The sequence below is a fragment of the Ambystoma mexicanum genome, chromosome 11 (genome assembly GCF_040938575.1).
Source record: "Ambystoma mexicanum isolate Mex_15411 chromosome 11, UKY_AmexF1_1, whole genome shotgun sequence".
Lineage (NCBI taxonomy): Eukaryota > Metazoa > Chordata > Amphibia > Caudata > Ambystomatidae > Ambystoma > Ambystoma mexicanum.
Genome location: NC_090934.1, coordinates 1,009,036,953 through 1,010,166,844, shown reverse-complemented (window position 1 = coordinate 1,010,166,844; position 1,129,892 = coordinate 1,009,036,953). Strand labels below are relative to the sequence as shown.

At 46.5% G+C, this 1,129,892-nt stretch overlaps 1 protein-coding gene and 1 long non-coding RNA gene across 7 annotated transcripts; both read right to left on the bottom strand.

Moving 5' to 3' along the window:
• Positions 1–181,730: 181,730 nt before the first annotated feature.
• On the bottom strand, positions 181,731–350,386 carry LOC138504811 (uncharacterized). The gene is made up of 3 exons (XR_011279990.1): positions 350,321–350,386; positions 350,123–350,212; positions 181,731–182,067 (listed from the first exon to the last, which is right to left on the bottom strand). It is a non-coding gene; the product is annotated as an uncharacterized lncRNA (long non-coding RNA).
• A 228,669-nt stretch (positions 350,387–579,055) lies between these two features.
• UACA (uveal autoantigen with coiled-coil domains and ankyrin repeats) lies at positions 579,056–1,102,785 on the bottom strand. 6 transcript variants are annotated; one of them, XM_069624208.1, is made up of 18 exons: positions 1,102,415–1,102,785; positions 862,194–862,327; positions 833,196–833,284; positions 831,548–831,612; positions 817,939–817,996; positions 809,667–809,737; positions 808,805–808,911; positions 771,671–771,852; positions 770,689–770,726; positions 753,252–753,314; positions 731,007–731,117; positions 730,753–730,851; positions 659,776–659,809; positions 658,612–658,664; positions 631,788–634,529; positions 585,060–585,212; positions 583,791–583,856; positions 579,056–581,915 (listed from the first exon to the last, which is right to left on the bottom strand). In XM_069624208.1, exons 1-18 carry the CDS (start codon positions 1,102,460–1,102,462, stop codon positions 581,844–581,846), a joined length of 4,185 nt encoding a protein of 1,394 aa, XP_069480309.1. In that variant the 5' UTR covers positions 1,102,463–1,102,785; the 3' UTR covers positions 579,056–581,843. The 6 variants fall into 6 exon arrangements, with proteins under 6 accessions (XP_069480309.1, XP_069480311.1, XP_069480310.1 ...); XM_069624210.1 differs by having other exon boundaries at positions 585,087–585,212; XM_069624209.1 differs by lacking the exon at positions 1,102,415–1,102,785 and adding an exon at positions 893,469–894,260.
• Positions 1,102,786–1,129,892: the final 27,107 nt, after the last annotated feature.

Below are 1,129,892 nucleotides of genomic sequence, written 5' to 3'. Positions count from 1 at the left end.
GCATTGTTCCAGACCACAACAACAGCAATCCCCAAGCATTGGGTGTGAAAGGAGTAGAGAGGGACCAAACTGTAGAGCAATACACATGTTTCTTCAGTAGAAAACGGGGTGTGTAAAGAACTACATTCACAGAATCAGACTACACCTATTAGCCCCCCCAGACGAACATAAAGTCCTCCCAAGTCCAGCCAAAGTGAGACGAGTGCTCAAAGAGCATTTGCAAAAATGACAGGATGACAAAGCGATAGGACCCATAGAAGCGTCTGAGTGAAAAATACTTCTGGTCCTCATTAAAAAACCCAGTACCAACAAGATCCACCTGTGCGTGGACCTGGGAAGTCTAAACCACATGATAATAATGGACAGTTATCCCCTGCCCACCGTGTCAGAGCGAATTCTGACATTGAAGGGCACCTGTCTGTTCTCAAAATGAGATATGAGGGAACCCTACAATCAAATCACGTTACACAATAACTCCAACTAGCTGAACTCATTAATCACTCCCTTTGGAACATACAGATAGGTGTCCCGTCAAAGCTTCAAAAACATAGTTTCGAAATACAATAATTTCGAAACAAAAAGATCGGAACTTTTTTTTCTAATGCATTTTTCTTAATGTAAATGTTTTTTTTTTTTGGTTCGTATAGTAAAATTAGTGGGTTGTCCCCAAAAAAACGGGGTTAGGTGGGGAACCCCCCCAAAAAAAAAAGATATGCATTCAATTTTTTTTTTAACCCTTTTGTGTTGAAAACTTTGTATTTCGACACTATGACTGTCGAACAAATGACTATAAACCTACAGATACACTTGTCAGCTGCATCAGCCTTTCAGCGAATGATGGACTCTTTGCTCATGGGCATACAGAAGTGTAGCATACTTCAAGATGCTATCCTCATATGAGGGAAACATGTTCGGGACCACAGTTCTACTCTGGGAACCGTCCCGCAGAGATTGCAAACCGTGTGTATCCGATTGCGCTATTCAAAATGTATCTTTTGGGCAACACACTGTCAGACGAGGACATAAAGCCCAAATGAGACCTTTTAGAAGCCATAATCGAATCTCTCGCACGATCATCTAAGGAGGAACTGAAGTCACCTCGAGGCTGGCAAAGGACTATGGCCAACTTTTCAGTGAAAACTGAACTGCTTCGCTCCATGATAAAGAATGCTTCGGATTTTGCTTGGACTGAGCCCCAGCAGAGAGCATTTGAAGAAGTGACATTGCACGTCCTCAATCCGCCGAGTATGGAGCGTTTTGATCCAAAGCTAGAAACTTACATCGCAATCAATGCCAGGGCTTACGGTGCAGGAACCACTCTCACCCAGGGAAAACATAAAGATGAGCTCCCTGCAGCACAGGCCTCCAAATCACTATCTCCAGAAGAACACAATGACTCCCTAATTGAAATGGAGAGTTTGATCTGCGCATGGGCCACTGAATCCTTCTGCAAGTACACATGGAAAAACAAGTTTAAGCTTCTTATGGATCCCAAGCTGCTAGTCCACATGCCAAGTCCTGCTGGGACCCAGTCCAGCCCAAGATTGGTGAGACGAGCCACAAAAATGTATGAATACGCTTCTCCATACACCACTGAACAGGGTAAAAAAAAATAACCAAGTGGACGACATGTCCAGTCTGCCCAAGAGAGATAGCGGATCTGCAGCCTTTCTCCAGGATGAATGCGTGCGAATCAACAGCCTTTCTCCAGGATGAATGTGTGCGAATCAACAGCCTTTCCCCAGGATGAATGTGTGCGGATCGACAGCCTTTCTCCAGGATGAATGTGTGTGAATCAACAGACTTTCTCCAGGATGAATGTGTGCAGATCGACAGCCTTTCTCCAGGATGAATGTGTGCGGATCGCCAGCCTTTCTCCAGGATGAATGTGTGGAGATCGACAGCCTTTCTCCAGGATGAATGTGTGCGAATCAACAGCCTTTCTTCAGGATGAATGTGTGCGAATCAACAGCCTTTCTCCAGGATGAATGTGTGCGGATCGACAGCCTTTCTCCAGGATGAATGTGTGTGAATCAACAGACTTTCTCCAGGATGAATGTGTGCAGATCGACAGCCTTTCTCCAGGATGAATGTGTGCGAATCAACAGCCTTTCTCCAGGATGAATGTGTACGGATCGACAGCCTTTCTCCAGGATCAACGTGTGTGGATCGCCAGCCTTTCTCAAGGATGAATGTGTAGTAGCTTCATTAGTAGACGTGTCTGCAGAAAGCATTCATGCACTCAACAAAAACGATTGTGACGAGGCCATTAAAGTGTATGTCACTCTCAAAAGACTAAGATACTACGTAACATACGGATGTCCCAATGAAAGGATCCTACCACATTCGCTGCAGTCATAAATAGCTCTAGAACTTGCAGTAACTCATGGAGTTCTGTTTAGGGGAGGTAAAGCAATTCCACATTCCCAAATCAGAGTTATGATAATAGAAAATGTGCATCGAGGCTACTCTCACCACAGCAGCCATCAGAGAAGCATGCTGGTGGCCACAGATGGATACCAAAGCAGACAACTCAAAAGAGCACTACATGGGTGCAGCAAAATGGACGCGAGGCTCAAACCATGCCAAGCTCCACTAGAAAACATAGATGCACTTGAAAAACCACTGGAAAAGGTTGTCCTTGACTTTATAGGCCACTAGAAAGCATGACCTGTGTCAACAGATATGTAATAGTAATGGTTGGATCACTTATCAAGTGGATTGAATTGCACTTTGTGCTGAACATTACTACAGCCACCGTCATTAAAGCTGTTTTTTAGATTTTGAAGCTCTTCGCTAACAGGCATCTAGTTGGTATCTGGGGAACTTAGGAATTGTTTTGCAAAGAAAAAGAAATCACAGAGTGCAAAGCAGAGTTATATTACTCCCAAGCCAATGGCCGAGAGGAGAGGACAAGCCGATTTCTTAAAGAAAGTCTCCAGCTGGCCTTAGCCTCCGGCAAAGACCCATCCAACATGGCAGTGGAAGCCGTGACTGTCCACAGACTCACTCCCACAGAAATCACGGAAATTTCAGAGTTTGGAATGACTAGAGGGTGCAGGGACAACTCTTCTTTGATACCGTCTTGGCTTGCTGAGAGAAGAATAGATTGTGTTATCCATTGATGATATGCTGCGGAGGGTAGGAAAGATGCAAGATGGATGCCAAGAGATACATAACCTGTGCAAGGCGATACAGAAACCTGAAAGAAATCAGCGAGATTGGGTAAAGATCAACCTCAACAACAATAATGAGGTCACTGTCCAAGTTCTGTCCCCTCAGGTGTGTGCTCAAAGTAGGCCAAACCAATGATGACCACCGAGTGTAGAACTGAAAAAAGGTAGCAAGGGAGGCCAAGGGTCCAACGAGAATCACCACTCAATGGAAAATCCTACGGAAGCTCCTACAGCCAATGAAACCCACCACCGTGAAGAAAACTCAGAAAGGGCCAATGAGAAAATCCTGAGGCAGCTCAGATCTTGACTCCTTGTCAGAAGCCAATCAATCAATGCTGCCCAGGCAGAAGTGAATCAAGGTGTGCGCCACAACAGCTTATCACCACCAGCTGCTGAGGTAAAGATTCCCACACATGAAAGAGTCACAATGACGTGGGAACCAAGATTGCCTAGCGCAGTGATTTGGACATGAGCAGAATGCAAGCATGACAGGGACTACGTCAAGGAAACGAGGTATGTGGTACTGAGCTCGCCCACCAAGCCCCTTCCATGCCTATGTGGCGTGACGTCAGGGAGGGAGACGAGCTGCGCATGCGCAAAGAATTGGCGTGAAGGTGAGGGAGTGGCCGGCATGGACGGCATGGACGGGCAGCACTGTCCTCCAGGCCTGCTCCTGGACTAAGCTTCAATGTTCATAGATATGTGTTAATTCATTAAATAGAGTTACTCCAACACTTGGCTCGGTAGTTGTGATTTCTGCACGTTGTTGCTACAGGGGGAGCAAGACTCCACTCCACTGTTCCTCTGGATCCCTATTTCTGGACCCAAGTTTATCCAGAAACAACCTGCCTCAGTGGCTTAATGGCGAGAAAGAAATGGAGTTGCTTGAAGAAACACGGGTTCTTGAGCAATTCTGGAGGATGTCGAAACCCCTGGTCATTTGCCATGTTTAACTTACCCAATGGTGTGTTACATGCTGCCTCGTGAACAAATCTCAGGCACACATGAATACTTGAGAATAAAAGTGGGAATGGTTGACAGAGCGGAAATTCAGCTTTTTTTCCTCCTCCCTGGGTCTTCAGTGTTGTGCAGTGGGTAGGAGGGAGACAAAAGAGAGTTTGTGCAGAGTGGGAGGATCCTATGTACTTTTATTCCTCCCTCATCTGCATCATGTGCGGCTGAGTCCTGGGAACAGGACATGGGTTGGAAAAGGGACGCTGAGAGGGCAATACACACCATACAACTAGACGGGGCACCTACGACCTACAGGGTTCCTTTCATCTCAGGGTCCTGAGTAGCATCAGAGACAACTCCAGCTTTGCTCTCATTGTCAAACCAGATGCCCCTCGGAACACATCTGCGGCACACATTGCCGTTGTTAGTTACCCATCTGCAATTCTATGGCCCTCACTATAAGGTTGGCGGAATGGGTTTACCGGCACCGGTAAAGGTGCCGGTGCCGGTAAACCCGTTCCGCCCTATTACGAGGTCTCCTCGCGGGACCCGCAATGGGTGCCTGGAAAAACCAGGCGTCCTTACCGGGTCCCGTGAGGGGACCAGGGAGCTAACAACGGGCCCGTCATTAACGGCCCGTTGTTAGCTCCATCCCCATTCCCATTGAGCCCTATGGGGGCTCGAATGGGAATGGGGATGGACCGGGTCCGGGTTCCTCGGACGGGGAATTACCGGGTCCGCCAAGGTTGCGATGGCCCGGTAATTCCTCATTCGAGGAACCCGGGCACGGATTGCGGTATGGAAGCAATCATGCCGCTAAAAGCGGCATGGTTACCTCCAACCTTCTAATGAGGCCCTTTGTGTTTGCACTTGCAGGTGCATATGTAGCCATTTGAATCTACAAATCCAACTGCAATAAGTGTCATGGTGCATTCTCAGCTATGCAGTGCCTTTATTATCCAGGTTACTAAGGGCTGCGCCAAGTAATTGAAATGCACTCTGAAGTGCCTGCTTGGCTTGAGGGGCAATCTTAGTCCTGGAACCCACATTCCCACCACGACCCTAAGATTCTGCTTAAATCCTTCATCTACCAAAAATATTGTCTGGATGTTTGATGGTAACATTCATCTCTTAGGCCTGTTCATTATGACACAATCAGCAGCGAGGTTGGCGCGGTATGTGTCACCAAAGGCGCCAAAACGGTTGTCTCAGTCCTGGTGCTGAGAGACCTATCCGTGCCGGGATAACACTGCAAACAGTAATATTCCGGTGCAGGGACCGATCTGCGCCGGGATCAGAGGTGGATTTAGCACTCGGATGACAGACAAAAGGCGACCAGGCCCTGTTGTTTCCTGGTCAGACATCTTCCCATCTGAACACACCAGCCACAACACACACACCCTCCTACCTCCTTGCTGGCAGTCAGGCACATTGGAATAACAAATAACAGCTTTAGCGCTTGTTCACAGAGCCCGGCAAAACATTTGTCAGGGCTCCTGAGGGCACATTTCAATATGATTGCCCCCCCCCTCCATTTCCTACAGTTAGGAGGGTAGACACAGTCTGTGGCACCCTTGGGTTGCTTAAATAAGAATGGATACAAAGGAATGCCCTTTAATCTCACGGGACAGGAAGCCAGAGGCCAGCTGAAACACTCAACTGCCACTGAAAAGTTAGTAATGGCTTTGTCAGTAAAGTGCTAGCGCAGAGGAAACCAGAGTAAAAGGCAAAGAGGTGTAAACACTGCTGGATGCTATCAAAGGCAATCTGTCTAGCCTGCTGTCAAACACACATTTAAAGTCTTCAGTTAAGGCAGTGGTCTTCAAACTAGGGGGCCAGAAGGATGTCCGGGGACTGCGGGGGAGATGGGGACTCTTTAAAATAAGATTAAAATGAATGTTTTAATATAAAAAAGGATTCAGGTGACTGTTTTAATAGAAAATATAAGATGGAGAAAATCTGCTTATATTTTAAAGAGCCTACCCCCTAAACCCCCCAGACACCAGGCATCCTTTGGGCCCCCCAATGCTTAACTAGGGGACCTCACATTTTTTATGTTTTACTAGGTGGGGCGGAGGGGGGTGGTCGGTCTGAAAACGTTTGAATACCACTGAGTTAAGGTTGACAGCAGCCAGAAAAGGGCAGCCTGTAACTTGCACACAAGGCAAAGTGCACATTTAATGCCATGAAAGAAATATGTTGCTGTGTAGTAAGACTGCCAAAATAGGGGCAGCTGCATGGGCCCCCACTCCTTGAAGCTCTTGAATGCATACAGAGCACAACAAATTCACAACACTGTGGGACTGTTAGGCATTCAAGGCAAAGATATGTTCGAATTTGTCTTCTGGACCTGTGCAGCAAAAGATATGCAGAACCCTAAATTGCACAATATGGATTGAAATGATCAGAAGCGACATCATAGTACATAACATTCCAAGCAGTGGCATCAGTCTTCAATACTCTAGGATACCTTTGGTAAAGACATTAAAAGACGTTTTCACGTTTAAGTCAAGAGAATAATATGCTGTCCAATATATATAAATATTCACTATTACAAATATACAACTCAACAGTTTAGTAAACCATAATGGTTCTACTTCATAGCAAAAATTGCAAACTAAATCACTTCTAGCGACACCTAATGTCAGCAGATCAAGCAAATGGAGATTAAGTGATTTTTCGTTAAAAAGGTGAAATCAGTATTTGAGCCAGGTTGTGATTTTGGGCCTGATTCAGGGAAGTGTTTTATAATGGTGCGATCCCTTAGGAGAATGTTCCATGAATCAGGCCCTTAAGCACTTGGCTAAATATCTTCCCAGTGATATTTTTAAGGTTTGGGTTTCCAAAAATTCAATAATTTGTTTTTCTATCAATGACTCGAAAAGTACACAAATCGCATAAGAAACCAACCTGACATTACATTCATTGTTCTTAAAAAAGGTCAAGCAAAAATACCTGTATAGCTTTATTTTCATCACCTTGAATGCACAATTGTAGTTGCAGCCCCTGCAAAGGACTATGGACCAAAAACAATATCATTTGGTTTTAAAAAAGGAATTCACAGTGAAGGCGAATTCAATATAAGGTAATCTGCTTGAGCCATTGTTTTACACAGCATTCAGCGTTATACTCCCCGCCCATTTCTTATCACCCACCAATCACATCTTTTAAGGGACAGCAGTCCTTACCCAGGCAGCCCTGTGTCTGGATCATCAACTGCTAAGCGGTTTATTGAAATGAGGTTCACACAAAGCTGAAAATGGGGGTGCTGGTGGAGCATACATTATTTTCTAAGTGACTGCATTTTAATTGCATATCTGTTCATGTATCTATTGCAGCTGCGACTGCGTATAGGTGGGCAGCTAGGGCAAGCACCTGACCGCCACTCATCACAAGCATGCTCCGCTTTTACTCCTTTCCCTCCTGCTTCCATTTTCTCCCATATAGCAGTCTTTTTGCCCTCCTTTCTTCTCTTAACTAGCAATTTCCTCTCTACTATCCCACTCTTTCCTGCTCTTTTTGAACACTATGTCATCCTCTGTTCTTGCCTCATTCCCTTAATCCTCCCCCGCCTTCTCTTTCTCCATTTCTGCCAAAAGTTCTTTGTTATAAAGATACCTCTCTCTTCCTCACTTTGATGCTATTCGCATACTCACTTGCCTTCCTTCACTCATTTTTTCCCTCGCTTGTTTACCCATGTCACACCAGTTGCCTTTACATTGCTGCCCCTCCACTGCCCATTCCTCGTTCACCTCCCTTCTCTCCCTTTCTCCTGCCCTCCCTCACTGTTCAATTCTCCATCACTCTGTAGCCGTCCATTATTCCCCATTCTCCCTACACTCCTGAACACCCTGCTCTCTATTGTTCTGCCCTTTAATCCTCTTCATCCTGCATTTCCCTTCACTCGTGTGCCGTATTAACTATTGCCCCATTCTCCTGCCCTCGTTCATTCTCTGTACCCATTCGTCCTTTTACCCTCACCTGGATCCGTTCAATCACTTTACCTCCCGCCTTCCCTCACTCTCAATCTCTCCCTCACGCTTCTGCCTCCTTCATTCTCTACTCTCCTGTCCCATCAGTGTTCGTTACCTGCTGCTTCTCTACTTTTCTCCCACACGATCCTACCCTTATTCCCTCTCCATTTCCAATCACTGACCTGCAGCAGGGCACTGTGAGGCTGGGGGAGATATGGAGGTGGTGGGTTGGAGTTGAGGGGTCTTTCAAGTGTCACAGGCTGCACCCACAAGAAAAGGTAACCCCTGTTATGTTTTGAGATCAAAAGGTGAACTCCTTTAAGTTTATGTTCAATGACATTTCAAGTGTGTGGGGGTAAGAACCCCGGGACATGCACAGAATGGTTCTGCATGCTATAGGAATTATCCTGTGATATCACCTCCTGTAATGTCCCCTCCCATTGGCTTGAACCGTATAATTTCCAAAATGAGCTTCAGGCTTGATCTTTCAATATTACAACCATTGAACGCAAAACCTGGCAAGGGGGGGCGAGCTGTCTCTGGCTAGATTCAGACACCCCAACACAGAAAACTATTTTAAAAAACACACAGTAGCATGTGTCCCTAAAGTTCGCCATTGTGCAAACCCACCCACTCCAAGCTCTGCCTCCATGGCCCGCCCACCTAGGGCCCTCCGTCATTTTTGCCCACTAGGCCCTATGGCTTCAATCAGCCACGGCCGGGATGATACTGTATGGCGAAATATAATGTCACCCGAAGCACTAATCAGTGCAGTGCTTTGGATGACAGTATATGTAAGCTAAACACCACACCCTGCGTACATGGAGCTGTAACTGAACGCTGAGTTCAGGAACGGTTTCATGTACTTAGCACGCAGCGCCGAAACGGTCTGCGCCAAAACGGCTGCACCACAATGTTGGCTTCGAGGTTGGACAGGTGAAGCCCCTCCCGATAATTGACCCTTTATTGGTATTAGCCGTTTGTACAGTGTGCAACAAAAACACAAGTGCTTCTTGGCGCTTTAGTAATGTGTTGGTTTGAGAATCCAAGTCAATGGTAGTCATTTTATTGGCCTTGGAAGGATGAAAGTGTGGGGCAGACCCACCATATTCAAACCAGTGACCTGCTGGTTGCACGTATCTCTGAAGCGGGTACTGGAACCCGCTGAGCTATCTAACTGGTTCTGACAGCATTAGTGCGGCGCTGCGGTATGCGTTTAGACACGTGAGTTTCCAAGATCCACGCCACAGATAAATTGAACTCCTTAAGATGTGTCTCATTAAAACTCACTTATAGAGTAAGTGCCTTCTTGGCTGCCAGCCCAAAACAAGGAGCTGATCCGAGGCAGTCAGACAATAAACCATTAAGCGGCACTGCTTGAGTGCCAGGCAACTGTGGGGGCACAGAAGGGCGTCCATAAGTGTTTTGAACCCTGGCACCACAGCAACCATCGTGACATGCACGATCTCTGCAATCGGTGATACCCAATGTGACCAATACAACCAATGAGAAGGCAGTGGGCCCTGATATGACGCAGCAGGCCCTCAGATCACCCAGACACAGTTCTCTCTCACAGAGCTCGCAAGTTGCCCATGGTTATGAGGAAGCTACCCATTACTGTCTTTTCTTGGAGTTTTCCTGAATTTGAAATGGGAAAGGAAGTACTATAATTCCCATAATCCACAAGGGGAAGGGGGGGGGGGGGCGGAGCGCGGCTAGGTGGAATTCTCAGTCACACTTGGCCATGGGCGCACTGAGAGCTCTGCTCTTAGGTTAGGAGGATCTGACCTGGAAACGCGTGTAAGGAGGAATTCGCCATACTGGCTGCTAGACAACGCAGGGTAGACGTTTTCGGGAAGCCCCAGAAAATGACGGTGCAGCACTGTGTGGCCGGCAATCACTAGCCCATTACTATGGGGCCTAGCCAGTCAAGCACCAGCCAGGCAACAGGATGGCGCTGATGAAAGAGGTCAAGGGGGGTGAGGAAGTCACGACACCAGTGTGCGCTGAGCTCTCTCCAGTGGTTAAAATAGGCCGTCAGAGGGTGTCAGGGTTCCGCAGATGTGTGGCAAGTGATATTAGCGTGTGACGTGCCCCCCACCCAGAGTATGCGATGAGCGCCCCCTAGTGCCCGGAATATGTTAGTATGTAAAAAGGGTATCAATGATTCATGAGCGCCCTCTAGCTGCTAGAATTGAATATGAATTGAGTGCGTGAGAAATGTTATCTAGTTTGCACTATGAGGTCACTGTGCCATCACGTACCATTCCTGATGGGAGTGGAATCAATATTACGGGATAATCGGCCTCTAGTAGATGCAAGTTTGGGGGGATGGGGGGGTTGATGTGTCACAAGCTCCATCCAGTGGCTCTGTTGTGTCATCTGATGTTGGGCGACATTCACACAGCATTGACACTAACTACCCTTTGGTGTTACCTCCAGGATTTGTTCCAGTGGCTGTCGGCTCTCAGTGTGGGCTTTTCTGAAGAGTGAGGCTATGTGAAGGGATTGTGTCCTGAGGCCTTCATCAACACCCGCATGTGTGGGGAGCAGAGACATGTGTGTTGTACTTGGTACAGTGCCACCCTGTAAGAGCCTCGGGGTCTTCCGTAGCATCCATGTGTGTGTGCGTGGGTGTGTGTATAAGTAGTAAATCCACGTGCTGTTTATTGAGAGGGGTGTGTGCGGGTTGCCCGGCCTGCAGGGATATGTATTTCAAGAGACAGCATTGGGAATGCAGGAGGGTTCATTGGTCAGAGGCTCCGGGTGAAGGTCTTGATTGGGTTGAGTGGGTAATGGTGGCTGTGTGGGTTGGAACGGTCAAGGTCATATGGAATTATAATTATAATTGCTCTTTTATAACACGCTTAATACCAGAGATTGGTTTCGAAGCGCGGGATTGGGATTCGAACCTGTATTGTGCTGTGTTATCTTGCTTGCACCACAAACTTCTCCATCGGCACCGCTTTCTCATTGTAGGTGGGGTATTGTCAATCTAGAAAAGTAGGCACCCCTCGATCATAAGGTTATGTATTATGTTGGCCGAAGACCAACCGTCTCATGCATTCAGTATTAGAGATATATAACCATAAGCTTGACTAAAGTGCGGCCATTTTAAGGTGACTGAAATCGCCATTTTGTTTTCTCTAACGTTTGCTTTTTGCTTTCTGTTAAACTGCTTCGCTGAAATAATATTCTGCTTTACTAGTGCACAATGCAAGGCCAAGGGAGACATGTTGAAACATAACGTAGCAACCAGACAGAAATACCCGGTCTCCTCCCGCGCGCTATCCTTGAAAGAGAGCAGAGAGGCATTCTAATCAGCTCGCAAGTGCCAGCGAGTCTCGAAAACACAGTAGAAATGCTAGAAGCAAACATTAAATCACTTGAATTATGCTCTTCTTTGCGGCCCCCCTTTTCCGAGCCCTGTAGAGTGCTGGAGAGCGAGTTGACTCCCAGACCAATTACAGTACGTATGTCTTTACTCAGGTGACTCACGGTTCACCCCGGATCCTCCTCAGTCGGGCTCCAATCCCCTTTTCACAATTAACCTCCCTCAGCCAGCAGTGGACCAATTACAGTTTGTGTTAGCTATCGAAGACTTTAAAATGTGCACAGGGTTTGGCTTGACTCTTGGCAGGACCACTTTGATGTTACAGTTCACAATTTTACATGCTCTCAGTTGGATACCTAACAGAGACCTTCGAGTGAACACCTACATCATGCCGGACCACTCTGTATACGGAATCTTGGGTTACCTCCCAAAGTTCAATCATAAAGTTCAATTACTTCTTCAGTTCCAATTATACTTGCATCACTCATCGCCCCTCGATTCTCTTTATACAGTGTTGCCACTTGCAGCCTTGGTTCTAACACAGACCGGTCTGCTATCAGTTTCTCCGACTTTCCGGCTGTGCTGACTTTACTGGCCCTGATTTTTTGTGGGATCCAAGAACAGTAGCATGGCGGCAATCGCTCCTCCCCACCTCAGCTATCGATGCGGGAGAGCCCTGGGCACCTTCGACACACAGTGTACCTTTCTTCAGCTTTAATTCCCGTCTTATGTTTCTTATTCTTGAGGGCTGTTGAAAGTAGCGGTTTTCCTCTGAAAAAGCCATGGGCAACTTCCCCCTTGCAACTCTTTCTGGTCTTGCCATCTTTCTCCTCACATTAAACTGCCATCTTGGAACTGTTGCTTTCTCGTGTGTTTTGCCTTGCTCAGAGTGTGCTTTCGTGCTCCGCCTTTCATCCGTGTGAGCTACTTTGCTTGAGGGAGGTGCTGCCCTTCATCCCATGGATTCAAAGGAAGACAGCATCCTGCCTATTGCCTCACTTTCTGGAGCGGAGACTGCCAGGCTGCATGAATACACTTTGCCTTCACATAGCTGGTGTGGACTAACAGAGATGACACTTGTATGATAGCAAACTTGTGTGGCTTTAATATTTGTGAGTTCTTATCAGTCGCCATGCCATAACCACATGTGTCTTGTTCCCAGAGATTAACCTGCCACCAAACTGATAAGGTAACCATGTGTACACTTCCAGTCATAGGTGCATAATTTAAAATGTTACCTCTGACTGCAGTGACTTTGGGTCACAACCGCTATCAGGGATGCACATGTGAACATTTGAACCTGCCTGTGCACTTGACGAGCAGGTGCAGTTATGAGGAGACTGGCGCAGCAAGGGAACATGCAGCCACCATGATTTTGACATGGAGCTATATGACAGGGAGGTCTGATTGGCAGACCTGCTCCTTTAAGAAACAGAATTACCTGCATCATTTTATTATTTAGTAAACATTACACATGCTAGAAAGTTCACACACTTGCAGATGGTGCTCCCAAAATGTGTCATCATTGCCACATTGAAGCTCTTTCGCAGTGCTGGTGCCACAATGTATGTCATTGTTGCCACTTTAAAACACATTTATGACACCAGTGCTACTAATATTTGTCATCATTGGCACTTTAAATGATGTCCATGATGCTCATGCTACCAAAATATGTCCGCATTTCCACGTAAAAACACTTTCATGATGCTTGTGCGGCAATGTGTCATTGTCACTTAAAACATTTTTGTGACACTGGTGTCACCAATATATGTTAGTATTGCTGCTTCAGATGTATGGACGAGCCGTCTCTGGTGAGTGGCCTCCTCTTCTAGATTGGTGGATCTTTAGCACAGTCAGCTGCAAGGGCTGCAGCAATGCAGGAATGCAGGGTTCTAGAATGTTCCTAGATCTTCAGCTCTGAAATAAATGCAGGACATGATCCAAAGATAGCTTTATAAATTAGGCAGCAGGCTTTGAATAAGATCCTCTGAGTGACTGGCAAAAATGAAGGTTTGCCAGGACTCCTCACGCTGAGTGGTAGTGAGACTGATGAAGACCAATATTTGCTGCTGCCGACTGTACTATTTGGAGCTAATTCAGCGCATACTTTGGTAGTCCAGGGAAGCTCTGTTTACATAATCAAGACATGAAATCACAAGTGCCTGAAGGATAGTTGCTCATTGTGTGAAATCCAAATACTTGGGTGGGGAGTACATAGCAATCCCAAGAAGGGCCAATACTGGGAGAGCGTGCTCACACTTTCTGTCTCGTTAGGGCTTTGTCCAGTCTAATTTGATCAGGGAAGCCAGTCTAAAAGATGTCCCCACATGGGCCAACGCAGTTACATCCTCAACGATTGATTACATTTTTATTCATAACATAGATTTGGCCAGGGTGAAATATCTAAAGATAATAAAAAAATGACTTGAGTGACCACTCCCTCCTTTTGTTGACCCGATTGCAGATAGGAGCGAGGGAAGAGTTGGAGTCCATAGGTAATAGAAATATTACTATCACCAGACCCAAGGGTAGACTGGTTCAGCGTAGTCGTAACGCAGAGGCAATACATAAGAGGCTGGGTATTTGGTGTTATGGGTTTACTCTAGAGGACAGGACAGGGGTGACAGCACCTGCACTCTTCCCCCGACTTATTATCTAATTTGGGGAGAATTTGGGAAGATGCTCAGATGTGTGTAGCCCGATAGTTGGTAGTTGCCAAACGTATTCCATTTGATAGAGAGGTTGTGGACAGAAGGCGTCTTATGAGAGCAGAAATTCTGATAATAAGGAAGTGTAGTCTTAAAACCAGCAAAGAGAAGCACATATTAGCACTTATATTGCAGCATAAGTATAGACTTTGGACTAGGCATCACAAAGTACAGCAATACATGCATAACAATTAGGAGTTACCGGCACAACTAGTCCAAAAAGATACGAGGGCCATATGGTGGGCGGTCAACAATAAGAGCCTATTTCAAAATCCCGTTCAGGCTTCTGGTGTGTCGGAAGATGCGTGGGTGAACTATCTCCAGCATAAGTTCAGAGGGGGCCTGGAAGCGCCTGGCGCAGAAGAGAATCCTCCAGGGAAGGACCAAATCTGGGATTTCCAATTCAACAGGGAGGGCATAGAGTCGGTGATTAGCCATTTAAATAACTCCCGAGCCAGTGGCCCGGACGGGGTAACGAACAAAGTTCTGAAAAACAATCCTCAGCTGTGGGCCAAGACCCTGCATAATCTATTTGAGTAGCTAGGAGTTGGACGTGCCTTAAGTTACGGCGTAGCTCTATTGTGATTCTGATCCACAAAAGGGGCAATAGGGGTTCACCTCAGAGCTATCGCCCAATTTCGCTACTAGACACGACATCTAAGGTCTGCGACTTTCACCTCAGAGCTATCGCCCAATTTCTCTAACAGACATGACATCTAAGGTTTTTGCGACTTTTATGCTGAGGGAGCTGAGAAAATGGGCTGAAGCGACACATCGTCTCCACCCACCCCAAACAGGGTTCAGGACGGCGTTGACACCATTCAGAGTGGAATGACTCTCCACGCATATCTTTCAGAAATCGATGGAAGTGCACCTGAAAAATCTGTACGTAGCTATCAATGATTTATCAGCAGCCTTCGACACAGTAGATCTGTTGTGTCTCTGGAAAAAGCTGGCAAGCTGTGGTATAGACCGAGGACTCCTGGCAATGATCAGGATTTATGCACTGATCACTCTACCAAGGTCAAGCTAAACATCAAAGGGGAAATTTCCAGGGACATTTCCGTGACAAAGGGTGTCCGCCAAGGGCCCATAGTCGCTCCTACTCTCTTTAACTTGTATCTTTCAGACTTGTGGGAGGAGTCAAAGAAGTGGGAAGAGTTCGCCCCCTCTGGTCGGAGTTGAAAGTGGGATGTATCACCTACACAGACGATTTAGTCCTACTGGACTATACTCCGGCAGGGTCGTGGTGGTACCTGACAGGGATAATGATTTATCAGACACAGAATCATCTAATTGTCAACACTGCCTAATCCTACATCATGTCATGCCCCAAGAGGAATAAACGGCTTAGTTACTCGTGGTAGATGAATGATTTACCCATTGTGAAGGTGAACTACATACATTATCTGTGCTTCTTTGTCTCCCATAAACAGAAAACTAAAATCTAGGAAATAAAGATGGAAGAGAAAGTGGGTGCCTGTCTATCTCTGTTGAAGGCAGTCAAAAATAGGTTATATGCATTTTCCCTGCTCCCACTAATCAAGTTTTACAGGGCAAAAATATCTGCAAACACGCCCTAATGCTGCGAACTGTCCAATATCAGTTCCAGGAAGTTCTATGACAAAATGGAGGGCAGGATCTTGGAGCCAGCTCTGGGTCCTCCGCTATCAGCCCCGGTCAGCTTGATTAGATTAGAACTAGGCCTGATCATGTGGTGGGCACAGCGCATGAAGCGAAGTCTCCTCCTTCTCTTGAAAATGTCTAGAGCAGAGAAAATGCATATTGGGCCTCATTACGAGCTGGGCGGTAAGTGGTAAAATTGTCAGTGACTGAGTTACCACCAATTTTACCACTGCGCCAAATTATGAGTTTTGGCTTTGAGTGGAGGATTTACCTCCAGCAAAACCCTGGAGGTAAATCTTCCCACTCAACACCTAAAAATCAGCAAAATTGGCAGAATTACCACGGTGGTAATTCCGCCACGTTAATTCCGCAAAAAAAACATTGCGTCCAATGGACACAAAATAAATGGGAATTACACCGCTACCACCACTTGTAATCAGGCAGAAATTCCGACTGACCAAGTGGCAGTAACAGTACTATGTTTTCTGTGGATTTATCGCAGAATGACCGAATACATTGACATCTAAAACTGTACAATAGGCAAGATCTATCATATTTACCTCTGGAGGAGATTAGACTGTGGGCCTCATCACAAGTTGGGCGGTATTCTGGCTGCAATACCGGCCAACTATAATAGCATTAGCCCCCGCCGGTCCAGTGGTATTACCGCTGGATCACGAGTTGGGCGTTAACAGGAAATCCCCATTGGGTCCATTGGATCCAATGGGTCATTTTCGGTGCTAATACTGTGCGCTAATACGGACGGTGGTAATACCGTCGAAAACATGGTCCTAAATGAGGTTTTCACCTCCAGAAAAAAGCTGGAGCTAAAACAGCCCATTTAGCGCCCAACTTGTGATAGGGTTACCCCTTAATACAGTTACCACCCCATTTAAGGGCTACAGCCCAACTCGTGATGATACCCTGTATCTAACAAATGTCCATCAGCAAAACTAAGAGACTGATACTTTAGATATAGAATTGATTGTCTTGCAAATTAGAAGTAGTAGGGCCCAAGTTGGGCATTCCCTCAGAATTACGTTCTTGTAGAATACAAGGCGAAGAGTTTGAGTCACTGAAGCATCTGGTGCTGTCCTGCCCTAGCTTGTTGGATGGAACGATTGCAACTTTCGGTGCCTTTATCAATTCATCGGCCAAGGTCGCAGTCCCAGACCTATGACATAGGTTTATGACGACCTCCCATCTGTCCCTCATGTTAGCCCTGACGGAATGTCTGATATTAATTTTTGACAGAATAGAGGAGTTGATGTCTGGAGTACAAGTTGACCTAGATAAGATCATTGCAGACTAGGTCAAATGGGACAGAGCTCGACTCCACCCCACTCCCCCTCTGTCTGGCACATGTTGGTCAGTTATGAGGTAACAGCCATATACATTGTATTGTTTGAGTTAATGAATTTGAACTCCCGCTCAGAAGCCATGCAAGCAAAAGTGGCTGGGAAATTGGTTTGCATTATGCAGGATTGTATATTAATTTGTTCTGCATTGTTTAATTGTTGCGTTGTCATTTGATTGTAACTTTATTGCTACATATTTTTTATTTTTTACGTAAAAGTACCTTGCGTACTAAACACATTTTAATTAAAAAAAAGAAATCCAAATACTTGAATAAACTTATTGGTTTCTAAGGTAAAGCCAGCAACACAGTTCCAGTTTAATAACCTGAGCTGAAAATGCTGGCTTTCTATCGAACACCTAGGCTTAAAACCATCTCACTTATGACAGTAAAATAAGGTCTGAAGGCCAAAATTCAGCACAGCAGATGTATTTATTGGGTCAGATAATAATAACACCAGTCTTTGAGAGATTCATTTTAAGCTGGTTTGTATTCATCCATTCATCTATCAATACAGTGGGCCTCATTACAAGTTTGTCGGTCTGATAACTACGGTACTGGTAAGCTTGCTGGTACCGTAGTTACCGGACCGGCAAACTACGAGTTCTGCTCGTGGTGCCTTCCAGCCCATCCGCCATGTCGGACTAATTTTTCCCATTATCGCTGGAAATTAATGGTATGACATGGCCAGTGGCCATGTCTAGTCGGTCTAAAAGAAAGATATTGGTGCAACACGTATAGAGGCCACAGCCGAAGGCCATCGCTAATCAGACCTCAAGAAACTATGCAACATGTTTGGCCATAGCCACTGGCCATGCCTGAAGGCCACGGATAGTAGGCCCAAAATAAAACTATTGGTACAGCATGTACAGTTGCCATGCAAGAAGGCCATGGCTAGAGGACCCTCAGCAAGCTAAGGTATAGCAAAACCCTTGAAATATAGTGAAAAACATTTGTTAAGAGAGAGTTGAGAGAGAGTTTAACACAATAAAACTTGAAATTCAGCACTTGCAATTAAATCAAGTCCACCTTAGAGAAGAAAATGTGTCACACTAACCAAACAGTGCTAGGGGGTAATGGCCAGGAGAGGGCCAGGGAGGAAAACAGCAATTGAGTGGAGTAAGGGGACAATGGAAAGAGGAGGGGGCACTTGGTAAGGGCCTTTGAAGTCAGGGAAGAGTCTTAAATGTCCTAGCGTTATCGGGGAATACCGGGTAATCCCACGAGCCTGGGTAGGTTGATGCCACTGTAGGTGTAGTTCACTGCCATTATCGGGGGAATATCAGGGAATCCTGCAGGAATGGGGCGAGAGTGAAAACAGTTATTTTACACCTGCATTGATTAAATATCATATGCAGGGGGTAATGGGTGTCTATGCTGAAGGTCATGGCTAATGGGTCCCAAAGAAACCTGTTGGTGCAACATGGACAGAGGCCACGGCCGAAGGCCATGGCTAGTGGCCCCAAAGAAACCTATTGGTGCAATAACTACAGTGGCCACTGGCTGAAGGCCATGGCTAGTGGGCCCAAAGAAACCTATAGATGCAACATGCACAGTGGCCACAGCTGAAGGCCGTGGACAATGGCCATGGCTGAAGGCTATGGTTAGTGGGTCCCAAAGAAACGTACTGGTGCAACAAGTACAGTGGCCCCGGCAAAAGGCCATGGCAAGACGCCCTGAAGAAACTAAAGGAACTATAGTATAACAAAACCCTTGAACTTCATTAGTGAGGCGAGAGGTAAGGTGATCAAATGTAACGTGAAAAATATATAGGAACAAAACCTTTGAAATTCAGTGAAAATAAATGTGGTTAAGGGAGAATTAAGGTGATCAGATTTAATGCAACAAAACCCACGAAATTCAGCAAGCACATTTCAAGCAAGTGCCCCTTAAATATGTGCCCCCGGATGCACAGCGTATGGCCACAATGATTAAATCACAGATGACATCACTGATGACATCGCTGATGATGTCACTAATTACATCGCAGTAGTCATTGGTTTCATTGATTACATTTTGAAATATGACAACTCGTTTTTTTTAATATGACAATATGTACATATGTCATACTTACACAGTACAATGTATTCTGCCCTTGTTTCTTTAAATGTAACACGCAATACATTATTACAAAGAAGAATAGTATGTAAGTATTTTGTACTTTGGAAGTGTGGTGAGTCAGAAGAAGGAGGCGGACACTTGAGAGACATCTTTACTGGTGTTTATTAAAATAATAAGGTTAAGGCCTGTCTTTCCCTATTGCTAGAGCAGTATCCCTGCCTATGTAAACTGTAACTGAAGGTGCTCGTCAGTTGTCAGGAAGTCCCAAAGGAATATGTTCATGGTCCAAAGCTGGTTCTAAATGGAAGAAATTAGCAACCCTACCTGGTTCTTTGAAATACCATAAGAAACGGAGAAAGTATGTTGATGATGTCTTCCATTTGGGAAGGTGACAGATCCTGGGGAATCAATGTGTTTCCCATATCAGAGTCAGTAAGGAGAGCGAACATAGTAACTGTGGCAGCCACACTATGGTCTATTTTCCATTCCAAGAGCAGGTTAACATGGTAGACCTATGTTTTCTGACATCTTTCGGGTTGGGATATGAGGTAATTCAAGGGGCCTTTTTTTTCTAGGTCTTCATAGGGTCCATATGACTTGGAAATCATCTTATTCTCTGATGTGGTAGGAGAACTAAGACTGACTGTCCGACGGAAAAGCACTGGGGTACAATGTGTTTATTATAGACTGTTTATTGTTGTTCTTGGACCAGATTTGTTTGTCAATTTCTCTTACCACTGCCATATGTGTTTTCAATTTCTGTGCGGTTTGTTTGGGAAATGGGTCAAATGGACTTGTCTCTTTCTTCCCAGTTTTCTTTTAGCATGTCTAATTCATCCCAGGGTTCCCTCCCATGGAGTAGCTCGAACAGAGAACCCATGGATGCTTGTGGGGCCTTGCGGACTGCGAACAATGTCCAGGCTATCATGATATCCCGTTTTTCACGTCGGTTTATACCAACTTCTGCAAAATCCTCTTTAATGTCTCATTGAAACGTTCTACCAAACCATCAGTCTGAGGATGACAGACTGACATTCGTAGGGTTTTGTTATTAAGCACCTCTTTTACCTCTTGCATTAAGCAGGACATGAAGGTAGTGCCTTGGTAAGTAAGAATCTCCTTCAGGAATCCTACTCTGCACAAGAAGCACAATAGATGTTTTAATATCTGCTGGGTAACGTTACTGTGCAGGGGAAAGGCTTCGGGCTATCGAGTGGCATAATCCATAATCACTAAAATAAAGCAAATTTCCAATTTAGAGGTTTCTATTGGGCCTACTATGTCCATCGCTATTCTAGACAATAAGACCTCGATGGTGGGTAATGGTTGCAATGAGGCTATTTGGACTAGAGTTGCAGCACTCTTCTGACAGATCTTATGTGTCAAAACAACATTTTTAACATCACCATAAACTCCTGGCCAGCATAACTTGGGTATTATCTGACTCTGGATTTCCCCATCTCTTCATGAGTGGTCGTCAGTTGTGAATGGACCAACTCTGAAACAATTCTTCTATGGCTTTGGGGAACCATTAGTTGTCTTTGGCACAGGCCCTCTTTTGTTATATCCTCACAATATAACAAAACAACAATTAATAATTAATTGCGCAAAGACACGTTTTCGATGGTCGGAAACAAAGTTGGTGGCTTTTAATGACTTAATTGATGCCAATTTAAATCTAGCCTCACCAGATCAATATACAAATATCCTAGCTGCATACAAAGATACCATCTCAATAATAAGACCTCGAGCCTTCAAAGATAATCATGTATATGATCAGCAGGTTAGGATCAGACGAATAGAATGTCGTAGAGAAAGAAAACTCAAGCGTAATCTACCAAGTGCTGAGCAAACAAAGGCATTTAAAACAGCTAAATGCAAATATCAGAACTGGATTCATAGCCATAAAGCGTTTTTATTGCAGCAGGACAGCGAGACCATGCTTAAAGCAATGAGCAACAAAAACCCATCCGAAACATGGGCTCTGCTGAATAACCACACTTATAATATCCAAGCTGGAACGCATTCCAGTGGGGTGCAAGAGCACCAATGGGTTTTGTATTATACAAATCTATATGCTGATGAAAAATATAGTAAGTTAAACTATTCTCTGCAATTTACTGCTCCTTGGCCAATTGAGTGTACAGTTCCGCTGGTTGAGGAATTAATCAAAAAGGCTAGCTCTTCGCGAGCCGTGGGCTCTGATGGGCTTCACAATACTATGTTAAAGGCTAACCCTCATTTGTGGGCAACAATCTTGAATAACATATTTTAGCGAATATTAGTTAGGCAAGTAATTCCATTGCCTTGGACATCATCGTTGAACGTACCAATTTTCAAAAAGGGAGATCGGCTGTTACCTCAAAACTATCTTCCAATTGGATTGTTGGACGCTCCAGGCAAAACCTTTGCCAGATTGATTCTGCGAGAATGTAATGCCTGGACACTTTCCCAACAATACAGAGACCCAAATCAATCAGGATTTGTAGCTGGTATGGGCACTGCTATAAATGTAATTTGCTTAAATGTGTTAAAGATCCAATGTCAGACCACGCAACAGACTATTTTGCATTTGTGGACTTACATTGCACATTTGATTCCGTCTCTCGTGTCCTACTTATGTCAAAACTACGTAGAGATATTTTCCAGTCACACTAAGTAACATAATCTATGCCTTACATTCAAATACATCAATCCAAATTAGGTTAACAACAGAAGGGCTATTATCTGCTCCTATTCCAACATTTCAGGGACTCAAACAAGGTTGTCTGCTTGCCTCAGCTATTTTTAACTATTTCCTTCAAGATGTAAAATTAGCATTTAAAAAAGTAAGCTCTTACTCGCCAAAACTCAACAACCAGCCAACTAAGACACTATTGTATGCTGACAACCTTGTATTAATTTCTAAAACTCCAATTGGCCTTCAAAAGTTATTAATAGCCTTCGATGCTTATATCAAACAAAATGAATTAAAGGTCAATACTGATAAAACACAGATAGTTATGTATTCTCCAACTAATTCGCAGAGAGTGCAGATGACATGGACAATTGATAAAGTTAAATTAACAATTGTGCCAAGTTATAAGTACCTGGGGATGGTCTTTGAAGGTGTGATCTCAGCAAAAGACCAAATGGAGAGTGTTGGGTGTAAGTTAGACACAGCTATCTCGCAAACAAGGATCATCTTACACGGATGTAGCAAATTCTCGTTAATCCCTGCATTATCATTTTGGAATATGAAAGTTATACCATGTGTATTATATGGATTAGAAACAAGAGTACATTTGCTGAGTCAAATGTTAGATAAACTTGAAGCAAAATTTTTGAGGCAAATTTTATGTCTCCCGCAATCGACTCCTGGTCCCTGTTTGCGATATGAGCTGGGTCTCATCTCCCTTAACGCTCTCTATCAATGGTGAGTATGTAATCTTTTTTAGGAAATGTTTTCTATTTCTCTATTTCTTTTTCTATGCACTTGTAACGCACCGAAAGCCCCGGTATCAGGGCGCGGAGAAACCGGAAAGTTTAAAATTTGCATGATTGGAAAGAGGTTCTAGCTTCTAAAGTACCCAAAACTGAGTCTAGAGGATACCCTACAGCATGAGAATTTACTTACAAAGAAAAGTTTTCAGTGATTTCCTAAAAGTAAGGTATTTTCCTTCTTGTCTCAGGGTAGCTGGGAGCTTATTCCAAACTTTGGTTGCCCTGACCGGGAAAGCTCTGCCTCCTCCAGATGCCTGTTTTGCATCTGGAACCTTCAGGAGACTTGTGTCTGCTGATCTGGGGCATCTCTGGGGCATGTATAACAAAAATTGTTCTTTGAAGTAGGCCGGGTCCTCTCCAAAGAGGCATCTGTGGACAATCGTCATGGCTTTGAAATTGACTCTATCTTCTATTCTGAGCCAGTCTAGATCCTTTCTTCCTGTCAATATGTGCTCTCTGTGTTTTGTTTTCTTAACTATACGAACAGCATCATTCTGCAGGACCTGACATCTTTGTAGGTCCCTCTTAGTGGCACCCAGTAGCAAGGTGTTGCTGTAATCTAGGCATGACAGTAAAATAGCCCTTGCAATGGTTGCGGTATTCGCTTCATTAATGAAGGGTCTGATGGCTCTTAGGATGCGCAAATAGCACGCATTATTTTTAGATAGGTAATTGACTTGGGCTTCAGCACCAACTGACGCTTCCACCATCATCCCCAGAGTTTTGACTTGAGGTGATACTGGAATGGTAGCTTCTTTTATAGAGAAGGCCTTGTATTGTGCTCCCAGTTTAGATCTTGCCTGACGAGATCCAAAAATCATAAGCTCTGTCTTGGTGTTGTTTAGACACATCCAGTGTCTCTGCATCCAGATGTCTATGACCTTATAAACCTCCTCTATTTTGGCACTGTTTGTGGCGTAATCTCCTGTTAGTTCAAAGATAAGCTGTGTATCATCTGCGTAATTTGTGGAGAATACACTGATGTTTTCCAGTAGATCACAGAGACTTTGCATGTATAAATTGAATAACAATGGGGATAAACTAGCTCCTCGAGGGACTCCGAACAGGATAGGGGCCGCTTCTGAGAATTTATCGCCCAGTGTATTCTTGCCTTCCTGTTCCTCAGGAAAGAAGCTAGCCAAGCCAATGCCGCTGGGGAGCACCCTGCAGTTTTATCTTGTGCTGATTGGAGTAAATGGTGGTCTACCAGATCGAACGCCGCACTGAGATCTAGCAGCATGAGCAGCCCCGATTTACCCTTATCAATCAGCTCCAGCATGTTTGATTGTAAGTCAAGCATGGCTGACTCAGTACTATGTGCTGCTCTGAACCCCGATTGCTGTTTGTGGAGCATATCATAAGTCTCCACGTGTTTTTGCAGCTGGTTTGTGGCAATTTTATCTAATATCTTCAGCATAAAATCCGAGTTGGTGATGGGACGTAGGTTGCTTGGGTCCTTAGGGTCCAGACCCGCCTTCTTGACTAGGGGAGTTATGGTAACATCTTTGATGGTTTTTGGAACTGATCCTTCTGTAAAGGAGGTGTTGATTATCCCAGTTAGTGTGGGTGCAAAGAGTTCTTTGTTGTCCAGTATGATCTTAGTAGGGAGTGCATTTTCCGCGCATGATGTTGGTTTCATTTTGGCTAACAACAGACATAATTCCTCCTCAGTGATAGCTGAGAAACTGAATCTTTCTCTAGTTTCAGATAGAGGGTTTTCTATGAGGTGGATTTCTAAACTAGTGGTATCGCTTGCCTGTATGATATTGTTTCTAGCTTTTAGAATTTTGCCGGCAAAAGCTACTTGCACTCTATCGCAAACTTCCTTTGAAGGGTTGCGAGGTGGTGAGAGCACTTTGGGTTTTTCAATTGCCTTAAGTATTCCAAAGAGTTTGCTAGTTGAGTTAGGGGCTGCCTCAATTTCTTTGTTGTAGAAGTTTGATTTCGCTTCTTTTACTGCCTTTCTATACTCTTGCTCGGTACGTTTCCAATCTTCCCTGTTTTCTTGGGTTTGTTACCGTTGACATACTCTTTCCTTGGCACGTTTTGCTTGTTTAAGTTTGTTGATTTCCTCATTATACCATTTACATTGATTATTGTTTTTTCTGACTGACTTGTTTTTTTAACGGAGTGTGCTTATCAACCAGCTCCTGCAGGTGTTTGGTATATTTCGATAACATGTGCTCACAGCTATCATTGTCTGCAAATGATTCAAGGATTTGCTGTAAACATGGTTTTAGTTGCCTCGGCCCTATGTTCTTGAAGGTTCTGCTCCAAACTTTCACATGAGGGTTCTCCTGCTGTTTAAATGGGGGGTCTAGTATTATCTCGAAGGTGACCAGACTATGGTCAGACCAGCTGCAAGGCTCTGTTGTAACCTGTGCTGACTGCAAGTTATCCAGTCCAACTGATCTCAACAGAGTTAAATGTCATGTTAAAAGTATTGGCTACTTATTTGTTCTCATCTAAACATTTATTTGTGCAGAATTGGATAATGGGAGTGTATCGCATTCTTGCAAATGCAGACGTATCCATTGAAATGCAACTCTCAAATCCAGATAAAGCAAAGAAGAATATCTAACAACATGATTGGATTAAAAATAGAGAGTTATGCTTAAAATACAAATACTTGTCAAATCAGAGGTTTGAGGACAAATGACTGCATACTATAGCTTGTTATCTTCGCAAGTCACCATCGCCCCAACATCGGTCTGCCATATTACATTTTCGCTTTAACTTGTGGCCCTCAAGAGATGTTAGGGCAACACAAAGATTGATAATAGTGGAGCAGAACTTTTGTCATTTTTGTTTGAACTCCTTCTGTAAGGAACCTTTGGAACACTTGATCTCGATATGCCCTGCCCTCTCAGGATTAAGTATGATTTATTTTTCTAAGCATTGTAACCACCTTGGTTCCTTGTGTGAGCATGATCGGTGGTCGTTAATGTTATCAACACCTTCTGTTTCAATCCAAATTGCAATTGTCAACTTTTTAAATGCACTAAAATTAGGCGCTCAATTTAGTAAATAACATGGCTCCCCAACCTCTATTAGTTGGGTGACATCTCACTCTCGCACCATATATGGTAGGTCGGAAGAAGGAGGTGGACACTTGAGGGACTTCTTTACTGGTGTTTATTAAAATAATATGGTTAAGACCTATCTGTCCTATTGCTAGAGTGGTATCCCTGCCTATGTAAATTAAAGGCGCTCGTCATTCATCAGGAAGGCCCAAAGGAATATGTCCATGGTCCAAAACTAGGCCCAACGGACCCTACCACTATCTTAACTAACTTAAATGACATCACGAGAATTTCACCCCTCTCCTGGTTCTCTCTTATGGCAATGTCTCTTCTTTACTCCCAAGTTCTTTTTAGTATGATATCTTTAAATAGTCTCTTGCCACCTTCTGGATAGGTTTATGTAACTCTTTCACAATGTACTTGGGGTTTATCCCCTCTTTAGGGACAGTGTACAACACTTCTTTTTAGCACTCTTTCTTGATCTCGGGTTGTATGCCTTTCTGACTCTTGCAACCCAGGCCTTCTTAAGTTGGAAATACTTTCTTGTGACTTGACCTTCCCCCTATCCTAGGTTTGCTCAGTTGGATTATCTCTCGTTTCGTTCACTTGATTTCACTTCACATTCCTATTTATTGTATTCTCTCTCTCTGCTTTGCTCCACTCTTTACTTCTCAAACCATGGGTAGCTTGCCCTCTTCCCTGGGTATTTGTGCCCAATTCTTAATGTCTTCTATTTCAATCGTATTCATTATTCTCTTCATCGCATTAACACAGTTCCACTTAAATGGCTTTAGATTCAGAATCTCGTCAGCTTCACTGGGACGAGTTTCTTTAGCTCCATAACAATGCCCTGGCAGCCTCCTGGTTCTCTCGCTCTCCCTGTTACTTCTGTATCTGCACAGAAACACTACGAGGCTTGGTACTCTCTCAGGTTCTCCTCCTCCACTCTGGATTTAGTTCTTCTCAATGTTGTCGGTGTCCCACCCCCGGTTCTCTCTCTCGTTGTGACCGACTATCAGTGCGGGTAGCAGGGTTTCTCGTTGACTCCCCGGCTGAGTGGTTTCAGTGCTGTTAGACCAGTGCCTGGCCCACCACAAAGTCATCGTGGTCATGCCACCACTGGGATTGCATTCCTGTCTCCTCTGTTTCTCTCTGCTTGGAAACGCCAGGATTCCAGCGTTTCCCTCTGGTGTTCAGGACTTCTCTGAAAGTCGCAGCTCCACAGCTCTCCTCAGCTCCACCTCCTCCAGGCATCACGTTGTCAGGGAGCTAACCATGCTTGTTCTCTGCTCTCTCTCTGTGCTTTGCCTCTCCTCAGCACACTCTCCGTCTTCAGTCTACTCGTCTCAGTTATATGCACCTCTCTCGTCAAAGTGACAGATCCCTGTCCTTGTACCTAATAAGGTAGTTTAGCTTTGTCTTCAGCCACATCTCTGGATCTTATACTGTTCTTCATATTTGACATTACCATTTATGCTATCATAGTGGATGGACTAGAGAGTTCCCCCACAGGAACCGGAGTCCTTGTCCCCTAAGGGGGAGTTTCTCCCAGTGATGTCCTACTACCCTGACTCCAAAGGAGGGTCTTGCAGAGTGGACTCATCTCCCCAGCCTCAAAGGGGGAGGCTGCTCCCTGGAGAGAAGGCATGAATGCCCTTGATTCGTCACAGAAGGGAATCTGTTATACTGGAATACAAATTCATAATTTATTTTCAAAAGAAATGACCAATAATGTTAGTGATACCATTGCTATGTCTATAATTAAATATTTACTTTCTAATCTTCATTTCTTGTCTATAAATGTAATTATGTAGCATAAGTAACTGATTTTTTTGCATAGTAACCAAACTTCTAATTCTTAGATTATATATTATCACAATGTGCATGGACATGTACTTTCTTTTCTGTGTGATCATTTTACATAAAAAGTGTAATTCGGAAAAAATAATGTGTTTGTGTAACGTTATTACAGTAAGGGGAATGGTACATTTAAATGTGAACATTGACTATTTTCATAACACTTATTATTAAACATGTTCCTACTTCTATCTATGCTTATTTTTTTTTACTACTACATATACTAACTATATTATATTTGAAATACCTGAAATAGATTTACCAGAATCAGGTACTTTCCTTGCAATGAAGTATTGTAATTGTTTACTGATACATGAAATTCAAACCATTTGTATATGTTACATATTTTTATTTTAAAGTTTATACGTTGATATGTACTGCAAATGAATGCTGCAAACCTAATAATATCATACTTCGGTTTCAGTGTTATTATTGTTATGTGTAACAAAATAAAGTATGTATAAGAAAAAAGTCAACAAAAATATTCTAACTCATTTAATCAGTAATGCCACATTTGATGTAATCATTAATCTCATCTGTGATGTGATGTATGCTGTAATTAGTGATGTCAACATTGATGTTGTCAGTGATGTCATCTGTGATGCCATTATTGTGGTCATACGATGTGCAACAGGGTGGGGTTGGTTCAGGTGGACTTGCTCGAAATGCAATTGCTGAATTTCAGGGGTTATGTAGCATTAAATCTGATTGCTTTAACTCTCTCTCTTAACCAAGGTTTATTCACTGAATTTATATGCAGACATAATTAAATAGTTCAATTGCAGGAGAAAATATATTGTTGATTACTGTAAATGTATGTTTATGTTTTATGTTTATTCATTTATATGGCGCCTTAGCCCACGGGCTAACAGGCGCTTACAATTCGCAACACACACAAATACAAAACAAAAGACAATAAAAAGCAACAACATAAAAACACTGATAAAGGATCAGAAAATCTGAAAAAATCAGCAGACACAATCACAAAATCCAAGCAAAAGCTTCAGGTAAAAAAATAAGGTCTTCAATGCTTTATTAAAGGATTGTAATGAAGTCCCTAATCTCAACGAGACTAGCAGTTTATTCCAAAAGGTTGGTGCCAGAAAGTCAAAACATCTGCCTAATCTTTCCAGCTTGCCGTGAGGTATCTTGAGCAGATTAACATTACAAGATCTCAGAGCACGAATGTAGCGTTTCTCCTGAGATAAACAGGGGTCTTCCTAAAGAAGCCTTTATTTGTAATGGAAAGAATCTGAAAAGTCAGACTTTCTTACACAGGGAGCCAATGAAGAGACGTGCGGTCTGAGGTAATATGTGCCCAGCGGGTGATATTGGAACATTGCAGTTTTGCCAAGTATTTCTGTGCAGCTCCCACGGGAAGACTTCTGCAATAATCGGTTTTGGCCCCTAAGATAGCTCAAGCCAGGATTGCACAATTCTCGGTGAATAAGAAGGGTTTAATCCAGCATAGTCATTTTAAGGAAAATGATGGGGAATAAATAATGGAGTTAGCGGGATCTCACACAGAAAGGGTTGTGTCATGATTAAGTCTACAATGGTGAATGTGATATATGCATTAGGCAATATACTCCGTTTTTGCTGAGTTCCGACTAACACTAACTCAGTTTTCGTGTCAGTTTAATAGAATTTGATTTGCTCTAGTTTCGCGTTTGTTTCCATTACTACTTAGAAATTATATGAATACATTATATTCCAACATGGCCACCACACTAGCCTTATCTTTATTGCCTTCTGTATGTCATGTCAGCCAAGCATGGGGGTTAAGGGAATCTGCATTTGCTTTTGGTTAGGATTGGTCAGGTTGTCCCTAGTAGGCGTTACTATTGGCTTAGTCCACCAAAGCATCTGCGGTCACCCATAGCAGCAGCTGCTCATTATCAGGAATCAGGTTACCAAAGAAGCATACTTGCAGGCTTAAAAAGCCCTAAAACACCATAACATGTGACTTCTAAAAATTATAAACGACATTGGCCAAAACAAAGCCCAATGTTGCATATAGCCAGCAGACCTGGCAAACGTGGTACTTCTTCAGTGTGCCAAGGGCTTCTGTCTGTGGACACCTGACTCCAATCAGAACATGGTTGCTGAGTGCCCCACCAAGGGTTGGCCAAGTTCGACTGGGACCGGACCGGCCAGTGGCCAATAGGATGAGCCTGGCTGACCCCAAAATGGTAAATGCGTTAATGATTTATGCTTTTATTGGACTATGCTCTATCCTGCATGGAGGCATTACAAAACTAGTTCCAATGCGAAAGTCTGAACTATTAGACTCTTATTTCTAAGCTTAGCTAGGAGATGGTCCAAACACATTGTTCAATATTTCTTTTTATCGAGAGGACATAAAACACGGCTAAGGAAAATGATTCTGTGTCTGCCTACTGCATAATCCTGTTACAGTCATTAAGATATGTATTGATCTGACTTAGTTTAATCATAATAATTGATACAGGGGTATGCAATCAGGGCGCATAAAAAGGTGGCACAGGGTGAGGAAAGCCTCGGCTTCCCCTCACCTCCACAAGACTTTGCTGCCACCGGTCACCAACTCGAGATCCCGCTGCTGCCCCCTGGAGAAGAAAGCCTTTCAGTCATTGCCTCATCTATGGATTTCTATTGCCGCTGTGCGCCGCCGCCTCTGCTGCTTTGGGGTTCTTCCCCGGGTCTGGGGAACAATTTGTGTTTTGTCTCGGTCCCAACCTTGGGGGACGTTCATAGAGGTAAGTGGGGCTGTGGGGCGGTGCAATGCGGCAGAGCGTGGCGGGGCCATGGGTGGGTCCAGCAGGTAGAGTAGGGATTTTGCGAACTGCAGATTAAGGGTTGGAGGGGATTTCCTAATACATTGGAACAGCTTGTTTGTGTCTTGAATGGGGCTGCTTCACAGGTTTGTTTTGTTAGGTTGAGGGCACTTTGCATATTGCTGGGCAGCTTCCTTGCTGCTCAGTTGTTAACTCTAGGCCAGAAGCAGATTGGTTATTTAAGGTAGCGATCAGGTTCAGGCGAAGCCGTCTGTCCTGGACCGTGCATGCAGCCAGTTGAAGAGGTTGTGTGCTTCCGGTTTTTTCAGGTCCCTGGTGTCCTAGGTGAAAGGTGGGGCATATTTGTGGAAAGTCATCCTGAGTCTGTTGAGGAGATGGACCCAACGAAAATTGCAGCGTTGTTTGCATTGCTTCAAGACAGGGGTACAAATAGTGTAATGGACCAGCTGGAGGTTTCTGCGGGGGATGGCCGGAACAACGCTAGCACTAGCAGTCCCTGAGTAGGCAGCTGTAGGCAGCTTCTCGTTCCAGGAGGAAGAATACCCCTCCCAGGGAGGTATTCCCTTCAGTGAAAGGGAGGAAGACAGGGAGGAAAGGGGGGGTGGATTTAGACAACTCCAGCACAACAGGCTGGGGGAGCAGACATGAGCTCCGTGACAGCGATTGCAGACGGCAGCGCCCCGATTGGGAGGGCACACCTTCCTGGGCAGGGCAGTTCAGGTTCCCTTCCGGTAGGGGGGCATGGCAATGGGACCCAGGCGAGTGGGCCGGGGCTCCGGTGGGACAAGCCCTGGACATGCTGGGGTTCCTTCCCTTGGTCACCAGCAATGCTTGGTCCATGGTCCCTCTAGGAACGCCTTTTTTGCTAATCTTCAGGAGTGATGGGGGCTTATGCCCTGGTGCCAGGGTCCACTGGGGTACTGGGCAGTCAGGGGGGGGCATGCAGGCATGAGGTTAGTTACGCAAGTGCAACAAGTCGGAGGGACATCCCAGCTACCCACATCTCAGTTACCCATGAGTGGTTCAGTCGTTTCAGGGTCAAAGGGGGGTCGATCCATACGGGATGGGGGTACAGTTGGGGGTCCGGCGCTAGCAGGCTCCTTGATGGTCCCCGGCTAATCCACCCACCCCTCGCCTAGTGGGCTTGGGTCCCACTTGGGGGGTGGCCCGTGGGGCTTAGGGGCCTCGCACGCAGCACACAGGCTACACCTGCGCCTTCCCCTTGGGTGTCTCAGACATTTGGTCCGGCTCTTCAAGACGGAAGGGGAGGCCAGCAGTGCCCCCAGGAAGGAAGCTTGTCCATGGGTTTTGAAGGTCAGTTTCACACTGTTACTCTAGGGGGAACTGGGGCAACTCGGACGACTGGGGCGACTAGGGGGTGGCAGGCCCAAACTATAGCAGGCCCGGCCCATGCCAGGCAACAGGTTCTTCAGCAGTTTTTTTTGTTTTGTTGCTGGGGTCTATGGGTCTGTTCGGCAGTATTACTGCAGTAGGGCCTGTGACATCAGGGGGTGCAAGCCTCAAATGACCATGGGCTTGTGCCAGGCCGGAACTGGACCGGTGGGAACATTAGGGATGCCAGTGGCATGGAGTGCTGTGATCATATCACAAGTAGGCATGGCTATAGGGATGTGAGGGCTAACTGTGCCCCCACCACTAGTACATCAGGTATGCTCACATGGCATGTGATGCCGGAGGTTGAGAAAACAATATGGAAGGACGAGTTTGTTTATGTATTCTCCCTATTCATCATTTTAAAAAATGTATTTCAGTAAACCGAAGCATACCATAAAAACACAGCAAATTTAACAGTCAACAATATTACAAATAAAAATTCAACCATTTAAAATTACTTTGGAAAATCCTGAAAAATCACAAAATTCATAAACCCACCGGTCTTAATAAAAATTCTCTCAAAGACAGTGCACGCCTTAAAAATGTCAAAACAACCCATCACACCTGAAACGATTCCACTGTAACAGATAGTACAATGCGGGCTCGTAGCATCAAAAGTCACGACCCTACGGTATGGGTTTCAATGTATGCTCTCTAATCGCAGCAAAAGTAGGGCAAAACCAAAAAAAGTGTACCAGGTCTTCTTTAGGTGATCAACAGAGAGCGCATGACTGATCTGCAATCCCCTTAGACTAGCCCTTCAATTCTGCTTTCAAATATATACAATTAAAATCGAGCCCAGAGACCAGAAAACGCTGAGATGGATGGAGGGACCAATTCCGATATTTCTGAAGACCGAGAGATTATGTAATGAAATGTTTCCTATTTGCCGGCTTCATGATCTCCAAAGACTCTCCTTGCCAGGAAATACTGGAGTAGACTCGCTTTTGCAGATTTTTTAACATTGAGGGAGAGAAATATTGTTGTGAAGAAACAGTGACCCACACCCGCGTTAACCAGCAAGGCTTTCCCATATCTGAGTCAAAGGATTTTTAAACAGGCGTCGCTTTGGTGTTTCCCCAGATTCTGAACTTCGTGAACTGCAGAATTGGGGGTAGACCCAGGAAGCCTCAACATACTCTTAAAAATGCATTCTCTGCCACCTGAATAGGCTCCAGATTACCAAGTCCCCAAAACTCCATGCCATATCTCGCCACAGAAGTCACTTTCTCATGATAGACTTTGAGCACAGGCTCAATCAGCTTTATTTTAAACGATACCAGAGCTCTAACTACCCCTCCAATTGCCTGGTTAAATTTTAAGGACTGCATCTAAACATGTGCAGCCGCCCCAAAATTAACGAAGAATCTCACTCCATGATAATCAAAATGGTCCACTCTTGGGATTATCTCCCCTTACAAAAAATAGTTGAAAACCATGGGGAACACTTCCGCCAACAACAGACCATGATGGAAGATTTATGTGCATTTATCTTCAGCCCCAAGGTATCCATGAAACGAGAATAATTATCCACAAGATTTAAAGATCTTGGAGTGCGAGCTATAAGAACCATATCGTCTGCGTATGCAAGTAGAGGCAAACGCCTATAGCCCAGCCTTGGAAAATCAGAGGAAGATTTCAATAAGTAATCATATAAGCCATTCTCCCTGTTAAGTTATATCGTAGACGAAGAGGTTAAGGAATCCAAGCGTGAGTGGAAGGATAAGACGGTATAGGTGGAAAAGACCATAGTGGATTGGGCCATGGGCTTCACAATCTTTTCGTCTTTGATGGTCAAGAAATTTCTAGAGCTACATCAGAAGATGTTATCTTACATGCATTAGATTCTTTCAATGTATGGTGAATGTGTCGTTGGGGCATGGCTGAATTATGACGAAAGGTTGAGGAGGGCACCTAGGCCAGAGCAGTCCTTTTCTGGCCGGCTCCCAACCAAGCGACAAAAAAGCTACTTGCTGGGCGATTAACACAAAGGCATGCACCAGACCTGTTTGTATTTGCAAGCGCGTATGTTGGGTTGTGGAGCACCAAGAGTTTAAGTGTATCAAGGAAGCAAAGGATAGATAGCATAAATAGGGTGTTTGAAACCCTGAACAGGGACATAGATATGCCAGTTTGGAAGGATATTTTGCGGTTGTAGCCAAACGTTTATGCTAAATTAGATGATGCTCGGCTTTTAGTAGAGGGGTTTTCCTTTGGTTTTCATATACCGGTTCAAGGGTTGGACATTCCTCCAATTCCTTAGAATCAATTTTCTGACACAAGCCAGCTGCGGTTCTTGATGGAGCAGACAGAGAAGGAGAGGAAGTTAGGGAGGATTGAGGGGCCCTTTTAGCGGCCATCTTTCCCTTCCTTTGTGTGTTCACCATTGGGTATAGTACCTAAGAAGGAAGTGTGCAAATTCCGGTTGAATCATAATCTATCTTTCCCAAATGGTTTCTCAGTGAATGATGCAATAGTCATGAGGGTTTGCTGGGTTAGGTACTCCTCTTTTGATGAGGCGCTCAGGCAATTGCGTTTATTGGGAAGTCGGGCGCTGCTGGCGAAGTCTGATATTGAGTCAGCATTCAGGCTACTACCGCTACACACTGATGACTAGCGTCTGTTAAGTTTCCAGGTGGAGGGTTGTTTCTACTTTGATAAGTGCATGCCCATGGGCTGTTCGGTATCGTGCAGCTACTTTGAAACATTTAGCATCTTTTTGGAATGGGTCACCAAGCACCAGTGCTGGGGGGGTCCAAGATCCTAGATGATTTTTTGTGTATCGTCAAGCCCTGCACAAGCCAATGCACATACGATCTGCAGGCATTTCAGACAGTGACCGAAAGGCAAGGGGTGCCTCTGGCTATGAATAAGACAGAGGTATCGGTAACCTCTCTTTCATTGCTGGGAAGTCGAAATTGATACAGTGCAGGGCTTGGCCGTCTCCTATCAGGCAGGGTTCAGGAATTCAGGGATTCAATGTCTAGGTGTTTGTACAGAAAGAAGGCAGCTCTGGGTCAGTTGCAGAGACTGGTGGGTCAACGGACCTTTGAGCTGTGCATAATTCCGATGGGCAGGCCGTTCTCACGGGAAATTGCAGGGGCGATGTCAGGAATGGAGGAAGAACACCACCACACTAGGTTGCCTAAGTCAGTAAAGGATGATCTCATGACGTAGGATTCATATTTGGCTGATTTTAATGGAGTTCAGGTTTGGCCATACAACGACGCGGCAGACAGTGTGGGCTTTGGGGCAATTTTAGGGAACAAATGGGGTGGCCAAGGCTGGCCCCCTGACTGGTTTGACAGTGGTTTGATGCGGAAAGTGTGAATTTCCTTGAGTTGTTCCCAATAATTGTGGCACAGATGGTCTTGGGGGGAAGGATTGCAGGGAAAGAATGTGGCATTTTGGTCTGATAGCATGCCAGTGCTATTGGCGATCAACAACCAAAGTGCGAAATGTCTGATGGCCCTGCGGTTATTGAAGCATTCTGTGCTGCTGTGTTTACGAGGAAATATGCAATGTCAGGTTAGGCAAATTCCAGGTGTGTTGAATAATGCTGCTGACGCTCTGTCTGGTTTTAGATTCAGGAATTCCGGTGCTGGCTACCTCAGGCGGAGGACCAGATGACCCCATTTCCCGAGACACTCTGGAGGCTTGTTGCCCCGTCCCGGCACCTCTGATTGCGGGTTCTGTGGCCAGGGAGACTAAAGCGCCTCACAAAAAAATCCTTTGGCGATTTCAGGGCATTTTGTGGGGAAGCAGGGGCTTGAAGTCATATTCCACAGGGAGTCCCCGATAAGGTTTCTGGGTCACTTGCACAGTCAGGCGGTTGGCCGGGTGGACTGTGCGGGGAAAAGGTGGAGGCAGTCTGCTTCTTTGTGGGGTTAAATGGGGTGATCAGACCATCTGCAGATTTTGCTGTAAAGAAGGCATTGGCAGGATGGCGAAAGGTGGAAATAGCCCGGGAGGACACTAGACGGCCACTAGACCCGCAGAAGTTGGGGGGACTGGTCCTTGCATTGGGAAGATTATGTAGGGATAAATATAAGGCCACGCTGTTCAAGGCAGTGTTTGTCGCTGCCTTTTGGGGGGCATCCAGGATTGGGGCGTTAGTTGGATCATCCACAGAAGATATGCAGGGGGTCTCTCCTTTGATGATGTGTCTATAGTGGGGGGGTCGTCATACATTTATTGGTTAGGCGATCCAGGGCGGATCAAGAAGTGAAGAGGGACAGGGTGTCATTAGTGAGGCACATCAACCAATTGATATGTCCTGTAAGGGCCTTAGAGGGGTTAATTGCTCTTAGGGGGGGAAGAGCAGGCCCGTTTTTTCTGCATCAGGATGGGTCGGGGGCATCACAGTTCCAGTTTAGGACAGTATTTGAAAAGATGCTGGTGGTGGCTGGGTTGAGGGGGCTTAGGGTTTGCCCCTCATTCATTCAGGATTGGGGCAGCGACCATGGCAGCTGGGTGGGAACACATCATGAAGATTGGGAGGTGGAATTCCTGCACATCCAGGGGTTATACGCGGCCCCACCTGGCTTGTTCACAAGGTTCTACATTGCGTGGGGGTGTGAATCTGGGTTGGTTCTGTTGGGGCTGGATCTGGCATTGGACTAATGTGTTCTCTCTCTTATATTTTGCTATCTAGAAGATGCCGTCTGCGAGAGTGGTTTGGGTGTTCGGTCATTCATTCATCAGGCGGATGGAGTGAATGGCAAGAGGGCACCCTGCGTTGCTGAAGTGCATTGAGGTGGTCATCCACTGGATTGGCGTGAGGGGCATGCGTATCCGACAGGTCAGCGAACTTGTGTCCAGGTAAAGCGTTGAGCGCCGGTGGCCTTACCGGGACGTGGTGATTCGCCACGACGGGGAAATGATTGGGTGCCCTTGGGTAGGAGAGAAGTGAGGGCGTCACTGGTATCCCTCTTTACATGGATTGGCAGGTTCTGCCCGTGGGCACTTATTGCATGCTCTCAGATCATCCCAAGGACAAGGTGGGGCTCTCCGGGCCCAGCACATCCCCCGAACATTTCTGCATGAAAACTGAACAATGAACTGGCACGGTTGGCAACTTGCCGCTTTTGGAGCGTGGCCAACTGGCTGCTGAGGGCCTTGGAGAACTTTCCTCAGGACGGAGTGCACATGTGCAGGGTACTGAACTGTACAATTACCTTTTGGCATTCGTGCGCATGGAAAGGATGGGGTGGGTGCTCCGGACTGGGTGGTCTGTGTCCCTATGGCAGGTGGGGGAGGACCATATGGAAAATGAGTTACCCCTTCCGGGGACCCTGAGGACGGTAAGGTACAATGGCAAGGGCAGGGCTGCCTCTCACTAAGAGGGTTTCAGGCCGGTGGGGGTCCCATGGGGAAAGACCTGAGGGGGGCAGGATCAGGAGGCAGACCATACCGGTCCAAAGAAGGGTGCCTCCTGGTAGCGCCCCCAAAGAGAGCATGGCGGGGAGCCGGGCCAAGGCTAGGGGCCTCACCGCTTTGCACTGCCCAGGAAGCGGAGGTTATGGTCCACCTGGACCACCTGTCACAATGTAAAGCCAACAGTGTACCCAGTGAGCTGGTGGCGGTGGCTTGGGTGCTGGCGGCAGATGTAGGGGGCATAAAAAGGGGAACCCAGGGTGAGGAAAGCTTCAGCTTCTCCTCACCTCGGCAGGACTCTGCTGCCGCCGGTCACCACCTTGAGATCCTGTCACGTCCCCCTGGAGAAGACACCCTTTTCCATGCCACCCACCAGAAATCTTAGCACCTGGGGAGGCATGCGGCACATGGTGGTCGACCACATGGACACTATGTTTCTCCTTCGGGCGAGCCCGAGGCCAGCAAGGTACAATGGCGGTGGCAAGGCTGCCTCTCACACAGAGGGTTCTGGGCCAGTGAGGGTCCCATCTGAAGTGGGCTTTGTGGGTGTGGGATCAGGAGGCAGACAGTGCCGGTCTGAAGTGGGGTGCCTCCTGGTATCACCCCCAATGAGGGCATGGCATGGGGGCCGGCCAGGGCGAGGGGCTTCACCGCTGAGCACCGCCCAGGGAGCAGAAGTTATGTTCCACCTGGACCACCAGTCGCAATGTAAAGGATATGTTTTCAGGAATGTTTTCAAGCGTTTTTTCGTTGGTGTAAGTTGTGATGTTTACTTGTTTCGGGGTCACATTTATGGGAACTGATGTGTTGCTTGCTGTGAAAAATAAATGTGGCCAGTTTATCCGAGATACAGTGTATGTTATTTCTTTCGCCCATGGCACTGTTCCTCCTGCAGAGTCCACAGAAATTAGCAGAGTGGCAGACCTAGAAAGGATTACTCTGGAACTGAATTGTCACCCAGTAGCCCTTATATAAACCTACCGTGGAAGCGAAGCACGTGCCAGGAAGGAATTCGTTAGTCAAAAGGTCACCACATATATTCAGAAAGTAAAGTGGTCATCACACAAAAGCCGTTTTTTTAGGAGTCTTGTGGTCACCCGGACGTAGTTACTAGAAGCAAAGTGGTCATCCTGAAGTATTTTGGCTAAATGTTAATCAACATTAAATAAGAACATTGCTGATTGGTGCCCTCTTATGGTAAGAACATTGCTGCATCAATCACTTAAAAATGTGTCGTAGTACTTTCGAGATCCGGGTGGCAACTAACCTTGAGTTGTCACCGCACAATGGGAAAAGTAAGTGATGCGCCCGGGTGCCCGCAGGCTTTTGGCGCAATATAAATAAATAAATAAAAACCGCAGGTGAATTGGAGGCCAGCGGCATGGACGCAGACAGTCTGCTCTGGATCCATGTTAATTTAAGGCATGCCACTTTTGCTGCATTCACTGTTCCAATTGCACCTTTTTCCTCACTTCTCTTATAGTATTCACTCTCTCCTGATGTGGCAGACCCAAATGCCTCCAGCCCTCTGCCTAAACGGCCATCACTGCCGTGCAGGCGATAATACCCGCAATCTCCAGTTTCAACAACGCTTGCCCTCTCCCCGTACCTCAGAGGAGTTGGGGGAGACTCCCTCAAACCTGCTCCCCAACCCACCCACCCAGGATGCTAGGACTCCCTCAACCCATCCGTGGTATTCCTTCTGCCCCCACCCGCCCAGCCCACTCCGCACCACCACCTTCACCCCAGCCAACTGTTCCAGTCCTTCTAGAAAACTGCACAATTCTCATTCAAGCATCATGTCCTAGCGGCAATGCACATGCAGGAAAGCGGGTCACTTCCGCCCACCTCTCTGTCCACCTGGCCCTTCTAGAGGGGAAGTCCTTCCTCGCTCCAGCTATCCAGGTGTTCTCTCCTGCCAGCTAAAGGCTCTCCCTGTTGGTCCCTGTCCCTTCTTATGACCTTATGTTAACTTTTGTGCCAATATCTTTCCATACTTTAATTTACAGTGAATCCCAATAAACCGTCTCTTGCTTACCTACATTAATGTTAATCGGAAGTTTATCAGTGACTTCACAGTTACTGTTTTATTTAAAGAGGTTCAATATAGGGTTTTCGGCATATCAGAACATTGTTCTTTTGTAACCAGTCATGTCCTTAGTACTAAGTAATGACAGGCAGTCACTCAGTTTTAAAAGGCACTCCCTAACTATGTCGCTCCTTCATCCCTAGTTACACATATCACGTTGTCACCCCAGTTTTACAAACCCCACTCTTATGTACACCTATCACTCTCTGGATCCCTGGGCATGCCCGCCCCCAACGGAATCTCCACGCCCACCAGCGACCCTCAGTCTATGCCCTCAGTTTTAGCATTCACTCCTTTATCACAGTCCCTAGTTGCACTGATCAGCCCCTCAGTCCTTGCTTATAACTCTCTCATATGCAAGTCACTTTCTCCATTAAATCAGTCACTCTCACAGTCCAAGGTAAACGCTCACACAGCCTGCGGGCATCAAAGTTGTTTTTAGTTGTGTAGTTTTATTGTCTTAGTTGCGTATTTATAACGCACTTAAATACCCAGCCGTTTCTAAGCACGGACCCGGGGATCGAACCTGTGTTGCTTCGTGTCGTCTTGCTTCCAAGGCAAGCATGTTGCCGCTGAGCTATCCTCCCGGGATAAAGGTTAAATAAATGGCTCCCTCACTCCTTAATTAAGCCCGCCACTGCATCAGTCCCTAGTTTTGCAGGTCAACCCCGCCCCCTACCGCCACCCCACACACATGATATGAATCGTCCACTGAGTTCCCAGTTATAGCAGACTTCCCATCAGTTCTCAGTTAGATCAGTCATTTCCTCAGTTCTTCCAATTACTTCGTGGGGTCCCGGGTCCCGGTATTGCTTGCTCAACCCTCAGTTATAGCCAGGGTTCAAGTCGAGGGTACACGCGAGTGAACTGAGTCCACCCACTTTTTTCTGAGGGTGGTTATGCAAAGCCAATTGAATGAAATGTGGTTAATTCACCTTGATATGCACATTTCTAGCGACGTCACATCCCAATTAATTTCTTGATGAGTCGCCCCACTTTTATTTTTTAGGACTTGACCCTTAGTTTTAGCAGCCACTCTCCCTGTTATACCAATCATTCTATGGTTCCTCCGTTACACCAGTCACTCGCCCAGGCCAGTCCTCATTGTGCTCAGTCGCTTCCTTAGTCTTCATTGGCCACTCCATTATGGCTGTCAGCCCCTTTTTGCCACCTGTCACTATTTAGGTACAGCGTTTTACCAGTCAATTTGTCCCGGGAGCATAGCTCAGCTGCAACATGGACGACACGAAGCAACACAGGTTCGATCCCCGGGTCCGTGCTTTGAAAGTTCTGGGTATTTAAGCGCGTTATAAATACGCAGCTAAGAAAAAAAAAAAACAATTACGCAACTAAAAATCAAACAATTCCTTTAACAGTGCAGTGAGCGCTTTAAAAATGCAAAATAAATAAATAAAGTCACTCAATCCAGTTATGATATGAGGGTAAGTCTCTCAGCTCCCCAATTATACCCAATGCCACATCTAGTTCCATCAATTTCGTACCGAGTGCTCAGTTGTTATAGTCACTCCTTAGGTTCTACCTCTCACTGAGCTAGTCACTGTACCCCTCATTCCACACGTCCTTGGTTAGACTAATCGCGCGCGCTCAATACTCAGTCACACCATACCTTCAACCACATAACAACTCTCGCCTTTTAAACGTCTGACAATATTTGCTCGAAAGCGATGGCAACGAGTGCCCAATTATCGTCACTAATTAAGCCGCCAAAACAGCAGCCGTCTGGTGAGACCTCTAAGGAGGGCGACCTGCGCTCATTAACATCTGCCGTGAGCGGATTAATCACCTAACAGGCAATTAGCAACTGTTCCTGCTCGAGACGAGTGTGCGCAGGAATCCGTGCCTCACATCCAGGGGAATGAATTACTCTTCTGCAATTGGAAGTCAGCAGGAGTCGAGTGGTATGGGACCCCCGCGCTTTCCCCGTAAAGATGGCAGCATTGGGAATTAGCGCCAAGAACATAGCGTGCTAAGTGTTAACGAGAGGCAGACAGCAGAGTCGTGTTCACTCCATGAAGGCGGCGGCGCCCAATATTAGCATTTTCATGGCATCAGCAGCATTGAGTGTTAGCCACGGGCAGGCCTTTGAGTGGGCCGGGGCCAACCAGGGCCATGCCCCGGCAGTCTCCAGTAGTGCCGAAGCGCTGCACAGTTACATGGACTGCCTGCAGGTGTCAGCACTTCAGAAGTATTGTTTACATCTGCGGACAGCCAGTGTAACCGTGGCTTCGGCTACATGCCTGCCAGATGACTATGAACTCTAAAGCAGGAGGGCGGCTGGAGGGCACAGTCTCTCCTTTTGTTTCTGAGTAAAGAGTCATTATGCAGCAGGAAGTCTTTTAAATGAGATGTTATGATGTGTGATGACGCTTTACTTGGAAAACAAAAGGAGAGACTGGGCCCTCCAGCCCTCCTCTTTTTTCGGGAGTACAGAGTCATCATGTACAGGCAGCCCTTTCATTCAAGGAGACCATGATTTTTAACCATGTGCCACCTTCAATGAAAGGGCTGCCTGCTGGGTGTGAGAGCTGGGGCAGACTGACATCACACCATTGGTGCGCCCAGCCCGTGCGGGCTGGGCACTCCAAAGGTAATATTGCCAGTGAGCCCCAGCTCCCCTACTTTCACCAGCCCCCCTGTCTCTCGTTTGAGGCCTAAGTACACATATACACAGACCACTCCCCATAATGGGAGCGCCCCCCCCCCCTCAATTTAGCATCCCACTTAATCCATTATACAGGGGCGAAGGCAGCCTTTGGTGCCAGGGGAGCAGACAGCTCTTGAGTGGGGAGCAGGATCTAACTGACTTATGGTCAGTCATGGCTTGTTCATATTTTCAGTCGAGATGCATAAATATACCCCCAAATTAGCATGAGGACCCCAGTTAATGTAGGGAGGTTGTGGGGTGGGAGTTAGGGTCGGGGCGTTCTCGTCCCGAGAAAATGCTTAAAATTATGTGTTGCAATGGTACATTTTACAGCAAATTAAAAAAAAATTGGATCAAGAGGCATACAATTTACGAATGAATATCCAAAGATTTCCCTAGTTGCATGAATGCCCCACCCAGGAAAGACAGAGCCCGATTGATCAGGGAAAGGTGACCAGTCCTTGTAGGAGGAGGAGGATTTAAGCTCCAGACAGGTAGCAGGAAGTGTGGGTTTTTCAGTGAGGTCAGAGGTGGAGGTGGAGGTAACCAAGAGACTAGCAGGAGGAAGGAGGTAGTGACGGCTTGTGGAGAAGATTTGTGGTGCAGGTGGGATATTGGCTGAGTAGCGAATGTGGTTCTGCATTTGAGTGTGCGTGTTGGTTGTGTAGTGGTTTTGAGGGTGGAGTAGTAATTTGGCGATGGGAGTTGAAGTGTTTTAGGAGGATGGAGTGGCATTGTGGAAGAGGGAATAGTAGTGTGAAGGGGTAGTATTGATAGTGTGGAGAAGGGAATAGTAGTAGTGTGGAGTAGGGTGTTGTAGAGTGAGAGAGGGAGGACTGTAGGAGTGTAACAAAGAGTAATATCAAAGGGTGAAGGCAGCATTAAGGAGGAGTGAGGACATCATAGGACCAGCAAAACGATAGCAGGAGTCAGACAGGGTAGACCACAAGAAAGAGTAGTGAAGGGAGAGCGGGCATTTTACATGAAGACTGAATCTATCAGGGTACTTGTAAGGCACTAACCAAAACTGCATTCGTTTACCAATAACTGGGTAGAATTGGAACAGCTAGGAAGTCCCTGAGGGAGTCTAAGCAGCTGGTAGTGTAAGTCAGCTTTAGGCAGTAAGGGTCAACCTACAGTAGCACTAACCAAGGATTTACAGATGCCTGGGTTAGGGAGGAAGTTCGACACTAGACGAGAGAGGGAAGGAGGTCATAGGTCCCACAAAAAGTATAATGCAATTCCTTGAACCATCCCGGATACTCAGAGTAATTTGTGGGCCCTATGTGGCAGATGTTTGTTCTTTCTGGAGTCCAGTATTCATTTTTGCATTCACCTTGATTCCCCTGGAATGTGCATTCTGGTCAGAGTTCCTGCGGTTCAGTATTTGCTTCCCAATTCCCTGCCTGTCTATGCCAGGCTGGCTTCCCCCTATTTTGTCAAGGACTCAGGTAGCGGATCACAGGTGACCCATATATCGCTTTCCCACCACTAACTCTGTGCAGGCACGCCAGGGTGATTATCTCTGAATTTTCGACTGTTGCAAAAGGTTTTAAACATAAATGTGTGCGTATATAAAACACATTTTTTATTTAAACTTCTTACCTGAGTTGGGAAGTTTGGCCTATCTTCAATCCTGAAGGATTGGGAGGAGGATGGGAACACATTCTGGCAGCACTGGCACACTCCACAAGGATCTGAACATGTGGGGCGCGCCACGTTCTCAATGCATTCGTTGCCCCGCAACCTGGGGACACAAGCACGTACAGCGCAAACTCTGGTTCACGCATGACAGATGCTTTATTATGGGTTTTTTTGCGTAAAGAAAGAGGCAGCACCACACCTATGGGAACCAGAAGCGCACACCGTCTCCCTGACCATGCCACTGGTCTCAGATCCACGAAGGCTGAATCCCAGTTGCAGGTTAGGGCCAAACTGGCCTTCTAGGCTGGTCTAATTTCCACAGAGGCCGTAGCATCAAGGGTTCACAGCTCGAGAGCCGTAGAATTAAGTATTACTGCCATGAAGGCCACACCATCATCTGTTGGCACACACTGACTACAGCTTTGGGTCTTATTACCACGTAGGCCTCAGCATTAAGTGTTAGTGGGGCTGAAGCACCACGTATTAGTGCCACAAAGACTCCCACATCAAGGGTTGGGACTCAAAGAGAACAGTTCCCCCTAAGGCAACACCCTTGACTCTTAGTACCACAAAGGCATCATCATCAGGTTTTAGTCCCATAAAAGGCCATGTGATCACATGTTAGCCACATTGTCAAATATTTGCAGCAGGATATAAGCTAGTGAAAAGTGGTCTTGTGTAGTGTACCTCTGCGATATTGGCGGCCGTGCTGCACAGGGCTCTGCAAGAAAAGAAGAGGTGTTGGGGTGTAAGTGGGTTAAAGGAGAAGGCAAATTCCAAACCTGAGGTCTTAACATAAGACTCAGAGCAATGCCGACACATGTCTTGTGATTCACGTGAGATGCGTTTTCAAGGCTTTGAAGAAAACATTGGACCTCATTACGAACTTCGCAGAACGGGTTAACGGGCTCCGTTAATGGAGGTGGACCCGTTAAACCCGTTCTGCGAAATTACGAGTTCCCCTCTTGGGACCTGGTAAGGACGCCTGGTAAAACCAGGCATCCTTACCGGGTCCCGCAAGGGGAAGAGGGAGCTAACAACGGGCCGGTCGTAATCGGCCCGTTGTTAGCTCCCTCTCCCATTCACATTGAGCCCTATAGGGGCTCAGATGGGAATGGGAAAGGTCCGGGCCCGGGTTCCCAGAGGGAGGAATTACCGGGCCCTCCGAACTCAGAATGGCCCGGTAATTCCCCATTCTGGGAACCCGGTAAAAATGCCCGGTTTGGCGGCAGCCATGGAGCTAATAGCTCCATGGCTGCCGCCAAACTCGTAATGAGGCCCCTTTTCTTCCAATATTTACAGAATATGCTGTAGATACAGTATGCAAACGTTTATGTGCTGGAAAATTCCAAAGATTCCTGAATTTTAATGTCATGCTCCCTTTAACTAAAGAACAAGGTAAGTTCCTTTATAGGAATTCCTTTAGTTTGTAGAACATTTGAATTGGACATTGTAAGGAATGCATGATGGCAATAGTAAGACAGACACAAGTGATCACAGTTCAAGGGTGTTTATTGAACTTTTGCCTGGGTCTGATAAACGCCTATGTAAACCTAAATCTAAAGATCAGAGCAAGCTACAACGATCAAATAATAAAGAAGGCAGTCCTAGTGGAGTCTTGTCAACAAAGAGTCTATACTAAAAAATCTATTGCCAATCTTTACTACTAAATTACAAATAGTGTGGGGGTGAAGTTCATGAAAAAGAAATGTGTTCACAAAAAGATAAGTCAGGATAGTTGGGCCGTTGGCCTCCCTTTCCCCACGTTTTCAGCACAGGGCAAGGAGGTTCACTCGAGCAAAGTGCACACTCTGACTTCTGTGGCACGAGGATACAGTTCCATTTTCAAAGTTCACAAAACCCAAGACCTTCTGTGTCCAAGTCTTTTTACATCTCATAAGTCTCTTGACGCAGAGGGGCTGCTTTACCAAAGAACGACATGCAAACGTTACTTTTAGTATTCACAGTATTCAATTTGGGTGTCCCTCTGGATTCCCCGAAGCCGGGCTCAGATCCTTTTTGCAAACAAAAACTTCAACATTGGATCCCCCTTTTCCGGGCTCAGATCCCTTTCCCAAATAAGATTCAGTTAGTCTCCCTCAGCTGGGCATGGACCAATTGGATTTTCTTTAAACCATCTAAGACTTTCAAATGTGCACAGGGTTTAGCTTGACCCATTGCATGACCACTTCAATTTCAATATTCCTTTCACCCTCCGCATCAGTTGAATACCTAACAGAGACTTTTGCATGAGCACCCACGTGGTGCCGGACCACGCTGTGCATGGTATATTTTCTTGTTTCCCCAGAGTTCAATTAGAAAGTTTAAGTGATTCTTTTTGGCTTTCAATTGCAGCCCGGTTGCTCATTCCGAACCCTTCACACACTGTTCTCTTTATACAATGTTGCCGCTTGCAACCTTGGTTCAAAACACGAGCTGGTTTGGTATCAGTCTCTCTGACTCACCAGCTGTGTTCCCTTCTCAGACACTGCTTTGTTGTATGAGCCAAGGACAGTACCACAGCAGCAATCGCTCCTCCCCGCCTGAGTAATAGATGGTGCCTCCAACACACAGTGCAGGTTTGAACGGCCTTAGTTCCTGGTCTTTGGTTTCTTACTTTCCAAGGCTCTTGAAAGTAACAGTCCTATAGGTAAAGGGTGCTTCCCTTCTTGCAACCCTCTCCGGTCTCGCCGTCTTTCTCCTTGTATTAAACTGCTATCTTGGAACTGATGTTTCATCCTGTGTTTTGCCTCGCTCAGAGTATGCTTTTGTGCTCTGCCTTTTATCCGCGTGGGGAAGTGTGATGGAAGCCAGGTGTGTGTAATGATCCGTAATTGCCTGACCCTGCCTGACCGTGGTGTTGGTATATGTCAGGTATATGGCTCTGGTGCTAGTCCGCCGTCGCTCATGATGAACTGTCTGTGAGAAAGTGTTTGTTTCAGGAAAGGGGGCGTGGGGTTGAGTTCCTAGGTATCCTACCTGGTAGGATGGGGAAAAGGTGTTACAGGAAAGGGAACACCGCCCCTCACCATCCAGTGTCCCACTTCCACTCCCCAAAAACCCCTCATCTAGGTGATCATCCCGCACTGGTCCATCCCAAGGAACTGGATCCAAAAGTGATGGCTGTGTCCTGGCCACCTGTGGACTAGCAGGTGAGACACCTTCAGGTTTCTCACAAAATCCTTCAAACCTCCCTTAAAGTTGTAGGTATGGCTCTGTTACGTATTTGACTGAAAACCGTGGAGTTCCACGTTGCACTGTTCTCTTTGGAATCTGCTCTTTATTTTGGTACATTTAAAAAATATGCCAGGCATGGCCATAGTACTGGAGCCAGTGGGTGCATGTAGATGTTCAACAGCAGGATCAATAGGGAGGGCACTGTTGTTCTCTGCATGATACTTTGTGTGAGGATGATATTTCAGGTCCTGCCCCTAATTCTTGGCTTTATTTATTTATTTATGTATTCATTTTTATAGTGCCTTAAGCCCTCGGGTGAATGTGCGCTAGTAACAAGTACACAAACCGTCAGACAAACAAGTGAAGCAAGACAATCACACTATAAAATCCAGAAAGTTAAAACTAGAGAGGCAAAGCAGCATCAAAACACATAAAAGGAAGACAAAAAAAACAGAACCATGAAAAAGTCAGAAAACAGCAAAAGAGAACAAGGCAACAATAAAACTATGTAGAAAAAAAGGGTTTCAATTCTTTCTTAAAACCATCGTGGGTGGTCTCAAACCGTAAGTAATAAATTAGTGTTCCACAGTGTAGAGGCAAGAAAGTCAAAGGAGCAGCACCGTACCACTAAGTATGTTAGGTCTGAACAGGAGAGGAAATGTGAGAACTTTCAAAGAGTGAATTCTTGAAGAAATGTATTGAAATGAGTTAAAAGAACAAGCATTACAATGCATGGTTCAACAGAGAGAACATTTAGCCCACCTGCTTAACCTCGAGAAAAAAGGGATACAACCCATAAAGGACATCCGGAAAACCCTTTTCTACACAATAGACTTTGAAGGTAACCCACAAAACCCTATGTATACAGGGAAACAGAGATTGTGCACAATAGCAGGAAGAAACACCATAATATCCAAACCATCCAAAAGGATTTGGGGCCCATAACCCAGAAGAGCAAAGGCGAAATTACAAAAGAAAGGACTCCTTGTACTTGACAGATTCAAAACCTTCCTTCAGTCGTTATCACAGGGAGAGTAAATAAGTAAATAGGGAGGGATGGTCAAGAAGTGGCTTTGACACTGATGAAGGCAATTGAACTCAAGTAAGAAGACATATTGCACTCAGGTAAGAAGACAGAGAAAAAGAAAACAACAATCACATTTTGTGAAATGACCAATTAAACAGATTAATGCCATACAAAGCTTTATGATCCCTTTTCATAAAAATGCTAAATATTCTGTTTGGGCACATTAGAATTTTACAAATAGGTGACGGCATCATTTGAATTTAAAAGGAATCAAAACAATATTGTGTGAATAAAAAGGACTTTCCCTCCTGAGTAACTTTCTTTGTTGGACTGGGACACTAAAATCACTCTAAATGGTCCTCTTAAAAGGTTAGAAACGTAGTATTGACCATCACAGAGGAAGTAAATAAATCAGTTGATTTCATGGATTTATCACAGTACTCTTTTGAGGCCTCTGAATCGGACCTCTCACCATCGGAGGTAAGACATTTGGACCAACCGACACCTGAAGACATAGAGGAGGCAGCTCAATCTCCAAAAGGCCATGTACAGAGTGGCTCGCAGGAGTATTCTCCATTCGTCACTATGTCTGAAAAAAGAAAAAGAATATATAAAAGAAAATCAATGAGCCCACAAACAAAAGAACGTGGAGTATCTAGGGGAAGAGCGAGAGAACCATTTAGAGAAACCAGGAAATATAGTTTAAAATCCACGAGGTACAGCTCAAGAAGCCGAGACAACCATATTGGGCCCAGGCGTAGGTACCGGGGGGACCCTCCAAGCCTGGAAGAGAAACTTATACTCAATATACAGGTGGAGAAAGGGCTCACAGAACCCCCAGAATTACAAGTCACACAAGGAATACAAAGAAGCTTTCAAGTAACACTAAGCCAACAACCTTGCAATCCCAGGAACAAAGTCAGCGAGCCTTTAAATTGGAAAGAGTTCTGGGAAAAAAGGACAATCTAATCCTGAATAGAAAGTCTACTTTACAGCTTTTGCATTGCATCCCGACTTTACGGCTAATCATAACAGAGAACATCAAAATCGTGTAATTTGCAGAGAAACACAAGACAAATAGTGTCTATTTGCATATTTCGTCCCCTATAGTAATGCTCCTTGAGGCAACAGATAGTTTTCGTACAATGGGCTTTGACTTAACCCTGGTCAATCAACAAAGAACAACTACCCCCCTACGAGACAAAGTAAATACTCCAGTTAAGAAGCGTGAAGTAACTAATAAGGATTCACCTAATAAGCAAAAGGAAAAAAAAAATAATGGGCCTACAAGAAAAAAACCATCAGAGCTGTACAAAGACCCGGTGTAGGAAGGATTCCAATTGTCCCAGAGACCGCAATAATGGTCACTTTCAATCGAAACAGAGAGGACAACCAAAACACTGTCTGCGAAATCACCACAGAGGTAACAGGAGCGACAGAGTCAGCTGAAGATTGGAGGTGGGTCTCTAAAGCCCTGGCAAAGCCTCGGCAGACATTGACACCCACACCATTCAGGAAAAAAACAGCGTTGAGATTCTCTCCAACAAACTCTGGACCCAGGAATGATGTCTTAACCATTACCTCATCGAACACTAGGAGGTTTTCTCATCTAACCTCTCCCAGTGACATAAATCTTGGCTCTTGCGATCTAATTTGCCTCCAAGAAACATGGTTATTAAAGAAACCTTGCTTCGACAGTTATCACCTGTCTGTCCCAACGGCAACAAGGGGTAGCAAATGTTGTCCTACATTTGGCCTATTGATCGCCCTGGGAGTAAGATCAAGTATGTTGGCTTTATCAGTTCTTCAAGCTGGCGCAACATTCCTTGCCCTCGTGGTTAACTGGCCAACTGCTCCTTCAGCTACAGAGGATGATAAGAACAGAATCATGTTAATCCTTAATTGTTACTGGAATCTGCAGTTGATCACAAACGCCACATTTATCGACACGGCCACAAAAATTTTAGACAGCGCACTCATAAACACTGAAGTGAACCATATCATAATCTGTGGGGACCTGAACGCCACGCCCCAAGAAATAAGAGGAAAGCTATGGATGACTATGATGAACTTGAGAGACATGTGGATTCTGGAATGGATAAACTCAAAGACAAAGACAATAGTTCCCACCTGGGAAAGAGGGGAACAATCAGCAAACCTCGACTACAGTTTGACTCGAGGGACCTCCATCAGTTCATCACAAGGTTCGAGATTATTATGACGCTCAGCAGTGATCACAACCTCTTAAGGGCAGAATGGTATAATGGTCCTAAGGCAAACCATCAAGTGATGAGCGTCCAAGTCAAAGAAAATAACAGTGGCACCCAACCCCGAATCAAAAGCAGAGACATAAAAACTCTAACTAATGAGTACATAAGGATCACAGACCACAAGGGTTACATTATGGAAAATCTAGATCTAGACTCCAGGCCGATGCTGGATCACTTCGACATGAAAAAAAGGGGTGGGGCAAAAATACATCCCGAGGGTCGGCACACTTATGACAGCCTCCGAGTGAATAAAAGCAGAGAGAGCTGCGAAGAATCAAACGAGCAGCAGCAAAATCAAATTGTGCGACTCTAAAGGAAAAAGCCCTAATTGCCATCAAAGCTTACAAATTATGGGTGTATAATCGAAGAAGAATTGTATTACAAAACGACTCAGAGCAAATGCTCAGGGTCCTTTCCAATAGAAATTCCAAACCCTTCTGGTCCTTAATTAAACAACCAACTTCTGCAAAGTTGGAGCCGCAACAAAACTATGTTAGTGAGACAAGATGGGAGGAGCACTTTTTCAAATTATTTGAGGGCACGAATGAGATTGATCGCTTCAAATCATCCAAACCAAGAAAAGCTTGGAGTCAGGAACCTGAGATCGAAGATATCCTAAACAAAATACAAAATCTGAAAGCACTGAGTGCTCCAGGCCGCGATGGTCTGTCGAACCAGATGCTTAAAACTTATCCGGAAGAGTGGGCACTCTTCATCCAGACAGTATTCAGAAAAATGTCCCAACAACGTCAAATACCAAAATCATGGAAGTCAGCAACGATAGTCCCAATATTTAAGAAAGGGAAAAAGTAGCAGCCTTGGACTGCCCGGCTGGGATCTTCCAATATAGAAGTTGTTGACTCGTATAAATAATCTTTAACAATAGTGCCTTCGAGAAACCAGCACAAGAAGCTCTATCAGCAAAAGTGAAAATGTTGGTGACTCAGGCAACTCTAATGGACAGGAAGTTTGGAAAACTTTCCACAGGCTCTTATTAATTTTTATAGGGGCAAGGTTGTGCCAGCCCTGATTTATGGAGCTGAAGCGATGCAATATATCCCTTTAAAGTTATGGGCCAAATTTGGTGAAAAACTCTAAATTTACCAAATTCGACTGCAATAATGCAGCTCCGTAGAGAATTGAGTCGTTCTTCTTTGGCCACACTATGCAAATGGAATAGTCTGGCTCTGTTTCAGAAGATTCTGCTACCAACAATCCATCCAGGAGCTTCTTTTCTTCTATTGGGGCAAGGAAAAGTTGGATATGTCCCAGTAGGCTAAAAAGGACCTACAAGATGGAATTTAAGGATGCTAGTGATTCAGCAAATGGTGGCAGAATCTCTCTCTGGCCATGGTCAGTTCATGACCCAGAGGAGAAACTAGCAGGGGAAGATAACACAACATAATGTAATGTAACAAAAATAACGTAACAGACATTTGCGCAGACATTGTGTGATACTTGCACTTTCATTTACATTTTTTTTTTAAAGGCAGCCTTTTAAACATATTTTTCAACACATAAAACCCCCCAAAAAGCCTGTGAGACAAGCTTTAATTTAACAAGCTCTAATTTAATGTGTGCTGAAGATTAATCTCCCAGAGTGTTTTCTCAAGAGCTCAAGTGTGCAGTTGCCCACATTTCTTGGCATATCAATAATGAAAGCCAGGACAGAACCCCCAAAACAAAGAAAAGAACCCCAGATAGACGCCTGTGCCAGCACCCATTAAGGTAGCTGAGGTGAAGAATACTCCTCTGTTGGACATAGAGACAGGGGGGCCAAAGACATACTCCTCAGCTGTTAAAGATACTAACAGGCAGAGAGGACACTATGTTCAAAGCCATCTGATTAGTCATCCACCTTACATACAAAATACCAATCTGATGAGACCAGAGACTTACATTAGTTGTCGGCTCTTAGATCCTAGGCCTATCCTTGCTACAAATGCACTCCCCCCTCACAGAGAGATAATCAGAACCCAGGATTAGGTTTGCAGACACATCCAAACCTGAATTTCTCTTGGGAAAGGAACCAGTCGTCTGCTAGAATCAATTACCAAGACAATTTTCCTCCTCCTCCTGCTAGATTTCAGAATTATAAATCCCAGTATCAGGGTGAATAGAGGCCCAGCAAAAAATAAAACACAAGTTATCAGAATTAACTGACTTACTCCTCTCGAGACTGCAAATATGTTCCCAGGGAGAAGCAGAGATATGACTAATGGCTATTCCATAGTCAAGAGGGTGGTAAAAAGATTTCTCAATACAAGAGACAGGTAAAACAATTAACAGAGAGCATTGATCAAATGATGAGATCTGAGCAAAGACATTCTAATTCTATTGCTCCTAGAAACACTGTCCAAACTGAATCCACAAGTCAGAGTGGACAATGACCAGCGATACATATTCCAAATGAAACTGCCCAAGAAGGAGAAGAGGAAAGGGGGGCTATGGTAGGAAAGGAGCTTATTTTACACTCTGTGAAAATACTCCTGAGTTTGCTGCTGACCAATCGGTAGAGACTAATGGTAATACCTCCTTATTCCTTGAGACTGAATAAAATAAATACAAGAAAGTAACGTTCAGGTGAAGAGAAACATTAGACAATACCATGTGAGAAAGAGGAAAACTCACCACTCATCTGAAATGGAGCCAAGACATTTTGTTTTACAAACATGGATTGTCAGCTCTAAGAGAACAGTGAATCATACTTAAAAGAGGTGTGACAAACAATGTATAAATAAATAAAGAAATGGACCAAGAAACACCAAAGCCCTGATTCATGGATTATTTGCACCGAAAAAAACGGGATTTGTCTACCATTTGTTAAACAGGGATTTGCCGGCAGAATGGCGCACAAATCCCGTTTTTTTCTGCGCAAATAATCCATGAATCAGGGTCCTAGTGATGAGACACGCAAATATAAAAATAAAATAGATTTGATTCAAAGATCAAAAAAGAGGATATTTCTTGATCTCCAGTTCTTTCTGAAGACTGCACTACAAGCAGGCCCAGTGATGTGCAACGTGAGATAGGAGAGGGGAGTCCCTGTTCCATGTATGATTTCAAAATACTTTTTTAATCCTACAGAGTTCTTCACCAGCCCAGCTGAACTTCAAGTTCATGAAACACCAATTGTGAAAAAGATACATTTGGAACTGTCCACTAATTCAGACTTGTATCTTGTTTGGGGAATATGGAATATTGTTTGTGGCGATTGGGAATATCACAGTGAACAAACGAGACGCTCTTAAGGAACCGATTTTGAACTTTAATGAAAAGAGACATTTTGCTTCAGCCATGTACAAGCTGTCAATGAGCAGGAAAAAGTCAAATGAACATTTACTAAAGATATGGTGAGATGCAATTGCGCAGACATATCTGAGGGCAGGTGGGAAAATCTATACAGAAATGTTTCCCTGGCCTCATTGAACCTGGGTGAGAGGGTGGAGCAAATAAAGATTTTAAATAATGTTTATTGAACTCCAACCAGGTTGAGTGCAAGAGGTATGATTGACTCTGACGCCTGTTGGGGGTGTGGTCATAGGTCGGACTCATTTGAACACATGATGTGGGAATGTTGTAGAGTGCGTGTGTTCTGGAGTGAAGTCACAAATACAATGAACAAGGTTTTGAGAACAGACTTGGGGCCTCATTACACGGAAGGCGGTAATGGTTAACGGCCACCGTTAATGGTAACGGTGACCGTTAACCATTACCGCCTTACTACGAGGTCCCTTAGCGGGTTGGTGCTTTAACGCCTGCTTTTTGCAGGCGTTAAAAACCAACCCGCTAAGGGACCTCGGAGCTAATTACGGCACCGCAAAATTGCGGTGCCGTAATTAGCGCCTTCCCCATTCCCAAAGAGCCCTATGGGGCAGAAATGGGAATGGGGAAGGGCAATGGCGGAAGGGGGATTTACCGCCCCTCCAACCTTGGAATGGGGCGGTAAATCCCCTTTCCGCCAAGGCGGTGCCGGTATTTTACCGGCATGAGCCATGGCGCTAATAGCGCCATGGCTCACCGCCTTCCGTGTAATGAGGCCCTTGGTCTTTGATTTTGTGAGGATTGACATGGGGGAGGATGAACTTTTGGAAGATTTGAATTACCCACAAAAGTGCTGGTTGTTTAGGGCCTCTCTCTCTGCGAAGAAGATTGTGTAGAGAGATTGGAAGGGTGCAAAATGTCCCATGTCAGTGGCGTGGTTTGAGGACCTGCAGAAGATGTCGTTCTTTGAGAAAGTCATCTCATACAGGCAAAAAAGGGTGGTTTGTACCAGGGGATCTGTGGCAGGTTTGTGGACCTCATATAGCAACATGCTGTTGTTTATTATTCTTTCTTTGCCAGGCCTTTTTGTTTGTACAGAATTTTTCAATAAAAATGTCAATACAAAAAAGGCTTGGATCTTGGACCCATCTTGGACCAGCCAAATCTCCAGCGGAATGCCACAAGAGGTCCTCTGGGAACACCAATCAGGAAGAAATCACCTCATCCCAGCAATACCAGAGATAATATCAGAGACCCCAATCACTGATTTACTAGAGCATGTGTCATCCCTTCTGATTTTTGGCATCACTTTCTGTCTGGAACCTCACTTCCAAACTGTCATCTTGGATTGTTGACAGGACTTCCAGTGGCCATCTTGGATTGGTGATATCACTTCTGGTGGCCATCTTGGATCAGTGACATCACTTCCTATGGCCATCTTGGATCAGCCCAATCTCCAGCCGAAAGCCACAAGAGGCTCCTCTTGGAACACCAATCAGGAAGAAATCTCCTCAACTCAGACACACCAGGTACAAGCTCAGAGAGACCAAGCACTGATGTACTAGGCGATCCGGTGAAGAAAGTGTGTGTCATCCATTCTGAAGTCCCCAGGGGCATCCCACCAGGGGTGTCCTGATAACAGCAGAACTGTGAATGTTGAAGACCAGCGATTGACCAGCCTATTTGCCTCTTAGCCTATGAGCTTTTGCTTTGCTCTGTCCTGTTACTTGTCTGTAAGTACCATTTATTGCTTTTTCTCAGCTTCACCCTATCCATATACTTCTCATGCTATCTCTTTCTATCCCTCCTACTTCTCCCCTCAATCTCCTATGCTCACAACCATCTCAACTTTTTTCCCATCCCTATAATCTCTTCTCGACGCCACCTCTCTTATCGCTCCTCTACTCTTTCTATTCACAAAACCCACTTCAACCCTAGCTTACACTTTTTCTCAGACTCAAGGTTGCTATGCTTCTACATCTCACTCTCTTTCTATTGCTCTTTGGAATGCAGTGTCCGTCTGCAATAAAAATCCTTTACCTCTAACTTCTTCCTTTCTCATTCTCCTTCTCTTGACCGTTTTACCCTTACTGAAGCCTGCATCTTTTTTCTGACACTGCAACCCTTGCTGTCCTTCATGACCCTGCCTACACCTTCACTCACTCTCCTCACCCCACTTGCAGGGGTGGTTATGTAGGACTGTTTATATCCTCCCAACGTCCTTTCTCTCCTATTCCTCTATCTCCCTTTAATTCTCCCTCATTCAAATACACTATGGCCCTCATTACAAGTCAGGCGTTAAGGGTTTAACGGCGCTGTCGGCTCCGTTAACCCTTAACACCTGATTCACACTTTAATGCCTGCTTTTTGCAGGCGTTAAAGTCCAAGGCGCTAAGCGACCTTGGTGCTAATTACGGCACCGTAATTTACGGTGCCGTAATTAGCACCTTCCCCATCCCCATTATGCCCTATGGGGCAAAAATGGGAATGGGGAAGGGCAAATGGTGAATGGGGAATTACCGCCCCACTCACCTTGGAATGGGGCGGTAATTCAGCCATCCACCATGGCGGAATCCGGCATGGACCATGGTGCTAATGGCACCATGGTCCACCGCCTGACTTGTAAGGAGGGCCTATATCTGCAATCACTGTCCCCTCTGACATAGATATTATCTCTCTCTACTGACCACAATGCGAGCGTTTCTCCAAAGATGTGCAGCAACCATTACAGACACACATACAAGATTAAAAAGTTGACCAATCGCATGGCGATATTTGAACTTTGGAAGATGGTCTAGGAGTCAAGTAGCGAGGTGTCAATGGATGCAGAGCCAGCAGGACAGACCGGGTGCAGCGCTCTTCACCCTGCTCCCCCACCTCCTCCTGAGCACGAGAAGGAAGGGGCTGCAGCAGGAGCGCAGGGGTTATACCCTATACAGGAGCTAATGGCAGCCGAGGGGTACACAAATCCAATATTTCAACCTCTACCATACACCAAGGAGGAGGGGCAGAAAGGGGTCAGACAGACAGATGGTGGGAAAGGAGGACACAGCGAGACCCAGGCAGCCACCAAGAAGGGGCTAGAGGGCATAGCATCGAACAAGTGGGTAGGAGCCAGATTCTTCTGAAGTTGGATGGGATGACAACGGGAGAACCAGCAGGGGCAAGCAAAGAAATAGTGGGTCATAGGGGAGCAGCGAAGCGTGAGAATGGGCTGAGATGATGGAGGAAGTAGAAATGCAAGAGAGGGAAGAAAAGGAAGAGCGTGAGAGAGTGTGAAGAGACAAGCAAAGGGAAGAAGAGAAGGAGTGGGAGCAGCAGAGATGGGGAGAAGGAGGGAGCTCGAAGAGTTAGAGAGGCGAAGGGAGGACGACGAGAAGGAAAAGCAATTTTTAGTAAGAAAGGAAAGGAGAAAGTGGGAAATAGAGCAACTAGCAAGGGAGCGCAAATGCAAGGAGGAGGAGGGCACAGTGAGATACATAAGAATAAAGTGGGCAATGGGCACGATAGATGACAAGGTAGGAGGATACAGGCGAATGGAGCAAGACCGTTGCACCACACATGACAGGATTGCTACACCATCAGACAGGACAGACGTGGGGTCCTTCAGGAGGGGGGAGCAGCAGGAACTTAACCTCCTTTGAGGGGAAGCTAAGTAAAATCACGACCTCAAGGAGGCTAAGCTTCGTGGACGATATTGACAATGACATGGGGGGCAGCAAATCAGATGAGGATGCAGAGGGAAGTGAGGATGAGGGAACGTGCGACCCAGGCATCAATCGACAAGGAGAAGCACAGATTGAAGCATGACATGGGAAACAGAAAGGGACACAGGGAGATCTAGAGGTGACAAGTATGAGAGATTGTGACAGTCCAGGGACGTATCACACAGTATGGACGATCTAATCCCATACGTGCAGAGGCTTAGAGACCTTCCCGGATGAAGGAAGGAAGAACAGGAAAGGGCATTTACTTACACTAAAGATGCAGAGAGATTGGATAGGCAGATCAGGCTGACACGAGGAGTGAATGGGGAAATTGGATTTGCACAGCTGCCTTTACTGGAGAAGGGAGGGGGCAACCACAATACATACTATGGAAGCATATAGATAACGAAAACTTGAGGAGTAGGCTACCCTTGTTAACCGCGGGTGCTGGGAAATGGATATAAAAAATGAAAAAGATAATAGCGGGACAGAAATGAGCAGCGGGGGACATAAAGGGGCTTTTGGTAGCGATCCTGAAGGAAGCTGCTGGTGATGTATGAAAAAGGGTGGCTTACCCAGGAGTAAGAGGTGGCTTATGCTGAATGGGCAGCCATCCTCTGCTACCAACTTGTTACCTTAGGTATGCCAGAGCTCTGGGGTTACTACGAGCTCACCGTCTCAGCTCCCAGGGCAGGGCCCAACAACCCTCCCCCAGTATACAAACAGAGGACTCAGCTCAGTTTTATTACACAAAAAAATAGGGATCAGACAGGACATTAAAACATTCCCAGAATCACTGCTCACAAGCCCATGTCAGGCTGTTTTGTTTAATGTCGACATCAAAACATGGGCCCTTCCCCAAAAAACCTAACAGTCTGTCTGGTTGGGTGATTGGAGTGGTATCAGACATGAACTGCACCTATAGATATTGTGTCATTGGTCCTCACATGTCCGGTGGCTGGCCAGCCCCTTCCACAAGAAACTATTACATTGTTGCAGGGTCGCAGGATTACCATTGGTCCTTGCCCTCTGCCATCCACCCCTAGATTTCCATTCTTTTGTTGGCTGGAGCTGACCTCCCCAGGCCTGGGACCCAGCTCAGTTCTCAGCGCCATGTGCACCTTCTGAAGGTGATGAGAAAACTATGTGTGTCCATTGTAACTGTTAGTACAACCACTTTTTCCTGTGAGAGTGCCCTCAGGATTGCAACGTTGTTAACAATTCCATATTTCACTTCATGTCTGTGTTGCTGAGAACCGTTCGTCTTCCCACTGTGGGTGAATGGCCATTGTCTACCTCGGCTGCATCACGTGGTTGAGGATCACGAAATCGAGCTCTTCTGGTCTGCAATTTATGAGGATTTATTCTGTTTTTCTGCAGATGGCTCTGTGTCGCTTAGCTTTGGAATGTGCTGGTTGTCTCTGACCTTGGCTGCGAGACCTGGTCTGCTGTTCTGTGCAGCCTCATTCTGCTTTCCCTTATGTCTCATATCGCAGTTTGTGGCCTCATGCAATCCTTATTACAATTATACTATGATTTCTACATATCTATACCGTACTATATTTCCCATAGGCTAGTCGTAGTTGCAATAGGCATCTGCAAGCTTGCTCTGCATCTCTTTGTTTGCCTTGCATTCAGTTTTTCTGCAGTTGGCTAATGAGAACAATAATACAAGCTTTTGACAGTATGTAAATGTATCTGTCCTCTATTTACAGAACTGTGTAAGCATGTTGTTTGTGTGTGCATGTGTATGTTGGTGTAACTTCGCGCATGGCTGCGAGTTTACTTCGTGACTAACGTTGCTATGTCATGGTGTCACTAGTGACGTGAACACACTGGTCTCTCGGTATTAGTAAACGTCATCCATCAAGGCATTTGGGTCCATAACCAGTGTTGGGGCACATGTGTCTAAAAACACATTCACTAGATAAGGTTTGAATGGTTGTCTAAGAGGGTATCCGTCTGCATATGTGGATGTCACTGGCCCTCCTGGGGGCTGTCCGAATAGTGAGTTGCTTTTTGCGTTCTTAACTCTTTGGGCGGTCATGTTACTGGGGGTGAGGAGGGGCATTCCAGGGAACCTCCCTTCATATGGGTTGTGAATTATCTTTTTATATGACAAAAAATAAATGTGGATAAAGACAGATGGAAATGGCAGAAAAATAAATACCATAAAACCAGGAGCCCTAGTTATATTTTACCAGGTTATCCTTACATGGAACATTTGAGCGATATTGGGAAGCATATGACTGAAATCTATCTACTTCTCAATCCTCCCTATCGAGCCACTATATTTCTGCTATTTAATAGTTCAGCATCAAAGCTTACAAGTTTCCTAATATTTAAACTGTTTATCTCAGACTTCCACTGGTAGCATCTGAGCTGTCGCACTAGCACACGGTATAAGGGAGCTATAGAGTACTTGTCATTGACACGCGAGGCAACCTAATGCTCCATGATTTGCCTTTGGATAATTTATTTGTTTTTTATCCTCACCAATAGGCCTGAAGAGAAATGAACGGCAACTCCCCGTTTAGTCCCCGGTGTCTGGCTACATGGGAACAGCATTGCCCATGTGCAAGATTTTGGCTGAGTCGAGTGCACGGTTATGTCCGATGACACACCTGGTGTATTAACCCTTACGAAGGCTTTTACCGGGTTTGTAGTTAGGTATTCACTGTGTAGTGGTTAGGAGCAGGGCACTCACTTCTGAAAAGGGCACATCCATCGGAGCTGTGTTTGAATCCCACTGCCTCCAATGCCTTTTTGAATTGCTCTTTTTCAACTGTATTGTGTTACTTTTATTTACCGCTTAACAATATAGGATTAAAGCTCAAGTACGCTTGTGGCAGCATTTACCCTCATGGCTTGGTGGCCAGGGGATGTGGTGCAGCCTTTTCAGTGACACTGGGCAGATTCAGAAAGCACATCCAGCAAACAAAACCCCTTGTGAGCCAGCACCATTGTGTAGTATCTCTAAAGTCACAACTTTTAATTGATACAATCATTTAAAAAAAACATGCTGCTTTATTGAAATGTATGCAGTTGTCTTTAATGTCCCATAAGGCATCAATAAGACAAAACCAGGGATGGGAATATGTAACAAGCTGAATTGTAACTGGGCCATTCCAGGAGGATATAATGGCTACAATTTACCACGTGGTCTGTTCTGTTATTACCTCTCTGCAGCCACCTCCTGCCAGGTACCATACTGTGCTTGGTTGATCAGTGTGTGTGTTGTCTCGCAGAGTCAAGTCCTTCTCCCATTGTGTGTTAGCCTCCTGCAAAATTCCCGGTATTTGGGGTCTGGTTCCCTCTGGCCTTTTGTATCTAGAACGTGTGTGGATTCTCACTTTTCAATGGGCGATTTCTATCAACCCATTATTCAAGGCGAGGTTGACCCTTATTGTTACCCTTGCCTCAGCTAACTGATGGCTGTTTATGCGTAGCAGGTGGTTAGGAAGCACATGTCTAGTGTGGAGTAGCTCCCACATTCAGTGCAAGAACGGTGTTTCCCTTGGCTTATGTCCACTTTACAGACATGCCATTGTGCCGCTGGCAAGGGCAGGTGCACATTAAAAGAAGCCCTTGTGGGAAACCACTATACAGAACTACACACACTTATTCTGAGCTCCCCAATATTCTTCTGGTCCAACCCACTGCTGTGCAACTTACTTTCCCCACTTTTGTGATCAGGTACAGGCGGGGGTAAGTGCTATTAAAATCCTACCAATTATTACTCATGTGTCAGTAGATTGCATTTAGTTAAACATGTTGAAGTCATATATTCTGCATTTCTTCTGAACATAGAGGTCATGACCTCTCCATCTAGCCAGCAAACTCATACAGTGTGCGATTTCTTACTTTCAGTGCCTTTCTGGGCAGTATAGTCCACGCGCACACTGTACACAGCACGAGTGCAGGTTTTCCTCCTATGTGCCATAGATATGTTTTGCCCATCTGTCTATGTGGCAGAATTAGAATTCCTGACAGTGGCGTGTACCAATCTGTATTACTTTTGCCCCTGGGAGATACACTCGCCCTATTGAATTGTGAAGTACAGACACGTGATTACCCTCACCCAGAACTCATTCATATATTATGCAATTGATCTGCAGCTCTCATCAGACAGAGTGTGCTGTGGAAATAACAGGACTGGCTTTTCTGTTTACTCCGCAATGGAGATAAGGAGCATGGTTTACTCTTCCAAGTATGCATACACCCCGGATGTTTTATTCACTACAACTCCCAGCAGCCCTACCGAGGATGTTCAATGTGGCGGGCCAATAGGAGTGGTATATTGTGCATAGCCGGTTTCTCTTGCGTCTGTCTGCACATATCAGAATTCAATAGTAATGTAATGTGGTAAGTAACGTAATGTCACTTTTTGAGCTCTTATTTTCATTTTCCATCTGCCCCCGAGCTGCAAGCACTCAGATAAGCAACGCTCTTATTCTCTGTTTGCCAATTTTACGTTTTACTACAGTCTAACTGTCATCAGCCAGTTACATGTCTTTACATCAAAAACTTTCCAACAAAATTAAAATGCAAAGTTATCCAATGAAAAAATGTGGATCGAATGCATTTTTGTTAGTATTTTCTTTTTAGGGGGGTTCCCTCTAACCCCCTGTTTTTTACCCTTAACAATCCACCCCAAATAATGTTAACCCTTTACCCCACACAAATATGCATTCGATGAATATATTTTCATTGCATAGGTTTCAATGGGAAATGTTTTGGATGGAAAGACTGCATACCCGGTCAGCCCTATCCAGGATGTTCGGTGGTGTGGGCTGGTGGGAATGGCGGACCGAGTCACTGGTGAGTCACAGGTGTAATACTCTGCTTCGGTATGCACATGCTGGCAGCCTAGTACTGCCATGTGTTCAGTTATGCCACGAGGACACTGCCACTTTTATTTCCCATCTCGCCCTGAGCTGCATACATTTAGAGGAGCAATTCCCTCATTCTTGGCAACTGTTCGACAGATGTTTTTACAACTGTTCAACTCTGACCAGCCCTAGCCAGGATAGTCAATGGAGAGGGCTCAAGGGAGTGGTAGTCTGAAACATCTCATGGGCCGCAGGGTTTATACACTGCTTCGTTATACAAATGGCAGCATACAGTAGTAATGAAATGTGTTTAATTATAATGGTTAGTAATGTCCATGGATGTGACCTTTCTTCATTCCCCACAGTACAACGCCTTGGTTGAGACAAATGTCAAGAAATTAACAGTTATTGTGTCCTCTTTACTTGCAGATATTGATTCAACGGGGAATGGTAATGGTTCTGTTTATTTGTAAAGCGCCTATACACAAGGCAAGTGTTTCAAAGCGCTCAAGGAGGGAGGGAACAAGGGGGGAAAAAACAACAATCATTCAGAGCCCTTGAATTTCTGAACGATAACAGGTCAGCACAGGCAGAGTAAGTCAATTACAGTGAAGATAACAGCAAATAGGTCTGACGACGATTCCGCAGTTTTTCCAAGTGCATTGAGGCTCCACCATGCAAGGAGGGGAGGCAGGCGGGATAGAGAACGATCGTCAAGGCATGGTACGTTCAGATTGTGCAAGTGCACAGATGGTGCAGGAGAGGGGGGGCCAAGTGCAAGGGGAAGATGAATACACTAATACATACATAAATAAGTGCATACATGAGAGGAGATACTGGGCCTCATTACAACCTCAGCGGTAGCCATGCCGCCAACCGTCGAAATCGCGTCCGGGTCCACAGAATGAGGAATTACCGGGCCATTCCAAGTTCGGAAGGCCTGGTAATTCCTCCCTCCAAGGACCCGGACCCGGTCCTTCCCCATTCCCATTTCAGCCCGCCATAGGGCTGAATGGGAATGGGAGAGGGAGCAAACAACGGGCCAACTCGTAATGGCCCGTTGTTTGCTCCCTCTTCCCCTCGCGGGACCCGGTAAGCACGCCTGGTTTGACCAGGCGTTACGTTACTTCCTGGGTCTCGCGAGGGGACCTCGTAATGAGGCGGTACGGGGTAAACGGCGCCACACCTTTTACGGCGCCGTTAACCCCATACCGCCAGGGTCGTAATGAGGCCCACTGTCTGGTGAGGGGCGTGTGGTGTGTCTGGGAAAGTATTGCGTGTTGGCCCAGATGCAGGAGATACTTGCCTGACTAAAGGGGGAGCTACGGTGGGGAGCCGACAAGTGCGCACACAAAACTAGCCAAGCCTCCTGTCGCTGAAGCACCTGTCACCATTTGTTTATCTTTTCCTTAATATAATCGGTTTAATCCCCCATGAATTGTGCAGTATTGAGTAAGTGGCGGGATTGCCTTGGTGCCGAAGTTAACGTTTGTATATCATTCTTTATACTGTTTATTTATTTTGCATTTTTAAAGCCCTGCTGTTACAGGAATTGTTTTTTTGTTGCATAATTGATTTTTTTCTTAGTTGCGTATTTATAATGCGCTTAAATACCCAGAGTTTCTATGCGGGGATCCGGGGATCGAACCTGTGTTGCTTCGTGTCATCTTGCTTCCAAGGCGAACACGTTGCTGCTGAGCTATCCTCCCTGGACAAAGGAGTGCAGCTGTTTGAACGGTATGTGCAAGAACAATCTAGTTTATTCCATAATAAATTACAACTCTATAATAATAATGAACTAGATTTCATTCTCCACTGATCACACAGTAAAGAATGTATTAACTACATATATGCCAACCAACATCTTAGGATTGTCCAAAACATATAATGCATTAATACACACAGTGTACACATAACTACAAGACATAAACCTATTCCCCTAATAGAACAATGCAATTATATACAATTACCCCGCAGAGGACAAAACAAATCATTATTTGCAAAAGGGTTCCCCGATATGTTTCTGTGCCATGTTCTTGTTGAAGAACTTTCCACGGAAGTACACTTTATGGCAACCCTTAGTTATAGATGAGTGTTCATTTTCCACATGCTGCAGGTTACCAGTTGTCTTGAAAAAACAGCCTATGTTTTAGTCTCTTTAGTGCTCAAATTGAAAAACACAACTATAACTAGCTCTTTGTAAGACCTGTCTTCTAGCCTACGGCTCCACATTAAGGTATATCATTATCTCTTTGTTGTTAAAAGTCACATTTATTTATATTGTGAAATAAGAAGTGCTGTTGAATAGTATATCTTGCAGCATGCTTCTGTAAGAAATTAAGACAAAGGGCCTCATCACGACTTCGGCGGTATCCCTTAAATCCGACGGTAGCGCTATTACCGCCGTATTTAAGGGTCCGCCGAATCAGGGATTCGGCTGATTTCGCCCCAGCTCTGAGCTGGGGGGAAATCCGCCGAAAATTTGCGCTAATATCGCCAGCGGATTTTGAGCCCAATGGGGAATGGGGCATTCGCGAATGGGCTCAGTGGGGAATGGGGACTTACATTACCACCGTACTCATGATCCGGCGCTATTAGCGCTGGGGAGTTCGGCGGTAGAGCTAATACCGCCCGCGCTAATAGCGTTACCGTTACCGCCCAAGTCGTGATGAGGCCCAAAGAGTAGTAAATACTACTCGGTAGTGGAACCTTATACCCACATGGAATCTAAAATATAATCTTACTAGACTGCATACCAAGGCCTTCCCTTTAGGAGGCCATGTGCCTTTTCAAATATTCTTTCAGAAGAGAGTTTTAGATTTGTAGAATTCTAGAATACACAAATGAATTCTAATAACCAAAAGTTTAACACTAGATGAAGAGCAATCAATATCTCATCTTAGGACTCCTGAGCGGTAAGAGCTTGTAGTTCCCTGAGATGTGGCCCGCGCCATTACCCATGTGGTGCTCATGATTCATGGTGCCATTCATGGTCTGTATCTAAGATACGTGTCGCTAGAAAAGTCATTGCCCATCTATGTGTTACGTCATTACATGAAGCGACTGAGGTTGGAGCACTGCCTATTCTATACGCTGGGTCACCCTCTGGCAAAGCGTTTGTTGGTTCAGAAACACTATTGAAACAGCATGGCTCCTTACCCATCAGAAGAAGGGTTGTCTTGATAACGTTAACATGTCTCAGACAATAGCGTGATACAGATAGGTACATTCTAAGTAAGTACTGGACATCATCACGCAGATGTATTGCTGTTAACGATATGAATGCCAGACAGAGGGAGCCAAATTTCTCTGGATACATGGCATTCATGCCCGCACGCCTGCAGTCTGCCAGGATACACACTTGGGTTATGGCACCTCTCTCCACCATACCTGGGGCTGGTCTGCTGCTCTCCCTGGAGGTACAGAGGTCTTAGGTGTCTGGCCTGGCAGGTGGCCCTGGCTGAGTCACATCTGGAAAGGACCCGAGTCTTAGTGGCCTAAATACTCAAGGTGCTGGTACTGTAGCCTACAGGTATGGAGCATGTGAGGAGGTGTCCCAGTGTGGAGTTGTACAGAACTATAAACCTTCTTCTCCAGTTTTCCAGATGCATTATTGTGCAGAGTTTACAAAATACAAAGAACGTAAAACCCTTGTGCCAGATGTACCCAGAGGTGGAAATGCTCTGAGTCTGTAAATTACACAGCACTATTAAAAGTGCTTGAAGTGGGATGAAAAGTCAAGTGGGCACCTAAAGCATCACAAAATATGTGGGGCCATTTTCTAAAAAAGTACAAATTGCAAATTAAATGCTGTCTACAAATTACACTTTGCTAACAGCATTAGCTAATGGATTCCTACGGAATCCACTTGCTTTTAGCAGGTGGTAGATGGGGGCGGATTCCATAGGTATCTATTCATTTTGTATCTGCATGAAAATCGCATTCAGGGGTAAAACAAAATGCACTTACAAGGCAAGGAGGAAAGCACTACAGAGATGTGACCTTTGCTTTGCGCCCCTTCTCCTCCAGGCAAGCGTTTGAAAATGGACTGAAGTGGAAAATGAAAGCGTAATAGGATTAAAACTTGTTTTTACACCTTCATTTTCCATATTACCTATTGGGAAATGAACTACTCAGGGCTCATTTTATAAAAAATGCAAACCACCAAATAATTAATTTGCATGCTCTTAGGTCACCTGCATGCAATTTTCAACGTTTGCAATGTGCAAAGCAAGAGTGAAGAGTAAAACCAGGCAAAACCACCTTTACTCTTCATTTTTATTCTCTGTTTTGCAAAAAAAGTAAACGCTGCCTGCAAGTTATACTTTGGAGGGGGCGTTTACTAATGGATTACGTCAGGAAAGCGCCTGCTCATTGGCGGGTGTAATTCGAGGGAAATAACAAAGGTATTCATTTGTTTTAGGCCTGCCCACATGGCAGCTAGTTTGGCATGGCAGGGAGCGTGTACAATGGACCCCTATGTACATAATGAAGGTGGACCCCATAGGGAACGCCAGCTTGGATGAAAATCCATGCCGGCGCAGATGCTGCAGCATTTGTATGGCGGAGAGGAAAGGAAATGTGTGTTCCGCCCCTCCTCTACACCATACAAATAATTAAAAAGGAGCCGTGGCGTGATTGCAAGGCTTTAAAGCCTTATGGCTTTTATGCCTTGCATTCACCTTATGGCTCAATGGAAAATGAGCCCCATAGCGCTCTCCTCCCCAGTCTTGTGTGAGCACTTGTTTTAGGCCTGCCTGAGATTCTTATGCCATGGAAAAACATAGGAATTCCTATGGAATTTGCACCAAATTCCATTACCAACCTGATCCATGACCAGGACAGTGTTTAGAGCTGCAGCAGGCCTGTGAAAGCGGGTCCTGCTGCTCCGTTGAGGTTGAGGTAAGTGCCCCATTTTTGGCCCCTGCATTTTCGTTTTTCTGCCCTTTTCTCTCCGTTCTCTGGCTCCTCCACTTTCATTGTTCTGACATTTCCCTCTGTTCTTTGCCCCCTCTTGGCCCCTCCATCTTCATTTTATCTGCCCTTTCTCTCTATTCTTCGCCCTCTCTTGGCCCCTCTATTTTCATTTTCTTGGTCCTTCCTCTCTGTTCTTTCTTTCTTGCGCCTGTGGCGCTGCTTTACCTGTTTTTTACCCCTTCCCTTGCATCCTCCCCTCCCCTCAGACTGGCTGTTCCCCTTGGAAGTGCATCTTCCTGACCTGATCTGTAACCAGGACAGTATTTAGAGTTGCAGCAGGCAGGTGAAAGTGGGCCCTGCTGCTCCGACTGGGTCAAGGTAAATACTTCCTCTGTGAGGAATTCGACCATCCACACAGCGAGAGTGCACTCGCCTTGGCTTTTTTGATTTTTTAATAATGAAAAGGAATGACGGGAGACCAACCTCTGAGGACTGTGTGAGGCCATTTCACACACAATACCTCTGCTTCCCGCACAAAACGCACAGTCACATGTACTCCAGGAAGACACACCCTAAAGGCGCTGTCTTCTCCTGACATATTCAGCTGGAATGTGACAGCCCCGGGTGCATCAAAGCATCTCATGTAGGGGAAAGGCACACCTTCCTCTAGCATGGCAGCCTTATTTACATATCAGAGGCCCCATGGATCTGCTTTCCTTTATCCTCCGCCTGGTGGCAGTGCATACTAATGAGAAATAATTGAAGCAAGCCTGAAGGGGCTTGGTTGCCAAAATAGACAACAGGAAAGGTGGAGTTAACACCCCTTTGGTATGCAATGTGTCAACTTGAAGCTAGTTCTGTCAGGCTCCAATCTTCAAGCGCAGGAGTGGTACGAACCAACCACCCCCTCCGTGGTCTGGGTGCCTGCAAGTCACAGCTTACACAGACCTCCGAGACCCCGGCGGGGAAAGAGGGTTAGGGAATCGTTGGTTGGACAGGAACTGGTTTTCAGGATAACCGGAAAAAGGGTTAGGAGAGGGAAGGTGGACAGGACTGGGGGAGTCAGGGTAAATACGAACTAACAATTAAACAAGCATACCCAAACCAGCATATACATTACATGCCCACATTACAGTCTGTCATCAATGAGGCAATTAGAGCAAAAGGACTTATCTCTGTTTTTGAGTGCTGGCCTCCTGCCTGCGCACTCTCAGGTCCGGTCTCCGGAGCAGATAAATGCTGCAAAGAGAGTTATGAGTTACTACCTTGTGGGTGTTTCCTCACACACACAACAGATGCATCCAGTGGGCAAACGACATTCCTTCATGCACCCCCACTCATCTCCAAGTTGCCACATTCTAACTTGTATGCCCCCTTGAGTGGGTTTCACCCTGATATGCGGTTAGGCCGCACGTTGCCCCGCAGTTCACACTGATCCACGTGTTAATATGCACACGTAGATTAAATAATAAACGTGCCGCTAGCCGCACGTGGCGCAGTGCGACTTCAGTACAAGCTACGCCGTGTTCCCAGTTGCGGTTCCCTTAGATGGCGCACATGGCTAATTATGCATGCAAATAATATGCACTGCTTGTGGGATCGCTGTGCTTCGGTGCGGGTCTTGCGCGGGTCTTAGCTTTGGATTAATGGCTGCTGCGTGCTGCACTTATCTTTTGCCGAACAAGGGGACTTCATGAGTCTGGGCGGTGCCCCCTTGCGTGTTCCCCGCTTCGCGTGGGAGATTCCTGACTGTTCGCCCCTGAATGCGGCTTTGCTGCCCAAGTGCGGGTTTCCAGCATGTGCTGCAGCTGCTCCCCTGCGCTTGCGGTACTTATCTCAGGCGTAGGAGGGGCCCGGGTGATGGCTGGCTGGGGTGTGGCCCCTCGTGTGTGTCCCCTTCCTCGGAGCTGCAGTGAACACGTTCTCTTCGTTCGGGAGTTCAAGCACAAGCCCCGTGTTAACATGCGCGCGCGCATGCGCGGATGTGCTCCACCCAACGTGGGTGGGGTTTTGTAGTTTCCGGCCCAGGGCCTGCTGGGAAATGGAGTTTGTAGGCCTTTGTTCCTGAAAAGAGGGCACAGAAGCCTTCTATAAGGCAATATCCGTTTGCGCTGGGGTTTTTTGTGTTTCCCCATATGTGGACCACGTCCACAGCTCACTCCAGGCTCCCCTCTACACAACCCCAATGCCTGCACCCTGACAAGTTCCCACCACTCTGTATGAAAGGCAGTGAAACGCATGTCTGGGTCCACTATTTACCGTAGGCAAACCCCTGCAGAGCTGACCCCTTTCAGAGAGGACAACTATTTGGTTTGGGGGAGACAGGAAGTCTGCTCCTAGCACAAACTTCAAGGTAACCCTGCGCTCTAATCAAGAGTCACAGAGGGCTCAGTTAACCAGAGAGATACTTTGATCTACAACAGACAGGGAGATGGGTGGGCTTCGGTATATGTTGTCAATCCCTTGTCTGTCCTGTTGCAGAGCACTCTGGTCCTGGCCTCATGCATAACAGAAGCTTGTTGATGGGGACCCAGGATTGGTGCATTACGGTGGGCTGGGACCCAGGATTGGTGCATTACGGTGGGCTTAGCCTGCACCAATCACTGGAGTCTATTTGGCTTTAAAAGAGGGCTGACTCCCTCACTTAGTAGATCATCTGAAGACTTTGAAAGGAGTAAGAAGGACTCATTTGGACCCGAGCTGAAGGTAAAGTTTACCTTACACCTTCCGCCAGTGAAGGAAGGCCAGGAGTTTCAAGAGGGAAGCAAGATCCCTCCCCTAAACATCTCCCAGGGAACAGAGGAGGACTCAGAGGGCCAGCAGCTTCAGAACCGGTACGCAGCCAACACAAAGCGTGCCCTGCTAGGTCTGCCAGCCAGCTTCCTAGGTGGGAAGTGCCAGAGATTCTCTGGACAAAGGACAAGGCCGTTGCCTGCAAACACCCTCCTGAGCTTTGGGCTCTCTGCTTTGAAAGGACACGAGCCCTGTGAAGAAGCTAGGAGGGAGAAGTGCCACACAAGCATCATCCAGCATCCATCTTTTAAGAACATTTTCGTGACAGTCGAGTTCTCGAACCGCATCCGGCTGCACTGCTGACTGTTGTCACGCCACAGTCACCAGAGCCTTCCGAGACGCCTCGACCAGCATTCAGATCCGCCAACCAGCACAGAGACAACTATTCTTGGCCCTGTGCCACTGCACCAGACAGCCTGCAGATGTTCGACCAGCCTCACTTGCCAGACTGCCTGCCGCCTAGTACCCGCAGCTGTCACCCGCCACTAACTCTGTCTCAAGGGCTGCAGAGCGTCCTGGAACTGCCTTGATGCTGTTAAGCACCAAGAACCTCTTTAGCACCAGGTACACTGTGTTTCTGCCCCCAGGTCCTTCTCTGAAGGCCCCTAGAGACAGTTATGACCATTTGCCCCAAGCACCAGGTACACTGTGTTTCTGCCCCCCTGCTTCTTCTCCGAAGGCCCCTAGAGACAGTTATGACCATTTGCCCCCTTGGTGCTGAAACCAAATAATCTTGAACAGTAAGAATGAATACTTTACCAACTACCATCCTGTCAGTATCCAGAGTGCTTCCCTTTCCTTTGTGAAACTGTCTGTCCTGTTCCTTTACAGGGTGGGTTGTATTTTGTAGTGTGCTAGAACTGTCTGTTGTAGTAATAATAAAGTAGATATTTTTATACAACCTTGACTGGACAGTCCCCTTTATCATTGGGTAATAATTGTATTTTCGCTGTGTTGCAACTAACCAACAATCCACGACCTTGCGGAGATAAGCCTGCCGTATCGTCCACGTTACCAAAAATTGGACAAGGAGGTCTTATAATTCACTTGTATTCCAATCTGTTTGGATATTTTCTGGGGTACTAGAGGTGTGGGGTTGATTGATGGTTTAGAAACCGATATTCATCCCTGGACACCTGGTGCTCCGGAAGTTGATTCGTCACTCCCTCCCCTCTTGACCCCTGAATTTTCGTTTTTCTGTCCTTTTCTCTCTGTTCTCTGGCCAAACCCCTCTTTTGAGGGACCTTAACAGAAGGACCCAGGGCAGTCTGGCCCAGGGAGCTATCGGCTACGGGCCACATGCAAAGGGAAGCTCCTTCCTAAGAAGCTCTGCACTGTGTTTGCCCGTGGTCACCTGGTACGCCTGACACAAACAACCTACAGTGACTGATAAGGTAAGTGTGCTGTGGGCAGGGAGTACAGCCCTTACTGAATTCCAGTAATACCCCCCTGCATCTAGCCTTAATTGTGTAACCAGTTTTTCATTGCACTACCAAAAGGGTGTAGGAAATGTTTTTGCACTTCGATGGATTTTTGGGGGTAGGAAATGTGACAAACTTAGAGAGGTTACTGGGGGTAAGAAACGTGTTGCACTCAGATGGATTTTTGGGGGTATGAAATGTGACAAACCTTGTATACGCCATTATTGAATCTGCAACATAACCTCTGCAACCTTGTAACCATGTAACTTGTGTAACGTTGTAACCCTGCATACGCCATCATTGAATCTGTAACATCACCACCTGTTACTGCCAAGAACAGCGCCTAGATGCCTTTGGGCTTGGTGCTCTATATAAATTGCTAAATAAATCAGTGGATATTTTGAGGTTAGGAAATGAGTTGCACTAAGATGTATTTTGGGTGTAGGAAAGGTGATGTACTTTTGATGGATTGTTGGGAGTGGGAAGGGTGTTGCACCTATCTGGATTCTGAGGTGGGTAGGAATAGTGTTGCACTCTCTTGTTAGCCTGTTCATTTACACAGATGTTTATGTTGATGTCCTGTCCCCAGCACTCTGAAGATCATAGGGAGAACCAGCCGTTGCTCCTTGAAGTCCTTTGAGGACTGACTGTTTATTTGCAGATAGAAGCTGTATTAGGATTGGCTCTTCTGCATTAAGGTTTGTGAGGATAGTTTCCCTCTGCTTCCTGCCTTGGTACTAGTGGTGATTTGTGAAGGCTTGCCTATGTCGCTAACTATTTATCACAGCTGCAAGAATCGACAGAGGATGACACTACCTGAACAAACGGGTGCATCTACAACACATCTCCATCTGAGATTCCAGGTACGTATAAACGCACCACTCCAGCGGACACATCAGAATACAGCAACAAAGACAAATTCGGTCTCACTGGTCACTGTTCCCCCTACTTACACCAGACTAAGCCTCAACACCTCTGCAATTAGTATGCAATATGAAAGCTCTCTCAGCACCCATTCATGCCTGAACTCGTGCAATGCTTTTTATCGGAGGGCCAGCCCTGCTACCACTTACAATGGCCAAATGCACACACACATTCTAATTAACGTCCATCATAAAATGAGCCTCCAATCGGTCCGGATTGCCATTAGATGGCAGGTTTCCTGTTACGATGATGACATGAAAGGTATCTCTATCTAATGTAAGCACTGCTTCTCTGGGCGGTTACCCATCAGACTCCCACACCCGCATGCGCTGAAGATCTCTCGGTGGAACGCAGAAAAAATACACTTTCTGTTCAGGCTGTTTTCCTGGTCTGAGGTAGGCCAAGGCGATCAACGAAGGCCGTGTCTATTTTCCCCTCACTTGGCCGCTCACCGCGCCGCCCGCCACAAGTGTTTCCTGAAAATGTCTAAATATATCGGCCCACGGCACTCTAGCCGAGAAGGGGCCTCTCGAAGGCCCTTCAGATGCTCTCGAGGCGCCCACTCACACGGGGCCTGCTGAGAGCGTATCTCAAGTGGGAAACGCTTGTGGAGGCGATGGCGCAGCGTGCCAATCTGCGCAGCGCTGGCGTTCACCTGCTGGGCTATTTAGCCAGCGCATGATTAATAACGCAAATAATCTCGCCCCAGCCCCCATAGGCGGATTCATATATATTTTTTGTCGTTTGGGGGAGTCTGTCTCGTTCTGTCTTTCTCCCCCCCCCACCTCCAACCAGACCATAGTCCTACAAATCTCTCCGAAACGATAGCGTGACGGCAAATCTCCCTGGAAAAGGTAGTCATGCACAAAATAGCTTTGAAATTGACGCCGGCCAAATCTCCCTGAAGTGTACAAATTCGCACAATCCTCTGAAATAGTGCTGACAAAAGGAGTGCTGCCAGGGTTTTAAGTGGGGTAAGAACTCGAGGGAGGTCCCTCATTTGGGGCGTGGCTTGTGGGATGGGCGTGCCCTACAGAAATACACAAACCATAGTAAGGTAAGCACACAATTATATAACATTTATATATTTGTGTGCAAACCTTATGGTTTGCATACTTTTCAAGCCATCTTTTTTAAACATTTCAAGGTTTAAAAAAGATGGCTTTAAAAGTACACAATTCAATCCATCTTTTATAAAGCTTTGACGATGGACAAAGCCTGAGGTGTCTTTGTCCGCCGGCAAAGCTTTATAAAAGGTGGCTTGGATTGTGCAAGCCATCTTTTATAAACCTCGAAAAATGTCAAGGAATCCACAGGTTCGCCGAGGGTTAAAAACGCCTCGGCGACCTAGGAAAACAAAGGGCCAGTAACTTCCTTTGGTGAACCCTCATGTGAGGGGTCACCAGAGGAAGTTACAGTGATTGACTGAAGTGCCAGCCAGCCAGAGCGACGTTGTAGCTGGCTGGCATTTCTGTCAGCTTGCTGGATTTAATGGCGGGCTCATCGCCCGTCACGGCTTCAGCCGCGATGGGATAATGTTTCCCGCCAATGTTGTGCTTGGACCGGTAGCCCCGGCTCAGCCCCACTTTCTGGAGACTGCCGGCCCCGGCTGGGCTCGTCCCACTTAAAGCACTGAGTGCTGCCATCATTTAGGCAGGGAGTGCTCCCATCATTTAGGCAGGGGGCAATGCTACCCTTTTTTGCAAGAAGTTCTGCCAACCTGTGTGCAGGGAATGCTGAACAATTCCTTCAGGGAGCGCAGCCAACACTTATCGAGAAGGGCTGCACATATTTGTGAAGGAAGTGCTGTGAGCATTTGTGAAGGGAGCACTTGTGTAGCGAGCCCTGTACACAGTGGAAGGATTTAACATACCTACATGGAGCAGAGCCAATATTTGGAAAGTTTCAGTTTCAGTAAGTATTTTTGTTTAGTTTTTGTTCATTTGTAAGGCATCTGCTGCAAGACTTCTGCTTTGTGGTGCCCTACCTCCAACTTGATCATGTCAAGCGTTATTTTTGTATTATTTATTTTATTGTTTAAAGTGCAGACCTAGCTGGAGAACTGAAGAGCGCTGTACAGGGTGTGGATAGCCAGTGTAGAGAGGTGTAGAGTCTACTGGCAGGAGTCATCAGGCAGTAAACAGGAATCACTCCAGAGCCAGGTAGTTAAGAAAGGAAAGCGTGCTTTAATGTTTCAGTTACAGGAAGGAAAGTAAATAAGGAGCGCACACTAAATACATCTTTCCTCTTAGGCTCGCTCTCTCTCTGTGTCCCGCCAACCCTCATGCCTGGAACCTGTTTGACATCCACGTTCCTGACACCTCCTCACATTCCTAGCTCCACTACACCAAAAAACACAACTCATCCAGGTAAGTGCTAGGTCACTACACATCTCCTTCCTGAAAAAGAAGAAAAACAAAAAGGACATGCAGATTGTTCTTATGTGCACCAACTACCTCCACAGTGTACTAAAAAAAAGGATTACAACAAACCGAGGAACCATAACCCCTTTTGTCCCGGTCTGCCCACCCCCCAGGACCTCTGAACCACAATGTACCTTGTGCTTGTTCAGGAAACGTTGTCTCAGTGCTGGTTGGCGTGTCTGACGCACTGGCCAAGGCGTCTCGGATGGCGTGAGCGACTGCAGCTTGACAACAGTCAGCGGTGCAGTCGGTTACAGCACGAGGGGCTCGAATGCCTCCTAAATGTCCTTAAGGTGGACGCAGTTTGATGCTTGTTGATGCACTCCTCCTAGCTTCTTCACTGGGCTTGTGATGTCCTTTAAGGCGGACGGCCCAAAGCTGAGGAGAGTGTTGCAGGCAATGGCCATGTCCTTGATTTGGTTCAGAGACTGTTTGGCACTTCCTAGCTGGGAAGCCTGCTTGCAGAGCCCAAGCGAGCGCACAATCCCCGTGTGGATGGTCGAATCCTCACATGTCCCCCAGCCTCAACATGTGAATCACCACCCTACTGAGGGTCTGGTTCATCATCAAAGCGAAAGTACTGGCTGAGGCCATTTGCATTTCCATTCTGGGAGCCTGGCTTCTGCAGGATGTACATATCTAATTGCTATATGGATATGGCTTAGCACAGAAGCTTAGGGTTCTCCCCTTGCATGAACATTAACCATCGCAGAGGCCAGTGATCTATCTGGATCGTAAAGTGAGACCAAAACATGTAGGGTTTCACCTTCTTTGTGGCACACACGCCCGCGTATGCCTCTCTTTCTACGACAGCCCAGTTCCTTATCCTTTTTGTGAACCGCCTGCTAATGTAGGTGACTGGTTGCCCTACCCCTTCAGAGTTCAGCTGCGCTAACACTGCTCCAATCCCAAAATCACAGGTGTCCGTCTGGAGAATGAACTCCTTGCCATAGTCTGGCACTTTTAGAACTGGGGTCCTGCACACTCTATTCTTTAAATCCTGAAAGGAGGTTTGACAGGTGGGGGTCCAAGTTACCTTCTTCAGCATCGTCTTGGAAGTTACATCATTCAGGGGCGTGGCAATGGTCCCATACCCCCTGGAGAACGACCAGTAGTACCCGGTGAGACCTAGAAAGGCACTCACCTGTGTCTGTGTGGTGGGGATGTCCCAATCCTTCACAGCCAGTACCTTTGCGTTGAGAGGTTGTTTCTTACCTCCACCGATCAGGTGGCCTAAGTAAGTCACGGTGCCCTGCGCTATCTGGCACTTTGTGGCCTTGATAGTCAGACCTGCATTCTGCAGCGCCTGAAGCACTTGTCTCACGTGGGATAAGTTATTCTTCCAGGTGTGGCTGAAGGCAGCAATGTCGTCTAAATAGGCAACACTGAAGTTTGCCAGACTCGAAAAAACCTGGTTAACCATCCGCTCAAAAGTGTCAGGGGCATTCTTCAATCCAAAGGGCATCACACTGAACTGATAATGTCCTTCCGAGGTTGAGAATGCTGACCTCTCTCTCACTCCACCTGTCAAGTCGAACTGCTAATGCCCTGCCATGAGGTCAAAGGTACTCATGTACTTGGCTGCACCAGGATGACAATGAGCTCACCAGCCCGAGGAATGGGGTGAGCACCTGTCTCTGTAACAGAATTGAGCCCCCCTGTTGTCCACACAAAAGCAAAGTTCAGTCTTCCCACCACTGGTCATTTTAGGGACCAGTAGCACTAGGCTAGCCCAGAGGCTGTGGGATGGCACTATCACTCCAAGGGACAGCATCTTGGAAACTTCCTCCTTGATGATGTCCATGACCTTACCGGACATCCAGTGAATCCTATTCTTCACTGGCTTACTGTCTCCAGTGGCCACATCCTTGGTACACCAATGGGGGTGACCTGGAGTCAGCAAAATCAGACTGGTAAACTGTCCCAGTAAACCGTGACAGTCTGTCAGTTGCTGTGCTGACAAGTCTGTTGCAAGGTTTATTTATATATTTATTTATTTATTTGCATTTATAAAGCGCACAAGCGGCCTTGGGCATCGTGGCGCTGTTACAGATTGCTTAGCTTACATAGGTAGCATAACAGTAGTGAGGACATAGGATAAAATATATGTAAGAGCTAGATGCAGAACAAAGAGCATACATTGGGCTGTTGCTTGGGTTACAAGGAAACAGCATGTATACGCAGGTTTGTTAGTGATATTTAGGAGAACAGTAGGGTTTTTAGCGTTTTACGGAAGGTGGAGTAGGAACTTTCGCTTCTTATTTAGGTGGGCAGGGCATTCCAATTTTTTGGTGCGAGGTGCTGAAAACTGGACCCCCCTGCTTTCGATCTTTTGAACGTGTGTACACAGATCTGATAGGAGAGGTGGGTTCTAGTGGGTCTGTTGGAGGAGTTGAGTGTGATCCTTTCGGATAGGTTGGGTGGGGCATCTAATAAGAGGCATCTGTGTGTGATGGCCATGGATTTGAATAGTATGCGTTACTTAACCGGTAGCCAGTGGGCATCTTTCCTAGCCTGAGAGATGTGTTCACTTTTGGGAATGCTCAGGGTTGCCCCGAGGGCATTGTTTTGGGTGACTTGAAGTTTATTCAGGTTTTTTGAGGAGGTGCCTAGGAATAGGCATTGCAGTAGTCCAGTTTGGTACCTACTGTGGCTCTGGCGATGGATAGGCAGTTTTTGGTGGAGAGAAAGAGCTTAACTGCATTGATTACATTAGTGGTGAGTGCGGCCGAGGAAGATATGGTGTTAACCTGTCGAGACATGGATAGTGAGGAGTCTAGATAGACACCTAGGATTTTAACAGTCGAGGAGACTGGAATGGTGGAGTTATCAATGTTGAAGGTTTTGTATTGAGGTGCGAGCTTATTGAGAGTTTCGCTAGTACCTACTAGGAGGATCTCAGTTTTGTCTCAGTTTAGGCAAAGGCCATTGGTGGCCATCCAGGTCTGGATGGCTGAATAGATTTTGGTTAGGGCTGCCACATCTTCTTCATAGGTCCCAGTTAGTGGGAGTAGTACCTGTGTGTTGTCAGCGTAATTGGTGTACACTTTGTTGCGACAGTCAAGGTCATTGAAGAGCGGGAGGGTGAATATATTGTAGAGTGTGGGGGACCAAGAGGAGGAGAAGTGCCAGTTTGCCTTTGTTCATGATGTCACCAAGTGGAATTTTAAGATGAAGTAGGGCTGACTCAGTCCCATGTCGGAAGCCTGACTGTCTTTTGCCCAGGATGTGGTTTTCTTCAAGATATTGCTGGATTTGCGTATAGGCGACTTTGTCCAGGATCTTGAGCAGGAAAGGCACAGTAGTTATGGGCCTGTAATTGTTGGCAATTTTTGGGTCCAGAGTAGGTTTTTTCAGAAGAGGGTGCACCCATGCTTCTTTTAGACGGTCTGGAACAGAGTTGGCATTGAAGGAGGCGTTAATGAAGGACTTGAGAAATGGGCAAGTGTTTCTGCGCAGTCCTTAATTAGTTTGGCTGGGCAGGCATCTCCTTTGCAATTGGAGGGCTTAATTCTGTTCATTATCTCAATTACTTCGAGTTCCGTTATTTCGCTGAATTTAAACGGGGTAATGGGGTCTTTGGTGGTTAGAGGTGCTACGTTGGGGGTGAGCCTGTGCTCAATGCTAGTGGATAATTCAATGTGCTGTGACAGGTTCTTGTGATGCTCCTTGATTTTTTCTTGTAGGAGTTCGATTTTATTTAGTTACCGCAAGTTTGGTCTTTGATGATATCTTGAGATTTGGTGGCTGGAGTAGTGAGTTCTTTGAAAATGGCGAAGAGCTCTCTGGATTCAGAGCTAGCATTTGTGATTCTTTCATTATAGGATGCCGATTTGGCTATGATTATAGCTTTTTTTGTATTGGGAGAAGACTTTTTTATAGGAGGATAGCGCGGCTGCAGAGGGTGTTCTCTGCCAGATGTTCAGTGCTTTGCGTTTCTGGGTGCAGAGCTCTTTTAGTTCAGAGGAGAACCAGGTGTTGGAGTGTTTCACTATTTTTTATTTTTTATTTTGCAGTGGGGCAATACTGTGTATTGCAGAGCTGATGGTGTGTTTGTAGATGTCTGCTAGCACAGATGGGTCAGAGGACTCGAGATCTGTGGTGACGGTGTTGAGGTGTGGTATGATCTTTTCTTTATTAAGGTTTTTTGCACTTCTTGCAATGGCTGGTTTCCTTTGGTAAGCCCTGGCAAGCAGGATCCCCTTTTCTATGGCGCAGCTTCTTACACATGAAACAACCTTTGGGTGCTGAGAACACATGTGTTCCAGTGTTAGGGGTGCCTGTGCTCTTCCTTTCAACATGTACAGCTGAACTAAAGTTTGGGGATTTCCCTTCATTCTTTTGGGGACCTAACTTCGAAGAGAATTGGGTTGGACCTTTGTCTTTCCCATCCATGTTTACTTTTTGTAAATAATACTTTTTATACATTTCCTTAAATGTGTCAACTTTGTTACCACCCACCCACCCGCTTATATATTTCAATGACAAGTGTGTGAATGCTTAAAATGTCTGCCCACATTTCTTTCCGATCTCTCTGAAGTGCTCGAGATACTGTTCTGGGGTTTTACAGAACTCCCTGAGGAGGGCTGCATTCATGTTTTCAATAAATTGGCCTTTCCTCAGGAGTCAACTGAAGAATTGCATCAGTGCCTGGTGTCGGTAAGCGACTCATCAGGGCTGCACCCCACAGCAGCTCATCCCTCTCCTATAGCTGAAAAGCCAGCTCGAGTGCTTAAAACCAGTGAAAAATATCCTTCCTCACTTCGTAAGCCTGCACTAAGTCTTTGGGGATGTGCCGATGGGGCTTATCCCGGGCACTCTGCTTTGAGCCCCTACTACTGCTTTTGCTAGAGGTGGATCTGTTGGCCTCCTTCTTCTCTTGAAGTGCCAGCTTGCGCAACTCTATTGCAGCCCTGTCCACTCCATTGCGACCATGTCCTGCTGTTTCCTTTTCCTCTAGCACTAGTCTCCTCTCCTTGAGCAGGAGCTTTCAAAGCCACTACCTCATTAACAGCCAGAACAATTACTCGGCCACTTCGAGACTGTGCTGAGGCCTGAGACCTGTGGAATGCCGCACTAGCCCCTGACCTCACTGTCACTCTAAAGTGTTGAGAAACCATGCTTGCCCCCTGGAGGGATGGTTGGCGAGAAACACTGCTCATGAAACAACACATCCAATCAGTGGCCCTTTTAAATCCCTTTTCTCCGTCCCAGCATGGCCAGATGTCATTTTACAGTGCCTCATACGGATGCATTACAAAAACACCCACATAAACATATTTGTAAAGGAAGGGGACAAGCCATGTGCACAGGTGTAGGTTCACTAAACAGGTCTACACAGGGAATGTGTCAGAGGTTATTGTTAGTGTACATTTTGCAGTGTTTCCTTGCAGTGTGCGGATTGAGTTTCCAGTCATTTGCTCAGTTTATATATCATTGGTTGCTATTTGCAGCTTTAAGGAGACAGAATGAGCCCTTAGCCAGAGGCGTAGACAGGGTAGGACCTGAGCGGGCAAGGACCACCCAAAATCTGTAAATGCCCACTCAGCAGCGCTGCATGGGCATTGAGAGATGTTCACGTCACTGCGGCAGGCCCAACTACATTAACCTCAGGCTCCACTATGTAGACAAACCTGGCTACGCCTCTTGCCCTTACTAACACAAGTGACACTGCTTTGCTGTTCTTTGTTGTTTTCCATGATGTTTCCAGTTACTGGGTGGAGTGGAGTGCAACTTCCCCTCCCTTACACCTGCAGTAATAATACTCATGTTGAGTAATATGAGGATCATTGACCAACTCCATCAACCAGCCCCCTCTGACCTGCCAAATTCGACTGAACAAACTCCCATCAGTTCTTGAAGTTCCATCCTGGATTAGACTTTATTTAAATGCATCTCTTGCCACCTTTCCTCTCGGGGCATTGCAGGCATCATCGATCCCACGGCGTGTATAAGCAAAAGAATTCCCCAGGCCACCAGGACTGCTTCCTTTTATTGTTTCATAGTTCTCTCTCCCAGTGACAGGTTTCTTTCACTGAGCATTATCCGCCTGGACGTTGTAACATTTTATTTGCTGATGGGACATATGTTTCCCACTGTGTGAGATATAACAGGAAATAAATAACTCATTTACCGGCAACGCCAATCATGCATTGGAATGCACCGATCACTGCACAGGTTGTGTTTAGCTGCATACCAGGAATAAATAAGATTCAAAAGGAGTTGTTGCTGCTTTGGGACACGTGGAGACATGCTAGTATTTGAGAAGTGGCACCCGTCTGGGCAGACAAACTATGACATGAGTTTATTTATTTATTTATTTAGAAATGTGTAAGGCGCACCCAACCCAGAGGCATCTGGGCGCTGTTCTTCAAAAATAAAAAAGACAATAGTTACATGGTACACTGGGACCCCCAACCGGCCCATAGAGCTAGGGTCTGCCCAATAGTACTTTAAGATAAGATAGCAGCACCCATGAGATGGATGGGGGTGCAGATTAATACTCCAACACCAAATCAATAATGACAACTCAACGGTTTGGCAAAGGGAGTCCATTTAATGACAAGTAAAAAAAGCGGTGAGTCTCATGAATATCAGCGGATGCGCGATCTTCTCTCTCGCTTCACAACGCCAACGAACTTCATAAAAAACACATCATTTATACTAAAAACTCGTCATCACTGACGTGTAATGCTTAAAAGTTGGCATGCAATTCTATTGGTTCAGGAAAGGTAATTTTAATATAGGTACTCTATCTGTATATGGTAACGGAGTAAGGGGATTGGATAAACACTGTCAGGTGGGGCATCTAAGCCCTTCCTTCAAAATGGCTACTGTAGACGTCACTAAAAGTATGACGTCCCATTGTATCTACTAACTATAGGCCCAAGATTACTTGGTCTATTATGATTGGGTTAGCACCAACCCCACTCATACTTTTTCACTTTGCTTACCAGCACGCAGAATGGTCGGCCAGGTGCATGGCGCACCCCAGTTCCCCCCTCGGCCTTCATCCAATTATTGTTACAATCAATCATCACTTTAGTGGTCATGTGTCAATTATTTCACTGTGGTTGGCCTCAAGACTTCATCTTCTGCCTGGAAAAGTTCTGATATCTTCGTCTGTCCACTGCCATGCATAGGTGTGAAAGTCTCACTTCTTCTCGCTCGACTGGTCATGTGATTCAGACACCGTGAAATTGCCTCTTCTTCATGTAATTCGTGTATTTGATTTTCGTTTCACCCACCGCCTGCCTTCGGTTTCTTATCTCGATCTTCAGAGCAGGATATTCTGTTCTTTGCTTCAATTAATTGTACCTACTGTTTGTCCATTTTAACTGATATGACCTTGGTTTTCCTGGCACGATTTGCCTCTGCTGAGTTTCATTTCTGCCGCTTATTCTTGATTTTGCTAAATATGAAGCTATCCTTGTGTGGACTTTAGTAACATTTGGGTTGATTCTGCTTCTTGTGCCTAGTGGAAGTATACTTATACAACGTGCTTCTTTTGAGGCAGCTATGTATAGGTGGCGCTTGCCACAGTTTGTCTTCTACTAAGCATAGCAAGCCGCATGATTTTCTTAGCTTTCTTGTAGTTCCAAGCATATGTACATGCGTAAACTGGTTGAATATCTTCATCATGCTTACAGCGTTTTTGACATTGCCCTTTCACTTTAGGTCCACAATGTCCCTTGTTCATGGTGTTTCCGTCTCTTTACATAATTCTCTGGTCGTCATCTCTTCTATATGTGAGTCAGTCCGGGTTCTTGTGTCGTCACCATTCGTCTTCCATTAAGACCTTTTTGGTTTCTTCAAGGACTGTACTTAGACAATCTTTGTTTCGTTTCATTTGTTGATATGGTTTTCTCAATGGGTACCTTACTGTCCATGGTTTCTTAGGTATAGGTACTTCAATAGGTGATGTTCTTCTGATAGGTACTCGACAGAGCCCCACTGCGGCTCTCTGCTGGTTTATTTGTTCATCATACGTCACATATTTCGGGGTGAACGTTCCTGGTACTTCAAAATGGATGGATGGATGGAGTGCAGGCTGTACTTGGGACCTCCTCTACATTCCCCCTTCTGGGAGATTCGTCAACCACTTTCATCTTTTCCTTTGGATCCACCTTCTTTAGTTCCTCTGCATTCCCCTTTACTTCATTACGTGGGTCCATTCTTTCTTCATCTTCTGGGTCTATACATGATGGTCTGAAGAAATGTCTCTTTGGGGTCCATATTTTTATGACTCCTTTTAAACTTCCTGCTGTTCTCACGTGTTCATCGTTGTTCCATATCATTAGTTTACACTGTCCATTTGGGCTGCTATAAACCCATCTTCCCACATAATTTCTATGCTTCCTGGGATATAGAAACCTTGTTCCTTCTGGTGCATGAATTCTGGCCTTCACAAAGGCTCTTATTTCCTCGTCAGTCAGGTCTTTGGACTTCCATTCTGGCTCGACATCACTCATGATCTTCATCCCTATGGCTTTTTTTCAGTTTTCTGGCACTGAGAGATTATTATCTTGATAACACAGAATCCTAGCAATATTATCACTAGCAGGGCTCCTAGGAATTTGAATGCATCTGCCATCCATTGTGGAACCCATGAAAATAGTGATCCAAACCAACTGTCGTTGTCTACTTCGTCAGTTTCATCAATCACTTGATCCTGTAGTTTCGTCAGCATACCTAGGGCTTCTGTTAAGGTTCCATTTTCTTCGTCCTGAGATGGTATAAATGTGCAACATGATTCTCTGATGTTTGCACAAACACGTCCATCCATAGCTGTGATCATGTCAAGTACATATCTGTTCTGGAGAGTCATCAGTAGGATTGCCCTTAACTCTTCTTTAATTGCATTGAATCCTTTTATGGTTGTGTTGATGGTTTGCAGTAACTCCCATCTGGTTATCTGCAACCATTTAGTATTTGCTCCAACCTGAAATCTTGGCATGAAGATTGTCATGAACACTGATGAAGTGAGGCTGAACAGCCTGTATTTATGTGGGATTGCATGAAAAGTTTCTTCTGATTGGCAGAAAAGTAATTCTCTCTCTTCATTCAATTCAGCAGTTCCACAGATCTCTTCTTCCTCATGTGAGCATATGCTTTCGGGACACTGTCAATGTTCAGGTCTCTTTTCGGGATCACCAACGCTGGAACGTGGACATTCACTATTGTGCATAAACCTCCCCAGTTTCTCGGCAGCCTGATGTATGCTTTGGATCCACATGCCCAATAATGATCCATAATTACTGCAGTTCCATGTACCATTCCTGGAGCATCAAAATCTCGTCCACAGTTCTGATTCTCTCCCATCTTTCTAGTGCCATTATTCCTGAAGCAGAATTGTGGGCTTTCCAGTGGCACTATCTGCAAGGGTCCTCCTCCTGTCTTTTACCCATGTCAGCAGTTTTGCAAGCTTTGGCCACAATGGCTTGCATCCATTTCGCACTATGTTGATGGTAGGCTCGTATTGACCGAGGACCATCCATGCTCTGCAAATCACCACTCCTTTCTCCCATCCGTCTGTTGAAAGCACTGTTCCTCAAATCTGCTTTTGGCCTCTGTTTCTCCAACTTTGAGCCTCTTCTGGAGTTTTTCCTTGGATATTTATCTTCTGGTTTGCTTCTCTTCTGATTTCTGCTCCTTTAACTCCAGGCTTCTCATATCTGATCACAATGTGTTTTGTCTTTCCATTGTTTCTTGTTTTTATGTCCTGGACATAATCATCTTCATTTGGATCGGTTGCTTCAGTTGCCCATTTCAGTGAAGCATCGCTTCCCATGAACTGGCCTCTGGTCTTGCACATTGCTACGTGCGGCAGACAGTGTGCTGTCTGGACATCAATTTCTACAGCTACGAAGATCTTTGACTTCCCCATGCTGTAAGGTAGGCGTGCACAAACAAAGCATTCCCCCTCTGAACGTCGTCTTCCAACTTCTTTCATGTGCTGGTACCAGATGTTGTTTCCCAAATGTGCTGTGCATTCCAAGTAATCATTTTGTTCACTGTCATATCCTTGTATGCTTCTCTTTACTCTTAAGGTTTTCATGTAGTTCGCTATAACTACATTCTTGAATGTATCTGTATGGCTTCTTCTTGCTGGTGCATTCTCAGGTATACTGGTCGATGGTGTAGGTCTCTTCATCTGCACTAGCGGAGTAGGCAAAAGTCTGGCAATTCTTTCCTTCTCCCCTTGCATCTTTTTTCTTCTGATTAGAAATGTCCATATCCACTCTGCCATTGGTCCAGTATATGGCTGTATTATAGAACTCATACTTGTCCCCTTCATTGGATCACGTGTGCCTGTCAATGTAGTCTCTGTTGGTTTATTCTCCAACTCCTCTTGTCTCTTCAGGAGCTCAGCTTCCTTCATGTGACCCTTAACTTCGCTACTCGTGGAGCTTCTCATTGTTGGTACTCCAACCTTCCCCTCTTCTTTGACCAGTGGTTCTGCAGTTATTGACACTAGGCCTGGTGTGTGTGTATTCGGTGTTTGCATGCATGTGGTTGTCAGTAACTTTTTTACATTCATACTCTGCCGACACTGTCTATGGCTTTTCGATTTGCTTGTTACCACAAGTGTGTGTGTGTGTCATCGCTAATCAAATCCATCTCAAGTTCATTCATTCCGCCATCAGACCTCCTAGGGACTGGAATGACTATGTAAGGTCTGGATGCCTTCGTAGGATTCATGCTTGCATCATTAGGTGGGTGCACTGGAATTGGAACGTTTTGTGCACCAATAAAAAATACAGTTCTAATCATCAGTGACAGTAAAACAATGATGGATATAATGCATAAGTACATAATACCCCTGTAGGTTAATCTGCAGCATTTACTTCCAGAAAAATACAAAAGTCTCTCCTCCTGAGGGAGGACGAGGTTTCTGCTTTGAATCCCCATCTCGATCATCCATTGAAAGATGCTAACTTTTAATACACTCTTAAACAATATTATGTCTGGATTATGCTGGTTCTGTTTGTGTGTTGTAGGTACTTAAAACAATTGTCTCCCTTTGTCTGAACAATGGATTGTCTAATATTTCTGGACAAAGTTCTCTTGCTAGACTATAGGAAGTGTCAAAATCAGGCAATAATTCAGCAAGTCTCTTTACTGTGCATTTTCAAAATATAAGAGTTCCCAATCGGTGCCTCTGATTTGCTTCATTCCTGAAGACATGTCGTGTCCTTATCAATATAACAAAAGTAAAGTCTCTTGCACTACTTTCTCGAGCTGTCCCTCAGCGGAAAGTTAAAGTCTTCTCAGATAGTTCTGTTGATGGTTAGAAAGTTCCACTTGCATCACGATACCATGCAAGAGCATGCTCATCTGTGTAGAATTCGCTGGGTCTCTGATGAATGCGAGGATGTCAACCCCGACAGGTCTCCCCACAAGTTCTCGAAAATCCTTGATTAGGCGAAAAAAGACGTTTTTCGCCAATCTGCTATCTTCTGGCGACAGGGACGTTTGTTCTGTCTTTGGTGATGTTTGGACTGTCTGGCCCTCACTCACTGTGAACAGTTTCTGCAATTCCGGTGTGTGTGAAGAGCAACTTGGATAACTATTCCATTCAGGATTATGCTTAAACGTTCTGTGTTTGCTGGATCTCAAAGAAATGTCAAAACATCTGTAGCTCTTCCGACAAGATCTGAACAGTCTTCAATTAAACGAAAGAACAGTACATTGATAAGCCTATAAGCTTCTTCCTCCACTTGGGACATTTGGTTTTTCCTCGCTGTATTCCGGAAGTAGGAGGAACTGTTCGGCAATTACAGTGATCAGCCTCCTTATAGTCTTTTCGTTTTCAGGACCTTGAAGAAAGTCAGTGATACTGGTGAGCCTCCCCACCAGTGACGGGTATGATCTCAGTACTAGATCGAAACATGTTAACACGTACTTGGTGATGTCGCTACTATGGGACACCATAAGTGATTCCAAACAAAGTCTCTGTGTTGAAAGAATCAGGACACTATATTTTCTTCCAATTCAGTGTGCCTCAGTCCAAAGTTCAAAGTCAACAGACTATGTTGTGGCTTTACACGTACAGTTTTCTTCTTCACCCTGCAACTAGGATGTACAGAGTGTCCGTTTTTACATCCTTATCCCCTTTTCTGCTCAGAGGAATGTCCAAAATGCATAAAAGTTCCTTGTCTTTACTTTGCTACTGGTCATGAGTCCTTCTTCCTCATTATCAATCTCGTCTGCATGTGCTGTGATTCTTCCCCGTCGTCTGTAGTCTCCTCGCGGTGGGGTGCAGGTAGGGGGCCTTCTCTGATGTATGGCTTGATGACACCCAAAAAGATCCAGGCTCTTCTTCCTTGTAGTTTCACTGCAGATTGAGTGCAGTCTTCCACTGTAAAGGGACTGTTATACCTTGGCTCATCCCACTTTTTCCTCGTGTGGTTCTTCACCAGGACGGTGTCTCCAGGGAAGATTGATGGAATACGTAGTCTCTGAGCTGTGCCTGCAGTAGTATCTCCTTCTGTGTTCCGTGCTGCCCTGCATCCTTTTTGTTGTCTCTTCAGCTAGTCTGAAATTACAGTAAGACAATATGTCATGCAATTCAAGTAATTTTTCATTTCAGACCCTAAGATTTCTCTTGTCGGCTGAGCATCACATCTAGCTCTGTCTCGGGGTGTCAGGCGAGTGCGCCTCCTTCTCCCTGTTGCTATTTCGTGTGGCGCAAGATGATGGTCAGAACCAGGCTGGTTTCTGAGGGCATACAGTGCCAAAGGAAGGCAGTGTAACCATCCATTTCTTAGAGTAAGCTTCATCCTGGCTATTCTCTCCTTTAACAAGCCGTTGAGCTTCCCACAAATCCCATTACCTTGCGGGTGATACGCCAATGAGAACTTGTGCTTTATACCAAGCAACAAGCTAATCTGCTCAAAAACTTCATTGACAAAGTGAGTCCCATTATCTGATCTCATGACTTCATATACACCCCACCTGGGAAATACCTCTCTCACTAGAAATTTTGGCCGCACAGGTAGAGTCTGGGTGTGTACATGGACCTGCTTCTATCCATCTAGAGAATGGACACACCACAACAATTAGATACCTGTACCCGTTACATACTTGAATCATATCGACATAATCGACATGCAAGTTCTGAAAAGGTCCATTGGGCCTTGGGATGACTCCTCTAATTACTTTTAGTGTCTGCCCAGCCGTGAACTGTTGGCAAATTATACAGTTCACCATAAAAAATGCAATGTGCTCTGCTAAGTTCGGTATGAACCAGTCTTCAGCGAGTGTTGCCGCGAGATTCTCTTTTGTCATGTGTGCTGGATAGTATCACTGTTCCAATGCTAATTTTAACAGCGCTATAGGCATTACTGGTTTACTAGTGCTGTCTTGTGGCCACAAGCTTTCAGAGGGGTTTAAAGAACACCCTCGCCGGGTCCAAAGATTTTTCTCCTCCTGTGGTGCCTCCCCTTGGAGTTCCATTAACTGCGTTTGTCCCATGTTATTGTAGCTTTTGGGTTCACTCCGTGCGACAATCATTTTTTCATTTACATTAGTGACTTCCACATCCATGATCGTCTCGCTCTTGGATGCCATACGCTTGGCTTCTGTATCTGCTGCTTGATTTCCACGTGAGATCAAATCTGTCCCCTTCGTGTGGGTAGCGCATTTCACGACTGCTTTGCCCATTGGGAGCTGTAGTGCCTTAATCAGTCTGTCCAATAGGGCTGCGTGCTGTACTGGCATGCCATCCGCTCGGAGGTAGCCCCTCCTCTTCCAGTGTGCTAGGCCTGCATGTACTGTTGATGTCACATTGGCGGAGTCACTGTACACCGTTACTTCCTGATCTGCGTGATTCTCAATCGCGAGTATCAGCGCCAATAATTCTGCAGCCTGTGCGGAATAATGAGATGGTAATCGTGCACTAAGAAGCACTCAAAACTCTCCATTTGCCATGTGCTTTATCACAGCTGCCCCTGCATATCTTTGTCCATCGTTTTGGTCGATTCTCGAGGAACCGTCAACAAAGACAATTTTTCCTTCTGCCAAAGCATTTTCTTTTACTCTGGGAATGTCATCATAGAATTCTTCACAATTTGCGCACAGTCATGTAGTGGCACTCCTTGAGTGACTGGTTCTGCTGTGAACATAGCTGGGTTCACTATCTTGCATCAGACTATTTTAATCGATGTATTCGATATGATCACTTCATGGGCAGAAGCTCTCTGAGATGTCAATGTGCCCTTCGGTTTCTCTAGAATAGCAAATAGCGAGTGCGTCATGGAGCATCCCATCACAATGGTTGTAGCCTTCTCTATGGCGAACGCTGCGGCAGCTAAACTTTGTTCGCAAGGGAAATGATCTCTCGTCACTGGGTCCAAATTTCCACTCTAATATGCCAGGGGCTTGCACCCCAATGTGGTTCTCTGTGTGAGCACTGCCATCATAACGCTGCCATTCGTGTGTGAAAACAGGTAGAATTCCTCTGCATAATTGGGAATCCCTAAAACTGCTGCCATGCAAATGGCTCTCTTGAGTTCAGCAAACCCTTCTTCCATGGTCCCAGACCATTCAGTCTTTTCTTTCATCACCTGTGCCTTCTTCAGGGCCTGTAGCAAGGGCTTGGTATATGAGCTGTAGTCGAAGACCCATGCCCTGGCATAATTGCAAAGACCTAAAAAGCTGTGCATCTGCTTTATCGTGTGTGGCTTGGCTGTGTTCAGTATGGCTTCAGCCCTTTCTGGGATAACCCTTTTCCCCTCATGTGAGATCAGCTGACCTATGTATAGCACTTCTCGTTGACAATATTGTAACTTCTCTTTGTCAACTTTATATCCTTTCTCAGCCAATATGGTCAATAGCTGAATAGAATTGTGTCTGCATCTCTCCTCTGTCATGCTGCAAATTAAGATGTCATCCACATATTGTAAGACAACACTTTCTAATGCAATATTGCTTGGATCCATCTGCAGGACTCTGTTAAAAATAGAAGGAGACTCACAGTACCCCTGGGGTAGCCTCATGCTTTTCAGACACATTTGTCTGAACGTGAATGACGTCAGATCTTATGAGTCTCGGGGCAATGGGATTGAGAAAAAGGCATTTTTCAAGACCATCACCGTGAAATATTTAGCCTCAGTAGGTATATTAAATAGGATTGTAGTCAGGTTAGGGACTAAAGGGAAATCGGCCTCAACAATATCATTCATTGGGCATAAATCCTGAATTACAAGCCAAGACCCTCCTTTTCATTTTTTGATAGGGTAAACTTGCATGATGACTCTGACGTAACTAAGATGCCCTGCTTCATCATAGCCGAAATTGTCTTAAAAATTCCTTCATCTGCCTCCCAGGACATGGGATAGTGTCGTGCTTTTGGTAGTATGGCTCCTGGCTTCAGTTTAATTTTCACTTCTCTGACTCCTTTCAATAAGCCTACTTCATAGGGGCCTGTGGTTCACACTGAGATAGGCACCTGGGCCATGTCATCCTTAAAATATTCAGGACGGTTCTGTGCCAACATCATTCTCTGACGCACTTCTCTTTTGATCATCTTCACCCAAAAAGTGAGATTTACCTCCACTGTTGTTTCTCCCCTATCAGCTTGCTCGTCAAACAGATCATCATCAGTGACGTCAGTCAATCTGTACCCTTCTTCAATGGCGATTACTGTGCACCATTGTCGGCCTTCATCATCACAACCATCAATCAAAGCCATTTTCCCTCGTAGCGCGGCTGTGTGTATCATCAAGGGAAATACTTGTCCCTTTTCCTCGTGCATAGGTATTCTTGGCCTAAATAGAAATTCATCTGGGGTCCTCATGGTTTTCTCAGCAAGGCCTGGCAGCCCTGCCATTAGCACACATACTTCATAAGCAAATATTTCGGGCTCTAATGGTACAGCCCTCATAGCTGTGTGTTCTGCGTATGCTCTAATCATTTCTCATACGTTCGAATAGTGCATTCCTGGAGTTGAACATACTATGCCCTCTTGCGTGAACGAGATTCTCATGTTCAACTTCGGCTTTGGATCTCGATCCAAGATGTTAACTGAGGTTTGTTGTGAATATAATAGAGGTACATTCATATCACATTCTTCTATAGAGACTGCAAGTGCGTCTGTAAAAAGAAGATGACATGTAGCTCCTGTGAAACTCTGAGTATTTATAGCATTGCCGGACAAGGAAAACTTGCCCTCACGTATACACAAATGTGTTGCACCCGTGTCAACTAAGAAGGAATATTATTTATCCCCTATAACAACATCCACCCTTGGTTCCTGGTGAGGGTCTGGTGTCACTGACAGGATAGAACACATCAGAGTTCCCAGTGAGCTATCCTAGTCCATATATAATTTTGTCCTGCCTTGTGCGAATGGACTTCCCCCATCACCAGTGTTACTCCTAATTCCGGTGTTCACAGCTTGACCTGTACTTACTGTCTGTGACAGTTGCCAGTTGCATCGTCGACTGCTGAGACTGTCCTTGTGGAAAACTCATCGAATTCTGAGGTTGCAAGTTTTGCTGTGCTCCTGGTGTGTGTTGTTGTACCGTGTGATTCTGTGCAACTCCACTTCCTCCCTGCTGTAAAAACACAGGTGAATTTACCATGCTTGCTCTTGTTCCTTGCATCATGCCTTGACTTCTGCATGTGCGTGCTAGATTTCCTGTCATCCCACACAACCAACATACTGGCGGTGGTCTGATTATTTGCCCATTTGACATATCTTGATTGCCACTTTGCATGTTTTGAAAGCCTCCTTGATTATTCTGAAAATCTCCCTGATTACTCTGCCATCCTCTTTCTCTAAATCCTCTTTCCCTGGGATAAAACCCAGTATTGCCCTGATTATTCTGTTGTTGATTATTGACTTGCTGCATGCTCGACCCGTCTGTGCTAGTTATCATTGCCTCTTCAATGGCATATTTTCACAATTTCTTCTGCACTCATTTTGCCTCTTCACCCTTTCGTGCAGCCTCTTTTTTGCGTTTCTTTTCTTGCAGCAGCCTGCAATAGTGTGCTATGGTCAACTGTATTTCAGACCATGGTTTGGCGTCAATTCCTACCAATTTCTTGACCTGTTTCTGTCCCTGATCTGGCAGCCTTTGGCATAATATATGGTAAAACACAGGTATAGATTTCCCCCCAAGATTCCCGAGTCTTGAGTTCCCACGCGTCTTGGAAATCCTGGATGTAAAGCAAAGGGTATCCTGCCCATGTCCACTCATCGTCTGCTCTATCACCGAGTATGGCGATTAAGAGACCTTTGATATCCCCTATAGCTAACGTGTTCTCTCCTGTCATTTTTACTAACTCGTGTATCCATTTTCCAGCTACCGATGTCAACATTGGAAGCTTATTTTTCCGGTTTTCCTGATCCATGTGTGGCCATGGAATATACTGTGGTCTCGTTCCACCTTTCTCAAGCAATGGAAATTAGGACACATAGCCCTCTCTCTCTCTTCTCTCATTGTTCTTCTGTCTATTGCAGGAGTAATATTACCACATTGCCGCCTACCTGCCAATGTCCTTAGCCGGCTCACATAGGGTGGTGGAGACTCCCCAATCTGACCATGAGATACTTCTTGCTGTCGGTCTGACTGTGGGGCTGATTTTGATGCCCTTGATGCAGACCCACTAGAATCTAACCATCTCATCCCTTTCCCTCCTGAGAATCATTTTTCGCGTCTCCTCTCTTCCTCCTTTTCCTCATGTTCCTCTCTTTCAGTGTCTGACATTGTCTGTGCCCAACTCCTGCAACTTCTCGCATCCTCTTTGTTCCTACTGATTTCCAACCTATCTAGGGACAGCTCTCTACTTCTACTACTTCGGGAGACGTCCTCAGCATCGTACAGCTGAGTGCTCTCCAGGTTCTTGTCTTCCCCCTCCTCTTGGGCTACTTGTTCTAGCCCCATTTCATCATATATTCTATCGATTGTCTCTCCAATGCTTCTGGGATGAAAGTCATCTTCCATATTTGCCCTAGATGTGCCTGGTACTGAATCTGACTCAGGAAAGAATTCGTCTATGTCTTCCCAATCTACTACTGGCTCAGGTTTTTTAACCTCCCTTTCCAAATATTCAAGATTACGTGCTCTCTGTCTTCGCTTACATTCAACATCGTCATTGAATTCTCTACGCCTCCTCGCTTCTTCTCTGACCCTATCTTCTTCCTCTTTCTTTACGTCTCTACGTTCATTTGCCTTTCGGATTTCCTCATCCCTTCGTGTCTTTATTCTTTTCTCCCGTATCCTTTGCTCTTCTTCTATCCTTCGCTGCTCCTGTCTGTCCTGATCATTGGCTGGTCTTTTTTTACAATCGTCTAACCTTTCTTGCTCTTCACGATATAACTGCTCTCGTCTCTGTCTATCTTTTTTCCTTATTCTTTCGTCTCTTAATCCTTTTTCTTTTTCTTTCTCTTTTCTCTGTAAATCATCCAGCTTCTCTTTTTGTTTCACGTCATCTGTGCCTTTACCATCGAGTTTCAATCAAATCTGACCACCAATCCATTAGTTCTGTGTGACTGCTATCTCATCAGTTCTATCCTCGCTTCCTTTCCATCTTTTGCCTTCTCTCTCCGTGTCGAGAGATGTACTTGCTTGTGCCTGCTTTTTTCTCTCATTCTCGCGTCTATCCATGTCCCTCAGGACTTTGGAGGTGATATCTCTATCTTTATCCTTGTCTAGGTTTTCGTCACTACTTTGCGTAGGTGATTCATATGCCGGATTGCTATACCCTGTAGCTGCTTTAAGTTCTCTTAGCGGGTATAACCCTTCGTCCTTACTGTCTTCAATTTTTGTTTCAGATGGGGCACTTGGCGCTGAGGGCGTCTCACCCTCTGTGAATACGTTAAGTATCCAGTCTAATGGTGGCTACTCCTCCTTATCCTGTTGATACATCTTCCACAACTCGAGACTAGCTAAGCGTTTGTCTTACTTTTTTCCCATGTATGTGGCGTGCAAATATGTCATCATGTGCTGTACGACCGTTTTAGATAATGATCCACCCTGGGGCCATGGCCTAAACATCTTGTTTGCTGTTCCTTTAACCCATTCTACACCTTTTTCAGCTTAGGTGCATGTTTTGGCAACTGTTTGCACAGGTGTACTAATGGAGTCATGTCTTCCATACTTAAATCTATTAACTTTCTCTTTATGTAACACTTGTTAGTCTTTTGTTACTTCAACAATTTCAACAGTATGAGCAAGCACCAATCGTCTCAAGCTCCAATCCTGTTTTTTCCACAAAATTGTATATCTTCTATTTTAATCAACAAACATCAGGTTCTATTCTACAATATTTCAACTATCCAATCGTGTAACTTTTATGCTAGTTTTTTGAAGGAAAAATGTTGTCCTATGATGTCACAACAAATAACACATAAAACAGATGTTAACAGACTAGACAAACTCCAGCTGGTTACACAGACCTCTGCCTCTAATGTTACCCCGACATGGAGTGTTAACTCATCCCTTTACCCGCTATGGTGACCCATTTGTTCCTTTTTTATTCAGGGCTATGTATGCAAGTTTCTCTAGCCGCTATATTAAAGCGTAGGAATTAGGTGTATCCTCTCTCTTCTCGGGTGTCCTCCCCGGTATCCTCTCTCTTCTCGGGTGTCTTCCCCGGTATCCTCTTTTGCTACTTAGTCACCCTCTGAGTCACTATTTCCTTCCCCATGTATATATACATATATATATATACATTCTACTCTACTTCTGACTGTATTTTGTTTTCCCGCCTCCCACCGTTACCTTTCTCTTACTTGTTCTAAGGCATGCACTTTTTACCAAAGCATTTAGTCTTTTTCACTCACCATTCGCATGTTTCCTCTCTGGATTCTCGGGATCACCGCCTTCGTCACCGCCTCTCCTGCCGTTCGCCCGCTCAGCTGCCCATAGGAGTGGGAGGGGTTACGTGGGGAAACACAGGTCCCTTCAGAACTCTGCCTGCAGGTTCTGCTTTTTTACTCTAACCACTGCCTACGGGGAGCTTCACGGTCTACTCAAACGGATGGCAAAGGACTTGTAATATTGCTGAGGACCTAGAGTTACTTTATGTCGACGGTCAATGGGTGTCTTATCTAATCGATAACCATCTGATCTCTGCTACCAAGTGTACACTGGGACCCCCAACCGGCCCATAGAGCTAGGGTTTGCCCAATAGTACTTTAAGATAAGATAGCAGCACCTGTGAGATGGATGGGGTGCAGATTAATACTCCAACACCAAATGAATAATGACAACTCAATGGTTTGGCAAAGGGAGTCTGTTTAATGACAAGTAAAAAAAACAGGGAGTGTCATGAATATCAGCGGATGCGTGATCTTCTCTCTCGCTTCACAATTCCAATGAACTTCAAAAAAAACACATAATTTATACTAAAAACTTGTTCTCACTGATGTGTAACGTGTAAAAGTTGGCATGCAATTCTATTGGTTCAGGAAAGGTAACTTTAATATAGGTACTATATCTGTATATGGTAACGGAGTAAGGGGATTGGATAAACACTGCCAGGTGGGGCATCTAAGCCGTTCCTTCAAAATGGCTAATGTAGACGTCACTAAAAGTACAACGTCCCATTGGTTCTACTAACTATAGGACCCTAGATTATTTGGTCCATTATGATTGGGTTGGCACCACCCCCACTCATACTTTTTCACTTTGCTTGGCAGCACGCAGAATGGTCGGCCAGGTGCAGGGCGCCCCCTAGTTCCCCCCGGCATTCCTCCAATTATTGTTACAATCAATCATCAATTTAGTGGCCATGTGTCAATTATTTCACTGTGGTTGGCCTCGACACTGCATCTCCTGTCTGGAAAAGTTCTGATATCTTTGCCTGGCCCACTGCCATGCGCAGGTGTGAAAGTATTACTTATTCTCACTTGGCTGGTCACGTGATTCAGACACCCTGAATTTGCCTCTTCTTCATGTAATTTGTGTATTTGATTTTCGTTTCACCCACCACCTGCCCTCAGTTTCTTATCTCGACCTTTCAGAGCAGGATATTCTGTTCTTTGCTTCAATTAATTGTAGCTACTGTTTATCCATTTTAACTGATACAACCTTGGTTTTCCTGGCACGATTTGCCTCTGCTGAGTTTCATTTCTGCCGCTTATTCTTGATTTTGCTAAATATGAAGCTCTCCTCGTGTGGCCTTTAGTAACCATTGGGTTGATTCTGCTTCTTGTGCAAAGTGGAAGTATACTTATATAATGTGCTTCTTTTGAGGTAGATATGTATAGGTGGCACTTGCCGCAGTCTGTCTTCTACTAAGCATAGCAAGCTGCACGATTTTCTTAGCTTTCTTGCGGTTCCAAGCATATGTACATGCATAAACTGGTTGAATATCTTTTATGACATTGTCCTTTCACTTTAGGTCCACTATGTCCCTTGTTCATGGTGTTTCGATCTCTTTACGTCATTCTCTGGTCATCATCTCTTCTATATGTGAGTCAGTCCGGGTTCTTGTGTCGTCACCGTTCGTCTTCCATTAAGACCTTTTTGGTTTCTTCAGGGACTGTACTTAGACGATCTTCGTTTCGTTTCATTTGTTGATATGGTTTTCTCAATGGGTACCTTACTGTCCATGGTTTCTTAGGTATAGGTACTTCAATAGGTGCTGTTCTTCTGATAGGTACTGGACAGAGCCCCACTGCCGCTCTCTGCTGGTTTATTTGCTCATCATACGTCCCATATTTCAGCGTGAACGTTCCTGGTACTTCAAAATGGACGGTTGGAGTGCAGGCTGTACTACTTGGGACCTCCTCTACACATAGTTGCGCATATACAAGGCACAAATAATCACGAAGGTGCCTTACAACGTTGACTTAGGTTACAGTGATTATTAGTTGTTGATACCATGTTGATTACTGATCAAGATTTTACGAAGTTACCGTTCACATATCCCGTCAACAGACTGCTCTGTGGGTGGAGAATTACCTCCTTTTCAGGCCCCCTGGCACCCTAGGGATATGTGAAACAATTAAAGAAACTCTTTTCAGTTTGTACATTTTGAGTTCTATAATCTGCTACAGCACAGTGATAGAATGTTAGGTACAACTCTGCACTGAAAGGATGCTTTCAGAAGGAGCTCCAAACCTCATACAATGCGTGGAGTATAACCTACAGACACTATACTGGCATCATGACAAAGGCTGACACAAAGACCAACACGCTGCTTGCAACTCAAACGGTGAACCCATTTTAAGCTCAGGTGAAAATACTTAGACATACCCCACATCCTGAGCTAAATTGGGAACTTTGGAGGGCTAAACATGTATGTGTAGCATGTGTGCACAGTTGTTCCACTCCCGCCTCTGGTAGAGATGTCATTTGGGGGTCGCCAGAGGTTGTAATTGCGACCCCTGAGGCCTCCCTTGCTAATACCTAAAAAAATATTTTTTTTTCTTTCTTTTAATGGAAGCTCCTGGGCTGTGGCCAGCACCATGTGGTCCTTGGTTTTTGGAGTGACTGGCATTCTGATTCAGGCCTTAAAAACAGGGACTTCCACAAGTGTTAACACTTTGAGCAGTGACCCTTAATAAGAAAGAATAGGAATAACAAATAATTTGTATTTCTGGAATTCTATACAATTGCTAGACTCATTAAAGGTTTATTTCAGGCACACTTTAGGGAGTGAGTTACTGATTTGGTCTGTTCTTAAACACCTCAAATTCACAATGCGGAGAAAAAGCTCCTAACAAGCTTTCAGAATAGAATAAGCACCCATTTCGGACTATGGGCCTCATTACGAGGTGGGTGGAAAAGGATACTGGGCAACGTTAAGGACATCAGTGCCGGTAATCCCTTTCCGCCCTATTCCGAGGTCCCTTAGCGGGTCCCGCTATGGGCGCCTGGGTTTACCAGGCACCCTTAGCGGGAGCCACAAAGGGACCAGGGAGCAAATAACGGTACCACAATTTGCGCCCCCCCCCCCACTCCCATTGAGCCCTATGGGGGCTCAAATGGGAATGGGGATTGCCTTTTTCAATGGGGACTTACCGGTCCCTCCAAGGTCGGAATGGACCGGTAAGTCCCCATTGAACCAGGACGGACTCGGTACCTGTATGGGAGGGCGTCATGGCGAAAAACATCGCCATGATTACCTCCATACTGGGAATGAGGCCCTATGTGTTTTGTTTTTCGCAAGTTGCATTTATAGCATGTTTTTTTATGCTGTCTTTGTTTCGATCATCACAAGATATTCCATCTTGGGGTCCTCGGTCACTTGACAAAATCCTTGTGTCTAAAAGCGTGTGTACAGTGTAGAAATATTTAACCACAGCACATCAAGTGACCATTGATTTCATTGTGCCACAATTACTGCTTTGTTGTAATGTGTCTATCTTTCCCATCTACCTGGCAAGCTGTTCCAGATGTTTGTTTGCATATATGAGGTAACAAGTGCCCAGAGTATGGGATGTTGTGTGAGTGCGCTGCTTTCCCTATTTTCAAACCTCTAACGCCTGAAAAGCAGATCCAAGCAGGCTTGACATGTGGTCAACTTTTCACCAGACCTACAGATGAACTGGCCCGCTACTATAGCCGGTAAGATAGCTCAGTGAGTTGAGAGCTTGCTGCTGCGATGTGTGTGTGATCTGCAGGTCGCAGGTTCCCGGCAAGGACTACTCAGCTTTTCATCCGTCTGAGGTCGATAAATGAGTACCAATATAGGGTGGCTAATATTGTATGTATATTTGTTCTATATAAAGTGCTTAAGCGTAAGTGCTGTATGATGACACATCATTATCTTTTGGCCTTGGACGTCTGCTTGCATTCACAGTAATTTGGTAATATGGGCCTATACACACTGATATTAAATTCTTGTATGAAATGTATATCACAGTGATATGGTAACCATATTTTTCGTAGTGTACTTAGGAACAATGCTATGTGATGCCACTTCCCGTTTTGTCAAGGGGTGAAAAGTCGTGTTTCATCGCGTTCTACCCTCTAAACGCTGGTGAGTTGAGAGGTGTGGTGAGCCACAATAGCAGTGCACCAATTGTGCTGGATTTCCCGGATCTACAATTCTGTTCAAACTGTTTCTCTCCATCCTAAATGCAGGCAAACCAGAAGCCCTTGGCCGAGATGCCATACAACACTGCACCCGCAGTGATGAGCTGTTCCCCGTGGCCACAGACTGAATTCCGACCTCAGAAGAACTCTGCCTTGATTTGTCCTTTTTTTATTGCTCTGCCTTTAAACACTACTGGGGACTTTACCCCGTTAATACTATATGGACATCAGTCTTATGAACTGGTTACATCTAATTTCGGCCCGGATTTGAAAAAGGCTCAGCAGAGCCGAAACATGTTATCACATATGGGCTCAACGTTTTGATGGTTAACAAAGGAACAAGACATAAAATTACCTATATATCTTGATGGCGCAGAGTCCTGTATTCTTATTGATTCTCTACTGCATTTAAACATGTTATGGTATGATTAATGTTAGATGGATGCAGACACAGCAAGGAGTGGGTCATGAGGTGGCTATGGTCGTTGACATGTATTTTAAAGTTAAAGATGTAAGGTGATTAAAATTGGGACGGGTGCATGCAGCTGTGTGAAACAGTGGCTACATGCAGGTGATCGTATCGTGTGTTTTTTCACTGTGTTATGTACAGTGTTGATGGTACAGTTATAAAATCCAGAGATGATTTACTATAGGCTTCTATCACGTGTCATGATGGAAATTATAGGCCTGCGTTCAGAATGGGGAAATACAAATTCAATAATTATCTTTTTGCTCAGAATGTTACTAGCGTGATTGCTATATTTGAAGGTTGGTTTATTACGAGATTTGTGCACATCTCAAGTCGTCTGTATAACACAGGATGCACTTTCCCAGAGTGCAAAGTTTCCCTTTTCAGCGCCGCACAAGAGCAAACAGGCAGGACAGAGCCCAGATATGTAATGTGATTCTGACACGCTTTGCTGCAATAACACAGGTCCAGGTGAAGGTGAGGAGAGCAGAAACTTCTGTCAAGGAACACCAAGAAAGATAGGCTAGGAAACATATAAGCATGTAATCCTGTTGCACTTGTTCACCCTCTCCATCAAACCAGGGACCTGTTTGTCTAACCAGAAAGTGTTGGGCGCCGGGACAGACATCAAAAAAAGCTGAACAGTGCCAGACCAGCAAATACGCCACATTTAGTCACCTTACATAAGAAGGCGGAAACAGCACCACTGGGGGGAAAGAGTGGAGGACCAGCCAGGGTGCCCTGTCTCTAATCTGCTTGGGGTCGAATTGGGAAAACCAGGTGTACACTACTCACCTCCTATAGATATGTGCGCAAAGTTCTACTTTCTCCCTCTTGAAGCGCCGACCAGGGGCGTTGCTAGGGGGGGGGGGGGCTAAGGGGGCTATAGAATCTCAGGAGCTACAGCCAAAAGACTAGCTAGCCCCCAGTCCCAACAGTTCCGACATCAGCTTAGCCCTGGGTCTTTTCCAGACCTAGCAACTCCCCTGGCGCCGACCATTCCATTTCAACACTATGGAAGAACACTTTCCCTCTTTCCCCTGCAATGTATCCTCTTAGGAGGTCTGCTTTAGTGTCTGGTCCATTAGGAGTTGACGATTCTACAGGATTTTTCGAAAGTTGAATGAAGCTTGCTTCTGACTCATATAAACCCTTGAAAGCAGTGAAACGAGCAGGTTTGTCAGCTTTGCAAAAGTTGCTACACTCACTCGATGTTTCTTCCAGGTTGACCAGCAAGTATTTGCCCCCAATGGCTCTGCTACTGCCTCCCAGAAGGACTTTCTGGAACACCTACCGGAGCCTCTTGCAGTGAACGAGTTCAGCGTGTCTGAGAAGAGAAACGGAAGTCCGTCAGTGACGTGAACGTGCATTGCTCTCATCACCCAGCCGCTAAAGATGTCTGCGCCCTCTTGAGGTTGCCCAGATTTTAGCTTCAAGATGGAGCCATGGCAAGCTCTACTTTCTCTCTTGGAATTTTGAGTTTTGAAAGCACGACAGATATTTTTCCAGGGTGGTGATGAAGCTTCTCATCTTTTTTCCAGCTTTGAATAGAGGCGCGGTTTCACCCGGACAGATACAGGGGCTCATTTTCTAGATGCCCTGTAAATTCGGCGGCAGGGATCTGTACGCATGCACTTTTGCGTGCACGGGTCCTGCGGTCAAATATTCGTCATTTACATGGCAGAGTGCAAAAGGTGGCGTACACGTGTATACACCGCCTTTTGGACTCTGCTGTGCAAAGCGAGTAAACGCTGCAGCGCGTTTACTTCTATTTGTAATGGAAAGCAGGGTTCACAATTACAATTAAACCCTGCCCACATTTGCAATTGTACACGCTGCCTGCCATGATTAGCATGGCAGGCAGCGTGTACAATAGATCCCTATGGGGTCCGCCTGCCTTATGCTGGTGCACAAAGCAGGCGGACCCCGTAGGGATCTCCAGCATTTGCACCGACATGAAAATACATGCCAGCGGAATATGCCACAGAGGAAGAAGGCGGCAGAAACTCGAGTCGCGTTATGTCCCTCCTCTACGGCATACACATGAAGGAAAATAGGGGTAACGTTAATGGAAGGCATAAAAGCCTTACGCAAGGCTTTTACACCTTCCATTAACGTTACGCCCCCATACAACATGAGCCCCACATTGTCAAAAAGGTCAACATTTCTCGAATGGAGCTACTCTTTGATGTCGCTCGTCATGACCTAAATGCTATCATTGTGAGGGGTATGGCTCCCAGGAAGATCTAAGTTTTCCCTCTCAGCCTGGCCGCTCCCTGTGTATAGGGTATAGCTCTCAGCAAGTTGCCAGGTCCATCTCTCTCACTCTCTTTCTCTCTCTCTCTCTCTCTCTCTCTCTCTCTCCGTCTAGCCTCTCTCATTGTGTGGGATATAGCTCCCAGCAAGCTCTCAGGTCTCCCGCTCAGCCTGGTCTCTCCCACTGTGTGGGGTACTGCTCCCAGAAAGCTCTCAGGTCTCCCCCTCAGCCTGGTCTCTCCCACTGTGTGGGGTACTGCTCCCAGCAAGCACTCCGATCTGGTTCGCAGCCTGCTTTCTTCCAGTCTGTGGGGTATAGGACCCATAAAGCTCCCAGTTCTGCCTCTCAGCCTGGTCTCTTCCAGTGTTTAGGGTATACCTCCCAGTTCACCCCTCCCCCAGCTTAGTCTCTCCCAGTTCTAAGGTCTCCCTTTCAGGCTGGTCTCTCCAGATGTGTGGGGGGTAAAGCTTCCCGCAAGCTCTAAGGTCTCCCTCTTGACCTGTTAACTCCCAGTGTGTGGGGTACAGCTCTAAACAAGTTTCCAGGTCTACCTTTCAGTCTGGCCTCTCCCATTATGTGGGATATTAGCTCTGAGGAAGCTCAAATGTCTCCCCCTCAGCTTGGTCTCTCATAGTGTGTGATGTATGGCTCCCATCAAGCTCTCAGAGCTCTTACCTAAACTGGTCTCTCCCAGTGTCTGGGCCTAGGTATAGCTCCAAGCAAGCGCTTAAGCCCCCTTCTCAATCCAATCTCTTCCAGTGTCTGGGGTACAGATCCCAGTAAGCTCTCACTCTCTTCGTCTAACTCGTGAGCACAGTCTGTGACCCTTACAGCAAATGACTGAGAGCTTTTGAAGTACCCCTGATAGTCTTGTTGGCTCAATAATTGCCCTGATTAGTTTTTCCCCTGGCTTCCCTGTCATGATTGATTATCCAATCCTTTCCTTAATTGCTCCCATGTGTTCTTTGGCTTTTCCAGAGACTCTTCGGGTGTCACTCATCATTATTTGCTTGTCATCGATTAATTACAATTAGTGTTACTGCTGCTGTGCCCAAAAGCTTAAATGCCTGGTCCATCATTTTTGAAGTCTGGCAACAGTATAGTGTGTGCCATGTGGCTTTGCAGTGATAGCCTTCCGATGTCTCGTTGCTAGTCCCTGTTGGCTTGAGGAATCGGTAAGAGGGGCATATCTTTCTGTTTGGGCTTGCGGAGTAAGAAGCCCGATGGCCTCGACCTGCCCGGCCCGGTTTCTCATCCATCCATTCCTGTGTTTCTCAGACTCGTCTTGTAGAGCAGGTCCTTGCAAGAATTGTGAATCATGAACAACTGTTCCAGGGCTTTAACTGCCCCCTCTCCCAGAAGAAACCGTGTGGTCTGTGTTTTGGGACATTTCCTATATTACCCATATGGTGTGGTGAGGCAGTGGAGGAGAGGTGGGGCGAGGCAGAATAGGGCAGGTTGCAAGATATGCACCTAGATTACATGGTGCTACTGCCTACTTATCTAGAGGGTGTAGGTTTTGGGGGCACTGCTGTACATTTCGTTCTGATGCCATTACACAGGATAGATGGGTTGCTAAGAAGTGGGGGCCTCAGGAATCTCCTTCGGGTATCGCGTCACAGGGTTGGTGGGCATCTCTTGCCGCAGAAGCTCCTCTGTGCCCCTAAAGAAGATTATCGCAGTTGTTAACAGATTGGTGACCAAGGCTCATAAACCTCATCATTAAGAAGAGGTAAATCCAACATGTCCACTGATTTTCTCAGCATCAATGATTACAAGCAGATTGTGTGAAATGCTTTCACTTCTTAATGTATATCATGTCTAATATGAATATGATGCTGTGTGATCAAATTCTGCCTTCAATCAACCCTCCCGGGACTTTGTGAATTAAGGACTGGATGAAGGAGCACAATCGCAATACCCATATTTTTGCAAGGATGTTTGCGTTGAGGTTCATAAGAGAAATTGGTGTATAGTTGGAACAGTCCTGGTGGTCATCGTTAGGGTTGGGTATCAAAATAATTACCAAAAATTGTGCAATTCTTCCAGTGAACAGGGGAGGAGTTTAAAGTGAAGCCTATATTGAGCGGTACAATGTCCTTTCATCGCGGGATGTTTTTTCGTGGGGATTTCTACAACGAATTTCCTAATGAAAAAACCCATCACATTTTTTTGGGGGGGGGTTTAGAAAATTATATATATGGGATGTGGGTGTTTGGGAATAGATAAAAACAGAAAGGGAATGGGGTTGGGGGGAACCCCCCAAAAATAAATGAAAAAAAAATTCGATGGGTTTTTTCGTTAAAAAATTTGCGGTAAAAAACCCAGTGAAACAACATCCCGCGACGAAATTACATGGAACCTATTGAGCGAATCAGGAATCTCTCAGACGTGGAGTCGTATTCATTATACAGCAATGCACTTAGCACCATATTAGTCGCATACGTACAAAATGCTATAGGAAAACACTATGCACTTTATTGGTTGCTTGGTTTCGAAGTGGCATTAGCCAGTGACTCTGCTAGCATGCATTAAATATGCAATTATCCCATATGAACACAGTTGCAGTTTTCTGTGTTATATGTAGCATTAAGAACCTTATGCATATATAGTAATGCTTGAAATATAGAGGATATTAACTAACTAACTAAATCATTTTATATTTTATATTATTTTATTTATTTTATTTTATATTCAGGCAGATATTTCCATGTGAACGCACTATGCAGTTTATTAACAATGTTCCCTTCTTGTAAGGAAATGCGTACAATTCCATGGAAAAGCTTTTATGGTTTTTACTTATAAACAGTTGCTATGTGCACAAACGTGTGAGATTAATTGCCAAAATGTATGATTAATGAAATTGTTTAAAATTAATTTATAATATTATATCTTCAACCTGAGATTATATGCATGCCATACCATTACAAGAATGATGATAGATCTCATACACAGCGTTTGGCCTTAACAAACATGGCCGAATGATGTGCAATATGTCGGTTAGTCACCTCTTCAGTGTTTATCACTTGGGTGTTTAAAATTAACTTCATCTTAGGGAGGAGCTGCTGTGATCAAGCCACTGGGTAGTGGTGAAACCCGTTAGGCTGCCGTCTGGCACCCATGTTACTGGGAAATTGAGATTTTTAAACTGCAATTTGCTGATTAAAGGTTGTTACAATTATTCAACCCAAGCAGTTTTTGTTGGTTTTTTTGTCCGCTACGACATTTCAAAATTATTTTGGATTCAAGATTGAGAAGTGCTGCTCGCCGGAATGGCGTCTTACCCGCTATTTATATTTTTAAAAAATAATTATAAAATATATATATATATATTTTTTTTTTTGTTTTTTTAAAGAAAAAAACCCTTTGTACCAAGTACATGTAGCCAGATGGGCTGCACTCCCAGAGCAGCCAAAGGAAAGAAAATGTTCTTCAGCAAATTCAAAGGCGGCACAACGTATTCCACTTAGCACTGACATTTTATTTGCATTGTGCTGGAAGGGAAAAACCAAGGAACAGGACGATGCGTTTCGCGGTACTCTGACCGCTTGATCACGTGGTTCTACGTGAATACAGATGATGGACAATTAATACCCATGCAACTCTATGGTAAGTGCAGAATGTCTTGCATTCGGATCAAACATTGCTTTTTACATTAGACGCCATTGCACCATTGAAACTTAGAAAATCCAAACCAAAAAAGCACCTCAACCAATGGTTCTCCAGCCATCTTAAAACCCTTAGATTGGAAAAGAGTAAACTGGAACAAGTCTGGAGACAATCTCCGATTGACCACAACAAACTATTGCTTAACAAAATAACGGCCAACTATAAAAAAGAAATCATAGCGGCCAAACAAGAATCCTATAACCAGAGAATCTCCCAATCCAACTCCAGCTCCAGAGAATTATTTACTATCCTGAAAGAATTGGAAACCCCGGTAACAATCCCAGATACTTGCGTTAAAAACAAACAATGGTGCACCAGTGTCCAAAATGCACTAAACAACAAAGTCACTGGCCTTCAAACAAAAATTAAAAATAAGAAAGACTCCCTCACCAATCTTACCAACCCCATCAACGCCCACTCGAGCCCTCCACCCTCACACCACACACCTAACACTGCTCGCTTCAGCTTTTCCAAAGTCTCTTCCCTCGAAGTAGAAAAAATAATTCTTGGCCTTAAACCCTCCAACTGCAAAGGTGACCTCTGCCCCCCACAAATCATTAAATACGCGGCACGAGACCTCTCGTCATTCATCACCAGACTCATCAATGCCTCTTTTTCCTCAGGAACAGTCCCCAGTAACCTTAAAGAGTCCTGGGTCCTCCCTCTCCTCAAAAAACCCTCCCTTGACCCGTCCATCCCAACCAACTACAGACCGATTACCACCGTCCCATTCCTGCTCAAGATACTAGACAAGACAGCATACCAACAAATTCAAAAATATCTTGAAACAAACCACCTTCTAGGAATAAGACAATCCGGCTTCAGACCCCAACATGGAACTGAAACAGCCCTGATAGATCTGAAAGCCCAAATAGACGACCTTAGAGATAACGGGAAAACTGCATTACTACTCCTGCTAGACCTCTCTGCGGCGTTTGACCTAGTTGACCATAAAATCCTATGTAATCATTTAGACTCAGCTGCCCACTTTTCACAAGAAGCCATCAGTTGGATTGAGTCATTCCTCAACAACAGATCCATGCGAGTCTTCTCCTCCTCTGCCGCCGCCGAACCCATCCCCATTACATGTGGAGTCCCACAGGGCTCGTGCGTCTCCCCCACTCTGTACAACGTGTTCACAAAGCCCCTGTTTGATGATCTAGATGGCCTGGGTATCACCTACACTAACTACGCCGATGATACACAGATCCTCATCCCGTTGACGGGAGATTACAAACAGGATTTGGCCTTGGTGAACAGGGTGTATCTCATCATCCAGACATGGATGGCTTCGCACAGTCTATGCCTGAATGATGACAAAACTGAACTCATCATCCTTGGTTCTACGTCCAACCTAACCAAACTCGACCACAATTATGCCAACTTCATCATAGATGGGAACCTAATCAAGGTTTCGAAAGAAGTAAAAACCCTAGGAATATACCTCGACTCCTCCCTAACCTTCCACAAACAGGTTAGCTCGATGGCATCCTCTACGGCCTACACATGTAAGCTCATAAGAGCAGCCAAACCCTTCCTCTCCACCCAGAGCTGCACTACACTAGCCAGAGCATTGGTATTATCCAAACTGGACTATTGTAACGCCCTCTACATAGGAGCCACCAAACAAATCACCAACAAAATTCAAATGCTACAAAACAACGCCCTTAGGGCAGCACTCAATATTCCCAGGAGGGAACACATTTCCAATATCAGGAAATGCCATAACTGGCTCAGCACAACAGACAAAATCCTGCTTAAAGTAGCATCGCTCACCCACAAATGCCTGAATAATGCTGCCCCACGCTATCTGGCAGACGGAATATGCAAACACAGACCCACCAGAACCTCCAATGCTAATCTGCTCACCGTCCCCAGGTTTAAACGCACTAAAATGGGTGGCAACAGCTTCCAGGTGAAAACACCCCAACACTGGAACTCCCTACCACCATCGCTCAGAACTCCCCAACCGTACTCACTTTTTAGACGCAACTACATCCATTGGTTAAAGAACACGAACCACTAACACCTCTAACACCACACGGCTGCTCTCCGCGTTGCATGCTTTAAGAGAATCTGTAAATTTGTAATACTAAACTTGTATATATTTGTAATTCTTTAAATACATCTACTGCATTCTCTCCTGCCAAACTGTACACATGTTCCTTCATCGTCACACTGTAATTATGTAATGTAAAGTATAATTATGTAATGTAAAGTATAAGCAACCTGTAACCAAGCTTTGAATCACCTTGCTGCTCATGCGCCCTCATACCCTCGGGTCTGGTGCGCAATACAAATGAATAAACTAAACTAAACTAAACTAAACTAAACTAAACTAAACATCAGTGAGTCGGCCATATTGGAACATCCAGACATAATAGCTTAACATATAGACAATTGTATATACCTTATCAATATAGAATAAAGGTTTAAACATACAGAAAAATATAATAACAATCCGTATAGTGTATACGGCATTGGCTTGAATAGGGGGTTTCTTACGCAGATAATTGCAAAGGCAGATAAAATATATGTCGATATATTGCCTAATGTATTAACGTGTGTACTCTTGAGCCTCAAACAAAGCCAGCTCTTATATCAATGAAATAGCGATAGAATGTTACCCCTAACATAACGCAATAAAGCCTGCCAAATGTAGTCCTAATGCAAGCCATTAATGTCTGTGAGATAAGATCAGTTGACACAACCTGTGGAGCGTATGGCTGTAATAGAGATAAGTCCTAGAAGTTACCCAGGACACACAAAGTCTGTGCAAATATGCTTGTGCAAATAAGCAAATATGTAGACCTCATAAAGTGCATGGTGCCTTATATTTGATACTAATATAGTGCATCTAAGTATTTTCAATAAAGTGTATAGTGCCTAGTACATTGTAAATCTCTCACAGCCATATCTATGATTCTACAATGATTAGAAATAATGCTCATTGAGTTAAAATCTCAATGGTAAATAATTATATCAGTCAACAGGTCTGTCCAAAAGGCCAAAGTTCAATATTAAAACGTCCATACGATATGAGGGTCCATATAATCTTTGTGTCCATGAAACCAATTCCTGCGTTCCTGTGATATAAAGCTATATTGTTAAACATACACAATATAATTACATTAAAATAAAAGAAGATGTGTGGTTCACTTAAAGCATTGAAACAAAACAAAACAGCAAATGTATTAACATTCGGTAAAGGCAAGGGAATAATAACACATAATGATACACATTAATTGGAGACTCCAAAGATGATGTAACCAAGGCCTACCAACTTGCGTATAGATAATACCATCAGGTGTTATCAAGTGCCTAGGAAAGTGTACAGTTCTTCATCGAGGTTGTGGCCCCGTGGTTTTTTAGTCTCAAAGTCCAAGATAGTCTTGGTTTCTAATTGTCTGAATAAGAGCTCATGGTTGCTACCTCTCAGAAATTTAGGAATTGTTTGTATGCCAAAGAAGGAAAAGCCGTCTAATTTACCACCATGTTCCATTTGAAAGTGTAGTGCCATAGGATAGGTAGGGTCAGCATTTTTTATATATAGATATATATATCTCACTGTAACAGACAAAGGACGACAGTTAGAAGATGGGCAAGACCGATAGGTTCCTGATCTCCTCTCAGGAACCTATAGGTCCCAGAGTCCCAGCAGGCCAACGCTTTGCTTGACTACCCTTTGTCAGCTACCAGAACTGAATAACATACCCCAACCTCACATCAATGCCCGTAATGACTTGTCCTTGAAGATCTGGCCTTCTGGCAGCAACACCCTGGATTCACTCCTATCTTCTGCACCTCTATCTCTAATCAACAAACAAACCATTCCCTTGGGATGAACATCTGTTGCTCCAGTCACGGCCCATAAGAATAGTAAAAAAGTATGTCATGATTCACATCCTGAACATGGCTCTTAGTGAGGCCAATGGAGAGAGTACCACCTTCTTTGTTTGTGGATACCTTCAAGAGCCCTCGGTTCAGTAATGGATCTCCTGATTCAATCCTCACAAGTATTTGCCTCGAGCATAGAAGAACATTAAAAACCTTCCGGCAGTGGTCCAGAAATAACATAAACATCGCCCTATGTTCAGCTTCTGGTTTCACTCATATGTTGATACAATTAAAAGAAAGAGCAAGGGTCTAGAATATCATTGTTTCAAAAACCAAAACAAGAAATTCTGCCTCTGTTAACAGATAGCTCATAATGCTGTCATCCTAAGAAAAAAGCCTACTCCGCATTGCTCAGTCCACTAACCCTTCTACTCAGCTTTTCAAAATATACAACAAGTTCAAGATGCCTTCTGAATGTGCTTCCACTCTCATTGCCTCGCCAGCTCTGGTAGACTCTCTGTTATCTTTCTTCAGCAAGAAAGTTGATGCCATCGATCATGCCATCATGATCCTGACTAGACCTCTTACTCTCCTATCCCTGATTCACAGACGGATGCTTTCTTTCCTGCATAGCACTGAATTAAACCTTGTCTTGCTAGTAAGCAAGATGAGAGCCTCCTCTGAACAGGTTAACTTCCGCCCTTCCAAAAATACCAATCTCACCCTCAACTCCTCTTTAATATTGTTGGTCACCAGCTCCTTGGAATCAATCATCTTTCCCCATGCCCTGAAGAAAATCTGCATTATGCCATTACTCAAGAATACCGATGATGATCCTAACATAACAGCAAATTATAGGTGGAATGCCAATGCACCATTCATCGGTAAAATATTGAAAAGCTGGGGAGTCGACAACAGATGCAGCTTAGTGGGACACACACACAGCCTCTTATATGGCCACCAGTCTGGCTTTAGTCCAGCTAGATGTCAATTTTCATACCATTCTAATCCTTCTGGATCGCTTGGTGGCCTTTGATATTATTAACAACTCCAGACTCCTCAGCCACCTTGAGACTTCCTTTGGCATATCTGGATCTGCCGCCGACTTGATTTCCTCCTAACTGTGTGGTATGGGTATCCAGGTCAAGTCAAGTCTTTTCCTTTTAGTCACATTGACCTTGGAGAATGGAGTGCCTGAAGGCTCTATACTTTCACTGTAGCTATTGGTATCCAGTGATAATATTGCAGGAAATAATAAAGAGTGAATTTACAAAGATGAAAGAATATTGCAAGAAATAATAGAGCCGGTAAAACATACCTAACAGCAGAAACATATCTAAAGAAAGAAAATAAAATGTAATGATAGGGGTTGTTTTGGGTGAAAAGAAATAAATAAACAGATTTAGGTTGAAATTGGGATAGAGGGGAGGGAGACTAGGAGAGTTTCGGAATAGGAGAGGTAAGAGGAGTTTTGGGGGAACCCCCTGGAATTATGTATTTTTACAATATGCACTGTAAAAGGCTTTTCGATATTTTTTCATGCAATATGTTTTGCACTCTGTAATTGTACGTCTCTGTTATTTCTGCAATTAAATCACAGTGAACCTAGCTATTTGAGGCATACCTCAAACCCAGGAGGAACTCCTTATGCCGTACAATACATCCTTTTATGCAGAGGCAGATGATAATCAAATCACATTCTTTCCCAATGCTTCCACTGCTGACATTCACTTCAGCCAGGCCTGTTTGCCCCAAATCCAAGACTAAATGTTTGACAAACGCCTTTTAAAGCAGCAAAGATGGAAATCCTCTACCTTGTGAACTCCATCCTCCCTTGCACTTCCCTCTACCCCTGCCCTGCATTTGCTCAATCTCTAGTAAGATCGTTGTCTCTGTCGTCCCTCTGTTCCCCTCCCTTGCCTTGTCACGCCTTGAAACACTTGTGTATAGGCAAGTTATAAATGCTACATCATATCATGTAGGAAAATGAGGGGAGCTGGTTTATAATAGCCCATAAAGGTTGGGGAGGGTTAGGTTTGTCGTCCATATGAAAAGAGCGATACCATATCTCACCCAAGCTTTACCTGCTTCCAATCCACAAAGGTCCTCCACCCAGGTGATCCTCCCTCACTTCTCCACCCCCAGAGTCAGGATCCAAGAGCGATGGCCTTTCATGGCCACCTGCGCAAAGGATTCAAGGGGAGTAAGAGTGAGGATACCCTCAGGTGTCTCACAGTTCACACTTTATACCTTATTAAATCTCCCTGCCCGTCTTTCAAGAACACCGGATTAGCCCATAATTGGATCTAACACAGCTAGCTCATAAAACAGTCCTGGCAAGAGCACCATAGTCAATGTCTGTGGAATTGAGGGCTTCCATTTGTTTTCCTAAAATCTTGTATTATCTTTAAGGTAATAAAATAATGCTACTACTGTCTACCCTAGTGCCCATTTGTTAGTGAATTCTTAGAATATCTCGAAAGGTCAAAGCTGTCATATTTTGCAAATTGACAGACACCTGTGTTGCCTCCGTGTGTCACTGCCCAAGGGTCCTTTCCCAGGGATCGCCTCACCTGGATCTTCACTGTGGCTGAGTACCTTCTGCCTCCTTCTCCGGTCCTTTGGAGGTTTCTCTTCTTCCCCTTCCTTCTTTAGAGATCCTTTCCCCTTCTTACGTTCAAAGAGATAGGAGCAGTCTCCTCCCGAGGTCACTTTGACCGTTAATAAAACAAACAGTCAAGTGAACCCTGGGGAGCCCGCTCCTTCAAACAGGGAAAAAGCCTGAAAGGCAGAAAAAACCCTTTGTAGCTGCAGATGACGATGGCCGGGTAGATTAGAAGGTCCAGAGGGAGGTGAGGACTTTCTACAATGATCTTGGTTGTAACTCCAAAGGATAGCGGCACTGATGCGGGGCCTTTCTGGATGAAGGAGCCCGGGAAGGAGAGGTAAGGAAGAGTCGCTGAAGAGGACTTCCGCAATACACACGGAAGCTGACAAAGAAGGGTAAGCACGGGAATAGTACTACCAGAGAAACAGGTAAGATCAGAGAGAGCCAGAAGTCAGAACGAGAAAGAGCACAAGAGAGAATGAGTGAGTGAGAGCGAGAGAGCGCGAGTGAGTCTGAGTGAGAGAGAGTGAGAGAGAACGAGTGAGCTTGAGTACGAGAGAGTGAGAGAGCGAGAGAATGGAGATGTAGTGAAAGTAACCCCGAGCGGGCGGGAGTTGACAAGTCGGAACCCGGCCGCCGGGGAAGGCAGGTCTGCGGCAGCACGAAGCAGATAGCAGAAACAGAACTAGACAAAGCCGGTAAACGTAAACAGAGTGATATGCAAGGAAGGTAAAGAAAAAGAACCAAGATCCGGCGAGCAGGATAGGGCAGCAGAGGAAATATATAGCAGCAAAAGGGGAAATGCTGAGACGGGAGGAAATCTAGGAAGGAACAAAACAAAAGTCAGCGAAAGCGAGTTGCAACACGACTCGCAGGGGGCGTGGCTTCCATATATGCCCGTAGCAAAAAAAGGCTAGACCGCTAACAGACAAGCCGTAGAGTCCTAAAAGCGCCTCCATCTTGCCCATAGCTTCCATGGCCGCATCGGTGTGACAGTATGCCCTCTCCTTATCCCTTCTCCTCCAGGTTTCCCTGGGTGAAGGCGATGGAACAGTCTAAGTAGACGTGGGGCGTGAATGTTACGTCTGGGTTCCCAAGATCGTTCTGCAGCAGAGTACCCTTTCCAGTGGACCAAATACTGTACGGTGCCATGTCTGTAGCGGGAATCCATCAGCCTCTCTACCTCATACTCTTCAGGGTCAGGATCCTCGATACTTGAAGAGGAGAGTCCACGACGACTCATGGGATCGGGATGATAAGTCTTCAGAAGAGAGGTATGAAATACAGGGTGAATCTTCTTCAGACTAGGGGGTAGTCGTAAACGAAAAGCGACAGGGTTCACCTGAGACAAAATAGGAAACGGACCTATGAAACGGGCCGAGAATTTCCCTGGGTGAACCCAACGTGGAAGATATTTGGTTGATAACCACACCTTAGTTCCTACTGTCCACCTGGGATTAGGTGATCTCTTCTTATCGGCGTATTTCTTGTAGCGGATCCTACTAGCCTCCAACTTCTGCACTGCCTCCTTTTGGATGGAACGAAGCTCATGAAGGCGTTGATCAACCGAGGGCACTGTAGTAGGAGGTACCCCAAAAAGAGGTATGTGTCTCGGATGATACCCGTAGGTAAAGAAGAAGGGACTACATCCTGTAGCGGAATGTTGGGTATTGTTGTAGGTGAATTCGGCCAATGCTAGATAAGACTGCCACATGTCCTGTTCCTGATGGCAGAAACAGCGGAGATATTGTTCGAGGGTGGCATTTAAACGTTCTGTTTGGCCGTTGCTCTGGGGATGGTAACCAGAAGATAAAGCTCTCTTTATTCCCAACGAGCTACATAACGCTGACCAAAATCGAGAGGTGAATTGAGTCCCCCTATCAGACACTATGGTCCGGGGCAGGCCAGGTAATCTCACCACATCTCTCAGAAATACTTCGGCCGCAGCAGGAGCAGAAGGCAGACCAGGCAAGGGAGAAAAATGTGCCATCTTGCTCAGGGTGTCTACAGTCACCATGATAGCTGTGTACCCCTTAGAGGGGGGAAGAGCTACAATAAAATCAGTAGAAATATGTTCCCAGGGTTGAGACGGTAGAGGTTCCTGTTGGAGCAGGCCTAACGGTCGGTGAGTGGTTTGCTTGTTGGCGGCACATACTGGACAACCCGTCACATATGCCCTAATGTCCTTTGTCATTGTCGGCCACCAGAAATATCTAGAAGCCAAATGTAGAGTTGCCCCTTGGCCCTTATGCCCAGCCGAAGGAAGGTCGTGGCACCAATACAGGGCTTGAGTTTGAAGTTCCTTAGACGGTAGAAACAGTGCGCCCTGATGAAAGTACAACATACCCCTCTTAACGAGGAGTGGTTGGTACTCCGATGACACTTCGGAACGACTGGTAGCAACCTCTACATCATGCAAGAAGGAGCTAATCATTCCCAGGATTCTCTTGCCCACAAGTATTTCATCCTGGCCCTGATTCTCTTGGTACTCCAGGCTCTGAGAAAGAGCATCCGCTAAGGCTTTGTCCTTTCCGGGAAGGTAAGTTATTTCAAAATCAAATTGGGAAAATATATAGGCCCAACGAGCATGTCGGGAGTTCCGACACTCCATCTGCTGTAAAACCTTCAAATTTCGGTGGTCTGTACGGACCAGAAAAGGATGGGCAGCTCCCTGTAATAAATGTCTCCATTCAATGCAGGCCTGGCGGATCGCCAGTAGTTCTCGTTCCAAAACTGAGTAATTCCTTTCACTTGGTGTGAGCGGCCTAGAATAATATGCAACCGGATGTTCCATTCCATCCTTGCCAGCCTGCAGGAGGGTGGCTCCAATTGCTCCTCCTGAGGCGTCCGTCTCGACCACAAAGGGGAGAGATTGGTTAGGTTGCACTAGAATGGGAGCAGTCGTGAAGGTCTTCTTGAGTAACTGGAAGGCTTGGTCGGCTTCATAATCCCATTCAAACCTCTGACCCTTCTTAAGAAGACGAGTGATGGGCAATACTATGTCAGAGAAATTAGAGATGAATCGTCTATAAAAGTTGAACAGACCCAGAAACCTCTGTATCTCCTTGGGACTCTTAGGAGTAGGCCATCTAAGGACTGCCCGTAGCTTTTTGGGATCCATCTGTACCCCCTCCTTTGAGAGGATGAACCCTAAATATGACACTGAGGCAGCCTCGAAGACGCACTTCTCTGGCTTAACCAGGAGGTGATTATCCCATAACCTTTGGAGGACCTGAGTGACATGCCTTCAATGTTCTGAAAGGGAAGAAGAAAAGACCAGGATATCGTCCAGATAGACCACTACAGAGGCATATAACAAGTCCGAAAAATCTTTCAACAAAACGCTGGAATACAGCAGGGGCGTTCACCAGACCGAAGGGCATGACTCTATATTCAAAATGTCCCAGAGGAGTCCGAAAGGCGGTCTTCCACTCATCCCCCTTCCTGATTCTCAGCAAGTGGTAGGCTCCCCGGAGATCTAGCTTGGTGAATATTGAAGCTCCTTCAACAGCCTCAAGTACCTCCTTTATAAGGGGCATAGGGTATCTATCTCGAATAGTCAAGCTGTTCAATCCCCGGTAATCTATACACGGCCTGAGTTCTGTGGTGCCCTTCTTGGGAATGAAGAACATTGAGGCCCCTGCTGGAGAATGAGATTCTTGGATCAAGCCATTTTGTAGATTGGCATCTAGATATTCTTTCAGTGCCCTTTTTTCCGGGAGGGACATCGGATACATACGCCCGAAAGGAACCGATGCTTCAGGCTTCAGATCGATAGCACAGTCCTCTGCTCGATGTGGGGGTAGAGTACGGGGTAGTTTATCTTCAAAAATCTCGGCGTACTGCTGGTAATACGGAGGAATCGTCTGAACAACCGCCGAGGAGGTTGGAATTGCGACTCCCCTCCCCTCAACAGGTGATGCCAGGGGTAGACACGAAGCCGAGCAAAACGGCGACAAAAAGCTGATAGTGTTGGCAGACCAGTCAATCCTGGGATTATGTTTGCGTAACCAAGGTATGCCCAGGATGACAGGAAAGTGAGCAGCTCTAATTACATCAAAGGTAATCTGTTCTTGGTGCTGAAACAAAGACATGGTGGCTGGACCGGTCTCCTGGATGATGGGTCCGGATGAGAGAGGAGCTCGGTCTACACCCACAACTGGCAAAGGACAATCCTTATGATTTAGGGGAATAGCATGTTCTTGCGCCCACTGAATATCAATAAAGTTTCCTGCGGCACCGCAGTCCAACATAGCCAAGGTTTCCAATGAAGCGAGTGATTCAAAAATAAGATGAACTGTAAATACCATAAGTTTATGGTCCTCTCCCGACACGTCCTGTTGCCTAGAATTGCAGGGATTCTTCAGCTCCGCCCGGTTTCTTTCCCTGCTCAAGACCGGGGAGATGCGTTTCCCGAACGTCTCGGGGGTACCTCAGGGCAACTCCAAAGCAAATGCTTTGAGGATCTGCAGTACATGCACAGACCCTGATCTCTGCGTCTTTTTCGTTCCTCAGGGGTCAACGGACCTCTAGTTGTTCCAATTTGCATAGGCTCTTCTGTCTGTGGTCTGGTATGGGGTATTTGCCGTGGGGTTTCCTATAGACTGATGAAGTCTAAACCTCCTTCTTTCAGACCTTCGCTCGTGCAATCTGTATTCCAACTGCAGAGACATCGTGACCAAATCCTGGAAGGCAGCGGGACGTGCCAGCCGAGCAAGCTCGTCCTTGAGTTCATCATGTAAGCCTCGTCGGAAGAGGGTCTGCTGTACAGAATCCGGCCACCCTGCCTCTGTCGCCAATTTCATAAATGTGGAAGCATAAGTCTGGACATCTTGGTTTCCTTGACGGAGGTCTAGGAGGGCTTCGTAGGAAGAATATTGGACTTCCGGTCTTTCAAACCTGGCACGCATCAATTGAGTGAACAGAGTGTAGTCATTAACAGCAGGATTTGCCTGAGCTATCAGTGGAGTAGCCCAAGCCAAGGCATTACCCACAAGGTTGGAGACCAGAAACCCTACCCTGGCTCTGTCAAGTTCATAAGCTTTAGGTCGAAAGGTAAAGTATATCATACAGGCATCCAAAAATTCTTTCAAGAGTTGAGGACTGCCATCATATTTCCCAAAGGAGAATGTCAGTGGTGGTAAATCGCCTCAGAAATCTTCTCGAGCCGCTACCTGTTGACGTAGGTTGATATTCTCTGTTCTGAGGCTCTGAACCTCTGCCTGAAGGCCTTGGATCGCTGTCACCATCTCCTGGTATTGCTCCAAGGAGGCCATAGTAGCTGTTTGGCATTGCAAACTGTCACTGCCCAAGGCTCCTTTCCCAAGGATCGCCTCACCTGGATCTTCACTGTGGCTGAGTACCTTCTGCCTCCTTCTCCGGTCCTTTGGAGGTTTCTCTTCTTCCCCTTCCTTCTTTAGAGATCCTTTCCCCTTCTTACGTTCAAAGAGATAGGAGCGGTCTCCTCCCGAGGCCACTTTGACCGTTAATAAAACAGTCAAGTGAACCCTGGGGAGCCCGCTCCTTCAAACAGGGAAAAAGCCTGAAAGGCAGAAAAAACCCTGTGCAGCTGCAGATGACGATGGCCAGGTAGATTAGAAGGTCCAGAGGCAGGTGAGGACTCTCTACAATGATCTTGGTTGTAACTCCAAAGGATAGCGGCACTGATGCGGGGCCTTTCTGGATGAAGGAGCCCGGGAAGGAGAGGTAAGGAAGAGTCGCTGAAGAGGACTTACGCAATACACACGGAAGCTGACAAAGAAGGGTAAGCACGGGAATAGTACTACCGGAGAAACAGGTAAGATCAGAGAGAGCCAGAAGTCAGAACGAGAAAGAGCACAAGAGAGAATGAGTGTGTGAGAGCGAGAGAGCGCGAGTGAGTCTGAGTGAGAGAGAGTGAGAGAGAACGAGTGAGCTTGAGTACGAGAGAGTGAGAGAGCGAGAGAACGGAGATGTAGTGAAAGTAACCCCGAGCGGGCGGGAGTTGACAAGTCGGAACCCGGCCACCGGGGAAGGCAGGTCTGCGGCAGCACGAAGCAGATAGCAGAAACAGAACTAGACAAAGCCGGAAAACGTAAACAGAGTGATATGCAAGGAAGGTAAAGGAAAAGAACCAAGATCCGGCGAGCAGGATAGGGCAGCAGAGGAAATATATAGCAGCAAAAGGGGAAATGCTGAGACAGGAGGAAATCTAGGAAGGAACAAAACAAAAGTCAGCGAAAGCGAGTTGCAACGCGACTCGCAGGGGGCGTGGCTTCCATATATGCCTGTAGCAAAAAAAGGCTAGACCGCTAACAGACAAGCCTTAGAGTCCTAATAGCGCCTCCATCTTGCCCATAGCTTCCATGGCGGCATCGGTGTGACACCGTGAGAATGTTCCTTTTGCTACCTCTTCACTTGTATCCCCCTCAATTTATTATTTTTTGCTTTCATATTATTTTTTAACAACCTTAGATAGGACTAGAACTTTTTATTTAGTGAACGTTGATGCATCTGCGTTGTGGAGGGTGACCTTCCTTCCAGTTCTAATAATCTTTGCAATTTCTTTGTGCTTTCTGTTTCAATTTGGCATCAAGGCCCCAAACACCTGAATTTTTAGATTCTTTGTAATCTCATACTGGTTTTCTAGGTTTTCAGAAACGCTTCTTGACTTGATGGCATTTGCTCTAATCTTGCAATCGATCAAGCAGGGTTCCTTCCAAAGTTCTGGTCGAATCCAATATCAATCCTGTGTGTGCTTCATAAATGTCCTTCAGCATCTCTTGCCATTTGGTTGTTTGGGATGTAGAGTCCCCGTTTCATCTTCATGTGCGGCCATCCTTCTTCACACGTATGCATAAATGTCCTTATCTCACCAATTTCTTCTAGGATTGGTTGCTGAAGAGGGTGACCATCAGAGGTTTCAGTTAGAAATGTAACTGAATAAGGCGTAGTTTTATCCGTATTCCTCTCTTTCTTAGATAGAGCAGCTACCAGGTGTGTCTTGGGCCTTGCCCCAGCTTTATTGGATGATCACCTGGTGTTCTATAAGTCTGGTCAGGGGCCGCTGTCAGAGTCTCTAGGAAGAGCTGGATGTTCAGGTTGCTGTCTTCTGTGCTATCACTTCTAGGCAGGATTCTTCTTACACAAAGCAGGGTGGTTCTCAATGGCACAATGTCATAATACGGGAGTCTCAACGGATCATGCAGTCTCACGGTCAACAACTATTCAAGTTACGGCAATATTAATGACATCACCTGAATCGGATCAAGCACAGCATTCCTGCGAATGACTTCAGAACGTTCAACGAGGCACACATTTTACCAAGACTTGAGGGGGATAATTCCATTCTGCGGCGAATCCAAGATCTATTCTGGTCACTCAAGAAACGTTCTTGAATATTGTTGCCCAATTGGTAGTGGGAGTATGTATGATTGACCATACAAAACTCATCCCCTGTTTCTTACACTGGCTTCCGTTTAGAGTCCTGGACTATGTGCTCGATCAGTATCCGGGTCTACATAGCTAAAGTGACAGCGTTGCCTGACAGAAAAGCTCTCTTCAGGGGGCATTCGTTAGTCGCATCGCCAGGGTGACTTCCGGGTTGAAATGCCACAGTTTCCCTAGCAGCGCTCTCAATTAATTCCCAGAGCTTCTACACTGTTTCAAATTCTCTTCTTTGGTGTGTTCTGCCCATTTGTTTGTTTTTTCACAAAGGGAACCTCATTTAGTTTGCATTTGTTTGGGGTGATGATCCTTTATGTAGGTTCTGCTGATGACCTTTGCACTCCCCAGCACTGTTTGATGGGGTTTTCACTGGTGTTCAATTGTATATGTATTTGTACAGTGGCCAGTCACCTGGCCAGCACTTTGTACTTTTGTAAATGAATGCCTAAATACACGTTTTAACATTGCCGCTTCTTTCTCTTCTTACCTATCGGTTACGCTTCACCTTGCACCTTCTGATGATTGGTCCAGAGTTGGAGATTCCATGCGCTGAGAAAGGAACAACTGAGTCAGAATTTGACCGGCACTACGCGGCTAATCATTCTGAAGCAGTCGCTTGGAGCCAGCAATGCTGGCAGCAGGGCCTTTGCTGGCATGCAGCGTCATGCAATGACTCTACTTGATAAAACCTTGAAGATGTACCTTGCGTTCAGCTCTTCAACACAGTGAGACTCTACTAGACCCAAGTTACAGTGGCAGGTGCACATTTTCTCAGCTGGGGGTCTGGAGGCGGGTGGACCTTGTGTGGGCATCCGTATTTTAAATAATTCAAGGTCAGTGGCAGGCGGTATATATTTTAAGTATAGGGATATTCATATTTTCTTGGATAAACTTGAGAGACTGTGCATGAAGAGAGAGCCTTTTGACCCGTCGCAATTATAGTGAGTTGATCATTTTCATTTTACATTGGATTTTGGGAATAATGGGGTCAAAAGACGTGACAATTTACAATCTGGTCTGTACGATACCGCGTGAAAGAAATCCAATCGAGTCAGGTGGCAATAGTACATAGGGACATTTGACAACACTTTAATGATGCTGTGCCCATGCTATATACCAGCATTGACACTGTAAATCCTTTATCTTGTGTTGGAATATATTCCAGTGTTGCCACTGTAAACTCACTTATGATGGGACCCACACTATTTGCCAGAATACCACTGTAAATCTCGTGAGCACTTCACCCCTGCCAAACACACACATGCGCACACATGCATGTCACAATGGCACACACATTTCCCTACTCACTCACACACACACACACACACACACACACACACACTAGCACATAGATGTACTCCTGCGCACACATGCTCATTCAAGCTCTCTTTCACACACACTTTGCATAATAGTCGAAACACGCATGCAAATACATATGTAAACACATTTTCTTGTTTTGCAAACTCACCTTTCCTTGCTGCGGTGGCAGCAATCTTGTCTGTAGCCTCTTCTCAGCTCCATGGTCCATCGGCTTCAGAATCAGGAACAATTGGCAGGCTGGCAGAAGAGAGAAATATTTGTGGGGGTCCCCGCATGGGAATCAGGACTTCAGCAACACGGCTTAGCTCACCTCCTGCACGGCTCCCCCAGTCGGCAGCAATGCATGCACTGCAATGACTACTTTGCCACAATGTTCGGCCAAGTGGGCAGGAGCAGAGGTTCACTGAGAGAAAGAGGAGGAACTGAAGGGAGTGTGCGTGCCCATTTTCTGCTCCCCCCTAATGTGTTAAGCGATCTTCCTTAACATGTGTCACACTGAAATCCTATAGGATGCTAAAAGGCATCTCAAATCGTAGGACCCAAGTGACACAGCTGTTTTGCTCATCTAGTCACTTGCCTTAAGTTTGCCATCTTCTTAGAACATTGGGCTGGAGACCGCTTAGGTACAGCATTCCTTCTACCTATGTATTTGAGTCGTCCTGACGTTTTGCTTGATCTCTCTGATGTCCCCCCATTTTCCTCAGTGAGTTCCATACAAATACCTCTTAGCATGTGTCTTCTCATTGTATGTGCCCATTGAGAGATCCTTATGAACCCCAAAGGGGAGCGTTACCATGAGGGTACCCCTTCGGGTCACTGGGCAAGTAACTTTACCCACACAGCTTTCCTGGTTCACGTTGGGGACAGTGTACCTAAGCATGGTGGCTGCATGTTGTTTGGTCATTTGGCCCAAAGGAAGACGTTTTTCCATACTGGAGACCCGAAAATGGACTCTCAAGTTCTTCAGAAATCCAGTAACCAGGTAAGTTAATTTAGTTGCCCTTCAGTGATTGGGTAGAGACTGAGAATGGCCATGTAGGCTCATCTGAGATGTGAGATGTGAGTGCCTTTGTGTGGGGATGTCTGGGATTCTCTTGCAATCCATCTCTCTTGAGCTTTCCTGTGAAGATGCTCAAAACAGTTTGCGTGCGGCTACCAGCAGTGATTGACTGGCCACCAAAGCTTTGGCTGTTGCCTAGACATGAGATTACACTATAAGCCAGAACCTTTTCAACTGCTGGGACTTGCCTGATGACGACGACGACGACAACAGTAGCTCCGCATCAGCATCTCTTGAACTCTGAACAAACAACAGTGACGCGCTGCCTCTCCTGTGGCCAGAAGGAACCCTGTGTAGCGTTTCTTTCCCCTTGATCCAGGAGGAACAGCCGGATCCCTTCCCCGAAAGGCATATTTGTGTTGCTTGGACCTCCAGGACCCAGTAGTGCTCCTAAACTCCAAATCATGATCAACGCATCCTTACTTTGGGTCGGCCTAATCGTTTTGGGACCCTTTTCTCAATGCTTGGCCAATCACACAGGACCCTGGTAATGTCCACCTGATGTGATGGCTGCCAGTGGCTTGCCCTGTGGCACTTTGTCCAATTTGCTACCTGTGAAACCTGATAGGGCCACGATTGAGCATTGTTCATCTGAAAGCTGCTGCAATACCTGTTCTTCATCTCTTCTGCTTCGTTATGTTTCCACAACATCGCCCAAGGCAGTTCTTTGATTCCTTGTAGGCTGGAGTCTTCTGTTGAAGACCTCAGCCATCCAGGGGTCAACCACATCCTCTCTGGACACAGTGCTAGGACATGCGCAGGTATTCTCTTCAACTGTGATCAGATGCACTTTAAATGCATTTCTTCCTCTTTGGGGTCGCTGGCCTGAAGTCTTTGTTCCTCTTCAATGACTACAGGGTTCTTTACTGTTAACCTTGCACAGCTAGGAAAGTACCGCAGCCTCTCTGACTGCTGCAACAGGTGCTCCACACTGTAGTCATGCAGTCAGTGCTACTCGTGATGGCTTGCATTCACCAGATCTCTTATTTGGGGTCTTTGGACTCACCTTGTGGTCTTTATCTGTCCCTTGGGGGCCAGGCTCCTCAGTTGCTGACCTTGCCCATCCAGGTAGGGACCTGTGACCACTCCAGCTGCTGACATCAGAGCTCTTCTCTGCAATCTACAGGTCAATGTGGTGGAATGCCATCTTTGGGGTCAGGAGCTCTTTATCGTGGTGCTCTCATCCTTCTCAGGCTCTTCTTTGGGCTCCTTTGTGGGGCCTTGATTGCAGACCTTGTACTTACCACCTGCATTGGACGCACCTCTTCTACTGGGCTATAGACTAGCACTGCAGTTGAGGGCTATTGCCACTACCGTGGCCTGAATGCCTCACTTAAAGTGCAGGTGGACTTTGAAGAAGTATCGGAACAGGTCTATGATCCTGTGTGACCACATTCTCTACTGTTTTTCCATATGCTGAAAAAATGCCTTAACTTGCACTCATTACTAGTTTGCTGGTAATCTGGAAGTAAATCCTCCAAGTTACTGCCACACTCAGTTACTCTTACGGCCATTTGGTCCCACAGAGTTACAACAAGTTTTGCTAGTGATGGTAGGTGGTGTTATTCACCATTTATGAGGATTTTCGGCGGATTTACCGCTGGTGGAATTACCGCACAGTAAATCTGTTGATTTCTTAAGGTAAAGTGGAGCATTTACATCCAGCAAAAAGCTGCAGATAAATCTTCCGCTTTTCCTGCAAAAACCGGTGGAATTACAGTGCAGTAATTCTGCCGGCGGTAAATCCACCCAAAAATATAGTTTGGTAGTGCCGGGAAAATAGCAGTCATTCTGTTGCCGCCAAAAAATGCGGCGGTAACAGAATGACCACTACTTTTTACCTGAAATGCCAAACTTGTGATGAGGCCCTTAGTCCTTTCAGGTATTACTTTGTGCAACTTGATTATAAAGAATGTATTACATGATTGCATATTTTTAGTAAGTCAGTCAGTCAAAATACTTTATTTCTGCTGAACGCCATAAAAGTGAGCAACTTAATTAGTCCACAGATTAGGACATCTGGCATTATAGAAACATGCATTCCTAGTCAACACAAATGCAGACAGTACATTGAAATAACAGCAATGAATAACGACAACCTGGGCATGTAAAGTGCTAGCGAGTCCTCAATATGTAAGGACGTCCATTAAAAGTCAGCAAGTCATTTATAAACCAATAATTTCAATCATCGTGTGCAGGGACAGGCATGCTAGGACATCATTTTAAAGTTAGATAGTCAGCCCTTCCAGCACGTGCACCTTTCCTTTCCCTTAATGCAGACCTTTTCAGCCATGATCTATGTACATATTTTGCTACCGCAAATACATTTGCAGCATCATTACTCCTTTTACAAAAGGTCATGGCCTCGCTTATTGTGGACATTCTAAGTAGCAGAAACCTTGGTCTCAGATGTATCCTTCTAAAGTGCAGGTACAGGAGGATAGCTCAGGAGCAACACGTTTTTCTTGGAAGCAAGACAACGCATAGCAACACAGGTTTTAAACCAGTTTCGCACTTAGAAACCGTCTCAGGTATTAAGCGTGTTATAAAAGAACCATTATAATAATTATAATTACAGAGGGAAGGCTAAAAGAAAATGCTCTAATGACTCAGTCCTATTTGTACACGTATTAAACACAGAGCCATCCCATGTATTCATTGGATCTCATCTTGATGTGTGGAGAATGCAAAAGCCTTGGTGTCATAGCCTCTAGGTAAGGTTCGTAACGCAGGGCAATCTTATTCTCGCAGTAAATGGTCAATGTCGATGAGCTCGGAATCAACATAAGCAAATAACGTTGCTGTTTTTGCCAAAAGGCTGCTTTAGTGATCTCTTTTATTTTACCTGTTATATGGTCAGGGTGCGAGGAATTCAACCATCTGCACGGTGGGTGAGCGCTCACCTGGGTTTTTCTGAAATGTTATATGAAATTGAATAATGGTAGATCAAGTTCTGGAAAATGTGTGGGGCTAATCCACACAAATGTTCCTATGCTCACTGCACGACATACACATAGACCTGTGTACTCTGGGTGGACACAGCCTACAGGTGCAGTCCCCCTGTCATATTTAGTTGGAATCTGCTGGTGGAGTACACAATGGATCTGAGAAGGGGGGGGACCGAACCTTCCTCCTGCCAAGCCCAGCCTAATTAACTAACAAAGGCTCAATGGATCTATGTGTTCTTTTGTTTATCCCTGCAGATGGTGACAGCAATTGACATAATTAACATGCTAATAGAGTACACTTCAAACAGGCCTACATGGGGCCTGGCTGCAGAGGTTAACAAAGGAGACGTGAAACCCCAACAACCTTTTATATGCACTGTGTCAACATGAAGCCAGCTGCCACCCTTAGTATCAATGGACAGTGAAATGTCAAGTCTGGGAGTGAGTGTATTCCAGTCGTCATCCCTGCAGGGGGACCCCATTCAGAAGGTACGGAGGTACGGGTATGTGCATTGATGGCTCCAGAATGTCTGGTCCCGTCAGAGCTTCATAGGAGACCTGCCGCTTTAATCAGGAACCATAGATAGTTCCATTGACCAGAGAGACCCTTTAATCCACAACAGACAGGAAGAAGGACACTTTGTTTTCACCCCTTTACCTTTTCTGTTGGAAACATTCTGGTTATGACCTCATGCATAGAGCAGATTGTTGCTGGGCACCCATTATTGGTTCATTAAGGTAGGCTTAGCCTACACCAATCACTGTGGCCCATTGGCTTTGAAAGAGGGCTAAGCCCCTGTTTTGGAAGATCATCTGAAGACTTCACATGGAGTAGTAAGAAGAACTCATCTTTGGACCCTGGCTGAAGGTACAGTCTGCCTTACATCTTCTACCAGCAAATAATGCCAGAACCTCCAAGAGGGAAGCAAGACCCCTCCCCTAAATATCTCCCATGGAACAGAGGGAGATGCAGAATGCAGAGGACCCTATAGCAGCTCCTGGACCGGTACCCAGCCAGCACACAGCGTGCCCTGCTAGGCTCTGCAGGAAGCTTCCTAGGTGGGAAGTGCCAGAGAGTCTCTGAACCAAACCAAGGACAAGGCAGCTGCCTGCAACACTCTCCTTAGCTTGGTGCCATATGCTTTAAAGGACAACACAAGCCCAGTGAAGAATCTAGGAGGAGTGCATCGACAAGCATCTACTGACGTCCGCCTTAAGGGACATTTTCAAGCCAGTCGAGCCCATCGAGCTGAAACCGACTGCACTGCTGACTGTTGTTACGCAGCAGTCGCTAAAGCTGTCTGAGACGGTCCTAAGTGAAAACATAATTTTCACTCATCGAAAAAAAGATCGATTTAGAATGAATGCTCTATGACCACACAGAGCAGTCATTCTAAATCGAGCCATCAGGTGAGTGTGTGAGTGTTTTTGTGAGTGTTTGTGTGCGGATGTGGTGTGTATTGTGCTGTGAATGGTGGTTGGGTGGGGAGAGGGGAGGGTTGGGGGGGTGAAACCCCCCGTTTAACAGAAAAACCGTCAGGACAGGGTGTGGGTGGGGAAGGGTTCATCTTGCGGGGGTGGGTTGGGAAAGATGTCAGGACACACTCTTGATGCCCTCATCTACTCTGATCTTTCACTCTCCACCCCACTGATCACACCTCTCACCTTGTCCGACCACTCTATCCTCTCCTCCTACCTGGGCCCCCTCTGTCCGCTGATCGCACCTCCTCTAGCCTTGCCCACCTCGTACACGAATACCCATCCGATGAAACGTGTGTCAGTTGCTGCATTCACCTTCATCCCCCCCTATCCACCCACCCCAAACTCTACCTCTGACTCTGCTCTCAGCAACCTCCATCTGGCCATTACTAAAACTCTTGGCATTCTTACCCCAGTCATGAGCATCCACCTGAAACCTGCCTCTAAATGTAATACTTGGTACGACTCTGATCTTGCAGCCCTGAAACACAAGTGCAGAGTTGCGGAACAGAAGTTTCAAACCTCAGGCTCACCCTCTGGCAAACTGGCCTGCCACCTGCTCCAAAGACAATACAGACTCTCCATCCGTGCCAAGAAAAGGGCCCACATCCAGGCACGGGTATCTGGTGCATCTAACAACACAGGTGAACTCTTTAAAATCTGCAGGGAACTAGCCAACCCTTTCCGCAGTCACCTCCTCCCCTCTTCCATCCCAAGCCCTCTGCAATGCACTTGCCACACACTTCACCACTAAAACTCTGGACATCCTGATCACCCTTGCTAACCTTTCCCCCAACCTCTTCCCCACTCCCTTGCCTCCTATGGCCCCCCACCATCCTTCTTTCTCTTTTGCCCCTTTTACCCCTGTCACACCTGATGAGGTCACCAAGGTGTCCTCCAAACAGGTATTCCCCTGCACCTCCAAAACCATCAAGAACAACATTGGCTCTCTTGCCCCTGCACTTGCTGATTCTTGCAACCACTCTTTTGCTATCAGATCTTTCCCCTCCTCCCTCAAGCACTCCTTTGTGCGCCCCCTCCCGAAAAAACCCTCTGCAGACCCTACTTGTCCAGCCAATTACCACCCGATTTCTATCACCCCCTTCTTCGGGAAACTCGTGGAGAAGTTGGCCCTCCCCCAATTTACCTCTTGTTAAGACGGATTTCTGAACTCTGTCCTGGTGGCGCAGAAGTTCAGAAGGCCAACCTAATTACTTGGAACAGGGTAACCTCTGGACAAGCCAGACCAATCAAGGTAGCGATCGCGGCGGTCAAGACTAGGTCTCAAGAGGGGTGAGGGTGACTGAAAGCCCGCAATGAGCACACAAAGCAAGAGCGCTAACAAACTACTCCAAACAGTTGTTATATCAAAAATAGATACACATTTATTTTAAGGCCTTTAAAATAATGACCGTAGCGAGAAAATCACAATATCACAATATTAAACCAACACATACCATATCAACACAATATATATACAAATACACAGTCGCAAGCGTTTAAAGCACGAAATATGTAGTCCACCTGCCAGGGAAGGAAAACAGGCAGTGCGATAATGCTTTCGACTCAGTTCGCCTTCATAGGCACCTAACTAGATGGAAGTCCGAGCCCTGCGAAGAGTGGAGCCTTGTGCTCAAAGTACCTGCCACGCCGGTGCCGACGGGCACAAGGGGAAGCTCTTCGGAGGAAGTCAGGCGGTTCACGTTAGTGCACAGCAGAAGAAGAACAGGTTCCGCAACTCAAGCGCAGTCTCCACAGCGGGTAGAAGCAGAGCGCGAGCGCGGCAAAAGGGTGCTGTTTTTACACAGCAGGGAAAAGCAATGGGATACTGCAGGAGGGCGACCAGATCCTAGATATACTACTCACCGGTCCCCGAAGCAAGCAGACCCAGGCTTCTCCACGATAGTTTCAGCAGCTGGCAGGTTCAGAAGAGCAGGGAACGCTTTGTAGTCGTGTAGAGCAAAAAGACGTCCCAATCGACGAAACCGGCACAGTTTTGTTGCCGCACAGGACAACGGAGCGGCCGTGTGTATTCGAGCCAAATGAACCCTCCTCCCTTCAGACCTGGGGACGCCAAGCGTACGAAGCGTGGGAGAGGGACAAGGACTCGCAATACAACACAACCTGGCGGCGGTTGCAGAGCCAACCTCCTTTGTAAGCTGGTCAGTCAACTGGATGGCCCAGAGACGCTTCCGAAGGCTTACTTGGAAGGAGATGGTTGAAGATGCCGGGAATAGCTGTTCCTGCTATTCCAAAGGTCGAAGCACCAGTACAGGCCTTCTGGTTCGATCAAAGGAGGACAGGGGCTCTCCGGACGACAGCAGTGCAAAGGAGGATTCCTTCAGCGGGTCACCAGCGATTCCTCGGTCCAGCCTCGTAGTTGCAGGATACTTGGCTCCTGTATTCCTTCGTTCGTGAGAACTCAGGAGATCGACATGGTAGTGGTGTTTCCAGCCCCCTCTTATCCACGGTTCCCTTCGCGCCAAAACGGAGGGGAGCCAATGGGAGATCCGCTCATCAAAACACATACCATACGTGGACCAATCACGGACCACGGTGGTCCCAGGCATTCACACCACCCTAGACTCTCTGGCACCCAGGATGTGTATTGGGACCAGACATCCCAGCCCACACCCTGGAGGCACACAAACGACATGTAGAAGCCCGCGAAAGCAACCACGTTTCGCGGGAAAGTACATGCCCAAATAAGGAAGGCCCCCGGTCGCCGGACCTGGGGAAGGTGAAGGGAGCAAGACGGTCAGTGGACAAGACAAAGGAGCCTCGCGGCCTGGCCATTTTGGGAGCCAGGCCACCATTTTGGGTTCAGTGCAAAAAACGTGCTCAGAACGCCAAAAGGAGCTCAAAATAAACAATACGATCGCTGCCACCATTCGAGTCCCTGAATGACTTGCACCGATCAAATACCATCCTAAAAGAGTATCTAGGGCCTGTAGAAGGCTAGAGACCCAAGAGAGCTGTAACTTAGCTTACAGTGCCCTCTTGTGTCGTGTTGCACTAAAGCTGCGACACGATAAAAGAAACTACGGGAAACCACGTTCCCCGGTACTGACTGTTTTAAGGGCATGTCAGTTTCCCCGTAAGAAAGGAGCGAAAGCCCAGAGAAGTGCGGCAGAAGGCTGTACTTCTCTGGCAAAGTCAAGAATAAGGTTAAAAACAATAGCAAAAAGTTTAGGGGTTGCCACATGGAAGGAAAATTCCCTACAATTACGAAATCTTTCCTAACACTCGCCCCTCCCAGACTATGGACAGGGGGAACTAATCCACCCCTGGATGAGCCTCTTGTTCAGGTCGGTTAAACATTCTGGACAACCCATCAGCATTGCTATGTTGGACACCTGGCCTATGCTCAATAGTGAAGTCGAAGCCTTGAAGACTTATGGACCACCTAAGCAACTTTGGATTCTCCCCCTTCATGTTCATTAGCCACTTTAACGGCTTATGGTCAGTCTGCACAGTGAAGTGGGTCCCATAGAGGTAGGGCCTCAGCTTCCTTAGGGCCCACACAACAGAGAAACATTCTTTCTCTACCGTGGACCATCTGAGCTCTCTGTCCTTAAGCTGGCGACTAATAAAACCGATAGGGTGTTCCTTACCCTTCTCATCTACTTGTGATAGTACAGCTCCTATCCCAGTGTCAGAGGCATCCGTCTGCACGATAAAAGGTCTTTGATAATCAGGGGCCCTGAGCACAGGGGCCTGGCACAAGGAGTCTTTTAAGCCATTGAAGGCCTTCTCACACTCGTCGGTCCAAGTTACCTTCTTGGGTTTCTTCGGAGTTGTGAGGGCAGTCAGAGGAGCAGCTATGGTACCATAGTCTGCCACAAAATTGCGGTAATACCCCGTGAGTCCTAAAAAGGCTCTCACTTGGGTTTGCGTAGTGGGGGTAGGCCAGTCTTGTACTGCTTGTACCTGACTGAGTAGAGGCTGTCTCCTCCCTCCACCTACTTCATGTCCAAGGTAAACCACAGAGCCTTGTCCATTTTGGTGAGGGGCCACTCGGACACCCTCAAAAGAGCTATCTGAAGGACTGCTTGGGAACAGGTCGGGGAGAGGTTCAGACTCCTCTCCCGCAACGTCTGAAGCCAGTAGCAGTGCTGCGATTTCGACGCTTGGGCCGAAAGCCTTCAGCCTATTCACGTGAAACACTTGTGGAGCCTGTCCAGGCCTTCCAAGGTCCACTGAATAGTTAACCTCACCCAGGGGCTCCACCACTGGGCAAGGACCTGACCATTTATCCTGTAAAGCTCGAGGCCTTATGAGATTCATGATCAGGACTTGCTGACCAAGTGTAAAGTTGATGAGGGAAGCTTTCTGGTCGTACCAATGTTTCACCAGCGCTTGCCCTGCCTTCAATTTATCACTAGTCAAGCCCATCAGAAGTACCATCCGTTTTCTGAGCCCTAGCACATAATCAACTACATTGGTAGTAACAGGGGGAGTGGGCATCTCCCATCCTCCTTGACGATGGCTAAGGGTCCCCGTACGGGATGACCGAACAGAAGTTCGAAGGGGCTGAAGCCAACACCCTCCTGTGGTACCTCTCGGTAGGCAAACAGTAAGCATGAAACCAGAAGATCCCATTTTCTTCTCTGAGGCTCCTCCAGAGCCCCAATCATGCTCTTTAACGTCCTGTTAAAACGCCCCCCCAGACCATTGGTCTGGGGGTGGTATGCAGAAGAGAACCCGTAGGTGACCCCACATTCTTTCCACATAGCCTGCCTATACTTCAACATAAAGTTGCTGCCATGATCCGGCACAACTTCTTTAGGGAAGCCAACCCTAGTAAACATGCCGAGTAAAGCTTCTGCAACTGGCTTGGCAGTTACAGTTGTAAATGGGACGGCCTCAGGATACCGGGTTGCATGGTCGACCAGCACCAGGATAAACCTATTGCCTGAGGATGTTTGCGGGTCAAGGGGACCAACCATGTCGATCCCTACCCTTTCAAATGGTACCCCCACAACTGGGAGCGGTACCAACGGAGCTTGGATTGTCGCGCCAACCTTACCAGACAACTGGCAGGCGGCACAACTCCTGCAGTGACTTTCTACTTGCTCCCCCATCTTGGGCCAGTAGAATTGCATGGATAACCTTTGCTTGGTCCTCCTCATACCAAGGTGACCAGCAAGGGGAACGACATGCGCCAACTGCAGGAGGAAGGGCCTAACAGCAAGGGGAACCACCAACCTCCTATGGTCTCCTTCTGTAGACTCTGTGGGCTCACTATACAGGAGTCCACCTTCCTGGTAAATCCTATGCATCCCAGGAGGTTCACCCTCAAGCTGGGAGCAGGCCTGTCTCCTTAGGCCTTCCAGAGATGGGCACTCTCGTTGGCCTTTACTGAATTCGTCCCTATCAGGACCTCCTTCAACTAACAAGTCTTTTAGTTCAGGATGATCGTTGGGGTCGAATACTTCAGGCATCGCCACCTCCTCGTCAGGCCCGGGCGATTGACCAACTTCCTCCACCGCAGTGGTAGGCGAGCTCGGGGGAATATTCTCTTTCCCTCGTTTTGACTTGTAGACTCCTTTCGCCTTGGGTTTCCCCTTTGGCTGGGGCGGCGTATTGGACTTGGCCAATGCTGCCCGTGCTTGAGACCGTGTGTAGGGTCTTTCGGCAGTGTCTCCTACGAGCCCTAAAGCTCTGAGATCATTACCCAACAAGACCTTTCCCGGGACGTTTCTCTGAATGCTCACTGGAATCCTGACTGCTGTACCATTTAAAGTTAGATTAACAGGGATCACGGGAAACATACGGAGGGGGCCGTCAGCCAACTTAGTGGGCATCAGAGTAGCTCTGGCAACTTCCTCTGAGTCTACCAAGGTAGAATCCACTACAGTTCGACTGCACCCACTATCCCTAAGAGCTGGAGTATCCACTCCATTGATCAGCACACTGTCTTTAAAGTAGTGCTTGGTATTATCCGGAATCCTAGCATACGCCTCTGCGACTTTAGGCTCCCAGGGACACTAAAACTACCTCGGCCTCTATTCCGCTGGGAAATGAGTCCGAGGAGAAGGATGCTCCTGTAATCTCTTCTTCCTCGTAGGAGGAGAAGGCCAGATTAGCGGAGTGGACCCCCAAAGGTCTAACCTTACAACGGGGATCCCCCTTCACATGGTCAGTTGCTCCACAAGAAAAACAAGCCCCAGAGGGTCTGTTTACGTAGGGAGGCTTATTGTAACCAGAGTTCTGTTTCGGAGGCGCACCTCCACTACCCTGTGAGTTCTCTTGTGTCTTACCCTTGTTTTTCTTTTTGTGGCCCTTTTGGGAAGAAGATTTAGCAGATTCCCCACCCTCCATATCTTTGGACTTTTTCCCCTCCTCCTGCTTACCAGGATGAGTTTTGTCCTTATGGGACACTCGATGTGACACCCATAAGTCTGCTGCAATGGCCAGCTTCTTAGGATCTATCTCCTTCGAATCGGCCAAATGCTGCTTAAGCTCCGGGGAAGAAGAAGCAAAAATGTGTTCCAGCATGACAAGATTTATCATGCCGTCGAAGGTAGAAACCTTATAGCCTTCGACCCAGCCAGTTAAGTTTTTCAAAGATTCAGCGACATAAGATACCCAAGTACCACCTTCCTTTTTCTTATACTCTCGAAAACACTTTAAATATTGGGCCGGAGTCTTCCCAAACTTTAAAATGAGAGTCTGCTTTAACATTGCGAAATCAGCCCGCTCAGCCTTCGACATTTCCATAATGGCACTACAGCCAGAATGGGGCAGTCTACTGAGCAACCACGCAATCTTATCAGCATTGTCAACTTCCTGGACCTCGCATGCATACTCAAACGCATTCAGCCAGTCCATAATGTCATTCCTCTCTTCATACACACTGAGCAGATCTTTTGGAAACCGTGGATGAGAGGAGGCCCCAGACCCATGTCCAGGACCCTTGGATCCATTTGCAACCTGAAGCTTGGCCAGTTCCAACTGGTGATCCCTGTCTTTCTGTTTTTCTGCCTGTTCGATTTTTAGTTTGGCTATGCTGAATTCAAGCTCCTGCTGCCTAAACCGCAGCTCTTGCTTCTTGAATTCAAGCATAGCCTCCCCATCAACACTGGCAGAGGAAACATTAGACATTACATCCTCCCCGTCCTCGTGGTCGCGGTGGAACAGTGCGGCGGCAGAACCGTCGGTTCTACCAGTGAGAGCAGCCCCACCACCTTCCGCACTGTCCTCAGAAGTAATAGCGTCAAGCTGCGCTTCTTGCCACGCCACGATTCTTTGGATCATTTCCAATTTAGTGCCTTGAGAGGAAACACCTCTCTCCGCACACATCTTTTTCAGCGTTTCTGATTTGGAAGCATTTAAAGTTAACAACGTACTTGTTTCCATATTGTTTGATAGGACTATGGCCTTTTTAAAGTTATACTATAACAATTCACTACGTGTACTGTTTGGAATAACCTGAAATGCCTTAGTTCGAGCGCAACACTGGATACCTTCAGTCGTATCCCACCGCTGTACACCAATTTGTTAAGACGGATTTCTGAACTCTGTCCTGGTGGCGCAGAAGTTCAGAAGGCCAACCTAATTACTTGGAACAGGGTAACCTCTGGACAAGCCAGACCAATCAAGGTAGCGATCGCGGCGGTCAAGACTAGGTCTCAAGAGGGGTGAGGGTGACTGAAAGCCCGCAATGAGCACACAAAGCAAGAGCGCTAACAAACTACTCCAAACAGTTGTTATATCAAAAATAGATACACATTTATTTTAAGGCCTTTAAAATAATGACCGTAGCGAGAAAATCACAATATCACAATATTAAACCAACACATACCATATCAACACAATATATATACAAATACACAGTCGCAAGCGTTTAAAGCACGAAATATGTAGTCCACCTGCCAGGGAAGGAAAACAGGCAGTGCGATAATGCTTTCGACTCAGTTCGCCTTCATAGGCACCTAACTAGATGGAAGTCCGAGCCCTGCGAAGAGTGGAGCCTTGTGCTCAAAGTACCTGCCACGCCGGTGCCGACGGGCACAAGGGGAAGCTCTTCGGAGGAAGTCAGGCGGTTCACGTTAGTGCACAGCAGAAGAAGAACAGGTTCCGCAACTCAAGCGCAGCCTCCACAGCGGGTAGAAGCAGAGCGCGAGCGCGGCAAAAGGGTGCTGTTTTTACACAGCAGGGAAAAGCAATGGGATACTGCAGGAGGGCGACCAGATCCTAGATATACTACTCACCGGTCCCCGAAGCAAGCAGACCCAGGCTTCTCCACGATAGTTTCAGCAGCTGGCAGGTTCAGAAGAGCAGGGAACGCTTTGTAGTCGTGTAGAGCAAAAAGACGTCCCAATCGACGAAACCGGCACAGTTTTGTTGCCGCACAGGACAACGGAGCGGCCGTGTGTATTCGAGCCAAATGAACCCTCCTCCCTTCAGACCTGGGGACGCCAAGCGTACGAAGCGTGGGAGAGGGACAAGGACTCGCAATACAACACAACCTGGCGGCGGTTGCAGAGCCAACCTCCTTTGTAAGCTGGTCAGTCAACTGGATGGCCCAGAGACGCTTCCGAAGGCTTACTTGGCAGGAGATGGTTGAAGATGCCGGGAATAGCTGTTCCTGCTATTCCAAAGGTCGAAGCACCAGTACAGGCCTTCTGGTTCGATCAAAGGAGGACAGGGGCTCTCCGGACGACAGCAGTGCAAAGGAGGATTCCTTCAGCGGGTCACCAGCGATTCCTCTGTCCAGCCTCGTAGTTGCAGGATACTTGGCTCCTGTATTCCTTCGTTCGTGAGAACTCAGGAGATCGACATGGTAGTGGTGTTTCCAGCCCCCTCTTATCCACGGTTCCCTTCGCGCCAAAACGGAGGGGAGCCAATGGGAGATCCGCTCATCAAAACACATACCATACGTGGACCAATCACGGACCACGGTGGTCCCAGGCATTCACACCACCCTAGACTCTCTGGCACCCAGGATGTGTATTGGGACCAGACATCCCAGCCCACACCCTGGAGGCACACAAACGACATGTAGAAGCCCGCGAAAGCAACCACGTTTCGGGGGAAAGTACATGCCCAAATAAGGAAGGCCCCGGGTCGCCGGACCTGGGGAAGGTGAAGGGAGCAAGACGGTCAGTGGACAAGACAAAGGAGCCTCGCGGCCTGGCCATTTTGGGAGCCAGGCCACCATTTTGGGTTCAGTGCAAAAAACGTGCTCAGAACGCCAAAAGGAGCTCAAAATAAACAATACGATCGCTGCCACCATTCGAGTCCCTGAATGACTTGCACCGATCAAATACCATCCTAAAAGAGTATCTAGGGCCTGTAGAAGGCTAGAGACCCAAGAGAGCTGTAACTTAGCTTACAGTGCCCTCTTGTGTCGTGTTGCACTAAAGCTGCGACACGATAAAAGAAACTACGGGAAACCACGTTCCCCGGTACTGACTGTCTTAAGGGCATGTCAGTTTCCCCGTAAGAAAGGAGCGAAAGCCCAGAGAAGTGCGGCAGAAGGCTGTACTTCTCTGGCAAAGTCAAGAACAAGGTTAAAAACAATAGCAAAAAGTTTAGGGGTTGCCACATGGAAGGAAAATTCCCTACAATTACGAAATCTTTCCTAACACCTCTCACACTGAATTTGTTGGCGGTCTCCACAATCATCAATCTGGATTCCGAGCATCCAGAGGCACGGAAACTGTTCTTCGGAACACCCGTGAAGAAATGCTTTCATCAATGGACACTAAATCTGCATTTGTCCTCATTCTACTCTATCTCTCCTCTGCCTTTGGAACAGTCTTCCACTCCATCCTCATAAAACGGCTCCATGATACCATGGGTATCTCTGAGCGGGCACTGGACTGGCTCACCTCCTTCCTATGTGGTCATCCATCCCAGGTCTTCTCATCACCTACCTCTTTCTCCACCTGTGGTATCCCCCTTGGCTCCAACCTCTCCCCCTGGCTCTTTAACATTTACCTAGCTCAGCTGGCGCTCATCATTTCCTCCTTCTCACCCAACTTCCAGTGCTACGCAGGTGACACACAACTCTTCTTCAAACTTCCTGCTGACCCTCTTGCTTCTTCCATCATCCCAGACTGCCTATCTTCCAGCCAGTCCTGTTGCATCTCCAACAATCTCTGCCTCGATGCCAACAAGACTGAGAGCCTTCCTATTGGGACCCTTGTTTCTTTTTTCTCCCCCTCACTCTAGCCATCCCCTCGGAGCTCTCCCCCTTCTCCTTTATCTGAAGCCAGAAACCTTGGTGTCATCTTTCCTTCCTCCCTCATAGCCAAGAAGTCCAACTTTCATCTTTTTCTCGCTTTACCCCAGAAGCTCAATGTTACCAGAGCTCTGGTTCTCTAGACCACTGCAAAAGCCTTCTCTTGAATCTACCCTCTTACTCCTTACAATCCCTCCAGCTAATCCAGAATAGGGCAGCGAGACCTATCCTTGGCATCAAGCCCAGGACCTCTCCTGCCCTAAAAACTCTTCACTGGCCTCCGGGTGCTGCAAGGATTAAGTTCAAATCCAAATCCCTCATTTGGGACCTGGTGGCCGGGGACCACACTACCTGCAACTTGTTCTTACTAAATACTTTCCCTCTAGATCTCTATGTTCCGCGGTACCAACACTATGGGCCTCATTACAAAGGGCATGGCTGCCTCCAAACTCGGGTCTGGGTCCATGGTCCCTGAATGGGGAAATACCGGGTCATTCTGACTTTGGAAGGCCCGGTATTTCCCCATTCAGGGAACCTGGACCATCCCCATTCCATTTGAGCCCCCATAGGGCTCAATGGGAATGGGGAGCATGCTAACAACAAGCCTGTCAATCACAAGCCCATTGTTAGCATGCTGGTACCCTCGTGGGACCCACAAAGGACGTCTGGTCTGACCTGACGTCCTGAATGGGTCACGCAAGGGGACCTCGTAATGAGACGGTACGGGGTTAACAGCGCCGGCACCTTTACCGGCACCGTTAACCCTTTACCACCTCACTTGTAATGAGGCCTTATGAGTGTCAAGTGTTTCGCTAAATAGAGGGAAGTGGCCTATCTCTTTCTTCAGCTGGCTCCCTCCTATGGAACAGCCTCCCTCTTCCTCTTCGTCTTGAGCCAGACTACCTCAAATTCCAGAAGCTCCTCAAGACTTTCCTTTTCACCTCCTCCTTCCTGCCTTCCCTCCTCTGCTAATCTCGCAGTCGCTGTGATTGTATGTCCAGGGCCCTTATGTGTCCTTCGGGCCCTGCCCCCCCGTACCCAATCGCCTTCAGCCTCTGCACTCACACAGCACTTGCCTTGGCACTTACTGGCCTTCGCCATTGTGTAGGCCTGCACTTACCCATTTATTTTCATAGTTGAAAGTTCCCTAGCACTTCCCACACTGGGCATTTACACTTGCTGCTCTCGAACGAGCATGGGTACTCCAGCACTTACACCGCCTCCCTTTTCCCCTCTCCTCTCTCTGCACTTGCATGCTCTGAATGCTCACAAGGCCTAGTAGGTTCGTCTTTCTCCTCCATTGTATCAATTGTTTCTATCCCATGTTCCCTCCCTTTTGCTTTGTGGGTGCTTTGAAATGCAATTTATTTGTTGTATAAGCACCTAATAAATGCACAATAAATAAATAAATAAATAAATAAATAAATAATATTGCTGCATTTAAAAGCCAACACAAAAAAGGACGGAAATAATGGTCTTGTTTGTGTTCGAACTTTTAAATGCAGTAATATCACATAGGACGATCCTAGACGCCTCGACCAGTCCTACAGAACTGCTGACCAGTACTGAGACAATGATTCCTAACCCAGAGCCGCCTTGTAAGCCAGCCTGCCTATGTGAGGAATCCGACCATCCGCCTGGGCTGTTTTGATTTTTTGATAAATGAAAACGAATGATGGGAGATCAGCCTCTGGAAATGTGTGAGGCCATTCCACACGCATTTCCTCTGCTCACTGCACAAAACACATAGGGCCTCATTACGAGTTTGGAGGCAGCCATGCCCTTAATAAGGGCATGGCTGCCTCCAAACTCAGGTCCGGGTTCCATGAATGGGGAAAATACTGGGCCATTCTGTCCTTGGAGGGCCCGATATTTCCCCATTCAGGCAACCCGGACCATCCCCATTCCCATTTGAGCCCCCATAGGGCCCAATGGGAATGGGGAGCATGCTAACAATGGGCCTGTTAATGACGGGCCCGTTGTTAGCATGCTGGATGCTCGCGGGACCCGCTAAGGACGTCTGTTAAAACTAGGCGTCCAGAGCGGGTCCCGCGAGCAGACCTCGTAATAGGGCGGTAAGGGCTTAATGGCTCCGGCACCTTTACCAGTGCCGTTAGCCCCTTACTGCTCACCTCGTAATGAGGCCCATAGTCTTTTGTGCTGCGGAAGGACACAGCCTACAGGCGCCGTCCTCCCCTGTAATGTCCAGCAGGAATGTGACAGCCATGGGTACATCAAAGCAGCTCATGAGGGGGGAAGGCACACCTTCCTCCAACTATGGGCAGCCTAATTTAAATATCAAAGGCCCCATGGATCTGCTTTCCCTTTGTCTAATCCGGCTGGTGACAGTGCATACTAATGTATGCAATGTGTCAACTTGAAGCTAGTTCCCACCACTCTGTATGAAAGGCAGTGAAATGCATGTCTGGGTCCACTATTCACCACAGGCAAACCCCTGCTGAGCTGACCCCTTTCGGAGGGGGGAGGTATGTGATATGGGGGAGACAGGAAGTCTGCTCTCACCACATACTTCAAGGGAGACCTGTGCTTTAATCAAGAGTCACAGAGGGATCAGTTAACCAGAGAGACACTTTGATCTACAACAGACAGGAGGATGGGTGAAACTTGGGTATATGTTGTCACCTAATACCTTTTCCTGTTGCAGAGCACTCTGGTCCTGACCTCATGCATAACAGAAGATTGTTGGTGGGGACCCAGGACGCGTTCATTAAGGTATGCTTAGCCTGCACCAATTGCTAGGTCCCATTTGGCTTTAAAAGAGGGCTGAACCCCTCACTTAGCAGATCATCCAACGACTTCAAAAGGAGTAAGAAGAAGGACTCATTTGGACCCGGGCTGAAGTTACAGTCTACCTTACATCCTTCCCCAGTGAAGGAAGGCCAGGAGTTCCAAGAGGGAACCAAGATCCCTCCCCTAAACATCTCCCAGTGAACAGAGTGAAATACCAGTCTCACAGCATCCGTCCAGCAGCTCCAGAACCTGTACCCAGCCAGCACACAGCGTGCCCTGCTAGGTTCTGCCAGCAAGCTTCCTATGTGGGAAGATGCTGGAGATTCTCTGGACAAAGGACAAGGCTGTTGCCTGCAAACACTCGCCTAACTTTCGGGCCATCCGCCTTGAAAGGACGCCACGAGCCCTGCGAAGAAGCTAGGAGGAGTGCCACACAAGCATCAACCACTGTTGAAGGCCCCCTAGAGACAGTTACAACCATTTTCCCCTTGGTGCTGAAACCAATAACCAATAACCTTGAAACAATAGGAGTGATTACTTTACCAACAACCCTCCTGTCAGTATCCAGAGTGCATCCCTTTCCTTCGTGAAACTATGTGACCTCTGTGTTCCTTTACAGGGTGGGTTGTATTTTGTAGTGTGCTAGAACTGTCTGTTGGAGCAATAATAAGGTAGACATGTTTATACAAACTTGACTACTGGACAGTCCCTTTTATCATTGGGTAATAATTGTATTTTTGCTGTGTTGCAACTAACCAACTATCCACGACCTTGCTGAGATAAGCCTGCTGTTCCATCCACGTTACCAAAAATTGGACAGGAAGGTATATAATTGACTTGTGTTCCAATCTGTTTGGATCCCTTCTGGTGTACTAAAGTTGTGGGGCTGATTGATGGTTTAGAAAGCGATATTCATCCCTGGGCCGCTGGTTCCCCCGGAAGTTGATTCGTCACAGCCTGCCACCTGATACGCGGAGCTGTCTCCCATCTTGAACTCTGTCGCTGATGCTGCAAAGCACCTTGAAACCGACGCAATACTGTCGAGCACCAATAATTTCTACAAGCACATGGTACATTGTGGTTCTTTCCCCCTGTTTCTTCTCCAAATGCCCCTAGTGATATTTTATGATCCATTGCTGCCTTTGTGTTGAAACCAAGTATCCTTGAACTATTGTGATTCATTACTATAACGACTACCCTCCTGTCTATATCCAGAGTGCATCCCTTTTCCGTCCTTGAAACTGTCTTCTGCATTCCTTTAAAAGGTGGGTTGTATTTTGTAGTGTGCTAGAACTGTATGTTGTGATAATAATAAAGTAGATATTGTTATATAACCTTGACTGGACAGTGCCTTTTATCATTGGGTAATAATTGTATTTTTGTTGAGTTGCAACTAACCAACGATCCACGACCCTTTGGAGATAAGCCTGCTGTTCCGTCCATGTTACCAAAATTGGACAAGGAGGTTTATAATTGACTTGTGTTTCCAATCTGTTTGGATCCCTTCTGGTGTACTAGAGGTGTGTGGCTGATTGAAGGTTGTAGAAACCGATATATAGAAGTTGATTTGTCACACAAGTTGTGCCCATATGTCAACATGTCCTATGTCACACACATTTCTGTTAACATGTGTAAACCACAGCAAGGACAGCCCGCCCGACTGCCTAAGTCGTCCCAAGCTGCCGCGCTAAACTTATGGTGTTCAGATCCGTTCCATAACCCAATCCTGTAGAATAATGGTCTGAGTGGCGCAATATGCTTGACATGAGGTATACCTGTGTCCTCGTGCATTCGAAACGTCGATGTATCAATTTCAAGGTGTCTTTTTTTCTTTTACATCCATTCTCTATCACACCTAGATTACCCCAATTAGTGTGCCCCCAAATTTCAACTCTGTAAGAGTGGCCTGCCTAGCTTGGGTTTTGTAAGCCTCTAAGATGGGGAGCAATCACTCCCTTTCCATGTTCGTATGAGAATTAAGTGATTGCCCGACAATATTTAGAGAATGGGGCTCCTGCTCTAATCGGTTGCTGATCCCACTTGCAAGAGCTCGTGAAGCTCACTGCAAGATAACCGCATGAGCCCACTTGCAAGAGCTCGTGAAGCTCACTGCAAGATAACCGCATGAGCCCACTTGCAAGAGCTAGTGAAGCTCACTCCAAGATAACCGCATGAGCCCACTTGCAAGAGCTCGTGAAGCTCACTCCAAGATAACCGCATGAGTGAAGCTCACTGCAAGATAACCGCATGAGTCCACTTGCAAGAGCTCGTGAAGCTCACTGCAAGATAACCATGAGCCCACTTGCAAGAGCTCGTGAAGCTCACTGCAAGATAACCGCATGAGCCCACTTGCAAGAGCTCGTGAAGCTCACTGCAAGATAACCGCATGAGCCCACTTGCAAGAGCTCGTGAAGCTCACTCCAAGATAACCGCATGAGCCTACTTGCAAGAGCTCGTGAAGCTCACTGCAAGATAACCGCATGAGCCCACTTGCAAGAGCTCGTGAAGCTCACTGCAAGATAACCGCATGAGCCCACTTGCAAGAGCTCGTGAAGCTCACTGCAAGATAACCGCATGAGCCCACTTGCAAGAGCTCGTGAAGCTCACTCCAAGATAACCGCATGAGCCCACTTGCAAGAGCTCGTGAAGCTCACTCCAAGATAACCGCATGAGAGCTTGTGAAGCTCACTCCAAGATAACCGCATGAGCCCACTTGCTCTGTTGCTTCCTCCTCAAGAGTTCAATTACCAAAAAATGTTCCTTTTCTTAGCAAAGACCATAGATTTTGTTTTACTGGCGTCGATGGCTAAGATCCTTTCCTTGTAAAACTCTTGGAAGAGCTGGAATTGTTTTGTTTTTTTTTAGCCCAGAAGATGTTCGAGAGACAAGAATCGCGTCATCAACGAACAACACAACTCGGAATTTATCTCCAGCTAAAGATGGCGCATCCGTTGGTACTGCCAAGTTGGTATCAATTGGACCATGAATATGCAGCAAAAATACATTTGCGGCCCGCACACAACCATTACGCATGCCTTTGGCACTTTGATTGGTGCGCCAGTCCCCGCCCCCCACAAGGCCACTCTTAACTACGGTCTCATTTTCATCATAAAACAAGCGTATGGCCGAGCCGAGGGCACGTGGGACGCCCGAGACCCGCACATTCTCCCACAGTTTCAAGCGTGAACCCCATCGAAAGCTGCGCTCGAGTCCACAAAAAGAAGGCAAATATTGACTCTTCTTAGCGCAACATATTTCTCGATTATTAGTGATAACCTAAAGCGCTGGTCTGAGGGGCTTACACCCTCGCTAAATCCTGCCTGACACTGGTCAAGGGGGGCAAAGCTGTTATAAGTGTTCACTTTAAATGCAGCCCATCCTTCATCTTCTGAAGACTGCTTCACCACCTTGACTCATCAGCCATAGCACTGCTTGCTGAGTGCGGACTAGTCAGAGGAAAGCACCTGGAACCCAAGATAGGTTGCTATACTGTGGGCCCTAGAAATAAGACTTGCGAAAAATCTCCCTTACAAGACCTTTGTAGGGACTCTGGAGAAAGGCAAGGAGGGAGACAGAGGGCCACATTATGAGTATGTTGGTCAGGCAATAACGGTGCTGGTAAGCTACCAGCACTGTTGTTACCGGGCCGGCATACTCCGAGTTCTGCGAGCGGGTGCCTTTCCGCCCGCCAGGTCTGACCCCGCTTGCCGACCTTGACGGATCCACACAGTGCCTGTGCATCTGTCCTCCCCATTCCCATAGGGTCCTATGGGACTCGAATGGGAATGGGGAGTCAGTTTTCCCAGCGCCTGGCAATGGGGAATTACCGGGACCGCCGTGGCTGGAATGCCCCGGTAATTCCCCATTGCCTGGCGCCGCAAAAAAAATGACTCTGGCGGCAGTCGTGCCGTTTTTAACAGCACGGCTACTACCTGGGTCGTAATGAGGCCCAGAGAGATCAAGTAGAAGTTTGGCCGAATTGCAGAGACTGATACAATAGGTTATTTATAATGCGCTTAATACCCAGACGATTCTAAGCGCGGACCCGGAGAATCGAACCGGTGTTGCCCCGTGTCGTCTTGCTTCCAAGGCGAGCATGTTGCCCCTGGGCTATCCTCCCGAGACTGGGGAGAAGAGCTGGAGACCCAATGAAAGGGAAATAAATGAAGATATAATGAGCCAGGTAAGAGAGAGAAAGAAGAGCAAGACAGACATGAAGAAACGGTTAAGCAGTAAGAGAGCGAGAAAGGTGTGTTTTGAATTTTCTAGAGCACAACCGCAGCTATGTGGCAACAGAGCTCTGCACAGCAAGGGGATACTGTAATACAGTACAATGATACAATGATAATAATGTTAAATGTTAAATGTTAAAGGTATTTGTACCGTGCACCGTCACCAACGGAGTTGGTCCCCAGGCGCTCTGGCGGATCTGCAAACGAGAAGGTGGGATGGGTTAGTAGGTGAAGCGGGAGTAGGATAGTGAGAGGAGTGTTGTTCTGTTGGCAGCTTCAACTTGGTATACACCGGGTGCTGAGCTTTGGTGCAAGTATCGGATCAATGTCAGTCCTCGCGTGCTGTTGGTGCAGCTTATGTGTTGTTGCTGTGTTGTGAAGTGCGTGCGGGTTGTTATGCCAGAGATGGTTGTGTGAGGTTTTTTAGTGAGATAAGTCTGCAGAAATGCTGAGTTTTTTGTTAGTGGGTTATATGAAGTTTAACATGCTAACATTCAGAACTCTGTCCGAGTGTGGCGCTCGCCAATCCTCCCAATCTCATCTGGGTGGGCGAAGGGGTTACGCCTGGCAGGGTTTTAGGTTTGTGTGAGGCGCTCCCTGTGCTGTTCTAACACGCTCTCTAAGTGTCCTAATTGCTCCTCGCCGTTCTGTTCTAGCGAGCTCTGTAGGAGTTCTTATGCTGATGGATTGATTAGTGTGCTGATGTGTTATTTATGTTATGCTATTTATTGTGCACTTACACCTAAGTGCTTTACATAGAACATAGATAGATACAATATCACGCAACCGAAGTTGGTACTCATTTATCGACCTCAGAAGGATGAAAGGCTGAGTTGGCCTTTTGTGGTTTTACTTCATCGAGGCTTGTCCAGATAGTGGCGCACTGTGCTATGCCCAGGATGAACCAGCCGGTGGTTTGCGGTGGAAAGGAAATGGAAGGAAAGGTTTGAGAAGATAAGAGAAGCAGGTGTGTGGATTGAAATAAAAAAGACACACAAATGAAAAGGCACAATGGGATGAACGGAGGATGAATGCTTGTGGTAGTAGGGATTTTTTTAATTGGTAATTTATATTATGCGTGTGGCCTCATTACAAGTTTGGCGTTATTCCGGTAGTAAATCTGCCAGAATACCACAAAACGGAATTACCATTACTGCCACATGGTCCAAGGGAATTACTGCCGGATCACAAGCGGTGGCATGGTGCCATTAGTCCATATTTATGGTCTCCATGGGGATTTCATCAGTATTACCGCCAGCGATAATTCCACTGGTTTTTGGCAGTAAGGCGCCAGAATTACCTCTAGCATTTTGCTGGAGGTTTTTCCTCTGACTCACTGCCAATCCCATAGTATGGTGATGTGGTAATGCAGCAGTAATGAAGTTACCTCCATTTTATTGCTGTTTGTTTACATTACCACCGTACTTGTAATGAGGCCTTTAATGCTGGACTTCCAGCTGTTAAGTGCTGGATCACACTGGCGTAACGGGGGCCCCTGCAGCCCTCGTGGTGCGGGTAGCCCTGCCACCACATGTCCTGGAAGGGGGCCCCACTTGGAGTAAAAAATAATTCTAACAAAAATTCTAAAAATTAATAATCACTATTTTTTTCTTTTTTTCTTCCCTCTGCATTCATAATGAAATTATTTCTATAACAGAAATTATTTCTTTATGAAGGAAGAGTGACTACAAAAAGAAACGTTCTTTTTTGAAGCCCGAGGGCTTCCCCTACCGCATGGCATGGAAGACCCTACGCTGGAGTTCATGGAGTGGGAGGAGCCCTATGAATTCAAAAAGAAATAGTTATTTTTTAAGTTACTCTGCCTTCATAAAGAAATTATTTCCGTTATGGTTCCATCCTTAACAGAAATAATTTCTTTATGAAGTCATGGTTTCTTTTTGGTCATCCTGCCTTCATAAAGAAATTATTTCCGTTATGGTTCCATCCTTAACGGAAATAATTTCTTTATGAAGTCAGGGTGACCAAAAAGAAACCATTTATTCATGAAGTGATAGGACTCCCCTCAACCCCATGACGTGTACGTGTGTGAGAGTGTATAGTGAAAGGGTGCACACAGATATATGGGTGGCTGGGTGGGTGTGTGTGTGTGTGTGTGTGCAGTGAAAGGGTGCACAATTAAATGTATAGGTCACTGCCTGTGTAAGTGTGTGGTGAAAGGGTGCACACTTAAATGTATGGGTGGGTGCCTGGGTGTGTGTGCCTGTATGGTGAAAGGGTGCACACTTAAATGTATGGGTGGCTGCCTGGGTGTGCCTGTATGGTGAACGAGTGCACACTTAAATGTATGGATGGCTGGGTGTACGCGTGTGTGTGCATGGTGAATGGTGTGTGCTTGTGGTCAGGGCCGCAACAAAACCAATATTTTAGGGGGCTAACCCTCCTAATGTTGGGAGAGGGGCTAATACTTTCATGGGCAGAGGGCCAAACTTATTTGTGTATGGGCATCTAAATTCTTTACGCATTTTAATGAGACTATTCTAGTACAGCTTCAATGTTACAAGCACTTAACTCTCTCCTTTACATCTGAAAGCACCCACTGATGGACTGCTGTAAGAATGAAAACTCTCCTGTTCCCTCTCTACCCTTCCAGTCACTCCCCTGGCATCCAAGTACTAAACCCACATCACAATCTCAATTGCCTAAACAATTTGGAATTTGAATGCAGGCACTAACAGTGAAATGCTTCACATTAGTAATTGCTGGGCCCTTGTTAACAGTGAAACCAAGGTGCTGTTTAACATCTGTGTCATGTTCTGTCTGGCAACTGTTCTGTAGGTCAGCCAGGTCGAGTCAACATAGCCCACAATTTCAGCGGGGAGGGGAGTGCTGAAGCCCATTCAGCTCAATAGTATTGCACCACTACTTGTGTTTAATGCCTTGATTACTTATTGGTAATCTTCATTACTCCTAACCCTATTCTTCCTTGTCCCGTACTTGTGTATGAGGCAGTACTGTATGAGAGACTCTGCCTCATATACACGTAGTAGGATGTGGTAGAGGTACATGGAGGTAATGCCTGACTTAGCTACCTGTCATCTTCATTACTCCTAGTCCCCCTCTTCCTCATCCCAGTACTTGCCTATGAGGCAGGGGGCCATGTGGAGGTAATTCTAGGTCAATGAGCTGATTCTGGAGGTTGGGGTAGGGGGTGGGCATTTCTGATAAAGCAGTCCAGCTAAGAGTAATTACGTGACTAGACTAACATTTGGGTGCTGCCAGTCTAGCTGTTTCTTACTGCGGCATTATATATTTTTCTGGGCCTTTGTGATAAAATGATATATTATATGATAAGTCATTTATAACGTGCCTATACACAAGTGTTTCTAGGCACAACAAGACAAGGGAGGGAGGACAACACAAACAATCTTACTAGGCCTTGTGTCATTCAGATCGTGCAAGTGCGAGAACGAGAAGTGCAAGGGGAAGGGAGGGGGTGCAACGAAGAGGGTAGGGGAAAACAGGGCAGCAATTCTCTGAGTAAGAGCAGCCAGAGCAGCACAGTTCTGGGTACTGCAAGGAGAACAAGTGACTGTAGGGTTACAGTTAAAGCCCCTAAGTACGTAGTAGGCCCGGAGGCAGTGCAAGGGTGACTGATCAAGAAAGAGTCTAGACTCAGTGAGACTCTGAGGGTAGTCAAGCAACCTGTTGGTACAGCACACAGGTAGGTCTGGTAGGTCAGCAGGGGAGAGAGACCGAGAGCAAGCAGAGGAGAAGAGGAATGTTTTGAGCTGCTTCCGGAACTTCAGGTTGTCCGGCTCAAGTTTGAGAGTGGCAGGTAGGCCATTGCAGAGGGAGGCACCTGCAGAGGAGAGGAATCAACCCCCATTCTCTGCCTGGAGAAGCGTCTAACCCTTAGAGAGTTGGAGGTAGCTGAGCGAAGGGCTTGAGAAGGAAGGTATTTTAGAAGAGAGTGTTGGGTGTAGTGAGGTCCCGGCACCAAAAAGCCTTGCTGACAATGCAAAGGGTCTTGAACTTGATCCTTTCAGCCACCGGGAGCCAGTGGAGAAATTTCAAGGGGAGAGAGATACAGTCCTTGGGCATGAGGCCAAGGATATTTCTTGCAATCCTGTTCTGAATTAGTTGCAGAGGGTGGAGAGTAGAGGAAGCAGATTGAGGAAGAGGCTGTTGCAGTAGTCCAGCCTAGAGAGAACCAGAGCTCTGAAGACAGTGAGCTTCTGGGGGAGCTGAGAAAGGGAAGAGTCCCTTTGTGGAGGTGCAGCTGGTAGCAGGACTTCTTGGCAACATCCGAGATGTGAGGAGAGAAAGAGAAAGTGGAGTCGAAGATGACACCAAGGTTTTTTGTCTCGTAAGAAGGCGAAGAAAGAGGGCCTAAGGCGGGCGGCCTGACTGAGAGAGGGAAATAAGGGGCAGGGATCCCAATGAGAAGGATCTCTGTCTTACTGATATTAAGGCAGAGATCGTTGGAGGCACACCAATCCTGAATTTGAGGATAGACAGTCAGGAATGAGCAAGAGAGGAGAGGAAGCTGAGGGGAGCCTGGAGGGAAGCTGAGTGTCATCCGCGCAACACTGAAAGTTAGAGGAGTAGCTAAAGATCAGGTGGGCCAAAAGGGCTAAATAGAAGTTGAAAAACCAGGGTGAGAGGATAGAGCCCTGGGGAACACCACAGGTAGAGAGAGAGGTGGTGGGGAGAAAGGGAACAAGTGGACTGGGAGGGGCGGTCCAGGAGGAAGGAGGTCAGCCACTCTAGGGCCTGATCTGTGATGCCCAGGTTTTCACAGAGTCGATTGATCAAGATGGCATGGTTGACTGTGTCGTAAGCAGAGGAAAGATCAAGGAAGATGAGGAAAGAAGGAATGCTGGAATCAAGGTTAGAGAGCAGATCTTCAAAGGGTTCAGGAGAGCAGTTTCCGTGCCTCTGGCAGCTCTGAAGTCAGACTGATGGTCATGGAGACAACCAACAGATTCAGTGTGGAGAGTAAACTGAGAGATGGCCAGCTTTTCCAAGAGTTTGCCCAGGAAAGGGGTGATGGAGATTGGGCAAAAGTTTGCCGGGCTGGTAGGATCAGCAGACGGCTTCTTGAGGAGTGGGTGCATAAGGGAGTGCTTAAGGGTGAGGGGAAAGTTCCAGTGGTGAAAGAGTGATTAGAGAAATCGGCAAAGGCTGGAGCGAGGACCTGTTTGGACGACACTTTTATAGATCGGACTTGTCTAGAAACCTCATCAGGTGTTGTCAGAGAGAAAGAGGGGAAAGGAGCAGGAGAGGGAGAGATGGCCAAAGGGGTGCAGAGAGAGGAAGAGGGAGAGAAAGAGGAGGTAGAGGACAGGATGTCCTGAGTTCTAGCAGAGAAGTGAGAGGCCAGAGCTGTACAGAGGACCTGGGAGGGAACAGGAGCGGTAGAGACCACAACAGGATTCGCCAGATCCTTGCAGATTTTGAAGAGTTTGACCGTGTTGTTCGAGGCCGCAGAGACGCGGGCTTGAATATGTGCTCTCTCCTTGATGAGTGTTATTGCTTCGGCTGGCATTTTGGTGCAACCAGTCTAGGTATGTCTAAATGTGGCCTGGCGTGCATTACTGCAATGTTATGACGTGTCTACACTGGTCTACATTGTGCAGCCAGTTGGACATGTTTTCATTGTGACATGGAATTTTTAATAGTAGCGCATTAATGTTCCTGTGCACTGTTGTTGACTTGCATATATTGGATTGGTGATATCCTACAAAACAATTGCAAACACTCGGGCTTTTGTGACAATTTTTCTCAGAAAGTGTGCTGTATATTGCATTAAACCACATACGTATATCTTTCTCCCAGTGCAGTGTGTGGCATACCCCTTCAGCAGCACGTTTGTGGGTATTGCACAAGCGTGGTAAACTAGGCCGGCCCAGAGTGTGGCACGACCCATGATTTGATTTGATTTGATTGATTTATTTATATAGCGCTTTACACCAAGGCGCTGATTTGTTGCCGAGTTGGCGGGGAGCCCTCAGCATGGCTTGTAGGGGGACCCCCACATTTTGTGTTACGTCACTGCTAGATCAGGGATCAAACCTGTGTTGCACAGCATCGTCTTGTTCCCAGGGCAAGTGCGTTTCCCCTGAGCCATCCTCCCGGGATAATGTGTGCGCAATGATTGGAGTGGATCAAACAACTCTTGATCGGAGGTGGAGGGGAGGGGGGGTAGGGGGGTGCATTGCAATTTTCTGTGAGGACTGGGTCTGGTATAATGATTTCTTGGTACTGGAATGATTCCGCTCCTGCTAGTGTGATGGGCTCGAGCTCTGCTCAAGCGTGCTCTTGAAGTGTCCATACAAATCAGTGAGATCAAATATTAAGGGTACAGTTGGGAGGAAATGACACGGGGGGGTGGGTGGAGAGGGTTAAAGGAGGAGGATACCGGTAAGCAGGGGCGGGGGGGGGGGAGACCGAGTGGTGATTAGCTTGCTGGTGGATCGTTGAAGCTTCGGTTCTGGGCGTCTCACACGCTCGGGCCTCCCTGTCGGCACTGTTGGTGCCACGGGTCGGCCTCGGCGATTCCCTCCTTCCCCTGCTGCTGCTGCTGCTGTAGTGGGCAGATCGAGGGAGCAAGAGATTGACAGAAAAAAAAGGATTAAACGGAAGAGCGAAAGAGCAAGACATATGGGCAAAGGATGAAAGGGAGAGAGAGGAGCGTGGGCGCGCAAGCCTGACTGAGGTTGTTTTGTATTGGATTATTAATTAGATGCTGACTCGGCATTTTATTCCTCGCCGTTTTCATTTTCCATGCTTTATTATTAATAGTATTGCCCCGGCGTCCTGTTCCCTGGGGCGGAGGAATGGCGGCGCAGCGCAGAGGTCACATCGGTACCTCCCTGTGAACAGCCCTGGACCTCAAGGACGACGTTCCATTGACCCGTGCACTTCCATGCGTCACTTCCGTCTGCTTGCTTCTTCCCCGTCCTATAAGCTTCCGTCTTCCCTGTGATGCTGCTGAGTGAGCAGGGGTCTAATAGCCCTGCCCCAGAGCTACTGTGCAAAAATAATGAACGACTGAACCGCTGAGAGGACTCAGTGAATGCCCGCACCATCGCCCCCGGCAGAGGCCTGTGTGTACCAGGAAGATGGCAGGCCCAGCTACCAGCGGGCCACCTCAGCCCTCCTTCCTCCCAAAGATCCTAAAATGAGTGCAGCTTTGCAGGATACTAAAACCTGTCACTTGCAGCTACGCAAGGCCATAATCTGTCGCAGAAGTGGGGCTCACTATAGGTTTTGCAGTGCAGGAAAAAAAAGGCGGTTATTCCATTTCCGCCACTTTTCCTGCACTGCCAAACGACAAGTTTGCCTGTGGGGTGGCCTGATGGCAACAGCCGTAATAGCGGCAGAGGCGGCGTTGCAAGGGGTGGGCCAAGGGGGGGGGGTATAGCCCAGGGTTTTTTGGTTGTAGCCCTATATAGAAGCTCAGGGGCTACAACCAAAAGGCTGGCTAGCCCCGGGTCCCGCCAGTCCCGGCATTAGCCTAGCCCCAGATCTTTTCCAGACCTAGCAACACCCCTGGGTGTCGGTAATACTGATAATCCAAACATGGAGTCTTATGGACTGCATGGAATGGGGATTTACCTACCGTTGCCGGCACCTGTAATATGCCGGTAATTATGGCATATCAGGCACCGGTAACGGTAGGTCCATTTGGTGTTATCCCGCAGGATTTACCGGCAGGATACCACCTTACTTAGAGCAGGGCCGCCATCTTATTGCAAAAGTCAGGAGGATGTAAGGGCTGGGAGGGGCAAGGGAGACTTGCAGTAATAATAACAATAAATAATTTGGCATTTATATAGCGCTACGGACCCTCAGGTATCTGAGCGCTGCTTATTATTACCCACGGTGTGTGGTGCTCATTTATCGACCTCGGAAGGATGAAAGGCTGAGTTTGGCCCTGCTGGGATTCGAACCTGCGTCAGCAGGCTCTGTACAGATGTCAAAGCGAGCCCTCTACTCGCTGTGCCACTTCACCAGCTAATGAAGGGTGCTTATATGTAATAAGGCCTTGCTTGTTATATAAACCTGGACCGCTCGCAGATTAGCCCATTGTGCCCATCCCGGAAGCTGGAAGGAAGGAATGGGGGACCCTTGGCTTAAGTGTATCCCGCCTATCCCTTCGGGTAGTGAATCAGGAGCCGTAGGTTCTCAGTCAAAGGGAGCCCATCGCAGAGTGTTTTCAATGGTGTTGAATGGAAGGACAAGGCGAGATACACCTCAGACTCCATAAGGTCATCCTATACTGACATTTCCCAGAAGACAGAGACTCTGCAAGCAGCTCTACCGGAAGTTTCTTTCACCAGCCAATAGAATTTTCACCAACCGGGTTCAAAGATGCTTCCAGTCCCTTTCCGCTAGCTTTGTGACAGTGACAACTCATCATTTTCATGTGTTTGTCTGCACTGGTGTAGACTTAGCATGCATTTTTGTTTTCCTTATGACCGTTCCTCTAAGACCTCTGTGAAACATGTCCCAGTCAAACATGCACTCCATGCGCTTGTGCGTTCTCAATGTCACTGGGCCTAGTAAGAACGTTGTTTTGTTCTCCCCTGTTCCCCTCCCTTGCCTTGTCGCGCTCTGAAACACTTGTTTACGAGCGCGATACAAATAAAATATCAATATCAATGTCCTGCGGCAAGTGTCTATTACTGGGTAACTTTAAAGCCAAGTAGCCTCTTTTTAATCCTTTGAGTGAAGTAACCAGGTGTGACTGAGCCACAACAAAGCAGATATGATAGTTCCAAAATCACTCAGCCCTATATATGTCCCTATGCCATTGTGACTCAAGTCTGTCTGTCACTCATCTTAACCTATGATTTTCTAAGGTTTCTGCAGAGTAAGGTCTTGCCAGCAGACCTTCCGGGTATCAGGGTTTGGGGAGGGCTGGTTGTGAAAGGCAGCAATCACAGTGAAAGAAACTGAGAGGACGAAAGTGAGAAGGATAGTGAAGGAGAGAGTGAAAGAGATGGAAAAAGGTTTGAGAAACAGACGGGAATAGAGAAAGAAATGCACAAACCGAAGGTGCAAGCTCATGATGGCAGGAAAGTGTAAAACACACAAAGGGGAGGGGAAAAGGAGACAAATATTAGAGAGAGGGGGAGGCTAACATATGCAGAGAGACATGTGCTGAGTCAGAAGCCGCCTGTGACAGAATAGCACTGGATGCGGGCAGAAGAGCCCACGCCTTTTTGTTTTTTAATAATAAAATGATGGTTGCATGTCATTTTACTGAAGTAATTTTATTTGGGGGGATACCCCTCAGCCACCCTTTCCCTATACTAGTGCACCTACCCCCAAGCCCCTCCGCACCCCCCCCCCATATAATTCAATGAGTTTTTTCAAAGAAATTAGTTCAAAGTGAATTACTTTGCAGTAATTCCTGTTGGTAAAACAACAGGATACGTAAAATTATGTCGGAAGTGCCATTTCTGAAATGGGGGTCTGCTAATTAGACCCCCTTTATAAATGCCCATGCTAAAATTATAGTGCATACGTTTTTCTTTGATGTAACCAATCTCCTAACAACTAAAACACCAGCCTATGCACAGAACTGATGCAAAGCTGGGACACAAGGTTCCTACAGCTAGAATGTATATGCACCTCTGATCTAAATTATAACTGTGCAATCTAGTCAGTCTGGTGGCACGTAAATCTGTAAATACAAACCATGCAATGGTTGGCATGGTGGCTGCTAGAATTATACAATTATAAAGGCACGGCAAATTGGTATCATTCTAGTGTCAGCTTTGTCAGAATGGTTCAGCTATGACAGGACTGATGTGTTTTAGTGTCTGGTCTGCGCCACTACAGCCACGTGGAGCAATGGCCAGGATGTTATCTCTTTGATTCTCCTGCAAGAAGGGTATCACTTTCTATCAGGGCGCAGTTACCTTTCCAAGTCAGTGTCCTGGGAATCAGAGTCTCAAAGGCAGTATTAAAATAACAAAGCCACGCTCACAGGATGCTGACCACTGGAGTACCTTTCAAGTAAGCCGACTTGGGAAGGGTGCAGTTAGAATAGCCAGAATGGAGATGTGAGCTGAGAGAAGGGTCTCAACATATTGGTTTCTGATGGTGACCTCTTCCTCTTTCTGTTCCCTCTATTTCCTGCAGGCAAGGTACTCTGATGTGATGTCATGAAGCAAAGGGCACTTGTCACAACAGCCCGGGTTGGACCCCTTACAGCAGGCTTTCTTTGGATCGCACCCCTGTGACATTTTCTCTTTATAAGGAGATAGGCTCCCCCTCAATCTTTGTCTCTCCTTTGGACTCTTACAAAAACAAGAAAGATTCACTGGACCTCTATTGCCAATACAGTCTATTCCAAAGTCCTCTGCCATAGAGGTAAAGACAGATGCTTCCAAGGCAGACGAGAGACCCCTAACCATCTCTAGGAGACATTTGGGTGACACTGCTATTGGACCAGTGCCCCTCTCCTTGCTGTCTACTGGAACCGAAATCCTGCTCACTGGAGTCGAAGGGCAGAATGAAGCCCACACCATGTGCCTGGATTGAGACTTCCCGCAATCCAGGAGTCAAGGAGCAGCTCTGCGCTCTGATTCTTGCATTGAACCGCTTGTGAGCAACAGCGACCTCGACATCGTCAGCCTGTTCCAAGCTTCTGATGTCATGTGCCGTTGCTGCTTGGGCCGCACTGCTTGCTGGACTCATTCGACCAGCTCACCAACATGATTCTGAATCGCTACCTTAGGAAGGCCCTGGAAACCTGGCTCAACACTGCTGTGCCAACCAAGGCAAGAAACCAAATGCACTATGAAGAGGTCTTGTCCCACGGTCCACTTTTTGGGACCACAGTGACCTTTAAGCACCTCTCCTCTACCTTTTCTCTACAAAGACATATCTTTGAACTATTGTCCCAGTTTTGAAGTGTCTTGCTTGAACCCCTCTGCCGATCAACCCACAGGGCCCTTTCTCACTAGGTTCTGCATTCTCTGCTGTTCTTTTACAGTGGTGGGTTTGTAGTGTTTTCGTTGGTTTGTTGCACTGATTGTTTTATTTAAGTTCCTATATATTTATAGAAGTTCAACCGGACATTCTTTTACTTGGGACCACTTTTACTTAAGCTTCTTGGGTTGCTACGGTTATCAGCTCACACCCCTCCTGAAGAGTAGAGCCTGCCCCGATCTACAGTACCAAAAGAGGCAAAGGGTGTATACCTTTTGGGCTGTGCCTGTTTCACCTTTAGGTTTGGGATTATTGCTGGTTTAGTAGCAATGTGGGGCTGAGCGGGTGTATTAGTCACCAGTACTCCTCCCTGTACTACTGCAGTGCTGTAGTCGCCCTGACAGGTAGGAGGAGAGGCAGGAAAAGAGATAGACGTTGCAAGAGTGAGATGAGAAGAGAAAGGCTGAGATGGTGAAGGAAAATAGTGAAAGGAGGGAATGGAAAGAAAGAGACAAGGGGGCAAGACAGAAGGCAGGCAGTGCGAAAGGCGTTGAAGGAAGCAGGGTAAGAGTGCAAGAGCAATGAAAAGGGAGAGGGGGTGTAGGCGGAAGAGGGAGACGCAGCAAAGAAGCAAGAGGGCCAGCGTAACAGGAAGAACGCAAGTGAGGGAGACTAACATGAAGCTACAGAGAGAGGTGGAGAGTGGGAAAGACAGGAAACTATGGAGACGAAAAGGAATGGCACAGAAAGAACATGAAGTGGTGCAGTGGCGCAACCAGGAAACCGTGTGAAGAGGCCAGGCGCGCGAGGGTTGTGGATGGAGCACCGCCGACAAGCGCTTCTAGGCTGCGGGCATTTGTGGCGAGGCGCGGGGCACCAAACGGCAGGACGGCCCAACGTTCACCCGCAGGGCCATACAGTTTCACCTGACCAGGTGACGCAGCAGGTCGGCCCGGCCTGGCATGATGACATCCTTGACCTGCCGGTTCGGGTATTTGATCATCGAGGCTCCCCACCAAGTTATTTCGGGGGACGTTGCACAATGAGAACTGTTTTACTTTTTCTTGCCTATAAATCGAATATTTTTGTGTCTCAGTTTCTGTGTGGGCATATGCTAAGGGTGGACTTGCCCTGAGGGTGGGCGGCCACCTTGGCCCTGGGGCCAGACTTACTCCCTCAAAAATAAGACATGCACGAGCGAGGAGGACAACCAACGCAAGATGGAGGGATGATTAAGCCTAAGACAGGCAGGGGTGAAGGGCCATTCATAGTGCTAGTGTCTAGTTGACAGCCAGTGAGAGCTGCGGAAACGCTTGGCTGGAGGCAGGGAGGATGGTGGGGGAGGAGGCAGGTAATGAAGCGCAGTCAGGGGGGGCTAGGCTAGCCCCTTTCCCTGAGGTGCCTATTAAAATTCTACACGGGCCTCCACTTGCTTTTCTCAGCGTCCCTCGGGCCAGTCAGAATCATTTTTATGATTTCATAAAACCTTGTGGAAACGGTTGAGGCTGCTGACAGCAGCAAGGGAACAGGGCGAACGGCTTGCGCAGGAGTGTGCGCGCGGGCAGAACGGGTGGCGGCGTAGCAGTATATTGCATGAGGAGTTATGTATGTTTACACTGTTTAATTGTGTGTGAGAAAGGGTGTGCACACTAAATACACAATGAAAACAAAAGTTTAAAAAATGAGGAGTTGTTAGTGTCCCCTTTTGTGCTGCCCTTCCCAATGAAGAAACTACAATTTGTCTTGGGATTAAAAGGAAGCGACCAGCCCAGAACACCTGTTTTTCACCTGCCACCAAGATGGCGGCCCCACCTCAGGCCAGGGGCTTTTTCACTGTCGGCAATCAACATCGTGTGAAAAGTAGTGGAAAGTGCCAGGCCATTCCCGGTCGTGCGTATGCTCCAGTCTGTCGTACTTCGTTCACTATTGGGGTGTCGTTGCTTCCTTTGTTTTGTGAAAAGTCACATTTTGACTGGTACACAATAAAAAACAATAAACTTTAAAAAAAGGGGGGTTTACTCAACTCATCCTTCCATAGCAGGCAGCCAAAGTAGTCTTACCCAATGATGGGGAAATTGGTGTCACAAGGTGCTTTAACGGAGGTGGGTGGGAACACTGAGACTTACGCACCTGCCAACCCACTATGCAAACACGCGGGGTGGCCCTTACAGGGAATGGCAGACCAACATTACATCACCGCCCGCACCGGGTTAGGTGGCGTCCCTCTGTCATGCATGTCACTGTGACCTGACGCAATGACATCAGCCAGTTATGCACCGGGGTTAAGGGTCGATGCTCTCTCGTCGCGGCTGTCCGCCTTCCCCTCCACAAGTTCCTGGCTCACAGCATAAAGCCGAAGTCCATGCCGGATGGGCACTGGAGGAGGCTTGTTATGTGGGCTGGACGGGAAATCCAATGTTGACCCAACAGCCAATCCGGAGTGGCCTGCTAGCAGGTCGATGGCCCCCAAAGGGCATCGCACTCTGAAGTGACATAACCGCAGTGGGTCAGGATGGTGTGCAGTTAAAATGTCGGATCAATAATTTAAAATGCATTAATTTCGGAAACAAATGTCGAAAAAAAATGTTGAATATTAATGTTTTTATTTTATGTTTTTTGGGGGTTTGGCTAGTAAAAAAAAGGGTTATTAAATAAAAAACAGGGGGTTGCGGGAACCCCCCCATTTAAATAAATAAATAAATAAAATAAATCGACATTTTATTTTTGACATTATTGATTCGAAATTAATGCATTCAAAATTATTGAATTCGAAAATATCACTATACACCGGTCAGGATGACGTCCCTGTGTCAGTTCGCAGCGACATGCATTAGTCATTTATGCGCTGAGAAGGAGGGCTGGTACTCGCCCGTCCTGGCTTCTCCCCTTCCCTTCTTGAATCCCCATCCAGCATAGGGCGCTTTGCTACCATTGACGTAGGGGGGGCCAAATCTGGGGATGGGGGAAGTCATCTGTTTTTCACCTGCCACCATGATGGGGTTACCACCTGAGGGAGGGCTTGGGCCTTTTTCACGGGAGCACCAACGCCTGCATATGACAGTTGGAAAGGAGTACCTTGATGGCCAAATGAATAGCCCCTCCTGGGGTCATATATGTCCAATAAACTTAACTGAATCACCAGCTGGTTGTCTACTGGTTACTACACCCCCCTCTTAATGGCAGAGCACCAGGGTAAGTGATCCCCTCTAACCCCTTCTACTCAACGAAGATTCTCCAGTGCCCAGTGGAGTAACTTTGCTGAAAATGTTGGAGGAGACATGACATCTGAAGAAAAGGTGCCCCAGCTAAATGAATGGGGACAAAATTGTGCACCATGACAGTTGGGGGGGACAAACACCCCCGGCCCCCCTAAAATTATGCCCATCCCAGTTCCCGCTCCCCCCTCTTTCTTCCTTTCCCCTTCCTGCGCTTCCTGCCTCCCTCCCCTCCCGGCCCTCTCCTAAATGGATTGGCTGAGCAGCATGGTCTCATGACCACAATCAGGAAGCAAGACTTTTCCTCAGCTTCCCAACACCTTGCACGGCCATCTGCTCCAACAGCGTGCCCAGAACACTAGGGTAAGTGATCCCCTCTGACCCCTTCTACTCAGCGCCGTTTCTCCTGTGTCCGCTCACCCCCTCTTTCTTTCTTTCCCCTTCCTGTGCTTCCCGCCTCCCACCGCTCCCTCTGCTGGTCCACCCCTAACCAGATTGGCTGAGCAGCATGGTCACATGACCACAATCAGGAAGCAAGGCTTTTCCTCAGCTTCCCAACACCTTGCATTGCCATTCGCTCTTGCGGCGTGGCCTGAACATGAGGGTAAGTTATCCCCTCTCACCCTTCTACTCAGCGCCATTTTTGGCGGGGGCTGCTCCCCCTCTTTCGTCCAATCCCCTTCCTGTGCCTCCCCCTCACTGCACTTCATGACTCCCTCATTGGCGAAGAGCCACAAGGCAAAGGGCAGCTCCTTCTGGGCAGCTCATCTCCCTGTTGGCCCCTGTTCGACCATGGACGACCAGTGAAGCACCCTACAGCTACAACCAAGGTAAGATGGCATGGGCGCTGAACACAGCCATTTATGTGCTCAATTAAAACCCTGCCACTTCTACATTACTGCCACCATTGAAATACTGCTGTGTAGATGACCTGTCTCCCCCGTCCCCACCCCCGCAATGTAACATAATAGATTTATTGGGAGTTATCTGTGTGTCACCCTTATCTATATTTTGGGATTAGTAAATGCGTCGCACGTAGATGGATTGTTGGGGTTAGGACATGTATTGCACGTAGCTGGATTGTTGGGGTTAGGTGCCTAGAAGAGCCTACAAGGGTAGATGGTTTTCTCTTCACGGACAATCTAATGACACAGCAACATCAAAGATAAGCTCCATCTGTGAGGAATTCGACTTTCCGCAAAGTGGGTGTGCGCTCGCCTGGGCTTTTTTGAAATTTTAAATAAAATTGAATGATGGTAGATCAACCTGCAGAAAATGTGTGGGGCTCCCTCTGCTCCACACATGACATACACATAGACCCGTGTTCTCTGGGTGGACACAGCCTACAGGCGCCATCACCCCTATCACATTAAGTTGGGATCTGATAGGTGGAGTACACGATGCACCTCAGAAGGGGGAGTGCCAAACCCTTCCTCCTGCCATGGCCAACCTAATTAACTATCAAAGCTCCATGGATTCACCCTGTCCGTTTGTTTATCCTCTGCAGGTGGTGGCAGCAATTAATGTAATTAACATTCTAATAGAGCATACCTCAAAAAGGCCCACGTGGGGCCTGGCTGCAGAGGCTAAAACAAAGGAGAAAGGAAACCCCAACACCCCTTTCATATACACTGTGTCAACCTGAAGCCAGCTCCCGCCTCTCAGTATCAAGGGCAGTGACCTGTCATGTCTGGGACTGTGTATTTACAGTAGCCACCCGCGCAGGGGGACCCCATTCAGAAGGAATGAGTGTGTGGATTGATGGAGACAGAAAGTCTGTTCTTGCTGCAGCTTCAAGGGAGACCTGCCTCTTTAATCCGGAATCACAGAGAGCTGCATTAATTAGAGAGACCCTTTGATCTACAACAGACAGGAATATGGGTGGGACTTAGTATTACAAGTTTTCACCTCTTTACCTTTTCTGTTGCAAATCACTCCGGTTATGACCTCATGCATGCAGGAAATAGTTTGTGAGGACCCAGGATTGATTCATTAAGATAGGCTTAGCCTACACCAATCAATGTGGCCCATTTGGCTTAAAAGAGGGTTGAGCCCCTCTTTTGGGCAGATCATCTGAAGACTTGGCAAGGAGTAACACGAATAACTCATTTGGACCCAGGCTAAACGTACAGTCTGCCTTACAGCTTCCACCAGTGAAGGAAAGCCAGGATTTCCAAATAGGGAAGCAAGATCCCTCCCCTAAACATCTCCCAGGGAACAGAGGGAGACGCTGAATCCAGAGGACCCTCCAGCAGCTCCAGAACAGGTACCCGGCCAGCACACAGCGTGCCCTGATAGGCTCTGCAACAAGCTTCCTATGTGGGAAGTGCCATAGAGTCTCTGAACCAAACCATGGACAAGGCCGTTGCCTGCAACACTCTCCTCAGCTTTGCTCCTTCCACCTTAAAGGACGGCACAAGCCCAGTGAAGACGTGAATCGACAAGCATCAACCAGTGTCTGCCTTAAAGGAAATTTTCGAGCCAGTCAAGCTCCTCGAGCGGCAACCGATTGCACCGCTGACTGTTGTCACGCTACAGTCGCCAACATCAACAGAGTCACCTCGGCCAGAGCTTCAGAGCCGCCAACTAGCACTGAGACAATGATTCCTGAACCCGAGCCACCATGTAGGCCAGCAGGCAGACATCTGTCCAGCCTTGCTTTCCGAACTGCCTGCCGTCTGATACCCACAGCTGTCTCCCATCTTGAACTCTGTCACAGGAGCTGCAAATCATCCCGAAACTGATGCTACACTGTAGAGCACCAAGAACTTCCACAAGCACAAGGTACATTGTGGTTCTGTCCCCCGGGTCTTTCTCTGAAGGCCCCTAGTGACCTTTTACGACCATTTGCTCCCTTTGTGCTGAAACCAAGTATTCTTAAACTATTGCGATTAATTACTTTACCGACTAACCTCCTGTCAGTATCCACAGTGCATCCCCTTTCCTTCTTGAAACTGTCCTTTACAGGGTGGGTTGTATTTTGTAGTGTGCTAGAACTGTCTGTTGTGATAATAAAGTAGATATTTTTATACAACTTTGACTGGACAGTCCCTTATGTCTTTGGGTAATAATTGTATATTCACTGTGTTGCAACTAAGCAACGATCCACGGCCTTGTGAAGTTAAGCCTGCTGTTCCGTCCACGTTACCAAAATTGGACAAGAAGGTTTATAATTTGCTTGTGTTTACAATCTGTTTGGATCCCTTCTAGTGTACTAGAGGTGTGGGGTTGATTGATGGTTAAGAAACCGATATTCAACCCTGGATCACTGGTGCCCTGGAAGTTGATTCATCACACCATCTGGGCTCTATGTACGTATGAATGCACCACTTCGGTGAACATCTACCACATGCATGGTACCCACCCACACACATTAGAATGCAGCTACGACCTACCACAAATTCGGTTTAGCTGGACACTTAACATTTTTAAGCCTACTTACACCAGACTTGCCACAACATCTCTGCCACTGGGATACAGCGACAACCTACGACAACATTTGGTCTAGCTAGACACATAACGAGTCTCTTGCACTTGCACACACTTGTGACCTTCTTCAGAACCCACCCACATGCCTGGCCTATTGGGTTGCTTATAGGAACCCGGGCAGCCAGGCTAACTCCTTATCTTGGCCAAAATGCACATACGCATTCTAAACCTCTATGAGAATTTCCCATACTCTGAACTGCGATCCCCGTGGGCGTTACCACCACAAGCGCATTGAGACTATAGTAATGGTAAACGGCGCTATATAAATGGCAATTACAATATGACCATTGAAAAGGAGTACTGTGATAGCTAGATGTATAGCTGCTCCTGGTGTCATATATGTCCAATAAACGTACCTGAATCATCATCTGATTCTCTATTTGTTACCACACCTCATTTTACTGGTTGCGTATTGTACCACTATCTACCTCAGGACCCGCCTATGATGTATTCTTATTGACCTCTTAGTTGGTTGCGTATTGTACCACTATCTACCTCAGCACCCGCCTAGGATGTATTCTTATTGACCTCTTAGTTGGTTGCGTATTGTACCACTATCTACCTCAGCACCCGCCTATGATGTATTCTTATTGACCTCTTAGTTGGTTGCGTATTGTACCACTATCTACCTCAGCACCCGCCTATGATGTATTCTTATTGACCTCTTTGTTCGGGTTTGCTCATCTGGTCCATCTATCGCAGGCGTCCAAATTAGAGCGTACCCCACAACAGAGGAGTTGGTTCCAACAGGTTCCTCAAATAGTAATGCTGCATAGTCCACCTTAACCTATGGCTGAGCAGCACTCCAACCAACTACTCAGACAATCGGCAACTACACTCCTCTAGACAATAGATCGCTCCTCGAATGTTCCTTGCTGGGGTCGAAAGCCGGCATCCCAAAAAAGGTCCCATGTAGAGACCGCGGGCTTAGAGGGTTGCCCCCAGACTCCCTAACGGTCGACCAGCTGCACCAAGAAGCTTTGTGCTAATATGACCATTAGACGTGGAACTCCCTGCCATTCTAGGGTGGCGAGTGGGGCGCTAAACTCCTATAACAGCCCCTACTCAATTGCTAGATTGCCATAACTGAATGCCTTCCCACCAGGATCGAACTGGGCATAAAATTGTCTTGGGCACCAACGAAAAAGAGGCCCACCGTTGCAAATGGGAATTCATTCCTTTTGTGAAACTGTTTGAATAGTACCCAAGGGGGAGGATTTTGATAAAATGTGATGCAAATTGTATATTTTAAAGAATATTAATTCAGCAACACTGGTCGAAACTATTAGCCGCATAGTGAAGTAACTCATCAAACTGGCCCACATCGGCCAAACAAGTGCATCACTTTGACCCAAAAAACTGGCCCACACCAGCATTTTGCGTTTTTGGTTCGGCCATGAGCCTATTGCCCTATAAGCCAGTCCGAGCCTGCGTCCCACCCCTGAACAAAAACAACCTTTACACTACTGATTGCATCTTAACCATCATCCTAGTTATCTGGTGAACAGTAGCCCCATTGTTCACAAGCTTAAAAGCATAAACTCAGTCTTTGCGCTTTAAGTAGACATCCCACAATTCAACCTCCTAATTCGGCACAGAAGGGGGAGAAGGGCCTGCCGAGCCGCGCATTGAGGCCCCCTTCTGTTAATCCCTTTCATGTGATCCCCGTTGACCCTTTGGCCACTCATGCGTGGAGACCCCGCGGATAGCTTAGCCTCCATCTTCCGGGGTCGACGGGACCAGATGACATTTGGAATACGTAGACGTTTATATCGTGCGAGCAGCGCATGCGTGGATATCTTCCTACTGTGGTCACCGGCCCAGCTGCTTATTCAAACCTTAACCTGCACAGCTGGAAAACAGCTCTAAAACTATAATTTCAAAGTACTTCGCTGCGTCGCAACTTACACTTTAGAGCTTGCACTAGAATGTTATAATCCCCAGATGTGGTGCTAAATAAGGAAATGGGGAAAGCCAAAGGATCAGCCTTGAAAGAGCTGCTGTTAGCCAGCCCAGCAGGAACTGCCTGCAGCACCACTATCTGAACGTGTATTGCTTAAATCCGGCGACTGCATTCTTTGGCGCTCTAAAGGTTTTGGACTACAAATCCCATCTGCCCTAGCCACCATAGTCAATAAGAAGAAATCATAAGAGTTCTAGTTAGTACTTTAAGTGGGATACTAAATCGAGGAGGGGCTCTTGTTAGGGGTGTGCCCTTACGAGAGCCCCCCTCACCTAAGAGGAGGGGGGACTGGTCAAGCAGGGGAGTTGGGACGCACCAAAGGTGTGACACCAGTGCGCCCCAGCTCTAAGGCGCAGCAGACAGCCCTTTCATTCGAGGAGCCGCGGGGTTAAAATCCAGAGGCTCCTTGAGTGAAAGGTCTGTCTGCTGCGTGATGCTGGAGGTCTGACACCTGCAGGCAGCCCAAGTAACGGTGCAGCAGTTCAGCTACACAGGCTGCCTGAGTTGTCGGCGTGGCTGGGGCTAGCTGAAGGTGGCCGCCAGCAGGGCCCAGTCACAGAAGCCCTTTCTGGAGACTGCCGGGGCTTGGCCCCAGATAGCCCCAGCCCACTTAAAGCCCTTGTTGTAGTCCAAAATTTCTAGAGAGCCACATGTTGCAGACCACACTGGCTTAGATGTTCCCAACTACTGCTGGGCCAAGATTAAAACACTTTGAGGCCCCTTTCTAGTCTCATGCTTTAGATCATAGAGTACCAGTGCTTGTTAAACTCCTTAACATTTCTGAGTTTAGAGTGGCACACTTTTTTTTCTAGTACCCTTGACAGGGGTCTCAAATCCGGTCCTTGAGAGCGCCGAACCACTCCAGTTTTTTCGAATAACCTCAATTTAGGTCATTAACTCCCATTTAAAGTCACCATATTGTGACCCTTTTTTGTGGCTAGCCTGAAAACCGTGGATTTTGCTCCTGAGCACCGGCCTTTCAGACCACTACTGAGCCGCCCTGTTAGCCCTAGGCTAAGTGTGACCACGCAGAGATTGCGGATGCTTGAGGGTGCTTTAACAGTAAGTGTTGTTCATTGCCCACATGAATGGACCTCCATTTACTGACCAAACGTATCCTGAAGGGCTGAGAGTGCCCTGCAAAGGGCAGAACCCGTGTTTTATCCTGATCTCCATAGTAGAACTGTCTCGCTGAAGATCGACCAGCTTGGAAAACACCACATCTAAATCCCCCTCATCGTGACCGGCTCCTGGCGCGTGTTACCGGCAACACCTGCCAAAGCAGTCCCGCTGGGAAGTAAACCGTGCTGTCACTACATTCCCTTATTTGCATGGGCACCAATACAATTTAAAGTCTCCTGTAAACATGTATGTGAAAATCCTGCCCATCTGAGGGGCATTAAGGGTACATGGTGGCACTACACCTGGTGTGACTGTGTTTGCAGTAGGTATTAGTTAACAAGTGTAGCAAGGTGGCATAGCTACAATTGCTCACAATCCGAGCTTAGACCTAACATGAGCTATCTTGAGGTGGTAGGGCATAATGAGCTCCAGGCAGTGTGCCCAATGCCATCAGTTCACTGGCATCAGGCAATGCCGGCCTGCAAAACATAGGGTAAGCTTCATTACACTGAGTACTACTCTTCCTCGAGGAAAAGAGGCGAAGGGGTGATGCGCCTTAGCGCAGTTATTTGTATTCACTCTGCTTTCCCTCTGAAGCCATCAACTTCTTATTCCTGGGAAAGGTTCCCTGAAGCAATCTAAATTCCACAAGCAGACTAAGCTGAGGACCCCACTGCCATAACCCGTGCATCCGTCCATTTTGGACCCATTACTTAGCAATAACTCATTCCTCCTTTTCCCCCCAGAAAAGCGTAACATGAGCCTTGCTTGGTTTGTTGGCATAAAAGGCCGCAGATTTATTTTCCACGAAATCATAAAACACACTGCACACATTAGTGGAAATACTTTGGAAGATGCGGCGACTGCTCCGTGTCCAAAACCTGCTTCCCCCTTGCTTTCCAAAAGTCCATCATAGGCCCAACTCTCCCAACCCTTTGTGCCTGAGCCTCGCCTGCCCCTGCAGGTAACCGTGGGCGGGGAGAGTGCCGTTTCCTTGGGGGAAGCTGAGCCCTTGTTGTTCCCCCCAGACGCCCCTGCCGTTTTAGGCTCCCAAGGGGCGCTGGGTCTGGAAAGAGCGAAGACCCTTCCCGCTTTCTCCTGGCTCATCCGGAGTCTGTCTCTTGTGTTTGGTTGCCCAAACACCGCCACGCCACAAGTGGGTTACCGCCCACTGTGGCTCCCCCATGCCTCCTTGCTTACATTTCTAGTAGATGAGAGCACAGGTTCCAGAAAAATAGATCCAACCCCAGTGGGGACAAATGTACCCCGTCCTTCAGAAAATATTTGGGGGATTTTAAATTGATCAAGCCGTGCCTGATCTGGCCAAAGCCCCTGCCCCTGCAGAACTTTGCCATTGCGCCGTTTAACTCTCGTCTGGACCTCTCTACGGCTGCAAGATTATCTGCCCCCTTCCATTCCTGCCTCGGGATTATCTCGGACCAAATGATTTCAGTGTCACCCAATTGACCTGCTAGCTCCTCTAAGGAGGCCATCATCGCCCACACCAGAGCCCCTCTCCCTATGTTTGTCAGATCGTTCCCCCCCAGATGTATGATCAACATATCCGGCTTCTGCTGTTTCGCCACCAGCCTGCGTACATGCCCCTGAAGCTGAGCCCACTTCATACCTGGCACCCCGTGCCACTCACTCAAAATTTGCCGTCTGTCAGTTCCTCCTGTTCGGCCGACCAGCTTGCCCCTGCCCTTGCCACAAATGAGTGTCCTATCACCCAGACCATCCACTTTTCTCTCGGGGCCGCCGCTGGGAGGGAAAAAAGGTGACATGTCAAATGATATTTTCTCAGGCCTGATTTATCTCTTGAAACACCCCGACTTCCATCTGCCAATCTGCTTGATTGTTCCTTCCCCCATACCCATAACCGCAGCAGATGTGGCCGCACCAATCCTAAATTAGTGGGTTCCAAAGATGCCCTTAGTCTCCCCAATTCCCTCCAGAGTTATTTCCATCACCCGTCTGAATTGAAAGCGGCTCAACGCTGACCCATCGTGATGGATGAGCAGAGGCGCCTCTTCTCCTGAGGGAGGTCTCACCCTGAGGAACTCTGCCACAGCTATGACTGGGCATATAGGATTGCCCATGATGGATTGGAGGGTTACTGTGCACCCTTTGCCTCCTTGGTCTGTTTTAGAGCGCCTCACCCATACCGCCAGTTGAGTACCTAAGACCTGGACATCTTTCACCCTCAAAAACCCATTCCCTTTGACTGCTTGTTTTCGGGCACTTGTTCACTAATTCTGAAAGCCCCAAAAAACGCCAGTGTGAATGCTGCCTTAAACAGGGCCACCTCGAAATCCCCCTGGCACACTCCTTGCAAATGAGCCACAATTCTTTGTAGTTTGACCACGTCTATAGGCCTCCTCTCATCACTCTTGGTTGTTCCTTGTTTAGCCCACCCCTTCATGGTCGTCACTATGTAGTGCTCCTTGGTGGGGTCTACTTTACCTTCTAGTTTGTAATGATGTGCGATGGCCGCTAAGTGGTACGCCATCCATGCCCTGGTCTTACCCTCGTGCCAGCCCCAACCCACAAAGGCCCTTACCAGTAGCTCCTTCTCATTGCCAGCTAAAACCTCCTGCTTGAATTTCAAATAGCGCTCCCAGCATGCCTTGTATCTATTCGTGGTACCCAGGGCCAGCGCCGTCTGGATCAGCGCGCTCAGATTGCCCCAATCATGTCCCACCACTGAGCTTCGAAACTGGCCATCACCTCGTCTGCTCCCGGGCAATTTTTCCAGCTGCAAACGAGAGAGAGCATTAGCGGCTGTGTTCTGAACACCCAGTATGTGTCTAGCTCGCACCTCAATGTTGAGTTGCAACATGCATTTGTTGAGCACTCTTAACAACCGCAATACCCTGATGTTACTAGCGGAACCCTGATTAATGATCTGGACTACTGCTAAGTTGTCTGACCAAAACATGATTTTTCTGTCCTTCAGTTGCTCCCCCCATAATCTGAATGCAACTACAATGGGAAAGAGTTCCAACAGCGTGATGTCTTTGGTGACCCCTAGCCGGTGCCATTCCTCCGGTCAGGCCATGCCACACCATTTAGTGCCCAGGATTTCCCCGAACCCCAGAGCCCCGGATGAATCTGTGAACAGCCTGAACCTGCCATCACTGTCCCTTTCCCTTCACCACATTCGCACCCCGTTGAAATGGTCCAAAAAATCGTCCCACATGGCTAGGTCTTCTTGAACCTCCACCCCCAACCTTACGTGCTGATTTGCGTGTTGCAACCCCACTGTTTTCAGCTCAGCATTCCTTGCAAACACTCTGCCCACTGGGATGACCTTCCCTGCGAAAAAATTGAGATTGCCGGCCAGGACCTGGAGTTCCCTTAAAGTAGCCTTTTTCTTCCCCCTTAGGCCTTTGATGACCTCTTTCAATTTATTCACCTTCTCCTGTGAGAGCCTGCACTCCCCTTTTACAGTATCAATTTCGATCCCCAAGAATGTTACACAAGTCACCGGCCCCACTGTCTTATCCCCTGCTAATGGGACCCCCATCACCTTCATCAATCTCTGGAAAGTGCCCATGAGAGCCCCACATTCTTCGGACCCCTTCTTACCCACAAACAAGAAATCATCCAGATAATGTACCACTGCCCCCACCTTGCACTCGTGCTTGACTGTGAACTCCAAAAAGGTGCTAAACGCCTCATAATACGCACAAGAAATGGCACACCCGATAGGTAGCCATTTATCAAAGTAGTACATATCCTGAACTTTGAACCCAAAAAAAATGTTGGCTGTCCTTGTGGATCGGTAGTAACCGAAATACTGATTCAATATCCGCCTTCCCCATGACAGCTCCTTTCCCCGTCTTTCTTACCACTTCCACTGCATCCTCAAAGGATGAATAATGTACTTTGCACAGCTCCTCATTGATCCCATCGTTGACTGACTCTCCCTCGGGAAAAGAGAGATGGTGAATCAGCCGGTTGCCCCTCCTCCTTTTTTGGAACCAGCCCTAATGGAGATACTACCAGGTCCTCCAAGGGAGGTTAAAGGAATGGCCTGCCACCCTGCCCAACCTTACTTCTTTGGCGACCTTGGTCGCCACCACCTATGGCATTGCTAGTGCCGACCGTAGGTTTACCGCTTCTGATCCTTTCTTTTCTCCTGCACACGGTATCTTAAACCCCCATCTGAAACCTTCCCACAAAAGTCTAGCATCCTCGCCGTTATGATACATATTCAACCATGGAGTCATAGCCTGTAGTTTGACCGGGGATGGCAGTCCCACTTTAATGACATTCTTACACAATTGCAGTTTTGGCCTAGACATCCCGTTAACCTCCTCATTCCCTCTTGACTTTCTCCTTTGGTTTGAGGCTGTTTTTGCGCTTCCCCTCGCTGGCGGAGGCGTTGTGATCCCTGGCCCTCCCCCTCGGGGGTGCTTGAAGCGGCATGTTTTCCCAATTGACCCTCCAGCATTCAGCTCGCTCCCCCTGGTAGCCGGTTCTGCTGTTCCAGGAGGAGTGCCCGTGAAAGGACGGCCTCCCCCGTCTGGTGTATCCTCCCATACCCCTCCAAACTTGAAGTTTCTCGCTAGGGGATTTCTCTCCCCCTGCCCCAGGCTGGATCAGTTTATCTAAAAAACCGCCCACATCCATTTCATCCCATGACAAAGCTGGCCACACTTGCATTTTTAAACGAAACGCCCGATCATATTGCAACCAGCCACCCCCCCATGCTTTAAATACAGGTCATGGATGTACTGATCATATGCCATCATTGAGGAAGCATCTTGTGGATACTTTTCAATCATAATTGATGTGTAAACCTTGAACGCTTTCAACCAATTGTGTATGGTTGCCTCTGTTTTTGGTTGTTCCTTGTCCCTCTTCTCCTTCTCCTTCTCGGATAATTCCTTAAACCAGTTACCCAGAGGTTCCATCCCCACGAAATCCAAAATCTCAATAAATTCCTTTCTCCAAACCCTCTCTTTCATAGTCAAAGGGATATGCCACGATAAGGAGTTCACTGCCACCCTCACTGGGCCAAACCCTGGCATTGTCCTCCCATACCGTGTCATCATAGGTCCCCACATCCCCTCTTGGCCTCCATTGCCACTAGGACCTGGGATCAGACCTGCTCCAGCCACCCCTTGACCCCACCAGGTTGGTGCCTGACCGGCCCCTGCTATTGGCTCTCTCTCCTGGGCTGTTACCCCCTGAGGTATCCCTGTCCCAGCAACACCTTGCACCCACCATGCTGGCGCCTGGGCAACCCCTGCCATTGCCCCGCCCTCTTGGGTTGCTGCTGTACTGTGCCCCCCCAAGAGATTTGCACTGCTCCTGGCCTTGGTTTGGGGACCTTGAACCACATGACCCTGGCTACCCTGTCCTAGGGAATTCACATTGCGCATAGCAGTGGCCCCTTGCCTCTGCTGCGCTGTCCCTCCTGCAACTGATGAGTTCAACCAAGCCCCGGACCACTGGTTCGTCCCCACTGGCCACCCATTGAATTGGTTCACCCCCCCTGGCAACCCATTGATGCTTCGGTTCCCGGCCTGGAATCCCCCTGCCCCCAGACCCCCTGGTCCCTGTGCACCCCCTGGCTGTTGCCCAACTGCTGTGCCGTTGCCCACTTGATTAAATGCATTGCCATTTCCACTTAGTACTTGCCCCGTACCCCTGTTACCCCATGCTTGCATACATTGCATTAGCATACCTTTTACAGCCTCCAGGGATGCTAGCCCGTCTTCCCTTGCAGCCACCGGTACGGTCGCAGGCGTGCTGGGTGGACCTGGTTCCCTTGGTGGCACCACAGGTGCCGGTGCCGGTATGGCCACAACCTCCTGTGCCCTTTCCTTGTTCTTTGCCCCAATGGTCCTGGGCTTCTTTGCTGCCTGCTCCTTGCTCGCCTTGGCTCGCTGCATCTGAGTCCTCCTCCTCTTTCCGGCCGGCTCTTCTTCTTCCTCCACCTGTTCCTCTTGCTCCAGCTCTTGCAATTCCTCGTTGTCTGGGAAAAGCACTGGGGAGTTAGGCCCTTGGCTTGTGCCTGTTTGCTCCTCCCCTCCATGCTGCGCTGACAAGACTTCCATCGATTTGGGGCCATGCTTTGCGGCCTCCTGTTTGGCCATGGCCATAAATGCTACTAGGTCCATTCTCCCTGTTTTCCGGGACACACTGGTTGCTGTGCTTCCCCTTCCCCTTGGAAGCAGCTCGTGCCTTGTGCTGGCCGCTTTCCCCAGTTCGTTTTCCTGTGGAGGGCCGCGTGCCCTGAACCTCTGATCAATCCATGCTTAGCCCGTGCATGGGCCGTTTTCCCGCGGCGTGGATTGTTGTGGCGGGGTGAGACGGCCTGCTCAGCCCGTTGTATGCCCTCTCGTTGAACGATGTGGCCTGCTGATTGTCCTTGTCACGGGCGGGTCCCGCTCGTTCGCTGCAGACCTCCCCCCTGCTGTGGCTTTCGGCGGGTGATGATAAGACCGGCTCCGCCCAGTTGCAGGCCCGTTTCGTTGTAGCTGCCGTGGGCCTCCTTGTGGGCGACCGCAGCTTTTTTCCTGCTGCATGCCGCTTTACTTGGCCTCTGCCGATCACCTGTCTTCCGACGCACGCCTTTTCCTCCTGGATTCCTCCCCGGCTGCTGGGCTCTGCTTCCGCGTAGCTCCGGCCTTCTCCTTTCTGCCGCCAGCTACCCCTCCCTGGCTTTCTCCCCGCACCACGCGACGAAGTCAAACGACGTCCTCGGTGGCAGACGGGCGTCCCACTGCCAGGGCTGAATGCTTCCTGCAGTGGGAACCTGCCTGCTTTAAAGGGATAACTCCGCCCCTTTCCATTGTCCTCCCTTTCGCTGGCTTTCTCCCCCTTTGCCGCGCTCTTCTTTTCGCGGGCTTTCCCCACCTTTGCCGCGCTCTGCCTTCCTCCCCTCCTTTGAGGAGGGGGAGGGCGATTTCGGAGGAGGACACCGCCCGGGTTATCGGGGTGCCTCCTCCATTTTGGGTTTTTTCGTCGACACCTGGCACACTGCACAGATTTGCTCTAATGCAATTGCACCTTTTTCAGATTGCACGAAGTGTGAGCGGAACGATTTTCAAACAGTACCTTTAAAAACAATATGTTTGCTGCAGGCAGGTCACCATTAAAAAGTATTTGTTTAATGTATTCATGTTATTTATGTACAAGAGGAACAATGCGCTTTTGATCACAAAAGAGTATACAATAGATAAGAAAGCAGATTTGATGGGAAGCAGCGAGCTTCTTACAATGCGGGAATTTGGGTTTAACCGTGATGGATATGTTGGCGGCAGACATTACTGTAACCGTTTTGACCGAAAATGTGCATTTTAATACAGTCATTTCTGCCGCAAACATATATATTGCATGTGTGCCCCCTCGCCCCATCCACGTATCTTGGGAACACCCCCACAACCCAGTCGTCCCTACTTACACTGTTTAATGTGCAACACTCGCGTAAGCCGCCCTCGTCTCCTGTTGTTGGTTGAACAAGGGTATCCTTGTTCAACCCCAAATCGTCTCCTCTCCTGCAGCGCCTGTTCCTTTCACTGACGTGGACGGGAACCGGCGCCGCAGGCTCCGTTTATTATTATTTTTTTAATGTATTTCTCAGTAAGCAGAGGACACCCCCGCAAACCCGATACCATTGTAGCGAATAAGGGTGCAGGGGACACCCCCGCAACCCCTGCTGCCCTTGTTCATTACAATGGCACCGTATGGTAAATATGATAGTATTTTTGGGCTGTGCGTGATTTTCGTACAGCCGAAATTCAAACATATTCCCCACACAGGATTTTTTATACAGTCTTTTGGGTAATTCCCAATGCAGTGAGTTTGAGGGTCATTCTGACCAAGTTGTGGTGGGGAGTAAATGGAACAGTCAAAGTGGACAAAACATAAGTGGACATACATAGATTAAGAACAACCAACATTGGACATTGTTAAGTGCAGGTAGGGGGTACGGCCTGCACAATACTTTACATTGCCTTACGCGCTAGCTCTAGCACACACAGGGTTAATAATAAAGTCATGTTTCAATACAGCACTTCATATCAGATTCTTCCACGACAAGGGCCTGAAAAGGCTACTCTGCTGACGTGGGCTCACCCTGAGCTCCTCCCTGCAGACTCTTGAGTGGTTTAAACAGGGTTAGCCTGGAGTCCTGTTCCTGACAGCCTCAATACAAATCCTGTATGGGTGGACCCGTGTGTTTGGAGTTTCTAGGGACAGTCCTATTGGCTGGTCATCAAAACGTTTGTGTGCTGCCGTGTGGTGTGATTCGAGGGCTAGCTTAGACCAGCCCCAAGGTATATATGTTATCAATCGGAGACCTTGTGCATTCCTCAGATTCTTATGGGTATCGTTTAAAGAATGACACTGAAGATGGCTGCTGCTGCTGCACAGGACCTGGTTTGGCCATAGCTCGTTTGTCCTTGCTCCCAGGTTTCTTAACTGCTGGTTGCAATGCCTGTTCCAGCTTGTTCCATTTTGTAAGTTTTCAGGCCTCGGCATTGTTGCCTCTATCTAAAATCCTCCTGGACAAAGGTCCTTCAGCTAGAGAGACCTTCTTGCCTGGGCTTTGGGTCGCTTGCTGTAGCCTCACCTCAACTCCCTCTTAAGACTTCCTGGATCACCTCCTTCCATTTCCCGCATCATGGGACAATTCTCTTGCTGGGTGGCTGCCCCCTGAGCTGCCCTGGAACCTTGTTTGGGATGTTACGTCTTCCTGGTGCCATCCTTGTCACTGATGTTGCTTCTGCCAGGTGGCTCATCTTTTCAAGCATTGGCCGTGGTGCTCTTTTTAATTGTCTGAGTCCTCACTGGCCTTCAGGGTTCAAGTCCCTTAGTCTTGGAGAGCTCAAACACTATCAGCCAGACCATAAAAGGCCACCTTTAATTGTCTGATTCTCCCACTGATTATGGGCTGAATCCGATGTAATCTGCATTGTGAGCACTTGTGCCTGGGTACTGGGATATGATAGGTTATTTATAACACGCTTAATACCCAGAGGTTTCTAAGCGCGGACCCGGGGATCGAACCCATATGGCTCTGTGTCATCTTGCTTCCAAGGCGAGCACGTTGCTGCTGAGCTATCCTCCCAATCCTGTAATTTTCATCAGTTTGTTCTTCAGGGGTATCCTAGTTGCGGGTGCCGTGTGGTTTTAAGGCCCCCTCTTACTCCACTCTACCATAGTTTTCCATTGACTGGAAGGTGCCTCTTGTGTTCTCGGCACCCAGCTCTTCCTGTTGAAGTATACCAGAGGAATTGGGAGTTCGCAATAACAATTTCCAAAATCAGCAGAGTAATTTAGGCCCATCAAGACTCCCCAATGCAAAAACAGAAGACTCAGCCACAGGGAAAGGTTTACTGTCTTTATTTCTTTAATAGACAGGGATCATACAGGAAAACAAAATTCTCCAGCAATCGCAGCTCCCGGATCTGTATCACAAGGTTTTGTGTACTAATGTCGTCACAAAACCCAGGTCCACCGAAAAAACCCATGAGGAATCCCCACTGGTTAGTTTGTACTAATCACCTATAGAGGTCCCATATATTAATCTATCCCATTGGTTCGCCATTCCAGGTGGCCCCGCCTGAGACTACCCCAAAAGGTACCCACTACATTGTTGCAGGGTCGCAGAAAGACCATTGGCCCGTGCAACATTTTATATCACCTTACAAATGGAGCTTCTGGATTGGCTAGAGTGGGTCCTCCCAGGCCTGGGACCCTTTTCTGTTCAGAGCTCAGTGTGCCCTTTCAAGGTAATGGGAATGGCTATGGAGTGCTGTGCGTTCCATAATGTTGCTACTGTTCTGATCACCTAGCCTGAGAGAGTGCCTGCAGGTTGCAGTGTTGGTGGGGAACACATGTATCATTTCACTCTGCTTCGCTGGGAACAGCTTCTCTTCTCATCACGAGTCAATGGGCATTGTCTTGCTCTGCTGAGTCACGTGTGAAGAGACTGCAAAACCGAACTCTTCTCTCTGTAATTATGAGGATTATGGTGATTTTATTCTGAATTTTTGCAAGTGGCTTGCTGCCTCAGTAACAGGAATTTTCCACCCGCCCCTGTCCTTGGCTGTGAACACCAGCTTTGCACCTCGTGCTGCAGGACCCGTGTCTCCCCTTCCATGAATCTGAGGCCTGTGTTTCCAGCCGGTTACCAGACATTTGGTCGAAAAAAAATTGGTCGACCAGACAAATGGTTGAACCAATTTGGTCGAAAACCAAATGGTCGAATTTTTAATTTTTTTATTTTCACCCCTTTTTTTTTGGGGGGGGGGGGTCCCCCCAACCCCCTTTTTTTCTAAAAACCCATTTTTGTAAAAAACGAAAAACCCGAAAAATAAATATATAATTAAAAAATAAAATTCGACCATTTGGTTTTCGAGCAAATTGCGTCGACCAAATGTCATTCGACCAGTTTTAGGTCGACCAAATGTCTGGACACCTTTCCAGCCTCATTCATTTTAGTCACCCTACAGGTTCACTATATGTTTCTATCGCTTCCTAAGGCGATAAGTGTATCTGTCCTCTACCTACAGGAGTTATAAGCCTATAGGTTATCCCTTCCGTTCATTTCTCCCTTATCTTTCCTTTGCTTGCTCATCTCCTGCTACCCCTTCACTCACTTAACAAAAAAAGAGTGTTTGTTGCTCTCTAAAACAAGTCTTTCTTCACAGCAATAGCCTGGCCTGCAGAGCCCTAGCATATACATCTTAACATTTAATTTCGATCTAGAGCACATTTGCTAATCAGAGGGTCATAGATGGGCCACTTTGGGGTTGAGGGGGGATTCCTGCCGGTGTTCTGTTACCGTCCTAAGATCTAGGCCTGGCGTCTGCAAGCGGTGGCTCTCCAGATGTTTTGGACTACGACTCACATGCTCCATCAACATTCACTATGCTGGCTGGGGCTGGTAGGATTTGAAGTCTAAAACATCTGGAGAGCCAAAGGGTGCAGACCTCTGATCTGGGGAGAGTGCCTTAAGATCTAGTGACATTGGGGACATTGCTGTTGAAGTGATTGGGCGATCGGTCCAGTGGGTTGCATCTGCGGGGACAAGTGCAATGGAGACCAAAGCGCCCGGGTCTGTGCTACCACACAGTGGCTGGGCGTTCCAGTGGCACCTGTTAGTCTTGACAGGCATAGTGCCGTTGGGCAAGTGGAGTGGGAAAGGCAGGTGCAATCCCTCTTGGCCGAGTGCTCTGTCTCCCATAGGCACCCCAAAAGCCCCCCTCCACCCCCCGACAGGCAAGTTTTCTCGCTCTATTCCCTCGCTCCAAATCTGGTGTAGATGATATGGATCTATGCGATGTATTCGAGAAAAAAAATACTGAAGCTGAAAATACTGATTTTCATTTTCTTTTTGCACATTTCCACTTAATTATATGGGGGTAGACCCCTGCATCCCCCATACATTATGTAGTGCCCTAACGCACGCCCCCACATATAGACCCCTGCATCCCCCATACCCCCCATACATTATGTAGTGCCCTAAAGCACGCCCCCACATATAGACCCCTGCATCCCCCCATACCCCCATACATTAAATAGTGCCCTAACGCACGCCCCTACATATAGACCCCTGCATCCCCCATGCCCCCATACATTATGTAGTGCCCTAACGCACGCCCCCACATATAGACTCCTGCATCCCCCCATACCCCCCATACATTATGTAGTGCCCTAACGCACGCCCCCACATATAGACTCCTGCATCCCCCATACCCCCCATACATTATGTAGTGCCCTAACGCACGCCCCCACATATAGACTCCTGCATCCCCCATACCCCCCATACATTATGTATTGCCCTAACGCACGCCCCCACATATAGACTCCTGCCTCCCCCATACCCCATACATTATGTAGTGCCCTAACGCACGCCCCCACATATAGACTCCTGCCTCCCCCATACCCCCATACATTATGTAGTGCCCTAACGCACGCCCCCACATATAGACTCCTGCCTCCCCATACACCCCATGCATTATGGAGTGCCCTAACGCACGCCCCCACATATAGACCCCTGCCTCCCCCATACCCCCCATGCATTATGGAGTGCCCTAACGCACGCCCCCACATATAGACTCCTGCATCCCCCATACCCCCATACATTATGTAGTGCCCCAACGCACGCCCCCACATATAGACTCCTGCATCCCCCATACCCCCATACATTATGTAGTGCCCTAACGCACGCCCCCACATATAGACCCCTGCATCCCCCATACATTATGTAGTGCCCTAACGCACGCCCCCACATATAGACCCCTGCATCCCCCCATACCCCCATACATTATGTAGTGCCCTAACGCACGCCCCCACATATAGACCCCTGCATCCCCCCATACCCCCATACATTATGTAGTGCCCTAACGCACGCCCCCACATATAGACCCCTGCATCCCCCATACCCCCATACATTATGTAGTGCCCTAACGCACGCCCCCACATATAGACTCCTGCATCCCCCATACCCCCCATACATTATGTAGTGCCCTAACGCACGCCCCCACATATAGACTCCTGCATCCCCCATACCCCCCATACATTATGAAGTGCCCTAACGCACGCCCCCACATATAGACCCCTGCCTCCCCCATGCCCCCCATTCATTATGTAGTGCCCTAACGCACGCCCCCACATATAGACTCCTGCTTCCCCCATACACCCATACATTATGTAGTGCCCTAACGCATCCCCCCACATATAGACCCCTGCCTCCCCCATACCCCCCATACATTATGTAGTGCCCTAACGCACGCCCCCACATATAGACTCCTGCATCCCCCATACCCCCCATACATTATGTAGTGCCCTAACGCACGCCCCCACATATAGACCCCTGCATCCCCCCATACCCTCCATACATTATGTAGTGCCCTAACGCACGCCCCCACATATAGACCCCTGCATCCCCCATACCCCCCATACATTATGTAGTGCCCTAACGCACGCCCCCACATATAGACCCCACCCCCCATACATTATGTAGTGCCCTAACGCACGCCCCCACATATAGACTCCTGCATCCCCCATACCCCCCATACATTATGTAGTGCCCTAACGCACGCCCCCACATATAGACCCCTGCATCCCCCCATGCCCCCATACATTATATAGTGCCCTAACGCACGCCCCCACATATAGACCCCTGCATCCCCCCATGCCCCCATACATTATGTAGTGCCCTAACGCACGCCCCCACATATAGACTCCTGCATCCCCCCATACCCCCCATACATTATGTAGTGCCCTAACGCACGCCCCCACATATAGACTCCTGCATCCCCCATACATTATGTAGTGCCCTAACGCATGCCCCCACATATAGACTCCTGCATCCCCCATACCCCCCATACATTTTATAGTGGCCTAACGTACGCCCCCACATATAGACTCCTGCCTCCCCCATACCCCAATACATTATGTAGTGCCCTAACGCACGCCCCCACATATAGACTCCTGCCTCCCCCATACCCCCATACATTATGTAGTGCCCTAACGGACGCCCCCACATATAGACTCCTGCCTCCCCATACACCCCATGCATTATGGAGTGCCCTAACGCACGCCCCCACATATAGACCCCTGCCTCCCCCATACCCCCCATGCATTATGGAGTGCCCTAACGCACGCCCCCACATATAGACTCCTGCATCCCCCATACCCCCATACATTATGTAGTGCCCTAACGCACGCCCCCACATATAGACCCCTGCATCCCCCATACCCTCCATACATTATGTAGTGCCCTAACGCACGCCCCCACATACAGACCCCTGCATCCCCCATACCCCCATACATTATGTAGTGCCCTAACGCACGTCCCCACATATAGACCCCTGCATCCCCCCATACCCCCATACATTATGTAGTGCCCTAACGCACGCCCCCACATATAGACCCCTGCATCCCCCCATGCCCCCCATACATTATGTAGTGCCCTAACGCACGCCCCCACATATAGACCCCTGCATCCCCCGTACCCCCCATACATTATGTAGTGCCCTAACGCACGCCCCCACATATAGACCCCTGCATCCCCCATACCCCCCATACATTATGTAGTGCCCTAACGCACGCCCCCACATATAGACCCCTGCATCCCCCATACCCCCATACATTATGTAGTGCCCTAACGCACGCCCCCACATATAGACCTCTGCATCCCCCATACCCCCCATACATTATGTAGTGCCCTAACGCACGCCCCCACATATAGACCCCTGCATCCCCCTATACCCCCATACATTATGTAGTGCCCTAACGCACGCCCCCACATATAGACCCCTGCATCCCCCCATACTCCCCATACATTATGTAGTGCCCTAACGCACGCCCCCACATATAGACCCCTGCATCTCCCATACCCCCACACATTATGTAGTGCCCTAACGCACGCCCCCACATATAGACCCCTGCATCCCCCCATACATTATGTAGTGCCCTAACGCACGCCCCCACATATAGACTCCTGCATCCTCCATACCCCCATACATTATGTAGTGCCCTAACGCACGCCCCCACATATAGACTCCTGCATCCCCCCATACCCCATACATTATGTAGTGCCCTAACACACGCCCCCACATATAGACTCCTGCATCCCCCATACCCCCCATACATTATGTAGTGCCCTAACGCACGCCCCCACATATAGACTCCTGCATGCCCCATACCCCCCATACATTATGTAGTGCCCTAACGCACGCCCCCACATATAGACTACTGCATCCCCCGTACCCCCATACATTATGTAGTGCCCTAACGCACGCCCCCACATATAGACTCCTGCATCCCCCGTACCCCCATTCATTATGTAGTGCCCTAACGCACGCCCCCACATATAGACTCCTGCATCCCCCGTACCCCCCATACATTATGTAGTGCCCTAACGCACGCCCCCACATATAGACCCCTGCATCCCCCATACCCCCCATACATTATGTAGTGCCCTAACGCACGCCCCCACATATAGACCCCTGCATCCTCCATACCCCCATACATTATGTAGTGCCCTAACGCACGCCCCCACATATAGGCTCCTGCATCCCCCATACCCCCATACATTATGTAGTGCCCTAACGCACGCCCCCACATATAGACTCCTGCATCCCCCGTACCCCCATACATTATGTAGTGCCCCAACGCACGCCCCCACATATAGACTACTGCATCCCCCGTACCCCCCATACATTATGTAGTGCCCTAATGCACGCCCCCACATATAGACTCCTGCATCCCCCGTACCCCCATTCATTATGTAGTGCCCTAACGCACGCCCCCACATATAGACTCCTGCATCCCCCGTACCCCCCATACATTATGTAGTGCCCTAACGCACGTCCCCACATATAGACCCCTGCATCCCCCATACATTATGTAGTGCCCTAACGCACGCCCCCACATATAGACCCCTGCATCCCCCATACCCCCCATACATTATGTAGTGCCCTAACGCACGCCCCCACATATAGACCCCTGCATCCTCCATACCCCCATACATTATGTAGTGCCCTAACGCACGCCCCCACATATAGGCTCCTGCATCCCCCCATACCCCCATACATTATGTAGTGCCCTAACGCACGCCCCCACATATAGACTCCTGCATCCCCCGTACCCCCATACATTATGTAGTGCCCCAACGCACGCCCCCACATATAGACTACTGCATCCCCCGTACCCCCCATACATTATGTAGTGCCCTAACGCACGCCCCCACATATAGACTCCTGCATCCCCCATACCCCCCATACATTATGTAGTGCCCTAACGCACGCCCCCACATATAGACCCCTGCATCCCCCATACCCCCCATACATTATGTAGTGCCCTAACGCACGCCCCCACATATAGACTCCTGCATCCCCCGTACCCCCCATACATTATGTAGTGCCCTAACGCACGTCCCCACATATAGACCCCTGCATCCCCCATACCCCCCATACATTATGTAGTGCCCTAACGCACGCCCCCACATATAGACCCCTGCATCCCCCATACCCCCGTACATTATGTAGTGCCCTAACGCACGCCCCCACATATAGACCCCTGCATCCCCCATACCCCCGTACATTATGTAGTGCCCTAACGCACGCCCCCACATATAGACCCCTGCATCCCCCCATATCCCCATACATTATGTAGTGCCCTAACGCACGCCCCCACATATAGACTCCTGCATCCTCCATACCCCCATACATTATGTAGTGCCCTAACGCACGCCCCCACATATAGGCTCCTGCATCCCCCCATACCCCCATACATTATGTAGTGCCCTAACGCACGCCCCCACATATAGACTCCTGCATCCCCCGTACCCCCATACATTATGTAGTGCCCCAACGCACGCCCCCACATATAGACTACTGCATCCCCCGTACCCCCCATACATTATGTAGTGCCCTAATGCACGCCCCCACATATAGACTCCTGCATCCCCCGTACCCCCATTCATTATGTAGTGCCCTAACGCACGTCCTCACATATAGACCCCTGCATCCCCCGTACCCCCATACATTATGTAGTGCCCTAACGCACGCCCCCACATATAGACCCCTGCATCCCCCCATACCCCCATACATTATGTAGTGCCCTAACGCACGCCCCCACATATAGACCCCTGCATCCCCCATACCCCCATACATTATGTAGTGCCCTAACGCACGCCCCCACATATAGACTCCTGCATCCCCCATACCCCCATACATTATGTAGTGCCCTAACGCACGCCCCCACATATAGACTCCTGCATCCTCCATACCCCCATACATTATGTAGTGCCCTAACACACGCCCCCACATATAGGCTCCTGCATCCCCCCATACATTATGTAGTGCCCTAACGCACGCCCCCACATATAGACTCCTGCATCCCCCGTACCCCCATACATTATGTAGTGCCCCAACGCACGCCCCCACATATAGACTACTGCATCCCCCGTACCCCCCATACATTATGTAGTGCCCTAATGCACGCCCCCACATATAGACTCCTGCATCCCCCGTACCCCCATTCATTATGTAGTGCCCTAACGCACGTCCCCACATATAGACCCCTGCATCCCCCATACCCCCCATACATTATGTAGTGCCCTAGCGCACGCCCCCACATATAGCTGCATTGGAATGTGCAGTAAAAAATTCGGCATTTTCGGCCTCTACGTTTTTTGCCGCGAAATTATGGGGTGATACAGATAATGTGGCCCGTGAAGTTGACTTTAAATTGTGATCGCTCTGCACATTCCTAAAACCCCTTCTCGCAGCGGAGGGGGGCGGGGGGCGCCCTAAACCTGCAGTGCTCCCAGGCTCGTTTCCGAGCCCTCTTTCCAGGGGATCCTGTGGTCTTCTTCCTCCACCTGGGGCCCATGTTGCTGCATCCATCCATCCATCCATCCGCATCCTCTTCCCCCATTGGCTCACCCCTTTCCCCGCCTCCATCCGCATCCTCTTCCCCCATTGGCTGAACACTTTCCCCACGTCCAGCCGCATCTTCTTTCTTGAAACTCGAGCCTGATGCCCCAGTTGAGTGAAAGAGGCCCGAGGGCGCGTGGCTGGCCCTTGAAGTGCCTCTCACATTAACTTCACCTTCACTAAATGACGGGTCGAAATGGCGCATTTAACTACACCATTTTTAGGAGAAATGTGTATCCCACGGGTATGCACGCAGCAGAACATCACTGCACCACGTCAGCCATGCGTCCTTCATCGGGGGTGGAGAGGCCTATGGGGAGTTTATAGGGCATTTCCTGGCAGGCCTCTGCACCCTGGGCCTCTTTTGCGTGGTAACCTATTTTATTGTCTAATGTTGCCATAGGAAAAGGGCAGGGCTTGCTGACAATGAGTGACACGGGGCCACATTGAACGTTCTTTCCGGGGCCTCTTTTGGTTGCCAGTCACTCCACCCCTGTCCTGCATGCACAGTGGGGATACATCTGGGCCACACTGAAGCCATGCCGGATTCCCTGTGCAGTGTAAGCATGGCAAGAAAAGCGGGCAGCCGTGGCAAGGGCTGGCATGGTGGCGGCGAGATGCAGAGAAAGCAGGTCTGGGGGTTGGCAATGGAAACAACGGGGCTTTCTGTGGGGGCTGAACTCGTGTACCCGCAGCTTCTGAATCACAGAGCCCCTGTGCGTGGCTCCATTCCACTCTACCAGCCTGGGAAACATGCCAATCAGACATTGCATGCCAGAGGAAACTAGACAATTCAAATATCGTGGAAAAAGATCTCATTAAAAATGCACGCATACTGCGCCACTGCGCCAGGAGATGCAATGCGCATCAGCGTTCCTTTGCAAGTAAATACAATACTGACCAGAACTGGCGGAAAATAAAATACAGGGTTCCTATTCAGGGTGCTGCCAGCCCATGGGTGTCTGCTTCCCAAGTAAATCCCGGTCTTAGCGGTGTCAGCCCCCATTGACCACCACAGCCCTCTTGTTGTGAGGAAGAAACATACCTAAGGACCTACCTCCTAACTGACAAAAGACAGAGACTGGTTTTACATTTGGACTCAACAGGTCACAATGTATTGAAGCATCCAACACGGGGGCAGTCCCAGCCCACAAACATCATGGTTCACAAGCATACTTTCAAAGTGGCCCAAAAGCAGGGCAAAGTTCTACTGCTGAATGTTCTCGGTGTCCCCTTGCCGCCCCTGGCTTCCGCAAGGCACCGGACATACGCTCCAGCTTTGTACTGCACGGAGTACTTCCTCCTCGGGCCACTGAATCTTGAAGGTGAGGAATCTCCAGTGTCCCTAAGGGAGTCAGTGCCCTTCGTCTGATTTTGGCTCGCGTGCGGCCATCGGGAAACCTGCCCACGGTTCAAACCGCGGCATACTCTCATCCCTGGCTAGGACTGCCCCGAACTCCGCCTGTGACAGAAATGGAACAATTAATACATAAAACAGAAATCATGAGCAAACAACATTTGACCATTTACACCTCGAAATCCGCAGAAAATTAAAAATTCTACATCCTTTATATAACACTGTTAGAGAAAACATTGTACATTCTTTATATAAGAACGTCAGAGAAACTTAAACCACTGCTAAGAAAACATTATACAACTACTTACACCTTGAGACCACTGGAAACAGAAATCCCCTTCCTTTTCATTGCTATTGACCTCCCCTCTCCGAGCTCCATATTCTTACTTCAGTTTTTCAAAGAAAAATTGCCATGCATCCAAAGCATTCTACCCCCCAGCAGTAGGCGCTGCTAACTGCTCCAGAAGGGTGATGGAGGGTGGGAATTCAAGCTGGGGAGGCACTGGACAGAGACTGGGCTCCAGTCCCTCCCCAGCTTATAAGCAGTCCCCAGGGCGAGCCGGAAGCTCGTGCCCTGCAAACTGGCTCCCCCCCTTCCTGCGGGAGGGGTGGAGAGACCCTGTATAGGGGTGGGGTGGCCAGAGGGGCGTCCCGCTATGTGGGATGTCCCTCTAGCGCCCCCTACGGCGGCTTGGACAACCCCTTTTCCTTCAGTTATTCAGGATGCTCAGTACCTCCAGGGGGTTGCACAGACATTCCAGGGTGCTACTCTTAACGTGCCAACCTGCTGCAGGTGCTGCTTGAATACACAATAGTATTCTCGCATATGCCAGAGTTTAGCTGAATGAACCATTGTGATCGCTATTGCCAGTTTCACATTTCCCGTCATGCTAAGCACATTGCGATGTACTTTTTACATTGCTCCAGGAAAACAACCGGCAGCTTGTCTCAAAACAATTGCCCTGTCCGTGTACACAGTGCCCCCCCAGTCTTGCTGCAGTTAAGCATTTGGTCATACTGCATTCCACATTACACCCCAGGAAATGGCCTAGTTAGCTCCACGCTGCCCCGTATAATAATGCATCCCACATTGCAACCAGAAATGCCCTATTGCCCCCAGTAATGCCCCATCCCACTCACATTGCCATAGAATTGCTTGGCGCAATATCACACTGTCTGCAGGTTGGCCCTATACCACTCGCATGGCTTACAGAGTTGGCCTGTGTGATGTCACATTGCTATAACACTGCATATTGCACAAAGAATTACCCCCATGCGACTCACATTGATATCTGAATTGTCTCATGCCATGTCACATTGCCACTTAATTCGCCCAAGGGGGAGGAGGGGGGAGAGGCTCAGCACTTCATGGTGTGTGGCCAAGTCACGAGGCAGGAACACGTGGTGCGTTCTTTATTTCTTTCTGTCATTTACATCATCATTTTGACACTGAAAAGAACACATGCTTTGTATCTCCATGCCTGCAGGCACTTTTGACACACACAAAAAATAAGCATTGCCAACACCAACAGTTTGGGCTTTTGTGCGGTCATAGGAAAGGCACTTGCTAGGCACTGCTGTAGTGGTATTAACTGGCTGTTGATAGTTGCAGGTGCAAAATGGTGCGAGTACCTGGGCATCTAATAGCAGTGCCTGCAAATGACTAAAACGTATATGCAAGACAAAACTGTTGGCTTTGCCAATGCTTGTTTTGAACAGGCCTTCGGTGAAGGAAACGCAGAGTTCTTATAAATTGAGTGGCTAAAGGCAGATCTGGTTAAGACATTTTTAGTACACCAGTAGTGCGTTTATTACTCCAATTAAGTCATCAAATCTCAGAAGTCTGCTTTGAAAAAACACTGGCAGTTGCTTCAGATGGAAGGTTTGATGGTAAGGTTTGAATAAAGCGAGCTAAAAGAATTCCCATGAGGAGTGGTTTTGGTTAGGGAGGGGCAGGAACGGGTTTGGAATGAACATAGGGATTGGCATGACCCTGGGGAAACAATCGGTGGGCAAATACAACACCTGAAATCTTTGTGCCCCTCCTCCTAAGCCACTTATCCCTATCTGTACTCTAATGCAATAGTTTCATCGCCACCTATTAGCCCAGACTAAAAAACAGTAATGATGAAGGACATGGAGGGGCTTTTTTTGTCTGATGGCTACATCCCTCTTGGTGGTGAGCCAATCATCTGTTACTGTTCTCTCTGCCTTCCCTGACTGCTGGGTGTAGCTGTGGGTGTGAAAGTGAGCGAGCACAACTGCCCGAGCCTCAGAGCCAAGCAGCAAGAGGGCCCAAGCTTTGAGAGGCAGCAGGCCCTCTCTTCTATGCCTTGGATCGGATGCTTCCCCTCCTCCTGTGTGGGTGGCAACTGCAGCAGCTTGCCTGAGGCGGCTGCTCGACCTCTGCCCTCGCTCAGTGCAAGGTGTAGAAGGTCACCACCACTGTTACTGTTTATCCGCCCCCCACGATCAGCATGTTCACTTTGCTGCCTGCAGCCTGCCTGCCACAGAAGGACAGCCATCCAGAAGCCTGAGGAGCTCTTCGTTGAGTCACTCCTCTGCGAGGCTTGAGGCGAGCGAGGCAAATGGCTATCAAATTGGGGAAGGTACGTACATTCATCATCCATGCTGGGTCGTCACAAGGTGGGTGCCAGTCAGAGGGGCAAGTGCCCCGGACCTCGCAGGGGAGGGCGACCTCACGGGCTGGGTGATCCTCATGTGTTGTGTTGTAGGTTGTTATTTCTACAGTACTTCTGGCGGCTGAGGCCAAGTCCCATGACATCGGATTGGGATGTATGGCCTATTGTCCACATTAATGAGCTTAACATGCAGGCACTTTGATTTAAATCCTAGCTTCAGTACCTGATCCACACAGTGTTATTCTGGACCAATCTCTGCATCTCCCTGTGTCTAAAAGTGCAATTATATGGAATGTGATGTGAAACTGTATCCACCAGCTGCTGTGTTGCCGTCAGCTAATATCCTCCCATCACTTCTAGGATTCTCTAATTTGGCCCCCATAGCCCCAAGGTCAGATTGTTTTGTGTGCAGAAGTGCATGTTTGAGGGGGCTCTACCACCATCTATCTCAAATATCAGCTTTTATCAAGCAGGATATGGGAGACGGGCAGTAACAGTTCACCTTTTACGTTACATTGCATTTGTAATAACATACTCAGAGTACAAAACATATACACAAATTTAAAGGGAAAGGAAATGGCCCGCTGAGCTCTGTAACCTGCAGGACACCGTTTCTGAACGTCATCAGGGCCGCCTTTGCCTTTCATCCATTCAGAAGTGGTTAAAATGAGTACAGTTAGTTTAAAGTGCCCAAACAAGATGACTAATAGATTTAAAAAATGCTTGTCTGAGGAAGAAATGTGGTCATTACATTGGGGGAGGGAGACAGAGGAGAGCATAGGCAGGTCCTCACTTTAGTGGAAAGTATTTCTAGCGTGGCAGCCCACCTAAGCCCTTCATTCTGCAAGGCACTCAGCGATGGTCTCCTCCATCCACAGGGTCTGTAAATAGGTGTATTGTTTGTCAGAAAGCAGGGATGTATAGCCCAAGAGGGCAGCAATTCTGAAAGCAACTGTGTATAGTTTTCGAACAGCATGCTGCAAGAGCTAAATCATGTCCTTGTCTTCTAACAGTTTGTATAACACCTTGTACATATGGCAGGAAAATGCTATCTCGGTCACATACTGGGCCACTTCGAAGCAATGGGACATTTGATTCACAGTCGTTATTGGCTAGGGGTACCTCCCTGGAGCCTGTGTCTCCAAGAGAAAACAAAAGCAGGTGACAGATAAGCCTCATCCCCAGATCTAACAGGACCGTAATAGGAATGGAAAAGATGTTGACCCTGTGCACAATAAATATGTATTGGTGTGTGAAGGCTTTCACTGAGAATACTTTCTCTGGCAATTATGTCCGTGTCAAACTGTTGTAAGAGGAGCTGTACAAATTAGAATAAACTGAACATTGACATGCTTACTTCTCTGCAAGTGTACGCTTTACAGCATGCCTGTTACAGTTCATCTTTGGTGCAGGGCTGGTATCTAACCCTACCCCTTAGCACCTTGTAAATCTCAATCAGCGCCTAGCTAAGAGGATGGCTGTCAACAAAAGGAGAGCGATAACAGGCAGGACAAGTGGGATCTATTTGCATGCACTGAGATGTTGCACTGTGGGAGGAGCCTCCACCTGGCTACCCGGCAAAGAAGTTGTTACAATTTTATAAAAAAACTTAAACACATCATGATAATACATAGTCTGATGATGAGGTATTGCAACCAAGTACACCTCAGATCAACTGAACCTCTAAATGCTAAGTTTGTGCATTCACTACAACACAACCTTTTTGGCAATTCTATCTTTCTTTGGGGAATATATCCATTAACTGCAATAATTAAATTTGAAATGAATATTGATGGGTTTGAGTTCCACCATGGCGAAGAAGATAGCTCGGTGAGTTAAGCACTTGTTGCAGAGATCTGTGTTTGTGTTCTGGGTTTCATATTTATGTATATACATGCTGTTGAGAGGTGCGCTTACTGTGCTACTAAACAACATACCTGCAGCAAAAAAACAAGTTAGGCAAGCAAAATAGCATACTTATGTGCTGGTGTAGTTAGTGGTGGTGCGTGTCTTTCCACACGCCAATATTTCTTATAGCAAGTACAGCGTTGCAAGATAAATGATAGCTGCTACCTTTCACAGTGTCACCCATCTACTATTTTATGCAAAATGTGCAATGGGAAGTGATGTTAGCGTTTCTCAAAGACTTCTAAACTACAATGATCACAGGTAATCCAAGCCGGTGGCAGTGTAAACTCTAAATAAAGCTATGCCTGAATGTAGGCATGGTATAACTTATGTTCATGGCCACCACATCCCAAATGATATCGCACATGTGGCAGCTCCTGTGAGTCAGCTCTGCTGTGTAAGGTGATGTGTATTGTGACGAATCCCACAATGTACGTCACTGCTTACGAAGGGGTAGCCCCTTCCCATGATGCGTGGTGAGACCGCTACCCAATAGTCCCCCTGGGGGTGATACTTACCAGGTGAATCTCATGGGAGGGTAAAACCACTTTGGGGCCAGTGCCGACCACATTGGCAGAACGCAGTATTTTCACCAATCCCATGACCCTAGACCCTCTTCCCACAGTTAGTCCACTTTTCCTTCACCTCATTCCTCTACTCTCCTACCTATGTGCTTTTCTAAAGACGTTCATGTAGAGAGTACTGAAAAGAAGAATATTCCCAGTGAGTTACCACACTAGCACTCACTTAGTACTAAGACGAGGAGGAGGTGCAGAGCAATACTGAATAACCATTGGAATCACTGTTACTAGTCTAGTGGTTCAAGCTATTGATTGGAAGAAGCAAGATAAAAACCAAAGAGGGACTGGACAGATCATCAAGCCCTCCCTGGAGGAACAGCGAGTGCAAGGAGGAACCTGACGCGCAGACGTTGGTTGCTGACCGGAACGCCAAGAGGAAACAGAAAGAGTTCCCGGCTGGTCCAAGACACGGGGACCACACCCCCATAGGCAAACAAAGACTCCAGGGCCCGCATTACAAGTCAGGCGGTGGACCATGGTGCTATTAGCACCATGGTCCATGCCGGATTCCGCCATGGTGGATGGCGGAATTACCGCCCCATTCCAAGGTGAGTGGGGCGGTAATTCCCCATTCACCATTTGCCCTTCCCCATTCCCATTTTTGCCCCATAGGGCATAATGGGGATGGGGAAGGCGCTAATTACGGCACCGTAAATTACGGTGCTGTAATTAGCACCAAGGTCGCTTAGCGCCTTGGACTTTAACGCCTGCAAAAAGCAGGCGTTAAAGTGTGAATCAGGCGTTATGGGTTAACGGCGCCAACGGCGCCGTTAACCCTTAACGCCTGACTTGTAATGAGGGCCCAGGTGCCCCTGAAACCCTGGAAGCATGGAAGTCTGAGACCAGAAGGAAGCAAGACCGTAGAGCCACCGCAGAGCAAAGGAAGCTCCAGAAAGGCACCAGAGCCCCACAAACAAGCCCAGCTACCTCAAGTGAGCTGACAACCACGCCGACCACACCACAAGGTACGTGGGTAGTCAGGAAGGAGGTGAAGGCTCAAGGAAGTTTTGGTACAATCAGAAAGACTGGGAAAGGAGGGCCTGGGACCCTAATACAGTCTGAGAAAAGCAGAGAATTACAGAGTTGCACGAGGGCTTTTCAGGAGAGTGAACCAAGCCCAAGGAAGGGAAAACTGAGGTCGAAATTGCGAGTGTGGGACTCGCACCCAAATATAAAGAACTTACACTTGATGGACACTTAATACAGTGCTTGGCAGGTTAGTGAACCAAGCCTGTATAACCCACTAGAGCCTGAGGAGTGCATACAGGCTAATCATCTTTGTCACAGTACCCGGTTAGAGGAAACGAAGTGTGCACACCAAGGCAAGGTCCACCTTGAGCTTGGGAAGTGTGTGCAGGCTATTCTTCATCGCAGTGGTTGGTGAGAGGGACAAGGTCTGCACACCCTGGTCAAGGACCCCCTTCAGCTTGGAAAGTGTGTGTTCAGGCTATTCTTCTTCAACGCAGTACTTGGTGAAAGGGAACGAGATCTGCCCACCATGGTCACGGACCGACTACAGCTTGGAAGCCTCCAGGCGGTTCCTCCTCAGCACAGTGACCCTAATTAACTACTTTCGAGCCTGAGAAAGGCTGAGAAAGGCTAGGAAGAGTGAGACACTTACCCAACAGCCAAGAACTGGCTGAAACCACATTTTGAAAATCCTATTAAGACGAGAACTGCCTTTGTCCAGGGGAAGGGGAATCACCCCTCTGCACCAAGAGCACAATTCCTTGATTTAGTTAGCGTAGTGTGTAAGGGACAGATTCCGGATTTTGACACTGTACATGGGGAATTTTGTTTTGAATATTGTGACACTAGTCATTTCAGTTGAGGCAGTGAAACCCTCTTAGAGCTCTTACAGTTAGTTTTCCTTTTTATCCTTTAAGAAAAGTTAATAGCAAACACTGTGACCCCCTCCGTGTCAGAGTCTTACTTCTGTACCCTTACAGTGTTCTGGCCATCCGGGTGGAGACTGCCGAATGGCAGGACAGGAACCTGGAGGACGGGTCTCTTCTTTGATCTTTTTGTGAGGACAGGCAGCCCCCTCCACCAGTGGCAGCTGTACTAGGCCCGGGCACCAAAGGAGCACACCCATTCAAAAGGAGTAGCATCATACCAGGTTGCTGCATCTCTAAGGGCCTTTGTTCTTAGTGGGAAGGGAAGGGGGCAGGATTCCAGTAGTCAGGAGGCCCTGGTCAATGGAGCGAGACTTCCACCAACGTGTTTCTCTCCCTTTCTATTTCCTGTCCCCTTGTCAAGAAGTGGCGTGCTATATACAGAGGAACACTTCTCCCAGTAACGCGGAGACGATGGCAAGTGCCCTGGCATCTTTCCCAGAGACATTCCCCATTGAGGACTATGTCTCCCAGCAGCTCTTCATTCAGACCACGTCATCACGCTGTATGTGCGATACGGAAGCAGCAGTTTAAAGCTTCCTTGTGGTTGCCGGGTGACGCTCCGTAACGGTCGCGTTCGGCTGGCAAGGTTGCTGTGTTCATTTCTGCTTTGCATCTCGTTTTCTGAATTACCGGTTTCCAGGACTTCTGCTTCGTCTCTTTGGACTTGTTAATTGATTTCTAGCCCCTTTGTTCCGACGCCCGGCTTCCTTCCCCCCTCTGTTGTCCTCCCGGAACTGGACCATATGTTGTTGTCTATTGGACTGCCTTTTCGCCAACATTTTCATGTCAGGCGCATGGCCCCCTTCACTACCTTTCACGTAATCATTTGCACCCGTGGACTTCTACTCTACCTGGTGCTTCTTTTCAAGGACACATCACAGGCGCATTGTGAATTCAGCTGTTGGACACGGATCACAGCGTTAGGCATTTCCCAATTTACGCCCTCTCCCGGTTCTGTGTCCTCCTCACGCTTGCTGTTACTCACGTGCATCTGACTCAAGTTTCTTTTCTCTTCTGGTATCTGCCGCTGCACTCTAGCTCTCTTGCTCAACCTCATCCCTGCTATTAGCACACCAGTTTTCTTTTTCTTCCGACAGCGCACTGGATAAATCTGCATATTTCATGGACACTTCAAATACTGGACTGCATCGGGGTTCTTTTCTGTGGATTCTCTGGATCTTGTGACTTTTTCATCTTCCAACGGATTGCACTGGGAACTTTCTTATCTTCACTGGGATTCTTTGTGGATTGACATTGACTCTGGTTCCTTTAGTTACGCCCTTGTTCCGCCCGGGTCAGGTCATCACCATCTTTACACCATCCAAGGAAGAATCTGTACTTCATCAGTTGTGTCTCCCACACCACCGAAGGCTAGCGCAGCATACGTAGGTTTCTGACCTGCCATTTACGGACTACAGGTTAAGAGTTGGGGAGTGTGTTCTGGGAGGAGCGTTATTTTCTGTTGTACCATAACATGACCAGTGTACCTATGTGTTTTTTCCCACTTTAGCTCTGTTGCTGCCCGGCCTTTTCACCTGAGCTCCTAGTCTGACAGGCTGTTTTCTATCCTGCAGACTCTGCTCTCTGGGGGAAAGTTTCTCCCTGAAGGTGCCCCCTGACGTTTTAGGATGTCAGGGGATACGTTGTGGGATCTGGTTCCCGACACCCCTCCACTTCCTCTGGAGCAAAGCACTTTGGGAGTGACATCAGAAGGGCAAAGTCCACTCCTTCAAGATTATGGATTGGACCACTGAGTCAGGCTAGATTTAGTCCAATCAGCTGGGGACCTTTGCCTTTAAAAGAAGTGGGCTCCCACCCCTTCTTTAGATTCTCTGAGATCCTCTGAAAACACGAATATTCACCTGGGAAGAACTCACTGGACTTCCTTTGGGAAAGTTGTGCTTTCCAAAGTCCTCAGCCCGGGGTGAAGAAGAAGCCATCCAGAGCGGAAGGAAGTTCTGCCTCTTACCCACTCCCAGGGCACATTGGCAGTGACCTTTACTGTGGACCAGGACCTACTACTCTGCATCTGAATCTCCTGAAGCAGGGAGAGCAGACCCTGAACATGACCATCCTGTCCTTGAGCCCCACTGTGCGGGCCCTGCAGGAGCTTGAGGGCCAGACCAGCTGAAGCTCTCTGTTTTAACTAACCAGTCACTCCATGTTTATTGCACCATGAATGGGAGGGAAGGTGCCGGCTCTTGATTTTGCGCTCCTCCACCAAGTCAAACTATTACTTGCACTTAAAACCAATGTGATGCTGCCTTATGCCCTAGCTAGGCCCATCACCTGCTAGGCCCAAATCGACTGCTCGATGCCGGGACCTGATCTGAATCACTGGGGAGTCACACGCCGACTCTGACCAGGGGTTAAAATCACGGCTCAGCCCAACTAGCTCTTGAACAGCCGCCTCATGAACCTGCACATTGACGCCCCCAACGTCACCACTTCGATGACCTTTGCCCACTGATTCAAACCGCTGTAGCGTCACTCATGAACCCCTCCCAGCGGTTAAAGCCTGGCTCGGCCTGGGTGAACTGTGAAGCAATCCTGCGACCGCTCTGACCTGCGTCATAGATAGCACCCTTTCTACTACACAGAGCGACCACATTCGCCCCAAGAATTGACCACCAGGTATCATTGACTCTGAACTGCCCCCTCGGTCCACTTGGACCCTAGAGACTGGTTAGGTCACGATTGCACCTGTTTTCAACATCGACATATCCTTTTTGTAATGGTAATTCTCCTACCACCCCTGGAACCAGGTTGAGAGTGCTAGTTTCTTCTTACATCTTCTCTGTTTTTCCTTCGGGTGGGTTTTTGTACAGTATTTTCTATTAATTCTACTACAGATGGTGTGTTTACTTAAAGTACATATATTTTTATAGAACCTTGATTGGAAAGTCCCTTTATTATGAACTGGGATCCTGTGTTGTTTGGGTCACTGCTGGTTCACCCTCACACCCCTCTTAAGATCATAGCCTTCCCTCAGCCCACGATACCACAAAAGCCAAAGGAGGAACATCTCTTAACTGTCCCTCTTTTACCTTTATAATTGATGTCAGATTAAATGATTTGGCTCTGTTAAGCATCAAGTCTGGAATGGTTTAAGATATAGCATTTTCTTACATGATAATGATTTTGCAATATGCAAATCTAGATGGAAATATATATTTTAATCTTGCCAGTGTTTTAGGCACATCAGCCTTGGGCAGTAGAAAGCATACAGTCACTGGATGCTTCTCATTTAATTCTTTCTATGATTACTTGAATGTATCTGCTGTGTGGGCATGAACAGAAAGTGAATTTTGATGTTGGTTCCATTCCCTTTTTTCTCTGCTTCCTAATCATGTAACCTTTTTCCATGGCATGTACTTTGGAGACATTCATACAGAAAACAAATGTCAGTTTGAACTGTTAGGTTATCATTTTATTAAATAAAGACTTGCTTAAGCGTTATTCTCCTTTGTTTTCTTTCAAAATGAATATATCATTCGAACAACAAAGTGAAAATGTCTTCAATATAGCACCATCTTGGGGAAACAGGTCACAGAGATGTTTAATGTTTATATTTTATTAACTAGATAGTCCATTTAAAGCCTAGGCGAGTTTCTGTTGAATTTGACTCGAGGTATGTAATCCCTTCATTTTGCGGATTGGGAGAGGGCATGGGTTTCAGGGGGGTGACATGAGTTTCAGGGGGAGGGCCTAACGGTGTCTGTGCCCCAGCCCACAGAAACCGTTAAGATGGCCCTGACCCCATGCTGTGTCACATTGCTTCCAGAGTTTACCCATTCCACCACACATTGCCACAGAGCTGCTCCATGCACTTCACTGCCCCATGATTCCTTAAGACAGGATCACATTGCTCCTATATTTTGCCCATGTCAACACAATGCTTACGGATTTTCCCTATTGACTCACAGTGCTATTGACTCACAGTGCTCTGTATTCTCTTTACGCCAGGTCAGATTGCCCCCAGACTTGCCCTGTGTAACTCACACAGCCACAATGCTACCCATGCCATTTCACATTTCCTTACATCCTACACATTGGCCCTCATTACAAGGTTGCCAGAAGGCCACTGGTGCTACCGGCGGCTTACCGGCAACCTCGGCTTACTGTTTCTGCCGCCCGATATCCCGATAATAGCAGGATATTACTGGCAGCGGAGCAGTGGAGAAACGTTGCTGAAAATGTTGGGGGGACATGATAACTGAAAGAAAGGGACAGGGTGGAGGAAGGGCGGACAGTGGCTCTGAAGGATAACACTAAACTACTACACCACAAGAGTCCATTGCCAATGCTCTGTTATAATTTTCATAAGACTGGTGGTGAATCTTTAAAATTCAATTCTAAAGAAGTTTTTTAAAACTTATAAAACCACAGTTGGTCTTTAGAATTCACTGCATTGACAGTAAAAAAAGCCTGTGCCCCTCTACCTAAAGAGGGCCTGCAAGCAGGCTGAAGGGAGCTGGTGTTTGATCATTGCTAGCAGGGAACTGACTCAAACAAGCATATAGACATAATACAAAATGGATGCCTGCAAGATTTTAAAATGGTGCATTAGGTTGCTTATTCTGATTTCATAAATTACTTGTAACATTCAGACCCATTCAAATTAAGGTATGCTTTCCTGTGTTCAAATGACCCCATGCAGTAGCTTCCTGAGCGGGAGTTCAGACCGGGACATTGGTCAGTGGGACAGCACTCCCGTTCAGCAACCCAAAGAGGGTGTGCAACGGGAAAGGTGTCTCACTGACAGGACAATGTATGCCGAGCAATTCCTGCTCAGCACGCTTATTGTCCTGACAGCAGGACACCTTACCCTTTCCGAATGGTAGAGGTGTCCTGCTGCCAGAGCAATGTCCCAAGGAGCTCCGTGAAGCAGAGGGTCCTCACGTTGCTCTGTGTCAACCCAGCTTTACACTATGAGCCATTAGGCACTGATGGGAGGGAGGGAGTGAATATTAGCAGGGGCTTTTGTCCCTTTAGAAATGTGTATGGGAGGGAGTGATCAGAAGTGAGAAGGGTGCACAATGTTGCATGCTTTATGAAATAATGACTATGGCTTTAAACCCAAGGGGGATTTGTTAGGCTCACGTTAATCTGCATGATGCTATTGTGACTTTGCATGCAGAATGGGGAGAATGAAACTAAAGCCATACTCTCATTCCTCAACATATTTAGCCGAGGCATTGGTGGCTCAGTAGTAGAATTCTCACCTACCACGTGGGCAGCCTGGGTTCGATTCCCAGCCCATGCAACCTGTAATTTTTTCACGCCTAGAAACACTTGTATACAGGCGCATTATAAATGCCATATCATATCATATGGCAATGGGCGTCATTACGAGGAAGGAGGTAACCTCCATACCGGGTCCCGGGCTGGGTTCCCTGAATGGGGAAGTACCGGGCCATTCCAACCTGGGAGGGCCCAGTATTTTCCCATTCAGGGAACACGGACCTGGTACATCCCCATTCCCATTTCAGCCACCATAGGGCTCAATGGGAATGGGGATGATGCTAACAACAGGCCCGTTAATGACGGGCCCATTGTTAGCATCCTGGGCTGCTCGTGGGACTCGCTAAGGACGCAGCGGGTCCCGTGAGTAGACCTCGTAATGGGGTGGTAAGGGGTTAACCGCTCCGGCACCTTTACCAGCGCCGTTAACCCCTTGCCACCCTCCTCATAATAAGGCCCAATCTATATAGTGTACAGTTAGTTTACTATGAAAGGCTAGCTTATTATGTAATGTGGTTTGCTTCCAAGGCATTGCCAGAAATAATTATTTAAACACATGAAATGGAAAGAAAATCTCAATAAATATCCATATCAACTAAACCTGGGAAGATGTGCACAGTTGCTTAAATTGTCCACATCCCAGTTTCACGATTTAACCAAAGTGTGTGATCCCGGGCAATTCATTTAATCACATTATCTGAAGCTCTGCACGTGATTCCAATTCACTTCAAAGCTTATGTTAATATATCATGCTATTGTAATTTTTAAAAAAACTAATGACTATAGAGTTGCTCCATATGGCAAAAGTGCAATTTAGGTATTTTGCACCACAAAGTTATTTGCCACTGGGCTTACTTATGGCAACTTATTCTAAAGTCACTTCCATGGTGCCTTCAGGTATGAAAGACTGATGATGCTCCTTGCAATGTCATTTTCTGTAAAGTCACTTCTTTTGGTGCAATCCATATGCAAATTAGGAGGTTTCCGTGTACTTTGCCCCGCAGGGCGCAGACATAGCTCTAATAGATGAGTTTCCTGCATCTGCAATGATCCTACAGTTTTTTTTTTAACATGTAAGCATGCCATCTGCCACTAATGTTACCAAAAAAGTAGATTGGGGCGGCTGTGGGCGGGTTGTGAATGAGACTATTACACGCACTGCATTTCGTGGTGTACCTCCCCCCTGACCCTACAACTGTTGCAATGCTGGATACTCCCCTAACCCCAAATGTGATTGTCCAAATGTGATCCCTCTTTAGGGTCATCCCGAAGCCCAGCCCAGACCTACAACAAACAAACACAGCTGAGCTCAGCATAATGTAATGAAACAGCGCTAGCATTGCTGGACACCTCAGCCAGGCTCGCTCTGTCCAATTACATGATCAATGAATGCGGCGGCCACAATGCGGTCCCCCAGCCCTCCCACCAAAAGATGGGGGGGGCAAAAAGGCATGCCATGACAGTTGGGGGGGGGACTTGCCCACCCGACCACCCTATAATTACACCTGTGTGGCAGAGGAATGGTAACTTCCCATTCCTGTGTAGTCCTCTAGGACTCCACGGGAATGGGAACACAGAAGCACCGGCACCGTTGCTTACGGTGCCGGTGCTTCAGTGATTTTTCTGCCGGTAGGGGCCTGAACTACAGGCAGGTCAGGCGTGCCGGCAAGTCACTGCCCTTACTGACAGACTCATAGTATGCCGGTCAGGAAAAGCCACTCGTAACCGTTGTTAGCAGCACTTTTTTTCCATACCGGCAGAGCCGTAATGTGGCCCATTGTTCCAGAACTGTCCATCCCTCTTCACACTAATCCTGACTTGCACGGTGCCAAATTAGATTGCCTTTGATTTGCCCCCTGTCAATAACATTGCTCAGAGAACTGCTCCATACTTCTACATATTTCCATCAGAAAGGCCGGTTGTGACTCACGTTGACTCCTGACTTGCCTCCTGCAATGTCACATTGCTCCAGTGTCACACCATACCACTCACATTGACCCAAGACGTAGCCCATAGAATATTGGCCTAGCTATGCCCCCTTCAAATATTCCACAGATTGCAAGGTCCCACTCCACATACCACAAGAGCCACATTCATGCACACTCTATCACACAACCACAACATATGTCGCTTAGCTGCGTTTCTCCAGCTGCCAGTGTTTAGGTAGCGCATGCAGGAAGAAGAAAGGAGAGGGACGTGTCAGCAACACCTCTCCCTCTCTGCATGCAGGGGAAGTAAAGTGTCAGCACCGCCAACACATTTTTTGGCCTTGGTGGGGGCGCACGTGGACAGTACGCATTGACACACAGGAAAATGCGCATGCGCCGCTTGTGTCTTTTCATAGAGACAACTTGGTTTGGTTTGCTCTGGCCCGCATTTGCGCAGCCTTCTGATTCGTGCAGGAGGCTCGGGGACGGGGGAGCAGAGGGTAGGCCTGCTTGCTTTGCTGTGAGGGCTTGGTGGGACAGATATAACCAAGTCTGTGCCTCACATAGGTCTACCAAGGCCCGTGAAGAAAGTGAGCTCGAGGGCTCCCAAAGGCTCCTCGTTAATAGGCCTACACCGGCCTAGGCATTGTCCTTTACTGTAGGGCTGTACCAAATCAAGGTCATAGAACCGTGAAGGAGGGCTGAACAGGATTAGCCATCGATCTGCCCTGTATTGACATACCCCCGTAAAACCAGCTCGGAGCCCAGAGGGCTGTGTCCCACCGAGAGGCTGAAGCCAGATCATGGATGGATGTTCAGCCTGGCAGCAGCGTGAGCCGTGTGGGCCTTGCCTCTGTGCCCAGGGTGGCACCTGCCCAAGGACACCTGGCTACTCCTCATACTGGTGACACTCCTCAACGGTGAGCGTTATAATCGTGAACCCAAGGGCAGGGAGCGGAAACGTCTGGTCTCCTGGTCCCCATTGGTGCCGTCGTGAAGCTGATGCATAAACGTGGAGCTGTTATCGTGAGCTGAGGTCCTGCTCTAATGTTGAGTGTATGGTAGCGCCCGCCCGCTCCGCCCCAGGTGCCATATCTGCCTGTAGTTTCTATTAAAAGCAGTCACTGTACTCACGTTTTGAAGGGACTCACCCCCGCCCCAACCCCTGGACATCCTTTGTGCCCCCCTGGGGAGTCAGCCCCACAGTTTGAAGGCCACTGCCTTAGATTGTTTCAGAAATAGTGCCTTGTGCTAATGTAATGATATGATGTGATATGGCTTTTATAACGCGTCTATACACAAGTGTTTCAAGGCGCGAAGAGGCAAGGGAGGGGGTCCAGAGGGGGAGACAATGATCTTACAAGGCCAGGTGTCATTGAGATTGCGCAAGTGCAGGGAAAGGGGAAAAGTGCGGGGGGTAAGGCAGAGGGCAGAATGCAGTACATGGAAATGACAGTTAAAATAAATAGAATAAATAAAAGCAATAAGTAAAAATGCGGCCAGCTGGTGACAAGTGCAAGGGTAAGTGCGGACAGCAGGTGGCAGGTGCTGGTAGTGGACTGTAGGATACAGAAAACCGTCCCCCAGTGCAGGAGTAGTCAGGGAGGCAGTGCATGTGTGCACATAGCGGAGGAGGGGACCTGGGCCTAAGATCAGAGGGTGGCCAGGTAACCAGTGCAGAATCAGCCAGGAGTTCAGCAGGGGAGAGGAGGAGAGAAAGCAGAAGCAAAGAGGAAGGTCTTGAGGTGCTTCTGGAACCATAGATGGTTCTCCTCAAGTTTCAGGGAGGCAGGGAGGCTGTTCCAGAGGGAGACCCCAGCCGAAGAAAGAGATCTACCACCAGCTAGTTGCTTGGAGAAGCGACTGACTCTGAGGGAGATGGAGGTGGCTGAGCGAAGAGCTTGAGAAGGAAGATATTTAGGAAGAGAGAGTTGAAGGTATTGAGGCCCCAGGCCCCAGAGATGTGAGGAGAGAAGGAGAGTGTGGAGTCGATAATGACCCCAAGGTTTTTTTTAGCTTCTCAAGTGGGAGCAGGAAGAGGGCTAAGTGTATCTACCTGAGAAAAGGCCCTATAAGTTCTAAACATGGGGAGGGAAAGCCCTTTTTGGAAAAGAGATTGCGGTATTGATTATGAATTCTCTTTTATTAAACTGTCAACTTGCTATCTTTATGGCCGTTTTCCAGCAAAAAAGAACAATAGTATTCAGCAAAGAACCATTACCAGAAATCATCATCAACAATTAAGGGGGCAATGGGTGTAAACCCCATTCAATCAAAATCTCAATGGGCAAGAGGAGTTGAGGGGGAGAGGACGGTGTGGGGTGCAAAAGGGCGGTACATGGGGGTACCCTCATTATATGTAGAAGCAAGTCGGCCACACAGGGCAGCAGATAAGGGTCTTCAGGCAGAGAGCATGCAACTATGTACTGGAAAGGAACATGTAGGGACACAGAGTCCATAGGCATAAAAGGGAACTTGTCACGCGGGCGAATTCACAAAAGTGCAGTTGGGAAACTGCAGGGTGGGAACTCAACATTCGATCCTGATGCCCAGATCCACTCATGATCTGCCATTGCATGCAAAGCAGGACCACCGCCAACAGAAGAGAGCAGTGAAACTTCCTTGGAGCACCGTGTGTATCCACCGCCCTCTTTTCTGAGTGACCAATCTTCAGGGATATCTGCCTCTTTAGGTGTCCCTCGCTGGACCTCTACCGTCAGTCATTTAGCACACCTCCTTCAGTGATTTCAGCAGGATACTGGGGGAATCTGCTTTCCAGAAATCAAAGGCGTAGCCAGGATTGTCTAACAAGGGGGCCTGAAGCTAATGTAGCTGGGCCCAGTGCAGTGTCATTAACATCTGTAATATCTGTGCTCCTGAGTGAGCATTGTGAGGGGTCAGTAATGTGAGGCGGACAACTTATTGTAGATTTCTAAAAATATGTAATTTTATTAAATAAATTATAGAAAGAAAAGACCTTGCTTGCCCTGCTCTACAGAAGAATTTCCTACCTATTCTAAAGGCTAAGGGAAAATTCTCTAGTATGGGAAAACTGTCTCTCACACTAAACAACAAACATACATAGGAAATGATATAACAACACAATTTAATGAACAATATTAACACAATATCTGAATGACCTTCTCCTGCCCTGGGCATGGTCCCTTTCCAAGGCTTCAAAGTGAACTCCAAAATGTTCAACAAAAGCAAAGAAAGGTTTTAAACCAGCTTTTAAATGTTCAAAGACAAAGCAAAAGTTAATCAACCAGAAATCCACTGGTAACAACTCTTTGTCCCTGGATGACAAGATCATCTTCCAATTTCCAGAAAAGGAATAGCACCAATGGTAATCCTGGTTATGACGGTAAACTGTCTCTTCTTCAAGATAAAGGGCCACAGTACAAAAGAAGACATAATATTCCTCAATGTCACTAGAACACAGTTCTTTAAGACTTCTCCAGTTAACACCTTACATTTGATATATTTGTCAGGATGCTGTCTCTGTGCTGCTGCTTCTACCAACAACCACACTTCTACTGTTGGTACTATGAGAACAGTCGCCTTTGTCCCACAGTATATTGCTGATTCAAACCACTTTAATGTGACATCCACTGACAGCTTAATATATCACCACAGTTAAGTGTTCCTACTACTGCTCAGTACTTTTAAATTATTAGGTAGATTTCAACAAGACACTTCAACCTCTTCAGGTACGCAAGGCACTCTTCCTTTTAATTGCTTTGTTAAAAGGGCAGCCTCTTTGCCTCTTCCGTCTGTCTAAATACTACCAGAACAACCTGCTTCTGCCCACAAGACTCTCTCCTTTCTATCTTCAGCAATCTTTAGCATCACCATGTTGTATTTTACTTCTGAATATTCTTCATAAGCATTTGTTTCCCCTTCCCCAGCTTTACTTCCACCTTTCTGCCAGTTATCAGCCCAAGTAATTACCCAGACGCTTATGTGCCACTTTCTAAGCTTCAGATAACATGGGTGTACTTGTTTCTTAGGCCCCTTAACTGTTAACAACCTCATAGTATCATGTATCACTAGTAGGATTGGGTATTAACTCTAAGAAGTATGCTCTACGTCTATACGGCCTGACCAGTCCACACTTGCAGAACTAGTCAACCCTGTCTATTTACCTCATTGGCCCCTTGTTTATTCAACAGCGTGCTTACCGCTGCACGCTGCCGCACCATAACACACTGTGTAATTGCCCAATGTCTTTACTTCTGCACGCACCAACCTCACTGTTGTATTCACAAGCTTTACTGCTTGTACCTGATCTAACCTATTGTTGTTGTGGTCCTACTGATGCTTTCTCTGGCATAACTGCACCATGTTCCAGCCTTTGCTGTGCTCACTCGCCTTATTGTTTGAACTTGCATAGCAATGCGCTCATCGGCCTAGTGGCATCTTATTCTAGCCTATTGGTATACCTACGAGCCTTACTACTTGTACCTGAACAAGCCTACTGTTTTGCTCCTACTGCTGATCTCACCGGCCTAATTGTACTCTGTTATAGCCTATTGCTGTATCTAATTGTACTCTGTTATAGCCTATTGCTGTACCTACTAGCCTTACGACTTGAGCCTGAACTAACCTACTGTTAGTAGTTAGTTAGTAGTTACCGGCCCAAATGCACCAGGCTCTAGCCTATTGCGGTACTCACCATCCCTATTGCTTGAACCGAACCAGCCTATTCTTGCATCATCGGCCCAGCTGCATCCTGTTCTAACCTATTGCTGTACCTATTAGCCTTACTACCTGTACCTGAACTAGCCCACTGTTGCGTTCACCGGCCTAATTATATGCAGCTCTAGCCTACTGCTGTATTCACATAGTGTTGTACTCTAGCCTACTACTGTACTCACTATTGTGTACTATACTATTATGCTCACTGGTTTAATTGCACCACACATCACGTCTAAGAGCACTATGTACAACACCACCTGTCTACACCTACTCTTATTGCTCGCCCTACTGGCACTAGTACAATTGACCAGTGTGGTAGGTTACAAGGACACTACTTCATCTCTTTCAACCAGGAGAAGCACAAGTATACCCACAATTGGGTTCCATGGGCTTAAGCAAAACTTCTCCTCCATGCCATACGCATCAAAGAAATATCAGGCTCCGCTCAAGAATGACCAGACTCCATGAGCCCCCGGGTAGAACTACCATTAACGTACGCCCCCTGAGAGAACACCCATCTAATAAACAAAACACTAGGGTAACAAACAATAATACTACTACCCCACTATCGCCAAAGACCGATGCTCACTACTACAAAAAACAACCATTCAGTGAACCCCCTACCTTGCCACCTGCTAAAGCGGCAGGCCAGTGCAAACCTTGGAACCATATGTCTAGCAACAACATCCCAGACATCAAAGGTGCATTAATTAATGCTAGATCTCTTGTAGCTCATGCTATTGAGATAGCCGACTTAATAAGGGCCGAAGACTATGACTTCCTAGCCATAACAGAGTCTTGGCTTCATGCAGCCGCTGGCCCTGCCCTCATGCTGGCAGTCCCAGACAACTACACTATACTCAGAGCAGATAGGATTGACTCCAGAGGAGGAGGAATAGCTATTATAGTGAAATCTAGGCTAGCTATAAGACTAGCCCCTGGATTAGACATCAAATCATGTGAATTACTTACGGCTAAACTTCCCATCTCTGACTCCCAAACGCTTACTATCCATGTTATCTATAGACCTCCGGGCCTCATTGGTGCATTGGAAGAGGACATCTCTATAATAATATCGGAAAACATAAAAACTACTTCTCAAATACTATTACTGGGAGATCTTAACCTGGGCTTCAATGACCCTAGTGACCACCAAGCCACAGCAATCTCCAATGTGCTTACCGAACTTGACTTCACCCAAAAGGTAACTATGCCCACTCACAATAAAGGCAGAACGCTAGACTGGGTAGCAGAACTTGATTGCAATGCCTCAATCACCTCCATAACTCCCCAACCTTGGACAGACCATTACATCCTATCCTTCACTCTTGCAGTCAAAAATCGCACCCCCAAAAACAAATGAGCAGCTCCACCAACCCTTACCAGGAACAAAAAGAACATTACGGCAGATAAACGTATACCACTTATAATACCCATCCTTAAATCACTCCAGACACTTATGACCCTGCAACATTAGTAGATGAATACAACAACACAATGACCAAAGCTTTAGACATGATCGCACCATTAATAATTAAGAAAAGCAAACCTAGAGCTCACTTGGACTCCTGGTTTTCGCCGCACCTCAAAACCATGAGAGCTGAAAAAAGAAAATGCGAAGTCACCTGGCGACACTTACAAGGTAAACAAAACTAACCTCATTAACATCTCAGCCTTATACAAGAAAGCAATAATACATACCAAACAGGAAACGTATAACAACAGGATTCTCCAAGCAAACTCAAGTACTAAGGAACTTTTTGTAATTTTAAAAGAGATGGAAGCCCCTATTCTCCCTACAGACAACTGCTCGAAGGACAAACTCTGGTGTTCCAACATACAGAACGCCTTAACGAATAAAATCACCCTCCTTCAGAATAAGATTGCTGAAAAAAAAGCAAATATTCCCAACTCAGACACACCTGCCAATACCCCTATGCATACCACTAAACCGTCTCAACGCTTTAGTTTCTCAAGTGTCTCAATCCTCGAGGTTGAAAAATTCATCCTTTCACTAAAAATTTCAAACTGTCAGGGAGACAAATGCCTAGCCCAAATCATCAAGGATGCGGCTAGAGACCTCTCACCTTTCATAAGCAAACAAATGAACGCCTCCTTTCTATCAGGTGCTATCCCCAGCAACTTAAAAGAGTCCTGGGTCCTTCCACTCCTTAAAAAACAATCACTAGACCCATCCATACCCACCAACTATAGGCCCATCACAACAGTGCCATTCCTACTTAAAATATTAGACCGGGTGGCCTACCTGCAGATACAGGAATACTTAGAGTCCAATCAGCTCCTGGGAATCCGACAATCTGGTTTCAGGCCCCAACACAGCACTGAAACGGCACTGATAGATCTTAAAACCCAGATCGACGAACTTAAGGACAACGGGAAAACAGCCCTGCTACTCCTCCTTGACCTTTTGGCCGCCTTCGATCTGGTGGACCATACAGTACTAGGCAAGCATCTCGATTCAGTGGCTCACTTCGCTCAGGATGCCGTACTATGGATTCAATTATTCTTGAGCAACAGGACTAGGAGAGTCTTCTCCCCATCAGCGGCTGCAGATCCTATTCCTATTACATGTGGTGTGCCGCAGGGCTCTTGCGTCTCACCAACAATGTACAATATATTTGCTAAGCCTCTATTTGATGATCTTGACCGTCTGGGTGTCACCTACACTAATTATGCAGACGACACCCAAATCCTCTTACCACTTTCTGGGGATTATGACAAGGATGTTGTCTTAGTAAGTAAAATATACCTCATCATCCAAGCATGGCCGGCCGCCCACGGTCTATGCTTGAATGATGACAAAACTGAGCTCCTCATTTTAGAGACAGCTCTCAACCTCAACAAACTCGGCCCAAAATATGTTCCATTAACATCGATGGCAACCTTATCAAAGTTGCCAAAGAGGTAAAAACTCTTGGTTTTTACCTCAACTCCTCCATTACTTTTGCTAAACAGATCAATGCTAAGGCCTCAGCCTCGGCATACACCGGTAAGGTGATCAGAGCCAGTAAACCCTTTCGATCCAAAGAAGGCTGCACCATTCTTGCCAGAGCCCTTATTATATCCAAGTTGGACTGCTGTAACTCACTGTACTTGGGTGCCAGTAAACACACAATTAATAAGATCCAAATTCTACAAAACAATGCCCTGAGAACTGCTCAGGGCATTGCTAGAAGAGTACACATCTCCGAGGTAAAGAGGCAGAACAAATGGTTGTCTATCAATGACAAAATCTTGCTTAAAACTGCTTTGGTGACTCACAAATGCCTTAACAATGCTGCCCCTGCTATCTCGTGGAGAGAATTAACAGAAGAATTACCAGCCGACCCACTATGATTGCTAACTCAGACTGCCTAGTAGAACCCAGGTTTAAACTGACAAAAGCTGGGGGGATCAGCTTTCCAGTCAAAGCAGCACAGTTATGGAACTCCCTCCCCTCCAGCTTGAAGGCGGATCAAACCTTCCTCAACCTCAGATTTAACACCATTAAATGGATCAGAGAAAATAACCACTAACCTATCCCTCTGATGGCCCCTCATTAGCATGCATCTTAGCTTGATTCTATACCATGTACCTATATAGCTCTAACTGTATAAAACATCTTCAAATATTTAAATATGTTGTACATTAACAAATGTAAATTTTGTAAATAACAGACCGCCATGATCTTAATGTATGTATACATTTGTTTCCAGCTCCACAGTGGCATCTCACCAGGGAACTGTGGTATATTCAACGTTGTAAGTTTACTTTGTAACCCATGTAACCCTAAGCTGAAAGTATTCTTGTATCCTCTTGCATTCTGCGCCCTGATACCTCCGGGTCTGGCGTGCATTACAAATTAATAAACAAAAACAAACAAACAGTGTAGTTAGATAGTTCTTTAACTCTTGGCAAAGACTGGTTTCACTATGAAAAGGTGTTGCATATTGCCTTGGGTAATGCATGTTCTTCTCTCCACTCCTTTAGACCCTCTACTTCTTTGAAAGGGAAAGATTATCACTTCTGGATACAGTATAGAGTTCAGTTTTTCAGGTGAAAACACAATTAGGCACATGGAACCTTTCTTTAAAGTAGATTTCAAGGTTTGAAATTGAATAAAGAATTGTATTCCCATATAATGGTAAACGGTTAAGTTCTGACTTCCTCTGGAAACTACAATTAAGCAAATGCAGCCACCTTTTGATGGAGTTTTCACTCTTTGTAACTTGTAATGCGTGTTTACACAATGTCAGCTGTTCGGTAATGGTTTGGGGGTATTCCCTCTAGTTAATTGGTTAAGAACAGTCTTTCAATGCTTCAGCAATGGTTTTAGATCTCATACGAGTAGGGATCTTTAACGTTATATGCAAGTGCTACAATTCCATTGTTTCGAATACTTCAGATCGAACAAACATGTTTTTACTCGCTTTAAGCAATACGAAAGTTACTTAGGAGCTGGATACAGTTACCAGCAAGGCTTGCACAGTATATTTGAATGCTGTGCTTCACTCACTGGCTTCAGTAACAATGGGTTTGCGGGTGTTACTGCTTACCCGACTTCTTCAACTACTTTTACTTCTTCTGGCTCACTGGGGACCCACACCCCTCTCCAGCAGGAGCTGTCTTCTGTCTAGCCATTTAACTTTGGAGTCCCTTTTTATTCTGAGACCCTTGGTTTGCCTTCTGCTTCTGGCCTTAGTCTCCTGCACGTTCACGGCTCTGCAGTCTCAGCAATCAGGCTCACAGGTGGATAACTCAGCCTCCTGCATGTCTTCCATTGCACAGCCTCTGCACTTAAGGTTTTGGGAGAACAGGACTCTCTCAGAACTTCCAGGTGAAATCTGCTATCTCCATATCTCGACATCCCTTCTATTCTTCCACTCCCTTGTGATTTGCCAGCCTCGTGCTTCTCCTCTGCTACTACTGCTACAGCCAGCCTTCCAGCTCTCCTTCCAGCGCCTTCTGCTTCTCCTTTCCTGATGGGGCCTTTTATGCCTCACAGGTTCAATGATTGTCTTCAGGCTGGGGCTATTCGCTTTAATTGCCTGAGGACTACATCTGAATGCCTCTTCAGCACTCGTCCTCGTCTCAGTACCTCTAGGATTCTGGGACTTATAGTTTATTCCACTAACGTTAGGTTTTTCAACTTCAGTTTGGCAAAAAGACATCAACAGGATGTGATTATGCAGAAAGTTAAGTAGGGGGTTGTCCCAGTCCTCCTGGTCTGATGACTCCCAGGTGATCCTCCCGCAGTACACCACCCCCAGGGTTGAGATCAGGAAGCATCTGCCTTTCCCAGACCACATCTGGAGGGTCCCAGACCAGGTTTCTCGGGAGAGTCATCTCTGATTCTCAACAGCATTTACAAATTATGCGTGGGCCTTGCCCGCTCAGGACCTACCCTGTCTACGCTTCTGCCAGAAGATATGTTTTACTCAGAACTTTGTTGGAGGGGGATAACACTATCCCTCAGCCAGATTTCCAAAAGTGTCCTTTGAACAGGCTCCAGTGCCCTCCTTCTAATGTTGGTCACCTCAAATGCAGCAAATGAAAATCTGAAATAGATATTTGCCCATCTAACTCGTCATTATCTCAAACAGTTTAATTATCTCCACAGGACTCCCACTTGTACCATGATCATTGGAACACTCTTACATACCTTTCACTTAGCTCACCAGCCGCTTGGCACAAGTTGATAGGCCTCTGTTTTCTTTCAGCAGCAAAGGGGGGGGGGGGGAGCATCTTCATGTCCTTAACCATTTCTGCTGTTCTAAGGAGCATAAATGTGACATTGTTTTGGTATGATCCACGGCATACGTCATGCTCTCGATCTTGCAGACCGCTTGTTTAATTCATCAAAGAAAATGCTTGCACCAATTGCAAACACTCCAAAATGACGCTGTCTGCATTATCAAGGGCATCACAAGACGGGATCACATTTCATCAGTGAGGGCCTCGCTACATTGGCTCCCTATTTAAAAAAGCTATCATTATCCACAAATTTCTCTACGGAAAAGCCCCAGAATGCAAATGCGATTTATATGTTTTATACAGGTTTTTATTGTACGGTTTGCTCAATTCTAACTTAAATTGATTAATGATTTGTTTTTGTTATATGTGAAGTATGAAAATTTGATTTGGATATGATTATGAAAGGTTTATTTTAACCATATACAATAAAAGAATACCTGAAGACTTACATCTCTTTCTGTTCACCCAAGCGGGCCCTCCGTTCTGCTAATCAGGAAATAATTCACATTTTGAGATTCAAAAGGGATGGAGGCCTTGGGAGGGCCTTCCATACAAAGGCCGCACAGGTGTGGAACTACCGCCCAAGTTCCCTCAGCTTGGACAAAAATGTGAATACTTTCCGAGCATCATTGAATACCTTGCTCTTCAAGTGAAGGCTCAATCCTCCAATCGAAGTTAGATAGTGATGAGTCTTGCATGATATATGTATGTCCCATGCCTTGTTCATTCTCTGTGGTTGTGTTGGTGCCCTGATGCCTGTGGGTTCCCGGCGCAGTATAAACCAATAAGTAAATAAAACATAAGTTTGTTTCAATTTTGAAGGTGTTCTTCCCAATTCCCCACAACATCTCCATGATACCATGGCTGGATTGGAAGGATGAGTGGGATGAGCTAGCTTCAGGTTCAAATTGTGGATTGACAAGGTCTGACTTCTTAGTGTCACTGTGTGCACTCTTTTGCACCATTTGACAGGATTCCCACTATTTGTGATCTGAGCCTTATATTGTCTTCTTCCAAGCCTCACAATAGTCAAGAAATAGTAATAACCTCAAACAGCTAAATAACTACTTCAAAGCACCACACATCACAAAGCTAGCCTCCCTGCCTTGGATGCCAAGCTTGCTCAGATGAACCATGCCACCATGAGGTACCCCGAGCTGCCATGATGATCCCATATTGGAAGCGCAATGTGGTCATCACAACTCCAAACCCATTGCTGGGTGCGATGACCCTAGGTGTAACACGTCACACAACACACAATCATCAAAATCCTAGAAATCCGCATGATCAGGAAACTGCCAATAGAAATAGGGCACCAACTGAGAAGACTGAACAAAAGAAGGAGCCCTGCAATTTCTGTCACACACCAGATCATCTTTCCACTGAACCACATCCTCCAAACAGCTGTGACAAAGCCAGGCATGGCAAGCCTCAGCAAATGCAAACACTCATTAACATTCACATAAAAAGGGAAGCTCGACTGACAAAAGATAAGTAAGATCCTAGCCCTACCACCTTAATCTGAGAAATGTGAAATGGAGATGGATCTTTCAATTCCCCTGTTCTGAAGAAGAATAACCACATGATTTATCATGTGCTCAAAAGGTGCCAGTGTACATTGTCAACTCCATCCCTGAAGATACTGTCGGATACACAAATGTCAACTTCAGTCTCTGCAGCAAACTGGAGTAAGTCTGTCAGGAAAGTGCAAAAGCCAACATTACCACAGCCAACAAGGAATACTGTACTGTCGGGATCCTCCTGAGGTCCCCATGGTAAGGACCGTTCTCACTACCTTCCAGCCAGAATCGGACAATGTATGTGGCCAAGAAACACAAGAAAAGGTAGGGAGTAAAGGTGGCCAGTATTCCGAACCTTTGCTGTGGTAGAAAGTGGGAAAAGAACTAAGAACGTGAAAAGCAAAAACAGTAACATAAAGGCATTCCACAAGAACAAGCGATATCTGATGTAATGTCGGGAAGACGGGCGAAGTTGGTGAAGGTCTGGCGTGGAGTCAGGAATCATGGAAGCAGAAGGATTCTGTTAAATCCCTAAGAACCAGCGACTTGCACAAAGTTCATTGGAGTGGAAGAAGGAAGTCTGCAATATCCTGGTGACACAAGAACAGGAAGAAAAGAAGTACAAACAACCTAACAGCAGTAGGACGAGGAAGAGGTATGCAACAACCCAACAGCATGAGGAGACGATAAATCACACAAATCAAGGATCCAAGTAAGCAGGATGATACTGGCGGGAATTGGGAGCAATGGACAAGGAATACCCCAGATAGAGAGGATGGAAGAGAGGGTCTCAAAAGGAACAAGCAATAGTCCTACGGGGTGAGGAGTTTATCAAAAAGGGACATTGAACATAGGCAACAAATTGGCAGTGGAGCAGGAAATGGCCAGAAAGCACTTATTGTGGCTTGGGGAACATGGGGCATGGTCAAAGGCCATGCCCTGGGCAAAGTGACCATTGTAGTAGGGTCTGGCCAGTGGCCTCTAAGCCTGTAATTGTGGCAAAGTGGCCATTGAACCTGACTACAAGCCAGGACTAGTGGCACTTTGTTGTGGCATAGCAGATCCTAGTACGTGCTGAAGTCGATCCAATAGGCAAAAGGCCATTGGCCACGGCCAATAGAAACTTCTGGTGGCATGGAGAGCTCATAGGCCATGCTCCAGCTTAATCTTAAGTGGCCACTGGGCATGACAATTCCTCTTCTCCTCCTCCTTCCCTCTCCCACTTGCCTGCTAATTCCCCCTGCTGCTACGACTGGCTGCCTCGTCCCTTATGAGTCCTACAGGGCCTAAGCCCTCCATCTACCGGTCTTCCAAAGTACCTCATTACCAGCACTTGCCTTCGGGCACTGTTTCCTGCCAACTGAGTCTGGTCCATTGCTGCTCCTCGCACTTTTGCCTTTTGCACTTGCCCTCCAGGGGATCCCCTAGTACTTACCCTGTCCCAGCCCTGGGCCCTGCCTCCCTGCACTTTGTTTTACTGCACTTGCACGATCCAAATGTCAAAAGGCCTTGTAGGACCGTTTCTTGCTGTTTATACTCCCCTGGTCCCCCTCCCTTTTTGTCTTGTGGTGCTTGCAAACACTTTCTGCTGTATAGGTGCCATACAAAAGCCCAATAAATAAATAATAAATGTTATCTACAGCAGATGACTTGGGAGCATTGGGCATGGCTGAAAGCCACGCCTTGGGTAAAGAGGTGAATTGGCATGGCTGTAGGCAACCCTGGTCTCTTTGGAGGAATACACATTTTCTGTAGCAGGTAAACTGGGGGTTGCTTAGAACAGAGGCCTTGGCCAGGTGCTGCTATGGGTGCCTTGGGGCTCTTCCATGTATAGCCGAAGAGCATATAGCTTTAAAGTGCACACTGGGCATGGTCTGTGGTCATTCTCTATTGGGCACATCGGATGTCTCTGGACTGATTGGGACAGGACCAAATTACCCACTACGGCCATCAGGTAGTTCGAGGGTGCCATAGGCAAAGTGGAAGAGCCTGCACTGGGCAAAGTAGCCCGTGGTTATGCCCTGTGGGCACATCAGGTGGCTTGTGTGTGCGTGGGGAATGGCGGAAGGCCTTGCCCAGCCAAATTGACACAAAGGGCAATGCTGCAAGCTATGCCTAGTGGGCCCATCAGGTGGCTCACTGTGGCAAATTTGCCAGGGGGCATGCCAAGAGTGTATATTAATAAAACTATTTAAACTTTTGGATCTTCACTGAGCAAACCCAAGCTACAGGCCCTCGAAGCAGGAAAGAGTCATAGAAGCCCCCAGGAGGGGGTTGGGAGGGAGGAGAGGAGGGGGTAGCGGGGAGAGTGGTAGGGGGAATGTTTAACATGTTGTAAAAATCAATAAGGTTGATTTTTTTGAAAAACTAAGCGAAACAACAACAGTCATGCTACCCAAAGTACCAGTAACTCAACCACGGCCATTGTAAAACAACTTTACCCCGGCCACCGGCACATATGTCTGGATTAATGACATGCACGTACACACAGTTGATATGGGTCTTGACCAAAAATACGAACATGTGTGTATTTACGTGTAGATATACGCACACATTCACCAGCGGGGAAATCATCTGATGAAGGAGAGTCAAAGCTTATAAAAAAGAAAAAGAGAATGTTGTTGATGGTGCAGGGCAAGTGGGCAGGAACAGTATTGCTTCTAAAGAGCAGGTGGAGAAGGCGAGGAGACTTGTGGCAATAAGTAGAGCACAAAAAGAGGCTAACAGAGATGTGAAGTGTTTGTACTCAGTTTAAGGCATGTGTCATACTTGACACAGAGTAATTAAGCACAACACTTTGGACTACTGTAGACAGGATGAAGCCATGAGGGAAAATGGAAAGGTTCTTGAAAGAGAGGATTTAGTGTTGGTGGAGACAGCCAATTGTGCAGGGTTTCCCTTATTGCCAGAAAGCTACAAGTCTAAGAGAGATTTTAGATAAAGCTTGATAAAGAGGGATTAAAGGGAGGCGGTTTTGGCCCAGTGGTGGCTGATGAATATTTGTAATGGAGCTGTGTGTATATTTGTGCCAATTTGGCACAAGTGACCAAGCATAGTCAGAAAGCCCAAATCACCTAAGGGGATTGGAGGGAGGCAGAATGAGGCTCCCTCCTGCAAATATCTTCAAAATTATTAATTGAAATGGTGCACTTTACAGCACTGTTTTCTTTCTCCAAAAGATTTGATTAACATGTCAGCAAATTTACAATTGGTTCTGTAGAGAAACACATGAAAAAATCCAATAGATGTCCAGTCACCAACAGTACAACACATTGTTATGATGCATGTGCCCACAATATTGCCAGCATTGCAACTGTAAACACACTCTCATGATGCCTGTGATCACAATGTAAGTCAACATGCCCACTCCTTCATGATGCCTTTGCCCATAGTATACAAACCTACTGCCATTAATTGATTGATTGACTTTATTTCTGCAAAGGTTGACATAAAATATTTTCAAAATACAATAAATATGTTCACAATCAGCTAAGTTTATTAAAATAAATCCACAGAAGCTGGACAAGTTATACACAAAAATTGACCTACCTTATGCAGACGAAAGACTCAATTTACAGTAAAAGTCGATCATCAATATTTAACATATAACATTGACCACGACCAATTAAAGTGCAAAAGGTGCAGTTAACAGCCCCACCTCCATTACTGCCATTGCGAATGCCCACAATGTATGGTATGGTAATGTTTATTTATAAAGCGCCTATACACAATGCAAGTGTTTCAAAGCACTCAAGGAGAGAGCGAACAAGGGGAAAAACAGCATTCATTCAGATCCCTTGAGTTTCTGAACGATACGAGTGTGTAGAGGCAGAGTAAGTGCATATAATACAATTAACAGTGTAGATAACAGCAAATAGGTCTGACGACGATTATGCAGTTTTTCCTCCAAGTGCATTGAGGCGCAACCATGCAAGGAGGTGAGACAGGGAAGATAGATAACGATCTGCAAGGCATTGTACGTTCAGATCGTGCAAGTGCACAGACGGTACAGGAGAGGGGTAGAGAACAAGTGCAGGTGTGAGCCCAAGTGCACTCAGTCAGTCATAAACTGGGGTAAGTGCTGAGAGATGCCCGTCTCATGGGTCACTGACCAAGTGCAGTATCGATTAGGCAAGTGCAGGCCTGGAGGCAAGTGCGAGAGGACTTGCGAGGGTGCCAGGGACCTGTGAGTCTCTGAGGTATACCCGGGGGCCAGTCAGCAAGTTGTGTTGAAAAGGAGGGAGAGAGGGATAGAGGGGAGAGAGAGGTTAACAGGGTAGAAGGAGAGAGAAGGAAGAGGATAAAAGGAGATTCCGGAGTTTAAGGAGATTAGGCTCAAGACGGAGAATGGCAAGGAGGCTATTCCAGAGGGAGGCCCCTGCTGAGGATAAAGATCTCTCTCCAAATCTCTGCTTGGAGAACTGACTAGCATGTTACTGTAAATCACTTTCATGATGCGTGCACTTATTGTGACTGTAAAATGGATGTTTGTGGTACCGTGCCCACAACATATGACAAAATTTCCACTGCAAAACGCATGCGCATATCTGTGCTAAAGATATATGCCAGCATTGCCACAGAAAACACATCCATGATGCCTGTGTCCACAATATATGCCAGCATTGCCATGGTAAAATATAGTGTATGATATCTATGCCCACAATGTATCCTAGGATGCTGCTTTAAAAAACAGATTCATTATTCACATTCCCACTATATATTTAAGCATTGGCACTGTAAAACACTTCCATAACCTCTGTATGCATGCAATACACGACATCATTGTCACTGTGCAACACGCTTTATGATGCCTGCACCCACAATATATGCCAGTATTGGGACAATAAAGCACTATAACATGGTGTATGTGTCCACAGTTTATGTCAGGACTGCCACTGAAAAAGACATGATCACAATGGCTTTACCTACAATATATCTGTGTGCCTACGAATACACACCAGCACGGCCACTCTAAAGTGCATGTCCATGGTACCTGTCTCCATAATATATGCCAGCATTACCAATTAAGACATAAGACATTTTTGTGATGCCTGTGCCCACAACAATATACACTACGAAAGTGTTACCACAACATTAAGTCTACCTTGGCCCAGGCACACACATGCACATGTAAAACCACACGTAAACACAAAGACATGCACATACAATACATATACGCATGCCTGCTCAGATACCTGCACCAAGCACACACACATGAATACACCATTTGTTTCTGCCCTGACTGCTGCCTGATTTAACCCAGTCCTTCTGCCCTCTGCTCCACCTATTTGAGATTCAGCCGCATGTCCACTGCACACCAGTACCCACAAGTGGGTACAACATCAAGTTCAGAGCCTGGTGCGCATGCAGACATTGTGCATGTTGGGGGATGTAAAACTTTAACATCCCTGATGTGTCAATCAGCCGTAATATGAGGCGGTGTGAGAGAGGGCCCCCTCTCCCTGCAGTGACTCAGCCTCCATGTCCTGTGTGCCATGCCTGGGTGGGGGAAGGTTTATGCCTCTGCTATGCATGTGACATTGGGCATGAGTTGTAGCTCCGATTTTCTACAGGATGAGAGACTGCCCATGTGTGCTACTCTCCCCCTACTTTTGTTTTGGTGTTGGCTCCTCCATAATAGGCGATGGCTGGGAGGGTGCCACCACCCAAACTCCCATTATGGATGAGTTGCCCTGTCCTGTTAACCCATGTCCTAGCGTGGGCAGTCTGACCTGAGTCCAACTTGGGTCCAGTGGAAGAAAGATTGGGAGGTCTCAGAAAGTTAAGAATGCGGATAACCCAGCCTATAAGTTGGAGATCCTGAAAGGAATTGGGTACATCCTGGAGGAATGAGTTGGACAGGAAATCTGTGGAAGGCCCAAGATGCCAAATTGGTCATTTGTATGTCTGGGCATGTCGCTCAGCAGAGCAGTTTTTATCGAACATAGTGCAGCATCAGCAGTTCTCTGGCAGGCCCTCAGTTCCAATGAAACTCCAACCTCTTTCTAAACACACAGCACACCTGTTGGCGGGGGTAAGCCAGGGGCCCCCATCGGCATTCACACGTGCGCTCACACACTCGCACAATGAGCCACGCCGGAGACGTGTGACTTGCTCGGGTCCCTGGTGCCAACTGCCAGAGGACCGTCTTTATTCTCAACTGTGCATGCGCGAGCCAGGATCCCGCTCGCGCATGCGTACATTAGCGTATTCACTACGCAACATCCCTCCCTTTTCCGTTGAACAATAAACATTACCAAACATTAGAATCAACAGTGATCTATTCAAATTGCAACTGACAGTGTTTCACTGGTTACGAGGCAGGGTCCTTAATAAAGTCTTGGAACCTCTGCGGTGGCTTGAGCCCTGCCCGGCTCAGGTACCTGCGTGTCTCAGCATTGGGCGCCTCTGGTGTCCCCGGAGTCTCTGGCGGTCCATCGCTTCCCTGTGGCACTTCTGTGTCCTGATCTGGGCCTTGCATGACGACTTCTTCCAAGTTCGCAGCTCCTATGCGCTTGAAGAACGATACGTTCCTCGTGACTGTCCCTCGTGCATTGGCGGCGGTGACCATAGACCCCTTGACGTGTGTCACTCCCAGCGGTTGTGTTTCATATGGCATCGACAACTTTCCTTCCGATTTCCAATTCTGCACCAGCACGATGTCTCCCACTGCAATCTCTTTCTCTGGTAATCCTCGCCGGATTGTCTCTCTCTCGTTCTGAGCGGCCCTCTCCGCGTGGTTGTTGTCGATCTCTCCCGGACTTCGACCATCAACTTCAGGTAACAGTCCTCTTGGTACCCGTTTCAAAAGGGCCTCCGCAGGTGCGACCCCCGTGGATTGGTGCGGGGTTGTGCGGTATTCTCAGAGGAAGTCAAACAGGTTGCGCCGGAGGTCTTCCCCCCATTCAGCGATATGCGGAACACTTTGTTGAGCGTTCGCATGAAGCGTTCTACTTCTCCGTTCGCTCTTGGCCAGAGGGGAGTGACTTTACAATGTTTTATTCCCCTTTCCTCACAATAGCGAGCAAATTGCTGTCCTTTGAACGGTGCTCCGTTGTCCGAGCATATCTCCAGGGGAAAGCCATGTGTGGCGAACATCTTCTCCATGGCTAGGATGGTGTGGTCGCTGGCCATGGAGTCAACCAACTCTACCTCCGGATAGCGCGACCACTGGTCTGTCACTACCAAGAAGTGTGTTCCTCGGCCTGTGGACCCGAAGTCAGCATGCACCGTCCCCCATGGGCGGTCACTCCTCTCCATGGCCTGAATGGGTGGCCCCCTCTCCGCGGGACTCGCTGCCTGGCAGGGGATGCAAGCTCTCACAAATTCTTCGACCCTGCTTTCCAGATCAGGAAACCAGACCTTCAATCTAAGACGTGCTTTCGTCTTAGCCATCCCCTGGTGACCTTTGTGGGCGAGCTGCAGGACTTTGTCCACCAGTGTTCTTGGAATCACGATCTGGTGGCCTCTCAGCAGGAGACCGTCCTCCGCTACCGACAGCTCATGGCGGGCCTTCCAGAGTGCTTGCAGGTCTTTTTGCTCCCCCACGTTCCTACGGGAGATGTTCTGGAGGACTTCACGCCACTCCCCCGCTTCCTTTATTTTCAGGAATGCTTCATCTGTGTTGGATTCGTCCACAATCTCTTGGCGCGCTAGGGCAACAGGCAATGCCGATTCCACCACTAGGTGTATCGCCTCCATACAGTTTGCCACCTCCTGTGAGTCCCTGGGTCGTCCGGTACCCAGATGGCGGGATAAGTAGTCCGCTGGGTTGTGTGTCCCTGGTTGGTAGAGTAGCCTGACCCCATATTCCATGAGTCAGAGCATCCATCTTTCTATGCGAGGTGGTGGTTTGGACGAGGTACCTGACAAAATCGGGATGAGAGGCTTGTGATCTGTCACAACGACAACTGGCTTCCCTAGAATGTAGATCCGGAAGTGTTTGCACCCCCACAATATGGTCAAGGCCTCACGTTCGATCTGTGAGTATCTCCTCTCTGTCTCGGTGAGGGCTTTGCTAGCGTAGGCGATGGGTCGCATGGTCCCCTGATGGTCTGTCTGCATGAGGACTGCTCCCAGCCCCACCGGGCTGGCATCGACCACAATCTCTGACTCGCAGTCCTGGTTGAAATAGGCCATGGTCTCTTGTCCCGATAGGGCATTCTTGATGGCCGTGAACGCCCTCTGTTCTTTCCCTGTCCAGGTTTACGCTAGGTCGTTTCTGGTAAGTGCCCTCAGGGGTTCTGACAAGGAGGCTAGGTCATGAATAAATCGTCCACAATAGTTGACTATCCCCAGGAAGCTTCTGATTTCTGCTGGGGACGCTGGCAGTGCTGCTTCTTGAATATCTTTCACCTTCTCGGGATCTGGGGAGATGCCCCCAGCGTGGAATATGAAGCCAAAAAATTCCAGCCTGTCCTTCAAGAACTCACACTTTTCCTTGTGCAAGGTCAGACCGAGGCTGCAAAGTCTCTTGAGGGTATTTTCCAGGCGCTTTAGATGTTCAGCCTCCGATCGTGCAAGACCAGGATATCGTTCGACATATTGATTACCCCTTTGAGTCCTGACAGGGCCCCCCTGATGGCATTTTGGAAGACCTCTGCTGCAGACGAGACCCCGAAGCTGAGCCTTTTGTACTGGTAGAGCCCCTCGTGAGTCATAAAGATGGTAATATATCTCGACTCGGGGTGGAGCTCCAACTGGTGGTAGCCAGATCTCAAGTCCAGTTTTGAGAAGACTTTTGCTCCCTGAAGTTCACCAACAATATCATCTAGGGTGGGCGTGAGGTGGCGTTCTCTCTTGATTGTTACATTGGGCAGCCTCATATTCACACAGATGCGTACTGCGCCCGGCTGTTTGTGCTTTGGGCCCACTACAATTGGGGAGACCCAAGGGGTAGGTCCTTACACTCTTTCAATAATGTCTAAGTCGACCAGTGACTGTAGCTCTTTTTCCACCAGTGCCCGCAGATGGAACGGGATGCGGCGATGTTTGAGCGCTGTCGGTCTCACTGACCCGTCAATGTGCAACCGTATGGGGTCAGCCTTTAGTTTCCCTATGCCGTTGAAAATCATCTCAAAGCGTTGTAACAGATGTTCCAGATCAGCATGATACACCGCAAAAGTGAAGTGCACAATGTTCAGTGCTTCTGATGCAGCACAACTTAAAGGGAATGTGGGCTTACGCTGGTGACGAAGAATCTCGCTTTTGTTTTGTTCTGTCCATGAGATACTGGACCCGCGAACACTCCTTGGATGGGAAGGGGTGCGTCTCCTCCAAATGCGTATATCCGTGCTGTGGATTCTGTCAAGCCTGGCGGGCCTGGGAGTGCATTGTAGTGTTCGGTTGCTAGCACGCAGACAGACGCCCCAGTGTCTATGAGGACTGGAGTAGGGACTTCTCCGATGAGTACTGTACATGTTGGTTGTCGACTTCCGCCAGGGCCCTTGGCAATGCTTGAAATGAAGAAAATCTCTTCTTCATCCTCTTCCTCTTCTGTGATGTTGAGGTCTTGCATGCCCTGTTCGACAGCCGATACACCCCTTACTCTCCGAGCGTTGCTTCTGCCAACCCTCTCTGGCCCTCTCGAGGCTGCTACTGGTGTCGTTGCCCTGCACACCCTAGTATAGTGTCCTGGTGTGCCACACCGGCCACAGACTCTCGATTTGGCCAGGCACTCACCCACGTGCAGCAGATCATACCCGCAGTAGGAGCACAATGGAGCAGTGCTTGGTGCTGTGGGGCCGTCTCGACTCCTTGGTGTCCATCTCGCTCTCCCTGGACCAGAACGTCCGATCGCAAATGCCTCCTCCTCCTTTCTAGAGTGTGTGGCTGCATCCATCTTCGCCCCCCTGGTCTCAGCCAGTTCGTAGGCTCTCCCTGTGTCCAAAATCTGCTGTAGAGTCAGCCCAGGTTCTCTGAGGACTTGTCTCATCAGTTTCCCTGACCTGCACCCTTGCAGCAGCTGGTTACGAACCATTTCTTCTTTGTTCACCCACCTGCAGGAGCTTGCTAGGTGCCTTAGCCGCGCACAAACCTGGTCTAGCGATTCCTCTTCCAGTTGTTTTTCGGCGCCCATGACAAACCTGTCAAAGACTACGTTTGCCATGGGAAGAAAATGGTCTCGGAGTGCTTGTTTCACTGCGTCATATGTGACTACTGGGATGTTGAGGGAGTCATATATTCTGTGAACTTCCGTCCCTGCCGAGTATACCATGATGGCAATCTTCGCCTCATCCTCTGTCTCCCCCGAGGCTCTGAAAAACATTTCCAATTTTTTGACCCATAGGAGCCATTTCGGTCCTAATTTGGATGGAGGGCCCGTGGTATCAAATTCGGGCATAGGAGCCAGAATACTGTGCATCCTGCGTGGGACTGGGGCAACAGCACCCTCTTGTTCTCCCTCCTCACCCATGGTGGTGTATGGTACTCACAGGTGGCTGTTGTTTCTCGTGGGTGTCGAGGTGGTCTGGTCAGGTGGGCCCACTCATGACAAAATGTCCTCTTCCTGCTCTCCTTCACTACCACTTTTCCTTTTTCTTGATGCCACAGCCCTGCGGCAGCTTGGGCTGTGGAAGTTCCAAAAATTAGATGAAATGCAGCGGGCGCACGAGCACCCTCACGGGCCCCAACCACTGCAATCTGCGTGTGAAGCAAAATGGCCGCCGGCCATGCGTGTGGATCCGTGCCGACACGGAGCGACGTTCTTTCCCTCCGACGCCGTCGGAGCGGAGAGCTGCTCCGGAGTCGTCTTCGTCGCCAATGTTATGTTGGCGGGGGTAAACCAGGGGCCCCCGCCGGCATTCACACGTGCGCTCACACACTCGCACAATGAGCCACGCCGGAGATGTGTGACTTGCTCGGGTCCCCGGCGCCAACTGCCGGAGGACCGTCTTTATTCTCAACTGCGCATGCGCGAGCCTCGATCCCGCTCGCGCATGCGTACATTAGTGTATTCACTACGCAACAACACCCAGCCACAGTACTCTGCAGACCGTCCTATGACAAGCAACCCATCTTCAGCCACTCCTGGCATCCTGGGGCTTGTAGTTTTCCTTGCCCCACCCATCCTCCATTATATAAGCCTAAAGCCCCGGGACCCAAGCATGCAAAACACTGCTTAAAAAGCCAGGACTTGCTGAAAGTGTGGAATGTGGCAAGGGGCCACTAGTCGGCTAGGGTTTATATGCAGGCCCAGGGCTAAACATTTCCTTGCAGGCCCTTGATGAGATGCTGAGGCGTGGGCTCTAAGAGTCATTACTTATGTATGCTCCTTTTTACATTACTATTAATGTATGCCGAGACATGTCAGCCCTCATTATCAAGAAGACAGGCCCTGATTTCCCACCTGAAGGAATATCACCAAGAGTGCGTGGGCGTTTTAATTTGAGAAATCCATTAATTGGCAAAACTGCAGAAGCGCTGCTGTACCATCTCTTCCTGGAGACGTTCTGTGGGACGCCGCGCGCAGCGTGGGCGCCATGTTAGAGGAGACACGTCCCCGCGCCGGGATACCTCACCGCCTGCCTTGCTGCTGAAAATCACAAGAGCTATGTGTAAAAAAAAAAAAAAAAAAAGAGACCGGGCGGTATGCTCCTTTGCAAATCGTAGAATGCTAATCATCTATATTTTGTATGTAGATATAACGTGTGCCCCAGGCCCCATGCTCTGGCTGCTCCTCACATGAGTGATGTTGATCATTTTTACAGTGGCTATTGTAAACAGAATGTGCCTCTTCTCGGCACTTCATTGATAGGTGTTATCGTTACCCATCTCAATCGCACTAAATGTATTGGCTGTCGAAAAGCTTGAGTTATGATTAGTGATTAATAAGGCGCTTAATACCGAAGAGATTTCTAAGCGCGGATCCGGGATTCGAACCTGTGTTGCTCTTCTGGGACTTGTTTCCAAAACGATCCTGTGGCCACTGAGCTATACTATTGTTAACTTTAGCACCCCGTGATCGTGGGACGTTCTGTTTCTCTACATAATTCATCAGCAAGCTCACCACACACTGAGCTAGCTTTTTAACCCCAAAGTCTTTATTCAACATAAGATGTTACTGTTTTGATGTCTGAATCACATGCATGTCAATGGTTTAAAATACAGCCTGTGCTGGCCTTAAAACTAGCCATAATAACCAGTGCATTATTAGAAGATTGCACTAAGGTTAGTCATGGTTTATAAAAAATATATTTGAATATATTGCAAATATTCAAAATGAAAACGCCTCTCTTAAAAAAAAGTGGTTTAATTAGAACCAGGCATGGCAACACCTAATTTAAAAAACAATTGTGAAACTTGTCATGAATAGGAAGAGCTGAGCGGGTTAAGCATTGGCAGATTAGTGTGTGGGGTCGACTGCTGGAAGAGCAGGGGAGAAGTTTATTGGCAGGGCTATGTGCGGGCAACAATGCCCTAAAATAGGGAGCACTTCAGATCAGGAATGAGGTATGTTTGCAGAGCTGTTTATATCTATAGGGAGCAGTACTGGAATTACAGATGAAAGCTACTGAGATTGAACAATTATACAGCCACAAGCATTGATGCCGTTTATTGTCGGATTTGTCGTCAGTGACTCATTCATGACAGGGCCTGTGGTGTATTAAGCTGGCTGGCCTGGGTGCACCCACAACCATGTGGGTGCCCAACTAGAAAGCCCCCTCCCACCCTTTGATCCCCCTGAGAAGGGTTGTCCCAACCTCCAGGTAACAGGAACACTCCCTGGCAAGTCCTCTGTGAACCACTGCTACACAGACAGTGCTGTCACTTCAACGGCCACCTCACACCATGGTGCTAATTACTGGAGCCCTTTTGATGTAGGCATACAGAGGAAGGGGCAGATTTAGAGTAGCACTAGAGAGAGCTTAAATCCACAGAGAACTCTCACCATCTTGGATGCTGTTAGGGCAGCATATAGCATTTGATCCTTAACAACATGCTTCCAGTGGACCAATTCGGTCTGGCATTTTGTCTATATAACTCAGGCAGGGCTCCCCTTAGTCAATTCATCTTTGGAACACTCCTGAAATAGGATTTTAATAGAACTCTGTTGGGGGTACAGTCCGCTCAAAGTCCTCTGTATAGAGTTGAAAACAGAGAGCTCCAAGGAAGATGCAAACTCTTCTGCCTAACCATAACAAGGGCCTATTTGGGATGACCAGCTGGCCTATTGTAACTGAGACACTGGTATCCCAGACCCTGCCACTGGAGATGACAGAACCCTGCAAGTGCTCTCTGGTTGAGAAGGGCAGAAGTAAGGACTCACCTTGTCCCTGATGCACTGGACTGGGTCTCCGAGCAATTCCAATGCCCAGAAAGCAGCCCAAAGCCTGTCTACTGCCTCAGGACACTTTTTAAGCCAGTTTGACTCATCTCAAAACCTCGAGAGGACCTGTGATGCTCGCTTTGAACTCAAGGGCTGTGGCCTACTTACCTACGCTTCAAAAAGTTTCAATGTTGACTCGATACATTGAAATCCCTCATCTTGTCTTAACTCAACTGCCAGCTCGACTGACTTGCCACATCACCACCATTGATTCGATCCAACAGAAGCAGCTTCTTGACCCAACCACCGAAAGTCCACTGCTGGAAGCCATCGACTCACCGGTCCTGAACGCTGATTCAACCAGCAGAAGCATCATCTTGAATCGAATTGACCCCCAATTGGACCTTTTGTAAGCCATTGACTCGACCCTTCTTGAACAACGACATGATCCACTGGCAGCCCCATCTCGTACCAGTCTCAGTGCTCACTTGCCATTGGTATAGAACAACCCTATTCTCTTAACACTGGCTTGACTGCAGAGCAGCAGGTAGAAGCCTATAATGACAATGCTGAGCCCTGAAAGACAAGAACTGAAGATGTTTTAAGTGGCCCAGTCCCCCTGGTCTTCCATAAAGGATGCTAGTGACTTTCAAGCCCCCTTCTCCACCTTTTTCAAAGACATGTCAATACCCTTGACATTTTGTTGCTGAAAGAATTTGCCTGGTCTCCCCTGTCTACAAACGTAGAGTCCCCCATTATTTAAAATTCTGCTTTCTCTATGTTTTCCATTACAGGGGTGTGCCATTAGTGTTTTTATTTGTTGTGTTCATTATTGTTAGTTTAATTAAAGATCCTATTTTTATAGAGCCTTGGTTGAATTTTATTTTATTTTGGTACTATAGTACTATTGCTGTTTGGATTGCTTCTGTACCAGCTCACACACCTTCTGAAGAGTATAGCCTGCCCTCGGCCCATGCTACCCCAAACAGCAAAGGAGGTATACCAGTCGAGCTTGCCTATTTCACATTTACGATTGGGATCACTCCTGGTTTCATAGTAGTGTGGGGCTGAGTAGACACTTTTATTCAATACTCGTCCCTTTATTTCTGCATAGTAGTAGTAGTATTTTGACACACTGGTGTCAGTGGTTGGATACTAGTACCGCCTGTGACTTCAGCTTAATCAGCAAAACTATAAGACCGTTCAGGCAACGTTAGAAACAATGCAGGTATTTTGTTATTTTTGCACCATGGAACTGCACATGGACTCAGTGAAGGGCCCGACGACTTTCATCCTTCATGCGCTATGTCAGGAAAGGGAACTCCCCCATGGCTGTAAGGTTAGCAAATCCGAAATGCTAGAAAGCCTCCAAGCTTTTGATGAAGAAAGGGTAATGGAGGAGACCCGGGAGGCAAGGAGTGATCTTGAGCCTTCAAGCCAGATACCCATTCTAGTGGTGGGCATGGTAATGGATGCATACAGTGATAGTGATAGCCGTTCCACCGATTCCTTCCATAGGGTGGGTAGTGAGGCATCGCAGAGCTTCAGTTAGGTCCCAAGCCTTAGTCAGGTTCCAGGGTAGTCTCACTGAGGTGTAAGTGGCTGCCAGGAAGCTCATTCTAGAGGAAAGAAGGATGGCCTTTGTGCAGAAGAAGCAGAGGGATTTAGCATATCTTGCCAATCAGAAGCAGGGAGATCTGGTAATGCTAGAAATGTCCGAGCTATAGTTTGAGGAGAGAAGGGAGACCTGCAGGCAATCCTCTGAGGGGGGCGGGTATTTCAGTGGTGGCACCAAGGGAAGCCTAGGTGCCACTTCCTCAAGGACCTAGTTTGGCTGTATGAGGTAGGGAAAAGACTTATTTGACTAGTTGAAAAGGCTGAAGACATGTTTGTGAGTACTCGAGTCCAGGAAAAACCCTCCTGTCAGCACACACAAAACAAAAGAAATAGCCTCTGATAAAAGTAAACATACAGAGGGTAAGGATAAAGGTCCTCACGCTTCTGCCAAGATAGGCTTCCAAAACATGATGGACAATCCACATGACTCATCCTTGCCCTCAGAATATAAGGGTGACAGTACCTCTAGCACTGGAGGACCAACTCCCTCCACAACCAATAGATGATTTCTGTTTGGGAACATGACACATAGGATGGCAGATCCAGCCTGTAAGGGTAGATGCAAACAGGCAGTAGTCAGTGCTGGCCACATGGAGGAGGACATCATTAGTGTGGGCATACTAGTGGATAGAATTGCACTAGACCAGGGAGTAGCCGGATCCTCTTGTGGCTCTAAGTGGGAAAGGTACCCAATCCCCACAGGAAAGCCCAATTCCTGAAAACACTCTTTCTGGGGCATGACGTCATTAATGGGAACAAAGCTCTGGTGATGCTTGACACAGAAGCTAGTTGCACCGCTGCAACGTAAAGATGGCTGCAAGATGGGCATTGTGTCAAAGTCACAGATTGCAAGGTCAGAGAGTTTAATGGCGCCAGCCAATTCCCACTGGCAATGGTTGAATTTAGCTGGAGGGGAGAAACCTCCCACACCGTATAGCAGCAACAGATTGTCTCTTAGGGAATGAACTTCCTCATTAAATAATAGCACTGATCACTAGATTAAAGGCTAACAAAGATGCCAGAGAGGAAGCGTTTGAGGCCATGGGCAATGAGATTCTTCCAACTGGATAGCGTAAGAGTCGAGAGAACATGGAAGTGCCTAGTCCAGATGCCACGCCTACTGAAGAACCTGCTCTTGTGGAGAGAGAGGCCAGTGGCCACTGATTTGCATACTCCGGTAGCACAGGACTCAGTGATCCCAGGGTTGCATTGTGGCGTAGAAAAGGAAGTTACGGTGCAGGTCCTTGTGGCTTAAGACCTTGCGGTTTTCCAGAACTGAGTGAGTAGTCCTAGGCTGGAGATCCAGGTCAGGCTGACTGTTCCCTGCTACGAAGGACTGCTTCACTCTAGCAGGTCAACGGAAGCAGGCAGAGGAACAGGCTCAGGGTGAGGCCCCTGGGTTGTTCAAGGTGTACTGGGACAATAGTCTCCTGTCAGTGGGCCCACGAATTCTGAACCAGGGGTTTGATTGTCCCCAATGCCACAGGAGTTGCCTATTCGATTTGCCTCACAATATTCTTTTGGGAGATCACTTAGGAGTGACCAAGACATCTGAAAGGTTGTCTTCCCATTTTACTGCCCTTAGATTGGTGTAGAAATCAAGGAATGTGTGCCCTCCTGTCATCATTAGAAAACTTCTGGTGAGTCAGGAAGGGCAACCAAAACCCCCTTAATTCTACTAGCAGTCGTTGCGATTTATGTTTTTAGAGAATAGGGATGGATATTCTGGGTACCTTTGGACCCCCCACACCACCTCAATTTCGAAACCTGCATGTCCCTATGCCTATTCATATGGTCTCTCCCAACGTTTAACTCTTTGTGGCGAGATTAAACAGAAGGTCAGTTAGGCTTTCCATCCTTAAATGTTTGGGGGTGGCATGTGTAGGAAATCCGTGCTGCACTTTGAACACCTTTTATCGTAACATTTTGACTTTCCCCACACTGTGCTTTGACCTTCACTCTGGACTCGGACCTCTAATTTTACGACCTTTCCATGTGCTTCTGCTAAGATTAAAAGTTTCACTTTCCTGTGCAATGGTACATGGCAATGTTGGTTGTTTTAAAGAAAACGCTGGTGACTTGTGTTTTGTACATGTGGTCTTAACCGATGTGCAACTCTGTTATTACAAAAAAATAAAGGCAAATGGGAATAATTATTTTCCGCCACTTTGTGCTAGGCCCGCTGTGACCAATAACCCTTTAATAAAATAGTAAACCATGCAAATTAATGTGGGTAACTTTTTATTAAACATTCATATTCGTTTGCTGAATTCTTACAGTATATACTTTCGCAGAGGAGTAGTATTTAACATTCAGTGTGTTAAAGGCTACCATTTGTTCATTGTCCTGAACATGGCCACAAATGGGTGGGGGGACGACGTGGGCAATGGCCTGCTCATTTTCTTTCTTTCCTTTGGTGCCAGAAGAGATGTCGGTGGAGGTCTCGACAGCTCAGAGAGACCTTTGGCATGCTGGGATTGTAAGGATGTACAGAGGGTGATGTTAACTGCCATAAACGGACTCTCTGAGGATGTAGGTGGGTCATACAGTGGTAATACTGGACGACAGTAAGCTTGGGGAGCATTTAGGTATTGTAGTTTGTGAGGCATGTGATGCTTGATTTTCCACTGACACGGAACCAAAGAAGGCTTTGTTCTCATCTCGGCTTGAAAAGAGACCAGGCCACAGGAGCGGGACTGCCAGGTCCCCCTAACCCCTTTCAAGGACCAGGGAAAGGAAGTACTCGCTGGAGTACCTCCTTGCATGCTGTTTGCTCCATAGCGCCTCCGCCCAGGCCTGGAAGAGTCTGCTCCATAGCGCCTCCGCCCAGGCCTGGAAGAGTCTGCCAAGAGACTTGGGTCGATCCATGAAAGCTGACGGGCCTTGTGGATCAGTGAGGTTTGCTCTGCATAAGGTCTCCACCTGAAGTCTTTAGTGTGCATGGAAGAGCAGAGGACGGCTGTGCAATAAGCAACGTGGTTTGTGGCAAGTAGAAACACCCCCTTGCTAAAAGTGAATTGCCCTCAGCCACATGCTGCTACAGGTCTGTCCTGCTCCCCACGATACCAGTGCTCATCTAGCTCCCTCACACCGTCTCTGGCATTCCAGGCACTGGGCACTCAGACACAAATAATACACAAGGCCAGAAGTTGGGTGAAAAGCGCTGTAATGTTAACACACACCAGTGCTTAGGAGGGCTGCATTCGTCTCTGCTCCTCCCAGGCCTGGCTCATACTTATGTGCAATGCAGAAGCTGCATATTATTCTCCTCCCATTAACCGTACGTACGAAAACAATTCCCGAACAGGGTGAGAGAAAGCACATTTCGTAACAACATAGTGTCTTTGCATGGCAGCCTGAAGCAGCCTTGGGACTTGAGCCAGCAGCATCAGAACTATGTACTTGTCGAGAAGGGAGGGCTGTTCATGCCCATATATATACGAGGCCTACGGCATTCCACAGGTCAGCTGCTGTGTTCGGAGACATCACTTGGCACGAATGTTCAGATGTTAGGCCAGTTAGTCTTTAGGCCAGTCCATTCGCATCCGATGCATCTCACAGAAACCAAGAGAGAGTGCAGAATCAGAAATGTAACATGTAACACATGCTGTCTTGCACATGAGGATGAACTATAGACCGAGTGGGAGAGACAATGTGGGACAATGGGATACATTTCTTCATCCAGCAGCTTTCATTTGCAAGCGCTTTTGTGCTCAACCACAGCACACTCACGGGGGTGTCTTCATTCATCATTTGGGCAGAAAGCCAGTGGGGAAAAGAGTGTAGCAATTTAGCATGTCCTGATCTCTCGCAGCTCATCTGCACTATGACCCCCAAGTGACCCCGACACAATCATTTTTTAAAGATATTTTACTTTTCTTTGTGGCTATTTTTATTGAAATAAAATGTTTTTCAAAAACAGCTTTTCAGAGTGTTCTATCTCCATGTGGACTATGTTTGATTATGAACAATTGCTGGATCTTTTGAGATATTAATGTGCATTTTACTTACAATTTATTTGCCATTTCCGTCTAATTTTGAGTGGTAATTTGCTAGTACATTTGAGTTATGTCCTATTCATTTTGTTTGGAACAAAAATTCTTCATTCTTGTGACTGTAGTGCCTTTAAGTGGTTATTCTTTTCTTGCACAACCCAGCACCACCTTTAACCTTGAGCTGAGTCTAGAGTACAGAAAGGCAAACCAACTCTACGTTGAAGCAGGCTGAACAGATCACTCTGGATACTTTGCCTTTGCATGTATCAAGGGCCTTGGTCATTCAGACCCTCAGTCTGCCAGGTGGCTTCCTTGCATGCATCAAGGGCCTTGGTCATTCAGCCCCCTCAGTCTGCCAGGTGGCTTCCTATGATGTATCAAGGGCCTTGTCATTCAGCCCCCTCAGTCTGCCAGGTGGCTTCCTTGCATGTATGAAGGGCCTTGGTCATTCAGACCCTCAGTCTGCCAGGTGGCTTCCTTGCATGCATCAAGGGCCTTGGTCATTCAGCCCCCTCAGTCTGCCAGGTGGCTTCCTATGATGTATCAAGGGCCTTGTCATTCAGCCCCCTCAGTCTGCCAGGTGGCTTCCTTGCATGTATGAAGGGCCTTGTCATTCAGCCCCCTCAGTCTGCCAGGTGGCTCCCTTGCATGCATCAAGGGCCTTGTCATTCAGCCCCCTAAGTCTGCCAGGTGGCTTCCTATGATGTATCAAGGGCCTTGTCATTCAGCCCCCTCAGTCTGCCAGGTGGCTTCCTTGCATGTATGAAGGGCCTTGTCATTCAGCCCCCTCAGTCTGCCAGGTGGCTCCCTTGCATGCATCAAGGGCCTTGTCATTCAGCCCCCTAAGTCTGCCAGGTGGCTTCCTATGATGTATCAAGGGCCTTGTCATTCAGCCCCCTCGGTCTGCCAGGTGGCATCCTTGCATGTATGAAGGGCCTTGTCATTCAGCCCCCTCAGTCTGCCAGGTGGCTTCCTTGCATGTATGAAGGGCCTTGGTCATTCAGCCCCCTCAGTCTGCCAGGTGGCGTCCTTGCATGCATGGAGGGCCTTGGTCATTCAGACCCCTGAGTCTGCCAGGTGGTTTCCTTGCATGCATGAAGGACCTTGTCATTCAGCCCCCTCAGTCTGCCAGGTGGCACCCTTGCATGCATGGAGGGCCTTGGTCATTCAGACCCTTGAGTCTGCCAGGTGGTTTCCTTGCATGCATGAAGGGCCTTGGTCATTCAGCCCCCTCAGTCTGCCAGGTGGCTTCCTTGCATGCATCAAGGGCCTTGGTCATTCAGCCCCCTATGTCTGCCAGGTGGCATCCTTGCATGTATGAAGGGCCTTGGTCATTCAGCCCCGAGTCTGCCAGGTGGCTTCCTTGCATGCATGAAGGGCCTTGGTCATTCAGCCCCCTCAGTCTGCCAGGTGGCTTCCTTGCATGTATGAAGGGCCATGGTCATTCAGCCCTCTGAGTCTGCCATGTGGCTTCCTTGCATGCATGAAGGGCCTTGGTCATTCAGCCCCCTCAGTCTGCCAGGTGGCTTCCTTGCATGTATGAAGGGCCTTGGTCATTCAGCCCTGAGTCTGCCAGGTGGCTTCCTTACATGCATGACGGGCCTTGGTCATTCAGCCCCCTCAGTCTGCCGTGTGGCTTCCTTGCATGCATCAAAGGCCTTGGTCATTCAGCCCCCTATGTCTGCCAGGTGGCTTCCTGGCATGTATGAAGGGCCTTGGTCATTCAGCCCTCTGAGTCTGCCAGGTGGGACCCTTGCATGCATGAAGGGCCTTGGTCATTCAGCCCCCTCAGTCTGCCAGGTGGCTTCCTTGCATGTATGAAGGGCCTTGGTCATTCAGCCCCGAGTCTGCCAGGTGGCTTCCTTGCATGCATGAAGGGCCTTGGTCATTCAGCCCCCTCAGTCTGCCAGGTGGCTTCCTTGCATGTATGAAGGGCCTTGGTCATTCAGCCCTCTGAGTCTGCCAGGTGGCTTCCTTGCATGCATGAAGGGCCTTGGTCATTCAGCCCCCTCAGTCTGCCAGGTGGCTTCCTTGCATGTATGAAGGCCCTTGGTCATTCAGCCCCCTCAGTCTTCCAGGTGGCTTCCTTGCATGCTTCAAGGGCCTTGGTCATTCAGCCCCCTCAGTCCTCCAGGTGGCTTCCTTGCATGTATGAAGGGCCTTGGTCATTCAGCCCCGAGTCTGCCAGGTGGCTTCCTTGCATGCATGACGGGCCTTGGTCATTCAGCCCCCTCGGTCTGCCAGGTGGCTTCCTTGCATGCATCAAGGGCCTTGGTCATTCAGCCCCCTATGTCTGCCAGGTGGCTTCCTTGCATGTATGAAGGGCCTTGGTCATTCAGCCCTCTGAGTCTGCCAGGTGGCATCCTTGCATGTATGAAGGGGCTTGGTCATTCAGCCCCCTCAGTCTGCCAAGTGGCTCCCTGCCAATCAGGATCATAGTTTGAATTGTGTTACAGTCAATGCCCAAGAATGCAATGAGTAGAAGTTAAGATCTTGTGCAAGAAGTCAACTGTACCTGTGAGGGAATTGCAATCAGCATTGCGGGCTGTAACGAATGCTACACATGGCACAACACCATATGCACAGTTCCAGTTATTTGTTTTCTTTGACAGGATTGTGGGAGGGGTTTTACGTGTTCCTACCCAGCACCTTATGGGGTGGCTTCTCCTTGGTTTCAACAATTCATTATCGTGGTTCAGGGAAAGTCTCTGGATTCCAACACAAAAGTCTCTGGGCTTGAACACACAGGCCTCTGAGTTCCAGCAAACGTTTGCCTCTGGGTTCCAGCAAAAGTTTGCCAAAAAAGAAAGTCTCTGTGGTTATTCTGTAAATTCAGGTCCCCTGCTCCTCTCACTCATCTCCAAGGAGATCCCATGGACTGGATCTTGGGGCTGTACTTGTGCTTACACGTTCGGCCCCAGCCGTGGCAAGAGCCAGGGCTGAGTGAGGTGGAAGTGAGCACCACTGCGTCCAACGAAAGGATGTCCACCTGAGCCTCTTCTCATGTGTTAGAAGGGGGTCCATCTCACCTCCCTGTCTTGAGGTCCTGACTCTAGCCCCCAACACCCCAGCCTTTTCTCCTTCCTTGAGTCGCAACAGATGTGTGTCTAGGGGGACCTTTCCTGTACCTCCTATTCTCTCTTCGCTCTTTCGCCTTTCCTCACAACACTTGGTCACAAAATCGTACGCCTGCCCCACCTACACTCAGACCCCTCAGATTTGGGGTGTGCTTGCTCTTCATCTCTAGTGCCCCCTTGTCTCGACTCACTAGACTTGTGCTTCCTCTGCACCTCCTTGCCATTACGACACACTCCGTCCTCCACCCTTTCCAGGGATACCATTTTTAGGCTTAGGTTTTGGCTCTAGGGCTTGTACTAACTTGATTGTCTTAGGGCCTGACTTGCCCTCACCTTCAACCACCTCTTTAATAAGCTCCTTTTCTTCAGTGTGCCTTCCAGACACCTCCTTAGCAAATTCTTCTGTCTCTCCTGCAATCTTTTCCCCAACCACCTCCTGAACATGGTCCATCTCTCTCTGATTACGGCCTCCAACCACCTTCTGAACCCACTCTGCTACCACTCTTTTACAAGTATGTAGCCCCCGTTTCCCAGACCTGGTCCTGCAAGGGTGTACTTGTCCCTTCTCCGGAGCAGGGACAGTTCCCATGGATACCAGCCCACCCCTCCACCTCTTAGCCTGCTGGGTGGAGAGGGACGTTGCACCTGGTAAATAAAATTGCTGATAACAGGAGATGAGCTACACCCTGGTTTCTTAAATCACTAAGAGACACAGAACCCAGAGTGAAATTTATAGGGACCCCGAAGGGGACCCCTCTTTATTTATAAAACCACAATTATCCTTAACACCTTTTTCGCTAGGATTCCTCTGACATGGGCTCCAACTGATGGTAGCCTGCTACGTCAACTCACCTTTCCTTGGAGGGTCCCCGACACAACCAACCCCTTGCCTAACTCAGGTACCACCCACATGGAGTGTGAGTCCAGAGGATGGCCTCTGTGAGTGATCCCATCTCGCTAGGCGGCCTCAGGTGGGCCGCCACTCTATCCCACTACCTCATGCCAGGGTACCTTCCCCCTACTCACTTTCTCTAGGTAACATTTATATACCTTTTCAATAGCATAGCTTACCTTACTTAACACTTAACCCTACTTAGCATTCCCCCAAACGCTTACCCCAAACACAACGCAACACTACATAACAATTACCCTCCACAACCATAATTACATATATACACAAATGTAACTACACATACATATACAGTAACATACAACACATATACCACACAAAACACTATGTCACAATGGGCTGACTGCTGCTGTCACTCACCCCCTTTACAGTACCTTAACATCTATCTCTAATGGTGATGCAGTCTCTTCCTTTGGCTGATGAGCAGAGCTGGCTTCAGGCAGGCCTGATTTCAGGTAGTTTGAAGGGTTGGCTGGGTGCGAGTGGCAAGCTGGGGCCTGTCCCCTGATGACACATGATCGGGCCCTGAACCCCCTTCTTTCTTCAGGGTGGCCCCGTCCACCACATGGGGACACCCACACTCACCATGCAGCCAGCGCTCTTTGCACATCCTGGGCGATCACCCTGCATGAGTGGGGTCCTCCCATGCTCACCATCATGCCGCAGCCCTTCTTCATATTCAGTGTGGGTCCTGTTGGCTGAGGCACCCACCAGCATTCACCACCACACCAGCTGCTCTCTTTAATCTTCGGGCTGGGCCCTGTCGGCTGGGGGGGGTTCACCAGCTTTCACTGCCACGCCCATAGCATTCTTTACATTCTTCGGGGTGACAGCATTAGCACGGCGGCACCCCACGTCACTGCCGTGGCCCGTGCAGCTATTGAAATCATGCAGCATCTCCGGTGCCGTGGGGCCGCCGCCATGACTGCTGCTGCACCCACACCAATTTTATGGTAAATCGGCATCCGCATGGCAACTGGGGACAGTGCTTGTGATCACTGCTGCAGACCACAGGCATCTTCTGGCCTACCCCCTCAGCAATGCATCGTCAGACGCAGAGGGTGGGCTGCAGTCCTCAATCGGGCTGCTCCACTGGGCGGCACAGGGTTTCCTTCACCTGGGCCACTCAACAGAGCAACACAGGACTTCCTCTGCCTCCTTTTCACCCAGACATCATTTTTCACTGCTCCATCCTCCTGGGTGGAGCGGGCTTCACTGCTACCCAATCCTCACCTCAAGGGCTGCTCTTGGCATACACAGCCCAGGAGGACTTTTATTAAGGGCCCGCCTCGCTGGGCCATCAGGGGCACAGCCGGACAGCCTGCTCTGTGGTGCCCCCCACATGGGGCCCTGGCTGGGCTGCTCTTCATTCTCCCAGGCAGCACCTGGCATGCTGCCTGGGCACTTGATACTGCTGGGTCTGTCTGGTCTGGCCCCCGGGCAGGTTGACAGCTGCATTAGCAGTTGGGGCCTCTGGATCTCTCGCTGGTGAATTTAGGCCCTAGGGGTGGCTCAGGGCAGCGACCCCCCCCAGATGAGTCTATTTCTTCCTTTTCTTGCTTTCTATCTCTCCCCAAATGTCGTTTCCCAACTGTCTTGTTTTAAATCCTCCTGGATTCTTTTCTCTCGCCTGCCCGGCCCATTCTTGGGCAGGGGAGTTCTATTCTATTGTTCCTTTCTTTTTCTTTTAGCATTCCATCCAGTCCCACTGTGAGCTGAATTGTTTAGTCCAAGGCCAACACTGAGAACTGAGAACACACACACACACACATAAATAAATAAAACATGCACTACACTTCAAGCGACAATCATGTAGCCAATTTAGCTGGGCCACGCAGGTCCACGGGCTACAAGTAACTCCACCAACCTTTTCTTCGTTAACGTCCTCTTCTCTCCACCTGATGTTCCTCCTCTCCTCCTCACCACCTTCCTCATCTCCTTTACTGATCTCCCTACTCACCATCTCTTTATTGACCTTTACCTCCTTCACAATCCCCTAGATATCCCTCCTTATCTTCTTGATATTCTTCAGTACCTCCAACTTCCTCTTCTGCTCTCTGAACCCCCACACCACAGCCTCCTTCCTCTTGCTTCAACTCCTTCTGTTGTTGCGTCCTGTCTCCTCCAATGCTCCTACTCTGCCTCCAAACTCAAACTCTGCGGAACACCCTTGCTGTGCTGTGAGCTGGCTCTTGTATAGTGCTTGGGTTGAATGACTTTATCGATTGGTTTGAGGTGTCAGGTGACCATCTGAGCATGTTCTGTCCCTGGAATGCCATTTAGCCTACAGTTTTGAGAGGAAGTATCAAAATGGGTCAGACGCCATCTTGAATCCCTTTCCAGAACGTGTTTCTGCTGGCCAATCTGCGGGTCCTGTTCTCTCTCTGCGTGTTGCCCGAAGGCTCCACCTCTGGAGTTCGTTTTAGCAGAGTATTGTATACCAGAGGTCAGTGGGTGTGCTTAGCCTTCTTCTTGAGGGATAGGAAAGCTGACAAACTGTGTCTTCTGTCTTGGCATGAATGATTCTCCCCGCCGCTCCAATGAGTGGAGGGCTGCAGTGGTATGGGAGACATCATGTCTCCCCTTCACAGGCTTCTTCTCTAGGTGGTAATTAAGAATAAGAAGAGCTCACTCTAAATAACTTGCTGCTGCTTAAGTAAGGGCTATGCTTCCTTCTGCCCTTCTGACTATTTATTAGAAAGATTTGTGACAGTTCCCCCATGGATGACCTCTTTGGGTGAATGTAAAGGACTCCACACTTCCGAATAGTCCTCCTGCTCTTAAATAAGGAACTTCATTCTTCTCCTCTAGTCTCAGTTTTCTCTTGTTAGTAAAGAAGGGTTATGGTGATGCCGTCTCTGCTCTTCCAGAGATGTTGGGAGAGTTTGGGTTGCCAGGGTTTGTGTCGTGTTCTCTTGGGATTCTGGTACCTGATTACGTCTCCCCCATGGTCTTCCCCCTCCCGGATCCATATTTGACTCTGGCCCAAGTTTTCCATCTGACCAAGTGGGGAATTCTGGGAGTCATAGTGACTGATTGTTGGCCTTTATGCACTGGGCTGAATGACCTTTCCTGGGGTTTTGGCTGCTCTTGTGGGCCTGGGGAGGTCATCTCCGAACCACGAGGTCACTTTGTCGCATGGCGCAGGTGAATAAGTGGTCCAGGATGGGTGCACTGCAGTGTGCAAAGGAGAGGAGCAAAGCACCACATGTGTAGCATCTGCAGGCAGGTGAAGTGAGGATGCGGAGTGCCGAGCTACCTCCGACAAGATGGGATGCCGCACATTGAGCTGAACCAGTAGCGATGTAAGCGTGGAGTTAAGAGAATGAAGGTGTTTTGTTCGCATGGATGGGCTTATGCAATAGTATAGGTATACAAAGGAAAAGATTGCAGTACTATGTATGGAGAGCTTCAGGCAGCTGCTTTACCAAGAAGCGGTTCCGATGGTGTGCTTCTGGCCAAAGCCGCATTATGAGTGGAATATGCTTAGTTCTCGTGTCGGGGTTGTCATCAGGTTTCTGTGATCAAGGCGAAGACATTGACCCTCCAATGACCCAGTCTGAATTGTTTAACCTGCTGTAATAAAGATTCCGGCTATCTTGTGAGCACCCCCCAGTATTACGAGGGTTTGCTTGATGACTTGCTGAATTCTCACTATCAATGTTTTTCTATATGAACTATATTGCACTCCGTTGCTCCTGGGCTAGGCTACTTAGGCTGTGTTCTTCCAAGCACCATATCTAGGCGTCACGTTGATTTGAGGCAGTCTACACCATTTGAAACACAGGAAGTATAGTCCTTGAAACGACTCTGGTTTGGAACAGATCCACCCTTTGGTGCAGAGACTTCACAGATGCACGTGGTGTCTCCCAGAAGGACCCCTAAAGAAGCCGGAAGGTCTTCCTGCAGGCGTCATGGCTCCTTACCTGGGACTTGTATGTTGTGTCTTAGTAGAGGTCTGCTGGGTCACAACACGCTTGTTTCCCCCAGTTTGGAGTGTAGGTCTTTTTGCGGCAAGTGGGTTCTTTTGACTGCAGACAGTAGGGCGCAATCAGAGCGGATCCGTTTTTGCAGCGTATAATCATTTGCTGGGGTGCAAACCACCGTCCCTTTTCTGCTAAAAATCCTGGACAGAGTCGCCTGCATCCAGATTCAGGAGTACCGGGAATCTAACCAACTGGAACTGAAACCGCTCTGGTTGACCTCAAAAGCCAGATTGATGAAATCAAAGACAAAGGCAATGCAGCAATCCTATTGCTCTTAGACCTCTCAGCGGCCTTCGATTTAGTCGACCACGAAATCCTATGCAACCACCTATCTATCGCAGCCCACTTCTCCTCTGCCACCGCATGGATATAATCCTTCCTGGCGAATAGAACCATGCGAGTCTTCTCCACAACAGCTGCTGCTGACCCAATCCCCATCATCTGTGGAGTCCCACAAGGCTCCTGTGTCTCCCCCACCTTGTACAATATATTTACGAAGCCTCTATTCAACAAACTGGACCGTCTGGGTGTCACCTACATCAACTATGCAGATGACACCCAGATTCTCCTCACCATCTCAGGCAACTACAATGCGGACGTCACCCAGGCCAACAAAATCTTCTCCATCATTCAGGCATGGATGGCCACCCACGGCCTCTGCCTGAATGATGAGAAGACGGAGCTTCTGCTGGTCGGCTCTCCTAATAACCTGTCTAAACTCAGTCCCAGCTACAAGAACATTATCATAGACAGTAACACCATACCTATCGCTAAAAGTGTGAAAACCTTAGGCTTCCACCTTGATGCCAACACCAACCTCTCCAAACAAATCAACTCAACCGCCTCGGCCACTGCCTATACGGGTAAGCTAATCAGGGCTAGCAGACCCTTCCTATCCCCCGACAGCTGCCTCACTCTGGCCAGAGCTCTCATTCAATCCAAACTAGACTATTGTAACAGCCTGTACCTGGGAGCCAACCAATCCGTAACAAACAAACTCCAGGTTCTCCAGAACAATGCTCTACGCGCAGCACTCAACATCCCAAGGCGTGACACATCTCCACAACCAGGAAAGCGTGTAAATGGCTCTCCATACAGCAAAAAATATACCTCAAAACTATCTGCCTCACTTACAAGGCCTTAAACAACCTAGCCCCACCGTACCTCTCCAACAAATTCACTTTAAAATCCACATCCAGAACCACTAGATCATCCAACTCCTTATACCTGTTAGTGCCCAGATTCGCCTTAAAAAGAGCTGGAGGCGCTAGCTTCACTGTGCTAGCCTCCCAACTCTAGAACACCCTACCACTCAAAATTAAAACCACTGAGTCCTTCCCGATCTTTAGGAAACTTGTTATTGGCTGGTTACTGAACAAAGAGTAGCATTTACCCTCATCTCTAATATCTAACAGCCGCAACCATACCTGTATTATATGTAAATTGGTGTACTATGTACATTTTTTGTAATTTGATGTACTCTGTAAATGCAAATGCATATCTGATGCCTGTAACCGCTTCCTTAAGCGCCCTTCTATCCACGGGTCTGGAGCGCTCTACAAATAAATTAAACAAACAAACAAACAAACAGCTACATTTTCTTTGGCTTATTTCTTATTTTACTTTTGCCTGGATAATAATGGGAAGCACTGTCCTTTAGTTTTATTTGCACAGGGACATAAGGAGAGAACTTTGCAACAATGTCTGTTTCAGGGAGGAGATATCCTAACTGTTGGAGTTTAAAGTCTTCGCATAAGTATTATTTTGAGCGTTTTTTTTTATTGCAAAAAAGGTGCTCCATTTTCACCACCCGATCAAGATCTGGGAGAGAGATGACCAAGAGTGGCTGGGATTATTCTAGTAAATGTCTCAATTCATGTAGCTCTGCAGACAGCACCCAGAAATGGGTTAGTTCTGACATACTGGCACGTGCTCGGGGTGGTCATTGCTGCCCCGTTTCCATTACGCCCCCTGCCTGCATCACCTGGTGGAAGGAGCAGAGAGCCATGGCTCACAGGTGCAAGCTTGTCCTAGCATCGAGAGTGGGATGGGTGCTGCTGGTTGGGATTGGGGTGCACTGACTGGATCGCCAGACTCTCAGGGCAGGCTCATTTGGATGAGGTAATGCACCTTTTACCGAGTATCTGTGTCCAAGATGGGCAGCTTTTATTTGCGACCCCCCCCCCCAAGGCATCCCTTCTCTAGATGCCACTTCGAGGAGTGGCTGCCATATTTGATCCTGTTCCCCCACCTCTCAGTCGTCCTACTCAGGTGATGGGGCTGACACGGCTGGTGGCTGTCTTAAACAAAGCACACTTGCCAGCAGAGATGCACTGTGACCTGGCAGATCTCTGCCAGTGCAGGCTTGCAACCTGACTGGCTCTATAACTGGGGGGTTGTCCTACCGTCTATGATTCAAGAACATGCAAAGACATTTAAATGCAAACCGGTTTTAAACCCTTTTGGAAGCCCATCCTCATGGGGCAACCATCATTAGAAACAAACATGTGCTGCTAATGAACACATGTCACTTAGTTTTTGAAATTATCAGCTTTTTATTATTAATTCACTGATGCTTTTTCTTTTGCAAAATATTTAAGTGTTATTATCTGCATAACAATTCATAATAACCATAGTACTGAACAAACACATAATTACATCTAAAATACAGTGAAAAAAATGTTCATAGGTGCCCAAGGCGTAAAAAATATGCTAGTACATTTCCCAAAAAACTTCCTAGTAAGTGAAGGAAACCATGTAGTTAAGTCCATAAAACACAGAATGTGAGTATAGTTAGAGGAGACGTTGATTGTAGGTCTCCTATGCCCGGCTTTGGTCTGACCTCATATTTGGTCCTGACTGGAGAAGCCTGACCTCTGTGAACCCATTACGTTGCTAGTCTAGTTTATAAGTCCATATCAGCTTCTAATGAAATGGGGCTGTTTTCTAATTCTACTATCCGGTCATGTATATTTGTCTGTTGGTTTAGTATGTGATTTGTGTACATTTCAAGTCACATGATTTTCAAGAGAAAATACACGGCCAAGCGCCAAAATCGCAGTCTTCAAACCCGGGCTTCACTATTTAACTAAAGTTTATGATCCTGGGTAACTCAATCCATCACACTATGATTTTTCTGCCAAAATATGGCGTCCCTAAATTTTAATCGGGTTAATAGAGTACTTTTTTTTTTTTTAATCAATCACGGTTAAACAAACAGTAGTATGTCTGCGTATATAATAATAACAGTGACTATTCATATATCACACCTCACAGTGTGCGTCTTTTGGCTCCCCCCTGTCAACTTCTTGTAATGTAACTTCCCATGATGCACACACATTTGAAAGACATATCTTTTGTTGTGATGTCACTTCCATTGATGCCAATACATATGCACATTAAGGGGGGGGTACATGTTTGGCTGCAGAGGGTCTCAAAAATTCTAGGACGAGGCCTGGCTCTCTGCTTTCTTTTTTTAACACGCGCTGAGAGACCCATAGTCGTATTTTGTCATGGTTCACCCAGCCCACCTCCGCCACAGGGCCCCTCCCCGTTTCTGCCATAGCCTCGCCCCCACGGTGCACCCGGCATGCAACGCGGGCGAAGCACCCTACTCTTGACAGGAACAGACCACGGCCCACTCTCAGGCCTCAGCTACAGCTTGCACTCTCTGTCAAGGTCAGAGCACGCTAACCTCCCGGGCACCTCCCCTACCTGATAGCCCGGCTGGCACACAGTAGAGGCGCAGCACCCGCAAACACTCACCGTCAGAGCATCACCCCCTGACAAGGCCAGGGCTCGCCTGCCGCGGCTTGGGGCCACCGCACAGCCTCGCACACCTCATTATCCTGTTAACTGAACATCCATCTGACAAGATAAAAGAGGCGGCTGACCTAGAAATCATTAAAGATTAATGGAAAGCAGGGAAACTGCGGCTCCAACCAGCAGTGCTCTTTAGGGCCCTGATGGGGCTGCCAACTCCATTCATCAGCGACCACGGGAGAGGGCTGAGCCGTGTGCGCGCGGGTGTGTAGTCTGGCTGCGCATGCACGTGCCAGTGTGCACGTTTGTGTGTGTGTTTCCCAGGGCGCGACAAAACCTACATTTCGGGGGTGGGGACGGGATGTTGGGAGAGGCACTCACTTCAGAGACTGCGGGGGAGGGGCAAACTAACTTGTGTGGGGGCATCTCACTTCTTTACACATTCTATTGAGACTACTCTAGTGCACTTCAATGTTACACGCAGTTAACTCTCTCTGTCACATCTGAAACCACACACTTAAGAACAGCTAAGAGAATGAGCTGTCTCCTGCCCCCCCTCCCTATTCCAATTACTCCCCTGGCATGCAAGTACTAACCCCACATTGTGATTTCAATTGCTTTAAGATGTATGCATATTAATGCAGGTTCTAACAATTACATGCTTTATTAGTAATTGCAGTGCCTTTGTTAACAGGGAAGCCCAGGCGCCATTTAACATCTGTGTCCTGTTCTGTCTGGCCACTGCTCTGTAGGTCAGCCAGGTCCAGTCAACATAGCCCAACATTATAAGGGGGTTGGGGGCTAGAGCCCAATCTACTCAATGGCGTTGCAGCACGGGTGGTTCATATATCAATGTTTTGTGTGTGCATGCGTACTGTAAGAATGTCATTTCTCTGCCTCGCAATTGTTCAATGTAGGTAATGTGGTCTGCTCCTAAATTCCCCACCGTTGCTCAGAAATACTGTGCTCGCTGTCCAACATGTCTCATGTTCAACCCTGGAAAGCCTGTGAAAACCACTCCAGGGGAACATGAAGTCCCTTATGGCCCCTTTGTGAATCCCCAAATCAAATTCATTAGCATGTCCAGGTGTGCCTCCTTCGACTATGTCCTTGTAGTGATAGACACATTTTCTGGATGGAATGAGGCCTACCTCTGTAATTATGATGATTCCATAACAGTGGCCAAGAAACTATTGAAAGAATTCATCCCACGTTAGGCCTTCCAGTTTCCATAATCTCTGACGAGGAACCCATTTCACTGGACCGATTGTACAGAACCTTTGCAGTGCCTTAGGGATCCTTCAGAACTTCCTTTGTAGTTTTCACCCACAATCAGCAGAGGTGGTGGAACGCCGAAACTTCCACATGAAGCTCTGCCCTGTAAAGGTCTGCCAGGAAACAGGCCTAAAGTGGCCCCATGCCCTCCCTCTTGTACTCATGGACATGAGAAACACTGTAAATAGAATACATTGTCCCCCACCCCCACGAGATACTCATGGGGAGGCCCATGAGAAGGCCAGTTACTCCACCACCTTCTCCTGAACTCTGTGATTTACAACTGAATGATGGTCCTGTTATTTCATATTGTGAAAGACTAATGCTCATTGTCAGTTCTCACTTCCAGCAAATCCAAGCAGCTCTGCCTCGACCGCCTGAAACGCTGTGACACAGCCTCCTGCCAGGAGAGTGAATAGTCCTGAAAGTGCAACAGCGAAAATCATCCCTGCATCCTTGCTGGAAGGGTCCTTTCCAGATCCTGCAGAAAACCCACACTTCAGTATGCTGTAGAGGCCATGACTCCTGAGTCCACACAAGCCAGTGTGTGAAGACAGAACTTCCAATAGACAACGAATCACACTAAGAGGTCCAGAACAAATACAGCCTGCCGTGTGGCAACACCAAAGACACAGAAAAGATGCAATCTGCAGGGTTATAGGATAACAACACTCCTCTTCAGATGCCCACTGGGGTCCTAGCAGCTAAAACCCTGGTGACTCCGCATCCAGCACTCCTCGATGAAGAAGTTCAGCTACCGGTCCCGAGGTACAATTTGCTGAGTGCAGCAACCATCTCACCTACCGGAAGCACGCAACTGATACGCCTGTCTCCTACCGGTGGCCGGTCGCTCTCAAAACTTTGCTACACTTGTCTCCTATGGATGGCCCATCACTCTCAAAAGTTTTTGTCACCAAGCAGCTACAATAATGCTGCGCACCTGGAGTGTAGGTGCATAGGTCCTCCAGCTCAAAGGGGTTTGAGGGCAAGCTGAATGTGCCCAGTGCCTCAGCTGATTTCTTCCAGCTCTGCGCATCTGTCATCATTATTCTTGCGGGGATCCTGAACTTTTGCATCATCATCTCTCCTGTCTACCGGGTCCTGTAACGACTGGCGCTCTTTGGAACTTTTGGGCACAAGGCCCCAATCTCCATAGGGTTGGGCAGCTAAAGCAAGGAATAACGCTGCTATTTCATTATTGAATCTGAATTGTTTCGAACATGTTGCTGTTCCTTACCATGATATTGACTCTGCTGCTCCCTACATCTTTCATCCTACGTCCAGATACAAACACCTTCATCAACTTCTCTAGGGCCTACGCTGACCTAATGAATTCCTCTAAGTGTTATGTATGCTCCCACACTCCTATGTACGCCAATGGGGGGATTCCCTTCATCCCCATCCAGTTCAATCTTGCTGAATGGTGTTATGACCTCCTGATCAATGACTCGTTCTGTCCCAATTTGGCCCATCCATTCCCCCAGGAATTATTCAACCCCAGCTATGCCAATACTTTACCTCCTAGAATACCGACTGCATTTGTTCCACAAGCTCTGATCTCTTTCACCGCGATAGGCACCCTGCCTTCAATGGGTATCACAGCAGCCACATATGTACTTACCAGAAGTGCTACCACCACCACCACCTATAACCACACAGTGGTAAGTAGGATAGGACAATTTCATAGTAATGGCCCAACTAGCAATGCAATAGCTCTCTACACATACAGCGGGTTATATTTCCTTTGTGGGCCTAGTGCCTCCCAATGGCTACCAGCCAACTGGGCTGGTCATTGCACCATTGGGTTAATTCGTCCGGCGATCTGCCGGGTGTGCCTTTTTCCAAAAGCACACTATATATCCCAAAGTTCCAAATGCAATGCCTGGACATGGTTTAAAGGCCTCCCAGGCTTCCTGGATCCGAACATTGGCACTGCCATCAACTGGGTAGATCAGCATTCCCTACCACTCCTCCTAGAACAGGTAACCAACAAAACCACAAAAGGAATACAGATTCATAAAGGCGAACAAGTTGCATGCAGAACTGTGGTCCTCCAGAATAGAATGGCGCTCAATTATTTACTAGCTACCATAGGGACATGTTCCCGATAACTTCTCCCAGGTTGAGGATGTCATAAAACACCTCCAAGGGGTTGGTGCCACCTTAACCAATATAAACAAAGGTTATGCTGGCTCACCGTTAACTTTGATTCAAAACACTTTTGGTTCAATGGGCTCTTCCATTGTACATGGTATTTTAATCATTGTTGTCATAATTGCCGCCTTTGAAATGATAGTTTTTCTTATTCGCTGCCTTCTGTAATGCTGTGCTAAACAGGTGTCTCACTTGCCCGCTGAGACAGACATCTGTCTCTTGAAATAGAGACATCTCTAATTATGGAGGACGCCCCCAAAGACGCTTCCAAAGAACAGGAAATAGTGGATGTTTTAGGACAAATGTCTGACGCCGAATTGTATGAATGTTTGAAGTGGGACTTTAGAGGCAGGCAATCTATGTCTCTGAAGCAACATCCTTTCAGTGACAATCCATGTGCCTATCCACCCTATCCTATGTCACCTGTGTACCTGGTCATCTTTGATTGATGCTATGCCCAATCCTTCACTTTGAGGTCTACTCCCTGTCTCAGAGATGACCAGACTGGGGGTTCATGTGGCAGGATTGTTATGCTATGTTATGCTATGCTATGGTATGCTATACTAGGCTCTCATACATTTAGGCCTCCGATCCTCTATTTTGCCTTTCCCTTTGCCTCCATCTGTACTCAGCTACGGTGTCATGCCCAAACGCCTCCTGTTGTGGATTGGACCAAGACCATGTAACAAGGCAGAGGAATGGGTCAGACCTTCTCTTCCGCTTGCTCTCTACAAGTATAGCATTGGCACCATATATGGTAGATAACAGTAGGGTTTCTGCGAAATACCGCTAATCCATAGTACAACACAATGTACCCAGCCAAAGTCCCTGCAAGGCTTCATCACAAGTTCACAGGTGAGATGTTGACAGCTATTGCCAAATGTCTGCAATTTCATGCCAAGTACCTCCCACCATTGTGCAAATGCTATAATATGTTAGTGATTGCATAGGATATGATATAGGATATGCTATATAACCTGCCTGCCACTTGTCCTGTATTTTCCTGCTTACCAGCTGATCACTCTGTATGCTTGGTTTAACCATCAGTCTGTGTCTAATCTCCTTATTGACAAAGCGATACACAACTGACGTGGTTGGAGCAAGACGAGAGAATACGTTGCGAGCCGCAGGAGGGCCCCAAAGCCGGGCAGGATTGAACCTGTGTGGCCATTGAGAAAGTCATATGGACGGTATATAGTACCCCAGGATGACTTGACACCTCACAGTGTCAGACAGTTGGTGTTGAAAATACTGGTAAGGAAACAAGATTGGGCTACACCCCTGCAGAACAAAATTGCAATGTTGTGAAGATGGTTGTTTATGTAATTCAGCCTGATTATCCAGCCGAAACTTGAGTCGACGATTTCAAAACCTCAATGGACTCAAATGGATGATATAATATTTTTGAATTGGGGAGGCCAACTTTGTATTAAAAATTGAAGGGATTTTCAAATAGCACAGTATGAATGTAGAGTAGAGAGAATGAATGGAATGATGTGATAGTGTTGTGTTGGGTTTACAGGGTATGGTATCTAGACGTTAGCACTTTTTTGTGGCTTGTAAAATATTGCTGAAACGTGCTTTGTGAAAATGTGTTATTATTGTGTGAAGAAATACATGAATAAATGATCATGAAATAACTATGAAACTAGTTTTTACTTGTGGAAATTGGTGCTAATGTAAAATATGTATCAAATGCGTAGAGGGTTTTCCTTTATTTGTGTGAAATCTCCGTATTTGCTGCACGCCGACGCTGCGGCCAAAGTGACCCTTGGGGAGGGGCCGCTTTGGCTACCAAAGAATGTAATGAGGATGGTTTCAACAAGCATTTCTCCTGTGAAACACATTTTCATGTTGCTAATGCCCAAAACAAGGCCTGCCTCAACAATAGATCTATACTCCTAGTGCCTACATTAAATCCTGCAGTCTTTCTCAGTATATGCCATGCTGCCACCAGATTTCCACCCTGTTGCTTGCAGTGCACACAAGTTGAGCATTTGCTCTGGACACATACACATATAGCTGGGACAATAGCCAGGAGCTAAGAAGATATAAAAACAAGCATTGGCAATAACAACAGTTTGGGTTTTAGTGTAGGCATAGGAAAAGCACTGTGCAGGCACTGCCGTAGTGGTATTAACTGGCTATTGATGGCAGAAGGTGCAAAATGGTGCGAGTACCTGGGCATCTAATTGCAGTGTCTGCAAATGCCTAATACGTAAACACAAGACAAAACTGTTGGATTTGCAAATGCTTGTTTTTAACAGGCCTTCAATGAAGGACATGTATAGTGCTTATAAATGGAGTGGCTGAAGGCAGTTCTGGTAAAGAAATTGGTATTACACCAGTAGCGCGTTTATTACTCCAATTAAGTCATTACATCTCAGAAGACTGCTTTGAGAAAACACTGGCAGTTGCTTCGGATGCAGTTTGATGGTAAGGCATGATGAAAGTGAGCCAAAAGAGTTCTCATGAAGGGGTGCTTTGGGCGTGGAGGGGCAGGAACTGGATTGGAATGATGATAGGGATTAGCATGAAAATGGGCAGTCAAAGGTGGGCAAATAACCAAACAACACATACAATCTTTGTGTCCCTCCTCATATGCCATTTCTCCCTAAAGCACCACCTATTAGCCCAAACAAAAAAACAGTAATGATGATTGACATGGTGGTGCTTGTGTTGTCCGATGGCTACACCCCGCCTTGCAGTGAGCCAATCATTTTGAACTTTTCTCTCTGCCTTCCCTGACTGCTGGGTGTGGCCGTGGGTGCGAAAGCGAGTGAGCAAACTGTGCAGGCCTAAGAGCCAAGCAGCATGAGGGCCCACACTTTGTGTGGGTGCACACAGCAGCAGCTTTCCTGAGGCGGCTGCTCTGCCATCCCTCGGTGTGTGGTGTAGCAAGTCACCACCACTCATAGACGTGTCCAGGGAGTGGCCTGGGGTAGCATGTGCTACCTCTGGAATCTGATTGGCCACTGCAGGTGCCACACCAGTGTGTGTGTGTATGTGTGTGCGCTCCTACTTTATGCCATCCCTGCATAAACCTAAGTCAGTGCCCCATTGGGCACCCCCAGTCAAGAGTCTGGACATGCCACTACCACAACTGTTACTGTTTGCCCACCCCCTAATCCTAACTTCAGTACCTGATTGTTAAGACGGATTTCTGAACTCTGTCCTGGTGGCGCAGAAGTTCAGAAGGCCAACCTAATTACTTGGAACAGGGTAACCTCTGGACAAGCCAACCAATCAAGGTAGCGATCGCGGCGGTCAAGACTAGGTCTCAAGAGGGGTGAGGGTGACTGAAGGCCCGCAATGAGCACACAAAGCAAGAGCGCTAACAAACTACTCCAAACAGTTGTTATATCAAAAATAGATACACATTTATTTTAAGGCCTTTAAAACAATGACCGTAGCGAGAAAATCACAATATCACAATATTAAACCAACACATACCATATCAACACAATATATATACAAATACACAGTCGCAAGCGTTTAAAGCACGAAATATGTAGTCCACCTGCCAGGGAAGGAAAACAGGCAGTGCGATAATACTTTCGACTCAGTTCGCCTTCATAGGCACCTAACTAGATGGAAGTCCGAGCCCTGCGAAGAGTGGAGCCTTGTGCTCAAAGTACCTGCCACGCCGGTGCCGACGGGCACAAGGGGAAGCTCTTTGGAGGAAGTCAGGCGGTTCACGTTAGTGCACAGCAGAAGAAGAACAGGTTCCGCAACTCAAGCGCAGCCTCCACAGCGGGCAGAAGCAGAGCGCGAGCGCGGCAAAAGGGTGCTGTTTTTACACAGCAGGGAAAAGCAATGGGATACTGCAGGAGGGCGACCAGATCCTAGATATACTACTCACCGGTCCCCGAAGCAAGCAGACCCAGGCTTCTCCACGATAGTTTCAGCAGCTGGCAGGTTCAGAAGAGCAGGGAACGCTTTGTAGTCGTGTAGAGCAAAAAGACGTCCCAATCGACGAAACCGGCACAGTTTTGTTGCCGCACAGGACAACGGAGCGGCCGTGTGTATTCGAGCCAAATGAACACTCCTCCCTTTAGACCTGGGGACGCCAAGCGTACGAAGCGTGGGAGAGGGACAAGGACTCGCAATACAACACAACCTGGCGGCGGTTGCAGAGCCAAACTCCTTGGTAAGCTGGTCAGTCAACTGGATGGCCCAGAGACGCTTCCGAAGGCTTACTTGGCAGGAGATGGTTGAAGATGCCGGGAATAGCTGTTCCTGCTATTCCAAAGGTCGAAGCACCAGTACAGGCCTTCTGGTTCGATCAAAGGAGGACAGGGGCTCTCCGGACGACAGCAGTGCAAAGGAGGATTCCTTCAGCGGGTCACCAGCGATTCCTCGGTCCAGCCTCGTAGTTGCAGGATACTTGGCTCCTGTATTCCTTCGTTCATGAGAACTCAGGAGATCGACATGGTAGTGGTGTTTCCAGCCCCCTCTTATCCACGGTTCCCTTCGCGCCAAAACGGAGGGGAGCCAATGGGAGATCCGCACATCAACACACATACCATACGTGGACCAATCACGGACCACGGTGGTCCCAGGCATCCACACCACCCTAGACTCTCTGGCACCCAGGATGTGTATTGGGACCAGACATCCCAGCCCACACCCTGGAGGCACACAAACGACATGTAGAAGCCCACGAAAGCAACCACGTTTCGCGGGAAAGTACATGCCCAAATAAGGAAGGCCCCGGGTCGCCGGACCTGGGGAAGGTGAAGGGAGCAAGACGGACAGTGGACAGGACAAAGGAGCCTCGCGGCCTGGCCATTTTGGGAGCCAGGCCACCATTTTGGGTTCAGTGCAAAAACGTGCTCAGAACGCCAAAAGGAGCTCAAAATAAACAAAACGATCGCTGCCACCATTCCAGTCCCTGAATGACTTGCACCGATCAAATACCATCCTAAAAGAGTATCTAGGGCCTGTAGAAGGCTAGAGACCCAAGAGAGCTGTAACTTAGCTTACAGTGCCCTCTTGTGTCGTGTTGCACTAAAGCTGCGACACGATAAAAGAAACTACTGGAAACCACGTTCCCCGGTACTGACTGTCTTAAGGGCATGTCAGTTTCCCCGTAAGAAAGGAGCGAAAGCCCAGAGAAGTGCGGCAGAAGGCTGTACTTCTCTGGCAACGTCAAGAACAAGGTTAAAAACAATAGCAAAAAGTTTAGGGGTTGCCACATGGAAGGAAAATTCCCTACAATTACGAAATCTTTCCTAACACTCGCCCCTCCCAGACTATGGACAGGGGGAACTAATCCACCCCTGGATGAGTCTCTTGTTCAGGTCGGTTAAAAATTCTGGACAACCCATCAGCATTGCTATGTTGGACACCTGGCCTATGCTCAATAGTGAAGTCGAAGCCTTGTAGACTTATGGACCACCTAAGCAACTTTGGATTCTCCCCCTTCATGTTCATTAGCCACTTTAACGGCTTATGGTCAGTCTGCACAGTGAAGTGGGTCCCATAGAGGTAGGGCCTCAGCTTCCTTAGGGCCCACACAACAGAGAAACATTCTTTCTCTACCGTGGACCACCTGAGCTCTCTGTCCTTAAGCTGGCGACTAATAAAACCGATAGGGTGTTCCTTACCCTTCTCATCTACTTGTGATAGTACAGCTCCTATCCCAGTGTCAGAGGCATCCGTCTGCACGATAAAAGGTCTTTGATAATCAGGGGCCCTGAGCACAGGGGCCTGGCACAAGGAGTCTTTTAAGCCATTGAAGGCCTTCTCACACTCGTCGGTCCAAGTTACCTTCTTGGGTTTCTTCGGAGTTCTGAGGGCAGTCAGAGGAGCAGCTATGGTGCCATAGTCTGCCACAAAATTGCGATAATACCCCGTGAGTCCTAAGAAGGCTCTCACTTGGGTTTGCGTAGTGGGGGTAGGCCAGTCTTGTACTGCTTGTACTTTACTGGGTAGAGGCTGTATCCTCCCTCCACCTACTTCATGTCCAAGGTAAACCACTGAGCCTTGTCCAATCTGGCATTTACTAGCCTTTATGGTGAAGTGGGCTTTCTGAAGAGCCTGGAGCACAATCCTGAGGTGTTTCACATGGTCTTCCCAGGTGGCACTGAAAACTGCTATATCGTCCAGATATGCAAGACAGAATTCGTCCAACCCATTCAACACATGATTCACAAGCCTCTGGAAAGTGGCAGGTGCATTCTTCAACCCGAACGGCATTACCCGGAATTGGTAAAGGCCGTCTGGAGTAGAAAATGCTGTCTTCTCCTTGGCATGTTCTGCTAAAGCTATTTGCCAATAGCCAGCAGTGAGGTCAAACGTGCTGAGGTACTTGGAGGCACCCAAAGTATCCACCAGCTCATCTGTTCGAGGCAAGGGGTGTGCGTCTGTCTTGGTGACAGCATTCAGAGCCCTGTAATCCACGCAGAACCTCAATTCAGAAGTACCTGCCTTTGGAACCAACACCACAGGACTGGACCAAGGACTACTAGAGGGTTCAATCACCCCAAGGTCTAACATTTTGTTGACCTCGGTCTTAATATACGACCGTACTTTATCTGACATCCTGTATCCCCTACTTTTGGTAGGTACACTGTCTCCTGTGTCAATGTTATGTTTGCACCAAGGTGTCAAACCAGGGGACTGTGAAAACAGGGGGGAAAACTGCCTAAGCAAACTTTTCACCTCAGCCTGCTGATCAGAAGTCAGGTGAGGGGCCACTCGGACACCCTCAACGGAGCTATCTGAAGGACCGCTCTGGAACAGGTCGGGGAGAGGTTCAGACTCCTCTTCCTCAACGTCTGACGCCAGTAGCAGTGCTGCGATTTCGACTCTTGGGACGAAAGCCTTCAGCCTATTCACGTGAAACACTTTTGGAGCCTGTCCAGGCCTTCCAAGGTCCACTAAATAGTTCACCTCACCCAGGGGCTCCACCACTGTGTAAGGGCCTGACCATTTGTCCTGTAAAGCGCGAGGCCTTATTGGATTCATGATCAGGACTTGCTGACCAGGTGTAAAGTTGATGAGGGAAGCTTTCTGGTCGTACCAATGTTTCACCAGCGCTTGCCCTGCCTTCAATTTATCACTAGCCAAGCCCATCAGAAGTACCATCCGTTTTCTGAGCCCTAGCACATAATCAACTACATTGGTAGTAACAGGGGGAGTGGGCATCTCCCATCCCTCCTTGACAATGGCTAAGGGTCCCCGTACGGGATGACCGAACAGAAGTTCGAAGGGGCTGAAGCCAACACCCTCCTGTGGTACCTCTCGGTAGGCAAACAGCAAGCATGGTAAAAGAAGATCCCATTTTCTTCTCTGAGGCTCCTCCAGAGCCCCAATCATGCTCTTTAACGTTCTGTTGAAACGTTCCACCAGACCATTGGTCTGGGGGTGGTATGCAGAAGAGAACTTGTAGGTGACCCCACATTCTTTCCACATAGCCTGCATATACTTCGACATAAAGTTGCTGCCACGATCTGACACAACTTCTTTAGGGAAGCCAACCCTAGTAAATATGCCGAGTAAAGCTTTTGCAACTGACTTGGCAGTTACAGTTTTCAATGGGATGGCCTCAGGATACCTGGTTGCATGGTCGACCAGCACCAGGATAAACCTATTGCCCGAGGATGTTTGCGGGTCAAGGGGACCGACGATGTCGATCCCTACCCTTTCAAATGGTACCCCCACAACTGGGAGCGGTACCAACGGAGCTTGGATTGTCGCGCCAACCTTACCAGACAACTGGCAGGAGGCGCAACTCCTGCAGTGACTTTCTACTTGCACCCCCATCTTGGGCCAGTAGAAGTGCATGGATAACCTTTGCTTGGTCCTCTTCATACCAAGGTGACCAGCAAGGGGAACTTCATGCGCCAACTGCAGGAGGAAGGGTCTAACAGCAAGGGGAACCACCAACCTCCTATGGTCTCCTTCTCCTTCTGTAGACTCTGTGGGCTCACTATACAGGAGTCCACCTTCCCAATAAATCCTATGCTTCCCAGGAGGTTCACCCTCAAGCTGGGAGCAGGCCTGTCTCCTTAGGCCTTCCAGAGATGGGCACTCACGTTGGCCTTGACTGAATTCGTCCCTATCAGGACCTCCTTCAACTAACAAGTCTTTTAGTTCAGGATGATCGTTGGGGTCGAATACTTCAGGCATCGCCACCTCCTCGTCAGGCTCGGGCGATTGACCAACTTCCTCCACCGCAGTGGTAGGCGAGCTCGGGGGAATATTCTCTTTCCCCCGTCTTGACTTGTAGACTCCTTTCGCCTTGGGTTGCCCCTTCGGCTGGGGCGGCGTATTGGACTTGGCCAATGCTGCCCGTGCTTGAGACCGTGTGTAGGGTCGTTCGGCAGTGTCTCCTACGAGCCCTAAAGCTCTGAGATCATTACCTAATAAGACCTTTCCCGGGACGTTTCTCTGAATGCTCACTGGAATCCTGACTGCTGTACCATTTAAAGTTAGATTAACAGGGATCACGGGAAACATACGGAGGGGGCCGTCAGCCAACTTAGTGGGCATCAGAGTAGCTCTGGCAACTTCCTCTGAGTCTACCAAGGTAGAATCCACTACAGTTCGACTGCACCCACTATCCCTAAGAGCTGGAGTATCCACTCCATTGATCAGCACACTGTCTTTAAAGTAGTGCTTGGTATTATCCGGAATCCTAGCATACGCCTCTGCGACTTTAGGCTCCCAGGAACCCAGGGACACTAAAACTACCTCGGCCTCTATTCCGCTGGGAAATGAGTCCGAGGAGAAGGATGCTCCTGTAATCTCTTCTTCCTCGTAGGAGGAGAAGGCCAGATTAGCGGAGTGGACCCCCAAAGGTCTAACCTTACAACGGGGATCCCCCTTCACATGGTCAGTTGCTCCACAAGAAAAACAAGCCCCAGTGGGTCTGTTTACGTAGGGAGGCTTATTGTAACCAGAGTTCTGTTTCGGAGGCGCACCTCCACTACCCTGTGAGTTCTCTTGTGTCTTACCCTTGTTTTTCTTTTTGTGGCCCTTTTGGGAAGAAGATTTAGCAGATTCCCCACCCTCCATATCTTTGGACTTTTTCCCCTCCTCCTGCTTACCAGGATGAGTTTTGTCCTTATGGGACACTCGATGTGACACCCATAAGTCTGCTGCAATGGCCAGCTTCTTAGGATCTATCTCCTTCGAATCGGCCAAATGCTGCTTAAGCTCCGGGGAAGAAGAAGCAAAAATGTGTTCCAGCATGACAAGATTTATCATGCCGTCGAAGGTAGAAACCTTATAGCCTTCGACCCAGCCAGTTAAGTTTTTCAAAGATTCAGCGACATAAGATACCCAAGTACCACCTTCCTTTTTCTTATACTCTCGAAAACGCTTTAAATATTGGGGCGGAGTCTTCCCAAACTTTAAAATGAGAGTCTGCTTTAACATTGCGAAATCAGCCCGCTCAGCCTTCGACATTTCCATAATGGCACTACAGCCAGAATGGGGCAGTCTACTGAGCAACCACGCAATCTTATCAGCATTGTCAACTTCCTGGACCTCGCATGCATACTCAAACGCATTCATCCAGTCCATAATGTCATTCCTCTCTTCATACACACTGAGCAGATCTTTTGGAAACCGTGGATGAGAGGAGGCCCCAGACCCATGTCCAGGACCCTTGGATCCATTTGCAACCTGAAGCTTGGCCAGTTCCAACTGGTGATCCCTGTCTTTTTGTTTTTCTGCCTGTTCGATTTTTAGTTTGGCTATGCTGAATTCAAGCTCCTGCTGCCTAAACCGCAGCTCTTGCTTCTTGAATTCAAGCATAGCCTCCCCATCAGCACTGGCAGAGGAAACATTAGACATTACATCCTCCCTGTCCTCGTGGTCGCGATGGATCAGTGCAGCGGCAGAACCGTCGGTTCTGCCAGTGAGAGCAGCCCCACCACCTTCTGCACTGTCCTCGGAAGTTATAGCGTCAAGCTGCGCTTCCTGCCACGCCACGATTCTCTGGATCATTTCCAATTTAGTGCCTTGAGAGGAAACACCTCTCTCCGCACACATCTTCTTCAGCGTTTCTGATTTGGAAGCATTTAAAGTTAACAACGTATTTGTTTCCATACTGTTTGATAGGACTATGGCCTTTTTAAAGTTATATTACAACAATTCACTACGTGCACTGTTTGGAATAACCTGAAATGCCTTAGTTCGAGCGCAACACTGGATACCCTCAGTCGTATCCCACCGCTGTACACCAATTTGTTAAGACGGATTTCTGAACTCTGTCCTGGTGGCACAGAAGTTCAGAAGGCCAACCTAATTACTTGGAACAGGGTAACCTCTGGACAAGCCAGACCAATCAAGGTAGCGATCGCGGCGGTCAAGACTAGGTCTCAAGAGGGGTGAGGGTGACTGAAGGCCCACAATGAGCACACAAAGCAAGAGCGCTAACAAACTACTCCAAACAGTTGTTATATCAAAAATAGATACACATTTATTTTAAGGCCTTTAAAACAATGACCGTAGCGAGAAAATCACAATATCACAATATTAAACCAACACATACCATATCAACACAATATATATACAAATACACAGTCGCAAGCGTTTAAAGCACGAAATATGTAGTCCACCTGCCAGGGAAGGAAAACAGGCAGTGCGATAATACTTTCGACTCAGTTCGCCTTCATAGGCACCTAACTAGATGGAAGTCCGAGCCCTGCGAAGAGTGGAGCCTTGTGCTCAAAGTACCTGCCACGCCGGTGCCGACGGGCACAAGGGGAAGCTCTTTGGAGGAAGTCAGGCGGTTCACGTTAGTGCACAGCAGAAGAAGAACAGGTTCCGCAACTCAAGCGCAGCCTCCACAGCGGGCAGAAGCAGAGCGCGAGCGCGGCAAAAGGGTGCTGTTTTTACACAGCAGGGAAAAGCAATGGGATACTGTAGGAGGGCGACCAGATCCTAGATATACTACTCACCGGTCCCCGAAGCAAGCAGACCCAGGCTTCTCCACGATAGTTTCAGCAGCTGGCAGGTTCAGAAGAGCAGGGAACGCTTTGTAGTCGTGTAGAGCAAAAAGACGTCCCAATCGACGAAACCGGCACAGTTTTGTTGCCGCACAGGACAACGGAGCGGCCGTGTGTATTCGAGCCAAATGAACACTCCTCCCTTCAGACCTGGGGACGCCAAGCGTACGAAGCGTGGGAGAGGGACAAGGACTCGCAATACAACACAACCTGGCGGCGGTTGCAGAGCCAAACTCCTTGGTAAGCTGGTCAGTCAACTGGATGGCCCAGAGACGCTTCCGAAGGCTTACTTGGCAGGAGATGGTTGAAGATGCCGGGAATAGCTGTTCCTGCTATTCCAAAGGTCGAAGCACCAGTACAGGCCTTCTGGTTCGATCAAAGGAGGACAGGGGCTCTCCGGACGACAGCAGTGCAAAGGAGGATTCCTTCAGCGGGTCACCAGCGATTCCTCGGTCCAGCCTCGTAGTTGCAGGATACTTGGCTCCTGTATTCCTTCGTTCGTGAGAACTCAGGAGATCGACATGGTAGTGGTGTTTCCAGCCCCCTCTTATCCACGGTTCCCTTCGCGCCAAAACGGAGGGGAGCCAATGGGAGATCCGCACATCAACACACATACCATACGTGGACCAATCACGGACCACGGTGGTCCCAGGCATCCACACCACCCTAGACTCTCTGGCACCCAGGATGTGTATTGGGACCAGACATCCCAGCCCACACCCTGGAGGCACACAAACGACATGTAGAAGCCCGCGAAAGCAACCACGTTTCGCGGGAAAGTACATGCCCAAATAAGGAAGGCCCCGGGTCGCCGGACCTGGGGAAGGTGAAGGGAGCAAGACGGACAGTGGACAGGACAAAGGAGCCTCGCGGCCTGGCCATTTTGGGAGCCAGGCCACCATTTTGGGTTCAGTGCAAAAACGTGCTCAGAACGCCAAAAGGAGCTCAAAATAAACAAAACGATCGCTGCCACCATTCCAGTCCCTGAATGACTTGCACCGATCAAATACCATCCTAAAAGAGTATCTAGGGCCTGTAGAAGGCTAGAGACCCAAGAGAGCTGTAACTTAGCTTACAGTGCCCTCTTGTGTCGTGTTGCACTAAAGCTGCGACACGATAAAAGAAACTACGGGAAACCACGTTCCCCGGTACTGACTGTCTTAAGGGCATGTCAGTTTCCCCGTAAGAAAGGAGCGAAAGCCCAGAGAAGTGCGGCAGAAGGCTGTACTTCTCTGGCAACGTCAAGAACAAGGTTAAAAACAATAGCAAAAAGTTTAGGGGTTGCCACATGGAAGGAAAATTCCCTACAATTACGAAATCTTTCCTAACACTGATCAGCACAGTGTTATTCTGGACTAATCTCTGCATCTCCCTGTGTCTAAAAGTGCAATTATATGGAAGGTGATGTGAAACTGTACCTGTCAGCTGCTGTGTTGCTATGTGCTAATATGGTCCCATCACGTCTAGGATTCTCTAATTTAGCCTCAACAGCCCCCAAGCCAGATCTGTATGTGTGCAGTAGTGCATGTTTGAGGGGGCCCTGCTGCCGTCTATCTAAAATATCAACTTTTATCCAGCAGGATATGGAAGGCGGGCAGTAACAGTTCACCTTCTATATTGTGTTGCCTTTGTAATAACATGCTCAGAGAACAACAAATATACACAAAGTTAAAGGAAAAGGAAAGGGGGCGCTGAGCTCTGTAACATGCAGGAGAGCGTTTCTGAACCTCATCAGGGACAACTCAGCCTTTCATCTTTTCACAGGCAGTAAATTGAGTACCATTTAGTTGAGCATTGAAATCCCTGATTGCTTAAGCGCCAGATCAGTTTAAAGTGCCCAACATAGCATGACAAATAGATTTAAAAAAATGCTTGTCTGAGGACGAAATGCGGTCATTACATTGGGGAGGGAGCCTGAGGAGTGCATTGGCAGGTCCACACTTTAGTCTAAAGTGTTTCTGGCGTGAACACCCACCTGGGACTTTCATTCTGCAAGGTACACAGTGAGGGGGCTCCTCCATCCACAGGGTCGGTAAGTAAGTGTATGGTTTCAGAAAGCAAGAATGTATCGCCCAAGAGGGCAACAATTCTGAAAGCAACTGAGTATAGTTTTTACACAGCATGCTGTATGAGCTAAATCATGTTTTTGTCTTCTAATAGTTTGTATAGCGCCTTGTACCACACATAGACCGGGAACATGGTATCTCAGTCAGACACTGGGCCACTTCTAAGCCATGGCACATTTGATTTGCAGTCTTTATTGGTTGAGGTAACCTCCCTGGAGCACATGTCTCCAAGAGAAAACATAAGAAGTGTCCCCAGATGTAACAGGAAAGTAATAGTAATGGAGTTTATGTTGACCCAATGCACAATAAATATGTTTTGGTGTGTGAAGGCTTTCGTTGAGAACATTTTCTCTAGCAATTATGTGCATGACAAACTATTGTAAGAGGAGCTGTAGAAATTAGAATTAACAGACATACGTTGCAATCTTGCATTAGTCCCTGATGCTCAATGTTGGCAAGAATTTTGAAAAACAAAAAACACTGACATGCTTACTTCTCTGCGAGTGTGCGCTTTGCAGCATGCCTGTTACAGTTCATCTTTGGTGCAGGGCTGGCATCCACACCCTAGCCATTAGCACTGTGTAAATCTCAATCAGTGCCTAGCTAAAGTGATGGCTGACAACAAAAGGAGAGTGATAACAGGCAGGACAGGTGTGTTCTATTTGTCTGCAAACACTGAGATGTTGCACTGTGGGAGGGGCCTCCACCTGGCTCCCAGCAAATAAGTTTTTACACTTTTTTAAAAGACTTAAACACTTTGGGATAATGCATAGTGTGCTGGTGAGGTATTGCACTCAAATACAGATCAGATCAACTGAACCTCTCAATGCCTTTCTGGCAATTCCATTTTCTTTGGGGAATATATTAATAAAATGCGATAATCAAAGTTGAACTGAATATTTATAAGTTTGAGTTCCACCATGGTGAAGAAGATAGCTCAATGAGTTGCAGAGATCCGCGTTTGTGTGCTGGGGTTCATATTTATGTATATACATGCTGTTGATAGGTGCACTTACTGTGCTACTAAACAACATACCTGCAATAAAAAGAACAAGTTATGTAAACTAAAATAGTAGCATTCTGGTGCTGGTCTAGTTAGTGGTGGTGCGTGTCTTTCGACACACCAATATATGTTATAGCAAGAACATCATTGCAAAATAAATGATGCTGCCACATTTCTCAGTGTCACCCATCTACTGGTTTATGCAAAATGTGCAATGGGAGGTGATGTTAGCGTTTCTCACCCCCCCCCCCCTTTATACTTGCCCTCTTCATCTCTTCTTTACTTTACTTTAAATGCTGCTTTATTTGAGACTCATCCTCTTTGATCAATGTCCTGTTTGTTTAATCAATTACTGAGCATGACGTATGTCACATTCTAGAATGGTCACAAGGTGAGGAATTGTCATCTGGCAAGGGTGCAAAGCCCTGGCTTTTTTGATTTTTGTGAATGCATAAGACGATGTGGGTAATTCCATCTCCAAAAGGCTAATCTGCCAATCACATTCCTCTTTTTGTCAACTTCATGCCAAAAGCATAGTTTTGTTGTGCTCTGCTGCATCAGTAGCCGGATCCGCAGTGCCTGCTCTGCTGGTGGCAAGGAGCAGATTCAAAGGTCACAAAATGCCCACCCGACAGCCGCAGCGACAGCCAAGTTTCTGCCAAATAGGGGCATCATTTAAGATATCGCCCCCCCTCCCTGTACCAAAACTACAATGATCATGAGTAACCCATGATGGTAACAGGGTAATCTCTATATAAAGCTATGCCTGAGTTTCGGCATGGCGCTACTTACGATCGTGGCCACCACATCTCAATTGATATTGCACATGTGCCAGCTCCTGCAAGTCACCTCTGCTGTGTAAATTCATGTGTATTCCGGCCAGCCGGGTGGAGACTGCCAAATGGCAGCACAGGAGCCTGGAGGACCGGGTCTCTTCTTTGATTTCTTTGTGAGGGCAGGCAACACCCTCCACCAGAGGCAGCTGTTCAGGGCCCGGGCATCGAAGGAGCACACTCATTCAAAAGGAGCAGCCTAACACCAGGGTGCTGCATCTCTAAAGGCCTTTGTTCTTAGTGGGAAGGGGGCGGGATTAGAGTAGACAGGAGGTGTGTGTCAATGGAAGGAGACTTCCATCTCTCTTTCCCTTTCCTGTCCCCTCCACTTCCACTGGAGCAAAACACTTTGGGTGTGACAGTCCACTCCATTAAAGAACAGGAATTGGACCACTAAGTCAGGATAGCTTTAGTCCAATCACCCGGGGACTTTTGCCTTTAAAAGAAGGTGCCTCCCACACCTTCTATAGCTTCTTTCAGATCCTTTCGGATCCTCTGGAGACACGAAAATGTACCCGAGAAGAGCTCACTGGAATTCCTTTGGGAAAGTTGGGCTTTCCAAAGCCCTCCCCCTGCGGTGAAGAAGAAGCCGCCCAAGGTGGAAGGAAGGTCTGCCCACTACCAGGGCACATCGGAAGTGACCTTTACTGTGGACCAAGACCTACCATGCTGCACCAGAATCTCCTGAAGCTGGGAGAGCAGATCCTGAATGGAGCCGTCCTGTCCTCGAGTCCCCCTGAGTGGGCTTCAAAGCACCTGGAGGGCCAGACCAGCTGAAGCTCTCTTTTCTAACTAACTAGTTGTTCCGTGTTCAATGCACCATCAACGAGAGGGAAGGTTCCGCTGCTGGTTTTTGCGCTCCTCCACCAAGTTGAACTATTGCTTGCAGTTTGAACCAGCCTGATACTGCCACGTGCTCTAGCTAAGCCCATCAACTACCAGGCCCCGATCCGAATCACTGGTGACTCACACACTGAACTCTGACCAGGGGTTACAACCATTGGCTCAGCACAGCCAGCCCTTGAACAACCGTCTCATCAACCTGCACACCAGTTCCTCCAAAGTCACCACTTCAATGACCGTTGCCCGCTGACACGAACTGCTGGATCATCACTCATCGACCCCTGCCAGCGCCTATAGCACGACTCGGCCTGGCTCAAATAAATGCAAAGCAATCCTGGGACCACTCTGACCTGCGTCATTGAGAGCACCCTTTCTGCTGCACAAAGCGACTACATTCGCCCCTACTCGGAGCCCACCAAGAACTGAATCCAGATAAGGTTGACACTGAATTGCCCCATGGGTCCACTTGAGCCCTGGATACTGGTTGGGTCAGAATCGCACCTGTTTTCAACATCAACATATCCTTTTTGTGGCTAGGAATTCTCCTACAACCCCTGGACCAGGCTCAGAGTCATAGTTTCTTCTTACATCTTCTCTGTTCTTCCTTCGGGTGGGTTTTTGTACAGTATTTTCTATTTGTTCTATTACAGGTGGTGGTTTAATTAAAGTATATATATTTTTTATAGAGCCTGGATTGGACAGTCCCTTTATTATGAACTGGGATTCTGTGTTGTTTGGGTCACTACTGGTTCACCTTTACACCCCTCTTAAGATCATAGCCTTCCCTCGGCTCACGTTACCACAAAAGCCAAAGGAGGAACATCCCTTAGCTATCCCTGTTTTACCTTTCTGATTGAAGCCAGATTACATTACTTGGCTCTGTTGAGCATTGAGCCTGGAATGGTTCCAGTTAGAATTTTCTGACATAATTAATGATTTTGCAATATGCAAATCTAGATGGAAATATATAGTTTAATCTTGGCAGTGTTTCAGGCACATCAGCCTTGGGCAGTAGAAAGCATACACTCACTGGGTGTTTCTCATTTCATCCTTTCTATGATTACTTGAATGTAGCTGCTGTGTGGGCATGAACAGAAATGCTAAGTGAATTTTGATGTTGGTTCCATGCCCTTTTTTCTCTGCTTCCTAATCATGTAATCATTTTCCATGGCATGTACTTTGGACACATTTATACACAAAACAATTGTCAGTTTGAACTGTTAGGTTATCATTTTATTAAATAAAGACTTGCTTAAGCGTTATTTCCCTTTGTTTTCTTTCAAAATTAATATATTGTTCGAACAATGTGAAAATGTCTTCAATATAGCACCACCTTGGGGAAACAGGTCACAGAGATGTGTAATGTTTACATTTTATTAACAGCTAGATAATCCATTTAAAGCCTAGGCAAGTTTCTGTTGAATTTGACTCGAGGTATGTAATCCCTTCATTTTGTGGATTGTGAGAGGGCATGGGTTTCGGGGAGGAGGGGGTGATGTGGTTTTCGGGGGGTAGGAGGAGGGCCTGGGTTTCAGGGGGGAGGGGAAAGGCTGCCTGTGTCCCGGGCCCCAGATTCTGTTAAGATTGCACTGAGCACATGCAAGTATTCAGATGTTATTTTAATGTTCCTGTGAGATTCTGGTACTCCCTTGAGTATTCAGGGGAGATTGTGACGTTTTTGTGTGATTCAGGTATTTTCGAAAGGATTCGGGTGAGTCCAATGCACAAGGTAAGTTTAAATGCCACTAAAGGAACATTCAGGTTCCTGTTTCCCTAGTGGGGTGTGTTTGGCTGCAGGAAGAAGAGGCATGGCTGGTGCATACCACAGAGTAGAATGAATTTGAGATTTTGGAGAGATTAGGCACAAATGTGTTGTCTTGGCAGGGAGCAGGATTATATGCGGTGTCTGTTGCGTGAAATATTTGTTATTTTTGTGGTCAAAATTATTATTTTCTTAGTTTGGAAAGCCATATGTTTTGTAACGTTATTTTCTTTTATTTTGCTGAAGAAACGTTTTGTTCGGGAAACATTTCTCATTTAATTTGTTTTTCTTTCAAGAAAATCGGGGTGAGAGGATGAAGACGCAGTGCTCTCCATCAGTAAGTACAGTGATCTTAATGTGGGGGAGGGGGGTGCTGGTGGACCAGAAACTGTTATCCTCCTACATCAAATCCAAAGAGTGGGAGGCACAGTTATATAGTACATTTGGCATGGTTGAGCACCCAGACCATCTGCCCCCTACTGTCACAAATGTTCCTGCTGGTCGGGCTGATGGTCGGACGGCTGGTGGCACTGGTGTCATTGGTGGGGCTGAGAGCAATGGAGGAAAATGCAAGAGTGGTGGAGGAGGAAAGGAATGAAGAGTATCTTGCATGTGAGGTGGTGGAGGAGGAGAAGCATGCAGGAGTGGTGGAGGAGGAGGAAAGGGAGGATAGGCATGCACGAGTGGTGGAGGAGGAAAGGAATGAAGAGTATCTTGCATGTGAGGTGGTGGAGGAGGAGGAGCATGCAGGAGTGGTGGAGGTGGGGGAAAGGGAGGATAGGCATGCACGAGTGGTGGAGGAGGAAAGGAATGAAGAGTATCTTGCATGTGAGGTGGTGGAGGAGGAGGAGCATGCAGGAGTGGTGGAGGAGGAGGAAAGGGAGAATAGGCATGCACGAGTGGTGGAGGAGGAAAGGAATGAAGAGTATCTTGCATGTGAGGTGGTGGAGGAGGAGCATGCAGGAGTGGTGGAGGAGGAGGAAAGGGAGAATAGGCATGCACGAGTGGTGGAGGAGGAAAGGAATGAAGAGTATCTTGCATGTGAGGTGGTGGAGGAGGAGCATGCAGGAGTGGTGGAGGTGGGGGAAAGGGAGGATAGGCATGCACGAGTGGTGGAGGAGGAAAGGAATGAAGAGTATCTTGCATGTGAGGTGGTGGAGGAGGAGGAGCATGCAGGAGTGGTGGAGGTGGGGGAAAGGGAGGATAGGCATGCACGAGTGGTGGAGGAGGAAAGGAATGAAGAGTATCTTGCATGTGAGGTGGTGGAGGAGGAGGAGCATGCAGGAGTGGTGGAGGTGGGGGAAAGGGAGGATAGGCATGCACGAGTGGTGGAGGAGGAAAGGCAGGGGAGCATGCAGGTGAGAGTGTGGTGGAAAGAGAAGGTGGCGCATCCAGTAGCATAGGGGTTAGTAAGCCCAATAAGGATGCAAGGAAGGCAGGAAGCGTAACATGAAGGCAGAAAGTCTAGCCCCCTAGGGGCAAGCATTATTTAGAGGTGGTTGAGGGGCCTTTCCCAGCAGAGGCTGACATCATCGAGCATACACCGTGCCACATGTCTATCAAGTAAGATCTTGCCCGCCATTCACTGGGTATAATAGCCCTCCTGAACCCCCTGCGGCACTGACACAGGCAAGCCTATGACACTCTCTACCCCAACCTGAAACAAGTTAGGAGGAGGAGGCTAAATGCCCACAGGAGACTTGGAAGAAGCATCACCACCATATGTGAAAGGATGTCCCTAGAGTGAGTGCCTTATGTTCCTGCAGCGATGGTATGGTACACATGCACAAAAAGCAGAGGCGTCGCTGGGTGGGGGAGGGGGAGGCTGAGCGCGCTATAGCGCCGGGTCTTTTGGTTGTAGCCCCGGAAAGAAGCTCAGGTGTTACAACCAAAAAGGCTAGCTAGCCCCGAGTCCCGACAGTCTCGACATTAGCGCAGCCCCAGATCTTTTCCAGACCTAGCAACACCCCTGACAAAAAGCATAGCCCCATTTGAAGCTGCATCCCAGAATATGTGGGTTCCAGAGAGTGTGAGAATGTTCCCTTGATCGTGTCCTTTTCTGTCATCTCATTACTTAGCTCTTAATTATTACAATGTTTCACCCTGAACGTCACACTAATATTCCACTCAGGAGGGTCTTCAACCACGTTTTAGCTCACTGCACCATTCACAAAGGAGAAATATCCATCTACATATCATTCTGGTCCCTCCCACCCGAGTGCTCCAGCACGGATATGCTAAGCAATTCTCCTCTGAACAAGAGTACCATCAGCAACCCAGGCACATGTTTCGGCCTTGTTTTGTCTCATCAGTGAGGCAATGCCGTGCATCTCTAAGGCATAGTGTGCAAGGGGTCCACATCTGGATTACCCTTACTGACTTAGGGTGAAACCCCAAGTCTTTCAAAATATACCAAATTGTGGGAGCCTCTCTACTGAGAACCAGCATGGTTCAAATAACCTCATGTTTGGAATGTATTCCACTCAGGGGATCTACAGCTCACTACACTCTTCACAAACGAGAAATATACATTTGCATATCAGTTTGGTCCCACCCACCGGGCAGTCCAGCACCGAAATGCAAGGGACTTCACCTCTGAATAAGAGTACCATCAGCACCCCCAGACACATGTTTCGGCCTTGCTGGGCATCATCAGTGAGGCGAAGCTGAGCCTCCCCAAGGCACAGTGAGACAGGCATTTCTCATGGCTATACATATGGACTCCATTATGAAAAGGAATTCTGTCCCATTTTTCTGTTTCTGTTTAATGTGTTCGCTATTTCCCATGTAAGTAATGTCATGTTATGTGCCGGGAACTGAAGAATTACAGTAAGAGTACAAGTGCTTTGAACAGACATCTTCTCTGCTGGTCACATGATGTGGGAAACATGGACTGCGAACTTGGAGACTAGATCATGGAAGGACACCAGCACACAAAGTCGGCCAAGATGGTGATTTTGGCAGCTGTGCAGTTGGGAGCTTTCTAAAACAAACTTGTCAGGTGATGTGTGTGAGGGAAATTCTGCATCAACAATGGATTAATCTACCCGCCTTTAGGTACTGGGCAGTACTAGGGGGACTGCTCCCCTAATTCTCCAAAGTTCTGGGGTGGTTTCACACATGTCACGCAGGCATGACCTGGAAAGTTGGAGATGTGGTTTTGGGTTCAGGTTGTTACAGGTTTGTTCTGGTGATTGTATTGCAGGTAAATAAAGCTATCTGCTGCCATCCGAGAATGATTTATTGAGCCTCATTTCTCCGACAAGAGTCAAAGCCCCAAAGATCTGGGACACAGAAAACATTTTCTGGCTGCTTGGGACACGCTGCAAGTTTGTAGGCAGGTTCTTTACAAGGGAACATTTTAGGAAGAGGTGAGATTGGCTAGTGCCCTTCAGCATTTTATGAAGCATCAATCCAACAGCATCGGAAACTGTTGATGGAGATGTAGTGGTCGCTGGCACTGGCAGGAAGGCAAACTGCCAATACTTTTCATTTTGTTTGCGAGGAGGCTGTAATGTTATTGTTGTTTTCTGCCTCCCTTCCATCTTCAAAAAAGAAACCAACAAAAAAAAATTGAAAAGATCAAAACTTACAAAAAAAAGTAAAATAAAAACAACCCAAAAAGTCATTGTAAACTTGGTTTAATGTACTTTGGTTTGGTGCAAGGTTTTGGGTTTTGGAGAATAAATATTCAAATGATGCTAGAAATGTGAAGGGCAGGTGTCCTACTTAAGGAATCAGGAAGCCTTTTGTTCAGTTTACAAATTAATCACTTATTGGCCTTTTGTATATGTTCTGTGTTCTCCTTTAGATAGTTCACCATTCACAGATCTAGGGTGAAAGCCTACAAATAGAGTCAAGTATCTTTCCTAACTTAACAAACACCAATAGATAATATATCTGATTCCTGGTGTGAGAGTGGAATGAAGACACCTGCAGAGGTCAGTGACGAGGTGTACTATCTGCCACGATTTCACTGGGTGGCAATACCCTGTCCTCTAGTTCAGAACCATGACAAGTTCCTCATCACCAAGGCCTAGCCCTTATAGCCCACTGCAAGTGATGGAGAGGATGAGGAGGCTGTTGATGCAGGGACCTGGAAGCCTAATGAGAAACACCATCCCCATCATAAGCCGGGTTAAAACCAATTCGCTGGCTGAAGGGACTGTACGCCATCTTCACTCCTACTCCTCCTCATCTCATTCAATAGAAATGCACTCTTATCTGTAGCAACATGATGTGATATGATGTGGCATTTACAACGTGCCTGTACACAAGTGTTTCTAGGCGCGACAAGACATGGAGGGGGAAACAATGGAGAACAAAATAATGATCTTACTAGGTCTTGTGTCAATCAAATCGTGCAAGTGCAGGGTAGAGGGAAGGGGAGAAGTGCCAGGGGGAAGTGCAGTTAACTCACAAGTGCAGCCCGCCCGTGGCTCATAAGTGCAGAGAGAAAGGACCGTAAGGTTGCAGATACAGACCCTTAAGTGCTGGGGAGCCCAGGGTTGGTGCAAGGGCTACTGGACATGCAGGAGCCTGGGCCTACGTTAGGGAGATGACCAGGTGACCAGTGCGCAGAGCAGTCAGGTGCATCAGCAGGGGAGAGGAAGAAAGAAAGCGGAAGCGAAAAGGAAGGTCTTGAGTTGCTTCCGGAACCGGAGGTGGTTCTGCCCAGGTTTGAGAGCGGCAGGGAGGCTGTTCCAGAGGGAGGCCCCAGTCAAGGAGATAGATCGACCCCAAACTCTGCTTTGAGAAGCGTCTGACCCTCACTGAGTTGGAGGTGGATGAGTGTAGAGCTCGATAAAGAAAATGTTGTGGAAGAGAAAGTTGGAGGTAGAGGAGTACTAGGCCCCGGAAAGCCTTGTGGGTAATGCAGAGGGTCTTGAACTTGATCCTTGCAGCCATGGGGAGCCAGTGGAGAGATTTCGGAGTCTGAGAAATACGATCCCTGGGCTTGAGGCCAAGGACAAGTCTTGCAGTCCCATTCTGGATAAGTTGTAAAGGTCGAAGAGTAGAGGCAGGAAGATTTAGAAAGAGGCTGTTGCAATAGTCCAACCTATAGAGGATCAGAGCTCTGGAGACAATGAGCTTCTGGGGGAAAGTGAGAATAGGAAGAATACCTCTGAGGAGGTGCAGCTGATAGTTTGACTTCTTAGAGACATCTGAGATGTGAGGAGAGAAGGAGAGGGTGGAGTCGAAGATGACACCAAGGTTCTTCGTCTCACAGGAAGGAGCAGGAAGAGGGTCCAGAGTGGGAGGCCAGAGAGAGAGAGAGGAAAGGGGTGAGCGGGTGTCCCAATGAGGAGGATCTCAGTCTTACTGGCATTAAGGCAGAGATCATTAGCGGCACAAAATTCCTGAACTGCGGCTAGACAGTCTGGTATGTGAGAAGAAGCAAAGGTGGCTGAAGGGAGCCTGAAAGAGAGCTCAGTGTCATCCGCGTAACATTGAAAATTGGAGCAGAAAGTAGAGATGCGGTGGGCAAGAGGTGCCAAGTAGTGGTTGAAGAGCCAGGGAGAGAGGTTAGGGAGCAACGGATACATTCCTACGTGTGTCAGACGTTAGAGAAGGTGGGCTTTTGGCTGGCAGCGGTGAAAGAACTGACACAGCCAAGACAGTGATGATATTGGAAGCACTAGTAGTCACTGTAACTTGTGTTTCAATGCTGTGAACACTTGTAGCCATCTTTGATGTGCTACTTCTAGCTGGCACCTGTTGCTGCACTATGCTGCGACCAACAATCTGCATAGCCCAACAATTGCAGCAACAGCTGTTTCTGCTGTAAGCCGTGCAAGACTTCCATGCCTTCCTCTTCCCCCCCCACATTTGGCTGCTGGCCTTGAAGACAGCCTATTTGTTATTGATTATTGAAGCACACAGCGAAGACAATGACAGCCCTAGGTGCATTTTGCAAAACATGGTAGTGATGTGTAGTGTGATCTTGCACATGGCATCAACTGCAAGATCCTGCAAACAATGTATTCCCAGCAACGTATCCCCTTCATTTAAAGTGTGCTAATAAATTTGACAAGAAATTCAAGTGCTCATGTATGTTAGGTACTGCGCTCAACGAAGTGGCGAGTGTTCAATCAAGGTACATGCTCCACAGACTTTTCTCCATTGCTCAAAACGTGCTAATAATATGACAAGAGATTCAAGTGCTCGTATGTGTCTGCTACTGCACTTAACCAATTTATATGCAAGGGTGCATTCAATAAAGCGTTCCTAGTGCAAATTCCTCTGCAGTCCAGAAAGGTGATGGGTTGATCAATTACCCGATCATCCTGCCACTAATGCCAATGCCACTGCCTGAATGATCAGCTGGACCCTGCAAACTATTTTTGTCCCAACATGACCCAAGAAATTGTGCCCTTTCCTCAAAGGTTGTCAATTGATTTTCAAGGACAATCAAGTGCTTGCTTCAGCTAGTGTGATCAACCAAGTTGTGCATGAGAACACCTCCAAACAAGCCCACCCAGTACATAATGTACAAGTAAGTTACCCTAGCAAGTCTTGCCTAGCCAGCCCTTATCAATATAATACAGATTATCTTTGCAAAAATCAACAGTACAAATTACATTCTATCCAATAATGGCTCAAATCCCCAGTAACACAAATGCCTAAAAGCCCGGCTGCCTTAGCAAAATGCTCCAGCTCCCGAACAAACAGCAACAGAAAACCTCCTCCCTCTATGAAAGATTCCCAGTGTCTGCAGAATAGCTCCAGAAGCAAGTTCCTCACATATATAGGCAAATCCGGCTACTCAAACTCGATTGCCTCAATCTCTTAAAAGTTTGAAAAGTTTTGTGTATCCCAAATATAGTGAAAACTCTGGTGATTGGCGGTTTGGCCAAAATGATTTGCTCACGCTTACTACTCAGTCTGTCATTTCTTGGCAATGTAGAAACCATATATTTCTGTATGTTGGAAATTCTTCCTGTACTTTCCTTACTTGACTAGGCCCTCAATATGAGATTTTAGGTAACAGTAAAGATTTTCCAGCCCGCCAAACCCCTCTAACTGAATCTGCCACTCCGATCCAGCACTGGCCCGGCTCCCTGACCAATTCTATCTCATCGAATCGGCTGTACCTATTTAGAGGTTCCGCCACAAACCCTTGTTTTTCTGTACCACATCCCCCTCCCACCACCTGCTCAATTCTCTACTCTGTTTGTAAATTGGGGTTTTGCCCCCATAGCCCCTTAACCTTCCGACACCGCCCCTGCCCCACATTCCTGCAGCACCTCCCTCATACCATCCTCCCTCAGAAGACTGCTGACCTCTCTTGCAGTCCATCTCCGCTTTGATCCTCTTCTCCACCTCCTCCTACATCCCAACCAGAATGCCTCCTATGCCGGGACCCCGCAAAACAACCAACATGCTGCAGTGATGCTTAGACCTCGGAGGCACATCCACAGTCAAGGATTGGGTAAGTCAGTGTTCAGGAAAGAGGGTAAACTCACTGACACTTCCTGCATATTAGATAAGTGTACACCACATGTGGAAAATATTGCATGCACTGTCCACCTCAAAATTCTCTATGCGATAACCACAGAGTGCACACAACAAATCCTGTGCGATTATAAATTGAAATAACGCACACAAAATACTGCAAAATAATACCTTCAGAAAAAAGTGGGCGTGGTAAAGACTGCCGGTAAGGCCAATTCCGGCACAGGTGCGCAACATCAGGAGTGATGGGATAAAAAGGATCCCAAAAAACCGAAGCACACCGCATCACTCGATGACGGGGTTGGGAGATCTGAATGCTCATGTGCACAAGCTACTGAAACTTGTGGCTGTTAGGGATTTATACCATGCACCGCTGTCATTTGCAGGGTCTCTGGAGGGGTGTAGGTTAGTGAGGAATGAGGCGCAATCCAAGATAGGTGTGTTGTTCTTTTGATGCATGCAGGCCAGAAGTACCCTGAATTCCACATGCATGCCTAGAGCATAGCAGCGTTTCTGTCCAGAGGGGATCCTCGCGTGCTGGTGTTGCTAGGATGCATTGGACGGTACTGTGATTTGTAAGCTGATTTTAGAGGTGTAGCATTCTGATGTTTGATGTGCGTTGGGAATCATTCAATTACTGTGGGCAAGTGGCTTAGTTGTGATGCTTACTGTGTATGCTGGAGCATAGAATTAGAGCATGGTAGTGTGGGGGGCAGATGGAACCCTCAATGGACTGGATGGCGAGGCGGTGCAGGCAATCCTGATGCCACATATAGCAAATCATAACATGGCATAGCAAGGCACGGAAAAAGCCGTGAACGTCATAACAAGCACCGAAAGTCATGCCAACACATGGTCGAAAGCAGCAAATCCAACTTGGTTACCTCAGTGTGCTCCTACTACTGGCCTCTGAAGACTGCTCCCTATGTTTCCTGGATTGGAGACCCATGTCAAAACAAAATCAACCGACAGGAGCGATATGCATGTTTGCTTCAAATGTCACATGACCTCCAGCTAAATGACTTCTCCACCAAACAGTGTGGGGAGACTTGTGGCGGCTGTTGCCTTGCAAAAGGACACAGACCCGTCTGCTGGCACAATCAGTGTGTGTGTGTGCAGGAAAACGGGTACTCCTGGTAGTTCCGTAAAATACATCGGGCAAGCATGTCTGATTTCATTCATCTCACCCACTGGCAAATGGCAAAGTGGTTTGCTCCAGAATGAGTCTCGGATATGATGGTGTCGACTCTGTCACGTGATGGTGTCTCTAAATCAATGTTGCTGGCTAGTGGTTACACAGAAGAGGAAACAGGAGGCGACGAGAGGACAGGTGGTGCAGAGGAGGCACTCTGCCAGGCCATGCAGGCGTATGTCATCCAGTCCTTGGCGTCCCTTTGTATCCTGGGACGTGGATGTTCTCATTTTGGAAGCTGGACTATACGTCGCTGGATGCAAATTAAACCTAAGACTGGATTGCCCACTCTTGCAGTGTGAGAGTCTGGGGCTATTGCTTGCGGCCCCATACAGAGGAAATTAGGGCTTACTCTTGGTGCCGTTCCTGAACCATACATGTATAGCACCCAAACATTTTATGTGAGTGAGGTTACAGTGTTTTGGGGTCCTGATTCTTTGTAAACCTTAGACAGGTACACTGATTTCGACCCGTATTGTGTCAAGTGCAGAGTGAAATTGTGTACGATTGTGGTAGCATTTGCAAAGAAGTTGATGAGCTCTACTACAATACTCGCCTCCAGCTGCTGAGGGTCCAGCATCCACCCCCTGCCTTCCAGAACCCTCAAGTTCAAGAAAAGGTTAAAGACCTTCCTCTTCCACTCCCTTCTTGATTAAACTCCCCCGTATTAACACTCTGATTCCATGCGCTTGTTTCTTGTCTGTCTTGTCCGCTTTCTGTGTGCTCTGAGGCCTTTGGGCATGTAGCGCTATACGAAAATTAAAATAAATAAATAAATAAATAAGTCAACTAAGTCCTAGGACCAACGCCGCCTTCTCCTTCCATTGGTACATTGTGGGCAGGGAACATTCCACTTCCAGTGTCGCGCATCTCCTGTATGTGCTCTGCTATCATTTGCCTCAGTCTCAGTTTGAGGCCATTCCACCTCCAGTGGCGTGCGTCTACTGTATGTGCCCCGCTACCATTTGCTTCAGTCTCAGTTTGAGGCCATTCCACCTCCAGTGGCGTGCGTCTCCTGTATGTGCCCCGCTACTATTTGCCTCAGTCTCAGTTTGAGGCCATTCCACCTCCAGTGGCGCGCGTCTCCTGTGTGTGCTCCGCTACCATTTGCCTCAGTCTCTGCTTGAGGCCACTCCACCTCCAGTGGCGCGCCTCTCCTATGTGTGCCTCAGTCTCCGCTTAAGGCCATTCCACCTCCGGTGGCACGCCTCTCCCGTGTGTGCCTCAGTCTTCGCTTGAGGCCATTTCACTTCCAGTGGCGCGCATCTCCTGTGTGTGCTCCGCTACCATTTGCCTCAGTCTCCGCTTGAGGCCATTCCACATTCCACCTCCAGTGGTGCGCATCTCCTGCGTGTGCTCCGCTACCACTTGACTCAGTCTCCGCTTGAGGCCATTCCACCTCCGGTGGCGCGCGTCTCCTGTATGTGCCCCGCTACCATTTGCATCAGTCTCAGTTTGAGGCCATTCCAGCTCTTTTTTATGTCTTCCACTATCTACAGTTTCTCGAGTTCATTTCTGGCCATTAATTTGACAATACGTCAGTGGGCCTCTCGTGCCTCTCCTGCCAGTGGTGTGCAGTGGGCTCTTGAACACTCCGTTTGAATGTACAGGTGCTAGAAGGGCTGCTGCATGCATACCTCTTCCAGAAATTGTGCATGGAATATATTTCCTACTCATAAAACAGGGAGCTCTGCGTTTCCGATTTTCCTCACATGTGGCAACTGTATTTACTGCTTGCAGCATTTGTGCCACGTGCGGTGTTTGGCATGTTTCCCACATGTGCACTCCTCCACCCGAGCGTTTGTGGAGAACACTAACATGCATGATCCAGATCCTGCATGCGGTAACAGTTGGGGCATTCACAAACCAAACACTGCAAAAACATGTCATGGGGGTGAATGTCTTGTATATGTTTCCTGGTGTATCACCGGGATGCCCATTGTGACTCTGCCAGGCCTATCCTTTGCCTGTTTTACACAGCAAGGGTCTCCTGCACTTTGGATCAGCAGCCGGAAACAAGTGCCATTGGCTTCGTTTACATTGAGGGCTGTAATGAATGACAAGGGCTTTCAAGGTATACTGGGGTGGCATCGGCAGTGGTGGAGCAAGGGTGGTGGCATGCAGGGGCGGCCGCCCCTCCTGGCTCCCCCCGGTATACAGTGCGTGCCCAGTGCACCCCCCCAGCCTCCCGCGGGTGCCCTATTATCCGCCCCCACTGTCACCAAAAGCTGCCTCCACCATAGTACCAAATTTGCACCCAATAGATAGCGATCAGGCAACAGGGCTTTCTATGCTACGTGGAGAGCATCTGGGTGTGGCGGGTCCTGCAACACCATGCTTTAGTTGATAAACAGGGCGACATATTCTCTATTTAAGGTGTGACAAAATGGCATTCTCTCCCACACAATGTGAAGGGTGAGGCACCCCCAAAGTATGACCTTGCACTGAGGAAAGGTTGGCAGGCTGGCCTATGTGTGTGTGGCTCGCGCATGACAGCACTTCCAGGGGATGCCTCCACACACCACTTCTTGTCCAAAGATAGGCACGGACCTCTGAGGAACAGTAGGTTTTGTTGAGGACAACTCAGCATCCGTAGATGGGAAGGCCTGCTCCAGGATATCCTGCACGTTTGCAGTAGCAGTCCCTCCTCAAAGATAGATGGCCGTGAGTAGAGGGCCATGCCCGTCTCTCCCATCCCAACACTGCAAGAAGGACTCTGCCCGTTTCAAGTGAAGACATGTTGAGTACTTACTGCAACTCTGGTACTTTGACATTTTCCACTCCCCTTACAATGACTCTGTCAGAAAACATTGCATCATTCAAATGATTTTCTTAAATGAAGAATTCCTAGCACAGGAAAGCTCTTATTTCATCTGTGGTTTGCTTTACATCAGAGCATAACATTAGAACCCTTCTGCCATGGCTGGGGAGTTTTCATGAAGCCCTCCTGAACACAAATCCCAAGCAGCCCTTTGTCATTGCCAGGCAACAGATGAAAAGACAGGCCTAATTAGTTGCACAATCCTAGCACTTGTCTCACAGCGCCCTTTTGCCCCTTAGAAATTGTGGCTTTACCCTTTGGGTAGCATGTTCCTTTGGCTCATTCAGTTCAAATGCACTTCACGCACGAAAAAGTGTTATTTCCCGAGATGTTCAATTTAAAAAGTGCAAAGAGTTTATATACTGGTGATCCCTGTTTACAAATGGTATGATCTATTTATAACTTTTAATTTAAAAAATATACATTTTGTTTGAGGTTGCTGTTCCTGACCTGTGATGACTCAACTCCCGGGGCACCAGTGGTCCAGGGATGAATATCAGTTCTAAACCATCAATCAGCCCCACCCCTCTAGCAAACCAGAAGGGATCCGAACAGATTGGAAACACAAGCACATTCTAAACCTCCTTGTCCAATTTTGATAACGTGGACGGAAAGGCAGGCTTATCTCTGAAAGGTCGTGGATCATTGGTTAGTTGCAACACAGCAGAAATACAATTATTACCCAGTGGTAAAAGGGACTGTCCAGTCAAGTTTGTATAAAAATATCTACTTTATTATTATCACAACAGACAGTTCTAGCACACTACGAAATACAACCCACTCTGAAAAGGAATACAGAGGAGAGGCAGTTTCAAAGAAGGACAAGGGATGCACTCTGGATACTGACAGGAGGGTAGTTGGTAAAGTAAATAATTGCAACAGTTCAAGGATACTTGGTTTCAGCACAAAGAATGAAATGGGTCGTAAAATGTCACTAGGGGCCTTCGAAGAAGGACCAGGGGGAAAGAACCACAATGTACCTTGTGCTGGAGATGTTCTTGGTGCTCGACAGGGCCGAGTCGGTTTCAGGGTGCTCGACGGGGTCGAGTCGGTTTCAGGGTGCTTTGCAGCTTCTGTGACAGAGTTCAAGAAGGGAGACAGCTGCGGGTATCAGGCGACAGGCAGTTCAGCGAGCGGGGCTGGATGGGCGGCTGCAGGCTGGCCTGCACGGCGGCTTGGGGTCAGGAATCGTTGTCTCAGTGCTGGTCGGCAATTCTGAAGCACTGGTTGAGGCGTCTCAGAAGTCTAAGAAACTGTGGTATAACAATGATCAGCATTGCAGTGGGTTCCAGCTCGAAGGACTCGACTTGCTCGAAAAGTTCCTTTAAGGTGAACAGCAGCAGATGCTTGTCGAGGCACTTCTCCCAGCATCTTCACTGGGCTTGTGTCATACTTTTGGACAGACGGCCCAAAGCGGAGGAGTGTATTGCAGGCAACTGCCTTGTCCTTGGTTACGGGTCCAGAAACTCTCTGGCACCCCCCACCTAGGAAGCTTGCTGCAGAGCCTAGCAGTGCATGATGTGTGCTGGCTGGGTAACAGTTCTGGAGCGGTTGGAGGGTCCTTTGGATTCGTATCTCCCTCTGTTCCCTGGGAGATGTTTAGGGAAGGGATCTTGCTTCCCTCTTGGAGGTCCTGGTCTTCCTTCACTGGCGGAAGATGTAAGGCAGACTGTACCTTCAGCCGAGGTCCAATGATGAGTTCTTACTTCTGCTTCGGGTGAAGCCTTCAGATGATCGGCCATAAGAGGGGCTCAGCCCTCTTTTAAAGCCAAATGGACTGCAGGGATTGGATGTAGGCTAGGCCTACCTTAATGAACCAATCCTGGGTCCCCACCAACAATCTCCTGTATGTGGGAGGTCATAACCAGAGTGCTTTGCAACAGAAAAGGTAAAGGGGTGAAAACATGTAATAGTAAGTCCCACCCATCTTCCTTTTTGTTGTGGATCAAAGGGTCCCTCTGGTTAATGGAGCTGTCTGTAGTTCCTGATTAAAGCGACAGGTCTCCCTTGAAGCTGCAGTGAGACCAGAATTTCTGGCTCCGATAAACCACATACTTAGTACCTTCGCAATGGGGTCCCCATGCGGGAATGACTACTATAAACATGCAGTCCCAGACATGACATTTCACTGTCAATCGATACTGAGGGTAGGAGCTGACATCAGGTTGACACAGTGCATATGAAAGGGTGTTGGGGTTTCCGGTCTCTTTTGTTAGCCTCTGCAGCCAGGCCCCATATGGGACTGTTTGAATTACCCTGTGAATGGTATGCAAAGCTGCCATCAGCTGCAAGGCCTCACAAAAGGACATGGTGGGTCCATGGAGCCTTTGTTAGTAAATTAGGCTGTCCATGGCAGGGGGGAGGTTTGGCCCTCCCCCTTCTGGAGATGCATTGTGTACTCCACCTGTCAAATCCCAACTAAATATGACAGGGGGGACTGCGCCTGTAGCTGTGTCCACCCAGAGTACACATGTCTATGCGTATGTTGTGCAGTGAGGATAGGAAAATGTGTGTGGATTAGCCCCACACATTTTCTGGAGGTTGATCTACCATAATTTAATTTAATTTAAAATTTCTAAAAAAGCCAAGGGAGCGCACCCTGTGTGGATGGTCCAATTCCTCGCATGACACATTCAAAATGTGATTTAAACAAGGGACACACTGTGATGGATGTGTCAGAATTTCACAAAATCCACAAAAAATGGCAAGTCCAAGAAAACAAATCCGAGGTTTCATCTGGCCTCACCAAACTACAAAACAAAATGTGCTATTAAGGTTTATATCGGTCAAAGGCATCAATGGAGCTTCCATGAAACACTCCTTAGCAGGTTAAATAAGCTGCGAAAATGGACAGAAGAGCAAGCGTTCAATAATTGTGTCTTGCATTTGAAGGAGATAAGGGTGGCCCAGGGAAAATCACCTCAGTTCATGTGGCCCTGAGTTTCTATTAAAATCCCTGATATTCATGACCAAAATGTCCAGCTTTTTCGGATAGTATTTGAGCATAATCATTCATTGTGAGCTCAGAGTGTACTACGATAGGAAGGGGCGGTTACCACGACAAATAGCCCATTGAGGAAGCGGCAATGTCAGTATTTCACACAGGTGGAGTTGCTCTCATGGACAGTGAAAATAGGGCCGGCCAGACAGCAAGAAACCTAAAGTTCTGCTAACTGTCCTCCGGGATCTGAAGCTATGGGATAACCTCTGGCAGAGAGAGGCAAGAATGTCAAACCTGGGTATTGTCAAACCAGAGGGATTTCATATCCAACGTTCACCTCAACTTGGATTTCAGTTTACAGGCTTTACTGGTAAATTAGCCCGAATTTGGCTTCTAAAATTACAGCACCTGACCTGAAATAAAAAAAAAAGTGCCTTCCCATTTTAGACCTTGGTTTAGCAAAACTTCACAATGGTACTAATTGATCCTAGTTTTGGCCAGTCGCATGGGGACAACTCACATTCTGATATGACATGATATGATGTGGCATTTATAACGCGCCTGTACACAAGTGTTTCTAGGCGCGACGAGGCGGGGGGGGGGTGCAGGGGGGAGACAGACAACGATCCTACTAGGCCAGGTGTCATTCAGATCGCACAAGTGCGGGGAAGAGGGAAAGGGAGGAGTGGAAGGGAGAAGTCCAGTTAACTCACAAGTGCAGCCAGCGGGTGTCATAAATTGTAGTAAAAAACTGGCCAGTTTCCTGTGGTGGCCCTCATTAATATTAGTCAAGAGCCTATTATTTTCAATGGAAAGTTTAAGATGGAGCAGAGTTTAATGTTTATTCAACAATTTATTGTTTCAAAGCATTTATTCATGCGAACTTCGACAAGTTGAGGGTCTATGAGATCACAAGGTGTCTTAATATAGGATGACATCTACATACAGCTCATGTGGTCACGTGATGCACTGAGTTGGACCTAGAGGCAAAACCAGAGATGGACTAAGGGCACGGCAAACAGCAGCCCTTTCTCCTGAGGAAGCGCGGGTTTGGAACTCAAAAGCGAAGTATGAGTTGATTTTCTTCCTCAGCTTGTGCTCTCACCTCAGGGTCACGCACCCTCTTATACTTTACTCTTGCTAATTATGTGCTGCTACTAAAGGTGAAGGGGCGGATACCGGGGCTGGAGACGGATGTCCCTCAGCCACACCCGGGTAGCTCCTGCAACTGGAAAGGGGGTCTCATCCGGGATTATACAATCACTTCGACCCCCAAAATGTTGTCCTTTACACCCCCCTTTACACCGCATATATATGTGGGGGGATGGGTATTCTATCTAATACATGTAGGGCGACTGCCGGGAGTCTCCCCCACATATATATGGGCTGAAAAAGGCATTGACATTTTAAAAAGTCACCATTTTAGGGGGGGGCGTCGCAGTAATTTGGGCGCAGTAATCACGTAGATCCTGCTCATCCTACAGCGGCAGAGAGGAGCCGACTGGACATTTTTGAAGTAGATGGACACAACAGTCGAGATAGAAAGGCAGCTCCTACGTTATTGGGGGGGGCTGTGACTGGAGATAAGGATCCCCCTACTTGTTGTCACTAAGGCAACAGCCTGGGTGGTCAACTGACGTATTATGTTTCGCAGACTTGGGCGCCCATTTGGGCTAGGCCCGAGTGCTCCCATAGAGGCCTGGACCAGGCCTGACTGCTCCCTGGCACTAGACTTCGGTGCTCCTCTGGAGCAGGCCGCTGTGCTCCCCTCCCCCATGTCAGGCTTGGGAGCTCCCGAGTGTATACCCTACACGAGTCCTCTAACGCTGCAGCACACCGAGTAAAAAAAAAAAAGCACGAATCTTCTTTTAATGATGTACAATTCAAAGGGAAAAAAACTAATTACTTCTCACTAGAAAAATATCAAACTGCGTAAATGAGCCAGTTTCCATCATTAATGGGGGATTTGCATTTCCAAGCCGGAATGGAAGAATTCTGCAGATAAGTTTGCCATGCTCGCCTGAGCAAGCGCGAGGGGCGGCGGGCTTATGATTTATTCAGAAGAAGTTTTTGAAGAGCGAGATCCTCTTGTGCTGAAACGAGTGGACTGTAGAGGCCAATCCTTGACAATTATTGGGAACCTTTGCATTGCGTGCAATACGGACTGAATGTTCTCTTGGTGTTAAAATGGGTCCGTGTGAATTTGCTGTTTAAACAATGCCGCTTCCACTTTAGGACAGAGTCGGCACAACAGCTACTAGACCTGTTTAACTGGCGAATGCACCTGATCCATCAGCTCACTTTTTCATTTTCTTCTGATTTCAGGAGGGGCTGCTCAAACCTTTCCATTCATCACGGGTTGAAGCCCACCGAGCCACCCACTCCGCTCCTTTTTACTTCCTGTCCATTTCCTGATTTGCAGCTGTGCAACAAGATGTTTCCTGTTACTACTGACGTACCGTGGCATGCCATGCGGCACGTTTTCCCCAGCATGCCAAGCAGCATGTTTTCCGCTGATGGCAATAGGCTGGCCAGTTGGCAAAGAGTCCCTCATTCTTACCGTACCAGCTGAATAGGCCGAGGTGTTTATTATTACACAAATCACCGGACCTTATTTTATGGACCATGGAGTGACGTATGGTCAAGTCTGCTGGGAAAGAGTCTGGAACGTTCTGATCACCACTGAAAAACACGCAGGGTTGAGCAGTCAGCAACCTTTATGGGGATACCTCTGAAAGGCTATTCGGGCTTGTGCCCGGTCATATTTAATCAGGTCAAGCCCGTGCCTTTGAAAGGCCATAAGGGCTTGTGTCAGGCTGCACACATGTCAAGCCAGGGTCTGTAAATGGCAAATAGAGCCGTGACAGGGTCAATCCCATGTCACACGTTGCCATTGAAATAAAATAAATAAATACATTAAATTAAATAAAGGCCAGTAGGGGTGGGGCATAGTAAGTATGTCTAAATTGTAGTACTGCATGGTAGCACCAGGCACATATGCCTGGCTGTTTCTGCTGTAATGGCACCCCTTAATTGGATAGGGTTCCAGGTCCTTCTGGTCCTGGTAAACAAAGCTCACCATTTCAGGCCCCCCTGTAAGCAGGGCCGGCCATGGGTCAGGCATGGCTTGGGCGAAGAAAAAAATGTGCCCACTCCCCCCCTGTTCTAGCCCTGGGGTGGGGGGGCACCTAGCAGCGGGGGCTCTATTTAAGTGATTCACTCTCCGCTCCTGTGCTGGAGCAGGGAGTTAGTCCCTTCAATAGGGCAACGATGCTAAAGCAACATGTGGCAGCCTTTCAAAGGATGCCCCATGCTCGTTTAGTATCAGCACCATATTGTAATGTAAAGCGACCTGCTCCCGTGCTGGAGCAGGGAGTTAATCACTTCAATAGGATGCAGATGCCAAAGTAACATGTGGCAGCCTTCCAAATGATGCCCCATGCTGGTTTAGTATCAGCTACTTTGTGTAATCAAAAACGTGCCCGGCACGAGAGCGGGGCGCATTTCCTTTCAAAAGGGTACCTCCACCCACCACGCCAGCCCGGTAGAGCCCTTGAAAAACTCCACTGAGCTGGCATGGTCGTGGGCTCATGTGGCACCCCAGGCGACCGCCTAGATTGCCCGGGCCTAAAGGCAGCCCTGCTTGTAAGAAACATTGGAGCACATATTTGAACATGCTCGTGGGACCCAGCGTTAGGGTATCCTAGAATAATTTCCCCTACCATGTTACGCTGGCTTAGAATGCGGGGGATGGTAGAGCAGGTTGCACAGGGGCACCTCTGTTTGCACGGCTCAGGGTTCGTGGCTGGTGGGTTTCCTTTGTGTATTTAGTGTACACATCTGTCCAGGAACTAGCTGGAGCAGGTAAGGCGTTTCTGATCATGGTATATTGTGTGTATTTTATCTTTCAAGGGTTTGGTGGAAGAGTTGCGCAGAGATAGACACACCCAAAGCATGGGACAAAATGGAGGTTGCACGAAGACCTTCATAAAATCATCGGGCTAACTCTGTCCCTCTGGCCGTATCAGGTGTGTTCCGGATGAAGCTGAAGCTCCTCCTGGGGTTTCACTCCATCAAGCTCAGCTATGGTAAGAATGTACTAGGATTCTCAGCCGCTCCCAGGAAAGGGCATGCAATATGCAGGAATTTGCTGCTGAGTTACATGATAGCCCACCAGTCCTAGGAATCTTTCCAGAATTGGCAACGTAGAGAGAGAATGTCCAGCCAGGCCTAAAACAGAGGCTGACTCATTCCCCTAGAGGTTGAACATAGTTCCCGGTTGGGAGATTTGGGGACCATGGGAAGAAGCTGGGACATCTGTAAGGTATTGAAGGTGGCGTACAGGGTCGGAGCAGAGTCCTTGTCTTTGGTGTAACCAGGCAGGCTAGGTCAGTGGTATACGGTCCGTCACCTGGTTAAACCAACTTGTCCGACCCTAGGCAATGCGTTGTGCAGAATAGCATTTTTTGTCTGATTTCCTTGGCTTACCTGTCCCGAAGTCGGGCTTCTTTAAAGGTGGGATCTTTTTTTCTGAAATATATTGGTGGCATCTGCAAGTAGGAATTGGGGAGCGATGCTCTGAATGAGTTGAAGTGAATAAGAACGGAGCAAGGTGCCGTAGATACTAATTCTTGGTGTGATTGTCCATTCTTGATCCTGGATTGAGACTAGTTGGTTTGATGGCAAAAGGGGTCTGTTTTTCACTTGGACTCCTAGGGTCGGGAATACAGAGTCGAAGACTGGAAGGCACTTGCGACTTACCACGCGTGGCACTGTTTAGCTTGATAAACCTGTACATGTTATCATTGCTTTGATCCTTTCAATTCTGGTCTTGTAACGGTTGTTGAAAAGACAATTGATGGCATAAGGCCCCTTGGTACAGCCTTGGCTGGAAGGAGAAGGTCTACATGGGTTTCTCCTGGTTTGGGGGATTAATGGCCATCTGCCTGAGTCATTCAGGCATTCAGGAAATTTTCTGAAGCCTGTATATTTTGATTTCCCAATTTCCCTTTTTGGATGTCACTGATTTAGGATCCCTGAATTTGATATCCAAATTCAACAATTTTCCATGAAATACAGTCGCTTTTGACGAAGAAATTATGGTGGCATCCAATGGGATGGGGGCAAAGGGTGTCATTTCAGTTTCTAGAAATATTGAAGGGTCAGCAGTAAAGAAGCTTTAAGAACTTAAGATACAAGATTGATTTCTAGCAGGAGGGGGTGCACACAAGGGCACATTTCTTGGGGCACTACCATACCATTTGCTGTTATACATGTCTCCTTACTAGTGCAAGTATAAACCAGTGGTTAACCCTTCAACGAACAGTGAATTTACCGGAGGTGGCACAGTTTCTGGAATGTGAGTAAAGCCAATTACAAAGCCCGCTAGCCTCTGTTTGTTGAGGTTGATGACTTTACAAATGGGGTGGCAGAGGCGTTTCTAGGGTGGGAGTGGGGGGCTATAGCCCTGGTCTTTTGGTTGTAGGCCCAGATAGAAGCTCAGTGGCTACAACCAAAAGGCTATTTAGCCCTAAGTCCCAACAGTGCCGACATTAGCGTAGCCTCAGACCTTTTCCAGACCTAGCAACACCCCTGTGGGGTGGCCTCCAGAATATTGTTTTGCCGCAATGTTAAACGTGCTGCAGTACAATTAAGGTGGTGTCCCAATGGTGTTTTGTGTGAACGGATGGGGTTAGCTGAAGAACCAAAGAGAATGTCAGATATAGACTGGTGAAGGAAGTTAGCGAGCCATGCACTTGACAGACTGAAGTCGGGTGTCAAGGGGTCATGGTAGAGAAAAATCCTGCTCATTGGGGCCCATTGGGAGTTCTTACTGTATATAGGAAATGTTTAAATTCAGAGGTGAATTATGTTATTGGTGGTAGGACGTCTATAAGATGGTATTTTCGTAAATTATATAGAAAGATATTGCTGTATGAAATGTGTTGGTGTTGGCAAAAAGCATAAGCCAGGTAAAATCAAGCTGTATAGTTTGAAAACTTAGTTTGATACACATTTCCCTTACTTTGGGTATAGTATGCTTTACAGTATGGAACAGATGTGCCTAAAAAAGATCCAGGTCCACCAATGAAATGCTCAAAGTAGTCCAGGTTTGGCTTTTGCAGTTGTTCCAGTTGTCCTGAATAGAATTGAGATCTCCATTCAGAGAGATATTTGAGAGTATGAGAGAGCAGTAGGGAGTACTTAGTGGGTAATATGCAGGTTTTTATGGGGGTTGTGTGGGAGTGAAGGAGGGATAAACTTACCTAATCCTCTGTGCTTCCTCTACATCTACATGTGGGCATCTTCAGCCACGTGCCAGTAACCGGACAAACAGGTAGTACCAGTTGCCAGTGTTCCTTCAACAGCCTCTTTGGCCTAATGTCCTAGCTCTCAATTTTCACAAAGAAATTAAAGGCCGGTGAGATATTTGAGTATCAATTGAAAGCTTGATTCCTCCTAACTGCACGGATGATGGGACGTGGTTGGGCAGCCTGAAGTGGGCAAAAGAAGAGCGTGGAGGCATTGGCCCAATCTTCCTTCTTTCCAAGATGGAAAGCAAGATTGTAGTTCCCAGAGATATGCCTGATCAGGCACTGTCCAAACACAAGCTTGTTGCCTCCTGCCATCTGTGATGCCGGAAGATGGTTGGACTGCTTCAGGAAGACAAAAGAGGGGTGTTAAGGAGAAGCGGATTGTTCGTCTATCTTGACCTTTCTTCTTTTTGCACTACAGGTTGGAAGGGGATCTTCCTTGTAGGCTGTTCTCAGTGCTCCATCTGCATCTAGCTTCCTCCTGCTGCTGAGGTTGAATAGAAGACAGGTGGGCTGTTTCCGGTGGACAAAAGTGGGTTGTGGAGGAGATTGTGCCCTATCTTGACTCTTTTCCTAGTCTAAGCTCCGGAAAGTGCCTCAACTTGTTCTATATTATGTGGGTGAGTTCCTATTCATGTGTGGGTCGGAGATGGAAGGGAGATGTAAGGAGGTGCACAGTGCATTAGAATGTGTGGCAGGTTAGTAAGGGGTGCCACTGGTCCCCAAAATGATACAAAGGATTAGCATCAAGAATAACCCTTCCTGGCAGGGAATTGGACTCCCTAGTTATAGAGTCAAGATTGTCGCAAGGCAAGATGGTCACACTGAGAAGATGGATGCAGGATCAGGACGGGTCTAGGCGTTGGGGCTCAGGACGTTTCAGTGGCTGTTCGGCCACTTGAACATTGTGCACAAGGTGGTAAAACAGGGAAGGACGTTCTGTAGGCACATGGCGATGGCCATGTTTGGAGTGGAGAACCCTCACCACAGGGTACCCATGTCAGGGGGTAGGTAGAAATGACTTGAGGGTCCAACGAGGGTTCTCAAAGACATTCAACGGAATATCAATATGGGGGAGGGGACTCGCAACTTGAAGGTTCATCTTTAATAGCGAGCAGGTTATGCATTGGTAATGGGGGGGGCTCATTTTGTTCCAAGGAACGGCCCATGGCATGGAAAAAGAGATGGGAGGAGGAGCAACGTATTTCTGGATAGTGGTTCTTGCATTGTGGAGTTCCGCAACAACCAACGGACGGACAAATTATAACTCAGTGGCTGCTCTTGTTAACAAGCTGCCAGCGAGGGACAAGAGGGTGATGAGACTTCTGAGAGTGTGGTTGTTTCCATGTATACATTTCAACATCTTGTCTAAGGAAAATCACATCTCAGGGGTCAACAAAAACATAGTAGACGCAACGGAAAACGTTCTGTGGGTTGGCTCCAGGGCGGAGCAACACTGATCCCAGAGGAACTGTGTGTCAGGAAGGGTACCGAGAGCCCTGGCGCAAGTGGGGGGTTCTTTGTCAATTGCCACCAGCAAGATGTAGGAAAGGCTGTGATGTAAATAAATGTGTAGGAAGGAGGTCCAGAAGACGGGGAGGGGGCATCGGCTGTCTTACATGTCTATGGGGTGATGTTGTCAATTGTATGATCCTAAAGACCGACAAGGGTCTGTCGAGTGCACACGCCTGGTATGTGGTTTTTCAGTGATGTCTTCTGTGCATTTGAGCCTCATGCAAGTGAGAGTGGTCCCAGAATATTAGAGTGACGGACCATGGAGAGGGGCAACAAGCAGACACAGAAAAGGTCAGGAGAGGATAATGCTGTACCCACAGAAGGGAATGGTGGCCGTTCTAAGGGAGGTGCGTTATAGCGGTTGGGAGAGAGGGCTTTTAAAAATATATTTTCCGTTGTAGCTTGGGGCTTCAAAATATCAGAGTTGATGGGAAGATGTAGGACCCAGGGCCCGAGGCGATGTTAAGGTAAAGCATTGGCAGGTCATCATATGTTTAAGTAAGGGAAGGCAAGTCACAGGGGAGGGGCGTTGAGATTGGTTTGAGGCCTGCAGTGTGCCCCTTGACAAGTTTTGTAGTGCAGGGGTGTGTGCTCTGTTGGTAAAGCACAGGGGTGGGAAGGAAGGACCCCCAGAGAGCAGCAGGTGCTGGTTGTGTTGTAGATCTGCAGAGAGCGGGAACGGATGATGTGCAAGTCACCAGGTCTGGACTTTCATGCGATGCAGAGGCGACCACCCGAACCCCGAACATACCAATCACCTGGGGCTCGGGCCTGGCTTGCTTCATTCTTAATCCCCATTGGACTAGCCCTTCTCCAAAACTCCCCCGTACCCACCCGGAGCCACTCATTCACTCACCTCCAATGTCCCGCCCTCCCGGCAGGGTCGGACTGGGGCGGGAAATTGTCTCGGGCATCAATGAAAAAGTGGCCCACAGTTGCAATTGGCTATTCATTCCTTTTGTGACAGACTGTTTGAGTAGTACCCAGGGGGGAGGTTTTTGTTAAAATGTGATGCAAATTGTGAATTTTAAAGAATATCCATTGAGTAACACTGGTCAAAACTACTAGCCGTGCAGTGAGGTAACTTATCAAACTGGCCCACTGTGACCAGAAAACTGGCCCACACTAGCATGTTGCATTTTGGGATCGGGCATTGCCCTATTGCCCTATAGACCAATACGCGTCTTCCTTGCAGCAATGAATGGCCCTCTGCGTGTGTCCGCAAGCACAGCCTCCCGAGAAGACAGTGTGATGCTGTCCTGGAGAAACGGGGTGCAGTCCTTCCTGGGGCTGCTTAATTACAAATGGCGGCCCAACAGACGGGTCCTTGACTCCTCCCCATACACTGGACTGGTGTCAATTATTAATACATACACATCAAGAGACAGCACTGTTCTGTTAAAACAGCATTTGTTTGTTGCTTTAAGGGCAGCTGAAACCAAAAAAGTAAGTCTTAAGAGTAGAAAGTTGGCCCTGCACTTACTGTAAAGGTCCTGCATTTTGTCAGGTCAAATTAGCGCCAAAACAACCACTCTTCCCCTAACCCCCATCACAACGAACTGTGCTGACCTAACTTAACCGATGTTCACTTCTGCGCCCTAAAACACTTACAAAGTCAGCTTCACCGACCGGCCACACCCCCAAACCTCACTCCCCACATTGTTTGGGCATGGCTAATTCATTTTTTTCGTCTAGTCGTGGCGGGGCAATCTTTCTCCTGCAAGAGATGGGAATTATAACAATGTTTTGACAGGAAATAGTAATGTGTGGGAGGTGTTAACCCCCATAGTGGGGGGGGGTCTGCTTAAAGATCAATCACAGTCTTGGGTCCTTGTCTTGCCCTACTGTGACAAGACCACACAGACCAAGAAGAATACAAACCCACGACTACACACTCAACCCGAGAAGATGGAGTAATGAGGCTCAAGCCTTGGTATCCAAAAAATCACCGCTGATGAATACAAATCTATCAGCAAGAAGAAGAAGAAGCGCTCGGGGGGTCCTTGTCTTGGCAGCCTGATGTCTACCCTCCCATTCCCTGGGCCTGATATGTGGTTTGTCTCTGTTGCAACTTCATCCTGTCTAAGAAATGGACTTGCACTGACCCTCTTCTCCCCACCCCCAGACCAACGCAAGGAAATAAGGAGAGATACCAAGCCCGTGGGCTCCCTTAAAACAAATCACGGAGGAAGACATCCGTGATTTGCACTTTAAAAATGAAATCTGTATTTTCATGGCCATGGGGTGGAAGACATGTCTTATATTGTCATCTTGCTTTGTTAAGTTATTGCATACATTATTTGGCTGCCACAAACTCTATTTGTTTTACATGGAGATGTGTAATTCCCATAAATAACAGCAGTAGTAGGAAAAAGAATCACGCTCCAGCAGTTCTTTTATAAATGCAAGCCTCTGCCATGCAAAGTAGCCCAAAATTGCTCAACTCGCATACTCACGTGTTTTCTTTCCCTCCCACACAGCAGGTTTCTTTGAAGCCCACTTGAGCCAGAAATACCCAAATCTGCCAACCCTGGGCCTCTGAAAGGCAGAATCGTGATGCTGCGGTCTGGGAATCACCTGACAGAGCCTGCGGCTGTTTTTCTTGGCGGCCATTTCAAGCCCGTTACTTGGCTCCCGTGCTCCTCCGCGATATTCACTTCTGGAACCTCATTTGCCAGCTACATCTTCCTTTTTAGGCGCTTGTCACTCTTAATGAATAAGAACTCCTTGCTGTAGCTGCAGCAGGTGGGGGTGCGTGGAGGACATGAGTAGGTGGGCCAGAAAGAACCATGCCAGGCGGCATTTTCTGGGTGCAAGAAATGCCAGCAAGGATTTGAAGTAAGAGGTGTCCATCTGTTGTACGGTTAGTTGTGGTGGTTAGTGAAAAGGAGAGCATGGAGGGAAGTTAGAATTGGAGGGGACGGGCAGGCTTCCTGGGCCTCAGCGCGCCGGCCGACAGGAGTCAACTGGGAAAAAAAGTGGGGCAGTAGACATGGAAAGAAGGTAGAAAAATAGTGTTGGGCAGGCTAGGGCGAGGCGGTCTGGCAGTCCCATGAGGTTAGGCTGTTGGGTGAGAGAGGGAGTGAGGTGTTTGTTATATGTTAGTTAATGATTGGGCTGTATTTCCAGTGAAAACAATGTGTTGGTAAGGTCATGGTACCCCACCGCCCTCCAGTGCACTGCGTGTGGTTGTGTGTCTCCAGTCATTCTAGCTGCAAGATATTGTGATGTCCAGAAGGGCAGCCCAGGCCTGATTCCCCTAACCATCACAATGCCACACAGGAAAGGGACCCTGAGACACTCCCAAAATACAGAGGTCAAAGTCCAGTGAAGATGCCTATGTGGGTCTATCCTCAATGCAAGGAGTGAGCTGCCCTGAATCCCTGGCTAGTTTCAGAATTGCACAAATGCCCCCAAAACGAACGTGTGATATTAGGAGGCCACCCTTAACATGGGGAGTTCTCCGGACGGGGAAGTTTAGATACATGCTACTGGCCCATGACATGGGATCGCAGTTCCCTTCCTTGGAAGAGATCCCGAAATGTTCACCCTCAAGGCTAATCTCTTCCCCGAAGGTATTACTTCTAAGATAACCTCCGCCTTTTACCAAATGCTGACAGCGTTTGGAACTACAAAGTTGACCCGACTTCGGGATAGGTGGGAGAGGGATGTGGGATCCCTCGAGCTCAAAGAGTGGGTAGAGGTGCTCCTGTTCTATCGGGAGGTTATGATTTCAGCCAGGCTCCGCCTGATACAATATACAATACTTCACTGGGTGTACTACTCCGGAACGGCACTGTCTCAGTGGGGTGTGGCAGTGATGATGTCTGCTTGCGATGCCGGAGGGAGGCGGGACCTTTTATCATATGCTGTGGGACTGTTCACAACTTCAAGTGTTTTGGGGGAAATGTGTTTGCAAACTGTCTACAATTTTTGGCTCTCAGGTGCTTCTTGACCCGAAGCTGGCGCTGTTGGAGATTTGGGGAGAAGCAGGGTGCACCAAGTACGAAAAAGTATTTCTGGCTGTAACAATGGGACTGGCAAAGAGGACTATTGCAGTTACGTGGGGCTCAACGAAACGACTGTGACACAGTCAATGGACTGCTGAGGTGGACCAGTGTTTGTCGCTGGACGAAAGGGTTTATAATGCAAGAGGCTGCCCCAAAAATGCCAGACGGTATGGGGGAGGTGAGTGGGGGAGGAATGAGGAATATTATGCTTTGCTCCACTCTGGCTTCCCCTGGAACTGATTTGTACCCCACAGGAACCCCTTTCCCTATTATATTACAGAAATAATAAAAAGCTATGTAAAAGAAAACATGGGGAGCTTGTTTCCTCCCTCTAGTTAAAGCACTCCACAAGATATCATTGATTTTGCTTGACTAGCCCTATCTATGACTCATATAGAGCCATGTAGATCCCTCCCCCTGTGCCACCAAAGAGCCAAGAATCAGTCCAGGGTACAGAAAGAATATTTATTTATTAAATAATAGGTTCAATGGATATTTGCACCAAATGATTATAGTCGCCACCTTCTCTGTGGCACAAAACTAAGCTTCAATACAAAACCTCCCCTTTTCTCATGTACATGGAACACATACCAACTAAACCGTTCAAATCTCCTGTCCCACAAACCCCTTATGTCAACATTAAACAATACCTTAGAGCATGGGTGCACAACATACGGCCCGCGGGCCAGTTGCGGCCCGCCATGCTGTTTTGTCCAGCCCACGAGGCACAAAGACTTTCCTAATGGAGGGCGGCCCGCAAGCAGCATCGGCCGCCCTCCATTAGGAAAGTCTTTGTTGTCTTCCGGGCCGGACAAAACACTGGCCCTCATTGGCTCAGCACACACGCACCACGTCGCTCCTACGCGCCATGTAGGGCCAGCACTACAGCTTGATGCCGGAAGGCATTTCAGCCTAGGACCATGCCAGCCGTAGTACGATTCCAGTTACCTCGCCAGCGTTCCAGCGTTCCAGTTTACCTGCCTTCAAGCCTTCCAGCACATCTCCGGTAAGTGGTCTGTTTGTGTTTGTGTGTCGGGTCTGTTTTGCTGTATGTTTGTGTTGTGTATGTTGGGGAGAGGGGGTGTCGGGTGTGTATGAATGTTTGTTTTGTGTATGTTGAGGTGCGGGGGCGGTGGGGTGTCGGATGTGTATGAATGTTTGGTTTTGAATGTTTTTTTGTGTATGTTGAGATGCGAGGGTGGGGTGGTGTCGGCTGTGCATGAATGTTTGTTTTGGAGTGTAAGTGCAGTGTATGTTGAGATGCAGGGTCTGTATGTGTGCATGCTTGCTAGTTTGTATGCTCATTTGGGGGTTGGGGGGTTCTGGTCTGTATGGGTGCATGCTTGAGAGTTTGTGTGCTGAGTTGGGGGGTGGGGGGTTTGGGTCTGTATGGGTGCTTGTTTGAGAGTGTGCTGATTTGGGGAGTTGGGGGTTCGGAGTTGGCGGGTGGGGGGTTCGGGTCTGTATGGGTGCATGCTTGAGAGTGTGTGTGCTGAGTTGGGGGGTAGGGGGTTTGGGTCTGTATGGGTGCATGCTTGAGAGTTTGTGTGCTGATTTGAGGGGTGGGGGTTTGGGTCTGTATGGGTGCATGTTTGAGAGTATGCTGATTTGGGGGGTGGGGGGTTCGGGTCTGTATGGGTGCTTGTTTGAGTGTGCTGATTTGGGGGGTGGGGGTTCGGGTCTGTATGGGTGCATGTTTGAGAGTGTGCTGATTTGGGGGTGGGGGGTTCTGGCCTTTATGGGTGCATGCTTGAGAGTGTGCTGATTTGGGGGGGGGGGTGTTCTGGTCTGTATGGGTGGGAGCCATGGGGCATAGTGTTTGGTTGGGGGTGAGGGGGCCATGGGGCATAGTGTTTGGTTGGGGTTGAGGGGGCCATGGGGCATAGTGTTTGGTTGGGGGTGAGGGGGCCATGGGGCATAGTGTTTTGTTGGGGGTGAGGGGGGCCATGGGGCATAGTGTTTGGTTGGGGGTGAGGGGGCCATGGGGCATAGTGTTTGGTTGGGGGTGGGAGCCATGGGGCTTAATGTTTGGTTGGGGGTGAGGGGGGCCATGGGGCACAATGTTTGGTTGGGGTGAGGGGGGCCATGGGGCATAGTGTTTGGTTAGGGGTGAGGGGGGCCATGGGGCATAGTGTTTGGTTGGGGGTGAGGGGGCCATGGGGCATAGTGTTTGGTTGGGGGTTGAGGGAGCCATGGGGCATAGTGTTTGGTTGGGGGTGGGGGACATGGGGCATAGTGTTTGGTTGGGGGTGGGAGGCATGGGGCATAGTGTTGCACTCCAAGAGTGAACCCAATAATAAAGCAAAAACAGGCACATTTAGGAGATGTACATCCTTTGCTTTTTGAGGAAACCTGACTCAACGAAGGCCATACTCCTCTTGGGCAACCCAAACAGCAAACTATAGCAGTCCAAAATAACGGAATGTCCAATCAAGAGTCCATCAAATATATATAATTTAATTAAACAGATGATATACAATAACTAAATAGAAATAAATTATAACAATGGAAAATGTGTAGTACAAAATGTAAGTTTGAAATGCAAATAAAAATCGTTACCCCTCAAAAACATATTCTTTTTCCATGTGTTTAATACAAATTGGGGGTTGAAAAAGCCTCCTGCCACACCCACCCTACCGCCCCGCCCACATTTACTTTTCGGCCCACTATAGCCCGCATGTAAGGTACTTTCGGCCCTCTGTCAAAATCAGTTATGCACCCCTGCCTTAGAGCATTACAACAGCCCGAGAATTAGCATTCCTTGATAACGTTTCGAGTTAAACCAAATGCACAATTTTTCTGTTTTCAAAAGCAATTCCACACATGCAGCGATTTATATGTATAATTTCCATACACACTTGAAACTGCTCGCAATTTTAAAAGCACAACAGACTTTTGATAATAGTTTGCATTGATAGAACCCTTTTCCCTTCTTCACCCCAAAGCAAGACAAAATCGCTGTTCTATCAGGGTCACTTTTTCACTGTCAGGACAGAGTGTGCATTTTTCAATTAGGAAACACACTTGATTACATTTAACAAATTACTTCTCTACCTAGCACAAAAAACAACCCAGACTTCAGTTACATTCAGCACCCCTCTGCTTAAAGGCCAGGTTTGGGGAGTAGTGGCAGGAATTTCATTTTTGAACAAGGACACCCCTTCCCGTTAGGGAAGACTGGGGTTGACAAGAAAAATCTGTGTACCTAATTACATTAACAGACTATAGTTTGTAAAGTATTCTGGGAATTAAATGTGTTAATTCCGAATGTTAACAAAATCTCCCAGTGGTATTTGGTGTTGGGTGTCCTGACCCACGTTTAAGCTATCATGCCACAACATTTGGTGCTGTGGGCTTAGAAAATTCAAGATGGCGGAAAACCCACATGTGCGCCGAAATCCAGGAAAGCTGCGCAGTTTGTGCGCACACCAAAATGGTTGCCTCACTTGCCACCCACCAGTGCGAGAATGAAAGGCCGGGTTGCCATGAGGGAAATGGGTTGCCAAAGGAAAAACAGTAGCGCCGGTTAGCTTCAAAGCGCTTTAAAACCACCATTGGACTACCCGCACAGTAGTCTGAAACCATTGGGAATGGCAATGCTGATTGCCAAATGCAACCTAGAACTGTTGGGAATTCATTTTCTTGAATCCCAAAAATGGGTGCAGTACCAGTACTCACCACTATCCAAAAGCCGGCAGTTTAAAACCACCCTGTGTTTCTCTGAAGGCAAGCCAAAGTGCCTATTTCAAACATTGCAATATGTGCAAAATATTCACTGAACACCAGCAGACATTTGGTAGAATGGAGTTTTGTGTGCCTACAAAATCTGGGAAATGAAGAGCCCAGAACAATGCTTATAACAAAACTGGCTGAGCTATGGAGTCAGCAGTTTAAGTTGCACTGGATTTAAAGACACTAAAATCGAAAATGTTTAGATTAAATGAGTGACCTATGTTTGGTGTCACATGCCTTTGTAACTGTTGAAATGTCATAGTTTTGCACTTAGAATCAGCATTCTAGCTGCATATGTAAAAATGTTTAGTTTTATTTGAATGCAGGAACTGGGGAACAAAAGGGACATTTTATCTGAAACCTGGCTTAAGGAACTGAATTCTGCCTGGCAACTACCCCCATCAGGAGTGAAACTTGAGTCACAGCTGTGTTCCCAGGCCTAGCTGCCCTTTTGCTGCTCACACTAAGGATATGCCATCTATCTGATAATTGAATTACCTGTGCTCTGCAGGAAAGTGAACAAAGCCCTGTCCTGGCTCAGGCAAAGGTTTTATTGGCAGGAGTCGTAAATGGTCGTAAAAAGTGGCTTCCTCCTGAGGAAAGGGGAGGGGCACTGCCTGTGAGAGCAAGCTGGCTTGGCAGAACTGGAAAAACCAGAAATTCAACCTTGTGCTGAGGGTAAACCACACCCCTTTGGAGCCAGAACATAACTTTAAAAAGATGAATAACTCATAGAGCGGACATGTGAAAATTTTATAAATGATACCATAATTCTTGTGATTTTTCTGCCCACAGTTTAAGAGGTTTTTAGAACCGGTGGTATGTTCAGGGGGGTGTCAACGGAAAAGTGGGGATAACTCTAAATGTATGCATGTTAAAAATCTGAAACTTCATCAGTTAATGTCCATACTCCCTGCGCACATGTATGTAAAGTTGGGTCAATGTCAGAAATTGAAAAATCAATTAAAAAGTGAAATATGTGCCATTTCTGAATGCAAGCTCCCAGGAAGAGCAGAGTTTGAACAGGGGATACCTCCTGTAATGCATGATGGGTGCATATGATTTTAAAACAATATGTACCTCTGCAAATATGTATTTGTTTCAAATCTAGATTTGTGTGTAAGTTGACAGGAGGAGTGGACTTTCTGCAGGCTGTAAAATGACATCACTCTGACCCAACCTAGCTCCCCCAATCAAATGATAAATGGAAGTTTGACCAATTAGAAGCTGAGAGAGAGGTAGGGTCAGTGATGCTAGAACACACCCACATTCTAAACACATAAAAGCAGACAGACAGGACAGATAGGGACTTTTCCATTCCATCTGCAGCGGGACGCTCTGCCGGAAAAATCCATACTTTACCTCCATCAAACCTCCAGAGAGCCAAACTAGAGACTTCAATCTATCCAGAACTAGAGACCCAGACCAGAGAACCAGAGAGAGCTGACCCAGATCACTGTGAAGTGCAGAGACCAGAGGCGAATTTAAAACCCTGACCAGATCCGTGATGAGGCTCATTTCACTCAAGAATATAGTGTGAGTACCTAGAAAACTGTGCAGATCCAATCTCTTAGTTAAAATAATATAATTCAATCCATTTTTAACCTAAGTAGAACTGCAGCTTAGCAATTGTGTTATTCTGCCATCATTTTTAAAGCTGAAAAAGTGTGCGTTTAAAATTTGCAAAACCAAAAACGACCTTTACTAAATCGCTCATATCTCCGCGACCGTTTGTCTTAGAGACTTGCATAGAAACGATAGAGATAGTCCTTGTGGTTCCTCTGTAATAGTGCTCGGCGCATCCGCGAATTTTGCCGCGATTTGCAAATTTCTTCACGTGTAAAAAGACAGCAGTTTTGCCTTCCATTTGCCAGAAATTCGTTTAACCTGTTAACTATCCCTGCATCATTGCTAGTGTGAGCCTGGACTAATATTAACTAGATACCACTCACCCTGAACCTCTGAAGGGGAATTAAAAGCATTTTAGCATATTTTAATTCATTGCCAGCACATATCAAAGCAATTTGGGCCTGTGTTTTCAAACTTCTGTAGTCTAAGCTTGCTGGGGTGAACTGAATCACATTTGATTGCATTTCTGAGAACTGTGTGCTTCCTTCCATTTCCTTGCATTGTATCAAGGGGGGGAGGGGATTGCCAGACAAAAGTGATTACATTGTTTTGTTGAAATCATATTGAGTATTTTCTATACTGCATTTCATTCATTCAACCTTGCATTTCCTTGAACCCTATAAAGCATTCTCTACCACATTATACTTCTGTACCTATTTTACCAGTGTGCTACCTTATCCATTTCATGTCAACTCATTAGTGATTATAAGAAGTGTGCTAGTGCCAGATTCTCCGTTGTTGATCTTTATCATATCAGATTAAGTGTGCTATTCAATTATTAATTTATTATAAAGTGTGATATATATATTTTAAATTATCAAATAAACCTTTTAAACTTGCAAAACAGAACTACTTCTTGGCTCAGTGGGGTCAGGGGGATTCCAAGAGAGGGGTGTTATATAGGGGTAGTCATCCAGAACGCATGAACTGGACATAGAGATATATCAATAAGGGTTTTCATTCAGTATTCTAGACTAGGCGTTAACTTAGCTGTAGTGCTGAATTGAATCCTCTTACAAATTGGGGGCTCAGGCCGGACGTTTGGGTTAGAATACCACTTGTGCAGCTTAATACAGTGTGCTAACTGACGGGATACATACATCCAGTCGGATCACCACGCTGCCTTACGCTGTGAAGCATTCCTCAAAAGGGACACTCCAAGAAAAGTTCTGTTCTGCAAAAATAAAACACTAACTTCTGTAAGTCAGGACAGAGACCAATCTCTAGAATGACGACCTTGGTAGATATGAAAATAGCCAGAGAGCACTTCTTACATAAACTATTTGTGAGAGGTGAATGGGCTGAACAGGGCCAGGATGTGTGGTTGCAGGCCATCACACAACAGGTCACTGAAACAGGGTCAGATATATATAGAGATCAGGGTCCCTTACATGTGGCCCTGAGTGAACTATATATGGCTCCTAAAGCCAAAGAGGAACACAATAAGATTGCCAGGATAGCAGCATACCTGTACCTATATATGGGAGACATGCAGGATAGATGTGCTGAAAGCCAAAATCTGGCAAATAGGCAACAGATGGCATTACAGAAGGCCCAATCTGATCTGGACTCTTCTGAGCAGAGGCTGCAGAGGAGCCAGGAGTCAGAAGATGATAGTAGGCAGCACATCATTAAAATAAAGAAGGATATGGATGTGCTGCAACAGGAAAAGGTAGAACAGAATACCAGATTTCTGGCCTTGCAGAAGGAATACCAAGAAGGTTTGGACTCCCTACTGCAAAACCAGAAAAAGCTGGAGCAACAACTGGACTTCAACAGGGTATGTGCTGAGCAGGTAGTCACCCTGCAAGGCCACCTGGATAGAGTGAAGGCGGAGAGCAACAAACTAATTCTGAAAGACCTGGATACCCAGGCAGAGTTTGATCAGGAGCGCCAGAATGCTGGTGCCTTCCAAAGGCAAAGGGACGACCTGGCGGCACAAATGCAGGCTCTTAGTCAGGAAAGAGACGCCTTAGGCCAGGAAGTCTGCCATTTAAAAAGAAAAATGGAAGAAAATCACCTGGCCCACCAGGGACTGGGTGACCTCCAAAAAGAACACCAGAACTTGCTAGAGCACACCAGGAGGGTGGAGGATGCTCTAGCAAGAAAGGAGCAGGCCAATAGGGACACAGCTCAGGAGGTAACCCTCCTGCAGCAAAGACTGGCCCAGTTCTCCAGGACCAACCAGGAAGTACAGAGGGAAAATGAGGCCCTCTGCCAGCACAATGAGAGGCTCCAGCAACAGGTAGCGATGCAGGAGAAACTGATAGAGTCGAGTAAGGCCTTAACAGAGGATCTGAAAGCACAAATGCAGGCTCTTGCATTGCAACAGGGAGCAGGGGCGGATAGAGATGAGGTCCGCTGGGAAAGAGAGACTCCTGACCATAACCGCAGGAGCCCTAACACCAGGGGCCTTCATCTCCCCCAGTCCCTGGACTCTACCACCCCCATGTCCCCTGGCGCACATGAGCACAGGGCCGCAGGGATGGCAGATTACTATCCAGCTAAGAGTATGGGGCTCATAGGCCAGTACCACTCAGGAATGGAGGGGTGGGCATCCGGGTATGGGCACCCAAGTACAGTACAGTTCAATGGGGAACCCCAGGAGAGTAGGCCCATTAAGGGCATCCTGAAAACCTCTGCCCAGTTAGGTCAGTGGAGGGGGTACCCATCAAATCCTGGCAGCAAGGAGGAATCTGAAGACTCCTCTGAACTGCGCAGGACACAGGAGACCAGGTCCCCACATTCTGCCAGCCATTCCCAGGCTCGCAGAATCCGGGAAAACCTGGAAGAACAGACGGGAACCTCTGGGAGCAGTGCCTCTGAGTCCGAGGACGATTGGACCAGGGTTACCCGGACCAAAAGGGCCAATAAGACAAAAAGGGCCTTGCTTAAGGACCCTTTAAAGCAGATTAAGGCGATCAGGAGCGTCATCACGCCTTACCATAAGAACGCTAAGTATTCTGTTTGGGAGCACTTAGAGTTGTTTGAGCAAATGATGGAGACTTTCCATATGAAGGACAGCCAAAGCTGTATTCAATATGTAAAGTGGACCTTCTCCCCGGAATACTCCAGTTTCTTTGCGGGGCTGGAGGACCAAAATCATTTAAGATGGTCCACCTATAAGGCGGCCATCCTGAAACATTTTTCTGTTCACAGAAATCCTCAAGAGGCTCGCAAGGCAGCCTACAATTTGCAATGTGGGGAGGATCAGGCCCCACAAGAATTTGTGCAGGAGTTAAAGCGTGCTTTTGCACAGACCACAAGAAGGGTGCGCACGGATAGCAGGGAATTTATTAATACGTTTTTCCATGCCTTGCCCAAATATATCATGACCCAGCTCGTGAGGGATTTTCACGAGAAAAGATCTTTAGACTGGGTCATTGAACAGGCTACCCGGATCTATGAGGTGCAGAAACCGGTAGATAGCAAAAGTAATGCCCAGAAAAACCCCAAAGCCAACACCACCCCTGCTGCTGCTAAGGTGGCAGAGGTAAAGGTCACCCCCGTTTTAGATTTGGAGATGGGGGGGCCTAAAAACCTACCTGCACCTAATACTGCTAGGCCCAGAAGGTCCTCGGGCCAGTCACAGACAGGGAGCCAAGGAGGCAGCCCCACAAATGGGGTCCCTCGCTCTCCTGATTATGTAAGTCCCCGTTACAAGGGAAATCGACCCATCCTGGGTTATGTGTGGACTCCTCCAGCCCAAGGGGGGGGATCCAGCCAAGCACCTAACCCAGGGAACTTCCCTCCAAACTTCCCACAGGAGGGCAGAAATTTACCAAACCCTGGGCAGAACTTTTTCCCCAGATATCCACCCGACTTTCAGCCCCAAAACCATCCATCCTTCTTTCCCCAATTCCCTGAGCCCAGACCACTGAATCCGGGAGAGGGGAGGCCAAGGGTGGAGGGGTACCCAAATCTTCCCAACCCGGGGTATTACCAGAGGAGGGACAGCTACCCTTCCCGGGATCAGCCCAGGGGAGAAAACAGGGCCCCGTATCAGCCTGAGCGGGTTTCCCAGTTAGAGCGCCAGGTTCAAAACATGGCGCGGGATCTGGGTCACATACTGAGGGCTCAGCAGAACCCTCAGATGGGCGTGCCGGCGCAGAACGCACCCAACTCTGGACCTGGTGCTCCAGAACAATGACGGGGGCAGCACCCCGATAACTCACCGGTTCCCAGGGAGGAGGCACAAAGGGAAGGGGGGTGTAAAGCCTTGGAGGAAGTTTCCTTCCTCACTTGTAAACAGCCCCTGGAAACCCAGGAACCGGAAACAAAATCTCTTGCCCCTGAAAGTCTGCCTCCTAAGGAGCAGAGGGGGGGTAGGAGAAACACAAGACCCAAACAGACTCAGTTTGAGGAGGAGGTACAGATCTTCCAATTTGAGGGAGAGGGATCCTCAGAGGATCCTGGGAAAAGGATCTTCTCCTTCAGAGAGGGGGGACCTCCTCCCAAAGAAAAATGGGTCCCTAGGGATGCAAATCCAGACTGGGGAGATGTGGAGACTGAGCTACTGCCGCCCACCATCTCATCCCAGAACCAACAGCAAGAAAATCCCCTGGTTCAAACCCATCCTGGTGACTGCCTCCAAAAAGGGGGGGGCGGCCCAGAACTGGAACCAGGGGAATCCACAATGGCTCTGATCTCCAGTTGCCAAATTTTTCTTTCAGATTCCCAAGACTCTCCACAGAATTCTGCCCAAATCTCTTCGCTAGCAATGTCCAAAACCAGAAAGTTAGCCCACCAGTTGTCCAAAAATGTACATTATCTGTGCCCCCTTGAGGAGAAGGAGGGAAGATATTATGCCCCGGTACAAGTACAGGGGCAGGGTACAATCTCGGCACTGGTGGACACTGGATCTCAAGCTACCCTTCTGTCCAGAAGGGCCTTTGACGAACTGAATGCAGGAAGGGGAGAGAATTACCAAATTCCTCTCACCTCTCTTCCTGGACAACTGCAGAACTTTGACGGGAAGGAAATTCCCGTTGAGGGGACTGCAGACTTGGACATTAAGATCGGGCGACACAAGTTGAAACACCCGGTCATAGTTGTGACCCCAGAGGGCACCCCTTGTTTACTAGGGAATGACCTCCTGAGAAGGTTGTCACCCCTAATAGATTGCGTAAACAAGGTCCTCTGGACCCAGACTAGCCGACCAATAAAATTAAAACAGAGTGTCAACCATGTTAGTTTAAACGGCACATGCCACATGGTTGAACAAAAATCTGACCAAGTAGAATTTCACTTCCAGAACAACCAAATTCCAGACGTGACAGTAATAGCAGTAGGACAACAGACTGGTGATGGGGGGTCCTCTCTATTTCTGAAAATCAACCTTCCTTCCAGTCTAAAGTGGTACTCCACGCTGGAAGGAAACACTCTGAGATTCTATACTAATCCACAATCAGAAACTCCCACTCCTATAGTCCAGAAAGATGTGAAATCAGCTCAGAGCCTGGCTGATATTCAGCAAATTGGAGAGCAGTTGTTCATCCCTATTCAGTTAAATGATGGGAAGGACTCTGTTCTCGCTCGAGTGTGTGTGAACAACGGTAAGAGCTTCATCAGCGAAGCCATGTTTCGCCAACTCCCAAAGGATCCAGCCATTCCCACCTTCAAACTGATAGACAAATGGGAAATGGACCTGGAAGCACCCAATTCAAAACATCTCCTGCCAAGCAGGTGTATGCTCAAAATCTCCATTGGCAACAAGAGCATAGTCCACAATTGTTGGGTTGTGCGAGACGTCCCTGCCGCCTTTTACTTAGGCAGTGACATTCTCAATCGCTTTGCCATTAGTTTGGACCTAATAAACTTCAAAGCTTGGTCCCGATTAGCGGATAATCCCATGGGCTTTGATGATCCAGAAAAAGCATTTAGGTCAGCTCAATTGCTACCTTATGCAGTTGAAATTCAGGTTAAAGAGGAAGTCACCATCCCAGAAAGGACCCGACAATTCTCCCTGGAAGTGAAAGTTAAAAGGGGACAAGAGTTGAAAAACCCTGATGCTTACATACATCTAAATGCTTCTCTCCAACAGCAAGGGTTGGGGGTAAACCCAACTCCATTAGTCAACATAGAACATGACACCATTCTAATAGAGGTGGATAACAGCGACTTAAAGAGTATTACTCTAGCCGCAGGCACCATTATTGGAATGGCGGTTGATGACCGACATTTTTCCATCGACTTAGTAAATGAACTGTTAGGACCAATCCCCAAGGACTGTTTTGACAGTGACAGTGATGACAATACAACACCAGACAGGATTTTTACCCGGCATGGGGGGAACTTCCTGGTGTACACTTCCTGCCCTTATGGTAAGGAAGATGTGACGTGTGACTTCAGGAGGGATGAGGTGATTTTCCAGGTCCATGAGGGCTGCCTTTCCCACCTGAAGCCTCCGGTCCAAATCAGCACTCTGACCAGGGACTTCTCCACCCAGCTGGAGGAGGCCGCGGAGATAGCCAAACCAGAAGTCTTTCCAGGCTTCAGGCAGATGGTGGAAGAGAGAGTCAACCTAGCTGATGCCTGTGTGACTCTGGAACAAAAGCAAAAGTTGAAACAAGTTTTCTTGGATTTCCAAGATCTCTTTGCGGTAGACTCATATGACTGTGGTCGCACTGACATCCACACAACAACAATCCCCACGGACCCTGGCATGACTCCTGTGTTTGTGAAGCAATATCGCTTGCCTCTCGCATCAATGGAGTCCCTTACTGAAATAATTAAGAACCTTGAGTCCCGGGGAATAATCCGTCCAGTCCACAGCACCTTCAATAATCCGGTGCTGGGGATATTGAAGCCAAACGGCCAGTGGAGACTCTGCGCCGACCTCAGGGAGCTCAACAAACGGGTCCATACTTCCCGATGGCCTCTGCCCTACATTGACCAAGGGCTGGCCCAGATCCAGGGGTCACAGGTATTCACTGCAATAGACCTGACCAATGGATACTGGACCGTGCCTGTCAGCAGGGAGGACCAATACAAACTGGCTTTTACCTTTGGGGGCCAGCAGTACACATGGACCCGGACTCCCTTCGGATACCTCAACTCCGGCAATGAATTCAACATTTTCCTACATAAGGCCATGCCCGACCTGGGTGCGAGGGGTAACCTGGCTTATGTAGATGATGTCCTCATCAAAAGTTCATCTGTGGAGGAACACATAGCGGACATCCGTTATGTTCTGACACAGTTGAGGGCCGCCGGAGCAAAACTTTCCTTTCAGAAAGCACAGTGGTGTAAAACCCGTGTTAACTTCTTGGGGCATGAGATTACTCCTCAGGGTCTTTGTCCCCAGGAAAATAAAGTGGAAGCACTTCAGAAACTGAAAGACCCCACAACTCTGCGGGAACTAAGGAGCCTCCTTGGACTGACTAATTACAGCAGAAAGTTCATTGAGGGCTACGCAGAGATCACCAGACCCCTGATTCATCTCCTAAAGGGGGGGGTCAAGTGGGAATGGGGTCCAGAACAATCTGAGGCGGTAAAACAACTCAAAAGAAGCCTCTCACAAGCGCCTTGCCTAGCTTACCCTTTCAGAAACAAGGAGTTCTTCCTGGAGACGGGGTTCTCTAATACGTGCTTGACGGCAGTATTATACCAAAAGCATGACAAGGTCAATAAAGTAATCTCCTATGCGAGCAAAACTTTATCCTCTGTGGAGGAAAAATTCAACGATTGTGAGAAGGCACTCCTGGCAACGGTGTGGGCATTGAAGAATTACCGCCCGTTTATCCAGGGGGAACACATCATAGTGGAGACTCCACACCAGCCTCTGCAATATCTCCAAAGTGACAGAATCCGGGCCGGAAATGTGAGTAATTCCCGAATTACTTCCTGGATTCTGTCAATGCAAGGCTTTCCTGTGGAGGTCAGATATGGCCAAAACAAGAAGAGTCCACTCGCGCAAGGTCTGGCTGACTTGCATGATTGTGCCAGAGAAAACTGTCTCAAGGACGAAAGTCTAAAAATCAAGGACAACACGGAGGCATACCTTAATTCCCCCCACAAAGTCTTTGAAGAGGACAAGTGTGAGGGAATGCCCACAGTGTATGTGGATGGATGCTCTTACCATGTTGACAACGACGGGGAGAAAGAACTGGTGGCTGGCGTAGGGAATGCATGGGTGAATGAGTCCCCAGAACCCTCCGCTGGATACAAAATTGGTCCCCGAAGTAGTCAGGTGGCAGAATTGATGGCTGTGCATCAGGCCATCCTCACTGCTGTCCAGCATCAACTCCACGAACTGGTCATAATCACAGATTCGGATTATGTACGGAACGGGTTCGTGGAGCACCTGGTTAATTGGAAAACCAGAGGCATGTTATGTGCTAACAACAAACCCTTGAAACATGGGAAGTTGATCCAAAACATTGATGATCTGGTCACATCGAATGGGATGACCATCTATTGGAAGAAGATTAAGGGTCATTCCAAAGTAGAGGGACCAGACAAAACTGGAAATGACTTAGCTGATCAGCTGGCCAAAACCGGAGCCGTCCAAGGGGATCTAATTGAGATTGAGTCCCTGTTGGGGGAAATCCAGGTCACTGCCATCACTAGGTCCCAGACAAATGCTCACAACGACCTTTCAATTGCACAATGGAGTAAGGAGACCCCTGATGCTGATTTGATTACTGCTCAGAAGGGGGATCCAATAATTGGTAAATTTTACCAGCACCTTGAGGACCCTGAGAACTTTCCCCTGACGGATACCGATTACATTGGGAAAGAGGACCTAAGAGTGTTGATGAAATGTCCAAAAATGTTCCGAATCCAAGACGGTTTGTTGGTAAGGAAATCCAAAGCTGGCCACGATCAGTGGGTGGTTCCTACCTCATTCCGAAGCCTGATGTTAAGTCACGCCCATGATGCGGCCACTGCCGGTCATAGGGGGTTTCACACAACATTGGAAATCTTAAGAGAGGTTGCATACTGGCCACACATGGGGCAGGACCTCGACCAATACTTGAAGGGGTGTCTTGTGTGTGCACAATTTCAGCCATCATCCCTCACGCACCGGGCGCCTTTACAAAAGAGGGGAATGACACTGCCATGGTCAGATTTACAAATCGACTTTGTAGGCCCTGTGATTCGCTCGGCTAGGGGGAATAAGTACATGTTGACTGTGACATGCTTGTTTACCAAGTGGGTGGAATGTCTCCCAGCCCCAAACTGCAAGGCAGAAACGGCAGCTGCCTTGATGATTAACCACATCTTTTCCCGTTTTGGTCTACCTCAAAGGATTGAGTCAGACAGAGGTAGCCACTTCACCAGTGAAGTAATGACAAAGATGTGGGAGATACTGGGGGTCAAGAGAAAGCTGCATATTGCTTATAGACCAGCTTCTTCTGGGGCAGTAGAGAGATATAACCGGACAATTGTGAGCATATTAAAGAAGTTTGTGGCAGATTCTGGGCCAAGTTGGGATATCCGATTACCTCTGGTCCTAATGGCCATCAGATCTACCCCTTCATCTGCAACCAAAATGTCACCATTTGAGTTGATGACTGGGCGCAAGATGGTGCTTCCTCAGCATTTGCTCTACAGGACCCAAGAGCAGACACTGATAAATGCCTCCACAACTCATGAGTATGTGGAGAATTTAAGGAAACACCTCCAACATGCTTTTGCTTATGCTCAGCGGAATCTAGAAAGATCAGCTGATAGCATGAAGACCCATTATGACCTGAAAACTTCCAGGAAGGAATATCAGGTGGGAGACCGGGTCTATCTATACAACTTCCAAAGGAACCAGGCCAAGCAGCGCAAATTTTTGCCTACATGGAAGGGACCCTTTGAGATCATCGACAAGATCTCCCCTGTGGCCTACAAAATCCACATCCCCAAAGGTCCTTTGGCAGCGGGGGAAGACAAGTGGGTCCACATAAACCAGTTGAAATGTTGCCATCCCAGGCACACTCTGCAACAACTGGAGGAATCCTCTGGAATCCTAGCGGGTACTGTCTCAGACTAATTCTGTTCCAATCATAAAACATACCACATCTAGTCTCTAAAATATTGTGATTTGCATGAAACTATCTCTTAGTTATACTGTTTTTTTTTCAAAATAAGAATGTAATGTTTCGTTATGATGAAATGCATATGCTGCCCCACTATCTCAACAGTGGTGGAAAAACGTCTATGAGTAGGTATTGCCGCTCTTCCTTTGTCGTCCTAGGAGAAAGAAGACCTTGAGACTGGCCAAGGAGGACGATCCGGAGACCGGGAACGAAGATCCAATGGGCCCAGTGTACCGCCCAATATTCCCATCAGGACCGGCGAGGAGAACCGATCGATCAGTACCGGATGGAGAAGAAGATGCTGAACTGTGCCATCTACAGAGTAGGAAGAAGATTATGCGGACAGACCGGTGTGTGGGTCAAAACCCTTGGGCACGCGACTCCCCATTGACTCAAATTCAAAGTTCAGTCGCGTGGGGGGGGCTTGTTGGGTGTCCTGACCCGCGTTTAAGCTATCATGCCACAACATTTGGTGCTGTGGGCTTAGAAAATTCAAGATGGCGGAAAACCCACATGTGCGCCGAAATCCAGGAAAGCTGCGCAGTTTGTGCGCACACCAAAATGGTTGCCTCACTTGCCACCCACCAGTGCGAGAATGAAAGGCCGGGTTGCCATGAGGGAAATGGGTTGCCAAAGGAAAAACAGTAGCGCCGGTTAGCTTCAAAGCGCTTTAAAACCACCATTGGACTACCCGCACAGTAGTCTGAAACCATTGGGAATGGCAATGCTGATTGCCAAATGCAACCTAGAACTGTTGGGAATTCATTTTCTTAAATCCCAAAAATGGGTGCAGTACCAGTACTCACCACTATCCAAAAGCCGGCAGTTTAAAACCACCCTGTGTTTCTCTGAAGGCAAGCCAAAGTGCCTATTTCAAACATTGCAATATGTGCAAAATATTCACTGAACACCAGCAGACATTTGGTAGAATGGAGTTTTGTGTGCCTACAAAATCTGGGAAATGAAGAGCCCAGAACAATGCTTATAACAAAACTGGCTGAGCTATGGAGTCAGCAGTTTAAGTTGCACTGGATTTAAAGACACTAAAATCGAAAATGTTTAGATTAAATGAGTGACCTATGTTTGGTGTCACATGCCTTTGTAACTGTTGAAATGTCATAGTTTTGCACTTAGAATCAGCATTCTAGCTGCATTTGTAAAAATGTTTAGTTTTATTTGAATGCAGGAACTGGGGAACAAAAAGTGACATTTTATCTGAAACCTGGCTTAAGGAACTGAATTCTGCCTGGCAACTACCCCCATCAGGAGTGAAACTTGAGTCACAGCTGTGTTCCCAGGCCTAGCTGCCCTTTTGCTGCTCACACTAAGGATATGCCATCTATCTGATAATTGAATTACCTGTGCTCTGCAGGAAAGTGAACAAAGCCCTGTCCTGGCTCAGGCAAAGGTTTTATTGGCAGGAGTCGTAAATGGTCGTAAAAAGTGGCTTCCTCCTGAGGAAAGGGGAGGGGCACTGCCTGTGAGAGCAAGCTGGCTTGGCAGAACTGGAAAAACCAGAAATTCAACCTTGTGCTGAGGGTAAACCACACCCCTTTGGAGCCAGAACATAACTTTAAAAAGATGAATAACTCATAGAGCGGACATGTGAAAATTTTATAAATGATACCATAATTCTTGTGATTTTTCTGCCCACAGTTTAAGAGGTTTTTAGAACCGGTGGTATGTTCAGGGGGGTGTCAGCGGAAAAGTGGGGATAACTCTAAATGTATGCATGTTAAAAATCTGAAACTTCATCAGTTAATGTCCATACTCCCTGCGCACATGTATGTAAAGTTGGGTCAATGTCAGAAATTGAAAAATCAATTAAAAAGTGAAATATGTGCCATTTCTGAATGCAAGCTCCCAGGAAGAGCAGAGTTTGAACAGGGGATACCTCCTGTAATGCATGATGGGTGCATATGATTTTAAAACAATATGTACCTCTGCAAATATGTATTTGTTTCAAATCTAGATTTGTGTGTAAGTTGACAGGAGGAGTGGACTTTCTGCAGGCTGTAAAATGACATCACTCTGACCCAACCTAGCTCCCCCAATCAAATGATAAATGGAAGTTTGACCAATTAGAAGCTGAGAGAGAGGTAGGGTCAGTGATGCTAGAACACACCCACATTCTAAACACATAAAAGCAGACAGACAGGACAGATAGGGACTTTTCCATTCCATCTGCAGCGGGACGCTCTGCCGGAAAAATCCATACTTTACCTCCATCAAACCTCCAGAGAGCCAAACTAGAGACTTCAATCTATCCAGAACTAGAGACCCAGACCAGAGAACCAGAGAGAGCTGACCCAGATCACTGTGAAGTGCAGAGACCAGAGGCGAATTTAAAACCCTGACCAGATCCGTGATGAGGCTCATTTCACTCAAGAATATAGTGTGAGTACCTAGAAAACTGTGCAGATCCAATCTCTTAGTTAAAATAATATAATTCAATCCATTTTTAACCTAAGTAGAACTGCAGCTTAGCAATTGTGTTATTCTGCCATCATTTTTAAAGCTGAAAAAGTGTGCGTTTAAAATTTGCAAAACCAAAAACGACCTTTACTAAATCGCTCATATCTCCGCGACCGTTTGTCTTAGAGACTTGCAGTAACTTTCATTTGGAAGCTGAGATCCTAGGCTTTCCTAGGACCCCAAAACAATAGAGATAGTCCTTGTGGTTCCTCTGTAATAGTGCTCGGCGCATCCGCGAATTTTGCCGCGATTTGCAAATTTCTTCACGTGTAAAAAGACAGCAGTTTTGCCTTCCATTTGCCAGAAATTCGTTTAACCTGTTAACTATCCCTGCATCATTGCTAGTGTGAGCCTGGACTAATATTAACTAGATACCACTCACCCTGAACCTCTGAAGGGGAATTAAAAGCATTTTAGCATATTTTAATTCATTGCCAGCACATATCAAAGCAATTTGGGCCTGTGTTTTCAAACTTCTGTAGTCTAAGCTTGCTGGGGTGAACTGAATCACATTTGATTGCATTTCTGAGAACTGTGTGCTTCCTTCCATTTCCTTGCATTGTATCAAGGGGGGGAGGGGATTGCCAGACAAAAGTGATTACATTGTTTTGTTGAAATCATATTGAGTATTTTCTACACTGCATTTCATTCATTCAACCTTGCATTTCCTTGAACCCTATAAAGCATTCTCTACCACATTATACTTCTGTACCTATTTTACCAGTGTGCTACCTTATCCATTTCATGTCAACTCATTAGTGATTATAAGAAGTGTGCTAGTGCCAGATTCTCCGTTGTTGATCTTTATCATATCAGATTAAGTGTGCTATTCAATTATTAATTTATTATAAAGTGTGATATATATATTTTAAATTATCAAATAAACCTTTTAAACTTGCAAAACAGAACTACTTCTTGGCTCAGTGGGGTCAGGGGGATTCCAAGAGAGGGGTGTTATATAGGGGTAGTCATCCAGAACGCATGAACTGGACATAGAGATATATCAATAAGGGTTTTCATTCAGTATTCTAGACTAGGCGTTAACTTAGCTGTAGTGCTGAATTGAATCCTCTTACATTGGCTATAGGGGAACTAATTCAATTATTATTGATCAAATGTACTAAGAATCTACTTCCATGCTCCCACCCATTAACTAAAGGGGGAGCTATGAAATCAAACACATCCCCACACTTGGTTCTGTTGGACACGCTACTTACATTTAAAATAGTTTTTGGTGCTCAGGAGAGTCATCAAATCTGCCTGCTCAGGTGAACACAGGGGTCTGGTGAAACAGCGTCTCCAGGTTCAGTCATCACCCTCCCGCCTTCACCCCTCTCTTGAGCTCTGCTTGGTTGCAGGCCCTAGTCAGCTTTTAGTCTTTCCCAATTGCTGTCTTCCAGGCAAGGTTAATCCTGTAGCAATTTTCAGTCATTTCACCCGAATGGTATCAGGCAACTTCCTCCCAGCTGATTTTTAGGCAGCTCTCCCCTTCCCCATTGTGCAAGGCCTTTTACCCTCCAAGCCACACCTCTGAAATATTAAAACCAGGAGGTGTTAACTTATTAGTCCTGAATTTTCATTGGACCCCTACGGTTCACTCCTCCCCAAGACCCGGCCCCTCCCTGTGGATAGGCCCATCAGAGTTATAAAGTTGAATTGATGGGAAGGATAAACCCACCCACTGGAGTCTTCATTATACACTGTTAAAATATTCACCTAAAATTCACTACATGGCAACTTTCTTCATTTTACACTTCACTTGTTCTAACTCTAATCTGGGCCGGAGGTTGGAGGGGTAAACGGCTATTTTTCGCAGTTTATAGAACAATTTGAACCTTTATCAACCTGGAATTTTCGATGCCGATATCTAATTTAATAAGCCACCAGCTCCCTAACTTTTGGCTTCATAACATTTTCTGAGGAGCTAGGAACACATCTGCGGTTGTAACACGGTTTCCTAAAATTGAATTTTGAGACAAATTGAATCAACATAACGTGCTCACAATAAGCTTTAAAATGACATATAGCTCATTTCTGTAAGTATCATGGTTCAAAGGTTAACATGCACAACGTAATTCCTAATATAAATCTTCCCATCACACAAAGGTATTTCTGCACATGTTTGACCTAACCTGGCCTTCCAGTTCATTTGATGCTGGGATGAAAGTATCCCACAGGCACCAACACTATATGCCCCATTGCTTTGGATTTGTCATCATAGTGTGCCTGCTTTATTGCTCAAAGTAAATTCCCTCTTCTTTTCTCAGTGAGAAACCTTTAGAGTGTTGCTGCAGTCTCTTCCATTCATTCTCCTATCCGCAGTCTTGTACTTGCCTCTGTAGCCCCTTGCTCGACAGTCCGTCGCCCCTTACAGTCTACAGCCCGGTGCTGTGTCCTTTACTGCAATAGCTGTATTCTCTTGAGTTTTCTCAGTTTTTCCCAAGCAGGCTCTTTAGACCGCTAAAGACTCCAATGCAATGTGGGCCCAGGGCATTCTGCTTTCCATGCCTGGGCTGCAGTCTGCATATTTCTTCTGCAGTTAAGCCCTCCTGTTACAGTCCCCCTCATTCTGCCCTGCAGTCTATTTTTCTGGGGAACTCCCTATTTATTCTGTCTCTTTCCAGGGTACAGTCACAATTCCTCTTTCTACCACACTATTAATCTTTTCCTGCAGTCATTTATTCCCTGGACAGAACAATCCTCTCTGATATCTGCACGATAAATCCCCAAAACATCCACATAGGCTGGAGAAAGAGGCAAGGGGCTAAAACCTACCACACTAAAGATGCTACTCGTGTACACCCATTGTTTTAGAAATATGCAGGAACAGGGCTCTTAAGTTTTCTGCTGGCAGATTTTAGATGTTGAGGTATACAATAATCACATAAGGGGGTAGCCGCCAGACAATAGTTAAAGCATACTCATGATTCTGTATGCCATTATTTGGAAAGAGGTAGTTGTGGTGTTTGCAGAGATCACCACTGGTCCATACTTGTGACAGAGTCTAAAGGACCCCACAGGGTAGAGGCTACAGGCACATTCATTCGTACATGTAAGCACAGTACTGACAGGGAAAAAGCTTTATGCGGTGCAAATGTATTACATCAAGCTAGTGGTAACAGGCCAATTACAATCAAGGTAGGGCATCTTGATATCTGTAGGAACAAACAGATAGCATTTGGAGTATGCACCGTGAATGTATTCTACAACAGTGAATTTACAAAAATAAAAGTTGTACACATGTAATTGTACTTCATCAAAACACAAACGTTGTAGCATGCAGAATATGAAAGCAAAGGAAAAGAACAATAACACAGAAATAATATCTCTGAATGGTCGTGGATTGATGATTAGGATTCTTGGTTTAAACACAAAGAGAGCAATGGGTCGTAAAAGATTTAACTAGGGTCCTTTGTAGAAGGACCAGGGGGAGAGAACCACAATGTACCTGATGCTGTAGGAGTTCTTGGCGCTTGACAGAGTCGAGTCGGTTTCAGGGTACTTTGCAGCTTCTGCGACAGAGTTCAAGACAGGAGACAGCTGCAGGTATCAGGCGGCAGGCACTACGGCGAGCGAAGCTGGACAGATGGCTGCAGGCTGGCCTACATGGCGGTTCACGGTCAGGAATCATTTTCTCAGTGCTAGTCAGCGGTTCTGAAGCACAGATTGAGGCATCTCGGACGGCTTTAGTGATTGCGACATAACAACATTCAGCTGTGCAGTCAGTTGCAGCATGAGAGACTCAACTGGCTTGAAAATGTCCTTTAAGGTGGACGCCAGTAGATGCTTGTCAATGCACTCCTCCTAGCTTCTTCACTGGGCTTGTGTCGTCCTTTAAGGTGAACGGCCCAAAGCTGAAGAGAGTGTTGCAGGCAGCTACCTTGTCCTTGGTTTAGTTCCGAGACTCTCTGGTACTTCGCACCTAGGAAGCATGCTGCAGAGCCTAGCAGGGCACGCTGTGTGCTGGTACCGGCTCTGGAGCTGGTGGAGGGTCCTCTGAATTTGGCATCTCCTTCTGTTTCCTGGGAGATGTTTAGAGGAGGCATCTTGCTTCCCTCTTGGAAGTCCTGGCCTTCCTTCACTGGCGGAAGATGTAAGGCAGCCTTTACCTTCAGCCGGGGCCCAATGATGAGTTATTTCTTCTGCTTCTGGTGAAGCCTTCAGATGATCTGCCAAAAGAGGGGCTCAGATCGCTTTTAAAGCCAAATGGGCCACTGTGATTGGTGTAGGTTAAGCCTACTTTAGTGAACCAATCTTGGGTCCCCACCAACATCTCCTGTATGTGTGAGGTCATAACCAGAGTGCTTTGCAACAGAAAAGGTAAAGGAGTGGAAACATGTAATTCTAAGTCCCACCCATCTTCCTCTCTGTTGTGGATCAAAGGGTCTCTGGTTAATGGAGCTCTCTGTGGTTCCTGATTAAAGCGGCAGGCCTCTCTTGAAGCTGTGGCGAGACGAGAATTTCTGGATCCATCAATCCGCATACTAGTACCTTCTGAATGGGGTCTCCCTGCGGTGATGACTACTGTAAACATGCAGTCCCAGACATGACATTTAACTGTCAATCGATACTGAGGGTGGGAGCTGGCATCAGGTTGACACAGTGCATATGAAAGGGTGTTGGGGTTGCCTGTCTCCTTGGTTAGGCTCTGCAGCCAGGCCGCATTTAGGCCTGTTTGAATTAAACTCTGATAGTATGTGAATGCTGCCACCAGATGGATGGCTCAACAAAAGGACATGGCAGATACCTGAATCCTTTGTTAGTTAATTAGGCTGGCTATGGAAGGGGGAAGGTTTGGTCCTCCCCCTTCTGAGATGACATGGTGTACTCCTGGCTGTCATATCCCAACTAAATAGGACAGATGGGCGTGCGCATGTAAGCTGCGTCCACCCAGAGTACACAGGTATGTGAGCATAGGGAAATGTATTAGCCCCACACATTTTCCGGAGGTTGATCTACCATCATTCAATTTCATTTAAAATTTCAAAAAGCAAAGGAGAGCACACACCCACTGTGCGGATGGCAAATTCCTCACAGGGGGTTCCCTGTGGGGTGGCCGAAAGGCAGCCGGGGCTTGGGAAAGTGAAGCTGACCCCCCGCTGGGCATCCCTTTGCAGAGATCATCACCCATTCCCCCGTCGTGCAAGGCTGATGATCCCTGCTGTATCTCTTAACTAAAGAGATGCCTGGCGAGGGTCGGTGCAACCATCCCGGAAGCAAAAATGTGGCATTGACCCCCACCAGGCATCCCTTTAACTAAGAGATATATGGTATTGTTGTAGTAACTTGTAAAGCGCCTTTTCCCATTTGTATGGCCTCAAATCGCTTTGTGGTAGGAACGCCCTAAGGGTCCGAAGTATAGGTATGGGAAAGTTCTAAGAGGTGTCTTAAGATGCGTGTGTGCATTTGGCCAAGATTAGGACTTAGGAGGGCTGACTAGGTTCCAGTAAGCAACCCAAGAGGTCAGGCACATGGGTGGGTGCTGTAGGAGGTCACAGCAGAGTACTAGTGCTGGAGACTCGATAAGTACCCAGCTAGAACGAAATCTGTTGCAGCTTGTTGCTGTATTCTAATTGCAAAGGTGTTGAGGCAAGTCTGGTGTTTCAGTGCAAAGTGGTTATGTGACCTGCTAGACCGCATTTGTCATAGTCGTAGCTGCATTCTAGAGTGCCTGGATGGATAGCCGTGCCTGCGGCAGATGTACACTGAAGTGGTGTGTTTATACATACCTTAAGCTAAAATGGAGCTTATCTTTGATGCCGCTGTGTCATCCGATCTTCTGTGAGGAAGAAAAAGCCAGCTACTTTCTTAGGGCCTCATTACACAGATGGCGGAGAACTATGGCGCTATTAGCACCATGGTTCATGCAGATAAATTACCGGCACCGCCTTGGCGGAAAGGGGAATTACCGCCCCATTCCAAGGTTGACGGGGCGGTAATTCCCCCTTCCACCATTGCCCTTCCCCATTCCCATTTTTGCCCCATAGGGCTCAAAGGGAATGCGGAAGGCGCTAATTGCGGTACCGCAAATTGCGGTACCGTAATTAGCTCCCTGGGTCCCTTTGCGGATTGGTTTTTAACGCCTGCAAAAAGCAGGCGTTAAATCGCCCAACCCGCAAAGGGACCTCGTAGTAAGGCGGTAAGGATTTACTGGTACCGGTATTTTACCGGTACCGGTAAATCCTTACCGCCGTCAGTGTAATGAGGCCCTTAGACTTTTCTAGGTACTATGGACAGGCTACCCTTAAGACTACCAAGTGCAATATACTGGCTGTCGTAGAACATCTTCTACGCGGGACAGACAAGCTACCATAGAAACTAGGATAGATTCTCTAAGTGCAATAGACGGATCTATGTGATCACTGCGATCCTCACAATTGCAACGGCCGAAAATGCTGAGGTTTTTTTAACCCCTTTACACCACATATATATGCGGTGGGAGACCTCCGCAGCACCCCCCTTAATAATATTATATCCTATACCCCCCCACATATATATGTGGTGTAAGGGGGGGTCTAAAAAAACCTTTATAGGCCATTTTTCATAAAGCCTGAAACTCTTGCGCATGAGAGAGAGCTTCAGGTTTTACATTAAAAAAAAGGCCTTGGGCCTCATTACACAGTAGGCGGTAAGGGTTTACCGGTACCGGTAAGGGTAAACCCTTACCGCCTTACTACGAGTTCCCTTTGCAGGACCTGACCTTAACGGCTGGTTTTACCAGCCGTTAAAGTAGGGTGCCGCAAAGGGACCTTGGTGCTAATTACGGTACCGCAATTTGCGGTACCGTAATTATCGCCTTCCCCATTCCCATTATGCCCTATGGGGGCAAAAATGGGAATGGGGAAGTGCCTTGGTGAATGGGGAATTACCGCCCCCGCTCACCTTGGAGTAGGGCGGTAATTCCGCCATCCACCAAGGCGGACACAGTAAAATACCGGCGGCAACCATGGCGCTAATAGCGCCATGGTTACCGCCTACCGTGTAATGAGGCCCCTTGATTCTTATCAGCCTTGTTGGCTAGGTCTAGCAGGGGACTTTGGGGTGCCCTGGCTCTGTCTCGGCCCACTCAAAGCACTGGGGGCAAGTAACCTTCCCTCACACAATGACAGCAGTAGTGCAGACATCCCTTTCCCACACAATTGCCGCTCAAGCGTTGGTAGTGCAGACTGCCCCCACATAACCTGCAGTTTAGCAGGTTGCCGCCAAACATGACACGTACAGCACTGGCAGCTGCAGTGCACCCTGTTTGTCCACTTTCCACCGTCACAGCTGTGGGGAGGAGCACACCCTGGCAATTCCCCTCGTTTTGTTGGAAACCTTGGAAGTTCACAGTTTTCTTTCCCAGTGCTTATGTTCATGGTCTGCCAGGGGAGGCGTTCCCGCCGTCGTGCTGACAGGTTGAATGGAGCGCTGGGCGGGTTGCCAGCAGGCCTGGTGCTCCCGGGGCCTCGATGAAAGCTCGCAGGGCAGGAAATCCCGCCAAGTCCTCTAAATCAGCGATATTTAAGCCTGTGAACAATTCCGATTAGAGAGCGCTTTCCTGCGGCTTTTCGTCAGCACTCGCCCTTGGCGACGGCGTCCCTGCTCCCGGCAGCCTCCGCGTGCAGAGTTTGCTTGTTAATGCCCTTGTTAATTGCTGTTTTCCTGCAGGGCACTTAGACTCACAGAGAGTGATGACTGGGGGAAGCTGTGGGCCGTATGAATATGGCGGCCGCGGCCTATTTTCAGGAACAGTACTATAGAACCCCTTCCAGTGGAAGCCCACACTCAGCCCCGCTCAGAGCGGCCACGGACCATCTTTCCCCCCCCCTCCTACCACGCCCTTCAGTACCTCCAAGAATTGAGGGGCTCAGGTGCCGCTGCTCAGATTTTAAGGCGCTGGCAATTAAAGAGTATGAACAGCATAGCTCTCAACCATTTGTCTCACAAAGGCGTGTGAAATCACCCGATTTTGTTTTTGGCGGGTGAGACGCCCGTTGGAATGAATGGGCGTGCAGGAGGCTTGGCGGGTGAGTCAGCCCTTTGCAAGGCGGGTGACGGGCCGCCAAAAGCAGGTGAGTTGAGAGCTATGATGAACAGTGTTTGAGATGTGTTTTCCCAGGGGTATCCGGGCCCTGGAGCACCCAAACACACCCGGCTCTCCTGTTTCTGAGCAGCACACAAGTGTCATCGTTTCTAAGCTGTAAACCAGGAGAAAGGCCGAAGAGTGGGGCTTCAGAAATGTGGAGACGTCATACTCAAATGATGGGTATAAGGGAAGGAAGAGTGGGGGTAGTGGTGAACAAAGAGTGGACGAGAAAGCCAACCTCCCTGGCCCCATAGCCACGGGAGGGGGGAGGCACTAGGGTGGTATGCAGAAAGGAAGACGATGCAGCAGAGAGCACAGCAGGTGTGATCGTGGTGAGAGGTGAGATCCAGGTTTCGGTAATGCAAAGAAAATGTAAAGGAGGGCAATAATGTAACCATTGCATCTATGCAGAGCCGGCCTTAGGGGGGGGCGAGCCGGGCGACTGCCCGGGGCGCCATGCCCCCCAGGGTGCCTTTTGCCCCTGCTACGCCAGCTCGGGGGAGTCTTTCAAGGGCTCCCCCGAGCTGGCGTTGTGGGACAAGGCGCAGCAGGTGGCCTTTTACTGTAAAAGGTGCCCGCGGCGGTCGGTGCATTTAAAAGCGCCCCTCCGCCGTGGACACTTTTCTCAAGAAAAGGCGTTATTAGCCCCCCACCACGCCAGCTCTGGGAAGTTTTTCAAGCGCTCCCCCGAGCTGGCATGGTGGCAGAAGGTGTGGCAGGCGCCACATTGTCATTGAATGAACCCGCAATGGCGGGCTCATTCAATGACAATGGGGTGCTAACGGCACCTATTTAACCTCCTCGCCAGAGCGAGGAGGTTAAAACATTTTTAAAAAAAAAATAGTTGGCCATCCTGGCCCCGCCCCCTTCTGCCCCACCCCCTGTTAGCCAGGGGGGCGCGGTGGGCGAGGGGGGGCGCCAGTTCGCCCAGGGCGCTGCTGGCCTTAAGGCCGGCCCTGCATCTATGTCTTGGACCCTAGGGGAGAGGAGGGGCTAAAGTGGGGGATGCACCAGTCTTGGGAGCAAGACAATGCAGAGCAACACAGGTTCGAATCCCGGTTCCATGCTTAGAGACTGGCCTCCGTGTTAAGTGCATAATAAAAGATTTAAGCTAAATTAAGACGGAAGAAAGTGCATTCCACAAAGCAAGATTAAGCCGAGGGGACAGCTCAGAACAGGGAGGGTAGCTAAGATTGGAGAAATTTCGATGGAGTGGGGTGACAGAAGCAGAATGTAGGCTATAGGAGAAGACAGAGTGGGCAGGATGAGGTGGCAAGCTCACTGACATTCTCTCCTTCCAGGCCCCTCCCTTTCCCTGTTTCTTCTTCTGCAACCAGTGCCTGGATGCCTCAGGGATATGTGCGCTTCTTATAAATGTATACATAAATAAAAGAAGAACATAAAAAGAATTTAAATAGACAAGTGCAAAGACAAAGCCAGTACTTGAGAGGATTGATGGGATAGATTGGGACCGCCGGACAGAGTCTGCGCAGCGGCAGTGGAAAAAGACAAGCAGGAGCACAGTAGTGTTTACTGTGCCATGATAGTGGAGTGGTTGGAAACGGCAGATTTCTTAATAAACCAACCTGACAATACAGTTTACTAAAAAGAGTATGACTCGTGCTTTATTTCCCACATCCTAAATGGAGGCCCACAGTTACCAGCCTGCAGATTAATGTAAGCCTAAAAAAACCTCTGATTCATGTGATATGATATGGCATTTATAACACGCCTATGCACAGGTGTTTCACAAGTGAATCTGGAAAGAAACAGTGCAAGAAAAAGCAACTATTTCAGTCATAGTGTCACGTAGCATGCATCTCTATGCATCCCTCCTACCCAGGGGAGACCTGGCCTTTAGGGAACTCTGGAGATTTTCTGATAGGTCTCTGTACTCAGGGCCTCTTTTGTGTGGTAACTTATTTTATTTCCAAATGTTCTTATAGAAAAAGGCTTGCTGACAGAATGTGTGATGTGGGGCCAGTTTGAACATTATTTCCAGGGCCTCTTTTAGTTCCCAGTCCACCCTTTGTCAATCAGACACCAGTTGGACCTGTTAAGACAACAAAGCCACTCCTGGGGATTCAGGGATGTCATTTAGGGGTCGCCAGAGGTCTCCCTTGAAAAAAAAAGGCTTTTTTTTGTAATGTAAGCTCATGGGCTGTGGCCAGCACCATGTGGCTCTTTAGTTCTGGAGTGGCTGGCTTTCTTGTTAAAGCCCCTTAAAAAAAGAAGAAAAAGACCCTAAATAAGAAAGATTAGGATAACCAAATATTAGTACCCGGCGAGGGTGCAATCAGAATGAAAGAGCCATTCTGATTGGCCCTCGCCGAGTCGTTACCAGGCCGGGAATCCCTCTGTCGGGATTCCACGGCCTTTGTCCCCGGCGGGGGTGTGTGGCAGCCCCTCAGCCCGCACCGAGCCTCCCTGCGGCTGAGAGGCTGCCTTCGCCCCCCGCTGGGGACTCGGGTAAGTCATTTTTTTTTTTAATTCCCTTCCCTCCCTCCCACCCACCCCCCCAACTTACCTTCTTGTTCCCGAGTCCCCGGTGGGGGACGAGGGAAGCCTCCAGCCGTGTGGAGACTCGGAGCTGGGCCATCCCCGCTCTGCGGCCTCCACAAGGCTGGGGGCTTCCCTCGTCCCCCGTCGGGAACGGAGGTACGTTTTTTTTTTCCCCCTCTTCCCCCGTCCCACTCCCGCCCTCTCAACCCCACTTACCTTCTTTTTGATCCTTTTTCGGGAGCCGACGCGCCCTGAACACTTGTGTTTCCAGCGTGTCCGCTCCCGATGGCCGCCATGGAAAGGGAAAACTGACTTTTTGTGCTTTTAGTGCCCCGGTCAAGCACATAATGCGGGCCGGGGTACTAATAGCAATATGACCCTTGCGGCGGGGGCATTACCGACTCATGTAATGCCCCAGGGCCTATGGGCCCCGGGGCATTACCTAAATCGGTAATGCCCCCGCCGCTCGGGTTATATTGTCTAAATGTGTCTTTCTGGAATTCTATACAATAATTGCTAGACACTTTAAAGGTTTATTTCAGGCACACTGGGTGAGTCACTGATTTAGTCTTTTCTTAAACGCCTCAACTCAGCCTTTCATCCTTCTGAGGTCGATAAATGCCGTGCAGGCAAAATGGAATGAAATGGCCATTTTTCTTTTTCACATTTGAACACATGAAAAAAAAAAATGGGCATTTCTTTCCATTTTGCCTGTGCCATGCCGGCAAATGGAAGGACATGGCCATTTGTTTTTCTTCATATTTGACCATTTCTTACCATTTTGCCTGCACAGTGCAGGTAAAATGTAAAGAAATTGCAATACATTTTTTTCACATTTGACTATATGAAGAAAAAAAATGGCCATTTGTTTCCATTGTGCCTGAGGGGCGCAGACAAAATGAAAAGAAATGCCAATTTTTTTCTTCATATTTGGCCATTACTTTCCATTTGGTTGCTCCGCGCGGAGCAGGCAAAATGGAAGGAAATTACCATTTTTGTTTTCATATTTGACCATTTCTTTCCATTTTGCCTGCGCTGTGTGGGCAAAATGGAAAGAAATTGCTTTTTTTTTTCTTCACATCTGAACATATCAAAAAAAAGAATTGCCATTTGCCTGCGCGGCACAGGCAAAATAGAAAGAAATGGCCATTTTCTTTCATATTTTACAATTTCTTTCCATTTTGCCTGCGGAGAGAAATGGCATTTTTAAAAATTTTCACATTTGACCATATGAAAAAAAATAAATGGCCATTTCTTTCCATGGTGCCCGTGCAGCACGGGCACATTTGAAAGAAATGGCCATATATGAAAAAAAATAAACGTGCCCCTGATGGTGGCTTGCCAGGGCCGCGTTAATTTGTAACTTTTTTCTGGGGGATCCAGGTATATCATGGGCTCGGCCCGTTGTGGACTCCTAGAGTCAGGCCTTACCAGCTCTAGCGGTCAGCAGAGGAAAATGTGTGTGCATTAGCCCCACATATTGTCCAGAGGTTAATCTACCATCATTCAAATTCATTGAACATTTTAAAAAGCCCAGGCGAGCGCACACCCACCGTGCGGAATTTCGAATTCCCATTGTTTCCAGTTGTGTTTGAAGACATTTTGTTATGTAATAATAGGTTACAAAGCTTTTACGCTGCACCAAATCAGCACCAGGGGATTCATGGCTGCTGTGCCTGCAGCCGTCCAACCTTTGCTGCACTTTTATGTGCTTAAGTTAAACAAAAAAGACAAGCTAGAGCAGTGCCCTTTTGAGGTCGTAGCGTCTCTCTGTGCCTACTGAGAACAGCTGATCAGTGCAGGTGGAGGGCACGGGCTGTTTGTTTTTCCCCAGATTCAGGACCTGTACACACATTCCGGGACAATCAGGCCCATGGGTGGACTGGCCTATAGGGAACTCTGGAGATTTCCCGGTGGGCCTCTGCACTCTGGGCCTCTTTTGTGTGGTATTTCCAAATGTTCACATAGGAAAGCATTGGGCTTGCTGAAAATGTGTCATATGGGGCCACTTTGACAATTATTTCCAGGGCCTCTTTTGGTCCCCAGTAATTATTTCCAGGGCTTCTTTTAGTTCCCAGTCCACCCCTGATCAGGCCACTTCCCAACACAGCCTCTACCTCAAGGCTTACGCTCCTTTGCATGCCTAACTCTTGCCTGTCTCTGTTTCTTTGCCCGCTCCCCCTCCACCTCTAACCCTAGACAGAGGTCCAAACCAGCCAACCAGCACTGGGAGCATTCAATCATAAAGAATACATTTTGTAGCGAGAATAGACATTTGGAAATCTTCCATGGCCCACGAAGGGTCCTTGAAGTTGCCAAAGGTAAGTAGGACTTTGGGACGGCTTACGCTGCACCCAGTAAAGGAACAATCGGGCCCCCACTGGGGTGCCAGTACTTTGTTTGCTTTCCCATTACCTGTCTCTTGTCCTAATTATTTCATGTTTCCAATGCATATCTTTTTGTCAGTCCATTGTAGCCACTGTACCATTGTATACTTCTTCCTGCTGTTTTGATGTGTTGCTGGTTTGGTCCAGTTGTGCTGTGCATGTACATTTATGCCACTTATTTTCTTACCCATCAGTGCCCTGAAGATAGTAATACTGCAAGGGGCTCCTTCTAGGATCACTAGAAATAAATGAATGAATGAATACTCCCAAGAAGCTCTGGCTCTTACCTGGAGTGCAGTGGGTTTCATTCGCATAGCACCCATAATGGTAAAGGAGGCGTGAAAGACATGTGTACACAGTTTATGCATAGTTTAACCCCATCCCGCATAGTGCTAGGGGTGATGATCATGTATTTGGCAGGCAGAGAGGGGGCAATGATTGAAATGCAGGATCCCACCACCCCCATCCACTCTGTCATATAGAGGTGCAGCTCCTCCAACATCTGATTTTCATACTGGAGAAGATCGTCTGGATTCCTATGGAATCCGTGCGATTATTATCGCACCTGTTGATTCCATAGGAATCCCTGTGGATGCCCATCACCGTGCTTGGACACAGTGAGAGGCTTTTACGAATCGTTTGGGACAAGGGTGTAAATGTAACAGGAAAACCTGGGTCTTCATGGATTTCCCTGTTACATTCACAGCCTTATACAAACCTTTTCAGAATCGCACGGAGGCGATTGCATGCATGGTTGAGCTGCACGTGTACATTGCTCATGGTATATGCTCACACTGGCCAAGCCCCGAGCATGCAGCAGACTGGAGCAGCATTGGTGTGCGTAAGAGAGGGCCGTGGTGGAAGACATTTGGCCTGGAGCACCACACCCGGATCGGTGAAGAAGAGCAGGTACCCTGAGCTGATTGCGTCACCAGCAATTGTTGGGCTTGCAGTCACTAGTGCAAAGAAGCTAGCCAGGGACATAGGCACCATAGGACCTATAGAACACTGTGAAGAAATCCAGAGACTTATATGAAAACGAAAATAGCTTTCAGAAGAAGATGATAGAGTGAGAAACAAAGTTAGCAATCAAGGAGTCAGAAGGGTACCGGAGGGCTGAGTAGTGTTCAAATTAGAGAGACCACCCCACTGCCACGTATGCGTGGATTAAATGTGGGCACGCAGTGTGGAACCAACCTTTCCCTAGATCGAATAACTCTTAGACATTAAAAATAGTGTCAAGACAGAGGACCAAGTGAGCCCTCGTGACCCCCACCGACTCGCAACCCGAAGGCAGACAAATTATAGATGTACATCCCTCTTGGGCCCTTCATCACCATCGTCGATGTATCACCGTTATGAGAAGCGTTACTCGCTCAGACAGCCATTCAAACCATACCGGACTGACGAAACCAGATGCCATCATCACTGACATCATGGCATAGGTGCACATAGACATCCACGCACAAAGCTACACAAACTCTCATTAGTTAATTGTAGATAGACACACAAATATATATATATATATATATATATATTACACGGCCCGCTGTAGCGGCTGTGTAGTTATTAAGTTGCTAAACCCATAGGAAGAGCACTTTTTGGGCGGCTTATTACTTCGCTCCCCCTGGACGAATCCTCACCAGAGTTTGCCCAAAAAGTATATGGCCCGCCCTGAATCTGCAAAGTTTGGCGAGGCTTCATCCAGGGGGGGTAAAGTTATAGGGGAGTCCCAAACTTTTATTTCTCCAATGACTGAATGGAGAAAATCTTTGCTCACGCCTAAGGCCTACAGCCCAAACCGCTGGACGGATTTTCACCCAAATTGTGGCAGGAGCAGCGGCTTGGTCCTGAAAGTGTGCTTTTGTAAATTTGGTGGAAATCCGTCCAGTATTTTTTTTAAAACGACCAAAAAGAATGTCCAAAAAAAATTGTGATATCTGGGTCCGCTCCGCTGACTCATTTCCCTGTTCGGTCCGCGGACCGGACTCGGATTGGCTTAAAAGGCAACGTGCTGTCCGCGGATAACGGACGCACCCACTGATTGGATGGTGAAAAGCGTGAAATGCGTCAGATCATTGGAAACGCCCGCCATCTTGGATTCACGGACTTCGGCTGCCATCCGCGGACATTGTGGTAAACTTATATAAAAAAACACAACATTGCACTTGTCAAACTTATCAAATAATCTCTGGGGAGGTGAAGGGTGATGAGGATGGGATGGGATATGGCTGCAAGAAGCAAAAACATGTGTTTTTTGCCGTAAAAAGTCAGCGAACAGTCCGGATGTGCACAAATAGTCCTGTGAAGTTCACGGACACCTCTGAATTACAGAGTTGGTGAAAAGGAGTTCTTGGATGGCTTAGTTTCGTGGGATTCTGTCAAGGGGGCAAAACTAGAGGGGGGTACCAAAATAATGTAAAGACTTATAAATGACGTGCCATTTGGCGAATCTACACTTAATTTGGCAAATTGATAAAAGATCTAGATATACATGTTTTTGTGAAGTTTGGTGGGATTTTGTCAAGAGGGGGCAAAATTAGAGGGTCCCAAAATATTGTAAAGGCTTATAAATGTGGTACCATTTGACGAATCTACACAAAGGTTTGCAAAAAGATTATAGATCTATATATAAATGTTTTCGTAAAGTCTGAATGGATTTTGTCAAGTGGGGGCTAGATTATATGACTATTGTATGTGCATACATTTGACACTTTTGAAAAAATAAAACATGGATGGATTTCCAGCAAACTTGTGTAAGGAGCATTGGCAAGGACCTGAAAGCATGGTTTTGCAAATGTGCCTGTGTTTTATTCTTTGACAAGTGTCATAATGTAGGTACAAAAAATAGTGACATACCTTTGGTGACTGAGGTGTAGCCTGTGGCCATGGGCAGTGGCCAGATTGTCCGGGTCATGGAATAAGGTAATGATCCGGACAATCTGGCTACTGGCCATGCCCATGAGGGACAACACATGGAGTTAAAGTGGCCATGTCCACCCGGGACTGGCTTTGTGGTAAAGTTATTCGAAATTGGGATAGGTTTGAAAGGGAAGAAAAATGTGCTTGTGGTAATATGGTCATAGGGTTCTCTTTTCGCCTTCTGCAGGCTGCCATGGAAAGCGAAGAGGGGCCCTGTATGGAACCCCGCCTTCCCTTTCCATGGTGGGCATCTTGGAAAAGGATTTTCCTTCCTACACTGGGACCCCAAAGGCGTCCCACGTGTAGGAAGAAAAATCCCTTTTTTAGCACCCTGGGTTCCCGCTTTGGGAACCTAGGGTGCTAATGGCCTTCATCCCCCATTGAAGGGGCTGGATTTGGGGGATAATGGTCCGGATACCTCGTTATCCACCCTCACTTCGCTTGGGCTGATAATTTGGGCTGCCGGGCCGGTATCCACCGTTCCAGTCCTTGGAACAGAGGATGAACGCCACAATATTCCCATTAGCATAACACAAAATGCAAATGGAAATGTTGGAAAATCTTATTGAGTCTATGTACTTTACTGAGAAATATAAAGTAGATGGAGTCTATACGTGTTTTTTAATTTCTATTTTTTAACTGTGAAAGGTGGTTCCTAAAGGAACATTTCTTTTGTTGTTTTCTGATGTATTTTTTTTTTGGCAGGAGAATTAGAACGAAAGTTGGGGGGGAAATGAGGGAACAGGCAGCAAACACTAATATGGAGGGGCAGGTGGATAGGGGAAAATGTTGCGCGTGTGTTATTTCTAAGGTAGGGGCAGTGTTTCTCATGCTCCTTGATTACAGTAGTGGTGGTGGCTCTTGGGGAGGAGGGATGGCATTAGCTGATACCATTTTAAGATAAATAGCAGTTTTGCTAAAAGTAAGTACTGTGTACTAGATTGTTAATGGATAATGAGTAGGAATAGGTGTAGGAGCTGTGCAATGGAAATTTTGAAGTTGAAAGTTCCCAGATCAGTAGAAAATGCAGTTCCGAACTGTCAATGAAGCACGGTTCTTATCATGAAGTGCGGACGTGTTCTCAGACACGTCATCATGCCGCGTGCCAGCGTATGGCCATGTGGCACTGTCCGGAAGATCCACAATGAAGCCAGATGTTCGTAGACGTCTACGGATGCAAAACTAGTTGAAATAGTTGCAAAAAGTGTATAGAAGTGTTAAAAATGATTCTAGAAGTTGGGAAATGGCAGAGTTTTAAGGTGACACTTTGTAAATTGGACACAAATATTGGGTAATTATGCTATTAGTAAGTTGTAGAAAAATAGCATGCACTGGTAAAAACCCATGAAATTCACTTAAAAAACTTTGTTAAAGGGACGTTATGGTTACAAGTAAAACCTAAACCCCCAGAAATTCGCCAGTTATGGTAAGCTAAGCAACAATAACTCGCACCACCACCGTGCACTGCTAAGACTAAAACCCAGGACATCAAAGATGACATCACAAATGAAATTGATGACATCACATGTGAAATACATTTTGATGAAAAGTCCATACAAGGGGTTGTGTTTATATTGTTGGTAACATGATGTCAGTGGTGATTGGGAAACCAATCATTAACTACCTAATCTATTAAAGAATGTACTAATCTAAAATCATTGTATTGGAGTGTTGTTGTTAATACAGAAACCTAATCATATATAAACATAGGCAATTACTGCATCATGCACCATAGAAGTACAATAGTTATAGTCTTGTAATTTTGGATAGTACAATAATGAATGCTACCATATGAGAGTTTTGAGTAATGTTAAACATGTAATAACTAGCTAACAATTCAAGACTTACAACACTTGTCTTAGTACAAACAATACATATGAAGAACCACAATGCATACAAATCAGAGGCACACACAGGGAAACTAAAGTAAGGAAGAAAGAAACAGCATCATCAGAAAATGTTAATAACATTAAAGTTTATCTTCATGTATACAAATGAATTGTGTTTTTGAGGCCTGCTCATTTCCACAAGTATGTGCACCCTGAGCTGAGACCAAACTCTAACAAAAGCACTTTAAGAACATATGACAAGGTTAATGTCTAGATATATAGCACCTTTTCAATTTTAATATTCTGACTGCCAGTAAACAAAACCACCTGGCCTATATATGTCAGTGAACAAAAACAAGTGACCCAGGTATGTGATGTCATCAGTGATCTCATCAATGACATTTGTGATGTCATCTTTGATGTCCTGGGTGTTAGTCTTAGCAGTGCACAGTGGTGGCGCGAGTTATGGTTGCTTAGCTTAGCATAACTGGCAGATTTCTGGTGTTTTTCGGTTTTACTTGTAACCATAACGTCCCTTTAAAAAAGTTTTTTCATTGAATTTCATAGGTATTTATTAGTGCAACTTAACCATGACATCCTTTTAACAAACTTTTTTCATTGAATATATATATATCCTTCGCTAAGTGGAAACAGCAAGATGCCAATGAATACATATATCCAGCTTGCACACGCTTAACTCTGCCTAACATGTAAAGCCATAGGAACAAACTTGGAAGCCGTAGATGCACTGAAGTGAGCGGGGAAGATGAGACAGACTTTGAATACATGGAAAGGCTGACAGCCTGATTCAGCCAAAGGCAGGCAAACAGAGCTTCCAGAGCAGAGAAAGATACAGTGCACATCCTAGCCAATGAGGAGCAGAGACAGAATGTTTCCAGTTCACCACAGCGATAAGACACCTGCAAGGAATGCAGCTTAAAATCCTCATAATTACAAGCAGGAGAGCTCCATTTCGTGGTCCTTATACACCTGACCTGGAAAAGCAATGCCTATTCACTCGAGGTAGATGGAGGGAAGCTGTTCCCATCGAACCAGAGGTGGAAAGATACAATTACTACACAGGTGCAAAACTGGAGGTACTCTCTCACGGTTTAGGCGATCAGAGGTGGCAACATGATGGGAACACACAGCACCTTCGTGTTTGTTCCCATCGCATTGAAAAGGTCCACTCAGCCTGGTAGCCTTCAAAGGCCCCAAAGCTGGGAAGACACGTTCTGTCCAATCCTTAGCTACCTTTCACGTTAAGGCACATTATGTTGCAGGGGCCAATTATTTCCCTGTCAACTTGCGAGTTTGTATTTGTTAGATTTAGATGTGGTCCTAGGAGGAGCCACCGGATAAGGCGATCCAATAACCAAACTAACCCCTACATATCATGTATATGGTTTCCCTAAACTGACCAATCCCCTTCCCCGATAGGTTTTGGGGATGCAACTTGTTCTTGTGATGTCATGTGTGGTTGAACGGTGTAAGAAACGTTTGGAGGATGAGAGCTCAGTATACAACATGCTATTCTAGTCTGTCATATTGCTTGATAATAAAGACGGTCAATGTTGCCCTATGGTTGAATCTTCCGTTCTTGCAGAAGGAATTTTGTTGGGGCCCAGGTACCCTCTTGCTGGTAATCGTGACTGCTGCTAAAAGTGCCCCTGCTGCTTCTTTACAAGTGCAAGCGAATGTAACAAAGTTTTGGGGGTATAACAGTTCAACAAGCATGCCCCAGATAAAACAGCATTGTTTCACTGGAAAAACAGCAGGTCCAGTACACTACGAGTATGTTTGCATTAATCTGAGCTAAAACAGTAGTATCAACCAGCCCCAAGCTTGAGTATATTATTTGGCAATCAAATCATCAGGATCAGCCTTCTGTTAATAATGAATAATTATTACTGCAGCTAAAATCAGTGAGACCAACTGGCAACAAGCGATAGTAACGCTGTTTGGCTGAACTACATATGAATTATCACACATTTTGTATACAACCAGTAGGACCAGCTAGCCTTAGAGGGCGGAAGATCGCAGGATCAACGAGCCTCGATGTATATTTAATTTAATATTTTATATTGGGTTTTAAAGGAGGCTCACAAAAGCAAATGATTCCCATGAACCCCTGTATCAATTCATGAAATATCAACATGCTAAGAATTACTGAAAAAAAGATTAGTATTGTAAACGTACTTGATCCTAATTAGAACATATGAACTCTCAGTTTGTAACTTCCAACAGTGGGGACATTTAGAAATGGTTTCATTTGTACAATATCATGTAAATTGCATATCAATTTGGACTTTTCCACCAACAGGACAAAACCAGGTACTGCACTCTGAGGCTAAATAAATGGCACTATCAAGGCTATCTCATTGATGATGTTCTCACTAGCCCAAGGTCAGGCACACAGGACTCCTCCAGGTGAGGACATGGATATTCAGGGTCTAGGGGTATGGGGGTTCTTTAGAGCACCGGACGTCCTGGAGATTGGTGATGTCACGCAGGATGAGGATGTGTTTATCTCTACAGATGGCTATGTATTACCGCCATAACATTTGTATCCAATATAAAACATTTGTACAGCAATAACCTGATGGTACAGACAAGAAGACATGCGTTGAATGTATCTTTGACATATCTGACAATTGTGCCTGTACTTTGCATGTGAATGCATGCTAGTCTGTGTGCTTGTGTTCTGCGTGTAAAGTGTAGCAGGGCCCTCAACTGTAGACATTTGCCCTAGGGGTTAATAGACTGTTTACAATACACATTCCAGCCTCTTGTGCTACAACACATAGAATACAGCAGAGTCCCATGAAAAGTTTGGTCCAGCTGTCACATAGTCGCTGACATGGCAGGTATATCTGGGCCTGAACAGAATGGGCTGTATGATTTTTATAATGTTTTAAACTAGTCGTCTGAGTAATTAAATAGTCACCTAATTCTAATAATTGTCTGCATGCAATGTAATGCTCTTTTTATGTTTCATGTTTGCCCAGACTACGGTCTTCTGAAGAGCCTTCCACCCCACAGGTTTTGCAAGCCATAACAATGGCAGTAGCTGCTATACAAATATCAAATAACATAACTTTTAAACTTTATAGCGTTTTCAAATAGGAAAGACAGTGGGGGTGGCATTATCAGGGTCACAATAATGAGAGATCAATGTGGCAGCGATGTCAATGCAAGGCATTGTGTAAGTCATTCTAGCAGTCAATGCACTTATGAATACCGTTTGTGGAATGCTGGGTGCATCAGAATTTCTGGACACTATTAATGGGTAGTTACCCAAAATGTCTACTGCCAGAAGGAACAAACGTTACCTCCCATCTCTCTCCGATGCGACTCACCTTCCCGCTCCTATGCTGCATCTTCTACCTGCATCTTCTCTCCGGGCTGCATTACTCGCTCTCCTTCCCAAACCTGTGCCCCAGTCACATGCCACATCCCTGTGCATCTCCCACAGTGGCACTTCCTTGCACCTCTTGCTCCTTGCATGGCAGCCCGCCTCGGCTCACATATCCATAGGAGCACAGCGTGAAATGGGAAGCCGGGGGAAGAGCAAAAGTCTTTTGGTGGCTCAAGGGCCAATCCAAAGACAGACAGAGGATTATATTATCCCCAATATGCGCTGAAAGCCTGAGCACCCACAGAATGGTATGGTAATAATAGCCATTAGCACCCCGGCGAGGGGAGCCAGACAATCAGATGGCTAGCAACGCGGGCTGGAACCGCGGTACACACCCGCATTTCCAAGCGGCATGATGGCTGGCTCCCCGCCGTCATCTTCCCCCACATGCCCTTTCTCGTGTCCCATTTTTAAAACATTTTTTATCCCCCCTACTTACCTTATTTCGGCAGTGGCTAACTCCACGTGCCCTTCCTCGTGGAGCCCTTCTTCAGGTTCTGCATAGCTAACTCCACGTGCCCTTCCTCGTGGAGCCCTTCTTCAGATTCCGCATATCTAACGCCACGTGCCCTTCCTCATGGAGGCCTTCTGATGGTTCCGCATATCTAACACCACGTGCCCTTCCTCGTGGAGGCCTTCTGCAGGTTCTGCATATCTAACACCACGTGCCCTTCCTCGTGGAGGCCTTCTGCAGGTTCTGCATATCTAACGCCACATGCCCTTCCTCGTGGAGGCCTTCTGCAGGTTCTACATATCTAACACCACGTGCCCTTCCTCGTGGAGGCCTTCTGCAGGTTCCGCATATCTAACACCACGTGCCCTTCCTCGTGGAGGCCTTCTGCAGGTTCTGCATATCTAACACCACGTGCCCTTCCTCGTGGAGGCCTTCTGCAGGTTCCGCATATCTAACACCACGTGCCCTTCCTCGTGGAGGCCTTCTGCAGGTTCCGCATATCTAATGCCACAAGCCCTTCCTCGTGGAGGCCTTCTGCAGGTTCCGCATATCTAACACCACGTGCCCTTCCTCGTGGAGGCCTTCTGCAGGTTCCGCATATCTAACACCACGTGCCCTTCCTCGTGGAGGCCTTCTGCAGGTTCCGCATATCTAACGCCACAAGCTCTTCCTCGTGGATGCCTTCTGCAGGTTCTGCATATCTAACACCACAAGCCCTTCCTCGTGGAGGCCTTCTGCAGGTTCTGCATATCTAAAGCCATGTGCCCTTCTCTCTTCAGGGCACAAGAAGGGTAGATCCTAGTTTAAAGGGTCAAATCTTGTTTTGAAGTCAATAAAAGCCTGAAAAAGAGGAGGTTTTCATCAGGACATATTTGGCCATAACCATATAAACATGAAAAGTTGATCAAACGTGCCCGGCCCCAATCCTGCTTTGGCTGCTCCCACATCCAATCCTGTATCCTCTCCAATGGTAACTTCCCAACGATTTTCACAGTACTGTCGAGTAGTGAGGTGGGGCAGTAGTTTTTATGGCTACCGCACAGCCTAGTTTAGTAGCTCGGGATGATTTCTGATAGCCCCAGTGATGATGGAAAGTTACCAGTCTCCAAGCCTGCGTTCATGACTGTCAGAAACACAGGGTTCCTTGACCGCTCTTCTGCTTTGAAAAACATCAGCTAGAGGGTTGTCGGGCCTTGGTGCTTTATTCCCATTTTGCTAAGTGCTTGTTGCCCCTCATTCCGCAAATACAGGGCCACCTGTTCACCTGTCTTCCACTGCCTACTGCCACCATCCCGGATATCAGCCCCCACCATCCCTACACTCATCACACAGGAAATGCATCCTACTTGCATTGTAGCGAACCCTTGGAGACATTCCCCAGAGGTCCATGTCCAGCTCTTCTGGGATGAGCTGATGTCCGCAGGCCTATGAGTACATAGGAGCTGTGCTTATGCTTTCTTCTGTGCCAAATCCTCTTTTTGCTCAACAAGCTACTTTTGCCCTAATTCTGCAAGAGGGGCCTCTGAAGCATGAACAGCCTTCCATAGCGACCAGCCAATCCACATTCACTTCCAGAATATTCTTCATCAATCCAAGAAACCATTTATGGAGTTCTCGCCCATGGACCCACTTGCTGGCCACAAAAGGGTGTCGTTTCTTTATCGTTGACCTCCATGAGGGACCTGAAGCTTGGGCATGGATCAGCTTAATTGCTATCTAGAAGTACTTCCAGGGTCATTGCAGTGACCGTCACGCTGAAGGAAGCCCATCTAACCCTTCCCAAAGAGCATGAGAAGGGTTACTGGAGCTGGCGGGAGGTGCTAACGGGAACCATCAGAAGATTGTGGTCCCCATGGCATCGTATCCTGCTTCCATATCAAGCACATAAGCCCAGAACTCCGTCCCCATAACAGCAACACTGCAAGCCAGGCTGGCTCTCTTTGCTGACCTGTAGGCCAGGAGGATTGGGGTGTCAGAGGGTGTCCGCCCAGTCACTGCTCTCGGACAGTACAGAGACTCTGTCAGGTTAAAGCTTCTCAGCGGAAGTAGAAGAATTCATCATTGCACAAGGCGCAACCCCAATGGGGAAGAAGTGAGGCATTATCAGCATCGCACAGTAGGAAAATTGTCACCAGAAGAAGTGCGTTTGCGACTCCACGTAGCGCAACTAATTACGCAACGTGGTGAGATGCAGGGAAGTTTGCTGCTGCATCAATGTCATAGCGCTCTGATGCCTCTTAGAGTTAACTCATGGTCCCACTTACTTTTCTAGAGTTATACTGAATGTGCAAATACAGGGCGTACATTGGGATGGAGACTTGGGATGGAACATAACCATACTGTGAACATTGCTACATTTCATCACCATAGAGATAAAGATTACCTGGTTCCCCTGATAGAAGAAGCCCCCCCCCACCATATGTCCATCCCATATTAAAAAACTACAAGAGACTTCACAAATGAAAAGACATCCCTGCAAGATAGACTTCACTCTAGAAGCCAAGGGGGACAGAAGTAAGCGGAGGACATACCCATCCCAGGGAGGCACCGTAGGTGTGATTCTGAGGCACACGCGCAGGGTTCTCGGGTTCAATATTACTTATGCATTTGGTGTTGCATAGAGTGTGGCATGGCCAGTGTGGGAGTAGAAGAGGAGGTTGTGGTCACGTATATTCTACACAAAAGGGTTCCATGTGTTAAAATCGCTGCAAAAATTGAGTGGTTACAAAATATTGCGGTTTGCCGCCGCAATCCATGTAAAGGATGCGGGGGACACCCCCGCAACCCCCAGACCCATTGTACAATTTAAGGGGAGCGGGGGACACCCCTGCAACCCCCGCTCCCCTTAAATGGTATAACGGCGTTCACCTTTATCGGGTCAAACCACGCCATTTTTGTCGTGATTTTTTGTATAGACGACATTTCTGCTGCGATTTTATCACTGCATACCCACAAGAGGAGCAATGGCGAGGTTAAAGGGCATTAGTAACTGTATAGTACAGTGATACATTACAGCAGAGTGCAACACATCATTGTGACATCCCACAGCAGACTGGGTAAGAGTTGAACGGCAGTCTGGCCAGTTGGAGTCACGTGGATAGACCAGGCAGCAATGCACATTTCAAGGAAGGGAGAAGTTTGAGACTCCTGTTAGCTCGGTGTGGTGGTGAAACAAGGGCATGTGGTTTATGGTGTAGAAACATGTGCCAATGTCTTTGGGCGAGGTGGCAGGCTACTTCATCGACTGCTTCAGCACATTTCCCGGGGCTTGAGTAGGGCCGTTTCATTGCTGTGCCCTTACCAGAGTCCACACTTTATAGCGCGAATTATGCTGTGGTTGCCCAGGTGCTATTGGTATAAAGGGGCACCACTTTTCTCAGAGAGCTTCGATGTAATAGGAAGGCAGGTGAGAGCCAGCAGTAAGTGGAGTAACTTTTCTGAAAATTTTGGGGGCTGGGGGGACATGACATCTAAATTAAAGGGGCCTCTGCCAAATGAGCGGGACAAATGATGTGTCACAAGAGTTGAGGTTCGGGGGACAAACATCCTTGTCCCCCAAACATCTTTGTCCCCCATGCCAGCAGTTGTTGATACTCACATCTACTGGTTTCCTGAGCAGGGGAGTAGTGATGGCTTGGTTTCAGGAGAATAGGAGTATTTAATTTTTAAAGAAACTATTTACATGGGAAGATCCCAGGTACCTCCATTGTGTACAAAGAGCACTCTAGGACCCAGGAAAGGAGGACCTGCTCACTACCTTATAGAACACAAGAGCCGCCCAGGGCTCATTAGCACAACCCACAATGCCTGGGGCCAGGAGAAGCAAACTACTGCTACCATACTACAGACAACACAAGGCCTAAGACCCAAGGACCAAGGAAGTACAGCTTGGCTACATCCCACACTGATGCACTCATTAACAGAGCCTGTAGCAAATGGTACTGATAGATCCTATACACAATCATCGGCCCACGCCAAACAAAATAGAGAGCCCAAGGGTCCAGAAAATGAGAACTCGGGTACCAACCCTGCTGCGGCAAACACTGCCCTGGGACAATCAAGACAACCCTAATGCCCGACGCTGGAAGTCCCCAGACATCACTACCGTCCCACTGAAATCAGAAGGTCGAGACCAGAAATCCTACTCTGTCACTCGGCACAATGTCCCTCTGTATTCCACTTTTCACACTGTTGCGTTTTGCAGATGCGATTCCCTAATCGTAGGACCCCTCAGTGCCACACATGCAGATCTGTTACCTGAGACCCCCCAGGTTTCCTCAAGGTGCATGTATATTGTTTTTCCTGTGCACTTCTCCTTACACAGCTGGCTGTGAAGTATACATGTGTTGCTATCAACCTATGGGTGTGAATGGCCTGTTTTTATTCCCCTCAAGAGATTTGTACTGCTTGCACATCCAATCTCCCAAAGTGGGAAAAAAAAGTGAAAAAAAGATGGCCACCACCATAGGAAAAAGGAAGTAAGTCCCTTTGCATTTCTATGGCGGAGGCTGGCAGCGAACCAGAGTTCAAAGCTCTGGTCCCGCAGGCAAGTGTGGGGGGAGGGAGGTGGTGGGGGAGAGATTTTGTTTGGCTTGGCGGGTGGAGAGGCAATAGGGAGAGGCTGTTTCTTCCATACATTAAAAAGAAATGGCGCCACCCGGGGAAGGGTCTCGGGTGACTGGAACAACGGCCAGTGACTGTATATTCTCGCCCGCTGTTCCAGCCACCCGATTGGCCCATGGCCCTTCCCCGGGGCAATTACTCAATCTCTCTTAAGCCTTCAACTCAGTGGATCATTCAGTACTCATTGACATACTACACAACCGCTTGGGGATCCATGATACCATCTCCCCGTGGTTCACCTCACACCTAGAAGACTGCCATTAGTTGTTCCAGGTGGATACCTCCAGATCACCCCCCTTCTGTCACCAGTGAAGGCCCACAACAATCAATCCTCTCGCTCTTGATCCTTAACATTTACATAAAGCCCCTGGGACACCTCCTTTCCGGCCTCAACATACACATCCACCAATATGCAAGCTATACTCTACTTGAAAATCTCTTCCGTAAAAGACACCCACAATCTCAATACCTGCCTCATCCGAATACAGACCTGCATAACCAGCACATACCCTAACTGAGCCCCACCAAAAGGGAATTCTTCCTCCTCTCCAATGACACTGAACAAACCCACCTCCAGGCCTGGCTGTATGCCATCAACCTAGAGGGCTTCAGCTCACCGTCAACAACATTCAAAAGGCACAAAGCAAAGAAAGCCCATACAGCTTGTTATTGACTATCTCTTATCAACCAAGCTCTTCCTTCGAGATAGTAACTTCCGATCCATGGTACAGGCATTTGTCCTTTTTCACCTAGATGGCGGAAAAGACCTGCTGACTGCCCTAACCACTTTCACCCTGCCAGCAATGAGTAGCACCCTTCACGCTGCAGCCCTCCTCATCAAAGTCTGCTGCAAATATGGCCAACTAAAATCCACACTGGCTCATCTATTTAGATTGGTTGCCCCTACAAGCACACATCCCCTCCAAGACCAGCTGAATCATTTACAAAGCCATTGCCTTATATGATCACTCTTACCTAGCATACAAAGTCACCATCTCTGGAGTCCATCGCTCTACAGGATACAGGACCTGGCCAGATTAGAGGTGCAAAAATACAAAAAAGAAAAAACAGAAAACAGGCATTCTCGATCTTTGCCCCCACGCTGTGGAACCTCATACCCATCAACATTTGACTCACCCTAATGTTATTCAGAAAGGAGTTCAAGTCCCACCTCTTTAAGGAGAACCTTCTTCATGCACCATAGATGTCCCTGCTTCCCGGCCGAACCCACCTCACCCCTCATTTCTGCTCCTGTTGCTTAGCTGAAATATAACAAAACCCTATTGTAACTTGTACCTCACCAACTGTATTCCAATCAACCCACTGATGTACAGCACTTTGCTGCTTCTCAAAGCTGGGTCCATACTCAATATATACCCAAAAGAATCTAAATAAATGAGGCCAACAGTTACAAACATGGCCAGGAGTAAGAGCCAGTGAGCTTACAGGAAGGGCCCTCCACTTTCCCCCACAATAGGACCTTGTCTGACATCTGGCACCATTGCAGGCAGGGGTGCCTGCACTCTACATGAATGACCTCAAGCCCGAACACCTCTGGTACCATCACTTTGGTACCCTCACTCAGTCAATGGTGGCTGCATTGAGTTACCCTCCACTGAGACCGCCTGCATGTTGTATTGCAAAGGAGTACATCACACCCCAGGCGATTGCCATCTTATTGGGATTTTTGCACATCTACTGAACCATTATGGAGGAAATTCCAGTTGATTCCAGTTTCATTGTGGAAATGTTTTTGTTTTTTTTCTTTCTTGGGTGGTCACATATAGTTTGTTATCCCATAAACCCACGTGTCGGAACTGGATCCAGTCGAAACCATTTGTTATCGCCTGAAAATAAATGTCAGCTAAGCACTACCTTAACATCAAAATACAACACTATATCCTGTTGTGCTACCTGTGCTCCCCAACAAAACCCCATGATAGGTTCACCGTAACACCTCGTAGGCTCCTCCAACAAAGCCCTATGCTAAGTCCCTGAACGCAATGATGCCTGAAAAAAGGAGAGAACAGGAGGGTTAACCAAGGCCAGGTATATTAAACAAGTTCTGAATGTCTGTTGGGCTTTAGAGCCTTTTTAACACAACCACCCAGGGCAGTCCTGCCTGGGCAGCTGTCGGCTAAGGACCCCAAGGCAAAGGGCAGCTTCCAAAGAAGAAGCTCCAGTCTGTGTTTGCCCATGTTCACCTGGGAAGCTAGCTGTCAACCTGCAGCGACTGATAAGGTAAGTGTGGGCTGGTCAGGGATTACAGCAATTACTGTATTCCCGTAAAGTCCTATCAGTCATTTTACCTTATACAGCACAGCACACTCATGTTAGCTGACTAGCAAGTAGTTTTCCAATCACTGCTATGTCCATTTTTAGGTTGTTCTCCATTTATTGCTGTGCCTCAAATTTAGGCGTTTTCTATGTTTTGCTTAGTCTCAAATGTAGGTGTTTTCTATTTATGTCTGAGTCTCAAATGTAGGTGCTTTTCTACCACTGCTCAGGTATCTGAAACGTAGGTGTTTCTACCTGGGTGTAGGCCATCCATATTAGTGAGCCATATCTTTCACTTAGCCCAGCTGTGTTAGTGAGCAGTATCTCACATTTGGCCCATTTGTGTTGGTGGGCCAATCTTTCACTTAGCTTATTTGTGTAAGGGAGCAATATCTCGCACAGATGGAATGCGGGGCACAGGGAACACATCAGCCCTGGATGAACCTGTGGGGGTGGTAATTGCTGCACACCAGAATGTACGACAGGGGAAGGGATATGGGCCACATTAAGTCTGAACAGTGGGGGTAGAAAAGGGTACTGCCACTAACCAACTCTACTAAAAACTCACCCTTCTGCATACACCTCTCAAACTCTGAACTAAAGACAACCATGCCTCTACAGCACACCAAACTGCATGCACTTCACTACACCGCAACAATTAAACAAACCACACATAGTCTCGCCCAACAGCACCTGGTGGCAACCAACCAAAAAACACACCTACACGCAGTGATCGGTGTCAATGGAACTGAAGCTGCCAACGGCACACCACAGCTCTTTTGCTCTTTTCTTCTAGCTCACTCCTACTAACTTATACCTCCCCCTGGCCGCTTGCTTTACAGATCCGTCAGAACGCCAAGAAACCACTCAGGTGGCAACAGGGCACGGTATAAGAACCTTTAACATAATATTCACACCAACATCAACTGCCTACCTTCTGAAAAATAAAGTGAAACATTTCTGAATCCTCTGTTCACAGAACTGCAGTGACTAAGTATTCAAGTTATTTACTCATCCATTCATCAACTAATTTCCCACATTGGGAGCTATCCTTAGTGCCAACCTCGGGGAGCTTTTGCCAATGACGATGAAGAGCCAGGTGCGCTGTTACAGCGACGCCTGCTGACATGGGCTGAACGTGCCGCTGAAGTAAAATGGTCCCCGAGAGAAGAACTGTGCTTATAGCGACATCTGCTGGTCGGCTGAAGTGACACATAATTTGAAAAACGAGCGTTGGGTCCTTCATTACAACAAATAAATACAAGGCAGGAGCAGGTGCTGTTTTCAAAGACCTTAAAAAGAAGGTCACAAACTTTCCCGAACTAAAAGATTAACTGAAAATGCAAATTCTCTTGTGTGAAATCGGAGAGAGCATAGACAAAGCGACAGGCTAACCAGCAGAAACGCTGAGCGGACAGTGGGACTTTAGTCAACTATTAGGACAAAATACAAATTAGACACGTACCCACTCCACACGAATCATGTTCACCTAAAAATGTGATAGAAATACATATGTTCTGCTTTCCTTGTTTGGTTAAGTCATGTCAATTAAAGCATTACTGTTGGAATCGTTCTGGCTTTCACCAAAGGCACCTGTTAGGCTGGGCTCCAAGTGTGACGGGAGTAATGAGGGTGGAAGTAAGACAACTTAGGGGGCGGGAGAGGCAAGTAACGTTCTTACAGCGCCGCCGAATGGCCAGGGCTAGCAGTGTGCTACTGCTGCCCCCATAGCCCCTCCACCGCCCCACACCGAGCTGCACAGCCCGGGCCAGTGGGAGGGCAGTACCGTGCGCAGCTGCCCTGTGCTGCGGCCGCGGTAGCGTACTTCTGTAAACGTCCGCAGGCCCAGAAGCGAAGGACGTGCTTCCTTTTTTTGTGTGTGTTGTTTTTGTGGCCTGTTCTCTACAGAAGTGACTCACTCTACCGAGGCGCCGACCGCACGCAGCTGCCACATGGCAGCACCGTCACCCACCGCCCACAAACCACTTCCCCCCAATTTACTGTCAGGGGGTGAACTCCGGGCTGCCAGGCCAGGAGTGTTCTTGTGTGTTTTTTGGCAGCCTGCCTCCCCATGAGTGACTCCTCTGTGGTGGCTGCATGTGAGAGCTGTGCTCGGCGAGCGCCAGACACCGCTGCGGCGCTGCCAAGATGGTTTTGGAAAGAAATGCGGTTTCTATTCAGCGATACTATTACGGTGAATGATCAGCGGTGGCTATTTGTGTGTAGCCAACTTCACAGGCCTGGCAGCAGAGTGTACCTGGAGGCAGGCACAGGAAGGCCTCAAATATACACAGCCAAGGGAGCAAGGAGTGCAGGAGACCAGGGACACGCTGGGCCAGTTCTAGCAGTGAAGGTTGGGGAACACAGGGCTCCAGGTGGACGAGGCCAGACTGGTCAGGTGCTAGACCTCAAAGGCACGCTGGGCTCGTGATACAGCATTTCAACCTTTTCAAATGGAATGAGCCCTGCCCCTAGGGGGAGCACCTAGCCCTGATGGGAAACCTCAAACACCTTTCTTAATAGGTTATTTAGGATTTCCACTCACCTGCTACTCACCTTTCTTTGTTAAATCCCCCATGACAGAACCTGGAGCTCATTTTGCTCCAGTTCGTAGTTTGACGGCGGAGACCTGGTACGTTTGCATTCAAGCGTAGCCAGTTCCCCGCCACTGAATTTTGGTAATTTGCACAGCGGGGTGCAAATGTGCAGGGCAAAAGGCGGCATACGTACTGCGCTGTGCACAGTGAGTAAACACTGCCTAACATGCTTGCATGCTAGGGGGCAGCATTTCATTGTAATTATAAATGCTGCTTGCCAACGGATTCCTATGGAATCCGCCAACTTCATGCTGGTGCGAAAGGCTGGTGGACCGCATAGGGATCTCCAGCATTTGTTCCGGCATGAAAATCCATGCCAGCGTAAATTCTGCAGCTTTTGTATGGTGGAGCAGAAGGAAAGTGGTAGAAACACAAAGGATTGAAAATGGGGCGAGAAGTTAATGGAATGCGCTGAAGCCTTGGGTAAGTCTTTAACGCCTTCCATTTATGCCTTCCATTAACCTTATTTGTTTATTTTGCAATTTATATAGCGCACCCAACCCGAAGGCATCTCGGAGGTTATGCCCCCAACGATCACGAGCTCCCCTGAGTTCCCAAGGATTTTATCCTAGAATCATCGGTGCACCGGCCGAGGCTGCTCCCACCCACACATTTCCTCAGGAAATATTCCAAACCTTCATAGAATGTCATAATGTAAATGCGGTGGCATTGTGAAGGAAGGTGACAGCAGAAGACGGATATCTCAAACATGTGTTAAAAGATCACAGCCATATCATGCCCTGTGCTGCACTTTTGGAAAGGGCAAGGGCCATGCTTTGAGAGTAATACAGCTCATTGTGTGGCTAGTGTTATCTAAACCCATAAGGAAGGAAAGTAATAGCCTGGAGTACCATGTTGTACAGTTTCTTTTGAAAAGTACACTATTTCTGATAATCAGTGTTTCATACACCAACCCACCTCTACCCCAAATGTATGGCATGGAGAGACATGATGTGGTATGGCAGGTTTATTTGAAAGAGTGCGCTTTTATCCGTCAAAGAGGCATCTTTGCGCTAGATGGAACTCGACAGACAATAAATTGCAATATATAAAATAAACACCAGAAACTACAGAGAACAAGAAGTGTCTGTGGCGGCAGTAAAGAAATAAATCCAACATGGATGCAGCAGGTGGGTTAAGTCGAATGACCAGTAGTCCCCAGTCACAGTACGCTTGGGCGCCAGGGACCCTCTTCAGGGAAAAAGCCCCCAATGGAGCCAAGAGCAGAAATACCAAAGGGAAAAGAAAGGGTGGGGTGGTCACTGCACCCCATTCCCATTCATAAGGGTCCCCCGAGTCAATATAAGAGACAAGCTCAGCCAGTACAGCTAGCCCTAGAATCAGAGGTGGCGCTAGAGAATATGGGGTGCTGTATCCTAGGTCTTTTGGTTGTAGCCCTGGATAGAAGCTCAGGGGCTAGAATCAAAAGGCTAGCAAGCACCGAGTCCCGACAGTCCCGACATTAGCCTAGCCCCAGATCTTTTCCAGACCTAGCAACACCCCTGCCTGGCCTAGAATAGGTGCCACCCTTAGCCCTGCCATGGCGTCCTCAACCTCAGCTGCTAGAGTGTATGGGGGAAGGGGAGAGGCTCCCAGGGTATCAGATGCCTCAGCTCAGCAGCTGCCAAAGTGTTACTGCCCCCTTGTCAAGCCCCCCCCCCCAATGTAGCCACTAGGCCTGGCCTGCACCCAGGCCAGTGGCCACTCAACACCCATAGCGGATGGGCCACTGGCCACACTGTCCAGGGCATCGCTGACGGCATGCACCATGGTCTAGTCTCTAGTCCCAACAGGCACTGTATCCACGTCTGGGCAAACCCATGACACTTGGGGTGACTACGGTAAAACAAAAGAGCGGATGGCTGGAAGGTGTTTCCCCTTTCCGTAAGAGCATGGTAGATTGGAAAACGATGGTCCAGATGGTTACCCAGAGCAATTTCCAGAGGTTTAAGATGAATTCTAAATCCTGCAGCCATCACTGCTTTTGTTTTGCTGTAGTCACCCCAAGTGGACGCTATGCCCAGACGTGAGCCCTGAGCCTGCTGGGCCTAGGGATCCAAGCTACACCTCACTGGCGAGCAGGGGTGTTGCTAGCTCTTGAAAAGATCCAGGGCTATGCTAATGTCGGGACTGTCGGGACTTGGGGCTAGCTAGCCTTTTGGTTGAACCAGAAGACCAGGGGCTATAGCCCCCTAAGCTCACCCCCCCCCCCACAACCCCTCAGCTGGTGAGGCCCAATGAGGCCAAAACACGGTTGGGGTTTCTTGTGGTCTCGTGAAGAAGGGATGTGACTAAGCAGTTCGGGCTGCACTGGCCCTTTTGGGGTGGGACCAAGCCTGATTTGCATATGGTTTATCCCCATTCTGTAATGGCTTGGTAGGCTGGAAAATGATGGTCCGGTAGGTTGTCCAGAGCAATATCCAGTGGTGTAAGAGTCATTTATACGTCCCAGCCATCATCTATTTTGTTTTTACCAAGCTCACAAGCTGCCCACTGCACACCTGCAGCTCCGCCCCCTATGCACGGTGAGAAACAACATGTGGAAAAACACACACCAACAAAAGATGTCCACACATACAATTGCTGGCAGCATGTACACGCGCAACAACTGATGGCTGAGCAAGCACACAAATAATGAATGGCAAAACAAAACCGACAGATGGCAGCATACACAAGAGATGGCAGCACACAAACAACAAAACATGGCAATACACACACACACATACACCAACCACTGGATGGCAAAACACACACAGCAGTGGGTGGCAGCACACCCATCACCAATGGATTGCAGCACACACACACACACACACATCACTGGATGGAAGCACTCACACACAATGGATGGCACTACACACACACAGCAGACATACACACAGGACACGTGCAGAATTATTTTCTACGCTATGCAGACAATTAATGGGAGTGCCAATGTATCTTTCGATTGTAAACCCATCCTATTGGTTGATTGTGAGGAATTCGACCATTTGCATGGGGGGCGTGCACTAGCCTGAGCTTTTTTTGAAATGTTTAAATAAATGGAATGATGGTAGACTGACCTCAAGAAAATGTGTGGGGCTAATCCACACACATTTTCCTGTGTGCACACCACAACAAAAGCATAGACTTGTGAACTCTGGCATGGAAACAGCCTACAGGCACAGTCTGCCTTGTCATATTTAGTTGGAATGTGACAACAGAGGAGGGCATCGTGTCATCCCAAGGGAGGACTAGTCATCCCCCTGCCCTATGCAGCCTGATTAACTGATAAAGGCTCCATGGAACCGCCCTACTCTTTTGTTAGACCCTGCAGCTGGTGGCAGCGATTAGCATACCAACAGAAGGTATGTCAAACAGGCCCCACGGGGGCCTGGTTGCAGAGGGTAACAAAGGAGAAAGGAAACCCAACAACTTTTTATATGTAACTGTGTCAACCTGAAACCAGCTCCCGCCCTCAGTATCAATAAGTGCACTGACATGTTTGGGCCTTTTTTGCATTAGGCCACCCCTGCTAGGGGTGCCCCATTTATAAGATAACAGAATGTGGTATGCAGAAGCCAGAGAGTCTTATTTCTCAGCATCTTCAAGGGAGACCTGCCACTTTAATAGGGAATCACAGGGAGATCCACTAACAAGAGAGACTCTTTAATCACAGCAGAGAGGCAGATGGGTGGGTCTAAGTAGCACACAGGAGTGATCCCAGAGCTCTTTCTGTTGAGAGGTGGTTTCTGCCATCTTGGTTCTGGGACAGACCTTGTTCCTGTTTCACCCCTTTACTTTTTCCTGTTGCAAAGCACTCTGGTTATAACTTCACACATTAAAAGAATTGTTGGTAGGACCCCAGGATTGGTTCATTAAGGTGTGCATAGCCTACACCAATCACTGTGGCTCACTTGGCTTTAAAAGAGGGCTGGAGCCCCTCTTTAGGAAGATCATCTGAAGACTTCACAAGAAGTAACCAAGAAGAACTCAACCTTGGACCCTGGCTGAAGGTATAGTCTGCCTTATATCTTCTGCCAGTGAAGGAAGGTCAGGATATCCAAAGAGGGAAGCAGGATCCCGCCCCTAAACTTCTCCCAGGGAACAGAGGGAGAAAAGAATTCAGAGGACCCTCCAGGTGCTACAGAACCACCAGTACCCAGCCAGCACACAGCGTGGCCTTCTAGGCTCTGCAGCAAGCTTCCATGATGGATATCTGCAGGCTGTCCGGCGTGGCAGCTCAGGGCCAAGAATCGTTCTCTCTGTGCTGGTTGGCGGATCTGGAATGCTGGTCGAGGCGGCTCAGACAGCTCTTATGACTGCGGCGTGACAACAGTCAGCAGTGCAGCCCGATGCGGTTCGAGGACTCAACTGTCTCGAAAATGTCCTTAAAAGATGGACGCTAGATGATGCTTGTGTGGCACTCCTCCTAGCTTCTTCGCAGGGCTTGTATCGTCCTTTGAAGGCGGACAGCCCAAAGCTCAGAATAGTGTTCGCAGGCAACAGCCTTGTCCTTAGTTCAGATAATCTCCGGCACTTCCCACCTAGGAAAGCTTGCTGGCAGAACCTAGCATGGCACGCTGTGTGCTGGCTGGGTACCAGTTCTGGATCTGCTGGGCGCGTCCTCTGAGTTGGGTATCTCCCTCTGTTCCCTGGGAGCTGTTTAGGGGAGGGATCTTGCTTCCCTCTTGGAACTCCTGGCCTTCCTTCACTGGCAGAAGATGGAAAGTAGACTGTACCTTCAGCCCGGGTCCAATTTGTTCTTCTTACTCCTTTCAAAGTCGTCGGATGATCTGCTAAGTGAGGGGTTCAGCCGTCTTTTAAAGCCAAATGGGCCCCAGTGATTGGTGCAGGCTAAGACTACCTTAATGAACTAATCCTGGGTCCCCACCAACAATCTTCTGTTATGCATGAGGTCAGGACGAGAGTGCTCTCCATCAGGACAGACAAGAGGTGACAACATACACTTAAGTCCTACCCATCTTCCTGTCTGTTGTATATCAAAGTGTCTCTCTGTTTAACTGAGTCCTCTGTGACCCTCGACTAAAGCACAGGCTTCCCTTGAAGTATGTGGCGAGCGCAGACATCTTGTCTCCACCAAATCACATAATTCTCCCCTCTCAAAGGGGTCTGCTCTGCAGGGACACCTGCTGTAACTGCTGGACCCAAACAGGCCATTCACTGCCTTTCATACAGAGAGGTGTGAACTAGCTTCAAGTTGAAACATAGCATACCAAAGGGTCGTTAACCCCACCTTTCCTGTTGTCTGTCCGGCAACCAAGCTCCTTCAGGCTTGCTTCAATTATCTCGCTAATATGCACTGCCACGAGCCGGATTAGACAAAGGCAAAGCAGATCCATGGAGCCTTTCATATTTAAATTAGGCTTCTCATGGCTGGAGGAAGGTGTAACTTTCCCCTTCTTGGAATGCTTTGATGTACCCATGGCTGTCACATTCCCACTGAATATGGCAGGGGAAGAAAGCGCCTGTAGGGTGTGTCTTCCCGGAGTACACTTGACTATGTGTTTTGTACAGGAAGCAGATGAAATGGGTGCAGAATGGCCGCACACATTTCTCTGAGGCCGATCTCCCATCATTAATTTTCATTATTTAGAAATCAAAAAAGCACAGGCGAGCACACTCTCCATGTGTGTATGGTCAAATTCCTCACAAACCCGAAGGACGGAAAACGCTGGGTTGCAACGCAACGAAGCGGTGCTATGCTGGATGCTTAATACGGCAATCCGCCATCTTTATAATGACTAGAACGTTGATGGAAGTTGCGGTCCATATGTGTCGGCACTGTTGGGTGGAGCCATTTCCACCTTCTCCACAGAGATCCACGCTGAGCCATGACACTGAATCTCTATTCGAACTCTGTCACAGAAGCCTGCAAAGCACCCTGAAGCCAACTCAACCCTATCAAGCACACAGAACACCTACAGCAACTGGCACATTGTGGTTCCGTCCCCCTGGTGCTTGCTAGAAGCACCCTAGAGACATAGTGAGATCCATTGCTCCCTTTGTGCTGAAGCCAAGAAACCTTAAACTGTTGTGCTTATTAACCATACGGACTACCCTCCTGTGAGTATTCAGAGTGCATCCCTTTTCCTTCTTTGAAAAAGTGTGTCGTCTGCATTGCTTTATAGGGTGGGTTATATTTCATGGTTTTGTTAGACTGCCTGTTTTGATTAATGAAGTAGATATTTTTAATGCAAGCATGACTGGACACTGCTTTTATCATTGGGTAATAATTGTATTTTCACTGTGTTGCAATGAACCAACGATCCACAACCTTTAGGAAATAAGCCTGCCGTTCTGTCACATTACCAAAATATGAAAAGGAGGTTTATCATTTGCTTGTGTTTCCAATCTGTTTGGATCCCTTCTGTTGTGTTAGGGGTGTGAGGCTGATTGATGGTTTAGAAACGGATATTCACTCCTGGACCACGGGTATCCCAGGAGTTGATTCCATCACATTGATGTTTGTATGTTCCCCTCCTTATTCAGGGTTAGCCCTCTGAATACCTCTTTTTCCTTCTCCTGCCTTGTGCCTCCAATTCTGTGTGGTACCGCAGAGCCATCCCCTTTATAGATCTCAGTCTGGAAGGGCAGATCTAACCAGCCTGATATTACAGAATGTGTACAATCGTGTGGGCATGCTCTTGTCGGCACAAAAAAATCCATGCCTGATCCCTCCATCAAAGTAAAAAATTGCCATGTATTTTGTAACTCTCACAAACTGGCACACTGGCATACTACTCCTTCATCCCAGCGGCAAGCTAGCCACACGACTTGGCTTTTCAAAACCGAAGAAAGCCCTGAATTTGGCACTATAACTAAGGGTTTGCTGCTCCAGGTAGGCTTGTGGTTTCTGCATCATGAACGCAATTACCACCCTCTTTCTCTAGGGAGAGCCACAGTCTTTCCACAAATGCAAGTGATCCTTCAGACTTGACGACCACTTCCCACATGAAACATTTCTGCACTAAGATTTGAGTACAATGTAGACCACAACCATAGACTTTATCTTCACATTTTCAGGTATTACAACACTGAACAATTTTCTGGTTCCTTATCCTCTACTCTTCTTTTCTTGACACTACTTGTAAGGTATGGGGCTGTCTTGATCTTTTGTGTCCCAGGCAATTAACACTAAACGCAAGAAACGTAAGTGGGGAATGCAGTGGAACGCATACAGGTAAACCAGCTTTGGGAAGCTGGGCTGAGGCCAATATACCTTGTCCGCTTCAGCGCAAGTGCTTCGGGGACAAGCCATGTCTTAGCTGGTCCATACTGAAACCCAGTGACACGGTGCATGACTTTCGGTCCTGCTTTATGTCCACGGGTAAGATTGTTTTGCACCCCTGTATCACGGTCACAAATACCCGCTTTCATACACTTTCCTTGTAACATTTTCGTTCATCCACTTATATTTATTACCCGTTAGGTCTCCACTGCGTTAGGGCCAGTCCCCGGCCCTGTGCACTGTCATTATCTCTGCCTGCATTGTCAAGTATAAACGCTTTACTATATACAACTCCTTACAGCCTGCGATTTTCCTCGTTGCAACATGGGTCACCCTCATGAGATGAACATTTTTGCTATTGGCCGAGAAGGCCAACCGTATGGCGATTATTAATAAATATTTAAAGCTGGAAGTCAATGCTCCATCTGGATAGCCACCTGAGCAGGCCCTGCCTCTTACAGCAGAGCAATCTACTTTATGCCCAATATCTAAGGAGCGTAGTATGGACGCTCCTGCGTGTACTGATAACAGCGGTCAAGGCCCTGAACTGCCTCTCGGAATCTGCCCGCCTGTGGCTTCACGGAAGACTTGAGACAGGTCATACCCATGTGCAGTGGACCCTCTGGACTATGATGGCCAAACAGCCATGCCTATGAACCCTGGCCCTAACAAACTGGAAAATACTGACAGTACCAGGATTAATGATCCAGCCCCGCTTTCTGAGACTTCAACTCAACGGAACTACCGTGAAGCCTAGTAACCGAAATCACGGAAGACGCCCCCAGACAACAAAGAGCTTAACAAATGGAACCCGGTGGATCCCCCTGCTTACCCCCAAGCAGGAGTCCTTAAAGTAGCTCTGCTCAACACTAGATCCCTTAACAAGCAAGTCCTAGATATTAACGACAATATTACAAAAATGGACCTATACATGCTGTGTCTAACTGAAGCCTGGATTACTGACGCCAGTGGCCCAGTGATATCCTTGGCCACTCCCGAAGGATACCTGTCAAAACCGGGTTCAAGGACATGGGAGAGGTGTGGCAATCATTGCAAAAACTAATCTTAAACTCTTCCAGACCCCCATTCAATGTCAGGACTGTAACATCCTTAATTTAAAACTGACACCTACCCCTTGTTGTTTGTTTGTTTGTTTTATGTTCTTTTATAGCGCACTGAACCCTGAGGCAGCTAGGCACATAACTTGTGGAATTAGTTACATAAATGGTATAAATACAAGTTACAGGAGTGAAACTATATAATATACAGGTATTACAGAAATATTGCAAATTGGTTGCAGTTTGGAAGTAGAGGAAGTTACAAGACAATGCAATAGTGATACAAAAAAAGATATTCACAATAATATACAGATATTTACATGCAGATAGCAGTCAGAGCCAAAGGTAGATACATTAGATGCAAACAAAGGGGGGTCTGGGAATCTCTCTACCAGCACGAACACAGCCCAATGACCTGTTCTTGGGTGAATAACCCCTGGGAGAGACTCTACCAAGTCTTTAGCTCACTGTCCCTTTCACAGAGAAGAAATTTCCCCACATATCAGCCTTTGTCCTGCCCAGGAGCAGTCCAGCGCCAAAATGCTAGGCAATTCTCCTCTGAACAAGAGTACCATCAGTAACCCCATACACGTGTTTCAGCCTTGTTGGGCATCATCAGTGAGGTGAAACTGGTGCCTCTCTAAGAACAGTGAGCAAGGGGTCCACGTCTGGATCGCCCTGTTAACCTAGGGTGAAACCCAAAGTTAATTTATGCAAACAAAGGGGGGTCTGGGAATCTCTCTACCAGCACGAACACAGCCCAATGACCTGTTCTTGGGTGAATAACCCCTGGGAGAGACTCTACCAAGTCTTTAGCTCACTGTCCCTTTCACAGAGAAGACATTTCCCCACATATCAGCCTTTGTCCTGCCCAGGAGCAGTCCAGCGCCGAAATGCTAGGCAATTCTCCTCTGAACAAGAGTACCATCAGTAACCCCATACACGTGTTTCAGCCTTGTTGGGCATCATCAGTGAGGTGAAACTGGTGCCTCTCTAAGAACAGTGAGCAAGGGGCAGGACAAAGGCTGATATGCAGGGAAATTTCTTCTCTGTGAAAAGGACAGTGAGCTAAAGACTTGGTAGAGTCTCTCCCAGGGGTTATTCACCCAAGAACAGGTCATTGGGCTGTGTTCGTGCTGGTAGAGAGATTCCCAGACCCCCCTTTGTTTGCATACATTAACTTTGGGTTTCACCCTAAGTTAACAGGGCAATCCAGACGTGGACCCCTTGCTCACTGTTCCTAGAGAGGCAACAGTTTCACCTCACTGATGATGCCCAACAAGGCTGAAACACGTTTATGGGGTTACTGATGGTACTCTTGTTCAGAGGAGAATTGCCTAGCATTTCGGCGCTGGACTGCCCCTGGGCAGGACAAAGGCTGATATGCGGGGAAATTTCTTCTCTGTGAAAAGGACAGTGAGCTAAAGACTTGGTAGAGTCTCTCCCAGGGGTTATTCACCCAAGAACAGGTCATTGGGCTGTGTTCGTGCTGGTAGAGAGATTCCCAGACCCCCCTTTGTTTGCATACATTAACTTTGGGTTCACCCTAAGTTAACAGGGCAATCCAGACGTGGACCCCTTGCTCACTGTTCCTAGAGAGGCAACAGTTTCACCTCACTGATGATGCCCAACAAGGCTGAAACACGTGTATGGGGTTACTGATGGTACTCTTGTTCAGAGGAGAATTGCCTAGCATTTCGGCGCTGGACTGCCCCTGGGCAGGACAAAGGCTGATATGCGGGGAAATTTCTTCTCTGTGAAAAGGACAGTGAGCTAAAGACTTGGTAGAGTCTCTCCCAGGGGTTATTCACCCAAGAACAGGTCATTGGGCTGTGTTCGTGCTGGTAGAGAGATTCCCAGACCCCCCTTTGTTTGCATACATTAACTTTGGGTTTCACCCTAAGTTAACAGGGCAATCCAGACGTGGACCCCTTGCTCACTGTTCCTAGAGAGGCAACAGTTTCACCTCACTGATGATGCCCAACAAGGCTGAAACACGTGTATGGGGTTACTGATGGTACTCTTGTTCAGAGGAGAATTGCCTAGCATTTCGGCGCTGGACTGCCCCTGGGCAGGACAAAGGCTGATATGCGGGGAAATTTCTTCTCTGTGAAAAGGACAGTGAGCTAAAGACTTGGTAGAGTCTCTCCCAGGGGTTATTCACCCAAGAACAGGTCATTGGGCTGTGTTCGTGCTGGTAGAGAGATTCCCAGACCCCCCTTTGTTTGCATACATTAACTTTGGGTTTCACCCTAAGTTAACAGGGCAATCCAGACGTGGACCCCTTGCTCACTGGTCCTAGAGAGGCAACAGTTTCACCTCACTGATGATGCCCAACAAGGCTGAAACACGTGTATGGGGTTACTGATGGTACTCTTGTTCAGAGGAGAATTGCCTAGCATTTCGGCGCTGGACTGCCCCTGGGCAGGACAAAGGCTGATATGCGGGGAAATTTCTTCTCTGTGAAAAGGACAGTGAGCTAAAGACTTGGTAGAGTCTCTCCCAGGGGTTATTCACCCAAGAACAGGTCATTGGGCTGTGTTCGTGCTGGTAGAGAGATTCCCAGACCCCCCTTTGTTTGCATACATTAACTTTAGGTTTCACCCTAAGTTAACAGGGCAATCCAGACGTGGACCCCTTGCTCACTGTTCCTAGAGAGGCAACAGTTTCACCTCACTGATGATGCCCAACAAGGCTGAAACACGTGTATGGGGTTACTGATGGTACTCTTGTTCAGAGGAGAATTGCCTAGCATTTCGGCGCTGGACTGCCCCTGGGCAGGACAAAGGCTGGTATGCGGGGAAATTTCTTCTCTGTGAAAAGGACAGTGAGCTAAAGACTTGGTAGAGTCTCTCCCAGGGGTTATTCACCCAAGAACAGGTCATTGGGCTGTGTTCGTGCTGGTAGAGAGATTCCCAGACCCCCCTTTGTTTGCATAGATACATTAGATTACGAGGTTTGTAGTGAGGACGAGAATGTAGAGAAGAGCCAGGATTTGACTTTGCCCCGAAAGGCTAGAAAGGAGTGTTCATTTCTGAGCGCTGGTGGCAGGGAGTTCCAAGTTCCAAGATTTGGCAGCAAGAGCTGGGAAGCTAGTTTCTCCTGATTTTTGGAATCTGTATTTGGGAATGCTAAGACAGTGTGAGTTGGCTCTGGTGGGCCTGGATGTGGTTTTGGTGCTGAATTTATCGGCCAGGTATTTGGGGGCGGTGTTATTGAGACATTTGTGGATGATCATGAGAGTTCTGAAAGTGATTCTGGGCCTCATTACGACCCTGGCGGTAGGGGGTTAACGGCGCCGGTAGAGCTGCCGGTGCTGTTAACCCCCTACCGCCTCATTACGAGATCTGTTTCGCGGGACCCGCTAAGGACGCCTGGTAAAACATTTCCGATAAAGAGGCCATTGCACTTGAAGTGGCCCTAAATAACATTGATCATTATATGTTCAACAGCGATCCTACAACAGCTAAAGGGAATATACTTGACTCGGTAGTTTCAAGAAACTTAAACATACACATTAACAACACCATACCCTGCATATGGTAAGACCACTATGCAATAGACTCTCAAATCTAATTGCAAGATCCACCTACGAAAGTCAAGAACCCCCTTAAAAAGTTACTACTTACAACTTTAACAAAATACAGATTACTGGTTTTCAGGAATGTATGGATTAAGTCATGTCCACTATGTGCGATCTTGACTCTGCAGATATCCTAGTTAACGCCACCCTGGTTCACATGTTGGATAAACTGGCCCCACCTAGGAACACATCAGTCAGGGACAACGCAGGACAACAAAAATGGTTTTCTCAGGACCTTAGCTGCTTGACAAAAGAAAAGAATATACTAGATGGCTAAAATATCCAACAGATATAAATAAAACTAGTTGGAAAGCTTTGGCAAAATCCTACAAAGCTGTCATCACAGAAACCAAAAGGAATGTATTCAACAAACAGGTTGACGAGGCCAACAACAGCTCAAAAAGATGGTTTGAAATCCTTAAGAGCATAGACAAACCTCAATCAAAATCAGTCTCCTTCTTCCGAACCCGACTGCGCCAAAGTACACTGGCTTCTGAAGTTAAAGTAGCCAAAGCCCAGGCAAAGATCAAAAGTGATCTAACAAAAAACAAGCACGGCAAACCCCCAACATCTAAACCATCTATAACTAAAACCCAAACGAAATTCAAATATTCACCCATCACCATCTTAGATATGGTGAAAATCCTGGCCACAATGCATCCCCCTCCTCTTGTCCAGAAAACATAAGTCCTCCAAAACCTATTCTGGACAGCAAAGAAGTCTTTGCCCCATTCCTTTTGTTAACTCCTCCTTTCCTTTCAAAAATAGCCATGTCACCATATCTATCAAAATGGTCACGGTCACTCCCCTGGTAAAAAAGCCAGGGCTGGACCCGGAAGACACAAATATTTGAGGCCTGTTACCAATTGTAACTAACTGCTGAAAGCTTTAGATAAAGAAGCCACATCCCAACCATTTGTGGAAGCGACTGACATCCTACACTCCAGACAATCAGGGTTTAGGTCATTCCACAGCACAGAAACAGCTTTTATCGATCTCCAGACCCATATGTTGGAAACTGTGGACAAAGGAAAAACTGGACTATTGGTCCTGTTTGACCTGTCCGCAGCATTCGATCTCATCGACCATGAGCACTTCCTCCACAAACTGAGAGAAAAGGAGCTTTGTGCTCAGGAAACAATTGATTGGATTAAGTGCTCCCTGTCCCATCGTGTCTCCAGAATCTGCTGGGGAGACGCCTCCTCTGCTCCAGCTCCCATTAAATGTGGCGTGCCCCAGGGGGCCTGCATGTCACCCATACTCTTCGATCTATAGAACGGCCCCTCTGTAGTGTGTTGGTGGAGATGGTGGTCTTTTTCACCAACTATGCAGGTCCTGGAGATCACTGGGGATTATGACCTTGATGCAACCAACCTGGAACATACTTATACCATGACTGAAACCTGGATGACCCACAATTGGATGTGTCTACATGGAAGTAAAACAGCTCCTGATATTTGGGCCATTACAGGGCAGGGCCAAACTGAAGCCTTATTACAAGTCTTTTTCAACCCACTACTGTTGTTTCCCGATACTGTGTGGGGTCAAAACGCCAGGCATTTACAAGTGACGAAGCTCATGTTAGCCAAATCTCCAAGAACTGTACATACTATCTCCGGCTACTGAAAGACATCGCCCTTTTCTCTCCAAGACCAACTGCACGTCCATAACACGGGCCATTATACTATCAAGGCTCGACTACTGCTACACCCTCCTGGTTGGGGCAAACAAGAAATGCCTGCACAAACTTCAAGTCACTCAGAACGATGGTGTGTGCATCATCAAAGGGAAATCAAGGCGAAAACACATCTCCATCAGTCCCCCAAACTCTTCATTGGATCCCCGTTTATGCCCGCGTACAATTCAAGGCCGCTGTACTGGTTCACAGATGCCTTCCAGAAGTGCCCCAGCATATCTTAATACCTCGGTGTCCTCCTATGAGCCCTCAAGAACTCTCCGCTCATCAAATTTGGCTCAGGTTAGTTGTCCGAGCTACAAACGGGCCAACGGTCTAGGAAGATCTTTTCCTGCAATTTCAGCAAAGATTTGGAATACACTCCCGTTAGACATGAGACGAAAAAAACACAAGAAGGTTCAGCCGATCCTTAAAAACCTTACTTTTTAAGTAACAACATTTCTATACAGATTCTTCTAATGTAGCCCCCACTTTGTCCTCTCTCTCTTTGTTTGTTCATTTGTGCTGGTGTCTGCGGTCCGTGGGTTTCGGTGCAATACAAAAAAATACATTCATAATAAATAAATATCAGGAAGGATGCTGAAATGGTAGAGTGTTCACATCTAATTTAACTATATCCCTTCTTCCTCGTAAGGCGTGTCTCATTCTCATAATTCTGAGTTCATCTGAATAAAGGTTATTGTTCTACAATTCACAGAGATGCAATGAAATTGAGCCCATTTTAGAAAATGTCTGCAATTTCATCTATCACAAGGAGATATTATAATAAGATATAATATCAATTAGTCAATTAGAAAATAGTCTTGGGCTCTGCATATATTTGTGTGTTTTGGCCATGGGTAAGAAGAGAGACACAAGGAACTGGAGCGGGCACTGCTTTTTTTCTGCTTGTTTTAAGCGCAGGTATGTGAATACTGCTGTATTTTGGGGTGCAGCCCACTAAATCATGCTACCATGCGTCAGCAGGATACGAGTGAACTATGTGAAGGAAGACCTAGGCTAACTTGCCTGCGGTGTAGGCCGCACACCCTTAGATCCCAATTGGATTTCAAAAAAAGTTTAATATTTTGTTGGTTCACATTAACGACTCATTAATTCTTTGAACTTGGTAGTTTATTTAAAGTAATTGTAAGCAATCACTTTTCTGATGGGCAACATAACCCAAAATGGCCAATGCATTTCGGACTCAACAGTCCTTCATCGGGGCCTATCTAATCAAACAAATTGTGGCCAAACATTAGATATCGGTAACAATTAAACCAGTTATGTAAAAGACAACATAAACAAATGCAAAAAAACAAAAAACAAAAAAACATTCCATATTACATCACATAAAATGGAAAATCAACAGGGTCCCACATACACAGAAACATAAACACGACAAAAAATGATAAAAGAAAAAGAGTCAACAAGTTAATAGATACCAATATTACAATTTAACATCACATTTCTCAGCCTCTTATTAATATACTTTCTCTGTACCCAGCTTCCCGTTCTGTTGTTAATGTTTTACTGCACCTTATGTGTATACGGTCATACTGGCCAGTGATATCATTGCTGTGGTGCCTGATGTTAATAGTATTCCAATCAAGCGGGTAGGGTGTGAGTTTACAAATCAATTGCTAATAACTCGCTCAAACCCCGTGCTTTATCCCACGGTGACCACGTTAAACATGCATGCAGAATGCTGTTGAGTCAATGTCAAAAATGGCTGACCTTAGCCAGTAAATCGCTGGCGTGTTCAAACTTAAAGGTTTGTTTTTCAATGTGCGGCTCCACCGCTTTGCATTAAATTCACAAGTTGACCTGTGTTGAAGAATAACATTCATTAAAGCGTGCTGCTAGCCCGCTTTACTGCCGTGCACTTAACATCTATAATACCGTCTGCACGATAATCTGTCATCAAACCCCTACCTTCTGTGGAATGTTTCAGCACAGGATACGTGTCTCGCTGAGTCACGATTCAGTGCCAGACCGCTTTGCTAAGTAAACGATCAGTTCTGTTCAGAGTGAGGCTGCGGTTACCACGGCAATGCCTCCTACAAGATGGTGGCTTGTCCATGTGTATGCCGCCATCTTGCTTGGGGCTGATTTGAAATGTAAACATATATATCGAGGCTGATTGCTCGCAAACTCATGTAGCTTTGGATGACATAACATAAACTAAATGAAAGGCAAACATGAATGATGCATACTCTAATAATACCATTATCTTACCTTGTATAGTTCAAGTAATGTCCTTACCCGAAAATGTAACCACAAATAAAACCACAAATAAAATAAAATAAATTGCAAAAAAAGGGATATCACCATGACAATAAACAATTAAAAATTAAAAACAGAAAACATCTAAAGTAAAGAAAAATGCTTTACAACAATAACTTGGTCATGTAAACCCTTAACAATGCTATGCTATGTGGCTTAACATGCATAAACAATGTGAGGTTGGAATAAGAATAATGTTGGTTATAACGATCAAAAATGGAATTCCGTCCATGGGATATATTTTCAACACTGTTATAATAGGCAGCATGCGCTGGTCAGGTTAGATAAGTCTCTTGTGCTCTGATTTTTATATCGAACCAATAACCTCATAGAAAACATTACATAGAAAACAGTTCAAAACGACCAACTCATAGGAAATAGTTCATAGAAAACAGTTTAAATCGAACTCTTCCTTCATTGCCCTGGGTGATAAGCTGTCCAGCCGATCTATCCAGTACGCCTCTCTTTGTTGGCGTCTCTTTCGTGGATCTATACCTGGTTGTTGGTTACTTAGTACTTCTAATACTTGAAACCTCAACTGAGCTGCTGTATGCTGTTTTTGATTGAAGTGTCTTGCCACAGCTGAATTTGGATTTTTGTTACGTATGCACGACTTGTGTTCACTCATCCTAGTTTTAAGCTTCCGTCCTGTTTCTCCCACGCAACATAGTCCACACGGACAACGTATACAGTATATGCAGTTCTCAGAGTCACATGTTCCAAAATCTCTGAGAGGGATTTTTTGTCCTGTGTGAGGGTGTGATACTGTGTTCCCTTTAATAATACTGTTGCAATTATTGCAGTTCAGACATGGGTAGGTACCTTGTTTTTTCAGTTTTTTACTTGCAATGTCTCTTGTGTTGACCAGTAAATCTCGTAAATTGTTTGAGCGTTGATATGCAAATACTGGTTTGGTTTGGAATAAAGACATTGGCCCTCATTACGACCCCGGCGGAGATCCATGGCGCTAAACTGCCAACTCCGCCATGGGGGTTGGCGGACTTACCGCCCCATTCCGAGGTTGGCGGGGCGGTAAGTCCCCAATCCCCATTTACCCTTCCCCATTCCCATTTTTGCCCCATAGGGTATAATGGGAGTGGGGAAGGCGTTAATTACGCCACCGTAAATTACGGTGGCGTAATTAACAACGAGTCCCGTAGCGCCATGGATTTTTCCGCCTGCAAAAAGCAGGCGTAAAAATCACCATGGCGCTACGGGAACTCGTAGTCGGGCGGAAAGGTACGCCATGCTTTACGCCGGCGTAAACCCCTTTCCGCCAGGGTCGTAATGAGGGCCATTGTGCGTTCATCGCTGGTGAGTATTGCCCAGTGTTTAGTGATGCACTTCTTTATACGTGCACTCTGAGTCGAAAATTTAGACACATATACTATTGTTGGGGTTTCTCTTTTGGGTTTCACTTCCAATGTACTAGCTCTAGTTCTGGCTGCCACTTTAGAGGAGGCTTCATCCAACTCCTCTTGATGGTATCCTCGACTGGATAACTTATTTTCAAATTTTTGCAATTCTTGGTGAAGTTCTTCTGGATCACTGATGATCCTTTTCAGCCGTAGCATCTGCCCATAGGGTAAGTTCCGTAACGTGTTCTGGGGATGAAAGCTCATGCGATGTAGCAAGTTGTTCCTATCAGTGGGTTTAGTGTACAGCGAAGTCGTGATCTGTAGTTGATTTACTTTCACTTCAACGTCAAGGTAATGGATATTAGGATTTCCTATTTCTGCGGTGAACTGTATTCGCGGATCGATCTGATTTAGATATGTCAAAAATTCTTTTAATGTGTCAATGGATCCTTTCCATATCCCGAAAATATCATCTATGTACCTCACCCACACTTTTAGTTGATCATTCCATTTGCGTATGTCCAAAATGTGTTTGGTTTCAAATTGGCATACGCTGGTGCCATTGTGGCTCCCATGGCCGTTCCTGATGTCTGTAGATAGTATTCTTTCTTATAAGTGAAGTAAGAATTCATGGAAATAAAGGTCAGTAATGTCAAAATGATTTCTTTGTGAGCTCCTATGTATCCTCCTTTAGCAAAAGCCATTCCACTGCTGCCTGTCCTAAATCGTGGGGTATTCTTGTGTAAAGGCTGTTCGCGTCAATGGTGAACAAAGTATCTTGTTCTTCCAGGTGAATCTGTTCCAAAATGTTCAAAAAATGATTACTGTCTTTTACATATGTGGAGGTTTTTTGTATAATTGGTTGCAGGAAGTAATCGATGTAAGTTCCCAAGGGTTGTAAAATCCCTCCTGTTGCTGCGACAATTGGTCTTCAGGGCGGGTTGTTAAGATTTTTATGTATCTTAGGAAGTGAGTAGAAATGTGAGGTTTTAGGTCTTGAATTCTGCAGGAATTGTTTGGATTTTGTGCGTAATCATGCCCAACTCTTCCGCTCTTGTGAGCATTGCTTCGAGGTCCATTTTAATTTGGTTTGTCGGATCATGATCTATTTTAGCATAGGTGTTGTGATCACTTAATTGGCATAAACATTCTCTTTTATAATCAACTGTGTTTTGAATGACTAATGCCCCTCCTTTATCAGCCGGCCTGATAGTGATTTTTTCATCCATGTACAAGCCTTTGAGGATGGCCATTTCGCCTCTACTTAGATTCTTATATTTGGGTGTACCAAAATGTATTTTTTTCAGATCTGCGAGAACCATTTTTTCAAAAATGTCAACTGCAGGAACTGTGATAGGAGCCACAAAAGTACTTTTAGGTCTAAATTCCACGAAATCTGGCGTGTCTCTGTCAGATTGCTGTTCATTTTCCATTTCTGCAAAAAATACCTTCAATTTGAGTTTGCGTGTGAGCTTATGTAGTTCAATCTTGGTGTTGAATAAACTGGTTCCATAAGTTACTTGAAATATACAAGGCAAGATAATGGTATTATTAGAGAATGCATCATACATGTTTGCCTTTCATTTAGTTCATGTTATGTCATGTCATACAAAGCTACATGAGTTTGCGAGCAATCAACCTCGATATATATGTTTACATTTCAAATCAGCCCCAAGCAAGATGACGGCATACACATGGACAAGCCACCATCTTGTAGGAGGCATTGCCCTGGTAACCGCAGCCTCACTCTGAACAGAACCGATCGTTTACTTAGCAAAGCGGTCTGGCACAGAATCGTGACTCAGCGAGACACGTATCCTGTGCTGAAACATTCCATACAAGGTAGGGGTTTGATGACAGATTATCGTGCAGACGGTATTATAGATGTTAAGTGCACGGCGGTAAAGCGGGCTAGCAGCACGCTTTAATGAATGTTATTCTTCAACACAGATCAACTTGTGAATTTAATGCAAAGCGGTGAAGCCGCACATTGAAAGACAAACTTTTAAGTTTGAACACGCCAGCGATTTACTGGCTAAGGTCAGCCATTTTTGACATTGACACAACAGCATTCTGCATGCATGTTTAATGTGGTCACCGTGGGATAAAGCACGGTGTTTGAGCAAGTTATTAGCAATTGATTTGTAAACTCACACCCTACCCGCTTGATTGGAATACTATTAACATCAGGCACCACAGCATTGATATCACTGGCCAGTATGACCGTATACACATAAGGTGCAGTAAAACATTAACAACAGAACGGGAAGCTGGGTACAGAGAAAGTATATTAATAAGAGGCTGAAAAATGTGATGTTAAATTGTAATATTGGTATCTATTAACTTGTTGACTCTTTTTCTTTTATCATTTCTTGTCGTGTTTATGTTTCTGTGTATGTGGGACTCTGTTGATTTTCCATTTTATGTGATGTAATATGGTATGCTTTTTTTATTCATTTGTTTATGCTGTCTTTTACATAACTGGTTTAATTGTTACCGATATCTAATTTTTGGCCACAATTTGTTTGATTAGATAGGCCCCGATGAAGGACTGTTGAGTCCGAAATGCATTGGCCATTTTGGGTTATGTTGCCCATCAGAAAAGTGATTGCTTACAATTACTTTAAATAAACTACCAAGTTCAAAGAATTAATGAGTCGTTAATGTGAACCAACAAAATATCAAACTTTTTTTGAAATCCAATTGGGATCTAAGGGTGTGCGGCCTACACCGCAGGCAAGTTAGCCTAGGTCATCCTTCACATTTGCCATGGTTAAGCCAGTATAGCAGGGGTAGAGCTCAAGCAGAGGGGGCTATATAAAAAATCATCCCCTGACCTACCTGTGATGTTGTGGTTCCCTGGCCTGACCATTTTCACCACCCAACCATTGCCCTTCCTACACCTTATATGTACACTCTCCTCCAAACCCCCGCCCCCCAAGGAACTTCTTGGAATGAATGACATACATTACACACTAAACACTGTAGGCCATCATCATTAGCAAATCTTTGTAAGATTTAAAGGCACCTAATCAAGGGGGCTAGGGGATGTCGCCCAAGAAATTCTAGGGAAATTTAAAATGTAGAGACTTTAGACTAACTTTATAAGACTCGGTATTATAACCTGCTGCTCAAGGCTACTGTTCATTTGGGTTCCTGGCCAAGCATGACACTGACACTGTGGTAGGAACAGGAAACATCTTTACTAAGTTCCAGCTCCAGGTACAGGAATACATTTAGGCCACATCAGGTAAGTTACATGTACAGAACATCCACTGACATCCTCTCTCAGTCAATCCATCTTCTCATCTGACATTCACAGAACCATTCAGAACATAACATTCTCACACACAGCATTCCATGTCAGTCACTCACAGCATTCCATGCATACAGGGCAGGGTGCAGGAAGAGGCAAGACACAACATATCTTCCCCCTTAAACAACACAAGACAACACCCACAAAGCAGGAAACATGCAATCCCAACACATGTACGTCCCTCAACTTCCAAAACAAATCCTTCCAATGGCGCACCCACACACAAAACCTGTAACCGTCCTCACCTAGTGGGGCAGTCTGAACCATAATATGCCACTCCCTTTCCTCTACCACTTATGGATAGACCCCAACCACTGAACTAAAGGATACCACAACCAAACTTTCAAGCAACTTCAGGCTTCCAGCCCCAAACCACACCACTGAGGCAATACCATGTTGCACTAGCATGCAAAGTGTGCCCCGGAAGGCAGGGAGAACTGAACTCCCAAACACCTCTCCAATACAACATACCAGGGTACCCCAGAGGAGACAGAGAGCAGATCTCCCCACACACAGTATTACAACACGCTCATCACACCATAAATAAAGCTCACACCCCAAATACGTGAACCATTCCAATTGCAACTCACTGGCTGCCACCTTAGCACGTGCACCTTTTCCAACACAGCAGGGTACTCCAAATATCCTGGTTGACCGACACCCCACTGGAAGAGCACTCCAGGTACTCCGGGTATCTACAACCCACGAAACACCTGTGCTGAAAGACCACATTCCACAACTCAAGCACAAACACACCTCATCATGATACTCACACCAGACAATGCAGAACAAATGATTCAAGACAGTTTTCACAGTTCACTGAACACATGACGATAACACTACCTTACTGTTTTACTTAAGCACTGAAACTATCCATTTGAAATACAATTTCTATTAAATAATCTAGTAAAAATCCAGCCTGTGCACTACAGGGTTAAACAGAACATGCATTGTGACTTGCACATTACTCTACTTGAAAAAGTCCATGTCCTACTAACTAAAAAAATTCAAAGTCCAACCTGCAAAAGAAAATGATAAAGCATAGAAACATTCTGTGCACCCTAAAGCTCCAATAGCAAAATGCACATGAACTCTCTCTAAATGGAGGGCACGACTACCAGAACACAAACACACCAGCAAATGTCGAAATAAATTCAGCAGTCCTCACATGACAAAAATGACTTGCTAACTGAAATGAATGAAACTGGCAACACAGAACATAAGACAGCTTTGGCCCAAACAACTGGTTAAGCTCTTCAATGCTGAAATGGACACCTCCAACGTTATAAGGGATCTTCATGAAACTAAACTATGATCTGCTCCTCCTTCCACTTCCAGTATAGTACCTTTGGGGACATGGCCCCGTCGTCCTCCGACCAAGGAACGTGCACATTTCTTTCCGCAACTGCACAGCGCTGTGTTGCCGAGCTGCTGAGATTGCCGTATTGGCACCCCCCTATATGTTCCTCAGACTTCACTGCCATTAAACACCCAACCTTTATGCGACGCGAGGTAGCTTCTTCCTCTCCACAAGCTACGATGCTGCGATGCAGAACGTGTTCCCCTTCCGCGTTCCACGGCCTTAACGCAACAACATCACTACTCTCTAACTGCGTGGCAGGGTTCTTTTTTTTATGTTGTACAATCCACAAAACAGGAAGACCAACAGAACCTTCTGAACGTGTCACTCAAAGCGTTCTAGCCTTCCGCCATCCCATTGGCCACTGGACTGAGGTCATCATTTGCTGCACATTCACAGAGCTCGATGTAGCTCCCACCGACCAAGCACTCCAATGGACCTTTGCCCAGAATCCTTGCTGACATGCCTCCAGTGCTTTGCCATTGCTCCACACTCAGAGCAAGCCAATGGCAAACCAATCCACCAGCACCACAGCGCCACATGCCCACAAACGGCAAAATGGAAACTGGACGTTTCACCAAGGACAAATCCAATGCTCTCCGTTGTTGCGGCACCTGCAGGGAATCCCACTTGGCAGAAACGACCCCTCTGTTCCGCCGGTGCAAGGTAAGACCTTCTGCACCTGACTAAGCGCAATTAACAGTACGGACATGCTCGTCCCTCGGCAGTGTACAGCACTGCTCTGTCTGCCGCTTTGCTAAGAACCTTACAGCCACCCTGCAACACTTTATAGGCACTGTACATAGCTGTGCAGGGTGATGCCCACTCAGCTCCCTACTGCAGGCGCAACACCCTCTTCCAGCACCTCAATCTTTACAAATGTTCCCTCAGTTTGCTCCTGGCCACGCTGACAAACACCACAGTCACTCTGCTGCCCCTTGCAGCACTGCTCTGTGTGCACCTCGCAGACCTGACTGACCCGTGGCCAAATTCTCTGCTGCCTGATCTGTCTGCCCCTTGCAGACTCGATGGGCCCCTGGCCCCACAAAGCCTCTGTCTGCCCCTTGCAGATTCCATGTGCTCCTAACCCCGCAAAGTCTGTGTCTGCCCCTTGCAGACCCAACAGGCCCCAGGACCTGCAGCTGCCGCCTCGCATCAATGGCTGTCCCTTACTGGCCCTCACTGCAGCCCGCAGCACTGCTACGTCGAGAGAGGATTCTCTCTTGTTTTTGGGGGCGGTGGATGTCCCTCTCCTGGTGCTGTCCCCCAGCACAATCAGCATCCTCGTCACCATTGTTAAGTCGGGTTCCTGGCCAATCACCACACTGACACCAATGTAGGAACAGGAAACATCTTTACTAAGTTCCAGCTCCGGGTACAGGGTACAGGAATACATCTAGGCCACATCAGGTAAGTTACTTGGACAGAACATCCACCGGCATCCTCTCTCAGTCAACCCATCTTCTCAGCTGACATTCACAGAACCATTCAGAACATAACATTCTCACACACAGCATTCCATGTCAGTCACTCACAGCATGGGTGCAGTGAAAGACAACACACAGCAACTACCCCTCGCCCCGGGGCATTAATGTCGCGACATTAATGCCCCGGGGCGAGGGGTAGTTGCTGTGTGTTGTCTTTCACTGCACCCATGCTGTGAGTGACTGACATGGAATGCTGTGTGTGAGAATGTTATGTTCTGAATGGTTCTGTGAATGTCAGCTGAGAAGATGGGATGACTGAGAGAGGATGCCGGTGGATGTTCTGTCCAAGTAACTTAACGATGGGAAAGGTGGTAACTGTTAGAATAGCCAGAGGTGTACATCATGGCGATCTCCCCTTAATGGGCAGAGTGTTCCGCTTAAACAGAGAAAGAGAAAGGATAAATATTGGAATGTTGTGGAAAAGACTTAGAACAACTATTTACACCCAAGGAAGGGCACTCAGTGAATCAGGTGGCTGGAAATGTGGGCAGAAACTGCACATTCCCATAGCCACCCATGTCCCTTCCTCAGGTGCTGCCATTTTCTTGGGACTTCAGCCCACTGGCCCCTCCCTTGCCCACCTCTGAGTCACATAGCATCCTGAACCCCTCCCCTTGTCCAAGGCAATCACATGTTTGCTCGGGGCTTCCGTCTCCACCTGCAAATCTTCTTTGCCTTCACCAACGGCTTGCCATGGAAATAGAAAAGGGACCTTTTATATTTCCCACGGCAGTGTCCATGTTTGATTTTTTTGTCTTGGTGGGAGATTGTGCATGCTCAAGATGCACGCAGCTCGTCTGTGGTAAAAAAAATGGCCTTGAGTCCTCCCAGAGGCCCTTGCAATCGAAGCTCAGGCTTTGGGGCTGTTATCGGCCCTGTACTTCCCCGAAAGTGGGGTTGATTGCTACACTATAATCCCATGCCACTGCATTGCCTGCAAATGAACTGCCGTTATTCCAATGTTCTGATTTGACAATAGTGCTGTCAGTGGCCGACTGTTCCAGGTGGTAACAGCCCGCAACCCAAGTTAACAGGTACGAGAACAGCGAGGACCTTTAGCACCTGCTAATGGACTTTACCACTCGGTGCAGCCCACCACTCAAAGCATTATTGCACACAACCCGTTGATTCACATACAAAAACTCCTAAAATGGCCACCATGGCAACAAAAGTCTGAGCTCTGTGTGGATCCCCCATCATATTTCCATGGGAAGCGAGGGTGGGGCTGGGTGATGATCTCAGGTGGGCAAAAGGAGAACAGGTATCCTGGATGAAGCGAGGTAAGTCTTGGCCCCAAGAAGGGAATAGTTGGTGAAATGGGTTTAGGGTGAGCGCCAAGACAACAGTGTGTTGTGGCCAGTGGTCAAAGTGTACCAAAAAAAGTAGTGGAACTGTGTTCTTGGCAGGGGAGAGGGTAGGCGGAAGCATAGTGCAACATGTGACAAGGTGTTGCGGCCGGGGCATTGCAATAGTCTAAGTGTCCAGTAAATAAGGCTCCTATTCCAACTTTACACTTGCACAAGGACAGACAACTCCTCTGCATAGAATGGTGAATATGGTTGTAAAAAGTAAAGGAATGGTAAAGAGAAAAAAGCAAAAGTAGTGGAACACTGCTGCCGACCGCTCCCGCTCACTTCGATCACTGGTGGCGGCCAGCGAGGCACGCATTGCGCGTGCGTAACACACAGCTTGCTCAGAACCTGGGCTCAGATAGTTTGTCATCATGGGTTCAGAGCACCCTGGTTACCTGCTGCACCCATCCTGGGTCCCAAATACAGATATAACATCTCGAAATGATAATGTTTTATTTTCGGTGTAAACCGATATGCATCGATTTCTCTGCTGCCTCACAGCCCAGAACAAAAATACACGTTAGAAGCAGTATTTCCTAAGTCCAGGCTTGAGGTGCTGAGGGTGCACGGCCTGGGATAAAGCCCACTCACATGCCCAAGATCACAATCACAACACGTCGAATTCCAGTGACTATGAGAAAGGGATCTGCCAGTTACTTGTGCCTCGTTACATCTTGAAAGCAGTGGTCGAAGTGCACACCAATAAATAGTCGAATTAAGTTCTCTGCTGGCCTGCCCCCCTCCCCACAAACCCCATCGACATGCCCCTCCCGCGCACCGTACAACCCCTCAAACACATGCGCCTGCTGTTGAAGGGAATGTTCAGCGCAGTGCACTGAAGTGCAAGTTTCAACTTCTTTCTACACTTATATTTTAAAACGAAAACCATTCCGGAACGGTTTCTTTTTAAAATAAGTAAAAGAACAGGAAACTCCCAACCGCTCCCGCCCACTTCGACCACTGCTTGAAAGTAGAGTGTTAAAGTCCAGAGGACGTTCCATTGAGATCCCAAGTTGCCTGTGTACTGTGTGAGATGATCCAAGTATTGTTCATGAATGCACAATGGTAGAAGTAGAGAAAATACTGAACTTGCAGAGCGCCCCTTCCACCACTAACCAGTCCTGTTAGGAGAAGAAAGTGGGTGGTCGTTTTGGAAAATCAATAGATAAAATGCTCTACAAACTGTACTTACTCTGTAGTTATGATGTACGCAGATGACAGCTGTGGAGGAAATGATCATTTGCAAATTCATCCCATGGGATCCAACTCTTTATGTAGGTCCCAGCAGCCTGTCCTGATATGGCGACATCAGGTGCAAGCCACGCATACATTTTATTGCAGTCTGGTAGTGCGGACTTCTCAGCTTTTCATCTTTCTGAGGTTGATAAAAATGAGTGCCAATTTGCTTGAATCTGGTAGCAACTCTTATTTATAGTGACTTCTGACGATTCCTCACCTACACTGGCACCACTGTGCCTTTCATGGAGCCTGTGCACCAGCTAGTTATTGTCCCCTTTCCCTGGCCCATGCACCCTCTTCTGGGTTTATGCAGGCTTCACAAAGTACACTGTCATCAGGTTCCATCAGAAGTATGGCTCTGTGTTTCTGCACAGGGTGGCCGGATAGTTCCACCACCTTTCCAGATTTAGCATTTCTTTTCACAAACTACGCACCCGGGAGTTGTAGTCTTGGTTCACTTCAATTCAACAAATGGGCCTAAAGCACTGGCTAGCAGTGATTTGTAAAAGGAAAACACAAGACTGGAAACATGGTGCTTCTGTGGTACTGAGCCATCTGGTTTGTGCTGACCTTATTCCTGCAGAGCCTTCACCCATCTCATTCTCCACCCTCTCTCTCACCATCTCTTCTGCCAGCCTTTTTGTCTTTTTGGTTCTCTCTCTCCTGGGATTGTCTCTCTTTTTCTGTTCTTCCCGCCTTCTCTCTTTCCGTCTCCATATCCTGCTCTCCCTGCCGGCATCTCTCTTACGCCATCACTCTCTGCGGCATAGCCCGAGATTTCTGCAGCAAATAGAACTATATACACACACATCTAGTTATTTTAAGTGCGGGAGTGGGCAGAGTGTACAATGATTGCTTATGGGAATTCAGGATGACCATAGACGCCCTTAGCATTTAAGGAAAAGGCTGAAGGTAAGCCGCTGCACGCTCACACAAGAAAAAATACAATCCACTAGGGAAAACGGCCCAAGACACCGCTTGCAAGGATAACAAGTATTTATTTCTACAAAATAGAAATGCATCAGCAAAGAACTCTGCTGCTGTCGAACGCTCTGCCCAATTGGGGATGTGCAGCAACTTAAAAGGACACCTGGCGTCATCAGTTTTGTCATTACATACAGTGGAAAGTATAAGGCTGGTTGGGGCGAACCTATACATGGGTGGCCCACTCCATAGGGAATTCTAGGACATTGATCCCAGCATTCTCGTCCATCGTTGTCTACGTGGCTGCTGCTGGGCTCCTCATCCACAGAAAAACAGGGCCTCGCAAGCAATTAGTTACTTTGAAAGCAATGCTACTTTATCACTGTAATGGGACACCTGGCAGACAAAGAGATAGGCCCAGGGGGAGAGCCGAGGTCATACCAACTTGCGTACTTCACTCACTCCCAAATGCGTCAGCAGCCTCCCAAGGTCCTCCAGGCTCACTTTGCCCTATACTTTCATCCCTCCCTGGCACCTCGCAGCACAAATCACATGACCCAAACATGAAGGCAAGGGTACGACGTCATTTCATCTCCGGATGTTTTTTCGCTGGTTTTTTTGCCGTAGATTTTTTCGAAAAAAATCATTGAATTTTTTGGGGGGTTAAAAAATTATATAAATTGGGTGTGGGTGTATGGGGATATAAAAATAATTAAAGGGGATGGGGATTTGGGGGATAACCCCCCCAAAGAAAAATCAATGATTTTTTTGGAAAAAAAAACTGCGGTAAAAAACCCTGCGATGAAACAGCAGGCGATGAAATCACATGGAAACAAGACAAGATAGACTTGCTTTCTGATCTTTGTGATCGATCGAGGGTCTAACAGCTTTATGGTCAGTGGTCTGGGCCTGGCTGGCACCATGGTATGTGGGGGTCTTGGGATCAAAGCATACGAGGGCTGAAACTATATTGGGGATTGTAACTGCCTTCTCGTGGCCTTGCAGAGCACATTCTTCCCGGGGCGCGAAGGCCTACAGCCTCTGAGACAATGAAAGGCTTGTAACTTCCTGAAGCTCACTCGTGGGTACAGGTTATGTCTGTGCCAATGATGCAGGCCTAATAATGACATGATTGGTGCTTTCACCGCGCTTGGGCCTACGTTCCAAAATGGCTACCAATAACTAAGATAGCGTTTACATTTGCCTATGCTATATATCTCCTAATGCATGCACTACACAATCATGAACTCTCCTGTGTGCACTGTAAGGAACTCATGGTGGCAACAGTAAAGACAGACACAAGTGATCACAGTTCAAGGGTGTTTATTAAACTGTATGCAGGTTGGAACAATGCCTTATCTACACCTATAAATCTAAGATGAGAGCAAGCGTCAACCATCAAATGAAAATAAGGCAGTCCCTGTGGCGTTGTGTCAAATAAAAGGGGCCTATACTAAGAAACCTATTGCCAAACCATACCACTAATACAAAAAGCGGTGCGGGATAGTTTTAAAGAAAAGAAAGAAGTGTTCACAAATAATGTGTCATGATGAGGCAGCTTGGGTCTCCCTTCCCCGTGTTTTGAGCACGGGGCAAGATAGAATCCTGGAGCACAGTACACTCTCGAGCTTCTCAAGCATGAGATGACAGTTCCACTTGCAGCTATCAGGGCCGTCGATGGCCACGTCTTGTTTCTCTTCAAAGTCTCCTGCCTTCGAGGACCTGATGTAGCCAAATAACAAAAGATAACGTTCCTTCAACAAAATGAAAGTTTGTTTCCTGGTTTCACTTAGGGCGAGGATTCTTCACCCGTGGGTCCACCTCTTCCTGGCACTGACCCCTCTTTACTTTCAGCCTCACTCCACCGGGTTGACTATGGCTTTTCCTTCCTTCACAAATCTTAATGACTTTTTAAACAGTTCCAGTGAACATCCCTCGGCCGGGTTCCCTCTTGTCAACACACTGTTTCTTGGGACTTTAGACTTGCCCCCTTCTAACCAGCATCCCTCTTCCGAGTTCACTCTTGCCAACTTTACATTCAAATTCACTTTCAATGTTCACGGGATTCACTTGCCTGGCTTCCTCATATGGCAGGATTAACTTCCCTTGCTTTCTTTATAGTTCTTGGGTCAAAGGCTTTCGACTGTACATGGATTTTGCTTGACCTCCTGTATGACTACTTTGAGCTATCTTGGCGGCTCTCCTACGGCCTTCTGGTATCTGTGGTTTCACTCAGATGTGGATTGACCAGAGTTTCTCGGAGCAGCACCCATGTGGTGCCGGTCCCTTTCTGCAGCTGGTCTCCCCTTTACAATGTTGCAGTTCTTTTGAACTTCTTTCACTTTGCCACTATGCGATTCTCATTCAGCACAGTCCGGCTCTTATCGGCTCTCCCCTTCACCCACCGGCTGTGATGAACCGCTTTGCTTTCCTCTTTACTGGAGTCAAGGCCGGTACCACAGAAGCAGGAGTCTCCCTCGCTTTGTCTTATTGGCATCGATACACTCTGTGTACCATTGACATCAGCTGCAGCACACTTGGGCTATTGTCCTTGGTCTTTCGTTTCTTTCAGCTGAGGGTTCGTGGGTTATTGTCAAAAAGGGCAAGGTTGTGTCTCTCCTCGTCAGCCTCTCGATATTTGCCGCCTTTTTCCTCCTCTTGAACCGGCGGGTCTAAATAGCTGTCTCGTTGTGCGGTTTGCCTTCCTCGTACTGTCCTCTCTTGCTCCACCTTTTATCCCTTTGGGGGAAGGGAAAGGGCCGTCAGGTGTGTATGTGATTCTCGTCAATTGCCTGACTTTGCCTGACCTTTGTATTGGGACATGCCAGGTAAACATCTCTGGTGTAGTCCGTTGTGCAAAAGTGTTTGTGTTAGGAAACGGGGGGGACGTGGGGGCATAGTGTTTTCGAATGTACTACATGGTAGGATGGGGAAGAGGTATTGAAGGAAGGGGGATACCGCGTCTCACTCGGTGTCCCACTCACTAAGGACCTCCCATCCAGGTGATCCTCCATCAGTCCTCCACCCCCAGGAACTGGATCCAATAGTGATGGCCGTGTCCTGTCCACCTTGTTGACAGATCCCCGGGGACAAGCTAGGGATACACCTTCAGGTTTCTCACAGCACACCCATCCCCCTGCTCCCTCAATGCACGGTCTACAGTTTGTTTCTCATTCGGAATCGCCTAAGGGGGTGGGAAGACCTTCTCTCCTTCCCAACATTGGGAGGATAGCTCAGGTGCAACGTGCTCGCCTTGGTAGCAAGACGACACAGAGCAACACAGGTTCGATTCCCGGGTCCGCGCTTAGAAACCACTGGGTATTAAGCACGTTATAAATATCATATCATCATACATCTGCAATAAAAGTAACTTTTTTGTGAACAGCGCAAAAACACGGCTGGCAGCAATTTTGTACAAGGAAGCATGAGAATGCACTGATAAACAGTTTGTTTACACTGGAAAAACACCATTGGAATTCACACAAACACTGAAAACAAATGTAAACTGTCTTACATAATATAAGTGTGGGCAGACTCCTATTTCAACACTTTTAAATGTGACTCGTTTCATATTTACATTGATGTATTCTCATCCTACGTTTTCCCCATGCGGTTTCACCCAGTTCACACTTTGCTTATGTATTTACAATGTATCCTTATAAAATGTAATAATCCATCTTCCTGTGGAAAACTGCAGCTCCAATATTGCAATGTATTCTGTGTGCCTTGACACATAGATAACATTTCTCCTATGGGTAAAACATTCATTCTAGGTTTTGTAAAATATTGGTGCTGGGTTGTTGATAACATTGCTTCTAAATACCTCTCGGTACCCGATTCCCTATTGACCAATAACTTGAATTTTAGCCAGGATAGCTTTTTCATGTCTTTCAAGGGTTGCCTGAAATAATATTATAACCCGTAATTTTTGTCTCCCTTTTTTGGCCATCTCCTCTCTGGCGTTATGGTAATGGAGCATTTGGATGTGTAAAGTCAAACCATAATGCTGAAACTATTGTCCCAGGTAAGAGAGAGCAGGAAGGAGTATTGTGAATGCAGAATATCTGGTTGGCACAGCAACTGGCAATGCTTGAGGCATATCCTAGGGAAATCGCTAGTTGTACTTTCTTGGAGTTTACCCAGGAGCTAAACCAGTGGTGGCTAGAGGAAGCTCCTGGAAATGTCAGCATGGCCATGATCTACCCAAGGGTGCACAACTGATTTCGCTGAAGGGCCAAATATAGCATATAATGGTCCGGACTGTTTATGGGGATAAGCGAGTAGTAAGTGCGTCGGTCCACTAATTTGAATTAAAAAATATAACATGGGTTTTGAGGTTTATTTTTTATTTATTGCTCTATTTAACTGTAGCCTGTGTAATACATAGCCGCCTAATGGAATTACCACTTTGATTTCTTTGTATCATGGGACTGAAATCATGTTTTAAGTAGAAGTAAAACTGCAGGTATCGGAATGCAAAGACAAAAACTGACGTTAGGCTGGGCAATATTTCATCATTAAACTCAGGTGACTTGGAGGGCCATAGATAATGTCCTGAAGGACCGCATCGGCCTACGGCTGTATGCTGCGCACCGCTTCCCTACACATTCATCCTCTTCTGAAGACTGATCTAAGGTTTGCAGGCAGAGGCAGGCAAGGGTGGACTGGCCTATAGGGAACTCTGGAGATTTCCCGGTGGGTCTCTGCACCCTGGGCCTCTTTTCTGTGGTATTTACAAATTTTCTCATAGGAAAAGCATTGGGCTTGCTGAAAATTAGTCATATGGGGCCACTTTGAAGTTTATTTCCAGGGCCTCTTTTGGTCCCCAGTAATTGTTTCCAGCGCCTTTTTTAGCTCCCAGTCCAGCCCTGGAGGCAGGCAGTTGCAGGCTCTGCCTCCTCCAGGTCGCTCTTGTTTAGCTTTCACCGTCTGCCCCCAAATGACCCCTCAGCACTCCAGCTGGGACCCACGACGTACTTGTTGGCTTACGTGTCTGGACCAAAGGGAATGAGGAGGGCTACGGCCATTATTTCATGGGAAAGTAAAGATAAGTTAGCAAAAATGTTTTAAAAGGGTTTGGTATGCGGACGTGTTGTGAATTAATTGTGTGCGTCTTTGTGCGCGTGTGCATGAGAGTTTGAATGAGTGCGTGTGAGAGTGATTGAGGCGGTTTCAGTGCATGCATGTGTGTATGTGGGACACATGCATTGGGGACGCGGGCTGCACCAACACCAATAATGTGCTTTACAGTAGCATAGCACCATATTGTGGACACCATCATCAAAGAATTTTACATTGATAAAACTGGCATGTATTTGGATATTTGGGCACAAACAGGAAAAAGTGCTTTGCAGAGCGGTGCTGGTATATATTGTAGTCACAGGCCTCATGAACTTGTGTTTTACAGTTGCAGTTAAGACATATAGTGGGGGGCACAGACAGCAGTGCAAACGGATTTTACAGGTGCATGCTGGACAGAGGCATCATGAACATGTGTTTTACAGTGGCGATATTGGCATATATTGTGGTCACCATCATGAAAGCATTTTATAGTGCCAATGCTAGCTTATATTTGTGCAGAGGTGACATTAAAACCTATTTTATGGGGCGTTGCTTGCATATATTTTGGACCAAGACCTCACGAACATGTGCTTTACAGTGGCAGTGCTGGAATATAACATAGGAACAGGAATCATGAAAATGTATACAATGCACCCGTTTACTGTTCCTGACCTGGCATCCATTTATTGGATACCCCATGCTGTTGTGACTTGCACCTGTGATGTCATTCCTCATTACATCACCACGCACTGTTCTTTTTTCCTTATTTATGTTTTCTTCCTTCACGCTGTCTGTCCACGTCATCTGTGCCTTCTTTCATTGCTTACTGCAGGCATTCCTTTATGAGTTTCCTACTTCTTCCATTACTTCTGGAGTACATTAATTTCTGTGCTCATTCACACCGTCGTTTATCCTTATGTTCTTCCTTCTTGCACATAAGGGTGTGTTAGTTTATGCAATCATTCTGTGATCTTTGTGTATGCAATCATTCTTTGATCTTTGTGTATGCAATCATTCTGTGATCTTTTACCTCATGTATGTGTTTATGCTTATATTTGAGTATTTCATTTTTCCTATACTTATCCATGTGTTCAGCTTTTGATTCTCTCTATACAGGTGTATTAATTTATTCAGAAAAAAGATGTATTCTTGCCTTTATTTAGTTATTCTATTATTTACTACAATTATCTGTTCATTGTCCATTCAGTCATTTGCATCCTTATCTCATCCTGGGCTCCTTGTACATTTCTCCCCAACCTCTGGTATTCGTGACTTTCTTCCCATGTTCAATCATTCTTCTATTCATCCATTTATTTATGGTGTTTCATTAATAAAATGCAGTTGAGCTACTCCTTTCAATTATTTATACACTAATGCAAATATGTATTTAATATTTTATTAGTTCTACCCCTCCCTGCTTCCTTGGTTATTGCTTGTAGGTTCCTTACCGAAATGCTGTCAGAATGAAGCCAATTTATTGGGATTTTCAAGTCGTTTAGTGCATTTAGGGTAGGGGCCTAGGTACTGTGACAAATCCCTGGATGTTGTCACTTCTCCCCTGGGGAGGGGGGGGGGCTTTCGCATAAGGCCACTACTCGATATTTCCCCTGGGGGTGGTACTCAGCAGTTGGATTTCATGGGGAGGGAAGCTCCCTATGGGATTAGTGACGACCTGGGGAGAATGCAGTATCCCCATAGCCCACCTTAGCCTGACCCACCTTCCTCCCCTACCACATAAACACCATACCTAGTGTTTCTGTCTGTTTCCTGAAAACCAGTAAGATGGGAAGTACTGGGACGAGGAAGAGGATGGACGCCTCAAGGGATTGATATCCCTTATGTACTGAGATGAGAGAGGGATCAACAGACTCTCTGAGAGTCCCTAAAATCAGTACTGAGACAAGTAAGAAGCACAGACGTATAGAGAGCACCTCTATGAACCACAATGAACCATCTAGTTGTCACAAAATATCTATTGGCCAAGTCACAGGTGAAATAGAAGAGGGAAATTCAAACCAGCAGAGAGATGCTCCCAGGAGGAACTGGGAGCTGTGGAGCCTGCAACCAGAATTGGAAGGAAGCCAGCAAGAATGTGACACTTTCCCGTCGGCAGAACCGCTCTGCGGAGCTCCACCGTGTTCGAGCCATGTTTGGTAGGAGGAGAACAAAGTACTAGCTGGTCCAGAGAACCAGAGAGAGTGGTCCATCTGTAACATGGAGCCCGAAACCACAAAGCCGCTGAGGAGCTGCCGCAGAGCTGGGAAAGAGAACAAATATTACGAACAGGGGCATGACACCCAGAGACAGCCGCATGAGATCGATGAGCAATCAAAGAAGGGTTGGGAGCCAGGAGGCTTGCTGAGAACCCAGAGAGACCATATTGTTGTGGGATACGGGTTTGGGACCCAGATCCTGGGATAAGTAGCATTCAGAGTCATCTTCTTCGTGGCGGTCTCTGTCATTCAGGGTAATCAGGGCTGCCTAGATCATGAATGAGAGAAGAGCGCAAGAAGGGGCCTCGGACCCGAAAGAGAATTGCCAAAGGGGTCTGGAACCCAAGATAATGAATACCAATAATGAACTGAATCCAAAAGCATCATACTAGTTACAGTACCTGGCAGGATAGTGAACCAGGTGGGCTGTGAATACTGGAGCAGTGTGAACATTGTAAGAGACGCCAGGGGAAGGGAGATACCCCCTGGTGTTTGTAAATATTGTGGAAGACGCCAAAAGAAGGGAGTCATTCTCTTGGCCCGGCAAAGATGTTCCAAGAAAGACCAGAGGAAGGGAGGCATGCCACCTGGTGTTAATGAACATTGTAAAAGGAGCCAAGAGAAGGGCGTCGCCCTCTTGGTACCGCAAAGAACCTAAGAAAGACCAGGTCTAGGGAGACATACCCCGTGATATTGATGAACATTGTGAAAGGAACCAAGAGGGAATTACCATGAAGAGCCCAAGAAGGACCAGGAGAAGGGAGACATACCCTCTGGTGTTAATTAACATTGTGAAGAGAGCCAAAAGAAGGGAGTCATTCTCTTGACATTTTGAGGAGCCTGGAAAAAGCCAGGGGAAAGGAAACCTACCCCCTGGTGGTGATGAACATTGTGAAAGAAGCCAAGAGAAGGACGTAATTCTCTTGGCATTGTGAATTACACTATACAAGCCGAGAAGGAGAAGACACTTGCCCTCGCATTGTGAACAAACCTGGGAAACCTCAGAAAGACTAGGAGGTACAGAGTCAACCCTTTACTAGTAAGAAGATAGAAGACATTCTTTATAAGTGCCTTGCTGCAGTCCCAATCCAAAGAAACCATTTGATACTTTTTGGTTTGTACCCCTTTGAGAAGAACATTTCATTTGCATCATCCACAGGTGAACGTTTGCCTGTTGCCCAGAAGAAAGCAGTGATTCTTCTGGACCAAGAAGACCAACCCTCTTCCATAAGTACTAGGGTTGGAAAAAGGTGTGGACACAGGACAGTGGACTCTTTTACTTTGGACTGACATCCCGCCATATTCCTTAGTATTTAGTTGAGGCAGGGAACCCCCTCTCAGAACTAGGGCCAGATAGCATTGTTTTCCTTTAGGATTTCTCACTAATAAAAATCTATAGCCAAAGCCATGCCGCCTGTGTGTCGGTCTTCTACTTCCACACCCTTATAGTACCCAGTATTTACTCTGAACGTTCCAAAAATAAAATATTGACAGGTATTTGCAGACATACAAGACTAACAACAGACATGGCAAAAAGGCTTCCATTCACAGTCATGTACAGAGGTTTTTTTTACTGTGTGAAATTGCTAACTGTATGTGTCTCCTACCATCAAAATGTAAAGTACTCACTGTGTATGTAAGGCTGGCGTGTTTGCTGCATTCATGACAATAAATGTAAAATTCAATAAACGAGTACAAACGCCCAAAATATTGGCTTTGCCAGTGCTTGTTCGGTGACATGTCACATTGTAGTAATTTAGGAAATGTCCTGGGCTATTATCTTACGTGCATCTTGATTGATCAGTCTAATATAGTGTGCACGTTCCACTCCAATCAATTCCCTGATGCTACTGAGCATTATAGAGCCTGCAGTTACACTCATTGTTTAGTTGTATGTCTTCACTCTCAAGATTGTATTCAGTTCTAATATTATTGCTTAATTCGGGTTACCTCTTGGAACCCCCCCACAACAAAGGTAAGAAGCTCATAGTGGGGGGTACAACCCACACATTACACATTCACCTCTGACATGGGGCCAGCCTCTACATCACAATTTCAATTCTTGGCATTGTTGACTCAGTCCTAATGGGTAAATATAACATCTCTTGTTAAATCTCTTAGAAGTGTGTATGAAGCACTATACAATCCCCTGATATTGTTATTACCATCATTATAAGTCAGAGAAGCTCTAGTGGAATATGTGATGAATCTCCAGACGTCGTCACTTCTCCCTTGTGGGGAACCCTTTTCCATGAGGCCAGGGAGGTGAGGTCGCTACCCAAGTGTCCCCCTGAGGCAGTACTCAGCTGGTGGATCTCATGCGGAGGGAAGGCCCCTATGGGATTAGTGATGACCTGGAGAGAATGCAGTATACCTGCTGCTCATCTGACCCTAGCCCCTCTCCCTACAACCCTAAAAAAATCCCTAGCCTAACATGGTCATGTGCTATTGTCACCCTACCATCTTGGGAAGTACTGGGATGAGGATGAATAGGAGTTACCTAAGTGGAGCCCCCTTCCCAGTACTGTGAAGAAAAAGTACTCCCTTGACAACTGAGGAAAATAGCAAGATCAGTACTGGTACGAAGAAGAACTCCATTGACTCACAAAGGAACAGCAAGGTCAGTACTGTGACGAGGAGGCAGTGCAGAAACATAAAGATCACCTCTAGGAACCACATTAAATCATCTAGTGGTTACCAGCTTCCCATTGGCCCAACCTTTGTTAAAATAGAAAAGGGAATCCAGGAAGTGTTGTCAAACCCACCCTCAAGGAGCCAGGAACAGGAAAGTTGTGCTGCAAGTGAAGGGGTTGTGGACCTTTTCACCTACCAGGGAGGCGGGGAATGCTTGAGAGCCTTAGAGGTACAGAGAGATCCTCCCACGAGGAGGCAGGAAATTCGAATCACAGTAGAAGTGGAAGAACCGGGACGCAGAGAGCACCAGAAGCAGGATGCTTGCCCTTCGGCTGAGCCGCTCCCAATACCTCAGTGGCAGACGGCAACATGAGAGAAGCAGCAGCCTAGGTGTCCCGCCAGACGTGAAGGCTGGAGCACATGGAGAAGGCGAAATGTGCCGCCCAGAAGGAGGGAACCGCTGCAGAGCCACTGCAGTACCTGGAAGCAGCAGAAGGAAGCCGAGAAGGCTCATAGCACCCGCACACAACTGAAAACCACTGGTAAGCTTTCCAGAGAGAATGGGGAGACCGGGACAGTTGGTGGGACAGCTAACAGGAGGGAGGAATACGAAGGATGGGTTGGGGATCCACCCCAAGACGTAGGCCTCTGAAGAGATCTTCATAGTTGCAGTACCTGGCAGCCTAGACAACCAGGTAGACGTAATTGGAGGGGAACTGAATGTCAGTCTGGGACCTGCACCACAATACCAATCTAGTCCTCCAAGAAGATCTTCATAGTAACAGCACCTGGCAATCTAATATAGGAGGTGAACAGATTCCCAAGAGAAACAAGTGTGTGTCTGGGGCCCGCAGTCACAGAGATAATCAAGGCCTCCAAGGAGATCTTCATTGTCACAGTACGTGGCAGGATAGTGTACCAGGTTAACAGTGACGCAAGAAAGCCTAAAGAAGAGAAGCCACAGTAATGAATATTGAAAAGGACAAGTCAGTAAATCACAGTCACTTGAAGATTAAAAGCCAGAAAAATCTTCATAGTTACAGCAACTGGCAGGATAGTGTACCAGATTAGCTGTGAGAATAAGGGGAACGAAAGGGGAAGAAAACGCGTACCCTTTGAGGACATTGTGCTAACAATAATTATTCTAGTCGACACCTCAGAGAAGAGTAAATCAGGTTGGCTGGGGAACAGACTGGAAAGAAACTAGGGGAAGGGGAACATAACCCCTAGAACTTTGTGGACCTTGTAGGAAGAGGAAAGAATCACTCATTGGAAACAATCCCAAGGCAGAAGAGAAACCAAGGGAAAGGGAAGAAAACCCCTTAGTAATAATTGTGGACCTTGTAGAAAGCCAGGAGCAAGGAAACCACTCTTGGAAGTATGGGAATCTGACAACCTGCTGGCACAAGGTTGTCCGTCATTTTGGAAGTTGTTTTTGCACCATTTTGGAACTTTTTGAACTGGAGAAGAACTTTTGAACCCCATAAGCAGAAGAAGACTACCTTGCACGTTAGTTTGAGTTGTTAGCGTGAGGGATGGAAATAGAGGTTTTACACAATGGTGGACTTGTTTTACTTTGACATCCTGACAGACCCATTAGATCATTTCTTTGAGGCAGGGAAACCCTTCTTAGTTTAAGGGACAAGAAGGCATTTCCCCGTCCTTCATTTCGTTAATAAAAGTCTATAACCACCAACAGAGGGATGTCATTTGCGGGTCACCAAGGGTCGCAACTGTGACGCCAGCGGTTTCCCTTGCTACCCCTGTGGTCTTCCTTCCTACCCCTAAAAGGTCCTGGGCTCTGGCCAGCACCATGTGGCTCTTTGTTTCTGGAGTGGTTGGCATTCTTATTCAGGCCTCTTAAAAAACAGGGGGTTCCACAAGTGTAACACTTTGAGCAATGACCCTAAATAAGAAAGAATAGGAATAACAAATAATTTGTCTTTCTGGAATTCTATACAATAATTGCAAGACTCATTAAAGGTTTATTTCAGGCACATTTTAGCGGATGTGTCACTGATTTAGTCTGTGCTTAAACCTCAAATTCACAATGTAGACAAACACTTCCAAAAAGCATTTAGAGTACAATATGCATCCATTTCGGACTATGTATTTTGCTTTTCGCAAGTTGCAGTTATAGCATAGTTCTTCTGCTGTTGTCTCTGTTACGATCATCACAAGACATTCCATCCCGTTGTCCTCGGTCACTTGACAAAATCCTTGTGCCTTAAAGCTTGTGTACAATGTAGAAATATTTGGCCATAATACATCAAGTGGCCATTGATTTCATTGTGCCACAATTAATGCTTTGTTGTAATGTGTCTATCTTTCCCATCTCCCTGGCTTCCTGTTCAGGATGTTTATTTGCATGCATAAGGTAACGAGTGCCCAGAGGATGGGCTGTCGTGTGAGTGCGCTGCTTTCCCTACTTTGCCAACCTCTGAAGCCTGAAAAGTAGATCAGTGCAGGCTTGACATGCAGCCAACTTTGCACCACACCTGCAGATGAACTGACCTGCTTTTAAATCTCAATTACCAGTTTAATGGTATCCACTACAGAGTGTAATTTGCATTCTGACTTTGAGAACATTCAGACATGTAATTGCTCATTTTACTATAGCCGGTAAGATAGCTCAGTGGGCTGAGAGCTCAATGCTGTGTGTGTGTGTGTGTTTGATCTGCAGGTTGCAAGTTCGAATCCCAGCAAGGCCAACTGAGCTTTTCATCCTTCTGAGGTCGATAAATGAGTACCAATGCAGTTTGGATGATATTGTATGTATATTTGGTCTATATACAGCGCGTACGTGCTATATAATACCACATCATTCTCATTTAACCTTGGACATCTGCTTGCATTCACAGTAAATTGGTAATATGGGCCTATACACACTGATATTAACAATTCTGGTCCATTATTGTATGAAATGTATATCACATTAGTTATATCGTAACCGTATTACTCGTAGTGTACTTAGGAACAGTGTTATGTGATGTCACTTCCTGTTTTGTCAAGGGGTGAAAGGCAAGGTCTGATTGGCCCCTCGGCCTGCTGGCCCGTGGCTGGGCCGAAATCATCCCTGGGGAGTGGGGGTCACTTTCTGGCCACGCCTGGGCTGGTTTAGAAAAATAAAAAAATATTTTTCAAATGTTCCTTCTTAGGTCGATAAATGAGTACCAACACAGGTTGGGTGATATTGTATGCATATTTGTTCTATAAAAAGCGCTTAAGCGTAAGTGCTACACAATGGCGCTACACAATGGCATATTAACAGTATTTTGACAGTATGGATCTATACACAAAGATATTAATGATACATATGGTGATCCATTCTTGTATTAAATGTATATCACATTAGTGAAATCATAACCATATTTTTCATGGCTTACTTAGGAACAATGCCATTTGATGCCACTTCCTGTTTTGTCAAGGGGTGAAAGGTCGTGTTTCATCGCTTCCCAGGATGTCACTTTGGTGTGGGGTCAAAAGACATCACTTCTGGCGATGTCATCAGTGGCCAAGGGTCAGGAGGCGAGGGGTGGGGCACTTTTTTAAGGCTACGGGTGGACCACTTTTTTTGAGGTGAGGAGTGGGCCACTTTTTTTGGGTGACCGGGCCTATTTCTTGTCCCAGTCCGACCCTGGTGAAAGGTTGTGTTTCATCGCTTCCCCTGATGTCACTTCAGGGTCGGGTCAAATGACATCACTTCCTGTGATGTCATCAGAGGTCATGTGATGTCACTTCCGCTACCCCTGGCATTTTGGCAAAATGATGTTCTTGCACCAATATGTCACCACTGTGTCGATTTCTTACTTCCACAGCCTAGCAAATATGATTCCCCAAAATGTCACTTAAGCAGAGCAACTTTGCCTTCAGTAGCATATTCGTTTATATCATCAAATGGTCGCTCAAGTATGTTACACCTTCTACTCCTGTGATAGTCAAAACCAAACGTGTACCACTACCTTTGTAAGGCCTGCTTTCTATTCATTTAATGAAATCAAAATGAATATATATGCACAGCTATTTCTTAGATTCCAAACATCATTTATTCTACAGCTTCCATCAAAACCATACTTTTTGCCTTTCCAGTATTAAAATCTGTTTCAGTTAATAAAATGATAACATTTCTCCAAAGCCCTCAAGCTTAATGTTAATGTAAATGACACTATCCCCGTAGATAATTGATGGGATCTATTGTTTTCCTATTATAGTGGGAAAGCAACCTCTACATGCGGTGAGTGATGGGGTGCCCTTCCCATCCACATCTTATTGCAGAATTTGAATATAATATTGTGATTGTGTTTGTTTTGTAAAATATAACTTTTATGACAAATCCTTTGGACAGATTTTCTTTGATGATTTATTGACGGTCTTTTCGCACTGTTTTGATGATTTTCGTTGGGTATGCTATGTTGTTTAATCAGTAGTGATGACTACACACCATCCCCCCTCCTACTGTTTCCTTGCAAATGTTTCCTAATTTCCATTCCCTTCCATTTATAATCTCCGCTTCCCAGTTTGTAACATGGGCCATGTCCTCCTGCCACCATGTTCCTAATTATGCTTTTCGTTGTACTCCTACATACCCGGCGTTCCCCTTATCAATTAATTGTACCCCTCTACTTGAACCCTTCAACTGTGTGCTCCCGTCTTAATTCACTGATCTTTAATTTTACTGCCAACTCCTTGTCCTTTTACTAATAAATAACTTAATCCTACCATTCTGTACATCCATAATAATTATAATAATCGTTTCTTGTTCTCTTTTCTATAATCTGATTATTAGTCACTATGATCACTCAGTAAACCAATATTTTGGCACAACGGTTTGTTTGTTTGTTTATTTATAGGGCGCCTGAAAACCCTTGGGTAGCTGGGCGCACAGAATAACAAGAATGCTTAGAACTTGGTTACAGGTTGCATATTACAGGTTGTTGGTAACAAATTGTATACAGTAATTACATTATGTACATTCTTTACATGTAAGGGAGAAAGGTAACAAATTATATACAGTAAATACATTATGTACATTTTACATGTAAGAATGGAGGGGTATGTCATCAGGTCACAATGCTCAGGGTCACCGGTTTCAGAGGTCATTGCGTCGAAGCCAGGTGCCGGTACATCAAATTCGTCAAAATGGTCTGTTTCAGCATTTTATCAAGGAACGTGTCATATATATTTAGCACTGTTCACAACAAATGTAACTTCACCACTTTCTTCTGCAAAATGGTTCAATTGACAGGCAGTACAGCTTTCCCATATTGTTTAGCCAAACACGTTGGAACAGCAAACATGAGCGTTCCAGTTTAAACGTTTCATGACAAATGGTGAATTGTTTAAAGCAGGTCACAACAGGGGCATGCTGCATTATGCACACGTTGCAATTGTTTACAAACCCCCACTTTATACAGGTGGTGGCTTTCCGGAATAAAAGATTCCACTATTTGCCCGGTTGGCAAACTTCCCTTTTTTTCATAATTTTGAATTTTGAAACATTTGTAAACGCGCACACAAGGAACTAAGTCGAATCCTGGCGCAGATGGAGCAAAGACTAGTTGAAAGTTTTAGTCATGTTAACATTCGTGCCATTGGAATGTACAGGACAGAGAACAAAAAGCTTGTTATTTGAAGAGATACTTCTTTAGGCCAGCACGAAAGGTCAGGAGGGAGTTAGCCCTTCTTAAATTTGTTCCACAATCTTGGTCCAGCGACAGAGAAGCTACAGTCTCCCCTCGAGACACATTAAACCTTGGAATAGTCAACAAGTGTTTGCCTTCTGACCTTAGTGCACGAGCCGGAGGATATCATTTCATTTCATTCCTTAGATAGCTTGGTGCCAAGCCATTGATGCATTTGTACACCAGACACCCCATCTTGAATTTTATGCGATCCTCCACTGCTAACCAGTGGAGGGAACGGCAAAGGCCTGAAGTTGAAGTATATTTAGATACACCAAATACCAATCTTACTCGAGCATTTTGTGCTTTTTGTAAGCAGCAAATCTGTCTAGACGGAGCCTGGTTGGCATTCTTTAAAAGAGCCCATATGTCCAATAGAATCCGAGTTACCAAAATGGATCAAAGTCCTCAATCTGTCAGTGTGCACACTTTGCAATTTTATATAATGCTCCACTTAACACACGTTCGAAGACTTCAATATTGCCCAGACTTGACACTTCGCACGTTTTCAGAGTGACCTACATAGCACACATTGCAAGGTCTCTTCACTTTCCAGTGAAATCAGAAACATCCTTATTTTCCCCGATGCCCCTCTTTGCATGCTTCACAATTTTCCATAATGGACTAATGTGTTTCAATAATTCCACAGTATACACATCTTGCAGTTCTAACTCGATAAAAAAAACACTTTTCAAAATTCTATAATGCCCCACTCAGCACACTTTCAAAGATTCCATATTATCCTAGTTAGCGCTAGTTCACTTTGCAAAGTTACACAAATTAACCACATAGTAAACACACTTAAGAAATTTGCAATTAACCCAAGTCTGCACTGATTGCAATATTTCACAATGCCACGGTCGTCCACTTTCTCACTGGCAAAGCTTTCCTAAATGTATAGCGCTCACTAGATGCTGCAACTGCTTCCAGGTTCTACCCCAGGTCCCACTGGAAATTAAGCCACTCGACTACACTGGCAGGTGGGGGCGCTATGCCACAAGAGATTGGTGCTGCACCCATTCTAGCACATGCCAACCCACACGCGACCCAGAAGTATCTGCGTACTGGTCAGCCAGTCGGAGTCTGCTTTGCACATCTATCCTATGATTGGCACAGAGAGTCTCACCAGTTAGCACAGACAGCTGGGCCCCGGTTTACTTAATGGATTTGATATTTTTAATTGCCCAAAAATTTCAGCACACAGAATATTCTGCTTATGTGCTAATCGTTGTTGCTTTGGCATCAACTTGACCTCCACAACCCACCACCCCAGTAGCAACACTTATAAAGTGCAAGTGCACTTTAATGCGAGTCTATGTGTCTGTATGCCCATATAATTATGCATGTGCACAGTGCGTGTGTTCACACAGTGCATGCGCATACTCTAAAGTGCCCCACTCTTTCGATCAAAACCACAAGATGAATTCCTGAAACAGACAAGAGGAAGTTGCAAAACACCAGGAGCCATATGACCCAGAAACGCTTCCTGTGCTTAAGGCCCTCTCAAGCCCACATAACCCATACACTTCCTGTGCCCACATAGCCACAGCTCTTTCTGTAAGCCTGGTGACTACTTCAGAAAATCAAGATATGCAGTGGTGCGAGATGAGAATTCACCTTTCTCTGCTTATCGCTACATCACACAGACTGTCCCTAGCATGACCGTCTGGCTATCAGCATGCCACCCACTATCCGGCTCTCAGCAAAGTACTGCACTCGGCGTCGATATTTCATTGTCTAAGTGTTGGGCTTTATGTTATATTGGGCCTTTGTGGTGCCAGGTGACAAGAGGTAATACAGGTAATGCATAAGGCGCACAAGCAGGCTCGGCCTTAGGGGAGGGCGGGCCAGGTGACCGCCCGGGCCGCCACGCCCCCCAGGGGGCCATTAGCCCTTCCCACGCCAGCTTGGGGGAGTCTTGGGGTCCCCTGATCTGGCATATCGGGAGAAGGCGCGCTGTTGCCATCAAAAGCGCCCGCGGTGGCGGGCGCACTCAACGCCAACAGGGTGCTCACCACCCTAAGGTCACCAAATGCGCCCCTCTGCGGAGGGCGCTTTCAATAACAAAAGGCACCATTAGACCCCCACCACTCCAGCTCGGGGAGTCTTTCAAGGACTCCCCCCGAGCTGGCGTAGTGGCAGAAGGCGTGGCAGGCACCTCATTGTTATTAAATGCGCCCACGGCAGCGGAGTGCATTTAACAACAATAGGGTGCTAATGCACCCCATTCATACCATTACCTCCTTGCCAGAGCGAGGAGGTAAAAAAAATATATATATTTTAAAGTGACAAAACCTGGCCCTGCCCCCCTCCACCAGGGGTGCGCGGGGAATGCGGGGGGTGCCAATTCGCCCAGGGCGCTGCTGCCCCTAAGGCCGGCCCTGGCACAAGCACATACAGCCGAGTCAAGTGTGACCAAGACTCATGTCTCAGGCTAGGAGGGATGGAAGTCAGGAAACCCTGGGAGCTGGGGACCACCATCTGCTCCATGAATTACGTTCCGGAGCAGTTATATGATGGATTCCCCAGGCCCCCCTTCAATAGACTTCTTTGCTATGGCACCCCGATAGCCTCCGGGTACACGGCCAGTTAATAACCAGACTTTGGCTTTAGTCAGGAAAGAATCACGGTATCTAATGAGGAGCAACATCCCGAGGAGCAGAAAGGACTTGCTACTTTTTCTGAAGAGAATGTCCATTGTATCATGCAACAGGGACTTGCTGCTCAGACAGTGGGATAGGACTTGTGTGAAAGAACTTGCGGGAACATTGTGTCCCACCCGAGTACCGGCACGCTGCATTGGCGCGATAATCACGCACAGTCTAAGAGGATGTTAAAGGGTTTTTTATTGGAGATTTTGAGGGGCCTAAGCCGTCCCTCTCTCTTACCCGATAACCCAGGCATCCCTCACCCCAGGTGAGCAGCTACAGTAGATTGACCCCTATGTCTAGTTCCATCTTCTGCTAGTCGTGAGAACCTCAAGGCTGTACAGGCTCTAGGAGTCAACCAGGGCCTTTAACTTGGGTGGCCGGCGGTTACTGGCAGGGTCGGCCTGCCACCGCGAATCACCCCGCCTCCTTACGGAATCCTGAAATCCCACTTAGCACACCATTAAGAATGTACAGTAGTCCCACTTATCAAATTACATTATGCCCACTTCGCGAACCATTGTCAGTTTCCATTATGCCCACTTGGCACATCATGACAGATTTGTGTATACAAAGTTAGCATACCATTGTTAGTTTGCAGCATGCTCCATTTTAACACAATTTCCAATTTCCATTATACCCCAAATTAGGGCTTGTTATGATTACTTTTACTTAATCCATCATTGCGTAGCCTTAACCACTCTCTACTAGTAGGTTTAATCTTTTTTTGCCAGTGGGAGAAGGAGGGCGTCCAGAACACCTGACGGTGGTGCAGGGCCTCACCTGGACAGCAAGAATGCAACCAGCGGTGGGCACACTCCTATAGATTCTGCCCCTAGTAGCAAGCAGGTTCGCTGTGGTGGGGTGAACTACATCGCTCAGTTCATGTTTGGGTTGGTTGTTGAGCCAGGGACATGACTAAATATGCCTGGGTTTCCCACCAGTAAAATAGCAGAATTTCAACTGTTCAAATCATCAGCATAATTCCTGCCTCTGCACCAGAGCGAAGACAGCACACGTTGGATGATTGCACCTGCATTGATAACTGTAGCCCCTGCACAATTTGCGAATATATCTGGCCCTATATGGCCATTGAACCAGCCCTAAAATACATTCAAATCCTTTCATTGCTCCAGTGCTAAGACAATCGTCAATGTGGTGATTGCGTTCACTCTACAATCAGTGGTCCAGGCCTGCCATAAAGAAGTCCAAGACACATACTTCTAACAGCCAATCCTGGTTCGATGATGACATGTTACGTCACGATAGACCACACATAAGAAATCTTGGCATATGCCATGTCAGGAGGTTGTGTTACCCTAACACTAAACATGCTTACTTTCCTGTGTGACATTTCTAGGCCCAGATGCTAAGAGCTCTTGTCTGGTTCCACCTGAACTTTGGTTATGATTTTGAGTTTATGATTATATTATAACGCGCTTAAAAGGATAGTCCAGTAAAAGCCAAGGCAGGCAGAAACACAACACGGTTGTGTTTACATGCAGCGGTGTTTCTGCCTACAGCTGATTTCCCATTTGGGGCTCTCGGGCTCCCCACGGGGGGCCCGAGAGCCCCAAATGGGAAATGCTAAATGCTGCAGTGTTTCTGCCGAAATCTGCCTTCCCATTTGGGGCTCTCGGGAGCCCGAGAGCCCCAAATGGGAAAGCAGATTTAGGCAGAAACACAACCGCAGCGTTTTTAAACACAATGTTGTATTTATGTTTGCGGTCACTTCAAAAGGGACCGCAAACATAAATACAACGTTTTTAAAGCTGCGGTTTTATTTCTAAGTTTTCCGGGCTCCTCCAGCCCGGAAAACTTAGAAAAAAACTGCAGCTAGTGCTTATTTTTTTAAAAAATAAATAGCACTTACCGAGATTCAGCTGCAGCTTTCCTGCTCTGGTCTCCGGTCCCCGTCCTCTGCGTACAGCACCAGTGAAGGAAAAGCCACCCAGCGGAAGCTTTTGTTTACTACAGCTGGCTGGCTTTTCCTTCTTTAGTGCCGCAAAAGCCAGCACAGGCGGGCATCCATTTCACAAAATGGATGCGCCCATGTGCTTGCTTTTGCGAATTTTGAGCTTGAATAGCTCAAAATTTTACATAGGACGTTTTAAAAAAAAAAGTGCTAATATTTTTTTAATGTTGCCTATCTATTTTTAAAATAAATTTTTTTACTGGACTATCCCTTTAATACCCGGAGGTTTCTAAGCGCAGACTCGGGGATCGAACCTGTGTTGCTCTGCGTCGTCTTGCTTCCAAGGCGAGCGCATTGCCCCAGAGCTATCCTCCCGAGACATTGACACAATGTCTGTATGGGATGCCCATATAATACTCTCTAACCCATCCTCCGAGGGTGCACAACGCAGCTGCCCATCTGCTCCTTACATGGAGATTCTTAAAGCACATTTCCCGTGAGCTGATGCCCTCGCATTGCCCCCTGTTGAGTGTAGCATCAATTTTAAGGCTCTCTGTGTGACACAGAGCACGGTGTGGGCGGCTCTGGCCTCTCATTACCTCTCCCCTGTGGGGGGCTCCTGGAACTCCTTAACAATTCACGCGTGATCGGTCGAGGATCATCTGGTCTTCAATAAACTTCCCAAAGCTCATCTTCTTCCCTGTTGAACTGCTGGGTAAGCATCAGTGATGCTTGTGTTGGCTCACGTCAGCTCCATGAGACTAGCCTGGGGGTGTTTGTGATGGAATGCCATATGGTGAGGGTTGAATCACCGGAGTTTTTTTTATTTGTAATAATACAATGCTGCTGGTGATTCTGTTTCTGGAAGAAGGATCTGCTAATCAGACTCACTTTCCCAATACACGCATGTGCCTTACTCCGATTGTCCCCCGACATACCAAGAAGCAAGCAGCTGTTCTGCAGAGGAAGGAGGGTAGTATTCAAGCCTGTATGTGCATTCCTAGACACGACTGCTGGAAATCAAAGATGCAAAGTTCTAGCAGGCAAAGGTGGCATGTCATTTTAACCTTCAGCACCTCTGGTCCAAAACATCATAATTGTGTAACCCAGAACTGCTGGTGGCAGTTATTTAAATATAAGCCATGTCTGGTGAGCAGTGACTCTGGAATGACAGTGCTGGGTGTGTATTAGCTGTCTGGCATGGGTGTACACACAACAACCCAGCTCAGGAAATGTCTTCTTTGAACCCCCGGGAGAGAGTCAACATCTTCCTCCACTGAGGGTGCTGATTATGGCAGTCCTTTTCAAGTGAGAAAGGGGGTCAGAGATAGAGTAGCCCAGAGGAAAGGTTCATACCATGGGTTCCCTTTTCCTGCAGATGTGGCCTTCTGCGTATGTTATCAGCAGGCAAAGGGCACTTTTTACCGCAGCCCAGATTGAACCCTTGACAACGGGCTTTCTCTGGACCAATCCGCAGAAGCCATTTGACTACATACAGGGGGGGCCTTCTCCTCGATTGTTTCACATTTGCACTTCAAGACAAAAAGGATTCACCTGGGACTCTGTTGGGGATACAATCTATCCCATAGTCATTTGACATAGAGGTGAAGACTTCTAAGCAAGAGGCAAACTCTTGTCCCTAGCCATTTCCAGGCCCTATATGGGATGACCAACTGGGTGGACAAGGCATGCTGCAACTGAGGCAGTGGCCGGACCCTGCAAGTGTCTCTACAAACCTGCCTGGCTGGGAAGGGCAGAAGAAAGGACTCACCTTTCCCCTAGGAGACTGGACTGGGTCTCCCAGCAACTACATGACAGAGGAAAAGAAGACCGCTGACTCTCCCCGAATCTCCAAACCACTTCAACATAGTCCCATCCCTCAGTAATTCAACTCTGCGCCCCGCACCCCTTCCTCCCCATTCGAAAATTCTGATAGGAGATATTGTTCATTCCTTAGCAGCTTTCTACACAGAGATCAAGCATATGTCTTGCACTGTGAAGGAGAAACATTTTGGTATAACGGAGTTGGATCTAGGCAACGTTAGTTTGATAACATTTAAAATAAGTTGGACAAAGTCTGATGTCTGACTGGCAAAGACCTACCTCTAGAACCCTAGACATAGTGGAGCTGGGACCGGCTGATATATTTATTTGGAATCTGCCTGCACGTCTTTAAGTTGGGCAGATGCCACTTAGTCAGACCAGCACCCACAAAAGCATCATAGTTCCAGGGCAATTTCCAGGCATCTCTGCAAGTGCAGGCAAAGGTCATTACGAATGATGTGTGTGTTGTTGGTGTGTACTTCTGACCTGGCTTGTGATCTAACGTGTTCGTCTTGGTGGGATTGCTCTGGGAGGACTTGGGGGCCTCAACACCATTGTTAGTTCTCTGGTGGCCAGTATATTTACTCGGGTAAAAGGTCCTGCCCAGTCTGTGGGCGGTCACAGTGGGCATCAGCCTCTAGGTGTTTTGAATCCTAAGAGCCTAGTCCCTTCTAACAGAAAAATTTAGTGTTTCGGCTCTGGCTATAATAATTTAAGGACACGGAGAGGGCTGGCAGGCAAAGAAAAAGTCTGATCCATATGGTAGAGGGTGGCCTGTGCCAGTCAGAATCTTGTTTATTTATTCATATACAAGGGAACCAATCAAGAATAACATTGCTCTGTTATAACCGGTCATGGTAGATAAGCAGCAGCCAAGTTAAACATTTGAATGCTTCTGCCCTGAAAACCAGGGCTTCCCCCATTATATCATGACTGCTTGGGCATGCAAGTCATTCAAGCGAAGTATACTCGTGTCCTGCTCGCAACACCAAGTTAGTTACAGATGCACCCAAAAGCTCAGCTGGGTGTTGTTTGCCTTGATGATGTTCAATACAATATTTTATTGTTCGTTATCCATACTAAATTCAATTTAAAGATGAACAAAAGAGAAGGAGAATTTTAAAAACACTTTAAAACAGAGAGCAGGGTGTGGGTTGTATAGTGGCTTTCATGATCCCTTCCTGTAACATTTGTTTAGTAATGAATCCCTGCTTATGTTGCACCCTCCTTTTGAGCTCGTTTCCACTTTTTTGCAAAATGACTGAGAGAATGCCAATCTCTTAGAAGGGTGAAGCACTTGCCCAAATCAAAAACTGGGCAGAATGGGAGGAAAAGATGTAGCCTATCACAGGAGGGCTTACTTGGAGGGTAGGAGCGGTATAGCAGGGTCTTCACTTGATGTACATTTTTATGAAATAGGTCAACTTTTAAAAAGGGAAATTGTACCTACTGTTTATTGACATAATTCCCCCTTTTGAATCAATAGAGCACTCCAAGCAATCCCAACTATTGAACGCTCTTAGAGCGGTTGGATCCACAGTATTTAAGGCTCCTTCAAGCCTTGCATAAGAATACTGCCAAGACCTTCACAACAAGAATGAAGACTAAAATAAAGTATGAAGTGTAAGGCCTTTCTAGCAGAGCAAGAGAGGTGCCATTCATTGATTCTGTCAATTGATGGATTTTGTCTCTTGCTTGCTGTCACGATTAAAAGGATCCATTGAAAAGTTCAAAGAAATCTGTGTGCACCTAATTTTTGAGGTCGCATTTCATACTCGAATACAACAATGTAGATCACATATTTTCTTTCAGGCACTGTTTGACGATTCAAAAGGACAAGGCTGAGAAGCAAACAAGAAATAAGTTTCATCTATTAGAGTGCATTAATTTCCCAAGGAATACAGCAGTCCACAGAATGTACTGGCATTATCAGAATCCATGGTCTAAGGCCTGAGCAACATGGAGTTTGTTATCCATGTGAGAACTGGGGTGACTCACCAGAACCTCCAGTCCTGCAACTTTGCAGTATAAAAGGACTGGATTTCTTATCATGTCCTCATAATTGTGAAAGTGGCCTGCAAGGGAAAAGTGCATCTGCAGTTCAAATGTGACACGTATTCAATGACTAGAGTTGCTGATGTTTCTTTTTAACCAAAAAGATCTGAAATGTAGGGTAAAACTTAAACCTCATTTAAAGTTTCATTTCTGCTTTGCTGTGCCCATTGGCAGTGCAGCTAGACATGGTTAAGGTAGGGAAACTTTCCAAGGTTCATTCCTCCGACCTAACACATAAGAGACCTAACCCAGCCCAGGAATGCACATGAAGAAGCACATATGAAAGGCCAACGCCAATCTGTTTGGACTAGTTTTGATGATTATATCTATAATGGCCATGTCAGCTGTCAGTTAATGGATTTGGGGTCTTCAGCTTCAAACTTTTTGTCATCATTTGTGAAAAGACTAGGCATACCATAAAATAATTCCATAAACACAAGCTAAGGGAAAGGTCACTGAACTATGCATGGCACACAGACATCTGCTCAAAACACAATTAAAGGGAAGTTTAGGGGATATGTGTCTTCAAACAAAAAGGCCTGCTCTAAGTAATGTAAGGGCGCAGAAGTAAGACTCTGACACAGAGGGGTCATGGTGGTTGACAAACTTTTATTCAAAGTGGTAAATGAAAGTAAAACCCTATCTTGCCCTAACTTGAAGAGGGGTGTCCCTGCCTCAATCAAAAATGCTAATGTTTGTCGGTGTGCGGGGGGAGGAGGAGATCAGTAATGTGAGACAGACAACTGTTTGAAGATTTATCAAAATATGCGATTGTATTCTCAAAATAAATATAGAATAATGCTCACTATTCCTACTCTGCTGAGGATTTCCCTGCCTAACCAAAGCTAAGGGAAAACACAAACACAGGACATATGGCCCTCACACTAAGCAACAAATGCACACAAAAAATACATGACAATGCAACATATCAAACAACACTGACAGTTTCGTAATAACCTTCTAATGTCCTGGGTAAATTCCCTTCCCCAGGATTCAAGGTCAATTCTGCTTATGTTCAACCAAAGAAAGAACTGAGGAAATCCTTGTAGGTAAGACAGTCTCAAATCAGTTCTTGATGGTTCAAAGTCAAAGCAAAGGTTTGTTAACCAAAGTCCAATGATAGCAAATGTTTTCTCTGTGTTGAAATATAAACGTTTCACTTCCTCAAAACAGCTTTAATGGTAATACCAGCCACAATGCTTTTGTCACCACTTCAGAATGACTTTCCACAGTTGATATGCAATGCAATCACTACAACTGTCAGTTAGACACAGTTCTTGGTTAACAGTTAGTATTTCATTAGTTACAGTTTTTGAATTCACAATGGTATATTTGCTAGAATTACTTCACAGTGCTGTTGCTTCCACTTCAACAACTTCACTTCTACTTAATGCGCCATGAGACAGTCACCTTTGTCTCACATTACTCCACTTTGTTTAGGCTACTACACCATTGCATCTACTGACAACTAGATATACCACCACAACTTCAGCACTTTAGACTACTACCACAACCTCACTGATTTGTACTTCTAGGCAGGCTTCAACAAGATTCACTTTAAAGTACTTAAAAACCTTCAAGAAGGCAAGGCACTCTTCCTCTGAATATCTCTTTTCAAAAGGGACAGCCTCTTTGCCTTTCTTGTCTGTCTGCCACAATAACAACCTGAGTTTTCCTTTAAGACTCGCTTCTCTCTGTCTTCCACAGTCTCTGGCAATACAGGTTGTGTCAACTTCAAAATAGTCTTTAGAAGCAGCCAGTTTCCCTTCCCCAACTTTACCTTCACTTTTCGGCCAGCTATCAGCCCAAGTAATTACCCAGAAACTTTGGTGCCACTCTCTTAGCTTCAGGTGATGCTTGCACACTTGTATCTTAGACCAGTTGAACCGTTATTAGATTCACAGTAACAGTTAGATTGCGTTTTAGCTCTGCAAAAGGCTAGTTTCACTCTTAATATGGGGAGACTCTTGGCTTGGGCACTGCTTGCTCTCCTTTTCAATAGTGGATACACTGTTAGATTTAACTTCTTATGTATAACAGGTATGCCGCGTTGAAGTAAAGAATAGGGTTCAGACTTTCTTTGTGAAGCACAGTTAGGTACACACGGCCACTCATTGATGTAGTTTTTACAGTTGAAAGGTTTAAACAATTGTTTTTATCAAGGTTAGATATTCTGTAATGGCCTTCCCAATTTTCACTCTTCTTAATAAGTGACACGCGACCACTCCTTCAGGTAGCTACAGTCTTTTAAGGGTTTGACCATGGGTTTGAAGCAGCGTTTGCTTTTCACGCGAGGAAAAGGGCTTTTCTAATATACATTTATTGTTTAACTATCACAGCTTCAACAAACAACTTCAGCTCGCTTTAAACCATATGCGAGTGAATAGGGAAATGGATACTGTTTCCAGCAATGCTTGTGCAAGGTATTAGAATGTCAGGCTTCACTCACCGGTTTCTTTAACACTTGCTCTGCAGGTCGCACCGCTTCCACGACTTCTGCCACAACTTCTACTGCTTCCGGCCTCCCAGGGACCCACACCCTTCTACCCTGAAGGTGTCTCCGGTCTGGCCACATATTTAAGGAGCCCCTCTCGCTCCTAAGACTCACGGCTTCACAGCTGCTCCTCGCCTTGGTCCTTGACACGTTCTGTGCTCGGAAACCACAGCAATCAGGCTCACATGGGGAAAGACAGCCTCCCTGCACGCCTTCCGCTGTGCGGCCTCTGCTCTTCAGAGTTTGGGGAAACAAGGACCCTCTCAGTACAAGCAGGGGAAACCTGATGTATCAACGTTGCGGCGCCTCTCTTGTTCTCCCACTTCTGAATGGTTTGCCCGCTTCATGCCTTCTGCTTTCTGCTCTTTTACTGCTGCTGCTTGCACTCCAGTCACATTTCCCGCTCCTTCCAATTGCCTGCACCAGAAGGGGCCTTTTATGCCTCACAGGTTCCTTCAGGTGTGTGCTGTTAGGCTTAATTGACTGGCTACTGCTACAGTATGCATCTTTAGCACTCTTCCTCATCACAGTACTCATGGGATAGTGGGACTAGTATTCCCCTTCCACAAAGCTATTTATTTTAAGCATTGAATTGATTTAAAGGGTAGATTTGTTCCCCTCATAATCCTTTAAAGATGGACATTTAGAATGTGTGGTTACAGAGGAAGACATTTGATTTAAGGCACTTTTGCCAAATCCTTTTACATTATACATTTGGGCGTAAGGTGGGTGTTCATGCTGAAATGACTTCGAAGACCTTTCTGTTGACAGGGCTTTCTCAGATTTTACAGAACTTGTACCCAGAGTCATAGATCTTATACGTGGGTCAGGGATATTATAATGGCAATATGCCATTACCTGTTTTGGTAACCCAGAAAGGCACTTCCTTTCAGAGGACAGATACTGAATCTCATCCCACAGGATATCCTCACCGCCTGGGGCCTTCTGTCCTCCCAGGTGATCCTCCCACACTATACCACCCCCAAGGTCAGGATCAGGAAGTATCAGCCTTTCCCTGGCCACCTGGGACGAGACTTTAGGCAGGGTTTCAATGAGGGATCCGTTGGATTCTTCACATGTTACAGTCAGGATGGCAAAAAACAAAAGGTCTGCAGTCCTATGTCAGAATCCTAACTCTGTCCCTCACATTCTATGTTGAACTAAATCAAAAAGGAGATCTTCCTAGTCCAGAGGAATGGCTGACTTCCCCTGGCCAAAAGGGCAGTTCTTGGTTTGCAAATATCTAAAAGTTCAATCTCACGTGTTGGGGGAATGTCTCACTTCCCCATCCTTCCTCTGGCTTCTTGTGCAGTTCATCAACTGTTGGGGGATTGTCTCCTTTCCCCAGCTTTTCTCGGATTTATAACACAATTCAACAATTGGTGGGGGCAATAAACCCTTCTCTGGCTTCATCCCCGTCTTCTGGGGTTTCCAGATCATGATTGGCATACCTGGTTTCCTCCTACCAGGCATGGTGACGAAGGAGAGGGGCTTGGATACTCCTCGAAGCTGTGATAGGTCCCTGAACCTGGCTTACAGGCCTGGTTTCTATCAGGCACTGCAATGAAGAAGAGTTGCTTGGATCCTCCTCCAAGCTGCAGTGGGTCCCTGAGCCTAGTTGGCAGACCGGTTTCCTTCTATCAGGCACTGCAGTAAAGAATAGTGCCTTGAATACTCCTCCAAGCTCTGGTGGGTCCTTGACCCTGGCTGGCAAACCGGATTCCCTTTTCTTTCAGGCCCCACTTTGTCCAAAACACAAACCTGGTTTACTCACCTGCCTAGTACTGTCCCCATATGTATTACTCTCACAGTTCTCTTTACAGTCTCTTGATCTCACATGCAGACTTGATTTACTCTCCTGCCAAATACTGCATTTGTATGTTTTATTCTCATAGTTTTCTTCACCTTCTCCTCTCTTATTGGACTGATCTGCGTTGCCGTTCTTCCAAGTACTATCACAAAGAAGATTGGGTACTCTTATTACTTTATATGATCTATTCTTGTAAGGGTTCCAAACCCTATTCCCTTTGTTATAGTATTGTGATAATGCTTCTCTTAATGTCCTGTAGGGATTTTCCTCTTTCCCCCAATTTCCATACACTGATGGTTTTAGGGCTTCCTCTACCCTCTGGAGACCCCCAATAATAGGCTCAGCCACCCAAATATCTTTACGGTCTTGGCTGCAGCCCTCTGGTCTGTTGCAGGCTTCCCTGTATCTTTCTCTGCTTCGCTGGCGCTCTGGGGCTCTCCTGGGCTCTACAGCTTCTGACCCTGTTTGGCATCTTTCCTCGAGTCGGACTGCGTGGTCCTGCAGTGCTGCGCTGCGCTGCTGCTTTCCCCAGCCAGGCTCTCCGTTCACTCAGCATGTCCTATGGAGTTCACCACTTCAGTGTCTCCGTGCCTGGGTTTGCCCCTGCTGCTTGCTTCGCTGAGCACCGGTCGCTCTCGTGGTTCGTCTCTGGAGCATCTGACACTCGGATGAGTCCATCGTTAGTTTTTATGTCAGTATCCTTTAAGGTCTGTGACTGTCGACTAGACCGTTCAGATGGGTTCATCTGAGTGATTCCTGTGGATCCGTGCCTCATCCTCATCACAGTTTCTTGACTTGGATCTTCATGATAGTCATCCCTTTTTCTTTCTCATCTCAGTCCTTTCTACTTCTTGCATACAGTAGAAGTATATGGGATAGGAGGGTAGGGATGAAGGAGAGGTGTAGGTCTTAGGTGGATACTGTGTTCTCCCACAATTATCATTACTGGTCCCATAGGGGGCTAGGATTTTTTGGGCAAGCTAAAATGCTCCAAAAATGGGTGTGAGACAAAGCCTTCTGCCAGCGTGTGCAATCTTGAGTTCATTTTCATTTTTGTAATGCTAAATGATAGTGGTTTTCTCCTTCAGAAAGTGGGCTGTGCTAAACAGGCACCCATTTAAAAATGCGTCATAATGAAAAGTATAGTGGACATATGTATACTTGTGAGGAATCAACTTCTGGGGTAATAGTGGCCCCACACCTATAGTACACCAGAAGGAATCCGAACAGATTGGAAACACATGTCAATTGTAAACCTCCTTGTCCAACTTTGGTTATGTGGACGGAACAACCAGCTTATCGCCGCAAGGTTGGGATCGTTGTTTAGTTGCAACACAGCGAAAATACAATTATTTACCCAATGATAAAAGGGACTGTCCAGTCAAGGTTGCATACAAATATCTACTGTATTATTATTTAACAGACAGTTCTAGCACACTACAAAATAAAACCCACCCTGTAAAGGAAGGCAGAGGACAGACAGATTTCAAGAAGGAAAAGGTATGCACTCTGGATACTGACAGGTGGCTAGTTGTTTAAGTAATTAATCTCAATAGTTCAAGGATACTTGGTTTCAGCACAAAGGGAGCAATGGGTCGTAAAATATCACTAGGGGCATTCGGGGGAAGGACCAGGAGGACAGAACCACAATGTACCTTGTGCTTATAGAAGTTCTTGATGCTCAACAGCATCAGGTCAGTTGAAAGTTCCTTTGATGCTTCTACGGCAGAATTCAAGACGGGAGATAGCTGCAGGTATCAGACAGCAGGCAGTTCGGCGAGCGAGGCGGGGGGACGGCTGCAGGCTGGCCTACGCGGCAGCTCAGGGTCAGGAATCGTTGACTCAATGCTGGTTTGGTGGGTCTGAAGCACTGGTCGAGGCATCTCGGATGGTGTGAGCGACTGCGGCATGACAACAGTCAGCGGTGAAGTCGGTTGCAGCTCGAGGGGCTCGACTTCCTAGAAGGTTTCCTTAAAAGTGGGCGCTTGTCAGTGCTCTCCACCTAGCATCTTTGCTGCGCTCGTGTCATCCTTTAAGGCAGATAATCCAAAGCTGAGGAGATTGTTGCAGGCAACAGCCTTGCCCTTGGTTTGGTTAAGAGACTCTCTGGCACTTCCTACCTAGGAAGCTTGCTTGCAGAGCGTAGCAGGGCACGCTGTGTGCTGACTGGGTACCGGTTCTGGAGCTGCTAGAGGGTCCTCTGGATTCAGTATCTCCCTCTGTTCTCTGGGAGATGTTTAGGGGAGGATTCTTGCTTCCCTCTTGGATTTCCTGGACTTCATTCATTGGTGGCAGATTGTATCTTCATTGAGTATCAAGAAGAACCCAATTAGTTCTTCTTGATACTCCTTGCAAAGTCTTCAGATGATCTGCTAAGAGAGAGACTCCTTTAAAGCCAAATAGGCCCCAGTGATTGGTGCAGGCTAAGCCTACCTTAGTAAACCAATCCTGGGTCCCCACCAACCATCTTCTGTCATGCCTGCAACAGTAAAGATAAAGGGTTGAAGGCATGTACTTCTAAGTGCCACCCATCTTCCTGTCTGTTGTGGATCAAAGGGTCTTGATGGTTAATTGAGCACTCTGTGGTTCCTGATCAAAGCGCAGGTCTCCCTTGAAGTTTGTGGCGAGAACAGACTTTCTGTCTCCATCAAATCACATACTTCTACCCTCTGAAAGGGGGTCTCGCGCGCGGGTTGTCTACTGTAAAATGTTGTCCCAGACATGACATTTCACTGCCCTTGATACTAATGGGTGGGAGCCGACTTCGGGTTGACACAGATGCATATCAAAAAGGTGTTGAGATTCCTGTCCCTTTTGTCAGCTCTGGGGCTTATTGTGACAACAAGAGACTCACCATGAACATTTCCAAGAGCAAATAGATGATAATGGGGCCTTTTAAACCCCTTAAGCATAATGTCTTGATTGATGCTGTGCTTGTGGAGGTGGTCGCTCGGTTTGACAACCTGCACATTCGTTTTGCATTATAAAGCTCAGGGAGTACTCAAATGACCACACAGCCGGGGGAGAACCTCTATTGCAACAACATCTGGGGTCCTTTCATCACCAGTTGGAGAAAATAAAACCAAGGCTGTGACGGGTGTTGTTTCTGCAGCAGGCTAGGGGGCTATTCTTATGCCACCCCTCAATGGTTGAGGAAAAAAGACTTCTGAAGTCTCCAGTCAGTACTAGTGATCCCGTCTCCCACCTGCTAAGAGTGTTATTGGGGGGCTGGTCTTTTCCTCATGTGATACCTTTCTGAATTAAAATCTGGGCAAAACCTGGCCCTCAGTTCACAAGCTGCTTCTTGAGGAATTGAGACATCTGTGGGCGGCTATGTCTTTCGCTAGCTGTCTCACTTGAGGGTTGGACCAGGAAACTCCACATGCAAGTGCTGTGGGAGGATTCCAGCTCCATTTGAAAAGAAGAGATTAGATGAAATCTAGCTTCTGGGAATTTGTGGAAAGCAAGGTATTGATATTAAGACATTTCAGATCCTTGTAGGGTGGCTGGATTTAAAGGCACGGCACAGAGGAGAGCCCTCTACACCAAATATAGGCTGGGTTACCATCCTCCTAATGGTTGGGAAATGTTTCGGGCTGGAGGTTTATGAGTGGGTGAGGTAAGAGACGGAGGTACATTTTGCAGTCTTGTATATCCAGCCTATCTTGGCTTAAGCCTGAGATGACTTAGGCCACTGCTTAGAGCCTGGCTTAAGATATTGACACAAGGCGCTGCTGTGGACTCGCGAGTACCACATGCCCAGAGGTGACTTTTGTGGTTGCAACATTTACCCGGTGGGCTTGGAGATGAAGGCGTACTTTTGTAAAGGGGTAGTATGTATTTTTATTGTTACCTTTTGGAGGGACTGAAGCACTAGAATCATATTTAAATCAAATGAGAGCTTCTTTCCTCTTAGAACTAGTCTTTGTATGTGAAGGTGGTGTTACAATGTTGGCTTTCAGGTGTTTCATTGGGGATGCAATTGGGTTTCGTACGTACAAATATTTTGGGAAAGGGTGGTTCCTAGAAGTCGAAGGCTCCCGCGCTTCGCTCTGAGTTATGGTGGACTGATTATATGCTGCAAGGTCACAGGTAGTGTCTCAGTATGAATATCCGCACAATGTTATGGTGGATTCAGTGGTATTTATTCAAAAGAAGACATATATATAGACTTTGTTGTGGTCAGCCGACAAGAGTTTTGACCTCTAGGGTCTTTATCAAGGCTATGTTGTAGGCAAAAAGGGCTCGGATGTCCAGGGAGTTGGGTCCTGTATAGGTTTTGGTGACGTTCTGTGGGTCCAGTATTGGGTTGTTTGGTAGGCCTGTTAGGCTCTGCGATCCATGTCGGTCCATGTGTGGTGTCTTAGTTTGCCCTGGAACCACAGGACTTCACCAAAACCTATGCAGGTTTAAACATCCGAGCCCTTTTTACCGAGTCTTCTTTTGAATAAATACCACTGAATCCACCATAACACTGTGCGGATATTCATCCATTTCGACATAGCGAGTGCGAGGTATCCAGGAACCAGTTTCTTACAAATATTATGGTAATTACATAATGGACATGTTTTCATATATTGCATATTTATGGATTTTATTCACAATAAAGCTGTTGCTGTTGTTGAGCTCATGGTAAACGTATGGTCCCCTCACTGGAAACACTGTCCATTCTGCACAGAGTTCCGGTGTGAGCTAGAACCTCCTGATTTGTGCGCCTCCAGAACGCTGCACCTCTTTGCCTTTCTTTGCACCTCAAAGTAAAGGAAGGGGGCAGAGGGGTTTGTTCGTGAGACAGTGTCTTGCCTCAGCCACCTAAGAGTGCAAACAGGAAGCATTGCACAAGGTCTAAGGAAACCACAGACATAAGCAGTAAGAATCTATTGGTTTCACTTGTACCATACCGCCCTGATGACGGGTCTCCAAGGGGGAGGGATGCGAGAAAACAGAAGGTGTCTCACCCGCTAGTCCCCGGGGATCTGTCATCCAGGTGGCCAGGACACGGCCACCGTGGAGGGAGCTTAAACCCAACCCTCGAAGGGTCGGCAAATGTATGTCAAACTAGCCTTCTGCACAGTTGTAATGAGCTGTCCCAAGCCTGCGCCCTCCCCAGGCTGACACCAATGGCTGGTTATCCTCACACAGTCTCTCTATGTCACGCTTTGCTTTTGGGATAGAGGGCTACAGCAGATGAATGAAGCTTGGTAAATACCATATTCACTGAGAACTTAGTGTCTCCTAAAGGTTAGCACTGAGATGGCATATATGTGTTTGTACCCCCTGACTCCCCCTCACCCACTTTTGCTTTTCTATCTCTGCTCCCTTCTAATTAAATTGAGCCACAAAGCAAACCTCTTTTTGGAACTTTGGGAAAAGCAGAATAGTGGACACTATTTGCTCGTTCGGGGATCCAGGTGTCTGGCTCACGGTTGCCAAATATCTACAGTGTCTGGGCAGTTGAGTTTGGCACCAGCGCTGAAAGCAATGTGTGTGGTGCTGGCGCATGCCAAGCAGTGGGCACCCTAGGCATTGGGCAGGAAACACAGCCGCCTCAAGATGCCCTGGGCCACTGCTAAAAGCACGTGCACTGTTAGAAGGAGCCGGGGATGGCACTGGGTGTTGGTCCTGTAGTGGAGGGACTCTTGCACTGCTGGTGTCTGTGCTGATCCGCTTGTGTATTCAATGTTGCCACCGCTGCTACCTGTGCTTTACCAGGTTGTGGGTTGGAAGCTGGCAGTGCTGCTGCCACAGCTGAAGGTGAGCTGCGGGTTTGGGGGTTCCTGCACTGCTGATGTGCATGCTGGAAGTGGGTGTTTGTTGAAAGCCATCATTGCTGCCATATCTTCTGCAGCGGTTTTATGCAATTGAAGCCCCCCCCTGTGCTGTCTCTGCTTCACTGGCTTTTTCAGGGTCGGACTGGGGCATAACATTGTCTCGGCTCCCCAATTTAAAAGTGGCCCACGGTTGCAAATGGAAATTCATTCCTTTTGTGACAGACTGTTTCAGTAGTACCCAAGGGGGAGTTGTTTGATAAAATGTGATGCATATTGTGCATTTTAAAGAATATTGATTCAGTAACACTGGTCAGAACTACTCGCCGCATGGTGAAGTAACTCATCAAACTAGGCTACATTGGCCAAAAAAGTGGCCCACTTTGACCCAAATAAATTGGCCCCGATTGGCATTTGGCGTTTTGGGTTCGGGCATTGCCCTGTTGCCCTATAGGCCAGTCTGAGCCTGGCTCTGTGGTAGGGAAACTACTGCTGTCCATGGTGCACCTGTTGGTTGAGAGACGCGTTCGTTGCTGCACCCTGCGCTGTACATGCACTGTGGGGTAGAAGTGGGTGGCAGGTTAATCTCTCCGTGCTAATGCCTTGGTGTCATTTTCTGTGAGGGTAGCTTTCAAAGTATCACCTATGCTGTTTGCATAATGTGGGAGAGAAGGTCAAGTCTTCTTTGAGGCCTCTCTCGTTGCTGATGCCCAGGTAGACAGTGTAGTAAAAAAAATAAAGCCCAGTATCACGTAAGGCTTCTGAGATTAGCAAAACCATACGTATCGCAACAAAAATTGTAAAACTCTGGCTCGAGCTATTATTAAGCCTAGAATAGACTATCGTAACGCCCTTCTCGGTGGTGCTAGCAAAGATGCCTTGCACCAATTGCAAATAGTTCAAAATTATGCTCTACGTGTTGTCAAAAGTATTTCAAAAAGAGAACACATCTCGCAGCAGAGGAGAGATCTTCATTGGCTCCCTGTAGCTTCTCGGATCCCATTAAACTTAACATCATGGTACACAAGTCCCCATTTGGTCCAGCCCCTTCCTACCTTAAACAAAGCTTAATCTTACAAACGACTCACAGATTTACTCGGTCTTCCAAGACCCCGTATTTGACTAATCCTAAAAATAATAGTAAGAGGCTGTGTCTGCTCTTCTCCAGAGCAAGCCACCATGGCCTGGAACTCCTTGGCCGGGCGTCCTCTGCCTTGAGACAAACGTATCTATGATTTGCAAACGATTGAAGGCCTTGCTGGTGACTCTGTGCAAAATAGTGCCTTCTCTGCTCAAGATATTATTGTTCTACTGCTTGGGATTGTTCTGTTGACTTTGGTTGTCCTTGTCATTTTGTGCGCTTTGACGCCTGCGGGCTTAGGTGCGTTACAAATAGAAATAGAAGTCCCTAAACAAAAGTGGGGGGCTCATTAACATACGCAATGAGATGGGGTGTCACTAGAAATTAGCATATCAAAGTGAACTATGCAAATTTCATTCAATTGGCTTTGCATAGCCATACAAATAGAACAAGACACATTGGGCCTCATTACGACCGTGGCGGTCCGGAAATAACGGTGGCGGTAAACCCGCCGCCACCGTTGTTTCCGGACCGCCTGATCCCGACCCCTGCAGGCGGGAGGTGATGTTCCCGCTAGGTCTGACCTGGCGGGTTTAACACCGGCCGCCTGCAGGCGGACGAGGAAACACCGGCAGCATTACAAGATGCTGCCGGTGTTTCCATGATCCCGATTCCCATTGAGTCCCATAGGACTCAATGGGAATGGGGATTTACACCATTCCGCCTCCGTGATTCCCGGAAAACCAGGGTTGTGATGCCCCGGTAATTCCGGGAATCACGGAGGCGGAATGGTAATACGAGTCCGGCGTTAACCAGGCGGTTTTACCGCCTCGGTTAACGCCGGACTCGTAATGAGGCCCATTGTCATTTACCTTTCATGAAATTAACATACACAAAAAACTAAGAGAGGATATTTTCTTTTAATAAGGTTTGAACAAGTTAAAAAAAATGTGCACGTTTTAAACCCCAAGAATCAATGCCAATGTCTTCTCTGGAGAGAGCAGTCGCGAAATGTGACATTTCACATTTCGTTTTTCTTTATTTTTCACCAGCTTTTATGGTGTACTGCAAAGGGTCTGACCTGTGAACCTGGGGTTCGAGTCCCCAGGTCGTGCTTTAAATCATAATTTCGAAAAAGACAGTCAAAGTGTTTTGTTTTACACAGGGCATCTGCCCTCTGAAAAAAGTGGGAGGACGCTGTCCACCCGCAGGTACCCTCGACTTGAGCCCTGTCAGCAGCACTGCAGAACCTACGCTGGTCCTGTCCTCTGGAAATTAATTGTGTAATATGGCTCTTGCCGTTGCTTGCACTGGACCTCTTGTGTGTGAGAAGCTTGCACTGCTGCTTTATGGCCCTGTTCTGTAAGTTAGGGGATCACATACTGCTGTAAGAGGGTAACCTTATCAGAGTGAATTGCTACTCTTGTGCTGTACTTAACACCGCAATGTGGAAAATGTCTATGGTCAAGGTAGAGAGCAAGCAAGCCTCCTAGGCCTTGCACAGAAATGACTCAATATGCAAGCAATAGGATGGTGGCCCCTAGCAGTGCCCTGCAAGTAAATAACAGAGACAAGCTACCCCTAATTCTATAGGGGCCACTTCAAACGTGGTCTACATAGGGTTGCTTACAAAATTAAAGACACAAGAGCTCAAGCAAGTGCATATGGATGCTCACAACCGGGGAGGAGCACTAGAGCTGGTGGAGGAAGGAATATTGCGTACACCATACGTTTCGAGGGAAACTTGAAATTTCACCACCTTCATCAGGACTGAAAAATGAAACTATCATAGAACCAACACATTAAGTAACACAAAAAGAAAAATACAAAAAAATATAAATGGGTTGCAACACCACTAAGATCCAGAAGTGGAACGAGTAAAGAGTATTGAGGGGGCCTCAAACTCCCTGCCCCCCCAGCATACAGCCAAGATTGCAGATGCCACCCACTGAAGCAGCCCCACAGACCATAACTGTATGATATCACCAAAGTAAACATGAAGAGGCGACATGGCTGAACACACACGCCTAGGCATTAGCCAGGTGCAACATAACACACATGAACTGCTTGTAGAAACCTAAAAGCACTGATTTGCTTCCAAACGGAGGCAGGAATGGAATGATTCACAAACAGAAGCAGGAAAACACTAGTGAGAAACTGGAACTACTGGGGTGTTAAAAACTATGATTCAACAGTCATATATAAGGAGAGACATACCTCTCAGTTGTTTTACACGCTAAATCGGTAGTCCCGAAACTGATTTTGTTTGTCAATTAGCACATGACATTACACGTAGTGGTATATGGAGGCTAAAAAATAATTTGCCAAAAAGAGTAGATGCTGAGTATATTCAAAATGCAGCTACTCTGTCAAGGTCGAAGCTAAAGTCTACAAAATAACAGGCTATGGCATAAAAGATAGACTTTTAAAGGGGCCCTAGAGAGCAATGCCGTTGTCTAACAAACAGTTTTCAAGGTCATATGTAGGGTGCCTAATACCTGGGCAGTTTAACTCTAATGTAGCCATAGCTCCATGTTAGGGGAAAGCTTACGTCTTATCACTGTGGCGACCCGCTGTACATGGAGATAGGCATAGCGTATGCAGTAGTTAACTCTGCCAAAATGAAACTCTAAATAGCTAACATAAAGCAAGGTTGACCAGGTGTCCTCAAGGTTTATAATTGAAATCCTCTGAAAAATAAGAGTGACCAAAGCTGCCATCTTGGAACAATATAATACATAATACTGCAGTCTGAAGTGAAGTTGTACTTATTGGCACAAGAGCCTCATAATGAGTCAACTTCACAAGGACCTAAATTGAAGTAAACATGAAGCATCAAAAGGCAAAGCATAAACAAAGAAGCCTTGGAAAGGATCGCCATATACAATGACGTGAACAACGCCGTTGTGTACCTGGATATAGCCGGCCTGCGAGCTCATAAAAGTAAGGCGGCCTTATGCCTTCTATGTTGACAGTAGAAAGATCTCAGCGGGCTGTAGGCGAGCATGTCCACCATCTTAAAAAGACAATGGGATGCTAATACCAAAGAGAAGGAATACTTCATGGCAAAAAGACTGATTTCAAGGCCAAGTTATTTAAGGCCTGAATATAAGTTCTTAAAAGGCATGAAATAAGCATTGAACAAAGGGGCCTCGCCAGGGAACGCCAAATAATAAAAGCATCATAAAGGCGAACTTGGAGGGGTTTCCATATATATATATATATATATATATATATATATATATATATATATATATATATATATATATATATATATATATATATATATATATGCACGCAGATCTTTTTAGTAAAACATCAAATATTAAAACCAAAGGATTTGTAAATGAGATCACCAAGGCGGATGCTAGTAGAGAAAGTGGGCAAGCTCAGAAAACTCTCCTTCTGAAGAGAAGCAATTTCTTAAGTAAAGAGAAGGTAATTGTGTGGGTGGAAAAAGTGCATCATTTAGACCCCCTGAATGGGAGTTCAGCCTGTGAATCCAGCATGCCTCTTTAATTAATAACACCCGTTGAATGTTGGGTACATTCTTCACTGTGTCCAAAAGCCACCCCCTAAAATCAACTGCAGAGTGTTGATATTCCAAAAAATGCGGGACAAGAGGTACTGTGATATTTTTACATATAATTCTCAAGCGATGTTCACCGATGCAAATATGCACTGCTTGCTTCGTTTGGCCCACATATCTCAGACCACAAGGGCCTTCAATGCAATACATAGCTTTGGTGGTCTTGCAATTAGTGAGGCCCTGTATTTCCCACTGTCGCTCACCAATCATGAAGGACTTAGTTTTGTTGGTGAGATTACATGCAGAGCAGTCTCCACATGGGAAGTGGCCATTAATGGGGAAAAGATTCCAAATATGGGCGGTTAGCCGCGGTTCCTGAAACCATGAGCGGACCAGATAGTCCTTCAATTTTTTCAAACGCCTATATGCAAACAAAGGACTGGATTAATTTGGCATGTTGAGCTGTATAAATGACCAATACTTTTTTACCAGTCTTTTGAGATCAAAGGCATTAGTGTTGTGTGGTGAATACACAGACCACTTTATCTTGTCTCGATCCCTAGGGGTCAAAAGTGACTCTCAGGGAAAATAGGGGTCTTTTGAGAGATTGTGAGACCAGTTTCTTGGGATATCCCCGTACTTTCAGAAGATCGCTTAGATTCTGGGCATGCAAATATTAATCAGACACTGTAGTGAAGTTACGACGTGTCTGCAGAGGTTTTCCAAAAGGTACCCCCTCCTTTACACTCCTCGTATAGAAACTGTTAAAGTGTAACAAGGTGTGGCAGTCTGTGGTTTTTTGTAGAGTGGGAATTCCAAGGTATCAAGGTTTTTTCTTATCACTAAGTCTAAAAAATGTATCTGTTCCTGGCTGAATTCTATAGTAAACTATACATTTGAGTTACAACGGTTAATCCAGTCAAGAAACTCAGAGAGATCTGCTTCAGTTCCTGTCCAAGTGAATACCTAGTGGGTTAATGGGGTCCTTGTGGTTCTTCGGGATGACAAAGGTATATGAAGTTCAGAGAGATTTAAATGGTCATACTCATCTCCAGTGATCCATTGATGTTGGACTCTATATAGTGTGGCAACTGCAATTTCTTGTCTTATTTCTGGGTGGGATCCTTCCTCAAAGTTGTGTAACTTTTAGCGTCCCTAGGAAAATCCATTGCCATATCTTTATATTGTGAGGTGTTTAGAACCACTATACCCCCTCCCGTGTCTGCTGATTTTATGATAAGGTCGTGGGGGTTCAAGGTCAGAGACTTGACAGCAAATAGCCCTTCGTTACATAAATGAAGCCTTGTATTGTGGTTCATTTGTCGAAGATTGTTCAGGTGCTTTATAATACATTTTTCAAATGTATCAATGTCTTTGGTTATTCGATTGTCCAATGGTGTGACGATGATGCTAGATCAAGGCCCGAGCCTTCCTCTCTAGGTACTTCCTAATGCTCTTGAAAAAAAGATTTGAGTCGAACCTTGCCGAAAAATGTCTGCATTTCCATTTCAATGGAAAACCAATCTGAAGGATTGGTAGGGACAAAAGTGAGTCCCTTGGACAAAGCCCTATATTGTATTTTTCAGATGTTCCCCTGGACAAATTGAAAATGGGAAGAGATGTATGCACATTTATCTGAAGAAGGTTCTCTTGCAGAACAGCGGCCATCTCAGACCCCCTCGTGGTTGGAATTTGGGGAAGTACGGATCCCATGATTATCCCCTCAGCTGACCTCTGCCTAAAAAGGCCTGCAGCCTCGGGTAGGAGCATATGGATAGGGGTTGTGCTTAGAGTAATTCTCAGAGGGTGAATCACTGCTAGTATCCGAGTATGTGAGCCAGTGTCTGCGTCCTCACTGGCTGGGGAAGGAATGTTAGGATCTGTTAGTATTGAGTACCTCAAACAAAATTGGCAGCTAAATAAGGGTAGATTATTTTGATCTTGAACTCCCATATATCTTTGGTTTGCTTATTTGTTAAAGTGACTGATTTGAATTCCTCAAAGTGTTTGGTTATGTGTGATGGCAGAATTAGTCAAGAACGTTTGTTCTTCTAAGTCCAGCTCTCTTTGGATGGTAACACTGATGCATTGGGCAGTGGAGATGCTACACTTTGTTGCAATGTGGCTAAAGTTTGTTTTGTAAACTTTGTCCTCTAAAAAGTGGCCCGGTTCATTCCAGACAGCAAGACCTGCAGGGATAATGTTTGTCTTCAGATACTCACAGAGGTAATGCCCATGCAATTCAGTTCTGAAGCTCTTCTTCTTTAGTTTGAGAAGGTCATCACTAGAGGCTAACGTTGGTAATACCTGATTTATACCCGCCTGGCCAAAAAAGGAAGGCCCTCTCAGTATCGCACCAAGGAGTGACCAAGAAGAGGGTGCAAAGTAAAAAAAAAAAGCAGGAGATGATAGCACAAAGTTAAAGGAAATCTAAAGGCAAATGTGTTTGGCCCTAGAGCTGCCATGGCTGCTTTGAAAAGCGGAAGGGCGAACCCCAACTCCAGTGGGAACTCGGAAAATGAACAGCAAAAACACAGGAAATATTCCACTGGGAATTGTTGCATATTGTGGTCAAGGTAAAAACTGGCATATAACTGGGTGCGTATTAGGGCAATGCTATAACTGAGCATTTAAGGCAGACCAAGGCATATGGATCTTTTTGATGATAAGAACACAATTTTCCATCTGTATCTGTGTGTTGAAGGAGCCGATTATTGACATTAGTTGCACTTCACGCACTAGTGTTTTGGTGCATACCACAGTGTGCACAAAGTAGACATTTAATTTTCACCCAGCGATTAGAGACTTAGGATCTTGTGCTTCAAGACCAACTGCAAAATAGCTCTAGCAATTAATCACACTTGTTTTGATGTGTTGTTTTCCTTTGTTGTGCGATATGTATGAATGGTATGGGTGTCAAGTGTGTTTGGGGAGAGGAATGATTGAGATGATTTTCAATTAATTTTGTTTAGGTTTTGTTACAACTATCTTAGAAACAGACACTGTTCAATGAAGAATTTTGTATGCAATGATTCAATAAATACTTTCTAATTATTTTGAAACAGTTGTGGCATGATTTACGTCTAATTTAAACTGCTATAGGTTATGTCCATTACTTGCTTTCCGGTCACCCTCTTTTATACCCTAACACCTTGTAAGCTTTAGCTCCACCTCCTTGTTTTTTTATTGATATGGATCTATTTCTGCAATAAACGTCTCTACATAGGCATATTTGCCTGTGCAGTTGCCCTTGCAGCTGTGCATGTGAAGTTAATTCTGGGAAATTGAAAATGTTTCAGGTATCTGAGAGAATATGCAGGCATGCAACATTGAACCTGTGAAGCTGTACACCTACACACACGTATTAAAGTGTCTTATGGTTTAAATGAAAACGTACACACTTATATAGAAATATGATAGTGGTATGTGAGGAAACACAGGATCATTATAAGGGTTTTGGCAATGAACATCGGTGTGTGGGGATGAACCTGGGCCTGAGTAGGTGTCTCTGGCATACAGTATTGGTACATGGCATGCAAGTCTGAATTGTGGCTTATGAAGGTGTTCCTGGCATATGATGAATGCACATTCAAAGGTTAAGCTGGCCATGGGCATGGGAAGGTTTTGCAGGCACGTTTTGCCTGGGCATATTGAGGTGTACCTCTTATTTATAATGCAACATGGGACTGTGGAATATTAGTTTATTAGAGGTCCTAGACCCCTCCCCCCTCAAACTGAATACAGGTAACATGATAGTCTGATCAATGGATCCAATATTACAAAAATCAGGATTATAGTGTTTTTTGAAGAAAAGGAGTACATATGTTGCAACATATATTTTTGGGGTCTGAATGACTCAGGAAGTAAAGGGTGTCTCCGATATTACTCATGTATCATGAATATGTAAACATGTAGTCCAGAAACTGGATAGAAGTCCAGAAGCTGGATAGAAAATTAGTTATGCTCAAAAGTAAATTGGTTTGCCGTTTGGTAAACAAGGCTGAACATCTAGGCTGAACAGCTAAGATATTTTCTAAATATCAGAAAACAAAATGGCTTCAGAGTCAGGAGTTAAAAGAGCTGAATCATACTGATGATGGAATATTCTTTGGCAGCAGTTCACTGTGAGATAAAGTACGTCTGGATTGGCACATTTAGAATTTCTTTGTAGAGAAAGCAGACATGTTGATAGCAAATCAGATAAGAGCATGGGAAGGCTACCAATTAGACAGGACAGCTGCTTACTTAGCAACAAACAAGATGAGCTCATGGGGTTTTTTCACAGTATTAGCTGCCAAGTTGATTTGGCAAGCCTCGAGAATCAGATAAGGGCTGTTTCTTGGCAGGATTTGAAGGATAAATAATTATGTTTAGCTGAGACTGGAATGGGCTAATCAGTCTTTGGGCCTCATTCTGAGTTTGGCGTAAAGGGATACCGGGCACTGGTAAGGACACTGGTGCCGGTAATCCCTTTGCACCCTATTCCGAGGTCCCCAAACAGGACCCGTAACGTACGTTTGGTCAGACCAAACATACCTTACGGTTCCCGTTAGGGGACCAGGGCGCAAATAACAGCTTTGGCATGCGCTTGGTCGTTATTTGCGCCCTCCCCATTCCCATTGAGCCCTATGGGGGCTCAAATGGGAATGGGGATTGCCATTTTCAATTGGGACATACCGGTCCTGCAAAGATCAGAATAGACCAGTAAATCCCCATTGAACCAGAGCGGACTCGGTACCGTTATTGGAGGCAGTCATGGCGCTAATAGCACCAGGACTACCTCCAATCTCGGAATGAGGCCCTATGTGTCAGTCAGACGTGCCAAGATGAGCTAATGTGGGATTGGTGAGTGGCAGTTAAGCCAACCAATCAAAAACGAGAAGGGGTTTGTTTTTGGCTGAAGGGACCAATTTGATATGTATTCTGAACTTGTATGAAATGTTTCATCATCCTGAAAAGAGTATAAAAGGCAAGGTGATTATAGGAGCTGGCTGCTGCTTCCAGTGTCTTTTGAATCTGCATTAAAGATGACTTTAAACCTGTGCCCAGGCGTCTGTCTTCCTTTGTCCTTGTCAAGTCTCCAGTGCCAGAGTCTACAGATGTCAGAGGGCTTGAGGGGATGCAGAGGGTCCCCTTTACACTAGCAAATGGGAGTACTGAATTACAATTGTTTGCTATTGTTTGTGGATTCCTAAGGAGCATTCTGTGATCACCCGCAATGCCCTTTAAAGTGGCCTACTGTGCAACCTCACCCCCTATCTCTGACAAAGGAATGTGAAGCTGGCACAGTGGTAGAAGTGTGCAAAAATAAAGTGGAACTGTAACGCCAGTGGGGAACGAGGTAGGCTGAGGGGGCAACATGCAACACATGTGTCAAGGGGTTGTGGATGGGCCAGGTTGACAGCCAAGTGGCTGGAACAGGCAAATGAAAGAGGTCCCAGGTATTGTTTTTCATCAGCTTCCAATAGTTTAGGTGAAGCAAGATGGAGTTCATCCAAGCTGAGATGTCATTTCATCTTTGTAAATGTACAGTGAAACAGATTTTAGTTCAGCAGTAACTGCTGTAGAGCGGAAAAATGAAGAGGTATGTTCTAAAAGAAACATTCCGGAATGGTGAAAATGGTTGTAATAAGTAGTAGAAAGAAGTGTTAACAGTACAAAATAAAAGTAGGGGTACTCCACTCCCGATCGCTCATGCTCACTTCAACCACTGAGCTGTCACCGGCCCTGCCACAAAGGAGCTCCCATACACTTATCCCACACTGGAGTAGCTGGGCAGTCCGATCACACACTCGTGTTACATTCACTGTCTTGCCCATATCACACACATGAACTAGGCTGCACATGTCACAAACCAGGCGTGCCTACCCATATCAGCACACAGGTTCAGACTGGGCAGCTCACAAACAGACCCTTTACTTGCAATGCCAGCACACCACGGCTGGGCTGCCCATACCAACGAAGGAGCAAACTGGAAGCAATAGCAGTGAGGGAATAAGGAGCAAACAGATGTTTTTATGGGAGGGCAAAAGGGGCACTTGCCTCAAGTCGCCACCTTGGAGGGTGGCCCACAAGGCTACTTGTTCTAAAGAAGATTCCATTGTTCACCACACCTAACTAGCACACGTTAGGATATTTTATGGCATGCTGTGATGCTCTAATCCTATTGCCTGCCAGTTGTTGACAAGTACATTCTGCCTTGAGCATTTCATCAAGTAATGCTTTGTGTTCACTGTGGTATGCAGTGTGTGTGTTCATTACTGCACAACTCCTGTAGCATTCTTTTCTTCGTAGGGGAATTATGTTGATCATGTGCAATAGCCAAAGCTGAAATTCATATTGATAAATTGAGTGCCACAGTGGTTCAGAAGTTAGCTCAGTGTGTTAAGCACTCTTTGCAGAGATATGTGTTCATATGTAAGATTACAATAGCACATTCCAACAAGGCTGACTGAGCCTTTCTTATGACTGAAGTTTATAAACCTGCCTGTATATGTACTTGGTGTTGCAGCACAACAGGTGCGATTATCAACAATGCACCTGCAACAGATAGGGGTTGCTGTACAAACTAACATGTCATCCGTATGGTGAAGGTCTAAAAATGTCTTTGTTCAGATGGGGTGGTGTAAAACCTAGGAAATCACCTCCAGCGATGAGCACAAACTGTCAGTCCAAGGGGTGAATAAGTATCCAAATTCAAGACTATGGAACCGAAGCGTTCATGCTTGTATCATGGCTTTGCCAGCAGATGCGGGTGATCCTGGTCTAATCATCTAATATCTCTTACATTACTGCACTGTCTTCTGGGAGGTTTGCCTTCTCTCGTTCTAGTGGCATCGTTTAGCCCATCACTTGATCTTTTTTCTTATGTAGGCCATTTGAGTGGAAGGTGTGGTAGACAGAAGAGAGCGGACCAGATGTTGTAGGCCTCGGGCAAGCATATTTTAAAGTCTGCTTATTGGACACAAAATAGTTTTTGTTTTTTCATAAAAGTCAAAGGTTTTAAACGTTTGTAAATGACAATTTCACAAGCAAGTGTTTCGGAAGTATTTAAAGCTTTAAAATACAAAAGACAAACACCGATTAAATCTGTTAAATCACATCAATTGGAATGCTGGTACTTGTATACTTCCCTTGACGATGGAGAGAATGAAGCTAGAATCATTCCCATTTTGCGTAAAACACCCTTCTACAATATTTTGTTTTAAAACATTCATGTTTGCTAATGTGATTTGTGTACTTTCCAAGCCCGTTTTATGAAATGAGATTATTTTAGTACATGGTAAGAACTGGAAAAGGAAAGTGTTCAAATGCAGACATTGCAGAGTTGTCACACATCCCAGCTTCACCCCATATCAATGTGTGATCCTGGGCATCTCATTTAATCTTGTATTGCTGAACCTCTGAACATTGTCAGCCCCTAAACCTTTCAAAATGATGAGCCCTTCAGAGTGATTTCCTTCTCAGGCTATGATCTTCAAAAAAGCCTCACTCTTTCACTGCCTATAGAGTTGCTTCCACTATAACAGTGAGCATTGATATATTGCACACCACAGGCACGTGTTCTTTTCATCTCTAACGGCAACACTATTTGAAAACCATGCCCCACTTCTAATATCAGTCTGTCTGAATACAGACACTATCCAGACAGCCTCTAATCTACATCCACTATCCTTGCTACAGTATGGGTAGCTTTCTCTGTCCTTCCAATTGGTCTCCTCTATCCATGCTTGAGCACTTTTGCATTCTGTGAGGCAGCTAATGTGAGTTCCGTCTATTCTGGATTACTTGTACCTTTTACAGATGGTCCTGAATTAATACTACAAGCTGCATACCTTCCTGGATGCTATTGATAAAAAATATCTTGTATCTATGCTAGAACAGAAGTAACCTCTTCATAGACTGCTAAAGTTGGCGTTCAAATGCTACTTGTGTATCATACTGATTAGAGCAAGTATGGAGAGGGTAAGAGGACTTAAAGGGAGTAAACATGCTTATTTTCAATGCTGGAGGCAGCATATCAACCTATACGTTATAGGTTGTGATCGCAACGAGGGGGCGGCGGGATTGCGACCAGATATTCTTGATCGGTTAATTCCATTGGTTTGGTGGAGGGGGCCCCAAAGATGTCTGTGCCCAGGGCCCTAAAAAGTGCTTAAGATGCCCTGGGAGCAAGCAGTCGGCTGCCTTGTCTCACAGGGGACTAAGCTCACAGTGCAAAACATTGCTACAGAATAAATCATCTCCCCTGTAATTGTACTCTCAGGCGTGGGGGAGGGAGTTCAAAACACGTTTTGCCACATTTGGGACCTATTGCAAGTAAGCGTTAATGGTAAAATCAAGCGATAATACAGTTATCTGTTTTACCATCCCACCCGATTATGGAAATTCAGAATGGCAATATTGCCCCTGCTATTACGGCCAAACTCATGATGAGGGCAGCTGTTTTGTACAAAGCAAATATGTGTTCTGGCTTATGGTCACGCTTGTTCTCGTTTTCATCCTCAAAGAACAAGCAATTTTCCATCTCATCCCATTGAATGATTATTGCTAAACTACAGCCCAGTCAGAACCTGAACGTATAAATGGCAGGTGGCACAATAACCTCCTGCAACATTAAAGGGTGCACTCCAAGAGCAAGAAAGATGCGGTGAAGCTCTGTGCAGGATACCAACAGAGAAATCAAACAGGCATTAGCAATGCCAACAGTTTGGGCTTTTGTGTAGCCATGGGAAAGGCACTTGCCAGGCACAGCCACAGTGGTATTACCTGGCCATTGATGGTAGCAGGTGCAAAATGTTGCAAGTACCTGGGCATCTAATAGTAGATATGGGGTTGCTTGTGTTTCCGTGCAGAGGGGACCTGGCCTAGCAGTTCAGGCTGGGCTTCTACCATTGGTGGCAGTACCAGACTGATTTGCATATGGCACAGACGGGCTAAAAAATGGTGGTGTGGAAGGTTGCCCAGAGCAACGCCAGTGGTACAGATTCATTCAAAACCTTCCACCCATCACTTTTGTGGTCAAGGTTTGTCTCACTGTGTGAGAGAGGGTATGCCCAGACGTGGGTCCCCTGCTCGCTCCGCCATAGGGAACCAAGCTGCACCTCACTGAGGAGGCCCAACAAGGCCGAAACATGTCTGGGGTTGCTTGTGTTTCCGTGCAGAGGGGACCTGGCCTAGCAGTTTGGGCTGGGCTGCTACCATTGGTGGCAGTACCAGACTGATTTGCATATGGCTGGACCCTTTTTGCAATGGCGCTGACGGGCTAAAAAATGGTGGTGTGGAAGGTTGCCCAGAGCAACGCCAGTGGTACAGATTCATTCAAAACCTTCCCCCCATCACTTTTGTGGTCACATCTAATAGTAGTGCTGAAAGGGGCCCCTAGGGGTCCCTCGTGCTATGGAAACAAGGCAATGACCATACACGAAAAGATGAGCCAGACACGAGGTTTCAAATTCCCAATGCTAGGGTTTATTGCAAGCAAAAGATAGTATCAATTGGCCAATTCTGATCTCACGCCCCGCGACGCGAGTTTCCTAGACCTCGAGGGACGCAAGAGAGCGAATTATGTACATCAGTTACATATATGCAAAATGCATATCATACAATCAGCAAAGTCATGTTCAACACCCCTCTGTATTAAGTTCCTTTGAACATCGGGATGACGATGGACATATCCGACGAGTATGACGATTATAATGCTTTCGATGTCTATTCTACTAACAATGTGCAATTTAGAAAGTGCGGAGGCATCTTTTAGAACACAGTGGTTCTGTTCTTGGAAGCAATCTGTACACGGGGGAAGAGCCACATTCCAAGCTTTGCTATCTATGAGGTACTATTCGTGTCCTGGGAGCCGACACGTTCTAAAGGGTTTTGCGAATGGAAGCCGTAACAAAAGCATAATTCAAGCCTTTAACTGTATTATTCTAACATATTCTACCATCGTACGAGACTGGTTGGCAGCTGTGAAGTGATTAAATGCCCTGCAGCTTCTTCCCAAGGCTACAGAGAGGGAGCGTGGGCATTCCTCTCTGGGCTACTCATGAGGAGTTTCAGCAAACTCTTCAGTCCCGCGACCTTGTCCTTTCATGTTCAGACAACAATGTTAACAGTTGAGCAGAGTAAGCAGAATCCGCAAGAATTGCAAGCTGCAAAGCAGTTTTTAGACAGAAAGCAATGAGCAATGGTTAACAAGCAAAATGGCGATTCTTGCTACATTTAAAATGGCCGCTCGTCGGTCAAGCATAGCAGTTTATATTTCTATAATTCGGTGCATAAGACGGTTGGCCCACGGCCATCAAGTTACGTCTATCATTCAAATGAAGGGTATTAATTTTTCCAGATTGACAAACCCTCCTTTTGGCCGTGTGCCAAACGTCTTATTTTTTTATTGTATCCTCCTCTTCTGAGGAGGAGTGTGGGGTATCTATATCTAAATCATCTCCATCATTAATATCTATCGCCATGAATTGTTTTACTATTTTTGTTTCCTCTGTGTCTCTGTTATTCCGGCAATGTGTTTGTTTTCCTCTCAACACCATGTGCATACATCCCTTAGTACATCCATCAGTTATTTCAGTGCATATTATTGGTAAGCATTGTATGCAACAGCAGCATGTTATGAGTACCCCGGGTACCATCATTAGTATCGAAATTAACTTCCATCCCCAAGACTGCAATAATCCCCATAACCAGGATTCGATCCCCCAACCCCCTGGTTCAGTAGAGTGTGTGGAACTTATGACATGTAATTTCTGGATCGCTTTAAATATCGTAGGGGAGTAGTCATCTATAAACACACAGCATGCAGTTTTTACGAGCTAATATTATATCGAGAGCCATCCTGTTTTGGAGTGCCATCAGTCTTATTCCTTTTTCTTCTAACGTCATATTCAATAAAATATCTGTTGTGGAATCTATTGTTTTTTTTAATATTCCAGACAGTTTTCTTATATTGTAAGAATTTTCTATTTGGGACAAGAACGGTATAAATGATTTGGCTATATCCATTGCTATCATTCCATCCTCACTATTCCTTCGAGTTCTACCTTTTGTTCGTCTGGCTACTTCTACTGGTTCCAATAGGAACACTCCTGGAAACAGTAGACCTAGGTAGCAGGTACCTCCCCAGTTCCTAGGTAACCATGGATATGCTTTTTCTCCACATATAAAATAAACAGGGTCTCCCACGTACACGGGTTCTATTTCATGTTTTAAAACCGCTGTGTTCAGGCAGTTGCTAAACGTTCCACCTTTATAGGAACCCTTTTTCTGTAGACATAGGGGAGCAGTTTTGGGGCTGTGATCCACTGTATAGGCAGGGGGCACAGCATCTTTGTTCCATTCATCCCTCATCCGAAATGTCATTACTGATGTTTTTTCTGCTGGCGGGGTTGGTCTATTTTGCCTATGTAATCTATCTAGTCTTGTTATTTTTTGTGTATTCTTTCTCACAGGTTCTAGTGCAAACACGAAAGCTTTTTGGAATATGGAACAACCCACAGGTCTCATGATTACTTCCTCAAATTCATTCATATTGGTCTCATCTAGCTGACCCGTATTGCTCTTGTTCCATTTCCCAAAGAACATTGCACTTAACGTTACTTCACAGGAATAAATCAATGGCAATGGTTGTGCATACCAGCCTATCCCTTTCCCACCGTGCTGTGGTAAATGGGCGCAAACCCAGCAATCTTTTTTCTTTAACACCGCATGGGTCATGTTCATGATGAGCAGCAATGTATTGTTGCCGTATCCTTCTCTATGTCTCTCTTCCATTGGGGGCAAAGTACTAGTGATTACATGAACCAGGCTTTCAGTAGCTGCTTTTGGCAAAAGTGTTTCTAATGGGTGTACATACTCCAGGAACCATAGTGTAATAGCTGTTATTGCAGGTACTATCATACTTAAAAAACATAGGACCAATGTCCAAATCAGTACCTTCGTCCTTTTACCATGTTTTTTCCTTAAATTTACAGTCTCTAAATCTATTATCTTTTTAGCGGGGGTGCAGGAGGAGGCTGAAACCGGTCTTGACTTGTTCTTCATTGTCCTTCTTCTTGCTGGCGAAGTTCGTCGTGAATGTCTCTCGTTCTTGATGCCAGAAAAGTTCAACGAAAAATGTCACAGTTCAATTCTGCCAGCCTTTTCACAGCCTGGATCATTTATCCACTCCCGAGCAAGATTAATTGTTCTTCCTCCCACTGCTCAGACGATTTCTGAACAGTTCTTTATTGATAGAGTACCATGTGCATCCAGCTTGTCCCGCTCTGGCTTAGGACACATGTACTTTTTTTTTATAAGCGCACCGAGGAGCCGTGAGTCTTGAATTGTCTGACTTGCACAATTCTCACACTTCTCTCCTCTACGCCCCTGGTTCCTACTCCGTCCGTGAGTAGAACGAAAGGCCAAAAAGAAAAGCACCAAAGATCTGTGGATCACTTCTGCTATTGTATGATCCGTGAATAGTGCCGTTGCATTTCCAGTATCAGGGTCAGTGTCATCCTGTGGCACAATGATGGGCAGTGATGGGCGTCGTGGCAATGATGTAGTTTCTTTCTTTGGCTTTGGTGCGTTTGCAGAAACTGGTGGGCGCCAAAGGGGTACACGCATTGTTTCTGCTCGTGTTTGCAATGCAGGGTTTGTGTCGCTTGGCAGTGATGTTGTTTCTGCTGAGCAACGTTGGGGCACTTTTCGCCCTTTCCCCTTACTGGCAGCCTCCTCAGACTCTGTTTCGAGTTTTACTTCTCGCTTGGGCTTTGTTTCAACTTTCACTTCTCGCTCAGGCTGATGCTGTGGCACTGGACTGGCAACAGTTTCTTTCTTTTCCGAGACCGTTTCCTCTCTCTGGTCATCGGAAGTTGTCAGCAGTCCTGGGAATCTTTTGGCATGTGTCGCATGGATCCATGCCTTCCGTCCGTCCACTCGGATGGCCGTCTGTGTTGCCAAAAGTACTTGATAGGGGCTGCGCCACCTGGGTGCTAATGCTGTCTTCCGTTCAAAGTTTTTGATTAACACCCAGCTCCCAGGCTCCAGTGAGTGACCCGGTCCTGTATATCGCATCGGCAACGCCTCCTGCACCTGCTAATGAATCAAACGCAACTTTTGTATTAAAAGTCCACAGTAAGTGCTTAACATAGGATGCTCGACCTCACAATCTTTTGGGCTGCGGGGCGCAGCATACATTTGCTGGTCTCCCCATTATAATCTCATAGGGGGAGAGCCCAGTCTTTGCCTGCACAGACGTGCGCATACACAACAGCGCTAGGGGTAATGCATCCACCCAACTCAACTTGCTCCCAGCGCAAATTTTCGCTATCTTTGACTTCAGGATTCCGTTGCGTCTCTCCACAAGCCCGGCAGAACTGGGATGCCTGGAACTGTGGAATCGCTTCTCTATTTGCAGACCTGCACAGATCTGTAGAACTACTGCGCCCACAAAGTGGGGGCCGTTGTCTGACCACAGGACACGGGGCAACCCAAACCGGGAGAAATACTCCTTCAGCATTACTTTTGCTGTGGACATGGCAGTACAGTCTTTTAAAGGATATGCCTCCACCCACTTGCTGAATGCACAGATTACCACTAACACGTACTTGTAGTTCTGGCACATTTCCATTTCTATGAAATCAAAATGGACCACCTCAAACGGCATAGAGGGTGGGCCGAAACTACCTGCTGGAATCACGGTTCCCTTCCCTACATTGTGTTGCAGGCACGTGATACAATTCTGCACTAGCCTTTCTGCATTCTTTTTTATGTGCTCATTCTTCCATACTGTGGATAAATGCTGTACCATTTTCTTTGCGCAAATGTGGGTAGGGCTATGCGCCATTATGACCATTGCAGTTACGTAACAATTTGGCAAAATCCAGTTCTTCGTTTCCTTGTCCACCCAACATCCTTCCAAATCTAACTCAGCAGAACCCTCAGCCCACCCCTGAATCTCTTCGGTCGTGGCCTCAGCCTGCATTTCTTTGACTGTGGCAACTCCATTCTCTATCATACAAGGTACTTCCTCAGTCTGTACTGTCATCATTTTATTCCCTAAATCTGTGGCTGTTTGCTTCGCAATCCTGTTTGCAAACGCGTTTCCCTCTCCCACTCTGCATGTTAATTTCTTATGCACCTCGCACTTCACTATAGCTAGGCGCTTTAGAAACGTGAGCGCAGACAACAATCGCACAATCAAAGGGCCATGCTGAATCCTGGCTCCATGTGATGTCAAGAAACCCCTCTCAGCCCAAAGTCGGCCAAAATTGTGAACCACGCCAAAGGCGTACTGGCTGTCAGTATAAATATTTACGTTCAGATTCTCAGAGAGTTCACAGGCTCGGGTCAGTGCTATTATTTCTGCAGCTTGTGCCAAATTGTAGGGGATCCTTCTGCTTTCGAAAGTAGGTATCCCAAATAAGACACCTCCTTTGATTATACTGGAATTTCTTCAAACTTGCCTTATGACCATGGGTCGCTAAATGTGTCAAGAGTAATATAGTACTTTCTCTGCAGATCTCTTTCGTGTCAGCAGCTAATAACAAGTCATCTATGTACTGCAAGAGTACGCAACCTTCGGGTAGTTCTAGCATGTCTAGCTGCTCTTTTAGCGCTCTGCTGTAAATGCTCTGGCTTTCTGTATATCCTTGTGGAATGCGTGTGAATGTGAATGATCGACCTCCTAGAGTGAACGCAAATAGATATCTACTGCTTTTATCCACTGGGATGCTAAAGAATGCGTTCTTAAAATCGACTACACTAAAGTATTCTGCAGTGGCCGGTATCATTGTCAGTATTGTTGTGACATCTGGGACAAAAAGGGAATTGTGGGTCTACCACTTTGTTTAATGCGCGCAGATCAATTATGAAACAATATGGTACTTCATTGCCTCCTTTCTTGTAAACTGGAAGAATCGGGCTGTTGCACGTGCTACCTGCGATTTCCTCAACCACCCCCAATCTCACCAGGTCAGTAACAATGCTTTTCAATCCCTTCTCACCTTCAACATAAATCTTATACTGGGGAATTCGTGGTAGTGTTACACCTTCTTTCAGAGTTATTTTTGCTGGCTCTATTTTCAAGCATCCTACATCATTATCATGCATTGCCCACAGACAAGTTGGTACTCTATTGACATAAATTCCATCACTGGTGCATCGTGAGGCCACATCGTGAGGAACACCCCGTCTGCCGTACAATGTATGACTGCCCCCAATTTTCTCAACAAATTCAATCCTAGCAAGTTCTCTCCACAATTTTCTGTCAAAAGAAATGGACACTGTTCCGTAAATGGTCCTATTGTAATTGGGACAGCTTCGGACATGGGGTTAATTACTGGTGTACCTGCGAACCCTACAGAAACATTCTTCTGCCCCGACAGTGGTATCTCCGGAACCAAGTGGTGGTCTATCGAGCACTTCTGTGCCCCTGTATCTACAAGGAAACGGTGCTCCTTATTCCCGACTCATTTCTACGTAGGGTCCTCTCTGATTCACAGGAATAGACACTGGTTCCGACCCTTGTCATGGGCTGTCCTATCACGAAAATAACACATCATCCGATGTGTAGTCACCGCTACTGGTGTAATACGTGTTTGGTTGTGTATCAAAAATATTCCCATTTCCCCCTCGATGTCCTCCACTCTGATCATTTCTCTGTTGGCCCTGCCCACCCTGATTTTGGTTCGAAACACTTTGGTTCAATGTCTGGTTCTGTTGTGCTTGGTTTTGGCCATATGATTGGGTTTGAGTACCTCCATTGGTATATCCCTGCTGCATGTTACTTCTGCTTGGGCCGTTTGACCCCTGATGTCCTCTATGAGGCCTTCTCTGACCAAACCCACCTCTATTCTGTAGGTGCGGGCATTGCGCTCGCCAGTGTCCTGCTGCAAAACGCACATTTACAAGTCTTCAGTTAAGGTGGCAGCAGCCATCAAAGAGCAGCGGTACAATGCACAAAGGGCAACGTGCACATTTAATGCCATGAAACAAAGAAATATGTTGCTGTGCATCAAGACTGCCACAATAGAGGCAGTTGCTTAACCGCCTCCTCCCCGACGCTCTTGAACACATACACAGCACAACAAAATCACAACACTGTGGGACTGTTAGGCACCCAAGGCACTGGCATGCTCGATTAGTCTTACAGACGTATCCGGGCCTGTCCAGCAAAAGATATGCAGACCCCTAATTTGCACGATATGGATTGACATGGTCAGGAGCGACATCACAGTACATAATACAAACAGTGGCATCAGTCTTCAGTACTCTAGGACACCATTGGTAAAGACATTAAGAGAAGTGTTTACTTGTACGCCAACAGAATAACGTGGTTTTCAATATATCAATAGTCGCTATCATTAATATGCAACAACTCAATAGTTGAGTATACCATGAGGGTTTTTCTTCATAGCAAAAGTTGCAAACTGAATCACATATATAGATACCCCATGTGAGCTGATCAGGCCCAGTGAGAATAAACAATTTTTCGTTAAAGCATTGAACTCAGTATTTGACCCCCAGGCTGTGATGTAAGCACTTGACTACATATGTTCCCAGTGATAGGTCACGTAAATAATTTTTAAGGTTTAACTTTGTAAAAATTAAACAGTAAATTTTCTAGCAATTTCTTGAAAAGTACACAAATCACATAAGAAACCAACCTGACATTATATACATTGTTATAGAAATAGGTCACGCAAAAAGACACGTATAGCTTTATTTTCTGCACCCTGAACGCAAGATTGCAGCAGCAGCTTGCAAAGGTATGTGGATCTAAAAACAATTTCTTTTGGTTTTAAAAAATCTACTCATAGTGAAAGAGTGAAATATAAATTAATCTGCTTGAGCCACTATTTCACACAGGCCACAGCGTTATACTGCCCTCCCATTTATTATCACCCACCATTCGCACCTTTCAAGGGGCATCAGTACTTAACCAGGCTCTCCTGTGTCTGGGTCATCAACCTCTAATCTGTTTATTGAAAGGCTAGGTTGACACAAAGCTGAACCTGGGGGTTCTGGGGGAGCCGTGGAAAAGGGGCTTTGCTTCACATCACCTTTTACTGTCACGCGAAAAGTCTGAGGTGGGAAGACAGTTGATCTTTCTTCAGAGCAGTAAAGTTGGGGCTTATTCCTGTCCTTGGCTGGCAATGTGAGAGACAGTGAACCCGGCCCACGAAACTGGGACAGACCAGCAAAATGCAGGAGGGTTGGCCACCCTACAGACACACCCAGCCCCATTCCCTGACTTTAGCTTTGATCTGGGCTTGTGTAGCTGCAACTTGATATAAGGTGAACAAGGAGTAGAAATGGGATTTTCGTCTATCAGGTGAATCTTTTTGGCCCATTTCACTGCAACCTCCTTTGGGTGGCTGCATTTTAATTGTTTCCCTGTTCATTTATTTATTGCAGCTGTGTCTGTATATAGGTGGGCAGCTAGGGCAAGTGCCTGCCCGCCTCGCATCACAAATATGCTCTGCTTTCACTCCTTTCCCTCTTGCTTCCTTTTTCTCTTTTTGCCCCCCTCTTTTTTCCTTACTAGCAATTCCCTCTCTACTATCCCACTATTTCATTTTCTTATTCCTCCCTCCTCCTCTTTTTACCCACTTTGGTGTCCCCTGTGTTTGCCTCATTCCCATAATCCTCCCACATTTTTATTTCTCCTTTTCTGGCAAAGGTTGTTTTTTATGAATATCCCACTCTCTTCCTCATTTTGCTGCTATTCGCATACTCACCTGCCTTCCTTCACTCAATTTCTCCTTCCCTCATTTAGCCATGTCACACCAGTTGCCTTTACATTGCTGCCCTCCACTCCCCATTCCTCACTCATCTCCCTTTCTCTTGCCCTACCACACTCATTATTTCTCCCTGATGCTTTAAACCTCATTTATTCCCCATTCACCTTACACTCCCAAACCCCCTACTCTCTATTTCCCCTCTGTTTTATCCATCCTCCTTACCCCTGCATTTCCCCTCAATCTTGTGCATCATCAACTATTGCCTCATTCCCCTTCCCTCATTCACTCGCTGTACCCTTTTACCCTCACCTGGCTCCCGTCAATCACCTCATCTCCTGCCTTCCCTCATTCTCTACCTCACGCTTCTGCCCACATTCACTCTCTATGCTCCTCTCCCATCAGTGCCCATGTCACATGCCCCTTCTCTACTTTTCTCCCTCACTATCGTGCTCTTATTCTTGCCTTATTTGCATTCACTGCCCTGCAGCAGGGACCTGTGGAGCGGGGGAGATATGGAGGTGGTGGGTTGGTGTTAAGGGGTCTTTAAAGTGTCACAAGCAGCATCCACAAAAAAGTAAGCTCTGGTATGTTTTGAGATTAAATATGCACTGAAAGTGACACAATGAACATTGTTAAATGAAAAAAAACACATAAGCTGAATTTGGCTGACAAAGGCCTAAAAGTGCAGTAGAAAACATACTGTAAGCTAACAGACAAAAGGGAAACATTCCATTTAAAATGCCACATATAAAAATGCTGGTTCCAGAGAACTAAGAACCAAAGGCCTATCCCATTGATTACCTTTTGAAGAAACATGAAAAGAAGCATTCATTCGCATGAGCCACATAACAGAACACTGCGTTTAAATAAAATGAAATCTACGGACTAATGGGTCCATGAATGAGATTGTCAGAACTAAAAATTCAAGAGATACTTCTGCTTAAAAGTGACTGATGAGAAAGTGGCGCATTGTCAGACTGCTGGGAGATTGATACATATTACGATGGAAAAATTAACACTGGTTGCAAGAGGCAATTAGAAATAAATATTCAGAGGACTCGTGTATGTTCCAGGTGTTATTTAAAATGTGAGGTTTACATGCATGGAGCTGTGCCCAGCACTTTCAAGGGAGATTTGAAGACATTCTACCTTCCCCCATTGCAGGTCTGTTTGTCTCCCTATCTAGAAGTCAGATCTCTGTGAGGCTTCGGCACAAGAAAACCAGGTATTTATGGCTGGGATGATTGACAACAGAGCCAGCCTGGATGGGTGCAGTGCATAAAACTACAAACGATTAGATCTGAATTGTGGTGGGCTTCAGATTGCAAGGAAAAATGTAAAATGCCCGTACAGCCTCATGACATCAGAGACCATCTGGTGAGAGAGATACAATCTCTGCAGCATCAATTAACCTCAGCTTTTTGACTCCACAAGAGTGATTCATCATTTTATTGCAGGCAAAGTGAACATTCGAGCCCAGAGACTGTGACAGATGCCATGACCCCTGCAACCTAAAATAGAAGAAACAAAACTGGAAATTATATATATTAATTATATGGCCATTGACATACAGTACAAATGTCATTGTATTCAGTGCCTTTTGACCATGATACTCACAGGGATGTGACAGATATCATCTTAAAGCTGTATTCAAGGCGATGGTGTTTATTTGAGTGTGATCCAAACATGATTTGTGGAATTTTAGTTGTATAGTTGTAAAATAAAAGAGGTTTCTAGCTTGCCAAAAAGTGTCCTGAATCTGAAAGTTGGGGAGCTGATGGCTTATTAAATTAGATGTCTGGGTCAAAAGTCCACATTTCAAACTATGTTCATTTTTGCATAAAGCTTAGCACGTGCATTAACTTGCCAATACGAAAGTCAGTTCCACCTATCCATCATGATTAGGGGAACATTAATATCTATATATTGTGGCATTTATTGGTAAATTACTAAATGTTTCGATGTAGGGACTTTTTGAGTGCAAAAGCGATCATGTAAAAAACGGTAAATGACAGAGGTGTGTACCTCTTCACTTCACTTTAATCATAGAACCCAAGGGGCCTATCGCCAGGGAGGGGTTAAACCTTAGGGGGAGGAGAGAACTGCAGAGGTCCAATGAAAGTTTGAGGCTAATATGTTGTCACCTCCTGATCTTAATATTTTGTGGGAGGGACTTGGGCATTAAAAAGCCCTTGCTCTGTGGAGAAAGGGACAGACAGACAGAAATAAAACCTGCCTAAAAAACATATTGGAGGGAGAGCTGCTAAACATCTTGAAGGAAACATGCCTATGATCCATCTGGGTGAATCCTGAAACAGCTGCCTGGCCTTGTTTGGGTGGAAAGACCTAAAAATTGATGGCGACTTAACCGTGCATGGTAGACAGAAACTGGGAAAGCCAAAATATGACTGGGCCCCATTATTAAGGAGAGCCATATGAGGGATGGATGCTGGTGACTATCTTTGCCAGAAGCCTTTGACCAGACCTGTGCTGTCCCCAAAGAGGAGCCTTGCTGTCTTTCCCGTGTGCCCAAAAACAGGGGTTTCCAATGTAAGCAGATTTCTCCAAATGACAAGTGTGTGTGTGATTTTCCTACCTTAATATCTTCCCTTAATATTGGGTCGGGCAAATTGTGTAGACCCTTAGTATAGTTAACTAAATATTAATTTAATTAATTCCCAAATAGCTTCACGCAGGGGGGGAGCTCGGATGAGTTCTATACCTCAACCCTCTTTCCTAATGGGAAGTTAACTTATTGTCATTAAAGTAATTGGGTCCATTCATTTTTCCTGTCAACCCCACACTCCTCTAAAGAAAAGGGGTGTGCTTGTCCCAAAACAAAATTCATAACTGTAACCACTCCCAAGAGCTTTCTTTGAAACAAAGGGGCGATCTCTTGTCCCTAAACAAAATTCGCAACTGCCCCCATTCCCCAGACCGTGCCTTTCACAAAGTGATGTGCTTATCCCAAAACGAAATCCCTAATTGTCACCACTCCTTTAACACTAATAATAATAATATCTAGTTTCAAATAGCACTACAAGCCCACAGTCATCTGAGTGCTGCGATAACAGTTGATATTATCCCACAGCGTGGTACTCAATTTATCGACCTCAGAAGGATGAAAGGTTGAGTTGGCCCTCCCGGCATTCGAGCCTGCATCAGGAGGCTGCACACAGATGTCAGAAAAGGGCACTCAGCTCGTTGTGCTATCTGACCGGCTGTTAGTTATGAATTTTTGTTTTGGGCCAAGCAAAGGGGTGTTCTTTTGCCGAAATGAAATTCCTAATTGTCCCCACTTCCGAGGCCTTGCCTTTAAACAGAGGGGTGCATCATATAACTGAAGCCTAGGTTTTGGGTGTTGGGTAGAGAAGAGCTTTGCCAAGTGAAACCAAGTGTAATTCTCCTTTGAAAAATACACTCTTTTCTACTGCATGTGTAACTTGTTTTAAATTTAAAACCTATCAAGTGATATGTACCTGTTGATTATAAAAAGGGAAAACAGTGTTTTGCATGGAAGGTTTATTTTGCGTCACAGAGAATGTGGTGTGTGTATCCATTGAGTGCAAGATTTATTGTACTTATACTTTAAATAAATATATATTCTCTCTATAGCCCTGCCTGGTTCTTGGCTCATTGTTGGCACAGGGGGAGGGATCTATGTGGCTCTATACGAGTCATAGGTAGGGATAGCTGATCCCGAAATCAAGGGTGTATTGTGGACCATCTTTAAATGGGGGAAGAGGTACTCCCTATGTTGAGCGTTGTCTCCCAATATATTGTTACAAGATCTGCATGCTGTAGGAATTATCTCATGATATCACCTCCTGAAATGTCCAATCCCATTGCCGATGTTATTGCCCATTGCCTTGAAAACTATAATTTCCAAAATTAGCTTTAGATCATTCAATAATACCACCATTGACAGTACACTGATGAGAAGGCAAAGCTGTCTCCAGCTAGAGTCAGACCCCTAAACACATAAAACGTGAAAAAAAAGAAAATAAACTATAAAATGTTTTGTATTTGTCTCTAGAATTCATTATTGGGCGACTCTTCCCATTCTATGCTCTGCCTCCATGACCCACCCACCTGGGACCCTCTGTCATTTTGCCCACAGTGTCCTTTGCCTTAAATATACCACTGATTGGGTCTGCCCCCTTTGTCGGCTACTTCCCCCCAAGGCCTAGGGTCCTTCCCATAATGCCCTCAAACTGACAGGGCCTACCTTCAAACTGACTGGGTATATCATTCAACTGACGGGGTCTACCCCGCTAGGTGTCCCCACTGGCACCTCCCAATTATAATTTGTGCCGCTCACTATATCCTTTGTGCAATAAGTAAGTTCTCTGAGCTATTTGTTCCATTTGTTCAAGGATCCACAGGCCGTAGAACCCTTTTTTTGATGGGGCCTACCTTCAGAGGCCTCCCCACTGTGGCCAGTCAATCTTACCATTGATATTTGGGACATTTCTTGTCAGTCTGGTTTTGGGCTGGGCTTAATTGTGCAAGCCTCCCTAGAACACTGTAAGCAAGGTTTCCCCTTCACAGTCCCCTCTATAGGGCTGCCCTCACATGTATCTTCAGTGATGGCCTACTTTTGTGCAGTTCCCCATTTACAGAGTCTCCTATTCTAGCACCCTCTGGAGTCACCACCTCCATATATATATATATGGGATACATTACTCACCGTAATCGTATTTCTGATGCTTGTATCTGCTTAGATTCACATGCTGTGCATAGGCCGACATCTAGTGGAAGCTGCGGAGTATTACAGTTTGTTTTTCGAAAGTCGAAAATGGGCGTCGACACAGGCGTGCCAGTAATACTATCCCTAGTGTGACGTCCACTGTACCCAAGATCCCTCACGCGTGTAGGATCCTCAGATTGTATTTTTTCTGACATGAGGAAGCATGAGGAGTAGCGTGAGTACAGATAATCCAAGCAGATAGACAGAAAAGGTAAGACTACAAGCAATCATGCGCCTTCTCTCGGAGGGGAGGAAGGGTGGGTCGCATGTGAATCTAAGCAGATACAAGCATCAGAAATACGATTACGGTGAGTAATGTATCCCTTCTGAGGCTTGTGGAATCTGCTTAGATCACATGCTGTGCATAGATTAGCGAGCAGTACCAGAAGAAGGAGGTGGGATGTGAGAAGGGTCATGAGCAAACAGGTGTCTTAGAACCGCTTGTCCCACTTGTGTATCTGTCTTGGAATGAGTGTCAATGCAGTAATGCTGAGTAAAAGTGTGAATAGAGCTCCAAGTAGCCGCTTTGCAAATGGTGTCGAGGGGAACATTTGCAATGAAAGCCAGAGTGGCACCAATGCCTCTAGTAGAGTGGGCCCTTGGCGTAAAAGGCAGAGTCTTGTCAGAAAGAGAGTAACACAGCTGTATACAGTTGATAATCCACTTCGAGATAGCGCCCTTAGAGACGCGATCCCCCTCTCTGCCTGTAGCTACGGAGACAAACAGTTGATCTGTTTTCCTTAGCGGTCTGGTTTTATTTACATAGTATAGGACCGCCCTACGCACATCTAGGGTGTGTAGTTTCACCTCAGCCGAGCTTTGCGGGTTCTGGAAGAAAGCCGGAAGCTCGATGGACTGGTTTACATGGAACTTGGATATGAATTTAGGTGAGAACCTAGGGTGTGTGCGTAAAACCAGTTTGTCCTTGTGGATAGTAAAGAAAGGATCCTGCACTGACAGAGCCTGAATTTCACTGACCCTTCTTATGGAGGTAATGGCTACTAAGAAGGCCGTTTTATAAGTCAGGTGTTTGAGACTACTTTTATGCATGGGTTCGAATGGGGGTCCCATGAGCTTAGCTAGCACCACGTTGAGGTCCCATCCTGGCGGTGGGTTCGAAATAGGAGGGTGAAGTCTCTTTACTCCTTCCATGAAGGCTTTAACCACTGGTACTTTCCACCACGAGACCTTGTTATGGGATGTGGTGTAAGCCGAGAGGGCTGCCAGGTGTACTTTCAGCGAGTTAAAAACCAACCCTGCATCCAGCAGGTGGAGCATGTATGTCACAACGTTGGAAGGAGTGCAATCAACCGGGTTGATTTGTTTATTCTGGCACCAGATAACGAATCTTTTCCACTTATCAAAGTAACAGTGCCTTGTATTTGGTTTCCTGGACTCCTTTAGAATGTCCATACACCTCTGTGGTAATTTGAGATGTCCAAACTCTATGACTTCAGGAGCCATGCTGCTAGGTTCATAGAGTTGGGTTCCTGATGCACTGTTTGACCCTGTTGCTGGGACAGTAGGTTGTACCAGGCTGGGAGTCTGATGGGTTCGCACACCGCCATCCTGCGTAGGTGTGGAAACCATGGTTGTCTCGCCCACATGGGAGCAACTAGGATGAGCGTCATAGATTCCTTGTTCATCTTGTACACCACCTTCCTGATGAGAGGAGTTGGTGGAAAAGCGTACGCAAACATCCCTGACCAGTTCATCCACAGGGCATTCCCTTGGGAGTCCGGCTGGGGGAACCTGGATGCAAATCCTGGGCATTGTTTGTTTTCGCTTGTGGCGAATAGGTCTATAGTGGGGAAACCCCACTGAGAGAAGAGATCTTCTACTACGTCTCTGTGAAGGACCCATTCGTGTTCTTCTGGGAGGGAGTTTCTGCTTAGAGCATCCGCTAGGGAATTGAGCTCCCCTGGAACATGTTGCGATGACAGGAAGATGTTCCGTCTGAGTGCCCATATCCATATTTTCTGGGCAAGCTTGGACAGATTTGGCGAACGAGTCCCCCCTTGCTTGTTCAGATAGAACATGGCTGTCGTGCTGTCCGTCCTGATCTGCACCGACAAGTTCAGTAGATGGGGCTCGAACGCCCTTAGCGCTCGGAATACTGCCAGAAGCTCTAGCAGATTGATGTGGTTCTTGGCTACTGAGTGAGACCAGAGACCCTGAGCTGTGTGGTGGAGATGGTGAGCTCCCCACCCAGTCAGGCATGCATCTGTAGTCACCAAGGCTTGTACTTCGGGATCGTAAAAGGGTTTCCCCTTTGCGAGATTCTCTCTTGTCCACCAGTGTAGGCTCTGTACGAGTGTTGGCGAAACGACCACTAGATCGTCCCAATGACCACTTGCCTGAGACCACTGTTTCGCCAACCATTCCTGCATGGGACGCATGCGCAGACGCGCGTGGGGGACCAGGTAAATGCATGACGCCATCATGCCCAGTAACCGCATAGCTTTGCGTACTGTTATCTGTTGACCTGACTGATAATGCGGAATTTGCAGAAGTATATTCCGAATTCTCTCTTCCGAAGGGAAGGTCAATCCTTTCTGAGTATCTAGGATAGCTCCTAGAAACTGTTTTGAGGTGCCTGGCACCAGACTTGACTTTTTCTCGTTGATGGAGAAGCCTAATTCGTGGAGTTGGTCGATAGTCCTCTGAATGTTTGACCTGCAAATTCCTGGGGTTTCCCCCGTTATGAGCCAGTCGTCCAGATAAGGGTACACCGGGATTGCTTCCCTGCGTAGGTGTGCAGCCGCCACCGCCAGTACCTTGGTGAATACCCTTGGTGCTGAAGCTATCCCGAAGGGCAGTACCTTGAATTGGTAGTGGCGACTGTCCACCTTGAAGCGCAAGTACTTTTTGTGCGCTGGGAGCATGGAAATATGAAAATAAGCATCTTTCATATCCAAGGTTGCCATGTAATCCCCCTTTCTTAGGAGGGGGATTACCTCTTGTAGCGTGGTCATACGGAATTTTTGGGGCTTGACATATTTGTTGGCAGGCCGTAAGTCCAATACTGGGCGCATTGTCAAATCTTTCTTTGGCACAAGGAAGTAAGTTGAATAGATACCCTTGTTTACCTGGTGTCCTGGGACGAGTTCTATCGCGTCCTTTTCTAGCAGAATGGCGATCTCCTCGAGAAGGATCCTTTGATGCTCTAGGGAGTGCACTCTTTGTCGTGGAGGATGATTCCGGGGACGCTGCAGTAGTTCTATACAATATCCTGCGGATACTGTTGACAGCACCCATCTGTCTGAGGTGATCCCTTCCCAAGCCTGGGTGAAGGTGGAAATGCGTCCCCCTACTGGGGTTGCGTGGCAAGGGACCCTGAACTGAGCGTCACTGTTTTGGTGGAGGCGTGCCACCGCCCTTGTTGGGGCTGCCTCTGCCTCTTCCACGACCTCTCTTGTTACCCCTGCCGTAACTCTGGGTAGACTGCTGGTTGTTATTCCATTGTGTACCTTGTCCCTGGGCATAGTTGCCTCTTTGTGAATTTTGGCCGCGTGGGCGACGAAAATTATTGTTCCCCCTCTGGTTAGGGGGTTTGTTGGTAAGCTGGCCAAGGGATTTGAGAGTCTCATATTCATCTTTGGCATTTTTAAGTGCGTCTTCGACCGCTTTCCCAAACAATAGGTCGGGTTCCACTGGCTTGTCTATTAAAGAAGCCTGGGTTTCTGTCTTGAATCCCGACTGCCGTAACCACGCATGTCTCTTGATAACAGTACCTTCTGCTATCAATCTCCCTGCGTTGTCAGCGGCGTCGAAAGTTGCTTTTAAAATGCAACCAGACACGGCTCTCCCCTCTGCCGAGATCCGAGCCAGCTGGCCCTTTAACGGTTCTGGAGCAGAGGCAATGAGCGCCGCGACTTCTTCCCATTGATGGCAATTGTAACTAGCCAACAGGGTGGTGGAATTCGCGATCCTTGCTTGGTAGGCGGACGTTGAGGCTACCTTTCTGCCAAACCCGTAAAGTTTTTTGCTCTCCTTGTCGGGAGGAGCTTCTGATGAAGATAAGGGCGTGCCAGCCCTCTTTCTAGTGTTGGTCACCACTAGGGAATCTGGTTTAAGATGTCCCTTTATATACAGAGGGTCAGACTGGGCTGCCCGGAAAATCTTTTCAATTCTGGGGTTGACAGCTCTGGTGAGGTTAGGATTCACCAGGGAAGGATCTATTCTTCGTTGGATGGATTTGAGGATAGGGATGGTCTGAGCGACCGGTCTTCTCTCTCCTACAAACTCCTCCGCGAAGTCCCTTTCCTCCTGTACACCGTGGGTGTCGATGTGGAAGTGTTCCGCTGCTCGAGCGAGAACCTCGTTAAGGAGGGGCTGGTTATCAACTGGAGAGTCAGTAACTGGGGCTTCGCTTTGTACTGGGGAATCTACTCTGTAAATTTCCTGCTCATCTTCTCCCTCCTCCAGGTCCTCATCCTCTGCATAGTAATCTGTCCCGGTTTGTTCTTCCATAATTGCAAACTCCTGGTCCTCTTCAGGGAAAACTTGTCCCTGATAACTGGGGAGTGGAGTAGAATATGGAGTGGAGTAAGGCTGAACCTCGAAGGGTTCAGGTCTTTCGACCCGGGGCTTTTTACTTAGCGGGATAGGATCGGAGGAGCCTGAGGGTGTGGCCCCTTGAGGGTTATATGAAAGAAAGTGTTCTGGGTTCTTATCATAAAAATCAGCCAAGGAAGACATCCTAGACATAACCCTGTCTATGTCTTCACTGGACCATTCCCTGGAACAGGGTATTACTTTAGCAGGTGATTTATTTTCAAGGGTAGACTTGTGTTTGCTTGTCTGCTTAGGCTTTACAGGGGTGGAAGGCTGTGCTTTCCGCTGTTTCCCCCCTTCTCCGTGCGTGGAAAAATGTTTTCCCTGTCCCTTGGGGGCCCCAGAGACTTTCGACGCCTGGCGTCGAGGGTCTGGAAAGGTATCTGTGTGCTTCGGGCGTGGGGCCTCACTGGTGTTAACCGCGGTCTCGGTATCTTGGAGCGCGGCCTGGGGGTGGAAGTCGTCTTCGTCTCCCGACGATCGAACTTCCGTTAGTGTGTGTAGCGAGGCACTCTTGGCAAGAGTGGATGATTGCCTTGCGTCGTGAGGCGATCTCGATCGAGAGCGCCCAGAGGACACCGAGTCGGACCGTTCTTTTTGTGCCTCTTTCCGGGAAGTCGACGTCGTCGAGGTCCGGTTGGTCTTAGTGTGTTTAGTGTGTGTTAGGTGTGTAGCGCTTGCGTCGCCGGGGGTCTTCCCCATAGCCGCCTTGCCGGACGACCTTCCGAGGTCGGGGACCTGCGCTCGTCGGCTGTCTTTCGACGCCGTAATGCCCTCGCCGTCCGAAAGTACGGCGTCGCTGCCATCGCTGAAGGCGCCCTCCGCTGCCATGGCCTCCTGCCTGGCGTGGTGGGCCCAACGCTTTGTCGAACGGTCCTTAAGTGTCTTAGGTTTAAACCTACTACACGCTCTGCAGTTCGCTTCGGGGTGATCCCTCGGCAAGCAGAGATTGCACGTGGCGTGCCTGTCGACCCAAGGGTATTTGCGATTGCACTTGGGGCAGAATTGAAAAGGGGTACCCTCCATACGCACCTTAAGGCAGCGGGCTGCTAAGTGTAGGAATATATATAAATGTAACTATATATCAAGAGTGAAGAGTATGTACCACCCCCCACTCTCCCTACTTGTAAGGGCCGAGGCCAGCGGCCTACTAGGCCCGGGCCGAGGCCAGCGGCCTACCGAGGCCCAGATCCGTCGTGCAGCAGTCGACGGTCGATGACTTCTCCAGCCGTCGTCGAGGTTGAGGGTCGACGTTGGGGTGGGGAAGGGAATGAATAAGAATTAAAATTATAATAACAGCAAAAGTATGGCTAAGGCCAGGGAACTCCGCAAGATGCTTCCGACCAGTATGGCGGAAAAAAACAATCTGAGGATCCTACACGCGTGAGGGATCTTGGGTACAGTGGACGTCACACTAGGGATAGTATTACTGGCACGCCTGTGTCGACGCCCATTTTCGACTTTCGAAAAACAAACTGTAATACTCCGCAGCTTCCACTAGATGTCGGCCTATGCACAGCATGTGATCTAAGCAGATTCCACAAGCCTCAGAAATATATATATATATATATATATCTCCCTCTCTCTCCCTCTCCCTCGGGCCTATGTAAGAGTGTCTTGCCTGCTCTCCCTTGGTTGGTGCTTCCCTTTGTGAGAATCCCAAACTACTCCTGCCAACCCTCCCTCCCTGTATTCCTTTTGTGGGAGGAGTTCACCCTCCCAAATGAATGTGACTGTATGAGTGTCTCCCTCCTGGGATGATTCACCTGGTATGAGACTTGAGTGGATAAGACTGGGTACTTGTCCTCATGCCTTAGGCCTCCTCCTACCTAAGTTTTATTTTGTCTGTTTCCCTTATTCTGTAGCTCAAAATGTAAAGGAGAAAGATGTGTCCCATCCTCTCCTCCTGCAGCTGTTGTCTGTGCAGTGCTTGTGCATTAAACGCTGGATGCTGCGTGCACTAACGGCTGGATGACGTCACAGGGAATGTTACGCCTGGAACCTGGGTGAATGTTCCAGCAGTGACAGTTTAACCTGGAGCTGGTAAGAAGTGCGTGTGCCAGTGAATGTCTTCCTTCAGACTTACCTTAACATCATACCTGTAACTGAAGACTTTGGTATGTCCTGGACCCAGGGCACAGGGTCCAGTAACACCTTTACGGGGGGTCACCCAGCCGGCACATGTGGATGCGGGGATCACACAACGAGACGGTGGGTAAACGGTCGGATCATGGCCTGGGGGCACCCAGGCCGTCATGACATACAGCACAGAGATGCCCAGCAGAGGCACTGGCAAACGGTTGCAGAGTTGCCCAGCAGGGGCTCTGCTGACTTAGGGTCCTCAGTGACAGCACTGAACAGCAAGGACACTGTCCTGTTGAAAGGGCCCTCCAGGGCAGGCCCTCTACCTGCTACGCAGCACCAGCAGCACACTGCAAAGAACGACACAGCAGGCAGGAGTCATTTGGTCTCGACTGATGAGAGGGAAACCACTCATCCGTTTTATTGATGTGATCACATGGTCACTGACATGTGACATTAGCACAAGCCCTGGGAGGGACTTGCGTTCTCTAAAAGGAGTGGCACACCACACTCCTTTTCCATAACGAACCAACAAATGACAAGCATCACTGGACATCAAATGAATGAACAGTCAAAAAGAGAAATGCTTGGAATCACGGGTGCAAGCAATATCCATGTACATTGTAACACATTTCAGGACAATCACCACCTACAAGCATACTTTGGCAGTGTCAAACATAAAACATTTACTGAGCAGTGGTGCACATTTGAGGGTGACAGTCAGGGTTGGTGGACTGCTGGTGACATGTTGGAAATTCCACATTTAAAAAAAAGGACCCTTTATTAAACTGGGTGAGAGGAACTTAAACCACTGAATGACACCACTGTCAGCTCGTGGCCCCATATAAAGCAGGCCAACACTCTGCAGGAGCTCAGCTTTACATACTTTCTAACTGAGGCCACTTTTAGCATGTCCAGAGTCTGCAGGCTCAAAGCAGTTAGATCAGTGGTCTTCAAACTTTTTATGCCAAGGCCCCCATGAGCAAACAATACATTGTTCGGGACCCGCCTGCCCCACCCCTCTGTGTTGGTGTTCTCTTTTTTTTATAGAGATAGCTGCAAAATGTGTGATGTTCATACACGAGTACACTGGATTGTTTTGTATATGAGACTCTGACGAGCATGCCAATCAAAGAAGTTGCCTCACATTGTAAATCCACTAGGACAATGGTCTTCAAAATGTTTTGGCCTGGGCCCCCTGAGCAAAATTTGGACAGGCCATGGCCCCCAAAAAAAGGTCAAATGGACAGTATGTATTGCGCACCGTCACTGCACCCTACTCCCAGTATAGTCCCTGGGCTCCCCCACCTGCTCCCATCACAGTGGCTGGGCTCCCTCATCACACTCCTACCCAGTCCCTGGGCTCTCCCCACACCATCACACACCCTGGGCTCTCCCCATCCTGCTCCCACGACTACCCCATGGTTCCCGCCTATCCTGCTACCACCACAGTCCTTGGGCTCCCCGGTCCCGTTCCCAACACAGTCCGAGAGCCAGTGGCAGCTGGTGAATTTTTTAAGTGGAGGGGCATAACTATTTCCCCCAAAAATGCCATAGCGACAGAGCACAGTGAGGGAGTCCGAACCAATTAAGGGGGGATTAAGGCGGTTTCCCCCCATGAATTTATTTTATAAAATAATGGGTTAAAATGTTGCATTGAAGAGCATTCTTTAAAGAAAAATGGGTAAATATCCAAACAGTTTGCAATTGCTTCTGGGGGGGGAGGCAGGGGGCAGGCATGACATGTTTACTGGGCATCTATAATAGATGTCCAGCAAAAATATACCTTCCCTGTCCCCTGGGCCCCACTAGGCCTAACACAATCAACATGGTTATGTGTGTATGCAAGGCGCTGGGTGCCAAGGGGGAAAGCATGGTATTTTTGACTGGACATCTATAATAGAAATCCAGTAAAAAAATATCATCCCTGTCCCCTGGGCTCCACAGTACCTCAGAAGGAGAGGTGATTTTGGCAGGTGGGTAGGGGGGGATTGTGCAACAAAGGCATTTAAGCATTTTTTTTAAATGCCTTTGTTGTACAACCCTCCTTCCCCCCTCTATCCATCACTTGCCAAAATCAGCTCAACGGACCAAAACAAACCAACACACACATTCATACAGCAATCACTCTATCATTCACACAAGCAACCATCACCATACACTCACACATAACACAAGCATTCACGCATCCATACACATCTTTCAATAAAATAAATGAACATAAACATACCTTCTGCATTGGCCTGCATGTGGGTGCTGAAATGCCCTGTTCCAGGCTGCTCTGTCCATATTTGCGAGGAGGCACAGCAGCTCCCCATCGCACATACAGACATGCAGCCCCAGCCAGCATTTCCAATGAGCTATGCAATGCTGGCAAAGCAAAATGTCCCAGCCTTGCATGGCTCAGTGAGCATGTGCGGCTGGGGAATGAACTGTCAAAGGGAAATAGGATTTCCCTTTGACAGTTCAGCCAGTCCAGGAGCACTCCCTCCACTGGAAAAAGAAGCTGAGGGAGTGCTCATTGTTTTACTGGGCTGGCTCCTTAGCTCCTCCATAATGGGTGAGGGGGCCACTGGGTGGGTGCCCCCTCGTCATTATGGATTAGCCGCCAGGCTCGGACTGGCCTATAGGGTAATGCCTGTACCAAAAATACAAAATGCTAGTGTGAGCCAGTCAAAATTGGCCACATTTTTGGCCAATGTGGGTCAGTTTGATGAGTTACATCACTATGTAGTTAGTCATGTTAACCATTGTTGCTGAATAAATATTCTATAAATATCACAACGTACTTACATTTTAACACAAAGCACCCCCTTAGGTGCTATTCACACAGTCTGTGAATGAATATCCATGTACAACTGTGGGCCACTTTTTCATTGGTGCCTGAAACCGTTTCATGCTTCAGCCCAACCATGTGAGCCGCCCCTGCCCATTTCTTCCAATTAAAAAAAAATATATATATATATATTATTTTTTTTACATTTCATGCTGGCCTCTCACAGCCCCCCAGGGATGCGCCCACGGCCCACCCCTCCACCCCCATGGGGCCACGCCCCACAGTTTGAATACCGCTGAGTTAGATGAATGGTTACCAAGTCCACTTTAAACATTTGCAGAGCTGCAGGAGACCAGTTGAACTTGCATTAGTATCTGTTCAGGACAGTTTTATAACACAGTTCAGGGGCCGGTAAAGCTGCATGTGGGAGCACCACGGGCGACATAGGTTTAGCCCGTTAATGGTGGGGGCAGACATGAGGACTTGATTCTCTACCCCAGGCAGGATTTATTGGCAGGACACTGCCGATGGCAGAGGGCGCACAAGCACTCACTAGAGCTGCAACACTCTTCTCCTCTTTCCTTTACATTTTATTTCCTTTTTACTGTCACTGCACATGGGCCCGGGATTTTCAGAGGGATATCTACTTTTTCCATGTGTTGGCCCTTCTCCGACGTGGGGTGCTTCCTTTTTCACCACCAGAGGCGTGGACTATCTTCTGCAGGAGCAGCACTGGCAGCCTCCTATCATTTTCTTATGGCTCCGACCCAGAGCTTTTTAGATGTCACCGCCAGTGGCCAGGGTTTGCAGTCGGGGGCACACAAAATACAGGCATTCATGTCATCTCGTATCCCTTTTATCCCACTGTCAAAGCTCCGAAACTCGGCGCACTTTCATTTTCACCGCCGGCGGCCGGGTATGCAGTCATGCACTTCCCCCCCCGATATCTGCTCCGACATGGAGTGCTGTACAATTCACCACTGATGGGCCCGGAATCCGCATGGGGAGGGAATACGTTTTTATTTTTATTGTGCCGACGTGCAGTACCTCATTTCTGTCACTGCGGCCAGCCCGGAACACAAGGGTGTCAGGTCGCCCACATCGTTGTGTGGGCGGACCCCGTTTGGGACCTCAGGACACTGACGCTCTGGACGGGACGTCAGGGGAAGGGGGGACGGACAAGGGGTTTCCGGCAGTTCCGCCGGCTGTTGTGAATAAAGACGGTTGTGCACAGCAGAGGCTCCCGCGTATTATTCCGACGTGCGCCGGATCTGCTGCGTGGGCCCGCTTCCGTACGAAGCGGGGCCCCAACACTGGCGACGAGCGGGCGCGGACCCCGCAGGCACCGTGCCGAGGTCTGCAGCCGAGCAGTTTAGCGCGTCGGCGCGCCTCGGGCACGGGTGCCCACAAGGCAAGGCCCCGCCTCCCGCGTGACAGAGGCCTCACCGTAGCCTGTCACCCTCCGCTGCAACGAGCACACCGTGGGAGCGCGGCCCCGGCTCCCGTGTGACATTTAACGGGTAAGCTTCTACACAGGCACCCAAGCGCCTCCGAGCACACATCGCGGGCCCCGGCTCCCGTGTGACATTTAAAGAATAGGCCAAGTCACGGCCGCTCAAGCGCCACTGAGCACTCGCCACGGGTGGCCACGCCCCCGACAACTCCACGCCCACAATTACGAACGCAGCGTGAGCGCGGCCCCGGCCCCGTGTGACACGGCAAACACCCGTGCTGAGACACCAGCAGGACACGTGTGCTTGAACTCGGGGAGACACCCCACAGCACACAGCAGCGGCACAGGCCAAAGACCGCACTGAGTGGGAACACTGACGTCAGTGCCCAGCAGACCACAGTGCACATAAGTCAGCACCACCACACCCGTACGGCGGCATCATCATGTCGGATACCGCATCCACCCCGGCGTCCTCATCAGGGGGAGCAGGTCAAGCTTCTGGGAGCGCTGACACAGCACAGGACAACAACCCGCAGGTACATCAGGAAGGTGCCGCCCAAGTCATGCATATGCCCAACCCATTTGAGATCAGAGACACTTCCAACCTAGGGCCCAGATGGAACATATGGTTACGAGACTTCAAATTCTACACAGGGGCCATAGGTTTGACAGACGACACGAGGCTGAAAAATACGCTGTTCATGGCAGTGGGACCAGCAGTAAGAGACATTGCGGGGGAGTTGCTGGATGTGGACACCGTCACTTATAGCCAACTACACGCCAAACTGTCTGAATACTTTGCACCGCACACAAACGTGGATTATGAGCGCCACATGTTCCACACAACAAGACAGGAAAAAGGGGAGTCCATAGACAATTTCGTGATGCGCCTACGCATCAAACTAAAACATTGCGAATTCCACAGATACTCCAACGAAGAGGCGCTCAGGTCCCAAGTGATTGCCGGATGCCTCTCAAAGCCTTTCCGCAAGCAACTGCTACAAAAACAACGCTCATTAGAAGAAATCCTGGCGTTGGCCCGCATGGAAGCAGCGGTAGACTCGCAACTGGACAACCTCGGCAAGGTGTCCATCCATCAACCCAGCGACAACACGGAGACAATCAACAAAATGTACACCCATTCAAATCAAACCACCAAACACCTCGATGCCACGTGCTTCAAGTACGGCTACGAATATCCACACTCCGGCACGTGCCCGGCCATAGGGCAGAAGTGCGCCGCGTGCGGGTGTATGGACCATTACAGGGCCATGTGCAAGAACGCACCTACTCACTCAACGCCCAAACACCGATACCAGGAAAGGCGCAGGCCCACACTACAGAGCCCGCCCAGGCCGCCAGCGGACAGTGAACGGCGGCGCAACAGGAAAGACGACGGAGATCGCAGAAGTCGCTACACACGCGAAGACAAAAGGTCATCCGAGGACACAAGAAGATCACACAGGCGGCGTTTCGTAAGGTACGTGGAGACTCGATCCCCCACCAGCACGGACACCCTCTCGTCAGAAGAAGATCAGAGAAAAAAAGGATACGTGTGGGCCCTACAGGACAACACGACGGCCACCCAACACAGCCCCATCCTGACACTCCAAGTGAACCACACTCCACTAAAATTCCTCGTGGATACCGGAGCGACGGTTAACATCATCAGCGAAAGCGCATATCAGTCCTTAACCGCCCCTCCAAAGATCCGAAAAGCCACAGTAGACATATACCCCTACGGGTCGACGACACCCCTGCCATGCAAAGGCGTGATCACGGCCACATGCACACACAAAGGAGACACGGCGAAGATCCAGCTATACGTTCTAGACACCGAAGCCAACAGCGGCTGCATACTGAGTTTCCGGACAGCAGTTCACATGGGACTGGTACACATTCTATACCAGTTGATGGCCCATAAGTACTTCGCCAAGCCGGACTCAATTGAGCAATCATTCCCCAGACTCTTCACAGGTTTGGGCAAACTCCGCAACAGGAAAGTGCACCTCCACATCAACCCTCAGGTCAAACCAGTAGCCCAACACTACCGAGGCATCCCGTTCAACATTCAAAGACAAGTAGAAGAGGAACTGGACAAGCTCATTAAAATGAACGTGATAGAACCCGTTTCAGGACCGACACCATGGGTGTCACCCATCGTCCCCGTCCCAAAAAAATCTCCGGAAGGATCCATACGGCTATGCGTCGACATGCGCAGAGCCAACACAGCCATCGAAAGGGAGCGACATCAAGCACCGAGAATCACCGACATGATTCACCTACTCCACGGGGCGAGGATATTCTCCAAATTAGACCTCACTAAAGGCTACCACCAGATCGAAATAGCACCGGAATCCCGCTACATCACCACGTTTGTCACGCATCTCGGCCTATTTCAATACAAAAGGCTCAGCTTTGGCATATCCTCGGCCGCTGAGATCTTTCAGGAGGAGATCCACAAGGTGATCAGGCACGTTCCCAACTGCCTAAACTATTCGGACGACGTCCTGGTATACGGAAAATCACAGGAAGAACACGACCCGGCCCTGCACAGAGTATGCCAGGCACTAGACGACGCAGGGCTCACCCTAAACAAAGATAAGTGCGAATTCTCCAAAGGATCGCTGAGGTTCTTCGGGCACATCTTCTCAGATAAAGGCATGAGGCCTGACCCGGAGAAAGTGGAGGCCCTCAACTCTGCCACAACCCCCGTCAACACCACCGACCTCAGATCGTTCCTGGGATTGGCCAGCTATTGCTCCAGATACCTGAAGGACTATGCCACCGTCAGCAATCCCCTCCGACTTCTCACCAGGAAGGAAACGCCGTTTACATGGTCAAAGGAATGCCAAGCAGCATTCGAAGCGATACGGAGGGCCATCGCACAGGCGGAGGACATGGCCTATTTTGACGCCAACCGTGACACCGAGCTGATAGTGGACGCCAGCCCCGTGGGACTGGGCGCCATATTGACGCAAAAAGACCACAGGGAGCCACAGTCCACTCACGTGGTGGCATACGCCAGCAGGAGCCTGACGACCACAGAACAGGCATACTCTCAGGCGGAGAAAGAGAGCCTCGCGGTTGTCTGGGCCTGCGAATACTTCCACCTATTCCTTTTCGGCAAGGAGTTTACTATCATCACGGACCACCAGGCTCTACTCACCATCTATGGCAGCCCAAAGGCCAGGATGCCACCGAGAATTGCCAGATGGGTACTCCGACTGCAGGACTAAAAGTTCACCATTCAACACCGGCCAGGAAAAGAGGAAAACCCTGCGGACTATCTCTCCCGACATCCCATGCCCACAACGACGTCCCAACCGTCCATAGCAGACGCGTATATCAACTACATCATCCACCACCTACAACCACTGCCAGTAGGTTGGCTGGAGCTGGCCGTACAATCTGAAGCAGACCCGGCACTGCGAATCGCCCGGCACTGCCTTCAAGTGGACAAGACGGCCCTCATGAGACAGCAGGCCAGGGATGAAGCGGAAACCACGAAAGAAGACGTCAAGTGGCTGGATCAAGTCCGCGACGAATTGACCGTGGTGGAGGATAACGTCATACTAAAAGGCTGCAAGGTCATTGTCCCGAGAACTCTCCGGGAGAGGATAATACACCTAGCCCATGAAGGACACAGGGGCATAGTTGCCACAAAGCGCCTCCTGTGCCAGAAAGTCTGGTTCCCCCAACTCGATCGCCTGGGGGAAAACATAGTGGGAAACTGCCACGTCTGCGCACAAGTGGCACCCCGCCACACCCGAACCCCCTACAACCCTCACCGCTACCCAACAAAGTGTGGGAAGACCTGGCAATAGACCTGTTCGGACCACTGAACAATGGGACACACGTGGTTGTACTCATGGACGAGCACTCGAGATACCCGGATGCTCAGATAGTAGAGAGCAGCGCCACGACGTGCGTCATTCCGGCTATAGACAGGATGCTCTCTGCCTATGGCATCCCCAAGATCATAAAGTCCGACAACGGCCCCACATTCATCAGTCAAGACTTTCAACAATTCGCAAAATACATGGGGTTTCAAAATCGACGCATAACCCCCCGGTGGCCACAAGCCAACGGCGTGGTCGAGAGGTTTATGGCCAACATTAAGAGGACTCTACAAATAGCCCATATACAGAACAAGCCATTCGAACAGGCCCTCAATCAACTCCTACGAGAATACAGACACACTCCCCACAGCACAACGGGTGTATGCCCGGCAGACCTAATGTTCCGAAGACCGATCGCCACGCGACTACCAGAGGACCCGAGACCACAAAGCCCAACACCGCTGGAACAAGAAGCGCAAATAAATGACACCGCAAACAAAGCGAAAACCAAAGAGATCACGGACAGGAAAAGGAGGGCTCGGGAGAACACAATGCAACCAGGAGACGAAGTGTGGCTAAGACAACCCAAGAACAGGAAGGAGGAAGCCACCTTCGCACCCACACCGCTGGTCGTGACACACAAGAAAGGCTCCATGGTCACGGCACAAAGGAGTGATCACTCAACAATAACCCGGAACAGCTCGCACTTCAAACGAGTCAGACTGACGCCAGCAGGCCCCTGGGCATGGGACCGTGACAGCGAAGAGGACAGACCACGCGAAGAAGCGTATCAGGGAGACGGAGAAGAGTCCGAAGGCGAAGTGCCCCGCTCCCCACCCGCCAGGGAGGAACCGACCCCGCGCAAGACACTCCGACCGCAGAGGAGTCGCATGAAACCAATGCGACTCATCGAGGAGGTGGGGTAAGAGAGGGGCCCTCCAACTAACGTGTTAAAAAGGGGGGAGATGTCAGGTCGCCCACATCGTTGTGTGGGCGGACCCCGTTTGGGTCCTCAGGACACTGACGCTCCGGACGGGACGTCAGGGGAAGGGGGGGAGGGACAAGGGGTTTCCGGCAGTTCCGCCGGCTGTTGTGAATAAAGACGGTTGTGCACAGCAGAGGCTCCCGCGTATTATTCCGGCGTGCGCCGGATCTGCTGCGTGGGCCCGCTTCCGTACGAAGCGGGGCCCCAACAAAGGGAAGCATGGGCGTCCTCCACATTCTATTTATGTAGCATTTCAAGGTTCACCGTCGGGTCATCCCGGGATCTTTCCTAGGGCTCATTTACATTTTGTTAATTTGAATTGGGCCCAGAATCTCATATTGTCAGCAGGGCTTCTATTTTCCCCAGCCCCTACCCCTGGGCGCTGAGGCTGCAGGCCAACAGGAGCTCCCTCTTCCGCCCAACTTGGCGTGGTGGCATCGGCCCGGTGCTTCTGTTCTCTCTTCCTTGACAACACCGGCACAGCAAGCAGGCGGGTGGTCGCACCACACTGCAGGGTCTTCCTTCACTCTGGGTCTTGCGGCACAGCGCGACCTAGGCTGGGAGCCTGCCGCGCAATAGCTCATCTTTCCCCCAAGCTTTCCTCGAGCTTCGACACAGAGCATTACCATATCCCCACCCATCCGGTGCCAGCATTTTCCTTCCGACCTTCAAACACAAGCCGAGGAACCGACCCCGCGCAAGACACTCCGACCGCAGAGGAGTCGCATGAAACCAATGCGACTCATCGAGGAGATGGGGTAAGAGAGGGGCCCTCCAACTAACGTGTTAAAAAGGGGGGAGATGTCAGGTCGCCCACATCGTTGTGTGGGCGGACCCCGTTTGGGTCCTCAGGACACTGACGCTCCGGACGGGACGTCAGGGGAAGGGGGGAGGGACCAGCAGTGCATGCAGAAGATCCTTGTCGCCATTGTTGTTTCCTGGACCAAGGAGCACAGGGTCCAGGCACACCTTTGCTGGGGGGGGGGGTCACCCAGCCGACATACATGGATGCAGGGATCACCCTACTAGACCGTAGGCGCACAGTCGGACCATGGCCTGGTGGCACCCAGGCCGTCATGACATACAGCGCCGGAGTTGCCCAGCAGGGGCACGGGCAAATGGGTGCACAGTTGCCCGACAGGGGCTCTGCTGACTTGGTGGCCTCAGGGACAGCATTACCCAGCAGGGGCACGGTCCTGTCGAAAGGGCCCAGCAGGGCAGGCCCTCTGCCTGCTTTGCAGCACCAGCATCGTGCTGCAAAGAACGACACAGCAGGCAGGAGTCCGTTGGTCTCGACTGATGAGCGGGAAACCTGATGAGACTTGTAGTTCCCACAGAACACATTTTAGTGTGTTTACAAAGGTGCGGAGAGGACCTTAAAGCAGATGGGTTATTCTTTATGTCGTGGTTGAGGGAAAAGTGGGTGGCTCCTGTGGTGATGAATGTACTGTCACTATGGGTTGCGGTTGAAAGAAAGGGGACGGCCTTCCTTGGCACGGGTGTCCACGCAAGAGACAATGGGCCTCATTACACGATAACCATGGCGCTTTTAGCGCCATGGTTGCCGCCGGTATTTTACCGTGTCCGCCTTGGTGGATGGCGGAATTACCGCCCTACTCCAAGGTGAGCGGGGGCGGTAATTCCCCATTCACCAAGGCACTTCCCTATTCCCATTTTTGCCCCCATAGGGCTCAATGGGAATGGGGAAGGAGCTAATTACGGTACCGCAAATTGCGGTACCGTAATTAGCACCAAGGTCCCTTTGCGGGCCTGTTCCTTAAAGGCTGCTAAAACCAGCTGTTGAGGTCGGGTCCGGCAAAGGGACCTCGTAGTAAGGCGGTAAGGGTTTACTGGTACCGGTGCCCTTACCGGTACCGGTAAACCCATACCGCATTCCGTTTAATGAGGCCCAATGTGTCTGTGGCCTCTTTCGGGGTGCAGTCTCCACGCATCCCTCGTATCAACTCCTATCTGGGAGATCCTGAGATCCTGAGATGGAACTGAAAATTCTAGGTTCAAGCCCTAATCATAATGTAGAATTATATTTTTTGAACCTTGTATCACAGGTACCACAATAAATTCCCGACTACCAGGAGACATTCGGTGGCGTGGGGTGGGGGAAGGGCGAGCAGGCAGGCCCTGCTTAGCAGTCTTCCAGCTCCATTTAGCTCTGAGCTTTACCTGCAAATGTCTGTGTCCAATGGGCAGAGAGGATGAATAGCGAGGATCTGTCTGGGGGGGAGAGGGTGAGAAGGGGGCGGGGGGGGGGGGGGGGGGGGACTCCTTCCCAGAACTGTGATTTGGTTTCTTTTCACTGCCCCACCCCTCATGTCTATTTCTCTTCCACCTCCTGTTATCTTCCTTCTTCCCCACACTCTCCTCTCCCCCATTGCACTGCAAGTCATGGCAGCTCACCCTGCTTCTATGTGCTATAATAGGTATTAAGATTACCAAGCCCCATAGTTGTCAGTTGATCGACCTCAGAAGGATGAAGGGATGAGTCAGCCATAAAGAGATTTGAGCTCATGATTACACGTTGCACTGATAGGAAAAGGATGCTTCCCTCACAGGGCGTATTACACACTCTTGCACTATATGTGGCAAGAGGAATAACGATGCGCTTCGAGGAATTTGTGGAAAATGTGAGCCGGAAACATTAACAGCAGATAGCCTCACTACTGCTCAGCTCTGCCAGGTTCTGCAGTCAGCGAGTAGAGGTCACCAGGGCGGGTCTGCTGCTGCATCCATTTTCTGCTAGGATTTCCAGGTCAAAGGTGAGGCGTCTGAGGAGGCGGAAGTGGACATCTGGAAAAGTCCTCTCTGGAGTAACTGGAAAGCAAGCATTACCACTCGATTGATGACATTATAAATGACAAGACTGTGAAATATGACGAGTCCGTCCACCCCGCCCCCTGCGGCTCAACATCCCGGCAGCCAAGCATTTGATGCCACATCTTTTGTGTCAAAGGCAGGTGAATACTGGGAACCAAAAGAGGCCCTGGAAATCATTTTCAAAGTGGTCCATATTACACATTTTGAGCAAGCCCAAGTCCTTTTCCATTGAACATTTGGAAACAACGGTTCATGATGCAGAGGCCTAGCGGGACATCTCCAGAGTTCTCTGGGGCTCAGTCCACCCCTGATCAAAAGGATGCAGGTTTATTAGTTAAACACTACGGATTCTGGCACAGATGATCCAGCTGTGCTACTGAAACATGAAATTGAAATCGCTGTGCTAGTTTCAAAAGACTGGAAACACATTCCCCGCTTAAGTCAAAGAGCGTAAAGCAAATCCAGCAGAAGCCGGTAGTCAATTGCCTCACACAAAGTTACCATAAGTAGCTGAGCTCATTGAAAAGCCCATCCCTCCAGTTACAAAGCACGTGGAGGCGTCCAAGCATCCAGCCTCTTTCAATCTGGATTCTGTCCCGGATGCAGAACTAAAGCAGCTTTGCTGGGCTCAAGTTCCAGACTCTAGAGGCAGCACAGAGACCATTCCCTCCTGTTTTAGCTATTAAACTTTTCAGCAGCCTTCGATGTTGGTGGATCGCATGTTTTCATGACCACACTTTACCACCTTCTCTGGGCTTTCCTCTAAGTGGATACTACTTGGGATCAACAACTTTGTTTGCGAACAACTGCATCCGATTCCGTGGAGTAACCTCAAATCCCTCCATTCATTCATATTATTTCGCTGCAGCTCCTCAATGGCCTCTCCGTGCACAGTCAACCTTTCCATAATCTCCAAATTCCAGGTAAAGCAGCACTCCGCATGGCACTCAGCGGTGTGTCCATCTAGTAGTATAGAAGTACCAACTTCTGCATCATAACAATACAAAAGTGGGTGGCCAACACTCACTGGCCATTAAAACAAATCAAGGTGGAATTACTATTAATGGGAGGTTTGGAGGGAGGACTCACAGGGGGCCATTTGTTTCCTCTGCACTTTAACTGCTACCTCAATTCAAAGGAGCAGTTAAGGCAATGTTCTTTCAACTTCACATCTGTTGACCTAGTCTCCGGCGAACCCTATGACCTTTGATAAATGCACACAATGGTGTGGACGGGTTGGGTGCTGGACAAGTTGAGGAAGTCAGAACATTCCGGTGCTACTTGCAGACGCCCACATTGGCCACCCATCACCACAAGGAACCCATTTGAAGCCATGTGTTTACTGCACAAAGTTCTCGAATGTAACTTATCACCCAGTTTTTTTTAAACCATATTTTTATATTGGCTTATTCATCCAAATACAAGCACAATAACACACAACAGAAAACAACATTAAGACGATGCACCTTCCCCAAACCCAACAGTAAATAGTCTCCTTCTTTGTAGCTTGTAAAAGAGGTTATAGATTGGAAGTCTATCTTCCCCCGACCTCCGGCCTATTCATTCTTCAATTTACGTTGTTCCACTCGGCCACCCTCATCTCCATAACAGATCCCACGTGTGGTTCCCGTGACCCCCTCTCTCTTTCTCATTTCCAGTCAGATCTGTAAACCTGTTCTCCATTATTAGTTCCAGCTCTACACCCGCATTGGTTCCCATTTGTTTAGGGTTTGCTGGTACCACATTTGGTTATGAATGGTTTCCACTCTTCCTGGAAAGGGCCCATGTGATCATTAACCTAGGCCATTCGTTTTTCGATTATATATATAACCCAGACCCCGTTTAGCCAGTCTGCCTAATCTGGTGTCAGTGGGCTTGTCCACTTTTTAACCACCGTTAGCCTCCCAGCTCTAAACATCACTTCCTACATCCTCTGCAATCGTTATTCTTCTCTATCCCTTGGGGGGATGCCCAATAAGACCTGTATGGGGTCTAATGTGACCTGAACTCCCGTCACTTCCGTCGTCCAATTCAGATGTTCGGCCCAAAAATATGCATCTTGGAGCAGAACCACCAAACGTGAGAGAGCGACCGATCTTGCCCACCTTTCCCTCTGTACATCTTGGATAATCTTAAAGGATCTTGGTGCCAACCGTGTATATTTTTGAAAGTTAACGTTGTGCTTCATGGACGCTGTGAATTGGTTCCCATGGAACGCGTGACTGTAGACCTCCTCCAAGATTTCTTCCCCAGCTAACGTCCCCCAGTATGTTTTAAAATGTTGCCTTCCCGGTGTATCTGCAATAATGAGTATCTTGTATATCTTCTAGATGATCTCCTTTCTCGGCTATGCCTTCTCTATCACTTTTTCAAATTAAGTGCTCTCCCTCACTAGCTCGTCACTCCATCTTGGGTCTGTACATTTCCCTTTTAATCTCAAGTATTCAAAGATGCTAATGGCATCTTGGCCTAACATGTCCTTCACCATTTCATATCCTTGGAATTCTCTCTCAGTAAATCGTTGTCCTACTCTTTTAATGCCTCTATCAGACAATTTTTGTGTGTGTCAAGACCCTTGTCAACCTAAATCAATAGGTGCTCCCCAAAGAGAGCTCATTGGTGAGGCCAGGAGAATAATTTCCCATTTAACCCAGATTTTCCACAGAACTTCTAGGGATGGGCGAGTTAGAATTCTGACAGGTAGTGATTTTATTGGTGCCCATAGCAGGTCCTTGGCTTTTTTAGGGTACGTTACAGTATCCTCCAAATATGTCCAATATGTGCTGAGGCCCTCGTGTGTTCCAAGAGAGCTCTTAGATGGGCTGCTTTATAGTACTCTTGGGAAGTCCAGGAGGCCAAATCCCCGATATTCCTTCTGGAGGGTTAGTGTTGATTCCCTAATCCTTGGCCTTTTGCCCTGCCAGATGAATTGATCTATTATATAGTTCAGGTCCTTGAAGAATCTCTCTTGGAGCATTGTCCGGGTCACTGAGAACTGATACACAAATCGGGGAGGACATTAATATTAACTGAGGTCATCCTCCCATACCATGAGAGTATGAGTGTATTCCTCCTCTTTATGTCGTTTCTTAGTGTCTCAAGGAGGGGATCGAAGTTTAAATCCTGTAATCTTGCTAGGTCCTTGGGGACTTGAAGCCCTAGGTATGCAATCGCCTTTCTCTCCACCTTCATCCCTAGCAACTCACTATCGTGCTCAAGAATGGATCCCAGTCGCTCTATCGATATGACACTAGATTTAGCTACGTTGATCTTTAGACCTGAGAATTTCCCGAATTTCCCCCAGGTATCCTATGATGTCATCAGCAAAGAGTCATAGTTTAAACGCCACTTCACCCGATTCTATACCTCTAATCGCAGGGTTTCCCATGATGGCTATTGCCAATTGTTCTATGGCTAAAGCGTAACATAAGGGTGATAGGGGACAGCCCTGTCTTGTTCCTCTTAATAATTGGAATGGATCGGTCAATCTCACATTCACTTCGACCCTAGCTTTCAGGGCACTATAAAGTGCTGCTACCATTTATGAAACATCCATCCCAGACCAATTCTCTCTAACACCCTGCTCATGTATTACCACTCGACACTGTAAAATGCCGTTTCTGATTCTAATGAGATCAGGCAGGCATCCAGATCCTTCTCATGTGCAAGATGTATAACATCTATCTTCTGATGTTATCCGAGCCTTGCCATCTTTGAATGAACCCCACCTGGAATTAAGGTGGGAAGGACACCTTCCAGTCTATTCCCCAATATTTTAGCCAGGATTGTAACATCAGTGTTCAGAAGGAAGAGGGGTCTATATGAGGCACAGAACTTAGGATCTTTTCTTTCTTTAATACCACAATTATTGGTATCAGCATGGATTCTGGTAGTCCTCCACCTTCTAGGACAGAGTTAAACACTCTAGTCACGAACAGGGCCAAAGTGGAGTGATACATTTTGTAAAACCAGACAGAGAATCCATCATCCCCTTGGATGGTACCCCTTTTCATTTTCTTTATGATGGGAGTCACTGTTTCATCAGATATAGGGGCTTCTATAGTGTCAGAGGTCTCCAATGTAATTCTTGGATTTGTCAAACTGTCAAGGAACTGAGTTATTTGGATTCCATCACCATCATACTCTGCCTTACATAATGATTCATAGTATTGTCTAAACTCCTTCTCTATGTTTACAGAGTCATACACATCCTTGGCATTTGCTGGATGGATCGCTGCTACCATTTTTGATTTTCATTTTTCCCTCAGCTTCCAGACCAAGATCTTGTCTGCCTTTTCCCCTTTTTCATGGTATTTCTGTTTTAGGAAGAGTCGTTTCCGCTCTGTGTCCCGTAGTGCTTTCAGTTGGGATTTGTAAAGACTGAGCTTTTTAGAAGTTGCGGGAGAAATATGGTTTTCACTCTTTCCCTCTGGTTGGAGATCCTCTATATCCCCCCTCAAGGTCGTTTCTTCCCTCTGTCATTCTCATTTCTTTTGGGCCCCTAAGCTTTTGATATCCCCCCTTATCATTGCTTTGAATTCCCCCCCATAACGTGGGTATCCCTACTTCCCCACTGTCATTAAATTCAAAATATTCCTTGATGTTAGTCGACAGCCACTGTCCAACCTCTTTATCTTTGAGAAGGGAGTCATTGCACATCCACGTAACCCTGCATGTGTCCCCCGCCCAATTCCCTAACTTAACTATGACAAGATTGTGGTCTGACCATGGAACCAGCGCCAGCCTTCTGCTGCAACCCGCTGGGCTTTTGCTCATCTTGTTAAGGGGAAACTGACATGCCCTTCAGAGTGTCAGTACTGGGAGACTTTGTTCCCTTAGTCTTTCACTTTGTCGTCATTTCTTGGCAACATTTCATCAGTGCACAATGTACCTTCCAGTACAGTGTTGTTAGGAATCAGGAATGGAGGAGAAAAGGTATCAGGAGACGGTGTCTTTGCGCATAAACTACATTTCCCAGCACCCCTTGAGGCTTTTTGTAGTTGGTGCCGTGCGCGTGTGTGGCCAGCTGACTCATTAGTTTAGCTTATCAAGGGCCAACGGCGCACGGCAGGTGTGGCTTATTTTGTATCCTGGGGCGAAGCCATGCCAGAGGAATAGGAGACCGCTGCCTGATGCTGTTTGCTGTTTGCTGACAACTTTCGCCGGGCCGTCGGTCTGCTGGAGAATCCACATTTCCTTTTGCAGCAAGGAAAACGGACCCACGCTGCTGTTACGAGCCGTTGCAGATTACGTCCGGGAAGTCTTACAAGCTTCCCGGACAACAGATATGTGCTGCATTATTTATGCTAAGACACTGCTATTGTTGTTCATTTAACAGGGTTATGTGAACGTTGATTGACATTTTCACGCATTCTATGGTCTATGGGCTATGAGCAAGTTTAACTTCCTTGCATTTCTTGCAAATAAAATGTATGAAAGTTTATATCTGAATATTTCTTCTCATTGTTAAAACCTTTAACCTTTTGGTTCATTGAAGATCGTGGTTCTCCCTTTAAAGTAAAATTTTTTCACTTTTATGATGAAATAAACATTAGATGCAACAGAAATGCGCTTGTGCTGACTCTGCTCTCTTAGCTCTTTCAGAAGTAGTCAATGAGCGTAGAGAATGAGTTCCGTCATTTAAAAGTTTGTATTTAAAATAAAAAATAATCTTTAACTCTCTTACCTTGGCTTTTCCGAAAACGTTGTAAAAAATGTCTTTGTTGCCTCCAGATGAAAGTTCAAATTGGTCTTTCTTTCTTTTCAGCCACTACGAAGATTACGCGTACAACGCGGGAACTTCCAGAAACAAGGAAGATTACGAAGCGCGACGCTGACGTTGCTGTTCTCCGCTTCGGATTTCCGAAGAAGACTAATAAGGTAAGTGAATACAGTTTATTAACTTGGATTCGCGCACCCGCGCGCATGTACTTTTTAAACTCTGCAGCCACGTTAACTTGAACAGACACGTAATCATAACATTGGGAAACGTGCTGTTCACAATTCAGTTTATAAACTTGGATTCGCACGCGCGCGCGTACTTTTAAACAATGAAACAATCTTCACTTGAACGGACACGTTATCTTCAGAATTGGGAAAACGTGCAGTCCAATCCAAGAAGCAAGGATTAATTATTTGTAAAATCTACAATGGCACTTCACCAAAGCAGATTAAATAAACACAAACCTTTTTTCCTTATTAAACACAACAGATAACATGTAATTTCTTAAGGTTTCTTTTCTCAGCCAAAATTAAACTGAAATATTGTCCAAAACTAGTTACTCCAAATGGAAATTTCATGAAGTATACTTAGCTTAGGGTTCTGTCATAAACTTGACTCTTTCATCTTATCTTCTCAAGACTTAACTGAGTCAAGTCGCCTTCAACTCCTTCAGAATGTTTCTTCCTCCTTTTTCCTTCTGTTCTTTTCTCAGAAAAGTACTCACAAAGGACCCAAAAGATGAGAGAGAAATAAAACATGACCTGCTCAGAAGACTAAATTGATGAAAGGCAGTTTAGAATGTTGAGAATCAAACCTTGCCCAGTCCATTACCCAATCAGAACTCCTGTCTTTGCCCTCCATTCAGTTACCCAATCAGAACTCCTTTTTTAAACCTCCATCTTGGATTGGGGTCTCCTCATTACTCTGAAAACAACAGTTAAGGCCCAAACCAATTCTAAAGGAAAAAACCTCCAAAATGTTAACAACTCAAACAATCAACATACAGTAAAGTAAAAACTATCTAACTGACTAGCCTATTATTATTAAGGAACCTGACACTAGTACAGGAATAGGAACCACTAGTCAAAATCCTACAGTTGTTGTTCAAGCACCTAGTAGTGTTCCATTGGCAGCTCCGGAACGATTTTCGGGGGATCCCAGAAAACACATGACCTTTCTTACCCAGTGTAGGCTTCATTTTTTGTGCAAACCTTCGACCTTTGAGACCATTCAGGCCAGAACAGCCTTTTTGATTTCGTATTTAACAGGGGATGCCGCGGCATGGGGGATGCCGCGGCATGGGCGATGCCGTTAGTACAGAAGGATGACCCTTTGTTATATAACTGGGATGGTTTCCTAGGCGAATTCGGCAGATTATTTGATCGTCGAGAAGTATTATTAGCTCAAGATAAGGAGTTATTGGGGTTAAGACAAGGAGGTCGGGATTTGGTAACTTATGTCACTCAGTTCAATAGATTGGTAATTGAAACGGAGTGGCCAGAGTCCAAACAAACCGTGTTGTTCTATCAGGGATTACGGGAGGAACTGAAGGATGCCATTGCTCAAGTAGAGCCGCAACCAGGAACGTGCCCGGCCATGATTGACTTAGCATTACGGTTAGACCATCGTATTAACGAAAGGAAATTGTCAGGGTGTGAGCAGAATTACTCCATAACTGAAAGAGTTGCTGGCAATAAGGTCTGCATTCTTGGAGTGGCGACATTACTTATTGGGTACTAGGCATCAAGTGGTAGTTGTAACGGATCACAAGAATTTGCAATATTTTAAAACAGCCCACACTAAGTCCTAGGCAATTAAGATGGTCACAATACTTCAACGAATTTGACTTTGTGGTAACTTTTAGGCCGGGCAGTAAGAACGGTAAGGCAGATGCTCTCTCCAGACAACAGAATATGGATAACATAACAGGTGAGGTCAAGACAATTATCTCGCCAGATAAAATTCTGGGGGCCATTACTACCCAGGTCCTTGACTTAGTCAAGAAAGCGTTGACATCAAAGCAATTGTCAGAGTGGAAGAGTAGTCATCCGGCCCGATCAATACGGGATGGGTTGCCTTATCATCAAAAACAGTTATATCTCCCAACTAAAGAGTTACAGAACAAGGCCTTGTTTTGGTGCCATAAATCTCCTTTAGCAGGCCATGCAGGTAGAAGGAAGATGCATATTATGTTGAAGAAATATTTCTGGTGGCCTACTTTAAGAAAGGACATGGAGAAATATGTAGAATCATGTGAGAATTGCGCACGCAACAAGGCAGAGCATGTTCGGAAAAGAGGGTTGTTGCAACCATTACCAACCCCTGAAAAGGTTTGGACGCATATTTCTATGGACTCATTACGGATTTACCGCCAGATCGACAATGTGACACCATTTTGGTCGTGGTGGATTTTCTGTCCAAGCAAGCACATTTTATTCCCTGTGAGGGAATACCAGGGGCAGGAAAATTGGCTGAATTATTCTTACAACATGTGGTAAGGTTACATGGGTTGACAAGAAGCATTGTTTCAGATGGGGGCTCTCAATTTACCTCCAGATTTTGGCATGCCTTTTGTCAAATGCTCGGAATCAATTGTGCTCTGTCCACTAGTTATCATCCCCAGACGGACGGACAAACGGAAAGGGTGAACCAAACACTTGAGCAATATTTAAGAGGTTATTTAGGTGATGGCAGGGAGTCCTGGGTTCAAGCTTTGCGGTTGGCCGAATTTACCTATAACAATACTTATCATACGTCTTTGGGGACGGCCCCTAATGAATGTTTGTATGGTCAAGAACTGAATATGATACCAGAGCACCTTTGAGAGATGGAAAATATGCCAGTATTACAGGAGCGCAAACAATTGCTTCTCGGGATTAGGCAGAAGGCACAAGAAAACCTGGAGAGAGCCAAGAGACAGTACAAGAATCAAACAGACAAACATCGACAGGAAGGTCCTAAATATAAAGTGGGGGACAGAGTGTGGTTATCGACATAGAATTTGTCGTTGATTGGGGCACGAAAATTTAAACCTCGGTTCATTGGTCCCTATGAAATTAAGAAATGTATATCTAAAACTGCCATGAAATTGCATTTGCCTAAAGCCTTACCGATACATCCGGTGTTCCATGTGTCTTTACTTAAACCCACAGCTCAAGGAACAATTACCAGGCGGCCCCCAGTGATCACGAAGGAAGGTCAAGAAGAATACGAAGTGCAACGTATTCTGGATGTGAAGAAGAGGAAGAGGAAATTGTGGTATTTGATTAAATGGAAGGGTTATGGACCGGAGGACTGTTCTTGGGAGCCGGCAGAGGGAGTGCATGCTCCTAGGTTGATCAAACTGTTTCATAGACAACATCCTGGTAAACCAAGTGCTGGGAAGGGCCATGAGAGAGGGGGTAATGTTAGGAATCAGGAATGGAGGAGAAAAGGCATCAGGAGACGGTGTCTTCGCGCATAAACTACATTTCCCAGCACCCCTTGAGGCTTTTTGTAGTTGGTGCCGTGCGCGCGTGTGGCCAGCTGACTCATTAGTTCAGCTTATCAAGGGCCAACGGCGCACGGCAGGTGTGGCTTATTTTGTCTCCTGGGGCGAAGAGGAATAGGAGACCGCTGCCCGATGCCATTTGCTGTACGCTGACAACTTTTGCCGGGCCCTCGGTCTGCTGGAGAATCCACATTTCCTTTTGCAGCAAGGAAAACGGACCCAAGCTGCTGTTACGAACCATTGCAGATTACGTCCGGGAAGTCTTACAAGCTTCCCGGACGACAGATAAGTGCTGCATTATTATTTATGCTAAGACACTGCTATTGTTGTTCATTTAACAGGGTTATGTGAACGTTGATTGACATTTTCACGCATTCTATGGTCTATGGGCTATGAGCAAGTTTAATTTACGAGCAAGAAGCTCAAGAGTTTCCTTTTGTTTTTTCATGAATAGCAAACGCTCGCTTAGTACAGCGTTTTCCGTGCATTAGACTGAACTATTGGAGAAAATCATGACAGTCCTAGGGCTGTGTTGTTATACGTGCAAATTACTGTTTGTTTCTATGTCATGTAAACGTGCAAACGCTTGCCCTATGGGCCATGTGTGATGGTTTTTCATGTTGGGAACACGTCCCATTTTACATGTTTCATCCTGCTTGCTTACATGTAGTATGTGTGTACCTGTATCAAGGGGTACAATATAAATGTGTATTCAGTAACCAGATCATTAAGAACTGTATTAAGAGGTTCTAGGTGTTATTGGGAATTGAAGGTGATGCTATGCTATGTTATCAAGTACTAGATAGAGTAGGGTTTTTCCCTGTTGCTTCCCCTGTCCTATCCTCTCTAGGTGTTTCCTTACCCTCTTACTGGTGAACCTATACCCCCTCCCTGTCCACAACCTCTCCCTAACCCTCTTCCCCCCTTTGGCTGCCACATGGTACTTGCGGTTAAGATCAGGTACCTGTGCCTACCACGGGTGGAGGGTCGACTTCATTCGGCTTCTGTGGTTCGGGAGGGAGTGTCGACGTCACTCACCTCCCCTTAGTTTTGACAAGTGTGCTGGGGTATCTTTTTCATTTTTAAGGCCCTAGACACCCTCAAAGGATTTTTGGTGACTGTACAAGTGTGCCCAGAACAGAGCTGGTGGCAGCAGTTACTTTTAAAGTATTGTTGACTCTTTTCTATGGTCCAAACAGTGTTTACCGTGTTTGGCCCAGGACAGTGGCCAGTGCCTAAAATGGCCATGACAGGAGGTCCTTTGTTCTGTCCTTTGACCATTTTGTCCCTTTGTCTTCCACAGGTCAAGCAGACCCAGGAAATTCCTTATTTGGACATGCAGACCCCTGTGCAACCGAAGCTTTTGCTGGCTTCTGTATGCCTTGTGTGTGCACGCGCATCCAGGATGTGGGCTGGAGCTGTTCAGTTCCAAAACACATCCTGTGTGCTAGGATGTCTGGTGTGCTGGAATGACTGGGACCACTGTGGTCCGTGATTGGTCCATGCCTGGAATGGTTGAATGTTAGCAGATCTCCTATTGGTTTCTATTTGTTTTGACGAAAAGGAGATTCTGGATAAGAGAAGGCACTCTATTCCAGGTCGATCTTCTGAGTTCACACCAAACTTAGTAAAAGAGGCAAGTATCCTAAACCAAAGAAGCAGATTTGTGGTACCACTGGTGACCCACTGGAAGGTTTGGCACCCTGACCCCACTGTTGTCCCATCTGAGCCCCCGTTTCTCATCGATCACAGAAGGCCTGCAAGGGCGCTTCGACCCGTTGGAGTAGTGGGACTAACTACTCTTGGCACCTCCTGCTTAACCTGCAAACGAAACTTTTTGGAAGTGTTCCTGGATCACCCATTGAACTGATCAGCTTGTATGGGACCTTTGGCTTGGAACCACCGCCGTTTCGAATTTCGACCTGAGACTTCGGGAACCATAAACCCATTTTCACATCAAATCAGCACAACAAGATCAGAAATAAGACTTCAAAACAATCCAAGAATTCAAAAATTTGCATATGGCTCCAACACCTACGTAAGAACTCTGAAATTGCATCAAACACAAGACCACATGGACAGGAAAGCACCAACCGCTCCATACCAGCTACGGAAGTTATACAGACAGAAGCTCCTACCCTGGCAGAAAGCTTTTCATCCATTCACCACCCAGATTTCCTCTCCACGGTCAACTGCAGAAACCCAGCAGGCTCTCCAGAAGACCTCCACCCTCGAACACCTACAAAATGATAACTAAGCTATCCAGACAACCACCTGCCTTCCTAGCCCTGTTCAACACCTCCATCAAGCAAGGAGACGTCCCTCTCGCCTTCAAAACAACCTTTGTCTCTCCTTAAAAAACCTATGACCGATCCCAGTAACCTAGCAAACTACCAGTCAATCTCCAACACAACTTTCATTACTAAAATCCTTGAGAAATGTATCTTTCACTAACCACAGCAATACGTTGAAAACAGTTAATAGAGTAAAAACAGCTATAGCTTTTAACAACAGGTCAAATATGATACTGAATTGCCAACATTAGAAGCAGAGACTGAAATATCTGGGAAAAAAAGCTTGAACCTGGCTTTGAAAGGTAGTTGGATTATGTTGAACCCTCATACGTACAAGTTCTATTCTTTGATTTTCGTATGGGCACCTTGCGATTGGCCACATTCACGAAAGAGGAACAGATGTATGTCCTTTGTGTCGCTCCAGTGTGGTGACCATACATCACTTCCTGTTTTTCTTTGCACAAGCCTCATAGCTTTAAGGCGCCTCTACTTGATACCCATTCTGAGAGCGGCTGGTGCTTCAACTATCGCGATAGCCATAACATATTTAACCTGCACCCATGCACCATCCGGCCACAGTTACTTTGATAGCTAAATGTATCCATCGGGCCTGGTTAAAAAGGCCAAAGAAGTAATTATGGTCCAAGTGCTCACTTTGTTCTAGGCTCGTTGCAAGTATGATCTATTAAAGCTCTTACATGCAGGGCTGCGAGTCACTTCCCCCCCGACTTATGACGTAATTAGTAGTACGTTACCGGTTTAATGCATTGGAAGGGCGGCAAGTTATCTCTCCCCGCCTCACGATGTGCCTGGACTTTTGCATTACGCCTTATTGATCAAGTACATATGTATTTTGCGAAGCAGTTCTCATCACTATTGTAAACTTGTTTGATGAAATCTGAACTGTTTTTTAATCATGTTCTATTTTAATATTGTATATGTGTTCATGATTAATCTTTTATGGCCTTGTGGCGAATAAATAAATATGTATGTATGGTATGGAAAGCAACAGCTTCCTCCCTGATGCACAACACAGATTCAGGCCAAACACAGGAACAGAATGCACTCTGTGCTCTATGTGGGACATCCTAAGGAATAACGTGAACACCAACAAACTAGGCACGCTCATCCTACTGGACAAGTTGGCCACATTCAACACCATTAAAGATGAGATCCTACAAAAAAAAAAAAAAAAGAATATTGGAGTGGAGGGAATCCCCCTAAACTGGACCACATCATCCTGCCTGAGAAAACACTCATGGGCCCTTTCTGGTACATCCTTGCAAAGGACATGTAGAGTACACAAGGGATCCAGCTTCTCGCCTCTTCTACCTTTGCATGACCCACGCTACTATTTTTCATGAACAACTCCCATGCTTCAGATGCTCACAAATGACCCAACAATGAACAGCCACACCGCATGGCATGCCTTGTACACAGGGACCCTTGAATGACTTCAAGCACCAGACTGAAGCTCCTCCCAACCAAAAGAGAGCTAATAACATGCGGATCGACGCCCTCAAAATCCTGAAAAATTACCTAGCCAAAGGTTATGTGCTTCGGCCGACTGACACTTCATCTGTGATAAAAGTTGGAATCACAACGAGAGCGCTCTTTACACTAGAACCACAGGTTAAAGGCATTGCACAGGGCTGCATCTTCCAACTCCACACTACTAGACTCATCCTCCCCTACCAGGCCTTCCTGCATAGGACCATGGCATTTTTCACACTTGTACTCTCAAGACAAGGCCACACCAAAGCCGTTACCATGCACTCCCAGGGTATATACTCACCATATTACAAAGAGTCCAAAACATAGCAACCAGATTGCGCCTAAGGCTGGAAAGCTAGGAAGACATCACCCCAGAATGCCGGACAGTTCAGTGGTTCCCAATCAAAAGGAGGAGCGACTTCAGAACTCTTTGCATCGCCAACCGCGTCTTCCAAAACAGGCATCCTCAATGCATCACAAGGAAATCCACACACTACCTACCATCGAGAACCCTTTGACGCACCACTGATGCTCTAGTAACTCATCCAAGTTTCATCTGCAAGCTGCATGGGGATCTTCCTTCTCCTTCCTGGCAACCAGACCCTGAAACTCTGTGCTCAGACATCTGCACACAGAAGACCACCTGGCGTTCAGGAAATAGCTACTAACCTGGCTCTTCAATTAACAACAACCTGCGATGGGCACCAAACTCTTCTCAATTGACATAAGCATGAGACCAGCAGGGAACCCTCAAGCAACCACACTCCTGTCCACGTCAACATTTAAATGAATGTCACTCTTTAAAATGCTATAATCATATCAGGAACCATTGCCCCTCACACTGACTAAGACAATTGGAAAACATATTCAACCAGGTCACACGACATTAAACAGACAGGGACTCAAACAAACACTGCCATCAAACCACCGTAATCATCTCACCAGAAGTCACCAATCACTTAAATGTCAAATGCCACCCTTTGTTTGTCTACACCCACTCCTCCCCGACTGTCTCCCCTCTGAAAACTCCAATCACCTTACACTACATACACAAGTCACTGCTACCGCAGCCCTCTCAGTTACCACATCAATATTAATTGTGCTGTGACTAAGCTCTCCTCTTTATACTTAGACCACCCACATCAGCACTTAACTCCCGCTCACAGTGGATAAACCAGATGTTGAGATCTCCCTTTCAGAGGACATGCACTTCCCCATTTCAATTGTACTCCAACGTGTCAACGCCGAAACCATAGAAGCAGAAAGAGGCTCGGGACTCTGGAACTTCCAACCTGCGCCCACCAACACCACCGGTTTTGCATCTGACTCTTCCACTATTCTACTAGCAACCCCCATCCCTATTTTCTTACAGTCCGGTGCAGTGATGCCAATAAAATGGCAGTAGAGTGCTGCACATAAGACCACTTCACATTAAATACATCATTTCAGGGACAAGCGCATAGTCTAGACAGACCAAGTGCTACAAGCGCGTGGTGGTGCGGTGTTAGGACAATTTGTCTGAAGTCCAACTAAGGGCTTACTAAAACCATTCAGCTGAGGCAGTACAAGACTCCACTCTTAGTGTAAGGCTGTACAACCTGAGTGTATGGTAGCATAGACAGAGCAGCCAGGCTTATCTTAGGAGGGAGCGAGGGCTGTAGAATCAGTACAAGTGAAATTGTAATACAAATGATCCAAAGAAACACTGAAACACTATGTATGTAAAAATAAGGATTTATTTAAATACAAGTAGGCCCATATAAATCTAGAGGGTAAGTACTAACACATTATATGAAATCACAACATAAAAAAACAACACTATACTTGAAAGTACACAGACTCATGTATAGACCTTATTTAAAATACCTAACAGTAGTTCTAAGGAGTCAAAACCTTTTCATACACATTCAATATAGGTCACACCTATTCTTGGGGAGTAAAAACCAATGGTTACTTTTTACAATTACATTCAGTAATGCAAGGGCAGTAGAACCTTCCAGTTGTATAATGATTCTCAGCACAAATCACTTAATCAGTCAACTGGACACTATACTTTTGAGGAATAATGAAAGACTTATTGTAGGTGCAGTAAAAACATAACTACTTTTGTGGTAACACAGTTATACTAGGCGAGTAAACCCTAAAGATGTAATATTCAATTACAGGTGCTTTTGAAATCAGGGAACCCCAGATTGAGGTAAACAGTAACTCTTAACTTATTTTGGATGGCACACAGCTAACACAAGGTAAGTAAAACCCACATACTTTGTTTAACCTCACAATGGAGGGGGAAAGTAAAACCCAATGTAACACTTTACTGAATAGTTCTTCTAGGTAGGTAACAACCTAACGTCCACTGATTCTGGATAGGCTAGCAGCAAGTTAGGGGAAGCAAGACCCAGTTGGGGAACACTCATACAATTATCCTCAAGGCACTCATCTGGTGATACCAACACTTTGCCTTTGGGAAGAGGCACAACCTAATCACAGGAGAGTAAAATACCTTCACATCTACTCTCTATTAGACTGGCAAAACAGTGGCTAAGGAAGAAAAGATGTTAACCCTACTTTTAAGAATAGTGCATCACACATTCAAGATCAGTAAGAACTTTTGTAACTGTTCACTCTTAGAATTACAATTACCAACCAACTCTTTACAAGTAAGTAACTTTTAAAACACTTATTTTATTTTCTAGGCAGAAATCCCAATCCCTTGACAGTCTTCCCTTATTCGTTGAGCATGAGTGTTCTCAGCGGCAGAAGGGGGGGGGGGGTCACTAGGACTAGTGACCAACAGGCAGTGTCAGAATAGGTTCTTTAGAAGCAAAAGTCAGAGTTCCTTAGGAAAACTCGGCAAACAGGTCAGTATTTCACTTTAGATTTAGAAGAGGGTCCAGGGGCTTCGCAGGAGACACCCTTGCAGGATTCTAGCAGCGGGACTGGGTGTACTGGACGAGGGACCTCCGAATCACAGAAAACACCACATAGCTACACAGATATCTTAATAGGCTTAAGGTAAGTACATACCCAAGCCTACATAGTACCTCAGCATTGAAGAAGATTTTGCAGCAGGAGAACTTCAGGGTCTGCAGTTAAATACCCGGTCAGTGGATTCCTTGTCATGGAAACTGAAAAACAAGACCTCAGAAGGGACTTTGCAGCAGGGATCAATGAAGAAGGCTCTAGGCAAGGTTCCCCCTTGCGGCTGAATGCAGTTCTGCAGATTTGGCGCCTTTTCAAGGAGCACAGAAGACAGAAAATCGCGGTTGAATTCTCGTCGTTTTAAAGGTCCAACACTCTGGTGAGGGGACTTTTCGGACTTGAGTCATGTCTCTGGTGGTCCACCAGGATGCCCATGATGTTTCAGCGAGATTCGGATTTCAGAAGACCGTTCACCGCACGATGGCTTGAGGTCCCAGGGTATTGCAACAACGCAAGGTTGCAGAAATGCGTGGGATGGCTAAAAATGCAGGTCTCCTTGAGTCTTGTGGGTCTCACCAGGCTCTGGGTCAGGATCATAGTTTTCGGAGGCCCCAGATCGATTGGAAGGAAGTGCTACAGCAGGTACCGGTTACACAGCAGGCTCTCTGGTCGCTTGAAATAGTTTCCGCCGCTTTTCCTTCGTCATCCTCTTCGGTTTAAGTTAGTGGTCGACATAGCTTCAACTTCCAGGTTCACAGCATTTATCAGGAATTACAGCTCAACCTCTACATTCTTTCCCCGCATTTTACAAGAAGGGGTGGTCTGGTTGTCCAATCAGGACAGCCAGCCCCACTGAGATTTGTACCTATTCAAGCAAGGCGCAAGACAAAGGGAGTTTTGGACTCCTCCCTCACTTCCTGCTCTCACAGGAGGAGTCTGGGCGTGGGGTTCAGGGGACTCCCGCTGAAGATACAAAACACACAAAGGAATTTTCTGCCCTGGAGGTCAGGGGAAGGAAGAAGAAATGACAAGAAACCCTAAAATGACAAACAAAGAAGTTAAACACCATTTTGAAAAAGATGGCTCCCGCAGTTAGCGTTACCGGAGCTGCGAACAGCCACAGTAGATGCAAACCATGGTAGTTCATTATGAAACCACTGGCACAAGCCATTGAAAGTAAACTTGTCACTCTAACACAATTTGTTACAGTTCTAATGTGAAAGGGGATACAGTGTATCTCCCCAGCACTCCACTTAAGGTGGGGTGTGCTGGCTTCCCGAAATAAAATTTAAAAAGGGATCCAAATATCCTTTCTACCCTTGGGAACGGTAGTTCACTCAAGGTTAGCACAAGAAAGTTTAAAGGGGAGCCCCTAGGGCAACCCAGCAACAACGGGCACTTATTGCCAATAAGTTGTTAAAGATGATAACTTTAAAAAGACACTATGGAGAGTCTTAAAAATGACACCAATAAAAAGAGTTAAAGATTATGTGAGTGTGGAAAAAGGTTCCAACTCACTGAGGCATTCATGAAAAATATCCCACTAATAAAGCACAATGTTCTGGGGTTGAACCAGGAAAGGAAGCTTTACCAGCTCTGTGCAAATCTTACCCAACATGCGGGCACTGCACTTGCCCCTTTTTCAGTGAATACCTGAGTATGTGCAGATGCCGCGCAAATGACTGCTCCAGAAGTAAAACCTTCAGCCACAGAGCTACTCCTATCCCACGGAGGGCAAGCACTGTATAAGCGCGGAGACTGGGCCCCCATTTCTGGCTCGCCCTTTTACTTCTAGAGCTCAGAATCAGAGGAGAGGAAACCAGTATTGCGCGGCTGCCATGTCATTACAATAGAGGCGATGAGGGCGGTCCTAGGAAATAGCTCATGAGTTAAGCCCAGCCTGTACTTAGTGCGAATCCCATCAGGAATGACACAGGTCTTCATCATTTGGAGGTCAAAAAATGTTGCCCAGGGCCGGTTTTAGGCCCAGGCCACTCAGGCGACCGCCCAGGGCCATATTAGCCCGCCTGCCACGCCAGCTTAGGGGAGACTTTCAAGGGCTTCCACGAGCTGGCGTGGTGGGTGAATGCATGGCAGGCCCCCCTATTGTAATGAAAGGCGGCCTGCTCTCATGCAGGGCGAGGGGTAATTTTTAATACAATAGGGCACAAAGGCGGCCCCATGCTGTTTTGACAGCCGCGCTCTATTGAAGTGATTAACTCCTACTTATGCATGGGAGCAGGGAGCTAAGCACTCAATTAAATAGAGCGCCTTTGCTGGTTTTGCGAGGGTGCTCCATTTAGCAGAGAAACAAAACATTTGGTACCCCTCCCCCTCCGGCCCCCCCACAGGTACATGTGTGGGAAGGAGTATTGGGGGTGGGGGCACCACATTTTGTTTCCACGCACCGGTCGCTGGCAAAGCAAAGGACGGCCCCGATTGTGCCCCAATGAATTGTGTAATAACAGCTCTTTTTTTACAACGCCTAGATGTGGGAGGAATCTAGCACGAGGCGCTATATGCAAATCTTATAATATGAGAGTAAACTGTACACTCTTTTCTCGCCCCTACAGCTCAACCCTCTCCACCACAAAGCAATATAATGAACGATCAACAAAATTGGCCTGCACCCATTCAGAAGGCAAGAGTGGGGGTTTACCAGGGCAGCACTGAAGTGCACAATTAGTAACGTCGAGGATGCCCCTGATTGAAACACAATGTCCTACAGTTCCGTTCGAATTGAAGACATTACGGATCCTCCTGAGCCTATGATGATGCACGAGCGCCACCTGCTGCAAATATGGTTACAATTACAGCATCATGTCGCAGGCAACGAGAAAAGGAGACATTTCGTACACACCCACACATCCAAATCCATACAACAATTTGACCGGCATGCACCCATGGACACACTGTGCGAGTATGTACGTTCGGAAGAGGAAGGCCGACATCGACGTATTGATTTTAAGCAGTGCACCCAGAAAAAATGCATAGTCTCTTTAACTAACTTTGTAAGCCTGAGTCAAAAGCTGTACTTGAGACATTCCTGGCTTCCATTGGGAGACAGCGCTGAGGTCTCTGCACAAGTGCAACATTGGAATTCATTCATGACTACCCCCACTCACTAGAGGTCGAGGTGAGCGAGAACCATCAGGAACTGAGTTCGGATACTTTAACTTTGTTACTGTGAACACAGTTCCTCTACTTTTTACAACCATTTTCACTATTCATTTGGGCACCGTTCGTTTGCAAGCTTAAGCATAGCTTTGGATTTCTGCACCATATAGCAGATACTGCTGAACTGAAACCTGTTTGACCGAGCGTTCATGAACCCTTGCGAACATCTCACCCTGGACAGACTGCAGCTGGCTTCTTCTTACTCAGGGGCAGATGGAGGAGGTCCTCCTAGCATTTAGAAGGGATCTCTCCCCGTGCCCTCTGCCCCCTTGATTTCTGGAAAACGTGTAAGTTATCATCACAGGTTAAACGGAGAGGGATTTATCCCAACAATGCAGGACAGGCTGCACAACAAGACATAAGATTGATGAAAACAAAACATGCACGGATTTGATAAAGGCACTTAGCCGAAACACATGTGATCAGAGGGGCACTCACATGGGAACATTAAGGGGCTGATTCATGGAATTTGTGCGCCATTCTGCTCGCAAATCCCTGTTTAACAAATGGCCTTACAACTGAAAACTGGCGCATGTCTTTAATGACTGTATGTATAGTTGTTATCACAGGTTAAATGGTTAGACCTTATGGTTGATAAAGTTCCAGGTCATCTGCCAGGGATTGCTATTTTATCATCAGGTGGCTATTTAGGATGAGCCCATGCGTGCCACCGGATAAGTATGCAGTTGCAGGAAGCGTCTTATAGTCAGAATGTTTTAATGCACTCCCGGGGGCAATTCAATTGATATGATAGGTTATTTATAACGCTCTTAATGCCCACAGGTTTCAAAGCGCAGATCCGGGGATCGAACCTGTGGTGCTCTGTCGTCTTGCTTCCAAAGCGAGCGATTTGCCCCTGAGCTATCCTCCCGAGAATTCAACGTATTAGCAGACTTGGCATGTTTCAAAACGGATCGTTTTCTGGAAATAGGAAAAGTGATCATGTGGCGACTGCCAACGGCAACCTCCTGCGGCCGCCAGTACAGCAGAGAACTCAGCCTAAACATTTCAGCATCACCTGATGCTGCCCAGGACGGAACCCTTGGCCTATGGATGATCACAGACCATCCATTCCCAGGGCTCGGTCAGACCTGAGGAAATGAGACTTTCAGTCTAGTGACCCAGGCTTTGGAATACATAACAGCACACGTTTTTCTGGTTGCGGGTCCCTGTTGAAGCAGCATCTGTTCCGGTAGATGCTAGGTAAGTGTTGTGGCGGAGAAGAGGCCATTAATGTCACAAAGGCGGTATTATAAATGTTCAAATTGGTTGACCAAGACAGAGAAAAAATGAAAAATAACAACAAGTCTGGGGGTTCCCTTTGGCCTTCTCAATGCACTTGACTCTCAACCTGCCGTGCCGCAACACACTTAGCAGTGGCATCACTAGAAATCAATATTAGGGGGTGAAGTGGGGGGGGCACAAATACAACAAGGTGGGGTGGTGGCACATCAAATAAAGGACAACAGGCCAAACTGCTTTAAGTAAACCTATACTTTACCAAGCTGGTTAAAAAAAGCAACATTAAGAATGTTCAGAGTTGGTTTAATGCAATAAAGGTTTTGCATCCCGTTAATATACATCCTAACATGTTAACTCATGTTCAACAGTTGCAAACATGCCCTTGCTCTCAGCAAGAGACTGCATTATTTAAAAACACAAGCAAACATCACTACCAGCACAGCTTCAAATAATGTGCAGAGTCAATGTAACAGAAGAGATATCACTCGTACCTCAGTTTCAAATGATAGTGAAGGATAGTCTGTTTAACAGATGAAATATCACATAGAGGCGCTGAGTACAGGGGGAAAGGAGGCAAGTGCTTCCTTGGTTTTTTAGAAATGTTTGCAGGAATCTCACTTTGCCCCCACAGAATTGTTCACAGTTTTCAATTTCTGGCTGTACACCCCAGTGACGGCTGGTGAAGTTTTTAATTTGGAGGGGCATAGATATTTCCCCCAAATATGCCAGTGTGACGAGTATAGTGAGGGAGTCCGAACCAATCAAGAGGTTTTGGGGGGCTTACCCCTTCCTCGAAAACATTTTTTAAATGGTAGATTTTACAGCAAAGAATTGTTGAAAAATTGGGTAAAATGGCAAACAGTTTGCAATTGGTTTTGTAGGGTAACTCATGAAAAAATCCAATAGATGCAAGTCACCAACAGTGAAGAGGAGTATTTTTCCAACACGTATTCATGATGACTTTGCCCATAACATGTACCTGTATAGAAACATTTTCATGCTGGCTGCACCCATACATTTCCTTGCTGGCTACACCAATGTATGCCAGTATTCAACATAAGCACATGTTCGTGTTTGCTTTGTGCATAATTCCAGTAATGCTACTGTAAGAAAACATGTCCACGATTGCTCTGTCAAAATATGGCAGTATCCCCACGTAAGAACATACTTCAGTTTGCTTTACTTTTAAAAATGCCATGACACAGTATGAAAACATGACCAAGCTGGTTGCATCAAAATGCCAGTCTAGCCACGTAATAACACTTATCATGCTTGCTTTATCAAAGATGTCCAATACAAAATAGCATATCACAATAAGAAATGGCTAGACTGGCTTCACCAAAATGGCAGTCTAGCCACGTAATAACACTTATCATGCTTGCTTTATCAAAGATGTCCAATACAAAATAGCATATCACAATAAGAATGGCTGGACTGACTGCATCAAAATGCCAGTCTAGGCATGTAATAACACTTATGCTTATTTTATCAAAGATGCCCATACACAATATCATGCCACAGTAAATAATTGCTAGATTGGGTGCATTAAAATGCCAGTTTAGCTACATAATAACACTTATCATGCTTGCTTTATCATAGATAATCAGTATTAAAAAAAAAAGGCCAGGCCTGCCCTCTGGGCTCCCAGGGCCTTGCATACTCATACAATGTGATTATGTGTGTATGAGCGGTGCTGGGGGCTCAAGGGGCAGGCATGGCATTTTTACTAGCCATCCATCATAGAAGCTCAGTAAAAAAAAAAAAGAACATGCCTGTCCCCAACCCAGCGACTCACAGAGGTAGCAGTTTTGGCTGTTTGGGGGCAGGGGGGACACCAAAATCAGCTGCACGACCCAATACAAACAGAAGTGCACATTCACACAACCTTCACACGCAGCATGCACTTGCTCATTCACACGCACACCAATCCTCATACACTCACTCATTACACACAACACAAGCATACACACATATATAGACATATTTAAATTAATATATCTTCTGCCCTGGTCCTGATGTTTATTCCCAGCACTCCTGTTCCCACATAGCACGAACAGTAACCAGGAGGCAAAGAGCACTTCCTGGTTTGTGCACATGCATGGCCAATTGGATATACGAGGCTGAGGAACCGAACTGTCAAACAGAAACCACGTTTCCCTTTGACATTTCAAGCCAGCCAAGGAGTGTTCCCTCAGCTACAAAAAGCAGCCGAGCGAGTGCTCAGTGTTTACACTGTGCTGGCTCCTCAGCACCTCAATAATGGGCGAGGGTGCCCATGGGGCAGCACCCCCATGTCCATTATGGAGAAGCCGCCACTGGTACACTGTCAATTAATGTATGCATAGGGTCACTGTGGCTGGAGATGAAATACTGTTGACTTTAGAGTCATGTACACAAACTGCACTGTTGGTAATGCAGTGATTTTGAACATATTAAAGGATCCATAGACGTGCCATACCATGGTTGCTCAGCATGCTGAGGGCCTGTTGCCAAGAGGTTACATATTTAAAACGGGCTGTAAATCTTATGACTTTTTTCAATTCCTTTTAAAAACAAGTGCTATAAAATATGTTCGGCCAGCGGATGGGTTGGGCTATATTGCTTATATTCAGGGCGAGGATTGGGGAATTTCTGCCCCCATAATGAAATTCAAAAGTTGCCACTCATGAACCCACGGTTTTATTTCCTAATAACTGCTGTCAGCGCAATGGAAGCCTTTATTTGTGATTAAGCAGCTTGATCAGCATAAAACCGCTTTAGAAATATATTGTCTGATTAAACACAAAGGCAGTGGGCACCACAAATGACGGGTTATTTGTGTGTCAGTCCAACCAAAATAATTAATGCATTTGAAAGAAAAGTAGTGAATGTAAGTTTAAGAAGCATGTTTCAGTTTGGAAATGATTATTGTTTTTTTCTAGACAAGCGTAAGCTGCACATTTGGAAAACAATAGTGTGCCCTGCATGTAGGCATCCTCCTTTTACCAGTGCTGGCCTCCACCCCAGTGATATTCATGCCCCATTGATTCCTAGGCCAGAAGAAAAAACTCAGGCTAGGCAAATAGGACCTGCAAATGCGCGAAGGACGGCGGGAACGAAGGAGCACCTTTAAGGCTCATAGAAAGAGTCATTTGCCAGAGCGGGGGCAGGCCACCAATTGGGGGGGGGGGCAAAGCAGCCAGTAGTGTTGGGGGTGGGGCAATTGCCCCCATTCCCTCCGCTATGGACGCTTATGCCCCTAACACAGGTGTTGCCGGGCACTGGACTTCCGCGTCCTCCATTGTGATCACAGACCCACTACATTTTTGGTACACTTCTACCAATGCCGCTCACCAGCCAGACGAAAGCTGGGGTTGGGCTGCTCATCAATGTGTGAAGCCCTGTAGAAGTCCCTTTTCCCTCTCAATCAGCCGTGACTCTGCCTAGTTAGCTGGTTAGTTTTGCTTACCAGAAAGGCCCTGACACTGCTATTAAGGACTTATCTGGAGTGTTGTGCTCAGATAAGGAGGTGCATCTGGAATATTGTATCCAGGTCTGAAGCATTGTGCTCATTTCAAGAGTATTCATCTGAAGTAATATTTCACATTCTGGAGACTTGCCCTCATTAGGAGGTTGGCGGAGGAACAGTAAGTACCCAATACGGGGGATTGCCATAGGACTCCACGTAGGGTGACCAGACGTCTGGGTTTTCCCGGGACAGTCCGGGGAAATCACCCTCCGTCCCGGGGTCCCGATAGTTTTTTATTTTATAAACCCCGTCCGGGGTTTTGGTCACTGTGCCTTTTTTTGCCGGGACCCGATTTCGGAATCCCGAAATCGGGTCCCAGTACACCTCTTCCTGCGCGAATGGGGGCGTGAAATGCTTTTCACGCCCCCATTTCCTCCCCCTTCCCCTCCCCTGCGCTCTCCTCCATTGAGAGGAGTGTACAGGTTAGCACACTCCCTCCCCACCTCCCGGCACGGGCCAGCGACATAGAAGTAGCACTAAAGTTATATGTGCATTTACTTTCGTCCTACTTCTATTTCAATGGCCCATCCGGGTTTTTCTTTTCTAAAATCTGGTCACCCTTACTCCACGGGAATGGGAACACTGAAGTAATGGTGCTTCAGTGAAAAATCGGCCTGTAAGGGCTTGAACTGGAATCACCCAAAAATCCAGAGAAAAAAAGACTGAATAGGAGATTTGGCCGAATTTCGGCCGTTCGAAAATTCCGAATGGCCGCAAAGTTTGACCAAATCCCCCATTCAGCTATGGGGGCTGGAGGGTTGTCCCCTGCACCCTTGCTCACTATATTGTGAGTGGAGGTTGCAGGGGTGTCCCCCGCAGCCGGTCACAAAAAAAAAGGAAAGGACCCTGCGGCACCGGTTCCCGATCACAGAAGTCGAAGGGAACAGGCCTCGCAGGGACACAGCAAGTCGGCGCCACACAGCGAAGTGTGCCGCCGCAAGGTAAGTAAGGGGGCGGGGTGTTGGTGGGGGCCAAGTCGGAAATATTCAGGGAGAAAAGACCGAAGGTTATTTCGGAAAATTAATCTTCCGTTTTTTCTCCCTCCAACATTTCCATCACAGGCTTTCAACCCAGATCCATTGAACTACTGGCAGATCAGGCCTGCCAGTAGTACACTACCCCTACCCGCAGACTTGTAGTTTACAGTCCTGGAAAAGGTGCCGGTAACCATTGTTATCAGCACTTTTTTCCAGACCAGCAAACTTATGAGGGCCACTAGCTGGGTCACTGTACGGACAGAATCGACGTTTAGTGATCAGGTGGTGCACAGTGCACCAGTAGCCCGGCTCCTCAAGGAGCCTTCCATAAACTGGACCCACAGGATCCTACAAGCAAGTAGCCAGCTCAGACTGGGGGGCAAAGACCCACTGAACCATCCTGCGTGGATGAAGTAGCACAGACACGCCACTCCCACAGCCCAAACATTTTCAGAGAGTATTGTTATAGTTTCCACTCATTCAGCGCGTGTGGGATTTACCCCATTGTCTTTTGCTGCGTTTGAAAAATGTAGTTCCACAAGGTTTGTGATTTTCATTTTTTCCAATCTTTTATTGTCTCGAATTCATCAATTGATGATATAACAAGTGGTGCCGACACGTGTTTCGACCAACCAGGTCTTTTCTTAGGCTACCGTTCATAATTTATAATAACAATGGATTCGATACATATTTGGTGCCAATGTGGTCCCACGATTGGGCATTCACCATTCGTGATTGGGTGTATATCATGTGACATTTGTGTTTGGACATGTGTGGGTGATTTAATTCCCAGTGATCGTGATATATATATATACAGATTCATAGTGATTTGCAGATTGGTTCATACATTTTGCAGTCAAAAACAATTATCAATAGACAGTATTGAGTACATGTTAAGGGAGAGAAAAGAAGAGATTTCCGTAAGTTTGGTTGGCAATGGTCCTAATTGGTTTAGAGTGTTTGGTAATGATTGACTCATTTGCAAGGGGTCTCACCTGGTAGGTAAGATAGAGGGATTGTCCTGGTTCCTGCTTGTTGCATATAGGTCAGTTACTGGGTAGTGGTAACAGCAAGGGCTCAGTCGGCCCAGTGCCTGGTTTAGCAGAGGTCAATACCTACGAACAAAGAATTAAGGTAAACTAGTGTGAGTATTTAGTGCCGAAGGGCTGAGCTACTAGGAATAGTTGAGACATGATTCTGTGGTTCAGTTCATGTGTGGTATCAGTTGTTTCCATTGTGCGGTCCCGACAGTGGGGAAGTGCCCAGTTGGGTTTCAGTTTTCAAGGTGATTATCATAATTAGGGCACTGGTGCCCTGGGACCCTTCCCTCACTGGCCTGGAGCGGCTTCCGTGGGAAGGGTCTTGGTGCTTATTGTGCCGAGGATGCATATAGTATACTTAGTGCTGACCCATATTGTGATGGCCGGGATCTAGATCTGTGCAGTGTTGGGCTTTGTTTGAGTGTGCTCTGACCATGGGAGCGCTGGTGCGTGAATACATATGATATTACACATAATGCGTTTTTACACAGTGCCTGTTCTATTAATTGCCGGTTAGCCATGGTGTGCAGACAGCGTTTCAGTTGAGTATTAATTAGTAAAGGCATTGGTGCCCAGTGTCCTTAAAGGTATAGGAGGATGTGTATTGGTTATATGTATTCACTTTGTGTAATAAAAAATTGTAACAAATTTTTATCAATAAGTTGTGTGGGATTTGATTTTGCATTGCTTTATGTCTCTCTTGGACAGTCCGAGAGGTTTCAAGTTAGGATATCCATTTGTTGGATACGTTGGTAACTAATTTAGTAGCTTTTCTTTGAATTGACTTCTTACAGCTTGTGTACTAACTGACCTACCTGCAACAAGCAGGAACCAGGACAATCCCTCTATCTTACCTACCAGGTGAGACCCCTTGCAAATGAGTCAATCATTACCAAACACTCTAAACCAATTAGGACCATTGCCAACCAAACTTACGGAAATCTCTTCTTTTCTCTCCCTTAACATGTACTCAATACTGTCTATTGATAATTGTTTTTGACTGCAAAATGTATGAACCAATCTACAAATCACTATGAATCTGTATATATATATATATATATATATATATATATATATATATATATATATATATATATCACGATCACCCACACATAATATATCCAAACACAAATGTCACATGATATACACCCAATCACGAATGGTGAATGCCCGACCTTGGGACCACGTTGGCACCAAATATGTATTGAATCCATTGTTATTAAAAATTATGAACGGTAGCCTAGAAAAAGACCCGTTAGGTCGAAACACTTGTTGGCACCACCTGTTATATTATCAATTGATGAATTCGAGACAATAAAAGATTGGAAGAAATGAAAATCACAAACCTTGTGGAACTACATTTTTCAAACGCAGCAAAAGACAATGGGGTAAATCCCAGCATAAGAAATCCCACACGCGCCGAATGAGTGGAAACTATAACAATTCTCTCTGGATATGCACAATACGCACACGAGCACGGGCCTTTTTATAACTTTCCACCAACTGGCTGCTAGTGCACCGATAACAAAGATGGAGGGCACGGCAACCCATGGTCCCTGGAGCTCTTAACGCAACAGTCAAATATTTTCAGAGTTTCATAATATAACCACAATCACGAACTTCGACCCAAGGACAGACTGAGCACCAGTCGTGCAATCAAGAAGCCAACAGGCGGGACCCATTTGCATCATCAGCCTCACAGACATGGCCAACTACAGCTGTGCAGAGTGTTTAAGCCAAGAACACACCGGAACGTGCACTCGGACAGCTATGTAGCATGACAGGGCCTCGTCGCTCAGCCCATGATCAGAGCAGAACTCTTCAAAGAACAAGAACGCGCGAGAACAGACTTAAACATTAAGCAAATCAGAGAGTTGATGCAAGCATGTACACGGGCCCACCTAAACGCGTCACCTGGCGCAGAGCAAAGCAGCCAGACTTACTGATCTTTGGTCTGAACTAACATGTCCTCTTCTCTCCAGCGCCAAGTACACTGGCTGCCCACAGAGGAGCACGCCAAACTCTAAACTCTCTGCTCCACGAAGAAAATGCACTGAATGTACTGAGAAAAGGCCGCCATAGCAACCGCACCGACTGAAACATTACAGATATTCAGACCCGTGAAAAGTGGCAAGGCTTCAATAGGAAAACAGGTGGCTCATAGCACAGGGAGGCACTCTTCATTTTACACCCAAAGACAAGCACTAACTTCAGAAACGTCAACGTGTCTCTGAGAAAAAGACATGCTCACTGAAACCTGACGGGGCTTTCCCTACCGCTCACACACAGCGCCCACGGGATGCACAGCACGCTAGCACCCCCAGGCACCTAAGAAAGAAACCCTGTTGCACTTCATGGCCTGCCTGCACATGTGCACGTCTCATTGTCGTCGTGTTAGGCATGCAATGTCGTGGTTTTCCTTTCCTTTCCTTTCCTGCTGTAGTTCCTCTGCAAGCGCCCTGAAGCAGATCTCTGTGCACGTGGCACCCTCAGAGCCCCACACTACCTTGCGCTCATCCACTAACGGCCTCGCCTTTCAGTCTCCTGGCTTCGGTGCGCTCCATGCACGGACCCCCACGCCCATTCCAGCTGCATGCCTAACAGCGCCAGCACCACCACCTCCCGCAATAACCTTTGCGCAGCCCATTACTTTAAGTGGGATAAGAAACTGGGGGGCTCATGCGTTGTGATGCAATATTTGGGGGGGGGGCTAAAAAGGGCCTGACGCAGCCTCAAATCCCAAGTAGCTAATAAAGCTTTAAAAGAGCAGTGGCCTGTGTAATAAAGGAGTGACCCAACAGCGGCAATCAAGCTTACATATGTGCAATGAAAGGTCAAACATTCTGGTTTCAAAGATGTATTTAAATATGGTTAATGTGTGTAAACATTTGGACCAAAATAAATATATTCAAATATGAACCAGCACATCAAATCAAAAGGGGTCAGTACCCCATGCAGTCCCACAGTTCTTCTGAAAGAAATCCATTATTCATACATACCTATCAAAGGCATTCTAACGATAATACTTGAATACAATGTGTGGCAAGAATCAATTCCCTTCCCTGTTTGAAAAGTTCCTACTTCCACATTTCTTTAACTGATCTTGTGATTCTAAACATTACTAAAGTTCACATCTACTGTCAAAGAGCAATATTTCCACTCATATTTTTAAACAAATATGGCAAGGGAGGCCAGTTTGGAGAGCCCTGGCTCACAAGCAATATTTGGAGACTGCCAGAGCTGAGCCCTGGCGGAACCACTTAGAGCTCAATGCACAGTTTGCAGAGGTTAGGACCCATCGTATACCCTCGCATACCGTCTTCACCACCCTTCCCCAGAGGCATGTCCAGCGCAACCAGCCAATAGATCTTGGATGCATGTCTTATTTTGTTTGTTTGTTTGTTTATTTATTTGGTAATGCGCACCAAACCCTTGGGTAACCGGGTGCAGCAATGTACATGAAGACTTAAGCTTGTTACAATATTTGTCATGAATATGGCGAACACAAGGCAAAAAGAAATATATACAGTAATACAATATTTGGCATGAGTATACCGAACACAAGGTAAAAATAAATATATACAGTAAAATATGCAAACATGTGTGCACATACAAGACATAGCTTAAAGGAGTATGAAGCATTCTAGCAAGACTGTCTAGTAGCTGAATATATGATTAAGTTTATAGGTCAAACTATAAAGCTAGGTATCATATACTTGTCGGTGGGTGTTAGTCAGGTTATGTGTCATTGGCCCGCAGCCAGTTAATTATTTTGTATCTAAATTTAGGGTACGGTTGTTCAGTTCTAAGGTCGAGAGGTAACTTGTTCCAACAGTGAGCAGCTTTGACTGGGAAGCTAGTTCCTCCCGCGGTTGATCGCTTAAACCGGGGAGTTTCTAATTTAAAGGTATTGGCCGATCTCATGGGTCGCGTGGAGGTTTTCCTCGTAATTTTTTCCATAAGATACGGGGGGCTAGGTTGTTCAGACATTTAGAGGTGATGGAAGCTGTTTTGAGTAAGATTCTGTTCTTATCTAGAGGGTAAGGTTCTCCCCTTATCTAGAGGGGAGAACGCAAGTGTCAGAACCCCAGCCAGCAGCAAAACCACACATTTTGGACCCGTCTCTCTCTTTACCACCTCACCTGCCTTTTTCTTTTTGCAGAATTCTGCCAGAATGGCAGGAGTGGGTTATATAAGAGCCCTTTACAATGCATATGATAGTTCCAGTATGAGCGGTCGATGGAGATGATCATTATACTACATCGCCCAAATGTAGGGTTACCAAACATACGCAGCTGTGCTTATGGAGTCATCACCTCCATCTGCACATAAACCATGCAACTCCACTTAAATTTATTTGCCAATTTCACTCAAGGAATCCCATTAGCCTGGTCCTTCTCAATGGTAGCATGTTACCCCTACTGGAAGATGCCCTTGAAAACCAGCCTATCAGCTTGGGAGACTTGGGGGTAGCCGGAACATAGTGCCAGAAAAATCGGACAAAGCAACATCGAAGATAAACTCAGCCCGAGTTTAACATATGTATAAATGCACCACTTTTGTGGACATCTGCCGTAGACACGGCTATCCATCCACGCACTCTAGAACGTAACTACGGTTACGACAAATTCGGTCTAGCTGGTCACATAACTTATCGCACTGAAACCCCAGAATTGCCTCAACACCTCTGCCAAATTCGGTCTAGCTGAGCACACATCGAGTCTCCTGCACTTGCGCTCTGTCATGACCACCGACAGCACCCGCCCACATACCTGACCTCTTGGGTTGCTTACTGGAGCCTAGCGAGACCTCCTAAAGCCTAATCTCGGCAGATTGTACACACGCACCTTAAAGTCTACTCTTAGAATGTTTTTTCCCCATACCTGGACTTCGCTCCCCGAGGACGTTCCAACCACAAAACGCATTGAAGCCATACATATGAGAAAATGGGGATATATAAATGACTACAATACAATATAGTCAGTAGGATATGACGCGATGCTCGGCTCATTTGACAACCTACCCAGTGCAGCTGGCACCAAAAATTCCTGAGTGATTTCTAGTTCACAAGAGACAGGCCACCAGCAGGAGACAACGCACAAGACCAAGATGGAGGATGAGCTCACGGGCACAGAGTACAAAGGGGCTTAGCCACCTGACTCAGACTTGTGTAAAGAACGGAAGACAATTCCCAAAGACATGGCCTAACTGGCCATTTTAAGAAATTTGTGTGGGCTGATTTCAAGAGTTAGTTGAAGATGAATAAAAAAAAAGGGAGCCATACACCACTGTTTGCAGAAGAGGTCCTTAATCCTAAGGGGTTTCGTGCAGGAGCACTTTATCAAGAACAACCTTCCCATTAGCAGTCAGTGCACTGCGCTGCTGGTGGCTTTCGGCAATGTTGCTGACCAAATGTGCTTCAAAAAGCACTGTTTGTTACAAAAGTTCTAAAAGGTTTGTTCTAGGTACTACTCTGATTGTCACAAAACTCAATTATTTGCTGATTCTATATGTGTGACCTTTCTTGTACTTTATTGTGATATATTGGTGATGTGTGTGTTTATAGTCTATCGGAATAAAGCACTTAAGAATGATGATAATTGTGATTTGCAATTGCGGGAAAGTTTATTTTTGGTCTTCAAGTGTATCTTTTGTCCCAGTCCAAGCCCTTCAGTCGCCCATCATTGCTAAGTTCAAAGGAGTCATTAATTGGCGGATAGAGACAGAGCTGGCCCAGGGCATGGGCAGTCAGTGCAGTGGCTCAGGGCCCCGCTGCCAGAGAGGGCCTCACGGGCACCAGTGCCAACCTCAACTATACTAAGGATATTGTTTTAAGGGGGGCCATGCGGCGTCCATGTACTAAGCTCACGTGGGGCCACAGTGTCGCTTCCCAACCTCCTGTGGCTCTCTAGAGACCAACACCCACTCCCACCGGCCCATCAGCCCCTTAATGACTACTTATGACTTTCTTTCTTCAAGCAGAGCATTTAAAGTGGGGGTGAATTACAGGTGATGGCCCATTCAACAGACCATTGTTTTGGAGGAGATGTTTGTAATGTTTCTGTGTTAAGAAATGCAAATAGGCCTTTTCATTCTGAAAGCACACACAAAGCACCAGTTAGCTGCCTAAATCTACGCTCTCCTCCATGTTAATTACAATATATCACACAAAACAGTTTTAAATTAGCTACATTATTTTCAGATGTTCAAATTTAATGCACCAAAAAGCGTTTATTTTTGGTAGGATGTGGTATTTTCATCACATCATATATGAAACCTTCATTTGTCAAACACTGAAACACAAACAGGTAACCTTTTTGCACATTACATGTTATAAGTCTTGAAAATACAAAGCCCATTTCTTTTGCCTTTTGCTGAATTGCATTCTGTTATTTGTAGTCTTCCAGTCAAGATGGGGGAATAATGCCACAATTGTACACTTTTTGCTTAACATATTTCTGTGAGGATTTATATATTTCAGGGGGTACCTTACTATGGTATGTGTAATTTTCAAGTCATCTTCATAAAGCAGAGTATTGTCGAAAGCCGGGCATGGGGTTGAGGAGGAGAAATGATGAGAAGGCAGGTGAGTCCTGAATATTTGCAGTGAATGTGGCCAGAGTGGTTGCAATCCTGGAGACTAGTGCAGTTATTTTTCCCTGATTGTGGCCATGTGCTGATTTTCCAGACACAAGTAAAGGATACGTGTGTGGACAGCAACATTTTTGAGAGGGCGGACGCAGCTACCTTTTTGTGTTTTTGAGGTCAGCAAGCTTGCTCAAGCATTTGGCTACCAGGATTTGACCCATATTGTCACTTTCCCACAGCATACGGATACAAGCATCATCAAAGTGCATGCTTGTGTTGGGATTTTGTTTTACAGGGAATATTCCACTACATATTGCTAGGTTTAAAAGGTGGGCACCTTTTATACTTTGCCAGCATATTTATTGGAAAAAGTCCTCTCAGGGTATTTTTCTGCTGTTGATTACTTTTTTTGAAGTGCTCCATTGTCTAGTGCAGTTTCTTCTAAGGTGAAAAGGTCAATTACACTAAATGTGTATCTTTCACGTTAAGATATGTTCACTTACTGTATGTATATTCTTGGGTGCCAGCTTTTGATTTTCGCTATGGGGCAAAAGTTCCCACACTGAGTGAAGCGAGGGAGGCATACTCATCCCCATGTTAAAACACCACATTTTACAGCGCATGTTGCCACAGGAATAGGAAAGAAGGCATTCGGTTTACAATAAGGTCTAAATGTATAACGTCTCAGCAACAGTCTCTTAACCTACTCAGTTGCTTTTGCAACTTTCTTCTATAGGATCCCCTGCTATTCTACACTGACAAACCTTTTTGGCCTGCTTCCCCCACTCCAATCAAGGCTCAGGGGGTACACATTAATGAGGCTCTCTTCTCATTTTGTAGTGAGCAAAACTTGATAAACGTAGGTATTATTTGCTTTTGACTGTCAAAATAATCCTTATCTGTAGCTTCTGAAATAAAAGCATACTGCTAATTTGGACAATATAAATATTTTTATCTATTTATTTTTACATTTGTTAAGCGCAGTAAGACCGTAGGCATCTAGGCACTAGTATTGCCCAAATATACACACAAAAACAATTGTGAAACCTCTGCAAAAACAGCAGTTAGTTTTAATTAGCAAATGCAATCCACAGATCTTATTTTCAAACCAAAGTTTCAAAAAGACCTTTTGCAAACAGTTTTTCTGCCAATTAAAACTGGGAAGAGATGTGTTCAAGTTCCTGAATTGCAGACTGCTCTCAAATCCGCGCTTTGTTGCTTAACCAAAGTGAGTGCTCCCAGGCAAATCCTTTTATCACACTATCCCTTACCTGCCAACATTATAAGTCTGTACACGGTACTCGGCTGTCTGCTACTTTCCACAAAAAAGCCTCACTACTGATATTGCCAAATATGTAAATATTAATATTGACATATGTTTATAAAAGATGGCTTGCATACTACACAAACCATAGTAAGGTACGCACATGCATATATAAATGCTTACTTTTATATATTTGTTTGCGTGTCTTACTATGGTTTGTGTACTTCAAGATAGCTTGAAAAGTACCCAAACCATAGTAAAAGGTGAGCACACACATATATAACATTTATATTTATGTGTGCATACCTTACGGTTTGCGTATTTTTCAAGCCATCTTTTTAAAACAGGTCTACGTTTATAAAAGATAACTTGAAAAGTACACAATTCAATCCGTCTTTTATAAAGCTTTGATGACAGACACAGCCTGCAGCGTCTTTGTCCTTCAGCAAAGCTTTATAAATGAAGGCTTGAACTGTGTACTTTTCAAGACCTCTTTTATAAACCTCTAAATATGTCAAGGAAACCCCAGGTTCGTTGAGGGTTAAAGATGCCTCAGCGACCTGGGGTGGGGAAACAAAGGACAGTGACTTCCTCTGGTGACCACTAGCGCGAGGGGTCACCAGAGGAATTTAAAGCAGCTGGCACTTCTGTCAGCTTGCCTGATTTAATGGTGGGCACATCTCCCGTTGCGGCTGTACCGCCAATGTTGTGGTGGGACCGGGGGGGCCCCGGCTCAGCCCCACTTTTTGGCGACTGTAGGGGCCTGGCGCCGCTGGCCCCAGCCCACTCAAAGCACTGGTTGCACTGCAAAGCCTGAGGCAGTAATTAAACATTACCTCCACATCTTCTCTTCCTTGTCACAGTACTAACACTATGAAGGGCATCTGCCTTCCACTGAACCCGTTCCCAAATGTCTTTTTTTCTTGGACCCCTTCCCCATGAAGCCCAGCGTATTAAGCACCTGTTCAGACCCATAACTACCCTGTTTTCCATTCTGTCCTTCCAGAAAATGAACCCGGAGAGGCACGCTGGGCTGGTCTCTTCATTTCCTGCAGATTCCGACCCCGCTGCTGGGTTTTGTGGGTCTAAGAATGCTGTTTGTGATTTCCCCTCTGTCCCTGCTTGGACTTTGGGATGCGAAGGCAGCCCCCGTGCTGGGCTGAGCGTCAGGGGTGGCTGCAATGGACTATTCCTGGGCCCACAAAGGGGTAGGCACTGGGAACGATTGGTCCAAGCCAACAGAGCAAGGTGCACTGGGCGACAATGTGTTGTTTGCAGACCATCCTCCCATAATCCTTGATGTCACCTTACCAGATAACTAGGCTACGATCACAGGGTTATTCTCTATGTCTCATGTGCGTGGCCACTGTTCTGTGTATGGAACTCCACGCTCTGGATTGCCACTGCCAAGACTTCCTGCTGGACTTCCCAGGCTCTTGGAGGCACTGCCAACTGATGCGGCAGGAGCATCATTTGCGGAATGCTCCATCGGCATGGTAGGCAGACAGCCGGTGCTGCTGGGAAAGCTTGTGTCCGCTCCCGCCCAAATTGACAGAAGGAGCACTGCATGGGGATGTGTGGAATACACCTGCCCCACGAGGAGCCTTACGGTCACAGTGAGAAGGAGAGACGAGGACTGCGGTCAGGGTGTTATTCGTCATCTATCTCGTCTACTGGGCAGCTAGTATGTGGTTCCCCTCTCTCGGGTGTACAACAGACATGGACTCTTGCAGGTTCTGCTGGGCTTCACATTCTCTTGGTGCCGCTGCCCCGTTGTGGCAGTCGCAGCTTGAGTGTGGCGTAGGGGGCGAATGACATTTTGAGGCCACCGTCTTGCCGTTTGCTGTTTTGTCACCACTTTTCACGGGAAGCGGGGTCCCCTGGAATGGTTGTGAGGAGCAGCAAGGAAGATGGCAAAGCCTTGAGAACTCTCTGGAGTCCACCTCCTGCCTCTCTCCAGTTGCTGGCCACAGTTTGGGACAGAGGTTCTCCCCTTCCTCTCTGGTTTAGTGGAGCTGGTGTTAGTGATAGGAGTCTCGATTGGATAGGATATCCCACGGTTGTCTGTGAAGTACCACAGTAGGATGGGACTTTAAATGTCTAGCCTCAGCCCTACCAGCCGGGGGGATGGTCCTGCCTGGTTGTGGTACTGGGTAGGGTGCCTGTTTTAGTGCAGATTCTTGGCCCTGATCTTTTTCCTTCTGGGGTGTTTTAAGGTTTTTAATGACGGGGAGAATAATCTGAGTTCTCCCGAAACATATCCCCCTCTATGGTGAAGAATTGTGGTGGCTTCTGACCCTCATGGAGTACATATCTTCTACCTGCAGAAGGTTTGTGGCCTGCCCTTGGCAATGTAGTAGCGCGTCGTGTCTGGAACGTTGGATCAGAGTCGGTCCTTATGTTCAGTCCTTCAACTGTTCTGCTAGTTGTGGCCATGCGATCGATCCATGCTGGGGGAGGGGTGATTGCCCTGCCCTTTCTGGTGGTTTGACCAGCATTGCAGTGGCTTTGGTGACTGGGAAACATCATACAGGATGTTGTGGGTGCAGGCCCATATCTGGGCACCTGGTTCTTCCCGCTTTTGGTATCTGCTTCTTCAGGCCACCCGTGAAGTGGCTGTAGCGGCTGGAGGGCAGGATTGCTTGTTGATCATTTTGAGACACCAGACCACAGTTACAAGCTCTTTGTTGCTGCCCCCTTGGTTGGAGGACTACTCGCCCTGTGCTCAGGGTTCCCTTGGTGGGGGGCAGAGTGCTAGTAGCTCCAGCTTCATTGCCAGTCCCATGTGAAGGGTACCTGTCCTGGTGCTGAGACGAGGAAGAGAGGACGTGGGGTAATACTCTGATCACTTACTGATAATCTTCTACTAGTAATCTTCATTACGCCTAGTACTACCCTTCCTCGTCACAGTACTGATGATCCACCTCTCCCTCCCCAGTGGTGAGATGAACCCGGTTGTTTTGGTATAGTCAGGAGGATATTGGGACTGCTCAGGCACCCTGGGCTATGAGGAGGAGAAAAAAGAAGAATTTTGGGCGAAGGTTCTGTCGGAAGGTAGATGTCCTTCAAAGAATAGGATGAGTCGAAATGACGATTACCAGTAAGTAATCGGAGCATTCACGAAGCTGCAGGGCAACTGATATTACCTTCTATGACTGGCCAATGGAGACAGGCCAAGGGGGCGGAGCATTATCACTTACTGTTGGCCAGTGGAGACAGGTATTATCTCCTGATATTGGCCAAGGGGGCGGAGCATTATCACTTACTGTTGGCCAGTGGAGACAGGCATTATCTCCTGATATTGGCCAAGGGGGCGGAGCATTATCACTTACTGTTGGCCAGTGGAGACAGACATTACCTCCTGATATTGGCCGAGGGGGCGGAGCATTATCACTTACTGTTGGCCAGTGGAGACTGGCATTTATATGACTGTTCCTCTGCAACTATTTCGTGTTTATAGTGCCTCTGAACAAAACCTAATAAATATTAGCTACTTCGTTTTTTTAAAATACAAAATAAATTAACACAAACGTATTGATAAAAGATGGAAAAATACAGATTGGAATGTCTGAAAAATAAATACTATAGAACCAGGAGCTTTAATACCAAAATGGAAGTAAAAACAGCACCCGGGGCTCCACTTACACCGTACATGTGGTAACTGCATTGATGCACATGCCATTATTTGAATAGTTCCCTGTACCATGCGTCAGATTTGCAAACCCTGTTAAACCTGCGTCTCCGAAGGGGAACAGGAACTCAATACACGAGACTGCAAATGCCAGACTGAGACCAGGCACAGAGCTGGGCAATACCTGCAGGCTAGGATGGGAAACAGGAACTCAATACACGAGACTGTGCAAATGCCAGACTGTGAGACCAGGCACAGAGCTGGGCAATACCTGCAGGCCGGAACCTGCAAGGGGCAATACATACACAACTACAGAACTGGAGCAGAGCAGGTACAAGCCAAGAGGGAACATAAGCTATGAACCGGGGTAAGAGCAAGCTGGACAAAGACAGGTCCTGCCTGGCGTCACTAGGGAGGTTAGTGACGCCGGCCACACCGGCCACCAAATCACAAGACATTGTTAAAGACCAAATCTGGTGCAACTCCATACAATCTGCCTTGTTAAATAAAATTGAACTCCTACAAACAAAAATTAAGGAGCACCACAAAAACCTATCACTGCACCTCAAATCTCCCACCACCACGAGCCACATGCCCACCCCTAGTTCGGGAACCACATCCACCAAAGCCCCCACTACCCCGTTCAAATTCAGGGAAGTCACAGAACACGAAGTTATTGAGATAATGAACAAGATCAAACCATCCAATTGTAAAGGAGACCCCTGCCCCGCCAGCCTGATCAAAGACTGCACTGAAACACTCGCCCCTTTCCTTAAATCATTCATTAATGCCTCTTTCAAAACCAACACTGTCCCTGACAGTCTAAAAGAAGCCTGGGTGCGCCCGCTTCTAAAAAAAACCACCCTCGACCCTGAAGTAGCTACCAACTACAGGCCCATCACCACTGTGCCTTTCCTGCTCAAGATACTGGATAAAATGGCCTACACACAAATCCAGGATTATCTCGAAACCAACCATATCCTAGGAAAAAGACAGTCAGGCTTCCGACCAGGTCACGGAACTGAGTCAGCCCTACTTGATCTGAAAATACAGCTTGCTGACACTATGGATAAAGGCAAACCGGCACTCCTTCTCCTACTGGATCTATCTGCCGCCTTTGACCTTGTCAACCACGATATCCTAGGCATGCACCTAAAAAATGAAGCACACTTCTCCCCGGAAGCCATTGCATGGGTGGCCTCATTCCTAAATGGCAGACTCATGAAAGTCTTCTCAGACACTGCCTCGGCAACCCCTACCACCATCCACTGCGGCGTCCCACAAGGCTCCTGCACCGCCCCCACTCTCTACAATATATTCACCCTTCCTCTCTTCAATGACCTCGACTGTCGTAACATAGCGTATACCAACTACGCAGACGATACGCAGGTACTACTCCCTCTAACTGGGACCTACGAAGAAGATGCGACAGCATTAACCAAAATCTACACAGCCATCCAAACCTGGATGGCGGCCAACGGCCTCTGCCTAAACGGGGACAAAACCGAAATCCTCATAGTAGGGACCAATGAAATTCTCAACAAACTCCCCCCCCAATACAAATCCTTCAACATCGACAACTCCACCATCTCAGTCTCCAAGACTGTTAAAACCTTAGGCGTTCACCTAGATGCCTCACTATCTATGTCTCGCCAGGTCAACGCCATAGCCTCTTCCTCGGCACTTACCACCAAGATGATAAATGCTGTCAAGCCTTTTCTCTCCGCCAAAAATTGCCTGTCCATCGCCAGAGCCACTATAGGTACAAAACTAGACTACTGTAATGCCCTGTTCCTAGGCACCTCCGCCCACAACCTAAAAAAACTCCAAATCACGCAAAACAATGCGCTCCGGGCAGCACTGTCCATTCCAAAAAGAGAACACATCTCGCAAGCAAGGAAAGATGCCCACTGGCTACCCGTGAAGGAACGCATACTTTTCAAAGCCATGACCATCACACATAGATGCCTATCCCTGGATGCCCCACCCTATCTCGCAGAAAGAATCACACCGAAAGCCTCCATCAGACCCACCAGAGCTCACCGCACCAACATGATTGATGTCCCCACGTTTCAAAGATCCAGGGCGGGAGGAACCAGCTTCCAACACCTCGCACCTAAAAACTGGAACTCCTTACCTACCTCACTAAGGAACGAAAAATCATACCATACCTTCCGTAAAAACCTCAAAACCCTCCTATTCCGCTAAAGTCTTCCACATGCACTCTCATGCTTGCATTGTAACCACAGCATAGCATAACCTCTAAGCTCAATGTTTATTACCAATGTGAAATGTACTCGGTAACTCGGTTTACATCTGTAAACACATTCCTATGCTTGTGTTCATGACTAAGTCTGCTGTAACAGCGCCACGATGCCCCAGGGCAGTTCTGTGCGCTTTATAAATGCAAATAAATAAAATAAATAAATAGAGGTCACAGTGCATGTGGCCTTACAGAGTTACCCAGCCTCTCCATGGGAAAGGGGTCAAACGTGTTCCCTGTGTGCAAGATGCCATGCCGCACTTCAGGAACTGGCCGAGCTGGCAGCCTGGGAATGAACCCAAGCACACGTGAGAGGAGAAAGACCCCCAGAAGCAGAATAAGGCAGGAAAAAAGAATATGCAAAAGCACCCAAGGGGAAAAACAAACAGAACGGAACTGGACCCAAGACGCAGGTGTTGCGAATTGCAAATTCATAGCACAGGGCATCAGAGACCAAAACTGAGACAGCAGTTCTAGCTCTCGCAAGTGACAGCAGCTGTAAGTGGACAAACTAGGACTGGGACAGGTGCTAGAACCAACAGGCATATGATAACTATTATCAGTGACACCTGTAAAGCGGTTAGACATTGGAAATACAGAAAGGAAACGTGGTGCAAACTGGAAATGCAAGGAGACACGTGAAAATAGAAACTCACATGAAGCTATCGCAGGGGGTGAGCTGTGAAGCAACAGGAACACGCCTGGGTGCACATAGACGAACTGTGCATCCATGATTAGGCTGGACTGGACAGAGCATCTGTACACAGACAGCTAGAAAAGAAGGGGACACGGGAGCAGCACTGAAGCACAACCAAGCAGGAAACTTGCTGGGAAGTCTTGTTCAGATGACACAAGTCCCACGGGGAACCACGATGCAAGATCACAGCCTTTTATTTCGTGTGCCAGGCTTGAAATAGGCCGCTGGCAGGAGGTAGGCTGGTGGTTTTGATGAGGTGCAGTCTAAGCATGGTCTGTGGAAATGAACCGATGGCCTGCAGATCACACACACATATCAGCAGCGAGCGCTGAACCCATTGAGCTATTTATAGCCGATAAAATAGCTCAGTGGGTGGAGCACTCGCTGCTGCGATGTGTGTGTGTTATCTGCAGGTCGCAGATTCGAGTCGCAGAAGGCCAACTCAGCCTTTCATCCTTTCGAGGTTGATAAATGAGTACCAAGTTCGGTTGGGTGATATTGTATGTAAATATGTTCTCTGTAAAGCGCTTTGCCGAAAGCGCTTTATAAAGAACACATTATTATTAAATAAAAAACGGAATCGACTTCAGTATAAAATCTTGGACTGATTTGCTCCTTGCAGCAGGTTCTGAAAAGGATCAGAGGTGTGTGAAAGCATGCCAGGGTACAGGCAAAGTGGGGGGATTGCCAGTGCAGGAATACTAAACCTAACAGTGCCCACCACCTGATGGAAGAACAGCAGCTTTGGGACAGTAACACCCGTCACAGGGCTCCTCCCAGTAGCTAAACGCAGAGGAAAGTCCAGCACATCCTCCAGGCTGGATGATGCGCTAAGCAGGCAGGAATAACTATGACAGCAGGAACAGGCATAGATAGGGAAAGGGAAGCAGCAGGGCGCTTATCTTCTAAGCCTTTCTCCTGATGTTTCTAAGGAAGCTTTGTTGCAAGGATCCAAGCAAGAATGCAACCAAACAATTTCACTTTCAGAAGCCTGGATAACCGGGCGCACACTTCCGGGATTTCAGGAAGTCCAGGGATTCCTAGTAGTACCAGATACACGTTTTTAAATGACATCTTGGAAAGTCACTTGTGTTGGCAGGAAAGGGCTCCACGTGTAATCTGCAGCTGTTGAGTGTATTTTACAGTCAGTCTTTGCATGCACGCTTGAGCCCTCTGCAGGAGGAGCAGAGGTTCAATCTACATGCTTACTAACCCTCCTGTAAAGAGCAGCTCAAACAGTAGATCAAGCAAAGATAGGGAGAAATTATATTTATGGAAGTGCTTTGAATCCAAGTTTCCACTGAATGTTCAGAAATGGTGATCTTGTGAAGCACCTCAGTCTACATGCGTTTCACGCTGTGGTTCGCAGTGATCCCGGCTGCTTTAACTAGTGTAACCACAATGAAAAAAGTGGTGCCGTCTGGCTAGTAGGGACGAAGGCGATGATGGAGGCCTGTCATGTGTACCCGAAACAGTGAGTGCTGTGCCCCCATTTATAACTGCAGGCTAGCTCCGGTGAGCCAGCTCTTCGTTTGTGCTATTGCCTGAATTTGTCTCCAACCTTGAACACCAAACAACAATGAGCAGACGGGACGCCTTGAGTTTGCCCATTGCGTCAGTCTGAGTGTGGATACGTGTTCTGTGCATTAGGCTAACTCTGTGCTCCCTCGCGACTACATGGCAGAACATTAGACGAGATAGGCTAGGCCTGCAGTTTTCGCTGAATCAGCACCCAGAGCTCTGACTCTGACTTAGAAGAACAAGTTACTTTCTTACCTGGTAACGTTCTTTCGAAGGGATGGTCCGACGACGTATTCCATATCTATGACAGCAATCACCACAGCTGTGCTGCCTCAGAAAATCTTTCGGCGTCTGCATCCTGTGTCGATGACGTCGATACGCCATCCTCTAGGACCTCCTCCGACGGCCGACGTCACCAGATGTTATAAGTAGGACGCACGACGCCCGTAGCCTCAGCTGTAGTTTTTTCCCAGAACGTGTGGCACCAATCTTCTGCCAGTATGACCACAGAAAGCCTTGCGGAAACGTAAGCTGCAATCGCATAAGAAATTCTGTAGCGGGGTAGGCAGGGAGGGAGCGATATGGAATACATCGTCGGACCATCCTATCGAAAGAACGTTACCAGGTAAGAAAGTAACTTGTTCTTCGAGGGGATTGGGTCCTCCGACGTATTCCATATCTATGACAGACTCCCAAAGCAGTACCAACGTAAGGAGGTGGGAAAAGAATTTAGAATATATAAATTTAGAATGCCCAACAAAATTGCAGAGTAAAGTACCGCCTTGCCAAAGGCCAGATCCTGCCCCCGGATAGAATCAAGGGAGTAGTGACGTACAAACATATGGACTGAAGCCCAGGTGGCTGCATCACAGATGTTACGAATAGGAACACCCCTCTGCAGGGCATTAGAGGCAGCCATACCCCTGGTAGAATGGGCCCGTAAGCCTACCGGAGGGTCCTTACCCACCAAGCGGTAACATTCGGAAATTGCCAAGATGATCCATCAAGACAAAGTCTGCTTAGTAACAGCTTGTCACAAACGCCTTCCAGCGTAACCAATAAAGAGTTGATCGTCCACTCTGACCCGGGACATACGTGAAATGTAGAAGCTTAAAGCTCGCCTAGGATCCAGCCTATGGAGCCTCTCCTCTTCCTTACCAGGATGTGGAGGAGGATAAAATGCCGGAAGAATAACCTTCTGGCTTAAATGAAATTCCGACACCACCTTCGGAAGAAAGGAAGGACGAACTCGAAGGACAACCCTGTCCTTATGAAACACAGTGAAGGGTGGCTTAACTGAAAGTGCCTGTAACTCACTCACTCTGCGAGCGGAAGTGACCGCAACTAAAAACACAGTTTTAAGGGTTAACAGCCTCAAAGGACAAGAAAGCTAAGGCTCAAAGGGAGCACCCATTAGAAACTTGAGAACATGGTTCAGATCCCAACCGGGCACCTGGAAAGGTGACGGAGGGAACACATTAGTGAGCCCTTTCAGAAACTGAGAAATTAAAGGGATTTTAAAATAAAAACACTTCTCAGTTGAGTGCTTAAATATAGACAGCGCCGCTAGGTAACCTTTAATGGTACCCACTTGCAGGCCCTTGTGGGCCAAAAAAAGCAAAAAAGATAGAACGACAGAAATGTCAAATGAAAAAGGATCCACATTCTGAACTCTGCACCAGTCGCAGAACTTTCTCCAACGGCAACGGTACAGGGACTTTGTTGCCAGCCGTCCGACCAAAAGCAACACCTCCATCACGTCTTCAGGGAGGTCCCAATCCTTATACCTCAACCTTTCAGAAGCCAAGCGTGAAGGTTGAGGGATCTGACCTCTGGATAGAGAACCTGACCCCCCCCCGTGTGAGCAGATCGTCTCGGTAGGGAAGACGACGTGGAGGGCAGATGGATAAGTCCAGAAGGTCCGGGTACCACGGTCTCCGGGCCCATGCCGAAGCAATGAGGATCATCCGGGAACTGAACCTCTAACCTCCGCAGCACTTGCGGAATGACGGGGACTGGAGGAAACGCGTACAGCAGCGGGAAGGACCACTCCACCACAAACACGTCCCCTAAGGCTCCTCTTGGAGGAAATTCCCGCGAGCAGAACCTTTCGCACTTCTGGTTGACACTTGAGGCGAAGAGATCCACTTAAGGGGTCCCCCAAAGGGCAAAGATCTCCAGGAGAATCTCTTGAGCCAGCTCCCACTCGTGAGCGATCGTGCTCTGCCTGCTCAGAGCGTCCGCGTCTCGTTTCCGTCTCCGGCCAGATGAACTGCAGAGATTGAAATTTCCTGCTGCATGGCCCAGAACCAGAGCTGCATCGCCTCCCTGCACAGAGGAAGTGACCCTGCCCCCCCCTTTTTGTTGAGGTAGTGCATGGCCACTGTGTTGTCCGTCAGAATCAGGACATTCTTTCCTCGCACAGTCGGCAGAAAAGCCTTCAGGGCAAGCCTGACGGCCCTCAGCTCCAACAGATTGATATGGAGTCTGGACTCCGACAGAGACCAACGACCGCTGACTGTCAACTCGTTGGCATGAGCTCCCCATCCCGTGAGGGATGCGTCCGTCACGACCGTCACCTCCGGCCAAGGTAGCCAAAACGGAGCCCCATTCATCAGATTCCCTTCGACGGCCCACCACAGAAGGTCCTGGTTGACCGAGGGCGACACCTGAACGGGGTCCGACATCCTGCCGGAGGACTGTGACCACTGGAGCTTGAGTGCCCATTGCAAAGATCTCATCCGCAACCTGGCCTCTGGCACCAGAAGAATGCAGGATGCCATGAGGCCGAGCAACCTCAAGAACTCGAACGCTGGGAGACTCTGGGCATGTTGAAACTTGTGCACAATCTGCTGAATGTGGTGAGCCTTCATCTGGGGAGGAAAACACTGCCGCAGGGACGTGTCGAGCACTGCTCCGATGTACTGGAGCCGCTGAGTTGGCGTCAAGTGGGACTTCTTTAAGTTGAGGGAGAAGCCCAGCCTGTGAAGGGAGTGGCAGGTGACAGACAGATGATCCAGGACTTGCTCGGGAGAGCGTGCCCTGATCAACCAATCGTCCAGGTAGGGGTAGACGTGAATCCCCCCTTTCCTGAGATACGCTGCCACCACCACCATGAGCTTGGTGAAAACCCTCGGGCGGAGGTTAATCCGAACGGCAGGACCCGAAACTGAAAGTGCGAGTCGCCAACCGCGAACCTCAGGTACTTCTTGTGCTTGGGATGGATCGGCACATGAAAATAAGCGTCCTTGAGGTCGAGAGACACCAACCAGTCCTGAAGTTGAAGGGCCTGGAGGACTTGAGAGTAACCATCTTGAACTTGTCCTCCCTGAGGAGTTTGTTCAAACCGCGCAAGTCTAGGATGGGTCTCAATCCCCCGTCTTTCTTCGAAATCAAAAAATAAGGTGAATACCATCCCTTGTTCCTCTCGCTACAGGCACCAGCTCTATGGCGCCTTTCTCCAGCAGGGATTGAATTTCCTGCGCAAGGAGCGGATCCGGACTCTTCAAAGAGGTTCCCTGGTGGATTGTCGTGAGGCCTCTGCCGGAAAGGAAGACAGTAGCCGTGGACTATGATCTCCATAACCCACACATCTGAAGTAATGGCACGCCATACTACAAGATGCTGCGCCAGCCTTCCCCCAACCGGCGAAGCATGGGCCTCATGACTGAGCAGAAGCGGCTGCAGCATTGCCTGAGGGCAAAGAGGCAACAGCTCATGCGGCCTTGGCACCTCGAGTACCTTGTTTTCCACCTCTGGCACTCCTACGGTTGCCCCTTTGACTTGCAGCTCCTCTCGCTTTACTAAAGGATGAGTAATAACGAAAGGAACCTCCCCTTCATTGCTGTCCCCTAGGAGGAAAAGGCAGAGGTTGGTGGACTGCAGCGCCCAACGACTTTGCTGCAGCTTTGGAGGTCTGCAACCTCTCAAGGCTCTCGTCAGCCTTGCTGCCAAAAAGATGTTCACCATCAAAGGGCATGTTGAGGAGCCTGACTTGCACATCAGGAGCAAACCCTGGCTTCGTCAACCACGCAAACTTGCGTATTACGGTGCTCGCCGCCATGTCCAAACCCGACTGAACGGACTCACACATGGCATCCTTGCCATCCTGAATAATAGCAAGAAAACCATCCCGTTCGTCCCCTTCGGGAATATGTTCAGCCGCTAAGGAAATACATTTCCACAGAGTATGTGTGAAACGTGACAAGGCACATACGGAGTTGGCCGCCTGAAGAGCCATACCCCCTAAAGAAAACACTTTCTTCGCCCAGCCATCAAAACGCTTATCGTCCCCATCAGGAGGGATGGTAGGATACAACGCCTGCTTTGCTGGGCCCGTAGCCGCTTGCACCACCAAACTCTCCAGAGTGGGGTGCGTAGTCAAGTAGCAGGGGTCACTACTGGCTGGGCGGTATTTTCACGGCAAAGACTTGCCGACTGCCGGGAGACTCTCCGGAGCAGTCCAAGCCGCTGCCACCCTTCTTTGCAGAGCCATATGAAATGTCAGTACCGGGTCAGTGGGTGGACCTTGGTCGAGGATATCCGTCAGGTCATATTGCACAAAATCAACTGGGGGCGCCGACCACCCCAAGTAGTCCGTGACCCTCGACATAAGGCACCGGTACGATCATTCGGCATGGGTGCCAGGCTCAGGCCTACAGAACTCCACTTCAAGAGAGGTATCCAGACAACTGGCGCATGCAGTGACTGACGCAGGTCCTCAATCTGGATATGACCAGAAACAATCTCATCTGATACCGTATCCGGAACCAACCCATCTTCAGAACCCTCTTCCACCTCGGAAATATACTCCATAGGCTGGAAAGTGGGCACTGAATAAGGGAGAAAGACATGTTTTGCCTTGGCCAGAGCCTTTCTAGGGGGTTCCCCCGTGCCAAGGGGTACCTCCGACACCACTGCCTCGAAAGGCGTTGAGGGCGTCGAGTGAATCGGCGTCGATGTTGAGCGCGGCGCCAACAATATCGACGGCTTCGACACAGGCCTCGAGGGCGGAGCCCCGAGCGTGTCCTTCGACAGCCTGGGCGCCGATGGCGTCAACGACTTCCTCGGAGGTGGAGCCTCGAGAGAGTCCATCGACGACCTCGGCACAACCGGTGTCGACGTCTTCTTCAAAGACTTCACAGGTGCACACAGGCTCGAGCGCGTCGAGGACCGGGACCTGGAGACCACCCGAGCCCGAAGGCGTACTAGCTGTGTCTCTAGTATGGTCACGGCCGACCCCTCTCGGAGGCGCGGACGGACCGGAGCCCTGCAATTCAAGAATCGCCAACATTTTCTTCCCGAAGGAAGCCCATTCCTGCGGAGAGAAACGCTTGGTGGGATAAGAAACCCGCCGACGGCCGGAGTCCTCGGATGAGGACGGGGAAGGTGACAGATGACGGCGCTTCCGGGAGTGCCTCGAAGAGGCAGAGGAGTGGCGGGACCCACTCCGGGACCGAGACCCCCTAGACTTACGACTACGATGTGGAGTATCTCCCCTCAAATCGTCCGTCGAAAGCCCAGTGGACCTCGCCTTCCGGGGCTTGGACACCTTACCGACCGACAGCTTCTTCTTACGTTACCGCAAGGCCTTGGACGTAAGCGACTGGCAGTCGACACAATCATCTGTGTCGTGGGCCTCCCCGAGGCACCAGAGGCAGGCGTCGTGCGAGTCCGACATCTTCGACCCGCAGTCCCCACACTTCTTGAAGCCCGGACGCGGGGTGGAAGAAGAGGAAGACATCCCGATAATACTTCACAAACTAACAGGTTCGAAGAACCGAAAGAACAGAAACTCCAAAGAGTCGAGGCGCGCCGAGATCTCCGAAGCGAACACGTTAACGGAAAAAACGGAACTGAGGCTACGGGCGTCGTGCATCCTACTTATAACATCTGGTGACGTCGGCCGTCGGAGGAGGTCCTCGAGGACGGCGTATCGACGTCATCGATGCAGGACGCAGAAAGATTTTCCGAGGCAGCACAGCTGTGGTGATTACTGTCATAGATATGGAATACGTCGGAGGACCCAATCTCCTCAAAGCTCCGTTATTAAGCGTGTAAGGCGAGCGCGCTAGCACTAAGGCTCTTGTGCTTCGTGACTGTGCCTGATTTGCATTAGTATTGGGCAGCTCTCCTGGCAAGTCATTACAAATAGAAAAATGAAACATCACAGACCTCGCGAGTCAATGTTGCGCAGTGCAACTACCTGTACTTCACACGCCACCAAAAAGCAAGGTGCTTACTCAAAGACAAAGACTACAACTAGCAAGAAAGTAGTGGATAACCTGCCAAACGGCCATTACTGGCTTCTTTGAGGTAAAGACGGCTAATAACAAAGTCTCCTATAGATCTTCAACAGAAACATTGGAGCAGACGCTTTCCAACACAATTGATAATATTAATTCACTTTTAAAAATGGTTGTGGGCTTTCAGCAAGCATCCATTGGAGGCGAAGAAGAGTTACTGTACCAAAATTGTGAGGATGATATACTCGACATGGATTTATCTAACTCTCCAGATCTTGCTGTCTTTTGAAACAAGCTATGAAAGTGAAGAAGCAAACGTGTCAAAACAAGATGACTGGATAAATGCCAGCATGGCTCCCAACAGCATGAATACAATGCTATCCAAAGTATACGCCCTTTCAAACTTAATAGCCACCATAGCGAAAGAACAATTGGAAGCAAAAACAATCCTAACCAAGATGATCGATATAATGCTGGCTACTGCTAAAAAGTATTGTTCGATCCAACACCGCAAAAAGGAGAAAAAAAGTCCTCAAAAACAAATTCATCTAGTGCGTTGCTTGCACTATTAGATGGAGAATTCAGATCCTTTTCAGTGGCATTGTGTCCATTTATTCATTCAGCAGAAGTCCCAACTGATAACTGGGGCTATGAGGAGATATATATTTCACAGGCAAAATTAGAATAAAAAAAGTCAACAACAAAAATGTGGCTGTGGCAAAAACAACAAAAATTGTCAAATTTGGTTATAACCGAAAGAGTTTTCCACCGTCTAACCAAGCAGAAGGGAATGCACAAGCTCAAACCTTGATACCAATAGTGCATAATTCCCAGAAGAAAACTGTGGTATCAAATACACTACCTGATGGTTCGGTCTGCAACTTCCAACTACACGACCCATTTGTTGAAAAGTCTGTGATTATACCGGACGCATGCCTACAGAAACCCAGTCGAAAAAGACCAGAACATGGAAGTCATGTGCCGCTGTTCGAAATCACCTATCTGTGGGCGGCCAATAACCCCGACTGAAAATGGCACTGGAGTACCAGTTATTAATAACAACCCTGAGCATTTACTGCAAGTTGGAACAAGACTTATTACCACGACAATTGACAAACCTGCCATTATTACCGGCACCACGAAAGATCTCGGAAACTGGATTATCGCGGAGGAAATGAATCCTATGGACTACAGCCCCTTTCTAAACAGGACTCGACTATTGTGTTACACCTTTTCGCCGATGGCAGCTTAGGCGTCATTGGTCCCTGTGTGGAGCTATGATTCGAGGAAACTCCGATATAGCAAGAGAATCCTATGCCAGCAGTCTAGTTGTTTCACGTTGCCGTCAGTAACACGTGATCAGTCATATGATCCCTCTTAAGGAACCCGGAACTCTGCTTCAAAGCGTCGCTTCTGCTGAATGTGATGCTCCGTAAGTTCGCTAAGATTCAGAACCCCGAACCCTATTCTATCGACAGCTATTCAACTCTCTTTTTCTCACTAACATTCCTTTTTGTTATACAATTGTATCTCGTCTCGGCCTGCTCACTTCCTCTACTTCGTTCAGTCCAGGGAAATCCCTCGTCTCTTCAAGCAGGGCTCTCCATTTGATATTCCGCTCTAGTCAGAAGGTCCGCATATCGGAAGTAAGTCCAATTCCTACATTTGGTCTAACTTTTCTTTGCTTAGAACCACACTTACCATTCTTCCTTTGTCAGTTGTTACCCTCCTCTTTGGACTACCACTCCTTCAACTGCCTGGGAAGACCCATACGAAGGATCTAACTCCAGTCATATCCAAAGTTAGTTTCGCACTTTCCTCATCAATTTACCCTTCATTCTGCTCTTCTTATACTTACCTGTTATTCTCGTTCTGTAGGTCTCTTTCCACTTTGCCACATAGAGAAGGGCCATCCTGAGAGACAACCAGTCCTGACGTCCGGAGTCTTTCCTTACAAGAAGGCCGATTCAAGATCTCCAGGGTTTTCTTCCCCAGAGGGTTTCCCTGGGGTCCGTGTTTCCCCTCACTGATTCTTTTATGTTCGGTACTAGGGGGAACAGGGATTCCGGGGTGATTCTTCTCTTCTGCTGTTGCTGCTCTGAACACGTTGGCATCCGATCAGGTTAGTGTTTTTCTAAATATCCTTTTTGGGAATTGGTAACACAATACCGAGAGGTATTAACCTCAACTGAGTTATAACTGTTACATATTGCCTATATTCAAGCAGATACCCTATCTTGACCTGATAACTTCCTCAGACATTCTTCGAATTGAACTTCCGGAGTTTATAGTCTTACAAATTGGGCTGTCATGGAATTTACATCTCCTTTGATGGTGGCCTTACTTAAACCACACGTGGCATCATTCACACAATTAGGCCTATCTCTGATTAGATGTCACAAGGTGACAAAATGAACTCAATCAGAATCGTTCCCAAAAGCAGCAAATAGTGGTCTCTTTGTAAAAGGTGTACAAGAATCAGAAAGGGTGACCTTGCATACACTTGAGGTGAATTGTGATCTAGCAACAACGATGCACAAGTTACAGAATACTCAAACCCAACATGTTGCAAGAGAAAGTTTGAGTGACTGGTGGGTGAATGAAAGGTGATGTGATGTGTGTTTTTGAATGTTCTGGATGGATGGGTGTGTGCCTGTGTAGAGAATGCAATGAGTGGATGTAAAAGAATGTGTGTGTGAGTGACTGGTGGGTGAATGAGTATGAATATGATGGTGTGTTTTTGAATGTTTTGGGTGGGTGCCTGTGTAGAGAATGCAAGGAGTGCATGTAAGAGAATGTGTGTGTGTGAGTGACTGGTGGGTGAATGAGTATGAATGTGATGGTGTGTTTTTGAATGTTTTGGGTGGGTGCCTGTGTAGAGAATGCAATGAGTGCATGTAAGAGAAGGTGTGAGTGAGTGACTGGCCGTTGAATGAGCATACATGTGGTAGTGTGTGTTTGGATTCACCACCCAGGCACACACCGAACCTCACCCACAACATTCAGTGTGAGCGAGTGGAGATGTATGAGTGAGTGACAGGGGGCTGCATGTGTATGTAAGGCCCTGGGAAACTGGGGATCACTGGAGACATTTTTGCCACATCCTTTATTGACTTTGCATGTTTTACTGGTATTTTTGTGAAAAGGCAAGTTCACGTGTGCCATTCCCTGGCTAGACTGGCATTTTGGTGCAGTCGGTTTAGCCATTACTTACTGTGGCATGACATTTATTACTCTGCATCTTTAAAAAAGCAAGCATGATAAGTATTGTTACCTCGCTAGACTGGTGTTTTGGCATAACGGCCTGCTTATTCTTAACTGTAGCATGACATTTTATTACCTGCACATCTATGATGACTCAAGCAAGTTAAGTGTTCTTATGGGTCTAGACTGGCTTACACTGGAATCGGTTTGGGCAGGTTTTCCTATTGTGACATGTCACTTTTAATGGCCAAACCAAAGGGAATATGTACTTACAAAGGAGTACTGGCATATATTGGAAGAGACAGTTTTGTGCCCATTGCCATTAATGCTACTAATGATACTATAGAAGAACGTCTTAAAGCAAACATAAGTATTGTCTTATATAGGAATACTAGCATATGTTGGTGGAGCCAGCATGGAAATGTATGGGCACAACCAGCATACACATTTTTTTTTATACTGGCATATATTGCAGGGACCGGCATGATAATGCATTGGGAAATGCCCTGTGCACTTTTGGTGACTTGCGTCTTTTGTACTTTTTTTACTGGATTTACCCTACACCCTACAAAACCGATTGTTGGCTTTTTACCCACATTGTTGGCCTTTTACCCTAATTTTCCCAGAAAGTGTAATTTGTAATGCACCATTTTAAACCATTATTCAAAACATTTACTCTGGGGAGGGAGAAAAATCACCCCGGCACCCCCCCTCCCCCTCACACACACAATCCATTTTCATTAGTTCCAGCTCCCTCGCTATGCTCAGTCGCAAATCACATACTTGTGGCAAATATTTATTTGGCTGGTATATTTGTGGACCAGGCATCGCCCCCTTCTCTCTATGTTGCGTTAAAGATTAAAGCTTGGATTGAAAAGCAAATTTACTTCTTTTCACTTGCAGTAGCGCATGCCCTTGCAGCAGCATAATCATCATGGACATTCTGCACACGTGGTGGTTTCGGACCGGCCCGGAGTGTGCCCTGTGCTTTGTTAAGGAGCTTGTGGGGGCCCCCACAGCATGGCTCACAGGGGAGCTGGCAAATATTGTGCTAGGCCATTGGGCACCACTGGGTCTGACAAAGGGGTAGTGTGCAGTGCGCGCCTTGAAGTCTGCTAGTGAGTCCCCGGGTTGAGAAGCAATTCATGGGTGTTTTCAATTTAAAATAACTGCGTGGTACTATGAATTTATGTGTGCAGCAATAATATTACATAAAATGGTGTTTTAAAAAAAAAAAAGTTAAGTCCTCCGGCACCCAGTATTACGCTTAGATAATAAAAACTATGGGGGGCTCTTGAGTACCTTGAAAGAAACTTTCCCAGGTATTATACTGCAGCAAAGATAACATGGTCAGGTGCACTCCCCTCTGTGCATGCAGACCAGTCTAATAAGTTTCTTCTATCGTACTAGCTGAATCATATATACATTTAATTTATACCAATGGAATTTTGTTGATACTAAATCCTGGTCAATTATTTCATTTTCAGGCCTTGCTCCTGGATAAACAGCAGCGCAAGCCTCCCCAGGTCAGTGATTTATTTGGCTTGTTTAACACAGCAACGCCACAGATAACAGGCACTTCTGTGTCCATTGATCTATAGATGTTTCATACACTAGCTCTAGCCTGTGTTACAGATTTCGGTTACCCTGTAAGAAATACTGCATGTGGTACGTTTTATATATAGACCCCCATGTCGAATCAGTAAAATGGCATTTCCCAAATGTGTAATCGTGGACAAATCATGCCTCACTCTGTGCCTTCGTTCTTGTATCTGGCTGAAATGAGAGCACCTGGAAAACATGGGTGCTAGATGCATCTAAAAAATCTGAAGGTCGTTTTTCATCACTTCCTGTGATGTCACATGGGGCCAGGGTCAAATAACATCACTTCCTGTGATGTCATCAGGGGGACAATGGTTGTGTGATGTCACTTCCGCTACCTTTGGCATTTTGGTGAAATGACGTCCCTGCTCACATTCTGCCAGTATAAGCACACAACTATTCTTCATGTAGATCCATACTTAATAACTTCACTTAAAAACCGCCCTTCATGAAAATCCTTCAACTTTGTGCATTTGCTTTTATGAATACCTCCAGCATGAGCTGCGTCCTGTAGTTCATGAATATTTAGATTACTTTTGTAGAAAGACAGGTGCTTCTATTAAACCTGCCGCTATGCACATTGGGTACAATGACAGTGGGAGCAACTGGGAAGTTCAAGTTGTTTGAAACTATCTGGATCCTCTGATAGTTGAAAAGGTGTTGGTGAAAAAAAAATATCAAAAATCTGGATTCATTCTCTTTTACAGCAGTTCCACTGCCTCTAGGGGCAGAAAATCCGAGGCGTGTCCAGTGCCTGGAGTGGCACGTGCTATCGTTGTAATCTGATTGGTCAGCCCAAGTGCGTGCGTGAGTCTGCATACACCACTAAAAAAGAAAAGTGGGATTATACGTTTCTTGCTGTAGGGTAACATTGGCCTTTTGGGCGATTTTGCCAGCGTAGGAATGCCATTGGCAGAAAACACTGCCAGGTGGCAACCCCATTTATCTCCCCCCCCCCCCACCCTATACGGAGGGTGGAGGGGAGCAGGGGTTTGGATTGCAGGGAAAGGAGGGAGAAAGGGTGCCCCAACTCCCAAAAACTAAAAACTGCCAATGCAGCAATACAAATGTCACAAACACACAAAACTTAACTTGGTGGGTGCTACACACTACCAAAAGTGTCTAAGTGGCAAGTTCATTTCTAAGACAGCCATGTTGTAGAAACAAGAATGGTTGGTTGTGTTAGTACAGCACACTACATAGTGCGAGGGAACGTTTGAAAACTGCAATAAGTTCAGTGGATATAGGCGTGTATGGGACGTGCATAGCGCCAACATAGCCATCATCAAACAACAGAGCACTGCACAAAACAAGGGAGCTCAGGAAGAGCCGGAAATAATGGGAAAGGGAGTGGGGGGGGGGGGGGGGCAGGTATTTGTGACGTGACGCAGCCGCATCGATCAATGCATATCGTGCCTGCGTGATTTGTTTTCTGCTGCATACACAATTACCAACACCAGAGCCTGGTGCAGTGTGTTGGCACAACTCAGAGACAGGAAGCGTCTCCTACTAACAGGAGCCTTATGTAGTGTCCTCACCAGTAGTGGAAATGCAAATCATTTGGAGGGGGGTCGCACAAGGGCCGGTATGGGGGCGGAGATTGGCGGTGGGGCGGAGTTCCGAGGAGGCAGAGTTCAGAAGGGGCGGAGTTGCCAGTGGAAGTCTGATCAAAGGAAATGTTAAAAATATGTATAAAATGGTGCAATATCTTTAATTGCTTAAAAGGTACACAAACCATAGTAAGCATACCTTGCTATGGTTTCTGTACTTTTCAGGCCAGCACTGTACTGTCCATGTCAAAATGTATTTTAACATCCCAAACTATAAATACCAGAATTCATTTAACACTGAGCCCACGAAGCTGGGGGCTAAGTGATCATTGCGTTTTCCAAATGGATTTTGCTTTCTGCTCAGTCGCAGGGTATTTCACCCTCGGCGAACCTGGGTGCACGTCTCAGTGATGTAATCTGCTCCGGGCGAGCACACTGTGCACACAGGCTTGCACAGTGCGCTCGCGCGGAGCAGATTAGGTCACAGACATAGATAGGGGGTGGAGCCAGAAGAACGCTCATGGCGTCAATGTTCTGTGTGCAGCTCTGCCCCTCCACTCCCTACCGTAGCATGGAAAGCACTTAGCGTGGGCATCCCAGTGCCTTGTCCTCCCCCCCTCCTTATCCAGACCCCTCGCTCCCCCCTCCCTCTTCACCCCCCCTTCCTCCTGGCATAAGTCATACATTACATGTTGAACCAAAGAATGACACCGACACTTTGTTTGAGATTGGAAGATTAGAATGCCTCAGCAGCTTTATTTTGCATAAAGTCTTGGAGTTATCTTACAGGCGATCCGTAATTCACCGCCACTGATATACTACTCAATGTGCGGCTACCTAGGTATTCCTTGCACGCCCACCCCCCCCATCCCTTATGGTCCTCGTCCGGTGGACGCCTCAGATTGAGCCCGGCCCTTGCTAGTAACCTCTCTCTACCCCGGCCGTTTGTGATTTGATTTCTTCCACCCCGTGTTTTCCCTAGGCCCCCATGTTCTCTAGGTCTTAGTTGGGAATACCCGACCCCCCCGCTCCTCCCCTGACACTTCCCCTGTGTCCTGGTCTGGATCTAGCTAAAACCGGCAGCCACGCGGTGCCTCGCTAATGTTCAGGTTCCTATACCGGCACCACTACAAGTGCCCCAACATTACACATATTCCATATCCGTAGTTAGAGCCGACACCGCCCTCCGATGCCGGCCCCCCACTTTCTGCCTGCCTAGTTGGTCATCGCTTTGCGACGTCCATCTATCCTTTTCCTTTCTAACTCTACTCTGTCCCCCCTACGTCCCCCAGTTGCTGCTGGTACTGGAATCCCAGTCCTATCTATGCTATGCAACCCCCAGGTCTCCCTTCCGTCTTCCCGAGCCCCCAAGAACTTCCCTGTTCCCTCTCTCCCAAAGCCCCCCCGGTGAAGTCTTACCCAGTGCCCCCCCTGCCAGCGTCATGTCTCTTCCGGATACCCTATCCCTCCTTCTTCCTTTCTTTCCCAACTGGCTCCTCCATTCCCCCGGTCCACCCTTTGCTGCGCCCCGCCAAGCCCCCTTTTTCCTGTCCTTTCTGGCCCTCCCTGTCCTGGCTCCCTTTCCCCCCAGATATTCTTCCCTTTCTTGAATCCCCCCACAAAATCCCCCCCCCTCATACTGCCCCCCCTTCGTGAAGACTTACCCTTGCTGTTATTTTGTCCCCGTTACCTAACCCCCCCGTATTCTCCTCTTGTTCCCCCCCAACCGGCTTCTCTTGCTGCCCTTGTTTGAGTTTGTTGTTCTTCCCCCCCCGCCCCTGCAATTTTGGTCTTGGAATTGGCTCCCAAGTCCCCTACATCCCTCCCCTTTTTCCCAGGGCCTCCCCCAAGCCTATTGCTCTTGGGGCGCCGTACATCTAATCTATTGGCTGATCATTCCCCTATAGGTCTGTCAGTGCTTTGTTCAAGGGATTGACCTGTGACTCCTCCAAGACTCTCTGCTGGCTGCCGGCGGCGGAGAGTTCCCCCCCCCAGCTTGCTTGCACAGGGCACTCCCTTTCTTGGTTCCATGGCATTGTGGGTGGGAGCGTACGTTAGTACGGGTGTGGACCCTGCCCGAGGAGAGATAACCTCCCCCTTTCCCCCCCACCCTCCTGATCCGCGCCCCCTCACGCACATCCCGCGTTCTTTAGTGCTGTCCTCCATTCTAAGGACATCATGGCTGTGCCCACCTCGGACAGGTGTGTCCTGTCTTTCTCGAAATACCCAGGTACTTTTAAAGTGATGAGGGGATGCCGAATCCATACCATCCCCCTGCTTTTTAGGAAACTCCTCACACGATTGTTCGTTTTCCTCCTTGCTTCCTCTATGGCCCCGTGGCGTAACGCACCCCTCCATTCCTGTCTTGCAATTATCTCGGACCACATCACCTCGCACCCCCTGAAAGTCCTCCCTATTCTGGTTAGTAAATTTCTTAAAAGTTCTGACAAATCCTTCCTTCCTTTAGTCACCAAATCATTTCCCCCTATATGTAACAAGATAATGTCGGGCGAAGGGTATTGCTGCGCCGCCTGTTCCAATGTCGCCCATACGGACGTGCCTTTCAAACCACCTTTGGTGATCCAACTAATCTGCGTGTTCCGTAGGCCCAGGTTCCCGTCCCAAAACGCCATCCGTGCTCTGGCCGCTGCCCGGGCCACGAAGGAGTGGCCCACGACCCATACCCATTTGGCTTCTGTGGAGACATGATTGGTTGTATTAGCTTGTGTGGCCTAGTTAGTGCCCCCTTGTCCCATATGCTGCCCTAGCCCCCGCCCCCCTGGATGCCAGCACGTTGACACCGTTAACGCACATATAATTTGTATTTGTCAGATGTCCACCTCCCTATCCTTTTGACCCTGTCCTCCCCCAGACCTTCCCTGCTCGCTGTTGTCGCTGCGCCTATGCGGAATGAGTGGGTTGAATATTGCCCCGGATCCACACCCGAACTTGCCAAGGCCCCCCCTAAGACTCGCCTGAATTGAAACTGGGTGAGTGGGGTTCCGTCCTTGTGTCGGAACAAATACCCCGGCTCACCCCCCCTGATTGCAAAATATGCTGTCATGCTCTCAACTGGACAAAACGCCTCCTGCCCCAGTCTGCCCAACACCAGCTCGCTTCCCTTGGCCTTCTGGTCTGTTTTTTATTTCCTGATGTTGACCGATACCCCCCCCCCCAATCTGGCGTACATCTCCCCATAGTAAGGCTCTGAAGCTCTGGTCGTTCTTGGCTTTCGCCACTCACTAATCCGTAGGGCCCCAAAAAGGCCAATCCGAAGCATGCTTTGAACATAATGCTTTCATATTGTGAGTAACAAACCCCTGTAGTTGCCGTCATGACCTTCTGTAATAGTTCAAAATCAATGGGTTTCCTCACTAGAGTTGATGAGGTTGTTGCGGTAGCCATCCCGCCCCTGTTCCAGCCTTTTAGTGCAGCTCTCACCAGAAAACCTTTCGTTGGGTCTTGCTGGCCTGCCAGCTGGCTATGAAATGCCACTGCGCTAAGATGTCCCGCCAGCCATGATCTTGATTTTCCCACCCCCTTTGCCCAAAGCACAAAACAGTCCACCCTCTTGGCCATGTTGTCACCCCCCAAATGTTTGGTGTGCGACAAAAATGTATCATAATTGGCCTTGTATCGATTCCAGGTGCTCCCCGCCAATGCTCTGGAAGCGAGCTTCCTCATTCCTGGACCCAACTCACTAGCTGCCATAGTTCCTTGTCGAACGGAGTCATGATGGGCTGTGCTTGGCTGTGCGCTTTCCTGAATCGTATCATCTGTGAACGAGAAAGTGCATCAGCCGCTGTATTATCCACCCCAGGTACGTGCCGCGCTTTGACTGCTGCATTCATCCCCAGACATTTGCGAACCATGTGGCGTAGTAGGCACAACGTGGCCGGGCATTTTGCTGACTGCGTGTTTACCGCCTGTATCACCGCCAGATTGTCCGACCACACCACTAATTGTTTGTTACACAGTTCGCGCGACCAAATGTGCATTGCTGCCACCACTGGGAATAGTTCCAACATGGTGATGTTTTTGCACATCCCCTTCCTCACCCATGCCTTAGGCCTGTCGGCCCGGCACCATTCCTTTCCTAATATTGCCCCGAATCCCACCCTACCTGCCGCGTCGGTGAACAACTGTAACTGTGCGCATGCCATCCAAGGGGACTGCCATATGCATACCCCATTAAATTCCCTCAGAAAGGCGCGCCATACTTTGAGGTCTTCCCTCACACCCACCCCGAGGCGTACCTTATGCCACCCTTTTTCGTGCCTTCCTGTCGCCGCCGCCAGACGTCTTGCAAAAACTCTTCCGGCCGGTATCACCCTGGCGGCAAAATTGAACTTGCCCACCAAAGATTGTATGTTTTTTATGGTTGCCTTCTCCCCGTGTAATGCCCTATCTATGTCGCCAATGAATTCCTCTATCTTCTCTGCCGGTAATCTACATGTCCCTTCAACCGTGTCTATTTCTATCCCTAGGTAGGTTAACTTGGTGCAGGGTCCCTACGTTTTGTCCCCCGCCAGAGGTACTCCCAACTTCTCCGTTAATACCAAGAAATTATCGAGAAGTGCTGCGCAAATATTCCTGCCCCCTCTTCCTATGAATAGAAAATCATCCAAATAATGCGTTTTCCCCCCGCCCGCCCATTCGAGGAAGGAACTAAATGCTTCAAAATATGCGCATGAGATGCTGCACCCCATTGGCATGCACTTATCTACATACACCTGACCTTCAAACTGGAAGCCTAGGAGGAAGAAACTGTCCGGGTGAACCGGGAGCAACCTAAATGCTGCTTCTATGTCCACCTTCGCCAAGAGCGCCCCTTTTCCCGCTGCACGTGCCAAGCTTATGGCCTGGTCAAACGATGCGTAAGTTACTGAGCAAGCCTCTATGTCCAATCCATCATTCACTGAGCCTCCTTTGGGGTGCGACAAGTTATGTATTAGGCAAAACTTCCCAGGTTCCTTCTTCGGTACTATCCCCAAAGGGGAGATGATGAGGTTGCTCAATGGGGGACCCTGGTAGGGTCCTGCTATCCTTCCTAATTCAATTTCTTTGTTAATCTTTGCCCTGGCCACATCGGCCCACTCTAAAATAGACTGAGTTATTCGCTGTTGTGGCCCCAATGCGTCCTTGGTAAGGAATGCGGAACCCCTCCATGAACCCCTGGGCTAATGTGTCCCTCCCTAGGGAAGCCGGGTACTGTCCCAGCCATGTGAGCAAGCTATCGACCTTGATGGGGGGAAAACCCCTTGCTATTAAGGCCATTACCCGGCTCCCTCTGCCCCCCCCTTTTGTTCCCCCTGCCCCCCTCATTACCATTGCTGGCTCTTGTGCCTGCTCCCGGTGCCGTGAGTGCCCTTGCCCCTTCTTCTCTTGATGAACCAATTGTCGAGGCACCTTAAAAGAAAATTGTTTATTTTAGTATACAGTGTTTGTTTTGACACGCAACGACCGCATAAATGACATCAATCGACCATTGTCCCAGATGTTCCCTATTGAAGCCCCCCCCGGCGCTCATTTTGGTTGATCGCTTGCCGCTGGCCTTCCCCTGCACCACCGTGCTGGATGACCGTGGGTCCCACACGCGGAGCAAGCATGTCTGAATTTGCAAGTCGCGCCCCAGTTGCATACCCCCTCATTGTAAAATCTGCAGCAAGCCGGTGTCCTCCCGCTCACTGTGTTCGTTCGCCCTGCCCCAGTTGGCCTTGATATTGCTTCCGTGAGGACCGGCTGTACTGTGCTTGTATTACCCCGGACCGGTTGCAGCCCCATGTTATTGGCCCATGCTGCCGTTTCCATCCTCCCCTCCCTTGGTGCCACCGGTCTGGGGGCCGTAATTGCGCTGTTTAACCCTGCCCCGACTGCCGAGCGTCCACCCCCTGCCTCTGCCTAGGGATTGATGCGCCCTCCCGCCAAAATGATTGTCCCATCCGCTTGCTCTGTTGTCCCACTGGAAGACTCCAGCCAGTCCTCGACTGACTTATGATTCCATTTTAGTTTGTGATCATGTTCCATTCGTAGACGAAATCGCTGGTCTCTCAAGAACCATTCATTTCCACCCTGTTGATTATATTCATGTATAACACATGCCCTGTAAGCCATCAAGTGTGGACACAGGTCTGGGTCCTTTTGATTAAGGGTCTGGGACAATATCTTAAATGCTGCGAGCCAATTTTCCAGGGTTTCTGCCGGCCTCACTCTTTTTCTGGCCTTGGCTAATTCCCTCCCTCCTGTTCCCCGCAGTGTGTCATTGCCCTTTGTTTCGTGTTCCAAGAGAGATAATATGTCAATGAACTTGCCCTCCCAAATTTCTTGCTTCACCCACTCGGGCAGAAGCCATGCTGAGTAATTGCCCCCTGTTGCTGGCGGTAATTTGGTATTTGTGCCCTCTACCCAGGTGCCGGATGTGACGCTAGTTGCTGGGGTGCCGCTTATTGCCCGTCTCCCCCCCCCCTGCCAGACCTTGCTTGCTCCCGTAGTGGCTGCCCAGGTAGCCTTGTTTGCTATGGGGGCCGATATGGCCGTTGCCCCTTGCGCTGCCAACACTGCCCTTACGATTTTTTGGATAAATTCTGACTCACCCTCACTGCCCACAGGCACACTGCCTGGTACCGACCCGGCCCCCCGGTGTTATCACTTTCGGTTGGGCCTTAGGCGGCGGGGCGGGCGGCTGTGCAGGCGTTGGCACATTTGGCGCGGTTGCGGGTGGTGCCGGTGTCGCCCCCAACTTCGCTTTTAAAGCTGCCAGTTCTTCCTCCAAGTCCCTTTTTGTCTTTTTTACGTGTGGACCCCCACTTGATTCGCTGTACGCTTCCGAGGGGGCCCCCCTCCTGACCCCCCCACCCGCAGGTGAGTTCTCATGGCCCCCCCATGCCTTCGCCACTTGTCGAATCCTTGTTCTCCGGCACGGTTTTGGCCCCCTCTGGGTTGCTTCCCGGGATGGCCACTATGCTGGCGATTGTCAGGCCCCCCATCCTTGCCATGGCAGCCTGCCACCCCAAGACCTCGGTGAGGGCTAAAAATTCAGCCCAAGATTGTGCGTCCATTCCTCGCCCCGTGTTTGATGGTCCGGCCGCTTCCTCCACTGTCTGGCCGTCTTCGGATAGCACGAGCTCTACCACCTCCATCCCGGTGTTAACTGCACTTGCATGTACCGACATGTTGACCTATGTAAAAACAAATGTTTAGGTCACTGTGGAGTACATAAAACTTGTTTTCGCTGTGCCCCCCTGTGTCATGAATGTCCCTTGCCGCCACTTATGTACTAATTGCCCCCTTATGACCCTTTAGCACCCATCCCGCGATCTGTCCGTCTCTGCCACCCATTCATTCCCACTATGGGATGTGGTCCTGGCGTTCCTCCTGCTTCCTTATTGTACAACACCCACACCACTTTATACTGTGAAACCGTGCATCCGCTAACCAAGGAGGTAGGGGTACTGGTGCCTCCTTTAAGTACCACACCAACGCGACCTTTCCCAATGGTGCTTGACCCTGGTCGCCAACAGAAGTTGTACCCTGAACAAACCCCACAAAACGCTCTAGTGCAATGTAGACATTCGAATTTTTCAGATTTATCGAGGGACTCCCAGTTTAGAAGGAAGGTCATGTAATGCCTCCCGGAGGAAAACAAATGTAAGTTATATTCGGGAATCGTATAAGGAAAGGAGGGGTGGAAGACCCAAATACATTTTCCACAAACAGGAGATGGTTGCACACTTATTTCTTGAGGGAAGGTTTGGTAGGAGTTGTCAGTTTCGGTTGAAAGGATCAGGTAAGATGGGGCATAATAAGGGTCGTTCAGTTGTGTGAACTGAGGAAATCAACCTGCGGGCCCTCTGATAATTCTTGCAGTATCCGGAATGAACAGGTGGGGAAGCGCGGGACGGGCAGGCCCTCTGATAATTCTAGCACTATTCGGAATGATTGGGTGGGGGAACGCGGCACAGGGCAGACCAGCAGCTGTGCCGGCGTGCCAGCCCACTCACCCCACTCAACCCCGCAAACTTCGCCCAGCGCCATCGTGCCAACCCTTGACGCCGCGGACACCTTGCCCCCACCCTCCAATGGACCCCCGCTCGCGTCTCGCAGTCTTTAGGGCCCATACTTTTTTAACCCAGGGAAGTTTTACCGGATCCCCACCTAATAGTGCCCTTTTCTCAGCCAGCCAAGGAGCCAGGGTATCCCCCAACAGCTGGTTGCAAACCGTGCAAAGTGTTACACTGGCGTTATTTTGCAGAATGTGCTCCCGGAGCCAGGAGCAACACCTCGCCTGAAGGCCGGTGGCGGGTGTACGCGGGCCTTGGAGATCGGAGCCAGCTAATACAACAAGCGAGCCATAGGCAGGGCGGCGGCCCATCCCCGCTGCGTCATGACTCTCCGGCTACATAGATATCCTGGCCACAAAGGCGCACACACTGCTCACCTCGCCCTTGCTACGTGCGGCCCAGACCAGAGTCGAAAAGCAGCGCAAAGAAATTAGCACACAAAACGAGGGAAACTGCAAGTTTTCAGGGCCAAGAAAGCAACTGCAAGACTTAACCCAATAAACCCCAACCCAGCAAGGACTGCCATAGTCTCTAGTGGCTCACATAACACAGGCACAGCTCAGCCAGTAACTCCCTGTTCACTGCCGGCATTAAAGCTAATACGCCCCAGTAACTACCCACCTGGAACCCGCTGGCACATGTTCCACGAATCGCCCACAACAGCGCTCCAACTCGTGCTAAGGTAAGCTCCCAAAGCCGCGCGAAAACCACCATACAAGAGTATTCTAACCCACAATGAGCCTGGGTCTGTAGCTACAAAATATTCATAGAACTGATTCCATTCTTGCTAGGACTGTCTCTCTCTTCCCCCCCCCCACCACGGATCCTACACAAAGCCGCTGATATCCTACACGACCGCTCACCCTACACGATCGCTCACCACTCTCACCCCCGCAGATTTCGACCAGTGCCATCGCGCACTCCCCGTCCAATATGGCGGCCCCACAAAGGAAAACACCCACCTATGCCCCGCGGCGACCATCGGTTAATTCCTGGCCCCCCCGCATGCAACCTAGTAACGTGGTGTAATCCCCTTACCATCCCTACCCGCGCCATTTTATAATGACGCAGCGAAACCCACCAAACCCAAATACACACGCATTTCAGGGGCATGGCGTGTAGCAAAATGTCCCCATTAAGAAATTACAAGTTCCTTTACCCACACTGATGTTATCGACGCCCGGAGAAAAGGCTGATCGACGCTTCACATTGTTTACATTTCTCCCGTACCCTCCCCTTGTGCCCCCCCCACCTAATTTTTTAATATCACGCTAGCGAACGGAACTTGACGCGTGACTTGCTCTTCGCTGATCTATTCATTTCATTGCGTATCATTCGCCTGCCCCAGGGCCAGCCTTCCCCAGTCCAACGTCGCATCCCACATGCAACATACACACACTACAACGCACAATGCCGGACTCCCGTGCGAAGCAGCACCGACTCGCGCTCTGCAACACTGTACTCGCGCTCCGGAACCCCCAAAAGAAGCGCCCCACTCCTCCAGCAAACAATGTTAATTGGAGTAGACGCTCCCCTTTCTTCCTTTTCTTTTTTTTCTTTTCAATGGCGCAGCGCCCTCACCGCGCGGCAAACAGGCACGCCCAAGTACCGGAACACAGCAATTCAAACAGGCTCCATATCAACATGCATCTGCCCCCATACGCAAAAGGCAGCAACAAAATGAACGGCATTTAGGGTCGAGCCGCGTGTAGTAGCGGCAACAGGCGTGTCGGGGCTCGTGCGAGCCGCCGCGGCCCTGCGAGTGATCATGGGCCCCGGAAAACTCCCAACCGACATAACACATGCGCCTCCCTCCCGACCGCGACTCAACCGTTCGGACGGCCAACCAATCGTCTCGCACTGCCCATCTCCCCCCCCATAATACCCCCCCAACGCTGCGCTGTCTCACCACCCCCCACATACACATGTCTAGACCCTCCCGTGTACCCACCTCGACACGTCCCCTCGGGAACCGACCACTGCTGCCACAGGAACCTCCCGGAATCTCCTCAGCAACCTCCAGTAACGAAGCGGGCACCTTCCTCCTGCAAACGAAGCGGGTACGCCACAGGCACCTCCCGGAATCTCCTCAGCAACCTCCAGTAACGAAGAGGGCACCTTCCTCCTGTAAACGAACTCCCGCTCCCCGACGAAGACGATCCGGGCGAAACGAAACGATGCTCCAGTGAGGCGGGAAACCGAGGGAGAATGTGTGTTTGTTCTCACAAGCCCGTGCCTTTATGGGCTGGCTTCTCCTCGGTTTCCCGCCCCGCCCCTCTGGTTTCGCGCGCTTCAGGGGGGGCGGGCTCCGTGTGCCTCTCTTCCTCCCTCCCCCCTGACTAATCGTCCCTTGAGGGGGGTGGGGAGGCTGGACCGCCCCCACTAAGGGGCAGCGCCCGCCATGCCAGCTTCCCTGGCGCGTTTGCCTGCCATTGTTTTTTTTTCTTTTTCTTTCCAAAGCCCTTTAGTTTTTGATGGGCTATTTGGCGCTGAGTCTGACTGGATCCCGAGATCCAGCTACACATCTGATTTGATATATCTGATGCCAGATCTCACATCCAATGAGAGCCATGCCAGCCCAATGGCCAACGCTGGTGCTCACACTTCAGAGGAGGGGGGGAGGAGGGGGAGAGGACGGCTGTTGTAGGCCTTGGGTCGTTGCCAACCCATTCGATACGCTCATCCCTTCAGAGCGGTCTGCAAAATTCACGTCCCATCAATTAATTTCTTTGCTGTAAAACTCACCTTATTGTCACGTTTTTCAAAGTGTTCTTGATTGGGTCTTCGGGGGGGGGTTGGGATTCTCTTCATCCTGCCACACCCTCCACCACCCCACAACCATCCATCATAGCAATGAGGGCGCAGATGAGTCAATTCAAAGTGCAGCCTAGGATTAGGAATGGCCCATTATTTCACACTTTGATCCCACAGCAGAAAATTCCATAGTGTGCATCCCAATCCCAGTTTGCAGCGCCAGATTCTTTTCCACTTCAGGGGGGCCCATATGAAGCTGAGATTGCACCTCAATCGCAGCCTGCAACGCACTTCTAATCCAGGATTAGTGAACTCACAGCCAGCTGTGCTAGTGACCATTAGTCCTTCTGTCTTGGGCAATTTTTGGCCTTTTTCTCTCTTAAATTTTCTCATGGTCCTTGAGGCCATTGTCACTCCTCAACTGAGACTTTTTAGATGAAAATTCCATCCTTGATAACCATCAAGCAGGGTTTTGCCCCCTTGATGCGGACCGAATCGGCACTGGACGATATCACCTTGATCAGGCTCTCCTGATTATGCTCAATTTATCAGCAGCGTCTGAAACGATTGACCATCTTACCCTGTGTCGATGCATCAAGGATGTCGGCATTACAGGAACCGCCCTCCTGTGGTTCACTTCTTTTCTCTCGTATCGCTCACAGGCTCTTTCACTTGCCCCTATAAGTCCACACCTACCACTGTGACTTGAGCAGGCTAACCCCTCTTCATTAAGCCCCTGGCAGAACTGATCCACGGTCATGGGTGCTGTTTGTATTCTTATGCAGACGACACCAAATTTATTTTGAGATGGACCAGGACCCAGCTGACTCTGCCAGGTGTCTGAGATTGTGCCTTGCGTCAATTGGCAGTCAGGTGAGCGTAAACTGTCTCAAACTCAATGGAGAGAAGTCTGAGGTTATGATAATCGGCCCTCTGGCTCAAAGTCAGGCGTGGTCCTCGGATTTCTGGCCAGTGCCTGTAGACTCTCCAAAAAACCTTGAAGTGAAAATTGCTTCCACTTTCATTTGAGCTACAGATTAGCACCATCTGCAAATCTGGCTTTTTTCACTCTTAAATTGCATAGAAAGGTGATCCCCTTCCTACCTGTGTTATTGAGGGGTCTTGTGACTGCTACCACAATCTCAGGAGTCGATTACTGCAGCGCCGTTTTCCTTGCCCAGCCTAAAAAACACATTTGCAGGCTCCAGTTTTATTTATTTTATTTGTAATGCGCTGGAACAGAGCCCTTAGGCTTGGGAGCGCGGGACAGGACAAACAAACAGGAAATGCAGAAGGAAATGAAGTCAGATGAGAAGCAGGGTTCCTCATTAAATTAGGATAGTCTTCAGCTTACGCTTGAAAGCTGGCAGGGAGGAACAAGTGCTCCAATCAGGCGGAAGTGCATTCCAGATCTTGCAGAGCTCGGCTGCACATCTGGTTGTGGGTTTGCCTACATTTTCTTATGCTTTGCCTATCCAGGCTCAGCTCTACTGGTTGCCTGTCGAGTGCAGGATTACGCTTAAGGCTCTTTTTGCCTGACACATCGTGCGCTCCACAGGCAAGGTGCAGTTTTTCTTCAGGAGAAAATCTCTGCCTATTCTCCAGCTAAGTCTCTTTGCTATGCAAAACCTTGTCTTTTGATGGCTCTCAGATTTAGGAAGGTCACTGTGGGCAGCCAGGCTTTTTCTGTAGCTGCCCTCGTCTTCGGAATTCCCTCTTCCTTTCTCTCGAGGATTTTTTTAGGAAATTACTCAAAACCTTATTGCCTAAATGATTTTCATTAGTTTCAGGCTATCAGTCCCTCAGTTGAAGGTTTTCTCCTTTAAGCGCCAGGATAACCCTGGGTGATAGCGCGATATAGACATTTGTTTAAATTATTTTTTAAAATGTTATTTATTTATATAAAGTTACACATCCAATAGATCTAAATATCAACATTTTACAGACTTCAAAGAATAAATAATTAGAATACTAAAATATACATTGGCAATGCATTGAGTATTACAAACTATCATAGCAACATTAGTAAACACAGTCCTAGTATTTTAATTTTCCCTTACATCTTATACATATTGAGTAGTCAATCTATGGACAAGCACAGTACAAACAAAGACACATACAACACACACACAAAAAAAAGAAATTATTAATTTGTATAGATTGTTAAAAGGGCTCCATAATCGGAGATGTAAATCTTCACGGTCATTATTTAACAGTAGTACATTTTCATACTTCGATAATATCTGCATTTCTACTATCTAGTCGTCTGTAGTAGGCCTTTTCCTAGTTTTCCAAACTCAATTTCACTGCAACCACCAAAGCCTTATCAATCCATTTGCTATATTCCTTTGCAATTGAGCATCTCCCACTACGTATCAATAAAATCACATGCGCACTCGACCCAGGAAAATCAATGTTCAAAATCATATCCATTCCATCTAAAACCTCTTTCCAAAAGACACATGCTTGTGAACAATTCTAAAGTAGATGCAATACCATTCCTCTATCACTTCCACAGCCCCAACACACATCATTGTCCCTCAATTTTAATATATGCATTTTTGCCAGAGTCCAATAAAGCCAACTGACAATTTTTTGTTTTATGAATCACAAACATATATCCATCTTATCTCTTGGGCCAACTCTGAGTACATCTCCCCACTCCTCCTCGTGTATATCTTTTGACCATGCTTCTCTCAATGTTGTCCAGGAATCTACATGAACAGGTTCCATAGGCATACAATTCATATAAGTAGACACACTGTGTTCAACCCCAACAAATAGCAAATTCCTGGCCTTAATTCCAATGCTTTATACAACATATTAATTCTCTGGGTCAACAGAGACCGTAACTCATTTTAACTGTTTAACACTCTTCTTCCCAGGCTAAATCTCCTTTGCAGTTGCTCAAACTCCAATATATTGCCTTCATTTAGAATGTTGGCCACCCTTAAAATTCCCCTTGCTATCCAATTATACCGATGTAGACTTTGTTGAATTTGAAGCGCTGGATTATGCCAAATTGAAGCATCATAATAAGGATTGTTCATTCTGTGTAAATCAGGTTACCAAGGCTGTTTTAGTTGCAACTTTCGTCTGTAATTTGATTTTATTTTTTGACAGCTTTTCCATTGTATATAAATCGTCTAAAGTATAGGGTTTACTTGCTTCTCTTTCCAGCTTTAACCATAGCGGACTCACTGTATCACCATGGTTAAAGTAATGTGATGCTTTGTTAAGGAGCAACCAACCCTCTATAGTATTTTAAAACGTCTGGGTATCCGAATCCCCCTTCCTTGACACTACGCAGTAAAATGTATCTGGGGATCTTTGGATGTGTACCATTCCCCCACAAAATATTTCGGAAAACGTTATCAATTTTCTGCCAAACCTTTCTGGGAACAGGCAAAGGGAGCGATTGAATCACATGCAGCACTTTTGGCAACAGGACCATTTTTATTGCATTTACTTTTGCCCACACGTTTAAAATGAATCCCTCCCATTTACGTATATTATACAAAAGTTTCTCAATATTTTAACCAACATTAAATTAAACAATTTTCTTTACATCCGTAATATGTGTATTCCTAAGTATTTCACTCCAGTTGGTGACCATCTACAATTCCATCATGCAAATACACCCTTATCACATGTAGTCGAGAAAGCGAAAATGTGCATTTTACTCCAATTCATTTTATGTCCCGATAAAACTTCTCAACTTCTTCAAACTGGAAGAAGAACCAGTGTGCTGGTCCACACTCTGTTGGGTTTAATAGAAGAACCATCATATCATCTACAGATGCCAGTATCTTCAATTCAGTATCACATATCCGAATTCCGTGTATTCGTCCACTGTGTCTAATATAAGCTGCTAGCAGCTCTAGAGCCAAGTTAAATAAATGGTGACAATGGACACCCTTGCCTAGTTCCCCGTGTTAATTGAAAAGAATCCAATATCAGACCATTGGCTTGCACTCTTGCAGATATTTTCTAATGTAAACAATTTACCGGCTTAATGAAGACAGGGCCAAACCCCATTTTCTGTAGTGTGTATTCAAAAAACTTCCAGTTTACTCTGTTGAATGCTTCTGTGCATCAAAAAAGGCTAGCACCGAATCTGATTTCTCATTACCCTGCATACCCAACACATCTAAAATCGATCTAATGTTTTCATAACCAAACCTACCGGAGGTAAAACCTACTTGCAACTCATCAATCAAGTATCCTATATATCCATTCAGTCTATTAGACACATTTTAGAAAATATTTTAAAATCTACATCCAACAATGATATTGGTCTATAGTCTGGTTTTATGATCAGAATGATCAAGGATCCTATCATTGTCTCACACAGCAACCCAGTGGCTAAAAAATGTTGAACAGTTCACAAAGAAACGGTGCGAGCTGGATTGCAAAAAATTTATAAAATTCAGATGTTAATCCGTCTGGTCCTGGGAACTTCCCAGCGTTAAGCGGTTTAATTGCATTGAGGACCGCCCTGATCTCAATGTTTGCTTCAATACTGGTCTTTCCTTCCGAGCATAGAGTTGGGAGTTCAATTTTTTTTTAAAGTCCTCAAAATCCTTAACACTAGGAAAAGTTTCCTCTGTATATAGCTTCGAATAATATTCTTGAAAGCAGTAGCAAATCTCAGAATTCTTCAGCAAAACTCCCCCATCTTGATTATCTATGCACTTAATATATGTAATCCTCCACTATTCCCTTTAATGTTTTAGCCAATAATTTGCCCCTTTTGTCTCCAGACTCCTAAAAGTTTGGTTTTGTATACAAAATCCCTTTTTCTGCCATTAAGTCGATCTCACTCATCAAAGCATCCATCACTCTTCTCAACTCAACCCTATTATTTTCAGTATTTGATCTAGTAATTCTTTGTTGCAACCCTCTCAGTTTATCCTCTCATGGTTTCAGAATCTCTAAACCTTTCCTCCTAGCATGTGCAGATCTCCTAATGAATTCTCCCCTCACTACAGCTTTGAAACAATCCCCAACTATGCTTGCATCCGTCGTTCCCACATTTTAATTAACATTCTGCAATAAAGGTCTCCATTTCAGTGGTTACTGCCAAATCTAAGTATCTCTGCACGTAGTCTCCATTTTATCGTTTTAGCCCCTAAACCTGTCCTGATCAACTGTAATTCGACTGTTGCATGGTTAGAGATGGCTCTCACCCTTATCTCTGTGCATATAACTTTAGTAACCATCTTGTCACTAATTAAAAGATAATCAATTACAGTTCGAATTAGGTAAAGACGAGTAAAATGTATATTCCCTTCGTGTTGGATGCATCTCCCTCCAAATATTGACAAAGTTGTATTTCTGAAGGAAGTTACTGAATTCCCTGCTAATTCCTCTGCCTGTGAACCTGCATTGTGCAGTTCTGACCAGCTTACTTGCTAGCACACAATTGAAATCTCCACCCAATACAAAATTGTTACCATCCATTCTATTCAAGAGTTTACCTAGCTCATCAAAGAAGTGTATATTTGGTGAACACGGAGCATAGATCACTCCCACAGTCCATTTCGTTCCATCATATATATGACATCAGCTAACAAAATACGGCCCTCATCATCCTTCACTGCCTTCTCTACCCGAATGGTCAATCCTTTCTGAAACAAAAAACTCACTCCTCCCAATTTCGATACATAGCAACTGAATAGTGCACATGCATATCTAGAATGTGTTAAAAGTTTCTCTGATTGTTCAATTAAATGTGTTTCCTGGATAAGCACATCTGCTTTACTCCTCCAAATCCTTGATAATACCTTTCTCCTTTAGTGCACACAATTGAACCCCCTTAAATTCCATTAAAGGAAAGTCAATGGCTTAATACTCCAATTGCAATTGTCTTATCTATTTTTCTATAGTGTAATGCAATATGTTCAATACAGAACAATTTCTATTGGAGCTGTTTAGAGTCATACAGTGTAACCAAAACAAAAAGAATAAACAGCACAAGACGCAACACGAGACTAACATATAAGAACACATCTGAGTACGGACACTGTAGAACTGCCTGATCCCTTTCAGACACAATTTAAATACATTATTTGAACAGATGTTGCCTCATTCTGAACCATACTCGCCAGTAAGACCTGTGCCCAACATGGTGATACTGGTCTATAATATGTTCCTCCAATACTTCCTCCATTCTATAACTATCACCCCTTAAAACACTACCATATTATATATATATATATAGTCTTATACAGTCACTGTGTGTGCTATTGTGCTGATGCCATTTGATAAGTGTTCCTACCAATGCTGATAAACATCTCTAAACAGGTGAGTTTTTTCATTTTTTTTCATTTCCACATCCGCCAATTAGCTAGTTACCTATTTGATTCTTAAGTAGTTTGGTTTGATTAACTGTTATTTCCACCTTAGTATAGTCATTAACTACTATACAGACCCACATGGCTATGATATGACCAAATATTTTAAGCATAAACAGATTCAGTTAGCAGACTAATTCCTATCTAATAGTAACTCCTAGCAAAAAATGGCACACCCACAATGTGATTTCTTTACAGTGTGATTATCAGAGTGTGGTAGGGAAAAAAGTATTGTTTAGATATAAGTATTCATGTCTAACAATACTGGCATTCCTTATTACTATATACATTCACGTAATAGCATAATGTCAATAACAATTTTAAATGTTAAAGTGTACTATCAACCATCATTTTTCGTTTACATATGAATTAATATTTTCCGACAATAGCAAAAATATTTTACTATATATTAGTATGTCTGTACATAATTCACCCGAAATTGTATTAAAACTTGTAGATGTGGTGAAGTAGCGTAGACCTTTTAATTCGTGTGAACTGTATTGCATCTCTGCTGACAAAATAAATGCTCTTCAATTCAATGTTACGTTATCCTGCAGAGATGCTCGCAACGTCAATATCGACAGCCATATCCACTTTACCCCTTCAGTGCTTTAAGATAAGTACTGCTGGTTGAGATTTCACTAGCCACATAAACACATACTCTGAAATATTGCATATCATGGGGGAATGTACTATCAAAATGTTGTCGATAGCAGCAATTGTACCCACTGACTAATCTGGCTCGATTAATACCTCAAAAAACTTTAACAAGTGACTGGATAAGCACTTTTCTTCCTCTGTAATTATGTGATTGCATTTCCTCATCCGCCAAAATCGCTTAGATACAGTCACCTTATTCCATGCTCTGTTCACAATCCTTCTGTCCACACCCCAATCCTTCTGTCACTGACTCCTGTTGCATGCGAGTGTAGCTTTACACTTTCTCATGCAACTGCCAACCTCCCCCCTCTCACATTTTCTCTATATATGTTTCACAATATCTGGGACAGGAGAGAATCAAGTGCACTAATTGAGCTAATACCGTTCAAACATGGCAACGACTCAGCTCCCTGCAATACCCTGATCTGGTTGTGCCAATACCAATACTAGCCCATACTGCCCAGTCTCTGTGCACACTACTATCATACTGTAGACGTGCGCACAAAGACCGCAATTGGTCCATCCGTTTCTGCATTCACACCCTTGATATGTTTGCATGGGCTATGCTGCAGCATACGTTTTATTCGTATCATATTTCGGAGAAAAAAAAGATCTACCTCGCTTCCAAGACTTGGCACATTGTTCTTGGAAAGCGTGCAGCATTCATGTTAATCGTCATTGTCTTGACTGAATGCACTGGGCTACTTTGCCACAGATAAATGATGGTCCAATAGCGTTAAAGTATGCTCAGCCATGTGCAGGACTTTAAATATAACGGGCATAAAAAAATAAATTACAAACCAACCACAGAACTGACCCACCTAATGCTTAACGCAAGGGAATGGTGTAAATGCTATCAATTTTTTAAATTGTCACAGTTCTCTTGACTCCAAATACACACACAGATGCAGGAACCAGACATAGCTAACTTCTGACTGCACATTATATCTCGTGCTGATGACATGTAGCAATCAAAAGGTTACCCAGTTTAAGGTTTATGGCAAATAATCGCTGTGCCGACAGTACATAGTATGAGGTTTTTTCAATTAATGTGTTGAACGTTTATTGAGGTCATTATGCTTTGGGCTTCCATTCCCTTTCCTGTGTGTATTCCCGTGCGTTATGATCCAATGTCTTTGGATTGTTGTGGCCAGACCTTTTCTTGATCTGTGACGATCTGAACGGAGTGCGCCCGCCATCTCCCAATCATTGTGCTTCACCATAGCCAATAGCTTTACCATTCTTTAACATCAGTCCTGACATGAAAAAATCCCCACAGTTCAACCTACACAAATCTATCTCAGTTCGACCCCCTCCCCCCCTCCCTACACAGTGCTAGAAATGATTAACTGTGTGATCCCGCCAGCCGGGGAGGGCATAGGGATTGGTGGGGTTGTGCAGGAGGTTTCTCAGCACCCCCCTCCTGCCCATTTAATAAACAGTTCCATTGCAGGAGATTAATGAATACACGATTAACAACTGCAAAATAACCAAAGACAGGATTAGTGTATCTTTTCTGCAGAGTACAAGCTTATTCACATGAGCCCTGATCAGATGTTTCAGTGGTCAAGTCCCTGGACTTTGTCCCCGAGGACCTGGGTTTGAATCCTAGTAAATTGAAAGCATTGAAACCCTTTAAGGAGGAAGTGTCATGGGGACCCCTGTGTTGAACCCTGCGGAATCCTCACAAAATCCCTACCTAGAGTCTCCCCCCAGATGGCCAGCGGAAGGCAGATGTTTCCTGATCCTAACCCTGGCGGTATTATTAGCCAGGTGGATCACATGGGAGGAGAAGGTCCCCAAAGGAACAGGAGAATTCTGATAGCAGAGACGCTGCATTTATCTTCTTCACAGAGGGAGATTTCCTTGGTGCCAAAATATTTAATGGCTTGTTGTCAAGGTAAGATTTCCCTTCACAAAACTACCCATATTGAAATGAAATTAATGAAAATTGATTTACATAGCGCACAATGGACCCGTAGGCATGATGGCACATACAGACGAACAATACATAATTCAACATGAAAACATTAAACATAAAAGCAGAGGTAAAGAAATACAACCTAAAAATCAAAATAACCCATGTGAAATGCTAGTCGCCCCATTACTGAGGCATTCCGCTTAGCAACAGATGTTCTAAAAGAGAAGTTAGAGTATTCATTTACAATTAGAGTCCCCTCTAGGAAAATATTTACATATAATAAGATAGAGTGGCAGTGTACTAAACTCACAGCCCACTATAACACTGTCGCTATTTGATGAGGAGCACCAATCGCTCAAGTCAATTCTGTGTATAACCTTCAAGCTAGACAATCTAACGATCCCTGGTCCTGTACGTTGTCGCAGCAATGGTGAGCACCATATATCTCAGCGATTCTCTCGATTCTCTGGTCTCGCTTCCTGCTGCCTTACTAATATTAGAAATAACAAAGTTCTGCTGGTCCGTAATAAAGGCTTAGAGGCCGATGTCATTGATACTTGGCATTTGGGATTTCCTTATGCGCACATTTCGCGTTATTCTCTTCTTAGAGTGATGTCCGCAAAATCTTGAGCTGTGGGATTTTTATCAGAACTGTGATCCAGTGCCGGGGCTGGGAGGGATGTTTCCATGACTTGGCCCTTAAGGTTGGCATTAGGAGATTTAGCCTGTTCCTTGGTAGCAATTGTGGGCCTAAAAGGCACAGAGGGGCTATCCTTTATAAGTGTGGTTCGAGTTGCTTGATTCTTTCTCGCCCCTTGAAGATTGACTTGGCAGCCGTTAGCAGATTTCAGCAGCTGACTAGAGACGGCTGCAGGGGCTTGTGCATCAGTCTGTGTTGCAATATTTTCTCTGTGCAGACATGTGACAGACGAGCTTGTTCAGTGTGTCCATCAAGGAACAGCAATCCCTAAGGCTGTAGCATTGTAGAAGCTCTTTGGAGATGCTTGCCTTGAGGTGCAGAAACTGGGTGGAGGCAATGTCTGCAGTTTGAGAGGCGATCTGACTAAAACCTCTTATTGAGTCAGAGGGTAAGAGTGTTGAATAGTCAGAATCCCTTCTAGCATATTTCTTTATCCCTCCCAATAGGGAGGCCATGGCTGGGGAAAAGTTAGACACTAAAAGGGTCAGTGGTATCCCTTCCTAGTATACGTTCCGGCGTAGCTGAGCCTATGGTATCAACTGTTAGCGACAAGGTATCCAAATCCCTGTTTACATTTTTTCAGGAGTCATCATGCACTTTGACCTGGTCAGTGGTAGCATTGCCCCCTTGCAGTCTCCGTTTCCTGTGGAGAGGACCTCAGAAACATGGACCCTGTTGAAGAGGGGATGAGGCTGCAAGACCGACTCCGAACCACAAATGATCTGCCCTTGGCCTCGAGATGGGGTTTAATACCCTCTGGATGCCAAGTGGGGGGCTTGTCAAGCCATGGTTTATCATTTCCGCCATAGTATTGCCCAGAAGACTTATGAGAGCGGATAGTGTAGAGGACACACTGTACATTTAGGAGACTGGTTCAAACCGAGTGTGTAGGTGGTTAAAAAGAAACCAATCAATCACTGTAATCTAACTCAAGCTCATCAAGTAAAGAGAGCAGCGAGCAGAGTTATGCGTTAAACATGTCAGAGGCGCTGGAATAACGGCAGCGACGAGGGAATCAGGCGCTTACCCCGTCAGCTGTCTACTGCTGTGCCCTGAAGCGTGATCCACGAGTTGGCTCCACACATCGGTTATTCAGGGGCACCAAGCCCCACGTGTCCCTGGGCACCTAGGCACCGGCACCTAAGGACAATGTTTTGGCCCAAGGATAGCAGGTAAGGGTAGTGAAAGCTCTTGGGATCAGCAGGGAAATAGCATATGTGGAAATCAGAACATTAATTGACTGATATAATTCTTCATTAAATCTGAATCATCCATTAAACCCTCTAAAACCCTTCCTTGGGGATCTATTCAATAAGCAATGTAAAACCAATAAAGTTGAAGTTTATAGTCATGAAGAAAAAGGTAATCAGAACATTGGGGACTTCAAGTCCCACAATGCCCCGAATACTGGGACGAGGAAAAGGGATCTGCAGTTTAGTGGATCCAATGACCCTCACCTGAGCGGCACTTTTGAATATATAAGGCCCCATCAGGCGCAGGCCATTAGAACAGCAGGGTGGAGTTGCAGACCCCACCAATTGCAGATGCAGTGGAAGCAGAAGGGAGACACTGGAGCCTCAACTAATTGGAAAGCGGGTGTCAGTCCTGTAACAAAGTCAAAGTATCAAACAGTAAGACCTACACAAGTGATCACAGTTCAAGGGTGTTTATCAAACTTCAATTAGGTTTGAATAAGGCCTAGCTAATCCTAAATCTAAAGATGGGAGCAAACTACAACCATCACATAATAATAAAGTCGTCCTAGTTGAGTCTGTCAAACTAAAAGGGCCTGTACTAATAAACCTATTGCCAAACCTTACTTTGAGATACAAATAGTGCGGGAAACAATGTTCTGCAAAAGAAGTGTTCAAGAAACAATGTCAGGATATTCAAGACGTTGGCTTCCCCTCCCCATGTTTTCAGCACGTGACAAGGCGGCGCACTCAAGCTTAACACACACTCTGGCTTCTGTAGCACAAGGATGCAGTTCAAAACCTCAACATCAAGGCCTTCTGTACCAAAGGCGCATTGCCATTCAAAGTCTCTTACTTCAGGGGGCCTGATGCAACACAACACACATTAAAGTTCTGTTCTTCTTAGGATTTCACATGTACAACTTCTCGAATGATTTACTGTTCACCCAGGGTCCCCCTCTGCTGGGCTCAGGCTCACTAATCTACTTTTCCGAACTTTCCCTATTCATCAAAATCGAAGACTTGTCTATGCGCAGGATTTTGCTCGACCTATCACAGCACCACTTCAAATTACAATTACTTGTTCTCTTCCTGATATAACCGTTTTCTCACTTTCACTTGTGCCACTTCTCAGCTGGATACCTTACAGAGACTTTCAATTCAGCACCCGCGCGGTGCCGGACCACTCAGTCAAAGGTATTGTATTTTGCTTTGAAAGTTCAATCATTCATCAGCAGTTCAACTTTACTTGCGTCTTTTATCACATGCGTTTTAAGCATGTTTGTTCCAGCACTCGCCATACAATGTTACTGCTTGCAACCAACACAGACCAGTCTTGTATCAGTCTCCCCAACTCACCGACTGTGTTGATTTCACTGATGCTGCTTTGTTCTTGGAGCCAAGAATGTTACCACAGCGGATGCTGCTTCTCCCCGGCTTGATTATGGACAGGGAGAGCCCCGGGTATCTCAGACACACAATGTAGGATTCTTCAGCCTGGTTTCCTGGTCTTATGCTTTCTATTCTCGAGGTTTCTGGAAAGTACTAGTTCTTGTCGAAAAGGTCAAGGGAATTTCCCTTCTTGCGATCTGTTGTCTCTCGTTAAATTGCCATCTCGAAACTGCTATTTCCTCGTGTGCTTTGCCTCGCTCAGAGTGTGCTCTTGTGCTCCGCCTTTTATCTGTGTGGCGAAGCTTAATGGAGGTCAGGTGTGTGTGACCATTGTATTGGGACATGTCAGTTATACTGCTCGGATGTTAGTCCGTTTTCTCTCATAGCGGGCTGTCTGTGTGATAGTGTTTGTATTGTAAAAGGCAGGGGAGTACAGTTCCTAAATATCCGACAGGGTAGGATAGGGTAAAGGTGTTACAGGGACAGGGATACTGTGTCTCACCATCTGGTGTCCCACTCCCACTCCCTGAAAACCCCTCATCCAGGTTATCCTCCTGCACTGGTCCACCACCAGGAACTGGATCCAAAAGCAATGGCCATGTCCTGGCCACCTGGATGACAGATCCCTGGGGACTAGTGGGTGAGACACCTTCTGGTCTCTCACAGTCCTGAGAGGGTCTTCAAGGTGGAAAACCTGAATTGCATAGTTCACGCAGCAGAAAGCGGCATTGCAGCTGACTTCCCCCTGGAGAGAGAGAGAGGCGCTCTCCAGTGGGCTTGTTGTGTCACAGTGACAGGCGAGCATCGGTTGAGAAGGGATGAAGCCAAGAAGCAATTTACCATACAGACGGAGGCAGAAGATGCAGAACAAGGACGAACAGTGGATCGGTCGTACACATGTGTCTAAAATGGTGGGTTTACCATCAGAAGGTAACCCCGGTACGCTGCGTACATGACCGCTGAACAATACAAAGTATTTTGAATACCGAACTGATTGAAAGAAATCTTATTGGCGAGATAAGAAATGTACAAAAAGGCAAAAAGGAAAAGATTACCAGCAATGTTATAAAAGACAACCGCAGTGCCTAAATAAAGAAAGGGCACTATTAAAATCAATCAAGTTGACCAGAACCATAATTGCCAAAGTAAAGAGGGGGCAATACCTTACAGAACTTATCAATTATGTTGGTTGAATAACAAGATAACATTGTTGCAGAAGGGTTATAACTGTTGTTGCCAGATTAAGAGGCAGCAGTTAAGCGAGATAACAAGCATTGCCTAGGCCAAATAAATGCTAATGTGAGGAGGACACATTATAAGCAGTTTGTTGATGGGAAAGTGGGAAAACAGAAGTGGCAAGAGAAGGGCCCTCCTGATATAGAGTGTTCAGGAGGAGAGGAACCAAACCTTCATTACCTGTGCCAAAACTAAGAGTGGAACAAACAGCAACGTGTAACATGTTTTCCTAAAAGAAGCTGGGATTGTCTATGTGGCTGAAAGTTAAAGACTTTCTTAAAGATTTGAAGTTGACCTCCCCACAGATAACTTGTAGTAGTGGTAGGAGCTTTTTGTTCTGGCAGACGAGTATACCAGTATAGGCACCTTTTTAGTGGTAGCCCTGGCAGGTTAGTGGGCCAGGAAGAAATCCTTCAAGTACTATATTGTGGCACAAGTGTTGTCAAGAAGAGGAAGTGGCAAAGTCACTTAAGTGTTTTCTGAACTGGTGTGCAATCATCCTGACAAACTTTATTGTTGATACAGAAGATTTTTAGAAGTGTTTTAATTTCTCAAGAAGTTGTTATATTGAACATTTGTTTTCAAGAAGTAGTAGTTATGTTGGACTTTTGCTAAAAAAAGGAAATACCAAGACTTATCGTCTAGTTGAACTACTGGTTAAAGTCCAAGTGGAAGACCTTTTGGACTAAGAGGAACTTTGAAATTCGAACTTGGATACAAAAAGGAAACGGTCTATTTGAACTAGAGTGAAAATCCTGCTTTGAATCTGGGGAAGGGGAAAACAACCTAGGTTATAGGGATATACAGTTATTGGATCTAAGTTGCACTTAAACAGTTATTTCTGTAACATTTGAATTGCCGTATATTTCCTTTATGAGTTTGATGTATGTATAAGTGTGAGGGACAGATTCTTTTTGTTAAGAGTGTTTCCTTTATTTTCTTTTGATAGGCAGAGAAAACCCCTTTAGATTAGGGATAGTGAAGCATTTATGAAACCTTTTTAGGCTAAAATGTAATCTTGTGGAAACCCTTTACCAAGTAGTCCGCCTCACATTTCTGATCCCTCGCTCGCCTTAAAGGTCCCCAGGCAATCGGGAGCAAAGCACATTGAGTTTGGTTTCTGCAAGCCCTTTCTCATGGTGAGAGAAGACAGCATCAGGTAGGAAATACCTCAGATTAAGAGAGTGCACCCATGCAGCAGTGCACTGCATCCCCAGGGATGTGATGGAGACAGAGCAGGGCTACAGACTGGTTTTTCCCACCCATCCAAGAGAAGAAGGTATTGGGTTAAGATCACCCCCATATACATGAAGGCAGAGGTCTAGTACATGATGGTTCACTTTTGGCAATACTGGTTGCAACAGTGCTCTGGCAGCCCTTTGGCTTCAGATGCTTAGAACTTGTGCTCGACTACCTGGAATGGCTCCAGACCCTCACCTTCCATTACAAATTCAAGATGAGAGAGATGACAGCCCTCCCACACTAGGGACCTACAACTGTAAACCAGGTGAAGTCTGTCCAGTCATGGAGAGCCTGCTTTGCCAAAATCTGCACAGTACCAAGCACGCTCTGCAAGGGACAGACTAGTACCAGACAATTCCAAACAGTTTGGGCAGAGAAAGCACTCACCAGAAGTCTGTTGCAGGTCTCCCGTGAATGTGCATGCCCATATAATGTGATTTCTGACCTGAAAGTGAAGGAAGGCGGCCAGAAAATAAGATGGCACCAAGAACAGGGGGTGTATCATGAGAAGGAGCCATTTTGAGCAAATGCCACTAAAAATGTATTACAGTAAAACAAAAGGGTCCAGAGTAATACACCAAGTGTAAAAATCACTTCACTTCCACCAGCCTTTTCTTACACATCACAAAAGACAACAGTACATTATAGAAAAGAGGATACCGTGTCCCTGCACCACTGCACTGATGGTGCCATGCGCTACAGTGCAGAAAACAAAAGGTGAGCACTAAAGGGGGGCCATATCGCTGAACTGGAAGCCTGAAAGACTACCCAGTGTGCACACATAAAATTAGTTGAGCAGGTTAGTGAGGTTAAGAAGACCCCACTCACTCCAAACATAAGCCATATTTCTAATCGAATAACAACTGGTATGCTTCTCAGGCCCAATTGAAGTCATGGACGGAAAAATGGAAAAAAATAAACAAACCTTTCTTGACATTCTCTATGCTTTTCAGGGTAGGATTTCCCCACCTGCTGTAATGTGGCTGCATAGTGAGCTGTTAAAAGTACCAATAAACAAGGAGCCACCCACAGGCCATTAGCTCTATGAAGATTAAGACATCAAACACCAGACAACTTCACAACCCGTTTCTAAAACATTTTTTTAAAAAAAAGAGAAGACACCACCATTCTGCAGCCTTTGGTAGGCCTCTTCAACTAGATTCTGTTGAAGGGGACTATTTTGCAGAACATGCGAGAAGCCACTATCTGGGCCCTACCTAAAGGGGATGGCGGGGCGTGGGAGGGGATGTTGCTCCACTATCACTTGTAGATGCCTAAATGCCTAAAGCAGGTTTTTAATTAGGGTTTCTTGTTTTCAGGGTTTATGTTTTGTCAATTTCATTGGTGTCTTTCCACTGTTTTCACAAAATTTAATACTCTCTCTGTATGAGTGTTTTTGTATATTTTTTAAATAATGGAGTGCTATGGTGTTTTTCCAGTGCATATGAAAACATGCGTTTATTAGCATACATACTTTTAGAGCAGAAATATCATGGAATATACAATGTTCTCAACACTATTGAGGGAACAGTCTCTCCAAAGGAGTTGCCAACACACTTCTGCAGCGAAAGCCGGCCACAGATGCCATTGATAAGCTGCCCCTAGAAAGGATGTAGGCAAGTTTGTGTACAGAATGATGCCCTTTATGAATATTCAGGGAAAGGACTTTGATAATCGAGGGCCTTTTTGACAAAGGACATTCAGGGGGCCCTTGCATATATATTGGCAAATGTGAAATCACAGAAAAGTAGGTTAAAGGAAGTGATACGAGGCTTTGAACTTGATGGTACCATGAAAAATCACAACGAAAGTCTGGGGGACAAATAAGTACCCAGCTAAATTTATGTTACAGCCTTGTTTAGTTGAAATAGAAGTATGTGTCAATAGTCAGACTATTTTGAAAAATGTTGTCAAAATTTGAAATTTGTTTATTTTTCTTGGTGTCTGAATTCATGGGCACATATCAAAGGACCAGAATTGGCTAGAACTGCTCAAAGTAGCAACTGCCCACTGACAAATACTAGCATACATTTTTGGGTGTATGTGCATGTCTTATTCAAACCTTACATTCAAGGGAGAGGGTAAAATACAAAAGGGTGTGGGGGCACAAATACAGAGACTAAAAAATCCACGTTAAACCATTTTTTGTAAATACAAATATTTGCCAGTTGTCAAGAGCGATTTTGAGGAATTGTGGCCAATTTTGAGACATGAATCGGAAGCCACAAAAATGACTCAAGTTGGTCTACAGGTCCATAACCACTGCTAAATATTTTTCTTTTATTAACTTTTGCCATGAAAATAATTAAACAGAATGTGCAGTGTTTATGAAAACCATACTTATAATATACATGCAAACCTTTATGGAACAGTTCTATCCAATCGTCCGGAGCAACTAATGCCTTCACTGGTTTGTGCGAACAAATGCAGGTTTATAATGGGGAGGCATGCAGCAGAAAATGTCTGTGGGATTATTTATTTAATAGAGAGGGCACACAATCTTGGCTACAATGGTTTCCGTGGACGCTCAAAAATAGTTTGATTGGGTAGACTGCCAAGTTCTCCAAGGGTTTTGCATAGGCGATAACTTCCTTAAAATCATTATGGTGATATATGCAGCTTCTACTGCCCACTTCAGAATGTATGGGTACCTGTCCAAGACATTTATTCTATACGCCTATTCAGTGAAATCTGTCGGGGATGCCCACTCTCTCGGATCATTTGTGCCTTGGCAGTAGAGCCTTTTGCCCAAACAGAGAAACTTGACATCCGTGGGATGAACTACACTGTGGGTCAAACATGCAGAATCTGTTTGCAGACAACTTAATTTTTACTACAGCATTGCTGAAGGACTCTGTAATTGCCCTGTTCGAGAACCTGTGGCTGACTAAAGTAGCTTCAAAGTTCAAACTGGGGAGAACAGAACTGCTGTACATGGCTCTTATGACCCTCCAATTCACAGAAATTGGTGAGGTTTGTCCATTTCATAGGGGTCTCCCTCCACACTTAAATATTTTGGGGTTAATATTTTGAATAAGATGTGGTGTTATCAGACTCTTCTAGATTAAATGAAAGAAGACTTCTGATTGGGGAGGCTCTTGGATGGGCATAATCTCCAGCATTAAAATGAATGTTTTCCCTAAACTCAAACATTACTTTTAGGCACGCTCAATCGATATGGACGATAAGGTCATGAAAAACATACCAACCGAAATTATGGTCTTTATCTGCCATCATTCTAAACTGAGGATTTCCAGCAAGACCAACGGCCTCATTACAAGTTTGGCAGTGTGGGGGGAAAAAACAGTGGTTATTCTGTTACTGCCACTTTTTCAGCTGTAACAAAATTACCACCATATTTCCTGACTGCCAAATTTAATTTTGGGCGATTTACTGCCGGCAGAAGTACTGCACGCTGTAATTCCAGCAAAAATCTCCATGGAGTCCTATGGATTCCAGAAATTGGGAGTTACCACCACTTCTAATCCTGTGGTAGCCCCATGAGACCCAGTGGTGCTAACAGTCATTGAGTTTGGTGGTAATTCAGCAGAATTACAGCCGAATTATTGCCAAACCCGTAATGAGGCCCTATGCGTCTTCCCTTTCTGCAGGGGGAAATTACATGCCTAGAGGTCATGAAGTAACACTGGTCTGCCCAGGTCTCTGCAGTGGGGGAGTGAATGAAGCCCACTTCTTCCAAAGCTTTGGAACAAATAGAGGATGAACGAATAGGAAATGGGAAATGCACTGCAATATCTTATCTGGATGGCCATCAAGGAAAGACCACACTCCGTTGAGAAATTACCAGCATTCAGACCCACAATGCAAATATGGAACAGATGAGCCACTAGATTTGGCCTAGGAGTTTCCACAATTCCGTTACGCCATTGCCTACTCCCCTGCACATAAGCAAGAAGGCTAAGATTCCAGTGGTCCAGAGGTTGCGAGAATGAGGCACATGTGTGTGACGATTGACATTTGGCATGGGTATAGGAGCACTGACTTTTTGGATTTTTATTATATTAATAAAATAATGCCCGGTAATCCCATCTCTGAAGGGAAAATCTGCTGATCAGATTCCCTTTTCATAAGCTCCATGTGAAAAGCATAGTGAGTACCTGTGACCTGCTCCATCGGTACCCTGATTTGCGGCACCTGCCCTACCAGTGGCACAGCACAGGTTCAGAGGTCACAGATGCCCATTTGACAGCTGCAGTCACAGCCAAGTCACTGTAGCGAAGGGGCTCCTTTTAAGATATGCACCACTGTTCCAAAACCCTATGATTATGGGCCTTCCTGCTAGTGGCAGAATATAAGCCATACTCTAGTTAGAGTATGGTGAATTGCATTCTCATAAATATTACAGCCACATCCAATTTGATATTACAGATGTTTCTGCTTCTGCGAACCAAGCTCAGAAGTGGAAGTTGATGTGTATTTGGGCCAGACGGGTTGAGCCTGACAGGACTGGAGCCTGAATGCCCCCGACTCTTCTTTGATCTCTATGAGGGTAGGTAACACCATCCACCAAGGACAGCCATACAGCAAGCAGTTTTCCTCGGTCCAGGCTTCAAAGAAGCACAGCCATTCATAGGGAGTAGCCTCAAACCAGGGTGCTGTATTTCTATAGGCCTTTGATCCTAGGGAGGAGGCAAGGAGACGGCGGTTGGAGTAGTCAGGAGTGATCTGTTCAGTGGAAGGAGAATTTCACCATTTTGTTTCTTTCTGCCTATCTCCTTCCTGTCCCCTCCACTTCCTCCAGAGCAAGGCACTTTGGGTGTGATGTCAGAAGAGCAAAATCCACTTCTTTCAAGACCGGTGATTAGACCACTAAGGAAGGCTAGCTTTAGTTCAATCACCTGCAGGGTTCTGCCTTTAAAAGAAGGGGTCTCCCACCACTTCTTAGATCCTCTCAAGACACTTTAACTACACCAGAGAAGAACTCACTGGACCTCCCTTGGGAAAGTTGTACTTTCCAAAGTTCTCAGCCTGAGGTGAAGGAGCTGTCCAAAGCAGAAGAGAGATCACATTTGGGGTGAACTTTGCTGTGGACCAGGACCTGCCACTCTACAGCAGAATCACCTAAAGATGGGAGTGCAGACCCCGAACAGAACCATCCTGTCATAGTGTCCCCCTGATTGGGCCTCACAGCATCTGGAGGATCAGACCATCTGAAGCTCAACCCTGTTCTACCGCACCAAAACAGTTGCACCAGGGTCACTGCACCTTGAGGGAAGGCACTGGCGCTGGCTTTTGTGCTGTTCCACCAATCCAAACTATTGCTTGCACTTCAAACCAGCTCAACTGCATTATGCCATACCTGAGCTGGTCACTTGCTAGGCCCGAATCCACTGCTCAATGCTGGGACCTGATCCAAACTGCTGGAGAGTCACATGGCAACTCTGGGCAGGGGTTACAACCACGGCTTAACCCAGCTAGCCCCCAAATAGATGCCTCACCGACCCACAAATAGACACCCGCAAGAGCACCATTTCAACAACCGTCGGCCAACGACTCGAACCGTTGGAGCATCACACACCGACTCTTCCCAGCATCTATAGCCCGACTTGGCCTGGCCCAACTGTGAAGAGATCCTGGGACGGCCTTGAGCTGCATCGCTGAAAGTTGTCTTTCAAGCGCACAGAGTGGCTGCATTTGCCCCAGCTCAACATCAGCTTGCTGCTTGGGCCCACACGATCCAACGTGCTAGAACAGAGCTTGATCCGCTCGCATCAACGATCCACACCAGGTTTGACACAGTCAACCTACCAAAGAACCAAAACAAGGTACTGTTGACCAATAACTGCCCCCTTGGTCCACTTGGGCTGTATGGACTGGTTAGGTAACCTCAGCACCTTCTTTCATCCAAATACATAACCTTTTTTGTGGTTGGTAATTTGGCCATCACCCCTGCATCCACGCTCAAAGTGCTACTTTCTTCAGTCAGTTGCATTTTGTCTCTTTCCACAGCAGTGGGCTTTGTACAGTGTTTTCTATTTCGCTTTCCTGTAGATGGTGTGTTTTATTAAAGTATATCAATTTTTATAGAACCTTGATTGGACATTCTTTATTTTGGACTGTTACGCTTTGCGGTTTGGTTTACTAGTGAACCACATTCACACCCCTCTTAGAGCATAGCTTTCCCTCGGCCCATGTTACCACAAAGGTCAAAAGGAGGTATATCCAACTGTGCCTGTTTTACCTTTATGATTGTATTGGCTCTTAGTCTGTAGAAGTGTGAGGGCTGAGTGGGCATTTTTATCCCTACTCATCCTTGCATTCCTTGTAGCGGGTCAGAAGGACATAGACTCTTATTAGACATTTCTGAATAGGCGTTTACTAAAGAAAAAGGATAACACTGATCAGTCCCTACTTCTATCGGGGTTCCCTACCTAACAAACTAAGGTGCTAGTCAGTTGTCAGTGAAGATCTTAAAATAATCTGTCCTCTGTCTCAAACTAACCCTAACTGACCCTACAACTATATTAACAAATAAGGAGAGAATGGCTCTCTTCTCCCGGGTTCTTGTTCCCTGCAAAGTTATTTTTAATAACTGATCTTCAAATAATGTATTGTAACTTCTTTGATTAGTTCAGTTATTTCAGCACTTTACTCTCCTGATTCATCTCAACAAGTGGTTTCCTCTGCTCTGTACTGATATCTCTTCTCTTGTCAGAGTCTATTATTTCTTGGTTACTTTCGTCCTTAATTATATTTTCAAAAGTTATTCTTCCCTTTTCCCAGGGTAGGTTTATCCAAGCTGTCCGAGACTCACTTGAGTTTTCTTTCTCTTACAGGTTGCTTTCCTTGCTTTGACTGGGATGTGTATGATTACTCTTATAACGATTATCCCCCAAATCATTCTCTTTTTGGATTACACTCTCAATACCTTTACTGAGAGGAGTAGGACTGGTTTCATAACTATTTTACTTCTCTCCTCTTATTCTTAGTGTTCATCTTTCGTTAACTCAACTGTGATGCGTAGGAGTATTCTGATTCTTCAGGCTACTTCCTGCTTGTCTTGACTGTGATGACTGAATATTCTGATAAGCATTCTCATTCACTTCTCACCTTCCCACTGGTATATTCTCAGTATATTGACTGGGACGAGTATGAATGTTCATATAATTCCCTTCTCTTCTCAGTGGTATATTCTCATTATATTGACTGGGAAGAGAATGAATGTCCATATAATAGATTTACCTCTCCTACCTGGGTCTCCCGCTTTACCAGTTATCTGCTTCTTTCAGGGATAATGCCACCAGGTTTCCATTTCGTTCAGGTTCACTTTTCTCTTTCGCTCGTCTGCAGCCCTTTCCTCTTCCAACCTCTTGTCCTCAGTCTCTTCCTTATTGATAGCTTTTCGGTATCTGAGGTACCGTTTGTTATGCAGTCTCATCCGCGTAGCAGTAGCAGCGTACTTGCTAGGACCTCCAGTCCACCACTGGCTCTCTGTGGCCATGCCACCGCTTACTGCTTCACTTTCTCTCCAGTAGATAGGACGCAGAGCATCCGTCTCCTCCTTGAACCCGGCTCGGCAGCCTGTTTGTAAACTCAAGAGAGCATGCAAGTTTCAGTTGACATAGCTGTTGGGCTTACCTTCTCATAGCTCTCAACTCACACGCTTTTGGCGGGTCTCACCCGCCCTGTAAACAGCTGACTCACCCGCCAACCCTCCTGCACGCCCATTCATTTCAATGGGCCTCTCACCCGCCAAAAATAAAATCTGGTGTTTTCACCCGCCTTTGCGACACAAATGGTTGAGAGCTATGCCTTCTTCTCTCTTGCTCTCTCTCGTGACCTCTTAAAGCCCTTCGTCTACATTGGTCATCATATTTGACTTCGTAAAATAAAGTTCTTCCCTTAAAGGGATAGTTACATTTTCGGTTTCACAATAACACATATTGGTTCCTTCTTCGTATATGTTCTTGTGGGACATGGTTGAAGAGTTAAGTTTAGGATACCCTTTAGGGAGTTCCTCACAGGAACGGGAGTCCTGGTCCCTGTAGGGGGAGTCTCTCACGGTGAAGACCCGCTTCCCTTTACCCCTAGGGATGGTATTGCGGTGCAGGCTCACCTACCTCGCCTCACAAGGGGTGGGGGGTGTTGGGCTCCCCCTTGAGGAGAAGGGGCACATTCCTGTGATTCATCACATCCTGCCGAGCAGAATCCAAAATAGTCACAATATGTTCCACAACTCTGCGATGTGTCCCATCCATTGATATAAAGAAACTTTCCATCTAGAGGAAAAGGTGTGATTCAGGTTCTTCCAGCAATGCCATTGGCTTCACCATAGGGATAGGAGAACAAATTCACTTACTTAGAAAAGTGAATTCTTTCAGCCCAAATGGCAAAGGTTTTAGAACTAAACTCTACAATCTACTGAGTGTTTTGAATGAGAAGACACCTTTCCAAGCAAGGTCCTGTCATGATGCAGTCCTGGGGGAGGGAATAGACACCACTGCCTGGGGATTAACCTGGACCAGGGCTAATAATGTATACACATATATACAGCATTAGAAAATTGATTATCTCCCCGATAAACTCTTTTTAAAGAGGGAAGCAGGCCTTTGCAGGGGGCGGTGTGGTTGGATGGGTATGTCCCTTCATGTATAGTGACAATGTCCTAAGTGTGAGAGGTTTTGTGAGGAGGAAATCTGAGTGATCACCAGTCCCCAAAGTTCTAATGATCTGGTGTTTTGCCTCCAGGGGAAACCAATTAAAGAGCATATTGCCCTTGAAATGTAAATCTCGCAATCTCATCACCAAGTTGTTTCTGGCCACCAAGCAAATGGTGGCTAGCTACTGGAAATTCTCCTGCATCCCAGAGCGTAACGACTGGATATGGAAATGTGGTTTATAACTATCAGTGCAAACCTTTACTCCCTGCATGGAGATCTGAAACATTTCTTTAACCTATGGATCTTATTCCATGACCATATAACATCTCATTGTAACTTCACTTGTCCTACCTGGATAAGAGCATTGGGGCTTCTGAGTCCTTAGAGTTGGTCTCAGAACATTTCCTTGGTGCCCTGCACCATGTTTCTATTTTGTGTCCTCTCACCAGTCATGTGGTGGATGAAAAAGGGAAATAATTAGCATGGGCATTGCTCATTTATTTATAATAACATTTATAAAGCGTCACACAACCAAAGGCCTCAGAGGCTTTCGTGGATGCAAAGTATCAGGGTGTCAGCACAGAACTGTTCTGTGGAGGCAGGCATGGATGAAGGCCTCCAACTTCCACCTGAAAGTGCAGGCCCAAATTCTGGACAAGCCCTTCGATGGATTCAACCTCTTCAGCAAGGAAATAGATGACCATCTGAACGTTTTTTAAAAAAATGGTCCCATCACTGCAAGGGGCAAGTTGCCCATGGGACCAGGACAGACTGTCCTTTCGCTCTTTCAGAAGGGTTAACACCAGGTTCAGGTCATTGGCTTTTAGGGTCTTTAGCAGCAGTTGCTCAGTGTCTTCTCACACCACCTCATCCAGGTATCAGCAAAGCTCCACTAGGTTTACCAGCCACAGACGTTGGAGAGGATCAGGCCCCTCCTGACCCCAAATGTCAAAACAAGCTCAACTTGTCTCAGCCACCTCTGCTCCCCCAACGCCCCAATTGCACAGTACAGTTTGGGGGAGGTTCAATCAGGCAGCACAAGTCAATGGCATATCATTACTTCAGACAACTGGGTGTTAGACAGTATCCAGACGACACACTGGAACTCATCAAATGGCCCCATCAACCTCAACCTTTGTCCAACAATTATCACTTGACTTGGCTGCAACAAGAAGTTCTAAAGCTCCTGAAAAAAGGGGCAGTAGAAATAGTTCCCTAACGCCACAGGGAAAAGAAATTCTACTACCCCAGCTATTTTCTGGTAAAGAAAAAGAACCTGGAATGGCGGACCATATTAGCTCTGTACTGCCTCAACAAGTTCATCAAACATCTCAAGTGCAAAATCACCACTTTGCAGCAAATCATACATGGATAGAACAGTGGGCTTACTTGGCCTTGGTGGACGTAGAAGACACCTACTTCCACATCCCAATCCATCGTGTGCACAGGCACAATCTCAGGTTCACAGCAGATTACCACCTTTACCAGGATCTGCATCCTGATCTTAGGACTCCGATCCCCACCCAAGGTGTTTACCAACTGCCTAGTGCCAGTGGTGGCCGATTTGCAGTGCGTGGAAGTACAGGTATTCCGGTATCTCGATGACTGGTTGGAAGGAACCATTGCAAGCAGAAGCTCAAGTAAGCGTCCAGCAGGCAATCCAGTCCCACAGCACGCTGGGATTCTCCATCAACATTGAAAAACCGACCCTTGCTTCAGGTCAAGCAGTCAAGCTCCTAGCAGCGAACTTCAAAAGAAAGGATTGTGCCAGGGTTTTTCAGCTCTGGCAAACCAGTTCACAACAGAAAACCTCCACCGTGCAGGTGTTGAAATCACTCATGGGCATGATGCCACTGTATATATACACCTCGTACCCCAGTACAGGTTGCAGATGCACCCAATTCAGGAATGTGTGCACAGGGCCTGGGGCTCTTGGGCACGCAGCCGGGGAAATTTACTCATGGGAAAGCTGTTTATCACAAGGGCAGTCACCTCCCCGGGAGGGTGGCGTGCTCATCTGAATTACTGACGAGCAAGGAACAAGTTACTTACCTGTAACTGTTTTTCTCCAGCATGGGTCTGGCATGGATTCACATGCTCATGAATATTCCCCGTCGTCAGGCTGGGAATCCTCGGTAAAGAAAAAACCAGTATCAGTTTCGTTTCTGATCTGTCTTTCGTAGTAGTAACCAATCACTGGTCTCTGCGTCATACTGACCACAGCCAATGACTGCCCTCTACCTAAGCACCGCCTCTGGCAGCCATCTTCAGATTTGGAAGCACGTGAAGTGGCAGTATGACCAAGTGAAGAGCCGCAGAGGGGTAGGCGGGAGGGTTCGCATGTGAATCCATGCCAGACCCATGCTGGAGAACAACAGTTACAGGTAAGTAACTTGTTCCTTCTCCAGCATGGGGTCTGGCATGGATTCACATGCTCATGAATAAAGAATACATAGCAGTACACACATGCACAACCACGGGAGGTGGCAAAGGCTCAACATTAAGCATTACATCAAACTCAACATTAAGCATCTTACCTCCTCACCATGCTCACCTCAGGCGAACAGGTTGCGCAGCACTGCTTGGCCGACCCTGGACTCCTCCCTGGAATCCCGATCGACGCAGTAGAATTTCGTGAAGGTGTGCGCCGACCTCCACGTAGCAGCCCTACATATGTCCAACAGGGGCATACCAGAAAGGAACGCCGTGGTAGCTGCGATCGCTCTGGTGGAATGGGCTCTCGGACGGCCAGGCAGCGGTCGGTTTGCCAACCGATGACAGTACATGATACAGCCGGAGAGCCATCTGGAAATGGAAGCCTTCGAGAGAGCCTTTCCCTGATTGACAGGTCCAAAGTTCACAAAGAGTTGTGACGTCTTCCAAAAACACTTCGTGCGGTCCACGTAGAACTTCAGCGCTCTAGCCACATCCAGCGAGTGCAAAGTCCTCTCAGCCGGCGACGAAGGCGACGGGAAGAACACAGGCAACACCAAGGGTTCGTTGAGATGGAAGTCCAACGGTACCTTGGGCATGAAGGAGGGGTGCGTCCTGAGCACTACCCTCGTGTCGTGAAAAGTCAAGTACGGGGCCTTGCAGGAAAGGGCCTGGATCTCTCCCACCCGTCGTGCGGAGGTGATGGCCACAAGAAACGCTGTTTTCCACGACAGAAACTTCAACGGGGCCGAGTGCAGAGGCTCGAACGGAGGTCCCATGAGCTTGGTCAGCACCACGTTGAGCTCCCACGATCTGAACAGTCCCTTCATGAACTCTTTCACCAGACGGTGAGACAACAAGGACGTCCGCCCCGTGGTTCTGGTGTATCGGGAGATCGCAGCAAGATGAATCTTGATGGACGTGTGTGCCAGTCCAGCTTTGGCCAGCGTCAGCAGGTACGGCAGTACCTGGGGAGCCGTAATCCGTAGAGGGTTAATCTTCTGTGCGTGGCACCAGACAGAGAACCTCTTCCATTTGTGTCCGTAGCATTTAAGAGTCGAGGACGCCCTGGCCTTTGCAAGAATCTCTCTGCAGTCAGCCGGTATGTCGTATCCTCCAAACTCTAGCGCTGCAGGAGCCAGGCCTGCAAGTTCAGCGATTTCGGGTCGTGGTGGAGGATGGCGCCTCCTTCCCTGGAGAGTAGATCCGCGTCCACCGGCAGCTTGATTGGCGGGGACGTTGACAAGTCCAGAAGGTCCGGGAACCATATCTGCCTCGGCCACGCAGGTGCAACGACGATCATCCTGCACCGTGACCTCTTGAGCTGGTTGACGAGCCGGATTAACAGTGGCAAAGGAGGGAACGCGTAGAGGAACAGGCCCTCCCAGGGGAACGAGAAAGCATCGCCCATGCTCCTCGCCTGGGGAAACCTGCTGGCGAACCTCCGGCACTTGGAGTTCGTAGCCGTCGCGAACAGGTCGATCTGGGGTGTGCCCCACCGTCGGAAGAGGCGATCCACTAGATCCTGCCGTAGTTCCCACTCGTGGCACGAGCGCAGCTCCCTGCTGAGTGAGTCGGCGATGGTGTTCTTTATCCCTGCCAGATGAAACGGCACCAGAAACATCCTTTGGGCGACGGCCCAATGCCACAGGTCCTGCGCCTCCTTGGACAGTGCTGGGGACCTGGTTCCGCCCTGTTTCCTGATGTAAAACATGGTGGTGGTGTTGTCGGTGAAGATCCTCACCACCTTGCCCTTGAGGGACGGAAGGAAGGACCTGAGGGCCCAGAACACTGCACGGAGCTCCAGGACGTTGATATGGAGGGACTTCTCCGTCGGGAGCCAAAGGCCGCTCGCGTGCAGATTTTCGGTGTGCGCTCCCCACCCTTCCAGGGAGGCATCCGTGGTCACTGTCTCCTGGTGGTCTGGGGTCTGGAAGTCCATACCCGCCGTCAGATGCGCGCGGGTGCCCCACCACCGGACCGCTCGGCGGAAACTCTCGTCGAGTGTGATCCTCTCCTCGAAGCCGCCCGTCATTTGGATCCAGCGCGCGTCCAGGAACTCCTGCAACGGGCGCATCCGGAGCCTGCACATGGGAATGAGGTAGATGCAAGAAGACATCATTCCGAGGAGGGACTTGATGGACCTCACCTTGGCCGCGTCGGAAGCCAACATCCGCTGTACCTTGCCCAGGATGGACCTGGTCCTTTCCTCCGACGGGGAGGCCAGAAGGGACACTGTGTCGAGCTTCGCTCCCAGAAACAGTGCGTTTTGCGCGGGTACCAGGTGGGACTTGGCGTAGTTCACGGAGAATCCCAGGTCCGTGAGAAGTTGGACGGTCTTTGCCGTGTGCTCCACGGCGAGCTCCCTCGTCTTGGCTCGGATGAGCCAGTCGTCCAGGTAGGGGTAGACGTGGATCCCCTCGCGGCGCAGCTGCGCCGCCACCGGTGCAAGGCACTTGGTGAATACCCTGGGTGCCGACCGTAGTCCGAAGGGGAGGGCTTTGAACTGGTAGTGACGCCCTTGGACCACAAACCTGAGGAATTTTCGGTGCCCCTTTAGGATGGGAATATGGAAGTAGGCATCCTCCAAATCCAACGACGACAGGAAGTCTCCTTCCTCCAGCTGACCCAGGACGTGCTGGAGGGTGACCATCCGGAACTTCTGCGCCTTGATGAATTTGTTCAGACGTCACAGGTCTAGGATGGGGCGCCATCCTCCCGTCTTCTTCTTCACGAGGAAGTATCTCGAGTAAACTCCGGAGCCCCGAAGCCTCTTTGGGACGAGTTCGATGGCGCCCTTCCTGAGCATCGCCCTTACCTCCAGGAGAAGCTGAGGGACGTGAAGCTCTTTCCTGGCCACGGGGGGGACGCACGGGCACCTTCTTTGAAACTCGAGCGCGTGGCCCCGGGCTAAGGCGTCCAGCACCCAACGGTCGGTGGAGATGGACTCCCACACGCTGACGAAGCTCGCCAGCCGGCCTCCCACCGGGGTGCATCGGTGGGGGCCTGACCCCACGGCCGGTTCAATCCTGTTTCGACGAGGCTTTGCCGCCTTGACCTCCTTGGCGACGACGGCGGGGTCCGCCAGACTTGCCTCGTCCTCTGTAGGCCTCCTGAGACGACGAGCGGGCCGCTTGACGGTAGGTGGAGAAACCGCCGCCGGAACCTTTGGAGGCGCCCTTGCCTCCGCTGCTCCGAAAGGGCGTCCGTCGTTGCTGCAGAACCCCAAGGGCCCGGGCCGTCTCAGTGTCCGCTTTAATGGCCTGAAGGGAATCGTCCACTGTTTTCCCAAACAGGTTGTTCCCATCGAACGGCATGTCCAGGACTCTGGTCTGTACGTCTTGACGGAAGTCTGTAGCCTTGAGCCATCCACGCCGCCTAAGGCACACGCCGTTGCCCAACTGGCGAAACCCAGTGTCGGCGATGTCCGTCGCAATAGTGATGGCGTGGTCCGACGCCACCTCACCTTCCTGTAGGATCTCCAGGGCATCCGCCCTCTTGTCGTCCGGTAGGAAGTCCAGCAGGGGAGCCAGTTTGTACCATAGCTCCCTGTCGTAGCGGGCCACGATAGCCAAGGCGTTGGCCGCTTTAATCGTCGTCGCTGCAGACGAGATGACCCTGCGTCCCATAGCGTCCAATTTCTTTCCCTCGCCGTCCGGTGGGGAAGTCGATGTGGAGGCCGCACCCCCCCCCCCCCGCTTTCTTCCTGGCCGCCGCGGAGACGACAGAGTCCGGGGTAGGCTGCGCCCGGAGGCACAGGGGGGCCGCGTCCGGGACCCGGTATTTCTTCTCGTACCGGTCTCTTCTAGCTGGCGTAGTGGAAGGGTTCTTGAGGAGGGCGAGGCCCTCATCCCAAATGTCGTCCAGTAGAGGCACCGCGAGGACCGTCTTCCTCTTGGCCTCGCGCCGTTGATAAAGGAATCCTTCCTTTTTCTTCTCCTCAGGGCAGAGTTGGAAAAGCTCGGATGCCCTGGCGATCATGGAGTGGAACAATCCAATCTCGTCAGGCGGAGAAGCCCTGGTGGGAGGTGACGACGGTAGATCCTCGTCGTATACCTCGTCGTCCGTACCCGTCGCTGCCGTGTCAGTCCCCGTATCATCCCCTCAGGTGGACGGGGAGGAGGGCTGGACGGTGCGCGACGGCTGAAAAGGAGGTGGAGGGTGAATCCTTCTTTTCTTGGCCGGGGGAACACCAGAAGGTCCCGGTTCAGGATCCCCCGACGGGAGAGGTTCCTCCGTCGGCAACGGTAGTCTCGTCCTTATCTCTGAGCATAAGGACTGTATAGCCAACAAAATGGCCGCCGAGTTGTCTTGCGGCGCTGGCAGAGGGGAATCCGACGGGCGATCAGGGGCCCCGTCGGCACCCTCGACGATGTCGTCGTCACCTGCGTCGGGATCCATCCCGACGGGCCGGTCTTCTTCCACGCCAAGGCCGTGGCTTAAGACCTCGATCAGCTCTTCCTCCGAGGTTGAAGCCGAATCTACGACGACGCCCTGCCCCCCCCTTTTTCTTCCCCGCCGGGGATTTCACGGGGGTCCTATCGATGGGCACAAAAGAGGACTCCCTCCGAGGTGGCAGGGAGATTCTGAGCCCCGAGGTCGCCACCACTGGTGTAGCCTCCACAGGCTGAGCCAGGGTCGCCGCGACAGTATCGATAGAGGGCTTGGCCGGATGGATTAAGGCCTTCACCACCTTAGGTGCGCTCACCGCCTTATCCTTGAGGGGGGGGACACTGCCTCGCTCCCCCTCCGATGGGGCCTTCGAGCTCGACCGGGGCCTCTCCAGGAGCTTTGCCGGGTGCTCACCCTTCCTCTTACCCGACCCAGAGCGTTGGCTCGTGGCTGAAGGTGCCGGGGAGGGTGCGCCCTGCCTGGCGCCCGTAGAGCCCGACCGTTCGGCGCTCCCGGTGCCAGCGGACTCGCGGTGCTTGGCCTTGTGTTGGACCCCCGTCGCCGGGGCGTCCTCAAAGGTCTTAGAAGACCGCTCGGATTTCTTCCTCTTCTTCTCGCCTGACGGGCTCTTCCCTTCCAGCCAGTTGGCGAGACGTTGATGGCGGTCCTTCATGGTCCGCTCCGACATATTGCCGCAAAACGCACAGTCCTTCTCCACGTGCGTCTTGTCCTCATGTAAGCAGTAGAGACAAAAGGAGTGTTCGTCCTCCTTAAAGACGTTCTGCAGCTGGCATCCAGGGCAGACCCTGAACAGCTTTCCGGGCGTCGAGCTTCCCTTCTCCTGGGCCATGTCCGGGCCTGAGAAGCTTCTGGAGTCCTCCAAAAGCGTAGCTCGACGAAATCTTCACCCTTGAGGGGCGCAGATGAATCCGACACGGGTCCCCGTTGATCGGATGGAGAGTCGGTGGAGCTTGAGGCTCTTTTGACCGAAAAAAACGAAGTTTTTGAGAAAAAATGTGAAAAAATTGCACTAACGCTCGAGAGCAATAGCACGAGGATCCCAACACATGAACGTGCGGTAAAAATCTGAAGATGGCTGCCAGAGGCGGTGCTTAGGTAGAGGGCAGTCATTGGCTGTGGTCAGTATGACGCAGAGACCAGTGATTGGTTACTACTACGAAAGACAGATCAGAAACGAAACTGATACTGTTTTTTTCTTTACCGAGGATTCCCAGCCTGACGACGGGGAATATTCATGAGCATGTGAATCCATGCCAGACCCCATGCTGGAGAAAGGGTGTATTGTCAGAAACAGAGACCAATCTAACATCAATGTTATGCAACAGAAAGCAATCCGCGGGGCCTTGAGATCCTTTAAGGGTGCTCAATGGGTGCAGAGTGGCTGTGCTAACTGACAACTGTGCACTACACAAACAAGAAGGGCAGCACAAGATCATTGCTATCCAAGGAGGCTCAATGCATGTGGGACTGGGGCGTGAGGCAAGACACGGCCAGGATGGAGAACCTTACAGAAAAAGAAGCGAGATCATGCGAGACGAAAGGTGGAAGCACCTTTACATCTTTGCCATACTCTACTGTATCGATGAGTATTCCAAGAGTGAATCAGTAGTTGGGCAGACGGTGTTGCGTTCTCTTTCCTTGATGGTATGTGTGGCCTACCTTTCCCTTCGCTTCTCTTGCATGCATGTGACTTGATGTATGTTGGCTTAGGTTATTATCTATGTGGAGTAAGGCTAGGTCCTAATGCATGCTATCATGACTTGGTGATCTATTCAAGCATGTGAATGTATGAACGACCCAACGATGGAGAACAATTAATTACCTTAACTGTAGTTTGCCAGACTTGGTATCTTTCATAGATTACGTACAACCCACCCACTTCCTGGCAAAGCTGCCACATCTGGAATACCTGCTAAAATATCTAGGGTTAGGTTTTGAAGATGGCTGCCTGGGGATTGGTGGTAGGGCAGAAAGGGGGTAAAGCCTGTCCACCTCATTGGACAAGACCAAAATGAAGTGGATAGGCTAAATGTTGAAAGCCATTCTTTGCTGTGTATGTATGCAATGTATTGCTATAGCATGTACTGTATACTGTTGATTTAAAGTCGGAGGACCAGGAATTACCACCAGTGTTTAGAAAATAGTTTGCGGGATGGGGTGATGAGATGCAGAAAGGGGGACTTTGGATGACCATTCCACTTCCTTGCTCTAATTTGCTCATAATATTTTGGGCATATTTGAACTTTGACTTACCCAAACAGTAATTTCAAGGGAACTACTACAAGGATGCAAGTACCTGTATGCGCCCTCCCATCCCCCAGAGATTTTCTGTTTTACAGCCACTTTTGCATCAGGGCACACTTAAAATCAGGGTGCATTTAAGTTAATGGTGCATATCTGCATTGCTTAATATTCACAAAGGCCCTCGATAATAGCACTGGGAGGCTTGGCCTGAAGGGCATGGGGTCTGTTATTTATAATAATGTGTGCATGCTTTAAAATGTTTGGTTCAACCAACAGGTACATTGGTTGAAGAGGTGGTATTGGAGTGGGTGGGTGAGAAGTGATATGGAGGGAGGTTTGTGAAGTTATTCTACACTCAAATCAGCATCAGACAGAGATTAGTGCGACAGGTTGTTGGCATGCCAGGAAGGGGCAACATCAAGGAGAATGGAGCAGAGATACCAAGATAGAGGAACCCGTCCACAAAATTAGCATCAACCATGATCCAAGGTTTCATCCAGAACAGGACTGCGAGACTTGTCCTTGGCCTCAAACCCAGGAATTGTATCGCTCCAGGACTGAAATCTCTGCACTGGCTCCCAGTGGCGGCGAGGATTAAGTTTAAAATCCTCTGCATTGTCCACAAGGCCTTCTGGGGCCTAGGGCCTCAATACCGTTAACTCTTTCTTCCTAAATATCTTCCCTCTCGAGCTCTTCGCTCATCCGCCTCCAACTCCCTTAGGGTCAGTCGCTTCTCCAAGCAACGAGTTGGTGGTAGATCTTTCTTCGGCCGGGGCCTCCCTCTGGAACAGCCTCCCTGAAACTTGAAGAGAACCATCTCCGGTTTCGGAAGCACTTCAAAACCTTTCTCTTTGCTTCTGCCTTTTCTCCTCCTCTCCCCCTGCTGACATCCTGTCTGAAACTGAATCTGCCCTGTCTACCTGGCCACCCTCTGTTCTCGGGCCCAGGTCCCTCCCCTGCCAGTCATACACTCCAGCACTGCCTGCCTGGCAACCCCTGCACTTGGGGGATGTTTCTGTATCCCTACAGTCCCACTACCAGCACTTGACACCTGATGTCTGCTCTTACCTTTGCACTTGCCACCGTGGCTGTTACTGATCTAAATGTCACCAGGCCCAATAGGGTCGTTGTCTGTCCTCCCATTTGTTCCCCCTCCCTTGCCTCGTCGCGCCTTGAAACACTTGTGTATAGGCGCATTATAAATGCCATATATCATATCATAAGAAGGTATACGTAATGGGCAGAGTAGAGAACAGCCAAGCTAGAGTAGACCGAGAAAGGGTTAGTGCGGGAAGTGGTCAGGCGAGACCAAGTGGGAACAAAAGAGGAACACAACGCACTAGAGTACGATATGGTGAGCAAGCCACGCCTGGACGGCAATGAGACCGTGTACGGGGCAGAGAGGAAGAAGGGAACCTGAAACTGAGGGTAAAAAGAAAAAAAGGTACTGGGTGAGAAAGGCCTTTGTGTGGTACAAGAAAGGGAGTTGCAGAAGTACAAGTAGAAGGAGAGAGTAGGAGGAAGAAAACTGGAGCAGAGGGTGGAGAAAGATTGGTGGAAGAACTCCGAGAAGAATGAGGAGGCGGCAAAGGAAAGAGACCGCAGGCAGAAAGCAATAGAGAATGAGGATGTGAGGGTAGAGGATGAGGTTGTAGAAGGAAAAAAAAGAGCAAGTAGAAGGTCAAGGAAAAAGAAAAGCACAGGGAAGGAGAGGAGCTGCGTGACCAGGGAAAGGGACCAAGCAGCGGAAGTAAAGGAACAGGTAAGTTTCCAGTAGCGAGGGGAAAGGGGACCTGCTTGGCGAAGTTACTGTACTGGTCAGAGTGCTTCTGGCGAGTATATCCCAAGGGGCAGAAGCCATTTTGGTAGAACTGCGACAGCTGAAGAATAAGGCTGGGATGCAAGTACACTAAAATGACTTAAGTAAACGAGAAAGGTTAAAGTGACCCAGAGAAGGCCTTTTAGAGGGCTGGGAGCAGAACGAGGGAGGAGGAATAAGGCCGACCATGGTGGAGGCGCATTTAAGACATGGAAGATGCAGCCAGCCGCAAGGAAAGAGGGGGTGGCGGGAGCAAAAGAGGGCGACAGGTGGTGTTTCTATGACGAGCAGTTTAGGCGGCACAAATAAACTATTTTGTGAGGGTTGCTACAAAGCTCAATGTCGGGGCCTTTTCTTGGGGTTTGCAAATCATGTGGCTGCCAGGGACACAGTATCAAGCTGCACACAAAGTCTCCCCTTTGTATTTCAAGCGCCAAGGAAGAATCGGGGTAGCATAGGGTCAGTGAACATTTTTCTTTTAATCATGCCTCTTTCCTTATGCAGGATTTCTTTTATAACTGGAAGCGATTAGTAGCAGCTTTTCTGCAGATACAGAAGAGTGCTGGCAATTGGGAGTGAGGGCAGTTAGTGGAATGTTCCTTAAGAGGTGCAAGTTTTGGAGGATTAGAAATGAGAGTGATGCTGAAAGAGCTTTATGCTATGTCAAACATCGACTACAAGCAGGAGATCGTATACTTTATTTCGTTGAGCGACTACGGGCCTGAAACACAGAACGTTTTCCTATGGGATTGCACCATTATAAAACACTTATGTGAACCCAGGGGATATTTATTTGGGTCCCAGTAACACATTTGTACCAACTAGAGCTGGGAAGAGATGTGGGCAAGTGCCTAAATTGCACAGTGTACTCAAAAACCAGCTTCACCATTTAGTGTATGTGGGATCCTGGGCCAATCATTTAATGTCACTATGCATTATCTGGCAAAATTGGGAGTAATTAAGTTCGTAGTGTATACTAGTACAAAAAGCCTCACTTATGGTCTTCTAGAGCATAATGTAGCTTTGACGAAAGCAATCATTCTGGCTTATGGAGAATGAAATGGTTTCTTTGTTGCCATGTATTAACCATACAAAGGAATATTTGTTGTTTCCCAATGAGTGCATCGCCCAAGGTCCTTTTTTGTTGCGGGTGCTGTTGATGATTGTTGGGATCAGTAAAGTTGAACTAAAACATATTTACTGTCCTCAATGGCTCAAGAGACGCGACTTACACTAATTAAACTTGCAATTGAGACCTTAATGATTTATAAAATATTTTATGCAACAGCAATCAACACTTTTGCAATAGCAAAAATCTAGGAGCGTGTGCTTTAGTCAATGCACATATACATAAAATGAAGGAAGTACATTTTGTTGGAATACTGTTGCCCATTACTTTTAAATACTCCAATTATAAGTTCATATCACTCGTATATGTTGATAGGCATTCCTTTCATACAGTTCGTTGGGAACATGGAGCCGCATTTCTTTTTTTTTTTTTGCCCAGGCGCAGTAATGTCTACAAAAACAGGAGGAGTAGGAGCGAGGGAGAGAGACTATAAAGGAAGCTACCGTTTTTGAGGCTAGTGGAATAACCGAATGTGCCCATTTGTGCCAAGTTCTCTGACACCCATCTAGTTGTTCAGTACAATGGAAGCTCTGCCGTACTTGGGCCCCGGCCCCATTTCTGTCTGCACCCCTAGGATTGAGAGCAAGCATTTCACCTGAGCACATCAGTAAACTGCAAGCGCGTGCCACGAGGAAGCATGTTTTTGGACACCAGATTGTTGAACTTTCTCAGCACTAGGTTCTTTTGGACCTTGGGATTTCCTCTCTGCCGCCGTGCAGCATGCTCTTGCCAGGGCGCTCTGCTGCAGAGCTTGCACCTCTGGGTACCAAATTAAATCCAAGCAGTCCTACTCCATAGCCACGAGTCCGGTACAGGGGTATCACCAAATCCTAAGGCCACTGTGTCTTCATCTAGGTGTGGACAGGTCGCTGCTGGAACAACTCCTTCACCGGCACATCCATGAAATACTATAGGCTGAGGCTTCTGTATTCTTACCACACCCAGCCCTCCGAAGGGTGCAGTTTCCCTGCCTCTTGGCTTGTAGGATTAATCTGGTCTTTGGTCCTCCAAAGTGTTCCTGTGATTGGTTTACTGCAAGCCCCTCCCTAGCTAGGCTATGTGTAGTGTTATGGTTACAAAAAGCTTGAAAGGCCTATTGGTTCCCAATACATCAGTAGATTGTTTTCCCTGGCTTATATAATGATTGTCACCAGCACTGCATATCACTCCCTTATCATAACCAACATTAGAAGTAGTTGATCCCCATCACAGCCCCCAAACCAGACCAATTCAACCAGTATGTCCTTTGAACTACAGCCGAGCTGTTCCAAAAACTCTTACTGGCTTGCTTCCTAGTATATCCTTTGTATCTGACCACCACCATGCCCCAGCTTCTTAATCTCTCGCTCCCCTATCCATAATCTCCTCCCCTTGGATGCCGCTCCTATCCTGAAGGAGTATGTCCCAAAAGGTGCCCGGTCCTCCCCTAATTCTCTTAAAGCCTTACACAACACACGCAGAACCTGCCCACCGTCACCCTCCCCTCCCTCTGATGCCTAAAAATCAACCCCACTGCCTGCCCACAAAATTCCTTCCATTCACTTGCTATCCTTACCAGGCACCTCTCCTCCCCTTTCCTGTAGCCCTGGGGCAGCCTGTCGTTCCGAACAGCACTAATCACCCTGGCGAGTGGAGAGGGGTGCCAGGAGAGAGAGAGGAGGGACGTGCAGGTAACGCAAGGACCGCAGAAGTGAGTGGACAAGGAGAGGAAAGCAGAAAGAGGAGAGGGTGAAGACAGAGAAGGTGAGAAGAAAAGAGGTACAGCTAGAGAGCTAGGGAGACGAGAAAGATCACAGAGGGAGGAAAGTGGAGATAGCGGGAGAGATCGAGAGACTGAGAAGGAAACATACTGCAAGAGAAACCCTGGTGGAATCGGCAGTCCAACACACCAGAGGTATCCCATAGAAAGTCCCCAACAGATCAGAAGAAAAGAGCACAGTCTTTAGGTTTTTGCATCAAGCTTAGAAGGACTTTGATAGTAGGGATGTCCTTGCTTTAAAGTACATCAGGGAGAATCTGGGGACTAGGGACACCTGTGCTAGGGAGGATGGAGCCCACAGGGAGGTCGAGTGATGTTATATGATGCCTTTAAAAGCCTCTTATTCATGATACATCCAACACATTGAAGGGGGAGCCTCACATGCTGCAGTCATACCCCAAGTTCAGTCTGAAATGCCCAGGAATGTTATCCACAAGCATAATGCCTCCTTTTTAAGGTCACATGAAAGGAACTGCTCTCTTATCCAGTTGCTACCATCATTCACCAAGCGTAGCCTCAAATGCCACAATGTCTTCCAAGGTCAGTTAACGCCTCAAATTCAAGGTGCAGTCTCACGTGTACAGTTGCTGCTATCCTATGCCAAATGCAGCTTCAGATAAAGCATACCCTACACACCCGCCCCTACATACACGCCAAATGCAGCTTCAGATAAAGCATACCCTACACCGCCGCCCCTACATACACGCCAAATGCAGCTTCAGATATAGCATACCCTACACACCCGCCCCTACATACACGCCAAATGCAGCTTCAGATAAAGCATACCCTACACACCCGCCCCTACATACACGCCAAATGCAGCTTCAGATAAAGCATACCCTACACACCCGCCCCTACATGCACGCCAAATGCAGCTTCAGATAAAGCATACCCTACACACCCGCCCCTACATACACGCCAAATGCAGCTTCAGATAAAGCATACCCTACACACCCGCCCCTACATACACGCCTAGATACACACCAAATGCAGCTTTTACTGCACACCCCACAATGTCACACACCTTGCCCTTCCCCCCAGCTCCTGAGGATCTATCAGGAAGCTACCAGGGTGATGGGCATCTAGGCTGGGAGCTACTGATAGTAAACAAGTCCTCTTATCTTTCGGGTTGGCACTGTCCTTCAATTCCTGTGCCAGGGGACACTCCAGGTCAGTGCCAAGAGTATCAGGGGAGTTGCCCGGGCTATCAGTTGGTACCACTGGAACCTCCCCTCCCCCCAAATTAAGTCCCTATTCATTCAGTAGGCACCTGCCTCTATTGGTTTCATATATGTACAAGTTATTATCTGCCACTGTATACGCGTTGACATCCTTACATCTCTGCCTCTGAAATGACCAGAGTGTTCCGACAGCTGCCATGCTCTGCTCTACAGCACACAACCTTGCTGCAAACATAATGAGAATGTTCCGTTAATGTGATGCTTAAAGTGGAATCACCAGGAGGCCTACAAAACGCTGTGCTACACAATATCACATTGCTTTACATTATTAATCTCTAAGTACAAATAGAATTAGGTAGTGGGCAATGCATTTTCTATTTATAGTTAGCTAGTGAAGGCCCATAGCAAAGGCAGGCAAAGAGCTTCAAGGTCCGTTTACATCATGCTCTATCTCGATGGTCTGTTTCCTGGTATCGTGCATCATGCTCGGTCTACATGGTCCATTTCCTGGCATCATGCATCATGCTCGGTCTACATGGTCCATTTCCTGGCATCATGCATCATGCTCGGTCTACATGGTCCATTTCCTGGCATCATGCATCATGTTCTGTTTTCTAGCATCGTGCATCTAGTTCGGTTTACAGTGGCCCGTTTCCTAGCATCGTGCATCATGCTCCATCTACATGGTGCGTTTCCTAGCATCGTGCATCATGCTCCATCTACATGGTGCGTTTCCTAGCATCGTGCATCATGCTCCATCTACATGGTGCGTTTCCTAGCATCGTGCATCATGCTCCATCTACATGGTGCGTTTCCTAGCATCGTGCATCATGCTCCATCTACATGGTGCGTTTCCTAGCATCGTGCATCATGCTCCATCTACATGGTGCGTTTCCTAGCATCGTGCATCATGCTTGGTCTACGTGGTCCGTTTCCTGGCATCGTGCTCTGTCTACGTGGTCCGTTTCCTGGCATCGTGCATCATGTTCTGTCTACGTGGTCTGTTTTCTAGCATCGTGCATCTAGTTCGGTTTACAGTGGCCCGTTTCCTAGCATCGTGCATCATGCTCCATCTACATGGTGCGTTTCCTAGCATCGTGCATCATGCTCCATCTACATGGTGCGTTTCCTAGCATCGTGCTCCATCTACATGGTGCGTTTCCTAGCATCGTGCATCATGCTCCATCTACATGGTGCGTTTCCTAGCATCGTGCATCATGCTTGGTCTACGTGGTCCGTTTCCTGGCATCGTGCTCTGTCTACGTGGTCCGTTTCCTGGCATCGTGCAACATGCTCTGTCTGCATGGTCTGTTTCCTAGCATCGTGCATCATGCTCTGTCTACATGGTCTGTGCATCATTCTCTGTCTACATTCAACGCATCTGGATGCCGGTTCATACCATTGCTGTCACAGTCCCAGATAAACCCCATTGACATGAAAGCCTGGTTCTGCCTTGACCGTTATCTCTCTAAAAAAGGATGCTTATTTCGCTTTTTAAGTGATAAACATTCAATCTGATTACTTTTTGTGTGGCATTGTAAGCATATGGGTTTGCAGAGATACCTGCCAAGAGCTCCTTCCAAGTGTTATAATATGGAATTTGTAAACTGGCTATATATTTACCTGTGAATGACAATAGTGCCCAACGTGTTAGGTTATGTTAAATGTTCTTATAAAGCGCACGTACGCCTTAGGGCATCTTGGCACTGAGCAGAGGCGGATGGCCCAGAACAACAGATCAAGGAGAACCTCAGAAGAGAAGGGTCTTCAGGGCCCGCCGGAAGGCCAGATGGTTGGAGGTCGCACGCAGTGTCCAGGGCAGTTGGTTCCATGCAGTGACGGCAGCCACAGAGAAAGCACGGCTGCCGGTCCTGCTCCGTCTGATGCAGGGGACAGATAGTAATAAGGCAGCCTGGGACCTGAGGGGGCGAGCAGGAACATAGTGGAAAAATTTCTCTTGAAGGTATTCAGCGCCTAGCTTGTAAAAGGCACGATGCACCAGGCACATGGTTTTGAACAATATTCGTTTTTCAATTGGAAGCCGGTGTAGTAGTTTCAAGAGCGGTGACATATGCATACGTGCCGGGGGCAGAGAATTGTTCTGGCCCCGCATTCTGAAGAATTTGGATACGGTTAACCAAGTAGCGTGGTTGGCCAAGGTATAGTGAATTGCAGTAGTCCGCAGTGCTAAGAACCAATGCTGCTACCACCGGGGCATGAAAGTGACCGGGAATGAAGGGAAGGACCTTCCGTAGGGTGCGCAACTTAAAGTGACCGGATTTGCAGACTGCACCCACCTGCTCGGTCATGGTCAGGGAGGATGAAAACTTTACCCCCAGATTTCTCACTACATGGGACGGAGAGGGGAATGGGCCAAAGGAAATAGGCCAGAAGTCAGGGGTCCAGTAGGTAAATGGACTGGTTGTTCCTACCACAAGGACCTCAGTTTTGCTGCCATTAAGTTTAAGAGTTATTTGCCATCCAGGCCCCCAGATCCTCAAAGCAGCTCCTGAGCAGAGTTGCCGTCTCTGGGTGAGAGATCGAGGCGAACCAAGATCTTTGTGTCGTCCGCCTCGGAGTAAAAGCGGAAGCCATGAGACATGATAAGAAGAAGGCAGATGTAGATGTTAAAGAGAATAGGCGAAAGCGCAGATCCTTATGGGACTCCACAGAAAAGTTAAATGGATTCAGAGCAAAAAGGGGTTAGAAAGACTGACTGGGGCCGGTCAGCCAGGAAGGCTGCGAACCAGTTCAGAACCAGACCTCCAAGGCCCGCGCTCGACAGAACAAGGTGAACAAGACTTCAGAGGGGTGTCCGCAGGGCAGTTTGTAGACCACATAGTGCCTATGGAGAAACCCTAGAATCCATCTACCTCCCTACTGCAAACCGCGAAGCAACTCTGCACTAACGTTATGAAATCACTAGCTGTGCCCATGTGATCATACACCAATAACACACGCTCCCACTAGGTATCTATACGTGGGTGAGAGGTTCACATTCAGGTGTACATTTGCCAGAGCCACCACAGGCACTGCCGACAGCAGCTCCACCAGAGTGAAACACAGATTTCTTGAAGGATGCGTGTGTGGGTTATGCTGCGTTTAGCAGCTATTAAAAAACAATAAAGGAAATCTTTCTATTGTACCAACATTGTAAAGGGCTTCTTTTTACATTTTTACAATGCTAGTTTCTAGCGTATATTTAACTCAAAACAGTAATGTTGCACTTGTCTTACCAAGCAAAGCACATTACTAAAACCTATAACCACCATATACATTATTTTCTAATAGAAGTTTGTAATTCCAAGATCGACAGTCTGGTACACTCCTATTATACTCTTTCAAAATACTCCCTTGAGAAACGGGAAGGGGACAAAACACTGTTGAGGGTCCCACCCTGCTTTGAATAAAATTGAAAAGCATTTTGGGACCATAAGAATGACCACAGATCTTCACATTTGACAAATCTACTTGTGGTAAATGGGTTGTATGCATAAATGGCAAAGTACAAAATGCACACTGGGCTAGGTGCTCATTTCGTTTTTCATAATACTCAGCCTAACATTATAACATTTGTGATATTGAACCATATATGCTGAGCCAGACAACCTCAGGTTTGTAGAGGTCAGGAAAGGAGGCCAGTGGAAGCAATCATTTGCATTATAGTCCAAGGGCCATCTGGAAATAAGGCCTCAGGTTAAGGCCGGCTGTGCGCATACTCCCTTCCAAATGCAAAAATATCAAAAAGGTAGTTTTATAGAGGATTACGAAATAAACAAAATCTACTTCTATTAACTTGTAATTAAAGTGCTTAAAAATAATAGACAACTAAGTAGCCAACAATATGGGAATAAGAATTCACTTTCATTATCTCACACGTAGGATCATTGTCTCAAGAATGCTCTCGTAGATTTTGCTGTGCAGCAGAAAATATTTTCTTCCATTATTTTTATGTATAATAGCCTCTCTACGGCCATTTGACATACATTTGTTTGTATTATTTTTAATTTAGTGAAACTCCTCTCAACAATCAGCAATATAACCGGAGTCGGCACTGAGTCTTGAGTGTCTGCTGCGTTGCTGCTACTACGGAGAGTCCTTTGTTTAGCTCACTGCCAGGAGGCGGAGCTTTTTCTACAAAAACCCAGTGCACCCGCGGAGCGGCGCGGAGTCGGCACTGAGTCTTGAGTGTCTGCTGCGTTGCTGCTACTACGGAGAGTCCTTTGTTTAGCTCACTGCCAGGAGGCGGAGCTTTTTCTACAAAAACCCAGTGCACCCGCGGAGCGGCGCGGAGTCGGCACTGAGTCTTGAGTGTCTGCTGCGTTGCTGCTACTACGGAGAGTCCTTTGTTTAGCTCACTGCCAGGAGGCGGAGCTTTTTCTACAAAAACCCAGTGCACCCGCGGAGCGGCGCGGAGTCGGCACTGAGTCTTGAGTGTCTTTGGTGTCTTTGGTCCGCTGGTGTACTGGTAACTTTATTTCTTTGCTTTTCCCGCCTGCATTCTAAGCAAGTGCGGGGCTTTTTGTAACTATCCTGATGGAAAAAAATGAAATAAAGGACGTGCCTCAGAATCGGTCAGGCCTACGACGAGGAGGAGGTGGTTCTACTAAAACCGCGGTAAGAAGGAAAGCTTCGGCATACATTATAAGTGCCGACATAGTCAATACAACATCAGCTTTAAATATTGCCGATTTACTAAATGCTTCTAAAAAGCATTCATTGGCAAGCGGCAGTACTGAGACCTGTTTGCAACAGTGTATGCAGGAGTGTATGCAGAGGTGTATGCAGGAGAGTTGTGAAAGTGGTGAAAATGGTGATTTTGGCGAAATTGGTGAGGAGAATGAATGCTGCGTCTATTGTGAACCTGAGCAATTTGAGAATGGTGCTGAACTGGCTAATAACTCTATTAGCGAAGGTGACAATGACTGCTTCATTACTGAAACTAAAACCGAAACTGAAAAGCGAAATGAAATTGAAACTGAAATTCAAAGTAAAATCTTTAAGACAACTATAACAACTACAACAAATAAATCTCCATCTGCTATTTGCTCTGCGTCTGAACTTGGCATTACCACTAAAGATGGACCCCGAGAATGTAAATACTACTCATGCTCTGAGTTTCCAACTGATGGCAACACAGACGGTAATGCAGATGGAAAAAAAATGGTATCAGTAGAGATCTTTCCACAATTGCGCGATTTAGCCGCAAAAATTGTACAACGTATAAATGGAGTTAATAACTCGAATGCCTCGTTTCAGCCGCGAGAGCAAACGTGTGGTGAGGGGATTCAAGTTGAATTTAGCCCTAAAACAGGCCACACGCTTGAAAAAATCTCACCACAAACAAGTGACGATGAACAACTCCAATTTGGTAAATGCAATATACTGAATCAACAATCACTTATTAAAAATCAAAGTATAATGCATCATGAAAGAAGGGATTCAATCAGCGTAGCTGATAAACTTTTGAAAGATTTAATAAAAATGAACTTGGACATTAATAATCGGACCAATAATAAACAAAAATGCACTTTAACATCAAATAAAGGGGGAGATATGACGCGGTTGTTACCTCATGATGATGCATATACAGAAAATTTTGAAATAAGAAAGAATTTCTCGGTAGATCTGGACACATCTATGACATCTCGCAGTCCTGCCCATAAAAGAAAAAGAGGCAGAAATAGCCTTTCAGGCGACATAGCCTGCTCACAAACAAGATCTTTAAAACAGTCATACACGCTTCATTCACCAATAAGATTTACAGTGATTGAAAATAAAAATCAAATACAAAGGAAAGGACTAAGCGAAACTTCGACCATCGCAAACGAGAATAGAAATACTTCATCTTCATCATTGACTTCTTCTACTTCCGACACTGATGACTCGTCTATAATGGAAAGACCTTTTCCAAAAATAAGACGTGGATATGGAAAAAGGAAGACGCCTTATTCACAAAAAGAAAAGAACGTCTCTGGACTAAATATATCTGATATACAAACTACGGTTATGTCCTCTATGAATATTGTACTCTCTCCTTACCTCAAATTATATGAACAAATGGATGGAAACATTAAAGACTTAACCACACTAATAGCTTTGCTAAATACCAAAGTTGCAAACATAGAAGTTGAACAACAAAGAAGCCAAGACTATCGAAAACAAGAAAAGAGTCAAAATACCAACTTTCTAAAACTAATTTTAGATGCAAATCACAATTCACGTGAGGACAAAAAATTAATAGCTGAAGTTGCCCGAGAAGCACTGAAGCTTTTTAATAAACCTCACATTCCTACCTCAAATGATGATGCTAATAGCAATTCTAGTACAGATAATTGCTGTAAAACTCCCAGTATGGAGAAATATCATCTGTTAACAGCGCATCCTAATTTGGAGTATGGAAATATTGAACAAGTATGCAAAAAGAATAACCTTCCACTTTTGGAAAAAGATAAAGAAATTTCAATAATGGTTGCAGAAAAGGACAAAGGAAAAAACTGGCAAAGATGCCAACCGTTGTCTGAAGAATCATTTACCGCACCCAGGGCTGAGCGTGAGATCTTAGTGGAAGGTCTGCAAGGGAAAAAGCTGGATAGACCTGAGAAGACCTTGAATGTTCCATCAGAAGAGCGTTCTTGCACTCTACAAACTAAACAGAGTGAAAATAGAAACATTGAAAGCTTTGAAAATCCTCAGGCTAAAGATTTAATTGAAATAATAGAAATAAGTGATGCGCAAAATGTCAGCGAAGATCGGTCCAAAACATGTGCCAAAGTTAGCGCAAATGAAGATCTTGGCTCTAAAAAAACAGTAAATGACAAAACAAAAAAAAAGGATAAAGTCGTCTCAAGTGAGATTAAAGATCTACAAGAAAATAATGTAGGAGCACCTAAGGTTCTTTATGATATATTTGAAAAAAACAGCCTAAAACAAGCTCCCAAAGGAGTTGTGCAAAAAAAGAAATCTAAAAATCAAAAAAGAGTGAAAATAACAAATGGGGCTCGAGCCTTCCTAAGAAACTTAAAATCAGTTACTGTTAATGTATCAGCTAACAACTGCGAAACCTTGAAAAATATCCCGGAGCCATCCCAAGATCTCGAAATACAAAACGCAACACCTATACCTCCCAATATAGATTACAACAATGGAACGGAGGCTGAAGCAGCCGACATTGAGACTTTAATGAATCTCTCAACGTATGAAGATCCACATGAAGCCAAAAAAATGGGAAGTGCTAATGAAAACGAGGAGAGTGATCTGGCTCTGTCTAAGACAACGACAGACTCTACCGAACAAACAAAAAAAGGAGAGGAACTAGTGACTGAGCGACTTTGTGAATGGGTGACTGAACCAAAAAAACTTACCTCTGACACTTATAAAGTATCGGTCAGTCCTTTTAGAACCTTAGATGAAAAAAGGAAAAAACTTACATCTATGTTACTAAACCAAGATAACATCACTCTAAAAAAGAATACCGCTTTGAATTACAAACCAGCTGATGCAGAAAGAACATTAGTGGAAGACAAATTATTTTCTACAAACAAATGTATGACGATTAATACGTCTGCAGATCGTAATTTCCACAAAGGGAAAGAAGACCTTCCTAAAGCTCAAAGGAAAAATATAAACACTAATGGCGAGAAAAACAATATTAACAAAATAAAAGCAAAATATTGTCTAAGTCTTGAACGAATTTTGAATATTAAGGATGGACTCACAATGAATAGGAAAAATGTGTTAAGCCTGTTCCATCATGTTCCTGTATTACGTACCATCGAATCTAGTGACATTCAGGCTGTGGAATTTAAAGATGATACTACATTGGATAGAGTGTTCTTATATGTAAACTCTAGACTCGTCTGTGAAACTCTACTGCAAGGTGCTGCAGCTCTATTACCTTGTGGCTTTGATATTGTGGAAGTAGACAGCTCCATCACGATCAAAAAACAAAATGATGTGGCTCTATTGACAGAATGCCAGCAAAATGAAGTTCCAAATGAAAAGCAATTAAATTCACAAACAATTGAAGATGAAAGTTGGAAAGCGGATTATAAACAATTCAACCTGCTTCGAAATGAACAGCATAATAATCAAAAAGGGAAACAATCTGAGTTAATCCGAATCACAGTTAAAAATATTCATCACAGTCAACAAAAAAAAGGAAACGAAATGAACCAAGTACCGCACAATGAGTGGAACTGGTTAGCAGCAACCTTAGCGAACAACAACCGAAGCTAATGCTTACCGAAGCCGAAAAATGTTAGCCTAGCCATTGGCTCATGGAATACAAGAGGTTTTACTCATTTATATAATTTCAAAGAAAATTGGATCAATGAGATAGATATAATATGCCTGCAAGAAACTTGGTTGGATACCTACCCAATTGCAGAAGATTATGAAATAGCATTTAACCCTGCTATTAAAGGGACAAAAGGACGTCCAAGTTCAGGCATTCTCACCCTTGTAAAAAAAACCTCTGGCTGTAGGCTGATGGAATATAATAACATATCACCCTATATTCAAGTTGTTACCATCAAAAGAACCACTAATGACGACAATAAACATTTGACACTCTTTGTCATCAATTTATACTGGCATCATAGTAAAGCTGGAACATTATCCTTTGTTGAACAAATTATGGATATAATTGATGAATTAATGATCAAAGATACCGGTGCTGGCCTGATCATATGTGGAGATTTTAATTTGGATTTTATAGAAATAAGCAAGAATGAACTCTTAAGGAAACAGAATTTGAGACAAAAATGGTCCGAAGAACTAACCTTAAGGAGAATCTCCAGGCTGAATGGTAACGTCGAAGGAGACATACCTGCTAAACCAACCTGGCAAAGAAATGAACAGAACTCCATTTTGGATTACATCTTCGTATCTGAAAATTTATCATTGCGGATTTTGGATTTCGAAGTTTTCAACACACAAGTCAGTGATCATAAAATGATCATAGCACACCTCGAAATGCCACAACAATCAGCCTCAACAACATGGAATTGGAAAATAATTCCCAATAATAGTGGTAATAGACTAAAACTTAATTCACAACATGTGAATATATTGAAAAAAGACTATGAGAAACAAATTGACTTGTTGGGCGTAGACTACACTCCCTTGTTAGAACAGTATAAGTTTTCTAGAAATCCAAATGTTATTCAATCCCAAAAATACTCACATACTTATAACCCTGAAATTGTCATGAGAAAGAGAGAAATGCGCAAGGCCTTACGTCAATTAAAAAACGATAGTCATTTGGATGCTTCGAAGACGAGGAAAAAGATTAAACAAAACTATAAGAATTGGCTGATAGCACATCGCGCCTTAACCGAACAACATGATGCTGAACAAATAATGAAGTCTATGAAAGAGAAAAACTCTGCAGATTTCTGGTCAATTATTAATAGCCAATCTGGAATACAGACAGCTTCGAATAAGAATATGGTCACTGAACAAAAATGGATAGAACATTTTTCAACCCTGTTCTCAAAAAAAGGTAACACTCTTGACCCTCCATTACCTGTTCTCTCTTCTTGGGACATTCAGTTTGATCAAGTCGAAATTTTGTCAGATATCAAAAAACTTTCCAACTCTCGAGCTCCTGGTCCAGATGGCTTAACAAATGCCATGTTAAAATCTGACCCGGAGGCCTGGGCCGAGTTTTGTAAGGTTCTTTTTGATAAAATCGCTATGGAAGGCATTACCCCAGAGTCATGGAAAAAAGCCATTGTTGTCCCAATATTTAAAAAGGGCAATCGATCAAATCCAACTGACTATAGGCCTATTGCCTTGTTGGACGTATTAGGTAAGGTTTATGCAACACAACTCCAGCATAAACTGATGGATTGGCTAGTATCGACCAATCACATTGACGCCAGACAAAGCGGATTTGTCAAGGGTGTAGGTTGCTGCCTAAACTTAATACTTATCAACCTAATAAAAATGGACATGATCATGAAAAAATCGAAAGTGTACCTTGCATTCGTTGACCTGTCTCATGCCTTTGACAGCATAGACAGAGAAATCCTCTGGACAAAATTAAAAAGCTGGAAATGTCCAAATAGTTTGTTACATGCCATCAAGGATTTGCATACCGATACAAAAATCTATATTCGGTTGGACGCAAGTGGCATTCTATCGGAACCCATTCGTACCTTCTGTGGAGTCAAACAAGGATGTCCCTTAGCGGCAATAATATTTAATGCTTTCATCTCTGACATTGGTGATGCACTCGGAAAAACAAAAGGATTTGACCCAAAAATAATTGACACTCCTTTAAATGGGATCCTATATGCTGATGACCTTGTCCTAATGGACCTTACACCCATTGGACTACAACGGAAATTACATGCGCTGGAAGATTATGTCCAAGCTAACGGTTTACAGATAAATCCGAGCAAATCTGTCATTCTAACACAAAATCTGATAAAAGGCACATCCAAGAAATTTAATTGGTGCCTCGACGGCGAAACACTACAACAGGTAAAACAGGTAAAATACCTGGGTATGTGGCTAAATTCTAACATAAATGATCATACTTGGGTTGAGAAAACAAAATCAAAATGTCGTCAACTAAGTGCTCAGGCTATGGCCTTAGACACAAAATATGGCAAGTTCTCGCTGGTTCCGACTTTAAAGTTTTATAAACAAAAAGCGGTGCCTGCGATAATTTATGGAGCCGAGACTGCGTTTGGATCCCCTGCAACTTTGTGGGATAACCTTGAAAACATCTTTTGGGGCAGAATTCTGAAAGTTGGTAGAGGATTGCCAGCAGTTGTAGTAAGATACGAATTGGGGTTGATTTCAATAAATGCAAAAGTTACATGGAATACTCTGTCAATCTTTCGTAAAATAATCCTGCCAAATGGCGCTCCGCAAATGAAAATTTTACATGATCTGGCTGACAAGCAATCAAACACAATTTTTTCAGCCTGGATAGATCAATGTCATCAAATCCTAACGGATGTAAAAAGTGACACAATCACTTTGATAGAAAACCCAGATGCTGTAAAAAAAAAGTTATGGGAAATCGATTGGATCAGCACATGCACAGACAGAGCCAAATATTCGCTCATGAAAAATGTTCCCCCAGAAGGAAAAGCCTACAATTCAATATACAAATATCTCGAAAAATGTCCGGATAAACAAAAGAGAATCCTGCTTATGAAATTCAGGCTAAATCAATTTAAGACAAAAGAGGTTATCACACGATGGACCAAATATGAGAAACTGAACTTGAACTGCAGATTCTGTGACCATTCAGAAGAGAACATTAAACATCTGGTTTTAATTTGTGAAGCTTTCTCCACGAGAAGAATGACACTGTTTAATACAATTGTGGCAAATAAACCTCTTCATACTATGGAAGAATGGTGGGTGGAATGTTTCACAGAGATTAATAACAAACTAACATACACGCCTTGACATTTCTTCTTAAAGACATTGAAGATGCCCTAGCCAAATCATATGAGCAAATTGATGTAAATATTGGTTAGTGATCTGTGATATATTTTGCCTAACTCAGTGCTTACTTCGCTCTCGCTTTTAGTATTTTAATTGTCCATTTTGTTTATATTTTTATTCTGTGATATTCTCTGTCTTCCTTGTTTATTGGTCAATCATGATATTGCTTCTTAATTAAATGTGATGTTATTTTCTTTAAAGGTTTTTTATAAACCAATAAAAAGAAAAAAAAAAAAAAAAACCGGTAACCAGCTCAGGGAATGGGCCGGAACAAGACCGAGGAAAATGTCTTGATGCCGCGCCCCCCAGACCCAGGCGCTAGCACATGACTCTACAAAGTCCTGCCCCTCCCCGAGCAGACAGCTTTCAGAAGCGCTGCCTAGGCTTCTGAAAGCAGACTGCTCGCTCATTGACGCGCAGGTTGCTGGCATTGCAGCTGTCCAAACTGGTATATATGTCTTGCAATTTAAAGACATCTCTTTATTAGGGTGAATATTGTGACCAATTAATATAGAAGAGTCCATTATTCACGCAAACGGTTTCAAGACATGTTTAACATTTAAAATTGCAGACATTTGATAATGCGCTTTGCTTTTATACAAATCGCTTGGATTGGGTTCTACGACGAGATAATGTGTTCAACGGTTTATAGTTAATATGGCGAATTACATTTTCGAACGCAATGTCGTCGAAAAAAAAATGCTGAAAAAATGATTTAGTTTTTTAACATTTTTTTTAATGGGGTGGTCCCCCCTCAACCCCGTTTTTTTTTTAATTTACAATGTATTGTATTTTTATTAGCTAAACCCCAAAAAAACAAATAAAAGAAAAAACACATTCAAATTTATTTTTTTCGGCATTATTTTTTTCGACATTTTAACTGGATACTGGGCCTCATTATGACCCAGGCGGTAAGTTACCGCCTGGGTCGTACCTTTACCACCATGGCGTAAACGTTTACGCCATGGTGGTTGGCGGACTTACCGCCCCATTCCGAGGTGAGTGGGGCGGTAAGTCCCCATTGACCCATTTACCCTTCCCCATTCCCATTTTTGCCCCATAGGGCATAATGGGAGTGGGGAAGGCGTTAATTACGCCACCGTAAATTACGGTGGCGTAATTAACAACAAGGTCCCTTAGCGCCATGGATTTTAACAGGTGTTAAAACCTCCATGGCGCTAAGGGACCTCGGAATCAGGCGGTAAGGGTCGGCGCTGTTTACGCCGCCGTAAACCCCTTACCGCCTGGGTCCTAATGAGGCCCACTGTGTTCAACCTGGCATGGGGCCGCGCCCCCTCCTTCACACAGCCTTGCCCCTCCAAAGAGGTGACCATTCCCCCAGTAAATGTTTTCCAACTACAGCACTGCCTATAACAGATTATCAGGCTGAACCACGAGTTTAAAAATAATTTTTGTATTTTAAATATATTGCAACAAAGATGTCCTCTTCACCATCTACAATGCTAACCGGGTCAACATACATAGCCTAGTAACCATGAGTGAGGCATTTTTGCCTCGTAAGAGATAGTGAAACAATGCTTTTCCCAGAATCAAATATTTTGGTTGAGAGGTGAAGCCAGAATTTGAGCAGTCTGAAATGTAGGCTCTTGATCATAATAATAATAATTTGGCATTTATATAGCGCTACGAACCCTCAGGTATCTGAGCGCTTCTTATTATTACCCACAGTGTGTGGTGCTCATTTAGCGACCTCAGAAGGATGAAAGGCTGAGTTTGGCCCCGCCGGGATTCGAACCTGCGCTAGCAGGCTCTGCACAGATGTCAAAGCGAGCGCACTACTCACTATGCCACTTGACTGGCTGTATGGAACATCATATATGTTCCATACAGCGGTAAGTACAGCTACATAAATTAGCTCATATGAGTCTAAATTAATCTTTTCTGGGGTTTACAGCTGTATTATGGAGGCCATAAAAAAATAAAAACCTCACTCGGTGAAGGAAAATGTATAATTATGGTCACTATACACAACATACATGTTAGGCACCCCTTTCATTTGTAGTTGCCCAGCAGTTGATTTCGGTAATTCCAGCAACAATACTCCCAATTACAAACTTACAGATGTGTCTTCAGAAACCGGTCACTGATCGATCCCGGTTTAAAATGCTCTGCTAAGGACTTAGCCATCTTAAAACATATTTGACAGACTGTGCAATCCTGTTTCTTTGTACTTACAATGCAAAGTGAGAAAACAGACCAATAGCAACCAAGCTGGTAAATTAGTCTCTGGTTGCAGTCAGACAGAACATGACCCCAGGACCTAAAAGTAAGGCAGCCGCTATATTCTCCTTCCTCATGACATTGCCCAGAATGTCTGTCTGGTGGCACCCATGTACAGAAACACTCATTGGCCAACTGTACGTATATGTTCATCTTGGACTTTAGTTTAGACTTTAGAGGCTCTTCAGAAACAGAAAAACCAAGCATGCTTGTAACATTGTTGTCCTGAGATCGGGGTGGTTAGCAACTGTGCCTTAAAGCTGCAGCGCACCATGGCCTATCAGGCTCCCATATAAAGCTTTGCTACCTTCTGAAGCAGTGTGTGTAATGAACCTGTGCCACAATGGTGCTAGGTTGGTTGGTAGTTTCCCTTTGATCACAGGGTTCTATGATGTAGAAAAAGATTCAAAATCTCAAAGTTTGTGATGTTGTAGGAAACCATGATAAGTAAAAATGCTCAGTGTTGTAGTATACAAAAATCACCAATACATACTACAACATTCAATACCCACACGGTCTATACCAAGAAACGAGATGGAAAGGCACCATCTCACAAGAACCCAGTCATAGGCAGCTGAGTCACACTCACGAATGCACGGATCTAGCGCAGTGATCTTCAAATTCCTAGTGCCTCATCGTCCTCAGCTCTACCTTCTGAAGCACTTATGGCATGGCGCTAGCAGGCGTGTGCCTCCTGAAGCAGCGGCCAGTGAATGGGAGTGAAAGCCAAAGCAATGGCACAGAGGTAATACCATTCATTGCAGACCCAAGGGATCTTCGGAGGCAGAGTCACCATGCCAACAGCAACTTTACCCTACCAGCCGCACCCCCATATATGCATTACTACTACACTACGGTGTGGGTTTTGTTTGATCTTTCGATTACAACGCGTGTGAAGTTTGCAAACCTCTTACACATCTTATTACCTTAAGGGCACGTGTGAGCCCTTCATCCTTTACAGGGTAGGAATAGCAAAATGAGTGCCACTGTGGAGGATAATGGCACCGGGTAGGAATAAGCTGAAGAGAATTTAGATCAACTATACTTCACAAATTCTAGGTCATCAGACAACTCCAGTGCTTCTTTAAACAATAGCCCACCAGGCTTAGCAAAACATGGACTGTGCACTCTATGAAAATCAAGGGAAAGCTTTGTGCAGCGGCTCTGCATTTCATTGCACCTGCTGCAAAGACCTGTAATCTGCTGCTTACAGGTGCCAGTCCTAGTGGCCCCTGGACTGATTGCTCACTGGGCCCCACAGAAGTTTAATCCAGCCATGGTCCAACATAACGGTACATCTGTGTACACATGGCAAAATGTGTTACGCTCACCTGGCTCCCACAGGGGCGTCGATCGGACCCGGACAGCTGCGACCTCCTCCAATATGAAGCGTAGTGCAGAGATGACAGACGGCACTGGACCGCCTAATCTCGTCTGCTTGACCCGTAGAAATATTCTCCTGCAAGTGGAGAAAGGGATTCAGCCACCCGTGGATTTTAGTAATGGCACCCCACTGTTCTCCCCACTAATCACCACGGATATTCACTTTCTGTAAGCTCACCTTATGTTTGTTAATGATGAGCTCTCCATCCTGTGTGGAATGCAGGGGCGCGTAGATACCAGTAACTTCACTGGTTTGAGGGCGTTGGAAGAGTTCCGGATGAATATTGACTCTGAGGTTCCAAGTATAAAGTTCAAAGAGTTCAATATGTCCGATGTTCACTCTTGTACATTCCTTTCTTGTGTTGCAGCTGGGTCCAACGGAAGATTGTCTTGTGGCAGCTGATGGTGTTGAGGTAAGAGTCTGTATTACCCAAAACTGTCCGGCAAAAGATGCGTGTGTTTAAATTGCTGGTTTCTCTCTCCTTACAGGTGAGGCGTAAGAAGTTGCGGTTTGTTACAGAATAATGCCTCCGGTTGTTAATCAGGTAAGTCTATGGTGGAGAGGTTGTATTTGTTGGCTCTCTCGGCTCACCTTATGTTTCTCTTGTCCCCTAGGTGGTGGAATTCGGAGGAGAAAATGATGGAGGCTGCGCCGGATCGAAAAATGCTGTGAGGACTGGCGAGTATGGCGCGGCGCTGCAGCTGGCGATGCGACGCGTGTAGAATAATGTCCTTTTCAAGTTCGAAGACGTGATGGATCCGGAATTCAGGTAAGGATTGAAATAATATCTGTTTTCTAACCTTTCCTTCTTCTTTTTTCTATTGCTAGGAGCTCTGGATTCGAGACGGGCGTGGCTGAAGACTGGATGCTGACTGCAGGCACGGTGAGCGTTACGCTGCTGGATGCAGAATAACATGAAGCATGTGCTTCTGTTCGGGCGTGGTTTAAATAGCCTCCAAAGTAGTTCCAGGTAAAAAGTCCCTAGAACCACACCCGAGTAAAAAATAGTCCCTGTAGAAAAATAGTCCCATCCAGGCCTCACCTTGGCTTGGATTCATTTGCAGCATGGTCTGCATGAGGTAAGTAAAGTCTATGAGCCTAGCGCCTACGGCGCCAGGACTGATTTCTATTATGAGCCTGGCGCCTAAGGCGCCAGGACTGAACCCAGACAGCCCCCAGCCAGGGCTGCTGGGGTTTTATTAAATACCTGGATGCCTGCTCCTGGGGCTGATGGGCTTGATCCGGATGCCCGGGGGTAGGCATCATGACAAAATGGCAGACCTACGGAAACCACGAATGGATGGGAAATTGCTGACCAAGATTTGATGGAGCATTGAACTGAAAGACTACTACAAAAACACCTAGTCCCAACAGGGGCGTGAGGGACAGGTCATGTCTAGAACAGAGCACATGTGAGCACCCAGTATCTACACCAACTCAAATATAGGAAGAATGCATTATCGTATTCATAGGGTACATTTAACAACAAATTCTGGTTTTCTATTCTTACCTAAAAAAGACAATATATTAATAGAAAATTCAATTCATTATATTCATTTCTTGAAAGCTATTGAAGGCAATGAAAATCCCAATAAATTAAATTAAGGGCAAACCAGCAGTGTAGACAAAACACCATATGTCTTGCTACATTTAAGATCTTAGATAAATATATGAATTTAGATCACCACACAGTCATAACAATTCACGAGGTGTACATTTACATATATTACAAATAAGAATTTAATTGTATCCATATGAATACCATTCACATAATACAAAATTAGAATTACATTTTATTCAAAACCATCAACTCTGCCTATCCTTAAGCAATAGCAACCAATCCCTACATGCACGTTTCAGTCCTCTTAACACATCACTGCTGGACCTTCTTCAGGGGCATGCTGTGACTCAACATTTCTAATTCTTACTGGGCATTCAGCATCTGCCTATTGGTCAGGAGTAGAGAAGTGTGCAAGCCAGAAACACATTGTACTGAGTGACACTGTATCTGTACAGGAACAGTGTGAACTATTTGGACAAGGGGACTTTGTGGAAGGAACGTATGCAAGCTCCTTCCTGTGACAAATGCGAGGCACATAGGGTGTGTCAGAGGCAGCCAGAAGCAGATGTTTCCACTCTCCAAAACTGCGACTTGGCCTTTGAAGAGAACACCCAGTGACACAGGGTCCAACTGCAGGACCATCCTGGCAAGACCAGGACGTCTGGTCACTATGTATAAGTGGAAAGGAGAGGCTCACTGAAGAACACTCTCAGAGGACACTAGCAGGACTAAGTACATCAGTTTCACACTGGTGCACAGTTTAGTGCCAAAGCAAAGTAGCAGCCCCACTTTACTGACCTACTGCTTTGTCCCCTACTCCTCCCTGCAAAGGACAGCAAGGCGGAGAGAGTCACAAGTGGAGGCTCAGCAAAGCTGAGCCACCACTTTACTACATCCCACTGTTCTCAGAACATGGTGGTAGGAGAGAGATGGGACGAAAAGTGTTTCCTTTATTCGCGGGGAGGGGTGTCGAGACCCGAGGCATATCTTGTAGGACATTAAAAGCTCAAACTGCTGCCAAACGAAGCGCGGTTACATCAAATGCCATTTACTGACACTTTTTAAGGGCTTAGGATGGGGGTGGGGGAGAAGGGATCCTTGCCTAGAAAGGAGTGCTTTGGCCGAGGCTAAGGGAGGTGAGCTCTGTAAAGTAGGCCAGCACAATAATTACTCTGGCCTCCTTTCAAAATAAACTCCAGTGCGGACGGGATGAGGAGCCTACCTTGAGTCCTCTGTATCCAAATGCTACGAGGAAATAAGCATAGGACTTGGCCCAAAAGACACTTTAACAACAATGGGGGGGGGGGGAGACCAGGAGCCATGCAAACGCCAAATAGCCTCATTTCCAAAATCTATATAACACTACAGCACATTTAGTTTTTGCAATGCTTATCCACATGATATGACCGAGTCCAAAGATGGATGCAATTGTTTTCCATGTGATCCAACATATTCGCTGTTTTATACTGCGGAAATATAGAACATACACATATTCAATCAGTCATAAACACCCCAACATAGACTGAAGACAAATAAATGCTTACAAGATATTGAAGCATGTTCGGTAAAAAACAAACAAAAAAAATTGACCAGTTCTATCATCATGTATGTTTTTGTGCACTTCTCACATTTTATTGTACACTCATTTTTCTTCTCCGCCTGAATAAAGTGAACCCTTGATACTTGAATTAATCTAACCAGCTGCTAGATTATTTCCGTTGTATTACAGTGCGTACCCCACTTGCAGCCCTAGGCAGGGCACAGTGGTGTTGCATGCCATAGCTTCACACCAAGTAGTATGTGCTGTAGCACTCAGATGCTTGTTTATATTTGCTAAGTCGGTTTCCTTTTCAAATCTGCATAGCCTGGCCCCAAAGAGTGTTTGTTTGAACATTAGTTTAATCTGTGTTATTTAATGTCTACTTTAAATCTGAAAGGAAACAGAAAGGTGTTAAGGATTCTGCTTGGCAGAAGGAAATACTGAAGGGTATCATATGCTGGAGAAAGATACATTTTGTGAAAAATGTTTAAAACATTTTAATTGTAAGGGCCTTCCAGAATCCACTTGCCCCACGGGGATTATTGAAGTGTAAGAAGGTGGTGTAGATGCCTTCATGGGCTTCTCTGAAACGAGAAGAGTTTGAAAAGTTTATCGCCTTCTAGTCCCTTTCACTTAAGGCAAAGGTGGTGTGCAACTACCCATGAACCTCACCATTAATGTAGCGGGCTAGGGCTGATGGGAGCTGTAGTCTAGAACATATGGAGAGCCAAAGGTTGCAGGTCCCTGAAAAAAAGAGGGAGCTTATGAAATTCCCAACCATCCAGGGATATGTAGAGCTGGGAACTGTTGGGTATCTTACTGTCTGTATTTACACTCAACAACAGTTAACATGACAGCATAGATAGAGTGCATCCAATAAAGCAGGGCAGCAGAATAATGCAACCCAAACACATCCTCAGAACCTTGAGCACACACCCAAAGAACAAATTACTTACCTGGTTATGTTATGTTGTTTCTGAAGGATGTGCCTTCCAAGGACTCCTCATCTTAGATATATTCTTCCAGCTTAAAGGAATGGTTCGGTCAAAATCTTTTATTGCCCCTATGGGTCGGCCATGTGTTTTTAAGCCTAAGTCGCTCGATTTTAGAAAAATTTCCTATGGACCTTACCCGAGTTTTCGTCCATTAAACGCACGCGAAAACAGGCACCAGGGAGCTGCCATTTTGTGATAATCCTATCATTTCCCCCATCGCCCTGGCTGACCTGCTTTTGCGGCACTAAATCATATCCCCCGCCCCTGAGCCTGTCATCAGCAGACACGTACCACCCATTTCACAACGCCAAAGCACGTCTCGTGTCAACATTCGCTGCGTTTCAGCTAATGACGTGTCGCCATGGAAATGGCAGGACGCCTCTTTCCTCAATAAGTATAAACAGACCATTTCACAACACACAGCAGCAGATTTTCGATTCCATTCCTCTCTGTGTTATTTTGAGTATTCTGTGACTCGTTTCTGTGCTCTGGTCAACTACCTTCGTTGCTTGTAGCCCGTGTGGACAGATACCAGTACCACCGCTATCAATTATTTTAATTTGTGCAACACACAATGGATACAATAATGCCCTACATGTACGAGCCCGAGTATACCGAGGAGGAACTACTGGAAAGGGAAACATGCGAAAACGATGGGGCTTCGGACAGCAGTTGGCAGGACGAATCAACGGATGAAGACACTGGACCTAGTCGCAATGGACGGCGTTTCCACCTGGTGCACATGCAATCGGTGCAAGCTAATGCCGACCGAGGAGGAGAACTGCTGCTGCTGTGAAAACTCAGGATGCGTGGCCTACATTTCGGAAGGCGAGCCACGACCGCAATGCATCACCGAGCTGCCAGACTTCAGGGCAGCCTGTCTCCCACGGTCCGTGTTGAGGATAATGATGGTGCTTATGCACAAACTTCGCGCAACTGTTCGTCCTCGTAATCCGAGTAACGAGTAAGTATACTCTGCTTGTCATGCCACTCCTATTTCATGGTCTTCTACTATATCCAAAATCACATCTACATATCATTGTAACGCATGACAGTCGTTAGTGTGCAGTGTCTAGATAGCATTTGTTCGAGCACAATGGCATTAGTTACAAGAATTGTCATTGACAACAAACGTTTATTAAACTTATCTTGGTCATTTAAAAACAGTTTGTTTCATTCCTTTTCACAGGTGGTACAGTATGGTGGCCTATCATTCCTTTACATGGTGGCTTCACGGGAGGCTTGGACACTGCGTTCGAAGAGTGATACCCGCCTGTGCCGTTCGTGCCATAAGAGAAACGTTCCCGAGTGACAGCGGTCAGTACAGGGGATTTTCTCTCGCTGTGCTGCAACCTGAACTGTACAATGTGTAAAGTTTTGTATTGTTGTGCCATCAAAAAAAGAAAATAAAACATATATTTTAACAACGGATGTTTCGATTTTTTAAATCAATCAAGTGTGTCTCCATTCAAGGATGGACGTCAGACACCTGTGCTCGGAATGGGTGAAGTTCAGGTTGCTGTGAAGCGGGGTGGTCACTAAGTATATTATCAATAATGCATGCACTAAATAACACTTGTTCAAAGTCTTTCAGTCGGTTATGTCTCTATAAAAGTCACACATATATCAATACTATCAATTAACATTGGATTATACAGGCCTTAGGTCAAGGGTCTTGACCACTATAATACACAGTTTGAAGTGTGGGTCTGTGCTCACAAGAATCTCTGATATGTGGCATTTGTTATTGATAGGCAACAATATACTGCAGTAGGGGTCTAATGTTAGTTGGGGATCTGCTAGGTGGCCATCATGGCGTGGTCAGTGGTCTGGCACATGAAGAGAATACCTTGCAGGAACACAGGGTCAGATTGGCAGTAACTTTCCACTGGCGAGGGTGCGTGGGCAAGGACACGTTTGTGGAGATGAACGAGCCATGTGCTTGGTTCAGGCCGGTTCACATGCAGGACCGTGATCTCAGAGAGTGATGTGTTACATTTATGAGCTGTTACAAATACCTCTGGAGTTTTCCAGTCAGAGTGGGAACGAGGCTGTGGGCCATGTGCTCTGCGCGCTGTACTATCGCAGTGAGGCCTGGTCACCAAAACGGAGTGGAAAGGGGGTACAAAAATGGATGCCCCCTGTCCTGCTCAGTGTTCCCATCTACGCGAATGTCATGCAAAGTTAACATCACATAAGGGCAAGAGACGGACGCAAACGGCCAAGGTGCCAAACAGCATGTACACTTCAAAAGGTATCCCACCCCCAGGGGCCATCGCTCACATGGCCTCCTCAGACCCTGTGTCTCCAGGCAGGCCTCCCCTGAGGCAGGCCGCCCCCCTGCAATCCACATAAAGTGTGTCTCCATTCAGCAGTCTTCCTGTGCCTTATCTGCACGCCCCAGGCCCATCCATCCCACCCCCTCTATCAAAGGCGGTTCACACCCGGGGATGAGCGCTGGCATGGGGGGCTGTGACGGGCGCAAACGGCCATGGTGCCAAACAGCATGTACACTTCAAAAGGTATCCCACGCCCAGGAGCCATCGCTCACATGGCCTCCTCAGACCCCGTGTCTCCAGGCAGGCCTCCCCTGAGGCAGGCCGCCCCCCTGCAAACCACATAATACCACGACATACACACGTCATTCATTCACAAACACACCCCTGTTTCTAATACTTTATAAACCACTTGATATGTCTCATGAGAACATCTTTGTGCTTTGCAAGTCAACTCCTGAACCTTCTACCTGAGAAGCACTGAGATCTATGCTAATCTGCTCGTCGCCGTGCTATCTGTGACCGCTTCGAGCAAACTCGTCAGTGTGCTACCTGTGGCCATCTATCTGTTCTCCTGCAACATACTGCTCGGCCTGCTGAATCCAACTGTTTGTTGGTCAAGGTAAGGCCATGTATCCTAGTCATATTTCGGTCATTTTTATATTTCAATCTATTTGCTATTACAGTACCCAATAGAGCTATGGTCATTGGTCTCATTGCTATTGACTTGAGTTTCAATTGTTATGCTATCAATAGATCTATTTATTTTCATCTATGTCAACTGTCATCGAATTGCATCCTTCGGGGGTCCAGTCTATAATGTAAACATGGTTCCTTTTCGTGGAAGACAAAACAGACATTTCTGTAACTTTTGCAAATACTAAGCCGCACATGATGAACTGGTATAGTTCTGGCAACCAAAACAAACCTTTCATTGAGCATGGTATGGTTCATTTACTTTATGACATTTTTATTCATCAAGGTTTTATAATAATCTTGATATTTACTTTTCAGAATTAACAACAATGCCTGCCTGTTCGATTAGCGGTTGCCCTTCGAAGACCCATGCTAAATCTGAAGGCACTACAATGCATGTATTCCTGAAAACTGTTGATCGAATAAGAGAATGGGTCGGACATTGCGGATATCCCCTGGATGAGCTGGAAAGTAGAGTCTAACAAGTCTTTGAGGACAAGAGGGGTGATTGATACCGCATCTGCAGCCGGCACTTTCCCTCGAACATGTACACCACATCTTGGGTAACAAAGAACAACAAACGGCGATCGACACGAAAATTGCTCGCAAACGCTATTCCCACTCTATTCATCCACAATCCGCCACTGGTGAGTCAAGTGTCCATTTTTAGCTTTAGGCCTTGCGGTAGTGTGTAGGTAGCCGAATGGATTCATTGATATTTTAGGTGTTGTTTCCAAATTGTAATACTTTCGACATTGATATGAGTGTATAGCTTTTTGAATAATGACATTCATCAATATATTATTTTTAGATTTCATAACCCACAAACGAAATCTATATATGGGCACAGGGAACTGTGCTATATTGCGCATTACTCAAGTATTCTGTCTCCTTACATGGCAATTTTAAATATTGACATTTCATTATCAAACAATAATTTACCTTTACAACTTCTTGACTATCCCTTGAATCTGAAGCAAGAACATTCTACTTCCGTCACGTGCTCGCAGTCATCAACCACTTCTAGCGCGTATCAGGTAATCATACTTGGCTATTCCGCTACAGACTTGTTTTATGCATGTCAAGTAATAGTTTGTATGTATCGTGTGATTATTTTACCAATTGTTTGGTTAGTGCTTTCCAATTGATATACACCTTAGTTGTCGTCCTCTGGTGTTTGTTTTCAGTTATAATTAGTGTTATCCATACTAATGCAAGTGCTGTCTTTCAGGGAGATGCTGAAGCGTCCACCCCATTGACAACAGCCCTAGATGTTCTTCAGCTGCCCGAGGTATGGATACTGACAGCTCAACTGACCGTGATCATCAGGACTGGAACACTTGTCGTTTGATTGTTCTACACCATGTTTCATTTGTGGTTAGCCGTTGATATGTACCTGTGCGGTCGACCCCAAGCGTGTGTTGTGTTTTCAATATTGTAATCCTTACTAATGCAAATACTATGTTTCAGGCAGTTGTTGAATCGTCAACCCACGCACTTGATGCGGAGCCTGACATTCAAGTAATTCCGGTGGAAGCGGGACCATGCGGATACGAATCGGCGCAACAGCTTTCGGAAGTGCGCACCACATTGACAACAGCCCTAAATATTCTTCAGCAGCATGAGGTATGGATAATGACAGCTCCATCGAGCGTGATCATATAAAGTGATTCCATTTGCTATACTTTCTTCCCTATTAACGCACGTACTGTGTTTCAGGGAGATGATGGAGCTTCCACTACAATCACAAGATCCCATTTAGATGATGCAGATGTAAAGAAATCGGAGAAATAAGTCGATTAAATCTGATCATTTTTAAATATTCCTTGATTCTTTTAGACAATGCAACATTTGTGGCCATCTCTTTATATGTACCTGTGCCGTCGACCCCAAGTGTCCGTTATGTTTACGTTATTGAAAACCATACTAACGCAAGTACTGTGTTTCAGGGAGTTGCTGATGCCTCCTCTTCAATACAATCATTCGTGGCAGTCCATGTAGAGCCAGAGGTATGGATACTGACATCTCCATCGAACTAGGTCATCGGAGCTCGAATACTTGTCGTTTGATTGTTCCACACAAAGTTTAAATCGTGTTTGGCTATTGAGATGTACATGTGTGTTCGTCCTCACGTGCGTTTTACGCTAACAATATTTTGATACACACTAATGAAAATACTACGTTTCAGGGAGTTGATGGAGCCTCATTTCGTGCTGTCTATGCGGATACAGAAAATATAGTCATTGCAGCGCAAGAGGAAGGGGAGACATGCGGATACGTATCGGAGCAACAGCGTGCAGATGTTGAAGGTCGAGTCAAAAAAGTTGCAAAGAAAAACAAAAATACGGTTAGTTACAAACAGTTCATAACTTTAGACATTTTTTTGTGCTGGGGACTATTTTATGTTTTTTTCCAGTCAATTGTACTATACTTTATCTTGTGTTCAAACTGAACATCCCTTTTCCAATCTGTCCTCTAGTTACCCGTGGGTCTACGAACTATACATACACAGACAGTGAAGCGAATGAGAGATGTTGCTTGCCAGACCATTTACACTATGGAGGAACTATTAATTCAGACACGGCATGTTGAGACTCGGGATGCTCATGTCCACTGGCCAGAACATGAAATTAATGTGTATGGAGAATCCAGCAAAGTTGTATTGGACCATTCCTACAGAACGACCGCACCGCCGCAACAACATGATACTGGATGTATTGAAGATCGCTCTGAAGTAGTCGCAGATCAATTCACACAATCTACACCCGCCAAAAAATTGCCACCAAAAAAGCTGTCGACATTGTTGTGTTCTCCCATCAATGTTGAGGTAGCAGATGTTGAAATGACAGAATGAACCAGCAGCAGCATTCACCGACGCATCAGAACTTGATAGCTGCAATATTTATTTCAAATGTGGCGATAGGTCCTCAACGTCACAGGCCGAAACAACTTTGACGCAGGATGACAGTCTAATGAAAGAGGGCAAATACATAGTATTCAAAAGTTGTTTGATGGATATTATAAGTATGCTGAAATGTGGGCATTCCGTCAGAGGGAAAGTATGTGGGAAGCCATTGATTCATGCGACTCGTCAAAAACAAGGCAGTAACGTCACAATACATGCCGCCTGTAGATTACATCATACGTTCTCATGGTCTGCACAACCGATGCTGGGGAAACTGCCAGCAGGCAATCTACTGTGTGCAGCTGCATCACTTTTTAGTGGCTCCAGTTTTAGAAAGTTAGAGTCTTTCTTTCAGTTTGTGGGACTCCATTTCATTTCAAAAACGCAGTACTACAAATACCAACATGATTATCTGTTTCCGGCCATTAGTGATGCTTAGAAAATTGAACAATTGTCTCTAGCAAGTACATTCGAAGGCAAACGATTCAGGCTAGCTGGCGATGGACAGTGCGACAGCCCTGGATTTTCTGCCAAGTACTGCACCTACCACTTTCAGGACATGGATAGTAAGAGAATTGTGAGTTTGGTGGTCGTGCAGGTAACACAATGTACATCCTCAGTGGCCATGGAGAAACTAGGATTTATAAAATCAGTGAAATATCTACAATCAAGGGGAATGCACATTGACCTCATAGCCACGGACAGACACGTTTCAATTGCCAGGACAATGAGAGAGCAGTTCCCACATATTAAACATCAATTTGACGTACGGCATCTTGCTAAATCAATCAATAAGAAAATCTCGGCTGCAGGGAAAAAAAAAGGTTTGGAAAGTATTTCAGAGTGGTCCCAGTCTATCAGCAACCATCTTTGGTGGAGCTCCAAAACTTGTGAAGGGTCATTGGAAATACTACTTGAAAAATGGCGGTCACTGATGCACCACTGTACCAACGTGCACCGCTGGTCAGAAAACCTACATTTCCACCAATGTGAACATGGCCCTTTATCCCCAGTGGAGGCACGTAAGAAGAAGTGGTTGAATCCATCTTCACCGACACACAAAGCCATTGAGAAGATTGTTTTCGATAAAACTATCAAGAGATTTGAGGGGACTGACAGAATTCTGTCACACAGGAGGTTTGGAGGTGTTCCACAATATGTGCCTAAAGTACAGGCCAAAGCGCTTGCATTTCAGCATACAGGGCATGAGGCATAGGACTCTACTTTCCGTCTTGGCCCATAACGAGAATCTCGGCTGTGAACGATCTAGGGCTAAGGGTAATGTAAAGATGCCTCGCTACACTAAGGCCTTTTCAAAAAGAAGTAAGCAATGGATGATCAAACCAGTCTGAGGAAATGGAGTTCGACTTTGTCAAAAGCCTTATTGTTGCTGTATTAGAGAATCACAGATTTGGAATTTAGCACTGATCCATTGCCACCCAACATTGCCACTGTGCCATGTCCACCCAAAGGAGAGCTGGTTGTGAAGTACAAATCCCGGTTTAAATAATTGTAATACGATTGTCTTTTTGTAAATAAATTTTATTGTACAGTGTGCATACAAAGTACCCTAACCCCTACCTTCACCATCCTGGGTGCCGAACTACCTGGGTGTCATCTTTGAATTATCTCTCTATTCACCTCATATTGCTGACCTTGTCTATATGTGTATGTATATATTTTTGTTGATGTAACTAATTTTCGCAATCTCTTATAAATGCTGGGCACTGTTAACCGAGGGGAGGCTTGCGTATTGCAAATAATAAAACAAAAACAATAAATCTCACTTTCAACTCGACCCTCGGGTACTTTATACTTTCCCTGACCTTCCCCAAAAAATTTAAAGTCTCAATAGTTATGGTTCTTTGGGGCTTCAAAGCTCGCAGACAACGAGGACAAAATTGGGGCCTTAGAACGCGCCAAGCGAGCCGTTGCAGATGGGAGAGAAGCCAGTTCGCATTTGCACATTGAGGCGCACTACATAGATGGATTCGAAACTTCAAGTTCTCACAGATGGCTTTACTACAGGATGTTGCAAAGAAAGAATGTATGCTCATTTCTAGTGAAGGTCAGCGGCTTTGATTTTCAGCTCGCGCCCTGAAGAGGCCCACAACTCGCACTGGCAGTTTAAGGTTCTATTGTTTTTTGACCTTGAGACACAGGGACCATGCAGAAAGAACTTCATTTGAAGGGGGGGTTGGGGAGTGCAATAACGTAAGAGACGATGAGGCAGAAAATTCTTAAACTAGACCGAGTTTCATGTTAGTTCAGTATACGAAAAATCATTGTCAAGAGCACAGTGGGATTTACGGACTGCATTACGCAGAGACACAATGGAAATTGCAAATCTAATGTAAGTAACTCTTTAGACGCTTTTATACCAGAATGAAGAATTAATGAATGGATGCATGAATAAATTAATGAATGAAGAGCTTTGAAAAGGTTTGTGGGATCGTCCTTGTAGCGGGCACATGGGCATGCAGGGCCACATTCCACACGCATGTAGACAAAGTCGTTTCTCATTGTGTACTAACCTCGATTTATTTCGTTAGTTTTCGCATTGATTTTAGAGCCGAACATACTCCATTGCACTATCCTTGAAAGCAAATAGTTTCAGCTAGGCCGTAATAAATAAAATGAATAATATTAATAAAGATCGGCTGGCGAGACTAATTATAAATGTTATGTTTTCAAAATAGGTATTTCCTTCCCTTTTGCCCCTGCCACCAGTTACAGACACCGGCAGATGGTTTCTTCAGCCACCAGCTGCAGCTTAATGTAAACAACTGCACCGTTCTGATGATCTTATGGGACGATTGCCAAGGGCCCATATGCCCTTACTCGGTACTAGCGGCTAGAAGCAACATATCAACCTTTACACTGGCCTAGTGCCTACTTGATGGAACAGCCTTGCGGTTCAACGTGCGACAAAAGTGCTTCTTTGAACTAAAACCAACACCCTGTGCACAATAAAGGAACAGCGCATGACTCACAATAAAATTTTACGGATTTGCGGATAGAGATAAAAGAAAATAAATGACTTTCGGAGTTCATATGGCAATTGCAGAATATTCTATAAACATTTAATGTCAAATAAATGTACTTTACTTAAAAATCAAACGGCAACACGGTAAATTTGGTAGTTTCATATTCCGAATTGTGGCGCGCTGTGTTGTGAGCTGATCTGTGTTGGCTTCTGGGTTCTGTGTGAAGTCGCGTAGAAGACGACTGGGCGCGTTTGCCTACGCAGCACAGTAACGTCACGGAGAGAGGTGGGGAATATGAATGTTTTGATAATGTCAGACTCAGGGGCGGGGGATATGACTTAGTGCCGCAAAAGCAGGTCAGCCAAGGCGATGGGGGAAATGATAGGATTATCACAAAATGGCAGCTCCCTGGTGCCTGTTTTCACGTGCCTTTAATGGACGAAAACTCGGGTAAGGTCCACAGGAAATGTTTCTAAAATCGAGCGACTTAGGCTTAAAAACACATGGCCGACCCGTAGGGGCAATAACATTTTTTGACCAAACCATTCCTTTAAGATGATCAGGTGACCAATTTCTTCAGCAGGGGGGTGCCATGAGATGCCGATCTCAAGCTCCCACGAAGCGCTCCTTACCCTGTGCCAGACACAACCATGGCATGTATAGCTCACACAGTGCCCTGTGACCTCAGTGTCTATCATTTATTTCCCATGGTTGGGTGGGGAATCCATCAGTATGGTCAATTGAGAGTGAACTCTTTATCAGAAGGGTAGGTTGGAAGGGCGAAGAGGAATCCGAGGAACATCCATCAGAAAGAACATTACCAGAGGCAAGTTCTTCGGATGCATGTCCCAACACAGATTCCTGATCTTAGATGGACAGCCCTAGCTATGTATATAGGCAGGAGGAGGGAAGAGCAAACCCAGAGGCCAAGGTCAAATGAAGACATTTTGAAGGACCAGCCTAATAAAATCGGGTATCTTGGTCCGACAGAGAATCCTGGCAGTAGTGTTTGATGAAGATATGTAATGAATACAATGTTGCAATCTAGCAGATGTCGAATATCGGAACTCCTCTTGGAGAGGTCGAAAAAAGGCAGCAATCCAAATAATTGGGTATGCTCTAAAGCCTTCAAAGATTTATTCCCATGCAATGGAGTAATATTCAGAGACAGATGAGACTATTTATCTTGAGGTCTGCTTTGTCGCAGCTTTACCTAGCATAGGACAAGTGTAACCTATAAGAAGCAGGTTCTCCATTCTGAAATCCTTGCTTCTGGAGATGTAAAAACATAGCACCCTTCTTGTGTCTAATGTGTAATCTCTGTGGCCCTAGAAAATACAGTACATGGAGGCTTGCAGGACAGGTCTTGCAACTCACTAACTCTACATGCGAAAGTTACTGCCAGGAAAAATATTGGATTTCCTGGCAAGGAGTCCAACCAAGAAGAAAGGGTGAGACAACAAAGAGGGCAAATGGCCATGTCCAGAAGGTCTGGGTACCACGTCCTCCTGGTCCAGTCCAAGGGCAATCCGGATCATGGTTGTTCCGAATCTACTCAACCTCCTGAGAACATGATGGATGACTGTTAACAATGGGAACGTATATAAAAGTGGAAAAATTCAGTTCACTACAAATGCACCCCTACAGCTCCTCTCAAGGGAAATTCCCTTGACCAGAACAGCTTGCACTTCCGGTGGGAACTGGAGGCAAACAGATACTTGAGGGGCTGCACAAAATGCACTAATGGCTTTTAGGGTCCAAACTATAGGAATCCAACCCTTTTTTTGCCAGCATATAGGGTACGATATGATGTGGCATTTATAACGCGCCTGTACACAAGTGTTTCTAGCGCGACAAGACAAGGAGGGTGAAACAAAGGGAGGACAAAATAACGATCTTACTAGCCTTGTGTCATTCAGATCGTGCAGTGAGAAAGCAGTGCCAGGTAGTGGGTGAAAAGCCAGGGAGAGAGGTTAGACCCCTGGGGTACACCACAAGTACAGAGAGATAGAAGAGAGGAAAGAACCCGTTGGACCTGTGAGGGTTGGTTGGTGAGAAAGCAATTAAGCAGTATGGCATGGTGGACCGTGTCAAAAACAGGGGCTAGATCGAGGAGAATGAGGACACAGAAAGGAGATTGGAATCGTGATTGGAGAGCAAGTCCTCACAGGTGTTCAGGAGAGCAGTTTACATGCTTCTGGCAGCTCTGAAGCCAGACTGGTGATCATGGAAGCAACCAACAGATTCTGTATGTAGATTAAGCTGGGAGATGGCCAGCTTTTCCAACAGTTTGCCCAGGAAAGGAGTGATGGAGATCGGGCGATAATTAGCCAGAGAGGAAGGATCGGCCGAGGGCTTCTTTAGAAGGGGGTGCACAAGAGAGTGCTTAAGGGGGAGGGGGAAGTTCCAGTGGCAAAGGAGTGATTGCAGAAATCGGCCAAGGCTGGAGCAAGGGTGTCAATGTGGTCGTCCTTGATGGTGGGGGGGAACCTGGTTTAACGAGACTTTCTTAGATCGGACTTGTCTAGCAACATCATCAGGGGTGAACAGGAGAAAGGAGGAGAGACTGCCTCAGATGGGCCAGGATGGGCCCAGGAGGAGGAAGAGAAAGTTCAGGAAGAGAGAGTGGACAGGATGTCCCGTTTTTTAGTATTGAAATGAGAGGCCAAGGCCGTGCAGAACAGGGAGGGAACAGAAAAGGTAGAGACTGCAGTAGGATTGGCCAGCTCCTTGCAGATTTTGACAAGTTCGGCTGAGTTGTTTGATGCCGCAGAGATGCGAGCTTTGATGTAGGCTCTCTTCTTAGAGAGGACAGAGAGACTGTATAGCCTTTGGAGCAAGCGGCAGGCCAGTTTTCTCAGAGGGGGCGCCAGATGCCCTGCACTTCCTTTCCGCCACCGTACAGTTGCGTTTCAAGGTCGGATCCGTACCAAGAGTTGCGCTTGGATTTGGGCTTCAAGCGGATCCTCATGACAGGGGCAAGTACATCCAGAGTGTTAGAGATCGAGCGATGAAGGTTAGAGAGGGCTCTGTCAGGGTGTGAGGAGGAAAGAAAGCCTCAATTGACACTTTTCATGGGTCGGATGGCTGAGAAGGTAGGTGGCAGTGCTGTAGTTGGCTTGACCTGTGGGGAAGAAATGAGAAAGTGATCACTCCAAGATAGAAATGGTGAATCAGAATATCCAGGTTGTGCCCTGCAGAGTGAGTCAAGCCAGATTTTGGGGGGGGGGGGGTTGTAGGAAAAAAAAGAGAGAGAGAGAAGAGAGAGAGAGAAAGAGAGAGAGAAAAAGAGAGAGAGAGAGAGAATATCGCAGAGGTTGCGAAAGAGTCCCGAAGAAGGGCTGGTAGAATCCAGGTGGATGTTCAAGTCTCCGAGGAGGAGAAGCTGAGCGGTAGAGGCAAGCCCACTCAGAGAGGAAGAGGGCGACCTGGCCAGGTGGCCACAGTGAGAAAGAGGCCAGGAGAGAGAGCCTGCAGACCAGGTATGTCCTACATTTTGTCATGGGGAGTGTGGATTTTACTAGCAAAGTGCCAGCCTGCATCACCAAACCTTCAGGACTAGGATGCTTGGACAGAAAATATGGGTCTGTATGCGTGGGTCTATACTGCTTTACCATGTCTTTTTTTACAGCAGGTGCTGAACATGGCTTTTGCCAGATGTCGAGGAGCGGGTTTCTTAGTGCAGCATGGAATGATAAAAACCAGTTCTCTATGTGGGTCACTGTCCAGAATGTCAGTTAGGTCATATTCTGTGACAGGTTTTATCGGTGGACCCCACCCCAAAGCTTCAGAAACCTTTGTCATCAGACTGCTAGATGAGGTGTTTCGGTAGGCATAAGTGTTTACTTGTATGAACTCTACCTCCAGAGAAATGTTGAGCTCACCGCCATCCCTCAAATCATTAGTCAAGTTATCCATTCTCGAATCCTCCAATATGAACTCATTAGGAGAGTCAGACTGTATTCCTTAAAAAGGTTTGAATCAAAAGGGAACTTGTCCCCCTCGACATCGAAGATTGACTGAAACAACCTCATAAAATCAGACCTCTACTCCGATATATACCTCAACGCCAGGTCTAATCCATCCTGGCCGCCAGCAGATATGTCAAGGTGGATAGCAACATAGGCGCAAGGGATGACCAAGACCTGCTGGTGATCAACTGTGTCGCCACTGCTTGGAGGACCTTAGGGGAAGGCTTTGAACACAGGCTCTTGGGGGTGCAGGAACTAGGCTCATCAGTGTCCTTGGCAGCTTACTATTGGTGCCACCTTATTAAAAACATCTTCACTGTGAACTCTTCCCATTGTTTGGCCGAAGCGGACAGATGGGAAACGTACTTGCTGTCTGTTGGGGAGGAATCCATACATGAGGAGTGCCTATGATACCTCTTCTTGACATGATATATGATATGGCATTTATAAGGTGCCTATACACAAGTGCTTCAAGGTGCGACGAGGCAAGGGAAGGGGAACAGAGGAAGGACAGAGACAATTATCTTACTAGGCAAAGTGACATTGAGATTGCGCAAGTGAAGGGGAGAGGTGAGAAGTGCCAGGGGAGGGGGAGGAGGGCAGTGCTATACATGGGATCAATCAATAAGAAGTGTGGTCAGCAGGTGGCGGGTACTAGGGTAAGTGCAGACAGTGGGTGTCCAATAAGTGTAGGTCGGGGACTGTAGGGTTACAGATACAGAGCCAAGTGCAAGGGTTGCCAGGAGGCAGTGCGGGTGTGCAACTGGGCGAGCAGAGACCTGGACTCGAAATCCGAGGGTAGCCAGGTGACCAGTGTAGTATCAGACAGGAGATCAGCAGGGGAGAGGAAGAGAGAAGGCAGAAGTAAAGAGGAAGGTCTTGAAGGGCGTCCGGAACCGGAGATGGTTCTCCTCAAGTTTAAGAGAGGCAGGGAAGCTGTTCCAGAGGGAGGTCCCTGCCGAAGAACGAGATCTACCCCCAACTCGTTGCTTGGAGAAGCGTCTGACGCCAAGGGAGTTGGAGGTGGAGGAGCGAAGAGCTCGAGTAGGAAGGTATTTACGAAGAGAAAGTTGGAGGTATTGTGGACCCTGGCCCCAGAAGGCCTTGTGGACAATGCACAGGGTCTTCAACTTAATCCTTGCAGCCACAGGGAACCAATGAAGAGATTTCAGTGCTGGAGAGATTCGATCCCTGGGCTTGAGGCCAAGACAAGTCTTGCAGTCCTGTTCTGGATGAGTTGCGGAGGGCGGAGAGTAGAAGCAGGCAGATTTAGAAAGAGGCTGTTTGAAGAATATAAAGACGAATGGTAAGATTTGCTTCTAGAGTGATCTTTTTTCAATGTTTCTTTGATCTTGTTTGGTCTTTTCCGGAGATCTCTCAACCATCTCGGAACTCCTACCTTTAAACGATTTTCTCTTCGAATGACTGTGACTTGGCAATTTAAGTAAAAGTGTCAGAAGGCCAACTTGATAGCTTTCTTCTTTTAAGGCTTTCTTGGTCATTGATGGACACAATCTGTGATTTTATTTTTGGTGCGTAGGCATCAAAGACGGACTAGGTGAGAATCAGCAGGTGACATTTTCGCCTCAAAGTCTTTGCATCTCTTAAAATCAAAAGGTTTTTGAGTGTGAAATTTTGATAACAAATATTTGAAGATGTGTAATTGGTTCCATGAAGCGTGCCGAGCATGCAGAAGAAAAAGGAACTGATATCATCGGGCGTGGTGGTGCGAGTCTGTACACGGACGCCGAGGTCACGTCCGGCACAGAGGAAGGAGAGCATCGAGGGACCTAAACGCCAGCATTGCACAGTGCACCCTGCTGACGAAAAAGTTTGTGATCAGCTAAGGATGGAACAATATATCCATGAGGCATGGTTTGTGAGATATTCTGCATGTGAATTCTTAGCATGAAGTAAGAAGCTTGCATGGCCTCCAAAAAGCAGCTCCCATCAGGTGGATGTTTAACTGATTCATTTAGAAAACACACTATCAAACATGTGCATGATGCAGAACCATTTTAATGGGAAAAGAATTACAGCAAACACATTACAAAGATAAATATTATTTTATTATTTATGGATTTATCACGTGGAAAACAGTACAAAATGTAAAGTCAACTAATACTTTCCAAACAGTGTCAGTGTTAATACATTGCAAGGTCCTCTACATTATGCAGCATGTTCTATATACAGACTATATTAAAGCAAGCACCATAAGAAGCTCATCCAATTAGACGGTTCCATTTGTGGAAAGCAATCCCAACCAGCAGCACATTTGACCGTTTTAGATCATAGTCTAGGTCCAAGGTTTCAAAATAAAAAATATATATTTTAATATCTCTCCATGGGTTTCTCAACAGACTAGCCCAGCTGTCCAATTTGCAAAGCATGTCCCCAAACCTTGTAGCTTGTATCCCACACATGCACAGGTTCTAACGGTATACTACCAGTCGACTCGACGCGTCTGCACAGGTTTGCGCTAAATATATTTGCCGTCAGACACATCCCATGGACTTGAAAGAAAAGCCATAAACTATTAAAAAGAATATTCTGTCGTCTTCAAATAGTGTTGATGCACAATGTATGGGATCCTCTGCACACATGGGACAACCTAGCACCTAGGCAATGGCCACTTTACTGCATATTTTGCAAAAATGGGAATAGTATGGAATTATGTCGATAAATGAGAGTACAGAAAAGTCCAACCAGCAAGAGACATGGTCCATCAGATGCGTTAATTGGTGTGCTGTGGTGCAGACCGTCACAATTTGTTCTCACTATGCGAGGAAGGTCACTGTGACTTCTGACAGCTGAAGCAGAAGCCAATGCACAGAGAGCGCCCAGGATTTGCAACATACACAGAACGTGAGCACTGGAAATTCATTCGAAGGCACACACGCAGATCCAAGGCACCACAGGAGATATCAAAGAAACAGAAAACCAAGTTGCTTGAACTGAAATCTAAAGCACACTCCCAAATCCCAGGCATCAGAGGCGAGGTCCATGGTGCGCAGAACCAACGCGTCAGCTATCAATCTGGAAGGATACAGAACACAAGCATCCATTCTAAAATGCAAACCCCACACCCAGAGATTAATTTTAAAAAAATGAAGGCACACAGAACTCGGGTACTATTGTAAAACCTACAGCAATTCCCTATACAAGACACTAAAATGGAAGTTACACTGCAAAGGCAGGCATAGGGTGTGAAATCCATGGCACATAGAACCCCAGCATCAACTCTGAAAAGCACATACACAAGACAGAGTACAGCTTTGGCATGCACGCAACACACACTCTCAAAAATAAGGCTCTGCTTATTGGCTCCAAGGCACATGGACCGATCATTGGCTGCGTCATAAAAATGCACACATGGCAGCACCACCATTTTGTCTGCAAGGAACAGAGGGGATCAATTTATGCCTAGCCAAATAAGTGATCACGGCATGTCGCTGTTTGGTAGCCAATGCGTAAACGATTATTTGACCAGTCTGTACACAATGGAAACCCAGGCTGGACCCTTCACACTCCCACAGAACCCAAATAGCAATTCTCACTTCAGGCTCAGGGACCTATTCTATATACCCACTTAAGTCATATATGTGAAGTTGAATTCCTGCAAAAGAAACCCAATTAGTGGGATTGCCTGGGTCTCTATTGCGATCTGTTTTTACCCCAGGCATCAGGGGCGCCTCCTCCACGAGCATATCAGCTGCTCGTGGACAGGTATTTCTGAACTGATGATACCGCTGACCGCACCTTATGCCAGCCCTGAACTCCTATAGCAGCTGAGGGCGGCCCTGTGCCTCCGGGGCGATAGATCTGTATGAATGAAACCCTCAGGAGGGATCTCACTCGTGGTGGATATGTGCCAGGCTTCCAGAGAACACGCCATAGGGTGGTTGCATGAGCGCCAACAAACGATGCTCCCTCTGGAATTTTGTGGCATTGTGCTACTGGTACCGGGATATCATGTGTGCCTGGCACTAAAAGCACAGACAAGCTCTAAGACCTGCAGTTTGGAAAATTTGACTAAATACAAAGAAAATAAAGAACAGATTTTCAAAAGTGTCAGTATATACTCTAGATAGTTCACAGACCAGCTGTGTATTAAATCTACATATAAATCACATACAAAGTTTCATAAAAACAAAGCTGTAAAAAAGAAACAAAAGCACAATTAGTGGCGTTACAGGAAAAACAAACCCTTTCAGCAGCTCTACGTTAAGGAATCGCCTATGCCTTAAGTTACTTCAAATAGTGAGTTTGCCTGGCCAGCCAGGTCTCATGTTCTATAGTAGCGGCAGCACACATCATAGAATGCAGTCCCTCGTCCTATTTGCCACTTTTGTGTCCAAACCATCCATGTCACAATCACCAATGCTGCTTTCCCCCAGGGCACGCCCTCCAGCATGCAATGAAACACACGGCCAATCAGACACCATCTGTGTGGAACAGCCGTGTCGTCATTTCAGCAGTCCCGTTCAGCAAAATCTCAAAAGAGAGCCCAGCAAAGGTCAGCGGAAGGAAGCAGCAAGCTATGTTCCTCCAAACGTATCCAGGATTTCTTCTCTTAAACCACCTACTATTCCAGTTAATGCAGTCCTTTTTTTGTTTCTTCTCAAATAGGATTCCCTTGTTGATCCCGCTTGTCCAGTTTGTCCAGTTTGTCACCTAGTTACAGCACTTACACATCGTCCTTGTTAAGAATTTCAGTCACCTGCAAGTGAACCGCTCTCAAATGGCCAACTCTTTTGCGCTGCCACTGTCCAGAAATCTACAAAGCTCTGCTATGGGCTCGTGCAGCGGGCTTCCGGAATCCGAGCACTGGCTTCTCCGTTAGCAGACCAAGCCCTGCCTCATCCGGATGATCTGCAACAAGGCATCCTGCACGTCTTCATCCATTCGGCCCTGTAACGAAGAGAGGCTGCGGTGAGAGAGGGTGGTCATCTCCGGAGAACCCCAACCAAGCAGTCACATTAAATCTCTGCGGCACATCGACGGAATCTGGGTGGGGGTGGGGCGACACTCCCCATAGAGCGGTTTTTAGTCTATTCAATAGAGATTCTCTGGCAAAGGCACTTTATTTAATTCAGGCTCACTGGTGACAGAAAAGGTAAGGCCTTGTATCAACCAATCAGACATTTCCACCTTAAGAATAACAATCACCCAGTCACATGAGCATCTATACCTAATGTTCTTTTCTAATCACCACCTCTCACAGGCTCCATCCCACGTCCAGATTGTACTGATGTCCATCATCTCTCCTGTACTATTTCTCATCTCTAGGACTTTCCACTTCTCTGCATGAAGAGTTTCCCCCCCAATTCTCCTTCAATGTTTTCCTGCACTGACTACTTTCCTTTACATGGGGGCGTTGTGGGAAAAGGTAGACATGTTCTGGTATTTTTCTTTGCACCCACCCTTAAGACTTGTTCATCCTTTGCCCATTCTTTTTCTTGTACCAATTCCATTTTGCCCCCTCCATCCTTATAAGTCTATCCACCCAACCCCCACCAATGCTCAAGCCTCATTGTACCGCATCCTGCATGTCTTTTCGTTTCATAGAAATGTATAAAGATTGATTATCTGCCGAATAATGTTGTTGACACAATTTGATGGGTTGCGTTTTTATGCACCTCTTTGTTCGGAGGTCTCATTATTTTTGGTAATTGATGTTGTGCTATGGTGTCTTTGCACATGGGCTTTTGGAATGGCCGCCAATGCTGTTAAACGGAACCGGGTGGTGGCGGTTGCTCATTAGTTACTGTGATATCCACCGGGTGCATGCAGGAGTGGGACAGATCGATTCTGGACGACTGCTCCCAAGCATTAGAACATCCAGCTTCCTCTCCAAACTTCACAATTTGGGTTAAGCTAATCTAGGAAATATCTCATGTCGATGAAAAGGGAATAACGAGCTGCCTTCCAGCTCGTCTGGATTTCTGAAGGATTGATAATCTCCAGGCGTGAGGTGGTGCACTCGCAGCCAGCCCGGTTTCCATTCCAATTCATACGACATTATGATCTGGGGGACCTCTGAGGGAGAGGGGATGATGGAAGCGGCCTATCTGTTGCTGGACTCCTCCAATGTGTCAGGTATCCTAAAACACCTGGGGCAGATGGACAGGCTCAGGAACTTGGCGCGAGTGCCCTGCATACCACTTATTTGGCCAGCAGAGTGACCCAAGATGGCTGCATGAAGACTGTAGATGGTATCACACCGCCCCAACCTTCATATTCTATGTGAGCTACATCTAATAACCGATCGGCTACAGTGGTAAACATCCACCGCTTTACCACAAAACTACATGTAAAACAGGATTACAGATGGGAGTGGAGCATGTGCAGACCTCTCTTCAGTGGCTATATAGATGGATGCATTGGAATGAGTGAAATCCAAAGTGGTTTGTTCCTGGACTACCATTTCCCCTAAACTCCCTTTGCCCAACCTAACCAAGACCAACGACTACAACGGGAAGCACTAGGATCCCCGACTCTATAGACGAGAGCAGTCACGTAATCACTGCACCCGGTACTAGTTGAAAGAAACCGAACAAGAAGCTCTAATAGTTCAGGAAGGCCTCCTACAGCTACACATGTAACATCTTCAGGAACTTCGGAACAACGTATCTTGGGTTACCTCCGGCTACCACTGGTCAAGGAACATAACCTCCCACACTAAGTCTTCCGGAGAAGGCGAGCAGAAGACTCCAGGTTTACGCATTAAACAGTGGACAAACTGACAAGCAGCATTACCATTGGACACCGGTCTCCGGCACATACCTGTACAGCGCTTAGAAGGTGCGTTCGATATGTTGCTATCACTTCCTGATGTCGGCGTTCAGCTTCCTGTGTCAGACAGAGAAACAGAGAATTTAGAATAGGAGATAGTGACGTACTTCTCAACACTCCTTTAGTGTAGAAAACCCAGCATTCTACCGTCACAATACCAGAACAGGCGACTCCTCTATCCCTTCATACAAATGTGTTTACGATACCCGGTTTTGGGGCTACTATGCCTCATGCATACTTTATTCAGAAAGTTCGGCATTCACAAAAGTTATTACAAAATAAATCAAAATTCTATCCTGGTTTCACAAACGGTCCTCCAGATCAAAGAGGTAACTGGTGAAGTTTGCATACGTCGAGGGATCTGGGAATAAACCAATAGTATCATGAGCCAATCCGGCAGTACATGACCGGCCTTGGGTGAGAGCACGCTCTTCGCTCGCGGGGCAGGCTGCCAGAAACAGTCACTCGTGGACATGTTCGGTTTACAACAACTCGGTTGAGTCACTGGCCTTTGAAATATAGGAGTCATGCTGTAGGGAGATCTTTCTAGTCTGTGCCTCAAAGGTTTTAAACCCAATTAAATGTGCAAACTTTTAAAATCTATAGAAATGAAAGCACCGTGCGTGTCCACTGCCCCCCTACACCACCTACTGACCTCTGGAAGGTGTCCCCCTCCAACCGAGGAATCCTGTTACTCCTCCATTCTGGGACCCCCAGGAAACAGCCTACGCTGAAAGTGTAGTGCAACCATGCATCAGGACAAATACATCTGTGCACAGCTTTCATGCTAGCATGTGTCACCAAATCCAATGCATTCTGGGAGTCAAGGATAGGTACCGCTATGACATTCCTACATAGCGCAGGCTCTTCGTGGAACATTCAGGGAAACAACCCCAACATTTAGGCAAGGGAACCGTCAGCCATGAACACAGTGAAATGTATGCATAATTATGCGAGAGATTATGTTTGGATGGATAACGTGTGGTTCATTGGCACTCCGGAGCGGATGTTAGGAGAATGTGCGGGCTTCAATGGTCAAGTGTTCATCTCTATTGTAAACTGCAAGAGTGCACGAGTGTGGCCTTGCCAGACATTAATGCTAGCCAGACGACTTATGCCAGAGTGCACTGGAATATGACTGACGGTAGCACAAATGGTGCAAAGACTCGCCCCAAGAGGATAGGACAGGGCGAATTTCCATGGGAGGTGCCTGCCAGTTTCCAACTATGGTCCTAAACTTGCAGTCAAGGGTTTACTTACAGCCAACTGCTGTTGCAGGGTATTCACCTGGCTCTGCAGTGCATCAACCTGCTGGTTCTGTCTCTTTGTGGGGACCCCCGTGGTGTAGGTGAGCTGAGACAGGCCACTCAGCGCCTGCTTGAGGCGTTCTACATCATTAAGAAGTTCGGTAATCTTAAAGAGGAGAAATTGGCAGAATTCAGTTCAGGGCAGAAAACCTCTTGGAAAGTAGAACATGGCGATAGATGGCGGTGAGTGATGAATTACAATTAGCAGCATTCAAAAGCACGTGCATCTGGAAACCGAGTAAATCTGTCACGGGTGGTCAGTCAGGCTCTGGGTTTTACATTATATAAAGGCATTAAGAGCTGCCCAATTCCCGCTGAGCATCCACTGCCCACTATAGGCTGGCTCAGGTGAAATAATTTTCACACTGGAATCATCAAAAAAAGAAGCCACTTACCTGGAAATGTACAAAGTTAGATACTTCAGAATAGCACTAATGGAACAAATCAAATAATCAAACCTCTTGAAACATATACGCAAACTTTTAGAAACTTTGATAACTTTTTATAACTTTAGCTTAGGCTATCTTAGAAAGTGCAACCCTGTCTTAAGCGAGTCTCACAAAGTCAGAGGGGACACTGGGACTCCAGTGAATAAGGGTTAAGGAAGACAAGGTAAGAAAGCAGAATTCAGCGTTAAAAAGGAGCAGAGTCCAGCAGTAACTCTTCAACTTTGCAAGTTGGTAACAGTCGAGTTTACTTTAGCAAGGAAATATGAAGTTTCCCTAGCTGGATTGCCTCAAGGAAACGTGTCACAAGGCAAGGTAGAGCACAATGGGTTGTCCTCCCCAATGTAGTTCAAGGTAGGCCCTGGAGGTGCGCAAGGAGTAGCTGAACGCTGCCTCCAGGAACAATACAACAACGCAGCAAGTCCCAGGTAAGGACCTAGGAGTGGGACAGTACCTTTTCAATGGGGAACACAATGTCACAGGATGGTCCCCAAGATGAGGCAACAGCATACCCCGGTTTGGGTTTCTTAGCCTTGGCGGGTGAAAGAACTTTGGAGGGATCAGATGATGGCACTATAGCAGAGGGACTCCAAGCAGATCTTCACAGCACTGGCTTGTTGGAGCCCTTCACAGGCTTCGGGACAGTGGCGGTTTTCACCCGGCAGACTTCCCTCCGGTTCTCGGTCCTCGACTCGGCTGAGGGGACGTCTAGGAGCGGGAAAGTCACTGCAAGGCCCAGATGGATGCCCACAAGGTTTCAGCTGAAACCGCACTTCACAAGACGATGCACCGCAAAATGGCACCAGTCCCAAAGTATTGGGAGACTGCAGGCCAGGGAGGTCAGAGCTCTTCGAGGGACAGTGCAATATGCAGGCGGTCTGGAGACTGGTTCGAAATTTAGGGTTGGGTCGGCAGTGGTCACTCAACAGCTCTGGTGGGCACTGGAAAGTTGCTGGGGATGTCCTTCTACGAATTCCTCTTCGGATCTTCAGTGCAGTTTTTGACAGAGTTTCAGCTCCAGGACCGATGCCTTTTATGCAGGAAAACATGAGGAGCCCACCAATCACCAGACATGCATTCCTTCAAACTTGGGGGATGGCTGTCCAATGAGGACAGCCAGCGTTCCACCAGAGTTTCAGTCACCTCTCCCACTTCCTGTCCTATCAGTCACTCAGAGGGTCTTGGCAGACTTTCCAAGGGTCCGCCAAAGAAAAGACCCATTCGAGACCTCCCCCAGGCAGGTATAAGGTAAGAAAGGACAAGTTATCAAGAACAGAAGAACAGCCACAATTTTTGGCAAATGGTGACCCTTGCATCCCTTAGCACAGATGCGAAGGCAGCCTGTGACAAAAGTCCACAAAATGTCGTGCAAAAAGGTGGACTTCCAGCAGTCGGTCAAATGAACCTGGAACAGTAACTAAAGGTTAATGGAAAAGGGAAACAATGTTTCCGCTCAGCACTCCACTTAAGGTGGGGTGTGCTGATCTCGAAAAATAAAAAACAGACAGGACAAAAAGGGTCCCCCTTTCCTGCTAGCATGGGATTACACAGAAAAAATAAAAAGGAAGGTCAAGGAGCTCCCAGCGACACTGTAAAGGATGTACTGCAAGAATAAAATGTAGATGCCAGAAAAGATGGAGGTAAGCAGAACTCCGTAAAAAACTATCAAAAACATAAAAAGGGCTTCCATGGTTAGAGTAAAAGAATGAGTGGGTGTGGAAAAAGGTTGCCACTCACTCGAGAGAATCGGTCCACAAATCCAATAGTCCAGCAAAAATGCTGGGGGCTCACAAAGTGGGGAGAACTTCACCCTAAGGGGAAAATCTACCTAACAGAGTGGTAATGATGAGCTGCAATGAGGTCGGAGGATGCAGGGGTAATGAGGGACTGATGAGGATGAGGGATGCGGGGGTAATAATGGATTGCGATCATGGGCGCAATTTTAGGGGGGGGGCATGGGTGTTTGTCCCCCCAACTTTCATGGCACACTATTTTGTCCCCATTCATTTGGCTGGGGCACCTTTTCTTCAGATGTCATGTCCCCCCCAACATTTTCAGCAAAGTGAATCCACTGATTGCGATGAGGGCGCAATGAGGGGCAATAATGGAGGTGAGAACGAGGATAGGGGACGCTGTGGTAGCGGTAATCGCCCTTTTGGTAACCCTTGTATGTTTGTATCTAACATAAGTTTTTTACATATTGATATGCTTCTGCTTGTTCGTAATAATATACATTAAAAGTGTTCTGCTTGGACATATGCTCTGTTTGTAATAATAATATTAAACATTACAAGTGTTCTGCATATTAGTTTGGCCATCTGTTTTTATAACATTAAATATTAAGAAATATTGCTTTATTCGTATTACCATGCTGGCTTGTAATATTGCACATTACGAGTTCTGCTCATTTGTGTGCTTGTAAGCAATACTACACATTATACATGTTCTGCTCATTCATGGGCTTGTGGTAGTTGGTAATATCACACATTCATTATGAGTGCTTATGTTCTGCAAAAGGAAGCTGTGCATTACTTTGCACATAACGAAGGCCCTATTTATATACACTTTGTATGATCACATAGAATAGTTCTGCCCTAGGTAATGAGGGAACTTTGATGAGGTTGACAGAGTCCAGGGTACAGGTAACTAGGAGCAGACGCAGGTGAGGATTGCTAGGTTAATGAGAGGCTGCGATGAGGGTGAAGGACGTGTGGGGCAATGATGGACAGTGAGGAGGATGAGGGATGTCGGAGTAATGGGGGGACTGTGACAGTTTTGCAGGGGGTAATAAGGAACTGTGATGCGGGATGTCAAGGTAATGAGAGACTGCGAGGTTTGCAGGGGTAGTGAGGGAAGGAAGAGGCTAAGGATTGCACAGGGTAATGAGCAACTGATAAGAATGAGGGGATGCTAGGGGTAAGGAGGGACTGATGAGAATGAGTATTTCCGGGTTAGGTGTCCAGCTTAGTAGTAATATTAAACATCATACATGTTTGGCTTGCGTTTATGCTGGCTTGTAATATTACAGAGTGTGCTGCTCATTTGTGTACTTATTCATAATATTTCACAATACAAGTATTCTGCAATATGACACTATGGACATTTCTTTGCACGGGCAGAATGCCCTATTTGCAGGTATCCTTTGAATGTTTGTATATGACATAAAAATTACAAATATTCTTCCGGGGGTAATGAGTGGCTTTGACAAAGATGAGGGAAGCTAGGTAGATTGTAAAGAGGAAGTGTGATATTGAGGGACTGTGGCATGGGTGGGGGTTGCAGGGTAAGGGTAATGAGGAACTGAGAAGTATGAGAAATGCAGTGGTAATGTGGCACTGTGACGAGGGAAGCTAGGTAGAGTGTAAAGAGGAAGTGTGATATTGAGGGACTGTGGCATGGGTGGGGGTTGCAGGGTAAGGGTAATGAGGAACTGAGAAGTATGAGAAATGCAGTGGTAATGTGGCACTGTGACGAGGATGAGGGAAGCTAGGTAGAGTGTAAAGAGGAAGTGTGATATTGAGGGACTGTGGCATGGGTGGGGGTTGCAGGGTAAGGGTAATGAGGAACTGAGAAGTATGAGAAATGCAGTGGTAATGTGGCACTGTGACGAGGATGAGGGAAGCTAGGTAGAGTGTAAAGAGGAAGTGTGATCAGGATGCCACGATATTGAGGGACTGTGGCATGGGTGGGGGTTGCAGGGTAAGGGTATTGAGGAACTGAGAAGTATGAGAAATGCAGTGGTAATGTGGCACTGTGACGAGGATGAGGGAAGCTAGGTAGAGTGCAAAGAGGAAGTGTGATCAGGATGCCACGATATTGAGGGACTGTGGCATGGGTGGGGGTTGCAGGGTAAGGGTAATGAGGAACTGAGAAGTATGAGAAATGCAGTGGTAATGTGGCACTGTGACGAGGATGAGGCCATGCCAGAGTGATGAGGGACTGTGACGTGGATGGGCGATGACAGGGTAGGGTAATGAGGGGCTGACTGGGTGCGGTGGTAATGAGAGCGTGTTTAGAGTATTAGGGATGCACACTGCGTCAGATGGCACAGAAACCACTTCAAGTCATCGAGACAAATCAAGGTTTTTTTAAATTAGCTTTGCGGGGAGGGGGGCCACCCTCTCTCTCGTCTTGCAACAACCCTCCTCCACATCCGTGACTCCCAGTCAGTGCTACCAAATGTTGACCCCTAATGTCTAAACTGTCTTTTCCTAAAGATGGTTCCCTAAATGTGTGTTATCTAAACTCCCTCAGGGACTTCCTAACTCTCCCTACTCTAACCATAGGTTAGTGTTCTAATGGTAAATTAGACAGTGCCTTGTACTTACTCCGTAGGATTCAGGATAGTTTAATCACGTCTGTGTTCACTCCTCCTAGTGCCCACCTCCTCCCTTCGATGTTAGATCTCCCCTCACTCCACTCCTCCTCTTCCCTAATACTCCCCTCCTTCCACTAGTACTGAAACAGCCTTCTTTCGCCCTGCATCATTCCATTCAGATTCACTCCTTACACTAACCTCTACTCGCTCACCACACGCGCGCCCACGCACATTGCAGAACCACCGTCAGACCTAAGCCAATACCTCACCTGCGCCACAAGCCACTGCTCCCTCCTTCATCCTGTTGGTCTATAGCCCAGCCCCAGCCACCAGCTCTGGCCTCACCCAAAAAATCTCTGCATCCTGTCCACCTCCCTTTCCTTACATTGGGTAACTCGCCCAGGCAAATGTGTCCGTCTTCCCCTCCCGGGGTGTGTATATGAAGGGGGAAGTCATCAAAAGTGGGCTTAACCCCGCCCCCTTCTCCACACGGGCTTGACACATTGCAGAGATGGGGGCGTAGGAATTCCAATGTCCCAGTGCATATTTTGGGGTCTGTTCTCACCAGCCCCTCGGATTGAAAGGGCTGTGGAATGTCCCAAAAATTGACTTATATGACAGAGGATAGCAGCCAGCGCACGAGCACCCTCCTGGGCCGCAACCACTGCGATCCTTGATGAAGTTAAGATGGCCGCCGGCCACGTGTGTAGGTCCGTGCCAACACAGAAAAAAGCTGCTCTCTCCTGCTCTCTCTCGTGTCTCCGATGCCGTTCCTCGTCGCCAGTGTTGTATAGGCGGGGCCCCCCCTTGGCCCTCGCCGGCACTCACACACGCACACACATGCGTACAGCAAGGACACACACGGGACGCGTGCTGCCTGCTCAGGTCCCGGCGGCAACTGCCGGGCGGGAACATCTTTATTGAACACGCGCATGCGCGAGCCTCGTTACGGGCCGTGCATGTGCAATACAGCGTAGTCACTATGCAACAAAGAGGATGGTCCCTTTCACTCCCTCTTCATCCCTTGTGGTCTAGGGGATCTCTTGTCGATTGTGCAAGTCTGTCCGCAGAATCTGAGGTTGCGCACCAGTACAGTGCTACGAGATGCATCGCAGGACTGGCAGGACTCTCTCCCTCTCCCTCTTTCTCTGGTAGGTGAGTTGCTGCGATCAGGTCTACCCGAGGCTGTGGCTGTTCTTTGCACCTCTTCTTTCCCATTCAGAGTGTACGGTGCTGCTGTTGGCACTCGTGCGCTTCTGTTGTCTTTATGCCTCAATCGTTGGGTTCTCTGACAGTGAAAACAAAGACTGGAAGTACACAAAGTGGCATGCCTGGAGCGAAGGGTCTGCAAGCTTGCTGCCACACGAAGGGGGCCTGGGGAGACAGGAATGTGGGCCCCAGCTGCTATCATCAAAGTTAGAAGTGGCTCTGGACATCTCTTGATATCCCGCTACCGTTAGCTGAAAGATTCACCCCTTCTTGCCAGGGTTCTGGCCTTGTCACATGGGGTAATGAGGGACTATGACAAGAATACGGGATGCCAGGCTAATGGTATTGCGGGTGTGTGATGGGATGCATTGGTAAGGAGGGACTGTGACAAGGGTGGGAGATGCAGGAATAATGCAGGACTGACGAGGATGAGGGGCGTAATGAGGGACTGTGAAAAGGATGGGTGTTTGCTAGGGAATGAGGGATTGACAGGATGCAGTGGTAATTGGGGAGTGTGACGAGCATGGGGATGCAGGTAATGAGGGAATGTGACAAGGATGGAGGATGTGGGGTAATTAGGGGCTATGACGAGAAGGGGGGTTTCCAGGGGAAGCGTAATGAGGGACTGTGATAAGGATGGGTGATGTGGTTGTGAAGAGGAACGGTGACATGGACGAGGGATGCAGTGGTAAAGAGGGAGTGTGACGAGGATAGGGGATGTGAGGGTAAGGTTAACGAGGTACTGTGGCGAGAAGAGATGTCGTGGTAAAGGTAATGACCCTTTATGGTAACATTTGCATGTTTGTAAAGGATATTACAATTTTAAAGTGTGATAATTCAGTTGCTTTTGCTGGTTCATGGTAATTATCGGCAGTGGCCTGCTTAGTAATATGCTTGTTTATTATATTACAGATTACAAGTGTTCTGCATATTCGTTTACCCATTAATGTGCGTAATATTAAAATTTAAACATTTTCATAGGCTTATGCAAGCTTGTATAATAACACATTGAAAGCAAACTCCTTATTCATATGCTTGCGGTAGTTTCTAAAGTTACACATTCTCTTCGAGAGTTCTCCTGTTCTGCAAAAGGAAGCTATGTGCATTTAATTGCGGATTTATAATGTCCTATTTGTAGGTATTCTTTGGATGCCACTTTGGTCTCTGGCAATGCTGAGGTGGGGCCCCCTGCACGCCTAATTTCTGTGCATTTTTGTTGACCGTGTTGATCTCCCACTTCCGTATTCTTTTCCATGCTTCGTGTCCCGCCTCCTCCCCCGATTGGCTCATAGAATCCCATTAATAGTATAGCACTAGGGCAGCCCTTTGCATGTAGCAGCCGGGCGGCTCGATAGTGTCTGCTGGTGTCAGCAGGGCAAGCAGCCACCCTCTAACATAAACCAAACCTAAACTACCAACTAACTAACCCTCAATCGCTCAGTGACACATAACCAAACACACCCACTGTGCCCCATCACCTAGCTCATTCTCCACACTGAGCTCAAGGGAAATGACCAGCAGTGCTCCCACCTGAGACCCAGGTTGCAGTGTCAAGCTCCTACCATTCCCTCTAACAGCTAACACTTCCCTACTGCAACTGCATTCAATGAAGTGGTTGCAAAGGAATAATTCCACCCGTGAACAAGCAGTAGCAACCGGCTGCAGTACCCAGACGCACTAACGGGGAACAGACTGCCGTCACCCAGCACCAACGCATAAGGTAGGTGCAATTCTCACACAATCACACTGGTACCAATAACAACTTTAGCATTCACCCACCATACAACACAACCAGGGGAAAGAACACTACCAACCACTCACACCCATTACCGGCACTAGAAAATCCACTGTGAAGACAAACTATTTAAAAAACTGATTATATTGTGAAACCTAGGCCTCTCTCCCACTATACAGGATTCTCTATTCTAGGTGTTGTAGTACTGCCTGCCATTCTGTGAAACCTAGGCCTTTCCCCCATTATCCAGGTGTCTCAAATCTAGGTGTATTTGATTACTGCCTGCCATTCTGTGAAACCTAGGCCTTTCTCCCGTTATCTAGGTGTCTCTAATCTAGGTGTATTTGATTACTACCTGCCATTCTGTGAAACCTAGGCCTTTTCTCCCATTATCTAGTTGTCCCAAATCTAGGTGCCACGATTACATTTACTGTTATTGCAGTTACTGTTATTCTATTACCTTTCTCCCTTTATCCAGGTGTCCCAAATCCAGGTGCTGCTATCGCATCTACTTTTACTGCATTTATTGTTGTACCCCCGCATTAGGCCCTTTCTCCCTCTATCCAGGTGTCCCAAATCTAGGTGCTACTATCGCATCTACTGTTACTGCATTTACTGTTGTGCCCCGTGTTTGCCTTTTTCTCCCTCTATCCAGGTGTCCTAAATGTAGCCGCTGCTATTGTATTAATTCTCACTACATCTGCTGCCATCCTAGTCTTAGGTGCATCGACCCAGATACCTTCTGTCCTAACACTCTGTATCTGCAGTTACTCTCCGAGCCCCCCACATCCCTCACCTGCTGCATTACTTCATCCCACAACCATGACTGACTTGTCCAGCCTGACGGCGATACCACGACAACCAAGACCACCTCTCTGCCCCCACAACCCTGGCCCCTCTGCACCACCGCCACCCAAACAAAAATGCACCCCACCCGGCTCATGTCCTTCATACTAGCTCCTTCATTCGCGAACCTCCCCTGCATGCCACTTCATCCCGCCATCTCCGACCTCTGTACTCAAACACCCAAACACTCTGACCCCCTATCGCAACCCCCCCCCAAACACCATACCCCCTGTAACTCTATGATTAGAGGAGCGCTCTGGTGAACCAAATACCACCCACCCCCTACCCACTTCCCACACACCTCAGCCCATCCACCCCTCCCGCCCTCTCCGTCCCCTACAACTCCCTACACCCCGCGCAATTTCCAACTCACAGGCCAGAGGATCTCTTTGGCGCTCCAAACACGAGCCCCCGGCGCTACTCCCCCATATCACTACCCCAACATTGGTGTGGTCAGACATGAACAAGGCCCACCCCACCTGCCACTCCCAGTCTCCACCTCTTTCAACACAACCTCTCGCCCAATACACCTAAACCCAAAGCTCGCCCGAGACACAAACCACACTCAACTCGCCTGACCCCACAAACCGCATGTGCACCACTCACCATCCACCCTCCCTCCCCTAATCCACACCACCACATCTCACGAATACCTACCACTGCCCGCCTACTTTTCCCGCTCCCCATCGACCTGACCCACTCACCCGGCCCCCCTCAAAGAGCAGTTGTGTCCAAAGCCCCCACTACCACCCTTCGGTCAGCCTCAGCAACACAGACTGTTCCGATCACACCTTGCATCGCAACGACTGACACCTTACCCACCGCCTCTCAATCCACCCAAGCCCTCCCAGCCACGAGCGGCAGGAAAACAGCAACAACTCATGAGGTCACATGCGTCCTTTTCAATGCTTGCTCCGTGGCGAGAAACAGACACAGAATCTTTGACCTCCTGTCCTCTGACAATCCTAACCTAATTTTCATCACTGAAACTTGGTTTTCTGATGATTTTGCACCAGTCGCTTACAAGGTTTTCCCCACAGGCTACTCGCTTATCTCCCGCAACAGACCTTCCATAGGTGGCGGAGTAGCCATCCTCTATAAACCTCATTTCTCCATCTCACTCACCGAAAGCCAGCCATGCAATGCTAACTGTGAAACCCTTCTAGTGAAGCTCTTTATTGTCAATACTCACAACTTCCTACTCATATACAGAACCCCCCCTTGATATGACAGACATTTTGCCAACAATCTCTGTGACTCACTAGCTACCATTCAGGTAAACCACCCAACACTCACTACTGTGGGACTTCAATGTCTGGTTTGATGTGCCAAACAACTCCATGACCCAACCCCTGGTTGTAGAGACACTCAACCTCTACCGACAAACCACAGCAACCCACTCTGGAGCTCACACCCTTGATTCAATCTTCAGTTCCAATGACCTTGTCTCTGTATCTAGTCCCAAACCGCTCATCTGGACAGACCACTCTGCCATCCCTTTCTCTGTCCACACTCCCCATCCCCCCCCCCACCGACCATAGGCTCAGCCTGCCCACACACATGATCACAAATGATGGAACAAAGTCAAGGTACACCCTGACCTAGCTGAAGCCCTGTTACAGTCTCCCAGCACCGCCGACCTCAGATAGACCATTAACCATCGGATCCTTCGATTCCTGGCTTGAAGAATCACTGCTTCCCCTCTCACGTCCTCACGCCCCACAGCCTGTCGCAAAGGACCGTCCCCCAAATGGTTCACGCCCCACCTGAAGACCTACAAAAGCCAAAATAACTCTTGAGCGCAAATGGCGAACATCTAAAACCCCTCTCAACAGATCTGTGCTCTCCCGCTACCTCCGTAATTACAAATCCGGGACATGAAATGCCAAAAAGGCCTATTACAATAAGCAAATCTTGAACTCTCACAACAGCAGCAAAGAGCTCCACAGGATCATCTCTGAATTCGTGAAACCCTCCTGCACCACAGCCCTGACCACACCCTCGCAAACACTCTGCGACTCTCTCTCATTGCATTCCTACAACAGATCACTAGAAAGGATGGCAACCCTTAATAGCAAACTTTCTACCCTCACCCCCTGACCCACACCTGCCCCTCCTGACTCCACTGCTCCGACTCCCGCAATGCCATCTTTCGACTCTTGCAACCCCATCTCGAGAGACGAGTTCCTAGTTCCTTGATCTTCTATCTGGCAGCCGACACTCTGGATCCCCCCCTTCATCCCTGCCCAGCCTCTCTTCTCAAAGAAATATTCTCCTCCACATGTGCAGGAGAACAAGCCAAAGTCCATACTAAATGGCTCCATCAGCTCTGGCATCTTTCCAAAGGCCTTTAAAATAGTGCATGTCAAACCTCTTCTGAAAAAGGCATCCTTCGACCCGCTTGAGCCTAAGAATTACAGGCCGATTTCCAAAACCGGATTCCTGGCGAAAGTCATTGACCACGCTGCATACTCTTAGCTCAACCGTTTTGTAGAATCCAAAAATCTACTCAACCCTGCTCAATCAGGCTTCAGGCCGCACCATGGAACTGAAACCGTACGATCCTCGACTACACGACTCGGAGCACCATCACTGCCGAACCCGGCCACAGAACGGCTACCCAGCCCACTGGCACCCACACATGGGAGGACCAGCTCACTGCACCTTGAAGCTCACTCAATTGGCCTTGAAAAAGACTTAGGTTGAAACGCGCGTCGGCTGTGTAACATCATCATGTTATAAATGTCACCTTTTATCCAATGATGTCTTTCATTGGTGCTGACTAAGGAATAAAACAACCTCATGTTTCACAGCAAAACTTGACTCCTCCATTATCTGAGAAAGCTGCTACCAGCAATCACCGGACTAGCTAATCCTACCAGCGCCTCACAGGACCAGAGTTTTTCAAACCCCACAAATCTTCTAAAAAATCAGGAACCCCGAAGTTGGTCCCTTGACAAACTAGGACTCAAGCTGAGGGTCTAACACAATCAACCATTGAATAAGAGGTGCGTAGGAGTGAGGGAGTCCCGTCTTTCAAAAACTCCACCCATGCTAAAACTGGAACTGAAACCACACTGAACTCGATCTGGGATGATCTCAAGCTCACGGCAGAGTCGGAGGGTTGTGCAGCGCTGGATCTCCTTGACTTGTCAGCCACCTTTGACACCGTTAACCATTCTATCCTCCTTGACCGACTCCACTCTACGAATCCGAGGCTCGGCTCTCAAATGGATTGCCTGAATACTCAACAGGAAACAAATCACAATCTTCTCCCCTTTTCTGTGAACTGCTCGCATCGTGAACACTGGAGTACCACATGGCACCTGCCTCTCTGCTCTACTTTACAACCTCTATCGGACCACTCTACCAGGGATTATCCGCGCACACAACTTCACCTGCTACAACTACGCTGACGATACCGAAATTATCCTGAGAATTCCCAAAACAAGCTTCAACCCACGACCCGACCTTGAAGCTTGCCTCAGAGACATTGACCGGTGGATGACAAGAAACCATCTCCTTCTGAACCTAGATAAAAATGAGATCATGGTGTGCGACAACACTGCCCTTCTCCCGCAACCACTCCCATGGCCTCCCCTCCCTTGGCACCCCCCTCAAAATTCCGAAATAGTCAAAAACCTTGGCTGCACTATGACTCAAGCTTAACCCTCTCCCATTAGATCAATAATGTATCAACATCCTGTCACTACCACCTCAAGCTCCTAAAACGCATTTTCCCTTACGTCATCTACCCCAACGGACTCGTCAGTATTATGTCCACTGTTATGTCGAGATTGGACTATGGCAACTCCTTAAATATATGGTACACAACATACCAATTTAAACTCCAAAGAGCCCAAAACGTTGCCCCCCCAACTGCTTATTGCACTGGGACACAGGGATCACATCTCCTCGCTCTCTGCACCCTTCACTTGCTCCCTGGGCCACTTTCAAAATCCTATGCATTACCCACCGTGCAGTGCACAGAACTGGCCCAACACGCCTACAAGAGAAGATTACACCCTACCACCCATCACAAACCCTAAGGTCAAGCACTGCCCTCTTACTAGTGATTCTAGTCTTCAATTCAAGCAGGATTGGAGGGTTTACCTACTCAACCTTGGCTCCAACTCTGTGGAACTCACTCCCTCCTCACATTCGACACACCCAAGACTACATGGCCTTCCGTAAAGCTCTAAAAAACTGGATTTTTCCATAAACCATGATTAGAACCGTCTAAGGCTGCCGAAACTCACCAAAATTCTAGACTCACGAGTTAAATAACATTAAATTGGGAGGATTCTAGAATGGCAGGCTATGGAGTAGCAGCTTGGCTCAACAGCTCTTGGACCTCTCCCTGAAGATATTTACAAGACATTATTATGAATTCTAAAAAAAAGATTGCTGAGGCTGAAAACCCTGCCTCAAAGAAACCTAAGCAGGTTGGGGAAGTGGAAGATACCCCAAGCATCCAGGATATCTACAAAATCCTTCTCCAGGTGGCCCAGGATGTCTGTGAAGTCAAGGTCACTTTGGCTGATCTTAATTCGAAAACAGGACAGCTTGATGGCAGAGTGACTGCTTTAGAAAAATCATCTTCATCTATGAGCACTGAAATTGCGGGCAGCTTTCAGGCTTACAACTTGAAGACAGATTTGCAGAAGGAGAAAGAAATGCGCTTCGGGCTGGAAATGAGGCTGAGGGCTAAAAACATTCATGGTGTGGATGAATCGCTTGATAAGGAGGATTTAACATCACTGGTCATTCAAGTATTCAGAGTCAGCTTTAATTGTGATCCGATATCTCCTACGGACATTGATAATGCCTACAGAATTGGTAAAGACAAGGGACCTAAAGCAAGACACATCCTTGGGACTTTTCAAAATCAAAAATCAAAGGATTGTTTAATAACTGCTGCCAGACTGAAAGGGAAAACCAATTTTGAAGGTAAACCGGTTTTTATTTACCCAGACTTTCCCAGGAAAATCTTATTAATGAGGAAATAATTTCGGGGTGCTAAAGATTTGGCAAGACCGCTTCATTTGAAGGCCTTTTTGAATAAACAATGTTTTCATTGTTATACTGCCAGATGGGGAAAAGAGCACTCCTGATCCTGCACAAGCCATGCACTAGCTGGAGCAACTAAAGATGGATTAATCACTTGTTGCCCCCAATCAATCATCTTCTTCCCTCCCCCATTAGCCCTATTTGGAGTTATTTTTTGTTTTCAAAACGTTTGGTTTATTTTGATTATATTGCTACATTAAAATGGCGCCGATGAAAACATTCAGTTGGTATTCAAATGTGCATTGGAACTTCTTCCCTGCTCAACTAATGCATCACCGCTGGAAATACGAACGTTTGTTCATACCTTCTGTGGCATCTCTGTCGATAGCGTACTATAAGGTCCGCTTGAGTAAAGGACCCTCAGGAACTGTGTCAGCTGACCCAGACTGGATACGTGAGGTTACACTGAGACATGACGGACCCACTGCGGCAGAGTAATGGACGCTGCAACCAATGATGACGACACAACTACAGGGTCCATTCATTCCTGCACAAGCAGCTGATTTTAGTTACCAGCAATCGCGGGAGCCTTTACGCTAAGGATTGATAACTTGGAACTGTTTATACACAAATTGGATTTCGATGTACTGCTCTTTGCTTTACCAGGCTTTAAGCAATGACATTGATTTATACCCTGCATCGTACCTTGCACCTGTGACGTCAGATAAACGTGTTCTATGCCCGATACATTTGAGCTGTTACTGGCCCTACCACAATCTTCTGCTTGTCTAGAGAGCGACTATGGCCGCGCCTGGATCCCTCTTTTTTTGTACAGGGGGAAATAGCTATGACAGGGATGGTTTTGTGAGTTGGGCGGGCCGGACACGTGCCAGTTATGTGCTTATGCTGCCCCACACACGCTTACGTATCTCACTGTGTAACTTTCTACTGGGGTCATTTCATCAATTGTGGTGATTGCACAGAGGGGACCAGCAACTTGTGCACTTCAATCCCTTCTGTGCAATTTATGTTGTGTTGTTTGCACCACCAGGTTTTGTGATTACATGCACACCCTGGTTTCCATGTATTATTTACACGTTTATAATGTATTCCGTGGAAATCCGATAACTTTGAACAGGTGCTAAAGGTTGGCAGGATTCCATCGGATTCCTATGCGTTGAAGCAAACATGACAATTAGGCGATGGTCTTTATCTATAATGTGTCGTCAGACATAAAAGATGGGGGAGGTGGAGAGGTACTTTTGTTCCATGCCGCAGCTCAGACTGCCAAATGCTGCAAATCCTCTGGAGTTGTAAAGCAGGTTTAAAACACACAAATAAACCTTTAACAACTGCCATTTACACGTTTTGCTAGTCCGCAGGATTCGAAAACGACTGCCTAAGTATGCCTGAGCTGGTGCATATTGTGTAGCTGCGTGGACTTCCCCTGTGTGCACAAGTCCCTGTGATATTGTATGTGTTTACATGCATGAGCATAGGTCTGCCTGCATTTTCTTTTTCTCTGGGCCTTATGCCTTGCATGTTCTGTTCAATATAATATCTGAATGTATAAGCAACCAGTGCCCGTCTCACTGCACTCCTGAGCAGGTGTATTCTGCCAGTGTGAACGCCCTCATTTTGCCCCATGTGGCCACGCCCTCCTAAGAATGTGTATCTGCTATATTAACTAACAACATCTACGGTGTGCAGCAGCCCAGATGTTAGCGGTTTGTATCAGCCTATGAGCACCGGCTGGGCAGACCTCCTTTTTCATTTATCAATGTCTCGATGTCTTGCAGACACAGTTCCTGATCTCAGATCAAGGTTGGGACTTCTGTGGTATTGGCCATTTGCATTGTCAAGTTATTCTACTCGAAATAGAATGGGGCCAGGAAAGGTATAATAAATATAGTAAAGTGATAATGTGGTGGCAAGGAAGACACAATTGTGCCTTAAGGAGGAAATACGAGTACCGTTATCTACCTTGCATTTGCTGCTCTGCTCCTTAATGGCTGTAACAATGTTCCTATGGATAATTTAATTTGATGACCTGGATTGGGATGAACTTGTGGTTCAGTCTGATTATTGAACATTGGCATGATATCAGTGGCAATGGAATGGGATTGTAATGCACATTTGTTTTTCTATATTAGAAAATCTCTTTTTCTGATCTGTCATCTTTCCTTCTTTCTTTTCACTATATTCGCCCCTTTTATCTATATCTTTTGTTTTCTTAGAGTCATCTGTGTCTCGCTCTTTAGATGGATTACCACATGTCTCTTTGACTCTTGTTGAACAGTCTATTTATGGATTCTTTAGGGTAATTTGGGTAATTTGTTTACTTTGTGATGTGGACACGAATAATGCTGGTCTCCAGATATTCTGAGTGCTTAATTCAGGAGTACATGATTTCACATTTCCATTGAGTCCTTTAAGTTATTCTACAAATGTCTTTTACTTTAGAGAAAGTCTTTAACTTACTTGACTTGGTCTTACTCTTACTATTGAATGTTTTCACTGTGCAGGGGTGTTGGGGGATTTTTATTTTCATGTACAGTGGTGCATGTAAGACTGGGATTTAAATGTTACTTTTTACTGTTTCTGACTTGTTATTTATCTTAATTTTGGATTTACCAGTTCTTATGCTTAGAGGTTTTTATTGTTATGTTTTTTCAATTTCAAAGTTTACTTGGGATTTGGGAGAGGTCTTTCATTTTGATGTTTTTTCTTACATTCACTAGGCTGAATAGTCTTTTTGGTTTTGACTGTTCTAGCATTGGTTTTATAATTTTTCTTTTTTGTTAGTTTATTTTTCGTTTGTGTTTCTGTTTTTAACATTGATTTTGACATGATGGCCTTGAGACCAACTGGTAAGGCTAATGAGAACTTTTGTGTCGTTTCTTGGAATGTCAATGGGGTTAATAATGCCCTTAAGAGAAAGAAAGTGTTTGCAATTCTGAATGATTTGAAAACTGATATTTGCTTCATGCAAGAAACTCATTCTGTCTGATGAGCTTTCAAAGTTAAAAAGGATTGCGTTGATTTGGCCTTTGGCTCCTCATTCTCGTCAAGATCTAGGGGAGTAGCCATTCTAGTTCGCAAAAAGCTACCTATTAAAATCTTGAGAAATTGTACTGAGAAGGATGGAAGAATGATAGCTTTATTGGGGGATTCAGGGGGAGCAGATGACTCTTTGTAATATATACGCTCCCACAGTAGACAATGGCTCTATTTTTAGAATAGTAGCCCAGACTCTCTTGGATTTGAATTCTCCCAACATCATTCTTGTAGGGGATTTTAATACTATTATTAATCCATTGTTAGATAGGAGTCATGTCAGAAAATTGAACATCAGGCTCTTTTGTCATTGTTGGAAGAGCACAATTTGAAAGATAATTGGTGCCTTGTCCATCCAGATAGTCGTGAATACAGTTTCTTTTCTGGTGCTCATAATATGTATTCACGTTTAGACATGCTATTGACTGGCGGGGAAGTGACGGAAATTTTTGTTGCCTGTGATAAAAGGAACATTTTAGTGAGTGATCACGGCACTGTGTCGAGGCACTTGAAATTCAAACATTTTCACAGATCCTTCTCTTGGAAATTAAATACTTCCATTTTGATGGATGATGACATTTTGGAGAAGATTAAATCTGAGGCAAATTTTTTTATTGTAGAGAACCGATTTGATGAGGTTAGTGTACAAAATACATGGGAGGCTTTCAAGTGTTGTATGCGTGGGATTTGTTTGGGGTTATTGAGTGGTAAAAAAAGAAAGAGGAGAGTACTAGATTGGAACTTGAAGGGAAAATTAGTGCAAAATCTAGGGAATTGATGATTGACCCGTCCAATTCAGCTAAATTGACACTATTGAAGAAGCTTAAAAGAGAAATGAATGATATTTTATCATTGAGGGCAGAACAAAGCTTATTTTATTCTCATTGTACTTACTTTGAAAAAGGTGAGAAATGCAATAGGTGGCTCAAATACAGATTGAAACAGAAGATGTCGGAGGCCACTATTGCTTCCATAGTAGATACTGATGGTGTGATTACATCTGACCCACATAAAACAAATTTGGTTTTCCATGACTTCTATGTGGATTTATTTCACAATGAGGCAGGAGTTAATGGTATTGGGAGAGATTTTTTTGGTAATCTTGAGCTTCCAAAAATTTCAGACGTTGAATGTCAGCTTCTTTCAGCAGACCTTACGGTTGATGAAGTGAAAACTGCAATTTCTAGACTGTTGGTAAATCTCCTGGTCCTGATCGACTTCCTTGTGAATTTTAAAAGATTCTTCCAGAATCAGCTCTCGAACTTTTACGGGATATGTTCATTGCTAGTAAATCGTCAAGGATGCTGCCTGACAGCACCAGACATGCCTCTATATCTGTGTTTTTGAAGAAGGGGAAAGATGGCAACTTTCCGGAGAACTACCGCCCTATCAATCTCATCAATATTGATAATAAAAGTTTGGCTAAAGTTTTGGCTTTGTGATTGGAAACCTTTCTTCCAAAATTGATTGGTATAGAACAATCTGGTTTTATGAGCAATAGACGCACATGTAGTAATATTAGACAATTGTTTCACACTATTGAGAGGGCAAATGAGATTGATTGTGATGCTTCCGTCTTCTCCCTCGACGCAGAGAAAGCATTTGACCGGCTTAATTGGAATTATTTGTTTTCAGTTTTGAAGGAAATTAATCTTGGGATAGAGTTTATCTCATGGATTGAGCTTTTATACTCCAATCAGACAGCTGATGTCAATACAAATGGAATTAAGTCGGAAAGCTTTGTTTTGGAAAGGGGAACTCGCCAGGGATGGCTGTTTTTCTCCGCCTTTGTTTATTCTGGCGATTGAACCTTTGGCTGTCTCTCTGAAAAATGATCCTGGTTTGGATGGAGTGAGTTGCTGGGGTATTACACAGAAAACATGGTTTTATGCGGATGATCTTTTGTTGGTTCTTAGGAATTTGGATGATTCTCTCTCCTGTTTGATGCAAATTTTGCGGGAGTTTTACGCATCCTCAGGATACAAAGTGAACTGGTTAAAGTCCGAGTTTTTGCCCCTTTCATTTCGTTGTGATAAATCTTTGGTGACCGGATTGGGATTTAAATGGTGTGATTTACGACTGCAGTATTTAGGCATCTGGTTGACGCCCTCAGTTATGAATATTGTTGATGAGAATATGTGTGAGATTACCCAGGAATGTAGAATGGATCTTAGAAGGTGGACGCTTCTTAATTTGTCATTATGGGGTAAGGTGAACGGCCTTAAGATGAATTTGGCTCCTAATGTTAATTTTGTGACGAGTATGCTGCCTTTGAAAATCAGTAAGCGCTATTCGAAAGATTTAGACCGTCTCATACAAGATTTTTTGTGGGACAAGAAACCCCAGAGACTTAGCATTTGGAAACTGCAACTTCCAGTTCACGAAGGTGGACTGGGGGTTCCGAACTTTAAGGCATATCATTTGGCCTTTTCTTCACACTCATTAATTCATTAATTCCCTTTTTGAGTGTAAATCCAGATCGTTGGGCTTTGGCGGAATCTATTGCCTTTGGTCCACTTGGACTGGAGGCGTTATTAACTAATTCTAAGGATAAAGGATATAGATCATTTGTAACGGCATCTTTACTCACTGCTTGGAGCGAGTTGTTGGCACTTCTAGGTAAGGATGCTTTCAGGTGTTTACGAGCATCCATTTGGCTGAATCCTAGGATCAGGGACAACAACAAAACCATTTTTTGGCCTGATTGGTTTCTTGCTGGTATTAAACTAATTGGTGATCTTGGGAGGGATGGTAGATGGATGTCTGCAAATGAATTGAGGGAGAGGTGGGATTTTTGGAATCTGACGGACTCGGCTTATAGACGATTGAAGAGGTCAATAGCCGAAGTTGATTGGACTAATATTGTGGACTTGAATAGTTTTCTTGCAACACCTGAGAAGAATGGAGGTGGTTTAGCAAGTAGGATATATAAATTGATTGTGTCAAATTATCGTAATAATAATGCACTGCGGAATGTTTGGAGTATGAAGAACGGCTCCGAAATCGTACCTGATTGCTGGCAAAATATTTGTAAGAATGTTTCCTTATGTTCTTTGAACTTAGGCGAAAGGACACCAACTCAAAATTCTTAATCGTGTTTATTGGTGTCCAGAGAAGCTAAAAATTAGAGATATGATAGATAGTGATGAATGTTGGGGTTGTATGCATGCAGTTGGTTCATTGGAACATATGTTGTGGAGTTGTGTCAGGGTTTCTGGTCTGAAGTTTGTGACGTTTGTATTCAAATTTCCGGTTCGGGATCCCAATTTAGATTTCAAGACAATGAAATTAGGTGATGACTGAGATTTGTGATCTCAGCTCTTCCCACAAAAAGTGGCTTTTTAGGGGAGCCATTGTGGCCAAACGCTTGATACTTCAGGACTGGAAGAGCAGGATTTCTCCTTCATTTGATGATTGGACAGAGGAAATGCACAAACTCTCAAGGACTGAAAAGTTGATTTATAAACTGAATGCTAATGGTCTTTTTATGACAAGATATGGGGGAAATTTAATTATCTTTTTTGAAAGGTTTTTCTTTTTTTTTCCCTTTTTCCTTTGTTTTTCGATGAGTGAATTTTTATACATCTTGTTATGAATTTGTGTGGTATTTTGCTTATATTGTAAATATTCTGTAAATAAATTAAAAAAATAACATTAAATTGGAAAGTAATTACAGTCATCCAACAAGAATTAGGAACTGTGAGGCCACAGTTGGAAGTCTTAGTGTCCCTACAGGCTCTAGATTATGCATCTGCTGACTCTACGCTTCCCGATACTACTACACAGGCCTAGCAGCCATTAAGTTGATCATACCCACTCACTCCCAACCTTGCCCGACTACATACCAAAGATACGAACCCACCCAAGGTAATAAAACAACTGGGCTCTACAATGCCTCTGTTCAGCTTGTCCTTTAGCACCACTGCCTCGGTAGGACTAGGTTGCTGCGAGATGTCCTGACCTACAACCAGTATCCCACCAAGACCTACCCTGTAACCCACCATAAACCACAACCAGAGACCCAGAAAATGGGCTCCCTGACAGTGCTGAGCCCAAGAATAATGATCCTCTGACCGTGCAAATCATAACTTACTCCGGTGCAACCCGTGCATCTACCTCAGAGTCCCGCTACCATGGAACATGAGGACGATCACTGCCAGCTCATCCAGACCCAGAAAGTAACAAGGAACAGTGGGCTCCTAAGAATAAATCATCCACTCCAGACACTCACCTCTCCTACCACTATGCTCACTCTTCACTTTACACCAGCAAACAATAGCGCACAGTTATACCCCTCGGTCATTTTCGTACTAAATGTACACATCCGAACAATTCTCCATGAACACCTCAACAACCTGTTACAAAGCAGCTATACGCCCATGGAGAAAAAAAAATGGCCTAGCTGCACACAAACGTCCTACACAGGCCTCATGCTGCCAGAATGCAGTCTCAGAGACCAACCACCTGACTGCACACATTTGACTGATCTCTCAATACCACCGCACATAGTGTTAGGATGCAGCCACCACCACGCTGAGTGAACCCAAGCACCGTATCCTACCCTACTCTCTCGACAGACCTGAACTACGGTCCGCAAGAGCGTTCAACCCACAAGTGCTTTGAGATCATACCATTGATATATAGGGTGCTATATAAATGCCAAATAACAAATTACATTAAGGGTTACACATTTCAGCCTATTCATAAGCTTCAGATGGTTTGTAATATTACATGTTACCAGTTTTGTGCTTATTCATGTGCTTATATTAGCTTGTTTGTGTGCTTCCGAATGTTTGCAATATTAGACTTTATGAACATTGTCAACATCCAAAATATAAAAACAAAAAAATAAAAATAAAATAGAAATCCCTACATTTCCATTTTTCTACAAATTCATCTCTCTGGTTTGGCTATTTGAACTTGAAAACATATTTTGAGGGATAAACAACTTCTTGCCCAACTATGTGTACCACAAATTTCCAAAATCAAAAGAAAAAAAAAATCAGAAATCTGATTCTAATATTTCCATTCCTATAGGGCGACCTTTATGATAAAATGAAAAGATGCCTTTTCACATCTTCTCAGAACCTTTGATCACCTTTATGAAATCTTACCAAATGTAGCATGCCCAATTGGATCTGTCAGGTACAGTAGCTTGCCAAACGTGGTGAAAAAATTTGCTTTCACAAGTCTCAAAGACCTTCAACAGATGTTGACAGGCAGAAGTCAAGGAAGAAAACCTTTGCTTGTTAACATCTGATGAAGGTCTTTGAATGGGCCATCCACTTTACTCAGATCTTTTGGACAATAGAAGTGGAGTCACCCAGTGCCACACTAGAACAACAGGTTGATACTCTTCCAGGATTGACGGATGCTTGGAGAGATGAGTCCCCTCGCACATCCCTTAAGGCAGGGGTGGGGGGGGGATCTCCTCTGTCGAGCGAAATGGTAAACCTGACATTTTTTTTTTTTTTAACAGAAGAGAGAATCCGTAAGGCTGCAAGAGGAAAAGCCCCGGGCCCAAACATGATTCATGCAGACGTTTTTAAGCTTTTTTTGTGACTGGTGGGTTCATCTCCTTACAGTTGTCTTTCTATATTTTGTCAATAGTTGAGTATACCAAACTTCGTGAAATTCTACTAGCATGCCCCTTTACAAGAAAAGGTGCCTTAAATGAGGTGTCATCATACAGACCGTTCAGCCTCATCGATATAGACTGTATTCCTTTGCTGCAAAATCAACTTCGGAAGCTACGTCTTTGAAGCAATGCTATTGCTTTAAGAAAATCTATATTTGCTGAAGGGAAGCGCGGAGTACTGAGCCGAGTCCAGTCACTCATGAAAAGGCTCTGAGACTGACTGGTCTTGGTATTCCTCTGCTGCCAAATCAAGTTCGGAAGCTACATCTTTGAAGCAACGCTACCGCTTTAAGAAAATCTATATTTGCTGCCGGGAGGCGCATCCAGTCACTCGCCCGTCAACCGACTGAAACAGAGTGACTAGACTGCGGCATGGTAACAGAACGGTGGACAGTTGAGGAGCGATGTTAAAAAAAGCATCAAAGCAGGACACAGGAGACACTGCTGAGCGCTAAAAGCCTCCGCAGCGCAAGAATTCTTCTGGAGGGACGCAGTGCCAGAGAACCCAGCGGAGAGGCAGACATCAGTGTAGAGAAAAAAGGTCCACCAGAAAGCCCACCGGGCCAGATGCCAGGTAGGAGCATTGCACTGATGGCCCCTACATTGGGAGTGTCTCGCTATCCCCTTCCCCCTAATCTTTCCTACCTACCATACACGTTCCCAGCTTGGTCCTGCTGGCAAAAGCACTTGCTCCATTCAAACAAGGCGTTGCGCAAGGTTTTCCCCCCAAAAAATAGTGCTCTCGTTCTGGAAGGCCTCGACATGGTAAGAACAGAAGCTGCCAGTGCAGATGAGATGAAGAGGTGTCTGCATCGAAAAAACTAAAAGTACCAGTTGTGAGGAACAAGACCCACAATACAGATCTCCCGGCATGTTGCCCTCCTGAGGGGTTTCTGGAGCCGCCTCCTGGAGAGCCAGTATGTAACGAACACGTTCATAATACCCAGAGCATTCTAATAAATCAAAACAACAGACTTCTTCAGTAGTCACTGCATCCAATTCGGAGATGCCTGGGATGCTGCCTTTTACAGCACAAGCTTGTGCGTCAATAGACTAGATGAGGAGCCCCCTGGAGGCAATCGGGGGTGGCGCTGGGGGAGGTCCTTCCAAACAATAGAGATCAATCCAATGAAGAGAAAATTACGTGGTGGGATCAGAAACTGAAATGCTGAAAAACAATCCAAAACGATGGCACACATCAGAAATTAAATGATCCAGGTTTTCTGCTGTGCCAACCAATGGAATTGTCCTTTTTCAAGTGTCACAACTCAGCAAAATCTAAACCTATCCCACAAACCATTCAGGGACCTAATTTCAAAGTCACCTTGGTGAAACCCTCATTATTGAAATGGAGGGGGAACACCCCATCCTAATCCTGGAACAAAAAGATCAGATGCCTCTTCTGGATCAGAAGGTATAAACCTAAATCTAGGCCATAGTAGTAGCGTTCAGAATGCGACTACTATGACGAGGGAATCAGCACGGAAGCTGAAAGATTTCTAATTATCAGAAGGCTCACTAGGGGTGGATGCACAAACTACAAACATATCTGCACTCAGAATGCCTCGAAATAATTATACCACATGAGTCCAATGCGGTGGCACTGCGATGGACGGAACCTAGCACGGAACGTGTGGATACTCAGACAGTGAACATCCGAAGGAATGAAGAAGAAATGGGAGACTTGCGAACATTGGCGAGACTGGAGCAAAGCATATCTATTGCAACATCGGACAGCGGCCTGTATCTGGACCCAGCCAAGGGAACAAACATGGAAAACACATACCCACTGTTTGCAAAAAAGAGGAAGAGGAAAACTACAGCGCCTAATCTAAACACACCAAGTTCAAAACAGAAAACGAGAGGCAACTACTCCAGGAGTTTCATTAAGAAATTGTCCCCACCATTGAGGGAAAAAAACATTTATGGAAATCTAAAAATATTCAAAAATGGCAATAGAAACGATCCTCAAAACTACCACACAATCGCCTTACTGTATATGATGGGAAAACAGTATGCATGCTTGTTACTGAAAAGATTAAATAACTGGACAAAAAAGGAAAATCATAATGACCTCTTCCAGACAGGTTTGTAAAGGGCCTAGGAATGTCTCCTCCGGCCCTCTTCCTGGCTATTTTGAAAGCTAAAGCCCTGAAAACGAAGATCAAGATCCACCTGGCAGTCGTTGATTTTACAAAAGCATTTGTCAGTATCAGCAGGCAACGCCTCTGGGGCAAATTAAACCTTTGCAACTGCCCTACGGACCTCATAGACCAACTCAAGAGACCTACACACATGCACCTCTGTGTCTTTCTCAATGCAACCGGGGGACCGAGTAAAGAGATACCCACGGGCAGAGGTATCAAACAAGAATGCCCCCTAGCGCCTGCTCTTTTCAACTTCTATATTGCAGATCTAGGGAAATACATGTCACAAGTCAGATGCTTCCCACCAAAGATAAGTGGGGTGAAAATCAACCACCTACTGTATGCGGATGATTTTGTACTTCTTGACTACACAGCAAAAGGTCTCCAAAGGCAGCTGAATAAACTGGCAAACTATGCCAAAGAAAATAATATGTAAATCAACAGACAAAACAAAGATCACGCAAAAACAAGGAAAAATGCACTGGAGACTGGGAGCATGGGGATCGCTTTGGTTCACTGCTTCAAGTACTTGGCAATTCAGATCTCAAAAAGGACAGTGGATACAGACCTTTTTGATTCCTTGAGAGGGGAAGTCAAGGCCTGTGCCAACCAAGCCTTGATGTTAAAGTGCAAGTTCTGTTGGTACTCGATTCTATCCCTAATCGAGTTTTCTAAAGTCAAGGTGGTTCCAACTCTGACATATGGAGCCGACGCTCTACTTGTGATGCCCCAAAAGAACTGGGCAGGGATGGAAGACCTTTTTAAGAAAAAAAACCTTAGCCTTCCGAAGTCCGTCCTGATTCAGATCATTAGCAAGGAACTGGCCCCATCTTCCTTCAAAGCTTCAGTGGAGAGGAAATCACTGAACTTTTGGGAAAAATCGATGAACGAAAATTTGCCACCAGTGCTAGACCTTATAAAAAGTGAAGAGAGCCAAACAATGTTCTGGCAAAACGGGCTGCTGACTGCTGGTCATTACTTGAGGAAATTGGCTCAACCGTCGAAGAACTCTTGTCCTACCCCAATGAAGTCAAGCAAGAAAAAATTATGGATCTTTGATTGGATCACCACCAGCGATGAAGCCACAAATGCAAGCTATATCGTAGCTTGACACAGGAGTCAAGAAGACACAAAGAACCCTGAATACTTGAGAAAATGTCCAGATCCCAGTATTCAAATGCAATTCCTGAGGATAAGACTGAACATATGTAGCACAAAAGAGGTGCCATCAATTAGAGCAGGACAGAGATGGGAAAACGGGACTTTAAAAAAATAGACTAACATTTTCTCCCACATAATCCTCCAAGACCTGAACAGGTGGATAGGTGAAAATGCAATAATTAATTGGGCACGGTTTTATTTTAGACCCAGGCTCTCCATGGTAGACCAGGTCTTTGTTCTATGGCATTTGTCAGACAAATCTGCATTGGCCAAGAAAATGTCCCTTGTGAGTGCATCATGAAGTAAGACACAGACAACAGACTTAAAGTTCAGAGTAAAATAGTTTATTAAATCAAATGGCAGGCCTAACATGCCCTATGCTAAGGTGGGATTTCTCTACCTGAATAAAACTAAGGACAGTCTGAGTTAAATAGTTCAACTTAATAGTCCGTCTGTGTCCAACACCTATACTTGCCCTCACAACTAAAAGCTAAACAAGGTGCAGGGATATTAATAACAAGAGCAATAGTGTTCAAGTTAAGTTCAGAGCTTCTTTCAGATCCCAGCTAACTTTCAGCTGCCCTTCACCAAGTGCAAGAAAGTGCCACAAAAAAGACTCAAGATTACCTTTCTGCAGCTCAAGGCAAAAAAGTTCCAAACACTCCTCGGGGCTCCCTCCCCTTAAGTTCCAGGCAACAGTGCAAAAAACAAAATATCTTGAGGCTCCGTTATCAACTTAACACATGTTGTTTCCAAATCTCAGGGTTCCCTTCCCCAAGACTTTATCTTCACCACGTATACCTGCTTCCGTCTCTACAAAAGGTTTCACACAACTCGGGGTCCACCTGACCCTCCTCCTGGCTTGCCTCACCAGTTCACTTACAGTGCTCTCCTTGGCTTGTTTCACAATGTCTTTAGTTGTCAGCATTCAGGGCTCACTGGTCAAGACGCAGTGTTAGACCACACGGTTCACCCATCACAGGTCGCACAACCAGGTCCCTGGCCTCTTCAGCCCACATAGGTTCTTTGGCACTGGCTCCTGTGCTCCAAGTCACCTTTACTTAGTTCCTCTTTATTGGCCTCTTGGCTCTATGTGCTGATTTACACTCCTCTGGCTTCTCTTTGTCAGTCTTGTTGCTCTGCCATCGCGTGTCACACAGCTCTTGCCAGTTTTTGCCTTGCAGCACTGCATTAACTCCTAAAAGTTCTTCTTGAGGGGTCTTTGTTAATTCCCCACCTTTGTATGGTGCTCCGTCACACTTGCGCCCCTTTTCTGCATTTACTTTCACATGGGCACCTGGGCGGTTCTCAGTAATCTGCTTTGCCCATAAAGTTTTATTCCATTTAATATTCACTATGTTTAGTTGCAAGGTTTCACTTAATTCGTTATTCAATATATTCAAGATGCACTTGTTTTCTTAATTTAAGGTTCTCATTCAGTTCGGCATTCAATGTTTGTTTGTTTATTCATTTGTTAGGCACACCAGACTAGTGAGTAAAAGGGCGCAGCAATATGGAAATGCAAAGCTTACAAAGGTTACGAATATAGGATACATTATTTACATGGTTGCGAGATATACAGTTTTGACATGATTACAGGATATGCACAACGTACAAAATAGGGGCGAAGCCAGTGAATAGACAATGTAGTTACAAAAATAAACAATGGACACTGTACAAAGGATATATATGCCAGAAGTGGGGCCCTTCGTATAACACTTAGGCTCCCGAGTAGATTACATTACACAAGGTCTTCTGAGTTAACGCAGTAGTACACTATTAATGTAGGATGAACAAGTCTCTTAGGAAGTGGGCAGGTCCCCCATGGGTAGTGGGAGACTAGGGGTCAGTGGTGATGTGTTTTATTACATTTTTCCTGAAATGTAGGTAAGGTTGGTCTGCTCTCAGATCCTGAGGCAGTGAATTCCAGAATTTAGCTGCCTTTACAGTAAAGCCCCCAATATTAGTGAGCTTATATTTGGGTATGGTCAAACAGTTAACATTCCCAGTTCTGGTGGGTCTGAGAGAGGTTCTTCTCTGGGGTTTATCTATAAGGTAACTGGGGGCTGCGTTGTTAAGGGCTTTGTAGGTCAAAGAGAGCGTTTTTAATTGTATTTTGTTAGATGTGGATAACCATTTATGTTGGCGTCTCAAGGAGGAGATGTGAGTTTTTTTGTTCATGCGTAGGGCTGCCCTTAGGGCATTATTCTGTAGTGTTTGGAGCTTTTGGATGGTAGATTTATTGGCACCGCTGTATAGGGCATTACAGTAGTCAATTCTGGAGAGTATTAGAGCTCTAGCCAGGATCAGGCAGCTATTGTCAGAGAGGAACAGCTTACCAGCTCTGAGTAGCTTGCAGATGTAGGCCGTGGCAGAGGTGAGGGATTTGACCTGTTTATCGAAGGACAGTGTAGAGTCCAAGAAGAATCCAAGGGTTTTTACTTCCTTGGAAACTTTGATGGTATTCCCGTCAATATTAAATGAGGAGAATTCTTGACCTAGTTTTTTAATATTCGCTTAGTTTCACCAACCGTTACCTTCCTCAGTCCAACAGGAGCGGCCCGGTGTTCGAGGATCCGCCCCGACACTCACCGGCTTCAGACATTTCCTTTCGGCTGCCCCCGCCGCTTCCTCAGCACTTATGAAGTCAGGAAATCCACTGCTACGAGCCCTGCTAGTCTGTCGGGTGTTTACTTCTGCACGCCGGCCACCTGATTGCTTCTTCCCAGACGCTGGCAGCATCCTTTCTACTCCTGGTGTCCTCGCAGCTACTGCTGCTTGCTCAATATCACAGAGGCTCCTAGACTTGCGGCAATGACAAGGCTCACTCCTTCTGGGTCCCGCAGGTCCTCTGGGATATATGCCGGCATCCTGGCTCCTTCTGCATTCCTACCACGGCTGCCTCCTTGAATCAAGGGTCCCCCGCTGGTCTCTCCCCCAGAGGCCTCCCCGTTTCTCCCTTTGGTGTTCTCCGTCTCTCATTGTATACACCTGCAAGCAATTAACATGTTGCAGCTGAGCTCTCTCAATCGAGTCTGCCTGACTTTAAGGGGACCTGCCCAACCTTTACAACCCTCTGCAGGCATCTTCTACGTCCCAGTACTAAAGTAGTGAAATGGTATAGTGTTCACTACTCTTAGTCACCGCTTCCTCATCTCAGTACTGTCAGGTGTCACATGTGGGGAAATGAGGGGAACAGCTTTATAGTACCCACAAAGGTCAGGGGGAGGCCTAGCTTGGTCTTCAACCGGAAAAGGGGATACCCCATCTCACCTGTGTGTACCCCACTCCCAATCCCCGGAGGACCCTCCACCCAGGTTATCCTTCCTCACTTCTCCACCCCCATGTTCAGGATCCAAAAGCGATGGCCTTTTCCTGGCCACCTGAGCAGAGAATCCAATGGGAGTAGGAGTGAGAATAAACTCAGGTTTCTCAAACTCTATATGCAGGTTTTCTAGATTCATTCGCATTTTACCTAGTAGTCAGGGAGAGGCTGTAGGTGAAGCTAGCATGTATGGGATTAGACAAACGCCTGCTCGACATCATCCGGGTCCTATACTCGAGGACTTCAGTACAGGTCAGGTTTGCCCTGCACGGTCACCTCACTTGGAAAATTCAGACGGGGAAAGAGGTCAAGCAGGGTTACCTGCTTTCCCCGGTTTTCTTCTGCCTGTACATTTACGATATGCCCAAGTTTGTTGAAGATGCTGCAAAAGACATTCCTAGCACCAAAGTGCCTGCAGACACTCCGCCTCATCCTTGGCCAGCACAGCCTCTTGCTGCACCCGCGCAGCCTCCTCACACTTCTCCTTGTACTTCTCTTGCAGGTCCCTCATGGTATCCTCCAAGCTGGCCACCTGTGCTTCCAAGGCACACTTTGCGGCTTCATACTCTGAGAAGTTACTCACTGATTTCCTCTGCAACTCTTGCACATTGGTTTGCAAAGTCTGGATGTCAGCCTGGAGATTCGAGATCATGGTCTCCTTTACTTTCCTCACTTCTTCCTCTTGTCTTAAGTGGCCTTGCAATGCAGCCACCTGCCTCTGCAGCTCTTCCTTTACCTTGGTGTGGTCAGTAAGAGGGAAGGACACTCTACTTTGCTGTTCCAGCTCCACCTGCAGCTTTTGCACAGTCTCGAGTGCATGCTCGCACTCCTCTCTCTTGTGCCGAAGCTCATCTTCCGTGTCAATGTTGCTCTATGCAGATAACTTGATTCTCCTTGCTAGGAGACCCAACGCTTTGAAAGCCCAATTACAGGTTGTATCAGCTTACTGTACCCTAAACATCTAAGACTGAACAAATCCAACTCCAAAGTTAAGATTCTCAGCAACTCCCATAATAGGAAAACAAAACCTTAAATTGGAGGGTGAATCTATTGAGGTAGTGGAATGATTCTCGTACCTGGGCATAGCCATTAATACCCTAAATCTCTCCTGGAAAGCCCAAGCAGAGTCAGCAACCAGAAAAGCATCAATAGGAGGCAGAGCCATCATAAACTTTGTGTGCAAGCACAGGGATAACTTTACTGTAGAAATAGAGCTGGTCTATAGAGAAAAGGTGGGAGGTATTGTAGCCTATGGTGCAGAAGAAATATGTTAGCTACCTGCAACTCTTGTTCTCCAGTATGGATTCACATGCTATGAATAGTCCCAGTCGTCAGGCTAGGAATCCTCAGTCAAATAAGGCAGTTTAGCTTTAAGCTAAAAACGACTGTCACTTATATAGCCCATTGCTGTCACTTCGGGTCATACTGCCCCAACCAATGACTCGTCCTCCTTAGCTCCCCCTGGTGGCCATCTTCAGATTTGGTCATGCACGTAAAGTGGCAGTAGGACCCAAGCATAGCCATAGAGGGGAAGGAGGGAGAGTTTTTTTATGTGAATCCATGAAAGACCCATGCTGGAGAACAAGAGTTACAGGTAAGTAACTTGTTCCTTCTCCAGCATGGGGTCTTGCATGGATTCACATGCTATGTATAGGATTACACAGCAGTACATAAACACAAACACGGAAGGTGGCAAGGCTCAATAGGAGCAATAAGACTAACCCCTGGAACACACTCACCTCAAGAAAACAGGGTGAAGCACAGCTTGTCCGACACAAGACTCCTCCCTGGAATCCCTGTCGACACAGTGGAATCTCATGAATGTGCGAGTAAACGTCCACATAGCAGCCCTGCAGATATCCAGCAGGGGAACACTAGAGAAGAACGCCGTTGTAGATGCAATTGTTTTGGTGGAATTGGCCCTCAGTCTGCCGGACACCGGTCTATTGGCCAGCTAATGGCAATGTATGATGCAGCCGGAGAGCCATCTGGAGATTGATGCTTTAGATCGGGCCTTACTATGACCAACAGGTCCAAAGTTCGCAAAAAGCTGAAAAGCCTTGCAACAGTCTTTTGTGCGTGCAACATAGAATTTAAAGGCACGCACCACGTCCAGCGAAGACAAAGACCTTTCAGCAGGAATAGAAGGGTTTGCAAAGGAAACTGCCAGTACCAAAGGTTTTGTTTAAATGAAAGTATGACAGGACCTTGGGCATGAAGGAAGGATGAGTCCTTAAAACCACTTTCGCTGGGTGGAACAACAAATATAGAGACTTGCATGAGAGACCCTGTTTCTCACAAACCCTCCTGGCTGAGGTGATGGATAGGAGTAAAGTGGTTTACAAAAAAAGACATTTCAAGGGCGCCCAATGTATAGGTTCAAACAGCGGCCCCATAAGCTTGGAGAGTACCACATTAAGGGGAAAGTCCTGAAGAGGACTTTGAGGAACTCTGATGAGTCTATGCGACCACAGGGAGAGTTTACCCGGAGTACGGGTTTTACGGGAGATGGCGGCCAGGTGTACCTTGATGGATGTATGTGCAAGACCAGCCTTGGCAAGCTAGAACAAGTAAGGAAGCAGCTGTGGCACCGTCAGGCGCCATGGAGAGATCTTCTTTGACCGGCACCCTACTGTAAAGCACGTCCATTTGTTTTTTTTAACAGGCAAGTGTAGATAGAGTCCTGGCCTTAGCCAGAACGTTCTTGAATTCCAAGGACAGCGAGTAGTGTCCAAACTTTAGTACGTCAGGAGCCAGGACACTAGGCTCAGACGCTGGATCATGGTGCAGGATGGATCCTCCATCCCTGGAGAGCAGGTCTGGGAGAGGAGGTAGTCTGAAAGCTGGCACCACCGAAAAGTGAGGAGATCTGGGTACCAGATCTGCTGGGGACACGCTGGTGCAATGAGGATCATCTTTCAGTAGGATAGTTTGAGTGTGTTGATCACACGTAGCAGCAACAGTATTGGCGGGAATGCATACAGGAACCAGCCTTCACATGGGGCCGAGAAGGCATCCCCTTGACTCCTTGCTTTAGGGAACCTACTGGAAAACCGCTGGCAATTGGCGTTTGTCGTAATAGCAAACATGTGGATCTAAGGCTGGCCCCATATGATGAAATTCGAGACACCCAAGCTTGCTGGAGCTCCCACTCATGGTAGGACGTTAGCTCCCTGACGAGAGTGTCCGCAATGGTGTTTTGAACGCTTGCCAAGTGAAACAAGACTAGAAACATCTGCTGAGCAATGGCCCAGCACCACAGGCACTGGGTCTCCAGAGAGAAAACGGCAGATCTAGTTCCACCCAGCTTCTTAATGGAATACTTGGTGGTCCTGTTGTCTGTGAAGATCTTTCAACAGAAGCTTCTTGAGAGACTCAAGAGCCCAAAAAACTGGCCGCAGTTCCAGGACATTGATATGAAACATCTTCTCGTCTGGTCGCCCCAGCCCCCCAGAGAGGCATCAGTATTGACAGTTTCCTGATGCGCCAGGGTCCTGATGGGAGCACCTCACAAGATAAGAAGGCAAATGGACGACCACCTCGGGGCTTTCCTGAACGTTTGATTGAGAACTATCTTGTCGTTAGATGAGCCGGAGGTTTGCTTCCACATGGCATCCAGGAACTCTTGAAGAGGTCTCATGTACAACCTGCAATAAGGGACCAGATGGGTGCAGGAAGACATCATCCCTAACAGATTTGATGGACCAGACTCTCGCCACTCCGACTTCCAATGGGGCCACCAAGCACACTGTTGAGTCGGGCCCCCATGAACAGAGCGTTTTGAGACGGCACCATTAAGGATTTGGGATAGTTTATGGAGAATCCCAGAGAGGTTAGAGCCTGGGTGTGAGAATGAGAATGGACCAGCCAATCATCCATCTCTGGCGACAAAGGAACGCAGCCACTAAGGCCAGGCATTTGGTGAACACCCTCGGGCTGATTTGAGGCCAAAGGGTAATGCCTTGAATTGGTAATTTCTTCCTTGGTCAATGAACCTTAGCAACTTTTGATGTTTTGGGTGAATGGGGATGTGGAAATATGCATACTGCAGATCCAGCGTTGCCAGGAAATCTCCCTCTTCCAGTTGGCTGAGCACGTACTGCAACGTGACCCCCTGAACTTTTGGGACGTAAGGAATTTGTTTAGGCAATGCAAGTCCAGGATGGGCTTCCACCCGCTTGACTTCTTGTCAACCAGAAATTATCTGGAGTACACTCCGAAGCCCCAGAGGCACAGGCTCTTTTGCCCCTTTAATCAGCATGGCTTGAACTTTGACGAGTTGGGCTCCATGCTGTTCTTGTCTCGTCACAAGAGGAATGTGAGGGCACTTGCCTTGGAACTGCAGAGAGTGTCCCTGCTTGATGACGTTGAGAACCCATTTGTCCGTGGAGAGGTTGTGCCACATGTCGACAAACTGATATAGCCGGCATCCCACTGCAGTGCTGAAGTGGGGGTTCAGGGACTGGGCCTGGTCAGGTTTCGCTTTGGCATCTCCGACCTAGTGGCTTGTGGATGACAACACTGGGTACCTCCCCTATATGCCTGGGAACGGCCTCGATACGCCTCCTGGGTAGTGGGGGGAGAGGGCTCAGGCTAGGAAGGGCTGAGCACCTTGGAAGTTTAGGAAACCCTTCCTTAATGGTAGCGAAAGGTCTGCCCCTTTTGTTGCACCATGTCCAGAGAGGATGCAGCCTCAGTTTCTGTCTTGATGATGAGAAGTGACTTTTCCACTGCCTTGCCAAAAAGGTCCTGTTGAAAGGCATGTTGACAACCTTGGCTTTGACGTTCTGCCTGAAGTTTGTGGCCCTAACCCAATCATGACGGCGTAGGGCTACCCAGTTGCCCATCTGTCGGAAACCAGAGTCAGCAATGTCAAGGGTGACCATGACTGCATGGTCACATGCCACCTCCCCTCCTGAAAGATGGCCATGGCCTCAGCTTTCTTGTCATCTGAAATCAAGGATAGGTCCCAACTTGTGCCGGAGTTCTCTGTCGTAGCGTGCAAGGATGCGTTAGCAGGCTTAACTGTAGAGGCCGCAGTGGTGCTTATGCGCTTTCTAGATCCATCAAGCTTCTTTCCTTCCAAGTCAGGAGGAACTGAGCAAGAGGATAATGGATTAGACAACCTCTTCCTCACGGCAGCTGAGACTACAAAGTCTGGCATCCGATTGCCTCCGAGGCATTTAGTAGCCGTATCCGGGACCCTAGATTTCTTTTCCAGCCTCTCCTTTTTAATAGGCGCAGAAAAAGGTTTCTGCATCACCACCAGCCTTGTCCTCCCAGACATCATTCAGAAGCGGGACTGAGACCACTGTCTTTCTGGAGGATTCACAGCACTGGAAAAAGGAATCCCTCCTTTTCCGCCAGAACCAGGTTGAAAAGTTTGGCCTCCTAGGCAGATCCCACTTCATCTGGGGGAAGAGTCCCTAGATGGTAGATCTACATCTGGGGGCTCATGGTCTGCAGGGACGAAATCATCAAACTAATCTGTACCCTGGGTACCACCTGTTTCCTGGTTGGTGTCCTTATTAGAGTCTGTTCCTGTCAGGACCAACTCCTCTACAAAAAAGGGCAGTGAAACAGGAGGTGGCTGCAGGATCACAAGCACTGGAGGTGGAGGCACCGGGTGGGGTCGAGATGGTCTTGGCGTACTGGACACGTGAGCTGGGCCTGGAACCAAAGGAGGACCAGAAGCCACAGGCAGTAGTCGCTGCTAAATCTCTGATACCAGAGTGTGAAGAGTTGACAAAATGTCCAAAGAAACATCTCTTAGCAATGGATCCCTCTGGGCTTAATGCGTCAAGATTGGTACATGAGGCTAGGGGCTCATAGAGCGAGCAGGCTGAAGCAGTTGAGCAGGTCACAGAGCCGGCTGTGGAAGCAGGCCAACACCATCCTCCATAGTGCAGTGGGCCGACGCCTTGAAGGACGACTTCCTCCTCCGACAGGATGGAAGGAGTGGAGAGGGGGGGGTTAGGGGGGCTGGAGAAACAAGCCTGGGAGGCCTTACAGGGGACGTGGCAGGTTGCTGAGGGGCCCGTGTGGGCTTTGGCAGAAAAGAGATCTGGTGGTGCCTCTCTGCTGGAACCTCTCAGGAAGGTGCAGAGCACAGGCGTACTTAGAGAAGGCAGTGCAGACAGAACAGACTCAGCCGGGACTGACTGAGGTCATGGAGGCAATGCTACCCTTGTGATAGCTGTTGTGACTATAGAGAGGGTGCCTGCAGTCGTCGATGGGCCTGTAGACGTGGCAAAAACCAGTGTTGACAGTCTTCATCAACGAGGACTATGCTTTAGACAACTATCTTGGGGTTGTTGATGAGGACGTCTTCGGGTAGTCTACAATGCTGCAGACAAGGAACGCTGCTTCGTCGACAGGGTCAATGGTGACTGAGTGGACGATATCCGGCCTTCCAAAAATGGGGTACCGTTCGCCAATCCAGATGATAGATGCCACAGCAACGGTGCTCATCGATGAGGAAGTCGGAGAGTGCAACAACTTCACCTTTTTAGGTATCTTCCTCTTGGAAACACCCTCGGAGGATCGCTCTTTGGGCATGCTAGCCCTGGCAGAGGCATGAATGCGCACAGACACTTAGTCAGAGACTTCCCTTCCTCCAGCAATGACACCAGTCACCAATGGCGATGCTTCCTCGTCTTAGTGCAGAAAGACTGGCAGATGGGACATCCCTCCACATTGTGGTCCGGGTGCAGGCAATAAATACACTTTTGGTGGCGGTCTTCGATGAAGACATTCTTCTGACCACATCTGAACAGACCTTGAAGAGGCTCTTCTGCTCTGCCTCCGCTGACATGGCGCATGTACTGGGCCCAAAACTCGGTTTGCGGCCTCACACGACGTAGCGATCCGATGGAAGGTAGGAATGAGCCCGGCAAAGTATCCCCACTGCTAACAAGTAAAAATGGCTAAGGATTGAAGAACAAACTCGAAGAAAACTATAAAAATAAATAAAAGAAATACTTGAGAAAGTAGAGGAGCGAAACTCGAGGTCTCCCAACACGCAAAAAAGAAGTACAAATCTGAAGATGGCTACCAGGAGAGGAGCTAAGGAGGACGAGTGTCACTAGTTGGGGCAGTATGACCCAACGTGACAGCAAGAGGCTATACAAGCAACAAGGCTGTTTTTAGCTTAAAGCTAAGCTGCTTTATTTTACTGAGGATTTCCAGCCTGATGGCAGGGAATTTTCATAGCATGTCAATCCATTTAAGACCCCATGCTGGAGAAATAAAGGGACCTAGATAAGCAAGTTACCTGAGTTGGTATATGTGAACGTCATTTCTGGAAACAACTTCAATATTTACCAAAAAAGCTTGCCATCTGCTGTCCCCCATGCGGACGTTGGTTTCCACAAAGGGTGGCGGATTTCCCGGTCAGGTATCAATCAAAAGGGCAGTTTCACAGTCAATTGAGCTGTTAGACCTGGCGTGGCAAGAATATCTTTCCCAGTCTCATCTCCCCCATACAGAAAACAGCTCACAGAGGAGCTTACAGAGCTGGGCCTAGGCTACATCTTGGATCTTCTGCATCAACCCTCAGATTTTTGTGGGCATTTGCTGTCTTGTCTAAACTTAAAACAGACCAAAATGCAAGAACAAGGAGGGCTGACAAGGCAGAGTTGGCATGTTTAGCCCATGTGAGTTGAGCAGATGTGTTTGTGGCGGATGAAGCCCCCAAACCCATCTGTCAAGTCTTGCAAACCCCCAGATTAGATGCCTCTTTGCCCTCGCTCGAGCCAACGCCCTACCTCTAGCTCTTACGGTCAAAAAACAGAAGGACAAGTTACTCTCTTACCTGGTAACGTTCTTTCGATGGGATGGTCCGACGATGTATTCCATATCTATGACAGTAATCACCACAGCTGCGCTGCTTCGGAAAATCTTTCGGCGTCTGCGTCCTGCGTCGATGACGTCGATATGCCGCCCTCGAGGACCTCCTCCAACAGCCGACGTCACTGGATGTTATAAGTAGGACGCACGACGCCCGTAGCCTCAGTTGTAGTTTTTTCCCAGAACGTGTGGCACCAGTCTTCTGCCAGTCTGACCCCAGACAAAGCCTTGCGGAACCGTAAGCTGCAATCGCATAAGAAAATCTGTAGCGGGGAAGGCAGGGAGGGAGCGATATGGAATACGTCGTCGGACCATCCCATCGAAAGAAAGTTACCAGGTAAGAGAGTAACTTGTTCTTCGAAGGGATTGGATCCTCCGACGTATTCCATATCTATGACAGACTCCCAAAGCAGTACCAATGCAAGGAGGTGGGAAAAGAATTTAGAAAACAGAAATTTAGAATGCCCAATCAAATTGCGGAGTAAAGGACCGCCTTGCCAAAGGCCAGATCCTGACCCCGGATGGAATCGAGGGAGTAGTGCGGTACAAAAGTATGTACCGAAGACCTGGTGGCTACATCACAGATGTTACGAATAGGAACACCCCTCTGTAGGGCAGTAGAGGCAGCCATACCCCTGGTAGAATGGGCCCGTAAGCCGACCGGTGGGTCCATACCCGCCAAGCGGTAACACTCGGAGATAGCCAAACTAATCCAGCGAGACAGTGTTTCGTCATAGCTTGTCCCAAACGCTTCCCAGCATAACCAATGAAGAGTCGATCGTCCACTCTGACCCGGGAGATGCATGAAATATAAAAGCTTAACGCTCTCCTAGGATCAAGCCTATGGAGCCTCTCCTCTTCTTTAACAGGATGTGGAGGAGGATAAAACGCCGGAAGAACAACCTTCTGGCCTAAATGAAATTCCGACCCCCACCTTCGGAAGAAAGGAAGGACGAACTCTAAGGACAACCCTGTCCTTATGAAACACAGTGAAGGGTGGCTTAACTGAAAGTGCCTGTAACTCACTCACTCTGCGAGCGGAAGTGACTGCAACCAAAAATACAGTTTTAAGAGTTAACCGTCTCAAAGGGCATGAATGCAAAGGCTCAAACGGAGGACCCATCAGAAACTTGAGAACAAGGTTCAAATCCCAACCGGGCACCTGGAAAGGTGACGGAGCGAACACATTAGTGAGCCCTTTCAGAAACTGAGAAATTAAAGGAATTTTAAAATAGGAACACTCTTCAGACGAGCGCTTAAATATGGACAGCGCCGCCAGGTCACCTTTAACGGTACCCACTTGCAGGCCCCTGTGGGCCAAAGAAAGCAAAAAAGACAGAACTACAGGAATGTCACATGAAAAAGAATCCACATTCTTAACCCTGCACCAGTCGCAGAATTTACGGCAACGGTACAGGGACTTTGTTGCTGGCCGTCTGGCCGAGAGCAACACCTCCATCACGTCTTCAGGGAGGTCCCAATCCTTATACCTCAACCTTTCAGAAACCAAGCGTGAAGGTTGAGGGATGTGACCTCTGGATGGAGAACCTGACCCCATTCCCGCGAGAGCAGATTGTCTCGGTAGGGAAGACGACGTGGAGGAGAGATGGACAAGTCGAGAAGGTCCGGGTACCACGTCCTCCGGGCCCATGCCGGAGCAATGAGGATCATCCGTGAACCGAACTTCCGTAACCTCCGCAGCACTTGCGGAATGAAGGGGACTGGAGGAAACGCGTACAGCAGTGGGAATGACCACTCCACCACAAAACGCGTCTCCTAAGGCTCCTTTCGGAGGAAATTCCCGCGAGCAGAACCTCTCGCACTTCCGGTTGACACTGGAGGCAAAGTGATCCACTTGAGGGGTCTCCCAAAGGGCGAAGATCTCCAGGAGAATCTCCTGAGCCAACTCCCACTTGTGAGAGATCGCGCTCTGCCTGCTCAGAGCGTCCGCCGTCTCGTTTTCGTCTCCGGCCAGATGAACTGCCGAGATCGAAACTTTCCTGCTGGATTGCCCAGAACCAGTGGTGCATCGCCTCCCTGCACAGAGGAAGTGAGCCTGCTGCCCCTTTTTGTTGAGGTAGTGCATGGCCACCGTGTTGTCCGTCAGGATCAGGACATTCTTCCCTCGCACAGCCGGCAAAAAAGCCTTCAGCCTTTACAGCCCTCCAACAGATTGATATGGAGTCTGGACTCCGACGGATCCCAACGACCACTGACTGTCAACTCGTTGGCATGAGCTCCCAATCCCGTGACGGATGCGTCCGTCACGATCGTCACCTCCAGCAACGGTAGCCAAAATGGAGCCCCCTTCATCAGATTGTCTTTGACGGCACACCACAGAAGGTCCTGGGTGACCGAGGATGGCACCTGAACAGGATCCGACATCCTGCCGGAGGACTGAGACCACTGGAGCTTGAGTGCCCATTGCAAAGATCTCATCCGCAACCTGGCCTCCGGCACCAGAAGAATGCAGGATGCCATGAGGCCGAGCAATCTCAAGAACTCCAACGCTAGGAGACTCTGGGCAAGCTGAAACTTGTGCACCATCTGCTGAATGTGATGAGCCCTCACCTGGGGAGGAAAACACTGCCCCAGGGACGTGTCGAGCACTGCTCCGAAGTACTGGAGCCTCCGAGTTGGTGACAAATGGGACTTCTTTAAGTTGAGGGAGAAGCCCAGCTTGTGGAGGGAGTGGCAGGTGACTGACAAATGATCCAGGACTTGCTCGGGAGAGCGCGCCCTGATCAACCAATCGTCCAGGTAGGGGTAGACGTGAATCCCCCCCCCTTTCCTGAGGTGTGCAGCCACCACTACCATGAGCTTGGTGAAAACCCTTGGGGTGGAGGTCAATCCGAACGGCAGGACCCGAAACTGAAAGTGCGAGTTGCCAACCGCAAACCTCAGGTACTTCTTGTGCTTTGGATGTATGGGCACATGAAAATAAGCGTCCTTGAGGTCGAGAGAGACCAACCAGTCCTGAAGTTGAAGGGCCTGGAGGACATGAGAGTAACCATCTTGAACTTGTCCTTCCTGAGGAGTTTGTTCAAACCGCGCAAGTCCATGATGGGTCTCAATCCCCCGTCTTTCTTGGAAATCAAAAAATAAGGGGAATACCATCCCTTGTTCCTCTCCGTTACAGGCACCAGTTCTATGGCGCCTTTCTCCAGCAGGGATTGAATTTCCTGCGCAAGGAGCGGATCCGGACTCTTCAAAGAGATTCCCCGGTGGATTGTCGTGAGGCCTTTGCCGGAAAGGAAGACAGTAGGTCGTGAGTTATAATCTCCAGAACCCACACATCTGAAGTAATGGCGCGCCACTCTGCAAGATGCTGCACCAGCCTTCCCCCAACCGGTGAACCATGGGACATGGCCTCATGACTGAGCTGAAGCGGCTGCGGCGTTGCCTGGTGGCAAAGAGGCAACAGCCTGAGCGGCCTTGGCACCTCGAGTACCTTGTTTTCCACCTCTGGCACTCCTATGGTGGCCCCTTTGACTGGCAGCTCCTCTCGCTTTACCAAAGTATGAGTAATAACGAAAGGAACCTCCCCTCCATTGCTGTCCCTTAGGACGAAAAGGCGGAGGTTGTCGAACTGCAGCGCCCAACGACTTTGCTGCAGCTTTTGAGGTCTGCAACCTCTCAAGGCTCTCGTCAGCCTTGCTGCCAAAAAGATGTTCCCCGTCAAAGGGCATGTTGAGGAGCCGGGCCTGCACATCAGGAGCAAACCCCGACTTCCGCAACCACGCAAACCTGCGCATCACAGTGCTCGCCGCCATGGAGCGGCTGACGCAATCTGCCAGGTCCAAACCCGACTGAACGACCCCACACATGTCATCTTTGCCATCCTGAACCATGGCAAGGAAACCATCCCGTTCGTCCCCTTCGGGAATATGATCAGCCGCTAAGGAAACACAGTTCCACAGAGTGTGCGTGAAACGTGACAAGGCACATACGGAGTTGGCCGCCTGAAGCGCCATGCCCCCTGAAGAAAACACTTTCTTCACCCAGCCGTCAAAACGCTTGTCGTCCCCATCAGGAGGGATGGTAGGATATGACGCCTGCTTTGCCGGGGCCGTAGCCGCCTGCACCACCAAACTCTCCGGAGTGGGGTGCTTGGACAAGTAGCAGGGGTCGCTACTGGCTGGGCGGTATTTTCGCAGCAAAGACTTGCCCACTGCCGGGAGACTCTCCGGAGCAGTCCAAGCCGCCGCCACCCTCCTCTGTAGAGCCATATGAAACGGCAGTACCAGGTCAGTTGGTGGACCAAGGTCGAGGATATCCGTAAGGTCATCCTGAAGAAACTTGCCCCGGGGGAGCAGACCATCCCAGGTACTCGGTGACCCTCGACATAAGGCGCCGGTACGAGGAGTCGGCATGAGTGCCAGGCTCAGGCCTACAAAACTCCACCTCCGGAGAGGTGTCCAGCCCACTAGCATCGTGCAGGGACTGCCTCAGTTCCTCAAATTGGCTATGGCCCAAGAGAATCTCGTCTGGCACCATATTAGGAACCATGCCATCATCAGAGCCCTCATCCACCTCTGAAATAAACTCAAGATGGCGGTAAGAAGGCACAGAATGTGAACCAAAACCATGCTTGACCTTGGCCAGAGCCTTTCTAGTGGGGTCCAACGAGCTTCGGGTTACCCCCATTGACACAGCCTCTAAAGGTGTCGAGGGCATCGAGTGATTCGGCGTCGACACCGAACGCGGCGCCGAGAGCATCAATGGCGTCGACACAGGCTTCGAGGCCGGAGCCCCGAGCGTGTCCTTCGACAGCCTGGGCGCCGACGACTTCTTCGGAGGCAGGGCCTCGAAAGAGTCTGTCGACCTCGGCGCCACCGGCGTCGACGTCTTCCTCGAAGACATCACAGGTTCACACAGTCTCGAGCATGTCGAGGACCGGGACCTGGACAGGACATGATGAGAACGATTCCCCTTGTCCGAGCGGGACCTCTCCCACGAATCGTGCTGACCACCCGAGCCCGAAGGCGTGCGAGCCGTGTCTCTCGACCGATCATGACCGACCCCACTCGGAGGCGCGGACGGACCAGTGCCCTGCGATTTGAGAATCGCTAACATTTTCTTCCCGAAGGAAGCCCATTCCTCTGGCGGCGCCTGCTTGGTAGGGTAAGCGACCCGCCAACGGGCGGAGTCCTCGGAAGAGGACAGGGAAGGCGACCGATGACGGCGCTTCCGGGAGTGCCTCAAAGAGGCAGGAGTGGCGGGACCGACTCCGGGACCGAGACCCACTGGACTTCTGACGACGCGGAGAGTCGCCTCTCGAATCGTCCGTCGAAAGCCCTGCAGACCTTGACTTCCGTGGCTTAGACACCTTACCTACCGGTAACTTCTTTTTGTGCTCCCACAAGGCTTTAGACGTGAGCGACTGGCAGTCGACACAGTCATCCGTGTCATGGGCCTCCCCGAGGCACCAGAGGCAGGCGTTGTGCGAGTCTGTAACCGACATCTTGGACCCACAGTCCCCGCACTTCTTAAATCCCGGACGCGGGGTGGAAGACGAGGTAGACATCCTTCACGAAGAAGACACTTCACAAAACGAACAGGTTCGAAGAACCAAGAAACAACAGAAACGGAGGCGTGCCAATATTCCTGAAGCGAACACGTTCACAGAAAAAACGGAACCGAGGCTACGGGCGTAGTGCATCCTACTTATAACATCCAGTGACGTCAGCGGAGGTCCTCGAGGGCGGCGTATCGACGTCATAGACGCAGACAGATTTTCCGAAGCAGCACAGCTGTGGTGATTACCGTCATAGATATGGAATACGGACGAGGACCCAATCCCCTCGAATGGCATATTAACCCTGAAATGCTAAATGTTTGACGCAGAGGAGGAAGACCTGACACACTTTATGCTCATACGCCCAGCCTAGGAACCCCTAAGGTCGTACTGCATCACTGCTCTGTTAAGGAGAGAGGTTATCTCAGTAAACTCAAATGCTGCAATGTAATTTCTTTTGCTGAATTTAGATCAAGTCATCAAAAAATTAAATGCATGCTTTATTTATGGTTCCTGGTGACAGAGAACCAACAGGATCAGTAGTCTCTGAGCGTAGAGTGCCTGGGTTTTATGGTTTCTGGGGCTGCAAGTTAGGAGGCAAATTATTGATGTTCCTTCTTCCTCCCTGCTCTCCCCATAAGTCAATTAGTTACCTTCATAGAAGGATATGACCATGATCATTTGACATTTTTTTTTTTTACATAGTTTTAACAGTTTTTATTTTTTTTATATAATATGTATTTTATCTATGTCTATTTTGGTTGCTGTTAATTATAAAATCATATTTATAAATATAATGCATTTTATCTGTGGTTGGGTCTAAATTGTACCGGGTTTTACAATTATGTTTTTTATCTTGTATATTCTGCATCACGAAAGGCCTTTAAACAAACAAAAGTGTAAATAAAATACCTCATTCTTCAATCTTTGACACTTGCGAAAACGAATTATTCTGCTATCTAAGGATAATATTCTCAATTAGTCTAATAAAAGGAATCAGAACTCCAGATTGTCTATTTTTTTTTAAACGGGACTAACAAAGCGACAAATGTTTACAACATATAATGTGTAATGGAACTAGAGAGTCACGACTGCCATATATGTATATAAATATTAGATATGAAAACACTTCTTAAAGCAAGAATCAAACTCTCTCCATACCACTACAAGCCCAACCTTAACACTGTTCAGCTACGGTATTGATGTGTTCTACCTAATACTTGAAGAGAGTGTTAAGGTGGTTTTGTAAAGTTAAGGACAGTGTTTATATGAGTTTTAGAATTTACTTTGCAGTGGTGTAGAGTACATTTTTGTTTGTACCTTAACTATATTATCCCCACTCTTTATAGAGTAAATTATTGTTCTGTTAACCTTAACTCTTGATAGAAAACCTTTTTTTAAATATCTAATTTCAGAGAGGTCGATGGTTTGTTGAGGGTATAGCCTACGAGTGTTTGGCATATGAGAGTATGGCATATATGTTATATGGTTAACATTTCATACATTAACACAATTTACATCTTGTACACATCTTCTACACATATGAAAATGAACATCAAATTTAATCCATGTCAGTTTTTACATGTAGAATAGTGTACATGTACGTAAGGTACCTTTCATACATGTCGATTTCAGGTAGAACTTGTCAGTAATGTAGTGCAGGTATTCTAGCCCTTCTATAGGTAGGCGACCGGGTCGTTTAAGTTTGTGTCATAAGTGCATGTGTCCGAAAAAGTGCCTTAAGAGTTTATGATGTAAGGCATATGAATGTTTGGTGTGCAAGTGTCTGGTTTATAAAGGTTGTAAAATGTGTACATGTATAAAATGTACATCTTCAATATGTTTCCTATACATATGAAAAATGTGTGTAGTAATTGTGTATGTCATAAGACAATCATCGGATGCGTGGTGTAAGAACCTGCGCGTGTCTTGCAAGCACCTATTGTGTACATGTGTCATGCGAGCGTGTGCCTCATAAGTGCGCGTGCCTCAGAAGCTTATAGGTCATGCATGTGTGTTAAGAGTGAGTGTATCGTATGTGCGTGCGCAGGTTATGTGTGCACATGCCATATGTGTGTGCTTCATAAAAGTGCATCGTAAGAGCTTTTTTCATATGTGCGTGTGTCGTAAGACTATGTGACAAATTAATACACAAAGAATTATGGTTTCCAAAAGGATAACTATTGTTTTGCTCACCCCAAAAATATTTCCAATGATGGGAAAATAAATTCCTTTACTCTGGAAACAATCATGCTTTCAACTTTAAAACATAAGGAGTAGAATACCCGCACTTCAAAATCCTCCCTGGAGCCCTAAGCCCTGCCTTCACCATTTCTAACGTATCAAAAAATTCGAACCCCAACCAATCTGTTGCAGGTCCTGAAGCTTCTAGGGACCATGAAAATGGCAGACGTTGCAATATGTAAAACCTAATAGGTTGTGAGTAAAAGAGCTGTATACAAAACAACCCATGCCTTACAATAACCCTAGATATTGTCCCATTTAGATGTTTTTATTTATTTGGATTTATGATTTTATGCCCGGTGTGCAAGAAATTACTTTATGAATGTGAAATCGTTTAAACCAAACAGGAAGTGTAGCAGGTTTGCAGGCAAACCTATAAAAGATACAAAGCAGCAAAAAAAACTATAGTTGCCAGTAACCAAAGGTAGACTTTCATACTGAATCATTACAAATGTAAACATTCTAGTGCTATTAATCCTGAAAAAGCATAAGATGGAGTCAACTTGACGCCGGGCTACACTGATTCGAAATAATCATTTGTCCGACCAGTAAACCTGGCTTTACAGATACATCTCTACATAAGTAACTTATGAAAGTGTGCAATGAACTCCATGCAGCAGCCCAACACATCATGTAATGGATTATTGCCAATGAAGGCAAAACGTTGATATTTTTCTACTGGTTAAGTTCTTGCGAATTGGTCAGAAACAGACCATCAGGTTGTTTGTAGAATATTTGAATATAGTGTGCTTTTATTATGAATTTCACTCATGAAGATTACCCAATCTACAGAAACAGGTTGGGCGTTCTGAATTCCTTTAAAAAAAAAGAAATCTGCATGATTATTCTCTTGCAATGTATAAAAGAGGTTTCTGCTTAAGATTTAATCACTTATTAAAAGGGAATGGTGGGATAACCCAAGGAAGAAATCGAGGGTGGGCTCTTAAGACTTCCAGCTGCATGTAAATGCTGTTCTTATGACAAAACCTGGAATTCACCATCCTACTGTAACAAAGTGCAACTTTGTTACAGAAAATTAAAAAGAAATGCGATACCCATTCATCAATGCGTTTAATGCAGCCAAGCTTACTTTGGCAGATAGGCAAGGCAAGCCAGGTCCTTCTCAATGTTAACAAATGTCAGTGCGCCCTTTATTTTAGTTTCTAATAAACCTTTTAAGTGGCAAATCTCTTATCTAGTAGAATAGCACGTTTCTTAGCTTCCTTTGAAAATATGCATGTGCTATGGTGGAAGGTTTAATTACCCAAACTAAGACCTCAGAAGCCAAGCTGCCAAATTCAATGTAAAGGGTCAGTATACAATAGTGCCTCCTAATGCCTTGTGAGAAAGCTCTGTGGAAACGGCACAGTCCTGTAAACGAGAAGTCTCTGTACATGATTTTTTCTCTCCAGAGAATACAGTTGCTGCTCAGCAAAAGAAACTACAAATCACGTTACTCCCACTAAACTGAGCAGCAACGGAAAGAGGGGCAGAAAGGGAACATGGCTACTGCGGTGGACGAGAAGAGAATAAAGACTATGTGCAAGAAATGAGATCTAATACTGGTACAGTGGAGACTAAGCAGTATGGGGCGGATAGAGTAATTAAGGAAAGCAGCACAAGGGGGGGGGGGGGGGCATAGGGTAGGTTGGGAGAATCTGAGGGAAAAATATAAAGGAGTAAATATTCCAGAATAGATACTGGATAAATAAAAACATCTACATTTCAAAAAACAATTTCTTTCAGTGTTATACAGTTATGATGTGAATTATCTGAGATGACACAGAACACTCTTTGCCTGCCTGGCATGATGTCTACTGTGCCAGCTCGCATACTGGACTCCATCTCCAACATGCACAATAGCTCTCTGCCCATGCTCCCATTCCCAATGACTGAGAGCCTACCACACCACCCCTCGAAGTAAAGGAGACTGGAGATTGAGGTGTCATTGCCTTCTATGGCTTCCTGCCCAAGCCCCACTCCAGAGCGATTTATTTCCAACCTATGCTAGACTCTCCTGCCCCATTGCCAGTGAAGATCAGGGGAGGTGAAGGGTGTGGTGGAGCAATAGGGCAGGATTATAGACCACTTAAACGTCACCTCCATTAGCAGGTGGCCTGCCACTGCCTCTAGGGGCTTCCATTTTATCCCTTCCCACACATCTTTCATTTCTACTCACCTTATTATCTTTTGCCTCAATCTGCTTGGTGGATTCCTGGATGCTCCTCTGCAAGTCCTCGATGGTTGCCAGAGACGTGTCATACCTCTCCTTCAGCTCACGGATCTCCTGTTCAATGCGGAGGCTCTGTGCCTGCAGACACTCCGCCTCATCCTTGGCCAGCACAGCCTCTTGCTGTACCCGCCCAGCCTCCTCACACTTGTCCTTGTACTTCTCTTGCAGGTCCCTCATGGTCTCCTGAAAGCTGGCCACCTGTGCTTCCAGAGCACACTTTGTGGCTTCATACTCGGAGACGTTACTCGCCGCTTTCCTCTGCAACTCTTGCACATTGGTTTGCAAAGTCTGGATGTCAGCCTGGAGATTCGAGATCATGGTCTCCTTTACTTTCCTCACTTCTTCCTCTTGTCTTAAGTGGCCTTGCAATGCAGCCACCTGCCTCTGCAGCTCTTCCTTTACCTTGGTGTGTTCAGTAAGAGGGAAGGACATCCTACTTTGCTGTTCCAGCTCCACCTGCAGCTTTTGCACAGTCTCGAGTGCATGCTCACACTCCTCTCTCTTGTGCCGCAGCTCATCTTCTAGGGTTTCCATCTTGCCCCCAAGTGACTTTTTCAGGTTCTCCAGCTGCTCCAGGGGAGCATAGTGCGCCTGTAGTCGTGCCTGGACTGCCAATGCCTCAGACACATGTTTTGCATTCTCATCTTCCAGCCGTTCCTTTTCCTGCTCCATGTCTGCATACTTCTGTAGCACCTCCCGCAACTCGCGGTTCAACACATCCAGTTTCTTTGTGAACTCTTGCTCAATTTCCTGGTTGCTCTTCTGCAGCGCAGACTGGCTGAAAATGTCTTTCTGCAGGGATTGGATCTCTGCTTTTAAACGCTCGCTCTCCTGCTGCCACTTCCTTGCTTCCTCCTGGCTGTCGGTGCTCCTCTGAGCCTGCTCGGCCAGCTGGTTTCGCAGTCCATTCACAGTCGCCTGAAAGGACCGCTCCCTCTCTTCCAAACTGGCCACTGGGGCATATTTCATTTTGATGCACTCCTGTAGTGTGTCCAACTCCAATTTCTGCCCTTCAATTGCGGCATGCAACCTGGCCACTTCCTCCTGCCCCTTCACATACTTTGTCAATGTCTCTTTGTTCACTTCCTGAAGCTCCTTCTGGTGCTGATTTAGAGCATCCACCTTCTCTCTGTGGTGCACCACACTCACATACTGAGTCTTCACTTGGTCCTGTAAGCAACAAAGTTGCTTCTTCAGTGCTTCACACTCTTCCCTGGAATTTGTGCATTCCTGCTGGGTCACCTGCTCCTTTTGCTGAAGCTTAGCCAGCTCTCCCTTCACTTTTTCCAAGGCACTGGTCAGTGTGGAGGTGACATCCTGGTGCTTGCTTACCGGCAGGTAATGGTTATTTAAGCTGTTTTTCAGAGCCTCGTTTTCAGTAAGAAGTTTCCTGGCTTTCTCTTGTTCTTCATTACATTTGCGCACCAGTTCTTCTTGTTGCCGTTGGAGACCAGCCACACTGGACTTCAGGGCTGTGGTCTCCTTTTCATGTTTCTCAGGTGGGACATACACAGCCTGCAGGTGGTTCACATTCTCACTTAAACTGGTCTTTTCCATCATCAGGGTTTCCATTTCCACCCTGACTTGCTGTTGCTTCTGCATAGCTTCATCTAGTTGTTTGCAAAGGTCTTCTATTTTCACATCACATGATTTCTTTAGCTCAGCATGCAACTTTAAAGGCACATACTGACTCGCCAGCTCCTCTTTCAGCTTGCGCATCTGCTGCTGGAGAAGGCGATTCTCCTGGCGGATTTTCTCTGCATCCTTCTGGAAAGTCTGGTTCTTTAATGTTAATTCAGCAACTTCTTTCCCAAGGTCCTCCGACTTTCTCTCTAGTACACCCTGTAGTTGCTTATGTTCCTGGCTTCCTTCAGACATCCTAGCCTGGTACATCTCCAGCTCCTCCAGCAGACGTTTCAGCTCTGCCTGGCTTTTCCCAAGTGCCTGCTCCACCTCAACAACCTGCTTCGCCTTCTCGTTGACTTTGTTGGTTAACAAACTCTTCATATTCTCAAACTTCTCAGCCGGAACAGTGAGTGCCAACTTGGCTTCTTGCTCTCTGAGCTGACCATCCAAGTCCCTGGCCCTCTTAGCATCCTTCTCTTGCTCCCTTGCCAACATGCCACGTTCTTCCTGCAACTTCCGATTCTCCTTTATCAGCATTCCTTCATCTCTCTTCATCTCCTCCAACAACATTTCATTTTGTTTCATTTGGTTCCTTAACTTGCTAACCTCCATTGACGCACCCTCATACTTTGCCTTCATATCCTTAAGCTGCTCCTGCAGATCCTCCGACAACTTGGTACTGCCCAGAAGGGTTTCACTTGTCAGGTGTTCTTTCAAAGCCAGAAAGTGGCCCTGCATTTGCTTAACCTTGCCCTCTGAGTCGAACATGCGCTTCTGCACGTCCTTTAGGGCATCTTCCAGTTGTCGGATCTGCTCATCGGACTCTGCCTTGGTCCTCTCACACTGGGCCGCCAGGGCCCTGCAGTCAGCAGTCTTGCGGGACAATTCTACCTGTAGTTTACTGTTCTCCTCTCTTGCAGCCTCATTGTACTTTCTCAGTGTATCCAGCTCCTTTTTCAAGGCTTCACTCTCCGCAGACGTTGCTTGGCTTGGCCTTGCCAACTCCAGGGGCCTCACCATGGACCTGGACTGCATTTGGGAAGATGCTGAGTTTGCAGAGTGCTGAAACAGAAAAAAGAAAATGCTTCGATATATTTTACGTAACATTTGCAGCATGTTTAGAAATAATTCCATTTATTAAATCTGCGCTGCCAGTAAAGCATTCCAAGGCTTAATTTTCAATTCCAACACTAAATGCAAGACTGTAAATCCTAATGATTAGTTAGTACATTCTCATACACCGGTATACCATTTAAGTTTCAGAAGGCCTGGATCAGGTGCTAGGGTCCCCAAAGGCAGAGTTAAAAGCCTAAGCAGAGCTAGGGCATTTAACAAGGTTTACAGGACACTAACCACAGGTGGTACGAGCCCATGGGAGGTGCTAGGTGGATAGTTCCCTTTATCTGATGTGGTGGCTCCCTGTAATCTTTGCATGACTCTTTGGTTTAGGGCTCCTCTTTTCCTCCAAGCCATACCTAACCTAAAGCCTCTCTGGGAGTGTGGCTCTGTGTTTTAATGCTTTTGCCTTAAGAGTCCTTAAATCTCTCAAAGAAGGGGTACCCCGAAAGGTTCCCCATAATGTCCCAGGGTGGCTTTAGCCTCCCTGTTAGTCATGTAGTTAGGATGGGTTCAGCTGTGCTCTCTGCAAAATAACCTCCACCAGGTAGAATAATTTCGTCTAGAATCCTACTTGATCCACTCCCCAAGGTGCCTAAAGTAGAAGTTATCTTTGTTCAACTCCTAGTGCCGACAAGTCACACCTTGCCCCTGTGTGTGCAAGTTGGGGGTCGGGGGTAGGGAGTGATGCCTGCCTGTCTGAGTTGGGTGCTGCAGCAGGCTGAACCAATTTTGACAGGCATATGTGGCTTCCGGGATTGGGAAAATGTTCATTTGATCCTTTGTGTGAAACTCCTCCCCAAATACTTGGATGCCGAGTGGGTGGCCAGCTACTGACTGTCTGCAAAATGTATGAATGTAGCTTGGTGTGTAAATAAGAGACTGGGGTTAACTACAGCTTTCCATGCGGGGGATAAAAGAAGACACCTGAACTGAAGCTGTGGAGTAGCATTTTAAGCACTCCAAGGAATCCAACGACCAAGCCCTGCCTGTCCAGTGACAAAGAAAGAATCAACTATGGCACTCGTTCCCTCCGATCTGACTTGACAGCTGGTTCACATCATCTGCCCAAAGGCCTCCCTGAATCTACTGGACTCCTCTGTATTGCCTGTCCCAGAAGCAGGAGTCCCTTTTCTGCAGACAGCTCTGCACTCCTCCGTGACTGCTGAACCCAATTCTCTTCGTCTAGGAGCACCTGGCAAAGTACCCTGGTTCCATCTCCCCACTCTGCGAAGCTCCGGCCCGTCCAACCCCATTGCTGAACCTGCAACCCAAAGGTTCTATGTGAAAGTCGCCTGAGATAACCCTGCACCGAAAAAGCTGCAGTTCAAAATGCACTTTTAAACACATTTATATGTGGAGGCCTCCTGCAGCCCCCCCATACTTCCCTTTACCTTAAGGGATTACCCCAGCACACCCCCACATTTGTCAATCACAATGGTACCGTTATGGTCCAGAGCTCTCAGCCCAATCCCTTCCTTCTTGATAGGCAGCTCTCGCGGCTCATCAATTTCCTCCCTTCTTCTGCCACTTTTAACACAGCTCTTGCCCCTCTGCCACCTCATTCCTCCTCTACCACCTCTCTGGCACCAACCTCCTCCCTAGCTTTGGCCCTTATGCCACCGCAGTCTACTGCCTCTGCCCACTCTCGGGCCCTTCTACCGCCTCTGCTGGGTGTACCTCACTCCTGCACCCCAACCCATGAAGTCTTCCACATGTGGCAACCTGCTCCATGTAGCTACTCAACCCTCGCTCTGCTGTCAAACATTCCTGTGACATCTGCCACCTCCTCAAAGACCTTGACCTGGATGTCCTCTCTCACTGAGACATGGTTCTGACACTCTCCTCCCGAGGGCTCTCTGAGCCCAGAACGAACCGCCCGGGGATGGAGTGGCCTTGATCTTTACAGAGTGGGTCCCTGCTTCTGTCAACCTCCTTTGAATGCCTAATCTGCAGGCTCTCTATCTCTCCGGGCCTCTCTCTGACTGTGGCCACCATCTATATGCCACCTGGCCAGGTCAAACGCTTCCTCTCAGAATGGGCTGACCTCTCTTCTCACCTTGCCTCAACCTCTCAACTTCTCCTCTGAAAACTCATCAACCTGGATGCTTCTAATCCCTCCTCTGGGCTCTTCCGCAACTTATGCGATTCTCTCCCCCTTTCCATTCTACGCTTTGGTCCGACATACTCTGCTGGACACACCTTAGATGTTCTCATCTCCTCAGACATCCCCCCCTCTCTGACCCACTCCTCCCTCTTGGACTGACCACTTTCTGCTCTCCTCTCTCCTGAAACTTCTTGCCTCTCAAGCAAAGCCTAACCCAGCACTGCCACCTTCCTTCTCGGTCATTCGGCCCATGAAGTGAGTGTCAGTGGACGCCTTTACCTCTACTTTCTCTGCTCCTTGGCTCGCACTCTGATACAGCCCTTTCTAACCTGCATCTTTCCATTTTCAACACTGTGGACATCCTTACTCCGGTCATGAGAATCTGTCTGAAGCCTACCACCAAGTGCAATTCTTGGTATAACTCGACCTTGCCACCCTGAAACACAAGTGCAGGGTGGCTGAGAGGAAGTGGAGGGTGTCAGGCACATCCTCTTACAAACTGGTCTGCCACCTGCTCCAAAGGCAATACAGACTGTGTTTGCCAAGAAGAAGGTCCATATCCAACCACGCATCTCTGCAGCCTCCAACAACACAGCCAAACTCTTTAAAATCTGCAAGGAGCTGGCCAATCCTACTGCAGTCTCCAACTCTCCTGTTCTCTCCCAGGCCCTCTGGCCGCTCATTTCACCACAAACTCAGGACATCCTAGCCTCGCTTTTCTCTTCCTTTACCTCTCTCAAGCCCCTTTTGGCTGCCTCTTCCTTTTTCCTCCTTTGCTCTGACAACAACAGACGATGTCTGTAGACAAGTTCGATCTATGAAAGTGTCGTACAAACAGGTGCTCCCCTGCTCCTCCAGAACCATCAAGGACTACTGTTGCTTCAGCCTTGGCTGATTACTGCAATCACTCTTTCGCCGCTGGATCTTTCCCCTCTCTTCTCAAGTACTCCCTTGTGCACAGCCTCCTAAAAAAAAGCCTTCTGCTGATCCTACATGTCTGGCAAACTATTCAGTTTCTGGACAAACTCCTGGAAAAGGAGCCATCTCCCAGCTTACCCTCCACACTGAATCTGTTGGCTGCCTCTATGACCATCAGTCTGGCTTCAGAGCAGTCGGGAGGCACAGAAACTGCTCTCCTGAACATCCGTGAAGTTCTGCTTTCTAACCTCAACTCCAGTTCTCCCTCTATCCTCATCCTCCTTGACCTTTCCTCTGTCTTCAATACGGTCAATCCTGCACCCTTATCAACCGCTTGATCAACCGACTGAACTTGGGCATCACGGATCAGGCCCTGGCGTGGCTGACCACCTTCCTCCTGGACCGTCGCTCCCAGGTCCAACTTGGATCCTTTCTCTCCACCACCTCCCTCTCCACATGTGTCCCCCAGGGCTCCATCCTTTCACTCTGGCTCTTCAATGTCTATCTGCCCCTCTGGCCTACAGTATCTCCACCTTCTCTAACTTTGTGTTATGCAGATGACACTGGGCTCTCTTTCAGGCCTTCCTCAGCCTCCTTTCCTCCCTCGCTCATTCCTTACTCTCTATCCGCGATTCAAAATTGGTGCGCTGCCACCGATCATTGCCTGAATGTCCATAAGACAGAGATCCTTCTAATTGGGACCCCCCCTGCTCCAGCTTTCCCTCCCACTATGGCAGCCCTCCTTGGACACTCTACCTTTGCCTTCCTTTGAGGCAAAAAACCTTGGCATCACCTTTGACTCCACTCTCCTTAAATCAGATCATGGACCTTGCCAAAAAGGCCAACTTCCAGCAGCACCTCTTCAGAGGTATTCTACCTTTCCTCACTTTCCCCCAGAAGCTCACTGTCGCCAGAGCCCTGGTTCTCTCCAGACTGGACTACTGCAACAGCCTATTTCTCAATCTGCCTACCTCTACTCTTTGCCCCCTGCAACTAATCCAGATCAGGACTGCAAGACTTATCCTTGGCCTCAAGCCCAGGGACCGTATATCTCCAGCCCTGAAATCTCTCCACTGGCTCCCGGTGGCTTCAAGTGTCAAGTTCAAGACCGTATGCATCGTCCACAAGGCTTTCTGGGGCCAGGGCCTACACTACATCCAACTCAGTCTTCTAAAATACCTTCCTTCTAGAGCCCTTCGCTCAGCTATCTCCAACTCTGGCGGGCTGACGCTTCTCCAGGCAGAGTGGGGGTTGAGCTCTCTCCTCTGCAAGTTTCCCCCCTCTCAGACTTGAGCCCGGTCCACCTGAAGTTCCAGAAGCAGCTCAAGACCCTCCTCGTCTTCCCTGCCTTCTCTCTCTCGCTCCCTTGCTAACCTACCCGTCTGCTGCGCCGACTGGTTGCTTGGTTCCCTCACAGTCTCCCTCGGTACCAGGCTCCTCCACAACTAGTCTTCCCTGGAACTGCCTCTTGGCTGACCGCACACTTGGAGGCTGTAATTGTAACCCTTACAATGCTCCCTGCCTCCTGGCACTTAACCAGAGCCATACTGCCCTGATTGCACTTCCCCTTCCCTTAACTCTCCCTGCACTTCCCCCTCCTCCTCCCTTGCACTTCAATTGTCGCACAATCCAAATGACAAGTCCTAGTAGGATTGTTCGTCTTGTCCTCCCTGTCTTCGTGCCCTTGTCTTGTGGCACCAAGAAACACTTGTGTACAGTCACGTTATAAATGCCATATCATATATGCGTTTAGAAGGGTATTTTAACCGGTGGCTTTTTTTGCCACGGGATTATTGCGGCAGGTTTTTCACTGGATACGCAACCGAAAGACTCGAATGTTGCTGGCTGCACCCTGGTGTGGCCCAGTAGATGAATTGCTTACAATCCTCCCTTAGCTGAGGTCTCATAATTACATCATTGTTAAAGTCCTGCTCCTGAGCCAGTGAACAAAGGAACAGAGCATGTGTAGTGAGCAGCACCTGTAACACCAAAGACCGAACACGAACTTCCAGCAATTACCAGAGGCAAGGTTTGCAGAGAATTTTCATTAATACATCCTTCCAAGGACCATCCCAGCAGAGAATCTGTAATCCATCCTTCCAGTACACCATCATTAAAGCCCGCACTTGAACTCTGGTCTCTGGGATGCCACTTTTACCCCCTATGGCTCTGCTTCTTTATCTTGACCCTCATTAGGGGTTCCATCTCCAACTGATGGTACTTTTCTTTACAAATGTAAGACTTTTCTCATTAAAAAACAGACTTCTCGCAAACCTTTGTCCCTTTGACTTTATTTCAACTGCCCATTTTCATCCTTTTCTAAAAGACAGAAAAAAAAATGTACTACCTCTTAATACTTCTCTCCATCCTAGGAAACAGACCTTCCAAGAACATTTAAACTAGCTTTACTTAGGCAGCATAATCGTTACGTACCTCTGAATATAGGTATTTTGCTTTTCCCTTATCTATATAAATATTATATTTTCTTAAGATTATACTGCGTGGTCAATGTTAGGGAGATGTATCAGTTTTATGCTTAATTCCCTCCGCTAGTGAGACCACCAGCACTTTTTGATGGACTTGTGGACCTTTTTCTTGTTCTACTGAATGAGGGGAGCCCTCCCCCCCCTCACTGATTCTTTGCTTCTCTAAGCATGGGAGCCCTGTTCTGTCGGTTTTACTTTATTTTATGGAGTCTTGCTTTCCTCCATACTTTTTAAATACATCTGTGTTTCTATTTCGCAGCGGAGCACCCTGTGCAGTGTTGCTCTGGGCCCCTTTGGGCTCTCCTTTATAAGTTTATTTTCTTTAAGAACAACTGTTCTTAAGGATAGGGGTTTACCTTTTATCCTTCCTAGCTAGTCCTTTTGAGAGATCAGCACACCGCTCCTTATGTGGAGTGCTGAGGGGGTACTTAGTACCCCTTCTCTCTGCTCCTGTAACTTTCTAGTTACAGAAACAACCCTATAATTATGGCTGGTGGCAGTGGACGTGTTCTACCAGCATTTGTGCAATTTTCCACTGCAGGCTGTATTCACAGTTGCGGTTATGCACACGAGGGTCACCTATGTTCCAACATGGTGGTTCCTTTTTTATTGCAATTTCTTGAGCGGTTCTTTTTTGGCCCTTCTTCTGCCATCCTGGGAGGGGGAGGACTTGATGTGAGTTTGGTCTTCGGCATGAACCCTTTGTGTAGCCAGCTGAGGCTCCAGTGTGTGTGTCTGCAAGGACAGGAAGTGTGGAAGGATCCCAAAACTCTATCCTTTGTCTGCTGATGTGCCTGAAAGGAACTAGTTCCCATTGGTAGGTGGCTGTCCTGATTGGAGAGCCACCTGCCCCTTTCTGTAAACTGCAAGGAGAGTTTGCAGAGGATGAATGGGAAATCATGATTTAAGGCGAGGTCCCTGAGACAGAAGGCAAGTCGACCAATGGAACAGAAGATCCGAAGTATATGACGGCCAGAGACGTTGGCAGACCCTTTCAGTAAATGCAAAGCAACCACCGCCGCCCTGACCCGGTTTTCAAAATCGACAGAGGAGCTCCGAAGAGGACGACTCCTTCCCTTTAGCTGGTGGGACCAACTAGCCATCCAATGACCTGCAGAACGAGCCCTCCCCCGACATGTTGTGAACTTCCAGGGCTGCAAACCGCCAGTACCAGGGGACCTCGGACCCAATTGCAGTGCATGGTCTTCCTGTGGACGAATCCTCCCAGAACTTTGGTGAGCTCCAGTTGGACCTCCAGAGACAAGATCCCCGTCCTCAGGGTCCCCTCACCAGAGTACAGGACCGGATAATCGAGGCGGATTGACCAGGGTGTTAATCATTCATTGTTAGCGCTTGTAAAAAGTCGCCCAAACTGCAGACTGACTTGGGAGTATGAAGAAATCCTTGCTGAGGGTCATTACACTTGACTGCTGCTGCAACATCCCTGCCAGAGTCGCTCCTTTCACCACGACCAAGGTACAGGAGACCCGGTCCACCGCTGCTGCATAGGAAAGAATCCAGCTGCATCTTCTTCAAACCTCCTCAGGTACTGTGGGGCTCAGGGTAGTAGTTACCTCAAGCCAAATTGTCGCTTCTGTGTTACTGGAGTGTTGTATCCAGTGTTTGGGTGTTCAATGATACCAATTGCCCAGGTCTAACGCTTGTGCGCCTATAAGGAGCCCTTTCCAAGGTCCCTGATAATTGTTTTATTCCACCAAGGCATTCTATATGAAAGTAATTGATGCATCACTTTATCTTTTCTGCTGCATCACATGACTTTGCACCCCCCACACTCCTCTACTGACTATGAAGAACTCAACTAGGTAGGGGAGGACAGCTAAAGTATTGGAAAAGTATTATAAAGTAGTACATTACTATTGCTGCTGCTAAATAACCCTTTTTTTTTTACTGACAACAAAACATGGTCTGAGCGACTGATAAGTGAACTGATTTATCCTTGAACTGTGTTCATGACTGGTACATAGTATTGCAGTTGTTTTCCATTGTGTTGATTAGTTTTAATAGTACTTACATACCTGAATATAACTTAACCTTGTGCATATAAAATAAATGTCTATTTTACCATAACTACAAATGATTGTGAATGTTTCTTCAGGCCTATATATTTACTGAGTTCATTGTACTTGGCCACAGCTCACATCCTCCTCCTAAGAATATCCTGGCTGTTCGGCCATTCTACCAAAACTTTGGGTAGTACAGACTTATACGAAGAGTCGGCCTGTATACCAAGGGATAGTTTTATAGAGTAATCTGTTGGTAGACTTTAGGAAAACAGTCAATCTTATTTTGTGTTTATCACAGGTTTTGCTGTACCATTTGAACACCCTGCTCTCCTCCTGAGAACTAGGCCTGGGCTGCCCTGCCACCTGAACCCTTGGAGAGTCTAGTATACTTATGGCCAAGCCTGTGAACCAAGTGGGCTGAGGAAAGAATGCCAAAGAAAAATCCTACAGCAAGTGTCTACAACATAACCAGTGCTGCTCCTGATAGTACATAGAAGTTAATAGTGCATAGATATGCCTTGGTGGTCACGTGGGATCAGTAGTGGGTACGCCCGACACTGCCGTTAGCTTTCGAGCGTAGCATTCCGAATTATGTGTGGGCTACACAAACCAATTTGCAAACTACACTGAGTTGTATAGCCTGCAGAATGGCCAAAGAGAAAGCTCTTTGAAAATTCCAAGGGATGCACTGTAACTCATAGTAAAAGATTTAACCGGCAGCGCCCTAGCCAGTAATAATGGTTTTTGTTCAATGAATGTTGAATAAAAGGTTTGGAGCCGGCTAACAGAGCAAATAGGCCAGGAAGTTTGGTTGTCAACCCTTTTTGCTTTGCTATCCAGTCCGGTCAACCGACATTTGGTGATATTGCATTTTTGATTATCTGGTACCACCCAGTTCCCATATAATTTAGTTGTTAGTGTCATATGAATTATTCCATGACACACTATGTGACAGCGGTCACGGCTGGACACTGTCAGAGCTATGCAGAATCAGTATGCAGAAGTTTAGGGGACAGGGTAGGGGGCACCATCCCCAGTTCTCCGGTATTTGAGGAGCTGTGTATATGCAGCATCAGTCTTTACTACTCATGGAACCTTGGTAGAGCGGCAGAGCAGTCCGGTTTATCACACACTGAACCCAGTTATTACAGTAGTTCAAAGAAACAGTTACACTTGTACATTTATATAAAATATACATTATATTTACACGAGATGTTTTAAAATACTTAAATAATGAAACCTAAACACATAAGATTACGTGTAGATACTTTTCAAAGGCCACTGGTTAGTTTGTATTTTCTCGCGGTTACAATTATTATAGAGTTTGACACTAATGACAGTTCTACCGTATTATCACTAACACCCTGGATTCCTTGGTCTGGTGACGAAAGGCAGGATAATGGACAGGATCTCTCAGCAGCAGCCTTGAGGGAGGACCTCTGGCACAGATTTCTTCAGCTGGTCAGTCTGCAGTTTTGGAAGCTTTTCTGCAGCACTAACAAAGCAAACGATTTGCACTATCAATCTTCGATTCCAGTACTCTGGTGAGGTGACGTGGATGAGTCGGATTGTGTCTCTGATGAATCACCTGGAACTCAGCAAAGACTTGGACGGATTCAGCCTTTCAAAGATGATTCACTGCAATTGGGTCGGAGGTCTCCTGGTATTCGCGGTCTGCAGCTCTGGAGAGACACAGCACTTCTGGAGATGGCTAAGATTGTAGTTAGTCGCAGGACTTGTTCCCACCCGTCAAAGGGGAGTCCTCTTCGGAGTTCCTTTGTCGCATAAAAAAGGGGGCAGGACAGCAATGGTCGCTTCGCGGTGTTGCAAAGGTTCTCTTCTTCGGTTACTTCAGTTTCCAGTGGTCGACTTGCCTGTCACCTCAGGAACCTCACCTTTTATTCAGTTTCAGCACACACTACTCTGCAATCTCTATCAGCAGTTTACAGAAAGGGGCAGGTGGCAGTCCAAACAGAGCAGGGGAGTGAAAAACCCCTCCCCCCACTTCCTGCCTGCCCAGACAAAATGGAGCTTAGGCAGGGACACAAAAGGGTTCCCACCAAAGGCAAAACACACACACGACCTCCCACTCCTAGAATGGTAGAAGGGCTAACAAAGGACAATCACACAAGAAATGGCGAAAAAAGAAAGGCGCCACCAAGTTAGTACGCTATCCTACTGTTCACAACAGACATTGAATACAGTCTGCAGTAAAAAAAAAATAGCACAACAGTTGGGAGATCATGTCCAGTGCCACCAGCCATAGATGGAGGGCGGTCTATGTGACTAAAAAGTCACAGGAGCAGAGAGAAGGGGGATACTAGGTATGCCCTTGGCGCTCCACATAAGGTGGTGTGTGCCAATCTCTCATAGTATAACGTTTTAGGAGGGCTACAAAGTATTCCTCTATCCTTAAGAGCTGTAGTTACTCGAGGATAAAGAACCTCAAAGGAGAACCCATAGGGTTCCGAGCAACACTACTCATAAGGTGCTGAGTGCTGCAAAAGTAAAACACAGATGCCTTAAGAGATGAAGGAAAGTAGACTCCATAGAAAAGATAAAGCACAGAACAGAGAACCAAAAGACAGAACCCAACGAGTGGAAAAAGTCTAAAAAGGCTCCACACATTCGGGATAGAAAGAAAAAGGTCCAGAAGGCGAGCAAAAAGTGCTGAGAGTCTCACCACGAGAAGGGATGAAGCATAACAATGATAAATCTCCCCACCATATACATGGCGCCTCTTTCTTTGACTAGATGCCCATCAGACTCTGTCCTGACTAGGTCTATGTTTATGTTTATTTCAGGTACTTTCAGAGAGGTTTGGTGACCAGACAACCTGGCATCTCAGTGCGAAGGGCTAAAGCTACCAGCATGTACCAGACTTCAGACCCACGGAGTCAACCATGAATACGGGTACAGTACAGTTTAGAAGCAACCTCGGTCCAATTGACAAGACCCAGCCCAGAACAAGAGGAAATGACTGGTTACTCTAATGGAAATGGGGAGAGCCAACACCTACCCAACAAACCTGAGCCTGGACACAGTGGTGGTGGAGCAGAAACTCCCAAGGGAATAGGCGTGCACCTGGGAATCACCTGTTCCCGATTAACCCTCCAATTACTGAGTAGAAGAGACGCAGAACAAACACTGCAGACGACTACATGACAAGCTAGACAAAACTGGAGGCTGAAATGGGGAGGGGCTAAAAGGGAAGTAAGGGCCCAAAACGGGGAGGAGATGGGAGGAGTTAGGGACAGATTAGGAAGCAATTGGCCCAGGAAAGAAGCAGGCTCAAGTAACCAATGGGAGCGGAGACGAGTTTCCACAAAGGAAGGGGAGTGACACAAAGCCAGCAGAGTCAATTGTAGTGAACAATTTTTGGGTAAGGTTGGACCAAATGGAGTACCAAGAGACCAGAGAGGAAGATGCAGCAAATGGAAGAAAACCTGGATAATTTGGGGTGCATTTAGAGAGAGGGAAGGTGTTGGGACTGAGTGGGTGGTACCAATTTGGCTGTTTCTATGTGAAGGAGAAAGTGGTGGGGAGAGAGAATAGCTCAGCTATGGGTGAGTGGCAAAAAGGTAGGCTAGGAGGTGGGAGTAGAGAGACAGAGAGAGAGAGGGAGAAATGAGAGGCAAGAGGGTATTGACTAGTAGAGACGTGTGGAGAGGAGTGAGATCTAGAGAGGTGGATAAGATCAGGAGGTAGCTGGAGAGTAAGGACAGGAGAAGGGAGAGCGAGAGAGCAAAAAGACCAGGAAACAGAGTGGAGAGAACACAATAAAAAGTTAGAGGAGGGTGAACAGTGGAGGCAGGCGTGGGAAGAGTAGAGTGAAGGAAAAGGCTGGGAAGACTGTCACTCTGAGGAAAGGCATGCCAGGGCGATCATACTATCCCACTTAAGAAGACCCTGAGGGAGTGAGAGTGAAGGCTAGGATAAGGACAGGCTAGGTAGTAGGAATACCCTACCTATAGTCTTATCTGTGCTGCACTAAAACCTTTGAGTGGGGATACTAGGCTAGGGGTATGGGAGATGCCCTCAAGGTTGAGGCAAATGTGTACAGGGACTACCCCATGGACTGCTCCAATTGCCCGTTTTAGTGCAATATTGTTTGGATTAAAGCTCATTTGATTTGTCAAGTGAGTTATTGGGAACCTTGTCACAAATACTGTTAAAGTATGACTACAGGTAAGGTGACCGATAGATTCCCAGCCTGGAGTTTTTCACCTAACAGTGTGAAATAATATTGCATGCGTGAATACAAATAAATTGGATGGTAGAATCAAGTGGTATGGCAGAAAATGCGCATTGAGAACTTCAGATATTTTCTTGTGTGCTATTAAACTATGAAAATCAATAGCAGTTACTAACCACAGGAACTTTCCATCAGAAGTCCTTTGTGTCTCTCCCTCCAAACTCGTGAAACACAACCTGCAACATACTTTGCCTACAAGAAATTCAACCTATTTGAAGACGATTGGATGCAGGGTGCAAATATTTTGTGCACTCACTGGCTCCTGTACCACAGTCCTTTATTCCAGTCAATTCAAATACATAGAGAAAGGTAGAGGAAGAGAGTAGAGTGTTCGCCTGGAAGGAGGGGCGCTAAAGGTGTGATAGCGAGAGAAACTATGAATACCTTGTACTGTTCAGGTATGTTTGGCCCATTATCCAGCACCATGGGAATTTAAAAATAAATAAACAGAGTCCGGCAACAAAGGGCAGTCTATTTATTGAGACCATTTCTTACAGAGGTTTTTCAGCAAAACCTCAAAACTCTACCTATGTGGCTGCATTGCAAATTCCTGAAGAGCATGACTTTAAAAAAGAGATGGACGTCGCCTTGGACTTCACAGCATGTGTGTCAATCGCTTGCCTAGGAGACTATCCAAATAGGCAATAGTGGTATTTCCTGTATGTCTGCCAGAAGTATAAACATGATATGTAACAAACTGTCTAACAGAAATCATTTGTCCAGTCCAACTGTCATTTAGGAGCCTCCTGTACATCCAGCTAATCAACCCCTTTCAGCCTTTGTGAGGTAGAAAAAATTAGGATAAAAAGAATCTCCAGATTAACATGAAAACTAGAAACCGATTTAAACAAAAGAGTATCCATAGGACAACCCTTGTCTCAATGGAAAACATTTAGACTGCTGGGGAGACAGCGTGCGGCCGCCAGCTGATCCGCATAAATGACTAACCAAAAAACACTTTATAGGATTATTTTGTGATTACGGTATGGGTTTAAAAGGGTTTCAAGCCAATACAGACCAAATCAAATTTAGAACAGAGTCTAGGTTTCTTAATAGGGCTAAATATATGAATAAGCCATATCCAGTGTTCAGCGATAGAAAAATGATGACTTTAGAGTTTCTGCAAGCACCCACTCCACCTAGCTGATGGACTATGATGGACCCCCCAGTTGTAAGAGATTGTTTTCCAACTACCCGGTGAAGGGAGTCATTCTCCTGATAATTCGGACCAGGAGGAAAGTCCAACCGGCCTTGGGAAGGGAGTCATTCCCCCAGGCTATCCGAGACTGAACATCAGAAGAGGGACGGCATTCTCCTGGCCCACCAAGGAAGCATTGTGTGGAACTTAACCATAACCCAGTAGAAGGGAGACATTCTCATGGGACCAGAACAGTACTGTGTTATTCTTTAGTTTCTAGGTAGCCACTTTTACGTTAACAGACATCCTGACATTCATCAGCGATCTTTAGTTGAGGCAGGGAAAGTACTTTGCAATGGTGTGGTCTGTCTGGTTAAAAACCTCTTATACCTTAAAAGGAGCTTTATGTCCAGCAAGCCCTCCTTTATGCAAAAGCATCTACATGCTATGTCTTTTCCTGGTGAGACCAATGTTTGTGAGTCCTCGGGGAACCCAGAAGTGGCTGCATACCTATACTCTAAAGGAGTTCGTTGTGAATGCAATCTATGGATCTGGTTGAACAAAAGGGGAACCACAAGAACATTGAATTCAAGGAACCATCAGTACCACTACTCCAGGGCCTACATGATCTGGGATGAGAGAGTATCCTTTTCCAGGCTACGCTAGATGCAGTTGGTTGTTGGGCATCAAGAGTTCATGATCCCAAAAGCACTCTGAAACCAGCAGGGGATGAACCACCCCTGGAATCAAGGTAGGGCTCGGAGGATTCTAAAACACTTTGGAGAAGGAATGCCATTTGAATGTGGACCCCTGCATAGCCCTATATTAGATAGCCTCTAAAAAGGGATAAGGGAGCAATCTGGAGCATGGAATCACACTGAATCAAAGAGATAGCACAAGGATTCGATAAAGGGAGAGATTCTCCTTTGGGATGACGGGGGCCTGTCAAGCCATGGTGTTTACAGACAACTGGTTTAAGTCTCTAGTGCTACACAAAGGCGCTAAGGGAGTGTCTTGTAGGCATTTCCTGTTAGATTAAGAAATAGGGATGCAAACGTATCGCTCTTTCAAGTCAGCCATTGGTACACAGCTCATATCACTCTTGTAAAACTGAAAGGACATGCCCAAGAGCCACCTCATGAAAGTACTCATCTGCTAGTAATATGTTGAATTGGTTGAGTACCAGTCTGGTTCATAGGCTTCCACCCTTGTTGATTTTTCTTTTTTGCAGAACACAGAAATCGAATTTTGGCTCCACCCCCTCCATTTCTATGTCCCACTTGTACAGAAGGTCCAAGGAAACCAGATGGGGCTGGAGGGAATGAGGAATCTAATGTCTTTCAGAACACTGATCGTGCTCCTGGGTCATCAGTGATCTTCCCGTCTAGGAAATAGTATGAAACTGGTCTAAATTGGGGGTAGAATATGCTCCTTTACAACCATGGTATTGTCAGGCATGCTTCTGCTGCCTGGGACTGAGTTAGTTAGAAGTGAAAAGGTTTCATGAGCCATGTTACCTCTTCCCTCATTTGAGCTGCTGGAGGGCCTGCACCTTCCATTAGGCATGGGCAAGCTCAGGGTTCACAGGTGGGGGCACAGATAATGGGTAGGGATTTTCCTGTCTGAGCCCAAGATTCATGCAGCTAGGGGCTGCATGCACATACCGGAGGGCATCACTTATCAGACAAATGGCTACCCGTTTCCCCTTGTTAGTACTAACAAGGAATTTGCTTTTCTGGCAGAAGGAAGGTTGTCAGAACATTGGCAAAGCCTAACCACATATTTTGTTTCATCCTCAGAGAACTGCATCTCATATGGCCTTCTGGGAATGCAAACAGGTATTCCAGTGGTTCCCATTGGCTACTTTATATTGAAATCTAGTGGAATGAGAGTTGGGATAGCGGCTGAAGAGACTGGGGCAGGCTCTTTCAATCCCATACACACCACCAGGTCTCAAAGATTAAATGAACATAACTGGCTTCATCTTCATTATCCTACTTATGCAGCGTATGTAGCTAACGGGAAGTATCTGGATTGCAATAAAGTAAGCGGCATGTTAACAGGGGGCAGAGCTGTCAGGTGCAAAAGAGTGAACAATATCCTAAGCAGTGGAATGACCCGGCATGAAAACTGACAGATATAGGCACACAAGGAGACACCAGATAGGTACAAGGCTGTTGAGCTCACCTTGCCCAAAACTTTAATATCCAGTTTCATCAAGGATATTGGCCATTAACCCAACATTCCACCAGCACCTCATCTGGTTTCAATAACAGGGTAATGAAGGCCTCTGTCGTGGTCTCTGGCAATACACCCCAATTGGTGGTCTCTGCATACATAGCTAAAACACGAGGCACTACCGCACAGGAAAATGTCTTAAACCTAAGCAGAATACATTTGGGCCCAGAGCATTACCCCCAGACAGACCCTCCATGGTCTTAGTAATTTCCTTTGCCATTAGTGGTTCATTGAATGCCTTTTAGGTACTGCCCTTGATGGCGCCTAGGGAATCTCTGTCCAGATATTCGTCTGCTCCACTGTCAATGGAGAATTAGATGAATAGAGAGAAATACAACGTTTTCAATGCCCAGCTAGTGTCCTCACCACAAAGATACACTGACCATTTTGCAAGGCCATCCCTTGGAAGTTGGTGGTACCCCTTTCAACTTTAACCAACTATGCAGAGTTTCTGGTCTTCCACACTGCGATGTATCAAACCCTACCCCCCTGAGAAGCTGCATGTCTCTGCCCTGCTAGCTTTCTAATCCTTTCCAACATTCACTGGCTGACAGCCAATGCCAATCCATCCTTGGCTGTTCCCAGAACTGCCTCTAGGCGTCTTGGGCTTGCCCTCAAAATGATACAGCTGGTCTCCGGTAGATATGTGCATGCCCACTTGGTCTGAAAAGCAGGTCCCTCGAATACATTCTTTCCCTCCCAGGTAACCCTTAGCTCAACCAAGTGCACAGATCTAGCAAAGAGCACAGATCTCTCTTTTCAAAGTGTTATACAAGGCCAAGTTGGTGAGACTCCCAATATTCAAACTCCTTTGCCTAGATGCACGAGCAGCAAGGGAGAAGAGCCATTATCAGGAGTACAGGGGAATGGACCTAAAGGGTGCATGGAAGGACAGAACATTCAGTTGCACAGTGGTTTGCCCGTTCAGACACAGGGAGATAATCTATTCGGATTGCTGCCCATTGAACAGTAGAATGGTTTTATGTGATAATGTCGCTGTGATACTGTTGCCAGATAGGCGACTTTTTCCAGACCCCTAAACATTTTTCCTGACCCCTAAAATTCTTTCCCCAAATATTCTAGGAGGGGTATAAATTAGAGGTTACTCACCGTAGTGACTAACGTACTCTTAGACGTTAGTCCCCTTTCCTCCATACTGCATGGGCGTGCCTTACTAGGGACGGGAGACAACCTTTTTGACCAGAAAAAAACCTTCTTCCCCTTTAAATTTAGAGGCACGCAAGGGTGCGGCCCTGGGAGCATGCGCTGCCCTGACTCTGCGCGCCAGTGCCACACCTCAGTCATTTTTTCTGTGTCAACAGAAATGGACAGAATTCACAAGCGCTACTGGGTTTGGCCATGTAATTCCACGCGTGGATACTACTTCTCTTGTCTTTTTTTTAATCATTCAGGTACTCAGTCCTCCGGCATCACGCTCCTCCCTGGCGCATGTCGACTTCTACGGGGTTCAGCCGGTGTCCATCCTGCAACGGGCTCTTTCTAACTTCAGACTCCCCCATGCCGTCTGCCTTCGTTGCCTTGGCCCAGACCAAAGCTGGCAAGCATGTACCACGTGCAACGCGCTTTCCTCAAGGTAACTGAAGAACAGACTAGCCATGTGGAGGGAGCTCTTCCAGAGGTCGACTCCAGAAGACCTGAAGGACTTTGTCAATCATCGATCCAGGCACAAGGTAGGGCCACTCTTTTCCAGTGCACCCCGCAAGGGAGACTCCTTTTTAGGGACTCACCTGCGCGGGAGGAACCGCTCAGGTTCTTATACCAGCATGAGTACCGAGGCTAGGTCAGCTACCGGCCGGCAGGCCGACGGGTCAGGGGATCCTCCCGGTGACAGTGCTGAGGGACCGGAAGGTTCTTTTACCAGGCCTTCACCCGAGGGGCCACGCCCTATTACCGGCAACATGTCCGTGGGGGTGCCTATACGTAGCTCTACAGGCAGATCCGCTGAGGGCGAAACCCCTACCAGGTCTCGGCCTGAGGAGCAGTGTAGGCCTCATGATCCACACTCAAGAGTCCTGGACGAGGCTGGGCCTAGTGAGCCATGCAACACGACGCAGGCATGTTGAAGGCTGCTCGACGAGACTGCTGCCGTGCCAGACATTACAGACACTGCCCGATACTGCACCAAGGAAGGGAGCAGGTGGAGGAGCGAGTGTCAAGGTGGGACTGGAGTCCTCCAGGTATGTGGCCTACAGCCCATCCTTCGCTTGCGCTGGGCAGGTTCCCGCTGCGTCTGTATGGGCAGGGCATGCAATGGCTCCAGCAGCCGCCTGCTACCCCGTCAATATCACCTACCACCCCTCTGGCCTGTGAGGACAGATTCTTCAAAAGGTTGCTCGGGCTTATGAAATCCCCTCGGATGAGGGTCATCCTCAGGGATGCCATCAGGGATGTGCTCCCGCCAATGGCTCCGGTGCTGCAGGTCCTGGTACAGACACCCCTGTGCAGCCTCCGCCGCCCGCTCCAGCCCCCAACCGATAGTGCAGGCGGTTCGGTACCAGTCTCTGCTGCAGGCTCCGATCTCCACACCTCCGCTTTCGGCTCCCAGCACCCCTCCACGGTACTGGACTCTCCAGACCTGCAGGTGGACACTGATGAGGAAGAGGACCCCGACACACATCAGCCAAAGCCTTCCATGAACCTCTTACAGGTCTGGCAGAGTACTTGGGCCTTCCCCAAGAAATATAAATTGTATACAACACAAGGTTGTCCAATCCACTCACCTTGTACTTATCTTAAGAATGTATACACTACTAAGGTGAGAAGGTTCATAATGCAATTGAGACTGGAATTTTTACTTACGCTTTCCAGGACAGGTACATGGAGGAATAGTCCCTACCAGGAAAGATGTTGCTGCATATGCAAAGAGGTGGAAACCCAGAGACATCTCACAAATTGTGAAAAAATACAGGATGTTTATGTCAAAGTGTATTGTAATTTAAGATTTGGATTAGACAATTTTAAAATCAGATCAATCCTGGGGTCTTCTATATTTTGGTAGTAGTAGAATTTTAAACTTTACTATGCATCATATTTGGTGTACAATGGTGTATCGGCTGGGCCAGCTTCATGCTGCTCAATAATAGGATGAATGAAGTTCAAATTTGTATTTTAGGAGGTTGATAATGTATCCTGATATATTGGTTTTTATATGTAATAAGATTGTGTATATTCATGAATGTTATTGTTGAAATAGTATGTGAAATAATGTGGTGATGTGTAACGAATTCTTTTCTTATATATGTAGTGTTAAAAGGTTTATTTAACCATACAACACTAATAAAATAAAAAATGTTAAAATCAGGCAGGCCTAATGCTCATGGCCTCTGCAGTAACCCACCCACAGTCACAACCCATCTGCAGTGAATTGCCCCACCCCTTAGCAGGACCCCAGGTGGTCTTGCTGCATGAGCCACCATAAGCTTTGCTGGAAGAGTAGCAGATCTGCCTCTCCCGCAAACTTCTTTTAACATTGATAAATGATTTGCACGTGGTTAAGATGGATTTCCAAAATCAATCCTGGGGGGTAGACTTTAGGAGGACCACCTAATTGTGTGAATAGCAAGGATACTGAAGTCTAGCCAAACCCAATCATAGAGTAGGAGAGAGGGACGGCTTAGACTCAGGAGGGGTATGAGAGTGGTATATGTCTACAATGAGGCAAACTCAGAGCCCTTCAATAATTTCAATTAGACAGACAAGTTAAACAAAATATACGATTAGGTCTTTAAAATGCACACTAAGCAATGAAACCTTTGGGCAGTATAATTGCACACTTGTTATGAAATCCATATATATACATCCACAATTGTTCTTTTAAATAAATAGAACCCCTACTCTTACCTTAAAGAAAGTTCAGCAACAGTTTGCACAGTCATAAGCAAGACTTTAAGTAACCATGTGTGGTAAAGTAAGTAAAGAGGTAGAAAACCAGTTGATTAAAACAACTAGTAAACATGGGTAGGTAATCAAGTAAACTACTACAGAAAAACACTTCAGAGCAATTCTAGAATTTAATCCCAACTCTTAGTAAGTCCAGTCCTGAGATGGAATGAGGCCTAGCGCCCCACAGTCACCAGGTCTACGAGAAATACAGTTCAGGTAGGTTTAACTAATGGATTTAGCAATAGCAGTGGTTGTGATTAAGTGTTCCAAAGGTTTAGAAACGTTCAGGTAAGTATTTATTCCAGTCCAGAACACTAGAGACTGCCCAGAGGGGATCTTGACTAAACCACCACTGATCCGAGTCAGGCAAGGGAGAGTTAGTGACAGGTAAATTAACTTAACCCTCTTACCCGGATTTCTCCAGAGACCACTTGATGGGTTCTGAAATCTGTTAGGGACACTTGCATCTGGTCTAGAGAGGCGTAGCACTCACTCTCTTGGTAATTGTGTAAGCCAATTACACTCAGTCTCACCTTGCCCTTCTACTCTACCTCCTTCTCTAACCATCTCCCCTCCAATCTTCTGTCCCTCCATCTCCCTGCCTCCACGCTTCAATATGAACTCCTTTGCTTCTCCTACTCCCCCTTCTACCACTACATCACATATTCTACCACTACCCCTCTCGTTAACTACTACTATCCTCCCCCTAATACCACTGCTGTTTTCTCACTACAAATACCGTCCTCTAACCAGTTCTACTACTCCTCCACTCTCACTATTCTCCTACCACTTTTCCTCTCACCTCCTGCCACTATCTCCTACTACTCCAGCCACTCTACAACACTGCTCCTTTCACTTGCGCCAACAATTTCAAGCACTCCCTACAATCAACTAACCTCACTTGCTTCACATTGATGCTCACTTACACTGGAGACCCGCCACCACTCCCTCCAACAGTATCACGCTCATTCAATCAAACTCTGCCACACACAGTTTATTCCCTGGTATCCCACTCCACCTCAGTTCTCGCCGCCGCCCTCACTCACACACCACCCTGGTTTCCATTCTATTTTAAATGCGCCACCCCTCCATCCTTGGATAGGTCTCCCTCTCACTACCCAATCCTTGCCAGGCCTTAGGGTGGGTAGAAAAAGAAGGGTTGGCAAAAGGGCCTAAACCCCAGTCCCCATCTGCTTTAGGGCTCTCTCAATGGCTAGCCAAAACATTGGGGAAGGTTAGGTCCTGCAGAGCTCATCAGAGACAAGTCCAACCCCTCCCACCCCAGCCCCTCTGATCCTGCGCTGCACAGTGGTTTCTGGCGGGTGATGTGAGGCCCAAACCGCCAGTGGCCCGGGTCACAGCAGCCACCTCTGTATCTGCTGAGGCACCCTGCTATGCTGGCGAACCAGACTCCAGTCACACTGCGGGCTCCCATCGATGTAGGATGGGTCCTGTCCCTGCCTCCGCTGACATCCCTGTCCAACTCCAAGGGCCGCCACTGCACCTGGGACTCTCAGATGCCTGGCCATCTAGACTCGACCTTCCAGCCTGGCCACCTCAGAGGGCCTCCAACCTAGTTTTGCCGTTTGGACACTGGTGGATACTGTGCCATGGTGAGGAGCAGCTCCTGAAGATAACAGATTTGTGGGTCTACAGCCATACATCCCGGCTCAGGAAGTGGGTGGGTTTGGGGTTAGCAATTCCTGCATGTCTCCCAGACAAGGACAATGCACTGGCCTTGTCACACGTAAACAGTAATACATGTCTTTTCACCTTAGAAGAATGAGAAATAGTGTGCATTAATTGTACATTGAACTATATCGACACCCATGCCTTAGAATGGACTTCAATGTGTTTCAATGGATAATGACTCGGCAGAGATGGAACTTTCCTCAGTTCAGGGATCAGAACCCCCTTGTGTTACAAATCATTCTCCCTGCCATCTGTTCTCTTATACTCATCATTGAGCTGTTTTTTGGAATTCCTGGCACCTCGAAGCGGTGGAGGATGCCACCTCCTTTGACCAGATACTACTCTGGAGGCACACCCGGCATGTGTGAATGTTTTAATTAACTTAATTTGATTATAAAATACTGTTACCTGTGTTGGGATTTATATGTTAATTCCAGTCCCACTGTTTCTTCACTAGCTCTCGAGTCGACTACTTTATGTCGGAAATGTATAGTGTTTGGACCCTTACTCCGGGCTTTGAACTTGGTACATCCTTCCTGAACCCACTGCACCTGGAAAGCAGAGCTATGACTCGATTTGGCACGCCTATCTTGTTATGTCAATAGGAGCCCATTACTGTGTCACTATGTGCTTTCCAGACCCCCTTCCAAAGAGCTTGGCCCTGCACCCAGTTGTGCTCTTCTTCCCCAAGTGCTGTGCATCAGTACACAAGATGTAGGGGGATCAGTAAGAGGTTATTGGGGTGGGTTTATTAATTCCCTGCTCATTTTAGAAGTGTATGGAGTTGATCAGATCCCAGATCCCTAGCATAGGAAAACTATTCAGCAGCATTTCATTTGAACAGTTTGTTGCCTCTGTATAGAATACCCTCTGTATTTTGAGCGGTCTGCATTTATTTTGCCTGTGCAATATTCATCCTTAATGTTTTTCCACGTTGAACTGTGTAAATAGTACTTTCAGATCATGTTGCCCATGTCAGAGTAAGCTCCTATTTTCCTGCTTGGCTGTATATTATTTCAATTCACCTTGCATATTATTCTGCCTCTCTGCTGTAAATGCGCACACAAGAATGAATGCAGACCTAGGGCAGTGATTACTCCATCTCCCATTACCTCGCTTCATTGTCAATGTGTTTTATTTGCTAGTTGTTTTGCACGGCTTCTTCATGGTCCATTGTATTATCCCCGTTCTGCACTAAGGGCCCCAGTGCAATAATTCCCCACCTCCCATTGGCAAGGTCTGCACGGTTGATTCTAACTCGGGAACATATATCAGGTAACCCCTTTCTATTCAGCGCTAATTTCACAGAGGCACTAACTAGGTAAGAACTCTGGTTGATCTGGGCCCTATCCCAGTGTAGGCCATTTAATAAAACGGCACCCTTTAAAAACTCCTGTGATCTGCGTGTGGTCGTGTGATGTGCTTAAGATGCACGCAAACGATCCCTAGAAACATAGAAGCAGCTATGATATGGGAATATGTAGTATTTTTCCGCCAACACAAAACCCAAGTGTCCATAGTTGGCTGTGTCAGTAAGTGGGTGTTGGAGAAATGGGGAACTAAGGCATTGAAAAGGAGTGAGGAGTGGAGTAATGACCTGTGGTGGACAGCAGATACGTTAAGTGTTTTGGTATGCAAGTGTCAAGTCCCACTAGCCAATGAAAGTCTTAAATCAAGGAAATGATTGAGATCAGAGTATCAAAACATTAATAAATAGATTGAAAGTTGTGCCTCCATGCCTTCCCCAGCTTTTGAGAGAGCATCAGGTCTGGCAGATAAAGCAAACCAGGGGAATGTCTTACTTAATGTTGTGAGAGACAGAGGAGCGACCTGCTGAATGAACCGGCTGTGATCCATTAAGAGGGCCGTTTTCTTGGGGGTGGGTCCACTTTGTTGGCCTTTGGGTGGACATTCTTTTGAAAGTCTACTCCTTTTGATACCTGCCTCGTGTCCCAGCAAGTTATTCCATGGAGGAAAACTTCAGCTATTTGGGCGGCATTGTCATCTTACTGTTGGAATTCTTTACTTCCATTCAGTGCTAGGAGCAGTCCCCTGCTCGGATCTTGGCAACTACTGCAATCCAGACTGCGCCGGTAGCACGGGTCGCAAGATGCAACACTTTTCAAATGGTATGCAGTGCAACACTACTACCCTTTCCATCATATTAATGCTCATCTTTTGGCAGGAACTGCAAACAGTGAGAGAACTTGCCTTTATACTTCATATGCTGTTTCACACTGCAAGGTGCAGATTCACAGCTTTCAGACAAGCCATTCTTGTCTACTGGCAATGCAAAAGCATCTGCCAAGTTGGTGTGCTGTTTAAACCCTGTGCCCTCCTGACACAAGGCACAGCTGGATTGTTACAGGTGGCCTTGCTTCTGAAATGACCCTTTGCGTGAGGGAGGGGGCTAGATAAGTATCATATAGACTCTGCAACATGCAGGAATTGGGAGGGATTGGCAGAAACATTTAAATCGGCGACTCCTGACTTACAATAGTGAAGGGAGGCCTTACAGTACTTTATGTGCCAAAGTAAAGTGAGCTGGGTTACTACGTAGTACAAAATGGAGATGATAAAAAGTTAAGCGGTCTATACACAAAAATAGCTTCTGCGCATGGACTGCAATGATTGGTGAGAAATAAGGTTTTTGGCTGAATGTTAGTCCAATATAATAATGCTTTGTACACTTTAGAATTTCTTATTAATGAGGACTTTCCATGGACTCAAGCACTTCTCCTGGGCTACCAATGCCCCGCCTGAAGAGTTATCACGTTCAAAATACATACTATATAGTGTTTATAGTCTGAAAAACAGAATTTTGAGAATAGCACTTATTAACCTCTCACTCTCTTTCGTCAATGCCAAAGATCTAAGTTCTAATCCCCCCCACCCCCGCACACTACAAGGTTTATGTACCACCCCATATGTTCACTGGTCAACTATTTTAAGCACCCAGAAATAGCATTACTCGCAGGGTTTCTCTTTGAAGCACCAGGTTCTCCTCAAAAATATATACACATGCAAATTAAACACAAGGAGCTGAGCCACCACACTGACATGCAGGACTAATTAGCAAAATGCAACTGGGTATAAGTTTTGAGCTCCTTGGATGTCAGCTCTGTGAAACTCCAGAATCCTCAAGCAGTTCCTTCAAGTGTTGGTTGGTAGGATTTATAAGGGCACTCATTTCCTGCAGCTTTGCAATAATTGTAGGAGCGCAATCTGAGAAACACGGAGAGACAACACGATGAGAACATAATTTACCTGCGACTCAGCACTAAAGCTGAAACTCTGCTTCAGCAGCGCATCCTCTCTCCCTGAATGCAAGAGAAAATTGGTCAGAAATGTAAGATTGAAAGAACTGAGCACACAGTCTGCTGATGCAGTATAAAAGTGGGTTCTGTGAGAATGCTTGATACACCACACAGCCAATATTCCCGCACAGAGGCATGCCTGCACATTACACACCGTGGGCCACGTTACAGTAACATGGTAGCGGTGCAAGTGAACGTTGCACGGTATTGGCACCAGTGTCAAAAATTGCCCTAATGCACAAAAAGCATGTACCTTCAATGCATTTTTGCACCAGGGTAAAGTTTGCCCTAGCGCAAATACCATTTCGTATTAGCACTAGGTTAAACTTTGCCCTCAAGAAAAAATGCATTGAAAGAAGGGTTTTTTGTCCAAGGGCAAAAGGTCACGTGTTAAGGTGCAAATGTTTTCTAATATAGCCACATAATGTTTTTGGTACTAGGCCAACCGGTACAAGGTTTCTATGATCTGTGCCCATATCTCCTTTGAACCAAGGGTGCAAAACCCCCCCTTCAGCGGCCAGCTTCTCCGAGAATCAACTCCTAGGTGGTGGGGGAGACAGCCTTGCAGGCACAACTCCACTTTCACAGTTAACGTAGTCAGAGGAGGCCATTTGCTGGAGTATGGGTCAAAATGGCACGGCCGGATTGAAGACAATGAAAATAGAACCATTAACCAAAAGTGGCATCAGACATGTGTTGTGCACACCTGCTCTACAACACACAACTGCAAACATCAAGAACACTAATGTGCCCACCAGAATGGCAGAAAACAAATGAGTCCAACACCAGAGGAAGCTAAATGGGAGTACAAAGAGGGCATAGAGGGTCAAGCCAAGAAGTGGGACAGGATCAGCAAAGAGGCAGTGTCCAGCAAAGAGTTGGAGGGAGTAGAAACCAGCAAAAGGGCAAAGCCCATCACCAAATGAGAGATGTGAAAGTGGGGTAGGGCCCCAGCTAATTGTTGGTGAAAGAGTCTCGAGTTGTGGACAGGGCCGAGCCAATAGAAAGGGTCAGGTCTAACAAAAAAGTGCATGCTGTATTCATAATTAGGATACACCGATTACAGGTTAGAAGACGGTAGCAAAGGTCAGGAAACGGGCAGACTGGTACATACCATTACTCAAAGGGCTGTTAGCGGTCTGGTTGGCCTACAACAAAGAGCAAAGTGAAAGGATTTTACACAAAAATAAAGAATTCCTTTTTGATACTGCGCCAAGGACAACAAGCCTTTCCATCCTTCATCTGAGGCTACATCACATCTCTCTCATCTCAGTCTGGTCACCCTAAACAGATTTATCTTCTTTCAATATCACACCTATTTTTCCCAACTCAAGATGCAACAAATTTTTCATTCCACGATGGGGACACAAAGTACAATGTATTAAGCCTCTATAAGGACACCACACCTGTCCCACAATGGTCTTCACATCATGCATTCTCGTAATGGGCCCCCAAGTAAAGGCAAATAAAAAAACAAGTCAAACATGCCCAACTGCCCTGCTGGTGTACGGCCTAAGCACAATCAAAGAAAAAATGCAACTTCCATCATAGCTCATTATAAAATATTTTATTTATTTGTATTTGTAAAGCGCACTAGCAACCCAAGGGCATCGAGGCGCTGCAACATGAAATCGTCTTAGCTCATGGTTACAGTGAGCTTGCAGGAAGTCGTCTTAGTTACAATCATGTTACTTCGCTCAAGGTTACAGTGAGCGTGTGGTTAGAACAGTCATAGGTAGGTAGTACTTTAGGAACATATCCAGTTACTTTCAATTTATGATCATCATATAGTTTCTGTTAGTGGTAACAGTCACAGTGGTGAGGCGTACAGTCTAGCAGGGTGACGAGACCTGAGAAATAGTTGAACAAATAGCATCATTTTTAGTGCTTTCCTGAAGGCCCGGTGCGACTCAATACCCTCAGATGAGGAGGCAGAGAGTTCCAATGGGTAGCTGCAAGGCTGGAAAACTAGACCCGCCTGCAAAAAAATTCTCTGGGTTTTGGGAATGGGGATCCTGTTAGTGTAGGCAAGTCTGGTGGGTCTCTTTGGAATGGGCATGACAATTCTCTGAGCAAGGTACAACGGTGCCAGGTTATGGACACATTTATGAGTCAAGGTGAGGGCTTTAAAGACTATTCTTTCTTTAATGGGGAGCCAGTGAACCTGCTTCCAGATTTCAGAGATATGTTTTCTCTTTGAGATACCTGTGGCGGCTCTCAGGGCATTGTTCTGGACAGTTTGGAGTTTGGTGATTTTTTTTACTGACGTCCCTACGAAGAGGACATTGCAGTAATCCAGCTGAGATCCAAATATTGCTCTGGCAATCGTGAGACAGTTCTGATCAGAGAGAAAGGGTCTTGCTGCATTAAGCAGTTTGGAATGGTAGGCTGAAGTTGATGCAATGGCGTTGACCTGCCTATTCATGGAGAGGTCAGAGTTCAGGTAGACCCCTAATGTCTTGGCAGCTCGCGATACAAGAATTGAATATTGTCAATCATAAAAGAGCTCTATTGTTTGTCCAGTTTCCTGAGGGTGGCAGGTGAACCAATTTGTTCTATTATGAGAGAGTGCAGATTGCTAGCAATAGCTTTTTAAAATATCTATTGGGGGCATGCTCATGCACACGCTTGAACCCCATCACAAGATTGTGGTCGGATTCAAGAACCCCAAATGACCATGTTTGCCCCAGACAAAGTATGATCAGGTAGGATTCACTGTCTCTCACTAATGGCTCATCATATTATACAGCCTTTTACAATGAAGAAATCAACTTTGTTTCGTAGATCCAGCTGAAGAGTAAGTCTGACTAGGAGGAAATCGGATGGGGAATTGATCCTTTAAAAAAAAATGTCCTTACTTTTAAAATTGTGTTTCATGTGCAAATCTGGGAGATGAAGACTGCACCGCTCAAGAATTTGGCGGCTCACTAAGCCTCCCCACCTTGCTGGACAGAAATGGGTATTTATCTGTATTCCGCTAGCAGATGTTGTGCATTCCATGAACAATGATTGCATTAAGGGGGTGGGCCGGGGAAAAAATGTCTGGCTTTCGTAAAAGCATACGTACTGACCTAAACAATGGGAATACCTAGAATAACTCGATGATGTAGACCCAAAGCCCATAGTGCCCCAAATAGGCTATATCATACATTATTTAATCAGTAAATAGTGTAAATGTGGATGCATCAATGTGTTTACCATGTATGTTTCAACTTTAAACCTCCAGACGTGGTTGGATGTATCTAGTTGGAAGATGTCAGATATACTACAAAACTTAATATATACAGGAAACAGTTTTTCCTTTTGCAGCATCAATCAGTTCTATATGGTCACATGCAGAATATATATTAGTCATTGTTTTGTACATTGCATAGAGTGAGCTCTGAAGATGTGTTAGGGAAGAATTTCTTTTTGGGGTTCTGACTGCCTAACTTCCTGGATACTCCAGGATGTTTCCACTTTTATTTTGTGACCAGAGGGACTTCCACTAAAATCCCCTTGCTACTGCAAATGTGCTGCCCATAGTAACCCCTATGGCTACCAGGGCAGGTGTGTTTTTAAGCGCCTCCATTTTGTCGTAGGGTAATGATCATCCAGAAAGCATCCTGTTAAGTGGGCTGGTGGCAGCCGTGATTGAATTTGGCTACACCACGGTTGTAGACACTTAACAGCATTAGTAACCCAATGCACCTATGTATGGTTGTCCTTGAGGTACCAAAGCATGTAACCGCTGCTCCCAGACATTTTGTTTTGCGCCATCCCTTTGATTTGGAGACCACAAAGCAAAGTACAAAGTGCCCTCTTGCTGACATAGGCTCATCCTAAAAGCACAAAGGTATTCTTGGTCTTAGATTAAACTGGTGTAGACTGGTTTAAAGTACTCTAGACCTCCTGATATAGATATACAGCCAGTGTGGGACTAACTAATTGGCGGTTTTAATCCCAAGACTTACTGGTTGACCTCAAAAACCTTAGGCCAGCCCCAGTGAATGCATCATTAGTGGGGAATCCTGTGCATACCTTAAAAGATATTTACTGGACATCCTGGAAGACTGCTTCTAAAAATGAGGTGTTGCTGAGAGCCTTGGTGTGGCCATACTGGCTTTAACCTGGCTCCTTAATTCCGCAATCCCTCCTTGTGGAATCCTATCTTGGCTCTTTCTTCCCTTCTGGAGGTCAGCCTAACTGGCTGGCTGTTCCTTCATGGGACATTTTCCTGCACCAACTACCGGTATGAGGTGAATCCTCCTGCCCTGGAAGTCGAGCGGCTTACTACTGCTCCATGCCAGCTCCATTTTGGGTCATCCTGGATCTAGACCTGCCATTGCCCCGGTCTTGGGACAGTTTCTGGCTGGCTGGCCCTTCCCGCTCCCGTGAGGTAACCAGGAACCCTGGTTAATTTCTTCGGTGATTCTGTTGGTCTTCATGGATGCTGATTATTCTGCCTCATGGGCTGTCCTCGCAGGTGGACAACAGCACAACACAAAGGTGATGGCTGGAAGGCCTTGAATGAATCATCGCCTCTAGCATTGCTGTAGGCCATCCTGCTGAACATTCTTTTTCAGCTTGCTATGCCATTAGAGAAGGGGAAAAACCATATGAAAATCAGGCTTGGTCCTACACTGGAAGGGGCAGTGATTTCTGAAGTGCCAGGTCACATCCCTTTTGCTTGGAACCACAAGCTACCCCAGACATCTAGTCACTCTGTCTAGGGCCAAAAGTGCATGTTTAAAAAAACAAGCCTGTTTTAGGGGCCATCTCGCCTACAATAGGAATATATACCAAAAATAGGTTACAGGGGGCTTCTACTGAAGTCCTACTAACCACAAACAATAAGGTCGAAAACCTAGAATGCTAAGGGTAAAAAATGCAAAATCCTTATGTGGAGTGCTGGGGAGATACTGGGAATTCCCCCAAGGAAAAATGTACCTTTAATGGCTGGTGGAGGTGAACCTTTTAACTAATTTGGTGCACCTTTACCGTGGGCGGTTTCCACAGCCCCGGCGTAAAGGCACCCATGGGTGCTCATTTTACCAAAATGGCCCATTCTTTTTTCGCCATTTATAGTGTTCCTTGTCCTTTCTTGTTCCTTCCCCTGACATCCAGGGTGGGAAAATCCTTTGTTTTAACTTTCTCTTTGGCGGGAATCCTGTGGATTACCCACCCAGGCTCCATAGTGTCCCTGAAGGTAGAAAGCGAGTGAGGAGTCCAAAACTCTGCAGTCCTTTGTCTTCCAGCCTGACTGCGAGAATCCAATTCAAACTGGGCGGCTGGCTGTCCTGAAACCGCAGCCAAGACTATTGCCAGCGATCAGAGAGCCTGCTGTGTAACCGGAGCCTGCTGTAGCACTTCCTTCTGATCGACCTAGGAGTCTCTAACACGACTCCTACCCAAAGACTGGTGGCATCCACTAGTCCCAAGAACACCTGCATTTTGAGCCATCCCATGTCGTGCTGCAACCTTGTGGGTCTGCAATACCCAACACCGTGGGACCTCGAGTCATTGTGCGGTGTGCGGTCTTCCGAAATCCGGATCTTGCTGAAACTTTGTGAGCATCCTGCTGGACCTCCAGAAACAAGAACTCAGTCCATAAAGTCCCCTCATCAGAGTGCTGGACCTTGCAAACGATGAGCATCTGACCAGCGATATTCAGTCGTCTTCCTGGCTCCTGAAAGATGTCAAAACCACAGAGCAGCATCCAGCCACGAGGAAACGGTTGCCTGGAGCCTTCTCCTGTGGTCCCTGCTGCTAAAGTCCTTCCAAAGTTCTGTCTTCTGTCTTCTTGACAAAGGAATCCATCAATCAGGTTTTTGGCTGCAGATTCTGAAGTCTTCCTGCTGCAACTCTTCTGTGCGGAGGTACTGTGTTTTTTGTGATTGGGAGGCCACTCATCCAGTTCACCCAGCCCCACTGCGGAATCCACCTAGGGTGTCTTCCCTGAAGTCCCGGGTCCCTCAACTAACTTTACAGTGAAATACTTGTTTGAACAGTCTTCCTCTGGAACTCTGACTTTGCCTGCAACTGAACCCCATCACATCCTGCCTACAGCTGGCACCTAAACCACTATGGTCCCTTTACTGCCTCTGAGAGAACTCATGCAATAGAATAAGAGAAGGACTGGATAAGAAAAGGGTTCTGCCTTGAAAAGAATAATTGTTCAAAAGTTACTTACTTGTAAAAGAAGTTGGTTGGCAACGGTAACTCTGAGCGTGCACAGTTACAAAAGTTCTTACTTATCTTGAATGTGTGTTGCACTATTCTGAAAAGTATACATAAGGTTAATTTACTCACCTGTGAATTGGTTGTGCATCTTCGCCAAAAGTAGTAATGCTGTTGGTTCTACTTTACTATTCCTGTTAGGATAAATGTCAGAGTGTCCCCAATAGGGTCTTGCTTCCCCTGACTTGATGTTAGCCTGTCCAGAATAAGTCTGCCTCAGGTTATACTTAACTCTTAAGTTGCTGATTGCGCCTTTCAAAAGTATATAGGTTTTGCTTACCTTGTGTTAGCTGTGTGCCATCCTAAAACAAGTTAGAGTTATTGCTTACCTCAATCTGTGATGCATGATCTGAAAATCAACTAACAGTACATTACAACATTAGGTTTTACCTGCCTAGAACAGCTGTGTGCCATTCTTGAAAAGAGTTCCTTTAGGTGTAGCTGACCTTGTCTCACTGGTGCATCCAAAATTAGCGTAAAGAGTTCTTGCTTATCTTAGACTGTGTTCCACTGAGCAGACAAGCAACTGTAATTGTATATTACACTAAAAAGGTCTTAGTAGGTATAAGTATATACTGCCCCTTGAATCTGTGATCCACTATTCAGAAAAGTATCCTGGTAATAGGGTTGGTTTACTATGTGATTTCCTTGTTGAGGGTCACTGCATAACGGACAGGGTCTACTACCCTTGAATTACTGTAAAGTAAACTCAAAGTAACGTATGGTTTTACTCCCCAAGAATAGGTGTGACCTATACTGATGTGTATGAAAAGGTTTTTTTTTATAAACATATTTTATTGGTGATTTAAACACATTCATACAACATATCAACAGTTTCCCCCCCCTCCCCCTTCCTCCCCCTATCCCGGGTTGATTCCTTGGTCTGTTCATTCATGTTTGTCACTCCATGCATCACCTCCAGTAGTATATCGCCTGTAATGTTCCAAGTAGGACCCCAGTGCTCCCGCCGCTGCCCACCAATAGTTCTCAGGTTTCATGTTCTTCCCACTTTCTCCAGATTTTTGTAGCTTTTGCAGGGCACCCCCGTGCCGTGTATATTCTGTGTTCTTTCGTCGCGCAGATGTCCATTTCATTGACCCATTGGTCGACTGTTGGGCATTCCGGGGCCCCCCATTTCTGTGCTTTGTCCCGCTTTATCAGGCCCATTGCCGTGGAGAGAAAAATACCCTCCCATTTGTTTGAGGTGCTTTCATCTGGAGCGCCCAGTAGCATTATTGCGGGTTCTAGTGTTATTGTATGGCCCAGAGTTCTTGTAAGTAATTGTGAGCATTGTGTCCAGAAGTCCCTGATTTTAGGGCATTCCCAGAGGAGATGAAAAAAAGTGCCCTCCTCCACCCGGCATCTCAGGCAGTTGGGATCTGTTGTCCTTCCCCAACCGAAAAGGGCCACACGGGGGTAGTATACCCTGTGGAGTATCTTGAGCTGTACCAGTCTTATTCTGGAGTCTATTGCAATTTTGCGAGGGTGCATGAGGACCTGAATCCAGTCCTCAGGGTCAATATCCCCAACATCCCGCTCCCATCTAGTTTTGAGGCTGGTCAGCTCCGGAGTAGCGAATACATTGATGGCTTTATACAGTATAGTCGTTACCTTGGTGGGGATATGTTCTGTTAGCAGGTTACATTCCAAGGGTGTATAATCTGGTGCGTCGGCAAGTTCTTGCCTGTAACCGCTGAGAGCATGTGTTAGTTGTGTATAGTGATATTGTTCCGCTGCCGGGATTCCAAATTTCTGTTGGAGCGTTTCAAACGGGAGGATGGCGCCATCCGCGATAACATCTCCCACTGTTGTTATCCCGGCCCTCACCCACCGGGTCCATATGGTCAGCTTTTTAACCTCCGCCAGCATATGATTACCCCATAGTGGTTGTGCCGTGGTGATCCTGTTCCCCCAGCCTATGTGCCCATGGGCCTGCCTCCAGACAATCGTGATATGGGATGAGGTAGTTTGTGCGGGTGGTCTGGATAGGCTTTGGTACATTATTCGGATTGGTGGGGTGTCTTGGGTAATAGATAATTCCGCTCTGATGTGTGGGAGTTCTGGATCTCCATGGAGGAGGTCATTGACTATATTTAATTGACTGGCCCAGTAGTAGGATCTGAGATGTGGGACTCCCATGCCCCCCTCCCAAACAGCGCTGCTAGTGCTATTCGAGGCTGCCCCCCCTTCCACATCAGTTTCCTTAAGAGGCCCTCTACCCGGGGGAACTCAGAGTTCGGTATGGCCAACGGGGCGTTCTGCAGGACGTAGAGGAAACGTGGAAGTGCAATCATCTTAAAGAGGGCCACTCTCCCCATGAGTGTTAGAGGCAGGAGCATCCAGTGCTGTACATCACCAGCGAAGCGGTCGACCAGCGGATGTAGGTTATGCAGCACATAGTTTGATAGTGTCCCAGTGACCCATATGCCCAGGTAGCGAAAACCTTCCCTCTCCACTCAACATGGGGTGTCCCGGGGAATTGCTAGATCGTCACCTTTAACTGGGAAGAGGACTGATTTCCCCCAGTTTACCCTGAGGCCACTGAAATCCCCGTAGGTCATCAGCATTTGGGCTATGATGGGGCATGCATGGTCCGGGTTACTCAAGTAAAACAATAGGTCGTCTGCATAATGGGAGAGTTTATCCTCCCGTCCGTTTGGCCATTGGAATCCAGACCATGTAGTTACCTGTCGGAGCCATCGGGCTAGTGGATCGATTGCCAGGGCGAAGAGAAGGAGGGACAGCGGGCAGCACTGCAGAGTGCCCCGGCCCAATGGGAAGGTTCTAGAGGTCCAACCGTTGTTTACCCTGACTGCGGCCAAGGGGGCCTCGTATAGAAGTTGAAACCAGCTAAGAAAGGTTTCGCCTATGCCCATACGCCGCATTATTGTCCAGAGACTTGCCAATACCACCGAGTCGAACGCTTTCTCAAAATCAATTGCAAGTAGTGGAAGTGGTGTATTAAGGGTTGGGGCCCTTTCCAGTAGCAGGTGTAAACGACGTAGGTTCATTCTGGTCGATCTTTGCGGCATGAAGCCGCATTGATCTTGATGGACCAGTGCCGATATGACCGTTTGGAGCCTGTTGGCCAATAACTTGGCCAGGATTTTAGTTTCGCTGTTAATGAGCGATATAGGTCTATACGACTTACACTGGTCGGGAGGTTTTCCTTGTTTGGGAATGACCACGATATTGGCGGTTCGTAGGAAGGGCGCCCTGCGTCTTGGCGGCTAGGAACAGATCACGGAGGGGGGCCGCCATCTTGTTGGTGCCTAACTTCTTCCAGGTCTCGGCCGGGAAGCCATTTGGGCCTGGTGTTTTCCCCGATTGTAGCTGGGTCATGGCCTCCGCGATCTCAGCTTCGTCTATTTCCCTATCTACATGTGCTCTTTGGTGTTCCGACAACTGCGGGAGCATGATCTCTTCCAGAAGAGATGAGTCTGTGGGGGCCGTTGGGGCGGCGTAGAGAGAGGCATAAAAGTTGGCAAAAGCCTCCGCTATCTCTGGATCTGTTTGGGCAGGTCCATTTGGGCTGTCCGTGATTAATCTAACATGTCTGTGCCCTTCCTCCCGTCGCTACAGCCACGCCAATAATTTACCCGCTTTATCTCCCTGTTAATAAATTCTGGTTTTTGACTCCCTGTGTGCCTGTCTAGCGTTATCCAGCGCTGTGTTATGCAGGGTGGCTCTGGCCTTTAACAGGGAGCGGTGCGTTTCTGGGGTAGCGTCGGCTATGTAACTGTTTTCCCATTTTTCTGCCTAAGTCTCCGCCTCAGTTACTTTCCTATGATGTTCTCTTCTTTTGTTGCATATCCAGGCCGTCATTTCCCCTCTAAGTACCGCCTTGTGTGCGTCCCAAAGTGTCACTGGGTCCTCCACCGAGCCCGTGTTAATTTCGAAGAATTCGTCTGACTTTACAGTGATATGTTCCACGAATTCAGGGAGGCCAGGTAGTAGCCGTTTAGTCTCCATGTTTTGGGCGGTAGGGGACGCTCCGTATGGAGCGTTCCCTCCAAGAGAGAGTGATCGGATATGCCATGGTGGAGGAGCTCTGCCGCCTTTACCCTATATGCTTCGGCGGTTGGGAGGAAAAAGTAATCTAACCTGGATAGAGATGCGTGTGCTCCCGAGTGGAAGGATAATCCCTGGTCTGTGGGGTGTAGTTCTCTCCACACATCGCTCAGACCAAGCGCCGACACAAAGGTCGCTAGACCCGTGGGCCGGCGCGGGTTTCGGTTGCGGATATGGGTCCGGTCGAGAGTGTTACACATAACAATTAAAATCCCCTCCCAGGATCCACACCTCCGCCTGTTGCGCCATCAGGGCCGTCGCCACCCTCAGGAGAGCCTCCCCCAACCCCGGTGGGGAATATATCGCTAGAATAGCCATTGTCTCCCCCCCCCAGAGTGTACCTCGAATCATCACAAAACGGCCACTGGGGTACTGCACCAAAGTAGATAGTTCAAGAGGGAGTCGCTTATGTAGGAGGATCAGGACCCCCCGGGAGCCCATTGTATACCCTGCGTGGTACGCCGCTCGATAGTTGGATCTGCGGAAGAACTGGCAGTTTGAGCCCGCTAAGTGGGTCTCAGTTAGAAGAGCTAGATCCGGTGAGCGTCAATTAAGGAATTGCAGGATCAGTCGGCGTTTTATACTTGTGCCCATACCATTCACATTCCAAGTGAGGAGCTTAAGAGACCTATGGCGTTCACTAGGCATCGATGAGGCTTGTGTATTTTGGCTATCGGGGTAGCTATGGTGTTGTGTGGCCATTGCCGTCTAGGGGTTTATAGTGTTGTGCTATGTGGGTGCGTGTTATGTATGATCGTAGGAACATTATGTCCGCATTTGGTGGGAGCGTGGGTGGAGAGCACTGTGTGTTTGGTGAATTCGCTATGGACGTTTGCATGGTGCGATTTCCTGGAAAAAGATAAACATAATACAACTTCCCTTCCCCCTCCCCATACTCCTCCCCAACATGAAGTATCTGTCGCCCGAACTCTACTGGCGCTTAAAAACGATGTCGCCAGGTTAACTTAACATGAATTGTTCACACTACTCCTCCGACTTACTATACCCGTATGGGTCTGGTGTCTCAAGTCCCAAGTCGGGGGCGTGGCGGCCGCCGGTGGCATGGTGTGTTACTGGTGACTGCTTGCGGTTCGTGTGATCCGTTGCAGGGGGACGAGGGTAGCCTGCCGTCGATGACACTCCCGGAGGAGTGTTCCTTGCAGGTTGTTGCCGGGCATTGAGTACGCAGTGAATCGGCCCGTTCCCGTGTCCAGCCGCTGCACCCCTTTTCTCTAAAGTGCTCATTAGTTATTGGGGTCTCCGTCTGGTTCCATTAGGACCTCCGGTCTGGGTTGCTGTGCAGGTCTTTCTCCCCGTGGTCGGGGTCTTGATCTACTTCTTCGATTTTGATTCGGTCCCCCTCCAATGTGAGTTTCAGCCCATCTCCAGGCCTCCTGCGGGTCAGTAAAGTGGACAGTTTTGCCCTCATGCAGGATTTTCAGTTGGGCTGGGAACAGCAGTCCGTATTTCACGTTCATGGAGCGTAGTTTCCCTTTTAGGTGTTCAAAGGATTGCCTGGCCCGTTGAACCTCACGGGTGTAATCTGGAAAAAAGGCAATTCTGGCTCTGTTATATGTCATTGACCCTTTGGTACGGGCCATTTGTAGGATGGCGTCTCTGTCGCGGTAATTAAGCAGCTTTGCAATGATTGTTCTCGGGGGAGCCCCGGGGGTCGGGCGTCCCGTGGGCATGCAGTGTGCACGCTCCACCGAGAAAAATTTTGAGAAGGTCTTTGGTGCAAAGAGATCCGCAAGCAATTCCTCCAAGAAAAGTTCCACGCTGGGTCCCTCCGCAGGTTCCGGCAGTCCCAGGATGCGAATGTTGTTGCGGCGGGACCTTCCCTCTCTCTCATCGACTCGGGCCTCCAGGTTTTTCAGTCGGTTCAACGTTTGCGTGAGTTGTTGGTGCACCCCGCTCAGGTCATCCTCCACTCCGGAGATTCGTTGTTCTGTTTCCCTGTTCCGGGACGAGAGTTTCTGGAGGTCGTGACGGAGGAAGGAGACTTCGGTAGAGATGGTGTCCATCTTCTGCTCCACCGAGGCGCGCAAGTTTTCGATGGCAGTCATCACATCCTTTAATGAGAGTGGTTCCTCTGGTTCCTTTGGCGGGGAGGGGGTTACTCTCGAGTCCTTGGTGCTTAGTGCCGTAGTTGTGCTCGCGGCGTATTGTTCCATGGTGCATTGGGTCGATCCTTTCCTTGCCCATGGTGTTGCTTTGTGTGGGTCGTTTATTGCCTGTCTGTAGGAGCCGTTTTTTTTGCGCCTTATCTCGGGCCTCTATAGTGATCTTTTAGCTCGTCCAAGATGGTTCCGTTCCCGTATTGCACAAAGTTCTCAATTATTTCCTCCCCAGGCGAACGCACCGCAGCAGGAGTGTGGTAGGTTGCCTCACCGGGTTGCCAGGCGGCGTGGGATGTCGGGGCCGCTGGTGCTCTGGTGATATCGGGGGGTGTTCCCAGGCCCCTCACGTCTGGTTTGGTCCTCTTGACTGGGCCGGGCGGTGCTTTCCGCGGTGTCCCGGAGCAGATATCTCGTCTTTCCGCTCGGGCCCTGCTCGCCCTAGAGCCGAATGGTGCTACGAGGTGCCGCTGCCCAGGAGTGGCGTTGTTACGCGGATCGATTCCGCCGTCTCGTGTGCTGGGGGAGGAGGGGGCGGGGGATGAGTCGCACAGTCTGCCCGCCCTCAGCAACAGCAACAGGATATGGTCCAGGGTCTGGTTTGTACGTCGCCCGGCTGCTTCGAGGGTATTTAGCATTGCATCTGCTCCGGCGGTTGGGATTCGCAGCTGCCCATGCTTGTCTGTTTTTAGTTCATCGCGACTTGGAGGCGGCCATCTTGGTTGGGGCCGCACGATACAGTCTTACAGTTTCCAACACCGATATCTTGCGTTTCCCGGCGTGGATTCGGCCCTTTTCACGGCTAGGTGCTGCTATAATGTTCCGCTGCCCGAATTTATTGTTTTTTAGCGATTTCACCTTTTCGTAACGCAGGATATTGCAGGATATTACAGGATTTTTCAGGCGGCCGCGGGAGCGCCGACGAGTCACGTTTTCATCGCTCGCTCGCTGGCCACGCCCCCTGTATGAAAAGGTTTGACTTAGCTAGAAATACTAAATAATGTCTATGCTTTGGTCTGTGTACTTTAAAGCATAGTGTTGTGTTTTTATAACTGTTGTTACCTATAATGTGATAATTCCCCCAAGATTTATCTGGGCCTACTTGTATTTAAATAAGTAAAAAAAGAAAGAATTCCAGGACTCTGCACCAAATTAGAATGTGCACTGTTTTATTTCATGAAGGTGCCCTTTAAGTGATAACACGTGTTTCGGCTCGGCTGAGCCTTTTTCAAATCTGGGCTAATAATCTGAATAACGACCAATTTGGAGTTACCTTTTTTTCTTTCCTTTATATTGTGTTATTAATACCTGGGATTGATCCCATGATTCTTTCCTGGTGGCGTACTGGTCTGGTAACGCATCCGATGCAAGCGATCAGTACGCCACCAGGAAAGAATCATGGGTGTACTGGTCCCGTGGCTGAAGTCATGGGTGGATCCTGGGTAGCAGGCACAGCAGTGGCTGATGTTTAGGTCGGCCCTACAGGTCATCTGCACATTCAATGAAAGGTAGTGCTTGCGGTTCATAAAGACTGCCTCATGGGCCTGGGGTGCAACCAATGCAACATGGGTGCAGTCAATGGCTCCAATGACGTTGGGCACTTGTGCGATGGCATAGAACCGTGCCTTGAGGTCTTTCACCCGTGCCTGGGTGGTGGGCAGGCATCAGGCACATAGCCCAGGACTGCACTGAAAGGCGACTGGGCCATGCCATGTATCATGGCCACAGAGTGCTGGAACATACCTGTCCACAGGAACTACAGGACTGCCACCAGCTTCACCAGAGGGGGCACCGCTGTGCGCATGGCAATCTTGCTCTCAATGTCATTTTGTATCATGGCCAGCAGCTCAGTGATGGTCGCCCAATCCAGCCCGTACTCAGTTACAATTTGGATGTCACTGAGGGCCGAGGGAGATAGCCTGACCCTGGGGATGGGTGCACGCCTTGCTGGGGCTGGTCTCCTCCTACGCCTCCCACCCCTGTGCTTCCTGTGCCCTGGTCCAAAGAATGCAGTGACCTCTCTGCCTCTGCGGGTTCGGAAGAACACTGGCAGGTCGATCGCTTGGTTCAGATGAAATCGAGAGACCACCTTGGGCAAAATGTGTAGGTCAGTGCGAAAGACGACCTTGTCATTGTGAGAAGTGGTGAAGGGCTTGCATGAGGACAATGCCTGCAGCTCACTTTCCCTCCACGCAGAGGGGAGAGCCACCAGTAAAACTCAGTGTCACCACGCGGATGTCCACAGAAGCCATAGGCTCGAAAACCTTGCGTTGCAAAGCCACAAGGACCACATTGAGGTCCCAGACCGGGTGCAGCCTGTGCAACGGCGGTAAAAGGCTAGACAACCCCTTAAGGTGGGCCTTAACCACCGGGTTGGCCACAGAAAACACATTCTCTGGGGAATTCTTGTAAGCCCCAATGGCTGCCAAATAAGTGCGGCAAGTATCCACCTGAACTCCGGAACGAGCCAAGTGTGCCGAAAAAAAGTACATCATCCAGAGGACAGGCGACAGGATCATAGTCCATTTACTTGTATACTGGTACGGAGTCAAGGGCCTCCTGGCCTGCTGAATGTACCAGTTGTCATCTGAAAATTGAGCATGCTGAAGCCTCAGCTGGTCAGGAACCAGGCCGCCAGAGCCAGCTTGGCCAGGTCCGGATGTGCCAAAGCCCCATCCTGCTGCGTCAGGAATCTCCTGCTGGAGATCGGAAGATGGACGGGACTCTGGGAGCACAACTGCAGCCAATACGAAAACCAGGGTCTCAACGGCCAGTGGGGCGCAATCAGAATGAGGCTGCAACCCATTGAAGCCTGAAACTTGCAGAGGGTCCGCTGGAGCAGGTGAGTGGGTGGGAATGAATACCACCTGCATCTGTGCCAACAGATCTGGACGGCAACTCCCAGATACCTCGGACCCTTGTCCTGCCCATGAAGCAAACTGGGGCACTTTTATTTCCAAGGGGATGCGAACAAATCCAGGTCCGCAAACCCCAAAACCTGGAACAGTGGCAACAAGGAGTCGTTGTGCAACTCCCACTCGTAGGTGTTGAACCCCAAGCGGCTCAGCTGGTCCGCTTCTGCATTGCTGTCCCTCGGGAGGTGGACTGCTGAAATCTAAACCCCTTCCATCAGGGCCCATTCCCAGATCGATATTTTCCTTTTTTATTTGTATTTGGTTTATTCAAAACCTTTACAAAACCATCTTAAAACATCAATTCAATAAATACATTGAGTGAAAAAAAAGAGGAAAAACATTGCAAGTCCTAGAAGATAAGCAATAGAAAATCTTTGTTACATAAACCATTATCCAATTATACGGCTTTACATAAAATTACAATAAAATAATTTTAAGATACTTTCTTTTTTTAAATTTAAAACAGACTTACTGCAATTGTGTATCCATAACTGTTAAAAAAAGATTAAAGGCTATAATCAAAGCATTGTTTTCACCCCACGTGAGTCTTGACCAAAAATAAAGTTTCTGGAAAACTCGTTTCACCAATGTTGTCACGTGCAAATATTTTGAACCAGATAGATTCAAAGTGGGGACAGATGGTTACCAAATGTCTCAAAGTTTCCAGATGAGAAGAGCTGGAGCAAAATTGACAAGACGCAGTTTGTTCCATAACCAATGATGTAGCCCAATGTTTTGTGCATTCTCTAGTTGAGCAATGGTTACATTTGAATCGCATGTAAAGTGCCCGTGCATTATTACAGCGGAAGCACATCAAATAGGGGCACAAGTGTTCCCTTTTTGGCATAAAACATACTCTTTATGTAGCTTATAACTACCCAATGAATCGATGGTAATGGACCAATCATGATTATAAAACTTCTTTTTGACACTCCCTGAACGACTAATTAGTTCTTCAAAAGGCATGGATATCGAACGACAGTGAATGCATTCTTAACCCATATTTTAGTACGGATTTAGGAGCGCTTTCCTACATCATTCTATTCAAGTCCTCATAGAAGGAGTTAGGAGGTGGGTCTAAAAACTATAGTTAAGTGATAGTCTCCAAAGAAGTCATGGCGATAAGGAAACTAGCATGGGAACCCAAGCACTTCCTTCCATAGGCAACCCCGAAGACTATTCGGGAAGTCCCCAAATCAAGAAGGCACATATCTAACCCATACAGTAGAATTTGATCAACCTTAGAGACATAATATTTGAAGAATGGTAACAAAGAAAATGTACAAAGCTTAAGAGACACTCAGATCGAAACTGCCCCCATACAGGGGGGTAGGGGGGAGAGACAGGTGCCACCCTGCTTGTTTTGGTAAAACATTGTGGTAGAATTGTCCGTCCTGACCAGAAAAGACCTGTCCCTGATGAGGGGGGTGGGGAGGGACGCCTTAGGGCCAGGCCCACTGCCCTGAGCTCAAGCAGTTTGATATGCTGGAGGGCTTCTGACCTGGACCAAGCTCCATGAATCGCATAGTTCTCTCCAGAGTAGCCCTCCAGCCTGAAAGAGAGGAGTCTGTCATCACCACCAGCATAGGCTCCGGCCAGGCAAAGGGGGCTCCCATTGAAACATTACCATTCATCCACCATCAGCGGAGATCGGCCAGAAGGAGCAGTGGTATTGAGATCCTGTCCAACTGAGACACTGGCTCCTGATACCAATTGGCCGCAGGTGGAGCTGGAGACGTCTCATCTTGAGGCAAGCATGCTGTACAGTGAACACACAGAAGGCCATCAGGCCTAGAATATGCTGGAACCACCATGCTGAGGGGGTCAAGTTGGCCCAAAAATGCCCCACCGCCTTGCGCGGAGGGACAGGAGCCTCTTGGGTGAAGGCAGCACCTGCTGAGCGTAATGTACCAACACACTCCGAGGAAGACCAGAGTCTCAGCTGGGCGCAAATGTGACATTCTCAAGTTGAAGGAGAACCCAAGCTGGTGAAGGATATTCTCCAGACTCTGCCAGGAGTGCAGCACCCCCTCGGGTTGCCCCACCCTCACCAGCCAGTCGTCTAAATAAGGGTACAGATGAAGGCCCGCCACAGCCTTCATCAACTTTGTGAAGACACGAGGGGACGAATTCAGGCCAAAGGACAGCACTTTGTACTGGAAGTGGTATGGCATGAACCGCAGGAATTTCTGATGCGGTTGATAGATGGGTACGTGCAGGTCCAGGGAACACATCCAGTCATCTGCACACAGACTCGGCTACGTGTGCCGGAGTAATCATTTTGAACCGCTCCAGCAGTAACGACAGATTCAGAAATGACAGGTCCAGGACAAGCCTCAGGCCAGCCCGGTTTTTCTTGGGTACTGCAAAATCCTGGAATAGTACCCAGAGCCCCTGTCTGAAAACAAAGCCGGTTCTATCGCCTGCATCTCCTAGCGAGAGGACCTCCCATAGAAGAGCTGGGAATAACAGCACTTTCCAAAAGACTCTAGGACCTTGTCCTCCATGGAGAGACAACTGGAGGTGGCTCCCGTAAAGGAACATAACAAAGAAAATGGTTTAGAATATAATTTGGCCACAGTCACCACACAGAAGTATGTGGCTGCGTGTGGGAGGGCAGGAGGGTTGGCTCTCCGTATGTCAGCCTGAACCTGCTCTCCAGTTTCTTATTCATCTGGGCATTGGCCCTGGAATTCTCCAAGACCTTTTGTGTCACCTGAAGGACATCCTTCTGGAGAGGGATGACAGACCGGATCGTGGTGCACTTACCCAAGACCTCTGCTAGCAGTCCCGATTCCTGAAGGGCTTCCTCGGGTAGAGGAACCCCAAGAAATCTGCCAGGACCTGAAGGAGGTCATGAAAAGGCCTTAACAGATGCTGATGGCTCATCATCCTGACCGTCATCGTCAATATCACCCCCCCATTCCTTTCTTTTTGCTGAGACTCAGGGGAATCCGGGACTCCCCTCGATCCCAATCCCCCCCACCCATCCATCCATCCATCCATCCATTGTCCTCCCCCCCCCCCCCCCAGTCCAGGACCGGAGACTGGTCCAATGGCTGAGAGGGAGGCATTGATGGTACAGGAGGAAATGGAGGGGTTTGAACAACCGGTAGGGCCTTAACGGGAGGGACCAGCAGGGCTGGAGGAAGAAGATTACCCAGAGGGGGAGGCTGAGGAGGAGTCACCTGTAGGATGACCTCCTTCACTATATCCGTCAGGAGCCCTTTCATGTGAGGGGGAGCTACGAGGAAGAGGAAGCATTTGAAGAAGCGGTCCTCGCTAGCAGACGGGTCGCTAGGGGCTCGGCCCTCGTCGGTGCTCGGCCTCCACTCCTGATCAAAGCGATGAGGCGCCTGCAGTGCATAGCCGTAAGGATGTGATGGGGAGAGGTAGCCCTGAGGAGACCAGAAACCTGCACCGTACAATCCACTGCTGCGTCCAGAGGGAAGCGAACCAGGATCTGGTAGGCACTAAGCCCTCAGCTGGCCAGCCGGTAGACAAAACGCCCCAACTCAAAACCACGGAGCAAGCTCTGGTAGGCTGAACCCCTCTGTCCCTGAGCCTGTAGCCGTGCTGTATCGTGCAGAGGACAAACTCTCGGAGGTGGTAATCGACGACCCCTTACCCCTTGGGGTCGAAGAGGACGAACTTGATCGCCCATCCAAGAACAGCCTAGTAGGACCCCTGAGCTCCTCAGCTTGGGAGCCAGTAGCCATATCAACCTCAGGTGTGTCCCCGGAACACCCGGAAGAGCCCCGACCCCTCGGCTAGGGTGCTGGTAGCCTTAAAGGCCTCAGGCCTGCCAGAACCAGAACGCGAGGAATCCTCGTCCATAGTAACCCTGGGGAAGAAGTCGCTGCACTGTGGAGTCGTGCTGAACAGGGCCTACCTTGTCTTGACGAGAGGTCCTGGAGACAAAGTCCTTAAGGTGGGGCAAAGGAGAAATGTGGAAGGTCTCTCTCTCTCTCCACTGCGCCAAACGATTCTTCAATGCCCCGTGACCAAGAGCACTGCAAGCCGAACACACGTCCAATAGGTGGTCGGACCCCAAACAATTAAGGCAGAGTGCATGGGGGTCAGAGGCCATGAACTAGCGGTCGCATGAGGCAAATCTCATGAAGGCTCCTGCAGCCGACATGCGACGAGGCACACAAGAGGAAGTCAAATAAGATTAAAAACACAAACTGGGAGCAAGCAGAAAGTTAAAAAAGTCTCTGCGTTGGCTGCCAGGTCTGGCACTGCCTGTGCGGGGAAATGGGACTGTGGTGAGGCGGCAGAGGGCAGGGCCTCGGCGGGGCGTTCCCATAGCCGAGGCCGCACCCACGCACGCTATACTAAATTTTAAAGGGGAAGTTCCATTTTTTACTTCCAAAGGTTCCGGTACCATCCCCATTTTGGGGGACGGCCACAAGGATGGAAGAAAGGGGACAGGACGTATGAGAACTGTTGGTTCAGATTAGGACCATCTGGATTTTTATAATTAGCTGGAACAATTTCAGAGCTGAAGCAATAGCCATTTGCTCCAGATACTTTATGTGGAGATACTTTTCTGATTAACAAATTTTCAATGAATAGTAAGCTTGCCCAAGGTGGCTCCCCAACCCTTCATGGAAGAATCTATGGTAATCAAACTGCTTTGGGGGGGGCTTGTGAAAGGGAGCCCCCTTCATAACATAGTTTTCTTGTTTCCCCATATCAGGTCTTGTCCCAATGAGGAAGGGATAGAAATTCTGTCTGCTTGATTCTCTGATGCCAAGAACTTGATCTGGATCGCTCTCATCTGGAGGCTGGCCAGCGGTACTGTAAGAACGCAGGATGATCTGTTTCTATGGTTCACTTTTTTCTTTTCTTTTTCTTATTTCCTCTTCTCTTCTTTTTCTTGTGACAGGGGACCATTGTATTGTCTGGTGAACTGGCTCAAATAAGCCAGTCGTCCAAGAACAGATATAAGTGGTGCCCAGCCATCCTGAGCATTGCAGCAATGGCTCATTAGCTTTATGAAGACTTGTGGAACTGAGTTCAGGCAAAATGGAAGCACTGTATATTTTGTTTCTCTGCTCATCTGTTTTTCTGTTTTCTGTCATATGCTGTAACCGCAACCTTTTTGCATCTAAACTGTAAACTTCCTTGTCTTATGCGCCCTGCTACTCGAGGGTCCGGTGTGCACAACAAATAAATAAACAAACAAACAAACTTTGTATTGAAAGTGTTGACCCATCACCGTAAAGCGTAGCATTTGCCTGTCCGGTTGCCAAATTGGGACATACAGGTAGGCGTCCTTCAGGTCCAGGGAGCACATCTACTCTCCCATAAAGAGAACCTCAGCAGAGTGCGCTGGCGTCACCATCTTGAACTTTTCTATGGAAAGGGAAAGGTTGAGGTATGATGGATCCAGGACTACTCGCAGGCCCGCCTGGTTCTTCTTGTGAATCGCAAAGATTCTTGAGTAGAAGCTTAGATCCTCATCTGCTTCTGGGACTTTCTCCACTGCCCGACATTAAGCCAGCTTTATTATCTCTCTGAGAAAAGCTGGTGAACCTATTTGCAGAAGGAGAGAGGAGAGGACAGGGAGTTGAAGGGGAAGGTGGAAGTGGGAGCCGAAAGCCTGTGAAAGTGATGGATATGAACCATGAGTATTGAAAGAGGCGACACCAGACTGATGCATGTCAGGCTAATCCGCCCCAAACCGGGGTGTTATCGACTCAGAAGAACCACTTCATTGCTCTTTTGGATCTGAGGCAAGTGATGAAAAGGGTGACGAGACAAACTCTTTACTTTCTGTACGCTGCTGCTTTCTGCAATTCGTACTGGACAAAAGGTCAGGTTGCATAGCCCTCCGGTTCTAAAAGCCTCTAAACCCACCAAATTACCTTGCTCTTTGGTCAACTCGCGGTTGCACATTTTAGAACTGTTCTGGTGGAGGCTTAGACAAAATCGCCAGTGATTTAGCTGCCTGGATGCTCGTTTTTTTCTTGGTTAATTCCTCTACTGCAGAGGAATGAAATATCTTGAACATCCACTGTAAACCTAGTGGCGTGCATCCATGTTGAGCATCTCATGTCTGTGCCCACACACATTGCTCTGCTGACTGTATCAATGTGAGATACCAAAACCTATAGCATGTCTTGAGCAATTACTTAGGCTTCCGTTAAACCAGCTCGAAAAGCTGCTCGCCTTTGCATAGGAAGGTCTGAGAAAATCCCTGATCTCTCTGCAGTTTCTGATTAGCCACAGCCGGTAGGTAACATGCCTGCATTGAGGTACACCTTTTTGCCAAAAGATTCCAAAAGTTTGCCCTCTCTGGATAAACGGGAAGATCATGATGCTGCCGACAAAGCTGATCCTGCAGAGGACTTTGAACATAAGGCGGCCATAGCTGCCACCGAGCAACATGGCCGGGCATGAGACGCACACAGCACAGATTCACCCTCCAGTTGTCAACCTGGTGTCTAGGTGTTCATTTATGGAAGGTGTCAAGTGACGCTCAAGCCACAACTTTTTAGCAACCGCCAGCACATCTTTCTGCAGTGGTATGGTATTCTTTGAGATAAAATCTCTGACAATATGCCAGCTTCCGGCTGTTCCGGATGTGTGGTGCTGGTACTTCCAGGAATTCAGCCAGTCCTTTCATGCAGTCGTGAAACATCTTAGAAGATGGAGTATCCACCTGCTCCTCATCTTCAGTGTCTCCGTGTGAAGACTTCCCTCTCTGGGTACCTGGCGCCAGAGTCACATTCTGGAGTATGGGCTGCAGTGGCTGGGTAGGAGCTGTCTACACGGGTGGAACATGCACCTGCCCAGGAGGAGGAGGCAGAGGCATCAGGGCCATCAACTGTGGCTGGGGCCGAGGCCTCTGTGGTTGAACTTGAGGTACAACTTCCATAATTAGATTTTTTTAGAATGCCAATCATTTTTTGTGACTTCATAAACTGCTTAAAAGGGTCAAATACCTTTGCTCACATGCTGCTTGAGGTGACGATTGCGGAACAGGTCTCTGATGCAGCAGCTGCGGACTTGGGTGTATACGTCACAGGAGGCCTTCCTGAGGTGTATCTGGCATGGTAGCCACTAGGCTCAGTTACATTTCTAGAGGACAAGGGATACGAAGTGCACTACGGCGACTGCCCTGCACAGATGTTCTATAGTTTCCCATCGATTCCCAATCAGGATATGGCCCGCTGCAAATGCATTTAATCCTGTACCTTCTACTTCCCTCGAAGGAGTGATTGGTTGAAAATACTGCTCCACCCCTGAGTCTTAAACAGTCCGACATAAAGGGTAGGATGGGACTCAGTCAGAGGTGGGAGAGCCAAACGAGGCTTGGACTTACTCGGTCACGAGATTAAAGATGTTTTTTCCTGTGCCATCTAAAAGGGTGATTAGTCAGGAGGCAGGCAGTCTTTTCGGGTGTCCTTTTCAGACCCATTAAGAGATTCATGCTCCCAGAGGCCCCAGCCCTACCGCCGATCGCTCTACGTGTAACGCCGACAGCCAGACTAGGGCACACTTCTTTTGACCTGCAGTGCTCTCGTCTAGTGTGTGAAAAAGGACGTGGGCAAGGCCTCCCTAGTACCTTTATAACCTTATTGTGGCTACTCACTCGGCCATGCCCAGGCCTGGCCAGTGGGTGCAAGTGGAACCACAACCAAGGTCTCTGCGTTGTAGTGCAGATGCCCAGAGAGATGATCTAAGCCCTGCAGCAAACGGCGCTCTGATTCCCATGTGAGCGAGCTGGCTGACCTGGTCCCAGTAGTTGGTGAGCCCTGGCTGGGGAAGGGGCTGTCACCTGGGGTGGCACGAGACTAACCCATCTGCCCTTCTACTGTTTTACAAGGCGTGGCCAAATGAGACAGAATATGTTCATTTTAGAAGCCTCAATCTTCAATCCTGCTCTCCTGCCTGCTTAGCTAACTTTCAACTATTCTTAACATGGACTGGTGTGCTAGAAAACAACGCGAGAATAACGAGGAACATGTCACGGCAAGATAAAATACTGATCCCAATGAAATGGCTTGCCTCTCCATTAATGGGAACATGCTAAATACAAAATGTATATTTAACCACAACTATTAGTTGACTGAAGCTGCATTGCATCGAAGTCCATTTCATAATCATGCCTCGTAGGGGGAGGTGGGGGAAGGGTGCTGACTTTCCAGTAGGAAAACCCACAGGCAGAGCCGGAAAAGGGAATACAAAAACTTTAGGATTCCACCTAGGGGAATCAGGGTGCAGGGAGAGACGGGAGCAGCAATGGGGCTCATCAGTGGAATGCAAGTGACAGGCTTGGAAAGCGTATACAAAGACATAACTAACGCTGCATTTTACAGCAATGACTTAAAACGTGTACAAATCACATATTAAACCAACCCGACAAAATAGCTGAAAAAAATGAACAAGATCCTCGATTTCTTTTCACCATCCTGAATGAAATCATACAATTAAATAATCTCGCCCATCCTCCAGTGCAGCATTGAAACACCAGCGCTTCCCCATACTCTCCTCCACCATTCCAGCGCCATCCATGCCTCTTCGCACCCCCCTAATACCCCCATTCTAATGCACAAAGACCTGGAATGCCTTCTGATTCTCGCCCCCACTCCTGCCTCCCTCCTACAGTGCGTGAGTGATTAAGTGACATGCAAGAAGTTGCCATGAGTTAACCAAACGACAAATAACTTTGTAGTGGATAATAGAATTGTCACTATATGTGGTTGCGCTTTAGGATATGTTCACTTCCTATGATGTCCCTTGCCATTGTGTACGTCAGAGTCCCCACGCTTTTTTGTTGTTAGCACTTCATCCCTGTATGAGATTAAATGATCTGCACAGGATCACAAACTTTGGTTACCTGGTCAATCTGGGATGTTTCCCCAGTCTACAATTTAAGCTCCTTATTTCTAGCACTAGTTCTAGTCATGTGTTTGCCAAAATATTCCATTCCATTCTATGTTCCATGCAGCCAAGCTCCAGGCTTGGCTCTTGTTTGGCCCGTAGAGCCAGGTTAGACCCTCTGGCTTGGCCCTACTCAGGAATATCCTGGCTCTCCCAGTTATACTATGTTATGAACCTCCTTTGTTATTAATGGAATCAATTGTGCCATCTCTTTTCAAAGTCACTTTACACACTGAATCGGACTGATTGGATGCTTTTTATCCAGTTCCTCAACTTAGGCAAAGTCATCCACCAAAACTAATGGTGTGCAACTTCCAGCCTCCGATGGGTACAAAGTCCATGATTTTCCTTTCGTATTTTCAAAGTTGGAGGCTTGAACCTATGGCAGGTCATGCACTCCGTTTCATCATGATCCCATGCTAGACAAAGATAGCAAAGTTGCTGATTGTTTATCCATGGGAACTTCTGGTCACGCCAAGGCAGATCTTAAACAAAGCCCCATCCGTAAACCCATAACTTTAAAAAACACAAGCACTAAAAAATCATTAAAAACATTTACATTTGTATTTTATGAGCTGCCCAATGTACAATACAAAAGACATGGAAGTCAAGTGGTTTCTTTTTTGGATGTACTAGGAGTTTTCTCAGATTCTGTTGAAGTGTTGAGTGTTAGAGTCATTTCTAATGCTCCCACAACTTGCTCTTTCTTTGATCCAACAGATGGTGAAAAGATCAATCCAAAGAGGACATCAGCCTGGAGGAACATTGAGGAAGGTGCAAGCAGCCTTACAGATAAGGAGCGTCACTTTTATTCCCTAAAAATAGGAAAATACTACCAAAATAAAACAAAAAATAGGAAACTGACATGGCAGTCAGTGCTCTTGCTTTCCCCCACAAAGGTCCACGGGTATAGTATAACACACGGTGCCACAGGAAGAAATTAATATTTCTGTGTGACCGGAAGAGGGTAAACATTTGTTTCAATGTGCATGAATAACTAGGTGCACAGAAATATCTACTACGCCAAAGGTTTAAATTTGAAAGTTAAAAATATTTTTATGTGTTTATAAAACGCCCCCATTAAAAATAGGCCATACCTTTTTACTCCTTAAATCATTTTGCTCCCAAATTTTAAAAATGGAGAATAAAACACTCCCATGTGGAGCACTGGGTGCATGGTTGATTGCTAATAGTCATATGTCGACACCTACTTCAAAACTGGAGTAAAACCAACTAATATTCCAAAGTAAACTGCTAAATGGCGGCTCATGCATAAAAATAGATTTGTGCTGCAACATGGAGGAACCTAGGCTACGTTCAGAAAACCACCCAGACTTCGTCTTTATACATTTTAATGGATGACTCTGCAATAAGTTGCGCCTTAATGGGGAGTTTATGTAGATGTTGAAATGGTGGTGCAGGAGTCGAGCTACCACTACATTTAAGTTACTAGATGGAGCTTGTGCGCTTGCTGGAGGCGTTACACTTTTTAAATCTCTTTAAAAACATCACCAACTAGTATCTGCAATAAAGATGCGTTCCTCGGTCTTGCAATGCACTGCTAATGTACCAAAATAGAATTTACTAGGTGTATATTGGCGCAACGTGCTGTAAACCCTATATCACATAATATCATTTTGCGGAATGTCAGGCCCCTGCAGTTGGTTTCCTAGATTCTTAAAAAATATCCATACATTTCTCAGAAGGTTTTATGGGTGTAAACTCCAAGAATTCAGCAGCCAACTTGGGGATTAGGGGTCTTGCTGGCTGGTCTTGGAAGCAAGACCATGCAGAGCAACTGAGGTTCGAATCCCGGATCCGCACTTAAACAAAACTCCAGTATTAAGTGTGTTATTCAATTTTTAAAAAAAATACAAATTAAAATAAAATCTCTCCTCACCTCATGGGTGGATTTTACTCCAGTGGTAGTTTCATCCACTCCTACAATTTTTACCATGGCCACAGACCCCTTATCTTGACCATTAGACGTGGCACAGAGAAAGCATTACAAGCATCTTAAACTGAATGCTTCCTGGAACGTCCTTGTAAAAACCTTGCTGCAAAGTCTTAACATTAGCAAATGTCTTTAGGTACAAACAAATCTAGGTTTGGCTAGTCCAGAGTGGGGTGGTGAAACTACTGACAGGACACCCTAATAATGGTTGAAAAGGTCTTTGTGACATTGCTCTGTAAGCTTGTTGCCGGCGATGTATTGCAATAAAATGAATATTGTTCTTTACAGCCACAGTTCGTGAACTTCCTTTAACAGTTATGGAGCGAGTGCCCAAACGGTGTTAGTCGATATAAAAACCTGTCATGGTGTCATCAGTTTACCCTGCTGCCCACCTGTTGGCAAAAAGTGTTTAATGTCAGGCCTACAATGTTTAACCACAGTAAATTGATATTAAGTTGTCCATCAGATACCATAACCTTAAAACTCATGGTGTGTTGCACTCCCCCAACCAGTCATTGATGCCCCTGTGACAATACCCTCAGGAGAGCACATTTGTGAAGCTTCGCCCTGTGGTCCTGCCATTCTGAGGCCTTGTGCACTTTTGCTGTCACAACCATTGCATATTTCCGAAACCATAAGCCTTGGACTATTCAGTCGCTCCTGAAGTGGTCCCATGTGCAACCCGGCATTTGGAAGCAAGTGAGGGCATGCTGCCACCATGCCAAATATCCTGGCTACAGGCCAAACAGTAGAGACATCATCTCAAATAAGCTTTTTTTTTAATCCGACTCTGTTCTTGTGTTGTAAAAGCATGTGCTATTCTGGAACCAACACTTTCCCTAGACAGGTTATATATCCTGATTGAGAAGGATTTCATCACTGAAACCCAGTACAAACGCTACCAGCATTGTTCAGCTGGTTACATTTTGGCACCGAGAAAAGAAATTCCATTTATCAGTAAATTGCCCAGCTTCGGTAACACATTTATTCACTCTGCCAATTGTCTGGGGGAAGTAGTAGCTGCCCTACGCTACCAAGCCTGGTGCAGGCTTTTCACAGAAAGTAGCAAGCCCTTCAACTTGTAATTCACTCCACTTGCGGACCTTTCTGGTGCATGGTTCAATGGAAACCTGCATACTTGATCCATATGGTTGCCATTTAGTCTCCCTTCTGAGACAAAGCAATAATCATGTAGAGTGATCATTATGAACTTTTCAGTTTAGACTTGCGATTGTAACGTTCTACACTTTTTTTGCAAGTAGGTAGTAGAGCATATTCCTGTAGGGCTATTTTGTGAGGAGGAAACTGATCTACTGCTCCCTTTATTAGTAACATAACGTCTTATAGCAGTACAGGTATCACACAAGATGCAGGTTTTCATGCCTTATATTGTACTAACTGATCATAGTATGCAGAGATGGAACATGATGGGTAAAGAAAAACCCACTGGACAGTACATTTTATAAGCGAAAAATTGCATATTAAGCATCATTGGCTGAAGGAACGAACAGTATGCATGGAATGCCAAGCTGCATTTGCGGTCCAATTGAAAAAACCATTAAAATTCTTGGAAGCAATGATTTGAAACAGTCAAAATTTCACCGTGAGTTGCATTTTAAGGGTAGGGTTGTACAACCGATAAACTTAAGGTGGGGAAGTGAACTCCACCCAAAAAGGGGGGAAAACGCTCTTAACGAAGGCAGTGTGACAGATTGGTCAGGCTCAACTCCAGGGAGGGAAAAGTAGGCTGATCCACAGTTACAATTATTTCACACAAAGTTACAAAGAAAACACGCCACACTGGAATTTCAAAATATGATTAAACTTTGTATATGGGAAACATCACTCACCGTAATGGCATTTCTGATGCTTGTATCTGCTTAAATTCACATGCTATGCATAGGTCGACATCTAGTGGTAGTCGCAGAGTATTACATGATTTGTTTTTCGAAACTCGAAAAGGGTCGTCGACAGGGAGTGTCAGTAATACGATCCCTAGTGTCACATCCACTGTAGCCAGGGTCCTTCACGCGTCGAGGTCCCTCCAATAGTTTTGTTTCTGACATGAGGTAGCATGAAGTGTGGCATGAGGACAGATGTAATAAAGCAGCTAAGAAAAGCCAGAAAACCATGTATGCACCTTCTACTTGAAGAGGGCAGGAAGGGTGGGCAAGTGTGAATCTAAGCAGATACAAGCATCAGAAATACCATTACGGTGAGTAATGTATCCCTTCTGAGGCTTGTGGATCTGCCTGGATCACATGCTATGCATACACTAGCAAGCAATATATGGAGAAGGAGGTGGGTTGTGAGAAGGTACAGCAGCTAATAGATGTTTTAGCACCGCTTGTCCCACCTGTGAATCTGCTTTAGAATGTGTATGAATGCACTAATGCCGAGTAAAGGTATGTATGGAACTCCATGTAGCTGCTTTGCAAATGGCGTCTAGTGGAACGTTTGCAATAAATGCCAAAGTAGCTCGTGTATCTCTGGTAGAGTGAGCTGTTGGTGTGAAATGCAGAGTTTTCTTTGATAGGGAATAGCAGAGCTGTATGTATTTCATAATCCATCTGGAGATGGCGTTCTTTGAAACGGGAAAATCTTCTCTGCCAGGTGCTATGGAGACAAACAGTTGATCTGTTTTCCTTAGTGGTTTTGTTTTGCTTACATCATACACACAACTGCCCTCCTTACATCCAGTGCATGGAGGTTTTTCTCAACAGAGTTGGATGGATTTTTGAAAGAAAGCAGGTAGTTCAATGGATTGGTTAACATGGAACTTGGATATGAATTTAGGTGAAAACCTAGGGTGTGTTTTAAGTACCACTTTGTCCTTCCTTGTGGAGAAGAATGAAAGGGTCTTGCACTGACAACGCTTGTAGATCACTAACCCTTCTTATTGAGGTGATGGCTACCAGAAAAGCTGTTTTGTATGTTAGGTCTTTGAAGCTGGATCTGTGCATAGGCTCGAAGGGTGGACCCATGAGCCTTGAGAGTACAACATTAAGATCCCAACCTAGAGGTGGGTTGGAAATGGGAGGGAGGGTAAAGTGTCTTTACTCCTTCCATGAAAGCCTTAACAAGAACTTTCCACCAGGACACCTTATTTTGTGAAGTGGTGTACGCGGGCAGAGCCACTAGGTGAACCTTGATGGAGTTGAAGACTAGGTCAGAGTCTAGTAAGTGGATAATATAGTGAAGAATGTGTGAAGGAGTACATTCAATAGGGTTTAAATCCTTTGATCGGCACCATATTACAAATGTTTTCCATTTATTGAAGTAACAGTTCCTGGTGTTAGGTTTGCATGCCTCTGAGGATTTCCATACACCTTTGAAGTAATTTAAAATGTCCAAACTCTACGACTTCAGGAGCCAAGCTGCCAAGTTCATATACTGAGGATGTGGGTGGAATTGTGTCCCCCTCTGCTGGTATAGCATGGTATAGGGCCACAGGAGTTCGATTGGTTCGCACATCTCTTGTTAGAGAAGATGTGGAAACCAAGATTGTCTTGCCCACATAGGAGCAACCAGGATTAGAGTAGCTTGTTCCTGGTGCATCATGTGCACTATCCTGTTCATGAGCGGTGTTGGTGGAAAAGCGTAAGCAAATTTCCCTGACTAACTCATCCACGTGGCATTCCCCTTGGATCTGGGTTGGGGAAACTTGGATGCAAAGTCTGGGCATTGTGTGCTTAGATTTGTGGCGAACAAGTCTAAAGTAGGATAAACCCAGAGGGAAAAAACAATCTAGAATTCCTCTGTTGAGTTGCCACTTGTGTTCCGCAGGTAGAGGATCTCTTGGGTAGAAAATCTCTGCTTAGAGAGCCTGCGAGAGAAGCGAGTTCCCCTGGAACGTGATGAGACACTAGGAACATGTTCTGTTTGAGTGCCCACTTCCAAATCTTCTGGGATAGCCTTGACAGATTTGGAGAGTGTGTGTGCCTCCCTGCTGGTTTGTGTAAAACATGACAGTGATGCTGTCTGAGGACTTGTACCGTTTGTCCCGTTAGATACAGCTGGAAAACTTGAAGGACTTTAGTACCGGTAGTAATTGTAATAGTTTATTTGTAAAGCACTTATACACAGGTGAAGTGCAAAGCACTTTAGTAGTTCTAAAAGGTCGATGTGGTTTTGGGCTATGATCTGTGTCCACAGGCCATGCGCTGTGTGGTGAATGGAATGGGCTCCCCATCCGGAGAGTGAGGCGTCTGTTGTAATTATCGCTTGTATTGGAGGATTGTGAAAGGATTTCCCTTTTTGATTTTGCGAAGTGCTTTTACTAGGGTTGGCGAAACAACCACGACATCGTCCCATTGACAACTTGCTCGAGACCATTGTTTTGCTAACCACTCCTGCATTGGGCACATGCGCAACCGTGCTTGTATGACTGTTAGGGAGAATTCTCATTTATGGCTAATTTCCCTCACCTAGTGAGTCCCCCGGACTTCTGGAGTTTATTTTTTTCCACTTGGTAAGAGTATGAGCTTTTCCCCACGCTTACCTGTGTTTTGCCATGTGTATTTCTGTTTTTTTGTGATTGTGGATTCTGGAGTACACCACTTCAGTAGCCCCCTTCTTTTGTGTGTCACACAGCACCTTCAGTGCAGTGACACAGGGTTGTCTTTGAGACTTCCCCTCCACCCCCCGGACTCCATTTCTGAGGCTGACTACAGTCCCCCAAAAAAGGGTAAAGTTAGCATTAACTTTACCTAGTCAATCTACCACAGATCCAGTACACCCTATCTTCCATGGAGTACTGGAAAGGGTTCATTCGCATCCCTTTTCATCTGTACCTCCTAGAGCATTGTTTCGCTCTCTTTTAACATTTAGACTTGGCTGGTGGCAGTGGTATCTACCCTAACTTTTCTACCACGATTATATTAGATAAACGTGGTATTGTTCTTGGCTATTATATTAGCCTCGAACATAAACCAGCTTGACCAAATTGTCTTTCTCTTGGCTCCAGTTCGGTTTATTCGCCATTTCTTTTTGTTAAAGTCCTTCTTGTGTTTTACTTTGCACGGCAAACTAGGTTCGCCTTCTTTGTTCACTATCTTTTGGCGGGCTTCTGCTCAGAAGCCCTCCACCAGGCACCTGGGTGTCTAGGTGGGCTGAATGTGAGGGAGGTGTGTAGTCACCCCCTGCACAGGGTATCCTAGGAAACCCAAGTCGCACTTTGCCATGATTGGCTGAGGTGGTTGTCCAGGCTGGACAACCCCCCTGCTGGGTGATTGACAGCCAGGCTGTGTGAATGGGGGTTTTGCGCATAAAAGGCAGGTCTCTTGGGCTAGAAGTCAGAGTCGCCACTGGAATTACAAGGAACTGAAGAGAAGCGGAGAGAACGACGACTGCTGCAACTACCCCGTCCCGGTGAAGCCCTGCTGCAGTCCTGAGCTATCTACCCTTCAACGACTAGAGAAGATCCGGTCCGGAGTCTTCTTCCCTTGAGGCTGGTGGGGATAACCAGCTCATCTTCCACAGCCAGAGGATCCTCTTCCTTGGTCAAAATCGCTGCACACTGCTGTAGTGGTCCGGATAGCCATCTGAAGAGCCTCTCCTGTTTTTAAGGAGCGCACCTTTTATTCCTTGTCGCTGCTGCAGGCCTAATCCCTGTGTGGTGCAGACCCCCTTCAGACATCCTCCTTCACAACGAAGCTACAGGAATCGTGGGTCTGCGGGAAACCAACAGGAACAACTGCCAGGGCACCAGCTGCACCATTGGAATAAGGTACTGTGTTCTGCTTGAGGAAACTGGGTGAACCCCTTTTCTTCATCTCCAAGGTTTGCCCTTGTCTTCCCTCCTTCTTATAACTTTTGCTTCCGAACATTGACAATATCGAAGTACTCTTGGCTACGTTGAATCGTGAACTGTCCGACTGTGTGATCTTCAGCAACAGGACTGCGGTGTCACTTAACCCTGGCTCCGGCCCTTTGACTCATGAACTCCTGTCTGAGTGTTTCTCGATTCTGTCTGCCTAACCAAAATATTGCCTGTGATTATTGCCTCCAACTCCCTCTGGGTATCTCAAGTGCTAAGTGGGTTTTTGCCCCGGTAGCATTTCATGTCACGGATACGAGTTTATTTAGTAGACCGAACTGTCAAATGTGATTGCAATCGTATTCACGGTTACGTGTTTTGTTCGTAACACCGGTCCATTCAAACACAGGGTACTTACCTTGAGACTTACTGTACAAAGTGAATTGGTTAGTTGTAGTATATTTTATGTGTGGTTTGTGTTTAAGTTTAATAGAAGTGTTGTGTTTATAACAAAAGGTTTAAAAATAAATGTACTTGTATTTTTCTACCTGAAACCTTGAGTCAGTGTTTGCTTGAGTCACAGTAATTGTGGTCCCTTTGTGTGATCTCTGCTACTGCTCCTATACTCTTGAGATAAGCCTGGCTGCTCCGCCACTGCTACCACTCTGACATAGTAGTGCAGGCTTGTACCAAAGGTAAAACTTATATTGCCACCTGTAGTCTTAATTGTGTGTAGTGGTCCCTAAGGGCACTGCACAGGATTCTGCCTAACAAGGACTACATAAATACATGAAGCCATCCTCCTGGGTAGGTGCATTGCCTTGTGTACGGTTATTTGGCGACCGCCAATATAATGAGGTATTTGCAGCATATGTTTTGAACTTCCGTTTGAGGGGGAAAACTGGTCCCTCTTGTCTTTATTATAGCTTCTAGGAACTGCTCGCCTTGGCACAAAGCTTGATTTTATTTCTTTTTGATTGAAAACCCCAATTGGAACAGAACATTGATTGTTCTTTGGGTATTTTGCTTGCAAATTTGGGGGAATTCCCCTGTTATCAGCCAATCGCCCAGATAAGGGTACAATGAGATTGATGGTCTGCGTAAGTGCGCCGCCACTACCTTGGTGAATACCCTTGGAGCTGAAGCGTAGCACCTTATAGTGGTGTGTTGATTTACTATTTTGAAGGGCAGGAATTTGTGCGCTGGGAACATTGAAATATAAAAGTATGCATCTTTCATATACAATGTTGCCATGTAGTCCCCTTGTTTTTAGCAGTGGGATTATTCTTGTAGCCTTGTCATGCAAAACTTTTGTGGCTTGACATATGTTTTTACGGGACGCAGGTCTAGGACAGGGCGCATTGCAAGGTCTTCTTTGGCACAAGGAAGTACATTGAATAGATACCCTTGTTTACCTGGCTTACCGGGACGATCTCTACAGTGTCCTTTTCCAGCAGTGCTTTGACCTCTTCAAGCAGAATTCGCTGTTCCTTCTGCATGGTTTGTCTTGGCGGGTGTGTTTGGGTGGTCTCTATATGAGTTCTATGCAATAGCCTCCCGCGTCAGTGGAAAGTATCCACTTGTCTGATGTGATCCCCCTCCCATGTGTGGGTAAAATGACAAACAAATGCAACTTCCTACTGGAGAGGCATGGCAGGGGACCTGGAGCAGGTGATCATTGCTTTGGGGAATGAAGCCTCTGGTGAGGAGGCTCTGCCTCTACTCGTAGACCTTCTATGCCCCCTTTGAAAAATGTCCTGGGAGGACTGCCCCTGTGAGGAACCCCAAGATCAAGTTTGTCCAACCGGACTATAGTTAGAGGACCATTGGGTGATTTGTCCTCGAAATCGGTGTGTATTAAACACTCCTCTCTGCACAAAAGGTTTATTAGTAATCTGTCCCACGGACATGAGGGTGTCGTACTCTTCTTTAGCACTTTTCAGTGAGTCCTCGAATGCTTTTCCAAATAAGGCATTTGGTTAGATCGGCATATTAAGTAGGGTGGCTTGAGTTTCCAGCTTAAAGCCAGATTGTTTTAGCCATACATGGCTCTTAATGAGAGTACCCTCTGCTACTATACGGCCTTCATGGCTCTTAATGAGAGGACCCTCTGCTACTATATGGCCTCCATCATCTGCAGCTTGCAGATTTCTTTTTCTCAGGATGCAATTTTCCAGCTGCTTGGCCTCAGCGACTATTTTTAAATGCTGTGTTTTAAGAGGCTTTGGGACGAGTCGATGTGTTGTGAGATCTCGTCCCATTTATGGCAGTTGTAACTTGTCAAGAGAGTGGTGTTATTAGCTATCCTTACTTGGTATGCAGCTGAAGAAGCTACTTTCCTACCCAGTGTATATATTTTTTTGCTCTCCTTGTCAGGAGAGGCTTCAGCAGAAGCTAAGGGCGTGCCCGCTCTTTCTTGTGGTGGTTACGATGAGGGAAGTCAGGCTTTAATTGAACCCTGATTTACAATGAGTCAGAGGGTGCTGGTCTGAACATCTTTTCAATACGGGGGTTAATTGCCCTCGTAAGGTTGGGGGTAAGTAAAGAAGGCGTAATGCACCTCTGGGTGCACTGTAGGAGTGGCATAAACTGTGATGCAGACCTCTTATCCCCAAGGTTGTCCTCTACAAAGTCCTTGTCTATTTGTGCCTCTTGGGTATCAATCTTAAAACATTCGGCAGCCTTGAAAAGGAGTTCATTATACTGAAGCTGATTATCCACAGCACAGTCAGCCACGGGTTGGTCATCATAATACTGGTCTGTCATCAAGGTCCCCTTGGTCTGCTATCGAACCAGGATCTTGAGAACCTGAAGTGTCAATGTAGTAAAGGTCTTCGGGCATGTCCTATGAAGTACTTGGCTGGGAAGTGTCTAGTCGTGGTCTTTTGGCAGCAGGTTGGTTTTTAGCTGCCTCCCCTTGTGAGGGCCCTTGGAGGTTGGATAGTTGATATGGGTGGCGATCCAAAAAAAAAATCAACAAAGCATGACATTCTCTGCATTACTTTGTTGAATTGTTCAAAGGTCCATTGCGTGCAGCTTGGAAAAACCTGTGTGAATGTCACTAGAGAGAGGGGGTTATTTAGCCTTTGAAATAGGGGATTAGGGAGTAGGGGCGTTAAGGATTGTGTTTTTTGACTTTTTGGGATTAGAGGACAGTGCCTGGGACATGTTTTTTTAATACGCTCCCTCATTTTGGAGTTATTGAAAAGGGCAGTTGAAGCGTCTTTCAACGCACTTTCTCCGGTACCCGAGGGTTTGTCTGTTTTATTTGTGGTGTCGGAAACAGACTTTGGCATCTGTTTTGGGGGCCCGTCATGTGGCGAGCACGATGGCCCAGAGGACAGCCATTATTTGGACCTTCACTTCGACACTGCGTGTGGCTTATCGGTCGACGAAGCAGTCGACTGTCGGCCGATGGTGGTGTGCTTTGTGTGGCGTGCAGTGTGGGTGCCAGAGCATAGGTGCCCGAGCCCCGGTGTGTCCGTAGCAGAACTGCCGGCCTGCCTGATGAAGTCAGGGGCTCGCACGTGGGAAACTGTCGGGTCCCGATCGCTCCCAGCATCACTTAGGACACCAACATCGCTGGAGGCTTCCTTCACATCCATAGCAGCCTTGGCCTGCATGGCGTGATGGGCCCAGCGCTTAGTCTTACAGTCCTTCAGTGTCTTGGGCTGAAACAGTTGGCAGAACTTGCAATGCTTTTTGGGGTGTCACTGGGAAGGAGAGGTTACACACCCTGTGGGAGTCTTTCAAGGGAATCTTCCTGTTACAGGAAGGGCAACATTTAAATGGTGCATTTTCCATATCATGGAAAGATGGCAGCCTAGCGATGGAAAAGGAAGAATAGGGAAATAGGCATTCTTTAAAAGGAAAGAAGTTATGAACTCTCCTTACTGTGAAGAGCCGAGGCCTGTTGAGGCCCAAGTAGGCCGCAGCTGAAGTTCGTCGAGGTAGAATCTGTGCTTGCAAGCCATCGCTAAAGATCTTATGGTGGTACGGCTGTCGAAAGGATAGGAAGAAATATAACTTTTAAAACGTGTATAATCAACGGCGTTACCCAGAAAGTAGGAACTCTGCAATTTGAGTCCAACTAGAATGGCGGAAAAAACAATCAGAGGGACCTCGACGCGTGAAGGACCATGGGTACAGTGGACTTAACACTGGGGATAGTATTACTGACACGCCCTGTCAACGTCCCTTTGAGTTTCGAAAACAAATACTGTAATACTCTGCGAATAAGCTTGTATCCTATTAGATTCACATGCTATGCAAAGGCCAACATCTAGTGGTTGGTTCAGAGTATTACATGACTTGTTTTTGAAATCGAAAAGGGATTTCAAATGGGCATGTTTGGAATGCTATTCCTACTGTGACGTGGACTGTACACATGATCCTTCATATAGTTCTATTTCTGACCTGAGCTTGCCTGAAGTGTGTAATCAAGGATAAGAAACGTGAAGGTGTAAATTGTCTAAGTACCTTCAACTTCTAATGTAGGGTGGAAGGGCGGGTGCAAGTGAATCTAAGCAGATATAAGAATCAGAAAGATGATTACAGGTATGTAATATTTGCCTTCTGAGGCTTGTGGATCTGCATAGAATCACATGCAATGCATAGACTAGAGCAGCAGTACCTGGAGAAGGAGGTGGGTTGCTAGAAGGTACAAAGGCAAACTGATGTCTTAACACAGCCTGTCCCACTTGGGAGTAACTTCTTGCTTGAGTGTCCACGGAGTAATGTTGAGTGAATGTGAATGTGTGAACTGACTCCAAGCTCTACAGACTGCATCTAAGGGCACATTTGCAATGAAGGCTAATGGACATCAGTACCACACGTAGCGTGTGCTCCTGTTGCATGCATGTAACAATCCATTTAGAAATTGCAGCCTTGGAGACAATATCGCCTTCTCTCCCTGCAGCTAAGAAAACAAAGAACTGGTTTGTTTTCCTGATTGGTTCAGTTTTAGAGATAATGCATGACAATTCTCCCAACATCTTGTGTATGTAGGGCTCCCTCTACAGAGTTTTGTGGGTCTTGAAAAAACAATAGCAATTCAATAGATTGGTTGACATGGAATTTAGAAATTAACTTTGCATCAGACCATGGGTGTATTCTTAGGATCACCTTGTTTTTATGTTTTGTTACAAAGGGTTCTGAAACTGACAATGCTTTGAGTTCACTTACTCTTGTTTATTGAGGTGATGGCTTTAGGAAAAGTGGAGTTGTAAATGAGATCACTGAGGCTTGCCTTATGCATAGGTTCTAAGGGGGATCCATGGTATTACTTGAAATAATTTTTAAATCCCATCCTGGGGGTGGATTTGCAATCAGGGAATACAACCGTTCGCCCCTTCGATGAAGGCTTTCACAACTGGAATCCACCACCATGAAACCTTGCTTTGAGATGTTGTGTATGCAGAAAGAGCAGACAAGTGGACTTTAAAGGAAGTAAAAACTAGACCTAACAGGTAAAGTAACTAGTGCACTATGTTAGAAGGTGAACAGTCCAGGATTCACATTAGACTACACCATACTCCAAATCTCTTCCATTTGTTAAATTAGCTGAGTCTAGTGTTCGGTTTACATGCCTCTTGATATCTCCATGCATCTGGTAGGCACATTAAGATGGCCAACCTCTAGGACTTCCGGTGCAAAGCTGCTAAGTTGGTTGTCTGAGGATGGGGATGAAGGGTTGACCCTTTGTTCCGCGACAACAGGTTGTATGGGCAGATTAGCTTCATTTGCGGGCACACAAATCTTGAGTAGGTGAGAATATCATGTCTGACGTGCCCACTGCTAGGTAAGATTTTCATATCAATGATAAATCTTCCTGACCCGTCAACCTCAGAACTTTTTGCTGGACTGGTAGATTATTTTTCCCCTATACCTCAGTGAGTAGGAACCTTTTTCCACACTCCGAGTCGTTTACTCTTTTTATGGGTGTCATTTTTAAGACTCTCCATTGTGTATTTTAAAAGTTATCCTCTTTGACAACTTTTTGGCAAGAAGTGCCTATTGTTGCTGGGTTGCCTTAGGGGCTCCCCTTTCAACTTTCTCTGGCTAACCTTGTGAGAACTACAGTTCCCAAGGGTAGAAATGATCTTTGGATCCCTTTTACATTTTATTAGGTGAGACCAGCACCCACCACCTTATGTGGAGTGCTGGGGAGATACGAAGTATCCCTTTTCTCATTTTAAATATAACATTTATGTTACAAGTACACAGTTACCTTTAAGGCTGGTGGTAGTGAACCTTGTTATTAATTCGGTGCACCTTTACCGCTGGCTATTTGCAGAGCCCTGGTAAAAGCACAGATGGGTGCTCACTTTACCAAAATGGCCCGGTCTTTTTTCGCCAATTCAGCATTCCTTGTCTGTTCTTGTTCCTTCTTCTGACATATCAAACACATATGAAACACGGACTACCACGGTCTCCTGTTCTTTAACTTAGAATGAACCACCTTTGTTTCACAATATAATGTATTATTCACAATGAGCTATATGACCATATATTACCCAGACTTAGAGCTCTTCACATTACATCAATTACAAGTTTATTTTTCTTTCACAATAAAAAAAACTTTGGATATAATAAAATGTCCACAATATATAAACACTGATCACAGGTTATTTCTAACGTGGTTCTCCTAATCTGCGATCTAGTTTAAACAATTTTAGACCATCTTTCAAAGTTGGAACAAAACATTTACCACAGTTTTCACCAAATTATTATTTCTCTTTCACATCTGAACAGGATGATGTGTCAACGGGTTTCGGCCTATGTTTGTGGAGTGAACCCCATCCTTCAATAGGTTCCTCTCTGTTATAAGGCCTTCATCAGGACAAATAGTAGGTTGATTTGACGTGGCTAAATAGTCTAACCCTTTTTTTTTTCGTGTTTCTTATTTTTGGACTGTTTTTCTTCGATTTACATCAGAAGGTTTCATTAGAGGAAACTGAATCTCTCACATATTTCGGTATTCAAAGTGCACACATATCCGCAGCCATCGTTGTTGTACAGGGCTTCCCTTCAATGGAAATACCTATTTTGCATTTTACACAGAAATGTAATCGTGTCCCTTTACTCTGACGTGATATCTGTCACTGTTACCGGACGTTCTCTCGCCAACTGCCATCCAGGGGGAAAATTCCCTAGTGTGATTTTTTTTTTCGGCAGGAATCCTGTGATTCCCTGCCCAAGCTCCAGAGCGTCTTTGAAGGCAGGAAGCGAGGGAGTAGTCCAAATCTCTGCAGCCCTTTGTCTTCCAGCCTAACTACAAGAATCCAGTTCAAACTAGAAGGCTGGCTGTCCTGAAAGGACTGCACCCCCCCCACCCAAGTTTGAATGTTGCATGGCTGTTTGATTGGCATGGTTCAGCCATAAAAGTCTGATCATGGGGAGACCACCAGGGGGCGCGGAACATGCTGGACGTGTAAGTCCTGCGCTCCTGAATGCACCGCAGGGCCTAGTGGATGCGGCCAGTCCCCGGCCTGGATTACCGACCCCAGCCAGCGGAGAGCCCCTCTGCATGCAGCGGACCCCACCCCGAGACCCGCAGTGAAGACCTTCTGTGGTGAGACCGGAAGAGGAGCCCCAAGAAAGGCCCACAGAGCGCTCCCCAGCACCGGAGGCTAGTGTGCACCGGGGACGCCAGAGGCCCCAGACACCGAGGGCGGCCGACCCCGCAGCACCGCGACAAGGACTAGTGGAGCCGTGCGCCCCCACCCTGCGCTCACGACCTGTGCCGGACGGTCGGGTCTCGGAGGAGGCGCGGCGACATAAGAGGCACGGGGCTACGGTCCCTCATCGAGAGAGGGCCGCGGGCTCTGGAGAAGCGCTTCCCGGGCCCCCACTTTTCAACAACGTACGGGGGACGGTGAGGAACGGAAGAGCGCCCACCAGCACACCAAGGGGAGCCTCGTTCCTGGGAGGCCCAGGGCCCCTCCCCAGTTCCCGTAGAAACACAGAGGCCCACACGAGGACCAGCAGACGGCCGCCCCCGCGGGAGGAAACGGCCAACCCAGGATACCGGCCCAGAGCACCACCGAGGGAGGCACGGGGCGAGGGCCCTCCACATGTGATCCCTGCCGACACGGGGTACCGGACGGGTGTCGCGGACCCTGGGGGACGTGGCCCGGGCCCCCACTGGCTAAGGAGAGGAGCAGTTGAGCGCCAGTCAGCACGCCGGAGATAGCCCACACAGAGCCCAATCTACCGCAGCCCGAGCCAAACTGACGGCCCCGGACCCCCCACAGTGACGGTGAAGTGAGGAGGTGAGGAGAGCGTGGGCGGGAAGAGACAGACTGGATGCAGTGAAAGCGGGCTCTCCTCCCGCGAAACCTTTCCCGTGCGGCGCCCCAGCTCCCCACCAAGCTGGGGAGTAGGCCAGAGGGACCGAAGGTGCCGGGGATCGGATACCCTACCCCCCGAAGGTCCCACCCGACGACACGGCACAGCCCCCACATAGAGCGGCTACCCAACACGAGGCGCTCCACGCAAGACCTTAGCACACCAGGCACGGGGAGGGCTTTGGGCCGTGGTGTACTCGTGGTGTACACCACAGGGTCCCCCGCGAGAGGACCCCGGACAGAGGCACCACCCCTGGATGCGGCAAGACACTCAGACCCGGGAGAGCACGCCGATATTGGGGGCGATCTCGTCTCTCCAGCGCTTCCGACGGCCCCACTCAGCCACGAGGGAGGCCCCCAGAGACACCATGCCCTCAGGCGGCGAACCCCCCCCTGCACCACTCACGAATGAGGATCTCAAGGACATCCTCCACGAGATCAAGGCAATCAGGACAGATATACAAGCGTCCATAGTGGATCTCAAGGGGAGGGTGGACACCTTAGAGGAGAAAATGGAGGGGATGGAAAACAACCACCTCCAGACGGACCTCCTGGACATGAAATACGAGGCGAGGCTAACGGACCTAGAGATAAGAGATGAGGACATGACTTTGAAGATGGAGGATTTGGAGAACAGAGAACGCCGGAACAACCTGCGTATCATGGGTGTGTCGCAGGAGAGAGGGGAGACAGCGGCGGATGTGGGGAGGAAGGGCCAGGGCCTGATAAACCAGCTCTTCGCGTTAGAGGGGGGCAAAGAGGTCCAGCTGGAGAGAGCGCATCGAGGTGGAGGGGGTGCGGGTGGAGGCCCAAAGTCCATCGTGGTGAGGTTCCTCCGCTACAGGGAGAAAATGGAGGTCCTGGAGAAGGCAAAGAGGCTGGGGAGCTTTATTTTTGAAGGCGACAATTAAGATTTACCAGGACTTATCGTATCTTACGCTCACCTGCAGAAGAGAATGTCGTCCGCTCACCCAGTGGCTTACTGCTCAAGACATAAGATATAGATGGTCCTTCCCCTTCGCCCTATCCTTTGAACGCGCTGGGGTGGACTACAGAGTGACCAGTGGCAAGGAGGCCTCGCAAGTGCTGCAAGTGATCAAGAGGGTCGCCCTGGGTGAGGATGACGAGGTGGGCACCCAAGCATCGGGTGACACCAGGAGAGAACCGGCTGGCCCTTGGGCCACGAAGAAGAAGACAAAGGGCAGAAGGAAATTCAGGAAACCAAACACCCCGACATCGGAGGCAGAAGGGGACTAGGTGAAGTAAGACAAACCAATTGGAAGATCAAGATTAGTTTGTTAGCAACCCCGGCCGGGGACGCAAGTTTCACCAAGAGGACTGCGGTGCAGGAACACGCTCACACCCTGGTGGCTTGCCCGTTGGCAGGCGTCATGCAAGAGGGAGAGAAAAGGGAGGGGGGAGGCGAGGGGATGGGGGATAAAGACCTTGGGGCACAGGACATATCCAGCTTGGTAAAGAAGCGGGGCAGCTCTCACAGGACCGGGAAAACAACTAATCCTTCAGAGAGAAGCAATGGCAGACAATGAAGAAAGGGGCTGGGTCGAGTCGCTTAGGATGGGCTCCCTTAACGTCAAGGGGCTTAACTCCCCAACGAAGCGCTCCCTTCTAAGAAGGGAAATGAGAAACGGGAAAGTGGATATTAGGTTTGTACAAGAAACCAGGACGGTGAGGGGGGAGGAGAGGGCCATCCCTGGACCACATGTGGGTCAGACCTTCTGGGCATCCGGCCACATAAAGAAAGGAGGAGTCGGTATCCTGCTTCATAGGAACCAGAAATTAATGGAAGTGTCCACTTGGGAAAGGGAGGATGGGAGGGCCCTGGTAGTGTCTGGTAAGTTACATAATACCAGAGTCACCCTTGCAACAATATATTGCCCCAACACGGGTCAGAGGGAATTCGTTCAAGAGTCCCTGGGGGAGGTGATGGCAAAAGCAGATGGCCTTTTGCTCCTGGGGGGGGGGACTTTAATATGTGGGCGGACCGAGAGCTGGACCATAGTGGGAACGCAGGCCCTCCGAATAGCAGTGGGGGGACGGCTCACGGGGCGTTGCGGGAAATAATGTGGGAGCAGGGGCTGGTGGACATATGGCGGGAGCTGCACCCGAGGCGCAAGGGATACACCTTCTACTCTGCGGCCCACGGCACCAGAACTAGAATAGATTATCTTCATTGGAAACCAGCACATGAGCAGAATAGAGGCCTTGAGATTCGGCCCGTTAGCTGGTCAGACCACGATATGGTCTGGTCGGACGTCTGTATGGCAGGCCTGAAACCCAGGGAATCTCTATGGAAATGCAACGATTTCCTGTTGAGAGACGTGGTCTTTAAGGAAGAAATGGCAACAGCGATCAGAGAATTCTTTGAGGTAAATGACACGGGGGAAGTCAACAGGGAGATTGTGTGGGAGGCGGCAAAGGCAACCTGGAGGGGTAGGCTAATTAGTGAAGGGGCCTCCAAAAAAAGGGTTAGAACCCTCCTGACACACATTAAGATCGGAGATAATTTCGTTAGAAAGGTCGGAGGGGAAGATGGAGACAGAGAGAGAGAGGGACCTGGGCATCGCAAGGGAAAAGAGACAAGAATTGCGGGAAATGGAGATGGGCAAGATTGTAGCGGGACTCCAACATTTACGTCAAAAATACTATGAAAAAGGGGACAAGGCGGACGCCATGCTGGCAGCAAAACTTTGAGGCCAGAGGGCGGATAGATGGGTGGCGAGGTTAAGTGGTGGGGAGGAAGGGGACGTATCCGACCCGGTAGAGATCGCAGAGAAATTTGCGTCCTTTTATGAGCCTGTATGGGAGAGAGAGGGAGACGGAAAAGAAAGCCTTGGATGATTATCTCAAGGGGGTCACCCTCCCAGCTCTTGAACCCCTAGAAGCATCAATCCTCGACGCCCCGATAACGGAGGAGGAGGTACTAAGAGCTATAGCGGGCCTGAAGAGGGGTAGGGCCCCAGGGGAGGATGGGTTCACGGCAGGCTTTTACAAGGCCTTCTCGGGCCTCCTGGCAGGGTTCCTGGCAGGTCTCTTCTCGCACATAATGGAGACAGGCAGAGCGCCCACATCCTTTGGCAAAGCGCTAATTACAGTAATCCCGAAGGAGGGGAAGGACCCGGCGGATAGCCGCTCCTATAGACCTATTTCCCTCCTGAATGTGGATGCAAAGCTATTCACCAGGATCATTGCTACTAGGCTGGACGGTCATATGCCGAGGCTAATTCATCCCGATCAGGTGGGTTTTATACAGGATAGGCAGGGGGCCGACACAATGCGGAAGACCCTACATCTGATGAGGGAGGCAGCGCCGAGGGGTGGAAACCCGGTTTTGGTCTCGATCGATGCAGAGAAGGCGTTCGACCGGGTCGACTGGGGATTCCTCCAGGGGGTGCTCAAGAAACTGGGGCTTGGAACTCAGATTATACGAGCGATCAAAGCCTTATATGTGTCACCGACTGCCAGAGTCACAGTCAATGGGTGTCTGTCACGAGTCTTCCACCTCCAAAGAGGTACGAGGCAGGGCTGCCCTCTTTCCCCACTCCTCTTCGCCATGACAATGGAAGTATTAGCAGAATATATCAGGGGCTCGCCAGGGGTTCAGGGAATTGAGGTGGGGGAACGTACCTTTAAACTGGGTCTTCACGCAGATGATATCCTGATTCATCTCCGGGAACCGACAAGGTCAGTCCCAACAGCCCTGCAGGAAATTGAACGGTACGGTCGATTCTCAGGCTTTAAGGTGAATATTAGCAAGTCCATGATTTTTCCATTTGCCTCTGATACGGATAGAAATGTTACTGAACTTATCCCACTACGCCTGCAGATCTGTACAGAAGGGATAAAATACCTGGGGATCAACATAGTACGCCCCGGAGAGGATCTGAATCAGGCCAACTAGCCCCCACTATTTGATAAACTGTTCAGAGAAATGGAGAGCTGGGGGAAGGGGCAGATCTCCTGGATGGGAAGGATAAATGCCATAAAAATGAACCTGCTCCCCAGAGTGCTGTATGTCTTCCAGATGCTCCCCATGGAAGCCCCAGACACATACCTCAGAGAAGCCAAGAGGCGCATAATGAAGTTTATATGGCAGGGCCGGAGACACAGAATAGGGTATGAGACCCTCACCCTCCCTAAAGATAGAGGGGGGGGGGCGCTTTGCCGGACTTGACAGTCTACCACAGGGCAGCCCAACTCAGGGCCTTGGCCCCACATCTTAGAGAGGACCCCAATAAACAATGGGTATACATTGAAAACTACTACCTGCACCCAGTCACCGTAGGCGAATGGCTATGGGTCCCTTTAAATAAGCTCCCCAAAAGAATCTGGGATCACCCGATACTGGGTACAATGTGGAAAGCGCTAGCGGGGAAGGGAAATAAAGAGAAAGTCACGACATGGCCCTCGCCCCTGAGCCACATCTGGTCCACCCCAGTGCTAGAGGAAATCCCAGGCCACGAACACTACCAGTCATGGTTCGACACAGGCCTCTGCAGGGTCGGCCAACTGGTGAGGGAGGAGCTCGAGGAGGCTCTGGGAATTGGCAGGCTCTCCCCACTTCTATACCTTCGCCTTAAGGGAATTCTCATGAAACCAAAGCTAAAGCCCTGCATACAAAGAATGCTCACTCCGGTCGAGAAAATCCTAGACTCCCACACGGAAATGAAAGGCCTTATCTCTCTCCTGTACGGAGCTCTCTTAATCCCCCGCGAGGGATCGATTAAAAGTCTTAGAGGGAAATGGGAAAGGGACCTGGGCTGGGACATTGGGGATGGGCTCTGGTGGAAATTATGTAGCAGGGCATTCAAGACATCCATTTCCTGCCAGTACAAGACACATGCCATCAAACTTCTTCATAGGTGGCAATATGACCCGATCACCCTCTCCAGGATGTTCCCAGACGTTGCCCCGTTGTGTTGGCATGGTTGCGGAGAGAGGGCCAACTATTGGCACATGTGGTGGTCCTGCGAGAAGGTCCAAGTTTATTGGTCGGAGGTGCTCAGTTGGCTTAAGGACGCGGGAGAAGGGGTCTATCCATTGGAGCCACTCACACTATTATTTGGACTACAGCAAAAGGATGAACACTGGGAGAAGCTCCCGGACTTGACACACTCCTTACTCCTAGCAGCTAGGGCTGCACGGGCCAGGGCATGGAAGAGAGCAGCACTCCCCTCAAGGAGAGAATGGGTGACAGTGGCCAAGGATATTTATTTTATGGATAGACTAACAGCAGCACTTCATGGCTCCAGCTCGCAGCTCAAGGCCGACTGGTTACAATTCATGGAGGTGTTCGCCAGCACAAACTGTGAGCCAGAAAGGTGATATGGCCACTCCACCCGGCCCGAAACCAGTTTCAGGATTGAACTTATTGTACGCGTCTAAGGAAAGCTGATTCATTGTGTCTGTTTATATGCCCGGTCAGCGCTGCCCGAAGAAATCATCCACGGAAACATGGACCCTGTGCCCCAAGAAGGGGGATTTTGAGGGGGGGGGGGGGGGGGAGGGGAGGGTGAATACAGTGGAGAGTTACAGTCTTTGTTTGAAGTTGATATGGGCATGTGCCCTAATGTAATCGTTATTCAGAGCTCTTTGTTGTTCAGAAAATCAATAAAAATATATTTAAAAAAAAAAAAAAAAAAGTCTGATCATGGAAGCTGAAGAGGTAGTCGACCACTGGAACCAGAACTGAAGAGGTAGATAAAGAAACCACAGCAGAGACGATTTCCAGCAACCGCAGAGCCTGCTGTCTAACCACAGCCTGATGTAGCCCTTCCGTCCAATGGACCTGTGGACTCTGGAAACGACATCCCTGACCCAGAGCCTGGTGAGACCCACTAGACTCAAGAATATCTGCATTTTGAGCCATTCCACACCATGCTGCGACATTGCGGGGCTGCAATACCCCAATACCCTGGGACCTCGAGCCATTGTGCGGTGTACGATCTTCCAAATATCGCTGAAACTATGTGGGCATCCTGTTGGAATTCCAGAGGCACGATTCAGGCCTGAAAAGTCCCCCAAGGAGAGTGCTGGACATCGCAAATGACGAGAATCCGACCAGCGATATTCTGGAGGTCATTACGACCTTGGAGGTAGCCATGCCGCTGTTTGCGGCATGGCTACCCCCATTCCGGGTACCGGGTTCCGGGTTCCTGGAATGGGGAAATACCGGGCCATTCCGACCTTGGAGGGCCCGGTATTTCCCCATTCCTGGAATCCATCCCCAACCGAGCCCCCATAGGGCTCAATGGGAATGGGGAGCATGCTATCAACGGGCTCGTTAATAACAGGCCCGTTGTTAGCATGCTGGACGCTCGCAGGACCCGCTAAGGACGCCTGGTAAAACCAGGCGTCCTTAACAGGTCCCGCGAGCGGCACTTGTAATGAGGCGGTAGGGGGTTAACCGGGCCGGCACCTCTACCTGCCCCGTTAACCCCCAACCGCCAGGGTTGTAATGACCCCCTCTGTCTTCTTCTGTGCTCCTGAAAAGGCCCCAAATCCAGAGATGCATCCAGCCACCAGAAAACACTTGCTTGGAGCCTTCTTCCATGATTCCCTGCTGCAAAAGGCCTTCCAAAGTCCTGTCTTCCGTCTTCTTGACCAAGGAATCCATCGACTGGGTTTTTGGCAACATATCCTGAAGTCTTCCTGCTGCAACTTTTCTTCTGTGCTGAGATACTGTGTTGGCTGGGTATTTTACCTACCTTAAGCCTTTGTGATGTATGTATAGCTTTGGGGTGTTTTATGTAATTGGGAGGCCACTCATCCAGTGCACCCAGTTCCGCTGCAAAATCCTCCTAGGGTGTCTTCTCTGAAGTCCCTGGACCCTCAACTAACTTTAAAGTGAAATATTTGTTTGAACAGTCTTCCTCTGGAACTCTGACTTTGCCTGCAACTGAACCCTATCTCACCCTGCCTACAGCTGGCACCTAGACCACTACGGTCCCTCTTCTGCCTCCGAGTGTACTCATGCAATAGACTAGGGAAGGACTGGAGAAGAAAAGGATTCTGCCTTGAAAATTATAACAAGAATTTAAAGGTTACTTGTGAACAAGCTGGTTGGTAACTGCCACTCAGAGTGAACAGTCATGAAAGTTCTTACCTTGAATGTGTTCTGCCATTCGGAAAATTATATGCAAGGTTATTTTACTCGCCTATCAATTGGTTGTGCCCCTTTCCCAAAAGTAATGCTGTTGGCTTCACTATTTCTTTCAGAATAGGAGTGTTTAGGTTTACCAACAGGGTCTTGCGTCCCCTGACCTGCTGTATAGCCCGTTAAGGTCTGCCTTTGGTTTTACTTACCTTGAATAGCTGTGTGCAATTCTTAAGAGGTATTGTAGGTTTTACTTATCTTGGTCTGCCTCGAGCCACCCTAAAATAAGTTAGAGATGTATTGCTTACCTTAGTTTGTGTTCCTCTGAGATGAAAAGCAACTCATTGTACAGCAGACCAGTCACCTGGTATAACTGTTATCCTGAATGTAGTTCTAGGTGTATACCGTTTCTTGAAACTGTATTCTACTATTCAGAAAAGTATCCCGATAACAGGGCTGGTTTACTAAGTGATTCCTTAGCTTAGTGTCACTGCATGACTGACAGGGTCTACTTCCCTTGACTTACTGTAAAGTAATTTAAAAGTAGCTGATGGTTTTACTCCCTATTAATAGGTGTGTCCAATACTAAATGTGTTTGATAAGGTCTGACCTCCCTAGAAATACTGAGTTTTCTGAACAGGGTCTACGCTTTGGTATGTGTACTTTAAAGCATTGTGGTGCGTTTTAATAAGTGTGGTTATATATAACGTGATAGCACTTATTTTCCCAAGATTCCTCTTGGCTTACTTGTATTTAAATAAACCCTTTATTTTTACAATACATAGTGTTTGGTTTCTTTGGACCATATGTATGCTACCATTTCTTTGAACTGATTCTACAGCCATCTCCCCCTCCTAAGATAAGTCTGGTTGCTCTGTCTACGCTACCAAATACTCAGGTGGTACTGCCTTATACTAAGAGTGAAGTTTTGTACTGTCTCAGTTGTATGGTTTGACTTCAGAAAAACTGTGCTAACAGCACCTTTGTGAATATTGTATTTTTAATATATGCAGTCTTTTAATTGATGGGATTTTAATACATTGTTGTATACACTAGTTTCAAATTACTTGGCATCAATGTATTAGTTTCAAATTGTGCATTGGCTATCTTTTCATGTTTATATCACGTGATTCTAAGCAGATCCACTCAAATATACACACACACAAATATATATATACCTACTTTAAGACACAACACAATAAAAATACCTACTGCATGTATAAAAACAGTACCTTGTACCGAGACACGTCTCACCCCTATATTAAGTTCACTACCCTGTGATTGGCACATCGCATATACGGATAGGGAGAGGGAGAGGGGTAGCCAGAAAAGAGAAACGGACATTACAACATACAGTAGTAATGATCAAAACACCACACCAACAGGCATTGCAGTCAAAGTAATTCTACAACTATAGGACTTAGTATTTAGAAAAAACAAATGTGCTCCTCGCAGTCAATTTAGGGCCAAAAGGGAAAATAAAAATCAACCACACAATTGGAGGCCTCCAAATGATAAATATACACTTAATAATAACACCAAATTGTACACTTCAAGAGAAAAAGAGAGGGCGTCACCATAAATGTGTTATCAGCATTCACATTCGCAGAAGTGAAATGAAAGACTTTAAAAATACATTCAAATTACAGGTGCAAGCTACAATTTTAGTCTTTGGCCCAAAACCCATTGGAACCACAATGGATGCAGGGAAAATGTCCAGGGAAAGGCTAAATGTTCCACATAGAGAAACAGTACAAAGTCAGTAGGAAATCCGCGTAATTGGGGGAAAAAGGAGGTACGTCTCAGTTCTACCACAGGGGGAATTAGGCAGCAAACTATTCCAGGGGATGACATAGGCGACCCTTAGAAAGAGCTCCTGAAGTGGGATCGAGAATAAGCAGCCCTGGAGAAGATGCAACATAGCAGAAATCAGCCCCAATGGAGGTGAATGGGAAATACGGTAAAGGCCCACCAGCAATGAGCTTTGAAATCAAACCAGTGAGACATCCAGGGCAGGAGAGGGGTAAATATCTAGAATAAACACAGTGAAATCCAGTCTCCTTTTCAGGAGCATTTAACAGGATCCAAACAGCCCAGGACTTGAACCCCAGACCAATGATTACCCAGATAAGGGAAAAAAAAACAAATTGCCCTTTCTAGTTGTGGAACCTTCAAGCCAGAAGCAAAATAAATATCAAAGAAAGTTGGGATAGCATGACAAAAAAAGGGTTATGGCGGCTCGATAAACAATGAAGGGCAGCTCTGCCACATAAGACAGTCCTTCGAAGAAGGGTATCAATATCTTTCTAGGAGACGGCAGCTTCCAAACCAAAGGCAGGAGGACCGAGGTGAAAAAACTGGGTGGGCACCATTAAAATGGCCTGGAGACAAACCCAACAGGGAAGGCTCGGCCCAACCAAGGAGGGAGGGCGCACGAGGCGGTAGTCCAGGGAGGCCGTCCAGCAGCTGAAAATGGGAACTGAAGATAAGCCCAGGACGCAGGGTCCAGCAAGTCTGGATAGATGCGGTCATAAAACCCAGCAATGGCCCAAAAATGGCAGGATTCCCCCTTGCAGGTGAGTAAACTCCCTGCCTTCCAAGAATATCCAGTAAGAATTGAGTGTAGGCTCAGGATCTCTTACGGATCTACCCACACAGGGGTTGGCCTCAGCCAGCCCACTTACCACACTAGGGGGTCAAAATAGGTGTTAGGCAGGCAACCAATCTGTATGGCCCCTAAATCCACCAATCCCCACAGGATCTGACATGGCCACAAACTGGTCTACACCAATTCTAACCACTATATAGGGTGCATGGCTGGCCGAAGAAGGAGCCCATGTGTTCGCATAAGCCATTTTAGGCCTATCTTATGCTTTCCCAGAGCAAAGAAAGCCCTCTACAACAAACACTGAATGAACACTGGACGGCTGGCCATTGCCACAGGTGAGCGACTTTGCCTTTGCTACTCCATTAGTGAAAGGAGTGTGGGGGGGGGGGGGGGGCAGCGAGAATAGGTGGGGAGAAAAATCACAGCGAAGTTGTTCCAAAATTGGAAAGCGATTTCAGGCAATGCAAGGGTGCTTCAGACCATTCAGCCTTTTCACAAATAACTGCACAAGGTGCAGTCCCAGGCTTTACAGCCACACTGCGTTCATTTCCAGGCAGAAGAAACGTTATTACTGGATGGAGAGGCAGCTGGTCTGGCCTGAACAAGAGCTATAATACTAACTGCCCTTTGACCCGAGGGCTTCATGTCCAATCCTGTCCTGGTCCATTAGAAAGCAAAAGCAAGATACAGGTGCAAGATCTTGAGCCTGCACATCAATTGTGTGGTGCTGTTGACAAGCACCTTAGCAATAGGAGCTCTCAGCGGCCACAGGTAAGATGGACAATGCATCATCTGTATGATAAAGTCAGTTAGTTAGGGAACAAGATCACTGCTCATAGCAGAACTGCCAAGCAACTTTCAGCACTATTGCCTTCAAAATCCCTCCTTTCCTGTCGCTCGCTGGCCGGCCTCTCTTGGCCCCCTTCCTCCTCCCACCTGTGAGGCCAAAAACCGGAGGATCATCTTTGACTCCACACTCTCCTCACATCTCTGACAGCTCTAAGAAGTCACACTACCAGCTGCACCTCCTCATAGGTATTCTTCCTTTCCTCTCCTTCCCCCAGAAGGTCATCGTCTCCAGAGCTCGGGTTCTCTCTAGGCTGAACTATTGCAACAGCCTCTTTCTAAATCTGCCTGCTACTACTCTCCGCCCTCTGCAACTCATCCAGAACAGGACTGCGAGACTTGTCCTTGGCCTCAAGCCCAGGGATCGGATTTCTCCAGGACTGAAATCTCTGCACTGGCTCCCAGTGGATGCAAGGAGTATGTTCAAACCCCTCTGCATTGTCCACAAGGCCTTCTGGGGCCTGGGGCCTCAATATCTTCCACTCTCTCTCTTCCTAAATATCTTCGCTCAGCCGCCTCCAACTCCCTCAGAGTCAGTCGCTTCTCCAAGCAACGAGCTGGGGGTAGATCTCTTTCTTTGGCTAGGGCCTCCCTCTGGTACAGCCTCCCAGCCTCCCTGAAACTTGAGGAGAACCATCTCCGGTTCTGGAAGCACCTCAAAACCTTTCTCTTTGCTTCAGCTTTTTCTCCTGCTCTCCCCTGCTGACCTCCTGGTTGAAACTGAAACTGCTTGCACTGGTTACCTGGCCACCCTCTGATCTCGGGCCCAGGTCCATCCCCCGCCAGTCACACACAGCTGCACTGCCTTCTTGGCAACCCCCGCACTTGGTGACTGTTTTCTGTATCCCCACCGTCCCACTACCAGCACTTGACACCTGGTGTCTGCACTTACACTTGCACTGCCACCTGCTGGCCGTACTTTCACTTATTCTCAATGTATTCCATTATCCCATGTACTGCACTTTCCCCCTTCCCATGCACTTGCGCGATCTGATGGGCACTTGGCCTAGTAGGATCGTCGTCTGTCTTCCCTCTGTTCCCCCTCCCTTGCCTCGTCACGCCTTGAAACACTTGTGTATAGGCGCGTTATTAATGCCATATCATATCATCTGGCATTGATGGCCGGAATACCTCCTGAATCTTACAATGTGGTGACAGACTGAAACTCTCGATATTTTACATCTCCCAGCAACCAAGGCTGGGCTCAGATGTCTCTCCCTTCTACAAGCCTCACAAATTCTTCAAAATTGTGCTAGACCTGCAGGTCGAGGAACTTGGTTTACATACTCGCCTAAGAGAAATGCACTTGACCTATGGTGAACAATGACAAAAACATTAAAAGCACCTTCTGTAAAATGGAGCATGTCTCCATAAGCCTTCATGTTTGTTCTCCATAGGCCTTCATGTTTGGCGCTCTGCTGCCACCCAGAGGCCAGCCATGAACAGTGCATTAAATGTCAAATAAAGGTTTCAAACATCTCTGAATTTCATTGTACTCACCAGCAAGGTTGAGTACTATGTAAATTGTACTCGACCGTCATAATATCTAGCCTAAGCTTAAACAGCAACTCCTGCCCTTTAGTAAAGAGATAAAAGAACCATCCCAGACCCTGAATAGAGGTCAGGCTATCATTGAAAGAGTTCAGAATCTCGAGAAATACGAAATCCTGAAGAGAACTGAACGGGAGGAGGTGTAGGGGGTGTAGTTTTACGCTCCAGTAGTTTTTGAAACCTCAGACTCTGCACTGCAGGGGTACACCACCTACACTACTTTCAGGGACAGAAGAACGTATAATAGACCCGTTAGGAAGATTTATCACATTTATGCTTCATCCCCTCTCCTAGTGAGACCCCCCCCCCCCCCAACACTTTTTGCTGGACTTCTGTACCTTTTTCTGAAATTTTGAATGAGTGGAGCCTTTTTCCACTCATTCATGCTTATGGGCTCTGTCTTTGGGAACTCTGCTTTCTGCGTTTGAGCTGTCATACAGTGTCTACGTTCCTCCATACCTCTTTAAAGCAACTGTATTTTACTATTGCAGCACACAGCTCCTTATGCGTAGTGTTGCTGGGGAACCTTTAGGTCCTTGAGATTTATTTTCTTTTTCCTATACTAGCTACAGTTTTTAAGGATAGAGAGATACTTAGTAACTCTCCTAAAACCTTATATACTAAGAGATTGGCAAACCCCACCTTATGAGGAGTGCCAAGGGGATCCTTAGTATCCCCCTTCTATCTGCTACTGTGACTTTGTAGTCACAGACAACCTCCTAGTAATGGCTGGTGACAGTGGACGTGTTCTACCAACTATTTTGTGATTTTTCTACGGCAAGCTATGTCCATAACCCTGGTAGTGCACAAGAGGGGCACCCAAATACTAATGTGCTGCAGAAAAGGCACCAAACCGCAGAGTGACCAGATAAATTGATGAAAGCTGTTCCAGAGGTCCTCCCTTAAGACTGCTGCCGAGAGATCCCGTCCATTGTCCTCCATTTCGTCATCAAACCAAGGAATACAGAGGTCAGTTCCAGAGCTGCAACATTGAGGAGCATCCAGCCACAAACGTTTTCTTCCAACCAAAGGTACTGTGGGGGAAAAGGTATTTCTTACCTGATTCCAAGAAGTCGCTCCAGAGCATTGGAGTGCATGTAGAAGTGTCCTGGGCAACCCGTTCTCATCTCTGACTCAAGCTACTGCTTGTGTCCCTTTAGCGAGTCCTTTAACAGGGTCTGCATCGTTGGTTAAGTCTTCTTGCATCTTTTATCCAAGAAACAAGAAAGTATCCACAGAAACCATTCTGCTGCTCGTCAGTCTCTCTGAACTGCCTTTTAGCTAGTGTTGTCTTTCGGACTTTAAAATACTTGCTGTGCGAAGACTCTGCCTATAGAACCTTAAGCTTTGCTAGTATTACACTAACCAACTGTTTTCCTTCCTAAAAATCACTATCTTGTATGGTTTTGCTAACTTATTTCAATTACCATATTTCTTTGTGGGTGCACCTTGTTACCGATAATACGGTAGACCTGTCAAACAATTGTAACCTTTCAGCAACTACCTACAAAGCAATGGCCTTTCGAAAGTATCTAAAAGTATGCCTACGTGTTTTGGTTTATTGTGCTAAATATTTAAAAGTGAACCTTGTGTAAATATAATAAATCTATATTTTAATATGAATTTATGTGCGTTTCTTTGAGGTGCATTACTTAGTGGGTTCAGTGTACTTCTACCTACATCTCACATTGTCCTCTTATAATAAGCCCATCTCCTCTGCCACTCTTATCAAGGTTCCTGAGCAGTACAGACTGATACTGAGAATATTGGGCAGGGGGGTGATCTACAAACCACTGTGATAACTTACTAAAGTCTTACCTCCAAGTAGGACTTTAGGAAAACTCCCCAAACAAGACAATTACTCCAGTTATTCCTTTAACAAATAGATTTTCTCCACTAGAAGAGCCTATAACCCAAATCAAAAACGACTGAATCACCTACACGTCTGGGTCCTGTTCTTGTGACCCATACTATTACACCTTGACTCACCATATATGTAAAACACCCCCCCCCCCCGAGGAAGAAGCTCCCCGTCTGTAATATAGATGCCAAAATCCAGACATCACTAAGCTCTCCACAGAAACACTCTAACCCTGGCAACGATCACATCCCTCAACATTCTGTCCGATCTATTTAAAGAAAAAGCTAAACGGTCAGAGAAAATGTCAGAATGAAAAACAGTGGTGGAAAAAAAATTGAAATATCTTCTCATGATTGTAAAATCCCATGAACAGTTCAGATCACATTTTCCCCCTGTTAATGCTAATACCCAAACCACGGAACCAACACATTCTATATGTGATATTACCACCACATGATCAAATAAACCCAAGGTGCAACACTTGGGCCCTCCCAAAGAACATCCTCCCTTTATGCGCGAATCCAATCGAACAGTCGCTTATCACGATCATCAATGTCATTAAAAACCATGAGACTTCCAAATCTAGCATCCATCCTCGATGTGATCAAGATAGGTGAACTGGTTGTACTGAGTACACTAACCAACTACCATTAGACACCAACAGAGTAGGACCACCCCCTTGGTGACCCAGAGGGTCGCGCCTGTTAAGGACTAATAGGGACCATTCTGCGTCTTTTATGGACCACTAGGCGAGATGGCCTCAAAAGTTAAAATTGGGAAATCACTTCTTTATAACCAACTTAAACACAGCAGCAAGGAAGGCTGGGACTCCTTAGCCAAGAAGGTAATACCCTGGCTGAGGCACAAAAATTGCTGTTTTTCCATTATCAAGGATGCCCTCTTAGAAGTGGGTAGGTTCCCTGATCAGGATACCCCAGGGTTGAAACAAAATTATAACACTTAGGGACAGGCAGTTAATAGAAGGATTACTTAGCAAATAACAAAGGTCATTACCCCCACCAACCCTGCAATTCGTTTCATGGAGGAAATGCGTAACCAACTCTCTAACGATGCTCTAGTTACACACCAAGATACCTTAACCCTCTGAATTCAAATATTATTCACAGTAATTCTCCCCCACGCAAGGGAGAAGGGAGTCTTCTGCTGATTGTTGACTGACATAATGAAGTCCATACCCTCAGCCCTACTATGCAAGAGAACCCCAAACTAGCTGGAATTTCTGTCCTGATTTAACGATTCTATCTTGGAACATAGCTGGCTTGAAATCAAAACTCTCAGACCCAGGTTGGCATTCCTTCCTGAATCAATGCCGGATATGTTTTCAGGAAACATGGACAATAGAAAACCAAACAAAACCAGGTTATGCCAACTTTCTCAAACCACCAGTCTCTGCACATAGAGGTAGTCCTAGTGGCGGCATGATCGTATGGGTAGAAACTACTCTGCAAGCTCAAATGTGTTGCTAACCAACGTGTACTTATGCACTGGTAAGCATGGCAATGTCTCTCTATCCTTCAATGATCTAAAAGACCTGATGTCCCAATATGAATCTTCATGTCCTGAGAACAATCCTATGCGGAAAATGATTCTCGATGATCTTAATACACAAATTGAGCCAATACCCAGCTTGGCTGTTCTGTTTAACGAGGAAGATTTCTATTGGAATAGCCCTGCTTTAGATTGCCCAACTGCCAAACATATCTACTATCAGGCTAAAGTGATTGCTGCTACACTCTTTACCCAGTTTATGAGGGCTTGCAACAGACGCTTAATTGGAGACCGCCCAACTGCACTCACATTCAGAAGGTCTCCAGAGAGCTGTATGGATTACATTATCCTGGACGTGGGCAGCTGGAAGCTAGAGCAATCATTTGAAATCATTAGCAGATCAGAGAGAAACCATAACCCTGATTATGCAGGCAAAACATTTCAAGATCTCCCAGTCACTCCTCAAGACTGCAGTACTGTTACACTCTCTAAAAAGTGAAGGTGCATTAGATGGGCAGTTTTTGATCATGAAAGTAATGCTGCATTGATCCTTGAAAATGCCATACCACATTACGCCAAATATGGTAGAAATCCTTTATACTACCATAATCACTAAGCTTTCCCTGATAGTCACCAAATCTTGCTTTGTGATTAAGAATAGGGCATAATCGTGTAACCATTGGTACGATTCTGAATGCCATCTGATCAAAATAAATATACTCAAAGCATTAAGTAGTAATGGGGATACTGGGGAGATCTCTCTCGAGAACATTCCAAAGCCCCCTGGAACCGATAGGATTCCCATCAACCTTTATAAACTAAACCAAAATATGCGTGGACCCCATTTCTTACTGAATTCTTTAATTGTTTTCGTAAGATGGACTATGTCCCTTCTAGTTGGAACTCGGCAGAGACAGTACCCATTTATAAGGAAGGCGATAAACACCATGGCATTACGACCAATCAGTCGGATTGACAGCCTTTCTAAAGTTTATGGAACACTGATACTACAGCACCTAGAGTACTGGGTGTTTGAAAATAACATTATCTCAGACCACCAGGCAGGCTTTAGAAGTGGAGTACAACTGACCAGGCCTTTTACCTAGCCATCATCAGTAAACATGTGATTTTAAACAAGGGCACTCATTTCCTGTTTTTTGTTGATTGTAAAGTGATTTTATAGGACATCCTGACAGATCTTAAAAACCCCTAACATTTGTACACCCTATAAAAAAATCTTTACGGTAATACTTCTGCTGCAGTCGGGTCTGGGTAGGATGGAGAAAGAACCAGCCCGTTCCATGTCACAAGAGGCGTTCGCGAGGGCTTTGTGCGCCCCTCGCCCCCCGATTTTTAACTATACGTGAATAATTCAATTTTTTGAATTACAAATTCAAATTGTGATGCTCCACAAATTGTCAAACGCAAACAGGCATTTTAATGTACACCGATGATACGGTTTTAATATCAAAGACTAAAATGGGCATTTTGAGTTCTGTAAAAAAAAAAGGAAACGTTCAATAAATTGTGCCAAAACTACGGTGGCGGCATGTCATGCTGTATGTAAAATGTCTACAAACATTGTTACAGAAGGAGAGAAACTCCAACAGGAATGTTTTTATGACTAAATGGGCATGAGATTCTAAGATAACGGCAAGTGGCCAGGCCAACTAAATCAAAGCAAGCATATCCTCAAAAGATGATTGGGTGCTATTTATACAATTAATGTCAAAACAAGCTACTGACTACCATTAACAGTCCTAGGAACGGGAGGGTAGCTCAGGGAGAAAGAGTTTGTCCTGGAAGCAAGACAACACAGAGCAACACAGGTTTGAATACTGGTCCTGCACTTAGAGACTGGTCTCCTGTTTCAAGCGCGTCATAAAAGATACATTAATAAGAAAGATGTTTAGGCAACCCAGACACGGTCTGCTGCCTTGTATGGCTGCGACATCTGGGGATATGATGTCACCACCACCTTGTCAAAGATTGAAACTAAATTCATAAAGAAAACCCTTAACCTTCCAAACAGTACCCCTACTACAATCCTACTGCTGGAAACTAGCTTTACAGCGTTCAGGTTTGTGACCTTTTTTCAAGGTCCCTCAATTTTTGGATCCACCTAATCTCCTCTGTTAACTAGTGAAGCATTAAGAGATTTAGTCGAATTGGCTAATGGTAAATCATGGAAATTATACAGACATCTGTATTACGTACTACAAAGCGTAGGGATGCTACATCTTTAAACTGAAAAGGTCATTATTTCACAAGAATGCAATAATAATAAAAGTTAAGCACGAGACCTCGTTCCTGGAGACTTTGACCTTTGAATCAATCAACTTGGCAAGCTTTCTGGGTTACCTGATATACAAGTTCAACCCGGACGCGGAACCTTAAATTAAATCCAAAGAACATTAGTATCGCCCCACAATTGTGTGCTCAGAGCCTGTTCCCCCAACCCCAATCAAAACTTAAACATTCTTTTTTATCTCACCAAAAATTGTTTTAATTATGCAATTACTTTGTGAATATTAAATCATATTTGGTTGTTATACCCATACCATGGATTTAACTAATATAAGTCAGAGCCTATATTGTATATAATCTTTATGAGCCAACATTAACCTTTTGGCGCACGTGCCTTTTGTTTCGCAAATCCAATGGCTTCCTTTAGGCTAGTTACAGATTCCTGGTTTTTACCGGAATATTAGATACCCTATTGGTCATCTAGAATAATCCACATTATCTGTCTGTTGTGTTGAGATATTTACGCTTTTGTTAGTATATTACTGTTATGCAAGTTAACACATGTTTGTATACAGTGTCATGAATTCAAAGTACAGTACATCAAAGAATTTGAGCTATAAATGAGCGTGGAAAAAAGCAGAAATGAAATGTGAGAGATGAAGCATAGGCTCAATTGTAGGGTAAAGCAATGTACATTTAACTTCTATTGCTCACCTCTTTGCTAAAGGCATTCATATTTTTATGCAGTTCATGCCTTAGGGTGACTTGTGCAATAGAATACCCAGTGATAGTGCTATATATTTCGCTAGAGTATGTTCTAAACAGGTTGATACATTTGGGTGCATAATTGTTTATGTTTTGTTGCCACTGTGCAGCCTATTTAACTGTGATATACCCTTAGTGCTGATATCTAAGGTGAGCTAGGGAAGGTGGTGGTTATAGTGCCTGGTCAAGTGGCACAGCGAGTAGAGCGCTCGCTTTGACATCTGTGCAGAGCTTGCCAACGCAGGTTCGAATCCCGGCAGGGACAAACTCAGCCTTTCATCCTTCCGTGGTCGATTAATGAGCACCACACACCGTGGGTAATAAGCAGTGCTCAGATACCCGAGGGTTCGTAGCGCTATATAAATGCTAAATTATTATTATTATAGGTGCATCAGCTTGGTTACGTTAAGGATAAGGTGCTTAATTTAGCTTGGATACGTTAAAGATAAGGTGGCACAGGACCACATTGCTAACTGATGAGAAAGGGTTTTTGAGCACCGAGTATCCTAAGCTACTGACCACATACCTTTTACCGAAAGTGCACAAACAGTATGACAAACTACCAGAGGTTCGCCCCATAGTCAGCGAGAAAGGTTGGCTAACAGAAAACATGTCAATATTCATAGACAGTCTTGAGACGAGAGGTATACAAAATACGTATGTAACGGACACTATGCATGTCCTAGACATCCTTAGCAAACTTGTATGGAACAAAGAATTTCTACTGTGTACCATGGATATGAAAGCACTGTACACTTCCATTGAACACAAGCTAGCCCTCACCACACTAGACTAGTATTTCAAGGACAAATCAGCCTTGTTTGCTTACAAATGGACATGCTAAAAGAATTCCTAGCTTTCACCCTACAAACATTTGTTTTCTGTTTAACAGTGTAATGTATAGACAGACCAAAGGTGTGGCAATGGGAGCAAGTTACACAACCTCCCTGGCCAACTTCTTCATGGGTACCTATGAAGCCGAGCGTATATCCTTCCATCCGGACCTACCGACAAGATCCACACATGGGTCAGATACATAGATTACATGTTTCTCATCTGGAAGGCTACTGAAGACTAATTTCCAGACGTGATCTAGAGTGGGTATTGCAAATACAGCTTTTCAACGCTTTTCCATATGATCAAAAAGAAAACAGTCTTTCTTTTCCTCTGGTGGAGTCACACCAAATTCTTGGCACGCCTTTGAGACCATGGGGCAGAAAGCACCAATGTCGTCTGTTGGAGAAGGTTGTGCTGGACTACCTTGTGCTTCCTGGTCTGGGTCATCTGCCTGCCATGTATCTTGGGGAGGAGTGGTGGAAGAGCTTGTGACCCTTGGGCCTGGCCCTGGTCTGCATCCACTAATTCTCCTTCTTGTTCACCTATTAGGGGACTAACTTTTCATGGAGGTGGAGGCCTGGGTGGAGATTGCAACCTGTGTACCGAACGCAAGCGTTCGGCGTGGTCCGTGGATGAGTGCCCCTGATCTCTTCCTTGTACTGCTTGCTGACTTGGTGTTACCTGGTCTCTCCTGCATTGAGGGATCCCCGGAGGTTGAGGAGGTGGAAGCCTAGCATTGAGTTGTCCCAAGAGACTTGGTAGCGTTGGAAGTACTTGCAGGGACATTAGAGATTGTGGATTATTAAGAGGGTATGTTGGTGTCATACCTCCTGTTCCCGATGGTGTAGAGGGAAAACCAAGGGGTACACTTAGTAATCTTACTGGGTGTTCCTTCCCCTCTTGAGGGGAGCCAAATGGAAGATCTGGCCTGTGCATGGGGTTGGATCACTGTGCATTCTTCGGAATGCAAATCTGTGACTCCTGGGCACTCCTCCCTATGAGGTTCAAAGTCAGACAATATCTCATGTTGTAGGATTTCATCAGGCATAATTTCGGGGTGTTATTTGGGTGACACACCTAGAGGGAGTTGCCTGGGCTCTGTTGGTTCCTCCGTTGGAGTTCTCAGCATTCCTTTAGTGGCAGATAGTATATTTTTCTCTTGTGGTTGTATGATAGGTTGTTAGGGATGGTCCATGGCTTGAGCCGTGGTAGAATTCGTTGACTGGGTGTGTACTGTTGCTTCACTCCCTGGAGATTTCAATTTTTTCATCGTCAAGTGGATCGTCGACAAGTGATGTCCCGATTTCATCAAAGTATGTAGCATTGACGATTTTGTCAGAGGAGGATGTCTCATGGACGACACTTGTTCAGAAGAGGACCTATGCCCCTCTCTGGAAGTACAAGACTCTGACAAGTGGCGTTTCTTCGTTGCCGCTCGTGAGCCCTTATCCACATGCTGTGACGACAATGGTATAGTTTTGGTTGTTGTCTCTTTCGTCGATGGATTTTTCGACTATTTACACATGCACTGAGAGCCTTCGCTGCTAACCGGCTTCTTTTTAGTAGGAGACAGGGGTTGTGTGGCAGTCTTATCATGGCTCATCGACAATTTTGTCTCACCTGTTTTTTGTTTTTTCGTAGGTCGTTCCTCCAACCTGGACCTGTGGCTTGATTGCGAACACTTATCAGAGGGGGTGGTAGCTCTCCCACTCCTTCACGAATCCACCTCAGACGACTGGTATGCCCCTTCGTTTAGCCAACAAATCAGTCAACGCTTCCACTCCTTGAGGGTTTTCTGAGAAAATCCCTGACAGATTTCACATTCTTCAGGGGAATGGTTAGGGTATAGGCAGTACATGCAGTCTACATGCCTGTCACCTTCATAGACTTATTTTAGGCCACGTGTCCCACAGGCCCTGAACAAGGATTTTTTTTTAGCTCCAACGGTCTCCATGTTCGTAGCCGCAACTGTAGAAGAGTCATGGGTTGTTCCGGTTTTACTGTATTGTAGAAAGATATTTTTTGTATAGAAAGATAATTTCTCAGTGACTAGAAGAACTCGAGGAATCCCACCAGCTAGAAACATGGTTGAAATCTGAGGGGAAGCTGCTGGGGTGGTGCTATACACTTGACGTCCTATTGGTGAGGACTAAAAGCACCCACGATGTCGATGGGACACTCAAGGTGTCAAACGTGTTTTCATAGGAAAAGTACTAAATTAAAGTAACTCGGGATTCCCAGCACGTGAATCCTTAAAAGATCCATTGCTGGAGAAACTCATGTTCTTTATATTTGTTTATTTGACTGTTCAGGCGTTAAAACCATCTCCCCACCTGTTTCTGACAATGCTATCATGATCAACCCAATGCAATATAATTGACAATAGGGTTGGCGCAATGACACTTATTATAAATAACACAATTATAAATAACCAATTACATTTGGCAACACAGACACACTTCTAGAGCTATTACTTTAAATCTATCTTCCCGAGCCCACACACAGCCCTATACAGTACATATAGATTTAAAATCTTGCCAGTTGCAGCATTTAGACAAGGGGCTCTACTAATCTTTGCTCATTATGCCCTATGGAAATTGAATCAGATTAGCATTTTCTGTTGATTTGCCCGGCATATGCCAGGTTTAGGAGGACTTGGCTCTATCCCATATTTTTTAAATAGCAGACACTCTGCACTTTAGATTTATATGCTTCACGTAAAGTCACCACCTTTGAGGAGGTTGTTTTTGCTGTCTTCAGTTTCTTACACAGAGCCTGGAGTACTCGATCAAATGTAATCAATTCATTAATCAATGGATGTTTATTTCGGACCATGTCCATAAAACCTATAGAAAACAAACCAATATGGCCAAGACAAACACTATTTGACACACAGGGGTATAAGGCTTATCAACAGGACTGTCTGTAAATTCATTGCATTCCAACCTTGGCCAAAGGATTGGACAAAGGCAATGTAATTAAAGTAATCATGTATTCATTTATTTGATACAAAGACAATTGACATTAATAAAACAGTAGTGATGACAGACAACATTTCACCCTATAACAGTGCACACACTAAAACTGAACTGTTGCATGGTGTGGGTGAGAATCTGTCACCTAAAGCTACCCAGCAAACAGAGCATACCCCTCAAACTATCACATATAACAATCATATCACATTCACTCCAACCATACTCATATATATACAAACCGAAATACAAATCACAAACATCAAAAATTCAAGACAATATATAGATATTGTGGGTAGAACGCAAAACATAAAACAGTACAAGACAGTTACAGTGAAAAATATAGATACAATCACTTTCATTAAGAAATAACAGTGGTTCAATCTCACTCCTGAACGTGTGTTGTGTTAAAACATCAATCTCAAAATCATATGGTAAAAAAGAGTCTTCCCTATGTCAATCGAGTGAATTCCATGGAAGCTGAGCAAGGCAGTTGGAGCAATACAATAATATATTTAAATTTAAATAAAATCACAGTATTAAAAAGATTACAATAGTCCAAAGGTAATCCACGACTTAATGACTAGATGAGCGAGCTCTGTATCAACTGTAGTTATGTATTTGGATGTTATATTCGTACTTGTTTTGTATTGCGATCATATGTTTATTGTTCATGCTTCTTAATATTTCGCTTTTTTAGGAGGAATGCCACATTTTTTAAAATAGTTATGTACGCCCTGCATTTCTGTATATTGTATGCAAATTGTCTCACATTTGTGGTATTACAATATATTGTACTTTTAAGGGTTTGCCTGAAATAAAGTAAAGAATTGAAATAAATAAATATCTACTCGCCTATGCGAGTGGGCGAGTACATTTTGCGAGCCCTGTGCTAGCAAGGTGTTTACTGTTGCAGATAGACCCATACGTGTAAGCCTCCGCACACACCTGCCTAATCCTACAGCTGGTGGCAGGACCCCTTTGGTGTGGCCATAGGCACATTTCTTCAGCAGTGGGGACCAAAGACGCAGAATGTCCCACCCCTTGTAATTAAAGTGAGTGCACCAACAAAAGTGAGGAGGGCCGTGCCTCAGGATGGAGACAGCGTAGTGTATGTTGCAATCATGATTTCCAGATCTTTTGGAACATTTGGGGGATTTTCTGATCCTTACTCAGAAACCACCTATTCCAACAGACCCATTGAAGGCTTCTCGCACAATGCAGCTGAATGGCTCCCTGACATTGGCACTGTGGTAGGTTTCAGGGCTAGTTTTGCCATCAAAGGTCTTTCCAGGTCTTTCTTTGGTGGGTGCAACTCTTACATGGGACTCCTGATCCCATTGTTCCCCGAAAAGTTAACTGGTCGGTATGAAACAGAATCTAGATCCACATACTAATAATGGAGGAATTGCGTGCGGGGTCATTGCCTGTGTTTTGGTGGTGGCCACGAAGAAAAGGTGTCTCACTTGGTTAATGGGTCAACATCTCTGTATTTCAAATAATAAATGTATACAAATATACTTCTGAACTAAGGTGATCTGAGTTCATTCTCCCTCCCATTTTGTGTGTTTGATCATTAATTAGGTTTTTATTGTATGATTTCATTAGGTATAAAATATTGTACCCCTGAGGAAGACCTGCTGTACTGGGTCGAAACACGTGTTGGCAAACTAATCCAGTTTATGTTATATTGTCTGGTTTACTGAATTTAGTCAATACGACTGGATATATTCAAATTGAGAGTACAAGCATTGTGTGGCGCAAGTGGTCAAATTATTCACAGTAGTAGATCTTTGTGGCCTTGGGACTTGGTCATCTTATTTCTTACCTTTGCAAGCCGCCACACATGAACCTAAAATTGTTAGGCTCAGAAATAGGAGCATGGTTTCCAAGATTATGGTTGATAGGAGGGAGGCCCAACATTGGAATTATTGAGAATCTAGATCCTGTTTTAGCACCCATAGAATTGGTACAGAATTTGTCAGCATAGCTTTTGCGCGTGTTCGCCTGGGAAGCCTACCGCAGTCAACCGGCAGCGAATGATAAGGTAAGTGTGGTGTGGGTGGGGAGTACAGCCATTACAATGCGCTCCATTAAAACCCACCACTCTCATTAGCCATTATAAATATAGCCCATTTGTATAAGGTATCCATATTTAGCAGTTAGCCTAATTGTGTAGGGTACCTTCACCTTGCTTTTAGCCCATTTGGGTTAGTTAGCCATATCTTGCACTTAGCCTAATTGTGAAGGGTAGACTCGTCTTGCTTTTAGCCCATTTGTGTTAGTCAGCTATACCTCACATTAAGCCTAATTGCGCAAGGCAGCCTTACCTTACTTTAGCCAATTGTGTTAGCCATATTTTGCATGCAGCCTATTTGTGCAAGGTAGCCTTACTTTGCTTTAGCCATTTGTGTTAGTCAGCCATATATCGCATTTAGCCCATTTCAATTTGTTAGTTATATCCCGCATTTAGACCTATTGTGTCAGGCAGTCATACATTGCATTTAGCTTAATTGCGTCAGGTGGCAAATACTCTGTATTTAGCAATTACAAGGACCAGCCACGCATCTCACTTCAATAGAATTGGGCAGATTAGCCACGCGTCACACCTAGATAGCTTGTGAAATTAACCATACTTACGACAGATGGTTTTAGTCAGCTATATCTCGCATTCAGCCCATTTCTAATAGTTCGCTATATATCACATTTAGCCTAATTGTGACAGGTAGCCTTACCTTGCTTTAGCCATTTGCGTTAGTGAGCCATATTTCATTTTAGCCCATTTTTTGTTAACTGTATCTTGCATTTAGCCTAACTGTGCAAGGTAGCCTTACAAATCAATGTATGAAATCCCCACCGAAGCTGCAAAAGGTACGTATAACGCACCACTCCGATTGACACTAGTCGCAGGCCTGGCTACCCACACACATCAGAATGCAGCAAGGACTATGCCAATATTTTGGTTGCACTGGTCACATAATCTCTGCCTACTTAGACTAGACGGTGTCTCAACACTTTTGAGATCAGCATGCAGCGCAGACCTAGGTCAAATTCGGGTGTGCTGACACTAGCACTCACACCATCTCCCAACTCCCCTCCTTAGCACCCATCCATAGTCCTCACCTCATGGGTTGCTCTTTACCGGCACTGTAATCTTACTCCGTGTCCTCAAACATTCTGGACTTTGGTCCCCGAGGGCATTCCCACCTGAAGCGCATTGAGACTATAATAATGGGAAAAGTTGATATATAAATTGCAAGTACAATATCATGCAAAGGGAACGTGTTTTCCAAACTGTATGTTGATATGCATGCCATATAGGCAGGGCATGATTTTGTGTACAGGATCATGTTGGGAAGCAACCCCTGGCTTCCCGCCTTACCAAAGGTGTGCGATTCACATGCCCTTGGAGCTTCTATGCCCCCTCACCATTAAGGGTTTCCTATGTCAGTGCCCTCTATTTTGCCCAAAGGGTTCCCACAGCAAAAGGGGTCTCCTTTTTCATTGCAACATGTACATGGGGTATATTTTGCTCGGTCCTTTGCGGATCTCCCGAATGCTGCCTCAAGCAATACAGAGTGGCGACAGCCTCTGTAGGCTGGCCTGGTCTAAGCAGCTGCTCATAGGCGCAGAGTCGCCCCCCCCACACTGAAGCGATGCACCATGAGAGCAGCTGGGATTTCAGCTAAGTGGTGCTATGATCTGGAAAGCCTACCGTTTCTGAGGCAGTATACAGGGATGCTATGAGAACTGCCCATCTGGTCGGGACTACTTTCAAGGAGTTCTACTTTAAGCGTATTCAGGAGGTTACTTTGTTGTTGGGAAGTACGTTTTATACAAGCATACTATTCACCCCCTGTGTCCTGCCACAGAATATAAATGTCCATTACTTATTAGTGTAAGGGAGACTTCATTCGAGTCATGACACAGGCAATAGTATTTTCACTCCAAGGTCTAATGAAAATGTTATGAAATTGGCAAGATGATGTACAGTCCATATACGATAGGGGACCGTGTGTTACCACCTGTGGTAGGGCAGAAAAGAGACGGACACGAAGATATGGTTCAAAATGTTTTATCAAAGAAAAGAAAACCTCAACTAACCTTATTGCTATAGTGATACGTTTGACTAACTTCAAAAGCAAATACCAAAACGGTGCTCATAATGTCTCTCAAACATTATGTTTCCTGCCCAAACCTATTCTGTCCCTATGGCTCCATACCTGCAACTAATAACCTAAATATAAAACGTCTGTCCAAGTTGGTTCCCAATATACTGTGCCTTGGGTGGCTAGTTTCTCACCTCCACCCACCTGTGTCTCTCTCGCTCTTCTCCCCCCCCCTCCCCCCACCTCCTCTGGCCTGCTGACGCAGCTCAAAATCGGGGTCCTTTAACTCTTTCACTTTTGCAAGAGCACGTAGCTCAGGACTCCTGGGCAATGGTTTGCATCAATTCACAAAGTACATCTTTTATTTGGTTTTGCAAACTTTCTCCTGGATGTCTTTTAGCCCCCGTGCGCTGTCTGGCCCACCAGTCCGGCTGCGTACTGAATGGCGTCCAGCCCTCTTGGGGGGTACTGGGTCAGCTCATCATGGGTTTTCTGGCCTCCCAGGCAGTCAGTCGCAGCTGGTTTTCAGACCTCGTGGGGTATTCTCTAGGCCAGCACCGGTTGGCTTTTTCGCTTTCTCAACCTAGCGTGGGGTTTGGGAATGGTCTCCCCGGTTCGGCTAGTTCTCAATGTTTGCCCCCTCTTAGGCTTTTAACTTTCTCACCCCAGCATAGTGTATCCACTGCTCTGTCTGCCCGCCTCTTGGTTCCTGGTACAGCCAGCATACCTTCTTTGCTTGGGCTTCCCTTGGCCGTGGCGGACCATTTCCGACTCCTTTTGCAGACTCTCCATGGATCACAGCCTTCAGTGGTCTTCTTCTGGTGGTTTGTCGTCTGCTCCAGCCTATTCTGGTGGTTTGTGACTCCAGTAGTCGCTGTTCCTGTGCCAGCAGGGAGTAGCTCTTCCAACTCAAGGCCAGACTCCAGATAGCAGTGTTCTGCGGCTCTGCCAGCTGCAAGCGGTTTCACCAGATACACAGCATTGATGGCAGACTCCACCTTCCACCAGAGCAGCATCTCCTCTGTGTGTTGGCTCCACCGGGCACAGCTCTTCTTCCCGCTTTGTCTGGTGCAGGTCTCTGCCCCTTCTTTCTCTCTCCAGATGTCACAAGACTCTTATGTTTCGCGGTAGCACCGAAAGGGAGAACGGATTGGTTCTCGGTCTCACATGGTAACAGTTGAAGGTTAGAAACCACCCCAGCCGGTCTTAAAGATTCCTGAACATCAGTTTCAAAAGACTGGCACGAGTTAAAGATCTCAGTGACTGTACAATGGGAGAATACAGGAAATTGAGGAGAATCCTGCGGAATGAGGGTGCAGTTGATGGCAATGGATGGCAGATGTGGTTGTCTGCGTATAAGGCAGAGGGAAGTATGGCGGCTAAGGTATACAAGAATCTGGCCCAACGTCATGTACCAGCAGAGGAATTACTATCGAAATGGTCTGAGATACTTGGTTCAGATATGTCTGAGGACAGATGGAGGTGTATTTGTAAAAATGTGTCTCTACTTCCATTAATTTGGGAGAGCAAAGCCGACAAATCAAAATTCTTAACAGAGTGTTCTGGACTCCCCAAAGACTTCATGCAAGAGGAATGATTGATTCAGAGGCTTGCTGGAGGTGTAAACATGCAGTTGGCTCTTTTGAACATATGATCTGGGATTGTTATGAATTGAGGACATTTTGGAGGAGAGTCACTAAGAAGATTAATGAGGTTCTAAGGTTGCAGGAAGATTTTGACTACATTGCTGTCATTTTGGGTGAGGATGATAAGGTGTAAGAACCTACTTACCCACAGAGATGCTGGTTTTTCAGGGCAGCCAATTCAGCCAAGAAAATAGTTTTGAGGAAATGGAAATGTGATGAGAGACCAACCTTTTCAGAGTGGATAGAAGACTTAAGACAGGTTTCCAGAATGGAGAAGGTTATTCTCCGCAGAAACAAAAAATGAAATTATTTGATGACATGTGGAGTAGATTTTTGGATGAGTTGTAATGATATTTTAGATTGATTTTTGTTACGTAGGGTAGGGGATGGTGGTATGTGGAAAGATACCTTGTGATGAATTCTATATTTATCGCGTTGATGAATCTATGCTCTGTATGTATGTTTTTATGTAAATTTCAATAAACTTAATTAAAAAAAAAGATTCCTGCACATTATTACCATGGTCAGTCCCTAGGTATGCAAATAACAATGTTAAATCCAGGTATGAGGGAGGCATAGTTCTATCCCTGTCTGGGGTCTCCTTGTACACAAGGGGGCGAAGGGGTTACCCAGAGTGTGATATCATTTGCCATGTCCACTCCCTAGGGAGGGTATTGGGTAAGAGGCTCACCTCTCTAATCCCAAAGGGGGTGGCTCCTCCTTGGGGTGAAGGGATGAATTGATGACAAAGAGTCTTGCTGCTGAAATAAAAGTGAAGGACGTTGAAGCAGAATGCTGGCCTTCATGTCATTAATAAAAGTAAACCTCCCACCCATCAACAAGTGATGGGGATTTCCATCACTTCTCCCCCGCCATGTGCATTACATCATCCGCGCTCTGCCAATGCCCTTCAAGGAGATGTGTCAGTTGCTCCATTTCCTCCATTGTACAAAGTCATAGTGCAATACGTGACCCTTCGACTGTTTGATCTGGACGGGCAAAACATGTTCCTACATCTGCTAGCCATAAATTGCTACATTGGTGCCACTGGTGGGTGTAATCTTATTTGATTTTAGTCGGGCAGTCTGCTGTAGCTCCGGGAAGTAGCTCTCAGGGGCCCGTGTGTAAATCAGGGTTCGAAATTGCCAGGAGCTGGAGCTCTTTAGCTCCTGGTTATAGCCAAGGGGAGGCTGGTTAGCTTGAAACCAACTGCCAGGAGCTACCTGTGCCTCCTGTGGCAAGTGGTGCCATACACACCTAGCCATGTGATATTAACTGTATAAAGAACTCACCTAAGGCACATTTAGAGCATATTGGATAGTAAAAAAATGGACACAAAGTTTGCATCTTGCGGCAAGTTAGATTTTCTGTGCGCTGCATACTTGCTCCTGGATCCCCAATGGCTGCTCCTGCCCAAGTGATTCTGCCCGATACCCAGGAACTGCTTTTTGCTCCTGGTGAACAGTTCACAATTTCAACCCTGACTGAAATGTGAGTACCAGGTCCAACGGCAAGTAAAGTGGAATACAGATGTCTCTTAACACGGTCACAGTCACTGGCTGACGAGGAGAGGGTTCCAGTTGCCAAAACTAGAATGGACTGCTTCGTGTCTTTGGGTTGAAGCCCGAACTTGCATTTAAAGTAAAACCAGGACAGAATCCCACAAGTGTTGAAGCTGGGAGCCCTCAGAAACTGGGCTGCTGCACTAACTTTGAAAAAAAGGACACACGGCTTAAGAAGCTGCGTCTTGTGAGCTGCTGCATGCATCATTCATGCCAGCGACTCCACGTGCTGCCAGGAAGCGGAAAAGTCACGGGGATGTTGGTTCACAGTGCGTGGCTGGCAGCATACAATGACACAAGCCCCCATCCACTCTTCCAGAGGGAGTTATCCCAGTGTCACTGTGTCCCAATCAGACAGTGCCATCAAATAACTGAGCCATGGCCACCTGCTCCACCATTTTCCGTTCACACTTAGGATGGGTGCCTTCAAATTGATAGGAGCAGGGCGGCCGGGCGATCAACTTATTTATCACGTGCGCTGGGCTTCAGCTTAGTTTGACGAGATTGTGCTCGTTATGCCTGCTGCATGTGCCTTGTTAGGGGGGCACACCCGAAGTACCCTGAAAAAGCTAAACTGGGGAAAGAAAAACCAAGAGCAACTTTGCTCATGCAGTGTTATTTTTTTAAAACGACAGCCTTTTATTAGCCAGTTCATACTAGCATCCCGTCCGGATGGTCGCCCAGATGATCGCCCGACACAGCCATCTAACGAAGACACAGCTGCCCAGTACGTGCACGGCTTTGAACCTGCAAAATATCTGCTGCGCATTTTTGAACCTCTGAACTTGCATGGTCATGTGACAATCACTACAATTACCTGAGACATCGCATTATTCGCAAGTCCCTCATTAATTGGAGATTATCCTGGGTACATCGCCGTACCTCTCCTAAATGGCCCCGCAACCATAGGACCATCCCACCAGTGGGCTCCACAGGCCACCACTATTGCCTTGCCAAAGACCCTTCCCTAGCATCGAAACACGCGTTGGCTGTTCTGTTCATGAATGTTGCCGATTCCTCACAATAATTATTAACTGCGACCTGTTGGGCATACAGGCCCCACTTGCCTGAAGGCAAAATACAATTGAAAATGTTGAATGTCCCATAAAACACGGTCACAGCTTTTTTAATATTTTTTTTAAATACTGCATGTGCAAAGTTGCCTATGGTTTTTCTTTGCTCACCCTTCAAGTTGAATGCTGATGGCAAAAGAAATTAAAGCAAAAAAAGATTTAGCAAACTACTGAAAACCAAAATAACATTAGTAATAACAGGGACAATATCATCATGTGTTGCAGGAAAAAAAGTAAAACATGGATACAAGAAGATACCAGGAGGAAAAAAAGGCAGCCGAATGGATAAACAAAAAGGGCTAAAAAAAAAAAAAAAAAGTTTTAGGGTCCAAAAATAATAGATCTAAAACAATGCTGGATCCTGTAAAGATGGTGGCAAAAGATACAAAAAAAAACACAAAAAAACCCCCAAAAAATAATCTCACATATACACACACAACTATTGAGTTTCTCAAAGACATTTATTTCATTAGTGCTCAGATCTTTGAGACGCCCCAACATGGTTGAAGAACTCTAAAAATTATCTGAAATAATCTTCCAGGATTATATCCTCGACAGAGAACTATTTAAAGTAGAGCAATGCAAAAGATGACTGTGTGCCAGAGACTCAGTCTGGCATTTGTGGCGCAAACATACTTTATTGTGCTTCAGTCTCTGTTCTTCCAGAAATACAGACTCTGTGGTATTCCTGAGTTCTGAGATTCACGCCGTACAATCACGCAACTCACTGTTAAGATAGCTCAGTGAGTTAAGCACTTGTTTGAGCACTGAGCATTCTTGCGGTCACAGGCCCGCAATCTGACATGGTTAAATCAGTCCATCATTCTGGGGTCTAGGAATTACCTACCTTTAAGATTAAATTTGATAACATATGCTTTTAGTGCTACATAGAAACATGATCTAATTCTAGTATAATCTCAGCTGGGAACTCGGGGCATACTTAACTTCCAGGCACTGGACTTTGGTAGCAGGAGACAGCAATACCCCCTCGTAACTCACCCTTCACAGACACACCTCGGGCTTTCTCTTGTGACCCGTCTTTCAAAGCAGCCTGGACTGGTTGACGGGACAGACACTTCATAGTTCATCAGCCTAGCTCTGAGGAAGCACGTACCTCATAGTATCGCAGTCTGGCTCTCAGGGACTCAATGGTGCGCAAGCTTCCTTCGTGCTCCTTCTCCTTCGCTTCCAGCATCATTGCCAACTCTTCCTTCTGTAAGAGAGCATTTGATCTGTACATTACAACCTGCAGCTTTCAATGATTTGAGGTTTCCAGCCCCTTACAGAGCTAAACCATGAATAGTTTCTTCACAAAAGATCACCTCTAATTTCCTAACTCCCCCCCCCCCAAAGTGGTGCCATACAGACCTGGTTGAGCTGCTGCTGCTGCAACGCACCACTCTTGTCAAACATCTGTCGATGCTCGCGCTGAATCTCCCACAATCGCTCTTTCAGCTCTTCATTCTCCACCTCCAGGTCCTATAAAAGACAAAGCGACCAGTGTTAGGGGAGCTTTCCTAAAGTCCACTTGGAGGTAAGACTCTATAAAACTATCCCTTGGTTTACAGATCCCCAACGCTTAGTAGAAGTCTGCACTACCCAAAGAATCTGGTAGAATGGCAGAGCAGTCGGGCCTATCTTATGAGGAGGATGAGAGCTGTAGCCAAGTACACTGAACCCGGTCAATACAATAGTCCAAAGAAACTCTTACACACTGAAAGATACATTTATTTTATATATACAAGGCAAGTAAGTAAATACTCTTTTAGACTAACCAATAGACATAGGAAATATGAACAATACTTTTTTAAAGCGGACTAATTCAATAGTAGTTGCACACGCTTACAATTGTTACAGAATATGACACTGGCAGTTCTACCATATAACATGTAGTGCCACGCACCCGCATTTGTTGTAGAGAAATTACAGATTCATTTATTTATAAAGTCACACAGACAAAGTCTGTAGGTAGGAAAAGGAGGGTTACACTCAACAGTATTAGCAGTAAAAGATTTCATAGCAACACTTTTCAAGGCTTCTAATGCTTTGGCAGCCCAATCCCTACCTATCCAAGAGTGCATTAAAGTTAGTGTAGGAGTGCAACAAAAGTCTTATGCAGCAGCAGAAAAGGAAAGGATCTTCAGGATACTTTAGTCACTTATATAAAAATGCTTTAGTAGATAACACAAGTCATAGGGACCCCGCAAAGGACTCCCTAATAGGACACACGCTGCTAAGCCTGGACCAGAGGTGTGGGTTGACACCCAAACACCTTGTAACGCATCCCAGTCACACTGGAGCGACTATTCAGCTTGATGTACGTTCTACCTCGAGCCCCACAGTACCTTAGGTTAGATGAAGCTAATGCAGCTGAATTCTCTCCTGTGACGCAGCAGCGGGCCCGGTCTCCCGATTCCTCAGTCTGTTGATAAAAGGAAGGACGCTGAATGGGATGTCACAGCAGCAGTCGTGAGAAAGGACTCTCAGCAAGGATTTCGTCGGTCTGCGGTTTTGGCAATTTTTTATCAGCTCCAACAAAGGACGGTTATTGCCTGGTCGCTCTTCCTCGGTTCTTCAGTCCTGCACTCTAGTGAGGGGACTTGGATGAGTGGGATCATGCCTCTGGAGGTCCAACTGGAGCTCACTAATGTTCTGGGTGGATGCGTCCACGCAAAGATGTTGCACTGGAAATGGGTCGGAGGTCCCCTGGTATTCGCAGTTTGCATCCCTGGAAGGTCGCAGCAGCTCAGGGGATGGCTCGGTCTGCAGTTCGTCTTCTGACTCGTTGGTCCCACCAGCCAAGTGAAAGGAGTCGTCCTCTTTGGAGCTCTTCTGTCGATAAGAAAACGGGGTCCGGAAAGCAGCGCTCGCTTCATGGTTCCTGGTAGGGTCCGCAGGCGCCTCTGGTCGTCTTCAGCTTTGGATCTTCTCTTCCAGTGGTAGACTTGCCTTCTGCCTCAGGAACCTCACCTTTTATTTGGATTTCCAATTCACTACTCTGCAAACTCTCCCAGTAGTTTACAGAAAGCGGCGGCTGGCTGTCCGATCAGAACAGCCAGCCCCCCCAGTGGGAACTGGTTCCATTCAGGCACTCTAGCAGACAAAGGGCAGGGGAGTGTTAAATTCCTTCCGTTCTTTCTGCCTTCACTGACACACTGGAGCCTAGGCAGGGACTCAAAGAGTTTGTGTCAAAGATAAAACCCGTACACCGACCTCCTCCTCCCAGAATGGTAAAAGGGCTAACAAGGGACAACCACACAAGAAATGCCAACAAAAAAAGGAGCCACCATGTTGGAACATAGGTCACCCTTTTGTGCATAACCGAGGCTGTGAATATAGTCTTCGGTAGAAAACAGCAGAAAAGTTGGTAGAACATGTCCTATCACTCCCCATAAGGTGGTGTGTGCCAATATCATAAGTAAAAGTTTTAGGAATGACAAAGTATCCTTCTAGTCTTAAGAATAATAGTTTTTGAGGATAGTGAAAGAACATCAAAGGAGAACCCAAAGGGTTCCTAGCAAAACTACACATAGGGTGCTATGTGCTGCAAACATGTAACACAGATGCCTTTAAGAGGTATGGTGGAAAGCAAGACTGCATAGTACAAGATAAAAAAAACAGTTCCCAAAGGTCCTTCAAGAGAGAAAGAAAAAGGTCCAGAAGTCCAGCAAAAAGTGTGGGGCGTCTCACTAGGAGAGGGGATTAAGCATAAAACAGATAAATATCCCCCAACAACCAGTCAGACATAACCTACCCAAAATTAATTATGATGTATGTATAGTGCAGTTAGGGTTTTTTGGCATTCGATAAGTGGACTAAGCTTGAGGGGGCTGCTTTAGATGGAACATTTCTTCTAACAGGAGTATCTTTTATATGAGAGGGTTGTGCATGTGTGTTTTGCAAGTAAGACTAGCCACCATAAACAAGTATTTGATGTGGAGGCATGGGGACAGGGACCCTAATTGAACACAGCAGTGGACTGAACACTTGATTTTACATGCCTACAATACAGATTTCCAATATGCGGCAATGGAGGTTAAGTGAGCACAGCTGTTGATTAATTTCCAAAGCCAGAAATAGCACCCAGGATCACTGTTGGGACAGAAATCTGTTAAGGGGTTATTTTGCCTAACTTTGTGATGGCTTTGTCATTACTGACTTTTTTTAGTGCTGGCAGGGACTTCTAGTGAATTTCTCCTGTCAATGCAATTCATATTGGTGTGCTGCTCAACAGAAGCCAATTTGGCTACCAAGGCATGGGTGCTTAAATATTTTGTCCCCAGGGTAATGTTTAACCTTGAAAAGGTGTTGGATAAGGCTGATCGCAGCTGTATTTTTTGTTTTGGTTTCACCAGGTCTGTAGCCATGTTAACCACTTTAGTACCCGTCAGGGGGAATTCTCAGAAATGTGCTCATTCCTCTCTACCTTAGAGACACCCCATCAACGTTGCTGGATTTTAGGACTTTTCATTTTTAATCTGGAGAGAGTGAGACCCTTTTTCCCACTCTCATATGTTTAATGTGATTTGAACACTATTTATTTTGGTTGTGGAGCCTGACAACCTCCATAGGCATCATCTTTTACATTGTGTCACACAGCACCTTCAGTGCAGAGGCACAGGGAAGTCTTTCAGATTTCCCAAAGGTTTAAATACCTTCTCTTGGATACATGAGCAGTGAACTGAAATTGACTTTACTTACACTTTTAACTTTCTAGACCCAGCACACACTATCTTACAATAGGGTGCTGAGGGGTTACTTCGTATACCCTTGGACTAGTTTCTCATGTAACATTTTTATGTTACCCTTTCCTCGATGAATGGCTGGTGGCAGTGGTTTATTTTTAACTACTGTGGTGTGCTTTTACCACGGGCTGCGTTTGCAGCTGCAGTAAAGCACCCAAGGGTGTACTTTTTGTCAAAAATGCCCCCCCCCCCCAGTCTTCTTTTTTCGCCGTTTCTTTGTGGAAAGGTCCTTCTTGAGATTTACTCTGTGTGCCAAATCAGGTTTGGTCCCTTTGTTCGTTTGGTCTTTGGCGTGATTCACCAGTGACTCCTGCCTCTGGCTCCAGGGTGTCTGGCAGGGGCAGGAAGCGAGGGGGGTGCCCGAAACTCCCTGTGCTTAGTATACTGGGAGACAGCAATGCACTCTTAGGTGATTGGCCGGCTGGCTGTCCGTTAAGGACAGCCCCCCTGCTGGGTGACTGACAGCTAGGCTGGAATTAATGGGAGATACCTGCATAAAAGGCAAGGCTTTTTGGCTTGGAAGGCAGAGTCGACCAGTGGACGAAGGAATAGGAAGATGAACTTGGAAGAGATGCCTGCTGAAACTCCTGGACCGTTGTTTTGCTCAGTGAAGCTCTGCTGCTGTGCTGAAGCTCCAAATTCGTTTCGACTAGAGAAGCCCTGTAAGGACGACTTCTCCCCTTGAGTTGGTGGGACCAATCAACTCCAAAGTAAGCCACCTGGACATCCTCTGGAAGCTGGTTGCATTTCCACTGCAGTTGCTGCTGGAAACCGAAGAGACAGGGAGAGAAACACCAGTTCATGTGCGCTGCTTTTTAGTTGGCCAAGAGCTCCAGAAAGATCCTCCGGACTCCCAGGAAGCAGGACTGACCGAGCCTGAGCCACCTCAACACAGTGCTGGACCCCAGATGCAAGGAAAGCCCATCTTGACAGCCAAGAGTCTGCAGTGTTGCTATTTGCTTAGGCGCAAGAAGCTGAAACCACAAAGTGCCACTGAATAGAAGTTGGTCCTTTCTATCGCTGACCGTCCCGTTGCAGTGCAGGAATCTTCCAGACGTCCTCCCTCTTGTCCCCAAACTGGGGCCCAGGAACACCGGATCTGCAGAGCTGCACAGGAACAGAAGCCAGCCAAAGCCCTCTTCTTTTAACCAAAGGTACTGTAAAGTCTAAGAACTTACCTCTTGTTGTGTAACCTCACTTGTTCTCTGTGGAGACTTGTCTTGGTTGCTTCTGTAGAGTTGCTAACAGTTTCTTTACCTCACAAGCCTAATCAGCGTGTGGCCCTAATTTGCTTTCTTCTTTTCTACAAAGACTTCTAAAACATTGTGCAAGACTTTTACCTACCTGCAAGAATTGCTTCAGCTCACCTTGACTTTTGTCCAATTGACTTTGGCCTGGCTTGGCTCCCTGAATATCTCTTCTTCCCTCTGACACTGTGTTTATCCCTCCTTCCAGGAAAGGGTTAACTTATTTGCATTGGGGGTTACCAAAAGTACTTACCTGCTTCTGAATATTTGTGAGATCTCTCGTTTTATTCTAATAATCTGTTTCTTTGACATACTCCTTTGCCCTAAATGCAACAGTGATATATTAATGTCCACAGTGTCCTAGCAATTGAAATCACCTGAGGGTGTATGAAGTGTCTTTGTGCCATCCCAAATGGGTGTTTACTGATTTAGGGCAACTCTGAGTGCGTATTTGTGTGTTACTATTATATTGCACCTTCTGAGGAAGGCTTACTCAAACTGACTTAAATAAATTAATAATTGTTTAATCAAGAAACCTTGCGTGTAAGAGTTTCTTTGAATGCTTGTCACTGTGAATCTCTGTGCACCTCCTCTGCAACTCACATTGACCCCTCTTGAGATAAGCCTGGCTGCTCAACACGCTGCCAACCTGTGTAGTACACTCATATACCAAAGGTTGGGATCCTATTGCCAGGAGGTCAGGGTTGTTGTAGTGCACCCAAAGGGTACTGCATACAATCCTGCCTAACAGTAGCCCAATATACCTAGATGGTAGCCATCGGGGTACTAATGTATTTGTCAACTATGAGGCAGGGCCATAAATTGAGGTTTTACTGACATTCATCCTGAGCCCACAAAGGCATCCTCGGTTTTGTTTAAGCCAGCTTAAACTGGTTTAAACTCATCCAGAGATCCCAAATCCAAAACCTTCTGGGTGCGCCTGAGTGTTTGGAGGTTTGGCTGGCCTGTCCAGATTGGCTGGTTACTAAAACATGCATGTCTGTGGGTTAGTGAGCTGGATTAACCAGCCCCCGAGTGAATGAGGACACCTTGACCGCAGGTGCCCATCCTCCTGAAAACACATTCTGGTTCTGGAGTGCCTAAAGGACAGAGCTAACTGCTGTTCTGGGACCTAGGAGCCCCCTGCTACTGCAACTTATCTTGAAGTGCCTCTTAGGGAGATGTGTCATTTTTATGCTTCATCATCTCTCCTAGTGAGACCCCCAGCACTTTTTGCTGGACTTCTGGACCTTTTTCTTTCAATCATGAATGAGTGGAGCCTTTTTCCACTCGTTCATTCTTGTGGGCTGTCTTTTGGAACTCTATTATTTGTACTCTACCTGTACTATGGTGTTTGTCTGCTCCATAGCTCTTAAAGACAACTGTTTTTACAACTGCAGCACACAGCTCCCTATGGGCAGTGTTGCTGGGGACCCATAGGGTCCTCCTTTAAGGTTCTTTTTCTATATCCTCAAGTAACTACAGTTCTAGGAAAAAGAGATACTTAGTATATCTCCCAAAACTCTATTGTTTGAGAGATTGGCACACACCACCTTCAGTGGAGTGCCAGAGGAATACCTAGTATCCTCCTTCACTCTGCTCCTGTGACATTTTTAGTCACAATCACCCAGTTATGGCTGGTGGCAGTGGATGTGTTCTACCGGCAGCGTTGATTGCTGGATGACGCCGGCTAGGAGACGCAAGGCGCATCAGGAGCGATCCAGCAGACAGGAACCTTAAACATACGCTATCCTGATACGCGTGCATGTGATGCACCCAGCTTCCAAGTCAGTGTCATCCAGCAATCAACGCTTCCACTAAACTAAGAAGACCCACCGGCCAGGTGCCAAATGGCGCCCCAGCAAAAAACATAATCCAGCTGCAACCTTCCAGATTGGATCTGTACTGTGTCCAGCCAGTGAAGCAAGGACATCAGATTGAATCAAGCTGTCTGCTTCAACAACCTTCCGTGTTGTAGCTCTTAGCAGACACGTACACCCAGACCTCACAGTCTACCTGTCCTGACGAAGGCCCCCCAAGAAAGGTTAATATTCATACCCCTGAAGGGCCGAAACACTGTAGACCTCGACTCGCTGAGTCAGTGAAAAACGTACTATTTTTGCCTACAACTGTACTCGTGTGCATTTGTTTGTTCACATTTGCTCACTTGTTATGACCCCTGTCTTGATGACTCTAGACAGAAGGATATGTATGTTGTAAACTCTGTGTACTTAACTCCAAGTCATACATCTTGGAGATATAGCTATTGGAATGTTTTCTGCCTCTTCAAATAGAACACTGTTGTTCTTTGTGGTGTCTCCCAGTAGACATATTCATATCATTGTTTTCATAAGTACAATGAAAAATTTGGGAAATAATGAAGGGATCTGATCATTTATTTGACTAGGGAAATTTGTCTGTCCCATGTGCATAAAAGTGTTGGGTGGTCTAGTTTTCTTCTTTACCGACCCATTCAACTGTGTCTTACGACTCTTTGGAATCATTTCATAATTGTTGAACTCTTCCTCCTTTATAAACAGAGATGTAGTACATCTATCATGGAAATGTTTCCGTATATTGGGTAATGTAGTGTGTGGGGACCAAGGTTACCCATTACTATGTTTTCTTCATACTTAAGTTTATGAAAACATACAAAAATAGTTTATATGTTTTTTTAAACTTTAAAGCAATATTAAAATCATGGTGCCTATATTTTTACAACATACGTGTAGTGACAGGTGGGACTACCCTACTGTTCCACTTCCTGCACCCAAAACCAGAGAACTGTGAAACACTGTATACCTCGCATTTCATGGGAAAGTATGCCTATCCCCGAAGATAATAGGCGTTTGTTGTGAGGGCAGTAAACTTTAATAGCGATGGGGATGTGATAGGAGCCAGGTGTAAGGTAGTATATACGGTTAGTGCCAACACAGACATGTGTATACTGTGGCAGAACATTTCAGGGTGTGAGTGTGTGTGTGTGGCCCAGGCAATACAACTATTTACAACGCCAATCCAAATCTAAAACTTCAATATTCAGCATACACTTCTACAGAAACTCACAACCACCTCTCTGCACAGCAATCCGCACGTACATCACCACAGTGCAAAAATATACAAACCACACGCAATCCAGCACAACAGCACATGGGAATAGCACCAACCTGAAAATCACACCTAAGCTCAGCGAACGGTGCAAACCGAACGGAAGCGGTCAACAGGACATCACAACTCTCACTTTCTAATTCTCTCTATACCCTACTAACCCTCCCGACAGCCCCCCTGTTTTTTTTATTCACACCCTCCTTTTTCCGATCCGCCAGAGCAACCTAAGGACCACTTTGGTGGTGATGGTGCACGGTACAAGTACCCTTTAACATTAACAAAACAAGAAATCCAATCATTTTTGCAGGTTTTACTTCGTATCTGCCCCAAAAGTATATACATCATTGCTAAGTATGCAACTCTGTCTTAAGATGTTAGCATCCGGCAATAGGGCCGAATTAGAACAGTCATTTTACAACCCAGAAGTGATGGACAGAGGAGACCATGCTCTCATGGCTGCTTGTGTTTGCAGATCGCAAACTGCATCAATCAGCAAAGCAGCATTAAAGATGAAGAAAAACAGGTGCATTTATTTAAACTTCACACTTGTGTGCCTATTATAACTTGGAATGCATCGAGAGTATTCGCCTCTTTGAAGCTAGGGAAGCAAGCCCACTCCATAAGGGCCACCCCCCTCGGGGTCTGGGCAAGTGGGACCTCACTGGGAGTGACTCCCCTCTAGGGGACAAGAACTCATTCCCACAAGGAACTCCCTATGAAAACAATACTCTGTTTATATGGGATTGCCTTTAACCAAAAATAATGGGTGTCATGATGCCTACCCCAGGAGCATCAGGCCAGGCCCAGCACCCCCGGAAGCAGGCATCATGCCCTCGGGTAAAAGCCCAGCGGCCCCTTATAGGGACTCTTTGGACCCAGTCTTGGCGCCTTTGGCGCCTGGCTCATGTTGGACATCAGTCCTGGCGCCATAGGCACCAGGCTCATAAAGGGAGGTGTTTTGTGCACTTACCTGATGCAGACCATGCTGCACGCTTCAGGCCTCCCTGAGACCTGAAAGGGACTAATTTTTTCATAGGGACTTTATTTTCCACTCGGGCCTGGCCAGGGAAGGATACATACCTAGTTGGGGAAGGATACATACCTGGGACTTCTTTGGAGGCTATTTAAGCCACGCCCAGACAGCAGCTCATGCTTCGCGTTGTTCTGCTTCCTGCATCTTAACGCTCACCGTGTCTGCTCCTGCTCCTGGACTACAGCCACGCCCGTCTTGAACCTGGAAGACCTGCAAGGAAGGAAGAGAAGAGAAAGGTGAAAACCAAGGATTATTTCAAGCTTCTTACCTGCATCCGGAATCTTCTCGCCAGCATCCCAGAAGGAAGACCAATTTAAAAGCATCGCGTTGCTCGCTGCAGCGCCACGCTTCACTCACCTGTCCTGTCCTCGAGACATCTCCCGGATCCATCGCGGCTGTCAGCATCGGACGCCACATCGCTGCACCTAGGGGAGAGAGGAAGAAACAAAAGGTGAGCAGAAGGACACACAGAAGGAAAGCCTGATTAACAGCTATAATACTTACCGGCTTTTCTTCCACATTTCGGGTCGGCGCCGCCCCGTTGGCAGGTACCGTACCCCGGCCCCTATGGGGAAAGGACTAGAGACATTTCAGAGGAATGATAAGGACATCTAGAGGGATTGCCCTCATTACTACTCACCTCGGCAGGTTAACCCCTCGACGCATCGCCTTCATTCTGCACCTGAAATAAAGGACAGATCACAGGTGAGAAAGACAGCATAAAGGGGGCCTCACTTGAACTTTCATACTTACGGCGCATCGCTCAGGAAAGTCAAGTGGATTTTGCCAGCGCCATTCTGAAAACCAGTGAAGTAACTGGACGAACGCGCGCCCCTGTACCAGAAGCAGGATGGAGAGTTCAACCTTCCAAACCATAAGGTGAGCCTAAACCAGGTTTGGAGGAATAGAGAGGAACAGAGGGGGGAAGGCGGGAGCTAGCACACCATTCTGCAGACTGTTAATCCCCTTTCTCATCTGCAGAAGGATATTCCTACGGTCCAAGGAAGCACGATTTGGAGGTCCTGTCCAATCGGTTTTCCGGGTCCTGCGCATCACGCTAGAAGAGGCCGCAGTAATCCAGACTAGATCAGCGCCCCCGTGGGAACCAGGTGGGCGTTACAATGGGCCCCCCTTTTGGCTTCAGGTAATGCTGGATCAAATACAAAACCTGAAGGAAAACAAACACCCCTTTGAAAGTGAACGTGTAAGTAACTTGGATGAGCTGATCGAGAGAGGAGAGAGAGAGAGAGCCATATGCAGGGGAAGCCCACTGGCGTAGTGACATCTTGGACGGGCAAAGCAGTGTGGAATTGTGGAGCTCGCGGCAGCCCACGAAGCAGAGAATACCAGAGACAGACACCAGAGGACTGGTGCAACAGACAGTGGAGAAACCGCTGCCAAGACAGAAGACTAGAGACAGTCCCAAGTAGTGGTGTGACCACAAAGAAGCTGTGGTGTGCCAGGGGGCCGATGAACAACGCTGAAACCAGAGAAAGCGGAAAGAACGAAAACCTCCATCAGCAGCCATATGCGGACCACAGCGATACAGCGAGACGGAGACAGCCGCTCTGCACGGGAGAACAGAGGGAAGATACTAAGGAGGAGGAAATCGACCAGTGTCATGCCAAGCCCCGAGAATCCACACCAAAGCAGCAAAGGTACCGGGGTAGAACAGAGAAGGGGTGTAACCGGGACCCATATATTAAGTGAAAGGAACTACAAAGAGATCTGTAGAATATGGAGAAAACCCAAATAGGTATTCGGGAAAACCACAAGACAGTTGCCAAGCATAATTGTGGATAAACCATGGAACCCAGGTAAACCCAGGACTGGTGGTCCCATGCCCTTATCGCCAATGTGGACTATGAATCATTAAGAAAGCACAGATATGGGTATGGGGAAATAGCGAGTAAGTTCCCAAGTATGATTGTGGAGAAACCATGGAAGCTGTTAGTAAGACTTTGAATACTACTCGCAGTGAGAGAAAGGGGGAGTCCAATAGAGGGGCCCCCGTGATGGCTGGTGTCACACGATAGTGAAGGGTATAACAAACCCCAACAGAGAAAATCTCAAAGTTAGAGTCCAAAGGACTAATAAGAATGAGTATACAAGGTTATATCCAAAAGGATAACAAGAGGGACATTGATAAGTCTTGCACACTCTGGAAGAGCCAACCTAGAAACGTATCACAGAAACTGTATAAACCCATGAAAAAGACACTGGGAATCAGAATCCAAAGCTCCTACTAGCTTGTTGTCCGCACTTGACGAAGTCAGACTTGTTTGAAAACCCTGAAATAAAGCTTCAAGAGAAATGGCCAAGGGGAAGGTGCCAAATGATATATCTTTAGGCCAATTTTTAGTTATTAGTTCCAGTGGTAGGGTAAGTTAGAGCTAGGTTTTGGGCTGAGGACATTTTGCTTTTGACAACAGACGAGCTCCCTAATTATGATCAGGTAGGGAACATTCCGATTGCAATAGAGTGAGATAGGCATTTTTCTTATAATTTAAATAAAACCGTTAAGAATTTCCCACATGAGTCCAACTCCTCCTTCCGGCCCGCCGCAAACCCTAAAACGGCATTGCATACAATCACTGTTTCCTAGAATTGTTATACCTTCAGAAGTGGAAAGCACTGAGAATTTTTGAGGTATTTTATAGGCCTCCCTATCTTACTCTCTCATTAACATCGGTTTACAGAAATATGAATGTTGTAACCAAGTCTTCAAAAGGGTAGTCCCCCAAAACCAGTAATCACTGCAAGAGAGAGTTCAAGGGTTTTTACTAATTGCTCAATGGGCCATTTGGCTGTCCCTCCCTCTCGCCTTGAAAAGCGCCTCCTCCCTAACCCAGGCCTTGAGTTAGTAGATTGCAATTGTTAAACTTTACTATCTAATCTCTGCCTTATTCCGGATGTGAGGACCTAACGGCAATGCACCTTTTCCAACTAGACTCCCTCAGGGACTTCTTAAAGTTTCTCCCAACTTAATCCAGCGATTTGTTTTTTACAGGGATAGGGAATGTGCCTTGCAGATAACCTGCTCAATTCACTCTTGAACATGTCATTTCTCACGGTCTTGTGCAGACGGCTCAGGAAACTCCCAAATTACCTAGAGGACTCGGTCAATTCTCGTAACCTTTGCACTAGTTGCCATGTTCTCTCAAAGCCTTGAGGCCTTTCGTTTAATTAAACGCATGCTGCGGCTTCTATTGTAAAGAAGATAGCTGCCCAATGACTTTCTTGTTACTATGTTAGTGAGCTATATTTGCCCATTGTTTATGTTATATTCGCTGTATACATTAAGCATGTCAGTATTCGTCATGTCTTGTGGATGCTATGTTAATATTCTTCATGCATAAATGAACATATACATTAGGTAAAATGTGCATGTTAAGTGCACATTTGCTTCTTGTCTAATGCATGCACATGTATTGTGATCTTCAGCCTAAATTGTCGGTGTACTGCTGTACCTGCCAAGGAGAAGGGCGGCATGGTTGCCTAAGTGAATAACATCTCTCACCTGTGCGGTATTGGCCCGGGGGAGGGTCAATGATGCATTAATCTGCCTGTCAACAGTCTACTGTCCCCTTCCCTCTCTTCTCCTCTTACTATTCCTGCCTTTCCATGTCACCTACCTCTTTTCTTCTCTGTCTATGCTCCTGTCCCTCTGATGACCCTTGCTCCGTCTAGGCCTAGCCTCCACCCCTTGATGATATTCCACCTCCTTTGCACTTACTACTCCATCCTTCCCACTACTCGGTCATCCTCCCTTCACCCAGTTACATTCACTTCACCATCACTCGTTACACAATTTACTTTAACACCATTTGCCACACTAACAGGCACTCTTGCACTGCAGAACAGCTAGAACTCACTACCCAATACCTCACAACGTCCAGAATTCGCCCCCACAAACAGATGCTCCTTCCTTCTTCCTGCTGGTCTCTTGGTACTCCACCTCCTCTGACCTCGCCCGAGAAAACCCACAATACCTGCTTCCTGTGGTTTGTTTGTATATGCCTGCCTCCTGGTTGGCTTTCTATCCCTGGCCATTCAGGATCTGGATTCCCCACTAGGATAGAGGGGCTGCTGTCTTCTGTTAAAAGTAAAAACGGAGGAAAATATGAACCCAGGAAAAAGTAGGTTTATAAAAATGGGGTAAATCCCTGCCACTTTTACCATGCGGGTCCACCGCAGAACAATAGCGGCATGAACAGGTGAGTGCTCTAGTTTGTGTCTTTCCCCACCAATTGTAAGTGTTTACGGGGGTTTCCAGTCTTTGTTTTAGTCCCTGGTGGGCTACAGGATACAGTGCTGATGGCGCTTATCTTAGCCGCGTGCTCTGTGTCTGGGAGTGTTCGGCTGGCTCTACCAGTGCTTTCTCAGACCGCCTGTGTTCCACATGTCTGGAGGGTTGATCTTTATAATGCGGGTCTCAGTCCTCTGCAACATTGGCGGGTAATGCCAATGGTGTGGAGAATGGTCTTGCTCAATCCTGCTGTGGCTCTTCTACTATGGTGAACTTGCTGGGTTTGCAATAATTGTAGGAGGCATTGAGGGAAACAATTGTGGACTGCATAGAAACAGGCTGGCACAAGCTAGGTGGGGGTCGGTGGGGCAGATATGTGGGCCCTCTGCGGACTGCATCCCACTCCGGGGACACATTTTTTGTGACTTTCTCCCAGATGGGCTTTCCACCGCAGGCAAATCAATCTATGCACAATTTTGAAAGGATTAAAATTTTGCATTTTTGTTACAGAAAATTACTACAGGTTGTTGTATGCACCACAAAGACCATTTCTGCACAAACTCTGCATTAAGCAGGCAAACAGAATTCGCATGGGCTGAATATCTTCTGTCTTGTGCCTCGAACAGCGCTAACGCAGCATGTGTTACATCTCATATCGCATTGCCAAATACACTGACACAGACAGGATGAGTTCTAGCATTTCAAATTGGAATAGCACAGGGAGGATTACACCCTACGCTTCATATTTCTAAAAGAGCCGCCACATGCCAGATGCATCGCTTCGCTCATATTTTTAGCAACACTAGTCCATGACTCAACGACGATGAACTGGCTTTGAAGACAGAAATGTCTTGACTCCGTTCAAAGGATAGGCCAGGGTTCGTTAAGTCTGGCTTGCTCATGGTGACCAGGGTCAAAGGTTCAGGGCCTGAACCCAGAGATGCCAATTGCCTAGGCTGAGTAGATGTGAATCTGCAAATTGTGCAGATGGACTGATAATGAGATTTTGGAGACAAGGCTGGGGGGCTGCAGTCCAATTAAACACAAGTGAGATTTATCCTGGCAAAGTCAAACTCCTGAAGACAACGCAGACTTCTTCAGATGGCCTTGAAACAATGCAATAAGTGTGGGCATCTTATTGACTAAGCAAAGCAAGTCCGTTTTTCGAAACAAAGGCCACGTTCGGTGCAAAAGTTATAATAGATGACTTTTCGTGGTTAGGGTTGCCTCATGCCCTCTCAATGTACCTCAGTGGCATGGGGCCACAGGAGCTTCAGAACCTAAACAATGCATTCTCAAAAGCCCCTTTGGAACAGAGACTTGCATGGTGGCAAAATCTGTAGATGGCAACATCTGGAAAACCTGTCGATCAACAAAGCGCCATGCAAGCAAGTACTAAATCAAAGGATATTAAAAGAGTAATGTTTTAATTTTCCACTTGTAAACTGTAGTTTTTTTATTTTTTTTATTACTGAATATTAGTAAGGTGCACTATACAGCAAAAAGTGATTCCAGGCGCCATAAAACGAAAAGGGGGTGGGGGGAGCAGGGGATATAAACAATAACGGTCCTACTAGGCGTTGTGACATTCAGATCGTGCAAGTGAAGTAAAATAAGTGCAGGGGGTCATGGAGGGGGCGTAAGTGCAGGGTCGGAAATGACGGGGGGGGGGGGGAGGAAGGGCCCAGGGGCTAGGCAAGCGCCAAGGGGAGTCAGGTGCGGGGGGGGGCAGGAGCCAAGCGGTGGACCACATTTAAGTGTGGGACGGGGGGTTGGAGGGGCAGACCAGAATCAGGAGGGATGCCCGTCCCACTAGTCTGGTCAGGAAGGGAGACCGGAAAGGGCAGTGCTGGTTAGAGGTGTGCTGGTATAGACTGGTAGGGGAGGGCCTGGTGCTCTGTGTGATTCATAAGTGACCAGGCCACCAGTGGCAGCAGCACTTGGGCCTTTGGGAGGTGATTAGCAAGGGAGGGCGAGGGAAGGAGGTAGAGAAGAGCAGAGTCTTGAGAAGCTTCCAGAACTTAAGGTCTGGCTCCAATCTGAGAGGGCCAGGTAGACCATTTCAGAGGGAGGCACCTGCAGAAGAGAGATCTACGCCCTCCCAGCCCCCACCACAACCCTCCACCCCCACTCTCTGCTTGGAAAAACATCTGGTCTGCAGAGAGTTGGAGCTAGAGGACCAAAGGGCTCTAGCAGGGAGGTATTTGGGGAGATTGAATTTCATGTAGTGGGGTCCCAGGCCCCAGAAGGTCTTGTGGATCATGTAGAGGGTCTTGGATCTGGTCCTTGCGGCCACCGGGAGCCAATGCAGAGATTCTAGGGCTGGAGCGATACAGTCCGTGGGCTTGAGGCCAAGGATACGCCTTGCAGTACTATTCTGGATTAGTTGAATGGGGTGAAGAGAGGAAAGAGGCAGATTGAGGAAGAGGCTATTAGTAGTCAAGCCTAGAGAGGACCAAAGGTCTGCAGACTGAGTTTCTGGGAGAAGGTAAGGGGAGAATGCCTCATTTATCATGTCCAAATCTACTAGCAAAGAGTTCCAGAACTTAGCTGTCTGTAGCTGACAAGATGCTCAGAAAGCCCTGCCCACTAACGCAGAGAACCCAGGAGGCGTCCATTGTTACTTGAAAGGAGCTAAAGTAAAGGAGTCTACTAGTTGCGCTTGTCCCCCAAGATATCTTGATACTTGGCTGTACACCACCTTGTCTGTCAGTGTAAACATCTTAACTTATACTCGGACCCATTGATGTGAAGACTTTTCCTGAATGCCACAGTTTTGGGGCAGAGACCTTTTGCAATAGGAAGTAAGATCTAAAGAAGAAAGCCCACATTTTACCACATGTGCTAGCCCCAGGGACTTTTTGCTGACTTTTCTGTGTTTGTGAGTTGTTTTCATCCCAGCAAAGCTTAATCTCAAGCATGAGTTTGGCTCTGTATTTTTGTGCTCCACCTTAAAGAGTCCTTATGGCTGCTAAAACCAAGATAAACACCACAAAGGTATGTCTCAGTCTCCTAAAGATAGTACCCTCTCTGTGAATAATGTAGTTAATGTAGTTAGGCTGGTAGTAGCCTTTTAAACTGTGTAAAAAGCATCCACTGGGTGGACTCTATTTTACCTGGCAGGATCCTTTTTGACCACTTCACCATTCATCAAGATAGAAGTTGTAGTTCCCTCGAAAACCTGAAGAGTGAGTGTGAGTGTGTTCCTTGACTCACAGTATGAAACCAGTTCTTACTGGTACACGCAGATGCCTGTCTAGGACAGAGTAGATTAATGACTTTGAGCAAGAGTCCCTTCCAGAATGCCCAAGTATGCTTGAAGGGATGGTCTGCCATTGGCCGACTACCCTCTGTTTGAAATACGCTTTGTGTGCTATTGGGTGCAATATTCACTCACTGGGGTTCCCGAGGGTGCTAAAAGATACACAACTAACCTTGCCTACAGCTGGATCTCTGAATCGGCACTATGGCACGACTTCTGCTCAAGGAAGAAATAAAGCTCTGCGCCATATCCATTTGATGTCCTGAACAATGAGAGATGCTTTGTCTCTCCAAAGACCACCAGAAGGAACCCACTGGTGACTACTGGATCACGGCACTGCCTCAAAGGCCTCATCTCCCTGAAGCTTCTAACTGAACCGGCATCGCTGGACCAAGATGTGGGTGTGTATTTGCTGCCAGGATTCTGAAGACGTGAAGAGCCAAACTGACTTGAGAATCTTCTCTGCAGGACCTCAGGTAAGCATTCGGTTTCCATCTCCTCATACAGGAAGCTCCAGAGGTAGTTGCCGCCCCCAATACTAAAAACTCGAAACCGGGTCCATCTTCCATCGTTAACCCTTCTCTGGTAAGTGTATTTCAGTTCATGATCATCCGTTCATGCTTTGCGTCTCACCAACCCAGACCTCAGAAGCCAGATCATGCGCCTGAGGGCAGTGTGGCAACCCTTCACCAGCAACAGCTGACAAAGCTACAGCCACTTGCTTCCCTGGCTTCGACCCCTGATCTGGGAATCTGCAAATCTCAAATACTCATCCTCCAACGGTCTGGGGGTCCCAATTGCATCGGTGTGCAGACACTGGAGCCCTCAATGGTCACTGAACATCATGCACAGCAACCACCCATGGAAATCACCAAACTCATCCTGCTGAACTGCTTACCCGGTTCCAGGGTATTGACCACCCAACACACCTCAACCCACTGCGCTGGTGGTGGGAATTTATTCATTTCTTTCTTCATACCTGGGCTTCTTCTTCAGCTCCAACTCTTCCTGATCCTTGAGGCACTGAGGTAGCTTGCTCCCAAAGACTTAATCTATTCGGAAAATACTGGTCCCTCTGTCTCAGAGAACCAACCTACCTGAACTGGAAAGCCTTTCCCTGCACATGTTTTCTCGTTTCTCTCTCAGGAAGGATTTTTTTTGTTGACTCTGAAAGAAACTATTTAAAAGTGATGCTTATTTGCTCCACTGTGTTCTCTCTCTTTTACTAAGTTTTTCCTACCCGTAAGTATTGTTTTCCCTTTTCTTAAGATAAGGTTTAATTTACCTACCTGTAACTATTGTTCTCCAGCATGGGTCTGGCATGGATTCACATGCTCATGAATATTCCCTGTCAGGCTGAGAATTCTCGGTAAAAGAAAAAACGGTTTCACTTTCACTTAAAAACTGTATTTCTCCTTTAAACCAATCACTGTCCTCTGGATCATTCTGCCCCCATCCAATGACAGTCCTCTCCCTAAGCCCCTCTGGCAGCCATCTTCAGATTTGGTAAGCACAAAGTGGCAATATGACCAAGAAGAGCCGTAGAGGCGATGGAGGGAGGGTTCGCATGTGAATCCATGCCAGACCCATGCTGGAGAAATTAAAGGTAAGTAACTTAAACCTTCTCCAGCATGGGGTCAGGCATGGATTCACATGCACATGAATAACAACTACATTGCAGTACAACATTACACAACCACGGGAGGTGGCAAGGCTCAACAGAAGCAATCATTTCTTAACTCCGGAACAGGCTCATCTCACGCGAACAGGTTGTGTAGCACTGCCTGGCCGACTGCGGACTCCTCCGATGACAGAGCGTGATTCAGCCAGAGAGCCACCGCGAAATGGAAACCTTGGACTAGGCCTTCACATGGTTCAGTTGTGAGGTCTTCCAAAAACTTTTTGTGCGGGTCACATAGAATTTCAGGGCACGAGCAACGTCCAGCAAAGTGCAAGGCCCTCTCTGCCAACGATGAAGGTTTCAGGGAAAAGCCAGGCCACACCAAAGGCTTGTTGAGGTGGAATTCCGACAGAACCTTTGGCATGAAGGAGGGGTGCGAACGCAGCACCACCCTAGATTCATGGAAAGTCAAGTATGGTTGCTTGCAGGATAGGGCCTGGATCTCATCAACAATTCTGGCAGGTGATGGCCACAAGGAATTCCACAAGAGGAACTTGAGTGGGGCCTGATGCATAGGCTTCAAGAGGGCCTCTCCCCATCAGCCTCATCAGTACCACGTTGAGTTCCTATGCTGGGGCAGGAGCCTTCACTGGTGGGAAAGATCGAAACAGTCCTTTGAGAAATTCCTTGACTAGTCGGTGGGACCAAAGTGATGATCTTCCTGGAGACCTGGTGTAGCGGGCGATAGCCGCCAGATGTACCTTGATAGATGCGTGCACCAGTCTGGCCTTGGCCAAGGATAGCAGGTATGGAAGGACCTGTGGGACCCTGAAAGGGGTAATTTTCTGAGACCGGCACCACATAGCAAAACGCTTCCACTTGTGACCGTAGTACTTATTATAAATTATAATTGGTTACTTATAACGCACTTAATACCCAGAGGTTTCTAGGTTGCTCAGCGCGGACCCGGGGATCGAACCAGTGTTGCTCCATGTCGTTTTGCTTCCAAGGTGAGCGCAATGCCCCTGAGCTATCCTCCCAGTAAGGTCGCAGACGTCCTGGCCTTGGCGAGAGCCTCCCTGCAGTCCGCAGGCAACTCGTATCCTCCAAACACTAGGGCTGTAGGAGCCAAGCCCTCAGGTTCAGCGATCTTGAGTCATGATGCAGGATAGCGCCTCCTTCTCTGGTGAGAAGATCCAGAGCCACTGGTAGCTTGACCAGAGGCGACGCCGACGGGCAGAGAAGGTCCGAATACCAAATCTCTGGGGCGATGAGTATCATCTTGTATGGACACAGTGTGTTGGAGACTCGTAGCAGGAACGTAGGAAACGCATACAGAAACAGTCCTTCCCACAGGAAGGAGAAAACGTCCCTCCCAGGCTCCTCAGCTGGTGGAATTGGCTGCCAAATTTCTGGCACTTGGGGTTTGCCATAGTCACAAACAGATCTATTGAGGGCCTGCCCCATTTGCCGAACAGGCGGTCCACCTGATCCTGACAAAGCTCCCACTCGTGGCAGGAGTGCAGTTCCCTGCTGAGGAAGTCTGCGGTGGTGTCCTTGACCCCTGCCAAGTGGAGAGGAATGAGGAACATCCACCTATCCGACTGCCCAGCGCTACATGTCCTGCGCTTCTTTGGAGAGCACCGAGGATCGAGTGCCCCCCTGCTTCCTGATGTAGAACATGGTGGCGTTGTCAGTGAAGATCCTCACCCCTTGCCTTTCAGAGATGGCAGGAACGACTTGAGGGCCAAGAACATTGCCCGTAGCTCCAGGATGTCAATATGAAGATACTTCTCCGGCAGCCATAGATCTCTGGCGTGCAGATGTCCGGTGTGCCCTCCCCATCCTAACAGGGAGGCTTCTGTGGTGACTGGTCCTGGTACTGGGGGCTGGGGGGTATTAAAATCATGTGCCTTGGGAAATGTTGGAGCTGACGCCCCCACCATTTTATCGCCCGACAGAACTCGCCGGTGAGAGAGATCTTGTCCGTGAAGCTTCCGGACACCTGTATCCAGCGGGCGCCCGGGAACTCCTGAAGGGGTCACATTTGCAACCTGCTGAGCCGGATAAGGTAGATGCAGGACAGCATCATGCCCATTAACGACTTGAAGGCCCGCATCGTGGCCGCCTTAGTCTATGACAGTGGCTGCACCTTTCCTTGAATGGCTGCTACCCTCTCCTCCGAGGGCGACGCCAGGCAAGACACTGTATTGAGTCTGGCGCCTGTTAAGCAGGACTTTGGATAGTTGGAGAATCCCAGAACCCTCAGTAGTTGGACTGTGTGTCCGTCGGCCAGCTCCCGCGAGGCGGCGCAAATCAGCCAGTCTTGGTAGTCATTGTAACAACAAGAATCGTCTTCCTTGACCATGGTAATCAGGTAACGTTCAGCATTGCCTGGATCCAATAGAGACAAAGAAGGATCTTTGTTGAATATAGTCTTTACAGGAGATGGCAAAGTCTTTCCAACATCAATATAAGCAGACAAGGTGGTTTGGACTGGGAGTTTCATCATGGAATGGGAGTCCTTGTCCCCTACGGAGGGTCCTGCGTAGTTGGCTTGCATCCCTAGTCTCAAAGAAGGTGGCTCCCGTTTGGGGAGTAGGGACGAATTGTCCAGATTCGGCACAGCACCGTTGCAGATCATTCCCTGATATGATATAAATAAAATATCATATTGCGCTCATACACAAGTTTTTCAGAGCGCGACAAGGCAAGGGAGGGGGAACAGGGGAGAACAAAACAACGATCTTACTAGGCCCGGTGACATTGAGTACGTGCAAGTGCATGGGAGAGGGCGGAGGGAGGAAAAGTGCAAGGAAGGGGGAGAAAAAGGAGAGTGCGGAGCAAGGAGATACAGATAAATAATAATACATTGATAAATAATGAGACAACAAACAATGCTAGTGCAGCCAGCAAGTGGCAAGTTCTGACAACCTGCTTAGTGTTCGTGGGCCTGCGCAAACCTTGGCATCTGGAAATACACATCTTTAATCCACAAAACTGAGAACACAAAGAGCCTGAGGGCTTTTTGTATGCAAGAAGGCAAAATGCGCCTTCTATGAGCACTATAGTGAGGCGGGCTAACTGCTTGTGCATTGGATTAAGAGGAAATGAGAAGTGAGGCACATGGCAGTGATTAAAACTCCTCTGGACGACCTACTCTTCATACTTTCCAGAGATTCAGGTCAAGTATGACGCCTTCTTCTCCCTCCCCAAAATCTCAGCTGCACATGCATCGGATAGGACACTCCCAATCAAGGAAGAGCAAGTGGCCAATACCTCACATACAGGGCGAGGAAGGCCCTGATGGTTACATGGCAGAATTCTATAAACAATTTCAAGAAATATGGACGCCACATCTTTCAAAACTATACAATGCAACATACAATAATCAAAAATCAAAGAGGCTGAAATCATTGCTCTAAATTCCAGAGAGGGAAGATACCAATGTCGGAGGTAAGGGAGAAGTATAAAAAGATTGCAATTGAGGTCTAACACAAAACCAAATTAGCAATAGCTCAGGGTTCGAATTGCCAGGAGCTGGGAGCTATTAAGCTGGTTATAGCCAAAGGGAGCCTGGTTAGCTTGAAACCATGAGCCAACATGAGCTACTTGTGACTCCCCAGGCAAGTGGTGCCATACAAACATAACTGTGATATTAACTGTGCGTAGATTTTGGAATGTAGAAGACACAACTAAGACATTTAAAGCATATTGGATAATATATAATGGGCAAAAAGTTAGTTTGCATCTCAAACACTATGTACTAGCTCCTGGTTACCCAGACGCCTGCTTAAAGGGTAATGCTCGATATCCAGGAGCTGCTTTTTGCTCCTGGTCAACCAATCCTAATTTCGACCCCTGTAGCTACTCGTGAGTAATTGAATGGGGGTTTCAGAAGGTGGGGAGATATTGTGGGGGCCTTTGAGTAAATTTGAGGGTTCCAATTGTTTTCTCGTAACATGGGCTTAAGGCAAAACCAGTAGAGGGGTGGCAAAAAGAAACCCTAGTTATTTATTTAGAAATAGCTAACGACAACTTTATTTGGGTAGAGAGTCAAACAAAAATAATAAAATAGACTAAAAAAAATAAAAAGGCTCAAATATGCCAATTGTATGTGAATTTACGAGAAAGGATAATAAAAGAATAGAAACTAAGAAAGGTACAACTTGGCTTTTAAAACCACTCTTTGGTAGAGATCCCCCAATGAACCTCTATCCTTAATCCATGTGCGACCAGCACTAAAACTCTTAGAGTCCCAATATGATTCACTACAAAAATCAATGAAAAGTCGGCATAAGACAAATTCATTACACACTGCAAACTAGCAGAGGCATGGCCTACTCACCTGCTGCTGCTCCCGCAGAATCTGCTGCTGCTTTAATTTATCCTGATTGTTCACATGGTGCCACTGCAAGGACAGAAACAGCAACATAAAAACCAAGAAAATGAAACTGAGTATACATCCCAACCACAGAGCTAAGCATTGTGGCACAAACCACATAGCAAACAAGCCCAACTCGCACATCCAATCTGAGTGGCTATTCACTCATTCCCAGCAACGCACAACTACAACCATATAAGAAACACACCTAATAAGTTGTTCACACTGACAACCACACAGCAAACAAAGGTCCACCCACATCTAACGTACACACATAACCAAATGTCATAATCCTAACACCTACCACAGAGCAAGCATGGCCACCCACTTCAACCTACACATAAAGGCATCCTAACTCACACTTAATGTGCACAGACCGCTACCTAGAGAAAATACACATACAACCACAGAAGAACTAATTCGCTATTCCCCACCAAGGGTTATTCCCATGGGTTCCATTTCTTCTTGTAGAATTCTTTTGTACAAATTATCGGCACATGCATGACTCAAACACAACAGTCAGAGGCATTGGAGAGACTTCAAGCACCCAGTACAGCACTAGGAATCCAACGTCTCTTCATTCCAAAGGCAATGCCTGTGCATCCAGATGTCAGATACGACTAATTCCATTAGCCACAGAAGCAGGGACCAATCAACAGTGGAGTCTGAAGAGAAATATAAAGGTGGGAATGCAATAAATAGTATCCATGAGAACAAGAGTTCAGAAGGTAAAGGGCTTGTTCTTCTAACTGATAATTCTTGAAGCAGAGGCGTGCTCTTACAAAAGACTAACACAGAACGGCAAGTAACAGGAAGAAGGTCAATATGTTCCAAATAATAGCATTCTTCACATCAGAAAATATCCACAGCCGTTTGTTGAAATTGAGTGTAATATTTTTTTTAAGTGCAGAGGTGTGGTAGCATGGCAATAGTCTTGAATCTTAACACCCATTAGACTTACTGAAGCCCTCCTTGGGCTGCTGGTGGAGTGTGCTGTAGTGTGTGAGGGGTTATCCATACCAATTTATATCAGCTTGATGTATGCAATGATTGTTCGGAAGTGCTTTATAAGGGTTTTGTTTCCTTTATGAAAATAAATGTAAAGTGCAAAGTGCCGCAATGCAGTTTCTTGCAGATACAAAAAAAAAAGATGAAACATGGCTTCTTGGGAGGTCTCATCTGTGAAAATGTTTTGAAATGCCTCATTGTGCATAGATTCGGGGTTCTGAATCAACACTCCAAATATGCATTTTTTTGGTTCAGATTGTGGCCTTATCTACCCGTTCCACAGGGATCACTAAGGGGTAACAGCCGGGGGCCCGAGTTAACGTGGGCCCAGGGCAATTACCCTACCAACCCCAGGTGATGCCCGCGGAACAGGTACATTAGGCAATTAGCACCAGTCCCGTGGACTGGGACATGGCTAATTTACAGTATTTCCGTTCTGTGAGCGGGGCGCCTCACAGAACGAAAATACTGTTCCAAGATGGCCGCCTGTTAGGCAGATTTATAATTTTTATGCGTCATCCCCTCTCCTAGTGAGACCCCCAGCACTTTTTGCTGGACGTCTGGGCCTTTTTCTTTCAAACCCTGAATGAGTGGAGCCTTTTTCCTCTCATTCATTCTTGTGGGCTCTGTCTTTTGGAACTCTATTCTTTGCCTTCTACCTGTACTATGGAGTCAGTCTGCTCCATAGCTCTTAAAGACATCTGTTTTTACTACTGCAGCACACAGCTCCTTATGCACAGTGTTGCTGTGGACCCTTGGGGTCCTCCTTTAAGATTATTTTTCTATATCCTCGAGTAACTACAGTTACTAAGGATAGATACTTAGTATATCTCCCAAAAATGGTATGCAGTGTTTATATCGAATCGTTTATATTGAATGCCCATATGTTGAATATTTTATAGTGAAAACTTTTATAGTGAATGCATTAAGGAGTGCAGTAAAGGGGTAAATATATTTGGGAAACAGTCAGGGTGAGTTTTAGGGGTTGTAAACGGGACTTGGTTGGGGGACCCCCCCAACAAAACAAAAAAAGTGCATTCACTATAAAAGTTAATATAAAATAGTCGAGGTATGTGCATTCAATATAAAATATTTCGCTATAAAGACATGCAACCCCCAAAACTCTAGTCTGAGAGATTGGCAGACATCGCCTTCAGTGGAGTGCCAAAGGGATACCTAGTATCCCCCTTCTCTCTGCTCCTGTGACTTTTTAGCACAAAGGCAAGCTGGCAAGAGTCGGGAGGATAGCTCAGGGGCAACATGGTTGCTTTGGAAGCAAGACGACACGGAGCACCACAGATTCGATCCCGGGTCCGCGCTTAGAAACTTCTGGGTATTAAGCGCGTTATAAATAACCTATCATATCATATGCTCCTGCTGTTAGACTTATCGGCAGCATTTGATCTTGTTGATCACCAAATCCTCACTGATCCTTTGTCTGCAGCAGCTGCCTTCTCTAGCAACGCCTCCTCCTGGATTCAATCTTTCCTGTCCAACAGGACCACTAGGGTCTTCACAACCTCTGCCACTGCCGGCACAATTCTCATCTACTGCGGCGTGGCACCAGGCTCCTGTGTTTCGCCAACACTATACAACATCTTCACAAAGCTCCTTTTCGACCGTCTTGACAACCTGGGTGTCACATACACGAATTACGCTGATGACACTCCGGTTCTCATCACATTGTCAGGCTGCTATGAAGAGGACTCCAAATGAATCAATTACATAAACTTGGAGATCCAGGCATGGATGGCGTACCATAGCCTATGTCTTAACAACGAGAAAACCGAGCTCCGGATTGTAGGAATCCAAACTCGCTTAAACAAACTAGACCCACGGTACTCTGCCTTCAACATTGATGGGAACACGATTAAAGTTGCTAAGGAAATCAAAACACTGGGGGTCTACATAGATTCAACCCTCTCTCCCAAGAGACAAGTGACTACCACAGCTTCCACGACGGCCTACACTAGCAAGCTGATTAATGCGTGCAAATCTTTTCTGTCACCTAACAGCTGCATCACTTTAGCAAAGGCACTAGTATTGTCGAATGTTTACTACTGCAACACCCTCTTTCTAGGCACCTCCGAACGAAACCTTAACAGACTCCGGGTCCTTCAAAATAACGCCCGGAGATCAGCACCGAACATACCTAGATCCAACCATATCACTAGTTACAGACAGGATGCCCACTGGCTCCCAGTACGGGACAGAATATCCTTCTAGACTCTAGTCATTAACCACAAATGCTCAACTAATTCCGCCCCCAAATACCGCTCAGACAAATTCAACAAACGCCAATCAGCCAGACCCACTAGAGCCTTGTATTCACACTGCCTCACCATCCCGAAGTTTAATCTAAAAAGAGCCGGTGGAGCTAGCTTCCATGTTCTAGCCGCCAAACAGTGGAACGCCCTCCCCCTCTCCTTAAGAACGGAACCATCTTTTGATGTCCTTCAGAGCCAAAGTAAAGAGCTGGCTCTTAGACAAGAAACACTCATTATTGGCCAAAATTTGCCAACATGTATGAATTGCTATCTGTATAATTGCCAACCAGGGACTCTCGCCTCACTGCAACCCTTGGCGACGCTCCCTGTAGTTCTCCATTTTTTCTCTGTCCTGGACTACTTCAATATTTTGACCAGCCTGTAACCACCGGTCGACTCTCACTTATTGTCTGTTGTAATTTTCATTAATTGTTGTACTGTTGTAACAACTGTCTAAGTTCTGGCGTCCAGTTACCTGAGGGTTTGTTGCACGATTCAAATAAAGAAACTAAACAGACAATCACCTAGTTATGGCTGGTGGCAGTGGACGTGTTCTACCAACTAGTGTGTAGCTTTAATACCACACGCTATGTCCACAGCCTAGGTAGTGCACAACAGGGGCACCCAAGTACCAACTTCAGGCCTACCTTCTTTATAAGCTATTACTAGCGTGGTTGTTCTTTGTCAGCCCTTCTACAATTCTGGGAGGGGGAGGTCTGTGTGTGTGTGTGTGTTTTGCCTTTGGCGAGAACCCTTGGGTGTCCCCGCCTAGGCTCCAGAGAGTCTGGGCACCCCCCTGTCCTTTGTCTGCCGGAGAGCCTGAATAGGACCAGCTCCCACAGGGGGTCTGGCTGTCTCGATTGGACAGCCAAACGCCCCTTTCTGTAAAATGCTGAGAAAGATTGCACAGGAGTGTGCTCAAACTGTATAAAAGGTCAGGCTTCTGGGGTGAAAAGCAAGTCGGCCACTGGAAACTGAAGTAACCGAAGAAGACGGCGACCATAGACGCCTGCAGACCCTTTGCAACACTGAAGAGACCACTGCTGTCCTGACCCCGTTTTCTGTGCGACAGAGGACTCCTCCTTCCGTTGGTCTGGTGGGAACAACCAGTCCCAAGACGAACTTTGAATTGAGCCATCTCCCATGATCCTAGGAGTTTCCAGAGCTGCGGAACCCCAATACGAGGAGACCTGCTGCCTATTTCTAGAACATCATTGTGGAAATGCTGAATCAGTCCAAATCTTTGCTGAACCGTAAGGACACTCCAGAAATCCGATTCAACTTGCCCAGACCCCCTCATCAGAGTGTGGGACTGCAGGAAGCAAAGAAGATTGACGGCGGCGATTCATGTACTTTGTTGGTGCTGCAGAAAAGGCTCCAAAACCGCAGAGTGAACCAATAAGTTGCTGAAAGTCGTGCCCCAGGTCCTACCTCGAGACTGCTGCTGAGAGAGCCCATCCATTATCCTGCCTTCAGTCATCGGATCAAGGAGTCCAGAGGTCGGGTCCAGAGCTTCAACATCACAGAGCATTCAGCACGAACATTTTCCTCTAACCAAAGGTACTGTGGAGAAAAAGGTATTGCTTACTTGATTCCAAGAGTTGCTCCATAATGTTGTAGTGCACCTAGAGGACTGTTAAGAACAGCAGGCGCGATTAATAACCGATAATACAATAACTTTGTCTTTTCCCTTTCCAACATTGCCACAAATGTAACCGCGAACAAACACAAAAGTGAAAGAGTCCTTTGAAGTACATTCTCAAGTATTCCAAAGTGTTCTTGTGTAAATGTCTAAAGTAATTAAAGTGATTCTGGTGTGTGTATATGTAATAAATATATCATTTTAGATAAATTTGAGTTTTATTGGTGTGCATGTCTAACTAGGTTCAGTTTACTTACCTACAGCTCACATCTTCCTCTTAAAATGAGCCGGACTGCTCTGCCACTCTACCAAGGTACTGAGTTAATACAGACTGATACTAAGAGTTGGAGATCTACAAACCACTGCAATAGCTTACTAAAGTCTTACTACCAGTAGGACTTTAGGAAAACCCTCCTAACACCACCATGAAAAGTAAAGGCGGGGCTCCATACAGAGCTCCTCTTCCCTTTCCATAATGCCCGTAAGGGGGAGGTGGGGGGCATGGATAAATCAATAAGGGTGACGGAGGATGGGGAAGATGGCGGCAGGGGAGCCGCCGTGAGGCGGCATGGAATGTGGGCTTTCATTGCCGATTCAAGCCCGTGGTATTTGCCACCCTATTGCCCGGCTCCACCCCAGCCAGGGTGCTAATGACAATTGGTTCTAGTTTGAGAATTTTTCTTTCTGCAGATTTCCCACTGATTTCAATGGGACCCCCAGTGCAAGGCATAAAATAAGCAGTATTGCGTAGCAATTTGCTATGTAATTCTGTAGGTATGCTAATTAAATTGACAATTGTGTAGCGCAGTTGGCTATTTAAATTACCCTGTTCACTGAAAACACAGTTCACCCTGCATTCCTCTCTTACTCTCAGAGCTCTCACTACCCCCTCTTCTCTGTTCATTCCACGTCCAAAGGGGCAAAAGGAAAGAGTGCAGCAGTAATCATCTGCTCCACTGTTCAGAGTCAACGGCCTGTGTGAGAGTGCTAACCAAGAAAAGATCTTTCTTATTCAAATATCTGCAAACCAAACCCAAAGTATATATTGGGATGATATCTTTATTAAGCCAACAATTTTCTGTTTGGCAAAGACCAGTGTGTATTAACTTTATTATAATTTTTTTTTTTTTTTTTAAAGACAGTCTAGCAATTCCATACCTAAAAATGTACGTTGTAAAATAAAGCATAATTACAGTATTTTACTGTAAAACACTGCATTGTCTTCATGCTTTTCAAAACGTTTAGTGTACCTAAATCTCAGGGTCAGCTATATTTCATTTTGTAGGGGAAGGTGCATCATATTGACAAGTGACCACTTTTGAAAATGTACATGATCACACGACCGTATGCCTTTGAAGGAAAACCTAGTTCCGCAACCTGCTGGTTGCATACATCTGTGCATCCAGTGCCCAGCCCATGATCTGATCCAAAGCTCCTTGACATTCTATCTTATTACCATGTTGATGAAAGGGAAATGGCTGCAAACTAATCTAGCTAGTTTCCGCAGCTTTCTGCCTGCGCAAAGTGATGATCAATAGTTCCATCCAACCTATACATCTACAGACCTACAGCAATACCATGCGCTGTAGCTAGCCTCTAGAGCTCGCTTTGCTCTAGGAGTAGGATTGCATTATTTAGTAGCACCTGGGGACATTGCTGCCCAATAAGGAGGCTGAGAACGCAAGTGGAATCCACAAGTAGCTGTCTGCATTTCATGCCAGCCTGCTGCACCTCTGCCGAAACTTCACCTTGTCCTTGGAGGTAGTGCCCCCTTTTTCCCCTCGAGTGCCTCGTCTTGAACCTCCCTGCCAAACCTCTTGAGCCACCTTCAGGTCCTGGAAATAGGTATTTCCAATAAGTGACGCATGCTATTTCTTTTTAAGGGAAGCATTTATTGTGCAAATTCTGGATCCCTTAATAACGAACAAAAAAAGTGTCAGCACCACAGATGGCATCACTGAGTGCTAATTTCACTAACTACTTTTGTCAGTGTGCAGGTCTGGAATGCTGCGCTTGGGCCTTCCGGACTTGAGCTTGTGGGCAGTTACTAGCTCTGCCATCCCCTGAATGTAATGTGTAAGACTATATTGAAAACAGTTGATATCAATGACTGGAAAGGGCCATCTTGTCGACCTGAAGTTGACAATTACCCTGTATGCCGCAACACCATAGTATGTACTTAGACTGCAGCTAGGACATTTGGTTTCATGACAATTCTGAACTTCTCCACAGCAAGTGATGAGGCAAGCATTCAGTATACGAGACACTGCCCTCTGCAACACCGGCTGCACCTAGCTGCGCAGAGCCATACAAATCTGTTTCAGAGCCTTTTTAGCATATTTATTTATTTTAGTCTATTCGTGCAGCTAACCTTTACACTTTGCAGACACTTACCTCACTAATCTCTTAATTCAAAGATACACAAAAATGCTGCATTGTTGCTCATTTTATGTCTAGGGTACAAATCGCTTTGGTGACATTAAAAATATATGTACGAAGTTGCTAATCAAATAAGTTTGTCTGCTATTCAAGAACATTTTAATTATCTAACTCTGCAAATCAATTTTTGAAAAATAATGTATGCCTTGCAGTGTATCAGTGTAACTACCTCCCCTCTCGAGCTCTTCGCTCCTCTCAGGGTCAGTCGTTTTTCAGAGAAACTAGCTGGGGGTAGATCTCCGTCTTCGGCTGGGGCCACCCTCTGGAACAGCCTCCCTGCCAGCACCTCAAGACCTTCCTTTTTTTTTCTGCCTTCGCTCCCCCTCTCCCCTGCTGATCTGTTCTCTCTTGGCACTGTGCACCTGGCCACCATCTGTCCTCCGGACCCAGGCACCTGCTCACCCTGCCACCCTCACGCACTGCCTCCGGGCCACCCCTTGCACTGGGGTCTGTATCTGTACCCATACAGCCAACCCCTTTTTCTTCCTGCACTTATCAGACCATCCCTGTCTGCTGCCTTAAACCTAGCATTTGCAAATTGCTCGCTGCTCTACCACTGTGTGTTGCCTTTATTATTTATTTATTATTATTTATCTGCTTCTCCTCTGCTTCGCACTTTCCACCTCTCCCCCTTCCATGCACTTTTCCCCTCCCCCTCTCAAATGCACTTGTGCGTTCTCAATGTCATTGGCCCGGTAAGATCGCTGTTTTGTTCTCCCCTGTTCACCTCTCTTGCCTTGTGGCGCTCTGAAACACTTGTGTATGAGCGCGATAGAACTAGAATATCAATATCAATATGTGTTGGAATCCTGGATGACATGAGGTGAAGAAAGCCTTTTAGCTACATTCATTACTTTGAGATCAGGCAAGGTTTTCACACCCGAAGATTTTTTGATTGGCCCAGATTAAAAACCAGTCTGTACATGGCAATAGGGAGCCAGTTCTAAGAACACATCTGGGTAATACTCACAAACATTGTTTAGGAGGGATTTTCAGAACCAACAATCTGAGGGGGTTCTCATGGGCCAATCTAGGTGATCAAACAAAGGATTTTATATTTGGACTTACCATACTTCAAGGTAGTGTAGGCTGAGCAGTAAGGTAGGCTTAGAAATTCAGGGGATTGGTATGTAAATTCAGTAAAAAGCACAAAGTCAAGTAATAGAATTCCACACAGAAGTATACAAGTATACTATTAATTAGGCCCAGACACACTTGTAAGTCAAACTCAAGGATACTAAATAATACAGCACACACTTATATACACAGTACATGGGCGAAAAAGGGGTACCAATCAACAGTTTCAATCAATACGGTGAAAAGTTATTCATAATAGTAAAGACAGTAATGTGGGGGAGCAAGGTGGATAAATAAAATACACCCTGCCATATAAAGGATATGAGGCAACCTTAGCTTGAGCAGCCGTCCTGAAAAATAGCCCTCCCAAGGTAGTGAAGTGTCACTGGGGACATGTATGCCATTGGTTGCTTTGCAGGATGCCCAGTGGTCGCAGTTCAGTGGCTTAAGAAAGCATCTGGTTTAGGTCTGGCTAAGCAGCAATTCTGATCTCTAATGCAGATGCATTCCAGAACAGCTTCATCATGATGGCCTAGATGTACTTGACTCGACTATGGAGACTCCCATGTTGAGGTTTAAGACCCAAGAACACAACTGGCAAACTGAAGCAGCAAAAAAAGGAAAAAAAGGCTAGGCTCAATTTATGGCAGAAGCACAAAACAGGCACCAGGTAGGCCCCTCTTCAGGATGGAGAGCAGCTGATGCAGGCGAAGATGTTCCTGGGCTGCAAGCTGAAGAGCTGCCATGTACCAAGCTCCAATTCAGGACGGTGTCCAATCTCACAGAGAGGACTTGTTGGTCCCCCAGAATGGTCAGGGGACAATTTCGAGGTCCACTGATGGCAGGACCTTGATGATGATGCAGGACATGCGACTGTTTGGTAGCACTAGCCATAGTGAGGTAGGTACACACTAAGGTCTTCCCTGGTCATAGGAGATTAAACGGAGGAGGCCCAGTGATTGGCTTTAACAATGCTGGATGCTTATGCTGCGGTCACCCAGGTCTTCACATACCAGATTTCTCTCTTCTGATTTCTTGGTCCTGTGGGCGACCTTCAGAATGGCTCGAGACCCTCCAAAATCCAGACTGAATGGTTACTTTAGCCCACTAATAGGAAGGCGCTGCACCATGGATTCTGCACAGCAGTGTCTATCCAATCATGGACAACGAGCTACCCAGAGTTTCCCAGCAACATACATCTGTTGGGAGAAAACGCAACTGGGACCAGACAGAACGAATCCTAGTTTCAACCAGTACTAAACAGACAATGATGCACTGACCATGGTTCCTGAATTGAATAAACCCTATGCAAAAGTGCATTCCCTTAATTTGGACGTTTCTAGTTGTGGAGTCTGACAAACTCCATAGGCATCATCTTTTACATTGCGTCACACAGCACCTTCAGTGCAGTGACACTGGGAAGTCTTTCATATTCCGCAAAGGTTTAAATACCTTCTCTGGGATAAACTACTGTTTCCTAGAGCTGTAAAGTGAAATTGACTTTACTTACATTTGTAACTTTCTAGACCCAGCACACACTATCTTACAATAGGGTGCTGGAGGGGTTACTTAGTTTCCCCTTTGTCTAGCTTCTCATGTAACATTTTTATGTCACCCTTTACTCGATGAATGGCTGGTGGCAGTGGTTTACTTTTAACTACTGTGGTGTGCATTTACTGCGGGCTGCGTTTGCAGCTGCAGTAAAGCACCCAAGGGTGCCATGTTTGTCAAAATGGCCCCAGTCTTCTTTTTTCACCATTTCTTTGTGGAAAGGTCCTTCTTGAGATTTACCCTGCATGCCAAACCAGGTTTGGTCCCTTTGTTCGCTTTGCCTTTGGCAGAATTCACGAGTGAAGGCTGCCTCTGGCTCCAGGGTGTCTGGCGGGGGCCAGAAGTGAGGAAGGTGCCCAAAACTCTCTGTGATTAGTCTCCTAGGAGACCCCAATGCACTCTGTGGTGATTGGCTGGCTGACCATCCGGCAAGGACAGCCACACTGGAATGAATGGGAGAAACCTGAATAAAAGTCGAGGATTTTGGCTTGGAAGGCAGAGTCGATCACTGGACGAAGGAACCGATTAAGAACTTGAAGAGGGCGCCTGCTGCAATTCCTGGACTGTTGGTTTGCCCGTTGAAGCCTGCTGCTGTGCTGAAACTCAAAATTCGTATCGACAGAAAAGCCTGTGCAAGGACGACTTCTCCCTTTGAGATGGTGGGACCAATCAACTCCAAAGTAAACCACCTGGACATCTTCTGAGCTGGTTGAATTTCCACAGAGTTGCTGCTGGAAACCGAATAGTCGGGGAGAGGAACACCAGATTGTGATCGTTGCTTTTAAGTTGGCCAAAAGCCAGGAAGATCCTCCGCACTCCCAGGAAGCAGGACTGACCGAGCTCGAGCCCCCTCAACAGAATGCAGGATCCCAGAAGCAAGGAAAGTCCATCTCAACAGCTAGAAACTGCAGTGTTGCTATTTGCGGTAGTCGCGAGGAGCTGAAACCCCGAAGTGCCACTTGTTTGAAGATTGCCGGTTGCGAGCGGTGACCGTCCCATTGCAGGTGCAGGAGTCCCCACAATTCCTCCCTCTTGTCCCCACGACTGAGGCCCCGGAACAGTGAGATCTGCAGGGCTTCACAGGAACAGAAGTCATCTGCTGCACTTTTTCTTCAATAAAAAGGTACGGTAAAGTCTGAGAGAACTTACCTCTTATTGTAGAGTTGCTTGCATCTTCTACTACTCACAAGCTTAAACAGCTTGTGGCCCTACATTGATTCTTCCTTTCTTCAAAGACTTCTAAAACATTGTGCAAAGAATTTTCTTACTTACCTACCAGAAGTGCTTCAGCTCATATAGACTGTTGGCCATTCACTTTAGCTTAACCTGTTATACTGAATGACTCTGCTTAGGGGATCCAAAAGTATTTGCCTGCTTAAGAAAATGTGTGGTCTCTTGCTGTTCTAATAAGATTTTCCTTAGACCAATTTCTAAGAGTATTCTAAATGCAACAGTAAGATATTAATGTCCCCAGCACCCTAACTATTGAAGTCACCTGAGGGTGTAGGTTGTGACTGTGGGCCATCCCAAAAGGGTCTTTACTGATTTAGAAACGAAGATTGTGTAGCTTTGGAGTGTATTTGTGTGTTGCTTCTATATGTCTCCCTTCTGAAGAAGGCTTATTCTAACCGACTGATACATTAATAATTTATCCAAGAAACCTTGTGTGTAAGTGTTTATTTGAATACTTGTCACTGAATCTCTGTGTAACTCCCCTACAGCTCACATTGACCGCTCTTGAGATAAGCCTGGATGCTCAACACACTAACAACCTGTTTAGTACAAACTTATACCAAAGATTGGGTTCCTATTGCCAGGTCAGGGTTGTTGTAGTGCACCCAAAGGGTACTGCATACAATCTTGCCTAACAGATGGTCTGGAGGGTTGCCAAGAGCCATGCCAGAGGTTAGGATTAATTCTAAACCTTCCAGCCATCACCCCTTTGCTTTTGCTTTGTCACCGCAAGTGGGGCGGGTATGCCCAGACGTGGGTCCCGTGCCTTTTGGGCCTAGAGACCCAAGCTACTCCTCACTGATGAGGCTCAACAAGGCCAAAACATGTTTGGGGATGCTTGTGGTCTCGTGCGAAAGGGATGTGACCAAGCAGTTCGGGCTGGACTGCCCCTTTTGGGGTGGGACCAAGCCTGATTTGCATATGGTCTTTCCCCTTCTGTATTGGCTTGGCATGCAACAATGGTCTGGAGAGTTGCCCAGAGCAATGCCAGAGGTTAAGATTCATTCTAAACCTTCCAGCCATCACCTCTTTGTTTTGGCTTTGTCCCTACTCTAATAGCCTTAGGGACTGATCAATGCCCCCAAAGTAAAGGTGATCAAAGCTAAAAAGGCAGTACTGAACTCTAATGTCAGCCTCTAATGTCAGCCAGTATTCCAAAACAGACAGGTATTCTTTCAGCATATCTATTTGACAGTGTGCGCTTTTCTCTGTTCTTCAAGTAAAACCCCAGTTAATTTTATCATGTGAATTAAACAGGCTAATGACAGTGAGCCAATGTTTACCCTTTTCCTGAAACACAGCTGTGCACCTTCATTCTTTTACTGAAATAATGCCCTATCTAAACTGGCTCGAATTTTATTTTGGGGCTTTCTGGTCCTGCCCTCTCTGAACCTCTGAAGTGTCACTGGAACTCCCCAGTGCCTGGACCATCCTCCGAAGGGACACTGCTGCTGCCTGAAAGCTGTCCCACCTCGAGCCTTGGTGCTATGCAGATTCATTTCTTGTGGCACTCAGGCCTTGCTGCATGCTTCTGCTCCCCACTGTGAAGGGCCTGCCTGGAACTTGTATTCAACTGCCCTCTGGGCAAGGTCAACTAAGCAACTCACTCACCTTCAAGTGTCCAGGAGGTCTTCCAGCATCATGGAGGTTCGAGCAGTCTTCCTACACCAGGGGTCTGCATCAGCCCTACCCAAAAGAGTCAAAGGCGAGGGTTCATGGAAGTCATAGTCCAAAACATCTGGAGAGCCACAGGCTGCAGACCTCTTTCCTACAGAAGGTGGTTGCTGGAGCCGTTCGTCTTGCGAGTGAACAAATCCATTTCTAGACGGCCCCAAAATAGACACCATAAACTAACTCTGTGCCCACACAGCCGCTGAATTATTTGCAACCAGAACAAAGGCATGAAGAATCGTCCCCAAAAGCTCTTACATTCCTAGCAGTTTATCTTTGATTTGGAATTTGGGGTTAGACTGCACACCATTATTGAAATTCCCCTGTTTCCAGAGGAATTCCAAGCATGAAGTCCGATCCCTACATTTATCCTTAGCTGACTGTGGGTGGTGGATGTGTGGTCTAGGATTTCTACCTGGGTACCCCCCAGTACTTGGGAATTGAGGATTGTACCATCCCTTAGTGGGAACCCTTCATCTAAATCTGGTTTATATTTATCTATAGAAATGCACTGTTGGCTTTGGACAAAATCTTTTGGGAACTAAGCTGCCTTCACCCCCTTTTTCAAGTGCTTACATTTGAACATGTACTACCGAAATGTTGGATAGTGTACCAGAGTTCCGGTGGGACCTGGTTAAGTAGGGAAGGAATAGCTTTACATTTTAGCTTATAATTATTAAATGTATTGTATTTTAGCTGTCATTTATGTAGAGCCTTTTACAATTATTATAGTCTCAATGCGCTGGTGGTGTGAATGCCCTCAGGGACCGAAGTCCTGAGTGTTGGAGGTCACAGAATAGGGTTAGAATGTGTGTGTGCCTCAGGGTAAATAAGGCTTAGCAGGGCTGGCCAGGCTCCAGTAGAAAGCAACCCATGAGGTCAGGCATATGGATAGATGCTCAGAGGAGTCAGGAGATGGCATCAGTGCTAGAGTCTCGCTGTGTGTCCAGTGTGCCCAACGTTGTCGTAGGTCTTCGCTGCATACTGATGTTGGGGGTGTTGAAGAGCAGTCAGGTGTAAGTAGGCTTAAAAACATTATGTGTCCAGATAGCTAGAATGTTGTCAAAGGTCATAGCTGCATTCTACTGTGAGTGGATGGATAGCCATTCCTTTGCCAGATGTTCACTGATGTGATGCAGTTCTACATACCACAATGGTATTGACTGTTTAACCATTTTTATTGTGTTGTTCCTCCCACTTTAGATTAAACAATATTGCTTGTGATATGTATTGTGTGACTTATCTGGTGGGGGAATGAGGAGGAAATGACCCTCAACCACCCCAAACCCTGTACCAGAGTGCATCTTGGCTGATTTCCCGCCCTGTTTATCTGGAATTTCCATGTACTGCTGTCTGACAGGAAGCAAGGGGGGGGGTTGGGCAGCAGGGACCGCGCCGGCAGCCATCCGGCAAAGAGCAAGGAGGAGTGGAAACACTGTCAACCTGCCCAGGCCCCATGGAATCATGAGAAAAGGGATGCCTCGGGAAAGATGGAGGGTTCCCCCGCTCGGGAAGGCTGCTGAGGATGTGCAGCAGAAATAGGGGCTAAGGCCCTCATTTCATAACCCCAGCTGCACATACATATCCCGGTTCAGGATTCAAATATCCTTTGAGCTATTTCGCTCCTAGTTATAGCCAAGGAGAGTCTGCCTGGGTTGACACAAACAACTACCAGGAGCTACTTTTGACTCCTAGGTTATCTGGTGTCATGCACACATACATTTCCAAGATGAACTCTGTGTGTTTGGGAATGGGCATGATGGAACATTGGGATACATTTAAAAGACATTTATGGCATAATGGGCAAAAATATATATACTTTGCATAAGTAGGCTTTCCTGTTTTCAGTGAAACCCGATCAACACCGGAAAAACCATCCTCCAGAAGAAAAAGTGTCTCCTAGGTTTAAACTGAAAAACACTGTTTCCCCCTATCCCAGTGGTGCCTTAGTATGAGCAGGGATGGGAGGAAGTTTGGAGTTGAAGGGGTGGCTGGAGAGGGGGCTTGGCAGACAATAGAAAAACGGGCCCTATACACCCGCCCCCCTCATGTATGCTTGTTTGCTTACTCTCATTGCTTCCCCGCCTTTCCCCAGACCTTATTCAAAAACATGCTGTGGGGACAAAAGTTCCCACACAGAGTGAAGTGAGAGAGCCATGCTCATCCCCACACAAAACATTTTATAGCACATGTTGCAGCAGGAATAGGAATAAAAGCCATATGATTTACAGCAAGGTGTAAACATAACATAACATATCAGCAACAATCATCTAACCTGCTGAATTGCCTTTGCCACATTCTGCTATAGGATCCCCAGATATTCCCACACCCGGCAAATAGTTTTGGCTTACTCACCCCCTCCAATCAAGCCTCAATGGGTACATTAATGAGACTCCCTTCTCATTTTGCAGGGAGCAGCACTTGATAAACCGTTATCTGTTTGGAGTTGATTTCTTTTGACAGTCAAAATAATCCTTATCTCCACCAAAGTGAATGCTCTCGGGAAAATCCTTTTATCACACTATGCCTTATCTGCTAAAATTAGAAGTCTCTACAATGTGGAAATGTTTTCCCAAATCAAGGTCTTCATGGAAAGAAAAGGGCAAGGATGGGCAAATAGTCCCTGAAAAAGTATTGCACCATTTACAACAATAATTTTTACTTGGATTAGCACATTCATCTTTATTCTCCGGAAAGTGTTCATAAAATCTTGCTCTTACCCTACTTATGCATGCAATGAAACAATGAATATTCGTGTTTACACTGGAAAAAACAGTTGTCCATGATTTTTTTAAGTCAGCAAACGGAAAAACACTGAAACAGATAATGAACCTTTTGGAAAACACTGAAGGAATTGCCCTGGAAGTAAAAAAATAATAACCCCCTAAAACAGGAAACCCTATACATAAGGTATGGTTTGCACCATATGAGGAAGTTTGATTTGCTGCGCCCCATTTACCAGCTCTTTGTTCCCCAGAAGTAGCTCTGCAGCTCACTCTACAATGCCAGATCCCCAGGAGCTGCTCTTCAGAGCCTTACTTGGATCCATGCGGTTTAAGGAAAAGTGTAGATTGGATCAGGAGAAAGGATCGTTCCCCAAGAGAGAAGGACGATTAGGGAGAGTGCTGGAAGCAGGCAGGTGTGCGTTATTTAGGTGAGGTCAGCAGTACAGGAGAAAGTAGACCAAGAGAGCAGTAGGAAATGGCAAGGAGCATCACTGTGTGGAGCAGACTGGTGCAGGAAGCCTGGAACTGGCAAAGGAGGCCCCCAGGGTCTGCAGTGCGAGTCAGCATGGGTAGGATATGGGTGCGTAGAAAGGGACAGTGTAAGGAGTATCTATACGTTTTTGTGAGTCAAAGAGGGGAGAGTAGTAGTGGCGGGAGAGTAGTACTGGGTGGGGAGAAGTAGTGGAGGTAGAGAAGTAGGAGGAGTAGCAACATCAAAGGGTGGAGGTGTGTGCCAAGAGAGGAGTGAAACATTGTAGGGACAAGAGACTGGTGAGAAGAGTACAGAAAGGGTGAACCGTTAAGAGAAGAAGGGAAAGAGAAAAGGTGGGGGTGCAGGAGCATGAATCTAACTCCCAATGCAAAGCACCTCCCAATTAACTTGGAAACAATAACAAATGGCTTGCGTAGGGGGCAGTTAGATGTCCCTCAGGGTGTGTAGAGTAAACCTCTTGCGGAGATCACCAGCAGCCTATGAGAAGAAATACCCAGAAAGGGGTTACAACACAATAGGACTAACCAGAGGGTTATGGACGCCTGGATTAGGGAAGGATCCCAAGAGAGACAAGAGAGAGGGGACTAACCATAGGCCCTATGACCTACAAAAATATTAACACAAATCCTTGGACCGTCCTAGACAATTGCTTAATTTTACTGTATATAAAGTGGAAGTAGCCACAATGTGTGGGTTACCAAATCTGTATGTATATGCGCATATTATGATTTTGCCTAGCGACTTGTAGTGTTGATTATTAGTACACATTCTTTTAATAAAGAGTATATTTAAACATCTCTGTGGCCACTGAATTACTTGTCAAATGTATTTATGTTAACTGCACCTGCCACCAAGCCCCTGATAGCTTATGTCTTAGCCTTGCTGCTAAGTCCATGCTACCCAAAGAGTTTTCGTAAGACTAAAGTGAGAAAAGCACTCGCCGGTTGGCTTTCCACAAATCCATACCAGTGCTGGTTTTGAGAAACTCTTTACAGGTAGAAAAACAAACTGGAGAATTTCATATCAGATCAACAACTAACTGAAAAGCCTTTGGCCCGTTGAAGCGTTGGAGAAGTGCATAGCTCCCTATTTCAGGGAAGCAATGTCCATACGTTTGGCCTGAGTCGTACACCACAGGAAAGGGTCATAGCAAGACACTGGCATGTGATCAAAAGTGACGATGAGAAGAATAGCCAATGTGGGGGTTAAAGAGGACACGCTGTGCTACTTTCCCACAGGTAATGTTTCAATACCATATTCAAGAATAGCTGCTTGCTTAAAAAGGCTGGCTTACCATGGGAACCTGTGGACCCTTGCGCACAGACTCCCGTCCTGCAGGAAAGAAAAATAAAAAGCAGTGTTTGTATTTTTAGAATTAGGTCATTCTGCAATCAGGCAGACAAACATGCACAAATGCACTACTCCGGGTGTATCTGCAGTCCCCACCAGCCAACAGAAACCAAAATCTGAATCGCAAAATTGGGCGCCAGGGAAGAACCATCCCTCTATGAAATAGAAAGCCCCCCCCCCTCCAATCTCCTTCACTTCACCCGCTTTCCCTCCTTGAACAAGTCACAGGCTCCATCAGACTACACCCTGAGGTTTATAAAGTAGATTATTACGGCTGACCACATGGTTCCGTCATCAACACAGTGTAATCTTTGTTTTCCCATTACAGCCAAACGAAATCTGAGGAGTTGTAGTATAGGCCGGCAGAAGAACCACCTTAAAATGGTTTGTAAACAATGTCCAGACCAAGAGAACTGGGGTCCCTAGTGACATGTAGTTTGGTACCCTAAAGATATACTTTGCAAAAACAAAACTTTAAACAATAATGCAAATGGGAGGAAAAGATACAAGTGGAACTTCGAACCCCTTCGGAGACTAAGCTATAAGGAGTAATTCAGATCCTTCAGAAGAGAGTTATAAGACAGCCAACCCCACTTCTAGGAAATAAAAGTTGGGAATATCAGTGACCTGAGCTAAAAAGTTACAGAAATCCATTCAGAAACAGGAGTTTCAAGAAGTGTCTGAGACCCCCTTCAAATACAGAAGTTACGCAGTATGCCAGAGATGAGGATACAGAAGCTGAAACTGAATACGTTCTCTAGCAGCCGTCTAACAAGGGAACAGAGAACCAGCAGTCCCCCGCTCTACATTAAATTACCAAATGTAACATTGTTAAAACTAGGTGCATGAAAATGCAGAGTATATGAGCCAGCAGCTGACCTTTTTACACAGTTGAAAAAAGAATTGCAAGAACATAGCACATGTACCTTTGCCTGTGCTTTCCACGGCAGACCTGATCATGGCCAGAATCTCAAGATTATCTCCAATTCTAGCGTAGTAGGAGCTGTCATGACCCAAGGAATCCAAGAGGTTTGCATCAGCTCCGTTCTTCAGCAACACCTCCACTGCATCTTTACAGCCGTATTCACAGCCCAGCATCAAGGCTGTCCTAGGTACAAACACGGAAAAGTTGCAGATTAGTGGTTATTAAGCACTCCTCGGGATGTTATGTCAGAATGCAGGGCAACATGGGAGGAGGCGCGGCAGCAACATGTGGGCAACAAGGGGCAGACAGAGCAGAATTCGGGCCAATGGACTTCAAAGGCAAACTGCGGTGGAGGGGGTCTGCAGCCTTAGGAACGTTTTTCTTAAGTCCACCCAAAAGGACGTTTATAAAACTATACTTTGGGCAATACAGAAACTCCAACTTTTAGTATAAAGCTGTACCACCGGGTATGTTTTTAGCAATGATGGAGAAGTCAGGCTTATCTCAGGAAGGAGAAAGGGCTGTAGGAAGGTACAAAGAACTTGTAGAATACATATAGTCCAATGAAACACAAATACACTGATGTATTGTAAAATTAATGGTTTATGTATATACACACAGGCAAAGAGAATTCTTTAGAAAGGTATGTACTATTATAAGTCATAAACACAATATAAAAACCAACACAATATGTAGGTTAAGTAAACCACAGTATATGATCACATTTAGAATAGCAGTATGGAATTCAAGGTAAGTAAAACCCAGTGTTACACATTTAAAATGGCAGTATGCTACTCAAGGGAAGTAAATTCACATTACTAGACTTTTAGAATGACTATGTAATTCAAGGTAAGCAGACCCTATTGGTAGTAAACTGCTACACTTATTCTGTTTCAAGCAACAATACAGTTATACTAATAGTACTTTCTAGAATAGTGGAACACAATCCAAAAGGTAAGCAAATAACTTTGGAATACTTTTCATAAGGGCAGTAAGCACTTCACAAGTAAGTAATAACTTTGACTTGCAATGTATTCTATTTCAGGAATTTTACAGCACTAACACATAGCAAGTAAGTACTTTGCCAACGCTTGTTACAATTTGTTCACAGAGGCCTCTCACTTTAGAAGTCCTTCCCTAATCTAGGGCATGAGTGTTCTCAGCGGCAGAAGGGGGACACTGGTGGTCCAGTGGCCAAGAGTAGGGAGTTCAGGATAAGACACAAATGCCGAAAGGTCAGAGTTCCAGAGGATTTCTCGTCAGACAAGTAACATACTTTAGAGTTAGCGTAGTGTTCAGGGACTTCGTAGAAGGCTCCCTACATGTGTTACAGTGTTAAGCCTGGACAAATGGTATGGGTGAACACCTAACTACATGAATCACCACCCTAGTAACACAGGAGCGACACAGACTTTAGGTAAGTATTACCTCAAGCCATAAACCACACAGTACCTCAGCAGTGAAGAAGAGGTTGTGGCGGATGGCTTAACGAAAGAAAGGACACTGGATGGGGAATTACAACAGCAAAGAGGAAAGGCTCCCAGCAGAGGATTCTGCAGTAATTCTTTCGGCTCTGTGGATTTGGTGCACTTTTCAAGGTACCTGATGCAGAACGGTTGGCGTCTGATCGATTAGCCTTGGTATTACCCAAATTGTTTGCATATATGTTACAATTGACCTTCACAATTCGGTCAATTGTGAAAAGGTCAATTGTAATTCGAACAATGGTAAAACTAACAATTCGTATACAACCTTAACCCACTGTCTTGGTCCAGCACTCTGGTGAGGGGACTTCAAGGAGTGGAATCTTGCTTCTGAGGTCCAGCAGGAGTCTGACGTTTCAGCTAGATCCGTTCACAGGAAGACGTTGCACAAAACTCAGCCTCGAGGTCCCAGGGTATTGGCATTTGCAGCCAAGGAAGGTCGCAGCTTGTTGTGGGATGGCTCAAAATGCAGGTCTTTGTAAAACTGATTGGTTCCACCAGTCTAAGTGTCGGAGTCGTCATCTTCGGGACTCGTCTGTCGCATGGATGATGGGGTCAGTGTTAGGTAAGAATTGGTGCAGTCACACTGTGTGCTGTGTGAGACTACAGAAGACTCATCTGCTTTGTATTGGGTAACCCACCTTTAGGTATAGGTGTGTACTGCACACTTGGTAGTGTGACTGAGCAGCCAGGCCTAGCTCAAGAGGGGTAAATGTGAGCTATACAAATGAAATCCGTCAATACAAGTAACCAGGTAACCAGGTAACACTTGCACTCAAGGTTTCAGTTATAGTTATTCAACATTAGTTTTAGAAAAACTTTCTTTAAAAAGTAAATTGTTTGTAACAGTCAAGCAAACTTTGGAATTACTTTTCAAAATCAATAAAGCTGGTGAAAACTCTTTGGAGGTTCAAATACTTTTCTCCTACACCCTGAAGTGACTTCAATAACAAGGCTAGTAATGCATTAATATACAACACGAATATACTCTTTAGACAGCTTCAGAAGGAAGGGTTAAGGAAGAATAGAAAGGTTAGAACATTTACTTAAAATGTGAGGACAATTGGAATCCTCCAATGGAGTCTAGGTAAGCCTTTTCAAGCAGAAACAGTGTTCCACAAATTTCAACCTATGAGGGACAAGCAATGCCAAAGTCAATGGATTGAGAAAGGTGCCTTTAGGAAGCCAGGACAGCCAAAGTCACTTGGACAAAGTTAATAGTTCTGATGCACTTCTTGGATTAAAGTCTTTCACAAAAGTCAGATAGTTCAGAAAATCACTGTAGGCACACAAGCTGTTAAGCCTGTGCAAAGGGAGTTGAAATCAACTTGGAAAGTTAAGCAGTTGAAAATCTCAAGTGAGACAGCACGACTTAAGGCAAGAAGGTAAGTACCCCCAAGCTGAAACAGTAGCTCTGGTTAGAAGAAAAGTGGTCCTGCTGGATTCAGTCTTGCTACAGCCATGCAGACCCTGGTTCCTGAGCCTCAGTCGTGGGGACAAGAGGTAGGACGTCTGGAGGGCTACTGTGCCAGTACTCGGGATGGTCGTTGGCAGCTACGAAATCTGCAATTCAGCAACTGATGCAGAACAAATCTCTGGTTGGACTTTCCTTGCTCCCTCGGTCCTGGACTCTGATGAGGGGATTCTGCATCAGGGATTTACTGCTTCTGGAGTATCCTTCGGAGGCTCCTGGAGTTTTTGGCCGGATTCGTTGCGCGGCAGACATCGCACTCGGTTTTGGACATTCGACCCCTGGCTTTGGGCTTCTGCAGCAACAGAGAGGCACAGCCAGTCAGGGATTGCGCCAAAGTGGAGTTCGTCTCGGGGTTAGTTGGTCCCACTAACCCAAGTGAAGAAGTCGTTCCTTCCGGAGCTTCTCTGTCGATTAAAAAAAGGTCAGCACAGCAGCAGGGCTTCACCAGGCACTTTGAGGTCCAGGAGGTTGCAGCAGACTTCCCTTCACGATTTCTGCTTCAGATGTTTCTTCAAGTGGTCAACTCTGATTCTAGTCCCAAAACTCTCACCTTTTAAGCAAGTTTCCCATTCATTCACAGCATAGGCTATGAATCACACAGCCGGCCAATCAGGACTGTTTTCGTTCACGCACTCCTAGAGACAAAGGACAGGGGAGCTTCGGGAACCTCCCTCGCTTCCTGCCCTTCCAGACCCACTAGAGCCAGGGGCACGCTTCAGGGCTGAAACCCACCAAAGGCAAAACACACAAAGGGCTCAAATCTGTCTCAATGAACAGAGTGAAAGCCAAGAAAGACCCTACAAACAGAAAATGGGAAAAAAAGAAGACAGGGGCCATTTTGACAAAATGGACACCTATGGGTGCTGTACTGCAGCCGAGGGTTCATCCTGTGGTAGAAAAGCACGATGGTAGTAAACATTAAACCACTGCCACCAGCCATTTAAAGTGGTGAGGGTAACAAAAAATGTTACAAGAGAAAGCAGGATAAGGGGCTACTAGGTACCACCCCAGCGCTCCACATAAGTGGGTGTACGCTAGACCTACAAAGAGAAAAAGTAAGATCCATTTTTCACCCAAGAAAAGGTATTTAAACCCTAAGAGAAATCCAAAGGACTTGTCAGTGACACTGCACTGAAGGTGCTGGGTGGCACCATACAAAAAGCAGATGCCTATGGAGATTGTCAGACTCCAAAAACAGTGAAAACAAAATCCTAATTGGAGAAAAACACATGAGACTGTGAAAAAGGTCCCACTCACTCGGGAGTTAAAACGTCCTCTGTCCAGCAAAAGAGCTGGTGGTCTATAAGGTTGAAGGGAATGAGCACAGACAATTCTCCCTAACAGTCAGCACAAGCAGCAATTACACAGCAGGCATCTACAGTCACTGGAATCAGCTACAGCAGTCTTCTCTTCTGCTTCCTCATCGAATTCAGCTCCAGTGGTCGACTTATTTTCAGCTTTCAGATCCAGGCCATTTATCCCGGAACCCAGCCAATCAGCACACATGCTACATTCAAACTTTGGGGGGGTGGCTTTCCTTTTAGGACAGCCAGCCTCCCAGTTAGGACTGGTAGCAAGCAGGCACGCCAGAAGACAAGGGGCTGCAGAGTTTCCGACTCCTCCCTCATTTCCGGTCTTCACAGACACCCTGAAGCCTCGGCAGGCTACACAATTGGTTTCCGTGGAAGACAAATCAAACCAGGACCTCCCCCTCCCAGGACGGCAGAAGGGCCAAGAAAGGAAAAGTGCCTGAAAAATTTCCAAAAAAGAATACAGCCACCATTCTGACCCTTCTGTGCATTACCACGTCTGGGTTGACAGCCTGCAAGTAAAAATGACAAACGTTGGTAGAACACGTCCACTGCCACAAGCCATAGATCTGCTTGTCACTCTAACAGAAATGTTAAAGGAGCAGTGAGAAAGGGGTTACACTATGTAACCCCTCAGCACTCCACATAAGGGGGGGAGGTGTGCTGATCTCACAATGGGGATTGTAGAAAGGATAAAAAGTATCCTTCTACCCTTGGAAACAGTAGTTCACGCAAGGATTCCAAGAGAAAATAAAAAGGCATGTCCAAGTGGCTCCCCAACAACAATGCACAGAAAGTGCTGTGTGCTGCAATAATAGGAAAGTATGATTCCAAAAATAAAGTATGGAGAGTCACAAAAATGACATCCATGGAAAGAGTAAAAGAAAGGGTGAGTGGGGAAAAAGGTTCCCACTCACTCAGGGACATAGAAAAATAATCTACAAGTCCAGCAAAAAGGGCTGGGTGTCTCACAGGTGAGGGAGTTTTAGCATAAATATGAACATCTAACCTAACATGCAAAGCCACACCTCTCCAGGACCCAGTGGACCTCTGAGGGGGGAAAAAAGAAGAAAAAAAAAACAGGAAAATTAAGAAGGAACCTGTTGAGATGGATTTCTCGAATTTGGCCTGGTGGAGAGATTTGAGGAGGGCACCCTAGTTGTAGTGAACAGGGGAGCTCTGGGAGTTTAGCCAAACTCAATCACGCTAAGCGATAGAGTGGTCAAGGCTAAGTCTCAGGAGAGGTGAGTGGAGTCAGGGGTCCACAATGAGACAAGACAGTGAAATATACAATGATTCTGCTTTGACATGTAATTACAAAAATACTATATTTATTCTAGGTCCAATAACAGTAGAAAAATGAATCAAGTAGGTAATATCACACAACAGTCTAAATATAAAACATACAACAACTTGTGGATCTGTAGAGAAAGCGCCGTCTTTGAACAGGTTAGCTTGAAATGAATTAAGAACTATTGAACAACAAATATCACTGTTGGGAACTGTTTATTAGTTCATTGTCTAAGGCCCGTTCTGTGCCGACACATGTTTCGACCACTTTGGTCCTTATCAAGGCGGTGCCTAATTGAGAAAATGAATGTTTCAATCCAATCAAGGTTGATGGGTCAAGATCACTAGCAGTACTATCGCAATCTGGGCTCCCTAACCTTTGGCTCTGCCTTTGGGCTTTTGTGTATTCATCATACATGTTTTACGCACTTATTTTTCATGCACCTATTTATTTTGTTTGAAATGGCACTTACAACATTCATAAGACTGATGGGAGCTTGCGATGAGATTGTTCAGGTAATGTATTTTTTTCCATAACCATAGGACAGGTGTTCCTAACTAACGGTTTTCTTTTTCTTTTTTTGCCACTTTCGACTTAATATTTGTTTTTGTCATCCCGTTTTTGCTTTGTGTTTTCTTGGTTTCATATGTGTTGAATACCAATGCATTGAATGAATATTGCGTGCCTTTGTAATTATGTCGACCTAACATTGTGTTGATTTTGCTCGCATGTGTTAATTTGCTCTGCATTTTTTATAACAACGTTTGTTTGTCGTTCTAATCTTGACCCATCAACCTCGATTGGATTGAAACATTATTTTTTACAACCAGGCCCCGCCTTGATAAGGACCAAAGTAGTCGAAACAAGTGTCGGCACAGAACGGGCCTTAGACAATTAACTAATAAACAGTTCCCAAGAGTGATATTTGTTGTTAATATTTCAAGTTAACATGTTCAAGGACAGCACTTTCTCTACAGATCCACAAGTTGTTGTGTGTCATTAATTCCATAGGTCAGGGGTGACCTATGATCTGACAGATTGCAGCAGTCCATTTTCTAAATTAATGGTCTAGAAGTAAATAAATATTGTCAGTTCTGAGCGCTCTTGCACCCGGTCACCTACACGAAGTTTTCCTCTAAATATAAAACATATATGCATTCACCTTTGGTAACAATACACACAATTCACCTACGTACTTGTAAGGAAAGGTAATTAAGTAATTTGATACCCAGTCCACAGGATTAGGAGCCCTCACTATCTGTCCAACCATAAGTTGAATGGGGCCTTGTGTCCAAAAGTTCAATGTTTCTTTAGGAGAGGGATCACGTTAAGAAATGTTCCCGTGCGGATGGAGGAAAAAGCTTCCAGAAGGCTTCTCAGGAAGTTTACAGCTACGTAAATACTTAAAGTACTGTTACTCTTTTAGAACAGCTAAGGACTTGGCAGGAAGAATGGGAGTCGCTGGAGGTAGGTTTTCCAGCTGTTGGATCCAGTAGAAGATGCCTAGGAGCTGCAGGTGCTAAGAAGATTCCGGTCAGGTCCAGGAGCCGAGTACAACCCTTTCCAGTGAAGAAATACAGCAGGCACTGATGCAGGGCTCTTCAAGAGACTACCAGACCAGGGATGTCTGGCTCCTGCGACAGTCACCGCAAACGGGCAACAACATGCATCTCTCCAGTCACAAACAAAGAAAGCTCTCCAGAACAGGATACCTTGATACTGGGAGGCTAAAACCTGGTAGGAAGGCGACATGTAGGACTAGCTGGCGACCACTGAAGCTCCAGTCTAAAACTCATAATGGCAACGCTTCTGGCACAGTTGACAAAACTGAGCTCGTCAGTCCACCGGATGGTCCAGGGACACTTCCGTAGGCTCCACACTGCAGGATCGTGAGAAGGCATTGAGACTGGTTGGTCCCACAACTCCAAAGGGTCCAAGCACCAGCAAGGGCATACTCAGATCAGGTAGTCCAGCAGGGCTTCAATGAGATAGCAAAAAGAATGGTCATCAGGCCTTCTTCAGGATTTGTCCTCTTGTCTTCCGTCTTCTGCAAAGCTACACAGGATACTTGGCTTCTCTTCCGATCTCCTAAATCCAGGAGAGTGATCAAACCCAAACCCCCTCCCCCGCCCAATAGCAAGGATCTGCACCAACAATTGCTCAATCAGAGATCAATGTGGGCTGACATATGCATGCACACTAGACTCACTGGCACCAGTTTGTGGATTTGGACCAAACAGTCCCAGTCCACCGCCTGGGTCCATACACACATGGCATGCACTAGCCCGCAAAAACAGCAGCTTTGCTGGGAAAAGGATGACCATAAAAGGACATTCCTGGCCTGAGAAGGCAAGAAGAAGGCCAAAGAACAAGCAAAAGATCTTGTGGCAGGGCCATTTTAGGACACTAGCCACTGTTAGTAGCCAAGCACAGTTATGCAAATGGGCACACTAAAAATATAGCAAAAATGGTCAACATGCAACTGCTGCCACCAGCATGTCTTTAGGCACATTTAAAAGTAACCAAAAATCCCTTTGGTAAAAGTATAGGGTGATACAAAAGTAACCGTATTGCACTGAATTGAAAGATGCTGTGTGCAATTTGAAAAGCTTGCCCAAACAGGTAACCTGTCAAAAGGCTAAAGAGGAAAAAACAGTTTCCCAGTACTGCTAGTCCGAACGAGTAGTCAGTTCCCCATAACAAATGGGCAAAAAGGCCAGTGAAGCGGAGGGTTTCACTTTTCTGTAAAAAGTCAGGACTAGGTGTAAACAATAGCAAAGAGTTTGGGGCCCCTTGGAATATGGAGGGAAAGATGCCCAAAAGAGAAATCTTTCCTAACTGAGCCCCAAGACCCAGGAGCCAGTAATCAGTGTGCCAGATTCGCTGAACTGTGCCCAGGAATGGCAAAACAACCAGGTAAATACAAGGCTTCTCATATGGGATCCAGTACCCAAGAATAAACACCCCAGACCAGTGATGGCAGATGAGCAAAAAGAAGGAGAAAAGGGCAAAACTGGGTAGCCAGCAAGAAGAAAACAGTTCTCTGTTGGGACAATGGTGACTGAAAATCACCTAGACGTATAGAGCAGCGGTAGGGTAGTGAGGTCCCACAATACCAAGTCCATGAGGGTAACACAGGAAGACTGGAATTAAACGGCTCAGAAAAAGTTCCAGCACAGGTCATGCAATATAGCCAGTGAGGACGACCATGAGGAGGAAGAGGGATGGATTCCCGCAACAAATAAATCGGGGAATGAGACAAAGGACGCTGGACTCAGGCAGAATTGCAAAATCTGGTCCTAAATATTCAGCAGACTAGCTTCATGGCAAATCCTCCAGCAATTCGGGCAAGAAACCAGGAGACTTGAGGAACGCACAGGCTTTCCCTTAGATGTCTGCATTCAAACAGGCACTGGCCTAAACCAGCCCTCCAATCACACACCAAGCAGACACACAAAAGCTTAGATGGTTGCCCAATTAGAATGGCTCTAAAAGCCACCTAGCATTGTGGACCACCATACATTTTGCATATTAAGACCGTTTAGGACAGGGGAGCAGTCCAAACCATGACAGAGGGGGCACAACAGGCCCCAGACGGAGCCCATGTGTAACTCCCAAGAATCAGTGGGGGGACAAGGGGAACACAAACTGCCTCCTGCTCCTGCAGTGTGTGCTAATAAACATCCATTATTAGTCTCTAATGGATGTTTGTTTGCACACACTGCAGGAGCAGGAGGCAGTTTGTGTTCCCCATGTCCCCCCACAGTTGCATTAACCCTATTTTAACACAAACCCCTCGTGAAAAACAAATTTTGGGTTCACCTGTTGTATAAACTCCCAAGAATCGGTCCAGGATCACAAAACAGTCAGCAGATATGCTGGGTGGCCCATTAAAATAAATGTGGAAAGCTGCAAAAGGAAAACTCTTGTCTAATGATATTTTACCACTTCCTTACCAGAAGCGGAATCCCGATATCACACCATTTGAGTCGGTCTGCCCTTCTGAATTATAATGGTGAAAAATGGGATAACATCTTAGCAAAAAAAGAACTGGTCTCTCAAAAAGAGGGACAACCGAGAGACAACCGTGTTCACTGATGCAGCTTGCTAACTTTATGGTTGCCATAAAAGCAGTCTCCCAGATAACCAGCTCACCCACAATACATGCCATGAGTTTAAATGGTTTGAGGAGTAAGGCATTCAAAACCACGTTCAAGTCCCACACATCGATCGGTCCCCTGACCGGAGGGGAGACTGCCTCAAACCCCGGTTTTATAAGTGTCAAGTTTGAGCCTCTGTATCACAGGACCCAATCACAACAAAATAGGTTTTTCAGAATTCTGCTTGAAATGTCAAAAAATGAGTGAGCCAAATAAATCAAATGAACAGAACTACACTGGCCACGACCAGGGGAGGGAGTGGACTTTACACCCATACAATCCCTATGACGAGGGTGGGGCCAGAGAAGAAACCAATATGCAGGCTTGTGCCAAACCTGCTGAATCATTTTGTCCTGCCCCACGATGGCCGACTGTTGAGACAGATTTTCTAAAGTCCTACCAGACTTCTTAAAAACCATATCTGAGGCAGTACATAAGCTCCACTCTTAGTACAAGCTGTACCACCCGAGAATGTTTTGGTAGCATGGACAGAGCAGCCAGGCTCATCTTAGGCGGGAGAGAGGCCGGTAGCATGGTACAAATGACTACCATACATATGGTCCAGAGAAACACTGAAACACTAGGTTTTGTAAAACTAAAGGGTGTATTTAAATAAAAGTAGGCCAAGATAATTCTTGGGTAAGTAAGTACTATAACACTCATAAACGCAATCATAAAAACCAACTCAATACCAATAGTAGGCAAACAAAGGTATACCCTTATTTAGAGGAGCAAGAAGCAAGTCACGGTGAGTCAGGTCTAAGGTTATACATTCAGGATAGTAATATACTATTTTTGGGGAATACGACCAGGTTAGATATGCTTTTAGAATACAATCAGTATTTCAAGGGTACTTGACTGTCAGTCGTGCAGTGACACCGACTTATGAAATCACATAAAAAACCAACCCTATTACAAGCAAACTCCTTGCAACATTACTCCTAGTAAATCAACTCATACACTTTCTGGAGGGGCTTTAAACTACTCAATTAAAAGTATGAACACTCAATAACTATTTTAGAATGCACTAAGCAAATCAAGTAAAGCAAACCAATATTACACTTTAAGGCACAATGTATTTCAAGGTAAGTAATTGACCTTTTGGTACTAAAACGTCACTAAGGTAAAACAGCTGCCACCAGCCATTCAAATAAACTTGCAATTGTAACAAATAATGTTACAGATAAGTAAGCAAGAAGATCCATTGTATCCCCTCAGCACTTCACATAAGGTTGGCTGTGCTGGCTCACTATATAAAATGTAAAGGGGATGAAAATCCCTCTTTACCCATTGGGAACAGTAGTTCACCGAAGTACATTAAAGAGACATTAACGGGGAAGCCCAAAGGGGCAACCCAGTGTAAGACCAAAATTGATAGGAAACTACACTATAGAGAGACATAAAAAGGTCACCCATAAAGAGTAAAAGACTAGAAAGGGGGGGGGAAGATTCCCACTCACCTAGGGACAAGGCGAAATAAGCCCCAAGTGCAAGCAAAATGTTCTGGGGTTGACACAGGTCAGGAAGAATTATCAAAAATATGAAAATTTTATATATATTAGATGTCCAGTAACAAAATACCGTCCCTGTCCCATGGACTTGACAGCGCCTCAGAAGGAGAGCTGATTTTGGCAGGTGGGTAGGGAGATTGTGAAACAAAGGCATTTTTAAAATGCCTTTGTTGTACAACCCTCCTTCACCCCTCCACTCGCCAAAATCAGTTCAACGGACCCACACAAACACACACATTCACACAGCAACCACTATTATTCATACGAGCGCCCATCACCATACACTCACTCATAATACACGCATCCATACACATATTTAAAGAAAAAATAAATTAACATAAACACACCTTCTGCCCAGTCATCAAGCTTCCTCCCCAGCGTGCCAGCTCCTGAATCATGAACAGGAATCGGGAAGCAAGAGCTTCCTGGTTCCTGCACATGCGTGCAGGGGCCCGAGCATGAGAGCTGAAACGCCCTGCTACAGCTTGCTCTGTCTCTATGTGTGAGGAGGTGCAGGAGTCCCTCAATGAGCTGTGCAAGGCTGGCGAAGTAAAATGCTCCCAGCATTTCATGGCTCATTGAGCATGTGCGGCTGAGGAACTGAACTGTCAAAGGGAAACGCTGTTTCCCTTTGGCAGTTCAGCCAGCCCAGGAGCTCTCCCTCAGCTAGAAAAAGCAGATGAGGGGGTATTCAGTGGTTCCCTGGGGTGGCTCCTCCATAATGGGTCAGGGGGAACACTGGTTTCACGCCCCCTCAGCCATTATGGATGAGCACCCCTGCCCAGGGATCCCCCTCCTCAGCTTTACCTTTCCTGCATAAAAAAATAAAAATAAAAAATAATTTAACATGTATTTATTTTTCTTTTTTTTAACATTTCAGGCTGGGGTCTCATGCACCCACAGGAAGAAGGCTGCGCCCCCTGGGGGGGCATGCCCCACAGTTTGAATACCTCTGACCTAGAGGAACAGAATGAATGTTAGAGCTTTTTAATGAAATTGTATAGATCAGGCCCGATTCAACCCTATGTTAGGTAAGAATTGGTGCAGTCACACTGTGTGAGACCACACAACTCTTTGGAATTGGGTAACCCAACTTTTGGTATAGGCCTGTACTATACAAGCTGGTAGTGTGAGTGAGCAGCCAGGCCCATCTCAAGAGAGGTAAACGCGAGCTGCAAACTGTACAAATGTTATCCGTCAATGCAAGGAACCAACTCTTACACTCAAGGTTTCAGTTATAAATAGTTATTTAATTAACCTATATTTTTTAGTAAGTTTTCTTTAAAAAGGCAATTTGTTATAGAAATATACTTTAAAATTACTTTTCAGAATCAAAACAAGGTAGTGAATAATCTTTGGATATGCGTCATACACAATTCCTACACCCTGAGGTGACTTCAATCACAAGGACAGAAATGGCATTTATGTGTCACACTAATATATTTTGTAGATTCTGAGGTTGCAGAAAGGAAAGGTTGGAGAAAGAAAAGGGTTAGACAATTTCTCCTCAGTACATGCGAGGACAGCTGAATCCTCCAAATGAAGTCTAGATAAGCCTTTCCCATTAGTAACTGTATAAAACAAGCTACAACCTATCAGGGATAAACAGGTCAATGGACTAGAAGAGTGCCTTCAGGGAGCCAGGACAGCCAAAGTTATTTGAGGCACAATCTATGGATCTGATGCACCTCTTGGATCAAAGTCTTGCACAAAGTTAGAGAGTTTTAGAAAAATCACTCGTAGCGTCACAAGCGGTTAAGCCTGTGCGGAGAGAGTTGAAATCAACTCGTAAAAAGGGAAGCCAATGCAATTATCAAGTGAAAAGAGCATGGCTAAAGGCAATAAGGTAAGTACCCCAGGCCTCTGATTTGAAGGAGAGTTGTACAGCTGGATTCTGTCTTGCTACAGCGATGCAGATCCTGGTTCCTGAGCCTCAGTCGTGGGGACAAGAGGGAGGATGCCTGGAGGGCTCCTGCAGCAGTACTCAGGAGGTCGTCGACAGCTACGGGCTCTTTTCGGTTCAGCGGCACTTCACGGTTTCAGCACTTAGCAAACAGCACTGATGCCGATCTCGGACACCTGTTCAACTCTCTTCGCTCCCTCACTCCTGCACTCTGTGGAGGGGACTCTGGAGGTCCTGCTTCGGGATGGTCCTTGGGAGTCCCCTGGAGCTTCTTGCCAGATTCGTTCCGCGGCAGACGTTGCACTCTACTACGTACACTCAACCCTGGCCGTGGGCTTCCGAAGCAATGGAGAGGAACAGCAAGTTGGGGATAGTGGTCCAGTGGAGTTCGTCTCGGGGTTAGTTGGTCCCACTAAACAAAATGGGAGAAGTTGTTCCATCCGGAGCTTCTCTGTCGAGGTGAAAAAGGAGTTCAGCGCAGCAAGGCTTCACCAGGCAATTCAAAGGTCCAGGAGGTTGCAGCAAGCTTCGTTCACGGTTTCTTCGTTGGGTGCTTCTCCCAAAGCCCTCGCCTTTTAGGCAGGTTTCTCCCATTCATGCACAGCCTAGGCAGTCTATCACACAGCAGGGTGGCTGTCCTGCAAAAACAGCCAGTCAGCCAATCAGGACTAGTTGCATTCAGGAATTCCTAGAGACAAAGGACAAGGGAGTTTCGGGAACCTCCCCTCCCCCCTCACATCCTGCCCTCCCAGATAGACTGCAGCCAGAGGCCGGATTCAGGGCTTAAGTCCGCCAAAGGCAAGACAAACAAAGGGCGCAAATCTGTCTCAACGCACAGAGTAAAAAATAAGAAAGACCTCACAAACAGAAAATGGCAGGAAAAAAACAACAGGGGCCATTTTGACAAAACGGTCACCCATGGGTGCTGTACTGCAGCTGAGGGAACAGACTGCAGTAGAAAAGCACAATGGTAGGAACAAGTAAACCACTGCCACCAGCCATTTAAAGTAGCGAGGCTAACAAAAATGTTACATGGGAAAGTAGGATAAGGGGCTACTACCTATCCCCCCACCCCCGCTCCCCAACCAGCTCTCCACATAAGATGGTGTGTGCTGGACCTACTAAGAGAAAAAGTAAGTAAAGTCATTTTCACTTTACTAGTCTTGGGAACTGTAGCTCACCCAAGAAAAGATATTTAAACCTTAAGAGAAAGCAAGAGGATTTCTCTGCGACACTGCACTGAAAGTGCTGCGTGTCACCATACCAAAAGCAGATGCCTATGGAGTTTGTCAGACTGCAAAGCCAAAAGAAACAGAGTCCAAATCAGATTAAAAAAAATACATGAGGGAGTAAGAAAACGGTCTCACTCACTCCAGGATAAAAATGTAAAGTCCAGCAAAAGAGCTGGGGGTCTCTAAGGATGAAGGGAATTAGCACAGAAATAAAAAATCTCCTTAACACCCTACCTATCTAAAAGAACTATGGGTGCTTGTCAGACAGGAAATCCCAATATTAAAAAAGTCCTCCACCCAAACCTAACTCTACCTGACTCCTACCACTAAGATAAACAACTTGGACCCATCCAAGAGAAGATACTATTCTCTTGGGTTGGCGATTTCTTCAATACACTCTGGATGAAATGTCTCAGTTTCACCCGTTTCCTCTTTTTATAATCCTCTTCAATAAAGCCTGGATTCTGCTCCATGAGCTCTTAATTCTTGGACAACACTCAGGGTTGTGTGCTTTCTTTAAGAATATGTTGTAACCAATGAGTCTTTACATACTTTTGCACACTTGTTTTATAGTCTCTCAATTCAGTCTTGATTAGATTAATTGGTAACATGATCCCTTTGTATAATGTGTCTCTCCTGGGATCTTTCTTTAGTGTGTTATCTTCTATTCCCGTACTCTATTGGTACTATGACAATATTTCTTAAGCCACTGTTTTGGGTCGTGTTTTCTCCAGTTTTTCTCCCTAGGCTTAGGAGACTGCATCCCTTGTTTCCAGGGTATTTGTCTCAGTCTTGCTCTACTACCCTTTTGGGTTTATTTGGTATTCGCTCTACAAGCTCTCAACATTACCAGTTAAACAACTGAGCACGGTTTTATTCAGGATAATTCACCTCTACTGCAGGAGTGCCCTAGGGGTGGTCATTAGAAAATGTAGTTTTTATCCGTTTCCGCACTACATTCTACTACTCTTGCATACTCTCTTGTCAACTTCAAAGCACCCATCCACTTACCAGCTCGATATGGATAGCTAGTAGGGACGTGGCCACCCTTAACCAACTATGCTTTGGTCAAAATGCACACACATATTCCAAACTCATCTGATCAATTTTCCCAAACCTTGGATTACAGACCGCCCCCTGCCTCCCCCGAGGGCGTTCACCTACAGCACTTTGAGGCCATAACACTGATATAAAGGCAATATACAAATGAGAAATTACATTACATTTTTGGTTATAGCAATTCCCCTAGAACCAGTAAGCATTGATCCAGCCCCACTACCAAATCAGTATATCAATAAAGCATTGCTAAAACACTAAATGTGTCATTTGTGGCATTACTCCACCTCACCATCCTGCTACCCACCACCAGCACCCTTCCCTGGTCATCTCTTTCTGCTCAATATGGACCTGCAGCACTTGCCTACTCGTGAACTTAGTCTTATGTGATTTTTTGATTGCCGGTGTTAATAAGATAAAACATTTTAATTAAGAGTACGCACAAAGAGGCGGTTCGGGCTATTTTCCATCTACAGTTCTGAGTAATCTGCGTTTCATTCGTTTTGTAACATGGTTGGCTCTAAGAACTGGAAACAAATGTTCAGTTATAAAGTGAAATGTGGTGCTGTGCAGGGGTCCAAATTCATACTGTTCTGCAAGTTTTAGTTTCCTGCTCTCCTTGGCCCCATTTTCTTTTCACCCCACAGACCATGATCTGGCTGCTACCCTGGGCAGGTTCACAATTCACGGCTCCGAACTGCAAGACCACTACTGTGGTAATGTGCACAGTATAAAAGACAAACTACATGAATCCACAACACACCTAATTTTACTCATTTGTTGTGTTTAGGCATTTTGCTGTCCTTTTATAGCTTCTGATCTCAAATCTGCATTTAGCAACTAATCACAAAAAAGTACAATAAGAACTTGGCACTATGTGAGCATTTCAGCATGATGCAATGTCTATAAATGGGATTTTCTCTTTTTTTTTTCTTTTTTTTTTTAAATCGAGCGGTTTTACTTATTTTATTGAATAATTTTGTTCTGTAGGTACTGCTTTTTCTCACCCTTTTCCCCGCCACATCCCCCTTTATCTTCTTCACCACATGGGCACTTTTTATGTCTGCCTTCTGCAATGGTAAATTCGGTTAGTGAATTCAACCACAAAGACTGCATTTCCAGGCCAGTTATACCATTGAAGAGTCCAATATATGAGTACAGCGCACACCACATACTTGCCAGAACAGATTAAGGATTAGTTTGACATGAGATTAGAGGTTCCCACTGGAATCTGGCTTTAAGTGTGTTTAAAATGGAGACAGCCGCAAAGGGCACGTTTGTGGAAGCTATTTTAAAATACCAATTCAGGAGCCGACTTGGTCTTCAATAATAGACCTTTTCATAGGTTCACCTCTACCACATCCTGCTTTCACTTAGAAAAAAAACAATCAGGTTACGGTTGACATTTTGCCAGCCGAAGAGGCAGAAAATAACTGGCTGTCATATAGAGAACCAGGTTTTCCAAATACTAATGCAAAGATTTATTTCCAACAGCTATCATGCAGAAATGCAAAGACAGCCAGCCAGCCAATCACCTTTGGGTGCATTCATGTAACCAAGGAGACTAAGGACAGGGAGTTTTGGGCACCTTCCTCGCTTCCTGCCCTGCCAGACACGTTGCAGGCAGAGTCAGGTTTCAGCACTGAAGCATGACAAAGACAAAACGAACAAACGGACTAGACCTGGTTTGGCGTGCAGAATAAAACCCAAGAAAGACCTCGTAAGCAAAAAATGGCAAAAAAAGACGACTAGGGCCATTTTAACAAAAATGGGCACTCATGGGTGCGATATTGCAGCTGAGGAGTCAGCATGTGGTAAAAATGCACAATGGTAAGAAAATTAAACCACTACCAACAGCCATTAAATGTAGTGAGGGTTAACATAAAAGGTAGGAAAAGGGGTTCAAGTAACCCCCCCCCCCAGTACTCCCACATAAGATGGGCTGTACTGGACCTACATAGGAATAACAGGTAAGTAAAGTCAATTTCACTTTACTACTCTTGGGAACAGTAGTTTACCCAAGAGAAGATATTTAAACCTTATGAGAAATCCAAAGGACTTCTCTGACACTGCACTGAAGGTGCTATGCCCCCCCCCCAATACAAAAAGGTGATGCCTATGGAGTTTGTCAGACTCCAAAGCCAAAAGAAATACAGAGTCCAAATCAAATCAAAAATATATGAGGGAGTGAGAAAAAGGTCTCACTCACTCAAGGATAAAAATTAAAAGTCCAGCAAAAGAGCTCGGGTCTTTAAGGTTGGAGGGAATTAGCACAGTAATGAGAATTCTCCCTAACACCCCACAAGATAGCAGCACGAGGTGGGATGGCTCAAAATGCAGGTCTTCGAGTCTAGTGGGTGTCACCAGGCTGTGGGTTGGGGTAGTTTTCGGAGTCCCCAGGTCAATTGCAGGAAGGGCTACAGCAGGCTCAGGTTACACAGCAGGCTCTCCGGTCGCTGGAAATCACCTCAGCCGCTTTTCCCTCATCATCCTCATTGGTTTTGGTTCCAGTGGTCAACTGGTCTTCAGCATCCATGGACAAGAAACTCGAAAATGGCGAAAAAAGAAAACGGGGCCATTTTGGTAACCATGGGTGCCTTTACCAGGGCTGTGCAAACAGCCTACGGTAAAGGTGATCCGAATTAATCAAAGTTATCACTGCCACCAGCCATTGAAGGTAAGCTTGTCCCTGTAACAATTTGTACAGTTTTAGGGTGAAAGGGGATACATTGTATCACCCCAGCACTCCACATAAGGTGGGGTGTACTGGTTTCCCTTAATAAATTGGAAAAGGGATCCAAAGATCCTTTCTACCCTTGGAAACTGTAGTTTCCAGTAAGGTTAGCCAGAGAAAGTTAAAACGGGAGCCCCAAGGGCAAACCAACAACAATAGGCAGTATGTGCAAAACGTTGCCAAAGAGTATATCATCAAAAAGGCACTATGGAGAGTCTAAAAAATGACACCTACAATAAGAGTAAAAGATTCTGGAAGTGTGGGAAAAATAAACCACCAGTAAAATCAAAAAGTTCTGGGGTTGGCACAGTCAGGAAGATTTATCAATACTATGAACATCTTGCCTAGCAAGGGACCCTAGTGTTCTAGGAGCCGGCTGTAGGCAGAGTGAGATGGGGCTCAGTTGAAGGAGAAGTTTGGAGTTCCTGAGGAAGGCTGTTTAAACAGGTAAGTATTTTACTTTAGTTCGTTGAGGGTCCAGGTACTTCTGAGAAGACACCTTAGGAGGATTCCACAGTGGGCCTGGGTGCACTGGATGAGAGGACTCCCACTCGCAAGAACTCCCTAAAGCTTTACAGAAATCACACAGGCTTATGATAAGTAAATACCCCATGCCAACACAGTACCTTAGCACGGAAGACGAGTTGCAGCAAGAGGAATGTAGTCAAAAACCCAGTTGATTAATTCCTAGACCATGAAGACAGAGGACTGGACACTGGAAGGGCTTTTGCAGCAGGGATCACAGGGAAAGCTCTAAGCAAGAGGTTCTTAGCATGGTTTACTCAGCCCAGAAGACAAGGTTGCATTGGGGGAAGACTTCAGGATCTACAGCCAAAAACCTGGTCACTGAATTCCTTATCATGAAGACAGGACTATGGAAGGGATTTTGCAGCAGGGATCAACAGGGAAGGCTCAAGGCAAGAGTTTCTTCATGGCTAGATGTGGCTCTGTGGTTTTGGTGCCCTTTTCAGGAGTCAGGAGAAGACTGAATATCGCCAGTCAGATTCTTGTCTCTAATCTGGTCCAGCACTCTGTTGAGAGGACTTCAAGGACTTAAATAAGGTCCCTGGAGAGCCAGGATGAGGCCACCAAAGTTTTAGCTCGATTCTGAATTTCGGAAGACCATGCACGCACAATGGCTCGAGGTTCCAGGGTATTGGAGTATTGCAGCCCGCAAGATGGCAGCACGAAGGGGGAGGGCTCAAAATGCAAGCCTTCTGTAGTCTAGTAGATTTCAGAAGGCTCTGGGTCGGGGCTGTCGTTTTCAGAGTCGCCAGGTCGCTTTGAAGGAAGGTTAACAGCAGACTCTAGTGGCTGGAAATCGTCTCCACTGCAGACTATTCTAGTCCACTTGATTTTGATGTTTACTGTCCCTCAGAGATAATAATTTAGTTTTAAACTATTATTGCTGGAAAGGTTTCTGCCTAGACTTCATTGGAAGATTTAAATGCTGACATTTTCTGAGAACCTGTTTAACCTTTTTCCTTTCCTTAACTTTTCCTTTCTACAAACCTTGGAATCTACAAAGTGTACTTGTGATATATAAATGCCATTACTGTCCTAGTTAGTGAAGTCACCGCAGGGTGTAGGAAGTGTGTAAAAAGCATCTCTAAAGAGTATCTGATAGCTTTGGATTGATTCGGGAAACGTATATATTTGATTGTTACATATATTGCCCTTTTTAATGAATGCTCATTTAAAAACTGTTAAATAAATAACTATTTATAACTAAAATATTGAGTGTGTTACTTTTATTTGCGAATTTCATTGCTACAGCTCTACAGCTCACATTTACCCCTCTTGAGATAAGCCTGGCTGCTCAGTCACACTACCAACTTGTGTAGTACAGGCCTACAACAAAAAGGTGGGTTACCTAATACCAAGTGGACAAGTGTTGTGTAGTCTCCCACAGGGTTACATCAATTATTGACTAACACGCAGTAAAACTGCTTGGGCCACCATTTTGACCATTCATTAAAAACGGGGGCCCGAGCAATATTTGTCCCCTGCCTCCATTGTTAAGGATGCAGAGGACACCACCGCAACCTCCGAGGCACCAGATATCGAACATGGTGAGCAGGGGACACCCCTGCTCCTCATGTTCGGTATTTTCGAAGAAGGTCAATTTGTATAGCAAAAATAAGATCAAAAGGGCAGAAGAATTAAAAGAAAAGACCAAATGTGGTAATACTAGTAATAACACTTATTTGTGATCACCATTGCAATACTGAGTTATAGGGAGGGAAAGGTTATAGTTAGATCAGAACGTACTTTGAAAAACAGATTTTCCCAGAGGGATGTAGGCAGTCTTTTAGCCCAGCAATAATAGTGTTCAACAATTAAAAGCTGTAAGGGAAAGAGCACTGCCAAAGCCAATAGGTTCAGAAGGGGGCCTTTATGGAGCCAGGGCAGCCAAAGTCAATGGGCTAGTTCAAAGTTCTGATGCTCTCTTCTTGAAAAATGTTTCACAAGGTCAGTAGTTTAAATAGAAAATCACAGAAGCTCCAGAGGAGCCACCTTGACAAAGCACAAGCTGAAATTGGGCACAATTGGTAAAAGGTAGATGTTCCCCAAGCCCCACAGTGCCTGTGAACTGAGGAATTCGTTCCAGCTGGATGCATTCCTGTTGCAGTGTAGCAGACCCTTGTTCCTGGTCCTTGGTCATGGTGACGAAAGGGAGGACGCCTGGCAGGTTTCTGCGGCAGCACTCGCAAGAGGGGCTCTGCAGCAATGGATTCTCATCGATTCAGCAGCCTTTTGCGGTGTTGGTGCCTTTTATTCAGCACCAAAGAAGAACAAACTGCTCCGGTTAGAAGTTACTTGATCCCTCGGTCCTGGACTCTGTTCAGTGGACTCTGGGTGAAGATGTCCTGCTTCTGTAGGGTCCTCTCAATGCCCACAAAGTCTTGGACGGAATTGCACTCCCGAAGACAATGCACTCGATAATGGTCAGGGGTCCCCAGCATTGGGATTCTGCAGCCTTGGAAAGTCACAGCAAGTCGGGGGTTTCACCAAAATGAAGCTAGTTGGTCCCACCAGCCCAAGGGAGGAAGTTGTCCTGTACGGGTCTTACCAGTCGAAACGAAAATGGGGTCAGTACAGCAGCAGGGCTTCTCTGGTCACTTCTCGGCCCAAGACGGTGCTGCTGGCGTCACTTCACTTCTTTGTCGGATGTTGTCCTCCAGTGGTCGATGTTAAGAAAGATTTCCATTTATGTGCAATTTTCCCTCCAGTTGGGAACGCCCCAACTTTTTGCTTTGGTCTGACCATCCTAGCCCGACTTACCAGTGGAGCCCAACTTTATGCTTTACTCCACTGGGCTTTTGCTAATCTTGTTAAGGTGAAACTGAAATGCCCTTCAGACTGTCAGTACTCAGACTTTGTTTCCCTTAGTCTTTCACTTTGTTGCAATTTCTTGGTAACTTTTTATCAGTGCACAGTGTACCTTCCGGTACAGTGCGCTGGGGTCTCATTCCTAAGGCCCTAGAGACCCTCAAAGGATTTTTGGGGAATGTACAAGTGTGCCCAGGCCAGGGCTGGTGGCAGCTGTTACTTGTAAAGCATGTTTTACTCTTTTCAATGGTCCAAATTGTGTTTACCGCGTTTGGCCCAGGACAGTGGCCAGTGCCTAAAATGGCCATGCCACAAAGTCCTTTGTTCTGTCCTTTGGCCATTTTGTCCCTTTTGCCATCCCCCAGGTTTTTGAGGGCTTCTGAATGCCTTGTGTATGCGTGCCCAGGATGTCGGCTGGAGCTGTCTAGTTCCAATACACATCCTGGGTGCCAGGAGGTCTGGTGTGCTGAGATGTGTATCGGACCACTGTGGTCCATGATTGATCCACGTCTGGGATGGTTGAATGTAAGCAGATCTCCCATTGGATGTCCTTCGTTTTGTGTGAAGCAAACTTTGGATAAGAAGTCACTACACCGATTCCAGGTCGATCTTCTGAGTTCTCACTGAACTTAGTAAAGGAGCCAAGTATGCTGAACCAAAGGAACAGATCCGTGGAACGACTGCAGACACGCTGGAAGGTTTGGCACCCTTACCCTGCTATTCCGTCTGAGCCCTAGTTCCTCATCGATCACAGAAGGCCTGCAAGGGTTCTTTGATCCTTTGGCGTAGTGAGACCAACTACTCTCGGCACCTCCTGCTTAACGTGCAAACGAGCCCCTTCGGAAGTGTTGCAGGACCGCCCAGTGAACTGACCAGCTCGTACAGGACCTTTGCTTTGAAATTACTGCCGTCTCAAGTTTTGACTTGGTTTGGGAATCATATGCTCTCCCGCCGACTTTCGCACACCTAGCATTCCTAGGTCTGGAATTAGAGTCTGCCCGAACCAGAGCCTAGGTGGTACCCGCTGTGGCGACAAGCTTTGTGGGTGCCTTGCTGCTGTGCCCTCTTGTGCCCTAAAATGAGCTGCAGTGGAACTGGCCTGATCCCTTCCTCAGAAGCAGAGAAAACGCCACTGTGCCGCCACTGACTGAGATCCCGGAATGCAGCCTCTGAAAGCCAAAGAGGCGCGCAACTGCGGGACTCGAACCTGCGAGCGAACTGACTTGACTGGCGAAGTTTGGTCCGGACTGCGTTGAAGGTCGGCGAGTACTTGCAACACTTACCAGTGGCCCCTAACGCGTCCATAGACTTTTACACACAAGTGTCCCCCAAGGGCCAATCACTTTTATTAGGGTAGCCTGCGCTACCATCCTATACCAGATTCCTGGAAATCCCTCTGTCCTCTTGTGGAGACCCTCCTCGAATAGTGGAGCCCTATTCTTCATCGCCTCACCCCCCTTCCTGAACCACTTCAGCCCCTTGAAGAGACCCGTTTTGTACTTTAAAGCACAATCAAGCGCTTCCACGCTAAACGTACATTTGAGCACAAAAGTCCAATCACACTTCGTAGGGATTGGACTGCCTATTAGTTAGGGTTTGGGTTGCTGAAGCATTCCCCAAAGTATATGTGCACTGTCGGACCTTCTTCTGTTACAGGTTGCGGATCCATACTTGTTCTTAATATTCCTATAGGACAACAGTTACTGTAAATATGTTCCCTAGTATAAGGTTGTGTTAGAATCGTTAATTTTACGGTGGTTTCATCTTGCATTTGACTTACAAGGCCTTTAATAAATGTATATGTATTTTTGATATATACACCTGACTGAGTAATTTGTGGTGTTTGCTGTATGTGCTCATTCGATCACCCTCACCCCTCCCTAGACCTGGTTGTGACCGCCACCAATGCTACCTTGATTGGTCTGGCTTGTCCAGAAGGTTACCCTGTTCCAAGAAACCAAGCTTGCCTTCTGAACCTCTACCCACCAGGTCAGAGTTCAGAAATCCATCTTAACAGTTGACTCTGCCTATAGTAATGAAAACCTTGCCTTTTAAGCAAGTTCCCATTCATTCACAGCCCTACGCTGTCAATCACCCAGCGGCCAATCAGAACTGGTTTCACTCAGGCACACCTAGAGACAAAGGAAAGGGAAGTGAGGGACCCTCACTCACTTCCTACCTTTCCAGACACACTGGAGCCTGGGCGGGCTTCAGGGCTGAAGCTTGCCAAAGGCAAAATGCACAATGACTCAAACCAGATTTAAACAAAGGAGTACAACCCCAGAGGGAACTAACTGACAAGAAATGGCGAACAAAAGGCGACACAGGCAATTTCGACAAAATGGTCACCCTTGGGTGCTGTACTGCAGCCGAGGAATCAGCCAACAGATAAACGGCACAAGGTAGTAAAAAAGAAACCACTGCCACCAGTCATTCAAGTTAGTTATTGTAACAGAATGTTATATGAGAAGTGGGATAAAGGAGTTACTATGTAACCCTCCAGCACACCACATATGGTGGTGGGTGCTCAACCCACAAAAGAAAGGTAAGTATGACAGGAGTCCTCTTACTATTCTTGGGAACAGTAGTTCTCCCAAGAAAATGTAGTTAAACATCAAGAGAAGTCCAATGGACATCTCAGTGGCACTGCACAAAAGGTGTTGTGTGCCACAATGCAAAAAGCAGATGCCTATGGAGTGTACCAGACTCCATTAAACAGTAAGAAACACAAAAATCCTAGTCAGAAAAAACACATGAGTGAGGAAATGTCCCACTCGCTCAGGAGTTAAATTAAAATGCCCCAAGTCCAGCAAAAGAACTGGAGTTCTCTAAGGTTAAAGGGGATTGGCACAGAAATTCAAATTCTCCCTAAAAAAAAGGGAAAGCCACTGCCGCCAGCCATTCAATGAAACAAAATGTTACCAGGTAGGTAGGAAAGGGGATACATTGGTTTTAATTATTTAACACTCAATGCTGGGATACAATACTGCCTACATCCCTTTGGGAGAATGTAACTGCTTTTATAGAATACGAGTCTGTTCTGATCTAACCCTAACCTTTCCCTCCTTAACTCGAGAATGCAAAGATGATACAAAATAAGTGTTATGCTGACCTCAAATGACATCACCCTTGGTGCTGGAAAATGTGTAACATAGGAACAAACCCATCTACTTTATTGTTCACTTTTTGAATTGAATCCTAATTTAGGATTCATGTTACTGCTTTTTAAAGAATGCTTTAAATATTTGTGTGTATAAATAAATAATTATACATCTTTGAGTGTGCAAGTGTTTACTTGGATACCTGTATTTACTCATTTCATTTTACAGCTTTACAGCTCACATTACCGCTCTTAAGATAAGCCTGGCTGCTCAGTGTCTTGTGTAGTCCCACACCAGTTGGACTGCACTAATTCTTACCTAATAATTGTGTTTAATAAAGTTGGCAATATCAGAGCACAAACATCTATTAAATCATGATAAAGATCTGTTGATATTCTGTCTGGACCTGTTGAGCGATTACATGCCTGTGATTTGATTGCATGAATCCCTTCCTTTAATGCGAAACGGACAACTCAGTGGGGCATTGGTGGATAATGACGCAGGATGTGTAATTCTCTTTGGAAGAGCCCATTCATGTTCTTGATCAAAAGGACGGTTCCTTGTACAGATTTAAAAAGTGGTCCTGCCAAACCTGGTATAGTATCATTACCTCCAGACCAGTGAGACCAATGGGCCATTTGCTACAACCTGCCAGAATTTCTTGGAGTCACGTCAGTGACTACAGCTTCAAATGCTTACTCTGCCCCAATCCCTAGGTTTATCCTATGCCTTCCTTTCGCCAACATCACCAGCCCTCCAAACTCCATCGTCCTTTTTTAGCACTTACTCAAACCCTTACTCTATTAGCCACAACCATTATCCTGATATTTAATCTTTCCTAACCACTAACCCAAGGCCAACATCACCAGCCCTCAAACTACTCTGCCCCTAACCCCAATTCTAACCAAAATCTTTACCCTAACCCTTTCACCAAGATTGTTTCACTGACTACACTTTTGTTGGCAACATTTTCACTGGACACCCTATTATCCCACTGTGAGGAATTTGACCCTCCGCACAGTGGGTGTGCGCTCGCCTGGGCTTTAAATAAATTTGTAATGAAATATAATGATGGTAGACCAACCTCTGGAAAATGTGGAACTAATCCACACATTTTCCTTTGCTCACACCACGACAAGCAGCTCCAGAACCGGTAACTAGCCAGCACACAGTGTGCACTGCTAAGCTGTGCAGCAAGCTTCCTAGGTAGGAAGTGCCATAAGGTCTCTGAACCCGAAACCAAGGACAAAGCTACTGCCTGCAACACACTCCTCAGCTTTGGGCCGTCCAACTTAAAGGACGGCACAAGCCCAGTGAATAAGCTGGGAGAAGTCCCTCAAAGAGCATGTACTGACATCCGCCTTGAACAATTTCGAGTCAAGTTCCCCGAGCTACAACCGACGGCAATGCTGACTGTTATGCCACAGTCGCTTAAAGGCATCAGACGTCTCGACCGGTGCTTCAGAACCGCAGACCCGCACTGATTCCTCACCCTGAGCTGCCGTGCAGGCTAGCCTGCAGCCGTTCGTCTAGCTGCACTTGCCGAACTGTCTGGACGCCTGATACCCGCAGCCGATTCCGGTCACAGAAGCCTAGAAAGTGCACTGAAGCCCACTTGATCCTGTCAAACACCAAGAACGCCTACAGCACAAGGTACATTGTGGTTCTGTCCCCCTGGTCCATCCTGTAAGGCCCATAGAGACATTTAAAAGACCCATTGCTCCCTTTGTACTGAAGTCAAGTAACCCTGAGGATTATTTACCATACTGACTACCCCCCGGTCAGTATCCAGAGTTCATCCCTTTTCCTTCTTTGAAACCGTCTGTCCTCTGCATTCCTTTACAGCGTGGTTTGTATTTTGCAGTGCTGCTAGAACTGTCTGTTGTGATAATAATAAAGTAGATGTGCATACAACCTTGACTGGACAGTACCTTTTATCATTGGGCAATATTTGCATTTTTGCTGTGTTGCAACTAACCAACGATCCACAACCTTTCAGAGATAAGCCTGCCGTTCTGTCCACATTACCAAAATTGGACAAGGAGCTTTATAATTTGCTTCTTATTACAATCTGTTTGGATCCCTTCCGGTGTACAAGACGTGTGGAGCTGATTGATGGTTTAGAAACCGACATTCAGCCCTGGACCACTGGAGCCCTGAAAATGGATTCATCACAACCACCTCAATTTCCAGAAGACTACCTTACAGATCAATCTACGTTACCCACCACTGAGCTGGTTTCTGAAAATCCATCTTAACCTACTCCCAAAAAGTTTGTTGCCTTGACCAGAGGGAGACTGAATATGAGTATTGTTAGGGAGAATTCTCAAAACTGTGCTAATTCCCTCCACCTTAGAGACCCCCAGCAACTTTGGTGGATTTTGAGGACTTGATTTTTTGACCTTGGAGAGAGTAGGAGCCTTTTTCCCACTCTCTCGTGTATTTTTGTGTGCATTTTACCTCTGTGTGTCTTTTTGGTTATGGAGTCTAACAAACTCCATAGGCATCATCTTTTTCAATTGTGTCACACAGCACCTTCAGTGCAGTGACACAGGGAAGTCTTTTACATTTCCCAAGGTTTAAATACCTTCTCTGGGATCAACTATTGTTTCCCAGAGCGGTAGAGTGAAATTGCCTCTACTTAGCATTGTACTTGCTAGACCCAGCACGCCCTATCTTACAATAGAGTGCTGGAGGGGTTACTTAGTATCCCCTGTGTCTAAATGCTAATGTAACATTTATGTTACCCTTTCCACAATTGACTGGCTGGTGGCAGGGGTTTTGTTTTGAAATACCTAGGTTTGCATTTTCCGCAACCGTTCGCGGACCCGGTAACGATAACCGCGGGAGCCATCTTTTTCAAAATGGTGTCTAGCCATCGTTGTTAAAATGGTGCCTGGTCTTTTTTTCGCCAGGTCTTTGTGGAAAGGTCCTTCTAGAGTTTTTCTCTGCGCGCCAAACCAGGTTTGGTCTCTTTGTTCATTCACCTTTGGCGGGCTTCAAGAGTGAAACCCGCCTCTGGCTCCAGAGTGTCTGGGGTAGGTAGAAAGTGAGGGAGGTGCCCGAAACTCCCTGTGCCTAGTCTCCTAGGAGACCCAAATGCACTCTGACGATTGGCTGGCTGACTGTCCGGCAAGGACAGCCACCCTGCTGGGTGAGTGGCAGCTAGGCTGGAATGAATGGGAGAGAACTGAATAAAAGGCGAGTCTCTTGGCTTGGAAGGCAGAGTCGACCACTGGACAAAGGAACCGAAGAAGAGCTTGAAGAGGACGGCTGCTGCAACTCCTGGACCGTTGATTTGTCCGGTGAAGCCCTGCTGCATGCCTGAATTGCCAGATTTGCTCTTCTTCTAAGTGCTATCTGAAAGTATTTGCCCTGCTTATGAATATTTGTAAATTCTTGAGTTCTAAATAACCTTTGCCTTTTACTTACTTTTTAAAGAGTATTCTGAATGCCAACAGTAAGGTATTAATGTCCCCAGCACCCTTGTTACTGAAGTCACCTGTGGGTGTAGGTTGTGTCTGTGGGCCATCCCAAAAGCTTGTCTGATTCAGAAACTCAAAGTGTACAGTATTGAAGTATATTTGTGTGTTACTATTCTATTGCTCCCTTCTGAAGAAGGCTTTATAACCAACTCCTAAATAAATTATGAATTGTTTATGAAAGAAACCTTGAGTGTAAGAGTTTATTTGAATACTTGTAACTGAATATTTGAGTAACTCCACTACAGCTCACATTTCCCCTCTTGAGATAAGCCTGGCTGCTCAACACGCTACCAAAACTGTGTAGTACAAGCTTATACCAAAGGTTGGGTTGCCTATATCTGTAGTCAGAGTCGTTTGTAGTGTTCCCAGAGGGTACTACATACAAACTTTGCCTAACAAGTATCGAGAAATATCCACCCCAGGACACAGATACAAGTACTCATGGTGATGGTTTCCAGAAAACTACTCCAACAGCAGGAAACGACCCAGTAAGAACAGGGTTTCTCCTAGGCACAGATTAAAAGGCTCCAGTAGCCCAATGACCAAAAAGAAGAATAAACTGCTGCACCTCAATCCAGCAGTGAAATTACCAGTGAGGAAAACTAGGGAACCAGACACAGGATTTCAGCGTCTCGGTGGACAACGGAGAGTGGTCCAGCCAGAGAGGAAGTGAAGACTGTGGCGGTGACCCAGGACAGCCCTATGAGCAGATGAGGCAGGGTAATGGTATTGCATCATCCTTCCATGTGACAGCAGCTATCAGAGCCAAGGCAGGAGATCCTGATGGAAAACGTCAGGAAACAGCAGTAAAACAACCTGGGCAATGTCTCAGCACGCAAGGCCAGACTCCATGCAAGTAAAGTCAGCAAAAGGACACAGGAATCCCAGGATGCACTTCTAGCTGCAGAAAAGCCCAAGCAGATTGGCCTAAGCCACTACATTACATCCAGCCAATATGGCCCGATGAGGGCCTAAAGATACAGCAACTACTGGAAATCCTACAACAAGTAAGAAAACCTGCAACTTCCAAAAATCCAGCAACAAGAGACTGAGCAATGACAGTGTTTACCCTTATGTATCCCTACTGACAGGAGCTGCCTAAAGCCAGCCTACCAATCACAAGTCTAGGGGGGACAAGGGGTTACCAACCATTCTAGTTGGTCCTCAGGGAAGCCACTCGTCCTACGCCAACCACACAGCATGCCAGTAGAACTGCCCAGTGTCTTATACTTATCTAAACCAATAAAAACGAACATCACTGCCATGTGGGCTCAAAGTTATTAAGTTTGTAGAACAGCCATTTTAAGCCTACCTCATGGTTCCTAAAATAGGGGAAGCCCTAAAATACAAAATGGCAGAGAGCATAACTGGGCTATCAATTCAGTAAAATGACTTGCACTCCTGGTGAAGACAACAATTACATAAGCCAATGGCCTACTCCCTAAAACCAAAGCAGGGTGATATCATCAACACAGGGCACAAATAGGGTGCTTATAGAAAACACTTGGGAGAGCAAGCCTTATGGGTGACCCAGGACCATATACTCTAAAAGAATGAAAAATATAAGAGCTGACCCTAATGACAATTCCAATGTGCAGATTTTGCAAAAAATGATAGGAGGAATACTGGAAACATCAAGTCATTGTGTGGGCACTCTTCAATGTTGTCACTGATTTCCAAGTCCCTTTATTAATTCAGATGACTTTTTAACATCAGTTATTTTGTTATAGATTATCTGCACGTAATTCAACATCCATGACATGCTGTTGCTAAAGTCATGAATATGATTTTATCCAACTATGTATATGTTTATTAGCAGTGTAATAACCTTTTTCTTTTCTTCTTTGTTTTATTTCTTTTTAGTTTATATTTTGAGAGACACTTTTTGCATTGTATTATGTTGTGAAAGATTTATTTAAAGATAACAAATAAAAGGGTTGCAATGGGTAGGAGGACTTCTACCGCAGTCCCACTGACCATCAACCATTCCGAATGCTGCTCTGGTCTGTGGTCTATCACTGTGTCATGTGGCGTCTCCTGGTACATGTTGTATTGCCAGACATAACTCTGGAGTGGGGTGCCTCGTAGGCTTCCACCCCAATACCAAGATGCCGTTTACTCCTGTGGAGTTCAAACTCAATTCAGCAGATGAAGTTTCTTGGTCCATGGCTCTAGACTCTGGAATAAACTCCCAGTAACTCAGAACTGAGCCTTCCATTCAGAAGAACTCTTAAAGCCTTTCACTATCATCAATATATGCCAGACGGAGTGGTTACATTGCAGCATATGCTTTTTGCTCACCTAATGCTCTTACCTTCGGGTTTGAGCACTTGACAAATAATTGCTATAACACTGTCATTGCACATCTCTGGGGCGCTAGCGAGCCCGGAAGGTCACTCCTCTTCCACCCGCTTGGGAGGCACATTGGGCAGTGGCCCAACACAGAACTTAATTGCTCGCTTCCCCCATGCAACAATGGGAAGTTCAGCCAACTCACCACAGTAGGCGAACTAACAGAGCAGGCCAGATTTCCGCAAAGGTGTTTGGACAGTAAACTTTCTACCAAAATACCTTTGCTCACCAAATCTACAAGAGATTCTAAGGGAGATCCAGTTGTAAGTTTTGGTCCTCTTTTCTACTCTGTGAGGAGTAAAAAGGAGCTTAACCCTTTGCAAAGGATACTTGTTTTGCCTCCTTCGAATTACTCAATTTGGTTTTTTAAGCGGCACAGAGAGAAGAGTATTCCAAAAAGTGAACAAATGGTTAATCAAGGACCAGAGCAACAGGACAACATAATATATTTTCTCCCCGAGGAAGATTTATCAGAAGGACCACAGCCAGATAACAGAATAAAGGACCCGTACTTGATTTGCCAATGTGGGGTCACCAGCATCATGTGCCATCCAATGGACCCCCTGAACCTTTATCACTAATTTGGGAAGAAAGGGTAAAGGGGAAGGAAAGAAACAGTAACCAAACTTCTGCACTCTGCATCCAGGATGGATCAAATGCAACCTTTCAGTGGGGTTGGAGCGGTCCTATTTCTTTTGCAAAGAGTTTAAAGTGGAGACTCACAGAACTGTCTCTGGTGATCTCACGCAGATGGACAACAGGAGATCACTAAATAATTTCACTTTTACTCACGTGAAGGAGTCTTGCTAGTCAGGATACCCACTTCAGTGGGTTGCATCCCCACCAGGAGTACTGCCAAAAAAGGTTTATTGTTCAAAAAGTCACAGATGCATTTATTGCATGAATGCATGTATCCTGCATGCAGGAGTAGGATTTATCAGTGGTGTCTGTGTGTAAAAGAATCCTCTTTCCACTTAGAATGGGCAGACAACCCTTTAATGCTAGCAATCTAGTAGGTTCTGCTGAGGCATCTACATGCAATGTCTTTTCCTAAGGAGAAAGGATGGAAGTGCTTCAGGACCCCATAATGGAGGCACACCCATACTCTGGAGTTAGTGGTGAATTTAATATGACTCTAGGAGAACAAAAGGGGCTCCTCAAGGACATTGTGTTCAAGTGATCATTGTTACAGATACTCCAGGCCAGTATGAAATCATGTTCTGGGATGCCTGAGGATACTTTTCCTGGCTGAACGAGATACAATTTGTTCTTGGGAATCAAGAGAGCATGAGCCCAAGCACCCCTGCCCTGTCCCAGTGCACAAGTGGAAGCATGGTGAGGACATTTGCGAATATACAGGCAGTTGGCTACTTGAACAACTATCATGGCAGGCACTACCCCACCCTCTTCTGCTTTCCTGAGAGAAATCTAACAGGATGGGCTGTGTATTTCTCTCCCTTTTCTTTAGTGCCAATGACCCCCTACCCCAATTAAAGGCAGTGTACCATCCACACCTTGAATACTGGAACTTGTTGGGGGGTTGAACATCTGGAATACATGCATCGCTGAACATGCTACAAATCACGCAAACAGAAAGGTACAGATAAGGAAATACATTCCAGAAGGAGCTAGTTAAGCTGTAATTTTTTTTCAAATGCTTCATTTAATCTCTGCCTGAGAAAGTGGTCAAGACCACAAAAGCTTGCAAATAAATTACTTTGTTGGCCTAATTATGGTACGGACTTCATTTCCTTTTGGATAAACACTTATCAGATACTTATACATTTTTCCTCAAGGGTAAACCAAGGTAGGGTCTACCACAAAAAGACATTTAACTCTATGAAAGGCCTTTTCAGCATCTAAGGCCGCACCTGTCCAATTCTCCCTTTATTATCCACAAAATTCAACCAGTCGATCAATAGACTATTAACAGTTAGCAGAGGCGCGTCTTACCTGAACAGTCTCAACCTGGCCCTCATTAAGTATATTGGCAGAAATGTCAAAAATTCTTTACCCCTACCTACAGTGCATTATGCACTTATGTAGCGGCCTGGAAGGCTCAACATGAAAGCCTTTTTGTCTCATGTATATTTTGTAGTTGTTATCCTCCCTCCACCGCCCCAGTCTCCCTTTTTTAAACCAAAGAGAGAAAGTAAAAACAATGTTCTCCGACAATACACTTTCTTATCCAGAACACTATTATCTGGCACCTTGCTATTAATATACCAATTCAATATACTTTAGTCCATGAATACAAAGCTTTGAAGTCCCAATAACACCATCTGGATGGAAGAGGGCCAGTAAGTGGCACAGAAGACCAGAATACTCTTTGCATTAAACTTTGCAGGGCGTCTTTGAACTCTGCTATTCAGAAATCCTAACATCCTATTATCCCGAATATTAACTAGTGTTAGGGCAGAATTAAATTCTTGGCGTATTTTCTGCACGACCATGGCTCCCTCAAAATTCTTGCTGGCTCCCATGTTTTTTTTTACTTTCTTTTTCTGACGAGAGGGATAGTCCCCTTGTCACTGCAACCCTTTCTCTGGTGTGCTGCCATTAGTGGCCCATGTGGCTACCAGGGAACAGGTTTTTTTTATGCACCCCATTTTGGTTCAAGGGACACCCTTACTCCCATTATCCATTCCAAATCCTCTGCTACTTCTAGTGGTAACGCCCCGGGTTCATCCCCTATTTATAGACTTGACATAAGGAGGTGTCCTCAGCTAAGTTAGGTGTGGTGAATCGAGATTTTTCCTCGACTCACACAAACAACATATCGATGAATCCCTGTGGCGGCAAAGGGAGAGGAACGGGTGGTAAGGCCGGCAACATGCAACAAGATACGCCACCAGCACAGAGAGAGGGAAATCACTCATCAGCTGAAGGAAAAGGCTTTATCTAAGGGCAGTACAGATGAAATAGCACAGTGGTAGAATGGTTACCTCACATGTAGAAGACCAAGGTTCAATTCCCCATTAAGGACAGTGGGTAAACTGAATTTAAACTAAGTACAACACCACAAAGGCAAGGGAAATAAAAATAAAACCACCTTTCATAAAGCAAAAGGAACACAGAGAGCCATACCTACCATCTACCCCGGAGGAGCAAACCACATAAACTGGAGCAAAGCTCTTGTATAGGAGAGCTAATTGGAACTCCTAATTGGACTTTCTTGTTCTTTGAATTGACCAATAGGGATGGCTTACCCTGGGAGACTATCATATAAGCACTACTTCCCCCAATGGTGAAGCCAGACAGTTTAGCTAATCAGCAGTCAGCAAGCGGGAGAAAGGACCGAATAAAAGTAAAGTTGTCTCAGCTGGGGACTGGTTCCCAGTCTCACTGGTTTGGGGAAACACTGGAGAAGAAGCCTTAAGCAGGGGAATGAAGGCTGCCTTGTACCTTCTATGCTGAAGAGGGAAACCTGAGAGAGCCCAGCTGAACCCAGAAGGGGGAGAACAGGCCCACACTCCTCTGATCCGGGAGCTTAGAGGAGCTGGAAAGAAAGGCTGCCTTTGGTAGCCTGTTGAAGGGGCTTAGGCAGGGCTGTTGGAGGGGCTGTGTCTGAACTGGCTGGATCTGGGTCTTCAAAATCACATTTCAGCCAGGGGGGTGTTTGTTGCTGTGCAAATGTTCAGTGGTGTAAATCCATGATTGGACAGCCGCTGCCTATTTCAATGGTGCAGATGCTTAACACTGGAGGGTTGAAGTTGATCAGAGCCTGGATTTGGGATATAAGGAGGCGGTCTAGAGCCATTATGAATGGCGCACACTAGAACAAAGATTCCAGCAATTGAAGACACCTGCTAAAACACCAGAGGACTACAGCTATGGGTCAACATTGCCAAGGCCATCCACCGCGGAACAACTGGACCATCTTCTTGAGACAAGGGGAGACCCTCCAGTATAAGACACCATCCTCCCTTATACTGATGTAATCCTTAAACTCTCAAGGAGCTGGACCTTCCTCAGAAGGGACACTACTGCTGTTCCGACAGTTTTGCCTGGAGGCTGGACACACTGCAGATCCATGAGCCGTGAAACTAACTTGTTCACCTGCTGCTACTGCTCCATTGTGAAGTGGGACCTGCCTAAAGCCTTTCACCACCGTGCAATCTGGAGTCCTATGTGGGTGCACCAAAGAAACTCGCCACACCTGAAACATCCTGGGGTTACTCCACAGGGTTGGGAGTTGATGCAGTGATCCATCACAGTTACCAGTAATGGCCAGTTGTTGGGTCACAGGAACACTGTCGTGAGACTGGAATCGCTGCTAACCGGACCCAAACCCATCACTGAAAACAAACTAGTGCATCCGTGACACCTGTACCTCCTGCCAATGGATCAAAGGCATGAGTAGCTGTCCCAAACAACTCCTACTTACATGTGGGTTGTGTTTCTTTAATTTGGAGTTCAGCGGCAGAAGGTTGCATACCACATTTAAAGCCCCCGTTCCCATAATGCTTCAATGACCGTAAAGTCCAATTCCTTGAGCTACCCCTACCTGACGCTGCGCAGTGGAGTTATGGTCCAGGGTTACTTCCTGGGGACCCATCCAAACTTAGGAAATGGGAGTTGCACCACCCTTTTGTGGGAAACCTTTTAACTGAAGCTGGTGTGTCATTACATAAGGAACATACCCATTTCCTTTGACCAAATCTTCCTTCTGGGGGATTTGTGACTGCCATCGCTCAATTTCTAGGTGTTACCTTTGTACTGGTCCCTCTGAAAAGCTGGTTACTAAACTGGTTGGGTAGGAAAAGACTGAAAGCTACCCTAAAACTACAAGGTATTGACTGCCTAACCATTTTTATTGAGGTTTCACTCCCCCTTTAATTAGCTTTCCTTTTGCATTGCTTAATTGCACTCTGTCTATACTAAGGTGGGGAGTAGTCCATTGTGTGCGTTACCAAATGTGTAGGTCTGAGGTTTATGCTTTTTGCTCAGTGAGCAGCAGTGTTGACCTTTATGGCAAGTGTGTTCCTCAAACATAATATTTGTATACATCTGTGTGGACGTATAACCACTTATAAACTTCATTTACTGTTATCTGTACCTGCCATCAAACACCTGAACTCCGAACACAGAGCCTCACCACTCGGCCTATGCTACCCAGAGAGTTTGGTTAGATTAAAGTGTAACAAGCCTTTGCAGGTCCACTAAGGTTTTTCCCCAAAACCAGACACCAGCACGGGTTCTAAAAAGACCTCCTAACATTAGATGCGCAAAAAGGATAATAGAGTTGCTTTCTATGCTTTGAATGTACATCGTATCACTTGCTGAACGTGTACTTTGAAGGACCATGAAAACGTACTCAAACAAGATTTAGCAACTGAATGCAAAGCTACAGCAGGAGATAATACTTCGGAATCAACATTGCCCTTGTTGAAAAAAATCACTGAGCAACATCGTATCGCAGAGGGGAGGACGGTTGTGGACAGCATAGCATCATTAACAATAACCACAATTTGCTAGTTCATGCATTCTTGTTAGCAAACTAGTGTGGATACTGGTTTCAAATCAACCAGCGGCATTTGGAAGGATACACCTCAGTAAGTTATGAATAACTAACAATGTCCGACTATGTTGCGGTTATTCAGATCCAAAAGGGATCTGTAGCAAGATTTTTTCCTTGCATTAAATATAAATATATCTCTCCAACGGTACCGGTCAAAGACTGGGAGCACCACTTATGGACAAAGCATGATACTTTTGAGAGTCTGGAAGAAAATGTCAAAAGTTTCACTGGTTTCTGAAAGACCAAGCACATTTTGTGAACAGTAAAGATACGAATAAAACACGATGGCCCCCCCACCAACATGAGAATGCAGGGGGAGCAACAAAATCACTTTAAAACCTATATCAGAATGATCATCCGATTGCTTAATACCTCAAAATGGACCATTCACCTAGTCGATATGATGGACCTTGGGCATTTATAAGACTGAAGTCCTTAATAATCACTGTGGGGAAAATGAATTCCTGTGACATGGGAGGTCTAAACATTAATTAACTCTACCTATGTGTATTGTTGTCAAGCAAAGAAATGTGTGCCGTGCATTCAGATGGTGACCCGTGCCCTTCTTGCCAAACGCCCATGGCAAATTATGTTAATGTGCCTGGAGGCTGCTTTTTCCTGGCAAAGTGTAAAAACAGCGCTTGAAAAAGCCCACTGAAATAGGCCTACAGCAAGAAAAGCAGTTCATGTTTCATTTATAGAGGCATAAGGCTACACTATTATACGCCAAAGAATATAGGAGAAATGACAACAGTTTCTTCTAAAGGTGGCAAAACAACCTGCTCCAAAACCCCTCCAACCCCCAAATAAAGAGCCCTCATGTCGAGACATGTCTATCCACTCAACCAGGTGAAGATGGTCAGAATTTGCTGGCAGAGGCTGAAAAAAGGAGTTTGAGGGGCAAAGGAGGCTAGAAAGTGGACAGACGTACTTACTCGGACTTCTACCCTCTCTATAGCGATAAGGCACCTGCTTCAGTACCATTAAATGAGAGCAGTTCCATGTGAAGGGCTGAGAGGAAGAATAAAGACTAGGATACTAAAAAAGCATACAGCCAGCCATTTTATAAGTGCCAAACAAGCTATCCCTTTCCGTCCAGCTCTCAACCAACTGGTGAAATCCTCTCTCTTCTCACAACATAGCATTCATAAGCTGGGCTCATCCAGCTAGGGTTATTGTGCCACTTACTTGTTCTGCTTGTCTCTGCCATTTATATCAGCACCTTTATCGATCAGCAGCTGACAGATGGCAGGGCGACACATCTGTGTGGCCAGCACCAGAGGCGTCCTCCCGTCCTGTGAGAAAAAAATAAATATGGGGTTTGAGAGCAGGAGCATTGGAAATACCACATTGTTGCATGTACAGTGTAGGCCCTTCTTAACCCGCCCTACGAAAGGCACAGCTCATATCCCTAGCAGAACCTGCGCCCTCAGCATGGCACAGATCTGATCCATACAGTCCACCCCGTGGACTGAACAAAAAGCGTCTCTTTGATACACTACACTTGGGATAGCACAGATTGGACCTCTACACATACCCAATCAGAGAATGGCATAAGCCAAGACCCTGGGTGAGCCGATCAGGCGGTTGGCAAAGGCAGGTACTAACCGGACTAATGGGCTAGCCCTGGGGTTGGCACAGACTGTGGGCGCAGAGTAAGATTGTGCTCACCAGAGGCAGATTTAACACTCGGACAAGAGACAAATGCCCACGTGCCCCCTGCCTCTGCCTTTCTCACATCAAAGGCAAACCACTGGGGCTGCACAGGACCCCCCCCCCCCACGGAGAAAGTATCCTTTCAACAGGCTCGACAAGCAGACGAGTTTAAATGGGAGCGGATCAGTGCTGTTAACAGGTTAAAATACATTAAACCTTTGCTACTAAAGTTCATTAATGCCCACTTGTGATAGCCATTAACGCCTCCCACCCCACGCTCTGCCTACCCAGGGCCCTCTATCAATCTTGCCTACGGTGGCCTTTGCCTTAAATCTGCCAAAGGTGCTCACCCAGAGATCCCCAATTGGGACCTCTGGGGATTATGCAGACCTACCCCATCCTTGGCGTTCACCGAGGCTCCATGATCACACAAAAGCTGCACGCTGGAGCGACAATCTGACATGGCTGAGGAGTGGAGGGGAGAAAAACAAAAGTTCACTGCAACTTTAAAATATGAAGCGCTGGCAGTTTACTGTGGCAAAGCACACCACAGTCACAAAGCACATATTGACATACAGACTTCGAATTTAAAAGGATTCATTACTGGTTCCCTTCTCTTTCCATCCCTCGCCTTTATATGTAAAGTGAGTACCACCAGGGAGTGGACCTACAACACATAGTATTGTACAATACTATGTACCTACAATTTAGGGGTGTTTGTCATCATGACATTTACAGTTTTAGACCATGCTAAGTATTTTTATACTGTGTGTTTTGTTGTTAAAGTACACATTTAACTCAGAGATCCATTTACATGTAACACAATAAATGTGTACATTTTCCACTATTCCAGTTTTTGGTATTTGCTATGGTTAAGTGGTGGACTGGCCGTACCTTCGTGTCAGTCTACTTCCCATTCCTGGCGTTAAGCCTGTGGGTTCTGCCATGTTAACATTTTAAGGGGCGGTTGGCTTCTTTTTTGGGGATCAGTGAACTGCATCACCTTGAGGCTAGTGTTTGTGCAGTGTGACAAATCGCAGGAATTAGCCCCTTATCCCCAAGGTGGAGCCCCCACTGTGAGGCTAGGGTGGTGAGCCCGCTCTGCAATACCCTCCATACTGGTAGAGCAAAGTGGGACCTCACTGGGAGAGACTCCCCCTTTGGGGACAAGGACTACCGTTCCCGTGAGAAACTCGCTAGAGGACCTTCCAAAATAACATCTTCAAACCTTCCTGCTAAAAATATATGTGAAGAGACAACCAGTATGTCTTATTGCCAACAGGGAATAGAAGAGTTCCCTTTAAGTCCCCATACTACTGGGACGAAGAAGAGGACGCATTGGCTAAAAAGAGAATCCACAAGAGAAAGAGAAGGAACACAGACTTACGCAGGGGAAGCCTGATGGCTGCATAAGTCCAAAAAGGAGAGGAGCCTTAAGACGCAAAGAGCCCGCCAGTTTCAAAGGGGCTTGAGCACGAACTCCTAGGAGGAGAATCAGAGGCAAGATGCACCGCGTTCAGCAATCGTGGGAGAACGAGAACTACCAGCCGCGCTACAGTCGGTAGCGAGAGAGCTAGGAGAAGTGCAGCTGTATTCACTTCGTCCTAAGAGAGCGAGAAAGAGCTGAGAGTGGTGGCGTGACCACAGGAGATTTGTGGTGGATCGAGGGTCCTTGCAACAACGTCAAAACCATTCTGCCATGGCAGACACGAGACAAACCAATATACAATATACCGTACAGCCATCCAAGACAACCCAACAGAAGAGGAGCTGGCGGAAAAGCCACAAGACGCTAAGCTAGAGAGAGCGGGTGAACCTCCATGACCGTAAACCCCAGTGATGTTAGCCCCAAGAACGGAAGTTAATGGGAACAACGGGAGACCCAGGGGCATGGATGAGAATCATTATTGGAATGCTCATACTCGTCACAGTCAAAAGCAAAATTATAACAAGGTATCAGAAAGAGGAGTGAATGAGAATCATCATTGTCCTGTTCATACTCTTGTCAGTCAAGAGAAAAGTATCAACATAGAAGTGAAGAAGTATTTTGCGAGTGACCCAATTCGTACCAGTTTAAATCAAGAAGGTCTAATCAAAATAGTGGACCAAGTTGTAACAGAGAAACCAGAGAACAGGTTGGACAGAGTAGATGTATATAAAGTCAAAGAGCAGGAATAAATCAAATAGTATGAACTGTTCAGAAGAATAAGAAATAGCCCCGAAGGAAAAGATACTTGTTGGATAGATTTACAAGGGGAAGAGCAAAGGAAACCAAGAGAAGAAACAAAAGTTGAAGACAACAGTAAATGAACTGTATGAACTGATAAAAGTAGTCACTATCTAAAGATCATCCATTGAAAATCAGTTGGTAAGAAACCAACAAACCTCAGGAGAAGGGAGACATTCTCCTGACTGGAGTTAAGATAGTGGTAGTCAGATAGGCTTAGAGTTGGATGGTGGACAGTTTCATTTCTAGACGTTAACTGACAAATACCTGAGCTTGTTTCGTTAGGTAGGGAGGCCTTGTAAAATAAGGAAAGAAGGGGTTTATTAATTTTCTTTAATAAACTTCCCAGTGAAATGTCTAATCAGAATATGTGTCCTCCTCCTGACCTACCACAACAGTCAGAGGTCTCTGCAAAAACCACCTTAAAGATGTACCAAAATGAGCATTTCTTTCAGCAACAGATAAAGATTATGTCTTTTTGAAAGTGTGCAGTGTGTGAATTATTCAGAGCTTGGGCACATACATGAACAAGGACATTCAATATAAGAACCGCCTAGCAATGAGTGAAAGTTGATGACACAGGAGTGGCAGAAATTTGAAAAAGGCCCTGGGGACTTGGTTACAGCATTCAGCAGAATTGGGCTACACGGTTCAAGGTGAGCAGTAAATTGAGCTTCTTGTTTGAGCTTTCATGCACACATACTGACTGAAATATCAGATGCACCATCATGAAACAGAGAGCCCCCACTGTCATTGGGAGCACTGGAGGAACATAGCATCAAGGTCTGTTTTCACATTTTTTCTGTGTTTTGACGCATATCAGTTCTAAAACTGAACGCATTTGTACAGATGTGCAGTTTGTGTAAATTGTTACAAAGGTCAGTCAATCTTTTTGCGAAACGTGGATTACAAAGTCCATATAGCAACGTGTACAGCTATTCGGAATTCAAATACTGTTAATTCTGGAGCTATGATACATAAGTGGTTTGAAATCCATGGATATTGCTTAGGAAAGTTTCCCACTAAAATACAGCCATTCAAATGCACGTTTCCAGACATGAAAATAAGATCCAGCTAGGTAAGGACCTTCAGTGTAGCCAGAAAACGTGTCGTACTGGAAACAGCAGCTAGGTTGAACAGTAAAATGAAAAGGTGATCTACTTATTGCCAGCATTCAGACTCAAACCAAGCAAGTTATGAGAAGCTGACCCTAGCGGCCTGGATAGGTGAAAATAGCCAATGCTTCTGGATGGTGGAATATAAAATGAACTGCCAGATAACGTCCAAGATTTCAGTCAGACACCCAAGTTACAATTCTCTAAACTGGCTGGTTCTGCATCGGCCAAAATATTCATGCTACTAAGGCTGATCTGTCCACCATCAAGGCCGGAAGAGTAAGAGGAGGTGGTAGGGGAAGACCGCCATAAAGAGCTGTGCAATGTCTGCGTTACACTGGAAGTGAGGAGAATAGGAGGAATTCAGGTGGGCCAGAGGGTCCAGGTAGATGTTGAAGAGCCATGGCGAAAAGATAGAGCCCTGATGGACGTCACAGGTGGAGCGTGAGGTAGATGAGGGGGAAAAGGACCCATTTGAACTTGGGAGGGTCCGTTAGAGAGGAAATATTTGAGCCATGCCAGTGGCCAGTCCGTGATGCCTAGGGTATCACAGAGACAGTTTATGAGGATGGAGTGGTTGACGGTGTCAAAAGCAGGGGAGAGATCAAGGAGGATCAGAACAGAAAGAGCGAGAGTCCAGATTGGAGAGTAGGTCTTCACTGGTATTTAGGAGCGCAGTTTCAGTGCCTCTGGCTGCCCGGAAACTGGACTGGTGGTCATGTGGTCATGTAGGCAGTCCGCCAATTCGGTGTGGCAGGTCAGTTGGGGGATGACCAGCTTCTCCACGAGTTTGCCCAAGAAAGGGGCCATAGAGATAGGTCGATAGTTAGACGGGCAAGAGGATTCCGCAGACTGCTTTTTTAGAAGAGGGTGCAAAAAGGACTGAGGGAACGAGCCTGTGGCAAAAGAGTGTTTGCAAAGGTCCACCAAGGCAGGGGCTATAGGGTCGATGTTGTTCTTGATGGTTCTGGAAGAGCCGGGTAGCACCTGTTAGAGATCTCACCTCGTGAAATGAGGGAGTATGAGGGAGTATGAGGGAGTATGAGGGAGTATGAGGGAGTATGAGGGAGTATGAGGGAGTATGAGGGAGTATGAGGGAGTATGAGGGAGTATGAGGGAGTATGAGGGAGAAGAAGAAGGAGAAGGAGAAGAAGAAGGAGAAGAAGGAGGAGGAGGAGAGGAGGAGGAGGAGGGAGGACTGTGGTAGGATTAGTGAGTTCCTTGCAGATTTTAAAAGGAGTTCAGCTGTGTGGTTTGTGGCTCCACAAATGTGAGCTTGGACAGGAGCTCTTTTCTTGGAGCAGATGGAAAGACGGTATTGCCTTTGGAGTAGGTGGCAGGCCAGTTCTGCTCTGCCACTTTGCACTTTCGTTTCAAAGCAGCCAAGTCAGAGTCATACCAAGAGTTGCATTTGATGGAAGGCTTCATACGGATCCTCTTGACAAGGGCAAGGATGCCCAGGGTGTTGGTGATAGAGAGATGGAGGTCAGTAAGGACAGAGTGAGCGGGAGAGTCCAAAGAGGGGGATGGAGGAAGGCTGAAGGAGGAAGCAAAGGCAGCGACTGACACAAGCTTCATCGGTCGAATGACTGAGAAGGGGACTGGCAGTGCGGGGGAAGGAGACACGGGAGGTCAAGTAAGGAAGACATGAGAGTGGTTGGACCAGGAGAGAGGGTTATTGAGGAGGTTGGAAAGAGAGATGTCTGTCGAGATGAGGGCATCCAGGGTGTTCCCTGCAGGGTGGGTCGGGCCTGAGAGGAGGATAGTGAGGGTCAGAGTGTTTGAGGTCGTGGAACAGAGTGGTGGCCACATCAGGGGAGTAGTGATGAATGTTGAAGTACCCAAGGAAGATGGGTTTGGTGGAGGAGGCAAGAAGAGAGGTGGAGAGGTTGGCCCATTCAGAGAGGATAAAGGTGAAAGGACCGCGGGGTCTGGAACTGGTAGAGTGAGTCACAGAGAAAGAAGGGGAGACAGAGTCTGCAGACTAGGCTTCCAAAGGAAGAGTATGATTGAGTGGGGATAGAGGCAGCAACCCACCAAGGGAAGATCAGAGCAACTCCACCGCCAGATTGGGATGGTCTAGGGTAGAATATGATCTTGTAGCACTCAGGAAGAAGCGTGTTAAAAGCAGTGACGGAGCTGGCCTTGAACCATATCTCAGTAAGGGCGAGGGCGTGAACGTCAAGGTTTGGTTATTTACCCTGTCCTGTTAAAAACAAGCAATGACTAAGCCAACAGTTTTGGCTTGAGATATTCGAGAAGTATTTGCCAGGTACTGACATCATATGCACAGGTAATCACTCCATTTTCCAGCTGTTGCTATCTTATGGCTAGGTAGTACCATTATATCGACGCCTAGCAAAGGTCTACCCCATGCCTACCCTACCTTACCTACTGTTGGCTTTGCCAATACTTGTTCTACTTTACACCCGCCTTTACACAGATCACTTTGAACCGACCACATGGTGCTATTTAATTCTATTTATTTATTTAGGCATTTGTTAAGTGCACCGAACCCGGGGGCATCTGGGCGCTGAAAGATTTCTAATTAAATTAAATTGCAGGGTTGTAGCACTCTGACCAATAATGAAGGATAAGGGCTCATTGCTTTAAATAAGCTAGTATTTCGGATACTGCATGCTCGAGAGCACATTTAGCAGTGTAAAGGAGGGCACCAATAGTCACATTCTTGAAGAATGGAGCTGTAATACACTGCACACGGTACATCTCAGAGGCATAAACCACAAGGTCCCAGCATATGATGCTTTTTCAGATGGATACCGAGGCCTGAACCCTGGCCTTTTTCTGGCTTTGCCACCTGTTACTGAAGCATTTCCTTCTTTGTGCCTCCCCCACCCCCCTCCCTCACGTTCACCAAAGAACCAGATGTCAAGACCATGTTATTTAATGCAATTCTGCCCCATCAAGTAAATGCATGGAGGTCATTTAATAATCTGTGTGCTTCAAAGTATTTTTTTTAAAAGCCAAAAGCTTCTCGTTGACTTTCTTGGTTACCTTCAATTCCTTCAGTCACAAAGTTTATGTTAGACTGGTAGACATCTTTGGCAGGGTCATAAAAACACATCGGGTAACTTGCTCCAGGTACTGAAAACTGCGTCTTGCAGGCCAAATTGGGAGTGAAACACTACTACAGGGACTTCTAAATTAACATGGAAACAGTGAAACAGCAGACTTAGAAGTCAGGCGACTGAAAGTGTCTGATAGATCACCATTACTGATACTGAAGCAGAAGCGGGAATAGACACTGAAAACAGACTTAGAGTACAATCCAAGCAAAAGGATGAGGGCTGTGAGACCACCAGCCCTTGACAGGTGCATGCTCTTTGCCAGAAAAACGATGACGAATGTGCAATGTTGTGACAGAATCACAATAATGCAAACGCTGCACAACAACAGCAGCGGCGGCTACAAAACAGAGGGTGGGGAAACAGGGAAAAAGTGTTGGCCAAAGTAGGGTGTGGGTGCAGGGGTGGTTGTAGGTTACACAGAGGTGTGTGTGACAAAATAAACGGCAGCATTCTGTTCTGTATGGCAGGATTTTACAAAACTATCAATGGCTACAAATCGCAGCTGGCCATGAGATCACAGACACGGAGAGAAAGTGAAAGGAAGAGAAAATGTGATCCTTTGCACTGGTTATGTGCCTGGCGTACCTAACACCATGCAAGAATACACGGGATGCAGAGCCAGCAGCTTCTGTAAAGACTCAGGAGAGGGGGCAGTACTAGGGACTGAAGAAACAGGACAGCTTCAATCACAATGACACTTGTGTGTTTGACTGTGTGGGAAGAAGGCAGCCGGGGCATGGGTCTGTGTCCTGGATCATGCTCATGGTCGACCTCACACCTAGTCTCCACATTAAAAAAAAGAAAAGCAGGGAAACTGGCACAGAGCCTGGCCAACACCTTCCTGGCGGGCAATTGATTCCACTGCATACAAGGTCTCCCACAATAAAGGTTTGAACGTACTATTCTCGGCTAGACCCTATGCAGCAACCCTTGTGAGTGACACTATGAGGAGGAGGCATTCAGATGCACACACACAAGTCTGGTAGATTGTGCAGCATGTAATAACTAGACCTAACCTCCAGTTACTGGCGCTTGCACTGGCCTCCGACAGGTTAAGATGGTGTGAACATGGACTTCCTCTTGTAAGCAGCCCTTATCTGTAATCACCATCCATCCATCCATCCATCCATCCATCCATCCATCCATCCATCCATCCATCCCCTCCCAGTTAACCTTCCAGGAGAAGCCTCACCACGGATGTTCATACTGTTAAATTAGTGGGCATTGCCAGTTCATGACTTCTGCTTGATCTCAGCCAACCTCAGCCGCTTGCCTGCGGTGTACACAGTTTGGCCAGGTTCTCTAGTCAAGCTCTGTCCATATGCCCGCCTACAGAAGTGCTGAATCTCTTCATCCTTTTGGAGAAGGGGCCCAAGTGGAGAACAGATTTGGGAAGGGGGCTTCTACTTACAATCCTTTTGATTGGTCATCCAGGATAAAAACCCTCTAAAATGCAGCATCAACAGGTCATGGTGGCTCTCTGGGTCCTTGCACCAGTGGGAAATGAGTCTCCACAGATAGGGTCCCAGGGGATTTTCACGAGTACAAAAATGGTAAGCCTAATCTGCCAGGCTCTTACATTCGCAAACCCTGACCTCAAGCAGCAGAGGCCTTGCTAAGTGTATGGCATTCCTGAAGGGATGACTGGGTCATGCAGATGTTCTGTTATCCCTGGGGCACAGACGAGAGATGGGGTGCCACTCTACTCCACCCATGTGTCGACCTCCACACCTTCTGAAGCACAATGCTGCCGGCATCACTTTCATTAAGCATGTCTTGTTCACGGAGCAACCTTATTGCTATTCATTTGTAACATGCCTGCTCTACACTGCTTCCTAAATGTCAGGCGCAAACTGGAATGTTTGCATTTAAACTCAGGTTGTCATTGAGGCATGAGATGGCTCAATTCTTGAAAGAATCAAGGATGCATGATGTTTGCTTAGCATCAGTTCATTAGCGTCGCCTGCACAAGTGCAAATGAAACTTCTTGTTTAATAGACTGCAGCGTGTAGACTGCAAAACAAAAACAGTTTTCAGTACCCTACTTGCCCCTGCCCCTCTCAGGCCATCACCACTTTTTCCTTACCTCTTTACCCCTTGTTGCCATCTCCACTGAGGTTACTCCCACCCTGCCCAGCCCCAGCTCAAAGCATGCATTTCCTCTTCTTGGCCCCCTCATCCAGTCCTCCAAGTGTTCTGCTGCCCTTTCACCTTTATAACATCCCTGCAACTTACCTGCATCGTGCAGGGCAGTTCTCCCCTGCAGGTCCACATTCTCTGTTGGGCAGTTGAACTGCAAAACAAACAAGCAAATCAGTAAATAGAGTATCAAGTACAAAACGTATTTTGAAGCAAGTATTATCCTACCCCCTTTTAATGTAAGCAGGGGTACAGTAGAAGTGCAGCCACAGTAAATCGAGGATTATCACAGGGCCTCAGAAGGTAGAGCAGGCTAACTCCGGCTTCTGCCGCGTGGACCAGGGATGGAGAGCAGGCAGCTCAACAACGTGCCAACCGAGTTGAAGGTATCCTAAGGAATGTTCGTTGGAGCGCTTCCCATGGCCATGTCATTTGGACAATGCAAATGACCATTCTGAGCACCGCTGACCAACTGATGTACCATCTACCACTACCCATTCTCTTCCACACATCTCAGCATGGACAGAACATTTATTTTTTATGTAGGCTGCTTAAAATGCAAACTCTGTAGACAATGTAGTTGAGGCGTTACCAAATACATAATGTACCAATTTGAAATGTTGGCATCAAGCACCAATGTTTGCTTAAAAACACAGATTTCGTCAGTCTCACAAAGGTCAAGTTAAGTATTGATTTCAAAACATGAACCAGCCTTACATAACCAAAACGCGGTATTAACAAATATTACACATTTAAGGTATATACAATGGGCACGCATGGCACCAAAGCAGCTTCCCAGGAGAAGTAACCAAAAAGGGGGGAGAAATGCTGCTCCTCAGTATAGCATAGCCACCAGACTGAAGGAGGCACGGAGGCTGCTAGACGTCAGAGCAAGAGGAGCATGTGTAGCTTTCGAGTTCAAGTAGAAGAATTCAATACTGGGAAAGCAGGCAATGTTCAGTTGCAAACATGTATAAAATTGTCTGCAGTTGGGTGAGAAACAATCCGACTTCTGTCATGGAAGGAACATGGAAAGATCATTACCTGTTGATCAAAGTAATCTCCTAGATGAGGGGACACCTACTATGAAGATGTTTGATCTTTTGGCAGAATTTGACAGCCTGGACTACATCATCTAATTGACTAAATTGGATGACGTGCGAAGTATATAGGAGATTACCAAACTCTGCTTTCAATATTTGAGCACTATTTTGAGCAATACTGTTGTGGAGTTAATCAGGAGAAACAGCCCCCAGCAAAGGACCACAATGTCCACCTCTGTCCTTCCCCCTTCAACTCCTTCTCCTAGAATCTAGAACCCTTGCTGGGAAATGACAAGGAGGGCTCCTTTGTAACTAGGAAACAATGCAGGAAGAATGTCAGCAATAGATGAATAGCGAGGACTGAGTAGGCACAGAGCACCTTCTAACAACCCATCATTTTAAAATTTTTTGGCTATGCTCCATCATAAAGTGCTTTAGTAGTACGGCTGACCGTGTTTGGGTAGGTATTTTGTAAGGAAGTTCTGTGGTGTGTGTTGGAACTTGTCTGGATGTTTTCCCCACATACATTTTGTGACATGAACATTCCACAAAATAAATTAAATTGCCGCTTTTACATGTACTGTGGACATTCAGTGTCCAATCTTTTTCTACTAGTCTGAAACTGTGTAAAGTACAAGCCTGGCAGTTTCCACAAGGAAAATGCTCTGTGATGGGGGTAAACCCAAGAATGTTCAGAGGTTTTAAAATATACACATTTCTTTAGATGAGGCTTTTTATAGCATTGCTGAGTGGTCAAAAAGTAGTCACACAGACCAATGTTTGTGATTCTTTGTTGTTGCAAAAATGTGATGCACTGAATGATCTATTCTGGTTTAGAGCTTTTTTTTGCAGTCTTAAAAGTTGCCTAGGGTAACCTCTTCTTTGCAACCTTTCCAAAGTAACGTCTGACTCTTTATGAAAATCCTGCAATTACATCTAAGAATTGCCCAAATGGATGGAAACTCTCAAAAGGGAGGATGGTGTTCCCATCTGTAGTTTTTCCTGTACAAGATGGCTGCTAGTATGCTCTCCAACTCTTTAATCAAAACATTTAAAAACGGGATTTGGTGTCTGTTGCGGAGGTAAGTTTCAAGTTGGGATTCAATTCATAGATCCATTTGAAGAAATCTAGAATATTGCCTTCTCTGGTATCCCAAATGACAAATGTCATTGATGCATCTTTAAAAAGAATAACAAAAAAAAATCAAATGGGCGAGAAAAAAAGATTTAGCGGAGTTAGTATAAGCAACTCCTCAAATGTTGCCATGTACAGATGGCTAGATTTGGGGCAAAAGCTGCCCCAATCGCTGCGTCGTTGGCTTGTAAGTAGAACACATTTTTAAAACGAAAATAGTTCCTAGTAAGGGCTATGTCCAAAAGTTGTAAAATGAAAGAAGTAGGTATAGTGCGAGGTGCTATCCTTCCATCTAAGAAATCTTTTAGGACTCTCCAAGGCATCCCCTTGGGGGGGGATGTTAGAATAAACGGTATCTCACGTCTAGGGTGGCCAAAATATCAAAATGGAAATCGAATGGTAAACCTTCAATTTCATTGATAACATCTATGGAGTCAGATAAAAAAGTAGGTTTCATGGCAGCAAAAGGTAAAACAATCAATACATGTACACACAGGTTCTAAAATGGTACCACGTAAAGACACTATAGGACGTCCCCGGGGATTGAGAGGAGGTTTATGGATTTTGGGCAAGATATTTTAAGAAACAGGGCTTTTAGGACAGATGGGGGTAGAAAAAACATGTTCTCTTTGGTAAGAAATCCCACTTTCATACCTTGTTCAGTGATCATGAGAGTGATCAAGAAAATAATTAGAGTGTGTCGAATTAATGGGATTCCCATTATGAACACTACAAGTCGCTGTTGCATATAATCTTCACTAATTCTGTGTCATACTTGTCTGTATCTAAAACAGATATCCCCCACTTTTGTCTGCACTCTTGATAACAATTCTTTGGTCATTTCGGAAAGATGTAATGATATTTTTATGTTGACCAAAGTTGAAAGTGCATAGGTTTCTGGTTCTGTTTGTGTAATGTATGGAACCCCTTTAAAATGACTTTCTCGAAGGTTAATACTTTTTTTTTTAGAGGCCATGTTATTGGGTGAGGCAAAAGTAGACTTGGGGTGGAAAAGGCAGGTCCTCCTTGAGATTCTTGCATCGCTTTGCCTTCAGACAAACCATGCAGTCTAACTTTGCATAAAACCTGTCTAAATTCTATCTCCAGCCATTGGGGGGTGGGGGGGGGGGGAAGAGGGCCTTGGACATGGAAACAAATTAAAGATCCATTTCAAGGACAGACCGCTCTTGTTCACGCAGATTTCATAATATGTTAAATATAGGAGCTAGTTCTCTTGTCCCTGACATGCACTTTTTTTTACATGTTGACTTGCATTGGGTCTTCTGTTTGTGGGGGTGGCAGGTTGAAGGCGGGTATATCCCCTCTGCCTCTTTTTCTGAAACGACCCATTCCTAAAAAAAGGTGTTGTCCTCTTCTGGAGCTACTGCCCTATTCCCAATTTCGTTACATGTCTTGATCAGATCCTGAAGAAGTATCGGAAAAGGTGACCATCTTTTCCTTTGCCCTGTGGGAGCAGAGTTGTTCTGATAATTAGCCTGCCCCAAATATGTGGTTCCTGCGTAAACCGCATTGAGATATATTTCTTTGTCTGCATCTTTCTCAAATTTATCAAAGCAACAACTACCAAAAAAAATTGATAAAACTCATCCTGCTTTTTTTGAATCACCTCTAGTTTATCTTTTGCATTTTGATTAGTAGTATCATTTAGAAAGAAACTTCTGCAAATCTTCAGCAATTTTATTACAGGAATGTAATGATGTGTTAATAGTCAAAAGGATCCCATCTCTGCTACACTTCGTACCTATTTGGGAGAATGACCTTTTATATTCAATGTCATCCAAAAATAAACAAGCTTCATTATGGACCTGTAAACCCATGGGGATTGTGCCTTTTAATTTACAAGACTGCATGAAAGTGAGCGCTATTCTATGTTCGTGGTGGAAATGGGCACGTTTTATTTTGGGACATGGTAGATTTAATATACCATTTGCCCGACATGTGGCTCCCTATGGTAATTAAGAGCCATGAGACTAGTGTTGGAGACACAATTAGAATGTGCATATGGTTACGCTGATGTGTGGGGTGGGCACTTCTGGGATTTGTGATACGGATTAAGGACTCACAAGCAGATTTGGATGTGATGTTAGGCGGTGGTACATCACTGAGATATTTGATCAGGCCTATATATGGTCTAAACATTTAGCCCATGCACAGACGTTTCAATGCCAGCAAATTAAGGGGAAATGATTTTTTAATATTGTACTGCCAGAAATGAAATCTGGTGCCTTAGTGGGGAGTACAGGAGAGGGTATACACGAACGTCCAGTATGAGTGAGGGTAACTTAAATAGGCTATAAACTTGTTCCAATTGATCATTTATAAGGACATAGGAACTACAAAATAAGATATGGGATAGGGAGTTAATGATAAAGGGAATATAACGATTCAAATCAATGCGAGTAAGTGGGAAGTGTTCACTCTACGTAGAGTATGGAAGGGAGATATCTGTGGTTTGGGTTTTTCAAAAGCAGGGGTGTAATGGTTTTGCTTTTGTTTGTTTTTTGTGTTGGTGGGTTTACGTTTGTAGGCTTCTTCACAGGATGGGCTAAGAACAACGTTAAGATGGCAAATTCATCCAAGCATGGTCTGCAAGTGGTTTCCTGGAATGAAAATAGTGCGAATTGTGTTAATAAAAGAAACATTACTTTGAATAGATTAAATGAGTTGGCGGCTGACATTGCCCTACTTCAGGGAACACACTTAATTGAGGCAGAGGCAGGGAATTTGGAACGAGAATGGGTAGGGAATGTTTTTTTGTTCTGCCTTTACCTCGCGCTCTAGGGGAGTATGTACACTAATTATGAAAAATGTACCCATTTCTGAAATGTTGTGTAAAAGGGACAACGAAGGGCGAATTGAATGTGTCCATTTGAAAATACAAGATCTTATCTACTGTATATGCAATGTTTACGCTCCAAATAGTGGTGATAGATCATTTTGTAACACTCTTGCACACTTTATACAAAATGTGAATCACCCTAATCTGATAGTGGGGGAGATTTTAACGTCACTCTTGAACCAAAGTTGGATAAAAGTGTAGATATGAGTAATGAAGGTATGGTGAAACGAAAGGCCTTGAAAGACTTCATGGCAGAATGCAATCTACTAGATATGTGGAGTATTCAACATCCTTTAGAGAAACGATACACTTTTCACTCTGGTTGTCATAAAAGGTATTCTCGGATTGATCTACTTTTGGCATCAGGATTATGCACCCAGAACTATAAAGGAGGAGACATTCAAAGTAGCTCAATCTCAGATCATGCCTCAGTCTCACTTGAAATGACTGACGTATCCAATGCCAAAATCAAGTACGTGGAGAATGAATGTTACACTACTGGAAGAGACAAATATTAGATAAGATTGTAAAAGATGCTAGGTTCTTTGTGGAAACAAACTAGACTGGTGAGGTAGAGGTGGAATTTGTGTGGGAAGCCTTCAAAGCATATATGAGAGGCATGATGATTGGCCACTCAATCAAAAAGAAAAAAGAAAGGGAAACAGCGATAAAGAACCTGAGTGAAGAGATTGCTAAACTCGAAAAGCAAAATATGATAGATTACTCAGTGGACTCTTACAATGTTCTCAGAAGAAAATATCTAGAAGAAATACTTGCAGGGAAAGCAGAAAAACGATTTAAAACAAGATGTAACTATTCTGAAGGAGGTGCAAAATGTGATGGTCTACTGGCTCATCGTTTACATGTAACGTTGGACAGTGAAAAAACAATAAGTGCTATTGAAGGCAGAGCAGGCAATTTAGGGTATGTGCCAACGGAGATCAACGAAGAGTTCAAGGAATACTATGCCGATGTGTATTCTCCTGATGTGCATATGAGTCAAGATCAAATAAAAAAAGTTCATAAAAGGGTGTAACTCAAAGAGGCTAAACACTGAGGACAGAGTGAGTCTAGAGAAGGACTTTAACATAGAAGAGCTTAAACTAGCTGCGAGTCTTTTAAACTCAGGAAAATATCCAGAGCCAGATTCACTCCCAGCAGGGCTGTACAAAATCTTGCCAGATGAAGTCTTTACCCTAATGCTGGCCATGCTACGTTCTTCTCCAAGTAAAGGTTTACTTCCATCAACCACTATACATACTACTATTTACTACTATTTCTCTATTCTTGAAGCAAGAGAAACAGTCATTGAACTTGAGCAGCTATAGACCTATATGCTTGATTAACACTGATAATAAGATACTTGCAAAAGCCTTGGCATTGAGATTGGAATACCCAATGCCAAAAGTAATCGATCGGAATCAAGCAGGATTTGTTAAAGGGCGGCATGCTTCGGAGAACATGCAGAGGTCATTACTAACCTTACACGAAATCAAGAAACTGACAAAGGAAGTGGTGGTTTTATCCCTAGATGCAGAGAAGGCGTTCAATCGAATCGAATGGAACTACCTCTTGGCTGCACTACAAGGTTTTTGAATGGGAGAAAACATGATTAATTGGATACTGCTTCCATATTCTGGACCGACGGTTAGTGTGAATACAAATGGTCTGTCGTCACAAGGTTTTGAACTGAAAAGGGGAAGACAAGGATGCCCCATTTCCCCTTTACTATTCGTCTTTGCAATGGAACCACTAGCAGCAAAGATAAGAGAAGATATGCTAATTCAAGGAATACAATTTGGAGAAGCCAGTCAAAAAATCTGGCATTACGCTGACAATATTCTCCTGGTACTACAAAACATCTGTCCCGGCACTAATTGAACTAATTAACATCTTTCACGAGTACTCCAGTTATAAAATAAACTGGTCAAAATCGTAAGCTATGCCAGACTCAAAAACGTGTACAAATCAACAGCTGAGTACCTACAGTTTCAAATGGTGCCATGAAAAAACGTGCTACCTGGGTATCTGGCTAATGAAGGAAGTAGATCAAATGATAGATGTGAACCTGTCATGCGTTACGGAAAACCTGGAAAAAGACTTACAAAGATGGAACGATTTAAAACTAAGCCTTTGTGGGAGAGTGAATGCAGTAAGGATGACGTCAACTCCACACATTAATTATATACTAAGCCTGATCCCTCAGGTGGCTAAAAAGAAAGCTATAAAGAGGATACAAAACATGATACAAACATTTCTGTGGGATGGAAAGCAACCTCTCTTAAAACTCTGGAACTTTTTGTGATCAGAAAATGGTGGCCTAGGACTGCCGGATTTCAAAAACTATCATCTGGCGTCTGGTGCATGACATCTGTTACCTTTCTTAGAAAACTCTTTGGAAGGCTGGATACAAGCTGAGACTAGTAAGTGCGCTCCTTTAGCACCGAGGGCTGTACTGACATTGGAGGATGTAGCTGGATGCAGATCCTATGCACCAACGACATTTTTAAGGGAATGTTGGAAAGGGCTCATGAAAAAAACCATGGAAGTTGTCTCAAGTTCTAGTAGCTCATCGCTGTGGCTAAATCAGGACATTACAGTAGGAGGGAAACAATATTATGGCCTAATTGGTTCTTGGATGGAATCCAATGGTTGGGAAATCTTTGAAGATAAAAAATGGATCAGTTTAAAAAAAATTGTCATGGAAAAAGACCTTAAAGACGGCAGACTAGGAGAATACAGGAAACTGAAGAGCAGTGAGGGATAGAATTCCTGAGAAAGGCAAAGACTGGCCCGAGTGGTTGCGTGAGTATACATTGGATGGTCATATTGCCTCAAAGCTATACAAGCATTTAGCACAATACAAGGTAACTAATAAAGAGCTACTAGACAAATGGTCCGAAGTGATAGTATCTAAGATGAATGGAAGCAGGTGGATCAATCTATGCAAGAATGTGGCATTGCCATCATTGAATTGAGGCAAAAAAAGAGTTAGACAAATCAGAATCCTGAACAGAGTGTTTTGGACTCCGCAAAAACTATATGCAAGAGGTTTTGTGCAATCAGAGACCTGTTGGAGATAGAAGCATAGCATGGCTACATTTGAGCACAAGATTTGGGAATGCAACAGCTTAAGAAACCTTTGGAAAGAGGTCACGGAAACCATGAACAAGGTTCTGAGGTTGTATTTAGATTATGATTACAGGAGGATTATCCTTGGAGAAGAAGATCTGGTAGAGGATCTATCTTTTCCGCAACGTTGCTGGTTTTTCAGGGCCTCGGGTTCTGCAAAAAAGATTATTTTACGAAACTGGAAAGATGAGCAAATGCAAGCAGTGTCAGATTGGTTGTTAGACTTACAACAAATGTCAAGAATGGAGAGACTGATTCTATACAGAGATAAGAAAAGACGTTTGTATGAACAAATATGGGAAAGGTTTTTAGGGCTTTGATTCATTTACTCTAATTCTTCACTATTGGTGTATGGGAAATTTGAGAATTTGCCATGGTTATCTGCTTAGACTGAAGAAAGGAACATTCCTTAATATGTGCATATGTTCAAATTCAGTTATGTTATGTGTTTATGTTTAAAAATGCAATAAATATGTAAATACAAAAAAAAGCCATGAGACTCGGGATCCGAATGATGGCCAACCAATACATTAGTAAGTTGGTCAGTGAAATTAAATAATGCCCATGAGTAATATACCAGTTGCAATGTCACTGAAAGAATGTATATGCAGAAGGCTGTAAGTTCGTCAATCCGGACTAATGTATATACCCATTCATGAATCTCGCGCCTTGAAACACTTGTGTATAGGCACGTTACAAATGCCATACCATGAAGAAGCAGTGCGCGCTCCGCTTACCGTGTTGTCTAAAAGTAGCATTCAGGCGCTAACAGCACGATGTCCTACGCATGAGACGCCAGTGTCATCAATTGGCGACCTCCTGTTGGTTTGCGTTATCCTTTCCATACATTCCCAACGTTACCAAACAACGACAATCAAGTCTGTCTCCCTTCGGCGGTGGTGTTACAAGCCCGGTTTCTATAAAGACAACGGCGGGAGGTGATGATGTGTTAACCAGCATGCCCTACATGAAGGGCCTCCGTCTAGATTTAGAAGAGAAACATAACTAGAGCTTTGTGTGTTAATTACTCTGCAGGATTCGTATGTAGTTTCCATCAGGGTGCGATGACTTAATCATCAGCGTGCGCACTTAGCTCATGTCTAGAGCAGAAGAATTTCTGTACACCATTTCAGCGTTTGGAAGCAGTAGGAGTAAAGCTGTAGTTGGTGTTCAAATGAGCAGTTTAGATTCTTAAACTTGATAAAATCAGATTAATTACAGGTCTCTCAACACAAACTGGTGAAACAAGTCAACCACTGAATAATACCCATTTGAAGATAAGTCATTCTGCTGCTGTTCAGCCTCATTCTGAGATGCCCGGTATGTTTTCTGACTAGTTTGAGTAGCTTACTTGATTTGAAGCAAGTGAAGCTCTTCATCATCCTCAATTACCACTTCAACCAATTTCTTTTAAGTAGCAGTGATTGATCCCGCTCAGTGCTTGGTGGACCATGTCCCCCCCATTCTACTTTTAGGTCTTGCTGCTAGTCACTATGGCTACCAGTACAGGGGGACATTGCCTCCCCCACATTTTCCTTTAGCCTGGATACGTTTTCCACCCAGGCAGTGTGCTTAGAGACAGGCTGGTGGCAGTGTTGCTCTTTTCAGGTTGCACTATTGCTGTAAAGTAGCCAGCAAGGCTAGCTTGTTTTAAGCACAGTCTTTGTGGGCCACGGACTGTTGGCCACCTTCTTCCAATTTAGCAGTAGAAATTAATAGAAATTGTCATCCCATTTTGCAGGCCTTGGAGGGAGCCCACAAAGGGAACGTGGGATCCATGAGAAATGGTTTGAGCTGGCATAGGGCATACCACACACCCTAACCCACATACAACCAGAGATGTAATGAGTGTGGTTTGGCCAGCCATCGAAGATTGGATGGCCTCTAAAACTTTGTATGGTGCAAGCCTTCTGCTAGGTAGGCTGGGCTGAACCCCTCTCACCCATCAGCTCACAGTCTGTGGAGGTTTTGGGGCCTCGTCCGTGGGTGTTCATCACCTACTAGAAGGATGCCAAGATTGCTGCTACTGAAGCCTTCATTGTCAAAGCCAACTGCAGGAATAGAAAGGTCTGCCTCTCTCGCTCTTGACTAGAAGAAGCCTATACAGAGAATTCCCTCCTTTGAACATGTGGGGACAACTGCTTCACACTCCTTTATGTCAGTTGGCAACCCATCCCTCCTGAAGCTCATAGGACCCTGAGCAATGCTCTATTCTGGAACCTCTAAGCTTACCAAGAGGGCTCCTCCAGTTCCAAGATGACAAGCTGCCTACATTGCTGAACATCTTGCTGCATGACACCAACATCGTCTGTCGATCCTCATTGCTCTGCTGCTGCTCTTCGCCATTGGGCTGAGTTAGCCTGCAGAAGCAGAGTCTGTTGTCCCCCTATTGTTGCTTGCATATCCTTTCCGGGTCACTTTGAGACTGCTTGCCTCTTCATTGTGGGTTTCTAAACTGACATTGTACATCATTGGTAATCATGTGGCCCATGTCCGATCATCTTCTAGAACCATGATTCTGCAAGCAGGGACTGGTACAGACGCCAGCCGGATCCAATCTACACCTGAAACTGACTCCGCAGGTGCAATCCCTGGGCCTCTTCATTTGCCACCATCAAATGTGAGCAGTCTCCCCTAGGTCTTCGCACTTGGCATCAATTGCTGGGATTCCTCTTAGGAGCGTCTGCTGCACCTTTACACACTCTTCTCCCTCTCTCCCTACGACAGCAGCATTCAGCCAACCTCCTCTTAGTCTTTGGTGGAGGAACCTGAATTTCAGACTCTGCAGTGATGACCGTATGAGATTCCCTAGATAGGCGGCTCACTTTCTTCACCTATGGGATCTTGCAAGTAAATACTTACCTGGTGTGACACTAACTGCCGACTTTGTCCTGTTAACTCCTACAGAAACTATTTCATAATACACTTACTGTATGCTTGCTTTATATTTTCAAAAGCTGTGTAACATCCCTAGCAATTATGTCCTCCCACTTTTAATAGAAACCGTGCATCACTTTGGTGTTGACAAGCAATCGTGTGTTTGGCTTAAAGTGTGCTTGGTGTCCTCTGAACACAATTACTGCTCTGTAGCACTACTTTTATATTTACTAAGCATCCAGTTCAGCTTGACATTCATGCATGGTATTAGAGAGGAAGAGAGGAAGAGAGGAAGAGAGGAAGAGAGGAAGAGAGAAAGAAAGAGAAAGAGAGAAAGAAAGAGAAAGAAAGAGAGAGAAAGGGACCCACAGTTTGCCTTAAACTAAGGGACTAGCCCTGGGCAAGACTACAATTGGTGCTCCTAAACTCCCACGTGGTAACCCCCACCGACCCCCCAACAGTGTTCTATCCTGCACAGTGGAACGGAGATGGGGTGGATCGTTCGGATGATCCCAATCACAACATAACTACACAAACTCCGGCAAATAAAAGCACACCGAATGGCTTTGGTCGGGCTGAACAAGATTTGCGCTCACACTAGAATCAGTGCAGAGGAATGAAAGTAGTGCAATGTGGTACAGGAACACTGACTAACAGCCCGGTCAGTGGGAAGCAAACCCATAATCCCCATTACAGAAGACCAACAAGTTAGATGCATTCAAAGACTGGACGCATTGATGAAAAGGGATCAATGACAATGGTTTTGAAGTGATCTTGGAGTAACTGGATCCCGTGAGCGGGCTTCATGAACCACTTATGAGGAAAAATCACCTTTGTTACGGTCATTTCACAGAGGTTATGGGAGATGTTCCAAGACATTCATTTTCCCATAATTTAGTCAGCAATTGTGGAAAGCCATACAGTCCTCCTTGCCCACTGGAAAAATCTAGAATGTGTCACCGTCTTCTATGGAGAACCATATTAGGCACAGGACAGCATTGGCATTACGCTGGAGGCAGGTGTTTGTGCAACGAATCTTACAGAAGCACCATTTACAAATGAAACCACTGATTAAATTAACACTCAAAAGAAATTGACAAGCATCCAAGAAGCAAGATGTAAAGCTAACCAGAACCACTCCCCATGAGAGTTCCATTAATCACCTCAACATACCCAATCTTTAACAGGAATGAAAAGGACCGTGAGATTCTGCATCACTGCCAATGTCTCACGCCATTACACAGTACACAGATCTGTGATGTATGGTAGCTGTATCTGGATTGGCAGGTCTGCTCATTGCTTCAGAGACCCTAAAGGACAGGTTTGTGTAAAGCAATGAATCTTGTGCTCTTTCCATTTCCCAACAACGTGTACCTTATCCAAGAGATCTAAAGGCAAGAATTAGGGAGCTTGCCAGGATTCCAGGAGGCTCCCTAAAGATTACATCACTTGTTCAATTTGATTGGAATATTCGGATGAAGACCTCTAATGATGATGATACCCCAACTATAGGCACCCAAAATGGGCTCCTAATGTCCAAATCATGCACTCACCCTTCTAAAAATAAAGTTTGGGTTCACAAAATGCCCAACAGACATTGGCTTTTCAGTGTGGAGGGAGTTACTTACCAAACAATCATTCATTTGATTGGAAAAGGAGTGAATTTAACCATGTTCATTACTATTTTGAAATTGTCTGTGGGCGATTTTATGGGTTTGTGAAACTGAATGTTTCCACCCTATCACCCAAGCTACTTATCCAATCACTGCAAGCACCGCCAGTGAGCATTATCCACCACTGAAGATGGGACCGCCAGTGAGCATTATCCACCACTGAAGATGTGACCGCCAGTGAGCATTATCCACCACTGAAGATGTGACCGCCAGTGAGCATTATCCACCACTGAAGATGTGACCGCCAGTGAGCATTATCCACCGCTGAAGATGTGACGGCCAGTGAGCATTATCCACCGCTGAAGATGTGACGGCCAGTGAGCATTATCCACCACTGAAGATGTGACCGCCAGTGAGCATTATCCACCACTGAAGATGTGACCGCCAGTGAGCATTATCCACCACTGAAGATGTGACCGCCAGTGAGCATTATCCACCACTGAAGATGCGAAGATGGATTTTGCTTGAGGAACCTATGCAGAGGAAGAATGATTTGGGATGTCTTGGGCCCAACCTAAAAGCAGACTGCTAAGCAAGATCGCGTACAGGCCACTGAGAAATGGGAAGATGGTGGGGGGGGCAGGTTTCACACGTGGTTCCACATCTTCATTCTGCAATATTTGTCACCACCACCAACATAAATAAAAATGTCTGCATGCCACGGCTTGCTGATAGCTGCACAATCTATGGTGGTGCATGTATGCAAAGCTCCCCCTTTCCAAAGAGGACTGCCAATAACTGCCACATTTTCACATCTACGTTACATTCCCACTTAGTGTAACAATCATCATGCACAACCACCGTGCACAGAAAGACCCAATCTATGCCCCATACTGCAACTTGCAACTGAAGGACATACCCTCCTCTCTTGCTCACCTCCAACATGCTCAAAAGAAATGTGGACAGAGGCAATGACAGTTAGCTGTATTTACATGTGCCCCAGTTCCTCCCCTGTGGATACGGAAATACAGTCCCTCTTCCTTACCTGAAGGAGCTTCTGCAAACAGAGGGAGTGTCCATATTTGGCAGACAGATGCAAGGCATTCCTTCCTGTGAAGGAAAATAGCAGTTCATAGTGGGTCTTTCAGAGCAATGTACAGACTGGTACTGGAATCTATACTGCACCAAAAGGGGACCGAGAATTTGGTGCAAACGTTTGGAGAAATAAAAGCAATGCTACCTTGAAAAGGAGTAGATCTCCGAAGGACCATAGGACCATGTGTTGGTAAGGTACAGAATTTCAGTTTTAGCTATGGAAGGCTTTCCACAAACCAACCTCTTATACCCTGGCCCCCATACTGCTTTGGCTAGTGAAGGGAGTCAGTTAAATGCCTGTGGCTGATGTGCCAATGTGACTGGGCAAGGGCATGACTACATGGAATGCAGCAAATACACAAGGGATCAGCCTGGTGTGGCTAGCGACTACTTTTGCACATGCATATTAGCACATTTATGCTCTGCATTTTTTGCACATTACAACATGAGAAAGCTTTTTGTGTATGTATTAAAAAAGTGTTTTTAGAAATATGAATTGTTTATAAAAAATTCAGAAGGCTTTGTAATTAGTTTTTGAAATATTAAACGCATATCTTAAAATAAAAAACATAGGTTTTATATTGAATTAACAGCTCACACTGACCCATCGCATTTTAAGGCAACAGACTGCTATAGGCGGTCTAGGCTGTCTTCTGACCGACACAAATAAGCCACAATGTTGTTGTGTGGGGTTAGGGGTGTTCCACTTCCAACAGGCCACATGCTGCCGTAATTGCTACAGGGGAGGACTAGGTGGGTAGAAGAACAAGGCGCTAGGTCCTTTCAGATTTTCTAAAACGCTCAAGGCCGTTCAAATGTGCAGAGGTACAGGACAGTTTTCCGTTTAGTGATCGTACCATCCTGTGTGCCCAGGCGACCACGTAATACAGGAGCAAAACAAAAGAGGTGATGGCTTAGAATAAATCTTAACCTCTGCCATTGCTCTGGGAAACCCTCCAGACCATCGTTCTTCGCCTGCCAAGCCATTACAAAAGGGGGAAGACCATGTGCAAATCAGGCTTGGTCCAAACCCCAAAGGGGTAGTCCAGCCCGAACTGCTAGGTCACATCCCTTCTGCACGAGACCACAAGCATCCCCAGACATGTTTCAGCCTTGGTGGGCGTCATCAGTGAGGAGTATCTTGTGTCTCTAGGCCCAGCAGACACGGGACCCGCGTCTGGGCATACCCGTCCCACTGTGGTCTCGTGCAGAAGGGATGTGATTTAGCCGTTTGGGCTGGACTTCCCCTTTTGGGGTGGGACCAGGTCTGATTCGCATATGGACTTTCCCCTTCTGTAATGGCTTGGCAGGCGAAGAACGATGGTCTGAAGGGTTGCCCAGAGCAATGCCAGAGGTTAAGATTTATTCTAAACCTTCCAGCCATCACCTCTTGTTTTGACCACATAATACAGCCAACTCTTTAATAAAAACAGCCCATTCACAGCCCTCCAGGCCAAGAATAAATCATTTTAAAAAACAGCCGAAACATGAATGTTAAGACTGGAATTACGTAGATTTGAAACTCCATTTATTGCTCAGGGTGGGCTCAAATAATGACCAAGTAAAAATCAGTGAAGTTGTCTGCACTGGTACCATACCGACAGCATCGTGACTGGTGATGTCCACCCCATGCAGCAGGATAGTATTCAGGCAGTCCAGGTTACCTTTGGAGGCGACAACATGGAACCTGCAGAAGGAAGGAAAGGGGAGAACATGAGAGCATGAAGCTTGGGAGAGACGAGGCCACATTATGGGCATGGCAATATGGCTGCTGTGAGGGCGTATGTGAAGAAAAACTGGGAGGGTGTGCTTAGGTGCACAAACACTGGGCTATCTGACTTAGTACCCCCACCCCCTTTCCAACAGAAAATGCTAAATCAATTTACAATGGAAGTTTCAGCAACCACAACCCCACAAACTAGCACCACCATGTGGTGGCTTCACCAAACATGTTCACTGACAAAATCCAAGATGAATGACAGTTTAAAATCACCTGACTTTCCCGGTCATGTGACAGGAGCTACAGAGCCGAGCATGATATGAAAAGTGACACAGATACAAAGGCAGAGAAACAAATCATAGATGTTTGGCACTTCACCTTTATAATATCTTATCTAAAAAGTCAAAGTTAATGGAAAACCCGGTGAAGGTGTTTACGAAAGCTACGTTGGTAGAATGGCGCAACGAACATGAACAGAAGGTGTGGTAAAAATGATACGCTGAAATGTCAAAACATTACAGACAGTATAGTATAACCCCAGCATATGTGGTAAAATTCCCGAACCCAAAATATCGACAAATATATATATGCGCTTTAGGTTCAATTCACTAAGTACCCTTCATAGACGGGGCCCAGTTCGCGGTTGTGGGAGAGGGCAGATGCTGTTGATAAGGATCAGGATTATCCTGAAACTTCAAAGCACTGGCTAATATGTCCAGCAACACTTCATATAAGAATCATCAAATTCGGCAAATGTGTAATACATGGGGTTCTTTTCAAAAGTGAATGGTTCTGGTCAAGATTGAGGAGAGAAAAAGGGGAATGTTGGTGCACAACAAAGTACTGTTAGTAAAGAGTGTATACCATGTGGTAAACGGGAATGTACTTAACAATAAACAAAGTTCCGGTGCTCGCTCCAGGATAAGCTCTTGCTACTCAAAACAAAAGAGCTAAAAGATTAAGACACTACTGTTGCCTCAGAAACACGGAGGTGAAATCCTGGTCACTCTAATCGTGAGATAACTAATGACATCACTAGCACTTTTGAAGCGTGGACATTCAACAGCAATAATTGTTGCACTAGTTAAAATCCTAATAATGCGTGATTTTTGGGGGGGAAAACATTTATATGAACTAAGCACACATTTTAGGAGTTGTCGAGTAAGGAAATGTTTTGCAAGACAGATTTTTATATATCTTTTGGGGAAATGTATCTTTTACAATTGTACATTTTTGTGACTTATACAATGTTGTGTTAAAGCTTTTAATAAACTAGATTCACCAAAAAATACACTTCAAATTGGTAGCATTTATGCTGGTTGAGGGTTTGTACAAGATAAACACAGAAAAATGCAGCACTGCGACTTCCAGGCTTTCAGAGAGAGGAAAGATTTATACAGCATAATAAAGTTTAAAAAAAGGACAAAACGAACTAGCGATCCCGTGAACCTGTACAATTGTGAATGTCCACGGACCACCATTTGCTTGCATTACACTCCAAAAGCAGTAGATCGAGTCTCGGGCCCATCACATTTGAACTTAGAAATGGGCAAAAGACAAACCTGTTCACATCCATAAAAGGTTTTAGAGAAGAAACCATTTATTTAAAGAAAGAAAAAAGCATTCCTTGACGATGTACTCTGCTTTATGGGGAATGGTTTCAGGAAAGGCGAACCAAGAACCTGACATGTTCAGCATAAGAGCGATTCAATGCAGTGAATAATCCTGTGGAGAAAGAGGAGGCATCGTGCTGCCGTGCTAAGAGACTAGGGCTTCTGGATGGCATATGGGAATGCGGATGCCTACAGAACCTCGAGACCCCCATAAAGCTCCGAGAAGGAGGTAGGAAGTGCAGAGACCGCAATAGCGATACTGTGAAGCAGGAAGAAAACAATGATCCAGGAACCAGTAACCAATAATTGGAAGGATTTAAATGAATGTGTTCACATTCGTTCTTCGTCCTCAAATAATTTCTGACCTCTATGCAAAGTTGGGAAAGGGGCCCAAGAGCAGTGAAGGCGGGGAGAGGGGCCCAAGAGCACACAAAGAGGGCAGGGAGAGGGGCCCAAGAGCACACAAAGAGGGCAGGGGCAAAGGAGCGCCCAAGGAGAAGACAGGGAGAGGGGCACAGGAACGCAGGGAGAGGGGCACAAAAGTGCAAGTAGAGGGCAGGGAAAGGGGCACTTGGGACAGGGAGGGGAGCACAGATAAGACCACATGCGCAGAGAGGATCACATGGAGGGCAGGGGGAGAGGAGTCCATGGGCCCGGAGAGGGCATAGAAAAGACCCTGGGGACAGTGAGGGCATAGAGTGGGCATGGAAAGAGATCTGGGGCACAGAGGACATGGAAAGGGCCCAGGGGCAAAGGAGACAGGATGAGGGCTACAAAGAGGGCAGGAGCACAAAAAGGGCTGGGACAAGGGCACAAGGAGTGGGCTATATTTTGATTGAATAATAAAATGATGAAGGTAGTTCCATCTCAGAAAGCGTAATCTGCGGATCAGATTTCCCTTTCACCAGCTCCATGCCAAAAGCATAGTAAGTATCTGTGGCCTGCTGCATCAGTATCCTGAGTCGCAGTGCCTGCTCTACCATTGGCATGGAATAGGTCACAAGGACACAGATGCCCAAGTGACAGCAGCAGTGACAGAAAAGTCTCGGTCGTGCAGGGGCGGGATTTAAGATATGCATCCCTGTACCCAAACGACAATAACAACAAGTAACCTAGGATGGTGGCAGGATAATCTCCGACATAAAGCTATGCCTGATTTTCAGCACAGGGCATGGTACTAATGATCACAGCCGCCACATAGCAATTGATATTGCACGTGTCAGCTCCTGTGAGTCAGCTCTGAAGGTGAAGTGTATTTTGGTCAGTCGGGTGTAGTCTGCTAAATTGCAGGACATTAACCTGGAGGGTCGGGCCTCCTCTTTAATGTCTTTACAAGGGCAGCTAACACCCTCCACACGAGAAAGCAGGCAGCTGTCCTGGGCCTGGGCATAAAAGGGGCATACCCTTTCAAAAGGAGTAGCCTCAAACCAGGTTGGTGCATCTCTAAAGGCCTTTGTTCTCAGTAAGAAGGGAAGGGGGCAGGATTATGATAGGTGGGAGGGATCTGGACAATGCAAGAAGACTTCCACCATCTTGATTCTCACTGTCCCCATCACTTTCCTGTTCCCGCCACTTCCTCTGGAGCAAAGGACTTTGGGTGTGACATCAGAAGGGCAAAGTACACTCCATGAAAGAGCAGGAATTGCACCACTAAAGCAGGCTAGCTTCAGTCCAATCACGTTTGAGGTTTAAAAGAAGAAGTTTCCCCATCTGCTTCTGCAGATCGCTCAGACCCTCTTGAATCCTTTAAGGCAACATATTTGCTCTGAATATCACAGGACTTCCTTTGGGAAAGTTGTACTTTCCAAAGCACTTAGCTTGAGGTGAAGAAGGAATCATCCAAGATACAAGAAATATCTGTTCCATGCCCGCTCCCAGGGGACATCGGGAGTGACCTCTGCTGTGGATCAGGACCCATCACTCTGCACCAGAATCTCCTGAGCTGGGAGAGCAGACCCTGAACGGAACCATCCTATCCTTGGGTCCCCTTGAGTGGGCCTCACAGCAACCGGCGGACCAGACCAGATGAAGCTCCTGTAACAAGAGGGAAGTCCCCAGCGCTGTTTGCTGCGCTCCGCCACCACTTCGAACTTGTTTGCATTTGAACTTTAGATAGGACACAATACAGTGTTGAGCTGGTTCCATCACCTGCTAGGCCCGAAGCGACTGCTCAATGCCGGGAGCTGAACCGATTCACTGGATTGCCACAGGCTGATTAATTGGGGGTAAACTGCCACCTCACTCATTGCACATCGATACACCCAAGATCACCACTTAGATGACAGTTGTCCATCAACTCGAACCGCAAGAGCGTCACTTATCGATCCCTCCCAGCGGCTAAAGATCGACTCGGCCGGGCCAACTGTGAAGTGTTACTGGGACTGCCCTGATCAGCATCCTTGAGAGCCGCCCTTCAACCGCACAGAGCACCTGCCTTCACCCCTGCTCACCACCCACTTGCTAATTGGGCCCACACAATCCAACGTGCCTGACCGGAGTTTGATCCACTCCAATCATCGTTAGGCACAGAGTCGGACTGCCTCAGCCCACCAAGAAATGAATCAGGTACTGTTTACTATGAACTGCCCCCTCGGTCCACTTGGACCCTAGAGCCTAGTTAGGTTACTATCACTCCCATTTTCAGCCTAGATAACCTTTATGTGGCAAGTGAATTACCTACCATCCCGGGAACTATGCTGAGAGTGCTACTTTCTGCAGTCTGTTGCATCTTTTCTGTTCTTCCTTTGGGGTAGGTTGTTTTTGAGTATTTTCTATTTGTTTTACGTGCAGATGGTGTGTTTGATTAAAGCATATGACATACATTATGCACTGAAATCGTATTTCTGGTGCTTGTATCTGCTTAGTTTCACATGCGGTGCATATAGTCCAACATCTAGTGGTAATAGCAGGATATTGCACCTGTTTCTTGGACGATCGAAAAGGCACATCGATTTGGCTGTGTCTGCAACCCCATCCTTAACGTGACATGTAGTGTACCCGAGGTTCCCCCCCGGTTGTTTTTGTTCTGCCATGAGGGAGCCTGGAGATAACGCGTTGGTGAGTAGAGAAGCAGATAAGAAAATAAGGTGTAAGATGTTTATGTTCCTTCCGCTCCAAGAGTGTAGGAAGGGTGGGCGCATGTGAATCTAAGCAGATACAAGCACCAGAAATACAATTACAGTGAGTAATGTGCGTCTTCTGATGCTTGCAATCCTGCTTAGAATCACGTTAGGTTATCAATTTTTGTACCGAATACAGGGAAACTTTCGTGCTACAGAAATCTTTTCAATACCAAAACAGCCAGCCAGGCCATTTTCTCAAAATAACAGGGTTTTCAAAGAACAGCATAACTACATATGGTCTACAGTCAAACGCAAGGCTAAAGGATGAGCGTTCCAGAGCTTAGTGTTAGCCACTGAAAAGGATTGGCCACCAATCCGCGCGCACATGCTGTGCATCGGCTAGCAAGCACTATCAGGAGATAGTGGTGGATGTGTGAAGGAACGGCAGCAAAGAGATGTCTTAACACTGCCTGACCCACCAGAGAATTAGTCTTTCAGTGTGTATATAAGCAGTAATAATGAGCGAAGATATGAACAGAAGTGCAGGTAGCGGCTTTACAAATAGAATCAAGAGGAACATTTGCAATTAAAACTATAGTAGCTCCTGTGTTTCAAGTAGAATGTGCTATAGGCCTAAAGGGTAAATCTCCCGTAACCAGAGAAAAACATTTGGATGAATTTCTAGAGATTGCAGACTTAGAGACAGGGTCTCCTTATCTACCAGCGCCAACAGAGACAAAGAATTGGTCCGTCTTGAGTTAGTAGGATTCTGAAAGACAGTTGGAAGTTCAATGGATTGGTTCACATGGAACAGGAAAATGAATTTAGGCGCAAAGCGTGGGTGTGTGCAAAACCACTTTGTCCTTATGAATAGTTACATATGCGCCTTGAACCGAGAGATCCTGCACTTCACCAACTCTCCTAATAGACTTAATAGCCACCAGAAAATCAGTTTTATAGGCGATAGCCTTACGACTAACTTTGTGCATTGACTCAAAAGGAGGGTCCATAAGTTTAGTAAGAACAACATTCAAGTCCCATCCGGGAGTCAAATAGAAATAGCAGGGTGAAGTATTTTTACCCCTTCCCATGAAAGCCTTGATTACAGGGACTTTCCACCAGGAAACCGTTCTTTGAGATGTGGTGTAAGCGGAAAGGGCAGCAAGGTGGACCTTTAGTGAATTAAAACTAGTCCAGAGTCTAAGAGGTGAGCAATATAAAGGACTATGTGTGTGGGTGAACCGTCAATTGGGTTAAGGTTACGAGAACTGCACCAAATGGCTAAGCGCTTTTGTACCAGGCCCCATTGGACATCACTGAGGCTAGCAAGGAGAGTAGTATTGTTAGCGACGTGGGTACTATAGGCCGCAAAAACAGTGATTCTTTCGTCCAAGACGTAGAATTTCTTGCAGTCTTTATGAGGGTGAGATTCAGCTGAAGACCAGAGAACCCCCACAAGTTTTCTAGTTGTGGTAATGGACCCCGGATAAAATGGATCAAGAGCATGGGGTGAAATATCTTCTCAACTTGTGGATTCATCCCCGCGTATGAAGGGCTTAAGCAAGGAGGGAGCAATGCGCTTTTTAAATGAAGTTAAGAAGCGAGATAGCCTGACTGGCTGGAACTTTTTCCTTGAGAATGTTCTTTACAAAGTCAGAGTCAGCCACCGCCTCATGAGTGATGATCATAAAATGGTCTGCTGCTTTCCAAAGGATGGTATTGAAAAGTATTTGATCATAATCCTCCCTGGAATGGGATACAGGAGGGGAGTCAAAAAAACAAATATGATCAGGCTCTGGCTCATGAGCAGGGTTAGTGGGCCAATTCCCCTGGTCATTTGTAGGAATCCAAGCATCTGGGTCGTGAGAAATCGAGTCTTGGGAGCCACCCTCACGATCTGGAATACAGTAGACGTCATCGCCCTGATCATCTTGAAAATGTCTTCAGAGGGATCAGGCAATTTTTGTCTAGGAGAAGCAGAGTGAGCCTCAGGGGAGTGAAGCCTATGAGATTTAGAGGACCTAGGGCCTTCCTCGAAGGAACAGGACGGTTTAAGAATTTCAACAAATCGATCTGAGAAGCCAATATATTCAGACACTTTCTCGCATGCAGTGTTCAAACCTTTCTCTAGTCCATGAAGAGGAAGTTGAGGTTTCTGGAAGTGGAAAAGCTTGCTAAGAAGGAGATGGCTCTCTGGGCCCTTGTAGGGACTGGGACAATGGGGGAGGAGGCCCGGGTATACCCAGAGTGCAGTTTAGGGACCTTTTGGGGTCCAGAACCATGAGGAGGTTCCTTAGAATACTTCTCCCTCAGTTAAGGGTGAGTTTTGATTAAGAAAGTGCGTTTCAGCACATCATTTGATGCATCAGAAACATGCTTTGAAACTTTAGGGGCGGCATCCTGGGTAACGGAAGACTTGAGACCATGCGCCAGCCACAACAGCAGAGGTGCCGCGGGCCCTGAACCCTCAGGTTTACTAAGAACCATCGAAACTTTAGATGGGCCTACGGTGCTGAAGTATTTTTCGATGATTCCATTGAATGAGGCAGAGGGCTTGTGGCCTTGAGAAGAGTGTGTGCCCTTGTCGCCAGGGTGCGATTTCCCCATAGCAATGCGTTCAGCATGCCTCGTCGGGCTGAGGACAGGCACATAGGAGTCAGCCGACTCCACAATGTCATCGGTCTCCTAAACGGAGCCGTGGTTGCTAAAGAAAACCTCATCCAAAGCAACAGCGCCAACGGGATCATGACTCTTGGCCGGCATAGCGTAGGCTGCCCACAACTTTGTGTGCTTTTCTTTAAGCACCTCGGGCCTAAGTCATCAGGCTTTGCAGCGCAGCTCGTCGTGGGCACGAGGTGGATAATTATTAGACTCTCTCTGAGCGTCCTTCCACTGAAACTTCCTGTTACAGGAAGGACAACATTTAAATGGAGTCCTCTCCATTCTAGAGTGGAAGAGGAGCAGCCACATAAGTAAAGGAAGTGGAGGGAAAGGAAAGAAAAAGGCATTCTCTAAAAAGAAGTGTCAGGAAAAGGGGCCCCCACTCTCCCTACTGTAAGACAGAAGCCTGAAGGCAAAGGCCAACAACTGCCATTGAGTTGTAGCTCTCAAACGAAGATTCACAAGATGGCAAACGGGAACAGTCATCGAAGTCGTCGATGGATGCGTCCAAAACGCGTGTAACAGCAATAAACCTCGTCAACACGAGCTCTGCATGAAAGCGACCGACCAGAATGGTAGAAAAGAAACAATCTGGGGACTTCGACATGTGAGAGATGTTGGGTACACTACATGTCACGTTAGGGATAGCGTTACAGACACTGGCCAGGTCGACATCTCTTTTTGGTCTTTGAAAAAAAGATTCAATACTCCGATTACCACTAGATGTTGGACTACATGCAAAGCATGTGAATCTAAGCCGATTCACAAGCATCAGAAGAACAAGTTATTTACCCTGGTAACGTTCTTTCGACTGGCTGTTCAACCCATGTATTCCTCATCTTTAAATCTCCCTTCCAGCATCGGCTGCTTCAGAAAAAAGAATTCGGCAGAGGGAACAATGCGTCGTCCTCATTGACTCGAAGTCTCTTGAAGACCTCCGTCTCCCTTTGAGGTTGACATCATCGATAGTATAAATAGCAGGCACTGCACCTGTTACTTCAGTTTTTTCGCATTCTTCCCACAGGATAATCGGCATTAGTGTAGTCAAACAAGATCAGACGCTCAAGGAACTCAAGGTGTAAAACACAGAAATTCTACTGCGGGGTAGGCTGGGAGGGAAGATGAGGAATATGTGGGAGGAACATCCAGTCGAAAGAATGTTACCAGGGGTAAATAACTTGTTCTTCAAAATGGATTGTGTCTCTCACGTATTCCTCATCTTTGGATAGACTCCCAAAGCAGTATGAAAGTGGAGTACGAATTTTTGGAAAAGAACAATACATTTTGAATGTTTGTCATGAATGGAGTGTAGGACAGCCTTTCCAAATCCCCTCTCCTGGACTGAAGCAGAGTCTAGGCAACAGTACTTTGTGAAGGTATGAACAGACGACCAAGTGGCTGCCGCACAGACGGCTTGAATTGGCACCCCTCTGTGTAAGGCAGAAGTAGCCATGTCCTTTGTGGAGTGAGCTCGTAAACCTAAAGCCACCCGCCCCCATGATGTCCTTTTTTGCAACTGGTCACCCCCCGCCCCTCGTGATGACCTCGTCAGCCTCACCCTCTGGTTCCCCCTGTGATGCTCTTGTGCCCCCACCTTACCACTTACATCTGCACGAGTCTGTCTTGTTACATTCTGATGCATCCCTTCTGTGCCCTATGCCTGGATTTGATTTTTGGTCTTCATTGACTCATGGTATGTCACCTTTCTCCAGTCATGCTGCTTCTGTACTCATGGTTGCCCTGTATCTTGTTGTTCCCATCTTGAATCCTGGCTGGCATTGCTGCTCTCTCGTAACAACATGTATTACCACTCACCTCTACATTTGTTTATGCTCCCCTCTTGTTTCACCACTCCTTACACTGCTTACTCTTTGTTCTATCCCCCTCTCCCCTTTCCTCCCTCCTCCCTTACTTTCTTCTATGCACTTACTCTATAGGAATTGTCCCTGACCCAGTATGATAGAAACCTTGTCTGTCTCCTCTCCTACTTGTTTTCTTCCCTCCACCCCCAGCACTATCTGAAATGTTGTCAGGCCTGGTACGGTAGTCACCTGTCGGTTTCCGTTTCCTTCCCCACTCTCCAACCCCCCTTCCTTATCTATGTCTCAGCGTTTGTACTATCTGAAACATCGCCAGGCCGAGTACGATAGTTATTTCACATTCTTATTGTTCATGGCCTGTAAGATTGTCATTGTTTTTTTCCTTGTTCCCTCCTTTGCCTTGAAGCGCTTTGAAACACATCGAGTATAGGCACTATATAAATAAACTAACCATATACCATAGCGGGGCTTGATTCGCCACTTGCCTATAGCATTCTGTCATACACAGAATTATCCACCTAGATAACGTATGTTTAGTAACTGCCAGATCCAATTTGCGTCCGGAGTAAATTGACAAAAATGTGATCATGCTACCTTAGTTTAGCAAGACGTGTGCTGTAGAAGCTCCAAGCTCTTTTAGGGTCTAGTCTGTGCAGTCTTTCTTCCTCCTTACTAGGGTGGTGGTGGGAGAGTACAAAAATTGGCAAAACTTTTTTTTGTGATATATGAAAATTAGAAACTTTCAGTAGAAAGGTAGGTCTAACTCTCAAGACCACTTTCTCTTTGTTAAAAGTTGCGAATGGTTGCTTAGATAATGCTTGTAATTCGCTCACCCTACAGGCAGATGTTAAAAGCCGTTGACAGGATTGTTTTCAGTGTCAGTAGCCTTAACGAGCAAGAGTGAAGAGGCTCAAAAGGAGCACACATGAGGAACTATAATAACAGATTTAAGTCCAAAAATGGGACTACAAATGGGACTGGGGGAAAACACTTGTGAGTGGAATAATCAGCAGCATCTTAAAGTAAGGAGTTTCTTCAGAGGTGTGCTTAAAAATCAAAGTAATCCTTGACAATGCCAAACTGGCGCCCCAGATTAGCTAGATGCAGTAGAAATGGCAACACCATAGGTGTGTCACATTCTGGAACCAGAAAATGACGCTGGGCATTCTGGAATTTGGTGACCATCTTCAGAATATGCTGAGCCCTCACCTTGGGAGGCGAGGCTTTACCCGAGGACACATCCAAGACAGCTTGGATGAACTGGTGCTTTTGGAAAGGTATCATGTGGGACTTCTTGAAATTGAGGGAGAAGCCCAGTCTGTGTAGAGTGGCAGGTTATGCTGAGATGTTCCAGGACATGTTCGGGAGAATGGGCCCGGATCAGCCAATCGTCCAGCTAAGGGTAGATGTGTATCACCCCCCCCCTCCTGAGAATCGCTGCCACTACCGCCATCAACTTGGTGAAAACCCCCGGGGTAGAGGTCAGCCCGAATGGCAGAACCCAAAACTGAACAGGAGAACCACCAACAGCGAACCTCAGGTACTTTCTGTACTTTTAATGGATAGGCACATGAAAGTAAGCACCCTGAAGGTCCAATGACACCATCCAATCCTAAAGCTGGAGGGCCTGATGGTTCTAAGAAAGGGTAACCATTTTGAATGTGTCCTTCCTGAGGATCTTATTCAAGTACCTCAAGTCCAAAATGGGTCTCAATCCTACGTCCTTCTTGGGGATCAAAAGGTTAGGCGAGTACCACCCTTGTTCCTCTTCGTCACAGGCACTGGTTCTATAGTCCTTTCGCTAGCAGACTCAAAATATCCTGCAGAAGGAAAAGATCCAGAGTTTCGTAAGAGTGGCTCCCCAGTGGATGATCCAGAAGTCTTCTTAAAAAGGTGAGGCAGTATACCTGGGCCAATGTTTGCAATAACCAAGCATCTGAAGTAATGCCCTCCCATTCTTGCAGATGCTGAGTGAGTCTGCCTCCCACCAGGGTCTTGTGGATTAAGGCCTCAGAGTGGTTTTGAGGCAGCTGAAGCAGCGGTTGATGGTAAAGAAGCAGTTGCTTTGGCGGGCTTGGCACCTCTTCCACGTCCACCACGAAGGCATTTTCTTTGACAGGACAGTGCTCTCGCTTTCCAAAGGAGGAGTAGCAGCAAAAGGGCCTACCCCTCCAAGGCTGTGTTGTGGGATGCGAAGGTTGTGACAGATGGCGGCACCGAGTGACTTGGCTGCTGCTTTTTAGGTCTGTAATTTTTCTAGGCTCTCGTCAGCCTTACTGCCAAATAGAGGTCTGTCATAGGTCAAAGAACATGTTGAGAAGTCTAGACTGCACATCAGGCACAAACGCAGACTTCCTCAACCACATAAATCTGTGTACAACAGTGCTCGTCGCCATGGCTCTGATAATCCTGTCGGCAGAGTCCAAATCTGATTGGAGAGACTCGCACATGAAGTCTTTCCCATATTTCACATAAAGCCCTCTCTCGCCTCTCCTTCAGGGATATGTTCAGCCGCCATAGATATGCAATCCCACAAGATGTAGGTAAATTTAGCAAGTGCACAAGTGTCGTTGACGGACTTCAAGGTCATACACCTGGCTGAAAATAAATACTTTCTTTGCCATAGCATTGAAATGCTTGTCATCTCTGTCCAGTGGTATTGTGGGATATGCTGCCTGTCTTGAGGTGGAAGTTGCAGCTTGTACCCCCAAGCTTTCCGGTGTTTGGACAGATTTTGAAGGTCACTACTAGAAGGTCTATACTTCTTTTGTAAGGTTTTTGTTGACAGCCCGGCTATTCTCCGGTGCATCCCAATTAGCTTTTACACTTTTTTTAAGGTAACAGGGTCTTTTTGGGGACCCTTATCTAAGATGTCCATGAGGTCATCTTGTTTAAAAGGTAGAGCTCGTCTGCCCCATCACAGAAATTCTGTTAGCTTGCATATTAGCTGCCTGTAAGATGCCTCAACAAGTTCTGATGGATCAGGCTTTCCGAACTCCAACTCTGGTGAAGTGTAAAGGCCACTTGCGGTTTTTAAATTATCATAGAAATCCCTCATTCTTGATTCCTCTGATATGAGAGCCTCGGGGACATTGGGTGTGCCATATTCTAAGCCACAAGGTGGGGTGTCCTGATGAGAGGGCTCATGTTGTTCAAAAATTGAAGACGGACTGAAAAATTCTCTTTGGAAGGAGGCTTCAATGTTTTATCAATTTTCTCCAAGGGCGTTGGAGGCTTCACCGCTATTGACGTCGATGGAGTTGGCTTCAAAGTACTCGACCCCCTGACTTGGAGTCTTGGAAGGATGAGGGCTGAGCCTGTCCTCGAACCGAGGCACGAAGGCTGGGCCTGTCCTCTGCTCGAGGCCTCTCGATGGGTCAACGGCATCTCACCCGGGCTCGAGGGCTCCCAGGCTTTAGCATTACTTTTCTCCTCGTCGGCCTCAGAAGGCCCAATAGGGTCATGGCTTGTTACCTTTATTCTGAGGGGGTCGGAGGGTGGGGGTCCGGGGCTACCTTCTCAAAAACCTTAACATCTCCTGCCTAAATGCTTCCCATTCAGCTGCAGTCGCTGACTTACCTGGGCAAGCTACACTGCGTTCAGGCAAGGAGTCAGGACGGGGATCTGTGGAGTCTTTTCTTTGTTTTTTTCCAAAGAAGAGGAATGGTGAGAATCACTTTGTGACCAGGAGCGTTTCTTTGACTGTTTCCTCAGCGATGAATCACCTCCGAGCGATCTGTCCAGTGGTATTGTGCGATATGCTGCCTGTCTTGAGGTGGAAGTTGCAGCTTGTACCCCCAAGCTTTCCGGTGTCAGGTGTTTGGACAGATTTTCAAGGTCACTACTAGAAGGTATATACTTCTTTGTAAGATTTTTGTTGACAGCCCGGCTCTTCTCCGGTGCATCCCAATTAGCTTTTTCACTTTTTTGAAGGGCTACATGAAAAGGTAACAGGGTCTTTTTGGGGACCCTTATCCAGTAACTCTGATTCGTTCAAGGTTAGCAAATAGTAAATCCTACCTGAGCGAATCAAAGGCCTTTTCAGCATCCAATAATGCTTGGACCTCAGGATCAAGTTGCGCCATGACCGTGAAGAGTCTTTGCAGGTTCAAGGCTGTTGATCTCCCCGAGAGGAACCCACATTGGACTGGATGGATTAATGGGTGATCTTGGTCATCAGCCGATCAGCTAATATTTTAGCAAATATTTTAGTATCAATATTTAATAATGAGATGGGGCTATAGGAGGCACAAAAGGTGGGGTCCTTATTTGGTTTCGCAGTTACTTTAATACTCGTCTCTCTCATAGTGGCCGTTTGATAGCCTGGTGTGAGTGCTTCATTCCATATGTTTAACAAATCCTTTATAAAAAGAGGAATGGTAAGAATCACTTTGTGACCAGTAGCATTTCTTCGACTGTTTCCTCAGCGATGAATCACCTCTCGACTCATCCGAAGAACTCCTTTTTGACAGAGTTATGGACCAGGATTTTAGAGGGTGCCTACCCGCCACGAGTTTCCCCTTGCGTTCCTTCAACATCTTACTGTTACGCTCACCTGGTTCCCACGGGGGAGTCGACCGGAACTGGGCCGCTGTTTTCACCAGCGTGACGTGTAGCGCCGAGATGACTGACTGGACTGGCCCGCTCAGCCTAGTTTGTCTGGCTCGCAGGAATATTCTTCTGCAAAGGAGAAGAGGAATTAACCACCGCCAATTGAGTGTCAACCCACCTTCCAAACTCCTGTTGTCTTCCCACAGATCACTCTTGATGTCCCCTCCTTAGTCTCACCTGATGGTTTGGAAGGATGAGCTCTCCATCCTGCGTCGACCGCAGGGGCGCGTTGATGACCAGTTACTTCACTGGCGTAGAGGGATTGGTGAGTTCCAGTATTGACTCTAAAGTCCAATTGTTCATAAGAGTTAAAATGTCTGATCTTCACTCTGTCAGATTCCTTGCAGGTTGCCGATTAATCCACTCGAAGATTTCCAAATGGCAATTGGTAAGATTCAGGTAAGTCTATTGTGGTTTTCCCCTTAGGGACCGGGGTATGGCGATGAAGCAGAGTTGACTGCGCCGACCCGAGATGAGGTGAGTACCCCCTGTGGTAAATCAGGTAAGTCCTTGGGGGTAGCTTGTATAGCCTTAGAGAGTCCCCTTGCTCACCTTGCTGTCTTTGTCTCCTTAGGTGTCATAGGGCGGCCGCAAGATGGAGAGAGCGTGATGGAATGCTGAGGTACCGCCAAGCAGGTGAGTTCAGTGTGGCGCCATAGGAATGCGAAGCGATGCTTCAAAGACTTCTGTCTTTCAGCTCCGTGGCGAAATTGATCAGGATTCTGGTAAGGATTAAAGTTAAAACTCCTGTTCTAACCTTTATCCTTCTTTTCTTCTTGTTTCAGGAGTCCCAGGACTGAAGCGGGCGTGGCTGAAGACTGGAGCTGCTGAAAACACGGTGAGCGTTACGCTGCAGCAAGCAGAATAACATGAAGCACGTGTGGCTGTCCGGGCGTGGTTTAAATAGCCTTGGAAGAAGATCTAGGTAAGTATTCTTCCACAGCCCCACCCAAGTAACAAAATAGTCCCTTTGGTAAAATAGTCCCTCCTAAGCCTCATTTGGCTTGAGTCTTCATGCAGCATGGTCTGCCTCAGGTGAGTATGCAGCATGGTCTGCTTCAGGTAAGTTATCAATAATGAGCCTGGCGCCCATGGCGCCCGGACTGACTATCTTTATGAGCCTGGCGCCATAGGCGCCAGGACTGCACCCAAACAGCCCCTAACTGGGGCTTTTGGGCATGCTCCAAGTGGCATGATGCCTGCTTCCGGGGCTGCTGGGCCTGGTCTGGTCTTCCGGGGGCAGCCATCATGACACTTACCCATCATGGATTGGCAAGATCCACAGTCAGCCATTCTCTGGTAAACGCCAAGACACCATTAATAAACCCGATGTGGTTCAGTTATCGACATCTTAGCTCCACAGTCGACGCATTTCTTGAATCGGTCTTTGGGGTAGAAGAAGCAGCCATAGTGGAGTTATGACAAAGTTTCATGAGAAACCAGATGCGTTGTATGCAAAGTGAAAGTTATCGCGGAAAAACGGAACTGAAGTAACAGCCACTGTGCATGCTATTTATATGATCGATGATGTCAACCTCGAAGGGAGACAGAGGCCTTCGAGGGACATCGAGTCGACAATGACAATGCACGGCACCCTCTGCCGAAAAGAAATTCTGAAGCAACCGACGCTGGAAAGGAAATATGTGAAGATGAGGAATCCGTGGGAGGACACAATCCAATCGAAATATTTGTATACAACCTTGATTTAAATATTCCCTTTATTTTGAAATATCATACTGTATTGTTTGGGTCAATACTGGTTTCTTCTTCACACCCTTCTTAAGAGCATAGATGTTCCTCGGCCCATGTTACCACAAAAGGCGAAGGAGGTATATCGCTTAACTGTCCCTTACCTTTAAGATTGCGTTGGTTTGTACAAGTGTGAGGACTGAGTGGGCCATTTTGCCCCTACTCATCCTAGCACTACTGCAGAGCAGAGTCCAATGGTCAAGGAGAAGGCTTGGAGGGTGGGGGGGCACAGGCGAGTGAAGAAGGGCTGGGAGATGAGAACAGGTTCAATTCTAGAGAGGAAGGAACCACAAAACTTCAATGACACAAGACCAACACTTGAGAAGGAGTACACAGATGAAAAGGACAGGGCTGTAAAATGGGCTTATGTGCTGAAGGGAAAGGAAAAAACAGAAATAATTCTGGCACTTTGTGCAGATTATAGATTTTTAATTTCTGTATTACCCTGCCTTCCATCTTCTACTGTTTGTGTGTGGTCTAAAGATGTCTATGTAAAAAATGTGTTTGCGTATAACTCTGGACATGTACCTTAAGGGGGCCTGTAATGACACTTCACCAAGACACTGACTTGAAAAATACTATGTCCCATGCATCTGCACACTTTTCTGAATGTTTATATGCCAACTTTTCAGGATTATGTTTTAAGGAGTACTTTGTATATGTCCTCACCTTCATGGGGAGGTTGGAGGGCGGGAGGAGGGGGGCGGGGACTTGTAGTGAGTTTAACAAACCAAGATTCAAAATGGTGGGTTTTTTTTCAGAAAAAGTGGACAGCAAGAATGAATACATTTCTATCATTCTTTCATTCACTTTTTTAGGGAAGGATGACTAGGGGTTGGTGTACAGCCTAATTTTTCTTGTGAGGAATCACAAAATAAAGCGATCCTACGCAAACAAAGAGAGGACAGGGTATGGGCCAAAACAGTGCTGGACATTGGGACAGATTTTCCCAGATTTGAGATCGAGGAATAAAATGCCTCCTGGGTCTCGGTTTCCAAAAAAACTGAGTGGCCATTAACGTGATTGATCTGCTTTTGTTCCAGTAACCGGTGTTCGAACTTGGGTCATCAGGACCAAAATCGAGTGACTTACCCACTAGACTACGGGAACGTCTGCTTAGAACACATGTGAATATTCCTGTCAGGATTGTACTCTGCAGAACATATTCACGCACACCTTTCTACATTTAGAAGACCTGCACCTTTCCCGATTTACTTGCAGCATTATAGGAAGCGCTCTGCCTTTCTTTAATAAATGCATCTCCTAAAGTGTGCTTCTTTTTTATTGGGGGGCTGTGAAAAATCTCATGACTTACCCCTCTCTGCCCTAACTTACAGCCTTGCCCTCTTAACTCCACCCACATTCTTCCTTCCCCTCCCCTGGTAGCTGGTGGAATGCCACAATTAATAACTTCGACTTCCAGCACTGGGTCAAAAGAAAGAAATGCGTTGAGTAGAGTTTCTCCTTTTGCCTCATAGGCAAGCGTCGTGACTCCCACACCTCATACCTGTGGAGGATAGGATCGGGGAGTTCTGACGGACTCTTTAGTCTAAGGCCGGTGTCCCAGGATTCCCTTGGGACATCCTCCACGGGTCTGCCTTGCGGTGCGTTCATATGGGACTTTGGTCTTTTTTTACAGAAACCCATTGCACAGTCGAACCATTCCCTTGGCTCAGAGTGTCCAGGACCTGCCCAAAGGACCTCGGTTTGCATGTTGTTGGGGTCAGGCTAGTTCCCAGCTATGTGTGACAACGGAGTTCACAGATGGGCCAGTTTACCTTTGGGGATACCTGGACCCAGCTTCATTGGCCGGATGTGCATTCACCTTTCTTCTTCTTTTCTGTCCCAGCAATCGTTTCCTGTATGACTTTGTGGCTTCCTTTATTCCTTCTTTTTCATCCTGCTCGTGTGCTCAATGACCCAATCTTTCCACTGAGCCCAACACAGTACGCTCTTGGTGCATGAGCAGATGGGCCGGCGGGCTGTAGGGACCTCTCACTATCGGATGTTTCAGGGCACCTTTCGGGTCCAAGGGACTTTGTGAGCCCATAAGTTTATACACCTCATCCCATCTGCTTGCTCGCAATCCTGGGGCGATGGATTTCCCAGGGGTTCATCCATGGTTTCCGGAATACCCCACTTGCATGGACTATTTCCTCATCACAGTCTCCCGATTCCCCACTTGTATTCTCTCTCGGGTGTTATTTTTGCCTTTCTACTCCCCTGGGTTCTTTCGGGTGTCTGTGACTAAGTGCTCCTTCGACTCAAATCAGTTCCTACCACTTTGCTTCTCGCAACCTTGCCTACTTCTCTTCTTGTTACCCCTTTTATCCCTAGATGCATTCTCATTTTTAAGTTTAGTTTTAGTCCCGTCTTGTTATTTGTAGGTTCTTCTGATTCATCCTTTTCATTTGAGGGTTTCCCCTCCTTTCCTTCTTCTCTGAGGTTTCCAGAAAAGAAAGTCCCCTATCACCCTACGTTGTTCTGCTGCAGTATTTAATATCCTCTTTTCCCTCCTTATCCGACGAGCTATTGTCTAAAATGTCCAACTGTCTCTCGCCCATCAACTACTGCATGGCATCCCACTCATGTTCAACTCCACCAAGACTGAAGTTATCTACTTCCCGGCCAAACTGGTCAACTCTTCCTTTCCCCTGCAGCTTCTCTTCTCTCACAGCTACCTTCCTTACTCTGCTTCCACCCGTAACCTTGATATCCTCTTCAACCCACCACACAACTTCTCACTCTTCATTTCTAATTCTGCCACTGCTGCCAGACTCAACCTCAACCTCTTCTTCCCTTCAATACTACACAATGTATCTTGTCCCTAATTCTTTCTAGATCCGATTACTGTGACAGTCTGCTCCGGGACTTGCTATCTATGCATTTCCACCTCCAGACAAACATCAATTTCACCATCTGCTCACTTTTCAACCTTCCTCGCTTTACCACTCTGCTATTGCCAGTCACCAGATTGGCTGGCTTTCTATGGAACAAAAGGAGCAAGTATAAACTCTTCATCTTCATAACTATCCATGGACTTGCATCCTCTTCAAAACTATCCACGGACTTGCATCCTCTTCAAAACTATCCAAGGACTTGCATCCTCTTCAAAACTATCCAAGGACTTGCATCCTCTTCAAAACTATCCAAGGACTTGCATCCTCTTCAAAACTATCCATGGACTTGCATCCTCTTCAAAACTATCCATGGACTTGCATCCTCTTCAAAACTATCCATGGGGTTGCACCACCCTATCTGTTCATCCCATTTCCTATTCTCTCCCTAGATTGCTACGATCACCCTCGGCTCACCTCCTTGCCACTACCAGTGCTCCCTGCACTCTCTCTCGTTTTCCGCTCCCTCCCTCCCTCTCCTAGCTCCTCTTCTCTGCAATGCTCTTCCTCTCCGTACGTACCTCTCCAACTCTACTCCTATTTGAATCCAACCTCAAAGCCCACCGCCTCTTTGACGAATCTGTTTCTTAGCAAACTCTGATACTCCATCACCCATGCTTTCCTCTCTCTCCCTACCCGCACTAACATCACTACAACGCTTTTCATTATCCCCTTCATCCTGATACCAGCACTTATCCACCATCACGCTCCTTTGTTAGCTCGTCCTCATCACTGGTTTTAGGTGGCCACCTTCTCATCCATCATCTGGTCTCCAAGTTATATTATTTCCCTCCATTATAAAGGACCAATGTCCTCTGTTCGGTTATCAAATGTTAAATCATTGTAAGCATTGTGTCAAAAATGTATTGGTTTCTCTGATTCATTAATAAATTCAAATAAAAATGATTTATTCTTTACATTTCTCCTTTACTTCCCTTCCACCAGTAGATCTACTCATTGGCCCATGTAGTCTCCTCTACAGAGGAAAAGAAAAAGAGAAGAGGGCGAGGGAACGAGCGAGGGGGAGAGAGAGAAGGGCACAGAGAGAGAGGTAAGGTGATCATAAGAGCGAGAAAACGGATTGAATGCTACTGAAAGTCACTTCCAGTGGTTAAGAGGAGCAGGCTCAAACATTTATCACAATGGTGCGTGAATCAGAAATACAGACACAATATGAGAATCAGAAAACAAATGATTTTGCCAACTTTCAGTAACAAACAAGTTTTCTCGATCTTTGGAATATCAGGGAGTGGTACAGGTGGAGGGCCAGGAGCCCTAGGTAGCGTTAGCGATTTTCAATATCCTGACACTGGGGAGACGAAGAAGGTTTCATATGTGCTGCTCTGTAATGTTCCACTTTGTTCAATAGGAATGTGTTATTTGACGGATTGTCAATTTCTCTTGGCTTGGTTAATTCTAGAGCCTGCAAGCCCAAATTAAAACAGGCTTCAAGTGAGGACGCCTCTTTACGCTAGCTTTAAGCAGCTATGATACTCTGTCCTTGAATGTCACAAATTCAACCTCAGGACACAGGGGGACTGGTCCATAGCAGATTGAAAATCCCTTATTTGCAATACTTAACCTGTAGGCAGTAATTTGAATAGTTACCCTTCTTCCTCTGGTGGGTTTTGAAATCGTTCATGCAAATTATGGGTGATGGGTTAAACTTTTTCTGTCTGAAAAGCACCAGGTTTGTGGTTCTCCTTTATTAACTAGCATTTCCACTGTGTGAGAAACAGCCACTCCTAACCAAGCTTCAATCTCCACGCTAAACTGAGGACAGTAAACCCATAAACCCGACCACACGTTGCCACTTCATGGGAGACTACAGTAAGCCATGGGAATGGAAATCTGGTCTGGCGGCTTTCCTCGCAGTTCTCTACCAGTCAGTGTTACATAAACCAAAGCAACTTTTTGAAGTGGCTACTTGAAATTGACAAATAATGGTAACCTAAAAGCAAACACTGGAAAATGATTAAGTAGCAGAGGATGTGCCACAGCGGTAAACTTCAAACAAACTGCTAAGAACTAAAAAGAAAGTAATGTAAGCAGGAAGCATTAGGGAAGGTCCATGCGGCTCCCCAACAGAGTACTATGCTTCTATCAGGTCTTGAAAAGGGGATGGATGCCAGACAAGCTCTAAGGGAAATTCCACTGATTTGGGGCCGTCATAGAAGCGATAGATTTTGTAAAGGAAGTAGAAATAAAATGTGTGTCTGCTTAGCTCATTTTACCCCTAATACTTAGAACAGCATTACATCTCCTAGAGGAGGCCAAACTAGGAAATCAAGCCCCAATCCCTTGGTGTAAGCTATCAAAAGACAAACCAGAGTACGAGGGGTCTGCCCAGGAAGGCCTGCATTGGGGCTTTAGGTTGATCAAAAGAAGCAAGTCATCGGAACTAGTCTGAACATAAGTTGTCAGCCTCGAAGCAATGGTTGGTCAGGAAAGGTTTCCACCGAGAATGCAGGGTTCTTCCAGCAAAACGTTTTCCTTTGTGATGGTGGACAAAGTGTGCGTATTTGGGAGGCCACCCTTTGCGTCTCAACGGCTACAGAAATTTGGTGCCAGTAAAAGAAAGGAGAACAGGGCAAAAGACCCAGAGTTTCTACAAGTCAGTAGTTTTCTTACTCTGGCAGCTGGCTCCTCTCGATCCCCGACTTGGGACAACAGATCACCTACTAGAGATCCTTAAGGATGCTACTAGCGTTGTCTCCATCCACGCAAGAGGTGAGAATGGACAGGGCTGCTGCACTGCCATTGCTCATTAAAGGGAGTGAGAATTTAAAAAAGGTAAATGGAGAACTTACTAGTGGTACCAAATAAAAGTGAATTCCCCTTGCAAACAGACAGAAGTGCTGTAGCCAGAGAATTCTTGCTTAGGGCTGGGCTGAGTTAAGGCTAAGCTCCAGCCAACAAAATAATGGCTGCAAGATTATTGTAGCAATGATGTCCCCATCTTTAACTTGAACTTTGCCGACTGGGGTTGAGGCCGGCCGGGTAGTGGGTGCATAGCTCGCCGAATAGAATGGACTAAACCATGAATTCTCGATCAAGTGCCATGCCTACAAACTTCCACACAAAGAAGTGGCCTCCAATGCACTCTCCGCGACACCTTCCTGAACGGGGATCCCACGAGCCTTTTAAATCTGCAAACGTTAACTGAAGGTAGAAATGCAATCGTTTGCTGGGGCACTTGTGGGAAATGGGAGCAGCCCTAGAAAGTCCCAGTAAGATTGATCCCCGAGCCTCAGGGGCCACCAGACAGAATGGTGAGGAGCATTTTTCTGCATTTCCGATGGCCGCCATGCTACTCGAATGGGCATGCACAATCCGGTTTCGGGAATAGAAATGGCCTGCCATTTGTGTGGAACAGGTACTGCAAAATAAAAGGTGCGCACTTTTAATTTTGAATATTCCAGGTTTGGACCCGTGTCTTCTTGCCCAAAGTGCAGCTTGTTAACAGCAATATTAAATGAATCTTTGTGTCATGTGTGTCCACAGTGACCCTTTAAAGATTTTCTTAAAGTGTCATTTAATGAGAACTACAAAATACTTAATAGTCACCTTGATTAAATGTGTCGTCCCTGATAAAAGGATTTGTTCTCCCTCTGACAAACGACTCAAGAACTATAGCCAAGCTATGTTCATGCATGGAGCGACTAATATGGTAACGTTATATATACACGTCTGTATAAAGTGGACAGAGGTACATACCAACTACTCTCTGATTCAGGTTATTTGCAATAATAAAGTTTCAAGGTCTTTTTTTAAAGAATCTGCAGATATTACATCAGTTTTTCGGGTGTGTGATCAGTGTTTGCTCACCATCTCCTCTTCTCTGGTCCCATATATCACACATAGGTTAGCATTTATAGAGGGCTGTCAAATTTCATATCAACCTCGTCAGGCCTATGGCGGAATATTTCACATGTACATCAGTATAAGGCAGACTCAGGGAACTTGCAAGTAAAGATCTGAAAAACTCCTGAATGTGTAGTCTGCAGCAAAATACATATTTAAGTGTTATATTATCGGTTATTTATATCGTGCTTAATACCCAGAGATTTCTAAGCACGACCCCGGTATCAAACCTGTGCTCTGTGTTGTCTTGCTTCCAAGGCGAGCACGTTGGCCCTGAGCTATCCTCCAGAGACAACCATGTTCAAAAATAAATACTCCCAATACAATATCGTATCTGGTGTGCTACACATATTCAGCGAACATTCAAGGTGTCGGTTGCATAAGGAGCTGGAGGGAATGGTCTGTGTTTTTGAGGGCCAGGTGCTGTGATTTGTGTTTGATCTGCAGGTCGCAAGCTCAAATCCTGGCAAGGTAAACTCAGCCTTTCATCCTTCTGAAGTCGATAAAGGAATACCAGTTTCCATTGGGTAATAATAGCAATGTATGGAAGTATGTCCTATGTAAAGCACTTAAGATTAAAGCGCTATATAAAAAACTAATTATTATTTTTGTGGCTACTGTTCTGATGGGGGTGGGATGGAAGAAAGTTTAACTGCATGCGGCCTGTGAGGGTACACCTCAATTTCTGCCAGAACTGCAATCAGGATGTAAAGAGCAGTGGCCCCTCCCATCAGTCTCTCTAAGGCACCCTGGTTTTTGGACTAAGACGAGCACGCAGGGCTGCCAGGGCACAGCCTGTGTTTGAAGCAGGCACTTGCTCAAAACTGGGGACGGTCTCAAGCCAGTCGTTCGACCAGACAGCACCTGGGCCGCCTGGCTCACCTGGATCAACGAGCAGAGACTAAACATTAAATATACAGGCCCAGTGCACTGCCCTTCTCACTAGGGGGCCCTCTCTTGCGAGATGGGGCACGCATGTAAAGAGTCGCAATTGAGCTCTCACCCATGGGACAGAATGGAGGCACTGGCAATGGGCTGAATGACAGCTGATAGATGATTGTACCACCAGATAAGCAGTAGGGTCCAGTCTCTTGCCTGGACCATGGACCGTCCCCCGTCTCCCTGTGGTGTCGGGGGTCCACCCCCATGTTACAGGGGGGGGGCCCACAGCACGGACTTCAGAAAGAAACTAGTGCGAGCAGCGGTTGCAGTGCGAAATGGAGGCGCTCTGGCTCAATGGCACAGGTCAGGAACCAGAAAGTTCTCCCCGCTTACTAGTTCCTCTGAGCATAGAACATTGGAGCCAGATGCTTGCCTGGAGAGGAGCATCGAGTCACTCGGAGCACGTTGCATAACGTTCAGGAAAGAGTGGGCCCGTCTGTGCGCGCATGTGTGCAAGGGCGTATGCATGCAAGAGTGTCTGTGCAAGGGGCAAGGGCACATATGACTGAGAGTTCAGCGCGAATGGCGTGCGTATGCGTGGAGGGTCGTGCACCTGTGAATGAGAATGCTGTGTACATGCTGTGGGTGCACGTGGTAATGATTGAGAGAGAAAGGTTGTTTGCGTAAGCAACTGGTAGGTGAATGGGTATGCATGTAGGCATGCGAGGCTGGCGCCCAGGCAGTGGGCATTGGAGCACACGTACCTTTTCCTACAATTAAATAAGTGTTACTGGCATTCATGGGCAAAGCCAACTGGAGTGCTATTGCAGGTGGAGGGGCTGGAGGGTTTATATAACAATGGGGCAGCCAGCCTGGACATGGGCAAAAAAAATGTGTGTTCTTAGATGGGGTGGGGAGCATTTGTGCAGCCGGCAAGGACATTTTTCCGTATTGTGGCATTGCATGTTTTACCGCTTTACGGGCAAAGTCAACATGAAGAGTATTCTTACATGGTTGTGGGAGGAAAGCATTTGTGCAGCCAGCAATATCACGTTCTTCCTGTGGAAGGGCATTTTTACTGGCAAGAAGGGCAAAGGCGTTTGAACATGGGTATCCTGGGATATGTTTGCAGAGGAAGCATAAACAGGTTCTTATGATGGTAATACTGTGCATAATAATGGCCACGCACAGGGGTTTTGGGCACCTTGGGCCAGTCACAGCATACTTCCCATCTTTCACCTAGTGCACTGCGCTGTGTGCAGCAGCATCATTATCATGCACACTGACATGCGTGACAGTCCAGGCTAGCCCAGAGTGTGATCCGGCTCATGCTTGTTGGTTGAGCTTTGGGGGGTACAGAGACAGGACACCTCAACATGGTTCGCAGGGGCGACTCCCACATTTTCTGTTCCCCTGCTGCCACTGTGCGTGGTATCCCACTTGCATTTAAGAAAGACAATCCTCTGCTTCATTTAAACAGCCAAGGACTCAATGCACTGGTGGAGAACGGGGATGGAAGAGGGCGCCGCAACCCGCGCCAGCAGACTTCAGCAGCCACTGTGCAAGAGACCGAAGTGAGCACAGGAGCTTAAGATGCTTAAATGTCACACTCAAACCCATAGACGAAGCTCTGAAGAACAGTAGGCCCTTTACTGGAAACAGCTGCCAGCTGGCCAACTGCACGATAACTCAGATATTGCTGACTACCACAGAGCAATCAGACTTCAAAAGTTACATTAAAATACATTGGCTACAAAAACCGACTTTCCACTGCTCTGACATTGTAAAATGCAAAAAAAAGGTTTGAAATATAAAACATTTTTTTAAGTCTGCTTTTTTTGCACGTAGTTTGTCCAAGAGTAGATACATTGCAGATGCTAAACCGTTCTCAAGACGTCAAGTATTGAACAGATGTGGGAACCCGCTTTCCAGGCCGCAGTCCGGTGAAATCAAACCTTGCTCAAGACGAGCATCAGAGCAGTGGCACCGATGCTGGCTATTGGGTCGGATTTTCCCGGATCCGGCGAAAAGCGGCTCCCCGGGTATCGCATGCAGGAAAACATGCATTTCAATGAATTTGTGCTAAGCTACCAAATAGGGACTCAAACCGAGCTAGTATTATGGGCAAAATACTTCTCCACTAAACCACGTAAGCGGCTGATCAAGCAGCTCCGAAGTCGCGTGTTAAGAGTGTACTCTGCAGGAAATCAGGGAACATTTAAAAGCAGCTGTTTAGTATTAAAAGTGATGCTCCTTTTATACTTCGCATGTAACATTATGGAAAACGTCCGTCCCCAGAGTTATCTTCTGAGGGGCAAATATTTATGTGGGGTCGGGAGTGAGAACAAGCATCCATGCCCCGGCTTTTTTTTTTGCCCCGGTTTGCATTTGCCAGCCTCAGCCATAATGGTACTACCTTTACATTAATAGTAGCAGCTGCAAAATCGGGCAAGTACCTGGGTATATGTTGGCAGTGCCTGGCAAATGTCTAGTCAATACTAGTCACAAGCCAAAACTGTTGGGTTTGCTTGGCTAAGACATGTGCATCACTCCAGTAGGGCTTTTGCAGCTCCAATTAACCCATTAACATATTAACATTCACAGCATTGCTTATTTTGTTGTTGGCGAACATCCCTCGTACAAAGGAGGAGATCATTTAGCTGGTTCTGTACCACCTGGATTTTGCCAAAAGTGCATATCATGGAATCTCTCAGAGGAATGCAAAGGACACAGAATTTGTATATATGTTATTAGATATGTGCCAAGATTTCACCATGCGTCACTAATGGCAGACCCCGCAAAGTTTAAGGCAATATATGTATGGTAATGGTCAGGAATTATATTATAAATTAATGTCCTTTTGTATTTTTGAATTGTCATTGTTAAAGTGTTTGAAGGTTAAATAAACCTTTTTGATAAAATAAAAAGAATATGTATGTGCTTTGCGCCATTAGAAAAACTTTGCCATATTATTGCAGAAAAACATCCAAGGCAAATTGCCAAGGCAAATTGCCATGACGGAGTGTTGAATACAGCAAATATAAAATGGCGTTTGCAAGATTCCTCAGAGCAAGACAAGGCGCAATAGCTTGCTCGCTCAGTGCAACAGAACGCCGAAACCATCGGCCACTAATAACCATCACTCTACATGGCTCTCCAGAAAAAACCTGAAGACTTTTCTCCTTCAGACGATTTTGCAAACCATCACATCGGGGTATACTGTACTAATTTAAAGGCCCCACCTGAGCGCCAGGAGGCCGTCTGGGCGGTGCGTGTAGCATTTTAAAAAATGCATTAGCTTGCCTCTTTGTGTACTTGGTGCTTTTGAGGGCTGCCTGTACACTGCTGGGGATACCAGTAACTACCCTAAAGAATGCACAAGCAAACGAGAGGCAGACATTTTTCAGAATCCTAGACAAATCCGTTTTTTCTGTCAGACACCAGGTAGGGAGTCACAAAACTGGGCCCACAAGTTACACACAACTGAGAAGACAATCCAACAGTCAAGCGGTTGTAAGCAATGGCAGTCAAGGCGAAGGGGCGATCAAAGAATGGGATGCTCAGACCCGAGGAAGGGGACGCTGAAGGAGGAGAGGAGTATTTTGCCCTTTCCTTACTGAGATGCGAGAGAAGGAGGGTGTGGCAGGAAATTAGGCAGGCACTTTCACGCTTGGCATTTTAGACCTCAGTCTGGCTGTCAGCTAAATTGAGGATCCAGGATAAAGGGAAGCTGCTCATTCTGGCCCCAACTAGAAGCGGCAGAGTGTTCGTGTACAGTGCATCAGGAGCACAGTCCCACCTCGCGCCTTGAAACACTTGTGTATAGGCGCGTTATAAATGCCACATCATACCTGAAGTGCTGCTGCCTCGCGTGGTTGGGGGGGGGGGGGGGGGGGGGCTCGGGGGGGGGATAAGCAGGTGACCCCAGCCCATGCAAGGGGGGTGCTAGAGGGGCAGTTGGCATAGCGGCCCGCCATCTGGCCACCTAGCCTCAGGGGGCGGACTAGGCATGCCCCCAGGGGCCTAGTCGTAGCCTGGCCTGGGGGCACATAAAGAGCCAGGGATGAGAGAGTTAATCCTCTTTCCAGCACAGTCACCAGCAGCCACCCTCCCTCTGTCCCTCCCTCCCAGACTTGGATGGCATGAAGAGGATAAGAAAAAGGGTTGTGGCATGTATTGATAACAAGTTTACTTGGTTTCTAGGTGTTTCCTGGCAATGTATCTAATGATTGTTTTCTGTCACAGGCGGAGTTATAAGGGAGTCCTAGAGAAGGAGGCACACTGCGGTCTTCCCGTGAGCTATAACCACTGGCTGCATCAGCCAGGATGAGGTGAGACGGGCACTGATACCACTAGGGACAGTTGGTACTCAACAACTGATGCAGTGGCCTCGTTCGCTCCACTGAAACAATATGGGAGTGACAGAACTGGCCGTTGTATACCAGGGCGGCGGTTCCCGCAAAAGCGGAAACACTGAAGAGAGGACGCTCACCGATTTTAAAAGTGAATTTATGTAACACAGGATTGGCAGAGCCACCCAAAAAAAGGTTTTCTTAGGCCAGGCATAATTGTGTCCTGAGCAGGGCTAGGTCTGCCCGTTCGGATGACTCCAGAAAGTCACCATGTGTTTTCCAATAAAAAATGATCATGTGTTTTCCAATCAGAACGGTGTCGGTCTAGTTATGTGTGTAAACAATGTGGATTATGTATTCCTGTGTTTGGTGGGGAGGCTGAAGTAGGGGTTATCCCCGCTATGTGGCCATTGTTGTTGTAGCTGAATGCAAGAAAGGGATTATCGCTTCCCTCACTAAGCCACTCCTCTCAGCTGGGGTGCTCTTTGAAGTGTGTTGTTCACCTTTAGTTGTGTTCATCCTGCCCGACAGTGCATTTAACACCTAGATTGGGCTCCAGAGGGTTTGGTCTGTACAGCAGCGAAAGGATTGTTGCGGAACCACCCTAGATGGACAGGGACGTGAGGAGTGGGGGCTTTTGTGCAACCTTGCTGAAGATGGCCTTTAGGGCTGCCTTCCGCAATGTCGGTCTTGTTTGTGGTCTTCAGACCCCGAACCATCCGGGCACGCATATTCCCGGAGTAGGCGGGCATCTTTAAATAGGCCTGCACACCGGCAACAGAGTTCCAGGGGGTGAATGATGGCCTCTCCGGGGATGTGCTCAGGGTTTCATAGCTGGTCTCTGGTTTTCCTCGTCCCGAGAAGGTGGGGATTGCAGTGCAATGTGGATATTTTTGTAATAAGCTTTAATAAAGCATCCTCATAACTTTTCTTCACTAACTTTTGGCACACCTCTTCAGCTCCTTTCACATCTCCAAATTATAATCCCCAGAGATCTCCAACCAATCCCCTGGGTCTCTACTTCCTTAATTCTAAGTACACTTATGTATGTGGAGCCCCCAGTACCCACTGGGTAGGTTTCACTTTTTGACTCTTCGTTTAAACCCCTTCCTCTTTTCAATTCCCTAGGACTCCTCAGCATTGCATCGTCCCTCCACCATGACACTGTCCCGGCCCCCTCCTCTGTTCTCTATGCAATCTCTTGAATCCTTATCCCTATTTCTTCACATCTCTTGGCCTGAACATCCTAAATACACCAACCCTCACGCTCGAGTCTTGCATAATTTCCTCCTTCCGCTCATCCTGAAACCTGCCACCAGCACTGATAGTCTACTTGATGATTGGTCACTCCTTTCAGGTACTCACGCGGATCGCCCTTCCAGATCCAGCTTACTGGGGTTGACCCCCTTCTTGGCGAGGATTGAGGAGACTTTGTCAACATCACCCCGCTCTGCTGCCTTCATCAGCCGGTCGTCATACTTGTTCCAATCGGCGGTTTGCTGCAGAAAAACAACAGCAAAATATCAGACATCAGGATCTTCCGATAGTCGACATAGTGGAGGGGAAAACAAAAACAGGGCTTTGAATGACCATAGTGCAAAAGAAAGGTCTACATTTATGCATCGGGGAAATAGACAACATTGCATTCTGGAGTAACAGATCACAATGACTAGACTAGAGCCCTTATGTTTCCTTCAAGCAAAAAAAATAAAAATGATGATTTTGCTTCCCTTGCCACCCGTTACCTAGCCGACTGGGAAACAATCACCTCTAGGTCAGTTGACAATGAGCTTATGGAGCACATTTTATCAATAACACTGCTATGGAGGCATCCTGGCCCAGTCAGTAACACCAGACAGTGCCAGGTAGGCCAAGCCCAGCGAAGGCCTTGCAAGAGGGTTCAGTGCTCTTGCCAGCCCTAACCGCCCCGAGAGCGGGGTTTATCGCAATTGGCACCCCGTCGGCACTCCTCACCGCAGCAGACTAGCAGGTAAGTGACGTTCTATGGGAGGGGGCGATTGTAAAGGGCAGGGGAGGAGGCCTGGGCCACAAATAAAACTGGCAGACACACAGGGAGGCACTCATGTGGCAGAGTGATCCCAGCAGTTACCGTGGGATTTAACCAGTCTTCCTGGCTACCTGATTGGTAATCACCTTCCCCCCGGGGTGCTTATTAACAGTATGATGCCTCACTGCAATAAGTAGCTGGGAACTTGATAACTGAGTCCAAACTGTACAAAGTCACTATAGTTCAAGACAAACAGAGCAAGAAATATACTTTGCTTTAATGTGGGTTTGTAATGTCTAAAATATCAAGTCAGGTGGCAAACTATTTTGGTGTTTGGGGAAGATGGTAAATGACCTTATCCTGGAATCTTCAAGGACTAACTTGTTGAGTTGGGTTACTTTGAGTTAATGTAGCCAAATCTACCCAAGTGATTAAAACGCATTGGTCCTCAATTGGGAGCAAAGCATCCAGCAGGACCCTAGAGCAGGACAGGACCGATCATACATGTACTTAGCTACATGGACCACCACTTCACTCCTGCCAGTCTTAAGACCTCACCTTAGGTTGCCTGAGCATGGAGTACTAAGAAGCATTAGGACATAGGAGCCTGCAACTTTAAACACCACCTGCAACGTTATGCAATGCCTTTGATGTCATGCTTGGTTTGTGAATTCTACTAAGCATCACATTCTTTTCTGTTGACCAACAACTATTACTCGCCTACCCTAAGGGACATCAAAATTCTACTACAATAGTGAAATTGTGGGGGTTCAAGTGGGACAGTGCCCTTCTGTCACAAGTAACGTTTCAACCATTCTACAGAAAAGAACCCATCTCACATGCGCTGGGAAAGTATTAGTTTAAGACACTAGACGTCTTGGTTCATAGCAACAAGAACTCTGTTGATCTTACGCGAACAATATTTATTTAAGTGTGTTACACCAGTCATTAGACACGGTCCATAGAGTCCTCCATGTCATGAGAGCTCATTTATGCACTGTGCATTGGGCCAAAACGGACCCAATTTCTCATTTTAAAGTAATTATCCTCTCTCGTTCTTCGCTCCCCTTGTGTGGGCATTACACTGTTCTTATTCTAATGCTACGAATCACGGAATGATGTCCAAGCATTTTTGGGATGATACCTACAATTGCTACATCTACCCATGAAGGTTCAAAATGTCAATATTAACACTATGGACCGTGTCTAATGACTGCTGTACTCAACTTGGCTATTGGGTCTTCCTCGCCTGGGAAACGCACTAATCGGGCACATAATGCTCGTGCACACCTTCTCTCACGTATGTTCACTTTAGCCTTCATAAGGACCAAGGAGAGTCGAACCGTGTGCCGGATACAGAATAAACATTTTTGCTTAAGATCAACAGTTTGCTTGTCACTATGAACCCAGACATCAATGTCTTAAACTAATATTTACCGAGTGCATGTCAGAAGGGAGCTTTTCTGTAGAATTGTCGACCCAAGCTGAAGCCCAAACAGGCTCAAATATGACCCACAGATGCCTAAAGGCCCCCAAATAAGGCAGCCACGTTGGGACATCAACGTATAAAAGGCATCCTCAGTTTTCCTCCACACCTGTATGTCTACCTGCAGCAAAACACTGCATGCCTGATCCATCTCATTACCATTTACACACAGGAGAGCATTGTTGGGTAGAATGTTCACTTTCACCAGATTAGTAACCCCCCTTGATTTTATTCTGCCGTTTCTGGGGTCTTAGACTTTTTTTCTCCAAGGCCAGCTTAATCTAAAGCAGGGGTGCACAACTGATTTTGACAGAGGGCCGAAAGTACCTTACATGATGGCTATAGTGGGCCGAAAAGTAAATGCGGGCGGGGCGGTAGGCACAGCAGGCATGGCGGGAGGCTTTTTCAACCCCCAATTTTTATTTTACACATGGAAAAATAATAAATTATATATATTTTATTGACCCTTGATTGGACATTTCGTTATTTTGGTCTGCTATACTTTGCTGTTTGGGATGCCCAAGAGGAGTATGGCCTTTGTTGAGTCAGGTTTCCACAAAAAGTGTGCCCGTTTTAGCTTTATTATTGAGTTCACTCTTGGAGTGCGACACTATGCCCCATGGCCCCCACCCCTCAACCAAACACTATGCCCCATGGTGCCCACTCCCCAACCAAACGCTATGCCCCATGACCCCCACCCCAACCAAACCAAACGCTATGCCCCATGGTGCCCACCCCTCAACCGTACAATATGCCCCATGACCCCCACCTCAACCGTACAATATGCCCCATGACCCCCACCCCAACCAAACACTATGCCTCATGGCACCCACCCCTCAACCGTACAATATGCCCCATGACCCTCAACCGTACAATATGCCCCATGACCCCCACCCCTCAACCAAACACTATGCCCCATGGTGCCCACTCCCCAACCAAACGCTATGTCCCATGACCCCACCCCTCAACCGTACAACATTCCCCATGACCCCCACCCCTCAACCGTACAATATGCCTCATGGCATCCACCCCCTCACCAAACACTATGCCCCATGGCATCCACCCCTCACCAAACACTATGCCCCATGGCATCCACCCCTCACCAACCAAACGCTATGCCCCATGGTGCCCACTCCCCAACCAAACGCTATGCCCAATGGCCCCCACCCCTCAACCGTACAATATGCCCCATGACCCCCACCCCTCAACCAAACACTATGCCCCATGGCATCCACCCCTCACCAAACACTATGCCCCATGGTGCCCACTCCCCAACCAAACGCCATGTCCCATGACCCCACCCCTCAACCGTACAATATGCCCCATGACCCCCACCCCTCAACCGTACAATATGCCCCATGACCCCCACCCCACCCAAACGCTATGCCCCAAGGCCCCCACCCCTCAACCAAACACTATGCCTCATGTCTCCCACCCCTCAACCAAACACTATGCCCCATGGTCCCCACCCCTCAACCAAACACCATGGCACAAGCATACACCAATACACTAAGCACCCTTACAGACCCAAACCCCCAACTCACCATACAAACGCACAAGCATACACCATGCATCCATACAGACCTACACCCCCCCAACCACCCAACTCACCAAACAAACTCACAAGCATGCACCCATACAGACCCAGACACCCGACCCCCGCATCTCAACATACACTGAACGTGCACACAACAACAACAAACATTCAGGCAGACCCCACCCTCCCCATCCCCCCCCAGCATCTCAACACATACTGCACTTGCACACAAACTCATTCAGGCAGACCCGACACACACCCCACCCCCGCATCTCAACACACACTGCACTTGCACACAAAAAAAAAACATTCAGGCAGACACGACCCACACCCCACACCCGCATCTCAACATACAAGCAGCACAAAGATCAGACACACACACACAAAAAAACAAACATCCCCCGCCCCCCAAAAAAATCTGTACTTACCGGACGACGTGCTGGAAGGCAGGCTAGCTGGAACGCTGGCGAGGTCCGGTACTACGGCTGGCGTGGGCGGGGCAAGGCTGAAATGCCTTCCGGCATCAAGCCTTACTGGCCACGCCAGCCATAGTGCTGGCCCTCCATTGTGCAGCACACATGAACTACGTGGCTCGTAGGAGCTGCGTGGTTCGTGTGCACTGAACCAACGAGGGCAAATGTTTTGTCCGGCCAGTAAGACAACAAAGACTTTTCCTAATGGAGGGCAGCCGATGCTGCTTGCGGTCCGCCCTCCATTAGGAAAGTCTTTGGCGAGCCGTATGTTGTGCACCCATGATCTAAAGCCTGAATGAGAGTGTGGCTTGGTTTTTGTGCGATGTGCCTTACCAGTACTTATGCAAGGGGCACCCCAAAAGTGCCCCATAATGTATTGTTTAAGGTAATCCTTCTCTGGCAGTCACGTGGCTAGGATAGAGCCCACTTTTGCACCTTTGTAAAACTATTCCACAGTGTGGCATCCATTTGACCTGGCTGGTCCTGGGGCTTCCCAGACTGGGGAGCAACTGCACAACCGAACTTGCCTACGGGTCCATCCATGGCTGGCTCCTCTCCAGTGTGACTTCACAAGGTTTTCAACCATCTCCCTTGGAGTTTTCCCAAGCTGACCCCCATCCACAGAAGCCAGATCCTGTACCCCAGGACCATGTGGGAACCTTGCAACAAGACTATAGCCGACTGGAGCTGCTTTGAAGTTCAGCTCCTCCGGCTCGGACACTCGACCTAGAAATCACCAAATCATGAATAATCGTCCTTCATAAGGGCCTTTCGGTCCCTCCTGCACCACTGGGTCATCGCCGGAACGAAGGTCATCGCCAAACAAAATGTTTTCTCTCTTCTAGGAAAGACACTTTATTGAACTCTGAAAACTCTTACTGAAACCGCTTTGCCTAGGAGACACATTGTGACATTCTTTACTTACATAGAGATTATTTGTGGGCTAAAGTACCCCCAACCATACAGCATATGGATATTGCAAGTCTCGGAGGAGCTCCTTGACCTACTATAGAGGAACAAGGCCAAAGGCAGAGTTACTTTATAGGCTCACAGAACTCTGAGGTGACTTGCAATATGATTTTTGTGCACCTTAGGGGATATTGGATTCCTTATAATACATAGCCACATTGTCATCCCCTTTAATACCTGGCGTCTTGCTTATTGTAAATGTTATTCTAGTTGCTGATAAAAAAAATAATCAATGTCATCTGGACTTAAAGAAACTAATATGCAGCTTCTAACATGTTGCAGACAAAAAGTTTAGACAGTTTGATAAACATGCATTTAAAAAGTTTTTGTTTGTGTTTTTAAATAAGTAAACATGTAGATTCTTGCTTTCACGTGTTAAACCCGAAATGTGCACAAAATAAGCATACTACCATGAACAGATGCTGATCAGTTAATGGCTGTGAAGTGTTACAGAAAAGCTATATCACACGAAAGGCATTTGAAATGCATGCTTTACGTAAGTGCTGCGGGCATAGCTGAAATTCTGTGATGGCTCAAGCCACAGGCCTCCAGACGTCACAACTGAAACATAATAACGGATGACAGAGCAGTGGTGTGGCTATTCTTTACCCCTAAGTCCGGAAGAAACACCTAAAGACAATGTCCACAAGGCTTAAGGAAAATCTCCCTAACAAGCAAGTGTTAAACAGCTTGCTTCACATCGCCACTTTACCATAACAAGCAAACTGTTCCCCTCCAAATATCCCATTAACCATTCCATTCACTGCTTCTTGTACACAGTGGTCGGAGTGTAAAATAAAGAAAGATGGAATGGTTAACAGCAGGGCTCAGGTTCGAATCCCCAGCAGGGGAGAAGTGTAAAAAAACAAAAACAAAAAGGTGGCCTTCTCAGCGCCTAAGGGATGTACGTGTAGCGTGTTACCTCCTTACAGTTCCCATTTCAGTTGACTGCCACGTTAGTATTCCTTTCTATCCACGCAAAGGCGGCGATGAGCAAGAGCGTCGTTTCCTTGTGCGTGATCCAAGTCGGCTTCCACTTGGTGTGGGCGAGTGGTCTTTGCGCGGATGTCGTTGGTACTCTTGATACTGTGAGCTAATGGCAGTGGGTGAGCGATGTCATTGCCACTTCTGTAAAGCCATCAAAACATGTTCAACCTCTCACGACCCGAATCACCCACCAAACTGTATGTAACAACGTAAATATTTCTTATTGTTCAACAGCGCCCCGATGCCTGAAGGTTTGCATTGCACTATACAAATTAAATAAATATAGGTTGTACTGGGGGGGAGGGGGGAGAGGGGGTTGGGTGTTCGCTCTCGAAATTTGCGGGTCTCCTTTTTAATTGTTGTGGGGATCGATAAAACGTAGTTGTGGACATGGGCTGTCTTAATACTAACCGTAGTGTTTTGGAGTGCTATCGGTATGTTATTTCAGGCATTTTGATGAGTGTTACTTTGCACCAACTTCCTAGGTGTGTCTATGTAGCTCTGTGGGCCTTTGTTTTGCTATGTGTGACGAGGGTGCGTTTTTGTGTTCTTTGTAACATGATTGATATACATTTTGTATATGTCCGGTTTCTCTTTGCTGTGCCTAAGGCATGAGACTGTCAGGGCAGGGTGTGTGTGTGCGCTCAACATAGCGGGCGTATTTTGTGTTATTCGTAGCACAATTGTTAAGAATTTTGTATCAATCCACGGCCAAGTAGCAGAGTTCCTAAAAGAGAAAATAACTGTCTACCGTTCGACTAGAACACTCCGATAAAGCAACGACATTCGATTAGAAACAAAACCATATAAAAGAAAATTGAGGATCATCTTTCTCTCACCTGGCAGCAATAACCTGGAATGACCAACGAAAAAACATACACAACACAAGAGATAATTTGGAATTCAGGACACTACTCAAAACTTGGCTCTTTGCTCCAGAAGCAAACGACTAGGAAGCATGCATTCACCGATAAACAAGAACCTTAAAGAGTAACCCAGGTCCCTACGTTAATTTCCCCCAACGAGAGGGTGGGGGACACCCCAACCACCCATGCCCACATAGGAATCATAGGTAGGTTAAGACCCCCCCAAAGGTCAGGTAGGTAGTGACCAAAACCCTCTATCCCAATCATTGGTAACAAAGGGCAGGAAGACTCCCAACGTCAACCAGGTAGACATACCACTAGAGTACCACAGAGGAAAACAGCCACTCCTCAACACGCCCGCCAACTAAGCGGACAACCTAGAATACCAAACACACAGGATAATCATAGAAGTTGAGCACAGAAACGGAAAAGGCAAAGAGGTCAGAAAAACCTGCTAACCCAACTCTAAAACCTCAACTTTGCGTACACTTCCCATACAGAAACTCACACAACCACATCTCTGCACAGCAATACACACATACTTCACCACATTGCAACAAAAGACTAACTCCTAATCCGTCACAACAGCACATGGGAAGTCCCACCCCCCCTTTTTTCCCCACACCCTCCTTTTCAGATCCGCCATAGCACCTGGGGACCGCTCTGGTGGCAACTGTGCACAATACTAATACCTTTAACATTAACATATGTCTGGTGTTACTTCACAGCACCTAAGGCATGAGACTATTGGCCTCTTTACAAGTGTGGTGGTCCAAAAATAAGGGTGCCAGTCGCACCGTACCAGCACCCTTTCTGGACCGCCACACTCCGACTCTGAGCAGGGGCCGTTACGCCCCACAGGTCTGACTTGCTGGGCATAACAGCACCCGCCCGCAGAGTTTTCACAGAACACCGGCACTGTTAGCAATGGTGCCGGTGCTTCTGTGTCCCCATTTCCATGGAGTCCTATGGACTAACATTTTCCGGGGCCCGATATCCAGATTCGCCAAGATTTGTAAGGTCCGCGTGGCATCTGGATGTCAGGCGCCGGATAAGGTGTTACAAGGACCACAGCAACCTGCCGGTAGCACCGGCGCATTACTGCCGTCCGTGTAATGCGGCCCTATGTCAGAGCAGGGGGTTGTGCTCTGCATAGCGGGTGTAGGTTGTGTTCTAAGAAGCACAATTGTTATGGATTTTGTATATGCCTGGTGTCTCTTCGCAGCGCCTGATGCAATTTGGACAATTATTTATTTCTGTCGATGGGGGGCACCATTTACTATGTTGGTGCGCGTATTACCTTAGCTTGTGTGATGAGGATTCATACTGGATCAGAGTGGATGGTTTGGTTGGTCAACAGGATTAGGGAGAAATTCACTTGCCTTCCCTGCTCTTGCATTTTGGCTGTCATTCCGGAGGTGTATTCTGGAAGATTTGGGTCTATGATGTGGTTGGGTGACCTTTTAGAGTTCCTTTCTACTTTTTGAGTTGTTGTGTGTCCCTTCTATAGTTCATACCATTTGGCCCACGAGATCATTTATACCTTCCCTGGCCACGGATCGCATTTCCCTTGCCATATCCCTTGCGAGACATTACATTGTGTGTCTTCCCTAACTTTCTCTGTATTCTCTTGTTCTTCTCCTCGTTTTATTTTCACTTCATTATGGCATGGATGGAGAACACTTCAAGAGTTAAGGTGTGTTGTCATATGGGCCTATTATTGGCTTTCAATTTGGCATGAATAGTTTCCTTGTCTGTGGTGTTACTCCTTATGGGGGACGGAGTGTGGTATTTACCTAGGAGTGTTGTGTGGTTACCTGGCCATCAGTGTGCGCGTGGGTGTCTCCGTTCTCGTGGTAAACCCAGTGCGAGTGTGTGCGACATCCCTTGTGAATGCGATTGCATGGAGTGCTGCATTCGGAAAGTGCCCGCTGGGAGTTAAACAGTACCTGGAATTGCGATAGCCTGTGTGGCGGAGAGCCAGCTCTCGTACACATCCCTCTAGCGTCCTGCAAGACACACTAGGGAGTTGCTACAGATGAAGGCACTGTGTTTTACCAACTTGTCCCTGGTCGTCCGGACTCATCTCAGTGCCAATGTTAGACGTAACATAAGCCTTATCCAAGCTGCCCATCTATTTGAGATATGGGGCATGCATTAACCTCCCAAACCAGCTGGAAGACTAATTGACGCACAGGCCATGAACCAAGACAACACTGGAAAACTTTTAACCGGCCCTATGTGGACGATGTGAACATACATACAATGAGCCTCATTACAAGTTTAAATGGTATCTCAGCAGTAAATCCGCTGAGATACGGGTCTGGCGGAATTACCGCTGGATTACAAGTAGCGGTATGGTGGTGTTAGCCCCCATTTTATAGAGTCCATAGGACACCATGGGGATTTCGGTGGAATTACCACTGGCAGCAAATCTACTGGCAGTAATTCCACCGAAATTGAAATTTATTGGCGGTAAGGTGGGGAGGAATTACCTCCAGAATTTTGCTAGAGGTTTTTCCTCTACCTCACCACCAAACCCATAGTAAGGCGGTGCGGTAATGCAGTGGTAACTCCATTACCACTGAATTACCAGCGTTTTTGGCCACACCGCTGAACTCATGAGGCCCAATGTTCTGCCTCAGTATTACACGCAATGCTGTGTGTCATGCAATGTTTGCTAATTTCTGCACTAGCCATTAGATTACGTTGTGTTTTTTGCAGTGTCCAAGCTTTTTTCTTTAACTAAGTCTCAACCACATTCACCAACATGCCTCTGCAATAGCACCCTGCATCCATATCATAGGACTGAACCCTGAAATATAGCATGCTCCACTGCCGAGAAAAAGCAGCACCCTCATCTTCCCATTACGGCCACACAGGTACATCACCCTACAACACACACTGATGAAGGTCAGTCATCGCCCCTCTGGCCCGGACAAGCATACATACTATACAAGGGACAAAGGTCAAGCCCCCCCCCTATAAACCAAGCCCCCCCCCACCCCCAACCCCCCCTTTAAGAACACAGCTGACAAACTTGAGGCAGGCCAATTCTTAGGTCCCTTAGTCAACGGAAGAACAAATGTTTTGTACCTCAAAATTGTACAAGTAAATCTTTGAAACTGCTTTAATTCCAATGTGCTAGCCGCTCACAACGCCGACCCTTCTCTGGCCTGCTGCGCCTTCCACCTCAAACCGTCATCCACTCAAACCTCTGCGCCAATCCTGCACATTCTAAAGACGTCTACATTAGGAGTTCCGGAAAGCCTTTGCCTTGGGTAAACACTGCAGAAGGACTGTGCCTTTCATGAGCGACCAGCTGCTGGGAGTGCAGGTGAGAGTTGCTCACTTAACCATCCAGGCAGCTGCCTTCCTGCTCCGTGTTGCGTTCCTGGCAAGGCTTCAGTCAGACGAGCACAGAGGGTGCGAAGTCAGCATCCTGCAGAGCACCAACGCAGCTATGAACAGCCACAAGCACGTAACCTCTTCAGACACTGTACAAAGCACTGAACAGGCGGGTTCCGGGGACTGAAGGCGTTCTGCGGCCTTCTATGAGGATTGGGCGGACGTGGACACGTCCGCAGAGCCAAGAACACCTTGGCCTTTCAAAAGCTGCACGACGGTTCGTGCTGCGAGGAAAGAACAGAGCGTACACGTCCTGGGAAATGTACAGGAACACCCCCCCCCCCCCCACCACCACGCCACGCCCACCCCCCCCCCGCGCCAGTACACAGAAATGGCCCGAGCCTGTCCAGGAGGCTTATTCTGAGCGAGCAATGCGCAGCAGGTGGGGGTACGAGCCAGTGTGAAGGCGGCTAGGACAATGTGTGTTGCAACTTCAGAATACATACAATGAAACGTCTAATGATTGCTAAAGAAATGTATAAGCAGTAGGTTCTGTTCCGATGTCCCTGTTCATTTCTGAGTGGCAACTCATTTACTGTTTTTTTGATTATCTTTTGATGCACCTATTTTAAGTGTCAATGTCACCCCTATGCACCCTCCCCGCCCGCCCCCCCACCACCTTTTATAGACCACCGCTCATTTCCCCCCACTTGTTTATGCCTTTTCCCTTTTCTCGAAATTGGGGGATTCGAAATGGAATTTTCGAAGTGGTGACTTTACACGTTTCCTGTGCTAGCGGCAGAGTGGGAGCAGAGCAGAGGGTCTAGGAATGACTGCCAACATGACGAACCCCACAAAAGAGAGAAATTAAGACACATGCTGGGGAGATGCACATTGTTTTCATTACATTGAGGGGACTGATATTTTGACAGGAGAACCCATATACAACAAGAATCCCTTTTTGTGCAGAAAATAAGTAGTATGCCTCTTAGATAAGGAGGGTTTGTCTAGAGGATATAGAGTAAAACGGGGAATGAGCTGGGGGGGGGCTACAGGGAGAAGCATAGGGGCAGAATGCTCTTTCACTACTTAGCCAATTCCAAATTGCAGAGTTTGATTGCCCATCCTACAACTCTTTGTGTCCCTCGCCACCACCCCCGCTCCCCGTCCTTCAACTGCAACACCATCTTTAGGCAAAGGGACAATGTACCCAGTTTCCCAATTTCAGTAATCCATGCTCTCCACCTTTCATCTTTCCTGCTCGTCCTCTCCTGGCTGGACCTACCATGTGAAGAAGCACCTGAAGGATTTCAGGAACATTCTGAAACATAGTTATGGAGCTGCCCCAACACCAGGTGCAAAGGGGTCATGTTGCAGGTGTAAAATTCTTTTTAGGGGCCTGTGGGTGCAAGCATTAAGCGAGAGGGGTTGGAGTCACTCAGGTAGACTTCTGACCGAAACAGTGAAGGATACTAGCTCCTGCCCCTATTGACTGAAATGATGTATGACTAGAAAAAGTCCCAGCAGGCAAAACTGGATACAGCACCCGAGCAAGTAAACGTGAGGTTTGAGACTGCTCTCGGCCTGCAACCAAAAAACTATGCAAGGTGAAATGAGCACCTAGGGTTGTCATAATTCAGGCAGGCCTTTCTTTAAACCAAAACTTGCGTGCCTCCCATAATCCTTTTAGGGTAACACGTGGAGACTCCATTTTGCACCCTTCGCTCATCTGCCAATTCAAACATCCTTGATACATACAGGGATATGAAAGAGAAAGAGAAAGAGAGAAAGAGAGAAAGAGAATTGGACAGTGGCAAAGTGAGAAACTAAAACAGCCACTGTCTGCTCAGGCAGCGGTAAGTGCAGGGAGATGATGGTTGTGCCTCGTTAGGCTTTGCCAGGCCTTGCTAGGAATTAGAATTCTTGGTTTCCTTTCATGCCTTGTCATACCTCTTTAATGCTCTACTATATGTGGCACGATTGTAACCATCACTTGGTACTCCGCACTCTTTCAACCTTCATTACTATTCCCAACTGTCCCATTGGGATTCTGCTCCTAGGCATCCCACTGATTTTGCTCGCATGCGACTCACCCACAATTCTATAGCTATATGTCAGGCTGTAATTCTGCCCACTGGGAGTTGCACCCCAGCATTTCCGCTCCTATGACGATTTTCCTCTGGAGCAATTGGACTCCACTGTTGACTTGGTAATCACCGTTGCTTGCTCCGGTATGTAGCGCCCCTCCATCTTTCTCAAATGTGATTACCAGGAGCTGCATGCTGCCCACTCTCAGGCACCATGCATTGGGCTGGTGCTCCACAGGACTTCCCCTAACAATTACTCTACGAGGGCATCTGGAACAGCCACACCGTATCAATGCTCCAAAGGCCCATCGAACTCTACTGACATGCCCACACTCTATGTTCTAACACAATACACATAGTAAAGCCACCCACACATGGAAGCTGTAGACCCTTCGCAACAGACATGATATCTGAAGGCTACACCTCCCTAAAATCATAATCCCAACCAATGCAGCCTCACATTACAACTACACAAAGCTCCCCTCTCGAAATAGATACCGAAACAGCTCAACAAGAACTGCCTAGAAACAGATCCACACACAGTTCTGGGGTACTTTGGCACCTTACGCATCAATACAACAGCAAAGCTAGCTTGCATTTCCCCCCTAACTAAACCCACCTTTCCCTCCTCTATTTCACATCTACCAGAGCACCAGGAGACCCTGTAAATGGCAGCAGAGCATGGTATAACTGAACACATATAAACGAGGACAAGAGCCAGGAGGTGGGCAGAAGGCCGTGGGGGAAGAAGTGGAAGCCAGATAGCAGGGGGAAGAGGCCAAGCAGCTAGCAGTTGGAACTTCACACTTTGGAAGACCCCCAACACAAGAAACCCTATCCCGGAACCGAAAGTTAGGCTCCCAAATGTGCCATCCAAAGTAGAGTACTGAGAGAAAAGGAGAAATCTCGCATTGAATCCTGGAGTGAAGATTCCCAAGTATGCAAGAAACTTTGTGGGAAATCCTGTGCTGAATCCTGGAACCTGTTCCCATGCACACCTCAAACATATGGGGAGGAGAAAGCTTGCAGTGTACCCTGGAATTGTATTCAATAGTATTAATTTATAAAGCGCTTTCACCAAAGCGCTGCACAACACAAAATCGGCAAGCAGTACAAATTACGAGTATGGTATGTACCAAGCACATGCAGAAGTTAGGAAAAAAGGAACAAGTAGGTCCGGGCTGAGAGTTTAGAAGATTCACCAAGGAAGCACTGAGAAATGCAACTTCTGATGGAAAAGAAAAATCCCCACCTGTTGGAACTCGGAATACCTGAATTCACGACCACACATTGAAAATGTATTAAAAAAAAAAACAAAGCTTTTCTAAAGTCAATCAAATGCCTGGTGGCCTTTTCATGACTATAACACAACTCAAGATTTCCAAGGACTCCCATCTGTCCGGAAGGAAGTCTAGGAATATTCATAATAAATGCAATAAGAGCCCGATTACATTTTTGATTAAAAAACCTCCCCTGAAACTAATTTTCTAAGCCCACCACCACGACTTGCTGAAAAGAGCCCCCCGCAAAGCACCCATGCTATTTGTATAAAAAACCCTTTTTTTGTTATGTGAATAAACTTGGTTTTAAAAGTATGTTAAAGGTCTGGACATGATAAATGTGTTGGGACTAATTGAACAACCAACATTTTTGTGAAAGCTTGCCGGATATACAGCAGACTGAGATGGGGGTAGTCAAGCTTAGTGTGTTTTTGTTCTGCTTACACTCTCATTATCAACCTGACCCCCCCTATAACAAAAAATTGGGACACACCGATATGTTGACAAGCCTTTTGAAATTGGCGGGTGTTAATAGCGGGATATTTCCCCGACTATCTGAATCCCTACATTTCACGTCCACGAGCGGCTAATGTAGGGATTCAAATAGTCTGAGAAATATCCCGCTATTACAGAACACCCGCCAATATCAAAAGGCTGGTCAACAACGCCCGATGGAAGACAGAAAGGGATAAATATTTTAAAAACACCTTTTTCTCAACCCGCCGCAAACGATATTACAAGATCAAAAAGGAACCAATATGTTTTTCCTTATCTATGTAAGATTTGAAGATTTCTCTAACATGAAAGAAAATCTATTTTAAAGCTAGAACGCTTCCGCTGCACAAAAAAGAAAGTCTTCTGTGCTCAATTATGGAAAATCCAAATCAGACTAAAAGTATAAAGCAGTGGCTTTGTTTCCAAATAACCTATGGGGTCTTGAAAATATTTCGCCTATTGTAAGAAATATACTTGTCCTGAAGATGGCTAGAATAAAAAAGAAACAGACACTAGGGATAGTGTCTTATTGGTTTTTTTGCCGAAACATATGTCGACACATCCAAGGGATGAAATTAGAAATCCCAGTACTTAAGAGGGCATAAAAAGCTGTTCTCCAATTTAACAGATGCCTGGAAAAGAATAGTCATTTGACAAAAATATCAAACTACGAAAATTTGAAATTTTTCAAAAACTGTGTACATATATGTTTGTCACGTACTAACCCCATACTCACATATAACAAGATAGAACATTATACTGACAAAGTCGATGAATTTGATTTATGTATATGTGCCTTGTGGAAAGTGCACCATTTTTTCTTAAAAGAAAAATGTTATTTGTATAAAAAACTTTTTTGTATGTGAATAAAACTTTGTTTTAAAAGTATGTTAAATGTTTGGACATGATAAATGTGTTGGGACTAATTGAGCAACCAACATTTTTGTGAAAGCTTGCCCGATATACAAAAGATTGAGATAGGGGTAGTCAAGCTTAGTGTGTTTTTGTTCTGCAGTTGGAAACGGACAGTAGAAACCTAGGCTCAATCCCCAGGTTTCCCATTTCACCAAATGATATTATCCTGGTGAAATCATTTTGTGTACGGGGGAAGATTCCCCGGGCCCTGGGTCTCCAAGAAAACACAAACATAACTGAAAGATGTGTTGCATAAAAGAAAAGGAATGTCAATGAGTATGAGGGGGAGGGATTCAGTTTAGTGGTTCGGAAAGTCTGGGCGCTGCATTGTGGGCTTGGGCCACTGCACCATGGGCCAGAAAATTGTACTTGCCCTGCAGGGCAAAACTTGCCAGTCCTCACCTGCTGAGTACCCCTGGCAGTGTCACAATGCCCCATTCGCTGGGAAACCCACAGGGCAGTTAAACCACTTCAGTGGCGACTGGCGCAGCATAAAACTACTCTTTCCATAACATAGCATCATTAGGGCCATACATTTTACGTTATTCTTCTGACAGACAACGCGCTATGAAGGGGAGGTTTGCTAGGAAATTTTTTAACTTGCATTTGGTCAGAATGAATGAATCTTATGAGTTTTTACATTAAGGTTTGTTGTATAAGTACAAAATTGTGCATTAGGTGTATGTGTAATTACTATGTATTCATACTTTGAATTCTAAACAGTAGGGCAGTTTCTCCTTTTTATTCCATTGTAGCCAGGTAACAATGTATTGCATACTAGCAGGCTGTGTCGCAGTTTGCGAGCTTGTTTTCATTAATCTGAAGATGCATTAGAAGCTTATTGTTAAAATAACAAACGTAGAATGTATTTCCCAAAACACTGTCACAGAGAGGGAGCTTTACATTGCGCTTCGGATGAGCCCTAACGAGTGAAAAACCCGTCTGTGATTGTGGAGCATCGCTGGGAACTGTCTGTCCACCATGCTAATCGCTGAGGCAAATCGGTTTTGACCAATGATTTACTGATAAAAACGAAAGGCAGGGTGAGCCCCGGGGCAGCAATTTGAAACGGGCCGCTGCTCACCTAATCTACCGACTTGGGAAGTTGATGCTTTTACGGTCATAGTTCAAAATGAATAACAGAAAGGGAAGGGGCGAATGCATTCATTAGTCCAGACTGCTATAGCACAAACGGCAACATTTGTTTAGAACGATCTTTTCCGAATGCGCAAAAAAACATTAGTAGTAAAAAAAGAAAGTACATTCTTAAAAATACATCTCACAATACTTCTGTTTGTTGCCCGAAACCTGCTCGGTTCGCCAGCAGTTTGGGGATGTGGGGAGTGAGAAGCACGCAACGTCCACAGGATTTCTCTAGTCTCCCCCTCACTCACCAAGACCACCAAAGTCCTCCCCGCCCCCTTCCCGCCCCCACGCAGCCAGCCGTCGTACATTGCGCCTTCCCTCTGCTTTGTGGATGCAATTCCCCAGAAATGCAGCCCTCCCCCCACAGAAAGCCCCCCCCCCCCCCACGGGAGCGATTTCTCTCAGAGAACTGTACCCCTTTCATACCATACTTTGACAAGTGGTCATTTTCTACAAAAACACCCCCTCACGTTCCCACAGCCCAAACATGTCCCCCAGTGTGCTAATGGCGGCCTCCCAACACCAGTGATCGCCCCTCCCCCGAAGGGATTCCTGTGCTACCGCCAAAGGAAGTACAGCAGCAGCCAGAATGGTTCGCAATGGAAAATGCAAAATAAAAAGCGCACTAACAAAGCCTTGCATGGTCTGGATAGGGTTAACCAGAGCCGGACCGGAAAACACACTGTCGGAGACCAGAGAAGCGAGAGATTGACCCAGTTGGAGACCAGGAGCGTAATCCAAGGCCTTTCATCCAACGTTTGTTAGTGGCCTTTGTGATGGAAATGTCAGAGTGGGCACAAAAAGGGCACTTGTAAGAAGGGATGGATGACATCAGCCGACCTCCTCTCCCTACACACACCATCACGACCTCATCCCTTAAAAAAGTGGGGACGTGTAAGGGAAACAGAGCCACAGAAAGCACAAATCTACATGCCAACGTTGTGTACAAGCCGACACGGTCGGCCACCAGTCACATGAATGTGGTGCAAGGCCCATTACATATGCGGCCCAGTAGAGTCACTTATTTAGAGGTGGGGAGAAGGGTTATAGAGATGCCTTCTGAGCGTGGGCAGTCCACCTTACATGGACACATACGGAGATATGTATGCAGACAGAAACACGGGAGTTCATTTTAACACAGCTGGATCAAATCGTTTTGTTAGTATATTGTTTGGATATTTCTCTTAGGAATGAATCGAGTGGTATTTTTCAATGGCACATGGAGATTATTGACCTCCCCTCAGCCAATCAGAATGTTTAGCGTGCAGTCAATAACCACCGGTACAGACGGCATTCTGAGCATTCCGTCTTCAGAAGCAGACAGGAAAACAGCAATGCAATTTCCTGGCATGATTTTTTCACTCTTAGAAGTTACATGTTCATCGATACTACTACTATGTGCTACTAGCCTTATACCTTGGAGGTGTCATTATCGCTTGGGATAATGACGCGCCACCAAGTTATGGCTTGAGGTACCAGTTCCTTTCCCCCACTGCAAATATCACAACATACTACTACATTACTAAGCAGTGAAGTCTAAAAAAAGTAAGAATCAAAGTATATGTGTCAAACATAACACAATGGAAAACATACAAGGGGAGGGGGCAAATGTCCAATGAGTGACCAGTAATGTTGTTAAGGTAGGGTTGGCCAGCATATAGGGGGTTTTCGTCTCAGTCTCACCTCACCTGTTGTGAGCTTTGGAAAGCCCTTTTATTTTCTTACATTTCTTATATTATGTTTATTCCTCCCTACTAAATCTATGATGGTCATCAGAGGGCTTAGAAACATTCCAGTCGTAGTGCCTCCAAGCGCCCGGACTCGTATATGGAACCAGAATGCTACATAATTAGGATTTCCTAGCCTGGTGTCTGGCGGCTCGACCATCACTGATTGCATGCAGTTTGTTGAACCAACCAAATGAACATGGCGGGAGGAAATCTCATAAGAGCTTCCTATATGATATATGATAGTTTATTTATATAGCGCCTATACACAATGCGTTTCAAAGCGCTTCAAGACAAGGTAAAATACAATGACATTCTTACAGGACATGAACAGTAAGGATGTGAAATTAACTATTGTACTCGGCCTGACGACATTTCAGATGGTGCAAGAGCTAAGACATAGATAAGAAAGGAAGGGGGGGGGGGAGTGCGAAGGAAATGGAAACAGACAGGCGACTACCGTACTAGGCCTGGCGACATTTCTGGTAGAGCTGGAGAAAACAAAAGGTGAGGGAGAGGGATGCAGAAAGGGAGGGGAGGAACAAAACAAGCGATTATCATACCAGGCCTGACAACATTTCAGATAGTGCTGGACAGGGCGGTGGGGAGGAAAAAAACAGTAATGGGAAGTTGGAGGAAACAGACGAGGTTGATATCATATTAGGTCCAGAGACAATTCTGATGGAGTTTGTGCATAGAAGAAAGTAAGGGGAGGAGATAGGAAAAGGGTGGGCGGGCTTGCTAAGTGGTGAAAAAGAGCGGCAGGCAGGAAGGCACCAAGTGGACGGGGCTTAGGTCAGGTGACCTAGATCCACATGCACCTGCTCCCCATCTGCAGAGGAATAGAGGCTGGAGGGCTCCTTAAGTAGGAAAAAGAGCGGCAAGCAGGAAGGCACCAGGTGGCCGGGGATTGCTGAGTGGTGAAAAAGAGCAGCAGGCAGGAAGGCACCAGGTGGCCGGGGATTGCTAAGTGGTGAAAAAGAGCAGCAGGCAGGAAGGCACCAGGTGGCCGGGGATTGCTAAGTGGTGAAAAAGAGCAGCAGGCAGGAAGGCACCAGGTGGCCGGGGCTTAGGCCAGGTGACCTAGATCCACTTGCACCTGCTCCCCATCTGCCACATCTATACAGATCCTATGTACATGCCAACATGTTGAGTTCTATTCAGGAGCTACTTGTCCAGTCCTGGATTTAATTTTGCCTTCTGAGACTTGTAGTCCTGGGTTTCCCAATTATAAATCCAGGACTACAAGTCTCAGAAACCAAAGCTAAAACCAAGACTGGACTAGTAGCTCCTGAATAGAATGGGGCATGAATACTTTCATAGTACATGATTCCCTCACCTCCGTGTTTGGATGGCCGTGCTGAACACATGGTTATGTTAAGTTGTCTTATACCGCACACCATTACCACAGGCGTAGTCTCCAGGTGCTCACATGGCTCTGTAAAGAAAGAGGGCAGGTTGGGTTATTGAGGGAAGAGGGATAGGCTAGAAGTTGTGCTCTTCTGTTGATGCTGGAGGAACTGGCATCCTTTGCAAGTCGGTTTTCTGAGTGAGTTTGATTGGGTGCACTGGCTTGTTGTATCTAGAGGGGTGAGGCCCAGTGTCAGGGGTTGCTTGTTGTTTGTGAATGTTTGCTATGTTGGATGTGTGTTGTGTGCAATTCTGGCTGGCCCGTAGGGGGTGTGTGGTACTTGGGAGGTATGCAGGAGAGGAGCAGGTGCACGGTTGGTTAGTACATTGGCTATTCTCAATGTTTACAAAGTGCAATAACAAGGTTACCTTCACAATACTTGTAAGTTGTTATACATAGGCTAACCTTCATAGTTCTAAGTGCAATACATAGGCTCATATCACAGCCATTTTAAGTGCTACATATAGGCTAGCTTCACAATTCGTCTAGGAGCAACATGTTGCTACCCTCAAGATCTTCTAAATGCAATACATGGTCTATTTCACATTGCATGCAAGTGCAGTGTATTGGTAACCTAAAATCTATTGGGTGCGACACATTGGCTACCGTCCCCTTTCTCGTAAGTGCAACACATTGGCTACCCTCACTATCTACTAAGTGCAATGCATTGATTGGGTTAGTTTTCATCTAGGGGCGGTTTATTTGCTATGCGCAGGCTAGCTTTGGGAAGGACACAGGAGCAGTGTGACAAATACTTCCGGGGCACCAGTGGTCCAGTTCCACAGACTGCCGAGTTGCCTCCTCCTGCAGGAGAGGGGCCAGTAGCTACGGAGGATCCTACTTTGGTATTAGGGGACTCAGTGACTTCAGAGTTGTGTGGCACAGCGCAGGAACCTGAAGTGGAGGGCCAGGTGGGCACAGATCAATCGCCTGCCCAAGCTGGATGAGTTCACATCAGCTGGGGGCCGAGATCAGACTGACTTCTTAAAGCCCAGAAAGAGTCTCAGTGTTGGTTGGCGGGTCTGAAGCACTGGTCGAAGCGTTTTGGACAGCGTGAGCGACTGCGGCGTAACAGTCAGGGGTGCAGTTGGTTGCAGCTCGAGGGGCTGGACGGTCTCAAAAATGTCCTTAAAAGTGGACGCTGGTGGATGCTGGTCGGTGCACTCCTCCTAGCTTTTTCGCTGGGCTTGTGTCGTCCTTTAAGGCGGACGGCCCAAAAGCTGAGGAGAGTGTTGCAGGCAACAGCCTAGTCCTTCACTTGGTTTAGAGACTCGCTGCCACTTCCCACCTAGGGCACGCTGTGTGCTGGCTAGGTCCTGTTTCTGGAGCTGCTGGAGGGTCCCCTGTATTCAGTATCTCCATCTGTTCTCTAGGAGATGTGTAGGGGAGGGATCTTGCTTCCCTCTTGGAGTTCCTGGCCTTCCTTCACTGGTGGAAGATATAAGGCAGACTGTACCTTCAGCCAGGGTCCGAATGAGTTCTTCTTGCTACTCCTTGCAAAGTCTTCAGATCTGCCAAAAGAGGGTCTCAAACCTCTTTTAAAGCCAAATGGGCCAAGTAATTGGTGCAGGCTAAGCCTACCTAAATGAACCAATCCCGGGTCCCCATCAGCAATCTTCTGTTAGGAGTGAGGTCATAACCAGTGTTTTACAACAGGAAAGGTAAATGGTTGACAACATGTACTACCAAGTCCCACCCATTTTAATGTCTTTTGTGGATCAAAGTCTCTCTGGTTATTTGAGCTCTCTGTGGCTCCTGATCAAAGCGCAGGTCTCCCTTCAAGTTGTGGTAAGAACAGACTTTCTGCCTCCATCTAATCACATACTCGTACCTTCCTGAATGTGGTCCCCTTTGGGGGGTGACCACCGTAAAAAGTTGTCCCAGACATGACATTCACTGCCCTTCATACTAAGGGGCGGGAGCGGACTTCAAGTTGACACTGATGCATATCAAAAAGGATGTTGGGTTTCCGGTCTCCTTTGTCAGTCCTTCGAACAGGCCTCCTGCAGGCCTGCTTCTATTAACTCATCAGTGTACGCTGCCACCAGCAGACAAAGGATAGGGTGGATCCATGGAGCCTTTGATATTTACTTAGTCTGGCCATGGCAGGAGGAAGGTGTTGCCCTCCTCTTGCTGCTTTCATCTACTCCTGGCTGTCATATTCCAACTGGACATGACAGGAGGACTACACCTGTAGGCTGTGTCCACCCAGAGTAAACAGGACTGTGTTTGTTATTCGTTGAGAGAATAGGAAAATGTGTGCATATCAGCCCCACACGTTTTCCGAGGTTGATCTCCCACCATTCAATTTCTCAAAAAATATCAAAAAAAGCCCGGCCGGGTGCACACCTGCCGTGCGGATGGTCGAATTCCTCACAAGTAGGGCAAGAAAAAAAAAGCGGGACTGGGAACAAAATAAATACAGCATGGGACACTTAAATAAAAGCACAGAGCAGGGAGAAATAAATAAAAACCCAGAACAGTAAAAGATTTAAGAAAAATCGCTGTGCGTTGGGAAATGAAGAAAAGCAGGGTCAGGATGGGAGCTTGCAGGATGGACACTCACGACTTCCAAGGGTCGCCATGCATGCAATCAGTGATGTTCTCTTGCAGTGAAATCTTTGTTTCAATTGTCTTTGTTTGTACCTTGTTTGCAGTTTTTAATATGTAATGCTAAATAAGTGGTGTTTCGTGCACGCGAATTATGGACAGAACATTAAGCCCATTGATCAGTGTGTGGTTTGTCTACTTTTGGACGATCTTATAACTCCACTTGGGTTATGGACTGCTTTCCTTTGCTAGGAAGCCTGGACACAAGCCCCAGAGCTGAAGAGGTTCTGCACAAGTCACAGAAAAGTGTATCCCATGGACGCGGCGAGGGGTGCGTACAGGGGAAGCAGACACATGACAGTTGAAGCTTAAAAAAAAAAGGTGTTGGGATAGACAAGATCCAGACCTATATGTCAAATGCGTGAAATGCATCACTACAAGGAGGCACACAGCTGTTGGGCAAGCGAGATGTGATTGCGGCAAAGCAGACAATTGTGCACAAACACAGCAAAAGGATTCTGCTCTCTGGATTCCTCCTGGATGCTTCCTTCTGCCCAACATTAAGCTCTTGGCAAACTTACACAGGATGCCTGTTATTACAATAAACAACATTTATACCACATCTGGTGATCGGAACCCCACATTGGTGAGGAGTCTTTTTGAGCACCTGAGGTATGCGCGAGTGCAAGAACGATGCAAGGCAGAACACCCTCACTGCCCCTTTTGCTCCTTATTGGGGGGGAGGGGGTATCTAATCTGCAGTACCACGGATAAAGGCGCTGTCCAGCCCACGGACGGGGCACTTGAGGGACAGCCTGCATAGCCGCCCTTCTGGCCACCCAACCGGCGGAGGTACTTACACCTCGCCTCCTCCATGGGAGGAAGGGGTGTCCCCGGGCCCAGCCACATCCGGCTGGACTCCAGGGAGTAGTTCTAAAAGAGGGGTGCGGGGGGGGGGAATAATTGGCTGCTTAGCTCATTCTCTTTTTGCAGCCAGAATATTTTGATATATTCTCGTTATTGGCAGTGGCAACAGCAGGTCCTGACATTACCGTTAGCAATAAGGAGGACAAAAAAAAAAGAAGCAGAGGAGAAATAGGCCTGAGGAGAACATTTTTTACTGGAAGAAGGCCTTTTGTTTGTTGGCAGCGTTTCTGATGGAAACACATCCTAAAAAGGGGCCTGTGTTATGGAAATACAGGGATATTATTGTGAATAAGCAGAGTAAGTAAGGCTCCACGGTTTGGATAGATGATAGATTTTAGGTCCAAGATGGCAATGGTGCCTGACATGACATGGGATCAGAAGGACATGGAAGGTTGGGTCTCATTTATGGGGGGCCAAGGACAGGGCCAGTAAACCAAGTTTTGAAGGGTCTAAAAAGGTACAAGGAAGTCTTGATATGGTCTGAGCACAACCAGAAAACAGACTGGCGGCCCTTTCAGCAAAGCCCCTCAACACAGAGGGGAAATGAGCAAGCACGCAGGGGTTTTTCAGCGGGACGGGCCTGCAGATCATTTGACAAAGGGTCTTGTAGCTGTGGCTCCAGGTGCAGATTTCAACACCAATGCTCCAAATGTGGGGGGGAATCACCAAATTGCTTCAAGACAGAAGGGGGGGGGGGGCTTGGGCAGAGGTCAACACAGAGGTGCCCAATAGTGGGAAATGGGAGAAAGGGTCCTCCCTGGTGGATGGGAGAGTTTTGCAGGTATTTTTACAATACTAACCAAAAAAGGAGTGTGATTTAATGATGGAGGGCTTTAGCAAGGGCTTTCAGGTCCACCACAGACGGGTCAGGTGGTCAAGAACCACCCCACCGCAACTGGGCCACGTGGCGGGCCCTTTTTTCCACCCCCCGCTTCCGGATTGCATATTTTCCCATTTGGGCATTGTGCCAAAGAAGAAAAAGGGCAGGTTCAGACTGAACCACCACCTGTCATACCCGAAATGGGACTCAGTCAACGATTGGCTAGATCATGACCACTGCTCAGTGCATTATGCATCCTTTGACCAGGCAATGGTTATAATGGCTGACATAGGCAAATGGGCAATCTTGGGGCCAAGGTAGATCTAGAATCTGCATTCCGCCTGCTACCGGTACACCCAGATAGTTTTCATCTATTGGGATTTCAATGGGATGGAAGTTTCTACACCGACAAATGCATGCCAATGGACTGCTCTGTGTCTTGCGCACTATTTGAAACTTTCAGCACATTTTTATAATGCGCGGCACACGCAGGGTTGAGCAACGGGGAAGCATCATCCATTACCTGGATGATTTCCTGTTTAGGGGTACAGAGGGTCAATGCACTGGGCTTATGCACTATCTTCCTTTCAAAGCTTGATGGACAGGATGGGCATTCTGTTGGCACCAGAAAAAACTCAAGGACCTACAGAGGTATAAACCTTCTTAGGAATTTAAATAGATACAAAGGGTACTTGCAGGTTGCCACGGGAGAAAGTTCACAAATCGATTGCCGAGATAGAGAGCACCTTATCAAAGGGCAGGTCCACTTTGGAAAAGGTCCAACAATTGTTTGGGAAATTCATTTTTACTGCCAAGGTTATCCACGCAGGCAGGGTGTTTGCCCGCAGGTTGGCGAAAGCGGCAGCTCGAGTTTCATAGAGACATTACCATATTCAGCTGGGGTCAGGCTTGAAAGAAGATTTAAGAATGTGGCGGTCGTTCCTCTTAGCGTTTAATGGGGTGCAATTGTGCAGAACCCTGTGGCAAACAAGTGGGGAGTTAGAGATGTACTGCGATACCTCAGGTAGTGAGGTCTTTGGGGGCCAGGAGTGGTGTGCACAGAAATGGCCGACCCAGTGGTGCAAGAAGGGGAGGACTAAGAATATCATGGCTCTGGAGCTCTCCCCCCCATTGTCATAGTGCACACGTTAAGGCCCAAGGAATTGGAAACAAAAGGATGTATGTTTCTGGTCTGACAATAAAGCAGTGGTTCAAGCCAGACATTTACAGCCTGCATCATGCCCGGCTGTTTTAAGCCTTTTGATGAGATTGGTAGAGGTCTGCTTACACAGTAATATATAGTTCAGGGCTCAGCATGTGCAGGGATGTGCAGGGCGTTGATGTTGCTGCTGACGCTCAGTTTTCAGTGGTGCAGGTTCCGGGAAGAACATCCTACGGCCAAGAAGGAGGGGGCGCAGTTCAATAGCAAATGTTGGCAGCTGGTGTCGTGGACAATGAGCTCTAGAACTTGGGGGGAGCATTCACACACACCAGGCGTTAGATGCAGGTACCAGCAAAGCTACGGTAAATATTTGTGTGTCAAAAGCTTTACAGAAAACAGACTGTGCACTAGAAGTGCAGGTGCATGCGTTTGTAACATGGGCACACAGGGAAGGAAAGAGCAGGAGCTGGGTGGCGGGGCACCTGGCAGCTATAGCCTTTTACTGCAAATTAACGGGAAAAGGTGACCCTACCAAAGGTTTTATGGTACGCATGGCATTTATGGGATGGGGCTGGTTAAAGGGACCCAAGCAGGATGGTCGAAAACCCATTGACTTTGAATTATTGCAAAAGTTACTGCACGCCCTTCCCAGGGTATGCGCGGATGCATTTGAGGTGGCATTATTTAGGACGGCATTCACACTGGCATTTTTTGGGGATTTTTGGTTCAGTGAATTAGTGTCAGCGGGCAGGCGGGACCAATCGGAGGAAGTGCTGTTTGTGTCAGCGGGTGACGGTCAGGGGTTAAAGATCAGGTTGAGACAATGTAAAACTGACCAAGAGGCTAAAGGAGAAAGGGTTGTTCTATATGGGGCCAGTGACAGCTGTCCAGTCTTGCTCCTGAGGTCCTTCTTTGCAATCAGGCCCCAGCAGCCGGGCCCCCTTCTGATGCATGCCAGTGGTGCGCCGCTGACCAACTACCAAATTCTATCGACCACACTGGGAGCTGTGGGTATACATGGCAAGGGCTGGTCCTCCCATAGTTTTGAATAGGTGCCGCCACCACTGCCTTTTTGCAAGGGAAGCCCTCACCGGCGATTAAGAAATTAGGAAGATGGGCTTTCCAACCGCTACCAACTCTATGTGAGGACGCATGGCAAGCCACCCTCACTTTGGGTACTGAGCAGAGGGCGATGGCAGCATGGGAAGGGTTGACTGGCTGATTGCCGGCCTTTTTAACACCTTATGACACTATGCTTTTGTATCAAAAGATGACGCAATATGGATTATGGGGCACCAATTTATAGCTCAGGCTGAGAAAGCGGCCCGTCGATTGATTTTGAGTCCCGATTTAGGATTTCTTAAAAATAGGGCCCATACCTCGATGTGATTGGTTATCGGTCTGTTTGTAGCCAATCACACAGAGGTGTGGGCAGAGTTCTTGGAAGGGCTGGAAATCCCAGAGAGTCCATGCTCTTCCCCGGAGAAGAGCGTAAAAACCCAGGGACTAGGCAGGTATGTGCTGCTGGTGCACCAGAATAGGGCGAATTCTTTTGTGTAAAAAAAAGAACAAAAACAAATCATTGGCGCTACAGTACTTGGGGCACAGGGGGCGCCACGTCACCTGGTGCGCTTGGAGCAGCTGCAGCAGCACTCAAGGGAGAAAGGCACAAGACTTATTGACTGCAGGCCCTTGCCCGGCGCGGCTCCATTCACAAAAAAGAAAATATATGCACATGAAAGGAGAACGTCCCTTCCTCCCAATCCCACTGGGCTCAGGCCGATTGCCACTGTGACGCAATGCCACACGCAGCGTCCTGCAAGTCCCCCTTTCCTTCATCTGCGCAGGGGGGTGGGGGTGAAGTGGAGAGGGTGGGGGGGGGGGGGTGTCTCTTTCTGTACGAAAGACCCTGTGGAGGCTTGCTACCTTGCCAACAGGTAGGCAACAATTGTAAAGTTTTGTCATGATGGAAAAAAGGGTTGCTTTATATGGATAGGCAAATGCATAACCGCATGCGGGAAGTTTGTGACAAATGTAATCTAAGGGATGCTGCTACAGTGATGTAAAAAAAAGTATTCTTTTCAGCTTGTTGTATTTAGCACCCTGAGACTTAGTTTTCTATTCAAGATGTGGAAGAGGCAATATTATTTTGGCTCAAATTCGTTCTCCAAGGATTTGGATATTGTAAGGTTGCTTTAGTGAGATATGTGTATTTTGCACGTAAACTATCAGAGCTCTGAAATTTCCCGTGGGCATGCAGTCCTGTGTTTTTCCTCTGGATTTTGAGACTTGTCTTTTCATGCATTGGCACGGGAAACCTCTACTCAGTATTATTGTAGGCTGTGAAATACAAAATGTAAATATTTGTGCCAAGTAGAGCTTTGGATGTATATGTCCAAGAACTTGAACTATAGCATGGGTAAAAACGCCACGCTTCACTGTACAACCAAAGTGCGTTTTCCTGGGCCAGTAATGTAATCTCTTCTTGCAGAGAGGACAGACCCAAGCAGAGCCAACATAAATGTCCCCCCATATTCCGGCCAGTCACCAAAGTTGTGTCAGCCATCAAGAGTACTACCCCAGAGGAGAATGTATGAAACTCAATGCTATGCCCTGTTATGCTAGGTCTTGTATAGCACACAGCCTACCATGTGCACCGTTTCCTGGAATTTCAGGATCGGCAAGAGGTGCAGTATACGGGTAACGTGGGAGCAGTGTAAGGTTGCTATGTAGCAATGTTGATGTGTGCGTATATGAGCAGATGGGGCTCTCTGAGGTTTGAAAGTTTTATTTATTGTGCGAGTTCTCTGGAGCAGTAGCTAATGAGAGCTCCAGGTTGGTGACATCATTGGTTTGTCTGATCATGGTGTCTGCCAGAGCGGTGGTTGAGGAGTGTTTAGGATTGAGGTTATCTGTGGTGTGCTAATGTATTATTTAGGGAAATGTAGTGTGGGCACATACCTCCTGGTGGTATGCATTCCATGTGTAACATGTGTTTCTGTGGGGGTGTTGTGTTTAGAGATGTGTTGTTGGTTAGGGCGGGATAACGAACAACTTTCGGGTGCTTTTGCCACCATATCTTGCAAAACAGACCATATAACTGGGAACAACCTTTTTCACATTGGAACATCACAGTTGGTCACATTTATTTGCTTACATCAATGCCTTGTTTTGCAATGGGCAATTTTAGGCCAACTGTTGCTAAATCAGGTGACATGGCAAGAAAATGTAGGGCTCACTGTTTGTAGTCAGTTTCCCAGAACCTCCCATATGACTGCCCACTGACTCGGATAGTTCAATTGTAGCAAATCATACATGGCAACATGCTGCACTCCAGAAACTGGTCCAGTCCTTTAACTTTGTATTCTGGTGCTTGCAGTCCCAGATTTATAATCAGGAAACCTAGGACTGCAAGTCCCAGATTGCAAAATGAAAACCAGGACTGAAATAACACCCCTTTCCCCAAAATGGAATGAGGCATTTTGGCAAGTATGGAGGCGCTCAGTCTTACATGGGATAATGGTATAATGTAAATGGATTTGGGCCAACAGACAGTGTTTAATATCCCAGTTTCACTTTTAAACCAACGTGTGTGATCCTGGGCAAATATGGTCCTCTCTTTTACTACAGAGGCCTGGCTTCAGCAGAGCCAACATTAATTTCCTTCCCCTTTTGCTGCCAGTCACCAAAGTGACATGGGCTGTCCTGAGTACTGCACCACAGGAGAACGAGTGAGCTATGGAGTCTTGTATAGCACAGTATCATTTTCACGGTTTCTTGGAGTTCCAGGATCTACCAGAAGCAGGCTATGGGACTAACCTAGGAAAATGTTGCTTTGTTGCAGTTTTTGTGTAGATATCTCAAAAGATATGGTGCTCAGTAGTGGGGAATTATCTGGAGCAGTGGTTAATGTGTGCTACATGTTTGTAACGTAAATTGGTGTTTCAGGAGATTGGAGAATTGTGTTGGTTTACATGTGGGGGGCTACCCTGCCGTTTAGGAACATTTAGTACAGACCCGCGTCTTCGGGTGCAGTGCACTGCATTATGTAACGTATGTTGTTTCAGTGGGGGTGTTGTGTATAGAGATGATTACTATTACCATGGGTTTCTATCTAACGCCATTCTGTATTTGTATACGGTCATTGTAGTTGCATTTCCCTCCACTCTAAAGCCAGGTCTACCAGTACAGAATGAAAAGTGAGGCGAGCCAAAATGCCAGGACAGACTTAGTATCTCAAAACCGAGATGGGAAAGCCTAAGATCGCTCTTAATCATCCTGTGTGCAAAATTAATGTTCTCTTATTCGTCGTTTGGTGCAGGCATGCAGCTCGTCATTAGAAATGTTATGAATACATTCAAATATCCAAGGAAAAGCAATCAAGCAATGGCAAAGCCACTTGTTTTGGCATTTACTGTTCATTGCAATTTTTATTGACAGACTTCAGGTAGCAAAGCATGCAAAGGTGTAAGTTGTAAGAAGGGATACAGGGGAGCGAGAGGGTGGGAACAGAGAATGATGGCACAGGCAAAGAAAGATGCCAGTGAGAGAGGGTGCCATCAAAAATTAGCAAGATGAGTTTTGACAAAGAGTGAGAAAGTGGGAGGGTAAAAGCGAGTGTGAGGATGTGATGAAGCAAAGATGAAAGAAAAATTAAGGGGCACAATTGAAGTGAAAGCCAGAGGCAATGTGATTCAGGTGCACAAGGGGATGCTTGCAAAGGTGCCAGACATGGCAGGTAAGCAAGACACAGTGGAAACAAGGGGGAGAGTGGGTGCATTGAGAGAAAGAGTGTGCAGGTGAGGAAAGTAGGTGTTTGGGAATTCCAATAGATGTCAGGTCACTAACAGTACAGGGTATCATGTTGCATTACATTTTCAGGCTCTGTGTTTAATGAAAAATACATTTTAGGACTATCTGTGCCCAAATATATTCCAGTGGTGCCACTGTAAAAGATGTGTTTGGGTGCTTGTGCCCAATATCTTTAGCATGATGCTTTAACATTTTCATGTTGCCAGTACAGTATTGCTACTGTAAGAACACCTGATCATGCTGGCTGGTCTTGACATATGCCACTATTAGCAGTGTAAACACTGTCCTGCTTGCTGTACAAGGTAGGTTTGTTTATTAATTTATATAGAACACCTGATCCGTGGGTATCCGGGCACTTTTATGTCTGCATTGACACGAACACATTTTCATGCTTGCTCCCAATATATGCCAATAGTGGCCCTATGTAAACACACTTTCATGCTGGTTGCACAAAATAGGCCAGCACACCACAGTAACAACATTTTCATGCTGCCTGTATGCAATTTTTGGTAGTCCTGCACAATAGAAAATATTTATGCTGACTTTGCCCAGTGTACCCTAATATGCCACTATAAAATAAAACTATGCTGCGGGTGCATCCATGGCAAACATGCACACATGTGCACTTATCCTACGGACACGTAATCGGTCTCGCACAAACGCGCACTCACCAGCATTTACAATAAACACTGTTTTCTTTTATTGTTTAAACTTAACTTTCCATGCAGTGACAGTCCTCGCTCCCTCTGGTCTGAACTCTGGTGCTGCAGCCCTTTTAGGAGCACGAAGGCAGCATCAGCACGTGCACGGCCGTGAGGAGGAGGGGGGGGGGGGGGGTTATGTGTGTGAAAATGTGTGGGTTGGTGCAAAGCTTATGTTCCTTATCCAATTCCACACCCTTTCACCAATCTGCACAAAATGTGTGCAATCCCCTGTTAGGACCCTCCGGACATTACTAGCTACATGACATCTGGACACCCCACCCCCCCTTCCCGGATTTCAGCAAAAGTGAACATTTGGGTGTGGGGTTCTGGCTTGGTGTACGTTCCCTATACAATTCCACGCTGTTTCACCAAAATGCACCCCTTTTTTCACTGTCACCCGTTAGGACACTCCGTACATTACTGGCTGCATGACGTTTGGACACCCCACCCCTTTCGCTGGATTTCAGCAAAAGTCTCTGGGTTTGTGACTTCGCATATGTCCTATACAATGCCACACCATTTTACTAATCTGCACCAAATTTTGCACAGTCACCTGTACCTATGAGGGAATTAAAGCCTGGGCAACGCCGGCTATATCAGCTAATATACACATATATATTTATTTATGTGCGTGGTGGGGGCACCAAATTTAGTTTAACGCAGGGCACTGCCAGAGCTAAGGCCGGCCCTGCGTGTAGTACACAGAGATACACAAACAGAAAGACGGACACATTGACAAGCAGAATAGGAACGACAACGTGGGTATAAAAACAGGAAACCGATGTAAACAATCCAGGGAAGGCAAACACACAGGAAAAGAACGTGAAAACGCACACTTAACCCACAAAATCAAAATGTGAACATGCAAAAACAGACGAAGACACAGCCATAAAAACATAAATACACCAAACCTGAACCACAGACACTTACTAGATGTCTAATAACACAGGAAAACCAAGGGGGCATCCTGAGCCCCCACGTCCACTTCCAGGCGTCAGAAAAGTCCACCAATTCCTTCCAGAACAACGTTCAGGCAGATATTCCAATGCAGGAGCCCCCCTAAGCCAAGGAGATCCAGGTCTCCCCTTCACTTCCTCCATGGAATCTTCCGGTTACAGGCAGAGCCACACACAAGGCCATTGGCTCCTCAGCTTCTGAGTCCAACTTCATAGCTGCAAGGAATTAAAAACTGCACCAGCCGGAAGCAGGCAGTCTTGGTCTGGCTCAGCAGGCCAGCCTATGGCACAGCCAAGACTACTCCAGGCCCTTTAGAGGGAGCTAAAAGGCAGGCTCATAGTTGCAGCCCAAGTCTATCCCTCTCTGGAACGCTACCGATAACCACAAGAAGGATGAGGCAGCCTGGGCTGCTTAACTGGAAGCCCCTCAAAGGGTCTTCAGTCCAGCACTGGCGCAGACTGCTCGCTGAGACGTTTCTCTCGGGCGTGCTTTAGGGTGTCTGGGCAGGGGTTGCAAGGCCATAGCCGACATGGACTGACCAGCGTCGTCTCTCTCCGATGCATCGCTGGTAGCCACGAGGAGAAACGCCGGTCCACATCTGGCTGAAGCGGTCCCGGAACCTCACAAAGTGTCTCAGTGCGACTAGGCGGGCGGCTCCACTTGGGGATGCGGGCAGAACTAGAAGCTAAAGCTTCAGTAATTGGACAACCAAAGGGCCCCCATCCTCTCTGCAGCGCACACCGGCCCAACTAGTCCCGTCTCTGTACAGAGCCAGTGCACATACCCAAGGATCTTGCGCTATTTCCGACTTGCTGCTATTTGACAGCTGAGTGACAGTGGCAAGAAGCTAAGAATACCCTGGTGCCAGTGCCTCCCCAGGGGTGGTATGCAGGCCCATCTATTACTCATGTCTACCAGGCCTGGATATAGTCACCTCCACCAGATAAACAAGCTGCGCTAAAGTAGCCGTTGGCACACACCCTGGCAAAGAGATTTGTTACAGAGTAGCTGACCCTCCTCCCTCCCCCCCCTAAAGCCGACTTCCCAACAACACAATGCACGACTCTGCTCATACAGCAGACTCTAGGTGATGAAGGGATTCCAAGGGAAGGTGGACAAGCAGAGCATAGCCATCAGAATGAAGCTACCTTCACCCAGGGTAAGAACACAGTCCCCACGGATCATGGGCCCCGACAGGCATGCCGCAACACTTCCTGGACTTGGATAGACATGAACCCCAATGGCCCTTGGGCCCAAGGAACCAGGTGGCATAGAGGCTGTGGCCCAGCAATCAAGAGGCTGGCCTGCGATGGCTGTTCACCCGCCCAAAGGCGAAATAATGTAATAACCTCACAGATCTTGGGGTTCAAAAGCCCAAATTTGTGGACTGAGAAAGACAGGCCGTACTTCGGCTCTTGGAGCTAGGGGAGCACCAAATCAGAAGGATCAAATGAGCCTGGGCCCATCGGCTTTGGTGGGGTCTAGCAACATCTAGTTAGCAGCTCCTGGCCCAGGCAGTACAGGTCTTGGAAAGGTTAGGTCTGTGGCTTGCAATCTTGGTGGTGGAGGCAGTGTGCCAGGTACCGGCTTTTCTCTGCTTGGTGGGGGGAGGGCAGGATGCCAGGTAGGTTTGTGCTCTGGGTGGAGGGGGCAGGATGCCCGATGTGGGTATGAGACCTGGAAGGTGGTGGTGTAGGGTTGAGTTTGGACTTGTGGGACTCTAACTTCCATATGGTGGCTACCAAATCATAAAATGGAATTTGGGCATTTGAAGCTGGACATGGCATATTATTGTAGCCCCTGCAAGGTTATATGGTGATTGACCAGGCATTTATTGGTATTATTGGTGGATTCAAGGTTGCACTAGCATCAGAACATGTGAAACAGTGGCAGGCCTGGGCTAGACTACCATGGCACTGTTGGAATTGGCATTATGTAGACTGTGATTAACTAGAGTGGTTTCAAACGGGCAGGGCTATGATTAACTGTCAGGCACATTGCAGTGTTCAAGAGAACCATGAGCTATTTAAACATTAGCACAGGAAGGTTGGCACTTTTATTAGCAACGCCCTCTAATTTAGCAACACGAGCAACTCTGAATTTACACCAACCGCACCATTTGAGCAACAAAAAGGTATGCTTTGAAGTAACCTGGCATTTTGGTGGTGACACCTTGCAACTAATTATATTATATTCTGGCACTTCCGAACCCAATGCTGGGCACTGCATGACATCTTGGCACAATATTAAGTGGTGCCATTTATACTGACCTCGGACGCATTGTTGGCATTGTGCTTGTAGTTGATAGCCTGGCATTAGAGCTATTAGAATATTTACATTTTCCTGCAGAATTGTACATGTCTTTTTTAGCCAACTTTCCCTGAACATTGTGCTATAGAAATCTACCATTTAGGCTCCCCAAGGTCACTTTAGGCTACTTCGCCCACGTCAACTTTGGAAAAACATTCCCATCAACCTTTTATAGGTGGCCCCTCTACCTTTGCCTGTGGCCCCTTCTGTGAAGTGAACCCCCACAATTTGATTCCAGGAGACACCGTTGCTTTCTGGCCATTAGAAAGCCCTATGGGGGAGAAGAAAACAGAAGTGAGGATAGTGGAGAAGGAGGAAGGGGAGAGGTTACATGCAAATAGGCTGGCAATGAAAAGGAAGCATGACAGTGAGTTAGAACTGTAGACACTTCAAATATGCAGCGGGTTTTCAAAGCACACACACATTTCTCAACAAGTCAACATTCTAAAAACTCTTAAGAATGTATTCAGCGATTTTAGAATAAGAGGTCTTTTGCCAATGGAATCGCCAAGAAAGTGAAAGCCTTCAGAATCAAAGTAAAACAGTATTTTTGAAGTCAGGAATGGAGGACACCAGCAGCAGCTATAAACACAGATAGATGGTCAACACAACAGACACGGATTTATTAACATTTAAGACTGTTGACAAATTCATATAGTGAGTGCAGTTTGATGTAGCAGTCTCCTTTTGAGCACTAACATCCCCACGATTGCTACAGGTTTTCAAGTGCTTGCCACATACAGAAATTTGAAAAATAGGTCTGCAGATTGAGACTTTGTGCAGTGTTTGACTGCTTTTAGATAGAAATTCAGGAGCAGTGAGATGGACAATAGGACAGAGGCTCCAGGTCCTCAATTATTACCCAGGCGCCACCTCCCTCACCCCTCTTCCTTTCCAGTGTATACAGAAAAGGACAACCGGATCCCTCTCCTGAATAGATGCATCTGCCGAACGAGACCAGAGATTATGTTCCAGGAAAGCAGAGCATGCAGTCAGGTACATGGCTCATATCCCCCGATCAGTGGCCTGCAACCTGCAGCTCTCTAGATGTGTTCCACTAAGACTTGAATGATGGCTATGGCCGATGGGAGTTGTAGTCCAAAACCTATCGAAAGTCAAAGATTTCAAGCCACTTCCCTAAATCAACAGGTTTTCTGGTAGGCCAAAGATGTCAGGTGTTGAGGGAGATGACAGCACCCAGGGTGCTAAGGGGCATGCCACAATACGGCCAGGCAAAGCAGCCAGGCCAAGTCTAAATAGCCCATGCCCGTGACACGTACTTGCAGATACACCTTTGAAGCTTGCAGTGGAGGTCTGCCAGCCCGCTTTCATCCTTTGCATAAAGTGTGATATTGGGGACACCTCCAAATATGTTTATTTCTCTTCAAAAGGACCATGCATTCGAGAGAGATACTGCAACTAGTCATGAAATGTACGCCCGAGTAATATGGTTCCGTAGGGTTTAATTAATTTTACTGAACTGGGTCCTTTCTGACCCATCCTCAATATCCCCAAATGGAGGAGGTCTTGATTTGCCCGACATGATGAGGTCACATGCCCATCCCTGGCTCCTATGTGTAAACCAGGAAGTGGTCATCTTGGGCCAGTGAATGCCTGTATCCCAGAACCAGGGACTATAGTCACCCTGAAACCAGTTCAGACGGGTATATGCAGATGCCTTTATGGTACAACATGAATTCTCTTCCTGTGTGTGATCCCTTCCTGAGAGCACTGGTGTGTTTCGAGGGATGGTCTATTTGCTGACCGCCCCTCTGTTGTAATCGTGTGGTGTTTGATTGGTTGATGTGTTCACTCACTGCCTCACAAGAGGGGAAAACACAGACACCCTTATCCACCCACCTTGGCTGCTGCTGGGAGTCTGTACCTGCATTCCTGGATAGCCTGCTGCTTGAGCAAGGGCCAAAGCTCTGCAGAAGCATCCCTTTACACTCCACCATTACAGACTGCAAAGCTTTGCCAAAATACAAAAAAGGTCGCAGGCGCCCCCCTCTAGAAAGAACATGGCATGATAACCACAGAACAGGTTTTTTTCCCCCCACTTTGAGAGTCCACAGCCATCGCTTTTTGCTCACTGTACTTTTCACAAAGGAATACCCATTTGAATATCAGTCTTTGTCCCTTATAGCAAAGACACTTCACTGCACTCTGACACCACTCTTGCGAATGTTTTGCCTGTTGCATTGTGACAGCTTTTATTTTTCAAAGTTTACTTACCTCCAAGTGCAAGGATTTATCTCTTGCCTTTTCTTTTATAAAATTACATTTTTATAAAAAAAATAGTGTGTGGACATTCAGTCTTATATGTATAAAGTGCATGCTGTACCAGAGAACCACACCACTCAACTCCGCTGCCACTTACCACTCAGGGAGGTTGGTGAGCTTGGGGGGGAAATCACTGGTACCACTAATTCAGGAAGACCTACCAAAAGAACCTGATCACAGGGCTCAAGGAAAAACTCACCAACACGATCATTGGTAATTGCTGGTGGTATTTGTCTCTAGAGGATAGCTCAGGGGCAATGCGCTCGCCTTGGAAGCAAGACTTTGCGGAGCAACACAGGTTTGATTCCCCAGTCCGCGCTTAGAATCCTCTGGGCATTAAGCGTGTTATAAATAAACCATCATATTATATGCCAGTTTAGAGGAGGAGTTACCCAACGCAAAAAAAATAATAATGTGTTGTTTATCCACTAAGGCTGAATGAAAAGAAGCACACAATTGATAGGAAGGGGTTTTGTTACAGGTTGCAAGCAGGCTTCCTTCAAACCTTCTTCCAATCTAGAATAATACGAAGGCTGAAGAGTGGGAATACTTAGCTGCCGGATGTAGGAGGGGCTGATACTAGATTACACTTAATGCAATTTTTAAGAACCATGAAATAAGGTGGGGCTTTTTTTTTTAAACAAGATTGCCAAATAATTTAAAGTATCGGATTATTAATCCATCATCCGCCAGATAATTGCACAAAGACAAAAACGACAGAAAGTTGAATGAGGTGGAAGTAGTCTGCCAATTCAAAGAAGATGAAGAAACACGAAAGAGAAAAAGCAAAGTAAGAAGGAAGAAAAAGAAGGATTAAAGAAGTCTCAAAAGAAAGCAAGAGGAAGAGAGGAAGGAAGAAAGGCAGAGAGGAAGGAGGAGAGGAAGAGAGGAAGGAGTGCCCTGCAACGGGCTACAGAATGTGGCAACCACCGAATTAAAGACTTTGATTCCAGCCACTCAATATCATTTTGTAGCGCTGGAGCAACAAAGTTGCACTGCACTTTATGCAGGAACAGCGACAGGATTCGCAGTGGCGATTGGGCCAGTGAAATGACTACACCTGTCCGTGTTTTGCACTGGCGTAATGTAGAGCTTTTCTTTGGTGGCAACAACGGCACAGAAACCACGCATGCGCTTGTGATCGTACTGGCGGTACACATGGGGCGTGATTCCTGGAAGCGTTTTATAATGGCAGAATCCCATAGGAAAACGTCCGATGAATCAGGCTTTTTTTCCAGCTCCAACATTCTTTCATGCAAACCCGCAGGCAGCTCAAACCTAGTCACTGCACCTGCATTGCTAGTTACAGCCCCAGCGCAAAGACCAAACATGTCCGATGAAAACCCTGATGCAATGACAAAATCTGCGCTGGTGATAGCACTGTAACACACTAGTGCATGTGTAGCGATTGGTCAAGCTCTAATAACACGTGCAATTCTTTTTTTTGTTGCCCCACAGATTACACAAAGTAAACCTGGTCATTGTGCTGGATTGACGACCAGCAGTCAAGGCCTGCTGTAACAGTGGCGCAATGAAACTTCAGACAACCCAAACACAGTCCATTGCCAATTTAAACAGTTCCAGTATTACCCAAAATGGCAATCCAAAACGGGAGGGTACTGAAGGTGCGTTTGTGCGATTAAAGAAGTGTATGCTGCTATATACGCAGGTTTGCAGTTCTGATTTGTTCTCAGGCTATTGCATCAGAGTATATTAGCAGAATTCCTGTGGATATCCTGTCTACATTATAGGCCGACTGGGAATCATAATATAGGCCCAAATACACATTCCCCATTTTGTACAATTTTCAGGGTATCCGTTTCACCAAGCACATTCCCAGTATGACAGATCCAGAAGGCTCTCAGTTTGTCATCAGTGTGTCAATCCATATGATTGCAATAATCTCAAATTGAACACCTTCAGTATATTAGTCTTGTTTCAAATAAGCGAGCATTGCGTTTGCACTATCCAAGTATGCTATGAAGTTGGCAATCCCAATATAATTACATTTTGAATAACCCCATTATATTCCCAATTTGACAAGAACAGCAGGCCACCAAATGTGCACTTGTACTAGCCTTTGGGGAGTTATAATTTACCCCATGATATTGAAATAGTGTACTGTGTGCATGCGAGGACAGGCTTCTTGTTGAGGGTTTGGGGGGATGAAAGGGGGGTAAAGACTGACTAGTACCTTGCAATTTAAAAATTCAGAAAATGTGTAGTTTCCATACCCAGTTTTTTCTGGTTTTCAGAATTCTAGCATAATGCTACTTTTACAAACCACAGCATGTTCATTTTGTAACATATCCCAGGTTAAGCAAATCCTGTATACTTCCAGCATTCACAATATCAATCTATTCCCAGTTTGCACAATCCCAAAATATTACCAGTTTAACCATCTAAGTCTCCTTCCTTTTTTGGGGCATTTTGCTTGGGTTTGTACTAGAGCGCTCAGTGTGCATTTCAAAGTCCTCTGGTTTCCCGGGCCTGCCTATTCCTCCATGTCCAGCCTCCTCTCCGGATTGGTGGATCTGAGCCACCGTGTTAGCGAGGCCTTAGGCCTAAAAACCAGCGATCCGGCTTCAGTGCTGCTGGTGTCTGGGGCAAGGTAAGGTGTGCCTACTAAGGCCCCTTCCTTTTTTGGGGCATTTTGCTTGTGTTTGTAATAAAGCGCTCGGTGCGCATTTTAAGTCCTCTGGTTTCCCGGGCCTGCCTGTTCCTCCACGTCCCTCCTCCTCTCCCGATTGGTGGATCTGAGCCACCGTGTTAGTGAGGCCTTAGGCATAGCTCTCAACCTTTCATGGTCCTTGGGCGGGTGAAAGCAGGTGAGGTTTCCCCTTGTTCGAGCCTCCTGGGCCTAATATTGTAATTTGTACCACTTTGGGCGCACTCCTTGCAGAGCTGGCAGACCCTTTGTTCCCAGTTCCCCTACCCGGGTCCACCTCCTCCTCCCTCCTCCGAGCCCACCCCCTCTCCCCTCATTAGTCCAATCACTGCCCATTACCGATCCTCCCAGGGCAGCCCTCTGCCTGGCAGCCCCTGCGGCTAAGGGCCCCGAGGCAAAGGGCGGCTCCAACAGAGGCGACTCCAGAGTGTGTCTGCAGGTGTCCACAGAGGAAGCCAGCAACCAGCAGTAACCATCAAAGTAAGTGTGGCAAGGGTGGGGAGTAGAGCAATTACTCTACTCCGGAAAACCCTGCCACTCAACATGACCGTACCTCTAAATTGTGATTGTTAGCAATGCCACACCTAATTAGAATTGTAAACATTGGCCTGCATCACATCCAGACAGGATGGTAAATTTCGGCAAGTGCCACAATTGCTCCTGCTGCATTGGTTCATAAATCCACGCAAACACTCCCATCCCATAATGCTTCCTCTCTACTTTACACCATCACACAATTAGAATGCAGCTATACCCCTGATAAATTCGGCCTAGCTGCTCACATACAAACATTACCCCATGAAATACCTCATCACTAATAAAATGCAGCTATCCCATGACAATCCAGCCTAGCTGCTCACATCAGCGTCCTATAGGCCTAACGCAGCCAGAACCCAGCATGGGTGTCCACCCACCAGACTGCACACATTCAACTGATATCTTCACCACCACACCTAAACGCTAGGATAAAGCTACCATCTGACAATTACATCAGCTGCACAGTTAACTTGTGCACCCACGCACCCTACGACACCTCTCTACTGACCTGGACCGCGGTCCCCAAGGGCGTTCAACCTACCAGCACTTTGAGATCATACCAATATTATATAGAGCGCTATATAAATGCCAAATAACATAACATCTAATCTACATTCAGGTAAAGTAGGATTCGTTGCACGAGCAGCACCAAGTCTTGCAAACTGGACAGTACATTTCTAAGCACTCCTAATCTTGACGCAGCAAATCAAAACAGCACACACCTATGCTCAAACAAAACCCATCCTCCTTTCTCCTCTCCACTTCGCTACTGCTTTATGGATACCCAACACACCTGTCCCTATTACCACTTATTTATTTACATTTGTTAAGCGCACACCAGCCCTTAAGCATCGTGGTGCTAGTTACAGTGGTTACTCAAAGCTTAGTTACATACAACATACAGTAGGTGCAAAGGAGATGATGCGCTTTTTACCGTGGAGGGACATAGCCTAGTTGCATACAAAAACGTACAATAAAAATTAGCATACTGGCATGGCAGTCCAAGTTGTGGGACTTGGTGGTGCAGAAGGCAGGTGAGCAGGAGTGGATACTAGTTGAAAAGGGCAGTTTTTAGGTTCTCTCCTCCAAACAATATAATACTTTTGCTGGCACTGAATCTTCATTTTGGACGGTAGGCAAGCAGCTAGAGGGATCAAATAGAAGTTCTTTTTCTAATTTTAGGAAGAGATTTATACTATGTTTAAAAGTGTTTAGTATCACTTTGGAAAACTGGATATCTGACTATTATCAAAAAGAAAAATGTTTGAAATTGATTGGAGTAGTACTTGTCATGCGAAGAAGAAATGTCAATGGATTAGGACTTGTGCGTAGAAAACCAAAAAAAGAGGAACTGTGCTGAATTACATAAATCAATGTCCTGATCGGAGGGTTCTATATGCCATTTTAAGAATTTGTCTAAACCTTATCCACACTAGAGAAATGTTATATACTAGAGGTGCATCGCAAAATGTGGCATGTCATTTTTGTAATCAAAGTCTAGAAACGTTAAAGCATCCAATGATAAATTGTGCACCTCTTACAAATGAAAAGCGAAGAACATTTTAGTATATATGTGTATGATGTTGATTCTTTGAATTCTGACCCTTTTTGGCATTACGTCATTTTAAGAGGACAGCCGACTTAGTCATCCATTAGCGTGGTTGCCTTTTTAAAGTTGATGCAATTGAGTAATGTGTTTTAAATAATGTTTGATGTTGGAGTGATATTGATAGAGTGGATATATATTTAAAAGAATTTTGTTAAATTAAATTTGTTTTTCACTGGTCTTTAGCTGTTTTTCTATGGTTTTCGCCTTGTATAAGGTTTGTAATAAGCCTATATACTATAAAAAAAATACATAATTTTTTCAAAAAAGCACAATACCTAGCAGTATGTATAATGTAAGGTAAAGTGGTCTTACACAGCACCCATCTGCCAACAGCTCTCCAAGAAAGGAGGGGTATGTGCATTAGTGGGATAGCGGAAGATATATGTGCAAACCTGTAGTGTGGATGAATGCAGATCAGAGGTAACTGTTGACCCAACTCTTGGGTATGGTTGGCATGGACCAGGGCAGCCGTTTTAGCCACCTACGTGTTAAGTGCAGAATTGACAGAATGGTTGCCGATGGGAGATGGATAGGGTCTGAGTCTGAAGTACATTATGCCTGGTCCATCGCCTGACGAGGTGATAGAAATTTAAGGCTGCACGATTTTAGTGGCGAGGAGTTAGATGAGAGGGTGGGCAGAAAGGGAGAGAGGTTAGGGTGTTGTCACTTTCTGGAATTTGGTTGTAGATTTGAGATACAGGTGTGGACCAGTGTTGCACAGCATGTTCCAAAAACCAAATTGATTTCCCACAGATGGGAGTGCAAAGAGTTTCACTATTGCATGTCATAAAGTAGCCCAGTTTCTGGTGTACAGTTTAGTCTTTTGCTATTATATTCCATTTCTTTCAAAGTGGTTGGTTGAAGTCTTGAGCATTTTCCTGAGTGCGGCAGAGTGGTTTGGGTAGTTGTGTGGCCAGAATTGAAAAAGAGAATCCTCCTTGTCCTTTCGGGAGTAGTACTAGTGCAGCATTGCACAACCTACGCATTCTGGAGGGAGTGTAGTGTTCAAAGTTACTTCTGAAGGAGAAAGACCCCCTTCCAAGGTATACACGATGGGCAATTCTTTACGTTTTGAAATAAACCACTGTTTGATGGGCAGCCAGTGAAGAATACTTAATGCTGGTGTGATATGTTTCAATCGTTTAATTCTGGGAAGTAGTCTTGCCACTGCATTTTGACCTCTGAAGTTTCCTCATTAGGTAACCTAGGAGTCGGAGATCAAGGTGGTTTGCATAGTCTAGTTTGGATAGTAATAGAGAAATTATGGCTATGCCTGGGTGAATGTTATGTATGGTAAAATATGGCATAGCATGTGCAGCTGGAAGAACCAGCTTCGGACAATGGCTCCGATCTGCCGATTAAGAGGTTGTGCTGACTCTTGGAGCCACAAGGACAAGACCCATCTAGTCAGGCCAACGGATTGTGGTGCGGCTAGAACCTGTAGGATTGCAGTGCATCGCAAACAAATGCCCTAAAAAACTCTGGAGGACCAGGAACAAGGCGGCTATTTATTGAGGCTGTAAACAAATATATGGACAAAATACAATCAGACACTACCCTTGCGTACATGAATAAATGATATGCTTTCAGCCCAGGAAATGACCTAAACACAAAGACACAAAGGTTGACACAAAGACCCGTTGAGGAAATCCAGTTCACTCACAGCGTCAACACCATGTACAGTTTCACACGTACATGCTAAGGCGCTGATGTGCCTCCTAAAACATATCTTAACTGGGTTTTTTCACTCACTCCATCACTTCTATGCATGCCTAAAATTTTCGTTGAAAATGTTAATACGTTGCTTATGACACTTTGTATCTCGAGGTTCCTGGATCCGAATCATGAAGCTTTGTGTATTGCATTTTGACCTGTGTCCCTTCCTTTCTCATCAGCGCCTATACACGAAAATGCATCTGCCTGCTCGCATAGCGTAGATGTCAAGCAATCTCTGCGTGGTCTCCAACTGGCCATCCAAACGGAAGCAGACCCTGTAGCGCTGGACCATAACTCCAGGTGTGGCGGCTTTAATCAGACCCAAATATAACAATACTGGTGGCGAGGTTCCAGACCTGGACACTGTGCACTCCGCCAGTCTGCATGGAGGCTGTGGGTGCGGCACATGGTTGGACCTGTTCCACGTGCAGACCTTTGGAAGGCAGGGAGTGACGGGAGGCAGTTGGCTGGGTGGGGCGCGTTTGTTTGCTCGCTAAACCGACAGGTATTTTTAGTGTAAAACCATTAGGCGGTGACGCCACCTCAGCAGTAGGACGCATGCCTCTGTCCTGACAGCATGCGTCAGGCTCCCGTCAGGAATGGACATTCCTGGCCTGCACAGCAGTACGCCGGTACGTCTGGGCACTATTTGCAGGAGGGCCTCAGTTTAGAGCACTGTCTGCCGGCCTGTCTGCCCGACTACGTGGCCGGGGACCTTGAGGGCCTTCGCGGCCCTGAGCAGACAACGATTTATTAGAGCCTAGCTCGGGGCTCCGCTTTCACACATTTAAATTTAAGTTGCTGCCCGGATCGGACGCTTTTAGAGTCCCGAGACACACGAGCTAGGCCGAGCATTGTTTATGCGAGAAACCATAGATGGCGTTACGCTGTACAGAAAAGCACCCTCCCCGGAACGAAAACAGCAATGGGTAGAGATGGATTAAAGCAGCACATACTTCACACCAGGCGAGTCAAGGCGCCATGTGTCGTCCTATGCTAAACGGAGGACCAGGGCGCACCACAAACAAGCTACAAGTAACGGGATTGGGTTGTTGCTAGTTGTAGTGGAATGACTGCAGTTTGAAGCACTAACTACACAAACGCAGCACTAGCAGCGACAGAGAGGAAGGCATAGTAGTGGACGCAGAACATCATTGCGCCAAAAGATCCTTGTTGAGACCAAAATGCCCCTTTCTGTAGAAGGGATACCCTGGGGAGACACAGGGTACCTTAGAAAAAGAGGGAGTGGGGAGAGAGGTGGGGGGTGGGAGGGTCCAGTTTGTTCCCTTCTCAGAATAAAAAAAAAAAAACACACATGGCCCTGACAGCAAGGGAGTATCTTTGCCATAGTGGGGTTTCCACCCCATCTTAAACTGTTACTGGGCACCTCTGGAAATAAGTTACATATATAGCACCCTCTTCCAACATGCCTCCCTGTAGTGCAGTTGTGAGAAAAGGACTACTGCTCTGCAGGGGCACAGGGCAGAGTGGTGGTGAAACAACTACCTCAATCATAAAAGTGAAACAGGCACAGCCCAAAAGGTATACCTCCTTTACCTTGTGCGGTAGCACAGGCAGGGGGAGGGGAATCGTACAAAAATGTCACCCTCATTTGTGCGCCCCCGCAGTTACTGCGACTTTGGGGGTGCACAAAATGAGGGTGACATTTACTGCGCCCAAGCACAGCATTTTGGTAAGTGGGGGACACGAAAGAAAAGCACCCAGCGGCGTCAGCTCTAACCCATGTTAGTGGGAGGAGCTCACGCCGCAGGGATAGCAGGGTGCAGGCGGCACACACAGAAGTGTGCCGCCGTAAAAGGTAAATTGGGGGTAGGAAGGGAAAAGCAGGCCAGGGAAGCGGGCACAGTGGTCTATATGATCACAGCGCCGCACCGTAACTGGCGTCGGCATTTCGGCCGTCGCAGTTATGGGCGGCGCAGTGATCCCATAGATCCGGGGGAGGGGCTATATCCTTAGACGTGGTGTGAGATGATAACAGTAGCAACCCAAACAGTCATTGTAAAAAGACTCCATGCTCTATACCAAGGTTGTCCAACGTACGGCCGCGGGCCACAATGCGGCCCTCCGAGCCATTTCATGTGGCCCGCGAGGCCATAGCCTGGTTTATTCATTTGCTTGATGTTTGTCGGGTCCGTGGACCCGATTAATTAATGTATTTCTGCAATGCTGGGTCTGACCATCATTGTGGAAATAAATAAATTAATCGGGTCCACAGACCCGACAAACATTGAGGAAATAAATAAACCATGCCGTGGCAGAGCACTGTTACTGCCTGTGGTGCCCCCTGGAAGGGGTAACAGGCCATGGCCTGCTTTATTTATTTATTTTTTCAATGTTGTCGGGTCCGTGGACCCGAATTCTGGCCTGTGGCTGAGCACTACAGAGGCAGTCACAGGCCATGGCCTGGTTTATTTATTAATTTGTATGGGTGTGGATGTCCTGTGAGTGCGCTGCTTTCCCTATGTTGACAACCTCTGAACCCTAAAAAGTAGATGTATGCATGCTTGACATGAGGCCAACTTTGCACCAGACCTGCAGATGAACTTAACTGGTCTGTTAAATCTCAGTTACCAGTTTAATGGTATCCACTACCGAATAATTGCTCATTTTACTACATCCAATATGATAGCTCAGTGGGTTGAGCGCTCACTGCTGTGATGTGTGTGCTTTCTGCATTACATTTAACTTCTCTATGCTGTGGAATGCTTTGTGCTCCTTCAGGATATTTGGCACACACCGATGCCTCTTCAGGCATAGTATGTGGAAAGGTGCTTTCTCTGAAATCATCCTGAGATACACAGGGTGTATTGTTCAATACAAGATTCTTTTCAGCCGAAAGATGGATTTTGATTCTCCTCTTCTGACCCTGTTCTGCTATTCCTTCCTCTTCTTGAAGCACATCCTACGAGAATAAGGGCGAGCATACATCTCTTGCTATCTGAATTGGTTCTGTTTGCTTCAAATGTTTCCCATTAATTTAGTTTGGTGTTTGATGGAAAATTGAAATCTTGCATTGCTAGGCACATTTTTCCCCATCGCTGCGTCTTTCTACTTAATTTATATGACAAAATCATTGCTAACAAAGTGGCGTGGCGTGTTGTGTAGGGGAGGCATGGTATCACAAGTATAACACGTACACAATAGGTACAATATGAAAAACCTTTATTGAAGTTTTCTGGGGTTGGACAAAATCCTACTTTGTCCTATGACTAAGATGGGAGTAGTCTTCAATTGGGTTCACCTTTGGGTGATCAATGTTCCACATTTTATCTTTTGAATGGGATTATGCTTCTTTCATTACCACAGAAATAATGAATGTGTATTACAGAGATAAGCTACCATATGTATTGGGCACACTGCACAAGCAGCTTCAATTATTACCACAGAAGTAATGAATGTGTATTACAGAGATAAGCGACCATATGTATTGGACACACCACTGCACAGGCAGCATGAATCATTAAGACAGAAGTCATGAATGTGTATTACAGAGGTAAGCTGCCATATGTATTGGGCACACTGCACACGCTCAGGCTTTGTAATCATGCTTTGTACAGGACAATGCTGGCCTAAATTGGGAACAACAAGCATAGACATGTTGCTACAGAGGCATATTTTGGGCACAACCAGCATGCCAATGTGTTACATCAGTGACAGTGCTGTCTTACACTGTGGACACATTGATCATTAAAATGTGGTGTGCTCTACAATGTTCTTGTCTGCTGTTGGTGACATGGAATGTACATGTTCCCCTTTAGAACGGATTGTAAACTTATGGCTTTTTGGCCACTTTTCCTGCTGTAAAATGCACAATTTCAGCCCTATATTTGAAAAAATAAATCTTGGGGGGTGGGCGGTCCCCGCCAAACTCTCCCTAGATCGTTATAGCTCCCTCACTACGCTCAGTCGCCCCCACTATTTCAGAAAAATATCAACACATACACACTGGAAGAAATCACAAGAAACTAACCTTTGATCACTGTCCCCGACGCCAAAAGCTATCTTTGGGACTGCATGGCTATCAGTGCCTGTGATGCTATTGTGTCAAAGGTCACACACCATCGATTTTGAATATACTGCTTTTGGTGAGGGCGTTGACTTTTGGCTCGCCGGCCCACTGGGAGACAAAAAGTTAATGCTTCGGCCCCACATTCAAAAAGGTTGGGCAAGCCTGGTCTGTACAAATATAGACGGTTAAATCATACCATAAAAATGCAACCAAGTAAAAATACAAGCACAAACCCACCACTCTAAAGAAACCCAGACAACGCAGCTGTAGTGTATTAGACTCTGACAATTGAGTGTGGGAACACCCCTGCTCATCATTCCAAAGACCTTGTTCAAGAAAATGTTTTAAGAAAAAGGAGGCTTAAAAGTCCCCATTGCCCCAAAAAGTGGAATAGGGGACAAGGCATCTTTACAGTACCTCATCTTTCTTTGGGGCCCAACATTGTAGAGGCAGGCTTTTCAGGGTCAAAACAGCAGTCTGTACACTTTAGGCATCAGGACGAACTAGAGTCCTGGCTCACCGGCGGCTGGTTCCAACGATGTGGTGTTGTTCGGCAGCAGTGCAGGCTTGCGGGTCGAAGACTCTGGAAATGGCAGACTTTAGGGTTGGCGGGGCTCACAGACTTACTTTAGGGACAGAGAAGCAGAGACTTGTACTCGGCAGCAAGCAGACTAAGCGGACACCATGCCATTGAAGAACGGCAGTGGCGTCAGGCAGGAGCGCAAAGAAGCTGATGACCAGCGGCAGTGTGGAGTTGAAGACACTAGAAGACTCAGCAGGTTTCTAAAGCGGAGACAGTGGAACAACAGCATCAAAAAGCTGAGATATGCAGAGGCTGTTGGGCGTTGCGATCACGGACAAGTCCATCAGTTCACTTGCAACAGCTTGTATGGTTTTGAAGATGCCCAAACTAGTGTTGACAGTTCGGAGACGCAGAGAGAGGGATGGGTACCTTACTTTGTTCTGTGGTTGCTGGGAGTCCCACTCCAAAGGCTTCAGGACAAGGAGAGTCCATCTGTTACACTACCACTCCCGGGAGCATGGCTGGCACCTAAAGGGGTTCCTGCTGCCCCAGTAACAGGGTCCTGTTTCGCATGCAGCCACAGTGAGGCCCGTGCTCTAACAGGAGTCACCCATTCCCCCAAGTTTTCCCGATTAGGGGACAGAACTTCTGTATTCACCTCCCTGGCAGAGGACTTTGGAATGGACTGCACTCCCAACAAAGGTCTAAACATTTATTCTCGTTCTTCGAGCCCAGGAAGGAATCAAAGGATGAGGGATGTCCCGATATTTTGAAAGGCGAAATGTCACAGAGGAAAGCAAGCCTGCTGTAAGGGGTTCAATCCCAGCCATTTGCCCCACTACCTCACACCCAGAGAACCTTGCTTGCAGGAAATTGAGGGGACAGGAAAAGGAAGAAAAGCCTAGCAAAAAGCAAGATGTGGGACCTTCTCTAGGCCAATCTTCCCTCTCTGCCTACTCCAATTTCACCCCTTCCCTTGCCTGTTAAATTCAAAGGCATTCCAGTGATGAGCACCATGCCGTGAGGCTAGCTTTGTTTGTCAGTGTTGTCTCTGAAGTATCATTCCCACGAGACCCCCGGGAGAAGGTGCATCCCTTCCTGCTGCAGAATCTAAGGAGCTGCAACCTGTCTATTGTTCCCCATGGCTGTTGCGGATACGGTAAGCCTAGACACCAATGCACATCACATCTGAGCCCTGCTCAAAGAGTTGGCACTGGAGCGATACCAAATTGATGTGGCTTACTAATTGTTGTCCCTAGCAGCCACAACCAAGCTTGGCATATATTTAAAGATTCACCTGCCACTAGACTGTCTAAGCCGTACAATTATCAGAATTAAAATCAAAGGTGCAGATAGTTAGAATATCCCCTCTGCCTGCAGTGACCATGCCCCAGGAGCTGTTTGGGGTGCAAAGGGGTCATTTAAAAATGCAGTGTGCCCCTTACATAGCAGACCACTAAAGGCATCTCTAAAATGTCTTTGCAAAGGCATGTGTGCACTACAATATTTACGAGAGGAGGGGACGGTTTAGCAGACCTCCCTTTCCGTAACAGAAGTAGCCGTAAATGTGATATAAAGAAAAAGCATGGGTTTTAACACCCTTGCAGAGGGCAGTCCATCACAGAAGATGCATAGTTATGTTAACAGAGGGCCCAAGACGAACAAGGATAATAGAGAGAATAGCTCAGCTTATTGGCTGGCTGTTCTCTACACAGCACGCTGCTGGGACAAATATTCTTGCACTTCTAGTAGGAGTAAGCAATGGATCATTAGTAAAGTGCACCACCTATTGCAGGGATTTCAATTAAGAATGGCTAAGCAAGAGCTAAAAGCAGCTCCTGAGTATTGTGAGAAACCTGAAGGTGTCTCGTCCGCTAGTCCCCGGGGATCTGTCATCCAGCTGGCCAGGACACAGACATCGTTTTTGGATCCAGTTCCTGGGGGTGGACCAGTGCGGGAGGATGACCTGGATGAGGGGCCTTCAGGGAGTGGAAGTGGGACACCGAAGGGTGAGGCACGGTAGCCCCTTCCTTGTGACCCCTTTTCCCCCATTTTACCAGCTAGGATACCTGGGAACTCGCCCTGCCCCAACCCCTCCCCCTTTCCTGACACAAACACTTTCTCACGGACAGACAACCATGAGCGACAACGGACTAACACCAGAGTGGGTCGTAAGGAGGGAAGTACCCTTAAGCTCTAAAGAGCGTTACAATCGTGAACCTTGGGAACGTAAGAAACCGAAGACCAGGAACAAAGGCTGATCAAACCTGTGCAGTGTGTCGGAGGTACTCGGGGCTCTCCCGCGTCGATGACCCAGACAGGGAGGAGCTATTGCTGTTGTTTTACTGTCCTTGGCTCTTGCAACAAAGCGGCGTCAGAAAAGACAGCACAGCCGTTGAGTCGGAGAGACGGATACCGAGCCTGCTTGTGTTTTGAACCAAGGTTGCAAGCAGCAACTTTGTATAAAGAGAACAGTGTGTGAAGCGTTTGCGATTATAATTGGAAACTAACAAGAGTAATTGGACTTTGGGAGGTCAAGTCAAGATACCATATACAGAGTGGTCCGGTGCCACGTGGGTGCTTGACAGTCTGTTTGGTATCCAACTGATGCAGAGTGTAATAAAAGGAAGATTGGGATCGAAGTGGTCATGCAGCGGGTCAAGCTAAACCATGTGCACATTCGAAAGTCTTCGATCGTTTAGAGTATATCGCCATTGGTCCGAACCCGGCAGAGGATGACTAATTGAGCGCGATCTGAGTCTGGAAGAGGGGGATCCAACCCAGAACTTTTGAGTTAAACTTTTGCTTTGAAGGGATCTGAGCCCGACTGAGGGGGAAACTGGGTGAACACCATAATTGTGTACATTCGAAGTACTGAAGGGAAAAGAACATTTACTTATTGTTTTGTGCAGCAGGCACTCTGAGTCAAGAGACTTGCAAGAAGTAAAGAGGCTAGGACAGAGATGGTCTTGAACTGTAGAAATTGAACTGTATCCTCGTGCTGCAGAAGCCAGAGTGTGTGCTTTGCTCAAGTGACCCGTCTTGCCCCATGCTGAAAACCTGCAGAAGGAAGGCCAACGGGCCGGGCCGAGCATCCTGACATTTTTTTAACACTTCTTTTTTTTTATCATTATCCCACATTTGTAAATTAGTGGTAAGGATTGGCAATAGTTTTTTTAGTATATGCCCTTTTTATTTGACAAGACTCCACTAGGACTGCATTATTTCATGGTTGAGGCTTGCTCCAAACTGTAGATTTAGGTTTAGATAGGCGTTTATCACACCCTTGTGAAAGTTCAATAAACACCCTTGAACTGTGGTCATTTGTGTCTATCTTACTATTGCCACCATGCGTGCCTTACAGTATCCAGCATTAACCAGTGATCAGGAGCTACCATTGGGGAAAGAGGAGCTAGAACATGGAGTTCAACAAATCCAACTTCCACAAAGATGGAAAGATACCAGGTTATCCATTATTTATGACCCCTTATGCTTAAAATGCCATTCAGATGTGTTTGTGCATTTGGGACAATCTATAAATAAACAGAGTCAGATTCACATAGGTTTGTCACCAGTTAGCCTGGGGAGGCAAAAGTAGCTCCAAGGAGCGGTTCATGTCAAGCTAACCAGGCTCTTCAAGCCCTATCCAGGAGCTAAATAGCTCCCAGCTCCCCTGAATGTCGAACCCTGCATTGCAAGCCTGTGTGTGGTCAAGGGATGGCGGGAATGGAGAGAAGTACCATATACTTTGCTAACCTGTGGCAGAGGATACGCCCTACTGGGAAAGATTTTTGTGTATGCTAGAGTGCCTGGAGACTGCCCAAGGGCGGTAGCGGTTCGCGATATAAATCAACAGAGCATGACATATGCTGAAAATGGGAGGGAATATGTGCTACTGGGTCAACAGTCTTACACCCCCAAGGGTTCAAACACTGCATCACTTCTTTCACCGAAATAGGCTAGAGGGTCTATGTTGGTGCTATTTCTAAAGTTGCCCACTTGAGGCTGCTCTAGAAAAAGAAAAGGAAGACTGCCTTTTTTGGCTGCACCGGAGAAGACAGTAAACCAGCCACCAATTTCCCTTTTCTTTTTAAAATTGGGGGGTTTCGCTCCCTCCCGAAACTCTGGCCTCCAGCTTCACCCCCCACTTACACTCCAAACACTATTGCAACCCCACAAGGCATTGTGCCCCATCTGCAGCCATGCCCCCTTTGGGGCTCCTTTACAGCCCCAGCCAATCGAACACACCAGGTCTGAATGAATGGCTTGCCGGATCCCCACCCACCTGCACCAAGCCCTCCTTCCCTTCCGCACCATACACTTCGCATCACCCTCTTTCATTCTTTTAGGCCTGTGTGCCAATCCCACAGCCTCATCCCAATTAGCCGAATTGTATGGGTGGCAATTCCTGGGTGCCCTCTTTAGTCGGTAGTCCAGGAATGGCTTTCCATAGGCCTGCAACGTGTAGGTTTATATTAGAAATTCTATGTCAAGACCGGAGGCGAGCATTATGCTTCAACTTATTTAATTCTACTCTAAATAGAATACTCCCTGCGCAGTATGCAGGGGTAATCTTAATTGTCATTGAAAATTCCATTCAATGGCTGTACCAGAAAGTGAAATATGTTTTCATAAAAATATGCAAGGGCAGTCAAGTTGACAGCTTGTTGCAGAAGACTCTTCCCGCACATCTGGCAATGCCGAATAATGCCTATTTTTTTCACTCCTTAAAACAATATTTGTACTCCGACTTCCAAAGGTAGAAGTAAATTGCAGCCATTTAAACAAAACGTGTTACCATCAGAAGTGACCCAAGATAGAACAGGCAACACTAGAATTTCGTTTGACATGGTGGGATGCCATTTCCTTAACATGAAGCGAGAAAGATGGTGGTCTAGTCTTTCAAGTAACACCATGAACTCGATTTTCCTGGTCAATCAAGCCCAATGCATTTAACACGAAGGGCCTAGGGTACCTGCATGTCAACAGTGGGGCGAGAACAACTAACTAAAGGTCATTAAGTATGCTATAGAGTTCAAAATTGCTGGAACTGGATTAGTTCCTGCTTGTAGCCTACATGAACCTAGTTAACTCATCACCAACAAGGAGCTATTTTTGACACCCTGTGCGAGAAAGTGCCATACATACCTATGTCACATTAACTCCGTGTTTGGGTATGTGTATAAAAGGAGGATTACGACACACCTAGAAGACATAGGCATCATATATAATACCCAAAGATAGTGCTTAGTCATTGGGTGGTGCCGGACACCCAGGTGCTGCTCTTAGCCCGTGTTCAGCAAATCTTTATTTAAATCCCTTACATTCTGCAAACATTGGATTGATAAAGAAAACAGTTATCCATGGCAAAAAAAATCTTTGCATGAACAACATTTATGTAGAGTGCAATGTTTCTTTTTGTACTGTAGTGCAAGGCATTTTTGGAAAAGAACAGGTGCTTTAAGACTGCAGGATTGTTCTTACTTTGTATTTATTAAGTGCTTAATACTAAGAAGACAGTAGATCTCGGACTATAGCGGTGCATCCCTAAAATGCATGGTAAAAGAGGATTCAAAACCATAAGGAAAGCAGCAGAGATTTTATTTTGGGCGAATGCAACCCCCACCTACCCCTTTCATTTCTGAAGTGTGGCTTTATTCAGCCTTGGGCAGAAGATGTTAGCAAAGTTCTGAAGCCCTCAGACTAAATAGTGCTTGCCACCACCATCCCTAGCGTGGGCATTGCAGCATTTCAGATTCCTCGGGGGTTTGCTAAAAGCTATGGTACTGAAAACCAGGAGCCTGCTCCACCATGCCAAAAGCTTTCTAGTCATCAGAAGTACCTCCAAGGGCACAAATCCCAATGATCACCCACCACCATGCCATGGGCCATCCAGTGAATAAGCATCCAGCCAGAGTACTCCCCAGCCCCACTAAAACAGCCTTCCCAGGGGCCCCCAAAAGCCAGCATGGGTCCTCCAAGGATAAGAGGCATGGCCTGCTACTTTTAAGTTCTAAAACAGGCACAAAGAATGTGGAAAAATATACCACCAGGCACCCTATGAAAACCATGGTCTGAAACGTCTTATGTGGGGACATTTGGGGAACACACACACGATCGTTGTAAAATAATTTAGTACCAAAGTACACAATTCAAACGACCCACTCGCCCCACTAACACTGAAGGGAGAAGGGTTGGGGGGTTTGAGAGACACAAACGGGAAAAAGTAAAAATATAATATGATGGACACGAGAGACAACACAGCAAAAAAGGTATATAAATTGGATCGCAACAATTCAGATTATGGATAATATTTCTTGAAGTCAAACCTTTTACTGATACTTTGAGACAGGAACCCCGCAGCCCTAATCTCTTTTGAAAAACGGAGCGGAAATTAAATCATGTAGAACCCTAAATATGCGGTTCTCCCCAGAAGACTCTTGGGAAGAATTAAGAGATTATACAAGTTTGTTAGAGTTCGTCAATGTGCCACTGGTAATTACTTCAACATTTTAACAAAGATGTTAATCAAGAGAATGTCCATTTAAGCATCTCTTCTTCCCAGCAAAGGAAAGCATGGAAGACTGAGTGCAGGCAACCAGAGGGACATGCATGGACGTGGTGGGTTCTAAGCTGCATAGAGCTCTGGTCAAGGTTGACCATATGTCTCGGTTTTGCCAGGACTGTCCCGGAATTGAGTAAACCCCACTCGACCACCGTCCAGATCGTTTTTTTCCATTTGAAAACCCCTGCTCCTTTTTAGACAAAGGGTTTTCAGTGCCTCTTTTTTTGCTGCGGCAGAAATCAACATTATACGTCACAGAAGAAATGAGTTGCAATCTGGCTTTTACAAATCAACATGATAGTTTATTTTGTATACACTATAATCGGTAACCCTGGGTGGGCTCGAACAACCTTTGAGTTAACAGCCATAGCACTAACACATTGTGCACTATTTGGGAAGCCGTTTCACAGCCAGGCCTAGAATAACAATCCGGGCAAAACCTCCTTTGTGTTTAGAATGCGAAGAGCCAAAGGTAAATGGGCAGTTTAATTCCAAGGGGAATGCCTGGAATACCCCTTACCCCTTCTTGCTGCCACTACCAAAAGTATAGTCCTGGCAGCCAATGTCGAAAGTTAGTCCAACTTTAATGTTGATGGCGTGTCCCTTTTGTTGAAAATCTGGTCACCCAACCTTTGTCTGTTGTTCAAAGTGGAGTGCCCCACATTAAATAGGCAAAATTCTAGCTCCCACAAGCAAATCATAGCATTGCAGATACGTAAAAGGGTTGAGGGGGTTAGATGGGCGTGGACACTTACATTCTGTGAAAAGGAGATTCTCACCATGCCTTTAAAGTTCAGGCCTTGCACCAAAAGCACACAGAAGCAGAGGGAGATGGGAAATCTATTTGTCGTGGCAGATCAAGATTCCTTGCAAGACTGCAAAGGAGGGTACTCTTAAGGAGAGGGGGTGGGCTAAGGAACACAGGCAGAAGTGTGCACAAAAGGGATCAGGGGAAGAGATGGAGGATTACCAAAACAGAGAGGTCAGAAATAAAGTGCACCAGCAAAGTCATGTGGGGTGGCAAAACCCCTGGTAAAGTAGAGCAGCTGCAGATCCGGATTCAAGCTCTTCAAGGGAACAGCCGCTCCAAATACGTGACGAATAAGTGATAATGTAGGTTGAAGTGTTCTGGCAACACTGCTCAGGGGCGGTAGGGGTGCCAATCGGAAAGGGAAGGCCCTGAAAACCAGGATTTGGGACGCTGCACTTTGGTTGAGAAGAAAACATTGCTTTTCAGTGTTTCGTACATTTTCAGTATTCATTACACGACCGTAGTAGATACAGTGATGCGCAACAAGTGGCCCTTTGGGACATTATTTGCGGCCCTCCCAAATCACATGAGGTTTATAATGAAGTGTTACCTGGCCTAAAGCCAGTCACTCAATCTCTCTCCCCCTTCTTTCTCTCTCCCACCAGGTGTGTGAGGTTTTTGACTGCATCCTGATACCTGTAATTTTGCTTACATTTAAGGACGGGATTTCAGTCCCACGATACAAATAAATAGTAATGCCTTTACAACCAATTCACAATTCATCACAGGTTGCAGTAAAAAAAAAAAAAAAAAGATATAATCAGTAAAGAAAAAAGCTTCTCAAAACCAATGTTTCATTTATTTTTTTATTTTTACTCAAATGCACACACTGACACCCTTTCCACCCGCTCATCCCCGTGGACAGTCCAGCCCACTGCGTGAAACTGGTGTGGTACATTCGGTCCTCCAACAAGACCAGTTTTGCACCCTATTACTAGAAGAAGCCTGATACACCAAAGATAAAGAAAAAAGGCTGGGTAAGGCAGGCTTTTCGTTTTTTTTGTTTTTGCTTAAATAGGCTGAAGCAGGTTAACATTGAACGAGCTGGAGGTTCCACCTGCAGCCAGTATGGAACTCTTGGTTACACCTTTAAACCCAGCCTGTGTTCCCAATTTCTTGACTGGCACCTACTCCAAGTCTGTGATTAACTCCTCATTGTGGCCTAGTAAATCCAGGTTAGCTACGCACAAACTGCTACCAGGATCTAGTTTTAACTTCCGCAGGCCAATTGGTGGCATACAAATATAACCATGTGACTAACTCTTTTTGCTAATAGGTTCAAAAGGTGGCTTAGGAAAATTCTACCAGACATTTAAAACTTAATTGGCCACGTGCGATGGCCAAAAAGTTATAGTTTGTATCCCATGTATAATTTACACGTGTGTCTCTATGTGTATTACCGCCTTAATCTCCAGAAGTAGCTACTGCTCACTGTTTAGCGGCCGATACACAGAAGATTCTTGAAGCTCCTGCTCATCAACTCTATTTTTTGTCGATTAGGCTTCGTATCCACAGTGGGTTGGGATTTTCCAGAATAATGTTCTGCAGTGCTACTCTCAGTGGGTTCCTCAGTACCTGCATAGTGGCTAAAATGGCTGCCTTTTGGGCTCATGGGACAGCCCTTCCATGGGCAACATGTTTGTAAGGCCCTCCTGATAAGCCATCTATTAGGAAGAGAACAATTAACTAAAACAGCCTTTTTTCGCCAATTCGCTCACAATCACACTGGTACCAATAACCTCTTTAGCATTCACCCCAACTTACAACACTACCACCGGAAAGCGGAACATCACTCGCATCCATCACCGGCACTAGGAAATCCACTGTGAAAAGAAACTACTTAAAAACTGATCGCATAGTGAAACCTAAGCAGCTCTCCCACTATACAGGGCTCTCAAATCTAGGTGTATTTAACTACTGCCTGCCACTCTGTGAAACCTAGGACTTTGTCCCATTATCTAGGTGTCTCAAATCCAGGTGTCCGAATTCTAGGTGCCACTGTTACACTTACTGCAGTTACTGAAATTCCATCTACGGATGTGCCCCCTGCTAGGTACTTTCTCCCTTTGTCCAGGTGTCCCAAATCTAGGTGCTGCTATCGCATCTACTGTTGCCCCCCTTGTTTGCCCCTTTCTCCCTCTATCCATGTGTCCGAAATCTAGCTGCTGCTGTTGCATTAACTATCACAACATCTGCTGCCATCTTATTCTTAGGTCCATCAACGCAATACTTTCTGTCCCAAACCTCTGTACCTGCAGCTACTTGCCGACCCACATCGCTCACCTGCTGCACTGCCCCATCCCACATCCATGGCTGACTCAGTCAACCTGAATGAGATACCACGACAGCCAAGACCACCCCCACAACTCTACCCCCATCTTCACCTGTGCCACCCCAGCCAACCAATAATGTACCCCATTCGGCCCAGGTCCTCCATACTAGCTCCCTCATTCACAAACACCCCCTGCATGCCACTTCACCCCGCCATCGCAGGCATCTGTCCTCAAACAACCAGACACTCTGACACCCCTCCCATCCCCCCAATCACCACACCCCTTCTAATTCTAGAATCAGAGGAGCGCTCTGGCGCACCAAATACAAACTGCACTCTAATCACTTATCTCACACCTCAGTGCACCCCCCCGCCCTCTCTCTGCTCCCGGACAACTGGTGCTCCAAACACAAGGCCACTACCGCGGCATTGCTTCTGCCACGTAGGAACACCCCCAGACCTGCCCCAGACCTCAGTCCCCCGCCGCCAACAACCCCTCACTAGCATCCACCCACTCCTCCACATTGCATCAGCTTCGTCAATCCCCAGCCAACACACATTCCATCCATCCCCCCCAAACCCCAATCCCACGCCTCCTCACCACCACCACTGCTTCAAAATCCCAGCATCTCCTCGTCAGCGGGGACCCCACTAGTACCTCCACACCCCCCCAAACTCCCCACAGCTCAGTGACTCCCGCTTCACCCATGAAACCCTCTCACCCTACCCCCTCAACCTCCTCCCTTCCTCCCTCAGCTCCTCAAACCCCATCCACAGGCTCCCCCCCCACCCCCACCAACCCCTTTCCCTTCTACCTTCTCTCAAAGTAGGACTCATTGCCCTTTCTAAAACAGTTGCTTCATCTCCTTACCCCCTCTGACCCTCCAACACTCTCTCACACTCCTTTTGCAGCCAAAAGCACAAAACACGGAAAGGGTGTCGGGCCCTCTCCCTCGAGCTTCCATACCTCGTCATTTCGTCATCAGTCCAAGCTCCCATCCTTTCCCAGTCCTGCCGCCAGATTTCTCTCACCTGTAACCCCCTGTTTCCACCTCTTCGAACACGACCTCTCATCCAGTACACCTATACCACTGGCTCCTTCCAGACACGAACCACACAACTCGCCTGACACCACACATGCACAACTACCATCCACACTCCCTTCCCAGATACACACCACCACATCTCACGAATACATACCACTGCCCGCCTACTCTTCCTGCTCCCCAGCGATATGACCCACTCATCCCCCGGCCCCCTCAAAGAGCACTTGTGTCCCTAACACCCACTACTGCCCATCGGTCCGCCACCCAGACTGTTCCAACCACACCTTGCATCGCAACGACCGACACATTACCCACTGCCTCTCAATCCAACCAAGCCATCCCAGCCACAAACGTCCGGAAACCCACCAAGCCTCATGAAGTTACCTGCCTCCTTCTAAATGCCCGCTCTGTGGCGTGAAATATATACACATACACATACACATACACATACACACACACTCTTTGACCTCCTATCCTCTGACAAGCCGGACCTCATCTTCATCACGGGAACCCGGTTCTCTGATGATTTTCCCCAGCCGCGCACGAGGCGTTCCCCTCAGGCTACTCGCTCATCTCCCACAACAGACCTTCCAGAGGTGGCGGAGTAGTGATCCTCTATAAACCTCATTTTACCATCTCACTCACCGAATACCAGCCATGCAATGCTAACTGAACCCCTAGTAAAACTCTCTCTACTCCCAACACTCCTTCACAGCTTCCTACTTCTATACAGACTCCCCCGGGTATGACAGACAATTTGCCAACAATCTCTGGGACTCGATAGCTACCATTCAGGTACACCACCCAACACTCACACAACTGGGGGACTTCAATATCTGGTTTGATGTGCCAAACAACTCCATGACCCATCCCCTGTTGGTCAACAGTCTAGAGGCACTCAACCTTTCCTGACATACCACTGGTCAAACTAACTATGGAGGGCACACCCTTGATACAATATTTGGCCCCTATGACCTAGTCTCTCCATCTAGTCCCAAACCGCTCATCTGGACAGACCACTCTGCCGTCCCTTTCTCTGTCCACACTCCACCCAAGGCTCAGCCTGCCCTCGCACGTGATCTCAAATGCTGGAACAAAGTCCAGATACTCCCTGACCTAGTCGAAGCCCTGCACCCTCAGATAGACCATTAACTATTCAATCCTTTGACTCCAGGCTTAATGACTCACTACTTCCCCACATGCCCGTTGCCTCTCGCAAAGGACCATCCCCAAATGGTTCACGCCCCACCTGAAGACCTTCAAAAGCCAAAATAACTCTTGAGCACAAATGCGAACATCCAAAAGGCCCTTTCAGCAGATCTATGTTCGCCCACCACCACCAGAATTACAAATCCGAGATCCAAAAGGCCAAAAAGGCCGATTACAATAAACAAATCCTGAACTGACGCAACAGCAGCAAAGAGCTCCACAGGATCATCTCCGAATTTGTGAAACCCTCCTGCACCTCTGCCCTGACCACACCCACACAAATGCTCTGCGACTCCCTCTCCCTGCATTTCTACAACACATCGCTAGACAGGATGGCAAAACTTAATACCAAATTTTCTACCCTTATCCCTGGCCCCCGATACCTGACCTTGCCGACTCCACTGCTCCGACCACCGCAACGCCATCTTTCGACTCCTTCATCCCCACCTCGAGAGACGAGTTCCTTGATCTACTATCTGGCAGCAGACCCTCCGGATCCCACCTTGACCCCTGTCCGGCCTCCCTTCTGAAAGAAATATTCTCCACATGTGCAGGAGAACTAGCAACGTCCATACTAAATTACTCCCTCACCTCTGGCATCTTTCCAGAGGACTTTAAAAAAGCGCATGTCAAACCCCTTCTGAAAAAAGGCATCCCTTGATCCCAACAATTTCAGGCCGATTTCCAACACCTGATTCGTGGCAAAACTCATTGACCGAGCTGCGTACTCCCAGCTCAACAGTTTCATGTAATCCAACAGCCTACTCGACCCCGCTCAATCAGGCCTCAGGCCAATCCATCGAACAGAAACCACTCTGATCTCGATCTGGGATGATCTCAAAGTCTTGGCAGACTCTGTGGGCTGTGCAGCACTGTTTCTCCTTGATTTGTCAGCCACCTCTGACACCGTGAACCATTCTATCCTCCGTGACCGAGTCCACTCTGTAGGAATCTAAGGCACTGCACTCAAATGGATCGTCTCATTTCTCACAAAAGGAAACAAAACGCCCTCCTCTCCCCCGTTCTCTCAACCGCCTGCACCGTGAATACTGGAGTACCACAAGGCGCCTGCCTCTCTGCTCTCCTTTTCAACCTCTATCTGACCACTCTACCTGGGATCATCCGCATACAGCTCACTTGCTACAACTAAGCCGACGATACACAAATCATCCTGAGAATTCCCAAAACAAGCGCCAACCCATGACTCGACCTTGAAGCTTGCCTCAGACATTGACTGATGGATGACAAGAAACCACCTCCATCTGAACCCAAATAAAACTGAGCTCATGGTGAGTGGCAACACTGCCCTTCTCCCACATCCACTCCCATGGACCCCCTCCCTTGGCAGCCCCACTCCTAGTTCCAAAATAGGTAAATAATGTATCAAAATCTTATCACTACCACCTCAAGCTTTTAAGATGCATTTTCCCTTACCTCACCTTCCCAAACAGGCTTGCCTCTATTATGTCCACTGTAATGTTGAGATTGGATTATGCCAACTCTTTAAATCTGGGTACACCAGCATACCAACTTAAACTGCAAGAAGCCCCAAAACGCTGCCGTCAGACTTCTACTTGCACTGGGACACAGGGATCACATCTCCCCCTCTTTCCACACCGTTCACTGGCTCCCTGTTTGACGAAGGGCCACTTTCAAAATTCTATGCATCACCCACCGAGCAGTGCACAAGACCGGCCCAGCATACCTACAAGAGAAGATTACACCCTACCACCGATCACTCTCCCTAATATCAAGCACTGCCCTCTTACTAGTGATTCCAGCCTCCAATTCAATCAGGATTGCAGGGTCTGCCTAGTCAACCTTGGCTCCAACTGTGTGGCACTCTCTTCCCCCTCACATTCAACACACCCACGACTATTTTGGCTTTCCGTAAAGCTATAAAAAACCTGGCTTTTTCTGTTAACCATGATCAGGAACGTCTAAAGTCACCGAAACTCACCAAACTATAGAATCAGGAGTCCAATGACATTAAATTACACCCGGCTAACAAGTGTTCCTATGGATACAGAGAGAATGACCACAGAAAGCGACCAATAAAACAGAGGCGGGTTTGGGCACTGAGGCCACAGTTGGCAGCCTTCGTGTCCCACAGACTAAGAAACGCATCTGGCAACTCCGCGCTTCCCGATACTACTAGACAGGCCTATCAGCCTCCCGTGCCATCACACTGATCATACCCATTCACTCCCTTCCTTGCCCGACTACACACCTAAAATACAAACCCTCCCAAGGCACCAGACAACCGGGCTCTACAATGCCTCTGTCCAACCCTTCCTTTAACACCTCTGCATCAGTAGAGCTACATTACAGCGAGATATAGCCTTACATATATCCAGTATCCTTCCAGACCTACCTTGAAACCCACCATAAACCTCAACCTTAGACCCAGAAAATGAGCTCCCCAACACATAAGGTCGAGCCTAAGAACAATGGCCCTATGACCGGCAATTCATAACCTACTCCGGTCCAACCTGTAAATCTACCTCAGAATACTGCTCCCACGAAACATGATCACCTCCAGCTCATCCAGACCTAGAAAGGAATCAGGAACAGTACATCATGCACCCCAGGCACTCACCTCTCCTACCTCTATGCTCACTCTCCACTTTACACTAAAACAATAGAGCACAGCTATACCCCCCCCCTCGGTCAATTTCGGCATAGCTGCTCACATACAAACAATTTCTCCATGAACACCTCAACCTGTTTGAATGCTGCTATTCACCACAAAAAAAAGAAAATTGCCCTAGCTCCCTAGCTGCACACAAACGTCCTACACAGGCCTAATGCCACCAGAATGCAGTCTCGGAGACCAACCACATGATTGCACACATTCAACTGATCCCTCACTACTACTGCACCCAGTGTTAGGATGCAGCCACCATTACTCAAATCACACTGGCTGCACACATATTGAGCGCACCCAAGCACTATATTCTACCCTATTGTTTCGACTGACCTGGACTATGGTCCCCAAGGGCGTTCAACCCACAAGTGCTTGATGCCATACCAATGATATGTAGGGCGCTATATAAATGCCAAACATCATAACAGTTAAGTAGCATCACCTGATTAAACTCGCCTAAGACTTCAAGAGCACATAAAACATTGGACATTCTCTAAATAAATTTGAAGAACGAGTATGGAATTGGCAAGGTGCGAGATCAGCGTGAGAATGCACATTCACTGAAATGCCAAAGTTAAAATCAGAAGCAGAAACAAATAATAAAAGTGTGGAAGACTAGGAAGAAGCCTAAAATTGAGAATGGGTTAGTGGATATGCAAATAATTTCAGGCTTTGAAAAAAACTCAATCGGTAAGACAAAGTAGGGAGGGTGAGTATTTGCAAAAATGGGGGCCTTTTAATGATTTAAAAGGGTTAATGTAGGATAGGGTACTGAATATTGTAGTTATCACTTGAGGTTAGTCGATTAAGATTGGCAGGGGAGGGGGAAGGGGAGGTACTGTGTGGTTTGTGTTAGGTCCTGTGGTTTTTGTAGTTCTGTGTGTGATATAACAGTTTGGCTTTATGAGCAATTTACAAATGGACCTGTTCTATATAAACTCTTATAATATGTATGATAAAAGCGTTCACAGGCTCCCAATCACGTTCAGATTCGCAGCTAGTCAGCTGTCTCTCATGGAACGGGTCGCATTCCGAGCCCCGAGTTGACTGCCAATTAATGCAGTCACCAGGATATCCAAGAACAAGAGGCGACAGCGGGAGTGCACTCCTGGGGTGGACAAATAACAGGGCATAAATGATGACTGTTCGGAGATTGCCGGTTGGCTGGGCCTGCTCTAATACTGGAACGTCTCCAGGAATAGGGAGACCAACACCCGATTGATCAAACGTGAGCCATCAGACGGGGCTATTTTAGCTCAAACCGTCTCTCTCCGAGGAGGTTAACATCCCTCTGCATTAAAATGCCTCTACTGCAGGACTAGTTTCTGATTTCAACACGTGAAATTATGCTGGAGGCTTATCTAAAAAGGTATGCATAGTCATAAATGTAATCTTCCTTGGCTTTCTAGAAGTACAACCCCGTCAGAGGTTTCAAATACGAGTTACTTGTTCCAGGTACAACGCTCTTCTGATCACCACTTGCTTGTGAGGTTCTCATCAAATCACTTGGAGGGCAACCCTCTTATCACCAGTAGTAGTGTTCTAATTTGTGCCCTCTTGTGACCCCCTTTACCCTAATTTCTCTGGTATCCTTTTACTGAAATATTTTTATCACAGTTTTTTTTCTGCATTTCTTACATTCATTGTTGCAGCAAAAATGAAGGGGGGTGGTGGGGTGAGACAATACGGCATGGGTAGGTCTCCCCCTGCATCTTTATTGCAAAGAAATAAATAATCAGTAAAAAATAAAGATTGTTGTAAAATTATACAGCGCTGAAAACTGGCAGTAAAACGGCACAGAACCATTGCTCTTCTTGTGACAACAGTGCCCCACTCCCACACCAGGACACTCCTCACCCATTAACCTTACTCCCGCACTGCTCACCCTAAACCCCCCCCCTTCATTGCACAACAAGGAGCACCATACTAGGTGAACAGTGAGAGGCATGGAGCGGGCAATGATTGGCACCCCCATCCTCACTGCTCCTACGAAGATGAAACACCGTCGCAAAGACCCCCATTACTAAAATGGGACAGCCTGCCCCACCTTTAATATAATGCTCACTGAGAAACGGAGAAGTTACTCCCAACATTACTCCTTCAACGGACAGACACTTTCCAGATATCCATGTTTTTTTAGGAAGGTTGTAAAACGAGGAACCTTAAAATTGTCTTCCCTGCCAGAATCACATAAAACACAAAATAATATCCCTCAAAGTGCGACGATTTAAATGCCATTCAAGCAGCCAGAAGCAAACAGAAACCAGTAGCGTTTTTTCATTATTTGCAGGTCCCTGGAGTTACACCGTAAACCCCAGACTCTAATGCTAGATACTCTGGTCTAGGTTTTAGTGGAAGGAAATCATGTTGTAGCCGCACTGCACTACCACACGCTTTCTCACCTCCGACTCGTAGCAATACACATATATGGATAACGGAGATATCAAAAATGCAATAATGAAGGCTTAGACCTCCACCCTTTAGGTGTGTGGTATCCAGGAAAGTGTGCTCTGCCCGAGTGATCCCAGATCCCAAATTGCAGCACTGGAAATGTGGGGTTTCATGATTGTGACGGGGCGGCCCGCCACAAAGAACCACAGGGACGGAAGAGTAGTTCCAAGGGTCTTTATTTGAACCATACAGCAGATAGGCTGGCTGTAGACGCTGGGGGGTGGGTGGGACTAGGGAGGCGCAGGGTCTACTGGGTCTTAAGGAAATTTGGCAACAGGGAGTTCCCTCTCTATCTTATCTACCCTGACCATGCCACACCTCCCTAACCCAGGCGTCCATAAAGGGAGGTTAGTAACTAGCGCCAGGCGGTCCCTACTGTCTATAGTTCTTCCTGGGACTAAGTGTTGCTTCCCTAAGTCGTTGGCTGCCTGACTCCCTAGGGGTCTTCTAACTCTTGCTTTCCTAGGCCCCTAGTGTTCTCGGGAGCAAGGGAGCGAGAGAGCCACACACAGAGCGAGCGAGAGCCACACACAGAGCGAGCGAGAGTGCGACACCGCGAGCAAGCTACACACAGAGCGAGACCGCGAGCAAGCCGCACACAGAGCGAGAGCGCCGCACACGTGCGCGAGCTAGCCAAAGAGAGCTAGAGAGAGCACGAGCTAGCCACAGAGCAGGGGGGGAGAAGAGAGAGAGAGAGAGAGAGAGAGAGAGAGAGAGAGAGAGAGAGAAAAAGAAAGAGAGAGAGAGAGAGAGAGAGAGAGAGAGAGAGAGAGAACAAGAGAAGGAGCCAGAGAGTGCAAGAGAGCTTACGAGCATAAGAGTGAGCCAGAAAGAGTGCACAAGAGCACATGAGTATGTGCGAGAGACTGCGATGGAGAGCACAAGATAGTGAGTGCGAGAGAGAGCAATAGAGATATAGAAAGAGCCCCAGTGAGACGAGAGAGTCCCAGCGAGAGAGGGAATGAGCCCCAGTGAGAGAGAGCCTGAGTGAGACAAGCGAGAGACAGCAAGGGAGCAGGAGACAGAGGGCGAGAGAGAGAGGGCGAGAGAGAGAGAGAGACCGACAGGGCGAGAAAGAGAGACACAGAGGGCGAGAGAGACAGAGACACCGAGATTGCAGAAGTGAGGGAGAGAGCCAGAGTGAGGGCGCGAAAGCCTGAGCGAGACAGGAGGGCCAAAGAGTGGAAAAGTGAGAAAATTAAAAATGGGAGCTTTCAGCAGAGGCCAGTAGGAGGAGCACACAGAAGCACGGTTTTGCAGTCGTTTGGATTTTTATCGTGTGTTATGACTAATACTTAGTTAAGATTTGCTATAAGTGGCTTCAGGATTGTCTACGCCCCTCACCAACCTGCCCATCGAGGTCTGAAGACCAAGCTAAAATTCTTCATTCCAACACGCAACATGCATACCAACAGTAACTATCAGAACACTACATGTCTACAATCAGCTTGCATACCACAGCCTCCGCTAAAGCATTCCAACACCATGGCACATATGGTTCTCCTTCAGAAAGAAATGCCTGTATGCTCTCGGCACAGAACACCTAGAGCCTGCCTGGCATGCAATGCGCAGGGTACTTTCAATCTGCCCACATCAATGCAACAGCAGATCCATCTGGCATATTCCCTCTCTGCCCACTAACCTATCCCCTTCCGTTTCAAATCTACCACAGCACATGTCTACCATGGAAAAGGCAGTCGACCAGAGTAAGCATCCAAGGAACCTAATATACGTCAAGAAATGTGGTACTGTCGCTCACCAAGTGTCTGATCCAGAGTCAGAACTAGTGGTGCCGAAGGTCTCCACACAGAATTGCAATGGAACGTTTTTTAAAGTGTACATCATTCCTTTACTAGCAAACTATTTCATGTGCGTTAGGTTAGTTGCCTACATCACCTGCACTGCCCTGGAGCATCTTCAAAGGGCTGATTTGAGAGGAAGAAGGAAGCAGTGACGTTAAAGAGCCTGCCTAATTCTATGATGGTGACCAAAGACAAGAGGACGAGCGCGGTTTCACATTATTTGAAACGCTGAACCACTGCAGCATCCTTCAAAACAAAACTGGGTTGACGCAGGCACTGTAAACATAGGGAGCATCCATGTTTCGCATAATCAGTCCTGGGGCCCAGTCCCCAAAAGCCCTGTTCTTTTAAAAGGGATAGCTGGATGACCCCCCGGGAATACCAAAACGGAATAATTCCCCCAGCAGTCATTGTATGAACAGATTCCATTTGGTGCTTCTTCGGGACACTCCTAGGCTGGGAGAAACATGGAATCCAAAGAGGGTCGAAACATTCAAGCCTCTTCTTAGTCACACGTTTTGATTAATCACATGAGGGGCTACATTCCACTCACTCGTGCACCAATTTTAATGACAGAATTTTAAACAAGTTTTCATTAGCTCATTTGTACCGTGAGTCTACTCGGGTGTAGGTGGAATTCAAATTGTAGATGCCCCAAGCCTCATCTCTTGGCAGTCCTTGAGACACACAAACAACTCTTTGGTCTAAAATGTTGTTAGGTTCTTCTTGGGGCAGGGTGAAGGTGTGCTCTCTCCCCACTGTTGATAGGAAGAACACATTCAGATGCTTATAACTTTGGTGCCATTCAACGAACCTGCCCAAAGCTTTACATAAAAAGAAAATGCATAGCCCACTCTTTTTGGAAGTATGTGAACTTCCATCTGGAGGGAAAATGTTTTAAAGGGAGTTCAAACCTTGTGTTGCCCATGCAAGCCTCAAAGCCTCCTTAGGTGCAGCTTAGCAGCAAGCTTTCAAGAGTAGAGTAGCTTGCTTCTGCTATCAAAAGCATGCGTTTCTAGGTACAAATCCTGCAAGCATGTAGATATATATAGAGATAGAGAGATTTATTCCCCTAAATGTTGACAAAATCCTCTTCTGTGCATGTATTATTATTATTGTATTTCTTGAGCGCGGAACCAACTTTTGGAAGCAACAGAGCGATTTACAGTCATGGGGGGCGGGGGGTCAACAATGTGAGAAGCATAGTAAAGAGGAGCGCGGCACTAACAGGGGAGAACGAGCAATTGGCTGCGAGGGATCTACAAGCAACCATGGGAGGAAACAGTGAAGAGTATATCAGATCACAGTCTCTTAGGCAGGGCAGGAAGTGGAGGTGTGTGGACCTAGGTGCTGGGGAGGAGCCATTCCTTTAAGTGGAAGGTCTTCAGCGCTTTCCTGAACTGCAGAAGCCATGGGGCAAATCTGATGTTGACGGGGTGGAAGTTCCAGAGTCGTGGACCGTAGACTGGGGAAGGCCTGTATATTTAATTGAAATCGTCATTTATATAGTGCCTTTTACCATTACCATACTCTCAATGTGTTAGTGGTGGGAACACCCTTGATGTCCGCAGTCCAGCGTATGGGAAATTCTCTGAGGTTTGAAATGCATGTGTGTATTTTGGCCAAAATAAGGAATTAGGTTGGCTGGTCAGGTTCCTCTAAGCAACTCCAGAGATCAGGAATGTGGATGGGTGCTGAGGGAGGTCAGAAGAGTGCACAAGTGCAGGAGACTCGTTATGTGTCCAGCTGGACAGTATTTTGTCATAGATCGTCACTGTATTTTAATGGCAGAGGTTTTGAGGCTTAGCCTGGCGTAAATAGGAGAAACGTCATGTGCCCAGCTAGACCAAATTTGTTGTAGGTCGTCACTGCATTCTGGTGCATGAGTGCGGGTAGCCATGACTGCGGCTGATGTCCACCAAAGTGGTGCATTTATACGTATCTTGAGGCTCGGATGGAGCTTTGTTGTTGGCGCTGTGGTCCGTGAGAGGGAGTCCTCTAGGCCCACTAGCTGGGTCGCCATAATAGGTCTTCTAAGAGTCATGGACAAGCCATCATGTTGCAACTTATAGGTGGGATAGATAGGTTGTCTTATCTTCTAGATGCGATATTGAGGCTCCCGCTTATCTTTGTCATTTGCTGGCAATGCTCATACAAAAAAGGCGCATTAGACAGGCTAAATCCAAGGTCTTCTAGTTGTGCTGAGAGAGAGGAGTCCGGATGATAAGGTATCCTACTAACGGGTTGGAGTAGTGGGTGATAGGAACTCTTAAGGCTTGGAGTGTTTGGTAATTTATAGATTGAGCTGTTGCTGGTGTCCCTAGGAGAGGGGCTGTGGCGATTACAGCCAGCCTCCGCCCAATGGAGCGTGGCCATGTTATGTTAATTTATAACCGTGCACCACTACCACCCACAGGCAGTCTGCAGGCGCTCGCAGTGCTCTGCAAAAAAGGAGAGGAGGGGGCGTTAGTGAGGATAGGGTGAGAGGATAGGTTCAGAACCAGGAGGAACTGGCGTCTACGAGTGCTGTTTGCATGTGGGAGTTGGTACAGGAGGCCCTGTGCGTTGTAACCATAAGGGTAAGACAGTGCCTCGGGTGTGTGCCAGTGTTTGTATTAGTGTGTCGTGTGATGTTGGTTGTGCGCACTGGTCAGATTGTATCCATAAGGGATCCAGAGTCCGTGTGGCTGTTGCTGTATCTGGTGTCTTGGCGAGTACTTGTGTCGCTGACGGTTATATGGGATATGCGGCGAATGGTTCATTCTAGGTGTGCTTCCAAAATCTCAGCGAGATGGTGGGGTGTGAACATTGAATTGATTTTTGGTGTGTTGTGTAGTGTGGCTAGCCAAGGCCTAGTGTAGTGGAGTTGGTTATGTTGGAGGAGCAGGGTGGGGAGGTGGGTTAGTAGGTTGGTCGGTGCAGCATCTGGTGTTACTCTGGTTGCAGCTTGATGGTATTAATGCCACTTTCTTGGTTGTGGTTTGTTGGCCCATCTTGTTGCGACATGGAAGGGGTCCAGGGAACGAAATTGAGGGGACCTGGGACACATTTAGCTCATGAATGAAGCTTTGAAGTACTGGTAAGCTTGATACCAATGGCTACCAAGAGCTACTTTTGACTCACACCCATGTAAATTTAAATGTGCACGTTTGGGACAATCTATAAACATTAAAATACATCTATAAAACATTTAAAGCATAACTGTTCATAAATAAATGGACACTAATATGTTTGCATCTTAAGTGTAAGTTAGATTTGCGAAACGCGTTGTACTGGCTCCTGGTTCCGCAGTGGTAGCTCCTGGTCACTTGTTAATGCTTGAGACACATGAGCTACTTTTAGCTCCAGCTTATCAAGTCTTGATCTCCATCACTGGGATCTGAGCAAGAGGTGGGGCGGTGCCGTGTTCTGGTCCTCTGAGCTATTGGCGTTGCTATCTGTGCAACCGTGTCCCCTTGGTTTATTTCTCTTTTGTCTGTGGTGTTATTGCTGCCGGTGTCACTTGCGGTTGTCATGGTCTCAATTAGACGCGAGAACGTTTTTCTGCCGAATGTTCTTTTTTCGTAATGTTTGGTCTCTATTTGTAGGTCGTTGCTGGATCTTGAGTCCCTTTTTGGGCAGTACTGGCCGATCTCGTCTTGGAGAAATTCAGCTCCTCGTCTGTGCAAGGCTTTGTAGGCGATGCAGAATGGTTTGAATTGAATGTGTTTTTTTACTGGCAACCAGTGTAGGCTTTTCAGTGCTGGATTGATGTGGTCTCTTCCGTTTAGCCTCAATAGAATCCTGGCTGCTGTATTTTGCACCCTTTGGAGTTTCTTGGTGAGTCCTTCCGGCATTCCTAGGTAGAGGCTGTTTGCGTAGTCAATTCTTGTGAGTATCGGGGATACGATTGTGAAGGTTCTAATGCAATGGCTCGTTGAGGCATTGCATTAGCAACAGCCCGGCATGTCCGTAGTCGGTGGATGACTGAGTTGTGTTGATAGTGGTCTGTGGTTGCCAGTTTTCCAGGCAGGCCGCCGCAATAACAGCCAGCACCGCCTGGAGCATCAAGTCATGTACCTGGGTGGAGTTGTGCACTGTTGTTGCTAGGGCGATGGAGATGGCCTGGCTGATCCGTGTTGCTAAACCATGCAGAGTGACCGATTTGGATAGGAACGCGGCTGTAAGAGTGATGATGTGATGGAGATGGGGGATGTTTAGAATATAAGGATAAGCAAAATGATGAATGAAAATAGAAGAACATTTTTTTCGTAAATGGAAGTGTTACAATAAGAACAGCGATTTAAGTCCATGTTTTATTGTGACTGAAACTTAAAAAATATACTTTTCAAATCTTGTAGCACAACGGCTCTTCCACTTTTTCTCTATAGGAGTACAAGAAAGGTTCAGATGGTTTTCTGAGGAAAGATCATGCTGCTTTGGATTAAAATATGCAAGTGTTAGTGCCTTTTGTCCATAATCGTCTGATGACTTGAAGTATAACATTTTTGTATTAGGAGGTTCAATCGAAAACACCTGGTCAGTGGTGCTGATCCCAGTTCAGAATCCTGCCTACAGGTGGCTTATCCTCGATCCACTGGTTGAGTACATCCAGAACTAATCTAATTAACCTTTCTCTGTGGCCTCCAATAGGGAGATGGGCCAAAAGTTTTGAGTCGTTAAGTCCCTCTTTTTTGTAGCCGGGGATGATAATCACCTTTTTCCAAGATTCAGGGATACCACCCCATCTAAGTGTGTCATTGAATAACCATGTCAAGAATGGTTTCCATATAAGGGGCTCGCTTTTAGACAGGTCTTTGGCATGACAATCAGGGCCAGGTGCTTTGTTGCTGGTTTGGGATAAGAGTGCCATTTTAACCTGTTCTAATGCAATTATTAGTGGATATGAGGAGTTATTTATGAGGTGCTTAATAGCCAGAGGTTTCTAAGCGCGGACTCGGGGATCGAACCTGTGCTGCTCCGTGTTGTCTTGCTACCAAGGCGAGCACATTGCCATTGAGCTAGCCTCCCGGTGTTTAGTAGCTCGTTCTGGCCGTTTTTTACTATATTCGTTTGTCCCAGGCTCTCAAAAGCTCTAGTCTCAATATAGAGCTCCCTAAAATGGTCATGCCATTTATATTCAGGTATACTACACTGCTGTAATTTCATATTCTATAGAGTGCCATTAGTTAATTTCTAAAACGCTGTCACGGTCATCCGTAGCCTCTGTTAACTCTGCCCATTTCTCTGTCATATTTACATATGTTATCAGAAATCACAGATTTGTAATGGCGTCTTGCTTCTTGTAATTCGGCCAGAGTATAGTCACAAGGGTTTTTTGCACAGTTTAAGAGCTTTAGATCTGCTGTTCTACAGACTTTGTCAAACCATTGGTTTTTAAAAATTACTTTTTTGGCAATCTTACAACTGGATTTTCGCAACAATGGGAAAATAACTATTTATCTTTTCATATGCCATAACAACTTTGCCAAGTAAGGGTTGAGGGTTAAGGAGAACCTTTTCCATGTAGAAAGGATTTCCTTACAAATAAAACTTTGGGTTTCATCTTATTTATAGAATCCCATTGAATTGCTATACTTGCATGTCTCTCAATAGTTATCAGTGTCACATCTTGGTTTAGCCCTTTGGATGCTATCGTACCAAGCAGGCTGCCTAGGATCACTGAGAGAACAATGGTGCTATTGTCATGTATAAGGACTGAAAAATCTTTTAACAGCTGCCAGGTTTCAGAGGCCAATAGAATGTAATCAATATTGCTAGAATGATCATCATTAAAGAAGGTAACTGAAGCAGTTGCGTCACCCAGGGCCCTTCCATTTCATGCTCTTAGGCCATACATAGCCCATATACGTGCTGTCTCGGGGCAAATTTATGTTGTCTCTTGGTACATGGTTTAAGTGAACTTACCTGTAACTATTGTTCTCCAGCATGGGTCTGGCATGGATTCTCATGCTCCTGAATATTCCCAGTCATCAGGCCGGGAATCCTCAGTAAAAGAAAAAAAAAAAAACTGTTCCACTTTAAAACTATTTCTCCTCTAAACCAATCACTGTCCTCTGGGTCATACTGCCTCCATCTTGTGACAGTCCGCTCCTGGCAGCCATCTTCAGATTTGCTAAGCGCGTAAAGTGGCAGTATGACCAAGAAGAGCCGCAGAGGGGCAAGAGGGAGGGTTCGCATGTGAATCCATGCTGGAGAACAATAGTTACAGGTAAGTAACTTAAACCTTCTCCAGCATAGGGTCTGGCATGGATGCATGCTCATGAATAACATACATAGCAGTACAACATTACACAACCATGGGAAGTCGCAAGGCTCAACAGAAGCAATTAACTCTTACCTATGAAACAAGCTCACCTCAAGCGAACCGGTTGTGTAGCACTGCTTGGCTCACTCTTGACTCCTCCCTGGAATCCCGGTTGATGCAGTAGAACTTCATGAAGGTGTGCATGGACCTCCACATAGCAGCCCTGCGGATGTCCAGCATGGGCACAAACGACATCGTCGCACCAATCGCTCTGAAAGAGTATCTCGGACGGCCAGGCAGCCGTCAGCTCGCCAACCGATTGCAGTGCATGATGCAGCCGGAGAGCCACCTTGGAATGGAAACCTTGGACAAGGCCTTCCCATGGTTCACAGGATCAAAGTTCACGAACAGTTGTGAAGTCTTCTGAAAACTCTTTGTGCGTGTCTCGTAGAACTACAAGCAAAAGCAACGTCCAGTTAGAGCAAGGCCCTTTCCGCCAGCACAAAGGTTTCCAGGAGAAAACCGGTAACACCAAAAGGTTTGTTGATGTGGAATTCCGACAGAACCTTAGGCATGAAAGAGGGGTGCATATGTAGTCCGGTACGGTCGCTTGCAGGACAGGGCCTGGCTCTTACCTAGATGTCTGGCAGAGGGGATGGCTGCAAGGAAAACCCTCTTCCACAAGAGAAACTTGAGTGGGGTCTGATGCATAGGCTCGAAGGGCGCCCCCGCCCCCCTCCATGAGCCTCGTCAGAACCACATTGAGTTCCCACGCCGGGGCAGAAGCCATCATCGACATGAAAGATCAGAAAAGTCCTTAGAGAAACTCCTTGATGAGTCTATGGGACCAGAGCGAGGATCTTTGTGGGGATCTGGTGTAGCGGGAGATAGCCGCCATGTGCACCTTGATAGAGGCGTGCGCCAGACCAGCCTTTGCCAAGGATAGCAAGTATGGAAGAATCTGTGGAGCCGTGACCCTCAGAGGGGTAATCGTCTGCGACCAGCACCACGTAGCAAAATGCTTCCACTTATGGCCGTAGCACTTTAAGGTCGACGACGCCCTGGCCTTGGCGAGGACCTCCCTGCAGTCCGCTGGCAACTCATATCCTCCAAATTCTAAAGCTGCAGGAGCCAATCCTTCAGGTTTAGCGATCCTGGGTCGTGATGAAGGATTGCGCCTCCCTCTGGTGAGAAGATCCGGAACCACTGGCAACTTGACTGTAGGCGCTGCTGACAGGCTGAAAAGTTCCAGGTACCAAATCTGGCGATGAGTATCATCTTGCACTGGCACTGTCAGAGTGTGTTGATGACTTGTAGCAGGAGAGGGAAAGGGGGGATTTGGGGGGTGGACACGTACAGAAACAGTCCTTCCCACGGGAAGGAGAACACGTCTCCCAAGCTCCTCAGCTGGTGGACCCTGCTGACGAACTTCTGGCATTTGGAGTTTGCCACCGTGGCATACAGAACAATCTAGGGTCTGCCCCATTCGGTGAACAGGCAGTCTCCCTGATCCTGACGAAGATCCCACTCGTGGCAGGAGCGCAGTTCCCTGCGGAGGGAGTCTGCAATGGTGTTCTTGACTCCCGCCAGGTGAAGCCGGACGAGGAACACCCCCTGTCTGACGGCCCAGCGCCACAAGTCCTGGGCCTCCTTGGAGAGCACTGGGGATAGAGTGCACTCCTGCTTCCTGATGTAGAACATGGTGTTGGGGTCTGAAGATCCTCACCACCTTGCCTTTCAGAGATGGCAGGAATGACTTGCAGGCCCAGAACCCCGTCCATAGCTCCAGGATGTTGATATGCAGATCCTTCTCCTCCAGCAGTCAAAGGCCTCTGGTGTGCAGAAGTCCTGTGTGCGCTCCCCAACCTTCCAGACAGGCATCCGCGGTGACCGTCTCCTGGTATGTGGGGTTTTGAAATCCCGTGCCTTGGGTGATGTGGGAGCGGACCTCCCAACCCCCCCACCACTCCATCTCCCATCAGAACTCTTGTTGAAAGGGATCTTGTCCGTGGAAATTGAGGACACCTGTATTAAACGGGCATCCAGGAATTCTGGTAGGGGTCGCATCTGCAAAGGCAGATGAGGTAGATGCAGGACAACATCATGCCCAGAAACGACTTGATGGCCCGCACCTTTGCATTCTTCGTGGACGACAACCGTTGTACCTTTCCTTGAATGGCTGCTAGCCTCTTCCAAGGGAAGACACCAGGCAAGACACCATGTTGAGTCTGGTGCCTAGGAACAGCGCGTTCTGCGATGGCATGAAGCAGGACTTAAGATAGTTGACTGAGAATACCAGATCCGTCAATGGGCAAATGGTCGCCTTTGTGTGCTCTTCGGCCAGCTCACGCGAGCGGGCACAAATCAGCAGGTCATCCAGGTATGGTATACATGTATGCCCTGTAGAAGTAGATGGGCTGCCACTGGTGCCAGGCACTTTGTGAATACTCTTGGGGCCGACTTCAAGCCGAATGGTAGGGCTTTGAACTGATGGTGCTGGCCCTGCACCACAAAACAGACATTTCTGATTGTTCTTGTGAATGGGGATGTGGAGTGGAAATATGAATCCTCCAGTTCCAATGACATCAAGAAGTCCTCTTTTTCCAGTTGGCAGAGAACGTGCTGCAACATGACCGTCCTGAATTTCTGGAACTTTGCATTTGTTCAGAGGTCGCAGGTCCAGGATGGGCCACCAGCCCCCTGTCTTCTTTCTCACTAAAAAGTATCCTTGAATAAACCTGGGGTTCCCGGAGCCATTGGGGAACTAGCCATCTCCCTTTTTCGTAGCATTGCTTGTACCTCTTCCAGAAGCGGAGGGATGTGCTGCTCCTGCCAGGGAACTGGCGGAATAGGAGGACACCTGCGTTGGAACTCCAAGGTGTGCTCCTGGCTGAGTGCAACCAGCACCCATCTGTCAGTGGTGTTTTTTTCTCCACTCGCTGATGAACCTCGTCAGCCGACCTCCCACCAGGGTGCATGAATGGGGGCCTGACATCTTGGCCGGTTCAAACTTGCTTGGGCGCAGCATCCTGCCCTGCGGGCGACACTGTCCTCCGCTACCGTGGGCCTGGGAGCAGCCACTGTAGGCTGTTTCCGTTGAGGATCACGAAGGCTGTCTGTACGACGTAGAGAACCCTTTAATGACCTGCTTGATTTTTCCTGTGGAGGAGCGAAAAAACAAGCAGTACTGCTGGAGAGTGCCGAAGGAGCGGGCCATCTCCGTATCTGCTTTGATGGTCTGGAGGGGCTCGTCAATGCCCTTCCCAAACTGATTTTCCCCCATTGAAGGGCATGTCCAGCACCTGAAGTTAGTGGTCTTCATCCATCCCTGCCGACGAAGACGGACACTGTTCGCCATTTGCCTGAACCCTGTGTTGGCAACGTCCACTGCCACCATGATGGTGTGGTCCGATGCCACGTCTACTTCCTGGAAGAGGGCAAGGACCTCCATCTATCTTCTGTTCATCTGGGAGGAACTCCAGGATCGGTCCTAGTTTGTACCACAACTCCCTGTCGTACCTGGCTAGGATCCCCAGTACGTTGGCTGCCTTGATTGTGGACGCCGCAGTGTAAATCACCTTCTTCCCCATGGCGTCCATCCTTATCCCCCTCACTGTCCGGAGGGACCAAAGATGACGAGAACAGGTTGGCCGACTGTTTCCTCACGGCCGCCGACACCAGAGTCCAGCGATGATTTCGAACTTGGGCATTTGGGTGCGGAATCTGGCACCCTATACTTCTTTTCCAGTCTATCCAGCTTGGCTGGAGCGGTGCATAGGTTCTTCATGAGGGCTACAACCTTTTCCAAAATATCGTCCTGAAAAGGCACCGCCATGACCGTCTTCCTCTTGGCCTCTCGCCTCGCCTCTCGCCTTTGATACACGAAGCCCTACCTTCTTGGTATCCTCGGGCACCAGCTGGAATAGCTTGGCGGCCCTGGCGATCATGGAGTGGAACAAAACCACCTCATCTGGTAGGGAAACCCGACACGGGGCATCCAAATGTGGCGACTCAGCGTACGCTGCGATGAGGTCTCAGACCTCCATGGCTTGGGAGACGGCCTGGGAGGGCTGTTCTTAGGCCTCCTCGCTCCCCCTTTTTCCTCAAGGGTTCTGAACAGGGACCTAGGCTGGTATTTGCCAAAGTCTCTGCGGTGTTGTCGCGCCGTGGGGGCAGGGACACTCTGTGCCATGGAAGCCAAGCTCGTACGATCAGTGCCCTTAGCTGCTATGGTAGCCGTTGACGGAGTCGCCAACGAGGTCTTTGCCTGTGCCAGTTGAGCCTGCGTGGGCTGTGCGACCTTCTCTGTCCGCGGCTTCTCAGATTTCTCCTGTAGTTTAGCCAGGGTAGATGACTAACTCTTTGAAGAGGAGCTTGATGGTTGGCTGGCAATGGAGGTGGAAGGTGATGCTGATCGTGCTCTATCCACTTTGGGACCTGCTTCCGCGGCGAACCATGTGCACTCAGACTTGCAGATCTTGGCCATATCCTGGGCCCCCACGAATGAGGCACCTCAAAGGGCTTTGAAGACCGCTCCTCGGACTGACCGGTTCTGGACAAGGCATGACCCTGCTTGGAGCACGGGCCAGAGGCCTTGGTGTTAAGACCTGCCGCCAGCCTACTATGCCTGTCCTTCATCGTTTTCCTAGAGAAACCGAGGCATATCTTGCACTCTACCTCCATATGGTCCGGGTGTAGGCAGTAGAGGCATTGTAGGTGCTTGTCTTCTACAAACACATTCCGTAGCCCGTATTTGGTGCAGTGCCTAGGGACGTTCCCTCCTTCCTCTCAGTCATGGTTGAAGGGCGCGAAGTAGGCCCAAGATGGCCTTCGAGAATCTTCCAATGAATCCTAGCCCTTGAGGGGCGCTGAACTTCAGACAACGGGTCCCCGCTGTAGGCAGATGAATGAAAGCGTGCACAAGCTCTTTGAAACAAAAATTTAACTTTTCTCATCGAAAAACGAAGAAATTACAAATAGCTCAGAGAGCAACTCAAAGACTTCCAACAATGAAGCATACAGTAAAAATCTGAAGACGGCTGTCAGAGGAGGGGCTTAGTGAGAGGACGGTCATTAGGTGAGGGCAGTATGACCCACAGGACAGCAATTGGTTTAGAGGAGAAATAGTGTTTTAAAGTGAAAGTGAAACCATTTTTTTCTTTTACTGAGGATTCCCAGCCTGACAACGGGGAATAATCATGAGCATGTGAATCCATGCCAGACCCCAAGCTGGAGAGATTCCACCTTCGTTCTCAAGGAATTTGTCCATGCCGATAAGGGGTTAGGATTGTAAATTTTAAATCACCGACCACTATAATGGGTATTTGTTGCATGTAAGAATCGTGCCAGGAATCGATGTCCGTTTTAATTGGCAATATTGTTTTCATCCCATTTGCCTTTGGTGGTCTGTTATATATACTGAACAACATTAACTGTTCTCCCAATGCAAATCTAGTACGGAATTCTTGTAAATAAGGGCAATCTGCATTAATGCTAGTTACTCTGGCATTAATTGTTGCATCAACCCAAGTCTATGTCTCCTGGTCGGTCTCCTTGTGTTCTTAATTGCTGGAGTATTATAGCATGTATAACCCTTATATGAAGCGCACTGCCCTATCTGCAAACCCACAAAGCTATTCAGGCCCTAATTTTCCATTTAGTGGGGCTACATTTTTTTTAAGGAGCAGCCAGCATGGCTAGTCAAAAAGCCGTCAAATCTCATTGGTGAGAAACGGTCATACATGCACACTCTCGTATGCAGATTTTTTTAAAAGGTTCTCCAGGCACTGTGCTACAAAAGTTTGTACAAGGGCCATAACTCAGCCTTCTCTTGAGCCCACGTCCCTAGGCAAGCCAACGGTGAGAGGGTGAGTATAGGGGTGCAATATGACCCCACTGCTGTTCTGAACTCCAGACCCAGTCCAAATCGCAATCTGGGTCAGAAACCAAACTATTCCAGCACAACCCCAGGACATGGCTCGAACCCAGTAGCAACAGCATCATTAACTTTAGAAGATACTAGGAAAATAATCTCATTTTCCTGTGTAACTTTTTCCCACATTCATTATATTTTAGACACGCCTAAACCGTATCTTGACGGTGCATGACCAAAAAATTTTGAAAATCACATTAACTCAAACTTGAGATAATTTTCTTCTGAAAAAAGGAGAGTCTATATATTTGTAATACACAGTCAGGATGTAGTATCAATTACAAGAGGACATTGTGACCAACAATAACACGGTCAGAATTCAGCAGTCAACATGCACGTATATCACATGACCAACTCAATAGGTCACGACAACCTGGACAACCAATACACACTCGCTCAAAACATATGGAATACAATCCACCACCATAATAGGAGTATTATATATATATATATATATATATATACACATACATACATACACACACACACACACACACACACACACACACACACACACACACACACACACACACACAAATATGTATTCCTACTTCCTATCGTACGCACCAGTGTTTATAATACATTCATAACAAAATGCGATAGACAGAAATATGGTTTGGAATGAACAGTGAAACTCAAAACATATTTTAAATTAGTAGAAATCATTGGGGGGGAAAAAGCAACGATTCTAACTTCTAAAAATGTTATATCTACAAACGCTAGGAATGACAAAGGTGAACCTAGTTTGTCCCAATTAATTTCCCTAACGCAAACAAAGGCAATCACACTACAAATTAAACCATAAATTGCAAGACCACACCACTATTTCATAACACACTTTAAATAGTAGGTAGTTTAGATGTGCAGTAGATTTAAAAGGAGTATAGTAAGGCAGTAGTGTAGTGCAAGTTAAGGGTTAGTTTGTAATGTGACGAACGTTGTCCTAGGTCATTTTGCAAGTGCCAATTTAATGTTGACATTCTCAATGCTGGTAGACATCACTTTTTTATATAGGTAGTAACATACATATATATTGATTTTCGAGTGTTTCATTTCTACTCGGCCAGGGGAAGTGATCACAAGATCAAAAAATGATGGTTTGCCTAATTAAGGCATCGATATATTAAATGATATACACACAGTGACAGTTATGCTAATTTCCTGAGCTGATCTCATTGCGGCTGCAGAACCAATTGAAAGGACGCCCTCCCGATGGCTTCTTTCTATTCTACCAATCAAGGGCCCCTCCGAGTTCACTACAGGGTGTGCCGGCAGCTGCTCTTGCGCGAGCAAGGTAGCCAGCAGCTCACGCAGCTCACGCAAACCCCCCCCCATAAGTGGAAATATGTGGTGCGCGGCCTTCTTGTGGAATATGCGATTGACAGGCCGGAGGGTTCTGCCGACGTGTTGAATTGTGTCGTTAGCGTCTTCTGCCCCATGTTGTGCTCGTCTGTACGGGAAGGTTGTACTGCTTCTGCTAGATATATAATGGGTCTGCTTGTTTTAGCGAAGCTTGTACTTACTGCTGCCCGTTTAGTGTGTTCATTGTGTGGGGACTCTTGCACTACTGCTGCAGCCAATGCTTTTACATGTTGCGTGCGGGCGGTGACCTGCACTGTTGCTATTCCTGGTGTATCATGTGCTTATTGTGTGCCCGCCTTTGCGCGAGTGTGCGTGTTGGGTTCCCGCTGCTCGTGCTGCCCCTGCTCAGCCGCTACATCTGCCCCCGAAGGGGGCAATGGGCGGCAGTACTTGAAATCGAAAGAAAGAAGTGCAGGTACTCACTCCCTAGTCGGGGTTGAAGTGTGAAGGGGCGCTACCCTGACGGGGTCCAAAAATTGCTGTAGTACACAGGCCCTTCCAGGCTTACCAGCCTTCTATTCATCTCACTCTCCATTTCCACCTGTTTGTGTAGTTCTCCATTTGACTCACTTTCTATGTGGGGCTCGCTCTTTATGTCATGCGTTTAATGATCCTCCCTGTGCCCTTTTCCATTTGTCCGACATAACCCTCTTGCAAGTCATCTCCTGGTGTAGTGGAGCAGTGCAGAGCTACTTTTGGACGCAATACGATGCAGCACCCGGGAGGCGGTAGGAGACCAGATATTCATACAACATGGCAATACTTCAAACACACTGGATATAATATAGCCTGAAAAACAATAGTTTGCAATGCTGGGCAACATAAGCTCTGCTAAGAAAGTTCTTATGGCAGAGCGCCCAGGCGACCGACAACCGGCAACCTCTGGCATACTTCATACCGATTAGAATTCTTAGCATGCTGGGGGGTCGGCTGAAGATGCGTCTCTGCTTGGGGGGGGTCAGAGGGGGGGCAATTTCAACATGATGGTAGGGGGCTCTCCTTGCTTAAAGTAGAGAACAGTCTGAGGCACCCATGGGAGGCCAGAGACAAAGAAATACAGACAGTGGGTTTATAGACGCCAATTATCATGAGAGAGCCAGCCAGCTCAGAGCTGAAACAAGAAACAACCACTAAAAAGCTATTAATCTTCGTCAGCAAGGGGCTAATGTAGAGAAACCAGAGTAAAAAGGTAACTAAGGTGGTGACCCCCTCATGTGCTCCAGCAAATGCAGCTTGTAATGTGCCCTCTGCAAAGCGTACATTTAAAGTCCAGAATTAAAGGTTTATGTTGCTGTGTCATAAGAAAGCGGATGGTCAACACGGGGGCAGTTGTTGTGGGCCCCCTGAGAACAGGGCCACTTTCAACTGAAAAGCTGAAAGGCCCAAACGCCGTCCCTGAGCATTGTGTGTCGAGGGTAGTGAGCATTGGCACAGTGTGGGGTGCAAATTCATCCACAGAGTGACAGAGGCCATGCAAGGCCCCATTGTGAGAATGAAGCTGGCGGATGTTGAGACCCATTGGAATATGCAGGCCAGTTCAAAACATTGTTTTCCAAAAGAAGGCCCAGCGAATTAACAAAAATGGGCCTCAAAGTTACCAAAATGGACAGGCGCTCAGGTGACTGAGAATGTGCCAGAGAACTTAAAAACGACTTGTAGAACTTGAACACTGGTTTCCTAAATTAACTGTGGCCTATGTGTGAATAATACCGAAAGTGATCTTTTGAACTATTGTATTAAAGAAATACCTTATTCATGGACAGCAGGCCTAAATACAATATAAAATGTTGCATGTGTCGATTTAAAATGCTATTTTTCCAGAATTATGTATGGATGCAGCTTGTTTTCCCCACTGAACTGAAAGGTCTTTGCCTCTGAAACTTGGGCCTCAAGACCACTGGGCTCATCCCACTAAGAAAACAGGTCTGGTTTTCAGGTTAAAATGCAAAGAAATAGAGTTACATCAAAATTGTGGAAGGTTCAGATAAGGCAGCCAACAGAAATAACCTTTTAGGGCTGTCTTGACCCCAATCAATTGCCTCTCAGTGCCACTAATGGACCTTCAAAGACTGTGTAGAAACAGGCACTACGGACAAGCAGATGTTCAGGTCACATGTTTCTGAGGAAAACAGAACTATGTGGATTTGCTTGGAATATGAAACTACAACTTTCCATATGAATGTCTTGCCATTGAAATAACATGGGACGCCGTTTCATCCATAACAGAACTGTACATCGCGATGGGTTCATTCTGCACTCATTTCGCAGGCCATAAGAAGACCGTCAGTTCTATGTATCTCTTAGTTGTATGTGATGTACAGAATTTGAGTTAAAACCATGATCTTGGCCATCTATAATTCAAAGGAACTTGAAAGTTGGTGAGCTGATGTAAAGAAACACGAGTGTGCATTTTGTGAAGTTTGATATTCATGACCATTTAATTTTAGAAATAAACCATGAAAAATAGAGCCTCCTAGGAAGGCTGTGCTGCAATAAAATTAGTATTCCATGATTTGCCATAAAAGCTAGATGTATTTTCCTCTTCCCCCCCGCCACTATCCATAATCCAGACCTCCTAAACTTTGTGCCCCATCAGCTGGCAGTAGGCGGCTTGGGGGAGGGGGACGAAGAGTGTCCAATCCATAGCGTGGGAGTATTCATAATATGTAAGTGTCATCAGCACTATATGTTGTCGGTTTTCACTCTAAAGAGGGACAGGAGGACAAAAAGAAGAGAGCAGGCAGATAATGTAAGACTGACAACAACTGAGAGTTGACAAAAAGGAAGGCTCACACCCAGTAGAGCAGACAGACCAGAGACCCTGGGACACTTGCTGGAGACCCTACCTGAGAGAGACTTGTGGCTGGAGGGACCTTGCTGTGAATAGAGACAAGCGGTGTGAGCTGCCTACCTCTTCCCAAAAGAGGGACTGAATTCTGGCTGACCTGATCTGAGAATAGAGACCCCCTATGCAAGTAGATGTATCCCCAAAGCTAACCATTGTGTTGGTAACTACCTGCCTTAATTCCCATATAAAAAAGATGACTGGATGATTTTTGTTGAAATTTGAAACAAACAAATTTCATACCCAGTAAGTAATTGGGTGAGCCTATTTTCCTGTAACCCCTGACTTCCTTACAGAAGAGGGGTATCCTTAATCCCTAAAACTCTGCCTTTCAAGTGAATGTGTGTTGCAAAACAAAGTTTGACATTTATTTCCATTTATTCACAAATCAGAACCCCCAAAGCCCTGCCTTTAATTTGAATGTGTTCCCCCAACGATTTTCCATTGAATTCATTTTCCAAACCTTGCCTTTCAACTAAAACGCCCAAACGAAATTCCCATTATATTCCCACTCCCTGTACCTTGCCTTCAAAGCAGAGTGTTAGGGAGAATTCTCTGTATAGGCTAATTTCCCAAACCTAGTGAGTCCCCCAGCAGCTTTGCTGGATTTTTGGGGTTTATTTTTTCTCCTGCTAAGAGTGAGACTCTTTTTCTCCCACTCTTAAGCATGATTTGAGAATGTCCTTTGACGTTGTAATGTGTTTTATGGGCTATGAGGTCTTTTACTCCATAGGGCTTCATGTGTTTTTGGTAAGTGTGTTACACAGCACCCTCAGTGCAGTAACACAGGGGTGTCATAGTGACCCCCAAACATAGACTCCATACCCTGGGACCGACTACTGTCTCCCAGGGCATGTAAAGTCACCAATGACTTTACCAGTCTTAAATTGTGAACAGAACCAGTACAAACCATCATATTGTGGAAGTACTGGTAGGGGTAATTAGATTGCCCCTGGGTCTTTTTCGAGGGGGCACTGTGCAGTCCCCTCTCGTCGAGTTTCTGGCTGGTGGCAGTGGTTACCACGCAAAATATTCCACCAGAATATTTCCTATGGGATTTTCCCATTCATTTTAAACCACCACTTTTTTGGTGCAATGTTAAAGATACCGCTGGGTTATTTATTTAATATTTATTCCCCAGTTGGGTCTTTTTGCCAGGACTCGGCTTTAAAATGGCGTTTGTGTTCGCCTCTGTAACTCCAACCGAAGTCGAGCCCTTTGTTCCACTTTTGGCGGGCTTCTGCACAGAAGCCTCCAAAAGTGGTGCCACTCAAGTCACACTCTTGTGTGATTGGCCCAGTGATGAGCCGCCCGGCTCACCACTTAGCATGTTTGAGTGACAGCTAGGACTGATGAATGGGGGTTTTCTACATAAAAGCAGGGCTTTGGGGACTGGAACTTCAGAAGTCGCCACAGGACCTAAAGAATCTGAAGAGGGAGCAGCTGAGCCGACCTGCAACGACGACACCACCGGTGGAGCCCTGCTGAACCGACTCGCCACTTCCCGACGACAGAGAAGATCTTCATCCTGGAGAATCTTCTTCCTGGTGGGGTTAACCAGTTCGCCCTCTTTTCGCCTTCCTGGATCGTCTTGTGGTCGAATCGCCCGTGCCAAGCACCGCGGCGGCCGGATAGCCACGCTTCACCACTACCACGAATAAAAGGGTAGTACCTTTTTACCGGGAAACTCCGCGGCTGGCTTCTTCCCTGGCAGTGCAACGACCTCCAGCTTTCCTCCACGTCGAGATCTTCTCTTCCCCTGGACGAAGCGCCGACTTGCACCCGCTGCCAGGAACAACTGCCCCCGCTGGAGCTTTCTCACAATTTCAGGTACTGTGTCCCGCCTGGTCTCCCTTGCAACAGACTGTTCAAGGTGTCCCGTAAATCCTTGACTCTCTATCCTGGGGTGACCTGAGACCCGTTAACTAACTTTTCTGAACTGATCCAACTCCTTTTGAACTATCTGCAAAGACTTTTAAAGTGTACTTCAACTGTGTGATCTTGGGCACATTCCGCCTTGCTCTCTCCAAGAGTGGGACTGGCCTATGAACTTTTTGCTCTACAGTAGACTCTGCCTTTCTTGACTTGCTGTGTGTGCTTTCCTAATTCTGCCTTTTCCCTCCCTTTTTAAATAATTATTGGAGTGCCATCTTGGTTAAGCGCTCACCTCTGTATTGATAATAAGTGGTGTTCTTTTCCTAAGACTTGTCGAATAATTAATCAGGGAGGTGTATATATTTCTAGTGACTGTTTGAACTTGCTTGACATATTAGTGCCAGTGTAATTTTACAAGTGTGTTAATAAATAATTATATACTTTTATACCCAAGCTCTGGTCAGTGTTTGCTTGTACTACTGTATTTTGGTACCTAATGTGTATACTCTATATACTGCCTAACTCTTCTTGAGAGAAGTCCGACTGCTCAGCCGCAGCTACCAGGTAAATCTGGGTGGTACAGACTGCTACCAATTGGGTTTACTGCCAACACCTGTAGTCTTAAACTTTTTGCAGTGGTGCCTAAGGGCACTGCGCAGGTTTCTGCCTAACGCAGAGGGTCATATATAACTGATGCCTGGGGGTGGGGGGTTACTGGAAGAAAAGAGCATCGTGATAAACCAAGCAATCACAGTGTGTTTTTAAAGTTTCCTATCTGTTGATGTGCAACGAAATCCTGTGTGTGTTTTGACTTAAAACTCAACCTGCGTTTGTTGAGGTAACTGAAAGTCTATCAAGCAATAGATGTCAGTCAATTAGTGCCAATAATTTGCATTTGTGATTATTGTGCCACGGAGTTGGTGGCTTGAGTTATTGTGATTTGTTTATTATTCATTGTAGAAATTTAAATAAATATACACTATTATTTGTATGCAATGGCCTGGTTCATACAGAGGTTTCTGCTTAATGGTATTATACAGGTTGGAGGCCTATCAAACAAATTTTTGAACCTGCTGAGCGCTTTGTTTTTTTTTCGACACCTTGATATCAGGCGGGTGAAGGGGGGGTGAGGGGGGGAATGACTCCACGAGTTGAGGGACTGTCCAATAAACCGTGATAACAGAAACAAAACGGGAAAAAACAGAATACAATTGAGCGCAATCCTATGAACTAGAATTGCTTTAAACATACACTGTTTGACATGCGAGTAAATGAGGTAAATGCACCTTTGTGCATACTATAGTCACCCTGTAGGTTCCAATATAAAGCATGGTTTACCTCATAAATTCATCAGCAGGCAGTATGTTTTTTTTGTAACTAAATACACTGCGAATCAGCCCGTTTCTACAGCAAACCATTAGCACATCCAAAAATATACCATTAAGGTCAACCAGGCATGATTAAAAGACTTTCCCCAACTTCTGTTTAGACGAGATGTGCTTACTGTAGGGAATAACTCACAGAAAAGTGGATTTAATTCCATGTCATTGAAAATACACAAACCATCCACTGCAAGCAGAGTATTAAGACCACGACTCAAACAGAAAGAAACATAGGAAAGGACAAAAATATTATTGCATGACCCTCCCCCAACAATCAACTCATCAAAATGAAGCTGGATTTATGCAGAAGGGACAGAAACCCACCAATGTAATTAGTGGTTGTTTATAATGCACCCATTAACAGAACACGTTCACAAAGAAATTGCTTCAGGCTAAGTGTGGATGATCTGTTAAATTGGCCTGCCTAGACTGCATTTACTTTGCCGCCGTGCTATTTACAGTTTATTACATTATCTGACAAGGGAGCCAAAAAAGTCACAGGTGAGAATGCCAAAGGGGCATGCTGGGAGGTCGGAGCAGGGAGCTTTCGGTTTAGAAAGGTCTTTGCCTTTGTTTTTTCCGAATGATGTTAAGAAGAACGCATGGGGCTTGACTGTCTGCAGGGTGGGGCTGGAAGGTGTCCGGGTGGGAGAGGAAGGGGAGAAAGCATACCTTCCCAGAGCAAAGGCAGCAGCACCAGAAATGTTTTCAGTTTGATGGCCCTATATAAAATTATTATTATTATTATTATTATTAATTATAATTTGGCATTTATATAGCGCTATGAACCCTCAGGTATCTGAGCGCTGCTTATTATTACCCACGGTGTGTGGTGCTCATTTAACAAACTCGGAAGGATGAAAGGCTGAGTTTGGCCCGCCGGGATTCTGAACCTGCCTTAGCAGGCTCTGCACGGATGTCAAAGAGAGTGCTCTACTCGCTGTGCCACTTGACCGATTTAGTATAGTATAGTTGAGTACTGGTACTCTCCTTCAGTTTGGAGAACCCTGGTGCTCAATATTGCGAAGAATCAGAAGTGCCAGCCTTAGAGTTGGCTAGTACTGGCCCATTTAAAGCACTGAGAGGGACTGCTACCATAGTGGGCAGCCCTTCTCCTCTGGCACTCCGGTTGCCGCCCCCAACCCTTGGGAGGGGAGGCCAGAAACAGAAGGAGAGTGCTTAGGACCGGGGAGACGGGACCCAGCCTTCCGGCACTGGGGGGCATGGAGGGCATGGGTGCAGGGGGGGGGGCTTTAAATTTCCCATCCGCAGAGAAGCACACCTCTTTGGCAGCACGGACGGTTAACCCACCCACACGGCAGACCTAGGAGGGTAGATCAGTTGGTCAGGGCCAGCAGGTGTATTAACCTTATTTCTTCTTTGTTGTCACATTTGTGAAGTTACTGGGCGATCCTAGCTGAGGAGTAATCAGGCTGCTAGCCGCAAGCATTACCCGCACGCTGCAGGAGTCCGGGCTGGTGCGATGGGCACTTTCACCGCTCAACAACTGCAGAGTTGGCTGGGCTTTCCCCAATACAGGGATATGGGAATTAACAGACTGTTCTTGGTAGGAAAAGCTACTAGAGGTGGGTTTTAACCCGGAAGGATGCAGTTCACCCGGAAGGAATTTTAAACTGAAATGATGGGCTCACCAGTAGGGAAGCTCAGGTTGGAAGCAGGGCACCCGGAGATATGCTTAGGACCAGGTCGCAGTGGGGACTTGGGCATTGCTGGGATTGCCTGCGAGTTGAAACTTTAATAAAGTGGCCTGTTTTTATCCCAAACTAACAAAACAACAGTGTGCAAGTTACTTAATGTGTACGATCCAAAAGAGACGGGCCATAGTAGGGCTACTCTCGCTATGTAGGCATTCTAATATACCTGCCCTGCATTTGCCTGCAGTTACCCATCTGTGCGGTTCAGCACGTTCGATTGACCTCCATGATGGATCTCATGTCAGCATGAAGTACCCACGGAAAACAGATTAAAAACCCACAGTAGAAGTGAACTTGCACCAAACAAATGGAGGCACAGGATGGAATGACGAGATTGTAAAAGATGGCCACTTCTCCTAGAATCAGAGAGGACAACCATTAGAGACCAGATGGTATATTGAGAAGAAACGATGGAGAATAGACCACCACCGAGTTAGGTGAAGGATGGAGAAATATTGGGAGCAAGTATGACCTTAAAACCAGACGCTGGAACTACGTCATTACTTGCGCTGGCATAGTGAAAATACCAATCATGGAGCTATCACCTGTCTATACAGGGTTCAAAATTGAGGGGAGCTGGGAGAGATTTAGCTCCTGGTTGCGAGCTACTTTTGGCTCCCCAGGTCAACTGATGCCAAACAAATAAACCTATGAATTTAACTCTGTGCTTTTGGGACCATCCATAAACAAACATTAGGGCACATCTATGCAACCGTTAAAGCAAAAAGAGTCACGAATAATGGACAAAATGATCTCATTCCATATTATGTGGAAGTTAGATCTGTAGAATGCTGTGTACTAGGTCCTCGTCCACCAGTGGTAGCTCCTGGTCACTGGTTAATGCTGGATATTCAAGAATTGCTTTTAGCTCCTCTTTATCCAATCTTAATTTCGAGCCCTGTTATACACACACACACACACACACCAGGCATAGTCAGGCTGATTTACTAGAGGCAGGTTAATAAAAACTAGGATTCACGTCATAAAAAGAAAAAGGATTACTCAAAGGCATTCTTAGTATTTGTTTGCACTGGCCCAGTAGCAGTGCAGTGCCACCAACAGCACACGCAAGAACTCTCCTTTGTGAGAACATAGCAAGCTGAATGTTTTCTTTTATTGCAGTCATAATACCCACAAAGTCATGTTCTAGTTGCAATGTCAATTAATTAACCCCAGCATACACCATAACACACCAACAAACAATTCAGAGGCAAAATTGAAGAAGTCTACCCATTGTCTCTGCATGGTAGTGCAGAAAGATGACAAAAAAAAAATCAACATCGCATGAAACAACTTTGGTGACTTTTTTATAAGGATCTTATCAGAATCTTATAAGATCTTATATAAATCATACTTCAAATGTATGAGATTTCATAAGAATTCAATGAGCATTTCGGTGGCATAAGTTCTTATAAAATTATTACTGTTCCCAAAATTCCAGGAGGTTTCTCACAAGTTCGTATACGCCGTTTAAAATAATCTTATAAAGGCATTTTTGTATGTGGTGCTACCAAATGGCTCCATTAAAATCCATTAGTGGCTGGAATTTCCGCCACGGTACAAGGACCATCAGACTTTCCAATAGAGGTTCACTTGAGATCCATAAATACCATGCACCCATGTGAAGCCTACTAGGCAACCTTCCTTAGAGAGAACCTTCCTGAATTTGCAGAATAAGTGGGCATTTCAACGGCATCTTCCGTCCCTTTGTGCATCACAATTATCATCCGAGACATTAAGTGTCCTGGAGATGCAGTCTTTGTGCATCTTGTTCTAGTGCCATATAAAACTGTAATGTAATGCAATCTTACTTGCATCTTTGTGGTGTGCTTCCCACACTATTATTTAAAAAAAGAAATAAAAACATTTTTATTTAAAAAAATAAAAATATTTAACCCACATAAATTGGATGCATTTTGGTGTACTCCTTGTGGCTTTGTTTCTGGGGTATTCCATTCAGCCCAATTGGGCCCTGATGCTGTAGGCCTCCGCGTGGCCTTATCAAGATGGCTGCCACTTTGGGAGTGAAAATCTAGGCACCAGCCCGCGCACACTGACCCGCCTCCCGCCGCCACCTATTGGTTGGGCCAGCATTACTTTGTCCCATCATGGGAGTCGGCCGGCAAGAGCCAGCCCCCTGCCAAAGCCCTCTCTAAGGTACTTGGGTCTACCCAGTCTGGCCCCGTCTGGGCCTGGGAGGACATTGTGGGCCCTCCTTCATGCCTGACCTGTCCGGACTACCACTGCCTCTGCGGCCTCAGCCCCGCACCTATGGTTAAGCCCCTCATCCCCTTTGCACCGTTGTATGCACCCTTTAGCCCCTGCTGCTCTGCACATGTGTTCTCCTTCCGTTACCATTCTTTGGCTTCCAGTATCTACTCGGCACACCTTGGATTCTCCCGGACCTCGGTTGAACATTGCATTGAAGCCTGCATTCTTCCTACCATGCTCACTGACTCTTTCCTATTCTCTTTGCCCAATTTGCTGCATTTTCCTGCCTCTGCTTGGATACACCATATTTGACCTTTTTGTAACCCTCTACTCTACCCTGTACTTGCTGCCATTTCTGGTCAATCGAATTTAGGTGTAATTTTACATCTGTGCATCTTGCGTTTAATACTGCAATGTTTGCTTCTGGTAAATTCTAATGTACGTTTTTCCATCCGTGCATTCTTCTTGCCTCCCTCAGCTGCTAGGCCACCTATTGAGTCTGCTCGTGCATTGTGCAGCCTTTCCATCCATCTCTCTTTCTTCCACTCTTTCTTCCACCTCAATGGCACTCTCCACTTCCCCCATCTATTCTAACTCTTACGCTATCACCTATCCCTCCTCTCTCTCGAAGTCTGGAAGAAAAAAGCTTTAAAAAAAAAAAAAGGAAGAACTCTTGGCCCCTAATCCTAGCCTACCTATTGCTGACACCTACGTTTGTGCTACTTCCAGACAGACCATCACTGATATCCTCTTCTACGCTTAGCCACCCTGAATGCTCGATCTGCTGTCAAACATTCTTCTGACATCCGCTTCCTTCTTGAAGACTTTGATCTGGATGTCCCCATCTCATTAAGACGTGGCTCAATGCCAGCTCAGTCACTGCGTTTGACTCCAAGAATCAACCCAACCGACCTGGTGGTGGAATAGCCCCGATTTTCCAGAGTGGGTCCCTACCTCCATCATACCCACCCAGCCCTAAGTTTGGTGTCCCTCCAAATCTCCCTCACCTTTGCCACCATCTACAGGCCACCTGGCCCTGTGTCTGTCTTCCTTTCGGAATGGGCTGATTTCACCTCCTCTCTCCTGACCTCTTCTTCAAAACTCCTTCTGCGAGACTTCAACATCCACCTTGACTCCACTGTTCCTGCCTCTCTCTGTTCTGTAATCTATGTACCTCTCCCTGCCTCACTAGTCTCCCCTCTGGCCCTTCCCACTCTGCCGGACACTCCCAGGATTGATTCCTTGCTTCCTGGATTCCTTCCTTCCTTCCTTCCCTTGACTCTCCCCCACTGACTCTACCCATGCCAATCTTCATCTTGCTATCACGAACATGACATTCTTGCCACGGTCATGCGGATCCGCCTGAAACCTGCTTCCAAGCGTAACAGCTGGTATGACTCTGATCTAGCCTCTCTGAAACGCATGAGCAGAGTTGCTGAACCGAAGTGGCAGACCTCAAGCTCATCCCCTGACAAACTGGCCCGTCACCTACTGCAAAGGGGATGCAGTAATAAAATTGCGGCAAAAATGCAGTGGTTTCACCTGGTAAAGGTGTACCCCATTATACCATTTAAGGGGAGCGGGGGTTGCAGGGGTGTCCCCTGCTCTCCTTAAATGGTATAATGGGTCTGGGGATTGCAGGGGTGTCCCCTGCATCCTTTACATGGATGGCAGCGGCAAAACTAAAGCCTTTTTGCCGCAATTTTTTGTGTAAACAGCCTTTTTTGCTGCCATTTTAACATGTGGAACCCTGCAAAGGCAATAGTGTCTCTCTATCCGCTCCACAAAGAGGGCTCACATACAGGCCTGTATCTCTGGAGCCTCTAACAATACGGCTGAACTCTTCAAAATCTGTAAGGAACTAGCCAATGCATCCTCGGTCTCCACCTCGCCTCCTCCTTCTCAGGCCCTCTGCACTGTACTGGCCACAATATTTCTCTTCTAAAACTCAGGACATTCTGACCCCTCTCTTCCTCCCCTGCCTCCATTCCTCCCCCTTCCCCAGTCTCTCTTCCACCCCCACCCACTCTCTCCTCCTTCTCACCTATCACAACGGATGAGATTGAGTAGTCTGCTCTATGGAGGTCCCACCAAACAGGTGTCCACTTGTTCTTCCAAAACAATTAAGGACAACATCTGGCTCTTTCCCTTCCTCTCTCAAGCACTCACTCCCTTGTTCAACCCCCTTTGTAAAAAAGCCTTCTGCCAACCCCTTGTGTCCAGCCAACTACCACCCTATCTCTGCTACACCCTTCCTTGGGAAACTCCTTTAGAATTTGGTCATCCCCCAATTGACCCAACACACTGAGCTCGTTGGTTATTCACAGGACCATCAATCTGGATTCCAAGCATCCAGAGGCATGGAAACCGCTCTCCTGTACACCTGTGAAGAACTGCTTGCAAATCTGTACTCCAACTCTTGCGCTGTTCGCATTCTCCATGACCCCTCTTCTGCCTTTGACACGGTCAACCATTCTATCTTCATAAAGCCGCGCCATGATACACTTGGCATCTCAGACCGGGCACTGGATTGGTTGATCTCCTTACTTACTGAACACCCTTCCCAGGTTCTCCTGGGCTTCTCCTCCTCCTCCACCACCTCTCTCTACCTGTGGTGTTCCTCAGGGCTCTACCCTCTCGCCTTGGCTTTTCAACATCTAACTAGCAACTCTTGTTCACCTGATCTCTGCCTTCTCTCCTCATTTCCAGTGTTACGCAGATGGCCCACAACTCTTCAAGCTCCCCTCTTCCTCCTCATCCTCCATCATCACTGACTGCATGTCTGCTATTCAGTCTTGGTGCACCTCCAATGATCTCTCAATGCCAGTAGGACCGAGATCCTACCTCTAGTGACACCTGCTCCCAGTTTCCCTCCTGCCCTCTGGCCACCCTCTATGGACTCACCTCCCTCTCCTTCCACTGAGGCCAGAATCCTCAGGGTTATCTTCGACTCCTCTCTCTCTTACTCCTCACATCTAGGACCTTGGCAAGAAGGCCCACTTGCAACTTCACCTCATTAGAGGCCTTCTTCCTTTCCTCACCTTCCCCCAGAAGCTCAATGTTTCCAGACCGCTGGCAGGCTAGACTACTGTAACAGCCTCTTCCTCAACCTGCCTTTTTCTTCACTCGGTCCTCAACTAATCCAGAATAGGGCAGTGAAACATATCCTTGACCTCAAGCCCTGGGACTGTATCTCTCCAGCACTAGCTCCCGGTTGTTGCAAGGATCAAATTTAAGACCCTCTGCATCAACCACAAGGCTGTCTGGGGCCTGGGGCCACGCTACCTGCAACTCACTCTTACTATATACTCTCCTTTCAGATCCCTTCGATCTTCTGGATCCAACTCTATGCTAATCAAACGCATCTCCAAGCAGAGAGCTGGAGGCAGATCTCTCTCCTCAGCTGGCTCCCTCCTATAGAACAGTCTCACTCTTTCTGTCTTGAACCAGAGCACCTCAAGCTCCGCAAACAACTCAAGACCGTTCTCTTCTCCTCCTCCTCCTCCTCCTCCTCCTCCTCCCATGCTAAAAATCCCCCTCTGTCGCTGAGATTGGCGGCCTGGACTCTCAAGAGTCAAATAGGGTCCTGGCCTTCTGCCCAATCGCCACAGCACCCCCTTGCACTGCCCACAGGGCCCACACCCACTTGTCGGGTGGTTTTGCCTCTGCCCCGTACTTACCCGTTAGGCGGTAGACCTCCCTCTTCTCCTTGGATGTCTCTGCCCATGCACTTACCTGTTGCCTTCCCAACGGGAACCTCTGGCACTTCCTCCCCTAACGGAACCCACCCCACCCACTGTTTTACTTTTTCTTTTCACTGCACTTGCAGGCTCCGAATGTCACATGGCCTAGTAGGACCCCTTTTTCTATTTATTCTTCGTTATTTCCTTTGTTTATTTTCCTCCCTTGTTCCCTTCCCTTGTGCATTGTGGCGCTTAGAAACACTGTCTTGTTGTATAAGCCCCCTATAAATGTCCAATAAAAAAAAAAAAAAAACAAATACAAAATAATTCTTGTGGCTTGTAAATAACAATCCCCTGCCACTACATTGCGGCTTGTAAATAACAAACCCCTGCCACTACATAATCACTGCGTCACCACCTCATCATTTCACTACAAAGGGGCACCAGAGAGTCGGAAAACATTATTTGGGGGCACGGCTGAAGAATTGTCTGGCGTGGGCCAACAATCACATGTAGCCAAGTAACTTCAAGTAGCCTATGTTTAACTAAAGGAGTGTGTGCCCCCAGAAACGAGGGCGAGTTTTCATACCATATAACTAAATTGTCATGTTTTTTTTAAAGTGTGCTAGATGGACACAATTAATCTGCAGTAAAAATTCAAAATATTAAAATATAAAAAAGAAAATTAAAGTAGGTCAATTCAGCTTCCAATCCTTCCGTTCGTTTGAAGAAACACCATTAATTTTATACATGAATTGTATTGAATGATTCCAATGGCAAGACTACAATATAATAGCAAAAAAAGTCCAACAATGAAGCCTTGATATTACAGATTCCCTTCCGAGTACAACCAACACCAAGTGTACGAGACGGATGATGGGATTATAAACATGGGGCGACAGTGTCATCTATTAGGCACGAGCAGTATCATCACTTATTTATTTGTCGACTTTTAGCATAAAGGCAAATCTGGTCTGGGAGTCCCAGCGCGGTCTAAATTCAAAAACACTTTTCAGACCCTGATGGGGTGGAGCCCTCGCCCACTTAAAGCCATGTGACAGTCTGACAAGTTAGTTGACATGCGTCGACAGAAACAGGATACCACCCTGGAAACGACGGGAAGGAGGAATGCACTGTGCCCAATGACCTCATGCAAGAGCTGGTCTACATGTAATCAAAACGCAATTTTTAACACGTTTGTAAAAATAGATTTACCAGGAGGTTTTACTGCTTCAGAAAGTAGAAAACAACAGCTGACTCGGGGCTAAAACCACGTGCGTGAAGTGTGGACGCACACTCTCCTCCCTGCCAAACACGTGTCAGGTGTCAGAATGCCACCACCCAAATACATATGCAACAGAATCTCAATCTACCATCGTTCAGTTCTGGGAAGGCTAGCACATTGCCATAAAGACCTGAACTCCGACATGACAGACCCATTGAACCTATGCCCCTGGCTGCACCAAACCACTTCAGGAGAGTACTCAAAACCATACTACAGCATTAAGCCCCACATGCTGTGGCCGTCATTGTCAACTAGCCCTTGCCAAGGTATTCCCAAGCGAAGCAATGGCCTCGTGAGAGTTTAGGGCAGTTATCGCCCAAGCCCACCCTAGAACGCAAGGCTACACTATTACTAGCCGGCTCATTTTTCCAGAGCTATACTGTTTTTTTGTTTGAGGACATGAGGTATTCTTTAATGACTGGGCGCACGCAGTTGTTCGCCCATCCATCAAAGGGAGGACCAGCTCAATGCAAGATGGCCACCATGGTGACGCAGGAGGGGCTCAGGAGCAAGTGCCTTCTCGATTACCATTGTGGCAACGTTAAGCAGGTTAAGCTGGAGGGGTAAAGTGGTGTGCGGGTGGACAATCGATGGAAGGAGCCAGCAGATGGCAGCGACGAGCACAGAATGCAGGGGAGCAGCGATCAGCGGTACTGGAATGTGGTGATATACCAGGGGATTCAACCGGGCGTTGCTACAACCACCGCATCAGGTGCTGAAAGGGGCTCAAGCCCTTAATGGTCTCCTACCCACTTAAGAGGCATGTGAACATGCCTGAAGAGGATTACATTTTAAGTGTACATGCTAATAATATTGAACGCAGGGCTTCTCAACGCACACCCATTCTTTGTAAGATGGCAAGCAAATCACGGTCAAAATAGAAACACAGACGGACTTCTCTCGTGGCAGTGTTGCATATTTAGAAAGAGAAGTGTCTTCCAGAAGCATCACAGCCTCAGAGCAGGTGGCGTTGGTGAGGCTTGGTGGGGCATGCTTGTCACAGCCCTGCTGATAAACAAGCGGCGAGAGCCATCAACACTACATTAAAAACTAAACAAGTGTGGGCCATTAAGAGTAGCTAGTACAGGAAAAAATAAAAAAAAAATACAAAAAAATCAGTAAACCGGCTGGCAATACTGGATCCGTTTTTTTTCCCAGACCGGTTTACTCAGAGTTTGCCAGTAGGGGCACTTAACTACTGGCAGGCCTGACCTGCCGGGAGTTCAGGCCCCTACCAGCAAAGAAATGTCCCCATCACCGGCACCATCACTACCGGTGATGGGGGCAAGCCCATTCGATGGAGTCCTGTGGGACCACTGGCAGCTTACTGCAAACTTGTAATGCGGGCCAGTGTCTTGGGAAATAAGCAATTGTGAAGCCAGCAGTTTTGTCTTACGCTAAGGCATTTGCCAGGCACTGCCACAACAGTACTACCTGCCCAGGGGCAGAGCAAGCCTCATGGTGAAGCTAGATGATTTTGAAAGCTGGTAGTGATTGGGGCCATTAGACCAATGGCCTGGTCGACTTCCTGCCCTTGCCTTGAGCCCAGGAGGCTGAATAGTTAGTACGCCTTTCTTTGGCCCATGAGATGCATCATTCTCCCCAATAGGCAGGCTATTTGTAGCATTTCACGTGGAATGACTATGGGTTCTATGTTCCATGTTTCACCTCTGCATGTGACATGGGAAGAGTGGAACATGGAATGATGAAGGAAGGATGCAGTAGAGGAATGTTAACAGGCATTTGTTGGTGTGCTGTTGAAGAGCCGGTGGGCCAATCCTTCTACTTGAATAAAACCATGAAATATCCTCCCATGGTATGGAGTAACATTATTTCAGTGGCAACGAGGATGGGCTAGAGTTGGACCGGCATCCCACCAAGTAGCCGTTCAGATCAGGAATAATTAAGGGTAGCGTAAACCACAGGTCTACTCAGAAATCGCGTCCAAGACTGTGCGGAAGCTAACAAACCCACTGAGGAACACAGATAATGAAGATGTGAGCGATTTCGGAAAGTTAAGCTTGCGGTATCTTTGGAGCACAAGATAAGTTTGTCTGAACAGGACTTCGAATGTTGAAGTAAGTTTACATGCGCGCTGCTGCAGACAGATTTGTAATACACCAAGGCTAACTTGCCCGCCATGAAATTCACATGAGACTTTAAAGATATCAATCTTTACTGCAATTCATGCACGCGATCCCTCACAAGTAAGAGGGCAAGGTTGCCAAAGCGACACCACCTGCATTTTTAATCCAACTCACTGTAACCGCGCATAAGCGTCAGAGTGCCGCGCTCGCTCCCAAATACTAGAGAAAGGAACCTTATGTCAAACTTCGGGCCGCCATTTTGGTCTCCTTTAGCAACCTCATGCTCCAATTTAAACAAGAGACCGTAATGACTGTTGACTAAATAACACCACGCACGTTGTCCGAATTGGTGGAAAACAGTGTTCATTGACTGATAAGTACAAAGAAAATAAGCGTCACAAAGGGACGCACAGGACTCCAATGTAAACAAGAGGCTGCAATGACTGTGGATTAAATAATACCACACACTGTCAGCATTGAAAGGAATGCATACGTTGTTTAATGCAAAGGAAATTAAGTGTTACAAAGTACGCACAGAAATCAACCATTGAATGCAAACGTACTAATAATACCATTCACATCAAAGGAACCTGAGCTTAATGCAACATCAATTAACGTAGGATTTCACTTGATATACATTAAACACAGGTCACTACAAGAACGGGAAACTGTCACTAAGAACACACACATACAACAAAGTAAAAGGAGACAAATGAATGGATGTGAAACAATTATCCCTATTCTACCATTAATAAATACGAGATAAGAAAGAACAAAACAAAACGTTGCTACTGAACACACAACGCCTGTAAATCTACTCATGTTTTGAAGCTACTTGCTCTAATCTAGACCTACATAAAGAGCAACCAGGAGAGAACTTTCTTCTATATCCGAGATGCTGGGGATACCACCTCCAAATTATTAATAACCTTATATTCAAAGTCAAAAGGATGCAATTTCCAAGAACAGGACCAGTACTGGAAATACTGTGCAGTAGAAGGGGTGTGGAGAGGGGCTAGACCTTTTATGTTGTTGGCCATCCCGGATTTCCATCTTGAAAATCTGGTTACCTTAAGTGTCTGGCAAATGCCCATCTAATACCTATAAACAAGCCAAAACTATTGGATTGGATAATGCTGGTTTTAAAACCGAATCTCAGATGCAGGGAGACTCATACTGCTTATGGATCAAGTGGCTGAAGGTACACTTGATCAAGACATTTTTCAGGGATCGAAATTGTGATTGGATAAGCAGGCGCTAAAAGCTGGTCCTGGTTATCCAGCAATAACCAGTGACCAGGAGTAACCACGGCGAGACGAGGAGCAGTACATAGTGTTCAGCAAATCTAACTCCCACATAAAACGCAAAAATATCACTTTGTCCATTAAAACGCAAAAATATCAATTTGTCCATTATTTATGACCCCCTTATGTTTTAATGTAGCATAGATTTGTCATTTTATTCATGGATTGTCCCCAAACACACAAAAGGTAAATCCGCATCGGTGTGTTTGTTGCCCATCTCTTGGCATGGGGAGCCAAAAGTAGCTCCTGGTAGCTGTTCCCATTAAGCCAACCAGGGACTTCTGGGCTCTAAGCAGGAGCCAAAAAGCTCCCAGCTCCCACTCTGCACTTACGTTTCAGGGATGCTAAGTGAGAGTCATACCAGGTGTTACGCTTGGAGGCAGGCTTCATTCGGATCCTCATGACAGGGCCAAGGATATCAAGGGTATTAGTGAGAGAGGTGAAGATTAGTGATGGCAGAGTCAATGTGGGAGTCTGAGGCAGGAGTTGGAGGGGGATATATAAGGGAAAGCAAAGGCCTCAGCTGACACTCGCTTCATCGTTCTGATAACAGAGAAGGAGGCAGCCAGTCAGGTCAGAGGATTAATAGGGGGATCTAAGAGATCCAGATGAGAAGACAGGAGGGAATGGTCAGGCCAGGAGAGGGTAGTAGTGAGAGGATTGGAGATAGAACGATCTGAGTAAATAAGGGCAACGTTTGACCTCTGGGTTACAAATATATTTTGTAACATGAGCTTTCCTTCTGCAAAGCCATGGGGTAAAAGGTTACCACTACACCAAAATAAACCACAATCCTACATCATAATTAGTACAAATGAACACCACCACTGTTTCAAGTTTCAATATGGTCTCCGAATGTAAAGGCCTGTGGTCTTCCAGTATAGAAGCGCGTTCCCACACTTCATCATGCCGCAGTGTGATCGAGCACACAGGACTTCCTAGGCGGTGGGTCACAACTACACGGCACAGGAGCCCTTAACTAACCCGTTACCCAAGCCCAGACAGAATGCAAACAAGCACCACTGATGGTACATGTAGCTCAGGGGACTATTACCTGCCTCCGAGATTTCGCCTACATGAGGAACCAGAAAAGAATATGACGTGAACGTACGTCAAGGGGCACTACTATGTAACTGAATGAAAATATACGTTGTTTAATAATCCTGTTTTAATAATTCAATAAAGTACATTGTCTGATAGTGCTAGAGAGTATTATTGTCTCCAGGCCCAAGGAGACCAATTTGAAAAACACCCCACTATCCCGTCGTCTCCAACAAGTAACCCCTATGCCCTTTACCGGGGTACAAAGACCTACTTTTTTGTAATTGTCAGTACTAGAATGTATGATACAATCATTCAATAATTAATATTTACAATGCATTCAATCATGAAATACATTTTCTGTACATCTTGTGATACAGTGATGTTTATTTACTCAATTTAAATACAAAATTAGAATGAATCATAAATATACCATGCTTTGTTTCACGGTAGGAAAACATTATTAATTTTGAATTTGTTTTAGTTTTGAAAAAAGAAAATGTGTTCCTACCTTGAAACAAATCATGGTACATTTATGATCCATTCTAAATTTTTAATTTAAATGGGAGTAAAGAAACCTCACTGTATCACAAGGTGTACAGAAAATGTATTTCATGATTGAATGCATTGTAAAAAATAATTATTGAATGATTGGGTCATGCATTCTAGTGTTGACACTTACTACAAAAACTTAGGAGGTCTTTGTACCCAGGTAGATTGCATAGGGGTTACTTGGAGGAGACAACAGGATAGTGAGGTGTTTTTCAGGGTGAGGAACCAATCACGAAACCAAGCTCACTCAGGCACTGTGTCCAAGAGCATGGTCTAAAACAGGGCGTTGCCACAGCAGTGGAATGCATGGCAGCCAGTCCGATTACTTCTAATAGGATTTAAGTGGGTTTGGCAATTCTGGAATGATAATAACCAATTACTAAACAAAACATTGTGTGCGTGGGGAGGGGCCGCCAAGGCCTTTTCAGGTGCTTTAATTGGTGCCATTCGGAGTGTCACTTTTCATTACTGCGCAGTCACGCTACGGATACACAAAGAAGAGCATTTTTGGAGCTGTTCCGCCTCGGCACAGGGCTTTACTTACGAGCAACTAGGTTTCACTAAACATGTGACGAAGTGGGTATTGCTCAAGGGAGTTGGTAGATGGGGTGGACAGTTTCATTAATAATCCTGCATCAAAACCACTAAGTGCACATCGTATAGGCAGTTACAAAGCACAAGTCGTAACAAACTTGGGAACTGTAATGAATAGTGACATCACAGGAAGTGAACAGATATTAAAGTGAAATATGCACATTTCATTTAATTCGTCTTTCTCAATGGAAGTAACTGCACAGGAAAAATAAGCATTTGCCTCTGAGAAGATTTATCATGAGCACCCAAAAAACACCCCAAAAGGAAAAGTGTTTCCTTTAATGTTGCACCAAAGACGAAAAGGTGCATATGTTAAAGACCAAAAACGCCGTGTTTAAATATTTGCTGAGGCCGCCGTCAGCAGACCTCCATGTGGTGTTGAGGGTAGTAAGTGTTTTACGCCTAACCTCGATGATTTGCTTCAAAGCTCGACTTTGGCACAGGTTTGTAGCAGGCTCTGCATACAAAACCAATTGAAGGGGTCACATTACTTTTTCAATTCCTCAACACTCAGGAGGGACAGCGCCCGCTTGTTCCCTCGACTTGAGCCCTGCATTTGCACCAGCACTTGGGGACACCTTGATATGGGAGTCTTCTCGGTTTCTTACCACCGGCCCCCACACACCGGTCTCCACCACTGGAGTTTTCTGCAGGGAAAGAACCGAACGACATCTTAATCATTACCCTGCTACTGAGAATTTACAAAGGTTTGGGGCTGCATAGCAAGGTATCCCAGTCGGGCGTCTAGTGGACGAGGAGGATTGGCCTATGGTAGCAATTAAGCAGGATTTAAGATGCACTTGGTGGAGGAGAACTGTCATGTCTGTGGCGGCTGCATGCAAGTCACCAGGTTAAGCTAGCTTCTACCAGGCGGCATTTCATAGAGGTTTTACATGTTCTCCCTCTATACAGGATATATACTTTATGCTGCTCCTACAATTCTAGAGTTCAAGGGACAAGGGCAAAAAAAAAAAAAACAGGCACGTGATGAAGGCACACGTTGAGACTTCATTTTCAGAGGAGAGCGCGTTTTCGCAATGTTGAGTTGTTACAGCTGGGATTTTGAGTAACTTCGGTTGTTATGACACAAGAGACTTCAATCAGCTTTCATCTGTTTGGCTGCTTAGTCAGGGGAAGCTCAGTAAAGGACTTTGATCCCTTCCTATTTCCGTAAAATAAAACCGATTGTGGTTACTGCAAAGCCCTACTGGTCCACCATATTTGTTTGCCGGCCGCTGCATTCAACTTTTTGTTGGCCGGTTTCATCTCTTCTTTGAATCCATTAATTCTACTGGGCTTCGGGATGATATTTCTGCTTCTCTGTAAGAAGCCAGGAATACATGCTAGGAATGTGGCAAGATAAGAGTGGTCGCCCAGGAACCAAAAGGCACAGGATCAGGCAGCTTTACGGCCCACAAACATGCGGCACCACATATCCCTGTAATATCCACGAAAATTAAGAACTAGATCAAAGTGGGAAGAGGACTATTCTGGTCTACATAAGATTCGAATGACAATGTCAGTTGACTCAAGACTAATCGAGATGTATTGAACCTTCTACCCAAGAGATTAACCCTGCAATGCTTCCCTCAAATGCCAGCAATCACATTTTCATTCCAGCTGCAGCAGAATAGCTCACTACTCAATGACCCCGAAACTGAGTGGAGGCAGACACTTCATGGGCATGTAATCTAGTAATACATTAGCAGCTGTATGGGATTGTCAGAAAACAAAATAAAATTCCAACACATAATTCAAATTCTAAAGGACATGCCAAAACGCCAAACTAGGACCCATCAGACTGCATTAGATGCAGGTCTTCAACCCGAGGGGCTTGGTACACACAAGAGGGTTTTTTCTTTATACTTCCTTTCCCTTTGTTAGCACAGCAGGTGTTACCAGTGGCTTCCCCCCTGGGGGCAGGTGGGGTGGGGAAAGGGGGAGGGGGTTCTCCTTCTGGACTGCGACTCCCTACAATGAAAAACCAAAAAGGGATTCTTTCTTTAAAGAAAGATAACATCTCACATTTCTGTTTAGGTTTAGGATGACATTAAGGTTTTAGTGAAGGCGTTTCCCAATGTTCTGTAAGTTTAAGAGTGTCATCATAGCCTTCGTGGCAGTCAAGTTAATGCGCTGCTAGACCTGGGGGTCACTGTTAAAGGAGAACCCTGATTGGAAGGCTAGTGGGGGGGGGGGGCATTATTGGGATTATGGGGAAATGGGAGGAGGAGTGGGGCTGCTGAAACAGCAGGGTAGATTACTTCCGTTTTTTGAAGGAAGTGAGCACGAGGCAGCCAAGAGTCAACCAGTGATGGATGGTAGAGTGGCAGATCCACAGGACAATAGTTATGGGGTAGGGTGACAGAAGAAGTGGAGAAGAGGATTTGGGTGGCATCACCTACCGAAGGTGTGAGTTGTGACATGAAGCAGTCCTATAAAAGAGCTCGGAGTCCAGGGTTGCGTTGGGGTGGCGAGTGTGGTAGATTCCGATTTCAATTACACAGGGAGTAATCGGTTCATTCAGTTAAGCACTAGTTCTTGGAAATGAGGTTTGGAGGGGAGGGGTAGTTGACGATTGAGGCCTGCAGGTACACAGATGAGAACAGAAGAAAATAAAGGTGGGCAAAGGTGTAAAAGATGGAGAAATACAAAGAACAGGTGAGAGGAGACCAGAAGAATCAAAGGGATAGGATGAGGGGAAATTAAGCGGCAGACAAGTGGGCAGAAAGGAGTTCCAGCAGCACAGTTTAGAAGGAGATGTTCGAAGAGTATGCTGCAAAACATAAGGTTTAGCGGGTGTTGGACAGAAAAATGAAACTTGTCCCGGACTGCCACTCCCTCAAAAAAGAGGAGCAAAAATAAAAAGAATAAATGGGAACAATTTCAAATGAGATGAAAATAGAATGACCCATTTAAGCCAAATCACACGAGCTACATCGCCACCATCTAGTAGCCACCGCTGGAACTTAACCTCCAGTTTAGAGCCACATCAGCAAGGCATTGTGGGTTGCAAATTAGCCGAAATACAAGCCTTTGAATTACCTGACTTGCAGGGCACCACTACTTTATAGACGAGTGAACCCACGATAATAAGTTAAAATAAGACAATCACAGTAAATAAAGTAATACTAAAAGATTACTTAACAATCAAGTTGAAGCAATACATGTTGAATAAGGAGTATAAGATTAAATCAACATACAACTGGGACCTAAACATTTGGCGCTATGGCGCATAATAAGGGCCATGGTAAGAGGTCAGAGAGAAAGCATCCGGCAGAGGGGCAAAGGAGCAGAGGAAGGAGAAAAATGTGCAATTTACTTGTTTTTTCATTAACTAAGCAGTTAGGACTGTAGGAGTCGACATACTTTGTTAATTAAAGTTCCCCACCGTCTAAGACCCCTTACTATGGTGAGCAGGCGTTCTTTATTTAAGACACAGTCAAGTATTATGCTTTATCTTTTTCATCCACTAGTCCAGCAGCAAAGAAAACATGTATGTTCACAAGAGGCTTGTGCATCAGCAACAGTTCTGAAAAGCTAACACACAACAGTGCTCTTTAATGAACAGGTGTCATGGCATCATATTAACCAATCATTACAAGTGCCAGCACAGCATTCAGTTCCTCTTTATCCTCTCTAGCATCTGGCTGAGGGTTGAAGCTAGTTTGGGCATAACGCTAAGTAATTGATTAGCAATGGCATATTAATATTGTACGGATTACCTGATTGTATGAAGATGATTTTTTACATGTTTTGATATGTTTTATTTTTATGACTTTTTTGTGTATATATATATATATATATATATATATATATATATATATATATATTTGTATTATGTAGTATTAATGATTTTTTATGCTTTGTGTAAAGTTTATAATCTAAACTATATCACAAAAAATAAATAAAAAAGTTCCTCTTTATGTTATGTCGATTTATACCATGTTATTTTTAAGGTCTTCGGGATCCGAAAGGGATTGCGAGTGGGCTGATTAAGGGAGAAAAAGGGAAAAGGCAGGTGCTGTGCTCAGCCGTTGGTGTGTGTAGAACCAGGAGTAACTGAAGTATTGGCTCACACAGTATTGTAGATAAATTGGTTTATTTAAGATCCATAGATAAACCCACAGGCTCCACCACAGCTAACAGTCTCAGATCAGCATCCTTTCTCCTGAGTTCCACATTCTATATTCCCTCTATTACATCACTGTCCAGCAATTACATATAAAGGTGTTAACTAAATGCATGTTCATGTTCATGTACTAAGATATTACACACCTCCCTTTCTTACACAACTTTCTTTTTTTTTTTAACGCATCAATTAAAACAGAATTAACATAAAATTACTTTACACTCTTCCTATTTCAATGTAGGTTTACATACAATAACAGTATTGATACAAACATTAATTACACTCCTACTTCACATAGTCTTGCAAATGCACAGGTCTCCTGCTGACCCGTTTAGAGTGTGTATTGTGTTCATCACAACTTGTTTTGCCACTTTCCTCCCTTTCCTCTTTAGAATTTCCCACACAACTTTTACTAACATTACCCACACTTCTTTTTTTTCTTTGAACACTTGCACACTTTGTTTACATTCCAGACCCTTCCATCTGAAACTTTCACTGCTCCATGGAATCTTTCCACAACCTTTGTCACAGGTGACCATTTCACCAAATTACCCATGGAAGGCAGTTTTATTCTCACAAAATCACCTACCTTCACTTCACAAACTTGACCGCTTTCCTCACATCAGAGCGTTCCTTGTTGGCCAACTGCTTATGCTCCTTTTTGCACGCTCTGCCCAACCATAGTGGACAAATCCTTCTATTGGGCTTTCTACTTCTAAGCATCTCAAACGGGGATATCCCCGTATTAGTATGAGGTGTGAATTTGTGTGCAACTACAATGTCCTCAACTGCTTTCTTCCAATATGGATTATCCTTCAAGACACACCCAATACTATTTTTGATTACCTTATTGAACCTTTCCACAATTCCATCTGTCGATGATAAATGGAACTGGTTTTGTGCTCAACCCCATTTTCTTTTTTTAAAAATGTGTCCTTTCTTGTGATATCAATTGTACCCCATTATCCGTAATGATGGTAGTGGGATACCCTTCCCTCTTGAATATGTCATTAAAAAATATAATGATATTTCTGGAGCAGATATTTATTACCCATTTCACTTCCAGCCACCTGGAAAGCATATCAATTAAAACAATGCAATATTTCAAGTTACCGTTGCTCCTTACTGGTCCCACAATGTCCAGACCCACCCTCTCCCACGGTATGGTAGGCACAGACATTAATGTCATGGGCTCCTGCAGTAATCTATCCCTTTGCAGAATCATCACATGCACAGAACTCTCCGATTGCTCTTTCTATTTCAATGTCCATGCCAGGCCACCAATAGTCTTGTCTTACCAACTGTTTCGTTTTTGTCATACCCTGATGCCCTTCGTGTGCTATCTCCAAAATTTTACATCTCACTTGTGGGTGGAAACAGTTTGTCACCTCTCATTACAAATTTGTCATTCATATGAAATTCATTATACACTTGTCTGACCGCTTCCGGTAAATACCCTTTCATGACTGCACTACTCTGGACTCTCTCACAAATGCATTTTTTCAATTTGCATAAAACTTCATCCGATTCCATTGCCTTTTCCCACTCATCTTCAGATACCCCTTCTTGAGTCACGTTAAGTACTTCTTCATCATCATCATCATTATCATTATCACATTCATCAGAGTCTACATAATTTGTTAACCTAGATAAACAATCTGCGCACTTATTTTTAAGTCCTGGAAGATATTCAACATCCCAATTGTACTCCTGCAAATTTGTGACCCATTTCCTAATCCTGGCCGACACTATCTAAACCTTTGATTGTTAAAATTTCTTTAAGCGGTTTGTGATCTGTCCGCACCACAAATTTGGTGCCCCACAAAAAAGATCCAAATTTTTCAATGGACCATTTTATAGCTAGCAACTCCTTTTCTATTGTAGAATAATTGCATTCTGCCGGTTTGAGTACTTTGGAAGCAAAACAAATGGGATGTTCACTTCCCCCTTCAACCTGTGATAATACTGTACCTAAACCTTGATAGCTTGCATCAGTGGTGAGAATGCTACCTTTATTGGGATTGAAAGACTTCAAAGTGGGTGCAGCATTGAGATCCTTCTTGATCTTTTTGAATTCGAACTCACATTCTTCATCCCATACAAACTTTACATTCTTTTTTACTAACTTCCTCATATTGAAACTCTTTCTAGCCAAGTCTGGAATAAATTTGGCATAATATTCTGCCATTCCTAAAAATGATATGACTATCTTTTGTGTCTGGACTGGGAAAACCTATGATAGTATTAACCAAATCTTGTTTGGGCTTTATTCCTGCCTCAGAAATTTCATGTCCCAAATACTGTATCTGTGATCTGTTGAATTTGCATTTCTCCTTACTGAGCGTAAGACCAGCTTCTCGAAAAATATTTAACACTTTGTACATTCTATCATCATGTTCTTGTTGTCTTTCCCATAAACTAAAACATCATCCAGAAAGCATAGGACACCTTCCATATGATGGAATAAATTGTACATTATACACTGAAACACTGCAGCTGCAGAGATTAACCCAAAGGTCATTCTCCTACATTGAAACAAACCTTCACTTGTAAGAAAAGCTGGTACATTCTTAGACTTAGGGTGCAACATAATTTGATGATACGCAGACTTGAGGTCAAGTGTGCTCATGACCTTTGGATCCCTAATTGAACCCAACATTTCTGCTATATTTGGCAAAGGATGTCCATCAGGAACTATGCATTAATTTACTGACCTAAGATCAATACAAAGCCTAAGTTTCCCATTAGGTTTATGGACTACAACCAGAGGCGACACCCATTCAGAAGAATCAACTCTCTCAATAACACCTTGCTCTACCATCTTTTCCAATTCCTCTTTTACAGCACTCCTGATAGCCATTGGCACTGGTCTTACTTTATGTACAACAGGAACAGCAGTGCATTTCATTCTTATTTCATGTCTACAGTTTCTTAAACTTCCCAGTTCTTCCCTGAAAACTGGATGATGTTCAAGATATTCAAATTATACCTCTTGATCTATAGCATACACCATTTCATCTGCACTGGAGTCTAGTCTTATTTTTAATCTCCTCTGCTGAGACCAGCTCAACAAAGGATGAAGACCCCTTGTTCACACGTATAATCTTCCCTTTGCTGCTCTGTCTTTAAAATTTCATGGTCGACCAAAACCAGCCTTCTAATTCAATTTGTTTACCCCCATAGGCAACCGGCTTCACATCAATATCTGTTAATGCAATACTATCTTTGAAATGTCTATCAAATATTATTCTTGGTAACAATGTATACTTGGCACCAGAGTCAATGACCATCTTAACAACGGAATTGCACATCTGTATGTCAGCCATAGGTTCTTCTAAATACGCATCACAATCTTCCACTATATTGAGATCTGAATTCTCAATCATAAAGGTACATTCTTCAAAATCATCACATAACTCATCAACACATTCAATGTTTTCTGCTTTGGTTTTGCAACAATTCATAAAGTGTCCTTTCCTATTACACCTTTTGCACATTTCTTTTAACGCTGGACACTTATCACTGCTAGCAATATGATATATGCTACCACATCTAAAACATTTCCTCTTATGATCGTTCACATCCCTTTTTTCATCTCTTTCCTTGAATTTTGGCCCTTTTTTTTCTTTCCTATACTTGATCTTTGTTTGTTTCTTTCTAGTAGTTTTACTGTTGACTTCTTGTCTATACAGTAATTCTGGAACATTAATCATATTTAGATTTTTATCAGTTTTTTCCAGTTCCTTTACATATCTGTTTGTATGTTCCACTTCCTTTGCAATCCTGAAAACTTCATCCAATGAAGGATTGCCTTTGGCCCATAAGGCAGCTCTTACGTTACTGTCCTTACATTTCAACATAAACTGATCACAGAGGCGCTCTTCCAATTTTGATCTAAAAATGTAGTGGCTAAACCGTATAGTGCAGTGATTGAATTGTTCTACTGTTTCTCCATTTTCTTGTTTTCGCTCCCGAAATGGTATCTTTCAAGTATGACACTAATGGACTTTTCATAATGTAGATCAAGCATTTTTATACACTTGTCATAGTTCGTCAACCCCACAGACTCCTGATCGGATAGTGCAGGCAGGTTCTCAAACTGTTACTGACCATAGTGTTCCAAACAATGAATAAGTAGACATCTCTTCCTCTCACTGGAGAGATTGAGACCATGCGCTGCTAATACAGAATGGTCAAAACACTTCTTCCACTGTTTCCATGGCACAGGAGGTTCACCTTTGGTGTCTAAAATGTAATTAGGAGGCGGTATGCCTTGCATGACTGGCAGAAGTTGCTGATAACAATTGTTTAAATGAGGTTTGAGAAAAATCTGTATATAGTATATTTGTTTATATTATGTGAGATGTGTTGTCCTTTATCCTTTATATTCTTGCAATGAAATATTACCTCCATTAGTGGGATAGATGTGATGTTCGCAATATATTTGCTTTTTCCGCTTTCTTGTAATTTTGTTATGTGGCTGACTGTAATGATATAATTGATAATATGATGGTGATGGAAGTGTAACAATTGTTGCAATAGTGTTGGTTTCTTTAATAATTGCTCCGTACAATTTGGAAGCCTAATCGCCTTTAAAAACAACACGTTGCTCAAGGTTGAATGTTCCTTTTTTCAGCAATAATGTCTTTATTTCCTTATTTATTTATTTTATTTCTTACATTTGTTATACGCCCAGACCCTGAGGTATCACGGCGTAGTTACAGACAGTGGCAAATACACTCTTCGTGTGGAACATAGTAATACAATGCGATTTACAATTATAAACAGATATGTACAGTAGTAGGGGGTGGGTCTGCACTGCTCAGGTTCTATGTTCAGAATTAAGATTGATTGAATATCCAGGTTTTTAGTCGTTTTTTTAAATAGTGGAAATGATTTTTCATTTTTCATATTCGTGGGAAGGGCATTCCAGTGCCTGGGAGCAAGTACTTTGAAGCTACTTGTGCCTGCTTTTTCTCTTTTGTATTGAGGGATGTCGAGGTTTTCACTGTGATCTGAGGAGTCTAGTGTTTATTTTCTTGGTAACTGTGTTGCAAAAGGTATTTCAGTGCTTTGTTGGCGATACATTTGTGGGTGATGCTGAGGGGTTTGAGCAGTATTCTTGCTTTAATGGGGAGCCAGTTGTTAGTTTTCCTGATGTTGGAGATGTGGTCCGATTTTTTTATGCCTAGTGCTACTCGTAGGGCTTTGTTCTGCATAAGTTCGAGAGTGACGCAATTAGTGGTAGTGAGGAATTTGCGGCAGAGGGAGATGAGTTTTGATGTATAGGATGTGGAGAAGGATAGGGTGTTGATTTGTTTGGTCATGGTTAATGTGGGTCTAGGTATACACTTAGTGTCTTCACTTGTTTAAGTACTGGGATGGTAGTGCCATCAATGGTGAAAGATGATTAGGTCTGCTGTAGGGAAGCAATTTTAGATGATTATCTTATTATGAGTAACTCTGTTTTGTCATCGAGACATAAGCTGTTAGCCATCTAATTTTGGATTAGTGAGTAGATTTCATTGATAAGGATTGTGTCTTGCTTGTTATTACCCGTTAGGGGGATGAGGATCTGGGTGTCATCTGCGAAATTGGTGTAGACGACAGCTATTGTGTCCAGTGCTGCAAAAAGCAGCTTGGTGTAAGCATTGTAAAGGGTGGGGAATAAGCACGAACCTTGCGGGATGCCTAAAGGGACTGGTAATGGATCAGCTGACTCTTGACCAATGGCCACTCTTGAGGCCCTATCTGCAAGGAAGGATTTGATCCAGTCTGTTGCACTGTTTGACAGGTTGAAATTATTGGCTAAGGTAGCACAGAGTTTGTCGCGGCGGACCAAATCAAAGGCCGCTGATAAATCCAATAGCATCAGAAGACAAAGTTTGCCTGATTCTCTGGAAGCATCTATTTGGATCTTCGGGTCTAGTAGGGCTGTTTCCGTGCTATGACTGGGACGGAAACCTGACTGTCGGTCCCCAAGGAGTTTGTTCTGTTCTAGGTGGTTTTGGATCTGAGAGTATGCTATTTTATCGATGATTTTCAGGAGAAAGGGGACAGTGGTTATGGGTCGGTAGTTGGTGGGTATTGACGGGTCTAAAGTCTTTTTCTTTTTTCGCAGCAGTGTGACCCAGGCTTTTTTGATGCTGGTGGGGACTATATTAGAGCTGAAGGAGGCTTTCGCAAATTCCGTAATGATGGGTGTAAGAGTAGGGGGACATAATTCAACTAGGTGGGATGGGAATTTATCTTCTTTGCAGTTTGAGGCTTTGAGTTTGGCTATGGTGTTTAGTACTTCTTTATTAGAGACTTGGGTGAATTGGAAAGGGGTGTATGAAGGGGTGTTGGTGGGAATGGTGGCAATGGGAGGAGAGGTTTTTCCAGCGTCTTTTTACTGTCAATTTTCTTTTGTAGGAGCGTTATTTTGGTGACTAAAGCGTCTTGAATAGTGGTGCACCAAGCTTTACTGGCGTTATGAGGTGCTGTGGTTTGGCCGGGGTTCTCAAGTTCTCTGAGGATGGAGAAGAGCTCTTTACTATCGGAGTTAGCATTGGCTATACGTTGATTAAAGGCGTTAGCTTTATAAGATATTATCACAGACTTGTATTTGTTATTAGCCATTTCGAATGCTTTTCTGATTCAGGGCTGTTTTTTTTCCTATGTTTGTGTTCCAGCAATCTTTTTGTGCCTCTGAGGGAAACTAGTTCCTCATCAAATCAGAAGCTGGAACGTTTATCAGGTTTCCTCATTTTTGTGGCGACAGGGACGAGAGAGTCAATGGTGCTGGTAAGGCATTGTTGGCAGCAATCAGCTAAGTAGTCGAGATTGTTGGAGTTTGGTATGACTTTGGCTAATGCTGAGCTTAGGACAGGGGATAGGTTGTCTGCCGAGAGCTTTTTGATATTTCTGGTTTCAAAAGGTGTCAAGTGATTTGGGACTGGTGAGGTTGATGCTGCTATATTCCAGGGTAAAGTTGATGACTCGGTGGTCAGTCCACGCTACAGGGAGGATGGAGTCGATCGTGATCTGAGAATTCAGAGAGAGGATCCAGTCCAACGTTCTACCTTTGGAGTGAGTGGGTTCATTAATCATTTGGGCAAAATTTATATCTGACATAGCTGAGTGGAAGGCAGATGCTTCTGTGTCAGAGGGGTCGCAATACCCTAGGTTGATATCTCCTACAATGATGCGTTCGGTTTTGGGTTTGATAATGGGCATAAGCAGTAGTGGTATATCTAGATTAGGGTGGGTGTTTTTGTTGGGTGATCTATACACAACTAAGAAGTTGGTAGTGGTTTTTGGGTTGGGTGTGAATTTGAATAGTAGAAGTTCATAACCGTCTAGTTGTTCCAGTGGGCAGGCTTAGTTGTAACGATGTTCTGGCTATTATGGCCACTCCTCCTTGGCCCAAAATTAATGTTTTCCTATTAATTGCTCCGTACAATTTGGAAGCCCAATCACCTTTAAAAACAAGGAATTGTACTGCTGAGCAAGCGTTGGTCTATTGAAGACAGTTATATATCCAAGTAAACTTCCTTGGCCTTTTTTTTTTTAAAGTGGCACTTGTGATTGCAGTCTCCTGGCCTTCATGAATTATGTTCTGTACTTGATCCTTCACACAGGGAGTGTGATGGTTTTTGCTCTTCAGTCTTTTGACTTCACGATCTGTTCAATTGTGGTATAACTGGAGTTCAGTTTATTCCAATTGGTGACCAATGTTACCTGGCTTGCAGGTAGTGGTAAATCCAGTGTGAATGAACAGCTACTCGGTGGGTTTGCTGTTCTAAGCAAAATAACATCCCATCCTCGTCACCACTGAAGTATTGGCTCACACAGTATTCTAGATAAACCCAGCGGCTCCACCACAGCTAACAGTTCACTCAGATCAGCATCCTTTTCGAAGAAAAGAAGGGAAATAAAGAAAAGAAGGGAAATAAAGAAAAGGGAGGAAGGAAAGAAGCCCAATGGCAAAATGCCAAAATCAAATTAAAAAGAGCACAGGACACTAATCCAATGTATGGCCGGGGATTGAAGAAAAGATGCAAAGGTTGCTCTCAGGGCTTACCGGCGGCTGCTGGGCTGCAGAAGCTGATGCAAAGTGGAGCAGAGGCTCTGATCCAAGGTGTAAAAACACTGGTGCTTCCTGGTCACGTGAGCCTACAACATCTGAGCCTCAGAACCAGAAGGGGGAGAGAGAGGGACCCAGTGAAGGAACTTGGAGCTTAAGCGGGTGCTATACATACTACGTGCTGCACCCCAGCAATGGCACGCACACTAGGTTAACCGCTGTGCCAGACCTATTCCAACAACAAATAGTTACAGAGGGTATTGTACAAAAATGTTGCCCTCATTTGTGCGCCCCCGCAGTCAGTGCGACTTTGGAGGCGCGCAAAATGAGGGTGACATTTACTGCGCCCAAGCAGAGCGGAGGTTGCAGGGGTTTCCCCCACTCTTCCTGGGCGCAGTAATGGAGGTCAGGGGTTGCGGGGATGTCCCCAGCTTACCATTTCGGAAAGCGGGGGACACGTAAGAAAAGAAAAAAGAAAAAGCACCCTACGGCGTCAGCTCCAACGCACGTTAGTGGGCGGAACTGACTTTGCAGGGATCGCAGAGTACGGGCAGCACACTTCTGCGTGTGCCACCCTAAAGGTAAGTGGGATGGGGGGATTGGGAGGGGTAATGCAGGCAAGGGGAAGGGGGCACAGTGATCCATATGATCACTGAGCCGCGCCGTAACTGGCCTCAGCATTTTGGCCATCGCAGTTACGGGCGGCGCAGTGATCACATAGATCCGTCACAGAGCAGTGGTCGTTGAGCAAGTCTTCACTTACCATCGGGTGAACGCACCGCAGTTCCGCAAACAAGAACTGGGACATTTAGCATTGCGGGCAGCCATTGTTGCACCACGGCAGCTCCACAGAGTAGGGCTTAACCCACTATTGTAACTTCCAATGATTGTAACACCTCCCGGGCAGGAAAGACAGCAGCAGATTTGTCACAGATAGTAATACAATGGGAGAAGGGCAGGATTAGAGGGGCAACAGGAAACAGGAAGTTGTGGGTTGTTTGGGTGGTGTCAGAGCAGGAGGATGTGGCAGACCAAGAGGCCAACAGGGAGGAAGGATTGTGGACCGGAGGTTGGAGGCGAATTGGAGAAAAGATGAGGGATTGTTTGGTGAGAGCAAATGATACTGTGTGCAAGGCACGTGAGATAGCCTGTTTGAGGAAGTGTAGAGAGTGTTACAGTGAAAGGAGGGTGAATGAGAATAAAGTGGAGTTGAGTGGTAGAAGTAGTGTGGTGGAGGGGAGTAAAGGATTTGATAGGTGGAATCAGGTAGTAGGAGAAGAGACAGAGGGCCAGAGGATGAAGACGTAGGGAGAAGCGGGAGAGAAGGTGGGTGGAGCTCGATGCAGGGGAGGAGCGAGAAGAACATGAAGGGGGCAGCGGAAGGAGACCGAGTCGGGCATTCTCTGAAAGGCACAACCCTAAAATCTCCTTAGTTACTAACAGCATTGATCGCGTAGGATTGTTTGGAAGTCCCTGAGGGCGTCTAGAGAGAGAAGATGATTACTTTTTAGGTAGCCGTCAGGGATAACCTAAAGGCAGATAGTGTCAATAGTTCCTATAAACTAACCCTGGGACTAGGGCCACATGAGCTAGTGTGGATTTAGAGGAGCTAGTGAGGGACAACCCTAGCGCCATGCCAAAGAAATAAATAAAAACCCTTGAACCTTCTTGGGAGTTGGAGTGTTCTTGAGCCATCTGTGACAGACATTAGGAGCAGCAAGAACGTAGGTAGGAACAGGAGCGAACTTTGAAGCGCAAGAGCAGTTTTCCAACCACAGCACGAAGGGTGTAAACTGGTCAAACAAAGCAAACAATAGGCTGTACACACCCAATTTGAGGGCAAAAACAGGGAACATTAACTTCGCCAGTCGCAAAGGGAATTTAAAAACGAAAGAATGTAGTGACCAAATGGTAAATTTCTTTCCCACTTGGACATCGTGTCAAAAAGAAAACTATGACGAAATTGTTTTTATGCTCTGGAGTTGAAAATTATAAAAGCCTTATTCATTTCTAGGACGATACCTACGAAGTACTCATATTTGAAACCTGCAATTGTAACCTCAATCCAAACAGTACAACGTTCCCTCTGAATATAAATATCTCAGAAGAAAACACAAGTCAAAACCATCCAAATCTTCGACCAAACTTTACAACACATCTTTGAAAGCAATTACACAATTTCCAGAGATGAGAGACAAGCTATTTTCAAGTAAGCCAGAAGCGCACATTTACCAGCTAAGCCTGTGACGATAGACCCGCAAATTCAATGTAAAGCCTTAGTTATTGGTTTACTCCACTGTTGACACTGAGTACCTATTACTTTATTTGGCTTGTGGAGCTCAAACTGCACAATTTGTTTTACAAAGAAAAAGAGCCTCCCAATCCACAGGTCCAATAAAACATCCCGAGATAGCAGAGACTGAAAGACTGGGAAAGGCAAACATTGAAACTTTTGATCGACACCTGAAGAAAAACATGTACCAAGTAGGGGGGCTAATTTTGCTGCTCCATCTAACATATTGGGGTACATCACAGTTGAACAGAACAATCTGAAGGAACAGGGGGTAATTCCTCAACACCTTAACTGTACTGAAACATATCTAACATGAAAAAACAACATTAGAGAAAAACATAGGACATTCATCAGGATGAGGGCACCAGGCCAGGACAACTCTTACCACTTCTTTCAGAAATACCCCAAAAAGGAGTTACCACCAAACCCAGAGCATGGTATGGACATTACTCCTATTTAATGTCTTTAGTACAATCTAAATCTCCACTCACAATAGTGAGGGATAGTCATTCTAGGCCACAATCGAAAGCTACCTTAAGCAAGTGTAATTCATTAGTAATATAGATCATGCAACATGTGAAGAGTGTGTACAATGAAACACTTGAAAACATGCTCGATACTCCAATGTCAGACAATGCTCAGTGCCACCTTATTATGCAAGGTTTGGGATGCCGGGCACCCCTGCCCATCCAAATATCTACAGTCTAAGAAAGGCTGAAGGTGAGAAACTCAAAGATGTCCCACCCTACACCCCGACAAATATCCTAATGCGGAGGGGAAATGAGAAAGAAAATACTTTGTACATTAAAGAGTGTGAAGTGGCTTTAGGCATCAGAAAGAAACATCTAGCGGTATTAAAAGCAGTCAGCCATCCGTCTCAAGCTCAGCAATACTGGGGGGTTGGGAAAGGAAAAGCCTGTGAAGCTTTTGGAACCCCTTGTATAGTAAAAAGCAGAAGATCATCTGAAATATGTTCAAAACAGGAACTCAGTCACCTAGTAAAAAGAAGGGGAACTTCGTTAGAGGCAGTGGGAAAAGGAGTAATTAATAGCTTGCATGATTGAAAAGGCAAGTCATACTAGAAAATCCCCCAAGATGAAAGAAAATTGGAACGTGGATCACCCATATTCATTCAGGAAAAAAAAACGTTGCTAAATAAAATGCATAATGACCATGTGTAGGGATGGAACAATTGGGGCAAGCAGAGGATAAGAATTTTTTTTTTGCAGACTTGCAGAAAGTCACAAGAACAAACTGCAGTTAGGGAACTTAGATGAGATTTTCTTGTGAAATTCCCATGGGAAAACACAGATCAGGACAAATAAACCCATGACAGACTATTTTATTGAAAGATCTTGCTAGCGAGAGCATCCTGAGCTTAATGTCAGGGTCACCAGGTGAGGGTGTGGGGGGTTGGGAGGGTACTGAGAGCAGGACCCAGCAGGCCAACTATCAAAGTCACCCTGTGCCCCAACATCATGTTGTTCGGCAGTGTGGGCAGTATTTAACAAGCAATTCATTTGTAAACTCAAACCTAAACCGTTGTAACGTCCAAGTCACCATCTCCATTAACAGCATAATTTGGTTTATTTGAAGTTGCTAAATTGACTCTCTGCCCAGAGTTCGTACCAATTTCAACCGAAGCAAAGGTTACTGAACCAGACTCTAAAACAGCTAGTCATCTACGGAGCATGAAAAGCAGAAGGGATTTCCAAAAGGTAGTATTGGCTGAGGAGAGGTTAGGGGGCGGAAAGAAGGGAGAATTTGCTGATGCAGTGAAGTTGCAGCAACGGTGAAGGCAGAAGCGTGCAACTACACTTCCCAGTGAGCCACTACTTATGGATTCCCCTCGCAATATTATCTACACCATGTGTTCCTGCCATGATCCCCCAACAGTACATATATAACCATTAAACAAAGGCAAATGTATAGATGCACTCAACAGAGCGATGGTCCTGGGTTGGGTCTGTCAACTAAAGAACCATATACACCTCCAGACACTACACCACCTGTTAGCAGTAAGTGGACAAACAGTGAATTAGTTACTGTCCCATTAAGCAGGCTAAGATTCGAGGGTGTGCAGAACGAGTAACAAAGAAATTCAGAACTCAACTTCCTTTGAGAACTAGAAGCACAATTCAAGGACGAAAAAGGCATGGAGGAGCCAGGCTAATCCTTGGCTGCATCTGGTTCTCTACCCTGTCTGACATGTGCAGTGAGACGTTCTGAGAAAGGCCACATCCGTGCCAAAGTAAAAAAGTAAGCAGTCAAGTGAAAGTCATGAGTGAGCGGAGCTGGGATGTGAAAGGCACAGCATTAGTGCGACAAATCCACTTCCGGGGCACCAGTGGTCCAGTGGTGAATCTCGGTTTCTAAACCATCAATCAGCCCTACACCTCTAGTACACCAGAAGGGATCCGAACGGATTGGAATAACACGCAAATTATAAACCTCCTTGTACAATTTTGTTAATGTTGACGGATGGCAGGCTCATCTCCAAAATGTTGTGGGTCGTTGGTTAGTTGCAACACAGCAAAAATACACTTATTACCCAATGATAAAAAGGACTGTCCAGTCAAGGTTGTATAAACATATCTACTTTATTTCCATCACAACAGACAGTTCTAGCAACACTACCAAACACAACCCCACCCTGAAAAGGAATGCACAGGACAAACAGTTTCAAAGAAGGAAAAGGGATGCACTCTGGATACTGACAGGAGGGTAGTCGGTATGGCGAATAACCACAACAGTTTAAGGTTAGTTGGCTTCAGCACTAAAGGAGCATTGGGTCCCAATAGGTCTCTCTGGGTCTTCCGGGAAAGACCATGGGGACAGAACCACAATGTACCTTGTGCTGCGGGTGTTCTTGGTGCTCGACAGCTGGAGTCTGCTTCAGGGCGCTTTGTAGACTTCTGTGAGAGTTCAAGAAGGGGGGGGGGGGGGTCAGCTGCGGGTATCAGGCGGCAAGAAGGTTCGGTGAGTGAAGCTGGACGAACAGCTACAGTCTGGCCTACACAGTGACTCGGGATCAGTTGCAGTGCTGATCGGTGGTTCTGAAGCAGTGTCAGCGTTTCAGTCTGTTATAGCACGAGGAACTCTACTTGCTCGAAAATGTTCTTTAAGGAAGACGGCGGTAGATGCTTGTTGAGGCACTTCTCACAGCTCAATAGGCTTGGTCGTCCTTGAAGGTGAACAGACCACAGCTCTGGGGTGTGTTGCAGGAAGCTGCCTTGTCCTTGGCTGTAGTTTTAGAGACCTTCTGGCACTTCTTGCTTAGGAAGCTTGCTGCAGAGCCTAGCAGGGTACGCTGTGTGCTGGCTGGGTACCGGTCCTGGAGCGGCTGGATAGTCCCCCGAGATCTGGGTCTCCCTCAGTTCCCTGGGAAATGTGTAGGGGAGAGATCTTGCTTCTATCTTTGGAAATCCTGCCCTTTTTTACTGGCAAAAGATGTAAGGCAGACTGTACCTTCAGCCAGGGTCCAATGACGATCTCATCTTGCGAAGTTTTCAGATGATCTGCCAAAAGAGGAACTCAGCACTCTTTTAAAACTACATGGCCCTCAGCGATTGGTGTAGGCTAAGCCTACCTTAATTAACCAATCCTGGGGTCCCTACCAACAATCTCCTATTTGCGAGATGATCATAAGCAGAGTGCTTTACAACAGGAAAGGTAAAGGGGTGAAAACGTGTGTGATACAAAGTCCCACACATATTCATGTCTGTTGATCAAAGCGTATCTCTGGTTGATGGATCTCTGTGGCTCCCGATTAAAGCGGCAAGTCTCCCTAGAAGCTGCAGCGAGACTGGACTCTGGCTCCTGCAAACCACATTCTTGTACCTTATGAATGGGGTCCCGCTACCGTGGTGGCCTAATGTAAACACACAGTCCAAGACATGACAGCACGCCGTCATTGATACCGAGGGCGGCAGATGGCTTCAGGATGACACAGTTACATATGAAAGGCTGTTGGGTTTCCGGTCTCCTTTGTCAAACGTTGCCGCCAGGCCCCGTGTGGGCCTGTTTGAATTACCCTCTAATCGGTATGTTAATCACTGCCACCAGCTGTAGTGCCTAACAAAAGAGTAGGGCGGATCCATTAAGCCTTTGTTAATCAGGGTGGCCATGGCAGGGGGAAGCTTGGTCGTCCCCCTTCCTGGAGAGGACCCTCTACCCGTGGCACTCACATTCCAACTAAATGTGACGGGAGGACTGTGCCTGTAGGCTGTGTCCACACAGAGTACATGGGTCTATGCATTTGTCGTCAGACGAGAATAGTAAAATGTGTGTGGATTGGCCCTACACATTTTCCTAAGGCTGGTCTACCATCATTCCATTTAATTAAACAATTCAAAAAGCCCAGACGAGCATACGCTCACCATGCAGATGGTCAAATACCTCACAATTAGCAACGCAAATGTCGAGGTAGCGTGAAGCACAACCAGTGTGCTTTACACCTTGGGGAGATACCAGCAACCACGCCACTCGGCAAATATGCATGGATCTTTCTGAAAAGTTAATTTCAATTTGATATAAAGCAACATGTTTAATAAATCTCAGACCTCCCATTAGGGGTAATTGAACCCTAATCAGCGGCACCATTGGGTGGGACCCTAACAGCTATGCTTAGCAGAAGCTGGATATTGATAAACCGAAAAGTAGGGGTGCTTTAACACTTGCGCATGCACACACAAATCAGAATTTGTTGCGATGAGCGCCAAAGCAGATTAAGAGGGACTAATGCAAGGCTTTTAAGTGCTGGCACCTGTGATGATTGGTTGTTATGCTGTTGTGATGAAATGACTACGGCTGTGCTGGAGTACAGGGATGAGGAGTGACTAAAACTCATAATCAGCCCCCACACTACTACTAAACCAGGCCTGATCCCAATGGAAGGTTAAACAGACAGAGCCTGACAGGAATATCTCCTTCACCACTTAGAACTGTGCAGACCGAGGGCAGGCTATACTCTTCAGCAGGGTTTGAACAGGCATAGAACCAATTCGAACAATAGTAATGAGGTACCAAAATAAAGAAGGTCCACCCAAAGGTCTATACAAATAGGAATCTTCAAGTAAACTAGAAAATGCATACAACTAATTCTAACACCTTGGAAAGGAAAATACAGAGAATGCAGAATTTGGAATAAAAGGGCACTTTGGGTTTAAAGACAGGAGTGCATAGGCAATATTTTTACTTGTAGAAGACTGTACTCTCAATCAGGGTGCAGACTAATCATTCATTTTCAAGTGTCCAAAAATGAATCAATTAAGGGGTGTTAGGAAAGATTTCGTAATTGTAGGTAATTTTCCTTCCATGTGGCAACCCCTAAACTTTTTGCTGTTGTTTTTCACCTTGTTCTTGACTTTGCCAGAGAAGTGCAGCCTTCTGCCGCACACCTCTGGGCTTTCGCTCCTTTTCTTATGGGGAAACTGACATGCCCTTAAGACAGTCAGTACCGGGGAACGCGGTTTCCCGTAGTTTCTTTTATCATGTTGCGGCTTTAGTGCAACATGACACAAGAGGGCACGGTAAGCTAAGTTACAGCTCTCTTGGGTCTCTAGCCTTCTACAGGCCCTAGATACTCGTTTAGGATTGTATTTGATCGGTGCAAGTCATTCAGGGATTGGAATGGTGGCAGCGATCGTTTTGTGTATTTTGAGCTCCTTTTGGCGTTCTGAGCGCGTTTTTCGCACTGAACCCAAAATGGTGGCCTGGCTCCCAAAATGGCCAGACCACGAGGCTCCTTTGTCTTGTCCACTGACCGTCTTGCTCCCTTCACCTTCCCCAGGTCAAGCGACCCGGGGCCTTCCTTATTTGGGCATGTACTTTCCCGCGAAACCTGGTTGCTTTCGCGGGCTTCTACATGTCTTTTGTGTGCCTCCAGGGTGTGGGCTGGGATGTCTGGTCCCAATACACATCCTGGGTGCCAGAGAGTCTAGGGTAGTGTGAATGCCTGGGACCACCGTGGTCTGTGATTGGTCCACGTATGGTGTGTGTGTTGATGAGCAGATCTCCCATTGGCTCCCCTCCGTTTTGGCGCGAAGGGAACCGTGGATAAGAGGGGGCTGGAAACACCACTACCATGTCGATCTCCTGAGTTATCACGAACGAAGGAATACAGGAGCCAAGTATCCTGCAACCAAGAGGCTGGACCGAGGAATCGCTGGTGACCCGCTGAAGGACTCCTCCTTTGCACTGCTGTCGTCCTGTGAAACCCTTTCCTCCTTTGATCGAACCAGAAGGCCTGTACTGGTGCTTCGACCTTTGGAATAGCAGGAACAGCTATTGTCGGCGACTTCATCATCTCCTGCCAGTAAGCCTTCGGAAGCGTCTCTGGGCCATCCAGTTGACTGACCAGCTTACACAAGAGTCCTGCTCTGTAACCGCCGCCAGGTTGTGTTGTATTTCGAGTCCTGGTCACTCTCACACGCTTCGTACACTTGGCGTTCCCAAGTCTGAAGTGAGTAGTGTACATTTGGCTCGAATACACACGGCCGCTCCGTTGCCCTGCGGTGGTGACAAAACTGTGCAGGTTTCTTCGATTGGGACGTCTTTTTTCTCTACACGACGACGACGAGGCATTCCCGGCTCTTCTGAACCTGCCAGCTGCTGAAACTAACGTGGAGAAGCCTGGGTCTGCTTGCATCGGGGACCGGTGAGTAGTATAGCTAGGATCTGGTCGCCCTCCTGCTGTAGCCCATTGCTTTTCCCCGCTGTGTAAAAACAGCACCCTTTTGTCCGTACTCGCGCTCTGCTTCTGCTCACTGTGGAGGCTGCGCTTGAGTCGCGGAACCTGTTCTTCTTCTGTTGTGCACTAACCCGAACTGCCTGACTTCCTCCGAAGAGCTTCTCCTTTTGCCCGTTGGCACCAGCGTGTGCAGGTACTTTGAGCACAAGGCTCCACTCTTCGCAGGGCTCGGACTTCCATCTAGTTAGGTGCCTCTGAAGGCGAACTGAGTCTAAAGCATTATCGCACTGCCTGTTTTCCTTCCCTTGCAGGTGGACTACACATTTCGTGCCTCTAATGCTTGAGACTGTCGTATTTGTATATATATTGTGTTGATATGGTATGTGTTGGCTTAATATTGTGATATTCTCGCTACGGTCGTTGTTTTAAAGGCCTTAAAATAAATGTGTATATATTTTTGATATAACAACTGTTTGGAGTAGTTTGTAAGCGCTCTTGCTTTGTGTGCTCATTGCGGGCTTTCAGTCACCCTCACCCCTCTTGAGACCTAGTCTTGACCGCCGCGATCGCTACCTTGATTGGTCTGGCTCGTCCAGAGGTTACCCTGTTCCAAGTAATTAGGTTGGCCTTCTGAACTTCTGTGCCACCAGGACAGAGTTCAGAAATCCGTCTTAACAAGGGGATATTCTCTCCCCCTTATGTAGGCAATCTTCTACAACTAACTAACTTACTTCCTTCCTTCTAGCCTTCTGTAAAGGGTTCAATCCAGGCTCCTGGTTTCATAATCTTCTGCCTGATGATGCCATACCCAGAGTGCTTTGTCTGCTTGAAGAGGTTTGCAGGAAGTTTGGGGGACCTGGGAAAATCCCACCTGCTGGGACCTTTCTATGGCCTGGTGCTTCTCTCTCCGCTACTCTCTTAACTCCATCCCATTCCTCTATCTGCCAATAGGAAAGTCTGCTAATTACCACATGGGTGAGAGTTTGTTTGGCCAGCAGAGCCTGGTCTTTGAAACACTGAACTTGGCACTGTCCCCAGACAGCAGTTCTAGTCTTCCTGGAAGGGGGTGACCCTTTCCCAAGGAAGATATAACATTTTGCTGGGGCAGAGCCAAAATGGTTGGTTTTGGGTGAAACGCGGTCCTAGACAGTAAAACACAGGAACCCCAAGACCAGGAGGGAGATTAGAAACCAAGCTGATGATAAACTGGCACCAAACGGTTATGGCCAATATCGCTGAGTCACAGAGATCACCAAGTCATAACCAGACATGGGTTATATTGAGGTTTTTCGTCTGCCACTGGATCCTGGGGACCACAAGGATATAAATGTACTTTAAATGTAGAACTTCCCACGGTTAAAGGCTGATCCCAGCTGTTAAACATTTGTTCCTAACAGTTGCTGGCAGGAATGATTGCCATGTTGCCAAACCACAATGCAGCTGCGGATAGGTGTCAGAGGTACATTTGTGCACTATGCTTTTCAGCATAGACCTTTATGAAAGGAGTGTCTGATTAGCAGACTTCACTTTCAGAGACAGAGCTACTTGCATCTTTTTATTACTAAAAAGCACACAAAAAAAACCTCAGGCTATTCCACCCTCACAGATAGCATTCTCTTACAGCAGTCATAACCCTGGCACGTTAAGGAGCTCCTTTCGGTATTCTTCTTTCAAAACAGTTAATACACATTTTTAAAAGAATATTTTCGCTTTGCTTATGGAGGAGTATCGAAAGAACAATGCATAATAGGAAGCCTCCAGTCTGGACAATTAATTCTACTTTTGCCTTCCTCCATTAGTCTCAACTCAGCCACATTTCGATGGCATCACCCACCCTAGACTAATTTCACCCTCACAGAAGGACACATAGCCTTCCAAACACGTTAAAGGGCTATCTCCTGCCCAAAACAAAAACATATGCTTTCACCCACCCTGGCAACTCCGCAGATTGAGTGCTAGGGTTTCCATATAGAGTCCAGCTGAGCATCCCGAAGACCAGTGGCGGCTGGTGAGTTTGAAAGTTGGTGGGGCGTAAATTTTCCCGGGGTAATTGGGAGTGAGCGCGCGAGCCCACCAAGCCACCCAAAGGGTGATGCGGGGGAGGGGGGGGTTCTCCCCCAGCGAAGATTTTGGGGAGATGGCCTCCAAATGTGCAATTCACTGTCCAAACCCACTGAAATATGACATAAAATGCATTAGGTTTTACATACTAATGGTGGTACATTATTCTTACGTGTGCAAGTGTGATGGTGCCCCTTTCTCTCATTCACTTCAGCCCAGGAACAGAAAAACCAAGAACGGCGTACACCAAATATCGAGTCTTCAAACACTTTCATATAGGCGCGTTATAAATGCCATCTCATATCAAATCCACACTCCACAGAAGAGCCCCCCCTTTTGACACCACACCACTATCTATAATCTGCCTTTTTCCCCCCTCGGCCAGGGAAGACAAGGGTAGTGTAGCGTATCTTAGTGGCAACGTGCTCGTCTTGAAGCAAAATGACGCAGAGCCACACAGGTTCAAATCACAGCTTAGAAACCTCTTCGGTATTAAGCGTCTTATAAAAAAACAAATAAATGATAATGATGTATGTTTGGCACTGCAGTAATTTGGTTACATTTAACTGGAATCGAATTTATGGATCACCGGCATACCATTCCAACAATCTTCCCATGAATCCCATCACTCACAAAGCGCGCTGTTTTCCTAGATGCCTGGGATTGGGTGACGTGTTACTCTTGAAATATTTGCAGTGGGCTTTCACCCTCAACTAAACTCCTCAAAACTATGTGTTGATTTGCATTTTATATAGTGACTCCTGTTGAATCATCACACTTCTCAGCATGTTACATTAGGGCGTTGTTGTAATTCACTGCCCTGGGAAGGATGAAAGACTGAGTTGGCGGCCCTGTGTCTGGGATGTTTGAGGCAAGGCTCATCAGCATGACCCATAGGAGTAGGCCTGGGTCTACACTAATATGCCGGGATTGAGGCCCGCTGGCCGAGCTCGATGCAGCAACAGCAGGAGGGCCCTGTGTCTCAGTATTGAGGTGCATTGGCAGAGCTCTCTATGGGAAAGCAGACACTGCTTATTGTCAGGAATGGGGTGCATTGCAACATTGAGAGTATTTTAAAGGGTGCTAGGTGTCAGGTTTGCAGTACACTGGCAGAGCTAAATGCGCTCCACTACTGGAAGAGCAGGGCGTTCTGAAGGTCATTATTGCACTGCTTTGGCAAGGCTGTGTGTGGGGCGCAGTACTGCCTTATGAGTGAGTGTTGTAGGCAATATGTGAAGTGTCCTGGCAAGGCTGCATGTGGGTTCTAGTATTCAAAGCGTAGCTGGGGTGCTGCAGGTCAGGAGTGGGATGCGTGTTGTAGTGTGTGGGTCACAGTACAGGAACAGAAAACTGCGGTGCATAGGCAGAGCCAGTAATGGAATAGCAGAGGAGGGGTGCTGGCGGTCAGAACGCAAGCACAGAAGCAGAGTTGCTGGAGGGTCCCAGTTGGAGGCGGACAGCCCAGTCCGAGTCAGGACAGGACTGGCCCCTGGAGACAGGGTCTTCCTGGGCTGACTGACTGCACAGTCAGTGCTCCTCCAAAGTTGCACAATGTGCATACAAATGCATTTTGAACCAGCATTCACGGTATCCTGCGGCATATGGTAGATCCAGAGAGGGGACGTTGGTGATGGCGAGCGGCTGCACCTCCAAGCCATCTCTGCCGTGTCCTCCCACCTCACATGCCGCCGCACTGTATACCCTCCACCCAATATGCCCAATCCGCGTCACCTCCCTCCTCAAAGCAATGTTTCGCTACGTGGAATACGAGGGATGCACTGGAAACAGGATGTCCCTCAACCCAGGACCCACCCCTCAGACTCCCAGTCCTGCCCGCGGGCCACCGCCCGGCCTTCACCGGCAATCTGGTGATGGTGAAGGCCGGGCAGCGGGCCACGGGCACAACATGCGGTCATGAGAACACCCAAGTATAAATCAGAACAAAACAAAAATAGTACAAGAGCTGGACAATATAACATCTCTGCCTGTGGTGTACATCATCCCCTGCTGTCCCGACCTCCCTCTGTCCCATCTATTACATGCCGAGGTCCTCCCCGATCAGCCTTTGGGCGGCAAGCCCCCCCGATTATGGTTGGTGCCGTCTGCGATCCACCCATGAAACAGAACTGCATCTGGCCGCGGGACACTCAGCCGACATCACTTTGTGAGCTGCATCTCACACAGTGAGAGATGTATGTAGGCCCAGTGTCCCGCGGCCGCCATTCAGTTTTAGTTAAGGAAACTCTTAGTCTTCTTTGCCAATGCGGCATGGAAGGCCAAGAGTTTACTTAAGTAAGCCAAACAAACGCAACTTAGATTAGGCGCTGACACGCTCACTTACCTGGGGCTGCAGCAGCGCACGTCCATGGATGGGCCTGGTTCTAGCCAGCTGGCCCTAGCTCACTGCAGTACGACGTCTCCTAAGTCGACCACACCAGCACTGGAAAGAACAAGAAGGTGATCTGACTCCACCCACATGGATTGTCATTGGCTGATAAGCAGCCAATGACAATCCAAACAACCTGTTGCTATGCTGCCTGGCCTGCAGTGCTAGCGCAGGACTACAGAAGGTCTCCTTTGCTACGATGTTTTCGCAGAACACTGACCGTGCGGAGCCACCCGCCCAGCGCCCCGACAGCCTCCCAAATGGGAGGAAGGGATACGTAGAGTGCGTGGAGCTACGAGCTCTCTACATGGTGAAAATTAACGTAGATCCGGATGTGCCCCGATGCTCTAGAGGTTGGGCAGAGCAGGCCTGGCAGCCCAATATACTGCAGATTAATAAATACATAATTAATCTGCAGCTCTGCAAAAAAAAAAAACACATTGATTTCATTTTTTTCCCGGCCTATGTAAGCGGCCGCCACTGCCAAAGACCCGAGCTCCAATTTTATTTGAACAATGTTGTTATGATGGGCAAATCCCTGTACCTCTTACCGTACAGCTATTTCCTCTGCCAGCACTGGGAGAACTTACAAACTTGCTCACAAGTGAATGATGTACAAAGAGCAATTGCTCAGAGGTTGTCATAAGCACGAGGGACTGGAATGATTGAACATTGCCCATGCATGGAGCAGGCCAAGCAGATATAAAAGTGCCTTCACACAAGGCGATCGCGCACTCGGTTCTGGAAAAGGCGTTGTGGAAAGGAGTTGGACAGACCATGCACTTTATTCCATTTCATGGACTCAGATGCTGGCTTACTGTTTAAGGTGCCGTCTGCGAGTGCCCTGGTAACTCGCAACATTTCCGTTTTCCTGTCAGTCCCTGGCCTGTCCCGTGACCCTCTGGGTATCACAGGAAAACATAGCAAGCACGATGCCCGAAACAAACTTCTGGTTGAGCGGACACAACACTGTCGGACAACGGTCTTGGCGTACATATTATATCATTGGAGGATTGCCTGGGTGTTGGGGTTTGTAAGGCAAGAAACAGACAGTTAATAGAACGTGTATTCACATTTCAGAAATTAAATCCATTACAATTGGGCGTGGGGGTCGGTGCAAACAAGAAAAAATGCATATGGGTCAGGACATCACAAACACTTCGAGAAACTAAGAACGCAGCAATCAAAAGTTTCATTCTTTTGATTCGCTGCCACCTGGATGGCGGCAACAACCTCCTCACAGGCGTCCCAGATATCACCTTGGCCACTCTAAAAAGGCAGTGCCCCATCACAAGAATACAATATATGGCGTTATCACCGGCAGCCCCATCAAGCAAGCACGCATGACGCTCAGCCCACCTCACCTACAAAAGTAGTTACAGCCCAAACCCACTCTACCTGGCCGAATTCAGACGCTAGAGCACCACAAAAAGCCACATTTCCATAAGGCTTGAAACAAAGAATTGCAAGAGGGGAAAAACAGGAAACAGCCATTTTCCTGCTATGAACCCAGTCTCTGGCACAAGTTACCAATGCAGGCAAGACTAGTGTCCCCTCCTCCCTGCACTCCAGAAAGGGCCTGAAGACTCTTACTCTTCAATGAATATTTCACCAATCGCTGATCACTCCACTCAACCCCAATTCTACACAACCGGTGCACCGTCCCCACCCCTCTCCGGCTCCCCCAACTCCTTCAAGCACATCTGCTACCCATGCACCCTTACGTGCGACCCCCCCTGGGTTTAGCGTTGCGTCATTTCCCAGCTAGGCTTGGGCCTTGGAAGTTCCATGTGTACACTTCAGCACATTCACCTTGTAAACACCACATTAACATTACAACCACCACATTTACATTCCAACTACTAGCCCCACCCACCTTTACATCCCAAGCCCCAACTCTACCACTTATTAAAACCACCACATATACTTACATACATACATACATACACACACACACACACACACACACACACACACAGAACGTATACACACTTCACATTTCACCCAGCCCACCGATATCAATTGAGCCCAGTAAGCCCATTTTCCTCAAAACTCCAACCAAATTAAAATGGAAATCCGGGAAAGTGATCAGGGGTTGTATCCCCCTCTTCTCCAAGTCTTCCCCCACCCCCCAACCCCCTAATAGATGTACCAGGAGGAACCACCAGTGCAGGGGGGGAAAAAATGAAGTGGAAACAAAAAAAAATGAAGTCGAGAGAAACTCGGAACAATAAAGGGTTGTTGAATCTTCTTAGATCCCAGTACCCTGTAACCAATTCTCTTCCATATGCCACTTCCCGCCCTTTCCTACCCCCTGCCCGTACTGCTTTCTCCCAAATCCACCCTGTCCCCATCCTATAACCTGTCCATAACGGTTTCTCCCCCACCCAAAGCACCCCACCTCTGGGTTTCCCCATATCTCTCCTCTGTTCTGGCTCATCATCCCTGTGCTTACCTTTGCCTCTCCCTCACCAATGCTTTGAAGTGGGTTAAGAAATTGAAGGGGTGGGGGTCCTCATTTGGGGGCGTGGTTTGCACAATAGGCGTGGCCTAATACTTGATGGGCATGACCTAAGGAAGAACATGTAAAAATGCACAGGGGTGGTCTGGCAGAGGGGTGGTCTGGCCTACATAACCAAGTGTATATCGCAACACACTGTCAGCTTGGTACATTCCTTAAAATAAAACCCAAGGGGGATTTGTTAGGCTTAAATTAATCTGCATGAAGCTATTGTGACTTTGCATGCAAACGGGGAGAATAAAACTAAAGTCATACTCTTACTGCTCAACATATTTCTATGACAATGTATACACTGTATTATAGTTAGTTTAGGATGAAAGGCTGGTTAATTATGTAATGTGGTTTGCTCAGTGCTTAAAGTGGGCCGGGGCCGGGCCCCGGCAGTCTCCAAAAAGTGGGACTGAGCCGGGGCCCTGCCGGGGCCCCCCATCCCACACAACATTGGCGGGATGCATTATCCCGCCGCAGCCGCGACGGGAGATGCGCCCGCCAGTTTAATTTTAGGCGAGCTGACAGAAGTGGCAGCCAGGCACAGCGTCGCTGAGGCTGGCTGGCACTTCTGTCAGTCACTGTAACTTCCCTGATGACCCCTCATCTCATCTGAGGGGTCATCAGGGAAGTTACAGTTCCTTTGTTTGCCCTTGCCAGGTCACTGACCCTCAGCGAACCTGCGGGCTCCATGATCTAATATGCAGATTAAATCATGGAGCCCGCGGGTTCGCAGAGGGTGAAAGGCGCCTCGGGCTCAGTGAACTATCTGCTCAGAGCAGATATTACGGAGCCCGAGGCATCTATCTCCGTTGGCAAAGCTTTATAAAAGATGCCTTATACGTTTCAAGCCATCTTTTATCAACGTAGAAATATTTCTATGTTTATAAAAGACCGCTTGAAACGTGCACAATTCAAGGCATCTTTTATAAAGCTTTGTCGATGGACAAAGCCACCTCGGGTTTTGTCCGTCTTCAACGCTTTATAAAAGATGCCTTGAATTGTTTACGTTTCAAGCCGTCTTTTATAAACATAGAAATATGCTATAAATGTCTATGCTTATAAAAGGTGGCTTGAAAAGTGCACAAACCATAGTAAGGTAAGCACACAAGTGTGCGTAAATTACTATGGTTTGTGCACTTTTCAAGCCACCTTTTTATAAACCTAGAAATACGTAACATTGGTATGTTTATAAGGCTTGAAAGGTACACAAACCATAGTAGTGCGCATACAAATATATAAATGCTCACATGCGCACCTTACAATGATTTGTACACGTTTTAGGCCACGCCCACAATGGAAGCCACGCCCCCAAACGAGGGCCCCCCCTCAATTTCTTACGCCACTTAAAGCACTGGGTTTGCTTCCAATTTACATGGGTCCAGCAATCGATCAATATTCACTCCACAAACAACGCTGGCAGCTTGTAACTATTTTAGGAAATGGTGTCAGGAAATCAGCCAGTCACTACCGCGGGGTCAGGGCGTAACCTGCCAATGACCTGTGTGGCAAATTAATGCATTTCCAAAAAGTGACCTTTGTTTGCTTGTTGCGGCACCTGGGAATGCAAGATAATTAATTACATGTTAGCACAAAAACCAAGAGACAGCAACGAGTTGTGCACGAGCACCGAGACATTGTAGTACAACGAGAAATATTCTTAGCGTGCACGTTTTAAATCTAACATACGATAATGGTGCACACAGATGCCTGTGGCCCAAGAGCAAACGAAACGAGCAAACACCGGTTGCTTCTGCGTTAGACAAACAGATTAAGGGCATGGGCACACAGGAAGCTGGGAAGCGACATATACTGTGTGACGTGGTCTGTGTCCGCAGGTAGGGCACCCTTCATGGGGCTTGTAAAGCCAGATGCCTCAAACTATGGGAGGGTAAACAAACGTCGCCAAGTTTAGTTTTGCCTGCTGCAATTCTTTGGTGTGCTCGTGCCAGGATGCCAAAGAGATGAAAGAAAAATACGCGTACATCTCTGTGGCCACATATAGGGGCTGGTATAGGTTGTGAAATAGAGTTAAGTGCAGTAGGGAATTAGTAGCCCCTCGAAATGAACTGGCATACGGGCATGGCAATATAGAGTATTCCAGCGGGCAGGTAGGGCTGGGACAGAGTCAATGGCGTTTCGTACGATCCCCTTGTTCGGCATTATGGGCTTCAGGGGTTGCCGGGTGCCCCCCGCTTCAGTGACATTGGAAGGTGGGGGGACAATTAAAAAAAAAAATAACAGAAAAAAGGGACCTTGCATCGCCAACTCCGACCCACGTTAGGGGGAGGGAACTGACGCTGCAGGAATAGAGGAGAGTCGGCAGTGGGTAAGTGGGGGACTTAGGGGGTAGTGGGATGCAGGATGCTGAGAAAGTGATCTATGCGATCACTGCACAGTGCGATTTTAGAATTTTCTACAATCAGATTTGCAGTTTCACGCTGTGTAGTAATCACGTAACGGCATGGCTGGACATATGAGCGACTTTTCAAAGCAAGCTGCTTCCAGTTACTACATAGATCAGTGTGTGGTGCCTAAGGCACTATCTCTTGGTGTGTTCAGGGTGGGTGTGCGCTGCAGCGTGTGTGCTCCAGTGTTCAGAGTGTTGGACTCGATGCTTTCATCCCCGTGGTTAGGGTGGATGTTCGCTGCATTGTGCAGGAAGTTCAGGTCACTCCTTTCACCTCCCGTGGTCACATTAGGGTGTGCAGTGTGCCATACCTGTGTGGGTTGCAATATGGGATGTCACCCTCTTTCAAACGCTGTAGGGTCTAGTCTAGGCGGGGGATGCTGCTGCATCGTGTAGGACCTTGACACTTTGGTAGGGTTCTTTTGGGGGAGGCAGTGGAGCTAAATTAGCACATATCTGTTAGCTCTTAATATAGACACAAAGAAGTTAGATTCTTTTTCAAACATTAAAGGTTGAGATGTATTAAATTTTCAAGAGTAAAAATTCTTTTCAAGAGTAAAAAAGCGAAATATGCCATCCTTGGCACAGAAAAACATTTTTTACACAAGGTTGTGCAGATAGGTGGGTTAGTACATCAATAGTGACTGTAATTGCTTATACTGCTAGTGTTGCGGCAGTACGTAAAACTTGTCCACACACACAGAGTTCAGGTGTTTCTAGTTCGGTGAGTAGATGGGGCGGCCAGCGGTTGAGAATGTGGAACCTGCTGGTGGATGCACCGGACTGTCTTCAGGATTGGGGGAGCTTTTGAGCACAGAGGTGTTTGTTAAGTGCCAGGCACCTGAAATTGGTGAGACAAAGGATGGAGTGTTATAGGGGAAGATTTAAAAACAAAGGGTATTCAGAGAAAGACACTGCGGAAAAGGAACCTACCTAAGGTAGTTGGAGCGTCATGGCTAGCGTGGTTTGGTATGGGCCAGAATCTGGGTATGTCGCTGGCGATTCGTTGAATCCAAAAATGGACCGACAGTCTCTGAAACAAGTTGGAGAACCGGATTGGTTGGGATGTAATGAATTACAATGATCAATATAGGCAATGGTGGTAGGTGAACAGTTACCTGGTCTGGTCAAAAATTGCATCCCAGGTGGTGCTAGATGAGAGGATGTCTATCTAGGGCGCGGTGTAGCCGCGGTCTGTTGTAGACAAAAGAGAAGGGGAGTTGGCCAGCAGGCAGCTAGTTGCAGAGGTAAGACGTGATTTGTGAGGCGTACTGGTGCAAGCGTCGAGATATCATGTTGTTGGTGCACACTTGGAAAATTAATATCAGGTGCCAGTGATCAAAGTAGTTGCCTTGGTAATGGAAAGGCATACAGGTGCAGGCATCAAAATATCTTTGTGCTCGTGTCCAGTCGTCTATTCAATATCGAGTGTCTGTGGTCAACTTGTTGTTTGTGATTGTTATTTTATTACTTTTTGTTATTATTGAAAGTGAGGCTACCCCGGACACCTTATACGTCAAGCTCGCAGAAGAGCAAAGCACACTGACAGAGAACAGTGCCTTACTCCAACAGCAAAAGAAATACAATCAACAAGGATGACATGCGTAACCACCTTCACGTCCTTTAGCAACCGTATCAAGAAGAGCATTCTCTGCCACTGGGGTATATTGAATACAGATGTCTTCAAACCAGAAAGACCCAGATTTGCATTTAAACGCAATAGAAATCTAAAAGATCGCCTAGTGCACACTTATGAAGACAAAACAAAAGAGAAGGACAAGGCAGACCACGCTGTGGGATCTCCCGCTCGTAAAAGGCAACTTCAAGTGCGGCAACTGCTCAATGTGCTGCTTAGCAAAAAACATCAAATACATCGATTTAAAAGAGACCAGATGGACATTTCCTAACTTCAGCAACTGCAAAACAAAATGGTCAATATATGCCATAAAATGTCCCTGCAACCTGATCTACATTGGTAAATGTAAAAGAGAAATTAAGCAAAGAATCTGAACACCGCTCCTGTGCCAAGAATCTCGTCGATGACAAACCCCTAGTAGCTCACTTCAAGCAGAAGAAACACAGCCATAATGACATTTTCTGGGTCATCTTGCAGACCGTCAACAACCCTTTCCGCAGAGGTGATCGTGATCTGGCACTCCGTAAACTTGAGCAGAAATGTATATACCGCCTTCACTCGGTCAAAAATGGTTTAAACATATCCATCGAGTGGAACCTTTTCTTTAATAAATGAGTCAGTCTTCTCACCTAAAGACCTTGTTTTGTCCAGACCACTAGATCTCTATATCATCCTTGATTACAATAAACGCCTTTCAATGCTCCCCTTGAAAAGTCTATATAGGTTCACCTTGCTGAAGAACTTACTTCATCGTGAACCAGCAAATGTATGTACTTTTTTTGACATGTTGCCTGTATGCAACCTATGCAACCTCACGTTTGAAGCACTCATATAACCAAATCTGTTCGTCCAAACACACCTTCTGGACCACTGTTTGACATGTTGCCTGTATGCCACAATGATCACATGCAAATTGATGTTTGAAGTACTTATAGTATTAACAGTATATTCTGTTCCTTAATGCTGTGTTTCAAGTACCTGAACTTATCAATAAGGTTCTTCTCGGAAACCCTAGTCACTACAAACCAAAAATTGTTTTTGCATTGATTTATTCATTCATTTAGTGTAGAGACTGATCGCCATAACTACATCTTATGTGTCCCCCTCCCCCCCCCCCCCGACGCCCTGGAGGTTCGCCAGCAATCCCTAAGACTACTAGTCCAGTTCCCCACAACGAACATGCGCAGATACAGTAACACCACCCGCTCCACGCATGCGCCTTTTGAGCGCGCCTTGAGCTAAATTCGATCTATATACGGATGTGCCCGTGTCAAACAACTCCGTCAGTCGCCGACACAGCTCGACTGCAGGGGTAAGGTTTTTGCTTCAGACCGCTCCCATTTCCACTAAACACATGGGCACATGGGCACCAGCAGCCTTAGCGGTCTTACTAGCAAGTTGCCACTGCTCACTGAGTCTACATCACGGGAGACCCAACCCTCGTAAGACACCAGTCCTTTCACTCCAACCGAAACTCACATCTGCACAGGTACCGGCCCTTTGTTGATTTCTTAGTCTCACTTTCAAGCCGCAATAATAATAATAATAATAAACAAAAAGTAATAAAATAACTATCACAAACAACAAGTTGACCACAGACACTCGATATTGAATAGACCACTGGACACAAGCACAAAGATATTTTGATGCCTGCACCTTTTCATTACCAAGGCAACTACTTTGATCACTGGCACCCGATATTAATTTTCCAAGTGTGCACCAACAACATGATATCTCGACGCTTGCACCAGTATGCCTCACAAATCACGTCTTACCTCTGCAACCAGCTGCCTACTGGCCAACTCCCCTTCTCTATTTTGTCTACAACAGACCGCGGCTACCCCGCACCCTAGATAGAGACATCCTCTCATCTAGCACCACCTGGGATGCAATTTTTGACCAGACCAGGTAACTGTTCACCTACCACCATTGCCCATATTGATCATTATAATTCATTACATCCCAACCAATCCGGTTCTCCAACTTGTTTCAGAGACCGTCGGTCCATTTTTGGATTCAACTAATCGCCAGCGACTTACCCAGATTCTGGCCCATACCAAACCACGCTAGCCATGACGCTCCAACTACCTTAGGTAGGTTCCTTTTCCGCAGTGTCTTTCTCTGAATACCCTTTGTTTTTAAATCTTCCCCTATAACACTCCATCCTTTGTCTCACCAATTTCAGGTGCCTGGCACTTAACACCTCTGTGCTCAAAAGCTCCCCCAGTCCTGAAGACAGTCCGGTGCATCCACCAGCAGGTTCCACATTCTCAACCGCTGGCCGCCCCATCTACTCACCGAACTTGAAACCCCTGAACTCTGTGTGCGTCAACAAGTTTTACGTACTGCCGCAACACTAGCAGTATATGCAATTACAGTTACTATTGATGTACTAACCCACCTATATGAACAACCATTGCATAACCTTGTGTAAAAAATGTTTTTGTGCCAAGGATGGCATATTTCGCTTTTTTACTCTTGAAAATAATTTTGACTCTTGAAAATTTAATAAATCTCAACCTTTAATGTTTGAAAAAGAATCTAACTTATTTGTGTCTATGTTAAGAGCTAAGAGATATGTGCTAATTTAGCTCCACTGCCTCCCCCCAAAAGAACCCTCCAAAGAGTCAATGACCAGGGTAGCTGCTGACTCCACTCTTTTCTCAAATCGCCTTACCCTCTGGAGTCAAGCCCCCTTATAAAAAAAAGAGGGTTCCTTGCCTTACCTTATACAGCATCGTGTAGGACTACACGTCACTCATCAACTTCCTCTTTTTTTTTGTTGATTCAATTGCGTTGCAAATTTTACAAAATACATTTTTTTAAATCCTCCACACAAGAGAAGAAAAAGTTCCATTTCCTTTTGACATTAATCCAAATGAGATAGAGGTGTGACGAAGTGAGCTTGCTCAATTTCCCCTTTTTCATAGTTTCCGAGTTGTTACAGATCCAGAGACTTCAGAAATAATGTCACTCCCATCACACCTCGTCTGTTATTTCCGCTTGTCAACAGTGCCCACAAATCTGAATTGAGAGTTCCATATTTTTTCAGTGGATCCGCGAGGAATCTGCGTCTTTCTGTTACAAGATCTTCACAGTCTAGTACTATATGCCTTGTAGTTTCCACTTGCAGATTTTCTTTGCAAAAGTGGCATTTATTTGAGTTTGCTTGCTTTCAAATGGCTAAGATTGAAATCTTAGAAACATTCTACTTATCCTTTTATCTGGGAATTGTTTTAGGTACCCTCTTACCTCATTGAGCTTCATTGGCATCGATGGGAAATTAGCCGTCAGAGTAGCTGTTGGCCACTTCCAACATGTTGATCCAGTTAGCCTCAAGGAGTTTTTTTGAGACTTTTGGGTTCTGCACCAGAGTTTCTACGGTGCTAGTTCTTTCAATATGTTCAAATTGAGCTGTTCCAATTGTTTAGCATCTGATTCGTCCCACCTTCAGTTTCCCTTTTGATTAGGTCCAAGCCTTTAGAATCAGGAGCGTTTATTACTTTGATACAGCATTAGGGTTGCTCTCATTTTGATTGCCAGCAAGGATGACAGGCAAAGTTCTCTTCTAATGAGAGCAATAGGAGTCGATTTCGAAAGCCCCAGAACGCCTCTCCAAAAATTGCTTTCAAATTTCACCCAGATCGAGTTTGGGGCTAGCGGCAAGGCGTCCATGCCGTACGTGCCGTATGTCAAGGCAGTGGCAACCTTCATCTTGAAGAATCTCAAGATTGGGATAAAGGAGAATCTGCCATGTTTCCTATCTACGGCCTTTGCTTGTGCCGTTAGACTTTTTAAATTTCATCCACAGAAAATCTTGCATGGCCACTTCCTCTTTATCGTTGCTAAACATTACTCCCAAGTATTTGAAGGTAATCACTTTTTCTAAGCAGAGACCTTCACAATACCAAGAGAAGTTCATATTCCTTTTTGGGGTTCTGCTCATTATTAAAATTTTCGTTTTCTCCTTGTTCAATTGTAGGTTGTTCTTTCTCAAATATGTCACCAAGTTGATAAGTTGCCGTTGCAGGCCAATAGGGGTAAGGTCCATCAATATTATGTCGTCGGCATAAAGGAGTCTCGATACCTGAGATCCTCCTAACGACTGTGGGAAATGCCTGACTTCACAAGATGAATCACCATAGTCTGCTATGTAAGAATTGTAAAGCGTAGGTGCAAGGGGACACCCCTGCTTTACTCCTCTGGCTGTCTGGATGTCCTGTGACAGACGGCCTTCTGCACTGTGACGCACCCATGCCGATGTATCTTGGTGGAGAGCTTGAATAGGTCCCAGAATTGCGGGCGGACAGTTCTTTGCTTCTAGTTTTGTCCACAGGCGTTGTCTGTTGACCTGGTCAAATGCCTGGACCAGGTCAATAAAAGCCATATAAACTGGAGCACCTCTGGAGCACCTCCCTGCAAGACTTTGGCTTTCATGGTACTCAACAAAAGGATGATTGTGGAGGTTCCCGAGTTTTTTACAAAACCATTTTGAAAGGGGTCTGCAAAATGTGTGTCACGAAGCCAGGTTAGAAAGGCATCAAGGGCCAAAGAGGCAAGACCTTCCCCATCACGTCCAGGAGAGCAATCGGGCTATATTGTTTTGGATCATCCGTTGCTCCTCTCTTGAAGATGGGGAAGATGTTAGCTTTTCTCCATGATAGTGGAATATCGTGGTAGATGTTACAGTTTGTAAAAATCTTGCTCATTATGTTGGCCCATATCACAGGATGTTTTTTCAATTCCAAGTTGCAGATACCATCAGGACCAGGCGCCCTTGAGTTGTTTTATTTGGAGATTTTGTTAAGGATCGCTGCTTTATCAGTGGGGATATTCCACAAAGCTTTTTCACTTATTTTCTGATTTTTGGAATTCTTCTCCTGTGTCATATCACGCAATATTGGAGCATAAAGGGAGGCAAAGTGTGTTGTCCAACGGTCCTCTACAATGTTATTTTGGATATTGTCATTAGTCTTGTTCGATGACCACTTAATCATATTCCAAAATTCCTTTGGTTTGTTACCACAAATTGCACAGAGCATTTGCTCGGCATCTAGGTGATATAATGTGTGCCGCTAGTGCGTTAGCCAACTCCTGTAATTACATAGGGCTATTTCCCCATCTCTGCTTATTTTCTGGTGATGGTGCTCCGATATATTTTCTTGAATCTTCTATGTAGTTTTCTTTTTTCGACTAGATCAGGATTGTATTGATTGTGGCTCGCCGTTGCTTTTAATGTTCTCTTAGCGTTCATACAGAACTTCGTCAATAGCGGCGTATAGTCCAGCTCCGCAATTCTCATTTCAGCCGGCCTTTTCCCCGTCAACAAGCATACACTTGTACTGCGTGTCTATTTGAAGGAGGCCTTTTTCTCAGATTTTAACACGATTACCTCCAGAGGCCACTGCAATAGGCGGCATGTTATAGAAGAGTGGACCCTTATATACAGGGCATTCTGTGATAAATAGATTATGGTCACTAAACATCGTGTTCACAATCCTGAAGTTGATAATCTCCGGGAGGAAGTTCTTGGAGACAAACATGATAGATAGTCCCATATTGGAGTTCCTCTCTGCCATGATGGAATCTTTAGTTTTATTTTGGACAGCAGCCAATGGAGGTTGTGCATGTCCCGAGCCATCATATGCTCTTCCAGCAGTTTACCTCTCTTTCTCACTGGGAGGTTTTGATCTTGATGTTTAGCCTGTTGTCCAATGCCTTCACATACAGCTTTAAAGTCGCCCTTGATTATGGTAACATGCTCCAGGTTTTTAGAGTCAACCTCCTCCCAAATTTTCTCCATCTTGCTAGTAAATTCCTCGTTCAATGTTATCTCTAGGTTCCAATAAATGTTAATTAAAAAAAAATTTTCTCCACTTTCTGGGTCTGCTGTCATCCAGTTGTGTATTTCCAATTTAATAGCATAACCTGAATCCAGTGTAGCGAAGAGAGAACTTCAAGCACGTCAATGCCTGATCCTGATTTTATTGTAGTTATCAGACCAGCTGTTGGACGACCAAGTGCTCCCTTCTTTGCTGTGTTAAATATTAATTCAAAGCCATCTAGGTGAGGCTTGGCAGTCAGCCATGTCTCTTGTAGTCACAGTATATCAAATTAGCCAAGATTTACATCAGATGTTTTTGTGAGATGCTCAAAGCCTTGTGTGTTCCAACAGCCAAATTACTTACTCTTTCTTATGGCTGTTCTTTTACTCCTTTAGGGCTAGTTGTCTTCCCCCCTTAGCAAATGATGGCTAGTTTTTCGTTTGGGTTCGGTAGAAACTGTGGCCCATGACCACAATTCAAATTTTTTGTCATAAGCTCCTTTAGATCTCAATGATGATTTGCCTTTTATGATTGGATGAGACGCTATAAGGCCTTAAGCCCCTCGGGACTGTCATCCTTATCTATACGCCCATAATCACTCTTTGGATCTCGTTGGTAAGTTTTAGCTTTTCTTCGCCCCTCTACTCCGTTCTTTACGAGAGGTGCGGAGGTGTTCCATCTTGCTAATATAGTGTATGTGCTTATGGTCTGGGGTTCTCCGAGTTTTTTTTATTTTTAAGATTGACCCATCTGTATCGGTGTCTCTTAATTTAAGCAGGATCGTTTGTCGAGCAAGTGGCCTCAATTAGGTCATATCCCAAGATCGATAGACTTTCTCTCTTTCATCAGTTGGTATTTGATGATTTTAGAGTCCAAGTGTAGATATGAGGAGTCCCCTCTCCCTGATTGACACGGTTCTACCATCCACAAATCCCTATTCTGTATATGTCTTAAGTTTGGAATTTGTATTAATACTTTCAAAATAGTGCTTCTGTTCAGGATCAGGCCATCTCTTTGATGGTGGGTTCGTTTCATCTTTAGGATACAGGCACTTTCAACTCGCTTCTGCGGATTTTCCTGCTCTTTAATCTTCTCGTCTTCCAGAGTTTCTGCATATAGTACTTCTTTTAAGCTTCAGTGGCAATCTCTTGTTTCCATTTTCGGTACCAATTATTTTTTATCCATCTTTCAGCGATTTCTTTCGGGGGCCGAAACTTAACTTCTTATCTTTTCCTGGGAGTTTGTCACTTTACCAAAATCTTCTCTGGTCCTTATACAATCCCCCGATTTTACAACATCGCTTGAGCTCTTCTTTGTTTTATTTTGTGAAGTATTTATCATAGGTGGAGATGAATCATGTATATGCACTTTCCTCGCTGGTTCCCAATTTAAGCTTCTCTCAGTCATAGTATTAGCTTTCCTTTTAGGGACTCTTCATACTTGTTTCCGGATCCGAATCCTCAGCCGTATGTATACTCCAATTCATTCGTTCATCCAGGGTCAGCACTGGCTGTTTCCGTAGATCTTTGGCTGGCATCTTTGTTGAATTTTTGCGTTTTTCCAGACGTTGAGTGTCGTCTATTAGACACTCAGCTGTTGCATCTGTTAATTTGCCAGTGGGTTTGGAACGTATCTTAGGGGCTTTTGAGCTCCTAAGCGGCGTAGCTACGTTCAATTTCAATTTGGGGAGCATGGGCACGAGTGGCTTCTGATGGTTAAATATGCCGTAGGAGAAAACGTTTGTTTCGGCCAGGTGTGATGGTTTTGTAGCTGTTACACTCTGAAGCCTTTGTAAACGAAAAGGGATTCAAGATTTTTGAGTGAACTTTGACGATTTCATCATTGTTTGAACCGGCCTGTTTTTTCTCCTCTTCATAGATTATGGCAATTATTTCTGCCAGCAGGTCGTTTGATTGCCCCAAATCCATTGACGTGTTTCTCCGGCTATTGTGATCTGTCCTCTTAAATGGTAGTTTCCTTTGTGGGTTAGTTACGTCAAGATTTGTTGTGTAGACTTCGACACCCTCTGAGTGGATTCTCCTAAAGCCTCCCTAGCAGTGTTCAATCTACTTGAGGATCTTATATGGTCCGGTCTAAGTGATTGCTCTATCCTTGATGACAGAGTTCCCTCCGTCCCTACCATAAAGCCTTCCAGATAGTTCCACTTTGTTTGCATCAGGGCTATAAGAGACGTCTGGTCACGCAAGGTGTCATTGCTAAATGGCGCGAGCGCGATCAGACCGTAGACATGATGTTCATTCTAGTCAATTTCTTTTTTAGGCGAGTCTTGGGAAGGAGGGTGTTGAAGCTCGCTCAATCTTCTCGTTGGGGCAGGGGTATGCATCGTTTCTGGAGGATTGCTGCCTCCTCTCTCGATAATGCAAGCTGGATTTCTAGGCATCTGACCATTTTTATTAGATCTACCTCGACCTGTGTTCCTACTGAACTCGTTAGTTTGTCTTGTATCCCAGGCATCCTTGCGTCAATAGAGCTCTTTTTCATAAGGTCAATGCCCACCCTGGATCGCTTTAGAGACTTCAAGAGGGGGCTTGAACAAGATGGTTGGTTTATCTTCATTAAGATCCCATCATCGTCTTCGAGTTCTGTGTGTTCCATGTGGCTGTTTAAGGGCGCCATACTGTCTCCCCAAGAGGACTCGGCCCGATTGTCATCTATTGCTTTCTTGCCACAGTGCCATCTAAGGACCGGAATGGTGCCAGTCTTCTGCAAGTGGAGTTTTTTTCTGATTATTTTATTGGCAGGTTATTACTCAGGGCGTTCATTTTTTGGGATGACTCGATCAATGATTCTTGTTGAATGATACTGTCTAAGATTTCCCGATCAGATATTTCTTTCAATGGTTTCGCCAGCTGGTCATTTCTCTTCTTGAAAAATTCATTTGGAGACAGTTAGAAGCTTAAATCGGTCCTTTTCTGGGACCAATTTTTTTGGTGCCTTAGGTCTTGCTGTCAGTCTTCTAGTCATTTTACTTATGTTGAAACAATAGGTTTTGAGATGCTGACTCAGTCCCACACTACGGTTTCCCATAGAAATGCCTCCTTGTTTCATTTCTTTCAATTGCTTACTATGAGCCTCGTGCCCCTCTTCATCTTTTTCATTGATGGAGATTAACAGTTTGGCTTTGGGCAAGTCCTGCCGTTTGGGGCTTGCTCTTTCCTCCGATTCCTTTAACCCCAGGCAGTTCTCTGAAGGAATATTCTCCAGAGAAGGTGTCCTAAGCATTTGGGACTGTTTCATAGGGTGCTCCGAATTCAGGTCATTGTTTTCACTGTCACTTTGCACGGGAGAAAGGAGAGAAGGGGGCACATCATGGTTTGGGCTCCTTAGATCCTCTCGTGCTGGTGGCGTGTGTATGTCAATTGTGCAGACTGTTTTGACATTAGCAATAGCCATGTTGACCCCTTGGCCAAATCTTATGATAGAATCTTCAGCACACTTAATTTGCTGTAATTCTGCCTGTTTTTTGTTAGTAACTAGCTCAGTGGGGCGAGTGATGTAAGGCGAGATGCTACTTGAGCCTCCCTTAGTGGTTTTTCCCCCCTTTTGGAAAGCAGACGTTGTTTCTGCCACTCTGGGTAGGTTTGGCGTCTGAGTGTCTGCTAGTATAAAGATACCCCTAGCCGAAACTGCCGCCATGGAGTTCTGTAAAATAATTTAAGAGGTCCTTTCCTCGCGTGACGGTGCTGGAAGATCGGCTCCGCCCACTAGCAGACTCAAGGTCTGACCCGGGGTGCGCGGTAAGCCAGCAGGGACCTCAACGGAGGTTATAGATCACAGGGGACACTTAACAGCAGTGAGCTTCTCCCCCCCGCTTTTTTAGATTAGCTCTAAAAATGACGGTCTCCTTTGGTGGGCAGAGAACGCAGCGATGGGGCCCCATCTGATTCCGCGTCTGCGAAACAGGGCTGCCAGCAGGTAAGGCGGGGGAGGGAATAGGAGGGTAAAGAAAGATCAGGGAAGCGTGGGAGGGTGCAGCAGGAATAACGGGTAGGGGGACAGATGCAGGGTTGAAGGGATAAGGATAGGAGCCATACCTGCACTGGCGGTATCCACGGTCTCCAGCTACAGCCAGACTTCGACGTATGATCATGAGAGACCTCCATAGAGGCCCAACGGATTTCAGTTATCACATTTTACCGCAGCTGGCGATCTCTGGCAGGAAGGGACCAAGGCACAGGCACTGGCTCCACGGCCTGCCAAAGTCTGCCAAAGTCTGCTCACTCAGCTGCTCGCTCCGCGGCGAAGGCCAGTAATTATAGGTGTGTCCAAAATGAGTGGAATGGAAGCAGTAGAAAGACTCTGGGCTGCCACTGCCAAAGTCTGCTCACTCAGCTGCTCACTCCATCAACTTCCTCTCATGACCCTCATCGATGTTTGTAAGCCTTGCGAGGGGTCACAAGAGGAAGCTGCAGTGACAGAAGTGCCAGCCAGGCACAGCGTCGCTCAAACTGAAACTTCCAGTTTGAGCAACGCTGTGCTTGGCTGACACTTCGTCAGTCACAGCTTGCCTGTCTCGATCATGACAAGACCATCACTCATAGCGGCGGCCGCAGCAGGATAATGTGTCCCACCGTGGCATGGTGGAACCGGGGAGGGGTAAAAAGGGGGGGGGGAGGAGAGCCCCGACAGGGCACAGGCTCAACCGCACTTTTTGGAAACTGCAGCTTTTTGAAGCCCCAGCGGACCCCAGACCACTTAAGGCATTGCCCCTCACCCTCCATTATGCTCCACTCTACCTCCCTGGTGGTCATGAGGTCCTGTGCAGGCAGAGCGTTAATATAGTGTAGAGTTAGAGTGTAGAGGTGGGAGGGATGGCCCCAGAGTGCCCTCCCTGTTCAGGCTGTGCCTGTGCCCTCCCCTGCCCCTTCCCAACGAACAGACATGTTTGTTTCAGGCAGCTCAGCAAGGGTCATAGGACAGGAATGAATATGGAATAGTGCCTGAAAAAGATACAAAGCAGGGGTGGATTGGGAACCAAGAGAGGCCCTGGTGAGAATTTTCAAAGTGGCACCATATTACACATTTTGAGCAATCCTAGCCCCTTTTCCATAAAAAAATATATATATATATATATATATATAACCATACAGGAGAGGCCCATGATGCAAAGGCCGACTGGGAAATCTGCAGAGCTCCCAGTAGACCATTCCAACACTGGACAGGAGCAGGAGAGGACATTCTGCCTGACCGTTGGCTTCTAGTACAGATGAGGACATCCAAGTAAGCCTCTTCCTCCAATAAGCCGACTGAGTCAATACCACATTACACTAGACTGCACTAGTCAATACCACATTACACTAAACTACACTATGTTGTATTACGCTATATTGCTATAAACGATGCTATATTACACTGCGTTAAACGATTTTAATCTCTGCTACTCAGCGCTGGCGATTGGGCAAGCTCTCGCCTGATCTGAGATCCAGCATCAGATGTGCAGCCGGATCTCGGGATCCGGCCAGAGTCAGCTGGGGTGTTTGTCGAATACATGGACACGGATTATTTATTTATGCACGGTTTAACATGTCTGCTGCTACCTAATCTGTAATGTACCGACATTTGATAATCAAGGATGGCCCACGGTCATCCCAAAACACAGAATCACATAGCACTGTCTGCACACCCAGACTTCACAGTGCTAGGGTCATCGGCAATGGCAGAGGAGTCAAGCACTGTACAAGTGCCACTCAACTAACTGTAGAGCACACCAACACCTTCCCCATGGACTGGGGCTGAAACCCACAGTTTATCGACTACGGCACTGAAAAACCTTTTTTGGGAACATTATTCCAAAAGAGAGACGCCCCCTGGTGTTCCCAGCTGGCCTCACTGGCCAAAGAAAACATTCTTTGAATCTCTGCTTTTGTGAACAGTAATCTGGGAAGGAGTCCGGCGAGCACTATATGCCTTAATCGCAGGAAAGAAAATGGAATCGATGTTTTTTCCCCTCTTTAAAACACGCAACCTCATCACCCCCCCCCCTTCCACCCCCACACACAATCTAGTCCCTCTGGTCTGGCTCATGGAACAAGCCGTGTTGTTACTGGCCGGGACTCTGTTGTCAAATGGAAATGTGGAGTGCTGCGTCCTAAGCGGTGCAGCTGAGACTTTCACACGGGGTCCATGGAAAAGCAATGTACATACATAGGTTGGCTTCGAGGGTGAAGTGGAGAAGAAGTGGAGAAGAAGCGTGCAGGCACCCCCCCAGCAGTCCAGACTGAGGGCCGGAAAAGTATATGGGTGCAGACTGCACCCTCGAGTTCAGTGGCAGTGGTGCCTTCACCAGGAAATGGAGGTGTACGAGCTCAGGCAGCTCAAAACACCAGGAAATTAACAATTTGTGCAGTTTATAAACTACAGACGAGTAAAGCCCTAGGGTCATTTCCAACCAATGGGATCAAGCGACAACAGGTTCGACCTGGGCATCCGGGGGCCGTGATTGAGCCAGCAAACCAGGAAATGGAAGGCATGATGAGCTGCACCCAAGAGATCAGGACCAACTCCTGCTTCAGCCCAAAAAGACTAAAGCAAGCAGTGGCTTCGCAAGAGGGCAGCAGAGGCAGGCCTGTTCTAACCAAACTGGAAACTGAAGTTGGCGAGCCTGGGTTTCACCCTAGAGACATGGACAGGGTCTGCTCCAGCTAGCCATGAACCGAGGTGGCACAGGCTGCACTAGTGTGCCAGCCCAACTAAACAGTGCGCAAGCATACACTGCACACAGAGCCAATCAAGAAACGAATGGTATGTGTGTTTAATATCAAACTAATCTACGTACAGGACTGGAAACAACAGAGGCAAAACTGTGCCGTCCGATTGGTTTCTTCACACCAAAATCATTGAAAAGTATTTATTGATATGGGGCTGATCATGAAGGGTCTTTAGCGCCCAGAAGCAGGTAACATGGCTTTGAAGAATAGAAGGATATGGTTTAACTGATCTACAAACAGACAACAGGGGCACAGGCGATGCCATGCATTTGAGGGATGTCAGGCTTGTCAACATGCGTGGTCTTCAGCATCATTGATAATTTACAATGCAACCTCATTTGCAAATTTACATAAACTTCCAATTTGTGGTATTTGATTAGCAACCTGGGAGAAGTGGTATCTGTAGATTTCACCAAATTCAATTTGATAAATAGGAAATGCCTGTGGGAAAAAGTTAGGAAGATGGAATGCCCGATGGCTTTGGTTGACATACTGATCGCATTATTACATACTGACACAAAGGCGAGTGTCCGTCTAGACCAAAATGCAAATTATACAGGAAGGGTGAGCAGCTGCTGTGGGCTCTGTCAGGGTTGCGTTTTAACCCCCTTCCTGTATAGCTTATATACTAGTGATCTAGTCTCTTAAAAATATTAGAAACTTCCCTCTAAGGCTAGGAAATGTGGCCTATGCAGATGACATTGTTCTGTTTGATTTAACCACCTATAGGCCTCCAAAGGGCATTAGTAGCAATAAATGCATATTACGTAGCACTCGATTTGCAATTAAATGTGAAAAAAATCTAAAGTTGTAGTGCTAAATTATGGTAAGAAAATCAAGCCCAAATTTAGATGATCAATAGCCAAAGTACAACTGGGAGTCATTCAATCATTTAAGTATTTGGGCGTAGATATTGATTCAAAGAGATCTATCCAGAGCGATTGTGATCGGCTGATCAAAAAAGCCAGTCTAAACACTGCCAAAACATTAGTATTTGATAATAAGTTTGGGAGATATTCAGCTATTCCCATGATCAAATACGATAACCAAAAGGTTGTTCGAGGACTGTTGTATGGAGTGGAGTCAGGTCTTCCAGGAAACACCTGGGATAAAGTAGAGTCACTGGTATGGAAGGGGCTACTCCCACTCTCCAAGGGGACGCCTATGTCAGTCATTAGGCACGAGGTAGGACTTGTATCCCTTCAAGAACAGGCAGATTGGAAACAACTGCAATTATTAAGGTCTCTATTGCTTCTGCCAGTGAATTGTATACTAGCAGAACTTCAAATTGAATTGCTCAATAGTACCTCAAGAGTTCTGCTAAAAGGGTTTCAAATTTGAATAGAATCACTAAGCAGCTATGATTTGAACATAGACAGGTTGACAAAATGATTTTGCAACTCGATTGGATTCGAAATAGAGAGTCAGCTCTGCGATACCATCTATTTAACTATCTAAAGTATGAAATAGGAGTATACAATGACATGCCCTTCCATCTAAAAAAACACCCCTCTAGGAAGCATTGCTGCAAAATGTTATGTTTAAAACGAAATGTACTCTCCACCGGGGAAGCTGAAGGAGCAAGAAAAAAAAAAAGGTATTGGGCGATCTCTGAGAACATGTAGATATTGCTCTCAATATATTGAAAAGAGTCGCCTTCGCTTGCTAGAATGCTCTGCTTTGAACGAACTTCATTTTAACTTTTTTTAAGCGCTTTGTGCAGGATGTAGATTTCATCAGTTCAGATTGGTTCTGGACAGAGATCTTAAAATAGATGTGATTTGGCTTTGGATGTGACAATGCTAACATTCTTGGAGATGGCTTTGTGCGAAAGAAAATTATCTTAAACATTTTTTAAATGTTACGCAGTGAACTGAACTTGAATTTGAAATGTGAGTATTTTTATGGTTGGATTACTTTTGCAAAGGTTTATTCTTAATCAAATGCAAATAAAGCAATACAAATGTCACCTAATCAGAAATTTTCAATTTCTTTTTCTTCAAATTGGTTAGGTAAGTAGGTATATTTTAAAAAATAGATGGGGTGGGTTAAGGGCATAGTCGACCACATCCCTTCCCGTCTCTCGGCTTCCTTACTCCCATTTCATGCCTGCCTTCTCTTCCATTTTCTTTACATTGTCTTTAAATATCTACACGACCTTGCCCTAACCTACCCCTCTTCCCTGGTTTCCTTCTATTCCTCTGCTCGTTGCCTCTGCTCTCAATCACTGCACCTTTTTCGCAGTTATGTGGAGGACCCGAAGAAGGACGCAGACTCTTTAAGAACATGGTTACTGTACCTTCAAGTTTTAACAATAAAGGTAAAGGCCTAGCTATCACTATAGCTATGGGGGTGGGGGGAATTCCCTGCCTAAAGGAATAACTAAGGTACTTTGTCAGTCATCTTTCTCAATGTCCAAATGAATATCTCCACCGTCCAAACTCTACCTGTCTGCCCCCATCACTAATTCAACAAAAGAAAAGCGCAGAAGAATGACTCCCTTCACCTGCTTGGTGCTTTCTTCACTTATCTTCTTAAAAGATTATCTTTCCAGATTCTTTGGTCACTATCAGTTCATACAGTTATTTTCTCAAATTGGTCTACTGGTTTCCCACTTTGGGCCCAAGTGTCCTTGTTTCAGTTTGATTTATCTTCAAGGCTATTCAAGCATTCAATATTCTTGCTTTCTTACTTCCCATTCGTCTCCTTTTGCTACAAAATTGATTCCCTCTGCTTGGCAAGGTAGATATTTATTCCCTTTATGATTCAATATCTCCATCGCTATCTATTATTCAGATCATTCACGTTCATCAATATTAACGTTACGTGATATGTTACTTCACATTTCCTTACATTCGTACAGTTCAGGTTTATAAAGAAATTCACATTTCCCATAGCTTGCCCTGTAGGGAATTGGATGTTTTTTTTTTCTCAGACTGTTAAAGTTCAATTTCAACAAACTTCCTTTCACAGCTTTATCAGTATCACAGAGACGATTTAGCCAGTTTAAATATTGTTCATTTGGGATCTTCCCATGCCTCCCCGGTTTCCTGTTACCTTCCTCTTTATCGCAAAACCTCTCTGGGCTTCTTAGAGGCTTCACGTCTGCTTTGCTGCTCCACCGCACAGCTTTTCCTTCTTCCATTGCATCTTCACATGTACTCTTCATTCGGCAACTCGGTAGGGTTAAAGGGAGCCGCACAGCTAGCTGCGGCTGCCCAATGGCGGTATCTGCACTGCTGTACGGGGCCAGCTGCCCACCAGGATTCTCCTGTGCTCACGCCACCACTAAGTCTCAAGTCTCCCTTCGGCTTGCACCTTCTCAGGCTCTCAGGTTTGTAAGCCCCACGTGGCTTGTTCCTGCCCAGCCTCGCGGCTACGCTGGCTTTTCAGCGTTCTCCCTGCTACCTCCCAGCAAGTTTGCATCTTGTGGCCTCAGTGTCCAATTGCAGACCCACCTCCTCTCTGCGTCACGTAACCAGGGGACCTCCCCTGCTTGGCAACGGTATCCGGTCATTTCAACGAATGAAAAAGTTTCGAATGGCAAACCTTAGATTTTTTTTTGTGGAAATGCCATTCTTTTGAATGACAATTTCTTTGAAAAAAATGTGAAGGTCCCATCGACATGTAATGTTAAGTATTGGTGCAGGGCTGGGGCCAGGGTTAGGGTTTTGGTTGGGGCTTCGATTAGTTTAGGGGTTAAATTAGGGTTAGGGTTGAGGCTAGGGTTAGGGTCTAGGGTCGGGGCTAGGGTTAGTTTAAGTGTTAAAATAGGGTTAGGGTTGGGGTTAGTTTAAGGGTTATATTATTGTTAGGGTTGGGGCTGCGGCCAGGGTTAGGGCTTGGGTTGGAGTGGGGGTTAAAAGGGGGCTGGGAGGGAACCCCCCCCCCCCCCAATATACACAAAAACTAACATTACAAGGAGCTGGCCATTGCTGAAATTACAGCACTGGACAGCTCCATGTAACGTTTCAAAGTTACAACAACAAAAAAAAGCATTGAAATGCTGCTTTTAAACATGTGAAAGTGCATTTCAATTGAAACCAGTCCATGACTATTGTCGACGGATCGGTTTTGAAAGAAATGCATTTTGCATGTTAAATATAGCTTGTGACAGCTTTTGTTTTCGAAACTTTTGTTATTCAAGAATTTTTTTTCACAATAATCACTATAAACCCTTGGCAACAGCTTCTCTCGCTGCTCGTCCTTCTTGCTTTATTTTTGGCGAGTATACATATTTCAATCCACTCGTTTCAGTGGATTGGATACTTTGGCTTAAGGCACAGTTTCTTTTCCTTCCAAATAATCGCATCCGTTAGCTTTTTCCTCGTCAGAGTTTTGATAGATGTTATGGTTTGACAGTCCCATAAATGCCATCAGGTTTTCTGGTGTATGGAACAGTAACATGAGTCCTTGTCCCCAGAGGGGGTTGTCTCTTCTGGTGAGGTCACACTTGCTTCAACCCCTAGGAAGGGTGTTGCGGAGTTGGCTCACCTCTCTAGCCTCTTAGGGCTGGCAGGCGGGTGGGAGGGGGGGGGGTGAAACACCTCAATTCCCCACAGTACCCAAACGCCATGTGCTTCCTCGTTCTCTTTACTTGCTCCTAAACACTGGAATTCTCTGCCAACATCTGCTCCTCCTCCCGTTGGCTCTTTCACACTCGTTTATAAGGTAATCTTCTCTCGATCCTTTCTGATTACTACATTACCGATACTATGGTTCTTAGGTTCTTCCATCATAACCGGTTTATACTTTACATTGTAAAAGACGAAAGCACAGATATCAATAAAATAAAAATTACCGATATTGATTGTAGGAGCCAGAAAGTTTGAGTCAGTCACACCAATCTTGAGGTCTTTACATGGGCTCCCTTTACATGCTCGATTCTTTTTAAATTAGACTGCTTTACTTTTGAAGCTCTTAGGCCTCCGTGCTAAGATTTCACAGAAATTGTGTACTTTATGTAGAAATGAGAAATCCCAAAACAAAGATAAGCTGGCACCTTTTATACCAAAGGCAAAGAAAGCTTAAAAAAAAAAAAAAATAAGCATTGCTGCCCCAACTTTTTAGAATTCTCTTCCAATTCTTATCTGTATAGCCGGCTCCTTAGTGCATTTTAGAAACTTGTTGAAAGCCTAACTCTTCTAGAAATTGAATTTGTTTTTATGATCAGGTTTTAGCTATGTGTATTTGAATCCTTTTGTTATTTAATGGAACTGCATTTTCTTTTAAGCTACAGTGTTATTGGAAGCTTTTCCTATTTTGATATGAATTACTTCATGCATTTTTTGGAACTGTGCTCTTACTTTGAAAAGTTCAGCGTTGTGTATATTACATGTCAATAAAGGCTCCAATTTCTGTTACTTGAATCCCGTTGTCTTCATTTCATAAACTTTTTTTTTAACCTTGCACATCGCTCAGTATATCACTGGTTGATAAGGTTCGCACTATAAACCGGTGTAATCGCGTATTGCATGCTGGCTGCCAGGAATACTCGCACCCCATCACAGGTTCCACAGTCCTTCCAGCATTTCTTTGCAAAATAAGCCCGAGGGAAAACAAAAACGAATAAAAAAACCATCACAGACGCATGTTCTTATCATTCAGTGGCCCACGATCCATTTGGTCCTTTTCAGTGCTCATTACGTTTCCGTTTGAAGAATGAAAAGTCCTAAAAAAATAAAAAATACTTGGTCGGGCAATGCAGAGGGCAACACCACGCAGTTAACGCCAATGCACCCGGGTCGATCACTTGCACGTGTCAAAAGGCAAGAATGACTAACCAGGAGGCGCCACTAACTCTGCAATCAATCCATCGTTAAGGGAGTGCACTTCGGTCCCGACTTAAACTTGGACGGCAGCCAGTTACTGGCCAAGAACAGCCCAGCAGGCAAGCCATAGATGACTGCTTGATTTGATAATTAATACAATACCAAGTTATTACCCGATGAGCAGCAAAGCCGTTCATGATGCGCTCCTGCTAGAGGCCAAGTAGGCTAGTGGGCAAAATGAGCTCCCTATAGTAGTGGATAAGTGCTCCACTTAGTGGCAGTACCAGTGAGAGCATAATTCTCTTCATCAGCAGAAAGGATAACAAAAAAAAAGTCCTCAAGTCCAGGGTCGTCTTATTGTGGTTTACGCGATGGCAAAGGTTTAGGAGGTTCACCTTTTTTGGTAACTGGTGTTACACGGCAGCAGGCGCGAGGGGCAGCAGCCCTCCTCCAAGGTCAGTGCCCCTCTCTGTCTCTCAGATAAGGGAGACAGCCAGCAGGGTCAGGCACATGAAAGCGCCGGAAGGGTGAGGTAATAAGTACCTCACCCTTCCAGGAGGATATATGGGTGCAGTGCACCCGGGAGACCGGCAGGATAGTCAGCTGCAGGTTGACCTTGGGGGGGTTGGTGCGCAGCCCCCCAAACAGTACAAAGAATCAGGGCCTCGCTGGGGCCTATATAAGGAGCTGTGGGCAGCTCCTAAAACACAAACTGTTTTGTCCACCCTGCGCAGGGACCCAAACAGTACCTGGAAGTTCGCAGTTAACTCAGCATCTTCCCATTCTTTTTCTTTGCCTCAAAAACCCTCCCACTACAGAAAAATGGGAGAACAACAATGGAAAGAAACTCAGGACACCGTATGGTGGCCACAACAAGTCGTGGGACAAGAAAGGCGGCACAGGCCAGAGGGGGTCATCTCTGGACCCTGTGCCAAAAAGGATGATTTATTATGATTACCTGTATTGTTTATGTTTCCTAGAACCATACTTGTATCAATAAAAACCTATGGCCTTTTTTTGTCAACGCTTGACCAAATTGTTGTGGTGAAATCTTTCAGGAGGGAGGGGGCAAGGGCCGTGAGGCATAAAAAGCATCCCGCACAACAACATAGGTATGTCTGCTGCATATGGGTGGAACAGTTATGACATTAGCGTAGCCCCACGTCTTTTCCAGACCTAGCAACACCCCTGCGCCACAGGTTTGAATCTCATACAAACAAGCACTACTGCACCATTTTAAAGAAACTCCAGTGAATCACCTACAAAAGGCCCATAACCGCCATGAACAAGAAGCGAGCTGTGGTGCAGCGCGCACAATGCATGGAATGCAATTAAAGATGACATGCTCTTTCTTGTATTCACAGGGAATGAGCACACCAGGGATGCAACCTCCTGTGCACCTGGAAAGCATTTTATGCAGCATTGGCTGAAACAGATTCAGTTCCCAGGATATTTATTGACTTGCTTCCCCTCCAGCGGGGAGCGGTTAAAGGGTGCAGCGCTGTGAAAACATTTGTTAAGATCCAACCCTCTCACTCATGCTGGTTTTTCCTTTCATGCTGGAGGGAAAAGAACCCAGTGTTGAGCCTGCGAAATACCCACATGTCCTGTACCCAACCACATGCACAACTGAAGCATACAACCGCTAACAGAAGTGGGGCCGAAGCACAACAGGCCACTCATGACAGCATACAATCCTTATAGGACAGGCCCTATATATCAATGGTATCTCTTCCAGGGCAAGCTCTCTCAGCTGCAGAGGGTAAATTCTCCCACAGAAGGAACAGAAAGCTACACCACAAAGGGAAGTAGGACAAAGGTCTTGCAGTAGGCTCCGCGCTGGTCATTGGGATGGATTTTCCTGGATCTGAGCTCCGGCAAAAAATGTCTCCGCGGATGTCCGGTCCAGGAAAACAATTTGTGCCCATTATTGTAAACGATATTTGTTCCAGAGACCAGAATTCGTACTCCGCTCACTAGGACCAAAGTCGTTGGACTTAACCACTAGACAACAGGAACTTCTGGATAGAAAACTTCAGAATGGCTGCACTGGCCTATAGGAACTCTGGAGATTTCCCGGTAGGCCTCTGCACTGTGGACCTCTTGTGTGGTAACCTTTCATTTCCATATTTTCTCATAGGAAAAGGGTTGGGCTTCCGGTAAATGTGTAATTTGAAGCCACTTTGAAAATTATTTCCAGGGCCTCTTGGTTACCAGTCCACCGCTGCCCACATTGTGAAACTCAAGGAAGGAAACGGCCGTACAAGATGGAGCTGCAATCTACAACCATTCCGTCCAGGGACCCAAACCTATGTGGCTAGGCTAGCCCAGCAGACCCCAAAAATCTGCTCCCGAACCGTGGCCTGGGCACTCTTGCCCACAAGGAAGCTTCAGGGGACTCGCACAGGCGAGATTGAATGTTTGACTTAAATGCACTCTTCACAGACACAGACCAACAGCCTCACATTCTGTGGACAACCTGTCCAAATGTCTTGCAATGTACAGACATTTTACTGTTAGGATGAGTATTGAGACAAATTGAGACAGAGAGCCCAATTTGTTACTTGATCTGAATGGTTTTATGATGAATTATTTATTGTGGGGCACATTTAAAATGTGAAATGTGTTAACTCTTATGTTCCCAAAATGCTCTTTGTTTTCATTAAAGGATTTGGCTCCTTCATGTTTAATGAAGAGTATTGTGGCCAAAGTTTGGTGGGGGAACACTAGGAAGTTAGTGCAGGGGTTCAGGGAGTGCCCCCACTTAAAGGGTGTAAATTTCATTTGGGCGATTATAGAATTGCTTTACAGTTTAAAAGCACGACCCTGCACCCTTCATTTTATGGCCCGAAACTCAGTATTTCATGTAAGCTAACCACTTCATACCTTTGAGCTTCAGTGATCGAAAATGTCACTTTCTAGGGCAGACTTGCCTCAGGCTGAATTTGGCGATTCTTATCTCGCCTGTGTGAGCAGTCAATTAAACACGGTTTTTAGTTCAAGTTAATGACTATGGGCCTCATTACGAGGTGGGCGCAAAGGGATACCGTGCACCGTTAAGGACATCGGTGCCGGTAATCCCTTTGCGCCCTATTCAGAGGTCCCTTTGCGGGTCCCGCTAAGGCCGCCTGGTTTTACCAGACGTCCTTAGCGGGAGCCGCAAAGGGTCCAGGGAGCAAATAACGCTACCGCAAATTGCGGTACCGTTATTTGCACCTTCCCATTGAGCCCTATGGGGGCTCAAATGGGAATGGGGAATGGTATTTTCAATGGGGACCTACCGGTCTAGTCGGACCTTTTGCGGGACCGGTAAGTCCCCATTGAATGAGGGCGGACTCAGTACTGTTATTGGAGGCAGCCATGGCGCTCCAATCTCGGAATGAGGCCATATGACTGTCAGTTCCTTTCACTTAAAAATTAACCAATATTTGATTTCCCAACACATCGACGATTTGTGTTCTAAGAGCGATATTTTTTAACGCGACATTACTTTCATAAGAGCACAATATTTTTCAATGACATTTCTACAACAAGATGTTTTAAACACGTTAATATCACATGCAACCGCTGGCGCTCTACTTGTGTGCGGCTCTGCCCTGGAGCCACGTCCACATAGCCTGCTCCACTCCCACCCACCAAGGGAGTAGAAGTTTTCCAGAGTAAAGGTTTTCCATTTCTGGCACTAGGAAACTGCATGAAAGCATTGCGGCATCTATTAAGAAAACACAGAACCCAACAGCAGCTTTGCTGCAATTACAATTGCAAAAATGATGGAAACAGCCACCAGAAATTCAAGTTCTGCAGCCGAAGAATGCAGGAGCCTCCAACATGCTGGGGCACGCAGGCGAGAAGCAGCAGAGACGGGAATCTACACAGAGCAGGTTAGATGAACAATAGATAGGAGTGTATGAAAGGCACGAGGAATGGAACGAGGGCAAGGATACGAGCAAGACCTGGCGCAGGCGATGACATACACGTTGCACCCACCACATGGAAGCAGTGGTGCTGAGTATTCACCACACAGCACGCTCCTGGTCTTTCGGTTGTAGCCCCGGATAGAATCTCAGGAGCTACACCAAAAGGCTAGCTAGTCCCAAGTCCCGACAGTTCCAACATTAGCGTAGCCCGGATCTTTTTCAGACCTAGCAACACCCCTGGAGCTAGGGGAACACGAAAATGGCAGCAGGTGCCTTATACATAACCTACAACTAATCACAGAGTCTCCCGAACGGAAACCACACATGAACAGAGAAGCCAAAGTCAAGAAGGAGCCAAGAATAATAAAGTGCCAAGAAAGAATACACACCAATGCAAACAGAGAGCCATGGCACAGAGAGAGGAACCCAAAACATTATTGTGCCAAGAAGGGGAACTGGGAATGGAACATCAGGAAGAGAACGTAGAACACAAAAAATACAAAACGGTTATAAATAATAGAGACAGACCCCCCCAAAAAATTGAACTAGGATTAGTAAGAAAGGAGGCTAAAGCACGATCTGAAGTGCACAGCGACCAAGTTATTACCACACCAAAAGTTGCCTTCTTCCACCACAAAGTGACCAAGTGGAAGCCTTCGGAGTCTAGTGCATCATTACCATTGTGTTGGGACACAAAGGCAGTAGAGAAACACATCTGACCGTAAGGAGGGAGTAACGATTCCTGTGCATTAGAAGCAGTATTGCTTATGCAAGATTGTGTCCTTTGTGTTTTTTTGTTTTTATTGATTGCACCATTTATGTATGTATTTGAGTTGAGGGCCATTTTTTCTTTCTGTCCCCGTTTAGATAGGCGGACCACCACCGTTGCCTAGGGCTAGTAACTCCATCTGTTTAGGGATAAGCGCAGTTCTTCCTGAGGGACAGTGTAGCAAATAGTGAGCAGGTTCCCTTACACCCATGTGTGTTACATACAGTGCTGTTGGTGGAATATGTCCCCAACTCAGAATCTGGTGCTTTCATATTTCCCGTACAGCAATGGCACAAAAGTGAAAAAAATAAAAAAAAATAAAAAAATAGTGCTACTTGGGGCAGAGTTGGACTGGTACAGAAAAAAGACACAGGCACCAGCAGAAAAAAAACAGTGTCCCACAATCACAAAAGGCTCTGTTACTTTTTGGTGAAATCGGTTTTAGTACAGGGGTACACATTTATGTAATTTTAATTAAATTTTTGTAACACGCTTAATACCAGAGACCAGTCTTTAAGCGTGGGACTAGGATTCAAACCTGTGTTGCTCTGCATGGTTTTGCTTCCAAGACAAACATGTTGCCCTCGAGCCATCCTCCTGGCCCCAATATATGCAGCAGCCAGTGCAGTTTATTGCGCATTGGATCAAAAACAGTGGTGAAAACTACCCGTTCCACGGTAGGTAAAACCCATTAAGTTTGGAGATGTTGTCTCACAAAAATGGCCGACACCTGCAAAAATGGTCTGGCCCTCTGGGCACTGCCCTATCGGACAGCACGAGCACAACTCTGAGGCACTCTAGAAGAAGCTTCAGATAAAAAAAATAAAAAAAAATGGGACCTCACCATACTCTTTGGAGTCTTAAGCTTATTGGGTATGCTCGTTTGTCGATCCCTGTCATTTGTTAGTTACAGGGAGGTCAGTAAGCATCAGAACTTGCCGATAACCTTGTGTGGAGGAGTCAAGGGCCAATCGTTTTATTTTGATTTTTTTTGTTTTAAGCGCAGACCTAGGTCGAGAGCAGCAGAGAGCGCTGTACATAGCGCAACTAGTTGTCATTTGAGCTGGCACCTTTGAATAGTAGCGCAGCGCTGTGAGGTCTGTGCATCGGTATGCGCGTCTATTGTTTGAGAGATTTGCGAAATTGGAGAATTGTGGGGACATTCAGAGCTGACACCAGGATCGAGTTCCAGAGGGTGGGTCCATGACAAGAGAAGGATTGTTTGTGGGTCCTCTCTTTGCGGACAAGTTGTAATTCAAGCCGGTTGGTCAATTTGCTGCGCAAGCAGCGTGTGCCGCCAGATATGTCGAGCTTAGATGCCAGATATGCTGGTGTGCTACTCGTGACTGCTTTGTACAGAATACATGCTGTCTTGAACAGTATCCTGGCTTGGAGTGGAAACCAATGTAGTTTGCGTAGGATGGGGGTAATTCGGACAAAAACACATGCTCCCGTAACAAGACGTGCAGCAGCGTGGTGGATGGTTTTTGGGGGAGCCAAGTGAGCAGCTGGGAACCCCGTCAGGAGCGCATCCCCCCCACACCCCCAATCAATGTGCGAGACCACACTACAGTCCAGAAGTGCTGCGGCGGGGTGAAGGGTTTGATTTTTCAAAGGGCAGAGAGATTCTGAGCCAAGCTATTTGGGCCTTCTTGGCTATGTGTTTGTGGAAGAACAGATTGCCCTCAATCGTGAAGCCTTAGGATTTTGCTGAGTCAGAGTTGTGGATCAAATCCTTCTAGGTGCATATCATTGAGCCATTGTTGGGCAAGTTGTTTTTTAGCGGGCATACAGCCGAGGACAAATTCAGTCTTGGATGGGTTTAGTTTGAGGCAGGCAGACTACAACCCTCTGGGATGGAGTTGGACTGTTCAGCCTACAGTTTGGCCCCTTCAGTAGAGTTGCAGAGACCGCTCATTTATGGAAACATTGCCTTTAACCACTACTTTAGAAGTGCTCACGCAAACACACCAATCGCATTTTCTTCTCTTCAAGTGCTCTAGGGCCAGAACCGCTTTGGAAACAGACCGGCAGAGGCAGGCAGGGTCATTGAAAGTTGCCTTTTAGCCTAAAACCTGCATGGGTAGGAAATCACCACAACATCCACTCCATGTCATGTCATTGCACAGTATATTATCCTACAGCTCATCCATGGCAGTGTTCCAATGTGCGCCTCCATACCCACCCAAGAAAGCACATTAGTGTAGCTTCAGTATCAATGATCTAGACATTAGGGAGCAGATTGGTTCCGTTTAACTGTGCTACAAACACACACGAAGCACTAGAGGACCTTGTGCTAGGTAGGTGTCTCGGAACCAGCGACAGAGTTGCCGCTGGGATACCTCACTTTGGCAGCTCCAGTGCTTTAAGTGGGGCAAAAAGTGAGGCTGAGCAGGGGTCCTGCCGGGGCCCCCCAGCCACGGCAGGTCATCCCCCGCCATAGCAGCGACAGGAGATGAGCCCACCGGCCGCTTGCCACTGACTTAATCATGGGTGCCCGGCCGCCCATGATTAAGTCAGGCAAGTCCGTGGCAAACAAAGTCAGGCAACAGCTGTGACTGACAGAATTGCCAGCCAGTCACAGCGTCGCGCAAACTGTTTGAGCAACGCTGTGACTGGCTGACACTTCTGCCAGTCACAGCTGCCTGCTGGAAGGGTTTCACTTTTGTGGCCTGACCTCTCCAGCTTCCTCTGGCGACCCCTCACGAGGCTCACCAGGGGAAGTTATAGTCTCAGCCTGGCGGTGCGCCATTTTAGTTCACTTAGCTTCCGCCACTGGATTCGATGCTGCGACAACAACCGATGAGAAGGAGAAGTTCATCCACGTTGAGGTAAGTGACTGTTGCGTGCTGGCTTTGCTGTTGCTTGTTGTTGCAGTTTCAACTGGTCGAGACAAACTTCTCACTTCAGTGTGTTCACCTCGACCAGCTGAAACTGCAACCATTTTGTGGTTTGATGAATAAGTGCTGCATTGTATGGATTAGGTGAGGATGTATGTGCTGACACTGGTGTATGATTTGCATGTGGGTTTGATGTTTATGAAGCATTGTATACAATATAATCCATGCAAGTTTCTGCCAAATTTCCCCTGAGCCTGTTGTTACCTGCCTGCTCCTTTTGTATCCCTGCTTTCCTCATTGTGTACTACCCCCACCCGGCCCATGACTTGTACAGCACTTTGTTGCTTTCTGAAGCTAGTTACAAGCTCTGAATCCCCGGTCGTGGCATTCACGGAGCTTGTAACTAGCTAAAGAAAGCAACGAGCTGGCAAATAATGGCGCTGCATAGGAAAAATAGGGCAGGGGAACTCTCCCCTACCAGAGTGTGCTGCACCATGCGGTAAAAGGTTAACACGAAACATCGACATATTAGAATTAATGCCTTCGCCCATTATGCTTTACATGTTCTCTGGATGAGACCTTTAGTCTCCTATGCACACATTGCCCAACATACAGAGTTAATATCCAGCATGCATGTTTGTATGGCACTAGTTAGGCTGGGGAGACAAAAGTAGCTCCTGGTGACTGTCGCATTGTGTATAGGCACTATATAAATAAGCTATCATATAACAGACACTGTCAGGGTGCCTGGGTCTGTTTCACGTGGAGTTGGGGTCCCCTTCTTCCCTCCCTCCGTCACACCCACCCCGCCTCCTAACATTCCCTTCTTGTCACGAGGGCTGCTATACTCTTGAAGACACTGAGCAAAAACATGAGGAGTACAAATGTTCTTATTAATGGGAAAGTACATGCACTTCCAACGAGAGGAGCTATAGTTTAGTTGCACAATACTGGCACTTCTAAGGTACAACTCCCAACTCACGCTCACCTTTTAAGCAGATCTAAGGAACAGCGATGAACTTGTGCGAAGTATGACTTGCTTTTGAAGACTAACAATAGAGCTCATCAGCCTCTCTCTCCTTCCCAATTATACCACGTTACGGGCACTGCCCTAGATCTTTTGTCGAATGTGTCAGGTTTAAAATTTGCCAGAGCTTCAGGTACTTTGTATGGCTGGGGCAAGTCAGGCGTGCCTTACTTGTGTCAGAGGCTGCTGCAGCATTGTGGGTCCTTCAGAGATGCTGGCTTGTTGATGCATAGCTCGGTCAGTAATGCCTTCTAATGAAGCTAACCTTAAGATTTGGTAGTCTGTAATCCTAGGAGAGAGCTCATTGAGTATTAGAAAAGCAGTATATATATATATATATCTACTTAGCATGCAAGTCAAAGGCAGACCACAGCAGAGCCAAGCTACTGTTCATCATGACTGTTTGTTGTCATTGTGAATGTAGTTTAGCTTGTTTTTATATAGGCTCAATGCAACCAGACATTGGGTGGCAGGTCATTTCAGACAAAATGTCAAATTGCCCGCATTGGGACCCCTTCAGACAATCGTATTGGCTCTATCGTGAAAAATGAATAAAAACAGCATATTTCGTTCATGCCATGTATTTTTGGCAGACAGCCTCTGCCCAGAGGTGAAATCCCTAAAGATGGTAGGTCTAAAAGTGCATAGGTGTTTTAATTGGGAAAGTGTGGTATGTGCAGTGCAGTAAACCACATTTTCATGTTTTACAGATAGGAAGGTGAGAATTTCGAGTGTGCACAGGTTACAAACAGATCCGCCAGTTATATATCTCAAGATTTTCTGCAGCCATTAACGATGTCGGCAAAGTCTGTGGTACTTCCAAAGCAGACTTCGCTGTTTGACTACTTGCCATCAGCGAAAAGATGTAAGGTGGCGCAGGCTGCCACCAGTTGAGTGGGCATGAGGAAGCTAGCCCAGTCAATTTGAGTAGTGAGGCGGCAGCAGAAATATGCCAGGATATTTGCGTTAAGGAGGCCAGTAGCTCCAGTGCATCTCCCACTACACTGCAGCCTGTGCCAGAAGAGCCTCTTCTAAGCACGGATTGCTGGAGCGAGCAGCAATGGCGCTATTTTAAGGGGGAAAAGGAACGGATTTATTTGGCTTCAAGGCACAATTGATGCTGTGTGTGTGTAGGGACGTGAAAGCAACAGGTGGCTTATCAGTGCACTCCAGTGGGCAAGGTTTGCGCATAAGCATGGAATGGGCCGAGGGAAAGGTGGGTCCTTCAGGTTCTGGCAAACATGATGGGCAGAAGCAGCTCCGAAAGAAGATTATGGAGCACAACTCAAGTGGTGCTCAAAAGGCATCAGAAGACATTCCAACAGCTCGAAAAAAAGAACTACATGACGGAAGCCATGCAGCAAAGCAGTGGCAAACATTTGGAAAGCACATGGCAGAGTGTTCACACAGTTTTCTACCTGGCCAAAAACAATCGGCCATTCACAGATCACCCTGATTTGGTGCCCTCCAGGAGGTGAATGGCATTGAAATGGGTCGTGTGTTGCGCAGTAATGTTATTGCAACTGAGATAGTGAGACATATTTCATCAGAAATGCAAAAGAATTTAGTGTGTTATATCAGAGAACACAAGCCGAAGATTTGTGTTTGGGGACGAAAGCACGACTGTCGGCAACAAATCAACATTGATTATTTATCTGCTGGGTCTTTTTGGGGCTCATGGTAAACCAGTCACCATTTTCTTTGGACTAGTGGAGCTGCAAGAGACAAATGCCTTGGCCATAAAGGAAGCTCTGCTGCAATATTTTGAGAAAGTTTTTTTTTTTTTAGTTTTGTTTTTAAAAAGTTATTATTTTAAAAACAAATCAACAATACAAACCAAACTAGCAGCATTATTTGCGACAGACACATGAACATCAATTAATGCACACTACTGCTCCCCCAATCCCTCCCCCCTCAAGAGCTTGTTTGCGTTTCTCATTCTGTATCTGCTGCGTGTGGCCGGGTGTCGCTTCCTTCCGAAGCTGCAGAATCCATTATTGTGCCAAACAGTCCTGTTATTAACACTCTCCATGCCATCAGGTTACCCACTTCTTCCCCGCACTTGCTACAGGCCTCCTGCCATACTACCGTTTCAGCCTCCGCCCATTTTTGCAAATCCCGCCACCATACCTCAACCCGTGGCTTGTGGCACCGCTTCCAGCCCATGGCAATCCTTTTTGCAAGCACATATGCCAGGTCCCTCAGTTTCCCAACATGTTTAGTGGTCTGGGAAACCCTCCCAACAGGCAGGCCAAGGCCGTATCTATGTTGTGCGTGACCCCTTTATCCGCTAGTTTTTGTGTCACTTCCCCCCCCAAAAACCCTCAATCACTGGGCAAGACCAGAACATGTGTGTCATATCAGCGTCTTCTTTATCGCATTTTGGGCATGCTTGTCTTCCTGCATTTACAAACTTAGATATTCTCTTCGGGGTCATATAGGCTCTATGCGTTATGTATAACTGTATTTGTTGCAATCTGGCGTTTCTGGACACCTTCTTGTGGTATCCCATAGCACGCTCCCACATCCCATCGGTCATCTGTGCCCCCACCTCCGCTTCCCAGTCCAGCCTCAAATGCGTCAAATCCTTCCCCACCCGGGTCATCACCATCTCATACAATCTAGAGATCTCGTGCCCTCCTTCTGATATGTCATATATTGTCCCCATAATGGCGTCTGGCTCCTCCGCCAGTACAGTCTCTGGCCAGGTTTTACGAATAATCTGCACTAGCCTAAGATACGTGACATATTGGCCTCTGTGCAAGCCTGCCTCTTCCCCCAGTTCTTCGAAATCCTTAATGATCCCCTCTTGCCATACATCTCCCAATGTGACCAGCCCGACCGATTCCCAATAGGTCCTGATTATCATTCTTAGTTGGTTGTCTTCCCCTGCTAAAGCCACTAGCGGCACTTGTGGGGAACACGGGTACGGGTTCTCCATCAGTCGGCATACTCTACGCCACATCTTCCACCCAAGCATCATCATACCCGGGCGTTCTTTCATTTCAACTCTAGGCAACCAGATAATCTCCTTTAGGTAAAACGGAGTGCAGTCATGTCCAAACAGCCTAAGTTCAGGAGTTACCTCATCAGAAAGCCATTTGGTTACATATTCAACTGACCAGCTACATAATAGGCCTCAAAATTTGGCAGCTTAATGCCCCCTCTAACATTGAAGTTCTGCAGCTTCCATAGCGCCACTCTATTTCGAGTGCCATGCCATAGGAAGTCTCTGCACATGCTATTCAGTTTGACAAAAAGCTTTTTGGGTATCAAGTACGGTATATTACTGAAGAAATGTAACAGCCTGGGCAGGACCACCATTTTGAGCATCGCCCCCCCGTCCCATCATCGCCAGCGGCAACTTCTCCCAAAACTTCATACTTGTTTGGATTTTTCCCACAGCCACCTCGGTATTATGCAAGTGTTCCTCCTCCGCCATCTGATACACATCTATTCCGAGGTAGCGGAAGGAATCAACCGCCCATGGTACAGACAACACTGGCAACCGTTCCAGAGGGGCTCCTCTGTAGCTCCCCAATGGGAACATGGTCGATTTTTGGGTGTTCACCGCTATGCCGGACAGTTCTGCATACCTTTCCATAACCTGTAGAATATATTGAAGATTTTCTTCCGGATATTTCAGATATAGTAGCAAATCGTCAGCATACAAGGATATTAGATGTTTCTCTCCCCCTACCTCAATACCCATCATGTCATATTGTTGTCTGAGGTACACTGCCAGGGGCTCCAGGGCTAGAATGTATAACATCGGGGACCAGGGGCACCCCTGTCTGGTGCCCCTACCAAGTTGCCATCTCTCGGATATCACCGATCCTGTGCGCACCCTGGCCAGTGGTTCACTGTATAGTAATTTTGCCCACCTAACATAGCCCGGCCCCATCCCGTATTCCCTCAGGGCCTCCAGCAACCATGGCCACCTCACAGAGTCGAAAGCTTTGACTGCATCTAGGGACACAACCGCCATTTCCCCCTCGCTCCTGTTCCCCTCTTCAATCACTCGGTGGAGTCGCCTATGGTTGTGGGTTATATTTCTGCTGGGGACATAACCTGTCTGGTCCGGGTGTATCAGTTTGCTAATAACTCTACGCAGCCTATTGGCCAGGACCACCGTCAATATCTTGCTATCCTGGTTCAACATTGACAAAGGCCTATAGGAGGCGCAGCTATGCCCTGGTTTGTTGGGCTTAGGAAGCGGCACAATTAACACTTCTCTAAGCGATTCCGGCAGCCGGCCCATCTCAAAAGACTCATTGAGCATCTCTAGCATAGGGTAGGGGGTTGGGGGAGGGGGGGACTTCCTCTCTATATGTTTTATAAAACTCGCCAGGGAATCCGTCCGCGCCCGGGGTCTTACAGGTGGGCAGCTGCTTCACCACCTCCTCCAATTCCTCGAAGGTAATCGGTGCGTCCAGCTCCTCCCTTTCTTCAGCACTAATCTTAGGTAATTCCATGTCTTTTAGAGTTTCTCTTATCTCCTCTCGATTGTCCTCTCGATTGTCCTCATATAATGTCCTATAATAGTCTAAGAATGCCTCGTTGACTCCCTCTTGGGTGTCAACTACCTCCCCGTCTTCTCTAGTTATCGTCCTAATCGGGGGCCTAGGGGTTTCGCACTTATATCGCCACGCCAACAAGCGGCCAGTTTTATCCCCACCTGCATGTTGCCTCTCAACATACTTCTTATAGTTAAGGTTGCAGAGCCTTTCCCAAAGCTCTGCACACCGCTGCTGTAGTGAGAGTACAAGTTCTGCATCCCCTCCTGCCCTGTTGCTTTCCCGTTCCAATTTCACTTCCACTTTCTCTTACTCCGTTAGGACCCCACCCTGTAGGCCTTTTGATTTAGCAATAGCAGCACCCCGCAATACCACCTTAAAGGCTTCCCAGAGCGTGCACGCTGAGTCCACACTGCCTGTGTTTTCCTCAAAGTACTGTGTGATCCCATCCCTGATATCTTCCCTGAAGACCGAGTCCCGGAGCGCCTCCGCCCGGAGGCGCCACGTCGGTATCCGCGCCCTGGGGCGGCAGTACTGCCAGCTCAGAACCAGAGGCGAGTGGTCCGACAGGACCCTCGCTCTGTAGTCTATTTGGGTGGTCTCTATCACCACATCTGGCGTGGCAAAAAAAATAATCAAGTCTCGTATGCAGTTGTTGCGGGGCTGAGTAATGCGAGTACTGTGTTTCATTAGGGTGTTTCAGCCTCCAAACATCTGCCAGCCCGAAGTCGTCGAGTAATGTCTGCAATACCCTGGCTGCTGGGGTGGGCCTATCAATCTTATCATCGGATCTGTCTGCCTTGGGGTTGAGCACGCAGTTGAAATCCCCTCCCCAAATAACCGCTCCTCCCATACACGCGCCCAGATGAGTACACAGGGTTCTAAAATATGCCGCAGTATTTTGGTTGGGGGCATATGTATTTATAATGCACACCTCTATTCTCCACCAAAGCCTTTAATATGACCAACCTCCCCTCCATGTCCACCATCTCTTGTGTAAATTGGAGCGGAACGTGCGGTGCCACCCAGACCAGCACTCCCCTAGCGTAGGCAGGATACGGAGAGCCTACTACAGTACCTCTCCACTTCTTCCCCACAAGTTCCAGTTTTTGCCGGGTCAGATGTGTTTCCTGCAACAACGCAATATCAATCTTCTGTCTTTTCAAGTACATCATGACTTTGTTTCTCTTTAAGTAACTGTTGAGTCCCTTGACATTCCATGTTACGATCTTAAGGGCCCCCTTACTCATGAGTGTCCTCTTCCCTTCCGTGTAGCGAATCCCCTTTGCCCACGTGATACAGATACAGCTCTCCACCTTTACTTGTAGCTTCTTGTACAAGCTCAAACTACCCATAACTATGTACACAACAAATTCCCCACTTTCCTCCCCACCCTCCACCCATCCCTTCCCCCACACCACACATCCCAACTGCTGCCCAGCTCCGTTCTCGGAACTCAGGCACCCCCCACATCTAGCCCTGCAAGCACCAAACAATGGCCAGAGCTCAGTAGGGTGAAGTCGCCCTAATGGCCACTTAACTAAGATTACTGTGGGGTAAAGAGATCCCCTCTGCAAGGCTCCCATTATTTCAATAATAATTACAGTGCTCATAACATCTAGTGTAACAGTCTGACCTCCTCCACTGAAGGCTGCGCAAATGACTATATTCAAGTCCCATGGGTCCGTGCCGCGCCATCTTGTGGCACCCTCCTCGTGCATTACTTATCTCTTTCATGCTCTCTCTCTGTTCGAACTTCAGACTCCTAGGGACATCCCTGCGCATCGAGCCATCCCATGGCATCCTCCGGGGTCTCAAAAAACAAAGTTTTGTGTTTATGTATAAACTTTCAATTTTGCCGGATACAGCCACATGTATTTGTGGCCCGCCTCTCTCAGTCTCCGCTTTACCGTCCCAAAGTTCATGCGGCTACGCTGCACAGACAGGGTATAGTCCGGGTAGGCTGTGATGTTTGCCGCTCCTCGTATAATCGTTCCTCCCTTGCGGAAGTGTTCCAATATCCTCTCCCGGTCCCGGTAATTAAGAATTTTGGCTATCACCGGCCTAGGCGGGTTTCCTGGCGGCGGCCTCCTTGTTAGAGCTCTATGTGCCCGTTCCACCGCAAATCCTTCAGATAGGTCTCCTCCGGGTATCTCTTGCAGTAGCATGGACTCAATGAACTCAGTGGGATCGTGGCCCTCCAATCCCTCCGGCAGGCCCAGGATGCGGATGTTGTTTCGTCGGGCGCGTCCTTCCGCCTCCTCCGCTCTGCTCTCCAAGTTGCCCATTCTCTGTATCAGGGCATGCAATTCGGCCTTATGGGAGGCACAATCCGCGGTATTCCGGCTCAGTTCCTTCTCAAGGGTCTCTGTGCGCTCCGCCAAGGCCCTGACGTCCTGCCGGAATAGATCAACTTCCTCCTGCACCTCTCCGACCTTAATGTCCAGTGCCGTTTTCAGCTCAGTGACAGCTAGTTTGAGTTTGGCTTCCCAGGCCACCTTTAAGTCTGCAATCGCAGCTAGGACTTCTTGGTTAGTGCCCGTTGCCGTCATGCTGCCTGCAGGCGACTTATCCTTGCTCTTGGTATTTTCTTGACCAGGGGACATTTTAGCGAAGTCGTCCAGGGTGGGCTGCTTCGCCTTCGTCCTCACCGTTCTATTAGACATGACCCAGAGGACCTGTATTCTGCACAAGTGACAAATGCACACCCAGTACGCCTCTTTCGTTCGATCACCGTGCGGCCTGCTCCTTCCTTTGTTCCGGACATTGGTCGGCCATTTTGTATCGTCTTTTGTCTCTGGCGCTCCTTGTCTTTTCCGCACAGAACTCTGCCGCCGTTCTTCCTACACCTTCCAAGAGTTCACCAAGCGTGGTCCAATCATTCACACACCGACATGTGTATTTTCAGCAGTCGTCGGCCCATCGTTGCGCACTTTCACGCCCGGATCATTTCAGGATCTCGGGAGCTCCTCCAGATCACGTCCTCCTACATGGCCCTGGTAGCCACGCCCCCCCAATATTTTGAGAAAGTTGGCATCACTAAGACCCTGTTACATGAGATCTGAATTGCCATTTGTTCTGATGGTGCAGCTGTAATGTTTGGTAGCAAAGGTGGGGCGACAACATTTTTGCTAGCTGAATTCCCAAATCTTGTGTTATTGTGGCATTGTCTAGCTCACCGCCTTGAACTTGCCGTTGCGGACACAAATGATTAAGTCGGTGGGGTCAATCATTTTAAATTGTTCATGGACTCTGTTTGGAATTGCTTCCCTGCTTTGTGTAAGCATTTCGGAGAAGAACAAGTTACTCTCTTACCTGGTAACGTTCTTTCGATGGGGTGGTCCGACGACGTATTCCATATCTTTGACAGTAATCAGCACATTGGTGGTGATTACTGTCAAAGATATGGAATACGTCGGAGGACACAATCCCCTCGAAGCTTCTAAGGACCCCCTCAAGACCCATAAGGGACCGAAGCAAATACAAGGGTCTGCTTAAGCAGCTCTACCTCCTGTTCTTTCATGAAAGATTTAGGGCTGATGTGCGATGCCCTTCAAGAACTGAAGATCTTGTCTCTGGCTCTTCAGAGATGGGATATCACAATTGTGGATGCACACAGACTCTTGGTCGAGCATGTCCAGAGATTCTTTATGATGAATCTCCTGGGGAGTTTGCTTCTACTACGAGTGCAGTTGATTATGGACAACTCAAGGACATTCCGATTTCCCAGGGAAGGGCACACTGTCACTGAATGAAAGGCAAATGTTATCAAAGCCTTTCAGTCAACCTTGCCAAAAGGTGTGCTCCATACTCTGATAAAGAACTTGTTGCCAGTTTTAGTGTCTTGGATGCAAAGAATTTACCGAATGATGAAGAAATTATACTTTATGGTGAAAATGGGATTCATAGACTATACGAAATTTCAGATCCCAATCAGAGACACCATCTGTGCCTTCAGGGATTTTAAGGACTTTGGTGGCAGAAGGACGCATTTAGGGCTTTGGTTGCTTGCATCGAAACGTTGCCCGCAAGTATTGCAGATTGCAAAAAGGCTTTTGCGCCATGAATGTAATTGCTTTGCCTAGCCGAGCATCCCTCCATATGGCCACTATTTCCTCATGCTTATGGCTGAACTTAATGGCCATCCAGTAAAAGCTTTTAAGCCATTGTCCTTTGTCTCCCTTTTTCCAGCCAGTTTTTCACAAACAGCTGAGGAAAGACACTGCGAGCAACCTCCTCCGAAGAAGGACTCCCTTGAAGATTATGTGGGGTTCTGTGAAATTGTCAATTAATACACATTTCAATGCACCTGCTAATGTACCTCAACATCTATCCTTTCGTCAACAGCCCAGTTAAAGGGCCAATAAATAAATAATGACAGAGCTTTGATTTGTTATACTTTAAGGCATGTAGCAAGCAGTCTGTTACACAATATGTACTTAGTAATGTAGGCCAGACCAGTGTTACATGTTCACCTTTAGGCCACAGCCAGTAATAAGGCCACGCCCATCAATTCTTAGGCCACGAGGGCCCCCGCATCCCTCAGTTTCTTACCCCACTTAAGGCAATGGTCACCTCTGAAAAGTAACAAGGAAAAAACAGTGCTACTGTGCCGGGGTCTCGCCTTTTTTGGGATAACCACTTATTTTAAAGTAAAGCAATCAATCGCTATGGCATTAAGAACTTGAATCCCTGGGCGCGATTGACAGGTGCAAGTTATGGTACTACATGGTTGGCTGCCTTTGTGGCAAGGCTCAGCATTTCCAAGCCAATTACAGTGGTGCACCCTTGCCCCTCCCCCTTCCGCCCCCCACACGGCCCCAGTTATCGAAGGCTTAAAAGTTTACTCCAAGCTGCATCTGAAAAGGTCCAAGCATTGCTTGTGAGCGCAGAACTCGCCGTTATGATGCAAAGATGCCTATTTCGTGTGTTGACGGACTCCAAGGAGTTCATCTGACCTCTGCCTCTGAAAGCATTCCTGCCTGTGGGCCATGCTTTATCCCCATCCTCCTCCGCATTCCATATGGTGGGACCGCACCACATGGATGAACTCTTCAGAATGACAGACCTCCCATGATCAGCGCAGCTTCTCTTTCCACACAGCGGCTATTAAATGAGTTAATATGCAACAGGTGCACGCAAACGAGCCTGCCTGCAGGGCGGGGTAGCGCGCGCACTCATCCGCCAGCAGAGTTAAGGGACCCACGGTGGACGCGCACCTGCTTCTTCTCTCAGGCACAAACCAAAAGGGGGTAGTAGCGTGCCAGAACCGACGCAGGCCGGTACTAGAACGCTGCGTTAAACTATTCCTAGAGAGTGTAATGCGACAACGCCAATCTAATAAAATATTGTAATAAAGGACTGTTTTCCTTTAACGTGTTTTTAATTACAAACCTTCTACCCCTCTAAAGAGGCGGGCCAGTATAAACGCCTACTGACATGACCCATTCCATTTGGGAGATGCTAGTGCAATCCTGATGTTACCTTTACATCTGGGGCTTCCAGACCTAGGTTTCCCCAGCATAGGGTCTACGAGTCCCAGAATGCAAAAACACCAGGACTGGACCAACTAGCATCTCCCAAACGGAATGGGGAATGTTGCCATATACCCCTTTAGAGTCTCGGCCCCCATGGCGGTTTAGCGTTTACTGGTCAGCTGCTGGTGCTGGGAGGGATTTTCAGAGCCAGGTCTGCGGGATGATTCCAGGAGGCCACTCTAGTTCGTGAACCGAGTAATTGACACAGGCCTAGACAAACTATCCATTTAAGCATGGAGAGAGAACACGAAGAAAGAATGAATTCAGGATAAAACAGCACAGTTAACCCACACAGAGCACTCAAATAAGTCGAGCACCACAGGAGCACAAAATACAATTTTTTTATCAGGAACGCACGCAGAAACACGCAGGAACGAACACACACACACACACACACACACATAACGGTTAAAAACAGTTCAAAATAATTGAATCAGGTACGCCTGCAAGCATTAAAGTGAAGAGTGCATGCCATGCAATCTTAACCCAAAACTCTGCCTTGGAAACCCAACTTAAGCAGTTCATCTAGAACAGATAAATAGGCAATGTTAATGTTATAGTGTTTATAAAAGAGTTAATGTTCCTCTGTAGGAGGTATGTAGAAGTGCAGATCCTACCCATTGGTGGGCTGGGACAGCTGCCAGTCCGATTTTGGGCTAAAAAGGAGAACTCCGATAGCTTTTCTCCGGATCGTAACACGTGTTTTTAAAAGTCGTCTTTTTCAAACGACTGCTCTTTGTTCGTGCAGTTTTTGTCACATTTGACCAATTATATATACATATATATGTATATGTGGCGGTAGGATAGTAGGGCAATGGGTGGGGCATGAAGGGTTGGGTGAGTGGGGTGTGGGTATTGTGGTGAGCCCCCAACCATTGGAGAGAAAAAAACGGTAGAATTCATGAAGGCCAAAACTGCACGAACAAAGTGCTGACTTAAAAAAAAAAAGAAGGCATTGAAAACACGTAGATCCCTCCCAGATAGTCATCGGTAGCCAAGAACCCGAAGAAAAGGAGAAGCCTCAGAGATCCAGAAGATTTCTGCTGAGGAGGACGACTAGCCTCGCCAAAGCGAAGTCCCAATGAAGGCCAGCCTCTCTTGCAACAATCGAAAAGACCCTGGTCACTGCTGGTGCACCAACCAGTCCAGAATCCTGCACAAGAAGCCTGCCACCAGAAACCGTCACACGTATCCTGGGACCATCCTGAAGACCAGTGCTCTTCAAACTGTGGGGCTGCCCCTTCCCCCACTTGGAAGGCACAAAAGAGGTCCGGGGCGAGTGGGGCGGGGGTGTCGGGGTGGGGACCAGGCTCCTCAAAAATTGGAGTACAGGGACTGCTTTTAATATAAAATAAAAGCATATCTGGAATCCGAGGGAGCCCGACAACAATATTTTTATTCAACAGCGACTCTGCAACACTATTTTTAATCAATCTAGTGTACGACATCCTGGGTGCGCGCCTGCCCTCTTTGGTTATTTCTTCCTAACAAAATATTGAATATTTCTGCTCCAATCCGTATTGTATCTGGTAATAGGAAATCCAACAGTGGATGATTACTAATGTCAATATATGCATTTCTTTTCCCTCCCTTACCAATCCTCCCTGTACCAACCCCTTATTTTCGGTTTTCTATTATTTTCATTTTTGCAGCATCTTCGATACATGCATTGGGTTACCTTGTAATGGTGCAATGGATAATGAAAACTTATCACAATTTATGGGGACTTTCCTATGACCTAGTGCCCTTCCTTGAGAAAGACCAAATGGTTGAAACACGTGACAAAATAAGTGCAAGAATAAAAGATTACTGATAAGATACAATGCGGACTGGAGCTGAATTATTCAATATTTTGTTATAAGAAATAACTAAAGAGGGCAGACGCGCACAAAGGATGTCAGACTAGAATGTCCTAAATAAATTGGGTGTGGGGACACCTCAGCACATCCCGTGAGACAGCCCAATTAACGCAATATAATTTATTGGTAAGTGCAGAGATGACATCACCATACCCCACCCGGAACCTATTTTTAATCAAGGTGGGCCTTGGCATAAAAAAAAAGACTGAAGGTCACTGCTGTAGACTGTTCAGCTTTGTGCAAGGCATCTGAAGAGCACCGGTCGCCAGCCCAAGTTGTAGCCCAAGACCAGCCATCCTGCTGTAGCTGCATCTTCAACACCACGCATCGCGCCTGCGAACCCGGATAGGGGTGATCTCCACCGTGCAGGCACTCAGCATATTCCATGTGGGCTTAGCCTCATGCTTTAAAACTTGCATAATAAGAAGCCCCCACACTTCACATAAAATGGCTTATCTCCCTCTGTAGGTAAAAATGTTGAGCCACTAGCTAGCCATAAAAAGTAACTCCCCACCTCAATGCTACATATACACAGGGCACACCATTTCTAACTCGCCAAGAGCGAGTTCTCACTAGCCAATGGCCAGGGAAAGTGCACATTTTGAGCCCTGCCCGTCACTATTTTGAGTGGGGCATTTAGATTCTATTAAAGAGAAAGAGGAAAGCATTATCACAACACTCTCCCAGTTTTAGTTATAACTTTGTTTTGGGGTGTTGGGAGAAAAGGGGCTACACGTTCTAGAGTTTTTACTTCCTCACACCTTTTGTCACAAGACATGACTAGATCACCCTGCTCCAGGTGTCCATGTCCATGTCCATGTCCATAATAAATAGCACCTCTTCTCCAAAAACATTTCACGAGTTTACAGAGTATTTGCAGTGGAAAGGCTATGTTCTAGGTGATTTATTTTTTATATAATCTCCACCTATCTTTCTTCCTTTCTGGGATCAATCAGACATTTGCAAGGGTATCCTTCCACCAGTAGGTCTTTCCCCTGTTCTGGTGGTTTCCAGGGCCTTTTTGGGCTCCTGTGTCCGATCCTTAAGGTCTTGTGAGAAGAGGGAAGTATTTCCGGATGAATTAGCAGCACGTGTGTTTTCCCTGGTAACGAGACATATGTAGATACAAGTGGGCAAGTAAATTCAAAGGACAACCTCACAAAAGTTGTCAAAGTGGGCGGGGGGGGCTCAAACAATCACAACTGATAAAATCCACTGCCTATAGAGGGCAGGTCCTAAGGATGTTTTATAATAGTAGGAGTAGCATAGGGGGTTTCCTTCAGAAAAGTGTAATCTTCTGGAATATTGTCCTTTTGCCTACACATTTTTTCATTTGTTGTAGGTACCCGTCTACATTTATAAAAGGCGTTAAGAAGGTCATCTCCTTTACAACTTTGGGGGCTAGGGAGGACTTCTCTAGATATGGTTATTTTAGCAGAATTACATTTTTCAACACCAGGTCTCAATGGGCAGCCAGTTCATAACCTGTAAACCTGTATTCTCCATTCCTCCTTCCACTTTCTAGGCGCTCTTTAGCTTTGGGGGTAACGAGCACTGGTATCGGTCCTTCTCCACTCTCTGGATGCACACCCTTGCAGCTTGTGCTACCAACCAACTGATGCCTTAATTCGGCCACCGACTGATCCTTAAGCATCCCTTACACCCAGATGTCTACATCGGTTCATACTCGGGGCCTCTTGATTCCAGCTTCCTGTAGTTGGAGTCAAATTCGTATTAACAGAACATTTCTAAAGAGGGCACGATTAGATAGCCCATGAGTTACACTTCATTTGTGTTTGCAGGGGTTAAGAATTGCAAGAGTGACCTTTCAGTTCCGAGCTCCATTTAGAGGATCCATCTGGTCTCCACCATGCAACGACAAACACTGGGATAGACTCCTGCACCGGCTGCCGCGTTGAATGATAAGGGCCCCTTTAGGTTTCTCTTGGATACAGGGAACGTTCAACTAATGAAGGCTACATCTCCGTGTGCTAACGCTTGCCCTTCCCTTTACAAGGGGGATATGGTTGGTTCACATTTTTTTACTTAATAACTTCCTGTCTTTTTAAGCTATGTTTTAATATTCCTTATCCATCAGTGCTTTGCTTTAAACGAACAGTTCTGAACTGGAGATTAGTCTAGTTTTTATGGTCAGATATTTTCTGTCTTTCTCTACCCAAATATCATCTTATAAGGCTATCTTAAGCTAACATGACTTGTTGGTCGGATCAAGTGAATGAGAGTCGTAGCACATTCTTTGTACCTTGCGCCCGCTACTCTTCATTTTATTTATTGTGCATTTGTAAGGCGCTTATACATCGGGCAAGTTCTATATCAAAGCGCCGCCTCGTGTCTTTCTCTTTCCTCAGTTCATTGGAGCTAGCAAGATGACAACATTGCCTGGATAATGCTTCTTAATCCGAACACTAGATATCGGGATATTTCAGCTTCCTTATACTATACAATCGTAGTAAGTGCTAAAGAAGAGGAAGGAAGACTCGTTACAGGGGCTTCGTGTCCTGGCACTGATGGCGATTGGGGCGATTGGTTGCCCAGGAGAGCATGACCCCAGAACAAAACCGCTAATGCTACATATACAAATCTTTTCAAGTGTATTTCTTTTGCTGCTGGATGGGTCGATAAATAAGACCTTGCACTGCAGAATACCCCCTTGCGTGCCTTCAATAGAACCGAATACATCACATAGTTAAAAGCTACCCAAGCTCTTCTTGTTCAGAAGAGAATTGCCTGGCATTTTGGTGCTGTGCTGCCCTTGGGCAGGACAGAGACTGACATGTAGTCGACATTTCTCTTCCGAGAAAGGATGGTGCGCTAAAGACTCTGGTTGAAACTAACTGGTATATAGGCCAGTAGAGAGACACTCCCAGGACCCCCCTCGTTTGTGCATCTCTCCACACTGCGACATCATAGCAGTCGATGGCTTCCATAATCAGCTGCTGAGGTATGACAGCAGGAAGAGACCGCATTTGGAAACGGAAATAGTTGCTCATGGTGTCCTATAGAAGTGCATAGCTATGGAAGTCATACACACTGCAGTTTACAGTCTCCTACAGTCCCTGACCGGGCTACGAGTAACATTTTAATGGGCTGGTGCCAAACAATGTCAATGAAAATGCATCTCCCAATGGATCCACGAGTGTAAGCTCGTCTGGGGTTGAACGTGCTGTTACGACATGAGCAGAAGGTTGGACTCAGCCTCTGCCACTTCGGAAGGCTGTCCTGGTTGGCCACTTACAAAGGGCTCGCGAATGATTGAATCGTCACTTCAACATTTTCATATAATTGTAAAAAAAAAAAAATTAAAAAAAAATGCTACAAAGAGGAAGTCAAAATATGACGGGATTTAATTTCGATGCGAGACAATAATGGGAACAAGGCAATATTAGGGAGGAGGAAGGGACGAGTACACGATTCACAGATTAGAAGGTCCGACCTGCAAAATGGAAGTTAAAGTGCCAGAGGGAACTACATGAAATGTCAGACCAGACTGCTGTGGCAGAGCCGTCAGGGTTTACTCAAAAGAAGGGCGAGAAGGCTGGTGGACAGGTACAGTTAGTCCGAACAGACAACCCAAGATCACACACTACAGAGGTACTGAAAAATATGCACCCAATCGCTTAGTTACAACAAATTCACTAGAAGTTCAAAATAGGTACTATGCGGTTAGGAAACATCGCCCAGAAAACACAGAATGTAGAAAAACAGTAAAAGGGCCTTAGGGCGACCAGTTCCCACTCCTATATAAAAAACAGCCTGAGGCCTATACTTGGTGGCTACTGCTTTAAATGAGAATACCATGGGTTGGGGAGAAAAGGGTTTTTATGCCGACAGGCAAATGCATCCACATTGTTGAATCGCCATGCCAATGCATCGGTTGAACAAATGTTACTCACAACCTCAAATACATTATAGAAAACTTATGTAAGTATAACCGCTTTTTTTTCTACGTATGGTTAAAAGAACTACAAAACGGGCGCAGTGGGCCATCCAAAAATGAAAACACGCACCAGGTCCAAGTCCCTAGACTTAAACACAGTTGCAACATTTGTAACAGAGTCCAAATACGATGGTAAGAGTGTGAACAGCAGCAATTAATGCATTAAATTCCCCAATAAAATCACAGATACTTCATAAAGTTACAGTTTTTGGCAGAGAGCTCCAGGGACCCAAGCCGTAGCCAAGTAAAATACCAAAGTCCCCGGTTCCAGTAGTTTGTAAAAGTTTATCCATGGAAAACAACGGCACAAATTCTATAGGAAAGCCGTGGTTATGAGTTAAAGATGGTTATGAAGTAGCTTTACCCAACAGGTGCAGCCAAAGAAGCAATCACCCCCACAGAACACCGGAGAAGACTCCCTTGAAGAGCTCCAGTTTCCGTTTTGAGACCGAGTGATCTGGGAGGGAAGCAAAGCAGAATTCGGGCCAACGGAAATCCATGGCAATTCACGATAGAAGGGGTAAGTGGGCGGCAAACCCCAACTCTCTCCCACTCCCAGGGGGACCCCAGAAGGCTTTTCTGAAGAGAACATCGGGGCCCAAGGATAAGTACTTACGATGACAGCCACTAAAAACGTTGACATTTGTGTCCGATTTGGGACAGCGAGAGAACGCAGCAAGTACAGGGATTCTTTTACAGAGCTGCGATAGGGATCCAATACCCAGGGACTTGAACTCCGGACCAGTAGAGACCAAGACAAATGAAAATAATAATCTTTGTTCCCAAGCAGGAACCCCACCAGGCAGAAGTACCATACGTGAGAGGTAAGTCAGCAGGTAAACCAAGAAACCCAACCAAGGAGATGCAGGGAACTCTAGATGTGAAATAGGGCAGCCAGCCAAAAAAGAAAAGCCTCACAACGAAAGAACGGGACCCAGGACGGCCCAAGATAGAGTTCAGGCAGAGTTGTGGTGACCCACCAACGACATGCACTTTTAACTAAGAAGAAGCCAGGCCTACTGGCCTAGTCAAGGCTGGTTCCTTTAACCACAGCTCTGCTCCAACCACCTGCTACATTTGGGGGTGATAAAATGTTGTGCTTTCACTTGCTCGAAAACCGAAATAGTGGAAGTGGTTGTTTCTGGCCTAGTGAGTGGAGAGCAGAATTTTGATGTCGGAACACAAAAGCTCTATAGTGATGGGTTTGTCAATGGAAATCAAGCAAGCGTGAACACTTGCCAAGGGGTCGTGGCAAGAGGTCGCGCATGCCCGCCAAAGGGTCCTGGCGAGAGGACACACGTGCCCGCCAAAAAGGGTCCTGGCGAGAAGGACATGGAACCTGGCAAGAACATGGGTACACACGTAAAGGGAAGCTGGCAAGAGCACAGGCATGCATGCCAAGGAATCCTGATTAAAGCACACATGCACGTGGAGCCTGGAAAGAGCACGGGCATGCTCGCGAAGGGAACCTGGCAAGAGCACAGGCATACACAACAATTAACTGGCAGGAGGGCGCTCACACGCCAAGGTTAACCAGCAAGATCCAATACAATATCAAAGTTGATGTTTGCATTATTAATATTGTCTTAAATCCAAAAGTAGTGTAGTCCAGCAAGGTAACATACTTGCGTTTCTTAATGTAAACTGCAATTGTTGCGGTCGTAAGGGAAATCGTACAAGAAACCCTATACAACAAAAAAGGAGCAAGGCCAGGAAAAAAAACTGCAGCAAAACAAATTACCAAAACAAAAACAAGTAAGCTGAACAAGGAACGTTGATCGACTTTGTAATGTTACTCTTGTATACTGGTACACATTGTGTCAAATATGCTGAAACTACATTGCCTACATGAAAATAGTAAGTTCTCGGTTCCTCCTTATTGAGTCATCACTCACCTATGAACCAAGTGTTAAACTGAAGACTACTGCAGTCTTTACATCCATCACAATGATTTAACAGCAACTATGACATTACATAGGTAATCTTACTAACTGGCCACAAGCCATCGCAGGTACAACGGAACGAGTTAAAACAAAAAAAGCACAAATGGAGGCACACTGACTGTGCCAAAGGCAAACAAGCAGGTGCAAAGCAAATCGCTTTTCCCAGGAACAGAAACTGAGGGATGGAGGGTGACCACGCTCAGAGGCGTTGCTAGGGGGGGGGCGACACGGGGGATATAGCCCCGGGTCTTTTGGTTGTAGCCCCGGATAGAAGCTCAGGGGTTACAACCAAAAAGCTAGCTAGCCCAGAGTCCTGACAGTCCGGACATTAGCATAGCACCGGATCTTTTCCAGACCTAGCAACACCCCTGATCACACTTACTCCCCGACCCCCAGTTCAGTTGCCCTCCAAAGTGCACCGTGTTGCATTAAAAAACACCCTCAGATCTAAAGCAATATGTTTGGCACCAGTCATGAGCAGGACCTAAAAGCAGCTCCCCCGTACCGAAAACCACCCAGTAAGCAGGAGCCAAGTCTCGGGAATAAGGATCTGGTGCATAGTGCGCTGCTAATGCTCTTCCACGTGAACTACAAAGCATAACTTTGTGTCCAGTACATCATGTCACCGTTATGGTTTCAAGGTCACAACGTGCCTCAAAGCCCCCTTATACACATTGCCAAAGAGCGCACATGGCCAATTCAACGGAGTGAAATGTAGCCCTTTGGAGTGGTTGGTCTGATGTTAACTAGGCTCTTCTGGGCTACAACGAGCTGAACAGCTCCCCGTCGTTGCAATCCCTCATGAGGTGACTCTAAAGCAGCACAAACAAGCCAAAAGAAACGATGCAACCAACCAAAACTCTGCAGGAGCAGGGCGTTTTCTGCATCACTGATGGCAGACTGGAAGTCGCCAAATAAAAACAAGCATCGGAAAAGCCAATACGTTGGTCTTCTGAAGTTGTTAATTTCTATTTTACATTCATATGCACTCATCTGTGTTGGGCCCAGCTAAAAGGGACACGAAATCTGGAGTGACAGACATCAAACGATTATCAAGGGGGCAGTGCTGGCTGATTCCACTGTATATAGGCAAACACACGCTTTATCCCGAGCACAACTGCAAGTACTCCATATTTTGCAAGCGTCTCAAAAGTCTTGCCTTTGAGAACCACGCCTCAAACCTTGAACACGTGAACTGAAAAGCAGCCCCACAGTAAATGGACCAACCTGCAACTTTAAAAGCAGTTAGATCTTCGTCCGCTCTACTTCTTCCTCCATGAAGGTATTAGTGGACACGCTACCACACTGAAACATAGCTGCAGGGCACAGGGGGCAAGTAGCAGTAAATTCTCCTTTTGCCAATGCTTAAAGATAGTCCCTGCCTTCAGGTGGCCAGAGCTACGATTCATCCGTGGTTGACCACCACCAATACACACCCGGCCAAGGATTTTTCAAAAACCAAACAGATTGTGGAAGCAGTGAAAATAAAAAAATGTTATGTAGGGTGCTGAGGTAGCACCTCATATCCCAATCATGCCATTTCAAAGTGCTTAGGTTAAAGAGTAGCTGAAAGGGGGCGGGGGATGAGTCAGGAGAAGATCATAACATTATGTTGTGGTCATGCCAAAATGAGCTTTTTTCTAGCACACAGTTGCTTGCGGTATCGGACATGTGACAGGGTCATGGGTAAATAGCTGTTAGGGTGGCCCAATGTCTGCATCAATGGTACCAAGAATGTGCATTTCCTGCATAGGGCGACTTGCAGGCATAAGCCGGTCTCAGAGGGGGGGGGGGGGGGGGGGGGGGGTAATAGGGTGGTTGCAATGGGTGTTGAGAGCTTGATGACGGGTCCAGATTGTACCGGTTCTGGCAGCAAGGCGAGTAGGGCATGTGGCGAGTGTGCAGGCTGTTTCCCTGGCACTGGATTTCTCAGGGTCTCCCATAATGGGTGGACGATACCCACTGAGTGCAGGTGTGATGTTTGGAGTCACCAAGTGTTAGGCGTATCTGTGGGTTGTGCACGATTGGTGCCCCGCACAAGAGGCTGCATACGAATTCAATGAATTCAAGCCAAAGTGTGGTGGCCAGTGCAGCCCCTGAAGAGAGAAGACAGTGAACTGGAAACCCCTAATGTGAACATCCAGGAATAGCTGCAAGATGATCAAATAAAGAGATTGATGCATTCCAATCACAACTAGGAAACTGTCAATAAGCAATAGATTAGCAGGGCAAATGGTCCGTTTCCGCTATGTGCTTGGAGGACTACCTACAAAGATGGATCTCCACTCGCAATGGAATACCTCTGAAGTGTTACTAGCCACCTCATGAACACTTCTAAACGTAGTCCTCTTCTCGTAGATAACAGGCAAACAAAGTGGCTGGGTGATGTATATGATATTGTGCAACTTCGAGACAAAAAAGTGAAATCTAGACCACACCGTTCTCTTAAAATGTGTTCCGCCAAAAAGATTAATTTATGTTCCATTTTTAAAATCGTGTGAACAATGCATTGGCTCTCTGAACAATATAAACAACAAAATAATAAGTATAAAAGGCCATCCCAGGATACAATGTAAACTCGGCACATAAAAAAATGCAATTCATGGAAGGAGATCACAAAACGCAGCATTCAAAAAGCCAAAAGACAGCAAACACATCATGACCCAAGAAAAGGAGCCCATGGCCAAGCTGGTAATATCTTGCTGAGGTGACGAGCAAGTATCGGATTAAAAAGGGTGGTTTTCGTTAAGAAAAGCACCTCAAGAAATAGTTGGTGATGATTTTTGAGCCCCCATAGACACCTAAATAACGACAAAAAGTAGAATTTTAAAGTAGAATTATATAAAAATCGGGTGTTATTGTAACAACATGGAACCCTGAATTTCATTGCGGACAGAAGCAAAGCCAATTACTTCCTTACAGGATCGATATGGTCGACACTACTAGACCCCTTACACCTGCCTAGCGGCAGAACATAGTAAAGCCTCAGGAGGAGAGGACACATGTATTTATACAGTAGACGCTTGCAGGCAAACCCGCTTAAGAGAATTAGGGTGGGGAGAGGGGGCAGAATGGAAAAAGGGAGAGGACATATTCAAAGCTGGCCCGAAGGTAGCCATCCTGAGTGCTCCAGCCCAAAGGCATTTAAGTGCACAGCAGTGGTTTATAGTCAGCGACTCATGGCATCTTCTTGGCCAACCAGGACAGAGTAACGCGAATCACAGTCCTGGAAAGGACCGGAGCCTGGACTACAGAGCCAAAATCAGAGACTAGAATATGTTGCCAGCTGGAACAAAGGGCAAGAAGATGAAAATTAGGTGAGGCAACATTTCTGAACAGGAGCATTCATGGTCAAGTGAGAATCAAAGCAATAGACCAAAGACTAGACCATCTATGTCTCCTCGGAAACATGGGTGGAAGGGTATTAAAGAAACAGGAAGTATTCAGTTTCAGAAAGTGGTTGGTTATCCAGCCCTCGCAACCACCCGAGTACATGCAGATCTTCCACTTTTGACATAGGACGGTATGCAGATTGGTGTCGCCCAATCTAGTGAATGGGCATGCGAAACCCACAGATCTGATCCTGCTGTGACGGCATGTACACATGATAAAGAGGAGCAGCAACAGGACTGCCACCCAGTGGCACACCAAAGGGAGCGGGGAACTTTGACAAAATTGCTCCCTGATCCGGGCTGTCAGACCACTGTGCCCAAAAGGAGAAGAACATGGCCAACACAGTAGCACAAACAATATATGTAATAGGATAAGAAAGGTCTTAAATTATTTGCGACTAGTTGAGGTGGAGGTGGAACCAGCCTTCCCCATCAGAGGCTCCGATAATAAAGTAATGAAGTAATAAAGTAACACGGAGTAATGAACTGCTAAAAAGGGATCTTGGGCTCCTTTATCCTCCTGCCCTTCTTTTCTATCTGCTTCTCCGTGTTCAACACAATGAGCATCTCTCTACACATTGTTTAATGGCAGGAAACTTATTTCACCTTTCAACATGCTTTTGTGCATTTGCAGAAGGTGGTGCATTGTCAGTCTGCCAGAACCAAGTCCCATTTATTCTTCAGTATCCTGGCATTTAATTACATCTTGCAATGCACCGGTTACATGTTTGAATATGCTCATGAAACAATAAAGGAAAAAGACAAGCCTTGAAATGCTGAACTACTTAACGCTATCTGAATGGGCAGATCGACTCTCGCGCAATTGAGCCTAACGAAGGGGAGGTGGGGGCGTTTGGGAGGGGCGATCATTCGAACTTTTCAAGGGCAAACTTCAGTGGTATAGCCAGCTAGATAGCCAGATAGACGACCCAGTCTCCCATCAAATAACTTGTCCTTCATACTAACATAGACGGGCTATGCCAAAAATCACGCGTGAAGCTCCCACACAGCAGAATGCACACACCTCGAAACTTGAAAACGTACAAAAGCAAAGTCAAATTTCTGTTACCCCGGGTTTTATTATTTAGGCTGTGGCTCATGCGACAACTAGTGGAGCACAATCTTTTGAAATGGACTCCACTAATTGTCCAGGAAGCATCCAAATAGTTTTAGGTTTGAAAGTTCAAGGCTTTTGCAGTGGTTGCCTAAGACAGGTGAGGCGCATGTGTGGTTTCTATTGAGCGTCATGTTGAACAAAATTATGGATTCCAATACGCATTATCAAGAGGATAAACTTTTGTATACACAACCTTCTCACAGAGAACCCAGATGGTGGGTGAGTGAGCGCCTGCCACTACCTGCGACGCATGCAAGAAAGTGAGGTGACCGCGACTACCCTGCCACCCCCGAGATGTGTCTTGCATGCTGCAGCAGGACTCCAAGGACTCTGCAAATTCGACCATCAGCCCGGCCCTCATCGAACTGCACTGGCTCCCGCTGCAACCATGCATCACCTTCAAACCCTGCTGCATCATCTACAAGGCTGTTGCCCTGAAGTTCCCAAGCTCCCTCACTGAGAAACTCAGCATCTCCGGAGGCCTACAATCCACCAGAAGTAAGGACATGTGCAGACTTACTCTGCTGGTGCAGGTAGGAAAGAACCAGAAGACGGGCCGTCTCTGTCTTGACCCCCAGACTGGGGAACATCCTCCCAGTCAACATCAGACTCACCTCCTCCGTTCTACATTTCAGGAAGGAGCTCAAACCCCTCCTCTTCAAGGAATAGTTGCTCCATAACACCTCCGACCTGCCTACCATCCTGGATTAGCCTGGAGCCTCAGGATTGGAACATTCGTCTCCGAGGAAGCGTGTGAAACCTCCAAAGTAAAAAGGGGCAGTGATACATGGCTGCCAACTGGCTTCACTCACTGATGTGACCTGAAAGTTATAGACAATTATAGATGATTCATAAAAGGCGTGTTTCACCATGGGGAACAGGGTCCCTCCTTGACCAATGAGGGCCCCCTATTTTGGTGCTGCCCAGTGCTCCAGATAAGATTTTGAAGTGGGAGTATTTTACTGCCCATTTTTTAAAGTAGGGAGTAAAATGATACATATATATTTTTTTTTTTCCTCTGGAGTACAAACGTACATCCACTTCCCAACGGAGTATTTTATAAGCAAGTAAAAATATGTTTTAACTGGAAAACGGAAATGTTTTTGTAATAACGACTCCTTTGCACCTAGTTATTAATACACATTAAAAAGATACATGTTTACTTCTTCTGATCAGTCACTAATAATAGTAGTTTGTACCTGTGGTACAACGTGGACTACTGTTCCAAAGACATCTATGGAGCGGTGTGGGTGAAAGCAGGGGCACAAGGTCATACGTGTCCATTTCCTATTTTTTGATGGGAGTATTTTTACTGCCTATTTTAATTTTTTGGCAGTATTTGCCAATTTTTAGGGAGTAAAAGTGGACGATACACCCCTTATCTGTAGTGCTGGTTCTGCCAAAGTTGTTAACATCATTAACATTACATTAGAACACAGGAGCCCCACATGGCAGAATACTCCGGCAGAGGAGCAAAACATTAAAAGGAGCACACAAAAACCCTTCAATTCCATAATGGGAATGTTTTGAAGGCATGACTAGATAATAAATAAAAACATGTTTTAATAATTTTTAAATCAATCGATTTTACAATGTATTTTTTTTGGATGCATATTTGGTACGTTTTGTAGATAAATATTGCAATCTGCACCTTTGGCAAAATTTGTAGGGGTATGCTTGCTCATATACTAGCGTCTGCTTATCTGGCCATGTGGAACGTAGGCAAATTATGTGAGCATTAAAAGTGCAACGAGCCAAGGAGAAGTCTGAATGTGAACATTATGGCAAGAACATGGTATATATCACCCAACCTGCCTTTGAAGTCTTTAAAAAAAAAAATGTTTTAATTATTATTATTTTGTTTAAAACATGTTGACGGTGCAGGTGGGTGGAGTTGTGAATAGATGTGGGTGCAGAATTGCAAAACACATTTTAGGGGTTTTGATTTTTAAATTTAGGCAGGTCTAGCAATTTGGTGTGTACACACACACACACACACACACACACACCCCCCCCCACCACCCCCCCCACCACCACCACCACCACCACCACACCCACACCCACACACCCCCCCCACCCCACCCGATCTGCTCTCCACTGTGTTCTCCCCTTGTTGGTGGTAGGTCCCTTGCTGCCAAATTGCCCACCAACCCTTACTCCTTCCCATTAGCTCACTGCTCCCTTGTATTTCTGCTTCCATCACCATGTCCATCCCCCTATGATTCGCAAAGCACTTTGTTGCTTCCTGATGCTAGGTCTGCACTCAATAAATACCCCAACAACAAAAATAATAATCACAGCAAAGCTGGAACAATGTCCAGCAAAAATGAAGCCTAAAGGGTGCCAGTCCTTTGTGCGTATGGAAAAAGATGGGCAGGGGCAAGCTGTCTTTTGGAATATCACGAGGCAAAAATTCAGTACCAAGTAGCAAAAAGGATTCATTGCAAAGTTATAATCAATCTAACACAAATGAACAGGGTCATAGGAACCAAAACACACTCCTTATGATCAATTAACACATTCGGGACCACGGTCTCAACTTACTCAAAGATTTAATATAAGTCACAATGTGACAAGTATCTACAGTGGACAGAACACAGGCAACCCAATAATTACAAGCATAGGACAACAAATGGTACAGGTGGTGTGAACCCAAGGTAATTGCTTTGGATTGTAATTTAAGAAGAAAAACATACATACCACCCCTACTGCCATAACAGAACTGACAGGGGTTACAATGATATATGCACAAAACAGAGCTGTGCTGCACAATGGTGAAACCGTGTATGCGTTTAGACGCTGGGACTTGAAGTCATGTGGTCTGGGCAACCAGGAGCCCATGTATTTCAATTTAATTTAAATACAAAGTTTACATGTAAAATCACTGAGCTAAAAACGGGATGCAGTCGGATGTATGCAAGAGTGAAGCTCTAAGCCTCAATATGACCGAACAGAACTAGGGCTGCATCTAAAACAGGTGACATGAAAACGGTCTGTGGACTCCTGAAGAACATTCAGCAAATGCAGCCAGTGAGCATAACATATTAAGGTTATCAACATTGAAATGCAAGAGAAAGGAGGGAAATCAGTGGGGCAGGCTTCTTTGATCCCAAAGTACAAAAAGGAAAAGAACACTCCCTAGCACAGGCATTCTCCAGACACCCGCCTCCAGAACAAGGCCAAGTATTCGCTGCTCTGGGACGATAGATACGTCTGTTTTGCACCCAAGGACATTTTGGACACATTTAACAGGTATGGCACACTTCTGAGCAAAGAAATAAACTCTGGCTGTGGCCTGGGCAGATTGTTAATACACTAAAGCTAACCAGAAGAGATACAGGACACCCTAAAAATGGTGAAGATGACAAAATGGTTAAGAGAATGAAATGCTGGCCAGCAGAACACACCATCTTAACAACACTGCAAGGCTGCACAAAAGGAAGGTCTTCCATTGCTCAATAAGCACCATGGGAGATGGTCCACCCAGGTTAATTTACCCACACAAACGCACACAGCTAGACTTCTAGATGTGACAGTTCAGAAAGACCCTCGCCAAGCTGAATACTGTCGCAGGTTTAAGGCAGACAGAATCACAGTGGGCAATAACACGGTTATGTCCCATCCCTGTATTCAGGGCTACAGCCATCACAGTCAGAATGTCAATAGCACTTAAATCAAAGAGGGCAGTAGAGTAAATCCAGCAACAACAAAAAACCTTGATGCTTCCAGACTTGGTACTGGATGAGTGGCGAGATTAGTCAACTAGCAAAATAGCAAGGAGGTGTAGACTTGGGGACCGCAACTGGTGAATATGCGGGTCACCTCAAACAAGAGGAAATAACTATTCTGTGACTCAGGCCATGTCTGGCTTCACCTAAAGAAAGTGAAGAGAGGGGGAAAAGCAGCAGTTGATCCAAAAAGCCCCAGGAAAGGATTAACTCTTTGGCATACCATAAAGGCAAGACCTGTTCATAATGTTCGGCCAACATCATATGTGCACGAAAAACGCATGCATAGTCTTTCATTGGAGATTTTATTCAACGGGCAGCTTGGCTCAAGGATGCTATTAACATATATAGGCGGTGAGGGCAAAGGTTAACTAAGGAGACCAGAGCCCGGCATTGTTAATGGAGGAAATGCCATCCAATATATTTAAGTCAACCCACGTGCCTAAAAAACGTTTACAAGACAGGCAAGATAAGGTCTGCTCTATATTCAACTTATTCATTAGAAGGCTCCTGTGCGATGGTTAATGATTTTGCCTCAAGGTTATATAGACAAAAAAAAATGGAACTTAATCGCATGCCAAGACAACCCTCTTATACAAACAGATAGGAATCGACTGCCACACAATACAGACCATCTCCTTCTAAAGTGCTGAACACAACATGTATTCAAATGATTCAATATTTTCTTTAGTTTCAAGGCACGCGAGTCTCTTCGGAAAAGCTGGATGGCTCAGGATTGGCAAACAAACTAGGACTATATGGGCGCTCAAGGTCGTCTGCTACGCCCCTCACCAACCGTCCTTTCGAAGTCTGAAGTGGTCAAATTCTACATTGCGACACACAATACACAACCAGCTAAGTGACCCACACATGGAAACGGAACAGCCCTTACAAATATCTCCCTTTCTCTTCTCCCGTTCCCTCTCCCCACACCCACTTCATAGCACCAAGAGACCATGAAAACGAAACGTACTATAAATACCAGGAACATAAAATAACAATGTAATATCATTTGTCTGCGAAACATTTGCATGTTCTCCCTACTGCGACGCGCGGCCTGCACCACGTGGAGCCTCCCATTGGGTAGCCCCTTCTCCATCGTACAGTTCGCAGCCGTTTCCTTGGCCTCCCCGGCCTTTTCACGACACACTGGTCATTGCTCTCTCCCTTTGGTCCTTCTTGAGTGCCACTTCTGCTGAAATTTGTAGTGCCCCTTCTAGGAATATCCAATATGAAGTGTGTATATGTCACAGTTCATGTACTGGTAAGAAAAAAAAATCGGCCACATTTTAATTGATTACGGTTTTAGTTGACCTCCACATAAAAAGGACACACAGACGGTTACCCAAGTATAAATAAATGCACGCATGCTTCATAACTAACAACTTAACTAATGACATCCCCTTGGTAATAAAACACTCGCCTCCCAATCGGGCTCCCTCTGCCCGGCACCAGCTCACAATAGCGTCGACCCCGAGGCGCTGCCGCCTTTATATTTGGGGTGCTTTGTGGAGTGGGTGCGCACAGGCAAGCCAAGCCATGATGGAGAGAAACGAACAGGTGTGTGGGGTTGCCAGGTGGGCAGCGAGCTTTACAAAAAAGATTGTGGCGTCGTTTATTCGGGTGCACGCCAGGGAACGCGGTCCTTTCTGGAAGAGCACAATGGCAAAAAAGGTGCGAGGCAGGCTGTGCATGGGCCGAGGTTGGAATAACTAAAGGATAGAACATAAGCTGAGGAGCAGCGATAGTCACTGGGCCCACTGGTACGACCCCCCCAACCTTACTGGGTTGTTATCCAAAGATTACTGACACTTTGTTAGTGTTGGCAATAAAAGACCGTGGATTTTATTGCACAATTACATATAACACATTCACAATTGCATTAATAAAACTTGCATTTATAACATGAGTCCTTTTGGACACGTCGGCCAGTGGGTATCCACCTGGCCTGTGCCGCCACACCTGGATGGGTTCCTGGCTGTCCAGGTTTCCCTCCAAACGGTTTCTTTCCCCATTTACAACCCCTCTCCGCTAGGGTGGAAAGTATTGCAGTGTGTAGCTCCTCCATGCCCTTATCTGAGAGGAGTGTCCCATCTTTATGAAAGAGATCTGGGTCTCCAATCTGTTTGACATTCTGCGCTCCCAGGCCTCCTTCCCAAGCTGAGGTGCCACACCTATTCTAAAGGGGAGGTGTCCCAAATTCTGTGTTCTCCCAACCTGCGTTTGTTATAGTTTCCTTAAGCACTGCTTGGAACTGGAAGCAGCTGAGTTCTTCGCCGTCTTCGTGAATAAACCTCCCCCATCCCCCCCCCCCCCCCCCGAAAAGAGGCGAGCTTTCAAGTATTCCTTTGCTATGCACACTGGCCAATTTTCCTGGTCTTCTATGCAATAAAGGTTTATCATTCTCATTTTTCCCCCATTTTTGTTTTCAATATTTCTATGGACATGCAATTTTCCCTTACCTGTGTTTCTAGCAATCCCAGCCCATCTTCTGCCTTTGTGTTTGATGCTATGAGCTCGCTTACTCTCAGCGCTCTGAAATATTCTAGTAAAAGGCTGTTTTGTTTTGAAGAGTTGTGCCTTGTATTTGTGTGAGCATGTTTCTACCACGGTACTTAATAGTATTGCTAGTTTTTCTACATTTAGTGGCAGCCTCGTGCCTTTAGGTGCTCCTTCCACCCCCCCCCTCCGCCAACCTTTGAGGGCATAACAGATTAAAGCGCTCCGTGTTGGGTCTGTACTTCCCTGGAGTTTTGCAAAGTATGCCAATGCTGACAAATGACCGTTGCCCAATCCTTGTTTTGTGCATAAGCCCACTACAAAAATATGTCGACTTCCCTGGTTGTTATCTATTCTATGTGTGTTGATTTTGTTATTCTAGTACAGTGGCAAGACACTTACTGTACTGTCTTGAAGTGCTGTTTGCTTGCGCTTTTGCTAGCTAATCCCATCAGAACCCCTGTTGCGGGTTCTCGGCTTGTGGCAGTGAAGGCGCTTGTGCCGGCACCTGCTTTTGAGGTACGTGGTTCTGCATTGTTCTGGCCCCAGCCTCTGGCGTGGACGAAATAGCTGCCTTCAATTCTGTGGCAAGATTTCCTAATATTCCTCTGGAACCTTTGTCCTTCTTGGTCTGCGCCTGGTCTGAAGCCGTTGAAAGGTTTCCCACTGAAAGCGAGTTAATGCGCCAGTGACCTCGTTACTTCCCTCCTCCCCGCCCCCCCGCCCCCCAGCTATATGTTTTGCTTTTACATCAATATTCATCTGTAATGCTATTGTAGTGATGGCCCGAGTATTTTCAAAACCCATTGGCAGGAAGTCGCCCCCCTGTTTATTATGCCAACAACCGCCATATTATTAGACCATACTATCAGCTCTGCGTTTGTTCAGTTTTGTTGCCCACAATTTGAGTGCATTCCATATTTCTAGCAGCGTTATGTTCATGGTTAGACCTCTCTCCTGCCAATGCCCTGGGCCTGCGCACCATGCTTTGTCCAGGATGGCTCCAAAACCTCTACTACCCACTGCATCAGTAAACAGTACACTCTTACTCGCTGTGTTACATGGCGTGCGCCATATTACATTCCTTTGAAATTCTCCAGAAAGTTTTCTCCACATGTCTAAATCTTTAACCTCCTCCTAGTCTAATGTGCAAGTGGGGTTTGTTAACCCGCTAGATTCTTAGCTCTAAACTCCTGGATAACACTTTCCCTTGCGGAATGACCCTGGTCCCGAAGTTGAGACTGCCAGCCAGTGATTGGATCTCCTTAAAGGAATGGTTCGGTCAGAAATGTTATTGTACCTATGGTTCCGCCATGTAATGCGATCGATGGTACAAACCTTTCCTATGCACCTTACCTGAGTTTGTCTCTTGAACACAAGCCAAATCACAGCAGGGAGCGACCATCTTGTAGGGATAATCTTATCCCTTGCCGCATCGCCCTGGGTGACCTGCGTTTGCGGCACTAAATCATAGCCCCCCCTGCCTCTGAGCCCGACATCACTAGACGCGTACTGCCCATTTCAGAACGTCAAAGCACGTCTCGTGTCAACATTCTCTGCGCCTCCGCTAATGACGTTTCGCCATGGAAACGGCAGGAAGCCTCTTTCCTAGGTAAGTATAAACAGACCGTTTCACAACACACAACAGCAGATTTTCTATTCCATTCCTCACACTGTATTTCTTTGAGTATTTTGTGACTCGTTTCTGTGCTCTGGTCAGCTACCTTTGTTGCTTGTAGCCCAGGTGAACAGATACCAGTATCACTGCTATAAATTATTTTCGTTTGTTTACCACACAATGGCTACAATAATGCCCTACCTGTACGAGTCCGAGTATTCCGAGGAGGAATTACTGGAAAGAGAACGCTGTGTAAACAATGGGGATTTGGACAACAGTTGGGCGGACGTTTCAACAGGTGAAGAGCCTGGGCCTAGTCGCATGGACGGTGTTTCCACCTGGTGTACCTGCAATCGGTGTGCGCTAATGCCAACCGAGGAGGAGAACTGCTGCTGCCGAGAAAACTCTGGATGCTTGTCCTACATATCGCAAGGCGATTCACAGCCGCAATGCGTTACCGAGCTGCCAGACTTCATGGCAGTCTGCTTCACACGGTCCGTGTTGAGGATTTTGATGGCGCTTATGCACGAACTTCACGCAACAGTTCGGCCTCGTAATCCAAGTAACAAGTAAGTATAGTCTGGTTGTGATGTCAGTTAGGCCACTACGATTTCATGTTTGTCCCCTATATTCTCATAACTTCAATATATCATTGTCATATCAGTTTAGTCTTGCAATTCTCTAGTAAAAGTCACATAAAAGTCGTTCAATATTGTGCAGTGTCTAGTTAGCATTTGTCCTGGCAATAATGCCATCAGATACAAGATTTGTCATTGACAACTAAGGTTTAGTACACTTATCTTGGTCATTTAAAAACAGTGTCTATCTTTCTCTTTCACAGGTGGTACCGGCTGGTGGCCTATCGTTCGTACACATGTGGCTTCGTGGGAGGCTTGGACACTGTGTTCGACGAGTAATACTCGCCTGTGTCGTTGGTGCCATTAAACAAACTTTCCCCAATGACAGCGGTCAGGACAGGGGATTTTCCCTTGCTGAGCTACAACCAGACCTTTACAATGTTTAGTATGTTTGTGCCATCAAAATAAGAAACCAAATAAAACACAACATATTTTTTATCAATGGTTGCTTCATTTTTTAAGTGAATGAAGTGTCTCCATTCCGCAGTGTTCCGGTGCCTTGTCTGCACGCCTCCCGGCCCATCCATCCCACCCCCCACTATCAAAGGCAGTTTGCACCAGTCGATGTGCGCTGCAATGGGGTGCTGTCATTGGCGCGAACGGCCAAGGTGCCAAGCAACATGTACACTTCAAAAGGTATCTTACGCCCAGGGGCCATTATTCACATGGCCTCCTCAGCCCTGTGTCTCCAGGCAGGCTCCCCTTCAAGGAGGCCGCGCCGCTGCAATACAATTAATAGCACGACATATAGACGTCATTCATTCAGTAAAACACCCCTTTTTGGTATTCTTTATAAACCACTTGATATTTACCATGAGAACATCTTTGAGCACTGCAAGTCAACTCGTGAACGTGCTACTCTGTGACCACTTGGAGTGAACTTGTCAGTGTGCTACGTGTGAACATCTCCCTGTTCTCCTGCCACTAATTACTCTGCTTGCTGAATCTAACTGTTTGTTGGTCAAGGTAAGGGCATGTATCCAAATCATAGCTCCTTAATTTGTACATTTTATATCTATTTCGAAATAAGGTACTCAAATTTGTCTCATTGCTATTGATTGGAGTATCTTTTGTTATGTTATCGAAATATCAATTTTCATCAAAGTCAATTGGCATGGTATTGCATCCTTCGCGTAGCGAGTCTATAGTATAAGCAGGTTTCCTTTTCGTGCCCGATAGAACATTCGAGGGACGAGTAACATGTTCTAATTTTCAACACATCAATGAATAGTTTGTGAAAGTTATCCTATAATACAGCCGCCCACGCTGCGCTGGTTTTGCTGTGGTGCCCAAAAGAAAGCGTGCAATGAACAATGTATGGTCCAATTCCTTCTTTCTCACATTTTTATGCAAAATAAATTTCGAATAATGTTGACCTTTATTTTGCAGAATCTACAAAAATGCCTGCATGTTATATTGTCGGTTGCCCTTCCAAGACCCATGACAAATCCAAAGGCATTACAATGCATGTATTCCCCAAGACGGTTGATCGAATAAGAGAATGGGTCAGACATTGCGGATCTCCACTCAAGAGCTTGAAAGTAGAGTCAAACAAGACTTGGAGGACAAGAGGGGTCATCGATACCGCATCTGCAGCCTGCACTTCAACCCGGATATGTACGCCACATCCTTCTACACAAAGAGGAATCAACTGAGAAGAACTCCAAAATTGCTACCAAACGCTATTCCGACTATATCCGTTTGCATGCCGCCACAGGTGAGACACGCTTCCGGATGTAGCTTTACGCCAAGATTTTCGGTGTAAATGTCACTCATAATACTTCCGATATTTATGTAATTGAATAGCTGTTTAAATAATGACTATTTTGCTAAACATCAGTCCTTGTTTTTTAGAACCTGCATAGAAAATTGATTTATGGGGACAGTTAACCATTCTATATTATGCATTTACATAAGCATAATTTTCTCGTGTTCAGTCTCCTTACATGCCACTTTTTAATGTTGGTATTTCTAAATCAAATAATACTTTCCCTTTACAATTCAATGACTATCCACCGAATATGAAGCAACAAGATTCAACGTCCATGTCTTGCCTGAAGTCATCAACTTCCAGCGCGTATCAGGTAATCTTACCTAGCTATTCTGTTCCAGACTGGTTTTAAGCACGTAATTCTAGATAACATGATCATATTTTCGCAACGTATCATTGCTTTACAAAATGTTTTTCGTGGTTTGATATTGATATGTTCCTTTGTCGCCTTTCCAAATTGTGTGTGCAGTTTCCAATATTTTCACCCTTACTAATGCAAGTACTGCGTTTCAGGGAGATGCTGAAGCATCCACTACAATAACAACATCCCTCTTAGTAGATCCGGTGCCAGTGGTATGGGTTTTCACAGTTCAATTGGACAAGATAATCTGATCATATTTACATATCGTGTAATTGTTTTACCCAATGTTTCATTCGTACTTTACTATTGATATGTACCTTTGTCGTCTTTCCAAATTGTGTGCCCAGTTTCCAATATTTCCGTCCTTACGAATGCAAGTACTACATTTCAGGGAGATGCTGAGGCGTCCTCTACAATTACATTATCCCTTGTAGTTGTTCCGGAACCAGATCTTACAGTTGATCAGGAACCAGAGGTATGCATGCCGACAGTACCATCTAATGAAAGAAAGTCGGTCTAATTGTATGTGTAATGCAAATTACTTTTTTTGTATGGATACTATTTTTTGTAGGGATGTATACAAGATCCGTATATTGAACCGGAGGGACGTGGATCTGAGTCGGTGCGTCAGCTTGCTGATGTTGGAGTAAAGAAGGTTTCAAAGAAAAGAAATAAAAATAAGGTTAGTTATATACACTTTATATTGATGGCAATTGTTTTGTGCTGAGGCCTTCATTATATATTATTTTTTTTAAATGTAAATTGTACAACACTGTATGTAGGATTTACAATGAACATCCCTTCCTCCCCCCCCCCCCCCATCTGTCCTGTAGTTGCTCGATGGAGTACGGACTATGCAGACACAGATAGCGATACAAATGACAGATGTTGCTTGCCAAACTGTTTTCACCATGGAGGAACTATTAATTGAGGCGCGGCGTGTTCACACTCGAGATGTCCAATGGCCAGACAATGAATTTAATATGACCGGCAATTCCAGCAAAGTGTTTTTGGACCAATGCGCCAGCTCCGCCAGAGGAAGGTGAAATTGAATTTATAGATGATAGTTTAACATTATTAGATGAGCACTTGACACAATCGACACCCGCCAAAAAAATGCCCCCCCAAAAAAACAATCCACATTGATGTTTTCTCCTATCCGTGGTCAAGTAACAGATGTTGTAATGATAGAGACTGAAGCATCAACACTATTGACCGACGAAACAGACAAATATATCGACTATAGTATGTTCAGTTTGGCTGATATGTCCACAACGGTTCCGTCCGAAACAACAGTCTTGCCAGATGACAGTCTAATAAAAGAGGCCAAATACATAGTATTCGACAGCAGCTTGATGGAGCTTATAAAGATGCTGAACTGTGTGCATTCAGTGCGAGGGAAAGTATGTGGGAAGCCATTGGTGAGCATGACTCGTCTAACAAAAGGCAGTAACCTCAAAATACATGCCATCTGTGAAAAGTCACATAAAACATTTTCATGGTGCGCTCAACCGATGCTGGGGAAACTGCCAGCTGGCAATCTACTGTGTGCATCAGCTTTACTTTTCAGTGGCTCTACTTTCATGACGTTATCCAGTTTCTTTCAGTTTGTGGGACTACATTTCATTTCTAAAACACAATACTACAAATACCAAAGTGAATATCTATTCCCTGCCATTAGTGAAGCTTGGAAAATTGAACAATTGGCTATTCAAAGTACATTCTCCGACAGACGGTTCAGGCTAGCCGGCGATGGACAGTGTGACAGCCCCGGATTTTCTGCTAAGTACTGCACCTACCATTTTCAGGACATGGAAAGCAAGAAAATTGTGAGTTCGGTGGTCGTGCAGGTGTCCCAATGTAAATCATCAGTGGCCATGGAGAAACTTGGTTTTATAAAAATCAATGGAAGATCTACAATCGATGGGAACGCAAATCAACCTCATAGCCACGGACAGACACGTTTCAATAGCCAAGACAATGAGAGAGCAGTATCCAAATATTAAACATCAATTTGATGTATGGCATGTTGCCAAATCAATAAATAAAATCTCGGCTGCAGGCGAAAAAAAAGGTTTGGAAAGTATTTCACAATGGTCCCAGTCTTTCAGCGACCATCTTTGGTGGAGCTCCAAAACATGTGATGGTCTGTGGAAATTCTACTGGAAAAATGGCGCTCTCTAATACACCACTGTTTCAACGTTCACCACTGGACAGAAAACCCACATTTCCACCAATGTGAGCATGGCCTTTTGTCCCCAGAGCAGGCACGGAAGAAGAAGTGGTTGATCCCACCTTCACCTCCACACAAAGCCCTTGAAAAGATTGTGTTTGATAATATCAAGAGATCTGAAGGGACTCAGAATTCTGTCACACTGGAGATTTGGAGGTGTTCCACAATATGTGCCTAAAGTACAGGCCAAAGAGATTGCATTTCGGCATCCAAGGGATGAAAACGAGGACTTTACTAGCGTTATTAGCGCATAACGAGAATGTAGGCCGGGAACAATCTAGGACTGCAGGAAACTTAGGGATGCTTCGCTAAAATATGGCCTTTACGAAAATCAAAAAATGGGTTGTCAAACCAGTATATGAGGTAATGGAATTCGATTTTGTGAAAGATCTTATTGTTAATGTCATCGAGATGCATACTCCTGGAATTGCGCACAAATCTGTTCAGAGCACACATACATTGCCATCAAGCCATGTCCACCCAAAGAAGAGCTCGTTCAATCCACAGTGTAAATGATTATCATTAGTTTTTATTTTTGCAAAAATTGTTTATAAACTGTACAAATAAAGTATGCGATTTGTCTTTTGAAATCTATCCTCTTAGTCATTGTATTTTTAAAAAATTACACTTATTACGATTGCTTTCACATTTCACAGTTTAGTCGAGCTACTGTGGGACATTCATTTTTCGTGTTAATGACCAATGGATAACAGTGTGTTAGAATCTTTGGGTTTTGGCATTTGCCTTGACAAAGTTCCTGCAAAAAGCTGAATATCTGCTCGTCTTAGAAAAGGTATTATACCTAAGCCACAAATCATTCTAGGCACGCAAGAAGTACTGACTGTGAAAACATGCCATGGGGTAGGAGGCCATGAGATCAGCAGAAGTGGCCCTATTACCAGACAACTTTTTGACTCAGTTTTTGTGTTACACCGACTATAATTTGGGAATAGGGCGCATTCCATCATTGGCAAATTTCACCTACAAGTCAGCGGCGCCAGGAACAACGAGCAGTGACAGCCCCCAATTTCCTGTGCCCGTGCTTCGAAATTCATGTTATCAAGGATGCGTTGACACGGGATGTTGCAAAGTAAGAATGTATGTTCATTGTGAGTGAAGGTCGCCAGCTTTGAATTTTTGCTTGGGAGCTGGGGAGGCCCATGCGTCCCGCGCACAGTATAAGGTTCTATTGTTTTTTGACCTTGAGCGGCAGGGACCATTCCAAAAGGGATTGAATTGAAGGGAGGGTGTAATAACGTATGATATAAGGTTGTCCATTCCAAAACTGCACCTAGTTACATATAACTTCAGTTTATGAAAAATCGTTGACTCGAACGGAGGCGTCTGCTTTACGGTCTGCATTGCAAAAAGAGAATGGAAATGCCGAATATAATATAAGTTTCTCTTTAGACGATTTCACACCAGAACTAGTCTAAATACGAATAGCTGACCGTTATTGCCGGGTCACATTGTACTTGTTCGTTCTGTGTTGCATATTGCTATGAAGTGCTATTGCAACCTTTGTGTGCTGGGCCATCTTCTGGGCACACGGGCAGGCCAGCATCGAGACGCATGTAGACCACCGCTCGTTTCTCCTTGGTTCTACGTTAATAAATCATTACATAGTTTGTGCACCTCGTATTCTTGCCCCAGTTTACGCATTACGTTTAGAGCTCAACATACTCCATTGCACTATCTTCGGAAGTAAATAGCGGGGTACTATGGTATTCCACGTTGTATTCTCTCGGTTCACATTGTGTCACCACTGCGCTAATAAAGAAAATGATTAACTGTAATAAAGATCGGCTGCTGAGACACATTTCTATTTTTATCTTTTGGAAACAGGTACATTGTGCCATTCTGCGATTGTCATCTATTCCAGACCCCGACCGATGGGTTCTTCAACCGCCAGCTGCAGCTACATGTCAATCACTGGATCTACTTAACTGTCTTTTGGGATGACAGAGCAGGTCCATTTGCCCGTATGCGGTCCCAGCAATCAGGAGCAACATAACAACCTTTATGGTGGTCTAGTGCCGAGTTCATGCACCAGCTTTGCAATTCACTGTGCGACCAAAGTGATTTAATTAGACAAAAGGAACACCCTGTGCACCCTGTGCACCCAAAAGGTACATTGCGTGACTCACGATAAACATTTGCGGATCAAGAGCAAAGAAATAAAGTTCTGTTTCGATTATGTCAGACGCCGAATGTTATCGAAACATTTAATGTTAAATAAATGTACTTTACCAATTGTACAGTCTTGTTGTTTCCTTTTAAAGTACAGTTTCATATTCCTAATAGTGACGCGTTGTGCAGTGAGACGATGTGTGTTGTTTTCCGGGTTCCGCGTCTCGTCGCGTAGGTGACGACTGGGCGCGTTTCACTACGCTGCCCAGTAACGTCACGGAGAGAGGCGGAGAATATCAATGATTTGGTGATGTCAGGCTCAGGGGCGGGGGATATGATTTAGTGCCACAAACGCAGGTCACCCAGGGCGATGCGATGCGGCAAGGGATAAGATTATCACAAGATGGCCGCGCCCAGCTGCCCGATTTGGCTTGTGTTCAAGAGAAGAAAACTCGGGTAAGGTGCATAGGAAAGGTTTGTACGATCGATCGCATTACTATTAAAAACACATGGCCGAACCATAGGGACAATAACATTTCTGACCAAACCATTCCTTTAACTGTGCCTATATTTCTTCCCCTTAGCCTTTTGATGTACTTAATCAGATCATCCCTTTTCTTCTCCAGTATTCTGCATTCCCCGCCCGCTGTATCCATCTCTATACCCAAGAATGTTAGGGTTATGGAAGGCTCTGTGGTTTTCTCGTTTGCTAGTGGTATTCCCCATTCTTCTGCATTTTGTATTAATTTTGTTAGGGCCCGACTGCATTCTGGTGACCTATGCTTGCTCATTACTAGGACATCGTCTAGGTAATGTTATTGAGAATGTCCATTGAAAAAAGGAACAGAATGTTTCAAATAGTGCACAGGCTATTGCACATCCCATCGGAAGGCATCTGTCTGGAAACAATTTGTTTTCAAATTGAAAACATAACCAAGGTTGCGATTCTGGGTGAACCGGGAGGAGCCTGAAAGCAGAGTCAATATCCACTTTGGACATCAGTGTGTTCTTACCACATGCTCTGATGTTTTAGAGCTTCTTGGAAATTGGTATATGATCGTGATGTCTCGGTTTCAGGGATCCCATCATTCACTGACTTGCCTGGCGGAAATGATAGGTGAATCAGTCTATAGTTCCCCTGTTCTTGCTTGGGCAGTAGCCCGGTGCGCATGGTGCTGCTATGTTCCCACCTGCATTTGCTGCAACTATGCTTGTATGTACACTCCTTTCCCCAGTAGTAGAAACCCTTTTCAAATTTCCAGCATGCAATGTTATTCCTGCCAGAATTGTATGGCTTGCTTGTGGTCTTACTGCAGGTATTTGACTTAGCCCCCCATGGCCGCTTTTTCCGGAAAGGCTCTTCATTCTTAGTATGGTGGTTCTCCCATTCTGCACTTTTGCTATTGGTATGCTGTCCTGCTTTGCTGACCATCTGTACTGTATTTGTGGTGCTGGGGAGGGATTTGATTTTCAAAATCTCATGAATGTACAGGTTTGCTTCCATTTCGTCCCACCCTAAATCTGGGTTGGTGTCCATTGCTTCCCTGAATTCCCTGCTGTAGTTTAGCCATGCATCTCCCTCAAATGTCTACTTAACCGGTCTTATTTTGTCTTAGTATGCAAACAATGCAGTACCATCCTCGGGGAACTCCTGTAATATTAGTTTCCATGATGCCAAAGGCGTTAAACCAATTCCCAAAATGTTGTTCCACTTGTGATTTCTTGGCTGTGCTTTTCTCTTCCTCCTTCTTGCCATCTATAAATACATCATAGGCCACCTTCTTGGCTTTTAACTGAGAGAATAGTTCTATAAATTCCTTTTTCCATATCTTTTCCTTTGCTTTCTGGTCTACATTCCATGCTGGCATTTTTTTTTAAATCTACTTTGTGTTGGCAAGGCTGGTGCAGGTCTTTCCAAATCTAATCTGCCGCTGTCGGGGTTGGTGGTGTGTTCTGTAGGGATATCTTTGCTAACATTGACATTGTTCGCCTCCCTTGTGGCTGCACCCCCACCTGTGTTGTCACAAGCCTGCTGGTACTCTTGTGCCACAACCGGGTTTCCCACTGGCATAGGTGATCCTGCTCAGGGAACAGCGAGTGTTGTTGCTGTCCCCCCTTCCCAGGCTCTCAGGTGGCATCGTTTAGCCCCCCCCTCACTGTCTCCCCACTTGCTTCCCCACCCCCCCAATGTATTCATTAATCGCTCTAGTCTGTCAAACATAGCTGCTGCTAATGTTTCTTGCTGCACATTTTATTCCAAGGCAAAGTTTTTTAAACGTGTGTCATGTGGGATTCTTTTTTACCTTTACTGTTGGTCTTGTCCACTCCTGCGTCCTTCTCAATGCTCTGCTCTCCTGCCTTTGCCTTTTTCTTTGCTGGTTCTGCTGCTGTGCTCAGCTCCTCTGCCTCGTCTTCCTCATCACTTGATGAGTCATCCCTGGCCTTTTGCGAACCCAGGCCCAGCCGTGGACCTTTTTCCACTGCTTCTAGCCATTCCATCAGAATGGCTCCTCTTTTTTCAGCGTTTGTCTGAGTTTTTTTCCACCATGCGTGCTGGCTCTTCTTCTGGGGCCTTTCCTCCCTACCACGCAAACATGGGTTTGAGCTGCGTAGCGCAGTTAAAATATTCAAAGTTCTCTTCGAATTTATGAACAGGAAGAAAAGAAAAAAAAAAAAAAACTGACCTCGGGTTTGAGCTGCAGTCTTTTCTGCAAGCAGTACAACTTTGTTGCCTTCGCTTATCTTTTTTGCGAACGACAGATCAGCGTTCCTGGTTGCTCAGCAACCTTGGCCGGGTGCTTTCTCTCCCTCACTCTTAGCGCACGCTCAGCCTGCGATGCCCTCCAAACGATCAGACGTTTGCCTTGCTCCCGGTCGTTTAGCCGGCATGGATCGGTGGTGCCAAGTCTAACCGCTGCAGTGCCGGCCTCTTGCCCCTCTGATCGGTCTGGAGACGACATGGACCCTTCCTGCTCCCAGGTGAGGTTGATCCACCATGTTGCTGCTGCCTCAGCAGAGTTTGAAGCCGCCCACTGCGGCCTCACCACCCTGCTGTGCCGGTCAGTCCGCTTAATTCTCACTGCGGCCTCGCCACGGCTCCGTCGGTCCCTTTGCTCTCCTTCAACTCTGTGACCGTATTCAGTTGTATGCACGGAATGCCTGTGACTCCAATGCTGAAACCGGGCTCTAGAGCACTTCAATGCTCGCAGTTTTGATGTTCACAGGCTCTTGAGCAGGACAATGCTCTAGAAAGAAATTCAAGCGTCTTCTGCAGGTGCAGAACGGCTCTTTCGCGCTACATTCGGAGTGCTGTGCGAACTGGAGACCCTCACTGGCAGGATCTCCTTTTATTTAAAACTTGTGGCCGGAGGCCATTAATTTGGCAGTGGGCCTGTAGCCTCCGCCGGCAGGCTAACCCCAACAATTTTGCTTGTCTGGGTGGCAATCTTCCTCTCTACACCCTGACCTTCCTCCCCTTCCTTCCTTTCTTGTTGCCTTGTATCTTCATACTTGGACCCTTTTGGTACCATGGTGGTATTTCCTTCCCCAACCCTGGTGTTAACGGTGCAAATGGTTGCCCCCGCTTTGCAGTTGTATGTATCAGGAAAGGGGTCTCTGGAGAGCAGGAGATACGGCGGGAGGAGGGCTGATAACTTTTGCTGTCCTAGCAGTGTTTCCCTAACATTGTACAGCCGCTGCTGTACTGACCCTTGTGTCCCCACCAGCCCTTGCTTATTTGCCTGTCTCCGCTGGCTCCATAGTGGGTTCCGCACTATTCCACAGCGCTGACGATAGCACAGGTTAAGCATGGGGCTGGGAGTTCAGAGCTTCGAGTTGGTAGACGGCCTGCGTGGGTAAATATGGCAAATGGGGTTCTCGGATCTGAGCAGAGTGCAGGATTAGCATCCCCCCGTATAGGAGAGTGGCACATGGATCCATTGGTAGGACTATCTGGCAACCCACCCAGTGCCGGATGAGGAGGCACCTAACAGATACATGCCGGTAAGCAGGGCAGTTGGAGTGAAATAAGCAGAGTAGGTGATGACTGAGCATTGAAAGTTTCTAAATGAGATCATAGAGGATTCTCCCGGTTAGCAGTGCATACAATGAGCATTTGGACAGAAGGTTCTTTCAATGTGCAAACTAAGTGTGGTATTTTCTAAGAACGGTGTGCCGGGTTCGGCAGTCAATCACTGGTTGCATATATGTTATATGGCCTTTTTGGGAGGGCAATGTGCATGGTGCATGAAAGTGGCATGTACTGGCCTACAGGGAACTCCGGAGATTTCCCGGTTGGCCTCTGCACCATGGGCCCCTTTTGTGACGGTACTTATTTTTTTGGCTCCTCTTCAGGGTATTGGGCTTCATCAAATGATAGGGTTGCGAAACGGAGGGGAGCTGAGAGCTATTTAGCTCCTGTTTGTATCTTAGAAGAGCCTGGTTAGCTTGACATCAACAGCTATTTTTGCCTCCCCAGGCGAACGGATGCCAAACACACCTATGTGAATTTAAATCTGTGCATTTGGCACAATGTATAAATTAACATTAGGACACTTCTATGTGATATTTGAAGCATACGGGTTCAGGTTTCCATCTTCTTGGGCAGTTTGATTTGCAGAACGCTATGTACTAGCTGCGCATGGTCACTAGTTAATGCTGGATACCCAGGAGCTGCTTTTAGCTCCTGCTTAGCCAATCTTAATTTCAAGCCCTGCATGGTGTAACATGTGCCAACTTAGAAAAACATTTCCAGGGACATTTCTGTTTCCCAGTCCACCATTGTGCACAAGTGAGTTGGACGTACAGTAGCAGGGAAAAGCTGATGGCAGTGTGTGAATAGAGTCGTCCAGGAGCCTTTTGAGCAATCTCAACGTCGAGCCGAGAAAATGGGTTAGATGTAATTGGGAGACTTAGGAAGGTGCAGTAAACCGAGCACCCAGTTGAAGTGCCATCAGGGGTGTTCCAGGAGGTTGGTAGATGGCCCAAACAGAAGGGTGATTGGGGTACCCAAGGCATGGGGTCTAGGCACCTGGACAGGTGTATGCTGGCAACACTTGGCAAATTAGTTCTCCTGGTAGCCACTATAGATAAGTGTTGAGACAAGATTATTTTCTGGGTTGGCACATAAAGAGAGGTATTGCAGGGAGTGGTTGGCCAAACTGGCAATCTGCCATGGATGTAGCTTGTGTGGTGTATGGACCCAACAGACAGGCAATGAAGTTATGAGGGTGGAATTGATGCGAGTTGGAGAAGCGCTCTCTCGATAGCCATTGAGCGAGACGGTGTAGCGACAGGCTTTGTGCCCGCTCTAGGCCAGAGAGGTATTTGGTCAAAGATGGGGTGGGATTGTTCGGCTGGCATTCTGTCACCAGAGTCCCATGACTTTTTTGAGCCTCTGCCCAAAGCAAGGGCAGCATGGGTACTGTATATGTGTAGTCAGCTGGATGCAGGCGGCGCAGAGGTAGATTTAGCACTTAAATGACAGACAAAGGGTGAGCGGCCCGTGCCGTGTCCTGGTGACACCTTCCAAATCTCTTCACACCAGCCACAACACACATGCACTCATTCCACTATGCTGGCAGTCATCCACAGTGGAATAACAAAGGGCAGTTTTAGCACTTGCCCAGCTAAACATTTGTTAGGGTCCATGGGTGCCCATTTCAGTAGGACTGAGCCCCCTTGCATACAGTTAGGAGGGGTGGACACACTCTGTGGCACACTTGGGTTGATTAAATAAGATTGGATACAAATGAATGCTCTTTAATCCCATGGGGCAGGCAGCCAGAGGGGAGCTGAAACACTAAACTGCCACTGAAAAGTTAATAATTGCTCTGTCAGCAAGGTGCTAACGCAGATTAAAGTAGAGTAAAAGAGGAGCTGGCACTGCTGGATGCTATTAAAGCCGGTCTGTAAGCTGCTCCAAAGCCAAAGAACACATTTAAAGTCTTCAGTTAAGGTGACAGCAGCCAGCTAAGGGCAGCCTGCAACAAGCACACAAGTTAAAGTACACATTTAATGCCATGATAGTAAGAAATATGTTGTGTAGTAGCCAAAATAGGGGCAGCTGCTTGGGACCCCCAATCTCCTTCCTGGGTCTCTTAAACACATACACAGAACAAAAATCACAACATTGTGGGACTGTTAGGCATACAAGGCACTGATATGATCTAATTTGTCTTACAAACCTGTCCGGCAAATGATATGCAGAACCCTAACTTGCACAATATGGATTGACATGATCAGAAGCAACATTACAGTATATAACATTACAAGCAGTAACATCAGTCTTCAATATTCTATGACACCCTTGGTAAAGACAATATTCTATGACACCCTTGGTAAAGACATTGAAATACATTTTCACGTGTAAGCCAAGAGAATAATGCGCTGTGCAATATATAAAATGTTCACCATTATAAAAATACAACAACTCAATAGTTTAGTAAACCAGGAGTGGTTTTCTTCAGAGGAAAAATTGCGAACTCAATTGCTTTTAGTGACAGCCAATGCCAGCTGGTTAGGCACAGTGAGCTTAACTGATTTTCCCAGACCACACATTTCATTAAAGTGGTGTAATCAGTATTTGGACCCAGGTTGCCATTTAAGCACTGGACTACATATATTCCTAGTGATAGGTCACAAATATTGTTTAAAGTTCTGTTGCCAAAAACAAAAATTAGTTTTTCGATCAATGCATTGAAAAAGTACACAAAAATCACATAAGAAATCAACCTGACATTATTTGTACTTTTGTATTTTGAGTCTTATATAGCGCTTTTGTCCAATTATATACATTGTTACAGAAATAGGTCAAGCAAAAAGACATGAATAGCTTTATTTTTGCCACCCTGAATGCACAATTGCAGTAGCAGCCTGCAAAGGAATGTGGACCGAATAAAAAATGTAATTTGGTTAAAAAATAAAATTCACAATAAAAAAATAATTCAATACAAGTTAATCTGCTTGAGCCATTATTTTACACAGCATGCACATTTATACTCCCCCCCCCCCAACCATTTATTATCCCCACCAATTGCACCTTCTAAGAGACAACAGTCCTTATCCAGGCGCCCGCGAGTCTGGGTCATCAACCTCTAATCGGCTTACTGAAATTAGGTTAACACAAAGCTGAACACAGGGGTGCGATGAATCAACTTCCAGGGCACCAGTGGTCCAGGAATGATATCTGTTTCTAAACCATCAATCAGCACCACACCTCTAGTACACCAGAAGGGATCCGAAGTCCATTATAAAGTTCCTTGTCCAATTTTGGTAACATGGACGGAACAGCAGGCTGATCTCTGCAAGGTCGTAGATAGTTGGTCAGTTGCAACACAGCGAAAATACATTATCTAATGATAAAAAGGGACTATCCCATCAAAGTTCTACATAAACATCTACTTTATTTCTATCACAAAAGACAATTATAGCACACTACAAAATACAACCCACCCTGTAACGGAATACAGAGGACAGACAGTTTCAAGAAGGAAATGGGGTGCACTCTGGATACTGACAGGAGAGTAGTCAGTAAAGTAATTAACCTCAAGAGTTCAAGGATACTTGGTTTCAGCACAAAGGGAGCAATGGGTCGTACAATGACACTAGGGGCCTTCGTAGAAGGACCAAGGGTACAGGACCACAATGTACATTGTGCTTGTAGAATTTCTTGGTGCTCGACAGGGTTGAGTCGGTTTCAGGGCGCTTTCAGCTTCTGCGACAGTTCAAGGCGGGAGGCCGCTGTGGGAATCGGACAGCAGACAGTTCGGCAAGCGAGGCTAGACGGTCGGCTGGAGGTTGGCCCACGCGACAGCACAGGGTCAGGAATCATTGTCTCAGTGCTGGTCAGCAGTTCTGACGCACTGGTCGAGTCGTCTCGAATGGCTTTAGCGACTGCAGTGTGACAACATTCAGTTGCTGTCAGTTGCAGCTCGAGGGGCTGGACCATGTCAAAAATGTCCTTAAGGCGGACCCTGGTTGATGCTGGTATGTGCACTCCTAGCTTCTTCGTTGGGCGGTGGCACCCTTTAAGGCGGATGGCGCGGAGGAGAGTGTTGCAGGCAACGGCCTGGTCCTTCTTACGGTTCAGAGAATCTCTGGCACTTCCCACCTAGGAAGCTTGTTGCAGAGCCTAGCAGGGCACGTTGTGTGCTGGCCGGGTACCAGTTCTGTATCTGCTAGAGGGTCCTCTGGACTCAGTATTCCCCTCTGTCCCCTCGGAGATGTTTAGGGGAGGGATCTTGCTTCCCTCTTGGAAATCCTGACTTTCCTTCACTTGTGGAAGCTTTAAGGCAGACTGTACCTTCAGCCAGGGTCCAAAGGCATCCTTGTTACTCCTCACGAGGTCTTCAGATCTGCCAAAAGAGGAGCTCAACCCTCTTTTAAAGCCAACTGGGCCCCAGTGATGTTAAGCCTCCCTTAATGAACCAATCCCTGGTCCCCACCAACAATCTTCTGTTACGCATGAGGTCATAACCAGAGTGCTTTGCAACAAGAAAGGTAAAGGTGTGAAAACATGTACTAAGTCCCACATATCATCCTGTCTGTTGTGGATCAAAGGGTTGCTCAAGTTAATTAAGCTCTTTGTGGTTCCTGATTAAAGGCAAGTCTCCCTTGAAGTTGTGGCGAGAACAGACTTTATCTCCATCAAATCACACTCCTACCCTCTGAATGGAGGTGCCCCTGCCGGGGTTGCCTACTGTATACGCATGTGCCAGACATGACACTTCACTGCCCTTGATACTGAGGGGCGGAAGCTCACTTCAGGTTGCCACAGATGCATATCAAAAAGGTGCTGGGGTTTATTGCCCTTTGTCAGATCTGCAACCAGGCCTCTCGCAGGCCTGCTTCAATTAACTTTCGTCAGTATGCGCTGCCACCAGCAGGACTGACAATGGACAGGGCGGATCCATGGAGACTTTGATAGTTAATTAGGCTGGCCATGGCCAGAACAAGGTTTTGCCCTCCTTTTGAGATGCCTTCCTGTACTCCTGACTGTCATATTCCAACTACATGAAACAGGGGTGAGGCAGCGCCTGTAGGCTGTTCCCACACAGAGTACACGGATCTATGTATTTGGCGTGCAGTGAGCATAGGAAAATGTGTGCAGATTAGCCCCACACATTTTCCGAGGTTGACATTCCTTCATTCTGTTTCTTTATAAAATAGCAAAAAAGCCCAGCCACGTGCACACCCACCATGCGGATGGCCGACTACTGGGAAAGGCGCTGTGCGCCCCTGCGCTCTTAACTGTCTCACGAAAATTGTGAGCTGGGAAGACTTTGGACAGCTGATCCTGCTTCAGAGGAGAAAAGTCAAGGCTTATTGCTGTCCCTAGCTGGCTGTGTGCGAGACATGGGGCATGGCCCATGAAATTGGGAAAGTCCCGCAAACTGTGGGATGGTTGGCCACACTCAGCCCTTTTTTTTTTTTTTTGTTAACCCGTTTAAGGTTTTTTACAAATCTGTGCTGTGGTGAACTGTGTTTGTGCTACTTCTAAGAAATTTGACCCAGAACTTAAGACACCACTCTCGAATTTCCTTGAAGGTCTCTTGCTGCTGTTGCAGGCGATGAAGTAATGTCACTGGCTTTTGCTAGAGCTACTTCAAGAAATTTTTGCTGCCGCTCTGGACCATCTAGTGGAATCGCCTGCAATTAACCGAAACCATATTGTCTCTTCGTCGAGTGTGAACGGGCACGTGATGAGTGGTGTCAAGTAAGCCCTTCTTTCGTGCGCCAATCCAGGACATGAGGTGAGTAGATGACGGACAGATTCTATTTGGTCAACTAGACCACAGACCCGGCAGTGAGGAGAATTTGCCAGCGCTCTTTTGGCCGAAATTTCTCTCGTGTGCAGAAGATTCAGGCGGGCCCGTAGAAGAGTTTTTCTCAGCCTTTTTTCGGGAAATTTTTCGCAATATTTCAGCGGAACCTTTGGGCAATTGTAAGTAGGTGGCAAGTCTTTTAGGGATGTGTACGTTAGGATTTTCTCGTTAGTACGAATCCAGTCTTGTTCTAAAAGTTTTTGCTTTACACGCCCAGGATTTGAGAGGAGATCGTCCGTGCAGTGGACTTCTTCTAGTTTCTGTCCAATTTTCTTCGCCCAGTTGGTGAATGGTGTGCACTTCCCGTTTTCCAGTTCGTTTTCTAATATCCGAAAAATCGGCAGAGAGTCAGGGGTTTGTATTTTCCTGTAGAGTAGAAGCGCGCTTTGCATGACAACTGAGGCTAGTGAAGGAAGGCCAAGGTCACGCCGAATGGCTGGCATGGGGGCTGACGTAGGAAGCCCCAAAACCGATTTCCATAGAAATCCTTCCAGTCTCAGCCAAAATTCGGCAGGTAGAGTTAAGTTGGCTGCCATGCTGTATGTTATGGCCGGTACTACCTTTGTTTTGTAGAATTGCAGTACCGGGGTCCAAGAGAACTTGCCGAATTTTTTGTCGACAGCTCGAGATTGGGCTGTCAGGTTCTTGATTTTTGACCATAACGAGGCTTGGAGTGAAGTGTCGTTCAAAGTGTTGTCTAGTTGAATGCCCAGGTACTTAAACTCGTCTACTACGTCGATTTTTTCTTCGTCGAGAAACCATGCCGGACGCCTTTGTCTTTTTTTTGCTTTTTGAAAAGGACAGGATTTTAGTTTTGCTTTTGTTTATTTGCAGATTATTTTCTTCCATGTATTTGGCCAAGTTTGTTAGCTGTCTCTGAAGGCCCACGTTCCCCGACCTTCGGTTTCATCTGGGCTTGTTTAGCTGGCAACTTGGTGTAAGGTGAATACAGAGAACTAGTGGGATTTTCGACAACCATGTGTACTTTTTGGCCCATTTCAATACAACCGTATCCAAGTGGCTGCATTTAAAAGGTTTCCCTGTTCATTTATCTATTGCAGCTGTGACTGCATATAGGTGGCCAGCTAGGGCAAGCACCTGCTGACTTTGTATCACAAATATGCTCCCCTCTCCCTCCTGCTTCCTTTTTCTCCCATGCAGCATTCTTTTTTGCTGCCCTTTTTTCATTATCAGCAATTTCCTCTCTACTACCCACTCTTTCCTGCTATTTACCATTATGTCATCACCTGTTCTTGTCTCATTCCCTTAATCCTACTGCCTTTTTCTTTCTCCATTTCTGCCAAAGGTTCTTTGTCATAAAGATCCCGCTCTCTTTTTGCCGCTATTTGCATACTCTGCCTTCCTTCACTCAATTTTTTCCTTTGGTTTACCCACATCACACATTTGCCTACATTGCTACCCCTCCACTCCCCATCCCTCACTCCGTTGCCTCCTTTCTATCCCTTTCTCCTGCCCTCCTTCACTCATTTCTTCCTGACTCTTTAGACATCAATAATTCCCCATTCTCCTTACACTCCTAAACCCCCTGCTCTCCATTTCCCCTTCCTTTAATCGTCTTTACTGTGCATTTCCCCCTCACTCATGTGCCTGGTTAACTAGTGCCCCTTTCTTCTGCCCTCCATTCTCTGTACCCTTTTATCCTCACCTGGCTCTTTTCAAACCCATTATCTCCTACCTTCCCTCACTCCCTATTCTCTACTCTCCCGTACCATCAGTGTTCATGTTAGCGGCTCCTTCTCCACTCCACTTTTCTCCCCCACCATCCTGCCCTTATTCATTCTCAGTTCCCATCCAGTGCCCTGCAGCAAGGCCCAGTGGAGTTGGAGGATTACACCTCCTGTAATGTCCCTTCCCATTGACCAAGTTCCTGCCCATCGGCTTGAACCCCATCATTTCCAGCATGCGCTTCAGGCTTGATCATTCAACATTACCACCATTGACAGCAAAACATGGCAAGGAAGCCCACCTGTCTCTAGCTAGAGTCAGACGCCAATGAAGCATGTGTCCCTAAAGTTAATCATTGTGCAACTCTGCACATGCTAGGCTCTGCCCCCATGACACACCCACCTGGGGCCGTCTGTCATTTTTGCCCGCTTGGACCTTTGCCTTAAATCTGCAACGGACGTGGGGTCCAACATGTGATGACTGGGAGATGGGTTCTTGACAAATGTATGGCTGAGGGTCCAATTAGGAGTTGGTTGAGGGGGGGGTGGGAAGAGGTGCCCCTAAAGATAAGTTTAATGGCACGGTTTGCTTTGAAAGATTTAAATATTGGAGGCTGGAATGCGGAATATTTAAGAACTTTAAGGATAGATTTTTCCTGCTAGTGGTGTTCCGGGCCTCAGTTCAAGCTACGGAGGTTGCCATGGGGCGCCAGCTGCTGTGCCGGTGGGTACACAGGGGCCAGAGGAACGGGTCTTGGAGTTACTAGGCTATGTGATTCCTTACTGTTTGTTTCCCCAAGATCGTTCCTAGGATATGGCGGACAGGGTTTGCATGACGGAGCGCACATACACCCTCTATTGTAAGGTGTGGGCAGTGGTGGAAATGGAAAAAATCTGGTGGGGGAATCCCACAAGGGCCAGGGGTGGAGGTGGAGTTTTGGGGGTGGGCAGTGTCTGAGGAGGCAGGGTTTAGAGGGGCAGAGCAGACAGGTGACCTCCGATCAAAGGAGATATCCAAAATAATAGTTTGAAACAGTGTCATTTCGTTCATGCTTCCTTGAAAAGCTATTAAATCACTTTTTGACATTAAGATGCTAAATGTACACAAATGTTGTGAAAAGGAAACAAGGTGACAAGACTGTTGCTGGATACAACTAGAGGTCTGAGGGAGGTGATGGCCTGAGGGTGCCAGCAAAGGCAGCCTGTAATATGCACACTGCAAAGCACACATTTAATGTCCTGACTTTAAGTTGCTGTACCATAAAACAGCCAACATGGCGCAGCTACTCAGGGGCCCACTGAGCCTCACAAACCCTTTCAACTAAAATAATTGAAAGGCCATGCCACTATACCTGTGTGAAGGCTAGCCATAGACACCACCTACCTTGACCCACTGATGCCATGTCCCTGGCTATTGGAAAAATTGGTGCTAGGCAAAAAGGTAGAGACCACGGTTAGGGAGTCGGCAACCCATGAAGGTGTATGGACTAGACAGACACTGTTGCATGGGGAAAGTCTGCCATGCCCCTGTACAATCCTAAGGGGCTGAGAGAAGGATCACTGCGGACAAACACAAGGAGCCCAGCTGTTGGCAATTGCTTCCCTGCACTAGTAAGCAAAGTGCCCTGTTCCCACTAATTCCAGTGGAGTCAGTGGTAGGAAGCAAACAGGAGACAATCATAAGGCTGGAATACAACACTGCCTGTAATTACAAAAGCTTTATTTGTTTTCCTCTCTTTTTTACTGCTTGGCTAACATCAGTATTGGCAGAACGTAACAACAACCAGCAATCAGTGGTCAAAGTAAACGAAAATAAGTATTGGAACTATGTTCCCTACTGGCCTGCACCTCTCCCCACAAACACTACTGCCACCCCCGCCCCCTCCCACGCACAATACAAACCCCAAAACACAAGTGCCTGCTGTTTATGGAAACGTTCAGTGCAGTGCACTGAAAGTGCAAGTCTCAACTACTTCCTAAGAAACCGCTCCAGAATGGTTTCATTTTCAAATAGTGTAGAGTACACTATTTTGAAATGAAACAATTCTGGAGCGGTTTCTTTTTCAAATAAAAGCATAGGAACCCTGAATTTTGCATTAAAAGCGATGCCCTATGCGACCACTGTGCACAAAGAGTAATCTACTCTATGTGCAGTGCACTCGCACAGGGCAAATTAGATCTGCCGGGCCCATGAAGCAGAGTGCTCCGAGTAGCCCAGCCCCCACCTTTGCAGTGTAGTCTGCGTGGGTGCGGTGACGGTGAGGTCGGGCTCCAGAATCCGGTGATGGCATGTGGTGAGTGCAGGCCAGCTATCCTGGTGTCTTGCTGTTGTGTACACATAGGGGGGCAGAGCCAGAAATGCTGCTCCGCCCCCCTACACCCTGCCATTTTCCCTCGGCCAAAGTTACGAGAGACCCCGCTGGAGAACAATGGTTTGGTGTTGGGGCAGCTGACTCTGGCCGGATCCCGAGATCCGGCTTCACATCTGGTGCCGGATCTCGGATCCGGCGAGAGCCGGCCCAATGACCAGCACTGGGTGTGGGGATGCCAGGCCCTACATAGTGTTGCGCGGCAAGAATGGACACAGAGTCACTAATTGCTTTGCAGTAACTGGCGAGCAACTTTCTGTCTTCTTCTTGCTGATAGATTTGATCCATCAGCAGTGTTTTTGGATACCGAGGCTTGAGCCTCATTACTCCAACTCGTCGGGCTGAGTATGTAGTCGTGGGTTAGGATTCTTATTGGTCCGTGCGGACTTGTCACAGTAGGGCTGGTTTCACAGGGTCTTTGCCGCTCGACCCTTTGATTGAACACACGTGACCGAAGCCGTATGAACAACTGACGTGCTGTGGTCACAAACCAACATCATGTCACTGCACCTAAGCGTGCTGCAGTCCTAACACCCTCACGTCAGATAGGTTAAATGTAGCCCTGTTCTCCATGCGTTTAAGTAGACATTCTCTCAAATGGGTTTTACAGTTCTAACAGTTGCAGTGAATGTACCGTGTCTCTGAAATCCGGCCATTGTTGCATTTGTTGTGTAATAAATACGGCCATAGGTCTTCCAAACATAAATGGTTATCTGCTTCGACGCCTGCGCAGCCCATGACTGAGCCAGGTCACACCAAACTCATTCACACGCTGCTGGCCTTCACCCAAAGAACTCAGCGGGCCTGTCACACTGTGCCCTGGAACCAGGAAGTGCGGAAGCTGACGGCGGATCCGGGACCTGTCCACGAGAGTCCCGCGTCCGCCCAACCGTCCCCCGATGCCTTCCATTCACAACTGCCATCCCAGCGGAAGGGCAGCACGGCGTTTCCCTGTCAGGTGGCATTATCCAACTTTAGCAAACAATGGAAAACGTGCAGACAGCAGCTCTGCAAAGCTGCCGGCTCAACCCACAGCGAAGCCGGGTGCGGTTTAGGTCATTTTAGAAGAATCTCCATCCCTCGCGATAGGCTGTCGCCGGGGGTTGCCACCAGCAAGCCTCCCAAATAATGCTCCAGTCCACAGCTACGGCGCGTTGCCGTGCCCTGCCGAAAATCCCAGACAGTCGCTGGGCACCCTTTGACTCAGGCACCGGCGACATACCGTCTGCAGTGCAATGGCCACTGGAACTGCAAAGCCACGCTGCAAAACGCCCAGGCTAGCTAGCAGTGTTTAGGAGTGGTTTCACCTTTGTCCAGACTCCAAACCATTATACACGCCTCCCATTACCCTCCGCCCCCCCCCCACGCCCCGGGCACCCAGAATGTGATGGATACACAATTTAGAGAGTGTTCTAGGCACCTATTGACCGCCTAGGTTCCTCAGTTTGTGCCATCCAAGTCGGTAGATTATTCTACTCAATTTAGGGCACACCACATGGGCTTATGGCATCAATTAAGTGCCTATCAGCAACCTGTTTTCTTCTCTTTGTGAGGAACGATGAGATGATATCCTAGCTAAGAATCCTGGGATGAGGCAGCAGGGCGGCATTTGCCTTCAACTTCCCACCCATAAAGACCCTTTATGGCACCATTGAGGGAGTTCCCTGCTGTAACCCCATCACTTCAAAGCAACGCCAGAGCATGCCCTTGGGCAGCAATGGCGCTCTGCTCCAGAGTTCTCTAAAGCAGGTGTGGAACTCGAGCTAGATAAATAAACAAATAAAAGTGAGCCACGTTCACAGCAGCAAATTTGACTTTTGTCAAAAACGTGTACAAATAATATTTGTGGCACAATTTAGAGAACTTGTGCAGCAGGGACCAGTATTATTTGTCAAAAGTACCAGATGCGCAGTGAAAGCAAGTCAAACTGACCTATGTTAGACCCCTAGGGTGTACACAGTGGCCTACTAGACCAGGCGTTCACGCACAGTCTTATTTCCCTGTATGGCAGTCCCTGCCTGCTCTACTCTCTCCAGGACTTTTTCACAGTGCTCGAGCAAACCTAAAGGTTTGGACACAGCAAACCCTGTATCAAAGTTATGTTCTCTATGCTCGTATGGTTGGGAGGCTCGATTTGGTCTTGCAATTTCCATATTGTTGCATGACTTTTTTTATGTACTGGTTCCAAGGACCATCAAAACATTTTATTTCATTTTTAGTATTCTCCGATGGGTTTTCTTCATCGGTTTTGTCTCACTCTAGTTATCATATTATTTGGACCAATTCATTAACTTGGTACATTGTTTCTATAGCGCTTTTAGCAGAAGCAAACAAAAATTTCTCTTAGGCTGGTCCAGTACTTCATTTTAGGTCATCTCTAACTCTTGCTCACTGCATGGGCCGCACTGGCCAACACAAATCTCGCATGCATAGCACTGGTGCAGAGCGCCCTGTACAGAGCACACCTCTAGCATCACCAGCGCCACACGAGCCGCTGGACTTGCACTGTGACCTTCCCTCTGCAGGACCTTTAATTACAAGCAAAACCCAGAAGTCTAACCTTTCTCCACAAGTTTTTTGGCATTGGAGCAGTGTGAGCTTCCTCTAGCTTCACAGCTTCCACAGAGCCACAGAGACACTGAACGTTATAAGGCTTCTCCACAAATACACAGACCGACTGTAGTCGAAACACGCGTCGACATAGGGGCATTAGAAACAAATATTAAAATTTGGCATACAATTACTTGGAATCAAGTGAAATACATTTAGGTGGCTAGGTGCCACACTGGGGTGGCACAGTGACATTTGTACTGTAAGAAGTTATTGGACTTTGCTAGAAATTTTGATGAACTTTGCCAGAACCTTGTTCAACATTTAAAACCGGCTTCCTGAAGATAAGGAATCCAAGTGTTGGGCCAGGCAGAAGTCCAAAGCCACGGCCTTTATCCAAGCCTCCTTTTTTGTGCGGTTTTCTTAAAGTGGTAGGGCAAGTTAGTAGGTTAGGATCTAGACTAAGAACAGGACCTCTGACCAGCACCATTCATTTTAGTTTGGTAGGCAGGGATCTTCCCTCAAGGATAGACAAGAGTTTTACTTTTAATAAATACCCTTGAAAAAATGACAGCATTTAGTCCGACTCCTTCTAGTTCGCCACAGACTCACCATATGAATGTGTGGGACCATTTGTAAAGTGCAGCACTTAACTGAATTGCCTCGGTGAGGATCATTACTGCCTAGAAGGCCGGCTACCAGGAGCAAGCCCCAGGGGTTAAAACTACGTTTTGCGAAGTGCAGTGAACTGGGGGTAGCTGGGATCTAACCTGACGAAAGCAGGAAGCTTGCACCACTGTATGGGGCTCCTCACAGAGTAGCATCTTCCAGGGGGGGTGCAGGGAGCAGGCCCGTGTCTGGGCAGCTGCAGTGTCTCAAGGGACATCTGAAATTTTAAAGGATAATCTTGAGCCTAGCCTCAAGTTAACAGACAGCTCGGCCTTCCAATGATACGTGGGCATGTTTTGAAAGTTCTAGAATGGCTCCAACTGCTGCATTTTGCTCAACATGGAGCTTTTGGACCCAGTAAAATGCTCGGTCAGAGCAGAGAGCGTTCATCTGTCAAGGGACCACACAACAACTGCTCTGTCCTCCATAGAGATAAGGAAGATGGGTCTTGGCAGTTTCAACATAAAGACGCATATATTTTTTTTGTTGAAACTTTAATATAGGGTGAAATAGATATGGCTGGGTCCATCAATATTCTCATATTATCTACCGAAAGGAAGGCAATAAGAAAGGGAACACAAGCTACACAGACTTGGAACCAATTTTTGGCCATCCAGTCCTCAAAATGGCTTTGAGACAAAGATAAAGCATATTAAGCTGAATAGAAATGTTGCAAGTATGAATGTCAAGCTGCAGATCGTCTGTATTCTCGAGAAAGAGGAGGACGTCCTAGTTGGAATGATCTAGTACATTTATAAATACATTTTCATTGGTGTGAACAATACATGTCTGGTCAAAACAGCAAACAAATGAGAACTTAATTTAAAAACACTCGACAATGTGAAAAATAGCTTACACTAGAAATATGCTTTTGCACTTTAATTACTATAAAGCTTAAAAACAATATGCGAATGGCAACTGAAACACAGGACAAACACGATTCATACATTCATCAGAGTTCAGAAGAAATCATCGAGTAGAATGTAATAATGTCCAGATTAAAATAAATAATGATCACTTGACATTCTGTGGAATGAAGATGCACACAGTTTAAATGTAACAAAAAAAAAATAAAGAGTTTCGAACGTTCTCTTAAACAAAAGATATATAGAACTAATGCACGTTTGTTAAGACAATCGAAGCTGCAAAAGTAAAACATTAATGAATTCAATGGCGTCTCATCATAGGTTGGTTTCCACTAGTCAATTACATTTTAAAACGGCAAATTGTACCTAGTTCATTCAATGTGTAGATAATGAATTGTCCATATTCATATATGCAGGTCTGATAGTCAACACTGGGCATGGTTCTCATCTCTGTGGTGGCCGAATGCCCTTTGGAAGAGTGTAGCATGCGTGGAACTGTAATGAAAGGAGTGGTAAAAGCAGGTGTGCATGTATAGCTATATCGAAGGTAGGTAGAGTGGCTAGATATCTAACAGCAGCTCATACTGCAAAGGCCAGAGAGGACGGTTCTGTGTCAAAAGTGTCATGTGTCAAAAGCTATGTGAATAGGTGGACCGAATTTTTCCATGGGAATCGGCTGTATACTATGCAACGCAGCACACAAGGGAAGAGTGAAGTAGGAAAGGGACATATTAGTTTTAGACATGCAGTGCGTATCATAAAGGCATGGGTAGGAGTGCTGTGTTCCACCTAACTGACACCCCTTGTGTGACCAAATCCCCACGCAGAGGCTGTGCGGGGGGTTAGGCGTCGAGCTGGTGGATGCAATCTGGACTGAGGGAAAGAGCCAGGTGGTGGGAGATTGTACCGAGAAGGAGCACCCCTCTCCCCCTACAGGTTGATTTGGTCACTGGAATGACGAGTAAGAGTTCTGATCCTGATCTGCGATTTCTGTTAGGCCGGTAGCGGGTAACTTTATGCTGCCTCTATTCTGGTCCTTTGGTGTAGAAGGCTTGATGGGTGATGCGCATCGCCGTGAAGGAAGATTGCCGCCCTATCAGGAGCCAGTGAAGGATACGGAGGGAGGGGGAAGAGGTGTTCTCTGGGGCCTAAGGCTAGGAGGAGCCTTTCAGCAGAGTTTTGTACTCAGAGTTTTCTTAGCTGAGAAGCGGGCCCGAAGGTATAGGGCGTTAGCATAGTCTAGATGGGGAAGGATAATAGACTACGTTTGAGAAGGACAGGAAAAAGGCAGCCAAGGATGCGCATGTGTAGGTAACTGCATTTTACCACAGAGTTGATGTGACCAGACAGCGTTAGGTCCGGGTCCATGATGCACCCGAATATTTACTGTGTTGGAGGTGGACTGAAGGAAGAGGGCTGTCTTTCAACAGATTGGGACCGGGGGTGGGTGCTAGGAGTTCAGCTGATGCTTTCATACTGTGATTTGATACAAACTGCTGGCATGTTTGTATTGGGCAAAGTCAGCAAATCCTCCAACTTCACTGCCGGAAATAATGATGGCTAATAGTCAGTGCTTTGGCATGTGGGACTTATCTGTAATGGCTTATTGCACTTTCACATTTCAGGTGAAAGGGCCTTTTCAAGCGTTTAGAAAAACTCAACATAAATGTTCTGGTGTCACTGCCCTATAAAACACAGACCGTTTTCTGGAGTGAAAAGCTTACATTTATGACTATTTGCATAAGCACAATTCATTGCTCATGTGCCAATGAACTTACAGTGGTGACTCTTGGGTGGCAAGTGTCACTTAGCTGAAATGGCTTATTCCACTTCATCAATAATACATTCCTCCAGCAGCCGTGCCCTATGAATAAAAGCTATTAGCCCAAAAATTAAGAAAGGAGCATCCAGGCTTTCTAGAAGACTACATGGCTAGAGGGCCAGGTGGCCCAAAGGGATTTTTTTGGTTTCTAGATTGCCTGACCACATACGCCATCAACCTCCGGTGATACTAAAGAACAAGCCAACGATCAAACATCCAAGGTTCGAAGTTGCTGGGAGCCATTTACCTCCATTTACTACCAGCCCAGGCGAGCCTAGTTCGCATGACACAAACAGCAAGCAGGAGCTACTTTTGGCTCCTCGGGCCATTTGCTACCATGCACACATTCCAATGTGACATTAACTTTGTGTATTTGGGAATTTGAATAAAAGAACCATTAGAAACATCTAGAAGACATTTAAAACAAAATCAACTGAATATTATTGGACAAAAATAGGGGGCCATAAAAATCGGAAAAGGCGCTATATAAAGGACTTCTACAATACAATATCATGTGGAAGTTAGATTGGTAGTAGCTCCTGGTTCCTTCAAGGTAGCTACTGCCTACTGGGTGATGCTGATAGCCAGGAGCTGGTTTTAGCTCCTCCTCATGAAATCTTTCGACCCCTTTACATCCATGTATAAATAATTGCCCATTAGACATAACATTCCCATGTATTTTTGCTGCGAGTACCTGAACTTAACCTGAAGCATCACATTAGAGGCTGGTGGACTATATAAAACAGATTTGTTCTTTTTGGTCAATGAAGTCCTTTTCTCTTAATTGCATGGCCTACCCAATGTCTCTCTACGGCACAACTGTTTTTATTGTGCCCATCTCTCCTATCAAGTGTCTTGTTGGATCTTTGTCTCCACGCACTGCAATGGCGTTCACAGATTTGTCAAGAAAGATTGAATCGTCTTAGTAACCAGCAAATAGCACCAACTCATCTCCTGAACTATGATTCGGCTGAAACTTTGTTTGGGCGGTCCCAACACTACTTTTAAAAGATGCGGCAAGTTTATTTCTAGTGGTTTAGAAACATTCTACTATTGTACATTTTAAACTACTACATTATTAAGTTTACCATTTCACTGCCATGAAGTACGAGATTCAAATGATTATTAAAATATTCACGGCCTATTAAAAGGTCATGGGGGTGAACAAATATACACCGATACATTGATTATGCTTTAAGAGCAAACCGATGTACCTACAGGTGTTATTTTGTACAGTGCACTACGTTTATTGAAGGAAAAAAACATTCTTGCTTTCAACATTCACACAATCTTCTATGGTCCTTCATGCCATTCTAAATACGACAGTGATTTGGGGATGGCGACTGGTTTGGCCCATGTTTGATGTACATGCTTCATTGAACCACTGTGCTACCGCTAAAAGCAATATACTTTTGCTGCAACCATCATCTCACAGCAAACCTACTTGGAGGTGGTGTGAATGCGGAACGGTTTGCGTAGCGCAGCCACTAATTGGGCTCTATCTGCACCACTGCAAACCTTACAGACATCTGGCCTGTGAGCTCCCCAACATTTCAACAGTGGCTGCTCCCCTACAGCAGTAGTGGGCGGCCTTGTACACAGTGAGGGCGAGCTGGAGTGGTCATCGCCTGAAGGGCGTAGATTCAGTGGTTGACCACCCCAGGTTATTATACGGTGTGTCTTCTGTCAGAAGATTACAGCGGTCTTCTTTTCAGACATTGTTTTGTCAGCGTCAACACTGCGAGTGCAAGCCGCGTAGCAAGGGTCAGCCAACACACGCCTGAATGCTCAGTCTGAAAGCTCTGATCAGAGAGCAGGGTTGAACCAGACAGACCCTCTGGTCTAGTAGGACAACGGGAGTGAACCCAAACGTCACAGCAAACATAAATGAAACACAGATAAGCGATCTGAAAGCCCAAAAAAACGAAGCAATGGCCAATACCTATCCTGTCAGGGCTAGCTACTCACACATTACACGGATTGCCCTACATGCAACAGGCCGCACAGACGCTAGGCCCGGGTTTCACTAACTGGGCCATTGGGATACATGTTATGCTGCTGAAATCAAGTACATCGTACCATCACCTCCCACTGGCTCAGCTTCCCATATGTATGCAAACCATTTTGGCATTCCCTCACCCCCGCCGTTCCCATCACATGCCGCATTTTCGGAGATTCTCATCCTCTACAGCTCTACTGGGTTTTTCCCTTACATTCTAGCATTTCCCATTATAAAAATCATGACCGCAAGTCACAGAATGAAACTATGAGCGTAAATAATAACACTTTGCTCGGGCACTTGTGGAAAGCGGTTTAGTTTGAAGAGGAGCCTTCGCACCTCGGGAAGCTACATGCGCATAACTCCAAAGCTCTACAGCTCTCAAAGCAGCGCGGGCCTTAGTTCCCAGCCGAAGCTGGCGAACAAGCACTCCTCCCACACACCGACTGCAACTCTCAAATGTGAGCAAGGGGTTGGGGGGGGCGTTAATGTCAGCAAAAACACGCGTGGAATTAAAAGAATGCGAGCCGTGGGGGCAGGGAGCGGACTTACCATAACCTTCAGAGGAGAGGAAAGCAAGCACCTTTCACTTTGAGCGGGAATTTATGCCGAATTTATGAAGCCTGAGTGAACATTGGTGTAGCCGCAGCTGGACGATTCATGCGCCAGTGGGCCTGTATGGTGGCCGGTAGGACTGTGTAGAAATAGAACTGATGTTCCAAACAGGAACAGCACACTTCTTAACGCCCCGACAAAGAAAGAACGTGGTATAGGGACATGAAAGCTTCATCTTTTGCATGGGCTGATTTATGGTGCAATAACAGCCCTGGTAGCCATCAGGCATGCAAGGCAGGTGGGCGGAGCTCTCCTAGCAGAGCCTGGCTTTTGCATGCAAAAAATAAAATAAATAAAGCATTGTCAATGCCAATACTTTTGGCATTTACCACGGTTCTTTGCATTTTGCTTTTATAGGCAACAGGGTTCTGGGAGAAGGCAAAGGTTCAAAGGAGGATGCGATAAGGAGGGGTTGGTGTACATGCAAGAGAATGAGAAGGAAGGCGAAAAGGGCAAGCGAGGAAACAATTGAGAAACAAAAGATCTTGGACAAAGCTGCACATTGCCAAATCCAAGACTTCCTTGAAACTCACTCCATTCTCGGGACTAGGCAATCTGGGTTCCGCAAAGGTCAAGGCAACGAAACAGCTCTGGTGGTCCTCAAAAATCAGATCACCCAAATTATGGACAAAGGGAAGCCAGCCCTCCTGTTACTCTTAGACCTCAGAGCGGCCTTTGATCTGGTGTATCACAAGACACTCACCTCACACCTCACCCAATCAGCTAACTTCTCCAATGAAGCAGCTCTATGGGTCACCTCGTTCTTGGAAGGCAGGGCAATGAAAGTATTCTCCAACATAGCCAATGCAGCCCCACCACTATCCACCGCGTAGTCCCACAAGGCTCATGCACAGCACTCATTTTGTGCAATTTATTTACAAAGCCCCCGTTTGATAAGCTTGACGCCTTGGGTATCGCATATACCAATTACGCTGACGATACTCAGGCACTCCTACCTCTCACCGGCTCTTACAACAGAGACGCCGAAGCACTCCAAACCATAAACACCACCATTCAGGCCTTGATGGCAGCCAACGGCCTCTGCCTCAACGGGGTGAAGACTGAAATCATCATACTAGGTAAAAAATGTTTTTAAAAATAAAACAAAAAAAAACACCACACACTAGCCAAACTTGACAAACTGTACTCCAATTTCACCATTGACAATACTATCATCCCTGTCCCCACATCTGTCAAGACCCTTAGGGTATACATAGGTTCAACACTATCCATGACTAGCGCTATCACTTCCGCCTCAGCTCATGCCACTAAACTCAAATGCAATAAAACCTTACCTATCCAAGCCCAATTGTCATATCACCAGCAATCAGAATCCATACTAAATGGCCAAACTTGGCAGAGCACTAAATTGGACTGCAGGATGTTTAAACCCAACAGGACCCCCTAAGAGTGAAAAATAAAAAGGTAAGCAATGTTCTACTTAAGCGCAGCCTACAACCAGTAGAGTTAGCTAGTTGGTGGCATGTCAACACACACCAAGCCACATTAGATCAATCCCAATTCTCTTTTCTCATAACTCCTCAGAACCACAGAAATGTGTTCAATCAGGAACTTCATTACCAAAGAACAGAGAACACTTTGATTAGGACTATATGATTGCAATGTGTATATAATTTTGAATCTTTATGAACAACAAACCACATATCAAACCTTGAAACACACAGGGACTCATTCCGAGTTTGCCATTCTGGAAATATGGGTCCTGGTAGCAACTCTGCGGCACCCTTTCTGGACTGGCAAACTCCAACTCTGCCTGCCAGGTCCATTGCGCCCGGGAGCACCGGCACCATTAACAACGGTGCATTCAAGTCCCCATTCCCCTGGAGTCCAATGGGACTAACATTTTCCGGTGCCCGTCTTCCCGATCCGCCGGGACTTGTAATATCACGGATGCACTGGGATGTCAGGTGCCAAATTCAGTGTCAAGAGGACGACGGCAACCCGCCGGTAGCAGGTTACAGCCGTCCTCGCAATGAGGCCCATTGTGTCTTTCTAAAAGTGTCACAAGAGTGCTTACATGCATTAATTGTATTCTACACTTCTGAAAAGTATCCTTGGTTAAACGATCTATGCTTAGTAATAGTGTAAATGTTAGGTTATACTGACCTTGAATTGCTGCTGCTCTTCTTAAACTATTACTGGGTTGGGCTTTCCCTGAACTACTCTAAGGCACTTTTAAAATAGTTTACAGTATTCATAATTATCCTTGAGTAGCTGTAGGCCCTTAGGTAGCATACAAGTTACGTTACTCCCTTTCAACTGTGTTCTTTAAAGCAAAATTGGTCTTCCAACTGTATCCACTCTTAATCGAAGAAAGTTACCTAGGTTGCAAGAGTTACTTGTAACCCGAGTTGGTATAACTAAGTGACTCTGAAAGCGAATAACAGTGCATGTTATAACCAATAGTGTCTACTAACCTTGATTTACTGAAAGTAATCTAAAAAGTAACTAACTGTGGTTTTACTCCCCGAAAATAGCCGAATGCCATTCTAAATGGGTTACAGGTTTGACTCGGCTTGAGCTGCCGATTGCTATTCTTAATAAAAGAGCGGAGTGTTTTGAGTGTGTTACCTGGCAGTCTCTCTGCCATTGCAGTCGAAAAGGAGGAGCTTCACAACAAAACACCCGACCCCGCCGGAGCGGAGCGTAGCGGAGTGTTTCGAGTGTGTTGCCTGGTGTTCTCTGGCGGACTCATGGAGGCCCCGTGGAGGTGGAAAAGCGGCAGTTGTCTCTAGACTCTAAGAGGATGCGGTGCTCGACTCACCGCCCTTGAGACCAACGACGTACCCACTCTCAGTCACAAAACAACTCAGCTGGAAAGGAACACGGGAAGAGCACGGTAAGAGAGCACACAAGTGCTTAATAAGTACAACAAGTAACAAGCATATTAAAAACAGTAAATAAGTATTGTAAGTACTGTCAGGTTAGCTCACGGTTTTGAGCGACAACAGTATTATCGGCAATGAGGGGGGCTATGACTAAAACAAATACACGCGCACAAGTGAAGCGAGGGCTTTCTGTGACGCGCGCTTCAATCAGATCCCACGATGATGAAATTGGAACGAAAAAACAGCCCTCTGCAGCCCCTGCGGAAGTCATTGCGGTGGGTGAGTGTGAGCCCAGCACGGTATGCGACGTCGTGCAATTACACTCCAATAAAGAGATACCCACACATGAACTAGCTAGTGTGGTGTGGTCGCGGAGGGAAAGAGAGGGGAACGATACCCTCGACACCATAGATTTGAGGAGCGATACTGAAAGGGACCAGGATCAAGACCTGGGCCAGGATGAAGAGTCCGAGATCGAAATTACGGATGTGTATGAGCCAGAAATCGAGGGGCTAACGGAAAGGTGGAAGAAGTTAAATGAAAACACACAACTAGTCCCCACTGAAACATACGGCAAAAAAAAAAAAAAATCAGACGGGAGGGAAGAGTAAGGAAGTCCGCGCTATAATGATACACCAGGTCTGGAATGCGCAGCCTTCTTTAACTACCCCTATCTGTAGGTGGAGACAGGAGACCCCAATTTGCAACTCGGAACAAGTAACACAAGTCACAAGTCATGGCTGGAAGTGAAAAGAAACCACAAAGTGAGACAAACAATAGGGGGCATTCAAAATCGAGCTGGTCTCGAAAATCATTGGCATGGCTAAAGATGGCTGAGATGCACAATCCAGAGGCAACCAAAAAAGACAATACACCCATGATGAGAAAAAGAGGTGATCAATTGAGTGAGCGAACACAAGAACCGAGGGATTCTCTTGGATGTACATACACAAACGAAAGCATTAACTTGCTGGAGAAAACAAACGAGACTAGTGAGACTCTGCAACCACACGAAGTTTGGACCAAAAGCACTATGCTGCCAAATAATACCCCCCACAACATGATAAATCTAGGGGGAAGAAGAAACTCTATAGGGATTGCTGATCAAGTTCTAAAAGATCTAACAAAGATGAACGCAAGTCTATCGCAAGCCCGAAGGATCTCCCAATTTAGCACAATCGAGGGAAGTCCATCCCACGCCGAGTCACATCACCTTAAGCACAGGAGTATTCATGAGGTAATGTCCCTAGAATCAAACTCTCCAGCGTTCGAATCGAGAAATGAAGAGATAGCATTGTTGCAAAAGAGAAATCGAAGAAGCGAAAGCTTAGAGTGTGAGAAGGGACGCCTGAACAAACGATTCAAAAGAAAAATACAAGAGGATTGCGCGTGTAGAAATGAATCAGGCGAGATAAGCTTGCCCAAAAAGACTAAACAGCGTACCACCTCAACTTCAACAGAGAAATCAGAAGGTGATGCGGATGGGATAACTATGAGAAAACTAAACTGTGGGAAGTCCAATGAGATACCCTTGAAAGGAGGATCCAACACTGATGATATCTCGCATGCCGTCGAGATAATAATATCAAAGCTAAGCCCTATTTTGATGTCAGCTACAACGATAGCGGTCGCCCCCCTGATGAAGCTCTATGAGAATTTAAATGAGAATTGCAGAGACCAAACAACCCTGATCGCTCTATTGAACTCTAAAATGAATAAACTAGAGACAGATCTCAAGGAAATGAATTCTGAGATTTCACTGACGAAACGAGGAAACGATATTTCATTAACAACTTTGAAAGAATCGCTGAGAAACAATTCGGAAGACAAGAAACTTCTAGCAGAAGTGGCGAGGCAAGCTCTCAAGCTACTCCAAAATGAACGAGAAGGAAGGTGTGTCCTAGATAAAAATCGGGCTAACGAGTACGAACACAGGGAATGCCCAGGAGTCACTAGACTCTTTGGAGAATCAAGGTCAAGCTATTCACCTGCCCGCAAAAATGAGTCGAGCTGAGCAAAAGAACCCCCATCAGAACTTCTGTGATAGCACAGAGTTGGTAATCAGTTCTGAGGAAGTTAAATTGTGGAGAGATGGTCAGGTCAGTTCGGACCTGGAAATAATACAACCTAAGAAGATTTGCACAACGAATGTACCCAAAAAAATCTACGGAAAAAGAGGGTGAGACCGGCAAAACCCAAAGTGAACAAGTCGCAGCTAAAGAACAAGGCCTCCCACCCATCAATCCACCCGAAATATCAAAATCCAATGACAACAATAAAAAGCCTACATGTAGCAATTTCGGAGATGACTCAGCTAAAAAGAAGGTGGGTGAGTGGTTTGATATATTTGAAAATCCAAAAGCTCATCTGGGGGCGTGCAAAGAGCCGAAATCTAAAATCGACAAATCCAAAACAAATGTTTGTAAAAAGAAAAACGAAGAATCAACAAGCCCAAAAGAATAAGAACTCACGGAGCTCAGCAAACTTTTTTCGAAACATTAAAGCCCTAAATATAACAGTGAACAATATGGAGCCACCGACACTAAAGGAGCAAAAAAAGATTGAAGAAGTGTGAATCGTGGAAGATAAAGCACAAACCGAAATCCAGAGTGGGGATAACATGCTTCAGAGTGAGAGCATTATAGGAGGTGGACTCTGAAGACATAGAAGGCGATGAGGATGAACTGTTGAACATGTCAACCTACAGCTCACCTGAGGCTGAGGAAAATAAAGAGGCCAATAAGTTGGCGAGCACAAATGAACCAGTTAAGAATTGTGAATTAAGCGGCCGTGAGGCCAAAACGGTGACGACTAAGCCATCAACATCGGGAAATGAAAAAGAAAAAGGAAAGATAGTGACAAGCAAAAGAGTGATTACCTGGCCTGAAACACCAAAAAAAAAAAAAAAAAAAATCATGCCCAGACCGAAGATAAATGAGAAAATGGCGGACCCTCCACCAATCTTCTCAACCCTGGAAGAGAAAAGGATGAAAAGTATGATGAAATCGAAATCCAACCACAAATCTAGGGAAAATCCTCAAGATTCCACAAGTGATCAGGAGAGCTCCAAGCTTGTTGTTGAGCTTCCGAAAGAGAATACAAAAAAAGCAACACGAGTTGAAGGAGCAGTTAGGGGGAGTGTAGAACCGCCCGCCAAGTCACAAAAACCTAACATGAATGTTGTCAAGAAAGTCATAGGAAGAAATCATCTATAGAATACTTGTCGAAAAAAAAAACGATAGCAAAAAAAATGATACCCCACTAAACAGATACACCATCCTACAGATATTCCAAAAAATACCGTCATTGAGAGCAATAAAGAGCAATCGGATTGCACGTGTAGAAATCATTGCTGATATGACCCAGAAATATGTACTTTTACACATAGATGACAAAAAAGATGTTGATTTGATCATGATGAGTGAGAGGCAGCTCCTGGAAGCTGGGTAACAAATATATGAGGTTGACAACTCACTTGGAGACTGTGAAGGTGAAAAAACAAAAGAAATGAAGGCTCCTAAAACAAAAGGGAAAACCTCACCGATACCTGAACCCAAAATCAACTCAATAGAAGACAAAAGCGAATTTGAATTAGCATGTCTTCCTGAAGAGATAAAAATCAAGAAAATTAAAATAACAGTGGATAATTGTGAAAATCTAGGTGGTGGGAGTGCAAAAGATTTCGATCTTAAAGCCGCTGAAGATGAAATGAAAAATTGGTCTTGGCTAGCCAAATCACTGAATACAACAACGAGTTAATGTCATGCTGAAATAGGGCAAATGAGGCTAGCCTCATGGAATACTAGAGGATTTGTACACCTTCTAGGAACTCCACCGGAATTGACAAGAAAGGCAGATATAATATGCCTCCAAGAGACATGGGTGACCAATTGCCCATGTGTGGACGGGTTTGAAATTGCATTAAACCCAGCCATAAAACAAAAAAAAAAAAAAAAAGGACGGCCCATGTCAGGCCAAATGACATTAATTAAAAGATCATGTGGAGTAAGAATTAAGGAAGCATGTAATGTGTCACCTTTCCTTCAGAAGGCCTGCTTAGTACAAACAGAGTCCACAGGGCGGCTGGAGAATCAACTGTACATACTAAATATATACTGGAACCCAACCCCCAAGTCCGATCACAAGCTTGAAGATGACATTATTGAAGCCTTAGACGCAATTAGAATGGAAGACTTAAAGGCCCCAATCATACTATGTGGAGATTTCAATATGAAATTAATCGAAGTAGACCCACAAAAAATAGCGAGGACTAGCTGTGAGACTCTTAAAAATGAACATTGGCTAGAAGAAATGGCAAGCAGAAACCTTTCTATGTTGAATGGAGTAACAAAAGGGGACATACCGGCAAAGCCGACCTGGAAAAGAGGAAGTCAGCAGTCCATTATAGATTACATCTTTGCATCTGAGAATATTCTGCAGGCAACGGTCTCTTTCAGAGTCACTAAAAACACGCAAAGTGATCACAATATTATATCAATGGAGTGGAAGTGGTGTAAAGGGGAAGAAAGGGAGCAGTGGCATATCAGTGGTACCAGGGAGAAACAGATTAAGGATAATGAAAAGAGATATAAAAGTAGTATCGGATCAACTGCTACAATCTCAAGAACATGGGACAATTGAAGCATTGGAGTATCAACAGCTCATTGAAATGTACAGAACCAAGAATAAGACCTCGCTAAGGGATGCAAAACTTGTACAAACATAAGTATGATCCGGAGGTGGCGAAAAAAAAGAGAGAACTGAGAAAAACTCTAAGGGCGATTGTCGCAAATAAGGGCAAACTGAAACAAGGTCTGTCAAAAAAAGCAAGAAACCAATATAATAATTGGTGTAAAATACACAGAGCAAAGATGGATCAAAGAGAGGCTGAAACAATCATGAAGACCCTAAATCAAAGGAATTCGAAGGGATTTTGGGCGGTAATGAATGACTCAAGCAACTCAGAAAAGGCGATAACTAATATGGTGACGGAAAGAACATGGGAATGTCATTACAAAAATGTATTTAAAAGAAGGAAAGACATAAAAACACCAGAGATTCAAACGAAAGTACCATGGGATTTGAAAATAGACAGAGCGGACATCAAAACCTCAATTCTAAAGAGCAGTGTGTCGAGAGCCGCCGGACCAGACGGCCTGTCGAATGCAGATCTTAAAGAAAATATCGAGGAATGGGCAGACTTCTGCGATATTTTGTTTCAAGCAATAATAAAGGAAGGAAAGATGCCTACAACTTGGAAGTTGGGAATAATGGTCCCAATATTCAAGAAGGGAATACGATCCGAGCCGGCAAACTATCGACCCATAGCCCTTCTCGATGTTATAGGCAAGGTGTTTGCAACCCAACTCCTTAACCAACTCACAAAATGGATTAATCAAGAAAAGATCTATGATGAGCGTCAGTCCGGGTTTGTGAAAGGAGTGGGCTGAAGCACAAATCTCCTAATATTAAATCTATTAAAAATAGACGCCATACGAACAGGTCAAAAAATATATCTGGCTTTCATCGACATGGCAAATGCGTTCGATGCTGTAAACGGAGATATCTTGTGGCGTAAACTAAAGGAGAGGGGCTGTCACAGAGGTTTAATTGCGGCTATTAAACAACTCTACTCAGACACCTGTATTCAAGTAAGGTTGGACAGCGATGGAAATCTGTCCAAATCAATACCCACAGAGAGAGGCGTCAAACAGGGCTGCCCGTTAGGGGCGACCCTGTTCAACTTCTACATTTCAGAGGTTGGAAGTGCCCTGGCAAATGTGATTTCATTTCCACCGACCATCAATGGTTTCCAGCTGCACCACATCCTATACGCAGACGATATGGTGATTTTAGACCGTACGCCAATCGGTCTCCAGAGAAAATTGTCAGCTTTAGAGATCTACACAGACTAACTTGGACTAGAAATAAACATTGCCAAATCTGAAATTATGGTCCTGGAAAACAAAGAGGCAAGAAAGGCCACAAGCATAGATCAAGCTGGTTCGTGGGAACAAAGAAACTAGACAAAGTACAATACACCAGGTACAATGATCAACTCCAGTATAAATGACGAGCCGATGGTGAAAAAAATATTAAACAGCTGCAGACAACTAACTTCACAAGGACGTGTATTGCAGAAGAAATTTGGGAAATTCACATACGAGCCAGTGAGAACATTTTACCAAAATAAAATTACACCAATCCTAATTTATGGGGCAGAGAACATGTTCGGCTGTGACCACAGGATATGGTCTAGGTGCGAAGGATTCTTTTGGAAGAAAATTCTCCAAATACCTCAAAGCACGCCGACTGTGTGTGTCCTATATGAAGTAGGAATCTCCACCCTGAACTCAAGGATAATGTGGAATAAGTTACTGCTCTTTCAGAAAACATATGAAGAAGCGAATCTACCACCTTTCAAAATCCTGATAGGAAACGAGACAGGAAAAAGAATATCGGCCCTAAGAGACTGGAAATGTCAATGTAGTCAGATCCTTAAACAACTGGGGACAGACGAGCTTACACTATGGAATAATCCAGAGTATGTGAAGAGAAAATTGCTGGATCTAGACTGGATTGAAATCGGGGAAAAAAAGAGCTTTACAAAAATCCATGCTAAATCAACCAGAAGAAGCAAAAAAACGGAACACACCCCAGAAATATCTGGTTCTATCGCCATGTAAACGCCTGAGAAGACATTATCTGAAGTTCCGGCTGAACATCTTAGAAACAAAAGAAATTCTGAGAAATAGGCGTGTCATTCCGAGGGGCGATGTCCTATGCCGATTGTGTGGGAAGGAAGAAGAAAACTTAAAACATCTCATCCTAAATTATTTTGAACTAAATGACCAACGCGAATTCTGCCTGGGAAAGGTGATGACAAACTATTGGACGCTTTCAGCAGAGGAATTGTGGAAACTACTGCACCTGACAGAAAATAACTCAGTGTGGATTGCGTTGACGAAATTCCTAGAGCTAATAGAGAACTCCTTAGATTCGAGTCTAGTGGTCTCGAAAACAGAGACCTATACAGAGATAAGTGAAGAGAACAAATTGGCAGACGAGAGCCAGATTGAAGAGCAAAGGACCACCTTCGAAATCTCCACAAGATAGTCTTTTAAGGAGCTGACCGAAATAAGGCTAGAGAAATGTGTTTTAAGTAACAGAACATTCCTTTTTCAAAAGTTTGTACAAACTAAATGAAAATAAAAAAAAATAAGACTATATTTTGGTTTGTATACCATAAGTATTGAGTTGGTTTTTACAATTGTGTTCATATGATGTTATAGTACTTGCTTCCCCAAGATTTATCTTGGCCAGTTTGTAGATAAAAAGAAACCATTTATTTCTACAATCTACGCTACCAATGTTCTCAGGTGGTACAGCCTTATACTAAGAGTGGTGTTTTGTACTGCCTCGGATATGATTTTATGAAGCCCTTAGTTGAACTTTTGTAAAAGGAAACTGTCCTAACAGAGTGGAGCCACCATCTGGTGATGCAACAGAATGACTTGCTTCATCCAGACTGAGATTTCCTCTCACAAATCACTGCTCCCAAGCCACTGATCCCACACAAAAGCTGGGTGCAAACACTATCCTTTTGGATGTGGGTAGCCAAAACCTAACATACACAGGCTTCAGACCTCAGCCTATTATTCCAAACATTTTGACCATAAGGCAATCCAAGTTGTCAACTAGGTCATGAGATAATCTTCGAAACAGATCAGTTTCAGGCTTCTCTCTTCAAGGCCCACAAGTTCAATCCCTGCACAAACCTTCTAAATTCAGTCATCACCAACAGATTCACAATAGAGACTGGCACAAAACTGCCAAGAAAACAGATGTGACCAAGACACATTCAAGGCCTGGGTCAACTTCAAACCATAATGTCACGTCCAAAACCCCCAGGATCCTTAGATAACCTTTAGACTTAGAGCAGAGGCTGGCCTGCCGCTTCCAGAACCTCACATCAAATGGACCACGGCAGAGTCTGGCCTTAACAGGGTTGGGAGCGTCTGCCCACACAATACAGCCTTTTTTTGCACCCCAAATGTGAGAAATTCGCCCATCCCCACGGTGGATGTGTGCTCGCCTGGGCTTTTTTAAAATTTTAAATGAAATTGAATGATGGTAGATCAACTTGCGTAAAATGTATGGGGCTAATCTGCACACTTTTTCCTATGCTTACTGCATGACATACGCATAGACCAGTGTACTCTGGGTGGACACAGCCTACAGGTGCAGCCCCCCCTGTCATATTTAGTTGGGATCGGACAAGTGGAGTACATAATGCCGCTCCAGAAGGGGGGGAAGAGGGCAAACCTTCCACCTGCGATGGCCAGCCTAATTAACTAGCAAAGGTTCCATGTAGCTGCCATGTCCTTTCGTTGAGCCATGTATACTCATCAGAGCTCAATTAAAAAAGGCTGCAATGGGCCCTGGCTGCAGAGGCTAACAAAGGAGACAGGAAACCCGAACACCTTCTTATGCAACTGTGTCAACCTGATGCCAGCTGCGTCCTCAGTATTTATTGACCATGACAGGTCATGTCTGGGACTGCGGGTTTACAGTAGTCTTCCCCGGAGGAGGACCCCATTCCTAAGTACGAGTGTGTGGTTTGCCGGAGCCAGAAAATCTGGTCTCAACGCAGCTTCAAGCAAGACCTGCCATTTTAATCAGGAACCACAGAGCTCCATTAACCAGAGGGACCTTTTGATCCACAACAGACAGGAAGATGATAACTCAGTGGATGATAACTCAATGGCCCTCATTACGAGACAGCTGTAAAAATCGCTGATGATTTAGTCATCCCGGTAGCACAGTTTCCAGGTACCGCAGTCACAGAATCACCGGCATATCATAACCTCGCGGGAGCACACAACCCACATTGCCGGAATCAGTGTTACCGGCATGACAGAAAACACTGGCATAACCCTGAACCGCTGGTGTTTCCAAATGGAAAAATGCTGGTAACAGCGATTCCAGCATGCACAATTACAGAAAAACCGGCAAAGGCCAACCAATTCCGGTAACACTGGCAACGAAATGTTAAGAATCGTAAACCGCGTCATCGCAGGAAATGGAAGCTTGCTGGAGGCCATTTTGAGAAACACTTCCTGTAGCCATCTAGTCATGGAAACAGCAGCAACATGGCAGGAATAGCAAACTCGTGAGTCCCGGAGGTCAGTCAATGGAAGTCGCTGTTCACAGAGCCCGAACTAACCGCGTTGACCAACGTCATAGTGGCTGATGCGGACAAACCATTTGGATCAGACGACGAACCAGCCAGGGCAGAAAGTCAGCAATATGGGAGGAGGTGGCCAAGAAGTGCACGGCAGTGTGCCCCGTCACCCACGCCACAAAAGGTGGGATTACCTTCGCCTCAGAAGAAGGAAACTACTCTTGGCACACCAGAGGGAACGTCTTGCCGCCGGATGCGGGACGGCCTCCCCACTAGAAAATGATGCCGTGGGAGGAAACATGGACTGCACAATGTGTATGGACCCACGGGTATATACCAACTCTCATAGCATTACGTAATTATTTTGATTGTTATAATAGCGATCTCCTTGCATAGAAACCCCATATTATTTTGTTTTGGCAAAATATTCTTTATCTCATACATAAACACTTAATGAAAAGACCAGTGTATAAAACATTACTTTTCCATTAAAAAGTACATGAGCTGAATCTCTAATAACAATTATATTTTTGAAACACACTTCGCAACCAAATGCAACCCATACTGTACCGCATACAACCCACATCATTCATTCACAATCCACTCTTCCTGTGCAAGGTCCGCAAAGTAAACGATTTATGGAAAAAAAAGAAAAAAAAACACCAGGATCTTACAATTCGACCCCACAGTGCAAAGTAATATTTACACAATTAATGCACCCGTTCAGTACAGTATAGGCACATATCAATAGTCTAGTTTTGATATGAACTTTAGGCAAAAGTGTCAACCCGAATTTCGGCTTGGTACTGAACGTGGTTTCCGTACCCAAGCCATCTTCAGGACATACAAACCCCCATTTATGGTTGCATTGGTGTGTGGTGCCAATTGCCACTTTGGATGTCTATGTGAGCAAAAAAGAGAAAGACAAGGTAAGGAGAAAACAAAAATTACAATAAAAAGGAAAAGACCAAAAAGGGGAGGCAAGGGAAAAGAAGGGAGGGATGGAGAGGAACAGAGAGAGGGAGGGGAAGAAAAAGAGGGAGAAGAAAAAAGGAAAAACAAAAAAAGTAGAGAAAGGAAGTGGGTAAGAACCACTTCTAGACATCTAGCTTTGTTCATTTACTTGAAATCAGACATGTTGCTGCGTCACATCACCAATTATAAATCTCTATGGATATTAAGAACACATGTTGAAGAAAAAAGAGGAATCAAAGAAGGACTCGTAAAAGGTTCACATCGCTAGGATGTGGGAGGAAACATGCAGCATGGTGCTGCACATGGAGGGGATTGAGAGAGAAGGAGTGGCAGAGGATGGAGTAGGGACGCAAACAGAGGGTGGGGAGTACAAGTCACATCAAAATACGAAACATGGGATGCTTGTGAAATACATCACACAAAACATGTGCTTATGTCCAAGTTCATGCTAATGATACATGAAAACATCAATATGGGCCATGCACAGACAGGTGCCTGGGGCGTGGGCCGGGGTAAGCCATGCACAAGCATTGCACCTAAAATGCATGCACACACACATATGGGCACATGTGTACCGTTCATGTGTGCAAAAGCACAAAATGACAAGTAGCATATACACCATGCACACACCAGTACAAGGCAGCGTGGCAGGACTATGACCAATGTGCAACCATACCACACATACATGCACACACGCAACAGAGCAGTCCTGACAAACAGTCTACATGTACAGGCAAGGTCACACACAATGTTGTAGTCCGTTGAGATGACACAAAGGTGAATAACCGCATGCCCACCTCATCCCGACAGGCAAATCCTCAGACGGTGACCATGCTGGACGTCCACAGCACAGGCAGCCACACAGAGGAAGGGAGCAATATCAAGCACCACCACATCACAGCCATCGGACCCTGCACCCCAACCACATGTCCCAGCAGCACAGCCACCGGGCCCTGCCCCCCCCCCAACCACCTGCCCCAGCAGCACAGCCAAAGTGCACACCCAACACCAGCCACCGTCACATCCTGGCACATACACCAACAATGATGCAGAGTTGGAGGTAAGGGGGAGGGGGGAGCACAGACAGCTCCCGGACGCCACCCCATACCACAAGCTGAGCTTAAGCCCCTCAGACCTGCACAGACCCCCTCCACCTTCAATGCAAAACATCCAGGAGATGGATGCATGTATCCGCAGAATCGAGGGCAGGCATGACAAGATGGCGGACAGTGTTCAGCAGCAACTTGAAGAGTCACTTATGAGGTGGGAATGCGTGCAGGCCAGCAGCCGGTGCTGTGCCCATGCCCTGGGCTGCATAACCTCAATCCTAGTGGTCTTGGCTCAAAGGTCCGGGAGGGAAACAAGGGAGTGTCTACCCTCAGCGAGTCTTTCACACACACACACACCATGCAGGCTGCCCTGGATCACATGTGTGTCCAGGGATCCAACCTCACCCCCTCCAGTGTCACCACAACAACAAGCTTCGACCAGGGGAGCCTAAGGCAACTCTCCCAGCAGCTGTTACGATCACCAGCACAAGCCAAGAACTGTGATGTAAAAAAGAAAAATTAAAAATAAATTAAATAAACAGCAGGTGACTTTGAACCACACCATTCACGACACTTTTTTTTCTGGGGTATGTGGTGAGGGTGGGGGGCACAGGGTGTTGGCTGTACTTAGTTCTACCTAAATAATGCATCTTGTTAAGCATGTACATCAATGACTTGCCATTCCTTATTGTTGTGGTCAGATTTATTGATTGTGCATGTCACATGCAATGAGGGGCATGGGGTCTACACAGTGGATGGGGAGTCAAAAGAGGTTTTCAATTATTTCCCCGACATGCTACACACCCATCCCTGGCATCCATGCCAGTGAATGGCTGGAACTGCCTCCCCATCTTCACCTTCTGGTGGCGGCATATCGAGTAGTGGGCACTCAATCGGGCATGCTGTTGATGGTCCTGCATTTGCAGTGTGGCTGTGGGATATGCATTGGTGCCAAGCAACCCCATTCCCCGGCATGTAAGAGAGAGACAGAGTGTGTGTGTGTGATGTGTACACATTTACTCACCCAATATCCAAGTCCTTTGTCCCCAATAACGCACCATGTACGCTGGTCACCTGGACATTGAGTGAATGGTACAGCTTACGGTTCTTGTACACTTCCTCTGTGGCGTGGGTGGGTGTGGGGGGGGGGGCACCAGCTCTACATGTGTGCAGTCCAATGCTGCTAACACATTGGGCATGCCCGCAACTGCATGGAAGCAGGCCTTGGTGGCGTTTACCTGTGCCTGGGTGGTTGGGAGGGCAACGTGTTGGCCCACATGGCACAGCAAGGCATCCAGGACCTGCACAAGCACTCCGAAGAATGCAGGCTGCAATATGCCATGCAACTGGCTCACAGAGTGCTGGAACATGCCTGTGGCAAGGAAGTGCAGGACTGACACCAGCTTCAATAGGGGTGGTGTGGCTACCTGGATACCTATACTGCTCCCAATAACATCCTGGATAATGTCTGCCAGTTGCAGGATAGTTTCCCTGTTTAGACGGTACATGGCCTGTATCTGGCCTTATGTCAGGGACTAGGGTGTTGCCCTTGTGCAGGGAATCACAGCTCGCCTCTGCATAGCCTCTTGCATGGCATTTTTCGTCCTCTCCCTGTCCTCCTGTTGCCACTGAAGCAGCCCCAGTTCATACAGCTGCACTCCAGTGTGCAGCACCTCTATGACCATTGCTACTACTATGGGTGGCAGCATGGTTGTTTTAGGAAGCATTTCAGTTGTGGGCGAGGTCCATTTTTTCTGTTTCTGTGCTTAAAGGGTGAACCTGTGGCCTGTTCTTCCCCACCCGGGCCTTTTTCTTACTGCTCTGCGGTGCTGGTGTTTCCGGTGCGGATTCGCCAGTAGTACCAGCATTTTTATGCTGGCGTTACCGACATATCCATTATCGTAACAATGCTGTGTTTCCTGCAACTACACTGTCCTTTGCTACCAGCACTCAGAATGCTACAGTCCAGAAAAGGTGCCGATAAACAGAATTACTGGCACTTTATTTCCGGACCGGCACACTTCTAAAGACACCCAATGTGTCACTGCACACCCTCACACAGCAAGAAGGTGCCTGGCCAGAATTCAGTTTGCAGCTACAGGGGAGCACGGTGCCGCTGCAAATCCTTACATCGACCCAAAGATGCCTTCCCTACAGCCCCCACTGAGTCAATAACTCATATTTATGAGATATAGTGTTGCCTAGTACCCTGCTTCACACTATCAACGAGTCGCGGTCCCACACGTTGGGGATTTAGTGTTAAGCTGTATAATAAATCTGCCATTATGTAATAATAGGGAGACAAAAAAGAAGAAAAAAAACAGCAATAAACTAGGAAGTCTTTCACCATCACCTGAAATCTGGCTCTTCCTCTATTAAACTGAATTCTGTACTATTGGTCACTCACAACTAGTCCAAAAACCTCAGGATGCTACCTCGCATTGCATTCCTCAGGCAGATGGCATGGTTGACAGTATCAAAGGCAGACGAGAGATCAAGTAAGATGAGGACACAGGGGGTGTTGGAATCCAGGTTGAAGAGCAGGTCTTCACAGAAGTTCAGGAGAGCAGTTTCCGTGCTTCTGGCAGCTCTGTAGCCAGACTGATGGTCATGAAGACACCCAACAGATTCAGTGAAGATTAAGCTGGGAGATGGCTGGCTTTTCCAGGAGTTTGCCCAGGAAAGGAGTGATGGAGATTGGGTGATAGTTAGCTGGGCAGGACGGGACGGCAGAGGGTTTAAGAAGAGGGTGCACAAGAGAGTGCTTCAGGGGGGATGGGAAGACTCCAGTGACGAAGGAGTGGTTGCAGAAGTTGGCCAGAGCAGGTGCCAGGGAGTCAATGTGGTCCTTGATGGTTTTGGAGGAACATGGGTAAACCTGTTTTGACGAGACTTTCATAGATCGGACTTGTCTAGAAACCTTGTCTTGGGAGAACAGGGGAAAGGCAGAGAAGGAGGGAGGAGAGGTGGCTGAAGAAGGGCCAGAGGAAGAGCAGTGAGTAGAGGGAGAGAGAGAGAGAGGACAGGATGCCCCGAGTTTTAGAAATGAAATGAGAAGCCAGAGACGTGCAGAGAGGCTGGGAGGGGACAGGAGCGGTAGGGACTGCAGCGGGATTGGCCAGTTCCTTGCAGATTTTAAAGAGTTTGGCCGAGTTGTTAGATGCCGCAGAGACGCAGGCTTGGATGTGAGCTCTCTTCTTGGTCCGGACAGACAGCCGGTATTGCCTTTGGAGCAGGCGGCAGGCCAGTTTGTCAGAGGATGTACCAGAAGCACACCATTTCCTCTCAGCCACCATGCACTTGCGTTTGAGGGTGATGAGGTCTGAGTCGTACCAGGAGTTGCACTTGGCTTTGGGCTTCAAGTGGATCCTCATGACAGGGGCAAGAACATTGAGAGTATCAGAGATAGCAGAGTGGAGCATGGAAAGGTCTGTGTCAGGGTGCGAGTCAGCCAAAGGGGAGGGGGGTGAGAAAGTGGCGGCAAAAGCCTCAACTGACACACGCTTCATGGGTCGGATAACCGAGAAGGTGGGTGGCACTGGTGGAGTTGGCTTGGCCTGAGGGGTGGCGAGGGTGAGCTGGGAGGAAAGGAAAAAGTGATCACTCCAGGAGAGAGGAGTGGTGAGGGGGACAGAAAGGGTGGGGTCTGAAGATATTAGAACATCCAGAGTGTCCCCTGCAGAGTGAGTTGGGCCAGAGGAGAGGATAGAGAGTGCGAGAGAGTCGCAGAGGTCAAGAAAGAGTCCAGAGGAAGGACAGGAGGCATCCAGGTGAATGTTAAAGTCTCCAAGAAGGAGGAGTTGAGTGGTCAAGACCAGGAGGGAAGAAGAGAGGTCCGCCCACACAGAGAGGAACGAGGAGAGCTGACCAGGTGGCTGATAGATGGTAGCCACAGTAAGGGAACGGGAAAGAGAAAGAGAGCCTGCAGACGAGGCTTTCGAAAGAGGAGTAGGCCTGCATGGGAATGTCAGAAGTGGGAATCGACTCAGGGAAAATCAGGGCTAAACCCCCTCCAGAACGATTGGACTTGGGCGCAGAAAGGATCTTGTGGCCGTCAGGGATAAGAGTGTCAAAGCTTGTGACAGAGCTGGCTGTGAACCATGTCTCGGTGAGACCGAGCACATTGAAGTCAAGTTCCTCCAGGAGGCGGCAGATGTCAGAGGCGTGTTTGACAGCAGAGCAAGAGTTAATAGTGGCAATATGGAGAAGGTTGCTGTCTCTAAAAGACTTCCGGGGAGGGGTACGAATCAGAGGTGCACAAGAGGCCCGAGGGGGGGGCAGACAAGGAAGGAGAGGGCAAGGTAGCCAAGGAGGAAACAGCAGGGGGAGGCAAGGAAGCTGTGGAAGGAAGAGAGGGGACAGCAGGAGAAGGAAGGAAATTGATGAGGTACAGGAAGCATCTATCAAAGAGAAGAAAATTGTCCTGAGGGCCTTGGACCAAGAAGGTACCATCCAAGTAAACATTAATGATGACCTTAGAAGAGTGGAAGGAGGCCAGAAGGGCCTCCCACCTGGTGCCACCATTAATGGGAGAAGAGGAGAAAGGGTAAAGCACAGAGACCATATGAAGAGTCTATAGGTCTGGCGAAGGGAACAACAAAGAGGATGTCGGTGAGGGTTTGCCTAGTGGAGGCCCTGGTATAGGTGTCAGTGATATGGAGGCCTAGGTTGGAGACCAGGATATAATTTTTAAACTTCTTCCTAGCAGATTTAGTGAGAACAGGATAGTCGATAGATAGGAGAGACAGAGAGCACCATAGAGTAGGTTGGGAGAGGAGAGAAGAGGAAGGGAGATGGGTCCAATGTTGTGCGGTCAGGAATCGAAACGGTGCTTAAAGTGTGTGCAACAATTACTACAAACAGATGATTTTATTATGCATTTTTCCTTCCACTGTGTTTCTCAAAGTATTAATACCAAACTCATAAAACCAAGAGGCAGTGCTCCAGTTAACATTTTGAAATGAGAGAATTGATTTGATTTTTTACATTTATAAAGCGCACCAAACGAAATGAACCGTTTATCGGCGCAGATGACACAACTAAAGGTAGATAAACAAATAGAGAAAGATCTCAGATGAAATAGGACCATCTACCTAAAAAGGAAAGTCTTCAGTGCCTGGCGAAATTGAAGAAGTGAGCTCATAGTTCTTAATGATAGCGGCAGAGAATTCCACAACCTGGGACCAAAGACAGAGAATCTTCTGTCACCTGTGGTTATAAAAACCGAGTGAGGGATAGTAAGGAGATGTCCGTCACAAGATCGTAATTGTCTCAGAGGTTCATATGGCTGTATTAGCTCTTGTAAATACAGCGGAGCAATACAATTAACACATTTATAGACAATACAAGCTGTCTTGAATTTGATACGATCATCGACTGATAGCCAATGCAGCTTCCGACGAAAAGGTGAAACATGATCAGTTTCCCTCAACCTAAATATTAGTCTGATGGCCGTATTTTGTGCCCTCTGAAGCCGCTGAAGCTGTTTGGTAGGAATGCCCAACAATTGACTATTGCAATAGTCTAAGTGGGCACGAGTTAAAGCTCCTACCACAGATGCATGATCTTTGGTTGGTATATAGGGGAGTGCTTGACGTAGCATTCGGAGGACAAAATGTACTGCTTTAGTCTTGGCTCCCACCGGAGCTTCACAGCCCAGGTCTTCTTGCCACATACAACCCAGATTTTTTACTTTGGATACAAATTTAAGACTCGTGCCCAAGAGTAATGGAATAGGCAGCTTCTTGGCTGCTGACAAATGGTTTTTAGGTCCAAACAGAATTAATTCAGTTTTAGCAGCATTAAGTTGCAAATAATTCTTGGACATCCAGCTGCCTATTTCTTCCAGGAAAAACCCTAGTTTGTTAAATGCCTCCTGAAATTTGCTGATTCGTATGAAGATCTGGGTGCCATCGGCATATGAATGAAAATTCAGACCATAGCATCTCAGAATTTCAAGTAATGGCCGAATATACAAATTGAACAACAGTGGGGACAGGGAGGATCCCTGTGGAACCCCACAGTTCAAGCAAATAAGGTCCGACAGGAACTCCCCCATTCTCACCCACTGTTGACGGTTGGTCAGAAAGGACCTAAACCATTTCAATGCTAATTCAGATACTCTTCCTACCTCCTGCAGTCGTTCCAGGAGGATTTGATGATATTCATTGCACTCACTCATTTTTTAAGTTGGGAGTAAAACGATTTTTTAGGGCGTAAAACAAGTTACGTCGCATTCTCAAAGGGAGTATTTTAGAATCAAACACAAATATGTTTTAAATTCAAAACAGAAATACCAAGTAATTTATACAAATTCAAATGTACATTTTCACTTCTTGAAATCGGGCATTAATAATAGTCGAGCAGCTTCCAGTAGCTCTAAGCGTACCAGTGATCCGAGCATATAGGTGGAGCTTGTGTGGGTGCAGGGGAAGGATGCTGTGTGTGTGTCAGTTTCCTAATTTTTTGTTGGAAGTATTTTTTATTTCCAATTTTACGTTCTTCGCAGTATGTGCCAATTTTTAGAGAGTAAAAGTGGCTGATAAACACCTTATCTGCATGACTGCCAATAGGAGCTTTCCCAGGTCCACATTACTTTGCATGCTACAAGTCGTTAAGTATGTAACAGTTTTGCTTAGGCCCATCATGTTACTAAGGATTTGTAGTGTGTCAAGTTGGGTTATTGTGGGATTTCTGCACACAGTCATCTTCACAAAAATTGACTTTAACATCGTTTACCAGCCTCTCACACGCATGCCTCCACGCTACTTCCCTCCTCACCGCCGTCGATGTCCGCAGAGGTGAGTTCCCAGAGTATTTTTTATTTCCATTTCCAGCACTGACATAGATTGCCCTGTCTTGTTAATTAGGCACTTGGAATGTTATTCAACATAACTTAACATATCGCTACCACTTCCTCGCCCGCTAGCACCACTCTCCAAATTCGCATCGTTCCCACGTCACACTGCCTTTATTCCAAAAGTGTGCTCGTTTAAAACAATAAATAAAAATACCTCCAACCATGCCAGCTCTCTAGATACTGCCTCTCTAAAACCACATCACTTATCCTAGTAATGCCGCCCCCAATACTCGAACATCATCACGTGTCCCTGAATTGTAACCCCTAATCCCGCTGATGGCACTATCTCCCCCATTCCCTCTCCTGCCACCACCAGGCACCGCCTCCCTCCTATAGACTTTCCGGCATCCGCCCCCTCACTCCCCCCTCTATGCCTGTCCAGGAAGCGCCACCCTTAACATTTGTCGCAGTGAAGCATCCATCAGTTCAGTTGAGTTAGCACAACCACTGTTAAGACCTCTGTCGGCAAGTAGCATTTCCCTCAATACCCCTTAAGGGAATACCTCCTCCGACTGTACACTTAGCCCAACAGCCTTCATGAAGGACAACTCAAAACTGCTTTCACTAATATCTCCATACTACTCGTTGTAACACCACTTCCAAATACCTTTAAACCCTCCCCAATACTTTCCAAAGAACCTCCACGTACCGTGATCGTCACTTCGTGCTTCTTCAGTCTGGATTTTAAGCTCTTCATGGCTTCTCGGGTGCAGCCTTTTTCCCGAAAGCTCGGCAAGCCCACGCTCTGCTCTCCTGAGCCTGGCACCTAAGATCCCCTACCCAACTGTTGTTAACGTTTCTGCTCCCCACCTCTCAGAACAGGGTCGGTCCCCTCGCAGAATTTCTCTCGTTTGCTCTTTCTGAAGAATGCGGGTAGTTTCCTCGGACTTGGATCCGGGGGTGACTGAGTGCACGCACCCCAGACTTTGTCCCAGATCCTGTGCCCCCGGCCTCCCTCCTCCCCGCCACGATCCTATCTACCCCCAGACAGCTTGGGGCACTAAGATCAACTTCACTCCCACGACCGTCTCCGAGTTCAGAACGGCTCGAGTCTGTCGTCCAATCACATGGCAACAACAGGATGACGAGGGTTGGCTAAACCAATCCAAAGCCAGGAATGGGCAGGAACCACTCCCTAAAAGTTTTCGATTCGTTCCAGCAGGAGCTCCGCACCTTTGGGTTGCAAATAGAGGCGGGCGGGGCTGTACGTCACAGGAGGAAGGTGCGCTTCTTAGTTCAATTGAATCAAACGGACCTGTCACTGGCTCATGTCGTCATCGTAATCAGACTTTCGAGACGTACGACGTCACTAGAAGTTACGGTAGGGTTAAACATCCCTGAACGTAGGCGAGGCGTGCTGGGGGCAACAAGTAACAGGAGTGGGAGGGGCCAGAATGTTCCGGGAGACAGGTGAGGCTTTACTGGGTCCTCAACATGACACCAGAAAAGGCGGGAAACCGAGTTAGCGACCCTGACAGATTTAGTCTAGCGGCTAGAGTTTTGCAAAATTATATACTTCACGTTTTTCCGTGTCGGGCACCACCAGAAGCGTTAAGAAGCATTTCTTGCATGGTAAATTTGGTGTAGGGAATATTGACAGAGATGACAAAGAGACTATACCTTTGCAGGATATGATATGATAGAATTGTGATAGATTGGATAGAATTGTGAATATTAGCATGTCCACACTCAGATAGAATTGTGAATATTAGCATGCCCACACCTGGATAGAATTGTGTATATAAGCCTGCCTTGCATCCAGATGGGACTTTGAATGTTTGCATATCCACACTTGGATAGAATTGTGAATATTAGCATGTCCACCCTCAGATAGAATTGTGAATATTAGCCCGAGTAGTATCCAGATGGGACTTTGAATGTTAGCATGTCCACACTTGGATAGCATTGTGAATATTAGCATGTCCACCCTCGGATAGAATTGTGAATATTAGCCTGCGTAGCATCCAGATGGGACTTTGAATGTTAGCATGTCCACACTTGGATAGAATTGTGAATAATAGCATGTCCACACTCAGATAGAATTGTGAACATTAGCAGGCGCAGCATCCAGACAGGATTTTGATTGAAGGATAGCATGCCCGCGCCTAGATGAAATTTGAATGTTAGCATGTGCCACACTTGGAATTGTGATCATTAGCCTGCGCCGCGTCTAGATACGATTGTGAATGTCAGCATGCCCACACCCAGATAGAATTCTAAACATTAACCTGCAGCGCATCTAGGCAGGATTGCGAAGGTCAACTAGTGCCCCACTTAGACAAAACTGTGAATGTTAATGAGCATGCTAAAGGTAACCCACTAACCAATATAAGCTCAAACTCTGCATACTTATCTCACTCAAAAAACTCACACAACCATCTCTCGCACAACAAGCCGCACGCACTTCACAACACTGCACAACATATGCCGGAGCAACAGCACACGCGGAGCAACAGCACACGCGGACTGACACCGATCCAATACCCACACCAAAGCTCAGCACCCGGTGTATACCGAGTTGAAGCAGCCAACAGAACACCACTCCTCTCACTAATCTACTCCCTCTTCACCTTACTAACCCATCCCACCTTATCGTTTACAGATCCGCCAGAGCGCCTGGGGACCAATTCCGTTGGTGACGGTGCGCGGTACAAATACCTTTAACATTTAACATATGATAATTTAATTTGTATCGCGCTCGTAGCGCGGTAAGGGAGGAGAACAGGGGAGAACAAAACAACATCTTACTAGGCCCAGTGACATTGAGTACGTGCAAGTGCATGGGAAAGGGGAAAAGTGAATGGAAGGGGGAGAGTGGAAAGTGCGGAGCAGAGGATAAACAGATAAATAATAATAAATACAAATAAAATAGATAATGGAGCAATAAAAAGGGATAGTGCAGCCAGCAAGTGGCAAGTGTTGTGTTTACGGCAGCAGAACTGGGTAAGTCTGATAAGTGCATAAAAAGAAGAAAATGGGGTCTGAGGGACTGTATTGGTACAGATACAGTCCCCAGTGCAAGGGTTGGCAGGGAGGCAGTGCAGATGGGTGGCAGGGAGAGCAGGTACCTGGGCCAAGGGAACAGAGGGTGGCCAGGTGCACAGGGAGAGGTGGAGCAAAGTTCCAGTTGTTTCGTGTAAAGTCGCTTTAGCAACATACACAAAACAAGGGAGCAGATGGGGACCCAGGCGGTACCGTTCATGAAGCCAGGATCACAGCCGTCAGACCATAGGGTTCCTATTACAGCGGGTACTTCTGATAAGCATGGCACCACAGAGAAGACTAATCAGCAACAGCAGGTGTTAAGGACCCTATAAGTCTGTCTACTAAACACACAGTCTCTCAGTAAACACTCAGAGAACATCCATGATCTCATCGGAGGAAGAGCTGGACATGCTTCTTCTGACAGAAACCTGGCTCAAGGAGCCAGTTGGACCCGTTTGTAACAAAGCGGTCCCTGAAGGATACATTATCTACGATCAGAACAGGGATAAAGGGGCAGGAGGTTGGGTAGCCATAATAGCAAGAGAGACTTTTTGCCTATTTAAAGCTTCACTGTCGTGCACAGGTTGCGAAACCCTCCACCTCAAATACTCCCCAACCGCTAGAGAATGCGTCAATTTTATTGTGATATATAGGGCTTCATCCCTCGTTTCAGACTTCAGCTGCGAGATCACCCAGCAGCTGAATGTATTGAAATCCACCAACTCCTCTTCAATTCTGGTGGGCGATCTTAACAGGTGGTGTAGAAACCCCCTAGACAAAGAAGCAATCAGCCTTGAAAAGTCACTAAAAACATTGACTACATTATCCAGAACAATGAACCCACCACAATGAAAGGCAATCAGTTGGACTGGGTTGTAACTCAGAATATTACCATTCAGAACATAATAACCCAGCCCTGCATCTGGTCCAACCATTTCAAAGTTACGTTTGAAATATATCTGCAAGACGCTCCCAAACCTAAACACAGTCCCCACATCAGGATTCAGAGTAGAAATTTTAAAGGAATAGGCCCAGAACAACTGGAACCCTGCCTTCTTCATCAGAGAGCTTCCAAACTGGGGACTCTTGTGAGCAACTGTTGAGGCATTACTCGAACCACATACTGGAGATGGTGGAACAGCATGCCCCCCTTAAATCTAAAATAGTCAGGAAAACCAATAACCATCAGAGTTGGTTCAACAATACACTCTGTGATCTCAAGACTGAGAAAAGAAGGCTGGAAAGAATTTGGCAAAAAGACCCCTCACCAGAGACTAAAGAACAATGAACCTGGCCAACTCCAAATACAGAAAGGGCATTAGAAAGGCTAAAGTGGAATATTACAATGAGCTGATCGAAGCTGCTCCAAACTCGGCAAGTAAGCTCTTTGATATCCTCACGTCGCTCGAGAAACCTAAATCCCTGTCCCCCCCCTACACACCTACGGAAGAGGCCTGCGAAAATGTAGAAAAGGCCTTTGCACATAAAACACAAAAAACTAGAGAGGCTATCATCCAGGCTAGAGAAACCTCTGAAGAGATCCATCTCCCTAATGCAGCTAAGTTACAGCCATATAAGTCAGACAACTTCAACTTTCAACCTATCTCTGAAGCTGAGATGGTGAAGGTGCTAGCTAAAATGAAACCATCCTCCTGTGCTGAAAATGTAATTCCTCCTAAAATAATTGTAGAAAATAAGGAATTGTTCGCCCCAGTGCTCTCTAAGATGATCAGTGCCTCCTTTCATGATGGCATGATTCCTCAAGCCATAAAGAAGGTGACCATCACGCCATTGCTAAAAAAAAAAGCCGGGTTTGGATCCTAAGGATCCCAGCAATATGGGCCCGATCACCAACACTAATTTTATCCTGAAAATTATGGATAAAATGGCCACAGAACAACTGCAGGCACATGTTGAAGCCAACAACATTTTGCATTAAGCAGCAGTCGGGTTTCCGTGCTGCACACAGCACGGAAACCGCAATGCTAGACTTGCAATCACGAATGCTCTCTATAGTGGACAAGGGTAAGACAGGGATACTAATACTTCTGGACTTAAGTGCTGCTTTTGATCATGTTGATCACCCATTACTACAGCAGGTACTGGAGAAAACAGCAGGATGCTCCAAAGCGGCCCTGGCCTGGCTGGCATCTTTTCTCACAGATCGAGTACACTGGGAAGAGAAGTTCTCAACTCCAACCCCTATAAGTGCAGGGGTCCCTCAAGGAGCTAGTATATCCCCTCTTCTTTTCAACCTCTGTATGAAATATCTGTGTCCTTCTAGAATTCATCGGCGTATATTTCACCAACTATGCCGATGACACACAGTTAGTGCTATAACTGGAGGGTGACTACCAAAGACAAGAATAAGATCATGACTTTATATGGCCTGATTTACAAATGGATGGAAGATAATTGGATGTGCTTGAACAGCAAAAAAAACGAGCTAATGATTTTTAGCTCCAGCCAAGCGAGGGACAATCTCAGAACAGAATATGAGGACTTTGTGGTTAAAGACTCATGTATTAAGGTAGTCTCCCATATAAAAACGCTCGGGATGATGATGGAATCCACCCTGCAGATGGAGGCTCAGACAAACTACCTCTACAAAAACAACGCCTACTATGTAAGGCTCCTGAGAGCCATCCGCCCGCTCCTCAACAAGAATAATGCGGCTACGATAGCCAGGGCCGTCATACTGGAACGTCTCGATTACGGCAACTCACTGTTGCTGGGAGCATCAAAAAATGCATCAAGAAAAGTCAGATAACGGAAAATAACGCGGTCCGGGTCGGAAAAGGGATCAACAGAAGAGACCACGTGACAGAGAGCAGAAGAGCTCTTCATTGGCTCAGGGTCGAGGAGAGAATCCTCTTCAAATCCATGACGCTGGTGCATAGATGCTTAGCAGCACTGTAATACCTCAGATCCAAGTTCACCCGCTATATCCCCAACAGGGTCCTGAGATCACAAGCACCAGACAAGCTACTGGTACCATTGGCAAACTGAGCCATGGGTGCCGGGAAATCTTTTCCGGTCCAGGCAGCCTGGCAATGGAATAACCTCCCAGTGACAATGTGAGTAGAACCGAATCACAAAATCTTCAGAAAAAACCTGAAGACGCATCTTTTCAAGTAAACCCCCAAATACAGTATTCCTACCTATACCTGACTGTTTACCCGATTCTGGTTTTGTCTCTCTGCGCCCTGATGCCAGCGGGCTGTCGGCGTATTACAAATACAATATACAAATACAAAGGCAGATGCAAAGAGGAAGGTCTTGAGGTGCTTCCAGAACCGGAGATGGTTCTCCTCAAGTTTTAGAGTGGCAGGGAGGCTGTTCCAGTGAGAGGGCCCAGCCGAAGACAGAGATCTACTCCCAGTTTGTTTCTTTGTGAAACAACTGACCCTGAGGGAATTGGAGGTAGAGGAGCAAAGAGCTCGAAAGGGGAGGTATTTGCAGAGAGATAGCTGAAGGTATTTTGGACCCAGGCCCCGGAAAGCCTTGTGGAAATGCAGAGGGTTTTAAATTTAATCCTTGCACCCACTGGGAGCCAATGGAGAGATTTCAGAGCGGGAGAGATACGATCCCAGGGCTTGAGGCCAAGGACAAGTCTTGCAGTCCTGTTCTGGATTAGTTGCAGAGGGCGAAGATTAGAGGCAGGTAGATTTAGAAAGAGGCTGTTACAATAGTCCAACCTAGAACCAGAGCTTGGGAGACAGTGAGCTTCTGGGGGAAGGAGAGGAAAGGAAGAGTATGTCATGACTTCAGTCGGGCGGCGTTTCTTTTCTCTATGGAGACGCCATTAACTGTTCCACCACGTCTGACGGCCGTCTGAGAGCACCGCTCTAGTGTTTTTCCAAGATGGCCGCCGGCGTTTCTTACAGCCGGCTCACTGTGGCGTTCCTCGCGTTGCACCTTCACTGTGTTCTCCCGACTCGAAGGTAACGCTTGGTGTATCCCTCCTACGTGTGTTCCCTCCTGTGATTCTTCCCGTGTCCCGTCCTCCTTTGGTTTCCCTTTGGCTGTTTGCTCCGGTACAGCTCGTACTGGTCTCTCTCTCCCTCTCTCTCCGTTCCCTCTCCTCTCTGCCCTTCAGCTTGTCTTCCCTCGCCCATGCTTCTACACCCATATAGCCTGGGCGCTAGTTGTTCCATACTACCTGGAGCTATTTGTGAGCCATTCTGGCTACTGCAGGTGCATTTACCACAGCTGTTCTCCGATCCCTTCTATTGTACTGTTCTACGCTGAAGGATCGTTCGCCTGGACTTCTCATTGCCACTGACTCTTTCATCAGAACAATTGCTGCAGGGTTTTTTCTACCCTTTTGGGCTTTTTCCCTGCTCAGGTGCCGGCTCCCGGGAGTCCCCGCTGTTCGTGTTCCCTAGTTACCCGACAGTGTGGCATCCCAGGGAGCTCGCCCCTACTTACGTCAAAAGAAGGAAGCAAGGAAGACTGATAAAGCACAGACCCGAAGACGTCCTGGAAGAAGGCCAGAACTACAGGAAAGGTCCACAGACGATTCAGGTGAGGAGGAAGGGGGGGATAGTTCAACCAACCCCGATAATCCTGATAGAGTACCTCTGAGGAGGTTCAGTAGGAAGTTTTACTTTTTAGAGACTTCAGAGATGTGGGTTGAGAAGGAAAGTGTGGAGTCAAAGATGACCCTGAGGTTCTTAGCCTCACAGGTGGGGATAGGAGGAGGGCCAAGCGAGGCTGGCGAGTGAAAGAGAGGAAAGGATGGAGAAGGGTTGCTGATGAGGAGGATCTCTGTCTTGCTGGCATTCAGACAAAGATCATTGGCGGCACACCAATCTTGAATGACAGTTGGGCAATCAGAGATGAGGGAGGGAGAGGAGGCGGCCGAGGGCAGCCTGAAAATGAGTTGAGTGTCGTCAGCGTAGCACTGGAAATTTGAGGATAGAATGGCAATGCAGTGGGTGAGAGTTGCCAGGTATTGGTTGAAAAGCCAGTGTGAGAGGCTAGAACCCTGGGCAACACCACAGCTAGAGAGGAAGATAGAGGATAGGAAGGACCCCAGTTGGACCTGGGAGGGTCGATCAGAGAGGAAAGAGGTTAGCCAGGCCAGAGTCTGATCAGTGATACCCAGGTTCTCACAGAGATGGTTGAGCAGGATGACTGTGTCGAAGGCAGAAGAGCGATCGAGTAGGATGAGGACAGAAAGAATGTTAGTCAATGTTGGAGAGCAGATCTTCACGGACTTTCGGGAGAGCAGATTCCGTGCTTCTGGCTGCTCTGAAACCAGACTGGTCATCATGGAGACAACCAAGAGAATCAGAATGAAGGTTAAGCTGAGAGATGGCCATCTTTTCCAGGAGTTTGCCTAGAAAGGGAGTAATGGAGATTGGGCGATAGTTAGCCGGACAGGAAGGATCAGCTGTGGGTTTCTTGAGAAGAGGATGCACAAGGGAGTGTTTTAGAGGGGAGGGCAAGGATCCTGAAGCAAAGGAATGGTTGCAAAAATCGGCACGGGCCGGAGCAAGGGTGTCAATGTGGTCCTTGATGGTTTTAGAGGAACAGGGATGAACCTGTTTTGACAAGGCTTTCATAGATCGGACTTGTCTAGCGACCTCATCAGGGGAGAAGAGAGGAAAGGAAGAGAAGGAGGGAGGTGGTGTTAAACGGGGGTTAGCGAGCGCAGACTGAGGCGGAGTAGGAGGGGCAGGGGAGGAGAGGGTGGACAAGATCTCCTGGGTTTTTGAGATACAGTGAGAGGTAAGGTCATTGCAGAGAGCTTGGGAGGTAAAAGGAGGGGTAGAGACTGCAGCAGGGTTGACAAGCTCCTTGCAGATTTTGAAGAGTTCAGACGAGTTGTTAGATGCTGCAGAGACACGGGCTTGAATGTGGACTCTCTTCTTGGTGCGGACAGAGAGTCGGTATTGCCTTTGGAGCAGGTGACAGGCCAGTTTGTCAGAGGATGAACAAGAAGCCCTCCATTTCCTCTCAGCCGCCCTACACTTACGTTTAAGTGTAGCTAGGTCGGAGTCATACCAGGAATTACACTTGGATTTGGACTTCAAGCAGATCCTCATGACAGGGGCAAGAGCATCAAGAGTATCAGAAATGGAAGAGTAGAGAAGGGACATGGTTGTGTGCGGGTGTGAGTCAGCCAGAGGGGGGAGAGAAGGTAGCAGTGAAAGCCTCAACTGACACACGCTTCATAGGTCGGATGTCCAAGAAAGTAGGTGGCAGTGTTGGGATGAGCTTGGCTTGGGGGGAAGAGAGTGAGAGATGAGAGGGGAGAAGGCAGTGGTCACTCCAGGAGAGAGGAGTGGTCAGAGGGATAGAGAGGGGGAGGCCAGGGGAGATCAGGACATCGAGTGTGTGTACTGCATAGTACGTTGGGCCAGAGGGGAGGATAGAGAGGGAGAGGGAATCGCAAAGGCTGCGAAAGAGCAGAGATGAGGGATGGGGGAATCGAAGTGGATGTTGAGGTCACCCAGGAGGAGGAGTTGAGTGGTAGAGGTCAGGAGGGAGGAGGAGAGGTCAGCCCACTCAGAAAGAAAAGAGGTGATTTGCCCAGGGGGGTGTAGAGAGTGGCTAGGAGAGATTGACTTCTGATTATGTCAATAATATGAACTTTAATTGCTAGAGGGCTGGGAGGATTAGGGGCGTCAATACAAAACTGCACAAAATAAATGTACAGTGATGGCAAGTGTGAGAACCTTTTGGAATTCAGAATAAAAATAAGATTTCCCACAAAAAGATGAAGAACACCATTGCAAATCACAATTTATATAGTGCTTTCGACATGAACGGCACAAATTACTGCAAAGGCAGATACAGTAAAACTAAGCTGATCTCTTGAAACCAGCAAAAGAAAATGGGTCTTTAAACCAGGTGCGAAAGAGAAGAGTAGGAGAAGAACGGACAGTAAGAGAAAGACAGGTCCAATACTTTGGGGCAAGAAATTTAAGGGAACGGAACTGAGATGGCGCAAAGGGGGGTTTAGGAGCAAACTGAAGATGCAAGAATTGTGAAACGGAGAGTATGGGAAGGAGAATACAGGGAGACCTCGAGGAAAGATAGGGAGGCGCAAGGACATGAATCCATCACACTCCTGGAGCCATCCTCGCATTTGCTTCCACTTCTACCTTGAGGGTCCCTCTGATGCTGGAAATGCATTGGAGGGACAGGGCCTCCATGTCCGTGTCCTGTACTCCCTTATCATGTGTGTTCTGTGTTGTTTTCTGCACAGTAGTCCATGCCTCTCTTCCTCTTTTTGGTTGTGGTGAACAGACCCTTGGGATACCCTTATGACACCCATGGGTGGGGATACAACCCTGTACTCCTAGTGTATGTTTTTGGGCACCTGTGTGTGGCCCACATATCAGGGTATGGGCCGGGGGCAGCTCCATGCTGTTTTGACAGGTGCTCTGAGTATCCTTCATTTTGGGATACCCAGGCCCTGCCATTGGAATCAGTTGATTCCTGATAGGGGACAAGATGGCCCCTGTGGCCTCTTGGTTTCTATTGCCCGTTACCCTGTTTTCCCAAAGCCCTGGGAAGCCCTGACTCTGTCCCTTCCCCTGACTAGCTGTTCTGTGAAAGTTCCATATATGGTATTGTAGGGAAGTCCAGGCCAGACTGGCTGGAGCCTTCCCAATGACTGTATATTGTGGGTACGCCCTTGCGGTGGGACCTGGGTGAATGGAGTATGTGACCAATATGCATTTCATGTTATGGGTGTCTGGTTTCTGGTGTGTGACACAATGAATGAGACAGCCCTGCCCGAAACTGGTATGAATGCAGTGTGGTGTGCTGAAAGGATGGGTGCTTGCCCCAATCCACATTCCTTTTTGTGAGTGTCTGGATTGAGAAGAATAGGCGGAATGCACTGTGAGCCTGGTTGGCTGCCTGCCTGCATGAATGCACCGCTGAATGATTGGCTGCTGAGCTTGGTCCTGCAGTATGAATGAGAGACACAACAGTTTATGTGGGCCCTCACTTACTGGAATTGTTCAGAAGCTGAAGTCGAAACTTGATGCTTATCCTCGAAGCCGAGCCCGAAGAAGAAGAATTGCTGCTGCTTTCCTTCGACGCAATCTGAAAGCTCAAGTGGCTTCAAGGGCTGATCCAAGAGAGGACCTGGTTAGGAGACCTCTTCCCGAGGTATGAGGGAACATCGTGCACCAGCTAAGCTTCACCAAGTCCCTCTGGAAGTCAGTCCTCGAAATTCTGTTGACCAGGGACGGGGTCCGCTGAGGAATCTGAAGTGAAGCGCCAGTCTGTTGAGTCCGTCGACGACCATCACCGTCGACTGAGGTTCGGAGGACCGCTGTAACCTCGTCGACCGGTGCCACAAGGCTCCATTGCCTAAGACACTTTGAAATCAAGGACTCCCTTGCTCATCACCATCGACCGCTTTGTCCTGCCAGAGAAATTCAAGGTCGCAGATGAACCGAGGAGAATCCGCCGGTGGGTTTCCCGCCACCTGAAGTCCACAAAGACGTAGACGAAAATCCAAAAGCCAGCCGAGGTTGAGTCCCGATCGTCGACACCAAAGCCGACGCCCTTGCTGGGCCTACGTTCTTCATTCAGTACTGTTTGCGGCAATAAACTCTTGTCATAGAGGTGGCCCGCACGCCTCGTCTTCGCAGGACGTCCACGATCGATCGCCAACAAGCACCGCAAAGGCCGAAGCTGCCGTCTCAACGACATTGTTCACCTTTTCTTCGAGGAATCTCGACGTCCCGTGGCTCCTGCCTTAAAGGGATTTCACTCAAGAAGGATCCGTCGACAACTCGCCAAACAATTCTGCTAAACCAGGTGCATGGGACATTCTTAGAAGGAACCAAGTCTATCTTAAACAATATATGGACTGGGCATGTTGATACACTTTATATACAGGTTCACCAGGTGGGGGATGCTCACACAGAACTGTGTTTAGGGGTAGGGACCCAGTATTCTGCCAGTTGTTTAACCCAACTTTACTATTTGATTTGTATGCCATTGAGATTGTCAGCAGTTGGTGCATTTTAAAGGAGTCAAGAGTTAACTCTGGTACCGCATAGACATTGTACATATTTACCACATTAGTATTGCCAAAGCACAAAGTGTGTTATTGATTGTGTATATAACTTGAACCTTATTTATATAAAGAACTATGTTATCACTAACATAGTGTATGGACATTCCCTTGTGGGGTCTTGGGGACTACACTGTACTTAAGAACCAGCCCTCATCACCTCCTGAGAGCTTAAGCCTTGATTGCTCGTCCATTGCTACCGCTTAGAGAATCTTGGCTGGGGTGCTCTGTACTTCTACTCTGCCATATAGAGGGCAGGAGTACATATAACCCCCCTCAAGACTTTACAGTCCCACAATTTTTCTTCTTTTCTGCCGTCTGGGTAGTCATTGGTCAGGGGCTTCTGGCTATTCAGATTTAGTACACCCCATCTGTAAAGAAGAGTTGAACTCGCCCAATTGTTAAGGGTTTCCTCAACTGACTTTTCAGAAACAATCAACAAGATTACCTACCTCTGGGCCCTGAGTTGGTGGTTTGTTCTCGGTGCTTAACCTCTGGTGTACCCTTGGTCTGTGGACGAAGATCTCTGCAGGTGTCTTCAAAAAGCATGCTTCTATTGACGTGCATTGGGGCTGATTCCTGCTTTGCTGCCTCGAAACTGGCTCTGGAGCTCTTGTTTAGGGTCTTCTCAGGAGTCCGTTGGGCTGTTTCGCACTGTCTCGGCATCTGTGGGACAGAACTGGGACTTATCTCCATTTACCCATACACGTGGATTTGCCTACTGACTTTGTCCTGCCTGTTCCTCGTGGGGATTTTTAACTCTACTGAAAGTGACTTTAGAGGTACTTATTTGCTTCTTGAGATTGTTCCTATACTCCTCTGGGGTCCAGTGAGTTTTAGGCCAAAGTCTGGAATTTTAGCTTGCAACAGGGATTTTATGTGAATTTTTGAAGTCTGTATTTCACTTTTGCCTTTGAGAATGCCCGATTAAAATTGATCTCTTTTCAGTGTCATTGTTATCCTTTTTTTAATAGAAGTGTAATGTACTTGTGCTATTAGTCTCAATTTATTCTAGCCTTTGGTGGCTTCTGGCTGTGTGTTATGTTGTATTTACCCCCGCCTCCCCTATTCACCCCCAGTTCCCACATTCACTGTATGTTGTACATTTGTATTGTAAGGTATAGGAATTTGGTGATTGTGTTCATTTTTGGCATCTGCGGTACTGTAATGTTTAATAATACTGTGTGTTTTAAGATATGGTTCCCCTTTTCTTCCCACATGATAGTATAGGAGTGGATTGTGTCTTTATTGTCAATTTAATGTTTTTATGTAACTTAATAAAGGTCTATATTTTTCAGTATACCATTGTGCACAGTTTTATTTGGATAATTGTGTCGACTAACTGTACTTCAGTGTCAGCCTAATTCCCCCTCCCAGAGTTCAACCTAACTGTTCTGCCACTCTACCCACCATAGAGGTGTTTGATTCCCCTTTTGGGTTGGGTTACTGTCCCACCTTATGGTTAGATGGGTGTACAGCACTCACTAGAAGGTTGTGCAAAAATCTCTCTAACAATAGTGGTTGCATGAGTTGCAGCCATTTTGGTTCACATGAATCCCTATCTTCATGGCGGCTTTCAAAATGCAGACTGTCGTTGTGCTAAACACAGTTAGACAAATGTGCTTTGTTGCCCTTGGGTATGATTAGGTGTAGGCTGGGAATGACCACGTAGGGTCATTTTTCTGAAGTGAGCTGTTGGCCAGAAACTCAAAGGAATGCTTGGGGCCACCTGGCAGTGATTGTAGCGGTTGGACAGATGGGATTCCTCTGGGTTTGCCCAGTAGAATGCCTACAGGCGTGTGTGTGTTGTGGCCAGCACTGGCTGGCCACCAAATATTTGCATGTTGCATGTTTGTATGATTGGTGGTTAGGGTTGCCCTTTGGCTTGGCATCAAAGTTGACACTCTGCACCAGCATCCAAGAGAGACAACTGACTGGGGATGACAGTGGATGGAATATCTGCACCAGCATCTTTTGGGACTCTGGGAATCCAACGGAAAAGGTCTCCCTCTGTCTTGACCAAAAAAAATCATGTCTGAGCCAGTGCTTACAAGGTTAGTAACCTGACCTTTGTCATGAGGGTATAGAAACTCCTCCAAGCCTAGGGTGGGAGGCCTACCATGGGAGGAGCCAGAAGAGGTCATACTTGAGAGGGCAACATTGGCAGTTGAGAGGGCCCCAATTCCTGTCTCCTCTCCAAGTGCCTGTCTTTACATGTACAGTACCAATGTGCAACCCCCATACCCCCTGGAGCAAGTGCTGGCCAAGTTTTCTCTTTTTTCCAGAGCCGCTCTGGCAGTGGCAGCAGTGCAATGGGACCACCCGTCAGACGATAACCCATCAGAACCCCAGGTATTCCATCTGCAGCTGTTTGAGCCGAAGAGCCAACGCAGAGAGAGAGCGCAGGGGAAGGAGGAACCAGAGAAGGTATGCAGCTTGTAGAGACGCCTCTCAACACTCCCCAGCCTCGGCACTCCAAACTGCTGAAAAGTTTTAACAGACAACAAGACCTTTACCACCAGGGGCATATAAAGGAACGAGAAGCCCTCAGCAGGACTGCACTTACCTTGGGGTTGACCACACTGCTGCCCCCTAACATGAACCCTGCCACTTTGCAGTATGGGCTGCCATTGTTGCAGCACCACAGCCCTGCACAGGGAAAATGGGCGGGCCTAACTTGCTCTTTCTAAGCTCCCGTAATTAGAAAACAGGGCCAGTTTGGCCAAAGCAAATAAACCAGTCATAGGAAGAGGAGGAGAATAAGATAGGCAACAGGAAGCAAGAAGGTGTGGGTTGTTGAGTGAAGTCAGAGGAGGAGGTAGCAGGCCAAGAGACCAGCAGGAGGAAGGATGGTGGATTGGAGTGTGGATGAGATTTTTTGAAAATGTGAGGTATTGGTTTGTGAGAGCAAGTGTCACTGAGTGGTGAATGTGATGCAAGGCTAGTGAGTGAGAGAGTTAGAGGGAGTGTTTGGAATGTGGTTGTTAGAGTGAAAGGAGTGTCATTGGGGAGGAGTGGCAGCAGTAATGTGGGTGAAGGACTATCAGTGTGGAGGAGGGAGTAGTAGTGTGACAGTAGTGTGGAAGAGGGAGTAGTAGTACAGAAGATGCAGTTGTAGTTCAGTGTGTGTCATAGAGTGGAGGAGAGTAGTAGTGCCAACAAGGGAATAGTAGAGCAGAGAAGGGAGTATTAGTGTGGAGGAGGGAGTTGTGACATCAAAAGATGGAGTTGAGTAGTAGAAGGCATTAGAGACATCAGAGGGACAGAGGAAGTCGGAGGGGAGAAGAGAGATGGTGGGTGTAGTTAGATGCAGGAGAGGGGGGAATAAGATCCAGAGACATGGAGAGGAACATCATGATGTGAGAGGTAGTAGACAGTCGGGTAGAGTGTCTGAAATGCACATTCCCCAACACTCTGGTAGTTACTAACAAAAGTGCTAGTTTAGGTCTAGTCTAGAAAGTCCCAAAGGGAGTCTAGCTAGAGAAGGCAATTGCCTTTAGGTTCTCCCTACAAGCAATATAGAGATTAGACAATAAGGGGTCAATATTCTCTATACACTAACCTGGGGCTAGGCATGCCTGGGTAAGGTTGGTAAACTCAGTCTCTAGACGAGAGAGTGAGGGAGGGCCCTAGCACCCTGCCAAAGAAATCAATAAAAAACCTTGAATCATCTCTGACAGTTGGTGTGTCCTTTGAGCCATCTGTGACATAGTTGAGACTTCTGGATCTGCTCTTCGGCAGGCACTTTTGCTGCGTGTTCCCTGGAACCGAGCACGACACCCTACTGCCATCCTAGCATGGCTGTAGCCTCTGTTGGGCCCTTCACACAATGGTACATCTGTGTAGCAGGGCACTGGTACCATCCCCCTGGTGTGGAGACCTCCTCTGGGCAAGGTCTGCTACATTTATTTATACCACAACCTGTGAACTCCTAACTTCGGTCACCATTGATGGATCTTCATTCTTCAGTCACTGAATCAATGTTTCATTGCCTGCATTTCATTAGGGGGTGTCTTTGACCTCAGCTGGGCATCTGAGTCCGTTCTTCTGGAGATCTTGTTTGTCCGGCTGTCAAACCACAACTGACGAACTCCAAAACCATGCAGTTATCTTGCTGCCAGGACTAAACATTTGTGAGTTATAAAGGTGGTAATCAAAGCAGTTGCTTCTAAGAAGCATTACAAACATGTTAAGAACACTTATCAGATTGTCATGTTTCCAAGTGAACACATTTTTTTCCCAAAAGAATGGGGCCACACCTTGACTAGTTAGCCATCTTTGGGAGTTCTGAAACAATACCCCGTTTTCAAGATATTAATGACGGATGTACGGGACCTTACTGAACACACAATAGATTACATAAGTTCTATACCCATAATGTGAAAGACGTGTAGGCCAAATATTGTTTTTCAGTGTTATAACCGAGGAAAAATACCTTTCTTTGGCAAGGGAACTGACACATTATGTATTTACTAATCTAATTAAATTAGGGAAAAGATTGTTTTATGTAATTACCATTCCCAGAACCTGCCCACATGCATGCTGATTAGAGCAAGCCTCTTGTTCAGGAACAGGTGGCATGGGTAAAAGACCTAGCTCTGCACAATTTGGAAACCTATCCGGATTTTGTTATTAAACCAGCGGGCAAAGGTGCGGGTTTTGTACTGTGGGAAAGAACTTATATAAACTGGAGATACAGAACCATTTGGGAAGATTCTATAAAAAAACTAGAGAGCAACCCCACATCTAGGTTGTTGGTTGGAATTTAAAGTATCATGGCCCACGCGTTGTTGCAGGGGTGGATCGATGACGACGAGAGACTGTTCCTTGTTAAACATCACTCCACCACACCAGCCTTTTACTGCATACCAAAAGTTGATAAAAATGAAACGTGTCCTCCAGGTAAACCTATAGTCTCAGCTATTGGTTTGATTCTGGAACTTCTATCCATTCATGTGGATGTGTTTTTAAGACCATTTGTCCCCAAAATGCAATCTTTTGTTCAAGATACCACAGCCATGATTAACATCCTTGCTACCCTCATCATTGAGAAGGATGACGTATTGGTTACCCTCGATGTGGAGGCCTTGTATACTAGCATACCCCAGATGGCTAGCATTGAAGTCATACGCCAATACCTAGAGAAAATAGAAGATCAAACAGTACCATCAGAATTCATACTTAAATGCATCCGGTTGGCATTGACAGAAAACGACTTCATGTGTGATGGCCTGTTTTACAATCAGTGCCACGGGACTAGTATGAGAGCTTCTTTTGCCCCTGACATCGCTAACCTTTAAATGGATGACAGAGTCCAGAACGGTAGATAATGAGCATAATCCGTTCAAGGTCCATATGATTTGCTGGTATTGTTACATTGATGACGTCTTCATGGTGTAGAAAGGACGTCCCGATACCTTGAAGAGTTTTTTGATATGGTTAAACAACCAGGATGTATTTTATAAATTTTGCATCTGTTTCGATATGCACAAGATGTCCTTTCTAGATCTAGAGATCTACAAAATGGGGGATAACAAAGTGGGCACCACCCTTTTCAATAAACCCACCAACAAGAATACCTTACTGACATACGTTAGCTTCCATCCCTTGAGTTTGAAAGAAAACCTTCCGTATGGGCAGTTTAAGAATCCAACGTAATTGCACTACCATGGCGGATTTTGATAGCCAGAGTAAAAACTTCAGCACAAGATTAAACCAACAGGGTTACCCTTCCCTAGTTGTATGTAGGGCCAGTAAGAGAGCACACAATACAGACAAGGAGACATGAGAAACATACAGTGGACAAAATCCCCTGTGTCACATCCTTTAGCCCGATTAGTCATTCTCCAAGACGGGTTATGCTCCAAAATGGCAATATATTAAAAACCGAGGATTTCAACCTGAAAACCCCCTTTTTGCGTTTAAACGCACTAAAAACTTAAGGGATAGACTCGTACACACGTATGAAGAACAGCAGAATAAATCCCCATCCCAAACAACTTTATGGGCATTGCCACCAGTTGTTGGACATTTTAGATGTGGTAAATGTTCTGTGTGTTCACTTACTAAGGACCTCAAAGAGAGATCTGTATGGTATGGTCTGGAAATTGATCACCTTCACCAACTGTCTCACAAAATGGCCGATCTACGGCATCAAAGGCCCATGTGGGCTAATCTATATTGGTAAGACCAAAAGGGAGATCCGAAAACGGATCTGTGAACGCCGTTCTCGCATCAAGAACCAGGTGGCAGAAAACCCAATGGTGGCCGGTTTTAAGGCCTTACAACATAAACACACAGACATATTGTGGTTTATCATTCAGACGATTACAAGTCCGGCCTGCGACGGGGACCAGGACCTGTTGCTGAGAAAAATGGAGCAAAAATGGATATACAAACTTGATTCAGTAAACAAAGGCCTTAATACTTCCATTGAGTGGAACTTGTTTCTACAGTGCCTGGCAGGCAATTTGTAGGTCTTTACCCCCTGATATTAGTAACTTGGCATCACATATGTGGGCCTTCATATAAGTGCAACGCATAGACGTACCATATCCAGGTCCCGTGTAAATTCCATGTAGCTGTGGCAGCCGAGGCACCTCCCCTTTGTTCGAGGCTCACATCATTGTAGCCATTACCAAATATTAATATCGGCCCGTTTTTCCATTCTACCTGTCATGGCTAGTAGTTATATATTTGTTTCATATACAATTTGGATCTATTCATGCTCCTCATTACACAAGATCTTCTCGTGCCTTAAGCCGCCTAAATCAGCATCTGACTCCATACCCAGGTAGGCTGACACTCAGCGGATAAAATATTGTTTCCTTGGGAGCGGCCGCATCCCATGATGGCGCCGGCAACCTTCCATTACGTGCTATCATGCACAATGATATCAATGCGGAAGTCCATACAGCTTCCAGTAACTCTGTAAACTGTGGACCGACCGAGTCGTCGGTAATCTATCCCGGTAAGTTCTAATGGATGAGCGACTCAATTCGTGTTTGGGGGCATCCATATAGGTGCATTTCCCCCCTTTTTTGAGGTATTTAATATAGATATAATAGCGGTACTGTCACATTACAGGGCAGCACGTAGCCGGTTGATACTTCCCGCGGTTCACTTAGTTACAATCGTGGTAATGTCAGTAGTTGACACATTCTGGTGCCACTGCAGTAGGCTTCATAAAGAGACCTGATGATACCAGCAATATGGGCCCGATCACCAACACTAATTTTATCCTGAAAATTATGGATAAAATGGCCACAGAACAACTGCAGGCACATGTTGAAGCCAACAACATTTTGCATTAAGCAGCAGTCGGGTTTCAGCACGGAAACCGCAATGCTAGACTTGCAATCACGAATGCTCTCTATAGTGGACAAGGGTAAGACAGGGATACTAATACTTCTGGACTTAAGTGCTGCTTTTGATCATGTTGATCACCCATTACTACAGCAGGTACTGGAGAAAACAGCAGGATGCTCCAAAGCGGCCCTGGCCTGGCTGGCATCTTTTCTCACAGATCGAGTACACTGGGAAGAGAAGTTCTCAACTCCAACCCCTATAAGTGCAGGGGTCCCTCAAGGAGCTAGTATATCCCCTCTTCTTTTCAACCTCTGTATGAAATATCTGTGTCCTTCTAGAATTCATCGGCGTATATTTCACCAACTATGCCGATGACACACAGTTAGTGCTATAACTGGAGGGTGACTACCAAAGACAAGAATAAGATCATGACTTTATATGGCCTGATTTACAAATGGATGGAAGATAATTGGATGTGCTTGAACAGCAAAAAAAACGAGCTAATGATTTTTAGCTCCAGCCAAGCGAGGGACAATCTCAGAACAGAATATGAGGACTTTGTGGTTAAAGACTCATGTATTAAGGTAGTCTCCCATATAAAAACGCTCGGGATGATGATGGAATCCACCCTGCAGATGGAGGCTCAGACAAACTACCTCTACAAAAACAACGCCTACTATGTAAGGCTCCTGAGAGCCATCCGCCCGCTCCTCAACAAGAATAATGCGGCTACGGTAGCCAGGGCCGTCATACTGGAACGTCTCGATTACGGCAACTCACTGTTGCTGGGAGCATCAAAAAATGCATCAAGAAAAGTCAGATAACGGAAAATAACGCGGTCCGGGTCGGAAAAGGGATCAACAGAAGAGACCACGTGACAGAGAGCAGAAGAGCTCTTCATTGGCTCAGGGTCGAGGAGAGAATCCTCTTCAAATCCATGACGCTGGTGCATAGATGCTTAGCAGCACTGTAATACCTCAGATCCAAGTTCACCCGCTATATCCCCCAACAGGGTCCTGAGATCACAAGCACCAGACAAGCTACTGGTACCATTGGCAAACTGAGCCATGGGTGCCGGGAAATCTTTTCCGGTCCAGGCAGCCTGGCAATGGAATAACCTCCCAGTGACAATGTGAGTAGAACCGAATCACAAAATCTTCAGAAAAAACCTGAAGACGCATCTTTTCAAGTAAACCCCCAAATACAGTATTCCTACCTATACCTGACTGTTTACCCGATTCTGGTTTTGTCTCTCTGCGCCCTGATGCCAGCGGGCTGTCGGCGTATTACAAATACAATATACAAATACAAAGGCAGATGCAAAGAGGAAGGTCTTGAGGTGCTTCCAGAACCGGAGATGGTTCTCCTCAAGTTTTAGAGTGGCAGGGAGGCTGTTCCAGTGAGAGGGCCCAGCCGAAGACAGAGATCTACTCCCAGTTTGTTTCTTTGTGAAACAACTGACCCTGAGGGAATTGGAGGTAGAGGAGCAAAGAGCTCGAAAGGGGAGGTATTTGCAGAGAGATAGCTGAAGGTATTTTGGACCCAGGCCCCGGAAAGCCTTGTGGAAATGCAGAGGGTTTTAAATTTAATCCTTGCACCCACTGGGAGCCAATGGAGAGATTTCAGAGCGGGAGAGATACGATCCCAGGGCTTGAGGCCAAGGACAAGTCTTGCAGTCCTGTTCTGGATTAGTTGTAGAGGGCGAAGATTAGAGGCAGGTAGATTTAGAAAGAGGCTGTTACAATAGTCCAACCTAGAACCAGAGCTTGGGAGACAGTGAGCTTCTGGGGGAAGGAGAGGAAAGGAAGAGTATGTCATGACTTCAGTCGGGCGGCGTTTCTTTTCTCTATGGAGACGCCATTAACTGTTCCACCACGTCTGACGGCCGTCTGAGAGCACCGCTCTAGTGTTTTTCCAAGATGGCCGCCGGCGTTTCTTACAGCCGGCTCACTGTGGCGTTCCTCGCGTTGCACCTTCACTGTGTTCTCCCGACTCGAAGGTAACGCTTGGTGTATCCCTCCTACGTGTGTTCCCTCCTGTGATTCTTCCCGTGTCCCGTCCTCCTTTGGTTTCCCTTTGGCTGTTTGCTCCGGTACAGCTCGTACTGGTCTCTCTCTCCCTCTCTCTCCGTTCCCTCTCCTCTCTGCCCTTCAGCTTGTCTTCCCTCGCCCATGCTTCTACACCCATATAGCCTGGGCGCTAGTTGTTCCATACTACCTGGAGCTATTTGTGAGCCATTCTGGCTACTGCAGGTGCATTTACCACAGCTGTTCTCCGATCCCTTCTATTGTACTGTTCTACGCTGAAGGATCGTTCGCCTGGACTTCTCATTGCCACTGACTCTTTCATCAGAACAATTGCTGCAGGGTTTTTTCTACCCTTTTGGGCTTTTTCCCTGCTCAGGTGCCGGCTCCCGGGAGTCCCCGCTGTTCGTGTTCCCTAGTTACCCGACAGTGTGGCATCCCAGGGAGCTCGCCCCTACTTACGTCAAAAGAAGGAAGCAAGGAAGACTGATAAAGCACAGACCCGAAGACGTCCTGGAAGAAGGCCAGAACTACAGGAAAGGTCCACAGACGATTCAGGTGAGGAGGAAGGGGGGGATAGTTCAACCAACCCCGATAATCCTGATAGAGTACCTCTGAGGAGGTTCAGTAGGAAGTTTTACTTTTTAGAGACTTCAGAGATGTGGGTTGAGAAGGAAAGTGTGGAGTCAAAGATGACCCTGAGGTTCTTAGCCTCACAGGTGGGGATAGGAGGAGGGCCAAGCGAGGCTGGCGAGTGAAAGAGAGGAAAGGATGGAGAAGGGTTGCTGATGAGGAGGATCTCTGTCTTGCTGGCATTCAGACAAAGATCATTGGCGGCACACCAATCTTGAATGACAGTTGGGCAATCAGAGATGAGGGAGGGAGAGGAGGCGGCCGAGGGCAGCCTGAAAATGAGTTGAGTGTCGTCAGCGTAGCACTGGAAATTTGAGGATAGAATGGCAATGCAGTGGGTGAGAGTTGCCAGGTATTGGTTGAAAAGCCAGTGTGAGAGGCTAGAACCCTGGGCAACACCACAGCTAGAGAGGAAGATAGAGGATAGGAAGGACCCCAGTTGGACCTGGGAGGGTCGATCAGAGAGGAAAGAGGTTAGCCAGGCCAGAGTCTGATCAGTGATACCCAGGTTCTCACAGAGATGGTTGAGCAGGATGACTGTGTCGAAGGCAGAAGAGCGATCGAGTAGGATGAGGACAGAAAGAATGTTAGTCAATGTTGGAGAGCAGATCTTCACGGACTTTCGGGAGAGCAGTTTCCGTGCTTCTGGCTGCTCTGAAACCAGACTGGTCATCATGGAGACAACCAAGAGAATCAGAATGAAGGTTAAGCTGAGAGATGGCCATCTTTTCCAGGAGTTTGCCTAGAAAGGGAGTAATGGAGATTGGGCGATAGTTAGCCGGACAGGAAGGATCAGCTGTGGGTTTCTTGAGAAGAGGATGCACAAGGGAGTGTTTTAGAGGGGAGGGCAAGGATCCTGAAGCAAAGGAATGGTTGCAAAAATCGGCACGGGCCGGAGCAAGGGTGTCAATGTGGTCCTTGATGGTTTTAGAGGAACAGGGATGAACCTGTTTTGACAAGGCTTTCATAGATCGGACTTGTCTAGCGACCTCATCAGGGGAGAAGAGAGGAAAGGAAGAGAAGGAGGGAGGTGGTGTTAAACGGGGGTTAGCGAGCGCAGACTGAGGCGGAGTAGGAGGGGCAGGGGAGGAGAGGGTGGACAAGATCTCCTGGGTTTTTGAGATACAGTGAGAGGTAAGGTCATTGCAGAGAGCTTGGGAGGTAAAAGGAGGGGTAGAGACTGCAGCAGGGTTGACAAGCTCCTTGCAGATTTTGAAGAGTTCAGACGAGTTGTTAGATGCTGCAGAGACACGGGCTTGAATGTGGACTCTCTTCTTGGTGCGGACAGAGAGTCGGTATTGCCTTTGGAGCAGGTGACAGGCCAGTTTGTCAGAGGATGAACAAGAAGCCCTCCATTTCCTCTCAGCCGCCCTACACTTACGTTTAAGTGTAGCTAGGTCGGAGTCATACCAGGAATTACACTTGGATTTGGACTTCAAGCAGATCCTCATGACAGGGGCAAGAGCATCAAGAGTATCAGAAATGGAAGAGTAGAGAAGGGACATGGTTGTGTCCGGGTGTGAGTCAGCCAGAGGGGGGAGAGAAGGTAGCAGTGAAAGCCTCAACTGACACACGCTTCATAGGTCGGATGTCCAAGAAAGTAGGTGGCAGTGTTGGGATGAGCTTGGCTTGGGGGGAAGAGAGTGAGAGATGAGAGGGGAGAAGGCAGTGGTCACTCCAGGAGAGAGGAGTGGTCAGAGGGATAGAGAGGGGGAGGCCAGGGGAGATCAGGACATCGAGTGTGTGTACTGCATAGTACGTTGGGCCAGAGGGGAGGATAGAGAGGGAGAGGGAATCGCAAAGGCTGCGAAAGAGCAGAGATGAAGGACAGGGGGAATCGAAGTGGATGTTGAGGTCACCCAGGAGGAGGAGTTGAGTGGTAGAGGTCAGGAGGGAGGAGGAGAGGTCAGCCCACTCAGAAAGAAAAGAGGTGATTTGCCCAGGGGGGTGTAGAGAGTGGCTAGGAGAGATTGACTTCTGATTATGTCAATAATATGAACTTTAATTGCTAGAGGGCTGGGAGGATTAGGGGCGTCAATACAAAACTGCACAAAATAAATGTACAGTGATGGCAAGTGTGAGAACCTTTTGGAATTCAGAATAAAAATAAGATTTCCCACAAAAAGATGAAGAACACCATTGCAAATCACAATTTATATAGTGCTTTCGACATGAACGGCACAAATTACTGCAAAGGCAGATACAGTAAAACTAAGCTGATCTCTTGAAACCAGCAAAAGAAAATGGGTCTTTAAACCAGGTGCGAAAGAGAAGAGTAGGAGAAGAACGGACAGTAAGAGAAAGAGAGGTCCAATACTTTGGGGCAAGAAATTTAAGGGAACGGAACTGAGATGGCGCAAAGGGGGGTTTAGGAGCAAACTGAAGATGCAAGAATTGTGAAACGGAGAGTATGGGAAGGAGAATACAGGGAGACCTCGAGGAAAGATAGGGAGGCGCAAGGCCATGAATCCATCACACTCCTGGAGCCATCCTCGCATTTGCTTCCACTTCTACCTTGAGGGTCCCTCTGATGCTGGAAATGCATTGGAGGGACAGGGCCTCCATGTCCGTGTCCTGTACTCCCTTATCATGTGTGTTCTGTGTTGTTTTCTGCACAGTAGTCCATGCCTCTCTTCCTCTTTTTGGTTGTGGTGAACAGACCCTTGGGATACCCTTATGACACCCATGGGTGGGGATACAACCCTGTACTCCTAGTGTATGTTTTTGGGCACCTGTGTGTGGCCCACATATCAGGGTATGGGCCGGGGGCAGCTCCATGCTGTTTTGACAGGTGCTCTGAGTATCCTTCATTTTGGGATACCCAGGCCCTGCCATTGGAATCAGTTGATTCCTGATAGGGGACAAGATGGCCCCTGTGGCCTCTTGGTTTCTATTGCCCGTTACCCTGTTTTCCCAAAGCCCTGGGAAGCCCTGACTCTGTCCCTTCCCCTGACTAGCTGTTCTGTGAAAGTTCCATATATGGTATTGTAGGGAAGTCCAGGCCAGACTGGCTGGAGCCTTCCCAATGACTGTATATTGTGGGTACGCCCTTGCGGTGGGACCTGGGTGAATGGAGTATGTGACCAATATGCATTTCATGTTATGGGTGTCTGGTTTCTGGTGTGTGACACAATGAATGAGACAGCCCTGCCCGAAACTGGTATGAATGCAGTGTGGTGTGCTGAAAGGATGGGTGCTTGCCCCAATCCACATTCCTTTTTGTGAGTGTCTGGATTGAGAAGAATAGGCGGAATGCACTGTGAGCCTGGTTGGCTGCCTGCCTGCATGAATGCACCGCTGAATGATTGGCTGCTGAGCTTGGTCCTGCAGTATGAATGAGAGACACAACAGTTTATGTGGGCCCTCACTTACTGGAATTGTTCAGAAGCTGAAGTCGAAACTTGATGCTTATCCTCGAAGCCGAGCCCGAAGAAGAAGAATTGCTGCTGCTTTCCTTCGACGCAATCTGAAAGCTCAAGTGGCTTCAAGGGCTGATCCAAGAGAGGACCTGGTTAGGAGACCTCTTCCCGAGGTATGAGGGAACATCGTGCACCAGCTAAGCTTCACCAAGTCCCTCTGGAAGTCAGTCCTCGAAATTCTGTTGACCAGGGACGGGGTCCGCTGAGGAATCTGAAGTGAAGCGCCAGTCTGTTGAGTCCGTCGACGACCATCACCGTCGACTGAGGTTCGGAGGACCGCTGTAACCTCGTCGACCGGTGCCACAAGGCTCCATTGCCTAAGACACTTTGAAATCAAGGACTCCCTTGCTCATCACCATCGACCGCTTTGTCCTGCCAGAGAAATTCAAGGTCGCAGATGAACCGAGGAGAATCCGCCGGTGGGTTTCCCGCCACCTGAAGTCCACAAAGACGTAGACGAAAATCCAAAAGCCAGCCGAGGTTGAGTCCCGATCGTCGACACCAAAGCCGACGCCCTTGCTGGGCCTACGTTCTTCATTCAGTACTGTTTGCGGCAATAAACTCTTGTCATAGAGGTGGCCCGCACGCCTCGTCTTCGCAGGACGTCCACGATCGATCGCCAACAAGCACCGCAAAGGCCGAAGCTGCCGTCTCAACGACATTGTTCACCTTTTCTTCGAGGAATCTCGACGTCCCGTGGCTCCTGCCTTAAAGGGATTTCACTCAAGAAGGATCCGTCGACAACTCGCCAAACAATTCTGCTAAACCAGGTGCATGGGGGTAGTAGAACATTCTTAGAAGGAACCAAGTCTATCTTAAACAATATATGGACTGGGCATGTTGATACACTTTATATACAGGTTCACCAGGTGGGGGATGCTCACACAGAACTGTGTTTAGGGGTAGGGACCCAGTATTCTGCCAGTTGTTTAACCCAACTTTACTATTTGATTTGTATGCCATTGAGATTGTCAGCAGTTGGTGCATTTTAAAGGAGTCAAGAGTTAACTCTGGTACCGCATAGACATTGTACATATTTACCACATTAGTATTGCCAAAGCACAAAGTGTGTTATTGATTGTGTATATAACTTGAACCTTATTTATATAAAGAACTATGTTATCACTAACATAGTGTATGGACATTCCCTTGTGGGGTCTTGGGGACTACACTGTACTTAAGAACCAGCCCTCATCACCTCCTGAGAGCTTAAGCCTTGATTGCTCGTCCATTGCTACCGCTTAGAGAATCTTGGCTGGGGTGCTCTGTACTTCTACTCTGCCATATAGAGGGCAGGAGTACATATAACCCCCCTCAAGACTTTACAGTCCCACAATTTTTCTTCTTTTCTGCCGTCTGGGTAGTCATTGGTCAGGGGCTTCTGGCTATTCAGATTTAGTACACCCCATCTGTAAAGAAGAGTTGAACTCGCCCAATTGTTAAGGGTTTCCTCAACTGACTTTTCAGAAACAATCAACAAGATTACCTACCTCTGGGCCCTGAGTTGGTGGTTTGTTCTCGGTGCTTAACCTCTGGTGTACCCTTGGTCTGTGGACGAAGATCTCTGCAGGTGTCTTCAAAAAGCATGCTTCTATTGACGTGCATTGGGGCTGATTCCTGCTTTGCTGCCTCGAATCTGGCTCTGGAGCTCTTGTTTAGGGTCTTCTCAGGAGTCCGTTGGGCTGTTTCGCACTGTCTCGGCATCTGTGGGACAGAACTGGGACTTATCTCCATTTACCCATACACGTGGATTTGCCTACTGACTTTGTCCTGCCTGTTCCTCGTGGGGATTTTTAACTCTACTGAAAGTGACTTTAGAGGTACTTATTTGCTTCTTGAGATTGTTCCTATACTCCTCTGGGGTCCAGTGAGTTTTAGGCCAAAGTCTGGAATTTTAGCTTGCAACAGGGATTTTATGTGAATTTTTGAAGTCTGTATTTCACTTTTGCCTTTGAGAATGCCCGATTAAAATTGATCTCTTTTCAGTGTCATTGTTATCCTTTTTTTAATAGAAGTGTAATGTACTTGTGCTATTAGTCTCAATTTATTCTAGCCTTTGGTGGCTTCTGGCTGTGTGTTATGTTGTATTTACCCCCGCCTCCCCTATTCACCCCCAGTTCCCACATTCACTGTATGTTGTACATTTGTATTGTAAGGTATAGGAATTTGGTGATTGTGTTCATTTTTGGCATCTGCGGTACTGTAATGTTTAATAATACTGTGTGTTTTAAGATATGGTTCCCCTTTTCTTCCCACATGATAGTATAGGAGTGGATTGTGTCTTTATTGTCAATTTAATGTTTTTATGTAACTTAATAAAGGTCTATATTTTTCAGTATACCATTGTGCACAGTTTTATTTGGATAATTGTGTCGACTAACTGTACTTCAGTGTCAGCCTAATTCCCCCTCCCAGAGTTCAACCTAACTGTTCTGCCACTCTACCCACCATAGAGGTGTTTGATTCCCCTTTTGGGTTGGGTTACTGTCCCACCTTATGGTTAGATGGGTGTACAGCACTCACTAGAAGGTTGTGCAAAAATCTCTCTAACAATAGTGGTTGCATGAGTTGCAGCCATTTTGGTTCACATGAATCCCTATCTTCATGGCGGCTTTCAAAATGCAGACTGTCGTTGTGCTAAACACAGTTAGACAAATGTGCTTTGTTGCCCATGGGTATGATTAGGTGTAGGCTGGGAATGACCACGTA

Coding starts and splice junctions, on each gene's coding strand:
- UACA (XM_069624208.1), bottom strand. CDS start 1,102,462: ATGAAGAGCTTAAAATCCAGACTGAAGAAGCACGAAGTGACGATCACG. Junction 817,997..831,547: donor GTTTGCAGAAGCTCCTTCAG/GTAAGGAAGAGG, acceptor TTTGTTTTGCAG/TTCAACTGCCCAACAGAGAA. Junction 583,857..585,059: donor CCCTGCAACAGCAGTTGGCT/GTAAGTAAACCC, acceptor TGTCTGACACAG/GAAGCTGAACGCCGACATCA.